This window comes from Orcinus orca, chromosome 2 (genome assembly GCF_937001465.1).
Source record: "Orcinus orca chromosome 2, mOrcOrc1.1, whole genome shotgun sequence".
Lineage (NCBI taxonomy): Eukaryota > Metazoa > Chordata > Mammalia > Artiodactyla > Delphinidae > Orcinus > Orcinus orca.
The window spans coordinates 148,373,697-149,527,129 of NC_064560.1; the positions used below are offsets into that span (position 1 = coordinate 148,373,697).

The 1,153,433-nt window shown below is 35.7% G+C and overlaps 2 protein-coding genes and 1 long non-coding RNA gene across 3 annotated transcripts; 1 reads left to right on the forward strand and 2 right to left on the reverse strand.

Annotated features, from left to right (window-relative positions):
• The first annotated feature begins 37,979 nt into the window (after positions 1-37,979).
• Positions 37,980-197,273, forward strand: LOC125963682 (uncharacterized). Its single transcript, XR_007476032.1, has 2 exons — positions 37,980-38,451; positions 196,900-197,273. It is a non-coding gene; the product is annotated as an uncharacterized LOC125963682 (long non-coding RNA).
• MDGA2 (MAM domain containing glycosylphosphatidylinositol anchor 2) lies at positions 121,985-952,725 on the reverse strand. The gene is made up of 17 exons (XM_004270015.4): positions 951,229-952,725; positions 597,285-597,424; positions 510,228-510,402; positions 430,647-430,843; positions 419,681-419,813; positions 390,396-390,665; positions 353,673-354,002; positions 320,862-321,155; positions 235,271-235,540; positions 208,945-209,093; positions 164,760-164,937; positions 160,960-160,980; positions 157,611-157,766; positions 156,981-157,139; positions 137,706-137,836; positions 126,591-126,696; positions 121,985-123,915 (listed from the first exon to the last, which is right to left on the reverse strand). The coding sequence occupies exons 1-17, from the start codon at positions 951,506-951,508 to the stop codon at positions 123,827-123,829; spliced, it is 3,078 nt and encodes a 1,025-aa protein (XP_004270063.2). The 5' UTR covers positions 951,509-952,725; the 3' UTR covers positions 121,985-123,826.
• Positions 337,821-338,372, reverse strand: LOC105748007 (adenosine 5'-monophosphoramidase HINT1-like). The gene has a single exon (XM_033428353.2). It carries the CDS (start codon positions 338,370-338,372, stop codon positions 337,854-337,856), a length of 519 nt encoding a protein of 172 aa, XP_033284244.2. The 3' UTR covers positions 337,821-337,853.
• Positions 952,726-1,153,433: the final 200,708 nt, after the last annotated feature.

Consider the following 1,153,433-nt stretch of genomic DNA (forward strand, 5'->3'; position numbering starts at 1 on the left):
AAAGGTGTTAAATACCTCAGGAAAAGTAGGTGAAATGCCATGGAATTAAAGGAAGGCATACATTTCTCCTGCCAGATAAGTTCTGGGTCACTGTGGGGACAAGGAGAAAGACAGTAGGAAGCAATAAAGATCATAGGTCTACAATCTTAGGTAGGATCTGAACATACAGCATTGGGAGAAGGCAATTTCTGGCGGCAGAGAGGGCATAAGCAAAGATGCGTGTTTAGAGAATAAAATTAGCTCAGTTGGCTGGAATATAAGTAAAGTAGACAAAGGAAACACTGAAAGGATATGAAAGACCAGGATTACAGGGAACCCTGAATACAGGCCAGGGTAAGGAGATTGGTGTTCAGTTATTGAGCAGTCAAATCTTAGAACTGTTATGTGCCTCAGACATCCTCTTCCCTATTCATATCTAATACCACCTCAGATAACCAGCCTCCCAGATTCCCAAGTCACTGGTTCCCTTGTGTGCCACAGAACCTTAAATTTTGACACACAACCAGGCCTACCCTTTCCTTTTAGCACCAAGCCTTCCAGAAAGACTACAGCTTTAAATATTGCTGCCAAGCTGCAAACCACACAGTGGTGGCACAGCCTAAGTCCAGTGCCTCTGAAGCTATTTGTAAAAAGGTTTTGGACATATCAATGTTACATTCAAATGATGGTGTATTGATCAAAGGATTTTTTATTTCCCCATCATGGCATTTCCCCCATCACATACAAATTCTGATAATACCAGATAGTTCCTGCATGTAAAAATGACAAAGTTGGTCAGCTATTTTTATTCTTTCAGTTTGATTTTAGGTTTCTCTTGTGAAAGTTATACCTGAATAAACAGAGAAACAAGGGTACTCCTTAAACAAAGGCATAAATTTTAACCTTATTTGCACCTGCCTTCCCAGCCTCAAGATGATTTTCCTTACTGGATGGGTACTTGTATCAATATTATTCTTAATAATAATAATAATATCAAGGACTTATTAAGCACATATGCTGTGCAAAGCTCTCTACATTATCTCACTTAGTCTTCCCAGCAGCAGTTTTCTCATTTTGTACATGAGGATATTTATAGATAAATTAATTCCTTGAAGTCACACAGTAGTAAATGAAGGAACTGGTTTTTGAACGTAGGCCCATCTGATACCAAAGCCTAAGCTCCAAACACCAAACTCAGATCATAGGTTACTGCCTCTCACTAGACCATGTGTCCTCCATTTCTTAAAGCAGATTCTTTTTGATTTCTCATATGATTTTGGAGGAGATGTAGAACAGACATTTAGCTTCTCCAGTAAAAAATGAATAAAATAAAATGCATGCCATTGTTGTCAACATGATGATGTGTTGCCATATCCTTTTCACCTTTTATGTTTGTTTTCCTGGAAATTATTAAAATATTAGGAATAAAATTGCATGCAGAAAATGGCATTTTTCTTCTGGCTGTAAGGGATGCCATAGCTTAGGTTTTATCATTAGCATTTTTGAATAAGCAATTCCACCATATCCAAAGGGAGTTTTTACCTCTTCTAAGGGTACATATCATATGACTGAATCAAACTCTACAGGAAAAAGGAAATAATTTCTATGTTTTAAGTTTTCCTCCTTCTTACTTTAAGCAGTTGTTGTCTTTGGTTGCTTTTATAGGACTCATATAGCAGTTACATATTAATCTTCCAAGGAATGGTAAAGTCGTAAACTCCAAATATTGGAAAATGCATGCCAGTTTGATACTTTCAAAATAATGATTGAAATTATCTCTGTCATTTTACCTTGAGCAAAAAAGAAAATACAAAAATTTGTTTTATTTCTTCATTGCCATGTCATTTTAACATTTATCAGATGAAGATTATTCTGCTTTTGTTTAGTTTTCAGAAAATAACTTGTTTTTGTAAAACAATTTAGTTTCTTTAAAGAAGGTAAAATATTTACTTATATGTAAAGATTATGACACAAATATTGATTTTTCTATTGTAGGTCATTTTTATCATAATACAATTCATTATCTCAGAGGTATCATTTACTGGTACTAACACTTGGGAGAGCATTGATTATTAGAAAAATAAACTGCCTTCTGGAAAGTTATGTTCTTGTGAAGAAAGTGCACAGTGGGCGTTTATATAACAGATGCTTTTATTTGTACAATTTTTTAAAATATGTGCATTGAATTTTAGACTTCCATGTAATTTATGGACTTTTAAATCCATTAAATTCATTTTTCATATGAAAAAAGATGGACTCTTACTAGGTTGTGTTAAGGTCACTCAATTGGCTAATAGCTGAGTAGGAACCAAAAATCCTTATTAGTCTTGCATTTTTCCTGTAATGCTCTGTGCTGTCTAAAAACATTACGGATAAAACTGAAAAATATGTTTTCAAGTGAGTAAATTTTCAAGTAAACAAAAACTTAACTTTGATATTGAGATTTCCAAGGAGGCCAGGTCTAGAACTCTCACCAGCCATTTGTCTTCATTAGTACTTCACTTCTGATTCTAAGGAGCTAAATCATATTGTGCAAGTTTCTCTAGCTAAGTTGTTTCTCACTTTTCTCATCTGTGAATATGTAAGAGGTTGGATAAAGTGAACTCCATGGTATCATCTAGTTCTAAAGTAAATCAGTTCTGTGATTAATCAGCCATTCTCTTTATAGTTTGAATTCTCCACTAAATTAAACTTCATATGCCTCACATATCTCTTCCTCTACAATTTTACCATGGTTACCTTAGAGTTAGCCTTTAAAAACTTTTGTATAAATTATCTTCCTGACATTATTCTCCCTATTCCAATCCATATCTTCTGTCTTCATTGTATACCAGCTCTCTGTGATACTGTGAATCAATAAAGTATTTTAAAAGGGGTGAGGATTAAAGTTTTTATAAGATTAACGTTTATATTTTCCTAAAAAGGTTATTAAAAAATTACTATTATCATGGTCTTGTCAATAAATAATAAGGTCAGCAACATAAAGTAGGAAACAACTCATAAACGAAGGAAGTCTAGTCTTTCACAAGACTTTTTTTTGGTGATTTTTTTTCACATTCCTCTAGAACTGGAAAGCGCCTGGACAACTGCAAATGCGGTCTTATTATTAGTAACAAATAGTGAAATTAAATCCTACTGCAACAAAGTTTAAGGTTTTAAAAATTTTCTCCTCCTGCTTGCTGTTATGTTCCTTGGAAAGTAGACCATTATTAAGGCTTAAAAACATTTTCACCTAGATAGTTTTGGTAGAGTGTTGCTTTTTGAAATAGATTTTGACCTATAATACTTTAAAATGTTGTTAAGAAAAAAATGTGTTAATAAAGCTCTTGAAAATAGTCCTTTCAAGAAAATTATATACCCTATTACACGTGGCATAAAATTACCTGATTTCATCTGGAAAATGATAAGTGATACTTGAATTAATGTGAAATCCAATTGTAAAGCAAGAGTTGATTCTGGTATCTCTCCTAGTACGTAGAAAGGGTGTGTGTCTATGAATGGCGTCTACTGTGTACAAATTACAGCAATGTTCCAGTACTCTGTGCTTTTCTGATAAGTGAAAACTTTACATGAAATCCTAGTAATAATTTTTCAACTGATCCTGTTCCTTTTCAGTATCATATTTTTAATTCATCATGAGTTGAGAAGTAAACCTGAATATAGTCATCAGTCTTAGCAAATACATCAGTGGGTTGTTTATGCATTTATCAGGAGCAATAATTATTTAGGAGCAATTATTCCTAAATTTGCATTTATAAAAATGAAGTAACTTAGTAACATTAATGCATGGACATAAGCCAACTGTCAAAACAGCATATATAATTACACTGATACAAGACTACATATGGAAATTATAGTTCACTGTCTAAAAGACCCTTCTTAACAGTGATGGAAATGCTGATATTAAGAAACTAATCCCTTAGATAAGTTCACTGATATCTAGTATATTATTATAAATAGTAGAACTTGTATGGATTATTAGCTAATTTATACCCATTTCTTCAAATGATAAATGAGTAGCAATACTCTATAGCTATCTGAAGTAAGTATGTTCTGCTACCCACAATACTCATTTTCAATAATGGAAAATCACCTCCATTAAAATTTATTAATTAACTGAAATTAAATTTAAAACATTCAGAACTTAAAAGTCAATATGTTTTAAACGACAGTAGGGAGAATTTTACATTGTTTTTATTTTTTTTGTTGTTAAGAGAATTTTTTCACATGACTTAAAAATTTTAGCCTTTTTCTCAGAGGAAATTAACGTTTATATGTATTTTCTAATCAGACTTAAATTTGTGATTATGAAAGATGAAACTCAGGATTCCTATGCCAGAGCCCAGTGTCACCCTATTGATAAGAAAAAAGATTTTGTAAGAACATTATTTTCACACTTAATTATCTTCTGAGACGTGTATCTGGATAAAATCTTATTTTATATTTTATTATAGTATATACCTTAAACATTAAAACTGATTTAATTTGGTTTATTATAACATAAAATATTAAATTTTATAAGAGCCAATTACCAATTAAAACTGAAATGAGAAAGATAGTTATATGAAGCATTTCTAGCAAATGAACCAACACAAATACTCCTTAAACTTAGGTATAACCATTTAACAAAGTTTCCTGGCCATCATCTCTGTCATTTCTCTGTCTATTTTTATTGGTTGGCTATAGGTCACATTATCTGTTTCTTTTAAAGAGTGTTGAACTTTGTTTTGCAGGTAGTTACTTGTGGATAAGCTTGTTTGGATGGGTCAAAATTGCTTTTACTTTAGGTCTAATTCATGCCTTCTCCTAATGCATGATATACTTGCGTTTTTACTGATTACCCGAAGTATCCAGCGTAACTCTTTTTGGTGAATATCTGAACTGTTCCTAGGCTGTAAGCTCAGACAATTGTTTAATTTATAGCTTCCTGACAATTGTTATTTTCTTGGCCTCGTGGAATTTCCCCCTATTTATGTATGGATTAGTATTTAATGGAAGACTCACAAGGGGTCTCTTGCAAATTTCTGATGCTTTTTCTCAGTATAGTTCCCTGTCTCATACTCTGCCTTGCAAATTCTGGCTTCCTTTGCCTCCCTAAACTCTGATCTATATCTTCACCTCATCAAGACTTCCAGGCTCTTTGGATCCTCCTTCCCTACCAGAATAAGATATTTCATCTCCCTCCCTATCAGGATAAGATATTTCATCTTGGTAGTATTTCTCTTATGTGTTCCCTTCTCTCACGGATCATAGTTGTACACTGACTGTTGTCCAATATGCAAAACCTGTTTTTTCATGTTTCTTTACTTCTATAATTGTTTGCGGTGAGAGAAAAAGTATAGCCCCCCCTTGCTCCTTAATAAGTGAAAGCAGGAAACCATTTTTGTAATTGCTTATAAGAAATCTAAATTTTTGTCAGGCATATTGGAGATTTGACATCTTTGTTTTGAAAATATGAAATCTTACTCGTTTTTTCCTCCACACCTAATACTATCTGACATCCATACCAGTAAAGGTGTCCTTAATCTTTATTTCAAACACAGGATTATCCTTTCAGATACATGAACTAGTATATGAAATCAGTTGTTTGAATCCCACATTGTGGAACTTATGCGTTGGGGCTTAAGAAATTTTAAGATTTGATTTTACCAAAGTACATGTTGTTCAAAGAAGAAAATCTCTAAGACACTGTTGACTGTTTGAATTTCAATAGAAATGATATTAAAGAGCTTTCAGCATGAATTGGAAATTTTAAGATTTGATTTTACCAAAGTACATGTTGTTCAAAGAAGAAAATCTCTAAGACACTGTTGACTGTTTGAATTTCAATAGAAATGATATTAAAGAGCTTTCAGCATGAATTGGAAATTTTAAGATTTGATTTTACCAAAGTACATGTTGTTCAAAGAAGAAAATCTCTAAGACACTGTTGACTGTTTGAATTTCAATAGAAATGATATTAAAGAGCTTTCAGCATGAATTGGAAATTTTAAGAAATTTTAAGATTTGATTTTACCAAAGTACATGTTGTTCAAAGAAGAAAATCTCTAAGACGCTGTTGACTGTTTGAATTTCAATAGAAATGATATTAAAGAGCTTTCAGCATGAATTGGAACTGGATAACCACAGTGTGACATTGCAGAATAAATTGATTTACTGGGTGGCAGGCACACTTTCTATCTGACGTTGGAAAATGTTAGTGTCACTGATGCCAAGGTATTCTTCCTTGCCAAAATTAGCCAACATACCAAATGTTTCATAAAGAAGTGCCTGGATCAATTTAACACAAGTTAAGCCAACAGTACAACAGTGGATACTTTTCTTCTCCTTTACTTTTATAGATTGATATTCATTCAATTACTAGAATAACAGTAATAAATTATTTCAGAGTGAAATTTAAAACAAGGTAAGAATATGCTAAATTTTTTCTATTCCATTTGCTGGTTAGGATTTAGAATTGAAATTTTATCACTTAACAGTTTTTCTTTACACTCATAATGGCTGTCTTTTCATTCTACAGACTTAGAAAAGTTGTTTAGACTGAGAGTCCTATGCTCACAACTTATCACAGTGCCCCTTCTTGTCAGACTTTAAATAGCTTAAGTAGTTAGAAATGCATGTTACATACACACTGTGGTGGCGGAGAATAGCTAATTGTTCATCAATCCAGTTTCTATTTTCTTTTGAACACACATATGGACAAATAGTCCAGCTTACTTTGCAGTTAGCTGTATCTAGGTGGTCTTTGAACCCTGGAATGTGGGAGCAGGTAGTGTATTTCCTGGTTGACTCATGATTACCTCCCTTCTCTCTCCTCCCACCCTTATTTTGCTGGCTCTAGAGAACTCCAAAAATATAAAAGGGGACAGCTTTATAGTAGGAAAGAAGTCAAAGTCTCTGAGTGGAGCACTGCTCACACCCCCTCCTACTGATTAGACTTCATATGATCAAGAAATAAACTTCCGTTGTGTTAAGTCACTGAGATTTTCTAGTTATCTTGTACTACCTTGATTAATACAGATTTATAAATTCAAGCCATAAAGAAACTGCTGTAGGGCTTCCCTGGTGGCACAGTGGTTGAGAGTCCGCCTGCCGATGCAGGGGACACGGGTTCGTGCCCTGGTCTGGGAAGATCCCACATGCCGTGGAGCGGCTGGGCCCGTGAGCCATGGCCGCTGGGCCTGTGCATCCGGAGCCTGTGCTCCACAACGGGAGAGGCCACAACAGTGAGAGGCCAGCGTACCGCAAAAAAAAAAAAAAAAAAAAGAAACTGCTGTAGATTGTAAAGAGGGAGACCCACATTAGGCAGTGCCAGACATTTAGTTGGGTAAACCTAGCATACTGACCCTGTAACTCTAGGCACAGTGGTTGGAAATACTCAAGGAGTATCACGTGTGGCTTTTACTTTCTACTTTTAGCAATACATTTCATGAAAGGGATAAGCTTAGGTAAAAATTGCCTGTTTTCAGAGAACAAAGATATTAGTAAGAGTTGAGAGAACATGGGCCTTGCAGGCTTGGAGAAGCCAGCTGCCACTGGGAACCTAAGTAGTAAAAATATAAGATGAAAAAAGGTTTCAGCCGCAATGTTACAGTAAGACTTTTCAACAGAATAAAGAGATTCTGCAACAAAGCAAAGATCAGCTTACGGGTATTACATTTCCCTCAAGTACTACTCCAGATGACCTCAAATTAACTCATTAAGTTGAAAGAGAAGATGTCTAAGTAAGGAATCAAAGAAAGAAAGCAAAGACAATTATGCCAAGGAAAAAGTGGGTGAAAAATACCACAGACTAGGTAGCTTGTAAATGATAAAAATGTATTTCTCATAGTTCAGAAGCCTGGAATTCCAAGATCAGGGTGCCAGCATTTTGTTGGGTGAAGGGCCTTCTGAGTTGCAGAATTCTTGTATTGTAACATGGTGGAAGGGGCTAGGGAGCTCTGTGAGGTCTCTTTTTCCCCCAAATGAACTATTACATTTTATCTTTTTTCTTTTCCATTGTGGTTTATTACAGGATATTGAATATAGTTCCCTGTGCTATGCAATAGTACCTTGTTGTTTATCCATCCTATATATAATAGTTTGCATCTGCTAATCCCAAACTCCCAATCCATCCCTCCCCTGCGTTGCCTTCCCCTTGGCAACCACAAGTCTGTTCTCTATGTCTGTGAGTCTGTTTCTGTTTCATAGTTAAGTTCATTTGTGTCTTATTTTAGATTCCACATATAAGTGATATCATATGGTATTTGTCTTTCTCTTTCTGACTTTGCTTAGGATGATAATCTTTAGGTCCATCCATGTAGCTGCAAATGGCATTACTTCATTCTTTTTATGGCTGAGTAATATCCATTTTGTGTGTGTATATATATACGTACACCGTATCTTCTTTATTGCAGGGTCTCTTTTATAATAGCACTAATCCTATTCATGAGAACTCCACGCTTATGACCTAAGCACCTCCCAAAGGTTCTACCTCCTAGTGTCATCACATTGGGCATTAGGACTTCAACATATTAAGTTTAGGGAGACATAATCATTTAGACCATAGTATTCTGCCCTTGGACCCTCAAAATTCATGTACTTCTCACATGCAGAATACATTCATTCCATCCCAACAACCCCAAATGTCTTAATTCATTCCACCACCAACTTAAAAGTCTTAGTCCAATGTCTCATCTAATCACCTAAATCAAATATGGGTAGATGATTCATCCTGAGGCAAATTGTTCTCCAGCTGTGAATCTGTGAAATCCAACATGTTATGTGCTTCCAAAATACAATGCATAGGATAAACACTGCCATTCCAAAGGGGAGAAATACGAAAGAAGAAAAGGGTAACAGGTCCCAAGCAAGTCCAAAACCTTAAAACCGAGTGGGGTGGGGTATCCCACCTTCCAGACACACTGGGACAGGTATTTGTTAGAGCAGCACTCCCACTTCTCAGTACCAATTATCTATCTTAACCCATTCGGGCTGCTACAACAGAAGTCCACAGAATGGGTAGCTTATAAACAACAGAAATGTATTTCTCATGGCTCTGGAGGCTGGAAGTCTGAGATCAGGGTGAGGGCCCTATTCCAGCTTGCGGACTTCATATTGTATCTCCACATGGCAGAAGGTGCTAGGGAGTTCTCTGGGGTTTCTTTCACAAGAGCACTAATCTCATTATTAGGACTCTACCCTCATGACTTAAGCACTTTCCAAAGGCTCTACCTCCTAATACCATCACATTGGGTATTAAGATTTCAACATATGGATTAGGGGTAACACAAACATTCGGACCATAGCACACAAACCCAGATAAGACATCTTGGATTGTTTGAAATACACTATAACTCTCAATCCCCCAAAATCATTTAAATAGGAAACCATCTGTGAATCCTGGGGTACTCTCAGGGAGCTATGTTCCCCAATACTGACTTCTTATATGTCCATGGAAGATAATGGGCCAGGAAGAGCCTCCCGAAGATAGATTTGGAGTATAATCAAGGAACATGCACTAGTCCTAGGGAAGGAGACCTGTCAAATGCCTGCCCAGCAGAATATCAGAATTGATGGGGAACAGTGACTATTTTCCTTTTCCCCTTCATCTCCTTTCCAAGTGCAAGTTTTTATTTCAACTTTCCTATTCCTGTTCCACCATTCCATATCAGGCACTGGGGAGAGGGACAACATATCTTTTAGTTAATAAATCATTAGGCCTTAAAGAAGTACATCCAGATCTCACGGCCAGATAGAATAGCATATCTTCCAGGGATAGATCCTGGACTTTTGCTTGATACAGTGACTGGATGGGGCTTGGGATTGTTTTACTTGGGGAAGAAGTGAATTTCGTGTCTGTTTGTGTGGGAGGAGAAATGAACAGATAATTGGTGATCCCAAGGGCAGACTGTGATAGAGAACAGCTGGTCATTCAAGTTGTTCACCAAACCTGGCTCCTCTTCCTTCTGGTACAGAGGCATGCTCCTTTTCCTGTCTTCTCTGGGAATTTGGTGTCACCATAAACTAAATTATAAACATGGAAAATAGATAGAACTGACATATATCACTGCTCCAACCACTAGGCAAATAGAGAAGACTGTGAGGGTGTGTGAAAGGGCTGACTCACAAGGGGGAAGGAACCTGGGTCCTAGATGACTGTGAAGGACAGCTTTCTTCTACCACCACCCAGACTCCCCCCAGAATCTCCCCCAATACCTCCCCACACACACTCTGATTAGACTTTACGAGAGAACAAATTGAATTTTCATTGTGTTACAACTCTGAGATTTCAGGGTTAACAGATTGCAGCACTTAGTGTTACTTTAATTAATACACATTAGCATATATGCATCCTTATAATCACATGCAAAGCAATATAGGAAATAGGAGCAAATATGGTGATTTAAGTGCTTTTGCCTGATATTTGATGCCTCAGGTTGCAGAATAAAACTTAACAAAGTAGAGAAGTGAATTTATATACCTAATATTAACATCTACATTTATTGAGTGTTCTATATGCTAGTCACTCATTTATTCAACACTATTAAAATAAGGACTACTATTTGTGCTGTGCTAGGCCCTGTGGTGGAGATATGAACAACATAGACAAAAGCCTGCTTTTATGAGGTCTATGTTTTATCTAGACATCATACAAGATGAAGTAGTTGTTATTACTCTGTATACTACAAATGATTAAATGATAGCCACGAGGCTAAATAATTTACCCAGACTCACACAATTACAAAATGGTTAAACGCACATCTCTTTGACTCTGAAGCTCTTGGTAATTTTAGATAACTGAACATTTCAAATTAAATTAAATACTGCTCTTTACTTATCTAAAATTTGCCTCACTTATTATTTGGATGTGATCACATGGTCCATTGTATAGTTCCAGTCTTTAACTTTACTCCACTGTAATATTTGGTACAAATATTTCTCATGTGAACTTGATCCATTTCAGTCACAAAGTATAATTCAGGCCACAGAAATCTTTTAAGAATTGAGAATATGTTTTGACTTACTAATCACCAATACAATTTTATATATTATGGATTATCCAGATAATTTCTTCATTTTCCCTTTCTGCTTAATGTATGATGAAAGTCTAGAACTGATTGCTAAGTTAAAGCACAATGAGGCATAAACATACACATTGATAATCAGTGGTAAATTCTTGCCTTTCACTGTTTACATATTACATACTTTGAAATTGATTCTTTGTATTACTATAAAAATCTTTTGTGAATATTGTCTCATAGAGTAAGGAACTGGTTAAATAACATATGGCAAAAAATTCAAACTATAAATTAGAAAATAAAATCTTAATTGATTTTCCATTGTAATTCAAGTATGAATACGAGCAAATTAAAGGAATTTTATAGACTTTGGCTCCATAACAGACTGTTGGCGAATGAAGTTTCCTCTTGCCTTTCAGCTCCTTTTGGAAAGCTGTTAGATTTTGTACCCTTATGTCAGATTTGACAAATGGTGCACTGAATGAAGCACTCAGACTACAAATGAGAAATTATTACTCCAGGAGCAACTTGATGAGTTTTCAGAACATCACACAACACTTTCTGTCTGTCTCTCCAGAGAAAGTAATTAGTGAAAAGCTTGCTGGAATTATAATAATCTGTTATTGTAATTATTTTAAAGATAAAATCTTGGTGATTTTACTTTCAGTTTGATTGCAGTTATTTTTCAATTAACAGTTTGGAATGATGAACCCTAGAGTTTCAGTACTACTCTTTATATTTCTTACCACAAATTGAAAATATTCCTGGTAAAATGGTCCTCTAAAAACAGAAAAGAAAATGCCACCTAAGGGGACATTTAAATAATCTTGGTTATTTTAAAAGCTTTGTTTCCAGTTTAATGTTACATAAACAAAATTACATATACAAATAACATGTGTGTATTCTAAAGGTCATCTTAATTTGTATTTTATTAACCCACAGAAGGAATATCTGCTTTCTAAAAATATTATTTTGGAACAATATTCAACTTGGTAGATTTAAGTAAATTATTTATCATCCATTCTGTTTTAGTTTCCTATTGCTATTGTAACAAATTACCACAAATTTAATGCTTAAAACAACACATAATTTTATAGTTCTGGAGGTCAGAAGTCTGAAATAGGTCACAGGGCTGTGTTTCTTCAGGGGAGAAACCATTTCCTTAGCTTTTCTAGTTTCTAGAGGCTGCCTGCACTTTTTGGCTTGTGGCCCTGAGTAACTCTGGCCTCTGCTTCGATTTTCATACTGCCTTCTCTCTTTTGTCATTATACTGGGCCTGCCCAGATAATCCAGAATAATCTGTTCATTTCAAGATGCTTAACTTACTCGCATCTTAAATGTCCCTTTTGCAAAGGAAGGTAACATTTCATGAGTTCCAAGGATCAGGATGTGAACATCTTTGGGGAATGTTATGCAACCTACCATACCTTTGTTTTCTGACATCTTTTAAGCATCAGTTTTTCTAAATGCACTGATGTTTTAGGTGATACAAAGTTGAAAAGGACCTGGATTTTATATTAAGAAGTTTATGGAATAGAAAGGAGAGATAATTCAGACCTTATTAAGCATTATTACAGGTACAGGAGAAATATTATGGAAGTTCAAAAGAATTGCCTTGCACTTGTCATCTCACAACCAGAGTGTTTACACCTTAGTCCTAGGAATCACATTCAGTTATAAAGAGTAGCATATTCAGCTAAAAGAAATTAGAATTCTTATAGAAATAAAAAAAAAATCAAATGAGGCAAAAATGAAAGGAACTAAGAATATTTAATTCATAAATGGAGCTATGGTAACCATATTTAAACGTTTGAGGAAATGTCATTTGGAAGTTGCAGTAAATTGTTCTCTTTAATTTCAAAGACAATTAGAACCAATACATGTAAATTATAGGAAGTCATACTGTCTTAGTCCATTTAGGCTGCTATAACAAAATACCACAGACTGGGTAGTTTATAAACAACAGAAATTTATTTCTCACAGTGCTGGAGGGTCCAGGTACCAGCATGGTTGGGTGAGGGCCCTCTTCCAGATCACAGACTTCTTGTTGTATCCTCTCATGGTGGAAGGGAGCTCTATGGGGTTTCTTTGCTAAGAACAGTAATCCCATTCAAAAAGGCACATATATACAATGGAATATTACTCAGCCATATAAAGAAACAAAATTGAGTTATTTGTAGTGAGGTGGATGGGCCTAGAGTCTGTCATACAGAGTGAAGTGAGTCAGAAAGAGGAAGACAAATACCGTATGTTAACACATATATATGGAATCTAAGAAAAAAAAAAGGTCATGAAGAACCTAGGGGTAAGATGGGAATAAAGACACAGACCTACTAGAGAATGGACTTGAGGATATGGGGAGGGAGAAGGGTAAGCTGTGACAAAGTGAGAGAGTGGCATGGACATATATACACTACCAAACGTAAAATAGATAGCTAGTGGGAAGCAGCCGCATAGCACAGGGAGATCAGCTCGGTGCTTTGTGACCACCTAGAGGGGTGGGATAGGGAGGGTGGGAGGGAGGGAGACGCAAGAGGGAAGAGATATGGGAACATATGTATATGTATAACTGATTCACTTTGTTATAAAGCAGAAACTAACACAACATTGTAAAGCAATTATACTCCAATAAAGATGTTAAAAAAAAAGAAAGAAAGAAAGAAAAAGGCTCCACCTTCGTGACCTAGACACCTCTCCAAAACTTCACATCCTAATACCATCAAATTGGGCATTAGGATTTCAACATATGACTTTTGGGGGGACACAAACATTCAGATCTCAGCACATACTTTAACTCAAAATAAGAAATTACTTTCTAAAACCATCCAAAAGACAAATGGACTTCTTCAAGAAGAAGGAAATTATTTTGAAAAGAAACAGGATAACTATTTGGTCATATTATCATAAGGAAGCTTTGAACGTCAGAAATTTGTTTGAACTAGATGACCCTGGGTTGTTATTTTGTAAGATCTTCAGCTGTGTGATTAAAAAAATCTTAGAGGAAGTTAGTTGTGTGATTCATATGGAAGGACAAGTAGGATATAGAGATCTTTAACTTAGGAGAGGATACATCAAATTGAATGAAAAGCATGAGCCAAAACAGAGCCAGGAAGGTGAGTTTGCTCTATAAATTCTCCTGTCAGAGCACCCAGCTTGAGGTGAAGGTGCGTGCACTGTAGTGTTCAGGCATGTCCGAGGATGTGTGAAGAATTACTGGGCTAAGCGTCAGAATTACTGGGCTAAGTCAGCTAAGCGTCTATTTATTCACCTGAGAGACCAAGAAATCTCCTAGAGAGGGAATAAAAATATGGATTCTCTGAGGTAACTAAGACAATTAGAAAAACAGACATAAATGATTCCTTCAGCTACTCCTCTTAGGTTTGTTTCACAATAATCTAAGGGGCTCTACTGTTCCTATAGAAGTTTGAGGAGGAGAAATTTCCTTTCCCCTTGTTCTACATTTCTGTGTGAGGAACATCAATTAATGACATATTTGGCCTTTCTTTACCTTTCACCTCATCCTGCCTAGGCATTCATAGGATATAGGTGAAGGGGGTGGGGTAGGGGAGTGGAGGAGAATGAATTCTATTAGTGAAGTAGATGAACAGTTAAACAAAGAAAGGAAGCCCAGCCTCTTCTTTCCATCCCCTTCTATTTGTAATCTATCTCCTTTAAAAGTCAGATATTCAGTTCTGTCCTTCACACCAAATGTTTCACAAAGACAGTCCCTACAAGAGGAGGCCCATGGTCTACTGGCACTGCTGTTGTCAGGCTGAGTAGTTCTTAATTCTGGGGTTCAGTACTAAGAAGCTTCTTGTTTCCATGCGTCTAAAAGCCAGTTTCTTCGGTATCAGCTTTATCAGTAATAAAAATATATTTTGAGCTCCCATACGGCTTCTCAATTGCTTCCACATTTAAGATAGGAAGAAGAGCTATTTATTAGGCCCTTTCAAATACCAGTAGTGATGAGGTTAGAGAAATATTGATTTGTAACTGTTAAATGTAATGCTTTGGGCAACTTGTAAGGTGTTAATAACACTGCTTAGATTATCTTTCTCATTTTGTTCTTATCTGAATCAAAAGGATACAGTTCTTGCTGCCTCCCTCGATGTTTTGGAATTATTGAGACTTTTAAAGTATTTTTAGAGATTACACATAAAAAATATACACAGAATATTTTACCAAACGTTAATCCAGTAAACAACCCAATGTCTTCAACGGTATATAAATAGCAGTGGAAAGGAACAAACCATAGTTACATTCAAATAACCTGGATGACTCTCAAAAATGTTAATGAAACAAGGCACGGAAAATAAACCTAGTATGTTTCAGTTTATAAAAAATATATATACAAAAAGACAAAACTAAACTATATTTTCTAGAGATGTATACAAAGATATTAAAACTACAAAGACAAGCAAGGACATTATAACATTCAGAATAACAATTCCAGGGGCAAATGAGGACATTGCAACTGAGGAGGGGCACATGGTGGGTATCTAGGGTTCTGGCAATGTTCTATTTCTTGACTTAGGTGGTGGTTACATGAAGGTATGTCTTCTTTCGACACTCTCCTCACAATTCAGACCCGTATATTCTTATTCTCTCCTTCACTTAACTTTTATCCTCCTTAAATTCTACCAGCTTACTATTCAGCTATACCTATTGGAAATTATAATTTTCTCCTTTCTTTTTTGAGGAAGATAAGTTCATATCCACAGCCTCTTCACCTTTTGCCAACAAACCCCATGTCTTCTTTAGTGATAGAGTACACATTGAGGAGCAGAAACAAAAATGTCTTAACGATTTTAGTTTTATTTTTTTCCCCACCGTTCCCTCCCCCTTTTCCATCCTTTTCTTGCTATCTATCATCCTGTGTGCCTTTCTTTCAACTCTGGTTCATTTATTCCAGGAATTTCCTCCCAGAGTCCTGAGTACCATTTAAAACTAAATCTGTATTTTTTAATAATGGAAATAGCTTTTCTTAGGGTTTATGCAGTTTAACTACAAGAAAAAGATAAAATGAATTTATAAGCACATAAGACTAAAATCATATTCTCTGTAACATAAGAAGTAAACAAACCAAAAATCTCAGTACCTAGAAGACAGCTAGGAAAAGCAAAGATGAAAATAAAATCCTACAACATTTTTTTTTCTTTTTACACAGTTTTAAGAACATGTTAACATGGCATATGTATCTGATTATACTCTTTTGTATTAACATCAATATTAAATGAGTACTTATGGCAAATAGACAAGTTATACTAGTTTTTATGACTCATCTTCTGGATTTGGATGCCAAGGAGAAAGAAGCTGTAAGAGGTTTTTCTCAATGAGTCTTGACTAGGTGAGTAGGTGAGAAGTCCTAGAGAAGACTGTAGATGTGAGTGTGTGTGCATGTGTTTGGAAGAGACTGAAAATGAAGGAAGACACAGCCTTCCTTCATTTGCTGACAGTGACCAAATCTCTATATCCAGTCTAGATTTCTCTTCTTAGGTTCATATCTATGTACTCAATTACTTACTTACTGATTTTCTTCATGTGACTATCTAAGACATTCAAAACCAAAAAATTCAAAATTAAAGTTAGACCTGAAACCTGTTTCTCTTTTATGTTTCTCATCATTTCTCATATGAATGTACAGCAATATTCTCTCTGGTCTAAGTCTCTAATTTTAGTCATTCAATTCATTCCCCATCTTGCCACCAGAATGATCCTCCCTCCACCTTCTTCCTTTCTTCATAGTGAACGTGGAATTTATTACACAGCAGGACTAGATTCCTGCATATCAGCAAGAATGCTATCTTCAAAGGGTCAGATACAGTGTGGGGTCCTCCCCACATTACCTGTTTATGCAGTTTTGAGAGGCTCCACAGCATCCAGTCTGGGTTCCACACTAAGGAAGAGACCTTCTCCACTGTCACTGATGGCAAGACCAGAGGGTCTCACCAACATCAAGGTCCAATGCACTTCAGCCAGGAGCAGGTCTGACAGATCACATTTGTTTGGTTTTAGAAAATAACTTTGCAACTCGTTTTGTTAACTGTAACCTGCAAGACTTAAGAGTCACCAAACAAACTAGTTCTGGAAATATAAACCAGTAGGTCAATGTCACCATCAAGGAAATACCACACAGAATAGACTTGAGGAGTTCACCCTTGGAGGTACTGGAAAGAACAGGAACCTGAGCAATGAGCTGGTATGTCATTCCTTCACACAACAACCACCTGAGTGTTCTGGCTGACAGTAACAAACATGTCTCCAAATATGGGTCCAAGAAAAAGTCCACCATCATATACCACCCAAGTGGTTACATCAGGTTTCACTCCCGATTAGATTTTTATCCCAGATCCTGATGAAATTGGGCAAATCCCCAACCTGGAGAGGGTCCACACATGTTTGTAGACCCTCCATCACAGTGAAGTCACTGACATTGAGGTATCTGGATGTGGAGTCATAAGCATTTTTCTGTAAGAGCTTGGGAAGATGACTAGCTGAAATGTGCAGAGGAACATTTTTAATCAATATCACTATCTCATAGCAATTAGAGAGAACAGTCATATCAGACAAAACCATCTCAACTGTCAACTCAGAATGTGAAATCTAGACACCCTGGTAATGCTTGAAAGTCTAATTAAATATTGGATTTTCCCTAGAAAAATTCAGCTGGCTCTGTGAAGAGAGAAAAGTTGGCTGCTTTTCCCAGGGATTGGGGAATATGAACCACATATTTAATTATTTAATTTTTCTAAATATTTGAGAAGTGACTTACTGCCTTACAAATAAATTTTATCTTTCTTAAAATGTCCAATAAATCCCTAAACATTCTCACTTATGCTTATCACTCCAGGATCATCTACCTCATCCTTCCTACCTCCACCACGCTCTAGCTATACTAACATGTAATTTGTCCAACTCTCCATGATCTCTAGCCTCCAGAATTTTAAAAGTTCCCTCCACCTCCACCTCCTTCATCTGGTCAGTTACTACTCACCCTTAAAATTTCACATGTCATGTCCTCTGAAGAGCTTTTCCTGACTCCTAAATTTAGATTAAATCAATCACTGCATTTGGTATTGTGACATTATGGACAATGTTGAAATTTACATGAACTGTATAATCACAGAATGCAGAGATGGGTGAGAAATCCCCCAGCTCTTTACATTCAGAGAAATGTCTATCTGCAAAGAATACACCCTGCCATATTCTGAGATAAGTCCTACCGCCACCCTTCTTCAATTATTTCCTTGTTTACTTGCCTCTGTTAAAACTTCACACCCTCTTCCTTTTCTTTGTTTCTCAGTCATGAACACTCTCCCTACTGCAACAGCCTCAATATAGTCATCTTACTTATCTGGTGCATCTTCAATATTAAGTACTTTCTCTATAATATATAGGACTTGATTTTTTACTAGACCAGTATATGAAAAAAGAAACTGTATCTGTCCTTTTCTCTATCTTTTTCTCTGTAGTCTCTCTGGGACCTAGTGCAGTACACATCATCATCATCACTCTTATTTAGTATTCTATGAGCTTTACCTTTATTAACTTATTAAATCTTCACAACCATACCCTGATCTAGATACCAACATAATTCCCACTTTATAGATGGGGAAAATGAGACATGATGGAGGCAGACTGACTCCCACAAGGTCATACAAGTGATAAGTGAAGAGCACCTCTTCAACACTAAGATAACTCCTCTTTCTGAGTTACAATATAGGGTCTTGAATCTTCTCAAGTCTCCACGTTAAAAATAAATTTTAAAAGTAACATCTAGTTAGCAAAACTAAAATAAAATTATCATATATAAAATAAGATAAAGCAGATAATTAATTATGGGCTATTTTAATTCTACCAAAATCTGTGTCCTTAAGAATTAGAATTCTTGGTGTGGAATAAAGGAGGTACAAATATGATGAAGAAGCTAGGTAAAAACCTGTAGCCTTGGATTTGAGTTGGAAATATTAGTATGAATTCACAGGTATTTTATCTTTATACATATATGTTATTCACGCATATATTTTTACACATAACTTAAAGGTCTAGAAACATGACTGGCCCAATATTCCAAGCACCCAGATTGCAGTCTTAAAATATAACTTCCTGTAAAAGAAACAAAGGCTTCTTGGGATAATGCTAATATCTGGCCTGGAGCAGGAATTGTATAATAGGGGGTAGGAATTTTACAAGATCTGACAAACAAGATCTCAAGGAAGTTACAGAAGATCACTATGGTTATGTTAATAGGACTCCGAAGCCAACTTGAAGAGGCTCCTAATGGTCAAAGATAGGACAATTTGCAGTTCAGTTGGTATATGAAATACAATGGATTGATATCTATCAAATATAATTTTCAGTTCATATTGATATTTAAAACCCTCAAATAGGTTAACTTCTGTGGATGACAGAAAACCAATTTACTATCTTAAAAACTGTGTAAATAAAATGAAGGAATCAACCACATTTTAAATCTTTCCTTATAAAATTATTCCAGATAATTATATATTTTATATATATATAATATATTATTATATATATATTATATAATATATATTATATATTATTATTATATATAATATATATTATATTATAATTATATATAATTATAATATAATCCAGTGAAAATAATACGAAAGGATTAGAATATCAAAGTCTTACAAGTCCCAGTGAATTAATGGATCTGGGCAATGAACATTAAAGACTGGTAACATTACAAAAAGAGAGAAGTCAGACATTATGTGTACAATGATAGAAAAGCATAACAGTTTATATTATTGCAAAAGGGAATGATTATGAGTCTAATGAAGCCTCCAAATCCTGTTGCCAACTTAAGGAAAATACAGAGGACCAACAAACATGCAGAGCTACACCATGAGTATGACATCAGCAAAGCCCAGATTTTGAGAAACTCTATAGGTTAATGTCCTGGGCTCTTTAATAGGTAAAATTAAATGAAAGGGAAAGTTCGTGGGGGCCTACAAAAAGAGATTTAAAGGACATATCAAGTTAAATGGAAAACCACGGGAAAGACTAAACTATAGTGTCTAGAGATACATATTTTTGTGATAGACTATTAAAAAATTCAGAGAAGGGATTGCTGTCGAAGTTCAGAGGGAAACAAGGAGCTGTGTTTGGGACAGGGATCAAGGAGGGAGTTCTGGAGCAGCTGACAACATTCTATTTTATGTTCTCAGTGATGTTTACAAGGATGTTTACCTTATGCTACTTCACAAAGCCATGTGGTTTCTAAGCATGTTTTTTCAATTTGGCTTTATTTTAAAATACACTTTTTAAAAGTATCAAAAATAAGAGCTCCTAATGGTCAAATCAGGAATAAAATAATGGTAGTGTTGAATTATAACCCCAAATATAAAATAAATATCTGTGAGCCCATGCTGACAAAAATCAATGATTGGGCAAATTAATAAGTGAGGGAGAGAGGATTATCCATTTTCCAGAATTCCAAATAATGTATGTAGATACTATCCCTAATAGAAAGGGGAGCTTAATTCCCCTTTCTTTGATTTTGAGCTGGACTCAATTCTAACCAAAACTTAAGGAAAAGGAAAAGTGGTAACTTTATGTGGAGAAACCTGGCAGACACCACCTTAACCAAGTGACCAAGATTGGCATCATCAGTAATTATGTTTTGTGTTATTTACCCTTTATATAATGCTTTGATGAGGTCACTTCATCTTTGTGGTATTCATCCCTCAAATCCATAATTTTGGTCTGGTCATTAAAAAATACATTAGACAAACCCACATGGAGGGATATTCTACAAATCACCTGACCAATAGTATTCAAAATGACAAGTTCATAAAAAAAAATGGTAGTGGAAACAGTAAAAATTGGAGTTGCCTAAGGAAACCTATGGCTAAATGGAATGTGGTCTCCTACATTGGATCCTGGAATAAAGGACATTAGTAGGAAAACAGATGAAATCTAAATAAAGACAGAAGTTTAGTTAATAGTATTGTAACAATATTTATTCCTTAGATTTGATAAATATATAATGGTCATGTAAAATGTTAATGTAAGTGAAGCTGGGAGAAGGGTATACAGGACTCTACTATCTTTGTAATTTCTGTAAATTTAAAATTGTTCAAAATAAAATGTTAAATAATGTTTTGATAACCAAAAAAATGAATGAAAAGAGCTTTTGGTTCAAAATAAAAATTCATTAAAAAAATCTTTATCCTTCACTTATGACATCTATTAATTTATTCATTCAACGAAGTTTTAAGATTTTATTATGTACATGTCAAACATATTTCAATTCTTCCTTTTTAATTCCCCCTATGAATTTTTTCACTCAGTTCTTTAAAATCTCCATTTTGTTATTTCTCTCTGTTACTGCTTCTTAATACTTCTTGTATCTATTTCAGCTCAGAAACTTTTCACCACACATTTAAACTCCTTCAGTAATATTCTTACTTGTTTAGTCGTTAACAACCTCTCCCCACACACTGATATTATCAAGTCTCAACACTGTTGCTATAATAAATGTTTTGATGAAGTCACTCTCATCCAAATACACACACACACACACACGCACATGCACACACACGTATATACACAACAAACACAACTGTTTTTAACTCAACCTTTATGGGCTAAATAAAGTATGGGCCCCTCACTGGGGCTTTAAAGACCACAAAATCTGGATCTGAAATACCTTTTAATCTTATGCACTATTATTTAGATTTCCTGGCCTGCACCCAGGGCAGTCCATTCTTCCTATCTTCTGCATATAGCTTGTGTTTTTTTAGCAACATTTCACCAACTGCTTAATATTTTTACCTTAAAAATATAAAGTTGCCCACTCTTTTGATACAAAGTTGCATGACTTTAAAAATGTGAACAGTGGAGAAAAGTTTGTAATGCTTGTAAGAGCCTAGAGAAGGAAATAAAATCAAAGCAAGTTAAATACACATATGAATGTATTATATTACTGTTTGAAGTTCTTGAGGTCCCCCAAATATTCATTATTTTGGTAGTTTATTTAATGCTAAAATGCTTTGGGGTCAACAGAGTGGTTTGCAAATAAGTAGTGAGATATATAGTACTTTATAAATTAAAATTATGGAATAACTACCCAATTTGTATATTTCTCGCAATTATGGTGACTTACAGTATTTAATAACACAGCACAATATTACACATTTATTTACAAGATTTCTGTGTGGATATGCAAATTGATGTTTTTAAAAGTCACATTTAAGAGCACTTAATATTTTTTAAATGTCATTTTATAATAGCAAATATATTGATACTAAATTCAGTATAAATCATTATGAGATCAATTAGCTAAAAATATCTATAAAATGATAACAAATTGCTCCTAAAAGTTAAACAAATTTAATCCCAATAAGCTATAACAGTGTTCTAAATAACATATGGGGGATTTTAGTATCCCAGAGATGCAGGTTTAATATTTTATTAATGAGTTTGCAGAACACAATTTTATATTCCTAATGTGTATATACTCAAATATAGCTATTTGTTAAACCAGTGGTTTTTTTATAAGTGAAAGAATGCTGAACATACTTAAAAGTATGTTTTGTTTTGTTTTATGAAGTTTAGATAAACATTGTAAATATCTTGTACAAGGCATGGCCACAAATGTAAAACTAAATTTTTGCATTGAAAAAAAAATTTTTTTAAGGTACTCGAAAGAAAAGCCATAGTGACCAAAATGATCTTGTTAAAACAGGTCAGCTTGATGCTAGAATGAGTATAACCAAAGTATCATCTAGCAATAGCAGAGGCTGACGATGAGATTAAAATTGGAAATATCAAATTTGGCCTCTTGTTTATGATGAATAGTTTTAGAAATTATGTGGAGAATAATTCATCCAAACTCTAGAGAAATTTAGGCAACATCAATTTGATGCCTCAAACAACATCTGCCAATATTTTCACTTTTTCTATTACCACGTGACCAGTTACTGAACATGACAGATTCCTAAAACTGGATGCCTAAGATGAGGCATAGACAATTTCCTACTTCCTGGAATAGTTAATAATATTATTTGTAGTTCACACACATGCACACTGTGTGATACAGCTTACTAAGCATAATAGTTTAGGAAGTAAATGAGAAAAAGGATACCTTTTAGTGCTTTATTTTCTAAAACCATGTATCACACATTCAATTTAAAACCTAGTAGAATATTCCTTACTTCATTTGATATAATCAGACCCTGTACCTGAAAGTCATAAATACTACTAATGCATTGTTAGTATCTGAGATATTACATAATATAAATATTTAATTTATGTATATTCTTGAGTAATACAAGAGAATAACAAATAAGAACTAATATATTTCTAAGTGTAAGATCTCAAAATTATATGAGTGGTTTAAGTTAGTTCATATTAATAAGAGAAATAGAAACAAAGCATTTATAAAAATTTATTTAGATATGAGATGATTGGTTATACAGTTAATTTTTCAGTGGCTCCTATGGCACAAAAAATTAACTGATTTATATTCTTTTGAAATAAATGGTAAGGCACGCTGAAAAGGCTATAATCTTACTAAAAGAGACCCGTTGAATATTAAATTCAAACTCTGTGCCAATGTTCCTTGAAGATGAACATCAAACACTTAGAAACATAAATTACATATTATTTATGGTTATAAACAGCATCACTAGTGCCACTTTTCCATTTCCATCTCTTAAATCATGCTACTTCTGATGATTCTGCTCTCATGATTTAGCATACTCATCTATTTTATGATTTATTCTTTCATGGAGATGTAATGAGAAAAAACTTCTAAAAGATATAGATATAAGATGGATAGATAGATAGATATTTGATATTTTCTTTATCCATCTATCCTGTGGACACTTAGCTTGTTTCCATACCTTGGCTAATGTGAATAAAGCTGCAGTGAACATGGGGGTGCAGCTATCTCTTAGAGATACTGATTTCATTTCCTTCAAATACATACCCAGTAGTACGATTGTAGCTTCGAACGGTAGTTCTATTTTTAATTTTTTGAAGAAACACCATACTGTTTGCTACACTGTTGGCGGGAGTATAAAATGCCAATTTATCTTGAGTTAAATTGTTCATACGTATTCTGGGCTCTCTGTTTCACTGGTTTGCTTCTGCATCAAATCCAGTATTGTTTTTTCTAATGTAGTTCTTCCAATGTGCTCTCATTCTATTCATTCTATCATATTACCTACCCCCACTGCACTGTAACTTTGTATTTTCCTACTCCCTTATAGTCATTTTAGATTTTAAGCTCTATGGGGCTAGGAGCTGTGTCTATAGTGTATACTCTGCCCATGCTTGAGGCAGATTAGTCATAAAAATGTACTCATCAAACATTGATACCTGAGAGGGAAAGACTCTTTAAGTCTTCCTTTCAAAATTTTATAAGGTATTTTGCATATTTTCCCTCAAATTTCTGAATAATTTGTTAAGCACTCCTCCCAACTCATTGCAGTTTTGCCTGGGATGATATTAAATATATGGATTCATTTGAGAAGAATATATGACTTTTGATATTGATTCAATATTGAATTTATGATTTTCCATTTATAAAAGTGGGATGCATTTTTATGAGATTTGTTTTAGGCTTCGCACTAAAATTTAGCATTTTTCTTTCTTGTGAAGTATATCATGTGCTACTTATTATTTTATAAATGAAAGAGTTTTTTGTTAAATTTCTCAACTAGCTATTGCTGGTTGAGAAATAAATTCTTCAATTCTTAGAAGAATTAGAAATAAAATTTCTAATTTATTAGAAATTTTATTTCTAAATAAAATTTATTTCTAAATTAGAAATAAAATTTCAATTCTAAAATTCTTATTAATTTGAACAGTTTTGTACTTCATTTTCATGGGTTTTACAGGTACATAATTGTATCTTAAGTACATTTTAAGAATTTGGATCATTTTTCTGATATTGACTACTCTGATTTCTTTTTATTGTGTCACTGATAGGCTAATATTTCCAGAACCATATTAAATACCATCAGTGAGCATTATTTTCTGTTGTCTTAACTTTTACAGAAATGACTCTAAAGTTTCAACATGAAGTTTAAAGTTGACCGTTTGCTTCAGATAACTTTTTTTGTTATGCTAAAACTGTTTTTTATTGTATTCTTAGTTTACAAAGAGATTTTCCCAAATGCTGACAGTTTGAACCGAAGGACTCACTTATTATAGGTATTTGAGGCTACTGTGGAAGTTGACATAGTCCTTTCAATGCAAATGTCTCTCTATCCTCCTACAGTGAGGAAGGACAAAGTGGAAGGATAGTAGAAGGTCAGTGTTGTGTCTCTTTCTTCAAGGGAAGCAATCAGTGCACTGCCAGAACACTGATGCTCTGGTACATAAAGTTTACAAAGTGGAGTCTATTTTTTTCTCCATTAGAGGAAAACATATATTTGTTAAATCAATCAATCAATCACTTAATGAATACTTAGTGCCTAGGATGCTTCGAAGACTAGGCAAATGTTAGCTATATACAGACTAGTTATAAAACTAGAGTCACCTCAGAAGCCTGTATTAACCTGCTAGTTTTCTTATTTGTAAAGAAATAATAATTAAATAACCCTTATTTTCTTAAAGGGACTCATTAAATGTGGCCCTTTAATGACTGTTGTTTGGGCTATAAAGTGTTCTTAAAATAAGTAAATTTCCTGTGGGATGTCCATATTATTACTTATTTATAAAAATTAGAAGACACATAGGATATATGTTCTCACATAGCAACATGTGGCTTTAGTTGCCACAGTCCCCACCACTCCCTATTGTCCTATTCCCATTCTGTTTACCATTCATATCTTTAAAGGCATGTTATGTTGTGAGTTTTATAAGTCCTTATAAAAGTGGATTGTTTACTCAGAATTTTTGAGCCAGGGAACATGCTACTAGTTATTTGGAGATGATTTTGCCTAGGTAGATAAATATCAATCTTCTTGTACAATGTTTTTAAAACTATAATTACTTTTAAATATACATTCTGAATTCCAGTCTTGTTCCTAATAAATGGTCAGCAAAAACAATTTTTAATATCCCTGGTAAATGACTGCTCAGAGCCAAGTAGAAAATAATTTCTTTCAATTCTACAGAGTTTTGTAGTTAAAAACCATTTTCCTGTACATCTTTCTCTAACTGAACAGACAATGTGTCTGGCCCATTTTTTAATATTTTATAATGCTTGGCATGATGCCTTACACGGAGTAGATATTCAATAAATATTTGTTACACAGTATATAAAAGAATGACCCATTCCATGGTTTGTAGTAGCAGAAAAAATATTTTGGGGTTAGATAGTCAGCTTCAATTATTTCCAAAAGCACTTATCAACATGTGTCACTTTCTCATCATTACCAGAAGAACAAAGTAACTTTTACAAATTGTTGAAAAAAGATTGAATGTACATATATGATTCGCTGAAAAATACATATATTTTTCAATTATTGAACTGGGATTTTTCATTGTAAAAATACATTAAGGAAAAAAATACGATGCTAGAAATTGCTTGTAAAAGAGTTATGTAGGCACCTGATACTTAGGACCAATTGACCAGTTAAGTGTTTTCAAATGTCAGCTTTCAATCACTTGTAAAGCCAATTATATCCAAAAAAAAGATACCAACTCCAGGCTGATAGAACTAGATCATTTTATTGAGGGATTAAAAGCTGATTTGAGCAAATACTTCAAGAAAAAGTGAGGGAAGGAATATTTGTATAGAAGTCCCAGAATGAATCATTTTAGCCCTATCTTTAACTTTCCTACTTAAGAATGGATTGCTATATAAATACCTTTGCTTCTTTAAGTTCTTTATTTTACTATGAATATCCCAACTGCTTGAAAGCAAATTCCATGAAAAAATAGACCAGGCAAGTGTTGTTCCTCCCTTTGGCACAGACTAATTTCTGCAAATTCAGTCAGTTATGCTAAGTTTCTCTTCCAGTTGTTCTTAATCTTGGCTGTAAAGTAGAATCACCTGGGGAGATTAATTAAAAAATTACATATCTGGGTCCCATCCATGGAGATTCAGATTTGATTGATCTGAGGTGCATCCTGGGCATTTTCTTTTCCTAACTATTCCTCTTTACTTTAGCCCACAGCAGTTTGAGAACCACTTGTCTAACCGATGATTCATAATATCCCATTAACACCTCAGAATATCTTATCTTCTCTCACTTTCAGGTGAAAAAAAAAGATGTTTTCTTTGCTTCAGATTCCATGGAATAAAATATATAAAAACACAGTTTTACAGAAAGAATGGTCCAGGTAAAGGTTGTTTTAAACCTAATGCAATGTCTGATTCTGTCTATATTTTCTTGAGTATTTTTTTCAACCTCTTCTTGAGAGACAGAGGAAGAGAGAGAGAGAGATCTTTGCATCCCGCCATTTCCAAATACCCATGGTTATATATCCTGAATATATCTATAGTCTCCGTTCTCATATATTATTTGAAGCTATAATTTTTTTCCCACTCAAAACAACCACATCAACAAAAGGCAAATGTTCTTTTCTTTCTTACTCTAAGCATTACACTGCTGAACTTTCAACAGCTTGTGTCACAATTGCCACCATATCTAACCTTGAATAGGCTTTTTACAAGCTTCTATTGAATTGAAAAAGCACTTGAATCACTTTGAGACTATTTCTCACTGAGAAACAGGAGTCCCTGAATGATTACAGAGAATAAAAATTCTTCAATATATAAGAGACATTTTATCCTCATAACTAGTATCCCTCATGAGAGCACTGATAGCATGATAGCACCCCCATGACCAATTTTCAGAATTTGAATACGATTGAACACAATGTGAACTATACTTCTGTGTCAAGATGGCAGAGCCCTCTTTTAATTTTGAAACTCACTTTTACCAGGCAGAATGGATTCTGATAATACTATTCAAACCAAAGTGAGACATCGTTCTCTAAGTGAGACCCACAACCAGAAACATAAGCATCATCAGAGAACTTGTTAGAAGCCCAAATTCTCAGGCCCTAACACACACTTACTGAACCAGAATCTCTGGGAGCAGGCCTAGAAATCTGTGTTTTAATAAGCACCCCCCAGGTGATTCTGATACATGTTAAAATTTTATTAAGCACTATTCTAAAGGGAAGATGGCCCCCTTATACCTAGAATAAACTAACTTCAACCCATGTCAGAGTAAGGGAAGAGACAAGTAGATATTCTTTTATACTCTGATACCTTCAGGGAGTTGTGAATTCTAAAAAGGAAACATTTACCCAACATAAAAAATAAATAAATAAATAAGACAGTGATTAAAGGGTCAAATCGCAGGTTGCTACAATTCAAGGGATGTTTAATGGTGTTACATAGAAAATAACATGGCATTCATGCTTCTGTACCATGGGAGGATTCTGTAGAGGTTGGACCCAATGTGGAATTTAATCTTTCTCTCAAAAGGAATTGAGATATAATGCAGCTCCGTCTGAACACACAAGAAGCTGGCCAGGGGCACAAACATGTCTCAGAGAGACAGAGAACAGAACCCCCAAATGCTAGCCTACTACACAACATTTCCAGGAAATAAGTCACTGAGAGAAGCCATTTTCAGAGTGCCTGGGAAGAGAAAGCTACCTCCTCCATGAATTCTGTGAAACTAAAAGCATAATCAAGTGAAGCTCAAGAGATGCAGTCAACAAAGGCCTTGTGTTTATACCCATTCCTCTGCCAAAAGAAAAAAAATCTCTAATGGCTCCTTTTTTGTGTCTGGTTATAGAAAAATCTTATTCTGAAATTTGAGTTTGATAAAAGGACTATTTCCTGCAAACAGGATGGAATGAGATAACATGATTAGTCATGCCTGTCCACTGAAAGGAAGGAACAGAAGACATTGTTCAACGGTGAGTGTAGATCTCCATATGTGGTAGATTACACACGTGCAGTTATTCAAAGGCTTATATGAAGAAGGCTGGTATGGATAGCAGCTGCTTCTACTAGCTGGAGAGATTCAGGGCGGTTTGAGAATACAAAGTTTCCAACCTCATTCATGCCTCCAGAGCATGTTCCCAATCAAACATGTATCATAAGGCCCTGCTCTTTACTTCTAGTTCCCCTACCTTAGCTTAAAATCCTGGGAGAGTTGAGCATTTAATTAGTGCTGCAACTCTGCAGCTCTCACAGTCAAGGCATGGGTGCAATCTTCAGTCATATATGCCCTATTGCAATAGGAGATGGGTACTTCTTTAAAGCTACTTTTCAGTTTTCTGATTTTCCATTTGTGTTCTGTGTTGGGTATTTAATATCTCTTTCTCCCTCTGTATGTTCTTAGGGCCATCAGAGAAAGATATAATATGTGCAGTCATGTTTGTCACCATAGTGACTAACTGCCATAGCTACTTTATCTCTCAATACTTTTGCCTCTATCTGTATGCCATCTCATGCACCACCAGTGATAATCTGAGTAATAATGAGCTCACAAACAGACCATTACCCATCTGAAAGGAGGCTATCAATGTGCTTCTTAAAGAACCCTCCAAAATCTTCTTCTGTATCAGTCAGGGGCCTGGCAGAAATCCTGTGGACTTGATGCAGTATTAATAAATTTCAAGAACTCACTCTCCTCCTACCGTTCAGTCTTCTGCTGTGCCTCCCAATTGCCAAACCCAAGTGGAAATCAGGTAGTAGAGAGCCAGTTGATGCGGTTCATCAATGCCTCCGAGACACAAAGTGGAGGATAAATCTGGAGAAGAAAGTGGAAGACATCTAGTATACCTACTATCTAAGCACTAAACACAGTATTTGACTTTCAATTTTCTTTCTTGATAAAATCTACCAATATTTCTTATAAAATGTTTAATATGGATGCTGACATCTGCTTTTTTATATTCATCCAAGTGCAGAAAACAATATAGCAAGCCTGAGACTGCTATCCTTAGAAAGGCCTGCTTGTCCGTTTGGCCCTTGCCTGTAGTCCGGAAACTTGGCTGGGAAACATTCTCACAGTGATATAAAACTTTGCTTAATGGTAAGAGTGGTTCATCATGCCTAACCTGTATAACGAGGTTTATGCTGAGGGTCTGCTTTCCTTTGAAAGTGTGGAATTTCAGTGTTTATAGTCAATCATGTGACCAACCCGAATAAAATTCCTGGACTGCTAGGGTCAAAAGAGCTTCCCTTAAAAAAAAAAAAAAAGAGCTTCCCTTATAGACCATTTCACATGTGCTGTTACAATTGACTACTGGAGGAATTAAGCTCATCCTGTGTGACTCCACTGGAAAAAGACTCTTATAAGGTTGTGCGTGGTTTCCTCTGGACTTCACCCCATGCACCTTTTCCCTTTGCTGATTTACCTTTGAATGCTTTCACTGTGATAAATCATAGCCATGAGTACCACTCCATGCCAAGTCCTATGAGACTGAACTTGGAGGTGGTCTTGCAGACCCCCAACATAATACCATACACTAGTGTTATAAAATCATAGGTAGAATTTTTACTCATTCTTTCAAACATTTTTGACTGCCCTCTATAACACAGCCATTTGGTGTGTCTAGAAAATAATCTTAAAAATTAAACAATTTTCAAAACCTATAGTTTAGCTGTTATAATGAAGTTAAAAGTTATTTTCAAGTAGACATAAAACTTCCTTGTTTTATTTTGCCATTATCCTACATTGCTGTCCCAAATAATCAAACAACGTAAAACAGAAAATTCAAGTGTTTGAATAAGATGCCACTGTCTACCAATAGCATTACTTCTCAGAATGACACAGAGCATGAGATTTGGGGCATAGCATTTATCTTTTATAGAAATTTCTCCAAGTACTGAAACAAATATTAGGAAACAAGTGTATATGCTTTAGGATCAAAGTAATAACGGTGATCTTTTTGATGCTAAATCTAAACCTACTCAGGCTTATGATTAACAAACTTGAGAGGTAACTTTATGTGTCAATATACATAAGATCTTTGACCAAATGTATACTTACGTTTTAAAAGCTGAACTTGGGCTTTCCTGGTGGCGCAGTGGTTGAGAGTCTGCCTGCCGATGCAGGGGGCACGGGTTCGTGCCCCGGCCCGGGAAAATCCCACATGCCACGGAGCGGCTGGGCCCGTGAGCCATGGCCGCTGAGCCTGCGCGTCTGCAGCCTGTGCTCTGCAATGGGAGAGGCCACAACAGTGAGAGGCCTGCATACCACACACACAAAAAAAGTTGAACTCAACTTTTTTTTTCTTATTCATGATTTCCAAATGTTCTACTTAACCTTTTCTTCCTGCACCTTATTTAAAAATCTTTACGGGGGGGGACCTTGAAGATGGCGGAAGAGTAAGACGCGGAGATCACCTTCCTCCCCACAGATACACCAGAAATACATCTACACGTGGAACAACTCCTACAGAACACCTACTGAAGGCTGGCAGAAGACCTCAGACCTCCCAAAAGGCAAGAAACTCCCCACGTACCTGGGTAGGGCAAAAGAAAAAAGAAAAAACAGAGACAAAAGAATAGGGACGGCACCTGCACCAGTGGGAGGGAGCTGTGAAGGAGGAAAAGTTTCCACACACTAGGAAGCCCCTTCGCGGGCGGAGACTGCGGGAGGCGGAGGGGGGAGCTTCGAAGCCGCGGAGGAGTGCACAGCAACGGGTGCGGAGGGCAAAGCGGGGAGATTCCCGCACAGAGGATCGGTGCCGACCGGCACTCACCAGCCCGAGAGGCTTGTCTGCTCACCCGCCGGGGCGGGGCTGTGAGCTGAGGCTCTGAGGCTCGGGTTTCGGTTTCGGACGGAGCGCAGGGAGAGGACTGGGGTTGGCGGCTTGAACATAGCCTGAAGGGGTTGGTGCACGACGGCTAGCCGGGAGGGAGTCCGGGGAAAAGTCTGCACCTGCCGAAGAGGCAGGAGACTTTTTCTTCCCTCTTTGTTTCCTGGTGCGTGAGGAGAGGGGTTTAAGAACGCTGCTTAAAGGAACCCCAGAGACGGGCACGAGCCGCGGCTAAAAGCGCGGACCCCAGAGACGGGCGCAAGCCGCGGCTAAAAGCGCGGACCCCAGAAACGGGCGGGAGACGCTAAGGCTGCTGCTGTCGCCACCGAGGGGCCTGTGTGCGAGCACAGGTCACTCTCCACACCCCTATTCCGCGGAGCCTGTGCAGCCCGCCACTGCCAGGTTCCCGGGATCCAGGGACAGCTTCCCCGGGAGAACGCAAGGCGGACCTCAGGCTGGTGCAAAGTCATGCCGGACTTTGCCGCCGCAGGCCCGCCCCGCACTCCGTTCCCCTCCCTCCCCGCCAGCCTGAGTGCGCCAGAGCCCCCAAATCAGCGGCTCCTTTAACCCCGTCCTGTCTGAGCAAAAAACAGGCGCACTCCAGCGACCTACACGCAGAGGCAGGGCCAAATCCAAAGCTGAGCCCCTGTGAGCTGTGAGAACAAAGAAGAGAAAGGGAAATCTCTCCCAGCAGCCTCAGAAGCAGCGGATTAAAGCTCCACAATCAACTTGATATACCCTGCATCTGTGGAATACCTGAATAGACAACGAATCATCCCAAATTAAGGAGGTGGACTTTGAGAGCAAGATCTATGATTTTTTTCCCTATTCCTCTTTTTCTGAGTGTGTATGTGTATGCTTCTGTGTGAGATCTTGTCTGTATAGTCTTGCTTCCACCATTTGTCCTAGGGTTCTATCCGTCCATGTTTTTTTTTTTTAATTTTTTTCTTAATAATCAATTTTAATTTTAATAACGTTATTATACTTTACCTTCGTTCTTTCTTTCTTTCTTTCTTTCCTTCCTTCCTTCCCTCCTTTAGACAACGAATCATCCCAAATTGAGGAGGTGGTCTCTGACAGCAAGATTTATGATTTTTCCCCCCTTACCTCTTTTAGTGAGGGTGTATGTGTATGCTTCTGTGTAAGATTTTGTCTGTATAGCTTTGCTTCCAACATTTGTCCTAAGGTTCTATCCGTCCCTTTTTTTTTTCTAAATAAGAATTTTTTAATTCAATAACTTTATTATACTTTATTTTATTTTTACTGTATCTTCTTTCTTTCTGTCTTTTTTCCTTCTTTCCCTCCTTCCTTCCTTCCTCCCTCCCTCCCTCCCTCCTTTCTTTCCTTCTTGCCTTCTTTCCTTCTTTGCTTCTTTCTTTCTTTCTTCCTTCCTTCCTTCCTTCCTTCCCTCCTTTCCTTCTTTCTTTCCTCATACTTCTACTAATTCCCTCTACTTTTTCTCCCTTTTATTCTGAGCCGTGTGGATGAAAGGCTCTTGTTGCCCCAGCCAGGAGTCAGGGCTCTGCATCTGAGGTAGGAGAGCCAACTTCAGGACACTGGTCAACAAGAGACCTCCCAGCTCCACATAAGATCAAACGGTGAAAATCTCCCAGAGTCCTCCATCTTAACACCAGCACCCAGCTTCACTCAACGACCAGCAAGCCACAGTGCTGGACAACCTATGCCAAACAACTAGCAAAACAGGAACACAACCCCACCCATTAGCAGAGAGGCTGCCTAAAATCATAATAAGGCCACGGACACCCCAAAACACACCACCAGACGTGAACCTGCCCACTAGAGAGACAAGATCCAGCCTCATCCACCAGAACACAGGCACTAGTCCCCTCCACCAGGAAGCCTACACAACCCACTGAACCAACCTTAGCCACTGGAGACAGACATCAAAAACAGCGGGAACTATGAACCTGCAGTCTGCAAAAAGGAGACCCCAAACACAGTAAGATAAGCAAAATGAGAAGACAGAAAAACACACAGCAGTTAAAGGAGCAAGATAAAAATGCACCAGACCTGACAAATGAAGAGGAAATAGCCAGTCTACCTGAAAAAGAATTCAGAATAATGATAGTAAGGATGATCCGAAATCTTGGAAATAGAATGGACAAAATGCAAGAAACATTTAACAAGGACCTAGAAGAAATAAAGATGAAACAAGCAATGATGAACAACACAATAAATGAAATTAAAAGTACTCTAGATGGGATCAATAGCAGAATAACTGAGGCAGAAGAACGGATAAGTGACCTGGAAGATAAAATAGTGGAAATAACTACTGCAGAGCAGAATAAAGAAAAAAGAATGAAAAGAACTGAGGACAGTCTCAGAGACCTCTGGGACAACATTAAACGCACCAACATTCGAATTATAGGGGTTCCAGAAGAAGAAGAGAAAAAGAATGGGACTGAGAAAATATTTGAAGAGATTATAGTTGAAAACTTCCCTAACATGGGAAAGGAAATAGTTAATCAAGTCCAGGAAGCACAGAGAGTCCCATACAGGATAAATACAAGGTGAAATATGCCAAGACACATATTAATCAAACTGTCAAAAATTAAATACAAAGAAAGCATATTAAAAGCAGCAAGGGAAAAACAACAAATAACACATAAGGGAATCCCCATAAGGTTAACAGCTGATCTCTCAGCAGAAACCCTACAAGCCAGAAGGGAGTGGCAGGACATACTGAAAGTGATGAAGGAGAAAAACCTGCAGCCAAGACTACTCTACCCAGCAAGGATCTCATTCAGATTTGATGGAGAAATTAAAACCTTTACAGACAAGCAAAAGCTGAGAGAGTTCAGTACCACCAAACCAGCTTTACAACAAATGCTAAAGGATCTTCTCTAGGCAAGAAACACAAGAGAAGGAAAAGACCTATAATAACGAACCCAAAACAATTTAGAAAATGGGAATAGGAACATACATATCGATAATTACCTTAAATGTAAATGGACTAAATGCTCCCACCAAAAGACACAGATTAGCTGAACGGATACAAAAACAAGACCCTTATATATGCTGTCTACAAGAGACCCACTTCAGACCTAGAGACACATACAGACTGAAAGTAAGGGGATGGAAAAATATATTCCATGCAAATGGAAACCAAAAGAAAGCTGGAGTAGCAATTCTCATATCAGACAAAATAGACTTTAAAATAAGGACTATTAAAAGAGACAAAGAAGGACACTACATAATGATCAAGGGATCGATCCAAGAAGAAGATATAACAATTGTAAATATTTATGCACCCAACATAGGAGCACCTCAATACATAAGGCAAATACTAACAGCCATAAAAGGGGAAATCGACAGTAACACATTCATAGTAGGGGACTTAAACACCCCACTTTCACCCATGGACAGATCATCCAAAATGAAAATAAGGAAACACAAGCTTTAAATGATACATTAAACAAGATGGACTTAATTGATATTTATAGGACACTCCATCCAAAAACAACAGAATACACATGTTTCTCAAGTGCTCATGGAACATTCTCCAGGATAGATCATATCTTGGGTCACAAATCAAGCCTTGGTAAATTTAAGAAAATTGAAATTGTATCAAGTATCTTTTCTGACCACAATGCCATGAGACTAGATATCAATTACAGGAAAAGATCTGTAAAAAATACAAACACATGGAGGCTAAACAATACACTACTTAATAATGAAGTGATCACTGAAGAAATCAAAGAGGAAATCAAAAAATACCTAGAAACAAATGACAATGGAGACACAACGACCCAAAACCTATGGGATGCAGCAAAAGCAGTTCTAAGGGGGAAGTTTATAGCAATACAAGCCCACCTTAAGAAGCAGGAAACATCTCGAATAAACAACCTAACCTTGCACCTCAAGCAATTAGAGAAAGAAGAACAAAAAAACCCCAAAGCTAGCAGAAGGAAAGAAATCATAAAAATCAGATCAGAAATAAATGAAAAAGAAATGAAGGAAACAATAGCAAAGATCAATAAAACTAAAAGCTGGTTCTTTGAGAAGATAAACAAAATAGATAAACCACTAGCCAGACTCTTCAAGAAAAAAAGGGAGAAGACTCAAATCAATAGAATTAGAAATGAAAAAGGAGAGGTAACAACTGACACTGCAGAAATAAAAGAGATCATGAGAGATTACTACAAGCAACTCTATGCCAATAAAATGGACAATCTGGAAGAAATGGACAAATTCTTAGAAATGTACAACCTGCCAAGACTGAATCAGGAAGAAATAGAAAATATGAACAGACCAATCACAAGCACTGAAATTGAAACTGTGATTAAAAATCTTCCAACAAAGAAAAGCCCAGGACCAGATGGCTTCACAGGCGAATTCTATCAAACGTTTAGAGAAGAGCTAACACCTATCCTTCTCAAACTCTTTCAAAATATAGCAGAGGGAGGAACACTCCCAAACTCCTTCTACGAGGCCACCATCACCTTGATACCAAAACCAGACAAGGATGTCACAAAGAAAGAAAACTACAGGCCAATATCACTGATGAACATAGATTCAAAAATCCTCAACAAAATACTAGCAAACAGAATCCAACAGCACATTAAAAGGATCATACACCATGATCAAGTGGGGTTTATTCCAGGAATGCAAGGATTCTTCAATATACGCAAATCTATCAATGTGATAAACCATATTAACAAATTGAAGGAGAAAAACCATATGATCATCTCAATAGATGCAGAGAAAGCTTTTGACAAAATTTAACACCCATTTATGATAAAAACCCTGCAGAAAGTAGGCATAGAGGGAACTTTGCTCAACATAATAAAGGCCATATATGACAAGCCCACAGCAAACATCGTCCTCAATTGTGAAAAACTGAAAGCATTTCCACTAAGATCAGGAACAAGACAAGGTTGCCCACTCTCACCACTCTTATTCAACATAGTTTTGGAAGTTTTAGCCACAGCAATCAGAGAAGAAAAGGAAATAAAAGGAATCCAAATCGGAAAAGAAGAAGTAAAGCTGTCACTGTTTGCAGATGACATGATCCTATACATAGAGAATCCTAAAGATGCTACCAGAAAACTACTAGAGCTAATCAATGAATTTGGTAAAGTGGCAGGATACAAAATTAATGCACAGAAATCTCTGGCATTCCTATATACTAATGATGAAAAATCTGAAAGTGAAATCAAGAAAACACTCCCATTTACCATTGCAAAAAAAGAATAAAATATCTAGGAATAAACCTACCTAAGGAGACAAAAGACCTGTATGCAGAAAATTATAAGACACTGATGAAAGAAATTAAAGATGATACAAATAGATGGAGAGATATACCATGTTCTTGGATTGGAAGAATCAACATTGTGAAAATGACTCTACTACCCAAAGCAATCTATAGATTCAATGCAATCCCTATCAAACTACCACTGGCATTTTTCACAGAACTAGAACAAAAAATTTTGCAATTTGTATGGAAATACAAAAGACCCCGAATAGCCAAAGCAATCTTGAGAACGAAAAGAGGAACTGGAGGAATCAGGCTCCCTGACTTCAGACTATACTACAAAGCTACAGTTATCAAGACGGTATGGTACTGGCACAAAAACAGAAAGATCAATGGAACAGGATAGAAAGCCCAGAGATAAACCCATGCACATATGGACACCTTATCTTTGATAAAGGTGGCAGGAATGTACAGTGGAGAAAGGACGGCCTCTTCAATAAGTGGTGCTGGGAAAACTGGACAGGTACATGTAAAAGTATGAGATTAGATCACTCCCTAACACCATACACAAAAATAAGCTCAAAATGGATTAAAGACCTAAATGTAAGGCCAGAAACTATCAAACTCTTAGAGGAAAACATAGGCAGAATACTCTATGACATAAATCACAGCAGGATCCTTTCTGACCCACCTCCTAGAGAAATGAAAATTAAAAACAAAAATAAACAAATGGGACCTAATGAAACTTCAAAGCTTTTGCACAGCAAAGGAAACCATAAACAAGACAAAAATACAACCCTCAGAATGGGAGAAAATATTTGCAAATGAAGCAACCGACAAAGGATTAATCTCCAAAATTTACAAGCAGCTCATGCAGCTCAATAACAAAAAAACAAACAACCCAATCCAAAAATGGGCAGAAGACCTAAATAGACATTTCTCCAAAGAAGATATACAGACTGCCAACAAACACATGAAGGAATGCTCCACATCATTAATCATTAGAGAAATGCAAATCCAAAGTACAATGAGATATCATCTCACACCAGTCAGAATGGCCATCATCAAAAAATCTAGAAACAATAAATGCTGGAGAGGGTATGGAGAAAAGGGAACACCCTTGCACTGCTGGTGGGAATGTGAATTGGTTCAGCCACTATGGAGAACAGTATGGAGGTTCCTTAAAAAACTACAAATAGAACTACCATATGACCCAGCAATCCCACTACTGGGCATATACCCTGAGAAAACCAAAATTCAAAAATAGTCATGTACCAAAATGTTCATTGCAGCTCTATTTACAATAGCCCGGAGATGGAAACAACCTAAGTTTCCATCATCGGATGAATGGATAAAGAAGATGTGGCACATATATACAATGGAATATTACTCAGCCATAAAAAGAAACGAAATTGAGCTATTTGTAATGAGGTGGATAGACCTAGAGTCTGTCATACAGAGTGAAGTAAGTCAGAAAGAGAAAAACAAATACCGTATGCTAACACATATATATGGAATTTAAGAAAAAAAAATGTCATGAAGAACCTGGGGTAAGGCAGGAATAAAGACGCAGACCTCCTAGAGAACGGACTTGAGGTTATGGGGAGGGGGAAGGGTGAGCTGTGACAGGGCGAGAGAGAGTCATGGACATATACACACTAACAAATGTAGTAAGGTAGATAGCTAGTGGGAAGCAGCCGCATGGCACAGGGATATTGGCTCGGTGCTTTGTGACAGCCTGGAGAGGTGGGATAGGGAGGATGGGAGGGAGGGAGACACAAGAGGGAAGACATATGGGAACATATGTTTATGTATGCCTGATTCACTTTGTTATAAAGCAGAAACTAACACACCATTGTAAAGCAATTATACCCTAATAAAGATGTTAAAAAAAAAATCTTTACGCATTAAACACTTTTAAATAACAACTTTAGGTTTTGAGGTCTATGCTTTGTTTTAATCTCAGCAACAGCTGTCTAACATAATAGAAATTTGAGAACTCCCAATGCTTTTTAATCAACAACTTCTTGCATATTTTAGAAGTGTATAATTGAGAGTTTTCTACCTCTTGTAACAACGATATGGGCAAAAGGTTTTTAAAGTAGGAGAATAAAAATACAAAAATGAACTAAATTAACTGAGATCTCTTAAAACTAAAAGTAGCCTTACAATTGTTTTTCTGTACTATAAATCTGACCACTAAATAGTTTTATTTATAGAGCAGAGACAGATGTTTAAATACATTAAAAGCTATCTATTTTAACATGGTGTCACATTTGGGGATTGGATATATTTCTTTTGAACTGACCAAGAATGTCAGTGGTATATTGTGTTAGATCAGTTGTTGACCTTCAAGAAGATGTGAACTTTATGAAGAAAAAAAGCCCATGTAGTCATAGTAAAACGTAGTGACTAATGGCCGTTTTCTTTATAAATAGTGATTCTAGAGATGGAAAGAAAAAAATTGGTTTAAAAATATTTGAATCACACACACACACAAAAAACCCAAACACCCAAACTCAGTAATGGAACCTATATGAGAGAAATGTATATATAATTTTAGAGGTGGAAAATTTTTTCCTCTACCCTTCTGGGTTCTTCTGGGTGATCTAATAATTAAATTGGCATGAGACAGATTAACAGGAGAAAAACACATTTAATTAAGTACATATGGGGGTCCCATAGGATATGAAACCCCTAGGCAGTCAGGCAATTGAGACTTACATATCATTCAGAGCCAAGAAGGGGATAGGGATCTAGTACTGCAAAGGAGAGGAAGATAGAAAGAAAAAATGTTTGGTAAATAAATGATTGCCATGCCATGCAGAGACAATGGAAGACCGAGAGAAATTTGAAACAGGCCCTGCTGAGCTCCCCCACGCCTCCACCTCTGCCCCTCCCCAGTTTACCACATCTAGCCCACACTCTTTGCAGTTCTCCGGTGATAACTCTCTTCCTGGACCAGGTCCTCTATCTAAATCTTTTAGGCAGTTGAGGGGGATGTAAAGGCTCTACCTGAGTCTTTTAGGCCTCGATCATCGTCAGCTCAGAATAGTCTGCATGCCAGTGTGACACATTCTGAGGAGACTTATTCTGAATCCCATCAATATATACATATTTCCACCAATAAGATTACAGAGAGAATCTTTCATCATTTATTCCTTTTATCTTTAAAAATAATACATGTTTGGAAAACAAAAACAATATTTGTGGAAGAAATTACTTTTTCACTGTGGAGTAAGAACAGTGATATTTTAAAATGAAAACATTCGGGGGGAAAAAAGGGATGTTAAGGTTATGGCAGTTTGTTCATATACAGTCTACCGTTTTTCAATGCTATCTTTTCTCCTGAAATTTCATTTAAAGTGAAATGGCAGAAACTTGCTTTTTAAAAAAATTCTATTTATTTAGTGTCAGTTAAGAAAAAACAATCTCATATGAGAATAGTAGAGAGTTTTCATGCAGAGGATATCAATAGATATTTCACTTTCCACATGACGAACAACCCAATGGATTAGGTCTAGCTGTGGCCACAGGACTTTTCTAGCTGGAAGCAGATGGTTAGTTGTAACCAGAGCATACATAAAATAGCTGCCCTCTCTAAAACCTCAGCAGTAATCTCATTTTATTTTCAGACTAGTTTTTGTAAGTAATGTGTATCTAAAATATAGAGTAACACATATATTATAAAACTAAAAGAAAAATTGCTTCCTTTTTATCTGGGAGAGAAGAGGTCATGTGTTACACTGTAGCTGTCTTTTGGTGAGAATATCACAACTTAATTTGATGATTTGGCTTATGCATTAAAATATCAAAACAAACCAACAACAACAACATAATTATTCCAACTCAAACATCTGAGGAAGTCTATTGGTAAAATTTATGCTTGAGGCGTATTCTTTTGAAATCAGAATGAATATATTCATAAGAAAACAAATGTGAAACTAACTACCTTGGTATAGAAATGGCTATCTGGTTGGTTTTTGGGTAAAAACTGGAATGTATGTAACTAAAGTAGGCCAAAAATTTTTTATTATAGTTTACCTAGTGAATCATTTTACTCTTAAAATAGATGCAATCAAATTTTAGATTTATCACAGCTTTTCTTGGATTACTTCTTTCGTAATGTAGAATTCAATGAGTCACTTGCTTAGGTGGAGAGAAAATCAGTACTACAAATACACTTATTTTTTTCCATAGAAATTCCCAATAGAAATTATTCTATGATCCAATACATTTCTTAGTGAAGAAATATATTCTATTAGTGAAATAGAAGTATGTACTCAATATTGCTTAGTCATTTTATACCATAGTACCTAATTATATTGCAACCCGGTTTTAACAGTGTAAATCATTTTCTTTCCTCTTTATATAGCATAATTTTAAGTAATCATGCATTGCAATTCTTAGGTAGACTTCCAATTGGGATTAAAAATATCAAGGTATAGTTTGCCCTCTAAATCTGAAAACTATAAAAATCAACACATAAAGAAGTATACTCAAGATCTGCAGCATTATTATATTCTAAGAAACAAACTTGAAATTGATTCTTAATGAGAGTGTTTTGTCACTTCTGTTGAATCTGGGGGTTTCTGAAAACATTGTAACCAATAGAACTGTTGACCACATAAATTAGGTAATTGTTATTTTCACAAAGCAAAGGACTACTAATCTTCATAAGAAAAATCTAGTTAGTTAGAGGTGTTATTATTTCTCCAGCAAAATTCGAGGTAGAAAACACCTTATCCAACTTACAAAGATTTTTATCCTTTTGGTAAATTTAACCAGAGAGTTTATCAGGCTTCTAATATGATAACCTATCATTAAAACCTTGGTTATAATTCTTCATGATACTCATGCTTGGCAAACAACTGTGGGTCATAACTTTATCTCCTTTATAAAGACCCATAAGAGTGAAGGAGTAATCTGACAACGTTGTTTAAAGTTTTTGTACATTTGACAGTTATACTCACCAGGGTAAACTAACATATTTGTAGAATGAAAATCAGTCTTTCAGGATTTAATTTAACATGTCTGTTGTCACAAAGCCCAGTTACTTCAAAATGAATTAATAAAATCAATATGAATATTTAAAGACTAGATATTAGATGTGTAAGGATCACATGAAAGTACTAAAATCTTGTTATATCATGTCTGAAATACCAAAATGACTTTCTATTTGATAACTTTTGATGCATTTATTCTTTCAGCAACTATAGAGCTATGTTCCACATGGTAGTCTAGACACTAAAAACACAAAAGCAGACTAGCAGATATGAACACAACCACAGTTAGTGAAGTGTTTGATAATAGGTATTTGTTTTAATTGGGACATAGTTGACATATAACATTATGTAAGTTTACATTGTGTAAGTTTAAGGTGTATAATGTTTTGATTTGATACACTTATATATTGGAAAATGATTACCACCATAGCATTACAAAACAGTTCTATCACATCACATAATTATTGTTTCTTTTTTGTGGTGAGAACAATTAAGATCTAGTCTCAGCAACTTTGTAGTTTATAATACAGTATTTTTTACTATAATCATTATGCTGTACATTAGATCTCCAGGACTTATTTATCTACTAGTTGCGATTTTGTACCCTTGAATTTGTCCCCAATTTTCCCACCCACCAACCCCTGGTAGCCACCATTCTAGTCTCTGTTTCCAGAAGTTTGTTTTTTTAGACTCTACATATAAGTGATATCATACATGTCTTTTTTGTCTCATCTCACTTAGCATAATGCCATCAAGGTCATTTCATGTTGTTGCAAATGGCAGGATTTCTTTCTTTCTCATGGCTGAATAATATTCATATTTATATATCTACCACATCTTTATCCATTCATCTGTTGACAGATACTTAGATTGTTTCCATATCTTAGCTATTTTGGATAAACATGGGAGTGCAGATATCTCTTTGACATACTTTTTTTTCATTTCCTTTGTACATATACCCAGAAGTGCGATTGCTGGATTATATGTTAGTTCTACTTTTAATTTTTTGAGGAACCTCCATGCTGTTTTCCACAGTGGCTGTACCAATTTATATTTCACCATCAATGAACAGGAGTTCCCTTTTCTACACATCCTTGCCAACACTGGTTATCTCTTGTCTTCTTGATGACAGCCATTTAAATAGGTATGAGGTGATATTATGGTTTTGATTTGCATTCTCTTGATAAGTAATTAATGACATTGAGATCTCTTCCAGTACGTGTTGGCTATTTCTATGTCTTCTTGGCAAAAATGTCTATTTAGTTCCTCTGCCCATTTTTTAATTGGATTATTTGTATTTTGGTATTGAGTTGTATGAATTCTTTTCTATTTTGGATGTTAACCCTTTATCATATATATGGTTTGCAAATATTTTCTCCCATTCCATAGGTTGTCTTTTCATTTTGTTGATGGTTTCCTTTGCTGTGCAGAAAAGCAAAGCTTTCATTTTATGTAGTCCCACTTGTTGATTTTTGCTTTTGTTGCTTGTGCTCTGTGTCACATCCAAAAAAATTATTGCCAAGACAAATCTTAAGGAGCTTCTTCCTATGTTCACTTCTAAGTGTTTTATGATATCAGGTCTTATTTTTAAGTTTTTAATTCATTTCTAGTTAATTTTTGTGAGTAGTGTAAGATAGGGATCCAATTTCATTTTGCTACCTGTGGTTATCCAGTTTTCCTAACACCATTTGTTGAAGAGGCTATCCTTTTCCCATTGCGAGTTCTTGACTCCCTTGTCAAAAAAGAATCATAAATAGTATTAACAAAAAACAGTGAAATTAAAAGAAAAAAAGTGATTCATTCTTCCTGAGAGTGAGAAGTTTAGTAGATAGGAATCAGAGAAAACTTTTTAGAAAATGTTACATTTTATCTGAGTCTTTAAAGATGAAGAAGGAATTATTGTATAAAATGACACATGTTGCATAATGTTATAATTAAATTTTGGCTAAAGCAAAAATAGGTGGCCAGAAAAGGCCATTAGGTGACTGTAGCTCCATCCAGGGTATGATAAGTCAAAATTAAATGAAAGCTATGGAAGTGAATTCCAGAAAAGTGGGCTGTGAGTCTTACCCTTAACTTCCATGTCTCAAAGAAGAGTGGTTTGTTTGGTTTTTTTTTTTGACATCTCTGAAATCAAGAATTATCTTAAAATCAATAGCACATCATACTTTTTTTGCAGCCTGTCTTCATTAGCAGAATGTAAATGACTAGAGAATCTTACAGCTTCTCAGATTCAATGATATATGGTAATGCAGGACTTGTAAAGAGAACAGTTAGGCAGATCTGCCTGGTTGCAACCACCCTACGCCATTCCCTCCACTCCCAGCTACTCAGAGGAGAGTGTCAGTTTTCTTTTCACCTCTTTTGAGAGAGGGACTTTATTTATTTATTTGGCCACGTGGCATGTAGGATCTTAGTTCCCTGCTTCCCGACCAGGATTGGCCCCATACCCCCTGCAGTGGAAGCACTGTGTCTTAACCACTGGACTGCCAGGGAAGTCCTGAGAGAGGGACTTTAAAGAGACCATTAAATAGCCTGCTATGCTTTCTTTGAGCTTAGCAGACTCATAGAACAAAGGTCTGATTCCAACTTAAAGGGAGATAGGCAGACTTTATAGCTGCTTTGAGAACAAACCAAGTGTAGTCTGCATCTCCAGAGTGTTTCCTATGAACACAAATTGTGCCATATGCTAGCACCGGGTCATTTCAAGTCTCATCAAAGGGGCTGCCGGGGGTGGGCTGGGGGCATGGTGTACTCAGGGAATGACTAGTAATCTAGCGTGCCAGAGTAGAGGCCAAATGAAAGGTGGAAGGAGAAGTTAAATAGGCCGGTTGAAACTAAACTGCAAAAATCCTCAAATTTCACATTTAAGAATTGGGTATGGACTCTTCAGGCATTAGGGAACCAGCCTAGTGAGCAAGGAATAACATGATCTGATCTGTGAAAACAGAGATAGGAGAAATGTGAATTTGAAGGCAGGGAACCAAGCAATAATTATTTAAAAACCATTTCAATATTCAAAGCAAGAAATGATGAGGATCTAGACTACAACTAATGGTATGAGAAGGATCTTATCAACCTATTGGAGGTAGAATCAGATAGGAGTTGGACTTAAGTTCATATATGTTTGGAGATTCTCAGCATACATGGTGTAGTTAAATAAACAGAAGTTCATAGGATAAGGAAGAACATGTAGTGTGAGGAAAGGATGTAGGATAGGCTTTGAGAGTTGAGAATAGAAAGAATGGAATAGAATAGAATAGAATAGAGAATATTTATTGTGTTAGAGAAGAAAAGGAATCAAAAGCAACACAAGAGAGAAAAATTGGAGGAAATAGTAAGAAAACGAGAGAGAAGGGTTATATTAGTCCTTCTCTTTAGATCCATAATTTGTCTTATTACCCCACCAGTTATTTGTAATTAAGATGACAATAATACTTATAATCACTATACCTTTATGATAACTAGAATTGTACTCAATGAAAATACACACACACACATATATATGTACTGCAAATATGTTATTCATCAATTCTATATAGACAGTCAATTGTATTGACTTTGTATTTAGCATGATATTTCTAGCAGCCTAGGATATGTTAGACTCAGTCTATAGGTAGACTCAGTCTATTTATTTGGCAGTTTCATTCCTAAGGATCTGCACTGGAGGGCTTTTGCTGATTGTTTTCAATCCCTAAAAGTCAGTGTTTTCAATCCCTAAAAGTCAGAAGCAGATATCTTTTGTAAAATGAGACAGTATTTTCCCCCTGGTTTCAGCAATCATCTGTGATTGTCTCTCACTTTTCTCCCATTCCCCTTATTTTGGAAGTACACTCTATCCACCATCCACAGGAGTGAAAAAATAACTTGTTATTCCATTCCTCTGGAGACAGCACAGGGTATTGTCAAAGAATAATCAGAATCTTATCTTGAGATACACCACGCATGTAGACATGAAAACGCATGTGTGTGTACGCATACACACAGAAAAAAAATGTTTTCTACGGATATTGACTAATGTTATTTAACAGCAATAATAGCAGTCATTTTCCCTGGCTAAATGAAAGAAAGAATGAGTCTAGAATCCTAGACGACCTTGTATACTTTTGCAGGTTGTGTACTTCACAACTTTAGGGATGAACATTCACATCATAGCCCATGTGAACTGTATCTTCTAGAACTAGGCAGTGCACATCCTAGGGGGCCACATGGACTTGCTAATGTATCCAGAGAAGAAGAACCACAGAGACTGAAAGCAAACTAGATAATCTTGTTTCAACTGGCTCCAACTGTGCTGAAAAGTTGCTCCATCTTTGGACTTCCCAATAATATATATCTTCACATTCCTGTGTCTTATTAGCTTAAGCTAATTTGGGCTAGTGCTACAGCAATGGAAAGAGTTCCAAATCTTTGCTTCATCAGAAAAAAATTCATTCAGAAAATGTATTTACCAAATATTTATTGAATAATTATTATGTGTAAGACTGTGTTCCTCATGCTGGTTATAGAGCAGTAAACAAATATTCAAAACCATTGACCTCACAGAGGTCATTTTAGTGGATGTAGTTTTCCCAATGCATCAAAACAAAGAAATAGCAAAAAGGTTTTGGGGATAGCTTCCTAACTGGAGACTAGAAGCTGGGAATTCAAACATTGTCTAGATTGATATTAAACAAATGGAAACATGGTACTGAGTCAAAATATTTTAGATATCAAGAGATAATTTAAAATTATGAAAATAAAATTCTTTGGGAAAAGTTAGGAGATAATCTGTTTTAGACAAGGTTCTACCAGTATGTGCTTTCACTTAAGGTGGGGTTCTTCTTGTCAATCTTAAAATATCCATTTTAAATGGAACGGTTTTGCAAAACTCAGTGACATATATTTTTTGAACTACAATGATATCAAGAATTCTTTCATTTTCCAATTCAAATTTATACCCTTATGTTGCTACAATGCATATTCTTATCATCTTGGTGACACAGAAATATGTGTGTCTATCAGCCATAGGATATGGTTTTAAATAATGTTTCAATGATATCTGAATACCCAAATGTTTAAATTTGAAATAAATAATAAATACTCTAATGAAAAAAATGTTTTTTTGAGACATGCAGTCCATATGCTTAACACTTGCTGAAATTTTTAACATAGCTGTCACCTTGTCAGAAATATAAAATTGCTTAAGAATGCAGCTCATTGATTATGTATCTTATTGTATAAATGTTTCCACTGTCTCCTGAGAAGTATAACAAAATTTAACCAGTAATAAAAACAGCAATGCATCACCAAGAAAATCTGTGAGTTTTCCTGTTAATTTTCATGTGCTAATGTGCTGTTAATTTACCATTTCATATCATTTTTTAAACTTCAGATGATTTTATTAAGCAGTAAAAGTACTACTTTTTTCTTTCATTCTTTTTTTTTTTTTGGTCAGGCACAAAATTTATCATATATATGTGAATTTCTAAGAGTCATGCCCATGTCATTAGTATTTTGTTGTAATAATGATTTTAAATACATTATATTATTGTACATGCACTATAGATGAGAATATTTCTAAGTTTCATTCTCTAAGAAACATAGTCAGGTAAGTAGATTTTGTATGAATGAAAGATACCTACCTAGAATTATATAATCATTGAGCTGTAAATTTATACACAGTGCATTTGAGCCACTCATTTTTACAGATGAAGCTACTGTCTTAGCTTGAAATAAACTACTGATAATCTGAACTAAAGCTCAAGTCTCATTCAACCTTAGTAACTTTTATATGACTACAGGTGAGAAATAAATTCTTATCCTAGAAGAAACTGCTATGCATTTGTAGTAGCTATGGCATTGAAGCGTAGCAGGATGAGGGAAAGAATTCTGGCAAGGGCGTAATTCAAATGTGATTGATGACTGCAGAGTTGTTGCCAGTCTTATACTACATCATAATGCTTTTAGGCTAGAAATTTTATCTCTTACCATCGATATATATGAGATATTAACCTATGTTATTTATTCTATGGTCAAGGGTCACTAAGTAATGCTACAAATATTTATCTTATCCTAGAGAAACTGATCAGTTAATCTTGAAGCCTCAACTGGCAGACTTCATTCATTCATTTATTCATTCATTCAGAAACATATCAGGAAACTGGATGCCAGGTATGCAGAAATGACTAAGACATGTCCTCATCTCAAGTAGCTTATTGTCTAGAAGAAAGGATAGATGTAAACAAATAACTGAAAACTAGTACATAGAGTATCATTAAGAAAATTAAGTTGGCACACCTCAAAAGGAGGAGGTCATGTACAAGGCTAGCTGCCAAGGTGACATGCTTTCTTTTATCTTGTCCAGCAGAGGGGGCTGCCAGTAGCAGCAACATTTCTTCATCCATACTGGTGGAAATGACAGCATTGCTCTTCCTGAAGATAGTGCCTTTGGGAAAAGAAAGACCTTTTCTCCTCACAGAGCAAGTGGGAGTCTCTGATCTACTGCTTACTCAGTACTAGGTAATGCATTGTCACCTCAGACAATAGATCTTCAGTATATGAACTGGGGGGGACACAAACTCAGACCACAGGATTCTGCCCCTGGCCCCCCAAATTCATGTCCTTCTCATGTCATCAACTCAAAAATCTAGGTCAAGGGGGGCAGAGTCAAGATGGCAGACCAGGAGGATGCGGAGTTCGCGTCTCTGCACGACTAGGGCACCTACAAAGTACTGGCGGGGGACCACAGACACCTAAGGGGATGGAAGGAACCCCCAGCAACCGGGTAGGAAGTTGGGGGAATTGAAGGGGGAGGAAAAGTGGAGGCGGGACAGCACCAGAGCCCTGGAGGAGAGGCTGGGGGAGGGGAAGGGTTCCCACGCCCATAGCGGGGAAGGGGGGAATCGTTGGGAGGGCGGAGGACCAGAAGGGAGTGTGGCCAGCATTTCGCCTGCCCATTTGGGCCCCAGGGAGCCTGCTGAAATCCCGGGCTTGATCCTCTGCCCACTGAGGCCCCTTCCAGCTGCATGGGTCCTGAGGGAGTGGGAGGGAGAGGAGGCGGAACAAAAGTTAAGGCCGGACAGACAGGACAAGTGCCCCTGGGGGCAGCTGGGGTAGGGGAGGAGTTCCCACACCCAGTGGGAGGCCTACCCACGGTTAGGGGTTCAGCAGGAACAGGGGAGATGCTTGGGAGAGTGGAGGAACAGAAGGGAGCATGGCCAGCACTTCTCCTGCCCAGTTGGGCACCGGGGAACCTGTTGGGCTCCCGGGCCTAATGCTCCACCAACAGAGGCTCCCTCCGGCCATGCAGAGCCTAAGCCCCACGCATACACCCGCAGCCAGGGCCCTACCTCTACACAGGGCACTCCAAAACAAGACCCCCTCTGAGACCCCCTCCAACCCCACTGGGCATAAACCCCACCCACATACCCTCACCCTGGGGCCTTATCTCCAAACTCCAGAACTCTACACTCGGAGGCTCCCCTCAGTCTGTGCTGCCTCTCCCCACCACAGGTCCTAAGCCTAGGCCCTGCCCCATGCTTAAAAGTCACCCGGACCTAGGCCCTGCCTCCGACCCTAAACCCCACCCCAGCCTAAGTTCCACCCCCACCTAATCTCCACCCCACAGAGCTAAGACCTTTTCCAGCCTTTTTTTTTCTTTTAGGTTGCAGTTCTGTTTTACCTAGTTGTTGTTAATTCATTTATGCTTTTATTTTTTCTAATAAATTTGTTATTATTTTAATTTTATTTTATTCTTTATACTTTGTTATTGTTCTGCTCCTTTTGGCTTGTTCCCTTTTTTAAATTCTTTTTTCTGTTGTGGTTCTGTTTTACCTTGTTGTAGTTGTTTCAATTATATTTTTATTTTAACTAATATATTTTTTATCTTTCTACTTGTATTTTATTTTTTATTCTTTGTTATTGTACTGCTCCTTTTTTCTTCTTTTCTTTTGCCACACCATGTGGCTTGTGGAATCTTTGTTCCCAGGCAGGGGGTTGGGCCTGAGCTCCTGTTGTGGGAGCGCCAAGTGCAAACCACTGGACTAACAGAGAACCTCAGACCCCAGGGAATGTTAATTGGAGTGAGGCCTTCTGGAGGTCCTCATCTCAGCACCAAGACCCAGAACTACCAAACTGCCTGCAAACTCCAGTGCTGGACACCTCAGGCCAAACAACCAGTAAGACAGAAATACAGTCCCACCCATCAAAAAAAATGAGATGACAAAAAAGTATGTTACAGAAGAAGGAGCAAGGTAAAAACCTGCAAGACCAAATAAATGAAAAGGAAATAGGCAACCTACCTTAAAAAGAATTCAGAGTAATGATAGTAAAGATGATCCAAAATCTCAGAATAGAGGCACTGATAGAGAAAATACAAGAAATGTTTAACAAAGACCTAGAAGACCTAAAGAACAAACAAACAGTGATGAACCACAAATAACTGAAAAGAAAAATACACTAGAAGGAATCAATAGTAGAATAACTGAGGCAGAAGAGTGAATAAGTGAGCTGGAAGATAGAATGGTGGAAATAACTGCCGAGGAGCAGAATGAAGAAAAAGAATGAAAAGAATTGAGGACAGTCTCAGAAACCTCTGGGACAACATTAAATGCATCAACATTCTAATTAAAGGGATCCCAGAAAAAGAAGAGAAAGAGAAAAGGTCTGAGAAAATATTTGAAGAGATTATAGTCAAAAACTTCCCTAACATGGGAAAGGAAATAGCCACCCACGTCCAGGAAGCACAGAGAGTCCCATACAGGATAAACCCTGGGAGAAACACACCAAGATACATATTAATCAAACTAACAGAAATTAAATTCAAAGAAAAATTACAAAAATCAGCAAGGGAAAAGCAAAAAATAACATACAATGGAATCCCCATAAGGTTATCAGCTGATTTCTCAGCAGAAATTCTGCAAGCCAAAAGGGAGTGGCAGGATATATTTAAACTCATGAAGGGGAAAAACCTACAACCAAGATTACTCTACCCAAAAAAGATCTCATTCAGATTCAATGGAGAAATCAAAACCTTCTCAGACAAGCAAAAGCTAAGAGAATTTAGCACCACTAGACCAGCTTTACAAAAAATGCTAAAAGAACTTCTCTAAGTGGGAAACACAAGAGAAGAAAAAGACCCGCAAAAACAAACCCAAATCAATTAAGAAAATGGTAATAGGAATATGCATATCGATAATCACCTTGAATGTAAGTGGATTAAATGCTCCAACCAAAAGACACAGACTGGCTGAATGGATACAAAAATAAGACCCATATATATGCTGCCTACAAGATACCCATTTCAGACCTAGGGACACATACAGACTGAAAGTGAGGGGATGGAAAATGATATTCCATGCAAATGGAAAACACAAGAAAGCTGGAGTAGCAATACTCATATCAGATAAAATAGACTTTAAAGACTGTTACAAGAGTTAAGGAAAGACACTACATAATGATCAAGGGATCAATCCAAGAAGAAATCATAACAATTGTAAATATTTATGCACCCAGCATAGGAGCACCTCAATACATAAGGCAGATGCTAACAGCCATAAAAGGAAAAATAGGCAGTAACACAATAAAAGTGGGGTACTTTAACACTCCACTTACACCAATAGACAGATCATCCAGATAGAAAATAAATAAGGAAACACAAGCTTTAAATGACACAATAGACCAGATAGACTTAATTGATATCTATAGGACTTTCCACCTGAAAGTGGAAGAATACACTTTCTTCTTCAGTGTACACAGAACGTTCTTCAGAATAGGTCACAAATCAAACCTTGGAAAATTTAAGGAAATTGAAATCGTATCAAGCATCTTTTCCAACCACAATGCTATGAGATTAGAAATCAATTACAGGAATAAAACTGTAAAAAAGATAAATACATGGAGGCTAAATAGTGCATTGCTAAGTAACCAAGAGATCATTGAAGATACCAAAGAGTAAATTTAAAAATACCTAGAAACAAAAGACAATGAAAACACGATGATCCAAAACCTCTGGGACACAGCAAAAGCAGTTCTAAGAGGGAAGTTTATAGCAATTCAATCTCACATCAAGAAACAAGAAAAATCTCAAACAATCTAACCTTACACCTAAAGCAACTAGAAAAAGAAGAACAAAGAAAACCCAAAGTTAGTAGAAGGAAAGAAATCATAAAGATCAGAGCAGAAATAAATAGAAATAGAATCAAAGAAAACAATAACAAAGATCAGTAAAACTAAAAGTTGGTTCTTTGAGAGGATAAACAAAATTGATAAGCCTTTAATCAGACTCATCAAGAAAAAAAGGGAGAGGACTCAAATTAATAAAATTAGAAATAAAAAAGGAGAGATTACAAATGACACCACAGAAATTCAAAGGATCATAAGAGACTACTCCAAGCAACTATATGCCAATAAAATGGACAACCTGGAAGAAATGGACAAATTCATGGAAAGGTACAACTTTCCAAGACTGGAAAAGGAAGAATTAGAAAATATAAACAGACCAATCACAAGTAATGAAATGGAAACTATAATTAAAATCTTCCAGCAAGTAAAAGTCCAGGATCAGATGGCCTCACAGGCGAATTCTATCAAACATTTAGCAAAGATTTAATACCTATCCTTCTCAAATGCTTCCAAAAGATTACAGAGGAAGGAACACTCCCAAACTCATTCTACAAGGGCACCATCACACTGATACCAAAACCAGACAAAGATATCACAAAAAAAGAAAATTACAGACCAATATCACTGATGAACATAGACGCAAAAATCCTCAACAAAATACTAGCAAACAGGGCCTTCCCTGTTGGCACAGTGGTTGAGAGTCCGCCTGCCGATGCAGGGGACACAGGTTCGTGCCCCAGTCCGGAAAGATCCCACATGCCGCAGAGTGGCTGGGCCTGTGAGCCATGGCCACTGAGCCTGCATGTCCGGAGCCTGTGCTCTGCAATGGGAGAGGCCACAACAGTGAGAGGCCTGCGTACCACACACACACACACAAAAATACTAGCAAACAGAATCCAACAACACATTGTAAAGATCATACACTGTGATCAGGTGGGATTTATCCCAGAGATGCAAGGATTCTTCAATATACGCAAATCAATCAATGTGATACACCATATTAACAAATTAAAGAATAAAAACCATACGATCATCTCAATAGATGCAGAAAGAGCTTTTGACAAAATTCAACACCAATTTATGATAAAAACTCTTCAGAAAGTGGGCATAGAGGGAACCTACCTCAACATAATAAAGGCCATATACAACAAACCCACAGCAAGCATCATTCTCAATGGTAAGAAACTGAAAACATTTCCTGTAAGATCAGGAACAAGACAAGGATGTCCACTCTTGCCACTATTATTCAACATAGTGTTGGAAGTCCTAGCCATGGCAATCAGAGAAGAAAAAGAAATAAAAGGAATAAAATTGGAAAAGAAGAAGTAAAAGTGTCACTGTTTGCAGATGACATGATACTATACAGAGAAAATCCTAAAGATGCCCCCAGAAAACTACTAAAACTAATCAATGAATTTGGTAAGGTTGCAGATATGAAATTAATGCACAGAAATCTCTTGCATTCCTATACACTAACAACACAAGAACAGGAAGAGAAATTAAGGAAACACTCCTATTTACCATCACAACAAAAAGAATAAAATACCTAGGAATTAACCTACCTAAGGAGGCAAAAGATCTGTACTCAGAAAACTATAAAACACTGATGAAAGAAATCAGAGATGACACAAACAGATGGAGAAATATACCATGCTCCTTGGAAGCATGTGAAAATGACTATACTACCCAAAGCAATCTACAGGTTCAGTGCAACACCTATCAAATTGCCAATGTCATTTTTCACAGAATTAGAACAAAAAATTATACAATTTGTCTGGAAGCACAAAAGACTCCGAATGGCCAAAGCAATCTTGAGCAAGAAAAACAGAGCTGGAGGAATCAGGCTCCCCAACTTCAGCCTATACTACAAAGCTACAGTAATCAAGACAGTATGATACTGGCACAAAAACAGAAATATAGATCAATGGTACAGGATAGAAAGGCCAGAGGTAAACCCACGTATCTGTGGTCACCTAATCTATGACAAAGGAGGTAAGAATATACAGTGGAGACAAGACAGCATCTTCAATAAATGGTGCTGGGAAAACTGGACAACTACATGTAAAAGAATGAAATTAGAACACTACCTAATGCCGTACACAAAAATAAACTCAAAATGGATTAAAGACCTAAATCTAAGACCGGACACTGTAAAATTCTTAGAGGAAAACATATGAAAAAAACTCTATTACATAAATCACAGCAAGATCTTTTATGACCCACCTCCTAGAGTACTGAAAATAAAAACAAAATAAGAGTATGGGACCTAATTAAACTTAAAAGTTTTGCACAACAAAGAAAACCATAAACAAGATATAAAAACAACCCACAGAATGGGAGATAATATTTGCAAATGAAGTAATGAACAAAGGATTAATCTCCAAAATATGCAAACAGCTCATGTAGCTCAATATCAAAAACCAAACAACCCAATTAAAAAATGGGCAGAAGGCCTAAATAGACATTTCTCCAAAGAAGATATACAGATTGCCAACAAAAACATGAAAGGATGCTCAACATCACTAAAAAGGAGGCAAGAATATACAATGGAGAAAAGACAGCCTCTTCAATAAGTGGTGCTGGGAAAACTGGACAGCTACATGTAAAAGAATGAAATTAGAACACTCCCTAACACCATACACAAAAATAAACTCAAAATGGATTAAATATAAGGCCAGACACTATCAAACTCTTAGAGGAAAACATAGGCAGAACACTCTATGACATAAATCACAGCAAGATCCTTTTTGACCCACCTCCTAGAGAAATGGAAATAAAACCAAAAATAAACAAATGGGACCTAATGAAACTTAAAAGCTTTTGCACAGCAAAGGAAACCATAAACAAGATGAAAAGACAACCCACAGAATGAGAGAAAACATTTGCAAATGAAGCAACTGACAAAGGATTAATCTCCAAATTTACAAGCAGCTCATGCAGCTCAATATCAAAAAAACAAACTACCCAATCCAAAACTGGGCAGAAGACCTAAATAGACATTTCAGCAAGGAAGACACACAGATGGCCAAGAGGTACATGAAAAGATGATCAACAGCACTAATTATTAGAGAAATTCAAATCAAAACTACAATGAGGTATCACCTCACACTGGTCAGAACAGCCATCATCAGAAACTCTACAAACAATAAATGCTGGAGAGGGTGCGGAGAAAAGGGAACCCTCTTGCACTGTTGGTGGGAATGTAAATTGATGCAGCCACTGTGGAGAACAGTATGGAGGTTCCTTAAAAAACTAAAAATAGGACTACCATATGACCCAGAAATCACACTACAGTGCATATACCCTGAGAAAACCAGAATTCAGAGACACATGTTCCCCAATGTTCATTGCAGCACTATTTACAATAGCTAGGACATGGAAACAACCAAAATGTCCATCAACAGATGAATGGATAAAGAAGATATGGTACATATATATAATGGAATATTACTCAGTCATGAAAAGAAACAAAATTGAGTTATTTGTAGAGAGGTGGGTGTACTTAGATTCTGTCATACAGAGTGAAGTAAGTCAGAAAGAGAAAAATAAATATCGTTTATTAATGCATATATGTGGAATCTAGAAAAATGGTACAGATGAACCTAATTGCAGGGCAGGAATAGAAAGGCAGATGTAGAGAATGGACATGTGGACAGAGAGGGGGAAAGGGAGAGTAGGATGAATTGGGAGATTAGGTTTGACATAAGTATACTACTATGTGTAAAATAGATAGCTAGTGGGAACCTGCTGTATAGCACAGGGAGCTCAGCTCGGTGCTCTGTGATGGCCTAGATGGGTGGGATGGGGCTGGGAGGGAGGTCCAAGAGGGAGGGAATATATGTATACATATAGCTGATTCACTTCACTGTACAGCAGAAACTAACACAACATTGTAAAGCAATTATACTCCAATTAAAAACAAATCTAGGTTGAATGTCTCATCTAAATATCATCTAAATCAGATACAGATGAGACTCTAGTTGTGAACCTATGAAATAAAACATGTCATGTGCTTCCAAAACATAATGGTGGGACAGGCATAGGATAGATATTTTCATTCCAAAAGGGATAAATAGAAAAGAAAAAAGGAGTAACAGGTCCAAGGTATGTTCAACAACTTATGGGGCAAACAGCACTAAACCCCAAGGCTTGAGAACAGTCTTTATTAGCTGTATGTCCCATCTTCCAGACCCACCCATCTGCATTCACACCTTCTGGACACACTGAGGCAAGGGTTGGGCCCCCAAAGCTCTAGGTGCCCCACCTGCATGGCTTTGCTGGGCACAGCCCATGCTTCGTCTTCCCAGCTAGAATTGCATTCTGTTGCATTCAGGTGGGACTACCTGTATGGGTTGCAGGAAAGGCCCTGCTCCCACGGTTCTGCTGGATATTGCCCTGGTGAGAACTCTATGGTGGCCGCCCCTGGAGTGGTCTTCTGCCCAGGTTGCATGCCCATGGCTCCAGGTTGCCCCATCCTTCAAAATCCAGGTGGAGGCAGCTAGGCTGCTGGTGCTTTGCTGGATGCCACAGAAGCTTCCCCAGAGCCCACTGGGATGGTCCAGGAGCCCGGCACTGGAATTCGGATTGGAGCCCACAGAGTGAGGTGGCCAGGCTCTGTAGACCCTTGCACTCTCTGCCTGTGATGGGAAGGGCAGCTCTGAAGGCCTCCAGAATGCCTTTGGGGTCATTTTTCCATTTTCTTGATGAATAGCTCCTAGCTTCTTGTTGAAATGGCTAATCCCTACAAATATTCATATCAGATTTGGCCGCACTCTTCACGTTCTCTCCCAAACAAGCTTTTTCATTTCTTTCAATATGGGTAGTAGGAGAATTTTTCAAAATTTAAAGTTCTGCTTCCTTTTTAATTAATAATTTTGTCTTTATTTCTCTCTTCTCAAATCTTACTATAACATCAGGAGGAAGGAAGGAAGGAGGAAATGGGCTGCCCCTTCAACACTTTGCTTAGATATTTCCTCAGCCAAATATCCAATCATTGTTCAGAAGTTCTTTCTACAAAATGCTTGAATGTGAACACAGTGCAGTCAAGCTCTTTGCCACTTTATACCAAGAATCACCTTTCCTCCCATTTCCAACAATATAGTTCCCATTTCTGTCTGAGACTTCATCAGAATGGCCTTTACCCTCCACATTTCTACCAACATTCTGTTCACAACAACTTAGGTATTCTCTATGATTAAGGCTTTCACTACAACTCTCCTCTTCTCCTTCTGAGCCTACAACAAAATGCTTTTAATGATCTGTTCACAGCAATGTAGGCTGTTTTCTAGCATGCACTGCCAAACTCTTCCAACCTCTACCTATTACCCAGTTCCCAAACTGCTTTCACATTTTTATTTGTTACTGCAGCACCAATTTTCTCTCTTAGTCGATTTGGGCTGCTATACCAAAATACCTCGGACTAGGTGGCGTAAAAACAGAAATTTAGGGCTTCCCTGGTGGCGCAGTGGTTGAGAGTCCGCCTGCCGATGCAGGGGACACGGGTTTGTGCCCCGGTCCGGGAAGATCATATAGGAATGTTAGTATAAGGAAAAGCCAAAAGATGAAAATGGAATCTGATCTTAGTCTCTTTATTATAGTCTGAAAATATAAAACAGTGGTTCTCAAAGTGTGGCCCCAAACCAACATCACACAGGAAGTTGTTAAAAATACAAATTCCTGGGCCACACCCCAGACCCACTATACCAGACTCTGGGGGTCGGTCACAGCAACTGTTTTAACAAGCTCTATGGATGATTTTGATGCTCACTCAAATTTGAGAACCACTGATATAAGACAAAGAAAACTGTGCTGTTTATTAATTGATACAGTACATAAATAGATTATAAATCCATATACAAATTTGTACTCAAACAAGCAACTTGCATGGTGTTAAAGCCTAAAAAAAGAAAATGACTGTTAATCCCAACTCCATTTTTCATTTCAAGCTTTGATCATTTTTTTCCTGAAAAGTAGCTGAAAGAGTGACTATTTTCGGGCTTCCCTGATGATGCAGTGGTTAAGAGTCCGCCTGCCGATGCAGGGTACATGGGTTCGTGCCCCAGTCTGGGAAGATCCCACATGCCGCGGAGTGGCTGGGCCCGTGAGCCATGGCCGCTGAGCCTGCGTGTCCAGAGCCTGTGCTCCGCAACGGGAGAGGCCACAACAGTGAGAGGCCCGCGTACCGCAAAACAAAACAAAACAAAACAAAAAAACACAGAAATTTATTTCTTATAGTCTGGAGGCTGGAAGTCTAAGATCCAGGTGCCAGTATGGTCAGATGACAGCCCTCTTCCCAGCTGCATATTTGTTCGTACCCTCACATGGTAGAAAGGAGGAGCTAGCTCTCTGGGGTCTCTTTTATAAGGGTACAATCCCATTCATTCTGTATGAACTAATGATCTCCCATTGGCCCTACTTCCTAATGCCATCATCAGGTGTTTAGCCTTAAGTTTTCCAAATAATTGTGGGGCACACAAACATTCAGAACAGAGCAGGACTTGTCGTATCTTGCCCTTGAAGAAAATAATACAAGTTTCAAATCAGCCAAAATGGTCACAAATTGATAAAAGCAGATTGTAACATAACCTGGAACATTCTAATATTTTTTAAAAAGTGACCTTACATAATTCAACCATTCTATATATTATTGTGCATCCACCATATACCACCAAAAGGAGGAAAAGAGTGAGTGAAAGCAGAAATGGTACATGCCCTCACAGGTCATACAACCTGTTCTATGAATGAACCAAAGATGGTCACTGCGTTTTGGCCCTTAATTTGTTTATTTCTTCAAAGCAGCCTGAGGCCCATTAGCTCAAAAGTCCACTGACTCCAAATGCATATTTTTACACATTAAAGGAAAACTGTTTCTCTACACACACAACACATCTGGCACCAAATGTGTGTGGGTTTTTTTCATACTAACAACCAATTCTCCAAGTTTCCTGACACCAAATGGGTATCCTACAATTTAATTCTGACAGTAATTACCCAGAGTTAACACCAACCCCACAGGTTAAGGGCTTAGTTGGACAAGCTTGCTCCCACTTCAGATGCAAGTTACAAGTCTCAGGTTGTCATCTGTATTTCTGACCAACCAGTTATGAATTGAGAGTTTCCATATTCCATTCCTCAGGCTCAATAATTTGTTATAACAGCTCACAGAACTCAGGGAAACACATCCCTTTTGTTTACTGGTTTATTGTAGCAGATATTATAAAGAATCCAAATGAACAGCCAGGTGAAGAGGTACATAAGGCAAGGTCCAGAAGGGTCTCAATTTCTGTAGCTTCTGTCCCCATGGAGTTCGGGTATGTGCCCTCCTCATATTGTATTTCTGCTGAACATGTGTGTTAGTTTTATAAATGCATTAAAACTTAAAAGTGCCATATTTGCATGGTATGAGAAGTTGTAGTTTAAGAAGTGTCCATGGGGATTGTACACATTTTCTCTTATCACTACAAGTTAATGCCCTATCTGGCATCTACTAAATGATTCTTATTTAGCATAGATCAAATTGAATACAGAATAGAAATTATATTTTCATTCCTTTAGGAAATAAAACCACTTTCAGTTTAAAATGTCACTCTTTTCTAGGATGTCAGCCAAAATCATCAAAAAACACTGTTAGTATTGTATTTATATCCCTTAGGATTTTATTACCATCTATCTAACCAGTGTAGAAAAGACTAATGGATTTTCTGAGATTTATATACAGAGTCAACTACTTTAAGAGCTACAGTACAATTTTAACTATTTTTATGCTACAGTGTCTCTTTTGAATACGTGTCACGTCTCTTGGGGAAAAAAAGACTTCAAATGTAAGTATTCACATAAAATAAGATTATTGATTCATTCAGCAGCCAATGTACTACCTCATAATTGCATTACATGAAAACCATTGTGTTAAATATTTTAACATGTTCATGCTGATCTAAAACTATCAAAATGCACCTTGAAAAAATGACCAATCTGGAATCAATGGCAGGAATTGAAAACTTTGTTATATTTGTAATACTTTTGGAAAGCCCTGATCATTTCAATTGCTACATGAGGATGAGGAGGTTCAATAATTATCTAAATAATTCTACACAATAAAAGTTTGCTCAGGAAAATACAGAAAATTTAGGTGGATTTAAATGTACATGATTTTCCCCTTTAAATTGGAGTTAGGTCCCCCTATTTTGTGTGCAAAGAAACAAAATCATGTCAGATACATATCAGTTATTAATCTGTTAGAAACTCCTGCTTTCAGCATTCCTGCTCTTTGCAAGCCTGTATGGGCCTTTGCAATGAATGAGCTACTTTATCATTCTGATTCCCTACATTTTTAAAAACTGGTAGTAATTATGTTTAAATATAACCACTATCTCAAATATTTTCCTTCATACAACAGAAACAATTCCAGAAAGCACCATGTTATTTCAAGTCCCAATGAAAAATTTCCTTCAACTTTGCTATACACCTGGGTTCCAAATCAGTTCTGAAACCAATAGATTAGACTCGGGTACAGATAAGAAAATATAGAGGACAGTGGTGATAACTTACTTACCATTGTGTTATTTCTAGATATTCTTTGGATGACATATTTTTACTAAATAACTTGATGGGTGCTAATTGATAAAACCATTAAGAATTGGAGATCTACAGGAATAAAGACACAGACCTACTGGAGAACGGACTTGAGGATATGGGGAAGGGGAAGGCTGAGCTGTGACAAAGCGAGAGAGAGGCATGGACATATATACACTACCAAACGTAAGGTAGATAGCTAGTGGGAAGCAGCCGCATAGCACAGGGAGATAAGTACGGTGCTTTGTGACCGCCTGGAGGGGTGGGATAGGAAGAGTGGGAGGGAGGAAGATGCAAGAGGGAAGAGATATGGGAACATATGTATATGTATAACTGATTCACTTTGTTATAAAGTAGAAACTAACACATCATTGTAAAGCAATTATACCCCAATAAAGATGTTAAAAAAAAAAAGAATTGGAGATCTGTCAATGTTATCCACTAATGCATTCATAAATACACAAATAATAAATGAAACAAACATAATTTCTTTTTTAAATAGATCTTTATTGGAGTATAATTGCTTCACAATACTGTGTTAGTTTCTCTTGTACAGCAAAGTGAATCAGCCATATGCATATATATATCCCCATATTCCCTCCCTCTTGAGCTTCCCTCCCACCCTCCCTAGCCCACCTCTCTAGGTCATCGCAAAGCACTGAGCTGATCTCCCTGTGCTATGCTGCTGCTTCCCACTAGCTATTTTACATACAGTAGTGTATATATGTTGATGCTACTCTCACTTCGCCCCAGCTTCCCCCTCCCCACTCCATGTCTTCAAGTCCATTCTCTATGTCTTTGTCTTTATTCCTATGCTGCCACTAGGTTCATCACTACTTTTTTAAATTTAGATTTCATATATATGTGCTAGCATATGGTATTTGTTTTTCTCTTTCTGATTTATTTCACTCTGTGTGACAGATTCTAGGTCCATCCACTCACTACAAATAACTCAATTTTATTTCTTTTTATGGCTGAGTAATATTCCATTGTATATATGTGCCACATCTTCTTTATCCATTCACCTGTCGATGGACATTTAGGTTGGTTCCATGTCCTGGCTACTGTAAATAGTGCTGTAGTGAACACTGGGGTACATATGTCTTTTTGAATTATGGTTTTCTCAGGGTATATGCTGAGTAGTGGGATTGCTGTGTCATATGGTAGTTATATTTTTAGTTTTTTAAGGAACCTCCATACTGTTCTCCATAGTGGTTGTATCCGTTTACACTCCCACCAACAGTGCAGGAGGGTTCCCTTTTCACCACACCCTTTCCAGCATTTGTTCTTTCTAGATTTTTTGATAATGGCCATTCTGACCCGTGTGAGGTGATACCTCATTGTAGTTTTGATTTGCATTTCTCTAATAATTAGTGATGTTGAGCATCTTTTCATGTGCCTCTTGGCCATCTGTATGTCTTCTTTGGTGAAATGTCTTTTTTAATTGAATTTTTGGTTTTTTGATATTGAGCTCCATGTGATGTTTGTATATTTTGGAGTGGCAGGCTATACTTAAAGTGATGAAAGAGAAAAACCTACAACCAAGATTACTCTACACAGCAAGGATCTCATTCAGATTCAATGGAGAAATCAAAAGCTTTTCAGACAAGCAAAAGATAAGAGAACTCAGCACCACCAAACCAGCTTTACAACAAATGCTAAAGGAACTTCTCTAGGTGGGAAACACAAGAGAAGAAAAAGACCCACAAAGACAAACCCAAAACAGTTAAGAAAATGGTAATAAGAACATACATATGGATGATCACCTTGAATGTAAATGGATTAAATGCCCCAACCAAAAGACACAGACTGGCCGAATGGATACAAAAACAAAACCCAGATATCTGCTGTCCACAAGAGACCCACTTCAGACCTAGGGACACATACAGACTGGAAGTGAAGGGATGGAAGAAGATATTCCATGCAATTGGAAATCAAAAGAAAGCTGGAGTAGCGATACTCAGATAAAATAGACTTTAAAATAAAGACTGTTACAAGAGTTAAGGAAGGACACTACATAATGATCAAGGGATCAATCCAAGAAGAAAACATAACAATTATAAATATTTATGCACCCAGCATAGGAGGACCTCAGTAGATAAGGCAAATGCTAACAACCATAAAAGGGGAAATTTACAGTAACACAATAATAGTAGGGGACTTTAACACTCCACTTACACTAGTGGACAGATCATCCAAACAGAAAATAAATAAGGAAACACAAGCTTTAAATGACACAGTAGACCAGATAGATTTAATTGATATTTATAAAACATAATTTCTTAAAACATTTTTTCCTAACATACAAAAATTAATGAAAGAAATATGCTAATATTTTATATATGTGTTACTTATACAAACTGAATCTACACGTTCACTTCAAAACACTTGGGAGAAAAGAAAGGTCAAGTTATCTGAAGAGTCAGCATCAAGCAACATTAAAGCCTATTTATTGGTTTGACCAGTTTTTATACTCAGAGCCAGACTTCCAAATTCTTTAAGAGTTCAAACCAATGAGAAGGTCTTTGAATCACACTGCAATAGCTTTTCAAAACAAAACACAACTAAGTAAATATAGCACCTCATCTTTTTATCAACTCCCTTAAAAAAAAATACTTATTCAAACTCCAAAAATATTTCAGGTTCTTTGTATCAAATTCAAACAAGGCTGAAATGCATAAAAAGAAAAATGAAAAAAAATGCCACTTAATTCTGCTTTCAGGTGAACCAGTATTACATTATTTGCTAGCGAACTTTTAGGACCTAATCTAAATATTCTAAATTAAGTCCATTGAGATATCTTACTGCAACCTCACAGCCCCAATTTGAGATACTTGGGAATAGAAATATTAATGGATATTAATCAATGAGATCTGAGTTCTCATAGTAACTTTAAGATTAAAAAGTTGTAAAATATTGTACTTTAATTGTCTTAAGATACTTATGGCCTTGAACTAGGTGATCTTTAAATTCTCCTTCAAATCTAAACTATTGATTCCATAGTAATTCCACAGTAATCCTTATTTCTATAGGGATTACACTGAATCTATAAATCACTTTGGATAATACGGATATTTTAAAATATTTTTTCCAATCTCTGAACACAGAATATCTTTGATTTTTGTGTGTGTTCAATTTCTTTCATCAATAGCATATAGTTTTCAGTGTACAGATTTTCCACCTCCTTGGTTAAATTTATTCCTAAGTATTTTATTCTTTTTTTTTTTTTTGCGGTATGCGGGCCTCTCACTGCTGTGGCCTCTCCCATTGCAGAGCAACAGGCTCCGGACACACAGGCTCAGCATCCATGGCTCACGGGCCCAGCTGCTCTGCAGCATGTGGGATCCTCCCAGACCGGGGCATGAACCCATGTCCTCTGCATCAGCAGGCGGACTCCCAACCACTGCGCCACCAGGGAAGCCCTATTTTATTCTTTTTAATGATATTGTAAATGGGATTGTTCTTTTAATTTCTCTTTCTCATAGTTCATTGTTAGTATATAGAAATGCAACTACATTTTCTACATTGATTTTATATCTTACAACTTTTCTCAATTTGTTGATTAGTTCTAACATTTTTTTGGTGGAGTATTGAGGGTTTTCAATATATAAGATTAGGTCATCTGCAAATAGAGAAAATTTTACTGCCTCCTTTCTGATATGTATGCTTTTTATTTCTTTTTCTTACCTAATTCTTGCCTAATTTCTTGCTCCTGATCTTAGAAGAAAAGATTCAGCTTTTTGCTTTTAAGTATGATGTTAGCTGTGGGCTTGTCATATATTATCTTTATTATGTTGAGGTACATTCTCCCTATACCTAATTTTCCTAATGAAAGGATGTTGAATTTTGTCAAATACTTTTTCTGTATTTGCTGAAATGATCATATGATTTTTATATTGATACTTTATTCTGTTAATGTTGTATATCACATTTATTGATTTGCGTATGTTGAACCATTCTTGCTTCTCAACAATAAATCCCACTTGATCATGGTTGTTAGATCCTTTTAATGTATTGAATTCAGTGTGCAAATATTGTGTTGAAATTTGCATCTATTTTCATCAAGCACATTGGTCTATAATTTTCTTTTCTTACAGATGATCATTACTTCATGAATGACACTTTGATTACAATTAGGAAGATAGAAAAGCATTGAGACATTATTCCTTCCCTCTAAGATTTTATAACATGTAGGTAAACCAAATATGCTATTAGTAAAATATCATTAAAAATTATGTATTCTGGGGCTTCCCTGGTGGCGCAGTGGTTGAGAGTCCGCCTGGCGATGCAGGGGACGCGGGTTCGCGCCCCGGTCCGGGAAGGTCCCACATGCTGCGGAGTGGCTGGGCCCGTGAGCCATGGCCGCTGAGCCTGCGTGTCCGGAGCAACGGGAGAGGCCACAACAGTGAGAGGCCCGCATACTGAAAAAACAAAACAAAACAAAACAAAAAAAATTATGTATTCTGATACAATATCACTTTCATAAATAACACAGAGTATTAGCTCAATTAATTCACAAAAAGCACTTGAAAAAATCTCACACCAATTCATGATAAAAATTCTTAGTAAACGAGCCTGCCGCAGGCTCGTCCTGCATTCTGTACCCCTCCCTCCCCCCGGCCTCAGTGAGCCAGAGCCCCCGTATCAGCTGCTACTTTAACCCTGTCTTGTCTGAGCAAAGAACAGTCACCCTCAGGTGACCTACACGCAGAGTCAGGGCCAAATCCAAAGCTGAACCCCAGAAGCTGTACGAACAAAGAAGAGAAAGGAAATTTCTCCCAGCAGCCTCAGGAGCAGCGGATTAAATCTCCACAATCAACTTGATGTACCCTACATCTCTGGAATACCTGAATAGACAACGAATCATCCCAACATTGAGGCAGTGGACTTTGGGAGCAACTGTAGACTTGGGGTTTGCTTTCTGCATCTAATTTGTTTCTGGTTTTCTGTTTATCTTAGTTTAGTATTTAGAGTTTATTATCATTGGTAGATTTGTTTATTGATTTGGTTGCTCTCTTTTATTTTTTTTCTCTTTTGTATATATATAGATGTTTTCCTTTTTCTCTTTTTGTGAGTGTGCATGTGTATGCTTCTCTGTGAGACTTTGTCCGTATAGCTTTGCTTTTACCATTTGTCCTAGGGTTCTGTCTGTCCCCTTTTTTTTGTTAGTATAGTTTTTAGTGCAAGTTATCATTGGTGGATATGTTTTATGGTTTGGTTGATCTTTCTTTCTTTCCTTCTTTTTTATTATTAATTTTTTTTATTTTTAATAATTAAAAAAATTATTTTAATAACTTTATTTTTTTCTTTCTTTTTTTCTCCCTTTTCTTCTGAGCCATGTGGCTGACATGGTCTTGGTGCTCTGGCCGGGTGTCAGCCTTGTGCCTCTGAGGTGGGAGAGCCAAGCTCAGGACATTGGTCTACAGAGACTTCCTGGCTCCTCATAATGTCAAACGGAAAAAGTTCTCTCAGAGAGCTATATCTCAAGGCTAAGGCACAGCTCCATTCAACAACCACCAAGCTACAGTGCTGGATACCCTAGATCAAACCACTAGCAAGACAGGAAGGCAAACCCACCCATTAGCAGAGAGGCTGCCTAAAATCATAATAAGGTCACAGACACCTAAAAACACACTGGACATGGTCCTGCCCACCAGAAAGACAAGATCCAGCCTCATCCACCAGAACAAAGGAACAAGTCCCCTCCACCAGGAAGCCGACACAACCCACTGCACCAATCTTAACCACTGGGAGCAGACACCAAAAACAATGGAAACTACGAACCTGCAACCCGCAAAAAGGGGACCCCCAAACACAGTACATTAAGCAAAATGAGAAGACAGACAAACACACAGTGGATGAAGGAGCAAGGTAAAAACCCACCACACCAAACAAGTGAAGAGGAAATAGGCAGTCTACCTGAAAAAGAATTCAGTGTAATGATAGTAAAGGTGTTCCAAAATCTTAGAAATAGAATGAAGAAAATACAAGAAACGTTTAACAAGGACCTAGAAGAACTAAAGAGCAAACAAACAATGATGAACATCAAAATAAATGAAATTAAAAATTCTCTAGAAGGAATCAATAGCAGAATAACTGAGGCAGAAGAAAGGATAAGTGACCTGAAAGGTAAAATCATAGAAATAATTACCACAGAGCAGAATAAAGAAAAATGAATGAAAAGAATTGAGGACAGTCTCAGAGATCTCTGGGACCACTTTAAATGCCCCAACATTCGAATTATAGGGGTCCCAGGAGAAGAAGAGAAAAAGAAAGGGACTGAGAAAATATTTGAAGAGATTATAGTTGAAAACTTCCTTAACATGGGAAAGGAAATAGTCAATCAAGTACAGGAAGTGCACAGAGTCCCATACAGGATAAATCCAGGGAGAAACACACCAAGACATATTAATCAAAGTATCAAAAATTAAATACAAAGAAAACATATTAAAAGCAGAAAGGGAAAAACAACAAATGACATACAAGGGAATCCCCATAAGGTTAACAGCTGAGAAGGGAAGAAGGGAGTGGCAGGACATATTTAAAGTGATGAAAGGGAAAAACCTACAACGAAGATTACTCTACCAAGCAAGGATCTCATTCAGATTGGATGGAGAATTAAAACCTTTACAGACAAGCAAAAGCTAGGAGAATTCAGCACAACCAAGCCAGCTTTACAACAAATTCTAAAGGAACTTATCTAGGCAGGAAACACAAAAGAAGGAAAAGACCTACAATAACAAACTCAAAACAATTAAGAAAATGGTAACAGGAAAATACATATCGATAATTACCTTAAAAGTAAATGGATTAAATGCTCCAACTAAAATACATAGACGGGCTGAATGGATACAGAAAGAAGACCTGTATATAAACTGTCTACAAGAGACCCACTTCAGACCTAGCTACACATACAGACTGAAAGTGAGGAGAGATGGAAAAAGATATTCCATGCAAATGGAAATCAAAAGAAAGCTGGAGTAGCAATTCTCATATCATACAAAATAGACTTTAAAATAAAGACTATTACAAGAGACAATGAAGGACACTACATAATGATCAAGGGATCTATCCAAGAAGAACATATAACAATTGTAAATATTTACGCACCCAACGTAGGAGCACCTCAATACATAAGGCAAATGCTAACAGCCATAAAAGGGGAAATCGACAGTAACACAATCATAGTAGGGGACGTTATCACCCCACTTTCACTAATGCACAGATCATCCAAAATGAAAATAAATAAGGAAACACGAGCTTTAAATGATACATTAAACAAGATGGACTTAATTGAAATTTATAAGACACTCCATCCAAAAACAACAGAATACAATTTCTTCTCAAGTGCTCATGGAACATTCTCCAGGATAGAGCATATCTTGGGTCACAAATCAAGCCTTGCTAAATTTAAGAAAATTGAAATCATATCAAGTATCTTTTTGGACCACAACGCTATGAGACTAGATATCAATTACAAGAAAAAAATTGTAAAAAATACAAATACATGGATACTAAACAATACACTACTTAATAACCAAGAGATCACCGAAGAAATCAAAAAATACGTAGAAACAAATGACAATGAAACCAGGACGACCCAAAACCTATGGGATGCAGCAAAAGCAGTTCTATATAGCAATACAATCCTAACTTAAGAAACAAGAAACTTCTCAAACAACCTAACCTGACACTTAAAGCAATTAGAGAACGAAGTATAAAATAAAACCCTAGAGTTAGGAGAAGGAAAGAAATCATGAAGATCAGATCAGAAATAAATGAAAAACAAATGAAGGAAACAATAGCAAAGGTCAATAAAACTAAAAGCTGGTTCTTTGAGAAGATAAACAAAATTCATAAACCATTCGCCAGACTCATCAAGAAAAAAAGGGAGGAGACTCAACAGAATTAAAAATGAGAAAGGAGAAGTAACAACTGACATTGGAGAAACACAGGGGATCATGAGAGATTACTATAAGCAGCTATATGCCAATAAAATGGACAAGCTGGAAGAAATGGACAAATTCTTAGAAAAGCACAACCTTCCAACACTGAACCAGGAAGAAATAGAAAATATTAATAGACCAATCACAAGCACTGAAATTGAAACTGTGATTAAAAATCTTCCAACAAACAAAAGCCCAGGACCAGATGGCTTCACAGGCGAATTCTATCAAACATTTAGACAAGAGCTAACACCTATCCTTCTGAAACTCTTCCAAAATATAGCAGAGGGAGGAACACTCCCAAACTCATTCTACGAGGCCACCATCACCTTGATACCAAAACCTGATAAGGATGTCACAAAGAAAGAAAACTACAGGCCAATACCACTGATGAACAAAGATGCAAACATCCTCAACAAAATACTAGCCAACAGAATCCAACAGCACATTAAAAGAATCATACACCATGATCAAGTGGGGTTTATCCCAGGAATGCAAGGATTCCTCAATATATGCAAATCAATCAATGTGATACACCATATTAACAAATTGAAGGATAAAAACCATATGATCATCTCAATAGATGCAGAAAAAGCTTTTGACAAAATTCAACACCAATTTATGATAAAAACCCTGCAGAAAGCAGGCATAGAGGGAAGTTACCTCAATATAATAAAGGCCATATATGACAAACCCACAGCCAACACCGTTCTCAGCAGTGAAAAACTGAAATCATTTCCTCTAAGATCAGGAACAAGACAAGGTTGTCCTCTCTCACCACCACTATTCAACATAGTTTTGGAAGTTTCAGCCACAGCAATCAGAGAAGAAAAAGAAATAAAAGGAATCCAAATCGGAAAAGAAGAAGTAAAGCTGTCACTGTTTGCAGATGACATGATACTATACATAGAGAATCCTAAAGACTGTTCCAGAAAACTACTAGAGCTAATTAATGAATTTGGTAAAGCAGCAGGATACAAAATTAATGCACAGAAATCTCTTGCATACCTGTACACTAATGATGAAAATTCTGAAAGAGAAATTAAGGAAACACTTCCAGTTACCATTGCATCAAAAAGAATAAAATACCTAGGAATGAATCTACTTAAGGAGCAAAAGACCTGTATGCAGAAAGCTATAAGATACTTATGAAAGAAATTAAAGATGACACAAACAGATGGAGAGATATACCATGTTCTTGGATTGGGAGAATCATCATTGTGAAAATGACTATACTACACAAAGCAATGTACAGATTCAGTGCAATCCCTATCAAACTACCAATGGCTTTTTTCTCCAAACTAGAAAAAATTTCACAATTTGTATGGAAACACAAAAGATCCTGAATAGCCAAAGCAATCTTAAGAAAGAAAAATGGAGCTGGAGGAATCAGGCTCCTGGACTTGTACTACAAAGCTACAGTAATCAAGACAGTATGGTACTGGCACAAAAACATAATTATAAATCAATGGAACAGGATAGAAAGCCCAGAGATAAACCCACGCACATATGGTCACCTTATCTTTGATAAAAGAGGCAAGAATATACAATGGAGAAAAGACAGCCTCTTCAATAAGTGGTGCTGGGAAAACTGGACAGCTACATGTAAAAGAATGAAATTAGAACACTCCCTAACACCATACACAAGAATAAACTCAAAATGGATTAAAGACCTAAATGTAAGGCCAGAAACTATCAAACTCTTAGAGGAAAACATAGGCAGAACACTCTATGACATAAATCACAGTAAGATCCTTTTTGATCCACCTCCTAGAGAAATGGAAATAAAAACAAAAATAAACAAATGGGAGCTAATGAAACTTAAAAGCTTTTGCACAACAAAGGAAACCATAAAGAAGACCAAAATACAACCCTCACAATGGGAGAAAATATTTGCAAATGAAGCAACTGACAAAGGATTAATCTCTAAAATATACAAGCAGCTCATGAAGCTCAATATCAAAAAAACAAACAACCCAATCAAAAAATGGTCAGAAGACCTTAATAGATATTTCTCCAAAGAACATATACAGATTTCCAACAAACACATGAAAGGATGCTCAATATCACTAATCATTAGAGGAATTTAAGTCAAAACTAGAATGAGGTATCATCTCACACCAATGAGAATCGCCATCATCAAAAAATCTACAAATAATAAATGCTAGAGAGGGTGTGGAGAAAAGGGAACCCTCTTTTACTGTTGGTGGGAATGTAAACTGATACAGCCACTATAGAGAACAGTATGGAGGTTCCTTAAAATACCAATAATAGGACTACCATATGACCCAGCAATCCCACTACTGGGCATATACCCTGAGAAAACCATAATTCAAAAAGAGTCATGTACCACAGTGCTCATTGCAGCTCTATTTACAGTAGCCAGGACATGGAAGCCACCAAAGTGTCCATCAACAGATGAATGGATAAAGAAGATGTGGCACATATATACAATGGAATATTACTCAGCTGTATAAAGAAACGAAATTGAGTTATTTTGTAGTGAGGTGGCTTGACCTCACTATCTATCTGTCATTCAGAGTGAAGTAAGTCAGAAACAGAAAATCAAATACCGTATGCTAAAACATATGTATGGAATCTAAAAAAAAAAAAGGTTCTGAAAAACCTAGGGGCAGTACAGGAATAAAGACACAGACGTAGAGAATGGACTGAGGACACAGGGCGGGGGAAGGGTACGCTGGGAGGAGGTGAGAGTGTGGCATGGACATATATACACTACCAATGTAAAATAGATAGCTAGTGTGGAGCAGCCGCATAACACAAGGAGATAAGTTCGGTGCTTTGTGACCACCTAGAGGGGTGAGATAGCGAGGGTGGGAGGGAGACGCAAGAGGGAGGTAATATGGGGATATATGTATAGCTGATTCACTTTGTTAGAAAGCAGAAACTAACACACCAGTGTAAAGCAATTATACTCCAATAAAGATGTTTAAGAAAAAGAATTAAATAATATATATTGTCAAAATAGCAATTCTCCCCCAATTTATCTCTACATTCTTGAAATTCCTATAAAAATTCTAGCAGAAATTAAAAATGGATAATAAGCCCTAAATGCAATAGCTAAAATATAAGATTTCCTGAAGAAAACATAGGAGGAAGTCTCCATTACTTTGGGTTGGGAAAAGAGTTCTTACATACGACAAAAAAAGCACAACCCATAAAAGAGAAAAAATTACAAATTGGACTTCACCAGTTTTCAAATTGCACTTGAAAATTTAAATTGCTTTACAAAAATACTTGAGAGAATTTTTTTGCAAATTATGTGAGGACATACAACCATTAAAATGTAGGCAAATATCAGAAAATATATTCCACCAAAGAAGATGTGTGAATGGCTAATAAGCCTGTATAAAGATACTTAACACTAAGGAAATACAAATTAAAATCTCAATAAGATACCACTATACATCCAGTAGAATGGTTATAATCAAAACAGCAGGAATACCAACTGATGGCAAGAACATGTAGAAACTGGAACTGTCATATGTTGCTGAGGGATGTAAAATGTTACAGCCACTTTAAAATAATTGTCAGATTCTTATGAAGTTAAGCATAAATAGAGCATACAATTCAGCAGTTCCACTCCTGGGAATGTACCTGAGAGAAATGAAAACACATTTCCATACAAAGAGATGTATGTGGATTTCATAGACACATTATTCATAATAGCCAAATGTTCACAGCTGGCAAATGGATAAAGAAAAAGTGGTATGTCCATAAAATGGAACACTATTCAGCGTGGTGTTTCCTTTGTTTCCCACTTCTGGAAACCCTATCATTGGATAGCTGGCCTCCTAGATGGGTCTCTAATTGCCTTTTCTTTTCAATGTTTAATTTTTTGTGTTTTTTTTTTAATTTTATTTTGGAAGAAATTTTATTGACTTTCTCTTACCTTTCTATGGTCTGTTTTCTGACTTTTATGCATTTAACTCTCAAAGGCTGATTCCTAGTCTTTGAATGTTTTCTTTTCTCATAGCAGGCATTATTTTATCTCCCTAAAAATACTGATGATAGTATTGAGATTTTTGTCTGCTTCTTTCATTGTTGTTTGTCTCTTCTCATTTTCTTTAAGCTGTCTTCTGTATTGGTGCTTTCTTTTAATATCTGTATATTACTTGACTTTCATATTTAGAGTGAGATTCTGAAAAAGATCGAAATAGATGAGTGTGTGTGTGAGAGTATGTGAGAGTGTGTGTGTGTGTGTGTGTGTGAGAGAGAGAGAGAGAGAGAGAGAGAGAGAGAGGATGTCAACATTCAGTATATATTGCCTTTCATTTGCTACAATTATTTGCAGCAAAGTACCTCAACATCTCATGCTGCTGAGTCTCAGCCTCAATTTCTCCTGTAGACGTGGGAGATTGGTGGTTTCCCTCTGCCCAGAGCTGCAGACAAACTGGAAGTTTAACTGTTTCTTACAATGTCTTAAACCATCATCCATTTTTAGGTCCATGCTCACACCCACTTACTTTCACTCCTTATGCAACAGTTTCTGAGTCAAAGTTTCTATGGGATGAAGCAGCTGGCTATTCATTGGCTTCTTCTCTGTAAGAGAAGCTGGCTATTCATTGACCCTTCACTGTTCTTTTGCTCTGCTGTGTCAATCGTTATGTCTTCCCGCTGCTTTCCATTTTCCAAAAACTATGTTGAAATCTCTTGTTCTTGTCTACTATTCTGTTCTCTTTGTGGTTGTAGATTAATAACTTTAAAAGAAATTATCCTTTTGCTGTTCCTGTAATGATTTTTAGAAGGAATAGAGATATGCCCGTGGATTTAAATCTATTAAGATAACTGTAACAGAAGACTGCTAGTGAGACCAATGACTAAAATTCAAGGAACATACTCCACAGCTTGTAAGAAGAATTATAATATTAGCATTATCATAAAGACACTAACCTTTCAGTGTTAAATTTGAAAAATACTGCAGCACTTTATTAACTTTAAAAATAAGAAACAAATATCTGGAAATGCAATAAAATGTCCAATGTGATGAACAAGTATCCTGTCCACCAACAGCATCTCTGTGATGGTTTTACATGTTCTGTTTGCATCCTTATTTAAAAAAAATAGTGAACCAACATTTGAAAATAATAATATTACAAAGAAATACATTGTTTCCGCTCTCTTGAAATATCAAAAGATCTGGCAAATTCCTGTTAATGGTTAGCTGAGTCTGAGAATTACTTGCCCCTCTTATTTGCTCTTCCATCATAACGCATGTGTTGATACCAGCAAGCTGAAATAGAGCAACCCCAGAGCGTAGGTCAGTGAGGATATAAGGAACAATGTCTTGGCTCACAGGAACATGGTGGAAAATAATGTCCTTGCACTCATGCTTGGATAATGAGAGGGAAAGGGCAAGAAACTTTTAACTGAATATTTAATGAAAATTGACTAAATTATAAACTTCAAATTGCTGAACTTACTTAAAGTCCAAAATTCAGTTTTCTTTCAATTGGCAGAAATAGGGCCTCATGAGCAAAGGGAGCTCAGTTATAGACAAATTAAGAAAGTTACACCTGCTCTCCTCAGATTTGTATTGTAAACTTTATACTCACTTAATTATATACAATTATAATCATATTATACTCATATTTGCTTCATTTATAAAGATTTTTCAAAGTAGCATTGTTTGCTTGCTTTCCTTTTATTTATTTCAGTCTTTATTTTTCAAATTAGTTTGCCCGTATGGGCTCAACTTCATATTCTGAAATCCTGTTTGAAAAAAAGCCAGCTTGGACAATAAGATTTCAGTAAAAATGCTTTTCCCGCATATAACAGTGAATACATTTTAGGACAAAGAGTACTGTGTTAGTGGTTTTGTATCCTAGATCTACTAGGTTACAGATAGATTAGGCAAGTTACTTTAAGTGTGTTGATGCCTCTCTGTCCCCATACATAGATTTTGTAGTGACTATTCCAACTTTTATAAATGTATAGTGATGCACACAGGTTATAATTATGTAAAGTCACTTTAAAATGATAAAGTAACATATAAGATATTATGATACGAATAATTATTGTTATTTTGAAATAATCTCCAAAAGTTTTCAACAAGACTAACTCCTTAAATTCATTCTTTCAAGATTTTGTCATTGAAGATAGTGAGGTTATTTGAAATTAGAATGCAAGATATAACTAGTGTTTATTTTCTTACTATTGAATTAGTCCATAGATATATAGATATAGACATAGATATTGCTATACATTGTTATATAAATTGGCTTACTCAATATTCCATTCTAGAGTGGAGACCCTGTTAGCTGGATAACTAAAAAATTACATTTCCTCCATGCCCTTTTACAGTTGCGGTCCTAGCCTGAAAATTAGGTGCATCTGTGAGAGATTTTGATATAGAACTGAGTCAGATGGGGGAAAAAAGTCGATTATAGGGCAAATTTCCAAGTGAGGTGGTGATGTTCTGGAACCGGAGGCTATAGCAATGATTTCCTTTTCAGCAATTAGCTTCCCATTCATCAGCTTTTGTAACTTCCTCAATTGTGGCAGAGGCAAAGTGGTTCTTACTGCTGGTAGTGATTCTTGGGGGCTTAGTCTAGAGACTTCTCCAGGTCTTTAAACGATGGTTTAAGCACCTATTTTTCCATATTACATACTTTTTGATAAAACTAGCTAGACTGGATTTGTTGATTTTGTTGACTTGTTAAAAATTCAAAGGTCCTGTTGTATTTTGATATCTTTTTCCCATTGTTTAACTTTTCAGGAGAGGCCCATGTTATCCCAAATTTCTCTCATAGGAAAATGACTTGAGGCTTTATATCAATGCACAGTAGAGTGACATTTTTCATCTCACAAAAAGAAAGAAATGAAACATTGGATAGGTTATTTCAGGCCCTCCAAGGAAATTTGACTGTATTTGATGGCTATTCTCTTTTAAATACTATATATGTATTTTTATTTATTTATTTATTTATTTATTTATTTTGCGGTATGCGGGCCTCTCACTGTTGTGGCCTCTCGCGTCGCGGAGCACAGGCTCCGGACGCGCAGGCTCAGCGGCCATGGCTCACGGGCCTAGCCGCTTTGCGGCATGTGGGATCCTCCCGGACCGGCGCACGAACCTGCGTCCCCTGCATCGGCAGGCGGACTCCCAACCACTGCGCCACCAGGGAAGCCCTGTTTTAATTTTTTAAAGACTATATGTGTTTTTAAATGCTATATGTGTTTTCCATAGAGCTTTACAACTATTTTTAGATATAGTGAATAAGAATATTAAACATCATCCTTAAAGATCTAGGATTAATACTGAGTAGTATTCTCTGAATATAACTGAGAATTCATGGTCATGATTGCAGGTAGACAAAAAATCTAAATAAAAATTATTTACTTTTAAAAATATAATATTTTGTTGGCAAACAAGAAGCAAGTTATGTAGAAACCATCTCCACTATTAATAAATAAAATCAAAGAGAAAAATACTAAAGAATGCTCCCCAAAATGTTTGAGTGACATATGAAAATATGAAATTATTTTAAAAATCAGTTTCACATGAAAAGTTTGGGTAACTGAATCTAATAAGAAAAAAAAAGAGTTCTATACTCTGATTTTTATATAATAATAAATATTATTTTCTAAATATTACTGATTTTATAAATATTTTATAAATATTACTGATGTTCTATTTTATAAATTGTTCTATTTTATAAATATTACTGATTTGGTTAGTAGATGACCCCCATGACCACCACCTCCTGGCATTTACACCCTAGGATAATCCTCTCCTCTTAAGTGTAGGTAGAACTCAAGTCTGACAATTTGCAAGTTACTAAAGACTGCAAATAAACACATGAATAAGGAAACAGATTCTTCTCTAGTCAAGCATCAGATGATACTGTGGCCCAGGCTGACATCTTTGACTTCAATCTTGCAGACAAACCAACTAAACAGGGCCCAGAAATTGTGAACTAACAAATATGTGTTGTTTTAAACCATGACGTTTATGGTTATATTGTTACACATCAACAGATAACTAATCCAGTTATTTTGATATAATTATAATCATACTGTACCCATAGAACTGAACCCTTTTTTGTATTCTGTTAATAATTAGAGAATGAAACATGGCATACAAACCACATAAGTAATGAATAAAAATTGTTTTCATCCTGTAACACTTAACACTATATTGTTGTAAACAACTGCTTCTAACCAATCCAAAATTACATTCAAAAATAATTTGTTAGAAAGTTTATTATACAATAATACTGGTTTCTAAGATGCAGTTTCCTACAGATAATCTCCCGAAGAGAAATTCCATTTGACCAATAATGTTGAATAAGTATATATTAAATATGCATTTACTCCTGAATGACTTTCGTTGTTTGTTTGTTAATGGGATGTATGACACAGAGTCACAATTCTTGTGTGAGTTCATCAAATTTTAACCACATGGTGTTATTTGTTCATATGAAGCCATTAATTAATTCACATTAAAATTATTTAAAAAATTAAACATATAACAAAGAAAAATAATAACAATAAATTCCATGAACAAATCACCTAGCTTCAGCAATTAACTCATGACAGTCTGATTTATTGCATATCCTGATCTATTTCCTCAGACTTCATACCACTGCACTTGTAAATATTTTAATATGTATTTCTAAATTCTAAAAAAATGACATAATTTTAATAACTTTCTCACAGCTACCAAGGTTAATAATTTCATCAAATATCCTGCTAGTGTTCAAATTTCCAAATATCTCACAAATGTCATCTTATTTACAGTGTGCTCATTTGAATCTTGATCAATATAAAGCACACAGAATCTTTCTTTTATCTATAATTTCCCCCATCTCTTTCTTTTTTTCTTGCAAATTATTTGATAACGAAACCCAGTTTTTGTCCAGGGTCTTTTTCACAGTGTGTATTCTGTTGATTGCATCCCCTGTGGCATTATTCAATAGATTTCCCTGTCTCTATATTTTCTATAAATTGGTGTTTTGGCAAGATTACTTCACAGGCAGTGTTTGTGCTCTTCTATCAAGTAGCACATGATGTCATGTTGAATCAAATTTGTGTTTTTACTTGAATAAAGTGAAAAATGTAATTAATATTCAGTTATTTGAAAGCTTCCTAACTTTGGGGAATGGAGGATGAGTTATTTTCCACATCTTTAATTGTCTAAGAAACCTTGCAAAGGCTACCTTTTCAAAGGAATTGTCATTCCTTTAAGCACAGTGGCATGAGAAAAACAAACAGCATGTTGCATTTATGTAAACTAATTTCAATTTGTAGTTTCAAGCAAAATTAGTCAGTAACTCTCTTTTCAAGTGTACTGAAATTATGTAGTATTTTATTTCAGAATACTCAGTGTATTATAAATGAGCCCATAGAATTTTACAGAGATGCACACGTGAGAATAGTGTTTCATTCCAACTAGATTTTTAATGCCAATTTTCATTAGCAGAACTCCAAAGGAGTAAAACTTCATGCAAAAATTTGAATGCCTCTTCAAGTTTTATTTTTAATTACCTTTAATAACTAAAACCACAAACACAGAAGGAAAAAAATGCACTATTGTTACAGAGTTTCTAAAATGCTGGACAAATAGTGGAATGTTTTTAATAATATATATTTCCTTTAAAATTACCACTTGAGCTTGCTAAGTAGTTTAATGTATGTAATGGAGCATGATGCATTTGCTAGTAGTACTCACTATTGCTCAGTTTGAAAAGGGGAATTCATAACAGATTTCTTCTTAGAATGTTACCGTGGACACATTTTAAACGAAAAACAGATTTCCACTGATATTTCTGTAACGGAGTTTCACAGAAAACAAGTTTTCACTGAAACAGGGAAAAAAATACTTGTTCTATAAATTTTGTATCTTAAAATAGATGGGAAAGTTTTGGAGTTTTTATTATAATTACACCATTTTTATAGCATATTATCCATAGTTATATATTTGTTTTGTCCATCTGTAAATCTTAGAGAATTTAAAAGGTATTGCACTGCAGAGTTTGAAAGAAAAAAACAAACTTGATAAGTGTTGTCACATCAGACAACGTTTATTAGACAGAAACACATCTGTCTCCCACTTAAACACCAAGAGATAACAAAGACCCAGACAGGTAGATTAACAAACAGAACTGCTACTTGGTAAATGTATCCTATAATGTACTTCCTTCACGTTTTGCTAGAAAATTATTCTTAGTACTTCCCTCACCTTTGCAACTTAAAACTGCAACCCTACCACCGTTCCATCTCCCATCAGAATTCTTTATTCTTCTTATTCTTTTTTTTTTTTTCTGGAGAGCTTATAACCGTATAAGCTACTATATAATTTATTTATTTAACATCTTTAATCTCCATCTTCTCCCACTAAAGTGTCAGCTCCTGTGGACAGGGAATTTTTCCTTTTTTTTTTTTTTTTTTTGCGGTACATGGGCCTCTCACTGTTGCGGCCTCTCCCGTTGCGGAGCACAGGCTCCAGACGTGCAGGCTCAGCGGCCATGGCTCACGGGCCTAGCCGCTCCGTGGCATGTGGGATCTTCCCGGACCGGGGCACGAACCCGTGTCCCCTGCATCATCAGGCGGACTCTCAACCACTGTGCTACCAGGGAAGCCCGAAAAGGTACTTTTAATAATTGGAATTTTACATAATTTTCTTTTTGTACTTGAACTTGTATTTCAATTTCATTTCCCCATAGTACTTTACTTAAATATATTTTTATGCCTAAATGTCTTTAACTGTTTATTTTATTACATATCTCTGCCATAAATTTTGAAAAAAATTATTCTTATGACGGTATGGCTCTAGGAGTCACCGATTTTTTTTCTGGATTATTTTAGCATTGCAGTTACATAAATAATGATCCAAATAACATAAGCATATTAAATTGTTTGAAAAATAATTATTAAACATAAAAAAGTACAATGTTACTTGAAATGCATGTTTTAATAAAATGAATTAGACTGTTTTTTTTCTCAAATAATTCATTATGTTGACCTAATATTACTTGTTGCTAGTACCATTATTAGAAATTTCTCAAGACTTGTAACTGAGCAAAACAGATTACCAGGTGTAATTTCAGTGGAAATCCACAGATCATCTGATTCTATAGTGGTGGGCAGATTTGCAGAGCTTTCTATTAACTAGGCTATTTTATAACTAACTTGTAGTGTCAAAAGTAAAAATTATAGAAGACATTGCAATCCAAACAATTCCCATTCATAGCAATAAAAAACACTTTTATCTGGTAATGAATGTAAATCTTAAGTCAAATTCTCACATGAACTGTGTTACCGAGGTCCTCATTAATTAGTGAGTTAGAAAAATCCTTGACAGGTCTTCATTTTGTATTTGAGAGTCATGATTTTATGTTTTAAAAATTGTAATTGAGCAAATGAGAAAACATCATCAATTGTATTTATTTTTATAGATGTAAGAACTGAGAAAAACACATTAACAGTAGAAAAAGATTTGTTTTAACAGTTTCTGTTTTTAACTCTTTCAGCGTTGTCAAATATCGCATGTAAACTATTATATCAACCTATTATTATGCTCATAAAATTAATAAATTTCATTTATTATTAAATTATTAATAGTGGTTGATTTGCCAACAATATTGGTTACTCAATATTGCTAAAAGCAAAGATTGAGCAACTACCACACTTGAAAAAAGATCTGTCACCCAATCATTTCGCCACCTCAGAGGTTTCTACACCTGGAGGGAATTTGCCACAGTAAGAATAAGAATAATGTGGGCTATTTCTTCTTTTGCCTTGCCCTTACTTTGTAGACATCTAAATCCAGAAAATGGGACTTATCTAATCTATTTGTAAACTAATTCCCTTTCTCTCATTAAGAAAATCTTCTTACAAATTTAGTTATCAACATGTATCATTTTTTTTTTTTTGCAATCTTATGTTCAAGGTATAAAGCCCCTACAAGGACAATTCAAAGATCTACCATTTAACCTTTTTCTTTTGTCTATTTTGTATATTGACTTTTGCTATAGGAAATATACAGTTTACTTTTATGCTTTAGAATTATTTTGAGACAAATAGCATATTTTTAAACATTCATGATTAAACAAAATTCTGCAAATGTTATTGAAACTTGTCCCTAGAATGGCCACAGATAATGTATACATAAAGCATAGTTTTTGTTTTTAGCACTGATTCTGATTTCTAATTTACTCACCCAAAGAAGTATGAGGACAATTAGAGCAAGTACTCAACATGCAGGGTTTTAAATAGAAGCTCTTTTATAGGAACAAAGCTATCCATAACAGGACGTGGTCCTAGTGGTGTTTTGCAGTCAATCTTATAAAAAAAAAAATTGATTTTTAACTCAGACTATTTTGTAAGGAATGGTTTTTATAATATATAGCATTTTTTACTTAATAATTCCATCTTTTATTCAGGATGAATTTAAAAGAGTGACTTTAACAGATGTAGTTTTTTGGGGGAACTGAAAGTTGCTAACACACAGGAGTAGTGAAGTTTCTTTCATTATGCATGCTTCTATAAGGAAGTGACTTGTGGGGTGACCAAGAATGTCTTAGAATTGCTATAAATGTATATGGGGACCTTTGCAGTAAAACTGCTTATAACTTGAAAAAAAAAACATCCATAAGTGCATATATGATTGGAGCACAAAACTGACCCATTTGAAACTGCCCTCATTTCTGATGTCCTGGGCAGAAGAAAGATTGACAATATCTTCCATGTAGTTAGTGCTTAATAGATATTTGCTAACTTGAATTGAATTGTATCTAGATGGTATCTCAGTATTATTTTCTCATAATAACTTTACTCAAGATAATTAGCCCTTTCTAATTCTAGTTTCAGTTCCTTAGTGTCTATAGACACGTCAGTTATTCCCTGACTGAGCATTCTGTATTGTTTGTTTAGATATTCCTTTAAAGCACTTCTATTGTTCACTATGTATACCTCCTCACTTTGTCTTACATGCTTTCAATGTGTCATATTCTAACTGATTTTCATCACTTTGCTAATGCCTTCCACATTCTGAAAATCGGCTGTTTCATAAATCAAATTTTATGCAGCTTCAGTTCTTGTATTTATTTGTTTCACTGATTATTCTAATTGCTTTACAGCAAAATTTAACATTTAAAAAAAATCATGATTGATATTTTCCTATATTTGCAAGTGAATAAACAAAAGTTCTTTTTTAAAAAATTATTCATGCATTTCCTGTGGGAGTTTTGTTCAACGGCTGAGATTTTTCTACATTTTTTCTTTAGTTTTTAAAAATATTGTAGGTATTTTCATCAGGGTCCATAAATTTATTTTTCTCACCTTGCTAATGTTAGCTTGCAATTACCTTGCTAATCACTGGAAATTAAATGTAGTAAAACAGTGAGTATCAGTGCTGAGTAATCTACATACATTATTTTATTACAATGTCAAAAGAACTCTATAAAATTGGTATCATGATACCCACCTTTCAGTTGAAACTGAGGATTATATATTTTAATAAATTTCCCAGGCTGGTGTTTTAGCCAATGGAAGAACTTAATTTTAAATCCTGATTCTTTAACTCCATATTTTGTGATCTTCAACCATTCATTCATGCAATTTACATTATCGTTCAATTAATAACTGATGGTATCCATTTTGTTCTGGTACTAATGATGCCTTTTATCAGCTCACCTAAAGGAAGAGTTATCTCATCTAGAGAGCAGACCTGCAGGACAAGTGACATGGCTCTTCAAGTGCTTTCTTTCAGTGCACATTTGTAGAATTATATCTTAACAGGTGTCTTTATTTGAGAAAAAGGCCACAGTTTGTTTGTTCATCTATTTGTTATTTATGTTCTATGACACTTTCATGGGTATTTTAATGAGAAATAGAGAGAAGCAATCACAAGCAGGGGGACTCAGCTAACAACTTGTGGAAGCCCTGGCTTGTGTTCATTGATGTAAACATAATATTTGGACATCAAAGAAACCTTTGTTTTTGTTTTTGTTTTTTTCGGTACGCGGGCCTCTCACTGTTGTGGCCTCTCCCGTTGCGGAGCACAGGCTCCGGATGCGCAGGCCTAGCGGCCATGGCTCACGGGCCCAGCCACTCCGCGGCATGTGGGATCCTCCCGGACCGGGACACAAACCCGTGTCCCCTGCATCGGCAGGCGGACTCTGAACCACTGCGCCACCAGGGAAGCCCCAAAGAAACCTTTAAAGCCAGCATTTTCTCACCCAGATATTAATTTAAGAAATATTTTCTTTTCCTGCCTGTTTCTTGGACTATTTCGTTTCAGATAAATACATTCTATTACTCTAGATACATGTATACATGTCAAAACATAAGATAAATATACAATATTATTCTGATGTTTCAATGAGAAAGAATCATATACAAACACTTCACAAAGTAAAGAATTTAATAGAAACAATTGCATCAACATGAATAATGCAATTCAATTAAAAAGTAACATGCCACCTTTATAATCATCTTGAAATTTTTTTAAAGAAACTGGATTTAATTTAAACTTGAAAATTTATTCACAGATATTACCATCTCTCTGAATAATAAGTGCTATGAGATTCAAAGCCCTTAGCCTGTTAACGAAATATTATTCCTGTTCTCAAAAGCTCATTCTGTATTTCAAATAATAAGAAAAAAATAACTTCTTGTTCTCCGATCATTTTTAGCAAACTGTTTCTCATTCCCTTCTAACTATGTGTATCAGACATTTTATTTTTCTACTTTTATCTGTCCTCAGAGATTTTTCACACACACACACAAATCTCTACTTTGTTCCCAACAGGGAACCCTGGGCTTTCTAACTCCTATCCTTCCAGCCATCAGCCAGGCTGTTTTCCCCACTATCTCTTTTTCTTCTTGCCTGATACCCACATTCTTAGCTACTTTCCATTTCTTTATACATGCAACTACCTATTTTCAACCCCTCGGGGTTTTTCCTTCTTCCCCAAAAGTCTGATAAGAGGGTTTCCCTGGTGGCGCAGTGGTTGGGAGTCCGCCTGCCGATGCGGGGGACGCAGGTTCGTGCCCCGGTCGGGGACGATCCCACGTGCCGCGGAGCGGCTGGGCCCGTGGCCCATGGCCGCTGGGCCCGCGCGTCCGGAGCCTATGCTCCGCGGCGGGAGGGGCCACAGCACTGAGAGGCCCGCGAAAAGTCTGATAAGAATACTCAGGTTCTGAGCTTCACCCTCTGCTATCCAGACCAACTTCATCCTTTGTTGTTGCACCCCTGCTAATGTTTCTTTTCATAAAATGCCACCTCCTGTCTTTTGCCTATCCCATTTTTGTAGATTCAATTAAGCTCTATCTTTTGCATGAAATCGTGCCTGAAAATACAAATGCTGACTATCCTCTGATTTCCAAGCTCCTTATAATTAATGCAAAAGGATAAGTCCTTATATCTTTCTATATTGTTTATGCTGAAATTTCAAAATTTCAGTTGTTCTAACTACAATCTTTGCTCCCACAGCAGTTTTCCATGATGACAGTAGAGTTACATTATGAGAACTCATATTAGAAAAAGTTAAGAGGAAGATATTTGACCACGCTACTGTTCTCCATCTTGGTTTGGCTCACTCTTCTGGTTTGATTTTGCTACAAAGTAGGTACAGGTAAATCACCCTATGAAACTTGCTAGGTCACCAATCAGCCAACATAGCATTCACCTGCAGCCAGCAATTCTGTCAACCATAAACTTGACTAAAAAGAGCAATCACTTTTTCCTGTGAAATATTTTGAGCTTTCCCTTAATAAAATTCACCTTCTTTTATTTAGAGTTACAACCTTTGAGAAGGATGTCCCCCCTTATGTATATGACTTGATAAAGTATAATTTTCAAAAAGATAAAAGCATGACTCTAAAAATGAATGCATTTCAAATATTTTGTTTCCTTAATTATTGAGGGAACCATATGAATTCAAATTAAAATTTGACATATATATGTCCCATATATACTTATATATATGTATTCTCTACTGGACATGATATGTCTGCATTATTATATACAAGAAGCTTTTGCATTGCCATCACTTTCCTACAACCTAAGTTGTTTTACCCCCCAGAAATGAAATACACTAGTGATAAATAATGAAAGAATATAATACTGTATGTCAATTATACTTCAATTTTAAACAGTGAAAGATTCACAGTCTTATTGTCAGATAATCACCAGAAAGGTCTGCAATATAACACCTAACACTCCATTGTCAGAAGACCAGGCCATCGCCTTTGCCCGTTTTCTGACAGAGTAAGTTGAGTCTTCAGCCTTTTAATAGTTTCTGAGCTACTCTTTGATAGTTATTAAGCATGTATCAAGTTCTAGTAGCAACAAGTACTGAAGTTGCAAAGGTTTTTTAAAAAGAGAGAGAGAAGGAGGTAAAGTTCTGGTTCATAAGCAGCTCACAGTCAGAGTAGAATGAGATACAAGGCAGTATGACAAGTAAAAGATAAATGTGTGAGTAAGTAAAAAAAAAAACTGTTCAACTTTTCATTGGGGGTGTTATTTTAAAACGTTGTTTAAGAAATAGATTCACTGAAGTTAAAAAAAAGAATGAGTCTATTTCAAGAGAAACATCAAGCATCATGTAACAAAAGTAGGGAAGGCAATACTCAGACAACTGAAATTTCAGAAAACCTGCAAGGAGCAAAAACAAATATGAAATCCATGTTTCAATACACAGCAAGTGACTCTCAGACTTATGATTGCCTTCCTCAAGTCTTCCTGCTTCTAGACTATAAATTCTGTGCCCATTTGAGGTCTCTGGCTTCTGCACCTGTTTTGTACCTTTTACAATCTTTCACTAGAGCATGTTTGTGGGTATCTTAAAGCCTTGGCACCATTTCTTCCTCAGTTTCTTGTGTGTTTCCTGCATCATCCCTTTTCCTTCTTTATTGTTTTTACAAAACTATTATTCTTTAATCTGTGTTTGCTGATCTGTGGGAGAAAAGGTTATGCTTATTCTAGGAATTTGCCCTAATATAAGTACAATTCTTACATAGGTACTTTTGTTTTTTAGCTTCAGGAAGAGCAATCAAGCAATTTAAAATATTTTATCTTTTCAGGGCCCAGCATTTTCTCTAGCTTGCTTTCTTCACTTCTTCAAGTCAGAAACAAAGAAACAAAAACAAAAGAAAAGGAGAATAGCTTCAGGTTTTATGTCTTTTGCTCTGTGTAAAATTTATACAAGCCTCTAATATTACCTTTTTCTTCTGTAATATTAATTTACATTATCACAATCACTTGTAGTCATTTTTTCCAGTCTCTTACTCTGTTTTTATTTTCAATATATTTGTTATTAAAAGAGGAGATTTAATTTAGAAGAGGATTATAGGAAAGAATGAAGTTTCTTTGCAAGTGCAAAGGCTTAACCTGAGCTATCTTTGATGAAAAAACGTTAAGGAGATAATTTATTGGTATGCATAAGAGCATTAAGGGAAATACATTGGAGAGCATGACTTCCGATTAAAATGCATTCAGGGATCTCTCTCCAACTCTTGTTTCTACATTCTCTGTATTCTGGCTTTATTCTCTCTAACTGTATTTCTCAAAATAACTAGCATTTACTTTTCTAACTCTAGGGTCATGTACTCACAACTTTATGATCAGTGATAAAAGATCTCTTTTCTCCCAGACACCACTGAACAAAAACCATGGAAATAAGCTTCTTTCTCTGGCTTTAGTTACAACTTTGTATTCTGGACTACTTTGTTTATTCAAATGATCTTATGAGTTTATTCCTTTATTCTATTAATGTGGTGAATAGAATTAATTGATTTCCAAATGTTAAACCAACATACATTCCTGGAATAAACCACATTAGGTTAGTTTTCCAGTTATCTATTGCATAGCCAACTGTCCTAAACTTAGGGTTGCTGTAATAGCAAAAATTATTTATTTGTATTTGACAGTGCAGGTGGATGTTTTTTGCTCACAGCCTTTCATAGGGTTGCAGTCGAGCTGGAGTCCCCTCAGTCTTCCTCATCAACTTGTAATGTGATTGATGCTAGCTTTAGGGTGTGACTTTACCAGAGGCTGCAAACTGGAATACCTATTGGAAATTTCTGCATGTGGTCTGGGCTTCCCCACTCTAATGACTGGATTCCAAGGACACTAGTCTTGAGAGAACTGGACAGGAGCTGCTTTGCTCTTTATAACCTGGGAGTCTAGAAAAATGGTACAGATGAACCTATTTGCAATGCAGAAATAGAGGCACAGAGGTAGAGAACAGAAGTATGGACACCAAGGGGGGAAAGAGGTGGTGGGGTGAATTGGGAGATTGGGATTGACATATATCCACTACTATGCATAAAACAGATAACTAATGAGAACATGCTGTATAGCACAGGGAACTCTACGCCGTGCTCTGTGGTGACCTAAATGGGAAGGAAATCCAAAAAAGAGGGGATATGTGTATACATATAGCTAATTCACTTTGATGAACAGCAGAAACTAACACAACACTGTAAAGCAACTATACCCCAAGGGGAAAAAAAAAATCTGGCATGAAGCATCAACTGTACTGCCTGCCTCCAATACATTAAAAGCAAGTAACTAAGTCAGCCCATATTCAAGGGAAAAGTAAGTAGCCTTGTTGTGAGACAGTGAAAATATTTGTGGATATGTTTAAAAACCATCACAGTCATGATTATCCTTTTTATTGAATCTAAAACTAGAGGGAATTTGCTAATATTTTGTTTAGGATTTTTGTATCTGTGGTTGTGAAAAATACTGCTTAGTAATTTTATTTCTTGTAATTTCTTTGTGTGGGCTTGGACAGTGTTCCCTCTTCTTTTATTCTGTGCAAGAGTATATGTGAGTTTGGTATTATTTCTTGATAATGTTTGGTAGGATTTAGCAATGGAGACTTCTGTGCTTGGGGTTTAGTTTCTGAGAAAGTTTTTAATCATAAAATCCTTTTTTTTTTTTCTTTTCGGTACGCTGGCCTCTCACTGTTGTGGCCTCTCCCGTTGCAGAGCACAGGCTCCGGACGCACAGGCTCAGCGGCCATGGCTCACGGGCACAGCCGCTCCGCGGCATGTGGGATCTTCCCGGACCGGGGCACGAACCCGTGTCCCCTGCATCGGCAGGCGGACTCTCAACAACTTCGCCACCAGGGGAGCCCCATAAAATCCTTTTTTTAAAACAAAATGCTGTTCAGATTTTTCCACCTTTTGTCTGCTTTGTTATCTTTTTCTTTCTAGATATGTTTACATCTCATATAACTTGTCAAATTTATTGACATAGACTTTCATTGACTTGTTAGTTTTCTAATGTTCAGAAAATGTGCGGACGTGTCCTCTCGTTTCTGATTTAGTAAGAGTGTTTTCTCTCTTTTTTCCATGATCTGAATTTTTCAATTTAACTCTTCAAAAATTCACCTTGTTTCAGTTCTCTAGTTTCTTTTTTCTATTCCTTTGATTTATTCACACATGTATATTATTCTATTCCTTCTACTTATTTTGGGTTTTTTTTTTTCTTCTTTTTCTAGAGTCTTAGGATTTGGTTTATTAGTTATAACTATTTTTTGAAAATATTGTTTTAATAACCACAATATGTGTCATTAATAACTCATAACCCCCCTTGAATTAATATAACACTTTAAATATAATGTAAGAACTTTACAGTAATATACTTCCTTTTACCCCCTCTTACACTTTGTGCTATTATTGTAACATTTTTTCTCTGTGTTATAAACTAAATAAGATATTGTTAAGATTTTGCTTTAAACCATCATTTGTAAAAATTATCAAGCAAGAAAAATCCTATTGGCTCTACCTTCAAAATAGAATCTTGAGAGATGGATGTATGGATACCTGTGTGCTTAAGCACATATGATAAAATGTTACTGATAGAATATGGATAGTAAGTATACAGGTGGTTACTGTATAATTCTTTCAATTTTGTCCCACATTTGAAAAATTTTTTAAACAATGTTTTTAAGAAAAGTCTTTTTTATTTAAATTTATTTATTTGTTTATTTTTGGCTTCGTTGGGTCTTTGTTGCTGCGTGTGGGCTTCCTCTACTTGTAGTGAGCGGAGGCTACTCTTTGTTGTGGTGAGCGGGCTTCTCACTGAGGTGGCTTCTCTTGTTGCGGAGCATGGGCTCTAGGCACATGGGCTTCAGTAGTTGTGGCACATCGGCTCAATAGTTGTGGGTCGCGGGCTCTAGAGTGCAGGCTCAGTAGTTGTGGCGCTCGGGCTTAGCTGCTCCGCAGCATGTGGGATCTTCCTGGACCAGGGCTCGAACCCATGTCCCCTGCATTGGCAGGTGGATTCTTAACCACTGCACCACCAGGGAAGCCCAAGAAAAGTCTTTTTAAGTAAACAAATATTGAGAGAATTTACCACAAGTAGATCTACACTATAAGAAAAGTTAAAGGAATTTTCTTGGGTGATGGATTTTGCATAGCCCTAGGATTATGAGTATTCTGCCTCTCTTCCAGGGGCTTATATTTTGCTTCATGGGAGAGAAGAGTCTGAGAAACCATGTGGAGTCCCTCTTCTGACTCTTGCTTTGCTCCTGGTCTTTCTTAAAAACACCTGGTGATGACCAATGGAAGAGATCTTGACAGTCTATATGAAATACAGTTTCAGAGGACTCATAGTTATCTAAACAGTCTTGCTATCTTCTATTTACTCTTTAAGAATGTTTTAAAATTTTAGCTGTTTTTTTTCTTACCTGCTTTTATGATATCCACTTTTTCTTCTAGTGCTTTGTTCAAAGTAAAACAGTTCCTGTGTTTCATCTCTTCCCAGGGAAACTTGTCACTCTTTGGAATTCAGAATACTTATTGCTGTGTGACCTCATATCTCTAATGAACTTAAAATAGATAACACAATTTTGCATATTGTTCAGCTCTTTTCTCATTGTTAGTGAAGTAATGACATTTTCTTGGGGTTTTCAACATCCTAAACAGAAATGGAATAATCAGCTTCACTACTGATAGATATTTTTGCTGGATACAGAATTTTATGTTGAGAGATCTTTTTGTTTTCTCTTTCAACATCTGACAGATATCTTTTCATATTTATCTGGATTTTATCATTGCTGATGAAAAAAATTTGAGTTTTTGTCCATTTTTATTTATGATGTCTCTTCTTTGGCTGATTTAAAGATTTTTTCCTTTATTTTGATTTTCAACATTTGAGTATTAAGTATTTAGGTGTAATTTTGGGGAGGTTTATCATGTTTGAAGTTTTCTGAGATCCTTGGATTTATAAGTTTTGTAAAAATTTATATCAGTATATTATTTCTTCAAATATTTTTTCCACCTCAATTTTTATCTTCTTTAATGTTCTTCCCTTCCATTAAAGATCTCTTAGACTCTTTAATATAATCTCTTGTTTCCATAAGCCTTGGTCCTATACATATTGTCAACTGAAAAAATATTGCACAACCTAAAAGTTGAGAATTATATTTTACCCAGCAGACATTCTGAGGACTTCAAGCTTGGGAGACAACCTCTCAGATAGCTCTAAGGGACTTCTCTGAAGAAGTAAGGGAGGAGCCAAGATATATAGGAGTTTTTGCAGCAAACATCAGGAAGAACATCAAAAGATTATTGTTAATTAAAGAAAACCAGACATCTCAAGTTAACGAACTTAGCTCTTCTATGTAAGGGAAGATACAAAAATCTGGGCTCATTGAAAACATTCATTTGATATGTACCTCAGCTATCTGGGGCCAGTATCCTGTGTTTTCCCATCCTGAGTCTCCTCAGGGTGCACCGTTGGGGGATGGCTGCAGTGGCTGATGGCTTGATGGCAGGCCTCCTGCTTCCATCCTGAGTTCTCTCATGGCTCACCATTGGGGGTGGGGGGAGGAGCTGTAATGTGATGGTTTGGTGGCTGCAACATCCTTTATTTACTGATATGGCAGGCAACAGTTTTTGTTCTCATTGTATATGAGCAAACAATGAATCATGAAAAAAACAAACATGAAACCTAAGTAAGTTTAGGATAATTTAACATGACTAAGTAAATTTCTACACACAGACTCTCTCTGTTTTAATTATGATATTTTTTACTTATCTTTTCTTCTGCAGTGCCTAATCTGTTTTTAAGCACATTCAATACATTTTTCATTTCATATATAGTATTTTTCATTGAATGATTTTCATTTTCTTCTTTTTTATATTCTTTCATTTTCCATCTTTTTACTTATTATATCCATTGTTTCCTTTATATCACTGACCTCATTTACAGTTGTGGTTTTAAATTCCTTGTCCACTAATTTCAAACTATATTATAACTCTGAATCTATTCTTTTGTTTCTTTTCTTTCTGTTTTCTCTTTTTTTTTTTTTTTTTTGAGGCGGGGTTGGGAGGTTCTCTTGGTTATGGGTCACATTTTTCTGTATCTTCACATTTTCTGTGATTTTTAAATTATATGCTAGACATTGTCAATCCTATGTTGCTTAGGGTCTGGAATTAATTTCTTTCCTTTAAAGGATGCTAACTTTCTTTCTGGAAGGCTGTTAATAAAATGATAATTAGAATGACTGTCTCAAGACTCTGCTTCAGGCTTTCTAGGGACATTCAAGCCATTTTCCAGTGTTATAGTAGCCTTATTTCCAAAGTATAGTTTTAATTTGTAGTTACTTCAAGCTGAATCTTCTTTCAAAAACCCTTTTGTTTTTCTTTCTTTAGCTCTAACTTACTGCTAAGAGAAAAAATATTCCTTCATGGTTTGTTAAGACATGGTGTCATAGAGTCAGCAGGTTTGGTCTGTGCTGAGTTCCATTTGTCCTATTGTGCATGAATGACAATTTGGATAGAAGGATAGTGAAGAACACTAATGTAGTGCTCACTTTCATCAGCACTTTCTCATGAGCAATACAGAGAGGACCACTTTACAAACCATTATTATTTTTGGAATAGCTCCCAGTATGGAAGAGAATAATTCCATCATTTCATCTTCTGAGAAATCATTGTTTTTTTGGTCATTTTCCTCAATTTTGTATTAAAATTAAATTTTTTACTTTCATAGCATCTAAATTTATGGGCTTCCCTGGTGGCGCAGTGGTTGAGAGTCCGCCTGCCGATGCAGGGGACATGGGTTCGTGCCCTAGTCCAGGAAGATCCCACATGCCATGGAGCAGCTGGGCCCGTGAGCCATGGCCACTGAGCCTGCGCATCCAGAGCCTGTGCTCCACAACGGGAGAGGCCACAACGGTGAGAGGCCCGCGTACCGCAAAAAAAAAAAAAAAAAAAAAAATTTATGGCTTCAATTTATTCAAACGTGTGAAGTCAGCTAAATAAACCAGTGCTGACAGTTTTAATTCATTTCCACAGCAATCAATATGCTCCGAAAGGAAATAATTTATAAAAACAACTCAGAAAGCAATTCATAGGGATTAGTTAGTACTACATGACTGAAAGATATTTTGAGCTTGTCCTACACAAAGATAAAATCAAATTTGCTACTTGGAATTAATAAAAGAGAAACTAGAGGCTTGATCTTATAAATATAGGGCCAGATGCATGTTTTTCTTTCTTTCTTTTTTTTTAAGTGGGGCTGGGCCTTATATTTGATGTGTCTATAAAATATGAAAAAATTATATTTTTCTTTTAGAATGTATGTTAGCAAATTACTGCTTGATTGAATGTTTTCACTAAAAATTAAAGCTTTGTTTGGTATACTTTACTAAAAATTCCAAATAAAATTATATACATATATCTATATGAGAAGTAAAGAAATATATATCTTATTATGTGACAACAAATTATGTTAATAGGCAAACATATGTTAACCATTTTTTAAATAATTTATTTATTTTATTTATTTTTGGCTGTGTTGAGTCTTCGTTGGTGTGCACAGGCCTTCCCTAGTTGCCGAGAGTGGGGGCTACTCTTTGTTGCAGTGAGCATGCTTATTGTGGTGGCTTCTCTTGTTGCAGAGCACAGGCTCTAGGCTCACGGGCTTCAGTAGTTGTGGCACGCAGGCTCAGTAGTCGCGGCACACGGGCTTAGTTGCTCTGCGGCATGTGGGATCTTCCCGGACCAGGGCTTGAACCCATGTCTCCTGCATTGGCAGGTGGATTCTTAACCACTGCACCACCAGGGAAGCCCATGTTAACCATTTTTATTAGCAATAGGATTTATTTGGCTATTAAGACTGACCCATATATAATTGCTAAAACATTTACAAAATAAAATTTTGAAATTCAAGATACATTCTATGAAATAGTCTTCTGAGGATATCTACTTCTGGCCAACGATGACAGAATTTACCCTTTTTCTTCAAACAAGTGAAACATTGGCAGAATATAGGAAATAATGTTTCGCAAGACATTGGACGTCAGGCAACCAAGGACAGTGATTCTTGGGAGATGGGAGTCAAATAAGGTGAACACTAGGGTAACCCTAGATTACTACCTGTAGAAATATTTCAGGCCAAAGAGCAACTGGTGAGGCCAAGGGAAACATCAACAGACTAAATGAGTTGTCGAGATAGAGCTCTGTGTTCAGGAAGGTAAAGAAAGTAAAGTGCTTAGGGCAGAATAATAGAAAGAAGAGAGCTATTCATGGGATGAGCTCTGGTCATTTGCAGACAGTATCCCTCCAGAATTCAGCTAAGTAATAATTAGCATTTACATGTGAGGGAACTTGAGGCAAGGGAAGGAACTCTTGAAAGAATTAGAGGAACAATCCCCAGTACTCCCACAGGGTGAGTCTAAGTGCCTATTCCCACCAGCCATCATCAGCCCAGGGTGTTGAGTAAAGTGCTCAGAAGTATTTTGTCTCAGGAGTTGTGCAAATTGTCCCCGTAATTCCATTGCTCTGGTCCCATACAATACAGGTTAAAACTTAATCTGCAAGTTTCAAAATGTTTCCAAGTGTCTTAACTAAATCCAGGCAAAGAATAGAGGAAAATTCACAATACCTGGAGTTCAATAAGACATTACTAGGCATGAAAAGAAGCAAGAAAATACTACACATAATTAAGAAAAATATTGATCAAATGTACTGATTCTGAAATGGCAAATGAATAAAATGATGATCAATTGAATAGAAAAGGACATTAGCTTAATGTCTCTCACTCTATCCCATATATTCAAGAATATAGAGGACGATTGAACATATTAAGTAGAAATATAGAGGAATCAAAAAGACAATTTAATTTCTAGAAATGAAACTACAATGTCTGAGATGAAATTACACTTGATAGGATCAATAGAAGATTAAATATTACAGAAAAAAAAGAGTAATGAATTTAAAGGTATAGCGATAGAAGCTATCCAAAATAAAACATACAGAAAAAAAATGATAGGAAAACAAATGAACAAATTATCATTTAGCTAAGGGACAATTTCAAGCGCCAAATATGTATGTAATTGAAGTAATTGAAATTCCCAACGGAGGAGTGATTTTAAAATATGCCCATAAATTCTTTGCTATTCCTCCTATAAGAGATGTAGCCTAATCTCCATCCACTTGAACGTGGGATGGACTTGCTTCTAATGGATAGAATTAAATGGCAACAATGGAATGTCTCTGGAGATCAGTTCATAAAGGTCCTGTAGCTTCCTGTTCAGTCACTCTCTCAGGGAAGTTAACTGCTGCAAGAGAACTGCTGTGGAGAGAAACTAAAGCCTTCTGCCAACAAGAACCAAGAAACTGAGGCCTCCTGTCATCAATCAGAGGAGTGAGTCATCCTTGAAGCAAATTCTTTAACCCAGCCAAGCTTTCAGGTGACAGCAGCCCTAGCCAGCAAATGACTATAATCACATGAAACATCCTGATTCAAAACAATAAGCATCGTCTGAATTCCTGTCCCACAGAAACTATAATATAATATTTATTGTTTTAAGCTACTTGATTTTAGTAGTAATATGGTATGACTAATACATATTTTGGTACCTGAAAGCGAGGAGCTAGCATAAAATAATCCTATAAGGTAGGAGTGGCTTTAAAACTGGGCAGTGGAAAGAAACTAGGAAAATTTGAGAGTGTTTGGAAAAGCCTAGAAGAAGCTGTTTGTAGACGTACCATTTGAGGAGGCCATGGGTGAAGGCTTAAAGGAAAGAGAAAAATTCTACCGAAAATCAGAGGAAAGTGGATACTTGTAATTTAATGGGAAAGAACAATATGCAAATGGAAAATATACCTAATGATCTAGCTAAGGATATTTCCAGCCTAAGTGATGCATGTAGCCTGGGTGATACCGTGCTGCTTAGAGTAAAATGTGAGAAGAAAGAGGGAAAATTCTGAAAACTCTGAAAATTCTCAGACTTTCCAAAAGACAATATATATGTATATATATATTTGGTTTTTTTCTCATTTGATAAATATATTCCCACAGAATGTTTTCCATTTTTTACACAGTACTTATATTAAGGCTGGAACATAGTAAATCTTCACATTAAATAAAAATTATGATTTGCATTAATATTAATACAACTGTATTTAATGTAATTATATATGATTGACAATAATACAATTATAATAAAATTATTAATTTTTACACCATATTCTGTGGTGTTATGATCTGTTTTTTATCATAACACTTCTGAACCAAATATGTGGACTTCTTCCACACCTACAGCCAACTCTCCAACTCCTAGTCACCAAACTGGGTGTCCTACAATTCAGTTCAATTCTGGCACCAACTACAAGAAGTTATTGTCCAGACTCTACAAGTTTAAGGATTCAGTCCCAAAAGACTATCCATAGAATTGAGTTCCAAGGCATATACTCTTTTGTCTAATTTGGCTGCAAGTTCCCACTCACAGTCCCCAACCCTTTTAGATTTGATAATTGGCTAGAATGGCTTCAGAACTCAGGGAAACACTTTACTTACTATCACTGGTTTATTATAAAGGGTACAAATGAAGAGATACATAGAGTGATATCTGGAAGAGTCCCAAACACAGGAGCTTCTGTCTCCATGGAGTTGGGGTGCACTACCCTGCTGGTGTATGGAAGCATTCACTACCTCTGTAGTGCTCTGAACCCCTTTGGTTAGGGACTTTTTTATGGGGATTGCATTATGTAGGCATGATTGATTAAATCGATGAACACTGGTGATTGCCTCAATCTCTAGCCTTCCCCCCCCCCCTCCGGTGTTTGGGGATGAGATTGAACTTCCAAGCTTTTAATCAAGGCTTGATCTTTCTGATAAACAGGGTCCATCCTGAAACTGTCTAGGAGTTCCCCAGCCAAGAGTCATCTTATTAGCACACCAAAAACACTGTTGTCTTTCAAGAGATTACAGAGGTTTTGTGCCAGGGACAAAGATCAAACATGCATTTTTTATTGTACCTCAGGCATGGATAAAAAAATGTGGTTAAAGTTGTTTATTATATATGATAATTACTAGGAAAGAAGTTTTTATTATATTATAGTGTCATAAATCAGAAAAAGTTTGAATAATTTGCTTGTCTTTACAGATTGAAGTCCTATCAATTTTTGGAGGCAACAAAAAAAGAAAAAATCCAGTGTTTCCTAAAACAGAGCTGACTCAATTCCTCAAATGTGTGTTGACTATTTTATTCATACATATGGAACAGGTGAACTTCCAAAATTAATCTAAAGTGGTATTTTAAAATACATATGACTTTAGTTTGCTTAGTTTAACTTTTTTATGCTAGTTTGAGTCTTTTGGAAGAGTTTCTTTCTTTCCATTTTCCAGATAACTAATAATTAGATATTTATTATTAATAATAAAATTACTATTAGTAGTGAGATAATTTACATTTGCATATTGTTGTAAAGTGATAAGTGGTACGGACTGTTGCATACTTTGTTGTGATATTTTAAAGTTGCAAATGCTAGATTGTTAAAATATTCTTACATGTCCTGTTTTCTCATTGGAAATCTGAAATGTTGAAATGTATCAGATAATTTAAGATTAGATAGTTCTAGCTTGGGAGATGTTAAAGGGACATCAGTTTTCAAGAAAGTTGTCTCATTCTTCAGTCACTGGGGAAAAGATAACAAACAACAAAACAAAACAAAACTTAGGTTCTAACTAGGCATCTGTGAAATTCCATTCTTCTTGTCTGCTATTTCAGAGGATTGAGAAGAAAACAGACAAAAGAAAATGACTTTACAAATGCCTAGTAATGATAATATTTCTTTCCAAGCAAGGTGTTGAAATGTTAATAGCTTTTAAAAGAAAGGCATATCCAATTGACCCTTGAACATGGGTCTGAACTCTGTGGGTCCACTTATAAGCAGATTTTTTTCAATAAATATACTAGAAAAATTTTTGGAGATTTGTGACAGTTTGAAAAAACTCACAAACAGTGTAGCCTAGGAATATCAAAAAATTAAGAAAAGCCTAAGGATGTCATGAATGCATAAAATATATGTAGATCCTAGTCTATTTTATCATTTCCTACCATAAAATACGCACAACTCTATTATAAAAAGTTAAAATTTATCAAAACTTATGCACACACTTATAGACCGTACATGGCACCATTCACAGCTGTGAGAAATGTAAGCAAATATAGAGATGCTGTATGAAATCATAACTGCGTAAAATTAACTGTAATACATACTGTACTACTGTAATAATTTTCAGCCACCTCCTGTTGCTATTGAGGTGAGCTCAAGTGATACCTGTATCTGCTTAAAACATCATGTGATCATAATCATCTCTGTCTGAGCAGTTGGTCTAAATTGCATATTGCAGTAAAAATGATCTCTCATGGTTCTTGTGTATTTTTCATTGTGTTTAGTGCACACAAACACACATGAATAACACCAGAGGACCCATACAAAGTGCCACTAGTGATGCTGGAAGTGCTTGCAAGAAGCCAAGTCGTGGCATTACAAGAAGAAGTTGAATTGCTTGATATGTACTGTAGATTGAGGTCTGCATAATATGATTTGAGAAAAAGCAAAGTTGTTATATAAAAAATTAAAGCAAAAGGAAGGTGAAGGACCTAAAGCTAGAGAATTTAATGCCAGCAAATGATGGTTTGATAATTTTAGAAAGAGGTTTGGCTTAAAAAATGTCAAGATAACAGGAGAAGCAGCTTCTGCTGACTAAGAGGCAGCAGGTGAGTTCCCAGAGGCCATTAAGAAAATCATTGAGGAGAAAGGATATCTGCCTGAACAGGTTTTTAATGCAGATGAAAGTTCTGGAAGAAACTGCCACAAGGGAAGAGAAGCAAGCACCAGGATTTAAGGCAGGATGGAATAGCTAACTCTACTCTTTTGTGCAAATGCGGTTGGGTTTGTGATCAGGACTGCCCTTATGTAATATAAAGCTATTAACCCTTGAGACTTGAAAGAAAAAGATAGACACCCGCTGCCAGTCTTTTAGACAACAGAAATGCTTTGTCTGGATTAGTTCCATCAATGCTTTGTCCCTGAAGTCTGGAAGTACCTTGACAGTAAGGGACTGCCTTTTCAAGTTCTTTTGATATTGATGATGCCCCTGGCCACCCAGAACCCCATAAGTTCAATGCCAAAAGCTTTGGAGGGTCTACCTGCACCCAAACACAATGTCTCTAATTCAGCTTCTAGATCAGGGGGTCATGAAGGACCTGTAAGGCCCATTACATGCAGTACTTTATTGAAAGAGTTGTCAACTCTATCGAAGAGAACCCCATTAGAAAGAATATTATGAAAATCTGGCACCCTTGAAGAAACCATTGTTATAGAAAGCTTCATGAAGCCATCAAGCCCAAAACAACAAATTCCTGCTGGAGAAAACTGTGTTCAGATGTTGTGCATGACTTGATAGGATTTACAACAAATTTAATCCAGGAAATCATGAAAGAGATTGTGAATATTGGCAAAAAAAAAAAAAAAAAAAAGGTGGGGGGATGAAGGGTTTGAGGATATAGATCTTGGAGAAATTCAAGAGCTAATAGACATCACATCAGAGGAATGAACAGAAGATGGCTTGATGGAGATGAACACTTCCAAACCAGGGCCAGATGATGAGTAAGAAGACATAGATGAAGTAGTGCCAAAAACCGAATTGACATTCAACAGTCTAGCAGAATAGTTCCCATTATTCAGGAATGCTTGTGACTTCTTTTGCAACGTGGACACTTCTATGATATGGGCACGGAAACTAAAGCAAAAGGTGGGAGGGTTTGTACTCTATAGAAATGGTTTTACAAAAATGAAAAAGCAAAACATCAGACAGAAATTACAGTGTATTTCTATAAAGTTACACCAACTGTGCCTGCCTTCTTGCCTTCCACCTCTTCTGCCTCTGCCACCCTTAAAACATCACGGCTATCCCCCCACTTCCTCCTCCTCCTCAGCCGACTCAACGTGAAGATGACGAGGGTGAAGATTTTTATGATGATCCACTTCCACTTAATGCATAGTAAATAATCATCATGTTGTACAGTTAATCAACTTATCTGTTGTGTGTGTCTTGGTGTGAAAAATCTAATAACTATGGTAAGAACTGCATGGTATGAAACGTTTTTGCGTCATCATTATCATTATTACCTAAGCATTCATTGGGTAGAACATCGTATGCAAGACTTGTATAAGTGCATAGCCTATCATTACATAAGCATAAGGTGAGGATATTTAACATAAAATTAATGTGTTGGTTTTCTTACTGCTTTATAACACTGTTAGAAAACATTGAAGAATTACAATACCATACACTAGGCCTCTCTCAAAATTGGAGAACTGGGGCTTCCCTGGTGGCGCACTGGTTGAGAGTCCGCCTGCCCATGCAAGGGACATGGGTTCGTGACCCGGTCCGGGAAGATTCCACATGCTGCGGAGCGGCTGGGCCCGTGAGCCATGGCCGCTGAGCCTGTGCGTCCGGAGCCTGTGCGTCCGGAGCCTGTGCTCCGCAATGGGAGAGGCCACAGCAGTGAGAGGCCCCCGTACCGCAAAAAATAATAATAATAATAAACAGACAATGTAAACTTATGGTATTGATACACTGCAGTACTGTAAATGCATTTTCTCTTCCTTGTGATTTTCTTAATAACATTTTCTTTTCTCCAGCTTACCTTAGTGTAAGAATATAGTACATAATAAATATAACATACAAAATATGTGTTAATTATTTATGTTATTGGTAAGGTGGTCAACAGTAGTTACATTTATTACAATTTTTAGTTACATTTTGGGGGAGTCAAAAGTTATACATGGATTTTTGACTGCACAGGCGGTTGGCACCCCTAACCCTTATGTTGTTCAAGGGTCAATTGGGGAGCAGTTTACATTTCCAGTTTTCTATTGTTTAGTACATTCTGTAGTCCTTTCTAAAGAACTTGGTTTGATAACATTATCAAATATAATTTGAGATGGTTCAGAGTAGAAGATAGATTCTACTAGGATATAGTACAGTAGTTAAACATAATTAAAGGGTGTCCTTATCATGTTTAGTGGTCTGGAGGAAACGTCACAGTCACCGCTGTGCAGATAAAGATAGACACACAGAGAACAGTCGAGCCACTGTCATGCACATCTTTGAAGGCCTGCTGCCCAGATGCTTACCAAAGCCTTGGATCCAGAAAGAATTCTAGTCCCCAGCCACATAAAACTCCTCTTACATGGATGTGACATTCAGTGTCTCTCATACCCATGTGTGTCCTTAATAATAGTCTTCATTACCAGAAATATCCTATATGGGTCTTTATTTCCTGTGATCAACTTTATTTAGCAAAAACATAAGGAAATTTCCTAGACTATGAAATGAAGTATTTATAAAATCTACTTCAAAAGAATTTTGGATCACACTTAATATATGATGAACTTATAAAACTATAACTGAGGAATATTCATGCAAGAGACTTTATTAAGTATATTCATTGATATTCATAAATTATAACCACATTTCAAAATAGATTTGCATAAAATAGCTAGTTGCAAGAATCTGTATCAATAATTCTAAGGATAAACTTATTTTCAGTTAGAAAGGCAAACTCAGTGGAGATTATATGTGGTGTTCTCTTTGAAGCCTGAGTTGAAATACGATATTAAAATAAACCAAGTTAATCCAAATGCTTTTAAATATTCAATGCATATACTATATACTCTTGCATTCTGTGTATCCTTACATAAGTTAACATTAGGTTTATAAGGTCAAATGTATTTTTTGCTTGTTAATTGAATGACCTTGAATCATGAGTGGCTTCTTTTTCTTTTTCTGTTTCTTTTGAGGAGCTTCACATTCCACTGTTTATCAATATAGTTCTACCTTGGAATCTTTATTTTTCTAAAAAGCCTGACTTCGTTGACTATAATTTGTCACATCAGACTTAATGAATTTAATATTCTAAAAATATGCCTTTTAAAATCTCTGATTTTTCAAGAAAATGCAATTCCCAAATTGCTTATGTTATATTTTTGTCTTTTTTGTTTCTCAGCGATCATTTTTAACTCCCCTAATTCTGCTCTTCTTAAATATAAAGATGATCCAAATGGAAATAAAGTGACTGAGCGTATATCTTTGTGGGGTGCATTAGACCTTTCTGGCCACTTGAGTCTATTTAGTAAATTGCTACTCCAGTGCATTAAGTGGAACTCCAATAGCTTAAAATCATTAATGCACTTAATAATTTGGCATTGGTAATTGCCAGTGATGGTGGTACATTTGCTTTCAGATTTTCACAATAATAATTATGACAAAAGAATTTGTGCCCAAAGTATTACATGGTTAGCTGTTCGAATTATATAGACCCTCTTAAATTTATGATAAACCCCTTTGTCATCCAATACTAAATAAAAGATATTTCACAAGATGTGACCAAAGATTTTGTTTCTTCTCAAAATGCAAAGTTTATTCCTCCCTGCAATAAGAAAAACCACATACATATACTCTAGTATTTCAGTGCTTTACTTTCATTCTCTTCTCATATTTAACCAAATTACCATTTTAAAAACATCCTGTAGTCTCCTCCAGCAATGGCACAGTAAAGAATTTAACAATTTTGGTTGGCAAGGGGCTAATGAGTTATTATTCAATCCACAATGTCCAAGTAGGTATCAAATTTTTTAATAGAAAAATAATAGTTTTTTACCTACACTGAAGGCATAATCACATAATTCTAATTTTCTATGTTGTACTAAATGAGTGCTCTATTATCATAGGCAACCACTGGTGCCAAGTAATTAGTTTCAGTCAATAGACTGGCTTTATGGCTCATTTGAGGCCACCCATTATCTCTCAATACAGTGTGACTCACCTTTGTCAATGTAACAATCCGAGAAAAAGCATCTTTAAGATGCACACTACTGGGCTTCCCTGGTGGCGCAGTGGTTGAGAGTCCGCCTAGCCGATGCAGGGGACGCGGGTTTGTGCCCCGATCCGGGAGGATCCCGCATGCCGCGGAGCGGCTGGGCCCGTGAGCCATGGCCGCTGAGCCTGCGCGTCCGGAGCCTGTGCTCCGCAACGGGAGAGGCCACAACAGTGAGAGGCCCGCGTACCGCAAAGAAAAAAAATCAGTAATACAAAACAGGTGAGAAGAACAAGTTGGTAGAATCTACTGACTGATTAGATTCTAGGAATACAATGAGGCAAAGAGTTGAAATTTATCCAAAATTTTGAATGTTTTACTTGGAGATATAGATTGGAGAAAAGTTTAAATATAAAGGCAAGATATATATATTTAGAAGTCAAATAATCAAAGTTATGACCCTTCTTTCTCACATCCTTGTAACTCTGAGAGAGAGGCAAGATTTAAAAAAAAAAAAAAAGAAACTGATCAAACTAAATAAATAATATGGTCTAATTTATATTTGAAGATGTCAATAAAATCTTCAAATGATGGCTTTTAAATTACAGTTCACAATCCAAATTTTAATGGAATGCTATTTCTTCTGTATAATAAAAATCAGACTCATGAGAGCAAGGGACTAAGAGAGCTGGAACTTCACACATTTAAGAGGACGCAGGTAGAAGCCTTTGTTACCTATCAAATACATTTGTAAGAATCTAGAATAGCCTTACCTGACTGCTCCAGCTAGGCATCTTTCAGGTATCAACAGAGAAGAGTTATACATTAAGAAATACAAAAGTCTTCAGAAGTTCACCTACGTTCCTAGGATGGACCCTATACATTTAGACCACTGTTTTTCCAGAATTATTATGTCATTTACTTTTGTGAACCAGAACTCAGTAAAGTCAAAATCAATAAAAATGATCAGGAAGATGAACTAAGAAGGAGTCTGAGCTGATTGTCAGGTTGTAAGTCTGTGGAAGAGAATGATGGAAAAGTGGAAATAGAGTTATGTGTTGTTGTTCTTCTATTTCTTTACTGCAGTCACACCCTTTGAAGGTAGGAAAGCCTGTCAGTAATGATGAGCCCTTGCTAATGGCTTCTTTTTGTATATGCCCTACCACAAACTAGCACCAAAAATGATATCAAAGAGAAGTAGCAAAAGAAAGTATATATTATATTAATGTCAAGCCAGTTCTAGGACTCAAGGTTCATTTCTAATTTATACAAATGAAAAAAATATATAAGACTAATTCAATACATATAGTGCTCTTTTTAATTTGTTAATTTTTTCTATCAAAATATTACATCCTTAAATCCATTCTCTTAAAGGCAATTGCACAATAATATAATAAAGGCAGAGATATCTAAAACTGATGAAGTTTCAAATAATCATATCAAAATTTAAAAATCAAAAGTGAAAAAAATTCAAGTAAAATTACATTTTGAAATAGAGGTTTAACTTAGACAGAGATTCCTGATGATATACCCACACCTATGATTCTTTTTTTTCCTACATCTGAAGAAACTCAACTTTTCAGCCATCCAAGCTGTAATAGGTCACCTAGAATTTTGGAAAGATAGAAGATTTGAAGGTAAGAGACTTGATTTTGTGCTTTTGCTCAACTGATTTGTAGTTACACTATATTAGCTTCTTTAAGCTTTAGATCTTTATCTATGACACTACTACCATCATAGTAGTTAACAAATACTAGGTGATAAGTATGTGAACACATTGTTCTGAGAAATGTACATGTCTTAATTCATTTAATTCTCATATTAGTCTGTGAGACACATACTATAATTATTCCCATTTTACAGATGGGGGAATTGAGGCATATAGAAGAGTAAATAAATAGGATCAATAGCTCGTAAATAGTGGAGCTAAGACTCATACCCAGGCTATTTGACCTTACTTAACATAACAAATTTATTTTGAATAGTGCATAGTAGTAATACTTAATTCATAGTGTTATCCTGCATATCAAATAAGGTAAAGTATGCAAAATATTCACTGCTTGCAAGATGTTCCTTTAATACATGTTCTTATTTATCAAAAATATTTGTTAAATTACCCTCTGCACAAAAGATTGTCCTGAATGAAGTCTAATTTTAAACATGATTACTATATTTAAAGGTTTACACATATTTGCATACAGATTGTAAAAAGTATCACATACTTAAATATATATTTCATTTCTACCCATATGCCAAATTGTGATATGTGTCCTGCTGAGTATAGGACAGTTTAAGGTCATTAGACACCCAGCTGTAACTTGGTATACAATACGTAGTTAAGGCAAATAATTGAGATATATTTGCAGGTAACCAATGCAGGTTTGTCACGATCCAGACATTCTAAATGTAAGCTAACAATATAAATATTAAATTCAATGTTTAAACTATTTTCATAAGTAAGCAGTAATTTGATTTTTATCTTTCAGATTTTCTTCTTTCTGAATGTATTTGACACATTGGAAGCTTTAGATGGCTTAAATGTAACTCTCAATTTTCTATGGCCAAAAAGTGAGAGCTTATCTAAAAATGGCCATTTTCATCTATCCTCTAAAAGAAAAATTTGTGACATGGCAGAAGGAAGATATGTACAATAATCATGGGTGCACATATGATTTTCAATATCAAGATTTTATATTTGAAATATGAATTTTAATATCAAGATTTTATATTTTCTATTTAATAAAAATACTAGCTTTAATCATTTGAGAGCTTTTTAGTTTCTAATAAGTTCTAGATAATGTGTAGTTCTTGGTTTTCATTATTTTCTGCCTCATCTCCCCATTATGGGTAAAAGAGAAAAGATGAATTTTCAGGTAATTTTTATTGTTTGGTAATTTGATAATGAATGCTTTTTTCTCTTTAGTGCTTTATCATGAATTGTTATCAATTTACTTCCTAAATTATTCTCCAACTTATTAAGGGCAAATGATATCACAACATCATACAATTCCAACACTTCTTTCTCTCATGCTGTTTTTTTTTATTCCATAACACTGTCACTGTTTAACACATAATGCAATTTAATTATTTTATTGTTGTTATGTTCCTTGCTGTTTGTGTTGGCAGTGGTGATGCTTGTATTTCTACTTCCACTAGAATATAAGCTCTATAAGAGTAGGTATTTTTGTTTGTTTACATTGTTGTGTTATTAGTACATGGACCAGTGTCAAGCTCATAGGAATCACTTATTTGTGTTGTTAAGTGAATGGATGGATAGATGGGTAGATGGACAGATGCATGCATGCATCCATCAACTTAAATATGCCTCTCACATTAGTTGTAAATAGAAACATTTTATTACAAGTTAGTAATTGATTAAATAAAAGTTAAACAACTTTGACTATAATGTCACTATGAGAGTTGTCACTCACAAAGTTATTGAATCTGACAGCAGTTTTTACAGTTTGGGGACAGAATAGAGTTGAAGTAAAATATAGGTTGTCCTCCTAATCCTATGATTTTATTTCTAGGTTACTCTTCCCTTATAGTTACAGCTCAGTTCTGGAAGGTTTGATTGCAATAGCTAATCAGATAGGTATCACTTTACTTAAGGATAAGGAAAGTCAGGCTAGTAATAGCTTCTTCAGAAACAGGCATATTTAACCGAAAACTCTTTCAATATAGCTTCTTTCTCAATTGACTGCACAGCATCATAGATTTCATTAAGCTCCTGGTAAGTATATTACTTTTTTTAAAAATAAATTTAAGTTGCAGTTCAGAGCTAACCTCACAAAAAGATAGTTTGCTTATGTTACATCTTCAGAATTTTTAATACATTTGTTTTATAAGTTTTACTAATAAATATGCAAAATATCAGGGCTAAGAGAAGAGAGGACTTTTTGAGCAAGTGACCTTCACAGAGCCTCTCAGCACCCTTTCTTTAGATTTGTGATCTGAAGATTCCTTCCTTCCACTTGTGATCACCCCATTTTGGCTCCTACAACAGCTTCACATGATAAAGCATGCTGGGTTAATGAGCTAAGTCCTCTGAGACTTTCTAAGAATGATCTGTGGAAATAGAGTGTTACCCTATTTTCAATACAATCCTTATAAGTTTTGTCATGCAAAACAAGAGTGGAATCAACATGAAGAAACACTAGGGTGGGGTATATGTAAAGTATATTTACTGAAGATTGAATAGAGTTTCTGCAAGGCATGCACATAAATCTTTTACTCAAGGTTTATTACTGTCTGTTTTCCACCCAGAAGATTGAGACTAGATTACCTTAATAATAAAAAAGCAAAAGCCCATTTAAATTGATGATATTAATGAGAATAGGCAGTGTTTTCCATCTTATTCACAATGCATTCCTGGTTCTTAGCACCTTGCCTGGCTCATAATAGCATGTTACATAGATCTGTTAAAATAATGCATACTTGAAGGAATGAATCCAGAAGTGAAAAGGAAGCAGAAGAACAGTTATAAATTCAACGACATTGAGTTATAAAGCCTACACTCTACAATAGGCAATCCACCTGCCTTCCCCTCAACACTATAGACTGAATCAAATCACAATTATAAAGAAAATGAATCCAAAGGTTAAAAAAAATTCTTAGACATTTGACAAACCAAATTGTACTATTAAAACTATTTTAAAAGACTGAAATGTTTCCCTTGTCAGCAAACAATTTTTAGAATAGAACTTTCGCTTCTAACCGAAGAGATTACATTTCATATAAAGCACTGATCTTATCCTATCAAGTTTCAAAATCAATACTTTTCTAATCTAAAAGATAGAAAATAAATTCGTTTAAAGAAATAGTTGTAGCAATATTAGGAAATCCTTTATAAAGAAGCATGACATTCTTCTTAGTCATTATAAATATAAACATTATAAACAATCTCCCCTACCTCATAAAACTTACCTCTATCAATTTCAACACATAATTCACATTGTAGAAATACCTTTTGATATTTATAGCCAGATGGAAGTAGTCATAGTACTTCTCAACAAAATCTTTTTTGGAGAAATTAGAAAAATAAATTTTCTTTCCAGCTAAATCATGCCATTGCTCTGGCAACATCAGTTCACTTGTATGCATTTAAACCTTAGTCACACCAGGCTCTCAGTGTGAGTGTCAGAAAAAAATCTTTTGTATACTTTTTAGTATCAGAACATTTCATGTTACCACCATGGCATTTTCAATTCTTCTTTTGAGCTTGCATTCAATGCTAAGGATGAATGAAGATGACTATTGAAGTTTAAACACCATATCTTCCTTGTATAATTTCCAATGTGATTCTAGGTCCAAATTGCAAAGTGTCACAAAGAATCTGAATCTGGTTTATTCATGTTCAGGCAGCTGTATACAAACAACACTAGAATAATTGAACTGGTTGCAGTTATATGAGCCTTATTTTATGCTGATATGCTACAGATAATTTCAAACTAAAATAAACATGATTATATTTTGATGAGAATGTAAATCTTTCTCCATTTGTCTCCTTTGAGGTACTATATGATATAGGGATTAATGATTTATTATTAAGAGATGAGTACGGCCTCTGAGAGAGTCACTAAAACCCTTCTTCTAAAATCACAAAAAGATTGGGAAAGATAATTATGTGACTAGAATTTTCAGTCAGATGTTATATATGTATACATGCTGATATACACATATATACACAACCAATTGTGTGTGCATGTATACATAACTGTGAATAAGATACATTCTAATTATTGGCATTCTCTTTATATTAAATTTTTTCCAATATTCCTATCATCTTTCAGAATATCCAGCAGAATATATTCTACATATATTATAACCTTAAATAAAACAGAACTTAAACCATTATATTCCATTTATATATTAATTCACTTTACATCTGCAAACAAATCATACTGAGATAAGGAGAGAGTATGTTATGGTGACAAATGTCAAAAGACCCTGATTTTAGTTCTGGCTTTGTTATCAGTCATGCTACTTTAAGTAGATTAGTTATAAAATCCCTGTGCTATGGTTTCCTTGTCTATAGACTGAGCATGCTATTATTTGTTCTATCTCACAGAACGTTTGGGAACATCACATTAATGTTTTGTTAGAAAAATTGAAGACAATTAAATCCTATAAACATAAATAATATTATTAAATTCTGTAATAAAACAAATGATACAGAAGGAACAATAAATTATTATATACATTCTGATGTACAAATTTCAGTCATTTCTTGAATATTTTCTCTCTCTCTCTCTCTCTCTCTCTCTATATATATATATATATATATACACATTTTTGTTAGTTTGTTTTCCTACATATTTAGTTTAATTCAACGAATATATATTAATTGAGCACTTAGTATATGCCAATTCGTGAAACTGGCATTGCAGGGAACATAAAATGAATAAAAAATAGTTCCTGCTCTTAAGGAGCTTACAGTTTCTATTAAGGAAATAAGACAAGGGCCCAAAAGTTATAATATAAAGCAAAATATCTATTCCATAAAAGAGATGCCAAAAGATGTTATAAATTTCGAGAAGGATATCAGGTAAAAAAGTAGCATTTGACATGAATGTTCAAGAATGGGTAGGACTTTCCCCTCCCCCCACCTCCCCACTCCCAACTCCCAAGACCATAAGCTAGAAGTCACTTCAGTCAAGTGGAATAGTAAGATAAAACTCAAAGAATTTAGAAAGGGTGAATATGTTCTAGGAAAGGTATGCTTTCTGGAAAAATTTCAGTGTATAGTGATCTGGCAAGATGTATCAGAAACATTTAAGAAAATTTGTGGGTATACACTTAGGCATTTGTACCTTAGTCAGTATATAAAAGGTAGACACTAAGAATTCCTGAGAAGGGGACCAATATGTTGAGACTCCACATTCTTGTAAAGCAGTGGGACTCTATTTAGGAAGACCAATTTGACACAGTTATGATGATGAATTTAGGAACAGGGGACATAAGGGCAATGACGTGAGTTAGGATGCTCTTACACTGTCTGGACAGTCATTTTTGGTGAAAAGCATAATGGAATTTAAAAAGAGTTAGAGATGACAGAAATGAGGAAGCACTGCTGATTAAATTTAGGATACAAGGGAAATGGAGGCAAAGGTGATTCTACAGGTTTTGAGCATAGTTAAACATAGTTCACTGGAAAATGGTAGCATTTGACCATCAATGGTGGTCAAATTAATGAGACAGAGAATTCAGAAGAAGAATTTGAGAATTCAGGAGAAGAATTTGTTTTTTAGGGATCAAAATGCTTTTAGGGATTACTGATTTGGACTACAGAGAGTAGAATTCAGCATAAATCTTGAATCTATATAAAAGATGCAGGCCTGGAGAGTAAGGTCAATTTGAACATCATCCATTGAAGGGTTTTTCTGGTAGTGGATGGGATGGGACCAAAAAAAAAATTTAGACCATTGGAAAATATTTACAGTTAAAGATGGAAGAAGGAATATGTGGCATGCAGGCAATAGATATTATCCAAACCAATCAGGAAAAGCCAGCAAATACTATAACATATACCAATGTTGGTAATTTTAAAAAGTTGGTTATTTCAAAAAAGTGTGATGAACATTTATCAAAAATAATTTATCAAAAAGTAAATAAACAGAATGAATTAGGGGGTAAGTCTTTGGACTTGGCTTCTGAAAAATCAAAGTTGCGGGGCGGGGGAATATAGTCATTCATCATTGCTTTACAAAATATTTGATATCTTATCCTGAACTTTAAAAAGATGGTAAGCAAAATAAGCATGTTTCCTCTGGCTTCATAGAGCTCACAGTAAAGTAAGGGAATTCATAATAATCAATACACAAATATTCAATTAAACATTTGAGAAATGTTTTAAGACAAGATAGTGGGAATATATAATAGAAGAAACTGATTTGGTCTAAACGATGAAGAAAGGATTCCCAGAAGAACTCTTGTATAAGCTGAGATGAAGAACAAACTGGGCAAAGGGGAAAGAGGGCTTAGAGTATCTGAAACATAGGAAAAGCAGGAAAAAGGCCCTGAGTATGGAAGCAGCATTGGTGAAACTGAAGAAAATCTGTGTCTTCAGCAACATGAGCAAGCATGAGAATGGTAGGTTAATCATTCATTCTTTCATCTTAATTGATGAGTGCCAGTGATAGACTGCATAATATGATCGGTACTGGGAAGCACCAGTACCCAGTTTAAGATGAGGCTAGATTGGTGAAAAGCAGCCAGATCATGCAGGTTTTCTTACGCTGCTTTAAGGAATTCAGTTTTTATTTGGCAAGAAATGGGAATCCATTCAAAGGTTTCAAGAAGGAGAGTGAACTTATATTTGTATTATATTTTAAGATGTATATATACCTAAGCTACAAGGTGAAGAATGAGTGAGGGTGCCAGTGTAAGATGCAGAAATCTACGATGAGAGGCTAATGCAGTATCCTAGCGAGAGTTCATAGTAACTTTGTCTGGGGCAGAGACAGCAGAAATGGTGGCAAGAAGACAGATTCAAAATATATTTAAGAGGCAAAATCAAGACATGCTGATGGATTGGATATAGGGATGAAGAATAAGGAGGCATCAAGGATGATTCCCAGGTTTCTGGCTCACATTACAATGACTGTTAGTGCTATACTAGGCATGAGGAATACTGGAGAAGTGGTGGCTATTAATACACCAAGATAAAACAAGGTTTTGAAATTTTTATTCTATTGTGATAATGAAAACCATCAATTTAGCCACACAATCATAGTCCCATTTCTGACCAATAAAAAGTACTGGTTTGACTGAGACTATCAGCGAGCATCCACAGAGTTCATCTATGCACAGCTAATTAGGATGGGGTTTTTGAATATACAGGACTGGCCTCATTAGCACATGCCCCAAACAACAGAGCTAACCAGGCCAGAAAGGTAAAACGAAATGCACTCTTTGTGACGAATATTACTTTCATGTACAGTGTACTATTTTCCAGAACAAATAAATACAGTTGAGAGACTATAACTGAGATCAACAAATAATTAGTGTACAGGAGGGAAGCGATAAAAGTAGAAAAATAGTCTTGAGGAACATGTATATTATATTCTAAAACAGGACTTTTGCATATTTCTTCTGGCATGCAAACTCTTTATTGTTATTCATAATTAATGCACATTATTGTTTTCGTTGACTTACAAACAAGATTTTCACTTTTTTTCAATTAACCTTTCCCAATCTAAACTTTGAATTAAGTATGCTGCATTAAGCAGAGCATATTTTGACTCTACAATGTTACCCAATTTCCTCTGCCAGCGTGCAGCAACATTCAATGATATTTTGCCCTTGTAATTATTCTGTTTTCACTATGCCAGCACATCCCTAAGACCTCACTAGGTGGACATGGTGTTTCTCCTTACTGTCTTACGCCTCCATGTAGAATGCCTAAAGCTATATTTTCTAGGCCACCTAAATCTAGAAAAGATCCACTTTTGAACAAGGAAAATAAACCCCAAAATCTTTCCCTACACGGAGCCATTTTCTTCCTTTCCTCTCCCTAGGATTTTTTGTTATGTTTTTTGAGACTATAAAATTAACATACGTTTAATGTCCAAAAAATTAAGAATCCAGGAATGAAATAGAAAATCAAACTTTGCTAAACAAAACCTACCAGACAGGAAGAATGTTACGAGTTTGAGGCATATGTATTTTTATAAATATATCAGACTACATGTAATGTTATGTATGTTTTTAACCCAACAATATATAGTAAACATATTTATGTGTTATATGAAGTTCAAGCCCATTTTTAAAAAGAGATGCCTGCTTCTCTCTCCTATAGATAATTGTCTTAGTTTGGTTGTCTCAGAAGCAGTCTTCAAGACAAGGTTTCAGTGCAATATTTTTTCTGGAAGATGATTCAAGGAAATTCTAATAGGGATATGAGGAAGTGATAAAGGGAAGGAAAGGCAACCAAAAAAAAGTATCTCTTAATCCAAGGACCACCGTGGATAATGAACTTGGTCCCATGGGGAACTCTGGGAGTCTGTAGAATGGGCATTTTGGAGTTATTCTCCCTCAGGCTAGAAAGCTAGGGCATTATGCATTGCGTGAGGACTGCTGGTGCTGAGTGATGGAAGGGCTGGTTGTGGTGATGTTAATTCCTGGCACTTTTGAACTATAGTGCACGTGTAGGCACTGAAGAAATCTCTCACAAAATTGGCAGTCTTCAGGCTGTACTGCTGTGTGAAAGCTGGAGTCCATATGGGAGTGCACAACCATGCTTTATTTAATCATTCCCTTACTGATGGACATTTATATTGTTTCTAGTTTTCTCACTATTATAAGTGGCCACAATACCTAATACATGATTATTTGCATGGCTGTCTGATTTTCATTACACAGTTTCTATAAGTGAAATTAAGGAAGAATTTGAAAAAAATAAAAGCAGTGATCTTTTGGTATGTTTTGAGATGAAGAGATGCAACTTTCTTCTCTTTATATGGTTGTATTATCATATCATATAACTTTAAATGTAACATTCAAAATTTTGATTTAATATCTAAAATACCTAAATTTGTTAACCTCATTTATTGCTCTGTTTAAACACCTTCCATCATCGCTATGAGAAAATATTATATATTTAAACTAAAATAAATGTACCTAACATTAAAACAGGACTTAAAATTTGTCCAGTTTTCCATCTTGGGATAAAGACACCATTGTTTTTAAAAGAACAACAGAGAGAAAATATTTAGTATCTAGGGCTAGGCAAAGAGTTCTTAGATGACACCACAAGCATAATCCAAAAAAGGAAAAAATAAATTAGACCTCATCAATACTAAAAACTTTTGCTCTGCAAAATACCATGTGAAGAGAATGACAAGACAAGGTATAAATTGGGAGGAACTACTTAAAAACCACATACCCCACAAATGACTTACATGTAGAATATAAAAAGAGCTCTCAAAACTCAACAATTAAAATAAAATCTAATTAGAAAAAGACAAAGGACGTAGCTAAACATTTCACAGAAGAGGATATTCAGATGGCAAATGAAACGGTGTTCAACTTCATTAGCTGTTAAGAAAATGCAAAACCTCAATGTGATATCATGACACCCCCATCAGAATATTGAAGTAAAAAATGTGGTGACAACACCAAATTTGGTGAGAATGCATAGAAATCGGATTACTCATACATTACCAGTGGGAATGGAAAATGGTGCACCCACTCTGGAAAACAATTTGGTAGTTTCTTATAAAACTAAACATACAATTACCATACCAGCCAGCAGTTGCACTCCTGAACATTTTTCTTGGGAATGGAAACTTATGTTCACAAAACAATGTGTACATGAATGTTCATAGCAGCTTTATTTGTAATAACTGAACACTGGAAACAACCCAGATGCCCTTCAATGGGTAAATGGTTACACAAACTGGTACATTCATACTATGCAATACTACTCTGCAATATAAAGGCACAAGCTAATGATACATGCCACAACATGGATAATTCTCCAGGGAATTATGCTGAATGCAAAAAGCCAATCCTCCCAATTTATATAGTGTTTGATAGCATTTATATAACATTCTTGAAAGGACAAAATTGTAGAAATGAAGAACAGATTAGTTGTTGCCATGATTATGGGATGGGTTGGAGGAGGGGAGGCAGAAGGGAAGTGGATGTGGTTATAAAATGGCAACACTACAGGGGTTCCTGTGGTGACTGAACTGTGCACCTTGTATGTGGTGGTGAATACATGAACCTACAGATGTGATAAAAATACACAGAACTAGGGACTTCCCTGGTGGCGCAGTGGTTAAGAATCCGCCTGCCAATGCAGGGGACACAGGTTCGAGCCCTGATCCAGGAAGATCCTACATGCCACGGAGCAACTAAACCCGTGTGCCACAACTACTGAACCTGAGCTCTAAGAGCCCATGAGCCACAACTACTGAGCCCGTGTGCCACAGCTACTGCAGTCTGCGTGCCTAGAGCCTGTGCTCCGCAACAAAGAGAAACCACCGCAATGAGAAGCCCGCGCACTGCAAGGAAGCGTAGCCCTCGCTCGCCGCAACTAGAGAAAGCCTGCGCACAGCAATGAAGACCCAACACAGCCAAAAAATAAATAAATTAATTAATTTTTAAAAATACACAGAACTAAATACACACACACACACACACACACACATACACATACATGATGTTATCACTCAGGAAACAGGATCTCTCTATATGATCTCTTACAACTACAATGAATCTATAATTATCTCAAAATAATAGTTTATTTTAAAAATTGAGCAGCATTTCTGTCTAGAACATCAACACATGTAAATATCAATAGTAACTTTTGAAGAATGTCAAACTTGTTCTTATTTACTAACAACTGTCTACTTTTTCTAACAATTTTTTATATCCTAAAATAAGCATGATTATTCAAAAAACCATTTACATTATAAAGTAATGCCACAGGGCCTATGTCATTTGGAGGGCTAATATACTTCATGCCAGATAAATAAGAACATTCAAATACTATAGAAAATTTTTCCTTGTCTGTCTTCAAGATGTCCATCTTCAAGAAAACAAGGAAAAGGAAATAAGGATTAGCCATGAAAAGAAGTTTTAAAGAATTTATTTTGAAAGATCTTACTTTGTTAAGTCAATATCTAACAAAACAAAACAAAACACTTTTCTCTTTACCAAATACTTGAGATGCATTGCCTCATTTACTCATCATGGCATTGAGGCGAGTACTGTTATTACTATCCCAATTTTGCAGATGAGCAATATATTATGTGGTGCTTGTTATAGACCAGCAATGTTCTACATGTTTTACACATATTAGCTCATTAATTAGATAACCCCGCTCTATAGATAAGGGAACTGAGGGAGATTACATAATGAAGAACCTGGCAGTCTGACTCCAGACCGCTCTATGGTGTCTCCGAGAGCACTAAGGCTCAAGGCTTTTAAGACATCTGCTCAAGGTCACACAGCTACTAGTGGTAAAAATCAGGATTTGAACTTATATTCTTTCCACTACACCAATCTTTATCAAATTGTGGCTCTTTTAATCACAAATGTCAGAATTATTTAAGTGGCTTGTTAAAAAACCCCTGTCTTCTCCCTCTAGCTCAAAACATCTGGTGCCAAGACTCTGGAATCTGTATTTTCAACAACCATTCTAGAAGCTTTTGATTCGCATTAAAGACAGAGTCCAACTGCATTATAATACACAAAGCAGGTTTCTGTAAGTTTCAAATGAAATATCTAGCACATTAAAAATGATGTCATATTTCATTAATCTTAAGATTCAATTTTTTCAGTTTGACATCTCTGAAATAGGACTGCCTGTTATAACTTATGGTGTCTTACAATCACAGTAAAAATGTGGTTCTTTTTCTTCTTAGTGGTACACAAAATAGTGTTGTTTTAGATTTCATATAGTATGGAGGCTCCCTGGATAATAAAAAGCAAAAGACATTGCTTATTAAACACTCTTCTTTTCAGTCCTGGGTCACTGTGAACAGGTGCCCATATACATGCTGTGAGAGGCAAGGTGATGGAAAGAGGACAGGACGACATCCATCATACCTCAATTCACACCCACCACAGGGAAGTCACCAAACATTTTGGGTTAGAACAGATGAAACAATGTGTGTGAAAACACTTGGAAAATGATAAATCATATTAATGACATGTATGTATGAATGTGTGCATATGCATGGGCTCCAAGTTAGATTATTAGAGAGAGTGAAAACAATTTGAAAATGCTCATTTTCAAACTTGGCATATGTGGAAGGTAACAGATGTCATGATTCTCAACTTTCTCTTCTTCCTTCTCTAAGAATAGCATGCATATCAGTAAAAACTGTTCATTAATTCTTACTGTGTTCTAGGAAATTAAGTGTCTTATGTAGTTTATGTCATTTGAGCCTCCTTGCAATCCTATGAAATACTATATATTATTACCGATGATATTATCCCTATTTTACAGGGGAGGAAACCGAGTTGTTAGGGACATTGAATAAGTTAACTAAAACTAAAATTGTATAATGAAAAAGTGGTGCAGAAAGAGTATGAACAGAGGCAGTCTGAAACAGGAACTCGCCTGCTGAAGTACATCTCAGGAAAATTTACAGAGAAGTAACCTACGTACTGTGAGTCCACATAACCAGGAAGGAGAAAGTGGACAGAGAAGCCATGTTGTAACCATAGTCACTGCAAAGGAAAGAAGAGAAAGCAGGAGGAGCATGTGGTGAATATTTGTATATATATTTATTGTAGTTCCTTTTCAAACTTACTTGATCTAAACATTTTATTTTCATTTTTTAGATTATGACCCTCAACAGAATGCATCTAGTTATGTAATTTTCCTTTTCTCTCCTTTCTACTAGTGTGAACAATCTAGTTTGATCAGTTTCATTTTTAAATGCATCATCCACATCTATTCACACTGTCCCCTCTCTGTGACTTCATTGTTTATGTTTCTGTCCTAGACGCTCTCTCACTCTGTTCTTTGAGCCTTTGCCTGTGTCTGACAGCCTGACATTCCTCTCATTCTATCTCTATTTTATATACTGGATATGTAATCTGGACCTGTCCTCAGGAAAACTGTGAAATGAATGTAGTCTTTGAAATCCTGTACCTCTCGTCTCTGCATGCATCTCCTTCGTGTTCCTTAGCCCCTTCCAGTAGGTCCAGGGTTTACTCAGTCAATTTTGCTAGATATTTGAAGACTGTGAGCTGATAAAATGTTACCCCCAAATATTAGGGACTAATATGTTTTCCTGATGGGAATATTTATAGTTTGAAAGAAGACTAAATGGAGAAAGCAACACCAGGCATGAAGGAATGGACTGCTGAGTGAGGAATCTCACTCCTGCTGTGGGATGTTGATTCAGAATGGATACCCTTCCAGTGCCCTCAGATACTCCTGCACTGTAAAGGCCTTTTGAGCACACATAAAATCCCACTTTTGTATATGATATTGTCAAAAACTAAATGAAAAATAAAAGATGCATGTTTGTTTCATTAAAAAATTGTAACAGTGTACTACTTATTTTTGTAAATTAACTATTAATTATTGTCTATTTGCCACATACTAGCACTGTACCATCTTTTATTTTGGGCTCATTAGCCTGCTGAATTGTGTCAATTTTGGAAATTGAGACATATAATTCAAAGCTGAAACAAAATAAAATAATAAAATTATAGTCATCTCTGTTCAACACTGTTACCAATTTTGAAAATAAATTTCTTTCTCATTATTTTGTCCCATGTGTACAAGTCTAGTTTTTGCACCTAAAATATTACCCAGAACTAAATATCTTTTTTTATAATTGTGTTTTATAATTCAAATTATTATACAACCCTTTAAAATATTTGCATATTAAAATATACTTCGTTTCATGTTTAGTGGATGACTGGATCCCAAAACATATACACTACAACAAACTCTACAAAGGAGCTAAGACTGAATTTAGCTCATGTGATCTCCCTAATGTAAAATTAAGCATAATATTCTATAATTAATACATCTTGGTTAAAAGAAGAGATTCTATGTCATATTATTCTCACGTATAAGGATGGCATCTAACACAAAACAGAATGCAGAATTAGCCTCCTTTTCCTTAGTTTAACCATATAATGATTTTGTTTGCAGAAACATTAACAACATTTGCCCTTTTATTAAGAAATACAATCATTTTCTGTTAAACTAAGAAGTGCCAGAAAATTGTGTTGGAAATGCTTAAACTGATGTTTCATTTTCCTCGACTCCTCATTTTTCTCAGCACATAGATGTTTTCTGTCCGTGAAATGTCATTGATTTTATAACTTAAAGGTGATATTACTGCTTATTTCCTACATTCATTGAATAAGTTCCATTCTAAATGCAGGTCTAAATCATGGATTAATTCAGTAATCATTAATTCAATAATCTCTATAGAAACTATGTAAGTTGGAAGCTCTTAAATTTGTGAAAAGACATTGTCCTTGCCATGGAGGAGGTTACAACTTCAGCTGGGAAGCAGATATGCAGACTACTAAATAATAATTTAATGGAATAGAAGTACTATAGGAATCAAATATGGACAAAGTCCTTAATTTGACTATTAAACAAAACAGCTTATGAAGAATAAACAGTACTTTAATATGCACTTAGGGAGCAGTTAGGGAGTTGATTTCTAAAGATGGTTACTAGGTCTGTTAATGTTAATTGCATCTGTATTTCCAAAATTTCATGGATATATTTAGAGATATAATAACAAAGATGAAGAAAAAACTAAGCTAAATAGGCAGTAGGGAAACAATAATAAGCAAGTTTTAGGATTCCATTTATACTTTGGTTCAGTCAAATCGTTGTCAAGCAGTATTATTTATTTCCCTCAGAAGGCCCACATTTAGCCTACAGTGCCGCTGTGAAATATGTGATTAAAACTTTCATCCTGGAAAACAGCAGTACTGTTAATCTGCAGTCAGTTATTCACATACCATACAGAAGCCCACAGTTACCAAATTGAACCATCATTCTTAAATCACAGTTCATTCAGAAAGATTTTAGTGCCTACTTGTTTAACACAATCTTATAAATGATCCCTCACAAAGGATGTGAAAACCAACACATATCTTTAACGGGCTAATTGTGCTCCACTGCAGTGTTAAGTCTATAAAAGCTTTTTAATAGTGAGAGAAATGATGGCATTTTCATCTTAATTTGAAAATATAATTGCTATTCTAAATATTTTTTTGTTTCTAACTTCAGTGCTTATTGACAGCAGAAATTTCCCCCAAACGCTAACAGAGTATTTAACATTATTTCATTTATTGAAAGAAAATCCAAGGGAAAATAACATACAGCTATCTGCAGAAGGAAAATACCAAAAGGAAAAGTAAGTTAAATCTAAACTTTGAGATCTAAAATGTAACTAATATTCGATATGAATTTAACACAATGTATATTTGATTAAATGTATACATTTAAATATACTGATGTCTCAAGACATAAAAATGATATCCTGGAAATCCAGGACAACGATTAAAAGCCATAAGAAAACAAACTGAAACTAATATGCTAATCCCCATTTCATAAAATTTCCCATAATTTTATTGAAAAATAAGAATACATTTTAGCTCATCTTATGGAAAATTAGTACAATTGAAATTAAATTCAATCAGCTGTAAATATTCCTTTAAGAAAACTATTTCAGTTTCTACCCAGAGTTTAACCCCTGCCCTATTCAAATTTTGAATTCCAATTCCTTAATTCCAATATACTCAATGTAGGTTCATGGTAATGAAATCACCAATCATAATTTATTAAGCTTTATATTAATAATGTCAATAAAGTAGTCCATATACAAATATATGGAAAATTTATCTCTCCCTAACTTTCACTTCTGTTTCCAAACAGACATAAACTTATGATAGATGGATTCTGAACTGGCATATTTCACATTAAAATGTCAAGTTTTTAAGTCTTACTTTTTCTATGTAATAACATATATATTTACTTATAAATATTATGGATACTCAGCAGAGAACTTTTTATACCGGATTTGAAAAGAAGTTCTGATCATTCTGTGGTAGCTTTTCTAAGTAGAAGTAGAAAATGTCAGAGACATTGCTTTTTAAAAATAAGCACTAAGAAAACTAAGTAAGCTAGTTAACCACAAAGGGAACATTGTCGGAAAGGAAATAGCTTGGGATTGAACCCTATGATTTTATTGTTTTCACAGAAAATGCAATAACTCCTCATTGACATCAACTACCCAGTTGCAAGAAGAGTATACCTTCTGCTTTGTTGAGATGCAGACGAAGCAATTAGTAAGAAGTCGTCATCACCCAAGAGGAAAATGAATTCGGAATAAAATTTTTCCAGTTTAAATGTCTGTTGAGAGGCTCTTATCTTTGAAAGGCACATTTAAAAAAAAGTTTTTTGATAAAGAACATGCATTCAATAGAATCCTTTGAAGGCATTCTATCAAACTCAGGTTATGTAGTCTATCAGTATCTCAAATCACTAATCAAAACAACAAAAATAGATCATGAAAAACACCACAGCCAGTTTCATACAGTCTTAAGGATAGAACTAAATTAATTGTTCTTCAAATTACACATTTTGACAGACACGTTTATTATAAAGTCTTTAAAATAAAAATGCATGTTTGGTGAAAAGTTAGTATAGCTGTCATTCATATTTTGTCATATTTTAAAATATAAAAGTAAAGAATGGCATTATTTTTTACCATTTGTAACATGATGTAAATGACCAGCTGGTTTGTAATTCTCATTATTATAATTATCACAATTCATTGCTATGTCAAAGTTGATGCTGTGATGTAGGTGAAATGAAATACCAGTAGTTTAGCCTATTACATGACATTGTGATGCACCATGCATTTTTCAAATCTCTTAAAGAAAATTTAATGGCAGGCCAAACTTCTAACCAACTAAGTGCTATGAATCACATAAAACCAGAAAACATTTTAATCCAGGGATACATGGCATACTGTAATTCATAATAGAACTAAAAAATAGGTAGCAGGAAAAAAAGAAAAAGAAAGAAAGCAGGGCTAGGTATGTATATAATGCATGTAAGAGAAGACTCAGATTTTTAAAAAGCACAAAATAAAAGTTATGTTATTTTTAAATAATGTGTATTCAATGGGTATTTAATATAATCCTACAAATACGAAGGGGCTATTATTACTACTGAAAAGTAATAACATTGGGCATGATTTGACACTTCTGGTAACATTGGTGAATTTCAGTACCTAAGATGCCATGTTTTTAGGATGCACTATTATTTTATATATCACTACACAGAAATGCTGCTAATTATAATTAAAATAGCCTGATTGCAGAGATGTTAAAATGTGGAGAAACAATCATCTCTGAACTGATGAAAAAAAGTAATGCTTCTAATTAATTGGGATCAACTACTGGCAGTAGGAGATTACACGATATAATCTTTCTCCCAGGAAATTAAAAGCTCCATTGCCTAATGCCTTCCTACGAAAGAACAACAACAACAAAATATTGCCATCAATTACACTTAAAATATGCTATCAAAAAGGAAAAGGAAGAATACATTGGAGATTTCAACTCATATACAAAAAAGTATTAGGAAATGGAAGGCAGTTGGTAAACATGTAAGCGCTTTAAAGTTGTCATTATTATAACTAATATTAAAGAAGGGAATACTTAATTTACATTTCCCATATGCTGACCGTTAAAAAATTTTTGCATTTTTATCCATTGCCTTTCAATTACAGCAACCAAACATTTGCTCTGGAGTGAAAAACATTGATTCTAAGTTTGTTCGTTTATATAAGTGATCCAGAACCCATTTAAGTTATATATTTTAACTTATTACCATATCAATAAAGTTGATTGCTTTGCAGTTCTTCTGATTTACCCCTTTGTTCTTGGTACTCATCTGCAATTTCTCAAACATTTAATCAAAATTACTTTTTGAAGTACCAGCCGGTTCTCATGAACTTCTGAAGCCTTGTGTATTCTTACTGTGTGAAAGGTTATGGAAAGACTTTAGTATTTTATGAATGTTTAGTAGTAGAACTGAATCTTTTGCTTACAGCAGTTTCTTTGTGCAGGGTTACTTAGGAGAAAAGACTTGATTATTTTCCTGGAAAGGACACATGTATATCCAAATATTCTGAATGTAGATTTTTTTTTGTTTTTTGCAAAAGCCTCACTCAAAGATCAGCGAAAGAAGGCGGCAATGAGTTAAGCCTCTCTTTTGATCTAGAACATTTTCATTGATATTATCAGAAATGAGTACGCAGAAAATCAGTTTCAAAATATGATCCGCTAATATGGGATAGTGGAGAGAAGTGGTTAGTTGCCACATAAAATGGAAGTCAAGGTGAAGGGAGATTTAGTAAATATTAAGCTAAGTGCCTTGAATATTTTTACTTTAATCTCTTTGGTTTGATAAAATAGATGGGTGACTATAATTTTGAAATTCTTTCAATATGCCTGATTTGTTCCAGTATGTTATAAAATTCATTTCTTTATTCTGCTTAATTTAAAGAACATGGCTTAGCTCAATTCTACCATTACCTGGATATTCAGACTGGTTCCCTCTTTAACTATGAAAATACACATTAAATTCCAAGTTCATATTTGTTTCATATTTCACTTTCAAAAGTTTGACTTTTTTTACAACTATTACAAATAAGGGAGAGTGCATCAGAGATTTCCTATCAAAATTTCTTCCTGCAGACATTAAAGTATACGAAACACTGAAGATTTATCCCATGGAGACATAACCAATAAATTGTATAACTAGTCTCATTTTGGTGATAAGTGAACATCGTTCAACAAACACACATACTGCTTTTCATACCTTACCTGGAAAGAGGCTTTATTGAACATAGCTGTAAAATTATCTTTTAAGTTGGATTACTGAATTTGCACAAACATTTCTACAGAATTATTTTTTTAAAAAAATCAAGCTTTGTCATTTTTCCACTACATTTTGTTGTGCTTTTTATATTAATATTTGCAAATGTTATAATTTAATACTTATATCCCAATTACTTGCATAATCAGTTTTTTTTTAATCCTGGGGTGTTGAAAGAACATATAATAATAATAATATTCTTCTTTAGACAAAAGTCTTTTTAAATGAAGTTAAAAGCTGAGATAATTTAAGGAAAAAGGTCTTCAAATTTTCATAACCAACAGGTTTAAGTGAAATTTACAATGCATTGGAAAACTGGCTGGTTAAAGGTATGATTTGTCCTCAGGTAGCTCAAAATCATTTTTACAGGTTTTTGTTTTTTTGTAAAAGTGTTTTTTAATCTTGGTAAAATAATAAAATAATATTTCACAATTTTCACAGAGTCTGACTAAAGGGCAGAGGCATATTACCCTCAGTGTCTAGAATAAAGCCAGATTTTTTCAGGCCCAGTTCCACTGTAGAGTTTGTATGTACTGCAATCACAAACATTTTCTTGTTCCCTCTAAAGCTAGGGCCAATTTCATTTCAAATGGAGGTTAGAGTAAAAAACCACTCCTGTTTTACCACCTTCTGCGCTAAGTATTATCTTAACAACCTTTTGCTCTGGTTGACCCATTTAATAACCTGGAAGAAAAAAGTGTTGCTCCCATGTCTGGTCTCAATGGAAGTTATTTTCTAATGGACAATAAGCCGAAAGGCCATGGCTGTCTAGGAGGTCAAACAACAAATATCTTGTCTGCATGGGCTTACGCAGCAGCTTCGGTCCTTTCTTCTTCAGAAGCGGCTTTGTTGTCTTGCCTGTAATTTGCACATTTAGGCTCTGTAGTTTGTTTATAAAACAGTTTTACACAAACCACTCTTAGCAGTGCAAACTTCTGAGTTGAAAATTATTCAGGCTTGTTTCATTGAAGGCACTTGGTTTCCATGGCAATTTATAAAAGATGATGGTTTGGTTTCTTCGTTGGAACAGATGACTTAGTTTGGGTGTTCAAGTGGCCGCAAGCAAACTCCGATAAGCCTGTGTAATATGTAAGCCCAGGTTTACCATCCTGGATAGTAGTGCATGCAAAAAGAGACAGCATACAGTTATCTAGCTTAGCCATGGGAGGAAAACAATAATAATAAAGGTGGGATGGGGATAAGGTGGGGAGGAAGAAGAATGTTGTAAATAATTCTGAGTTCAGGTTATTTTCAAGGAATGGTAACAACCAAAGGTAAAAGGGCCTACATTTATTTAATTCTCTATGCAAAACCTTCTCAAAAGGAAAATAAATGCCAGCTCTTCACGTACCCTGTTTACAGTGAGGTTTTTGTTGGCAGGCCATTAGGTTTCCATGGTAACAAGCAAACTATTCATTTGAAACAAAACCAGCCATGACTTTGTGCTTTGACAAGGATTTCTATAGCTTTTTTTTTTTTTTTTTTTTTTCCGAGTTCAACCAGATGACCAGATGACGCTGTAATCTTTTTAGCCACAAAAGCACCTGAAGGTCTCTTCTCTACTCAGGTCAAGATTTTCTTTTATTTGTAGTGCGGAATAAGTTATATTTCCATGATGTCTTTTTATCCCCAGTGCTTAAAAAATTTGTTTTTATTATTTTATTTTGAGTCAGTAGTCAGTGGAGGAATCTTTGGTAGTTTGTTTTTTCAATGTCCATTTACAAAGACTCTTTCTTCATGCCAGTGCCTGGTGAATCTTTTATAGCCTCTGCCAGGGTAAGGTCACCTTCGAGGACTTAAGATAGAGATGAGGACGATAACCGGAAAAAGCCATATATGTACTAAAATTCCAACAGCACCATCAACGGAATCTAAAGACAAGGGAAGTAAATGCCAAGAAATCATTAAAAAGGAGAGTAAGTATTCCATGTAGCTACCAATACAACTTTGGTGAACAAATAAAACAATTTTAGTATATGGAAGATATTTTTGGAAAACACTTGTTTTTTGGTTTATTTATCAGCTTCACTTCCAAGACAAGTGAAAAGGAAAATAACTTGAATATATGGTGAGGCATTTGATAAAATTAAAATATTTTCAGATTTTAAATTGATATGCTATGCTACGAAAACCTGTTCAGAAGATATTTATGTGAGTCTATGGCTGAGCTCAACCTCAGAGTTCTGCTAGCCACATGAAGGCATGCACACATAGAAAATTCTCAAAAATCTAAAAGTTCAGCTTCATTTTTTTTTTTTAAGCTTTCAGAAATGTTTAAGCTTAAAGACCACTGAAAGAAAAACTACCCTTTATGAAAACCTGGTAGGGATTGTTATGGGTAGAGAAATTAACTACTGCAAACAGTGGATTATACATATCAGGATCAGTCTATTATCTATAAATTGGGTAAATAATTTTCTCCTTAGTGTAATTTTTAAAAGTGCTATGAAGTCCATTCTAACTAAAAAATCTCTTTCACCAATCTGCCTTGAGATTCCTACTGTAGCTGGTATTTCGAGTAAAATTCATGTACAGATGATACCTCTTAGAATGTATAGCTTACCTAGGAGGACTAACATAGGCAAACCCAATAATTCATTAACCTACCTTAAGTTACAAAATGGCTCTCACCTAGGAGTGAGCTGGGTTTTGAAAATAAGAGACAAACAATCTCAGCTTTTGATAGTGTGGCCATAGTACTACATTTACTACCGGAGAGGGGTTGGAAGCCTGAGCAGTTTAGGAAGAGGCCTTTGGCCTCCAAGCTGGTTTGTACTTAGAATTTAACATTAATTTAATATTCCACAAACACTATTCATCAAAATGAACTTAATAAGTTATAGTTAAAGAGATACAAATGTAGCAGAGTATTTTCTCATACCAAAGAAAATATTTTTGTTCAATTAGAATTGTTTCCTCTGATTTACAGAGGCTAAATAAAAATACCTCCAATAAGTATAGATATATCTTACTTGAAATAGTCACACTTTTTCCTGGATTTAGTAGTTTAAGAGAAGAAAACTGATTATGAAAAATGTTCTACTGTATAACAATAAAGTGCCTATGGGTTTTCATAGTCATTTCACTGTGGCTACATTTCTGCTTTCTCCTTTTTGGGGAGTAAATTATGTTCTCTTGCTTTCCTCATTTGGAAAGTTTAATTCTATTTATACTAATTTTCAGTGATTTAATTATCAAAATGTAAGATTTCTTTATCAGATGGTAACTATCTTCAGCTAATATAGTGTATGTTACTATCACTGATTCATGTTGTGAAATTCAAAAGAAATCCCTTTTTCCTCTGAGAAGAATGCTTGCTTTTCTGTGCATTTGACAAACCTACTTCATTTGGATATAGCTGCTGGTTTTCTAAAGAAAAATTAGCCAGACACAGGGAGAAACTTTTACTAAAATTGTTACTTGAAATGCTAAGTGTAATGACAAGAAGGTGAAAACTATGAGCAAAATGGCTCATTGTTATGTACAATCTTAGTTTTTGTCTCCTAACAATGTTTAAAAATGTCAGTTCGTATGAGCAATCACTGGGTAGTTGTACAATGTTGACTTTCAACATCCAGACTGATATAATTTCTCACTAACTATACTCAATTAACAAAGACCCTGATTTGCTATAGACTTATACAAAGTGGATTTTCATGCTCTTTTTGTAAGTGCTAAATAATTGAGTTATTTGTGTGTATTTAGTTTGATTGATACCTCTTTAAATGACCACAAAATTAAAGATTCTAGGTGGCCCTATGAAAATCCTTCAACTAAGAGGAATTTTTCATAAGTATAATTTTAGATTTCTCACCTTCACATGAATAATACAATGAGGATTTTAAGAAACAGCCCAACACATAATTCTGATGCTTTTTTGCATTATTTATAATTTTTTATTTATAGCTCTTTTACTGAAAATGGATTTTTGGTGAAAAACATACAATTTGAAGATATCATTATACCATAATATTCAAACCAGAATAAAAAGTGAAACCAAATTACTAAACAAGATTGTGATGCAGGTATAAGGAGATTAATTATACCAGCAAAGAATTAGGCTGCTCCATTACTTAATATACATACTAAGACACTTCACAATATTGAATCTGTTAAAATGGTTGGCAAAAGTTAGACCTACAAAATACATTCATAAACTCGGAGGAATAAAAACAGCCATGGCTATATAAATGTGTGCTGAGTATATAGATTAGCCAAATATTTCAATAAAAGTGAAAAAAATCCTCTGAAATTAATAATATAAATTAAGAATATTTTAAAATCTTAATTAAAAACCAAAGTGTGCTTGCCTTACATAGACCTAAATCAAAATTACTTTTATTTTAGGTCAAATAGCTGAGTTCAAATGCCTACCATCAGATTTAATACTTTGATTTTAAAATATAATTAAAATTTTAGGGTCTCATGCATAGGAAATTTTTAAATAAACTAAAAATAAATTAGTTTTAACAATTAGACCTCATTAGTTTAATTGTCATTACGTTACTTTAACATCACACCAACTGATCCAAGAAGAGACACTTACTCTTAGTCGTTAAGTCTTGTTTTGCACATTCTCCTTCTGCAATTGATACATCATCAATGGCAATGTCACCTTCTATGCCAGGACCTCGAATACCTTCAAAAATGAGCTACAAATATGAATAAAACAAACCTAAATGCAGGGCTTTGATTTGCAGATGAATTTTTATTGAGAAATCGAGGAGACAAACCTAAAATTGACAACAATCCTGGCATCATTTATTATTGATGGTCTTCAGAATTCTTACTTGCAAAAAACATAAACTTTCTCAACAAAACCAATAAGATTTTCCTTGTATAGCATAGTTTTCCATATGACAAGCTCTGTGTCAATTTTAAAACAAAACTAAACTTAATTGAATAACAGAATAAAAGCAGCTACTATTACAAATCGTATCACTTTTTGTTTTCAGAGGTAAAGAAAAGTTTTTCTCTGAAATATTTCTCTGAAATAGATTCCCTCCAATGTTTTCTAAACATATCCCATAACACTGGTTTTCTAGAAATATTTTATGGATGAATGAGTTCCGGGTTCACTGCGACAGTATTATGTTTAATGAAGCACAGAGCAAGGGTTTACCATCTCTGTAAAACTGTTTGATCTCTTGCAAATACAGTGAATAAATTCATCATATTCCCCATATGCTTTGTTTCTAAACCCTTGAAGATATTTATGGGTTTACTTATGTTGAGTGTTTAGCGGCAGACCTTTGAATTTCCAGTATCTAGAACAGTGGTTGGCACTGAGGTAAGACATTAGTGTTGAAAGAATAGATGAATGAAATAAGTCTCCATTTATTACTAAATTCTAGATACAAGGTCAATATAAGGACAATTAGCAAGTTGTTTTTTTTTTTTTTTAAAGAAGATGTTGGGGGTAGGAGTTTATTAATTAATTAATTTATTTTTGCTGTGTTGGGTCTTCGTTTCTGTGCGAGGGCTTTCTCTAGTTGTGGCAAGCGGGGGCCACTCTTCATCGCGGTGTGCGGGCCTCTCACTATCGCGGCCTCTCTTGTTGCAGAGCACAGGCTCCAGACGCGCAAGCTCAGTAGTTGTGGCTCACGGCCCTAGTTGCTCCGCGGCATGTGGGATCCTCCCAGACCAGGGCTCGAACCCGTGTCCCCTGCATTATCAGGCAGATTCTCAACCACTGCGCCACCAAGGAAGCCCCAATTAGCAAATTTTTATTTCATTTTTATAGAAATAAGAGTCTTCTAAAATTTTGTCTTATCTCACAATTACTCCTTGCTTCCAGTAAAACCTTTTAATTCTTTTGATACTAAAAAATAACCTATGCATGTAGTGATTATATTCCCAGAAAAATTTCTACATACCAAAATGAAATACTTACTTTGTTTTTTCCGAAGAAAAATTAGCCTAATAACTGTTTTCAACATCAAACTAATGTGTGCATTTTAATACAATTTCTAGTCTATTTCATTGCAACAAATTGGAGTAAAAGTCTGTTTTTATCAATGCCAAAATTTTTGTTTTTCAAAGTATCTTAATATGACTCCTTAAAGGCAAATTTGTGATGAATTTAAGAGAACTTACACTACTTTTGTGAAGGCTACCATTGTTCTCTGATATGCTGTCATAATTTTATCAATCGAAATCTCTAAGTAGGAGAGTAGAGGCATTAGTTACCACCTTTTGTATTGAGTCCTTTCCCCCACTTAAATATGGTCTATAAGAATAATTTTCATGATAGGAAAAAATTTGATAAGAGAAAAAGATTTGGGAAGTTTTTATTATTATATTATTATTATATTTAATTTGTGTAGAGCGGGTTTCCTGCTTACCTATGTTGAGATAAGTATGTTAATAAAGAGTGTCCAAAAACATTTCTTTGAAAGGCATCCAATTTGTCTTGTCACTGAAGCCAAAATAAAATGGCAAACCAGAGTTAAAATATTTAGAACTAAATTGGCAGTATATGAATTCTCCATCCTCAGATGGAATCAGGAATGAAGCATTAATTTGGCTGCCTGGAAATAATAACTTGCATTTGACTTAGGGTGGTGTTTTGGAAGGTATCTGGGTAGTGGCTACACAGCCCTCAGAGGACTATTTAAATTGCAAGAGAGAAGATTAAAAAAAAAAAATGAATGGTATAAAAATTCAAGAGCACTGAATTTGGAAAAGAAGTCATTTTAATGGCTGCAGAATAGTCCATGTCATGGATGCAACAAAATTTATGTAACCAGCATGTATTGTTATTGTTAGACATTAAAATTATTTTCAGTTATTCTGAACAAGGCTGAGATGAACAAGGCTGAATTTCATATGATTATTACACACAATTATTATATGGTTCTTTAGGGTCATTATAAATTGCCCCTATCAGCAGTCTATCTGTGAGAAGGCATCGCCTTTTTCCTAACCATGGGTTTTTAAGTATTTGGGTATTTTTTTCCTTTTTTTGACATGTGCTGCTTACCTGGTAAAGAATCAATGTTAAGAGTAAATCAATAGTATTCCCACCCCCTTCTTAGTTTCAGTCATGTGATGCTGAGTCTTCTCCCCTGAAGATAACAACATGAATGGAATGTTATCTTGGAGAAAGTCAGAACTCAAAGATTCATGCTATAAGAGTCTGATTCCACAAAATCAAATATTTTCCACCATGCCCCCAAGACTAATACTTTACTTAATGAAAGTGGAGGGCTGTCATCACAAATTTTTCTTTTACGCAGTTCTTTTAAAGGACTGAATGGAAGAAAATGTAGATTTCTCCCTCCCAGTCAAGTTTAATTCTGGAGGGAAGCAGGAATAAGAATGTATTAGTCAGAAAAATTTGGTATGGTGAAGAGGAAACCTCTTCAAGCACCAAGAGTTTTAATTTTAAGAGGTGGAGTAGAAAGAGAAAGGGAGTAAACACTGCTTGTAGAACAGAATACAGGCTTTGTAATGTGGCCATGGCAAAGATAGAGGATTGCATTCCAGTATGATTTGTGTGCAAAGTGAGATGTTGGTGAAAAGGCTAATACGGGTAGGTTAGAATGTTCTGCACCTGCTCCCACTTGAAATCTAAAGAGATGAAGCTGAAGTCATAATCCTTGCATTGGGAAGGATGCTGGAGGAACACGCTTGAGAGACATGGATTTTTCCATCTTAGGTATGTAGAGGTGAGTAGACAATAAAATTATCCACAGTTTTTCTTATTTAAAGTACACAATTATTTTCACTTAATAAGTTGCTGTTACCTGGAGATAAGTGTCAATATAAAATAATGGCATTATTTTAAAAATCAAAATTAAAATGTCTAAATCATCAAAATCATTCCTGAACTTTTCAAAGCTTCTTTCCCTGGAATGATCTTGCCATTGCTCAAAGCATTTCAAAACTTCTGTTACTGACTTTAAAGTATTAAACATTCCTACTTTTCCTATTAATTTTCTTTTTCTTTCCTTCTTTCTGCCTCGCTGTGCAGCTTGATCAAAAACCCAAGGTTGAACCTAGGCTTGTGCTAAAAACAAAAGTCTTGAAGCAGCGAGGTTGTGAAGGATGCTGCCACCCTTCTTTTGTGGTCAGATTGAGAGGGAGTGTTGGGGAGACTTTGGTGGTAAACATCAGAGAGTAGATTGACTGATGGAATTTAATATGTGTGCTGCCTGCCTACTGGCAATATGTTGACCGCAAATGTGTAGTTGGCTGAACAGCAGAAATACAAATCAACAAAAGTTGAATTGTCTTATGTACAGAGGGCTGCCTCTATCTAGAACATTCTTTTATATGAATACTTCATCCCTCAGTGATCCTGATGAAGTGTTACAGTAATAAAAGCTGACTGATTTGTAAATTTATTATTTACACTTATCTGCACAACTATAGATAATACAGTTTGTCTCTGAATAAAGCAATTTGATTACTTTCCAAGCATAGCAGTGTTTTAGTTATTGTGTGGAAATAAATCAGAGAATTAGTAGTAGTTATTACTGGGATGATAAAAATAACTTTTGACAATCAAATTCTTGGCACGGTTATATAATTGGTACTTTTAATATATATTTGAAATCTTGTGATGATAGGGAATCCAATCCAATAGGCTAGAGAAATACCATAGTCTTCCTCAGGGTCCTATTTGAACATGAAGAAAGAAAAAGGTACTGCGTAGTTGTTGGCTTGTTTCCTTTTAATTTCCACAGAAGCTTTGTTATTGGGAAGATATAGATTGTTTTTTAACTCATTTGACTCTTACAAAGAAATATTTATTGCATTGTTCTGTTTATGCTCTGAACTCCAACTAGAATTATTATAACACGATTTTATAGATTCTAATAGACTTATAAACGGCTTTGAGATGAAAACCTAGAGGGATATTTTCTCCTTATATTGTTTTTGACTATGAGATAGATAACAGAAATAAAATGCATAGGTATTAAATTTAAATAATGTACCTTGGCCAAACTTTCAAGTGCTTTTAAAAATAAATCCTTGGTGACAAACATCTTTTTTCTCAAATACAAAGATGAGAAACTATAACAGTCCATTATAATATGATGTATCTCAACTTGGAAGATGTGATCTGTATGCAATGAAAAAAGTCTGAATTACATTCACTCAGAGAAGAAATGCTTTCTAGTTTAATAGATTAAATATGTCATATTTTAATGAAGTACCATCATGATTCTGACTACTATTACATTACAAGGATAAGACTATGTTCTTTTCCTCTTCAATACTTCTGAAATGCATTTGGCTTAATTGCCTTGAAGACCGAATTAATGTCATCTAGATTCTCAGGGAGAAAATGTTGACGTTTAGGTCTTCTAAAGAGTGTTCAAATTGTGCAAAACCTGTTCTTCACACATAATCACACTGATCTTATTTAAAATGGTTTCCCTTAACTAAAACAAGTTTAAAATTGTAACGTTTTCACAGTGTGTGCCTGCAATTCAGCAAATTTAATATGCAAGAAATACTGCATGATCAGAAAATTAATTCCTGGTGAGTAAAGGCAAGTGGGAGTTTAAAAAATGTATGTGAATTTCTGTATTAGAATTACACTACACAAAATTATTTCAATTCATCAATTGACAGTTTCTTACATTTATTTATAATGCTTTAAAGCATGTAGATATAGACGTCAATATATAGGGAGATACAGATGATGCTGTAAAAGTTTATGTTCAAATATAATTTCTCAGAAAGGGAGGAAGAGCTACATGTAGCACTAATGAGTAAAGGTAATTGGGGAAAGACTACAATGCCCTTCTGATGATGACTCAACATTAATAGTGCCTCTGCAAATGTTTTCTTTCTGACAAGAGACATCGCTTCTGATCATTACTGCTAAGGCAAAGCCAAAGTCTTGGAATGCAGTTTGAAAACTGACAGTGTACATCACTTGGAAAAACTTTAGGATGTGAATAAATTTGAAAATAGCTATTAACATTAATAATTTTACCTTTATTTTATTACTGGTTCAGCAAATAATTAAACTATCCTTTATTTTTATTTTTTCCCTCTTACCTGCAAAGAGCAGAACTATCCTTAACCAGTACAGAAGAGATTTGAAGAGAGGTAACATAATAAACCAGGTGAGTAGCCTAAGCTTTTTCTCTGGAGAAACTATATAAATATTAACACTGAGTTTAACTTCACAAGACTCTGCCAGTCCAACTTGCTGGATAAATGTCAGTTGGTTGTTAAAGCTTCTAATCTGAAATAATAACATGAGATTTTGACTGTTGGCAAAAACAAAAAGAACTAGATCTCATTGTGAATTGCAATTAGAAAATGTTTTCAATAGTTACTTCAGGAGCCATCATCATGTCTATAATTGCTCCGGAATTTGGCTTAGAATGTCAGATATGTATCTATGTGAGCATGTAATGTCTACTAAGGAGGATGATATTTTCTGGATTATTATTATTCATAGAAATATATAAAGGCAGCATGATGTAATGAGAGCATTATAATCTCTTTTCCAATCCATATTTAATGTTAAGGATTTGTGTGATTTAAGATAAATTGTCTCAAAACATACTTTCAAATCTTTAAATGAGGATATAAGAAGATCTCCAGAATTCTTTTCGCCTATACCTAAGAAAATATAAAGACAGTATTATAATGTCTCTATACTTTTCCGTCACAAAACATGTGGAATGTACTGTGAAAGAAGTAAAGCATTTAAAAGGATAGTTAAATATTTTCCTTGGTGTAGGATATAAAATACAAGTGACATTCTAAGACTAACACCATATTAATTTTACTTTTTTGGAAATTTTTTCCCTAATCCTTCTGAATCCAGCTAAATATATTTTCCTCACAAGTACCGATCATGCTAAATTAATTCTAGAAAAAGAGCCCCAAAAGAAATTTCAGTAGGAGAAAACTTCTATTAGCCTGAAAAATACTACACAATAATTTGATTTTCAGCTAAGCAAACTAATTGGACGCACTGAGACAAAGAACTTTGCAAGTGGTTGTTTTTTTAAAGGGTTTATGGATCAAACTAATTTGAAGGCATACAACTCCACAAACAAAACATAAAATGTGTCAATGTAACAGAGTCTCAAAATCACTTATATTTCATTTAAAATTCTGAGAGGTAAGAGATAACCTTTCCACTTGAATTAAAGACATCCTAGAATGCCACAAATCTACATTTGAATAACCTTAAAACTTCTCACAACTTAATCTGTACAGTAATATATTCCATACTTTTCTTTGCCATGCTTTTCTGGTAGGCATCATATACCAAAGCAAGATTTTTGAAAAGCTTGATAGTTTATAAATGACTTTTTTGTTTGTTTGTTTGTTTGTTTTGCGGTACGCGGGCCTCTCACTGTTGTGGCCTCTCCCGTTGCGGAGCACAGGCTCCGGACGCGCAGGCTCAGCGGCCATGGCTCACGGGCCCACCCGCTCCGCGGCATGTGGGATCCTCCCGGACCGGGGCACGAACCCGTGTCCCCTGCATCGGCAGGCGGACTCTCAACCACTGCGCCACCAGGGAAGCCCTATAAATGACTTTTGAAGAAAAATATACTTTGTCTAAAAAAAGTTGAAAACAACAAGAAACTTGAAAACAAAGTAAATTTAAAAAATGGAGTAGGATGGTACAGTTGCATTTCCTTGAACAATCAAGATTTATGAAATGAAAGTCCTTAGTCAATGGACCTAGAAATATCTCAGAGAAATAAGGACCTAGAGATCCAATATAAAAATATGGTTTTATTTATCTTCATTTCCCATTGGTAATTTAAATAGTTTAGAAATTTATTGATTCAAAATCTTCATTTTTGGATTGGCTTCCAGCCAGGATAGAGTAACAGAAACCAGATTTATCTTCCCAACTGAAACAACCAAATAACCGGACAAAGTATATGAAAGAATGGTATTCAGGACACTAGCCATCAGGTAATGAAGAACAGTGAACCCCTGAGTGATAGAAATCAAACAAGGTTTACCTTATGACTGCCCTATACAGAATTTATAGACTATGGTGAAAGCAGAACAAAGGTAGAGCCTGGTAGAAAATCTGGGTTGAGGAGATAGAGCTGAGAGTCCAAGGAATCCAAGGCAGCTAGAGTATGCAGGGTAGAATACAGGCCAAGAAAGAATTTCAGAGAAAGAGACATCTGCAGAGGGTACCCCTCAAGTATTCAGCAAAGTCCTGATCAGGCCTTGAATGTGAGGAAACTGCCTAAGACCTGGGAAAGACCCACGGGGATGCATTTAATGTAACAGTGCCCAGCTAACACAGAACTTGGGAAACCTCCTAATTCATGAGGCATTGGGTAGAGTACTCAGAAGACTTTTGCCTCAGTATTGAGAAATAATCAGCCTGATATCAAACACTGTTCTAGTCTCATGTAACAAATCTTAAAAGCAGGAACAAAAATTATCAAGCTGTTTCCAAGTAACTAAACTACACCACAAATAAGCTCAAGAATAAAGAATCATAAAAATACCCAGCAACTATGAAGGTAAAATTTACAATGTCTGACACCCAGTCAGACTACCAGACATGTAAAGGAGCAGGAAAATAATGACTTGTAAAGATGAGAAAACATCCGTTAATCAAAACCAACCAAGAACTGGCACAGATGATATTGTTAGCAGACAATGACATTAGACAGTTATTATAATTGGATTTAATAGGTTCAAAACATTAACTTAAGACATGAAATGTATTTTTCAAAAAGACTCAAATTGAACTTACAGAGATGGAAAGTATAATGGCTGAGATGAAAAATACACTGAGTAGGACTGAAAGCACATTAGACATTGCAAAGGAAATGATTAGTGAATGTGAAGACAGTAGGTTATTCTATAAATTGTGAATAGTGAAATAATTTTAGATAAGATGGTGGTTTTCCCAATTTCCTTACTACCTTATGCAAATTTCTTAAGAGTGGGCACTCTCTGTAATGACCAGTCTACTGGACTTGACCTCCTTTCCAATTTGAGAATCACAGTCTTTAAATTCTGCGAGCACCAAACTTTCCTGGATCTCCTTCCTTATAACTCTAAAAAACACTACTTAGGATCAAGCTCCTCTTCCACAGTTCATGTTAATGATTGGTTAGTGTTCTGTGTGGTTCCACTGTCTTTAATCACTGTTCACATATGTACACTTTTCCTTGGAAATATCAACCACTCCCAGAGTTTTAGGCAGCACATACAGCCTAATGACCTACAAAAATGTTGTCCCCAAAGCTTCAGAAAAACATATGCAATAACCTTCTGCACACTTTTTTTTTTTTTTTTTTTTCGGTACGCGGGCCTCTCACCACTGTGGCCTCTCCCGCTGTGGAGCACAGGTCCCGGACGCGCAGGCCCAGCGGCCATGGCTTGCACGCGGGATCCTCCCAGACCGGGCACAAACCTGCGTCCCCTGCACCGGCAGGCGGACCCCCAACCACTGTGCCACCAGGGAAGCCCTACCTTCTGCACATCTTTAAGAGGATATTCCACAGGCATTTTATATTAACGTGTCCAAAACAGAAGTAACCATAATCATCCCTGAAGCTTGTCTCTTTTCCTCGTTTTGTTATTTAAGGTAATGGATAAAGTAACAGACATTACTCAAGACACCCCAGTTAGAAGCTTCTTGGTCATTCATGGCTACTTCCCAAATTCCCAACATAAAAATGTTCTGCTAGTTTTTATACCTAAGTATATCTTGAAACCATCCTCTTTTCTTCATACCACTTCCCTAGTTTGTCCTTTCAATATCCTTTATGTGGATTTTACGACAGTGTTCTAACTGGTTTGCTGGCCTGACTTTATCTCCTTGAATCATCTTCCATACAACAACCTAAGTGATGCACCATGTCATCCCCTGAGTAAAATCTTTCCATAACTCCCCAGTGTCTATGCTCTTGAGGTTCCTTAACCTCATCTCACATCAGTCTTTGATTTATTTTTGTGTACCAAATTCCAGATAAATGTCTGTTTCTCTGACAAATCCTGTGATGTATGACTTCCATGTCTTGGTTTACTCTGAACTCTGCTGCAATATTAATATTAGACCTTTTTCTACTTTGCAATCCCTCTCTTCAGGTTTCACCCCATGTAACAGGCTTCTCTTGACTCTCCTCCATACTCTTCTCGTTGATTAGGTGTGCTCATAGAAACTTGTGCATATTTCTATTACTGCAATTATTACAGTATGTGATGTATGTGTTTAGATGTGTATTTCCACCAATCTGAGGTAAACAATCACTATGAAATCTTCATGGCTAGCAATGTGCCTGGCACACAGTAGTAGCTCAATAAGTCTGTGACAATAAATGATTGTCTTGAAGGTACTCAATAAATATTTACTAAATTGATGTCTATGGTAATAAAGGATTATCCTGAAGGAAACATTAATATAACTAGTCCCTTAAATACTTACTTTATATGTATTTGATTTAATAGTTTTGTGTTGGTAAGGCAGTGACATAGGAAGCAAAAACGTCTAGAAGAACATTTTTTTAGAAAGAAAGGTTCTTTGATGCCTATAGAGGTATGTACATTTTAATATTAAGGTTACTTTTATCAGTAATGCTTTGGAGTTCTGTCGTCCCAGTTTAATTTGGTTTAATGATATGTTGCTTTACATTCAACTTTTTAATTCTCTCTTCTTATTCTTTTTTATTCTCTATTCAACTTATTTTATTCATTTTTTACTCAACTATTTTATTCTTCATAGAAACAAAATAATTACTAGGATCTATGAATTGAGTTGCTTTTATGTGTTTGTAGATAATCAGCTAGGATTTACTCCATTATTCTTTACCAGAGTGAAAAACTGAGTGCATTTTTATCATCCTGGTTAGTTTTAGAAGTGTAATTTCTAAATCAGTCATTAGAATTTTATAGATTAAGTTACAAGAAGACAGCATTCCACCAATTGAAAATTGGCATAATTGAAGGTCTCTGAATTTCTATACCCTTACTAAATGCCATGAAATGCAATTAAGAAATCCCCAGTAGAAAAACATACTCAGCCTGAGTATATAAAATACATATATGAAGTTACTAAAATCACTAAAACTACATTATTTTCTCCACTGAAATAGTTTATGAAAAATTTTTTCTAGCCATGATGACCATTGCTATAATCATTAAAATTTTTATTATATATTTGCAGCTAATTCTCTTAACCCTATCTAAGCCTGTCTTCTTTTCTATATAAAAACAAATAAGAGTAACTTGTTTAAAGTTCTCTAACTTTGATAATCAAAGTAATAAATTACTAAAATGGCATTACCTCAAAGAGATTTTGCTAACGTATACAAAATTCCATCAAGTAAAATTCAAACAGATTATTTGAGAATTGATCATCCAGCTTCCTTTATTATAAGAATGTATGTTGTTTGTCTTCAAGGAAAAAAATACACACATGTGATTTTATAGAAACAAATTACGTTTTCTCCAGGCAAATCACTTGAATTCGGATAGACAATTATTCAAACATATTACTTGATAGATGTTAATTAATAAAAGGACATTTTCTCTTTATAAAACAACTTTTAGAACTAAAGGGAAACTTAATCATGTTATTTTTGTGATGCTCATGTCAGAATTTTTGCATACTCATTCTAATTTTGCTCAAGATCTGCCTTTAACATTATGCTCAAGTGCAAAAATATATCCGCAGACATGATTGTTCTTTTCTTACCTGAAATGAAGTAATTGGATATATATTAACATGTGCCTCATTCCACCGTTGTCCTTTGTTCCCACTTGAAGACCACAGTGGATTCTCTATCGTTGTCTGCCCTTTCAAACGTAGATAAACATTTAAAACACCTAAAAATAACAATGAAATTTTATTTTGTATATTTGCTTTGGCTTCATGTTTGTTTCTTCTTGACTGAACACTTGTAAATTATTAAAAATGAAATTTCACAGAACACTCCAGTGTCTCCTCTTCTCTTCCCCTCTCATTTCCAACCTTGTTCTTAGGATGCTTGGCATATGTGGCAGGTCTCCAGAAATGATCACATCTTAATCCCTAGAACTTGTGAATGTTATCTTATATGGCAAAAGAGACTTAACAGATGTGATTAAATTAAGAATTTTGAGATGGGAAGATTATTCGAAATAACCTGAGTGGGTCCTAAATATTATGGTTATCTCTGGTATATTCCAAGGAGTGGGATTGCTGGGTCATATGGTAGTTCTATTTTTAGATTCTTAAGGAACCTCCATACTGATTTCCATAGTGGCTATATCAAGTTACATTCCCACCAACAGTGCATGAGGGTTCCCTCGGAAGACTGAGGCAAAAGTCTTCTGAGTACTCAACCCTCAGAATGGGAGAAAGTATTTGCAAACGAAGCAACTGACAAAGGATTAATCTCCAAAATTTACAAGCAGCTCATGCAGCTCAATATCAAAAAAACAAACAGCCCAATCCAAAAATGGGCAGAAGATCTCCCATTCTGAGGGTTGTCTTTTCATCTCATTTATGGTTTCCTTTGCTGTGCAAAAGCTTTTAAGTTTCATTAGGTCCCATTTGTTTATTTTTGTTTTTATTTCCATTTCTCCAGGAGGTGAGTCAAAAAGGATCTTGCTGTGATTTATGTCATAGAGCATTCTGCCTATGTTTTCCTCTAAGAGTTTTATAGTGTTTGGCCTTACATTTAGGTCTTTAATCCATTTTGAGTTTATTTTTGTGTATGGTATTAGGGACTGTTCTAATTTCATTCTTTTACATGTAGCTGTCCAGTTTTCCCAGCACCACTTATTGAAGAGGCTGTCTTTTTGTATATTCTTGCCTCCTTTATTAAAAATAAGGTGACCATATGTGTGTGGGTTTATCTCTGGGCTTTCTATCCTGTACCATTGATCTATATTTCTGTTTTTGTGCCAATGTCATACTATCTTGATTACTGTAGCTTTGTAGTATAGTATAAAGTCAGGGAGCCTGATTCCTCAAGCTTTATTTTTCTTTCTCAAGACTGCTTTGGCTATTTGGGGTCTTTTGTGTTTCCATACAAATTGTAAAATTTTTTGTTCTAGTTCTGTGAAAAATGCCAGTGGTAGTTTGATAGGGATTGCATTGAATCTATAGATTGCTTTGGGTAGTAGAGTCATTTTCACAATATTGATTCTTCCAATCCAAGAACATGGTATATTTCTCCATTTGTTTGTGTCGTCTTTGATTTCTTTCATCAGTATCTTATAGTTTTCTGTGTACAGGTCTTTTACCTCCTCTAGGTAGGTTTATTCCTAGATATTTTATTCGTTTTGTTGCAATGGTAAATGGGACTGTTTCCTTAATTTCTCTTTCTGATCTTTCATTGTTAGTATAGGAATGAAAGAGATTTTTGTGCATTAATTTCATATCCTGCAACCTTACCAAATTCACTGATTAGTTTTAGTAGTTTTCTGGTAGCATCTTTGGGATTCTCTATGTATAGTATCATGTCATCTGCAAACAGTGACAGTTTTACTTCTTCTTTTCCATATTTGGATTCCTTTTATTTCTTTTTCTTCTCTAATTGCCATGCCTAAAACTTCCAAAACTATACTGAATAATAGTGGCGAGAGGTGACACCCTCGTCTTCTTCCTGATCTTAGAGGAAATGCTTTCCATTTTTCACCATTGAGAATGTTTGCTGTGCATTTGTCATTTATGTTTTTGTTTATGCGAATATTGCATATAAATACTGAAAAGCAGAAAAGACAATATCAAAATCATCATTAAATTGATCAGAGGTAGCCTCCTTAGTATTTTGCTGTATGTTGCTTCAGTTTTTTTTTAAATGTATATCTACATATGTAATATTGTATGGTGTAAAGTAGTTTATTCTTCAGATTTTTAGAGCAATTTTGTCTAATTCTTTATACATAAGACCATGTGTATTCATATTATACACAAATGTATAAATATGAATATCCAATTTTTAAACAACAAAAAAATCTGCATTCTTCACATAATAGCTGTCACTTTCTAGCTGGATGACCTTGTCTTGATCTCTTAATCTCTCTGCCTCAATTTCCTCATCAGGTAAGTGATGATGATAATAGTAACTAGCATAAGTTTTTTGGGGAAAATTAAAATGAGTTAAAGTATGTAAACCATAAATTATGTCTCAAACATTATCTTCACTATATTTTATTATCTATCAAGATTCAAATAATATTTCTCTATTTCTCTCTCAGTGCAATAGATTACATTAGTACATTTCATGATGTTGAACTACGACTATATTACAGGAATAATTTTACTTGGTATAGGACTACTATTTTCTTATTATGGTTGATTTAATTTGCTAGTATTATATTTAGAAATAATGCATATATATTGTATTTAGAAATAATGCATGTATATATAACTTTATCCAGCTTTGTTTTCTTATCTTTCCACTTTGCAAGATCACTTTTTGCTTCAGAATCTATTATCATCTATCTCTTTCCCCTTCAGTGTAAGACATAAAATCAGTACCTCCTTGGTACTGATTTATTTTCCATAGTGTAGATTCTGTTCTGTTTCTAATGTCATCTTTATCCAGCTGTATTGTTTATGATGTTACATTCTTCTCTGATCTCATCAAGCTCCCCTTTATTTTAGTCTTTTATCCAGTTCCTTCTTTTCTTGGCCCACTGTTTTAACATTCTTATCTTTTTTTGTCTCATAAAGTTCATATTCCAATTTTATTGAAAATCTAAAGCATATACTGTATAAATTTGCCTTCCTCTGAACTGTCAGTAATTCTTCTTCAACAATATGTGCTTTTTTACTGTGTGCATGTTAGCCTCTTTTTATACTGTGGAATCTTTAATTGAGCCTGATTTTCTCTCTCTCTCTCTCTTTTATTTTCTTTCTCTTTATTCATCTTAAATAGTACTTAGTAATCTTGTGGCATTTTTCCCAAAACTACTAATGGGGCTTCTTTTATATTCACAGGATGGGTGTGGATTTTGTTAGCTCCTCCTCTAAGATCTAAATCTGGAGGCCAGGTGAATGTGAGGTTTCACTACTAGATAAAGATTTAACAATCTGAGAATAGTGGAAAAGTATTTGTACCTTGAGCCTTTTAAGAGTTGAACTTTCTGGGGTTTTGCCTCTGTGCTCAGTGAGCCATTGTGGCAGGGAGTAGCTTTCTGAATCCATCTTTCTATTTTCTATTTTGGACACTCAGAGGGGCTCAGTTTTTCTTGCTTGCTGGTGTTGGTCTCTTGTACTTCAGAAAGGCAATTTTGTGCCAGAAGGAAAAGTCATCACAGCACATATTTCTGTGTGATGTCATTACATTATATTTTAAAACATTAATCCACAATAGGGAGGGGTCCCAAGGAAATCAAGCTCAAATAAAAATAAATTGTGAAGGCAGGGGGGAAGATGGCGGAAGAGTAAGATGCGCAGATCACCTTCCTCCCCACAGATACATCAGAAATACATCTACACGAGGAACAACTCCTATAGAACACCCACTGAACGCTGGCAGAAGACCTCAGACCTCCCAAAAGGCAAGAAACTCCCCAAGTACCTGGGTAGGGCAAAAGAAAAAAGAAAACACAGACACAAAAGAATAGGGATGGGACCTGCACCAGTGGGAGAGAGCTGTGAAGGAGGAAAGGTTTCCACACACTAGAAGCCCCTTCACGGGCAGAGAGTGCGGGTGGCGGAGGGGGAAGCTTCGGAGCTGCGGAGGAGAGCACAGCAACAGGGGTGCAGAGGGCAAAGCGGAGAGATTCCTGTACAGAGGATCGGTGCCGACCAGCACTCACCAGCCCGAGAGGCTTGTCTGCTCACCCGCTGGGGTAAGGGGGTGCTGGGAGCTGAGGCTCAGGCTTCTGTCGGATCGCAGGGAGAGGACTGGCAGCGTGAACACAGCCTGCAGGGGGTTAGTACACCACGGCTAGCCGGGAGGGAGTCCAGGACAAGGTCTGGACCTGCCGAAGAGGCAAGAGACTTTTTCTTCCCTCTTTGTTTCCTGGTGTGCGAGGAGAGGGGATTAAGAGCGCTGCTTAAAGGAGCTCCAGAGACGGGCGCGAGGTGCTGCTAAAAGCGCAGACCCCAGAGCAGGGCATGAGACGCTAAGGCTGCTGCTGCCGCCACCAAGAATCCTGTGTGCGAGCACAGGTCACTATCCACATTGCCGCTCCCGGGAGCCCGTGCAGCCCGCCACTGCCAGGGTCCCGGGATACAGGGACAACTTCCCAGGGAGAATGCAAGGCGCGCTTCAGGCTGGTGCAACGCCCTGCTGGCTTCTGCCGCCGCAGGCTCGCCCCGCACTCCATGCCCCTCCCTCCCCCCGGCCTGAGTGAGCCAGAGTCCCTGAAGCAGCTGCTCCTTTAACCCCGTCCTGTCTAAGCGAAGAACAGACGCCCTCCGGCCACCTACACGCAGAGGCGGGGCCAAATCCAAAGCTGAACCCCAGGAGCTGTGCGAACAAAGAAGAGAAAGGGAAATCTCTCCCAGCAGCCTCAGGATGAGCGGATTAAATCTCCACAATCAACTTGATGTACCCTGCATAGGTGGAATACCTGAATAGACAACGAATCATCCCAAATTGAGGAGGTGGACTTTGAGAGCAAGATATATTATTTTTTCCCCTTTTCCTCTTTTTGTAAGTGTGTATGTGTATGCTTCTGTGTAAGAATTTCTCTGTATAGCTTTGCTTTCACCATTTGTCCTCAGGTTCCGTCTGTCCATTTTTTTTTCTTGATAATTACTTTTTATTTTAATAACTTTATTTTATTTTATCTTACTTTATTTTATTTTATCTTCTTCCTTCCTTCCTCCCTTCCTTCCTTCCTTCCTCTTTTTTTTTTTCCTTTTATTCTGAGCCCTGTGTATGAAAGGCTCTTGGTGCTGCAGCCAGGAGTCAGTGCTGTGCCTCTGACGTGGGAGAGCCAACTTCAGGACACTGGTCCACAAGAGACCTCCCAGCTCCACATAATAACAAATGGCGAAAATCTCCTAGAGATCTCCATCTGAACACCAACACCCAGCTTCACTCAACGACCTGCAAGCTACAGTGCTGGACACCCTATGGCAAACAACTAGCAAGACAGGAACAAAACCACACCCATTAGCAGAGAGGCTGCCTAAAATCATTATAAGGCCACAGACACCCCAAAACACATCACCAGACGTTGACCTGCCCACCAGAAAGACAAGATCCAACCTCATCCACCAGAACACAGGCATTAGTCCCCTCCACCAGGAAGCCTACACAAGCCGCTGAACCAACTTTAGCCACTGGGAACAGACACCAAAAACAACGGGAACTATGAACCTGCAGCCTGCAAAAAGGAGACCCCAAACACAGTAAGATAAGCAAAATGAGAAGACAGAAAAACACACAGCAGATGAAGGAGCAGAATAAAAACCCACCAGACCTAACAAATGAAGAGGAAATAGGCAGTCTACCTGAAAAAGAATTCAGAAAATGATAGTAAAAATGATCCAAAATCGTAGAAATAGAATAGAGAAAATGCAAGAAACATTTAACAAGGACCTAGAAGAACTAAAGAGGAAACAAGCAATGATGAACAACACAATAAATGAACTTAAAAATATTCTAGAAGGGATCAATAGCAGAATAACTGAGGCAGAAGAACAGATAAGTGACCTGGAAGATAAAATAGTGGAAATAACTACTGCAGAGCAGAATAAAGAAAAAAGAATGAAAAGAACTGAGGACAGTCTCAGAGACCTCTGGGACAACATTAAACATACCAACATTTGAATTATAGGGGTCCCAGAAGAAGAAGAGAAACAGAAAGGCACTGAGAAAATACTTGAAGAGATTATAGTTGAAAATTTCCCTAATATGGGAAAGGAAACACTTAATCAAGTCCAGGAAGCACAGAGAGTCCCATACAGGATAAATCCAAGGAGAAACATGCCAAGACACATATTAATCAAACTATCAAAAATTAAATACAAAGAAAACATATTAAAAGCAGCAAGGGGAAAACAACAAATAACACACAAGGGAATCCCCATAAGGTTAACAGCTGATCTTTCAGCAGAAACTCTGCAAGCCAGAAGGGAGTGGCAGCACATATTTAAAGTGATGAAGGAGAAAAACCTACAACCAAGATTAGTCTACCCAGTGAGGATCTCATTAAGATTTGATGAAGAAATTAAAACCTTTACAGACATGCAAAAGCTGAGGGAGTTCAGCACCACCAAATAAGCTTTACAACAAATGCTAAAGGAACTTCTCTAGGCAAGAAACACAAGAGAAGGAAAAGCAATCTACAGATTCAATGCAATCTACAGATTCAATGCAATCCCTATCAAACTACCACTGGCATTTTTCACAGAACTAGAACAAAATATTTCACAATTTGTATGGAAACACAAAAGACCCCAAATAGCCAATGAAATCTTGAGAAAAATGGAGCTGTAGGATCAGGCTCCCTGACTTCAGACTATACTATAAAGCTATAATAATCAAGATAGTATGGTACTGGCACAAAAACAGAAAGATAGATCAATAGAACAGGATAGACAGCCCAGAGGTAAACCCATGCACATATGGTCACTTTATCTTTGATAAAGGAGGCAGGAATGTACAGTAGAGAAAGGACAGCCTCTTCAATAAGTGGTGCTGGGAAAACTGGACAGGTACATGTAAAAGTATGAGATTAGATCACTCCCTAACACCATACACAAAAAAAAGCTCAAAATGGATTAAAGACCTAAATGTAAGGCCAGAAAGTATCAAACTCTTAGAGGAAAACATAGGCAGAGCACTCTATGACATAAATCACAGCAAGATCCTTTTTGACCCACCTCCTAGAGAAATGGAAATAAAAACAAAACTAAACAAATGGGACCTAATGAAACTTCAAAGCTTTTGCACAGCAAAGGAAACCATAAACAAGACTAAAAGACAACCCTCTGAATGGGAGAAAATATTTTCTAAAGAAGCAACTGACAAAGGATTAATCTCCAAAATTTATAAGCAGCTCATGCAGCTCAATAACAAAAAAACAAACAACCCAATCCAAAACTGGACAGAAGACCTAAATAGACATTTTTCCAAATAAGATATACAGACTGCCAACAAACACATGAAAGAATGCTCAACATCATTAATCATTAGAGAAATGCAAATCAAAACTACAATGAGATATCATCTCACACCAGTCAGAATGGCCATCATCAAAAAATCTAGAAACAATAAATGCTGGAGAGGGTATGGAGAAAAGGGAACACTTTTGCACTGCTGGTGGGAATGTGAATTGGTATAGCCATTATGGAGAACAGTATGGAGGTTCCTTAAAAAACTAAAAATAGAACTACCATATGACCCAGCAATCCCACTACTGGGCATATACCCTGAGCAAACCATAATTCACAAAGAGTGATGTACCAAAATATTCATTGGAGCTCTATTTACAATAGCCGGAGATGGAAGCAACCTAAGTGTCCATCATCGGATGAATGGATAAAGAAGATGTGGCACATATATACAATGGAGTATTACTCAACCATAAAAAGAAACGAAATTGAGTTATTTGTAGCGAGGTGGATGGACCTAGAGTCTGTCATACAGAGTGAAGTAAGTCAGAAAGAGAAAGACAAATATCATATGCTAACACATATATATGGAATCTAAGAAAAAAAAAAAGTCATGAACCTAGGGGTAAGACAGGAATAAAGACAGAGATCTACTAGAGAATGGACTTGAGGATATGGGGAGGGGGAAGGGTAAGTGATAAAGTGAGAGAGTGGCATGGACATATATACACTACCAAACGTAAAATAGATAGCTAGTGGGAAGCAGCCGCATAGCACAGGGAGATCAGCTCGGTGCTTTGTGACCACGTAGAGGGGTGGGACAGGGAGGGTGGGAGGGAGGGAGACGCAAGAGGGAAGAGATATGGGAACATATGTATATGTATAACTGATTCACTTTGTTATAAAGCAGAAACTAACACACCATTGTAAGCAATTATACTCCAATAAAGATGTAAAAAATATAAATAAATAAATAGTTAAATAATTAAATTGCATTAAACATTAAATAAAGTGATAGTACTTTTCTGAACCTGTTGTCATTGGATGAACAAAGCATTATGTAGCATATACCTTTCAGAAATTATTTGAAGAAATAGCCTGTGTGCGAATTAACTAGGAAAGGACTGCTTGCCTATTCCATGGCCTACCTCTACTATAGCTTCTAGCTGTATCAGTGGTAACTGATTGAGTTGAGCTGTAATAATTTCTACTGATTTCTATTTAAACTGTATTGTTTTTTCAGAAAGGAAAGTAACAGTTATCTTTTAATTTTTATTTTACTTTATTTTTTGTATTTCTTAAATGTATCCCCTTAGCTTCTTAACCTAGTAGAAGTCCTTCAATAGCTTGCATGTAAAAAAATGAAGCCTGCTCCCTCTAAGCTACCAATGCAGTTCAAGTTGTTCCATACATTAAAAAATTATCAATGGATACTTAAGTAAATGTGAGGTGCTAATGTAAACAGATGGCAGTGAATGAATTACCATTTTATATGGAAGTCTTATTTCTCTTGGGTAGCATAGCCTGTTATTTTGATTAAAGTAAGAGGAATCAATCCTGTCATCAAATCAGTACATGGAAATTTCTTTTAAATGTTAATAAAATGATTATACACTTTTTAGACTTATTCATTTTAATTAGGCTAACAAAGCAGTGTCTACTATATGTCTTTCAGAATTTACTTAAAGTAATAAATGCATACTTTTGAAATAAAACATATTAATATATATGACTTACCATTACTATATCAATAATGATAGATTACTATATCTATATTGAATGTATTTTATCTCAGATAATATGCTTTGCTGTGATCATGTTTACTTTTTCTTAAATAACATTTTCTTTTTACATATATAATTTCAAAGTTGAATTATTACTGTTTATATTTATCGAATGTGTACTATGTGAAAAATATTTTTCTTAGGTCTAAAGAGGCCAGGTCTAAATTATCCCAGATTTTGAATTGGTTTTTGAATAGATTATATAGCTAGATTTTACTTAAAAAGGCAAGTATTACTTTTTTTTATAACAAAAAGACACTAGAAATATAACTGAAATAAGTTCTTTCAAATATATTATAATTTAAGTGTCTTATTCTTATGTACATAATATTAATTATATTCCATTTTCCAAATCAATGAATACAAATTATTGATTCACTGGTCTATTTTAGAGCTGATGACAAAAATGCTATTAACAGACAAATGATTTTGGAACTTTTTTTAAGCGTGTTTACAGCCTTTAAGGTATAAAAGAGAATTCAGTACCAAAATTTACTTAAACTTATGTCCAGGTCATCTTGGTCAACAAAATTAGAACTTGCAAAACAGAGTAAAGCTATTCAAGAGAAGTTAGATTCAGCAAAGCTGACTCAGTGCATTATTATAGTATTACAGTAAGAAAATTCCAAAGTGAATATGATGGATTGTGTTAATACCCTTTAAAAGTAACTTTAAATCCTCAGAGGCAGTGTATTTATGCTTTGGTAAGCACCAGATATCAATAGGTATGAATTTAATCATCCCCAAGGATTTTCAAATGTTATGTAGTGCCATGACACAAGTTTGAAGGTGGTAAGCAAAACTTAACTATCTTTTTCTTCTGGGTTTCCTAATTCTTATCTTTTGGTCACCAGTCTTTAAGAGTTAGGTGCCAGAGTTAGAGATAACTTTGTTCATCTCATGCTTAGGGATTACAGTCAGAAAGGCTAAATGAACTAAATGTTGTATTATCTCATGAGCAGTGATCTAAGGTTTGGGGTTATTCATGGTGTTATTCAATAACACACTTCTTATTTTAATATTATTTCATATAAATTGCAGTATAAAATATAAGTTGCTTAAATATTATTTTTAATTACTGTCACCAAGTTCTCTTCTTTCTTTAAGTCCTTAGCATAAACTTACTTTTAATTATTTTACTATAAATATGTGTTTTATATGTTTTAGATAAATAATTTAAATATATGTCCTAAAATGTGTATACTTCTTTTTTTAATAGATACTTGAAATTACCAAGTTCATATAAATTAATCTGTAATTTGCTTTACTCCAAAGCCTGGGGAATCACTTGAATATAAGTCACATTTTTATTCTAATCATTAATACAGGCTCATTAATTTGAGTTTCAAGATGTGCCAAAATCACCTAGCTCCAGGGAAGAACTGTCTATTGATAGGTAATTGGTAACATCATTTGTATTATACACACAGACAAAATGGGAAATTATAAAATCATTATTTTCTGCTTGAATAGAAACAGCTGCAGCATTCATTGTTATTATTTTTTAAAATATATAATTGCAATGATATCTTAAATAAAAAGTGTCAGTTCACTTTCTCCAGTCATTACCATGCCTTCTTGTATCCAGTTGAATCTCTACATTAGTGTCCAATAAATTTACTAAAACATAGCTTTCATCAGGCTTTCTGATATATGCAGAGACCTTATATAGATCTTGTCATTATTTGTTTCTAAAGCCAAGCAGGACCCTGTGGGGCCCTCCCAGGTACAAATCCTTTCCAAGCCCTCCATTTCTTGCTTATAGGAACAAGGCTTCAGTTTCCTAGACCTTTCAGGACTACCAAAGGGCAAATTCAAACAGTTGCTAACCAGAAAAGTGAAGGAATGCAGAAACAAAGGAGGAACAGTCAAGAAACAATAGTGCAGTGATGGGGCAGGGTCCTGGTTCCTCCTGAAGAAGTATACATAACAACATCTTCGAATTCTTCTGCACGAACTAAGGCCCCCACCTAGGTGGAGGATGGTAACATATGGCTGAGCACAAGATTCCTGGAGCACTGCCCTGTTACCTCAGCACCAACCAATCAGAAGAAAGTCTCATACCCTGCATTGCTCACCCCAAGGTTTGCTTATAAAAACGCTTCCCCAAAAACCATCAGGGAGTTTGGGCTTTGTAGCTTGACCTGTGTGTTCTCCTTGCTTGGCTTTTGCAATAAACCTTTCCCTGATACAAACTCTGACACTTGGGTTTGTTTGGCCTCACTGTGCATAGGACACACTAACTTGCATTCATCAACACTTAGCTCTTTTAGAGGATGGTTTACATTTCTTTTCTTCCTTAGAAACTTTATTTTAACTCTGCTGTTCTAGGTGTTCTCTCCTTGTTCACCCATGGCATGGGCCTATCATGCATTTTTGGTGTATATTACTTTTTGGCTTTTATTCAGTAATTTATTACCCTAAATAAATTATAAACTATTTGATGGATAAGGACCTTTTATCTTAATTCTCTTTTATCCTTTATAGTTCCCTAAACACCACTAGGCACATAGCATGTGCAATTCATCCTATTGAACAGAAATGAGTGAATCTAAGACCTAAGGGTAAAAGTACTCATCATAATAAACCTACACTTCCAATGAAGTTAGTTTAAAAAGGTTGGTATACTGGATGAGAAACAAAAGCATTTAACTTATTTGCTTACCATTAATTTGATTGATGAAATAATACTGTTTATTAATTACACTGAAAATGAGATGTATATTTGAAACACAAGACTTTCTCAGTCACATTATTAATTTTGTTTAAACATCCTAGCTTCCACTATACCTTGTCTGAGGCAATGTAGGGGATCAGAATTTGCCACCCTAAAATATGTCTCTTTGGCATATTAATTGTTTTAAGCTTGTTATTTTTCTGAGAAACAGCAGAAGTGGGAAAGACTCTGAAAACCAAGTAGGAGTTGCCCCTTTGTAAGAAACATGTACATTTATAAGGGAAATCTCCATTTGTAAGTGTGTCTCCCTCTTATACCTGGACACATGTATACATGAGGACAACCAGGTCTCTAGAAACTCTTATCAATAGAGAAGGCAATGACTTAAATCTGCATCACAATCACCCAGTTACTGCACTTTTCCTGGTAACCTCCCATAGCTGACTCTCCCTACCCTCAGCATCCTCTTTTATCTTTAGCTGAGGAGGGTAGTCAAGGTGAGAACTTTGGCCATTTTGACGAGTTACTCAGTTTTTCTGGGTCTCTCCCATGTATACACATTACTAAACTTTGTTTGATTTTTCTCCTGTTAATTTATCTCATGTCAATTTAATTCTTAGACCAGCCAGAACCCAGAAAAGTAGAGGAAAACTTCTTCCTCAACAGGACCATCACCAATGAATAATTAAATAGGAAGAAAATAAATTTAGGGACAGTTGGTGGTTCATAACCAGAGACTTAAAAGGTAAATGTACTACATATTACATATGGTCTTATTAGAGAGTCTGTGACAAGGATCTGTAATAATATTTTGATTATACGTGGTAATAAATCATGGTTAAAGTCTATCTACTACCCCCTTAAAAAATTCATCTTAATTTAACAAAGCAGTTTACTGAATGAATGTCTTCTTTCTATTGCATTGTTTTCACACTGATGACATTGGCATTATCAGTATTAACTACAAACAAGACTTCACTGAAAGCATTATATAATTCTTAACAGAAAGAGTGGCTTAATATCAATTATTAACTAACAGCCCACTGTGGGTAGCTATTCTCTAATATTTAAATGTAGAATACTAAATAACTTTATCTATTCTCTCAGCCACCAGGGAATTGTCTTTTACAAGGACCTTAATTCTGAGAAATTATCGAGATGTAAGTATCTCAAAATTACATATTTATTTTGCTGAGATTCTTCTACAGTCAATGTAATTAAGACTCTAAAATAATGGCACCTTAATATTTTTTTTTTCAGGCTCAAATCGACTCTCACACGGTATTCAACGCCAAGGGGAAAAATATGTGAGTAGATTTTCTGTTTTACAAATATATCTGAGATATAAGCAAAAATGTTGATTTAAAAAAATACTAATCAGAAGAAATATGATCTTTGAATAAAATAAGAATAAAAATCAGATTCCTAAAATCATGCAAAAGATTGTCACCTTTGCTTTCTCTACACCTTGTATAAAAACATTTAAGTCCCCTTTTAAAAATCTTTGAATGTCAGCACTGAGAAAGCTTTAATCCAGCTCTTGCTAAAGGATAACCTGAATATCTTATTAAGAGAAACTTAATTGAGGTTAATTTCAGATTCATTAAATTTTATTTCTACATTTTGTTAGATCATCATAAGGTAACATGGATCATAATATTTCAGCTGAAAACCCAAATTTTATTCTTTAATGTTATTATGGCCTTTCAGTATATACAATTTTTATTTGTACATGTTTCATGTTTTTTCTAAAAATACTACATGAAGATATTGCTAAGAGTATAGCAATATCTATATAGTATAGCAATATCTATATTGCTTATAGATACTGAGTACTTTTACAAAATACTAAGTACTTTCATAAAGATAAATTTCCCTTTAATTAATTAAGAAATATGTGACACTTTTGTTTTCCTCTACACTTTAGCTGCCAGATAACTTAAATTCAAATTCAAGATAAGTCAGTGATTAACTTCTATTTTTTTTCCAACCTATCCTATAAGGTCTTGGTGAAACTACCTTCTGGTTTCAATCTAAACTCATACTTTCATTTCCCTCATGTTGTCATTCTTCTAGCACACTCAGAAACTAAAGTATCTATTTTTGGATGATTTTTAAAAAATCTATTGAGCATTTGTTTTTTCAGAGGATCAAATATAAATAAATCATGCTATTGCTCTCAAGGAGCTTACAGTCTAACAGGGGTCAGGGTGACAAACATTATGATAAAGATGTGCACCAGGTGTTAGGAGAACAGAAGGAGCAGGGAGGATGGGGAGGAATTTGAGCAGATGTCTTTGAGTTGGATTTTGAAGGAAGAATATGAGTAACCTAGATGATTAAAGAGGTGAAAAAGTACTACTTCTACCATATGTTTTAAAAAATATTCATTTACTTAACAAATATTTATGGATGGTCAAATAAACATTTACATTTGCAGGGTACCATGTGATGAGAAGAATCATTGTTTCTACTCTTCCAAAGTATACAGTTCAAGTAGGACAAAAAACAGAGTCTGTAAAGAAGCCCCAGATACAACATAGATTGATTTGGAGAACTTCAGGTATAACTGGAATAAACCATGGAGCTGCCCCAAGGAGATGCCAGAAAAGCATGTATCCTTGAGGTCCTTACGTTACTAGTTTTAGAGAATGATCTTTATCCCCAGAAACTAGGGGCCAAAGAGACAGCAAGGAAGGCAGTTAGCAGACTAATTCAGTACAATACACAAGAAGGGATGGAGAGTCGAACTGAGTATTATATCCTAAAATACATTTCAAAACGCTGAGGATTGATGTCCTGATCGTCAACCTCTCCAGCTCTCTCTATATCCCTGATCAGTATCGATTTCCTTTTACCACTTTCCTAAAATGGTTTACTCTTTGAAAATGAAACCTTTGCATTTATTTTAAACAGAAAATAGAAACTGTTAAGAAGACAAATTTCACATCTGTTTGCTGTTCTTGCATCTAAGAATGAATCAAAAGCCACATTCTTAATTGTTTTCATCCCATCTCAGTAGAAGAGATATTAGTATCCTCTTCAAGGCTAATCCCCCACCAGACCTCTAAATTCTCATCTCTTCAAGAAACTTGCTTCCCTCTGATTTGTGTATCTCTAAACTTACCCTTTCTTTTAACTCTTTTTTCTCTTATTTAAGTCCTTTTACAATCCCACATCTCTCTACTTCATCACTTCTTCCTTACCCTCAAGATTCATGACAATAGATGTCATTTATGAACTCCTTTTCCTTGCTTCCCATTTGTTCCACAGTGAAATTAGCTTTCTAGAGGCACAACTGTATTTGAACCATTGTTATCAAGTTCAATGAATGTATTCATAAGTGTCTTTTGTATTTTTATATTTAATTTCCTGGTATGTTATGATGCTTATATTTCAAATTCTCATTTCTAGAAATAAATGAAGTACCTATTTTACTGATTTTTAATAAGCTCTTGTCATATCCAGTGACCTCATATGAGGTTCAATTTCTTTGTAAGAAAATTAGAAATTTAGCTGATTAATCAATCAAAATGCCTCCTAGTGGTCATAGGATTGCTGAAATAGTCTTATATTATTGTCAATAGCCAGATCATATACATTGTATTATATCATGTACATATAAATCAACAGTTAAAGGGTGACACACTAGAGCTTTCATTTATCTTTTATTAAGTCAATTTTGATGGAAACTTAACAAGAAATTGTACCACTGTGGCAGATAACCTCTAAGATGCTACCCAATGATTTCAACCTCCTAGGGTTAACATTCTTGTGTCATTTCCTCGCCCTGAATGTGAGTTGGAACGATCAATCAGTTATAATAAATAGAATAAGTTATGGGATATCACTCCAGTCATCAAGTTATTAAAAATTCTTGGGCATGTATTTGCTCTCTCTTCATAGATCGCTTGCTCCGGAGGAGGCCTGCTGCCATGAGACAGTCCTATAGAGACATCACATGGCAAAAAACTGAGAAAAGCCTCTGGCCAACAGCCAGCAAGAAATCAGTATCCTTAGTCCAACATCTGTGAGGGAGTGAGACCTGCCAAAAACCTAGTGAGTGGGCTTAGAAGGGTATTGTCCCCAAATGAGGTCTTCAAATTAGACAACAGTCCTACCTGATAGCTTTTCTGCAACCTCATGAGAGACCTAGAACTACAGACACTCAGATAAGCCATACCCATACTCGTGACCCACAGAAAATATGAGATCATAAATGATTTAAAGTACAAAATGTTTTTAGTTTTAAAGTACAAAATGTGGGAGAAATTTATCATGCAGCAATAGATAAGTAATATAACATATCTGACTTTATTTCAAAGAGGAACCTCTTTTCTAAATAATGAATAACTGATCACCCTTTTTTGTATTATTAAAAAAATTGTGACTCTTCTCAGTGATATATTGTCCGTTAGTCTCAGTTAAAAGAGCAATGATTATTTATGGTTGACCAGGAAGTAATAACTGCAAGTAGGCTATTAGAAATCCAGGACAAATCATTTTTGAATCTGGATTTCCAAAAGAAGGAATAAAACTAAGACTGTAATTTGTAAAAACCAGTGACTATAAATGCACCCCAGTTTAACAGATGAATGAGTGTCTTAGAATAATATTTGCAAAGAGGAAGGGTTTTAGATACAGGCAGCAACTCTCTAATGAGGTAGTTCACCTAGCCATCACTAATTAGTCATGTCTGGAACAGATATTTTTGCCTAGATTTTAGTAAGCAGCATGATTGTGTCCTGCTGAGAGGGGACCCAAGTGACAGACCTAATACCTGCAACCTTCAACCATCTGAGGAAGCAGAGAAATGGCATAGGTATCAAAGTGGTAAATATTTGAGAACATGGAAGAAATGGAGAACTGCCTTCTCTTTGAAATAAGCAGAACAAAACTAGCAGAACAAGTAGGCATTCACTGACAATAAAGAGCATAAGAATAACAACTGTGAAGTTAAAAGTATATTGAAATTATCTTGGGATTCAGCATAAATATGCAGAAAGTTTGAGAGGGAGCTCTAAGGTAGCCAGCCTCAAAAATAAGGTAAATACATAGTTTACTCATTAAAGTAATTCAATATATTGATCCTGGAATTATTTATTTAAAAACCATTTTAAATATGCCTGTTCCAAGGTAAATCAGGAGAAAAAAAAGTCCATGAAATATATTCGAAATAGAGAGTAAGTAAAATCATACCTCATCAACTAAAGGGAAGAATTAGAGTTGAGCTAATTCTCTTTGTAATGAGAGTAATCTCATAATAAGTAAGATGGTTTGGCAATTGTGTGGAGATTTATTTCCTTCATAGTTTAGGCCGTAGTGAACCCATGACTATTCTCACAGCTTTCTAATTGCTTTTCCAGTCCATATTCTGTTTCTCAATAATTTTACCCACACTTATAAGATTTATTTTTCCAAATCATATATCGCACTATGCTTGTTGTCTGCACAAAATCCGTAATAATTCCGCCCTGACTACTAAATAGCTAAGCTTTCACAACATTGCAAAGGTCTCCCTGCAGAGTGGCGAAGCAGGCAAACTATGTGTCCAGCTTCCCAGGTTAGTATTTTGGCTTCACTACTTATCAGTTATGATATGATGGGCATGGTAATTAAAATTCTCTGTATTTTAGTTTCCTTATCTATAAAAAACAGGATAACAATTTTAATGAGTGCAAATATTTATTGTGAACATTAAGAGAAATAATCCATCATGTGTTAGGAATAGTGGCCTGGTCCATTATGATTACTTCATAAATATTAGCTATTACTTTATTATTGATAATATTGCTGCTCTTTGAAATTCAAAGTAACCTAAGATTATGTGTGTCTACCATCTGATAGAAGATTTTATATATGTTATCTCATTTAACTTGAACTACATATTTCTGAATTAGAAATTATTATTCCTATTTTACAGATGAGGAGAGCAAGATCTAGACATTTTAAGTGACTTCTGTAAATTCTTACAGTGACTGACTGCTACAACCAAATTCCCACCCAGGTTTCCTAACTTCATGTTGAGGGCATTTTTTGCTGCATAAGAGTTTTCCTTTCTGGGCTTGTCACCTACTGCTCCACTGTGAAGAATATGGAGTAATAATGTTGGCTATGAATTTGAACACCAGCATAACCAGTTACTTGTAATTCATACAAACTCACTGAGGTTCAGTTTTCTCGACTGTGAAAGATGGATAATGATGCTCATTTTTATAAATTTATTAAAAGGATTACTTCACTTAAATAAGTATAGTAGCTGGTATATATCATGTGCACAATTTTGTTACTTTATATGAAAATATTTACACTTTTATTTTGTTAAATTTATCTTAAGACCATATTATCCTCATATCTTGCATTTTACTTCCTCATTACCAGTGCTTTAATCTTCCCTATGCTTATCTCTGTCTATTGAAAATGTACACTTCTTTCATAGAGAAACATTTCCCTTTGTCCCAAAGCATTGCCTTATCCTCCAAATAGACAGAGATCCACAATCCCTTGCCAATCTCTGTGGAGCTAGATATGCTTCACCATTCAGAATTTTGTCTTACTTTAGAAAGTTAAAAGAGGGTATGTCTTGTATATTATGTAACATCCCCAGGAAAGAACTGAAACAGAATCCCATAATTAAACATAGTAATATTTTTGCTGTAAATAGTACATATATTCACACTCATTTGGATAAATAAAGACTATACATATGTTCATATCAGTTCAGGCCAGATATTCTAACACATGTAGATCAGGTTAGCATGTGTTGGCAGATAATCACGTTTAAAACAATTTTGTGTTCAGTTGTTTTGATTTTAGAATTGCACATAAAGAATTGTAGATCTGCGTGAATTCCTTCCACCCACCGCCCTTACCAGGTTTGTTAGGTTCCTTCTCGAGGTTATGTGGTATTCTGTCTAGTATGATTGCATATTTACTCATCTTAGCCTTTGTTATTCTTAAGGTTTCTAAGGGCAGGAAGTGTGTCTTCATATTTGTATGTTTTTCAGGATCAAGGATGTTCTTAAATCCTACTAGGTGTGTTAGGCATACTTTATAAACAAGAAACTATCACCAATATTCCAAATGTGTAGATAGTGCTAAAAGCACTTGTCTTCCGAGTATGGCAATGCTTCTTTTCACTGTCATTAATATATACTGAGGCATTATTCAAGCAAATTTCTTTGGGAAGAAGCAGAGTAAATTATACTGGTATTAATTTCCAAGAAGACCTCATAAAGAACTTAACCTATTGATGGTCTGCCTGAATTAAGATTCTAGAGGAGGTAGGTAATGCACCCAAATTTCAATATAAATTTGGGAAATTAGGACATGATGGGGGAACATTCTTAGCATCTTATTTTGCAATTTGCTGGTAAGCCGTTTAAAAGTCAATGATGATACTCTTTGACTAAAATTGATTTCATGCTATGTGTTTGTGAACCTTTTTCTTCTGAGTTACGATTTACTTTTGAATAAACATAGTAATTCTTTCCATCTCACCTATATGTTGTCCATACATGTGATAAAAGAAGCTGAGACAATATGCAGTGTTCGTGGGTCCATAAGGGTTTTTGGGAGCTATGCTGAAAACAGGGCTGAGAAGTCGAGCCTTTTCTCCTTCCAATCTGGGTCTAGATGTCTCAATGTACATATAAAAACCTTAAAAAAGACAAAATAAAATGTTTAAGCAAATTATTATTAGGCAACATGAAATTTAAAGTCACTGAGAAGTTTTAGAGTTTTCATGCAAAGTAAAGATTGATAGGAGAGTCTGCATCTCATTTATAAAATGTATATATACAAACATAATATAAAGAATAAATAATCTATATAAAGATAAAATTGTTTAAAATGTATAAAAACTTGAGAAAAAATTGGAATTTTAGACTTGAATTATCAAAAAAAAATTCCTAAACTCTATATATGTCAGTGAGTTCTGAGTGAAAATTAATGATTACAGACTTTGGAAATATCTGAATTATTTGTATGGTACATAAAAATTTCATGTTTTATTCCAAAATCTTCAAATCTATTGCTAAACATTATCTTGCATTTCATATTAACAGCATTTCTAACAAGTCCAAGGCTGGAGTATGATTGTTATGAACACAACATTTCATACCCTCATACCTTCTTTGGAGCCACTACGATCAGCGTTAGGTCCAGTGTTTGGAGTATATTTTGTATTTCTTGTTGCAGTACTTTGCTTTGTCCAGTCAAAATTGTCTGTATCATCTTGGGTAAACAAACAAATGTTACCATCTTCAAATCCACAGTGAAATTCTCCTGTTGACAAATTTTAATTAAAATAATTAAGATAAATTAAATGAATACAAATATTGCAATATTCTTATAAGAAAAAATTAAAACATTATACAGCAATAATAATGCAAGATTGCAATAATGGCACCATAGCCAAAATAATGCACAAGATGATGACTAAACTTAAAACTATTTCAATTTTAATGAAAATGAAAAATAATCTTGATATGTAAAGCAGTCTCTTATTTAATAATTTGAACCCAAACCATTTTCTTCTGAAATATCCAGATAATTGAAATTAAAGAATACAATGCATGCTTGTATTATGGCTGAAGAATTTCCCCAACTTTCATTGTTCAAGTATAGGTACAATCCAAACAAAACTGTCAATTAGAAAAAGATCTTTATTAATTTACCCAACAGCACTTTAAAGCTGTATACCTTGAGGTTACAATTTTTCACTCCATGTCTCGAGATGCTTTCACGTATACCCATTTGCACAAATGGAAGTTTACTTAGGGGAAGATAATGGCAAATTATTTTTAAAAGTAGTTATCTTTCATGCTTTATTTGAATGTAGATTTGCCAGGTGCTTGAAATTCACTAGAAATAAAGTAATGAAGAGAACTTTATGAAGACCCTGTGGAAGGACTGGGATTTCTTGGATGCCAGCCACATGCTGAGTTAAGGCCCAACAACAAGTTCACTGAGAGCTTTCCTTAAGTGTCCCTGAAATGAGGGTGGTAGTAATATTTCTAGGTATCAAAAGGTTTTCTTACTGGGATGGACCCTGCTTGAAACAGGGGGGTAAATAATGGAGTTTATAATCTCCACCAGATACAAAATTAAAATTATCCTTAATGAAAAAAAAAAACCCACGTAGTTTATATTATTTCATTCAAACTTATAAGAACTCTATGAAAATACAGAAATGCTAACTCATGAGGCTCATGTAGGAGAAAGCTTTGGCTAATTCCAGCTAGTAAATAATGAAGTCAAAACTGAGTACAGATTCCCTGCAATTCATAAAGATATAAACATCTAAATAATAAAAACTCCCATTTTTTTCCCCCTGCAATGGGTTACATTTATCAGATATTCCTGGGAGTGGAGCCCTTGAAGTTGGGATCATGCCTTTGAATTAATCCGTGTGTTTCTATACACTAACAATGAACTATCAGAAAGGGGAATTAAGAAAACGATCTCATTTTCAGTAGCATCAAAAAGAATGAAATACTTAGGAATAAACTTAGCTAAAGAGATGAAAGACTTGTACATTGAAAACTATGAAACATTAATGAAAGAAATTAAAGAAGACAAAAATAAATGGAAAGATGTCTCGTGTTCTTGGATTGGAAGAATTAATATTGTTAAAATTTCTATACTACCCAAAGTGATCTATATATTCAATGCAATCCCTATGACAATGCCAGTGGCATGTTTTTTTTTTTAATAGAAATAGAAAATATTCCTAAAATTCTTATTGAACCACAAAAGACCCCAAATTGCCAACACAATTAGAAGGAGGAAAAACAATGCTGGAAACATCACACTTACTGATTTTAAAATATATTGTAAAGCTACAGTAATCAAAAGAGTATAGTAGTTTTATACTATTGGTGGCAATGTAAATTGGTACAGCTATTATGGAAAACAGTATGAAGGTTCCTAAAAAAACCTAAATACAGAACTACCATATTATCCAGCAATACCTCTTAAGAATATATAACCAAAGGAAATGAAATGAGTACCTCAAAGAGATATGTACATTCACATGTTCACTGAAGTATTATTTCCAATATATGAGAAATAGAAACAACCTAAGTGTCCATTAATGGACTGTATTTACTTTTAATCTTCTCATGACAACTGTTTTTAAACATTTCTACTGGAAGTGCAGTCAGAGTACTTACCTTCAAAAGAATTATAATCAATATAGTAACTAATTAGCAATAGTACCCTGGGTAGAAGCCAGGGAGAACCTGATTTATGCCATTAATTCATCTTGAAACTGTCATGTATTTGTTCTTTTAGCAAATGATCATTGAACACCTGCTAAATATGAGATGCTGTGATAGACACAAAGATAGTGAGATGTAGAGAGAAATTAGAAACAGATTTAGTTCTTAAGTATCTTACAGTCTACTGGAGGATATGAGAAAATCAAAAATAGCTTCCACATAGATGAAGATAAATTGTTATGGAAAATCAAAATGAGGGAATAATTAATGGAGGAAGAAGTATTTGTGCTAAACATTATAAGAAAAATGAACCTCAAAGAGTTGGTAATAATATCCACATTAAAGGGTCATTGTGATGACTAAATGAACTTTTATGCACTGAAACAAGATGTGAACAATAAAGATCTATAAAAATATTCAGTATTAGTATTTGGATATGCAAAAGTGGAGTAAAAGAGGATCTTTGGTAAGAAATACAGCAAGAACAGGGGTTACAGAATTTGGTCTTTGTTACATAATCAGTTAAAGGCCATTGCAGAAAAGAGAATACAGTAAAATGAGAAAAAAGATTTGGACATTTTCTTCACTAAGTATAGGAAATTGAGAATGTTGAATGGATATGTGTAAGAGTATAAAGGTGGCTATTCTCTTTTGTTAGACAAGAACAATATATTGCTAGACACAAAATAGAAGACAAAAAATCAATTCTTAATTTTAAAATGAAACATTATCAAGAGGATGGTGCTCAGATTATCTTCTTCTTCATAGAAGATTGGGATATACAATAATGATCCATGAAAATTCTTGCTTAAACCATTCAAATACTAACTTTCTAAGTAAATATAATATTTCATGAGTGGAATGTAGAAATCAAAGAATGAAAATTAAAGAAACAAATAATAGCAATACAAATAATATGCAATGCCACAAAAGAAACAACAGTTTATTATTTGTAGTTTACACAGTTAACATTTGTTAACTGTGTAAACTACAGTTACACAAATAACAAATGTTAAGCATGTTGGGGAAATGGCTCCATATTTAGGAAAAGTCAATTATCAACATTAAATTATTTGTCTTTACACCCATATCTTTTGAAATTTAAAATTTACAATTATGTCAGTTTTACTGTTTCCAAGCCATTCTATTTTAAACCAAATATGAACAGTTGCTAAATAAACTTTGTATGTTTATGCATTTTCTATTTTTCTTAATTGTCAAATACAGTGCCATTTTTAAAGTGAAAATATACTTACTCAAATGAGGATTAACAGGAGCTACAAGAAAAGCAAAAAATAATGTTAGCGTGGCTTGAATGTCTTTTATAAATCAAAGTCTAATCAGTGTCTCATAGTGCCTAACCAAAACTTAATGATCTCGCCCACTGTGGCCATGGAGAATTATATCTGCAATCCATTTTGTTCTAGAGGATTGAATAGAATCTACTTTGTAGCTCAGCAGTAACAGCCTCAAAGTACCCAAAAGATCAATGCTAAATAGCTGTGGGATTTGTTCATTTTCCAAGGAATGGAGTTGCTGATCTTTTATATCTTAACCAGTGCTAAACAAAACCGAGAAATCAAAACTGAGGCTGACAACCTATAATCTAGATGTTTAACAATGAATGCAATTATCCAACAGAGATTACACTTTAGTTTTTTTCTTGCTGTTATCTACTTCTGGTGAAACTAAAGCAATCCTCATACCATGTCATTATGTGTGTCCCAAAACAAATAGCTACTATGATGCTGCTTTAATTACATTTACACACACACACATATACATGCACACAACACACACAGTCTTCAAATGCTAAGCAATGCATTTGTATTTTTGTGTACCAGAATAAATACTTATCTCAAAAAACTAATTGTGTTTGCAATATAAGTGCCAATTGACTTCTACCTGAAGAGGAATGAATACTTTAAATATTACTGAAACAGCAACAAAAATATGTCTAACCTAAGAGACAAAATGGTAGCTGTATATATCGATTAGGCATTTATCACTCTGAGAGAAAATTCCATTCTGGATAAAAGAAAGCATTATTGCAGTCTCCCAAGATTACAATAGACAGTTAATCTAACCTCCAGAAGGTTGTCTACTTTGTTGTTAATTCCTAGTATTTGCCATTAACCACTTTCGTTAAACTTGGACATACTAGTAAAGTATGATAGTCAAAAATACACACACATGCATGAAATAAGTTCATATATAATTGCTAAATTTAGTACACTGAGATCAATTTTAACAAAGTGATTAGTTTCTCAATAAATTACTTTTTACTATTTCTACATTGAGAAGACAGACTATTCCCATTATTTTAGTTGTTCTAATTGTTCATTCCCCATTGTAAATTATGAAATGAATAACACAGAGAAGGGACTATACATTTATTAGTTCCACTGAAGGGGAGAAAAAAAATTCCCTTTCTTGCAAAGTATCGGTATATTTTAATTTGAAAATTAATTGTTAAAAATTAAAATTATTTCATAATTAGAATAATATGAAGTTACAATTTTGATATATTGTCTTTGAAAGAAGTAAGCATCTTTAAATTATAATTTAGTTCTAAGAAATGTCACAGCTACATGTAACCTGTGACCAGACTGAATTTTGAGACTTCTCCTACAATATTTTAGTCACCAAATTCACTATAAATATCGCAATTAACCTTGTGAAAATTTGCCATTCTAAATTTGAAATATTGCAGTGAGTCTATTTTTCTTTTTTCAAACTAGCATGTCAAATTTCTTATAATAGACGCCTATATACATTATATGCTTATATACACTAAAGTATACTTTACCCAAGTCCATAGTATATAGAAGTTATTTTTAATTAAAATGTTTAAGATTTTAATAAGCATGCCTAAGATATAAAGATAATTAAAGAAAGTTGGAACTAAACATAATATCTATTTTCCAGATTTATTTTTCATTTCATTTGTTACCTCAGAGTTTTCAATAAGAGCTACTGAGTTTATGAAGATTTTTTTCTATATCTCTGTAAGACAAGTTCTAATAATTTCTAAACTTAGCAAATAAGTAAAGATTTCTGTCATTGAGGAGTGAGCCCTAGTTTTAGTCAGAGTTAGTCATTTCATAGTTGTTTAACTCTACAGGACACGAACTTTCTGGGTCTTAATATCTTCATCTTTTAAAGGAATGGATAGTAATGCATGGTTTCCAATGCCCCTCCATATTACATAGTTTACAGTTTTACAACTTAGGGGCAGGGAGCATAAATACTAGTTAGGAGGAGATAATTCATATTTTATAAAAACGTATGACACTAAAAATTTAGAAAAATATACTGGGATGTTATCTAGTTGTCTGCTCGATGGAATCATGAAGGTGATTACAGAATAACAATTGCTCTTCTGCAATAATAGTTATATCACTAACAAGAAAATGTACATTTTTAAAAGAATCATATTCAAGAAAATATACACAGTGATTCTAATGCTTTTACATTCCTTGATCTTGTATGAATATTCCACTATACATTATATATTTCAACTTTTTAATGAAAATTGAATATATAATGCCCAATGTGTACTCTGACTGATGAGAGTGAAGAAAAGTGACTTCACAACTCTAATGAGTTTTTAGTAATTTCACTTTATTTTTTTACTTCTGACAGTATTCACTGTTACCCTCTTAAGTAGGAAAAAATACTTAATGCTAAACAGAATGGAGAACCTCAGCTGCAAAAAACCTTAACAATCAATAATAAAAAGAATAATATTCCACTGAAGTAATGAAACACATATGAAATATTTTGCCAGTGACTTATTCAACCTTGAGAAATACATTGATGATTTTAGAGCTAGGCTTTGAATATTATAAATTTCAACCGAAAAGATGTACATAAATTTCAACTGATAAAATATTAATCTGTCAGGTATATGTTAAAAATAATATATCTAATCACCATGATTTCTATTTGAACTATTAGAAAGTTTTTGACCAACTTTGTTTCACAGGTTTATACTATTTTCTACTTTTAAGTAGGACATTTAAATAGTAAAGAAATATTAAATGCATATTGTTTATAAATGCAAACTATCACTAACATATACACATTAACATTAGTGATCTAAAAGAAAAAAATGACCAAAAAAAAATCAACTAAGATGTCATTCAATAGGTGAATGGATAAACGAACTGTGTTACATCTACACAATGGGATATTATTCAACAATAGAAAGAAATGAGCTACCTAGCCACAAAAAGATATGGAAAAACTTTAAATGTGTATTGCTAAGTACAATAAACCAGTTTCTAAAGGTTATATGTTGTATGATTCCAAATACCCAGCGTTCTGGAAAAGGCAAAACTATAGATATAATAAGATCTGTGGTTGTCAGTGTTGGAGGAGGGATGGAAGGATAAATAGGTGGAGCACAGAGGAATTTTAGAGCAGTGAAAATATTCTGGATGATACTGTAATGGTGGATAAATAACATTACACAGTTGTTAAAATTCATATAAATGTACAACACAAATAATGACCCCCCAATGTAAACTACTGACTTTAATAATGTATCAATATTTGTTAATCAGTTGTAAGAAATGTGCCACATTAATGTAGGATGTTATACGGGAAACTGTGACGGGGGAGAAGGCATATATGGGAACACCCTGCACTTCCTACTCAATTTTCTGTAAACTTAAAACTGCTCTAAAAAATGAAAAAAACTTAAAATTCAATCACATTTCCTAATTTCTTAATGATATTAATTTTAAAATCATCAAGAATTTGAAAAAAAATGTATAAATACTGCTTCACAACTATGCGATAGAAAATAAAAAGACATTGTGACATTATCAGCTAGGTTCAATGTTAATTAAACATTTTTCTATATCTCTATTTATAACCAAATATTACAATTTATGATGATTAAGTATTGTGGGATTTTTTTTTTTACTTGGCTAATGACCCAGAAAGTCAATATGTTAAGTTTTGTTTTGTGGCTAAATTTGGTAGATAGTTACAACCTTCTAGAGAGTTTAGTATGCAAATAAATACTTTTAAATGAAAAGCTACTTACCACTATATTTGATGACACGAATTGTTGAATCTCCTTCTCCAAATTTGGTGAGAGGAGTCAGTCGGACTTCATAAGCCTCTGGTTTAATTAGCTCAGTCAAGTTATATGTAATTAATTCTCCCTTTTGAATATTCCCATTTATTTTAATCTCCTGTTCCCACCATCGCTGCTGTCCAGCCTGAAATTAAAAGAATTATATAGTAATGTTCCTGGTATTTTTAACTGTGTGCTGGTCATGTGGCTAAAAATACTACTGCTGGGGATTCTTTGGGGCCTAGGACAAAGTTATATTCCGTTAGAGATGTACCTTTGTTTCTGATATGCTCCTAGGGGCATCAATAGTATGGTTCACTTTTACTTTGAATATGAAGCCCTTTGGTGTCACAGATTAAAGTGGAGATGATTCCTTGCTTTGGGCAGGCCTTGGGTTTTCAATCCTGTCTGCCTCACCACTGCCAAACTATAAAAAAGTTCAAGTTTGTCTGGGTTGGTTAATAGCTGAGGACAAAAGCAATTTGGGTGGGAAATCCCATTTATTACTTTGATTTTCCATTGTCCCTTAGATTTTTACCTAAGGGGTGTGTGTGTGTGTGTGTGTGTGTGTGTGTGTGTGTGTGTGCGCGCGCCTGCACTATATATATATATATATACATACATACATACATACACACACTATATATGTTAATGGGTATATATATATACACACATAGTCATATATTTATATATTTGCTTGTTTTCTGAGGGTGGGTTAATCCTAATTATATAGCTTAGCCTGCTATATTTCTGGAAATGAAAATCTCAAGTATGTGCTATTAGCACAGCATTAGACAAATGACAAATAAAATAATGAAATGGAACAGAAAGCCCATATATAGATTTGTGGGGTTGTTCACATAGAAGACATGAAAATATAAACCACTCAATTGGTTATGTATATTAAAAAAAAACATAAATGTAATCCCTATCACATATCTTATAAGGAAAAGAAAAAAAAAAAGAAAAGGCAGTCTCAGGAGGATCAAATACTTAAATTTAAAAGGCAAAAGTTAAATCATTTAGAAAAAACACAGAAGAATGTCGTTATGACCTCAGGTAAGGTGTTACTTTCTTAGGATAGAAAAGCACAATTAGTAAAGGAAAAGATTGATAAATTAGCCAATCTTAAATTTGAAATTAATATTAAATTTAAAATTTTAGCATAAAAATTTCTTCTCATCAGTGCTCCTCATTAAACAGGTAAAATAAAGGCAGAGGCTTGAAAAAAGATATTTAGAACAAATACAGTTAATCAGAATATATTAAAAACTCCTATAACTAAATAAGAAAAAGAATTCAATAGCAAAATGAGCCTAATAAGAACAGGTATTTTGAATGAGCAAGCCCAAAAAACTAATTAGAGAAAAGTCTCAGCCTCACGGTGAATCAAGGAAGTGAAAATTAAAGCCACAATATTATTTCCCAGATAAATGCTTATAAAGATAACAACATTAAGGTTTGTTGCAAATATAAAACAATGAGAATCTTTATACCTGTCAAGAACCTGGAGCAGCAGAGGGTGGATGGGTAAGATTTTAGTCTACTTACAAGCTAACAAGTTAGCCTGCAACAGTATCATGGGCACAAGCAGAACAACCCAGACTACTGAGTCAGAGAAAAGGATTCATGACACAGCAGACAGTACAAGCTTTACTTTCAAACTGGTTCCCTTTGCCTCCCAATTCCCACAGGGTGATGCAGAAGTGTCCAATTGGATTTTGCACACGCCTTCTGTTTGTATCACATCTGTAGGACCCTGAGCTTAAGAGACCTTAGTGTTTTATAACTGACAGTACCCAAGCCTGTCTAACCATTGCCCAAGAGGGAGACATTATATTTATTATACTAGATATTAAATGGGCTTTACCTCTGTTCCAGGGGGAGGTCTCTATATTCTAAGGATGTTTGCTATGCAAATAACCTTCAAAAGATAGGCTGGAGTAAAAAAGACAGTGTCTCTGCACATATGTTATGCAAAAAAGCAAGAGACCTACAGAAAACTGTCTTCTAAAAATATAGTCTTTATGAGTATGTAAATTGGTGTAAGTATAGAGAGCATTTGGCAATAAAAACAATATTACGATGAGAACAGATAAACTCGTGTACACAGGAAACAGGAATATTCATGGCATAGAAAACACAGAAAATGATCTAAACATGAGTAAGAGATAGAATTATCAAATTGTATACAATGAACCTAAGCCAAAATACATCACCATGGATGGATTTCACAAAATATTGAGCGAAAATTAATTTTAAAGCAGACATATTATAAAATTTAAGTTCAAAATATGCATTTTGATAAGGGATGCATAGATATGTATTAAAGTATAAAGAAATGCAGAAAATAGTAAATGCTATGTTTAACATACTGGTCACATGGATTAGAAGAGCGTCAAGAGGAGAAGATGCAATTGTGAGGAGATAACAAAGGACTTAACTCTGGTGATTTTTAGTTTTTAGATTGGTAGCAGGTATATAAAAATACTTATATTATTTTTGGCTATGCCTAAAATATTTCTCTTTGTTTTTCAAAGAGAGAATTGAAGAATAAGAGACAGGCAACCGTGAGTTTTCTTAAAACTCTTTCTCCCTTGAATGTTAAGATTGCACTCTTGTATTGATTGCTTCCTCCATCTACATCTGTGGCAACTCATCTGCTTGCTGGGCTGCTTTTCCTTTTCCTGAGTTCTAAGTGTTGATAGTCTCTGGAGTTTTATATTTGGTGTTTTTAATACACTGTGTTAGTGGTTCTCAGTTTTAGGCAAGAATGAAAGTCACAGGACAATCTTGTTAAAACCCAAAATTCCAAGTCTTAACCACCAGTATTTCTTCTTCAATGAAGTCTACAGATATAATTTTTCAGTGAGCTTAGAAATACATTTTTTTTTAAAAAAAGCACCTCCTCCTTTACAGGGTAATTTGGAAGCAGGTGACCCAGGGTCTGTATTTGTTGAGGCACAGCTCAGCCTTGCTAGTTCCACAGCATTACTACTAGTGGTTTCTTCTATACCTCTACACTGATTACTCCTGCTACATCTATTAGTCCTTACTATGTGCCAGTCAGGCACCATGTTAACTGTATTATATCTACTATATTTAATCTACCACAACCCTTAGTAGGTAGGAACTAATACTAGCCCTATTATACAAACTGAGGAAACTGAGGAAGAAGCAAGTTACTGTATCTCTCCTAAGGTTGTCTAGAGAGTAGCAGCTGCAAAATTTGGTTACACCCAAAATGACTCTATCTGGCATCATTTCCTCCTTTGCTTCCCCAGAATTAATTGCTCCCTTGTTTTAACCAGTGTCTTTATATATTTAGTTATAATACACTTAAAAGTACTTTTTTGGCACATAGATTATAAATCAGGAACAATTTCTTATTAATTTTTTTACCTATAGTGTCTGATCATTAACTAGGTAAAGATGTGACAAGATTAAATTCCAGCACACAGTGTATATTTAACTGACCCAATGAGTGCAGCAGAAAATCTAACTTAGTGATAACTGCATACAGTCACTGAATTTACAAACACTAGTGAAAATGGACCTAAAACCTAAATTGACAGAAAGTACTTTACTCATGCATAGCTGATACCAGACACTACAAAGTTTCTATCCGTTTTGGAGACTAAAAATTCTATAAAATAATATAATACAAATGTCAACTCTTTCAATGTCTTTAGATTTTTAAATTATTACATATGAACTAAAGGCAAAGTACTGTTATTTCAGAAGACAAAAGTAGTTTAAACCCACAGGAATATATACATAATAATTTGACATTATACTATTATCTAAAGACATACAAGTTTAATCAAGGTATACTTTTCTGGATGTTAAATATAAGTTTAATACCACTCAATATTTATAGTACATCCCAAGGAGAGACTGGTACTCTGTTGCTATAATGAGATGCTTTACTCAAGTAATTTTAGTTGGCATGTACATTGATGTTGTTACTTATTACAAACTCTGGAGTAGATAACTTCATATGTGTATTAAAAAAGCAATAACTTTGATTCTAAATATTTAATTTAAAGCTATAATGAAAGTATATACTTCAGTAGTTGAAGAATAAGCAATTAAACACTTCATATTGTATCTCAGTGAGCTGTGCAAATGTAAAAATGGAAAACTAAATGCAATGTTTGCAAATACACAAAAGAAAATACAATATTAGTCCACTGTTTGGAGGTAATACCACAAAACCCTCAGAGAAAGTGGGCCTAAAACATAACTACAGATGATAGTTCCAGAACATATCTGGTAAGCATGGTGATATGAAAACAATGTGTAAAGTATTTCTTATCATCTCTATTTGTAAAAAATTTGCATGTAACTTTTTCTGTTCCTAGGAGATATGCTCCTTTCATATAATTTAGAAGACTATTTTCACTATTTGAAGAAGAAATGAGCCATAATTTTTCTGAATGCTAAGATCTGTAACTTGAAACACAGTATCTGGAAATCCTGACTTCTAGAAAGTGAGGCTCAGAACAGTTTTACAGCATGACATGGAGGAGTATTAGAAAGCTATATTCAATAGCAATTGGAGAAAGTATGGATTTTATAAGCACCAATGTGCTTCTCTTAAAAATCGGATATTCTTTATTCTTCTAAAACTGAATTCTACTTACCCCATTTCTGCTGATGAAATACTAATTCTTGCCAATCTAGGTTAAACTTAATACGTTTAAGATTTGAACTTGATAAAGTTAACCCAATCACTTTGTGTACTGGGTACCACCTAGGGAAGTACTTAGGTGGGGCAGGGGCAGAGGAAGCCCATTCCCCAGCCTAAGTGCTCCTGGGGATAACTGTTGCTTGGTTTATCCTGTTTCCTACTGATATTCTCTTGGATTTAGTCAACTTCATCGGGTCTTTCTTGTCCTGTACTAGCATCTTTTGCATTGTTTTTGGAACTGCCTTGGCCAATGGTCAATATTTCTATTCAATCTGCATCTTTCTCAGGCAAATCACAGGTTCTTTTGGTCTAAAAGCTCCATCTCTGCCCTTTTTTAGAGGTTTGAAGAATCCTGTTTCTCCTGTAACACAGTGAAGCAAGGCTTGCCAGGCCCCAGTCCCTGAAAATCAGACTCAATCTATGATATTGTGATACTCAAGGGCCCCCTCAGGCAGGACCCAGAGCTTCAAGGTAAGTTCTGTAGTCTTTCTGATCTACCGGTGGGGAAGTGGACCATTTCTTTCCTACTCAAGTGGATGGTAGGTACCTTTCTCAAGGAATTTCTAGGACTTACTCTACTGTTCTTTCACTTTTACTAAAATATCCCCTGATACCTGGGGACTCTGTGTATTTGCATTGGAATATCTTTCTATATTTTTATTCTGAAACTCAAAACCTTTTCTCCCTTAACGACCTCCTGCCCACTTCTATGAACCCTTGTTTGATTTAAAGTCTAGGCTTTCAAGGCTATCATTTGTCCTTAGGTTTTATAAAGTCTGTTCAAAGCTCATTTGTTATCTTTTTAATTCTGTACCAGTGTGTGTGGGTTTGTATTCATATTCTTGGACCATAAACCTCAGCTTCCTGTGTTGTGATTTTAAATAATGAGAAAGTAGCTGATAAAAGAGAATTACAAGGATAAAAATATGCATTTGTTAATATTTCAAATTCCCAACTGTCCTTTGTAATCAACATTTTAACTTACATAGTATATGAATGTCAATCTGCATTTAGCTTTGAATGTCTTGATTGTCATTCCCTATAGTTTTTCTAATTTATGTTCCTTATCATAATAGTTACCTGATTAAAAAACAAAACAAAAGAATACAACAACCCTCAGGTAAAGACAGCATCGAGTGGGTCCACAGATTCAGTGAATCTCTCAGTCTTTCATGCAGTTTTGATGTTTTCCATCCTTGCCTACCTTGGTGAGCCACTGCTGTCTGGAGGGATGAAAAGTGGATATGCAGGCAGAGTCTCTGGTAAACATCACTGGTATATAAATGAAAGACCTTGCAAATACATTTCAAGGATTTAAAAAGTGAGAACTAAACATTAGGCACATAGAACAGTCTTCAGTGACAACCAAATGAAATATGCTTGCTCAGTGATCACAGAAATGGAAGAAATACAAGAAGTAGAAGAAAATTAAGAGCATAAAACTTCCTAAATATATTGTGTGCCGTGGCTTAAAGTTAAAAATGCAGTTCCAGAAAAACGAAGACAAATATTAGAACAGAACTTTGGATGAAACGAGGTCCTTTAGTACCCTAAAAAAATTAATGTTTCTGCAGTAGCTAAACATTTAGTAAAGACTAGCATTTTATATAGTCTTAAGTGTTTAGTTTGTATTTTTTAATGTGACTTAACTTTAAGTTTAAAATATATTGGAAGAGTTACATGAGAATATTTTAAATAGTTTTATAGTTAATGTTTATTGAGTGACTACTATTGGGTTGACCAAAAAGTGCCTTCAGTTTTTAGTAAAAATAAAAGACACATTTTTTATTTTCACCTAGAACTTACTGAACTATGTACTCACCCTTTTGTTCCACTACCTTCCTCGATTTTTCAGGCAACTTCATAATTCCATCTTCCTAAAACTTTTTATCTTTTTGAGCAAAGAACTGTTCCAGATGCCTTTTACAGTCTTCCAGGGAATTGAAATTTTTTCCATTAAGAGAATTTTGTAAAGACTGAAATAAATGGAAAGCCGAAGGTGCAATGTCTGGTGAATACAGTGGATGAATCAGAACTTTCCAACCAAGCTGTAACAGTTTTTGCCTGGCCATCAAAGAAATGTGCGGTTTTGCGTTATCCTGATGGAAGATTATGTGTTTTCTGTTGACTAATTCTGGATACTTTTCGTCAAGTGCTGCTTTCAGTTGGCCTAATTGGGCCAACTGGTTGGAATTAATCATTTGGTTTTCCAGAAGAAGCTCATAATAGAGGTTCCTTCGAATCCCACCATATACTCAGTATCACCTTCTTTGAATGAACACTGGCCTTTGGTGTGGTTGGTGGTGGTTCATTTCGCTTGCCTCACTATCTCTTCCATTCCACATTATTGTACAGTATTCACTTTTCATCGCGATCACAATTTGTTTTAAAAATGGAACGTTTTTATTACATTTAAGTAGAGAATTGCAGGCGGAAATACGGTCAAGAAGGTTTTTTTCGCTTAACTTACGTGGGACCCAAACATCAAAGCAATTAACGTAACCAAGCTGGTGTGAAATGGAGCAGGACCCTATGGTCCTTCCCCACCATGTCCTCTGCCTGCCTTTTTTTTTTTTTAACATCTTTATTGGAGTATAATTGCTTTACAATGTTGTGTTAGTTTCTGCTTTATAACAAAGTGAATCAGTTATACATATACATATGTTCCCATATCTCTTCCCTCTTGCATCTCCCTCCCTCCCACCCTCCCTATCACACCCATCCAGGTGGTCACAAAGCACCGAGCTGATCTCCCTGTGCTATGCGGCTGCTTCCCACTAGCTATCTACCTTACGTTTGGTAGTGTATATATGTCCATGCCACTCTCTCACTTTCTCACAGCTTACCCTTCCCCCTCTCCCTGTCCTCAAGTCCATTCTCTAGTAGGTCTGTGTCTTTATTCCCATCTTGCCCCTAGGTTCTTCATGACCATTTTAAAAAATATATTCCATATATATGTGTTAGCATACAGTATTTGTTTTTCTCTTTCTGACTTACTTCACTCTGTATGACAGACTCTAGGTCCATCCACCTCACTACAAATAACTCAATTTTGTTTCTTTTTATGGCTGAGTAATATTCCATGGTATATATGTGCCACATCTTCTTTATCCATTCAGCTGTCGATGGACACTTAGGTTGCTTCCATGTCCTGGCTATTGTAAATAGAGCTGCAATGAACATTGTGGTACATGACTCTTTTTGAATTATGGTTTTCTCAGGGTATATGCTCAGTAGTGGGATTGCTGGGTCATATGGTAGTTCTATTTTTAGTTTTTTAAGGAACCTCCATACTGTTCTCCATAGTGGCTGTATCAATTTACATTCCCACCAATGCAAGAGGGTTCCCTTTTCTCCACACCCTCTCCAGCATTTGTTTGTAGATTTTTTGATGATGGCCATTCTGACTGGTGTGAGATGATATCTCATTGTAGTTTTGATTTGCATTTCTCTAATGATTAATGACGTTGAGCATTCTTTCATGTGTTTGTTGGCAATCTGTATATCTTCTTTGGAGAAATGTCTATCTAGGTCTTCTGCCCATTTTTGGATTGGGTCGTTTGATTTTTTGATATCAAGCTGCATGAGCTGCTTGTAAATTTTGGAGATTAATCCTTTGTCAGTTGCTTCATTTGCAAATATTTTCTCCCATTCTGAGGGTTGTATTTTCATCTCTGCCTGCCTTTTGTCTGTGGAAAAACTTTAGCCAAAGAATAAGTTTAATCAGAGAAGTGAGAATATGCAGACAGAAAGGAAAACAGTCAAAGGAGACGAAATAATAATAGTTTAGTCATTAAGCATAATCAAGGACCTTTAGTTCCTCCTCAAGGACTATAGATAATATTCTGAGCCTTATCCTGTGAGCTGTCCTACAGATACTGAAACCCCCACCACGTGGAAGAAGTTAACTACATGATTACCAGACTGTAGCCATGACATAAGCTGCCACAATTCCAAGAATTGGCCTCAAGGAAATGGGAATAAACTGACCCTGGAACTGAAGATTAACTGTACTTAAAACAATCAAGACGATGCTGGTCAGACCACGGATGACCAATTTCAAGATGACTGTCAGAGCTGACTGTGCTGTTTCTGCATGTAGCACCAACCCTCTGTCTATAAAAGCTCTTGCCCACTGACTGTCAGTGGGTGGAGTCAGCCTTTGGACAGGTATCCACCCTCCCCACTGGTTGCCAGCATCCAAAATAAAACAAACTTTCCTTTCTACCACCCTGGCCTCTTTATTGGCTCTTGAACGGTGAGCAGCTGGATCCCACTTTTGGTTGCAGGTGCAAATGATTTTCAATGCTTGATTTGGATATTTTGAGTATGTCAGCTATCTCTTGTATGTAGGTATAACAATTGATTGTTCTCAATTAATGTCTTGATTTGATCGTTATCAACTTCAAGTGGTCTTGAAGACAATGCCGTGGAGCATTGTCCAGAGAGAAATCTCCAGCACGAAACTTCGCAAACCATTTTTGACACGTTTGACCAGTCACAGCACCTTCTCCATACACTGCACAAATCTTTTTTTGCGTTTCAGTTGCGTTTTTACCTTTCTTGAAATAATAAGGCATAATATGCTGAAAATGTTGCTTTTATCTTCCATCTTCAATATTAAAATGGCTACACAAAACTTCACCAATTTTTATAAGTCTTTTTTAAAATGCACTCTGATATGACAGCTGTCACAATACAGTCTAACAAAATTGTTTCGAATGAAGTTAAAGACAACTAAGAGCTACTAGAGCCATCTTTTAGAAAAAACTGAAGGACCTTTTTGGCCAATTCAATATATACTAGGATGTTCTAAGTATTTTAGTTATTATTTAATTTAAGCACAGACAATTCAATGTGGTAGAATAGGTGGTATTTCCACCTATTCTATTATAATGTGTACAATTGTTTCCAAAGATAAAAACATCTGATAAAAGTAAAATAATAAAAGTAAAGAGAAAAAGAGTAAATATGGTACCTCAGAAGACATACAGAACAAACTGAGCGTTCAAATGAATCTTGCTAATCTTCTTTTCCTGCCCCTTGCATGAACATTTTAGATCCTTTGTAACATACATGGCATTTGAAAGGTAGCTGCTAACACTTAGCTTACGGAATGCTCCAGGAAACTTTTTTTCTTTTAACTCTGTAGAACACGTTTATCTTGTTATATAAGTATGAGATTAATTTTTTTCCTGTTTTATGAAGTTACTTAATAATAACTTTAATGGTAATTGTAGGCATAATTGTAAACTATATTGAAAAATATAGTTTAAACTCAAAATTTGGTAGAATTTAAAAGATCTAGTATTTAGCAGAGCAGAAGGAAATCTTTTGATTTGATACTAAAATGATATTTTGCTCAGTTTATAAAGAATAGTTTATTTTTGTCTAAAGGTTAGAATATAAAATTCTAATAACTACAATTCATCACCCCAAGCACTCTCTGATTATGGACATTTTTGATAACAATTCATTTCATACTATGATTATAATAAAACATTTTAAGATTTAAAAATAAAACAAAATTTGAACATATGAAAAAGCTCCTATCTAAACTTAAACATGTGTTAATGTGTAGTAGAAGTGAATATGGGTGGTTCTAGCTCAGAAAAACTGTCATTTTGGTCATGGTCAGGCTAACATATCTCTCTCTACCTGTGGGGATATGGTCCCATTATGAGAAACATGAATTCTAAAGATACAAATGACAACTCTGTTAAAAATGAAGTATAAGTTTTTTTTAAGGAATATAAAATAACACTCATTTTTAAATATAAAAATGTAGATAGAGTACATTCATATTTCAATACTACATTTAAATTTCTAGGAACAAATTTGACAACTCCAGTGTTCTTTACATAGGAATTAAGAAATTAATCAAAAAGACTGAGCTTACTGAAAGATTCTCTTTAAGTATATATTCTCTTTGAGCATAAATAATAGTAAATCAGGATCCCTTCAATCCATTGTGACAGCAGGGAACAGGCTGCATAAATGATGACTCCTGTATAGTATGCCTTTTAATTCAACCACCAGACACAAGAAAGGCTGATCCTTTAAAAGTATGTTTGGCTCATCTTCCACAGTTTATGGAACTGCAGTTTGGGATGACAGCTGGTAATACTCAACTAAATTATTTAAGTATTTTTGTCTACTAAGAGAAGTAAAACATAATAGCTACCAACTTTTTGAGGTTGCCAAGCTTTGTACTAAGGATTTTATATACTATTTTTCATTTACTTTTTATAAAACTCCAATGAGGTTAGAATTATTATATTTATTTCCCCAGTCAAGGAACCTGAGACTTAAAGAACTGATAAACTTTTCTAGGTCACATGGTTGATAAGAAGCAAGAGATGATATAGGAAGCCAATATTGTCCAATTTCAAGGCTACCCTCTTAATTACTATTCTTTATTTCCTATTATTTATATTAAATGTGTTGCCTTCACAAGTTTTTCAAACCTATGTGCACTTTATTCACATCCCCTTAGAAAAGTGATAAAGAATTTTTACACTAGGGAAGGCCTAATTATGTGGAACTGAATTACACAGCAATGGGTGATAGACTAAGCTAATGGACCTATCTTTTGGATGAGGGTCAGTCATACAAAAAGCTTTTGACTCTGTGAGTCCTGACAGTTTAAGAGAATTCAGATTCTGCTTTTGAAGTTTACTCTGGGACTCCAGTGAATGTATGCTCTGGTTGTGTTAAGTTCTGTGCTCATAACTGTTACATAAATCATTAAATGACATGGTATTTTATATTGCCTCAGGAAAGAACTCGCCTGTGTTACTGGTGTATCCCCTCAACCATGTATTTATTACTCTCATCTGTTAAAACAACAACACTGAAACCATTCAAGAGACCATGTAAAACAGTAAAAATAATCATTCTTTCGCAGGTAGTGATAAATCACTATAGAAGAAAAACTGGTTTCCTATCAATTTTGGAAATAACAGTCTAATTATTTTCTTGCCATGCTTGGATCAGCAGGTGAAAAGACACCTCAGCCTAAAGATTAATTCATTACAGATTTCAACCTTAATAAATTGGAATTAAGCAGTTCAGGCTGCATCATTTTTCATAAGTTAGTTTTTTCAGGATGTTAAACAGATCAGTTTTTAGGGTTTTGATTTTGGCATTTCATCTTGGTATTTCTCTGATATAAGGGGGATCATAATCACATCTTTCCTTTTATGAACAACCCAGTGTACTGCTTTACATCTCTAAGATATTTTACTACAGCTATGTTCTGGATTTATTACTAATAGCTTTGTATTTTTATACTACAAATGCCACCTGACCCCTCCATGTCTCATCAATAACTTCCTCTAATCTTTTTTTTTTTTGCGGTACGCGGGCCTCTCACTGTTGTGGCCTCTCCCGTTGCGGAGCACAGGCTCCGGACGCGCAGGCTCACGGGCCCAGCCGCTCCGCGGCATGTGGGATCTTCCCGGACCGGGGCACGAACCGGTGTCCCCTGCATCGGCAGGTGGACTCTCAACTACTGTGCCACCAGGGAAGCCCTCCTCTAACCTTTTAATTGAACTCTTTACTACTAGTGAATTTTCATTCCTACCCAACTTATATATTGCCACCAAAGTAAGTTAATCTTATTTTCCTGCTCCAATTACCTGAGTGTAATGCTTTTGTAGTATTATTTATAATAATAGCTAACATTACTGAACACTCACTAGGTACTTTGATGAATTATTCAATTAAACTAGTTGAAATCTACAATATCACCATGAATATTTTCTGTGTTTCATTAGAATATATTGATACCACTTAAACAGTTATCCATTTGGGCAATCAATTTGACACTCATAGGGAGAAGCCTCAGGTTAATATATTTTCATAAACTTTATATAATAGAAACTAATTATATAACAATTTAAATGTATTGATATACTGATACTATCAATTATTGACAATGATAAAAAGTCTTAATCATCCAACTGCTTTCAAATTATAGGCTTAGAAGAAAAAACAACGCTTACCCAAATGTGTAGAGATTAGAATCTCTTACTGCATTTGGGGAAGAAAATCAACGATATTCTCTTTTCATAATAAACACTGTACAGAAACATTGACTGATACATTTATTCATTTATTGAAAAATCACCTAACTAGATTGGCATTAAAAAACAAAAAAAGGAGAAACCATGCAGAGTAAGCTCTTTTTACATCTGCTAAACTGAAAATGGAAGGGTGAGAGAACAAGATAATGGGAATGTTATATAAAACATATTCAAACACGTTTCAAAGATAATTTCAAGCTCTGTGTACATTTTTTTAGTCTTAGGAAATTTAGATTTAAGTTTAGATTTAAGTTTCCTGAGACATAAAGCCTTTATTTTTTAGTGAGTTTACGGCCAATAAGATACAATAACTTTTCTTAGTAAATAAATAGAGCACTGCCACTAAAGCTACTGCTTCCTAACTCATTCCCAGTCCCCTTGCTCTTTAGCAAGAAAACCCAATTTTTAGCTGTGCTACATTTCTGAGTCTCCCTTTAAACAAGATGTGGTCATGTGATTTAATTCTGGCCAATGAGAGGTGAGTAGAGTTGCTGCATGGTGATTCTGGGAAGGCTGGGGCAGACAGTCTAATCAGCCAGTAAGGGTTTTTATTCGTTTTTCGTTTTTTAAGGATTTTATTTTTTTAATGCTTTGCCTTTACTTTTGATTCTGGCCTGTGATTAATTTGTGATGGCTCAAGTTCTAGCAGCTATCTTAGATCCTCAGGTAACCTGGGCATGAAAGACATGCCTACCGACAGTGAAAAAGAAAGCTATAACCTTTGGTCTCTGACGAAACTATGGAGCACATGTCAACTCTGGATTGCTGATGTCTGAAGTGATTCTATGTGAAAGAGAAATAAATATCTATCTCATTTAAGCCCTTATTATTTTGCTCTTTTCAGTTATATGAAACTATACACAATCTTTTTTTTTTTTTTTTTTTTTGCGGTACGTGGGCCTCTCACTGCTGTAACCTCTCCCATTGCGGAGCATAGGCTCCGGACGCGCAGGCTCAGCGGCCATGGCTCACGGGCCTAGCCGCTCCGCGGCATGTGGGATCCTCCCGGATTGGGGCATGAACCCGTGTACCCTGCATCGGCAGGCGGACTCTCAACCACTGTGGCACCAGGGAAGCCCCCCACAATCCTAATTATTATAGATACTAATAATTTGTTTCTTTTCCTATATATCTTAAAAAAAACAGACTGTTGAGTTTACTCAATGTAAAATTGTAAAATAAATTTTTCCAGACATTTTTAACAGATCGGATTATGGTTGCATTAATGTTGTCTTCTATCAAAGACTCACTTTGCAAAATTGAAATATAAGATATCAAGGAAAAAATAATAGTATGCTTGTTTCATTTAGCTGTTGCATAACAATGCTGTTTTACAAATAACCAGAAAATCTTAATGGCATAAAACAATAAGCATCTGTTTCTTGCTTGTGCATCTGCAGGTTGGTTCAGTTTTGGCTTATTTAAGCTACACTTGATTCTACTTGTCACTAGTCATGGATCAAATTCAAGTCAATTCTATGTCTCTTATTCTTCTTGGACCACCAAGCTACCATTTGTCTCATTGATGAGGTCAGATGGTCCTTGAGGGTGAGAAGAAATCATGCAAGGCCTCTTAATGCCTAGGCTTACAACTAACATTTGTCTAACATTTCTGTACATACTCCATAATGACAAAAGGAAATCACATGCCCAAGCTCAATATCTGTGGGTACAGGATACATTCTTTCCATGAAGATCAGAATTGGGGAGAAATAAATTTTAGATGAACAACAATCTAATATTCTATAATGTGGTATTAGAACTTTGAGTGCATCACACATTTCCAACAGCAAAGTTTTCTTATTAAAGGGAAAATTTTAAATATATAAGTTCTTGGAGCTTTAAGCTCCAAGATGTATCATACTGTCATATAATTGCATTTTCATAGTCCTTTTCATATATGACAATTAAAAGCAATATTTTTAGAAGCTAACATTTACCTTATCTAAAAAATGTCATCAACTATAGATGCTTAGCTAGTTATAGCTCTTTTCTATAACACGAAACTAATTCCAGTTTTAGGGAAGATGTAATTACTGAAATCATTCTACAAATTTTCATTAGTAAATACTGAAACAGTTATATATCAACAGGCTTTTGTTTAAAAAAATGATATATGTGAGTCCCTTCCCCCAAAATGGCAAAAAATAAATTGATAATTGAAGCAATCAATGTCTTATTATAGAATAACTAAATGTTTTTCAGAAAACTCATAATGTGATATCTATATATATCCATATGTGAAACCCATATTTAGGTCATTACTCTTTATTAATATATTTACATGTATTATTAAGCATATAATCTAACATCACTCTAATGAAGTATGTCTATGCTTAAATATTATTTTAACTTGATATTATCCTCATACCTATATCCTGTATTCCTGTCATTTTCGAGAAAAATGTCTTAATCATCCAAGTATTCTTAGAATATTGCTTTTGAAAATGATCAGAGAAGCAAGCAACGTTATGCAAAGGTATATACTACAGTCATTTGCATTTTCAATAACAAAAGTCAATTATACCTTATTTTAATGGACAATGTTGCACAATATCATTGGTTGATTAATTCATTCAAAGCCATATACTGACAGCCTATTACTTAAACAAATTAAACAGAATCTTTGTTCTTCATAGAGCTTAAAAATCTAACCTAGTAACTGCCTCTGAGATACTGTGAGAATTAAAAGACTTAATACATGTAAAACACTCAAAACAATGTGTAACACAAAGCAAGTATTACATAAGTGTTAGCTAATATAACAATAATTACATCTGCTAGTCCTAAGACTAGTATTATTATTTCTGATAGGCAATTAGTATGTAAGTAAAAAGAGTGCAGTTAGAAAGAGATTAACTTAATTATCACTCAAAAATATATAATCATAAGCTGGGAATTATAACATGATTAACATGGGGATCTGACCTAGTTTGGGGGATTATAATCATTTTTACCCATTTTCTTTAATTAGAAAATTTAGGACTTCCTTGGTGGTTCAGTGGTTAAGAATCTGCCTGCCAATGCAGGGGACACGGGTTTGAGCCCTGGTCTGGGAAGATGCCACAGAGCGACTAAGCCTGTGTGCCATAACTACTGAGCCTGCGAGCCACAACTACTGAGCCTGCATGCCACAACTACTGAAGCCCAAGTGCCTAGAGCCCATGCTCTGCAACAAAGAGAAGTCACCACAATGAGAAGACCACGCACTGCAATGAAGAGTAGCCCCCGCTCACCCCAACTAGAAAAAAGCCCGTGCTCAGCAACGAAGGCCCAACGAAGCCAAAAAATAAATTAATTAATTTTTTAAAAAAGGAAAATTTATTGAAATAAATTACAGCTAGATTCTAATTTTAAAGTAAATAAATGAATCCATAAAATTTTTAGAAGTAAACGTTTGTGATTTTGTTTAGATCTTTGAGTGTGCTAGGCTTTTGCAAAACGACTTAAAATTCAGAAACTGTAAGATGGAAAAATTCAATTGTATAAAAATTTTAAAAAATATGCACAATAAAAATAACATAAATGAAGGATAAGTGCATGAAAGAATATTTGCAAACTTTATGACAGAATTCTTAATATATACAGAAGAGCTTGTATAATCAAAAATAAAAATATTAGCAATTAAAAATAAACTGGATAACTATGGAAAACAATTTGAAGGAGGCAAGAATATTCAGCATGAGGCTCTGGTAATTTCTCTGGCAAGAAATTGGATTTGGTGATGGTGGTAGAGATGGATAAATGTGAAAAGATTTGAGGATATTCAAGAAAAAAAACTGGCAGAAATTGGTGATGAACTGGAGAGGAGGAATGAACAGAAGTGTCAAGAATTATTTCCAGTTTATGTCTGGCTTGAACAATGGGATGGATGATAGGACTATTCAGTGTCATGGGGACACTGGAGGAAGACTGGGCTTGAAATAGAGTAAGTTAGCAGTTAGACATGTTTACGTTTGAGAGGCAATGAGGCATCCAAGTACAGATTTATCAAGTGGGTAGGTCTAGGGAGGTAGCACTAAAACTTTGAGGACATAATTCATGGACATGGTCTTTGGTACTTGACAAATAATGTAAGTTAATGGCAATCACATATTGTTCAGTGGCTCCTTTAAAGAAAATGAAAGTTTGAAAAGAAAAGTTAAAAGCAAATACTTCAGGAAGGAAATAATATATTAAGGTCAGTCAAGTAATTAAGACAAAGGTGTCAATCACTTTAATTAGACAGATAACATCAACAAAAATATTGGAAAACAATATAAATTTTAGCACAGATTAAGTGAAGGTAGTATTTAATAGTCAGTGAAGTTCTCAATAAAAAGGAAATTAACAGGATTTTTGCTCCTCTCCAGACCTAACCCTGGAGACACCATTAAAGCAACAGGGAGATTAATGAACCTGGGGAGAGGGGTAAATTGCAACCCTAATGGGAAAAGGCCATGTCACAAAGAAGAGAAAGGTTGGCACATAATTTTTTTCTCACCCGCCCCACATCATTGTTATGAGTTGATCTTTGCTCAGGCTTTTCCTGCTGAGAAGCCAAAATTTAATCATACCAGATAAAAGGCTGGGAAGTGGATACATTAGTTGTAGGCAGATTAATAACCTGAGTATTTTCTTTCCTCCTCACTCTTCTTTCCTGGAGAAAAGTGGGAGCAAAGAAATTTTTCCTGGAGGAAGTGACTGCAAGACACAGCATTTCCAGCACAGGAGAAAAAGAAGTTTCCCTGAGAGGCAAATGAGTGCCTGTACAACTAGAGAATTCTCATTAAACTCTATGGAATATATGAATATCAATTTCTTGCTTTTGATAATATACTCTGTGTGGGATTTTGGCTTGGAAATGGGCTGGAGGAGGGGTTCATGGAACTTCCCTGTACAATTCTTTGTAACCTCTCATGAATCTATAATTATTTCAAAATAAAAGTTTTTAAAAAATTTTAAATGACTTCATAATGAAAAGTCATTTAAAGCACTAAAAGATATACATAATGGTGAGGAAAAGACATACACACAAACACACTTTAACTTGTTATAGTAAAATTTAAGAATATATAAAAAAGAAAATATTGGAAGCTGGAAAATCAGATTGACAATATGCTTCTCAATAGCATCAGTGCATAAAAAAGACAATGGAGCAATATTTTCAAACTGTAAAGGAAAGAAAATCAAACCTAGTACTAATGTCCAGCTAAATTATCGCACGTATACTCATTCATTTATTCAGCAAATATTTACTGCACTGCAGCTATGTGCCAAACACAATGAATAACACAATGAATTAAACAGACCCAAATATCTTATTCCATGCCTCTATGCCATTGTAGATGTTGTTTCACCAACCTGTGATTGTCTCTAGTTTTCCCAACCAGTTTGGAAAGCCATGCTTATATCTTTCCTTTCCCTACTGTCCTAGGCTCATTGCTAGAGCTTAAAAATGGTGAGCCGAGCAGGGGGCCAAGGCTGGAGCTTTCTCTGGACCATCTTGGCATGGCAATCTTAACTAAAGAACTATGGCTAACCCTGGGAGTAAATCTAAAAAGAGATAACTGTGGCTTGTGTTGGGAACTTAATCATTCACCACCATGGACAATGTTGCTTGGGCTTGTGGAGGAGTTTCAGCAGTAACTTCATAAGGCAAATATACAGATGTTACTATGGTCTAAATCCAGAGTCACTGATGAACCTTCTTCTTTCTACTTCCTCTCATTATGGGACACATAAGCACGACTTATTATTTGCTCTCACTTTTCCCTTCCTTGTTTTACAAGAAAGGGTTTTATGTAAACCATATACAAGTGTAGAAATAGTATGTCTTCAGTTAAATAAATATTTCTATTTTTTAAATTAGTTCATTTTTTCAACAGTGTAACCAAGATCTCGATCTTGAAAAAGTTTTAACATTTGAATTGTTCTTACTATTTTTTGTACTTCTCATTATCCACACAAATGATAATTAGTAGATTTTTTTAATATACCATCATTAATATACCAAAAAAAATTTAATGAGTGCCTTCTGTATGTCAGGCATTTAACCAGACTAAGAGATATACAGTATTCCATTATCGACATACTAGGAATTCATAGTAAAAAAAATTAACAACAATAATGATAATAATCATAATAAAAGAAAAATACCCAGTTTTCTCAAAACTAGCATTTCAGTTGTGGGAAACAACACTAAACAATAATAAAAATTAAATACATAATATGTCAGAGAGTAATAAGTGTGATGAGACAAATCAGGAAGGTTGGATAATGAACAAAGGATCTCACAAAAATTATGGTGAAAAGAAAAATTCCACATTATTAAAATACAATTCCTTAGGCCCTAATCTGGATTTTGCAATATTAGAGTATACTTATGACTCCATATGAACCTTCCCAGACTTGTGGGGATATGAAGTGCTTTTTTATGGTTATTCTTCTATTTCAACTGGGACTTTATATTGTCTTTGTCCTTTTATATCTTTATTTAAAAATGATAGCTATAATGTGGCTTGCGTATTACTAAAATTTTATTATAAAAACACAAGGACACTACCTAACAAGATTCATTAAACAGATTTAGAAGAGAAAAGGCATATAATTGAGTTGAAATGTCTTAAAAGCAAAAGGGTCCAGGATGATTAAGGATGGAATACGTAAGTCTGGTTACTTGGTGTTTATTTCTATTTTCATAACTATTAGCTGTTTATATTTGGGCCCATCAAGAAATCTGAGAGCTGCAGTTTCCTCAGTAGTAATATAAGGTGGTCTTTAAAATCTACTGTAGCACTGAAATTGATGAATATTTGAACATTATGTAATATCCAATTCTGTAGATGAGATGCACTATTAACACTATATCATAATCCACTATTTTTCCTTTCTACTAATAAATAATAATGAGCTGGCCAAATATTTGCTATAAGTGCTTGAAGATTATTAGACTGTGTGACCAAAAAAACTAACCATCTGAACTATGGAAGCATTTTAATTTTAAAACAATTTTTTTTTTTTTTTGCGGTACGTGGGTCTGTCACTGTTGTGGCGTCTCCCGTTGCGGAGCACAGGCTCTGGACGCGTAGGCTCAGTGGCCATGGCTCATGGGCCTAGCCGCTCTGCCGCATGTGGGATCTTCCCCGGACTGAGGCACGAACCCATGTCCCCTGCATCGGCAGGCGGACTCTCAACCACTGTGCAACCAGGGAAGCCCTTTAAAACAATTTTGAAGCTATGAAAAAGGTTAAAATGCAGAAACATACAGAGAATATATAAACAATTAACCATGTTGTATTTATTAATAAAATGAGCTCAATATTTTGCTTAGATGTCTTTTAAAAAGAGATAAAATTTTACAGATTAATGGAACCCCACAATCTACCTCTTTCCTGATACATTTCCTTTTCCCTCATCGCAGGGAGGGACTATACATAGGATGTGCTTTTTGATCTTTTCCTAAATATGGTTTCATACTTTTTCAACGTTTATTTGAATACATAGAAGTTGTGCTGCTTGAAAAAGAAAAAACTGTCTTCTTCTAAAATACCAACTTTTTTGCTATGTTAAAAATAATTTTTATACAACTGAGTTTTTTTTTTTTTTCTCTAAGCAATTGCACCTAAGTGGGCCTGGCATCGTGTTGATGTAGAATGTGTATAATACAAGAATTACAACAAGAGTTTCTTCCCACTATTTGTCTATCTTTATTGCTTCATACATGGGCATAATATCCTCATGCTATCAACTAATGATGACTAAGAATCTGCTTTATGTTGAAGGTATCATTTTAAAGTGGAGAAAACACGCATATTCTGAAGATTTACACTATTATGTATGGCAATACTTCATTTGCTGCATTCTCTAAGGCACTGAGAATCCACAGATTTAGTTAAATACAGAGATTAATCAGTGCTTCTCTTTTCAGTATAACCTAATTTCCCATTTTTAATAGATTTCACCAGAAAATAAAATTATGTATTTTTTTAATGTCAAGAAATATATTCATTTAGTGTTAGTGTTAGGGGAGAGTTAGCCTAGTGTAGCATTTATAGATAAAATTGATGGTTCATTATGTGCTTTGACTTTTTACTATCTCAAAACAATAAATTTTATTTTGATGCTTCAAAAGTTTTATTTTCTAATCTTGACCAAAATGTCCAATTCTATAGTTGACTTGGGGGAACTTTATTATGTTTCCAGTCCAAGAAAGTATTTTCCTTCTTCACTTCCATTATAGAGCCACTGTGTCAGATAGCCAATATAATTTACTTACTTTCCAAGGAGATCTAGTTGAACTTATTGTTAGTCTAATATATGTGCCTGTCACGTTATTTGTACTATATGGCATAATGAAATGCTCTTCCCACTCTACCACTAAAAGTTCCTACTCTATCTTGGGTTGTGGTTTTGCTAATTAAGCATTATTTAATTATTTATTATGATAGCTTGGTCTACAAGGAACAGTTTTTTGAAGTTGAAATGATATTAAATACCTTTGTATATAGCAATTTTTTGACTACTGTTGTTTTGCATTCATCTAATTAGAACTGTCAATCTAGAACACATTATAAAATAATTTTATATTAACTAAAAATAATAAGATTTTAGACGATTTTGAGTCAATTAGAATCACTTCGTAAACAAAGGTGGTTTCAAAATATACAATTGTTAAAAAAAGAAAAACTTATAAAAAGTTTTATAAAAAGAAAAATTTATAAGAGGTTTGAAATTTTCTTTGAAATATTTTGTTACATATCACAGCATTGCTATTATTAACACTGACAATAATAAAATTGATAATTTTAAACACTATAATCCATAAAATAATATACAGACATCCAGAGCATGTCAGTGAGGCAGACTAAGTACTCTTCTGAGCCTAATACAATTCTCAGATGAGCTACCCAAAATAGAATTATTACTGAGTGTTCAAACATATTAAGAATAGTTGAGAAAATTCATACCTGAGCTATTTATTTTTATCAAATCTTTTTTGATGTCTCTAATATGCAAGTTAATATGGTTCAGTGTTCACATTAGCAAGTTTTCTTTTAAAGAATTAGGGGTCCACAAATAATGAATAGCATATATCATTCTTAAAAAATCCATAAACTCATAAGATGAAACTTGACTAAAACCTGCACTCAAGTGAGTTCTCTTTCAATACATCCAACTTCAGGGTCTCAACATCCTTGCTTTTTAGACAATTCACACTTCGTTCTTGGAAGTCTATATCCTAGTCTCTTAAGTGGTACTACCAGGGTAGACTATGTAGGATCACTGGAAGTAAATGTGAATTTCTGCAGCTGCGAGAAGCCATGGAGAAGTCACAGCTCTTAATGGAACATGCGGGGACAACCCTATGCAAAACAGATAATCAGAAAAAAAATTCAATCTCCCAGAAGACTCTTCTCTATGCCTAGATGATTATCTTTCACCTCATTTCATTCTCACAAGACCATTATCTATTAAGTTATCCTGCGATAAGTTGCTAACTAGATGAAAAGTCCAGGATTTCATCTTATCTGGAGTACTCACTTCACACAAGAAGACAAATAAAGATAGAAAAGATTTCAGACATTCAAAGCAATTCCCAGTGGTGCAGTCTCAAGATTGGGAAAGCTATTTTTGAGCATGTGGGACTTCTTGAAATCTCTGTCAAAATACTAAGTAGTAACCTTTGCATGAACACATATAAAACCATGTCTCATTTTCTCACTTGGCAAAAGTACTCATTATCTTTCAAATTCCATTTTACACTTTTATTTATATTCTTTTGAGATTGCATGCAAACTATCTCATATGTAATTACTGATACCAGTTTGCGTCATTATGCATAGGCACACTAAACCACACACAAACTGGAAACAGAAGCAAATGTAAGGAAATCAAAGCAGAGGAGTGCACAATACTTCTGAAACATTAAAATTTATCAAGTTATTATCTGGTTATACAAAATGGTACTAAAATATAGTAAACTACAACAACTTTATTGCCAGTTGCTTTTTTCTAATTTATTTTATCCAAGTATAGTTGATTTACAGTGTTGTGTTAATTCTGCTGTATAGCAAAGCGATTCAGTTATACATACACACATTATTTTTCATATTCTTTTCCATTATGGTTTATCACAGAATATTTTTTAAATTTTTTTTAATTTTAAAAATTTTATATTGGAGTATAGTTGATTAACAATGTTGTGTTAATTTCAGGTGTATAGCAAAGCGATTCAGTTATACACATACATGTATCTATTCTTTCTCAAATTCTTTGCCCCTTAGGTTGTTACAGAATATTGAGCAGAGTTCCCTGTGCTACACAGTAGGTCCTTGTTGGTTATCTATTTTAAATATAGCAGCGTGTACATGTCAGCCAGTTGCTTTTAACAGCAATATGACTGATCAGCTAGTGACAGACAAAAATGAAGCACTCATAAGCATGAAGTTTGATTTATTGCTAGAACTCATTGCCCTTTATAACTGTCTGACAATGGGTTAATTTATCCTCTATAATGCAGCTCCACAAAGTGAAGGAATTTTTTGGGGGGGGTCACTGTAACATTCCCACAGTCTAGACTAGTATTTGTTGAATTGATGTATAAGCATTATTGAGTCAGTTACTCAGTAGAAAGATGTATTTACTTTCAGGATCAGCAAGAAAGGCATTTTGCCCATCCTAACAAAATGTTGTACCACTACTTACATTTACTGACGGAGAGCTAATAAAAAATCAAGGCCAACACCAAAATTAATTATCAACTGTCTCTCATTGAGCAATCACAATTAAAACAAAGTTTCATTCTTTGCTTGTCTTAATTTCTAGCAAATCAGCTGTGGACTCTGCATTTTCATCTCCCACATAATCAGTGTCCTATCAGTCCTCTCGTCCTAACACTATGAAAACATCTGCTAATCACATTTCTAATTAGCAAAATGCCTTATTCTCTTCTGCTGGCCTTTTTATTATTATAAAAATCAGATTCACACTAAAATTTTTTATTTGGACTTCCAATATTTCTTTCTTTTTTTCTTTAACATCTTTATTGGAGTGTAATTGCTTTACAATGGTGTGTTACTTTCTGCTTTATAACAAAGTGAATCAGATATACATATACATTTATCCCCATATCTCCTCCCTCTTGCATCTCCCTCCCACCCTCCCTATCCCACCCCACTAGGTGGTCAAAAAGCACAGAGCTGATCTCCCTGCGCTATATGGCTGCTTTCCACTAGCTATCTATTTTACATTTGGTAGTATATATAAGTCCATGTCACTCTCTCACTTCATCCCAGCTTACCCTTACCCCTCCCCGTGTCCTCAGGTCCATTGTCTGCATCTGTGTCTTTATTCCTGTCCTGCTCCTAGGTTCTTCAGAACAATGTTTTTTTTTTAGATTCCATATATATGTGTTAGCATACGGAATTTGTTTTTCTCTTTCTGACTTACTTCACTCTGTATGACAGACTCTAGGCCCATCCACCTCACTACAAATAACTCAATTTCATTTCTTTTTATGGCTGAGTAATATTCCATTGTATATATGTGCCACATCTTCTTTATCCATTCAGCTGTCAATGGACACTTAGGTTGCTTCCATGTTCTGGCTATTGTAAATAGAGCTGCAATGAACATTGTGGTACATGACTCTTTTTGAATTATGGTTTTCTCAGGGTATATGCCCAGTAGTGGGATTGCTGGGTCGTATGGTAGTTCTGTTTTTAGTTTTTAAGGAACCTCCATACTGTTCTCCATAGTGGCTGTATCAATTTACATTCCCACCAACAGTGCAAGAAGGTTCCCTTTTCTCTACACCCTCTCCAGCATTTATTGCTTGTAGATTTTTTGATGATGGCCATTCTGACTGGTATGAGGTGATACCACATTGTACTTTTGATTTGCATTTCTCTAATGATTAATGATGTTGAGCATTCTTTCATGTGTTTGTTGGCAGTCTGTATATCTTCTTTGGAAAAATGTCTATTTAGGTCTTCTGCCCATTTTTGGATTGGGTTGTTTGTTTTTTTGTTATTGAGCTGCATGAGCTGCTTGTAAATTTTGGAGATTAATCCTTTGTCAGTTGCTTCATTTGCACATATTTTCTCCCATTCTGAGGGTTGTCTTTTAGTCTTGTTTATGGTTTCCTTTGCTGTGCAAAAGCTTTGAAGTTTCATTAGGTCCCATTTGTTTATTTTTGTTTTTATTTCCATTTCTCTAGGAGATGGGTCAAAAAAGATCTTGCTGTGATTTATGTCAAAGAGTGTTCTTCCTATGTTTTCCTATAAGAGTTTTATAGTGCCTGGCCTTATATTTAAGTCTTTAATCCATTTTGAGTTTATTTTTGTGTATGGTGTTAGGGAGTGTTCTAATTTCATTCTTTTACATGTAGCTGTCCAGTTTCCCCAGCACCACTTATTGAAGAGGTTGTCTTTTCTCCATTGTATATTCTTGCCTCCTTTATCAAAGATTAGGTGACCATATGTGCCTGGGTTTATCTCTGGGCTTTCTATCCTGTTCCATTGATTTACATTTCTGTTTTTGTGTCAGTACTGTATTATTGTAGCTTTGTAATATAGTCTGAAGTCCAAAAGCTTGATTCCTCCAGCTCCGTTTTTCTTTCTCAAGATTGCTTTGGCTATTCAGGGTCTTTTGTATTTCCATACAAATTGTGAAATTTTTTGTTCTAGTTCTGTGAAAAATGCCATTGGTACTTTGATAGGGATTGCATTGAATCTGTAGATTGCTTTGAGTAGTATAGTCATTTTCACAGTGTTGATCCTTCCAATCCAAGAACATGGTATATCACTCCATCTGTCTGTATCATCTTTAATTTCTTTCATCAGTGTCATAGTTTTCTGCATACAGGTCTTTTGTCTCCTTAAGTAGGTTTATTCCTAGGTATTTTATTCTTTTTGTTGCAATGGTAAATGGGAGTGTTTCCTTAATTTCTCTTTCATATTTTTCATCATTAGTGTATAGGAATGCAAGAGATTTCTGTGCATTAATTTTGTATCCTGCAACTTTACCAAATTCATTGATTAGCTTTAGTAGTTTTCTGGTAGCGTCTTCACAATTCTCTATGTATAGTATCATGTCATCTGCAAACAGTGACAGCTTTACTTCTTCTTTTCTGATTTGGATTCCTTTTATTTCTTTTTCTTCTCTGATTGTTGGGGCTAAAACTTCCAAAATATGTTGATTAGTAGTGATGAGAGTGGGCAACCTTGTCTTGTTCCTGATCTTAGTGGAAATGGTTTCAGTTTTTCACCATTGAGAACGATGTTGGCTGTGGGTTTGCGTATATGGCCTTTATTATGTTGAGGTAAGTTCCCTCTATGCCTACCTTCTGGAGGATTTTTATCATAAATGGGTGTTGAATTTTTTTTTTTTTTTTTTTTTTGTGGTACGTTGGCCTCTCACTGTTGTGGCCTTTCCCGTCGTGGAGCACAGGCTCCGGATGCACAGGCTCAGTGGCCAAGGGTCATGGGCCCAGCTGCTCCGCGGCATGTGGGATCCTCCCGGACCAGGACACGAACCCATGTCCCCTGCATTGGCAGGCGGACTCTCAACCACTGCGCCACAAGGGAAGCCCAGGTGTTGAATTTTGTCAAAAGATTTTTCTGCATCTATTGAGATGATCATATGGTTTTTATCCTTCAGTTTGTTAATATGGTGTATCACATTGATTTACGTATGTTGAAGAAACCTTGCAACCCTGGGATAAATCCCACTTGTTCATGGTGTATGATCCTTTTAATGTGCTGTTGGATTCTCTTTGCTAGTATTTTGTTGAGGATTTTTGCATCTATGTTCATCAGGGATATTGGCCTGTAGTTTTCTTTCTTTGTGACATCTTTGTCTGGTTTTGGTATCAGGGTGATGATGGCCTCATAGAATGAGTTTGGGAGTGTTCCTCCCTCTGCTATATTTTGGAAGAGTCTGAGAAGGATCGGTGTTAGCTCTTCTCTAAATGTTTGATAGAATTTGCCTGTGAAGCCATCTGGTTCTGGGCTTTTGTTTTTTGGAATATTTTTAATCACAGTTTCAATTTCAGTGCTTGTGATTGGTCTGTTTATATTTTCTATTTCTTCCTCGGTCAGTCTCGGAAAGTTGTGCTTTTCTAAGAATTTGTCCATTTCTTCCAGGTTGTCCATTTTATTGGCATATAGTTGCTTGTAGTAATCTCTCATGATACTTTGTGTTTCTGCAATGTCAGTTGTTACTTCTCGTTTTTCATTTCTAATTGCATTGATTTGAGTCTTCTCCTTTTCTTGATGAATCTGGCTAATGGTTTACCAATTTTTTACCAATTTTTACCAATTTTATCTCAAAGATAAATCTCAATCTTCTCAAATAAATCTTCATTTTATTGATCTTTGCTGCTGTTTCCTTTCTTTCTTTTTCATTTATTTCTTATCTGGTCTTTATGATTTCTTTCCTTCTGCTAACTTTGGTTTTTTCTTTTTTCTCTAATTGCTTTAGCTATAAGGTTAGGTTGTTCATTTGAGATGTTTCTTGTTTCTTGATGTAGGAATGTATTGCTATAAACTTCCCTCTTAGAACTGCTTTTGCTGCATCCTATAGGTTTTGTGTCATCATGTTTTCATTGTCATTTGTTTCTAGGTATTTTTTGATTTCTTCTTTGATTTCTTCAGTGATATCTTGGTCATTAAGTAGTGTATTGTTTAGCCTCCATGTGTTTGTATTTGTTATAGAATTTTTCCTGTAATTGATATGTAGTCTCAGAGCATTGTGGTCGGAAAAGATACTTGATATTTCAATTTTCTTAAATTTACCAAAGCTTGATTTGTGACCCAAGATATGATCTATCCTGGAGAATGTTCCATGAGCACTTGAGAAGGAAGTGTATTCTGTTGTTTTTGGATGGAATGTCCTATAAATATCAATTAAGTCCATCTTGTTTAATGTATCATTTAAAGCTTGTGTTTCTTTATTTATGTTCATTTTGGATGATCTGTCCAATGGTGAAAGTGGGGTATTAAAGTCCCCTACTATGATTGTGTTATTGTTGATTTTCTCTTTTATGGCTGTTAGCATTTGCCTTATGTATTGAGTCCACTATTTCTTGTAATAGAACTACCCTATTTTTCCAATAGACATTTGAATACACAATGCCTGCAAAACTAAATATAAAAAATACACAGTTTACATACGCATGTATTTTCCTCTGATATACATATGTGTTGCTTTTATCTCTATGCTCAATAATTTTCTGACTCATATTTCTTTTTTTTTTAATTAATTAATTAATTATGGCTGAGTTAGGTCTTTGTTGTGCGTGGGCTTTCTCTAGTTGCAGCAAGCAGGGGCTACTCTTCGTTTTTGTGTACGGGCTTCTAACTGAGGTGGCTCTTCTTGTTGCAGAGCACGTGCTCTAGGTGTGCAGGCTTCAGTAGGTGTGGTACACAGGCTCAGCAATTGTGGCTTGCAGGCTCTAGAGTGCAGGCTCAGTAGTTGTGGTGCATGGGCTTAGTTGCTCCACTGAATGTGGGATCTTCCCAGACCAGGGACTGAACCTGTGTCCCCTGCATTGGAAGATGGATTCTTAACCACTGCACCACCAGGGAAGCCCCTGGCTCATATTTCTTGACTTCATTCATGTTTCTACTCAACATCCACTCCTAAGAAAGGTGTCCCTGACCACACTAATAGCATCAATTTCATTCTTTACTCCATGATCTTGCTACATTTTATCCCCAAAACATATTTTTACTATCCAAAATCATAATAGCTGTTTATTTGCAGACAGGATTTCTTCCTAAATCAAAAGGAAAGTTTCATAAGGTTAAGGAGTTTTTCCTGAGTATATTGTTAGGGATGTTTCTGTCTTCTCATTAGCTCAGAGTGGGAGGCACATCTCTGACCTCAGCTGTGGTCCCAATTGAAAGGCAACAGGAAGCGTTTCAGACAACATGCTTGATATAATGTCCTACAAACAACCCCCATACATATCATCATACCACTGTTAGCAATAAAACCAGATACTAATAAAGCCACACATATCATCTAACCATTTATTGGTGATAAAACCAAAATGATCCTTAACATTTCTACTCCTGGTGCTTATTATAAAATATAAGGTAAAAATTCAGAGTACATAAACTTCATCCAGAATTTCAGAAACTAAAGATTACCAAAATATATTCCATTTGCCATGGATAGAGCTGTCTTGAAGGGGGGAATAGCTAAGATTCTAGTTCTTGATTTCTTGGTATCATGTATGCTGCCTTTGGCAGCTCTTTCCTTCTCAATTTTATCTTTGTCACCTGTCTCTTAGCATCTTGATACTCTAACCCTGGATCTTTTTTTTTTTTTTTTTGGTGGCAGAGCTATTTAGGCTCATTTTATACCAATTAAATAACTATGATTTTTGGAATACCAAATACAAACTAATTATTTAAAGAAGTAAGGAAATACAGTTATGATTAAAGCATTAGGAGTCTCAACCCTTTTGAAACTAGGACTTCTTGTCCCCACAGTAATGCCTCTTATAACCTCATTATGTTCCTCTTAGTTGTCAATTTGTTCCTATGCAGGTGATCTGTCTTGCAAATTGTCAACGGGTTTTTACACACTGACCAGTCAAAATATGTTCTCAAAATATATAGATTTAAACTGTATTACAACTCAGATTTATTCTCTTATTCCTGAACATAATTAAGGATTATGAATGTAGTCACTGAATTTTTGGGTCATTTACTTTATTTCATTTAGTTTTTAAGAATAACTAAAATGGCAACTGAATGCAGGAGAAGTTTATTATTTTTTTATTTTAGCTAATGTACTTGATTATTCAAAATTTTATTCCTTCTTTCCCCCAGACTGAACTATAAGTCCACTTCTTATGAACATGGTTTGATAACTGTCTCAAAATGATGAACATGTGGAAAAAGTAGATAAGCCTCTGTTACTTCTCAAGTTTTCTTGAGATTCCCTGAGCACAGAATGAATTTTAAAGATACCAGTTTTCCTTTATCTCTACTTTATGTGTTGCATAGCATTAATCATTTCTGATAATATTCTATTCATTTATTTTATTATTATTTTATCTTATTTTATTTTTTGGTCTGCTCTCTACCAGAATACAAGGTCCATGAGATCATGGCCTCTTTCTGTCTTGTTTACTTCATATTCCATGTACATATAACAGTATGTAACATTTAATTACAAAATAAGAATTAACATTAAGGCTTTGATGAATTACTTAAAGGAGCATGTGTCAGATTTTAGTGTTCTTTTACATAGATCATATGTATGCAAGGGCATTTATTTCATTCTTTATTTATTGACTCAGGCACTCAAACCACACAAGCCCCTTTGAGTTCTTTACACTTTCATTGAAATAAATGGCACAACTTCATAAATAAATCTTTACTTGTTTTTTAGTATTTTTATAAGTAAACTTAAGAAGTAGATCTTTCTGAGGTTATATTTTCAGTATAAAATCAAATGGCATTATTAATATATTCAATCAAATACTGCTGGCCAGAAAGGCAGATCTGGGTGGTAATTTGAGCTCTTCATAAATGTTTGGTTCTTTTATTCCTTGCAGTACATAAGGATAACACTTGTTTGCACTGTTTAACCTCAGATCATGTCATAGGGCTTACTTTGTACAAGGAAATATGAACAGAAGTGATATGTGCTCCTTCCAGGAGGAGGATTTTAAAAGCTGGTGCATGTTTCAACATGGTCCCTTCCAAAAAACAATTGATATTGTAACGATTGTTTTGTATCAATATACAGTAGTACTCAACCTAGTACACCAATATTTGTGGGACACTCGGACACTTAAGGAAAGGATAATACAAAAAATATAGAGGGGACAGTGTAAAAGAAAAAAAATTATACGTTAAGTGAAACTATTCTTACCAAAGATTCTTCTAGAGTTTGTTTGTTACATTTAGGACCTTTTATTGCAACACCTTATAAAAAATATATGTTTGAATTATATTCTTAAGAAAAGAAGCTGCTAATTAAAAATAAGAAGACTTCCTATGAATTTTTTATTGTGTCATTTTCTTAAGACATGGATCTTTGAGAATAAATTTCAGCTTAGTGTCTTTAGAACATTAAAAAATGTTGCATAGATATATTGATACATTAAAGGTACTTTACATTATAACATGAAGCTTCCTTCACATTTTATGTTTTAAAATTTCATCATTTTAGAAATACAGATAAATGGAACAGGATAGAAAGCCCAGAGATAAACCCATGCACATATGGTCACCTTATGTTTGATAAAGAAGGCAAGAATATACAGTGGAGAAAAGACAGCCTCTTCAATAAGTGGCGCTGGAAAAACTGGACAGGTACATGTAAAAGTATGAGATTACAACACTCCCTAACACCATACACAAAAATAAGCTCAAAATGGATTAAAGACCTAAATGTAAGGCCAGAAACTATCAAACTCTTAGAGGAAAACATAGGCAGAACACTCTATGACATAAATCACAGCAAGATCCTTTTTGACCCACCTCCTAGAGAAATGGAAATAAAAACAAAAATAAACAAATGGGACCTAATGAAACTTAAAAGCTTTTGCACAGCAAAGGAAACCATAAACAAGACCAAAAGGCAACCCTCAGAATGGGAGAAAATATTTGCAAATGAAGCAACCGACAAAGGATTAATCTCCAAAATTTACAAGCAGCTCATGCAGCTCAATAACAAAAAAACAAACAACCCAATCCAAAAATGGGCAGAAGACCTAAATAGACATTTCTCCAAAGAAGACATACAGATTGCCAACAAACACATGAAAGAATGCTCAACATCATTAATCATTAGAGAAATGCAAGTCAAAACTACAATAAGATATCATCTCACACCGGTCAGAATGGCCATCATCAAAAAATCTAGAAACAATAAATGCTGGTGAGGGTGTGGAGAAAAGGGAACACTCTTGCACTGTTGGTGGGAATGTAAATTGATACAGCCACTATGGAGAAGAGTATGGAAGTTCCTTAAAAAACTAAAAATAAAACTACCGTATGACCCAGCAATCCCACTACTGGGCATATACCCTGAGAAAACCATAATTCAAAGAGTCATGTACCAAAATGTTCATTTCAGTTCTATTTACAATAGTCAGGACATGGAAGCAACCTAAGTGTCCATCAGCAGATGAATGGATAAAGAAGATGTGACACATATATACAATGGAATATTACTCAGCCATAAAAAGAAACGAAATTGAGTTATTTGTAGTGAGGTGGATGGACCTAGAGTCTGTCATACAGAGTGAAGTAAGTCAGAAAGAGAAAAACAAATACTGTATGCTAACACATATATATGGAACCTAAGGAAAAAAAAAAAGGTCATGAAGAACCTAGGGGTAAGACAGGAATAAAGACACAGACCTACTAGAGAATGGACTTGAGGATATGGGGAGGGGGAAGGGTAAGCTGTGAGAAAGTGAGAGAGTGGCATGGACATATGTACACTCCTAAATGTAAAATACATAGCTAGTGGGAAGCAGCCGCATAGCACAGGGAGATCAGCTCAGTGCTTTGTGACCACCTAGAGGGGTGGGATAGGGAGGGTGGGAGGGAGGGAGACGCAAGAGGGAAGAGATATGGGAACATATGTATATGTATAACTGATTCACTTTGTTATAAAGCAGAAACTAACACAACATTGTAAAGCAATTATACTCCAATAAAGATGTTAAAAAAAAAAAAGGCTGTAACAAGCAATGAACTAAAAAAAAAAAAAATTTCATCATTTTACATTTCTTTGAAAACATTCCATTATATATGTGCCTAATATTCATTTCAGTAACAATTTATTTTTCTCTCAATATAAAAAATAACATTCAAGAATATTTTATTAACATATAAAAATGAGAAAACCAATATTAACATTTTCGACATAAGATCTTGTAAAGCCAACAAGCACTTAAGCAGTGAACAGTTTCTTCATCTCTGCTTTCTTGCTCCCTTTATTCCCCAACATACACTTAATCAACAAATCCTTCTGATTTTGCCACATAAATTTCTCTCCAATTACCAGTGTAGCAGCACTGATTCAGGTCATTATATTTCACTTGAAATAAAACAACAGCTTTTACTCTACGCTGTCCCTTATTTTGTACCACGATAGTGATTATTTGACTCCTCTGTTTTGTCTCTTTATGTGTCTTCCCACTTCTCTCAAGGTAAAGTCCAATTTCTTTGGACTAGTTCACATGGCCCTTCATGATCTCAGTCCCTCGTATCTCCACTTTGATCTCTTCCTTCTCTCCTGAACTATGATTCAAGAGAGGTCCAGATATACTGCATTATTTTCAGTTCTCCAAATGTTATCAAGCTGGCTTTGTATCCAGGCACTTGTTAATTTCATCCAAGTCCCTTGATCTGGGTAACTTCTCTTCACCCCTCTGGTATCAGTTTGCTAGTACTTCTTCCATCAGCATTCCTCACTTCCCAAAGTCATCTTAGGTTCCCCTCCAATGTTTTCCCATAATACCTTATATCCACACTTATTATAATACTTATCAAACTATATTGTAGTTTGATATTTGCTTGGTTGCCTATCTCCTTGTTTGTTTTAAACTCTCTGAAGACAAGAACTATCCTCTCACCCTCCCATCCTCACTCCTTTGGCAACTCAAGTGCTTGACAGAGCCCTTCTTCTTTAATCTGAACTTTGTACATATTTTGTTGATTGCATGAAATAATTCTTATTTCTTATTAATGACTTATTTATAAATTGACATGAAATATAGAATACAGATTTAAGTATTGTTTTAAAATAAAGCCTAATCCCATTTTGTCTCGTCTCATTTATTTAAGGCAAAGCAAATCCCTATTCTTGTGTTGGCATTTTTAATTTATAAACTTATTTTATTTGTCTGGAGAGGGAGCAGCAAGAGGTGAGTAGACATTACAGCCCTTCATGATAGAGCCTTGTGCCGCCTATCCAATCTCATCTCCAAAATAACCCCACCTCTCTTTATATTCTAATAATTCATAGAATTACATCTAGTTTTATAGCAGTAAAGCATAAAAGTTAAGAAAGGAGCTTTTAGAATTAAACAAAAAAGGTTAATAAGCTAGCTCCCCAGTGACCTCTCTCTGTAGAGCATGGTTATACAGCTTAAATTCTGTAAGATTATTTCTGCATCTAAACAACAGTGATAATACCAATTTTACAGAATTTTTGTTATTTAATATTATACTTGAATATTTTCCTAATTTACATTTTTTTGAAACCAATTATTTTATTTTTTCATTTATCATTAAATTTTTTTAAAAGATATTAATATCATATCATAATTGAACAATTTATAAAATTTATAAAATTAAATTTTAAAGTTAAAAGTTTATAGAGATTTAAAATTTTAATTTTAATTTATAAAATTAAAAGTTGAGGAAAAGATATCCAGAAACAGAAAAGCCTTGTATAAAATATATACATGCATTGTTGGTGGAAAAGCAGATATATTCCCAAATATAGAAGACATTAAAGGAATAAAAATATAATATTCAAATATGTTGACATAAGTTTATAAATATAGAAGTGTATAATTTAATTAAATTATGAATGGCAACTGAAGTTAATACAAAAAGAGACAGAAAATTTCAACAGAAAATTACTACAAGAGAAATTAGGAAAAAAGGTAGAGTCTATCAGAAGAAGGAGGAGGAAGAGGGGGAGAAAGAGGAAACAGAAGAAAAATATAAAGATAAAGGCACATGGCTCAGATGGTATTCAGCTGAATTACACTTGCCAGACTCTAAGCCAGATGACTGAGTTCAAATCCAGCTTAGTCTTTCATTTAATTCTACGATCTTGGATGAGTTACTTAACCCCATGGTTTCTTTAGCCTTAAGATAGAAATAACAATAGTATCTACCTCACTGTGTTGTTTTAAGAGTTAAACATGATGATATATGTAAAGCACCTAGAATAGTGTCAGACTTTATGGTATTGAGATATATATATATACACACACACATCAAGGACAGGTCAGCTATTAAAAATAGGTAACGCCTATGATATTCAAACTATTACCTTCAAATTTCTACTCAACTTCTTGCTTCCATCTTTTCAGAAATGGTTTCCTTAATTTGAAGTACACTAAAGCAACTTAAGCACTTTGTGATATTTTGCATTTCTTGTTTGAACTTTTTAAAACAGAATAGAAACTTGGAAAAGCCAGCAATCTATAATCAAGCTATCATACAGCACTAGTTATTGTATGTAACTTTATTAACATTTTATTGAAATCTGTTATGTTCAACATTTATTATTCAAAGGTAAATATTGTTCCAGCTATTTTAGTTAAAATATTTTAACTGCTGAAAAATAGTCAGGTTTTTGGTATAGAAATAGTGTAAAAATAAGTATGACTCCATATTTTAAAACAACTTAAGAAACTTAAAGAAATACAACTGAAAATGATAAAGCTAAACAAATAGTAATTTATATTTAGAAATGAAAAGAAGTAATAAGAAATAGTTATCAATTCAAGACAACTCTGACATTCAGTCTTGAAATCTGAGGGAATGTTCACTGAGGAGTTGCGTTTTAAGGTAGTCATGCTCCTTTGAAAAGCATTGAATTAGCCACCAGAATTACCAAATGCAAGTTTTAGTTTACACATACCACAATTAAGTAACTTTTAATATCTCATTAATAGGTTTCTTATTAAAAAAAAAGCCCTTAGAAATATATACAAATGTAAGCCTAAGGAGCTGTGTATATCTTGCCCAGAAGAACTAAAGAAAATATTTGCAGTTGGGTTATTTCTCAGTCCATGTATAAATCTTGAAACTCAACAGTGGACTGAGAACAATATTTTAATAATCACTCGTTTTGGAAATGCATCAATCCAGGCATAACTAGAGGATGCACCTCCAGTTGGAACTTAATGGTTACCTATTATAACACGTAAATTTCAAATCCATTCATTCCACAAATGGTATTGAGCACCATATGCCAAGCTCTGTTCTTAAATCAGTATTTATAATACTGTTTTTCATATTGAGATCATATAGGAATGTTAGTATAAGGAAAAGCCAAAAGATGAAAATGGAATCTGATCTTAGTCTCTTTATTATAGTCTGAAAATATAAAACAGTGGTTCTCAAAGTGTGGCCCCAAACCAACATCACACAGGAAGTTGTTAAAAATACAAATTCTTGGGCCACACCCCAGACCCACTATACCAGACTCTGGGAGTCGGTCACAGCAACTGTTTTAACAAGCCCTATGGATGATTCTGATGCTCACTCAAATTTGAGAACCACTGATATAAGACAAAGAAAACTGTGTTGTTTATTAATTGATACAGTACATAAATAGATTATAAATCCATATACAAATTTGTACTCAAACAAGCAACTTGCATGGTGTTAAAGCCTAAAAAAAGAAAATGACTGTTAATTCCAACTCCATTTTTCATTTCAAGCTTTGATCATTTTTTTCCTGAAAAGTAGCTGAAAGAGTGACTATTTTCGGGCTTCACTGATGATGCAGTGGTTAAGAGTCCGCCTGCCGATGCAGGGGACATGGGTTCGTGGCCCAGTCTGGGAAGATCCCACATGCCGCGGAGCGGCTGGGCCCGTGAGCCATGGCCGCTGAGCCTGCGCGTCCGGAGCCTGTGTTCCGCAACGGGAGAGGCCACAACAGTGAGAGGCCCGCGTACCGCAAAAAAAAACCCCCAAACAAAAAACTTGGGGGACTTCCCTGGTGGTGCAGTGGTTAAGAATCTGGCTGCCAACGCAGGGGACACGGGTTCGAGCCCTGGTCTGGGAAGATCCCACATTCCATGGAGCAACTAAGCCTGTGCGCCACAACTACTGAGCCTGCGCTCTAGAGCCCGCGAGCCACAGCTACTGAAGCCTGCGCGCCTAAGGCCTGTGCTCCACATCAAGAGAAGCCACTGCAATGAGAAGCCCGTGCACCGCAACGAAGAGTAGGCCCCACTCGCCGCAACTAGAGAAAGCCCACAGCAACGAAGACCCAACGCAGCCAAAAAACAAACAAACAAAGTAAGTGACTGTTTTCCATTGAACTCTACACTCCCAGTCATTTAAGACACTGAATATATATATTGGTCTGTTGGGTAGTTTCTTTGACTGGATAAAGTCTTGGAATCCATAATAACCATGTATTTATAGGTTTATAGGTTGTAAAAGAAACAATTTAGACATTTAAAAATTGTTCTTTCATCCAAGGAAATATATCAGTCAGTCTTCTCTTCTTTATAAAATATTGATTCAAGTGGACAGCCAGGATAGGCTTAGGTAAATTTAATTAAATTTGTAATCAGTTGACCTTGGAATAATATTAAACCTATATACAATCTTTTTTTTCTTCCTATTTCCCTCTTAAAAAAGCAACACTGATTTGTCAGTATCTGGTATTTTAAAAATTTAGGGCTTTTTAATCTTTAAAAATTTTGTTTACAAGTACAAGAACCACCACCACACACACACACACACACACACACACACACACACACACACACACTCACATATTCTTCCCTTAGTTTCCATGACATTGGCAGATTTTTCTACCTCTCAGTTCTTTCTTTTTCACTGGACCTTCTATCATTACTGTCTTCATACAGTACATTTACGTCTACATTTCTGCTAGCTTTGGTTCTCATGTCTAATCCTTCTGACCTATAAATTTACACATTCAAGGGGAAGTGTTCACTCAAATTCTAGTAACATGTTTCTAACTATGGTAACTTTTGCTTGATGTTCCTCTATCAACTCAAATTTAACAAGACCAATTTGAAGACATAAGTATATTTGCAAACTTTGATTCAATATCTTATTTCTGGCAATAATTTAATACTTTTTCACTCCAAAAGTCTCTTTGAGGTTGCTCATTTTCCACTACATTCAGGGTCAATAAAAAGGAAAATTCTAATTAATTTTCCTTAGCAGTATTGCTACACAAAATGAAATCTGTACAAAAGGCCACAGACTCAGAAAAACTCCTCAGAAAGTACTTGGAATTTTCCAAGACAAAATACCCTTATTTCACAAAGCCTTCTATATCAAAGGTCTGTAGGTCATCCAGGTTTTTAAATTTACTGTGCTTATTCCTCCTAGCAGATACATTGTGATGTTAGTATTTATAGGAATAAAGGGAATATGTGCAGTGCCCTTCACTTGGAATATTGAGACGATGTCATTTTTTACCAACTGGCTTATGGCTTACTTCTTTTTTTTTTTTTTGCGGTACGCGGGCCTCTCACTGTTGTGGCCTCTCCCGTTGCGGAACACAGGCTCCGGACGCGCAGGCTCAGCGGCCATGGCTCACGGGCCCAGCCGCTCTGCGGCATGTGGGATCTTCCCGAACCGGGGCACGAACACGTGTCCCCTGCATCGGCAGGCGGACTCTCAACCACTGCGCCAGCAGGGAAGCCCCTGGCTCATTTCTTTTCTGGAGCCAAAAAGACCATTTACAAAATGGCTTCTTCACACTTCTCTATATCCCTTACTCTCTTCTTCATCTATATATTTGATAATTTCTTGAGCATTCACTAAAGAAATTGAAGTAAACAGCAGAGAACATAAGGTCACTATACTCTTAAAAACTGTTTCTCAAAATTAAATCAATATTCAAGTTCTGTCCATTTCAAAATTTTCTTAATTCATTTTTTCTTTCTCTCCCCCTTCACTACTCTAATTTAAATCTTATTAAAACTTACTTCAAACATGCCTAACTGTGGCCTTGCCTCTATTGTAATATCATTCAATGTACTATGTATGATATCAGATTAATCTATCTACAGAAGATGTAATTTTACTCATGACTTAAGACTATAAAATCAATTCAGATGATCTGTCAATTCGCCACAGATTTCCCTGGACTTGGCATTAAATGCTCTTTGTCAAATGGTTCCACCAAACACCTCTCTCATTAAAATCTGTCCAATGGCCTTAAGTCAACTACATACATTATTCTAATGTACATAATTCTAATATTATTGTTATATTCTAATATTATTATATTATCTAATAATATAATTATTATTATTCATAATAATAGAATATTCTATTCTATTCACTTCTATCTTATTCTACCATTTTCCTTCAGCATCTCTAGACTGTGCCCTAGAAACTAATACTTCATACAAGATGCTAAAGCATAAAAAGCCATCTCTTCAAATTTTTCTGCTTCTTCGATCAATGCATTAAATTAGGTATTAGCTGTATTAATAGCCATAGTTACAATGCATATGGTCATCTATGTATACAATAAATTTATAAAATTTTAATTACTATGATCTATTAAAACATTAGCCCTTTAATAAACAATAATAAGCAATGAATTATTTAATAAAATAAAAAGTATGCTTTAAATGGAAGGAGAAATAAACTCTAGCTCAATCATTATAGTAGCACGTATGAAGACCAAAATAAAATTTATAATAAATTCATCCAGTAATCAATTTTACCAAAAAGTGTATTTGTGATTAGTGATTTCTTAATTAGTCATTATTAACAATAACTATTTATGAAGATAAACCTATAGAAACTAACAAGTCTTTACTTTGCTTGCTGATCATGTCACTTAACCACTATGTCACAGTACTAACTGCTCCCATTCATGTTACTATGGAATTTTGGACATGCTCCTATTATTATAGCACTTTTGTTAACAGGACATCGAGGACAATACTTTTTTAAAATCCTGGTATTCACTAGATGATTAATTTACTAAAAGTTTTGTTGACTGACTGGGTAAGCATGTGGGTATGATAATTCTAAGCATTTTAATATATCAAGATTTAAGAAGACAGGAACACGGTGAATTAAAATATTTTATTCAATAAAATATCCCACTTTCCAAAGATGACAGTCAAAAAGTCACATTCATTGTGCATGTCTTAGGTGGAATATAAAAAGGAAACTGTAAAAAAGTCTAAAATCCTTTATTATCAGAACCTATAGTGTGTATGTTAAATGGAGTCAAATGATGTTTGTGTTGTTTGGTATATTCAGATAATTTAGAAATAGTTTTGCTTGTTTCTTAATTCCTTAAATACTAAGGAAAGCAGACATTCAAATCACCTTTTTCTCTTTCCTGTTAAGCAACAAATGAAGCAAACAATTGGGAGGCTAGTAGCTGTCTAAGGAGATTAAACAATTGCTTAGCTGAGCCTAAAAAGTACAACTTAAGGACATTAAGACTTTGAGAAAACTTTTTTTCCACACTAATTTTTTAACCTCACATGAAATATCTGTTCTCTTTTTAAGTTTTTTAAAGCATTGATTCCAGAATTCCAGTGCTTTTTTATAGATCGACTGCAGCAACTTTTAAGAAAAGTGTATAAGCCAATACTCAAATTCTGAGACAATTTTCCTCATTATATTTAAATAAAGACCCTACAGTTTAACCAAAAGGGTCAGCTAATTTTACCAGAAAGGTGGGGGAATGCTGGGTTCAGTTTACCAACCCCATCCAGCCAGGGATTTAATAATATACTAGTGATTTTATAATCTTACTTAATTTAACAGTAAGTAATAAAGTTTCTAACAATTTGTGGATTAAAAACAAAGTCTGGGCTTCCCTGGTGGCGCAGTGATTGAGAGTCTGCCTGCCGATGCAGGGGACATGGGTTCGTGCCCCGGTCCGGGAAGATCCCACATGCCGCGGAGCGGCTGGGCCCGTGAGCCATGGCCGCTGAGCCTGCGCGTCCGGTGCCTGTGCTCCGCAACGGGAGAGGCCACAACAGTGAGAGGCCCGCGTATCGCAAAAAACCCCCACAAAAAACCCCCCCAAAAAACACAAAGTCGGACGCTTTACAACTGAATTTGCCATGAGTCTTAAAGGATCAAATTTGCTTCTCAGACTTCATCGAATCAGAAGTGTGTTGTACACTTTAGGTCATGTTTGATATTAAAAGTGGAAGTACTTTTCATTAGATAATCTAGATAATTTATGGATAGAAGAAATTAGATATACAGGCTCAAAATAAAAATATAGGGTAAAATAACGATTTTAAAATCATAGAATATGTAACATAAATGATCATCAGATCAGAATTCAAGAGTGATTATTTTAAATGCTGGTGTCTGATTGTGTGTTAAAACAATGTTGATAACCAAATGTACATACCTGAGGAAGAAGTAATCTAAATTTTCTAAGATAATATAACCTTATTTTACTTAATGACTTTGTGTCCTATTATTAAACAGGGGATATTCTTAAAGAATTATATCAATTTCATTGTATCTAAAATGCATCTGCCCTATCATCCTCAATTTTGGTATGCAAGGGGATCTTCAAAAGAAATGATGTCTATTGAGGCCCTTTTGCATGTTAAGATGTTTCATGTAAGGGTTAAGTGTAGAGAATATGGGAGTGGGGAAAAGAGTAGTGTTTATACGTGGTCTTTCTGTTCCTACACCATATCTACGAACATTTCCTTTCCATTCATATTGGCAGAACAGCAGAAGGCCATTACTCTTTATTGAGACACCCACAAAAGATATATTAAAATTTCTCTTCCATGGCAAGATGTAGTATCTTAGTAAAATTATCAATAAATAGAGTATTACAAAAAAAGCACTCCAGGAAAAAATAATACTTGTTTCTAAATATAAAAGAAAATTCTAGTAAAATAAATAATGCTAAGGCAAGTAAAGAAGTAGCTTCAGAAATTGCGTAAGAGAAAGGATTGTTTTCTGGACCATGGTTTATAACACTAGAAATATGTTTTCCTCTAGTGCATAGCATGAATCTCAGAAACTTGGGAAGAATAGTGTTAGCAGCAGACATCGATCTGATCAGGAAGGCTTTAAAATAAGACTCAAAGTGGAAGAGAAAAATGTGAATCAGTAAAATGGATATTATGGAGGACAGCAGGTTTGAAATAAAAATAAGACATAGTGAAAAAAAAGTCTAGAAATTATTTTGTGAAAATCATGGCTTGGAATAATACTTAGGCCCAGGTTATACAGTGTACTAAATAAAACTGAAATAAAAATGGTAGATATGTTAAGCTCTTAAGATGCATTTTAAAAAACTGTTACACAACCCAGGCAGATGAGTGCAAGAATTGCCACAGATGTTTGTGCAGAGACTGCCTTGCACAAGGGAACCTGGCCTGTGGGATAAATGGGGGATGTATTCCACTCCACACTTTGATTGCCTGACAGTTATCGTTATCTTCAACTTCCCAAGTAGGAGCCTAGGTTTGGTATGTTCAGAAACCTGTTCAAGGTTATATAGCTAAAAATGATAAGGCTAGATTGGCTAGAATCAGAAGCCAGATGTGTCAGGAATTCATAATTTTCGCAAAACACAGTAAGGGGAAATTTATACACATATATGCATGCATATATAATGTATTGTAAAGTAGCAGAGTAGGGGGAAATTACCTAACTAATTTGTTCACAAGGATGAACACAGACCAGGAAATGTGTGTCACTGCATATCAGGGAGTTATATACTAGTTTTATGATCAGGAAACATAAAGACAGGAATTTAGTGGAGATGTTCATATCAGGAAAGGAAAATCTAAGAAGAGAAACTGTCATTGGAAAATAGCATAGCAATCCTAGCCAAAAAAATTATAGAAGGTAGTGTATTAATAACTAGTACAAGATATGGATGAGAAGGAAGGGCTTTAATTAGGTGGATCCCTCTTAGGAGGAAGTCTAATTCTCCTAAAATCGCTCCAGTTGAGAGGGAGGACAGAGATAGTAATCATTCTGTTAAACTTGACTCATGGAGAAGGTGACTTGCATACATAATGGAGACTTTGTGAACAAAGGTTTAGAAGACTGTTAGCATAAAAGAAAGGAATGATGAGTAGGGTTGGGTAAATTAATTCCGCAGATTAAAACAGGCAGCCCTTCAGCATACAGGAAGCAAAGGGCAGACACTCCAAAAAAATATAGCTGAGGAAGAAGGTGAGAAACTAAAGATGAAATTCTGACTCTATTGTTGCAAAAAAACCTACAACCAGAAAAAAGGAAAAGACACCTTAATAAAATGACTCAATTTTACAAATAGCAATTTGGTATTAGGTTCTTAGTTTTTTGAAAACATAGGGTAATAAAAGATGAATGTGAACGACCAAATCATGTAGTAAAGGACTTGGAAATGAATGTGAGGTGTCTAAAGTCAAGAGTGTGCTAAGATGCTCCAAATATAAAAGATCTAAAAATATTAGCTGTGTTGAGAAAAGAAAAAGAAAGGGATAAGCCCATAAACCGAGGGAGACTGCTGCTCTTTCTTTTTTCTATCTTCTCTATCAAGAAAAATTATCATTAAATTAGAATGAGTACAACAAACAATTCTGATGTGGATTTGGGATTTACTCAGATTTACTTAGGGACCAAAGTAAATGAGAGTAATAGAGAAAGTTTCCAAATGATCCACTCCTGTCTACCATGTCTGTGACCTGTGAATACTTAGACAAGAAGGATAAGAATGTTCAACTTACAATGTTTCTTAATTTTAATGATGTATCTTACATAGTCTTTTATTATAACTTTGTTAACAAGATTTAAAAAAACATTGGTTTTATGATAGTAACACTGAGTGGATTGCTGATGGTCAGACCAATCTTTCTCCAGGCAAATTCTGTCCTTTCTACTATCCAAACTCAAAATGCTATTGTGTGATTTAGTTAAGGAAGTGGAAAACACATTTTACAAATCTATGATAATACAAAGATGTGAGAGAGCTAATAGCTTATGTGGTAATCAAATAAATCTTCAAAAACGTTTTGTTATGCTGAAATAGTCACTCCAGATAACATACTATGTAACAGGAAATAATGTAAAGACCTATATTTAAATTTCAAAAATATCATTTATACCAACGAAGGATAACTGAGTTTAACAGTGGTTCATTTGAAAAAGCTATGATATTTTTACACAATCTATAATCTTCAGCTACCTTAGGAAAACATCATATTTCATTGTTTCTTCTCATTTTACCAAAACATTTCTATTCTACAGACACATTAAATTAGCTTTTAAAAATCCTATATATAGTTTGAACCTCTTAGAATAAAAATATGTAGAATTTCTAGCTTAGGAAACAAGACAAGGAATTATGCAGTACAGGTAAGTGTGAGAACATCTTAGTTTCTTTCACAGAAATTATACCATGTAATTTCTATAGCACATGTAATGATGAAGGATTTCAGAAAGCTCACTTTAATATGTCTCCTGTCATAGTGAAAAATGCATAAATTAATTTCAAAGATTTGTAAATAATTTGGAACAGTTCTGGGTAAGGTAATATTATCTTTGATATAGAAAAATATATTCTGGAATTCATGCAAATTGATTAAAACTTTATAGCAACACATCATAGTAACAAGGTCTTCACAGAGGATCACACACACACAAAAGAAGACAATTAAATTCCTCACCTGCCTAATACCCAACCGGTATGCAACGATCCGATCTACTGCATCAGGATTCATTTGAGTCCACTGTAGACTGTAGGAGTAAACACGGTGTCTGTTCTGCCACACAGGATTGTAGGTATCGTAATAGAATTCTGGAGCATAGGCCTTTCCTAAAAACAGAAAAAGTCCTTAAATTTAAATGACATGTTACAGTTAAACATACTTACTTATTCTTTATGCCCTTTTATTACTTTCTATTTAGTGTTCCATAAGTAATTCTTGTATTTAAAAAGTCATGTGATTAAAATCTAATCAATTTCTGGAGAATTGGAGAAGAGATGTAACAAGATTTCCTGGTTGGTTGTATAAGCAGTGTAAGAGGAAGAGAAGAATCAAGGATGACTGCAAGTTTTTTGATCTAAGCAACCAGAAGAATGAAGTTTCCATCAACTGATATGTAAAGTTATGGGAGGATCAAATTTGGGGGGAGAAGATCAGGAAATTATTTTTGAACAATTTGAATGATCTAAATGGAGCCATTAAGTGGGGTACACTTGGCTAGAATTCAGGAGAGGCCAGGGTTGGAGACACAATCTTGCTAACCACAGGCATATAGATAAGAGTTTAAATTTAAGCCATGAGACTGATGAGATCACCAAGGGAGTGTGTGTGGATAAAGGCTAAGGTCTGACCACTGGGGCAATCCAAGGTTAAGAGATATGGGAGGAGATAACAAACCCCACAAAGGCCTGAGACAGAACAACCAGTGAACAGGAGGAAAATTTAAAATGTGGCATCCTAGAAATCAAAAGAAGTACATCAGTGAGATAGGGGTATGGGATTAAGAGACACAAACTACTATATAAAATAAGCAACAAGGATATACTGTACAGCACAGGGAAATATACCATCATTTTATACTAACTTTAAATGGAATATAATCTATAAAAATATTGAATCATTATGCTTACACCTGAGGCTAATATAGTATTGTAAATCAACTATACTTCCAGAAAAAATAAATAAATAATAAAAAAGCAGTATGTCAGCAAGTAAATGATCAACTCTGTCAAAAAAAAAATCAGTGAAGATGACAATTTGTGTTTATATTATCCATGTCTTTGGTCACTAAACTGAAATTAACCAAACAAAAACTTAACAACACAAGAACTTTGGTCAATAACAAAAAAGCCTTTTATTTAGATTTTAAGGATATGTGAGGTATACATAGTATATGTAACATACATAAACCATCTCAGTTTTTGTCTTTTAATTGCCAAATAGAAAAATTCACAGACCATGGGAATTATATTTCCAACTTTTTAAAAAATTAATTAATTAATTAATTAATTTATTTTTGGCTGCATTGGGTCTTCATGGTTGTGTGCGGGCTTTCTCTAGTTGAGGTGAGCAGGGGCTACTATTCATGGTGGTGGGCGGGCTTCTCATTGTGGTGGCCTCACTTGTTGCCGATCATAGGCTCTAGGTGTGCAGGCTTCAGTAGCTGTGGTGCGTTGGCTCAGCAGTTGTGGCGCACGAGCTTAGTTGCTCCCAAGCATGCGGGATCTTCCTGGACCAGGAAATTGATCCTGTGTCCCCTGCACTGGCAGGCAGATTCTTAACCACTGTGCCACCAGGAAAGTATCCCAACTTTTTTATATTCTGAAATATAGATTTTTTTCACACTATCTACTTTTTACCAATAATACATTTATTTATTAAATCAGTATTTAGTTAGAGCCTATTGAATGCCAAGTAGTGTTCTAGGCAATGAACAAGGAGGTATGGCCTCTGTCTTCCTGGAAATTGCTTACATTTTCTCCAACTTTTCAAATAGCTTTGCAATTTTTACTGGATTATGATTTAATAAGTTGTACATTATTCAACAGATTTTTTTTTTGAAATTAGATTAAATATTAAATGTCCTCCTGGGGTTTTCCTCCTGGGTTCCTGTATGCAGGAATATATCTTACCTGGTTTTTCCTTTTTCTCCATCATTAGTCATCTATCATCTAGGGATTGCAAAAGAGTTGATTCATAAGAATTTATTACATATAAAGTATGAATGTTGAACACTAAGAATGAAAGTGATGGTCTCTATTACCCTGGTGAGGTTCACCAGGAAAAAAACGTCAGATGAACTGAATTTAATTTTTGACAAATTTACTAGTAAAATTAAATACATTGAATTACATATCTGAATTTTAGTAACATTTGGAAAAGTCTCCTATATCAACACTGTGTGCATTAAAAAATGTTCTATGAATATTCATTCAGTTTTATTGAAAATGGATTATCAACTCTATACAAACAATCTTGCATAGAAGGAGGTCTCTGGAAAAGAGTCATCACATTCATTTTATTTCTTCTATATGTTGTATGATATTTTTATTATTACTAACTAAATGATAGCACAAATTCATGTTCACAACACTTAGCAAAATCTAGATGAGAGGAACACAATATACTGAATGAATGAATAAATATCCAAAACATGACTGACAACCTGTATTTGAGACCAAATTTCCCAAACTGTTATTGAGGAGGTACATTTAGTAGTAGCCTAGATAAAGAGCCAGGGGTTTTGATTAAAAATAAGCATCCAAGGGGTTTCCCTGGTGGCGCAGTGGTTGAGAGTCCGCCTGCTGATGCAGGGGACGTGGGTTCGTGTCCCGGTTCGGGAAGATCCCACATGCCGTGGAGCGGGTGGGCCCATGAACCATGGCCGCTGAGCCTGCGCGTCCGGAGCCTGTGCTCTGCAACGGGAGAGGCCACAACAGTGAGAGGCCCGCGTACCGCAAAAAAAAAAAAAAAAAAAAAAGCATCCAAAACCTATAAATGAAGTAATGAGCTTTTTAAGTAAGAAATGTCAACTTAGAGTGTTTTCATTAGACATTAGTGTCTAGATTGAATTGAGGGGATAAAGAGTCTCATGGTTGGTTTTTCATTTTGCTTATTGTTTTTTTTTGAGGGGCACAGGGAGAAGAGGGGCTTGCTTTTGTTTTTTAGCCAAGAGGGAAATACAAGGGGTATTAGATTTAGTTCTAAGTATCACGTTTTTCATAAAATGAATGATACATTCAAAGAGAAATGAGAAGAGAATAAAGTCTATTTAGCATGGAAAAGGAAAAAAAAATCTCTCAAAAACTGGCAAATGAAGTTTTCTGAGAGTTGAAACTCCATCACAGGCTAAATTTTAACAAATCTATGAAATAAGATGAATGCCAGTGAGTGGGTATTAAAGGATACATATTTTGACTTAGAAATGTTCTAGCAATCCTCTCTGAATACGGATGATTCTCCCTTCACTAGAGGTATTTAGTCAATACCTAACTGCCATTTAGCAGGGTCGATATGGGTGAGTGACTGTCCACAAAATGGCCATTAAGGTAAGGCACAGTCTCAAATCTCTAGGGTGCTATGAAACATTTGCCTACTGTTTCTTGTATTATTTCAATTGTTTTAAGCACACTTATTTATAAATTCCATTTAATGTTTCTATTATCTGTATTCTAATCCTGCTTTTTGTTGACTGCCAGAAGGGTAAACTAGCTGCATGTCATAAATGCAAATTGTCATAATACTAGAACTGATTGTTCATCTAAATAAATACTTTTCAGGTTATTGAAGCAGTTTGACATTAAAGTTAAAAAAAAATTCTCATGACATTGTGAAAACATGAATTTGTTTATCAAAATGTATTTTCAGGGTTGTGAAAAATTAAGCTACAATTTAACCCTCATTTGAATATTCTAAATAGATCCAATTTTACTATAAAATTCTATCTTTATTTTTAATTAGAGATTGTTATGAAGGTTTTTCAATGTATTTTTGAAAATACTTGTTTATTTGCATTGACATTTCGCATTACATATGAGTGACATCATATGTAATATTTTTTCATGAAATATTAGATTGGAAAAGGAAATAGAGATGACCAGTTCCAGTGTCTCATATGACAGATAAATTTTGGGACAGAATAGATATGGTGATGATATATGGATGTTGATATAGTTTTAATTTAGTTGAATAATTGTTACCACCTTAGAATTAAAGATGAGAAAAGCTTTTTTAGCTGGTGCATAAATAATATTGATTAGCAACAAATAATTACTGATAAGAAATGATTTTGTGTAGTTATAGTTAAATATAAATATGCTTGCTACGTCTCAGAGCATACTTTGTACTAAACCTCTTTTGGATAAACTTGATAAAGGAAAAATGCTTTCTGACTTTGTTTGAGAAATCTATCTTAAAAGTAAAAAAAAAACCCCACAAATTTGTTCTCTGGTTTCAGAGCCAATCATATTTAATATTTATACACTTGTTTTGTAAGAAGCACACAGTATGCATAGTAATACAAAGGAAATGCCCTTATAATAATCTTAGGCTGTAACAACGAAATATGACATCTGCTGGTTCAACAGGGAAAGAATTCATAATTTTTCTTCTTTTTTATCCTTCAGGCATTTTTTTTGTCCTTCTAGCAAGCACACCAAAAATATTTTTCATTCTCTTTTATAGTCTACTTTTATTTTTATGCAACATTGTTCAAGTTTAAATCATTTAAAACTAACTGAGCTAGAACTATATTCATTATCTAAATTAGCAGATAATTTTTAGATATGTATGATTATCTACAGTTTTTGGATTTTAAAATATCCTTAAAATATATATAGAGAAAAATTTAATTGTTCAAATTTTTAAAAATTTATATAAAAGTACATTTATTCTATTTCGCAAATAGCTTCTCAAAAGTGAGTAAATTGAGTTTTCAAAATATTATTTTATGCATAAACCTCAAAGTAAAAGATATATTAAGAATATATGACATGTCACTTTCCTAGTCTAAAAATGTTAGATTAAAGTATAACAAAAATCTTTCTTACATGCATTCCTAAGCTTGCAAGCAGAAAAGGAATTGTTTCTTAGGGGTCAAAAAACAAAGAACTGAAAATCAGACACTGAACAGGAGCTTAGGGAGAAAAGGAGTGTTGCTGGTGTTTGTATCCTTGGGAGCTGGAATTTTAAGGCCATAGAAGATGAGGTTAATGGGCCAATTAAGATGAGATGTTAGAAATGAGGTACCACATAACAGCAAGATCAGTAAAAACAGCAATCTCAGTACTGTATAAATGAGTCAGTAAACTTTTCTCTATATTGCGTTTCGCTTGCCTGCATTCTAGTGACTCAGCTTGCCAGTGACTGAAAGTTCCTAAAACTCTAGTTTTATCCTCACACATTTTGACTCCTTAAACTGAAATGCTTTCTTGGTGTAATTTCTACCTGCTTATCAATTCTTACCTTTTGGTACCCAAATCACAACTATCCTTCCTTTAATTACTCTTTCTTCAATGATAAATATTTATACTACCATACTTAACATTTAATTAGGAAAACACATTGTAATACTACACCAATATATAAGTACTCCTGAAAATATTTTCTGTATGATCATTTTTATTTTTCTGATTAGAGGCCCTTTCCCAGATTTAGACATAATGTAATTGGGGCCAATAGAGTGGACTGAACAATGTAAAGCAACTACCACCTTGTTGTTTTAGAATAATATTGATGTTTCAATTTTCACACACATATATTTTTTTAAAAAAATCAGAATTGTGGTATAATAGATAATATCTCTAAATAAAGCTAGTTTTAATTTAATTATAGCCATTAAATAAATTTACTGCTACTGACCAAGAACAACCTTCCCTAGGCATGCCTATGTTTTTAATATTAATCCATCAATATAATATTTAGGATGATTTTTGCAAAGAGAAAATAAAATGGGATAATTACTGTAAAATTGATATAGCATTTACATGTTTTTATTTCTGATTGTAGTTTAAAAAATTATTTTGAGAGCTTTGATAATGATATGTTAACATAAATATTGATATGCCAGGGAAGAAAAAGTTAAGAAACTCTGTAATTTGCTCCCTTTCTCCTCAAGGATGCCTAAGGTAATTGTGACTCTACCAGACCACCTTCTAAACCAGGCTTCAGCAAACTTTTTGTGTAAAGGGTCAGATAGTAAGTATTCTAAGGCTTTAAATTGTGATCATAAGATATCTGTCACAACTATTCAACTATGATATTATAGATACTACTAATTCATGTAGTTCAAGATGATATAATTTGAGAGGTAATATAATACAAATTCAAAATTCTTCTACTTATCCAATGAGTTGACATGTTAATAATATTCCAAATTTTATGATTTTCAGAATTGGCCAGGTCTCTCCAATTGTACGTACTCACAGCTGAAAATCTGTATCTTTCATAAGTATTCAAAAAAGCCAAGGAATTAAAAAAAGTGCCCCAAATGAAAACACTTAGAAGTTTAATATTCTCACATGTAGTAGCTACCTGTTGACAAAGACTTTAATAACTTTTAAGAGAATTTAGTTTATCTCTCACAGACATTTGATTAAAACAACCAATTATAGTTTGCAGATGTATACAAGCAATACTTTAAAAAAATTCTCTAGAGCAAATTGAAATAGATTTACTATATCATTAGTGTATTCACCCCCCAAAATGGTCAACTACTATATCATAGCCTTTTGGTATTCAGTGTGTTATTCTCTGATATATCAACATCATTAAACAAAAAAAAATTGTAAATAAAAATATTTAGAGATTTAATGAAGTATTTAAAACATCACAAATTTTAAAACCTTTAAAAGAAAATGTTGACTAAAATGAAGCACTCATTTCTCATGCTTAAATTATTCTATATAAGACCCTGTTTAATGACAAATAAAAAATAGGATTCAGAATTATTCATAAAATCCTTATTATTACATCTTGCATCATTTTGATACAGTGGTGGCTGTTAATATGCTGTACTAACTCCATGCACTGCCCAAATTATAATATTTGCCCCCTTTCTATGGTTATGTTAAATTATCTTTTATTTAATAGATTATAAACACTTTGATGGCAGATACCTCATTTTTTATATACTGTCCCCTCAGTTGAGGATATGAAGAAAACCAATTGAACTCAAAAAATATCTCTACTAAAATTTTTCATGTAAATGGTCATTTGCATCTATTTTTTGGGGTGGAGTGAGGAGTAATTCAGGTACTTACTGCTTACAGAGTTGTCATCACAAGTACATTAACTAAAATTTTGTTGATTGGGAAAAGATTTTTAAACTTGTTAATATTATTAATGAAAATATCTCCCCAGAACAGAACACTCAAATATGTATAACCAATTTCAGTAGGACCTTGAAAGACTATTTCATCATTTTCCAGTTGTAATGTAGAAAGGAGTATTTTAGCCCAATTTCTTTCAATTTATTTTTAGCATCTTTTTTAGGATAAATAAGATGATGTTGTCAGTTTTGTTGCAGTGAAAGCCTTTACACAAATTTCCTTTAAAGTTTTATTTAAATAAACAGAATTTGCTGGAATAATCAATAGATCAATAAAGTATATTATTGGAATAACAAAAACTGATGTAGAGCAAAATGGAATAATGTGTTTGTATATTACTTAGAAGTTGACAAATCTCAGTTATTCTTGCTTGATCCACATAGGTGTGAAGTTGATTAGTTATTATTAACATAACCTTATAAAATGCATTCAGAGAAAATGCCATATAGCAAGATTCTCATGAAACATCTTCATAAAGTTCATACTATTTATTAAAATGTGTTAGCATGAAGTGTAAGAGTTATTCAGTAATTAAAATTACATAGATACCAATGCTTTTTTCCTAATTAACAAAAAAACATTAAAAGAAGATACTTAAGACTTGTGTGCAAAACTAACTTAGTCTTTTCACAGTTTGCTTCAATAAGTTCAGTTGAATATAATATCCTATCATATAATTCAATTTTCCTTTACAGATACTTCCTAAATGATTAGATATTTAGAGTAAATATGTTTATAGAAATACCTACTCAGAAAATTATTTAACTATAATGAGTTCAAATTGTCTAAATTAAAATATCGTTTTTACCTCATTTCTTGAAACGTGGAATGAGCACAAGATCCAATTTTATACACTCTCCTAAAATCATCTTCATATATTAATAATTTAGCCTTTTCCTTAATCTCTAGGAAGGCAGAGGCCATTAAAATAAGACCAAAGAATATGGTCTCCAGGCGTATTTGCTAGGAAGTAGAAACTGAAAATGATGGTCAGGTGCAAAGACTGTATAACTTACCAAGAATCCTGCCCTTGGTTATTAGGAAACAAATCACTCAGACTGCAATAGGTAGGCAATCAGGTAGGATTTTCAGAAGTAATATGGCTTGGTAATTCTTGTAAGAAAAGGGTTCATTTTAACAAATCACTAAATGCTCAAGCCACATATTACCATCTCAGTTGGGCTAATGTGATATGTTTCCCACTGTAAAAATTCTCCCCCAATTTAAGATACTTCTCAGAAGGGTGCATGATTTTATTTGAGTAGGGATCTACCATATAAAGTCAAGATTCTTTATTTAATAGAATAAAGAATTAATGAATATAGTATAGTCAGCAAATAATGATAGATTCATTTGTTCCTGGTAAGGTTAGGTTTTTTGGCTCTCAAAAATAATAATTATTTTATGAAGTAGTTAGGTTAAAAAGATATCTCTGGAGATCCCAATGGATGAAAATATAAAATTTATTCTATTTAAATTATTTAACATAGTCTATATAAAATACCTATGATAGCAATGGGGAAATAATAAGTATTTAATAAACATTAATCTCACACTGTACCCTCTCCCATAAAGAAAAAATATATATATAAAATAAAATTCTCTAGGAAGAGTTCCATAGTTTGGTTCCACTGTTACTGTTTAAAAGCACAGGAACTTGAAGCAATTTAAAAACTAAACTAGACAAATTTAAATGAGTTCCTATTTATTTTTTTAAAACTTCAATGAAGCACTATTTCAACACAATTGAGTCACCTCTGACCCCTTTTTGGCATCAGCCTAGAACAAAATATTTATGCAAAGTAGTTACTGGCTTACGCACCAAATATATATGGTTGTCTTGGGTAATATAAAATAAATGCATGCACTTACCAGATAACATTTTAACTTAAATGAATAACCCTTTTACTCTAAAACCCTGAATGTACTTTGCCAAAAATGATGTTAAATATGAATAATATGAGGTTTTTTTTTTTCCAAAATAGGCTTAGATTAGGATCTGGTCCAAAAAATTTAAAAGATGATTTGGATTTGATGAAACAATTAGCTTTCACATTAGGCATGTAAATAGGAAACTGCTAAGGGTTTAGAGAAAGTTTAGAAATAAAAATTATAAATCCATTGATATTTTACTTGGAAATATCTAAGTAAGTGTTATGTGTATTAAAAACCACATGTTCTAAAGAAAAATAATCTGGAGAGCTCCTCTGGGAATAAAGATGGTTGACTTGAGAGAAAGAAGAAAAGACAGCTCTTAAATTCTGTACTTCAATTATCCCCTTGTACAAAATAGAGTTGGCCCAAGGGCCTTTGCTCACTACTATTCTGTAAAGTATTTGAGACACCTACCAGAATTGTATGTCTAGGATTGCTGTTAAAAGTTATTCTATTATAATTTACCACTACAACCATGGACTCGTGAAGCAAGAAAAATCTTGAGAGGTGAAAACTGTATCTCAAATTTATATAGGTATTTACAGTTAAAAAGTACTTCCACAAATATTAACTTCTTTTAGTCTTCACAGAAGTTGGAAGGGCAAAAATGCAGAGGGATATTACTTGGCTTGAACTGCAAATCTGGAAAGTTAATGTGAATATCATAATTAATGAAATAATGCAGACTACTGTCCTTGTCTGGTCTGCAGATCATCCCTCAAAAAGATCCAAATGAATATTTTGTGAGAAGGAAGAGAGGTTACACAATTTACCTAAATATGCAAAGGGAGTTGGCTTTCAGACTGAGAGCATCTGATCATCCCTACCTTCCTCAATGTATTTTATTTCAGGAATGTTAGGATAAAATGAAATTATTAGAAATCTCTCTTTTCAGAAATATTGCAGCACATACTCCCAAGGCAGAAGAATATAAAACTATTTTGCTTCATTTTATATTTTAGAAAAACATTTCATTAATACATGGTACAGGTCAATTGTCAGTGGGTGAGGCAAGCACACACCAAACTTTCCTGTCATTGGTGAGGGAAGACAAGGTTGGAGTAGCTATCTGGAGTACCACATTTGGCTATGTCACAATCATGGCTCTAGGCTGATTTTGTGATGCTCTTTTGCTATCCTTTCAAGAGTTATGCTATTTCTTTCATATATCACAACTATGCTTGTTAATGAGCCAACTCTATAATATGTATGTATGTGCTGACATGGGAAGCACAGACAATTGAGGTTGCAGAAGAAATTCTATAGATCATTAAATTTCACAAAACAGATGCAGATTCAGAAACAGAAAATGATTAGATATACATGGTGTCCAGTTCCTGGGCTAAGCACAAATCTATTTTGTAGCAAGTGCACTGTTTTATAAAAATAGTGAGTACATCCCTGTTCTCTGACCATTTCCCCTCGCCTGTCCTATACATCCCATGCCTAAGAAATGCTGCTAGAAAATCAAATCACTGAAGTAACTAGCAACCATTTATTCATAAACTCAATTGCTAATTCTTATATGGCCCAGAAATGCTATATGTATTCCCCTCAAATATACATGGATACTTATGAGTCAAGATATGGAATAACCAAAATCTCTGCTTATTTACTAGGGCCCACAGTTTTATAAGACTTCAAAACTTTTCCTTTCCTTTTTCTAGGAATCCTCAAAAGACGTCTCACATATAATTCAAAAGCCAGTCACTTTAGGCTTTCCTGCCCTTTCTTTCCTATTCCAGCTTCCATCAAAGGGACAGTCAGAGAAATTCTCCCTTGAGGTTGTGTACAGTGTGGGGAAATTTTATGTAAATCTGAATTATGTAACAGAAACAGTATATGAAAAACATACCAGTGTTCAAATTTGAAATAGAATATGCCCAAACAAGGGAAAAACCCCACAGACAATGCAATATTAGAGTTTCAATTTACTTTTGTTCAATTTGGATTTTTCTTTTCATATAGCATGTATACGTCTATAGATATACAACTTCTCATAAAATTCTCATGAAATGCTTTCCTCTGGGGTCTTCCTCTTTGTCAGCCTGCTTGCAATGTTTTACCTGTACACAGAAAATATTCTAATTGTGACATTAGGAGAAAGCTTAATCTAGGGAATAAAACAGTTCTTTTTGGCTTAAAGAAGAATTGATGCTTGATCTCTCCTAGACAAAAATAAGATTATTAAAGGCACTTATGTGGTTAATTTTTGTTATTTGCCCGGCACCATGCTAACCACTTGCATACATTGTGTTTCTTAATATTCACAATCCCCTGCAGGATGAGAATATTCTTACCATTTTCCTTTTGTGAAAGATGAAAGTGAAGATTAGTGATCTTAAACAAATTGCCCTGTAGTAAGCAACTGTGGAGTAACAAAGCTGCATTCTGAATCCACATCGGAAGCCCTTTTTATTCTAACACCCAACGTCTTTGGATAGGGTTGCTCTCTACCACGCGTGACTGGCTAAAGGGGTGAAAAGGGCTGAAATCCAGGCTCTGTTTCTGTTGCAACCACTTGTGCCCTGGTATGGGAGTTACAACCGCTTGAAGAAAGGGGCACCTTTTTCCTAATTCGCACACAAAGACTGTACAGGCTGGTGGATTTCCTGATAAGATGCTACTCCCAGTAATCTAACAAGGATCCCTACTTCCCTACTCTGCCCATTGTGAGTATGGAAACTTAAACTACAATTTACCCTTGGGACTCAACCAGATTTGCCATATTATATCCTTATCTGAAAGTATTATCAAGTCAGGAATTTATAAAGATAAGGATTGACTAAATCTCTAGAATGAGAACTACATGTACTCGTTAAGCATTTAACTCAGAAATAATGAATATATAATAAGCTGCAAATAATTCAGTCTTTCCTAAAGCTTTACGTTCCCTAAAAACTGAAAAGTTCCAAAGTGTCTAAAAGCCTTGGGTTCCTTTGAAGGACCTCTGGTTGGGGGGTGTGCATGGAGGGGGAATGGCTGGATGAACTGACCCAGCAGCGCTCAGGCCGAGAGGACTGACTGTTCAATGGTGTACTTAGGAAGCACATTAACTTTCTGGCAAGCACCGCTGCCACACATGTGGGTGGTCCACTGCTGAATATGAATGCGTGGAATATCATTGAGGCAGGGAGTAAGAGGTGTTCAAGTGAGTTGGAGAGGAGCCCAGAAGGTATGCTGTTTATCTTCTAGGGACATTTATTTTCTCCAAAACATATAACTTGAATTAATAAAGTGGATTTAGATGTGAATAAAGGAAACCAGTCATTGAAACTGAATAACTGTGACTCTCTAAGAATAACCAAAAGATCTGTGAATACGACTCCTAGAGCAAGAAAAAGATTAAAGCACAAATAACTGTTCTTATAGTATTGCTAAGAAGCACTGGTCTGGATCTGATTGCAAAGCAAGTATCTGCCTGCAGTTAGATGCTGAGGCTACTAGCAACTGTCATTTTGATCAGTGCTTTAGAAATAGACAAAGTTCATTAGAACGATGAAAGAAAGTGATTTCTTAAGTAATGCTTACATAAGTAATGCAAAATTATAAAACTTTGGTTATATCCTCTGGTCTGAAATTCAAAAAGAATTTATAAAAAGAAAACCTCTATCAACTTTCTCAACTTACTGCTATGTCACAAAATATCCCTTGAGAAAAGACAACGTATCAGGTTGTGGGCAATTATCTGTGGAATGTCTCACCTGACCATCTTAAGTCTGGTTTCTGGCATGTCTTTGGAACAAGTTTTGCACTGTTCTCATCCATTAATCATCCCTTCAGGGTGATGGACAAAGGCCAAGTGCTTAAATAGACACTTGGAGGTTTGGGATACGGCTTTGATTCCACTGAACTAAAAAGTCCTTTGATTCTTTCACAGATTGATTTTATTACCACCCAATATCTACTGAAAAAATCCAACTGTACTAAGTGCTAAACAGACTCTTAAGAATAGAAATACTAAACATATAACATTCACATACATATGTGTGGACTTCTACATTTGGGTTTCTTTGCTTTAATCTTTTCTGATGTCAGAGAATATTATAAAAATTCTTTTCTCTCAGGAGAAACTGTGATTTCGAACCATTTCTTATCCTCTAAAAACTGGATCTAATGCTTGCCCAAAATAATATAAGGAAGCTGTGAGCAATAGTTTTGGAATACTGTGTCCTACCCTGTTATGCTGATATCTCTGTCTTCCCTTTATTCTACCCAGCAGTGATGGTCTTGCTTACAAAATGGTAATTCTCCAAAACCTGATTCATATCCTTCTGATTTCACTTGTATACGTGACCTTTGTTACCAATATATTGGGTCATTCAATATTCTTAATGTAACAGTCACTAGCTCTTAAAATAAGAGATACAGCTGGGCAAAGTGGTTATCTTGGGGAGGGGAACTACTGTGAAGATAACCAGTTTACTGTCTCCTCCTAAAGGAAATTAATTTAGAGGTTAGGGGAGGAAAAAGGAACAAACGATTCTCGAGGAACAACCAAATGTTTAAAAAATTAACACAATATGGATTAGAAAAAGTATATACATGACAATAGTAAATCGAACAATGCCATTCATATTATGAAACACCTCGTATTCCCAACCCTATCTTATTTGGCAAATATCATCCACTTTTCAATAATACTTGAGGTATAATTTACATACAATAAAATGAACACATTTTAAGTGCAGATTTCACTGAGTCTAGAAAAATATATATTACTATGTAATCACCAATCAAGATATAGGAGATTTCCATCACTGCAGAAAGTTATCTGCTACTCCTTTGTAATCAATCAACTCCACCTTCAGCCCCAGCCAAAGAATATAATTTCTATTACTAAAGATTAGCTTTGCATGTTCAGGAAATTCATATAAATGGAATCATAAAGTATGCACTTTCTGTGGCTAGTTGTGTTTATTCAATATAATTGTTTTTGAAATCCATCCATTCATGTATTGTATCAGTAGTTCTCTCCACTTCTATGAAGTAAAATTCCACTGCATGAGTAGATTAGATCACAAGTTGTTTATTCAGCCACCTGTTGATGAATATTTGGGTTGTTTCTAGTCAGACACTATTACAAATAAAGCTGCTATTAAAGTTTGTGTATAAATCTCTGTATAGACATACACATTTTCATTTCTGTTGAATAATCATCTAGGAGTGGAATTGCTGGATCACTTGGTAAGTAAATATTTAAGTTTTTGAGAGACTTACAAGCCATTTTCAAAACAGAAATCCCATTCTACACTCCCAGCAAGAATGTGTGATAATTTCAGTGACTATATATCCTCACCTACATTTGCTGTTGTCAGCCTTTTTAACTTTTGTCATTATAATGTGTGTGTAGTTCTAACTTGTTGTGTTTTAAATTTCATTTCTCTGATAACAAATGATGGCTACCAGTTTTAATACAAATACTGGTCAATTGTATGCTATTTTGTGCAATGTATATTCAAGTCTCTTGCCAATTTTATTTGGACCGTTTGTCTTATTATTGAATTTTAAGAATTATATACTCTGGATACAAACACTTTGTCACAAACATGTATTTCAAATTCTTTTTCCAGCCTGTGGCTTGCTTTTTCCTTTTTCCCTTTTTTTTTTGTTTCTTTAGACCAATAATTTTTTAAAAAAAATTTTATTGGAATATAGTTGATTTACAATGTTGTATTAGTTTCAGGTGTACAGCAAAGTGAATCAGTGATACACATACATATATCCACTCTGTTTAAGATTCTTTTCCCACATAGGTCATTGAAGAGTATTGAGTAGAGTTCCCTGTGCTATACAGTAGTACATATATACAGTAGAATATTACTCAGCCATACAAAAGGACAAAATAATGCTATTTGCAGCAACATGGATGGACCTAGAGATTGTCATACTGAGTGAAGTAAGTCAGACAGAGAAAGACAAATGTCATATGATATTGCTTATATGTGGAAGCTTCTTCCTTTTTTAATGAGGTCTTTTGAGGAGCAGGAAGACTGCAGTTTTAATTATGCTTGTATTATTATTATTTGTATTAGTTTTAAATGACTGGTGATTTTGGGGGTTTACTTTCTATTCCAAATTTGCCTAGATTTTCTCCTAGAATTTTACAGTTTTAGTTTTTTATATTTACATCTACAATCAATTTTAAATTAATCTTGTGCGTAATGTGAGGTATTATTTAAGGTTTATTTTTTTAATATGAATATCCAGTTGTTCTAGCACAATTTATTCAGAAGACTGTCATTTCTTAATGGATTATGCTGGTGACTTTGAAAAACTCATTTGACCATATGTGTATCATCTCTGTGACCTTAGAGGTCTATTCCTGGATCTTTTATCCTGTTTCAATGAACCACGTGTTTATAGTTATACAAAAACCACACTATCTTGATTACTGTGACTTTACAGTAAGACTTGGAACAGGGTAGTGTGAGTCCTCCAACTTTGTTCTTTTTCCCCTTGCACATAGGTCTAGCTATTGTTAAGCCTTAGCTTTCCAAATAAAATCTAGAGTCAGCTCTTCAATTTCTATAGAAACAAAACCAAAAACAACCATGCTGGGTATTTTGTTGAGATTGCAGTGAATCTGTAGATCAATTCGGAGACAATAAGTATGAAACCAATATTAATTCTTCCAAAATATGAACTTGGTATATTTCTCTATTTATTTCGGTTCATATCCCTCAGCAATTTTTTAATATTTTTCAGTGTACGTCTTGTGCATATTTTATTAAATTTATTTACACTTTGATCTGGAAATGGTATTTTTTACCCTTCAGTTTCAAATTTTTGTAGCTATTATACGGAAATATGATTGATTTTACATACTAATTTCATACCCTATGCTCTTGCTAAATTATCTTAATTCAAGTATATTTTCTCATAGATACTTTAGCATTGTCTTCAAAAACAACAACATAATCTGTGACTAGAAATAACTTTGTTTCTTCCTTTCTGATTTTTATGCATGTTATTTACTTTCCTTGTGTTATTGTAGTGGTAAGGACCTGCAGTACAATATTTGTGACTAATGAGAGTGGGTATTTTTGTTTTGCTCCCAATTTTAGAAGGAAAATGTTTGATCAGCATATTATCTTGGTGAGTATTCCATGTGCACATGTAACAATATGTAGTTTACAACTTTGGGTATGATAATCTACAAATATCAATTAATTTAGTTTGCTTGTAGTATGGTCCAGATCTTCTAAAACATTAGTGATTTTCTGGGTACATATTCTATAAATTATTCATAGATGGATGTTAAAACCTTTAGTGTAATTATGAGTAGATTATTCCTCCTGGCACTTTATTTATGAATTTTGAAGCTCTATTATTAGGTGCACACATATTTATATCTGTATAACCTTCCCTGTAAATTCCTCTTTTACTATTATTAAACGTCCCTCTTTAACTCTTAAAATTTTCTGTCTTGAAGTCTATTTTGTCTAGCAATAATATAGTCATGTCAGCTTTCTTATGTGCTCTTTGCATGTTATGTATTGCTCCATCCTGTCCTTTCAGCTTCTTTGTGTCTTTGTATTTAACATGTGTTTCTTGTAGATAGCAGTGTCTATCTTGTAGATAGCTTGCTTTTTGTTGTTTTTCTAAAATTCCAGTCCAGGGCTTCCCTGGTGGCGCAGTGGTTGAGAGTCCGCCTGCCAATGCAGGGAACACGGGTTCGTGCCCCGGTCCAGGAAGAACCCAAATGCAGCGGAGCGGCTAGGCCCATGAACCATGGCCGCTGAGCCTGCGCGTCCGGAGCCTGTGCTCCGCAAGGGGAGAGGGCCACAACAGCGAGAGGCCCGCGTACCGCAAAAAAAAAAAAAAAAAATCCAGTTCAGTGATTTCTGACAACTGAAGTGTTAAGTTCATTTACATTTCATGTCATTATTAATATAATTGGGTTAAAGTCTATCATCTTGCTCATTGTTTTCGTTGTCCCTTCAGTGTTTTTGTTGTTGTTGTTCACTTGTTATCTTTTCCTCTGATATTTCGAGTAAATTCAAATGTATTTTAGTTTCTTCAATGCACCACTTTTTTTTTTTGATATTTATTTAAATATCTTTATTGGAGTATACTTGCTTTACAGTGGTGTGTTAGTTTCTGCTTTATAACAAAGTGAATCAGCTATACAAATATAGATATCCCCAGATCTCTTCCCTCTTGTCTCTTCCTCTCTCCCACCCTCCATATCCCACCCCTCTAGGCGGTCACAAAGGACTGAGCTGATATCCCTGTGCTATGTGGCTGCTTCCCACTAGCTATCTATTTTACATTTGGTAGTACATATATGTCCATGCCACTCTCTCACTTTGTCCCAGCTTACCTTTCCCTCTCCCCATGTCCTCAAGTCCATTCTCTAGTAGGTCTGTGTCATTATTCCCGTCCTGCCCCTAGGTTCTTCATAACCAGTTTTTTTTTTTTTAGATTCCATATACATGTGTTAGGATACGGTATTTGTTTTTCTCTTTCTGACTTACTTCACTGTGTATGACAGACTCTAGGTCCATCCACCTCACTACAAATAACTCAATTTTGTTTCTTTTTATGGCTGAGTAATATTCCATTGTATATATGTGCCACATCTTCTTTATCCATTCATCTGTCAATGGACACTTAGGTTGTTTCCATGTCCTGGCGATTGTAAATAGTGCTGCCATCATCCAAAAATCCACAAACAATAAATGCTGGAGAGGGTGTGGAGAAGAGGGAACCCTCTGACACTGTTGGTGGGAATGTAAATTGATACAGCCACTATGGAGAACAGTATGGAGGTTCCTTAAAAAACTAAAAATAGAACTACCATACAACCCAGCAATCCCACTACTAGGCATATACCCTGAGAAAACCATAATTCAAAAAGAGTCATGTACCACAATGTTCACTGCAGCAATGCACCACTTTTTAAAAAAACTTTTTAGAAGTTTCTGTATGGCAAAAGCTACGCAACTTTAACTTATTCTATTTAGAGTCAATATTGTATCACTTAATATATCACACTTCACATTTCATGCTTCTCTGAGGTCCCTATTTGCTTCTCAGTTCCTACTTCACAAATGTTATAAATTTAGAAAAATACAACTCAAATTAATCCCATCATTTGTGTTATTGCTGTAACATTTTGGTTCGTGATATGTTATAAACCCTAACTTATAATGTTATTATTTTTGCTTCAAACCAAGGATTGAGAGACTTTTCCTCAAAGGGCTAGATGTAAATATTGGGTTGGCCCAAAAGTTCGTTTGGGTTTTTCAGTAACATCTTATGGAAAAATCTGAATGAACTTTTGGGCCAACACAATATTTTAGGTTTATGAGCCATATGGTTGCTGTTACAACTACTCACCTCTCCTGTTGTAGCATGAATGGAGCCATAGACAATACATAAGCAAGTGAAGAAAGCTATGTTGCAATTAACCTTTATCTATAAAAACTGTTGGCTGGTCCCCAAGCTGTAATTTGCTGACCATTGTTTGTACAGCTGTTTATTAGGGAAATTATAAAAAAATTTATCTTTACCCACCTATTTACTGGATCTGATCATCTTCATTCCATTTTTTCCCCATGTTTATTGAGGTATAATTGGTATACAAAAAAAGTGAATATAATTAATATAATACAATTTGGTAAATTTAGACATACGTATACCTCCTGTTACTATCACCACAATCTAGGTAATAAATATATCCATCACCTCCAAAAGTTTCCTTGTGTTCATGTGTGGGTGTGTAGGTGTGTATGTTAAGAGCCCAGAAATAAACTCACTCATATATGGTCAACTGATCTTCTTCAAAGGTACCGAGAATATACAACGGAGAAAAGATAGTCTCTTTAAAAAATGATGTTGAAAAAACTAGATATCCACATTGAAGACAATGAAATTCGACACGTGTCTTTTACCATACACAAAATTTAACTCATAATGGGTTAAAGATTTGAATATAAGATCTGAAAACATAAAACTCACAGAAGAAAACATAGGAGAAAAGATTCTTTATTTCTTTATGTAGATCCTGGTTTCCACTGAAAACTTTTCCCTTTAATATGAAGAATATGTTTTGGCATATTTTGTAGTACAGTTTTACTGACTACTAATTCTCCAGCTTTCATTTTCCAGAAAAATATATTTGTTTGACCCTATTTTAAAGCACATTTTCACTGGAAATAAAATTATTAACTGACAGTATTTTAAAGACGTTTAAAGATTTAAAGATGTGTCATTGTCTTCTAGCTCACATTGCTTCTAATGAGAAGGTAACTGTCATGCATATCATCACAATATCATTTTTATTCTGGCTGCTTTGAAAACTTTCTGTCTTTGGTTTTCTGCAATTGGATTATGATGTGCCTAGGTGTGGTTTTATTTGTATTTTTTCCTGGTTTGTGTTCCATGATATGATTGGATCTGTGGGTTTGAAAAACTTTTTTTTTCTTTTTTGGTCCCATTCTCATTCTTTTCTAGAACACCCGGAAATTCAATTGCAATTATTTCAGGCCATTTTTCATTATCCTCCAGGTCCTTAGGTCTCTTTTCTTTAGTCTTCAATCTTTTTTCTATCTAGCAGATTGTCTCAGCTCTTTCAATTTGTCTTCAATTTCACTGACCCTTCTACCTTTTCCAATATGTTGTTCATTCCGTTTAGGTAATTTTTTCATTCCAGTTATTATACCGTTTTAGTTATAGTTATTTGCATTTGGTTATTTTTTAAAGGATTTTTTCCCGCTGCTGAAATTTCTTATGCATTTGCTCATAAATACTGCATTTATCTTTAAATCTTTGAACATATTTTCCTTTAATACTTTGAAATTATTATAATAGCTAGGCTGTGCTATATCCAACATCTGGGCCATCTCAGGGTTAGTTTCTAAAAGACCACTGTTATTCTCTCTTTTTTTTAGTTTATTTTTTAAATTTATATTATTTATTTTTGCCTGCATTAGGTATTTTTTGCTGCATATGGGCTTTCTCTAGTTGCAGTGAGCAGGGGCTACTCTTCGTTGCGGTGCATGGGCTTCTCATTTCGGTGGCTTCTCTTGTTGCGGAACATGGGCTCTAGGCTTATAGGCTTCAGTAGTTGTGGCACACGAGCTCAGTAATTGTGGCTCTCGGGCTCTAGAGCGCATGCTCAGTAGTTGTGGCACATGGGCTTAGCTGCTCTGCAGCACATGGGATCTTCCCAGACCAGGGCTTGAACCCATGTCCCCTGCATTGGCAGGAGGATTCTTAACCACTGCACCACCAGGGCAGTCCCATGACCACTGTTATTCTTGACTAAGGGTAACACTTTCCTATTTTTCTTGCATGTCAGGTAATTTTTATTATTTATTGAGCATTGTTAGTAATTATCACTACATTATTACATTGTAAAGTATAATACATATTATATAATATATTATAGATAACTGGACTATGCTCTCTTCCTCTAAAGAGTGTCGATGTTTATTCTAGTAGGTAATTCAGCTACCTGCTAATCACCTCAAATTTTTGTATTCTGCCTTTTTACATTTTATCAGGGTGAGATGTATGGAGAACATATAGACTTGCTCTTACAAATTGGTGGGACTCTACTTCCAAATTCTACCTCCCCATGAATCTTATCGGGGCTTGGTGTTAGCCTTTGTTTGGGAGAATCTAGAATAAGTCTTTATTTTCAAGCAAGGCCCTGACTCCTAAGGCTTAATCATTCTGATATCTCAGCAGGATGTTCGGAATTTTAAGAAGGTATATCCTACTTTGCTAAGTTGAAAATTCTAGCTTTCTCCATCACTGCTTGAACTCTACTGTCACTTTTCTGCTCTGAACCTGATATAGAAGAGTGTGCTAAGCCTCAACAGTTTCACCTTATCTATGCATCCCAATCTTCAGGTAAGGACTAGGATGGAATCAACACAAACTCCTATATGCCTTCCTCTAATCAGCCCTTTCTGTTCCATCTTTAAAATATTGTATAAATTAGATTCAATATTAAAGTAAATATTTTGGTAAAAGTTTTGCTAAGTGATAGTATTAATTTCCTTAATTAATATTTACATTTTTATTTTTACTTTTTTAGGTTCAGCATGGACCCATCTACATTTTATCTAGCTTAATTATCCAAAAATTCCTTTAGAACCACTAATAAAAGAGTTACTGAGGTGTGTCAAAAAGAGCTTGAATTTACAGTCAGAAGATACGCATTTTACTTTTGGTTTCCTTAGCCTCTATTAGCTTACCTTTCATACAAGGGTGATATTGCTTCTTTTACACACGTAGCAGAATTGTTTGAATGAAAAGAATACAAGTGGAATCACTTTGTACACCATAGAATACATCAAGAGTTGTTAGGACATATAATGCATTTTCTGCTCTATAGTTTTAACATAACTGTAATTCATAATGCTGGCTGAAACACTGGGATCCATTAGTCTACCTGTTATCATCATAAGTAAAATTCTAATAAATTTAACAGAATTTTGGCTCTGAAAAATATTTGACATTGAAATTTTTTGCCTTTTAGAGTTACCACAGGGAATTTTTTTTTTTTTTTTTTTTTTTTTTTTTTTTTTGCGGTACGCAGGCCTCTCACTGTTGTGGCCTCTCACGTTGCGGAGCACAGGCTCCGGATGCGCAGGCTCAGCGGCCATGGCTCACGGGCCTAGCCACTCCGTGGCATGTGGGATCTTCCCAGACTGGGGCACGAACCCGTGTCCCCTGCATCGGCAGGCGGACTCCCAACCACTGTGCCACCAGGGAAGCCCTATCACAGGGAATTTTATTAGATATTTTTCCATTAGTTCATTTGCTCTTACTTCTGATAGTTCTAATGATTTTTCTACAGTGTTATGCTGTTCATGTTTAGACATTCATAACAAACAAGTATCCAGCTGAATAGCACAAACGTATGCATTACCAGAGAATAAAATACATTTTCTATCTGGTTACTACATAACTCAATCTGACTTTAGAAAACAAGAATAAAACATTGTGATTTGGAGTCAAATTTGACTTGGTTGTTATTTCATCCTTTTCATTCTTTAGAACTAAGTAATGCTAGAGTAATCCAACAGCCTGTCTTAGGCATATCACAGTTCTCAGTCATCCTCAATTTCTTTACATTCATTGAGTGATAGCATGTACTCCCTTTCATAAAAATGTCTCACTCTTGCTTTATTTGTTCTCTAGGATCTGTCTAATTTTGGTTATGTGTCTGATCTGCTGGTGCTGAATATGGAGAAAAGAGTAGTTCCAAAATGTCAATCTGAATGTTGTAATATATCAAAAGAAAAGTAGAGGATGCACAATCCCAGTACAAATACTTCCAAATTAGAGGTGAAAGCAACAGTCACAGGCAAATTTTTGTTTGTAAAACCCTATTTGCCATGTTTATTGAAAGGGATTAAACTATGAGGAATTTCTTTAACTATTGCCATAGATAAAACAGTTTCATATGTAGGTTGTATTTAAAAGTACTCCTAGCAGCAGGTAATGTTGATACATGTGGCAGACTGAACCTAAGGTGACTCCAGTGATTTCTACCTCTGTTATTAATGTCTTTGTGTATAATTCTCTCCCATGGAGGGTGGGAAAAAACTGTGATGAGATGTTCCTTCAGTAATTAGGTTATGTTATATAAGATTCCATCTTAACAGACTAGAGCTAGAGATTCTTCCTCATGGTTTGATGAATTAAGCAGCCACGTTGGAAAAGCACATATGACAAGGAATTACAGGTGATCTCTAGGACCTGCAGAAATATTCTAAGACATGAGAGTGGCCTTCAGCCCAAACCCAGCAAAATGCTAGGGCCCTCTATCATGCAACCATAAGGACATTAAATCTTTCACTAACCTTACACGATCCAGGATAAGCTCCTTCTCTCAAAATCCTTAACTTAATCATGTATTGCCACATAGAGTGATATTCACAGGGTTTGGGGATTAGGACATGGATTTACCTTCTTGGGGGATACTATTCAGCCCACTACATATTTTCAACTTGAACTACTCTTTCACCCTCATTCTTTTCCCATTAAAAAATAATTTTCAGTAAGATTACTTCCATTTAATCATTCACTCTTGGCCATCCCTCTATCTATTCCATCATCCCAGATTTACTGGTTTTCTTTTCTGGATCAAGCTGTGTGCTAGGATCTAACCTAGCATGTTATTCACTCGTATGTGTAATGTAATGAATGTGCCTAGATGTTTTGAAGTCTTTAAAAACATTTTTTCCAAATGTTAATTTGGAGCATTTAAACCTGTGATAAAGTGAAATCCATGCCCAGTTGAGTGATCTGCTAAACAGTATAAAACTATTTATTAATATAGAAATACTTATGTCTATGTATTTATACATATATACTTGGAATTGCACATTTACAAGTGGACTTATTATAATAAATTAATATGTCACATTTATTTATAGAACTTGTAAAAATTCTCCCACAGAAAAATATGATAAATGGTGTTCGGGTTTCTGCCATAGTTCACAAAGGCTTAAAACACAAAAAAAACTAGGCTTAATTTCACTATAACAATACTAGTAAATAAAATAAATGAAAATACACAGTATTTTGTAGTATTATAGCTAATATTCTCTAATATGGACAGTGCACAACAAGCTAGGTTGGTCACTCTTCCCAAAATATCTTTGCTTACTATCTTCTTTTCCTTTCCAGGAAAATAGTCTCACAGCCCCTCTGACTTCTTGGTAAACACAACCCCACTCTCCTACCTCCAAACACCCACACACATTGCATACTTATGATATAAATGAAGAAAACACGTCCGAACTTTTGAGCTTTCCCGGGAGCTAGAATACATATAGACTTGAGGGCTGCCATTGCCTTTTAGTTCAATTCTGTACGTTTTGATGTGCAGTCAGATCAAGTCCACTTTCAGGACATTTAGGACAAGCAAGTGGAAGAGTTTAAATTCTTAAATTTGGTACAATAGTTATAACTTTGAAAATTTAAATGTTTCTTAGTTAATTTGGGCCTCAAGGGAAAAGAACTGTCTTCAAAGATCTGCTTTGTGGGTAAAGAACATATGCATAATAAATATATGAATCCTTGCATATATTATATTCTCTAGTTCTCTTCTGCATAACTTCAAAGAGTTTTGAATTATGGGAAATTGATAAGGATTACTACTAATTCTGGTATGTTTTAGTAGAAAAGTAAATATCCTTTCAAAGCTTCTTCCAGATGTCTGATTCTATGGAATCATTGATTTCCTTATATATTTTCCTGAATTATACTGTATTTGGAATTCAACCATTTCTTTTTCTCTTCTTCAAAACTTTATTAGGGGCTTCCCTGGTGGCGCAGTGGTTGAGAATCCGCCTGCCGATGCAGGGGACACGGGTTCGTGCCCCCGTCCGGGAGGATCCCCCGGGCCGCGGAGCGGCTGGGCCCGTGAGCCATGGCCGCTGGGCCTGCGCGTCCGGAGCCTGTGCTCCACAACGGGAGAGGTCACAACAGTGAGAGGCCCGCGTACCGCAAAAAAACAAACAAAAAAAAAAAACAAAAAAACCCCAAAACTTTATTAGATTTTATGTGGAGATCTTGAAACAATGAGGTTGACCTGGAGATCGAAAAATGCACACTGGAACCAAATTAATGCACGGGGCTGTTTCCTCTCCCCCTATGGGGCAACCACAACAGGTTTATTCCTTCTTGCAACTACTGAAATCTACTTACTGCACCCCATGGATCTGGAATGGGAGAATGGAGCTAGTGTTTATTCCGGTCTCAGCTTGTCTTCTAGTTCAAAAAATAGGATTTGGATCATATAATAGAGAACAAATGAAAATCTTGCAGAGGCAGCATGGTCTAAACCAGTCAAAGTTAGAAAACAGTGTCACCAGAGAAAATCAGAATGTGTATAAAGCCAAAAAGATTGAAGAAAGGGGTTTCGTTAATTTTATGGAGTATTTTTATTTTGGAGGGTTAATGAAAGAAAGTAAAGTGCTCCATTTGTACCAATATGTGAAAAACAACTGCCTTTGAAGGATTCTTATTGCTTGGGATAATAACATATAAATAAGGAATGAAAGTATATCATGCCATTTAAATTACCCTATAGAGTAATAGAGTACCTTCTCTTACCCTTGTAAATATTCCTAGGAAGAAAAATTAAATCACCATGTAAGTAATTGTCCTAGGGATTTTTTATTTCATTTTAATAGTTCATTTTAAGTATCAAAGTAGAAAAACCTTAAGTTCAACTGAATGTTAATAAAAGGGATTGCAAAACCAAGAGGTGGCAAGATTCAGCAGAGAGGATGTCTTCATATTCTTTGGTTAGTCAATTGTATTTTATCCACCTAATATCCCATTTCAGGAAGCAAAAATGTCTCAAGGCAACCCATATTAGAGAGTTCTCTTGTGAGTAAGAACTTATTAATAAGAATTTATATTACCAATGAACAAGATTTAATTAATTCTGAAACATTTTAATCATGATTTTTATGATTGCTTTCCAGATAACATACAATGTCCAGCTTCTTCTTTTAGTAGCATAAACACTATAACCGTTTCAACTAATTTTATCTAGAACAAAATAATAATGAAAAGGAGTATATCCTTTTAATGTATGCCTAAACCCTAGCTCAAAAATTACACAGATTTACTTTAGATTACCAAAATAATTTAAATAAACATGTATAATTTAATAGATTTAATATTTCCTTAAATACATTAAAAGATAATGATATCAAAAATGATAATTCTCTCTAATTCATTATATACCAGATACAACTATATTGATTTCCCTTTGAATATCTGTGGTCCTATGGTAAGCCAGGGACAAAATGAAGATTCACCATACATTAAGAGGTAATAAATAAATAAACAAGAAAAAGAAAGAAATCACTCTCTACTATTAAAACCAGAACAGGTATTGGATTGCAAGGGATTTTAAACTTGCAAAAGAAAACATGTATTAATATTTGCAATTTGATCTAAATAAAGCTAGTTAAGGTTTGTCACTTTATTACTGAAACACTCAACATAACCAACCTCATCACCAACTCTATTTGAATTCACATAATCTTCTAATTTTATAGGCACATTAACTATCTTTACTAAAATAGACTTTCCTTGAAAATAAATGAGTAGAAGCTCTAAATATGAACAGCCAAGCTGTTCATGGTATGCTCCATGGATCTGCAAAATGCTTTCATTCTTATATTGACATAAGCCTAAACTCCCAAGAGCTAAAAAAAAAAAACAACAAAAAAAAAGCAAAATATTCAGCATCTTACCTGTAACAAGAAAGCTGCATCTCCCTGCTCCAGCTTCATTTATGATGCTACAATTATAAACCCCATAGTTTTCGTTGGAAAGACTCTTCACTGGGTACTCTGTGTATTCTTGAGAGTCAAATTGACCCGTCCGTAATAATTTGTTTCCCAAGCGCCACTCATAGGTCAGCACCCGTATTGGATAGGCTCTCAGGACCCTGCAGCTCATAGTGACACTGCGGTCTTGTCCTTGCCGGATTTCCAGAAATGCTGGTTCCACAGCAGGAGGATCTGTAGAAAAGAGATATTAAAACTGATAAAAATATGTGGTTTGCAATAAGCCAGGGGCTACTCTTACTGTGAGAAGCTATTTTCAAGAATACATCTAGCAACAGGGAAGGAATATTAAGAGGTGGGTGGAGAACATATTTAGACCTGGGAATTTCAGCTTGGGTAGGGAAACGTGATTCCCGAGTGTGGGCAATGAATAAGACTCATTGCTTTAAAAAAGCATTTGCAGGTGAAACTAAGCAGAGTTTATTTTTTCTTTCTAGTTGCTTCCCAGAAAAAAATGTCGTAAGTATGTTTGGTTTATACTGTTAGCAAGCAAATGATGTTCTGGGTATAAAAGCAGAGTATCCACACTAGCATGAAATTCTGAAGCAGACGAAGCCATTGGTTCAAGTCAGTGAATTCTAATTATCCCATATGAGGCTCAGTCCTTGGGCTTCTGGATACCAATTATTTAATAAAATGGGTAACACAAGTATATAAATTTATTTTCTAAATTATTCAGTCAGAAAGAATTTGACTGCAAGTCATAATATTCATGCGTAAAACTTAAACAAACTTTGCAAATTATACCACAGGTGGATATGGATTTCAACCCACTGCAATGGCTCATTTATTTGGCTTAATTGTGAGTTTTTTTCCCCATACAATCAAAACTTGCTACGTTAGGTACCTAATCTTTTTGTTTTTGATGGGAAGATTTCCAAAAGGTGTTACACATTTCTCTCATTAGGGTATGCAAAATATAGGCCTTTTCTTAATGATGACTCCCAACTGTCGTAATAAATAACAATTATTTCCTGGGCTCTAATGACATGGTTCATGTATGGCACCCTCTTGAGTTGTGCAGTATAAAAGCTGTACAACTCCACCTGGAAGCCCTTCCTTCAGGATGCTAAAAGGTTTTGGGACTACCACACCAAACGTGCCATCTGATATTCTTTACATGTTATTCCATCTACTTTTTATAATATTGCTCTCCTTTCTCATAGCCAACATATTGACTGACCCTTCTTGCTTCTTTAAACAAATATGTTTAAGCTACCATAAGAATTTTAATTTTATTCACAAATTCAATTTTTGAGCCCTCCTTATATAAGTGCTAAGAATAGAAAAAGAAATGAACAAGAAAAAATCCTATCTGCATGTAGTTTATGCTCTAACGCAATAGACAGACATTTAAATAGCTAATTTAAAAAACTGAAGTACAAAAAACAATTCTAGGGTAGAAAGTGAAGAAGTGAATAACACTATGAGGATTGACCAGGCAAGGAATGTGATACTTGAATTGTATCTCCCAGGATATACAGGAAATGGTCAGGTGGGTGAATAGTAAGAGAGGACATCCCAGGTAGAGGGGTAAGTAGGTGCAAAGGTAAGGAGGAGACAGGGAGAACAGGGTGTTTAGGGAAGTATAAGTGAATAACATAACTGATGCATAAAAGGTGCACGAAGGCTTGGGAAGAAATAAAGATGAAAAGAAAAGCAGAGGCTCTATCAAGGATCCTTGAATGTCATGTTATGGAGTTTGAATTTTATCCTGTTGGTACTGAGGGTCTTTAAAAACTTTTTAAATAAAGCCTTTATATGATTAAACCAATCTTTTAGAAGGCATACTGTGGCAGATAGGAGGAGCATGAACCTCAAAGAGAAGAAACTCAAAGAGAAGGCCTGAACTAAGGCAATGTCATGGGACCATAAATGATGCCTTAGACAAGAGGGGGATGAGTGATGAAGACAGGGAAGAAAGGAGGGGTAGTTTGGAGTTTGGTGGACATGTTGAATTTGTGCACCCAAGTACTTCTTTATTTCCAAACATATGGTTATGTTTTATTTTTTCTTTGTTCTGATTTTGTGCTTAACTGAATCATATTCAGAGAAAACAATTCATATATATTAAATCAACTGAAATTTGTTAAAACTTGTTTTATCTCCCAGAATATGATCGATTTTTATCCTGTTTGTCCTTTCAAAGAAGGAGTAGTCTGTAGTTTGGGGATGTGATGTGGATCTATTGGGTTAAGTCTGATAACTGTGTTGTCCATATCATTTATATAGTTGTTAGGGTTTTTTTTTTTTTTTTTCCCCCATTTATTCTACTTGGATTAACGTACAAGAAAGTGTTGAATTCTTCTAAAAGGGTAGTAGCTTTTAAAAATTTTCTTCTTGTAGTCCTGTCTCCTTTTTGCTCTACATATCAGGAGGCAATGCTATTCATTACATACAAATTTAAATCGCCTTTATGTTATTGATGATTTGAAACTTTTATCTTTGTGAATTATCTCCTTTATCTCTATTAATGTTTTAATATTTAAAACTCTATTTTGTCTCATATTAATATAGTTACCTTGGCTTTCATTTAGTTAATATTTACATGTTATGTCTTTTCCATCCTTTTATACTTTCAGTAACCTTATATTTTACTAGCACCTCTTTTAAACAGCACATTGTTATATTCTATTTTTTCAAAAAAGTCAGACAATCTTTTTCTTTTACCCAGAGTACTTAGCACTTTAATCATTTCAGTTTAATATACTGATATATTTGGGTACAAGTGTTTCCTGTTATTTTATTCTTTCTGTTTGTTTTGTGATCTTTCTTTCCTTGTTTTCTTTGTATTAATGGATTATATCATTATTCTAACCCTTTTCCTGCTACTAGTTGGGAACTTAACTGCTCTGTTTCTATTATTTTATTGATTGTCTTAAAGCGTGCAACATGCCTACTTAAGTTATCCCAAAACATCAATTAATACCTTTACCATCCTCTTAGACAAAATAATCTTAGAACACTTTGTTCCTTTTATTCCTGTTCTGACATATGTCATTGAGTCATGAACTTTAATTCCCTCATTTTTAAAAAATTTATTGGACATTATCATACTTTATACTTGCACTATTTTTTAAATTACCCAGATATATGTTAGCTTATTTGCCCTTAATTCCTTCTTTCATCACAGACCTACCAAATCTGTGAACACTTTCCTTTCACCTAAAGTATATCATATTGAATTATATTTAGTACACTTTATGATGTTGATTTTCAAAAAATATATATTTTACCTCATTCTTTTTTTTTTTTAACATCTTCAGTGGAGTATAATTGCTTTACAATGGTGTGTTAGTTTCTGCTTTATAACAAAGTGAATCAGTTATACATATACATATGTCCCCATATCTCTTCCCTCTTGCGTCTCCCTCCCTCCCACCCTCCCTATCCCACCCCTCTAGGTGGGCACAGAGCACCGAAATGATCTCCCTGTGCTATGCGGCTGCTTCCCACTAGCTATCTATTTTACGTTTGGTAGTGTATATATGTCCATGCCACTCCCTCACTTTCTCACAGCTTACCCTTCCCCCTCCCCATATCCTCAAGTCCATTCCCTAGTAGGTCTGTGTGTTACTCCTGTCTTGCCCATAGGTTCCTCATGACCATTTTTTTTTTTTTTTTAGATTCCATATATATGGGTTAGCATACGGTATTTCTTTTTCCCTTTCTGACTGACTTCACCCAGTATGACAGACTCTAGGTCTATCCACCTCACTACAAATAACTCAACTTCATTCCTTTTTATGGCTGAGTAATATTCCATTGTATGTATGTGCCACATCTTCTTTATCCATTCATCTGTTGATGGACACTTCGGTTGCTTCCATGTCCTGGCTATTGTAAATAGAATGAACATTGTGGTACATGACTCTTTTTGAATTATGGTTTTGTCAGGGTATATGCCCAGTAGTGGGATTGCTGGGTTGTATGGTAGTTCTAATTTTAGTTTTTTAAGGAACCTCCATACTGTTCTCCATAGTGGCTGTATCAATTTACATTCCCACCAGCAGTGCAAGAGTGTTCCCTTTTCTCCACACCCTCTCCAGCATGTATTGTTTGTAGATTTTTTGATAATGGCCAATCTGACCGGTGTGAGGTGATACCTCATTGTAGTTTTGATTTGCATTTCTCTAATGAGTAGTGATGTTGAACATTCTTTCATGTGTTTGTTGGCAATCTGTATGTCTTCCTTGGAGAAATGTCTATTTAGGTCTTCTGCCCATTTTTGGACTGGGTTGTTTGTTTTTTTGTTATTGAGCTGCATGAGCTGCTTGTAAATTTTGGAGATTAATCTTTTGTCAGTTCCTTCATTTGCACATATTTTCTCCCATTCTGAGGGTTCTTTTTTTGTCTTGTTTATGGTTTCCTTTGCTGTGCAGAAGCTTTTGAGTTTAGTTAGGTCCCATTTGTTTATTTTTGTTTTTATTTCCATTTCTCTAGGAGGTGGGTCAAAAAGGATCTTGCTGTGATTTATGTCATAGAGCATTCTGCCTATGTTTTCCTCTAAGAGTTTTATAGCGTATGGCCTTACATTTAGGTCTTTAATCCATTTTTAGTTTATTTTTGTGTATGGTGTTAGGGAGTGTTCTAACTTCATTCTTTTATATGTAGCTGTGCAGTTTCCCCAGCACCACTTATTGAAAAGGCTGTACTTTCTCCACTGTATATTCTTGCCTCCTTTATCAAAGACAAGGTGACCATATGTGCATGGGTTTCTCTCTGGGCTTTTAACCTCATTCTTAAAAGATATTTTCCTTGTACACAAGATTATAGGTTAGCAGTTATTTTCTTTCAGCACAACAGGATGTAATTCCATTGTCTTCAGATGGCCATTATTGCTGTAGAAAAGTAAGCTCGAAGTCTCATACTTTGAAGTGAACATGTTTTTTTCCTCCAGCTACTTTCAGAATCTTTTTGCTTTGATGTTCTACAGCTTCAATATAATGTTTCTAGGTATAGATTTCTTTTTACTTATAGTTTGTAATTTGCTGGGCTTCTTAAATCTCTTGATTAAACTTTGGTGTCTGTCATCTAGGAAATTTTTGGAAAATTCTCATCATTAGCTCTTCAAATAAACCTGTATTGTTCTCTTTCTATTCTCAATTGAGAATCCTTTTTATTCTGTTTTCCATGACTTTTAATCTCTCTTCCAACCATTTCTTGAGGTTTTTGCATGAATAAATTCTCTGAGCTAATCCTTCTTTATCTCTGGTTAATCTGCATTGTGTTATTTACAATAATGTAGTTTTCATTTCTACATGTGTGTAGTCCTTTGGTATACCTTTTATACCACTGTTTTAATACTTTCCCATTACCTGCAAAGGTAGTAAGGCTTGTCTTTAAATAAAGTAATTGTTTTATACCATCTGATATTTCCAATTATAGTATTTTTTTTTTCGGTATGTGGGCCTCTCACTCTTGTGGCCTCTCCCGATGTGGAGCACAGGCTCCAGACATGCAGGCTCAGCAGCCATGGCTCACGGGCCCAGCCACTCTGCGGCACGTGGGATCTTCCCGGACCGGGGCACGAACCCGTGTCCCCTGCATCGGCAGGCGGACTCTCAACCACTGTGCCACCAGGGAAGCCCCCAATTATAGTATTGACAGGACTTTTCTGTTGGTTTTCTCTCAGTGTACCTTGTTCCTGTGTATTCTTGGTTAATTTTAACTCTGTGCTACTCATTGTCCTTTAAAAAATATTTATGAGGATACTTCATGCCTCAGATGATGGCTTCCTCCTCTAGAGATTTGTGTCCATAGGCAACTCTTGGCATTAATGTCTAGGATCGCATTAATCCAAGTTCATTGCTTGAGGTTTTATTTTAATCATGTGGGTCACATGAATTTGAGTTCAAAATCCATATATATAAGAGCTGGTTTGTGATTATAACTTCAAGAATGGTTCCTACGTCATCTCCATCCTTCTCACGTCAAAGGCAAGGCTCTTTGCACTCCCTTGAGAGTAGGAATGTGTAGACTGGGTTTACTTCTGCTCTACTCTTACCCTGTGGGTACAGTCCTTTGAGTTCCAACTTCTATTGGTAGACCCTTTCCCAGGGAACACCCTAGGTTTGGAGTTCTGTATCCCTTGCCCAGAGATGCCATCAAAAACTGAAGCTCAAATTTGCCCATGTCAGCAAATGCTCCCAAGGGCAAAAGTAGGCTCACTGTACTATTTTTGTATAAATTTGGCCTGGAATTTTTAAATAAATACTTTAATGCTTTCATAATATTTTAAGAATATTTTCTAGCATTTTCAGTTGTTTGCATTGAAAGGGTTTTGTGGAATATTTTATCTATTTTATGCCCAGAAATGCATGTCTCTGATTGCCAAGCAGAAATATGGATCTAAAGCTCAGAATGGAAGGCTGACTGCAGGCTATAGTTCTGTTGAGATATCTCAGAGAAAGTATAAACAAAGCCATATAAAATGTCAAATTTGAATTTACTCTTGAATATAATCACTTACGGGGTTGGAGGAAAATAAAAGCTCCTAAAGGAAAATAAACATAAATTAGCAGACAGATATGTGGATCCAGAAAGTTGTGTTACAAAAATTGAAGGAGTTGTATGCTTCAAAGAACAGGAAGTAATACAATGTGCCAAATGTTAGCAAGGCAGAAGTTAACACTTAAAATATCTACTGTTTTTGACAAGCTTAATATTATTAATGATTATAGTGAAAGCATTTTCTGTGAAGTATTTATAACCTGGGTTACAGATTTTTGGCATATGAAAGGATGGTTAAATAGTAGAGATCAGTAATGAAAACTAGTTGTTCAACAATATTGTCTGTGATTAGAAAAGATGGTTATTTCTATTGATTTTACCTTCAAAATATATTGGGAGTTTATACATTTCTCTCAGTCTGCACTATCACCACTATTACCTCTCACATGGACTACAACAAATGTCCTGTGATAGCCTTCTAGCAGGCCAACATGCTTCCTCTTTGGACCTTCTCTCAACCTTCTGAGACTGGCCAGACGTCCTTTTACCAGAGAATCAGCCCTTTCATTCTCCTGTTTAGAATATTTTATTGACTCACCCCTGCTTGTTAACCAGGCCTACAAGGTCCTGAAAGTTCTGGCTCTAGTCATATATCCAACTATTCTCATCTTGAACATTATGTTTCAGAAACATAGGTTTTCTTCCAGCTTCTGCATGATAAACCCTTTCCGGACCATGGACCTCTGATTTTGTTTTGTCTTTCCTTTACTTTATCCATGGCTCTGTAACTCTCATCTTTTAGATTTTACCTTCAGAAAGCCCATCCTTGACTACCAGTAAGTGAAGTATCTCTCCTACTGTTAATAATATAATGTTAGTTAACATTGTATTTCTCTCCTGTGTAAGTTCCATTATAAAGAAACTTACAACTTCCTAGCCATTGAATCACCCTCTGTATCCATCAAGTACCTAGTATTACAATTAGTGACAAATCACTATTGATTGAATAAATGAATGCTGAAATGAATGAATGAATGATGTAAAAGAGCAAAGATGTCCATAGTGTCTTCAATATTCTCCGCATCAAGACCTGGATTCTATGTTCACTTTGTTAAATATGGATGGGCTCTGTGATTACTTTGACCAATAGCATATAGCAGAAATGATGCTGTGCTGATTTCTGGGCCCAGGCCACAGACGACAGGGAATTTCACTTCCTATTTTTTTAAATACTCGCTGTGAGAGTCCTGACCCATGTAATAAGTCCAACTACTTTGCTAAAGAGATGAGGTGAAGGGGCCCTGCGATTACATAAGGGAGAGGGCAGAGTTAAGCCCAGCCTTCCAGCCATCCCCAGGTTTCAGGGGATGCGAAGCTATCTTGGACCTTCCAGACCAGCCCAGCCACCCACAAAGTACCACCAAGTGATCCAGAATACCACAATCCATATGAAGCAAAAGAATAGCCTCCTCAAGTTATTGATTCACTAGAGATTAGATAACTAGATTTAGTAAGATGTGATATTTTTTGAGCTCCTAGGTAATAGAGCAGTTTTTAACACAGTAACAGATAACTTACACAGATGCTTTTTAGCCTTGAAAATCCAGCAGTTTGATATTCTATGTGAAGACTTAACAGAGTGAGGCATAAGGACAAGGGGACAGGGTAGTTGAGGAGACACAGTGTAAGCAACAGACCATGGGATCCAAACTGGCTCTGGAAAGGAATTAGCTCAGAAGGAAACTAATGGAGGAAGATAATCAATGGGTTGGATTACTAGGACAACTAGAAAACGAAAAGCAAATACACTGGAAACAACGGAGTCAGGAAGCAAAAACCTTGTAGTCAATAAATAGAATTTTGTCGCAATTTAATACTTCAGTGATAGAGAAATTTAGAGTGATTACAAGATCAGAGATATGGCCATTGAAACAAAATGCTAAAGTGGAGTAGAGATTAAATTAAGAGAATATACAATTACTTTCAAATTATATTTGCATTTGTCTAGCAAAACAAAGTATTTGCAACTACTTATCTTCCTTCTTATTAATTTCTTTTTAAATGGCAAAGAATATAAATGTAATTAATTATACCTAACAGGGATATATCTTAAAATACATATTTACTTTTTCTATGAATGATTTTCTATGAGATTTCTTTGAATGTATCTCACCTATTAGGTTATTTCAAGTAATGGATTTTTTAGACCCTCATTATATATGAATGTGTCATTCATCCAAACCTAGAAGATTTAGCCCTGTAAAGACATCTGACAGTGCTGGGTTAAAACTTTTCAAGTACAGTGTGTTTTCATACATTCAATAGAATCTGAATTGGAAAGCATCCCTAAATGAAGGTAATCGTTACTGCAATTTAAAATACTGCCCAAACTACTTGGATTCCAAGGTGGTTCCTTAACCTCAAAAAAGCAAGAGAATGTAAAACTGAGAATATTCATTATAGTTCAATCAGGTCTGCCTACGGAAAACTTCTGTGATAATAAGGTTTACTTAAAGCTCACTGGCTATTAATGAGCTCAGCATCTCATTCTTTGGAATATCCAGTGAGGATAACCTGTGCAGTTATGATTAAATGGTGCAGTATGAAGTCTTTGAATATGATGAAAGAAAGCTTCAGGTGTCAAAAAAGTTAAAGTTCACTATTCTGACAGAACCAGTTTTTCATGGTGTAAGAGTTAATCAGTACGTTCTATTATGAAATAATCTTAAGAAACTAAAATAAAATATCGTGAGAAAAAAGTCCACTTAGATATGAAATGTAGGAGTGCTTAGGAGAATAATTAGGTGCCTGAGTTTTGTTCAATTAAATAAAATGATTCTAAAAATACATCATTACATTTTACTGAATGGATTCACTTACGTTAAAAATCTCTGGTTGAAAAGTTTGTCAAAATATCTCCCTACAAATATACTGGAGGATGATGGCAATAAAAATAATAATTATATTTGTTGATACTGAATATTTACTAAGTGCTAGGTATTGTGTTAAAATCTTCACATAGTTTATCTTTTTTTTTTTTACATCTTTATTGGAGTATAATTGCTTTACAATGGTGTGTTAGTTTCTGCTTTATAACAAAGTTAATCAGTTATACATATACATATGTTCCCATATCTCTTCCCTCTTATGTCTCCCTCCCTCCCACCCTCCCTATCCCACCCCTCCAGGCGGTCACAAAGCACTGAGCTGATCTCCTTGTGCTATGTGGCTGCTTCCCACTAGCTATCTACCTTATGTTTGGTAGTGTATATATGTCGATGCCTCTCTCTCGCTTTGTCACAGCTTACCCTTCCCCCTCCCCATATCCTCAAGTCTAGTAGGTCTGTGTCTTTATTCCTGTCTTTATCTTTTTAATAATAAATTAAATAAATAAAAGTTTATCTTTTTATAATAATAAGTCATTTTATAGAAGACACTGAGGCACAAAGCAGTTAAAGAAAGATAAACAGCTAAAAAGTAGCAGAATAAGGATTCAAACAAGGTAATCTGATTCAGAATATACGCTCTTAGCAACAACCTATGCTTCATTCTTTCCAATTACAAATATTACCAATGTTTCATGATTTCAATCTTTTCCTCAGAGGATTTTGAAAATTTTGCCCTATTAAAGTTATCAACTGAAGTAGATGTTGGCCTATTCACACCAGCATTTAGAATTCACAAACTTTCATAAGTCAAAATGGGAAACACGTTTTGTGGAAAGCAAAGAAGTACTGCAACAAAATTGCTATGTTAGGGCTTCCCTGGTGGCGCAGTGGTTGAGAGTCTGCCTGCCGATGCAGGGGACGCGGGTTCGTGCCCCGGTCCGGGAAGATCCCACATGCCACGGAGCGGCTGGGCCCGTGAGCCATGGCCGCTGAGCCTGCGCATCCGGAGCCTGTGCTCCGCAATGGGAGAGGCCACAAGAGTGAGAAGCCCACGTACCGCAAAAAAAAAAAAAAAAAAAATTGCTATGTTAAAGAAAAATGTTAACGATGGATTTCAAACCAGACTCAAATTGCAGTTTATATAGCAATGTACTTCATGTAAATGAATTTCTGTATTATCCATGTATTAATATACATGATGAGTGCCTGTAGATTAGCCATCTGGAGGCAAACGTGTAATCTTTTAAAGTTATTAAGGATTTTGATAGGAATTAAGTAAAAAGTGTACAAAATTAATTAAGATTTTAGCATTTTCTGTTCTTGTACCTACTGGTTCCAAGTGTTACAAATGGGAAATGGTTCTAATGTTTAAATTCACATACAAATGTATAACTTATCGGGAAAGAGTAATGAATGAAAACACCAGACTATAGAGAAATGTGATTAATGTTTGTTTCTCAATAAGGGCATCAGAGGCAAGTTCATGAGTTCTTTTAACATTGTGTATGAATAAAAATTTGCCTCTATTTCTTAAAAGCAATAGCCAGATTCTAATGACAACCAGGACTGTGAGCAAATCAATACCTCTGATTTTTAAAAAAAATATATTTGAATAAGTAAAAACCTTCCAAAGCTATCTTAAAGAATATTAATAAAACCCATTTTTAATTCTTTAAGGGAGTGTGAGACTATAGATGAAAAATTAGTTACAGTTTAAAAGAGGAGAATGCTCACCTGTTTGGAGAATTTCAGGGTAGGAATGATCTTAATTATTGAACCCTTAGAGGGGACTGATAAACATGCACACAATAGGGTCATTTCTTCTCAAGTCAAATGCCTGCCTAATGTGACACTTGTCTGCTCTTTGCTGTTTTTTTGTTTAAGGAGATCTAGGAAAATTGTGCCCTTAAAAATAAAAAAAGTCTAGTACTGAGATGAGAAAGTCGAGGAGTTGGAGTGTTAAGTCAGCAAATTAAATCCTTCCTTTGTCCAATAAAAATAGTGAAATTATTACCTTTAGTGTATGACAACCTCTATTCCTGTGTTTCTGTGTGTGTGTGTCTTTCTCTCAGATCTTTTCATGGTCTTATAATTATATCTATCTCAGTGGTAAAGAAACTGAACTTCAAGGAGATGAGTGAGAGTAACCTGTTTATGGCCATCGAGGGACACTAAACATATTTGAACCTAGGCTAATTTATCTTCAAGATGTTAGCCATTTAGATTTGACCATGTGATATCTTGAAGCATTTTGTTACCATACAGATATAGGTTCAAAATATCCCTATTTTATTAGTATCAATCAAGCACCTAAATACTCAGAAAATTCTTAGATACTGTTAGGTACACAATGATATATTAAGAGATTAAACAAAAATGAATAAAAAGGCTCCTATTAACATATCATTTACAGTATCAGTGTAAAGATAACATCTTAACAGATGTGAGTATGCACAATTTAATACAAACAATATATGAATTCTTAGAAGGCAATAATTGCTGTAGTATGATAGGAAATACATATATATATACAAATTATATGTTATATATATATATGATCTGTGTTTTTCATTCCTGGAACAGATCTCCTAAAACTCTTGGAACTTTTAGTCCCACCCCCTGACTTTCAGGGAGGAGAGAGAGGCTGGAGGTTGAAAAATGAGTTCAAACGCCAATGCCAGTGATTTAATCAATTTTGCCTATGTAATGAAACCTCCATAAAAACACCTCAGTGATGGGGTTTGGGGAGCTTCCAGGTTGGTGAACACACTGAAGTGCTGGGAGGGTGGTGCACTTGAGGAAGGTATGAAATCTTGACACGGCATCCCTCCTCCACCTCATACCTTGCCCTATGCATCTCTTTTATTTAGCTGTTTCTGAGTTGTATCCTTTATAATAAACTGGTAAACTCAAGAAAAAGTGTTTTCCTAAGTTCTCTGAGTCATTTTAGCAAATTACCAAACTTGGTAGGGGAGGAACTACCAAGTCATGGGAACCCCCAGATTTATAGTTGGTTTGTTAGAAGTATGGATGGCAACTGGGAGTTGTGACTGATGTCTGAAGTGGAGGTGGTATCGTGGCACCGAGCTCTTTAACTTGTAGGATCTGCACTGACGCCAGGCAGTTAGTGTCAGAAGTGAATTGAATTTTGGACATCCAGATGATGTCAGAGAATCAGAGAACTGGTGTTGGAAGACACACCACTTACTTGGTGTCAGAACGAACAATATAATTGCTAATCAAGTCTTAAAATAAGCCTAATTTATTCAATAGGGAAAGATACGAAAAAGGATGGACTTGGAAAAAGATACTGAGAAGTTTGTAGGGTCTGGCTAATGTATCTAGAAGAGACAGGGATTGAAATAGCTAACATTTTTAGGATTAATATACTCTGTGTAACTGTGCTAGCACATTTTACATACTTATTACCTCATTCAATTCTACAACAACCTTGTAAAGTGTGTATCTCCATTCTACACATAAAGAAACAAAATCTGAGAAGTTACATTCTCAAGCATCCCACACAGCCCAGGTGACAGACTTCAGACCTAAAACAACATGCCTTCAAAGTCCATGTTCTTTCCAGCACAACAGATTGAGGAAGTAGCGCCAAAAGCAAATTGTAAATTAGTCCCTAACATAATGTTAGTCTAACTTAGAAACTGGCAATTTGGGAAATGCAGTTTAAAAATAAAATAGTCTATAGCATTTGTGAATAATTAGCAGGAAAGCAACCCCAAAGATCTGGTGATACACTTTACAAAATTAGTATTCACCTCTCTCCACAAACATTCTGAGATTGTTAATAATTGTTACTTTATATCTCTAATACTATTCTCAACAGGACAAAATTTTGGAGTTACAGTGTAGAATTATTGCTATGTGACTGAAAATATTGGTACATTTGTATTGTTCAAGTTAGGCACATGATGGATAATGTATAGAACCACTGCAATTTCTTCCTCATAACAAAAATGATAGTATTCTCAGTACTCTTAATCTGTTTATAGAAGCTTTGCTTTGTATGATTATTAGATACTATTTATTACTTAGTTATACTGTTCCTAGGTCTAAAAGAAAGTGAAGAATAAAACAACTCTAAATAATTCAAGGTGTTTATAATAAAACAATTGATTTAATTATTTAAATTTTCTAGGCTATTAATATGAATAAAATTGTTTTAATTAGCACCTCTCCATTATAGGCAGTATCCATAGAGAGAATCTAGATGGAACTTAAAATGTTTTGCTTCTAACTCACTCAACTAGATTCTTGATATATATATAAATAGATCTAGAAACATCATTACTCACTATGATGATAAAGGTATCCTGAAGCAGTACAGAAATATATTTCCATTTTGAGTTTATTTTTATGTATGGTATAAGGTCCCAGTTTCATTGTTTTGCATGGGGCTGTCCAGTTTTCCCAACACCATTATTGAAAAGACTATCCTTTCTCCATTGCATATTCTTGGTGCCCTTATCAAAGATTAGTTGACCATATTAGCTTGGGTTTATTTCTGGACTCTCTATTCTGTTCCACTGGACTACTGAAACTGAGTCCCCTGCCTCTTTTTTGTAGAAAAACTTCAGCCACCTAGGTCTTCCCCAAGTTCCAAAGAGCAAATTCAATCAAAGAAGTCATATTTTAAATCAGAAAAAAAATGGTTTTTAAAAGAAAATACAGAAACAAAGGAAAGCAGTCAAGCAAGACAAAATAATAACAGTTTATCCATAAAACAAAAACATTTAGTTCCTCCTCAAGGGCTATAGATAATATCCTGAGCTGTTTTGAAGATACAAAAACCTCCACCAGGTAAAAAGTTAACTGCATGCTGACCACCAGCAAGTAGACTGCAGACTGGTTGGAGCCAGATAACTGATAACTGAGATTCCTAAAATACCACCCTGTTACCTCACCATCAACCAATTAGAGAATTGTACATGACCTTATCAGGAACCCAGTAACCTTCTCCCTCACACATGTCTTTAAAAACCCTTCCCTAAAAGCTATTGGGGAGTTTGGGTCTTTTGAGCCCTGGCTACCCACTCTCTTTGCTTGGTGCTCTGCAGTAAACACTGTACTTTCCTTCACAACAACCCAGTGTCAGTAGATTGGCTTTGACACATGTCCGGTGAGTAGTCCAGTTTGGTTTGGTAACACTATGTGTCTGTTTTTATGTCAATACCATATCTTTTTGATTACTATAGCTTTGTAATATAGTTTGAAATCAGGAAGCATAATGACCTCAGCTTTGTTCTTCTTTCTCAAGATTACTTTGGCTATTTGGAGTCTTTTTGGTTCCATAAAATTTTAGGACTGTTTTACCTATTTCTGTAAAAAATGCCACTGAAATTTTGATCAGGATTTCATTAAATCTGTAGATTGTTTTGGGCAATACAGATATTTTAACGATATTTGTTCTTCAGATCGATGAGCAAGAAATGTCTTTCTGTTTATTTGTGTCTTCTTTGATTTCTTTCATCAATGTCTCATAGTTTTCAGTATATAGATCTTTCAACTCCTTGGATAAATTTATTCCCAAGTATTTTATTCTTTTTAATGCTATTATAAATTGGATTGTTCTCTTAATTTCTTTTTTTTTTTCTGATAGTTCATCATTAGTGTATAGAAACACAACTATTTTTATATATTGATTTTGTGTCCCACAACTTTACTTGATAGAAGAAAAATCAACTCAAAATGGATTAAAGACTTAAACATAAGATCTGAAACCATAAAACTCTTAGAAGAAAACTTAGGGGGTAAGCTCCTTGACCTGGTTTTGGCAATGCTATTTTTGGATTTGACACAAAAGCAAAGACACCAAAAGCAACAATAAACAAGTGGAATTACATCAAACTAAAAAACTTCTGCACAGCAAAAAAACAATGAATAAAAAAACCCCCAAACAAACAGAAAATACCACCAACAAACTGAAAAGGCAATCCGTGGAATGGGAGAAAATATTCGCAAACCACATATCTGATAAGAGGTTAATATTCAAAACATATGAGCTATATTATTCAGCCATGAGAAAAAAGGGAAATCCTGCCATTTTCAACAACATGGGTGGATCTTGAGGGCATTATGCTAAGGGAAATAAGTCAGAAAGAGAAAGACAAATATTGCATGGAATCACTTATAGATGGAGTATACCTGTATCTATAATTTAAAAGGTCAAACTCATAAAAACAGAGCAGAAAAGTGGTTGCCAGGGCCTGGGGTATAGAGAAAATAAGGAGAAGTTGGTAAAAGCGTACAAACTTTCAGCTATAAGATGAATAAGGTCTGAGGAACTAATATTTAACATCGTGGCTATAGTAGATGATGCTGTACTGTATAATTGAAATTTCCTAAGAAAGAACAACTTAAATGTTTTCACACACACACACACACACACACACACACACACACACACAAAGAAGGCAAATATCTGAAATGTTGGATGTGTTAATTCTTGATGGGGAGAATCTTTTCACAATGTATACATATATCAAATCATCATGTTACACCTTAAATATCATAATTTTATTTGTCAATGATACCCAAATAAAGTTGAAAAAATATATTTCCTATTCTTTGTTCCTGTTCCATCCTCACTGTCTTATTTACATTTTTCTTGTTGTTTAAATGGTTATAATGGTCAACTTTGTGCAAGGTGGTGCAATTAAGTTGTTATATATTATATGCTTGGGAAAAAAGGTTGCTAATAGTTATACAATTTTTTTAAATGTATGAGCAATATGTCTTACTAACAAAAAAATGAGACATTCCAAAAACAAAAAAAACAGTCTCTTGTAGTTATTTAGTTTACATACATGCACATGGGTATGTGTAAGAGATATTTTAGTGGAGTAGTATGACAAAATTGCAAAATATTAAGCTTGTTACACTAATGATCAAGAGTTATGATTATAATCACTGATTTGACTGGAACACCTCTGTTTTGAGCATTCATCACAGCATATCTCTGAAGCTTTCTCCTAAAGATTCATAAATGACAAAAATTTATATCTGTTCATGAGTTTGCAGAGTTTCAGACTTGATCTTTTGTTTAAAAATCTAATGAGGGTGAACAGTATAAATGAATACAATTCATACATAATTAAATCACCCATAGGGTCAGTAGCATCATGATTTCACATTCAGTCATCTGTCTAAAGAATTCGCTAAATCTTTACTAAGTAATGACTTACAGAAACAAACTAAACAACAAAAAAAAATTGAGGAGTTGCATCTTAAGCAGCTCATCTTGTCAAAACCTTATGTTTCTCTTCTAAATTTCCTCAATCTATAAAAACTTCTTTTTCTCTCTTCCATCAATATTTTACACATTAGCTTCTGCTACTCTATTCTCCACATTCTTCTTATTGTGACCAAATGTCCCCAACATACAACATTTTCATTATGTATGGCTTCCCTGGGAAGCAGCATTCTTCACCCTTTCCATTGCTTTGCTCAGGAGAATCAGTGCAACTGCTTCACTGTCCCCAATACTACCTCAAGTTTTAGGTAATAAAATTCTCTTGCTTGTGTGTTCTTTCTTGAACACACAAGAAAAAAATGTTGAGTCAGAAGAGAACACTATATTGGATTGTTTACCTGATTTTTAAATTAAACATACAGCTCTTTTAGTCAAAAAGGCAAATACAAAAAAGAAAATTCTACTGTAATATCACTCTTTAAAAGTGGGCACAAGCCTAACTAGACTACAATAGTGTATCCAAAGAAAGAGTCTTTGTGCTTTTTTCTAATATTAGGCAATGAAACAGGACTGAGTATTTAAAATAGCTATTTCTACTTCAAAATTATTTACATATGTGCCTACATTTGAAATGGTAGATGATTACTTTGAAATAGTCTTACTCTTTTATTAAAAAAATTGTAACTATGTGTGGTGATGGATGTTAACTAGACTTATTATGGTGATCATCTCACAATATATACAAATATCTAATCATTATGCTGTATACCTGAAACTAATAAAATGTTATATGTCATTTATATATCAATTAAAAAATATATAAAATAATGCCAAGGAACTCCTGGCAACATAGATTTTGTAATAATTTCAATGTAAAAGGAATTTTTAATATAAGTAATATAATACCTATTCTTTCTGGGTAACTTTTTATGCTTTAGTTCTTTGTTAATTTTGGGGAAGTGTACATTTAACAAGGACATTATAGAAATCTTCAACTAACTAGATCCTTCCTTTGCTTTATGAGAAAAAAGGGCAACACGAAAAGAAAGAAAATGTATTCACAATATTATTATTCAGAAAATATTTTAAGGTCAGTTATCTAGTATTGCACAATTTAATGTATAGTCTAACGTCCAGGTCTGGTTCAAAAACTATTACATGCCTGTGACAAGATGAGGAGGTTGTACCAAAATGTAAACTAATTACATCACAGCACACTATTAAAGTCAGCTGATGATCTGAATGGGAAATTTAGGAGGTTGGTAAGAGCAGTTATGCAATATATTTTTATTGATGAAATCAGCTAAAAAAATCCAGTCCCTTTAAAGCCTCTTAGAGCTTACTTGTGTGTCCATATAACTCAACAAGCTGGTATCAAAGCTAAAATAAAGGCTTAGATGAAAGCTGGAACACTGACTTGTTAGCAACAAAGTCAAACGATATCTGAGATGGAGTCTAGTGAAGAAGAAGAAGAACCAGAAGAAACTAAATCTTCAAAACCTCAACCTTTTCTATCCTTTGTATTCATCAATGCAAGGAATATTTCAGAATCATAAGCAGTAAGGATCATTTCAATAAAACTGGCCTTTTACTTAACTGTAAGTCAACCAAGAAGTTCAATTAAGCAGAATAACCTTCTCAGAAAATGAAATTTCAATAGCCTGAATTTGTGCTCATGTTTGAGTTTACAACACAAGTAAATGAAAAACAACATACTAGATTTTACAGTAAATTTTGAATTTGGTCTATAGACTATGATGTCGTGTAATTGTCCTTGAGTGTTGGAAATTGATACATGCTATAAAATTCCAGTTTAAAAATTAGTTCAATTTAAAATAAAACTGAAAATAAATAGAATTGACTCATTAACCTATCACCTTAGAATAGGTTTAGGACTTAAACTGTGGTAATCATCTAGTTCACCCTTTTATATCATGAAAGATGAATCTATAGCACAGAAGAATCTGCATTTAGAAGATGCAGTAGCTTACCAATGATCATAGAACCAATTCTTGAAAATCTGGGACAAGAAATGTTATTTTATATTGTTTTAAGTTTAGGAAGTGATAACTTAATTGTTTCATGAAAAAGGTTTCCCAAGAAAATTTAGTTTCTGATGGAATTAAAGAGGAATTGAGAGGTCTATAAAAATGTGGTTTTGACATAGAAAATTCAATTTTGAATAAGTTAAAAAAGGATTGTTGAATATTGTGGTTCCAATATGCAAATAAGATATAGGAATAAGAAACATGAATTTATAGGTGTGACTCAGGGATTCCTCTAGCAAATACAATTCCTATTAGAGATGTTTAGAAAAAAAGATGAGACATTGGAAACAGGAATGTGAAGTAAGCAAAAGGCAAAGTAAGAGAACAAGTTTTATGAAAATGTATTTTGGCAAAGATAAAGGTAACAGGAAAATTAAGGTATTCAGTAGAGTAGACATCCTGCATTTTTAAGGAAGGAAAGGTATGTGGCACAGTAAAGAGAGACTAATATTTTCCTTGAGTATGGAAAAAAGAGAATAGGGTCCATTAAGAATACCAATGTACCACCACTGTGGAAATTGAACAAAGATTACATCAAAGTTTTTTTTCACCCACGAATACAGAACAGTCACTTAATTGGCTCCTCTGGAACCAATGGTTCCATTTGGTGTGTCTTTATAATTTGAATCAGAGAGTAAGAAAAGCAGCTTAACATTTAGTTAGAGGGCCAGGCAGAAGTTTGCTTTATGTATATAATCTGCAATACATGTAAACAAATTTACAAATAATCCTTTGAAAATATAAGCAAGGTTGGTCCCCAAAAGTCTCTACAATGGCAGATGCTGGCAAATAACTTCACAGTTAGGAGGTAAATACACTTTTCTTACTCATCTGCTCTTTAAGATTATATGCATCATTACTGAAGATAATGTGTAGCTAGTTCGAGATTGATTGTAATTTTAATAAATTTAGGTCTTAGAATATGCACAAACTATTGCTTTATATCTTTCAAACTTCATAATTCCCTTGGAATTTAGGATAGAAGACGAGAGAAATTCAATCCAAATTATGCTACTAAGGACAAGGGGACCAAATTCTCAATTCTGTGTTATATAAGTTATATTTAATAAAGTAGAATATTAGGATTAACATGACCACATGCCATATTTATCATCAAGCTCAAAAAGAGTAAAAATTAACTCTAGAACTTTTATATTAGAAAAGAATGTCAATTTTCAAATTCCATCCTCAGAAATCCTTTTTATGGCTTACTTTTAGTAGTCAGCTTAGAGTCCAAGACCCTCACTTTTTTCTTTAAGGATGATGTAAAGTAGCTTTGAAAACGTTAAATGAAAGTGTTTGAAATGAGAATGAGTTAAATTTTTAATACTTTTTTCCTTTCACATGGATAGACAAATATTAATAATAAAAAACAGAGAGACTGCTCATTTTCTATGTTCAAAGTAAAAAATCATAATTAGAAAATCCATTTATTTTATCTCAGGCCATACTTCTACATCAAAATATGAAATGGTTATTTGATAATAGCCCCAATTAGGTAAAACATGAAACCATGTAGATCTGCCAAAAATATATTTTAAATGTTGCATTTTATATATAGAAGCCTGTTATATATAGCAATGTTTGCTCTAAGTCAAAGGAATATATTTAAGAAAATAGATTCCTACTTTGACAAATGAAACATTAATTCATTCATCTTTTACAAATCGTATATCTAGATACTATGGATCACTGACACAATAGTAAACTTAGTAGGTGTAGAAGTTTTCAGAAGTAAAGAGGGGAACTCAGCAAAAGTATTATCCTTGAAAATCTCACTATGAAATTGTGAAGCCTAATCTTATGTCAATCACAGTAGATGATGTGTTGCTTTAGTCTTGGCAGCAAGCAGCTATAAAAAATGAACTCCGTCACCAAAAATATTACAAAGTAGAAGTTGTATGGTTTTTTAGTTTTTGCTCCTGGCTTATGATTTCCTTCAAAGTATTTTTTTTTTGTATTTAGTGAATGCTTTAGTTATCTTATTTTCTTTAAAAGTTAAAGACTCTTCATGTACTATTTATTTATACATAAGATATTTTCAACAAAAACAACAAATAAAACAAAGCAAGAAAACAAAACTGAAAAAAAAACCCAAAACCGAAATGATTATAACAGTGGCTGCAAAATTGTATCATCAAATATAGTGATCACATTGTTTTATTTTACTTGTTTGACTTATAACAAAGATAAACAGTCTGATGAAGAGACTGTTAGGAACCACTCATATGGAGAAAATATTTAATTAACATATTATGCTAATTTAGGTATCAAAAATGGCTTCTCCATTTATCATAATTTAACAAAAACATTTAGCATACATGCTAGTAGTCAAGAAGTACATTAAATACGTTTGTGTAGAAATGAGGGATATAGGTAGTGATTTAGATAGCCATGTGTTATGCTATTTACATTAATTATAGGGCCCTATATTGGAGCTTTCAGGATATACTTCAAAACAGCCACCAACTATGAAAAAAAACCCCACCTATCATTTCACTATGTTTCACTTAGTGGTAATGACAGACGAAGCAAAGTACTTTTTAATCTTGTATATCATGTAACTATAAATCTGAAATTGCAGCTTCTGGGAGTCATTGTTGGTAACAGAGGAAGAAATGCTTTCATTACCTCTGCCAAATCATAGTTGCTACATTTGCAAACATTGGGAAAATATTACAGAAGCCCTATTAAAAAGTGCTATATCTTTCCTGAAGAGTGATTCAGAGATGCAAGATGATATTTGTATCTCCATTCACACATTTTAGGATGTATTTTGGAAACTATACATTTATATTAAATACTGAGTTTGCAAAATAGGCCCTTTTCCTAGACTTTCTCTATATAGATGCATTGGCTGAAACATAAACACAGTTGGGTTAGTATTCGGCTTCATAAAAATGTCTATGTTTAAAATTTTGAAAAGTTCTGACCATCCCTGATTTTAAAGTATCTTTATTATCTTTCCTTGGAAAATAGTACACACTTAAGTCAGTAAATAAATATACTGAGATGAGGAATCATGTGAAACACCACGCAAGACATTTTTTCTACCTTTAAGAAACTCTGAGTCTGAACTAGTAGATAAGAAATAAAAATTATAAGTTACATATACTTCATAATACTACCAAATGCAAATCACTTTGTCAAGCACTGTGAGAAATCAATTATATTTCAATAAAAGTTGAAAAAACACAGAGAAGAGTTTTGACTAATTCTCTTCTTCATCCAACAAAATGCGACCTCATAATACCTACTGCGTGCTCAATGAAATTAGTTTGAATATTAATTTATTATTAATGTAGAATTAATAAATCACTAATATTAGTATAAATATGGCTATAAGTATAATACTAACAATATAGATATATTATTCTAATAAGGATACACAAAAATATTTTGCATGGTTCTAATGAACGTCTTAACTTAGATCCTTGACTTCTAAACTTCCAGACATAGCTACTAGCATTTACATCCTGAGCTTTATTTCTTTATTTATCTTACCAAAACAACAAACTATATCCACTACTTAATTTTCCTGGTATTTCAAAAGAGTACCTGACATGCATTTCTGATTCGTCAAACTGTAGTAGGGAAATTAATCAGGAATTGTAGTCTCTAGGGAAGTTAATGATCCTATATCCATTTTTAATGTATAAGTATTTTTTATTTTTAATGAATTTTTATAAATAATTTTATATGGTATCCTTAAGATCCTTTGCTCACCTTTATCTAACTATAATCTTCCAAAAATAACTTTGGCCTGGGTTTTGGATTATCCTACAAGGAAAGGACTCAATGAAGGTTTGTAGATGCAACATAAGATATACCTTCTACTAATTTTTCTCCCTTTTCCACATGCATTCTATTCTTTAAGAATGTTGAGTAAAAGTTTATTTATTATACAAATATGCAAACTATAATCAATAAAATCATAAAATTCCATCATAGAAAATAAATGATTCCTGCTCACACATCTATAATCAGCAGATCAGTGCCACTATGTCCAAATCAGGACAATGATTTCCAGTGGATACTTGTATCCAGTCATCTCCATCACATTTGTCAAGAATATTTACACAGTCCATCCATTCACCAGTTAAAATCTTATATAGCTGATTTACGACACGATGGTTTCTCCTTAACTATTGAACTGGACCTGCTCTGGCAGCCATATCAAAATACTGCAATAGAGAAATGGTTGCAATTGCCTACATGCAAAAGAACTAGAAGTTATTTTCATGTTCTAATTTTCTGTTAACAAAAATCCAACATGTATATACAACTGAAGTTTCTGTTTTGCTCTTTCATCTCCAATATCCAAGTCACCAGGAAAAATTTAGCAATAAACTTAGTAACAGTCATCCTAAATTATAGTTAGTACTGAAATCTCTAAGTAGGCATTTGCTGAATTTCCCTCCCCAATTTTATTTTAAATAGGAATTGTTCTTCAATATTCAGTAGTGTATTTTCTTTCTTTTTTCATTCATTTTCTCCTTTAGGGCCTTCTGAAGGTTATTACAAAGAAATAAGGGAAGAATAAAGTACAAAGAGCTATAGACAAGGAGCCAGAAGTCCCTTCCTGTTACTGAAGCTGATGGTCTAGGTGACTGGGACCCAGCCACATACTTTTGATCAGATTCAATGTTCTAGTCTTTATTTTGTGAATTTTAAGTATAGACTCATCTTTGTCGATGAGTTCTCATGAAGACTGAATGAAACAGATGTGAAAGTGGTTAAAAAGAAGTAATAAAAAATAAAAGTATATACATACTCTACAGATGAGCACATATGGGAGATGCATACTCAGAAACATTTTATAGATAGAAACACTCAATGAAAAACTACAGAGATCACTGGTTGGAAGCATTAGAGCCAATATTTAGATATTTTCTGACCTTAGATATTGTTGACATAATAAATGTTCAACAAATGATGACCACTGTTACTGTGCAAAATTAGTATTTACCACATTCTCTTCCTTGTTTAGTAATAGTTATCATTCAATATTAACCCAAAAAGGCTATTACTAGTTTATCTTTAAATTGCAGGGAAACAGAGAAAGACAAATATCATATGGTATCGCTTATATGTGGAATCTAAAAAATAGGGTACAAATGAACTTATCTGCAAAACAGAAACAGGGTTACAGAAGTAGAAAATAAACTTATGGTTATCCATGGGTAAGCAGGAAGGGATAAATTGGAAGATTGGGATTGACATATACACACTACTATATATAAAACAGATAACTAATAAGGACCTACTGCATAGCACAGGGAACTCTACTCCATGCTCCGTAACGGCCTATATGAGAAAATAATCTAAAAAAGAGTGGATATATGTATATTTATAACAGATTCACTTTGCTGTGCATCTGAAACTAACACAACATTGTAAATCAACTATACTCCAATAAAACATTTTAGAAATTTAAAAAATAAATAAATTGCAGTGAGCATCTACCTCAGGTCCATGTGTATAGTAGTAGTTCAATAAAAGTTTAATTTTTCCTGTTAATTCAGTTGTATTATTCAAATTTAGCTGTTTTAATAAAGAATAAATTTTTATTTGAAAACTGAAAAAAAGAATAAAAAATGTAACATAATACAGTGGCAGGCAATAATTTATTTATTAACATTATTTTCTACTAATTTATTTGATTTGTTTGAGAAAGCCAGTACAGTTTCTTGAAAACAAGTGTTTCTCCTAGAGAAAACATTGACAAAAATTGAACTGACCCTAGAGGAGTATGCATTTATATGTAATTATACATGTAAGTATTTAGATGCCACGGGATGCTAAATTGATAAGTCAGTACCTTGCTTTATCCTATTAAAGTTCCTGCTAATGTTTCACTTCTTTGTAATTCTGGTGATTTATAGTATGGTTAGGACAGATAATGTTTTAGAGAAAGGTCAGTTTTCTTGAAGGCACACTTATCCCCTCCCTGATGTTCTGCTACTCAAAATAGCATGCACTGGCAACAACATACTATGCACTTATAAAGAAAATCAGACCACAGTGGGAAAATCCACTCTCAATGTCAAGCAGTGAAATATGGCATCTCTTCTACAACTAAGCAAACATTTACTTGAATGTTTTACCCTGGAGCTAACAAAGAGTTGGCCAACAGTGGATCTGGGGTGGTATCATAGATTGATCATGAAATAACAGAGTCAAGGAACACCTTCATAAATCCTACATTATTTCAATAATCAGGTATTCAAGTGAAAAGGGAGACATTTGACAGAAGAATCACAGATCTCATCAACTTATCCTACAGCATCAACACTGGTGTCATCCACCTTATCAAATCACCATTAGCTATCTGCAACTGAGACATTTTTCCAGGAAAAAAAAAGAATTAAGCTTTCTCGGGTTTTACTGATTGCTCCATAAATGTGATTCACCAAAAGGTAACATTCTGAGTAATAACTTTGCCTACTTAAAAGCATCACTGTATTTTATTAGTTTGACAGCCTGAGGAACCCTTCCTGGAATATCAGGTTCCAAGTGAGTATTAGAACACTGCAGTGCTCACAAACCACTGTTTTTACCTTATGGTGCTAGCACTTGGCACAGACACAAGATAACAGATGGCACAGAGATATCAACTGTTTTCCATTCAAGAGTAGTGTCATAGACAGAACTCAATTATGCACAAATGGATACAGAAGCCCTTTGTACAAAAAGTTTTATCAGCTACCTCTACATCTGTGCCTTTATTATTTGTACCAACAAAACCTCTTCAGGGATTCTTTCTGAGGTAAGCTACTCCCTTTAATTATAAAACCCTGGGGTGCTTTGCTCAACACTAATGACCACATAAAATGGAAGAACAATATTGAAGGCTGACAACCTGAGTATCTGCCAACACTGATCCCAGAATATCCCAACCACCTTCCCTGAAAATACTGATGTGAGATTTTCTTTCTGATTCTCATCTACAGGCTGATTAAATTCAGGTTCAACTTTGTGGGATACTATTGAGGAAACAGGCTATTGAGGAAATATCCAAAAGAGAAACTTCCTAAGAAAATTAAAGGTTTAACAGAAATCATCTATCCAAAAGGCACAGCTAACTGTTTACCATGCTTAGTTTTCTTACCAACACACTGGTACATTGTCCCTAAGCATCGGCAGTGAGCTATATGTGATTGCCTAGGACTGACTTAATTATTGAAGTCAGTAGAACTAACTTGTTCTACACTTCTTAGCATAGCCTGTCAAGAGTGTCTGATTTTCTATCAGAAATTACTTAGAAACATTGGTTAAGAATGCATATTGATTTTCAGGACCATTCTGGGGGAAGAACTTTATGACTCTTAAATGCAACTTCTCCCATTTACCCGAAGTGGCCTTGGTTTGATTTCAAGCTATTACAGTGATGCTTACAACTCTGTCCCAGTCTGTCTGTCATCTATCTATCTATCTACCTACCTATGTATCTACCTATCTATCTACCTACCTATCTACCTATCTATTTATCTAGTCTGTCATCTATCTTTTAGTAATTCATGATAGTAAAACACTAAGATAACTGACAGAATCTGCATTTCCCTCAACTTATTTTAAGGAATTTATTCACAGAAACATTATCTGAACTATAATTCTCAAAATGACAGTTCTCTCAAGTAAATGATTAAAGTACTAATATGATCAAAGTGAATTGTGGATAAAAGCCTGGCTGAGCAAACAGGGCTGAATTTCTCATTGCTAATATGTTAGTCCATGTGATGAGTCACCCTCCTCATTAATACTGAGACAATGTCACAAAATATTTTTGTGATCTGCCCTGCCAAGAGAACTTGACATTAAAATGTCCAAGGAAAAAAATGTCATTATCCACCACTTATTCATAATATCCACAAGACCTATTCTTTCTCAGGAACCATGGAGCAGTTTAAGAGATTCTCTCTTCTATGCAGATGGGCATAAGGCCTATGTTCTGAATGTTCCAGCGCACAGAAGCAACATGATACTCACCATATTGATAAATTGAGAAGAAACTTACCTTGATGAGTTGAAAACAGAAAATCACCTTAAGGAGCAACACTAGTGTATATAAAAATTTTTGTTTAATTAATCTCCTAAATATGTATAAGATTCACAAAAATACTAGAATACTTTGATAATCAAGGCAAATGAATGCTAGTGACATTTACCAAGTTCCTACTACATGCTAGGCGTTTTAACCTGGATTAAATGAAGTCAAAATATAGTATAGACCATTAGGGCCACAAAAAAGGACTTCTTTACTGATAAATTATTATGTCTTATAAGGTAAGGGAAATATGCATGGAAAAGGATGTTGATATAGAATACTCTGGGTGTGTGTGTGTGTGTGTGTGTGTGTGTAATAATTTACTGTAGAAGTATGCTACAGTTATTTAGGGTGGAGATTATAGTATGTGATGGTGATAGGAAATATAAATAATAGTGCTGAAATGAATATCATTAACATAATATTATTTTATATATTATTAAAAAGTCATAGAGAGTAGAATACATCATTGAAAAAGAACAAAGTAGAGACCAGAGTAGAGAGAAACTGGAAAGTTTTAATTCTGACGTTATGTGGGAGCTGAGGGTAAGTCATGGAGATGGAGATCGATAAGAGAAGAAGCCTAAGATGAAGGTTTCCACTTTAAAAGTAGAAATCTGACCGAATCTGTTCAATAAACCATTTCATAACATTCCAATCAGCTCTCTGGAAAAGTCTATCCAAGAATACATTTCATAGCCCTTCAGAGAAAAGCAAAATATCATCAACACAACATTATAGCCAATAAGAAGATAATTATCAAGAGTTAAAAATACAAAAGTGAAGAGGTTATGATAACCACAAAGACAAATTATATTTGTCCAAAACTAATTTTGAAAGGAAAAATAGAATATTCAAAGTTCTAAAATAGGAATTATAGCATAAATTGGCATCAAAGGGATATAAGCATTCAAAGGATGCAAGTTGAGTATCCCAATACCTCCAATCAATAAGCTCATTCATTTGAACACTCCCATTCTCCTGTCTTTGGCATCACTTACTCTAAACACTGGTTTTCTCTTTCCTCTCCCTTCCTCTGAACATAATCATGAAAACAGAAGGACAGGGAGGAATACGCAGAAGGACATCTAAAGAGGTCGCTCTCAGTAAGAACTGTGGTCCTAAATGATATTCACTAACTCTCTTCAAGAAAGAGTACATTTCAGATTTTTAGGATATATTCTCACTACTATTATAGTGAAGATAGCTTTTTAAGATGGTACTAGTTAGCAATGCCATATAGGAATACGGGAGAAGGGTTGTCTTTTGTCCTCCTTCCGTAGGGTTGATTATTGTGTCCTCAGATTCACAATGGGAGAATTGTGCTGAGTATTCCATAAATTATAAAGAATAGGAATAAAAGAGTAGGGTCAAATAAAAAAATACACAGAATAATTGAGGATTTATATATACCTTATGGAGTGTCTAGGAAGGAGGAGTTGATGGAAAAAATCAAGTAAATTAGCATAATTCTGAGTCCACAACTCAGACAGCTTCTGCCACAAAGTCAAATTTGGACATAAACAACTTAATAGAAACTGAGACACCAGGGAAGCAAAGGTTAGATTCTGACTTGTTGGCTGACAGAAAGGCTGCTGATGCTGTGTGTGGTGATAGCAGTGTCTCAGCTCTCAAAAGACCCAGTGTAGCAGTTTGATACCAGGATAAGAATATTATGGACAGGAAGAAGCTAAAGAGTGGCAGAAGCACTCATAGAAAAGTAAATGCTAATAAGGAGAATGAACAGGTACAGCCTTTATATATGCTAGCAAGGATGCCATATGTAAGCTGGAAAGAGGGATGTACGGAGCAGAGCTTTAAGAAAGAAATCTCAGGAAGATCTGATTTACCTGTCTCTTCTCAGTAGAATTGAAATTCATGTTCTATGATTTTGCCAGTGGGAATGAGACGCATTGCAAAACAGATCCCTTTAGAAGAGTGATTTTCAACTGTTTCTCTACTATGACACCTGGATAATGTGTTGTCAGGCACAATACGATCCCATGTATTCTCAGATTAGGGGCAAGGATTGCTAAAACACTAAAATGATATATTCAATTCCTAGAATGCTAGCATTACTTCCACCCTTCATTTTAAAGAAAACATATCCAAGGCATAACCTGAGATTTGCTCTAATTTCTTTTAATTTATATTTAAAAAGCAAGTCACAAATTTTAGTTCCTTATACTAATAGGGAATTACTCATCACATGTACCTATAATTCTCTGCCCAGTTCACTATTCTTTGTATCTGTGCAGTAAATTCTCCAAATTCCAATGTCATTACAAACGTCTGTGTTATGTGTCTTCTGTGTTCTGTTTGCCCTAATTTCACTAGCAGCTCTTAGTGGTCTTTTACATCTGTATGGGTTAGAAATATTTACAGGAAAGTGATGGGGAAATGGAACTTCCCTAAAATATTGGGACAGTGAAATAAAAGCACACATGTAAAGACAATAAAATAGACATGTCTGGAGAAAATTCTTACTGGAAAATGAACTAAAGGTAAATAAAAAACAAGGTGGCAAGCTTATACTTTTTAATCTTGGCAGCTGACAGTACGTGAGTAACCTTTTTCAAAATCGCCTGAATTACATAATATTAGTACTATGAGGGGAGAGACTAAATATAATATCAGCTTAAACAGCCTATTGGCAAGAGCTACACAAAACACATCCAGTTAACTCCTGAGTGACTGTACCAATGGGAGAGCAAAAGATAGAGATAATATAAATAATGGATTGCTTTTTCTTTCAAGATAGGTTCCATTTAGATTGCATTTTATCAGAGATAGAACTACATACAAGCACCTATACATGCTTTATATGATTAGCTATGTAGGACCACACCAGCTGGCAGAGGAGAAAGGTGGCAGGAATCACAAAGAGTGACTCATTACGCGGATTATGAATATTTCATAAAATCACAGAATTCTCAGCATTGGAAGAAACATTAAAAGTCAGAAGTTCAACAGCCCTTTTGTGCCCGAATTCCTGCTACTACTTTCTACCATTCAGTTTATTCATCCTATGAAACTAAAACTACAGCATCAAATTTAATATATATGACAAAATATTTGCCTTGTCATATCTTATGCAGGGCAGACTATTATAAAGGATCAGTCTTTTATATAACATAGGGTAGTTAAGAGCGCTCAGGTTTGAATCCAGACTTTATCACTTGCTAGACATATGACCTTGAAATATGTGAACTAAATATCTCTTAGGCTTCAGTTTTCACATCTGTAAAATGAAAATGATAATACTGCTTAACTTACAGGTTTGTTCTGAAGATTAAATAAGATAATATATATGAAGCATTTAATGTAGTTCCTTGCTCCCAGTCTGATAGCTACTGTAAAGGCTCTGTAGTGCACTAGTCCTGTGACACTAGTTTATTAGAACATAAGCTCCATGAGAGTAGGGACTTGTTCAGGTTTGTTTACTATGGTGATTCACATAGTCATCAAACATCTCCTGAATAAATTAAAAGATACAAAGTTTTAAAGTAAAATTAGTTTGGAAAATGCTGCAGGTTCTATTCTTCTCTTGGGAATCCATGATATACTTTAACAAATAAAAGGTGTTGAGAAGTACTATAAACAGGTACAGGTAACAAAACCTGCTGACATTTGTTAAGCAGTTTCCAAAAATGTTAACTACTGCTTTTATTTTTGAGTTTCTGCTAACGTTTAGAGTTGTATGCAATGTACATTGGAAAATGGTGTCTTTGAAATATTGTATTTAAAAAAAAATAAGATCAAAGATTTAAAATAATTTCTAGTAAGGATACTAGATATGGATATGTAATAAAATATAAATTTTATTTGTAAAATATATCAAATTTTACATTGTTATATATAGTAATATGCTTAACAATTTAAGTGCTAGAAAAGGTATAAAAGTCAAGCTTCTAGTTATTGACTTCTCTTCATATATGGAATCAATTATGCACATGCATAAGACAGAGCCAGGAAATACAGGAGCAAGTGGTTGTTGATCACTTCCATAAAGGATTATGGGATAATGGCTGTAAGTGTCAGAGTATACACTGAATTAGGCTTTATGTTCAGTGACTTTTTTCTGGCTACTATCTGGCCCTTCAATATGGAATAAGTAGTGTTAATATATTTAACTTGTCTTATTGGGGTCATATAGCCAGATACTTTTTATTATAATGAATGTACTTCCTGTTCTGTCCTTTAATATTTCTATTTAAAGTTCTGTGGAAATGTCATACACTTAAAAGAAACTTCAGAACACAGAATAATAAGGAAGACATCCTCTTCTTTAGAAAGGTCATCTCCTGAGGATTATTTAAATCCTTCATGAAATATAAAGAAAATCTTATAGGTTTCAGAAAGAAAAGAAACAGTATCCTCATCTCAGTACTTAGAACACAATTATTTTCTTAAGTATTGAGTTGTCCAGACTATTGATCACACAGAACACTTGTCAAACAGCAATACTAGCCATCACTCAATAATTTACCTTAATAGTTCCTAATGCCTCCTTTCTTTTTTAATTTATGTCCTAAGATTTGAAGCAGGAAAGTTTAGTCATCGATGTCTTTAATATTTAAATTATTTGGCAATTTTATATCCACTAAATGAAAATACAATACTTTTCATGAAAAAACTAATGATGCCTGTGAGGACATTTCCAAACATATAACTTCTATCAACAGTTAATCAGTTTTTATCCTCTCAGGCTTGACTGTTTCTAAGAGAATATTTATCCACTGAAACTAAAAGGCAGTTATTTCCCCCTATGACTGCAAGAAGAAAGAAATAGTTAATGCAACTCTGTTTCATAATAAATTCCTAAAATTAAAAGTAAACTTTCTAATATCTTTGTTCATTCAAAATCCTGGAACTTTGCTAGATCACGATCCATCATACCATAGAGTTTAGTATAAGACTCTCTTGGATCCCATTCAAAGGTTGAAATACAAAAAGAGCCTTGTTGTATGTTGGCTTTTTGTCATGGACTCAGAAAAACGCATAATTGTGTGATCTCAATAGGAGGAAAATAATTGCTTCAACTCTTATTCCATGATTTGGTGAGAACAGCTAGTTTTAACTATAATCTTTTTGTCAAAGAGTAGAACTAACAGTTGCTATCAGCAGTTGAGGTATACACCTTGACAACAAAACTACTTCCAGTAACAATGATTAAGAAATTCTTGCACAGTTCAAATCCTTGGTGTGGGCATAAGCAAAGAAAGGAAAGGAGAATAGTTTAATGGTAACTCTAACTTGAAATTTCATATTTGGAAGTAATTCGAGTTAAAATATCTACTGTGAAGCTAAATCCGTACTTTTATTCAAAAGAAATAGATAAATGATAGACAAATTCTACAAAAATTAAGCAATTAGCTTTGAATTTTAAATAATATTTTAAAAATCTTACAGTTGTTTTCTTCCTATGAGGGGATAACTGCTTACAATTCCATGTTTGTTATAATTAAGTGCTACAGAACAATTTACTAAAAATTTATATACTACAGTAGCTTGTGACAAAAAGTAATGCTCAAATTTATTACACACTACAAATATTACAGTGTAGTTACTTTCATTTGTACAAGTTTTCACTCTAGAAGAGAATATTCTGGCGTATCATTCTTATCATTTACTGATACATTTTTCATAGTAGCTAGACAGACACCTGAGTTTTCCAGCAATCATATACTTATTTGTACTTTGCTAAAAGCTTCTATGTAATAAGCACACCTATGTAAATTGTGACACTTCTGATGTGTCAGAGGAATTAAATTTTGATCTCAGCTCTAAGAAATGAATTGTGAGACAAAAATAGTTTCCAGAATTGTCCCGATGATTCTTGAGCCATGCATGAAGTTGATTAATGACACAGCAATATGCCTTGACTAACCTAATCACTTACATATTTAATAATGACAAGAGAAAATGAGTGATATGAAAATGTTTTCAACCAAATGTCCCAAAATTGTATACCTCTTTCCCCCCAAACTGAATTACTATACCTTGAGCTTTACTTGTCACTTTAGTTATTTAGTGTGGAAATACATATATAATATATGTATCTATCTATACATACACACACACACAATTTCTCATACACTAGGAAAGAGTCACCCCTGATGAAAAAGATGTTAACAGGTTATTAGGAAAAAATAAAAAAAATTATTTTCCTGGCAATATGATGACGTGAAGCAGTTTTTAATAAAATAGCAGTTTATTAAGCATATTTTTCAAATTGTATCCCAGTTAACCATAAATTGATATAAATTATTCAAAAAAACCCTAAAAACTATTTATTCCCTCTATCAACATTTTATTTCCAGAAGGTTCCTTCACTACCTAGCTAGGTTCTCATCCTAAAATACTTCATACTGAATCATCAATTCCAAATCCTGTGCATTTAAATCACTGTTAATAAATAGTATTTATAATTAATTTCACACAATTATCACTTTTTTTCCTATATTGTTCTTTGATACCAGGGTCCATTTGACTATCTCTATTTTACTCATTCAAGCTTTTTATCTTTCTGCTTTAAGAAGCTGTGTAGTAAAAGTAAAGAATTTAGCCTTGCCCAAAGAGTGGTCTGACTTTCACTCTCAGTTTCTGGGACATATCTATATCATAACTGACAGAGATGTCTTTGTTCAGGGCAGCAGCTGGCCACACCAGACAGTCTTGGGTTTGTCACACCAGAAAGGCCATGTAATTTAGGGTGGGAGCTTTGGATCATGCAGTATTAGGTGACCTGGAGACTGAGTTCAACCACGTGGGCAATCAATCAATCAATCATGCCTGGTACATAAAATCTGTAAACACTGAAGCTTGGATAAATTTCACTGGTTGGCAACACTCCGTGCATATTGTCACGTCAGTGCTGGGAGGGTAACACATACTGGCTTCTTGGGGAAGTCAGAGGAAGCTTCACATTTGGAACCCTCTGTCTTCCTATTTAATCTGTCTCCTTTGCGTGTAATAAACTGTTACTTTGAATACACAGCTTTCAATGAATTCTATGAATCCTTCTAGCAAACTATGGAATCTATGGGTGGTTTAGGAGACCGCTTGAACTAATCCTTGCAGTCGGTGTCAGAAGTAAGGGCAGTCTGCCAAGAACTGTGTCCTCAAACTTTGCAGTTTGGTTAACTCCCAGGGAGAAGTGTTTAGATGACACCTTAACTAAAAGGCAAACACACACACACACACACACACACACACACACACACACACACACACACACACATCCCACTGGAAAACACCACACAGAAACTCAGTCTCAACATAAAAATGAACATCATAACAAACTACAGATCAACAAATATATTTCAGTAACGTACTGTCAGTGCCATGTGTGTTTGATCTCAAGCCTCTTACACTATAAATAGATTTTAATAGCTAATTCAAGTGTTCATGCAAAACAATCTTAAATATAAGAGCAAAACCCTTAAATATAAAGCCTCTATAATGGAAAGTATTAAGGCATCAATTCCATGTCCTGATGCAAAGGAAATAATACATAGCAGGTGTAGAAAATGCAATTAAATGTAACTCCTTATAATCTTTTCATGTTTTTAAAACACAAAGGATAGTTTCTTTAATCAGTTCTCTGAAGACATCATTTTCAGACCTTGCCTCATTACAATATTATTCTTGTAGATGCATCCACATTTGTCAACACCAACATTAAAATGAAGTATTTGTAATTCTTAATTCCAAATTTAGCTCATATAGTGCAGAATAAAACAATATTTCTGAAACCTGATCAGAGTAGAATAATATTTCTCTAATCAGAAAGAGAAAGTATACCATTAAATGGTTATGAATGTCATTTTATGAAAAGTATGAGACAGCATTAAAACAGATGAATTAAAATTGGAATTTTAAAGTAAAGTAAAACAAAAAAAATTCTATTTACTCTGTTTCCATTGATATTCTCTTGCATTATCATCTACTGCAGTGACTTTGATCAAATCAGTGTCCATTACAACCACTGGTGAGTTTTTGGTTCCCAGATCCTAACCCAAGATATTTTGAATTGGCAGATTGGGTAGGATCCCGAGTTTCTATATTTTAACAAGCTCTATAAATGATTCTCTTGAATATCAAAATTGAAGGACTACTTTACTGATCAACTAAATAAAGTTTCTTGAAGACTGGACCTAGCACATTGCTTTGCACTAAATAAATGTTTATGGAATTTAATTGTATTCTAGGAGTTAAAATTTTCAGCATTGTACCATTTAATTAACTATGATTGTTTACATAATTTTTGTGATTTTTGTCAGGTAATATATGTGTTTAAATTATTTCTATGACAATTGCTTTGTTTGACAGTATCTTTTGCTGAATTCATTATCAGAAAAAGCTCTCGCTAGTTGTTCTGAATGTTTTAAAGTTTCTTTTGACAACATTTAAATTAGAGGTTTTTTCAGCAGAAACATCTTTAATATAATTGTATGAGTGTGAAAATTTATTTCTTCAAATATTTTAAAATAATGCAAGGAAAAGTATAATGAAACTGTCATAAAACGGTTTTAATGTAACAATGAGTTTATATTTATTTGATTAATATAAAACTATCCCTTATATTATTCATATGATAGGATAATAAGAATTTGAAATAAGAATTTGAGATTAGAACAAGTTAAAGAGCAATTTTCTTGAATTCTTATAAAAGTAAAGTGTTTAACATGGTTGGAAAAAACTGGAAATGCCATTTCATTTTTTCACATTAAAAGACTGGTCTACAGCCAATATCTATTCACTTTTAAACCAGTGGTCAGTGTCTTAACCATATGCACCATTAGTCATAGGAGTAGGAAAATAGAATATGTGGATAATTTTGTGAAGTATTTAAGTGGTATCCTGAGAGTTAGAGAGAGTAGTATTATTTTTATAGGTTTTAGGAAAAGCTTTTTATTCTCTAAGTTTTGCCATTACTTTCAAAAATCACCAAATTTCTGCTTATAGAAAATTATTTCATTATTGAATTATTGTTTTAAATCTCTGTGGGCTCAACATTATTTAAATTCAAAATGCAAAGGGAATTTAAAATATTTGTTTTGCTCACAAGTATTACTTGTGGAATTCCATAATAATGGGAAGGAATTAGGGTGGAAAAGTTCTACGTGTGACAAGTATCAATATCATAAAAAAATCAGTCTTGCTGTGAATACTCCAAATTCAAAGATCTATGAATGCAAATATTTTGTGTATATCTCTTTATCAGGAGAATGATGGTTTTGTTATTTGAAGATTATTAATAATCTATATTAAATATCATCAGAAAAAATAAGAACCAAGAGTGAGAAATTTAGACAAAGAGAAATGAACGGCAAAGAAGGAAAAGAGAGTTGTTTTAAAAGAGCTTTTGGGAAAAAAAGGGAAATGAAGTGAAGCATCATGAGGCTTAGAAAACAACTTCTCTGTTTCGATGAGAAGTGAGGAAACTAAGCCATTTGTAAGAAGGGTGAAACTCATGAAGCTATCTTGGGAGACCTGGGGTTATATAAACATATGTATTGGAGAAAAGTTTACAAATATATTGCTCAACAAGTTCAATAAAGCTGAGTAGGCTAAATAAAGGTTACTTAAACTTTGTTCAATCTTAAACTGCAAGACCAAGCTCTTCTTCATTTCTGAACCCAATAAGACCATAAGGTGGAAACTACTAACAGCAAGTCATAAAATGAGAAAACCTCATGGAAGATCAGATACTCATTCAAAATTCCTTTAAAAATAGGTATCCTCTGCAAAATAAAAATAATTAAAATAATTTTGCAAAGTTCCCAGAAAAGAGTTTGAAATTTATTATATCAATTGTGAATAATAAATGCGCACTAATTATACGCTACCCATGACTACTAATTAAATATGTCTGTAATATCATTTATATGATTTTAACTAGTGGATTGATTTTTTATTACTTCAAGGCTTTTAAAACAGAGAAAAGGTTTAATGCCTTCATTCATAACCTTGACCTCCCTTGTCCTATTTTTCCCATGCAATTTTAAGTTTGTTCAACTATAAATTGTTCTACCATGAAAAATTACAGGAATCTAACCCTCCCAGTAGGAAACAGTCTACTGTTTATTATCTGTCAGTAAAATAATAAAGTCGAATAGAAATGCAGAATGGATTGTAGAAGATGAAAAATACTATCTCAGGCATAAGCTAATTATCATTACTCTTTTCATTCCCCAACTCAAACTCTTGAATTTTTTGTCAAATTAAAAAAATGGCAACCTGAAATATGATTTAAGTATAAATTGCAGAATCAGAGGGACAAAATCCTATTATTATCTCAGCAAAAATACATATATATATATAGCTGCAAAGCAGTCCAACTATTTTGCACTATAGTGCTAATAAAGGTAATAGCCAATATCTTCAATATAAAAAATTTTTTGATATTTGAAATCATAAGCATTAGTGGAACACCACTACTTACCGGTAGTTATAACAAGTGGTTTGATTTTAAAAAAAAATCGTTAAGGTCAAGTGTTTAAAAGTTTTTTCGGGGCTTCCCTGGTGGCACAGTGGTTGGGGTCTGCCTGCCGATGCAGGGGACGTGGGTTCATGCCCCGGTCCGGGAGGATCCCACGTGCCGCGGAGCGGCTGGGCCCGTGAGCCATGGCCGCTGGGCCTGCGCGTCCGCAGCCTATGCTCCGCGACGGGAGAGGCCACAGCAGTGAGAGGCCCGCGTATCGCAAAAAAATAAAATAAAATAAAATAAAAAGGTTTTTCAAAATTACAGATTTGCCATAAATAGCACAAAATAGGCGTAAAATTACTTGATTCTAAAGCTGGTGCAACATCTCAAAATGTATGTTTTTTCAGTATAACTGAAGTCTAAAAAATGTGTTTTTTTGCTTTTACACTTTGTAATCTATTGATAGACATATTTACAATGAGGTAAACTTATACTCATAAGAATGACTGAATAACAATAAATCCAACATTAAATATTTAAAATATTGACTATGTAAGAAAGGATAAGGATGTGAAGGAAATAAGGCAAACCATATATTTCCTCTTCTACCAGCTTGGAAACCACAAAAATGGCAATATCTCTCATTCTCTCTCTCCTTATTCATCTCCTCCTACTTCTGAAATTTTGAATTACCATGACGTATATTTAAATTCATGAAGACACAGCCTCGCAGGGCACAAATACCTATCTACACTATCTACCTGCACACATTTCTAGGTAGTTGGGTTTCATAAGAATGATACATACTCATCAGATATAATGAATAGGATTGAATTATGGTGACATTTAAAGTGAAACACCTTGATGGAAACTCTAGCATTGCCCTTTGTTCGCAGCACAAATTTTACAGGTCATTTATTCTTTACAACTTTTAGTTTTACTGCTTAAAAATAACTACAATTATATGTATAAGAATAGAAAATAGGGCTTCCCTGGTGGCACAGTGGTTGAGAGTCCACCTGCCGATGCAGGGGACATGGGTTTGTGCCCTGGTCCGGGAAGATCCCACATGCTGCGGAGCAACTGGGCCCGTGAGCGATGGCCGCTGAGCCTGCGCGTCCAGAACCTGTGCTCCGCCACACAAGAGGCCACAACAGTGAGAGGCCCGCACAGCGCGCCTCAGGCTGGTGTAACGTCACGCCGGCTACTGCCGCCGCAGGCTCGCCGCGCACTCCGTACCCCTCCCTCCTCCCGGCCTGAGTGATCCAGAGCCCCCTAATCAGCTGCTCCTTTAACCCCGTCCTGTCTGAGCGAAGAACAGATGCCCTCAGGTGACCTACACGAAGAGGCAGGGCCAAATACAAAGCTGAGCCCCAGGATCTGTGAGAACAAAGAAGAGAAAGGGAAATCTCTTCCAGCAGCCTCAGAAGCAGCGGCTTAAAGCTCCACAATCAACTTGATGTACCCTGCATCTGTGGAATACATGAATAGACAACGAATCATACCAATTGAGGAGGTGGACTTTGAGAGCAAGGTTTATGATGTTTTCCCCTTTTCCTCTTTTTGTGAGTGTGTATGTGTATGCTTCTGTGTGAGATTTTGTCTGTATAGCTTTGCTTCCACCATTTGTCCTAGGGTTCTATCCGTCCGTTTTCTTTTTTGTTTCTTTATAATTATTTTGTATTTTAATAACTTTATTTTATCTTACTTTATTTTATTTTATATTTTTCTTTCTTTCTTTCATTCCTTCCTTCCCTCCTTCCTTCCTCCCTCCCTCCCTCCCTTCTTCCTTTCATTCATTCATTCTAATTTTTCTCCCTTTTATTCTGAGCCGTGTGGATGAAAGGCTCTTGGTGCTGCAGCCAGGAGTCACTGTCATGCCTCTGAGGTGGGAGAACCAACTTCAGGACACTGGTCCACAAGAGACCTCCCAGCTCCACATAATGTCAAATGGTGAAAATCTCCCAGAGATCTCCATCTCAACACCAGCACCCAGCTTCACTCAACGACCAGCATGCTACAGTGCTGGACACCCTATGCCAAAAAATTAGCAAGACAGGAACACAACCCCACCCATTGGCAGAGAGGCTGCCTAAAATCATTATAAGGCCACAGACACCCCAAAACACACCACCAGAAATGGAACTTCCCACCAGAAAGACAAGACCCAGCCTCAACCACCACAACACAAGCACTAGTCCCCTCCAACAGGAAGCCTACACAACCTACTGAGCCAACTTTAGCCACTGGGGACAGACACCAAAAACACTGGGAACTACAAACCTGCAGCCTGAAAAAAGGACACCCCAAACACAGTAAGATAAGCAAAATGAGAAGACAGAAAAACACACAGCAGATGAAGGAGCAAGATAAAAACCCACCAGACCTAACAAATGAAGAGGAAATAGGCAGTCTACCTGAAAAAGAATTCAGAATAATGATAGTAAAGATGATCCAAAATCTTGGAAACAGAATAGAGAAAATGCAAGAAACATTTAACAAGGACCTAGAAGAACTAAAAAGGAAACAAGCAACAATGAACAACACAATAAATGAAATTAAAAATACTCTAGATAGGATCAATAGCAGAATAACTGAGGCAGAAGAACAGATAAGTGACCTGGAAGATAAAACAGTGGAAATAACTACTGCAGAGCAGAATAAAGAAAAAGGAATGAAAAGAACTGAGGACAGTCTCAGAGACCTCTGGGACAACATTAAACACACCAACATTCGAATTATAGGGGTTCCAGAAGAAGAAGAGAAAAAGAAAGGGACTGAGAAAATATTTGAAGAGATTATAGTTGAAAACTTCCCTAATATGGGAAAGGAAATAGTTAAGCAAGTCCAGGAAGCACAGAGAGTCCCATACAGGAAAAATCCAAGGAGAAATATGCCAAGACACATATTAATCAAACTGTCAAAAATTAAATACAAAGAAAACATATTAAAAGCAGCAAGGGAAAAACAACAAATAACACACAAGGAAATCCCCATAAGGTTAAAAGCTGATCTTTCAGCAGAAACTCTGCAAGCCAGAAGGGACTGGCAGGACATATTTAAAGTGATGAAGGAGAAAAACCTGCAACCAAGATTACTCTACCCAGCAAGGATCTCATTCAGATTTGATGGAGAAATTAAAACCTTTACAGACAAGCAAAAGCTGCGAGAGTTCAGCACCACCAAACCAGCTTTACAACAAATGCTAAAGGAACTTCTCTAGGCAAGAAAAACAAGAGAAGGAAAAGACCTACAATAACGAACCCAAAACAATTAAGAAAATGGGAATAGAAACATACATATCGATAAATACCTTAAATGTAAATGGACTAAATGCTCCCACCAAAATACACAGATTGGCTGAATGGATACAAAAACAAGACCCATATATATGCTGTCTACAAGAGACCCACTTCAGACCTAGAGACACATACAGACTGAAAGTAAGGGGATGGAAAAAGATATTCCATGCAAATGGAAACCAAAAGAAAGCTGGATTAGCAATTTTCATATCAGACAAAATAGACTTTAAAATAAAGACTGTTAGAAGAGACAAAGAAGGACACTACATAATGATCAAGGGATCGATCCAAGAAGAAGATATAACAATTGTAAATAATTATGCACCCAACATAAGAGCACCTCAATACATAAGGCAAATACTAACAGCCATAAAAGGGGAAATCAACAGTAACACATTCATAGTAGGGGACTTTAACACCCCACTTTCACCAATGAACAGATCATCCAAAATGAAAATAAATAAGGAAACACAAGCTTTAAATGATACATTAAATAAGGTGGACTTAATTGATATTTATAGCACATTCCATCCAAAAACAACGGAATACACATTTCTCTCAAGTGCTCATGGAACATTATCCAGGATAGACAATATCTTGGGTCACAGATCAAGCCTTGGTAAATTTAAGAAAACTGAAATTGTATCAAGTATCTTTTCTGACCACAACACTATGAGACGAGATATCAATTACAGGAAAAGATCTGTAAAAAATACAAATACATGGAGGCTAAACAATACACTACTTAATAACGAAGTGATCACTGAAGAAATCAAAGAGGAAATTAAAAAAATACCTAGAAACAAATGACAATCGAGACATGACGACCCAAAACCTATGGGATGCAGCAAAAGCAGTTCTAAGAGGGAACTTTATAGCAATAAGATCCTACCTTAAGAAACAGGAAATATCTCGAATAAACAACCTAACCTTGCACCTAAAGCAATTAGAGAAAGAAGAACAAAAAACCCCCAAAATTAGCAGAGGGAAAGAAACCATAAAAATCAGATCAGAAATAAATGAAAAAGAAATGAAGGAAATGATAGCAAAGATCAATAAAACTAATAGCTGTTTCTTTGAGAAGATAAACAAAATTGATAAACTATTAGCCAGACTCATCAGGAAAAAAAGGGAGAAGACTCAAATCAATAGAATTAGAAATGAAAAAGGAGAAATAACAACTGACACTGCAGAAATACAAAAGATCATGAGACATTACTACAAGCAACTCTATGCCAAAAAAATGGACAACCTGGAAGAAATGGACAAATTCTTAGAAATGCACAACCTGCCAAGACTGAATCAGGAAGAAATAGAAAATATAAACAGACCAATCACAAAACACTGAAATTGAAACTGTGATTAAAAATCTTCCAATAAACAAAAGCCCAGGACCAGATGGCTTCACAGGCGAATTCTATCAAACATTTAGACAAGAGCTAACACCTATCCTTCTGAAACTCTTCCAAAATATAGCAGAGGGAGGAACACTCCCAAACTCATTCTACGAGGCCACCATCACCTTGATACCGAAACCTGACAAGGATGTCACAAAGAAAGAAAACTACAGGCCAATACCACTGATGAACAAAGATGTAAAACTCCTCAACAAAATACTAGCAAACAGAATCCAACAGCACATTAAAAGGATCATACACCATGATCAAGTGGGGTTTATTCCAGGAATGCAAGCATTCTTCAATATATGCAAATCAAGCAACGCAATACAGCATATTAACAAACTGAAGGAGAAAAACCATATGATCATCTCAATAGATGCAGAGAAAGCTTTTGACAAAATTCAACACCCATTCATGATAAAAACCCTGCAGAAAGTAGGCATAGAGGGAACTTTCCTCAACATAAAAAAGGCCATATATGACAAACGCACAGCCAACATCATCCTCAATGATGAAAAACTGAAAGCATTTCCACTAAGATGAGGAACAAGACAAGGTTGCCCACTCTCACCACTCTTATTCAACATAGTTTTGGAAGTTTTAGCCACGGCAATCAGAGAAGAAAAGGAAATAAAAGGAATCCAAATTGGAAAAGAAGTAAAGCTGTCTCTGTTTGCAGATGACATGATACGATACATAGAGAATCCTAAAGATGCTACCAGAAAACTACTATAGCTAATCAATGAATTTGGTAAACTAGCAGAATACAAAATTAATGCACAGAAATGTCTGGCATTCCTATACACTAATGATGATAAATCGGAAAGTGAAATTAAGAAAACGCTCCCATTTACCATTGCAACAAAAAAATAAAATATCTAGGAATAAACCTACCTAAGGAGACAAAAGATCTGTATGCAGAAAATTATGACACTGATGAAAGAAATTAAAGATGATACAAATAGATGGAGAGATATACCATATTTTTGGATTGGAAGAAACAACACTGTGAAAATGACTGTACTACCCAAAGCAGTCTACAGATTCAATGCAATCCTTATCAAACTACCAATGGCATTTTACACAGAACTAGAACAAAAAATTTCACAATTTGTATGGAAACACAAAAGACACCGAATAGCTAAAGCCATCTTGAGAAAGAAAAACGGAGCTGGAGGAATCAGGCTTCCTGACTTCAGACTATACTACAAAGCTACAGTAATCAAGACAGTATGGTACTGGCACAAAAAAAGAAAGAGAGATCTATGGAACAGGATAGAAAGCCCAGAGATAAACCCATGCACATATGGTCACCTTATCTTTGATAAAGGAGGCAGTAATGTAAAGTGGAGAAAGGACATCCTCTTCAATAAGTGATGCTGGGAAAACTGGACAGGTACATGTAAAAGTATGAGATTAGATCACTCCCTAACACCATACACAAAAATAAACTCAAAATGGATTAAAGACCTAAATGTAAGGCCAGAAACTATCAAACTCTTAGAGGAAAACATAGGCAGAACACTCTATGATATAAATCACAGCAAGATCCTTTTTGACCCACCTCCTAGAGGAATGGAAATAAAAACAAAAAAAAAACAAATGGGAGCTAATGAAACTTCAAAGCTTTTGCACAGCAAAAAGCCATAAACAAGACCAAAAGAAAACCCTCAGAATGGGAGAAAATATCTGCAAATGAAGCAACTGACAAAGCATTAATCTCCAAAATTTATAAGCAGCTCATGCAGCTCAATAACATAAAATCAAAGAACCCAATCCAAATATGGGCAGAAGACCTAAATAGACATTTCTCCAAAGAAGATATACAGACTGCCAACAAACACATGAAAGAATGCTCAACATCATTAATCATTAGAGAAATGCAAATCAAAACTACAAATGAGATATCATCTCACACCAATCAGCATGGCCATCATCAAAAAATCTAGAAACAATAAATGCTGGAGAGGGTGTGGAGAAAACAGAACTCTCTTGCACTGCTGGTGGGAATGTGAATTGGTACAGCCACTATGGTGAACAGTATGGAAATTCCTTAAAAAACTATAAATAGAACTACCATATGACCCAGCAATTCCACTACTGGGCATATACCCTGAGAAAACCATAATTCAAAAAGAGTCCTGTACCAAAATGTTCATTGCAGCTCTATTTACAATAGTCCTGAGATGGAAACAACCTAAATGTCCATCATTGGATGAATGGATAAAGAAGATGTGGCACATATATACAATGGAATATTACTCAGCCATAAAAAGAAACGAAACTGAGCTATTTGTAATGAGGTGGATGGACCTAGAGTCTTCATACGGAGTGAAGTAAGTCAGAAAGAGAAAGAGAAATACCATATACTAACACATATATATGGAATCTAAGTAAAAAAAAATGTCATGAAGAACCTAGCGGTAAGATGGGAATAAAGACACAGAGCTACTAGAGAATGGACTTGAGGATATGGGGAGGGGGAAGGATAAGCTGTGACAAGGCGAGAGAGTGGCATGTACATATATATACTACGAAACGTAAAATAGATAGCTAGTGGGAAGCAGCCGCATAGCACAGGGAGATCAGTACAGTGCTTTGTGACCACCTAGAGGGGTGGGATAGGGAGGGTGGGAGGGAGGGAGACACAAGAGGGAAGAGATATAGGAACATATGTATATGAATAACTGATTCACTTTGTTATAAAGCAGAAACTAACACACCATTGTAAAGCAATTATACTCTAATAAAGATGTATAAAGAAAAACAAAACTAAAAATAGAACCACCATACGACCCAGCAATCCCACTACTGGGCATATACCCTGAGAAAACCATAATCCAAAAAGAGTCATGTACGAAAATGTTCATTGCAGCTCTATTTACAATAGCCAGGACATGGACACAACCTAAGTGTCCATCATCTGATGAATGGATAAAGAAGATGTGTCACATATATACAATGGAATATTACTCAGCCATAAAAGGAAATGAAATTGAGATATTTCTAGTGAGGTGCATGGACCTAGAGTCTGTCATACAATGTGAAGTAAGTCAGAAAGAGAAAAACAAATACCATATGCTAACACATATATATGGAATCTAAGAAAAAAAAAAAAAAGGTCATGAAGAACCTAGGAGTAAGACGGGAATAAAGACAGAGACCTACTAGGGAATGGACTTGAGGGTATGGGGAGGCGGAAGGGTAAGCTGTGACAAAGTGAGAGAGTGGCATGGACATGTATACACTACCAAACGTAAAACAGATGATAGCTAGTGGGAAGCAGCCGCATATCACAGGGAGATCAGCTCGGTGGTTTGTGACCACCTAGGCGGGTGGGATAGGGAGGGTGGGAGGGAGGGAGATGGAAGAGGGAAGAGATATGGGAACATATGTATATGTATAACTGATTCACTTTGTTATAAAGCAGAAACTAAGACACCACTGTAAAGCAATTACACTCCAATAAAGATGTTAAAAAAATAATAAGATGCAAGGTCACTACATGAATTATTTGACATCATGCAGTTGGTAGCTGCAGATCAGGGAAGTGAACTGAATTTCTTAGATTCCTGATTTCATGGTTCTTTAACATCCCCAAGAATGCTGCACGTTGGATATCTGACTCTTCATGGATAATCTTCCTTCAAGTATACACAGAGGGAAGAAAATAACAACATTTAAATCCTAAACAATCCTTTTATTATTAAACTAAATATGGTTTGATTCTAAACTAAGCACACTACACTTTATTTCAATGTGACATCTAAAGAAAATAAGTTAGTTTCTCCAAGTAGTTTAAGTGAGAACAAAGTATAATCTTATCAGCCCAGCTGTTCAAGGTGTGGACAGAACATTAAATACTCAGATTTCAAACACTAGCATAGGGGAGGAGACAGTGGATATATACTCTAAACGTCAATCACTCTATACCAGCATAAATTGCTTATTCTGAGCTGTCAAATCCAGAACAAGATGGAAAAAATTTCAAGCCAGTTATGCAACTATAATAGGAGTACAAAATCTCAATCGAACACTTAAAAATGAAAGTAATGTGATATGTAAACATGGACAAAATTCTCAGCTGAGTAAGAAAGCATAATCTCAGGAAGAGTAAAAATTTATATGTGCTCTATGAAATAAGATTGCTTATTAAGAAATTGAATTCTGAAAAATCAGTGTTTTTAGATGAGAAGCTAAACAACAAAACAGGATGAAAAGAGAAACGGTACCTACAGACACAAAATGAGACCCAAAACAACCAGTAAAGAAATTAATAAAATCAGAAACAAGAGGGAACAAAATATATGTGGCTGAAAGTTGAGTTACTAACATAGTGGAAAGAAATAACTAAGGTACATGTATATAGAAAAAGAAAGAGACTTTACAAATTAGAAAGGAAGTAATAAATAGGGACGTCAAACACTATCCAATATAAAAATAAAGCATTCCTGAAATAATAATCTGAACAAATGAAATTGAACATTACCCAAACTAAAAGATTTTTTTTCTTAATGTAAAGAACCCACCATATTCCAAGAAAAAAAAAAGTTATGTAGAATGCTCAATCACCAGTACATGTCCCAGTTAGGTTAATGAACTTCAAGGATAAAGATGTAGTTCTTCAGCAAACCAGGAAGACTGAATACAGCTCCTGAGGGACATGTTGGCGGCAACAGTGCTGGTAAATATATTCCAGACATTTTCACAGTAACAATCAATGGAGTAATATCTATATATGGAGAAATATATCCAGTCAAAATGTCATTAAACTATAAAAGCAAGAGTAAAAGATTCCCAAATATGTATGTTTTAAATTAAGATATATAATACCTGTTATCTCTATATTGTGGGGTGGTGGCAATTGATGAGAAAATTCAGTCAACTTAGGGATCAAAATGAAGACACTGGGAATAGAGAAGCTAAGGAAAAGAGATTGGTGGTGGGCACAGAGTTGATGTGATACAAACATATAAAAATAATGATTATAAATCAGAGTGTAAAATACATAGACTTTCATAATGTAAAAATAATAATGCTGGGCTTCCCTGGTGGCGCAGTGGTTGAGAGTCTGCCTGCCGATGCAGGGGACATGGGTTTGTGCCCTGGTCCGGGAGGATCCCGCATGCCGTGGAGCGGCTAGGCTCGTGAGCCATGGCGCTGAGCCTGCGTGTCTGGAGCCCGTGCTCCGCAATGGGAGAGGCCACAACAGTGAGAGGCCCGCGTACCGCAAAATAATAATAATAATAATAATGCTTATAAAAATGAAGTTAATGAAAGGAGATTTTAAATTAAGAAGGCTTAAATTCCTGAATATGTCTGAAGTTTTTATATATTGTTAAAAAATACAGGTCTCCAACCTTTTAATTTTTCTTATCATTAATTGCACTAATTAATTTCTTTTCTTTTTTTCTTTTTTTTTTTTGCGGTACGTGGGCCTCTCACTGCTGTGGCCTCTCCTGTTGCAGAGCACAGGCTCTGGATGCGCAGGCTCAGCGGCCGTGGCTCACGGGCCCAGCCGCTCTGCGGCACGTGGGATCTTCCCGGTCCGGGGCACGAACCCGTGTCCCCTGCATTGGCAGGTGGACTCTCAACCACTGCACCACCAGGGACGCCCAATTTCTTTTTTTTAAACAGAGAAATCTTTTATGAGAAAAAAAACTATTGTGGTCAAGAAAACCAATTCATTAACTTTTATTTTTACATTAAAATTTTTAATTTAATCAAATTTTAATTTAATATATTTGATGTAGCATATTTAATAAGACCTTTTTTGAAATGAATATATGTATTATTTCAGTTAACCTATCTTACCAATTTTTTTGAGGTTTAACTGATAAAATATAAGCTGCACATATTTAAAGTGTATTATTTGATATATGTTAATATATATTTTGACAAACCTGTAAAACCATCACCAGAACCACAACAGAGAACATGTCCATCACCCTATGTTTCTCCACACTGCTTGGTGATTCCTTCCTCCCAATGCTCCTCATCCCCAGGTGATCTGCTCTCTGTCAATATATATTAGTTTGTATTTTCTAGAACTCAGTGTAAATGAAATCAAGCATCATGCATTCTTTTCTCTGTCTGGCTTCTCTCACTAAGGATAATTATTTTGACGTTCAAACATGTTATTGTTAGCCTATAGTTCATTCCTTTTACGGAATACCATAGTGTTTCTCTATTCACCTATTTGTGGACATTTGCCTTGTTTCTAGTTCTGGGCTACAATAACCAAAGGTGCTGCGAATGTGTATATTAGTCTTTGAATAGACTAAATGCTTCATTTCTCATTGGTAAACATCTAGGAGTGGAATGATGGGATCATAATGATATGTGAATTTTAAATGCTTAAAAAATCCACCAAACTGTTAGCCACAGATGTTGCACCCTTTTATATCCCCAACAGCATAGTATGAGAGTTCCGTCTCCTATTTACATTTGCCAGCACTTGGTGTGGTCAGTCATTTTAATAGTAGCCACTGATAACAAGTGTGTAGTGGTATATCATTGTGGTTTTAATTTGTATTTCCCTGGTGAGTAATAATGTTGAGTAAACTTTCATGTGATTATTTGCCATCCATATATCTTCTCTGGTGAAGTGTCTACTCAAATCTTGCTCATATTTTATTAGGTTGTTTTCTCATTGTTGAGTTGAGAATTCTTCACACACCCTGGATTTGCAAATACTTTCTTCCAGTCTGTGGCTTGTCTTTTCATTCTCTTAACAGTGTCTTTTTTTTTTTTTTTGCGGTATGCGGGCCTCTCACTGCTGTGGCCTCTCCCCCTCGCGGAGCAAAGGCCCTGGAAGCACAGGCCCAGTGGCCACGGCCCATGGGTCCAGCCGCTCCGTGGCACGTGGGATCCCCCCAGACCAGGGCACGAACCCATGTCCCCTGCACCGGCAGGCGGACCCCCAACCACTGCGCCACCAGGGAAGCCCCTTAACAGTGTCTTTTAAAGAAGAGAAGTGTATTTTTTTTAAATATAATGTCCAATTTATCTTTTATTAATGGATTGTGTTTTGGTTGCTGAATCTAATAAATCATAAAAATATAAAACTTGTAGAAGAAAATCTTTGTAACCATTGATTAGGCAAAAATTTCTTAAATATAACACCCAAAACACAACTCATAAAAAAAGAAAGAATAAATAGACATTATCAAAAATTTTTTAAAAATCTGCTGAAAGACATAAAAGAATGACAAGTCAAAGACTGAGACAAAACATTTGCAAGTCATATATTTGATAAAAGATGTGTATCCAGAATATGTAAAGAATTTTCAAAACCCAATAACAAGGGCTTCCCTGGTGGCGCAGTGGTTGAGAGTCAGCCTGTTGAGGCAGGGGACATGGGTTCGTGCCCCGGTCCGGGAATATCCCACATGCCGCAGAGCAGCTGGGCCCGTGAGCCAGGGCCGCTGAGCCTGCGCTCCGCAACGGGAGAGGCCACAACAGTGAGAGGCCCGCGTACCACAAAAACAAAACAAAACAAAAACCCCAATAATAAGAAAATGACTTAATAAGAACTTCATAAGATTTGAATAAACACTTCACCAAAAAAGATATATGCATAGCAAGCAATCATATGAAATGATACTAAACATTATTACTCATAAGGAAAATAAAAATGCAAATTCATGATAAATTTTGTGTTATTTTTTGTTTGTGGAGCAAAGGATGCATTGAAGTTCATTTCTTAGGTAATGGAAATCCATTTATTATGATACATTTTATTGAAAAAATTATTCTTTCTCCACTAAATTGCCTTTACACATTTGCCAATAATGAGTTGTCCCATATATATGTGGATTTATCTATATTCTGTTCCACTAATCTATTAGTCTATTTTTACATGAATACCTGTCGTTACAATCAGCCTTGAGCCTTGTCGTTACAAAAGTCATCCAATTTTGTTCTTCCTTTTCAAAGTTGTTCTGGCTACTATAGTTCCTTCGTATTTCCATATAAGCTTTAGAATCAGCTTGTTGTTTACCAAAAATAAATCTAGAATTTCAAATGACCTTACTTGAATCTATAGATCCAATTGGTGACAACTGAAATCTTAGCAATGTTTAATCTCATAATTCATGAACACATTTCTCTTTCCATTTGTTTAGATCTGAATTTCTCTCAGCAATATTTTATACTTTTGCTGTGTAGTTCCTTCTCTTCTTTTGTGAAATTTTCGTCTATATCATACAGTAGCATCACATTTTAAAATGCTATTGTAAATGGGATTCTTTTCTAATTTCATCTTCTGTGTATTTGTTGATCATACATAGAGTTACAATGAATTTTGTATATTGACATTTTATCCTGCAACCTTGCTAAACTCAATTATTCTAGTACAATTAGTAGACTCCGTTAGATTCTTTACATAAACAATCACATCATCTGTGAATAAAGTCGTTAGATTTCTTTCTTTCCAACATAGATGCCATTTACTTCTTTGCCTTGCCTTGTTGTATTAGCTAGAATCACTAGTATGATGATGAACAGACCTGCAAGAAAAGACATCCTTGCCTCTTTCTTAAGAAAGAAATCGCACAGTTTTTTCCAATTAATTATGACATTTTTCCCATTAAGTAGGACATTAACTCAGTTTTATTGTACCAGGATTAGGAAGTTCCCTTCTATTGTTACTTTTTTTTTTTTCCAGGAAAAGTTGTTGGATTTCAACAAATACTTTTTCTGCATTTATTGAAAGAAGCATATGATTTTTCTTCTTTAATTTGTTAAGATGGTAAATATATTGATTGATTTTTGAGTGTGACACTAACTTTGCCTTCTCAGGATAAGCCACACATCATCATAATGTAATATGATTTTTATATATTGCTGGATTCAATTACTAAAATTTGTTTTAGAATTTGTGTTCATGTTCACGAGGGATATCAGCCTGTAGTTTTTATTTTCTTGTACTATTATAGTCTGTTTTTTGTGGGGGTTTTTTGTTTTTACATTTTTTTCCCTCAGTTTTTAATTTTTTTATTGGAGTATAATTGCTTTACAATGTTGTGTAAGTTTCAGCTGTACAATGAAGTGAAACAACTATATGTATACCTATATCCCCTTCCTCTTGGACCTCCCTCCAACCGTCCCCCTATCCCACCCATCTAGGTTGTCACAGAGCACTGAGCTGAGCACCCCAGGTTTCTACTAGCTATCTATTTTACACATGGTAGTGTATTTATGTTAAATCTAATCTCCCAATTCGTCCCACCCTCCTATTCCCCCACTGTGTCCACATGTCTGTTCTCTATGTCTATATCTCTATTCCTGCCCTGCAAATGAGATAGTTGATCTGTACGATTTTTCTAGATTCCACAAATGTGCATTAATATATGATATGTTTTTCTCTTTCTGGCTTACTTCACTCTGTATAACAGACTCTAGGTCCATCCACATCTCTACAAATGACCCAATTTTGTTCCTTTTTATGGCTGAGTAATATTCCATTGTATATATGTACCACATCTTCTTTATCCATTCATCAGTTGTTTGACATTTAGGTTGTTTTCATGTCCTGGCTATTCTAAATAGTGTTGCAATGAACACTGGTGTACATGTGTCCTTTTGAATTATGGTTTTCTCAGGGTATATGCGCAGTAGTGGGATTGCTGGGTCATATGGTAGTTCTATTTTTAGCTTTTTAAGGAACCTCCATACTGTTCTCCATAGTGGCTGTATCAATTTACATTCCCACCAACAGTGCAAGAGCGTTCCCTTTTCTCCACACCCTCTCCAGCAAACAAAATCTAACAACATATTAAAAGGATCATACACCATGATCAAATGGGATTTATCCCAGGAATGCAAGGATTCTTCAATATATGCAAATAAATCAATGTGATACACCATATTAAAAAATTAAGGAATAAAAACCATAAGATCATCTCAATAGATGCAGAAAAAGCTTTTGACAAAATTAAACACTCACTTATGATAAAAACTCTCCAGAAAATGGGTATACAGGGAACCTACCTCAACATAATAAAGGCCATATGTGGCCTTTCTCAATGGTGAAAAACATCACCACAGCAAACATCATTCTCAATGGTGAAAAACTGAAAGCGTTTCCATTAAGATCAGGAAAAAGACAAGGATGTCCACTCTCACCACTCTTATTCAACATAGTTTTGGAAGTCCTAGCCATGGCAATGAGAGAAGAAAAAGAAATAAAAGGAATCCAAATTGAAAAAGAAGACGAAAAACTGTCACTGTTTGCAGACGACATGATACTATACATAGAAAATCCTAAAGATGCTACCAGAAAACTACTAGAGCTCATCAATGAATTCAGTAAGGGTGCAGGATACAAATAAATACACTGAAATCTCTTGCATTCCTATATACTAACAACAAACAATCAGGAAGGGAAATTAAGGAAACAATCTCATTTACCACCACAATAAAAGGAATAAACCTACCTAAGGAGGCAAAAGATTTGTACTCAGTAAACTATAAAAAACTGATGAAAGAAATTAAAGATGACATAAACAGATGGAGAAATATACCATGTTCTTGGACTGGAAGAATCAATATTGTGAAAATGACTACACTACCCAAAGCAATCTACAGATTCAATGCAATCCCTATCAAACTACCAATGGCATTCTTCACAGAATTAGAACAAGAAATTTCACAATTTTTATGGAAACACAAAAGACCCTGAATAGCCAAAGCAATCAAAACAGAACTGAAGGAATCAGGCTCCCTGACTTCAAACTATACTACAAAGCTACAGTAATCAAGACAGTATGGTACTGGCACAAAAACAGAAATATAGATCAATGAGACAGGATAGAAAGCCCAGAGATAAACCCATGCACATATGGTAACCTAATTTATGACAAAGGAGGCAAGAACATACAATGGAGAAAACACAGCCTCTTCAGTAAGTGGTGCTGGGAAAACCTGACAGCTACATGTAAAAGAATGAAATTAGAACACTACCTAACATCATACACAAAAATAAACTCAAAATGGATTAAAGACCTAAATGTAAGACCAGACACTATAAAACTCTTAGAGGAAAACAGGAAAAACACTCTTTGACATAAACCATAGCAAGATCTTTTTTGACCCACCTCCTAGAGTAATGAAAAGAAAAAGAAAAAGGCAAACGGGACCTAATGAAACTTAAAAGTTTTTGTACAGCAAAGGAAACCATAAACAAGATAAAGACAACCCTCAGAGTGGGAGAAAATATTTGCAAATGAAGCAATGGACAAAGGATTAATCTCAAAAATATATAAACAGCTCATGGAGCTCAATATCAAAAACAAAAAACAACCTAGTTAAAAAATGGGCAGAAGACCTAAATAGACATTTCAAAGAAGACATACAGATAGCTAAGAGGCACATGAAAAGGTGCTCAACGTCACTACTTATTAGAGAAATGCAAATCAAAACTACAGTGAGGTATCACCTCACACCGGTCAGAATGTCCGTCATCAAAAACTCTACAAACAGGGGTTCCCTGGTGGCGCAGTGGTTGGGAGTCCACCTGCCGATGCAGGGGGCACGGGTTCATGCCCCGGTCCGGGAGGATCCCGTGTGCCATGGAGTGGCTGGGCCTGTGGGCCGTGGCTGCTGGGCCTGCGCGTCCAGAGCCTGTGCTCTGTGGCGGGTGAGGACACACCGGTGAGAGGCCCGCGTACCACAAAAAAAAAAAAAAAAAACTACAAACAATAAATATAGTCTGTTTTCTGTATCAGAGTAATACTGGTATTGTACACTGACTTGGAAATAATTCCCTTACTTTTAAGTTTTCTGAAAGAACTTGTGTATAACATGATCTAATTTTTTACTGAGGTTTAGTTGATTTACAATATTATATTAGTTTCAGATGTACAAGTTAGTGATTCAAAATTTTTATAGATTATACTCCATTTAAAGTTCTATAAAATATTGGCTATATTCCCTGTGCTGTACAATGTATCCTTGTAGCTTATTTAATTTATACATAGTAGTTTGTACCTCTTAATTATCTACCCCTATCATGCCCCTCCCCACTTCCCTCTGCCACTGATAACCACTAGTTGGTTCTCTATATCTGTTTCTGTTTTTGTTTTGTTATATTCATTTGTTTGTTTTATATCTTAGATTCCATATATAACTGAAAACATACAGCATTTGTCTTTGTCTTACTTATTTAACCAAGCATAATACCCTCCAGGTCTTTCCATGTTGTTGCAAATGGCAAAATTTTATCCTTTTTATGACTGAGTAGTATTCCATTGTGTATGTGTGTGTGTATATGTGTGTGTATATATACAATATATGTATGTGTGTGTGTGTATATATATATGTCTATACACACACACACACACACACACACACACACACAGACATATATACACCACATCTTCTTTATCCATTCATCAGTGGATAGATACAGGTTGCTTTCATATCTTGACAATTGTAAATAATGCTGCTATGAACACTAGGGTGCGTTTATCTTTTCTAATTAGTATTTTTGTTTTCTTTGGATATATATCCACAAGTGGACTTGCTGGACTATATGGTAGTATAGTTCTATTTTTAGTTTTTTGAGAAACCTTCATACTGTTTTCCACAGTGGTTGCACCGATTTAGATTCCCACCAACAGTATACAAAGGTTCCTTGTTCTCCACATCCTCACCAGTATTTGTTTTTTGTGGTCTTTTTGTTGATAGCCATTCTGACAGATGTGAGGTGAAAGTTCATTGTGGTTTTGATCTGCATATCTCTGATGATTAGAAATACTGAGCAACTTTTCATGTGCCTGTTGGCCATCTGTATGTCTTTTTTGGAAAAATGTCTATTCAGGTCTTCTGCCCATTTTTTAATTGGGTTGTTTAAGTTATATGAGCTGTTTATATATTCTGGATATTATCCCTTATGTGTCTTACAGAAATCTGTTGCATTTCTATATATTAACAACAAATTAACAGAAAGAGAAATTAAAATAATATTTACCATCACATCAAAAATAATAAAACACCTAGGAATAAATCTAACTAAGGAAATAAAAGACCTGTACTAGGAAAACTATTAGACAGTGATGAAAGAAATTGAAAACAACACAAACAGATGGAAAGATACATCATGTTTATGGATTGGAAGAATTAATATTGTTAAAATAATCACAGTACCCAAAGCATCCCACAGATTCAATGCAATCCCTATCAAAATATCAATGGCATTTTTCACAGAACTAGAACAAATATCTCTAAAATTAGTATGGAAACACAAAAGACCCTGAATTGTCAAAGCAATCTTGAGAAAAAAGAACAAAGCTGGAGGTAACATGCTCCCTGACTTAAGAATATACTACAAAGCTAAGTAATCAAAACAGGATGGTACTGGCACAAAAACAGACACATAGATCAATGGAACAGAATAGAGAGCCCAGAAATATACCCACACCTTATGGTCAATTAATCTATGACAAAGGAGGCAAGAATACTCAATGGGGAAAAGACAGTCTCTTCAGTAAGGGGTTCTGGGAAAACTGGAGAGCTACAGGTAAAAGAATGAAATTCTCTAAAACCATATACAAAAATAAACTCAATGTGGATTAGAAACCTAAATATAAGACCAAAAACCATAAAACTCCTAGAAGAGAACATAGGCAGAACACTGTTTGACAAATCTAGCAACATTTTTTTGGACTCATCTCCTAAGGCAAAGGAAACAAAAGCAAAAATAAACAAGTGGGACTTAATTAAACTTAAAAGTTTTTGTGGGGCTTCCCTGGTGGCCCAGTGGTTGAGAGTCCGCCTGCCGATGCAGGGGACACGGGTTTGTGCCCTGGTCCAGGAAGATCCCACATGCCGCGGAGCGGCTAGGCCCATGAGCCATGGCGGCTGAGCCTGCGCGTCCGGAGCCTGTGCTCCGCAACGGGAGAGGCCACAACAGTGAGAGGCCCACGTACCGCAAAAAAAAAAAAAAGTTTTTGCACAGGAAAAACCACAAAAGAAACCACTGAAAAAACAAAAAGACTACCTACTGAAAGGGAGAAAATATTTGCAAATATGCTCTAATTTTGATTTAAATATTTATGAACATATATTTATCTCTTTTCATCTCTCAATACAAATCAATCTAAAAATATTGATACTAATTGATGGGTATTAGGAATTCAGGTGATTTGTTTCTATTTTTCATATGTTTATGCATTGATTGTGTTTTATAAACGCTATGAGGGACTTAAAAAATCTATAAAATTATATTTTGTAATTAAATAAATGGATATTGTCAGCACTTTACATTGATTACTAGGGAACCATGTTTTTCAACATGTTTTCTGAGAATCACCGAATTATTCTGAGTCCTTTAAAATGGTCATCAGTAAGTATGATTGTTTCTGGGGATTAACAGTAAATTCAAAATTTTCACTTATGTTTACCAAGTTGAAATGTAGATTAGTAACTGTTTTCAAAAAATATTATTTTATTAATAACCATTATATTCCTAAGGGTTGAGCATGCAATGCAAGGACTATTCTGGTCAGTAAACCTCAGGTTTGTTTCAGCCATCAGGAGACAATTCATTCCAAGCCAAGTTATTTTCAAGATTTTTAATAAATTTACAATAACTAAACATGAAATAATCTCCAATCCCCATTTTACAAAAAATAGAATGATAGTGTAAGAATGGTTTATTATAATATTGATATATAAAAGATAATGATATATGTGCTTAAAATATAGAATATCATTAAATACACAGAGTGACCATCACTTCAGTTTGAATATAAAGTGTGAATTTGTGAGTACTCAATCAACTGTTTATCATATGAGAAAATTTAAATAATATTTTCTAAAAACATACTTTTTCCTTTAGAAAAGGAAAAGGAAATATTTTTATTATTCCATTGTCAGGGAAGCTGATGATGTCTAATATTTTGCTCCTTCCCAGAAATGACTTGCTTGGGGTATCACCTAATGATGTCCTGGGAATGGAACTTTTTATTTTCTGTTATTTTTTTTTATTTTATATTTTTGCGGTACGCGGGCCTCTCACTGTTGTGGTCTCTCCCGTTGCGGAGCACAGGCTCCGGACGCGCAGGCTCCGCGGCATGTGGGATCTTCCCGGACCGGGGAAGGAACCCGTGTCCCCTGCATCGGCAGGCGGACTCTCAACCACTGCACCACCAGGGAAGCCCTTTCTGTTATTTTTTTAAGCTAGAAGACTGCCATCTAAAATTTGCCATTTTTTTTCTTTCTTTAAAAAGGGAGATGCAAACTCATCTTTAAGCAGAGTTCCTATGTCTGAAAATAATCACCTGGGTGGCTCCTTTCAGCTATGTAGATGTAAAGGAGGAAAGTATGCATTATTCTGGGAGAATAGCCTAACAGACTGTTATTTGGCCTGGAGCAGGCTGGAGACTTAGATAAGCTTTCTGGGGGGTAATTTAGGCAATGTTCTTTCTCAATGCAACCATTTTTCTTCAGATTTATATAGATACAAGAAGTTTTCAGGAAGGAACATTTTCTATACAAAGTTCAGCATTTTGGATAACTGATAGTTTATTAAAGAAAACAGGTTGAAAGACCAGTGAGGAGTTCCTATAGGATTTTGTATCATATGAAAGTAGAAATTCTGGTCTTATGAGTGAAACTCAACTCCTGAGTCAAGACATTTATAAAGAGGATGGAGTAATGCACAGAGGTGTCTGATGATGCAGAGCAACATATATTCATCAAGCAGAATTATACACATCTAACACAGATGCCTTAGGAAAAAATTCCAGTCAAAATTATTGCTGCCCTATAATTTTTCTGATGAACTGTAATTAATTAATCAAAGGTTGAGATTTTATGTTGTACTTCCTCTATGTTATGATGTATTTACTATAGGATTTGATGAGTCTGGTGAGTGAAGGTGAGAGAAATTAATTTGGAAAGAGCTTACCATATACTTACACATAAACATAAAGGCTATTTTAGTCAACATCAGAATTACATGGTATCCTGTTAGTTGTGAGGGCACTGTGGACCACTTACTAGAGATATTTACAGTGAACAACACAGCTACTCTGAGAATTAAGGAACTTTACATAGACTATTCAGAATGTTACCATCTTGACGGCAGAAAGTCTGTTTCTCCTCTATGATTAGAAAATGAAAGAAGACAAGTAGGGAAATGTAACACAGTTTAAAAGCACTGATATTTTTCAATGCTCTCTAGATCTTTACTCTTGCTCCCCAATCATGCTGATTGGGTAGAACTTTTACTGATATATATATATATATATATATATAAAAGTACTAGATTGTTTTGTCTATTGTGTAAATCATGCTCATTTTCATGCTGTGGGTTGCTTTCTCTGCTGGAATTAAGTTTAGGTGAAGCAAATTTTTAAAATATTCAATTATATTCATTTCCAGTTATGATTTAGGGAAATAAAATAAGCACAGGGTGAATTTTACCATGATGAAAATTATTTTGGAAAACATCCAATTTCCAAATGTGTTTTATTTGGGACCTTTATTTGTGTCTACAATTCAAATTTCAAGTTTATTTATTATAAAATGGCAAATGTGAAACAAGTACTGGATAATCACACCTTTAAATATTCCATAATGTATATATGTACTGAAGTATCATTCTATATGTACTTTATTAGGGCAGGATGTAAGTTTTGGACATATGTGCATTAGAGGAACAAAAACAATTCAGAGGTCCTCTGGATAAAAATGAAGAAGGATTACGAAAAAAACAAAAACATAAAGCTTAAATAAAAATTTCAAAGCTAAAGGTAGATCAAAAGATTCCTAACAGACAGTGTTGGAGAAATTAGCTAATGTCTAATTGTTATTGTTCTTGTAGTTGGCTCATGCAAGCAGCTAAACAGTGATAACTACCATCTGTATCTGGAATGTGGAAGTAAGTCTTTGAATACAAATATTCCCTGGGCCACCTTGCTAATCAGTCTCCAATTCCTAGGACTGATCTGAGTGTACTATTTCTATCATATCCTTTGAGCTCTACAGTTAAAAAGCATGGTGTATTTTATGTTTCTGCCCAGCACAGACTTAAATATTTAAATATTTTACAGAATCTGGCAGTAATGAAGTGAAAAATAACACTGGACTACAGATCTGGCCCCAGATCTGCCACTAATCCAGTGTATGAGTTAGTTAAGTCACTTAACCTCTTAAGTTACAATGTCATTATCTATAAAATATCTTCTCTGGAAGTAAAGATGAAATAAAATGTTTTAAAGGAGTTTTTAAACATTAAAACATTGCGTAATTATAATTGTACAGCATTCTATCAGATCTCACAGTCCCTTCAATAAAGTGTCTTTATTCTTTTTGTAATAATATTCCTGTTATTTAAAAATATCTAAGATCCTTATTAAGAATTCATTCAAATGTTTATTTCTCCCTGAGCACATCTTAGCAGTTTAATCATTAAATGTTATTCAGCAAATGAAGCTAATGTCTATTTCTTTCTATTTTTAACCTAATAACATGGAACTACATGAAAGTATTTCTATTACCCAACACAAAATTAAACTTCCTAGCAAATATCACCAGGTTAACTGTGTTTAATCAGGCAATACAATTTAATGCAATATTTATTTCATAGAACAATAAAATAGTAGAGTATGGCACTCAAACAGTCCTACAAATTAGTTTGCATTACCCACATTAATCAAGTTGACACATAACAATTTTTTTTACTTATGTATAAGAATATTCTTTTTCTGGAATAAGCACGGGGGAATATTGTACTATGGAAATATTCAAATAAAATGATTAGATGTCCTAATGAAGCTGGCTATTTTAATGTACTGTGGTTTTTCTTAAGGTCACTATCTGAGGGAAAAAAAATCGTAAATACAGGTGACTTCAATTTGACTACTCTTTAAACGTGTGCCTTATGGATCAGATCACCTGACCCTTTTCTACCTCCTTTGATAATTATGGGATCTTGACATGTTAACTGGCCTCTCTGGCCCTCTGCTTCCCAATCTTTAAAACCTGATCAATATCCACTTTTCTTTAGCACATAGCAAATGTTTTAAGTTCTGTCAGAAATACAAAGTTAAAGAAAAAAAATCAGACTTACAGTGACTAGGACTTCAGACTTATTTTGCTATGATCAATGTGATATAATGAGTGAGCATTATTTGTACATTAAATTGTGATTCCATCTTTCCTGGTAAGATAGTGCATTTAATTTCCCCTGTTGGTCATACTTACTAAATCCTATTAAGTGTAGGTAAGAATTTTGAACTCAGTTTCTCAGGGAAAGAGGACAGCAGTAGTAAGAGACAGTCAACTCTGCCAGCCACAAGAGGGAGCATACCATGACTCCATCCCCTCACACCTCTCTAGCCAAAGCTGTGCCTTTTTTTGTCTTCAATTTTCACTCTAGCAATACTGACTTCCTCTTGTCACCCATAAACAACATGCTATTTCTAGCCCTCTGAGCCTTTGTTCATGCTGGTTTCTGTGCTCCGTACACTCTTCCCAACCAACTAAGTCCTGATCATCCTTCAAATCCTAGCTTAGACATCACCGTAAGAAAGATTTCTGATTCCCCCTGCTACTAGACAACACTGAATCTCCATTTATTGATGTTCTCCATTGACTATCAAGTCCCTGAAGAATCTTTCCCTTTATGACTAGCACAGAAATGATCCATGGCTATTCTGACTAGTCAGCCACACTGGAAATTCTTAAGGATAGGAATTAGACCTTAATAACCCTTGTACTCTCAGTACTTAGTCCAATTGCTGACATGCAGATGCTCAATATATGCTCTTTGAACTTATCTGAAAAAATAGTTTAGAGATAATCAGAGAAGCTTTTGAGATCTTCTTAAAAAGAAATGTAAATTAGATATAAAAAAATCAAAATTTCCAGGACATTAAAGCTGAATGTATACACTCTGAGGTTGAATATTGAGGCACCTATTTGTTTAAAATAAGGGTAGTATTCACCTTTCTGACATATCTCAATAAATAAATCAATTTTTTAAAAATCTGCATATTATGGAACTGATTACCTCAATTCATATCTTCAAAACCCCGTTTTGCCTCCTACAGTACTTGTAAAATTAGCTGGGGATGAGCAGTCAATGATTCTAGTCATTTAATATAAAGACTGCATAGAAATGTCTTCACTTAATTCACTCAGTGCTTAGAATGTCCAACTTCCTTTTGTTAACCAACTAAATATTGTGTTAATTAAGCGTGGTGTCTTGAAATGAACATTACATGTATCTGTGGTCTGCCTTAAGAATGTACATACCACTTCTAGGGGAGTGAAATTTACCACCACAAAATATCTCTTTTTGACATGAGGATTAATACAGGCTGATTATTTTTTTTGGAAAAAGAAGGTTCAGGAAGTTTTTCTTGTTACCTCTCCCTTAACTGTTTAAAAGAATTTAGATAAAAGGCCTGTTCTGGGAATAGAGCTATCAGATGGAAGAGATGTATAGGACAACGTATGGTATGGCGAAAGGGCAGGGAGCTGCCATGCCCCTTCCAGGTGAGCCATTCTCCCGGCACCTTCACAGATTCACCAACATGAAAGTGCTCTGAACCCCATCCTTTTGGGTTTTTGTGGAAGCTTCATTATATGGGTATGATTGATTAAATCATTGACCATTGATGACTAAACCTCCATCTCCAGCTTCTCTCCCCTCCCCAGAGGTCTGCGGTGGGACTGAAAGTTCTAATACTGTATAACAATTATAACAACCTACATTGTGAGCTCTGAAGAAGAGCAAGGAGTATAAACATGTATATAACTCTTATTTTTGTTAAGGAAAACAAGAAAAAAATAAAACCAAACATAGATAATAACAATTACTAGTTTTAATTATGACAATTTAATCTGGTGAGTAATTACAATTATTTATACAATCCAAAGTATATTATTAATAATACCTAAAATATTATTTTCTCAAATAATCATCATTCTATAACTTCCTTACATCTGTTAGATTTTCAAGGTTTACATAGCACACTAGGCTAGATAATTTCTCTGTTATTCAAAATTTATTCTTTACATTTCACTTTGCATAGTGAACATAGATTTATCAGTTTACATGAAATTAGAAAATAAACATACTGGAGATGTCAGTATATATATTTCAATGACTACCCTGAATATATTTTAAAATTTCCATTGGGAAAAGGAAAAGAGCCTGAAACTCTCATTACTACTCCATTAATTTGGAATCTGCAATGATGCACCTTGGAGCTGGGAAAACTGTCTTACCAAACAAATTCATAGTGAATATAGCTAACATGAGTACTTTTTAAATGTAGCTTTATCATTATTTTTTTGTAAATATGAACGTATGAATCTAAATTTCTGATATATTTGTTAATGCATCTAGGATAAGTTCAAAATTAATAGGAAATTATTTAAATTTTACATAACTCACAGACAAATGCTTCTAAAACACTTGCTTAAAATATTTTCATATCTCTCATTCTTGGTAGTTTTTATTATTTTCTTCCATATTCTATCCTTTTCTCTATTTTCTTTTTTTACAAAATGTTTCCATGTTGCAAAGTACCAGCATTTTATGTCTTACCACCTTTTTTAGGAAAACGAGATATTATGTACCTATTTATGTCTCTATTTCTCCTGGTTTCCATTTGTGTTTATCTAGTCTGATTCACTTTTATCAAGGTACTTTATCCTTGAAATTGACTTTTCAAGCTTATCAAGGAAAACATTTTCCTGATTTCATGTTCCCTTGCTGCCCATAGAGACAGGTTTTATTTTAGACTGCATTAGGAAAACCTAGTTCCATTAAAAGCCACCACCCAAAGGGTCAAAAAGAATTAATCTAGGCTCATATAAAGAAAAGAAATAAAATTCAAATCTAGTTTTTATTTTTTGCAAAGTTTTTGAGTGACAAATATAAAATACTCCATTAATCAATATTTTAAATCAAGTAGGAAAATATATAATAAGAAGTAAAATGCATTCTAATTCTATATTATGTCCAGCTGTGAAAGAGATACAAACACGAAAAGAGAGAACTGAAAAGACCAGAGAAAGAAATGTGACAGAGTCTCAGGATTTAACCAAACCCTAAATTGAGAGCTCTAGCATACATGCAATCTTTAACATTTAGGGGGAAAAAAGTGTAAAAGGATTTCAATCTAAAATGGAATCAGAGGATATGAAATGGTGAATCTTGACAAAAGAAGGGACAAGAAAACCCTAACATGATTTCTTAAGAAAATAGTTTTAAAATTCCACATAAAGCTGAAAAATATAATTATTAATTTTTTTTCTTTTATTTTCACTTATTAGAGAGACAAACCCTACTTTCATGTTCTGATATGTGGGAAATACAGGTTCTCAAATTTTAAGGGAAAGATTCTACGTAAATGGATTAACACTACCATCTTGTGTTCCTTTAAATTTCAATATTTATTGTTCATAATGATTTTTAAGACAAAATGCATGAAGTAGGACGTATATTCTGTCAAGCTGTTAGAGAGGACCCCCAAGCAAAATGTGGACATTTGCTTTGGTATTATCCCTTTTTGTCACTTTGTTGAATTTTCATTTCAATTCTTGTGGTATTTATTACTCTCTGTTCTTTTCCCAGTGTACACTACCTGCTCTATCTTTGATATGTGCTCTGCAGATACAGACTCACACTCACACACACACAAACACACACACACATGCACACACATATGCAAACACACCAGTACACACAGAAACATATAGTCACACACCACACAGAGAAGGAAAGTAAAAAATATACTGCTTTAAAGCCCCAAATGACTATACTCCGTGGAAATGTCTTTTTTTTTTTTCTGGGGTAATTGGCTCTCTTTTCTTTTTTAAAGAAATATCTTTACTAGTCTAAACAGAACAGTCTAAATAGGAGGGCACCACCATGAAAAAAACTAAATTTCTATACATCATAAGTAAGATATATATGAATTATGCCTTTTATTAGTGGCTCACAGGTAGGAAGTAAAGATGTCACCCAGGAGGGAATTAAGGAAACACCAACCAGAGAGTGACTGCTTACAGAGGGAAATGCTGATGATGATTATCTGGGAACTCTGATAATTCATTCTACTCTGTCCCCCAGTCCTGGAAAGCTTCAGTAATCTGTTCTGCCTCTCAACGTTAGATTAATACTGTTTGAGGGAAATTAGGAAGAGGGATTATGTCCAATAAATTAAATTATGTGAGGGGAAAATTATGATTTGCTAAGGGAGGGATGATGGTGAGGGGAATGCTGAGAACACAGGAGGAATTCAGAGTGAGAGATTCACAGAATTAAGAACCCCCAAAATTCTTAGAAATATTAGGGAGGCAGGCTAGGAAACATCCCATAATTAATTGTAGGGCTCAAATCATTTTATAAAGTTTATGTTGAGAGAATAAAAATGAAGTGAGAGAATTGAAATAAAACTTTTATACATTCATATTTATATCTATCAATATTGGTGAATTCAAATGTAAAAATATATACTGAACATACAGCTGTCAGGACAAAGCATAATTAGCTAAAACCACCCCCTCTTCTGTGCTCATATGGTACCTGTTATATAACTTACATTAAACGTTTTTGTCTGGTTCTACATTACATTATTATCTTAGTTGGCATACAGACTACTTTTCTTTCTTATTTGAAAACTTCCCTTAGTCTAGCACAAAAATTCATAGGTTATCAGCAAATATTTATTGACTGAATTGGATTAAAGCTTCCCCATTTGAATACTGATTAAAGTGAAAACAAGGAAAAGAGAAACAGTTTCATTACCTTGGAAAAGAATGAAGCATTTAGTAATAAACATATATAAGCCAGGGGTCAAAATAATGCCAATGTTTGAGTTTATAATGTAGGAAGAACAGTCATTGTTTTGAGCAAAACACAGGAAAAAGGAAGTATACAAAACAGTCATGGTGAGGCATAAAAGATACACTACAAGTAAATGTTCTTCTGTAATTTGGCTTTATTTTTTTATGTGAGTTCATTGTTTGTTATTGTTATCTTTTAATTTTTGCTTTAACAATGTATAAAGGGATTTGGAACAATGAATATTTTATATGGAGAAATAAAGTCAAATTATTTATTTGGCAAAAGAGATGAAACACTTCCAAAAACTAGCATCTTATCTACACTGAATTTATGTAGCATTACTATTGCTAAAAGGGAGAGAACATACACTTCTATTCCTAGTAGTTTTAGTATATTCAGGTGAATACAGAATCTTTATTTGAATTTTATAGGCATATTAACCCCAACTTTTCGGGCCCACATTCAACATTAAAGCTGAAAATTCAAGGCACTGATATTTTGATATCAAGTATCAACAAACAGTATGCATATTCAGATAATCAAATCTATTTTTTTTTCATTTAGGAGAATCTATCTAACAATCACATGAATAAACACATCAGTTTTAAGTAATTCTGTAGATGAACTAATTAAAATATGAAACATTAAATTACTGGAGCCTATAGTTGAGGGTTATAAGATCAAATATGATTCTTAAGAAACACTGGTTTATTTAGTCATCAATGTGAAAACCCAAGAATTATGGCCAAGCTACAAATTGGGACCATGTGTATTCCATAACATGGGATGGCTTGGTGCTCATCTTCAGTAGTATGAAGAAAGGAAAAGATCAAGAATTTTTCATGTAGAATTCTAGAGAAAACCAGTCTGATTATTTAAAACAGAGAGTGGCAAGATATGTTCCATCTTCAAACAAGGAGCAATAGGCTCAAATTATAATCACCTAAAAGTAAATATGTATGTATGTGTGTGTGTGTATATACATATGGGGAGGGGAGAGAAGATGACAAGGGGTGGGGGAGGAAAAGACAGACAAACAGACAGACTTTCTGAAGGTAAGACTCTTCCAAAACTACCTAAGAAAATAATCATGTTTTCCCAAGACTATTGGAGGAAACTTAACATGCCTCTTGTAGTGTTGTCACATGATTTATTACATGCTACTTTGGGTGTAGCCCAAGGTCAAAATGACTATTTCAATTAAAATATTTTTCAAATACAGACAAATACAATGTGTATGCTGAAGAAATTTGTTTTTCTTTTTCTTTTTTTTAACCCAAATGAAGTCATATATTTAAAATACTGGAAGCAGAACTTCCTGTTAACAGATTATTCTATTAAAAAAGACTTGGGAACTTCTTAAAAAAAATACACTTGCTAAAGCCAACAGGTAATCTAATTTTAAAATCAGGCACTTGACATAAAATCACTTTTGAAAGAGAAGTACTAATTTTCAAGCTACCATACCTTTTCATTGCTTTGTAAAATTTATCTTCTTTACAGATAAGTGGCAAAGGATATCTACATAGAAACAGACATACACACAAAAATAAAATGATTTAATTTGATTTACCAAGTATTCTGGTGTTATTTTTTTCAAGAAGGAACCAGACAGTAGATCCAAAGTCTGTAAACATAAGTAATTGTAAAATAACACATATTTGTATGCATGATGTTTGGACTAGTATATGCATCCAGTACTGTACCTAGTGACCATTGTTATTATAAAATGAAGTTAATCATAATTTATTAAAAAAAGGGGAAAGGTTCAGGTAAAATTCACAAGGCAACTTCTTTAATAAACTTTTTAAATTTTAATTTATCAGACACTGAAATCTTGTAATTATATGTACCAAGAATGCTTTTTAAGTAAGATTTCAAACACACTGTACTCTCTAGATGCAAGAGATGCAAAACGGCCAAGCACATATAATTATAGGTGGCTCTAGTCTCCAAGTTATCTTTTTTTTTAATTTTTTACTCTCGTTTTTCACTTAGAATAGACATCCGAATTATTTTAACCCTGGGTATTTATGTGATGAAATGTTTTAATCCATGTATCTCTTTAATTCAAGTATGTAGTTTCTAGGAGATTCCTGAAATGGTTACTAGAATATGTGTTTTCTGTGATATATGCATTAACTGTAATGGTTTGTTGGTAACAATTTGAAACTTCAAGAATACTACTGTAATGGTTTGTTGGTAACAATTTGAAACTTCAAGAATACTAAGAGATCATCTTACTAAGTTCTTCATTTGCATAAAGAAACTGGTGGTAGAGACTGAGACAATTAAAAGTCACACAATTAAAAATGTCACTGCTAGAATTAGAACCCAGTGCCAGATTTAGAATCTATGCTACAATTTATAGTCTCCTATTTCTCCCCTATTCCAGAGTGTATCCATATTCATAGTTATGGTAAAAACTATGTGTAGTGTTTTATTTTCGTTAACAAAACTGTAACTGAAAAACATGGCCAAAGTCAGGAGTACGTATTTCAAATATTCATTAACTAATGCATTTACTGATCTAGGCTCTTTTGGAAGAAGTAATTACGATTCATAAAGGGAAGAGCTTATACTCTAATGAGAAAGAGACAGAAAAAAAGGGAGAGAGAACAGAGACATGCATGTATAGATATGATAGATACAGATAAAATCTATATCTATATTTATACCTGTATCAATTAGTAGTTGGAAGGTTGACATTACTAAGAACAGAAAAAGGGTCAGATTTACAGGATAAAAAGATTACACATAGCTGGAGGTTTTGGAGGATACCATTACAGAAAAGTCATTTAACTGTTGCTTTGAAGGTGGTAAAGAGTGAGCTCATAGAGGTGACTCTAAGGATATTTATGACAGAGGAAATGAAATTACAAAAAGCACCAAGTTTAAAAGTGCACAGGATAATGAACTGTTCACCTTGACTGGAATATGGTATATGATCTCAGAGAAGGGTAAAGGATCTTGTTCTCCAGTTTAGGAGTCTGAACATTGAATCACAGGTAGTGAGTAGTCATATAGAGTCTTTGAACAGAGAGAGAACAATCAATGCTTGCATTCATGCCTTTTCATGAATTTGGCTTGGTTATCCAAGCCAAGTAAATCATGTCCCATTGGAGTTAATCCTTGAGGAGAGGTAAAAGAGGGCAAGTTTGTTTGTTTGTTTGTTTGTTTCAGGTGTAGCTGGAAATAATGAGAACCACTAAATAAAGCAAACAGAGAATGGAGCTAATGGTTGAGAAGAAGGCAACATTTAAGCTCCTGAAACCCACTATACTTTCTTGCCCATAAAAGACGAGAATTTTCAGTCACTTTCATCTGACAGTGTTCCTGCTCAGAAAGAAACATTCATCCAACATCAATGTTCTGAGAGGAAAGGGAAGATCAGAGGTGGGGAAAAATAGTAGGAATTTCTTGCAGGAGATAAAAGGGCCTCCCTTTGAAAATGACAGTTCGACTAGAGAGGCAGGAATGAATTCAGAGAATGTTTTGAGAAATAACAGCTAATATTTAGGAAGTACTATCTATGTGTCAAACACTGGGCTAAAGACGTCTCAGGCATCATCTAATTTAATCCTCGGATAAATCTATGATACAATGAAAATAAATCTCCATTATGACAGATATAAAAAACAAACATTGAGAGAAATTATGGTTAAAGCAGCCAAGCTGGAATTTAAACCACATGTCTCATTTCAGAATCCAATATTCTAATTTTTAAATGCATATGAGGAAAAAGGGAAGATAGAATAGTGACTCTAATATTGGTAACAGAGAGGAGAGAGATCCTTTAAGGTGGGACTGGGAATTCAAGAGGAGAAAAATAATTAAGGGGAATAATTATAAAGTTTAATTTCAGTCACATTAGATTTTAGAATTCATCAGGAAACTAAGTGGGAATTTCACAGAAGCTGGCTGAATGTCTCATATAAATGTGGGGAAGATCTGCACAATAGATGGCTTAAGTGATGGCTTAAGTCATCATATTGCCAAGTGAGAAAGTGCAGAGTAAGAGAATAGGAACAAAGCCTGATTTGGAGAAAGGAAGGATAAACAGCAATAAAGACACGACTGGAAGGTAAAAACAAAACTAGCACGTACGGCATCATAAAAGACAAAGAAGAAGAATGCATTAACAGTAATGAGTGTTCACTCCATAAACATGCCCTCTTCATGGAGCCAACATTGAGTTAGATAGATATGCATCATATGTATTTATCTCTCTCTATATATTTGCATAATATGCATCTATATCTATTTATATGTGTGATTGATTGATACATTTGTACCTTAGGGTTTGAAGTCAGCACTTAAAGCAAAAATTTCATATACTCAGATTACTTATGTTTTTAACTGAATAAAAAAGTACTATATTTATCATCTTATATTGTACACAAAGCAGTTAGTTTATGTTTAAGAACATATATTTTGAACACTAGGATCACCAGGGAAAATACTGACACTGACAAGCAGAAAGAAACTAAGAACAATTGAAGAAATGTCAGATTACTTCTGCCATTTCATCCATACATTTCAATGCAAATAATTTAAATGCTAAGAAATTGTGTCTCATTTTTCTTAAATATTTTTCAACTTCCTGCTTAATTTTGAACATTTTCTTCCCCTTATTAATTTTGTATGTTTAAATCCCTCTTAAATTTAAGAAAGGTACTCAAACTACCTAATTTTCTTCTCAAGAAAAACAATAATTTTAATTCACTGAGAAACAATACTAAGAACAAAGTCCATGTATACACTAATTTTCAAGAACATTATTTGACGTTTTTCTCTTTGGAAATAGTCTGTAATTAAGAAGAAAGTAATTTCCACATTTAAAATAAGTCTAATAAGTGTGAAATCAATGGAGAATTTCTTTCAAATTCACAGTGCATGGTCAGCCTAAGTTTCAAAGTTTCCTTTTGAAGAACTTTTGCTTTTGCCTACTAGAATCTTTAGGGCTTCAAGGAAATACGCGTTTGCCAGAAGAAAGGAATTCAAAAGATGATCAAAATGATCCATGAATAAAATACAGCTACTTCCTCCCAAACCCAGATACAAAGCTGTAAGACCAGCAAAGAGAGAACATAAGCACAGCAGTACACAGAAAATGAGTCAAAAAGCAAGTTAAGAGAAAAAAAGTAAGGTATATTAGAAACATACTTGCGTAATATACATAACTGTAATTATTACAACCAAATGAAAAACACTAGAGCGAAAGAATTACTAAGAAAATTTAACATGGCAGATGAAGAGAGTAGATGAATTTGAAAAAATGAAAAAAAAATTCCCTCCTGCATGAGAATCTGACCTTTTAAAGTTCTTGCTGTGCTCTCCGTGAAAAGGGAAGAATGTCAGCTATGATTTTAGGCAACATTTCTGTATTAAATTGATTCTGGATTGAGAGGAATGTTAATATTGGATAGGAAGACATTAACTTCAAGCTTAGTGTAGTTAGTGACTCATGTAGCTTCAGGGACTCTGGAAGTTATACCTATAGGTTTGTTACAAGAGACATAGAGACGTTGGTTCCTGTGGGGAAGAGGATTTTGCCGGAGTTCCAATCCCCAAATTACATAGATCTCATTTCCTTATATATGAGCCATCATCTAGGCAGAGGTTCCCAACCTGGGATAATTTTGCCCATCAGAAACTCTTAGCAACGTCTGGAGATATTTTTTATTGTCATGACATGAGGGAGGGGCGTGCTACTGGCATCTCAAGGTTAGAGGCCAGGGACACCTCCAAAGATCCTAACATTAACAAGATAGCCCCCACACACAACAGAAAATTCCATTTTGGGCAGAATAATTCCCTGTTGGGAGTTCTATGCGTTTGAGACATTTAGCAGTGGTATCCCTCCTTCCCCAATTATGACAATCAAAAATGTTTTCAGAATTTTCAAGTGTCCCCAGAAGTAGGGATGGGAGGACATGCTGGCAAGCTGTGGTTCTTGTCTTATATCTGCAAAATGAATTTGATTCCATATGTGTCTACAGTAACCCCATGAGTTTGAATATAGTTGAACCAAGAAGACTCTCTGGTAGGTTATATAATAGAGGAGTTCACTACTAGGTTAAAAGTTATTAACATAATATAATATAACCCCAAATAATATAATATATGCAAAAATCTTTGGCTGGTATTAAATATTAAAATATGATATTGGATCAAACAATTGATAATAAAGATAAAATTGCTAACAACAACATGTAAGCTAAAATTCTATATGAACAATGTTTGTAAATGGATTAAACTTTGGTAACTGTGTCTCTCTTGCTGGAGAGACAGGAAGTCATGTCTTCCTTTCACAATATTGACCTTTGATTTCTCACTTCCCGATGATTTTATCATGCACTGACTGACTGCCTTTTTGCCATTCAATTTCTTACATTGTTACCTAACTTCTGAAGTGCTTGTGCTTTTTTTCCTAACCGGAGAGTCATGTCTTTTGCATACCTTATGTTTTCCTCTGCACTAAACATTTCATAGGGGGGTATATTTATAAAATAAATTGATCAAGTCATAAGCACATTCATGGGATATATTATTGTAAACCTCTGTGTGTGATTTATTTTAATGGTTTATTATTATTACCTTTTTATTTTCATGGGAGAAAAGCAGTGTTTAGACAATTTATAGACAATAAATTCTGTATTGGGGAAGAATACATTTATTTTCCGATGAGAGATAAATTCTTTTATAACTAAGAAAGATTAAAAAGGCACAGGTTTTTGTAGTTACACATATATATTTACAAACGTGTTCATGTTCACCTCTCTTAGAGAATATATTTCCATAAAGTGAGGAAGGGGGAAGGAGAGGAGACCCAGGGAAAGAGGCAATGTAAACCTTCTTCATTCAAAATACGTTTAATCTAATCACATATCTGAAGGCTTTCAAGGGAGAAAATGATCTTTTCAGTATCATGGAAATACTACAATCATCTTAAATTCATTTCTGCACAACAGGGGTGGTCAGAAGTACTTAGCTGACAACCTCAATAAACAAAAACTTGTCTGAGTTAAGTTGTCAATACTTTTAATCATTCTGTTTAAGCTGGCTGGTCCCTATCTCACTTCTTTGCATAGATGCTGAAAATGAAACTATTAATGAAAGGGTTTTTTTCTAAATATTAAACTATGGTTGTATCTACATTAAGATAGAAGCAGAGATGGAACCAGGGGAAAAATTATGCATGTATTTTCTTTAAAAGATGCATATACTTAACTGATCCTCTTTCCAGGTAATCTGTGATCCATGGTTCAGTAAAGACATCTTGTCTGTGCTCTACATTGAGAAGCTCTTTAGAATGGGAGAGTTTCTATTGTCTTTGACAATTTCCTTAGATTAAATACCCTGCTGTATTCTCTGAAAGAGTGAGAAACAGGGAGAAAGGGGATAGCCCAGGAAGGCAGGAGCAGTTCAGCTAAAGTATATTCATCATAAAGACTCTGCAAAATATCATGTTCACTTGGGAAGTTCAAATTTCAAATATTCAAGAGGAACATAAAAATAAAAAGTTTAAACAAATCTGTTTTCAATGCAGCTCCATTATAATTTCTCATTAAATCTGCTGGGAAATGAGGTGAAGTATATTTATATGACATATTGACTTGAAATAAAAATTTTAGAGTTTATTTTATACAGTTTAAATTATATACCATCGTATACAGCTATTGTTTCTTCTTTTTAAAGAAAAGATCTTAACTACCTTGGGGTGGGGAAGGTAGGATGGGAGAAAATAGCACAGATATTAATGTTTTCAAAATATTAACACTGCCTCAAGGTTCAGTTGATTAATGTTTCTAATAACTGCTGCAAACATCAGAAGAACAAATATGACCACTTAATTCAAATAAAGGAACAGTGTGTAATAAATGCTGAATTCTATTAAATAATCATTAATGTTAAAATATGAAAAATGAATGCTTAAAATATTAAGTATTTTCTTAGTAAATGTAAAAGCTTTCCCCAACCTACATTCAGTTGAGAAGATAAAATTTTAAATTTCTCATTAGCAGAGGTTTAGCTTTAAACTTTTCCCAAGTACAGAGGCCCTGGAAATGGATCAGTTAATCAAGAATCTACCAATTTTACAACTGCTGTGGTGCTAGAAATGTAAGAGTTTCTTAGGCCCACAAAGCGTTTAAGTTATAGTAGGAATGGATCAACAGTCTTTAGAAAAAGAAAAAAAAAGAAAATAGTAAACAGTAAAATGGGTATAGGAGCAATAATTTACAAGAAAATGGATTCTTTACATTAAAATATACCAGAAATGATATATTAAAATGATAATCATAATTTCCACTTTGTGCTGCATGGTGAGCAATGTTCTAGTTGCTTTGCAAAATTATTTCAAATAAATGTTAATTGAAAATGGAAAACATTTTTCTTTTCTTGGAAATAGAAAACTAAAGCTCAGAGAAATTAAGATATTGGATAAGGGCCACATATATAGGATTAAATTAACAAACTAATTCTATAAGCAATAGTAAAGAGAGTTTTGATGAAGGCCAACAGTGAATAATAACCAATGATTTTGAAAGAAGTTTATCATCTAATATGTATGTTCAAAATGAAGTTTTGCTTTGAAGTTCTAACTTGTGCAGACTAAATGCCAGTGTCCACAGGGCTATCAAGGAGGGCCCTCTTCTCAGTCACCAAGGGGCTTCCTAAAGAGGGAGGACCGAGGCAAGACTTAAATGGTGAAAAAGAATTGAAGAGTTGGTGGGAACAGGAGAAGGGAGGAATAGGAATCTACTACAGAGGCAACACCAAATTACCATGTCTATGAGGCTAAGAAGAGATGGGCTGAATTAATACAAAAAAAAAAAGGAACACATCTGAATACGTAGAGCATTCTAGGCTATGCTAGAAGGCATTTTATTGTTCTTTTAAGTTAAAATTCTTATCCATTCACTTATAAATTCCTTTGGATAGCCTTTAACATCTTCCTGTGTGAATATGGCAAACTGCTTCCTTGTTTCCTCTTTAATCAATATTTACCTCTTATATTATTAGCTTATATTAGTCTCTTATATTAGCTTTAGATCAATCTCTAGTCAATAGTTGTAGAGCAATTTTTCTTTTGAAAAAATCCAAAAAGTAGTTATACTTGCTCAACACAGTCATTCTGTATATCTCAACACTACAGAAAATTACTCAGTAATTCATCTAACAATAGTAAGCATATCTGTTACATTACATTCCAATCTATCTTTCATTTTCTTTTTCTTTATAAGGTCCATGGTGTTCTGCTTTGGTTGAATATTCATTTTGACTGAAAGTAATAATCATACACACTTCACTAAATTACTTGAGAAAAACAATAAGCGATAAAGCTCTGATCTCCGGCTCCCTCCTCTTTACAAAATTCGGTCTTGCTTTGGAAATAGGTGAGGAACATGGGGTCTTTCAATAGCTCTGATTATTTTCTTTCATAATTTTTCTTCATTTGGTAAATAGAAATTGCAAGTAAAGGGTGCATGAAATCTCATTTGAAGGCAGCTGAAAGATGGTTACTTAATACATTTTAACAATATGGTCAGATTTTGGTTTTTAGTGGGTATTTTATAACAGAAATATCTTATCTTTACTTGTAGGTACAATAAATGTGTCTATAGATAATAAAGCTTTTAATATAAAACTAACATCCAATACAGTATTTATCTTCTTCACCTGATTTTCAAGGAAATGTACTTCAAAACACACTCACTTCTCTAAAAGATTTTACTAGTGCTTTGAGATAAAATCATTTAAAGTATAGCTTTTATTAAAAATAAAACGTTACAGTTTATGAAATTAAAATCACAGTATGTAATATGTATACATCTATAACACAAATATAAGAGCAATAATTTCTTTTAGGAAGACAATAGGCATATCTTAGTTTCTTCATTTAATATTTGAATATATTCTTCCAATGGCATTTTTACTTAATCAGTATTCAAATGATCAGTACTCTACTGATGAATTTAAAAATAACTTTTACTACTGCTATTTTGTTTAGGAAATTGTTCTAGTTTTGTTCAATAAGCTCTATACATACTATAATTTTTAAATGATATTAATCAATTAACCTATCCAACATTTTTATTTTCAATGATTCTATCCTAATACTGCTTCACATAAATATAAGCAAGAAAGTTAAAAGAACTGTTATACATTTTCAAAAACATGTAAATGAAATGAAATTAAATAGTGGCTGAATATTTAAAGGTCTGTTAAAAACTCTACAATATACATTGCAATTTCATCTAGCATTTAAAAAAATTTAGATGAATTTTAAACCACTATTTTTCAAAATCTTATATTTGCAACTTCCTATTCTGGTCTATATCATTTGTAGTAATTGGCAATCGTAGAAATTAAAAATATTATAAAATAAACCTTTAGCTTTCAAGGAACGAGCAATGTGCACAAAAATTTAATAATTTAAACCATTTCATTACGGTGATTAAGGTACCCTTAATAAGATATAAAATTCTGTAAAATACCTCTAGGCTTCTGTCACTTGTTAAATCTTTATCCACACATTTTAAGAAGAAAATTAATTGGAGATAGTAAATAACTGAAAAAGTTTTAATAAAAGAATTGCTCTATTATTTTAACACATGGGCTAAGAATAAATCTCATTTGAAGATTCAGAACATTAAATTAAATGTACTGTTCAACCTTTTTATGTAATATGAAAGCATTTATACTATTTATATTTAGGTCCTTAAACCTATGCTCATCAAAGGCCTAATACAATTTCTTCTTTGGTCCTTTAATCCTTTTGATTGGTTATTGTTTAATTGGACACAACTAAAACTTAATGAGAAAAAAAATGCCTTAGAGACACATTTGTTTTTGTTTCTTATTTATTATGACCATCTCTGTTTCATTCTTTTATATTTCAAAATTGATTAATTATATATAAATATATATCTGTTTATGTATACATATTATGTGTGCATATATATACATATTTTGTCCTAGAATAGACTGTCCTACAATTTACCAGTGTAATAACCATTTTAAGAAAGGAGACCTTAATAAACTAAAGTGTAGAGTTCAAGTGCTGAAAAGTGTCTTGTAAGGGTTAGAATAACTGACATCTTCTCCCTTCATACACTTGGATGTTTTCAGCTATCAAACTATTATGTGAGAGACCTTCAAGATGGCAGAAGAGTAAGACGTGGAGATCACCTTCCTCCCCACAAATACATCAGAAATACATCTACATGTGGGACAACTCCTACAGAACACCTACTGAACACTGGCAGAAGACCTCAGACTTTCCAAAAGGCAAGAAACTCCTCACGAATCTGGGTAGGGCAAAAGAAAAAGACAAAAGAATAGGGACGAGACCTGCACCACTGGGAGGGAGCTGTGAAGGAGGAAAAGATTCCACACACTAGAAAGCCCCTTCACTGGTGGAGACAGTGGGTGGTGAGGGGTAAGCTTCAGAGCCACAGAGGACAGTGCAGCAACAGGGGTGCAGAGGGTAAAGCGGAGAGATTCCTGCACAGAAGATCGGTGCCGACCAGCATTTATCAGCCCGAGAGGCTTGTCTGCTCACCCCGGCCAGGACAGGTGGGGGCTGGGAGCTGAGGCTCGGGCTTCGGAGGTCAGATCCCATGGAGAGGACTGGGGTTGGCTGCGTGAACACAGCCTGAAGGGGGCTAATGTGCCACAACTAGCCGGGAGGCAGTCCAGGAAAAGGTCTGGAACTGCCTAAGAGGCAAGAGAACATTGTTTCAGGGTGCGCTAGGACAGGGGATTCAGAGCGCCACCTAAACCAGCTCCAGAGATAGGCAAAAGCCGCGGCTATCAGCGTGGACCCCAGAGACAGGCATGAAACGCTAAGGTTGCTGCTGCCGCCACCAAGAAGCCCGTGTGCAAGCACAGGTCACTATCCACATCTCCCCTCCCGGGAGCCTGTGCAGCCTGCCACTGCCAGGGTACCGTGATCCAGGGACAACTTCCCTGGGAGAACACCCCAGGCCTCAGGCTATTGCAACGTCATGCTGGCCTCTGCCACTGCAGGTTCACCCCACATTCCTCAAAGCTCCCTACCCCCTAACCTGAGTGGGCTGGAGCTCCCTAATCAGCTGCTCCTTTAACCCTGTCCTGTCTGGGTGCGGAACAGATGCCCTCAGGCGACCTACACGCAGAGGTGTGGCAAATCCAAAGCTGAACCCCAGGAGCTGTGCAAACAAAGAAGATAATGGAAATCTCTCCCAGCAGCCTCAGAAGCAGCGGATTAAATCTCCACAATCAACTTGATGTACCCTGTATCTATTGAATACCTGAATAGAAAACGAATCATCCCAAAATTGAGGCGTTGGACTCTGGGAGCAACGATATATGTATTTTTTTACTTTTTCTCTTTTTGTGAGCATGTATGTGTATACTTCTGTGTGTGATGTTGTCTGTATAGCTTTGCTTTTACCATTTATCCTAGGGTTCTGTCCATTATTTTTATTTTATTATTATTTTTTTAAGTATAGTTTTTAGCGCTTGTTATCCTTGGTGGATTTGTTTTTTGGTTTGGTTGCTCTCTTCTTCCTTTCTTTCTCTTTCTCACTTTTCTTCAAAGCCATGTGGCTGACAGGGTATTATTGTTGCTTTGGCCAGGTGTCAGGCCTGTGCCTCCGAGGTGGGAGATCTGACTTCAGGACATTGGTCCACCAGAGACCTCCCAGCTCCACGTAATATCAAAAAGCAAAAGCTCTCAAAGAGATCTCCATCTCAATGCTAAGACCCAGCTCCACTCAACGACCAGCAAGCTACAGTGCTGGACACTCCATGTCAAACAACTAGCAAGACAGAAACACAACCCCACCCATTAGCAGAGAGGCTGCCTAAAATCATAATAAGGTCACAGAAACACCAAAAAACACAACACCGGATGTGGTCCTTCACACCAGAAAGAAAAGATCCAACCTCATCATCCAGAACACAGGCAACCTCCACCAGTAAGCCTACACAACCCACTGAACCAAGCTTAGCGACTGGGGGCAGACACCAAAAACAATGGGAGCTACGAACCTGCAGCCTGCAAAAAGGAGACCCCAAACACAGTAAGTTAAGCAAAATGAGAAGACAGAGAAACACACAGCAGATGAAGGAGCAAGGTAAAAACCCACCAGACCAAACAAAAGAAGAGGAAATAAGCAATCTATCTGAAAAAGAATTCAGACTAATGATAGTAAAGATGATCCAAAATCTTGGAAATAGAATGGAGAATATACAAGAAACATTTAACAGGGACCTAGAAGAACTGAAGAGCAAACAAACAATGATGAACAGCACAATAAATGAAATTAAAACTTTTCTGGAAGAAATCAATAGCAGAAAAACTGAAGGAAAAGAACGGATAAGTGACCTGGAAGATAAAATAGTGGAAATAACTACTGCAGAGCAGAATAAAAAGAATGAAAAGAATTGAGGACAGTCTCAAAGGCATCTGGGGCAATATTAAACACACCAACATTCAAATTATAGGGGCCCCAGAAGAAGAAGAGAAAAAGAAAGGGACTGAGAAAATATTTGAAGAGATTATAGTTGAAAACTTCCCTAATATGGGAAAGGAAACAGTTAATCAAGTCCAGGAAGCACAGAGAGTCCCATACAGGATAAATCCAAGGAAAACATGACAAGACACATATTAATCAAACTATCAAAAATTAAACACAAAGAAAAAATATTAAAAGCAGCAAGGGAAAAATAACAAATAACATACATACGAATCCCCATAAAGTTAACAGCTGTTCGTTCAGCACAAACTCTGCAAGCCAGAAGGGAGTGGCAGGACATATTTAAAGTGATGAAAGGGAAAAACCTACAACCAAGATTACTCTACCCAGCAAGGATCTCATTCAGATTTGACACAGAAATTAAAACCTTTACAGACAAGCAAAAGCTAAGAGAATTCAGCACCATAAAACCAGCTTTACAACAAATGCTAAAGAAACTTCTCTAGGCAGGAAACACAAGAGAAGGAAAAGACCTACAATAGCAAACCCAAAACAATTAAGAAAATGGTAATAGGAACATACATATTGATAATTACCTTAAATGTGAATGGATTAAATGCTCCAACCAAACACACAGACTGGCTGAATGGATACAAAAACAAGACCTATATACATGCTGTCTGCAAGAGACCCACCTCAGACCTAGGGACACATACAGACTGAAAGTGAGGGGATGGAAAAAGATATTCCATGCAAATGGATATCAAAAGAGAGCTGGAGTAGCAATTCTCATATCAGACAAAACAGACTTTAAAATAAAGACTATTACAAAGAGACAAAGAAGGAAAGTACCTAATGATCAAGGGATCAATCCAAGAAGAAGATATAAGAATTGTAAATATTTATGCACCCACATAGGAGCACCTCAATACATAAGGCAAATGCTAACAGCCATAAAAGGGGAAATCGACAGTAACGCAATCATATTAGGGGATGTTAACACCCCACTTTCACCATGGACAGCTCATCCAAAATGAAAATAAATAAGGAAACACAAGTTTTAAATGATACATTAAACAAGATGGACTTGATTGATATTTATAGGACATTCCATCCAGAAACAACAGAATACATTTTCTTCTCAAGTGCTCATGGTACATTCTCCAAGATAGATCCTATCTTGGGTCACAGATCAAGCTTTGGTAAATTTAAGAAAATTGAAATCATCTTTTCTGACCACCATGCTATGACATTAGATAACAATTACAAGAAAAAAACTGTAAAAAAGACAAACACATGGAGGCTAAACAATACATTACTTAATAACCAAGAGATCACTGAAGAAATCAAAGAGGAAATCAAAAACTACTTAGAAACAAATGACAATAAAAAAAATGACAACCCAAAACCTATGGGATGCAGCAAAAGCAGTTCTAAGAGGGAAGTTTATAGCAATACAATCCTACCTTAAGAAACAAGAAACATCTCAAATAAACAACCTAACCTTACACCTAAAGCAATTAGAGAAAGAAGAACAAAAAAACCCCAAAGTTAGCAGAAGGAAGGGAAATCATGATGATCAGATCAGAAATAAATGAAAAAGAAATGAAGGAAACAATTGCAAAGATCAATAAAACCAAAGGCTGGTCCTTTGATAAGATAAAGAAAATTGATAAACCATTAGCCAGACTCATCAAGAAAAAAAGGGAGAAGACTCAAATCAACAATTAGAAATGAAAAAAGGGAAGTAACAACTGACACTGCAGAAATACAAAGGATCATGAGAGATTACTACAAGCAAGTCTATGCCAATAAAATAGACAACCTGGAAGAAATGGACAAATTCTTAGAAAACCACAACCTTCCAAGACTGAACAAGGAAGAAATAGAAAATATAAACAGATCAATCACAAGCACTGAAATTGAAACTGTGATTAAAAATCTTCCAACAAACAAAAGCCCAGGACCAGATGGCTTCACAGGCGAATTCTGTCAAACATTTAGAGAAGAGCTAAAACCTATCCTTCTCAAACTCTTCCAAAAAATTGCAGAGGAAGGAACACTCCCAATCTCATTCTATGAGACCACCAACACCCTGATACCAAAACCAGACAAAGATACTACAAAAAAAGAAAATTACAGACCAATATCACTGATGAATATAGATGCAAGAATCCTCAACAAAATACTAGCAAACAAAATCCAACAACATATTAAAAGGATCATACACCATGATCAAGTGGGATTTATCCCAGGGATGCAAGGATTCTTCAATATACGCAAATCAATGTGATACACCATATTAACAAATTGAAGAATAAAAACCATATGATCATCTCAATAGATGCAGAAAAAGCTTTTGACAAAATTCAACACCCATTTATGATAAAAACTCTCCAGAAAGTGGGCATAGAGGGAACCTACCTCAACATAATAAAGGCCATACACAGCAAACCCACAGCAAATATCATTCTTAATGGTGAAAAACAGAAAGCACTGCCTCTATGATCAGGAACAAGACAAGGATGTCCACTGTCACCGCTGTTTTTCAACACAGCTTTGGAAATCCTAGTCATGGCAATCAGAGAAGAAAAAGAAATAAAAGGAATACAAATTAGAAAAGAAGAAGTAAAACTGTCACTGTCTGCAGATGACGTGATACTATACATAGAGAATCCTAAAGATGCCACCAGAAAACTACTAGAGCTAATCAATGAATTTGGTAAAGTTGCAGGACACAAAATTAATGCACAGAAATCTCTTGCATTCCTATACATTAATGATGAAAAAATCTGAAAGAGAAATTAAGGAAACACTCCCATTTACCATAGCAACAAAAAGAATAAAATACCTAGGAATAAACCTTCCTAGGGAGACAAAAGAACTGTATGCAGAAAACTATAAGACACTGATGAAAAAAATTAAAGATGATACAAACAGATGGAGAGATATGATATGTTCTTGGATTGGAAGAATCAACATTGTGAAAATGACTATACTACCCAAACCAATCTACACATTCAATGCAATCCCTATCAAAGTACCAATGGCATTTTTCATAGAAGTAGAACAAAAATTTCACAATTTGTATGGAAACACATAAGGCCCCGAATAGGCAAAGCAATCTTGAGAAAGAAAAACGGAGCTGGAGGAATCAGGCTCCCTGACTTCAGACTATACTACAAAGCTACAGTAATCAAGACAGTATGGTACTGGCACAAAAACAGAAAGATAGATCAATGGAACAGGATAGAAAGCCCAGAGATAAACCCACAGACATATGGTCACCTTATTTTTGATAAAGGAGGCGAGAATATACAATGGAGAAAAGACAGCCTCTTCAATAAGTGGTGCTGGGGAAATTGCACAGCTACATGTAAAGAATGAAATTAGAACACTCCCTAACACCATACACAAAAATAAACTCAAAATGGATTAAAGAGCTAAATATAAGGCCAGATGCTATAAAACTCTTAGAGGAAAACATAGGCAGAAAACTCTATGACATAAATCACACCAAGATCCTTTTTGACCCACCTCCTAGAGTAATGGAAATAAAAACAAAAATAAACAAATGGGACCTAATGAAACTTAAAAGCTTTTGCACAGCAACAAGATGCACATAACAAGATGAAAAGACAACCCTCAGAATGGGAGAAAATATTTGCAAATGAAGCAACTTTGACAAAGGTTTAATCTCCAAAACTTATAAGCAGCTCATGCAACACAATATCAAAAAAAAAAAAAGTATCCAAAAATGGGCAGAAGACCTACATGTACATTTCTCTAAAGAAGATATACAGATTGCCCACAAACAGGTGAAAGAATGCTCAGCATCACTAATCATTAGAGAAATGCAAATCAAAATACAATGAGATATCATCTCACACCAGTCAGAAGAGCCATCATCAAAAAAATCTAGAAACAATAAATGCTGGAGAGTGTGTGTTGAAAAGGGAACACTCTTTCACTGTTGGTGGGAATGTAAATTGATACAGCCACTACAGAGAACAGTATGGAGTTTCCTTAAAAAACTAAGAATAGAAAAATCTTGCAACCCAGCAATCCCACTACTGTGCATATACCCTGGGAAAATTATAATTCAAAAAGAGTCGTGTACCACAATGTTCATTGCAGCTCTATTTACAATAGCCAGGACATGGAAGCAACCTAAGTGTCCATCGACAGATGAATGGGTAAAGAAGATGTGGCACATATATACAATGGAATATTACTCAGCCATAAAATGAAACAAAATTGAGTTATATGTAATGAGGTGGATGGACCTAGAGTCTGTCATACAGAGGGAAGTAAGTTAGAAAGAGAAAAACAAATACTGTATACTAACACATATATGTGGAATCTAAAAAAAAAAAAAAAAGGTTCTGAAGAATCTAGGGGCTGGACTGGAATAAAGACGCAGACGTAAAGAATGGACTTGAAGACATGGGGAGGGGGAAGGGTAAGCTGCGACGAAGTGAGAGTGTGGCATGGACTTTATTATATACTACCAAATATAAAATAGATAGCTAGTGGGAAGCAGCCTCATAGTATAGGGAGATCAGCTCAGTGCTTTGCGACCACTTAGAGGGGTGGGATAGGGAGGGTGGGAGGGAGACTCAAGAGGGAGGAGATCTGGGTGTATATGTATATGTATAGCTGACACTTTGTTATAAAGCAGAAACTAACACACCATTTTAAAGTGATTATACTCCAGGAAAGATTTAAAAAAAAAGAAAAACAACTGTTATGCAACAAGTCCTCAGATACTCCTGAAACCTAAATAATAAGAACTAGTTATGCAAGAAGCAAAATGTATGTGTGTGTGTGTATATATATATTCTTATTACATTTGTTATCATAACATATTTACTCAACACATTTTCTGAATAGCTATAATGTAAAATATATTATGCTGGGAATACAAAATATATAAAGCACAGCTTGTTATGCAACGATGTAACTAATTGCTGAGGATGACATAAACACGTGCACATATATATGTATATTTTGTGTGCATGTGTGTATGAAAATAAGTTAATATTTTATATTCTATATGAATCCTCACTTGTAGCATGGCTACCCCAGTTAAGCACAAATACCATATTATTTTCATACTTTTAAGAAGTCACCATAAAAGTTAAAATATTTATGATTTTAAAAATGTATCAGGATTCCTACATGGCTAGTTTTGCAGGAATAAGGCTTAGGTAGGCTTGCAAGCTGGACCTGCTAGCAGGGATTTTGTGCCTGGAAAATGAATGCTTGACTCAGAAATATTCTGGAGTTCTTATCAGTTTTTGTACCTGGCAAATGCTCAGACACATAACTAGATTCTTCAGAAGAGTTGGGAATACATGAAATTAAGCTTTTTGAAAGACATGATGGCATCCTTATCTGAAACTGTCAAGACTGATGGCATCCAGCCACCTTTCTGGGTAGGCCAGGGAAGTTGCCTCTGAGACGAAGTGCTGTTAGATTATACCCCCTGCTCTGCAAAGTCACCTTGGGATGCAGATCTTTTTCTCTACATTAAATGAACTCGGCTTTGCCTATGTCTGTTGATGGCTTTCAGTCAATTACATCCTTGTGACACTAGAGACAACTGTGTCTATTTATCTTCATGTGCTATTATAGGATTGAATTTTAAGATCTTGTGCTGAACTTATTATCTATGAAATTTATTAGGAAGAAAAAAAAAAGGAAATTTAGGTTGTCAATAGAATCCTGGAAGTTAGTATATTCTATGGAGATAAGAGATCCTGGTTCTTGAACCTTCAATTTAAAATTCCCTAGAGCCAGTGGGTTTCACAGCTTCCCCAGAGAGTGTGAGCAGGGTGAAAACGAATTGCCCTGTGGCTTTAGGAACACTGAAGCTTGGTGCATAACTCTGGAGGAAGCACACAATCCTGTGATTACCAATACGAATGAGGTGCTCCAAACTGTATCAATTTCCTCTGTGGTTACCTGAGTGTGTCTCTTATTTTCTGGAGAATTAAGGAGAGGTTTCGTTAAAAAAAAATTGTTTTTTTCTTTCTGAAACCTGTTTTCACGTGAACCTCCTACCCATGAGCTTATTATCATGAGTATAAAGGCCAGTGAGGAAAAAATGTAATGTTAAACTGTGGAATGGAACTTGCCACCTAAAAGCTGCATTCTTTAGAGATAAAACTAGTAATCAGTTGGAAATCAGCCAAGATATTTGACAAATAGAAGTTTGCATATTTATAGGATAAACAGCAGACTGAAATCTGAGTTTCTAAAGAACAGGGACAGGGAATGGTTAAGCAGCACCCAGAACACTGCTCCTCTCACCACTCATACTCCTCATACATAAGCCCATGTGTTGTTACCTGCTCCAAACATAATCCTTCCATATCTCAATTATCCTTCCAAATTTAAAGTCAGATCATCTAATCTGCCAGCATCCTTAAGTCTTATATAAAAATAGACATTTTGGACTAATTGCTATTTTCCAAGTTACAGAAGAACCACAGAAAGAAAACAACATCATTGTTTATTGAAGTGTATAGTTTCATCTACTTCATTCTTTTTCTTGAAGGCTTTGCCACCATGTAGTTAACAAATAATACATCAACTAAACTGTTCAGCAACACTCCTGGAGTTTGAACAGATTGTGTTTAGTTTGCTTCTTCTCTTTAACAATATCCACACTACCTGCTATCCAAAATACCAGGGCATCATCCTCTAATAACCCAACACCAGTGACATTGTTAAACTTCTTAATATCATGAATTTAGGTATTTTTAATACTAAAAGCAAATACAAAGCACAGTATGTCTGCATTTTTTTTTGTTAGAACTCTAACAGTGATTTCATTGAAAATAGTTAAAAATCTATCATATTCAGCTCTCACAGTTAAACAATTATCTGTGGAGAAAGTCAAGCAAAACTTTAGCTCCTAATATCTGCCTGAATTATCTATATATTACTAGATAATTATGTAATCTACTCTTACAACTTCAGATTGCACACAGCATTGCAATGATTATGTCTCCACAATTTAAGCAAAGGGATGCCTTGAAATAGGTGGATAATTTGGGCAAAGGGCACGCAATTGCTGAAGCAGAAACATAAACTATGAAAACAAAAGAGTATTATAATCTGAATTAGCAATTACTTCCAATCTCCATTTTGCTTCATTGCACATGGCTTGTTGATTCTTTGGCATTGTTGATTCTTTGGCATTAACCAATGACATAACACCATCATAATCATCACACACATACTAATACAATTCTTTTCCATTAGTGTGTATTAGTTCAAATAATAGGCAGATTTAGGGAAATTATAGTTTAAATTGGGTAGCAATAATGTAGAAATATTGTTTACTAATCCAACTCCAAAAATCACCTCATTTTCTTCCCTTGTCCCCCCCCAATCTCGAAATACATAGAAAAAAATGTACTTACACTGCACGATGAGCTGCACCAAGGCTTCTCTTGGTTTCACATTAAATCCATTGTACTGGCTGGTCTGACATCGGTACATTCCTGACATTTCCCTAGATACATTCACAATCCTCAGTGTTCCATCATAACTCTCCATTTGCATTGACCCATCAGGCATTGCAACTTCTTTATCCGCTCTAGACCAAAGGATGATGGGTTTAGGTTTTCCAGTTACTTGACACTGCAGTTCTATTGTGTCTCCTTCTCTGGTGACCAAAGGTGATTTTTCCTGTGGAACAGTCAGATTGGGTGGAACTTGAAATGGGAAAAAGAAAATTTTTCAAGGTTAGTATGTACTGGTAAAGCATATTCAAACACAGAAAATCATAAGGAAACAACTTCTGCTGGTTGAAGATGTGTGACAATTCAGATGACAAAAATTACAGAGACCTTGGGGATGGGTGGCACTTACCCTCACTTAAAATAATTCTAAATTGTTTTCGTAGAACTTTCTCAAATGAGGTCTTCAAACATTAGCAAAATAAAGCATTACATTGGAACTCGAATGGTCAACATAAGAACAATCTACTCAATGACTTGTCATTATCAGCCATTAACTGGGTCTTTAAGATCTGCATTTCACAGAAGAGTGATCCTACTTGCTGAGGTAAGATTTAGCTTTTCAGTCTTCTGCTTTCTATGCTGTTATCTCTTATCCAAGGATGGTATAAGAAAGGGATAAGAGACATTATAGACTTAGCAGGCACAGTGAATGCAACAGGAAAGAGAAAAAGAAGAACCTCTGATATAAAACCAGAAGTTCTAAATTTGGTTTAGAAACTGTTGCCAAACTGCTAAGGTTTAGGATTCGTTCTCTCCCTCGAGGAAATGAAATGGAACAACTGACTACAAGACACACTCTGACAATCCACTGTATTGTTCTTTTTGACTTTTAATATTTTTTGACATTTTAATTTCAAATGACTTCACTTTAAGATTTTGAGATCACTGTACATAGTCTGTCATGATGCTGCCACTATTTCTGTAAAATTAATTTTAAGTGAGTTTTCAAAAATATATTTCAATAATCTAAGAATTTAATTTTCTCAAGTAAAGCTAATTTCTGAAGATATTTATGAGAAAATTAGATTGATTTTACAGGAACTTACCTTACTGTGCTGGAATATATTTATGTTAGGGTTTGGTGAAAAATGAATAAGAGGCAAGTACTACTCAATGAGTTTTCCTACAAACCGTATCACCTGTTCCACTGGAAGACTTTTACTTCTCATACAAATGTGTATGAATTCAAAAGTATTTATGCAATAGGACATCCATCAAAAAAGCACGGGCTAAACTAGAAGGGCAGAATAAGAATAACCAGAAATATATGAATAATTCTATCATTGTGATAAATGTCATATGCTTCCCCTCTTTGGAGTTAATACAGAATATGGACAAAAAAGGCAAAGGTTTTATTCTCCCTTCTAGCATTACTGTGCTCCAGTGCCCAGGAACAAAAACAAATATAATTAATTTTTAAAGTACTTTTCAACTAATATTGAAATGTTGTTCCTCTTTATTACACATAGAGAAAAATAAATTTAAGTACAAAGTGATATGAGAATTAGTTATCTTGCTATTTAAATATCTTCATGTCTTTTTCATTTAATTCCTTCATTTACTTCTAATTAAAAAAAACAAAGTAAATAATTTTAGCATCTTAGAAATCAGAAAATATGAAACACTAACCACTACCTTCTTGAAGTAGATATATATATATTCTAGGAACTGGCATTAACAAAAAACATGTTTAAAAATGGCTGCATTTTTAAAATCTCCATGATTAGATAATTTACTCTTGTAAATATAAACAACTAAATAATTTAGTTAAATAATTTGTTCTTTTTGAAGTGAACCACCAGGGAATGATGCAATTCTAAATAAGCATCATCTAGTAACAATAGGATTGAAAGAAGCTGCAATATTTATTCACCCTCCATTAGAAAGGACACAGAATAACAGCAATAACCTCAGCATTTAACATTAATTATGCTCCTATTGTGTGCCAGGCATAGTTAGGGATTTTACATTTTCATTAATTCTCATGACAATCCTAGGATCAAATATTTAATATTAAAATTTAACAAATGAGAACACTGAGAATAAGAGGATAAATACTTTGAACAGAACTCAAATTGAGGCCAATTTATAGCAGGTGGCCAATGCAGAGATATGAACCCTGAAGCAGGCTCCAGTAAAGTATGGTGTCTGGAATGAATAACTTGAGTTAGTACTGGACTCTTGCTCATAATTAGTCTGTTCTTATGGACAAACTGGACCAGTTTTACCTGCCCATCTCTTGGTTACTGTTTCAGGGACAATAAAAAAGAGTCAAGGTAGAAATGCGAGGGAGTAAATAACACATATGTTGCAAATTACCTTATCTATCTGTCTTACATCTTATATGTCTATCTTAAATATCTGTATCTACCTGTATGAGAATAATTCCCGTATACAAGTCAAAACTTCTTATAAGATATACCACTCCAAATAAATATCCAAATTATGATACATTTATGTGAAATAAATGAAAAGAAATTATACATTAAAAGATTATTTAATGGAATGTTATTATTTGAAATCGGAAGATTTCATCTCTTCCAAAAACAAACCACATGACCTTGGCCAAGCTTAAGCACTCTGAGTATAAATTTCTTCACTTTTGAAACTAAGAATTTATACTTTACCAGCTCCAAGGTTATTAATGTTCTGACTATAGGAACAGTAAAAAGTTAAAGATAGGAGTGGGGCTAATAATAAGTATCTATTTTCTAACTTAATAAGATGAATATTCAAAGATCTTATTACATTAGGCCAGTCTAACAAAAACAGATCCTTGACTAGCTATATTTTTTTAAGTTTATCATGCTAGATAGTTCAAAAACTCCCTTGTTAATGTATGTTATTCATTTGTTAGATAAACTTTTGTCCCGATGTAATCAAAATTATAGAAATGTAAACCTCAGTTTCAATCTAGGTAAGTTACAAGTTGATTTTTTAATAAATTTGCTCATTTTAAAATAAACACCGAAGCCTAATTAAAATAAAGTTTATTTTCCATCTCTTCCATGAGGCTTTTTAAATCTTGATTTCAGAGTTAACCCTTTCTTTGCAACTTTCTTGGACAAGAAGGTCTTAAAACTTGTCATAGTTTTTATAGACTTCTCTCTCTCTCCACATTAAATTTTCCATTCTCTAGAATGCTCTAAATTATTATCATAATTTTTCTGTCAGGAGATTTTGTTTGTTCTCATGAATATCTCTCTGTTTTGCATGTTTATAATGTGAACTGTAACTTTACCCCAAGGTTCTTCCAGTCGATGATTGCAGCCTACTACTATTTTCCAAAAGTCTTGCAAATCCCCAAACCTAAGCACTATTTATTTCTTGACTTAGTTGTTAGTTAATTATCAGGACACTTGATCTGCTAATTAAAAACAATAGACTTTTCTTTGTTTCACCATCTTCTAACTCACCACTTCCAATCAGCAGCTTTGGTTTCTCTATCAAAAATATCTCTCATAACAGCCTATTTCTTCTTATGGCTACAGGTAGCTTTCTTAGTATAAGTCATCCTGATCTCTTCTTGTGACAGTGTCCTAAGTGGTCTTTCTGCTGCCAGTTTAATTCTTCCAGGCCTCCTGCTTCTGTGTCATAAACTTTATCAACATAAATAAAATCATGTTCCTGTAACTATGAAAAACTTCAATCCTCAATGAGTGTGCTCATCATAATACTGCTTTAATTAAAAAAAATAATAATTGAAAACAGCCTGACAGATTAACTAAAAAAAATCGTGGTACAGTCACATAATAGATTATGATGCAGCCTTTTAAAATGATGATGTAATAGACCCACATTTATTGACAAAGATATTTATATTGTTAAGCAAGAAAAACATGCTAGTGAATAGCATGAATAGCTACAACTACTATTAAAAAGTGAGTAAAACATGTTACTGAGAAGTATGTACAGTATCACATTTTTATATAAAAAAAGACATATGCTCATGACTGATAACAGAGAGTTTCTTAAACGGAGAGTATACATGATTCATCTTTATACTTGCAGCATCCCACACTCTATTTTACACATGATAGGAACTCAGTAAAAATGTTTATACCAAATGTACAAATTAAGACAGTGAGGCAGTTGAGCGCTGATTTATGGAAGAGAACAAGATTTACATGGGGAAAAATGTAGAGGAAAAGAAAGCCCAGAAGGAACTATACCAAAACACTAGCAGTGGTTCTCCCTGAGTGTGGGATTATTGGTAATTTTTTTTTGGTATATTGTTCATTTTTCATTCTTCTATAATATGTGCTATGCATATTAGCATATTATAGTCTTCAAGAAGCCCAGAGAAAATTAAAATGTTAATGCAATCTATTATCCAAAGCTCATTTGATGAAAACTCCACTTTTTAATAACAACAAGTATATCACTCTAGACATGGTATTCTAGAAACATAGTCTTAGAAGTGCTCCTCTAGAATCACTCACTCCTACAACACTCATCACTTACAATTTCACTGACTAGTGAACCTCAGTGCCCTTGCAGTTCTTTCCTGTATTTGGCAAGTCAGGCCCTTGTCTTCTAGCACCCCCTACCTGCCCCGTGTGTTGAGATTCAGTTCAAAGTTACCACTTATGTGATGATACTTTGCCTACCCCTAGGCTGAGTTTGTTGCTCACTCTTCTTGACCACATATTATGTTGTATACCCATTTAACCTGTACTCGAAGCTTCACCCTGTATCTTCTTCCACGTCTATATCCCTGACCAGATAGCTCCTTGAAGGCACAGAGTGTCTAACTCTATCTCTAAAGCCTAATGCCCTGCTTTCCTGGATGGCACAGACCAGGAAGTCATGAAATAATTGAGGAAGGAAGAGGGGGAGAGAGGGCAAGAGGGTAAGAAGGGAAAAAGATATAAATCTGTGAATATAAAAGAAATAAATGTAATAGATAAAAATCATGAACATTTTAAAAAAGTAATAAATAACAATGTAAAGTAATAATTCTATATAATTAGTAATCGATACAGCTAGCAGAATCTCCTCTAAAATATATTGTTAGTATAGATTTCAGATGCAATAGATCTTCAAATCTGTGAAGGTGTGTGAGAGATAAGAGAGTAAAAAAAGGATTCGTATAGTTTTCCTTTTCTTTCTCCTTTCATTTAAGATTTGGATAGGTAAGTTGTAAATTTAAAAAACAAACGAACAGAAAACAAACAAAAGAGCCAATTTGAGGACATGACATTTAATTTTGTCATGATGTTTTTATGCTCTTTCTCTAATCAACTAAATTATTTTTTCTTAAAATATTGTCTCACAATGAAAATGTTAAATTAAGTAGAAAAATTTGAAATGTCTGCAACTTGTGAGATTTACTCATAATGCATTTGCTAGAAAAAAGTCCCTCCTAATAAAAACACAAAGATACATTCTTTGACATATAGTCTATACACTGTCCTTGCTTTGATTTTTCTTACCTGAAATGCTACTGTAGGAGATGCTATAATCGGAGAAACTTAAAAAACATGGTATGGCACCAAAACTTCTCATTCCAAACATAAAAAAAAATAGACAAGTAATATGAACAAACTGGTTCTCTGTCAACTTTTCCACTGTATCACAGACTGTAAAATAAAGTAAGTATAGAAAATAAAAATGCTTCCATTTCTTCATTGGGAAGGAAGGTGAGGAAATTTAATCTTCAGTTTTTACTCAGAAAATGGCTGGCTTATTTTTCCTACTCAAAAGAATACAGGGGAAGGTTAGTTCATCTCAACTACATGAGAAAATATCATGCTGTTTGAAACAAACACATAAGAATATGCTTATTATGAACTTATTGGTTTAAATATGTAAATATGCATAGTGCACTTTAATAGTAGATGTTTAAACAAAAGATATACTTCTTTTAATACATTATAATTTTTTATAATAAACTAAGTAATAAGTAGAATTGTCTCCAGAAGGACAACCAGACTCATATTTTCAAGAATCTTAAAATAAGTATGGCACTAATTCAATCATATTTGAATTTAGGGGGAGAAGTAGTTTATAGCACATATGTATGTTCTAGAGTAGAATATATAATCTACATTTAAAGCATAATAAGACCAAAAATATTGTTTATGAAAGTGAACCCCAGAAGTCAGAATTCAAGAATTCTCATGCTGACTATGTATATATACACACATGTAAAAAAGTTAAGACTCAAGTAAATAGTGAATTTGTAGACTCAACTAATCCAAATGAACCAAATTTATTGTATTATTTAGCCTTCAAAAACAACAGGTGAGGTAAAAAAATTTATTATAGACTTGATGTGAGTTTCATCCTTGGTGATCTACTGATTCAAACTCCAAGCTTAGCTATATCCTTATTGCACACCACATAGTTTTAAAGGAAAGATACCTCTATCACACTTGAGTGCTTTCTCAGCGTCCGAGTCAGCAGTTCTCAATTGTTTTTTCCAACACATTACAGATTAGCTTTGTAAGCATGAGACTTGTACATGGATATAGTCAGATTTCGAGGTTTTGAAAAATCACAAAATAATTTTACATGGAAGCAAAGAACTGAATAATTTGCAACTGCAACCACTATCAATGGCACATCAGTAATACCTTCTCATAATGGACTATGGGATAAGTAAGATAAGCCTTTGGTTAAGTGAAATTGTCAGCATCTTGTAACTCCACTCAATTCTCTTCCATTCAATTAAGTATCTTCAATGTAAGTGAGAATAATATCAATACTGTAATCTGTATTTTAAAACCTCCATACACTAATAGTGGAACTATTCTAATTCTCATGCACCTCATAGCTGATTTGATGAGCACACACTAAGATTTGGAATAACTGCCTTAATACATGGAATTTTTAAGAATAAGTGGTCATTGAGAAATATTCATATGATGATATAAGGTAAATTTGAGAATTCCCTTCAACTTAAAAATAATTCTAATCCAAATCCCCAAAATACTTTTTAAACTAATAAGCTTGACCCATTTTCTTAATAATTATATGTCAATTAAAATGTATAGTAAGATGTGCTTGAAAAATATTCAAGGTGACAAAAGAAATCCAACATGCTAAAGACTCCTCATTTACTAATGGATTTGCTCATATTTGCTTTCTTTTAGAGACCATGACGGGTAACAATATTTGATGAAAGACAGAGACACTCTAGAGCTCATTTCTCATGAAAGAAATAAAGGTTGCCAATGGATACTTCCTGTTTTGTAAAAACACAGAGACAATATGGTGATTTATATGATATGCAGCACATAGAGTATTTTTGCAGTTGTTGTCGTTTTAAAATATGCAGAACTTCCCTGAGCCAAAGGTTAATATAATAATATATTGCATTGCTGCACTTCCTTCTGAATTATCTTCCCCCATATAAATGGATCACTAAAATCTAATTGACAAATGCTTCTTCCTCGTCCTAAAAAAATCTTACCATTTTTGAATTAATCTCTCTTAAAAATCCTATTATTCTACCAATCAAATAGCTTTAGTAGCTCCCCATTTTCTAGAACGTCTAAATCCCATTGCTTATTTTCCATTTTACCTGCCAACCCTTATTAAGCCATAGTGCTTCTGTGAAAAGCTCGCTATTCAATTTTGATAGGTCTCTTGGTCTGTTTAACACTTGGCTCATTTCCTACGCCTTGCCTTCCTTCCTTCACTCCAGGAATGACTTTCCCGTCATAATACCCATCCAATGATTTCCCATTCTTCTAAGACCCAACTGAAACTTCCTGTTCTCTTAAGTCTCCTGATTTCTGTATCTTTTATTCATCCTCCATGTCTCTGAATTATAGTGTATCTGATTTATTCTATCTATGTCACGACAAAATGTCTACTCTTTTACATAAGTAGCCAAAACATTCTGAGGTCAGTGCTAGGCTTTATCTAGTTCCTCAGAAAATAGCTCCCACACCATGTGATATTTTAAAGTATTTCAGAGGTGCTTAATAAATTCATGATTAATTGATGGAGCACCAATCAAGGTTACTAAGCAACCAAAGTAAGAAAACTATTGATGAATAATCACCTCTTGATTATCAAAGGCTTAATTATAAAGTATATAAATTTCAAGATCATTTTCACATATCAACTCTATTTTTAGTTTAAAAAAACACAAAAACCATAGGCTTCCATAAAGTTAGCACATATACTAGATTTTAATTTGGGCGTAATAATGAAACAGAGAGGTAAAATATTGGAAGTATTTGGTAGTATTGAGTAATTTGTCCATGCTATGGCTTTCCTCTATCATCAATTTTAAAGAAAGGCTAGTTAGCTCTACAACAGAATGTCCATTTGGACCCATATTCTAAGACTTGTGTTACTCACAGTCTTGTGGGTAAATCATGTATGAAATAGGCACTTATTTTTCAACATGCCATCATACCATATGGTAAGCTTACTGTTTTTGTCCATAATATGAATAAGCATAAATACATCTCTTATCATACTCTGTAAATAAAAACTGCCTTTTCTGCACTGACATACACACTTTTTTTTACTGACTCACCTATAATAAATGAGGAGATGCTAATAAAACAGGATTGACAATGTTTTACAAATCTAGCTATAAAGAAGAAAGCATGTATTAAAAACAAACATGAGGTTAAAATAGCACGGTGTTCGCATTTTGAAATTCTTAGGGGACATGTGCATGCACACACACACCCATACATACACACATGCACAACGCTTATTTTTTAAAGAGTTATAGAAAATCTTATTACAATGGTATTGTTAGTCATTTGAAACATATGGGGAGATGCAGAATCCTGAAGCGAAGCAACTCTGGAGAGTTTAGTATTAGAAGATGGAGGACATGCAGTGCCATTCAATCAGGAAAACAGGTTTGGCAGGCAACAGTTATGGCTGTTCCAACTTCCCTCTCCCAGCAGGTGTTGCTATGGCACAAGAATAGCCTCTGAGGGATTCAGTGGAACACAAAGTGTAAGATGAAAGAGCGAAAGAGAAAATCATTCTTTGAGTGGCATTCATATTTTCTCTGCTACACAAGCTACAAGGCCAGTTGCAAATAAATACTTGCCGCCTCATAAACAGATAAGTGAAGGGGACCTTAAGCTGGGGTTGCTTAAGGGGTTATGTAGCATTCGCTTAAGTTTAGTTTTCAGGTATCTTGAATTGCTATGATCTTCACATAATTTGGTTTGCTAACTTGAGCTTACAGTAAAATATTTTCTAGAATCATTAATATAAATCTATAGCAACAAGACAATTTTTTACTGACATTTTTGGGAAAAGGTGTGAAAGCATATCTTTTTTCTGAGTTTAACCTCCCTTTCCTGACTTATTGTATGTGTTTCTCACGTACTGCAATACAGAAATGAACGACGGTCACTGACTAATTACGTAAAGTCTCGCATGTGAAAAACTTGTTTTCTTTGAGACAACTAAATAAGAAAACAGGACCAAGATAATTCTGCTTGCTAGTGACTCAAATTATGTTAACATTTTAGCAAGCTAGGAATCTGAAGTAGACTGAGAAGAACTTGCTTTTTTCTGTAATAAGAAAGGAGATATTATAATAGTCAAAACCTCAAATAAAGTGCTAAGATCTTTAATTACTAAGATATGACCAGGTCATTTGATGAAAAGCTAATCAATCTATAATCATTTCTGGGAAATAGGGGACCAATTCCTCAACTTAACTCTCTACTGTTAATCAAGTTCCATTTCATGTTTGGTATATATTTTTTTCAATAATGCAGAGTAAAGGTGGAAAACTATAGTCAATTGGGTATAAACAATTGATTAAGATTTTAAACTTGAAAAGTTGAATACCACATTCTATACATGTATTATACAAACTGAAGGTAACAAACAGGAAAGAGTCCTATAGCTTAAAAGTTAGCCCAGAGATTCCCAAATTCCTGGAATTCTGATATTCCATTACACATTTGTGTTCTTGCCTACTCACTCTTGAAAATGGTGCCATGATTTATCCAAATATATTTAAATGCGTGTATAAATGCACTATCCCTTAAATTAACATTATGGGAGTAACAAAAGCAGAACTACATGTATGAAAACTTATGCCCTAGGCTGGAGCTATTACCGATTCATCTTAATACACATTTTTGAGCCCCTCAAATAGGTAAATATGCTTAAGACTGGGGGCAAGAGAGATAAATTAGACCTTTAACTACATTTAAAACTTTCAGTATGCATTATGGAAGCTGATAAATAGGGAGAATTCTCAGTAACTGATAACTGCTCACAATCATTTTTAAATCAGAAGGCCTTTTTTAATTGACATGTATAGTCTGGAAGAGTTGTAAGTGTACAAGATTAGAAATTGGACTTGGACACAGGGCCTAACCACTTACTAGCTGTGCAATCTTGGATTGTCTTAATCTGTTTTCTCATCAGCAAATAAGGCTGAGGAAAAGGAGAATTTAAAGATAAAATGGCATAATGCACATTAGAGCATCCTCTGAAGTGTAAAGTATTTCAAGTTGTGTAATATACTTGTAAAGAGCGAGGCTCAGGTCTGGCAGCCTAGATTCAGATCTTAGCTCTACCACCTATTAGCTGCATGACCTCAGGAAAGTTATCTAACCAGTATCTCTCAGTTTAAGTAAAGTGAACATAATATTACCTACTTAAATTTTCTTTTTTTAGAATTAAGCAGTATAATACACATAAAATCTTGAACACAAGGTCTCTCATACAGTAAACACTCAATATATGTTAGTTATTATATTTTCTCCTCAATGCCTTTTATTATGGTGATATCAATGACTGTATTTTATTGTTCTGCATATACTTCTATATTGAGGGCAAATATTTTGTTTTATTCATACCTGTGATGTCTCAAGTACTGAACATGGGTACACATAGGGTCAACAAAGTATTTTATAAATTTTATATATATATCATTACCATTGTCAGCTGTCTTGGAAATATGCATTCATTTCAGATGAGGACACTATTTGAAGAAGATAATATTTTGGAGAGGACAGGAGTGAACCTTTTTAATCTGAGTAGTCAGAGGCAACCCCCAAAGCCATCCAAGGAAAGAAGGTGCAGATTTCTGCCATTAGATATAATAATTTGAACTGTGTGTTTGGACTGTATTATAAAATGGCACATAATACAGACATCCTTTGTCAGTTGCTTCATTTGCAAATATTTTCTCCCATTCTGAGGGTTGTCTTTTGGTCTTGTTTATGGTTTCCTTTGCTGTGCAAAAGCTTTGAGGTTTCATTAGGTCCCATTTGCTTATTTTTGTTTTTATTTCCATTTCTCTGGGAGGTGGGTCAAAAAGGATCTTGCTGTGATTTATGTCATAGAGTGTTCTGCCTATGTTTTCCTCTAAGAGTTTGATAGTGTCTGGTCTTCCTTTAGGTCTTTAATTCATTTTGACCTTATTTTTGTGTATGGTATTAGGGAGTGTTGTAATCTCATACTTTTACATGTACCTGTCCAGTTTTCCCAGCACCACTTATTGAAGAGGCTGTCCTTGCAACTGTATTTACAATAGCCAGGAGATGGAAGCAACCTAAGTGTCCATCATCAGATGAATGGATAAAGAAGATGTGGCACATATATACAATGGAATATTACTCAGCCACAAAAAGAAAAGAAATAGAGTTATTTGTAGTGAGGTGGATGGACCTAGAGTCTGTCATACAGAGTGAAGTAAGTCAGAAAGAGAAAGACAAATACCGTATGCTAACACATATATATGGAATCTAAGAAAAAAAAAATGTCATGAAGAACCTAGGGGTAAGACGGGAATAAAGACACAGACCTACTGGAGAATGGACTTGAGGATATGGGGAGGGGGAAGGGTAAGCTGTGACAAAGCGAGAGAGTGGCATGGACATATATACACTACAAAACGTAAAATAGATAGCTAGTGGGAAGCAGCCGCATAGCACAGGGAGATCAGCTCGGTGCTTTGTGACCACCTAGAGGGGTGGGATAGGGAGGGTGGGAGGGAGGGAGACGCAAGAGGGAAGAGATATGGGAACATATGTATATGTATAACTGATTCACTTTGTTATAAAGCAGAAACTAACACACCATTGTAAAGCAATTATACTCCAATAAAGATGTTAAAAAAAAAATACAGATATCTTAGCGCCCATTCTATTCCTATGAAGTAATGAGGTTTGGACATTCCTCCATATATCTCTCTCTCTCTTATGAAGAAGATAAAATGTCATTGTTGTACATTTTCACAAAGGTCAGGGTCTTGCCATGAAAACTGGGAACCAATAAGTAAAAAGGAACTATCTGATCATGTTAATTATGTGATTGCTTTCCTGTGGGTGAAGGAATTCTAAATTAAAAGAATAAGCTATAAATTATATATCAAAAGTGCAATGAAAGCACAGCAAAAGAAAGATGCTTTAAAGAAATCCACAATTTATTTTATTTTCTAGAGCAGGGGTCCCCAATCCCTGAGTCGTGGACCGGTATTGGTCCGTGGCCTCTTGGGGAACCGGGCTGCACAGCAGGAGGTGAGCGGTGGGCGGGCCAGCGAAGCTTCATCTGCTGCCCCCCATCGCTCACATTACCACCTGAACCATCTGGCCCCCTCCTCCACACACCATGCCCAATCTGTGGAGTAACTGTCTTCCACGAAACCTGTCCCTGGTGCCAAAAATGTTGGGGACCGCTATTCTAGAGCAACTGTTGCTCACAGTGATAAACTCTTCAGTGCCTAATGGCTAGAAAAATCAATTTACTTCTATAATAAAAATGCCATTTGTCTCCTTGTAGAATCCATCTGACATTGTTTGGCCTTTTATACATGATCACTCTGAACAATGCCTGTGGTTTACAAATTCCCTAATTATATCACTGATTATGTACTACTGAATATGCCTTATCCTGTGGAAATAGACACTATCACCATTTTAATAAACATTTTGACATAAAATGAGGCTGGCTCTTTCATGCTTTGTCAAGAGCAAAGTGAAACAACCAGTGAACACAATGTTCCATCAACAGATTAGGACCACATGTTCTTTAGAGCAAATGAGGTTTAATTAACAGATCCATTAGCAGAGAACTGGTCAGTTAAAACATAGGAGAAGCGTTTTCTTATAACACATGGACACTTTATTAACAAATATTCTACAAATGCATGATTGTATTTTATGATTCATTCTGCCAGTCTGTAGAAGTATAGAATGCTACAGTAAAAATATGGGCCTAATTTTAAAAGCACATAAAAACTCATATAACATCATTGATTGGAATGATATATAACTCATTCTAAGCTAATAAGTGTGTGAATAGAGTTTAGTACCATTTTATTAATATAGTTTTACATTCCATTTTATTCCTAAGCAAGGATATTTCCGTTTAAATGTCAACTAAATACATTTTGTTTACAAGTATTATTTAGATAGTCTTGGTGAAAGGGGATTACTTATGTTTCATTCATACTAAGTGCATTTTAGAGTGCAGACATTCGAACTCCTTGTCATTTTATTATTTCTACTTCGTGTATTTAAATTACCAATATATTTCATACTGTGCATAGAACCTTTTTTTAAAGTGCAATGATATGCTTTTAATTTCACATCTTTTTTAATCTCATCATTATTATGGTAGAACATCCCTAAGATTTGGGAAATTCTGATGTATTTACCTGATTTATTTATGTACTCAGAGGAATCTGGCGTCCTCAGTTCTTCCCTTCCCCTGCAAACTATTGTCTTGTCTCCTTATCTAAAGCTTTCAGTTCTGAGCCTAGGCTGTCTCTTAGGCTGACTTTCACCCAACAGGACCACCCAGGCTCCAATTCCTTAGTCAGAGAGGTAAGAAGGCAGACATGCCATGATTTGGGTTTTCTGAAATGGATTCACTCAACAAAAATATTTACATTTCTCAAAGTTTATCCCTGGAGTCTGAAATCTCATTATGTGTGCTTGTTCCATTGAGAAGCTGTGTGTTTTGTGTAAAGAACCTGGGTTTTGCAGTCAGAATTGACCTATGTTTAACACTTTGAAATGCTTCAGCATATGCTAATGCTTTGCTTCTTAAACTGGGTGTGGATATATACGTGTGTAAACTATTTAAGCTTTATGCTTACAATTCATGCATTTTTCTATGTTTTTGTTACGTTGCTATAAAAGTTAACAAAAATACTTCACCATAGACAATGTGATCTGCACTTGCGTGCTGCAAGTTTTAATGTATAGACGAGGGTTACTTTAATATGTAATTCATGCCACTCAGGAGTACACAGCCCTAGATGTGGTTAGGCAGCATTTTAAAGACACAAACTCTGGGTCCACTCTTCTCAGGAAGCTAGAACAAGACAAGTATCATGTTGAGTTGCCCTAGAGAATTTTTAACCTAGCATAACGCTGAAAGTGGTCTCCTTTGTTGAAATGAATATTGCTCAATCTATGCACCTAGCTTAGAACAGGGTAAGGCCATGCCCCATTTTAGTGAGAGGAATATGAGATGAGCAAATGGGACCTGACATCCTAACACTCTTTGAAGCGGTGTTCTCAGAGTAGGGAAGTGTTGTGCCCCACTATCAACCCAACGCATAGTCACAGGAACGAACTAGAATATTACCTGAATTCCTTTTAGAATATTTTAATACCTGCCTACAGTGATCTTTTGATGCAAGGCCCTTGTCAAAGGCCATAACCGAATATCAGAATCACCTGCGATAGTAAAGGGACATACCCACTTAATGTAAGATGCTGCAAGCTTATACTGAATTTGGAATCTGAGATTGTAAACTTGAATCAGGTTATGGCTATAGGAAGTGAACAAGTACCTAAGCTTTGGGATCCCATTTTCCTCTCTATAAATGGAAGGCACTAGGTAATCTATAAACGTCCTCAGTATTTAAAAACGATGCCAATAACTGAGACATTTAGAAATCTTTTTAAAATGTTTTACAAAATAGGTATATGGGAACCTGCCCCAATAATCTTTTGTTTTTATTTAAAAATAAATATTCAGAACTCATAAATATCCTCAAATTGTGCCATCAAAATACTAATTGTAATGATTTTCTAAATTTATTTAATCTCTTTGCTAAGCTCACTGATATCACACAATGAAGGATGAAAAATTAAGACTGTAAAAACTAATGAGGCTCTTTTTATATATTAAAATGAATTCATTTGTAAGCAGATTTTCAGGGGAAAGTCCTTTGCACTAATGGTAGTTCTAACTTCTATTTTGGAGCTATTGTAAGAAATAGCTTTAAGACATTCCAAACTGTAAAATGAAACCTAGTCACTACAAACAAATTATATCACTATAATAATTGTTCTATCTAATGCCAGAAATCTAGGATTCTAGATCTTTTGCTATCACATAGACCAAAACGGTGATCAAACTGTTAGTCTATGGATCTAGTCTCTATGGCTACTTCTGTTTATTTCTCTGTTCTTCAATTGATAATGGTAGCTTGGTAGTATCATCTAAAAATGACATAAAAATTCCAAGTGTTATCATATCAGTAGTGAATCTAATACCACTCCCCACATCTCTATCTTCTCCTCTAGTCAAGAGACACAGAGTCAGTCCTGGTATTGTAGCTTTAAATAATATACCCTGATTTACATCCATTCTCAACTATGAGTTTGATGGAGACATTTATTCTTCATCAGTTAATGAATATAATTTTCATAATTCTTTCTTTAACTTGTGTAAGTTATTGCTAGTTATTATAATATTAAGTGCAAATTATGGAACTAATTGTGTTCAGTCCTCTGGATTAGAAGAATCTCTATTCAGTCATTTAAAATTCATATAGTTTCCATGTCCCCATTGCTTGCATTTATAAGTGGATGAAGGGTATAGGAAACACAAATTGGGCATTCTTTCCTATTTCTCATTGACCTGCTCTTATCTCAATGTAATCTGGGAATTTCAAAAAGTGTTTAATTTTGCCAAGTGAAGGAAATCCTCAACACATGACACAGTAATTAGACAACAGCTAATTAACCACTGTTAAACTATGGCTTGTAAGGTAAAATCTTGGTTCTGATATTTGGGGAAGAAAGTGCTGGATGTTTTAAGATGATAATTGGAGGAAAATCATAAATCCGATGTTATTTTCATAATTAGATAGATTCAGTTTTATGAGAAAATGCAATATAAAAACATGATTAATGTTTATTCAACTACTACAGAAAATAGAGAATTTAATGCAGGCAATCTTTGCATTTATGCTCTCCCCAAAAATAAGCAGTAGAAATATTGATATAATTTATGCTTCTCAAAACAACTTATAACTTCCTGACAAGGCCAACTAAAAATGTTTCCAATATTCTTCTCACTTCTGTAAATGATCTAATTGAAAAGAGAATTAGTGTAATTGTTACTGTCTGTAAATCTCTTTCTCTCATTCTCTCTCTCTTATTTTCTCTCTCCTTCCCACCCACCTTCCCTCCTTCAATTTCCAATCTTTTCACTTGAAGAAATATAAGCGCTCACTTCCACTATCAAATCCCATGCATCAATATTAAAGTACTTGAAACAAATATAATCTTCACATGCTGATAAAAAGGTATTGAAGGCTCTAAAGATGCTGTAAATACAGGAAGTTTTCCACTGGATATGCCCCTCTTTCATTTGGTTTCCACTGACCACTTTTTTTCCATTTTCTTCATGGTTTCTGCTTTTTCCACCATGTCCTTGGACATTTTGTTTGTTTTTGCTTCATACTCTCTTCTTGGATAAGCTCATCCACTTCTAATTAAGGCAACTACCTGTGAAGTCCATGTTCTACTTCTGACCTTTCTCTCAATTATTAAACCCTACTTTTCTGGGGAGAGGGGGACCATACAACAATCTTTTATTATGTATGGGTTTTTAAAATTATTTCTGCAATCTCTCCATACACAGGCAAAAAAATAAAAGTATTGTTTAGCATATTGGAACTTGCAAACTTGATCACTGAATAGAGAAGGGAAAATTATCCCTATAACATGCTTTACCAGGAGGCCAATTCATCTGCCGACCTCCAAGAACATGGAGATGAACACGGTAGACAGACTGTCCCCAATCTGAACCTTCATTCACCACCATTTGATAACCCTTCTTCAGGCCTAGATCAGCAGCACATTTCTTGCCAACAATCATTAAATGTCCAAGAAGACTTTCACCATTATCTTCTGCTGCAGAAATCTGGGATATATGTTTCTTGGGTATCACCAGAAAATGTGTTGGTGCTTGAGGGGAAATGTCATGGAAAGCGAGACACTGGTCATCCACATAAATGATTCTGGCTGGAATTTCCTTGTGAATGATCTTCCCAAAAATCGTGTCATCACCAGGCCAGGAAGTCTGAGCCTTAGCCCAAACCCTACTTTCTAATTGGTCACCAGAAACTTGAGAATGTCTTACCAACCTTTCAAGTACACCTAATCCCAAACCAATCTGTCCTCTCAAACCTTTCCTTAAGTCCCTCATTCAGACTTAACATTCCTCAGAATGTGGCATTACCATATTCTGAACTGAAGTATAACATTTTAGAATCATAGAAGTGTAACATACTTTGGGAGGACTGGAAGAACTCATCTAAGCAAATGGCTTTCAACTACATGTTTTTAATACTGTATGCACATGTATGTGTTTGTGAACTTAAGTCAGAATCCCCTGTCCAAATTTAATCGTAGATAGAAGTTCTATATATAAAAGAGAGATATATTTTGTTCTATGTGAAATGGCAAGGGAAATAAAAAAGGGTAAAATTCTCATCTGGTTACTTCCCTTCCCCGCACAGTTCAGTAGACCCTGAGAATAGTTTTTAAAAATCTCTAGGTGCGATTGGAACACCATTTAGAAATCAGTTACCCAGCTGATCCCTTTATTCTACAGACGGAAAGTTTTGGGGTCCAGCCAGACATAAGGTTGCAATGCTATTAAGTGGTAAATTTGGGCCTGGACCCAAGTCCAGGGCTCTGCACACACTAAGCTGCCTGATGTCAATCACGCACTCTCCCAATTGACTTGAGAGCACTGGTCACTGACTTAACTGCCCCTTAACAGAGGTTGTGAGTGTCCCTCAGCACTTCATCTGATTCCTATCAACCTCTTCAGCTGAATAAATAGTCTGCCCCCCAACCTGACCACCACACACACACTCTAATGGGCAAACTCTTTTTTTCTTATATTCCTTTTTTTCCACTCTATATCCTCAAACTCTTTCTTAAAAGTAACCTAAAGCCGTGGTGGAGAGAAAAGGAACTAAGATGTAAAGAGGTTACCTGACTTCTCAGATGTAGTTTATGAGCGAGTCTCATGCTTCTTCTACCAGCTAAGCCTTCTGTATCTTTCCCTCTCTAACCTGACACATCCATAAAGTAATACATATCTCCATGGCCTTAATTTACTTCCTAATAAAAATTTTCTGCCTCCTCTCTCACATTATCACTAACGGACTCACTGAACACCTCCTCACAATGCAAAGGTAGTCTACAATGTTGGGAAAACAGAGGAAAAGTTTTCTTTGCCCAACTGATTGATTGCGAAGCTTCTGAAATGTCTTCTGAAACTCTCTTCTATTTCTCCACGGTCTTTCCTCTGTCTCTTTTTGGAACACTGCAGATTCACCCAATGAATAGGCCCTCCTGACACCAATCTGATTATGCTGCTACCTTGATAAAATTCCGTGGTCGTTCTTGACTGTGTGAAGGAGATCTAATTAATTCATTTCCTCCTAAGATCTAGTGCCAAATAATCCCCATTCTTAATCCAGCTCAGATGCCGCCTGCTCTATGGAACTCTTGCTGAATAGATTCGATAATTTCATCTTGTATGCTTCTATATCACTCTGATAGTTTATAAAGCAAATACTTGACTTTATCTGTTAATAAAAATTTTCAAGTGTATGGGATATAAAATCCATGAACTAGACCCTATACATTTTACTTCTTCCTATAGTCCCTTTCCTATAGTGGTTGTTTAATAAATATTTTGGGAGGTTGAATGTGCACTACATTTCATGAATTAATCCCAGAATTGTGGAAGACAGCTCTACCTAATTTCTCTTTACCATATTGGAACACTTGGCATTATTCCGACTTCAATTGTCAGTTAACCCTTGCCTCTCAAATTTAAATTTTCAACCGCAATCTTCCTCCGCTAAGAACAGATTATTTAAGGCTGAGGGCTTGTGAAATAAAGGTCAGATATACCAAATGGAAGGAAAAAAATACCAGTGACGTAAGCTGTAAATACTGTGTTCATCTCTTGTGGTAGGTTTCCTTTTTTTTTTTTTTTTTTTTTGCGGTACGCGGGCCTCTCACTGCTATGGCCTCTCCCGTTGCGGAGCACAGGCTCCGGACGCGCAGGCCCAGCGGCCACGGCCCACGGGCCCAGCCGCTCCGCGGCACGTGTAATCCTCCCGGACCGGGGCACGAACCCGCGTCCCCTGCATCGGCAGGCGGACTCAACCACTGCGCCACCAGGGAAGCCCGGTTTCCTATTTTTATTAAGAAAACCTTAGATGTTTTAGGAAGTCTCTGTAAACTGCTCTCATTTGATTTAACATACCTTTATTTTGTGTAATTTTAGCAATTTCTCTCCAAGGTCATTTAGCATATTCTAATGGAGCATTTGGTAAGCCTTCTGGAGGTATCTTTATTCTGAAAATATTCAAGCATGGATTTTTGACTGTTTGAATGATTGATATCAATAGGACACTACACTTTAGCTCCAAACAGTCTTCATCAATGCTACCTGAGGCTAAATGATAAAAACAATAATAATACAAACAATAATATCTGATGTGGACAACTGACATTTTCTCAAACTTAATTTAGTGTGAGTATAACCATTTTTAGAAAACTCTGCTACTTTTCGTTCATAATATATATTTTTTGGCCTTTCATTTGTTCTTTTTTTTTTTGAATTTTATTTTTTAATACAGCACGTTCTAATTAGTGATCAATTTTATACACATCAGTGTATACATGTCAATCCCAATCGCCCAATTCATCACACCACCACCCCTCATCCCCCCGCGGCTTCCCCCCCTTGGTGTCCATACATTTGTTCTCTACATCTGTGTCTCAATTTCTGCCCTGCAAACCGGTTCATCTGTACCATTTTTCTAGGTTCCACATATATGCATTAATACACGATATTTGTTTTTCTTTTTCTGACTTACTTCACTCTGTATGACAGGCTACAGATCCATCCCCCTCTCAACAAATGACCCAATTTCGTTCCTTTTTATGGCTGAGTAATATTCCATTGTATATATGTACCACAACTTCTTTATCCATTCGTCTGTCGATGGGCATTTAGGTTGCTTCCATGACCTGGCTGTTGTAAAGAGTGCTGCAATGAACATTGGAGTGCATGTGTCTTTTTGAATTGTGGTTTTCTCTGGGTATATGCCCAGTAGTGGGACTGCTGGATCATATGGTAATTCTATTTTTATTTTTTAAGGAACCTCCATACTGTTCTCCAAAGTGGCTGTATCAGTTTACATTCCCCCCAACAGTGCAAGAGGGCTCCCTTTCCTCCACACCCTCTCCAGCATTTGTTGTTTGCAGATTTTCTGATGAAGACCATTCTAACTGGTGTGAGGTAATACCTCATTGTAGTTTTGATTTACATTTCTCTAATAATTAGTGATGTTGAGCAGCTTTTCATGTGCTTCTTGGCCATCTGTATGTCTTCTTTGGAGAAATGTCTATTTAGGTCTTCTGCCCAGTTTTGGATTGGGTTGTTTTTTTGATATTGAGCTGCATGAGCTGCTTGTAAATTTTGGAGATTAATGCTTTGTCACTTGCTTCATTTGCAAATATCTTCTCCCATCCTGAGGGTTGTCTTTTGGTCTTATTTATGGTTTCCTTTGCTGTGCAAAAGCTTTTAAGTTTCATTAGGTCCCATTTGTTTATTTTTGTTTTTATTTCCATTACTCTATGAGGTGGATCGAAAAAGATCTTACTGTGATTTATGTCAAAGAGTGTTCTGCCTATGTTTTCCTCTAAGAGTTTTATAGTGTCCGGTCTTACATTTAGGTCTCTAATCCATTTTGAGTTTATTTTTGTGTATGGTGTTAGGGAGTGTTCTAATTTCATTCTTTTACATGTAGCTGTCCAGTTTTCCCAGCACCACTTGTTGAAGAGATTGTCTTTTCCCCAGTGTATACCCTTGTCTCCTTGGTCATAGATTAGTTGACCACAGGTGTGTGGGTTTACCTCTGGGCTTTCTATCTCGTTCCATTGATATAGGTTTCTGTTTTTGTGCCAGTACCATATTGTCTTGATTACTGCAGCTTTGTAGTATAGTCTGAAGTCAGGGAGTCTGATTCCTGCAGCTCTGTTTTTTTCCCTCAAGACTGCTTTGGCTATTCGGGGTCTTTTGTGTTGCCATACAAATTTTAAGATTTTTTGTTCTAGTTCTGTAAAAAATGCCACGGTAATTTGATAGGGATTGCACTGAATCTGTAGATTGCTTTGGGTAGTATAGTCATTTTCACAATATTGATTTCCAATACAATAACATGGTATATCTCTCCATCTATTTGTATCATCTTTAATTTCTTTCATCGGTGTCTTATAGTTTTTTGCATACAGGTCTTTTGTCTCCCTAGGAAGGTTTATTCCTAGGTATTTTATTCTTTTTGTTGCCATGGTAAATGGGAGTGTTTCCTTAATTTCTCTTTCAGATTTTTCATCATTAGTGTATAGGAATGCAAGAGATTTCTGTGCATTAATTTTGTATCCTTCTACTTCACCAAATTTACTGATTAGCTCTAGTAGTTTTCTGGTGGCATCTTTAGGATCTCTATGTATAGTATCATGTCATCTGCAAACAGTGACAGTTTTACTTCTTCTTTTCCAATTTGTGCTCCTTTTATTTCTTTTTCTTCTCTGATTGCCGTGGCTAGGACTTCCAAAACTATGTTGAATAACAGCGGTGAGAGTGGACATCCTTGTCTTGTTCCAGATCTTAGAGGAAATGCTTTCCATTTTTCACCATTGAGAATGATGTTTGCTGTGGGTTTGTTGTATATGGCCTTTATTATGTTGAGGTAGGTTCCCTCTATGCCCACTTTCTGGAGAGTTTTTATCATAAATGGGTGTTGAATTTTGTCAAAAGATTTTTCTGAATCTATTGAGATGATCATATGGTTTTTATTCTTCAATTTGTTAATATGGTGTATCACATTGATTGATTTGCATATACTGAAGAATCCTTGCATCCCTGGGATAAATCCCACTTGATCATGGTGTATGATCCTTTTAATATGTTGTTGAATTATGTTTGCTAGTATTTTGTTGAAGATTTTTGCATCTATATTCATCAGTGATATTGGTCTGTAATTTTCTTTTTTTGTAGTATCTTTGTCTGGTCTTGGTATCAGGGTGATGGTGGCCTCATAGAATGAGTTTTGGAGTGTTCCTTCATCCGCAATTTTTTTTTTTTCGGTACGCGGGCCTCTCACTGTTGTGGCCTCTCCCGTTGCAGAGCACAGGCTCCAGATGCACAGGCTCAGCGGCCATGGCTCACGGGCCTAGCCACTCCGCGGCATGTGGGATCTTCCTGGAACAGAACACGAACCCGTGTCCCCTGCATTGGCAGGCAGACTCTCAACCACTGCGCCACCAGGGAAGCCCCCTCCACAATTTTTTGGAAGAGTTTGAGAAAGATGGGTGTTAGCTCTTCTCTAAATGTTTGATAGGATTCGCCGGTGAAGATATCTGGTCCTGGACTTTTGTTTGTTGGAAGATTTTTTTTTTTTTTTTTTTTTTTTTTTGCGGTACGTGGGCCTCTCACTGCTGCGGCCTCTCCCGCCGCAGAGCACAGGCTCTGGTCGCACAGGCCCAGCGGCCACGACTCACGGGCCCAGCTGCTCCGCAGCATGCGGGATCCTCCCAGACCGGGGCAAGAACCCATGCCCCCCACATCGGCAGGCAGACTCCCAACCACTGTGCCACCAGGGAAGCCCTGTTGGAAGATTTTTAAGCACAGTTCCAATTTCATTACTTGTGATTGGTCTGTTCATATTTTCTATTTCTTCCTGGTTCAGTCTTGGAAGGTTACACCTTTCTCAGAATTTGTCCATGTCTTCCAGGTTGTCCATTTTTGGCATAGAGTTGCTGGTAGTAGTTTATTAGGATGCTTTGTATTTCTGCTGTGTCTGTTGTAACTTCTTTTTTCATTTCTAATTTTATTGATTTGAGTCCTCTCCCTCTTTTTCTTGATGAGACTTGCCAATGGTTTATCAATTTTGTTTATCTTCTCAAAGAACCAGCTTTTAGTTTTATTGATCTCTGCTACTGTTTTCTTTGTTTCTATTTCATTTATTTCTGCCCTGATCTTTATGATTTCTTTCCTTCTGCTAACTTTGGGTTTTGTTTGTTCTTGTTTCTCTAGTTCCTTCAGGTGTAAGGTTAGAGTGTTTATTTGAGATTTTTCTTGTTTCTTGAGGTAGGCTTGTATAGCTATAAAGTTCCCTCTTAGAATTGCTTTTGCTGCATCCCATAGGTTTTGGATTGTCATGTTTGCATTGTCATTTGTTTCTAGGTATATTTTGATTTCCTCTTTGATTTCTTCAGTGATCTCTTGGTTATTTAGTAACGTAGTGTTTAGCCTCCATGTGTTTGTGATTTTTATGTTTTTTCCCCTGTAATTCACTTCTAATCTCATAGCGTTGTGTTCAGAAAAGATGCTTGATATGATTTCAATTTCCTTAAATTTATTGAGGCTTGATTTGTGAGCCAAGATGTGATCTATCCTGGAGAATGTTCTGTGCACACTTGAGAAGAAAGTGTAATCTGCTGTTTTTGGATGGAATGTCCTATAAATATCAATGAAATCTATCTGGTCTATTGTGGCATTTAAAGCTTGTGTTTCCCTATTTTCATTTTGGATGATCTGTCCGTTGGTGTAAGTGAGGTGTTAAAGTCCCCCACTATTATTGTGTTACTGTCAATTTCCTCTTTTACAGCTGTTAGCAGTTGCCTTATGTATTGAGGTACTCCTATGTTGCATGCATATATAATTGTTATGTCTTCTTCTTGGATTGATCCCTTGTTCATTATGTAGTGTCCTTCCTTGTCTCTTGTAACATTCTTTATTTTAAAGTCTATTTTATCTGATATGAGTATAGCTACTCCAGCTTTCTTTTGATTTCCATTTACATGGAATATCATTTTCCATCCCCTCACTTTCAGTCTGTATGTGTCCCTAGGTCTGAAATGGATCTCTTGTAGACAGCATATGTATGGGTCTTGCTTTTGTATCCATTCAGCAAGCCTGTGTCTTTTGGTTGGATCATTTAATCCATTCACGTTTAAGGTAATTATCAATATGTATGTTCCTATGACCATTTTCTTATTTGTTTTGGGTTTGTTTTTGTAGGTCCTTTTCTTCTCTTGTGTTTCCCACTTAGAGAAGTTCCTTGAGCATTTGTTGTAGAGCTGGTTTGGTGGTGCTGAATTCTCTTAGCTTTCGCCTGTTTGTAAAGCTTTTGATTTCTCCATCGAATCTGAATGAGATCCTTGCCGGGTAGAGTAATCTTGGTTGTAAGTTCTTCCTTTTCATCACTTTAAGTATATCATGCCACTCCCTTCTGGCTTGTAGAGTTTCTGCTGAGAAATCAGCTGTTAACCTTATGGGAGTTCCCTTGTATGTTATTTGTCATTTTTCCCTTGCTGCTTTCAATAATTTTTCTTTGTCTTTAATTTTTGCCAATTTGATTACTATGTGTCTTGGCATGTTTCTCCTTGGGTTTATCCTGTATGGGACTTGCTGCGCTTCCTGGACTTGGGTGGCTATTTCCTTTCCCATGTCAGGGAAGTTTTTGACTATAATCTCTGCAAATATTTTCTGTGGTCCTTTCTCTCTCTCTTCTCCTTCTGGCACTCCTATAATGAGAATGTTGTTGTGCTTAATGTTGTCCCAGAGGTCTTGTAAGCTGTCTTCATTTCTTTTCATTTTTTTTCTTTATTCTGTTCTGCAGCAGTGAATTCCACCATTCTGTCTTCCAGGTTACTTATCCGTTCTTCTGCCTCAGTTATTCTGCTATTGGTTCCTTCTAGTGTAGTTTTCATTTCAGTTATTGTATTGTTCATCTCTGTTTGTTTGTTCTTTAATTCTTCTAGGTCTTTGTTAAACATTTCTTTCATCTTCTCGATCTTTGACTCCATTCTTTTTCCGAGGTCCTGGATCATCTTCACTATCATTATTCTGAATTATTTTACTGGAAGGTTGCCTATCTGCACTTCATTTCGATTTTTTTCTGGGGTTTTATCTTGTTACTTCATCTGGTACATAGCCCTCTGCCTTTTCATCTGGTCTACCTTTCTGTGAATGTGGTTTTTGTTCCACAGGCTGCAGGAATGTAGTTCTTCTTGCTTCTGCTGTCTGCCCTCCTTCTTTCATTATTTTCAATATATAATCTGAATAAAAACTGTAAAAAAAAATGGTTCTGAAGAACCTAGGGGCAGGACACGAATAAAGACGCTGATGTAGAGAATGGACTTGAGGACATGGCGGGTGGGAAGGATAAGCTGGGATGAAGTGGGAGAGTGTCACGGACATATATACACTACCAAATGTAAAATGGATAGCTAGTGGGAAGCAGCCACATAGCACAGAGAGATCAGCTTGGTGCTTTGTGACCACCTAGAGGGGTGGGATAGGGAAGGTGGGAGGGAGACATAAGAGGGAGGAGTTATGGGGATATATGTATATGTATAGCTGATTCACTTTGTTATAAAGCAGAAACTAACACACCACTGTAATGCAATTATACTCCAATAAAGATGTTAAAAAAAACAACTGTATTACTCATTCAAACAGTTTCCAGACAAGCCCCCTAACCACTCCCAAGACTTCCAGATTGTTGTGTTTACATGTCTCCTATATAGAAAACCTGCATTAGCCACAGAACAATGTTAAGGCTAACATAAATGAGCAGAAGAAACAATTCCAAATTACTAAATTTTTATAAACATTTAATATAATGAGTAAAACCTATTTTCTAATAGGCAATGTTAAGCATAAAATATTCTTCTTGGTAAATTCTATATACCTAAATATGAATTTTATAACTACGCCTGCCATGTAGGCTGACATTAATACCATCCTTTACTGAAAAAGCACAAATAAATGGAATTAGGTATCTCTACAAGTATGCTGTAAGCCCAATATTTCCTGAGGAATGTTCTGTATACATGGTCAATAAAAACAATATTATGCAGTTCCTTTTTCTTTGGTAAGTTCATTAAACACAATAGCAATTTAAGGGTCTAAGAGCCACAGTAAAGATATCAGCTAGCCACGTTTAGTTCCAGTTCCAATGCTATATAGGTGAAGAGGCATTTTCAATGCCTAGGAAAAGAAAGTGGGAAAGGCTGTAGAAGAGATAATTCTATTTCTTTTAGTGGGATAGTTTCCCTAGTGACACGCTGATTAAAACACTATTCTTTCTGGCCCTTATCAGGGACAGTTATAATACCCCTTCCAATAAACACAAGAGTCAACTGAGAGAGAGGAATTTTCAACACCTAAAGAGTAAATTCAATCTGTATGAAATTAGTCCTGCCTAAGGCCAGTGTGAAAGTCAGCCATCCATTCTGAAATAAGGAAACTGTCTCCATATCCAGGAAGACTCTAAAGTTCGGAGTAAATCTCACTGTTTTAAAATTGTGGTTTTTTTCATTGTTTCCTCAGCCATTCAAAATTTAAATATATGTATATAGAAACAGATAAAAAAATAGGTGAAAGAGTTCACAAACAGAATAGAGACAGTAGCAGAAAATCTTATATGCTAGGAATGAGGCGAGCAATTGCAAAGTAATCTCAGGAATCCTTGCAGCATAATTCTAGAACATGGGCACCCTAGCAGAGAACAATATGTTTAACAAGGAGCCCAGTAAAATATAGTTGACCCTAAAACCACATGGGTTTGAACTGTGTGGATTTTCAATAAACATGTACTATAGCACTACATGATCCCAGGCTGGTTGAATATGAGGATGTGGAACCTCGAATATGGAGGGTCTGACTATAATATACTCGGATTTTTCACAGCTCAGGTGTCAGTGCCCCTAACCCCCACACTGTTCAAGGGTCAACTGTATACACATAAATGAGAAATAAGGAATAACTGAGATTTTTGCCTCAATCATTAGAAAATATATTGATGTTTGTACAAACAAATAAGTTATACATGGATTTAACTTAATTTCCTAGTAAGTTCACAGAGTTCAGCTTTGTTATGATTCTATTTCTTAATTACCAGGGTTTCAGAAGTCTAGGTTAGAGGTTAGCACACTATGGCCTATGGGAAAATATGGTCCACCACTTGTTTTTGTAAATAAAGTTTCACTGGAACAAAGCGGTACCCATTCATTTTATTGTCTGTGGCAGCTTTCCTACTATATTAGCAGAGCAGAACAGTTGCAACAGAAACCATATAGCCTGAAAAACTAAAATATTTACTATCAGACTCTTTACAGAAAAAAATTGCTGACCTCTGTTCTCCATCATTAATTTGGATGTGATGGTTGAACCTCACAATTTTGGAGTCAAGAAAGAAAATGAATTTTTCTTTGTCCAGTAACTCAGGAACCAATTACGTAACTTTTGACTACATGGAAGCTTCCTCTGAAGTTTCATTGTCAGTTCTTACATGTGTTAGTCTTACTTATGACTTCCTCTTACATAAAACAACCTGTCACCCACTATAGTCATTCTATAAAACTTCAGTTCTGATCAGCAAAATTTCATGAGTTTCTACTCCTCCTTAACTTGAAAAGGGCAAAGAAGCAAATCCAATTAAGAAGACAATCATTTGTCTTTTGCGCTCATGCTCATCAACTATTCTTATTAGTTGTGTACCATAGTCCTCTATTATCAAGAACTTTTATTTCACAGGTGTGAATACTTGTACAGACAATTAACTATCATAATTATAGTAACTAGCCAGGTAGTCAGCAGCAAAGATAAAATTTCCAACTAATTTTCTCAATTTGTTACCTTCTCTGTGTACCTATGCTTATGTTGCTGCCTCCGGTTTAATCCTCTAAATCTTGCTCCATTTTCTGCTATATGAAATGTCCCTGTACTCAAACAGGGGAGAAAAAAAAAATCATCAAATTTGTATTGAGTCTTCTGCTATATGTGCCTACCAGATGTCTCACCATGGAATTCCACAGATCACCAGGCTCACTGTTTATATTTTCTAGGCATGATGCAGATGCTTCAGAGTTTACTATAAACCTACGAGTTTTCAGGTCATGCAAAGGAATACATGCAAGCAGAAGAGCACCAAAGGACTTTATGCATAACAATACTGGAGGAAGCAATGGGATATTTTTCAGCAACCCTCTGAAAATTAAAAATCTACTGTAACAATTATACTTATGTAACCGAATAAGAAACAAGAAATAATATTTTAAGAGTTGATTTTAACTGTTGCCAAAATTTTAGGCTAAAATTTACATGCATTTTCCAGCAAGTACGTGAACGATTTTCATTTTACAAGATTAACTGCAACAACTAATATTTCAGTATATTTAATTTTTTAATTGAGAACTTTACAATTACTACAATGTAAGTTACCTGCAGTCTAGCCACATAAAATATAGCTTCATTAAGGATAATAATAAAATTGAAATAAACCAATAAAACTTGCTTGTATTAATATCAGTTAATATTAATTCTACAGTAAAAAGCAAGAATCCCATAATATTTCTGGGACTTTCTTCATCCTGTATATTTTGCCAAATGTTTTCTCCCTTCACTGTCACTGTCATAATGCTCCTTCTAGCAAGATTTAACTTAAATATTGTTTTTCTGTGGAATTTTCCTGTGCTTACATTGACAAAAACATTCACGAGTCCTACAGAAGTCTGATAAAACTTTAAGTACAGCATCCATTCCACTATACATCGTGCCTTATTTTTAAATCATCTGACAACTAAGTAATTTGACAACTTAGATTGTAAGCTCCCTAAGGGCAAGGCCCACTGTCTGTCACCATGAGACATACAGCTAGATACAGAGCAGTAACACAGTAAAAGAACCTGCAAGGGACATGATTTTAACTTGACAGAACAACAAATACTCACAATAAAACAGTTTGCATGTTTGCAGAACCAGGAGGAAAAAAAATGTTTCTAATGTTGAATTAATGTGAAAAGAAGACATAATCTATTATCACATATATCATAGTTTTTATTATTCAGTCAGATGCATGAGGAAAACTCCAAAATGCATGTAGTCTCTCTCTTCAAAGTTTTTTTTTTAAATCAAATCACTGCCTTTTAAAAATATGAATAATTCTGTAAACTAGGATTTATCTTCCTGAGATATTTTATATTTCAATTTTAAAGTACTCAAAAACATATCTAGAGATGCAGTTCTGTCATTTAAAGAAACAGTTTTCAAACTTAGGCAGAAGTGCCTTATGGTACCTCATTCTCATCTTAGTAAGTTTCATATATGTCTCTTAAAACACAGTAACAACTAAGATTCAATGTAAGATTTTGTATGAAAAACAAAAGGTTCAGATTTTTTTTTAAGTTTAAAATGTCGTCCTAAAATTGCTTACATTTAACATAATCACAATGCTTAACACATAAGAAAACCACTGACCACTTGGTCAATTCTAAATTCCCTAAAATAGTACTAACTAGCAAAACCCAAAATCTAAAAGGGCCCCACATATTTACTTATGTCTTAACAGTAGCTTCCTTCTTTTTGACTTTGCTGAATTTGTGGGAATTTCCTCTGAATCCTATATGGTTCATAGAATTAATATAGTTTAAGATTTTCCTCCATGCTATAGCTTGTTCAAACTCTATCCCCAGTAATATCTCTATATTTCAGATTAAAGCACTGCTTTAAGTGTAGTCTTCTACTCTGTGGGGATAAAAATAATTTTTATTGATACCAACTGAATCACACAATCTCTGATCTACAGATCTTTATATTGCACTCTGGTATTCAACTCTACTGTAAGCAAAATGAAACATCAAACCCAGTTTCAGCATGAAAATAGAATATGTAATCACATTCATGACCTATCCTTTGGGTTAAACACCATCTTCTGCAGACCCCTCTATCAAAATACAATCCCGTGCACAGGCCAGTCCTGCAAGCATGTCACCTGTGCAGCCATGCTTAGAAGGGTCCCACACTTGGTTTAATGCTCTGATATTGCCATCATGGAATCCTTATCAAGTTCTGAACTAGGGACACATTCTTAAAAATTTTCAAAGTATGCCACAAATTATGGAGCCAGTCCTGCCCCTGAGAGTGATAACATTAAATAATAGTATAAATTGGTCTATGAATGATTTTCTTAAAGTCTGCAGGGAATTACAAGATCAAGAAGAGAGACACCAAATGTCTACCTTGCAGAGGTAATAATAGGAGGAGGAAAGAAACCTAAAAGGAAAGCTACATGCACAAATTAGCTCATTTTTTTGATTTAATTATAATATATTGAGTATCTTCTAAGTGCCATGTATTGTTCCAGATGCTGATATTACAACAATGAACAATACAGAGAAAGTCCCAGCCTTCATGGAGCTTCCACTCTAGGGAGGAGACAGACCACAACCAGGTCTGTCTGTGGTGGATAGGGAACAAAAAAGGGGAGTGTTTTGGATTTAATATATCTCCTTCATCTCGAGCACTGTCACCTTTGGTAACCAGACAAATAATAATGGTTAAAAAACCTTAATTATTACAACTAAACTTTTATTAATAAGAGGCATTTCTTAAGGATTTTGTGCTTTTCTGATCATCTTCTGGAATTTTCCTTTTAAGATTTTTGGAAATTTCATGAATCAATGCTGGTCATTTACAATACAGTTTCAAATAGGTAACTAACTAGTGTATATAAAAATGAATGTTAGGACTCATTTTGTGAATAATTATATAATGCTCCTTTCTCCTCTCCATTCTCTGCTCCCTCTTTTGTCTAAGTTTAATGGTATATGAACTGCACTCCCATCAGACAAGTCTGTTTAGATAGGAGCACTGATTCTTTACATATAAGTTTTTGTCATCGGTTTCAAAAACGAAACAAGCAAACAAAACCAAGCAAACAACGAAACAAACAAAGCAATGGTCATAATTCAGTGTAGACCATCTGGAAAATTGTCTCTCATAAATAAGGAAAAATGATCATGGATTTTACAAAATTGTTCTTACTCTTATGGGAAACATCATATATGGGTGTCCCTAGCATGTTGATGGAGGCATTCAATGGACATCTGTTGACTGAATAAATACATAAATGAATGATGACTGACTGAGCATATCAACAGCTTTCCTTAGATATCCTCAAATGAGTCCATCTAGGGATAGCACTAATTTTTAACACAAGTTAGATAAAAAATAGTTATTGTGGTTTTGTTTGTTACCTAGAAAAGGACATATTTCCAAACACAAGTACCTTTCATCACCCTAGAATGGAATATCCTTTAGAAATAATGCAGAACGGTGAAAAGTAAGCACATTTGGTCAGCCTGAGGTATGGACCATATCCCTTAAGGAGTAAAATCAATCCAGCATGCATTGCAATTTGGAATCATGAAAAGACACAAAATCTCAGGTCAACCTGTTAACATACAAGAGTCAAAATACTGCCTGACTGGAAAGGAGAAGCCAACCATTTAAATTCCCTCAAAGCTCTGTGATGACTTAGATGGGTGGGATGGGGGTGGGAGGGAAGTCCAAGAGGGAGGGGATATATGTATACATAGAGCTGATTCACTTCATTGTACAGCAGAAACTAACACAACATTGTAAAGCAAATATACTCCAATTAAAAATAGCAAACAAACAGAGTATGTCTGCTATCTACATTTGTGCTCTATGTTTTCAACACATGTTATTCGCCCTAGGATTATATAAAAATCCTAAATTAAAATTCAATCTAGTAACAAGCTGGCAAAACAAATAAAGCAACGTTGGAGTTCTCCAGATGCATACTGATTGCAGTTCATAGAATCACAGGGCTTTAAAACATCCTAAGAATTAAGCTAATATGTCCTCCCATACCAAAATTACCCTGTAATTTTCCTTATCCGTAGACATTCATTTAATTGAGAGAAAATTGATAACATATTTTTGGTTTTAACCTTAATAGAAGAAATTTCACTCCAATCTATTTTTATATTTAGCCATTCTCATTGTGAAGAGATTCTATCATAAGGTTCTTGAAAGAGTCACACCTGATTACAATTTTAACATGTTTATCATTGGTTTTTGTTGGTGGAAAATACATTTCTTATATTCCTTATATTTGAATACTCAAATTATCTCTCGGTATTTTCTTCTATGGACTAAATAGCTTCTGCTTGCTTCACAATTCTGAAAATTGTCCTAATTCTTTAGCCATTTGGTGTTTAACATTATTAATTAACATAATTTTAGGCTTTACAGAGAATTACTAGTTAATAATTTAAAAACTGGTACCATTTAACCCAGAAGCCTATACCTATCATAGACAACACTATTAACTTTATTTGCACTATTTCTGTAAAACCTCATGTAAATCTAAGTCAAATCTAAGTCTAAATCAAAACCTAATGTAATTCTAAATCTAATCAAAATCAAAGTCCCTTAACATATTTATTGGGCATTCGGAATGTTAGGACTTTGGTTTCAGGAAGCTTTTTGAAAATTAGAATGTTCTTAGCTTGGCTGAAGACTATTTTGTTTTACGTAAAAAAAGAAAATTATTCTCAATGTGAACATCTTTTGAATCATAAATATGCTTCTTACCTGTGCTGCTGGATATATTAACATCAATACTGATATCAGATATTCCTCCTCCCTTCAGAGATGCTACACATGTGTATGTCCCAAAATCCGTGAATTTTAAATCAATGATGTCCAAGTTTGTCGTTCCCGGGGAGACATCTGGATCAGTCTGCGTAATAACCATCCGTTCAGAACTTCTTAATGGACGACCATTTTTAAACCAACTAAATGTTAACTCCTCAGAAGGAACAGCTTCTACTTGGCAAGATATTTTCACCTCACGCCCAATCTGGATGTTGTCATCTTTGTGATAAGGATCTGGTGTGATCCAAAATCGTCCTTTTTTTAATGCTAAAACATAAAAATTTCGTAAGTTATTAGTGTTATTTTCATAATGTTAGGGATGCATTCACTCTAGGTAGTCATCTCTGGGCTGAAATAAAGTAAAACAAAATAAAGTAAAATGTACATATGTTTCTTCAGTTTCCAAGTAGTGTGCATATTAATAAACCTCATTTAGGTAATTTAGAAATAATCTAAAGACCTAAGTCACTTAGACACTCTAAAACTGATTTTTATAAATTGGTTAATATTTTCCAATAATATAAAAAATGCTTTAAATCTATATATGATACTTAAACATTGTTGCCATTGAATTTTGAACAAATGATGAAACGTGTTTATATAAAGTCATTAGGTATTAGAGTTAAAAATAATTATATGGATCATTAAGTCCAATTCCTTACCCATGTCATACTTTAATTATGGCACAATTTCCCAAATAACTCAAATATTGCACAAATTTCATATTAAAGAAAATTCTTCTAAGATTGTATCTACATGCTGACCAAAACTAGTTTGGTAAAAATTCAGTCAGTTCATATTCATGAGGTATTTTCAATAGTAGTGAAATAACCTGAATTGAAAGAAATACTTTTTTCAAAAAATTTGCTATGATGGCTCTATTCCACCATTCATAGATGTCTCCAGTAGAAACTGTTTGCTGGCTATTTCATGCAGATGGCCAAAAGAACCTCTTGGCAGATGGCTTGGAAAACATGCTGTGTTTGTATCCTAACAGCAGTGCTTTCTGAGTCTAAGGTCAGTGCTGTTCTCACAACCTGTGTCAGTAATGATAACTACCAGAAACTGCTGGGGGAGCATCTATTGGCTTCTTAAGGGCTCCAGTTCTGAACTCTGAATGATACCATGTACTCAATTTGGAATAGAGTTTGTTCCTTTTTATGGCAGTTATACTCATATATCCATCTTTCTCTTTTCCAACATCCTACTCATGCCCCTCTCCTTTAACATCACCATCCCTATATGATGAAACGTAGCATATGCAGTGAAACATAATTATCATTCACTTTTACAATTAAACCTAGATATATGATGACACTGGCAAAAGTGATGTGAATTTAGAAGACCTGAAGATATTGGAGGCCTTCTAACTGCATTCTGGGTAAAATTTCCTCAATTTAACTTGATTTTCCTCAGTCCAATAAAGGCCAGGAACCATACCATGGAAATCTGTAGAACTATTTAAGAATGCACTAGAGATTAATACATTTTTAAATCTTAAAAAAATTATTTTAATTTTCTTTACTTTTCAGTCTCAAATATTTTCATCTGCTTTCTTGTTTGCATCTTAATAAGGAGAGAGAAATGAGTATCAAAAGCAACGTTTATATCATTCTTTTTATTCAAGAAATATTTATAGGGCTCCTGTTCAGGACTAGGCACTAGGCAAGGACCTTATAACATGAGATGAACAAAACAGACATAAACTTGACCCTCATGTATGCCAAATTGTGTACTCATAACTTATAGTCCAGTTTATCTACCCAATGCATATGATACCTATGTCTAAAAAAAGATATGAAATGTTTTATAAGTTTGAAGAATTCTGAATCTCAGAGGAGAATCCTCCAAAATATTGTTTAGAAAATGCACAAAGCTTCAGTCTTAATGAAAATACCGAAAGACAAATATCACATTCTTATATTGTTGTTTGTTACATCTTCCAAATGCAACTTATGAAACTTATTTATTCCCAACCATAACTTTATCAGTATATGACTTTAGGATGAAATCAGGAGAAATTATGGCATTCTATTATGTACAGTCATATATTTATATTTTAATAGGGTGCTGAAATATATGACTTTATATCTAGAAAAGGAAATGTGCTGAAAATGTCCATATCTGGCTACTATATTTAGTATAATATACTGTGCACATATAATTCAAATGCAATTAAATTTCTGTAGCACATAGCAAATTATAAGATCATAGAATGTCCTTTACTTTTTTTTAACAGACCTAAAAAAACAGTATGTCAAGGAACATTTACTTTTGTTAGCATTCATAACATTTAAATGAAAGTTTCCTTTCATTTGGTAAGAATTTTCCTTATCCTGTTTCTATAGAGAAATAATAAAGCTAAAAAAAGTTAAACAGACGATTCATATTTTTCAAAGATAAAAATTTTGTATGTATATGTGTAATAGTTTCGTATGGGGGTACATTTAGGATAAATTCCACTCCTAAGTTATATGTTGGTTGTCATATACAAATATGACAAAAAACTCTGATGTTTCAGTGATTGAAATTTATTGACTAGGCAGCTTTTGTTTTCTAGCTTTGTTCTCTATACAGTGACATATTAAAGTGATACTGATGTTGAGAGAACTGCAAATTCATCAGACAAATTAGATTTAAACTACGAAACAATTCAAAAGCCACTGATAAAAAAACAAGAGATCAATATCTATGTTACATATCATGGACTGTTTTATTCATGAGAAATAACTTTTAAAATCCAAAGTAAAAATATTTTAAATATTATAAATCTAATAATCAATTCAGAAATAAAATTAAATATGATATGTAACTATATTTTTGATAGAAAGCAATATAAGCAAGTGGGCTTTTAAGAACGAACTCATTGCCACAAATATTTGTTGATCTCAGTATCAGACAATTCTGTGATTTGGCCAAAGTCAATCATATTAGTCTTTCAAATGACATATTCTGAAAAGGAAAAGAGGGACAAGTCAGTCTAGCAAGTGAGCTAAAGATAGGGAATATCAGAATAAGTAGCATGGATCAATTGGAGAGCCATCTCTTTGAGTTTGTTTTATGTTACTCCATAACAAAATACCTGGTTTTGCATACTGAACAGAAATGCTCTAAGGAAAAAAAAAAAGTGTGTGTGTGTGTAGCCATCTGACAGTTAAATTTATTTAATTTTCTAATTTATTTTGGCTGCTCAGAAAACTAAGAGCATGGCTCTGCTAACTAGGCACAGGTACATTAAGAACTTGAAAGCCAATTCTAGTTTTTCATTTCTATGTGGTCCGATATGGGCAATCTAATTTTTATGGGTCAAGTGCATCATTTATAAAAATAGGAGGTGATTGTATTATGCTCCCTCTGAGACCCATTGTGAGAAATAGCTTATTAACAATAGTGTAGCGGTTTGAAAATATGAAGTGTTTAATATAATCAACGGGGAAGCAGGTTTCTTCGTTTATAATTAAACACTCTTTTCAGTGAACAATTTATCGTACTTCATGCAATGTTAAAATCATTTCCTCCTACCAGTTGATTTCAAATACTTAAAATCAATCTGCGATTAGTACCAGAGTATAACAGGGGTCCAACAGGCATGACACGACTCTTACAGAACTAAAGAAATTCTATGGAAAAAGAGAGGAGAAATCCCTTTCCCCAAATGCAATTTCTTAGCCTGGATATAGAAAATCCTGTAACACCAGCCTGAGATAACATTAGATTTAGCTTAATGTATCATAAATTGTGATGGATGAACTTCAGAAGGTACTTGTTTAGTCTGGCAATGCATGTAAAGAACTGGCATCAAGCTGAGCCTCTGTTCTGGATAATCAGCTTAGAAACCCTGCAATATAACCCATAGCCTCCTTTCATAATATTGTGAGAACTGAATGCAATTGGCTCACATTCACTTTTGAGAGGTTACTTGCCAGGACATTCTAATTGCACTCACTAAAGTCCCTCTACTTTGAGATTTACAAAGGTGTTCTGTGAATAGAATGAAACTAGTGTATAAATGTAAGGCCACTGCAAAGATCTGGGTAGGGCTTGCTGCGGACCTTTCCCTAGAGAGAAAAGTGGATTTTTGCCTATGAATGACCAAAGTTCTAAGGCATAGTTCAATTATTTAAAATTAGATTACTTCTTGAGTTTATCCTTGAGCTAAGGACCACTGGCTTTGGAGAAGTCTAGGCTCATGGCTTCCAGGAATACAATATGCAGATAAAGACAAAGAGGAGGCTGTGAGATTGTGTCTTTCCTATAGCTATAGATTTAAAATGATAAAATGCACTGATTGTTTGTCAGATGTTCCATGAATTATACAACACATAATAGTCTGTATTAAAATAAAATTTGTAGATGGAACAAAAATAACATTAAATTAAATGACATTTTTTAAATGTTTTAAATTTTAATGACAAAGCATCTCTTTGGAGAGAAGAATTATCAGGTGTCAGCTTCTGAAACTCTGTTAAGAATGTATTTCAGAGGATGATGAGACACAAACTGACCACTGACCACCATTCCAAGTAGATAAATTAGTTAAAAATCTCCAAATATATCACTTCTTACAATCTCGGTAGGATTCTGGTCAACATGAAACACTGGCAAAATGTTGCTAAGAATGAATCTAGAAATAATTAATAGTGTAATCAGACAAATAAAAATTGATTTGCTATTCATGTATTCTCTGTTAAAGACAATAAAAATATCTGAGTGAAAAAAGTATTTGGTAGTCGTACTGGATGCCAACTGAATAAAGAGCTGGAAATATATTACATCAGCAAAGCAACTTGAGATAGTAAATGACAGTATATAGATATAACCTGTCCTATTATAATTAGATGCTTATCTTACTCCTCAAGGGGACTGTGAATACCTGGGAGTGGGCCCATGCCTTACTCTCTTTTTTGTCCCTAATCCTGAACCTGGTTCCTTGTTATAGTTGGTATTCAATGGTTTTCTTTAAAATCAATTAAACTTGACAAAGCATTAACTTTACAGATTCTAATTGTTTCCATTCAGTCTGATATGTCTATGTTAACTCTGTTTCTGTTTGGTAGTCTTATGTTCTGAGATGCATGGGGGGAAACAGGATAGAGAAAAAAGAAAAAAAAATGATGTCTTCAAGGATTTAAGGGTTTTGTTTTGGGAGCAAAAAATATTTGATGAACTAACAGTATTAACATTGGGATATATGTGAGGAAGGGAATTCTGTACAGAAAAACTCAGAAGACATCATTCCATCATACCTACTGACTAGCTAGCTTTGTGTCCCAGTTATATAATGTGCCAGGGACATCAGCTATCAAACAAGATATCAGTTACTCATCCCTGCTTTGTAAAGGAGACTGAATTTCATGCAAAAGGGCTTGTTCGCATGCTTTAGAGCTGTTGATAATTATTTCTAAGGAAATATGGAAGAAGGAAGAAAACTGATATCTAAACATAGTTATATTATCTAAAATAGCATTTGCTAAAACCTGTTTCAGAAAAATGTTAATAGGAATCATGTTAAAAGAAAGCAGAACAAACAAGAGTTTGAGGATTGACTATGTAAGTAAAAGTTCGTTTTTCTGCAGAACTTTTCAGAGCTTTGAACGTGCTCATATGCACATTGTAACATTCCTAGAGGGGCCAATAATACTTAACAAAAAACCCTTTATTTGTGGAATATCTTTCAGGACTAGTATCTCACAGAATAAAGTAAGAGAATTTATTAGTTGATGAAAATCATTGAAATGACTTTAAAATTAGACTCCATTCTTTTTTTTTGAAAGTTGTTTTTTTTTAATCAGCCCTATTCAAGTCACTGAACGTTATGCTATTTTTTTAATTAATTAATTTATTTTTATATTTCTTTTTGGCTGTGTTGGGTTTCTGTGCGAGGGCTTTCTCTAGTTGCCGCAAGCGTGGGCCACTCTTCATCGCAGCCTCTCTTGTCGTGGAGCACAGGCTCCAGACACGCAGGCTCAGTAGTTGTGGCTCACGGGCCCAGTTGCTCCACGGCATGTGACATCTTCCCAGACCAGGGCTCGAACCCGTGTCCCCTGCATTGGCAGGCAGATTCTCAACCACTGTGCCACCAGGGAAGCCCCTAGACTCCATTCTTGATGTTTTAGTCATTTCCATTATGAGCATCACAAAATGATAGACAAGATACAACTCTCTTGTGAAAATAAAATTTATAATTAAAAAAACTAAAGGACAGGGGAAATGCCTAATGGCACAATGAATTTATAGAATATACTTCAGAGCCATCTAGTAAAGCTATCTGCACTAACAGCAGTGTGGCTCCTTCCTTTCCCAAACAACCAGGATTTCTTAAAACTGAATTAACAGTTTGTTCCTATCTTGGAAATGCACATTTTGAAATATGCAAATAGCATGAAAAAGGAATTAAATGTATTAGCATCTGTATAATTTGCAATTATTGATATAAGCTAGAAAGACTTTAGCTCAGTTGCTTGAGGAAATAATAATAATATTTATTTATATTTTATGTTGTTATAAAAACGTATTTAAAGTATTATTATGGGAAGTATTAAAACTTCTAGAAGATGGATATGAGGAGGAAGTTCTTGTTTTTTCTTATATACTGTTCAGCATTCTTATATTCACTTCCCTTTATCTAACAACACCAATCGCCAACCTATAGTCTGAATGAAAGTTCATTAATAATGCAAGAACCAAAAACTCATTACACCCATTTCCTAAAAGTAGTTTAAAATAGCACCCCTGATAATTTGAATGCAGAATTAAATGCTTAAAGGCAGTTGGGGTTCTGTTTAATTGTGAAGTATCAAGGCTCTATTTATTGTGAATTTACTCAAAGCTAATTACTGCAGTTAATCATTCAAAATGTTCAAGCAAAGTATGGTTGAATTTTTGTCTTTTAATGTCCTTGCTCAATAGAATAACCGCAGGTAAGTATTTTGAGTAGAAATGAAAGGAAGAAAAAATCTTTTAGGGGGGCATAAATTTTGCTTTTTGATGTAAGCCCTTCTTTGAGAGGTGAAAAAGAAGTAGACTAAATTCATATTATTACTACCATCATTATTATTTTGCCATTCTTATTTCAGCCCTATCTTAAGTAAGGAGTAAATATATATTAGTATAAATTATCGAAGTGTCCATATAATGTCATAAATAGAAACAAACATTTTCATAGTATGGCTACTATGTTAATGGTATTTGACATAGTATGTCTTAGCACTAGTTACCTGAATAGGAGAATATTAATCAGTAAATTTACGTATCCTATGTCATTAAAAATCAGTAGGTATTTTGAGCTCACCTTTTCTATCAAATTAAATATATCCCTTCACTATGAGAAGAAGAACGAGTCCAGGATGAGTTATATTTTTTATTTGTTTTTAGACTTGGGACTAGAAACAGCTATAACATGAACTGCAGCTTAGAAAAGCCTGTACTAAACATAGTTCTTCTGAAGTCTTTTTGAAAATAGTACATCCTTAATATTTATGGAATTGATCATGTAGTAGTGAAAACTGGATGAAAATAATGAGACTAACAAACTAAAAATCATTCTTTACTTTTTTTGCTTTCCTTATTTTCTGTCTCAAAAGCTGTGGACTTTCTCCTTTCCAAAATGATCCTGCCCATCTGGCAACCTCTCTCCCTGTACCCTGATGACATGCATTCTTTTGGTTATCCACTTTGTTTTGAAGTTTCAATATTTTCTCTTTCATATGCTATTTAATTTCAGAGTAGAAAGTTGTTTAGGTCACATCTAAACTTAGAAGACATTCCTTAACCCTAATAATCCTACAAATTATTTGCAGCATTTTTCTTAAAAAAAATAGTGAAACACCAATTGCCTCCTTGTGTCATTATGCACTCATTCAATTTGACAGTTCACACCTTGGTTTTCACCGGTGCTATTCTGACACTGAAGTCTCAAAGGTTAGCAATAACCTCTTACTCAGTTAACACAAAGATATTTTCCAGTTCTTCTCCATGTTTATATCACGTGTATTTTGCACTTCATATCACTTTCCATTACTGATTCTTTCTTCCTTCTTGAAAATTCTTTCTACAGACTTCTATGACTAGGAAAATGTAATATTTAAGGAAATAAATTAGTTTGACTTTGCACATTTGCATCACAATTGTCATGACACACTTCCTAGTTCCTTACTTCATTTGAATTTCATCATTCAAACAGTCGTTGTAAAGTCAGTCTTTGTTGAGAAAGAAAGGATTTTTATAAATTATTTTGTCATAATTGCAGATCACAGAGTTTTTACTTAATCTTCTACCTTCCAATTTGCTGCGCATGTTTGGGGACATGTGATCATTGTTTGTTTTGTTTCTTGACACACAAAAGATTGCAACATATTCAATTTAAATTAAAATAATTATTTAATCATTTGAATATATTATTTCATTTTTAATATTAAAAAGCAAGGAAAATAACCTAGGTATGTTGAAAAACCAAATGAAAAATATCTGTACTCACTAGGAATTTATAAAAATGATCTTAACTATCTTATCATATTTTGATAGGAGCTCAAGTGTCAATACCAATGACAAAAACCAGCTAAACATTCCCATCAGTTGTAGATTCAATTGTAGATTCCTTCTCTGCCCCTTTGAGATGTAAATCTTCTACAAGTCAGAACTAGTTTTCTTAAGGACCCAGGAGCCATCCGTCTAAAATGTACTGGCATACCTCAGAGATACTGCAGGTTCAGTTTCACATCACCACAATAAAGCAAATAGTCAAATAAACTGACACAAATTTTTTAGTTTCTCAGTGCATATAAAAGTTATGTTTACACTATACTGTAGTCTATTAAGTGCGCAATTTAGCATTATGTCTAAAAAAAGCAATGTACATACCTTAATTAAAGAATACTTTATTGCTAAAAAATGCTAATCATCATCCCAGCCTTCAGCAAGTCCTAACATTCAGCAAGTCCATGCAATGGTAATGTCACGGATAACCATAACAAATACAACAATAATGAAAAAGTTTGAAATATTATGAGAATTACAAAAATGTGATACAGAGACACAAAGTGAGCAAATGCTGTTGAAAAAATGGCCCCAATAGACTCGTTTAATGCGGCATTGTCGCAAATCTTCAATTTGTAAAAAAACCACACAATATCTGTGAAGCAAAATAGAGTGAAGTGCAATAAAATGAGGTATGCCTGTAATCATCAGAAGAGATAGTACTTCTAATCCCAGTTTCTATAGGAGGGTAGGAACCTAAGTTTGAAAAGACCACTTAGCAAGCAAAGATGGCTTAATCACATTCACCAACCTCCCCTAATGTCTTCCAGTACTTTTCCATTAGCTCATTCTAGTATTTAAAAATCCTCCGTCTTTTGTTTCAGCAGAGTTACATTTAATCTCTCTCCTCTAGTGCAAGAGTCGTGACTCCTTTTGCAACAGTCTTGAATACAGTCTTCTTTGCTGTTTTATAAAGTGTCTGATATAATTTTTCTTTTACATCATTATGGTCTTTTACATTATAGAATGTGCATTATTGAAACAGATGAAAACTGAATAACTCTAGGAAATTCACTGCTACAAAGTTTCAAATACTAAAGAAAATAACGCTTACGGTCACAACATACACACACATTGTAGTATGTTGTTCAAAGATGAAATGTTGCATGAGTACAAGCGTATTTGAGAGTTAAGGAGGTTAATTTAATCCCTTTATAAAGCTATGTTTCCTCCAATGTGGTAAGCCCTATTTAATCTTTAATGTCCTGCGGGTCTAGAATTTCTGATAATAGGCCACAGGACAAGACTCTGGGTTTGTGGGTTAACCAAAAGATGACAGTACTGCTAAAATGCAGTGTGAAGAGACTGACTCTAAAACTAAATACCTTTAATATGTATATTATAAAGAGAAATGTGTAATATTTCCCTTTTAAAAAGTACACCCTACCCTTGCTCTAGAAGTCTTTAAAGCAGATTTTAGAAATATATGTTATAGTTTTCCTTTTCTCTTTTTAATGAGAAAATCCTGGCAAATAAGCAGATGAGATAAGGTCAAAATGATGGTGGTATAGAAATGTTTTTATATCCTGTAAAATTGGTAGCTGGGCCATAAATTGGCTCTGATCTTTATAGGAATAAAAAAGAGGGAAATACTAATTTCATGTTTCATAGTATCTGTGAGTTCAAAATATCCCAACTCCTAACAAACAAACAACAGACAAAAAATATTCTTGGTCCAGAGATCTGAGTAGAATTTATCTCCTAAACCTGCATAAATGAGACACACAACAAGCAGCATTTTAACCACATCCTTATGATGATCATAACAATGTAATTTACAGAACTAGTTGTCAATCTGTCCCTCAATTACAGGACTGTTAATTACATCAATTTATACTGGAACAAAGGAGTATGGTCCAGGTGCACAGGTGTTCAGGCTCAATTCAAAGATAAATCGAAAGACAGTGTTTCAGTGAGTATTAAGCAGTAGCGAATACAGGTTTATAGTCTATGAGAATGACCCAGGGAGGTTATCATTGGTGGTCATGGTGGGAGGGTGGTATTGCAGATATTACATATTGAGGGTTATATGGAAATATCTGCTTTAAGTATTAACTGACATAGATGTAAGATTCACATACTCTTAGAAAGGAGAAAAGCCAAACTAGGATGCAAGTTCTGTAAAGAGATGGATAGTGGGATACCTACGGACAGGAACAAGACAAAGGTCCACATGGTACTGAAATCCAATGAAAATACAACTTTAAGACGTAAAACATGCTGAGTACTTTAAGAAAAAAATGGTTTCACAATATATCTCCCAGATCAAATCAACTGTTTGCATTACTTAGAGAATTGTTGGATATAAGCCAGTTCAGTGTTAGGACACATTTACCCAGAAACAATGACTTCTGTGTTGGAAGAATTGCTCTTAACTCATTCTTCAAGGAAATGATTAGATAGATAATAAGGCTAGTAATATATTAAAGGTAAGCCTACTATTTGAAACTAAAACTATGACATCTGTAGTTTAGAGCATTAGTATTTGAAGTGTGGATCCTAGACCAATAGCAACAGCTGGTCTGTTGGGTGCCCCTCCACAGCAAAACTATACTTCTTGGGGTAGGACCCAGCCATCCATATCTAAAAGGTTCACTGGGTGATTCCGATGTACTCTCAAGTTTGAGGACCACTGTCTTAGAAAACAATTATCCTTGGGTGTTCCCGACAGTCCAGTGGTTAGGACTCGGCACTTTCACTGCCAGGGCCCTGGGTTCAATCTCTGGTCGGAGAACTAAGATACTGCAAGACACGTGGTGCGCCCAAAGAAAACAACTGTCCATCCATCCTCCAGAAATGCAGAGCCAGAAGAGAAGGAGACAGGCCATCAGCTCATCCAGAGGATTACTGAGTTATTAAAGAGCATGCTAAAAGTGGCCACAGCGTATCATTTTTCTTTATAAGGCCCTCAAGAAATTGTTTACCCTGATTATAACGTGTGAAATATTATTAAGGAACAGCTCCTGCAAGTATCAATAACAACAGGGTCTAAATTGACCTCACACAGCTTAACATGTAACTACGTCCTTTCCACATAGCCAAAGCCTGAGGAAAGGTTCACAAAAGCACTTATTATTTTTAGGTTTCTTCACAAAATGACAAAGATGTTAACAGTGGCCAATATAAAGTACCTTCCTCTTCTTTACCTAAGAAATTGTAACTCTTGAATTGTAACCAAATATCATGTAGGAATATCTAAAAAATGATTATGTTCATAATTTGTGACTGAGAGATTGATAGCCCACCAACTTTCTTCTGAGAGTCAATGGCTTCAAAGAGAGTCAATGTAGCTAACAGTGAAGAGTAAGTATTCTGAGGTCAGACTGTCTAGGTTTCAAAATGATTTCATCTTTTATTAGCTGTGTGACCTTGTGTAATTTACGCAGTCTCCCAAATCTGTAAAATGGAGATGATAATAAAATTAATCCAGGAAGCTCTGAGTATGCTGATACCGCCACTGAGTAAGCAAATGGTAGATGTCAGCTGCTTTCTATTCAGTGTCACCTGAGCACTCACAACACATCTATTGCTCTGCTTGCTGCCAAAAAAGTGCAAAGATGAAGAGGCTAGTGGTGGAGAAAAGCATAGAAATAAATAATATTATATACAGAGCAATAAAAGACAAAGATTCATTGTACTAGGTATTATGGAAGGGAACACTTAAAAAAAAAAAGCTAGTTACCATGAAGGAGGCAGGGAAAGCCTGAGAATTAGGGAGGAAAGGGAATACAGGGGATTGAAGATGCTGAGAGGTGATTTCAGAAAGATTTTTACTGTACCAATAATTGGGTCTAGTTCAGCTTTCTCAAACTCTAGCAAATCCCCTCATGATTCCACAAATTGTATTTCTCTGATTTCAACCATTCACATCCATTCTCCTCCAGTCTCTGAGGATACAAGTTTGGTCCTCCTTTCAGGGCTAATGTCTTAAATTGTGCTCCTGATCTCAGCCCCAGCTCTATATGGAATATCGCACACCTTCAATTTTCTGCTCTCTTTTTCTCTTAAATTCTCCCTCACCTGAGGCCCTTCCCTTATATCTATAAACATGATCAGAATCTCCTCATTAATTACAACAAAACAAAGCGACAACTAAATAATGCAGAGAACCTGTCTTCAACTTCTTTATCTCATGGGAGTTACTTCTTATTCACTCTCTTTTGTTTTCTCACTGTCAAAACATTAAGATATAAACCTCTCACCTTTAATCTCTTCCAATTAGATTTGATTCCCACCAGTAGCACAACTTTTAACGGTTGACCGTTTGTTTCTAGCTGTCAGACGGACTCTATTTCCACTTCCTTTGTCCTGAACCTGTGCTCCTCTTTTCTCTTCTCTGTCTACACCATCACTTCACAACTTGCTTTTCCACTCACAGTTTCTGTCTCAGCACAGATGCCACCTTAGTAAAACCCTCTGCACCCACCTCACTAAGTTATACTTGCTTATTTCCAAACACCTGCTAGCTTTCTATGTGATGCAGCACTTCAGAGTCCATGGGCCTCAATTAAAACGTCTTTTGTCACCACTTTAAGGAATATCTGTGTGACTCTCCTTTTTAACACTATTTGCTTTTTGTAAATATAGTCTATTAAAAGAAATACATATTTGAGATCATACTATATGGACCAGGCACCTTTATTTGGAGGTCCACATGAAATTTGGGAACAAATCAATGAGAATTTTATGAAGCTGTAACTCTAAAGATCCTCTCAAAATTTATTCTCCTGAATCCACTCCTTTGACCTAGGTGATGGAGCAATACATTAGCCTCATATGTTTTGTTTCATTACAAAATAAAGGATTAATTTGAATTTAGCTGATCTGGAAAATATTTCCTTACCTGAACATCTGGCACAATTCTACTTTCTTTTTTCTTTCCTTTTTTAAAAATAAACATTTTCTTACAGCAAATTTAAAACTCATTCAGTTGGAAACTCAGAGAAAACATTTTGGATTTACAAAAAGGTTTTTCTGTTGAAAATACATCGTCTTAGGGCCACAACTTTAAAAGATTAAGCTTTTTAAAAGCATTTACTCTAAAATATATTACATATGTCCCTGCTTTTTTTAGGAAAGGAGTTGAAACATAGTTTTGCATTTTCTTGAAAATTTGAGGGCTACCATCACCAATTTACTTAACTCATAGTTAGACACTAAGTACTACTAATTATGACAGAATTACTTTTTTCTTTACTAAAGGCTACAGACAGGTATGTATTTTTAGTCTGTGTCAGTTTCTTTTTGGTCTCTGTTATCTTCTTTATTGATGACTATCAACTCTTATTTCCACTATCAGCATAGAGTTAGTGCAACAACTTTTATTCCTGTCCTAATTTGTTACTTCATCTCTTTTCCCAAAGATATACATGAGGTTTATCGCATGCAGTTGTGCTCTTTCTTTCCATAGTTATATTTTCTGTTATTTTGGGGTTTTCTTTTGTTGTATCTCAATTCTTAGTTGTGTTCTTTTGAGTTGGTATGGTTGCTGTATATATGTAATTATCACTTTGCACTCTCTACATAGTGGGACTTAACATAATTTAGAGGTTGCTGCTTACTTATTTATACCTTGCCATACTCTAAGAAAGATCTAAGGGACTTACAATATTTATTGTTAATATACTGCATCTTGCAGTAAAAACAACAAGAAACAAGGAAGCAATGATTAAATCAAGTTAGGAAAATGAGACAGAGCCAGAGTGAAGTTGATATGAAAAATAAATACAATAAACCTCTATGTAGTTATTCAATCGCGGCAAGACAGAGATTATATACTAAACATTATAGCAGCCAAAGTGATGAGGAAAACATAGCCAATTATAAAGCTGACAGTATCTTTAGAATAAAAACAAAACAGCTGTACAAGAGAAGTACAACCATTCCTATGCTCCTCAGAAAAAGAGTACAGGATAGAGTAATGAACGATATCTTTGAACAGTTTCTTACGACAAATAGGGAACAAATTTGGAAGGCTATTTCTTTTTAAAAGATTGCTCAGTATAGGCTTAAAACATCAAACCAAGGGGAATTCAGCAAGGAGGATTCTAATACGTGTGGGTTGAGGCAATACTCTATGATATGTCAATTTAGGGACTGATTTTAGAGCACTGAGCCAGTGGGTTCTTAACTAAAAGTAAGCAGCAGAATCACAATGTCTGAGTCACATACCCCAGTGATTCCAAGTAAGCTACGTTAGGGTAGAGTTTGGGGATCTGCATTTGTAGGCTACACCACGGATTCTGATTCATGCATCGAGATGAAAACTACTGACCTAAAGGAAGAGCTGAAAAACAGCCTACCTGAACTCCTCCATGTATTTGATATTCTTAATCAAGATTCTGAAAGACACTGAGCAGCAATAAATTTGTGGTCATAATCCCTGACAAGTAACCACAGGGCAACCAGTCTATACTGACAGTCAACTACAGAGCCAGATGTTTCAACAATCAGCTAAGCCAAGACAGCCTCCCATAAAAACTGTGGAGCTTAAAACTCACTGCTAGGTAGAAGCTTACCCTAAACTAGCTCAGAGTCTTGATGACATAAACTCCTTAGAATAACAACATATAAAATAAAACATCTGTATCAAATGTTTAAAATATAAATCCAATTTAGATGTTAGTACAGCCCAACCTATATAACTCTTTATTCCTTCACAAATTTGAGGGGAAATTATTAAGAGAAAACCTTAGATGACTTCTCTCACATATTTTTCATGATGGAAATAATCTTTTAAAAGTAAATTTTTGAAAAAAATTATGTTGACTACTCAGCATGTCAAATATGTGACATTTGCTTTCCTACTTCTTCATAGGTCTATAGCCATTATCATACATTAATCCTTCCTATCATACATTAGTCCTTCCTATCCAGGCTGCATAACATATCAAAATCATTCAGGACATTGTACTATGGGCAGTCACTAATATTTGATCAGCATTTGGCATGCATAAAGAGACCTTTCCGAACTTCAACACAGTAACTTAATCTTGACTTGACATAAATCTTCCTTAATGAAGGACTCTCTATAACTTGTACATTGTTTGGGTGATTTTTTAGCCATTGAAGGAGGGTACTAATTAGGATAATACGTGACGGAAAAATTGTGTTGATAATGTGTCACTAATAGATTGAGAGATGCACAAACTACTAATTGCTCCAAAGAACTAAGCCACATTTAATTCTCACCTTGATTATAATGTTTCTGTTTGCTAAATAGAGAAAAATTTAAGCAATAATGAAATTTCATTACCTCAACCTTTTAGAAAGCAGAGAAGCTCAGCATGGAATTATGTTTTTATTAAGTATACCTTTATTCTGAACATTACTTGAGGTAGAAACTGGCACAAAATAATATTGGAATGCAGGCAAATCAAATATGAAAAATATAGATAATTTATGGTAGCAGTATTTTAAATTTGATAATAAAGCTTAGTGATAAGGACAGCCAAATTATCTGTCCCTTAGTTTTACTATAGAAAATATTTACTGAATTCAAATGTCAGTATTAATGCTGATAATAAGTAGTTTTAGGCAGTGTTGACAAAAAAATGCTACCAATATATTACATTATTTGGGTCAGTTGTGGTTTTTCTCCTAATTTCTATTTGCAACCCACCTGACTGAATAAAATAGAAAGAAGGAGCTATAGGTAGGTGAAGGTTAACACTCTGTATAATTAAATTAAACAGATACTTACTGCATATCAGTTACATAAGTCAGGCATTGGAGGGAACTGTTATGATTCTAAAACAAAGCTGAATGTGCTAGAAACTAAGAGTAGTAAAAATAATTTATATTGCACTTATGTTTAATTCAGTGATTTCTGATTGAAGAGATGTCTGTTCTATTTACATAGTTACCAGTTTATTTGGGACACAGGATCAGATTAATTTCCTTCCACAAAGGCTTTGAATGAGTTTTACTTCAATGAGAAAACAATTTTTGACTATTGGTTTAAAAATAATTTTTCTATAAATCTTGAGAGATATATGGCTTACTTTTATATTATTTATTTTCTCCCAGCCTTACTGAATATATATCTTTACTTCTCGAACCCCAGTTGCTCCCATAATCTGCTGATATCTGGCTTCTGATCCACCTTTCTAGTGTCACAGTACTCCAGTGGCATCATTTTCAAGTTTCAGTCCTTGTCTATCTTAACTCTTTTGGGCATTTTACACCTAGATGCTGTTGACCCTACCTTCATTTGTGAAATTTGCTTTTCTTTTTTTGCCTCTGGAACAGCGTTAAGTCTCTGCTTCTCCTTTTACCTTGCAAACAACTCTTTCTCAATTTTTAAAAATCGTTGTATCCCTTAAATGTAAACATTTCCAAAGGTTCATGTCTAGGTCATGTGTACTATATTGCCTTTAATCTATAGATACTGAAAAAGAAGAATAGAACTTACTGAAAAGATGTAAGTATCAAAACTATAAAAATGAAATATTTCTAAGTCAAGTAATATTTTAAATATTATTTAACAAAAACAAGTTTACTTTTGTTAACAAAAGAATATATTACTCATACATTAATGCAATCTCTAAGCTTACGTATCATTAGTGTATTTGGGCTTTTTCTATATGGTCAGGAAAATCAGGCAGGAAATTTGGATGCAAAGTGTTTTTGAAGAAAAGACACTAGAGTTTATTTGGCAAGGGAATATCATAGCAAGCTTATTTTTGGAAATGATATGTTCCTTAAATAAAATGGTTGAATTAGACAAATTGCTATATCGTATTGACTAGTAACTATGAACAGTTCCTAAATTATCACTGGAAAAATACATATCCATTAACATATTATTTTCATTGCACAGTGCCTACAATTAAGACATTTCCAATTAGGGAAGAAAGAACTGTGAATTTATTGCTCAATTTAAATTTTTCATTATTTGCTGATTAAGCCATTTGCCAATTATTGTTTCTGTGCTGATGATCATTATATTGTGAAATTATGCTACTGTTAGCACCTTTACCATGTAAATACATCAAACTGCAAATCCTATCATATTCTATTACATTTTTTGCTCCTCAAAAATGAAGAGGTAACAAAAGCTTCAATTAACTGTAGGAACTTAAAAAGCATCACATTTACGGTGGAAAAATGAACAAACCTAAACTACTTGGTTATTTTCTATTTTACTTGCTCTTGATGTTTGAGTTTTCTGTGTTCTATCATCATTGCTCTTCAAATACAAATTTAGTCTCTATTGCTACAAATATGTTACTGTTAAAAGTATACTGAATCAGATTTCTATTTCTGATTTTACTAGGGTCACTTGCAGCCGACAGTCACTCCAATGGAGAAAAATTAGAAAAGCCAATAAAAATTCTTAAAAGTCCTTTTTGAAAGCATCAAACATCAGTTCAGGCAACCTGAATTTGAGGGGTCAAAATCCCAGAGAAGGGAAAAACAAAAAGGTGAGCTAACATACTGTAGCCACTTTTCTTTCAAGTCATTTGCCTGTAACAGGAGGCTGAAGATCCAAGCCAAAATCTCCAGTGAATAGCCCAGGATACTCAGCTGGAAGTTGTGAACAGCCATGCCCTAGGAGTGGGGCAAATAGGAGACATAGCATTATCAACCCAGCCTTGAATCTGCTCAATCTCTGACTGAACTGAGACAATAAAACTACACTCTCTATGCCTAGAAAAAAATTGAAAAGAAAAGAAAGAAATATTCTGAAGAAACATAACATAATCCTGAGCCAATTTTTAATATAGAATAATATGCATTCAATAAGAAAATAAGGCTTGTCAAGAGACAGGACAAGGTAAAACAGAAGAATAACAACAAATCACAGGTGATCAAGACACTGGAGTTCTCAGATAAAAACACTAGAATAGTTATGATTGAAACATTCAACAAAGTAAGATAAAACACTGGGGAAAGTGAAATGAAAAGATGGCAAGTTTCACCAAATAACTGGAATCCATAAATCAAGCATAAATTTTACAATGGAAAAATACAATAAATGAAATTGAGAATTCAGTAAGAGTGTTTTACTATAGATTAGAAAAAATAAAATACAGCATTGGTGAACTAGAAGATGGGACAATAAGAAATACTGAAGCACAGATGGAGGAGAAAAAGGAGGAAAAGATAGGAAAGAGCATAAAAGACACATGAAACAGTGAAAAGTCTAACATAAGTATAAATGAAATCAATGAAGAAGAGGAAAAAGAAGTGGAACAAAGAAAACAGACTAAAATCCATAGATTTAAAAATCTCAGAAAAACTCAAATAGGATAAACACAAAGAAAATCCCATCAAAGTACATATTAGGAAAACTATTAAAATATCTAAAATTAAAAAAAAAAAAGACTGTTAGAAAGCAGCCATGGGGTGGGTCTGAGGAACTACATAAAGAGACATACTCAAAAACACTACAGATAAATCAAAATGGAAACTTTTAAAATTTAGTTGTATTTAGTGGGACAAAGAGGGAAAAGTACATCTACTCCATATTCCAGGACATAGAAGTTCCTCATGTTCAAATAATCCACAGGAAGACAGATGAAAGAAAACAGAAAAATAAAAAAACAGAGAACAAACAGAAAACAGAAGATAAGTGGCATACTTAATCTCTAACATTTCAATCACTGCATTCAGTGTAAATGGTATAAAAATACATCAACTAAAACATCAACTAAAACAGAGTGAAATTAAAAAAGAAACCATGACTTAACTATACACTGTCTACAAGAAACTCACTTCAAATATAATGATATAGGTAGATTAAAAGTAAAAAAAAAAAAAAAAAACCTTATCATGTAAACTTCAATCAAAGGTAAGAAAAAGGAGCTATATTAATATCAGATAAAATAGATTTCACAGCAAAGAAACTGAAAACTGCCAGATTCAGAGAGGGACATTATATATTGACAATGGGTCAAGACACCAAAAAGACACTGCAGTTCTAAATGTGTATACACTAAAAACAAACAAAAAACAAGCAGCAAGATATGTGAAGCAATCACATCTATCTACCTATCTTAAAGGTGATGGGACTGCTTCCATGTTTTGGCTAATATGAAAAAGATGTTACACAGGATTATACAAGGATTTTTATGTATATAATTTAAATTTCTCTTTGAAAAATACCTAGGAAAAGAATTCCTTGGTCATAAGGTAAATTATGTTTAACTTGTGAAAAACTGCTAGACAGTATTCAAGAAGGATTGACTCCTTTATGCTCCCACTGGCAGTTTATGACTGCTGGGTGCCCCACATCCCCTACAACTTTTGGTGAAGTAAATCATTTTCATGAATCCATTCTAGTGGGGGTCTTGTGGTACTTAATTGTGGTTTTAATTTGCATTTCCCTGATGAACAATGATGTTGAGCATTTTTCTGTGTGCTTATTAGCCATTCATTTATCAGTGTCTGTATAAATCTTTCCCCTATTTTAAAAAATTTGTTTGTTTATTGTTTTATTACTGAGTTGCAAGAGTTACTGATATAATCAGGATATAAGCTATTTATCATATATATATATGTGATGAGGGTATTTTCTTCCCATCTCTGGCCTATTTTCTTAATAGTTTCTTTTGATGGACAAAAGTTTTTAATTTTTATAAAATTCAATTTATCCATATTTTATGGCAAGTTTTGTTTTTCATAGATTCATTAAGAATATGTCATCAGAGAATAATTAGAGTTTTACTTCTTCCTTTATAATCCACAGGGTTTTCTTTTTCCTGTCTTATTTCACTGGTGGAAATTGCAGGTGGTATAATGCTGAATAGATGTGGTGAGAAAGGACATCATTCTCTTATTGCCAGCCTTGGGAAGGAAAGCATTCAGTATTTTACTATTATTATCTTAGCTGTAGGTCTTTTGTAGTTGTGTTTTATCAGATTGACTATCCCCTTCTATTTCTAAAAGTGATGTTAAATTTTAACTATTTTTTTCTCTGTATTAATTGAAATATTAATATTATTTTTCTTTTAATCTGGTAATGCAGTGATTACATTAATTGCTATTTGAGTGTTAAACCAACACAGTTTTTGGATACAGTCCACTTGATAATTTTATATTATCCTCTTTAAATATTAGTGGAATTGATCTGATAGCATTTGTTAGGATTTTTGTGTCTAAGATTATGAAGGATATTGGTATTAAATTTTCATTTCTTGTAATATATTATCATATTCTTTTACTACTAAGGCTATGGTGACTTTGTAATATGAATTGGAGTTTCTGCTTCTCTTTGATTTTATGAATTTTGCTTGTGTGTGTAGGATTGTCACTGTTTATTCCTATAGGTTTGACAGAGTTCACTAGTGAAGTCATCTGAACATGTCTCTTTTGGAAATTTTGAAATGATGAATTCAATTTCTTTAATGAATATTAAGGTATTCATCTTTAAATTTTTTTCTTATGTTAGTTTTGATGAATTGTGTTTTTCAATAAATGTGTCCATTTTACTCATTAAATATATTTGCATGATGTTGCTCATAAAACCTCTTCACTGTCCTTTTAAGTTTGTAAATTCTGTAGTAATGATAGTTCTTTCATTCCTGATGTTAGTATTTTGTATTTTATCTATTGCTTTTTTTAATCAGTCCTTTTAGGAATTTATCAACTTTGCTAACGTTATCAAAGAACGCATTTTTGGCTTAAGTATCTCTGTTGTTTTTGTATATTTCATTGACCTATGTCTCTTTTATTATTTTCCTTCTCCTGCTTAAGGTCTAATTTCTGTATGTTCCACATGTCCTTGTTCCCCTATTCTTCTTTTCTTGCATTTTTAATCATAATTCCATTATGTTATGGCATTTAGCACTCATTAACAGTTCTTAGCTAGTTATGAAAGAAGAGTATCATTAAAATGCCAGCAGTAAGCATTGTATTTAATGGTATAATACTTAAAACTTTCCCTTTGGGATTGGAAAAAGGAGAAGGATACATGATATTCTACATCTATTAAACATGTAATTTGGACATCTTTGACAATAAAACAAATCAAGAAGCAGATATAAAATATGTAACAAAAAGAAGTATATCTTTCATTATTTGAAGCCAACATGATTGTGTACATAGAAAATTCAAAAGACTCTAAGACAAATTATTATAATCAATAAGTGAATTTAGCAAGGTTAAGTAATACGAGGTTGGTATACAAAATCATTTGCATTGCCATACATCAGTACAAAATAAATAGGAAATAAAACTTTAAAAATGATACTATTCACAATGCCAAGAAAAAGAACAACAAAATTCTCAACTACTCAGAATGAATCTAACAAAAGATGTTTAAGATCACTCCTTTGAAAAACACAAACTGTAGTGAAAGAAATTAAAGAAGACAAATAAATGGAGGGATAAAAAATGTCAATAATTGGAAGATTTGCAGATTCAATTCAGTCCAAATAAAAATTTCAGTTTTTTTTTTGTTGTTGTTGTTTTTTAGGGGAAAGGGGTGAAGTAGAAATTGATAAACTGCTTATAAAATATATATAGAAACACATGGGGCCAAGACTAACCAAGGCAATCTTGAAAAAGAAAAGAGCCAGAATCCTTGCATTACCAGATTTAATACAATTTTATAGTAATTAAGACATAGTAGTATTAGCATAGGGATAAACAAAGACAAATAGAAAAGAAATGGGTTGAAAAACAGACCCACATGTATTTGATCCTTTGATTTATGACAAAGGTGACAAGGCAGTATAATGAGAAATAATGGTCAATTCTATAGGTATTAATGATTTAACCAGATACTCAAATTAAAAAAAAATACCTTTAGTCCTACCTCAAGCCACATACAAAAGTCAATTCCAAATGAATTCCCATCAGATATTTAGGTAACACAATGAAACTTTAGCAGAAAACATAGAGTATATTTTTTATTATCTAGGGTTAGGAAAATTTTTCTTAAATAGAAAAAGAAATATTCAATTTCTTAAATAGAATAAAAAATATTTCTTAAATTCCTTAAAAAATTTTTGATAGTTCAGACTGGATCAAAATGGAGGACTTTTATTCATTATAGTATGGCATTAAGATTGTGAGAAGGCAAGCCACAAAGCAGAAGAAAATATTTTTAATAAATATATTCAATAAGTGACATATCAAATATATAAGGAACTCTACGCATAAAGAAGAAAAGATACAACCCAAAAAGGGGGAAACAGGCCAAACACTTGAAGAGGTGACTGCCAAAACTAATCTAGGATGTTTAAAGTCAGAATAGAGGTCACATTTTAGTGAGGCTGTGAAAGAAGGGCAGAGAGAAGCTTCCTGAGAGCTCTTAATTCTCTGCTTCTCAATCTGGGTGCTGCTGACACAGATGTGTCCACTCTGTAAAAGTTCATTAAGGTATATACTTATAAGGTCTACAATTTCTGTTACACTTTAGTAAGTTAAAATAAAGTCATATCTTACATTATATGTTTTAAGATAGTGCTTTAATATACCCAGATTATATAATCAGCAAGCAGAAGGGTACTGTATGACAATAATGTATTAAAACTAATAATAAATGCACAGGGTCACCAAGTCTAGACTTCATTATTGTGAGAGGAAAAAATGACTGAACCAGAAACTTTGTATCCTAGTGAACATCATTTATTTCTCGGAGCTCTCACACCAAATAAACTTCTAAATTAATAGGCCAACTGCAATCAGTTACATGCCTCCCTTTTTAGGCTTTCCTATTTCTCTCAGAATAAATAGTCAGTATGAAATGAAATGAAATGTGCCATGCTAGAAACAGTCCTTCAAAATAAGTTTCTATAAAGAAAGTCAGCATTTAATCCATAGTGCAAGAAGAAGCTATAATATGACATTTTATAAGCTCTATAGACCACACACACACACACACACACACACACACACACACAGGATAATGAGGAGAAAGTTTAGGAAGACTGATAACAGCAACATAAATATCCATTTTTTCATTCTCCATCATCTTGGTTTCATGTCTTGGACAACCTGACAGGGTATCTTCTAGAGCTACTGGAAACATGGAGATTGAATAGGAACCAAAAGGGCCATACATGACAAAATTGTGTTCATTTGACTGTGTTCATTGACTCCATAGCCTCAGTCGATGACTTGGGGGAGGGAGCGCATCTTAGAAGCCTAAAAAAGAGCTCTTACTATTGGAGTAAATATTACATTTCAAAATTAGGAAGCACGTTGAAAAACTTTAATAAACAAAGTGAGCTTTGTTAGCAAAATGAGTACGGGAGGTTCACAGGAATGAGTCTAAGATATTGACTAGGTGAACAATTGAGATTCACAGAGAGAGATCATTACAACCCAGGAGACAAGAGCTCATAAATATGGACCACAAAAAAGAGGCATTGCTCTAAGTTTCTAATAAGTACTTCCCAAGAAGGGCCAGATGATAGACTTTTCCCAAGATACAGAGAAAGATGCATGTCAGGTTAAGAACTACTGACTTTTTAAACTCTAAGAAATATGTCAAGAATGATTATAATCTAACATCAATATTGTGTCAAAATGTACAGTGTTTTTTGGAATTGTGTGTGTGTGTGCGTGTGTGCGCGTGCATGAGTGTGTAGTTTTATCCATCTTTCAATTTGGCTATAAGGGAAACCTTTACCTAGGCCAGAGTTTCTCAACAGCAGCACTATTTACATTTTGGACCAGGTTATTTTTTGTGTGCAGTCTGTTCAGTGTATCATAGGGTGTTTAGCAGCATCCTTGGCCTCTATCCTTTAGATGCCAGTGACACACCAGCACCCCCAGTCGTGACAGTCAAAAATGTCTCAATACACTGCCAAATGTCCTCTAAAAGGAAACATTGCCCCCAACTGAGGACCACTGACCTAAGCAGATAAATAAAATGCCACCTCTCTCTTCTATCTCTTTTGTTTGCAATGGGTTCCCATCATCTACTCAATGATGGCTGACACTTGAATGTGAATTTTATTATCCCTGTGCATGTTAACTAAATAAGGTTATGTGGGGCATAAATCATAGAAAGAACCATGGAAAGACCAATCCTAATGTTTGCATGACTAAAAAAAAACTTCTCTAATTAGAAAAAAGTAACTGATTTTTTTTAGTAAGTTTAAAAAGTATTTTCCTAATTTTTGGATTTTGGAAATTAATTAGTTTTGGAATGAATTTATGGACTTTCCATGGATAAATTTTCTCTTACCAGTCATTCATACTTGATTGATTTTAACAGGTACATTTTCATTAAGATGGATTTGAATGACTGGGTTGATGATTTCTATGCACACACAATTTTCAGATAAATATATTTGCTGAGACAATAAGGTTAAAAAAAAGAGAAAAAGAGAAAAGATTCTTTGAATGCTAAAATTAAGAAATCATCTTACAGAGTCTAGATGAGGAATAATTTAAGAATTAGGTTGATGGTCTCTAGAAATTTCCTGAAGCATTTAGAAAAAGCACTGATGTTGGAAGAATACTGGACAGAATTCAAAGGGAAACAGAAAACGCAGTAAACAGAAAATTTGGCAGGCTGACTAATTCAATTAAAAATTTTATATAAAATCTTATGCAACTCAAGACTGCAAAATATTAACCTTTAAGCATTATTTCAAAATCACAAAATAAAATGTGTAAATTACTTAGTTTCTGAAAATATTTACTATAAAATATGGAAGTTGAACATAGGTTTTTCTTTTAAAGGCTATCAATAGTTTCTAATATTTCAATAAATAAGAAAACAGAGAAAGTTCAAAAAGCTAGTTAATGCCACCATTCTGGACAGCACAGGAAAGAGACACTTCATTTCTAAATATATAAGGACTCTCATTTTTCAAAGACCATCTCAAATGCCACCTTCTTTGGAATTTTCCTCTATCTCCCTAATCAGAATTAATTGTTTCTTCATCTGACCTTCCAGCACACTGTCTGTGCTTCTATTGTGAAGTTATGACCTTTCTTACGATCTACGGAGGGAGTTGCCCTGATGATTTTCTCCCTGTAAGTGTAAGAACTCCATGGGCTCAGGGATTGTACTCATTCCTTTTCTGTCCCTTACAGCAACTGACACAGATCTAGTGTGGAAGAGAAATTTTCTAAATACCTATTGAAAGTACCATTTACATTTACTTTCCTGGTTTAATATCCTAAGGTAAGTAAACAATAATTTTTTAAAAAAAGAATTTTGTTTGGAAGTTCAGTGTTTTTTAGTAATCATATCTATACTGCCATGTATTTGTACTCATGTATTTGTGTGAGTAAATGTGTAAGCAAAAATACAGAGTGATTAAGTCCAGAAAGGAACATAGGTCAAGGTACGTTTTGATAGTATAGAATCATAGATGGTTAGAGCAAAAGTATCTTAGAAATTATGCACTCCAATTTCTTCGTGTAGAGTAAAGTAAGCAGGGGCCTCTTTACATACTTGTGATCTGGTAGCTAATTTAAAGGAAGCCAGAACCATATCATAGATCTCTTTCCCTATACCTTACTGCCTACAGACTGTTTAACCCACACAAACTAAGTGTGGTGAGCCAGTAGGCTTGGGAAATAGGTACCTGCCATAACAGGATAAAAAATCTGAATCAGGAGTTTTCAAAGTAGTATCATTGTTTTGGCCCTGTTTTACAACTGTAGGGTATCTAAAAACCAAACAACACCCCCGCCCCCCACCAAAAAACCTATAAAATGCCTTCAAAGAAACTGACAAAAGAAATTTAAAAATAATGTTACTGAATAAGATTCTTCTTTTCTGGATGTTAACAGGTATTGACTTTTAAAGCACTACCACCAAATGGTACATCTCCTTTAGACTAGAGTAAATATGACAGAAATTCCAACTACCAAGCAGGACAACCTAAGTTTTAATAAAATAAAATGTATGACTAAGCTGTATGTATATAGTTATATAAAAGTAATTATAAGATTATACAATATCTAGATAAACTTTTTTACTTGAAATTGTATCTTAAAATTCCTCATATGTTATTTCACTGAACAAAGATGTTAGATTTATCTCATTTGAAAGAGAAAAGTGAGTTATCTATATTCAGATGAGAACTACCGAATTGGTAATTTTTATATTTTGTACAGCCCTAATTTTTTTGTTTGTTTTTTTGGTGGTACACGGGCCTCTCACTGTTTTTGGTCTCTCCCGTTGCGGAGCACAGGCTCCGGATGTGCAGGCTCAGCGGCCATGGCTCACGGGCCTAGCCGTTCCGCGGCATGTGGGATCTTCCCGGACTGGGGCACGAACCCGTGTCCCCTGCATCGGCAGGCGGACTCTCTACCACTGCGCCACCAGGGAAGCCCGCTCTGATTAATTTTTAAAAAGATAATAATGAAACAATTTCAGAGCTAAAAAACATAATATACTAAAATTCTCTCTGGTGTTTTGGGGAGATGTAATTACTACAGAATATTAAATTGGGAAAACAGAAATAGAGCACTTAATCTACATGTGTAATTGGGACACCTGCACACAGCAGACAGTTTTGCTCTTGGAGAATGTTAAAGGATTAGTTTTCTACAATTTCAGCTATTATCATTATAGTTTTTACTAATGAAAGGTCATGGAAGAAAACTATTGATGACTGGAAATTTAATTTGATTAATCTAAATGCTTGGGAGGAACTACACCAACCCTGTAGTTGGAAATTCACAAATAATTTACATTTAGAAACTCATTGTAAGCTAAATATGATCAATTCTTCCTGGAAAATTGACAATTAACTCTGACTGACTTTCTGACCAATAGCTTGAAGGTATGTACCTTTCAGCAAAAATGATAAACACACTTTATAGGTCTTGTTTTGTTCCTTGTTTATACTAGTTGTCTTATTTGTGCAGTTATTTTGTATCTTTGTCGTTTGTTATTCAATTGATCTCTTTTTAAAAAAAAGTTTTTTTGATGTGGACCATTGTTAAAGTCTTTATTGAATTTGTTACAATATTACTTCTGTTTTCTGTCTTGGTTTTTTTCTTTTTGGCTGAGAGGCACATGGGATCTTAGCTCCCCAACCAGGGATCGAACCTGCACCCCCTGCATTGGAATCCAAAGTTCCAACCACTGGACCGCCAGGGAAGTCCCTGATCTCTTATGATTAACAGAAATTCTTTAAAATTTTTGTCCAATAATCTGTAAGACTACCAGTAAAAGTAACAGAGTCATGCTCAATCCTTCAAATGTAATATTATTTAGAAAATCATAAACTACAAAGAGTATGTTGGTTAGAACTTGAAATTAAAGTATGCCCACCATTACTGGAGAAAAAAGTACTGATTAGCAAAAATACAGAATTTCCTCCAATCAAAAATGATTGTATACTTGGGAGGGAAATGGTGTAATTGGGAAGGACTGTATAGTGTTGGGGATTTTTCTTTTAATAAACATAAAAATGTATTCAATTTACAACCCAGAAAGAATCCTTAGTAAGTTTTTGGCAAGGCAAGGGTAGAGGAAATAGAAAAGGACATTAGTCAGTTCAATTTGGAGAGGAGGAGGAGTTATGCATTTTTAAAAACTTGGCTAAATTTTGAAAGGCACTATGGTAGCTTGATTAAGACAGTGGCCCTGGAACCATAGTGTGTGGGTTTTGAATCCCAGCTTTGCTGCTTAAATAAAGCTTATATTTGGGGGAAGTTACTTAACTTGCTCCCTCTTCAGTTTTACTATTTTTAAAATAGGAACAATAATATTTTTTACCTTATAAATATCTGGGAATGATTAAAAAGTTCATGTATATGGTGTGCCAGGTAGCCCAGTACATGGTAAGTGCTCAAATCAATAATAACTATCACTATTACCTAAACAGAACTGGCATACTCAAAGGTTCGAAATTTTTTTTCATAGAATTTTTGAATTAGAAGATTTTTTTTGGTAATAAGTCTAAAGATCATTTTGAAATGCTAGCAGTGCTAATATTTGATATATTTCCATTAAATGAGTTCTGAACAAATATGTTTAATATAAAAATTCAGGTTTTTAAAGATCTCAGTCCTTTCATGTGGATATACTAGAGTTAGGCAAATCAACACTTTTCAGAACAGAGGGTTATGATATTCCTGGAGGTTACAGAATATATATTTTTGTACAGTTAGGAAAGTGTAAATTCATGGCTCACTGAATACATATTGACTTCTTCCATAAAGGTTAAATCTATTTCAATATTGACAAGTGATTTTTCTCCATATTAGTATTCTGAGATCATAGCCAACAAAGATATGCTGGAGAAATTCTAGAATTCAAAGAGGAAATATGTTTAGAACATCACTTTTGCAGAGGCTATGTGTTCAAGATAGGGGCTGATGAAATTAAGGAGGAAAGGGGAAAAAACAGGGGCATAAATGAGCCTTGAGGCAGCATGGGAGTATGATGTGAAGAATATGGCTTGTGGAGTACACTGCGTATTGTGGTGGCTTTAAAACACATCTGCAGATTATCTGACCCTCATCCCTTCAAAAGGTGAAGATACTTGATCTCCTCTTGGAACCAGGCCAACCTTTGGCACTGCTTTGATGAATAGACAATAGCAGTAATGACACTGCATGACTTCAAAGGCTAGAACTCATGCAGCTCTTGGGACCCTGGTTCTGGGAGCCTGTAACAAGTCTGGCTACCTTGAGGCTGCCATGCAGAGAAACCATATAAAGAGGCTATTGAGAATGAATGAGAGAATGAGAAGCAGATAGACAGAGACAGAGAGAGACTAACCTAAGGAGCCCAGCTGTCTGAACTTTTTAGTCCAGGAACCAGAAATTTGATTGGAAAAGCTTTGAAGATGATTCCAGCCCTTCCATCTTCTGAGTGCAATTATATGAGACCCTGGATTTTTTAGCTGAGTCTCTCAACCCCCAGATTTGTGAGTAAAATAAATAAATGCTGGGTTTCCCTGGTGGCGCAGTGGTTGAGAGTCCGCCTGCTGATGCAGAGGACACGGGTTCGTGCCCCAGTCCAGGAAGATCCCACATGCCACGGAGCGGCTGGGCCCGTGAGCCATGGCCGCTGAGCCTGCGCGTCTGGAGCCTGTGCTCTGCAACGGGAGAGGGCACAACAGTGAGAGGCCCGCGTACTGCAAATAAATAAATAAATAAATAAATAAATGCTATCATGTTAAGCTACTCTTTTGGGGTGGCTTGTTACACAGCAATGAATGATTAGAACAATGTGCCCTTTCACATGAGCTAGTCACATCACACAAACGTTTAATATGATTTAACATGTATATAGAATTTCCATATTTTGCTTGATATCATTTATTATACACAGGGTATCAAAGGATGATAGATGTCCAAAAGAAATATCTAATGTAAGCCAGTAAACTTTTATAAAAAGTGATTCATTCACTCAACATATATTTATTGAGAATCTACTATATGCTGAGTAATTTTTTAGACTCCAGGGATGTCACTGAGAAACACAACAAACTGATAAATTCTTTGTCACTATATACAGTGTCATGAAAGAGACAGGCAATACATTTTTAAAATGTATAAAATAACTCCAGGTAGTTATGTGATAAGAAGAAACAACAGATCAACAGATCGTTCAAGGGATTAGGGGTTGATTATCTAAGATAGGGTAGTCAGGGAAGATATTTCCCAGAAGACGGTTTTTGAAAATTAACACCCCAGGCTGAAAGAACAGCAAATATTTAAGTCCTGAGTTGTGAAAAAGAACAAGAAGAATAATGTGTCTAAAGCAGAGTGAGTAAAGAAGAAAGTGACATGAGATGACAATGAGAAATGTGAATTCCATTTTAGGTGAGATGGTAAGCCATGGGAGGAATCTGATCAGGGGAATGAGATGATTTCAATCACTCTGGCTCTTGTATGAATGTAACAGAGGTGGCTAGCTGTTGACCAAAATCCATGCTCTCTTATACCTGGCACACAGTGGTGTGATTATGTGCCTAAGGTCTAGCCAACAGAATGTGATTGGAACTAACACACTTCTGGCCCATAAAAAGTCTCCCATGTGTGATCATTCAAGCTCTTTCCCACTTCCAGCTGACAGGGATGGAGGTAATACTCAGAACAACCTTAGCAGCCACAGTTTGAAGATGGCAGAAACATCATCACCCTAGGTGCATAATGACTGCACGGAATAGACTCTCTTACTCCTACACCTGCTCCCGCCCCGCCCCCCGCCCCAACACCAATCATATACAACACCACTGCCAGCATCATCAACTAGGAAACACCCTAACTTTTTCATGAAAAAAAGCTAAAGTAATTTTGTTTTGAGTAATTACATGTATGGGTCTATTTGTTAACTCAGTCAAGTCTACCTTACCTAATACAGTGGCTAAGCAGCCCCTTCTATAAGAGGGGCTGGACTGGAAAGAAGATTAATGAAAAGACTATTTTAATCAACTAGGGGAAATATACTGATAGTTGACACAAGGGTGGTAACAGTGAACTTGGCAAGATATGGTCAGATTCAGAGTATAGTTTGAAGATAGAACCAAAAGAACTTACTGATGATCACATTTAAGAATATCAGCTAGAAATTTTGAAAATTCTTATAATCCTTCAATACTCTTGTGAAACCAGATAACAGAATAGACTTTTCCTGATTCACTTTTGACTGAGAACAAAATCCACAGAATTCCACAATGAGTGTAAGACAAATCTCCTTCTTATGCAGAATTTTCAAAGAAACTCCATTCTTTGATTCTTGGACTTTATAGAAATTAAGCACATAAAAAGTGGCAGAGACCAAATTTGTTTGGAAGGATATCTTTGGATAAAACTGTGAGATGAAGCTTCTTCCAGGCCCAAGGCAGCAAGAGAGCCTGTCTATTTCATCTCAGTCCTAGTGAGGGGCTTTTCATGGGACCAGCCAAACCTCTAAAATATTTTCCCTGAAATGATGCCTGACATATTTGAGAAGACCAAAACCTGTGTGACAACAGGATAGAGGTGGCTACATTGGAATCTGTGTGCTCTCACAGAATTTATTGGTAAGAGCTTCTGCTTACAGCTGTGAGTCACACACGGAAGGAGAGGTAGTATGGGCTTCTTGTCTTGGGCTCTGTTGAGTTGGCTACCTGGAGGAGACAGAGAAGCTCTCAGCAGAAAGGCGGTAGAGGTAGGGCATGAGATGCTCAGGGAATGTGACACATCAGTGGTCTTGGGAGAATCCATGACTAGAGAGTTCTCCTTGGTGCACACAGATGTGCATCTCTTCTAGGTAGAGGAATCTCTCAACAGTCCATTAATGTGCCAAGGAAGAAAAAAATATGTTTTATATAGAGAAGACCTTCCTACCCCACCCCAAGCCAGGAAGGTCAGAATCTGGCTATCAGGTCAGGGATGGGGTGGTGGAGAGGAGGGTAGAGAATAGACAAACAAACAGGAAGAAGCCAACCACACCAGCCCCTGTCCCCTTTCCCACTGCAAGTCTCCAGCCCAAAGTGGACCCAAGCGGGGCAGGGGAGAAAATTTTACATTAAATCAGGTTTGGAGTTTCATTACTAGTTTGGAACGTGTATCCAAAACACTGAACTAAATGCATGATTGTGACCTGAATGCACTGTAGGACTCTCTATTTCTAATAATGAACAAAAGAGTTATGCAGTTTGCCGACTTTTCTTCTGAAGCAGGGGAAGATTAAGCCACTGAATAAAATTTTAAAAGACCACAGGACACTAAGATACAGTAATGTCTTGGTCATGTTATGAACCATGACTGCTCAAGACAGTGGCTCATTCAATTCATGATGGAAGAGAAATGTGGGCATTTCTAATTACAGTGACTCACAACAACAGAGAACTTTAGGTGGGAAAGTTTGGAAAGCCCTGACCTCAGGCCACCCCACATGTACCTAGGAAATCAACACAGTTTTCTTATCAAATGTATTAAGCAACTGCTTCTCTCCTGACTTGAGAGAAATGTGGCTCAATCACAGCAACTTCTTAAAGGATCATAAGAAAAGGCACTGCTGCTATATTTATGAATGCCTAACAAAATTTTAAAACATATGAGATTCTTCTTCAGTTTTGGAGCTTGTTATCTACATGGAGGATTATCTACATTATTTAAAGTGTTCTCTTTTTTTTTTTTTTAAAGTTAAATGACACTTCAGAAGTGTTTCTAGAGTTTTATTCCTGTCTGCATCCTACAATCTTATTTTGTTCATGGATATTCTCAAATGGCAGTGGGAATTCTATGCACAGGATATTGTCGTGCTTGTTCAGAAAACCTGGTCTGTGGATCTTGATCTAATTACAGAAAGGAATGGGGGGAAAATGAACCTAGAGCTCTGTTTTTGCTTTATCCATGACACAGTTAATCTAAGACACTGCAGAGGTCTACAAATTCAGAAGACTTGAAAATAATTTCTTTGATATAATAAGAAGAAAACCGTTTTTCTTTAACTGAATTTCTTGGCCTTTGTGGCAGAAATCAAATGCCACATATTATTGTAGTAGTTTTGCTCCCCACAGTTTAACCTAGGACCCGTTAACCAAGGCTACTTCTATATTCAGTAAGATTACATGCAAACTCAATTTCATGAATTATGTAAATGCCACTGCTGAGAGGTTCTACTGGTAATATAATATGACTATGCAAATGTACACTTCAGATACATTTAAGGCATAAAAAAATTACAAATTGGAGAAGTACATTTTTAAGGCTCTGTTTATTTTAGGCCATTCATGTCAAAACTGAAAACTGCCTTTTGTAAGAACACAGATGAAAAGTTCTAGATGAAATGGGGAGGAGCAAATCATTTTGGGAGCATCTATTGCTGTGAACTGAGTTAATTCCTTATGGAGGGTACCTAAGCAACACCAACATTTTATGCTAGACATTTTGCCAGTTATACCGGGATTCAATATAGTTTCAGATGATCCTACGATCAAACTAGATTTAGAAAACCATAGTCATCAAAGACTGAGATGAAAACTGATTTAGAAGTTGGGTTGGTTCTGATTGTGAAGTTTTAGGAATAATTTAATCAATGGATTTTTATTTTATTTTCCTTTTTATGTATGCTAATGGGTGATATACAGTTTAAAAGAAAACCTAAGTATAACAAATCTGAAAGACTTCTTTCAATAACATTTGATCTCATAGGAAAACACTGTAGTAGCTCAAGTGGCATGATGTTTTATTTTATAATGATACGTAAAATAATGGTATATCTTGCAATTACTAAATATTGTATGGCTTACAATTTTGTAGCAGATAGTGCAGTATCCACAGAGTCTTTTTTTTTTTTAATTTTTATAAACAACAGCAATTTATTTATCACAATTCTAGAGGCTGGGAAGTCCAAGATCAAGGTGCCAGCAGGTTCAGTGTCTGGTGAAAACCCACTTCCTTGTTCATAGACTTTTTTTTGGCTATAATTTCAAATGGTGAAAGGAAAAAGGGAGATTTCTTGGGCTTCTTTTTTTTTTTTTTAAATCCGTGTGGCTTGTGGGATTTTAGTTCCCTGGATTGAACCTGGGTTGGGCCTGTTTTATAAGGATACTAATTCCATTCATGACGGCTCTACCCTCACAACCTAATCACCTCTCAAAGGTCCAACCTCCTAATACTATCACCTTGGGGATTAGGATATAAACATATGAACTTTGCGGCAGGGGACAGGAACATTCAATCTATAGCAAGGTGCTATTGGAATGTGGTGGCTAGAGGCCAGGGATGCATCTAAACATCCTACAAATGCACAGAGCAGTTCCCACAAGAAAGAATTACCATCCTAAAATGTCAGCAGTGCCAAGGTTGAGAAACCCTGGTTCAGATTTATCTGATTGTTTACTTATGATTAGGTTCACGTTTGACATTTTTTTGGTGAAAACCTACATAGGTGATATTGTGGCTTTTTAGCAAATCTCATCAGGAGGCTCTTCCTGTCAAATTGTCCCTTTTGGTGGTCCCTAAGTCTGATCATTTGGTTAGAGTAGAGACTGCTGAATCTCTCAACTGAAATGCTACCTTTCCTGCTTTGTTGTTAGTAAAAACTACAAAGGGGTAGCTTGTAGTTTGGGGAGATACTTGGAGATCTTGTGAATATTTTATTGCCTCCAAATATTTTACCCAATAATTCAGCATCCATTGATAATCCTTGCTAGAACCAACTATTACACCGGGGATTGCAGAATGGTTGTTTTCTTTTATTCTACCATTCCTTCTAGGATTTTTAGCTGGGATCCTTCTGTAAAGAAGAGCTTTTCATTTCTATTTTTCTTTTTCATTTTACTATTACTATGGACTAATGAAATTTTAATTTAACATATTATAAACCATTATCATCGTTAACGCATTTCAATGCTCAAATTGCCACTAATTTGGCCAACGGGAGTCACTTTAAGCTGTCTCCTATGTCCTTTTGACATTTCCCTTAGTCTTTGAGCTTTCCAAGATGCTTTATTATTTTTATTTTTACTTTTCATAGTTATTGACCACATTCCCCACACTGTACATCTCATACCCATGACTCATTTACTTTGCAACTGGAAGTTTGTACTTCTTAGCCTCTCTCACTTATTTCTTTCCTCCCCCACACTTTTTTTAGCCTTCTTAGTCTTCTTTGCTTTCTGGCACAAGATACGTCCCAGGCTCACCTTCTACTTTCCCAGCCCCTGCCCTGGAATCATCTATTTCTCCAAATGTTCCTTTTTTTTTTTTTCCAAGGGGGCATAGTGTTTAGAACCAAGAACTGGGTGTCAGATATGTTCATTGCTACTAGAGTATCATATCAATAGATCTCTGTCCTTCTATATTTGTATCTTCCTTCTCCCACAGTGAAAACCCTGGTTCTCAATAAAAGCAATATATATTTGTGCATTTGTTCTACCCTATAATATATATCCAAAATGGTTTGTGGATTACTCCCCAATAATGTTTTTATTAGCCCGTGGTTTATCCCTTCCTTTTGTGAAAAAATGAATACAGACAGAAGCACTTCCAGAATGGCATAATAAAGGTCTCTGAAAATCTGGTCCTCCATAAAAGCAACAAAAACACAGGCAAAAATGTCAAAAATCAACTTTTTCAGAATTCTGGAAATTAACCAAAGCCTTGATAAAATTCGAGAAGGATTTATTCAAGAAAAACAGCTAAAACTAGGTAAGAACAGAAAGCTTTCTGGCATTTTAACTTACTCTAATCTCCTCCCCTTCTCCTTAGCTTTGCAGTAGACATGAAATCAGTAGCTATGAAATCCACAGTGTCTTGATTTACACTGTAACATCTTACAATATTTTGACTAGAGTATATTTTTGGCCAAGTAGCATATTTCTGATTGTTTGGGTGGTAACAGATAACTGTGGTCACTAAAACCACCACAGTCTATGTTCACAAAATCACAAGTGTTTATCTCAATATACTCAATTATGTTTTGCTTCCATTATAATCCTTCATTAATGATAAATTTTCATTTGTCTACTGGAAGAGTCCTCTTGGGCATATGGATGTCTATTTTAACTTTAGAGGCCTTGGTGACCATCCTCCATCCCCAGCCCAGGACCACACCAGGTAAAGTGAGACATGAAGATGCATATGCTTTCCTTGCACAGTGACTTCACCTTCTCCGAAATGGAAGGTTAGCATCTCTTCCACAGGCAGCACCAGCACACTAGCTAGAACATCACTGCTGTTGACTTAGTGAACCACCTTTTATATAAATTCCTCAAATAAACTTTACCTTTTACTAACTCTGACTTTTCCATGACCTTAGCTAATCTCAGTCTGTTAAAACTCTACCCAGCCTACAAGACCTGATGCAAATGTCATTAGATATTCCCTAATAACCTCAGCCAGAAACTACTATAATTTTTATGTTTATAGCTTTTATTCATGCTTGCCAATCACTGCATCATATGGCTATAAATTGATATATATATTTTTTCACTATCTGAGAGTAGAATCCTTGAGTACAAGATAATGTTTTATAGATCTCTATGTAATCCCACAATTTAAAGCTCTGCATGTAATAGGGATTCAATAAATGTTTATTAAACATTAAATTGCTGCATTTGTTAAATCCTTAAACTAATACACAATCTATATAACAATGCATAATGCCCTATGCCACATTTGGATTTTAATCATTTTTTTTACTAAGAACATATTATAAAACTATTCCATAGTATCACTAAAAATATGTTATGAAAACTATTCAATGAAAATATAGAAATTTATGCTGTAACATTCTCTATGCAAACTTACCTCTCACAATGATGTTGGTAGACTTTTTTGCAGGGTTTCCCACATTATTATTGGCAATGCAGCTGTAAGTACCAGCATCTTCTGAGGTGATGGCAGGTATGGTTAAAGTTCCTCCAGTCAAAACAGTCTTTTCAGGCAGAGTCCCAAAGGACCTGACCCAAGTGAGAGAGGGTACAGGCTCTCCTCCTGTCGTAACACATACTAATGTTATGGCCTCTCCAGGATTTACAACTATAGGGTCATCCACCAAGAGTTTAATTGAAGGAGATGCTAAAAGACATAAACAAAAGAACATGCACCTATTTAGATCTACTACAACTAGAGTAACAGTATGCTTTATATTTCCTCAAACAATTAAAATGAAACATTGTTCTCTTGTGTCAAAATCTTACTGTACTAATCAAGTTTAAATCATGTAGAATGGTTACTCATTTTAATTACATGTTATAAACCCATGGAATTGTTTTAAGATCTTACACATGGAGAAGGGAATTAAAAAGTTTATGTATTCTTGGATTATTCTTCCAAAATTAGAATGACAAGACAGATTAAAGTTTTAAGACAAAAATCCCTTTCTCTTTTAATGCTGATAATCTCTTTTGTCCCTCCAGGTATAAATATTGCAGCTGTTTAGTCCTTGTATTTTCATGGTGAAGATTGTCATTTATTTAATTTTTGGATCATTCTGAGGTGAAATGATACATATTTTGCAACCTGAACACAACCAAGTAAGATAAAAGATCACTGGAGGTTTTTACTAAGCAGTGGGCCTGGTTTTTCATCTTGAAAGGAATAACAAAATCATGTAATTTAAAGCAGCCCCCATATTTCCTCTCTAACCTCTCTATTCAGAAAGTTTAGGCAATGAGTTTTCATAACCACTGCTTTAAAACTTAGAAACAAATAAACCACTGTTCAAACACAGTCACCGAACTATGACGGCCACCACTCCAATGTTTGGGTTATAATAATCTCCCCAGTGAAAATAAGTTGTTTGCAACTTTTCAGATAAAAAAAAAAATTGTAGATAAATATCCATTCAATAAAAAATGCTGTATTACAGACTTTTCATCAAACACTCAAAGTAGAAACTGCACAAAAACTCTGTTCACATACAGAACTTTTTTTTCTGCTTATACCACAGTGCCAGCCTATATAATGCATTCCTAAATAAAAACAGAGGGAATGCATTAGGCCAATGTTTGAGTTCACACATTCAGAAATATTTGATGCAAAAGTTAAAACTGAAATCTATCCATATTGGGAACACAAAGTGTTCAATTGTACTGTGCAATTTTTTTAGATATTAATTTCAGCTTAGAGTTGGAGAGTGCTTTTCTCAGAATAGAAGGTAAACTCCTTGTGTGATTCAATATTGTCTGCCTTGTTTGGATACAATGGAATACTACTCAACCATAAAAAGATGAAAACTTGCCTTTTGGGACATGGATGGACCTTGAGAGTATTATGTAAGTGATGCTAAGTGAGATAAGTCAGAAAGACAAATACCATATGATCTCACTCATACTTGGAATATAAAAAACAAACAAAACCCCAAAATATATGTACAAACCAAATGAAACAAAAACAAACATGTAGATACAGAGAACAGAGTAGTGGTTACCAGAGGGAAAGGAGCAGGGGGAGGGTGAAATGAGTAAAGGGGATCAACTTTATGGTAACTGATGAAAACTAAATTTTTGACGGTGACCATGCTGTAGGGTACAAAGAAGTAGAAATATAATGTTGTACACATGAAACTTATATAATATTATTAGTCAATGTTGCCTCAATAAAAAATAAATTTGAAAAGACACCAGAGGAGAGCAAGAAGACAACTCCATATTATAATTATGGTTCTGTGGAATAGGTATGGAATGCCTGGAGGACCTTTTTAAACATCATTGTTGCATGCTGGCCCTTCTAACGTCATCTTAAGAGACACAGAAGTTTCCAAAGTATCTTAATTGCCCTTGTGAGATGTTGACTTGAAATTATAAATATCTATGATAAACCTGTTGGGGAATTCACAAAATGAAAATAAGAGGCAAAAGGCATTGCAATTTGGTAGAAAAGAAAGCATCTCAAAGAGTTATTTAATATTGTTAAACTGATAAAAAAGAAACTACTAATTAAATATTTTTAAAAGATATTATACTTAATTATTGACATAGCATTATGAAAAAGTAAAAGAAATCTCTATAGCTTAGTGTGAGGTAAATAATATAATCTTACAAAGCTATTTAGTTAAAATACAATTGTAGACAGCCCAACAGTTATATTAGTAAAACTCATTTGTTTTACATCGTGTTTTAGTAAAATTAAAAGTCCCAAGGCCTAAGGGCCATTAATAGTATATGTTTAGATTATGGAAACACACAATGGTGACATTAAGAAATATTTGTCCCTGAAATTGACTTGTATAAGGATGAGTTGTTTTTCTATTAGATAGACAATATAAAGAAAAAGGTTCAAGAGAATTTCAAAGCTCATAAAATAATATATAAATAACAAGAGACCACTGTTTTACCTATAGTGCATTGCAGAAGTGTATTCACAATCTTATTAAAAATTCTCTTTTCCAAATCTAAATTGAAAACAGCGTACTGTCCAACTTAGTTTTATTAAAGATGGCATTATTTCTCTGACAATCCCTGATGTTAAAAATATCCCACAAAGACCCCCAAAATGGGCTAATGCTTTCAAGACTTTAAGAATGCTCATACATATTTTAGTAACAAAATTTTACAGCTTTAAATTCTAAAGAGATAAAGGTGAAATTGTCATTTTGTTCTAGCATCTTACGTTTGATTCTGTAAATATCAGCTTTTTTAAACTATGAGGCTACGTTTAAGAACCACAGGGTCATTGGATTCATCAAGCTTAAGTGTAAATCATGCCATAGAGAAAAAAAATTAAAGTAGGAAAAACATAAAAAAAATTTTTTGTGTATTATTAAAAATATTTTAAGAGATTTCATCCTGGGCTAGTTAAGTCCCTTGCTATAAGCTTCCATAGCCCCCTTATTTTCCCTTTCATATCACATCTTATAACATTAGCCAGGCTTCCACTATGGCTCTTCAGAAAGAAGCATCATGACTGCGTTCTCTGAAATATGGCCTGATAGTTGAATGGTAAGAGCACAAATTCTGGAGAACAATACCTGGGTTCTTGATTCTGCTATTATTTAATAACTGTGTGCACTTGGGCTAGTTCTTCTACTCCTGAGTGCCTCAGTTTTCCACTGTTGAAATGGAGGAAAATAATTACCTGTCTTACAGAGGTGAGACGATTTAACACGTGTTAAGTGCTTACAATAGTACCTAGTACAAAACATGCACAGAAAAAGCATTTTATTTTGTCATTATTTTCATTACCACGCCTATAGCCTCGTCCTGTGCTTGTACAGTTACTGTGCTTAATAAATATTGGTAAGGCAAATCAATAAGTGGGCAAATGAATAAATGAATGACTAGTGTAAAAAATGTAGTCACTAAACGATGTAATTTTTATATTTCACTCTGATGCATTTGACAGAGATATTTTAAAACCATTTTGACTTTTGGAGGTCCTACGCCATATCACAAAAAACATATTTAAATATACCCATACATTTTGAGGACACATAAAAAAATTTATTAATTTTGTTTTATTGATATATTTTAATTTATAAGTTGAAACTATTGTTTTTCAAGATTAATTTTAGTAGTGCCTTTAAAATCTTATAGGCAGGGAAACCTTCAAGATGGCACAAGAGTAAGACGTGGAGATCATCTTCTTCCCCACAAATACATCAGAAATACATCTACATGGGGAACAACTCCTACAGAACACCTACTGAATGCTGGCAAAAGACCTCAGACCTCCCAAAAAGGACGAAGCTCCCCACATACCTGGGTAGGGCAAAAGAAAAAAGAGACAAAAGAAGAGGGATGGGACCTGCACCAGTGGGAGGGAGCTGTGAAGGAGGAAAAGTTTCCACACAGTACGAAGCCCCTCCACTGGCAGAGACGGTGGGTGGTTGGGGGGAAGCTTTGGAGCCACGGAGGAGAGCACAGCAACAGGGGTGCAAAGGGCAAAGCGGAGAGATGCTTGCACAGAGGATCAGTGCCGACCAGCACTCACCAGCCCGAGAGGCTTGTCTGCTCATCCCGGCCAGGACAGGTGGGGGCTGGGAGCTGAGGCTCGGGTTCTGGAGGTCAGATCCCAGGGAGAGGACTGGGGCTGGCTGCGTGAACACAGCCTGAACGGGACTAGTGCGCCACAGCCAGCCGGGAGGGAGTTCGGGAAAACACCTGGACCTGCCTAAGAGGCAAGGGACCATTGTTTCCGGGTACGCAAGAAGAGGGGATTCAGAGCACAGCCTAAATGAGGTCCAGAGACGGGCGCGAGCACAGCTATCAGTGCAGACAGCAGAGACAGGCATGAAACGCTAAGGCTGCTGCTGCAGCCACCAAGAAGCCCGTGTGCGAGCACAGGTCACTATCCACACCTCCCCTCCCGGGAGACTGTGCAGCCCGCCACTGCCAGGGTCCCGTGATCCAGGGACAACTTCCCCGGGAGAACACATGGCACACCTCAGGTTGTTGCCACATCACGCCGGCCTGCTGCAGGCTCGACCCGCACTCCGTGCCCCTCCCTCCCCCCGGCCTGAGTGAGCCAGAGCCCCCGAATCAGCTGCTCCTTTAACCCCCTCCTGTCTGGGCGGGAAACAGACGCCCTCAGGAGACCTACGTGCAGAGGCGGGTCCAAATCCAAAGCTGAATCCCAGGAGCTGTGCCAACAAAGAAGAGAAAGGGAAATTTCTACCAGCAGCCTCAGGAGCAGGGGATTAAATCTCCACAATCAACTTCATGTACCCTGCATCGGTGGAACACGTGAATAGACAACAAATTATCCCAAATTGAGGCAGTGACATTCGGAGCAACAATATATATATTTTCCTTTGTTTCTTTTTGTGAGTGTGTATGTGTATGCTTCTGTGTGTGATTTTGTCTGTATAGCTTTGCTGTTACCATTTGTCCTAGGGTTCTGACTGACCTTTTTTTTTTTTTTAAGTATAGTTTTTAGCGATTGTTATCACTGGTGGATTTGATTTTTGGTTTGGTTGCTCTCTTCTTTCTTTCTTTTTTTAAAATTACTTTTTAGTTTTTAATAATTATTTTTTATTTTAATAACTTTATTTTATTTATTTATTTATTTTTTTGTTTCTGTTTCTTTTTTTCTCCCTTTTATTCTGAGCCGTGTGGATGACAGGGTCTTGGTGCTCTGGCCGGGTGTCAGTCCTGTGCCTCTGAGGTGGGACAGCCGAGTTCAGGACATCGGTCCACCAGAGACCTCCCAGCTCCACATAATATCAAACAGCAAAAATCTCCCAGAGATCTCCATCTCAACACCAGCACCCAGCTTCACTCAACGACCAGCAGGCTACAGTGCTGGACACCGTATGCCAAACAACTAGCAAGACAGGAACACAAACCCACCCATTAGCAGAGAGGCTGCCTAAAATCATAATAAGGTCACAGACACAAGAAAACAAACCATTGGACATGGACCTGGCCACCAGAAAGAAAAGATCCAGCCTCATCCACCAGAACACAGGCGCTAGTCCCCTCCATCAGGAAACCTACACAACGAAATGAACCAACCTTAGCCACTAGGGGCAGACATCAAAAACAACAGGAACTATGAAACCACAGCCTGCAAAAAGAAGACCCAAACACAGTAAGTTAAGCAGAATGAGAAGACAGAGAAGCACACAGCACATGAAGGAGCAAGGTAAAAACCCACCAGACCAAACAACTGAAGGGGAACTAGGCAGTCTACCTGAAAAAGAATTCAGAGTAATGATAGTAAAGATGATCCAAAATTGTGGAAATAGAATGGAGAAAAAACAAGAAACGTTTAACAAGGACCTAGAAGAGCTAAAGGGCAAACAAACAATGATGAACAACACAATAAGCTAAATTAAAAATTCTCTAGAAGAAATCAATAGCAGAATACCTGAGGCAGAAGAACGGATAAGTGACCTGGAAGATAAAATAGTGGAAATAACTACTGCAGAGAGAATAAAGAAAAAAGAATGAAAAGAATTGAGGACAGTCTCAGAGACCCCTGGGGTAACATTAAATGCACCAACATTCGAATTATAGGGGTCCCAGAAGAAGAAGAGAAAAAGAAAGGGACTGAGAAAATATTTGAAGAGATTATAGCTGAAAACTTCCCTAATATGGGAAAGGAAATAGTTAATCAAGTCCAGGAAGCGCAGAGAGTCACATACAGGATAAATTCAAGGAGAAACACACCAAGACTCATATTAATCAAACTATCAAAAATTAAATACAAAGAAAAAATATTAAAAGCAGAAAGGGAAAAACAACAAATAACATATTAGGGATTCCCCATAAGTTTAACAGCTGATCTTTCAGTAGAAACTCTGCAAGCCAGAAGGGAGTGGTAGGACATAATTAAAGTGATGAAGGAGAAAAATCTACAACCAAGATTACTCTACCCAGCAAGGATCTCAGCCAGATTTGATGGAGAAATTAAAACCTTTACAGACAAGCAAAACCTAAGAGAATTCAGCACCACCAAACCAGCTTTACAACAAATGCTAAAGGGACTTCTCTAGGCAGGAAACACAAGAGAAGGAAAACACCTACAATAACAAACCCAAAACAATTAAGAAAATGGGAATAGGAACATACATATCAATAACTACCTTAAACGTAAATGGATTAAATGCTCCAACCAAAAGACACAGACTGGCTGAATGGATCCAAACACAAGACCTGTATATATGCTGTCTACAAGAGACCACTTCAGACCTAGGGACACATACAGACTGAAAGTGAGGGGATGGAAAAAGATATTCCATGCAAATGGAAATCAAAAGAAAGCTGGAGTAGCAATTCTCGTATCAGACAAAATAGACTTTAAAACAAAGACTATTACAGGAGACAAAGAAGGACACTACATAATGATCAAGGGATCAATCCAAGGAGAAGATATAACAATTGTAAGTATTTATGCACCCAACTTAGAGTACCTCAGTACATAAGGCAAATGCTAACAGCCATAAAAGGGGAAATTGACAGCAACACAATCATAGTAGGGGACGGTAACACCCCACTTTCACCATGGAAAGATCATCCAACTGAAAATAAATAAGGAAACACAAGCTTTAAATGATATATTAAACAAGATGGACTTAAGTGATATTTATAGGACAGTCCATCCACAAACAACAGAATACATTTTCTTCTCAAGTGCCCATGGAACATTCTCCAGGATAGATCGTATCTTGGGCCACAAATCAAGCCTTGGTAAATTTAAGAAAATTGAAATCATATCAAGTATCTTTTCTGATCACAATGCTCTGAGACTAGATATCAATTACAGGAAAAAAACCTATAAAAAATACAAACACAGGGGGGCTAAACAATACACTAATTAATAACCAGGAGATCAGGGAAGAAATCAATGAGGAAATCAAAAAATACCTAGAAACAAATGACAATGAAAACATGATAACCCAAAACCTATGGGATGCAGCAAAAGCAGTTCCAAGAGGGAAGTTTATAGCAATACAATCTTACCTCAAGAAACAAGAAACATATCAAATAAACAACCTAACCATACACCTAAAGCAATTAGAAAAAGAAGAACAAAAAACCCCCAAGTTAGCAGAAGGAATGAAATCATAAAGATCAGATCAGAAAGAAATGAAGGAAACAATAGCAAAGATCAATAAAACTAAAAGCTGGTTCTTTAAGAAGATAAACAAAATTGATAATACATTAGCCAGACTCATCAACAAAAAAAAGGAGGAAGACTCAAATCAATAGAATTAGAAATCAAAAAGGAGAGTTGACAACTGACACTGCAGAAATACAAAGGATCATGAGAGATTACTACAGCAACTGTATGCCAGTAAAATGGACAACTTGGAAGAAATGGACTAATTCTTAGAAAAGCACAAAGTTCCAATACTGAACCAGGAAGAAACAGAAAATACAAACAGACCAATCACAAGCACTGAAATTGAGACTGTGATTAAAAATCTTCCAACAAACAAAAGCCCAGGACCAGATGGCTTCACAGGCAAACTCTATCAAACATTTATAGAATAGCTAACACCTATCCTTCTGAAACTCTTCCAAAATATATCAGAGGGAGGAACACCTCCAAACTCATTCTATGAGACCAGTATCACCCTGTTACCAAAACCAGACAAAGATGTCACAAAGAACGAAAACTACAGGCCAATATCATGATGAACATAGAGGCAAAATCCTCAACAAAATACTAGCAAACAGAATCCAACAGCACATTAAAAGGATTATACATCATGATCAAGTGGGGTTTATTCCAGGAATGCAAAGTTTCTTCAGTATATGCAAATTTATCAATGTGATACAGCATATTAACAAATTGAAGGAGAAAAACCATATAATCATCTCAATAGATGCAGAAAAAGCTTTCAACAAAATTCAACACTGATTTATCATAAAAACCCTCCAGAAAGTAGGCACAGAGGGAACTTACCTCAACACAGTAAAGGCCATATATGACAAACCCACAGCCAACATCATCCTCAATGTGAAAAACTGAAACCATTTCCACTAAGATCAGGAACAAGACAAGGTTGCCCACTCTCACCACTATTATTCAACATTGTTTTGGAAGTTTTAGCCACAGAAATCAGAGAAGAAAGAGAAATAAAAGGAATCCAAACTGGAAAAGAAGAAGTAAAGCTGTCACTGTTTGCACATGACATGATCCTATACATAGAGAATCCCAAAGATGGTACCAGAAAACTACTAGAGCTAATCAGTGAATTTCATAAAGTGGCAGCATACAAAATTAATGCGCAGAAATCTCTTGCATTCCTATACACTAAAGATGAAAAATCTGAAAGAGAAATTAAGGAAACACTCCCATTTACCATTACAACAAAAAGAATAAAATACCTTGGAATAAACCTACCTAAGGAGACAAAAGAGCTGTATGCAGAAAACTATAAGACACTGATGAAAGAAATTAAAGATGATACAAATAGATGGAGAGATATACCATGTTCTTGGATTGGAAGAATCAACATGGTGAAAATGACTATGCTACTCATAGGAATCTACAGATTCAAAGTAATCCCTATCAAAGTATCACGGACATTTTTCACAGAACTAGAACAAAAAATTTCACAATTTGTATGGAAACACAAAAGACCCCGAATAGGCAAAGCAATCTTGAGAACAAAACACGGAGCTGGAGCAATCAGGCTCCCTGACTTCAGACTATACTATAAAACTACAGTAATTAACACAGTATGGTACTGGCACAAAAATAGAAATATAGATCAGTGGAACAGGATAGAATTCCTAGAGATAAACCCACGCACATATCGTCACCTTATTTTTTATAAAGGAGGCAAGAATAAACAATGGAGAAAAGGTAGCCTCTTCAATAAGTGGTGCTGGGAAAACTGCACAGCTAAATGTAAAAGAATGAAATTAGAACACTCCTGAACTCTATACACAAAAATAAACTCAAAATCGATTAAAGACCTAAATGTAATGCCAGACACTCTAAAACTCTTAGAGGAAAACATGGGCAGAACACTCTATGACATAAATCACAGCAAGATCCTTTTTGACCCACCTCCTAGAGAAATGGAAATAAAAACAAAAATAAACAAATGGGACCCAACTAAACTCAAAAGCTTCTGTACAGCAAAGGAAACCATAAACAAGATGAAAAGACAACCCTCAGAATGGGAGAAAATATGTGCAAATGAAGCAACTGACGAAGGATTAATCTCCAAAATTTACAAGCAGCTAGTGCAGCTCAGTATCAAAAAAACAAACGACCCAATCCAAAAATGGGCAGAAGACCTAAATAAACATTTCTCCAATGAAGATAAACAGATTGCCAACAAACACATGAAGGAATGCTAAACATCATTTATCATTAGAGAAATGCAAATCAAAACTACAATGAGGTATCACCTCACACCAGTTAGAATGGCCATCATCAAAAAATCTCCAAACAATAAATGCTGGAGAGGGTGTGGGAAAAGGGAACCCTTTTGCACTGTTGGTGGGAATGTAAATTGATTAAAAACCTAAAAGTAGAACTACCATATGACCCAGCAATCCCACCCTTGGGCATATACCCTGAGAAAACCATAATTCAAAAAGAGTCATGTACCACAATGTTCATTGCAGCTCTATTTATTATAGCCAGGACATGGAAACAACCTAAGTGGCCATCAGTAGATGAATGGGTAAAGAAGATGTGGCACATATATACAATGGGATATTACTCAGCCATAAAAAGAAAGGAAATGGAGTTATTTGTAGTGAGGTGGTTGGACCTAGAGTTTGTCATAGAGAGTGAAGTAAATCAGAAAGAGAAAAGCAAAAACTGTATGCTAACAAATATATATGGTATCTTAAAAAAAAAAAAAGGTCATGAGGAACCTAGGGGCAGGACAGAACCTACTAGAGAATGGACTTGAGGACACACGGAAGATGAAGTTTAAGCTGGGACAAAGCGAGAGAGTGGCATGGACATCTATACACTACCAAATGTAAAACAGATAGCTAGTGAAAAGCAGCCACATAGCACAGGGAGATCAGCTCGGTGCTTTGTGACCACCTAGAGGGGTGGGATAGGGAGGGTGGGAGGGAGGGAGATGCAAGAGGGAAGAGATATGGGGATATATGTATATGTATAGCTGACTCACTTTGTTATAAAGCAGAAACTAACACATCATTGTAAAGCAATTATACTCAAATAAAGGTATTAAAAAAATAGATAAATCAGACAGAGAGAGACAAAAAAAAAAGCTCATAGGCAAAAGTGAAGTGCAAGTGAATGCTAGTTTTTTATAGTGCTCTTAAACTCTCCAACACCACCCTGAGTCCATGCATTATGTTTCTTTTCCTGCACTTATATAGGTAATTAGGAAATTAAGAAAGATTAATCTCATTGCAGTAAATCATGTATGTGGTTGAGTGTTTATTAAATATCTATTGCATGTTTTGGTTCAATTATCCCATCACTACGTAAGAATAAACATGTAAAGCCATCGGGATCATCAGCTTCCTTATAACCATGAGACAAGAGCATTGTTCTAAAACATACTGCAGGATCTAGATAGCCAGTCATTCTTCACAGCAACACATCAGAGACAGATTACTATTTGAAGCTCATTTTAAGTAATAAAGAAATAAAACAGAGAAGTTGAAAAGGGACAAGAGAAACACTGAGTGGACAGTATGTTAATTTTTATTTGGGATGCTCATCGAACCAAAGTAAAAAGTAGAAAAAGGTGAAATACATAAAGTAAAAAAGTAAATCTATCAAGTGAAGCATCTATAGTATATTTTATTTATTTATTCATTTATTTTTGCAGTACGCGGGCCTCTCACTGTTGTGGCCTCTCCCGTTGGGGAGCACAGGCTCCGGATGTGCAGGCTCAGCGGCCATGGCTCACGGGCCCAGCCGCTCCGCGGCATGTGGGATCTTCCCAGACTGGAGCACGAACCCGTGTCCCCTGCATTGGCAGGCGGACTCTCAACCACTGTGCCACCAGGGAAGCCCTACAGTATATTTTAAAAATCATAGATTATTGTAAACATGTTTTATAGTTATTGCCAAAACATGGCTCAAATTACATAAAAATTATTCCAACTAAGTCTGCTTTTAATATGACACATGCACAGACATACACCACCAGCTATAAACATTCTCTGTGTATACAGTGCTCATAAAAAAAGTGCCCATCAGACTATCCGAATGAGAATCTTGCCAGCACTCAATGATGGAAGGCATGCGTCACCACAGCGGTTGTCTTGGAGACTTGGCTCCTTTAAGATCGGTATGTCAACATTCTAGCATGCTTGATGTTCTCTGTGGTGGAAATACGAGAGATAGATAGATAGGTCTATAAATTATTCATCCTGGGAGGGATGTAATGAAGTAGAATGACAGAAAAAGAAAGAGAAAGAAAGGGAAAAGAAGGGAAGGGAAATGAAAGAGAGGAGAGACGAAATAGTCTGTGGTTTTTATTTTCCAAAATCCTAAACCTTCAATAACTACAACACGGAAAGTATATTTTAGGAAATATCTCTGAGGGAGAGAATTCTTCCCATGTTCCCTTCAGTTCCTCCCCTCCTGGCCAACAAAAAGAAAGTTTTCTTGGGCTAAGCAACAGTTACTTCAGTTGGTCTGAGACAGAGAGGACTGGCTTCTTGACTCCCACACCAAATCCTGAACATCTGCATATTCAAGAGCAGAGGGGATGCGTGTGTCCCTTTCTGCTTTGAGGTCACTAAGTATGACTGGCTACACAGACAGGCCATAGTGAGTCTCATGGGAAAGGCTCCATGCCTCAGGGGAACAGCCCCAGCCCCACACAATGGAATGGAAGAAGCAGAGAGATGGGCCAGAACTGAATGTGGCAAGACAATACGAATGAGGGAGATCTTAGATGATACGTGCCTGTCAGAAGATCCAGATCTCATGCCCCACACCTTGGTATAATATAGCACCCCCTAGAATTTAAATAAAATCTGGTGGAAATGGGAACTCCACGTTGACTGAGATACAATTTCTGAAATTATAGCAGAATAGGTAGTTGAAATAAAAATGAAGTTGAATTATAGAATAATAAAGATATATTTCTTTCAAACCTGAGTTTGTAGACTGGGATTCATGACCATTAATTTTAGAGTCAGTTCCTCGTGAGGTCTTCTGGGTGTGTAATACAAAGATTTAGTTTGGGGTTAATTAAGAATACATTCTGTAGGAAGAAAATACTATTGTATTGGTGGGTTTGTTTTGGCTACTACCTAACATAACAGCTAGCTGAAGATAAATATGGTTTAAAAAAATTGAAAACAATGTAGTGCTAATCATCTTTATATTTTTAGAGATTTGGCTCTCCATGGATCTGGGCCTTTTAATTTTTAAAAAGGAACTTAGTTTTTCACCCCTGACGCTTCGATTAAATTGATATGAAATAGTTAGCTATGGTAAAAGCTGCCAGTTGCCTTGAGTTAGAGATAATCTGAGACATATGATTCTTTGATTGGAAGGAACTTGAATACTGAGTCACAGAGAAAAATCACAAGGAAGAAAGAACATGAAAAAACAAACAAAACCCCGCCCCAAACCAATAAAGCAACAATAAAAAAAACCCCACCAGAATGAACTCCAATAAAAAATCCTCAGCTAGGATGGTATTTGTCTTATTCTGAATCCTCCCAAAAGCAGGTCCTAATATAAGAAAATAGTTCATTTGGGTGGAGATCGCAGGAAGAATACTGAAGGAGAAGGGAAGAGACAAAGAAAGGGAGAAAACCCAGTAATGGAGCACTAAGGAGCGGTTGTCACTGTGAGAAACCTGACTCCCTGCTGCTGGGGACCCTTTGGAAAACTAGATAGAACACATCTCAGGACTCTCCCTCTGAAAAGTGAGGAGGCTGGCTGGGGTATTTACCTACCAACTCCTGTCCTTCATTAGTTAAGGATCATTCTATGGGTCTTAACTTACCAGCCTTCTGCATTGGCTGAACACATTGTTGAGTCCAGCGAAAGTTTTCAAACAGAAGGATAGTGAATCGAATCTGTCAAAAGAAACTACAATAACCTCCAGAACAGGCTAAGAGGAGAAAACAGGGCACTCACAGTGTCTGCTAGGACACCCTTTCCATGTAAATTCAATGATCAGTAGTTGGCCACATGGAGATAAGGTGAAAAGGCTAAAGAAAGAATAAGGAAGAAATCAGTGGTGAGTAGGGGCACCTTTACCCATCAGGATATAAACACAAAATAAAATAAGTAAGAGCACACCATGAATAAAAGGAAGAGGAAGTAAAAATATATACAATTAACTTTCTGCTTCTTTTCCATGGCCATACATTTTTTAAACTAAAATATACACGATAGACAAACCAAGTCCAGCTTCTATATGGAGCAACATGCTATGTTTACAGATTCAAAGAATAGAAAAACGTTTCTCTTGCAAAAAGAAGTCATTTCACTAAGATATAAGAATCACTGTATTTTCATGCATTTCATTGGAATTCATTTTCAACAGATGTTTCATTGAAATACAGGTAGCAATGGACATTTCACATGATAAAAATGAGAGAATATATTAGAAGTTGATTTGAAAATTCAAAATAATCCACGCATATAGTTGAAGTTATTATTCAAATATTATCATTATTGACAAATTGATTCTCATGAAGCCCAGGAATGATATAATATTAGGAAATTCTATTTAAAACAATGTCCCTGGATATGGCAATATTTGAAATAGTATTCATAAATAGTCTCTAATGCAAGAGAGAGTCTTTGCTATAGATACTGAAGCTAACGAGCATTTTTCATTTTTTTAATGTTCAAAGGACAGATAGTTCTGCAAATGATTGAGGAGGCAGAGCAAATATTTTCCTTCATGGAAAATTACATAAAAGTTTCCTAGAAGAGACCTACTGCTTAATGCCATGAGTTCCAAAAATGGCTTCCCTAGATGGGTTTTGTTTGATTGGCACAATATTATTTATTGTTTGCTGTTGTTATCATTATTAGGAATAAATGTCTTTAGGTATTGTTTGGTCTCCCCAGTATAACACATTTCAACATATTCATTTAATAAGTATATATTGAGCACCTACTATGTATCAAGGCCTGTGATAGGCACTTGGGATATAATGGTGAACAAAACAGCCCAAGAATTCCTGCACTCAGAATCCTACATCCTAATAGGATGAGAACCAGCCTTCTCCCCATGACTCCCATTGTCTTGGGTGACTTCACATATTTACATCACCTCCCTGGTCTCTGAAGTCATGTGCATTTATGATCCCTGACCAGAATATTTATGCCATCACAGCATAATGAGTAAAGAAATCTGGGGACTTCCCTGGTGGCCCAGTAGCTAAGATTCCATGCTCCCAGTGCAGGGGGCCCAGGTTTGATCCCCGGTCACACCCAGTGCAGCCAAATAAATAAATAAATATTAAAAAAAAAATTTGCCAAAAGATATTCTTCAATGAAATCAGAATTTACAAATTATAATTAGTGTTATTTACATTTGAATCTAGTCATTAAACAAGATAAACAGAAAAACTAGAACTGTAACTTGTGTTCCAAGGTGAGCAAAAGATAAAGTCAAAAGCTTATTTCAGTCGATAAGTTATGCCAATAGTTGGGGTACTAGTACTTAATGGCCTAAAAACTCTTCATAAATATTGTTAAAACATGATGAAGAAGAACTTTATTACCACTTACATCTCCCTCCCTTGGCCAACAATCCCTTAATGTTCCTTCCAACAGGTGAAATCATGGCAAAGCAAGGTCTCATTCAAGTTCACCAGAAACTGAGCATTATCTGCAGCTGCAGCAGAATCCCAGAGGGTCATCACTCATTGAGAGAAAATCCAAGCTAAGTACTTCCAACCAAGAAACTTGCTGTCCGTGGAATTTTCCTGTTCTTCATGGAAGATACCAGGTTTTTAGGAATAGTGCCAGTTTGCAAAGATGTCCTCCTCACAAAATCAACAAGGCATGAACTTGCTATTCCTGCTGCCTGGGATTCTCTTCCAGTGCTTATTCACCTGGTAAACCACTTTACCACGGTCAAGTGTCAATATCAGTTTTTTACCAAATTCTTAGTTTTTGTACAAGGCAATTGAATTCCTTCCTCTTTTGTATAAGCATAGTGGCTTATTATAGCTTCACACACACACCCCTCCCCACATACCTTAGCCACCATTAGAACATTTACCTTCGCCTTTCACTGTGCGATATTTAAGAATTGAATTATCTGTGAAAAGGGTGGTGTTTTTCATATTCGTACCAACAGCACGCATAAAAGGATTTGGCAAAGAATTATGTGCTTAATAAAGTCTTATTGAATAAAAGAATGTTGAATTTAAAGACTAGAGAACAGAAACTCCACATAAGACCTATTTGTCATAAACTTAACCAAAAAAAAAAAAACATAAAAACTCAGGATTTCATGAACCATTCATTGAAAAATACTAGCTATGAAGACCTTTCTGTTCTCTCACTGTTCAACCCATCGAAACTTAATCATGCTTTATATCACTAACAAGGTGATAGCAAAGAATTTCTCTTTCAAAATTTAGTGCACCACTCACATAAAATAATTACAGCATATTATTTACACTTCTTTGTACTTAATTATTTGCTCAGTTATAGCACATACATTACTATCAGTAAACCATTTGATTAAACCAAATTATGTCCCCGAAACCAAAACTAAAGGCATATGGCCTTTGTCATAAGAGGACCAGTATGTGGGTAATTCAATATAGAATTAAAAAGATCAGTTAAGATTTAAGGCTCTTCTGTAAGAGTGACACAGCAGTAGGAGAACAGATAAAGACATCACCTCCAAGACCATCTGGTGTTGATCTCCCAGCTATACTTCTTGAGGCCTCACTAGAGTAGCAAAGAAAACAAAACAATAATTCTGCTCTGGCCATCAGAGCTGCTGAAATGGAGGCAGCTGGTATTTCTAAAACCAGTATTTGTAACATAGAGGGATGGTGCAAAAAGGTACTCTCTTATTAGTTACTCTCTTACTCTTGTCTTATTGGTCTGATAAAAACTAGGTGTTTTTCTTTTTTTCTTTTTATTACCCATCCTGGTGACACTGTATTATAATGTTATATTTTGAAACTTTTTATGATTCTACAATTTCATTTTATAGTAATATTGCTAAGGTGGTTCATAGCTAATCTTAAAGAGTAATGTTGAACAGATTTAACTCTGCTGGGCCTCTGTTTGCCTCTCCAAGGGAATTCCATTAGTTTCCAAAGGACTGCTCAGGCCAAATGTCTACCTTGATTAGGAAAACACCTTGGCATATAGTCTCCTAATCTTGTCACGTATCTATACTCAGGTTACTCAAATATCTAAATTGGTTCCAAGATACAGCAAAGATTAGAAATCAGATCAGGAGCTTAATTAGCCAGGTCATTGATAGCAACAAAATAAACTGACAGCAAACAAAGGAATAACCTATGTTTTATTTAAAGAAAAACTGTTAATTCAACATATATTTATTAAGTGCCAACTGTGTGTCAGACTCTGTTCTAGGCATTGGAGACAACAGAACAAAACAGACAAAAATCCTGCCCTCGAGGTGTTTGTAATTAGATGGAGACAACTATAGCCCTTAATATGTTCCAGGCACACTTCAGAAAGCTTTTCATATATTTCTCATGTAATTTTATGAGATAGCTACTATTATTACCAATCTGAGAAACAGTTTAGATAACTTTTACTTATTACCAATCTGACAGACTTTAGATAACTTTCCCAAGGTCACGTACATAGTGAATGGTGGAGCTGAGATTCTAATCTAGGCAGTCTGACTTGAGATGGATTTAAAACATTGTAGATAAACTCCAGAGTGAAATAAAGTTGATAATTTTCAAGCTCTAATTAAATTCTTGATGATATTTATGTCAGAGAAAGAATTAATGCTGCTGCTCTAATAGAAAAAAGGGATAACATTAATATCATCTCTTATAATAAAAGCCTAGGGAAGGCAAAAATAAACATGATTTGCTAGTCAGGCTTCCAGAAATCTCTACCACTTAGAATAGAAGGCAAAAAGGACTTGTGAACCCCCTAAGGCATAATTTAAAAGCCTAAATTCTGAAGTGACTGTGGAAAAGGCTCTTAGGCTATTGCTCACAGTGTTTTCACTCCTAACTCATACAAAACTATAATGGGCTCAGTTATTTAAGTTCTCAGACTTCACAAGGTAAGGAGGAAAAATTTAAACAAGGAAAGACTTCCTGAGACAGAACAATGGAGAACAACAGTGGCAGCTGACAATATGCCACTAAGAAAAGAGTAAGAAAAACAAGTGTATTATTACATGGAACAGTAAGCATGGTCATAAACTATTAACCAAGTCTTCATTTATTGACATTTCAACTGCCAACCCCAAAATATCAGATTAGGCAGATACAATTTTAAAAAGCAAGAAAAGAAGTAATATATCCATATATTTAGGTATTTATCATGGGATGGGGGGAAAAGAGAGAGAGACTTTTGCTGGTGCTTCTAAAGTTTGCTATAAAATACTACTTTGCAAAGGACAAAAGTAGTCATATTTTGCTAAATACAATACTGGACCAAAGGTCAAATTAAAGAAATCAAAGCATACAAATCATACATACATTCATACTTAACACATTTAAGCATTATAATGATTATTTACATTGGACTCTACAAGTAGTTTCATAAAATTAAGAATATCATACCTTGATTGCTGAACTGGGTCACAACCCAGACAAGTGCGGTGTCATGAGTACCTCAGCCCTTGCCAAGTATCTGTTACCAACGTCCTACCTGGGATTTCTGCACTAGCCTCCAACTGACATGTGCATCTGAAAACATTGGAATGAGGAGTCTAATTCTAGGAGTTGAGGGGTGCCTCAACAAATTAAGGCCTGCCCTGGGAAATCCGAGAAATGTGTAGACTTTGTTTTATAAAGGGCTAAATATGTTTTCAGGAGGTGTTCTCCTTTCAAGTACAGATATATTAACTATTATTTACTTTTAGGCTTACATCGATATTCCTTCCCCATGGCTAATGAAATGAAAAAGAAAGAAAAAGAGAGGCAGAATCAGAGCATAATTTGTGAAAAATAAATATGCCAAAGCAGAGGGATTTGATTCCAAGTTTTGTGTGTGGTTAGGAGCCAATATATTGGACTAAATTACAAAACAATAAAATTGTGGTTTGCACCGGAGAAAACGACAGTTTTAAACTATAGACCTTGTAGTAGGTTTCAATACAGTATCAGGTTGACATACTGTAAATACTAACTGCTGTTTAAGAATGTTATTACAGATCTAATTCTAACACAAGTCAATTCAAGCCTAACTATTAAACTAGCCACATTTCTTATCTTGGGATTTCAGACATTCAGAGTACATTTAAATGTACTGTTGCCATATTCTAGGACAATGCTGCTATATGATAAGGGAGGTGTTTCTTTTTTGAGTAAGATAATACTGTAGTGTAACATATGTGAAGGAACTAAAAAGCTGCACAAAATGGAATGTTGCTTAAGGAAAGATTAAAAGTCAATAAAACCTTTTTAATACTATTTTAATATGAAAGATAAAACCCTGACTGAATCACCTCCAAATTCAATTCCTCTCTACACATGAGAAACTGCATGCACAAAAAATGTCCTGCCAATATTTTATTTCACAAAGCTACTGAAAATATAACTTTCCTACTCTAGTTCTGATGTTTTCCATATAGATTTTGTTAAACCCACATTTCCCATTCTACATGATTAATATGAACTGATGAAATATCTTTACAGAGGAAACAAATACCATTTGTTTGAAATGTCAAATTATTTTTTGTTTTTCTTCAAGTTTTTAATATTGGTATGTATTGAATTGCCTATTTAACTCTCCGGTGACTTAAGAGTTAAATCCATATTACATATTCTTTGACTGTAGATCTGTATACATATAGTAATGCTTTTCTAAACCTGTATTCATATTTAACATTTTACTTAAACACACAAAACAATGTTTAGTATGCAAACCATTGCATATTCACTGAATTTTCAGGGTCTTTGAAATGTAGTATCATATTTTTGTATAGTCCACAGTGTCCTAAGTCTATATGGACATCACATCTGATTGATTTTTGCTTATGGCTCCAAAATGAGAAAGACATAAACATTACAATTTTTTCAGATTGAGCTAATTTTAAAGCTGAAAGACAAAATGTAATGAGGCAGGACTTTAGTTATTAAGTATTCATGATCAAAACCAAGAGAATTAGAAAGATATGGTAAGAATAGAAGGAGTTTTGCTTCTTTTCCCCTATTTTGTTCCTCCCAGGCAATTGTCTTAGTGGATTCAATCCCAGGAAATTTATAAGAACCCATATTATACGGCTTGTTTTTCCAATAGCTTTGTTCATTTATTTCCTGTTGTGTCTTTTTCTCTCTTCACTTTGAAAATATATATTTTAATTTGCACTCAATACATAATAATCATTTTGAAGAAATTTCTTATCTACTGTTACTTGTTAAGTCAAACTATATGAAATTGCCAATATTTTACCATTTTAGAACTATAAACTCTTTTCAGTAAAACAAAGCAAACTGGCGTTGCCAGATGCTGCTAGAGGCAGAACACCACGTGGTAATGTTTTATACTTGACTGACTAAAAATTCTGCCTCTTGCTTGGCTGTGCACAGGGTTGCAGTGCCAAATCCAAGTGAAACTTAAAGAGTAGCTTCGTACAACTGTCACATCTATTTATGCCAAAAATTTTATACCTGGTTTCTTGATAATTTCCATTTTTGTCAAAGCAGGGAAATAGGTACCATTAATAGAACAAAAGGACAAGGTTGCCATCAATAAATTTCTATTACACAGTATGTCTATCAGAAATCAATACTGTTGACTTTACAGCACATTCACTGGATGGTATGTGATTGAAGGATGTAGTCAATAAAATGCTCAAGTAGTACAATATAGCAACTAAAGCAGAGTGACTAAAAGGAGCTGACAGAAAGAAATGCTGTTCAAAACATAAACTAAAAAAAAAAAAAAAAACTAAAACGTATTACTAAACAATTGGGCAAATCTATTTTCTATAGCAACAGAACAGTAGCAAGTAAATCAAGAAGAATATGCTGTTATCAGAAAAAAAATGTCTCAGAACAGATGTTGCAGAAAATGAAAATTGAGGGAAAAGCCAAAATCTTTGTGATGCTTTGGAAATAACTGCCACAACAGCAAACCAAAAGTACATGCTGCATCTGGACTTATAGTCAAAAGGTTGATGTTAATGCATTTCTGATACTCTGCCTGTCCATTATGATCCAGTCTACCTCTCACCGCTCTCCTTTTAGTCCCTGTAATAATACATGAGATACTCTACTCCCACTATACGGACTACTACAAGGACTTTCTTAATATATATATATATATTTTTTTTTCCGGTACGCGGGCCTCTCACTGTTGCGGCCTCTCCCATTGCGGAGCACAGGCTCCGGACGCGCAGGCTCAGCGGCCATGGCTCACGGGCCCAGCCGCTCTGTGGCATGTGGGATCTTCCCGGACCGGGGCATGAACTCGTGTCCTCTGCATCGGCAGGCGGACTCTCAACCACTGCGCCACTAGGGAAGCCCATGGACTTTCTTAATTTTTAAATTTAATTCGAAGCCATCATGAACCAATGTGGATCTTTTAAATTATGTCTAGTTGTGACTCAAATAACTCTATGAATCTATATTAACAGTGACCACAGGGCTAATCTTAGCCACAACACAGGATGTTAAATCCTATGAGTAGTGTGGCTAAGGTCAGAGGACTCCCTGAAAGCACAAATATTTTAGCATGAAGTTTTAACAATAATACGTGCATTTCATCATATTAGAATGTCAGAGATAAAAGCAGATATTTATGGCTCACCCCTCCCCCCAAAAAAACTGTTTGCATTTTTCCTGTTCTTTAAACTAGAAAATGTATTCTATAAGTGTTCTCTGATGAGATAATAATCAATTCCTATTTTCCTAAAAATTATTTTAAATGTACATTTACCTGGTACTGTTTAGTATACTTGATTTTAAGAAAGGGTAAGAACATAAATTCTATCTATTTCTTCATTATGGAAGTAAGTATATTACAAAAAGGCTTTATAAAAATCTTGCAGACCTAATGTAAACATCTACTCATTACTAATGTACATACTAGTAATATGATCATTTACATTTAATGACACAATATTTGATATTAACTTATTTCTGTAACCATTGAAACAAATTGGAATTTAACTGTGATTTAATATTTCTGCTGAAAAGTACAGAGTAGTATATTGTATCACTGATACTTTCAATAAATAAAAAAGGACAATCAAAGGGTTAAATGAGATTTTGGAAATCCTCATTAGTTTCTTCACAAAGGTAATTTTTTTTTAATCTAACAATCACAATACCATAAAACTAAGAGCCCAACATTTGCCAAGCAATTTAAATACAATCTCATTTAATCTTCACAGTATGTGTAATGAGGTAAGGTTCTGTGGGGAAATTTGTACTCTTAAATGTCTTACAGCTGGAGGCAGTACAGTGGCCAGTGATGAATCTTCTCTTGAATGAGATGAAAGCCTCCCTGACAGTGACTTTTTGTAAAAGAAATATTGAGAGCCCAAGATGTGCAAAGATTTCTTCAAATGGGTACATCAGGTCCAGAGGTTTTTGTTTGCTAAATCTTTTTCTTGAATAGATAGTAATGTAAGGCTTACGTATAAAAGGACAACAGCACAATGAGGTATTAATCTTGTCAAATTCTGCAAGCCTGAAACTTGCTTGCATGAATCCTGGGGCTCAAGAGTAGTTGTATACATAGAGGCTGCATCTACTTCTTTGCAGCCATCTCATTTAATCTAAGTTTTTGTTGTTGTTAATGTTAACTTGGTAAATAAAAATGAAATCTGAGAGTAAATGTTCTCTTTCTATCAATCGGTGGCCCACCTAGAGCCCATCATCAACATGAATTAGCAAAAAAAGCAGGTTCAAAGAGTTGAAGGACTTGGTCACACCACTGGGGAGAGTCAGGATCTACACCCTGGTTTTTCTTACAAATGCTTCTTTATGTAGAGCTGCTTAAGCCTGCGCATGTACCAGCATTAACAACTGACATTAAGACTATTCTATATGAGGGTAGGCTGCATGGTGGATTAGATCATTAAGTGATCAATTATACTGGATTGCCTGAGATTACAGGATGTGAGACTTTCACTGAGTCCAGGACACACTGGGATGGTTGGGAACCCTAAAGACCATCCCTTGATATAATCTATTCTAGGAGTTTGGGTAAGTAAATTATGGGATTAGCTACATGCACTTATGGATGTTATTGTATCTTCATCATGAGACCCAGTAATGTATAAAATCAAATTTGTCAGTGAATGATCATAAAGATATTCTAAACTACAAGTTCTAAGTGCAAGCTCAAAAAGCATACAAGAAGTCTAAAATGCATTTCTAGTAACTGAATTGTCTATAATAACAGAATTCTCAGCAGCTTCACTAGAACAATAGAACCTTATCAAGTACTAAGCCAAGGTCTGCAAATCTGCGATCAGAAGCAGTTTAAAATTAAAACTTAAGTGTTCTAAGGTGTATAAAAATTCTATTGCTTTATTTTAACATATTCTCACTCAACTCACTGAAAGGAATATCACATGATTTGAACTTCTTTATTCTTACGAATAACTTTTAAATTGTCTAATTATAATTATAGCCTAATAGTGTTTGAAGAATAACTACGTAAAGCTGGGAAAATCTGATCAATAAATTATTCTAGATGTTTGCTAAAACACCGACTATTTGACATGCTCCAAAGTATTTGGTTAAGTTGTGAGACAGCATTTCAATAATTTACACCCTTTTTAATAAATATGATAGCATTGCCTTTCATTTGTTTAACAGATTTTTTAATCTTCTTTGCTTAGCTATCTGCTGTATCTGGGTTATGATGTCTTCTGGGCAAGTTAATAGTTTATGAGGGATATTTTATATAAGAGCTCATAGCCTAAGAATAAACTTGGATATAGTGAACCTGAAAAATTCATTGCTAGGACAATGAAATGCACAGGCCTAGAGAGATCCCAGAAACATGCATACTTCCTGTTACTATGGTAATAGAATTTTGAAAAATCTGGGCTAACTTGTTTCTCTGAAAATAGTATCAGGAAGACCAAAGCTGAAGCCCCATAATAACCATTGCTTCTGTCACCAGATTCACTGTGTATTCATCACCTATATTTTCACATTTATGAAACTACATTAGTGAGGATAGAGCATATATACGTTCAATTACTGTAGGAAATGACAGAGCACTCAGATGAAGAATCTATTACATATCAACAAAATTGCAAATTTCTTTAATTTTCCTTATGTACCCTTATTAATTTCACAGAATAATATTTTATATTTATGTAAACATTTCTGCCAATCATAGTTTAAACAGACATATGCCAGAATATGTATTCATTTCTATATATTTTGCTGGAAAATATTAATATTTAATTTACCCACTGATGAAAATAATTAAAAAATGATGGAGAACTCATTTTAAGATTAGTCATCAATGGTTGAAGCTATACACCATATCCTAGCAAAAGTCTAAGGTTCTTGTCATCATTTCTCCATGATTACTGATGATACCAATTTTATTCTTTCTTTCCATTATCAAGGTTAACAACCCAGTGATGACTACTATTTATTGTATTTGTTATGTGTTGGAATCTCTTTTAAAAGTTTTCCATTTAATAGCATTTACAGCCTATAAAACCAAATAATATGGATCTCTGTGCTAAGCCTATTTTGGGGAGGGGAAAAGTAAGTTTAGAGAAGCTAAATTACATCTCCAATTTGAGAAAAACAAAATTTGAACCTTAGGTTTTTGAATGTCAAAATTCTTGCAAGAGAGTTATAGGAAACATCTCATTCTCTAATGATATGGCCTATCAACAATATTCTAATACTATTTTTTGTATTCTGTTGGTATCTGTAGTTATAAATACTATTGTTTAGAAAATCTGCATTACCTACGATAAAAAAAATCTACTAAGGCATTCATATTCCCAATATTTTAGTACATGAAAAGATAAAACATTTTTTCTGCTTCTTTTCCCTTTTCTTCCTCCTGTTTCTTCTGTTTCACATACTAACTTCTCCATCATAAAAAGGAAAATCAGAAAAAAAAATGTGCAGACTCACTGACACATCATTTGTATCCATATTTTGATACTTTGTCCAGTCTTTCAAAATTTTATTATACTATTACAAAAGTGATCTTTGTCCCTCACTAAAGTTTCATTTTACCTTCTTCCTTTACAATTTATTCCTTCCTATTTCCCCAAAGCTAAGAATACAGGACCACACATACTCTCAGTAGAGTTCCCTCTTTAGGTTGAGATTCTACTGAAGAGTAGACTCTTCTCTTTAAATGGCTGATTCATTTTCTTCCTTTGATGTAACATATATTATGAACTTATATCTGAAATTTTAAAAGAAAAGGAATCCTAAATGCAGAGGCCATTTTTAGTCATTTTAAAGTGCTATGAACTGAATTGTGGCCCCCCTCAAATTTGTATGTTGAAGCCCTAACCTTCAATGTGACTGTATTTGAAGACAGGGCCTTTAGGGTGGTTAAGTAAATTTAAGTGAGGTGATAAGGGTGGAACTTTAATCTGCTAGGGCTGGTGTCCTTGTTAGAGTCAGAAGAAACATCAGAGCTCATTACTCTCTCTGTCCAAGAACCACAGAGAAAAGGCCACAATCAGAAGGTGACAGCTACAGGCCAGGAAAGGGAGGCCTCATCAAAAATCAACCCTGACTGCACCTTAATCATGAACTTCTATCTTCCAGACTGTGAGAAAATACATTTCTGTTGTTTAAGCCACTCAGTCTGTGGTATTGTTATGGCAGCCAAGCAGACTAATACAGGAAGTCATTGTATTTACACTAAGTATCTCTCACAAACATAGTCTTTCGTTAAAGCTATGATTGTTGGTGAAAAAATTACACCTAGAGTCTAATAAATGGTGCTACTGTTTGTCTAGATGCTGTGGAGCTTGCCTAAAGGAAAGAAGTTCAAATATCCACATGGCTAAGAAAGATGTGTGAAGTTAGTACTCAGGTATGATGACAGCAAAGTTTCTACCGCTGTTTCCATTTGCCCTTAAATTGGCTATCTATGACAATGGACATACTATTTTACAAGAGGAGGTGTTTATGTCCATACTATTCTTATTACAGACAATTATTTCTATGAAATTCCTATAACTGAAACATTATTTTATTTTTCATAACACATATAATTTAAATACCTCTAAACATAGAAGAGAACTACCATGAATAGATCACAGCATACAAAAAGTTTTATATTGAGTCTCACAGCAATTGCTGAACATTTACATTAACAACTTCCCTATAGGTTATATAAAATAATAAGAACAGATAATAGTTGTCTAACAAAGGGAACAGAGATGTTTCCTAACCTCTATCTTTTTCCGCGGTAAAATTTATTGAGACAGATTGGAGGGGAAAAAAGAGAGAAAGAAAGAAAGAAAGGAGAGCAGGAGGAGAAGAAGAAGGAAGAGAGTATCAAGTATCAAAGTATCAAAATATGGAAGAGCAGGAGGAAAAGAAGTGTAGGTTTTCATATTTCTATAGCCAGTAATACTTTTCAATGACTTGGTTCCTAGATGTAATGAACATTTATGGAAAGCATCCTAACTGGATAATTTTATAAATGCTAAATTTCAGCAGACTGAATCAAAGGACCTATATAATTAAATAAAATTAGCCCCACCTGCCCTATTTCTTTATCGAATTCATCATAACCTCTCAAGCAGGTACAAAGTTTGTATTTCATCCTAATGTAAATAACATACTTAATTCTTATTTGCCTTTGAAATCATGAGTCATCAACATATAACTGCTTGAAATATATTAAAATAAATTAATTTTTTTAAATCATAATTTGTAGGTGCCCTCATGTTAGAAATACACATAATCTGAGAAATTTCAAATAGTTTACAGTTACCATAATTATAATTTAAAATATACCTTTATTTTTAAATTTTCTAAATTTACTAATTTTAATAGGTTTATTTTAATAATCTATGAAAAATACAACTATATTAAGAATTTACCAATTAAGAGCAATTATTCATTTTCTTCCAAATGGGAGTAGAAAAACAATCAAAACAACTTTTAGACCCTGCTACAAAATTATGCCAATTGGTCAGGGGGTGTGCATGACAATAAATAAAAATAATATTTTATGTTTTATAAAATTCTGTGAATTGTTCTTGATAAGGTCTAAGATCATTAGATTAGTATGATAAATAATGACATTTATGTAACAGAAGATTTTTCATAGCATGGCAAGTAATCAACAGGGGCCAACAAATGATTGGACACTCCATGACAGATATACAGTTATAAGCTCTACTATAATGTCAATTAAGAGTAAGAAAGTTAAGAAAACATATTATTGGTAAATCTATAGATGACACTAACTTTTAAAATGACACCTAGACATTGTTTTTTTAAGCAGTTCTAGGAAATTGATTTTTATTAACAAAAATTCCTATTCACAAAATATAATGGGGTCATGGAAAACATGATTGATAACAAAGACATTTGTTTTCCAAAGCAATTATTTACACTTGTTTAAACATGCATTGTATGTCTGCTTTAACCACTAAAGAAAAGAATGAATTAAAAAATCAAAATGGAGTAACTGTGGTTCAGGCATGCAGCCAGCTGCAACCTTATGGTCTCAAGGTCTTCCCTTATAACTGTGCAACCATTTCAGACCCCAGCCAATACTTGCTTAACAAGCACCCTTACTTCTTGCCTGCTCCAATTCTAATTCTTGACAAACAACTTACGTAATTTTGCCTTTATAAGCATCCCGCATTTTGCAGCCTGGTGGAACACAATTCAGGTGCTTCCTGAATCTGTGTCTCCCGGGCTATAGTCCACATTTTGGCTCAAATAAAACTCTTTTATAGTCCTATTATAGATTGTTTATGGATTATCTCCATTGACACACTGCAATGCCTTTACCCATCCCATAGGACCTACTTCCATTTAATTTTTAATTTTTCTCTCTGAATCATGTGTATTCTAAAAATACATTAAAGAAACTAAGAAAAACAAAATCAGTTATAATAATTCACAAAATAGTTCATGCCAAGAAGAATAATGTAATCACACCAAGTTCTTATATTAATATCTGATTTTTGTTTCTCAATATCCTATTTGTTCTTTTAAGTGAAATGAAATTATTAACTTTTATAAGTCTTAGGGCCAATAAGATTTTATAATTCTGTTTTTTCCTGCAACACAGTTTTCATCAAGTCCTTCTCATCTTTCTTGATAAAGTTTCTTTTTGTCTGCCACATTCTTCTTTTAATTTCCTCTAATGACTTTTATCCAGTGCTTAATAGAGGATTTCTCTAGTTTAAGGCAATTTACATCTTAGCCAATAGCCCTATGCCTATCATTGCTGACCCATAATAGGAACACAATGAGTTTCTGATGAATAAATGCATGAATAAATGAATGAATAAATAAAAGAATGACCTTTCAAAATTTGAACAACTCAGTGGAACACATGTTGATGAATCAACGTATGAGCACACAAGTTTTCATCTTTGCAGAAAGTCCTAGGTTTAATCTTTCCACCAAATGAGCTGGATGGGGTTGCTAACTACTAGCTCATTATCAGAAGAATGAATAAAGTATGTTCTACATGCTTTATACACATCAACTCATTAATTCCTTCCTATAAGTTTATGAGTTTATGAGGAAACTGAGGCAAAGAAGAGTGAAGTGACTTGCTCAACAAGATCCAAGAGCTAATAAGTGACAGAACTGGGACCCAAACCAAGGAACACCAAAGCCCACACTTTTCAAGGTTTTTGTTAATGGGAAAAATACCTTTAAAACTCTATATTTTAATATAATGATTTAAGAGTAAAAATTCATATTAATTGCCAATGAAAATTTCTCAAAACCTGTTCAAATTCTAAGTTTTAATTGTTTCTTTATATACAACCTTACAAAAGATAGTTCATTCACATGCTCTCTTTGCTCTTTCATTTAGACATTTCTTCTTAATATGTTTGCAATTTATCTGAGGTCTATATTACTAAACACAGGCTAACATAAGTTGCAGTCTTGCTAATGTTTTGGCATTTTCTACAAAAATACTTTGTAGAAAAGCACCTACCTGAAATTACCAATTAGCTTTCTTGACATGAAACAGAGTAAAAAAAAAAGGTTCTTTTACTCAGTTTTGGAATCACAAAACACTTTTAGCAATTTAGAGCACAAATTTTCGCATGAAAAATCTAATACTTCTCAGCAATTTCTTTGAACAGAATATAGGCTGGCTTGTGACATTTATGAATACATTATTTAAGGAACTATAATTTTGCTTGCTGTATAAACAAACATATTACATGGGAGCATATTGCAATTAAATTTTACACTGTCCACTTAAAAGTTTTTTAGATACTACAGAATTTTCTGGAAAGAAAACATGCCTTGTTCCTTACATATATTATAGAAATCATTTGGTGTATAAAAAAGTTAAAGAGACTTTTTAAACATTTGTTGTGGATAACAGACATAAAACATTCAGAGGTAGTTACGTACCTGTTTTATTGGAAAGTCTAAATGACACCATCTTATCAGGAATATTACATACATTCCTCACTGAAGCAATGCAGCTATAATTAGCATAGTCCTGAGGTCGAAGATTCTTTAGTTTTAATATCTTTGTTTCACCCTGAAAATGTAGAAAAAGTCATTAGAAAAAGTCAATGGTAACCAAAATTAATAAATGGATGAATCATGGCATTGTATTTAAAATTATATTATCAAAATATGGCAGATTGTCATTTTTTAAGGAAAATGCCCTAAATTAAAACAAAAAACGACCAAAAAAAAACTATTGCATTTAAAAATCAAACTGTAATGTGCTTGGAGATAAAAACTAACTGACTACAATGAAAATTCATAGTTTTTTTTTTTTTTTTGCAAACTAACTTCCTAAGGGGGGAAATCTATTTCTGGTGGTAGTTATGCAAATTATTATGCAAAGATCAGAACAGTGTACTTAATAATGGAGTTTATTCAACAAACACTGTAACCTATGCAGACTTCAACATGAAATGTTATGGGAAAAAAGGATTCTGAAGAGTCAATAAATGAAACACTGTTGGTAAAACAAAGCTAATGAGGTCAATCTAATGATAGATAATTAAATGTATATACATAAATATTTTGTGTATATGGAGCAATGACATGATAAATCTTAAACTGCATTTAAAAAGTATTCATGAGTGTTTCTATATTATTATTATTCGTGTTACTTTATGTTCAGGAATTCAAGGTTTAAGTCTCCTGGGTAAATCTGCAAAATTGAAGATAGACTCAAATCAGGCAAGTGGTCAAAAATGTCTTACACACTCTTGATGAGCCAAAAAAGACCATGCAAAAACACTGCAATTGTTCAAAAGATAAAAAGAACAAACAACAACAATAAGAAGAGGAAAAAACCTGCCCAATTCAAATAAGGTCTCCTGGGATTTCTTTACCATCTAAAGTTGTTAATGCACCTCTCAAAATAGTTCCCTTCACAAGTAACTTAATTATGGAGATGGTAAAAAGTCTCCCACTGACATCATATTTGGTAGAGCCATTTTTAAAATGTTAATTTTTTCCAGATAACATCTGTACAGAACCATGTGTTTCTTTTATTTTACTTAAGTAACATCATTCAAGTCCTAAAAATTGCAATACTTTGATACGCTATTCAGAAGAATCAGAATATTTAGTGATTTAATACATAAAGACATTGCCTGTTCAGTTGCAGAAAAAAAAGCTTGCCACACATATGCAGGCACACAGAGTTTTCCAAATGTCAAATAAGTCTCTCCTTCAGTGTGTATGGGTATTTGGTCATAATTCCTTTCATTCATTGTCAAAATTCAGTCTTAAAACAGTCACACCTTTAGCATTTTCCTCAGTGGGATAAATAATAATCTTCTATCTTTTAATTTTTCTTTAGGAAAGACATTGCCTTTTTTATGTATAAACAGATGCAAATACACCCCACAGGAATATACACAGAGTCAGAGTGTATGGTTCTAGAATTTATATTGGGTTGGCCAAAAAGTTCGTTCGAGTTTTTCCATAACATCTTATGGAAAAATCTGAATGAACTTTTTGGCCAACCCCAAATTTTAAAACATGCTCTCCAAGTATTACAGAGTTCTCATTTATATTAACTATATACAATGCATATAAAAGTGTGCTTAGTTACAAAGCATAGTTGAAAGAATGTTATACTAGAACCTGTTGACTCAGATAATTTTTTGAATGAGATAATACATCTTACTCCTCCTACCTCTGTGACTCCTCCTACCTCTGTGACTGTTGTTGCTTAGATTTCTTCACTTTTCTTTCTCCTCTCAACACTTAATTAACTGTTGGTATTCTCTGGAATTCTATTTGTTCTACAGTTAATCACACTTTATAAAATTCCCTTAAATGATTTTATCCTTGCTGATGAATTTATACTACAAGCCTGATGAATTTATTTCTGGCCCCCCTCAAGACTTTATCCCTATTCCAAAATTCTCCCTCAAGTTTTAGATGTATATGCCAATTTTTTACCTCAATATGTCCATTCTGATGTCTCATAGGTACCTAAAACTCAACATATGCAAAAATGGACTTCAAGTCTATTCCTCTAAATCTATGCTTTCTTCTTTAGTAACAGGAATATTTGTTGGTTGACAGGATATACTTAAAATTGGTCTTCCCACCCATAATATTCTATAAGAAGTAATGTAGTTATAATATATAATCATAATGACTTTTAAAAATAAAAGGTACAAAAATATAAAATCTATAAAAATTAGACTTCATTTTTCCCACTATGCATTCTGTCCTTCGTGTATGATGCTATATTTCTTGTATCATTCTTATTACTTTGTAATTTCTCTGCCCTTTCTATAGTACTTGCCACATTAATAATCAATTGGAAACTGATGCTTTCTCTGTAATTTTTCTACAATTAAATATTTTTACTTGTACTACTAGAATACACCGTCAACTCTCTTGCTTCTCCCTATTCTTTGTAAAAAAATAAAAATTGTATCACAGAAAGTCAATCCTTTCAAATTCTTTCAAATGTTATGCCACACTTCCTGTCTATCAAATTTTACGAGATAGTCGGTTTCTTGACTTAAATTAACTACAACCATAGAGGAGGTGCTCGAAAGTTCTGTTTCTTGATCTTCATGCTACGAAGCGAAATCTGATCTCTGTGAAAAAACGCATCATGCTATACACTTATGTTTCAGGTACTTTTCTATATATGTGAATGAAAAAATGTTTAGACAAAATTAACTATAGCCTTACTCTAAGTACTTCCCAAATGCTAGGAACACAGTGAAAAATACATTGAACTTTACATATTTGAAACAATAAATATCTAAACAAAGACGGAGAATGATTTTTACAAGTATTAAATGCTGTCAAGTAAATCAAACAAGGTATGTGATAGAGACATTGAGATGTGGTGAGCTATTCTGGATAGGACATTCTGAGAGGTATCTCTAAGGCTTTTGAACTGAAACTTGAATGACTAGAAGGATGTTTGAAATATGAGTTATCACAAATAGTACGATAAAGATAGTAGGAACCAAAACTGAGGAGACCTAACACAGTAGTAAGGTTGCCCTGTTGGAGGGTTAGATAGAAAATCAGTGTGGCTGGAATGTAGAGAAATGAAGACAATTGATTGACATTAAATTTCAGAGCCTGGAAGAGGCCAGACTAGATGGGCTGTGAGAGTAGGTTTTAATTTATTCTAATACTACTTATTTTGTGTTGAATGCCACTTGTCTACCTGATTATTATTTTTTTTCAAAACCTGCCCTCTCTTGTTGGAAAATATCTTAAACATGATTTCCACCCACCATAGCTGTCTACCCATTAAACAACAAATGCCCCTACAGTTATTTTGAATATTTTCATACAGCCATTATTTCAAGAAAGAGTTTTCAAACTAAAAGCTCTTACCCTTGAGACAGTCTCTAAATGTATTTTTCCTACATTCTTTCTATTTTCTGAGTTAATATGTTTTGTCTATACCAGTTGTATCTGTTTATATGTTTATATATGTTTTTTGTCATTTACATTATATATTTATATTAATACTGCCTTTTCCATTATATAAGATAAGGCCACTTTAAATTCCATTCCTACCATTTGTGCTGTGCTTTGCATGCTATCAACTCAGTCAAGATCGCTGACAAGAAAAGAATAGAGCCAACTCACTGTCCTGCACATAATGTTTTCAGTAAACCTTTTTGAGCCACATTGACTCTAACAGTAGTAATAACAATTTAAAAAATCTTTATATTAGGGTAAGCTGAAAGACAGATTTAAGAAGCTGAGCTAGGGCCACCCACAGAAGAACTGAACAGTCAATTATTAGCAAGAGCATGTAAATGGAAAGTAAGCCCCAAGGGACTGATAAAACAATCAAGTATATTTGAACCAACAGCAATGAAGCTATGGCCATTAAAATACAGAGATCATTTTTGTAGTAGATGCATTCTGGAAATATTTTATATACCTAAGTTCTTATGATTAGGAATGCTGCTAGTGTTTATGTTATCCAAAGGTAAAGACTACAAATTGGGTAGTAATTGAGATTTTAAGGCTTAAACAGCCTTACTTTTTTTGTTGTTGTTGTTTTTACATCTTTATTGGAGTATAATTGCTTTACAATGGTGTGTTAGTTTCTGCTTTATAACAAAGTGAATCAGTTATACATATACATATGTTCCCATATCTCTTCCCTCTTGCGTCTCCCTCCCTCCCACCCTCCCTATCCCACCCCTCCAGGCAGTCACAGAGCACCGAGCTGATCTCCCTGTGCTATGTGGCTGCTTCCCACTAGCTATCTACCTTACGTTTGGTAGTGTATATATGTCCATGCCTCTCTCTCGCTTTGTCACAGCTTACCCTTCCCCCTTCCCATATCCTCAAGTCCATTCTCTAGTAGGTCTGTGTCTTTATTCCTGTCTTACCCCTAGGTTCTTCATGACATTTTTTTTTCTTAAATTCCATAAATATGTGTTAGCATACGGTATGTGTTTTTCTCTTTCTGACTTACTTCACTCTGTATGACAGACTCTAGGTCCATCTACCTCATTACAAATAGCTCAATTTCGTTTCTTTTTATGGCTGAGTAATATTCCATTGTATATATGTGCCACATCTTTATTCATTCATCCGATGATGGACACTTAGGTTGTTTCCATCTCCGGGCTATTGTAAATAGAGCTGCAATGAACATTTTGGTACATGACTCTTTTTGAATTATGGTTTTCTCAGGGTATATGCCCAGTAGTGGGATTGCTGGGTCATATGGTAGTTCTATTTGTAGTTTTTTAAGGAACCTCCATACTGTTCTCCATAGTGGCTTAAACAGCCTTACTTTTGAGATGATTCCCACTCTTTAAAAGACCAAAAAATATAGTCCAATAAATATAACGGTTTGTGCACAGCATATCCTAGTTAATTCTTATGCAGATCAGAGCAGCAAAGTAGACACATGAGAAGGACAGACAAAATGGAGGAATAACTTTTACTGTGAATTCTAGGTCCACAATTGCCCAAAGTTCAGCTCTCATTTGACTGGAGAATCGTTTTGGGTGAACCAAGATGATTTACATCTTGCAGTCAGGAAACAAGTTACCAAGGTGTCTGAACTTATGAGACAGTCATCTAGGTTAATATGTAAGATTACTACTCTGTGTAGTATGTCAAAGAGGGAGAGGGGCTAATACAGACAAAATCTGTAAAAGGAAGGTAGAAAATAACAGGCAGAGTTAAGGAAGAATTTGAACCCCACTCAATTAATTCACCACATTCAGGAAATGAGGAAAGCGTTCAGGCTGACTCTCTTCCTCTCAATAAACAACTCCCAAAGCTCAGAGTATTTTTAAAAAATATATCATAATGTATACATAACAAAATAGAGAATATATAATACATGTGTGTGCATATATATATGCTATCAAATGGCATGTACATATACATATGAGTATATTTATAATGATTTAGACTTTACTACTTATAACTGTATATATATAGTTTATATAACTTTACTACTTATATACTTTTATTGCATAGGATTAATTTATTTTGTTGAACATATAAATTTAATATTCTGTGATACTGGAAGTCTTTTTTCATGTGAATTTCCATGATTTGTAAAAAGGAATTTTCAGTTGATTATTGTCTAATTGTATAATTAGTCTAATTAGCCTAATTATAACTAATTACATAATTGATGTAAATATGTTCAGTCTTGTAATTAGATGGTGTAATTACAATATACAAGATGATGTCATGAACATCTTTATAAAAGTTCTTGAGAAATAGCAAGAGTACATATAGTTTGTAAAATTTAAGTACACATTTCTTTAACATTCACAAAATTATTTGAAAATCCTGTATTTAAATTTTTAAAACTACTTTTTAAATAAAATCAATAAAGGGAAGGCATTCTATTCATTAGTCAGTGGCCCTTACCAATGGTGACATTGTCTAGTGAAATAATGCCCATAGCCTGAAGCAGTATTTCTATTTTACTTAGAAAAGGAATTGAAACTTTCTTTTAATATTTACTTTCAGATATCGGTAAAAAGAAAAAAAAAACAAACATTCCAATTTACACTCATTTTTTGTAGCTCTAATGACTAATTTATAATAAACTTCTAAATAAATAACAGTATACGCTAGCTGACATCTTCCATATTAAATGAGTGGAAGTATGAAAAGGATAGTTATTCCTCTTAGACATATATGCTTTTTAATTCATATCAGCCTCAGGAACACATACCAATTTCATTCTGGAAACATGATCTATAAAAAGGCATAATCAAGATTTTGTATTTCTACAGGATGGTGAAATAAATATTCACTTCAAATTGATATAGATATTAACTTAGTATGAATATGCATGTGGGGTAGATATATCTCATTATCTTTGAAATTCTGTTTTATTTAAAACAAGACATTGTTATTGATTAGCAAAACATAATATCTTTAAAAGAAATTTAATTTTCTAATATTAAAAATAAGCAGACTTATGATCTGTCATTTGAATCCTTCAATGATATAGTCCCAGTATGCCTTCCCAGATTTACAGTCCACTGTTCCCTACATATACCAATTATCATTCCAGCCATCCAGAGACATGGCCAGTCCCTGAAGATTTTGTCTTCCTTCTGTATGTTACACATGCTATTGCTTTCCATCCTGAATGTTCTCTCCATAGAGCTATTGTGTGCCACTATTTTGACAATAATTTTAACTTTGTATCATAATCACTATTTATTTTGACTTCTACCCATGTTTATCAAAGTTAGAGGAGGAGCCTTACCTAGCAGCCTCTATATCTCTAATAGAGAGTTGCCCATATCTTGCACAAAACAGATCTCAGCCATTTTAACTGGACCTTATTTACACTATGAAGCCACAGAGGCGACAGATCTATGAAAATAAATTAAAATATTATTGAAGTACTCCAATACAAACAAAGCTAAAATGGAAAGCTTTTTCTTCATAAAGTACACATGACAATTGATGGGAAACTAGTCCAAGAAATCAGTAACACCTAAGAATACATATACAGACACACTAACCTGATAAGCAAAAGGAAAAGTAAACACCATTCCTATCTCATTATAAATGGCAAAGCCATTACGAAGGCAAAACAAAACAAAACAAAATCTATCTTGGGGAGCATTTCAAGGATACAAAACAAAGTTAATTTTAAATCTAAAGCAAATATGGTATGCAGATTTAAGGCAAGAAACAGTGCCAGTGGTATAGAAGGATATTTCTGAATGATAACTTACCAGGAAGATAATACACTCAAGATAATCCACTAGGAAGATATAAAAATCCTAATTCTGTATGTGCTAATAATATACCTTCAAAATATATAAAGCAAAAATTTATAAAAATAAAGAAGAAAGGGACAAATCCACAGCCATAGTCATAGACATTAACTAACTCCTCTCAATAGCTTTAAGGACAGCAGACACAAAAATCAGGAAATACATAGAATATCTGAACAACAAAATTAACAAATGTGACCTATCTGAAACCCAACAATTTTGGAATGCACACTTTGTGGGTGCACATGGATCATTCATGGAGGTACATCACAGGCAAGTACACCATGCAAGTCTCAATTTCTAAAGACTGAAATTGTTGAGAGTATGCTTTCTGACCCAGTGAAATTAGACTAGAAATCAATTAAAAATTATAACAAGAAAATCATCAACAGTTTGGAAATTAAATACTTTAAAATTGATTTAACTATAATATCATTCTCATTCACATTTCACTAAGCTTTCTTTAGTGGGTAAAGAGGAATGGAGTTACAGAGAGTGATTCAGGAGTTACTAATAATTTTAACTATTCCTTAGTTACAAATCCAGACATCTCCATGGGAATATTGGCTCAATATATTTATTGAGAATCTTCCATGTGTCAGGCACCATTTGAGCTGTTGAAAAGACAAAGTCACTATAATCATTGAGTTTATGTCCAAATACACAAATAAGATAATTTGATAATTTCAGTGCTGTAGGGAAAAACAAAACAAATAAAAACAAATAACAACAACAAAAAACTGGGTATTAGAAAAGAGTAACTGTGGAAGGGAAAAGATGTTACCTCAGATAGATCTGTCAGGGAAAGCCTTTCTCAGGTGATGAGTGCTTGGTGTTAAGTAGATCCCTGCCATATTATCTGGTAAATAACATTCTACTTGGAGGAATCGAGAACATTCACACCCTAGACATGTCTAGGGCAGGTGTGACCACAACAGTGAATAAGGTACAGAAGGTAAGAGAGAACAAGACAGAGCAAGGTCAAACATGGCCTTGTAGGTCACGAAACGTATATTGGATCTATTGTAAACATTGGGAAGCCACTGGAGAGATTAAAGCAGGAAAAATATTTACATTTTAAAATGATCACTCAGATGATTAGAGGTTTCTGTAATAAAACATGACAGCCAGTTAGGAACCTATTGCTATATTCCATGGAGAGATAATAGAAGTCATGTGATATGGTTGGACTTGTGTATATCAGGCCCATGTTCAGTATGTCAACACACGTGGTATGAAGAAAAACCACTGACAACATTTTGTCTGTGAGAAATCCAACATTCTCTGTGGTTATAAGAACTAAAATTTCCATGTGCTGCTGTTTGAGAGTTTTATCAATCCAGCCTACAAAATATGTTTAATGTTAACAAATTAAGTACATATATAACATAAAAGTTTTAAAGTATTGTTTCTACATAATTTTTAGGACAGATATAAATATATAACCATTAGGGAGTGTGGGATTGACATGTACACACTGCTATATTTAAACTGGACAAGCAACAAGGACCTACTGTATGAGAACTCTGCTCAATCTTATGTAACAACCTAAATGGGAAAAGATTTTGAAAAAGAATAGATACATGTATATGTATAAATGAATCATTTTCTTGCACACCTGAAACTATCACAACATTGTTAATCAACTATACTCCAGTATAAAATAAAAAGTTAAAAATAAATAAATAAATATAGAAAACAAAAAACACAAAAAAACCCCCCAAATACATAGCCATTTCAGAAGGAAAGATAAACAACATAATCAAGTAACCAAAGGCAGGAAAGACATTTTTAAATAGGAGCTATAACTACATGTTATTGGCAATTATCAGCTACAGCAGGTGAATCCAGAGCACAGAATTTCAAAAAAAGTTTGTTTCTTAAATACTTTTTAGGAGAATTAATTCAGAGGGTACAAGCAGCAGAGTTTCGAGTATAGCAAAAGAAAAAGTGTGTGTTATGCAGCATAGTATAAGCTAATATTCATAACAAAGGAAGTATCAGTATTGAAATGTTCAAATTAAAAAGTTGTTTTTCTCACAAAAGAATGGGGGAAGCAAAAGAAGGAAGAGAAAATAAAAGTTACCTTTAAAAGGTAGAATCAATAGCTACTAGTTTAGAGTTCTTGTAAGACAGATTTTTTAAGAGTTGCTAACACAGAAACGGCAACAAATTCAAAATGAATGAAAAATTTGATTGTGCTTATTTAATAACTTTAAAACAAATTCTTAATTATTTGGAAGTATAGAAGTTTTTCCCCAATTTGGACAAGGGCCATGTGCTCAAGACCCTTCAGCAGGTAAGAAACTGCCTACAGTGATTATGTACCTAGTGAATATGTGTCTAGAACTGCCTTGGTATGGTAAACATCATGTGAAACAGTAAATTATGTTTTCTAAATTTTAACAATGTCTATATTTTAAAAGAAATTGACAATAGAAGAATCAAATAAATGATAGGTGATCATTTATTTGGATTTCTAAACGTTAGAGACATCCAAGCAACTAAGTACTGTTGACAAATTTTTTAAGTTATTTTGCTAAATTAAAAAAAATGGATTTCAGTAAAAATTAAAGAATGAATTGCCATATTTATTTAATGCCGTATTTAATGACAAAATATGGGATGCTGGGAAATTTACAAACTCAGGATAATCTTATATTATTAGAGAGTTGAGATGTGAAACTTTTAATAATCTTTAACATTCTGAAGTAGAATATTTACAACATTTTAAATTTGGTTATATACTTCCCTAGTTATGGATATATGATGTTCCAAACTTTAACAATGTAGTCAAATTCCTGTTTACCTTATTACCCATATAATTTTTTAAAAAAAATTCATGGTCACAATTATTTTGAAAATTTTTCCAAGTACATTTTTTTATTTAAAACTTTTTCTTTGTTAGTTAGGTTTGTGTTCCTTTCTGGTCATCAAAAAATCTTTATAATAACAGTATTTAAATATTCCTACAACTTCAATGTCCTCCTCAAGAATTATTAATTCATTAACTATACTTCAATAAAATTTAAAAAATACATTACAGAAGAATGTTCCATATTACATTCATTCTATATAAAATTAATTCAAATTTTCTTTTTATTAAATACGTTTTTAATGACTCAGATATTTTAGCTTTTACATAATTACGGTTCTATACTTAAATTAAGTCAAAACTGAACAAGGAAAATTAGACAGACTTTTCCCCTAAAACCAAAACCAAATAAATTTCAAGTAGATTTCTTCATTCTTTTAAAATGTATTTACCATTGCAAATGGGGAAATCAAAATCTCTTCTTTAAGAAATATTTCCCACAAAAAAACAAAGCAGGCAGCAAATGTATAATTACGTACTTTAGAGTGAAACCTAGGCAAACCTACAGACAAAGAAATATGTTAGGATACATTAAATTGTTTTCAAGAGTTAACATTATCAATTTAACTACCACATGAAAAATAAACAAATTGTTCTTCATTATTTCAGTCCTCTGATCTTTCAAGCACATGTTATTTTTTCAAAGGTCAGACTGGGAGAAATTATCTTTTCAAATTGATATAGTATTGCATGCTGCCTGAATTAGAAAGGTATCCAGCAGAGTGGGGTGGAAATACTGTACCTCAATTCCTACCTGGGTAAAGAAGGGTTCATAAATCTCAACTCCTTTATCAGATCCTTGTAGTAACACCTCCTGGCCACGTCTCCAGCTGTACCGAACAGGTGGATTGGAATTGGCAACACACCGGAGGAACACTGTTCTCTCATAGTAAAACTGTTCTTTAGCTTCACCTATACTTTGATGAACAGTTACTACTGGATCATCCAAATCTATAAAACATAAAAACAGTGTTATGAGTTACATGGGTTTTAAAGTACTATACATATAAAACCTAACCAAAGATGAATTTTCCTAATTGAATGTATTATTTTATTTTTATTTATATATTTTTTTTGTGGTATGCGGGCCTCTCACTGTTGTGGCCTCTCCCGTTGTGGAGCACAGGCTCCAGACGCGCAGGCTCAGCAGCCATGGCTCACGGGCCCAGCTGCTCCGCGGCATGTGGGATCTTCCCGGACTGGGGCACGAACCCGTGTCCCCTGCATCGGCAGGTGAACTCTCAACCACTGCGCCACCAGGGAACCCCCTGAATGTATTATTTTTAACTAGACTCTTTTTCATTGAGTTTATTGAACTCATTTGCAGAGAAATTTCCAGTGATAGAAGGTAAAGCCAAATAATAGTTACTTCTTAAGATCTCTATTTGCTGAAATAGTACAAATGACTACATATTTCCAACACATCATCAACAGCCACATAAAACAGAGGTCCATGAGAGAGATCAGAAAACTTAAGAGGTTAGCCAAAACGAAGAACCAGTCATAGAAAAAAAAATCAAGTAGCTCAACTAGCTCTTAACTTTAACATACTTCTTTTTCCAATTATTTATAACATGTATTTTTAAAATAACTTATGTTTACAAATTATTATAATCTTTGTAGTAAGAAAATATGATCTTGTACTGGGTTAAATTTTTCTTTCATCTCATACTTTATATCCCAGATCATATTTGCTAGTCAAAAATGTGCTAACAGAAGGTACTATTAAAAGGCATTAATATTTCTATTACTGAATATTGGAACTAAATTTTTGCCATTTTACATACATTCTAAAGAAGGGATATTTACTACAGGGTTTAACAAACATTTTCTGGAAAGAAACAATTCATGAATATCTTGGGCTTTGTGGTTCACACAGTCTTTGTCTCAACTACTCAACTCTACCATTGTAGTGTGAAAGCATCCAAAGACAATAGGTAAATGAATGAAAGATGAGGGTTGCTGAGTTCCAATTAAACTTTATTTACAAATGCAGGTGCCCCAGCCAGATTTGGCTCATGGGCCATACATTGTCTGCCATAGATTGCCAACCCCTATATACCATATCCCAGGTTCTTCTCTTAAGAGAAAAAGAAATTACGGAGCGTATTTGCTTTAAAACAACTGTTTTGTGTATTTGAAACTTTCTAAAAGAGTAAATCTTAAAAGTTCTTATTACAAGAAAAACAAATTTGTAAGTTTGTATGGTGACTGATGGCAACTAGAGTTATTATGGCGATCATTTTGCAATGTATACAAGTATTGAATCATTATGTTGTATACCTAAAACTAATATACTGTTATATGTCAATTATACCTCAATAAAAAAATAAATACAAATAAATATTTTATAAAGATGTGTTAAAATAATAAAAAGGCAACTAAATTAGTGAAGTAATAGCTTCCCTAAGGAATCAAAGTAAAGAACAGAATCCCAAATTTCCCCAGTTTTAAAAAAGCTTTTTTCCAATGTGAATTGCTTGACAGTCCTACTTAGATGTCTAGCTTTGCAACATTCTGAGTTTTCTTTTTTTCCCCCAACATTAGAATCTTTTCACAGCTATCTCAATGGCCTCTAATTTTAGTAGTGACAATTTACAGAACAACTGCTGCTTTTTTGGTAAAGTTGTAGGAACTTTCAGTTTAAATTCATTCTATTAGCTGTGCAGGGATATATGCCTGGTTTTAATAAGTTGGAGTACTTAGGGATACCAGCATTATTACCATGAAATGTTTAAAGGTCTTTAAAATCCATCAAATAGTCTCTTATTTGATGATTAGGCTTTTACATATAAATCAAATCCTACCGGAGATTGATTAGCTGAACTCCATCTTAGTGGCTTGAAAAAAAGGTACTGTGAGTCAGTTGTAAACAACTTATTTTCTCTTGTTCAAAACATATTTTCTTTTAGTCACAGTTTCCTTTTTAGAAATATGAGCTGTGTTATATTGTAAAAACAAAATTCTCAAGCCGGAAACTTTCAGAAGAAAACAGATTTGGATGGGAAACATTGTAACAATGGTGACATTCTTTGGGTTCCAAATAGTTATTAATATGATATTTTTCAAACCCATTTATTGATGTATCCCTAGCTCTTTTCATGTTAGGTGGTGGTGTTGATAGGCGCAGTCAGGAATAGACCAAACCCAAACAATCCTTTATACAAGCTCTTCCCTGACTTAGGTGAGTTTCGGGTCACTGGCCTTCTGAGGATCTAATCCTGTGACAGTGGCTTACTGAACATTGTATTGGCAGAATTATCTGTTAGACTCACCCATGTTTTGGAATTTCCATTTCATAAAACTCCCAAATGATTTTTTTTCACACTTAAAAACAAATATGCCATTAGTGGTTACCTTTCTGTACAGCATAAAATATTTCTGCCTTTTTATTACTGTTTTAAAAGATTAAAAACACATTTAAAAGTGAAACAAAAAAACAAGCCAAAAACAAGACTTCTTTTAGACAAGTCAAATAATGGCATGGCTAAAAAATATATTTTAAGTGAGATTATATGTTTGTGTGTGTATGTACACATACATATATACATACATGATATACAGTTTAAGTGATATATAGAAATATATCATTTAAAAGATATGTTTAATATATAGTCTATATATTACTGAATATATGCCTTAGGTCAGGTTTCTCGGAAAAGAGGCTGTAAGACAGATGTGTGCAGGAAGTGTATTGGAAAGTACCTTCAAGACTCGTGGGGGAGTGAAGGAAATAGATTTGTTAAGGAGGACAGCTGAACTACAGTGCAATTGCAACTGAGGTCTCTAACTCTAGAGAAGTTTTGGAGTCCTGAGGTCCCCTCAAAACTGTACTGCCTTAAGACAAGGAAGCTAAGCCTTTATACTACAACCCTCTCTCCCATCAACCAGTCCTGGCAAGTGTGCTGCTCCCCACCAGGAGCCTTGACCTTGGGAGGGGCAGCTCTCTTTGGCATATGGCAATTTCTAGAGAAGGAATTAGCTGATAGCCATCAGCTGCTAAAAGTTTCAGTGGCTGGAGGAATAAGTGCTTCAGCCCTGAGGAAGGGATCTGGGGGTGTGTATTACAGCATCCACTCAGATCCACCTGTGAGGTATGAAAATTCACTCTATCTCAGAAAAGTTATTCCAGGATTTTGGGTAATCACCTTTCCTAGGAAATCTTTCAAAAGAAACTGTGGTGGGATGATAGTTATCATGTCCTTCTACTATTACCATTCTAGATTGCTCTCATCCTGGGCTAGTACATCTTTTGGTATAAGTAGTTTACCTAGTGAGGCTACCAGATCTTTGTCACTGAGGATTTTGAGCCCCTGGTAACCGTGCTCTTCTCAAGCTATTACTGATGCATTTGTCTGTTTACCACCAAAACTGGACAACAGAATAGCAAGAAATGACTCAGTGGATCAACTGGGTATAGAATATATTCTTGCTGCCTCACTATGTAACAACAATCCTACCTTCAAGCTGACTATATGGGCCAGTTACTCCTGCTAGGATGGTGACTCCTCTTTTCTGCTATTTTCTGACACAGGAAGCCTAAGGTAACAGAGTAGCAACCATGTCTTGAAGATTAATGGGACTCTTGCTGTGTCACTTAATAAAAGGTTTTCCCTTTCTGAGAACTAGAACTTCTAAACTGGCAGAGAGACCTGAGTTGTGGGGAGGGAAACACAGATTCCCCAAGTGGATCACTGAATGTGATGGTAGTAAGTAGGGTCTCTACTTGATTCTTGAACCTATGTATTCTCCAAAAAAAAGAAAAGAAAAGAAAAAAAGAAGAAAGAAAAAGGAAAAGAAAGAAGGAAAGAAAAGAACAAAAGCATCATATAATAATGGTCATTGATTTAGGATGTATCCTGCATCACAGAAGATGGCACTCCCTCCTTACTGGATATTATCTCTCCAAGACTCAGCTGCCTCCTCCAAAGGCCATTCTATCACTCTAGTAAGTTAATTTTTTTAGGTGGTATAGAATATGATATGACTAGAGATTACCATGGCAATGCTCCTACTGCTATATCTTCACTGCTATAAAATGTGCTCTGGTCCCATGAGTGATTAGGTAGGATCATGTATTAAGAATAAAACACTCTAAAAGCCTTTGGATAGGGCTGATGCTAGCTGAGGGCAGCAGAAAAGTCCATATTCAGAATACATGTCAAATTTAATCAAAATGATGCACTGTCACTTTCAGGGTAAAAAAGTTCTAATATGATTAACTTGCTACCAAGGGACTGGTTGGTATTCTTGAAGGATAATGCTGTATAAAGAGGCAACTGTTGGTGTCTGTTGCTGCCAGGTTAGATATTCAGTAGTGGCAGTACACAGACCAACCTTCATGAATATAACCCATATTTCAAACTTATGCATAGCCTCTATCCCTACCATTATAGCTATTCTTTTCACGAGCCTGTTATCCCAGCTATGGGTGGTCAGTGACAGAAGTTGGTTGATATCAACTGTCTGCATTACTCTGTCTATTTTGTGTTTTGTGCTGCTTCTGTGGTAGATACTTATTGGTGCTCATTAACATGCAATACAAATATTATCACACTTCATGCCACGCCCATAGGTCCATCCAAACACTTGAACAGATCTCCCCTTTCCACACAAAGTAGTTGGCCAGGTACACCACCCAAGTCGAAGTTCTGTTCACTGGGAAGATTTTCCCCTTATTCCTGTCTATCAAGAACATCACAGAGTGGGGTTTTAGTGAAGCAGCAGTCCAATTTTGGCCTTGCATACATGTACTGGGCTGACTCATTATTAAAGCAGCTTAGCCTTTTTTCTCCACCATTAGCTCAAAAGAGACCCTCTATGTGGCCAGGTATGAACTCAGATAGAGACACTGGTAAAACACTGATAGATGCCGTAGGGGTCTGGGCACTTGCTTGTACATTTTACTTAGGTGCTTTGGCCCTGGTCATGCCTCATCTTAGATGTACCACTTCCATCTTATGATGGACTCCTGATAGGTCTGCCCTATTTTATGACAGAGTGTTCGTAGATATGACAAAACCCAATGCATGATTGGCACTTCAGGTCACACGGTCTGAAAATTACCAGGTTCAACAATTTAACAAGGAGTCCTGACTTTTTATTATATGACCATATTCAGCCTCCTGATCATCCATCTGACTTCTTTTTTTTTAATTAATTTTTATTGTAGTTGCTTTACAATGTTGTGTTAGTTTCTACTGTACAGCAAAGTGAATCAGCTGTACATATACATATATCCCCTCTTTTTTTGGATTTCCTTCTCATTTAGGTCACCACAGAGCATTGAGTAGAGTTCCCTAAGCTATACAGTAGGTTCTCATTAGTTATCTATTTTATACATAGTATCAATAGTGTATATATGTCAGTCCCAATCTCCCAGTTCATCCCACCCCACTCCCTTTTGCCCCTTCATGTCCATACGTTTGTTCTCTATGTCTGTGTCTCTATTTCTGCTTTGCAAATAAGATCATCTATGCCATGATTTCTTTAATTGTGTATATGGGGCAATACACCTGTTGACTGTCCTTTTATTTTGCCTCAAGGGATGCTGTGTTCTATTAACCATCTCCATAGCTCTCTGTGAGTCTAGAGCACTGGATACATTTGAACTAGCTGCTCATTAAGAGAGCTGTGTCCATCTTGCTTGTGACAACTACATACTGCCACCTAGCCTCTATTACTTTGAGATCCTACCATCCCATCGTTATCAGGAAGACCAATTCTGTAATAGCATCTCCTGCTATGAACATTTGCCTACAGAGAACAGTCACCTCTGAGAATCAACAATGCCTGTATCTCAGTCGTCAGCACATTCCTATTGCTTTAATAAATGTGGTGTCTTCTAAGCCTTTACACAGAATATACTGAGTTGCTGACTTTTGTGGCTCTAACTGGTAAATTCACTCTAGCATGCTTACATATCTGAGACTTTTGATCCCTTTTTCTACTATCTGCACAGCAGTTGTGGCATGTATACTTCTTTTTATGGGGACCACTGCTTTCCTCAAGCTTCTGAGAACCATCCTAACAGCAGCAACTATGTCCTGCTATCCTGGCCAGGGTCTGGATCGTACATCATGGGAGAATGCTCCCATATCAATAAACTCTTATTCTTTTTTTTTTTTTTTTTTTTTTTTTTTGCGGTACGCGGGCCTCTCACTGCCGTGGCCTCTCCCGTTGCAAAGCACAGGCTCTGGACGCGCAGGCCCAGCGGCCATGGCTGACGGGCCTAGCCTCTCCGTAGCATGTGGGATCTTCCCGGACCAGGGCACGAACCCGTGTCCCCTGCATCGGCAGGTGGACTCGCAACCACTGCGCCACCAGGGAAGCCCCTGAACTCTTATTCTTTATCTCCATTTGATCTTATTCTCCATCTCCAATCTTACTCAATCTTACTGTCAATCCCACTTGGTCCAGCAGCCTCAGGATCCTACTCCCTACATACTCTCCTGACTCCTACCCATAAGTATTGGCTAGGGTCTGCAGCTCATTTGAAGCATAGCATAGGATATTTCCTCCCTTAGAGACAAAGCATTTCTACGGTCAAATCATGTCATCTATTGACCCTATATACTAATCTGGTGGCAAGGAATGGAGGTGAGGGTATATCTTAAAAGGAGTATGTACTACCACAAAAGGAAGAAGATTCTGCATCATATTTAAGAAAGATAGAAGTGATAGCCCCTAATTGGAAGAAATGGTCCACTTCTGTAGGCCCAGAAGGTTTAGGAATATATAGGTTTTCAAGGTTTTTAAGATCACAAACCCAGATATACCCCACCTCCCCAAGTCAGGGTTCTACTTGTTCCTAGCTGGGGTTCAGATCTTGGCTTGGCTGGTACACTGGGACTGAGGAGTCAAGAGTCTCTGGAACTCTGCTATACTTTTAAATAAATTCTAAGCCTTATTATCAGCTTTTATAACCTCTGGCTAAAGAAGATAAGACTTTCTTTATATTCTGCTACAGAGGCTTTCTTATCCTCACACATCACCTTAAACTCATGATTAATCACACTCAGTCTTTTCTTCTTTCTCTACACTGTATAAATAGCACTCAGCAGAAACTGATTCCATTGTTCTTATAATTATTACTTTCCACTGAATTCCTCAAAAGCCTGAGATATTGAATTCACAGAGTGTTACCTTCCATTGGTACCTATCCTTGTTCACCATCTGTGAAGGTTTTAACAATTTTACCACTATAGCATTCAAGGACTATCCATAGTCCACCTACCACCAGCAATGGGGTCCTCATTGTCAGCCAGTTAGTGCACTGATGGGTGATCTAACATTCTATTTTAGACTCTACTTCCTCAGACCATCTAGAATGTTTCCTTGAAAATATGATTCTCTCATGAAGAGATGCATTCAGGAAATTTACTGGGGAGTGCTCGCAGGATCAATTCTTGTGATGGTGTGCAGACAAAAAAAAAAAGAAAAAAGGAGGCAGGATTAGGTAGTGAGGGGAATTAAACTGTAATGCATCACTACAAAGTCTCCATGTGATCCAGAAGGAGATCTAGAGTGGAGATCGTCTTTCAGAGTTGTCCTACGAAAGACAATGATCAGCCACTAGATTAGGCCTGGTGAGGAGGAGGTTTGAACTTGGGTTAGGCGGCTCCTTCCAGCTGAAGGTAATTTCATGAGAGGGATTCACTTGAGAGTCAACATCTTCCAAAACTCCCAGGATATAGACAGAATACTTGCTATGCTGTTCCATCTGAGGGCTTTGAAGTTCATTTCTAATTTTCTTCAGTGTTTATTTACAGTTCAGGGACCATAAGATAATTTCCTATATTTATTCAATCATCAATTTTCACACTAAGTGGCTTAGATACTATTACAAAACAACACTGGGATATTTTATGTTATTGCTGACATTTTATCTGCATTTATTTCTTCTTTTAAAATAAATTTCTTTCAGTTTTACAGGCTAAGTATGTAAAATTCAAACACCTAGAGATGATATTCATTGGCAAATGCAAAATGTTATTTGAAACAAAGACTGATTTTTATAATTTAATGGAGGCCAAAACTCCTATTTATACGATAATGTAAATCATTGAATATATTATTTGATACCTGAATATCTGCTTTATATATTTTTAAATAACGAAACTAAAATGATTTTCTATAAAATATACCCCTATGTGGATAAGATCTATACCTTAGGCTTGTTGTATTCCTAGAACCTGACATAAAGGGCAAAAGTAGTCAATAATGATCTAATAAATTAATATAAAGGAAGATTAATCTGTAACTAATATGTTCAATGGCAATTTTCAACAAGGCTATCTATACATACTACAATAATAAGACTAAGGAAAATTCATTTTTTCCCCATAAATGCAATAGCTACCTACCCCTTTCTAACTGAAATAATTTTCTGTAAACTTTTTCTTTGGCTGATTAAATATGCCATAAACTGACAAATTAAAGTTATTTATATATATAAAATGATGTAAGCGACCTTTCTTAACCCTAGAAACTTACATGAACTGAACTGGATAACTGATTAGATATAGGGCTGAGGAAAAGGTGGGAGTTTAGGAAGGACCTGGTTTGGCAGTCAGGTAGACAATGCACTAACTGAAATAGGAAATGTAGAGTGAGACCTATACCTGGCCATGGGCGTGGGTGAAGGAAAATGCGAAAGGGAAAGGAGTTGTTTTTATTTGGACCATGCTCAATGTCAAGCACCTGTTGCTCTCTTAATTACAATATTTATAAGCTGGAGCCAGAATGAGAAGTCTGGGCTACAGATGTGGATCAGGAGACATGAGTATTCTCTGAGGGAATGAAACCACTCAAGAGGAGGGCAGAATGAAAAGAGGAAAGGACCAAGGAGAGAGCCCTGGTCAACATCAAGTGGAGGCAAAAAAGAAGGGAAATACCTGAAAAAGACTGAGGGAAAAGTGATGAGAGAAGTGGAGACAAAACAAATTAGTGGGAAACAAAATGAATTTTAAAAGTAATTCCACGCCTTTGGAGGGGTTGGAGAGCAGAATAAATGGTGAAAAGAAATCAAGGTAAAAACAGAACTGGAAAAGGACTTTACATTTGGCAAGAAATATGTTACTGGTGAGCTTCATCAGAGCTGTGCCAGTGGAGTCATGGAACAAGTAGTCATTTTTCTGCACCTTAAGAGGTAAAAGATGAAAACACAGAATAATGAATGGATATAATCCTTTCAAGAGACTTAGTTCTGACAAGAAAGAGTTAGGGAAGTAGCTGGAGGACAACATGTGATCATAGGGGTCTTGCTTTGTTTTCACTGTTTTCTTTTCCTCTAACTTGAGAGATACATATTTAAATCCAAATAGGGAAGACCAAGGAGTTTATAAGGAAAAAAAATAAAATAATAGGGAGCTCTAGGAGAATAGCAGATGCTTGAACTAGCCAATTTTTTTAACATCTTTATGGAAGTACAATTGTTTTACAATGGTGTGTTAATTTCTGCTTTATAACAAAGTGAATCAGCTATATATATACATATATCCCCATATCTGCTCCCTCTTGCATCTGCCTCCCACCCTCCATATCCCACCCCTCTAGGTGGTCACAAAGCACCGAGATGATATCCCTATGCTATGTGGCTGCTTCCCACTGGCTATCTATTTTACATTTGGTAGTATATATGTCCATGCCACTCTCTCACTTTGTCCCAGCTTACCCTTCCCCCTCCCCGTGTCCTCAAGTCCATTCTCTACATCTGCGTCTTTATTCCTGTCCTGCCCCTAGGTTCTTCATAATTTTTTTTTTTTTTTTTAGATTCCACATATACGACTTAGCATACAGTATTTGTTTTTCTCTTTCTGACTTACTTCACTCTGTATGACAGACTCTAGGTCCATCCACCTCACTACAAATAACTCAATTTTGTTTCTTTTTATGGCTGAGTAATATTCCATTGTATATATGTGCCACATCTTGTTTATCCATTCACCTGTCGATGGACACCTAGGTTGCTTCCATTTCCTGGCTATTGTAGAGAGAGCTGCAATGTACATTGTGGTAAATGAATGACTTTTTTGAATTATGGTTTTCTCAGGGTATACACCCAGTAGTGAGATTACTGGGTTGTATGGTAGTTCTAATTTTAGGGTTTTTTTTTTCTTTTTTTTTTGCACTATGCGGGCCTCTCACTGTTGTGGCCTCTCCCATTGTGGAGCACAAGCTCTGGACGCGCAGACTCAGTGGCCATGGCTCACAGGCCTAGCCACTCTGTGGCGTGAGGGATCTTCCCAAACCGGGTCACGAACCCGTGTCCCCTGCATCGGCAGGCGGACTCAACCACAGCGCCACCAGGGAAGCCATATTTTTAGTTTTGTAAGGAAGCTCCATTCTGTTCTCCATAGTGGCTGTATCAATATACATTCCCACCAACAGTGCAAGAGGGTTCACTTTTCTCCACACCCTCTCCAGCATTTACTGTTTGGAGATTTTTTGATGATGGCCATTCTGACTGGTGTGAGGTGATACCTCATTGTAGTTTTGATTTGCATTTCTCTAATGATTAGTGATGTTGAACATTCTTTAATGTATTTGTTGGCTATCTGTGTATCTTGTTGGAAAAATGTCTATTTAGGTCTTCTGTCCATTTTTGGACTGAGTCATTTGTTTTTCTGATATTGAGCTGCATGAGCTTCTTGTAAATTTTGGAGATTAATCCTTCGTCAGTTGCTTCATTTGCACATATTTTCTCCCATTTTGAGGGTTGTCTTCTCATCTTGTTTATGGTTTCCTTTGCTGTACAAAAGTTTTTAAGTTTCATTAGGTCCCATTTGTTTATTTTTGTTTTTATTTCCATTTCTCTAGGAGGTGGGTCAAAAAGGATCTTACTGTGATTTATGTCATAGAGTGTTCTGCCTATGTTTTCTTCTAAGACTTTTATAGTGTCTGGTCTTACATTTAGGTCTTTATTCTATTTTGAGTTTATTTTTGTGTATGGTGTTAGGGAGTGTTCTAATTTCATTCTCCTACATGTAGCTGTGCAGTTTTCCCAGCACCACTTATTGAAGAGGCTGCCTTTTCTCCATTGTATATTCTTGCCTCCTTTATCAATGAGAAGGTGACTATATTTGTGTAGGTTTATCTCTGGGCTTTCTATCCTGTTCCATTGATATATATTTCTGTTTTTGTGCCAGTACCATACTGTCTTCCTTACTGTAGCTTTGTAGCAGAGTCTGAAGTCAGGGAGCGTAATTCCTCCAGCTCTGCTTTTCTTTCTCAAGATTGCTTTCGCTATTCGGGGTCTTTTGAGTTTCCATACAAATTGTGAAATTGTTTGTTCTAGTTCTGTGAAAAATGCCATTAGTAGTCTGATAGGGATTGCACTGAATCTGTAGATTGCTTTGGGTAGTACAGTCATTTTTCACAATGTTGATTCTTCCAATCCAAGAACATGGTATATCTCTCCATCTGTTGGTATCATCTTTAATTTCTTTCATCAGTGTCTTATAATCTTCTGTATACAGGTCTTTTGTCTCCTTAGGTAGGTTTATTCCTAGATATTTTATTCTTTTTATTGCAATGGTAAATGGGAGTGTTTCATTAATTTCTCTTTCCAATTGTTTGTCATTAGTGTATAGGAATGCAAGAGATTTCTGTGCATTAATTTTGTATCCTGCTACTTCACCAAATTCATTGATTAGCTCTAGTACTTTTCTGGTAGCGTCTTTAGAATTCTCTATATATAGTATCATGTCATCTGCAAACAGTCACAGCTTTACTTCTTCTATTCCGATTTGGATTCCTTTTATTCCTTTTTCTTCTCTGATTGCTGTGGCTAAAACTTCCAAAACAATGTTGAATAACAGTGGGGATAGTGGGCAACCTTGTCTTATTCCTTATTGTAGTGGAAATGGTTTCAGTTTTTCACCATTAAGGACGATGTTGGCTGTGGGTTTGTCATATACGGCCTTTATTATGTTGAGGAAAGTTCTCTCTATGCCTACTTTCTGGAGGTTTTCTATCATAAAGCAGTGTTGGATTTTGTCAAAATCTTTTTCTGCATCTATTGAGATGATCATATGCTTTTTAACCTTCAGTTTTTTAATATGGTGTATCACATAGATTTATTTTCCTGTATTGAAGAATCCTTGCATTCCTGAGATAAACCCCACTTGATCATGGTGTATGATACTTTTAATGTGCTGTTGGATTCTGCTTGCTAGTATTTTGTTGAGGATTTTTGCATCTAAGTTCATCAGTGATATTGGCCTGTAGTTTTCTTTCTTTGTGACATCTTTGTCTGGTTTTGGTATCAGGGTGATGGTGGCCTCGTAGAATGAGTTTGGGAGTGTTCCACCCTCTGCTATATTTCGGAAGAGTTTGAGAAGGACAGTTGTTAGCTCTTCTCTAAATGTTTGAAAGAATTCGCCTGTGAAGCCATCTGTTCCTGGGCTTTTGTTTGTTGGAAGATTTTTAATCACAGTCTCAATTTCAGTGCTTGTGATTGGTCTGTTTATATTTTCTATTTCTTCCTTGTTCAGTCTGGGAAGGTTGTGGTTTTCTAAGAATGTGTCAATTTCTTCCAGGTTGTCCATTTTATTTGATTATAGTTACTTGTAGTAATCTCTCATGATCCTTTGTATTTCTGCAGTGTCAGTTGTTACTTCTCCTTTTTCATTTCTAATTCTATTGATTTGATTCTTCTCCCTTTTTTTCTTGATGAGTCAGGCTAATGGTTTATCAATTTTATTTATCTTCTCAAGGAACAGCTTTTAGTTTTATTCATCTTTGCTCCCGTTTCCTTCATTTCTTTTTCGTTTATTTCTGATCTGATCTTCATGATTTCTTTCCTTCTGCTAAATTTAGGGTTTTTTTTATTCTTCGTTCTCTAATTGCTTTAGGTGTCAGGTTAGATTGTTTGAGATGTTTCTTGTTTCTTGAGGTAGGATTGTATTGCTATAAACTTCCCTCTTAGAACTGCTTTTGCTGCATCCCATAGGCTTTGGGTTGTCATTTTTTCATTGTCATTTGTTTCTAGGTATTTTTTGATTTCCCTTTGATTTCTTCAGTGATCTCGTGGTTATTAAGTAGTGTATTGTTTAGTCTCCACATATTTGTATTTTTTACAGATATTTTTCTTGTAATTGATATCTACTCTCACAGTGTTGTGGTCGGAAAAGATACTTGATATGATTTCAATTTCTTAAGTTTACCAGGGCTGATTTGTGACCCAAGATATGATCTACCCTGGAGAATGTTCCATGAACACTTGAGAAGAAAGTGTATTCTGTTGTTTTTGGATGGAATGTCCTATAAATATCGAATAAGTGCATATTGTTTAATGTATCATTTAAAGCTTCTGTTTCCTTATTTATTTTCATTTTGGATGATCTATGCATTAGTGAAAGTGGGGTGTTAAAGTCTCCTACTATGATTGTGTTACTGTCAATTTCCCCTTTTATGGCTGTTAGCATCTGCCTTATGTATTGAAGTGCTCCTATGTTGGGTGCATAAATACTTACAGTTGTTATATCTTCTTCTTGCATTGATCCCTTGATCATTATGTAGTGTCCTTCTTTGTGTCTTGTAATAGTCTTTATTTTAAAGTCTCTTTTGTCTGATATGAGAATTGCTACTCCAGCTTTCTTTTGATTTCTATTTGCATGGAATATCTTTTTCCATCCCCTCACTTTTAGTCTGTATGTGTCCCTAGGTCTGAAGTGGGTCTCTTGTAGACAGCATATATATGAGTCTTGTTTTTGTACCCATAGAGCCAGTCTATGTCTTTGGTTGGAGCATTTAATCCATTTACATTTAAGGTAGTTATTGATATGTATGTTCTTATTACCATTTTTTAAATTGTGTTGGGTTTGTTATTGTAGGTCTTTTCCTTCTCTTTTGTTTCCTGGCTAGAAAAGTTCATTTAGCATTTGTTGTAAAGATGGTTTGGTGGTGCTGAATTCTCTTAGATTTTGCTTGTCTGTAAAGGTTTTAACTTCTCCGTCGAATGTCAATGAGATCCTTGCTGGGTAGAGCAATCTTGGTTGTAGGTTTTTCCTTTTCATCACTTTAAATATGTGTTGCCACTCTATTCTGTCTTGCAAAGTTTCAGCTGTTTACCTTACGGGAATTCCCTCGTACGTTATTTGTTGTTTTTCCCTTGCTGCTTTTAATATTTTTCTTTGTATTTAATTTTTGATAGTTTGATTAATATGTGTCTTGGTGTGTTTCTACTTGGATTTATCCTGTATAGGACTCTCTGCAGTTCTTGGATTTGACTATTTCCTTTCCCATATTAGGGAAGTTTTCAACTATAATCTCTTCAAATGTTTTCTCAGTCCCTTTCTTTTTCTCTTCTTCTTCTAGGAGCCCTATAATTCGAATGTTGGTGCATTTAATGTTTTCCCAAGATCTCTGAGACTGTCCTCAATTCTTTTCATTCTTTTTTCTTTATTCCGCTCTGTGTTAGTTATTTCCACTATTTCATCTTCTAGGTCACTTATCTGTACTTCTGCCCCTGTTATTTTGCTATTGATTCCTTCTAGAGAACGTATAATTTCATTTATTTTGTTGTTTATCAGTTTGTTTGCTCTTTAGTTCTTCTAGGTGCTTGTTAAACGTTTCTTGTATTTTCTCCATTCTATTTCCCAAGATTTTGGATTCTCTTTACTATCATTACTGTGAATTCATTTTTCAGCTAGACTGCCTATTTCCTCTTCATTTGTTTGGTCTGGTTGGTTTTTACCTTGCTACTTCATGTGCTGTGTATTTCTCTGTCTTCTCATTTTGCTTAACTTACTGTGTTTGGGTCTCCTTTTTTGCAGGCTGCAGGTTCATAGTTCCCATTGTTTCTGGTGTCTCCCCCAGTGGCTAATGTTGGTTCAGTGGTTGTACAGGCTTCCTGCTGGAGGGGACTAGTGCCTGTGTTCTTGTCGATAAGCCTGGATCTTCTCTTTCTGGTGGGCAGGACCACCTCCAGTGGTGTGTTTTGGGGTGTCTGTGACCTATTTTAAGTAGTCTCTCTGCTAATTGGTGGGTTTGTGTTCCTGTCTTGCCAGTTGTTTGGCCTAGGGTGTCCAGCTCTGTAGCTTGCTGGTCGTTGAGTGGAGCTGCGTCTTAGCATTGAGATGGAGATCTCTGGGAGAGATTTCGCCATTTGATATTATGTGGAGCTGGGAGGTCTCTGTTGGACCAATGTCCTGAACTCACCTCTCCCACCTCAGAGGCACAGGCCTGATACCTGGCTGGATTACCAAGACTCTTTTGGGAAGTTTGAGGTCTTCTGCCAGTGTTTCAGTAGGTGTTCTGTAGGAGCTGTTCCACATGTAGATGTATTTCTGATGTATCTGTGGGAAGGAAGGCGATCTCCACATCTCACTCCTCTGCCATCTTGAAGCTCCTCCTGAACTAGCTACTTTAATAAATAATCATTTTAATGGTATAATTATGGTATGAATTTTTACAACTCAACATTATTTAAGATTTCCTTTATCAGTAGTATGGCCCTATTTTAGGGGTTTTCTTCCAAGCTTCCAGTCTTTTAGGCTAAAAAACTTTGAATTATTTTAGTCCTTCCCTATCTTTTTATCTAGGCAAGACAGTTCACCTTAAAAAAAAAAAAATCCAACATCAGTTCTTATACATTAGATACCTGTTTGAGTAAAGGTTCACTAAGTCATGGAAGCAGTTGTTTAGTCTACTCTGCACTTAAACTGGGATACTCTAGTGACATGAAGAGCTAACTCATCTCCCAGCATGCACTGGCACAATTAATCTATGTGCTTATGGTTAATCAGTTATTAACTTCAGCTGAAGTCGTGGGTGTAGTTACAAGGTAACGAATCAATTAGTCTCAAAAATAACCACAGCAGAAGCATGTTTTCCACAGGGGTTATTCCACCATTTGGTCCAATTTTTCTTTCTTTAATCTTTGAATTAAACCAAATGAATCTAAAAACCCAGATGGCAAAGACACACTAAATACTATACTGGATGTAGTCTTTCCCTCTGGGAAGTTCCAGAAATCTTAAAAATCCTATGCAAAAGAAATCCAAATGTGTTTTCTTAAGGAAAATAACCACTCTATATACTTGGAGGCACTAAATTAGCAAAGTATACTACTTTTTCATTTTATGGGTAAAAATTTATGTTACTATTTTAACTATGGGATGGATTACATAACAATAGATAATGCTGAGTAACTAACTTGAATAAAATTAAGTTGCCTTGAAGTTATACAAGAGAAACTAATTAAATCATTGTTAGACATATCAGTAACCAAGAATAAGGTACTTTATTGTAAACAAAGCTTCTGTGTCAATGATGTGTAGTACTTTCTGCAGATACCAATACAAAAGCACTGTGCTTTTAGATAAATCAATGAGAAATTTTGTGCAAGTTTGAAAACAAGAAATGTTTCATATATTTTCCTGCATAGTGATTTTTAAACAATGACTAATTTTATTTGATAACCCACAAAAGAAAACAGACACAGTGAGTACTTACAGCCAAATTCTTAACATGGGACATTTATAAGAGTGAAGCTATGTGTAAGATTTAGACTCATTCTTATTTGAAATTTTGTCCTTACTCATGTACTTACACTGGGTAGAATACACCATATCTTTGATAATTAAGAAAATGTAACCCCATGTTTTAAATGGTGCCAAATTAAACTTAAAAGCTTTTGAACAGCAAAGGAAGTTATTGACAAGACAAAAAGATAACCTGCTAAATGGGAGAAAATATGTGCAAATGCTATGTCCAATATGGGGTTAATATCCAAAATATATTAACAGCTCACATAACAATATCAAAAACCAAACAACCCTATTAAAAAATTGGCAGAAGACCTGAATAGACATTTTTCCAAAGAAGGCATACAGATGGCCAATAGGCACATGAAAAGTTGCTCAACATCGCTAATTATCAGGGGAAATGCAAATCAAAACCACAATGAGATATCACCTCACACATGTCAGAATGGCTATCATCTAAAAGACCACAAACAAATGTTGATGAGGATATGGAGAAAAGGGAGTCCTTATACACTGTAGGTGAGAATGTAAATTGGTACAGCAATTGTGGAAAACAGTATGGAAGTTCCTCAAAAAACTAAAATTAGAGCTACCATGTTATCCAGCAATTCCACTCCTGGGTTTATATCCAAAGAAAAGGAAAGCATTAATTTGAAAAGATACATACGCCCCACTGTATAGCAGCATTATTTACAACAGCCAAGATATGGAAGCAACTTAAGTGTTCATCAACAGAGGAATGTAATGAAGTACACTTATCTTTTTTGTATAGCTTTGGTTGGTAATGTATGGTAAAGTATGCCTCATTTTCTCCTCGATTGCACATGAAGTCTTTACTCCATCAAGAAATGAATTTTGAATATCATGCAATTTAGAGGTCTAGCTTTATTTTCTTTCTGATGTAGGTACGGTATCAGCAGCACCATTTAATATTTTATTACCTCACAATGAACTGAACATCAGCTTTATCATATATTAAATTCCCATGTGTAATAGGATCTATGACTTTGTCTGTTCCTGTGCAAAATCATACTAGCATGATACAGTAGTTTTTATCTTCTGAATTCTATTAAGACAACTTTATTCTGTCCCAGCCCCTCACTGCTATTCTATTTCACCTTTCTAGGTTATTCCTAGGCTTCTGTCTTCTAATTAATGTCTATATTATTTTATTTCACTCAAATTTAAAAATTATATAAACACAAAACTCTGGGAATAATTTGGATTTTCATTAAATTCATTTATTAATTTGGAATATTTTACGTCTTATGTTAGCTGTACTCACTCAAAAACATGGTATGTCTTCTCAGTAATTCAGAACATATATTACGTTCTTAGATATGAAGTAACAATTTCTTCATTTAGGTTCTATGTCAGTTTTGAAAAATTTTTCTAAATATTTCATAATTTTTGAAATAATGAGTGAAATATTTTTATTGCCATTATTCATTACTAAAATAGGACTATTAATTTTTGTATATTTAACTCATATTCGATTACTTTCATAGTCTTTCAAACATCCAAGAACTTTTTGTTAGTCTTTTGTGTTTTTATACATAAATATGTATTTTATATTGATGTTATATATATATATTTAAAATATATATATAAAATTGTTCTTATAATTTATAAGTAAAATTTAATTTTAAAAAAATTTACATCAATAATCTTATTTTCCTTTCTTAGAACATTTGCTAGAAACCTAAGACAATATAAAAACTAATAGTGCAAACAAGCATTCATATCTGGATCCTCATCTTACCTGAAATTATTTTAGTTTTCTCTTTTTGTCATTTAGGATTTCTAAATTGAATATTCTTGATTTAAGTACTTTTTTTTTCCTACTTCTAATTTATTTACAGATTTGTTTTAAAATTAAGATGGCTGCAAAATTGTATTAAATGCTTTTTAAACACCTATTGGTGATGGGTGTATACATTTTCATATAGTGGGAAATCTATTGTATTCCTTGAGTAGGGTTTTTTTGGTAATATTTATTGCACGTTTATTCTATTGGTTAATTAATTTGCTAAATTTTACTTAAATTTTTTGTATTCATTGCCATAAAAATTCATGTATAATTCTCCCTTGTGTTCATCATTCTTACATCTGTAGTGAATATCGAATTTAATTTCATGAACATAAGAAAATACCTCTACTTAATAAATATGGCTTTGTGTTCTAAGCATGCTTTTCAACAAGGTGTATTATCTATGCTAACAAAATCATTATTCCTAATATAAGCCTAATGTCTACAGAAAACAAAATTACAATGTATAGCATTATGTAACTCTTTTCTTTTTCTCCATTATTTAGTTACTTCAAGAATTGAGTTTGAAAATATACATTTCAATAATGAATTAAAATTTTAATTATAATTTAGTGAACTATGTAGTAAAAGCTTCATAAAAGTACCTTCTATATGACCATACACATAAATTAAATTAATTGCATAAATTAACAAAATAGAGGGCAGATAGCATTCTTGTTCCCAGAGATATATATTTATAAGCAGTATCAATGAAGAAATTTCTCAATTTACCCATTGTAGATAAAGGGGGCAATGTATCCAAGTCAAAATTGTGTACTTTTTGGTAAAAAAATTATTTTCAAGTAATAATGAACACCGATGAGATATTATGAACTATTCCCTTAAACATGTTTTTTGTTCCTTAACAGCTATCTAGCAAAATAATAGGAAAACAGGGGAAAGTACAGGGAAGGATGTTAAAAACAAACAACAACCCATAATCCAGATGAAAATTTAATTTGGGTGTATGTCCCTCAGTCCCCAAACCAGATTGAATATCATTTTAAATATATTTCTTGCTTATATCATGTGTATTATGACATTATATATTTTTCATAAACATTCACTGTATCCCTCCTACTCTCATTTTCCATACAGTAGTCTACGTACTGAGTTTTCAATAGGAGAGAGAGAGAAAGAAAGAAAGACAGAGAGAGAGAGGGAGGGAGGGAGGGAGGGAAAGAAAGAAAGAAAGAAAAGAAAGGAAGGAAGGAAGGAAGAAAGAAAGAAAAAAGAAAGAAGGAAGGAAAGAAAGGAAGGAAGGAAGGAATAGGGAGAGAGAGAGGGAGGGAGGGAGAGAGGGAGGGAGGAAAGAAGAAAGGAAGGAAGGGAGAGAAAGAGGGAGAGAGAGAGAAAGGAGGAAGGGAGAGAGGGAGGAAAGGAAAGGAAGTCCAAAGCACTAAATAATTACTTAAATAAATAATTTGTAAAAATCACTGAATTATAAATTATGATAAGGGCTAGGAGGAAGGTATAGGATGCTATGAGAACATGTAAAAGGGGAATACATAAGTCTGTAGCATCAGGGGAGGATTTGGTAAGAGCTGGTTGAGAAGAATTTCAGGCAAAGGGTGGATTATTCAGAGCCCCTGGAATGGGCAGCTTTGTGAATTCCAGGAACTGAAACAAAAGTGGCATGGCTGAAGCAAAGGCAGAGAAATGGAAGGAAACCTGGGGTGAAGCTTGAGAGGTAGGCAGGGCTCAGTGGAACCAGGTCATATAGCATATTAGGCAGTGGAAGCTTTTGAAGAGTTTTAAGAAAGGTGTTACAGAAGCAAATTTGACTTATAAAAGTTGGGAGATGTGTGATGTATTTTATACTACTATGTATAAAATAGGTAACTAATGAGAACCTACCGTATAGCACAGGGAACTCTACTCAATGCTCTGTGGTGACCTAAATGGGAAGGAAATCCAAAAAAGCGGGGATATATGTATACGTATGGCTGATTCACTGTGCTGTACAGCAGAAATTAACACAACATTGTAAAGCAACTATACTCCAATAAAAATTAAAAAAAAAAATTTGCTCAAGCTGCAGTGCCAAGAAGATACTGAAAAGCAAGCGACAACAATGAATATGAGAAGACCAGTTCATATGACTGTTACAAGTGTCCAAGAGACTAGAGTGGTGCTAATAGAAATGGACTAGTTGTTTTCAAATGGTTATATAATAACCCACAGTATTATTGTAAACACAATGAAATTGTAAAATAAGTCACAAATTTTGCGGAAGCAATTACATTGAGTTCACCATGCACAAAGAACATTCTGAAGTTAATTTCATAATATAAATCATCAAATCAAGAGACAGTTGTTTTAACTATATGGTCTAATACAGTTTGACTTTATTCGTTGTGGTGATCAATATAAAAGAAAGGCTCTACAAATGACAAATATGTAAATCCTGACAGTCAAGAGGGCTGAGATGAGGCTAACTAGAAGAGTACACAATTTGAAGGAGTCAAAGAATGTCTTGGAAATTGGACTTCTTATATTACGGTTCTCATATTTGGGATCTGTAAAGATTTGGGGAAAAAATAGGTAAATGTCTGGCTCTCATCAAGTACAAGGACTAACATTTGAACTCCATCCCTATATTTTGAGTATTACCCACCTCCCACCAAAAAAGATGAAGATGATAAATACTTTCTTTCCCAGCCTCCTTTTGTAGCCAGAGTGTGGGCACATGACACAAGCTCATCCAACTGGATGCATCCACCATAAACTTTGAATAAGGAGCTATTGACAGAATGGAAGAATCCATTCCAGTGGTATGTGGTGGAGGCAGCAGCAATAATATTGAGTTTTCTGGGAAGCAGGGAGAACTGTGCTAGTGACAGCAGCCAGCATTTAATACATGCCACAGCAGGGCACTTTGGGAAATTCAGGGTACTGTGCCTGCAGAAGTGGTAGCCCTGACCTCACTGGTTTGTGGAGGGATTGGGTGTGTGCTCCCCCATGCTGTTTAGCCTCATTTATCCCTGATTGTTTTCTAAACTTCATTCTGAAGCCTGAAATCCAGTCTACAAAATTTAAGTTCATTCATTCAGTTAGTTTAAATCTGCCAGAGTTGAAGTCTCCTGCTTGTATGCAATGGTTTATTGAATTAGCAGTAAGTACTAATAAATATTAGCATTAGTGGCAGAAGGAATAAATTAACTTTATTCCTTCTGTCACTTGTCATTGGATAGGCTATTTCTTTTCCTGCTATTGGTTAAATTTGGGGCGTATTTCACAGCTTTCCCAGTTCCCTGTAGTCAGTCACAGGCACAGTCCCCTTTTTGTAATTAAAATGTCCAGTTCAATAATTCAAAAAAAAAAAACACTTGTAAACCTTCTAATTTAGACTTTCTCCATTGCCTCCAGCTGTATACTAATGTAAGCTTGATATCCTGAAAGTCTGAGGGGAACAAATGGAGAGTGAGGGGGCTTTACTTAGTGTCTTTTTCTCCCTTTGCCTATTTTTGTTCTTTGACTCTTCGTTCCTACTCTCACTAGCCATAGGGGTTAGGCCCTTCAGGACTGTAGAGATGATGACTGAGGAAGGAGAGGTAGGAACTATGGAGCCCTGTCTTTTGTAGATGAAAAAGTCTGCAGATCTTACGGTAGAACTCTTGAAATCCCTCTCACTTGGCTGGAGGAAGTATTACCATCTTAATCCACCTGACAGTGTTCAATGAAGCACTCTCAACAAAGAATTCCTTGTCTTCTAGCCCCAGGCCCCAATCTAAATTGTTTATAAAACTGAAGCGGTGTGTCTCCAATGGCAGCATAGATGGTCTAGCAGCTCGCTCTGCGAGAGGTATTTGGCAACTTCTAAATTGATCTCAGCCTTCCAGTCTCTACCAAAACTGATATACAAAGAGACTCAAGGCAAAGTATTCTGCTACTCTTGCAACTATGAGCCCTGACACATAGAGCTTTTTTGCCTTCTGATAAGCCTTTTTCCTAAACCTAATCCCTTATTTATTGATAGGTAAGATAAAGACACACTTTTGTCCTACTTCCTACTTTATTTCATACCTAAGAGTAGCACTGGTGGCTAATTATTAAGACAGTTCAATTTTTGTAGGTCAATATATACTTTCTGAAGTTTTGATTTCTTCAGTTTTATAAGTAGCCCCGTTCACTACTTTAATCTTTAATTCATCCTTAGAAACTTTTAAAAAAGATATAATAGCTAATACATATATACTATTTCATCAGTCCAAAAATATGTATTTCTATATAATTATTTTTTCTACCTTCTCAAAAGAAATGCAAGATGTATCTTCCTGCTTTTAACAACATTGGTTATCTCATCCATAATACATGCTTCAGCATCTTTCTGGTATTTGGCAAGGTATTTTTCATAGCACATTGTGTAAGAATGGGTCTTTAGAATAGAATAAAGATACCTCAAAATGAGACACAACCTTAGGTCTAGACTACAAGGCCTGAAGGAACAAAACTGGAAACCGATGATTATTAAAATAAAAAATTAAAATTAAAAAAAAGCAAAAATGTGTATCAGCTCAACAAAAACCTCACCTGAGATAAAGAGAGTGTTTTACATATGACTGCAGTGCTGGCCTGATGGTACAAAGAAAATAACTGACTTTGCACCTCCTACTGATTACCAAATGCTCCTCATTCTAATTTAAAAACTAATCAACAGGGACTCCACACAGGCAGACAAGACAATTTGTGTCAGCTAGAATATACCAGGCAGTCTAGCCCAGTATGCAGAACACAGGATTCTGCTTTCAGCTGCCATCTCCTAATGGTCTGGATTTAGCTCTCTGAAAATTGGAGGAAATTAGCAGTACTGCCAATGTAGACTCTGACTAGTCACCACTGGCATGCTCCACTTGTGAGAATCCACCCACCCTTATTACTGAAGTTGATACCTATTTAAAAAGTAACTACATGAAACTAATTCTAATTAAAGTTGAATAGGAATGAATTTAACTTTCTGGTTACAAGGAGAACTGGGTAATCTCCAAGATCTCTGCTCTAGTCTTTACTCATATTGCAATCTAAGGCAATTTACTTAATCTCTCTCTGCTCCCATGTCTTCTCTTTATATAGGCTCTGCCAAGGGAAGCACCTCTGAGCCAGCTGATGGTGAAAAGCAAAAAGGACTTTCTGATTGAGTAGAGAGGGAAGAGAGCACTGGAGATTAACCAAGAGGAGAAAATCAGCACTGGTGAGCATTCTCCTCACAAGACAAAGTAGCAAAGGCCAAAGGAGCAGAAAGGAGGCAAGAGTAGCAGAACTGATTTACAATGCCTCACACCATTCCCTTCTTTTATCTGTGAAAATATAAGAAAAGGAAGTCAGGGACTAGTGTTCTGCTGTTGAGAATGATAAAAGAATCTCAGATTTGTGACCACAAGGAATCAAATAATTGATTTCGGTCAGATTTATTGTTTCTGCAGAACTAGAGGCTGTCAATCAAAATGATCGATAAATTAGTAAATTGGGCTGGGATCTCTCCATACTAAATATTAATTGAAACTATACAAAAAAGTATTTTTAAAGTAACATATTACATAGTTCAGAATATAATGCTACTAAACAGCATGAACTGAGTTCTATAAAAGGAGAAAAGTTTAATAAATGTGTGTGAATTTTATAGTCTGATATTAAGCTATCAACCAAGTTCAATTTTAAGGAACTGCCTCAAACTCTAACTAATTCACCTTAAGTTATATTTATACATTAAATCTAAGAAGGTGGAATTTCACAGCAAAGTAATAAAATGCTAATAAAGCTAATGGAAGAAATTCTGCCTTCAAGACACTAATTCAATGAAAGTTACATGTACCTCAGCACAGTTCCCCTTTGATTGAGAACTGATTCACCTGGAGTATATAATTTGTTAAACCTTAGCAACATTTAGACCTGACTGATGTTTATGGATATAAGTTCTATGAGACTTAAACACTAGTCTTTTATTGTCTCATTAGTTATAAAACTAATTGGTCTAATTTTGGCTCATTCAAAGTCACATTAAAGGAAGATTAATTAATTCATGTTATGTGTTTATTTACTCAGTCTTTCCTGGGCATTAAAATTCCCCTTCCAGGGAATTCCCTGGTGGTCCAGTGGTTAGGACTCAGTTCGCTCAATGCCGAGGGTCTGGGTTAAAAAAAAGAAAAACATTCCCCTTCCAAATGGGCAGAGTAGGGTGATAAAAAACAACTCAAATGCTACTTTATTTGCATATTTCAAAACAGGCATGCTGAGCATATTGAAATTCAGCTAATGTGTTCAACAATATGACCAAGAATAACATATGACAACTAGTTTCTTTTCAGAATATTTTCTTCCATTGTTTGCTCTTAAAATGCCCACAGATATTTATATAGCTACAATCAAAATGTATCTACAGTTTTTAAAATTTATTCTGCTGCCTTCAACTACCTATAAATACAAATAAAAAGATTCATATTTATTGGTAACCAACAATTTTTGCTAAGACTTTCCAAATAATAAGCTATTACTTAAATATATGAACAAAAAGTTTGTTACTAAGATATAAACCTATGGATCTAATTAGAAAAAACAGCAAACATAATTTTTAAAAATACTGACATATTTTATATTTACTGATAAAACAATGTCTTTCTACTTGACAGTTATGATAAAATGGTATTAATTATAATAGTCAAGGTTTTCTATAGTTTATTAAAACCAAAAATTTCCATAGTTTTGCCCTTCAACTTTAAGTAGATTCTCTCTTGATTATACAACTTATGAATGATGATTTTTCAGAAAATATTAATCATTATAATGCAAATACATTAAATAAGTCATCCAGAAATTGAAAAATTAAATGTATTGTTACAGAACCTCCCTCCACCCTTTTCCACATTCACACTGCTCCAGTCAGGCCAAAGCAGTACAGTGTATTATTAAATAAATATCAAATGGTAGATAAATAGAATAATAGTTCTATTAACCTGACTTAATTTATGTATATCAGCAACCGCCAGAGCCAATCCTAGCACTTACACATAAACACAAAGGGCTTCTGAAGGAACAAAAAGATGTCCACGCCCTTTACTGATAGGGCCCAGCACTTTTCTTTGGCCTCCAATCCAAGCTTTTAGATACAATAATAAATTGCTTCCGGGTTTAATTACTAAATTCTCAGTTAACCAAAAGTAAAATAGAAGAAAAATGACAGCAACAGCAATAAGAAATGGTATTTGAAAAGGCTGACAGTTTTCTTTACTTTAATAATACTATGGCCCAAAGCTTAATGAATGTTATGAATCCTTTTAATTTCATATACTAGGGAAAAAATGAAAATAATAAAATATATCAAATAACATAATATTATTTTCATTGAAATAACTGAGGAATTCCTTATGTTTAACTGGAAGAAAACTTAAGCATTTCTCTTATGTTCTTGGACTGAGGCAAAGGTCAGATTACATGCAAAATGGTACTACTTTTCTAGAATTTTCCTCTATTGTTTCTAATTGACAAATGATACTAAGCAAAGTAGGTGATTTCTTACTGGTCAAAGGGAGATAATTTCATCACTGACAATATCCATTTTAGACAGGTGCTGTAATCATTTCAGAATCTATGTCAAATTTTATGTCAATTTATGATATATATGCATATGTTTTTAAAACATTCTTTACTAATTTTCCATTTGTGAATTGTTTAAGGACAAAGGTTAATAGAAATGCTTAGCAGATTAACTATAACTACACATACTAAAATTTCATCATAACCAATTCTGCTCTATGTCTAACAGTGTAAAAAAGAGATTCTGCTTTGAATGCATCCCAGAGATACATGACTTATAAAACACACGTTGAGGGGAGTAGGTGTTGAAGACTCTGTAATCCAAAAACATAGTCCAGAATAGCTCCATTTTCCTTAACAGAAACTTTTAAAAAGGCATTAAATACTATTAAAATTCATTACAAAACCACTATGGCATTTCAAAGTAACTGCCATATTGTCATTTTATGCTTCAACAAAGAAAATGCACATGTGGCAAGTCTTTGAATTCCAGGCCTTCTTTAGAGCTATTATTTCCTTTCATAAGTAAAGAGCATTCAAAAGCATCTCTGCTTGGTCAAAAGCCACCAGGCTGACTTCGACTTTTTTTCACTGCACATAGTGGATATTTAAACCTGGTACTATGCTAGTAAACCTTTGACTATTCTGTCTTTTATTTGTTTCTAACTTTGGTATCTTAGAGATACTTAAAATATCTTCTTCCTAGTCTATTCTTTAAGAAAATTTTACAAAATGCATTGGTCAGTGAATTCATTTACTCTATAAAAGTGTTCCATGTCTACCATTTGTGTACCAGGCATTAAGCTAGTACAGAAGTATAAAAATAACTAAGAAAATTTATACCTGGGAAGATCTCTCAACTCAGTGAGGCAGAAAATACAGAAAAATAAACATACTCATGTGGAAGGTATATGGGAATGATTGGAGACAGCTATATTATAGATATGTGATTAAACAACCTAGCCAAATTTATATAGGGATCCAGGCAGAAATAGCAAAACATTCTGCCAGAAGAGGGAATATAGAGAAGGACACTTGAGCTGAGGTTGAAAAAGTGAATAGAGGCTAACCTTCTCCTGGAAAAGGAATGAGCAAGCACTTGGAGGTATAAGATAGCATGGTATACTCCAGAAACTGCAAGTTGTTAGAGCAGTACATATGAGTATTCTTTTAAGCAATGAACGTCTTCAGACACTTTTGGTAGATGATGAAAACAAGTCTATATATTAGAATGTTAAGTTGCTTGATAAGCAATTTTAATTGAGAATCTACTGTGGCTTTTTGCTAGGTCATAGAGAAATAATTGTGACCATAAAACAGTGACTGTCCTCGTGAAGATGAATATTAAACGAATAATTATAAGTAAGCAATGATTACAAGTATACAATGTTATGTGGAGGAACCAAATCAACAAGACTCATAAAATTTAAATGTCTAATTTTAAAAATCAATATTTTCATTTATGGTTTCATTTTTTGGCTTATATAGTCACTTAAAACTTTTATTATTCCGAACAAATTATTGGACCATCTCCATACTATTCAGACTCCTAAACCATGTTTATAATACAGATCCACATCAATTCAAGTCCATTTACATATCATTAAAGGCTTGGAGTTTTCTTTATAAAATCAGACATTTTTTATTATATATTCTAATAGACTATTGTTTATATATAGAATTTTTAATATAAAAAGCAAATAAAGCACAGCACTGTAGGTTCTATGGGAACACAAAGGGAGGGGAAGCATTTTAAATTTACAGTTATGAAAAATATTTAATTGTTAAACATCAATATTTTAAACTCATAAATTCTTCCTATCAAAATATTCTAGTAGCTACACACAAATTCAAGGTAATGAATTATTCGATTTTTATTCTATCTTAACCAGAAGAGCATCTTTTTTAATAATTTAATTTGGATATTTCCTAAATTTGGCAATATCTTCTTACTGACTACCTTGGGAATAAGAGACACACCTTAATCAGTTAAATTAATGTTTTACTATATTCTAATGAATTAGTCCTCTGTTTTTATCCATAATGTGACTGTATTACTCTGTTCTTCATTATTTTAATTTATTTATTTTGCTTTCTATTTAATCATAAATGTATTAAGATAATCTTGACTGGTGAGCTTAATAAGATAACTGTAGCTTACTGCTTATCATTTTTTTTTCTTTTTTTTTTTTTTGCAGTACGCGGGCCTCTCACTGTTGTGGCCTCTCCCGTTGCGGAGCACAGGTTCTGGACACGCAGGCTCAGCGGCCATGGCTCACAAGCCTAGCCGCTCCACAGCATGTGGGATCTTCCCAGACCGGGGCACGAACCCATGTCCCCTGCATTGGCAGGCGGACTCTCAACCACTGCACCACTAGGAAAGCCCTGCTTATCATTTTAGATTAATAAGTAGCAGTCCATTTTAGTTGAGACAATTTAAATTTTCTGTTTTCAATGATTTAATTTTCTTTCCTATTTAATAAGTGAATATCATTTGCCTTTTCTTCCTTTTTCTCTTCCTTTTCTCTCTTATTTTCTATTTTTATACTTTGCTTTGCAAATGACATTACATCCATCATCATATATCATTAAATAGTGTGGATGAAATAAAATCAGGACTAATTCCAGACCCACTTTTTCTATTAATTAAGTGTGACATTGTAAAAGGCATTTAGCCTGTCTCAATTTTAATTTCATCATATTTATACTAAGAAGTTGAAAGTAACTGATTTTTCAGTTCCCTAATATAAACCTCTAATTGTCTACATGTATTTTTTGTTGAACCAATCAGCCACTTTTTCATTCAACATTAATTCAAAACTTAATAATTCAACATCTTATTCTATGCCAGGAATTGTACCTAGTACATTTTGGGGCCAGGGTGGGGGGCACTCCCCATAATATTTTGATTCTTGTTTAACTGTGACATGAGGATAGTATTGCAGATTATTTTCTCTCTTCAAATAGAGCGCTCTTAAAGGATATTTTCTTATGATTAATTTTTTTTGATTGAGGCAGTTTTCATCACATAACTTATCAGAATTTTTACCTCATTTTGATACTGTAATTATTATGGACTAAATTTAGTTTGCCAGAAAACATGTATGTTGAAGCCCTAATTCTCCAATGTGACTATATTTGGAGACAGGACCTTTAAGGAGTTAACTAAGGTTAAATGAAGTCATAAGAGTGGGGCCCTAATCCAAATGGACTGGTGTCCTTATAAAAAGAGGAAGAGACATCATGAGTGCGTGTGTAGAGGAGAGGCTGTGTTGAGAACAAAGTGAGAAGGCAACCATCTGCAAGCCAAGAAGAGAAGCCTCACCAGAAACCAACACCTTGGTTTAGAATTCCAGCCTCCAGAACTGTGAGATAACAAATTTCTGTTCTTGGAGAGCTGGGAGGAGGCGGCACATAGTGGGGCACTCTGGACAACTGTAGTGAATGAAGTTTCTACTCTCATAAAGCTTACTTTCTAGTGCAGAAAGATGGACAATAAATAATATTTTATACACACACACAATGAAAAAAAGTAAAACAAATTAATGAGCACAGAAAGTGACTGGCAGATTAGTTCGAGATGGTGGAGTAAAACGATGTGCACTCACTCTCTCTTGCTAGAGCACCAGAATCACAACTAACTGCTGAACAATCATCAACAGGAAGACACTGGAACTCACCAAAAACTTTGTCCAAAGACAAAGGAGAAGCTGCAATGAGATGGTAGGAGGGGCGCAATCACAAAAAAAACAAATTCCATAATGGCTGGGGGGGGTGACTCACAAACTGGAGAACACTTATACCACAGAAGTCCACGCACTGGAGTGAAGGTTCTGGGCCCCACGTCAGGCTTTCCAACTTGGGGGTCCGGCAATGAGAGGAGGAATTCCTAGAGAATCAGACGTTGAAGGATAGCGGGATTTGATTGCAGGACATTGACAGGACTGGGGAAAATAGAGACTCCACTCTTGGAGGGCACACACAAAGTAGCATGCGCATCGGGACCCAGAGCAAGGAGCAGTGACCCCATAGGAGATTGAACCAGACCTACCTGCTAGTGTTGGAAGGTCTCCTGCAGAGGTGGGGGGTGGTTATGGCTCACCGTGGGGACAATGACACTGGCAGCACAAGTTCTGGGAAGTACTCCTTGGTGTGAGCCCTCTTAGAGTACACCATAAGCCCCACCTAACAGCCAGGTAGGCTCCAGTGCTGGGTCACCTCAGGCCAAACCAACCAACAGGGAGGTAACCCAGCCCCACCCATCAGCAGACAAACAGATTAAAGTTTAACTGAGCTCTGCCCACCAGAGCAACACCCAGCTCTAGCCACCACCAGTCCCTCCCATAAGGAAGCTTGCACAAGCCTCTTAAATAGCCTCATCCACCAGAGGACAGACAGCAGAAGCAAGAAGAACTACAATTCTGCAGCTTGTGGAAGGAAAACCACATTCACAGAAAGATAGACAAGATAAAAAGGCAGAGGATTTTGTCCCAGAAGAAGGATAAAGATAAAACCCCAGAAAAACAACTAAATGAAGTGGAGATAGGCAACCTTGCAGAAAAAGAATTCAGAATAATGATAGTGAAGATGATCCAGGACCTCAGAAAAAGAATGGAGGCAAAGATCGAGAAGATGCAAAAAATGTTTAACAAACACCTAGAAGAATTAAAGAACAAACAAACAGAGGTGAACAATACAATAACTGAAACGAAAAATACACTAGAAGGAATCAACAGCAGAATAACTGAGGCAAAAGAACAGGTATGTGACCATGAAGAGAGAATGGTGGAATTCATTGCCACAGAACAGAATAAAGAAAAAAGAATGAAAAGAAATGAAGACAGACTAAGAGACCTCTGGGACAACATTAAACACAACAACATTCGCATTACAGGGGTCCCAGAAGGAGAAGAGAGAGAGAAAGGACCCAAGAAAATATCTGAAGAGATTATAGTCGAAAATTTCCCTAACATGGGAAAGGAAATAGCCACCTAAGTCCAGGAAGTGCAGAGAGTCCCAGGCAGGATAAACCCAAGGATAAACACACTGAGACATACAGTAATAAAATAGACAAAAATGAAAGAAAAAGAAAAATTATGGAAAGCAACAAGGGAAAAATGACAAATAACATACAAGGGAACTCCCAAAGGGTTAACAGCTGATTTCTCAGCAGAAACTCTACAAGCCAGAAGGCAGTGGCACGTTATATTTAAAGTGATGAAAGGGAGGAAACTACAACCAAGATTACTCTACCCAGCAAGGATCTCATTCAGATTTCACAGAGAAATCAAAAGCTTTACAGTCAAGCAAGAGCTAAGAGAATTCAGCATCACCAAACCAGTTCTGCAACAAATGTTAAAGGAAATTCTCTAAGTGGGAAACACAACAGAAGAAAAGGACCTACAAAAAAAAACCAATAACAATTAAGCAAATGGTAATAGGAACATACATATTGATAATTACCTTAAACGTGAATGGATTAAATGCTCCAACAAAAAGACACAGGATCGCGGAATGGATACAAAAACAAGACCCAAATATAGGCTGTCAACAAGAGACCCACTTCAGACCTAGGGACACACACACACTGAAAATGAGGGGATGGAAATATATATTCCATTCAAATGGAAATCAAAAGAAAGCTGGAGTAGCAATTCTCATATCAGATAAAATAGACCTTAAAATAAAGAATGCTACAAGAGACAAGGAAGGACACTACATAATGATCAAGGGATCAATCCAAGAAGAAAATATAACGATTATAAACATATATGCCCAACATAGGAGCGATTATAAATATATACTATTTTTAATATATATTTATATATACTATATATATACAATATATAATATATATATTATATATAATATATAATTATATATACACATATATAACTATATACATATATAATCATATACATATAATTATATACATATATAATCATATATGTAATTATACATATATACAATCATATATATAATAATATATATTTATATATACATATATACGTATATAATTACATATATATATAATATATATATTATATACATATATAATTGTATATATTATATAACTATATATAATTATATATGTATATATTATACATATTATATATATATTATATATGTGTATATATATAATATATATATAACGATTATAAATATATATACCCAACATAGGAGCACCTAAATACATAAGGCAAGTGCTAACATCTATTAAAGAGGAAATTGACAGTAATACAATTAGAGTGGGGGATTTTATTGCCTCTCTTACACAATGGACAGATCATCCAGACAGAAAATTAATAAGGAAACATAAGCTTTAAATGACACAATAGATGAGATATATTTAATTGATATTTACAGGACATTCCAACCTAAAAGAGCAGATTACACTTTCTTCTCAAGTGCACATGGAACATTCTCCAGGACACATCACATCTTGGATCTCAAATCAAGGCTCAGTAAAGTTAAGGAAATTGAAACCATATCAAGCATCTTTTCTGACCACAACGCTATGAGATTAGAAATCAATTACAGGGAAAAAACATAAAAAACAAAAACACTTGGAGGCTAATCAATACATTACTAAATAACCAACATATCACTGAAGAAATCAAAGAGGAAATCAAAAAATACCTAGAGAGAAATTACAATGAAAACACGATGATCCAAAACCTATGGGATGCAGCATAAGCAGTTCTAAAAGGGAAGTTTATAGCAATACAAGCCTATCTCAAATAAACAATCTACCCTTACATCTAAAGGAACCAGAGAAAGCAGAAGAAGAAAAACCAAAGTTAGTAGAAGGAAAGAAATCATAAAGATCAGAGCAGATATAAATGAAATAGAAACAAAGAAAACAATAGCAAAGATCAATAAAACTAAAATCTGGTTCTTTGAGAAGATAAACAAAATTGATAAACCTCTAGCCAGACTCATCAAGAAAAAGGAGAGGACTCAAGGCAATAAAAGTAGAAATGAAAAAGGAGAAGTTACAAGAGACACCGCAGAAATACAAAGCATCCTAAGAGACTACTACAAGCAACTCTATGCCAAAAATGGACAACCTGGAAGAAATGGACAAATTCTTAGAAAGGTATAAACTTCAAAGACTGAACCAGGAAGAAATAGAAAATATGAACAGACCAATCACAAGTAATGAAATTGAAACTGCGATTAAAAACCTTCCAACAAACAAAAGTCCAACACCAGATGGCTTCACAGGTGAATTCAAACATTTACAGAAGAGCTAACGCCCATCCTTCTCAAGCTCTTCCAAAAAATTGGAGAGGAAGGAACACTCACAAATTTGGTGGCCTCAAATTCTATGAGGCCACCCTCACCCTGATACCAAAACCAGACAAAGATACTACAAAAAAGAAAATTACAGGCCAATATTACTGATGAATAGAGATGCAAAAAATCTTCAACAAAATACTAGCAAACAGAATCCAAGAACACATTAAAAGGATCATACACCATGATCACGTGGGATTCATCTCAGGGATGCAAGGATTCTTCAATATATGCAAATCAATCAATGTGATACACCATACTAACAAATTGAAGGATAAAAACCATATGATCATCTCAACAGATGCAGAAAAAGCTTTTGACAAAATTCAACACCGTTTATGATAAAAACTCTCCAGAAAGTGGGCATAGAGGGAACCTACCTCAACATAATAAAGGCCATATATGACAAACCCACAGAAAACATCATTCTCAGTGGTGAAAACTGAAATTATTTCCTCTAAGATCAGGAACAAGACAAGGGTGTCCACTCTCGCCACTCTTATTCAACATAGTTTTGGAAATCCTAGCCATGGCTATCAGAGAAGTAAAAGAAATAAAAGGAATCCAAATTGGAAAAGAAGAAGTAAAACTGTCAGTGTTTGCAGATGACATGATACTATACATAAAGAATCCTAAAGATGTCACCAGAAAACTACTAGAGCTAAGCAATGAATCCGGTAAAGCTGCAGGATACAAAATTAATGCCCGGCAATCTCTTGTATTCCTATACACTAACAATGAAAGATCAGAAAGAGAAATTAAGGAAACAATCCCATTCACCACTGCAACAAAAAGAATAAAATACCTAGGAATAAAGCTACCTAAAAAGGTCAAAGACCTGTACTCATAAAACTATAAGACACTGAGGAAAGAAATCAAAGATGACACAGATGGAGAGATATACCATGTTCTTGGATTAGAAGAATCAATATTGTGAAAATGACTATATTAACCAAAGCAATCTACAGGTTCAGTGCAATCCCTATCAAATTATCAGAGGCATTTTTCACAGAACTAGAACAAAAAAATCTTAAAATTTGTATGGAGACACAAAAAACCCCAAATAGCCGAAGCAATGTTGAGAAAGAAAAACGGAGCTGGAGGAATCAGGCTTCCTGACTTCAGACTGTGTAACAAAGCCAGAGTAATCAAGAAAGTATGGTACTGGCACAAAGACAGAAATATAGATCAATGGAACAGGATAGAAAGCACAGAGATAAACCCAGGCACTTATGGTCACCTTATTTTTGATCAAGGAGGCAAGAATATACAATGGAGAGAAGATAGCCTCTTCCATAAGTGGTGCTGGGAAAACTGGACAGCTACATGTAAAAGAATGAAATTAGAACACACCCAAACACTATACACAAAAATAAAGTCAAAATGGATTAAACACCTAAATGTAAGGCCAGACACTATAAAACCCTTAGAGGAAAAAACATAGGCAGAACACTCTATGATATAAATCACAGCAAGATTCTTTTTGACCTACCTCCTAGAGAAATGGAAATAAAAACAAAAGTAAACAAATGGGACCTAATGAAACTTCAAAGCTTTTGCACAGCAAAGGAAACCATAAACAAGATGAAAAGACAACTCTCAGAATGGGAGAAAATATTTGCAAATGAAGGAACTGACAAAGGATTAATCTCCAAAATATACAAGCAGCTCATGCAGCTCAATATCAAAAAACAAACAACCTAATCCAAAAATGGGCAGAAGATCTAAATAGACATTTCTCCAAAGAAAACATACAGATGGACAAGAAGCACATGAAAACGTGCTCAACATCAGTAATTATTATAGAAATGCAAATCAAAACTACACTGAGGTATCACCTCACACCAGTTAGAATGGGCATCTTCAGAAAATCTACAAAGAACTATGATGGAGAGGGTGTGGAGAAAAAGGAACCCTCTTGCACTGTTGGTGGGAATGGAAATTGATACAGCCACTATGGAGAAGAGTATGGAGTGTCCTTAAAAAAGTAAAAATAGAATTACTATATAACCCAGCAATGCCACTGCTGGGCATATACCCAGAGAAAACCATAATTCAAAAAGACACATGCACCCCAATGTTCACTGCAGCTCTATTTACAATAGCCAGGTCATGAAAGCAACCTAAATGCCCATTGACAGATGAATGGATAAAGAAGATGTGGTACATATAGACCATGGAATATTACTCAGCCATAAAAAGGAACAGAATTGGGTCATTTGTAGAGACGTGGATGGATCTAGAGACTGTCATACAGAGTGAAGTAAGTCAGAAAGAGAAAAACAAACATCGTATATTAATGCATATATGTGGAACTTAGAAAAATGGTACAGATGAACTGGTTTGCAGTGCAGAAAAAGAGACACAGATGTAGAGAACAAACGTATGGACAAACGTATGGGGGGAAAGTGGCAGGGTGGGTGGTGTTGGTGGGATGAATTGGGAGATTGGGATTGACATATATACACTAATATGTATAAAATAGATAACTAATAAGAATCTGCTATATAAAAAATAAATAAAATTCAAAAATTCAAAAAAAATTTTTTCTGTTGTTTAAGCCACCCAGTCTGTGGTATTGTGCTATGGCCGCCCAAGTATGACTTAATTTTAATCTAAATGTTGATAATGTCTAATTCTTTATCTTCAGCTGACATATCTCCTGAACTAAAATCCAGTTTAGCAAAACACTTGCTAGACATATACTTTTTGTTGTTCTCTAAACATTTGTTATCTATACATGTGTAAAATTGGACTCATCATCTTCCCTTTACATCCTTTTGTGTTTATCCTTCCAGGGAATAGAGTCATCATATACCTAATTTACCCTGGTCAAGATATCTTCATCAACCTTGATTCAACTGCTGAATTTAATAAATCTCTAAGCCAGTAAGGTCCATCCCCAAAGTACATCTTAAATTCTATCATGTCAATCTCTACTGCATCTACCACAGTTTAGGCACACACCATCTCTAGCTTACATTATGAGTATTTCTCCCTCCAGTTTCCCTCCTCCTGCTCCTACATCCATTCTTCACAGTATAGTGAAAGAGAGCTTTCTATATTCCAAACTAGACACCTACTTCAATAACTAACTACCAAATGCCACAAAATAATGTTCATAGGTTTTGGTGAGGATTATAAAGTGGGTCATAATTTGCCTTAGATGACCTCTTTCTGCTACCCTAACTCTTGCTACTCAATTTTTAGATGTGCTCAAGTTATGCTGAAATAACTACAGAGTCTTAAATGGGCAACAATGATTACAACAAAGATAATAATAATAATAGAGCATATTTATCGATCACTTACTTTGGGCTAATAACTACACAAAACACATATACACATAAACATATCAAACCTCCGAAACCTAATTTTGATATAAATAACATTATCACTGAAATTCACCAGAATTTTAGAAATTAAATGACCTCTACAAAATACCTCAGCATCAGAATTCAAATCCAAGTCTTCCAGAAACCAAAACATATGAGGCTATGCTGACTCCCATGCATTCTTTTGCCTCTGTGCCTTATATGGTTCCCTCTACCTGGAAATCTCCATCCTCCCCTTTTATAAAAAATTTCTTTTTTTTACATCTTTATTGGAGTCTAATTGCTTTACAGTGTTGTGTTAGTTTCTGCTGTACAACAATGCAAATCAGCTATATGTATACATATATCCCCATATCCCCTCCCTCTTGAGCCTCCCTCCCACCCTCTCTATCCCACCCCTCTAGGTGGTCACAAAGCATTGAGCTGATCTCCCTGTACTATGCAGCAGCTTCCCACTAGCCATCCATTTTACATTTGGTAGTGTATATATGTCAACGCTACTCTTGCACTTTGTCCCAGCTTCTCTTTCCCCACCTGTGTCCTGAAGTCTGTTTTCTATGTCTGCGTCTTTATTCCTGCCCTCCCACTAGGTTCATCAGTATCATTTTCTTAGATTCCATATATATGCATTAGCATATGGTATTTGTTTTTCTCCTTCTGACTTACTTCACTCTGTATGACAGACCCTAGGTCCATCCACCTCATTACAAATAACTGAATTTTGTTCCTTTTTTATGGCTGAGTAATATTCCATTGTCTAGATGTGTCACATCTTTATCCATTCATCTGTTGATAGACATTTAGGTTGCTTCCATGTCCTGGCTATTGTCAACAGTGCTTCAATGAACACTGTGGTACATGTATATTTTTCAATTATGGTTTTCTCAGGGTATCCATCCCCTTTTTGGATCTCTAATTCTTATTTGATATTTAAGGTGTCAGATATCAATTCTATGAACACACCTACTATGTAATGACCCTTCTCCTCAAATAATGGCTTAAATCTCCCTATTTGATTTAGGGCAAAGACACTATATTTCTCATACATTCATTATATATTATATATAAATTAATTTTAAATGATATGCATATACATACATGTGCATGTATATATGTATCTAAATAAATAGATGGTCTATGTATATACTTATTTTGAATGTGAAACAGAAACATTTATTCGTAGGTATTAAAATTGCTTACTGTTGAAGTTTCACCCACATTTAACATTGTTTATTTTGTTGATTTAAATTCTCTACTTCAATATTCCTTAATTAAAATGTATTAGCAGTCAATATTTCCTTGAAAGCTAGTCAAGCAGTCTTTATTCATGCATAATTGCTTTGCAGATAATGGTAGGGAAAAAATCAAACCGCTGCAAATTAGGCCTCTATTGAGATATTTTAGAACATTTTTTGTCCATGTAGTTAATTAGAAATCAACCCATATAATGACAAATTTTACAAATTGATACTGGTACAAGTTTGGATTACTTTATTAAATAGCCATGTGGTCCAGATGCAGCTCTCTATTCAGTCTCTCTCTCAGTTTCTCTATCATTTCCTCTTTTCCTCCTTCCAAAGTTGCTGCAATATTTTCAAACAGATAAAACTAGCAAAATTTGCATTTTCTAAGGAAGTTTAGCTAATTAATATCAATTTGAGCATTGTAGAATAAATGTCATTCTATCCTCCCCCTCCTTTGAAAATACCATTAATTAGATAATACTCGAGGTAAAAAACATGTTTTATGAAAACTAGAATACATTATTCATTGTTTAATTCTCAGTACTAACAACACTATATATGTAGTTTTAAAAACTACATCCTGTACAGTTTAAATTGTGAGCTGTAGCATAAAGAAGACTGAGCTGCAGAGTTAAAGACACCTAAAACACATGCATTATGAAAGGAACAGAGATACCGATTAATGTTTAACTTAGAAGGTTGAAAATGCATACCAAAAGTTAGGTTTATCTATTAAAATATAAAAATAGAATGTGCAATTTTAAAATACATTAAAAGAATAAGTAAAACTTGAACAGTCAAATAAAATGTATAAAGGAAATAAAATAAAGCAAAAAACCCTATAAAATGAAATTAATGAATAACATCCTAGAAATATGCCAAATATGTTAATAATACTAATGTAAGTTGATAACAAAAGACAAGAATTTGCTTTTAAAAAATCTAATGATATGCTCTTTACAGAAGACATACCTAAACACAATGTTAACATAATGTTATAAAATATTTTAATAATAAAGGGTGTATGGGAAAAGACAAATACTAACCAGAATAATATTATGGCAGCATTATTAATATGAATAAAGTAAGGAAAAATCATTGATAGTGATAAAGTGTGCTATTATTTTATAATTATGAATAATTTTTCAGCGAAACAATAAAGATTTATATGCTAGATAGTGTTCTTAAACATTTTACATGTATTATCCTAATCCACAAAACACCCTCTCTCAGGTGTGAAGAAAGGGAATCCTCCTACACCATTAGTGGGAATGTAAACTGGTACAGCCACATGGAGAACAGTATGGAAGCTCCTTAAAAAACTAAAAATAGAGTTACCATATATGATCCAGCAATCCCACTCTTGGGCATATAACCAAAAAAGATGAAAACTCTAATTTGAAAAGATACATGCATCCAAATGTGCATAGCAGTACTATTTATAATAGCCAAGATATGGAAGCAACCTAAGTGTCCCTTAACAGATGAACAGATAAAGAAGATGTGAGATATATATATATATATATAATGGAATATTACTCAGCCATAAAAATGAATGAAATAATGCCATTTGCAGCAACATAGATGGACCTAGAGATTATCATACTAAGTGAAGTCAGACAGAGAAAGACAAATATCATATGATATCACTTATATGTGGAATCTAAAAAAATGATACAAATGAATTTATTTACAAAACAGAAATGGGCTCATAGAAAACAAACTTATGGTTACCAAAGGGGAAGGGGTGGGGGATAAATTGGGAAGTTGGGATTAACAGATACATGCTACTATATATAAAACAGATAAACAAGGAACCTACTGTAGAACAAGGAACTACCGTATAGCACAAGGAACTATGTTCAATATCTTGTAATAATCTATAATGGAAAAGAATCTGAAAAAGAATATATATATGTATATATATGTGTGTGTGTATATATGTATATATATACACACACACATATATATATATGACTGAATCACTTTGCTGTATACCTGAAACACTGGAAATCAACTCTAGTTCAATTTAAAAAATCTCTCTCTCTCTCTCTATATATATATATTAAAAACCCACAGCTAACATCATACGCAATGGTCAAAAACTGAAGCTTTTCCTCTAAGATCAGGAACAAAGCAAGGATGCATTCTCTCAAAACTTTTATTCAGCATAGTACTGGAAGTCCCAGGCAGAGCAATTAGGCAAGGAAAAGAAATAAAAGATATACAATTCAGAAAGAAAGTAAAACTGTTCCTCTTTACAGATTACATTCAATAGACTTATTGAAAAAACTTTTAGAACCAATTACAGAATTCAATGAAGCTACAGGAAACAAAATCAACATACAAAAATCAGTTGCATTTCTATACACTAAAAACAAGCTATCTGAAAAGGAAATTAAGAAAACATTCTCATTCACAGTAGTACCAAGAAGAATAAAATACTTAGAAATAAACTAAGTAGATGAAAGACTGTACACTGAAAACTACAAAATATTACTGGAAGAAATTTTAAAAGACACAAAAATATGGAAAAATATCCAATGTTCACAGATTGGAATAATTAATATTGTTAAATATCTATACAACCCCAAATGATATACACATTCAATACAACTCCTATCAATATCTCAATGGCACTTTTTTACAGAAACAGAAAAATAATTCTAAAATTAATATGGAATCATAAAAGACTATGAATAGCCAAAACAATCTTTAGAAAGAAAAACAAAGCTGGCAGCAACACATTCCTGATTTCAAAAATATATTTCAAAGCTATAGTAATTAAAACAGTATTTTACTGCCATAAAGGCAGACAAATAGATGGATGAAACAAAATAGAGGGACCAGAAATCAATCCATGAACACACAATCAATTGATCAACAAGGGTACCAAGAATACACAACAAGGAAGGGATAGTCTCTTAAACAAATGGTGCTGAGAAAACTGTATAGCCACATGCAAATAAATGAAATTGGATCCTGAACTTAAACCATACAGAAAAATCAATTAAAAATGGATCAAAGCCTTCAAGATAAAACCTGAAACTATAAAGGTCCTGGAAGAAAACATGGGGGAAATGCTTCTGGATATTGGTCTTGGCAATTATTCCATTGATATGACTCAAAAGCACAGGCAACAAAAGGAAAAATAAACGAGTGTGACTATAACAAACTAAAAATCTGCACTACAGGAAACAAAGAACAAAGTGAAAAAGCAACCTATGAAATGGGAGAAAATATTTGCAAACTATATATTAGATAAGGAGTGAATTTCCAACATATGTAAGGAACTCATACAACTCAATAGCAAAGATACTAAACTCTATTAAAAAATGAACTAACAAGTTGAATAGACTTTTGTCCAAAGAAGACATAAAAATGGCCAACAGCTGTAAGCAACTCATACAACTCAATAGCAAAGAAACTAAACTCTATTAAGAAATGGACTAACAAGTTGAATAGACTTTTGTCCAAAGAATACATACAAATAGCCAACAGGTATATGACGAGATGCTCAATAAAACTAATCATCAGGGAAATGCAAATCACAATGAGGTATTGCCTCACACATGTTAGGATGGTTATTATCAAACAACAAAGGAAAACAGTATTCCTGAGGATATAGAGAAATGGAAACCCTTGTAAACTATCGGTGGAAATACCAAATAGTGCAACCACTATGGGAAACAGTATGGAGACTCCTCAAAATATTAAATATAGAACTATCATATGATCCAGCAATCCAACTTCTGGATATTTATCTAAAAGAATTGGAATCAGTATATCAAAGAGATATCAGTCCTCCAAAGTCGCTGCAGCCTTATTCACAGCAGCCAACATTATGGATACAAATTTTTACAATTCTGAGTAAAGTTGAAGATGCACTCTCAGACCAAGTAATTCCACTTCTTGATATATACACTGAAAAAATATTACAGATGTGCACACAGAGACATTTACACATATATTCAATTAGTTCCTAGCAGAAACTTAGAGAAAAGTTTTAGTATCACTATCCACTCAGAATATTGTACTATAGTTTAACAAGTGAGCTAAATCTTCATGTATTAACTTAGATAACTCCAAAATAATTCATGTGGAATAAAAAATTAAGTTGCAAAAGAATGCATATCATTTCACAATATTTCTGTAACTACTAAACACAAAAAAATACTACATATGATTTATGCATACAAAAACATGTAACAAATGCAAACAGTCAAAACTTGGATAAGAATGACAAATTTTTGTTTCATATCCTATGCAGTGCTGTGAGTCCAATGCAATACATTTTGATGAAACTCTTTAGTAATTATAGTTAATTAGAAAGTTAATTCTAATATTACTAGATATTATAGATATATAGATAACCAATATGGGTAGAGCATAGAGTATTACAGAAATATAATTATTTTCATTAAAAGTAATATATTAACCATTTTCAAATAATTGGAAAATCACACAATCTGTATATCTAACTATAATAAAAGCTAACATTTATATAATGCTTATAGATTACTTTCTGTTCTACAAGCTTTATAAATACTAACCCACTTAATACTAACAGAAATCCTATAGGGTTATGAGGATTACAACTAAGGGAACAGTCCTGGAGCATTTAGGAAACTTCTCATGATTGCATAACTTTTAAGTGACTGAGATGATTTTCAAATCCAGACATGGATTTGAATAGTATGGTCTAACTCATGCTATTAACCAAATACTCTACTGAATCTCGATGTGCCTTAAACACAAGGTGACTTTTGATTGTTATTGAGACCAACAGTCACTCAATCCTTCTCAAATTACTTAGAATTTGTAAATCAACAGATGGAGCTCAATCTTCTCTAAAGAAATATATTTACTGGATCTCTTTGATTCTTCTGGGATGATCATGTATTGTTGATTACATTATTACCACCTTCTTTTGTTAATTTGTTCTCTTGTTTTGCTCAGAGTTTATAATCATTTGTTTTATCTCATTCTGGATGTGGCTCTGTTTCTATGATGAGACAAGGCCAATATTCCCACTTATTTCTGCTGCCAGTAATGAAGAGTTAGAAAGATCCTATTTACGCATGTTATTATTTTCAATGTAAATAGTTAGCCACAGCTGCTGCAATTTTCCCAACTATTAGAGAGAAAAATGAGGTGAGGAGATGAGGGCACTAATACATCATCTATCAACTGTCGAAGCATTCAGAATAATATATGAAAAAAGACCAAGAAAGAATGATTTGTTTCCAGGGCAACCAACTTCAAACCGAATGTACCCATATAGATCCTATCAACACCTAACATATACAATGAGCATAACCATAAGACAGGTTTGAAATTAGTCATTTAAAGTTTACACTTGCCTGGGATTTTCAGAAATATTCTGTTTGATTACCTCACATAACCAGTTGGTGACCTGAAGAACAACAGAGTATTAGATAACATAATGCCTTTAGTTATTTAATAAAAAAGTTCTTTATATACATTTTAAACAAGTAACTAAGAATAACATTAAATCACTTAAAAATTAGTTGAGTGAAAATATGTATTTAAGATATTCTATATTTGACTAAAGTCTTGTGAGATGAATTCATGTTAATATGTGATTCCAGTTTATTCATTTTCACTGTGTATAATATTTAGTTTTATAAATATACCACAGTTTTCACCCCCATTCTACTGTTAATGAATATGTAGTCTCCCTTTTTTTTCCCTTGTTCTGCTGTTATGATTAATGCTCTTTCCAGCAACCTTTAACATATATTTTTGGGAGCATATGAATAGATAAAATAAGGGGAGCATTTATATGAGGATTTTAAACAAGTGAAACAATAATATATTGTTAAATAATGCATATATATTATAAAATTATAAAAATGTATATTGAAAAGAACACTGAAGGCAGGCCAGCAATTATCCTTAAGAAAGCAGGGGTACATAGGGGATTTTAGCTACATTGGCCTTGCTGTTACTAAAGTAGGATGTAGATACGTAGTTGTTTGTTCTATTATCTCTACATTTTTTATGTTCCCAAATACTCTATCAAATTACAAAAAGTTAATCCCTTTAGGTGAAAATATAAAGGTAAAATATATTTCCCATTTAAGATTTTGTAAAAATGACTAAGTAAACTGTCATTTTTTTCACTAAAGCCTCTGGTTACTAGTTACCATTTGTGGTAAGCAGCTCCTAAAATGAACCCCGAAGACCCCTCTTTTTGGTATGTATGACCTGTGTAAGCTTCTCCCTTTGAGTGTGGGTCACTTCTAATAAACAGAATATAGCAAAGGTAACAGGATTTTACCTCAAAGATTAAATTACAAGGACAGCGGTTTTCTTCTTGGGTGTCCACTCCTGCTCTTTTTCTTGCTTGGTCTATGGGAAACTGGTTATCATGTTGTGAGCTGCCATGTGGCAAGGGACTTTTATCTCTGGGGAAAAGCTGGTGGGGACATGAAGCCTGCCAACTATCATATGATTTCAGCCTGAAAGTGAATCTTCCCCCAGTCAAACCTTGAGATGGCTACAGTCCTCCTGGCTGACAACCTGATTACAGCCTTGTGACAGATTCTGAGCCCAAAGACCTACCTAAGCCATGATCAAATTCCTGACATACATAAGCTGTGAGATAATAAATGTTTGTTACTTTAAGCCACTAAGTTTGGAGTAATTTATTATGCAATAATAAATAAACACTCTATTCTTAGGAAAGGAAAATAAACTGGACCATGGGAATGTAAAAATATTTCTAGCAGTAAAGTTAAAAAGAATAAAAATGAAGTATTCTTGATATATTCTAAAAGATAATTAGATTAATTTCTAGCATGACAGAGCAAGGAGAGCAACAAATCCTCTCCCAAAGAAGGCAACAAACATTCCAACACTCTGGAAATTGACTTAGGACATACAACCTACTGAGAAACATTTACTCACAAAATTACTGAACTTCAGGTAAGAATAGCACAAATCTGTGGTACCTATGCTTGTGGCTACTCCTCTACCCCAACCAGGCTCTGTCTTCATCGTAGTCTAAGCAAGCCTTAGAAATGAGAAGTTCTGCTGCTGCTGCTGCCAAAGACAGCTCACTTGGCTGAGATGTTTTCACTTATAGGCAAGTGAACAGGAGAGCCGACAGCTCTGATATCCTGAGTTTGTAACCCTATCCTCCTGTGGCATGCATATTTTCTGTTTGTCTCTGTCTCTGTCTCTCTCTCTGTCTCTCTCACACACACACATTCACAAATACACACTAAAGCTTAGCAATAAGTGATTGTCAGTTGCTGCTACTGTCACTCCCCAAGGTGCAAGAGCAGTTTGAAGCCATCTTGTTGCTCCTTTGTGAAAAATGTTCTTGCCAGAGTGACTTGACAAGAAAGTATGGGAATTATTGCCTCAGAGCCATGGAATATAGTTGACTCAACTACCTCTTTTTAAGACTCACCAAAATCACTAGATATAGGTAAAAAACATTATTCCTGGCAACCACAGCTGCTGATGAGTCAGCTGTCATTTCTATTCTTCCTAGTATAACATGGAGATAGTCTGAACTCATCCACTTTTCCTCTTCCCCATCACCTCTTAAACAAAAATGTCATCATTGATTTGCAAGTGTAATGATGACTGAAAACACGCCTGTGCCATTAGGCAAACAAGCATCATTTAATTTTAAGCCCAAATTTGTTTCCTAAATCATAAAAATAGCTACTGAATTTCGTTTCTATTTAAACCCTGATTCTGAGAGGCACAGCTCAGATACATTGTTTTCAAAGACGACGGATTTAAACCTTCAATCACCAAGTCAGATAGGAGATGGATTTAATAGGTTTGAAATCATATTTGGTGCTCTTTCTCATTGATATGGTGATAATTAACACCTAAAAAGCACCTCAGTGTAGCAATAAAAAGAAATAACGAGGTTGTGCTCTAACACCCTAGTAAAATGTCACTCTTTCGATTACTTCTCCAGAGTTTCACTTGTCTAGCAAGTCCAACTCTTTCTCTCATTTATCTGTAGCTTTCACTATACGGTAGTGGCAACATCTTACAGAAGTGCTCAGGCTTCTGGCTTTACTAAACAAACAGGCCACGATAAATTCAAATCAGTTTGACCTGCCATAACATCCAAAATGAGGCTAGAGTTGATCCCGAGCAAACTGAAATGCACAGCATCTTTTTTCTGTTTCCATGTAGCGCCTGGAAATGGCTACTTTGCTGATCTAGGAGTTGGAACCTAATGACCCTTTGCAATGCTGCTGTGGTAAAATAGCATGAATGTGTAACAAGTCTCACTGACTGCAATATACACAGCTTCCCAGGACAGCAAGCAAGGTCAAAATCAATTATGTGGGTGGGAAGTCCTGCCTGTCCTCTGGGCTGAAATATTAGGCAGTCAAGACATGTACTATATTAACACATCTGCTTTCAAGGCAGATGTCCTTTGGAATTTTTCTCATAATCTCTGGTGGAAATATATAAACATCAGCAAATTCAATAAACTGCTTCACAGATCAACTTGAATGTAAGGTCAAAGTTCTCAGACATGACACAATCCTTAAAATATTATCTTTGGTTGTGAAAGAAAAATAAATGCATCTCTACAAGACTGCCATATCTGTATGACATTATGTAACACTTAGTCTCATAATGTTCAGAAGATCATGATGGCATATAAACCATGGAGTATTTTTCTTTGCTTTTCCCCCTTAAATAAATGAAATTTATCAACAGAAATCTTTCCAGTGGTGGAAAAAAATGGCTCAGTACAGAACTATCTAAATCAATTTTCTCTTCACATCCACAGTAGAATACAGCTTATGACTTGCTGGAGTAATATAGCAGAAAATCCAATGTAGGAGACTTCTATGTACACTGGAGTTTTCAATCTTACTACACTACCTTGTTCGAAACAATATAGTTAGGGGTGAGTTAGTGTAGTTTTTTCCCCGGTTTTTCAGGAGGCACTCATTCAGGTAACTGTTTCAAAATGCATCAGGTTGAGATCTGCCCTACAATCTGTGATATTAGATTTAGGGAAGGTGGATAGTTTTTCAGCTGAAATGTTAAAAAATGATTTTCAAAAGTTAAAAAAATATTCCTAGTATGAATTTAGCTAGTGTCACATATATATTTATATATACACATGCATTTTATATTTCATATATATTATATATACATTATATATGTGTATGTATTTATATATATACACACACACATATCTATCTGTGTGTGTGTTTATATTTCCCAAGGACTAGAAATCTATTTATATTAAGCCTTCAGAAATTAGAAAATAATATGAAAACCCAAGAAACCTGCTCTAATATTCTTCCTTTTATGAAAATATTTAAAAGCATCCTTTACAGACCTCCCCTTAAATAAACTAGTACCACTTATTTCATTTCAAGAATGAAATAAAACCATTGATTTGTGATCCCTAAAAACAACCGAGAAAATGCTAGAAACTTTACCATCAATTCTTAATTATGGTATCCATTATTAGAAAAGGCTATCTTATGGCCATTTTATCTTTTCAAAAGATTGGATTCTCACATCTATAGTTAACATCTTCATTTGATTAAGGTGTCAATTAACTGCTTCAATTGCATCCAAAACTCTTTACTAGAAAATGACTCTATGTGCATGAAAACACGAGGTTACCAAACTAAGAATAATACTGCTTTCCAAATTTTCCCACTAATGATTTGTTGGTAATTGTCTACTTGTTTTTACCTCTGCTGCTCAACCTTTGTAATTAATGAACACACCATGGTTAAATGGTAAATCTAATGCACTGCAGCCAGAAAATACTTAATAATGTCACATACCCATTTTAGCTTTCCTTCTCAAAGCCAAAACACAGTAAAATGGACCCACCTGTGGAGAACACAGTGAGTGTGTAGGAGGCAGAGAAACACAGACGTTAATCAAAGGAGCAGAGTGCCACAGTTTATGTAAATGAAAAGCCATCTCAGATAATGAGTAACTGCCTGTATCTTACTGAGCATATTGGAGAAAGCAACCACCTTAGCTGTGCAATAAATGAGGTCTCTTCATTTAAAATCTGAACTGTGCAAGAAGGCAGACATTGAGAACTTTTTGCAATTAGTAGTTAATAATAATGGGAGGCAGTGACTAATCCAGTGCATAGTGTGAGATAGACTAAGAGAAAATTGTGCCTGTCTTTCTTTGAGTGCATCTTGGTGGCTCCTGCCCTGAAAATGGCATTGTAGTATCTTGTCACTTGTTATTTTTTTAAAAATCACTTTTTTATTCAGGTACCATTGACATATAACATTATAATAGTTTCAGATATACAACATTATTCATTACTTGTGTACACTGTGAAATGATCACCACAGTAAGTCTATTTACCATCTGTCACCATACGAAGTTACAATTTTTTTCTTGTGATTAGAACTTTTAAGATTTCTTAGCAACTTTTAAAAATGCAATACAATATTTTTAAATTAATTTTTATTGGAGTATAGTTGCTTTACAATGTTGTATTAGTTTCTACTGTACAGCAAAATGAATCAGCTAAACATATACATATATCCCCTCTTTTTTGGATTTCCTTCCCATTTAGGTCACCACAGTGCATTAAGTAGAGTTCCCTGCGCTATACAGTATATTCTCATTAGTCATCTTTTTTCTTTTTTTTTTTTTGTGGTACGCGGGCCTCTCACTGTCGCGGACTCTCCCGTTGCAGAGCACAGGCTCCGGACACGCAGGCTCAGCGGCCATGGCTCATGGGCCCAGCCACTCCGCAGCATGTGGGATCCTCCTGGACCAGGGCACGAACCCGTGTCCCCTGCATCGGCAGGTGGACTCTCAACCACTGTGCCACCAAGGAAGCCCTCTTGCTGCTTTTAATCATTTTTCTTTGTATTTAATTTTTGTTAGTTTGATTAATATGTGTCTCTGTATGTTTCTCCTTGGCTTTAGCCTGCATGGGACTCTCTGTGCTTCCTGCACTTGATTGACTATTTCCTTTACCATGTTAGGGAAGTTTTCAACTATAATCTTTTCAAATATTTTCTCAGGCCCTTTCTCTTTCTCTTCTTCTTCTAGGACCCCTATAATTCAAATGTTGGTGTGTTTAATATTGTCCCAGAGGTCTATCTGACTGTCCTCATTTATTTTCATTCTTTTTTCTTTATTCTGGTCCTCGGCAGTTATTTCCACCATTCTGTCTTCCAGCTCACTTATCTGTTGTTTTGCCTCAGTTATTCTGCTATCGATTCTGTCTAGTGTATTTTTTATTTCAGTTATTGTGTTGTTCATCACTGATTGTTCATTCTTTAGTTCTTCTAGGTCCTTGTTAAACACTTCTTGTATCTTCTCGATCTGTGCCTCCATTCTATTTCCAAGATCTTGGATCATCTTTACTATCATTACTCTGAATTCTTTTTCAGGTAGATTGACTATTTCCTCTTCATTTATTTTGTCTTGTGGGATTTTACCTCATTCCTTCATCTGCAACATATTTCTCTCGCCTCTCATTCTGTCTAACCCACTGCGTTTATGGTCTCCTTTTCACAGGCTGCAGGGTCGTAGTCCCTCTTGATTCTGTTGTCTGCTTCCTGGTGAGTAAGGTTGGTCTAGGGTCTTGTGTAGGTTTCCTGGTGTGAGGGACTGGTGCATGTTTGCTGGTGGGTGGAGCTGAGTCTTTTCCCTCTGAATGGCAGGGATGCATCATGTGGTGTGTTTTGGGGTGTCTGTGAGCTTAGTATGACTTTAGGCAGCCTGTCTGCTGATGGGTTGGACTGTGTTCCTCTCTTTTTCTGGTTGTTTGGCGTGAGGTGTCCAGCACTGGAGCCTGCAGGCAGTTTTGTGGGGCCAGGTCCTGGTGTTGATACGCTATGCATACCTCCATGAGCACACACACCAATTAATATTCCCTGGGACTGGGAAGTCTCTGGAGATCCAGCATCATGGACTTGGTGCTCCCACTTCAGAAGCCCTGGCCTGACCTATGGCCATGGAACCATGAGCCCACAAGCCACACAGTGTGTCCAGAGAAAAAAGAAAGAAAAGAAAGGAAAAGAAATAAAGAAAGAAAATAAACAAAACCCAAGACAAATAGCAAAAACAACAACAAACAGCAGCAACAACAACACAACACACATACACAAAGAAGAGAAAAAAAACAAGAGAACAAAGAATTAAAAAATGAGAACAGTCAATAAGGAATAAACAAAAAACAAAAATAAAAAGCAAATGAACAAAAAAAGTGAAGAAAATATAAAATATACACATAAAAGCAATCAAAAAAAGAAAAAACAAAAACAAGAAAACCCCACAAAATAACAAAAACTAAACATAGAAATATAAAAATATATATATATTTTTAAATTTTTAAATTAAAAATAGAAGATAAAAAATAGTAAAAGCAACAACACCAACAACTGAACAAAATGAAAGAAACAAAAAAATAATGATGGTAATAAGAATATTTTCCTGGGGCCTCCACTGTCAGTGTCCTTGCTCATCTAATGAGTGGAGCCAATCCCTGCCTCCCCAGGAAGCCTTCCAATACCTCTAAGTAGATCTCTGGACCTGCTGTGGGCACTGTGGGCCCAGCTCAGACTCTGACCTATCCTGACTCCCCTGTGTACTTGCCCCCAAAGTCCACTGCTGTGAAGGGTAGACCAGTCTCAATTGTGGGAATACTCATTGTCTATTCAGGTATTCCACAGATGCAGGATTTACCAAACTGATTTTGGGGATTTAATGTGAGGCTTGTGTAGCTGCATGGAAAGATTTCCATTCCTCTTCCCTATCTGCACCACCCCTGGGGCTCAGCGTTGGCTTTGACCTCATCTCTTCGTGTGCACCACCCTCAGGCGTTTGTTCCTTGCCCAGGCAAGAGGGAGAGAAAGCAGTGGCTGCTTGGGGCACACTTACTCAGGCTGGGGAGGGGTATGGTGGCCACAAATGGGTGTGTGTGCAAGTTGCCTGCAGTGGTGGGGACCTGCAGGCAGTCGCAACAGACTGGCACGCTTGCTCTGGTGGGAGTCCCTCCAACTGCCCGCAGAGGGAGGAACTGGCGTGTGGGGGCGGTGGTAGCCCTGCCCCCACGTGCCTCTCAACAATGGCACCTTGCTTTCCAGGGAGACCACACTTCCTCTAGGGCATTCCTGGCCATGCATCCCCTCAATCCTGCCCCCTTTGCTGTATCCAGGCAGCCAACAGCGCTCCTCTCCCTGGATATGTTCTCCCATCCCCACGCGTTAGCACTCAGCCCCAGCCAGCATCAGCGGACTCTCATCCCAGGCAGGGCCACCCAGGGTTGATTCCCAAGTAGGCTTTGGGATGGGTAGCACTCAGACCTCTGGAGCCCACGAGGGCTGAGGAGACCCTGGCCCGAGGGGCAGGTGGGTCCACTCCAATGGGAGCCTCTCCCAGTGCCCGTGGAGGTTGAAGAAGCCGATGGGTGGGAAAGGGGTTGTAATGGTGCCTCCGCCCCTTGCATACCACTCAACAATGATGCCTTGCTTCTATGGTGTCCCAGGCTTTTTCCACAGACTTTCCCGGTTGTGGAGCTCCTTACTCCTGTCCCTTCAGGCTGTATTTTCACAGCCAACAGCTGTCCCCTCCCTGGGTCCGTGCTCCAAACCCCACTTTCTGGCACACAGCCCCCCTTTGCAACAGGTGACTCAGGACCTAGGCTGGAATGTGCAGAGCTGCGGTGTAGACCATGCGTGCAGTTTTTACTTTGTCTTGCCTTCCACAGACCATCCGCTGCATTTTCCTTTGATCACAAGAAGGTCCTTTTCTGTCCCAGCCTGATTTCCCCACTGTGAGGGAGTTTTTCTGAGTGCAGGGACTTTCCTCACCTTCAGCTTCCCGCTAGGGTTGCTGGCCCCTTTTTTGATTCCTGTGTTCTTTTTTTATTCTTTCTTTCATCCTACCCAGTTGTGAGGGGATTTTTCTTGTCCTTTTAGGTGTTGAAAGTCTTCTGCTAATGTTCAGCAGGTGCTCTATGAGAACTGTTCCATTTGTAGATGTATTCTTGATGTACTCGTGAGGAGCGACAAATTCCACGTCCTCCTAGTCTGCCATCTTGACTCCTCTCCCACAATACAATATTATTGACTGTAGTCACCATGTTGTACATTATATCCCCACGACTTATTTATTTTACAAGTGGAACTTTGTACCTCTTTACCCCCTTCAGCCTAAAATTACTTTAAACATACTATAAAAATAGAAGAATAGTAAAAAGATGAACTTCTAAATAGTAGACTTAATTTAGTCTTAGAGTATATTTATCATTTGGTCATTTTAATTAGACTTAGATGCAATAGTTTGCTCATTAACCACTAACAAAAAGAGCAGAATATATTTTTTTAACCCATATCATATTTGTATTTGCATTATACTATACTGCATCCTGGACAACAAAATTATATTTTGTTAATAGAGTTGAAAGAATTGAAAGAATCTCTACACATAACAATGTTTTTAAATATTTGACGTGAAATGATAATTTAATAGAATAACAACAGATTCAGAAGATCCAGGCTCAAGTTTATTCAGGAGAATGTAGATCATTAATATTCCGTTTTTTTGCTGAATAACCAATAATTTTACAAAATGTGTTCAAAGTAGCTTTACTTTCTATGTATTATTGCATCATCAGTTTAATCATCAAAAATTTAACCATCAGCTGGTTCTTGATATGAAATTTCAGTTAATTTGTCCGTTTTGATGTATTTTTACCCTTTTATAGTATTCAGACACAGAAGTTCTTGTTCCTTTTAAAAATACTTATCTTGAGATCATTCCTTTGTCTAAGAGGGATTATTAAAGAATTCTTGTTCAACTAGGTCAACTGGCCCCTTGGCCTTCTCCAGGAAGCACAGTTTCAAAATAACACTTGGGTCTGATGAAGTAAAGCAATCAGCTCATAAGAAACCAGAAAACCACAACAAAACTATATTATTGAACTGAAGATTCAGATAAAGGGATAGCACACGGGTAAAGATGGTTTAAGTTACCCTAGTATTGCAATCAGGTAATTAGATGAATCAATCAATCTCTCTCCTTCTCCCCCCGCCTTTCAAAACAGCTTTGCAAAGGTTATTACCACTGTTCCTTTTCTAGCATCAGAAAACCTGACTTTAAAGACAATTTATTACCTTCTCATAGCCATTTACTATTAAAATAGAGACAGGACCAAATGCATTGCTCATGTTTCCTTTATATCGTATCACTTTCTTATTTATTTTATGTATTCTGGAATGATTGTGACATGAATGTGTTTGATATAAGACACAAACTCTCATATTTTCTCTCCTGTGCATTAAAGTACAATCCCTGTATTTTAGCACAAACCTTAGTATAATGGTTAAATAAAGGTAGTACATATTATATTTAAAACCAGTGGGGTGGGGCTTCCCTGGTGGTGCAGTGGTTGAGAGTCCACCTGCCGATGCAGGGGACACGGGTTCGTGCCCCGGTCCAGGAATATCCCACATGCCGCAGAGCGGTGGGGCCCGTGAGCCATGGCCGCTCAGCCTGCGAGTTCGGAGCCTGTGCTCCGCAACGGGAGAGGCCACAGCAGTGAGAGGCCTGCGTACCGAAAAAAAAAAAAAAAAAAAAAAACCAACCAAACAAAAAAAACCCAGTGGGGTGAAAATTGTCATTCTTTCAACTTCAAATTGTATTCTTTCCATGTACACATTACTTATGTTTTGAGATTAGATGACTGTATTTAATTCTTCAAATTTCCATCCATGTTGGCAATAGTTTTTACATTTATTGAACCACCACAAAAAGCATCCTCTTTTCAACAAAATTGTGGCTTAACAGTCCAAGGATAATAATACTGCAATTTAACTAGGGAACAGAGGAAATATTCTTATGTCCCCTAGAAGCACTTATAATCCTTACATTAATTTAAAATTTCAGTCTCTGAAAACACCTATTATCAAAATGTGAAGACATTAAGGACCAGAATTTGTACTATATCTCACTGTGGGGTGTGTTTAATGAACTGGTTTTATTGGGCCACGTGAAAATGATTAATACAGACATATCTACAAAGTTTTCCAAAGTTCTTGGATAGAACCTTAAAATATTATTGTAACAATGATTCAAAGTTTGCTTCAGTCCATAACCAACAGTTGGAAGTTAGGAAGACAGCTAAGGAACTTATAAGTAAATTGTATATTCTCTTCAATTTGTGGATATCTAAAATGCCAGAGACCTATAGCAAATAGCTATAGACAGTCATCCAGAAACTATGCCTAGTACAGGAATATAATGAATTAAAAACTGCATTTAAAATAAAGTTAAAATCTACACAAATAGAAAAATCAGGGAGGGTCGGGGAGGGAGGGATTGGGAGTTTGGGAGTAGCAGATGTAAACTGTTATATATACAATGGTTAAACAACAAGGTTCTACTGTGTAGCACAGGGAACTATATATATGCAGCTTCTCTTTTCCTATTCATATTGCATCATCTGCTAACCTATCCATTCCATCAACTTCTTAAGGAACTCTTTTATACCTAGTTTACAACCTCTTCCTCCACCATGTTTCCTGCCATCAAACTCAGTGATTTCAATATCCACATCAGTGCTGCATGAGTCCTCACTAACTCTAAATTCCTTATCTACTCTCTACCAAAAGGATGGTAACTTTCATTCCACCGTAGCCACCCTCTAACAAGATTATTACCTGGACTTTGAGATATACAAAAAGGCAGTCTATCCCTGCAATTGTAAACCCAGATTGTTCCTTTTCCTACATGGGGCCCCTATTCTTTCCCTCTGTCTTGCCTGGTGTACCTACAGGCCAAACTAACTGAGCCTTTCATGATGTTTCACAAGCCACCCTCCTCGAAATAAATGGCATTTCCATGCCTCACAAATGCTCCAAATATGTAGAATTTTCTTCAGACCTCTAACGCAGCCTCTGCCCACATTCTCATCAAATGACTTACCTTTTATTTTAGTAGACCAAAACTTCATCTTCCCAGCCACTACCAGCCTACTTTATCTGTATCTTTTTCTATTTCCTTCTTGCCTGCCTTGTTATTACAAAGCAAGAAAGTTAGACTTTCTTCAAGTTACCTATCTGAGTTTTTTATTCTATTCCCTCCAGAATCTCACTCCCATCAAATACCCCTGCTGTCTTATATCATTTATCTTTCTTTACACTCAATTTCATTATCTATGAAATGAAAAGTGTGTATATTTAATGAATTGACACGTGATGAACTTGACAGAGTGTATATTCATACTAAATGCTATGAAATGTTATCTTTGTTATTATTGAGTAGTAATAGTATTAACAGTGATATAACGATTTTATATGCTTAATTCTCTTGTACCTATGCATAAACAAATAAAATCAATATGATACATCCCACTGCCTCTTCTTTTTTTTGGGGGGGTGGTGTGGTTTTCTGCGGTACGCAGGCCTCTCACTGTTGTGGCCTCTCCCGTTGCGGAGCACAGGCTCCGAACTCGCAGGCTGAGCGGCCATGGCTCACGGGCCCCGCTGCTCTGTGGCATGTGGGATCTTCCCGGACCGGGGCACAAACCTGTGTCCCCTGCATCAGCAGGCGGACTCTCAACCACTGCGCCACCAGGGAAGCCCTCTTCTTTTCATTCCTACAATTTTTCTTCTAGATATCCTTTAATGAGTTCTTACCATGTCAGTCACCATACTAAACCATTATAGTTGTATGAATTAAACGGCAAAATCCTTAAAATGAGCTCAGCACTTTGCCAAGCAAATAGTAGGCACTTGATTAATGTTAGTAAATGCAGTTGTAATAATTAGGTAATAACAGCTATATGGACTAGATATCATTATTGCCCTTTAATAAGGGGTTAAGCAATTTGTCCAAGGTCATAAAGCTAGTAATGGTGGAGATGGTCTCTTGTGATTAGATTAACTCACTGAACAATTCCTACCCTTGGAAGTGGTCCACTAATTTACTGAAGTGCCTCTTTAGAAGCATCAATTCATATTAAGTTTAAAATGGAGACAGTGATGACCACCCTTCTTGAAACTACTCTGTAGTCTTCTATACTGCTAGCATGTCACTTGTTAATCGCAACTAAGAGATGACCTTCCTGAGCTTTGACTTTGTGTCAGCCATGGATCTAGGAACTTTAAATGTCCTAAATCATTTTCTCCTTACAACCACCATATATATCTGGTATAATAATAATGAGCAGAATTAGTAGCATGATGTTCAGAGAGTGAAAGTATATGGATTATATGGTTACACAAATTACAGAATTGACAATGGTAGATCCAGGATTGGAACCCAGCAGCTTTGTTCAATGTCTGTACTCATAAGAATGACACTCTACTGGGCTTCCCTGGTGGCACAGTGGTTGAGAGTCTGCCTGCCAATGCAGGGGACACGGGTTCGTGACCCGGTCCGGGAGGATCCCACATGCCGCAGAGCGGCTGGGCCTGTGAGCCATGGCTGAGTCTGCGCGTCTGGAGCCCGTGCTCCGCAATGGGAGAGGCCACAACAGTGAGAGGCCCGCGTACCGCAAAAAAAAAAAAAAAAAAAAGAATGACACTCTACTGACCGTGGTGCCCAGATTAGTGGCACATAATTGATTCTCAGTGCATTGTTGAACAAATGCTTGCTACAAAATTACTATAACAATAATCAACTAAATACAATGTTAAGAGAAATCTTAACTCTTTTCTTTCTAGTTCTGGTGCTTAAAACACTTGAAAAGAGTTATCAATTGTCATGTTTGACTTGAAGGTAAAGGTTTGCCTTTATGGTCTTAACATATACCTATACATATTAATAAAAAGTATAAGCAAGTAGAGTCAATCATAGATATTGCCTAGGCACTGTGCAGTTACAGAGTTCTAGATACTCTTTATGTAACTCTAATGAGGTGGAGGAATTTTATAATCTACTATCTCACACTAATTCCCCCAAGGAGATCATCCTTTTGAAAATACAATTATAAGTGTTCAAGATGAAAGTGAAACTGGAAGGACTGGAGGGACAGCCTATTATGCTTCAGAAGAAGGCTATATTGTTTTTCATGAGGGAGGAGTTGGTGGCAGATGGGGGTAAGATTATTGTACTGTTCCTGAAAGAAAGAGAAAGGCACCAGGAGAAAGGCACCAGGAAGACATAGAGCATCTGAACACACCAAGAGAACACAAGAAGATCAATAATTCCACCAGGTCCAGGTAAAGTTGTTTGTATTGCTGGGATGCAAATCTGCCTCCATCATAGCTTGCAAGTTTTAATAAAGTTTACTGTGTTCATTGGAGGCTTGGTGGTTGTGGAGTTTTGTGTGAAATCAAATGGACCATGCTTCCTGTTTGGGCAAAATAGGACTGCATGGTGACAGAGACAGAGAAGGAGAAGCCCAGAAGGCAGAAAGCTCTACAAACTAGGGCAATTTTCAAAAACCTTTAGGGAGAGCTTTGGATTTTGACAGAGTGTGAAAAGGGCATAACTTTGAGGCAGATACCTACTTTTGAAACCGGAGATTGACTAAGGATCTGTAATTTTTTCAAAGGTTCACAAGAGATCAAGATATATAACCCGAGATAAGAAGCACAAAGTGGTTTCAGGGCTGTGAGAAAGAAAGAAGCATCTCCAACAACACTTCCTGAGGACACGGTCTAGTTGCAAGGAAGCAGATGAATACACGTGGGGGCATTTTGGCAAGGTTAGAAGGATGGTGAGTTCTGAGAGGTGTCAACAGGAAAAATTAGAGTTGGCACAGTATAATATTTGGAAAAGAAAAGTATGAAGATATACTAAAAAAAACCCCACAATTAGAAATGAACTCATACCTAGTGAACATTTTGAAAAGGCTATACAATCTTTACTGAAAGGCTTACTAATTAATAACTTTTTATGCATATTGAATGGATTCATTCCACTTCATTTTTTTCTATCAAGTGTAGTGAAAATGACCAATTATAGTGATTCATTCCTGTTTTAGCACAACATTGCATGTTTACCTTGCAAGAAGAGACTATATGAAAGACAGAACTGAATGGTTATAAACTTACTATGGTGAGTGAGAAAATTCAGTAGCAACAATCCATTAAAAATGACCTTATAAAATTATTAAATTATGTGGAGGATATGTGTTCTGTGCCTACATGTGCTTCAAATAAAATAAAACAAATTCAGTGGGAAAGGAAATCACGAAATACAAAAGAAAAAATAAATCTTCTAATGTACTAATTGACAAACCATATAATAATCTGTTACCTCATTTCAGGCAGATTTTCCATTCTCTTCCAAACTAGAGCACAGAGACTATATTTTCAGTTCTTCAAAAAAATACACTCTCTCATTCTTTTTTAAGTTCCTATTAGTTGTAACACCTTCTCCACACTTAGTATTGTTTTATAAAGAGTAGAAACTCAAAAATGTGTGCTCACTAAATAAATTAGCTTATTGATAATAGTTTAAAACAGCTCAAGCTCACAGTGTTTTGCTGAGTTGGTGAAAAATAACATGATAAAGAGGAAAACTTACCAGAGTTTCTTTATTACCGATATTATTTCATTCTAAGACAATTTCACCATGATACCAATCGCATAGTTAAAAGATTTACTTTCTAATTCCTGCCACCAACATGCTGTGAAGACTCGAACAAGCTATTTAAATTGAGTGACCCAAGTCACAGGTGTAGGAAATGAGGCTTTTCTTGCTTTCTCTCTTCATCCTTCATACTTCTACCAGCAATTCTTTTTTCACATTACAAACTATACACATGGCCTTGCTCAGCAATTCATATATGGCTCCTCACTCCCCACAAGATGATAAACGAACTATTTAAGTTTACATTCCAGGCCACTGCCTAAATATTCAGAAAATATTTGGCCTGTAACCTTTACCCAAATCATTCTCTCCCACCAATGTAATACAGTCAAGCTCTCCTAAGAATGTCATACATAATTTCATATCCACCCTTGGCCAGTCCCATTCTCCCAATCAGAAATATTCTCCCTTCTCCATCTCAACTGATCTAAGTCTTATCTTTCTTTGTAACTTTCTTTCAAGCCTTTCCTTTAATCATGCCAATATTTAGTGACTATTTCTTTCCCTGACTTCTGTAATGCATCTTTGTGTTTATGAGCTTACATCTATTCATACTTTCAAAAGAGGCTGTAACTTATTAGTGGGCAGATAGTATGCTTTATACATTTTAATATCCCCAAGGCTAATGGGTACCTAAAAAAATGTTTACTGAAGTATCATTATAATTATTCAGAACTGTTCTTAGGAAAAAAAAAGTAAATTTTTGTTTATTGGAGCTTTAATCTCTTCCATGCCCCAGCACACACTCAAAATCTTCATTCTAGATGTTTTGTTTAATTTGAAGCATCTTTTCTATAAAAAATTCAGAATGAAGGAATTTAAAATTTTCGTGGCGATTAAAGATATTTTAGTCCAATCTGTTCATTTAGAAAGAAAAAAAATCATGAAACCCAGGAAAGTTGTCTCTTTATTGAATTCATAATTTACCAAGTCTCATGGCCAGCATTAAGAAAACATGGAACCATGATTTCTCAATCTTAGCTCAGCATTTCAGCTACTACAGCAAGTATCTTAACTATCTCTTCTGGATCATAGTCTCTCTGATGATATGAACTGTGTTGACTTTGTAAAACACCAACACAGAGTCATACAGAATCTGCCACACAGACATCATTTAAGAATTGTTTGTTGAATGAATACTGAATGGGCCACTATATATAATACCACATGAAGTAGGATTTCACTCTCACAAAGCACACTATTCAAAGGCATTTTTTTCCAGATGTCACCCTCTCATTGGAAACGTTGTTTCATACTCACAGAGAAAATAAAGGAAAGAAACTGAGTTTTCCAACTACAGCATACTGTCTTCTCTCAGTGAATTGCCATTAAAATCACAAGCCATTTGCTATCTGTTCCCGATGGACATACGAACGGACACATGCCATCATTTCTTTGCCTGGATCTTGACTCAGGAAATTTATCAGAACCCAATTTTTAAGCAGTAGAAAACCATAAAGAGTTTAAATATTATTACTATTATTTGGCAATGTTATTTATGGCAGAAAATGGGGAATCACAGAATTTAAGTTATATAGGCTATTTCTAAGAATTTGGAGGTCATAAAAGAGGGGCCACATGTCTAAAGACAGATAAACATTTAGATACACATTCTGAAAGAGATCAGGTCAAGTAGTTTGATTTTACTTCTAGGTGCATCTCCGAAATTAATCTATCCCTCCACAAACACCCGTTTCTTATACCCTACTGCAAGTTCAGCATTGAGCTGGTCATTTGGACAGGAGTATACTAAATAATGACATAAGGTGATCCTTGCTCTCTAGGAGTTTGCAAGGCCTTTAGAAAAACAAAATATAGCCATGAATCATTATATAATACCTGTCAACATACAAAATAACTATTGATACAGATTGACCTTGTGCCTTATGTACAATTAAACAAATTCTTCCACACAATTCTAAAGAACAGAAGCTCTCAAAAAGGAAAGATTTTCCATAACCCATTTGAAAACAAAATCTGACATGGCCTGAGCTCTTTTGCTCATTTGATGACAAAAATTGCCTTCAAATGATTTGAGGCTATTTAATAAAGTTCATTTCTCCCACTTTATGTTTGATATAACTCAGGGTATAGAGAGGGCTGGAGAATATTAATATTTTTCATCATGGAGTCACTGGTGATGTTATAAAAAATACTGTATGTTCACCATAACCTTTCTAAAAATCTTTAAAACTGAATCTTAAAATGGCCTGGAGGATTCACAAAGCATATTGTACATGTAACATAAAGAGGCAGGTAATTCCATGAAATATTTGAGGTATAAAGTTAAAAAAACAAAGTTATAATTCCCAGGAGAAGAGATGAAGAAAGAATTCAAGAAGTCAGCAAGGAAGCTTGAAGGGTAGGCAAGGTTGGGAAATTGGTCAAAACAGAGGAGATGAGGATGCAGAAGACACAACAGGAACACAGTGTGTAGACAGCAGTAAGCCCAGGCCCTTCAGCAGCAGGAGAGGGCCAAGGTCAGCTAGAATACAGAGAGCAAGAGAAAGAGGAGAGGCGAGGTGAGGAGGACATCGGTTTGGGAGGATGAAGGATTACATGTCAAATGTAGGGAAAAAAAACAAGCACAAGGAATTTGGAGTTTTATTAGTAAAAAAGTACAGAATGAGTGTAGAATTTTTAGTGACAAGTATTATGATGAGCCCTGAATTAAGAGAGATGGATCTGGCAATGATATGCAGATAAATTCAAGAGGAGTACTACAGTTGTAGGAGAGGTCTGCAGGAAGCAGGTGTGGGGTTCCGCTGAGGGACTGGAATAAAACAGTTGGAGGTGGGATTACAAAACGGCATCTGTTACCCTTTCTCTAATTTAGCTCATTCTGAACATTGGAAAAGATTTGTAAAAGCCTTTCTTTATGTGTTCACTCCACATTTTGAATATAACTCTTAGGGCTGGACACTTGAAAATGGCTGAAATTGACTTCATTCACAGCCATCTGGATGTGTTGAATACATATATGCCTCATAGTTACCTCATAAAAAAACATGAATTTTTATATTCTAAGCCTAGCGTCAAACCCAAGTGACCATGAATTAAAAACAAAAACCAAACAAAACAAACAAAACTGCTGCACTCTAGCAGAGTTTAAATGCTTTCATTTCATTTTCAATTTAAGAGCTTGAAAGTAGGCGTACTTTTCAGATACTTTAATATGTGGTGTTCAGCCATACCAGTATGGGACAGATGCTAAAAACTGTTAATTTCTCCCTGTATCAAGAGAAGAGAGCTAAGTTTTTCAAAATATGAAGTATCAAAACAAGGTCACATGTCATATCCTTGGCCAGGCTGACAAGAACCATTTTCTTTAATTGTCAAAGAAAAAAAAAATTTTTTAAATCTTGCCTTAATTTAAATTTGGAGGTAGAAGTCATTTTAATTTTAAAGAGCTTCTTATCTTATAAAAATCTAATTGCTTTTTTTACCCTCTATGAGTATCTTTCCACCTTGTCTTATAAAGCTAGCCAAGAATTAATATTCCAAATTATTTCATCTGACTCATGGTATAGACAGAGCTGCAGAGCAAAGCTTACTAGGTTTTCTTGGGACTGTTACAAATTTGAGACTGTAATACATTCTGAATAAATTCAGAGAAAGTATTAGTCACATAATAGCCTCAACTGTAATACTTTACTACTCAAACTTTTACTTTAACCTCTCAGTCAGACTCAGAATTTGCTAGATTTAAAAACATGTGAAATAAATCTAATTAAACATCCTCATACATGTTTTTCAGATTCAAATCATTTTATTTGCTACTTTATTTGTACAAATTATATTGCTTCTAACTTTTTAAAATGAAATATGTATGCAATATAGATTTGATAGTAGTAGACTTCATCTCAGGGAGAAAACTAGACTCAGAGGGTCCATGAACTGGAAATCAGAACACTGAATACCAATCTTGAGTCTGGTTGACTCAGCAGGAAGATCTGCCTGTCATTTAACTTTAGGCTAAGGAATCTCACATAGCCAATGGTCTGTTTTCTAAAGGTCCTTTTACTTGGTTTAATCAATGAATTTACCATTTTAAAATGACAGATAAAACTTTTCAATAATTTTTTAGATACGAGAAAGAAACTTTACTGAATTTAGACACAAACATTTTGTTTCAACTTGTTGGTAAAAATAAACATAAAAATATCAACATAGCTGCCCATTAGAATAGTCACCAACTTTTGTGAAAAACATTGCTCCTTTTCAGTAAATAAGTTTGTTCAAGAATTGATAGTTTTTACCTAACAACCTAGCAATTAAGTGCACGTTGATGTAATAATTATACCTATTTTCTTGAATTCTTTAATATACCTAGTGGAAAGACTTTCTAATTGATGTCATATTTCATATCACTTTTCCCTTAGTACTTTTAATACACATATACATTTTACTCACCAGTCTATTTTTCAAACACGTTCCTTTCCATGTCTGTTTTTCAAATCTCCAACTAATTATAAACTTCTTTAGGGCAAAGGCCTTGTGTTTTTGTTTTATCTCTCACCATATCTTCTAGTTAGAATGTTTTACATATAGTGGGTCCTCAAATAACATTGCAAACTGACTGACTATAACTGGAAGTAGCCTTCGGGGACCTCTAGTCCAGAAGGCTCTGAATGCTTGGGATTTTCAGAATCAGGTTGAATGAGCACAAGGACCTAAAGGCAGTAGGAACAGGTGCAGAGCAACTGAGAGAAAGCTGTTGGTAGCTACTCTGGTTCTGTGCCTGTGGAATCAGGAAAGGATTCCAGTCCGTGCTCTGTGAATAGCTCTTAGGAGGGTGTGTTTGATCAGTAATGAATGAGAAATGATCAGCTTGAGAAAGATAGGGCTAAACTGGTTTCAAAGAAACTCTTCCATTATGTTCTCTGAATAAGAAGCAGTGAACAGGTATGAAACAGGCAATGTTTATGGGGAATTAAGAAGAGCTAAGTCTTCTATAGACCCAGCGATATGCTTCAGAATCTGTCCCACTAAATTTGACAACTGTAAATGAAACTCACTAATAGAAGAGAATAAAAGAGTATTCAAGTTTTCTTCTTCTCTAGAGATGAAATAAAAAAATTATACCTTGAAATTGATGCTGGACAAAATCCTGAACTTATTATTAAAAAAGATACCAGGTAATTACATGAAAATTATATTGCAAATTAGATGAGTCAAAATACGTGCTTATCAATATTTTAACACTCACTATGTACAAAATAACTTTTGATAAAGGTTATGAAAATACAAATGAGTCAGATGTGTAGCTGGCTCCTGAAGCTAAAATCAAACTGTTAATATTCTAGAATAATTTATCATCATACTTCCCTTTATCAACATGTGTCTTTTTGAGTTCCCCCAGAAGCAGTCTCTATGATGAAGACTCAAATGCAAAATGGGCATTTGAAAAGTGTTCCCAGTAACACCCATAAGGTATTGGGAAAGTGTGTGTGTGGAGGGAAAAAAAAAAAAAAAAAAATATATATATATATATATATATATAAATGATTCATTATTAAACTGGTGACAATTGTGAAGAATTAGAATTTAATTTTCCCAAGGAACTCTGGGAAACAGTGAAACAGTCTCTCTGAGTCATCCCATCCAAGGACCATGGCAGCTGAGGTATTTGTACACCAACTCCCACTAATAATTTTTTCAAAGATATGGGGGTGAGCATTAATTTCTCAAAACTTCTACCTGCTGAGAATATGGGCAGAGTAGACTCTGGAAACCAAAAAAATCTCTAGGAAAAGAATTTTCAGGTACATGCATTGGAAGTCACTCCAGTGTATCCAGAAATAAAGAATGAGAAGAAGGTATCAGAGGTCACCAATACATTTTCTATTGCAATAGTTGATCAGGGAAATTCTGTATTTTTGGTACATCATGACTGAGAGAAATCTTTTTTTTTTACATTCTCCACTTTTACACATGCAGGAACTCTTTATAAATATTATCTCTGTGATTAATCATAGGGTTAGAATAAAAATGGTAATCAGATTTCAGTTTTGCTATAGGAACCATCCTTCGCAGATGAATATTCTTTTCCTGTTAAAAAATCTATGCTAATATTTAGGTTTAGAAACTAAATCTTGTTCGTCTAAAACATACTGCAGGTCAAAATGTAAAACTGGATTAACCCAATTTATTAAACTGGTCTGCTTAAGTAAATAGCAACTACTTCATACTTCAGTTGTTGCAACTTTAGACAAATAAAAATTGGATTCTGATGAATAGAATTTGAGACATTATAAAAACTAAAAATAAGTCATAGAATGAAGTTGACATATTGGCATTATATTCTTCCATTGAGACACAGTCCTACCCTTGTTTCATGAAAGAATGGAAAAAATGACAAACTAGAAAATGGTTCAGCTGCAGAAGATATTAACGTAGAGTTCCAAGGGAGAGAAGTCTTAGACCAGGAGTATTTCCTACACTGTGGGCAGGGATTGTAAAATTGGAATCTGAGAAATTAGTAATTTTCCTACTTTATCCATTTAGTACACATAATCAATAAATGGATTTCTTTTCTTTCATGTGGTTGTTTTTGTTAAAGTGTATTTACTTCTGACCCTTAAAATGTGCTAAAAAGAACAAAATGACCAATACTTTTTTGAAGACTCTCTATAATTTCATAAACTGTAGAAATGGAGAATAGATGGAAGTAGTAATCAAGAAAATAGTGATTAGAATAAGTATAACAGATATCCCTAAAACCTCAGTGGCTTAAAAAACAACAAAAAATCTTCCTTTCATGAAAATTGCAATGCAATTTCTCCTACTCTTATAGGTCTCCTGGGTAGCTTTCCTCTACATGGTGACTCTGGGGAATTCACTGAAGGTCCAGTAGTTAGGAGTCCATGCTTCCACTGCAGGGGGCATGGGTTTGATCCTTGGTCAGGGAACTAAGATCTCGCATGCTCCATGGCATGGCCAAAAATAAATAAATAAATGATGATTTTTGTTATTCACAATCTTTCCATTGTGTGGCTCCAAAAACCAATGGGTCGTCAGACACTTTACAGGAGCCTCTGTATGGAGAGATAGATAAATCAAGACACTCTGTACAGAACTGTGTAAGATGTTTCAGACACTCAACCTGAGTATGGCACATGTCACTTCCTCTCACATTCCACTTGCCAAACTTGTCTCATGACCCCACTAGACAAACAGACTGGGAAATAGAGTTCATCTGTGTATTAAGGAAATTAACACTGGTTTGGTAAACATCTGGAAAGTGTCTATCACAGGTCATAACTGATAGCCTAAAATTGGAGGTGTGTTTAGTACAGCATATTAAAGTGGGTTGATCTTGGCCTTGCCCCTAGGATATATTTTAGCAATGAATTTGACGAAATTTAGGAAACAAATATTTTAAACAAAATAGAAAAATATAAAATGAATAGGAAATATAATTCTACAACAAAAATATTTTAAAATCTTAAAATACTTACGCACAGATAAAAATAAAACAAAATTAAACAGGAATAAATATAAGATTCTGCCTTCAGGTTATAATATAATCAACTGCACAAAAAATGTTAACAGAATGTAAATTTTCAAATGTCTAGGTGAAAAACATTCTTACCACAAGCCAATTCAAATCAACACAGTAAAAATATTATTGCTTTAATTTTTAAAGAATCCAAAATAAATAATTTTATTAGCAAGAATACAAATTTCTTGATTATAAGGATAATACTTCCAATTTAGACTGTGTGGATCACCTGATATCTATACTAAATTTTTTGGGGGAAATACTGACAAACTTAAGCAGTTTGTCAAACTCTCTCTAATGGAGAGTCCATTAGAAGGTAAAATGTTTGGAAACTGTCTCATACAAACAACAATAAATTACATAGGAGTAATGAATCAGTAAAAAGTGCAGGGAGTCAGATTGCCTTTGTTCATATATACAAAATGGTCATGTGAAAGAAAGAGTAGACATATGTTTGCATAATTTTTAAAAATCTACAAATGTTGCATAAAATATTGAACAAGAACTTAAAGAATAGTAAAGAACTTGTAAGCTGAAAATATATTACAGAAGCTAAGTACACTTTATCTAAGACTCTGAGGAGAAGAAATTAGATGGGTTTAAAAGGAATGTAATATACATCTTTATCTGCCTATTCATGTCTAAGATTACAGGAATTTAAGCATTCTTAGCATGATGCTAACATGGTCTTTGACCTGGTGGGAGTCTCTATACACTCACTGTAGTTTTCACTAAAGGGTTTTTTTGTGTGTTACTAAGTTCTTTTATTAGTAATGCTAACACTATTCGGGAATTAGATTGGTCATGTGTCCCGTGAGTAAATAACTCTGATAAGCAAGCATTCTTCATCTGCAGATACACAAAATTGCAAAATTCTGTCTTGAAATTTATTAACAGGATAATTACCATGACAGCAACCCATTTTTAATAAACACTGTAATTACCATATCAAGCATCATTAAGACCTTCCAACCCAAGGGAGGAGGGGTGGTGGTGAGAAAATTATGTTTCATGAGATTGACTTAACGCAGTAGTCTTGCTACCAGAATTTCCATTAGTCGTTGTAGACATTTTTCCTAAACTTTGTTGTTCAGAAGTCATGTTGATGGGTCTAATAAAAATAAACTCAAACAACTCATTGCCAATATTTTTTAACTGTGACGTTTATAATTCTAACACAGGTAAATTGCATCTGAAGAATAAATTGATAACATGTCATCCTAATCTCCCATTAATTTCTCAGGTGAAGATGTAATAAAAAATCTAACAGACAAGGACAAAAAATTTCACCGCTTGTTCTGAATATAATGAAATGCAACAATCTACCTAAGTGAAATTAAAGTGGGGAGTATGTTTCAGAAATAAGAAGGCTTACAAAATGTTTAATGGATATTGGAAAAGATTTGTCTCATGTGTGAACAGTGTCTGCACAGATGAAAACTTATTAAGCTAACATCTCTGAATCTAATTTCTTTTTGAATTAAGAATAAGTTTTAATCAAACCCTAACCTTTAAAGTTGTATGACCTCTATTACCCTGTGAGCAATACAGTCATGGCTGAGAAAAAGTGAAAGAATTATGGAAACACATTCTCAAAAAATTGTTTATACGCCCTCAAGAATCTCAAGGTAACAAATATATTTTAGTATGAGGACTTCAAAATTCTATGAACCTACTTTTTTTTTTTACATATTGTAGAATATACTCTCTTCCTCCAAAGACAGATATTGGAGTTCCTTATGAGTGGCCACTGTTTCGTAGGTCAAATGAAGCAGTATTAGTATTAGGAGAATGCTGATTCTCATCAGTAATTCTGAAGTCCTAAAATTATAATTTCTTCATTTTATATTTCACATAAATAGCAGACAATCATTCATATGGTCTGAAAACATTAGCAGTAAAATCTCAACACAATATGACAGCCCACTTTTCAAATTAAGCTTTCATTCTTCCTCTAAACCCACCATTTGAGTCACTATTCCCCAAACACAGTTCACTTAATCTCTCTTCTGTGTCTTCAAACTACTCACTATAGAATACATTTGGCTTTCCCTTCTGTTTAGTTAAACCTACTGTGTAAGAACTCTGAAGAGTCGGGTATTTTCCCTATTTACTAGCTAACAAGTTAGCTTGCCACAGCTTCATGGAAGCTCACAGAAGACATGAGACTCCTGGGTCAGAAGCAAAGGACTTTATCACCCAAGTCTCAGATGAGCCTCATGTTGTCACAGGTTCTCCTCCTTCAATTTCCATAGGAGCAATGTGGGAGCAGTCCAGGTGAATGTTGTACATAGTTTGTGACACAGCTAAGGAATCTGGAGTTTAAGAAACTTCTGATCTTAAAAGGTCCTACTAGCAAACCTACCTAATCTTTGTCCCTGAGGGAGACATTACCTTTATTATCCTGGTCAGGAAGCAAATCTTCCTTCTGCTCTGGAGGCAGACACTGACTCTAATATCTAAGGCTGTTTGCTATACAAACATCCTGGAAAAAGAGAGTTCAGGACAAAAAACTACCAAAAGTTTTCAGATGCATGTCAAATCTCATCCTTCAAACTACAATGTCAATCCTACTTCTTTAATGATAAGAGGCCACAGTACCATCTCACTCTTCCATTTTCTGTGCCATCTGACACATCATTCATATTGTGTGGCATCATTTATGTTATTTACTTTCTTGCTTAACATTTGTGTCCCATTTAAATAAATTATATATTTCATGTTGTCTCTTTAAGTAGTTTAAACTCAGTGAAGGTACAAATTATGTAATAAATTCCTTTTTAGCCTCACAAAATTTAATGCAACTATATTTTGAATAGCCTCTCAAATATTTGTGGCATGAGGAAGGGTAAAAATTTACTTTGTAAATGTTTCATCTAAACCACCAGTAAACAAATGGTAGTGAAAGAGTTTTATTCTATCTGTTGGGGGGAAAATTAGTTAGAGTGTGGCAACAATGTTCCCTATGCTATTGTCTGTCCTTTTCTTTTAAGATACATTTTCAGTCAACTTTATTTGGTGATTTGGTGTCAAATATCAAAGAATATCAATTCTTATGGAGAATTAAAGAAAAGTATAAATATAATTAGAATTGACAACAATCTTCTGATAAAATCTGGAATGGGATTAGTTTTCACTTCTAGGAGCTTAATAACAAGGACCTCCAAGGCAAAATCTTCAATCTATATTTTATGAATTAAAAATTACCAAATTATAGATGCACATAGTTTAGAAAGCCAATGATTATACAAAACACAACCTCAAGTATTTCTAATACCCAGAGGCAAACTTTCAAATGCATCTCTTAACCATTGCCTTCATATTTCTAAATGTTTAACTGCTCTTTATAGATTTTTTTTCCATTTTCACATTGTCTTACTGATTTCTTCCTGTTGAAGAGAAGCCTTTAGTTCTCTTACACTAACTCTCCTCCTTCCCCATATTCCTTATATTTATATACTTATGGTTAAGTCAACTGCTATTGTTATCATTATCCAAGTATATCTTCAGAGTTGAACCTTGTAATGTATTTCAATTAATTTCATTTCATACAACTTTTTCTTTGTGTTCTGTTATTAACACTCACATTTTGTTTCCTCAATCATGTATACACCCATCATTACCATATTATTAAGCTTTCCATGAGAAGTGTAAAATCCTTCTCTAAACCATCAGATAGCCCACTAGTTGCATCTCTCTCCTGAAGACATCCTTCATGAAGCCTCTTCTCCCAGACTCAGTCTGTCTTGGTTGCTCTTGACTTCCAAGGCACAGCCATCATCATGGCATTTTGCTTGGTATCATCTTGGGATTCCCTTCTATATTCTCCTATATACAATCTCCTATTTTTTAAATCAGTTTTGGTGGAACATACATAAAAGTAGTGTCCTGAGAAAGGGAACGTGGCAGAACTAATTTGGAAATCTTATAGGTCTAAAAATGTCTTCTTTCTTCTTCAATACCTGAAAAAAATATGTCTGGTTATGTAAAAAATTCTAGTTTGAAAATAGTTTTCCTTCAGAATTTCAAGAGCTTTACTCAATTGTCTTCTAGCTTTCCAATTTCTATTATGCCATTTTGATTCCTAATTCTTTATATGTGATCATTTTGGAAAAAATGAAAATCTCACTGGAAACATTTAAGATCTTCATTTTTATCCTAGTGTTTGAATTGCATGTGGATGTGTTTTGGTGTGGATCTTGCTTACTCTATGTGCTAGACACCTAGTGGGTGCTTTTTAATTAGAAACGTATGTCTAAATATGCTAGAATTTTTTATTAATTTTTTAGAAAATAATTTCTTCATCTCTATTTCTCTTTTTGGAATTCTATTCAAACGTTAGATTAGCTGGACCGTTTCTCTAATCTTCTTATCTTCTCCTTTTTCTTCCATCCCTTTGATTGTTAAATTTTGTTTTATTCTCTGTAAGATTTCATCAACTTTATCTCCATCCCTTTTATTGATTTTTATGTTAACATTTTTAATATTCTAAGAGTTCATTGATGTTCTCTGAAAATTCCTTGTTTCTCTTTTCCTATTCTTGTTATGTGAATGCAACATTTCCCTTTTTTTCTGAGAATACTAATTAAAAATATCAATAATTGTGTTTTATTTTGTAGTTGGGCTCCCTGAAGTATCCTTGTTTCCTGAATTCTTTTCCCCATTTATTTTTCTTGGTTTCTCTCTTTTATTTTTTAGAAGATTGTCTCAAACGTTTGGTTATCTGGTATACTCACATCTAAGACTCAGTTATAAAAGAGCTTATTGGTAGCTCTGTTGATCAACAGTAGGCTTCACTGTGAGTGTATTAGTGAGGTTGTTTCGACAAGGACCCTTTTGTCAGGATCTATAGCCTTTTCTCCAGAGATCATCAATTTTCCTAGATAGGAATTCTCCAATATTCCACCAGAAAGGAATTCTCAGAACCAAGTGTCAAAAGGGATTGTGATGAGTATGTAAACTTTCACTTAATAATCCTGATTTAAGACTATGTTGCCTTTTGTTTTCAATGATTCCATGTTTCTTAGTTCAAAGTTTCTCAGGCTCGAGGAGTTCCGGGAAGATGGCGGAAGAGTAAGACGCGGAGATCACCTTCCTCCCCACAGATACACCAGAAATACATCTACGCGTGGAACAACTCCTACGGAGCACCTACTGAACGCTGGCAGAAGACCTCAGACCTCCCAAAAGGCAAGGAACCCCCCACGTACCTGGTTAGGGCAAAAGAAAAAACTAAACAGAGACAAAAGGATAGGGACGGGTCCTGCACCAGCGGGAGAGAGCTGTGAAGGAGGAAAAGTGTCCACACACTAGGAAGCCCCTTCGCGGGTGGAGACTTCGGGAGGCGGAGTGGGGGAGCTTGGGAGCCGCGGAGGAGAGCACAGCAACAGGGGTGCGGAGGGCAAAGCGGAGAGATTCCAGCGCAGAGAATCGGGCCGGCCGGAGCTCACCAGCCGAGAGGCTTTTCTGCTCGCCCGCCGGGGCGGGCGGGACTGGGAGCTGAGGCTCCGGCTTTTGTCGGAGCGCCGGGAGAGGACTGAGGTTGGCGGCGTGAGCACAGCCTGCAGGGCGTTGGTGCGCCGCGGCTAGCCGGGAGAGAGTCCGGGGAAGGGTCTGGACCTGCCGAGGAGGCAAGAGACTTTTGCGTCCCTCTTTGTTTCCTGGTGCACGAGGAGAGGGGATTAAGAACGCTGCTTGAGAGAGCTCCAGGGACGGGCGCGAGCCGCGGCTAAAAGTGCGGAGCCCAGAGACAGACATGAGACGCTAAGGCCGCTGCTGCCGCCACCGGGAGGCCTGTGTGCGAACGCGGGTCACTGGCCGCACGCCCTTCCGGGGAGCCTGTGCAGCCCGCCACTGCCAGGGTCCCGGGATCCAGGGACAGCTCGCCCGGGAGATCGCGCGGCGCGCCTCAGGCTGCGGCGTCGCGCCGGCCTCTGCCGCTGCAGGCCCGCCCCGCGCTCCGTGACCCTCCCTGCCCCCCGGCCTGGGTGGGCCAGAGCCTCCGAATCAGCGGCTCCTTTAACCCCGTCCTGTCTGAGCAAAGAACAGACGCCCTCCGGCGACCTACACGCACAGGCGGGGCCAAATCCAAAGCTGAGCCCCTGGGAGCTGTGAGAACAAAGAAGAGAAAGGGAAATCTCTCCCAGCAGCCTCAGAAGCAGCGGATTAAAGCTCCACAATCAACTTGATATACCCTGCATCTGTGGAATACCTGAATAGTCAACGAATCATCCCAAATTAAGGAGCCCTGTGGATGAAAGGCTCTTGGTGCTGCAGCCAGGAGTCAGTGCTGTGCCTCTGAGGTGGGAGAGCCAACTTCAGGACACTGGTCCACAAGAGGCCTCCCAGCTGCACATAATATCAAACAGCAAAAATCTCCGAGAGATCTCCATCTCAACGCCAGCACCCAGCTTCACTCAACGACCAGCAAGCTACAGTGCTGGACATCCTATGCCAAACAACTAGCAAGACAGGAACACAACCCCACCCATTAGCAGAGAGGCTGCCCAAAATCATAATAAGTCTACAGACACCCCAAAACACACCACCAGACGTGGACCTGCCCACCAGAAAGACAAGATCCAGCCTCATCCACCAGAACACAGGCACTAGTACCCTCCACCAGGAAGCCGACACAACCCACTGAACCAACCTTAGCCACTGGGGACAGACACAAAAAACAACAGGAACTACGAACCTTCAGCCTGCAAAAAAGGAGACCACAAACACAGTAAGATAAGCAAAATGAAAAGACAGAAAAACACACAGCAGATGAAGGAACAAGATAAAAACCCACCAGACCTAACAAATGAAGAGGAAATAGGCAGTCTACCGGAAAAAGAATTCAGAATAATGATAGTAAGGTTGATCCGAAATCTTGGAGATAGAATGGACAATAGAATGGACAAAATGCAAGAATCAGTTAACAAGGACCTAGAAGAACTAAAGATGAAACAGGCAACGATGAACAACACAATAAATGAAATTAAAAGTACTCTAGATGGGATCAATAGCAGAATAACTGAGGCAGAAGAACGGATAAGTGACCTGGAAGATAAAATAGTGGAAATAACTACTGCAGAGCAGAATAAAGAAAAAAGAATGAAAAGAACTGAGGACAGTCTCAGAGACCTCTGGGACAACATTAAACGCACCAACATTCGAATTATAGGGGTTCCAGAAGAAGAAGAGAAAAGGAAAGGGACTGAGAAAATATTTGAAGAGATTATAGTTGAAAACTTCCCTAATATGGGAAAGGAAATAGTTAATCAAGTCCAGGAAGCACAGAGAGTCCCATACAGGATAAATCCAAGGAGAAATACACCAAGACACATATTAATCAAAATGTCAAAAATTAAATACAAAGAAAACATATTAAAAGCAGCAAGGGAAAAACAACAAATAACACACAAGGGAATCCCCATAAGGTTAACAGCTGATCTTTCAGCAGAAACTCTGCAAGCCAGAAGGGAGTGGCAGGACATATTGAAAGTGTTGAAGGAGAAAAACCTGCAACCAAGATTACTCTACCCAGCAAGGATCTCATTCAGATTTGATGGAGAAATTAAAACCTTTACAGACAAGCAAAAGCTGAGAGAGTTCAGCACCACCAAACCAGCTCTACAACAACTGCTAAAGGAACTTCTCTAGGCAAGAAACACAAAAGAAGGAAAAGACCTACAATAACAAACCCCAAACAATTAAGAAAATGGGAATGGGAACACACATATCGATAATTACCTTAAATGTAAATGGACTAAATGCTCCCACCAAAAGACACAGATTGGCTGAATGGATACAAAAACAAGACCCATATATTTGCTGTCTACAAGAGACCCACTTCAGACCTAGAGACACATACAGACTGAAAGTAAGGGGATGGAAAAAGGTATTTCATGCAAATGGAAACCAAAAGAAAGCTGGAGTAGCAATTCTCATATAAGTTATATATATATATATATATATATATATATATATGTAGTTTGCTTGAGTGCAGTGTTTTTTGTTTTCTGTACTGAATTCATTAGCATGGGTCGGTATAAAATTTAGCATAGGTCAATATGTAATTTGTAAACTAATAAGGTCTTAAAAGTGAGGAATTAAGTCTTTTAAATTTAATTATTTATTGTAAAGAGCAGAATAGCATACATAAACAGGTGCCTAAGGAAAACTTGCATTCTAATATGGAACTCTCATGAACACCTTTTTTTTTTTTTTTCTTCTAACAGTATGATAGTAGGCCATTTGATTATTTTTATGGCTTTAACTTTACAACAATGAAATATTCGTAAATTTTAAAAAGTATTTTTCTTTATTTGATGCGGGTGGGATACTGGAGAAATGAAAGGTCAAACATCTATTGAGGAATCCATACTTGTCTATATATTGTGTACTTTTATTTCAAGAACTGATTTAAAATTCCTAAAAGGATGCTATAATAAGTTATTATGCCATTTTACAGACAGAATTAAGTGAATTTCAGGGAGGTATGAAACTTGCCTAAGGCTATCCAGCTACCAAGCGGTAGAAGTGAGAATTAAATCCAGGTATACCTATAAAAAAAAAAAAAAAAAAAAAAAAGAAGGCGAGGACAGCACCAGGGTATGGGGTTGTTAGTTTTATAGGGGTGAGTAATTTCATACGCTGATGAGTGGGAGGAGTATTCCAGCTATTTTGGGGAAGGGGTGGGGATTTCTAGGAATTGAGCCACCGCCCACTTTTTGACCTTTATGGTCATCCTTGGAACTGTCATGGCACCTGTGGGTGTGTCGCTTAGCTTGCTGATGTGTTACAATGAGTGTATACAGAGGCTCAAGGTCTAGTGGAAGTAGACTCGTCCGCCATCTTGGACCTATTTTGTTCTAATCAGTTTATGTTGTGTCCTCGGGCTATGTAATTCTTTTAAAGGTTGTGCCCTGCCCCCTTTCCTCCTGTTTCATATTGAATATATAATATTTACCAGAGTATGTTTTAATAATTAATACATGATATATTGTATAATTAATTTATATATCATATATATAATGATATCTATAGGTATTTGTTCTAATAAGTCATTAAAAATAAATGAATATTCAAAAAAAAAAAAAAACAAAGTTTCTCAGGCTCAACATCTCACAAAAATAAATTTCTAGTCTTCTGCAGGGATTTGACTAGGAAGTTGGTGGGAGAAGGGAGGTAGTTGGGCACTGAATTGTGTGAAATGTGAAAGGAGATCTGAGTATTTAACTCTTCTTATATAGACCTTCAACAACTTCTTCTGTTTTTAGACTGAATTATACTCTAAGAGCTAAATGGTGTCTCCAATTCCTGAGTTATTTAAGAATTCTATAACATTTCAGTATGCCTAGTTCTGTCCTCCTACATACTGACAGCTTTGATTCAAGTTTTCTTTACTATGCTGAGCAGTGGCCATTCCCTGATCTGATTCTTTTCCTTCAAAATTGTTTTCCTGTCATCTCCTCTCCCATTCCCTCTATCACTGTTGATATGTGTTTTGCTGTTGTTACTGTTGTTTTATTCCTTTATTATTGTTTTAGCATAGTTTTAGGGAGAAGATGTGAAGAATGAATATGTTTGAAAACAGCAGGTTTAAGTAGAACTAATCCTACATGTTTTTCTTAAACATATAGCTGTTAGTTTTCAGACCCTCAGAAGCTATTTCCCAGAAAAAGAAGAATTGTAATTGATGAGCTTTTGATCAGAAATATTTGTATAAACGACTAGGTCAAATTTTACAAAAAAATAAGTTATGTGGTTATGAAATCTGCTTGTTTATAAATATACCTTTAAAGGAATTATACTTCATTTTGGAATGCTTTTAGAATTCTTAGGAAACAAAATGATAGGTCATGATAAACTGAGAAACATATCTATATCTTCTCAAAATAGTAACACAGAGAAAACCAAAAAAATACATTTGGGTAGTTGCTTTATAAAACCTACATGGTCCAATTTTTCTACTATAATAAATTTTAGAAAATTATGTGGGAAGAAATTGTTAATTTAAATTAATAAATCTTCCCAAATTGATCAAAATATTAATATAGTGTCACAAATATTTCAAAATATCTATCGAATAAAATCACCTCATTTTATATCAATCAGCATTGCAGCAGGTTCCTCTTCTGAAAATAAATTTCCTTATCAAAATAATGAGGAGTTAGCACTAAATTTTATTTTAGGTAGGTATTAGCTCTAAAGTCTAGAAACTTATGATCAGAACATGGGGTTTAATGAGAGATACACATTTTTACTATTATGAAATCTCTCCAGGATGGCTATAAACTTCATATTTTATGGAAGATTTTAAAAAGACAACCTATAACAAGGGATTCAAGGATAAATTCTAATATCATTTATTAGAATTTTTGTTAAATCTAAGCCATAGTTTGCCTCAGCTTGTTGTTGCAAATATAATCCTTACCTGCAGATTATTTTGTATTTTGTATTCTATGCCTATACTCCGCTCCAAGTTCTACCAATGTTGACAAATTAGTTTAGAAAAAGAAATAGAAATCTACAGTATAGTTGATTCTAAAACCATGACTTCAAGCATAAAAAAAATAATAATAATTAATACTACTGTTTTAGCATTTCAAAAAGTAGTTACAGCAACAGCACCTGAAATAAAGTTGCTCACTTGTTTATGGTTTATAAAAATGAATTTCTATTCAATCGACCAGTCCAACATCAAATCAAAATCCAAGTAGCAGATGAATTTAAGACTATAATCCAATTCTAGATGTCAAGGTTGCCAAGTTTAAACTCAGCACTGATATGCTAGTCATGTTGCTACTGACAATGATAGGACAGGTTTTAAAGTATAAATATTCATGTAGAGAAAACATACTTGAGCCTAAAAGCTGTGTTGCTTAAAAACTGTGTTTTTCAATCAAGGTTATATTTGGACAACATGGATTCCCAAAAAGGCCTAATTGTCTCAATTGTAAAGTATTCTTATCAGTCAAAACATGTTTGAAAACTTACTATGTGAAGGAATTTATTTATTTAAACTTTCAAAATAGGCATAACTACTTAAAACGCATGTCTAGATCCCCATAAGAAAGATCTTCTCTGGGACTTCCCTGGTGGTCCAGTGGTTAAGACTCCACGCTTCAACTTCAGGGGGCGTGGGCTCTATCCCTGGTCAGGGAACTAAGATGCCACATGCTGCACAGCCATGGCCAAAAAAAAAAAAATCTTCTCTGGAGCTGAAGGTAAGGTATTCCCAGGAAAATTTATATTATTGAGATGTCACATTTGTTTATACAGTCCATAATTGAATACATGTTATTCTCTCAAATAATATAATTTTAGACAGCTTTCTAATAAATCCTTGTCACCAGAAACTTACTGAAAGTAGTACTTCACTATGGTATGCATCACCATGACATTTAACTTAAACTACATAGAACAAGATGTTTGTCAAGTTTGGGTTGTGTGGGAAAAATCCCAAAGGAGGCATAGAAGAAGGGAATAGAGCTAGTGCCTTCAAGCATGGCTGCTTGGAAGGTAACACAGGCCTTAAAAGACTAACAGGACTTGGGAAAACTGGAGGGAGTCGTGCTGTCAGTTCCACCCAAGTGTGCAATGTGAACTAAGATCCTGAGGCACAACTGAGTCTGGACAGCAAGGGATATGAACAAACAGAAAAGAGTGGGTATAATGCAGAATAGTACTGAAAAGGCTTTGCAGTAAGAAGAGAAGCCTCTTTTTAAAAGTCTTTAAAAATGTCATTTCCCTCTTGTATTAGATTTTTAACACAGCAATACCATTTTATTGTTTTTATCAAACTTATTGGAGTGGCAATGCAAGTCACAATCTCTTATTCAAAGCCTTAGGGGAATGTTTTTCAGAATATTTCAGATTTTAGGAAGATAATAAAGTACATATACCATGTATAATATAACACAGCCAGCAGGCTCTGTGGCAACACTGTGTAATCAAATACATTATTTCCAGAGCAAAACATATGATTATTCAGACAAAGTAGGGTAAATAAAGACCGGAAAGTCTTTTCTATTTTTGTATTCAAGTCATTTCAGGTTAGATGTTGCCACCAATAAAATTAAACAAAACACACCCATTCAATCTTCAGAATGTTTTAGATTTTAGAATTGTGTCTAAGGTATTGAAGTTGTGTATTTTAAAACTTCATGACCAAAACTATAACAAAAAACACAGATGCGTACTTTAAAAAGTTATATTATAGAAGTGTTTAATTCATTTAAATTAAATTTAGTGTCATTTAAAATTATATGTGAAAAACACTAAACATAGTATTTTTTTAAAGTATATGTTACTATAAATATTTGATCAGGGGAGGGGTGTCCAGAGGCTATACTGTTGGGAAGCATAGGGGTAAGGCTAACCTGAAGGCCTGTAAGGACAGGGAGAGAGCAGCACATAGGCTACAGACGCCCTAGTTATGCCAGGGGATGCCTAATGGACTAGGAAATGCTAGAAAGATTGGATATGGGCTGCTTCTCTCTCATCCTTTACAGGAATGGTGCAAGCACCTGAATGTGGGAGGTGAATCATAAATGCAGCCTTGTCACCCACTTCTCAGTCACCTGAATAATTACATGAGATACAGAACAGGATCTGATAAATCACATATAATTCCCATCACTTTCCCAACTATGCAACACGTACCCTGATTGAAAGAAAAGAAAAAAGGAAAGAATGAAAGATGGGTAGAAAAACTGGAACTCCTCACTTGTTACTTATATCTGAATCACTAAAAAAATCCTTTTATTCTAACACTAGAGAGTTAACCAAAAAAATGCAAGTTCTTGTAAAAAGACAATGGAACGATAGAAACCTATGCAAAAGAACAAACTGAATGTAGGTCCTTAATTTGTCTTGGTGGGGAAGAAAGTAAGGAGACCAAGAGGACTTTAAATATATTTGCTAACAGCAAAAAGTAGAAAACTGAGACCAAGAACAAAAATAAATCAACAAACAATTCCAGGTGGCACAGCACTGCCCTACGTACTGATTACTTTCCACAGAATTGGATCAAAAACAGACCCTACACTGAGATTTTGGTCTTTCACAAGTCAATTCAAATAGCTTTGCTCATGATGTGCATTTTAAAAACTAAGAATAACAGAAATTACACATAGGTAAAGTTAACAAAACCAATTACAGTATGTATAGCATGATTTTTTAATACAAATATAAATATGCGTTTACATATTTATATATAAGAAGTATATACATTCAACACTAACAGTCATTGGTTGGATTTTCAGTGATATTTATTGTCTTATTAAACTGGTTCTTAAATGTTCTATAATGAATATGTATCATTTAATTATAAAAACTATGAAAATTTCTAATGGAGATTCTTTCTTCTGGAAATATGTTAAATGAGCTATCACAACCATATACACTTGTCATTCTCAACTAAATAGAACTCTGTTTTTTTGAACAAACCCTAGCTTTTCTCAATAGATGTAACAATAAAAAAAAAAAAAGACCTTAAGTTGTAAGATAGAAGAAACCTGTAGTAGACTTAATTATAGATTTCTGGGAAATTTACTTACAGTACACATCCACTCTGATTGACTTTATCGCTGGGGACCCCAGGCCATTCTCTGCTTTACAGTAATACCGGCCTCCTTGGTGTCGCTGAATATTTGTAATCCTCAAAGTCTCGTTGAAGACACTTGAGTCTTGGAATCTGTCAGAGGCACTTCCTGCTGTTTTGGTCCACCTGATCTGAGCAAGCATCAACAAAGATTGTTACTTTAGGTTGGTTTTCGCACTGAAAAATTAAATAGCAATTATTCATTTGAAGAGTTGGCTTTCAGAACTGCTACAGTGCCATTTTTGGCAAGTTATTGGAAATTAAGAAGAAAAGTTTATACACGTAATTCAACTATAAAAGTTTAAAATGCAATGTCATCATTGTATAGTGTGTATAATTCTAATTCAGTTGCATAGAGTGCATCCAAGTTTAACCAGTGTGAAGGGCAATATAAATATAATACAAAGGAAGTTAAATATAAGTAGTACACTGAAAATATGGATTAGTTTCTTTTTGTTGAGACTCTAAAATTCTCACTCATATTTTCGAAACCCTGTAAGGCACTTTTTATTTACTTAGTAAAGGTACGCCAGGTAGGTTCTCACTTTCTTTCTGGACATGCTTCAGTATTTTAGTCAAAATTTTCTATTTGATTTGGATAATTTAAGCATATTACCATAATAGCTTATTGAAATTATGTGTAATTTTATACACCTGGTTGTTAAAAATGTTTTTTTTTTATGTTTTTGCTTTAATAAGCCCACAAATGACTTGTCTGTTTTGATAATTAGAATTCACTTTACATCAATAATTATTTTCAAAAAATGTGTAAACTTTTCCAAAGAGAACATTTCTATTAAACTGCCAAGCACTTTGAATATCTAAAACATTCCATTATAAACAATACCATTCTTTTAAACACAGCTGTGCACAACAGTTTTAGATTTTACCAGAAATAAAGACTGGCATTCAACTCAAATTTTGTGTATTTTAGCTTATAAAACATGAATAAAAGTCACATGATAGTACTGTAAAGTGATATAAAACAGGATGTAAAAATGATTCAGTTTATTTCTCTCCTTGTCCCTGCTGTATAATATATATTTTATTATTACTATGTTTAGGTTGAAAAACTGCTGATAGAAATCCTCTGGTCAAACACAAATGAAGAAACATAGAAAAATGCAACTGGGCTTCCCTGGTGGCGCAGTGGTTGAGAGTCTGCCTGCCGATGCGGGGGACATGGGTTCGTGCCCCTGTCCGGGAGGATCCCACATGCCGCGGAGCGGCTGGGCCCGCGAGCCATGGCTGCTGAGCCTGCGCGTCCAGGGCCTGTGCTCCGCAACGGGAGAGGCCACAACAGTGAGAGGCCCGCGTACCGGAAAAAAAAAAAAAAAAAATATGCAACTAAGGAGTGGGTCATCAAAATTTAAATCGGGCTTCCCTGGTTTCGCAATGGTTGAGAGTCCGCCTGCCGATGCAGGGGACACGGGTTCGTGCCCCGGTCTGGGAAGATCCCACATGCCGTGGAGTGGCTGGGCCCGTGAGCCATGGCTGCTGAGCCTGTGCATCTGGAGCCTGTGCTCCGCAACGGGAGAGGCCACAACAGTGAGAGGCCCACGTACCACAAAAAAAAAAAAAAATTTAAATCCTTTAATACTGCCATTATTTATGCTATTTTCATACAATGTTAATTAAAATTTATGATCTAATGACATTAAGTATCTTTAAAAAGTTCTCCAAATCATTACAATATCAGTATAAATATATTCATGCTTGCCCTTAATTGTGAATGAAATGAAAATGTTACCTAGAGATTAATAAAAACTGAGTAATTCATAAAAATAAATTTCAAATGTTTATCCAACACTTTGTGCAGAAAATATACACAAAAATAAATGAAATGGGCTTCCCTGGTGGCGCAGTGGTTGAGAATCTGCCTGCCAATGCAGGGGACACGGGTTAAAGCCCTGGTTTGGGAAGATTCCACATGCCGTGGAGGAACTAGGCCCGTGAGCCACAACTACTGAGCCTGCGCCTCTGGAGCCTGTGCTCCACAACAAGAGAGGCCACGATAGTGAGAGGCCCGCGCACCGGGATGAAGTGTGGTCCCCCACTTGCCACAACTAGAGAAAGCCCTCGCACAGAAACGAAGACCCAACATGGCCAAAAATAAATAAATGGAATGATTCCTGATTTCAAGCAGTTTATAAGCTGATTATTAATATGCTCATAAAAAGATGAAGGGTAACATGGGCACTGGTTTGATAAGTACTATTTCCATGGGGAAATCTAGGATTCTATTTTAATTTAAATTTCAAATTTTGTAGGTAACCAAATAAAGAAAATTGAAATAAATAAGCAAATTACATAATTTTGTTCTTGTATAGAGATATGTTCTCTCTAAAGTAATAGATATTTCTAAGATATAACCTAAGATATAATAAATACCAATTAAAATACGAAGTTTTCTTTGAGTATCACAATATGGCACCAAAATTGATTTTTAAAAATAAATATTTCAGAACATAAAAAGTTCAGGATAAAAAGAGTTATGGAAATGGCCTAGTAGTTTCAGATATTAAAAATATAATATTATGGCTTCCCTGGTGGTGCAGTGGTTGGGGGTCCACCTGCCGATGCGGGGGACGCGGGTTCGTGCCCAGGTCCGGGAGGATCCCACGTGCCACAGAGCGGCTGAGCCATGGCCGATGGGCCTGCACGTCCAGAGCCTGTGCTCCGCAGTGGAAGGGGCCACTGCGGTGGGAGGCCCGCGTACCGCAAAAAAAATAAAAAATTAAAAAAAATAATATTAATACAATAATTTAGTTATAGAATACTGTTACAGTATTGGGAATTGTCCAGGAATTGGAGGTGGGGGGAAAGAACAAGAGTGAATGTGTGTGTGTGAAAGAGAAAAGTAAGTTTGAGAGAAGAAATTATGATATAGACTAGCAGTTATCAAACTTTTTGGTCTTAGAACACCTTTACACTATTAAAAATTATTAAGGACCCCAAATAGCTTTTGTTTATTGGAATTATATCTTTTCATAATCATTGTAGTACAAATTAAAACTGAGACAATGTTAAATTATGTATTAACTCATTTTAAATCATATTAATAAACTGAAGACATTAACATAAGGAACATTTTTATCACAAAATTATATTTTTCAAAACAAAAATAATTGAGTAAAATGAATGGAATTGCTTTATAGCTTTGCAAATCTCTTTAATATCTGCTTTAGTGGAAAAGAGCTGTCTCGATAATTATATCACCTTCTGCATGCAATCTGTGGCAACATATTGCTTTGTTTGAAATATGTGAAGAAAATCTTGCCTCACACTGATATCTGGTAATAAAGGCAGGAGTGTTTCAATAGCCTTTTCAAATAATTGTGGATAGCCTTCCTTAATACTAAACTAAAACCCCACAAGTGTTAGTTTCCTAACATTTGATGGCAAAGTAGAAGCAAAAACCATATAAATGCCCTTTTGGCACTCTGTGCGACTAAAATCCATTGGTCTATCTTGCACTTTTAATGGATTGTTTACTCATACATGATTTTGTAGCATGATACATTAGTCATCTGGAAAATATGAATTCACTGAGTTATGCAGATCTTCCAGATGTTGTCATATTTCATTATATAATACAAGTCACATATATTAATATCATCAAACAGAAGAGTCTTTAAGTGCTGGGAAGCAGCGATACTTATGCTGGTAGATTTTCCAAACTTCTAATTTTTCTCTTGAAAAGGTAAAATTTATCATTAGTAATAAATATAACTAAGGTATCTTATTTGGGATGGCAAATTCACTTCAATCATTTTTGAGAAAATATTTGCCAAATACCCAAGTCTGAATAACCATTATTTGTATAACAATCATCCTTTTAAGTAAAAACATTATTCTATGAAAATAAGTGATGGAGACCTTCAAGAGGGTGAACAAGTAAGACGTGGAGATCACCTTCCACCCCACAAATACAACAGAAATACATCTACATGTGGAACAGCTGCTACAGAACAGCTACTGAATGCTGGCAGAAGACTTCAGACTTCCCAAAAGGCAAGAAACTCCCCATGTACCTGGGTAGGGCAAAAGAAAAAAGAATAAACAGAGACAAAAGAATAGGGACGGGACCTGCACCACTGGGAGGGAGCTGTGAAGGAGGAAAGGTTTCCACACACTAGGAAGCCCCTTCACTGGCGGAGACAGGGGGTGGTGGAGGGGGGAAGCTTTGGAGCCACAGAGGAGAGCAGCAACAGGGGTGCGGAGGGCAAAGCAGAGAGATTCCCGCACAGAGGATCAGTGCCGACCAGCACTCACCAGCTCAAGAGGCTTTCTGCTCACCTGCTGGAACAGGTTGGGCCTGGCAGCTGAGGTTCGGGCTTCAGAGGTCAGATCCCAGGGAGAGGACTGGGTTGGTTGTGTGAACACAGCCTGCAGGGGGCTAGCTAGTGCGCTACAGCTAGTTGGGAGGGAGTCCGGGAAAAACTCTGGAACTGCCTGAGGCAAGAGACCATTGTTTCTGCATGTGCGAGAAGAGGTGATTTCTGCTCCGTGTACCCACAGAAGGCAGAGCACTGCCTATGTGAGCTCCAGAGACCGGCACAAGCTGTAGCAGTCAGCTTGGACCCCCGAGTCAGGCATGAAACACTAACAGTGCCACTGCTGCCACCAAGAATCCTGTGTACAAGCACAAGTCACTACCCACACCCCCTCAGGAGCCTGTTCAGCATGCCACTGCCAGGGTCCTGAGATGTAGAGACAACTTCCTTGGGAGAACACACAGCGTGCCTCAGGCTGCTACAATGTCATGCTGGCCTCTGCCACTACAGGCTCACCCTGCATTCCAATTATGACTACCATACCCCTCACTATCCCTGGCCTGAGTTAGCAAGAGAGCCCTAATTGGTCGCTGTTTTAATCCCCTCCTGTCTGGGCAGGGAAGAGATGCCTGAGGGCAGCCTACATGCAGAGGCAGGGCCAAAACCAAAGCTGAACCACAGGAGCTGTGCAAACAAAGAAGAGAAAGGGAAATTTCTCCATGCAAACTCAGGGGCAGTGGATTAAATCCCCACAATCAACTTGATGAACCCTGCATCTGTGGAATACCTGAATAGACAACGAATATTCCCAAAATTGAGGCAGTGGACTTTGTGAGCAACTGTAGACTTGGGATTCGCTTTCCACACCTGATTTGTTTCTGCTTTTCACATTTAGCTTAGTTTAGTTTTTAGTGCTTGTTATGCTTGGTGGATTTCCTTATTGGTTTCATTGCTCTTTTTTTTTTACTTTTTATTTTTTATTTTTTTAATTAAATTTTTTTTTTCCTTTTTTCTCTTTTTGTGAGTGTGTATGTGTATGTTTCTTTGTATGATTTTGACTGTTTAGGTTTACTTTTACTATTTGTCCTAGGGTTCTGACTGTTCATTTACTTGTTTGTTTTTGTTATTTGTTCGTTTTCCGTTTATGAGTGTGTGTATGTTTCTTTGTGTGATTTTCCCTGTTTATTTTTACTTTTACAATTTGTCCTACGGCTCTGACTGTTCATTATTTTGTTTTTTTTTTCCTTTTTTTTCTTCCTTTTCTTCCAAGCCATGAGGCTGGCAGGGTCTTGATGCTCTGGCCAGGTGTCAGGCCTGAGCCTCTGAGGTGGGAGAGCCAAGTCCAGGTCACTGGACCACAAGAGATTTCCTGGCCCCATGTAATATCAATCAGCAAGAGCTCTCCCAGAGATCTCCGTATCAACACTAAGAATTAATTCCACCTAATGGCCAGCAAACTCCAGTGATGGACACCCCATGCCAAACAACTAGCAAGACAGGAACACAACCCCCGCCCCCCTGCATTAGCAGAGAGGCTGCCTAATCTCATACTAAGTTCACAGACACACCAAAATACACCACCGGACGTGGCCCTGCCCACCAGAAGGACAAGATCCAGCCCCACCCACGAAAACACAGGTACCACTCTCCTCCATCAAGAAGGCTACAAAAGCCACTGAACTAACCTCACCCACTGAGGGCAGAGACCAAAAACAATGGGAACTACAAAACTGCAGGCTGCGAAAAGGAGACCCCAAGCACAGTAAGTTAAACAAAATGAGAAGACAGAGAAATATGCAGCAGATGAAGGAGAAGGGTAAAAACCCACCAGACCAAACAAATGAAGAGGAAATAGGCAGTCTACCTGAAAAAGAATTCAGAGTAATGACGGTAAAGATGATCCAAAATCTTGGAAATAGAATGGAGAAAATATAAGAAAGGTTTAACAAGGACCTAGAAGAACTAAACAGCAAACAATGAAGAACACCACAATAAATGAAATTAAAAATTCTCTAGAAGGAATCAATAGCGGAATAACTGAGGTAGAAGAATGGATAACTGATCTGGAAGATAAAAGAGTGGAAATAATTAACACAGAGCGGAATAAAGAAAAAAGAATGAAAAGAATTGAGGACAGTCTGAGAGCTCTGGGACAACATTAAACATACCAATGTTTGAATTATAGGGGTCCCAGAAAAACAACAGAAAAAGAAAGGGTCTGAGGAAATACTTGAAGAGATTATAGTTGAAAACTTCCCTAACATGGGAAAGGAAATAGTCAATCAAGTCCAAGAGGCACAGAGAGCCCCATACAGGATAAACCCAAAGAGAAACATGTCAAGACACATAATAATCAAAATAGCAAAAATTAAATACAAACAAAAAATATTAAAAGCAGCAAGGGAAAAGCAACAAATAACATACAAGGGAATCCCCATAAGGTTAACAGCTGATCTGTCAGGAGAAACACTGCAAGCCGGAAGAGAGTGGCAGGACATATTTAAAGTGATGAAAGGGAAAAACCTACAATCGAGATTACTCCGGCCAGCAAGGATCTATTCAGATTTGACGGAGAAATAAAAAGACTTACAAGCAAAAGCTAAGAGAATTCAGCACCACCAAACCAGATTTACAATAAATGCTAAAGGAAATTCTCTAGGCAGCAACCACAAAAGAAGAAAAAGACCTAAAAAACAAACCCAAACAATTAAGAAAATGGTAATAGGAACATATTTATTGATAATTACCTTAAATGTAAATGGATTAAATGCTCCAATCAAAAGACACAGACTAGCTGAATGGATACAAAAATGACCTATATATATGCTGTCTACAAGAGACCCACTTCAGACTTAGGGACACATACAGACTGAAAGTAAGGGGATGGAAAAAAATATTCCACACAAATGGAAATCAAAAGAAAGCAGGAGTAGCAATACTCATATCAGACAAAATAGACTTTAAAATAAAGACTGTTACAAGAGACAAAGAAGGACAGTACATAACGATCAAGGGATCAATCCAAGAAGAAAATATAACAATTATAAATATTTATGCATCCAACATAGGAGCACCTCAATACCCAAGGCAAATTCTAACAACCATAAACGGGAAAATCGAGTAACACAATAATAGTAGGGGACTTTAACACCCCAATTTCACCACTGGACAGATCATCGAAAATGAAAATAAATAAAGAAACACAAACTTTGAATGACATATTACTCCGGATGGACTTAATTGATATTTATAGGATGCCCCATCCAAAAACAACAGAATACACTTTCTTCTCAAGTGCTCATGGAGTATTTTCCAGGATATATCATACCTTGGGTCACTAATCAAACCTCGGTAAATCTAAGAAAATTGAAGTCGCATCACGTATCTTTTCTGACCACAACGCTATGAGACTTGATATCAATTAAAGGAAAAAAAGCTGTATAAAATACAAAAACATGGAGGCTAAACAATACATTACTAAAGAAGCAAGAGCTCAATGAAGAAATCAAAGAGGAAATCAAAAAATACCTAGAAACAAAGGACAATGAAAACACAGCAATCCAAAATATGGGAGTCAGCAAAAGCAGTTCTAAAAGGGAAATTTATACCAATGCAAGGCTACCTCAAGAAACAAGAAAAACCTCAAATAAACAACCTAATCTTACACATAAAGCAATTAGACAAAGAAGAACAAAAAAACCCATAGCGAGTAGAAGGAAAGAAATCATAAAGATGAGGTCAGAAATAAACGAAAAAAAATATGAAGAAAACAATAGCAAACAATAATAAAGGTAAAAGCTGGTTCTTTGATAAGACAAAAAAAATTGATAAACCATTTGTCAGACTCATCAAGAAAAAAAGGGAGAAGACTCAAATCAATAGAATTAGAAGTAACAACTGACATTGAAGAAACACAAAGGATCATGAGAGATTACAATAAGCAACTATATGCCAGTAAAATGGACAACCTGGAGGAAATGGACAAATTCTTAGAAAAGTACAACCTTCCAAGACCCAGCCAGAAAGCAACAGAAAATATGAACAGAACAATCACAAGCACTGAAATTGAAACTGTGATTAAAAATCTTCCAACACAAAAAAGCCCAGGGCCAGATGGCTTCACAGGTGAAATCTATCACACACTTAGAGAAGTGCTAACACCTATCCTTCTCAAACACTTCTAAAATATAGCAGAGGGAGGAAAACTCCCAAACTCATTCTATGAGGTCACTACCACCCTGATACTAAAACCAGACAAAGATGTCACAAAAAAAAGATAACTACAGGACATATCACTGATCAACACAAATACAAAAATCCTAAACAAAATACTAGCAAACAGAATCCAACAGCACATTAAAAGGATCATACATACCCCATGATCAAGTGGGGTTTTTCCCACGAATGCAAGGATTCTTCAATATATGCAAATCTATCAATGTGATACACCATAATAACAAACTGAAGGATAAAAGCCATATGATAATCTCAACAGATGCAGAAAAATCTTTCTACAAAATTAAACACCCATTTATGATAAAAACTCTCCAGAAAGTAGGCATAGAGGGAACCTACCTCAACATAATAAAGGCCATATATGACAAACCCACAGCCAACATCTTTCTCAACAGTGGAAAACTGAAACCATTTCTTCTAAGATCAGGAACATCACATGGTTGCCCATTCTCAACACAATTATTCAACATAGTTTTGGACGTTTCAGCCACGGAAATCAGAGAAGAAAAAGAAATAAAAGGAATCCAAATTGGAAAAGAAGAAGTTAAACTGTCACTGTTTGCAGATGACATGATACAATAGAGATGCTACCAGAAAACTACTAGAGCTAATCAATGAATTTGGTAAAGTAGCAGGATACAAAATTAATGCACAGAAATCTCTTGCATTCCTAAACACTAACAATGAAATATCTGAAGGAGAAATTAAGGAAAAATTTTCATTTACCAATGAAACAAAAACAATAAATTACATAGGACTAAACCTACCAAAGGAGACAAAAGACCTGTATGCAGAAAACTATAAGACACTGATGAAAGAAATTAAAGATGATATAAACACACAGAGAGATATACCATGTTCTTGGATTGGAAGAATCAACATTGTGAAAATGATTATACTATGCAAAGTAATCTACAGATTCAGTGCAATCCCTATCAAACTACCAATGGCATTTTTCACAGAACTAGAACAAAAATTTTCACAATTTGTATGGAAACACAGAAGACCTTGAACACCCAGAGCAATCTTGAGAAAGAAAAACAGAGCTGGAGGAATCAGGCTCCCTGACTTCAGAGTACACTACAAAACTACAGTAATCAAGGCAGCATGGTACTGGCACTAAAACAGAAATAAAGGACAATGGTACAGGATACAAAGGCCAGAAATAAACGCATGCACATATGGTCACCTTATCTTTGATAAAGGAGGCAAGAATATACAATGCAGAGAAAACAGCCTCTTCAATAAGTGGTACTGGGAAAACTGGAGAGCTATGTGTAAAAGAATGAAAGTAGAACAGTTTCTAACACCATACACAAAAATAAACTCATAATGGATTATAAACCTAAATGTAAGATTGGACACTATAAAACTCTTAAAGGAACACATAGGCATAACACTCTATGACATAAATCACAGCAAGATCCTTTTTGAGCCCCTACTAGAGAAATGGAAATAAAAACAAAAATAAACAAATGGGACCAAATGGAACTTAAAAGCTTTTGCAAAGCAAAGGAAACCATAAATAAGATGAAAAGACAACCCTCAGAATGGGAGAAAATATTTGCAAATGAAGCAACTGACAAAGGATTAATCTCCAAAATTTACAAGCAGCTCATGCAGCTCAATATCAAAAAAACAAACTACCCAAACCAAAAATGGACAGAAGACCTAAAGAGACATTTCTCCAATGAAGATATACAGATTGCCAACAAACACAAGAAAGGATGTTCACCATCACTAAACATAGAGAAATGCAAATCAAAACTACAATGAGGTATCACCTCACACCAGTCAAAATGGCCATTATTAAAAACTCTCCAAACAATAAATGCTGGAGAGGGTGTGGAGAAAAGGGAACCTTCTTGCACTGCTGGTGGGAATGTAAATTGATACAGCCACTATGGAGAAGAGTATGGAGGTTCCTCAAAACTACAAACAGAACTACCATATGACCCAGCAATCCCACTACTGGGCATATACCCTGAGAAAACCATAATTCAAAAAGAGTCATGTACCACAATGTTCATTGCAGCTCTATTTACAATAGCCAGGACATACAATCCACGTAAGTGTCCATCGACAGATGAATGTATAAAGAAGATGTGGCATATATATACAATGGAATATTACTGAGCCATAAAAAGAAATGCAATTGAGTTATTTGTAGTGAAGTGGATGGACCTAGAGTCTGTCATACAGAACTAAGTCAGAAAGAGAAAAACAAATACCGTATGCTAACACATATATATGGAATCTGAAAAGAAAAATGGTTCTGATGAACCTAGGAGGACAGGAATAAAGACCCAGACCTAGAGAATGGACTTGAGGACACAGGGAGGGGGGAAGGGTAAGCTGGGACAAAGTGCAAGAGTGGCATGGACTTATATATACCACCAAATGTAAAACAGATTGCTAGTGGGAACAGCCAAATAGCACAGGGAGATCAGCTTGGTGTTTTTTGACCACCTAGAGGAGTGGGATAGGGAGGACTGGAGGGAGACACAAGAGGGAGGAGATATGGGGATATATGTATACGTATAGCTGATTCACTTTATTACAGAGAAGAAACTAGCACACCATTGTAAAGCAATTATACTCTAAAAAAGATGTTTAAAAAAAAATTTGGAACAAGACCTAAATAGACATTTCTCCAAAGAAGACATAGAGATGGCCAAGAGGCCTATGAAAAGATGGTCAACATCACTAATTATTATAGATATGCAAATCAAAACCGCAGTTTGGTATCACTTCACACCAGTCAGAATGGCCATCATCAAAAAATCTATAAATAATAAATGCCTGAGAGGGTGTGGAGAAAAGGGAACCCTCTTGCAGTGTTGGTAGGAGTATAAATTGATACAGCCACTATGAAGAGCAGTATGGAGGTTCCTTAAGAATCTAAAAATAGAACTACCATATGATCCAGCAATCCCACTAATGGGCATATTCCTTGAGAAAACCATAATTCAAAAAGAGACATGTACCACCATATTCACTGCAGCACTATTTACAATAGCCAGGACATGGAAGCTACCTACGTCTCCATTGACAGATGAATGGATAAAGAAGATGTGGCACATATATACAATGGAATATTACTGAGCCATAAAAAGAAACAAAATTGAGTTATTTGTAGTGAGGTGGATGGACCTAGTGTCTGTCACACAGAGTGAAGTAAGTCAGAAACAGAAAAACAAATACCATATACTAACACATATATATGGAATCTAAAAAAAAAAAACAACTGGTTCTGATGAACCTAGGGGCAGGACAGGAATAAAGACAGAGAACTAGAGAATGGACTTGAGGACATGGGAGGGGGAAGGGTAAGCTGGGATGAAGTGAGAGAGTAGCACTGACATATATACACTACCAAATGTAAAACAGATAGCTAGTGGGAAGCAGCTTCATAGCACAGGGAGATCAGCTCGGTGCTTTGTGACCACCTAGAGGGGTGGGATAGGGAGGGTGGGAGGGAGGCTCAAGACAGAAGGGATATGGGGATATATGTATACATATAACTGATTTACTTTGTTATACAGCAGCAACTAACAAAACATTGTAAAGCAATTATACTCCAATAAAGATGTTATAAAAAAAAGTGGCTAATACACCACAAAACTCAACTATTCAAGTCCTTTACCTTGAGACAACCACTGTTCTTTCATAAGCATCAGAAATGTTTTATAGGAATTTTCCATTTTGTCACTTAAAATATTAAAAATAGAGTAATTTTCAAGATGTTAAAAATTAGTATTGATTTTTACTGATTTATCAAAAATATTCTTAGTGACATCGATTTTTTTTTTTTTTTTTTTTTTTTTGCTGTGAGTACATGGAAGTGAATTAGTGAAGAATACAAAGACTGCTGATACAATTTGATGCCTCAGCTTTGTTCTGTGCTATGGTACCTCCTATTTTATTTTCCACTGCTTTACACCATCTCAGCAAATGCAGCACAGTAAGAAACCACAGTTTTCTTCATAAATTCCCTGTAAAGACCACAGGGTCCCATAGAGATCTACACACCACACAAGAGAATACCGTTAAGAGTACAAAAACATATATATATATATATATATATATATATATATATAGTATATATATATGTGTATATATATATGTATATATATAGTGTATATATATACATATATATATATAATTTAGGATTTCATCCAGGAGGTATTTTAAATGAATGAAAAGGGGAAAGGAAAATTGTGCAGTAAGTGGTGTTGGGGCAACTAACTATATATCCATAATGAAAAAAAAAAAGCTGCCTTTTTTTTTGAATTTTCTTTTATTTATTTTTTTATACAGCAGGTTCTTATTAGTTATCCTTTTTGTACACATCAGTGTATACATGTCAATCGCAATCTCCCATCACACCCCCACCCCCACCCCCCACTGCTTTCCCCCCTTGGTGTCCATACGTTTGTTCTCTACATCTGTGTCTCAATTTCTGCCATGCAAACCAGTTCATATGTACCATTTTTCTAGGTTCCACATATATGCGTTAATATGCAATATATGTTTTTCTCTTTCTGACTTCACTGTGCATGACAGTATCTAGATTCATCTACATCTCTATAAATGACCCAATTTCGTTCCTTTTTATGGCTGAGTAATATTCGATTGTATATATGTACCACATCTTCTTTATCCATTCATCTGTCAATGGGCATTTAGTTTTCTTCCATGACCTGGCTATTGTAAATAGTGCTGCAATAAACATTGGGGTGCATGTGTCTTTTTGAATTATGGTTTTCTCTGGGTATATGCCCAGCAGTGGGACTGCTGGGTCATATGGTAATTCTATTTTTAGTTTTTTAAGGAACCTCCATACTGTTCTCCATAGTGGCTGTATTATCTAGTTAATATAACTAACATCTGCACAACAATGCAGAAGAATGTATGTATAATAGTACAACACTGGAAACAATACAATGTCAAATGATAGGGAAATGGTGATAAACTGATTGACTCTAAAGTTGAATTGAATGCAGTCATTGAAAGAATTAAAATACAAAGTGTATTATTCAGTTAAAAAAAAGAAACCAAAGAGAATATTCTCATCTGTGTAAAAAGAGTATATGTTTGTGTTCATGTGTGTATTCTTATATGTTAATATGTTTATACATGGAATACACATGAAATTTAACATTGATTAATTCTATGAGTGGGACTGGCAAAAGAATAGTGAAAACATTCTTTTTAAAAACTTCTTATTTAGGGCTTCCCTGGTGGTGCAGCAGTTTGGAGTCCACCTGCCGATGCAGGGGACACGGGTTCGTGCCCCGGTCCGGGAAGATCCCACATGCTGCAAAGCGGCTGGGCCCGTGAGCCATGGCCACTGAGCCTGCGCGTCTGGAGCCTGTGCTCCACAACGGGAGAGGCCACAGTGGTGAGCGGCCTGCGTACTGCAAAAAAAAAAAAAAAACCAAAAAACAAAAACCCAAAAACTTCTTATTTAAAATTCTTATTTACAGTTTATTCTACTATGAGCAAATATTGTATTTATTATAAATAAACTTAAAAGAAAAAATATAATTCAGTAGTGAAACATAAGAAACAGAAGAACTAGAAAAGAATAGAAAGAAGCAAAAATAATCACTTATGGAAAGGGTTTTTGCCCTCTACTTTTAAAAAATAAATACTAAAAAAAAAGAAAAAGAAAGATAAGCTGAAATATCAAGACTACTTTGGCCATTGAGGTATAAAAATAAATTTAAAAAATGAAATAAAATTTAAAAATAAATAAATAATAAATACTGAAAGGAAATATTCCTGAGCTTTGGAAAGACGTAAGTTTACTCACTGAGGGAGCTTATCAAATTATATGTCTAACTGATGAGAAAAGAAACCCCAGACATACTGATAGAAGTTGTGACCTCAAAGTCGACAAAGAAAACTGTATTAGGCTTCCAGGCAGAAGGAACAAACTGTTACAACGTGTCAGAACCTGCTCATTCCCTGATGTTGACTCTCTCCTTCTTCCACAGCAACTGAATCCCACATTATTCATCAGGCACAAGCCTGCCCAAAACAAAGACATTTCCCTGCTATCCATTCAGCTATGTTCTTGCAAGTGTGTTTCAAGTAGAAATGTCCTTATAGGGCAGCAGCAGTCCGTATTTCAGTCATTTCAGCACATTTCTTCTGGCTCTTGTCTTGGACCATGAGCTGATATGGAGTGAAAGTCAAGCACAGAGAAGCAATAAAACAGAAGAATCTAAATCTCTGACACTGAGTTGTACCTCCCTAACCTGAACTGTTTATAGCTTCTGGGCTTCTTTACGGGAGAAAAATAAAATTCTATCTTATGTCATACTTTTGCAAGGGGTATTCTGTGACTAACAGCCAAATTTAACTCTAATTGATAAGCCTGGGGTGGTATGGAAGGACAGCTTGTCTTCAGGATGCTCATCTCCAACCCTGAAAGTTTGAAAACAGTAGAACAGCATCTGCATTTACTGAAAAAGGTGGGAGGAGGGCCTATATCGCAATACCCAACAGCCAAGATCTGATTCATCTTAGTGTGAAAAAATATATAAAGTGATATGTAAAACTTCAGTAACCTCAGGGTTCAAGTAACATAACCCTACCTGACAAAAATACTTGAGATAGGGGACTTCCCTGGTGGTGCAGTGGATAAGACTGCATGCTCCCAATGCAGGGGGCCTGGGTTCAATCCCTGGTCAGGGAAGTAGATCCCACGTGCACGCTGTAACTAAGAGTTCACATGCCACAACTAAGGAGCCAAAACTAAGGAGCTGGCAAGCCGCAACTAAGGAGCCCTGGAGCCTCAACTAAGGAGCCTGCCTGCCACAACTAAGGAGCCCGCCTGCTGCAACTAAGACCCCATGCAACCAAATAAATAAATAAATATTAAAAAAAATACTTGAGATAATACTCCAACTACCCAACAAATAAACTAGATCTAAGGCCTTGGATTTGGAGAAGATACAGAAAACCAGGTGGTGGTGAGCAGTGAATATTAATATACTTGCATTTAAGGGTAAGTATGGTTCCCCTGGGTAAAACAGAATTTAATCACTAAATAAAGTTATTAAAACTGAAAGGACATAGAATAAGGCGATTTGTAATATCATTGCAAAACCTAGGAGTTTGGAGGAGGGGTAAGACACAAAGAGGAGGTAAAACTCTTAATGGCTCAGTAAAGGAAAGGGAAGGAAAGAAGTAAGTTATCTAAAATCTTCAACTTTGGCACCTTGGAAGGGTGAAGAGTATGTCTCTATGGGAGAAACAGTAGGTATTTTATTTAGCAATAACAATAGTATAAAAGTCCGCTTAAAATAACAGAAAAATGGGAGGGAAAATGAGATAAAGGGTAAAGAGTGGAAAGAATAGAAATTTGATAAAATTAGCAAAAATAGAGCAAAGGGAAAAGAGAAATATATAATTTTAAATAAATAACATTATACGGAGTAAGATGGAAACAGTTGTATCAGTCATAGACTAAATGGGAATAGATTGAATTTGCCCATTTCAAGAGTCTGTTAGACTGGATTTAAAAGTAACAACAAGTTTACATGCTGTTTACCAAATATATATACATATATATAGTTATATAATAATATAACTTATATAGTTATAAAGACATAGAATTTATGTTATAGAATTTATATATTATATAGTATATGGGTACAGTAACCACATCTAAAAGTAACAAGTTTATATGCTGTTTATCAAATATATATAACTTATTACATATTATATATATACACACACATATATATAGTACATCATGTATATTAAAACAAGGTGTCAATAAGATTGTAAGGTAAGATTGGAAAAGAGGCATGGACAGAGTGATAACAGGAATATGTAAATGATCAGAAGTGAAAATACAATACAATTAAATTATTGAGAAGAAATTTACCATTTACAACACCAAGAGGGAAAGAAGGTCATTAATTTATGTAATGTTAAAAGTTACAACTGATAGCAAAAGTATATGGTTATGAATTGGTATGCAGTAAAGTACAGAGCAGCTAAAATTATAAAACAAAAAAAATTAGGAACAGAATTTGAGAAACATGCAGCAGTTGCAGTGGGAAATTCCAATACATCTCTGAGAACTAGGCAGTTTTAGACAGTTTTTTTCTATTAAGTTAAAAAGTAAGACAAGGAGGAATCAAAAAATATAACTAATGTCTATGACTAACAAAAATACAGAAAATCTTCCATCCACAGAATACTGGATATTTTTACGTCCATTTAAACACTTACAAAAATAATCATGTAGTTAGAAGCAAAAAACAACAACAACCACCCTTAAACCCTCAATTAACTAAAAAAGCAAAGATAGTACAGGCTATCTCTGGACTTTAATTCAATATATAGTTATAAATAAATAATCAAAAGATGAAAAATACATTGTTCAAAGAGAAAATTAAGAGGACAATTTGCTAACTATCTAAAAGTCAATGAATAGAAAACCATTTCACATATAATCTATGCATATAGTGAAAGGAGTACAAAGAGGAAAATATAAACCCTAAGCATCAATACCTTCTATATTAAGGAATGAATACCTTCTATATTAAGGAATGAATGAATAAATAAAGTACTTATTTAATTCGTTTTAATTAAATGTAGGTTGCTGGTCTCTACCCTAAACTATAATCAATACAAGTAGAACCAATCCATCTTCATTTTTAATTTCTTCTGGAGACTACCCTGGGCTAGCCTGGCATATGTATGAAGAATGTCATAGGGAAACAATAAAATAGACAAGAAGTACCATAGGAAGACTTTACGGATAATTCAACTCTGGAACCTAGCAATTAGTTCAGTAGACAATTTACATGTATCTATTGAATGAAAATATAGGTCTTGAGTTGAAACTTGAGGTGTTGGCGGATATAATGGTGAGGATTAGACTCAGCTGTAAGATAGACATATTAACAGTGATTTATAGCATATAAAAGTTAGATTCTCTCCTGTCAAAAAAAAAAAAATCTGGAGTAAGGCAGACCAGTGCGAATTTAATGGCACCGCTCAGGGACTCAGGCTCTTTGGAGGTGCCTTCCCTACCATGTGCTGCTTGAGCTCCAGGTCCAAAATAGCAGCTACAAATCTAGTTTTCCCATCCCATTCCTAGCAGAAGGAAAGAAGAAAAGACAAAAAGTGCCCACTAGTTATCTTTTACAGAAGGCTCTAGGATACTGCCTTGGGACATTGGTTCACCTCATATAGTTACAGTCCCACCCCTAGCTACAAGAAAGGCTGGGAAATCTACTCTTTACCATAAACAGCTCCTCCCTCCCAGGAAAAAGAGAAGAGGGGATATTTGGGACAACTGCTAGTCCCACAGGGGGAATAAAATATATCGAATATTCAGATATGCTGCATTATTAAATATGATTGTGTTTAAATCCTGTTACAATATTAAACAAAAATTTCCATAAAAAATAACATGAACAAAAAAAGAAAGATACTAGACTTTAGGAGATACTTTTTTTTATTGTAACTATATAATCTAAAAAAACAACTTGGAGATACTCCTAGGTTGCAGATCATTAACACTTAGCTTAGAGTGACCCAACTCCCAACAGAAAATTTTCTACTTTGCTTTTTACAAATAATGATATTTCGGAAACATCATTGCTTTTATGTAGTCAAATAAAATCAGTGTTGACTGAGATAACTTAAGAAAACGTTAAAAAAACCTCAAGTGCAAACCACAGATGGACCTAGCTGAATCCAAAACAGTATGTTGCATAGATGTTACAAACTCAATAAGTACTAAGCCCTTGACAATGCTCAGACTTCTAGGTTCTCCCCTTTAATTAATGTCTAGTTAATGAGGATTTGTGAATTAAAGATACTTTCTATCAGTTGCCAAGGAGTTAGGCTTTATATACTCAGGTCAATCTGTGGAGACAAATCTGAGCTTTGTCCCAGCCTTGTTCATATTCTAAAAGAAGATCCCTTATCTGTAAAAGCCAGAGAAAAAGAAAGATAAACATCATCTGATCTGCTATAATTATTGGGGTGATTTGCCACCAGAGCCTTTGGGAGCTAAACAAAGCCAGTCACAGCTCTTGTCGCTTTTGGAGTGACAGCCTGAAAAGGCATAAAGGCATGATAATGAGTAAACAGTGCTCTTTACAGTTTTGAAAATAAAGGTTATCCTCTTATCCTGCACTAATATCAGGGAAAATTACAGAGAAAATATGTTTTCTTTGAGTTACTTAATACAAAAAATAGAATTGAGTGGCACAGGACTTCAGATCACACAGGTTCCAATTTTTAATAAACTGTGTCAGTCTACTATAAATTAAAGCAAAATGTCACACTTGCTTCTAAATATAGTTTTATAAAAAAAAATTGTCTGACAAAGCAACAAATTTTTAACCTGAAACTTCTATACTCTATGCATGAAACATATTTTTCTAGTATGCCCCCAATATTGGAGACCACTACTACTACTATTACTAATATGACTACTACTACTACTAATATAATTTACAGCTTTAAAAGATTTCTACAAGTTAGAGTTACTATCTGTTAATATGTGCACAGTGTGATAAGGAAGAATTTCTTAGAGTATGCAGTGCAAATAAGAAGCTCAGGGAAGCAATAAAGAAAAGAGAGTCTGAACATCAACCAGGGGTCTTCTCACCAGCCAGAAAACAAAACGGTGAAGGAGAGGGAATCATCATGGTAATTGCATTGGAAACAAAGGGAAAATCTTGAGGTGAGGACCTGGGTATTTCTGAACATGACATATGCCTTAAAGCAGAGACTTTAGGTTTTCTCATCTTTGTTTTCGCTGTGGCTTTTTTCTTTTCTTTTCTTTTTTTTTTTTTTTTTTGCAGTACGCGGGCCTCTCACTGTTGTGGCCTCTCCCGTTGCGGAGCACAGGATCCGGACGCGCAGGCTCAGCGGCCATGGCTCACGGGCCCAGCCGCTCCGCGGCATGTGGGATCTTCCCGGACCGGGGCACGAACCCGTGTGCCCTGCATCGGCAGGCGGACTCTCAACCACTGCGCCACCAGGGAAGCCCTGTGGCTTTTCTTTTGAACTTAAACTTTGAAGACTTTATTCATCTCTTATGAGAATAAGCAGTGAAAGAATCTAAATAAATTTTGTGCTTATCTTTAAGAACGTCAGGCTTCCTACATGTATATGGAGAACTACAATAGGGCCTGCTAGCATTATTTCAAACCAAAGGTGACAGCAGAGGGTACATCTTGGTGCAAATGCTTATAAATACAAAATGTTGGGGGTTACTGTAGGTTGCCTTGTTGAAGGGTTTTCTTTTGTAGCATAACCAAGATATTTATTAATCAAGGACTCCAAACAACCAGTAACAGGATTTTACTTCTTTAGAAGTTCACAAAAAGCTTTTTTTATTTTATTGGCTGATTTTAATCCCATGACAGGCTTGAAAGGTAGGAATTTTTTTCTCCCCATTTTACAGCTCCAGTTCTTCCATGACCATGTGACTCTGCCTTTGTACACTGGGCTCCTTCAGACCTGAAAGTTCTCCTTTTTTCCTTCACTTATTACCTAGTTAACTCCCTCTGATCCTCCAGAAGTATACGAGAAAGGCTTCCCTCTCTCATAAAGCTCTATCTCACCCCGTCCTCTTTGTTGCCACAGCACCTTGCAATTCCCTCTGCGAGAGTACTCATCACATGCTATATAAATTAGCTATTTATTCCACCTGATTCTCTCAGAGTCCCTTTGTGCTTCTCATGTGTACCTCTCTAGGATGCCCTCTTTCTCTTGGAAAAAGGTCTCGGGGCTGTGGAGCCACTTTGCTCTCAGAGGCAGAGTCTGGGAAATGCTTGAAAGTTTCCTCTCTACCCAGCAGCTTTTTAGTGGATATGAAAGCCCAGCTCCCTTGCCACCCTTAGCACGGATTCTGAAGCATAATTTATACTCCAGAGCTCCTTCGCAGAATAATGTGGAGGCTAATCTCCTAAAATCACTCTTGCCTGGCTTCTGCTGTTTCCTGTTCTGCTTTCTTACTCCATTAGCTGTTTCTCCTAAGAGCATTTCCCTGACAAATGACTTAGATTTGAATTCTCAAGTTCTACTTCTAAAGAACCAGACCTAAGACATAACTTTTTTGCCTTTTAATAAACTATAAGTCACTACAGCAAGGACTGTTCTTGATCTTGGTGTCTCCAGTCCATAGCACTGAGCCTAGGATATAGTAGCAATTAACAAAATCACTGTCACTTGAATGGATTCCTAGCAGTATAATTTTGATGACAATGAAACATAAATTACAGAAAAATCCACTCTACAAGGCACCCACAGTATAATGAGTTTCAGTTAATTGAGGTGTTGATCTTTTAATAAATTATTTCCTCAAATGAAAGCTGAGTCTACTCATCTGCTTTCATTCTGGAATGTACACAGAGGGATTTTTATTTAAATTCTATAATTTTTTATAAATTTATATTAATATATCTAAATATTTTCCCATTCATTTTTTTAAGCATAGGATTATACTTTGAATATGGATGGCTGAAGTTAGAGGAAAGTATCAAATGATACTTCTCTACTGTCACATTTTAAATTGTTATTGAATTAGCAATTAGAAGTATTACACAGGGCAAGAATAAAATTTGATAAATGGAAAAGTAAATATATAAAGATAAATTCATTCAAGAGAGCTAGTAATATTGGAGAAAAATAATATAAAAATAAAAACAGAAGGATACGTGATGTGAGTTATGAATTAGTTTATCAGAAAACCAACCAAGTTTTAGAATACAGGCTGCTAAATGAATCAACATTGCAATACAGCTGGTATAAAAATATCAAACACTGTGCTAAATATATTCAAATTTGATTGATATGTAAAGATTTGACTTCATTTTTTATCATAACTGAAATGTTTAAGGATTATAACATTCCATATAGGCTAAAGAAAAATAGGAAAAAATGTAAAAGATGTTCTCCAAGTTTTCCACAAGGTGACTGGAAAGAGATTTGTTTAGCTGCTTCCTCACTGTCCAGTCCTTCCTGGTCTTTGGTGGTTCCTACTCATCTCCCTGACCCCTGAATGACTGAGTGCCTTAAAGTTTGGTCCTTTCTATCTACACTCATTTCCTTGGTCATCCCCTCAAGTACTTTAAATACCATTTACATGATGATAACTCCTAATTTAGTATTTGTAGTTAAGGCCTCTCCCCTAGTCCCAGTCTTCTGGTACCACCATCTACCCTCCATCTCCAATGTAACACATCCAAAATTGATTAAGATATGAACTCTTGATCTCCCCTCCAAACCAGCTCTCACCATCTTTTCCATTTCCATTTCCGACTTCACCCTTTCACTCATTCAGACCCAAAACTTTGCAGTCACTTTGGTGAAAAGGGAAGGCCAATAAAATACAAAATCATATTATTAACATTAGTGCCCAAAAATACCACATCTGTGCTAGACCTTAAAATGTGTTTTATAACTTGAGAAGTAGTAACACAGTCATCTACTGAATTTTCGTGTTTTTGGGGGGGTGGTCCCCTAGACCACATCTAGGTTTGATGACTCACAGAAGACTTACAGGACTCATGATAATAGTCATACTCATGACTATGATATATTACAGTGAAAGGATACAAAGCAAGATTAACAAAAGGGAAAGATGTTTGAAGGAAAACAGGAACAAGCTTCCAAGAATCCCCTCCCCATTTTGTCACAAAGGAGGCACTTAATTCCCCCAGCATTAAATTATGAAAACACTTATGAAATGTTGTTATCAGGGAAGCTTACTAGAGATTCCACTTTTACTGGGGTCTGGTCACATAGGCACCACCTGCCTTGGATATACCAAAATTCATTGCAAAAGTAAAGCAAGTGTTCCATGTCAATCATATGGTTCGCAGAAACAATTCAGGCAAAATAAACCAATCTATTCAGAGGGAGTGGAGTGACCCTTCCTGAAATCCAAATTTCCAGATGCCAATCAAGCAGGCCTTTCTAAGCATGGTATTCTCAGACCTGCTAGGTTTACTCTTTCTGCACATACGTATACCTTGTAGCAGAAGTGTTGTGTGGGCCCTCTGAAGAAGCTCCTTAAAAGAGAAGGGCATGGGGGCTTCCCTGGTGGCACAGTGGTTGAGAGTCCGCCTGCCAATGCAGGGGACATGGGTTCGTGCCCCAGTCCGGGAAGATCCCATATGCTACGGAGCGGCTGGGCCCATGAGCCATGGCCACTGAGCCTGCCTGTCCGGAGCCTGTGTTCCGCAACGGGAGAGGTCACAACAGAGAGAGGCCCACGTACCGCAAAAAAAAAAAAAAGAGAGAGAAGGGCATGGACCCATTTATTTTTTTCCCTTTTCTTCCTTGCTGCCTGAAATTCAACTGTGATAGCTGGGGCTCCAGGACTCATCTTATATTGTGGGTCAACTCCAAGGCAGAAGTCATGTGCTAAGATTGGATCCCTCATGACACTGTGAAGGGATCATACTACTTCAATATTTTTGACATCTAGATTTATTTTCTAGACAGAATCGATACTTATCTTGTTTAAGCTACTATTATTTCTGCATTCGGTACTTAGCAGCCAAACACAACTTGTGAAAAAATTAAATAAAAATAAGAAATACATTTTTAACATTTGCAGACCCTACAAACAAAAGATCTGCTCTGTTTTTCCAAATGTAAAATGATCAAAATAATACCCTTGAAGAAGCAACTAGAAGTACTCAAAGAAATAAACTGTATGCATTGGAAATGCTGTATTTAAAGCATCTAAAAGAGCTGAGTGCCAGCTCATGAGGGAAAGAATAAACCATTGGTTAAAAAATAAATAAATCATTAAAATGAGCTTTTACAACTTAATCATTGGTATGTCATTTTTGTGAAAGGGGAAGGTTCTGTAATGGCATACGATGTATTCCAAACACATTTTTTTTTTGACAACTTGAGAATAAATACAGGATGGTAGTCAAATTTCACTATAGTGTTTCTTCCAGAACTTTAATAAAAGTTTTCCCTGATTTAAATTTAGCACTTTTATACTTAACAATCAATATTTATTTAACCACAAATTTTAACAATTAAGGATATTTAAGTGTTGCTACTGAACAGTGAGCTTTCCATCTTCTTCCCTATGGGTTTCTTTTTTTAAAAAAATAAACTTATTTATTTATTTTATTATTTATTTTTGCCTCCATTGGGTCTTTGTTGCTCTGCGCGGGCTTTCTCTAGTTGCGGCAAGCAGGGGCTACTCTTCTTTGCAGTGCACGAGCTTCTCATTGCAGTGGCTTCTCTTGTTGAGGAGCATGGGCTCTAGGCAAGGGGCTTCAGTAGTTGTGGCATGAGGGCTCAGTAGTTGTGGCTCGCAGGCTCTAGAGAGCAGGCTCAGTAGTTGTGGTACACGGGCTTAGCTGCTCTGCGGCATGTGGGATCTTCCCACATCAGGGCTCGAACCCGTGTCCCCTGTATTGGCAGGCGGATCCCTAACCACTGTGACACCAGGGAAGTCCCCTATGGATTTCTTATGGGACTTTTTTCACCATCATTCTTAATCTTGTTGAAAGCAAAGCAGTAATTTCTTTAATGATTTTTATAATAGAATATAGTCTAGATTAACAGCATTTCAGACACTGCAGAGTATTAGAAATGCAATAAAAAATAACTTGCTCTGCTTCACTCACTCCACGATAGCATTCTACTAAAGCCGTATTTAAATTTATTCATAAGATAACCTAATGAACTTTTGCCATTTGAGATACTGAAAAAAACACCAGCACACTTACAGAAAAATGAGAATGTCTTTTGGTATGTAGGCTTGATAGAGATGTTTGTAATTATGGTATTCTAATCTTCTCCTAATAAATAAATTTAGCCAGATTGTGCCAAATAAATAATAAAGTACAATTCTATTCCATGTTTTCTAATAATTCATCTGAAATACCAAAAGAAAGTTATATTAAATTGGCCTAAGAAAATATCTGAGAGTAAATTATCTGTCCCTCTGTACTTTTCTGGGCACCTGAAACTAGACAGAGAAATTAACATCTCCAATTCCTATGGGTACATTTTCAATCTATGGAAAAATCTTTATCACATACTTTTCCCCTAAATATTTGATCAACTTTTAGAAAAACAAGAATAAGAACAATAAGACATTTTATGGGCACCTTGCAACACTCAGAGGTGCAAATGATCTTTACTCACAGCTGTTTACTTGGAAGTTAAACTCGACGCAACACCCAGGTGACTGAAAGCTATCGCAAGAAGACACACAAAACTAAACAGGCATCAAAAATAATATAAATGAAAGAGGACCATTTTAAATGTTCATGCAAATGGCCCAATTTCAGGAGTTACAAATCAGAGAGTATTAATGGTATGTTCATCTCGAACATATTTGAAACACTTCAGCCCACAGATTAGTGTTGTGGTAAAATATTGCAAGAATTTATATTTAACTTGTTTCAATTTTGGATAAAGCTTAGAAAGGGAAGATATGGGAACTAATATTGTGTTAGATTCTATACTATGCACTTTTGCATAATAGTCTTCATACAAATCCTACAAGTAAATGTTATTATTCTTAATTTGCAGATGACTAAATTGAGATTCAGAAAGGTTAACTAACTTTTTCAAGACCATACAATGCCATACAATGACCATACAATCAGTAACTAGTGGTTCCAGGATTTTAACAAGCATCTGTATGACTCTGAATTTCTACTAAAAAAAAAAATCAATAATTTATTAAAGGTTTACTCTGGTAAATGCTTTATTATGTCATTTAATCCTCACAATCATATCAATTAGGTACTATAGCCCCATTTTACAGATGAGAAACTGATGCTGAAGACAGCAAAATGAATTGTCCAAGGTCCTACAATGCGTAGATGGGGAAGCTAGGATGGTTCCACTCTCTCTGAAATCAGTCTGGTTTTAGTCTTGCTCTGATTTTCCTAACAGGAAACTCATTCTAGTGGCTTTAATGCAAGTATATCAAAGAACCTTTCTCTAAGAACAGATGAAAATGGATGGCACCTTACCTCTTAGTAAAGAGAGAACACATCATTCACCTTTACTGACCCACTCTAACATTTCTTGCACATATTTATATTTCTACCAGACTTTTTTCCAATTGAAATGGAAATGAAGAATAAAGCACAAAATTATCCTGTGATTCTCGGGACTGAATATTCCTGGGACAGGAAAGAAATAAGAAAAGGAACTTGAATCTGTATGTTGGGCAACAAAAAAGAGAGAAAAATGAGGAATTTTAAAGTTAAAAGAGAAAGGTCTATAGAAAAGCCTGTCCTAAGACAGAGTGGTTTCCACAAACAACAGGAAATTGATAGAATATAATCTTCAACATGTTGGTAACTTCAAGAATTAAGGATTTAATAGCAAGTTAGAGATTTTGACTTTTGTCCAAAGATAGTGAAGACCAAATTGTTTATGGGGATAGGTGAATGGGAAATAATCCAATATAATTCTTCCCTAGGACCACAAGATACAGCTCATTGGTTGCTTACCATCTCTTCCAACTTTTGACTAGGATGCCTTCTTATAATTCAGAAGCCAGAAAGCTAAAAACTACATTTACCAGACTCCTTTACACTAAGGTTGCAGACAGAATTTCAGATTTATCAATGACAATTCAGAAATAAATTAAGTGGGAAGAGAGGTATTTTGTGAGGAATCAATCATAACTAAGGTACATTTTTTTTTTTTTTCATCTACTGGCTAGGAGAGTTACTTTGTGATTCTAATAGAGAAAACAGTTCGATGGTGGGCAAATGTTGGGGTCTTATTCTGAAGTCATTCCTGTAGAACCGGCCTTAGGGCCTCTTGCAGCCCTTAAAATTAGTTTTTGTAAGGAATTAATTACCTCAATTAATCCATTTATGCTTAAACTAGCTAGAATAGATTCTCTTATCTTCAACTGAACCTTGACTGATACACCCTTTTTCTCTTCACTCTCACCTGCCCTCAATCAGGTTCACCTTCAAAGCCAGGCCTAGCAGAGTCATGTCAGCACTACTGTGTCACCTCAGGGGCCTCCGTCCTCCAAAAGCATGCTCATCTCCTTGGAATTACCTATGTTAGTATTTTCTGGAGACTACAATATTTATTCCACAAATATAAATGAGCACCATGAAATCCAACTGCCCAGTGGGATTACTATATTGACAGAAACTCTTGGCTGCCTAAGTATTATCAACATGCAAGTTTAAATGATGTTTTTCAATCTTATAATTTTAATGAGAGGAAAAGGAATGATGGAGAACAGGTCAGCACTGGTAACTAAAGAGAGAAGTGGCACCTTCAACAGAGTGTGAACAATCAGGAGTCATATTCTGCTAAACAGAAACATTATTAGGAGCTGCATGAAATATGCACAAGCTACTCTGCATGATTCATAAAGACTTTAGTGTGCCTTCAACTGAAGGTAAGCACTGTTATAAAAGAGCTACATCATCAGTATTTAGAATATCAATGTATTTACATTTCAATAAATTATTTTATGAAGTTTTAAAATAAATGCTTGCTGTTTGATAGTAAATTATGTTACAAGTTCATTTATCCATGTAAAGTTAACACCAATATCTACACAAAAAGTCATGAATATTTAGTTTCATCCTGACCTATGTGAAGATTTATTTCACAATATTTAGAATCAACTGCATATGAAAAACTAAACTATATTTCAGGTAAAAAAATAAATGAAATACTTATTACAAAATGGATATATCACAATGTATGTCAAAGATACAATTATTACAGTAAGTTTGTTCGCCCCCTCCCAACTTAGTTTTCAAGCCAGAAAATGTAAGGAAATATATTTAATTTGTATCAGTGTATTGTCATTAATTTTAAAGAAAAAAGTGAGACTTCGCAGTTTTAGTTCTCAATTTGTTAAGTTTATCTCACAGTTTCAATACTCTTCATGTGATATGAGTTCATCTGAGGTGTAGGATATGAGGTGGGGCATTAAAGCAAGGATGGCGGACAGAGAAAACAAAGGAGGGCCTGTTGCCCACATGGTACAAACAGTGAGAGGCTGCTCTAGAAAATCCTATACGAACCACAGGAAAAGTACATTTTTTTAAAGCACATTAAAAGAGCCATATAATGTTCCTTATCTAAAAGTCAGACTACTGACTTATCAGAATACATGACTTTCAGTTGAGACACACATTAAGAAACTTCTGAGAACATTTCACTCTCACCCCTAGAGTTGAAGGGAATTTAAACCTTTTTAAAATCATGAAGTAGGGCCCCTACCAATGGATTTCACCAACAGCCCCATACTTTGAAGTCAGGTCCTTTAGGAAAATAAGTGAAACAGATGTAACTAGCTCAGCTTATTGCCCCCTGAGCTAATAAAGAGTAACCCCTAAAATGTTTTTTATCTACCTGGTTGGTTCATAATAAAACCAGTATACATAGCACTATAAAATATCTTATAGAAATATCTTGGTTTCTTTTTACTAACTTTATTGCATACATTTAGATACCCAAACCAAAATCACATAGCAAGTGACAGAGATACAATAACTCACCTCTCATAATTCTGGCTAATGCCCCAATAATATATATGTGTATAAATACTTATATATGATATAAGTATATATTCAATTTATAAATGTTTATATTTTATATAAATTCACATTTACATTTATGTTATACATAGGCAATTATATGATTACAATCATAAGTCATCTAGTATAATAGTGAAAAGATACAGAATAACATGAGGTATAGATACCATTTCTCAACTATTAATTAAGGTTTGGACACATTAGTTTTATCATCAGTGGTTTTCATATACGTATTCCTTAAGTAAAGAAAATTATAAGTATCTAAGATCTCATTATTCCAAATGTACATCTACCAATGCTACTTCTATGCCTGATACCAAGAAGCCCCAAGATTTCAAATATATTCAAATAGTCAACACTTTTTAGCAATGGCACATGTTGAGCATACAAAACCAAAAGTAGATAAATGTATGTTGAACTTATCAGATGACAGGAGACAACACACATCCTAAGATGCTATCATAACACTTCCTGGAAAGGATATTTGCCTCCTCTAATGAATTTATACATTCACTACTTCAGGTAAGATGCAATCTTGTTATGTCTCACTGTAAAATTAATACAGTTCACATAAAACTTCCAATAAACAGAAAATGCTAGAGTCCACTGAAAGATATTTTCAATAAATATGTATTTTTATTTTACACTGACATTTTTTTGATGAAAGTACTTATTTCATTTTTGTCACTTCAGTAAATTACCGTATATTTACATAGTTAACATAATTGTCTATAATTAAGAAATTAGTGTTCACATGTATAATCATTTGAACATGTAATTATGATATCTAATTATACAATTACAGGATATACTGAAATGATCAAAATCTTCATTATCTTATTGGTTTTAAAAGAGTGAATGACATTTATTAAGTACCTGAAAGAGAAAAGTTTCAAGCATCACTTAACGATACTGTCTTTCAAATTGCTTACTTTCCAAAGTTAACTATTTTTAGATATTAGAGGGGAATAAAGAGAAGACAGTGGCATAAATCTTACATATCCATATCAGGCCACAGAATATTTTTTTGCATTATTACATAATGCATGTGCCATTATTACATGTGCCAAAATGCCTAACAGTGAAATCTCACCATTCCTTGATTCACTCATTCAATGTATTCATTTATGATGCACTTATTACTTGGAAGTTTTGACCAGGGATAAATTTTTTTTTAATTCCTGGAATGATCATAGAAAAAGAGGTTTTATGTCTTCTGAAAGATGAGTTTTTGTTTTGTTTCAGAACTAATAATAGAAAGAATAACATGAACAACTGATAGTAACTCAGTGTAGGCAGAAGAGGATTTTATAAACCTTTCTATTTTCCACAATCTTTGCTAAATGAATAGAATAATAATAGCATCTAACTTAATCCAGATCTTTTAAAAAGAGCAGGGCCCAAAGCAAGAATTAGAGTGCTGACAGTTTCTTTGGGAAATGCAAGTCTAGGGATATGAAGAAGGAAAAAAAGTGAGAGGTGTGACTGAGGCAAAGAAAGAGGTAGGGCAATGCAAAGGATATGTTGCTCCTGATGTGCCTGTTTCTGCATGCAGGATTATTCAGAAGTTTTTCAAATGGGGAAACATACTTTCATTGCAGTTCTATGAGGGATGAAAGAGAATTTATCAGTCTTATCTCCCCCTGTCTCCTGCTTCCTATTTGTCTAGTTTCATGCCAAGAACTGACTCTCCCACATGGTCCCAGTGGCTACTCAAGAAGCTAGATCTGAACACCCAGAAATGGTCCTGGGAATCAAGGACTTTACCAATGCCAAAGCCTGGGTTCAAGAGTCAAGAAAAAAGAGAGTGAATCAACGTCAGAGAAAATGGGGTTACAGGAGAAGACTCCACTGTGGGAAGACAACAATTTTATTACAAGATAAGTGTTCCAAAGAACAAAGCTGAAGGATACAATTAACTTTAGTAGGAAATGTTTAGGAGCAGACAGTGGTTGAGGAAAGTCATAAATGGATAATATTGATGGAAGTAGATTGAGTCACATACTATTTCTGGGATGAAGGAATGTTAAGTAGGCAAGATGTTCTTTCCCACAGGTTTATAAAAATACAATGAATACTAACTTGGATAATGATGTTTTCCCAAATGCTTCCCTAGATGCTGGGTAGGGATTGATGATGCAATGATTATTGGCGCCTTACAGGACACGATCAATGATGGTTAAATAAATGAATAACCTCTTCAATGCCTTCAGGGAGGAGATAAAGTTTATGGTGACTTTTTCTACATTAGCAAAGTGTTAAAATGCCCAATAATCAACTTGTTTGAAATATTTAAAACAAGATCACAGGCAATATCAACTTTAAGAAAAAAAAAAAATTCAAGAAACTTTTTCCTTTTTTCCTGAGCCAGACCATAAAATATAAAGGAGAGTCCCCATGAAAATTCACTCTTTAACTTTGCTTGCAAAATAAGCCAGGTTGTTAGAAAAACTTACAAGGTACCAACTTAATATTTCTCTTTGACCCAGTTCTTAGAAATTTGTTATCGAGTTACCTCTTAATATAACTTACTAGTGCAAACACCCTGAATATGCAGTACGTACAATATTCAGGTTCCTATAAAAATAGCTATTGAGTAGGGCAAGTAGGGCAAGTTTTCCTTTTCCTACAACCTAAATCTAATTTAGACAGACTTATTATTAATCCAGAATGCCAGAGAATCTGGTGCATAAAAAGGAGAGCTTTGCAAAAAAAAAAAAAAAAAAGAAAGAAAGAAAGAAAAAAAAGTCACTTATTTCTTGAGCCTGAAAGTAAGGTTGTGCTATCTAAAACATCTTAGTTCCCTGATAAAAATTAAAATCAAATTAAGCAAAATGAACACTAATTTATGACATAATCAACGGACTTGCAACACTTACTACCTACATTTTACACCCAGGTCTCCCAGACCTTGCCTTAAACTCCAAACTCACATGAAACGATGTAGTAGAAATGACTGGATAAAGAGTAGGGTTTGCACACATGATTTTATAGGTAAAAATGATGTTTCTCCTTGTTCATTAAAATTTGGGATGAAATGGAAACAAGAATCCAGATAATCTTTCTGGAATGAGTCACAGATTATCACTCTGTAGCACAAAAATATTAGAAGCAAAACGTTCATTATGCAAATATTTCTGTTGATAAAGGATGCAGGTGTCCTTGAAGTTTACTGTTAAAAAATTAGTATATCAAAACTCCTTATCAGTGTATATGGCACCCACCATTCTCCCAGTTCCTCAGATCCAAAATTCTTGAATCATCCTTGACTACTTTCCTTCTCTCACCCTCATATAAAAATCCATCAACAAAAGCTTCACCCAAAATATATCTGATCTACTCTTTTTCACCACCTCCAAACATTAACCCCCTTGCCAATGTCACCATCATCTCTCCCTGAACAAAGCACCAGCTTCCTCTCTCAAACCTTCTAATTTATTCCCCAAGTTGTAGCCAAAGCCATCTTGTTAAAACACAAGTCACATTGTATCATCTTCTACTTAAACCCTCCTTTGGCTTCTCCTTTTAAGTAGGATAGAATCCAACTCCTTTTCATCAGGCCCTCTATCCTTCTTCATCTCTATGAATCATCCCTCAGTCAGTGGCCTCCAGCCATACTGACCTCCCTCCTAATACACCAATATTCTTCCTGCTTCAGGGCCTGTGACTTTGTTGTCCTCCTTTCTCTTAACTTCACTTGAGGCTCTGCTTAAATGTCATTTCACCATTGTAGCTTTCCCTGAGCATCCTATATAGAATAGTGGTTTCTGTTATTCTCAATCACCTTTTCTAGTTTAGTTTTCTTCAGGACACTTAATATCAGAAATCAGAATATATCCTTATTTGTTTATGACCTGTTTACCCCTAAAAAATATAAGTTCCATGAGGGCTGGGATTTGGGGGGTCTGTATCCCACCACCAAAAGAGTGCCTCACACTTTGTAGGTGCTTATTGCTCACTTCCTAACATATGGCATCCAGCTGCCTTTTTTACAACTCCTTGGGTAGTCATTAGAAAATATTAAGGACCTCATTAACACCCCATGTAATTCTGAGGGAAAACTGAACTCTATTTAAGAGACTCAATTTCTTATATGCTCACAAAACACAGGTTACCCATTCAGCAATAATAAAAACATCAACATTATTAATTAAAATGTTTGTGCTTTAAGTTAACTATAGACCTCTCCAAATAAAAGTGAAAACACTGTGTTCCCAGAAGGACATTTTATTCGCAGAATTTTTATGAAAAGACTTTAAAGCTCAGCAGTTTTAGGAAGAAAAAAAGTGAAAACTCAGTAACAGAAAAGGAAATATATTTCAGAAACTTCTCTACACCTAACGATGTAAAAACAAAATAAAACTTAACAAAAACAAAAACCCTGATTTTTTTTACTAAAATATGGCTAATCCAGAGGACCCCAAATAATACAGAGGAATATTTTTCAATTAATGGAAAGTAAAATTGAGCTAAGAGGTAGAAAACCCAAAATAGGAAAGAATTTTTAAATTGATGTAAGTAATCTGTGCTCAGCTCTTCAATTATCTGTTTATTCTTCACTGAAGATTCCCATAATCAGCATTTATACAGCAGGGTTGGACTATTCCTGGAATACTATCAAAGAATTATCTTCCACAAATTTGAGTGCTATTGACTATTGCCATCACTTGAAGTTTTATTGAAGGTCTAATATGAGATTTACACTGACTTGGGGAAACAAAGCATATTCTGTGTGATCCTGAAGACCACAATCTATGAGGAAAACCAAATTTATAAGAAAATTGTTGTAAGTGCTCAATTAAGTTATAGACAAATTCTGCCATATAGCATTATTTTCATGGACTAGTATCACTGAGTTGAGGAAAAGTATCATTATTTTAATCATAAATACTTCAGTATAAGCTTCTACCTTAACATGTCTAACGTAAATTACTATACATTATATAAAATGATTTATAAACTTTCTTACAGATAAGCAAATCAGCCTCCTCAAAAAGATGTTTTTACATAGAAAAAGGCAAACAATATGCTTTGATCAATTTAATATGAAACATAAAAGGCTTCTCCCATATAAAAAAGATTCGAGGGGCTTCCCTGGTGGCGCAGTGGGTGGGGGTCCGCCTGCCGATGCAGCGGACACGGGTTCGTGCCCAGGTCCGGGAGGATCCCGCATGCCACGGAGCGGCTGGGCCCGTGAGCCATGGCCGCTGAGCCTGCGCGTCCGGATCCTGTGCTCCGCAACGGGAGAGGCCACAACAGTAAGAGGCCCAAGTACCGCAAAAAAAAAAAAAAAAGATTCGAGACATTCAATTTTAATTGAGGAGGATTTTTGTTAATTTTTAACATTTCAAGGGAACATGTACCAAAAGGAGCTGTAAGTCAAATGGCTATTTTATTATTACCTTTGCAATAAAATAATAATGTATCTTCCTTAGAAACAATGTCTTCAATGCTTGACAAATGAGATCACTATAAATTCAATTACCTGTTTAAAAAGTCACTATTTTAATTAACATTTTATTAGGGGTTTTTTTGTCCTCTGCTTACACATTTGCTATGGCATTCTCACTTTTTGAAACAATAAACTTTATATCAAAATTTTATATCACCTTTTCTATGGTATATGTATATGTTTTACTGAAGTATAGCGGCAATCTTTCTCTCTAAACATTTCACTCCTTGAAACATCTTGAGTACATTCAGTTATTCTAACCTCGTCACTCAAGTATCTGATAAAACAAGGTGATTTTATCAAAAATAATGAGGATAGACACTCTTCTTGGTAAGAAACATTTTTCAAGAGGAATAATATTGTGCTGGCAATGTTCTGTTTCTTGAATTGGGTTGTAGGAGTGATTTCAGTTTTACATATATATATATATAATAACCATCATAATAATAAAGGGTAACTAGATAATTAGAAGGATTTAAGAAGTACAGTGCATCATCAATGTCAAGGAAGGGACCATCAAATGTGCCTGTCTCTATGGATATCCCACACGTGAGAAGGTACAAATTGAAAATGAAAAGGACCATAGTGTGGTAGTAGAGAGAAAAAAAAAGTATTTATAAAGAAATTATGGAAATAATGGACAGAAATGAATTAATGATTATTGCTATAGAGGTAGCAGATGTTTCAGAATATACACAACTGAGCGGTTTTAGATAAAAATACATTACCCAGCAAGGAAGGTGTGGAGGGGGAACAGCAAGCTACATTGCTGCTGCTCTCCCAATCTAACAGTTAGTGAGCACTTAGCCTATCCTCTTGAAAGCACCCCTAGGGAGGGTGGTCTCAGTTAATTATTCATACTTATTGCAATTACTTTAATCAGACGCTTTTTTTGATAACATTCAGCTAATTCAGCTGAATTTAGGAAATGTTATACATATAGAGAGTATGAAAGGGCTATGTGTGTATGATTTTGGAAAATGGGTTATGTGGAAGAAGCCTGGCATAGATATATTTGCTGAAATTATTGGGTTTTCAAATTCTACTCACCTAACTCTTATGATTAGATGCCCAAACCAGGAGATGGGGATTCAGATTCACTTGATGCTTCAAGGTTGAGCATTTAAAAAGCTACTTTAATGCTTCCCTAAAACAGGTGTAACTCAACTTGTAGGAATCTTACCAGGACTTGAGGGAGGAATAGTGTATTAAGTAATTATAACAAAAGTCAAGTGTTTGCTTTAAAGCTGGACTTACAACAGGCAAAATGTTGAAACCACTAGTAGTCTCACTTAGGTTCCTATCTCTTTTTGATACACATCCACACATCCTCATATTGCCTCAGTCTGTCTTCACAGGGACACTACCACCCAGCTCCAGAAACATCTTCTCCATTAAAATGTCAATTCCTTTCGGAGTCAAAAGGAAAAAAAAAAAGTTTCTTTTTTTAAAGTATTAATACTGATAAATGATGTAGAAGGTCTTAGTTGTTTGTCTTAGCAAGGGGGTTTCCTTTAATTAAACATCATCCTTGAACCAAAGGATAAGGTCCCCTGTGAATTACTTGTGGCCTAAAATATTTGTATGAATTCCTATGGGGAAAGAGTGTAACAGATTCCCGTAACTCCTGCATTCTCCAATCTTTTTATCTGATTAATTGTCCTGCTTTCCAGAATATTTCATTGTATCATAAAACTCTAGTATATTACATTCTAAAATTTTTCCATTGGGGTAAAAATAATGCTTAATATCCGAATGAACAAAGTGATGTTTACCTACCAAGAATTTTTTTAGGCAAGGGAACAGTAAAATGTTGCTTATCTAGCATGCTAGATTGAGATCCCTTTTATACCCCAAAATTGCTTTGTGATCTTGGTGTAAAAACTAATGAACAGAAATTAAAAGAGGCAGGAGGCCAGAAAAGAGAGCTCTCACTCCCTAGGAAGTTAGTCCAGCTCAACAGGAAGAAGAAGGACTTCCCCTTCTTGCCTGGAGAGAGCTCAGCCAATGAGAGGCTGTTACAACCCAGCCAATGAAAAGTCACTATACTTCAAACTCTCAATTCCTCCAATGGACTCTTTATTTACTATAGCCCTCCCAACTTCCTTTTCCCCACAGTAAAGGAGTTTTCCTCTCCTTTTTGCACGTGGCTCACCATGATTGCAGACCCTGGATTGCAATTCTTTGCTGATCCCAAATAAACCCATTTTGCTGGAGAAATAACTGGCAGTCACATTCCTCTCCAGTATATTAGAAACAATTATACTCAACTCATAGGTCCATTGTGAAGAAAAAATGAGATAGGTTAGGAAAAATGAGGACAGAGAATGTTTTTATTCACTTTAGTATCTTTACTGCTTCCCTGGCAGTAAACCCAGTAAAACCTACTCCAATGTTTTATTCCAGTAACCTATAACAATTGCTAATATGTCATTTAGAATAATTTTTAATTTAAACTACACCCCCTCTACCACACACACTTGCAATTTTCTATTTTTCAATAATTACATAATTATTGAATAGCTTGATGAAATATTGCCTTGCATAGAGGATATTAAATCCTTGTGGAGCCAAACACTCCAACCATTTCAAGTGGTAACTGGAAGCCATGTCCCAGTGGCATCAGAACATGCATATGTTTTGCCTCTGTCTCTTGTTACACTGTTATTTTTACTCAGTTTCAATTTACTGGTCTATAGAAAATTAGATGACCAAGCAGTTCTTTCTACTTTTATAATTTTATAATTCTACTCATTCCTGTCCTGCTGACTTTCCCTTGATGGCATTTACCACACTTTGATAGTTGCTTCTATCTGAATCTCCCCTAACATCCTGCCTTTGAGGGCAAAAATTTAGCTCTCTCTTTAATTATTTTATCCTCATCAGCTAGCAGAATGCCTGACACATAGCAGGCTTTTAAAAACTACCCGTGGACTTACAGTGAATTAATTTAATGAATGAGCAAATGCCTAACGTATTGAAGTAGAAAAGATAATACAAGCTTAATTTTAATGTGATATATCTTCTATTTGCCCTAAAGCAATGTACTTTCAGTAGAAGTCATGCACCCTACAGAATTAAATAAGACTCTTTGTATGCAATTTTATACTCTTGCAATTTTTTTATTTGTATATCAATCTTTTCTGCTACACTTTCTTAGCTCTTTGAAGGCCTCTCCCTGGCCTCCAGTGTCTACATATTTTTTTGTCACATATATTCTGATACTCAATAAATGTTCATTAAAGGAATAATATTTACACCTTTATAAATATAATTGTCTTAATTCCTTAAAATCATCTTCCTTCTATCCTTTCAATGTGATTCTTGCACCTATGTCAACACTGCTTTTCAAAGCTTCTGTAAAATAGAGTCAAGCCTTCATGGAAAACGTGTTGTCTAGTTTGTAGCACACAGACCAGGCGGCATTTTTCAGTGGCACAACATCTTGATTAAAGGGACAGAAGATGCTATCTAGTGAAAAGGCAATTGAAATGTGGGGTTTGTGTCTGTATATTTTTATATGCACTACCCAAAATAGTCTCTGGTTCCCTCAGTCTCTTGTAAGAAATATTGTATAATGATAAAAACAGAATAAGCATGGTTTCCTCATCACTGAGGTAAGGATAGGGAACGGAGAAAAAAATGACTGCAAGATATGGATAGGTATTTTGCAGCTAACTTTTACATGGAGATTTGCGGTTGGCAGTCTCAAATTTAAAGATATGCTGACAGGTAAACTACTCCCACACTGGTGCCAGGTCGTCTCCTACTCATTATAAAACGATATTTGAATTTCTCACCCGCACTTCCTAAAGAAATTAGTTCTGGGACAAACAGTGGTAAAGGAGATAATACAGAATTCTTATAACTTTTCTTGTGGCATTTCTTCAAATTCCTGAATAAAACAGCAGAAAACAAAGGCCCTTTTTTCCACAAGTAAAAGGGATTTTTGAAGGATTTTCTTCCTATTATTTTGTTCTTAAAATCTAGTTATGAGGAATCTGCAAGTATTATAAAGGTGTAGAAAATCATCTAATTTCCCCCTATCATTTTACTTAACAAAATTCTATATATAATTTAGCATCAAATGATTTTAAGAAATTCGTCTTTAAAATACAAATGCTACCCAAAACTCTGTGAACTCATTTCCTGCTCACCAGAGGGGATAATTTTCAACTCTTCTAGCATATTTTATGATATTTACTTCCACATATCTAAAAAACATATTTATATTGTTTCTTCTCTCTTTCTGATTAGAGCACTCTGTATTGGCTTTCCATTGTAGAAAATGGGGATTTAGTTCTCCTTCATTGCCCACCTCACCTACCCCCACCACAAAGACACACAGATGCACAGACACACAACACACTTCTTATCCCCCTATATTCCCAAATATAGTTATACCATTAGTTTTATTTATTTATTTATTTATTTAAAATATCTTTATTGGAGTATAACTGCTTTACAATGGTGTGTTAGTTTCAGCTGTATAACAAAGTGAATCAGCTATACATATACATATATCCCCATATCTCTTCCCTCTTGCATCTCCCTCCCACCCTTTCTATCCCACTCCTCTAGGTGGTCACAAAGCACCGAGCTGATCTCCCTGTGCTATGTGGCTGCTTCCCACTAGCTATCTATTTTACATTTGTTAGTGTATATATGTCCATGCCACTCTCTCACTTCGTCCCAGCTTACCCTTCCCCCTCCCCATGTCCTCAAGTCCATTCTCTACATCTGCGTCTTTATTCCTGTCCTGCCCCTAGGTTCTTCAGAACCACTTTTTTTTTTTTTCTTACATTCCATATATATGTGTTAGCATACGGTGTTTGTTTTTCTCTTTCTGACTTGCTTCACTCTGTATGATAGAGTCTACTATTAGTTTTAGTTTAATCATTCCTCAATGTGTATAGTACCATGACTGTATGAATGTTATTCACTGCTGAACCACAGAGGATACTATGTAATTTTTCCTTTCTTACACCACTTTTGGTTTTCCTTGAAGTAAATAATTGTTTGTCTCATCCCTTTTTAATACAGTTATTATTAATTCACTCTCAACTCTCAATGAAGTGCTTATCTATCTCAGTATATACAAATACATTAACTATTTCATTCACTTCCTCTTTTAAAGAAGTCCCTGCCAAGAGCTTCTACCTTTCCAGTTTGGATAGGTTGCCATCTCAATTTCTCCAGCAGCTCTAATCTATTCAAATGATGGACCTCCTGGAATAATTCTCTCTCTCTCTTTTTTTTTTTTGTCTCATAATTTCAACTTCATTGTGTTTTACTTTCTGATATTTCTTAATTTCCAAACCTCTTATTGAGATTTCCCTCACAACTCTCTGATCTTTAATTTCCAATAGCTCATTTATGTTTGATAACTATTTTAAATAACAAGCTATTCTTGTTTCATGGATGTAATAATATGTTGTATCACTCTAAGATTACTAATAAATAATTCTGAAGATACTCTCACTCCCTGGTTAGCATGTTTCTTTCCATATGGTTTTCCTTTTTTTTTTTTTTAACCTCTATCTTTTGTCTCATGTGTCTTCCATAAATACTAAGTGGTCCATAGCTCTCTGCTCACATTAAGAGTAGAATATTAAAAAGTTGATTGGAAATTCCATGCCCATGGGTGGGTTTTGTTAACTGTTGTCTTCTTAATATGATGATCTTCTGGGCCATTTGCTTGGGGACCTGTGATATCAGTCGGTATTTTCAGGATTCTCTGACCACCCACGTCAGATTACCTGTACAAGTAGCTTCCATTTGCATACCTGCAGGATGTACACCATGCTTCCAGAGTCCTGGGTGTGAGGTGACAGGAAGCTAGGGCCTGGGCATCTCAACTTTATCACTCAATGCTCATTTGCTCACCCTGTTATAATTTAGTGCCCCTCTCATTTCCCCAAGCAGAGATCCTCTCACTTGCCCTTTCCAGTATATAAAACCTTCATCTTTTGTCAGCATGTGAGAGGAAGGACCATTCAACCATGCAGAGTCGAGGAGAGAGGATCAGGGTTTAACTGCTTTTCAAACAGATTTTCAGCCAATTCCCCCAATTTTTCAGTCTTGCCATCTCCTCCACTTCTACAGGTAACTGATACTACAAGTTTATAAGGCTTTGATGTTGGAAAGGAAGGATTCTGTGATGTAAATTACATTTTTTCTCTGTTTTAACAATGCTGGCTTAGGATTCAGCTTTATTTTCCCTTTTCTGCTGACCAGCTGCTGTTTTTATTCCAAGGATTTTTTGCTAAAATCTCCTTCTCCATTCTAATTGTCATTTTTACAACTTTAAAACAAAACAGTCCTAAAGCATGTGTTCAATCCATTATTTTTAACTAGGTTTTAAAAGATTATGTTACTCTACATTTACTTTTGCCACTGCTCTGTGTGCAATATTTCAGGTGATTACACAGGTTTACACTTTGTCCACTATAAAGAACTCAAGGTTTTACTAATAGCAAGAGCTATTTTCTCTTTGTGGGGGGTGAGGGAGAAGTCGCTCTAAACAACAGCAACAAAAGAACCAAATACTAAATATGACACATTGTACAGAATTGCAAACTGCATATTGTAAGAAGGAATCTGAAAAACTGCAGTTCTCCCAAAAAGTACAATCTATCCATAATATGGAAGGAGAAGGGTGGAATAAATGATTTCAAAGTTCCTTCCTAACTCTAAACAACTATGAAAGCAGAGAAAATTTTATATATATCCTGACATGGAAAAATGTCCAAAATATATTTTAAGTGAAAAAAGCAAGTTGTAAAGCTTTAGGTACAGAGTGGTCATATTTTTTGTAAATATATAAAATTTTAAATTTATTCTTATTTCCAATATAAAAGAAAATACTTCTATAAAACATTAAAATAGTTCATTACCTAGTTAAAAGTTTATCAAATATTTTAACATCCTGCCCTTATTTGCAACCATTTGCTTAAAGAGAATAATAATAGCAATCATTTATATTGCCTAACTCCAAGAGTGTTTTTTAAAGAGCTTTATAAACATTAACTCATTTAATACTCATAAAAACACTACGAAGTAGCTGCCATTATTACTCCTGTTTTGCAGATGATAAAACTGAGGTAAGGAGAGATCAAGTGCCTTGCTCAAGGTCATACAGAGCTAGTGATCAGTGGAGTGGGGCTTAAACCCGGGGCACTTCGGTTCACGGGCCAGGTCTATCCAGGCCCACCTACTACACTGCGCTGCTCCATGCTCTTACCTCCACAGCCCATTCAAAACCCTAACGTGATGATCATGCTCACTGGCAATACGATTTTATATTTACCTTGTGCCCATTTACTTTACAAATATACAATGAGCACCAATTATGTGCAAAGCACTGCTTGATAATCTCTGCTTCCAGTTATTGATGAGTCCAGTTTTTCAGTCCACTCCTCTTAACAGCTAGCCCCAAATTTATCAGTCCTCCTCAAGGTCCTGATCCAGTCATTTCACACCTATTTCTAACACCATCATCATTAGCAGAAAAATAGAGGCATTCAAAGGCCACTCAGAAATATAGAGACAACCTATCTCAACACATTCCAGGAGGCCACCATTTCCCATAATTCCTTCATGCAACTCAAGATGCTCACATGTTAGAACAGAAACAGTACATATACCTACATATCAGGAACTGCTGACAGGTATGGAAAGTTGAGCTAGATAACTCCTAAATAATTGTAGAATGAGTCACTTACTCAATATCTGTGGCCCTAGAAAGAACAACACTTTCTCCAGGAATGAGGTCTAATAATATGGTTAGCAAAATGCACAAACAGGACATCTCCCTTTTCTTTTATTTTTTAAATTTCAAGGTGTAGCAGGGTTTCTAAGAGAAACAAAAAGAAAGTCAACAGGAAATAATCAGAAACTCGTGAATTCTGGGGGTAGATGATAAAGAAAAAAAACACTTGAATATACCAAAAAAAAAAGCCAAAGGATCCCTGATAGTGTAATACTTGGCAGAGGGCGGGCCTCAGTCCTGGGTTTGGGAGCCAGGACTTCTATCCGATGCCAGACAGCAATACTAGCAGAGGTTACTGCTACTTTGTGGGATCCTTAGTTAACGGATACACAGTACGGATGTTTTGTTGATGCATTTCCTATTAACTAAAAGTACTTTGTATTTCTCATGTTGAGACTGTTCTTCAGGCTATATCTTAACTGGTTTGTTGGTGCCAGGACCATCTTGGTCACAAAGAAAATGAAAGCCTTGCAGGACAAGAGGCTCTCAGTCCCTATACCTTAGACCTGAAGGACAAGGGTAGCTTTTAATCAAAGGAGCCAGATGTAGAGCTCCTCAGGAAGGGAGGGGGGACAGAATTAAACACGTGTATATTCCATAGTGCCTAGTATAGTGTCATATTGATAGAGTCAATATAATTTGTTAAATACAAGAAAGTATAAATAAGTACATGAAAGAATAAATATGTACTATGAAAAGAGTAGGAGAGAAGATACTGATGAATCCTTCTTAAAAAACATGAGAAACATAAGATGGATAATAGCAATAATGAAACGTAATATAAAGAGCATACCCCTTTCCATATCTTAGGTAATTTTCACAGAAGTGATAGAGGAAATTTCATGTTAAAAAAAGCTTAGGAAGATAATGAGAGAAGATAATTTGCTCCATGAATGTGCAGAAAAGCATAGCTAGACAGTAGCCACAAGAAAGTGATTCAGACGATAGTATTCAGAGCCAAAAGGAAAATTATATTCAAAAATATATATGACAAATTCCTAATGTCTTGTTAAAGTTATACAGTTTTATAGAAATAAAATGAGCCTTAAAATTGGCAGATGGTTGGCATCAGGCAAACTATAGTGTTTGGTTTTGTTATTTTTGTTGTGCTTTCGTTTTTGGAAAAATATATAATTCCTGAGCCTCAGAATAATTATAAATCTTATTAGTGGCTCTAAAACAAAATAGTTTGTATAAGAGCAACACAGTATTAGGCTTGTCAAAGTAAATAATTTCAATTAACGCTAGTAAAACCATTTCAACACTGCTATGAGAACTTAGGAAAAAATTAGTGTATTTGATGTTAATACCATTGTCTAAAACGCAGAAGTTAAATTTATGTTTCAATTCATCTTTTCTACCAAAATCCTTATGGTCAATCTACCTTCTTCAGAATTTGTTGTTAAGATAAGACAGAGATTAATCATAGGCTACCTTTTTTTTTTTTAAGAGAAACAGATTTAGATACTCCTATAAAAAGTAGGACAGAAATGAGCTCAAGAGCTGAAAAAGCTTTTAAAAGTCTGTTCTTTGTATCTTCCTTTATGTAACAAATCTTATTCCTGAAAAATTGATAACGAGAGAACAAAATGGGAAGCCTTGCACCTGTAACCTGGTACTTCTATGGCAAGGAAATGGACCTTCACACTGTAGAAGAAGCTCTCAGAGAACACCCACAGTGTATTACGGTCATATCCAGAGGAACTAAGGAATGCTTTAAAAAGTCTTCAGGAAGCAGTTTTAGAGACACAGGGCTATGAAGGAAAATTCTGGGGTAGAAGGGAAATGTCTCCATTACAGTTTTATCTGTTGTATCACAATGCTTTACGTTAGATTAAACACTGAGTCAATGTATTCCTACCCTTAGACCGTGGCAAAGAATACAACACTAACATGGATCTTTTCATGGGAATGCTTAATTGCTGAAGCCAGAACAATTCTCTGGACTTTTAGGGAGCAGAATACTCAAAGTCTGCAACAGGTGATGTGGGGCAGGCCATGCTGAATTCTGGGAGCAGGATTGCCATTGGTGAATTCTAGATAGCACTGTATTTTTAAGTTTTGTTACTTATTTGTCTTCTTATCTATCATTTATTAAATTAATACACCCTTCACACCATATATGTATATGGCACAAAATAGAATTTAAGATATTGTGGTAATTTTAAAACACAGCCATAAATTCCTTGGTCCTCCTCCCATTGAAAGTTGGGATCTACGTCCTTATCATTTGAACGTGGACAGACTTGTGATTGCTTTGAATAATAGCAAAAGGGCAAAAGTGATGACATGTGACTTCAAGGCGAGGTCATAAAAGGCCATCAGCTCCTACCTTATCTTCTGAAACACCATTCTTGGAGCCCAAGCCACCCTGTAGGATGTACAACTCCCCTGTGGCCATCACACTGTGAGTCCATATGTAGGGACTGTGGTTTTCCTTACCAGCTGTGCTCAGTCTTTCAGCCATTTCTGACAATGCAACACACATATCAGTGAAGCCTTACTGAATCATCTCGAACAGCCTAACTGCTAACTAAATGCCACCAAGTAACTTTGGTCAAAAATCACACATATACACACGCCAAAAAAAACCCTAAAAAAAGCAGAAGAATCATTCACCTGAGTCCTAACAAAATTCCTGACTCACAAAAAAATAAGTTATAATAAAATGATTATGTTAAGCTACTAATTTTGAGGTTGTTTGTTGTATGATAAATAATAGGAACACACAAAAGATACATTAAATGTAGACACATAAAATATTATAGGATAGGACTTCCTTGGTGGTGCAGCGGTTAAGAATTCACCTGCCAATGCAGGGGACATGGTTTCGAGCCCTGGTCCGGGAAGATTCCACATGCTGCGGAGCAACTAAGCCCGTGCACCACAACTACTGAGCCTGTGCTCTAGAGCCCACGAGCCACAACTACTGAGCCTGTGAGCCACAGCTACTGAAACTTGCACGCCTACAGCCCTTGCTCCGCAACAAGAGAAGCCACCACAATGAGAAGCCCATGCACTGCAACAAAGAGTAGCCCCCGTTCACCACAACTAGAGAAAGGCTGAGCGCAGCAACGAAGACCCAATGCAGCCAAAAATAAATAAATAAATTTATAAAAATATATATTATAGGATAAAATAACATAACTTAGAAGTAAGACAGGAAAAACAAATGGTCCAGAATATGTCCTACTGAATGCTTTCAGGTCCTCTGTTATGCCGAGCTTGCTCTCTGTACTCTATGCTGTCCCATGAGCTCTTTATTCTGCCTGAAACCACTATGCCACCAAGATCCTTTTGGTAAAATCATTCTTATAATCCTCATCCTTTATGTCTCAGTTTGAATACTGTCTCTCAAGAGTGCCTTTCCTAAACTAAGTTTCCTTACTCTCTTTTGTAGAGAAAACTTTTCAATATTATTAATGGCTGTCAAGATCTCAGAAGGGGCTGTGATTGTTACCCTACTTGTAAACTAACAAGCTTTAGTAGCCTGCCACAGGTAAAAGAATGCTGGCAGAAGACAAGAGCCTCCTGGGTTAGAAACGACTATTCCTGGGTGAGAGACAAAGTAATTTCTTTTACAATATTGCTATTACAGCATTAGCAGTCACCAGAGTGCCAGCACTGGCCCCAGTTCCCTGAGTCTCTATTCAAATAGGGCCCAGGTGAACCCTGCATGTGTGTCACAGGAAGGGAAACTTGAGCTTAGGGAACCCAGATTTTTTATTCTGGATAGTAAGCATGCCTTCCTGTTATTCCAGATGGAGACACTATTTCCGTCTTTCAGAAGAGTTCATATATTTGTATAGTTAACTATAAATATATATATTTATACACCTGGAAAGTTTCCCCTCAGTCTCTTGCCTCATATACCCACTGAGATTATCACATACTTTGCTCTTTCTCATCATTTTGACCTCAGCTAGATATTGCTATCCCTGAAAGCCTTCTTTGACCAGCCCTTCTAGAGCAGTACTGCTGTCCCCTACTCAGTCTCTCTCTATCTCATTGGCCCTGCTTTTTTACTCCACCACACTGGCCACCAATAGAAGTTATGCCATTGTTTGTATTTGTTCATTATTCATTGTCTCCTCCACTAAGATATAAGCTTCTGTCTTGTTCACTTTTGCATTCCCAAAGGTTAGAACACTTCCATCACATATGTAGGTACTCAATAATATTTATTACATGAGTGAAAGGAATATAGGACTTTGCCAACTCTGACTCACTAGCCCTGAAACGCATATGCCATATCTTGGGCATTGTTCTACTGAAGATGAATAAACTATCACATGAGTCTTACATTGCTATTTTCCGTCAGTAAATTTAGTATGGTTACTACAAGTAAACATCACTTGTTCATTGTTGCACACCAAGACAGAAAGCACACCAAGATGTCTAGGTTCCTCATGAACCTCTAAGACTTCCACAATTGCGCAGAAATCAGTTTGAAGATGTTTGGAAGGAAAACAATATCACTCAAGACAAAAGGACATCTACTTATTAAGAAAAAAAAAAAAACTTCAGGCTAAAAACTACAATCAGCATAAAGAAAAAACTACATGGGTTTACTTTTAGCTCTCTTCATTTGTTAGTAGAGGTGCTTGACCAAGCACCTTAACCTCTCTTTGAGTTAGTTCCACCTAAAAAACAGGGAAAATAACAGTACCTGACTCCTACAGCAGAGTGGTTTCCTTTGTTGCTGTTGTTGTTGTTATTATTATTATTTTATTCCATGTTGGTTGAGAGTGAGGGGGCTACTGGAAATAAGAGAAACACCTATAGCCCCCCATCCACAGCCACGCCTTAGCCCTGTCTCCGTTCCCTTCCTTAGGTATTCACCACCATGACTCACATGACCTCATTCTTAATCTAAATAAGTAAGACGGGAAGACGGTGGCATTTTTTACACACTAAGAGGCCCTTTTACATGTAAAGAGGAGAGGGAACATACTTTGATGAAAAGGAGAGACAAAGTTTAGAAAATCTAGATTTTTAAATATACGAATCTCGTGAAGCATAGAAACGTTGTGAAAAATAAGCTATTCTTATAATAAACAACAAATAAATTGTCAAGCTTATTCAGGCAGGCCACTTTCAGAACAGAATAGGGTTGTGATACATTTAACAATGGAAGGCATCTATGTTTCCACATAAAATACAACGATAATACACATACACGGATCCCATCTCAAAAAATAACAAGAAAAATATTTAATCACAATTTGTACATTTCTATTAATATGGGTTAGCTAGTTATCATTCATAATCTAGTGGGCTAGTGATAGCACTAAAGATTTAAAATTATTTATGGAAGAAATATGTAGAATTAAGAAAATTTATTCTGTTAACATATTGTGTTTTTCCTGCAAATTGAGACATAACACTATTATTCCATTTTGGTGATAAAACATGAGTGTTAACAGGAGCACTGTTTGGAAGTCACAACCTGAATTCAAAGCTCAATACATATGGAAATGCTAAACATATCTGCATGTTAAAATATAGACAGAGATAGCAAAAAGGTGAGGAGAAGGACAAGGTGAGAGTGATGTCTCAAAGGAAGAAAATAACATTTATGTGTGACACGTTACATACTTTAAGTTTGCAAGAAAGCCAAAAAAAAAAAAACTTTTCTAACAGTAATATCTTATGAAAAACAGAAATGCCTGAAATAGGAAAAATCTAACATATGGTCAATATCTCAGTCAATACTTCTTTGGCAACTTTCTTTACTTTTTGAAATTGAGAAAATAACTTGCTATTCAAGCTCAGCCAACTGCGAGTAATGTTCGTGAAAATTAAAGTCTCTCCCATTTACAAACAATTAATGGATGGAAAACTCACTTTGGCAATGGTAGGGCTCTGCTGTCCAATGAATATGATGTCTGAGTATCTCGAGGTGGTTTGATTGTGGTGCGTCTTGTTCCCCATTTAGCTCGCTCTTTCTTTTTCTTTTTCCTTTCTTTTTTTTTTTTTTTTTTAGGCTGGGTTGAAATTGCTGGGTGATATAGGAAATGGTCGATGCTTTTATTCTTAATTCACTCACACAGTCAGCAACATGTGTTAGACATGTGTTACGGGTCATTCATTACCAAGCTATGGAGATGCAAGGGAGACTAGGACCTGGATTCTGCCTTCATGGAGCATACATTCTCTCAGGAAAGACAAACAGGTGCAGAGGCAATTAATATTATTATTATACAATGGTGCAACTGCTAATAGAGATTGGGAGGAATTAGCAAAGGGGTAAGGTGAAAGAAAAGTGAGAGTAATGTCTCAATAAAAGAAGAAAACAACTGTTTTTTTCTATGGCTTTTTTTAAACCATCTCGACCATTTTTAATTGTACAGTTCAGTAGTGTTAAGCATATTCACATTGCTGTACAAGAGATTTCCAGAACTTTTCCCCTTGCAAAATTGAAACTCCATACCCATTAAGCAGCTTCTAAAAATCTTTCAGCCACTTTCCCTCAGTTCCAATCAGGAGTTTATCAGCAGCTGACATTTACCAAAAGCACAATAATTAGTGAGCTTGTCTCTGTTTTCTCTCTCCTTCTGTCTCACCACCTGACTCCCCTGCTACCTTTCTCTGGCTCCCCTTACCATCTAATTTCAGCACGTTTCTCTACTAGAACAGTTCATCTATTTGCTCCCTTCTTTCCAACCAAACCACACACTCAAGTGCTCACCTTACATATCTTAAAAAAGATATGCCAAACAAAAGGTCATTTCTCTGGAAAAAAATATTCTAGCACTTCATTAGTGGATGAAATGATTTTACTTATTTGTGATTTTAAATAGAATATTTTCTTTTCCTCACTAATAATTAGTGTGATCTTACCTCAGGGATCTTGTGCTTGCTGTTTCCTCTTCTGGAAATGTTTGCTTCACTCCTGTACTTCCCTTCAGATATTTGCTCAGATATCAGCTTCTCATTGAGGCTTTCTCAAACAATTTACTGAAACTCGAAATTGTCCCTGACTACCTCCTTCCAGCTCTCCTCATATACTACTCATATTTTAGTTATATATTTGTCCACTGCCTGTGTCCCCTTATTAGAATATCCATGAGGACAGGGATTTGTGTCATTTCATTCACTGCTGGTTTGTCTGGTGCCTAGAACTGTGTCTGGCACATATGTTGCTCACTAAAATTTTTGAAATGGTTGAACCCTAAAGATATTACCAATTATCTAAACTAACTGCATAATTAATCAAACATATAGTGCTTCAAGGGCTCTACCAAGATAGAGCCACTTAGCCTGAGAAGAAGGGAAGGACATGGGAACCTGGGAACCAGAACAAGAACCTTACGTCTTAGAACAATGCTTCCCAAAAAGTGTTAGGTAGAATTGTGGCTTTCACACATTTTTTTGGCCCACATTCCTCCTAAAAGACCTTTGAAAAACCAGGTACCCCTCACATATTTTTAGGTTAATGTTTAAAATTATTCTCATTGGGGCTTCCCTGGTGGCGCGGTGGTTGAGAGTCCGCCTGCACATGCAGGGGACGCGGGTTCAAGCCCCGGTCTGGGAAGATCCCACATGCCACGGAGCAGCTAAGCCCGTGAGTCATGACCGCTGAGCCTGCGCATCCGGAGCCTGTGCTCTGCAACGGGGGAGGCCACAACAGTGAGAGGCCCGCGTACCGGAAAAAAAAAAAAAAATTATTCTCATATTTTTAATTAGTTGCACAGATGCATTGTAGCTACTGAGATTTGAAAATAAAATGATTACATCAGTCTTTTAAATGGATCCATAGGTTATACAACAATTTCATACTCCATATCATCTGTTGAAAAAATATGAAAACATGGTCTTTTTTAATAGTCAGAAATTTTATAGCATTTCTTTTTCTCCCTGAATCACTTTTCATTCCACTTTTTCTACACAGAATTTTACCTTGAGGATATACATTTATGTACTTGAAAGTCACTTACTGATCAATTTTTTATATTATCTGTGGGGGAAATATAAGTATATTTTTTGAGGCTGAGATTGAAGTTCTTCTTTGAGTCATCACTAAAATTCTATCAGTACATAATTGACCTAAACAATATAAACACGTTACTTTTTTTGAAAAATATTCATTGGAAATGCATCTCTTAATCAGATGGGTGGGTCTATTTTTTCCCCAATTAATTCATATATATTGGATGATCACCATTTATTGCTAGAATGAGGCTATGCATCATTCTTATTTCTCCTTTTCATTTTCCTAAAACTGAGAAACTTGTTCATATAAATAAGAAGATGAGAATTTTGATTCTTTGGAATTCTTCCAAGCTTTGGGAAGAATATCATTAGTTCTTTGCTACATCATCGAAAATTACTTCCAGTAACTTGTCAGCCGATAACTCCATTAGGTCCATCTTCAGTTTTCTTGAAACCACCGTAGTTGCAGAAGAATCTCTTACCCAAACATAGTTACTCACTTTTTCAACGCCAAGACTTATTTCTATTTGTTTGGTGCCCTGAAGGTTTTTTTCACCCTCCAGAGGTAATGTACCAATAATAAGATCAAGCTTGTGAACTATATATATTTTTTATTTGTAGAAAGGGATAAGAGAGATTATCATGGGTGGGGAAAAGGAATTTAAATCCCACCAACTTTTTATTAAGCACATCAATTTTGGGAAAGTGAACACATGGAGGTTGAAAATATTAAGGTAATCCCCTTAACACTCTCCCTCTACCCACTGACCCTTGTTTGAAAGTTGTTGCTTAAATTTTTAAAAAAATAAGTCCCCATAAATGAGGGTCTTAACACATTTACAAGGTAAACCTGTTTCAGAAATGCTGCCTTTGTTTTTCCCCTTTGAAGAGATTCACAATATTCATTGTTCTCTGGGGAGGAAACCTGTTTTGCTTATTTAACTCATACTTTCTAAATCGTATTTGAACACAGAACCTTTTTCCCTTGTAACATTCATTATTTGGCAACCCACAAAACTAATATTCCATTGGTACATGTTTAACACTAAAACCAGATGCTGCCACTGAGAGGCATGGAGAGATTATCTAACTATCTTTCTTTTTTTTTTTGCGGTGCGCTGGCCTCTCACCGTTGTGGCCTCTCCCGTTGTGGAGCATAGGCTCCAGACGCGCAGGCTCAGCAGCCAAGGCTCACGGGCCCAGGCGCTCCGTGGCATGTGGGATCTTCCCGGACCGGGACACGAACTCGTGTGCCCTGCATCGGCAGGCGGACTCTCAACCACTGCGCCAACGGGAAGCCCCTCTTTCTTTCTTTTAATAGAAAACTGGCTTTAGAAAATAAGGGCTTGATGTCACAGGAAAGTGAATTCTGATAACAAAGGAATCTGAGAGCGTAGAGAGGGATCCAGGAGCTGAGCAGGATACTGCATATTCAAAACAGAAAAGGGACTAGTTCAAGAAATATGGGGGAAGGGAGAGGACACAGTGTCACCACCAAATTATTATATAAGAGATTGACAAGACTGTTCAACATCTAGGATACTTCATACATATTCAACAGATAAGCTGCTGCTGCTAATAGACTTCTTTCTTCTGGAAGCTGGGGGTGGGAGCCTAGAAAGAAAATAACTTTCCATCTCCAGAGATCAAGGGAGAAAATTCATTCAGCTTTAAATTGGTGCTATGTGGAAAAATGGAGATTTAAGGGGGAAAAAGGATAAAAAGGATAGCATGGTCCAAAATATAATGCTATGTGGAAAACTGAACTGCCTGGAGAGAAAGATTAAAAACTCCAGGTGAGAGTTCTTTAAATTAGTGTTACATGAATTAATATCTGACATAAGGAAGAATTTATATACACATATATGAGAGAGAGAGAGAGAGATTTATTCTGTTTTCTCTTGGAGACTGTCTAGAACTATAATTAAAATTTTTGCATGCTCAATGCAGTGCACATATTTTGGAAAAGAGTGACAAAAGAGAAATGAAAGGGGACAGTCAGGCTTTAAGCAAGAGGTGAAATCTTTGCTGAGCCCCTAGAGAGGAGAAACAGAAGTCACCCAAGACAGACAACAGAAAGAATGTATCTAGGAGTCTTCTCTTAGAGAGCTTCCTTGAATGCACCTTCTCTCATTTCAGTCCTCAGAATGTAATTTTAAAAACAGTTTAGAAGCATTAGAGGAATCATTGCAAAGATAAATAAAAGAGAAAAGCAGCACAGAAGATACCCACAGTGAATAAACACAATTTTTAAAAGTAAAACTTTGTCCATATAACCCCTGTAATATTTAGATGGGCATCCTTCTTGGGTTCTCTGAACATACATTTAATGGAATTGGACTGAGTCTGAACAAATCATAACCTTGGGCTAAAAACAGATGCCACTGAATCAACTCCTCAATCAACCTAAATTCTCAAGGTCCCTTTTTATACAAAGTCCATTGTCAGCCCTAGAGTTCCTAAAGAATGCAAATACCAGCAATGATTTAAATGTGAAATCCAAGAGAGAAACTTATATTTAGCTTTAATATCAGTTACTATGACAACCAATGGGCTATTTAAAGTTATTAGCATTCTAGCCCACTGAGTTAATAATACAGATAAAAATGGTATAAAGTTGAGAAAAAGCAAATTACTTCAATGTCATATCACATAGCAATGACAGTGAAAGCCATGTAGGCTTAAGAGAGGGTTCAGAGGGTTCGGAGAAACATAGTTTAAAAGACAAATCAATCAGTAACTGTTAGAATTTGTAGCACATTATTGATGCCTGCTCCCTATCAGGTTCTTCAAGATTTTTAAAATTCCAAGTTCAGGATTTAAACAAGACAAAAAAGTTAAACTGGAATGGAGAAATTCCAATTTAGCCAAAATCTTTTACAACTACATGGCCTTGATCTTACTGTTCCCTGTTTCATCTCAAGTACATGGTGAAGAGTAGAATGTAAAGTTAGCTCTGAGATATCCAGACAATTTTAAGAGAGAAAAAGGTGATGCAATAAAGAAGAAAGGATCAAGTTTCACGAACTTCCCTTTGAAAGATTCATCGCTAAAAACAGCAAAGAGCAATATATCATACGATGTTAAAACAGATGGCCTAAGTCACAGTGCTATATCACAGAAGTACGGGTACTAGAACTAAAATAGCCAAAGTAATATTTTTATTTACAAGATGCCAAGTACAGCAGCAAAAATACCTTGAGGAAGAATCTCACTGCGAAAAAAGGTTTTTCCTCCTTACACTTGATGATATTTTCTGAATTACTCTTGATCTGTTGCATATGTTTAAGCATCTGGGTGCTTGCCATGCTCAGATGAAAGAAACTAACCTCTCTCCTTGAATGAGGTGCCCTTGTCTTACAAGCCTACCTGTGTGATATAGACAAATGAGAGTAAACTAAACAGGCAACCTAGGAGGAATGTGCTACACTGCACACTCTTGCAGGGAACTTTTTGTGACAAGCAGAGTGAAGAATTCTCTGCTCTTTGAATTAGTTATTAAGAAAAGAATACTCATTAACTCATGACAGTAAATTTTGCTGGAGTGACCTTGAGATTATTAAAGGTGGTGCCAGGAAATGACTTCAAAAAGTGACCATACATGGTAGTGGGTATAAACAGTTACCCACAGACATTTCAACTACAAAAGCACACAACAAGCAGTATGGTACAGTCAAAGACATGTGAAAGTCTCTCCCAAATCAGAAAGAACAGGATGAGATTTATAGATGGATTCACTTGCATGGCCCTATCAATAAATATTGTTCATTAATGTATGTAGATTCATTCATCTATTAATTATACTGAGAAATTACCTTGGGGAAGTGGCATGATGTAATGGGTAAGAGAATAGACTCTGGCGCCAGACAACCTGGTGTGAATCTCAGGTCCTTTATTCTGGACAAATATGTGATTAATCTGGGCTTCACCTGTATTTTTCTCACAAGGCTATTTTAAACATCAAATGAGCTAATGCATTTAAAGCTCTTAGAACAGTAAGCAACACACAATCTGCACTATATACTGTTTAATATTCTCATTATATATTATGTACAATATAAAATATATATAAAATAGAAAATAATGAAAATATGCACAAATAAAAATGGTATTTTCCTCCTTGCCCCATGAATTTGCTTGCATAACCCCACCTAGCCCATCAATCTGAAAGACAGAAGTTTTGAATAAAGTGGAGTCAAAAGACAAAGATAGGGGACTTTTCTGGCGGTCCAGTGGTTAAGACTCCACGCTTCTAACACAGGGATTGTGGGTTCCATCTCTGGTTGGGGAACTAAGATCCCACATGCTGTGCAGCATGGCCAAAAATAAAAAAATAAAGTGTGGCTCCCGAAGGCCCAGCATACACACACAAAGAAAGACAAAGATGTGGAAAGACATTTTGACATCTTTGTCAAAAGACAAAGATGGCAGTCCCTGTTCAAGTACTGACCAGGAAAAATAAGACACAAAGGTTTTAATATTTGCCCTGACAGGACTTGGGATCTTGGACTTCACCTCATGGAGACAAACAGAACAGATTTTTGAAACCTAATGTTATTTTATGTTGAACCATAAGCCTAACCCTCTTGATTAAAATTTGGCTTTCCTTACAGCTTTCTAACAAGAAAATAATATTCTAGTCAAAGAATGAAACCCTTACCAGTTGAATTTCTCCAAATGAATGCCTAAATAACTAAATAATCATTCTGCTTGTAAACTTAAAATCATTGTGGGTTTTGTCATCGTGAGTCAGCCTCCCAAGTTCACTGAAAAGTTTGAGCTGTAGGGCCTACCACGCTGTGGGGCAGACCTTGGATAAAGGCATAGTCGCCAGGATAATTCCTCCCTGTATGGCGTTCGCCTGCCTGCCAGCCTGGCTGCATCTTCCTAGTGACATCCCAGCTACTCAGATACTAAGGCTTTAAATTTCTCTAAGTTGAATCATAGAGAACTGGCACTAGATTTTTTAATCTATAGAACCTAGATTTATTTAGGTATGTGGATTGAAATTACAAGCTGTTTTTGTTTTTGTTTTCCCTACAGTCTTATGATCTCATCGAGGTAACTGCTAGAAAAAAAGTACTCAGGCACAGTTAAACAGTGGTATAAAGCAATATTTTTCAAGCCTCTCTCCCCAAATAATTGATTTCTGTTTTCTTGCTAAGAAGTCATCATTCGTATTAGAAAGATATCTGATCTACTACTGGTTTTTAGTATTTCAGTGAGGTCCTCATTAAAAAACTTTTATAGGATAGAATATAACTGATGATGCTCTTTATTTTGGAATTATCATGTGGTTATCTTTACAGACAAAGGAGCTAGAAAGCTCCAACAGATTCACAGTACCCATTAGACTCTCTTAGGTCAACTCTCAGACTTCATGTCATTGTAAGTGATCACATCTGCACAGCAAAAACATTCACATTTGCTTTACAGTTGTCTGAAGGTGATTGCCTTGGCAAATATTCTCACAAGCCAATGTTCTGAGTCATTCCTTACAACAATGAATTCATTCACTTTATTCTAATTTTTATGATTTCTTGTGTCCAAAATGTGTTTTTTTGTTTTTTTTTTTCTCTTTCCTAAAGAAAATAACAATTCAACCCTGAGTTCAAAAACCCTGACAAGCACTAACTTGTGACAAAGCCAGCCTGTCTCTGTGGAGTAGCGTGAGTTCTCAAAGCCATATTCCATTTTGTAACAGATTTATCTAAAGTGGTGATACTCAAACCACTCTCTATTTCACAAAATTTACTATATTATTACTATTCCTTGAACCCATGAAGAAAATCAAGAAGCAAGCTCTGTAAGTCAAAATGTCCCTGGGGGGACTTCCCTGGTGGCGCAGTGGTTGAGAGTCTGCCTGCCGATGCAGGGGACCCAGGTTCCTGCCCCGGTCCGCGAAGATCCCACATGCCGTGGAGCGGCTGGGCCCCGTGAGCCATGGCCGCTGAGCCTGCGCGTCGGGAGCCTGTGCTCCACAACGGGACAGGCCACAACAGTGAGAGGCCCGCGTACCACAAAAAAAAAAAAAAAAAAAAAAAAAAAATGTCCCTGGGGAATAATTTAATAACTTGAGTTGTTTTCAAGGAGCAGAGAGGTCCTGTTTCTGAATATCTCTCTTAAATTCGTACCTCTGGGCTTCATTTCTATCGTGCTCACTAAAAACTCATATGTCTTGCTGGAAATTTCTTCACCAGTTTTTCTGCGCTCAAATCTTTGGCAAATTAATGTCTTTACAGATGTCACCATTAAAAGGTAGTGAACAAAAACCAATGAAATAGCCATTGCTAAAATTCATACTTCTTTCCTCCAAGTAGGCAAAAAAAAAAAAAAAAAAAAGAAAAATTGGGGTAAACTACAGCTTTCAACGTTTTTAAAGCATGTTTTTGAACACAGTAAAAATTTGCCTTCTGTGGCAATGCTGAAAGAGAGTACCTTTAAAAATAATACGTCCAATACATTCTCAGCCTTACCAACAATACAGGGCTTAACTAAACTAAGTTTTCTATATTCCAAGCTTTACTGGCTATGGAAGCTCCAAAGAACTTTTAAAAATTTCTTAGTGATTAGTGCTTTTCCTTGTCCTGCCCGTAGTCAATATCTTTCAGGCTAGCTTTAAAAATACTTTAGACCTTCCCTTTAAATTTTTATAATTTTTTTCTTTCTAAAATTGCTGCAAGAGTTTGATCCCTAATTCACACCTTTGTTCAGTGGGGTGCTAGTAAATGTTTAATAACCAACTCACCGAACAAAAACAAACAAAATTACAATACAAAAAGTATCAATACAAAAAGTATTGATTTGTAATGTGCCAATTACTGTGGCATAAATACTTCCAATGGGGCTGATTTCAAATTACCAGTATAGTGACATTGACTGTAGAGTTAAGAGATGCACAATACAGCATTATATAACATTTCAAACATTTAGATACAAAAGACATAAACAACTTCAAGATCATCAATAATAAGATGCAGTAAAATAATTAGAAAGTGATTAGTTTTGATGATTTACTACCTTTAGTTTTAATGTAATTTATTTAATGTTAAGATCATATCATTTTATTTTTAATAATCTCCATGTTTAATGATTATTTTTCACAAATCTTTAAGAGCTGGTTCCAGCACACCACTGCCTGCATTATAACAGTTGATCAAGATTTAAATTTATATGTATCTTCATGATAGCAAAATCCATATTCTATTTAAATACATTCCACATTTTTTTTTTTTTAATCGGTTGCTAACTTCTCTACTCATGGTAGTTGGAGTATACTACTACCTTCTTTGCTTTTAAGTTCATGGAGGAAAGACCAAACGTAGTGGCATAAACTTGACATTGCTGTGGAAGGCACTGTTTCATCTTGTTTTATAAATTACATTCTTTTTAAACTTGCTGATTTATGATGTGACAATTTTTTTAATGGCTGGGCAAATCTCTGAAAACTAGAGAGATCACAAGTCTACTGCGAGGACCAGTGACATTAGTATAATTTTTTCTCACCTCAGAGGCCTTCATGTTAATACTGACCAAACTAATGAGACCAAATTCTTTTTTTTTTTTTTTTTTTTTTTGCGGTACGTGGGCCTCTCACTGCTGTGGCCTCTCCTGTTGCAGAGCACAGGCTCCAGACGCACAAGCTCAGCGGCCATGGCTCACGGGACCAGCTGCTCCGCGGCACGCGGGAGCCTCCCAGACCGGGGTACAAACCCGCGTCCCCTGCATTGGCAGGCAGACCCTCAACCACTGTGCCACCAAGGAAGCCCCCAAATTCTTAATAACACAGAAGTTCAGTGTTTCGAGCATCTTCCAGGATTTTCAAAAGAAAAATCACAAATTGCAATGCCTTCTGCACAAGTTATACAGAAATCATAATCTCCACCCTCCAAAAATCTTTACTGATATTTTTACAACTAATGTTATTAATGGCAAACACTATTACTAGACACTGGTCTAAGTTGTTACATTTATTACCTCATTTAATCCTTATAATCACATGCAAGAGGTACCTCTGCTATCCCCATTTTATAAGTGAGCAAACAGATAAGGTTTAACTAGACTAAGTAATTAGCCCAAATAATACTAGGGATAAAGCTGGAACATAAACCCAATTCTGGCTAACTCCCAAGACCTTTCTTTACTATGTTTACTAAACCTATGATAACTAGTTCACTTGTCTACCATGCAGCCAGTGTTCAAACTAGAAACTCTAGACTTTTTTAATGTTGTGTTATCCTTCACCCTTTACACTTACTCAATGACTAAATACTATTGGTTATACTTCTAAAATAGGTCCAAAATTCGTTTATCTCCACTGCCACTACCCCAGTACAGGTCACCATCATCTCTGGCCTGGATATCTATATGAATCTTCTACTTACTCTCCTTTCCTTCCATTTTACCACTACACTCTGCATCCCCATGCTCCATCATTTCTTAGTGTGTAGCTAGAATAGTCTCTAAAACTAAAGTCTGGTTGTATCAATATCGTGATTAAAATATTTCAGTGAGGGCTGAAGTTAAGCACAAAGTCCTTAAAAGGACTTCCCGAAGCTCTTTGCAGTTTGCTCCCTGTAATCTCTTCAGGCTCTGGCATTGCAGCTTCCCCTTTTAGAGTGACTGACTTCTGATTCTCTGAAAGTGCCAAGCTCTCACCAACTGGCTTTTGAACAAGTGCTTTCTTCTGTCTGAAGTGCTAATCTTTTGTTCCTACCCTTCTCCAATGCTCCTGGTTTGCTCTGGTTATGTAACTCTCTTAAAAGTCACTTTCTCTGGAAAACTTTTTAGATTCTCAAAGTCTAGGTGAGATATCCTGCCTTCCTGCTATCCACAACTTCTCCATTTAAAGCACTTACCTCACCGCACTGTACTGTAATTGTCCTGTTAATTCTGTGAGCTCAGGAACTATGTCTGTCTTATTTATCTCTGTATGCCCAACCCTGAAAATGGTGGCTTAAATAGTAAAGGCGATCAATAAACATTTGTTGAATGAATTGATGAGTTTATTCTGAGGATTAAAAGGGAATAACGATATAAAGTACTTGGTCACATTGTCCTTTGCAAGAACCTAAATATGCAAGTATAAATGTAAATGGAGGTAAAAATGACTCCTCCACTTTCAGCCCCAAAGGTGATCCTTTTTGATGAATACATATCTTTTAATTATAATAATAGCAACATGAATATATATATATATATATATATATTTTTTTTTTTTAACAAATTACTTCCCAAACCTAGCATCTTTTTTTTTTTGGCGGTATGCAGGCCTCTCACTCTTGCGGCCTCTCCCGTTGCGGAGCACAGGCTCCAGATGCGCAGGCTCAGCAGCCATGGCTCACGGGCTTAGCCGCTCCGTGGCATGTGGGATCTTCCCGGACCAGGGCATGAACCCGTGTCCCCTGCATCGGCAGGAGGACTCTCAACCACTGCGCCACCAGGGAAGCCCCACAACATGAATATATTTTAAGTGAGAAAATATACCTTAAAATTAAGATCACAAAGGGAACTTAATTCTTTGAAAAGGAAATTAAATGATTTACATTCATTTGATTCACCCATTTGATTTTGTCCATATGAAAATTTAACTGTGATTTTTGTCATTGATTGTTTTTTGTATTCATTGTGCCTACTGATTCCAAATATCTCAGGTTAAATTTGGCAATCAAAAATTTTGTCAGGATAATTTTATTTTCCACTATTTTCTATAGATAATGTTTTTAAGTTATGCATATCTAAACAATATTAGTGTTTTATAGATTATATGCAAAACATGCACACACAATTTTGAAAATCACATAGAAAACAATCTTCCCTCAGTTATGCTTTCTTTTACAAAGTTTATGCTTTTTACAGTTTTTTTTTTTTCTTGTAGTTGATTTCTAATCTTGTAGCGTTGTGGTTGGAAAAGATGCTTGATGTGATTTCAATTTTCTTAAATTTACTGAGGCTCACTTTGTGGCCCAGAGTGTGATCAATCCTGGAAAATGTTCCATGTACACTTGAGAAGAATGTGTATTCTGCTGCTTTTGGATGGAATGCTTTATAAATATCAATTTAGTCATCTGATCTAATGTGTCATTTAAGTCCTGTGTTCTCTTATTGATTTTCTGCCTGGATGATTTGTCCATTGATTAAAGTAGGGTGTTAAAGTCCCCCACTATTATTGTGTTACTGTCGGTTTCCCCTTTTATGGCTGTTAGTATCTGCCTTATACATTGAGGTGCTCCTATGTTGGGTGCATATATGTTTACAATTGTTATATCTTCTTCTTGGATTGATCTCTTGATCATTATATAGTGTCCTTCTTTGTCTCTTGTAGCAGTCTATTTTTAAGTCTATTTTGTCTGATATGAGTATTGCTACTCCAGCTTTCTTTTGATTTCCATTTGCATGGAATACCTTTTTCTATCCCTTCACTTTCATTCTGTATGTATCCCTAGATCTGAAGTGGATCTCTTGTAGACAGCATATATACACGTCTTGTTTTTGTATCCATTCAGCCAGTCTATGTCTTTTGGTTGGAGCACTTAATCCATTTATGTTTAAGTTAATTATTGATATGTATGGTCTTATTGCCAGTTTTTAAATTGTTTCGGATTTATTTTTGTAGGTCATTTTTCTTCCCTTCCTCTTTTGTGCTCTTCTCTTGTGATTTGATTACTAACTTTAATGTTGTGCTTGGATTCCTTTTTTCTTTTTTGTGTATGCATCTATTGTAGATTTTCAGTTTGAGGTTACCATGAGGTTTTGATACAGCAGTCTATATATACACAAGATTGTTTTAAATTGCTGGTCTTTTAATTTCAGAAGCATTTCCAATATCCTGCTTTTGTGCTCTCTTCTCACAATTACTGGTTTTGATATCATATTTGTGTGCAGATGATTTCCTACCTTTAATGTATGTTTGCCTTTACTGGTGAGCTTTTCAATTCATAATTTTCTTGTTTCTAGTTGTGGCCGTTTCTTTTCCTCCTAGAGAAATTCCTTTAGCATTTGTTGCAAAGCTGGTCTGGTGGTGGTGAATTCTTAGCTTTTGCTTGTCTTTAAAGCTTTTGATTTCTCTGTTGAATCTGAATGAGAGCCTTGCTGGGTAGAGTATTCTTTTCCCTTTTATGACATTAAATACATTGTGTCACTCCCTTCTGGCCTGCAGAGTTTCTGCTGAGAAATCAGCTGATAACCTTATGGGAGTTCCCTTGTATGTTATTTGTTGCTTTTCCCCTGTTGCTTTTAACATCTTTTGTCTTTAGTTTTTGTCAGTTTGATTACTATGTGTTTCAGCATGTTCCTCCTTGGGTTTATCCTGCCTGGTACTCTCTGCACTTCCTGGACTTGTGTGACTGTTTCCGTTCGCATGTTAGAGAAGTTTTCAGCTATTATCTCTTCAAATATTTTCTCAGGTCCTTTCTCTCTTCTTCTGGGACCCCTATAATGCAAATGTTGGTGTGTTTAATGTTGTCCAGAGGTCTCTTAGACTGTCTTCATTTCTTTTCATATTTTTTCCTTTATTCTTTTCCACAGCAGTGATTTCCACCATTCTGTTTTCCAGCTCACTTATCCGTTCTTCTGCCTCAGTTATCCTGCTATTGATTCCTTCCAGTGTATTTTTCATTTCAATTATTGTATTGTTCATCTCTGTTTGTTCTTTAGTTCTTCTAGGTCTTTGTTAAACATTTCTCGACCTGTGCCTCCATTCTTCTTCCAAGATTTTGGATCATCTTTACTATCACTACTCTGAATTCTTTGTCAGGTAGATTGCCTATGTTCACTTCACTTGGTTGTTCTTCTGGGGTTTTATCTTGTTCCTTCATCTGGGATATATTCCTCTGCCCTCATTTTGACTAACTTTCTGTGATTGCAGTTTCTGTTCTGCAGGCTGAAGGGTTGTAGTTCTTCTTGCTTCTGCTGTCTGCCCTCTGCTGGATGAGGCTGTCTACGAGGCTTATGCAAGCTTCCCAGTGGAAAGAAGGAAGCTGCCCACTGGTAGGTGGAGCTGGTCTTATCTCTCTGGTGGGCAGGGCCTTGTCAGGGGTTGTGTTTATTGGGCAGCTGTGTACAGAGGAAGACTTTAAGCAGCCTATCTACTGATGGGTGGGGCTGTGTTCCCACCCTGTTGGTTGTTTGGCCTGAGGCGTCCCTGCAGGCTGTTGTGTGGGGCCAGGTTTTGGTGAGAAAATGGCGGCCTGCAAGAGAGCTCATGTCAATGAGTACTCTCCTTTCAATTTTCCTTAAACATTATTGTTTAAGGAAAAACATTATTGTTTTTGTGCTTAAGTACTTCCTATAGTATGACCAAGGCTTCCCTTATTCATGTGTCCTCAAAAAGATTTTATTTTCTCTTTATATATAGGAATGGAATTTTCATCACAGAAGGAATTTTAGAAAACTTAGTAAAAAAGAACAATACTACAAGAATATCTGGAATATCTCAGATATTTAAGTAAGGCAGGACTGCAGAAGTAGAATTGAGACATTTCATCCTTAAACATGGGAATGAACGAGAAGGCAAGATGGCAAATGCTTCCAAATCTTCCATCTCTTAAAACATGAACTATTTTTTGTCAAAAGTCTAGAGACAATCCTGATCTCTTTGGTGTCAAAACATTAAACGGTTATTTATTCCTTAGAAACAGGGACGCAATTTGGGTTACACAGTTATCTCCACCCTGTGATGATCTGAGAATACTACCATAACTCTACTTCAAACCATACCCAAAACATTCTCAGCACTCATGAAGCATGAATTTTAGGAGTAAATGAGCTATGGCAGGGTTGGCAGAAATCAGTGTTTAGGGATAAAAACTGCATAGGCAAAGGCAATAATAGCAAAATCTTATTTAAATTAGTAAGTTCTAATTTAAAAAATGTTAACACTGTTGTGATTACAGGTTTCCCCTGCTTTCCCTGCTTATTTTTTTTTTTTCTTTTTTTTTCATAAAAGCCATTTCGCTTTTATGAAAGACCTACATTGGTAAGGTAACTATTTCCTTTGTAAAAGTGAAAATCCTCTTTGGATTTCTTTCAATTAATGTAAAACAGGTATGAATATAAGTCTTTCATAAAAGCAAAATGGCATAAGGTGAACTTTCAGAGAGCAAGGGGGTAACTGTATATGATTTTCACAGAGGACTTTGAAGCAAGGCTCACCCCTGTGAGCAAAAACCTCTTCCTCAATACCTGAGGAGGAGAGAAGTCCTTATAGATCAAGGAAACATCCAATGGGAGGAAAACTTCATGCAATTAAGTAGATGGAATTGGCTGAATGATATATTTAAGGAAGATATGCTCTAACCTTTAAGATCACTGCCTGGTACTGTATAATTGTATTTCATGGGCCCTTGCACAAACATTTTCTTCAGCTAGGCTATTTCATACATTTGTTTTTGTAAGAGAGAAGCTATAGGCCATTTTAAATGATCCGTTATCATCATTAACTGTATTCATTCACACCACTCTTTCAAGCATCAACAGAGAAAGTTAACTTCCCAGAGACCAGTTTCCCTATAGAAAAAAATGAAAAGAGTGGACCAGATGGTTTTTACACAATGATTATATAATTTAATTTCTAAATTAGAGGACTCTGTACCTTAATTGAGACAGTTTTGGGGATCATAATATAAGCAGCAGTAGAAATAGCTTTTTCTAAGCAGCAAGTAGCTTTTGTTATGAAAATTCCTGACACATTATAAATAATCAGTTTTTGAAAGAAGTCAGATAGTTGCACAATACAGAATATAAATGTTTTATTGATATATGCTTCATTAAAATATCAGTTACATATGTGAGGGACTTTAGAATTAAGAATGAAATGCTCTGGGCTTTTGCTCAGAGCACACTGCTTTTTCAGATTTTAACATAAAATTCTCAAATTTGTGGCTCTTTGTGAGTACCCAGATGAGAAAAATTCAGTACGAGTAAGCAAGTGATATGGTCTTATCTGTATAGGCACTTTTGAGGGGCGGTTTTCACCTATAAGCCTAGATTCTTTCAACACACAACAAAAAGACTGATGAAATGAAGTCTGGAAAAACACCAATATGTTTTCCCCTTGCAACCTATTACAACAGCCAGCGTTTCCCTGTACCTGTGATTATTACATTACGACTTGATTACTAACTATTACTGCCACAGTTGGAAAAGGGAAAGCACAGCATGGAGCCATTTCCATTAAAGGAATATGAAATTCCATAACAAGCTCTGAGGCTGCATGGCTGCTGTGGGTTGAACTCAGAAGTGCATAAGTATCTACTTAAGATGCTGCTTGAAGGAGCACCCTAACTTACATCATTATTTCATTTAGTTTGAACTGTACAATGGATTTTTCCATTAAACAATATTAGACACTTAAACACTATATCAAGGTTATTTGTTCTCTAAAAAAAGGCAATGTAATTTTCCTTCTACTCTTTTCAAAGCACCAGAATTTTCTATCCCATGTGTATGCAATCTGGATTTTGCCTAATAGAACAGACTAAGTGGTTACATAAACTAGAGAACTCCAGTCATGTTGAAGTGGTATAACTAAGAAGAGAAGCATTCATATTCATGTTGGTAATATGGGCATATGTCATTTAGGAAATCAGAGAGAAAAGGGTTTCAGCTGCTGTAATTTAACAGGCCTAGAAAATGCAAAATAGTCAAATAGATTTAGAGAATATAAATTAATGTTAATGGGGAAAAGGAATCATAGTGTTTTACATCTATTCTTGGTTATGCGTCACTCAAAAGACAAGGTGGCCTGGAATGAGAAGTGGAATATGATGAAGTCTTTCACAGTGTTTTTAGGACAAAATCTAGGGGTGGAAAAACACTAAACTATTTAAATAGTTCATACAGGGATGATCATCACTTCAAGACAACTACAAATTATTATATATTTATTTTTGCTTGGGACAGATTGCACGTATATGTGTATGTGAATGTGTGTGTCTGTGTGTGTGTGTGAATATATACCGAATGTAATAGAAATAGCTGGAAGTATATATTACTTAATTTGATTTGCAAAACCATAAAGATTTGTTTATTCATGTGATTTCTTCTAGCATAATCTTATGGAGAAAATCTGTATTTGGCAGGATTAAAGCTGTCTCTAGAAGCTTCCTGGAGGTACAGAGAAATTTACTCTTTCTCTTCTGTCTCACTTGGCTGTTTTCTTTCCTGTGTGGGATTCCTCACTTTGGGCATGAAGGAACATCCTCTGACAGTAGCCAGTGCAAGTTTTGGGATCCTCACTATGAGGGAGAGGAACCTAAAATGGCTCCAAACCTCAGTATCTGCACCACTTACTCTCTCCTTCCCCCAAAGCCTTGACCACTCCCCTTTCAATCATCACTCCACTAATAATTAGCAATAACTTTACCTCTGAATGCCTGCTTTCATTTTATTTTTAATCTTTAAGCACACTTAAAATCACTAATATAATTCTGCCCTCCTCCTACCAATTTTAAAAAGAAAGTACCTACAAAAGTACAGGAAATTATGTGAATAAGTTTGCTGGCTTGCTATCCAAAGGCGTGTGTAGTTTTTTTTGTTTTTTTTTTTTTAAAGATGGAAATACAGATGAAATTTAAAAGTCTAAACTGTGATTCTAGGCCCTTTTGCAAAGGATCAATCTATAGAATAGGATGAGAAATGAGTATAAGTGGAACCCCGGAAAATACAGAGACTGACTGAAAAAGACCCTGGAAGCCTAGAAAGAGGTATCAAAGAGTAGCAGGAATGATAACATCAGAGTTTCCATCCCAAGCCCTGTGGCTGGCTGTGCACCTCTTGATTTTGAATAAATCACTTAAGCTGATGAGACTATTACTCTCTTTATATACAGCAACACCAATAATGTTAGAAAATAGTTCTTAAAAAGTTATTAAAATTAGAAATAACTTTTAATAATTAATAAAATTATGCTTATAAGTGATTTCCCCAAAGCAAATATTAGCTCCTTATTTCCCCTGGATTTCTAAAATAATTTTCCTTCTCCATTAAGGGTGATCAACTCATACAAAAACTGTTTAATCTAACAATATACGGAAAATCATTGTTTGTTAATTTAAGTGTTGATATTTCTCTATTTTGTGCACCCCAGTTTTTATAAGCTAGATAGTCATGAGTAACAATGCTTTGTTTTCCCCTTTTAAACTACTATTTCGTTAAAGCACACCCAAACTAAAGCCTTGAGAAGTCAAACAAGAATGCTCAGCACTTTTCTTCAGTAAGTATAAATAAGAAATACAGTAAATGTTAAAAAGAAATTTAAGGAAGGGAGAAAAAAGGGAAAGGAAACAGCTAATTAAAAGGTCAATCATTCATATTCATTGAACGCTAATTACAAGCCAGACAGACATTCTGCTAAGTGCTTTACATGGACGGTATCATTTAGATACCACAAAACCCCATGAGGAAGGCAGCACAATTATCCTTATTGCTTAGATGAGGAAACTGAAATGAAAGTTAAAGGTCTATTTGAAGATTCCACTGTGGGTGAACAGCAGAGCTGAGACAGATACCCAGGTATGTGATCCAGAAAAAAAAAGAGAGAGATTGAGATCGAGATGAAGATAAGGAGTGCATGGATACTGTTCACTCTTCACTCACTCCCAAAGTCACATTCAGGTTGTAAGCAATCCCCACGCCAACTGTTACTCCACTCTTTTCTCTGTTCTCCAATTAGTGATTTTAATGAAGAAAAAAAAGGAATAAAACAATTTTACTATAAAATTAACCCTGAATTTTCTGTCTTTTCAAGTGAACTATTTGCAAAACTTGGCAATTTAAATACTTCTAGTAACAAATTACATGCAATCCATTTCATAGCTGTTTTCATCACCCCAGGGTATTATCACTGAGTTAACCTATTAATGCCTTTTTATAAAAAACAGCCTATATAAAACAATATGCATATGAGGTAGCTTCCAGTGTTTGCTAATCAGTTAGCAAAATGCCATTAACTTAGCTTACTTCAAGGTAATTGGTTACCAAAAAAAATGTAATTCCCCAGGTGCAGGAAGATGCATAGACCTACTTTCCACCTAACTAAGGCAGTGTTTTTTGCTCTAAGGAGCCTTAAGCAATCTTTGGAGGTAGCCCAGAAGACTACTGTGGCTAGAATCTGGGTCTCTTGACCCTCGTTTTAAATTCCCAATGAGCAGACGAACTTTGTTCTTATATGATTTATATACTGGATTTTGAGTGAGACTTTGGTTGGGAAAAAGAGTTCATTTCACAAAATCTTGAAAATCACTGAGGTAAGGGACTTTCTATTTTCTTCAAGAATAACTTTTAATGTAAAACCAATTTATAATAGTTACATAAAGCTGTCTTCAAAAATCATATCTAATTATATTTGTGTTATTAATGAAATTAAGATGACAATGAAATCTTTTAGTAAAACCATAAAATAATATTTGAGTAACAAGGTTTTTGGTGGTTCAATCCATCTTTCACTCAAGTATACTGAGGCAAGGAGAAGTCAGAGCAAATTAACAATGTTTGTGCTGCTTTTAAAAAGATAAAATAATCATAAGGTTTTTTAAATTGATAAAGTCAATATTATGAGAAAAAAGTAAAATGAGTCTGATCTGTCTTTCATAAAGTCATGACATTAATGGCCCAGTACATTCTGTCGCTTTTTGCATGCAAATTTTGATTATCTGCTCTTGAAACTTGTCTTTATCATCTCCAGTTTCAAAGCAAAACCTGTCCTCCATTAAAAAAAGAGTACAGGGAGATCAGCTCCGTGCTTTGTGACCACCTAGAGGGGTGGGATAGGGAGGGTGGGAAGGAGACACAAGAGGGAGGAGATATAGGGATATATGTATATGTATAGCTGATTCACTTTGTTATACAGCAGAAGCTAACACACCACTGTAAAGCAATTATACTCCAATAAAGGTCTTAAAAAAAAAAAAGAGTATTGCACATGGCATTTTCTAACATTTAGGGAAGGATTACTTACTTACTGTCCATAAGCATTTCAACATTGGTTTCAATATTATAAAATTTCTAAACAGGCTCAAAAGGTTGTATGAATGTAAGCAACAATATAGTTAAGTTTGGTTGGTTTCTTCCTATACATCTATGCTAGACTCTGGCAAAATAGTAACAGTAATAGTGATGAGGGGGAGAAAGAGGAAGGTGGGAGAAGGAGCGGGAGAAGAGGGAGGAGAAGAAGGAGAAGGAGAATTATTTTTTTATCTCTGATCTTGAGGAACTTTTAGTTTAGTGGTAAAGACATCCACATGAGGAATTTTAATGCAATATGTCTGATTATATAAATATATACACCAGCAACACAAAGAAAGGGAAATGAGTTCCAACGGAAGTTTCAGGAAAATTTTTCTAGAAGCCACATTTAAACTCAGGGCTTTAAAAAAAAAAATGTTTTATTGAGATATTATTGAGGCATAATTCACATACCATACTATCCATTCATTTAAAGTTTACAATTCAACAATTAATATATTGCATGGTTGTACAACCATCACCAAAATCAAATTTTAGATCATTTTGCTCCCCTCTAAAAGAAACTCGGTAGCTATTAGCTGTCACTCATCATCTCCCTCCACCACCTCTACTCTCACTCCCACAAGCCCTAAGCACCCACTTATCTACATGACATCTCTATGGATTTGCCTATTCTGGACTTTCCATGTAAATAGAAGTATATACTATGTGACCTTTTGTGACTGACTTTTTTACTTAGTATAGTGTTTTCAAAGTTCATCCTGTTGTAGCATGTGCTGTTATTTATTTTTATTGCTGAATAACTTTCCATTGTATGAATGTGCTATATTCTATTAATTCATTCATCAATTAATGGATATTTGGGTTGTTTCCACTTTGAGTCTATTATAAGTAATGCTTTAAGAACATTTGTGTGTACAAGTTTTCTGTGAATTTTTTTCTTTTTTTATAAATTTATTTTTATTATTTATTTTTGGCTGCATTGGGTCTTTGTTGCTGCACGGGCTTTCTCTAGTTGCGGCGAGCGGGGGCTACTCTTCATTGGGGTGCACAGGCTTCTCATTGCAGTGGCTTCTCTTGGTGTGGAGCATGGGCTCTAGGTGCACAGGCTTCAGCAGTTGTGGCACATGGGCTTTAGTGGCAGGTGGGATCCTCCCGGACCAGGGATCGAACCTGTGTCTACTGCACTGGCAGGCGGATTCTTAACCACTGCACCACCAGGGAAGTCCCTGTGAACTGGTTTTTATTTCTCAAGTATATACCTAAGAGTGAAATTGCTGGCTCATATGGTAATTCTATGTTTAATTTTTCGAAAAATTGCCAAACCATTTTCCAAGGTGGCTACGCCATTTTACATTCCCACCAGCAATGTAAGAGGGTTCCAATTTCTCCACATCCTCACCAACACTCATTATTATCCTTCTTTTTGTTTATAGCCAATTTAGTGGTTATGATGTGCTATATTGCTGAGGTTTTGATTTGCATTTCCTTAATGACTAAAGATTTGAGCATCTATTTCATGTACTTATTGGCCATTTGTATATCTTCTTTGGAGAAATGTCTATTCAGATTCTTTGCCCATCTTTTAATTGTTTTTTTCATCTTTTTATAATTGAGTCGTAAGAGTTACTTATATACTCTGTATACAAGTTCCTTATCAGATATATTATTTGCAAATAGTTTCTCCCTTTCTGTGGGTTGTCACTTCACTTTCTTGGTCTTATTTGCAGCGCATATGTTTCTAATTTTGATGTAGTCTAATTTATCCGTTTTATTGTTGTTGTTGCTATTGCTTGTGCTTTTGGTGTCGTATCTAAGAAAACATCTGAGCTTAGGCCTTGAATGAAGAGTAAGAAAGAACCAAATTAAGAGCGAGAAAAACAAATACCATATGCTAACACATATATATGGAATCTAAAAAAAAAAAAAAATGGTTCTGAAGAACGTAGGGGCAGAACAGGAATAAAGATGCAGACGTAGACTGCATGGACTTGAGGACACGGGGAGGGGGAAGGGTAAGCTGGGACGAAGTGAGAGAGTGGCATGAACATATATACACTACCAGATGTAAAACAGATAGCTAGTGGGAAGCAGCCACATAGCACAGGGAGATCAGCTCGGTGCTTTGTGACCACCTAGAGGGGTAGGATAGGGAGGGTGGGAGGGAGATGCAAGAGGGAGGAGATATGGGGATATATGTATATGTATAGCTGATTCACTTTGTTATACAGCAGAAACTAACACACCATTGTAAAGCAATTATACTCCAATAAAGATGTTTAAAATAAATAAATAAATAAATAGCCTCATGTGACTAGTGGCACAGAAAAAAAAAAAAAAGAACAGCGGAAGCTCATTCTAGGCAAAGGTAATAGAACAAGCAATGACATGGAAGCATGATGCAGTGTGAAATCCTCCTCTGTTTGTTTAGAACAGGGGAGATTCCCACAGAGCCATACCTAGTAACTTTGGCACACCATCATACCAGTTTTATAATGTACAATGTAGTTCTCAAAAGGGTATTAGTAACGCTATTCTAGGTTAAGCTCAGTTAAAGGAGTGTATGTTCTAAAAGAAGGTCCACATAATGCAAACATTTAAAAAATATCTATATTCTTTTAACTAATTAAATGATTTGTATCCTTTAATTTGAAGGCCCTGAGGCAAAGTTCAGTTTACATATCCTAGTTATTATTCTGGATTCTAAACTATATCTAGGAGACTGTCAAGTATACCTTAAGATTTTTTTCAAATATTATAATTCTATGAAAAGGTGGTAGAAAAGAAAAAAAATTTTGTTCTTCCTCTAAACCCAACAGCAATTTATTTTTACTGCTCTTACAGATTTGATTAACTCCTCTGTGTCTTAACCTATGATTAGAGTCTAAGCTTCTTGATATTCCTGACCATGTCTAGCTTTTATTTATTGTATCTAACCAATATATATTTATCAGGTCTAGGTCACTGTGTATAGGGTAGAAGGTCCAACTGAAAGCTATGAGGGCTAGGAAAACTCTGAGTTATAACTTACACTGCAGACCTTCCCTTCAGGATCAGGCTGAAGCCACCCTCTAAGGGCCTTTGCCGGATATCACATCATCTTGTGGCATCCTTCTGTTCTGCCCTGCTTCCCCCACTCCTTTACCAGTCTCCCCTATGAACAATTCCTTAACAAATCACTTATACACCAATCCTCATCTCAGGAACTGCTTCCAGGAAACTTGATCTAAGATACTATGACAGAAGATAAACAATGAAAAGGTATGCAGTGAGGATAAATAATTAACAAGATGGATTTATATTTTTCAAGGAAGCCAGACTTAAATAACTAATTGTACATTTAGACCATTATCACCTTGCTTTGACTAGCACTGCACTAGTAGGTGCTTCATAAATATGTGTTGGGTGAACAATTATGAATAATTAATTTAACCAACAAATATAGAACACATATACCCATTAACTAACTCCTATGCATTTGATTGGGCAATATTGACCAGAGGCAGATTTCAGAGAAGAAATCTATTTAATTGCAGATAATGGGCTTAATATTAATTAGTGGAAATTGAATATATCAACTAAGGAAAAGTATATGTCACTTGGACCTAATTTGCCAGAACTATGAAATGTGTCTGTGTAATTATTAGTAATAAAAAGGACTAGAGAATAATTATTTATAAATCCAATACCCTTTTCTTAAAAGAATAGTTTCAGACATTTATCTATCTAGTTACCAAAATAAAAATGCAAGTTAATTCTCATGTATAATTTATTAAATATTATATAATCCATTTTATGATGGATGTAAGAGGAAGTTATTATATTTAAGGTTAAAATTTTTATGAATGTTTTTACTAAGATTTAAAATAACATTTTTACAACAGAACCTAAAGATATCTTTACTCCCATTTTTATTACAGTTTTATTCACAATAGCCAAGACATGGAAAAACCTAAGTGTCTTGTCAATGGATGAATAGATATAGAAGATGTGGCATATATGTGAAATGGAATATTATTCATCCATGAGAAAGAAGGAAATCCTGCTATTTGCTATATCATGGATGGACCTTGAGGGCAATACACTAAGTGAGATAAGCCAGAAAGAAAAAGACAAAAACTGTATGATATCACTAATATGTGGAATCTCAAAAGCCTGAACTGATAGAAACAGAGAGAATGGCAGTTACCAGAAACTGGGGGTGGAAGAACAGGAGAGATGTTAAAGTGTACAAATATGGAACTAGATGATGAATAAGTTCTGGAGATGTAATGCAAAGCTTAGTGATTATAGTCAACAATACTGTATTATATACTTCAAAGTTGCTAAGAGACTAAATCTTGAGTATTCTCACCACAAAAAAGAAATGAGAATTATGTGACATAATAAAGGTGCTAGCTAACACTATAAATGTAATCATATTGCAATATATAAACTGGTCAAATCAACATGCTATAGATCTTAAACTGACACAATGTTATATATCAATTATATCACAATTAAACAATTTTTCTAGGTATTTAGATATTTGGCTTATCTGCTTTAAAACGTTTTCCAGGCTAAAACTCTCACTGTCCAGCTCTGAGTTACAGGACTCTGCAGACTTAATTATTTGTCATCTATGTGCTAGAGCCAATCCAATGTTAATTTTTTTGTTTTGTTTTGGCCTCAGCAGGCAGCATGTGGGATCTTAGTTCCCAGTCCAGGGATCAAACCCGTGCCGCTTGCATTGGAAGAAGCATGGAGTCTTAACCGCTGGACCACCAGGGAGATCCCAATCCAATGTTACTTTTGATGTTTATCATAATGTTCTGGAAAATTTTAAACCTATACAAAAGTAAATAGAATTGCTTAATTAGCCCGTATATACCCTTCACAAGCTTCAACAAACAATAATTTATCATTCATAGTTCCCCTATCCTTCCTCTCATCTTTTTAAAACAATCACTTAGTTTTCTTGAAGTATCTTAAGCAAATTACAGACATTGTGTCATATCTTCTGTAAATACTTCATATTATCTCTATCGAATAGTCCATTTAAAATACTTAACCATAATACTATTCATTACATCTTGTACTACGAACAAGAATTCCTTAATATAATATAATCCAGGCTGTGTTCAATTGTCCTCGATTGTCCTTAAAGTCCTTTTAAATATTTATTTTCAGTCAGAATCTGGAAAAATCTTATCCATTAGAATGATATGACACTTAGATATTTAAATCTATAACATTTTTTCCCCACCCATATTATGTACTAGGTGATCTGTCCTATACATTTTCCTACAATCCATATTTAGGTGATTGCATCCTGGTGCTATTTAACATTGCTAACTCCATATTTTCTAGAAGTTGCTAGTTAATTCTATAGGCTTCATTATATTTAGGTTCACTTTTAAATTTATTTGGGAACAGAGCAAGAATAATTCATGGGTAGCACTGTGTACTTCCTAGTGCTTATCATCAAGAGGCATAGCATACCTGGTTGTCCCATTGTCAGTTAGGTTAATACTGATCAGAGGGTCCAGGTGTTCTTACACTGATCCATCCACTTTAAATTTCCTCAACATATTTCACCTAATAATTTTAGCAGTCATTGATGATCCCTGCCTAGATCCATTAATTTGGGGGGGAGGTTGAAAAATGGTGATTGTTTAAATTCTGTAATTTTTCAGCATGTATTAGCTGAAGTTCATCTCTAAAGAAGACATTTTCTTACTTTTCTTACTTACTTACTTGTTTGCTTACTCTGAAATACAGCTGTATAGAAAAGCAAGGAATTTTCAAAAAAATGAGTATGTGTCAGAAAATTCTAAATGTGACCATTAAATTTTTGTTGGTTTACTTTTTAATGTTGTGGTTTTGGTTTTGGTTTTGGCTTTCTGGTATCATTATATACTCAGATTTTGATGTCTTTGACGTTAATACAGTCATTTTGAGATTCAAATTGTTTCTTCTTTGACCAGTGGAAACCCTTTCCAGTTGGCTTTTGTGTCCTTTGGAAATGACCCTAAGTCATCTTTGATCCTTTCTTTGTTTTATGGCTGGAATAAAAATCTAGGCTCACCTTGTGTATTTCCTGCCCCTGGACAGGAATCAGCCATCCTTCCAAGGAGACCTAGTCCCATTTACTGCGAAATTTTACTTAAGAGATCAAAATCCAGGTGCTATGCGTGCTCTTTGCTATACTGTCTCTAGAAATTTTCATTAGACTGAGCTAGGAAATGCATATATTTTTGAAAAAGAAAATTACAAGTTCATATGGATTTTTCCAACTAAAATTAAAATTACAAAGTTTTCATTTAAATTGAGTGTATACTTACATCTTTTCTATTATTATATTCTTTAACCTATCGTATTAGTTTCCTATTGCTGCTACGATAAAATTACACAAACTTAGAGGCTAAAAACCACATGAATTTATTATCTTAAGAGCTTTGGTGGAAAAAAGTTTAAAAATGGGTCCCAAACCTGCATCTTTTGGGGTTTCAAGGAGAGAAACTGGTTTTTTTGTTTTTTTATTGTTTTTTTTGTTTTGGTTTGTTTTTGCTTTTTCCAACTTCCTGCAACTGCCTACATCCTTTGGATTATTGCTACTTTCTTCCGTCTTCAAAGCCAGCAGCATATCATCTTCTCTCTTTTACATGGAGCCCCAGGGTAATCTCTCAGCTCAAGATCCTTAACTTAATCACATCTGCAAAGTTCATGTGCCATATCATTCACAGGTTCCAGCGATTAGGATGAGGTCATCTTTAGGGGCCATTATTCGGCCTCAAAGCAACAACAACAGAAATAACAACAATAATGTCATAACTACAAAAAAAAACCTATTAAAAGCAATTTAGTCTTTCTTTGCAGTTCTCCCTCCCTGCCCCCATTGAGGATATATCCCACTAGCATATAACCAAAAGACTATGGTTTAAAATCACTTGAGATCATTCTTCCTTGTATGCTGATTCTATCACCTTGATATTGACTTTAGTTAATTTGCCTTATCTTCAATTTTTAGGAATTTAAAAATAATTTATAATTTTTGGAACTATATAAAAATACATGGTTTCAACATCAAAAATATAGAATAAAATACATTCAAAGATATCTAGTTTAATCTCTGTCCCTTAATCCTTGTTCCTTTCACTCCCTAATGGTAACTGTTTTCTTTAGTTTTTTTCTGCCATTGTTTATTTCTAAAAATATCAAAATAGTTGTATAGAGACAGAGATGATAGATAGGTAGACAGATGATAGATCTCAACCTCTGTAGTGTATGATAGATCATTCCTCTGTAGTGTACGAAGAGCTTCCTCATCTCTTTCACAGACACCTAGAGATCCATTGAATAGATGTACCATGTCTTTTTTAACAGTGTGAAATGTGAGGTAAAGATTTAAATGTATTTTCTTTTAGAAAGGCAACATTTTGTGCCAAAATGACCTATTAAATGATATATGTTTTTTCTAATGATTTGAAATACTGTCTTTATTTTACATTGTTTGTTTGTATATATGGTTCTTTTCTAGGGCTTTATAAATTGTTTGTTGGTCTGTCTATTCATGCAACAATACCATGCTATTTTAATTATTTTTTATAATATGTTTTAAAATATGGTAGAGTAAATCCTCCTAAGTTAATCCACTCTTTTAAAAATGTTTAGATATTTTTGATTTCTTATTTGTTTCCATAAATTTTAGAATAAGCCTGCCTAATTTTAAAATAGCCTGTTGATTTTTAAAAAAAATTTTATTGGTGTATAGTTGTTTTATCAAAACAATGTTGTGTTAGTTTCAGATGTACAGCAAAGTGAATCAGTTATACATATATCCACTTTTTTTTTCTTAAGATTCTTTTCCCATATAGGCCATTATAGAGTATTGAGTAGAGTTCCCCGTGCTACATAGCAGATCCTTATTAGTTATCTATTTTATATACAGTAGAGTGCATATGTCAGTCCCAATCTCCCAATTTATCCCTCCCCCACCCCTTACCCCCTGGTAACCATAAGTTACATAACCATCTGTAACTCTATTTCTGTTCTGTAAAAAAGTTCATTTGTACCCTGTTTTTAGATTCCACATATAAGCAATATCATATATTTGTCTTTCAATGTCTGACTTACTTCACTCAATATGACAATCTCTAGGTTCATCCATGTTGCTGCAAATGGCATTATTTTGTTCTTTTTGTTCTTTTTTTTAATATTCCATTGTATATATGTACCACTTCTTCTTTATCCACCCCTCTGTTGATGGACATTTAGGTTGCTACGATGTCCTGGCTATTGTAAATAGTGCTGCAATGAACATTGGGGTGCATGTCTGTTTTTGAATTATGGTTTTCTCCAGGTATATACCCAGGAGTGGGATTGCTGGGTCATACGGTAGTTTTATTTCTAGTTTTATAAGGAACCTCCATACTGTTGATGTTTTTATTGAGATCATAATACAAGAGAATAGGTTCTTGAGAGTGCATAAATAAAGTGCGAAATAAAGGGGCCATGAGAAACAAAGGAAATGAGCTCTGTGATTCAAAGAAAAGCAGACATGGTGTCAAAGACAGCAGTAGTTTTAGGTAGCAGTATGTGCTCTGTGTAGTATTAGTAATACTGGCAGCAGTGATTTAGCACCTACCTTAGTGCCTAACATTTGTCAGGCACTGTGCTCAAATTCCTTACATACTTTATGAAATTTAATCCTCATAAAAACCTTTTAAGGGACAAAGTCAAAAGTGGAACCTAAATCTCTTTCTCTAAAGCTTGTAGTGAACCACTATGGTCCACTATGTCTAAGGAAGTAAGTCTAAAACAATCTACTAGTATTACCCTATATTAACTATACTCTCAAAGAGAACTGCCTCCAAAGAATCAGTAAGTGTAATCAGTAGGGGGACCTCAGTGACAATAAAAGAATTGTCCCTGCCTGCTAGAGAATGGAAAGTCTGTGGAAATGAAAAACATACATGCAGTACCTCTTACAAGGTAAGTAAATATCTAGGACCCACATATGCCTGGGGTTACATATGAGCATCTTGGGGATTTTCTGGAATGCATCACTATATAAATCCATGAAATGAATGAATGTCAAACTCTAAAATGCATCAGAATCATCCAGAAGCCTTATTAAGACATATGTTGCTGTACCCCACCCCTAGAGTTTCTGATTCAGCAAGCCTGGATTGGGACCCAAGAATTTGTGTTTCTGATGACGTTGATCCTGTTGTTTCAGGGACCACAATTTAAATCAAATGGGCTATTCCTATAATTGGTAATAATAATAAAAGCCGATCAAAGTAGTGATCAAGTAAAATCATTTTCAGGTTACAAAATGTTGGTAGAGTAGGAGTATGAGGTCAGCAGTCTGGCAGCCACCATCTAGTCTCTATGGCTTAACAATGTGAGTAGCCTTGATTTAGTCACTTAACTTCTCCAGGCTCAGTCTGCACATGTATGAATTGCAGAAGAAAGGATAATATATATTCAAAGTTTCATCAGAGTATTGGAATTCTAATAAAAAATAATAAGGTTCACCTATCCTAAAGAAATTAGAAATATAGGAATTACAACTGTCCTCAGAGAGGGCAGTTATAATTAATTAAGCACAACAATTCAGAATAGAGAGAATGCAAAGTCAGCACCATATTAACACATCTCTGGGACTTGACTATAATGTGATTGAATGTATTAATGGTAATATATCTAAAGAAAGAATGAGCCAATCAAAACAGAAATTGGTCTGCCTTGGGAACAGAAAAATAAGCTTTTAGGAGGACAAATTGGCAAGTAGTAACTATTTGGGAACTGTCCAAGAGAGAGAAAATCTTTACTATTGGACTCAAGCCTTAAGGTCTCCTATCTCATAATAGAACAGCCTTCAGCTATCCCAATTAAAATTCCTTGCTAACCAACATAATTTTTGCTTGGCTTCTCAACTGGTTTGCCTGTTGAGAGAGTGATCCTGCTATACAAGAGCAATATTCAATTTGCCATTGCATATTAAAATTTTGGCATTTTGATCAAAATTTTGCTTTATCTGCAGCTTACCTACACTGATTTACAGGTGGAACAATCTGCTGTAATCTGCAATTGCATTTCTCATTATAAATGCCTAACCTGATTTCTGCATTGTTTGTATGTGTATCTGTCTTTATGAGTTTGGAAAGTGCCAACTCATCCCTAATCTGCTTTCACTATACTAACAAAACCAGGCTTATGAACCTGCAAAATGAGTATCAGAACCTGAAGTGGCCTTATTTACCAAGGTAAAAGTCCCTCTGTGGATGACTGCCTAGAAAGCCAGCCAGCATTCTCCAGGTGGTACCTCTCTCCACTGCTGTGAGGGATGGTTTTGTTCAGTTTGCTCATAAATCCATTTTTAAACCCTCCTCTACTCTGCTCTGTATCATTGAGCAGAGGCTAAACACTTGTATGTTATACCTATTTCCCAGACTCTCAATGGTTTCAAACAATGGATTGGTACTGGCATAAGACTGAAGGACAGAAGAAAAGGAAAAGCCATGTATTTCTCCCTCTTCTCAGCCACTTCCATTCCCAGCAATTCATTTCCTTCATTAAATTTTCTCAGTTCTAAACTCAGAGGATTTTTTTTTTAAATTTAAGTACTGTTTTTAGTTTCAGGTATACAGCATGGTGATCCATTGTTTTGTTTTTCAGATTATATTCCATTATAACAAGATACTGGGTATAATTCCCTATGCTTTACAGTAAATCTTTGTTGTTTTTCTAAACTTAAAGTTTCAACTAATCAGAATGGTTTCTGTTTTCCTTGTCCAACCCTAACTGATGACCATGTGACATAAGAGCTCACTAGTAACTGCCACCATCTGTTCAAGAAGTATTAAGTATGTGCCCATGGATACACACACACACACACCCCCCACACACAGACTCATAATAAAATTATATAAACCAATAAAAATTTTGGTTTGTATTTTTCTGGTAAATTATACTAAGCAGCTATGTTAAATAGTCACAAGCCAAGTGTGTGACTTATTGTGATTATCAAAGAGCAGAGGGAATCAAAATCTCAAGTAGACAAGTGGTTGTGAGGGCACCTGTAGAGTTAGATTATGCACACGTCTAATAAGAAAGTAAAGGTAGTTTTCAATTTAATCTATGAACAAATCAAACCAATGGCAATATTCAGACTGATAAACATAATGTTACAGATGTCATCACAATATTGGAGTATTTACAAGTTTTGTTAACTAAAATATTGGCCAAGGGAGTGCATTGGTCTGCAAGCAGGGGCTCCAAACATATGTGAGAAAAAGTACCTATAGATCATCCATCCTATATCATGCATCCAAATTCCCTGTGCTTATGAAGGAACGGGCTTTCTGTTTTGCACCATATGAACAACGTTAAGGCTATACTCCCTCAAAGGCTTCCAGCAAAATTAGCTGGGGCCAGTTGACAATATGAAGTCAAACATGTCTTAGCATACACTTTTTCAAACTCTGTTCTACTTTCTGTTGATGTCAATTTTTTCCCTTTTCTGATGAAAGCCAGGCTTCCATCATTTCTAAATTATTTAGATAGACATAGGGTTAGGACTTTGTAGTTTGGTTTTAAGCAACAAATTCCAAGCAATGAATTACCAGGTTTTTGTCTGATACTTAAGAATATGTTTCCGTCACTGAGATCCCAAGGTTGCCCTGTTATATCTGTAATGAAAAATGTGTACCATTGTCAAAAGTGGCATGGAGGGTTTAAAGTTAGACTCTTCTCTGACCGCAGGGCTTTAATAGCTTCGTATTATTGAGCCCCATTTCCCAAATGTCTTTAAATCCTTGCTGGATAATAAAATAAGAAGACATATTAAGTCCTCTTGGAGACCACCAAGGGAGCAGTTTATGCATCCCTGCAGGCACTGAGGTATGCGGCTTCCACCAGTGCCTACACAGGTGAATCTAAGGTTTCCTTAAATGCTTAATTCTAAGAGGTAAATGACATAGGCACAGGCAAACACAATTTAGTACTTTTAAAAAGGAACAGAATTAATTAAAATATTCAACAGTTAACCCCAAGTGATAATGCCTGCCACATTTACTCCTTTAATAAATGAGATCCTCTATGTGAAAGCTTTTATGTTTATGGTCTCATATAGTTTATCCTCCAAAGCAGGATACTTGTGGGGACTGAGAGACAACGACATCAACAAGTGTACCAGAACAATAGCTATAAACCAGGACTGTCCCAGGCAAATCATGACATATGTTCACTCTGTGATAGAAAATGGGAATGCAAGACCCAGTCCTTTGCTTTCTAGTTTACAGCTCAGTGAGAGAGACAGGAAATGGAAAAACAATACGATTATTCTATTTTATTATTTCTATCATGCTTATCATCGTTATTCAAGATTTTTGTCCTCCCTTGTATGATTTTATTTGATTCTTAAAGAACCTATATTTACTACTACTATTGTCATTTTGTACATGAGGAAAACAACTGAAAGGAAGGTTAAATATATTACCCACATTCACAGGGCTGAAAAAGTAGAGAAGGTGAAATGTGAAACTATGTAGTTTGTCTGCAGAGTCTAAATTCTCACTCACTCCCCAAAGCAGGACCCTATGATGTATTATGGTAAGAAATGGCCTGATATTCTGGGATCACATAGAAGGGACATTTAAGCAAGCCTCTTTGACCAAGCAAGACTTTATGAAAGAGGTGATAAATAAGCCACTGACTCAGCTGGCCAAGGGAAAGGAGTGCAGACAAGTGGAAGAGACAACAAATATAGTAAATCAGTAGGCAAAGCACTGTAAATTCCTTCAAGATTAACGATGCACAGCAGTCATTACATGTCTAATGTGCTCTTTAAAAGCAGCCCCAGAATATGCCCAGCAAAGGTATAAACTATCTAATTTAAAAGAACAAATAATATATGTTATGAGTTGAACTGTGTGCCCCCAAAGGTATGTTAAAGTCCTAATTCCCAGTACCTCAGAATGTGACCTTATTTGTAAATGGGGCTGTTGCAGCTGTAATTAGCTAAAATGAGGTCATACTGGAGTATGTGGGCCTATAACCCAATATGACTGGTGTCCTTACAGGAAGAAGAAAATGCCATTCAAAAGACACACACACACACACACAGAGGTGACGAAAGAGGCACAGATTAGAATGATGTGGCTGAAAGCCAAGGAAAACCAGGGACTGATGGCTACCACCAAAAGCTGGGAAAAGGCAAGGAAGGATTCTACGCAGAATCTCAGAGGGAGTATTATGGCCCTGCTAACACCATGATTTCAGAATTCTAGACTTCCAAACTGTGAGAGAAAAATTTCTGTTGTTTAAGCCACCTAGTCTATAGTACTTCATTACAGCAGCCCTAGAAAACTAATACAATGTACAACTATGCAATTCAGGCACTTGTACGATTTTGGAATTAGGGAACTCTTTAGGCTAATATGAGACATTACCTGATGTAGAATTTATATATCTCATGAAATGTGTTTCCATGTATTTTATATAACACACATAATGCTTTTGCATTATTTTAGAAAACTCTTTCCAAAATGATTGCTTACAGTCCATCTTCTTGATGGCACTGTGAAGAGTTATTCAAAATGGTAAATTGTTCTGATTATAAATGCAATGCAAAAGATCGCTTAGGGCTTCCCTGGTGGCGCAGTGGTTGAGAGTCCGCCTGCCGAGGCAGGGGACACCGGTTCGTGCCCCGGTCCGGGAAGATCCCACATGCTGCAGAGCAGCTGGGCCCGTGAGCCATGGCCGCTGAGCCTGCATGTCCGGAGCCTGTGCTCCGCAACGGGAGAGGCCCGTGTACTGAAAAAAAAAAAAAAAAACCTAAGGGAAAAAAACTATATTGTAGGATATCTACCACTTAAAAATCTCCTCATATGTCAAATAATACATATCTGAAAATATGTCAATGGGAGTATTCTTCTAATAATAAAAATACAAAACCAAATCATCAATGTCTATGTAGTTATTCAGAATTGCAACTATTTACCGTAAAATGATCCATTTTAACTATGTACAATACAACTAATAGATTCTCAATTATATATTGATAGGCAATATTGATTTCCTTCTATCTTCTGGAAATGCCCTGATAATTTTAAAAAGCTTATTTCATGTCAACTGCTGTAATAAAATAATGGTTATGATCTCATCACTCTTATATATTTCTCATTGAAATATGTAGATTTCAAAAGGAGACATCTAATTTCTAACTTTCATGTGATCTGTATATTCAATTATTTTGACTCTGTTTTGATATCCATTTTCTGATCACTCTGAAGATCCAATTTTGACCATGAGAGGCAAAGCTGTCAAAACCAAACAAATCCTCAGTCTGTATTTATATTGTAAATCTCCATCACATGACATTCCTTGCAAATGAACTTGCAAACTTTCAATGCTTAGATTTAATTCGAGTAGAAGACATATTTTTCAAGAGATGAGGAGAATAAATGAGGACAATATACTCCACACGCATGCTAATTTAATGAAATTTAATTAAACATCCTACCTTGGCTAGTTTCTTGTGGTTTACCTTTACAAGTCTTCAGGAAAAGTAGAAGTACAATAATTCTGAATCAGAATTAAGCAACCTAAGGTCAGCAGCAAGGGAGCAGAAACTAGGATTGATTAGGTGTATAAACACACTCCTCATTAGGTTTGAGTCCAGGAGATACGTACTGTCATATGCTGGAGTTGCCTCAGGAAAGAAAATCTGAGACAAGAGATTACAAGTAGATAGTTTATTTTCAGAATTAATCCCAGGGAAGCCAAGTAGGGGGCTGTGTAAAGTGACATAGAGAAGGAGAAAAACCGATACAACAAAGTGTTATTATGCTAGTCACTGCTGAGAGTGACTGGGGCTCCATTCTACTGGGACCCTCTAAGGAGCCATGTAGAATATGTTACAGAATTGCCTGACCAAGGGGGCATGTATCGACTGGATCCTACTCCCTATTGACCAAAGAGCTGCTTTTCAAACAGCAATTAGTACTCTGCTGTAGAAAATTTAGTTTTGTTCTAGAATCTAAAGTTTTGTGCTGTGACTCTATTCTTAGGACCTAATAAAAGATCCACACAGCATCTGTGTCCAACACCTTGCCTGAGTAGCAAGGCAGTTTGCACTAAAACCTGGACTTGCTGCAGAGCCCTCTCTTCCTCTGAGTCCTACTTGAAAATCATAGCCTTCAAAGTTGCCTGATAAAGTGACTTGTAGTATTTCCAAATGTAGTAATATGCAGCTCCTAAAGTTCAAAAAAGTTTACCATATGCTGGACCTCCTTCTTAGTGGTGGGCTTGTGAGGAGCAACAACTTTTTTATAACCTTAGATGGAATGTCCTAGCATGCCCCAGACCATCAGACTCCAAAAATCTTCTCCAATTTGACAGACTACTATTATTCTGGTACTGTATTTCTCATCCTCTGGCATGTGTCTGTCTTATATGGCATCCAAAGTACTTGCTACTTCCTGTTCAAAAGGTCAAAATGAAATGATATAATGAACATAATGGACTAGTATAATGTTATGTAGATTATGAAGATAATCAAATTCCTTGTGCACTATAATGTTACAGAGAGTGACAGAGTTCATCCTGACCCAGGGCAGAGCACAGCTTCTTCTTGAGAACTGAAAAGCATTCATTTATCAGATGACTAGCTATATACCAGCTAGTATCAGAGGTGTATCAATTTGCTCCAGTGCAGACAATACATCTGGCCCAGATTACAGCTAGCTCAAAATACATTAGTTAAAGCCAGGCATATGATCAAAACCAACTTCAAGGGGAGAGTAAGAAATACTCCACCTACTCTACTGGGTTACCTGCAATTGTGTAGTGATGACAGTAATAGCTGAGAATTATTAACTTTATAGAATAAATTTATTATGTTGTATCAATAATGGAATCACAAATATGGTGATGACTGACTAAGTATTTACTTTTTGCTAGGTACTCCACTAAATGATCAACATGTATTATCTCATTAAGTACACTGACTAACGTTGTTTTTGCAAGTATCTGGAACTGTATGATAAATGTTTCTTCTAACATCAGGACTGTCCATGGAATTAAACAAATGATAAACTCTGAAATAACTGCAAATGGATTCAGATCTCCTGAGGAACAAAAATGACCCTTTATATTCATAAGGATTTTTATTAAATTAAAAAAAAACCTTTGGTTAATGCTGATATACTGGGAATAAAATGTATCAGTAGTTTTGGAGTAAAGTGTTGAACCAAAAGAGGCTTTCCATATTCTATATTAAAAGTAATGGTAACAAAACTATTTGAAGGTGTGACATCAATGATCAGAAAGGCTATAAAAGCTTTCTCCGAAACAGCTATGGTGAGTACATTTCCTCTTGTAACCATGACCTTAGTAAAGATGTATGTCACCAGGGGATGAGACGGTGTGTGTGTGGCGGGGGGGGCGGGGGGGGACTGTGAAGTTACTCACTGATATAAAATTTGTGATTAATAAATTTTTGCATACTTCTCCTAAACCCTTTCCCATATTCTATCCAAAGATACATTGAAAAAATATTAGTTGTTTCAGTTGGAGAGTCTCTCACATGATGCAGAAAACAGGTCCAGTATGTCAAATATCCTATTGTTTAAATCATTTACAAGAAGACTATATTCATAATTCATTTGTTATTGGTGTGGTAATATTGAGGGAGAAAGAACAGAGGAAGGAGGGAAGAAGGGAGAGAAGGAATGAAAGAAGGAAGGAAGGAGAAAAGAAAAGAAGGAAAATTAAGAGAGTAGGTAGCAAAATCCTGAAATTATGGATATCCAGAAGTAATATTAGGTTGGTAGATTTACTGACAAACCCTTGTCTCCTTTCTTTCTTACCTTCCCACATACTTTTATAATAAGCCCTCCTTAAATGAGGTAGTCTGAACACAGTTCTAGTCCTTGCAAGCTAAAAAAAGCTAATTAACAGAGATGCAAAAGCTCTGCAGTGCATTACAACAGAAAAATATTGAAATTTATTGAAATGCATTTAATTTAGATTATAGAAATGCTAAGACCCTTTTTTTAAAATTTACTTATTTCAAATATGTTCAACGTTGGAGTCTAAATATAAATTACTTAAAAATAATATAAAGCCAATATATATTTTATTATGTACCAATATAATGCTTACTATGTAAGCATACTATGCTTACTATGTACTATATATATGTGTATATACATAATATATGTACATATATATTTACACATACATTTAACTTTTGAAAGGAGTCTATGATATAGACAAGATGGTTAGCATCATCGCTATTATATAGATAAGAAAACTGAGGCACAGAGAACAGAGAGGTTAAGGAACTTTCCCAAGGTCACACTAGTAGTCATGATGGATCCTGGATTATATCCAGGCAGTCCCAGTACCATGCTCTTAACCACTGCTATGTACTGACCTTCTTCACTTATTTTATTTTAAAGAAAATTTTAAAGAATCTAGAAAAAAATGCTGCCTTAGAACACTTGTAGAAATGGAAATTTTTATGACTCTCGTTGCCACAGGAATAGGCAACAGATTAAGAAATCTTCTGAAGAGTGAATGAGGAACTTCTCTCTTTCACTGCATTATCATATTTAGATTAGACATAGGAGCAAGAAAGTCATTCCAGCTTCATGGTATCAGCCAAGAAAAATTATCCTCAGGACCAGATGCCAACAGCATGCCCTTTAGTATTTGGACAGGATACAAAGGCCCAGCTGTTCTGTCAGCCTTCCTTATACAGTTTGTTGACAAAGAAGAGGCCCAGTTAATTTTCCAAATATGCAATATAAACTGAAACTGATTCACCTGCAAACACCTGAATTACTTCTAGGAATGAAGAAATAATAATACTGAAATAATAAATTTTTCATAGGCTCATAACACACTGAAACATTTCCAAAAATGGAATTTCTCAGGAAAAATAAATAAGACAATAACCTACTCCTGTTTTTCAGAACTACTTTTGGATTGGCCAGAGCTCAAAGATTGCATCCAGATTGCTGAATCACGAAAGGGAAGATGTATGGAGAAAATAAGAAACGTCTAATATTAAGGGAATGTAAGGATGAAGATAGAGGGAGAGGAACAGCTGGGATGACTTAAAAACAAAGATAAGTTGCATTTTTAAGTAAAATTTGAAGTTCAGAAGCTGCAGAACTTGGTACATTCATTGTGGGAATAATGGGAGCATCAATGAGTCTTCTCTTGTGGCCTCTTTTAGGTTTACTCGGACCTTCCTACTTTGATCCCAACTTTTTTACTCTGGAATTTTTATTCTATGTATATAAATTAAGAAAATCAAATTATAACAACACTAAACTTTCTTTGGGATAATATTCTTGAGTTAGTGTTATCATTTTTTAATTTTAGTAAAATTATTTTCATTGGACTATACTGTTTTCTGCATAAATCTGAAAATAAAAATGCTTTACATATCAGCTTCATCTACATCACATTTTAACAATTATTGCTTCTGTGCTTATATATTTAGTTTTGCAATCATTTTTTCTACTAAGTCTAATTATATTGGGTCAAATTTTCTGCAGCTCAATTTTATTGAGACAATTTTATTCTTTAATAAATTTTCAGTTCTTAGTAAGTGTCATAATTTGCAATTTTAGCCACTATGGATTTTAATATTTTTCAATATTTTAAAATAATTTTTCCTAGATTACTTTTACTGTTTTCCATTTTATCAGCAGCATAAGTTTTATAAAACATATTTCACCATTTCAGTTTATTTATGGTCTTATCAATCTACTGCTTCGTTCTGTGAAGTTCATATGCTTATTTTTATTTGTTCCTCAGAGTCAAAATTGTACAGTCAAAACATCCTTGAGGATTAAAGAGTTAAGGATGACAGGACCAAAAGACAAGATAGAAATGATGGGAGACTTTATAATCTCCACATTGTTCTTTACTTTCCCGTATATAGTCGTGTTAGCTGGATTTTTTTTTTTCTGTAATACAAATACTTAAAATATGTAACTTTGTCTACCAAATGAGACTTCTTTTCCATCACACTGTTTGTGTTTAATACCAATCCATATTTTGAACCAGTCAGGTTAAATATATGACAATAAGAATTGGCAATTAATGAATAAAAACATCCTGAATATTCTGTATCTGAATTAAATTTTTACATCATAGATACATAGCCTAACTATACTATCTTATATCTAACTCCTTTTTTCACTCCTACAAGCTTTTTCTTTGCTCATTGTTTGTAATTTTAGTGACCTTTGAAAGTCTCAATTTCTGTTCCTGCTACTAAATTAGCTATGAAAGCTGTAGCTGCTGACTCTTGAGAACCTGAATTCATAGAGCACCTACAAACATTTGTTTTTCGAGGTTTTCTATGGATATAATGACTAGGAGTAAGGAAAGTACATGTGACCTCATTCATCACATTCTTAGAACAAATGCTTCCTCCACTGCAATTATGTCATCGTGAAATCATGTTCCACATTCTAAAATAAACTCTTTGCCATATGAATTGTTATCTGACTGAGATATTTTTGTAGTTGTCTTTTTTAACAGCCTCCTTAGAAATGTCTTTTAAATTTCTCACAATACCAAAACAAAAATTTCTTTTTTTTGTCTTATCCACATGAATACTTCAAGCTTGAATGTTCAGCAGTCACTACTCTTATCCTGCATTGCACACATACTTGAATTTCACACACACACATACACACACAAACACATTTTTAGGTAAATCATCTAAAATGTACACTTTTTGACTTCTAAGAAAAGTGAAAGAGAGTTTTCCACAATATCACGGTTCGGGACTCACCTGTGGACGTGGATGTCCTGTGACCAGACAGGTCAATTCCAGGGTTTCTCCTTCCCGTATAGTGTAGACCCTTTCCGAGTAGCGCTCCTCCTCAATGTTACAGGCCAAGCCTGAATGCACAATACGAACCGTGGGGGGAGCTGTCGAATCAGGAAGAAGAGAGACAAGATACATAAAAAGATAAGCAAACTGTCTTCCCCTGATCATCATGGTTGTTATGGCAATTCTTATTAGACTTTACCACTGTCAGATCCATCAGTCTTAACACTTTGAACATCCCCAAGGGATTAAAGATTTTGCCGGACAGAAAAGTTCAAGTTTACCTTGCAGTCACCAACACAGTCTGAAAATGGCAAAGGGGAATAGGGTAATGGGGAAAAATTGGTGATTCAGTAAATCACCGTCATTACAAGACCAATGATAAAACTTGATTGTTAAAATGTGATAGTTCCCTTCCTCTCTGAAATCTAAAATTTAATATAGTAAGGGATGTTGTCCAAAAACTAGGTAGTACAAAAGAAAGACCATCAGAAAGGAAAAAGGAATGTGAATTAAAGACATTGCCATTTTTCTATTAATTTTATAAGTCGTGTGGTGTAACTAGGGAGCTAAAGAATAGGAAGATTTGGTTATCTGGAATTGAACACCAACTTAGTTCTCAATATTTATAGACTCCTGTATTAATATGAGCAAAAGACAATCACTGAATTAAGCCACTGATGAAGGCCATAAATCACTGATGTCTAAGTATAAAATTCTGATTCAAGATAGACTTCTCATGAAACTGTCCAAATTCCATAATATAATTTTCTCCGACTTCAGTGTCACAGGGGCCTATAAAACCTGACTAGCATTCATTGACTTACATATCATTGGAAACCCATTGTATGCAAACATTCTTTTGGTATGAGAAATACTTAGATAATAAGATATGCTTCTTGTCATCAAGGAGATTACTGTGACTAGCTTCAAATTGGAGATCATCCCCATTTGTGAATTCAGCATTTTTGTTTGTAATACATTTGGAGTGGAGGCAAAAAGTTTAGAAGAGTAGTTCTTACATTCAGTATGCATAATAAACTCCCCAGGAACTTGTTTAAAACATAGATGTCAGAGGTATACACAGAGACTGCTATGTCTGCAGAAAACCCCCGGAATCTGCCTTTTTATAGAACATCCCAGGTGATGACAATGACAGTGCTACTCAGACCAGATCATTAGAAATAATTTTCTAACGGCTCTTATAAATATTTGTTTATTAAAGAAAATACACCATGGGATAAAATGTCCTTTTCTTTTATTTTTTTTCAAGTAACTAAACATCATGTTATGCATCCTTTCACTGGTTTAAAAAATTAAATAAACCAAACAATTTTTTAAGTTTGTTTAAAAACTTAAACAAACCAAATAATTTTTTGGTCTTATAAAACCAATTTATCAAAAATTTTCTACCATGTCTTCAGACTCTGTCTAGACACTGTAATAATTTGCCTAGTTTTAAGACATTAGAAATCATCTGTAGTGTTTATCTGGGTATTCTGATATATTTCACACAAGGTTTCCTACAAATCATTTCCTATAGTGATCAAATTTAAACTTCAATTTAGACAAGTAATACTAGAAAGCTACTTATTTTAAAACATCTGTCATACAACTGTATACATATTATGGAGGTGAACAAACTAATGACAATCAATAAACACTTGCAAAATATAAATAAAAAATTGTTAAGTAAAAAAATAGAGATTCATTACCTTGAAATATATTTCTTTGCCAAATTTAGCCTAAGTGATAGCCCACATGTTTATTAATACATCTAATTATATAGTAACATGACATCTTTTCCAGATTTACACTTATTTTTGTTTTAATTTCAAATCAATGAATAGTATTGTTATTTTTAAGACATACTTATTATGCAAATAAGTAACTTCATTTAAAACATTTAAATTATACAGTAAGCACACTGTGTTCATCTACAAGGGTAAATTTTCTGCTATTTTCTTCTGTATTTTAACACATTCTTGGAAAAGGTAATTGCCTATATACTGTAGTCATTATGAACCTACCACCTATCTTATAGGAGGGTGGAATATTCTACCAAATTATAAATGTTAAAGATGTATTTTTCCTAGTATGCATTAAAATATGTGATCAGTACTTTAGAATCTCAATGATAAGATGAAAATTTTGGAAGCTTCCTTTAACTCTTTTGGTCTGCAGAAAGTCCAACTGAAAAGGTCTTAAAATTCATCCAGGTGAATTCTCTTATTTCCAAATTAGGGAAGGAAAGCCCAATGACATCAGATGACCTGGCTACAGGCTTGCAGCTAGTTGTGGCCTAAATGAGACCAGGACCACTGTTCCTACGCTCTTTTTACTACCTCATGCTATTAAAACTATGCCTGGCACAGTTAAAGTAGGGTTAAATAACTCCTAAACTAGACCTAGACTACACTAGGGGAATAAAAAAGATTGAGAAACAGTTCATGAAGTTAAAGCACCATAACTAGATCAGCAATATAAACACTATAATTGTTCCAAACGTAACCAGTGTAACATTGTCCCAATTCACCATCCTGTCTCCAGTCCCTATCAAATCCATGAAATCTTACAATTTCCCAAATAATATATTGTAACTTCTTTTTTCATCATGCTGTATTCCTGCCTAAGAATCTATAATGTCTCCCTATGACATTTCACAGAGTCCAAATCACCCCACATGGCATTTAGGTGCCCTGTAAATGGTCCTCATACTGATTATCCAACCCAAAATCCCACTTCTCTGTAACAGCAGCCCAACATCAGTGGGAAGATAAAGAGCACTGAGAATTCAAGTGTCTTTGATCATGATGTTTCCCCATCTAGAATTCCCACCCTGATCTTTGGACCAATGTTGCTGAAACCTTCTTGGATTACTTAGCAATGATTCTCTTCTCTTTTTTCCAGAAAATCTGTATTGCCCAGAGATTCTCCTTTTTCTTAACATTCTAACTTGATAGGAAGCACCTTATTACAAGGATGAACATAATTTTCAGCATCTATTCCACATCACATAATTCATAGCACAAAGTAGGTATTTAATAATTAATTTATAATTTTAAGCATATATCACTATAAGGACTTTAACCTATTTGAGCAAAAATATTAACCATTATGGCACTGAATTTGCCTACTTTAAATATATATGCAATTTTCAGTACTATATCTGAAACAAAACATGTTTTATCCTCTGCCTTGTTAGAGAAAACCTCAATTCATCATCCTGAAATTGGACTAAGGGTTATGATCCCCATTGCCCTGTAGAGTCAGCAATGAATTAAAATGTTAAAATATTACAAGAGACTAGTATTCATCCAAATTTGCTTGCAGTAAGCCAAATCCCATTATATAAAATCTTTCTAACACTAATCATATCAACTCCCTTAATTTGAATAAACTGGCTTTGGGTTCAAGAGGTCAGCCTAAAAGGGCAAAAGAGAGACATTCTTTTATCTTGTTAGAGTATATCCAAAGTCAAACCAAATTCTCACTGTATTCTGTTGGAGAAAGAACACAAATTCTTTCTTATTCTCCAATGGCAACAGCAAGAGCACTTTTAAGCCTTTTATATCATATACAGATTTTCAAACATGTATTTATTGAGCAACTGCTATAGATCAGGCACGAGGCTATGAGCTGAGGATATGAAGATTAATGCTATGAGCTGTGCCCTCTATGGGTTTATAGCCTATTGGGTCTGTCCAATTTATATATATTGTATATAAAATACAAAAATAATAAAACAATTACAGTTGAGCAGAATAGATATTCTAACAGAAGGAAGTGAAAAGACCATAACAGGACAAAGCAGAAGCTGACTAAATCTGCCTGGTGGATTCCAACAGGTTTCATGAAGCCAGTGACATTTAACTTAGGTTTGGAAAAATGCATGTGGTGAAACGAATTCCAGAGAAAGGAAATAGTGTGTTCCAAGGCATGTCTATAAGAGACTGCCTGCAGTGTTTAGGAAATAACTACATGAACATGTGGTCCACATAGTTTATAATATACTCCAAACCTTGACACCAGTGCCACTCTCTCAATGTGCCATGATGTCATGATGTCTCCAGACATAAGAGACTGTATAGCCCTGCGAATGGAAATGATGGGAGAAACCTACTTGAGAGTTCTTGTTAGACAAGACTTGAGGACTGACTGATGAGGGAGCGAGGGGGCAGGAGTTAAGATGACAGTGAAGTTTATATTTTGGTTAAATAGGTGAAAGATACATTTTTAAATAGAAAATACTCTCTTGATCACTATGGACTCCCCATTATTCACAGTTGGGAGACACTTAAGATGAGGGGCTCTGAGCCCAAATCACAGAGGGCTTTGTTAGAGTGAGGACTTAGATGTGAAGTGTTTTTGAAGGAGAAGCTTTTTCCATGTTTTCTGAAGGACATGCTGTTATTAGCCAGTAATAAGTTTGGTATTAGGAGTTTTCTCTCTTCTAAGAACCCCAAGCAAGAGCATTGTACTTTGGTAAATCCTTCAAATCCCTGGTCCAAATATTCTTTGGGAATTCAAGTTGCCAGTAAAATCTCACCACTATGCTACACTAGGTCAAGGTAACTTATGTTCTTGGCGCAGGTCACAGATCCCCTGGGATAGCTAGTGTGGAGAGAGGGAGCTCACGGAACCTCTGTTAGAAGCTCCAGTGAAGACATCAGTGAGCCACCCTGCACCATCATCTCTCACACACTCTAGATTCTGTTCAGAGACAGAGACTCAGAGACAGATAGATAGAATGTCTCACACCTTTCTACTCTCAGGTGGCCAGAGATAACAGAACTAACACTACTGCTTACACCACTCTCTTAGCAGGATCAGTTTTGCCTGTAAAGCAAACAAAACAATAATCAAATTTACTTCTATTTTTCTACTGGTCTAAGTGATTACTTGATTTGATAAAACATTTATCAGTTTTCTATGACATCTTACATTTATCTAATTAACATTGCCTATAATTGGTCTATAACATTGCCTATAACATTGCCCTAATAATTGGTCTCTTCTGCTTATTTCACAATTCCAATGTAGCACATGTGAATAGTACTTCTAAAGCATGGTGTCTTCCATTCTTCTTATTTTCTCTCTTTCCTACCTGAGTTACTAGTTTAAAATACTACATGAGTTGTCTCCTCCCCGCCTTTTTCACAATAATCTCCCAATGTGACTTTTAAATTAAGTATTGTGTATACAGGTATAGTCTATAATTATCCCTCTTCTTGTTGACAACTCTTTTGCCTAATGTCTTTTGCCTTAGGCTCATTATATTACATATTTTAATATCAAACACTCAGATAGGGAAGGGGAGAATATGAACATTTGGGAGAGTAGGTAAAATTTTAGATTTAGATGCTGATGTTGAGCTGTCCAACAAGTGAAAAGTTGTTGCTGCACATAAAATTTAGAGCTTTTAAATGGTAGTCGATGGCTGACAGCAATAGAATAGACAAAATCTCTAAAACAGAGCATGTAGAGGGAGAAATTAAGAGGATAATGATAGAACCGCAAGGAATGTGAATTCTTGATAGAGAATTGGTGTCCATAAGATTATGAATACAGAGAGGCCAAGAAAAGAGACTCAGAGGTAGAAGGAAAACAAAGAAAATGCAGTGCTTTAAAAGTTACACAAAGAGATGCTCAAGAATGGTGAACTGTCCAAAACTGTCACTTACAACAGAGCTGTCAATTAGGAGGAGCATAGACAAAAGGTCATTGCCAATGATAGTTAGGAGGGCATTGGTGAATTTCAAGTGAGATTTGGCTGTAGAACAATAGCGGCAAAAGATGAAGGAGGTGAGTTTTGAGAAAGAGAAAAGTCTTAGCAGGTCAAACCAAGCTTCAGGCAAAAAGTAAAACTGCTCCTGAGGTTTACCCACACGTAAAAGAAATGATAAGTATAAAACGGTAAGTATAAAACAGAATATTTTAACAATATTTATACCACCATCTCAGGATTGCAAAGACTAATTATTTACATTATAAGAAACAAACCATAATGTTTGTATTTCCAACATAAACTGTAACTTTTACCAATACTACACTATTTTTCTACTATCCTTCAACATTCTTTTAAAATTAATTTTCCCTAAAACCTGACTTTCTTTCTTTTTTCTTATCTTTTTGTTCTTTTACTCTTTTACAAGTTTAACTCTGATAACTTCTGTACCAAATATGCAGAAATCTCTCAAAATGGTCTAATCTCTTCTGTAAAAATAAAAATCAAGGTTAATCCTCACAGAACATAAATATGCTTAATCTCTCCCGTATTAAAGAATGGAGACAAAACAACATTTATCCTCCCATCAACAGGCCTCCTCTTGCCTTTCCTTCACAGCCAATGAATAGAAATAATGGTACCCACTCTATGTCATACTTCCACACCTGCTTTGCAATCCTCAGGCCACAGCAGTCTCTCATCTGCCCTATCATTTGTATTTATAAAAGAATAAGGCAGGAATATAGAAGACCACTTTGCTTAACTGCTAATTATTTGTCATTATTTTGATCTCGTACATCTCCTTCAGTCTTAGTTTACCAGGCTTCATTTCTATGCAACTATGAGGATCTTTTAAAATTATACACTTGTTCTACACTTCAAAACAATAAAAAAATATTATTACCTCCCACTATTATTCTTACAACCTTGAATATAATCATATATCGAAACATGCAGATAGCAGAATGTTCAATTTATATGTCCATTCCAACAATTTCCTCAAAAAATAGTTAAAATCCATCTGTCATTGTCATTTAAATAATCCCAAATAGGATAATATCTTGATACACAAACAATTTACAGATTATTTTTATCAGCTTTTAGCTCATTTGAGTTGTTTGATTCCATTGGTTATTTTGAATTAACTACAATTTCAGCATCAATGTGAATTTACTTCCCTACCTCTTTCCCCTCATCCCTCATACTTGGTTAATACTGTACTCCTGTCCACTGGAGGGAGATACATTTTTATCTTTAATTTGATGAGTTATAATATGAAAGTACTAAGATCATATTGATATTCTGGATTTAATCAAAAGAAGATCATATCTACCTCAGTATGACTTTGGTGAAAGGCTCTAAATATGAAAGATTTTGGATATTTTGTATTATTTCCTCAGCACACGTTGAACAGCACTGTTATAAATTAATTGAACTGCCCTGAGAGACTCTGCAAAGCCCAAAGTAAGGTAAGAAAATTAAACCCTGAAGCCCCTGGTTCTAGAAAGCAGCTATTAATTTTTCCTAAATAACAGAGGTTGATATGATTTTTTAGGTTAGTGTTAGCCAAGAATTTAAAGCAAAGAGCTTAAATTGCTTAAATTTTTAATTTAAACGTAAGTTATCTGTTATATACAATAGATACTATTTAAGATGGAAGAACGTTTGTCACTGAAGAAAATGACATTAAATAACAATGTAATTGTGTTCATGAAATTTTAAAGTTAAACAAAAAAAGCCATAATGCAATTTAAATTTTAAAGTTAAAAACAATGATAAAAGCAATAATGTTTTTGTGTAAAAGAATTACCTTGTAATGTCATCTTTTAACATTCTCGAGTCAAGGTACTAACTTTACAGAAAACTGAATACATAACGGCAAAATATTAATCCGAATTATCTTCCACAAAATGACATATGTGTCCTATGCTTCTTAAATGAAACAATATAAAATTTTTAAATATTACTAAATTAAGGTTTTTACATTAACAACTTCAGATTTCATCAGAAATACGTTTTTTTTTGTTTTCATCTCAAAACATCACCTATTAATTCCTAAGGCTAAAACTTCAAAGACCCTAGTATGTTTTATAGATTTAAAAAAATATAAATTTCACTGAATCTAAGGTTCTTAACATTCTTTTCAAATTCAGCATTTGAACAACCTCTGACACGCGTGCTGGAGAGGAACCATGTGCCCCAAAGTCTGACATAGACATCTGCATCTCTACGTGGATGTTCCTACCCCAAGCCCTTCACCATGTTCTTCCCAGTATTTTCCAGGAGAAACATATGAAAGCAATATTTGAAAGGTTATCAAATATTTCATTAATCTCATATTTTGCTCACAAAGGACTTGACTGAACTAAGCTGTGTGCTATCACTTAAAGGTAAATATTGTGGTGAACTGTGCTTTCCCCATGTAGGTAGAAATGTGAGATTCTATACACAAGTTCCTTTTTCTATATTGGATCCAATGCCACATCCTGAATTGTCTCCATCTAAAGGTTGAATCATGTTTCTATCTAATCAGTAAATTTTAGGAGGAAAAACCCAAAAAAAACTACTCCAGAAATTTTGGCAGCTAGGCCATAGACTGTCATTACAAAAAAAAAAAAAAAACTGACATAAACACAAGGAAGTCGCCTCTTTTATGGTACCATTCTTTATGTGCTTTGAGTCATGATGGAAGCAGAGTAAAGGATGCAGAAAAACTATTATAATGCTACAAGAGGGGTCAGCCTTTAATCCTTAAAACCTTGATTAGGTTTTCCCCCTCTAAATCAAACTTGTGAAATGGTTTCCTCTTACTAATGTCTGAAGCTATATATCATGTGGTCAGTGAACCTTCCAAAGTTCTTGGAACCAAATCTTCCTGACTCTCATGAATTATCAGAGCATCTTATGAGATCAGGACTCCTGAATCCACAGGTACTAATTACATCATTTTTAAACTCTCTGGACTGAAATGTATACCTAAATGTACTCACCCTTCTCTAGAATTAAGAGCTTCTCAGCTTTCTTGCAAAGAACTACAAAGCCCCAGCAAATACTAACTAAAATGAAATTAGTGTCATCATTGTGCTCCAACCTTAATCACAAATTGGGTATTTAGAGACAGCTATTATTTCTTCCAGTCTAGCTAACCAACAAAACAAATGAGGTTTACTACAGAATACGACAAAAATGAAAACTTCAATTTGCTTCTCCAAGAGTGGCAATGGCAGGCAGAGGATTTTGAGGATCTGGCCTGCCAATTTCTCCATTGTTTCTCTCCATTGAGAAATCACTGCTGCTGCTTGTGACTAGCCCCAAGAAGGACAAGATCCTCAGCATGTCACAAAAATGCCTTTCAAACCCCAGAATAGAGGAATCAGTGTGATAATGACACACACCCAGAGTCCCCTTCAGAACTGGGCAGAAGAGCAATTATCACAAAGCAAGAATGATTCGGGTTCCACCAGGCAACACTCATAGACTAAGAACTTAGCAAACACCAGGAACCTGTGCAAAGCTTGTTATTTATGACAACCTCTAGTTCTATCTAAAACCATAAAAAGTATATTTTTAATTTCCATTTGAAAAAATAAGACATCCCCAGTGAAGGTTAGTGAATATTCAAAGTTTAGTTTCATCTACAGTTCTGTCTTATTTTAGAAAAAAATTGTGTTATATATATGTTTTTTTTTCATTTTGCCATGCTGCATCCTCATTTTAAAAACGACAGACACTCCTTTGTCTTTAGAATTTAGGGGGAAAGAACAGAATACAAAAAAAGGATTATCAATCATTTATAGTCCCATAGACAAAGAATATTTTTATTAAATTACTTAGTACCATAAAAGTTCAAAGTAAAAACATTTTTCTAAACCACGAAATGTGAAACAGAAGCACTTATTGGTAAATATCATCACTCAACCTCTAATTTTTTATTTAGGCTTGACAATTTCAAAGAAATATACTCAGGAGCTGAGGAACTACCCAAAATTTCTGTTCAAACAATTTAATTTCCATCTGTCTGAGGATGAAGTTTTGAAATTGTCCCTGTAAGTATCTCAGTGGTTCACCTCTGTGGCAATGTGACACGGCATTCCCCAGGAAGTCTCTTAGACCTGCCATCTCCCAGATCCCCTACCATCAGGTCACAGGGGCTGGACCTCCCACTCTCCTGCTCAATCACCTGTGCTCCTTCAGTCTGCCATCGAGCAAGACTCTGTGCTCAACTTTAAATAATTTCCACATTCTCCTAAATGAACTCATAAATACCCTTTCTAAGAATTGTCATAATTGTTATTAATGTTAGGATTTGTTAATAAAACAAACAATATAAGAAATCTGCAGTGTCACAAAATCTTAAAATCTTCAGAGTAATAACAAAACAAATGGGTGATCCATAATGCTTAACAAAGTATACAGGATTTTTAAATTTTTTACCATTAACCTTTTTCTATTACAAACTTCTAATTAGTAGTATTTCCTTGATTTTTTTGAGGAAACAAGGAATACATAAAAATATATAACTGTTTGTAGCCATAGCCCGTTACATTAAATACAAAATTGTTATGCTTAAATTCTCACAGCACAATTCACCTAACTTCAAATGTTATGCTTGAAATTCTTCTAGTGTTCTCTGCAGAACTGATGAGATCATATCTATTAGAGGTTAGATCAAATAAGTTATTCAGATTTTAAGGTGTCCGGGTTTTAACACAGCTGAGTCTGTGCCTTTCAAAATATACTTCCAAAGACAAGTGGCCTATAAACATGTTCAATGTTGTTCAATCTACCTAATTTTTAAAGAAATTTAAACCAAGAGGAGCATCAAGATGGCTGAAGAGTAAGATGGGAAGATCACCTTACTCCCCACAGATACATCAGAAATACATCTACACGTGGACAACTCACAGAATACCCACTGAACGCTGGCAGAAGACCTCAGACCTCCCAAAAGGCAAGAAACTCCCCAAGTACCTGGGTAGGGCAAAAGAAAAAAGAGAAAACAGAGACAAAGAATAGGGACGAGACCTGCACCAGTGAAGGAGGAAAGGTTTCCAGTTTCCATACACTAGGAAGCCCCTTCGCGGGAGGAGACTGCGGGTGGCGGAGGGGGGAAGCTTGGGAGCCACGGGGAGAGCGCAGCAACAGGGGTGCGGAGGGCAAAGCGGAGAGATTCCCGCACAGAGGATCGGTGCCGACCTGTACTCACCAGCCCGAGAGGCTTGTCTGCTCACCCGCCGGGGTGGGCAGGGGCTAGGAGCTGTGCCTCCATCTTCGGTCGGAGCGCAGGGAGAGGACTGGGGTTGGCGGCGTGAACACAGCCTGAAGGGGGCTAGTGCGCCACGGCTAGCCGGGAGTGTGTCCAGGAAAAGGTCTGGAACTGCCAAAGAGGCAAGAGACTTTTTCTTCCCTCTTTGCTTCCTGGTGCACGAGGAGAGGGGATTAAGAGCGCCGCTTAAAGGAGCTCCAGAGACAGGCGTGAGCCGCGGCTATCAGCGCAGACCCTGGAGACAGGCATGAGACGCTAAGGCTGCTACTGCCGCCACCAAGAAGCCTGTGTGCGAGCACAGGTCACTATCCACACCCCCCTTCCAGGAGCTTGTGCAGCCCACCACTGCCAGGGTGCCGGGATACAGGGGCAACCTCCCCGGGAGAACGCACAGCACGCCTCAGGCTGATGCAACATCCCACCAGCTTCTGCCGCCGCAGGTTCGCCCCACGTCCGTACCCTTCCCTCCCCCCGGCCTGAGTGAGCCAGAGCCCCCGAATCAGCTGCTCCTTTAACCCCGTCCTGGCTGAGCCAAGAACAGACGCCCTCAGGCGACCTACACACAGAGGCGGGGCCAAATCCAAAGCTGAACCATGGGAGCTGTGCGAACAAAGAAGAGAAAGGAAAATTCTCCCAGCAGCGTCAGGTGCAGCGGATTAAACCTCCACAATCAACTTGATGTACTCTGCATCTGTGGAATACCTGCATAGACAAGGAATCATCCCAAATTGAGGAGGTGGACTTTGGGAGCAAAGATATATTATTTTTTCCCCTTCTGCTCTTTTTGTGAGTGTGTATGTGTATGCTTCTGTGTGTGATTTGGTCTGTATACCTTTGCTTTCACGATTTGTCCTAGGATACTTTCTGTCCGTTTTTTTTTTTTTTTTACTTTTTAAATTTTTTCCTTAATAATTATTTTTTATTTTAACAACTTGATTTTATTTTACTTTATTTTATTTTATTTTATCCTCTTTCTTTCTATTTTTTCTCCCTTTCATTCTGAGCCATGTGGATGAAAGGCTCTTGGTGCTCCAACCAGGAGTCAGTGCTGTGCCTCTGAGGTGGGAGAGCCAACTTCAGGACACTGGTCCACAAGAGAACTCCCAGCTCCACGTAATATCAAACAGTGAAAATCTCCAAGACATCTCCATCTCAATGCCAAGACCCAGCTTCACTCAATGACCAGCAAGCTACAGTGCTGAACACCCTATGCCAAACAACTAGCAAGACAGGAACACAGCCCCATCCATTAGCAGAGAGGCCACAGAAACCCCAAAACACACCACCAACCGTGGACCTGCCCACCAGAAAGACAAGATCCAGCCTCATCCACCAGAACACAGGCACTAGACCCCTCCACCAGGAAGCCTACACAACCCACTGAACCAACCTTAGCCACTAGGGACAGACACCTAAAACAATGGGAACTACGAACCTGCAGCCGGCAAAAAGGAGACCGCAAACACAGTAAGTTAAGCAAAATGAGAAGACAGAAGAACACACAGCAGATGAAGGAGCAAGGTAAAAACCCACCAGACCTAATAAATGAAGAGGAAATAGACAGTCTACCTGAAAAAGAATTCAGAATAGTGATAGTAAAGATGATCCGAAATCTTGGAAATAGAGAAAATGCAAGAAACATTTAACAAGGATCTAGAAGCACTAAAGAGCAAACAATGATAAACAACACAATAAATGAAATTAAAAATTCTCTAGAAGAAACAATAGAAGAATAACTGAGGCAGAAGAATGGATAGGTGACGTGGAAGATACAATAGTGGAAATAACTACTGCAGAGCACAATAAAGAAAAAAGAATGAAAAGAATTGAGGACAGTCTCAGAGACCTCTGGGACAATATTAAACGTGCCAACATTCGAATTTTAGGGGTCCCAAAAGAAGAAGAGAAGAAGAAAGGGACTGAGAAAATATTTGAGGAGATTATACTTGAAAACTTCCCTAATATGGGAAATGAAATAGTTAATCAAGTCCAGGAAGCACAAAGAGTCCCATACAGAATAAATCCAAGGATAACCACACCAAGACACATATTAATCAAACTATCAAAAATTAAATACAAAGAAAACATATTAAAAGCAGTAAGGGGGGGCTTCCCTGGTGACGCAGTGGTTGAAGAAAGTCTGCCTGCCGATGCAGGGGACGTGGGTTCGAGCCCTGGTCCAGGAAGATCCCGCATGCCGCGGAGCGGCTGGGCCCATGAGCCATGGCCGCTGAGCCTGCGCGTCCGGAGCCTGTGCTCCGCAACGGGAGAGGCCACAACAGTGAGAGGCCAGCGTACCGCAAAAAAAAAAAAAAAAAAAAACAGTAAGGGAAAAACAACAAATAACACAAAATGGAATCCCCGTAAGGTTAACAGCTGATCTTTCAGCAGAAACTCTGCAAACCAGAAGGGAGTGGCAGGACATATTTAAAGTGATGAAGGAGAAAAACCTACAACCAACATTACTCTACCCAGCAAGGATCTCACTCAGATTTGATGGAGAAATTAAAACCTTTACAAACAAGCAAAAGCTGAGAGAGTTCAGCACCACCAAACCAGCTTTACAACAAATGCTAAAGGAACTTCTCTAGCCAGGAAACACAAGAGAAGGAAAAGACCTAAAATAGCAAACCAAAACAATTAAGAAAATGGTAATAGGAACATACATATTGAAAATTACCTTAAATGTAAATGGATTAAATGCTCCCACCAAAAGACACAGACTCGCTGAATGGACAGAAAAACAAGACCCGCATATATGCTGTCTAAAAGAGACCCACTTCAGACCTAGAGACACATACAGACTGAAAGTGAGGGGATGGAAAAAGATATCCCATGCAAATGGAAATCAAAAGAAAGCTGGCATAGCAATACTCATATCAGACAAAATAGATTTTATAATAAAGACTATTATAAGAGACAAAGAAGGACACTACATAATGATCACGGGATCAATCCAAGAAGAAGCTATAACAATGTAAATATTTATACATCCAACATAGGAGCACCTCAATACATAAGGCTAATACTAACAGCCATAAAAAGGGAAATCAACAGTAACATAATCATAGTAGGGGACTTTAACACCCCATTTTCACCAATGGACAGATCACCCAAAATGAATATAAATAAGGAAACACAAGCTTTAAATGATACATTAAACAAGATGGACTTAATTGATATTTATAGGACATTCCATCCAAAAACAACAGAATACACATTCTTCTCAAGTGCTCACGGAACATTCTCCTGGATAGATCATATCTTGGGTCACATTTCAAGCCTTGGTAAATTTAAGAAAATTGAAATCGTATCAAGTATCTTTTACAACCACAACGCTATAAGAATAGATATCAATTACAGGAAAAGGTCAGTAAAAAATACAAAAACATGGAGATTAAACACTACAATACTTAATAACCAAGTGATCACTGAAGAAATCAAAGAGGAAATCAAAAAACACCTAGAAACAAATGACAATGGAGACACGATGACCCAAAACCTATGGGATGCAGCAAAAGCAGTTCTAAGAGGGAAGTTGATAGCAATAAAATCCTATCTTAAGAAACAGGATACATCTCGAATAAACAACCTAACCTTGCACCTAAAGCAATTAGAGAAAGAAGAACAATAAGACCCCAAAATTAACAGAAGGAAAGAAATCATAAAGGTCAGATCAGAAATAAATGAAAGAGAAATGAAGGAAACGATAGCAAAGATCAATACAACTAAAAGCTGGTTATTTGAGGAGATAAACAATATTGATAAACCATTAGCCAGACTCATCAAGAAAAAAAGGGAAAGACTCAAATCAATAGAAACAGAAATGAAGAAGGAGAAGTAACAACTGACACTGCAGAAATACAAAGGATCATGAGAGATTACTACAAACAACTCTATGCCAATAAAATGGACAACCTGGAAGAAACTGACAAATTCTTAGAAATGCGCAACCTGCCGAGACTGAACCAGGAAGAAATATAAAATATGAACACACCAATCACAAGCACTGAAATTGAAACTGTGATTAAAAATTTTCCAACAAACAAAAGCCCAGGACCAGATGGCTTCACAGGCGAATTCTATCAAACATTTAGACAAGAGCTAACACCTATTCTTCTCAAACTCATCGAAAATACAGCAGAGGGAGGAACACTCCCAACCTCATTCTACGAGGCCACCATCACCCTGATACCAAAACCAGAGAAAGATGTCACAAAGAAAGAAAACTACAGGCCAACATCACTGATGAACATAGATGCAAGATTCCTCAACAAAATACTAGCAAACAGAATCGAACAGCACATTAAAAGTATCATACACCATGATCAAGTGGGGTTTATCCCAGGAATGCAAGGATTCTTCAATATACGCAAATCAATCAATGTGGTACACCATATTAACAAACTGAAGGAGAAAAACCATATGATCTTCTCAATCAATGCAGAGAAAGCTTTCAACAAAATTCACCACCCATTTATGACGAAAACCCTGCAGAAAGTAGGCATAGAGGGAACTTTCCTCAGCATAATAAAGGCCAAATATGACAAGCCCACAGCCAACATCATCCTCAATGTGAAAAACTGAAACTATTTCCATTACAATCAGGAACAAGACAAGGTTGCCCACTCTCACCACTATTATTCAACATAGTTTTGGAAGTTTTAGCCACAGCAGTCAGAGGAGAAAAAGAAATAAAAGGAATCCAAATTGGAAAAAAAGAAGTAAAGCTGTGACTGTTTGCAGATGACATGATACTATACATAGAGAATCGTAAAGATGCTACCAGAAAACTACTAGAGCTAATCAATGAATTTGGTAAAGTAGCAGGATACAAAATTAATGCACAGAAATCTCTGGCATTCCTATACACTAATGATGAAAAATCTGAAAGAGAAATTAACGAAACACTCCCATTTACCATTGCAACAAAAAGAATAAAAAATCTAGGAATAAACCTACCTAAGGACCTGTATGCAGAAAATTATAAGACACTAATGAAAGAAATTAAAGATGATACAAACAGGTGGAGAGATATACCATGTCCTTGGACTGGAAGAATCAACATTGTGAAAATGACTCTACTACCCAAAGCAATCTACAGATTTAATGCAATCCCTATCAAACTACCACTGGCATTTTTCACAGAACTAGAACAAAAAATTTCACAATTTGTAGGGAAACACAAAAGACCCCGAATAGCCAAAGCAATCTTGAGAACAAGAAATGGAGCTGTAGGAATCAGGCTCCCTGACTTCAGACTATACTACAAAGCTACGGTAATCAAGACAGTATGGTACTGGCACAAAAACAGAAAGACAGATCAATGGAACAGGATAGAAAGCCCTGAGATAAACCCACACACATATGGTCACCTTATCTTTGATAAAGGAGGCAAGAATATACAGTGGAGAAAAGACAGTCTCTTCAATAAGTGGTGCTGGGAAAACTGAACAGGTACATGTAAAAGTATGGAATTAGAACACTCCTTAACACCATACACATAAATAAACTCAAAATGGATTAAAGATCTAAATGTAAAGCCAGACACTATCAAACTCTTAGAGGAAAACATAGGCAGAACACTCTATGACATAAATCACAGCAAGATCCTTTTTGACCCACCTCCTAGAGAAATGGAAATAAAAACAAAAATAAACAAATGGGACCTAATGAAACTTAAAAGCTTTTGCACAGCAAAGGAAACCATAAACAAAACCAAAAGACAACCCTCAGAATGGGAGAAAATATGTGCAAATGAAGCAACTGACAAAGGATTAATCTCCAAAATTTACAAGCAGCTCATGCAGCTCAATATCAAAAAAACAACCCAATTCAAAACTGGGCAGAAGACCTAAACAGACATTTCTCCAAAGAAGATATACAGATTGCCAACAAACACATGAGAGAATGCTCAACATCATTAATCATTAGAGAAATGCAAATCCAAACTACAATGAGATATCATCTCACACTGGTCAGAATGGCCATCATCAAAAAATCTAGAAACAATAAATGCTGGAGCAGGTGTGGAGAAAAGGGAACACTCTTGCACTGTTGGTGGGAATGTAAATTGATACAGCCACTATGGAGACCAGAATGGAGGTTCGTTAAAAAACTAAAAATAGAACTACCGTAGGACCCAGCAATCCCACTACTGGGCATATACCCTGAGAAAACCATAATTCAAAAAGAGTCATGTACCAAAATGTTCATTGCAGCTCTATTTACAATAGCCAGGACATGGAAGCAACCTAAGTGTCCATCAACAGATGAATGGATAAAGAAGATGTGGCACATATATACAATGGTATTACTCAGCCATAAAAAGAAACGAAATTGAGTTATTTGTAGTGAGGTGGATGGAAGTAGAGTCTGTCATACAGAGTGAAGTCAGAAAGAGAAAAACAAATACCGTATGCTAACACATATATATGGAATCTAAGAGAAAAAAAAAGAAAAGGTCATGAAGAATCTAGGGGCAAGACGGTAATAAAGACACAGACTTACTAGAGAATGGACTTGAGGATATGGGGAGGGGGAAGGGTAAGCTGTGACAAAGTGAGAGAGTGGCATGGACATATATACACTACCAAACGTAAAACAGATAGCTAGTGGGAAGCAGCTGCATAGCACAGGGAGATCAGCTCGGTGCTTTGTGGCCACCGAGAGGGGTGGGATACAGAGGGTGGGAGGGAGAGACGCAAGAGGGAAGAGATATGGGGACATATGTATATGTACAACTGATTCACTTTGTTATAAAGCAGAAACTAACACACCATTGTAAAGCAATTATACTCCAATAAAGATGTTTAAAAAAAAGAAATTTAAACCGTTAAAGTATTTGTTTTTGCCAAAGATATTGATAAAAATAAAAAATAAATAAATGAAACCTAATTCTGGAGTAAGCTTGAGGCAATATATACCTCTATATTTGGTAGATGGGAATCAGCACACTTCTTGCCGTAAGCAGTTTGCCAGTTTAGATTCCAAATGTAAAATATATATAACATTTGGGCTATCTCTTAAAAAAGCTGACTGAGACAAATTGCCAAAAGCTACAGAAGCAAATATTTCCACTACAATACTTATAAGAGAAAACCTGGAAACAATAGCATATATGGAAAACTAATAAGCTATTAAACATGGGTATGTAGCTATAAATGTATTTACATACAAAAATGTTGATGTCATTGATTTTTAAAAATAAAGTTTGAGAAGAACGTGGATCACATAAAGTGCTGTGGTTATAAGCAAGGTCTCTGAATTGAGGTGCCCAGGTTCAAATTCCCACTCTGACATTTACTGTGTGACACTGAGCAAATGATCTTTCTGTGCCTCTGTTTTGGTATCTGTAAAACTGATTAAAAATCAAAGCCCTCTCAAAGGATCTAGTGACAGTGTGATAAATAATGCTTATTAGAAGAATGTTCACCTCATCAAAAGCTGGCAGCAAGTGTAAGCCATTAATATTTTCAAATTCAAATGTAAGGTTTTTACATGTACAAATCAGACATACATATAAGGAGATTTCTATAAAGATGTTCTCTGAAATTTTTTCTAAAAGATAATTTAGAGATAATCACACAAGAGGGAAAACATATGATCATGTATAACCATTAAAGTAATCTTAATTTTTTTTAATGATTGATAAAAGTATAGAACCAGGGCTTCCCTGGTGGCACAGTGGTTGAGGGTCCGCCTGCCGATGCAGGGGACACGGGTTCATGCCCCGGTCTGGGAGGATCCCACATGCGGCGGAGCGGTTGGGCCCTTGAGCCATGGCCGCTGAGCCTGCGCATCCGGAGCCTGTGCTCCACAACGGGAGAGGCCACAACAGTGAGAGGCCTGTGTACCACAAAAAAAAAAAAAAAAAAAGTATAGAACCAACATAAGTATCAAACAATAAAGTACCAGATTAATAACAGATTCTCCTACAACCAGTATAAAATGATGGAATCTATGCTTATTGACATGGAAAGAAATCCATAATTATTGCTAACGTGTGTTATGACCCTGTTCATGTACTATGTGCAACTATGTGTCTAGAGACATGTCTAGAAGGATGCTGACCAGAATGCTAACAATCATGGTTCTTGGGGCAGTAAATTTTCTGATATCTTTGTTTTTTCTTAATGTTATCTGTATTTCCAAATCTTTACAGTAAGCACTTTTTCCCCCCAGCATTACTAAAATTATCTTGTAGTTCATCTCTAAGATTTGGAGCCAAACTCTACCTCTCTGACTGTAATATTTTCTCTACTTCCACTTCACAGCTGCACAATTCTCTTAATCTCAATGGATAAAGGAAACACTTGTCTATCTGGACCCATCAGGTTTTTCCCTATAAACTTCAGGCCATTTTTTTTTAATTGATTTAGAATCCTCTGAATTTTCTTAAATTATGTCTCTGGACTTCAACAATTCTACCCTCTTCTTTGCTCTGCCAGTTTTGTCTGCAGTATAACCACCACCTCTGTTTGCAACTCTGAAGAAGGTTGACTTTTTCACATATTGTGTAATTCTAAGTAACTGTCTTAGCAAAGTCTCAGTAAGCATCCTTGGTATTGAAATCCAGTATCATCACTGAAGTATGACAAGTACTTCTTTTCATCTTCCAAAATGCTAATGTAGACTTCTGCTCTTCCCGCTCCCAAGTTCCTTAGTGAAACTCTTAATAACTTCTTACATTCTCCCAATTTCATTTTAACTTTTTTCAATTTATTTGTATGGGAAATAAGACAATACATGAATATCCAATGAATGATCAAGCTCATTACGGTTCAGGTCACCAGCTTTGTCCAGTTTGCCAGGTCCCCTGCAACAAGTCATCACTCATGTATCATCTTACGAACCCCCACTTTTACTGGCCCACACTCCTAGGGGATCTATCTCCCAAACACCAACATTACAATTTTACAATATCAACATCATTTAAAGCAATAACTAAAACAGTCAAAATTTCAAGCAAAGGACAATGAATTTTTTTCTTTTAATAGTAATTTTCTCTCACACCTGCTTAATGCTTTTGGTAAATAATGAACAAATGTGTACATATACATGTCTGTATATATACATGTGTGTATATATATACACACACATACATGCATATATACGTGTGTGTACATACATATATTTTTTCCTCTAATTAAAAAGTCTCTAACAACAAGAGTTGAATCTTTCTAATGTTGCTAATTTAAAGTACTGGGTTTGGAGTTGGATTTCCTGGGTTGGAAACACTAGAATATAATCTACAGTAATCTCAATTTCCTCATGTATAAAGTAGGGATTTAATGACTTTCTACTTCACACTGTTGTAGCGATCATATTAGATAATCATATATAGGATTTACCATAGTGCCTGGATCATAGCACTGAGCATTCAGTTTTTGCTGGCAGTCTGAAATCTCCATGTAAGGAAGAAACAATGGAGGAATAATATTATTGCTGATTAGTAAAATCATTACAAACTTTCATCCCAATAACTTACATGAAACAAAAAAACTAGAAATGAAAAACATTTGTAAAAAATGACACTATAAACTTTATGTAAACTGCCCACATAATAAAATGATCAAATTTGTCAGCAAATCTAAACTTATCTTTTTAAGGCCAGTAGATTAAGTAAATTAATAAAAGTCATTGTTGGGGGCTTCCCTGGTGGCGCAGTGGTTAAGATTCCGCCTGCCAGTGCACGGGACACAGGTTCGAGCCCTGGTCCGGGAAGATCCCACATGCCGCGGAGCAACTAAGCCCGTGCGCCACAACTACTGAGCCTGCGCTCTAGAGCCCGCGAGCCACAACTACTGAGCCCGCATGCCACAACTACTGAAGCCCGTGTGCCTAGAGCCCATGCTCTGCAACAAGAGAAGCCACTGCAATAAGAAGCCTGCACACCGCAACGAAGAGTAGCCCCCCGCTCGCAGCAACTAGAGAAAGCCCGCACGCAGCAACAAAGACCCAACACTGCCAAAAACAAATAAATAAATTTTAAAAATCATTGCGGGGCTTCCCTGGTGGCACAGTGGTTGAGAGTCCGCCTGCAGATGCAGGGGACGCGGGTTCGTGCCCCGGTCCGGGAGGGTCCCACGTGCCGTGGAGTGGGTGGGCCCGTGAGCCATGGCCGCTGAGCCTGCGCGTCCGGAGACTGTGCTCCGCAGCGGGAGAGGCCACAATAGTGAGAGGCCCGCATACCACAAAAAAAAAAAAAAAAAAAAGAAAAGAAAAGAAAAAATCATTGCTGAAAATATCAACTGAAGCTGGTGCTTTTCAAAATTAAACATGGAAAAATAACTTCTTAACAAGGTAAATACTATTTTATTTACTTAATATCACAAACCACTTTTAAATAAATAAAAATAAGTAAACACCTAATGAATAACAAGTATATCAACAGAGAAGCATTTCAGATAGGCTTTTGTCTAATTAATCACTATATTCAGCATTCTTAGAAATAATATTTTAATACTCAGGGCACAAATCATGTAGTATTTGCTTCCCTTCCATAAACTAAAAGGAGCCCAACATTTGTAGAAATTTCAAAGATATATCCAAACGAACAATTATTAAGTGACATTTTCAATACTGAAGTTTCAATACCTAAAGTGAATAAAGAGGAATGACATAAGCCAAAAACGTCATTATGCAGATGAAATCTCCGTTTTAATTAAGGGCTGAGAACGAGAGACCTGAGGGTCTAATTCCAGAGCTATTTTGACATATATCAAATGTTCCTTAATCTCCAATGAAAGGCCGTTCTGACAAGTTCTCACGTCAGTATGTTCCTATTAGCTACCAGTACCTTTAAGCGGTGTTTTGTCACTGACCTACATTAGTATATCAAATTATGACAGGCAATTAATGGCTTCACACAATAATAATTCAGATTACAGTCTCTAGCCAAAAACTCAGAAAAGCACCAAAATAACAATGAAACATGAATATCTCTGTTTCTACTTTGATAAAAAAATTTTTTAAAAGAATATAATGGTAAATAGCTATACAGGTTCTCAAAATCTTTTTTACTTAGGATTTTGTACAGAGGTTACATAATTCAATTCTGAAAATAAATAAATTTATTTATTTATAAATAAATAAATTTCTCTTTAAATAACTAGAACAAGAAATTACTAATTCTGAGAAATATAAGGACAAAGACTTTGACATGATATATTTATGCATATATTCATGAAAACCTCAAATCAAAAACATTTGACTTAATGACATGACATTTGTCTCTAATTTTTTTCTTCATATAATGTATCAGGTTAAAATATGTGACTTTTTATCATTCCTGAGGTAGAGACAACTAACAGTGTGCTGTGGAGATAAGGGCTTTTATACTTTTTGGAAGAGTTTGCCTAAAGCTCTCAATGGTACTTCTCAAGAAAAGTTTCCCATCGTGCTTACCAAAACTGAGGAAATCCTCTCCTAGAATGATCCCATTTTCCCATTGGTCATTTATATTGGGAGGTAGGGCCTTTGGCCCATATCAATTTGGTTATCTTTAAAAAAAGAGTTAAACATGGCAAGACTATTTCCTGTGCTACTCAGGCCTTTTCTCATTCATTTTTATTCTATAGGACACGTACATTAAGTTGTGGCTTGGCCCATCTACCATCTCTTTCATTGCTCACAAATTCATATTGCCAACACAGACCTTGGACAAGCTCTCCAGGCCCATATATCCAGCTATCTACTTGACAGTTTGTCTTGAATATCTTTATATTCCAATATATCCAAAATTGAACTCATGACTCAACACTCTCCTCTCAAAAAAAAAAAAAGTCTTATTTTAGCATTTCCTATGTCATTGAAATGGCAATACTATCAAAAAAGTTTCTTATGGGCTTCCCTGGTGGCGCAGTGGTTGAGAGCCCGCCTGTCGATGCAGGGGACACGGGTTCGTTCCCCGGTCCGGGAAGATCCCACATGCCGCGGAGTGGCTAGGCCCGTGAGCCATGGCCGCTGAGCCTGCGTGTCCGGAGTCTGTGCTCCGCAACGGGAGAGGCCACAACAGTGAGCAGCCCGCGTACCGACCAAAAAAAAAAAAAAAAGTTGCTTATACTAGACACCTAGAACTCACCTCTGCCCTAATTATCAAGTGTTGTTGATTTTACCCTCTTAATCGGCACCCTCCCTCCATTTTCACCATACACACCCCCACCCCAAGCCACTACCATCTCTCCCTGACTACTGCAAAAGCAGCCTGATGGCCCCTTTCCAATTGCATCTCCAGACGGCACACTAGTGATATTTCAAAATGACCATATCGACCTCTTACTTAAGAACCTTCAGTGGCTCCCTAATGCTTTTAAAATAAAATTGCTATTAACAGGACTCTGAAAACCCTGAAAGCTTTCCCACGTGGACATGAAGGAGGAGCTGAGGGATGAGATAGCCAGCCAAACCACAAAACACCAAAGCTTGCCAGCAAACCAGAAGAAGCTAGGGGAGAAGCACAGAACTGACTCTTCCTCAGAGCCCTCCGAAGTGAACCTGTGCCACACAGTGTCAACAGAAGCTCATTAACTAACAGAAATTCTTGAGTTCCTCTTATAGACCAACAAATAAGGGAACAGCCTGTTAAAACCCCTCCACAGGGCTTCCCTGGTGGCGCAGTGGTTGAGGGTCCGCCTGCCGATGCAGGGGACGCGGGTTTGTGCCCCGGTCCGGGAAGATCCCACATGCCGCGGAGCGGCTGGGCCCGTGAGCCATGGCCGCTGAGCCTGCGCGTCCGGAGCCTGTGCTCTGCAACGGGAAAGGCCGCAACAGTGAGAGGCCCGCGTACGGCAAAAAAAAAAAAACCAAAACAAAACCCTCCACTTGTAAACTACCTTCACTGTTTAAGTTCGCTGTAGCTTTCCTGTTTGTTTTTTTCTCTTTAATTGTATACCTTCCCAGCTTCACACAGCCAGTCGGTCCTCAGGACTGGAGTCAGCTCTCATTCGGCGCGAGCCAGCCGCGGCTGGCTGCAACCACCGCCCCCAAAACTGGGCCTGCGCAGGCGTCCTCACACCGGCCTGGTGACGTCAGAAGCCGGAAAACTCCACCCTCCAATTTCGCTCAGCGCCTCCATGTTGAATATGCAGAATCTCCTAACGAGATGCGCCGGAGCAGAACACCGATTATTACCCATTACCTCACCTCCTTCCCTGCTTCCAATCACCTTTCCCCAACCCCTAAGACCACCCTGCTTATTCCATAAATATCCCAACCCCCTCACCTTTGGGAAGGCAATTCTGATACTTGTTCTCCAGTCCCCTTGCTTGGCTGGCTTGTAAACCGTGAACCTGTGCAACTCAGGGTTTGGCTTGCTGTGCATCGGAAAAACGGACCTGGTTCAGTAACAAAAGGAGCCAATCCTGCCAATACCTTGATCTCAAACTTCTAGCCATTTATGTTCTTTAAAGCAACCAGTTTGTGGCACTTTGTTACAGCAGCCCTAGGAAACGAACACACTATTGAACAATTAGTGAGAAGGATGGGATGTTTACAGTTTGGCATTTTCCTGTGATAGTATAATGATAGTCACCAAAACAGATATGAGTAGGAATGATAGCATTACATCTACCTATCTTTCCTTCCTTCCTGCCCCCTTCTATATTTTCCTCTCTCTTTCTTCTACTCTCCCTTCCTTCCTTTGTTATTTTTTCTCTTCCCTCCCTCCCTCCCTTCCTTCCTTCCTTTGGATAACATGATGAATAAGTATGGTCCCTACCTCCAAGAATACCATTAAAAAGGGAGTTTTCTGAGCAAAGAAGTCTATTATTTTGTACTTAAATTCAGTAAGAGAAAAAGGAAATTCAATAAGAGAAAAATCCCCCTCTATTTTTCCTGGAAGGGAATAGCCTGGACTAAAGAGATTTAAGACTGTCTTGAGAATCTGTATTTGCACTGAAGTTAGGAGAAAGCTATCTATCTCTACCATTTACCACGGGCCACTGTAATCCATATAAAGATGAACCAAACTTTATGAGGTAGTGGTCGAAGGGGACACACGCAAGGACTTCATTGACTGAGGAATGTCAAGGACACCCTATGGAATACTATGGTAAGTGTGGGACCTTCTCAGAAAACATAACATATATGTGACTAGAATGATACATTTGAAAGTGAAAGAAGGCAGAGTAGATTGTGGCTGCTGAGTGATTAGTTGGCTACCCTTTCTTAGCTTGAGAGTGAACACACACACACACACACACACACACACACACAGACCAAAGTGACATTCCAGTTAGTTCTGGGTAACCTTATACATTTGCTTTTGAGGTTCCCTCTTGTGTGGCAGGCCTAAGCAAGGTAACTGCAGTAAGGGTAGAGTCTGTTGGTACTTTTACTTATCTTTCAATGAATTGCTTTTTGACACAGCCAGTATTCAATAGAGCATTATTAACATCACATATAATAATTCCTGAAATTTTACTTATCAAATGGAATGTCTTGACCAAAGGGTATATCCCACTGCTAGCTGCTATATACCGGTAGCCCTAAAGGTTGGTAATTGAATCCCAGCCTCCAGCTGCTAGGCTTGTAAGTGTTCAATGCCAGTTGTCTCCACCTAGGAATGAGGTTACCTTTTCCTATTCTTTGGTTTCTTCTGTGCTACAAACAGATCTAGTAAGAACTATTAAGCTCATTAACAGTCAACCATTACTCTGTGGCACTCAACTTACTGTGGTTTTATCTTAACCAGAGAAAAAAGAAAAATTACAACACTTCATAAGTGACAGTTTCAGCTGTACAAGTCAAAGATGCTTACAAAATGAGATACAATGATATTTATAAGGATGTAATCATATTGCATTACCAAAACAAACTTTCACCATCTTTTTGTCTGAAAAATTGACACACCCTTACTTTCATCTCTCCCATTAATAACTATTGATCACATATATTGAGAAAGAAACAGCAATTATTTAATAATGCATTCTGCAATAATTTATTTTAATTAGGCCCCTATTAGTTCTGGAAGTGATAGCTTTACAAATGCATACAGCATTCTACTTAGGCAGAAATATCTAGGCTACTTGTTATTAAAATGCTAAAAATGGCTTTTATCCCAAAATATCGTACTTCAAAGGTAATAGTAAACTGAATGAAGGGAGAGTGACAGAGAGAGAGAGAGAGACAGATTCCAAGATATTCTATATAAAGGAAAGCATTTTCCATTCACAGTGTTCTATTTGGATTGATTCCCTGTCACTGGGGACACTGGTGGACCAGACATGAGCCATATGTCACAGAGCACTGATTTCTAAAACTAACGCAGCTGGAATTGCCATAAACAGCAGAGTAACCAGTTGTAAGGGGAGGGAAGCTAAGGTTTCCCACATGTAACATAATGCTTCCTCTTCCTCAGGTATTTTGCTGACAGGTTTTGAAATGTCAAAATTGAGTTACCCTCTGACAGCAGTTTTGGGAAGTCGGTTTGCAATGTAATTTGTTTAGCCCTTTATTATGTATTATTATTATTATTTTAATATTAGTGCCCTGTATCAAGAAAATAAGAGACTAAAAAATGAAACTTACTGCTAAAAATTTGATGAAATCAAGCAACCTGATAAGGAGATACAGCTTCTGAAGAAACAGAATTCAATCTGATTTTATCCTTCAGGAACAGTGCTAGAATAGAGGCAGGACTTCTAATGAGACAACACCCAGAAAACATGATCTGCATATAAAGAAAGTAACTTCTATGCCATATTCACATCTCAGATTGTATTTATCATCTGTGGATACTCAGTTTCTCCATTTGGGTTGAGATAGCACAATAATTCTAGGTTCTATGAATCATAGAGTCGAGTGTTATTATTTTTTAAAGTCTGTTTATTTACCTAAAGCATGAATATTTTTTCAGCACCATGAGCCATGATGCAAATACAGGGAACATTTATTAGCACTGGATTAACTCTGGGAATGTATAATCGCCCACCATGATTTCCACACCACCACCCACTCTTCACAAGTATATACATCTTCCTCCCTCTGCAAGCTGATTAGTATTAACAGAAAGCTTGCAGTTGCCACAAATAATAAAGGAGAAAGGGGTCCTAAGTCTGTGACATAGAAGCAGAGGGACAAATTTGGGGGTGGTAAAAGATTTTTCCCCTCCTTTAGAGACTAACTTCATCTACTGTCTCCTGGGGTGAACTTTGTGAGGTGTTAGATAACTCTAGCCCCAGGGGAAAAAAGTCATGCATATACACTGTATATAGTGCCAGATGACAATCTTGACTGACTACATGTAAGGGTTCAAAATAAAGGGCTTGACCACAGTTATTCACTAAATGACTTGTGGCTAGACTTGATAAATAGATGTGATAAAATAAATGGTTCACTTTCTCACATAGGAGACAAAGAAAAAAGACAGAGAAAACAAAGCTGTCTATAACTATAAAAGACTTACTAAACATTCTCAACTGGAATGACATCCTCAAACAGAATTAATTTGCAATACAGCTTCGAAAGTGGAGGCTGGCAAAATCTAAAGAGGGAAGAAATTAAACTAAAAAGGAATGTGATAAGAATGAAAGCATGAAGTAGCCTGAAAAAAAAGAGATATAGGAAAAACCTAATCTCAAATAATTCCATACAATTCAATTTAGGAAATGTTTAATTGAGTAGATACTCTATACAAATGTTGTATTAAGATTGGTGAGTGATACAAAAGTATATAAAACATTCTTTTTCTCCCAGAAGCCCAAAGTACAATCAGGAGAGTCAGATACTTTAATGTTGCCCATGGACCAGCTATAACAGAATCACTGGGGATGTATGTTAAAAATGCACATTCCATTAATCACTTAGAAAATATCAAAGTTACCTTCCATCTAGAGAAGGTCAGAATATTTTCTTTCTTCAGTTCAAATTAGTCCAGAATCTGGAATTCTCTGTGGACCTTTCTAACCCAGAACTATTGAGTCAAATCATTACTGTATCAAATTATCATGAGAATTTTTTTTCATTTTTTTCTTTTTCGTTTGCTTGAAAAATATGATGGAAATACACAGGAAACAAATTCATTCATATTTTCTTTTCAGCCATGAACCTTTGTCTTCATATTTCAGATTCTAATATAGGATGTTTAAATTGTCTTTTGTAAATTGTTTGAAAATTTAAAGATGTGATGGTTTTTTTCTTGATTTCTGTCAATGGTTATCTTAACTTGGTAAAAGAGGAAAGGATGATAAGTGCTGTAAATGTTGTTGCTCAGTATTTTATGAGAGAGAGGGAGAAAGTGAGCAATTAGGCAGCCTTGGGAGTAATTAAATTTAAAACATGTAGGCTACATATATGACAGAGCAAACTTGGCGAAGATGGATGAAGGAAACACAGACACATGTATCTGGACATAAAGCAGAAGAACAGTGCTCTAATAAAAGTCAGTAACAGGACATGATTACTGTGTTGCAGCACAATTTTGGAAGTAAATGTTGGCAAAAGCAGGAGAGGAAGTAAGAAAGAACTGAAAACTAGAATGTGATAAATGAAACCAGGAAATAGCATAGAAGGTATGTGTATGAGAGGTGACATATTCTAAATTTTTGGTTGGCCATTCAAGATCTGACCTGATTTCTCAACTTATCCTTAACTAAGAAACTGAAATTGAGAATTCAGCAATGTTCAAGTCATGAATCTAGTGTAGTTGGGATGATTGCATCCATCCACTCATCCCAGGGGCAGATATCTCAGTCATGAGAAAGTCATGGCTTCATACCAAGAGAAGGGTTTGGGTGATGGGCAGTGTCAATCCTTTTCTTTTGATGATTTATTATCATAAAATAAGCATCTGCATTGAAACATGCAGACCTCATGAATCAGAAACTTTTGGATCAGGTGACCCAAGAAGCTGTATTAATGACATTCACTATAAAATCTGAAAACTTATTTTCTAATATAAAAATGCTTTGAAAAATACTGTAATAGATCTTCACTTAGCATAACATGGGAAAGTGAGGGAGGGAGAGAGCTTAACTAAAATGGGAGAAGGGAATATGAAGAGTATCTCTTTGAGAAACTGGGATTGATTGAGCTTTGCAGGATGATTGGTACTTTATTGGGTACATATAGGAAAGGAGGATATATATCAGTCATAGGGAATAGTTATAACAAAGGCTCAGAGGCAAAATAAATCAAAACACTCAAGGGTCTTTAAATATCTGATAATGGAGTACAATGAGAAAATAAAGCAATATAACAGATGAGCTAAACTAATAAGGGCATTGAATTCTAGATTAAGGAGTTAAGACCATATACTTGAAAAAATAAAGAGCCACAGATTTCTGAGGATACATAAGACTAAATCAGATAAAGTTATAGAAAGGCCAATTTAGGTGAAAAGAACTGAAAGAAAGATCCACTAGGCCAATATGGAGGACTTACTGGATATAAAGAGATCAATGTAAGACATAGTCATAGTGGAAGATACCCAGAATACACCTGGAATTCAAAGGAATTTGGGTTTTATTTTGCCATATTTTGAGCATAGTAATGACAGCATCTGACATTAAGATGGCAGCAGTGCAAATCTGAAAAAATAATTAATAGAAATTAATAGGAATTAATAGAAAAATTTGAAGATCTGAACTTTCTGCTAAATTATCTACTTCAGTACTAAAAATCACACACTCCACCAAATCATATGTCTGCAAGTCATCCCATACACGTTCTCTCTACCATACATGTTCCTTCCACATCCATAAAGATACTACTAATAATATTTAAAGTGTATGTTATATAATGCTTACTATGTGCCAGGAGCTATACTACGTACTTTACATGTATTAATTTAATCCTTACAACAACTCTGAGATAGGTACTATTGTCCTCATTTTGCAGATGAAGAAATTGACTCAGAGAAGTGAAATAATTTGCCTAGGGTCACAGAGCCAGTAAGAAGCTAACCATTGTGCTCTAATACCCCCTAGATAACTTCTAAATTATTCCTCTCCAGTACATTTTCCTCTCACTTATCTGGTCAAAGTTACTCTCATCTGTTACCTCAGCTAAATGACAGTCTCTCAATGAATGTTTCTACCTTTAGTATTATCCCTTCTCAAGTCACTTTCCATGATGCTGTCACACCCATTGTCTAAAATGCAAGCCACAGCATTACTCTGCCTTTAGGCGAATAAGATAGTATATACATACATACAGTTGTAGAAACTCTTAATTCCAGAGAGAGAAAAATTCAGGCAAATTGGTTATGGTCGTCTTGGCTTTATAACTAGAGATATTAAGTGCTATTGATCCCTGAAGTAGAATTATCTATTATTCCTTCCTCTCTACAGAGAAATCATTAATTGTATTTCATTGAAGACATTTGTATCAGTCAAGGTCTTGTCAGGAATCAGAGGCCACACTCAAAAAGCATGCCAGGAGAGATATTAATGAAGAGACTGTTTACCAAGGAGTGGGTGGAGTTAAGGAAAACAGCAAGGAAATACACCAGGACCAGTGAGAGAGGGGAGCCACGCCCCCACCTGGGCCCAAAGAGACCAGAAGCCTGAATCTGGCCAGATTTATGGACAGGAAGGGCCACCCACGGAGCCACTGCTTAAGCAGAGAACAGAGCCACTGACAAACTGTGGCCCCCTAAGACAGGAAGCTAGTGAAATAACCTCCCCCCGCCAACCTCTTCTATGAACCAGTCAGTCTCCTGTGGTCCCACTGTCCTAATCAAATCAGAACCTGGATGGCTAGGGAGCCCAGCTGAGGCAGCCCACACAGTCACCCTGTCAAGGAACACAGCAAGGTACACAAGGGTAGAGAGTGAATAAGGAAGCATTAATAGGGGAATATCCAGCACATTTGTCTGTCTTTGTATATAACAGTGTTGTTCTTGACATGGAATTCTATAAATTAAGGCTTATCTGAATGTATGAAACAAGCATATCATCTGACATTCAGCAACAGGGAGGCTTTCTGGGCTTCCATTTTCTACTGCCTTATTGCTGGAATTGTCTTGCCTCTCATCTACTACAAAATCAAGGATTTTGGCAGGTAGAGACATGTATAAACCCTTACTGCCAACAAATAAATCCTAATGCAGAGCAAGACCAGATTAGTGTACTCATCTTCCAGAAATATGTTTCTTTACTCCTCATGGCTCTTAGAATTGCTTACCATCATAGTTTATTTAAAATGTAAAATGTAAATTACTACACAAAACATAAATATAGCATACACACATATATGCACATACATATATGTGTGGGTGAATATTTTAATGTTTTTTAATATGCCTGGCTCTGTGTTATGTATTTCACATAACATTACTCACTTAACATTTACTAACCTTGTATAGTGTGTATCATTCTCATTTAGCATAGAAGAGTCCTGAAGCTAGAAAAGGGTAAGTCAACAACAAAAGTTCACATATTAAGGAAAAGGTGGAAGCTAGGGTTCAAACCACAGGAATCTAGTGCCGCGTTACACTCTTAATCACAAAGTTTTACTGCCTACAAATGCTGATTCACATAGAGTAATGTACTATCATACATTTGTTTCTGGAAAACAAATAAAAATACTGCTTACCCCATAATAACATTAACAAATTCAGTCTAGAAGCTCTTTCATGATAAAGGAATTGAGGTGATTACTTAAGCATCACTTTAAATATATATAAATTTTTGGTCTGAGCACTCCACAGTAGCAGAGAGGGGCAAATGAAAGCACTGTCTAAAAGACAATGGATTTAGACATAAATTCCTGAAGAAATATAAAGGGAAAGATTTTCTCCACACAGTGTTCATCACCCACTGTGAAATCTTCTATTTCCACCAACCCAGGGAAACTTTAATGATAAGCTGAGGGCAGTACAAAACAGAAATGTGCAGAGAAGAACACTACATATTAGAGGATCTATTGTTTGTCTTTCAGAACATACAACCAAAATTTATGCTAATATCATGCTGAATTTTAAAGATTTTAAGTAATACAAGCCTAATTTTACAATGTATACATTTTAAGCACTATTGGAAGAGCCCTCCTTATTCACACTATACATCCCCACTGCCTATACTTCTGGAACAAATTGGCAGGCATGAATTCATAGGTCTGTCTGAAAGAACTGTGTCCCTGATGTGTATGTATCCAGGTGTTTTTGATTTTTATTTATTTTTGTTTTTATTCTTCCAGGTATGGGATGTGATAGGTAACAATCATCAAAGAAGAAGCCTTGTCCAAAATATTTTACTGAAGTTAGTTCATGGTATAAATATGAGACAAAAAATAATAAAAACAAATAACTCCAGTGGTTTTGAAATATAAGTAGTGGCTTCTTTTTAGAACCTGCTGCCCATCTGGCCAACTAGGATTGTGGAGAATTCAAGTGTTTTGGAGGGTGCTGCATCCCCAAAGAAATGAGATGAGAATTATGGCAACATTTGTTAACTCTCACATTTTGGATAACCTGAACAGAGCAGGTGTGACAAAATTCTTAATTGAGATTTGGTTTTGATCTTAACTGCTTACTTGATAAACACCATATATGTGTTATCCTATTAAAACAATCCATATTTTAAAATGCTATGTATGTTATAAACTAGGAGAACATTTTTCACATGCTTAAGGGGACACATCAGATATCATCTGGAACAGACCACAAGTTAGAAACAGTAGGGAGAGAGAGGTGGGTTCTGCTGAGAACCAGAAAGAATTGGCCCAGTGAAGTATGAAATACGGTGGGAGAAGAGCCAGCTCTTACTCCATTCCAGTTGATAGCTGCCAGGTGTGAATGTGGTCTCATTGTTCATAAATCTCCTTTGTTTTAAAGACAAAAGGAAAATGTATACATTTTGTGTGTGTGTGTGTGTGTGAAACCTCCCCATTTTAGTGTTGGCAACTGATGCAAAAATCTTTGAGACACTGTGCTGGCAGGCATTCTGTACTCCAAGCCACACACATGTGCAGGTGGGCAACAGCCCACAGGCCAACTACTGTGCCCTCAATTATAGATAAAAGGCATCATTCTTGTGTATGCAACTGTTTTCTCTATCAGTTGTTCTGACAGGATTTTGTTTGCTTTGTTGATTTTTTAAAGTAACTTTCTAGGTTTCAAATTATCATCCAGCAGCAAGCTCCCAAAATGTTTCTGTTTTGTTTTGTTTTCCCTCTGAATTGACAAAGTATTTAACTGGATCAACTCATTTTTCACATATATTTATAGCATAAACAAGGCAAGATTTTGTTGTCATTGGATTCAAGTAGTCTTGGTTTAAGAACTACGTAAAGCCAAAGCAGTACTTGTATGCCACAGGGATTTATTTTCTTAAATATGTCAAGAAAGTAAAAAAAAAAGAGGGAAAGGGAGGGAGGAGGAAAGAAGGAAGGAAGGAGGGAGGGAAGGAAGGAAGGAAGGAAGGGAGGAAGGGAAGGAGGAGAATAGAAAAGAAAGAAAAGAAAAAGAACATGGGAGAGGGTGTCAGTCGGCTAGGGGAGGCTCAAGTGAACCTTACTAATTCCTGAAACAGAAAAATACCTGCTTCTGTCTGAGTTTTCCAAGGTTGATAGTCTTCAAAAGTTCTCACTTCCCACTAATGAACACAGTACTCTTCTATACGATTCAAGTGTGTTTTATTTTCTTATAGAAACAAAAGTAGAGGTGTTTATGATCACTTAATAAGTTCTTTTTCCTGTATCTTCTGACCTCGAAGAAATTTTGAAAACTCTAAGTAACAAATACTGGGTCAGAAAGCCTCAAAACCTCATAGTAAAAATGCCAAGTGTTGACTATTATAGATTAATTGTTTTTAGTGAATATGTAAAATCTGATACCAAGGGATAGTCAGAAACAAATATAAAATCAAGAATCTCAGAACTCCAGGTAATCTAGCAATCATTTTATAATAATAACACTGAAGCAAAGGAAAATTAAATGATTTACCCAAAGTCACTTCTTTGGAAGTCAGAGTGAGACTTTAAAATTTAGTTCAAAACACTAAATAAGAAGTGAAAAAAAAAATCCTCTATATTTATAAAGAGAGAAAGAAAAAGAATCAAAGATATGAGATACTGAGTTGCAAAAAATTTCATGAACAAATGCTTCAATAATATTCAAACTGACATTGTTCTATTTTATTTTCTTTAAATAGCTGCTGGGAAACCACTTGGGCTAGAAATATTAAGGCACAGCAATTTAAAAGGAAGAATATTAAAATAAATGTATCCATATCTACTTGTATATTTCATGAATAGCGATTTTAAATGGGTTCCATTTCTGTCATTTTAATGAGTGAGTTACAGGTCACCTAATAAAAATTTTAATTTATATTAAGTATTTTATAAGTCAATTTGACTTATTTTTACATACCTAGACCTAAAATTGATATACACGGAATTCTTCTTCTTCTATACATTTGTGGTACATTAGTCTATAATAAAATTTCTACTTGAGACATTAGCTGCCATAGTTTGTGCTTTGAATAACTGGGATATACAAAGAAATTCAGAGAAAGGAGGACATATTTTCAAACAGTATTTACATGACATATGTCATAATTCAATACAACATCAAAAGGAATAATCTATAAACATTTGGTAAACTTTAAGTTGGAAAAGCAGAACTCTGATAGTAAAATAAAGTTATGCCTGTGAAAAGAGAGGCTTAAATGTACAGTATGTATTTCTTCATCTATCGCAATGTATAACCAGAATAACCTGTATTCCCAACTCAATTTCAATCATAACATAAGGTAACAGACCACAGTAAATATTGTTATATCATAATGATTCACACTTCTTTGTAGGCACCAGCAAAAATAAAAAATCAAATATTTTATACTTACACCCCAAAATCTATGTAAGTGATTTCTCAAAGAACTGCAGAGTATATTTCCTTTTTGACGTTTCAAATATGTATGAGTGAAATGAGGAAGCATTTAAACAGTTTTACTGGATATATTTGCCCATCTAAATCCATATACCTTCAAAAAGTAAAGAAAGATAGAAGGGCAGTTTCTATGAGAGAATTACATATTTCTGGACTATGTAATTTCTCTGTATTTTTATGAAGTTTAGAGCTGTAGGATTTACCACTATTAATGGACTTCAGACTGGCCTGATTTTAGTTTAGCTTTGTTTTGTTTCAGTTTATTTATTTTTAATAGCTTTATTGAGGTATAACAGCTCGATGAGTTTGGACATATGCAAACATCCATGTTACCATCACCACAATCTGGGGAATAAACACATCCAACATCTCCCAGAGATTCCTTGGTTCATTTGTTTCTTTTGTGTATGTAGTAAAACCACTTAACATTTGATCTCCCCTTGTAAAAAATTATGAAGTGTGCAATATAGCATTGTAAACTATAGTCACTATGCTGTAAGGTAGAACTCTGGGCACGTAGTAATAACTGACACTTTATGCACACTGAATAACAACTCTCCATTTCCCGCACACTGCCACATGATCCAGCATTCTCACTTCTGGATATATATCCAAAAGAATTGAGATCAAGATCTCAAAGAAATATTTGTACTCTCGTTTTCATTGCAGCATTATTCTTAATAGCCGAGACATGGAAACAACCCATGAATGGGTATAGAAAATGTGGTATATATTGATACATACAGTGGAATATTATTCAACCTTAAAAAAGGTAATCCTGCCATTTGCAACAACATGGATAAATGTGAAGGACATTATGCTAAGTAAAATAAACCAATCATAGAAGGATAAAACATTGTATGATTCTACTTATAGGAGTTATCTAAAATAGTCAAATTCACAGAAGCCGAGAATACAATAGTAGTTGCCAGGGGCTGGGGATGTGGGGGAAATGAGCCAACTTTGTTTTTTATCAGTATTTAAAAATTCAATTCCTCTTAACACAAAATAGGTTTACTAATCAGAAAGTTTTTTACGATGAAAGTTTTGTGAATTGCAGTACTAATCCATGAAGAATTTCATTAAATATCAATGAAAAAATGTTATGTTAATCTTAAAGATGAACATATATAGCTGCATAAGCATATATAAATTCAAGAAAAGCAACACTGCTTTTAAGATCAGAGAACATATTTTCATGAAAAAATACTCTTCTTGTAAGATGACATAATTCCTCAATCAAATGCTCAGATTAAAACATGCTTTTCTGTATTTAGCCCTGAGCAGTTTGGTGTGAAGCATGAAAGGAAAAGCAACAGAAAAATTACTCTACATGTCATTATGCCAAGTAATAAAAATGTGCTAAAATAAAATTTATACTGTAGAAACTAGTATTCTAATCTATTCATATTCAGTTTAGTTTACAAACATAGACATCTGAAAAAAGCTCTGTTTCACATAAATGCTCCTCTTGACACAAATGCCTTACAAACTCTCCCACTTTCTCCCACCATACCTCATACAAACATATTTCCTCTCACTCAAATCACTTGATATTATTCTGAGTTATTTTAATATTTTACTGGAAAGCTACTGACACTGCTTGATTTTTGTTAATAAATTAGCCTGTTGGGGCTATTGGAAGGATAAGATTATTAGATTATTTGAATAAGATTAACAGAACAGCTGCCTTATTTTGTATATGCTTCATATTTAACTAGACCAGTGACATTTGCCATTAATGACTGGTAAACTTTCAATTTCTATTGGTGAACTTTCTTTTTTTTAAAATTTTTATTAGAGTATAGTTGCTTTACAGTGTTGTGTTAGTTTCTGCTGTACAGCAAAGTGAATCAGCTATACATATACATATATCCCCTCTTTTTTGGATTTCCTTCCCTTTTAGGTCACCACAGAGCACTGAGTAGAGTTCCCTGTGCTATACAGTAGGATCTCATTAGTTATCTATTTTATACATAGTAGTTTATACATGTCAATCCCAATCTCCCAATTTGAACTTTCATTTCTAAATCTCAAACATTTCAAAAGAAGTCCTTTCTTTTTTATAATAATTGACCACAGATATTTGTTTCTAAAAGAAAAATAAACCAATTTTCATTTAGTACCATAGGGATATTTCAGCATAAAGAAATCAAACAATCTGAGGAGACACAAATAATAGAATTACAGGAAATAAAATCCAGGTTTTCTCATGTCTGGCCATAATAAAAATCTTTAAAATGACTTGGACCATGTCTACAGACATAAAATAACAATATTAAGTTTGACTACAAGACCATTTTGTTCATCCCATAGCTGGCATCATGTCCCAACTCCTCCACTAACTCTCTCTGTGATCCTGCACAAGTTGGCCATCTTCATTAAGCCTCAGTTTTCTCATCTGTAAAACCAAAGCATAGACAATTCTGAAATCTCCTGTAAGCTCTCAAATTCAGATAATTAGTGATTAGTTTGCATTCAGAAATTGGCCAAGTGACCACACTGGCTTTACTCCAATCAGTGTCGGCAACAGCATGTCAGCACTCCCATTAGCAAAACTCTTATATGCTGTTGAGTCCAAACAATATTAAAACAATGATAACAAAAAGAATTTAAATAGCCAATTTGAGTTAATACAAAAAACTATAAGACTGTCAGGAAAAATAACAGCACATGCCTTCCTATGCAGCTGAGAGGGAAGTTTGGTTATCACCAAGTCCTAAGAAAAAGGTGTAAAGTCCTTTAAAAGAATTCAAGACTTAGCACAAAGCCAGCTCAATATTAGTGTAAAATATCTTTCAAAAAACATTGCTAGTCTTAGATTTAAAAATCAAAATTAAATGAATAAGCAATTTAAGTAAATAAGGTTTCACAAAGTATCACAACAGTAAAGAATTCATTTTTGTCTAACTATTTTGAATTCAGTTACATGATAATATGTAGTCACAGTACATAACTTTATCCCAAATTACAGCAAATATCAAAAGTCTTCACTTTCATTATCACTTCATCAAAACTATAAACCAGTGATCTAAGAATTTTTGCTTCAACAGTATGAATTTTAGTTTTGGTAACATAACACTTATGGAATTAATTTTTGAAACTTACTGAATTTAATTGTAGTTCTTCTATCAATGCTAGGCCCGAAAACAAAAATAAGTGTTCCTCCCTCATTCCTCCCAGTCTCCACCCTCAACCTTGATGCTCACACATGCACAAATGGAGCAAGTCATCTATTTAACAAAACAAGAATATGATTTCACAAAGTCATTCTAAATCTATTTTAATAAGTAACCTGGTTAATATTAAATCCTATTTTGACCTGACAAATGAGTAAGAAACAAGAGTATCCTGAGCCAACATTTAAAAATATACCTTAGGGAGTTCCCTGGTGGTCCAGTGGTTAGGACTCGGCACTTTCACTGCCAAGGGCCTGGGTTCAATCCTTGGTTTGGGAACTAAGATCCCACAAGCCATGCCATGTTCCCAAAAATAAATAAATAAATAAATAAATATATATATATATATATATAAAAAATATATGTATACACTTTATATTATTAGTTGTAGTAATTTGTATTTGAAGTGACTTCTCAGTTCCAGGTGACAAACAAGTAATATTCCTGGATCCCTATGTATTTTAAGTTATGGTTAAGATATTCCCTTTAGCAAAATGTTGATGCTCAGACGTTGGGGGAATCACAGCTCTCAACTGAGATGATAATAACAAACTAAAAATAAGTCTAGAGTGGAGCTGTGACTCATCACACTCATCACACTCAAAAGCTGATAGCTAGAAAGGTTTGAAATCCTCCAATGACACATTAAAAAAGAAGCAAAAAACTTCCTGGTTTTTTGAGGGAGATCTCTACAGCACAGACTCACTGGAGAAAAGTTTTTAAAAAATTGTCTAGATTTGAGATAGAGTAGACCTGTTTTCCAATCTTAGGTTACATGAATTTAACTCATTTTCATGATGAAACACACATTATACATACATGCATTAAAAAAATCCTTTTTTAAAAAAATATTAATTTATTTATTTATCTTTATTTTTTAAACATCTTTATTGGAGTATAATTACTTTACAATGGTGTGTTAGTTTCTGCTTTATAACAAAGTGAATCAGCTATACATATACATATATCCCCATACTCCTCCCTCTTACGTCTCCCTCCGACCCTCCCTATCCCACCCCTTTAGGTGGTCACAAAGCACTGAGATGATCTCCCTGTGCTATGCAACTGCTTCCCACTAGCTATCTATTTTACATCTGGTAGTGTATATATGTCCATGCCACTCTCTCACTTTGTTCCAGCTTACCCTTCCCCCTCCCCATGTCCTCAAGTCCATTCTCTACATCTGTGTCATTATTCCTGTCCTGCCCTTAGGTTCTTCATAACCATTTTTTTTTGATACCATATATATGTGTTAGCATACGGTATTTGTTTTTCTCTTTCTGACTTGCTTCACTCTGTATGACAGACTCTAGATCCATCCACCTCACTAGAAATAACTCAATTTCGTTTCTTTTTATGGCTGAGTAATATTCCATTGTATATTTGTGCCACATCTTCTTTATCCATTCATCTGTTGATGGACACTTAGGTTGCTTCCATGTCCTGGCTATTGTAAATAGAGCTGCAATGAACACTGTGGTACATGAGTCTTTTAGTAGGAAATCTGTATGTTTAAGTGGAGCAAATCTATTTTGTATATTGTCATTTTTAAACTGCAAGGTTCTAGAGTAAGGGAGCATAATTTTAAGTTCAGATTTTATTTACCACTTGTATAATCACAGGAAAGTTACTGTACCTCCCTAAGTGTTAGTTTCCTCACCTGTAGTCGAGGCATAGTGATACCTCATAGGGCTGTTAAGAGGATTAATGAGATAATTACTTCAAACAACATAAAAGAAATAGTGGCTATATTTAAAAATTATTTAAATACATTCAATATCTTTCATCATTTCAAGGTTAAAGACAAATGAGCATTAAGTTATCTGAATTATTTATACTTTGCTGATAATTCTGCAAGCAAAATGCACATCTTACTGGTGCCGCCACATTTTAAGTGTCAGAAGGACTCGGGCTATAACATGATTGATAATTCAAGTAGAATCAGATGCAAGAGCCTGTGAGTGCTCAGAAAGTTAGTCTGATGTGGTGGAAGGATCCCTCGGGTGGAGGTCAAGACCAGATGTGTCTTTACATTGAATGTGCAATATCTGTTGAGTAAGCACTTAAAATCTTTGAGACTTGGTTTTCCCACCTAAAATGTTTAGGAGCTGGACTGCATAACTGCTAAGAAAGATCTCATCTAGCTTTAAAATAAGTGTTTTTTTTTTTTAACATTTAGTAGTAAATTATTATTTTGGGGGAGTTTACTATAAAGCAAACAGCATGCCCTTTATGTATTGCCTCATTTAATGTCATTTATTCAAAGCTATTATGAATATCTACTATGTGTTAGCCCCTTACTCTTTACAATGTGGGGTGCAGCAATGACAAAGAAGAAAAAAAAATCCAGCTTTCATATCTCCTAATTGTAGTAGCACAGACAGAGATAACAAATAAATAATCATGCTATGTTATTTGGTGGTCAATATTATGGAGAAAAAAATATATAAGGTAATAAGGTGAAAAAAGGATTTCTGAGATTGAGGAGCTGCAGTTTTCAATAGAGTGGTCGTGGAAAACTGCCCCAAAGAGAAGACATGTGAGCCAAGTCTTGATGTAGATAAGAGAGACAGCCATTGGGATAAGTAGGGGAAGAGCCTTCTAGGCTACGGAAACAGCAAAGCAAAGACCCGAGGTGAAGACTGTTCATAGCATGGGGCAGACTGAGGGGAGAGGAATGGCAAATGAGGCAACCATTACAGGGGATCAGATTGTGGAGGACCTTTTTGATAACTGTATTTATGCTGAACAAGGTGGGATGCCATCAGAGTCATTAGATGATTTTAAACTGTGGAGGAATATAATCTGACATATAATACATAGACACACACACACATACACACACACACACACACACACACACACACAGGATCACTATGGCTGCTGTATTGAAACTAGACTAAAGGGAGACAAAATTTGAGGCAGGAAGACTAGTTAGGATGCTGTCCATTTAACTCAAGCAAGGGACGACAGTGGATGTATGGACAGTTGAATATAGAGTGTAAGAGAGGAGCAGGACAGTAACAACATTTGCAGGGCTCAGTGAAAAATGAAAAGGTGCGGTTCTTGTTGAAAAATTTTAATAACTTTAATACAGGGAAAGCAAAACACTAAACCAAGCACAGAGCCTTTCTGAGTGTGGAGCCCTATGTGACTGCATACAGGGTTACATTCTCATGAAGCTGGTCCTGGAGAAAATTCAAGGATAACTCCAAGGTTTTTACCTGAGCAATGAAGTGATGAAGCTTTCACTAATACTAATACATAAGAAAAAAAATGTGTGGGAGAGGAAGGTTGGGGGCCAGGGAAAAGGTCAGTAATTGTACATATCAACATTCATGAGATGTCTCTTGCATCTCACATAGAGTTGCCTAGTAAGTAGCTGGATCTATGGTTTGGGGGTTCAGGGAGAAGTTTGGGCTGAAGATATATATTTAGGTGCAATTCCTCTATCAACTCACATTAGGCCTAGAGTAAACACAGACATTAGAGGGAAGAGGTCAAGGACTGAGTCCTGAGAAAATGAGGAACGACTAAAGAAGGCTGAGAAAGAGCGGCAATGAAGAAATACAGACTCATGGGCTCTGGAGGCAAGTGGACCGAGCCAAAGGGAGAAGGGAAAGATTGACTCTATGATATTAAGTGGTTCTCATGGATTGATAAAGTGATGACTAAGAACTTACTTTTACGTTTAACAACACAGAAGTCATCATTGACCTCAGTAGCACAATTTGGTGGAGAGAGTAGTTTTGAGAAAGATTGAAAGGAGAGAAATTAGCATCAGCACGTACACAGCCACCACAAATTTAGCTGAGAAGGGAAGTAGAAAGTGGAGAATGGCAGTAAGGAGAACATGGCAAAAAAGGATATATTTGAGAGGAAGAAATAATTGCATCCTCAGAATAATCCTTTCAAGTTGGCATTATTTTTTCTATTTTATAAAGTTTAAGTAACTTGCCCTAGACCACAAGACTAGTAAGTTACAATAATATGTAACCACAAATTATTTTATTTAAATAAGTGTGCCACTTTGAATCACTGCCTTAGATCAATTACTTAGGGTCTTAGCATCTTAGGGTTTAAGAAGAGAGACTTTATATATACGCACTGGCTTAAAAATGGTAGGGGCTTAAGAGCTCAGCTTAAATGTCACCTCCTCAAAGAAGAGTAGGCCCCCTCAAGATCTCCACCACATCGTATAGTACATTTCTTTCATAGTACTCAACACAATGTGTAGTTATTTCATTTATTTCTTTATTTTCTGCTTATTTACTCATTTCTTTTTTGTTTCCCAATTGTAAATGAATTCAGGAATTTTTTCAGAATTGCTCTGAATTTTTTCCACAGTACCACGCACATTGCTCACACTAGTATATGCTCAATAAATATTCGTTAAATAAACAACTACCTTTACTTCATCCACCCCTTTCATAATCATGCCAATACAGAGAAAAGAAATATACATCTATCTTCTTGGATATTCTTCTCTTTTACAGAAGCAAAAGCACAAAGGTTCATTCTCTTCTAAAATCTGATTCCATTTACAATTCAAACTCTAATACTGGTTATGAATGTGACATTACATTAAATTATGGTGATAATGTTTTCATATGAATTATATTATTCATTCAGCTTCTCATAAAAAATAACCAATGAAATAGAGTAGAAAAATAAAGGTAAAATATGTGAAATGTCAATAGAGAATATGTTAAATTAGGAAATCTAGTTGTTCAAACTAGTTCGTTTTTCTAGACCTTCAATAATGATAATACTTTAATATATTTCACACATATAGCCACAAAAAGTATTATTCACAGATATTACTCTTGAAGCATCTGCTTGAAGAATCTTATTAATTCCAAACAATTCATTTGCTATTCAGCATTCTCTTGCCTGCATTCTCTACCTACAATATTTTCAATTTAAAGAGTCTTCAGTTACAACATGGAGCTAAGATTTAATCCTGACTTTAAATCTAGTAGTTTGGGTGCCACTAACAGATTAAAAAAAAAAAAAAAAAGTAGGCTTACTTCAGGAGAAAAGAGAAAAGTAAGCACTAGTTTGTCTTTTTGGCCACTTTGGGATCAATGCTGTCACAAATCTGCTTATACATTAAAGCTCCCATCTATCTAATTTGTAAAAAAAACAAAACAAACAAACAAACAAACAAAAACCCGAGCTCTCATGCCAATAAAATGAAAAGAGAAAAGAGATAAGAAAGAAAGAAAGAAAGAAAGAAAGGAAGGAAGGAAGGAAGGAAGGAAGGAAGGAAAGAAGGAAAGGAAGAAGGTAAAGGATGAGAAAGAGCAGAGGTACTTTTAAATTTCTCAAGGTATGAATACTGGCAACTGATAACCCAGTAGTGTTTATTGGGAAAGAAGCTGCAAAAATAAAATTGAGAGAAACTGTAAATAGCTTTGGTGAAGTAGGAGAAAAAGATCATAAAAAGAAGGGAGGGGGAATAAGTTGTTCAGATGATGGCCAGTGTCTAGGTGCCATTAATAACTTTTCCCCTTAAGTTTATTATTTATATTAAATACTCTAGATTTAGGATTAGACAGTATTCAATTGCACATGATCAAATTTTGTATATTATTGTATGATTATATTATAGGGAATATCAAGAAAAAAACTACATGTCACCACATTCCCCACTTTGTTTGGAATAAGCTACTCTATAAATAATTGTTTTTACAATGCTTCAGTCTCCATGATACGATTTTTTTAATTATTATTACACGTACACTAGAACACTACACTGTAGTTTCTATTACAGTCTGATTTTTCCTTTGAGAGTTGGGTAAATAATTGTATGGTGCAACAGAACAATTTTGTTCTGAAAGTATCTTAAAATAATCTGTATGTTTACTCTTTAAAATAATCTAGCAGGGCTTCCCTGGTGGCGCAGTGGTTGAAAGTCCTCCTGCCGATGCAGAGGACACAGGTTCGTGCCCCGGTCCGGGAAGATCCCATGTGCCGCAGAGCGGCTGGGCCCGTGAGCCGTGGCCGCTGAGCCTGCCCATCCGGAGCCTGTGCTCCACAACAGGAGAGGCCACAACAGTGAGAGGCCCACGTACAGCAAAAAAACAAACAAACAAACAAACAAATAAATAAATAAAATAAAATAATCTAGGGGAGACAAGCGTGGTTTTCAATAGCTGTTTTATCCTGATTGTGTATTTGTTCTTTTTAATTAGCATTTCATCAAACTGTATCATGAGGATTAGAGTGAGTGAGATTTCATTGCATTTGATATGGTCTGCTTTAAATAGACAGTTTGGATAGGTTTATGGAAATAATTTTACTGTCTAGATAGGATATATTAAATATGTAGCTTCTGAAGAACTCTATTAGGAGTTAGATGGCATCATATAAGGGAACACATTGCTAAAATGACAAAAGGTGCGTCTGAACAGACTATATATCTCACTAGTAACATACATGTAAGTGGGCTATAATATCACCCTACGTGTGTGTGTGTGTGTGTGTGTGTGTGTGTTCCTGATATTCAATCTTAAGCATAAAAGAATGATCACATCCTCACTGATTTATGCAAATTTACAGTGAAATTAAATAAGCATAAAATTTGGTAAGTGCTTCATAACTTATAAAGCTTTCAAGCATGGCAAGAGAGATAGATTTGACATAGTTATTAGACTTGGTTTTAAAAGACAATAGTAAAAATCTTGATTATATCCTAAATGGCTTATGCAAATCAATAGGCTCTGATACTAGCACTAGCTATTGTTCAAAAGTCCACTGACTCATTGCTCAGAGAACCAAAATGTGTCCTCTTAGCATTACCAGATTAGTTTTGTTCTACAGTAATGTGGTATACCAAAGCCCCAGTTCTTTGTTTTCTGAAAGCCATAAATATTAGTCTCTGCCTTAAGAAGGCATATTAATAACTTATATTTGTAATTATAACCTAAGGCAGTGTCTGCATAATACCTAAACAAACAACCACTTCTAGGAAAACATTGTTCAAACCAGTTGATGAACAGAAGTGGCCGTTTTAGTCAATCTGTCAAGTCTAGAATCCTGTGGAGGTGTAGCTGTAGGATCATACAACCCTCAAAATTCTACCTCAAAATTCTGAGTTTCTTTGCTTAGAAATAAGAGGTATTTATTGACTCCAATAAGGATATTTCACAGAAGCATTATAATTCGGAAGACACCAGGTTTTTGATCTATAAGATACTATGATTTATTTCCTCAACTCTGAAACATTTACAAATATATAAAGCCCAACAGTCAATATTTCCATTCCTGAAACTTGGTGTGAAGCTACATTAAGGGCATGTATTGTTGTTCATATGATGTACAGTCCTTTCTCACTGGCTCACAAACTTCTAATTTAATTAACAGAGCGCCATTAGCCACTACCTTTACTAGGAGTTGCACATTTTGAGAATTTCTATAAGCCTATTAAGTATTCAGGGAGGAAAAAAATCATGTCTACTTTATTCTGGTTTAAATTAATCACTAGTAATAAACCTGTAACTTTTACAAGGACAGTCCTTTAAAATGGGCTATACAGTAACGTCTTGTCATCATTCAGTCTTCAAAGTGCACCAGTACATAGTCATCTTTAGGGAGTGTAACAGAATGAGGAAACAGGCATAAGTAGTTAAAAAATGAAACACTATTTTTCGTTTAGTTTTATTTAATTTTAGTAATTTTTTACTAGATATTAAATAAAACTATTGAAAGAGATTTCATGTTTCTCATGAAGAGGGAACATGTTATAAAAGTTTGAAAATAGTATACTTTATAGTACATATTAAAATTCTTATAACTGAGAAATCAAAATTTCTAAGACTAATTTACATTTATGTAAGCATATGTGTGTGTATGTGTGTGTGTATATATATATATATATATATATATATATATAAAGTTTGTATACACATAGGCGTTTCCCCTACTAATGCCAGTATTCTGAATTCGCAACAAATACCATAACTTATATAGTCTCAAAAAATCACAGAATTTATCAAATATGTGTCTTCTAAAAATAAATATACAGGTAACACATTGCTTTGGATTTTAGAATTTTATTAGGAGGAAATAAAGATGTAATAGCAGTGAGACTAGCTGGCCACTTGGCGAGGCCTTGATTTTGACTGGACATTCTTAGTTTACGGTCTTCAGTTTCACAGGCAATCACTTAATTTTGCACAACCAGAGATCACAGCAGGTTATACTCAATTGGAAGGATTCAGGTTCACCAAACTCTAAAGACATCAGTGCCTAAGTCAATTTATAAATAGATTTCCTACTTGTTAATTTATAATGAGAAATATGAGTACTAAACAAACTAAATACTTATATACACTTGATCAGTATGGTCTTTCCCATCAAGCAAATGACTATGAGGAATAAAAAGTACCCAGAATACTGATTTTAATCATGATTTCAGGACCCAAGGTAATTAGGCAGATGACATCAATAGCTAGTACCATCTAGTTATGCCTCCTTATAGAATCCATCTCAATCACAGGGATATACCTTCCAGACGGGTTTCTAATAGTGATGGCACTCTCACTTTTTAGCACTAGAAGCAAACCAACAATTCATTTCCAATTGCCTTAAAAAAAAAAAACTTTCTTGATCTCCTAGACTTTGTGAACGTAGCCTTTACAAGAAAGAGTACCAAGAGGATGAGCAAATCATTTGCTGCCATTCCTTGATGCTATAGCATGGGAGATATCAATTATGGCCCTCTTCTCTGATAAATCTGGACTGAGTCTTACACTCTTTCTCAGAGCAGCAAGCAGCCCACCGCACGCACCATCAGTTGATTATAATTGTCATTTTAAATGAAATTCATTTGCCATCCCAGAGTTAGAATTAACTTTCAGACATGTTATATATTCAAACATTCAAGATTCAATGCCATGGAATTCTCCCTGCTTGTGATAATGTTGTTTCTGTGATTTCAGACCCATCAGTTACAAAATATTGGTTCAGGTGGGTTGCTTATACAGATGTTTGGTTGATCTCACCTTCTATATTTAATACTCTATAACTTCATTTTCAATGAATTTCTTATCTTCAAATTTTGGAAGCAACTTACTGTTGCTTTCCACATACTAACCACACTTAGTTCCATCTGCTATCATATAATCTTGCACTTTCCCCCACACCGATCTTATTCTAAATTTTCCTCTTAAGATACACTGCAGTTTAGTGATATGCAAAGGAACAAGAGAATTCCACATAATTGGATGGATTGGGGAACTATTTTTTAGGAAATACAAGTGACATTAATAGTACTTTCCATAATAGAAATTCTGGGCTTATTGATACAATGGTATATGACCAAATAAACCTTTGTGATAGATGTCCTAGAGTGAAGTGACTAAAGCTGATTTTTTTTTCAACACTGATAATCATAAAATGGAAAAGAAATCATATTGAAAGTATAAGAATATCTGCCCCTTGGTACATAATTTCTTACTTTGGGGTAAATTTTAAGTCGTTTTGTGGTTGTTGTTATCGTTGTTGTTGTTTTAATGAAAAGAAAACTAATACACTCAGTTCTTCAAGAAAGTTTGAAAATAGGGAAGTTACCCCAATGCAAATAAGGTTAGGTTTGATAATACACTAACATTATCATTATCTAAGGATATACCTGACAATTAGCCTCCTCTTAAGAACCTTAAAATTTCCTCTTAGTAAACATTGATGTTTCTTTGGGGAAAAGTGTTACTCGCTTCTCTTTCCCTAGAAGTAACTGGCTGTTCTTGAGTAGTTACCTGTGTTATTCTTTGGGCAGCTATTTGAAGATGAACAGCTGAGGTGGAGAGAAGGTGGCAAGACCCTGTGGGAGAGACCATGACTAGGATCTGGACTGGTTTATTTAGAGATTCATAAACTGGTCTGTGAGTTCCCACATAGAGATTATATATATATATATATATATATATATATATATATATATATATATATATATATATATATTTTTTTCCCCCGGTACGCGGGCCTCTCACTGTTGTGGCCTCTCCCGTTGCGGAGCACAGGCTCCGGACACGCAGGCTCAGCGGCCATGGCTCACGGACCCAGCCGCTCCGTGGCATGTGGGATCTTCCCGGACCGGGGCACGAACCCGTGTCCCCTGCATCAGCAGGTGGACTCTCAACCACTGCGCCACCAGGGAAGCCCTATTTATATTTTTTAATAGTTAAATGTATGCCCAGCTCAGATGAAATGTATATATATATTTATATAAATATATAAAGTATCTGATTCAATTCCTATATGAAATGAATAATAAGAATTCCCATTCTACAGATGAGGAAACAGATGCTCATAGCTAGTGAACAGTGAAGCTGAGATTCAAATCTTGGTATCTCTTACTTCACAGCCCAAGTTCATATTCCCTACTGCCTCACGTTGAATAATCCAGAAGTAGAGAAATGTATTCCTTTCAGATTACTGTTTTCTTAAACCCGTGGATGAAGTTGGTGGTGGGCTTTCTCTAAGCAGAGAATGCAGTGATCTATTATACTAGGAAGAACTCCATCCTGAGACAGAATATGTGGAGTCTTGTGAAGGTGTCACCAGGGGAAAGGAAGAAATGTTCTTCTCAGGAAGGCCCACAGTTTGAAGACTGAACACTTGACTGAGGGGGTTCTCCTCTTGTGAAGGTGTCACCAGGGGAAAGGAAGAAATGTTTTTCTCAGGAAGGCCCACAGTTTGAAGACTGAACACTTGACTGAGGGGGTTCTCCTTGGAGGAGGTAACCTGTCCCAGACCTAGGCATGAAATGGCCTATGAGTGGGGTAAACAGAAGCCTATGAGAGACTTCATGAAAAGGGGTCTGGATTTGGGTGGCCTGAGAGGAGTCACAATGGTAGTAATAGGTTCTTCTCCATATTGAACTTCTCTTCTGTTACCCATGGAAAGCTTCCTTAAGGACTTAAAGGTTAGGTTCTACTTTGAAGAAAACCAGAAGGGCTCATTTCATACTTGGGATAAATGAATGAAAACCATGTCTCTTCCTCTTAAGTCAGTGTAGCGGGAGCAAGAGAAAGGCAGCTTTGGTAGAGCCCTGCCTTGAGGAAGCCAGCGCCAGAGCGGGGAAGCAGATAGCATGACTAGGAGGCCGGGCACAGTCCCTAAGGGACTCACACCTGAACAGGGAGGTGACACCCTGGGGAACAGATGCTCAAGACACTGTTGATGGATCCATGAAATAGCCAAGGTTACTGTGAGAAGGACTAATTCCTGATGATCTTTCTGATAAGGTCTCAAGCCATTAAAAAAAGGAACATGGTCTAATTTTTGAGACATATTACTGAATCCTGGGCATTACATCAGGAAGGCAATGTCACCTAAATTATAAGCAGTAATGAGATATGGTGAATCTGTGATGAATTGAGTGTTCCCATAGCTTAAAGGAGGGCACAGCTCAGAGTGAAAAGCCTAACTTTGAACCTAAATTAAATACAACCATTCTTTCCATCAACATCACTAAATTTCACTTATCTGTTTCATCTTGGTACTGCCATTCCCCTTCTTTCCTTCTTTCTATCATTTTCACCCAAATATTTTCACGATGGCTTTCTTTTAGCTTTATCTTGAATTGATATAGCATAATTAACTGCCAAAGAGCGAAAATGTTTTCTCTAACAAAGAAGGCAGATCTCAAGGAACAAAAATGCCATTTTCACTCATAATCTAAATATAATGACATACACGCACAACAGGAAAGTTGTTTCTCTTCCTAAAAAAAGTTTTGCATTTAGGTTATGATAATTTCAAATTGTTTTGCTAATTGATTTGTTACAGGTTTCCCTAGTGCTTTGTGCCTTTTTTTTTCCTCCTATGTATTCAAGCATTGCACAATTACACAGCCTGTGTGCATTTTAAAATGCATTAAAAAAGAAAACAGTTAAGGTAATATGCAATAATTCAGAATAAAGTAGCCCTATGTATCTAAAAATGCAACAAAGTTATTCAGTATTCAAATCAGTAATGAAATTCACCATTTTACACCTTATTCATTTACCCTAACTCTCAAAAAAATAAGAGCGTACACTTCTGCACATCTAGAATTAACTCAACTGTCATTGTCACCCCTCCCAAGTGCAAATAGCTGATCATTGTTTACCACACAATCATGCTCAACTATAGTTGTTTCCCTCATTTTCTTTCCAATTTCCTTCTGCCTTCTTTATCCCTGGCATTTAGCAAAAACATGTCTTCAGAGGGATAAGAGATTTCTTTATTTCATAAAGAGGAAAGCATTTTTAGTTTTGGCATGTGTATAAGCCAAATATTGTTCACTATGCCATGTTGTCAGGACAAATGTTTTGCCTCTCATCCTATTGTTAAAGACTGGCCAGGGTGGGGCTTATTGATATTCTTTTGTGTGAAGAACCTTCCCTCAACAATACAAGAACAGTCTTGATGCAATATTTTGCCAGGCAAAACCACAGCCATTTATGAAACTAGTTTATTCCTTCCTTAAACACTAGTTTGCTGTCCCAGAAAGATGACTGAAGAAAGTGAGCTGCTCTCTCTCTCTTCCAATTTTGTGTCTTCAAAGCCTTAGTCAGTATCAGGGAATTTTTTACAAGGTGTATGTTGGTTAATAACAATAAACTATATATACTCTGGTATTTGGGCAGATTCTAAAAAAGGAAATCTGTTGTGATTCTTTACCATGTTTTACAAACTGGCCCTGCGGCTCCTTGAGAGCAGATAATTTCTATGAAACTTCTTAACATTTTCTTCATCATATAAAACATAGAGAATGATTTAATTAATATTTATTAACCTATATAAAAATGTCTTAATTCAGTTTGTCTCTTTTTTTATGTAACTTCAAATCTGGTGGGACACTTTTATTAATAGAGCACTATTTAATGTTTGAGGGGGTCTGTTTAAGCTAGATGACAGGTAAGACACTGCACCAATGACCATAAGTTAAATACAAAAAATACTTTACGAAGAGCCAGCAAAATAGTATAATTTGAAATTTTTATTACCTTACCATAAATTTACAGCTTAATATACCACTTTGGAAAAGTGTGTGTGTGTGTGTGTGTGTGTGTGTGTGTGTGGTAATCATTATGTCTTAACAATTTATTAAAAAAAGGCGAGACAAAGAAATGAAAGCAGAAAAGTCTTGGCATATTTGATCTTAAAATTGAACCTACTATTCTGTGAATGAAAAAGAAAACTAAATGCCTACATTTCTTTTTCCTATATTTCTTTCCCTTGGGAATTTACAACATCTTCTAGGAGAGTTCGAAACCAATGAAAAAAGAAGCAAGTTCCATTTAATATTTATTTTTAGCTAGGACTTGGCAAAACCAGATGCCAGGAGTAGTTCTACCGTTCTGAATACTAAATATTCAACAGATGGCTCTTAGATTTCATCCAATCTGGAAATGCCCCAACAGGAAACAAAGATGGTCTTCAGATTGTCCCTTTTCTAATAAAATATACTTCCCACACAAGCTATGAATAGGAAGGTAAGAATTACAAGCTCATTCTATAAAACAATGAGTTTAAGGACTGTACCAATATTCATTATGTAAACAAATATCTCCCCAGAGAGTAGTTTATATATCCATTTTTAAGTGAAGTACTGAGAGAATAAAAGATGAAAAAAAATCTCAAAGAAGGTTTGGAATTCCTACTTTTAGTAATTTCTGGGTGACAACTCTTAACTACATAGTGCCTTTACAATTTGAAAATGTATGTGCCCCCCCTCCCAAATTCTCAAATGAAATTTGGTTAAACAATAAAACCATTGAGATCTGGCAATTTCCACAGCATGAGGATTCTTCCACTGTAAGACTACAGATGAATTACAATGAGGCTCAAAGAATAGTCATAAATTAGCTAACCCAAATACTAGATGTTTTATATTCCGTAGAAGTGAAGCATGTGCTGTTTTCTTCTCATTATAAAGACAAATACATTTGCGTATGGTAGCTTAGTGGGTTAAGTCAAAGTAACTTTGTTCAAATAGCCAAGCTAACATCAATTAAAGGACAACTAGTAAGTAACATAGCGAACATTCAGTAAATGGTAACTATTATTCTTGTTTTATTGTTAGTACTAATCAGTTAGCCATACTAGCTTGTGCATTATATCAAACTGTCTAATAGAACAAAGTATGTAAATTTTGTACTTTTAACACTTCCAGATTTCAGCCAGTGAGATACAGCAAAAGCAATGTTGAACCAGAAGTCAGGGGCTCTAATTCTATTTTTTTAAAAAACATCCCTTTATTTTTTTATTTTAGGCAAGGCATTGTATTTTTTTTTTTTTTTTTTGGCATCTCAATACTCATGTATGAAACAACAGTCCCTCTATTCAGAGAATTGTCTTTAGGATTGCATGCTACAGTGTATATAAACACTTTACAAATTGTGTATTAATCCTCCAACTAAAGTAAATGTTCCTTTTAATTGTAGTTTTATTATGGAATGTCACTTATTTTTAGTAATTCATTCAAGAAATATTTAGTAATCATTTATTGTGCCTGGCACCGTTCTAAGTGCTGGGGATTTAATGATGAACAGTATTGATATACTTACCACCCTCACAAAGCTTATAATCCTTAAAGAATATAATTCATAAAAGACAGAAAAACAGGCAATTAATAAAACTGAAAGAGTTTATATGGTGAACTATACAAAGTAGCAGTTCAACATATCTTGGAATTCAAGAAAGGCTGAGAAGTTGGTGGCTAATCTGAGAACAGAAAGATGAGCCAGTGTAGGGAGAACTGGGTTGAGGAAATGCACCACAAGCAGAGAGAGCAATCCATGAAAAGGCACAGAGTTAGAGCAAGGTTGTATACTTGAAGAACTGAAAGGCTGGTTCTAAAGTATGTAGAGAAAGCAATGAGAAGTGATCAGACGTAAGTAGGAAACCATGTAAACAGAGCTCAGTAGCCACATTAAGCAATTTGGACTTTAAGAGCAACGGATTTTAAGCCTATAAGTGACACAGTCAGATGTTCAGTTTTAAAAAGGTATTCTGAGAGCAATTGTGGGTAATGAGTTAAGCAGTAAGAGTAGAGATCAGAACACTTTTTAGGAGACTGTGGCAATAATTCCAGTAAGTAATAAGGGTAGGATATATTAGAGAAAAAGGGAGAAAAAGTGGTAATGAGAATGGATAAAAGTGATAAATGGAATAGATGTTTAGATGGTAGAATTAAAGACTTTACATTTTATTGACTTGTGACGGGCACAGGCATTAGGAAATGGGGAAATTGGTTGAGTCAAATGGACAAATGATTCCAAGGTGTCTGGCTTAGACTTCTAGGTGGCTGGTGTTGTCAGTCACTGAAATAGAGAACACAAGAGGAAATATGGGTTTTTGGAAGATTGTGTGTTCAGATTTCAACATTTTGAAGTTAAGATGCTTACAGTACCTCAACATGAAGCACAGGACAGAGATCTGGACAGAAATAAAGATTTGGGAATCATCAGCATACAGTGGAAATGAGTCATGGGAGTCTGATAGTTCATTGAAAGAATATGAAGCAGAGGAGAGAGTGTTAAGGACATCCTTATAACATTGAGATGCAAAGAATGGACAGAGTAAAGAGCCCACAAAAATGATTGAGAACGAATGGTCTGACATATAGGTATATAATTGGGAAAGTGTAATATTATGTAATCTAATATATTAGGAAATGTTCAACAGCACCAAATCCTAGGAAGAGGTCAAGGAAAGAAACTTTTCCTATTTCCTCTAAGTGTTGGTTTCTTCTTATGTAAAGTAGAGACAAGAAGTTATAAGGATTAATTGAGAGAATATTTATAAAATGCCTACCATAATGCCTGACACATAGTGGTTCAAAAAATAAATGTTACATGTTCTTACATTTATTATAACTTACCTTACCTATCCCACAGGATTATTGTGAGGAATATATGAGATAGTATATGTAAAGGCTCTTTGTAAATTATAAATTACTAAACAGATATTAATGAGCATTTTTAGTAAAGTAACTATATTACTCCCTACATTTTAACATCACTATTTCATCATTTAACTTTAATACATTGTGGTGAATAGTTCCAAGCCCTTTTCAGAAAATGCTTTCTTTTACAATGCTTAATGCTTTAGCAAAAAGTCATATACACCATGTGTGATGGGCTCTATTGTTTTCCTGCCAAATTCTTATGTTGAAGTTCTAGCCCAAGTACTTTAAAATGTAATCGTAATTGGAGATAAGGTCTTTAAAGAGGTAATTAAGATAAAATGAAGCCATGGTGGTCGGTCTTAGTCCAATCTGACTGGTACCCTTATAAGAAGAGGAAATTAGGACACAGAAAGAGATACAAGGGACTTGTGCACACACAGAGACAACCATGTGAAGAGGCAGCAAAAGGGTGGCCACCTGCAAGCCAAAAAGAGAGGCCTCGGAAGAAACCAACCCTGCCAACATCTTGATGGTGGACTTACAGTCTTCAGAACTCTAAGAAAATAAGTTTCTGTTATGTCCTCTGGCCTGTGGTATTTTGTTATGGCAGCCCTAGCAAACTAACCCACCATGCCTAAATGCAGAGGAAGTTGCAGGGTCATTTAAAACTCTTATTGTTGCCTCTGATTTTAGGTAAGAAAAGGTACATTGTAATTCTGTTGTCCCTCATAAATCTGATTCATCATATTCAGATAAGCATAACTGTTATCCAAAGCCTTCTAATACACTTCAGAATATGGTTTCCTCACTTTTAAAAATAAAAGATTGGACCAATTGAGTCTCTTAGACTGTTTATACAGGCCTCCATTCTTGAATTCTTTGATTTTTTTTTTTTTTTTGTGGTACGCGGGCCTCTCACTGTTGTGGCCTCTCCCGTTGCGGAGCACAGGCTCTGGACGTGCAGGCTCAGCGGCCATGTCTCACGGGCCTAGCCGCTCCGCGGCATGTGGGATCTTCCCGGACCGGGGCACAAACCCGAGTCCCCTGCATCGGCAGGCGGACTCTCAACCACTGCGCCGCCAGGGAAGCCCGAATTCTTTGATTTTGAACTAGAAAATTAGGAGTTTGGCTGAATCACTCATCTGCATATCTAGTCAATCTATGAGAAGTCTTTCACCAGAATACAGGAAATTAGGGGGGAAACAAAAAGGATATTGGAATGTGTTTTTCAAGCTCTCTTCTTATTCTGAGTTACTACACTTCCTTTTATTTTTAATTTTTTTTTGTTGATAAAATGTGTCCTTTTTTTGAAAGGAGACAGTTGTAGAGTTTCGTGTTTTGAGGTAGAATTTCCAACCTCAGATCAGACAGGATACATATATCTGCATATATTTCATTCTACCATTAAAGTCAACAGTCCTTAAACTTGAACCAGAGCCTGGCTTGGCCTTCTGTCCCAAATGGCCTTAGATTTATGCATTCTTATTCAAACACATTTGCATCACTAACTGAATCTCATAAAGGGAGTATTGACACCTCCATGGATTTTGAAGTACCCTTAGTTTATTTTCCCTTTCCTTCAAGCAGGACTCCTTTCCACATATGTATCATAGTAAAGTTATAAATCTTTAAAAATAATGAAAATCAAATAATTTTGATGATTTTGAGTGTTGTATATATATATAGTAACACATTAATTCATTCCACTTTTAATTAATATAGTGATTATTTAGTGGTTTTTGTCTTTACAAGGTATGGATCAACTATATTTAAGTATACTATAAAAATGAAAATTTAATTATTGATATTCTTGGTTGCACATACTTTTTACTTTTGTTTCTTGTTCTACCTTACATAGATTTCCCCCTCCATTTTATTTTATTTTATAAATGATTTCTCTGAATGTACAATATAAGGTTATAAAATTATTAGGTAAAACTAAATGTCATCAGATTCTAGGTCTTCCCAAATTTTTTGAAGGAATATGTCATCATGTTTAATAAAACTCTTTTCATATTTTGCTATCTCCTATCAGTCTGTTATTTTTCTAGTTATTATGATACTCAAAACTGAAGCTTTCTCAATGGTTTTGACACTAGGTATTATTTTATTTTACTTATCCTGAATGACTTCAAAATAAATACATCAAAGACTATAGTACTGATGGACTGAACACTGTCAGTAAAATCTCATTCTATAGGAGCACTTAGGACTAATATTGCTTGATAATTTTTATTTTAAATTTATATATTCATTCCTGATGCAAAAGCAATTAGTAAACTTTTAAAATTAGTTAATAGCTTGTTCACAGTAGCACAATTTTATATGCTTATAAAACAGTATCTTTTTCTTTCCCTTAGGAAAAGTTCTGTGGAAGGTAAAGATATTAGAATCCGTGTTTATCATCTTGGTAATATGACAAGCTATGCAGAATGTCTTCCTCTACTTGTATATACCTTATTTTCATATCTTTTATATACACTTTCAGATTTTCAAGTTTATTAAAAATGCTTGAATATCTGGGCTATATCAAATTTGTATGCTTATACCAAATATTGACGACATATCCAAGTTTCAAACAGCTCCTATTCATTGAATTATAACCTAAAGTCACAAGGCATGGTAAATGAATTGGTAAACATTGAAATTATTTCATAAACAAGGGCTAGAAGAAGAGACAAAGAAGGAGAAGGAGGAGGAAGAGGAGAAGGAAGGAAGGAAGGGAAGGAAGAGGGAAAGAGATCTGAAGCCAAAACATATGTGCTATAGGAGTACTTCTGGAGAACAACTAATCCAATTTAGTATGTGAGTATACATTTTAATACTCAATGCATATCTAACATGTATATTTTATTTGCTTTGCACCTCTTAAATTTAGACCATATACCTAAAAGTGTTAATATATTTCAAAGCAGTAGCTGCCTGAATAAAAATGAATTTCTTAGAAATTTTGAGTTAAGGGAAAAATATGATAGATCACCTATACCAAATCACATGACTATAGATGAAACTCAGCATCTGGGCATTCCCAAATGTTTGATGTTGTCATCTTTATTTCGGATAACCATTGTGGTGATTTTCTTTGAGTTTTATTAATTCTAATTCAACAATACATATATATGCTATCTCTAAATAATAGGTAAATATGTAATTCTTTAACATTGAATCCACTAATCTGCTAATCATGAATCATATTAGATGACAGAGTATAGTTCTTCTGTTGAGTGACAACCAAATGAGGTCCTTCCATAAAGCAAATGTGACTGATGCTAAGCTGTGTTGCACAAATTTTCACTGGGGAACTGACCCTCCAGAGAAACGTCCTCCTGGTATTCTAAGTTGGATCTTAGAGTTCATTTCTTATATAAACAGTGTGAGGAGACTTGCCTAGTAAAGTCAAAATGGAATTATTAGTAGTTTATAGGTAAAACAGAATTTCATGGTCTCACCTATAATTGAATCACCAAGTATAATACTGCTTTCGTAATATAATGTTTATGAATTCTAAGAAGCAACTAAGAAAATTTGAATAAAACCCATCTGTAAGCAGAATAAAGTTCCTTTTGGGAAACTGTAGTTTGATTTCTACACTATATAATGGGATCTCAACTAAACAGGTGCTCAAGCTATTATCATAGAAATCAAATAAAATTCAATTCCATCACTTCCATCCATTTCTCAATCGTATAATCTGAAAGAGTTATGATAGAGTTCATTTTTTTCCTCTGGATTAGAAGGAAGACATGCCTTTCTGAGTACAGCTGGAAAATGTGCCTTTTGGTGTCCCACCCCTATCTCTCCTGTCTGTCCAGGTTTACCCACAGAAGCTGCAGCCAGCAGTATGCACAGCTGTTGAGGCGGAGATAACTTTGCCCATAATTAATGAGTGATGCTCTTTACCCCATGGAACATAAAGAACTGATTGTGTTGGAATGGGCAGAATCACAACAGCTTTGCTGCTGACAGCACAGCCCCCCGCCATTCCTCAGCTGCTTGGTGCCATGACCAGTAAGTACCAGGGGCAGAAACTTGGGAAAGGCCAAGAAAGCCCAGGGACACTGCACAGCATTTTTGTTCAAAAAATGATTTCCTCACTTTTATTCTCCTTTTTTCTCCCACATTAAGCAGTATAAGGCAGTTGTTTCAGACAGTGAATGGTAACTCACTCTGTTTCAAAGTACAGATATAGCCAGAATACCTACAGAGCAGACCCAGAGTGAAGGACATTAAATACGGACTTAACCTTCTCTTTCTTGCATAACATATTGCTTCACTGGACCATTGTAAAGATTTTTCCTTCTCCCTCTGTCTAAAATATTTATAGCTACAGTATGCCACCACATCCTAATTTGATGCCAAGCCAAAGCATATCCATTCTTTTCATCTTTCTTCATAAATCAATACTTCCAACTCTTTCATCATTTTTGTGGTTTTTCTCGGAAGCTCTTTAATTTATCTAAATCTTTCTTAGAATCGAGGTGCCAAGAACTCAATCACAAAGGCAACCTCAATAACCATGCATGAAGGGGAAAAGAAAAGGAGAGGATAAAATCCCCAGCTCCAAACTACTCTTATAAGTCATACTTTCAGTGACTGCAATTCTCACAACAGGACCTATTTGTCCTACACCACTAGAAGCGTTCAAGGGTTCGTTCATGTAGCTCAAACTTCCCCCATTGAGGGCTTTAGGGCTTTGGGTATTGAAGAGAAGTCAGGAAAACTATTAGAAGAATACTGGATTGGAGAGTTCCAAGCACCAATCCCTCTTACATAAGAGTATATTTTCTGCAGGAAGGGGAGAAAGAACTTTAAAATGTGAATGCCCAAGGATATCTGGTTCTGATTTCATTAGTCTGCAAAACATTCAGGAACAAAGGAGTCTGTTCTAGAGTTTCTCTGAAGAGAGTGATTCCTTCTACCCCTTCTGGGATCAGCTGGGATGTACCCATTCCCCATGGTCTCTTTTAGTGAAGGCTAAAATAACAGCAAAATAGGGGTTCCTTCCTAATTTTTCTCGTCATCCTAGTTACTTTTACCAGGAAGTTATGTTATAGTAAGTGTTGTATTTATCAGCCAATAAAATGGTCAGTATAACATGTTGATCTGTTACAAAGACTATATATTTTTTAAGTACGTATTACTTAAATTTTGCCTTCTAGTTCATTTATCATTAATCAGTATAGGTTGAGTTCTTCAATTTTATCATCATCATCATCATTATTATTATTTATTTGCCTTTGCTCAAGTGACTATGTTACTTCATCAGAAGCTTTTAAAAATGTTATATATACTTAATTTCATTTACATCTAAGCACATTTGAATACCTTAAACATTATATGTGATACTGTGTTTTTACCAACATTTAAACAAAATGCATTCATTTCAGTTTGACTTTGGTTCATTAGTTTTACTTCTAACAGAAGAAAAAAAAAAGAAAGAAAAGCTGATTTGTCTGTAAAAGTAAGAACTAATGAACAGAAACTTTATACAGTTAGAACTGTTATAAATAGATGTGTTCCAAAGCCTAATCATCTGTCATCAAATGAAAGACTGACAGTTGTGAATAAGAACTGAGTTGGAGTTTATTAGCTAATTATTGTTAACATGCACAGAGGAATACAAATAAAACTGAGCTATCTAAATTCTTCTTTACTTTATAGTAAGCAGTTAAAACACAGTGGTATTAATTCACCCATTAACTCTTATGAGTAATTTCACAGTGTTTTGTGTCTTTGCAATAACACCCATCTATCTTTGTTTCAGAGTAAGATAAAACCCTAGAGTTTTCAAAATCATTTAAATCTTTCCTGGTGATACATATCTCTAAGAATGTCTGTCTTAAAGCCAGTATTATTGTATTCAGTATTACCCAATTTGCAACCCATTTAATCTAAATAATAAATCACCTGCATTTTACTCCCATTTAATTTAGGTACACAAATGTCAATTACTGAAGCAATTTTTTTTTCTTTCTTTTTTTTTTGCGGTACGCGGGCCTCTCACCGCTGGGGCCCCTCCCGTTGCGGAGCACAGGCTCCGGACGAGCAGGCTTAGCGGCCATGGCTCACAGGCCCAGCCGCTCTGCGGCACGTGGGATCCTCCCGGACCGGGCACGAACCCGCGTCCCCTGCATCGGCAGGCGGACTCCCAACCACTGTGCCACCAGGGAAGCCCTGAAGCACTTATTTTTATCTTACTTTTCTGAATAGCAGCAGTTACTACCCAACATACAGTCCTAAAATATCTTAAATCTTATCAACATTCAGAAGGGGCATAAAAGTGTTCTAAGTTTCTCACTTTGAAAAAACAGACTTGTTTTCTGAATTAAGTTTAAGACACAAAACAAAATAAAAAATCTTCATGAAATCCACCATTTTCTAGTAAATAACAGAAGACAGATACTAGATATATTTTAATGTAATATGGTTTCTGACCTGATAATTCTGAGTGCTGATAAGGTTGATTGTATTTGATGCTTCTCTTTGGCTGTACCATAAAAAAGTTAAGAAATCAATTAAGAGGTCAGGTAACCAAGATGCTCATAAAGGAATAAAGTGTAGTAAACTCTTCTTTTCACCATCTAGGAAATACTTTTAAATTAAAGCTATAATTACTTTCTATTTTCATATGGAATTAATTTGATTCTAGTACTACCAAAAATACTCTTTCCCAGGTAACCAAATGTCAGTTGTCTAGTTGTCGGCCAATATGTTCCCAAAGTAAAACTACAGAATGGTAGACCATTAGCTACCAGACTATTATGGGGAAACTATTTTAAAAATTGTTACTGTTTTTCTTCCACAGTTTGCTAAAAACAAATCTAATTGAAACAAGAGCAACAATTACAAGCATGTGCATCCTAATCTTCTAATCCCTTTTTGAAATTCAGTTTTCTCAGCTTTAGTTAATTCTCTTACTTGGCCAATTTTCCTTTGGGCATTTCTCCAAACTTGACTTAGGTGACTCTAAATAAGTCTGTCAATTACTGAGGCAATGTTCTTATTATCTGGGAAAGTAAATATGTATCTTTGCAAAGGCAAACTGTTCTTGAAACATAAAATTTATTATTTTTCCCCTAAAAGTACCAAAGTAAATTACCCTATGTTATCCACACTCCTTAAAAAAAAGGAAGATATGCCACAGTAATCTGGAACTGAAATGAATAAATGATGCTATAGACAGAGTAAACACTAACTTTAACAAGATCCATTCGCAAATTAAATATTTCTTCAATCGAGGTTAGACAGTGATACAAAGGAAAATAGAATTGAATAATCATGCAGTTTAATACAATTGGATCTTTGTTTTGTAAATGCATGGCTGAAAGACAAAGAAAGAGATTTAAAATTTTCTTCATTAGATCTGTGTTCTCAATGATATACTTGTGGAAAGATACATAAAATACCGCTGGTCAATGGCAATTTCATGTCACTTTCTATTTAGTATCTAAAATATATAACTCCAGCTATTTTATCTCATTTTCATAAATAGTAACTATAATAACACCATCTATTCTAAAGAATACCATTATATTTTTTATTTATTCAAGGTTTACACTGTCCTTAATGTAAAACATTAAGTTCAGACTTAAGCGAATTAAAGTTTTATTATAAAGTGCATAGAGAGTTCATATAATAATACACTTTAAAAAAAGTCATTATCCTGCCTGCTAACTTTAATAAATTAAGGCTAAATTTATATCTCAAAAAGTTGGCAAGTGATTCCCACCATTTTATGCCATACATGCACTCAAATATATTATTTGAATTTTATATAATGTTTATTCCCTTTTTTCTAGGTTATAAACATAGTATGTACCCAATGTAAGACAATTCTGAAAAAAATGAACAAAAATTATAAAAATGAAAGCAAAAATCAACCCATAATAACATTATTCAGAGATAATAACTACTATACAATTCAGTGTTTTATGTTAAGATATGTGATAGATAGATAGATAAACATGCTGGGCATGTAGTTTTTCATTATAGTTTTTTTCTCAGGTACCATTATACATAAAATATTTCCAATGATAGCAAAAGTTCTCTGATAACTTCATTTTAAACAACTGCATACTTACTTATTATATCAATTATTTAATTTTTCTCCCAATTTTGTACATATTTGTAATCTTACAATCAAAAACTAGTGCTGCGTTGTAAATCTTTGTATATAAGTTTTAATCCACCTCTCTGAAAATTCCCTTAAATAGATTCTGGAGGGGGAAGTACACGGTCAAAGGTAAGAATGTTTTTAAGATTGAAACAATTTCTGAATTGCTTCCTACAACCAGCAGTAACTTGTCTCATTCGATCTTTTTTTTCTTTTTAAAATAAATTTATTTATTTATTTATTCAGTATTGGCTGCGTTGGGTCTTCGTTGCTGCATGTGGGCTTTCTCTAGTTGCGGTGAGCAGGGGCTGCTCTTCGTTGCGGTGCGCAGGCTTATTGTGGTGGCTTCTCTTGTTGCAGAGCAAAGGCTCTAGGCACGCGGGCTTCAGTAGCTGTGGCATGTGGACTCAGTAGTTGTGGCTCATGGGTTCTAGAGCACAGGCTCAGTAGTTGTGGCACACGGGCTTAGTTGCTCCGTGGAATGTGGGATCTTCCCGGACCAGGGCTCGAACCTGGGTCCCCTGCACCAGCAGGTGGGTTCTTAACCACTGTGCCACCAGGGAAGTCCTCATTCCCTCTTTATACTAATGTTTGAGAACTCAGGATTTTCACCTCCCTCCCCACAAAAAAGGTGTCACAGGATGGATAAAAAATGGTTCTCACTAGGGTTTTATTTTGACTTTCATAGGGTATTTTTTTCATAAATATAGTTGTCATTTGTATTTCTTTTAAATATTTTAATCATTTTGCCTAGCTTTTAGATGAATCATTTAGAAAGGCTGAATATTTTCATCATGATTTGTACACTCATTTTATATTAAAAATATTATCTCATTTATATATTAGTAGGAAATATTTCAACCAACTAGCCACTTAGTTTTTAATTGGTTTACGATAATTTTGTGTATACAGGCTTCTAGACATTTAGGTAATCATATAAGTAAAAATTTTCCTGTATGTTGTTTCTAGTTTTAATGCTTAAAAGATTATTTCTCATTCCATTTTGTGGTCATTTTAAAAAAAGAAAAACTCTAATCATTCTGACATTTTATTTTGAAAAAAGAAGTAATGTATAAGGCTTATTCCTTTTCTGTTGTTTTTTCCCCTAAATGGTGATCTTTTTCTCAACATCATTCAAGGAATAATGAATTCAATCATTCAATAATGGACTCAACAGTTATTTACAAAGATACCATGAGTTTAGTATTGTTGTGGGTGATGGGATCCAGGGGTGAAACAGAGCCTTTGCTCTCATGGAATTTACATTCCCGGGAAAGAGAAAATAACAAATAATTATATAATATAATGGCATGTGTTGACAAATGTTTGAAGATAAAATCAAAAGCATAGGGCTTCCCTGGTGGCGCAGTGGTTGAGAGTCCACCTACCAATGCAGGGGACACGGGTTTGTGCCCCGGTCCAGGAAGATCCCAAATGCCACAGAGCGGCTGGGACCGTGAGCCATGGCCGCTGAGCCTGCGCGTCTGGAGCCTGTGCTCCGCAACGGGAGAGGCCACAACAGTGAGAGGCCCGGGTACCGCAAAAAAAATAAAATAAAATCAAAAGCAGAGTTAGAACATAGAGAAGGCTGAATATGTGTGCATGGAGGGGAGATATTTAAAATAGGTGACAAAACGCTTCTCCTAGGAAAAGGGAGTTGATCAGTGATCTGATTTTGAATGAATATTTTGTAGGTCTGTTTATTGTTTGTGTATGTATAAATGAGAGTAAAGTTTTATGTTTGGACATCTAGAAAGAAATTGATGCACAAGTTATAATATTCTATGTTAAATATTCTCCTCAAGGGACTTCCCTGGTGGCGCAGTGGTTGGGAATCCGCCTGCCAATGCATGGGACATGGGTTCAAGCCCTGGTCCAGGAGGATCCTACATGCCGCGGAGCAACTAAGCCCATGTACCACAACTGCTGAGGCTGCGCTCTAGAGCCCATGAGCCACAACTACTGAGCCCATGTGCCACAACTACTGAAGCCTGCACACCTGGAGCCCGTGCTCTGCAACAAGGGGGGGCCACCACAATGAGAGGCCCGTGCACTGCAATGGAGAGTGGCCCCCCCTTGCCGCAACTAGAGGAAGCCCGCACGCAGCAATGAAGGCCCAATGCAGCCAAAAATAAATAAATAAATCTATTTTTAAAAATATATTCTCCTCAAATTAATTGAAAGATTACGCTATTCACCTAAATAGTTTTGTTTATATCATATGTTATTCAAACTGATTAGCCATTGAAATACTCAGTGTTGCTAAATTCATAAAAGTCCATCAATAATTTTGTAAATTATTAGTGTCACATATCCTACCCCAACATCTTCCAAGCATATAGCACCTACTCATTTCTGCTTTTTCCCTTTTGCTCAGGTAATACCCACTTTTAAACACAAATCAAACACTTGCTTTAAGTTTCTAATGACTTTCAAACCTCAAGTGGTACATTCTTTTCTGTATTTCTGCTTTACTAAGTTGATCTTACACTACCTAATAAACATTTATAAAAATTTGTCTCCTCTTTCTCTAGTTAATACCTTCTTGAGTGTACATTTTATATCTCCAACTTTATAAAAAAATCATCAAGAGTTGCATATATATCTCACATCTAGTAGACAGCACAAAAGGAATTGTAAAATACCTCGAATTGAAAAAGTCTGTAAAAGAAACCAGAATAAAACAGAGGATGAAAAAGGAGTCACATAAAATGATTTTACAATTTGAAATAAACTTGAAAAGTAGGAGATACTTTTATTCTTCTCTCAAACTAAATTATAAGCCAAAATTCAGTGGTACGATATGGGATTTTTTTTTTCATAGGCAGTCTAGTTTAAAAGATTTTATTATTAGAGTAACAATTATGACCCTTTAAAAACTATGTATGAGCCATTTTCAAATACTGAACTTTCTAATTCAATGAAAGAAAGAGCTACTAAATTTTAGTATAAAATTGTAAAACCTAAAGTCACTGCATAAAGTCTCAAATATACACCCAAGTTACCTACTGGAAGTATCAATCTCTCTTAGTCCTGTAAATTAATGTACTGACTCTCTCCAGCCATAAATTGTATTCAAGATAGGATTTAATATATTTTCTCATAAAATATTAACATTATAGATAGTAATTAATCATCTTTATCCCCAGGAACATTTTAATATTCTGAATAGAACCAAGAGAAGCACAGAATCAGATAAATAGCTCGAGGATAATAATGCAAAAAAGTTGTTTCCTAGATGATAATATTCCTGCAATTCCCTCATCCCAAAAATACTAATCAAGAGGTTTCATATAAATTAAATATTTTCCATAGCCTAATTGTTTTCCAACTGTAAGAATAATGGATTCTCATTTTCATTGAAAGGGTACCAGAAAATAATATACACCAAGATAATTTCTAGTTCTACAACTTGATATTTTATATTACGGCATCATATAAATCAGTATTTCTCCTTTTTGGATAAAAATATCTATTAGTATTATTTTACATTGTATATCTGATAGCATTTTAAGTAGCCTGTGTTTTTTGAATTAAACATTTATAATATATACTGCCATTTTTCATTATTCATTTTGAAACATAATATAAAGACAAAATATATATAATTTCATTTTGTAAAATATTCTGAGATTTTATAAAGCATTCAATATTTAGAAAGGAACTGTGAAGAAAATGTTGGATATTATATATTAACTGCAGTTAATTACTTAAAAACATTATGTTCTTTTGTTTGAACATAATACCAGTTGAAATAAATTTAATAAAAAAGAAGAAACTTTCCTAAGCAACTAAAATGACTGAAAGAAAAAAAGAATAGACATATATGAATACATTAAAAAAATTTATATGGTAAAAGACAACAAAAACAAATTCAAAAAACAAATGATAAAATATTTGCAACACAAATGATAAGCAGATATTAATATCCCTAACATAGAGAGCTCCAATAAGTTGTAAGAAGAAAGCAAACAAACTTGATGGAAAAAGGGCAAAGGAAAATAATTAGCAGTTCACAGAAGAGGAAATTTAAATTGCTAATCAACATATGAAAAGATGTCCCCTCTTATGTGCAGTCAGAGAAATTCAAATTGTATCAACAACGAAATAGACACATAAAATTGGCAAATTTAAAAAGATTGACTATATCCAGTGTTGGTGGAGAGTCTGTGAAACAGTTACTCTCACGAACTGTTACTTTGGAGTGTGAATTGCTATATATGTTTTTGAAAATAAATTTAACAATATATATTAAAATTAAGGATGACTATTGACTTAGCAACTCTGTTTTATGGAAGCAAGCCTATAGAAGTTAACATATTATTTATAAAAAGCATATGTACAAGAATGATTACTGTAGCTTTCTTTAGAGCTGTGACAAATTAAGAGGCAAAGCAACTAAATTTGAATACTCAATGAGGGAAATGTTTATATAAATACTGTTATACCAGTTTTGTGGAACATTGTGTCATCATTTAGAAGAATGAGTTAGAGCTACATCTTCTGGCCTAGAAGAATACTCATGGTATATTTTTAAATGAGAAAAACAATTTGCATTGCAGAGAAATGCAAACACCAGTATTATTCCATTTTAAAAAGTCATACAACAAACCCTCATATGTGTGCATATATAATTTTGTATTTGTATAAGTTTGTATGTAGATTTTATGTTTGTTAGCATGTGAGAACAGTAATGGGATATGGAATGACATACATTAGGCTATTACCTTTGGTTATTTGGAGGGTTTGATGAAAAGAAGAAAGGATGGGGGAGATTATTAATTGCTTTTTCTTTTTATATATATCAGCACTAATTCATTTCATTAATTTGGAAAAATATTGTGACATTTAAAATGATTAATACTGGTAAGAGATAAAGTGTACAAATCAAGTCCTAGGATATCAGTTCAAAAATATCTGTGATCCTAGGTAATATATTCAAGAGAATATGTAAACAAACATTTATGGCATCATTATTTATAACACCCAAAATGTAGAAACAATCAGATATCCATCAACTTGATGACTGGATAAATAAAATGGAACATATCCATACAATGGAATATTAATTAATAGTAAAAAGAAATTAAGTATTGATACATGCTACACCATGGCTGAACCTTAAAAACATGATGCTAAGTAAAAGAAGCCAGTCACGGGCTTCCCTGGTGGCGCAGTGGTTAAGAGTCTGCCTGCCAATAAAGGGGACACAGGCTCGTGCCCTGGTACGTGAAGATCCCACATGCCGCGGAGCGGCTAGGCCCATGAGCCATGGACGCTGAGCCTGCGCGTCCGGAGCCTGCGCTCCACCACGGGAGAGGCCACAACAGTGAGAGGCCCGCGTACCGCAAAAAAAAAAGCTAGTCACAAAAAAAACATAGTGTACCATACCTATATATGAGGTGTCTAGAAGAGGCATCTATAGAGACAGGAAGTAGATTAGTGGTTGGCTAGGGCTGAGGGGACTGACAAGAGGAGGCTGATGAATGTCTGATAGCAGGTAGAGGGTTTCTTTTGATGGGGACAAAAATATTCTAAAATTAGATTGTGCTGATGGTTGCACAACCCTGTGAATATACTGAAAAACATTCAACTGAATACTTTAAGTGGATGAGTTGTATGGTATCTGAATGATAGCTCAAAAAGCCTGAAAAAAAAAAAAGCTAGGATGACATTTTCTGGAGCATGCAAAATGTCTCCTAAAAAATTAATTTATAAGTGTTATGCTCATTAAATTAAATACCTTATAATCTAGCATCAAACAAGAATAAGGTATTCCATATCAGTGAAACTTTCTGTTGGTTGAAAATTTCCACTTAAAATGTCAACACTGTCTTTTCAACTTTAGATATTTTGGTTAGAAAAAAATTCTAAACTTTGTTATAAACCTACTTGACTTTTTCAGCAGTGTCCAATAAAAATATGGCATACCTTTCTTGCAAATTGTATATCAATAATATGAATGTCATATTTAATATTATGATATAATATAGTTTAAATATCATATTAACATAAATAAGGATTAAAACAGAAGTTCCCGTAAGATTTCTCACTAATTTTCTTTGACAGTAAATCTCATTAAATATACAACTAAATAAGAGTAAAAGAATAAATCTCATTTAAGAGAAAGCATGAATTCCCATGAATAATGTACCTGACCTAAAATGCTTACATATTGTGAGATCAGTTTTGACTCTTCAGATGCCTTTTTCCTCAATTTTTAGTTCTCCTCTCTGTTCTGTATAAATGTTTGTCAGACATAAGGAAAATGTGATATAATACTCTAATTTTCAGTCTGGGCAGGGCTCCTGATCATCTCTGATAAATGTTTAAGATTTTCAAACCTATTCTTACTCCATGGGGAATTACAATTACTTCATGAATATCTATTTTCAGATTACGGTTTTCCAAACATGGTTTTTTGGCAATGAATTCAGCCACTTACATTTTCAAATTAAACATCAAAATAGTTTCTAAGTCGGTGACAGATCAATTTAGGGATGTTATATAAGAGCAAGGAAAAGTTGCAGGTGCTGGAAAAAACACAGACTGGATTTGCTTCTGTGGTTTTCTGCACATTTCCTCCTCAACCTGGTGAAAGTTATTATTTAGAATTAGAAATATGTGATCCCAGGGAGATCAGCTTGGTGCTTTGTGACCACCTAGAGGGGTGGGATAGGGAGGGTGGGAGGGAAACGCAAGAGGGAGGGGATATGGGGGTATATGTATATATATATATGTATATATCATATAGCTGATACAGTTTGTTATGCAGCAGAAACTAACACAACACTGTAAAGCAATTATACTCCAATAAAGATGTTAAAAAAAAAAAAGAAATATGTGAACCTTTCTGTTCCAGTCTGGTATTTGTAATGGTATGTCTTCCAAAATGTATACCCATACCTATATATTATTAGATGTCAAGTGGATTAAATATAAAACTTATTACCCACCCAAGTGTTCCCCCTCCCAGCCATAGTCATCTTCAAGTCAGTTTTCTTTTAACCTGACTTCATCCTCATAACTAATCATTTATCAACATTACAAAGTTTTTTTGTTTGTTGGTTTTCCAGTGTTTTAATGCTAAGAGCTTGAATTTTGAAGTCAGAGTTTATCTTGAATTTTGGCTTAACTGTTTTCTAAGATTTTACTTGATCACTTTCTTAACATTTCTAAATCTATTTCCTCACTGACAAAGTGGAGAAGATAGTATCTATTTTGTAGTTCTGCAAGGGGGTTAAACTAGTCATCATTAATTAAAAAAAAGTCTAATATACTGCCTTCTTTTTAAAAAATGAGTCAATAATAGTTAATTCTTTTTAAAATTTCTTTAGTCCTGCAATTTCCATCTTAATCACACCCCTTATCACTTCAATTGATCTTTTTACCACATACTACAGCCTGTTTTACCTTTCTAAAATATACTTCAGGTCTTCAATGCCAGATTATGGTATTCATTTGCCAAATAAACTCGAAATGCTTTAACTTGACCTTTAAGAGCCTTCTTAATCTGGCTTCATCTTCCTTCTATTTCAGTAAAACTGATGTATATTTGAAATAACGTGTTTTCCCTAAATCTGCCTTTTTCCTAATGTCAGTCTTTTTTTTAAGAAAAAACAAGATTAACTTTTAATTTATTTTTCTCTGCTTCCCTGATTATACACATTTTATAATTTTGCTTTCCATTAAACAATATAATGACATTTTACTTGTCCCAATCCTCACAATTATCCAGATCTAAATTTTTACCTACTTTGTAAAACTTTTCCTAATTATTCTAACTAGAAGTCATGTCTCTCCTCTTCTTTAACCTCTAAAATGACAGTTTTTAGAGTTTAGGAGGTAATTAATTTTGTATATTTATTAAATGTTCTGATGTTATTTCCTAGGGTTGCTCTTCATTTTTGTGTGTCTTATGTGTGCTTTTCAGGAAAAAGCACAACACACAGACACAAAAAGTACCTGGTGCTCAGTGGGTAGTCTATGACCATTTGGAAAACTTGGCTTGCTCCTATTTATTCAGTTTCCTTTCAGGTCAATCAGCCAACTGAGTTCTATCCATCTTTACAAAAACACATGTTTCTGAATCATCAGGAAAATAAAATTCCATTGTATTCACTTTATAAAACAGAAAAGATTTCTGTCAAATATTTTCAAAACAATGAAAAGGCATTTTGCAGAATTTCACTTAAACAGAAAATGCTATTTATTCCAATGCTTCAATCTCAAAGCATGTTCATCAATTTTATTTCATGCTAATTGAATTTGAATTAGTTTGGGGGTTTTGATCATTTATTTTTGAAAACCTACATGCATAGTGTCGAGTTACTGCAAAAAAGAAAACCGTGCAACTGATGCTGGAGCTCACTTCCTATAAATGAGCCAAATGTTTTACACATACTCGTTCCACACTTGTTTTCCTGGTAAATATCATCATCATCTGTACTGACATGTCAACTGTACATAAAGGCCCATATATCTAACAAAAAGGAAAAATAAAAATTACAGCTGTGTAACCCAACTATTGTTGGTCAAACTCAGACCTAGATTTGTTCTTTTTCAATTAAAAAAAATTATAAACACAGATTTCTCACAAGCACAAACTTGTTTTCTACAATTTCCATTTACTGCTAATTTCCAAAATACTATCTTCTCTGACTTTATTTATTTATTTTCTCCTCAATAGGGAATATTAAAATTTGGGAAATACTTGCTGATTTCCTTTGACCCCTTTGTTTTTGTGCAATTGCTCTTGCATGAGATGTCTATGTTGGCATGTCATACATATCACAGCTTTCCAGCAAAACCATGTTACGAGTTCCAGAGCAAGAGTTTATTGAGCAGTCACTTTGCATGGGGACTGACTTAGGCACTATAGAAGGGTGCAGAAAACATAAAAATTCATAGTCTTGAGGCACTTTCCAATTCAGTTAGAGAGAGCAAAAAAACAAACATGAACCTTCCTAAAGATTAATTTTAATCAGTTAAAAAAAATCAGCATGTTACAAGTATAGAGTACCAATAAGAATTGATCAAAAAAAAAAAAAAATCTCTCCTTGACCAAACTTTAGTCAGGTTCCTCTGAATTCTTTCAACTAGACCCTGACTTTTGAGCTTTCATGTTCTTCTCTGCATTGTCCAATATTAGCAAGAATCCTGCTAAGTCAGTCCGACCACAATCCCCCACCTTGGTATCTGCTCATTCTAGATATCTGATCAAGTCCCTCATCCCTCACAGTCCCCCAGGTGATGTTTATCCCTCTGTCCTCCTTTCAGCAAGAATCCTGTTAGGTCATTTAGTCAGAATTCCCCCTTACCAGTGATATGATATATCCTCTTAGCAATTTTCCATCCACTGACTCCCACTTTTCAACTTGGCTATCAATTCCGACCTTTCCTCATTGTGTCTTGAGTTGAGTCCAATCTCTGTCCTCACAAAACCCCATGTAGTAGGCCCCTGAATAAAGTCTGCCTTACTGTCTTCAATAAGTGTCATGAATAATTTTTCTTTAAGAGTATTGGTGAAATACAAAATAAAGAGATGGATAATTTAAAGAAAAGGTTAATTTGTTTGGATTTAATGAGGCAAATGTTAGAGTCGTGAGCCTTGGAAGTAATAAAATGAGTTAACTTGACAAAAAAAAAGCTATGGTTTTCTGTGGAGGGAAGAGAGGCATGGCTATTTATTCTCTATAAAAAGGCACAGAGGAGAAATATGGAAACTGAAATTCAGGGCATCACACACTGGTAGAGTTGAAGCAGAGGTTTCAGAAGCTGAAGAAATAGATACTACATTAATTGATGGTGCATACTGAATGCTTGTCTAATGAGGTCCATGTATTAACTCATCACTGTATGCAATCTGTGATTACTAAAGGAAACAGTAAAGTTCTAAGCGGAAAGTGATTGAAGCATATCACATTGTTCTGAACACAGATTCATAAGAATTTCTCATGCATATAAGCCACTCTAATTAGGAATATTTCATCAGCTGATTGTGATCATGCCTGAGACAAAATGTTGTTATCTATGGACTGTCCAGTCCTTAGAGGCAGCCTGGCATAAAGCCTCTATGTATGGTGTTCCATGGACAGACACATGCAGCATAATGGTGTTCTATATCGCTTAGTGACTAGTTAATCCTATCAAATATTCTCTCAGACATTTGAATATTAGATACATATCCAGTGATTTACAAAGTACTCTAAAATAGAAGCTTATAATCATATAGATATAACAGAAAAGTCCAGGAGGCAGTGAAGAAAGTAGAGATTTCATACTTGGCAGCACTGACAGAGGTAGAGGGACTGAGTCAAGAAAATGGGACACTATGAGAGCTGCTGCTGAGCCGTGAGAGGGACTCCAGAACCCAGACAACTCCAAAGTTCAACTCTGAAGTTCTCCAAAGTTAGGCTGTACCAAAGCTGAGAAAGTTCCCTAAACTTGCTTAATTAATTTAATGTAAGCTCATCATGATCTTAAACTTAATAATCTTAAAACCTGGAAAAAATCAAATGTACAAACTCTGTTTTCTTCAAAATAAACTTTCTAGGATCATTTCTCATAGAATTATTACACTGTATTATTCTTTCTTTCCTTCTCTGTTCTGTGGTACATGACTTTCCTTGGTACATGAACTACTACTAGGTTTACATTATTTAGATCCCCTCCTCACTAATCTAGAATATTTCATATTTTTGTGTTCTGCAGTAATGGCTGAAAGGGCAACTTTACCACATACTGCCATCAAAATCACTGCTCCTGATTGCTGGGGTGGATGCCACAGTGCTTTCACACAGCTCTCAGTGGCTGCATCCCACCTGATATACCCACTTACAGACTCTCCAGTAGAGAAGAAAATATTGCAAAACAAATTGAAAGTCACTGAACAAATGGGGGTGTTAAGCCCAGTGGAGTGACCCAGATGAACAGAACACTGCAGAGGTAATCAGGAAACTATGCAACCTGGGATCACAAGGAGAGCTGAGCCCATAACAAGGGAGGAACCGTACAATGAGTACTTCTGATGCTTTCAGCTATTTCAAATGTGTCTTGCTAGGGTTTCCTAAAAGAGAGCAAACACTGCTCTTGATGTGAACAGACATGATTTAAAGCGCCAGCTGTGCCATTAGCTGCTTGCCTGATCTTGGGCAAAGCAACTGAACATTCTGTAGAGCCCTGGTGGGAGAGAATACTGACCCACCTCATGTATATAATGCACATGTAATAATATGTGTGAAACAATTCGAAGTATAAAATTATACGTTTTATTTCTAAGAATTTTTTTAATAAACTGCATGTTAAAGCCTAAAGATTTTAACTATATAGCTGTAAATATCTCTGATGCCCCTGGTAGTTTCTGGATCCAAACAAAATTAATTAAGAATGGTCACATTTATCAAGATTAAGAATTGACATTCATTCCCTTAAGACACAGTAAAATATTTTAGTAAAAATTAAAAAGGAATTTCTAAATAAGTGATGTATAATTTATTACTGAGAGATGTTAGCTCACGTGCATTTTGTGTGTGAAAGTACTTATTAGATGAAAAATTCAAATACAATCAGAAATATTTTTAAGAATGGTGCATATATAGGCCATTGTTTCAAAGATGGAGTCATAATATGGTTATTTAAGAGATGGGCACTGATCATTAAGAAGCTAATTTTGCCTTCTAGTGGTTTATATAGTTCAAAAGCAAGGCAAGTGACCATCAGAGACTCCTTCTTCTACCCTCCCTCCTCACTCACCCAATAGCAATGCCCTCACTGTCTCTCTCTATGTGCCCTGAGCAGAGAAGTTACATATTTGCTCTCTGTTGAAGAAGGGGTGGATAGCTTTTATGTGACCACAATGAACAAATTATCCCTTAAGGTGTCCAAAAGAGTCAGTGATGATAGCAACTGAGGCAGCTGCTTACTCATCCCCAAGGCTGGAAGCATTAAATGCATGAAAGAGGAAAAAATAATAAATGCAGATTATCATTCAGAACAGTATAATGAAATAAAGGTATCCATATCATATCCATCAGAGTCATTTCTTTTTTAATTTTAAAAGTACAGAATTCATTTTTAATCTTCTCAATGATTCTGATTTCACAGGAACTGATTATGGTGGATTCTAGCAAAGGAAAAAAATGCAACCATTGATTGATAATTCGTAGTTAACAAAGTGATAATCATCACCATTAGTTTCACAGTAAAATGGCCACCATTCCTCAAAGATGTGAACGTGGCAATCATTTCAGAAAAAACAGCAACAAAGGTGACAATTACAAGGTGAAAGAGTCCTTAGGAAATGACAATATAAAATGCTAGCCTTGCTGAAAAGTACTGATTAGCTACAGAAGCAGAGTGAAAACACAAAGAGAAAAGAGACAAATGGAAGGACAAGTACCAAACTATCAATACCTGTTGAGGTTAGCTTTTGATAATTTGTCAAACCAAATAAAAAAATAAGCCACTTCCACAACTATGCATCTGTTTCATTCAGAAATTACATATGAGCTGTGGAATGACTCCTTGTAAAGGAGTGGTTGTGAGCATGGATTCACAAGGAAGACTGCCTGGCTTTAAATCCTGTTCCACCATTTACTAGCTGTATGATCTTGGAAGCTTACTTTCCTCATCTGAAAAATGGGGGCATTAATACCTACTTCACTGGATTTTTAATGAGGAGTAAATGAAAGACAGTACATATGGCATGTGCACTGTGTGCAACAACAAAACAAATATGACCAGACTCTACTCATCCCCAAGAGTGAGTGCTGTTCTTCAAAGTCATCTTCAAAGGGCATGACTATGGCACCTGTAATGACAGTAGTTTCTGATACTATTCTTAGAATACATTTTTAGGAGTTGGTTACTCTACAAACTCAGGAAATATAAGGGCTTCTCTAACAGTTACTTCAAAATTTTGTAAGCAGAACTGATTCTGCAGTCGGCTTCCTTTTTTCAATTCATGAACAGATACTTTGAGACAAGGATAAGCAGAGTAAAGTGGGTTGCTTCAGTCTTGCCGTTGTTTTCCCCACCCCATGCTACACGTGGAGGGAAGATCGGAGGTTGGAGATGGAAGCTACAGATGTTTGACTCTATTGTGCGTGGATCTTTATGGTCAATACATCAGAATAGCTCTCTGTTTCTATCTCTCATCACTGTCTGCTAGGTACCTCTTATTCTCACCAACCTTTCACTCTGTTACTTTCTCCTACTCTTGACGTAAATAATTTCAGCCAGAGAAAATTTTAGAAGTTGCTCTAAATTGTGCATTTTAGTAAATCAATCAAAGTGTTCAATTGTTTCAAACACTTTTGCAACAGAGAACACTTCTTTGTTCAAATGTCATCGTGTGGGCATAATTTTGTTTAACATATTTTCACTTTAAATATCTTTGTGTCAGGATAAACACATCCTGTACTCTTATCTGGTATACTCTAGGCCCTCTGTAGAATGGATGTGAAAACTTTAAAAGTCATAGATTTCACTACCTTTCTAGATTCAGGGTATGTTTATATGTAAGCAGATCCCTTGTCTTTTTCCAAACCAGTCTTTATTTAGGGCTGGCTCAGACACAGTACAGGCTCCAATATCAGGGAAAATGATAATATGTGGATGGAAATGCCTTTTAGTCAGTGAATCACAGTTTTGAACATTCACCGAATTCACTCTGCTTATTTCCCCTATCCTCAATGTCTGGTTATTAAGAGACCACAAACTTGAGAATAAGTGACAGCAAACCCTCTTTCCATATTTTCCTCTCTCATCCTGAGAACTCATCACTAGATGCTTTGAGGAGTCTATTGTTGTTGTTCTTACTTGTTTTGGGTTTTTGTTACCTTTCTTATGTTAGGTATTCCCAGAATGCTAGCTGAAATTATACTGGACATGGAGGTATAAGTAATAAGAAGTAGTGGTGCAAATGATTCCTTAGAATTTTTTTCCCTTAATCTAGTCTGAAATTAAATACTGTCCACCATTTTCCATGCTAAGGGTAGCAAATTAAATTGAATCCTCAAATAATTTCTTACTGGCACTAAATCAAGTGTTTCAACTGTGTTCCAAATCCTCCTAAAAATGTGTAAAATGTATAGGTTTGTAATTTGACTTCTCTCTTTGAAGTTTTATCAGTAATGAAAAAATTGAGGTTATACAGACCAGCAGATAAGTAAGCATTACGAAGTGGGTGGGGAACCCAACAGACTAACAGTTTATTGGAGAACTCCAGGATACATGAGAATGAAGACTTATGGAAAGTGAAGGTAAGTAGACAACTTTCAAACATGTGTCTCCTGTAACAACAAAAAAAATCCCATTACTCCCTATTGCTTTCCTTTCACAGACAAGCATCTGAAACCACTGATCTCTACTTGCTGCCTTCATTCTTCACATCCATTCAATATTTTGAACCCCTTGAAACCGGGTTTCTGACCAAATCAATCTCCTGATTCTACTCTCTCAAAGGTCACTAACAGCCTTTTCATTGCCACGTGCAATGGCCCTTTTCTCCAATCTCATTTTTCTTCATCTTTCTGTTGCATTTAACACTTATTCCCCACTTCCTTGAAATGTTTTTCCCCCTCTCTTTTTTTGTGGCCTTACAAATCTTGATTCTCTATTGACTTTTTGACAAATCTTCTTTTTTAGTTGTAAGATTTGTGTCCTCTTTTCCCTATAACTATTCACGTTTCTCAAGGCCAGTCCTAGATCCTTTATCCTCTGGCTCTGCATGCCCTCATTCTTATTGCATATTTTGTTTCTCTGCATGATGTCAACCCTCTTCTCTATGCTCCTGACTCTTAAATCTATTGAATGGTCAGGCTTTATCAAATGACAGGAAGTATCCTGCTCTTCATCCTTTTACCCCTTCTCTAGCCCAGAAAACCATGAGCCAATGATTCATTCTTGCCAGAGATCGTCTCCTGCTCTTGACAGAGACTACTTAAGAGGCTGCTTAATCCTGACCTGGATTTTCTCCTTTAGGGACAAAACTCTGTATATGGGTTACTGATCCTAGTAGCCTGAAATCCATTATTTTCACACACTGACTGACCTGATTCATTGAGTCCAATTATATCTTCGAGGCTTTTTTTGTCTGCTTGGAACCCTGACTTAGACCCTGTTTTGTTTTGACACTCAGAAGAGCCCTAATTCCTGCTATTGGACAGGACGTGGGGGCAGTGTTAAGAGGCCCTCCACAGAGAGGAGATAAAGGAAGGATTTGTACCACCTTGTTCCTTAGATCTTTGTTACTTGTCTCTCCCATGTGAGACATTGTCAGTTTCAACAGCCTTTCAATAAGATAGTCTTCTGTAAATGAAACTCACCCTTCTTAGAAGGACCCACCCCATTTAACACACTATTTTCGTTCTCATCTACCAACACTCCCTCCTGTTTGTTTGCATTCCCACCACTTCCATCTCCACCTGAACAATGTCTCCTGCCTACCTTACTTCTTTTCTAAGAGATGCTTAGTGGCAGCCATCCAACCTGGTTGCCCTATGACCTTGCTTGACCAAGTCAAACTCTTTTTCTTAGGCTACTGAAATCAGGAGTCTGAGATGCCAGTCAGCATTTGCTAGGCACTTAAACTGAGGATACAAAAGCTTAGGATTTTGGAGTGTGAGTTGTAATCTTCCCTTATGTGCAGAAAAGTAAACAAAGCTGATTCCAGGAATAAAGAGAGTGATGCAGGTGTTCATAGAAAAACCCAAGTGAGGGGAATAGTTGAGCCCAGATTAAAAGGCAGAGACAGAACAAGACCATTGTGGTTCTCATCTCTTAAGACCTAAGAGTAACTCCTGATCATACCACGACCAAGTCTGCTCCTCTCAGTACAGGCTGCTTTCTGTCTAAGCTGGCTGAGTGGATTTCGATTAGTTACAACCATGGGTCTCAACCAAGACACTGACTATCATTCAAACTAAAGGTCACATTTCACCTTCTGTGTGAAGTCTTCTAAGATTATTCCTTATTGATTTCTAAGTCTCAGAAATCCCATTGAAAAAGAGGCTTTGAGTCACAAAAGCCTGTACTAATGATGCATTGTCTTTGTCTGTTAGTCACATTTCACTGACAAGATCGTAAGTGCTTTAGTTTTTGTTTCCCAATACATACGACATGCTACTAGCAAATAGTTGTGTTTCATAATACCTTTTACTAGCACTGTATACATATTGATCTATGAAGTGGAAACATAAATGTCATATAAATTTTGCATAGAGAAAACATATGTGTAAACATATAAGCATGCTGACTCCTAAAATAGAGTAGGCATTATGCAAATAAATTTTTTAAAGTTCCCAAACTAACATATAATGACTAGATAATTATCAGTAATAGCATTGTTTATGTTTTGTAGGCTGAACTTACTAATTTTTGTTATTTAAAATGGTATATGGAAATACTTGTGTCAACCAATAGAGATTCTTTTTTTTTTTTTTTTTTTTGGTCATGCTGTAATGCAGTCTTTAAAAGACTGCTGTCTTGATGTCTTGAAACGTTATAGAAATATTGAATCACTATGTTGCGCACCAGGAACTAACACAGTGTTGTAGGTCAATTGTACTTCAAAAGCAAAAATGAAGTCATGGAAAAAGAGATCAGATTTGTGGTTACCATAAGCTAGGGCTGGGGGAAAGGAGAACTGGATGAAGGCAGTCAAAAGGTACCAATTTCCATTTATAAGATAAACAGTACTAGAGGTGTAATGTACAACATGACAAATATAAGTAATACTGCTGTATGTTATATATAAAAGTTGAGAGAGTAAATCCTAAAAGTTCTCATCACAAGGAAAAAAAAATTTTTTCCTTTTTGTTTTGTATCTATATGAAATGATGGATTTTCACTAAACTTATTGTGGTAATAATTTCATGATGTATGTGTTGACTGAAAAAAATGCACAACATAAAAGTTGAGAGTTATGTTTTATTTGGTGGACAAAACTGAGGTCCTAAGCCCGGGACACTGCATCTCAGATAACTCTGAAAGACTGCTCTGAGGAGGTAAGAAGGGGGGAGCCAGAATGTATAGGAGTTTTTGCAACAAAAACCAGGTAGTTGAAACACCAAAAGATTACTGATCATTAAAGAAAACCAGATATCTCAAGTTAAGGAATTTAGCGCTTTTCTATGTATGGGAAGATGCAGGAGTCTGAGCTCACTGACACCATTCCTTTGTTATGCACCTCAGCTATCTGGGGTCAGTATCCTGTGCTTCTCATCCTGAGTTCCCTTAGGGTGCACCATCTGGTTGACTGTAACATGATGGCTTGATGGCTGCAACATCCTTCATTTACTGATACAGCAGGCAATATTTTTCATTCACATATGTAAGTCAAATCAGTATGCTGCACACCTTAAATTTACATAGTGCTGTATGTCAATTGTAGCTCAATAAAACTGGAAGGGGGAAATAAAGAAATATAAAACTATTTAAAAGTAAAATATAAAGGTTAAAAAAATTGTTATCTAGGAATGTGTTCAGACAATGGGATAAAATGAAAAATAAAATGCCGTGTGAACTATTACAAAGGACTTAACAATTTTCCTTTAGAGGGGGGAAAAAAAAAGCCTTAAGAGAGCAAAGCAGTCTTACTCACCCCCTGCAGCTGTAGAAATGAACAGGCCAAGCTCTGCCCTACTTTACAGTCCTTGGGCCTCAGGATAAAAAAAGAGGGGAATTTCTCAGAGAGCTGTGAATAAAACTGTTGCCACAGTCAAGTACTTCAAAATGCCTAAGGATAGAGAATTCCAACATAATTCTCTCAAATGCAAACAACTTTTAAGAATTAAGCCAACTGAATTTAAAAGGATACTAAGAGAGCTGCCATTTAACCATTAAGTAATCAATTTCCTGACTCTTACAGAGAAAACAATGTAGGCTGGCTCCTTCAGTGTGCTCCTCCAAAAATGAGGACACTCTGAGACTGGAAGACTGGTCTCTTTGAGCTGGAAATAGTATTGAGTTGGCCAAAAAGTTCATTTGGGTTTTTCCATAAGATGTCATTGAAAAACCTGAACGAACTTTTTGGCCAGCCCAATATTTTCTCTAGACCCTCTCCATTGTCCCTCCTCTTTTTGAAAAATCCTTGAATTTCAGTGTTTCAGGTAGTTGATCAACTAACTACTCTCAGTCTAAAACTTACTAAAGGCACATACAAGTTAAAAATGAGAAGCTTAATTCTCCCTGTTGAAAATAAGGGAGAGACTTCTCCCCGCTCTTTTTTCTTAGAGCAATTTCTTGAGAAAACTTGTATTTTAAGTTCTTTCCCTCTCTTTGAAATGTATGTAATTCTTTTTTTTTAATTGAAGTATAGTTGATTTACAATGTTGTATAACTGAATCACTTTGCTGAATATAACTATTTTTGAAAGCTAGATAAGCTTTTGCCATCTTCACAATACAGCCATGTCTCTCAAGGACCAGAGAATCAACCCTTTGAAATGTGATTATCAAGGAAATGGGACTCTATCTCCTAGTCTCTGTGGGTGGGTATGTGGGTAAGAGTTTAACTTTGGTGGGTGCCTGGCACCAAAGCTACCTTCTGTCAGAAAAATAAATGTATTTTTCCTTTGGATAAAGCCAACTAGCTAACACAGAAGGTCACCCCAATTACCGAGTGAATTTAGGATGAACTATGTGCAGCAAATCGTGTTGTCAAGTCCTCTTACCTGAGGACTAATTATCGTTTATCTTGAGAACATGTATGTGATGGCTATATGAAAGGATGAGATGTCTTTCTGTCTTTGCAATCTCTTAGCAGGTTACCTGTGATGCACATCATTTTCTGGTATAACCCTTATTCAATACTAAAACTGTTTTCTTACCCTTCTACCTTTGTGATGTTACAGTAATTAATCAAAGAGGCCATTAGATTGAGGTGTCTTTAATGCCTTGGTAGCAACCAAAACCAAAGCCAGAGTCAAAGCACTGGAGTCCAGGAAAATGAAACTTAAGAACTACCAATCCCAAACAGCCAAGGAGGCTTTTCCAAGTAAAGCAAGAGCTTAAATTGCACTTGTTCTAGCCACAAGTTTGCATATAAATATAATCTACTAATCAAGACAAGTCATTTCTCTGATCTTGGTTTTGTCAATTATAAAATGTCAGGTTGACCTTGGTTATTTCTAAAAGTCCTACAGTAAAGTACATGAATCTGAAAATGTTTTCCTAATCTGCAGTGTCAATATCAGAAAATGCTAGGAACCCTCAAGTATCTATAATTAGTGTCAGACATTCAATTTTCTCCTTGGTGGGCTGTTGTGGTCTATAAACCCCATCAACAAAGCATCTCAAAAATCTCATATAAGCAGCTGAGAAGTGTTAAATAAAAGTTATTTTTCCATTAAATTTTTTTCCAAGAAAAGTTTCTGCATCTGTTTTCATCATTAAAAAATTAAAGTTTATTTCCTTATTTTTTATTAATACTTCTCTTTTTGTTACTTATTTTCATGTGCATCACCTAAAAGGCTAGAAGGTTTAACAAGATAGCTTGGGGGATGTTTGTGTGCAAATTGCCAATAAGAAAATGACCTGAAACTAAGTTCCCTTTGATCTTATCAGATTAGCAGAATGCCAGTCTTTTAACCCTGGGATCTCCTGAGGAGAGCACCAAATAGAAGGTATGTGAAAATGAGTGAATGAATGATGGATAAGTAAATAAGTAAGTAAATAAACAAATACATACATACATACATAATTAGTTGAGGGTAAGGTTGAAGAGAGGAAAAGACTATTAATTATTAAAGTCAAAGGCAAAGGAAAAGTGAAGCTTAGAAATCATTAAATGTTATCATTTGATTAGGCAAATGTTCCAACATTAAAGTGATGGGAAATTATAGTCATAGTACTTTATAATGCAAGACCTAATTTTTGCTGATAGCTCACGCTGACCCACATCAGCATTATAATACAGATTCATGCAAAAAGGCCTTTGAGTACAGGCCAAATTTCAGCAAAAATTTTGTTCATTCCACAAATATCTTTGAGTGGAAGATATAATGATGAACAAAATAAATATAGACCCAGATTTCAAGAAGCAAGTGGATTTATAGGCAAAAAGTCCAGAGTGGCCTTACTGCGCTTCACAAAACCAAGCAACGCCTCTTGGCAGGCAGGAAGGGCCAGAGAAAATGTCTGTGAGCATCACCTGGGAACAGAGGAAGAGAAGCTGAGCATGGTGACTTGGCTCAGCCTATATTTCCACTTCAACTTGCTGTGCAGAGGTAGATTTACTTCTTGACAAACAAAAAAATATGCATATTTAAGAAAAAATATCTGATGAATAAGATTTCTGAATTTGAACAAAAAGCACACAAGTCTGTTACTGCCTGAATGAAATAAAGATCACATTTAGGGAAATGAAAAAGGAGGAGGGTGGGAATAATATGAGTTTAGGGGTCTCATTACTCTTATTTCTTCATCAGCCAAGGAAATTCTGTTGGGCAATATCAGATCAGCCCAGTGTTTTCTCAGAAGCCTTTATGGCTAACAGAGAAGTTAGTCTTCCAAAGTCTTAAAAACTAAAGTGTTTGCTAGATGAACCTTAAATTGCTGCAAGCTAAATAGACCAGATAATAAAAAAGAATTGCAGCAGGATGTACAAATAGCTAGCTGTGTCAAAATCGTTGTTCTCAAAGATTGACAGGCTTGAGAAAAAAAGCAACTTTAGAGTTGCTTCAATTGCAAAATCTAAAGCATTCACTCCTTTTATATCCTTGAGAATCTGTGTAATGTGTTACAGCAATGTAACGTCAAATTAATACTGTTGAAAACTCCAGACCAGGTCCCTACTTATTTTATTTTTTCAGAATTTACTTTGTTTTTTTTTAAGTTTTAATAAATTGTTTCTTTGATTTTTTAAATGAAACATAATTACATATTTAATGCATGAATGTATTTGCTATTTAAAATTTAAAACTCATCAGCTAAAAGCTATTTCTTTTAAACTGTGGATGAATGAGGAGGAAGAAAAAGGTGGATTTATAATCAGCAGAAGCAAATTTCCCATGAAGCTTAATCTTAAGGCCCGTTATTTGTACAAGGCCATATCTCTAGTTTTTGATTTGTTATTTTATATGCTATTTCCATGGGAACTTTTCCCCCTCCACCTCAAAATTGTACAAGCTTTGGGAGCCAATATAATCTGAGTGTGATATCCATAATTAACATTCTACCTCTGTAAGATCCTCAGCTACTTGTAGTGAGAATATCCTGTGATTTATGCTTGAACAGGAAGTGAGAAAATGTGTTTGCAAACTGACTACGTAGTCATACCCATTTACCAAGGTCTGAAGTTTTTCTTGGGAAATGAGACATTCAGTGCTAAAACCAGGCCAGCTGGTCACTAGAACTTTGGGTTGGACAGCGGTTTAGGAAACAGAAGGAGAAAAATGAAGCCTGCTTAATCATGTTCCCCAAAGACAACATTGCTGCTAACCTACCTTTTTCTGGCCCTCTCTTTCCCCATTAAAATGAAAATGCAAACTCATAACTTTCACCATAAAGATAACTAACATCACAAGAAAACTAAAACTTTATATGTAGCAAACACACTATATATTTGGAAGCATGTGACATTACTTTTTCTGATTGCTTTTGTACCTATTCATTCATTTGAACTTTTAAATAATCCATCAAGGTAGAAACAATATATTTTACTTGTTTTTAAAATTAAGGAAACTAGGCTACTAAGGTTTTGAGTCATCAACTGAAGGAAAATAGTTAGAGACTGAACCAGAATCAAAGCTTCTTGAATTAGCACAACGGATCAGCAATGGGTCATCTGAAACACCCTGGAAAATGTCCCAGACACCAAATATTTACCAACCAAAACCCATCTTAATCTAAACTGTGCTAGCAATTTAACCAAATCAGAAAGCATATCATATAGAAGCAGTTATTTGACTATAATTTAAAAACACTGTCTTAATCCCAAACCAGAGAAGCTACTACATTGCCATTTGAGTGTATACATCTGGCATAGAATGTAAAGAGTACACAATATTTCCCTTCATATATTCCAACATGCATGCTTTTCTATTTGTAGTTAGTGGTTCTCTTTAAAATTATAACAGTTTAATTTGAGAATTTCACAACCACATAACTATTTTCTTCACATGATGAAAATGTAAAATGGCCAATTAGAACAAAAATATATTAAGATCATGAATTATGCTCAAAACCACAATTGATAAAAAGTTTTTAAATGAAACATTACTAATTATAAATGCAAAGTTATGTATGAATGACTTTAAAAATAACACTTAACTTTGAGCTACAGGCAACTGAGACCCTGTGGTTTCAAGAGAAACTACTGCTCCTCCCTTAACTCCCTAGAAAGAATTTAAATTGGGGATTCTTCCCAGCAAAAGAGATGTTACCAGAGATAAATTTTATCTGAGTGGCCCCATCTAAATGGCAAGGCAAATGTCTAAACATCAAACATGTGCTCTTCTTATGGACCTGTCCTGGAATGACCCTCTTCTCCTTGGAAACGCCAACCTCCTATCCCATTTCTTAACTCAGGATGACATAGATACCTCATTCTATCTTTCTGTCTTTGGACTTCTCACATATGTAGGGTTTCTGACCTCTCACGTATGTGGGATTCTGGTACATACAAAATTAAATTTTATTTTCTCCTGTTAATCTGTCTCATGTCAATTTAATTCTTAGATCAGCCAGAAAAACCTAGAAGGGCAGAGGGAAATTTTCTTCCTCCCCAACATATCAGAATGTTTAAACGTATATAAAGTTAGAAAATAAATAAGAGACTTCTTCTTTTAACTAGGAGGTAACTAGCAATATCTGCCACTGGTTGCCATATTTACTTTTGTGTGTAGTAAGCGGGGAGAAGAAAACTAAACAAAAAGTCTGAGTACTTTCTGACTAGTAAGGTAATTTACATATTTCATAAGTGTTGGGCTGGGTGAAATTGAGGTGAAGTAGTAAGCTGTGTGTTAATATTCATAAGGGAATACACAAATCAATTTCCAATAACACACATGGCCTATAACTTTAAGTGAATAAACACATTTTCCTAACAAGCATATTTTCAAAGTTAAGGAACTATTAAGGGTTTCTTTTTTTCTGTTAGTATTTTATTTAATGCAGATGGCTTTCACTATTGTAGTCACACTTGTACTCATAGAAACATATAGGTACTCTGAGACCAAACTAAGACCTAAAGAATTATAATGGGAGAATCACCTGGATGATTTTCAAGACTCAAAATAAAATAGAATGTAGGTAAATCTACAGGATTTCTTTTCTCTATAGAACTATAGATAGATATCTCTATAAATAGATAGATACTCTCTCCATATAAATATGCATTATATATGTACATATATATAAATACATACAAACATAGACAGATACTTTTATGTAAATTCATGGAAACATACACATATATAACTGAGTACTAAATGCAACAAGATAGCACTGGGGGCTGGTTGAAGAGACCCAGATTAAGAGAGCTGCAATATAGAAAATGTAGAGTTCCTATTGTCAATTATGCATATCTGTCTCAATTATGTAGATGCTTCAACAATTAGCAATATCTAGTAACTAACACTAATATAGCACTTACTATATACCAGGCATTGTTCTAAGCACTTTTATATATTCTCATTTTACCCTTACAGCACGCCTTTGAGAACAGGACTATTATTATCCTCATACAGAAGAGCACCTGAGGCACCAGAAATTTTAATGACATGACTGAGGTCGTTTGTAACTGTCTGATCCAGGAATCAAAGCCATTAGTCGTTTTGCTCCAGAGTGCATGACCTCCACCATAATGCCCTTTAATTAACTGTCTAGGCCCAAATTTTCCATGATAAAAACCTATGGCTTACTATTTACAATAGCCAGGACATGGAACCAACCTAAATGTCCATCGACAGATGAATGGATAAAGAAGATGTGGCACATATATACAATGGAATATTACTCAGCCCTAAAAAGAAACGAAATTGAGCTATTTGTAGTGAGGTGGATCGACCTAGAGTCTGTCATACAGAGTGAAGTAAGTCAGAAAGAGAAAAACAAATATCATATGCTAACGCATATATATGGAATCTAAAAAAAAAAAAAAAGATACCGATGAACCTAGTTGCAGGGCAGGAATAAAGAGGTAGACATAGAGAATGGACTTGAGGTGGAGGGGGAAGCTGGGGCAAAGTGATAGTAGTGTTGACATTTATACACTACTGAATGTAAATAGTTGGCTGGTGGGAAGCAGCAGCATAGCACAGGGAGATTGGCTCCATGCTTTGTGATAACCTAGAGGGGTGGGATAGGGAGGGTGGGAGGGAGGCTCAGGAGGGAGGGGATATGGGGACATGTGTATGTATATGGCTGATTTGCTTTGTTGTGCAACAGAAACTAACACAGTATTGTGAAGCAATTATACTCCGATAAAGATCTATTTAAAAAAACCTATGGCTTAAATATAGTCTATCCAGTTTACTTATAACTCAGAAACTCTTGAAATTTAGAAATCAAGATTATTTTTAGAGGTACAATTTCACATGCATTAGTTCTCTCAACAGTCTTGTAAGAGGCAGCATCGAGCCAGGCAGACCTGACTCCAAGTCCAACTCTACTAACTCTTGCCTATGAAAGTTTAGGAAAACGGCTTAACCTTCTCCAGCTTCATTTTACTATATTATGCTATACAGGAAAAATGCATTCTTTAAAGGGCTGCTATCAAGGTAGTAGCAACTGTATATACATTTTATGGCACATTAACAAGTACTTTATCAACGATAACTATTATTAAACTATCATTATTATTCCCATTAAAGTTGAGAAAATTGATGTTCAAAGACTGTAAAATGGAGCTGGAGGAATCAGACTCCCTGACTTCAGACTATACCACAAAGCTATAGTAATCAAGACAATATGGTACTGGCACAAAACAGAAATATAGATCAATGGAACAGGATAGACAGCCCAGAGATAAACCCACGCACCTATGGTCAACTAATCTGTGACAAAGGAGGCAAAAATATACAATGGAGAAAAGGTCATCTCTTCAATAAGTGGTGCTGGGAAAACTGGACAGCTACACGTAAAAGAATGAAATTAGAACACTCCCTAACACCATACACAAAAATAAACTCAAAATGGATTAAAGATCTAAATGTAACGCCAGACACTATAAAACTCATAGAGGAAAACATAGGAAGAACACTCTTTGACATAAATCACAGCAAGATCTTTTTTGACCCATCTCCTAGAGTAATGGAAATAAAAAAAATAAATAAACAAATGGGACTTAATGAAACTTAAAAGCTTTTGCACAGCAAAGGAAACTATAAACAAGATGAAAAGACAACCCTCAGAATGGGAGAAAATATTTGCAAACGAATCAACAAAGGACGAATCTCCAAAATCTATAAACAGCTCATGCAGCTCAATATTAAAAAAACAAACAACCCAATCAAAAAATGGGCAGAAGACCTAAATAGACATTTCTCCAAAGAAAACATACAGATGGCCAAGAGGCACATGAAAAGCTGCTCAACATCACTAATTATTAGAGAAATGCAAATCAAAATACAATGAGGTATCACCTCACACCCGTTAGAATGGGCATCATCAGAAAATCTAGAAACAGCAAATGCTGTAGAGGGTGTGGAGAAAAGGGAACCCTCTTGCACTGTTGGTGGGAATGTAAATTGATACAGCCACTATGGAGAACAGTATGGAGGTTCCTTAAAAAACTAAAAATAGAACTACCATATGACCCAGCAATCCCACTACTGGGCATATATCCAGAGAAAACCATAATTCAAAAAGAGTCATGTACCAAAATGTTCATTGCAGCTCTATTTACAATAGCCAGGACATGGAAGCAACCTAAGTGTCCATCAACAGATGAATGGATAAAGAAGACGTGGCACATATATACAATGGAATATTACTCAGCCATAAAAAGAAACAAAATTGAGTTATCTGTAGTGAGGTGGATGGACTTAGAATCTGTCATACAGAGTGAAGTAAGTCAGAAAGAGAAAAACAAATACCGTATGCTAACATATATATGGAATCTAAAAAAAAAAAAAAATAAGGTTCTGATGAACCTAGGGGCAGGACAGGAATAAAGACACAGGCGTAGAGAATGGACTTGAGGACACGGGGAGGGGGCAGGGTAAGCTGTGACGAAGCGAGAGAGAGGCATGGACATATATACACTACCAAACGTAAGGTAGATAGCTAGTGAGAAGCAGCCGCATAGCACAGGGAGATCAGCTCGGTGCTTTGTGACCACCTAGAGGGGTGGGATACGGAGGGTGGCAGGGAGGGAGACGCAAGAGGGAAGAGATATGCGAACATATGTATATGTATAACTGATTCACTTTGTTATACAGCAGAAACTAATACAACATTGTAAAGCAATTATACTCCAATAAAGACGTTTAAAAAAAAAAAAGGACACGACAAAGGAAGGAGGAGGAGGGACAGGAAGAGGAGTGGATCTAACATAGAGTTTATCGTACACAGTCGCATGGGGATAAGAATAATAAGCACCAACAGAAGATTGCAAAGTGGGGAAAGCAGGTAAAGAAACTTGGGGTTGGGAATATCTATTTGCATAGTAGGAAGAGGGAGAATAAGGAATAATAACTAGTCCAATATTTGCTTCTTTTTTCTCAAAATAAGTAGCCACTTCTTCATTATCTTAGAAGTAGAGATTTATTTCCATCTATTTTCTTTCCTTTTTTTCTTTTTTTCCCCCGCTGTGCTGTACAGCATGTGGGATCTTAGTTCCCCAACCAGGGATCAAACCCCTGCTCCCAGCAGTGGAAGTACAGAGTCCTAACCACTGGACCGCCAGGGAATTCCCTACTTCCATCTGTTTTGAGACCTCAGAAAACTGTTCATATGATTGGACAAGATTCTTTGACTCTTTGAATATCATGGTTGATTAGGGTGTCCAGCTGTAGGGAAAATGCCTTTCTCTCCCACAGGGCACACCTAACACATTAACAGGTGCCAGAGCAGATTGATGAAGCATGTAACATACAGAGAAATGCCCAGCAAAGACAGGATGTTCAGTAACTGTTTCTTTACTTCCACGAAGAGTTTATAAAAAGTTCAGGAAACAAAAAACCCCTGATTTAAAAGGAAAACAATGCTACCTAACAATATATGATAACTGTCAAATCTGGGATATAAAAATAGCAAGCTTGGGCCACCCTGGTGGCACAGTGGTTCAGAATCCACCTGCCAATGCGGGGGACACGGGTTCGAGCCCTGGTCCGGGAAGATCCCATGGAGCATCCTTAGTTGCAGAGCAACTAAGCCCGCGTGCCACAACTATTGAGCCTGCGCTCTAGAGCCCACAAGCCACAACTACTGAAGCCCGTGCGCCTAGAGCCCATGCTCTGCAACAAGAAAAGCCACCGCAATGAGAAGCCCACGCACCACACTGAAGAGTAGCTCCTGCTCACTGCAACTAGAGAAAGCCCGCATGTAGCAACAAAGACCCAACGCAGCCAGAAATAAATAAATAAAATAAATTTTTTAAAAAATAGCAAGCTTTAGGATTTCAGAGGAAAGGAAAATCACCATGGGTCAGCTGATGTGGTCAAAGAAGGCATCTGTCAAGAGGTGGGTCTGGTCATCAGCCAAGTCTCTTACTGTGGTACTGAGAATATATAATTAAGCAGCGACACCTAAAATGCTGACCAATGGCACAAGAATAGCATGTATCTCCAATTTACTTCCTTTTTCTCCTGACAGTGTTTTGCCAATTCAGATGCATAATGTTCTGGTAAAAATAATCTTGTTGACAGAACAATCATATACAGAAAAAAAATCCAAAGTCTAGAGCAGTTGAAATGCATGCTTATCATGAAAAATCTTTTGAAACACTCATATTCCTATACTATATTTTGTTTCTGTTTCCTTCATAATTTAATGTTAAAATCTTTATTTTCCAACATAGCTTGCGGTCCCAAGATACCAGAGGCATATCATTTAATGTGAATTCTCCTGCAAACTCGCCCAACTTTATACTCAACTACTCAATGTTCTCTTCTTGTCATGACTATAATTTTTAAAAATTATTTTCTGGAACTTATCTTTCCTATCTCCCTATATTTGTACATTTATATCTGGCTCTGACTGAAAATCTACCAGTGACATTTAGCCAATGATAATATGAAGCGCTTTGTAGAAATTATATTGGTAACACCTACAATGAACAAAACATGGGAAGAAAAACAACACATCATTTTTAAAATCGTGGATAGCAAGGCAAATATTTTTCCCTCCATGTTTCCAGTACTGTTCTAGGTGTTTTCCTTGCCTAATAGTAGAACCTCAATAAAAACATGTTAAATAAATGAAGTACTGAATACAATAACAAAAGAACTGCTCATTTTTTTGTTTCATCTATTTAGTTAATCATTAATTCTTATATACATTTATTACAGTAGGCACTACCGGATAAAAAGACAGAATGGAAGCCTTTGAAACAGTAAAAGGGGGAATGGAAGATGACACGAATATGTATAATTAAAACAGACATTGAAAGCTTAGGGTGCTGTAAGATAAGATTCAGAGCCATAAGATGTATGGGAGTTAAAAGGAGGGAGAGAGCAAAGTAAGTTTTCTTCTGCTTGCCAGAGAAAAGCACTAATGCAGCCTAATAATTATATACAACTGGTCTGACTAACCTTAGCATTAGGTTAGTCACCAACATGCTTGAATTTTTACCAATAAATTCCTCTACAATTTGGCTATGTTTACATGTCAACATTGAATGATTAAATGTAATCAAGCTGTGAATTTGGGTCCTGATCATGTTTGGTACCAGGCAACCTGTCAGCACATGACAGGCCAGGCCATAACCCACAGCTGTTATGTGGCCAGCGCTATGCACTCAATCAGATCAATTCACTCAGAAGTCGTGTCCGTCTTCCCTAGCCACGTCTCCAGCACAATCACCTGAGAGCCCTTTTTCTGGAAACCCCGTGACAGCCAACGTCAGGTCTGGCTGGGCCACTGATTGCATATCTTTCGCTGATTTAATTAAGTGATAAATTATGATGTCTGCTGAGAGGTAAAGTTCCTTTATTGTGAAGCCAACTTAATGCAGTAGATCTCCAAGGAGTAAGAGGTGAGAGACAGTAAGTAAGCAAAATTCGAATACCTCGTAACAAGTGAAGACCTGACTTTAGGACATAGCCTAAAGGTATGAAAAATCAGTGGCCATCAAATTCCATTTTGTGGTCCAAAGTTATCACAAACAGGTAGAGTTTATCGTATCTATTTCATATGGGCTAGGAGACGTACTTAAGACTTTTTCATAGTTTGTTTCTCATTCAGCAAATAACATTTTACTTCTGTGCCCATATTCATAGATCTGCCATAGGTAGTCAATGCATCTTTAAAAGGCATTAAAGACAGTGTTCCAGACTTCAAGTAGCTTCCAGTATATTTGGAAGGATAGAAGAAAGTTAAATCCAAACTAAGGGTATTGTTGTCACTATGTTTCCACAAATCTGATTTAGGTTTTCACAAACCCAAAAATAAATGACTGATTTATGCTAGAACAAAACCCTACAGACAAAAAAAAAAAAAAAAAAAAAAAAAAGCCACCTTAACAGACCCTTTTTATTTGCTACAGAGGAGTAAACCTGTCCTCGGGTGCCACATTTCCATCTCACCAAGGAGTACATTATCCCTCTAATACAATTCTATAAATGATACAGAAGTTTTCTTTCTAGCCTACAAAGCATGTTTATTCTGTAACGTTGCTGGAAAAATACAGGAACAGGAAGTGGCAGAAGAGAATGTGAAAAAAGGAAAAACAAACAGAAGGATAAGAAAGAATATGAATTTACTTCAGCAATAGTATTTTGCATTTGTATAATATTACATAGTTTACAAAATATTATGTGCACACATTTCATGTTTCTTAAAAACAGTGTGTCATAGGGAAATTACAAATTAGTAGATTGGAATACAAATAACGTTTCAAAGTGTCCATTAAGAATGATAGCTAGGGGCTTCCCTGGTGGAGCAGTGGTTGAGAGTCCACCTGCTGATGCAGGGGACACGGGTTTGTGCCCCGGTCAGGGAAGATCCCACATGCCGTGGAGCGGCTGGGCCCGTGAGCCACGGCCGCTGAGCCTACGCGTCCGGAGCCTGTGCTCCACAATCGGAGAGGTCACAACAGTGAGAGGCCAGCGTACTGCAAAAAACAAAAACAAAAACAAAAAACGAATGATAGCTAATTTTGAAATTCTCTTCTGTCTCATTAACACAGAATTTCTATTCCTGTGGGTGAACATTCTTCACCTTTTCATCTCATTAGCTATTGGGCACCATTACTTAACTCCTTTCCCTATATAACTTTTCCCTCTTGACCTGCTTTTTCTTCCTCAACATAAAATCCTTCTTGAACTTTTTCTCAGGTTAAAAATAACAGCTGTTCTCTCAACACTGTCTCTCCCCAGATACTATGCCAGGCTCCCTTCTTAGCTTTTTGAGATTCATCTCCAGTCACCATCCTCCATCTCCAACACATTCAACTTCGTTGTTGTTCTACAAGAGCACTCTTTCTAAGTCCAAAGATGCCCTAACTGCAAATTCAACTGGGCATTTTCATTTCTTATCCAAGTTGGTATCTCTGCTTCATTTAACACCGGCTTCCTCCTCCCTAAAGCTCTTTCTCATTTGCTGTTACAGAACCTGGAAACCACTCTCTTCACCTTTCCCCTCTGGGCATTCCTTATCAGTCCCTTTTGCAAACTCTTTTCTCTGCTGTCTAGACGAATGTTAGCTGATCACATTCACGATCAATATTGCAGTCTTCCCGGAGTTTTCCCTTTCCCTTTCGCCACTGCAATGAACTGAACACCAAGGACTACCCGTTCGACCAACGAACCTCTCGAATTTCCAATCTGCCCTCTCCATTTCCACTGCCAACGCCTTAACTCAGCTCCTTGCTCTCTATCACGTGGACCACTACACATTTGCTAACAGTACATTCTACTTTCTCTCAACCATCTCTACCACTATGAACACCACCCCCGACAGCAACCACTCATTCATTCTCTATGCAGATCCAAATAAAATGATTACTTTCCAACTTTATTTGGCAATCGAGATGCAACTTTTCAAAATAGCAAGCACATTTTTAAGCTATTATGGAATTGTTGGCTTATTTAACTTTCTTATAAATTTTTATGAAAATGATTATGACATATATCTTTTAAGAATTTTAAGCAAACTTTATTTTACTCCACAATGAGTCTTAGATTATCTGTTTGTATAATAAAGCCTCTACCCAAGACAGCAATAATGAAAAAAACTGCAGCCCAGTTTCTGTACACATTATTCCTAATTTTGAAATCTGAAGCAATGAATGGTGTTTATAGTGATCATTAATCAGTGCTTTCTAAGCAATATCTCACAAAACATTTTTTTCTTATATATTTCTTCTCTGATCCATACATGTATTCTTACATTTATATAAAAATGATTAATAACAAGTGTACCTCAATGCAGCTTTATCAAAATACAAAGTAATTAATTAAACTGCCTTTTAAATCAAGGAAATGTAATGTGTCCTTCATCTTACAGTTCTTAACTGAATTCCTAAATAAAATTTAAGTCATAGCCTCATCTTGTGTTTTCCACTTGGCTCTCTCCTGATGAATATGAACTCTGATGCATTACTGCTAGAGTGTAATATTCCATCTTATCTATAAATTCCACAAAGTCTTAAGCCATAAAAAAGATGATTACATGCTGTTTTTTTTTTAATGTCTGAGAATTAATCATTTATTTCCCTTGCCTGACATGTCTTTTATGCTTTGCATGTTTTTCAAAGATAAGGGGAGTAGTAATGTTAAGCAGTATTACTATCCTCACCAGTGGAGAAAATGAAACTATCAATCCCCAAACAAAGCTACACACTTGACTTTGAAGGTGCAACAGTTTGTCCAGTATCAGAGTCTTTCCCAAACACCTTTTCTTGAATTATGAACGGCAAAATCACTTTGACAGTTACAGATTCTATTTTTAGAGTCTGTGCCTTTTGTCACATAATTTTGCATTAACTTCCAAGCACTTGGAGCATGAAGACAATAAGAGGGAGATTTAAAGTGCTCGAATTGCTAGAGTATAAATGACATATGAGGCAATCACATAATTCAATCAACAGATTTAACTCCACTAAGAATCTTTCCAAAAAGTTATCTATGCTCATGCATGACTCAGCATTATTAATAGCACCTGTAGAGACAATGTTTGAATAAAAGAGAAACAATTAAGAACGTGAAACTTCAAAATGTACAACTAACATTTTTCTATAAAGTATAAATTTCCAAGCCTGGGTAATGGTCCATAGAAACTGAAATTCATTGAGTTGATCCTCATTGTGAGAATTAACGTATATAAAAAAGTTATATTCTCACACTGCAAGTTTGTGATTCATTATGGAGAAATATGAAAATAATTTTCAATAAACCTAATACATTTTACACTATTAAGTCAGACATCTGTTCTTGGGAAATAATCAGAAACTCATATATAAATTAAGTAGTTCATTGCTGCATCTTTAAAAAGAGCAAAGCAGGGCTTCCAGGAAGATGGTGGAAGAGTAAGACGCGGAGATCACCCTTCCTCCCCACAGATACACCAGAAATACATCTATACGTGGAACAACTCCTACACAGCAGCTACTGAACGCTGGCAGAAGACCTCAGACCTCCCAAAAAGGCAAGAAACCCCCCACGTACCTGGGTAGGGCAAAAGAAAAAAGAATAAACAGAGACAAAAGAATAGGGACGGCACCTGCACCAGTGGGAAGGAGCTGTGAAGGAGGAAAGGTTTCCACACACTAGGAAGCCCCTTCGTGGGCAGAGACTGCGGGTGGCGGAGGGGGAAGGCTTCGGAGCCGCGGAGGAGAGCACAGCAACAGGGGTGCGGAGGGCAAAACAGAGAGATTCCCGCACAGAGAATCAGGGCCGACCAGCACTCACCAGCACGAGAGGATTGTCTACTCACCCGCCGGGGCAGATGGGGGCTGGGAGCTGAGGCTCGGGCTTCGGTTGGAGCGCAGGGAGAGGACTGCGGTTGGCGGCGTGAACACAGCCTGCAGGGGGTTAGCGCACCACAGCTAGCCTGGAGGGAGTCCAGGGAAAAGACTGGACCTGCCGAAGAGGCAAGAGACTTTTTCTTCCCTCTTTGTTTCCTGGTGCACGAGGAGAGGGGATTAAGAGCGCTGCTTAAAGGAGCTCCAGAGATGGGCGCGAGCCGCGGCTAAAAGCGCAGACCCCAGAGATGGGCATGAGACGCTAAGCCTGCTGCTGCCGCCACCAAGAAACCTGTGTGTGAGCACAGGTTACTATCCACACCCCTCATCCGGGGAGCCTGTCCTGCCCGCCACTGCCAGGGTCCCAGGATCCAGGGACAACTACCCCAGGAGAACGCACGGAGCGCCTCAGGCTGGTGCAACGTCACGCTGGCCTCTGGCGCCGCAGGCTCCCCCCGCACTCCGTGCCCCTCCCTCCCCCCGGCCTGAGTGAGCCACAGCCCCCGAATCAGCGGCACCTTTAACCCCGTCCTGTCTCAGCGAAGAACAGACGGTCTCCGGCGACCTACACACAGAGGCAGGGCCAAATCCAAAGCTGAGCCCCTGGGAGCTGTGAGAACAAAGAAGAGAAAGGGAAATCTCTCCCAGCAGCCTCAGAAGCAGTAGATTAAAGCTCCACAATCAACTTGATGTCTGTGGAATACATAAAAGACAAAGAATCATCCCAAAATGAGGAGGTGGACTTTGAGCGCAAGATTTATGCTGTATAGCTTTGCTTCCCCATTTGTTCTAGGGTTCTATCCGTCCTTTTTTTTTTCTTTTTTTCTTAATAATAATTTTTTTATTTTAATAACTTTATTATATTTTATCTTACTTTATCTTCTTTCTTTTTATCCTTCCTTCCCTCCTTCCTTTCTTTCATTCTTTCTTTCTTTCTACTTCTACTAATTCTTTCTTTCTACTTTTTCTCCCTTTTATTCTAAGCCGTGCCATGTAAGGCTTTTGGTGCTGCAGCCAGGAGTCAGTGCTGTGCCTCTGAGGTGGGAGAGCCAACTTCAGGACACTGGTCCACAAGACACCTCCCAGCTCCACATAATATCAAACGGTGAAAATCTCCCAGAGATCTCCATCTCAACACCAGCACCCAGCTTCACTCAACGACCAGCAAGCTACAGTGCTGGATATCCTATGTGAAACAACTAGCAAGACAGGAACACAACCCCACCCATTAGCAGACAGGCTGCCTAAAATCATAGTAAGTCCACAGACACCCCAAAACACACCACCAGACGTGGACTTGCCCACCAGAAAGACAAGATCCAGCTTCATCCACCAGAACACAGGCACTAGTCCCCTCCATCAGGAAGCCTACACAACCCACTGAACCAACCTTAGCCACTGGGGACAGACACCAAAAACAACAGGAATTACGAGCCTGCAGCCTGCAAAAAGGAGACCCCAAACACAGTAAGATACGCAAAATGAGAAGACAGAAAAACACACAGCAGATGAAGGAGCAAGATAAAAACCCACCAGACCTAACAAATGAAGAGGAAATAGGCAGTCTACCTGAAAAAGAATTCAGAATAATGATAGTAAAGATGATCCAAAATCTTGGAAATAGACAAAATGCAACAAACATTTAACAAGGACCTAGAAGAACTAAAGATGAAACAAACAACGATGAACAACACAATAAATGAAATTAAAAGTACTCTAGATGGGATCAATAGCAGAATAACTGAGGCAGAAGAACGGATAAGTGACCTGGAAGATAAAATAGTGGAAATAACTACTGCAGAGCAGAATAAAGAAAAAAGAATGAAAAGAACTGAGGACAGTCTCAGAGACCTCTGGGACTATATTAAACGCACCAGCATTCGAATTATAGGGGTTACAGAAGAAGAAGAGAAAAAGAAAGGGACTGAGAAGATATTTGAAGAGATTATACTTGAAAACTTCCCTAATATGGGAAAGGAAACAGTTAATCAAGTCCAGGAAGCACAGAGAGTCCCATACAGGATAAATCCAAGGAGAAATACGCCACGACAAATATTAATCAAACTGTCAAAAATTAAATACAAAGAAAACATATTAAAAGCAGCAAGGGAAAAATAACACACAAGGGAATCCTCATAAGGTTAACAGCTGATCTTTCAGCAGAAACTCTGCAAGCCAGAAGGGTGTGGCAGGACATATTTAAAGTGATGAAGGAGAAAAACCTGCAAGCAAGATTACTCTACCCAGCAAGGATCTCATTCAGATTTGATGAAGAAATTAAAACCTTTACAGACAAGCAAAAGCTGAGAGAGTTCAGCACCACCAAACCAGCTTTACAACAACTGCTAAAGGAACTTCTCTAGGCAAGAAGCACAAGAGAAGGAAAATACCTACAATAACAAACCCAAAACAATTAAGAAAATGGGAATAGGAACATACATATCGATAATTACGTTAAATGTAAATGGACTAAATGCTCCCACCAAAAGACACAGATTGGCTGAATGGATACAAAAACAAGATCTGTATATTTTCTGTCTACAAGAGACCCACTCCAGACCTAGAGGCACATACAGACTGAAAGTAAGGGGATAGAAAAAGATATTTCATGCAAATGGAAACCAAAAGAAAGCTGGAGTAGCAATTCTCATATCAGACAAAATAGACTTTAAAATAGACTATTAGAGGAGACAAAGAAGGACACTACATAATGATCAAGGGATTGATCCAAGAAGAAGATATAACAATTGTAAATATTTATGCACCCAACATAGGAGCACCTTAATATATAAAGCAAATACTAACAGCCATAAAAGGGGAAATCGACAGTAAGACATTCATAGTAGGGGACTTTAACACCCCACTTTCATCAATGGACAGATCATCCAAAATGAAAATAAATAAAGAAACACAAGCTTTAAATGATACATTAAACAAGATGGACTTAATTGATATTTATAGGACATTCCATCCAAAAACAACAGAATACACATTCTTCTCAAGTGCTCATGGAACAGTCTCCACAATAGATCATATCTTGGGTCACAAGTCAAGTCTTGGTAAATTTAAGAAAATTGAAATTGTTTCAAGTATGTATTCCTACCAAAATGCTATGAGACTAGATATCAATTACAGGAAAAGATCTGTAAGAAATACAAACACATGGAGGCTAAACAATACATTACTTAATAACGAAGTGATCACTGAAGAAATCAAAGAGAAAATTTAAAAATACGTAGAAACAAATGACAATGGAGACACGACGACCCAAAATCTATGGGATGCAGCAAAAGTAGTTCTAAGAGGGTAGTTTATAGCAGTACAATCGTACCTTAAGAAACAGAAAACATCTCGAATAAACAACCTAACCTTGCACCTAAAGCAATTAGAGAAAGAAGAACAAAAAAACCCCAAAGTTAGCAGAAGGAAAGAAATCAGAAAAATCAAATCAGAAATAAATGAAAAAGAAATGAAGGAAATGATAGCAAAGATCAATAAAACTAAAAGCTGGTTCTTTGAGAAGATAAACAAAATTGATAAACCATTAGCCAGACTCATCAAGAAAAAAAGGGAGAAAAGTCAAATCAATAGAATTAGAAAGGAAAAAGGAGAAGTAACAAATGAAACTGCAGAAATAGAAAAGATCATGAGAGATTACTACACGCAACTATATGCCAATAAAATGGACAACCTGGAAGAAATGGACAATTTCTTAGAAATGCACAACCTGCCAAGACTGAATCAGGAAGAAATAGAAAATATGAACAGACCTATCACAAGCACTGAAATTCCAACTGTGATTAAAAATCTTCCAACAAACAAAAGCCCAGGACCAGATGGCTTCACAGGTGAATTCTATCAAACATTTAGAGAAGAGATAACACCTATCCTTCTCAAACTCTTCCAAAATATAGCAGAGGGAGTAACACTCCCAAACTCATTCTACGAGGCCACCATCACCTTGATACCAAAACCATACAAGGATGTCACAAAGAAAGAAAACTACAGGCCAATATCACTGATGAACATAGATGCAAAAATCCTCAACAAAATACTAGCAAACAGAATCCAACAGCACATTAAAAGGATCATACACCATGATCAAGTGGGGTTTATTCCAGGAATGCAAGGATTCTTCAATATATGCAAAACAATCAATGTGATAAACCATATTAACAAATTGAAGGAGAAAAACTATTTGATCATCTCAATAGATGCAGAGAAAGCATTTGAGAAAATTCCACACCAATTTATGATAAAAACCCTGCAGAAAGTAGGCATAGAGGGAACTTTCATCAACATAATAAAGGCCATATATGACAAACCCACAGCCAACATCATCCTCAATGGTGACAAACTGAAAGCATTTCAACTAAGATCAGGAACAAGACAAGGTTGCGCCCTCTCACCACTCGTATTCAACATAGTTTTGGAAGTTTTAACCACAGCAATCAGAGAAGAAAAGGAAATAAAAGAATCCAAATCAGAAAAGAAGAAGTAAAGTTGTCACTGTTTGCAGATCACATGATAATATACATAGATAATCCTAAAGATGCTACAAGAAAGCTACTACAGCTAATCAATGAATTTGGTAAAGTAGCAGGATACAAAATTAATGCAAAGAAATATCTGGTATTCCTATACACTAATGATGAAAAATCTGAAAGTGAAATCAAGAAAACTCTCCCATTTACCACTGCAACAAAAAGAATAACATATCTAGGAATAAACCTACCTAAGGAGACAAAAGACCTGTATGCAGAAAATTATAAGACACTGATGAAATAAATTAAAGATGATACAAATAGATGGAGAGATATATCATGTTCTTGGATTGGAAGAATCAACATTGGGAAAATGACTCTACTACCCAAAGCAATCTACAGATTCAATGCAATCCCTATCAAACTACCACTGGCATTTTTCACAGAACTAGAACAAAAAAATTCACAATTTGTATGGAAACACAAAAGACCCCGAATAGCCAAAGCAATCTTGAGAACGAAAAAAGGAGCTGGAGGAATCAGGCTCCCTGACTTCAGACTATACTACAAAGCTACAGTAATCAAGACAGTATGGTACTGGCACAAAAACAGAAAGATAGATCAATGGAACAGGATAGAAAGCCCAGAGATAAACCCACACACATATGGTCACCTTATCTTTGATAAAGGTGGCAGGAATGTACAGTGGAGAAAGGACAGCCTCTTCAATAAGTGGTTCTGGGAAAACTGAACAGGTACATGTAGAAGTATGAGATTAGATCACTCCCTAACACCATACACAAAAATAAGCTCAAAATGGATTAAAGACCTAAATGTAAGGCCAGAAACTATCAAACTCTTAGAGGAAAACATAGGCAGAACACTCTATGACATAAATCACAGCAAGATCCTTTCTGACCCACCTCCTAGAGTAATGGAAATAAAAACAAAAATAAACAAATGGGCCCTAATGAAACTTCAAAGCTTTTGCACAGCAAAGGAAACCATAAACAAGACCAAAAGACAACCCTCAGAATGGGAGAAAATATTTGCAAATGAAGCAACTGACAAAGGATTAATCTCCAAAATTTACAAGCAGCTCATGCAGCTCAATAACAAAAAAACAAACAGCCCAATACAAAAATAGGCAGAAGATCTAAATAGACATTTCTCCAAAGAAGATATACAGACTGCCAACAAACACATGAAAGAATGCTCAACTTCATTAATCATTAGAGAAATGCAAATCAAAACTACAATGAGATATCACCTCACACCAGTCAGAATGGCCATCATCAAAAAATCTAGAAACAATAAATGCTGGAGAGGGTGTGGATAAAAGGGAACACTCTTGCACTGCTGGTGGGAATGTGAATTGGTTCAGCCACTATGGAGAACAGTATGGAGGTTCCTTAAAAAACTACAAATAGAACTACCATATGACCCAGCAATCCCACTACTGGGCATATACCCTGAGAAAACCAAAATTCAAAAAGAGGCATGTACCAAAATGTTCATTGCAGCTCTATTTACAGTAGCCCGGAGATGGAAACAACCTAAGTGCCCATCATCGGATGAATGGATAAAGAAGATGTGGCACATATATACAATGGAATATTACTCAGCCATAAAAACAAACAAAATTGAGCTATTTGTAATGAGGTGGATAGACCTAGAGTCTATCATACAGAGTGAAGTAAGTCAGAAAGAAAAAGACAAATACCGTATGCTAACACATATATATGGAATTTAAGAAAAAAAATGTCATGAAGAACCTAGGGGTAAGCAGGAATAAAGACGCAGACCTACTGGACAATGGACTAGAGGATATGGGGAGGGGGAAGGGTGAGCTGTGACAGAGCGAGAGAGAGTCATGGACATATACACACTAACAAACGTAGTAAGGTAGATAGCTAGTGGGAAGCAGCCGCATGGCACAGGGATATTGGCTCGGTGCTTTGTGACAGCCTGGAGGGGTGGGATAGGGAGAGTGGGAGGGAGAGAGACGCAAGAGGGAAGACATATGGGAACATATGTATATGTATAACTGATTCACTTTGTTATAAAGCAGAAACTAACACACCATTGTAAAGCAATTATACCCCAATAAAGATGTTAAAAAAAAAAAAAGAAATATCTGGTATTCCTATACACTAATGATGAAAAATCTGAAAGTGAAATCAAGAAAACTCTCCCATTTACCACTGCAACAAAAAGAATAACATATCTAGGAATAAACCTACCTAAGGAGACAAAAGACCTGTATGCAGAAAATTATAAGACACTGATGAAATAAATTAAAGATGATACAAATAGATGGAGAGATATATCATGTTCTTGGATTGGAAGAATCAACATTGGGAAAATGACTCTACTACCCAAAGCAATCTACAGATTCAATGCAATCCCTATCAAACTACCACTGATATTTTTCACTGAACTAGAACAAAAAATTTCACAATTTGTATGTAAACACAAAAGACCCCAAATAGCCAAAGCAATCTTGAGAATGAAAAACGGAGCTGAAGGAATCAGGCTCCCTGACTTCAGACTATACTACAAAGCTACAGTAATCAAGACAGTATGGTACTGGCACAAAAACAGAAAGATAGATCAATGGAACAGGATAGAAAGCCCAGAGATAAACCCACGCACATATGGTCACCTTATCTTTGATAAAGCAGGCAGGAATGTACAGTGGAGAAAGGACAGCCTCTTCAATAAGTGGTTCTGGGAAAACTGGACAGGTACATGTAAAAGTATGAGATTAGATCTCTCCCTAACACCATACACAAAAATAAGCTCAAAATGGATTAAAGACCTAAATGTAAGGCCAGAAACTATCAAACTCTTAGAGGAAAACATAGGCAGAACACTCTATGACATAAATCACAGCAAGATCCTTTCTGACCCACCTCCTAGAGTAATGGAAATAAAAACAAAAATAAACAAATGGGACCTAATGAAACTTCAAAGCTTTTGCACAGCAAAGGAAACCATAAACAAGACCAAAAGACAATCCTCAGAATGGGAGAAAATATTTGCAAATGAAGCAACTGACAAAGGATTCATCTCCAAGATTTATAAGCAGCTCATGCAGCTCAATAACAAAAAAACAAACAACCCAATACAAAAATGGGCAGAAGACCTAAATAGACATTTCTCCAAAGAACATATACAGACTGCCAACGAACACATGAAAGAATGCTCAACTTCATTAATCATTAGAGAAATGCAAATCAAAACTACAATGTGATATCATCTCACACCAGTCAGAATGGCCATCATCAAAAAATCTAGAAACAATAAATGCTGGAGCGGGTGTGTAGAAAAGGGAACACTCTTGCACTGTTGGTGGGAATGTAAATTGATACAGCCACTGTGGACAACAGTATGGAGGTTCCTTAAAAAACTACAAGTAGAACTACCATATGACCCAGCAATCCCACTACTGGGCATATACCCTGAGAAAACCATAATTCAAAAAGAGGCATGTACCAAAATGTTCATTGTAGTTCTATTTACAATAGCCCGGAGATGGAAACAACCTAAGTGTCCATCATCAGATGAATGGATAAAGAAGTTGTGGCACATATATACAATGGAATATTACTCAGCCATAAAAAGAAATGAAATTGAACTATTTGTAATGAGGTGGATAGACCTAGAGTCTGTCATACAGAGTGAAGTAAGTCAGAAAGAGAAAGACAAATACCGTATGCTAAGACATACATATGGAATTTAAGAAAAAAAAATGTCATGAGGAACCTAGGTGTAAGACAGGAATAAAGACACAGACCTACTAGAGAATGGTCTTGAGGACATGGGAAGGGGGAAGGGTAAGCTGTGACAAAGCGAGAGAGAGGCATGGACATATATACACTACCAAACGTAAGGTAGATAGCTAGTGGGAAGCAGCCGCATAGCACAGGGAGATCAGCTTGGTGCTTTGTGACCACCTGGATGTGTGGGATAGGGAGGGTGGGAGGGAGGGAGACGCAAGAGGGAAGAGATATGGGAACATATGTATATGTATAACTGATTCACGTTGTTATAAAGCAGAAACTAACACACCATTGTAAAGCAATTATACTCCAATAAAGATGTAAAAAAAAAAGCAAAGCAATGAAAACAATACAAAATTTTGAAAATACAGTGCAAATAATTGACAATATGGTAACTGTGTACTTAATTGTGGTACTGATTAAGGATGGCTTATTAGGTGACCACTAAAAGAGCAGTAAGTATGGAAACAAAAAAATAAAAGTCTGAGGAGCAGAATTTACCTGGGAAAATTTGGAACAAAGAGAAAACATGACATATTCTAGTCTTCATGTCCAGTTACATTTATATTTTCTCTTCTTCCATGCATCAAAGAAAACAGATAAGATGTAGCTATGAAAGATTTCTCATAATAACTGGGGTGTTTCTTCTTCATTTCTGTCTATTCTTTGCACTTAGTGAACATTAACAAAACAGGTTGTGTTTATTGTGTGATTGTTTATTCATATGTGTTGCCTTTTTCTTCAACTGGAATTTTTGTGAGTTCTTCATAGATTACCATGAAATCTTTAAATGTTATCCCCCAAAAGCAGTTTTCACCCCCGAAAATATGGTTTACAGCTGGTCCTTTGGCTTTTAGTAGATTTTCATATATTGTATATTCTTAGAAATAGTTATGGGAATGCATTTATGTAATCAGATTCTAACAAAATATGTATACAAAGTAGGGTTAGATTCTCAGATTCTAACTTAAAATATGTATACAAAGTAGGGTTAGATTCTCTGTATGCTAATTAAAATTTGCTTTTCACCATTAATCTGATTCACTACTAATCAACTGCACAATTATTTAGTATCATGGTGAAAATGAGATCATGCATTCAATAACATTTACTGAGCAGGTATGAGCAGAAAGGCCTCCTTCCAGGCATTTTGAATGCATCAGTAAACAAAATAGATGGGGATTCTTATCTGCATGAGTTTTTGCTTAATTCTAGTAAGGAGAGACAGACAATAAACAACATGTGTGAGGCAGAACAGTGGCTCCTCAGAGATGTCCGTACCCTAATCCCTAGAGCCTGCAAATAAGTTACTCTACATGGCAAAAAGGACTTTGCAGATAAAATTAGGGTTGTGGGCCTTATAATAGGGAGTTTATCTTGATTTATCTGGAGAACCCATCTAATTAAATAAGCCTGTAAAAAAGAACTGTTTCTGGTTGTAAGTGGAAGAGAGATGACGCAGAAAGGGAAGTCAGAGATATTCCACATCTTAGAAGTATTTTATGAGCAATCGCTGGCTCTGAGACGTAGGGAACCACATGTAAGAACTGGAGAAAGGATTCTAGGATCTAAGGGTGGCCCCAGTTGACAGCCAGCAAGGTCAATGAGACCTCAGTTCCATCAGCACACGGAACTGAATTGTGCCAAGACCCTGAATGAGCTTGGAAGTCTATTCTTCCCAAAGCCTCCTGAGAAAAGCCCAGGTGATGAACACTTTGATTTCAGCCTTATGAAATCCAGAGTAGAGAAACCAGCAAGTCAATCTGGACTTCTGACATACAAAATGGTGAGATAATAAATTTGTCTTGTATGAAGCAAGCCGCTACGTCTGTGGTAATCTGTCGTGACAACAATAGAAAGCTAATACAAAATTCATAATGAATAAGTAAATTAGATAATCTATTAGAAGGTATTAAATGATCTAGGAAAAATTAAAATTAATGCAAGGTCAGAGAAATCAGGAATGCTTGTATGAGGAGACTGGACAGATGGAGCATTAAATAGGTGGCCGGGTTGGTCCTCATCAAGAAGGTGAGATTTGAACAAAGGAGGTAAGAATGTTGGCCAAGTTGATGTAATGAGAGAAGTCTCTTCTGACAGAGGTACCTGCTGGTGGAAAGACTCTAATGCAGACCTGGTGTCTCTGAGGAACAGCAAGGAGCCTTGCGTAGCTGGGGCGGAGTGAGTTGGGGCTGGACAGGGTAGGTGGAGATGAGGTCAGAGCATTTGCCATCTCAGCCCTTGGAAACTTGAGCTTGTACTCTGAGCAAAATAGAAATCCACTGAAAGGTTTTGAGTGGATGAGTGATCTGATCTAATTTAAAAATTTCTAGACCAATCTCGCTGCTGTATTGGGAACAGGCTGTTAGGGGAGCAGGAAAAGAAGCCAAGAAATTTGTTCAGAGGTCCACAATTTGTTCATTTATCCACACAAACGATTGTAATTGTTTAAATTAAGGTAGAGAAAATAAAGATGATGAGAAGGGATCCTTTTCTGGAAACATTTTTTTTTAAATTTACATATAAGAGTTAAGGGGTTCTTTTTCTAGGAAGCTTCTGTGACACACCTAGATAGCTTTACTTAATTATCATAACACTTCATGCTATTTTCATAGCACTTATCACACTACACTGATCTGAAATGAGCTGTTTACTCTTTCTCTCCTGCTAGACTTCAAGCTGGACCCTTAGAAAGGCAACTGCATATTTTCAGGTGAGCCTAATAACAAGCTATATGCTGCCAGCCCTATTTCTAACCTGTACTGCAGGTACAATCCAGGCTTCTAGGAAGAGTTACCTTTTATGACATACTAGAAGTACTCCAGGCCACTTCTCTCAGAAGCTATATATCATTTCAAACAACTTAGATGACACCTAGATGTGAAAATCAGATTCATATTATTTTAATTTGTTTTTCAGTAAAAAGAAAAACCACAGGAATAGTATAATCACCACTAGAAAGACAGTCCAAATGGAATATTGTTTCCTGGATTTTAATTCACTGTTTTTCCATCCTTGGATTGGAGCATTCTAAAGAAAAAGCCTAGAACAATCCAATAAAAGTTGGCAGTGGCAGAATATTTACATATCACTGAGGAGTAAGCTGCAAAAAACTTCCAAAGCCATGAAGTATGTGTAACAACTGATTTCTGGTCAATAATAAGCAGCATAGTCATTACAGACTATAAGTTTGATTCTGTTTAGTAAACTACCTTTTTTTTTTCTGCCCTGCCCATATTCTAACAAGAACAAAAGCCAACTAATATTTGCTGTCTTCAAACAGGAGACTTGTCAGGATGTGAGCAAGGACCATTTTGCACTCTAACCACTGGTTAGAAGACATACCTATAAATTAATCTCCAGAACTAACAGCTTTAACAATTTAGTACCCAGAGAAGCATAATTAATCCAGAGTAAGCCTTGGTTTGCTATAGCTTACTTAAGAGGAAGATGAAAGATTTAAAAAAAGAAAGAAAAATGGTGAGAAAGTTATCACTACTTTCCAGTCTTCGCAAATTTTATGAGCAGAAGTGTTAAAGGTCATTCAAAGAAACCAAGAGATTATTTGTCCTTCTCTTTCAATTCTATTGTACTAATTTGATAATGGAATTTACCAGTTTTCCTTTTGTTTTTATATATTTGAGGTTCACTTCCTCACTCTTTTAAACGTTTATCTTTGTAACAACCTTATAAGAAGCGATTTCAGACAGCAAATGATGTACCAACTATAATTATTTGCACAAGAGATATTTGATCACAGTTTATGTGGGAGGAAAGACAAATCTCTTCTGGGAGTGGGAGTAATCAGAAAAGGGACATTTGTGAGTTGCAAAGAGAAAGATAAGATAATATTAATTAATCTCCATATAATTATGATAGAAATACATAGAAGTTTCTTTCTTCCCCCCATGAGAGAGGAGTTCACAATTAGACAGAAAAAGTTAAAAATACCTGCAAGCCTTGAAAGTGCACTATAGAATACAATGCTGTTGGGAAAAAGGAAATTATGGCATGCAAAAGAGTGGTTTGTGTAGTTGGATTGGAACATTCTAGAATGTTTTGGAACTAAGGCCATTTTCTTCTAAGTCCAGGTAGGGAGATTGTAGTCAAATCTCATATGCCTTAAAATGATTAAGTACAAGTTTATCCAAACTTTTGATCTCCATCACTTAAATTTCATTACATCTCTGGAACCTTAATAGCCAGTATTGGGAAATTAAAAAAAAAAAAAAAAACTTAAACTGAAAAACTCATATAAGGCCAGAGGATAGGAAACTAAAGCATGAGGAAATGAAAAATGTTAATTGGTAGTAGGCTCACGAAGGATTAGGTAAAAAAAATGTCAGCAGTAATCTATGTGGAAAGCAGGAAGATCACAGCCATCTGCTCTATTGGTTTGTCAAATTCATGCATTCTGCCTACAGGTTGCCTATGCAGTGCTATGTTCCAGGCACTGTTACATGTATTAACTCCTCCTCACAATGACCCTAAGAAGTAGGTACTCTTATTAGGGATATTACCATTTTACAGATTATAGAAACTCAAAGCTAAGTTAAGAAGCTTACCTAAAGTCCCAATGCAGTCCAGTTCCCATTTTGTTTGGTAATATTTTCTGGAAGGAAGAAGGAAAATGCAACCATCAAAGTGCTCACAACTGTTTTCAGTTTGTTTGATATAAAGTGTCTGTGAGTCTCCATGGGAAAGAAGGATTAATAATGTGAGGCAGTGAAAAGCATGAGACAGAAAGTTCTACAGACAACTACTTAGAAGAAAAACAAAATAGAAATGAAAATATTTCAAGTGGCAAAAATACTTTTAGAATGTTGTAGATGGCTGATAATGTCTAATGCAGTAAAATAAATTATTTTGACAGTAGATTTGCTGAGAAAGAGACAGGCTGGAATGAAAAGGGTCCTCTAGGCTGTCACCAATTCCAGACTCCTGAATTTCCCTGGGAAAGAGGCCCTGAGGTTTACAGATACTACTGATGTACACACACAAACCAAACCACACGTTGCTCATACAATTTCAAGGTGAGCTTTGGGGAAAAGGCCTTTTGAGATAAACAGTTTTGCATTCATCTGTTGGAGTAGGTAATCGAGAGGACTTGACCACTGGTTGACCTGTGAACTGGACCAGGGAAATCAGAGGCTCCTCAGCCCCTCCCCTGCCCTTGGAATACACACTCTATTGTTCCCACAGTGGGAGCTGTTGCAAGGACACAGCCTTGAGAGAGTAATGTGTTCCTGAGACCATCTAGGCTGTGTACAGTGACTAAACACATTAAAGCCTCTATATAAACTTTTAAGATTCTGCAGGACAGGTGTGGGTATCTACCGGTCTTGTGGCTGCCAAAGACAAGCTTGTAAGTAAGTTTCCTGGCTCATTAAACCTGCAACCTACCAACCTGGAGTGCTCTGCCTCTTCCTTCAGTCTATCCTTACCCTCTGAATATGGGAGCCAGTTTGCAAACCAACCTCATCCTTTATCACAAGACATGTGGTCTTTGAAAGCTGAATATATTACAAATAACGGACTCTCTCAGAGATTCATTAATGTGCTTTTTAAAACTATCAACATCTCATCAAAATTTCTTTTGATTTTCTTCAAAACCGTTTGTTAGCCCAGAAAATTGTATAGTGTCAAAACCTTTTTATTTCATGTGAATAATAGTATTCTACGAGGCTGATTGAGCCTTTGAACTATATTTCAGTGTTTCAGGCCGATATTAAACTTGGCCTATCAATATTAAACATCTATCCAATGGCAAAAGTTTTCACTAGACTGCAAAATATTTGACTGGAAGTGAACATTAGACATCAAGAAAAGCACATTCTTAAATTCCTGGTACGCAGGCTAGAACCTATGCCTGCCTAATTTTTGAGGTTGTGAGCATGTCCTTTAACAAAATTAAGCTCATAAAATGTTTATTAAGCCCCTACTTTGTTTTATGTATTGCATTAAATGACTGTCTAAGGATGGAAAAGACTTCATTTCTGCTTCTAAGGGGAAGGGTAGTGGTAACAATGGAAGTTACATGAAAAAGGGAAATGAAAAAATAACTAAAGGCATTGCCTATGTCCTCAATGATTCTATGAGAGAAGGATTACAAAATGTCTACAAAATAATTGGAGGGAGTAAACCACTTACAAGGAAAACACAAACACAAGGTAATAGATTGGCCAGCCTGCTTGATGATCTATTCATCACAAGCAATAATAAACCAAAATGCCCTGTTCTATATGTAAAGAAACAAAAGTTGCAAAAGGACATTAAGCAAGCAAGAGAATAGAGTGGAGAGTTAGTGAAACAGTTGTGACAATGGCAAGTTTAGATATGTGTTGGGAACAGAGAGAAGGGAAGCTTTAGTTCTGTCATCAATGTCATCCACAATAAACAGTGCTACGTCACAGACTTTTTTAAGTTCCAAGGAAGGAGAGAAAAGGAATAGATGCATGCTCTCTGGGACCTGAAAGTCTTTTCAGAAGATGACATTTATAAAATGATAAGTAGTATTTCTTAAGGCCAAAAGAAAATGATAAATTTTCCTACAGGAATTAAGAGAAGTGTGAAATTTCAATGGAATAAGGTAGTGTGGAAAGACTTTGCATGCCATGGAGTTACAGACCTTGGGTACTATTAATCTCCTTATCCTTAATCAAATTTCTTCACTTCCATAAGTTCCATGTACATGGTAGTCAAGACCACTGACTAGAAACAAACAGCATCCGTTACAAGTTTTGTGTCCTTGGCCGTATAGCATCATTTCTAAGACTAAGTATCCTCAACATAGTATGAGAATGATAAAATGCACACTTCACTAGTTTTCATAGATTAGTTTTTAGATTAGTTTTTAGAATTAAATTATAATTCATTAAAAAACCCTAGTATATATCAATGTGTTTAATAAACGTTAGCTACTAATGGCAAGAATTAATACTCTTTGCTAAATTACAAATCAGTGCTTAGAAATAAATTTCTTTATATATATATATATATACATACATATATATATATATACATATATACACACAGACATAAGAAAATGGAAATAAATAGATCCAGATTAAACACTTGCTGATTCATTAATTCAAGTAAAAAATAAACAAAAGCATTGCTAGAAGTCTACAAAAATGCTAACGCACACTGTACCTGTGGATATAAAACCTGCGTAGCTTGGGGTTTTCAAAATTACTTTCTTTGATTCATATTTCATTGTATACATCAGTACTATGTTGAACATTTGACCATTATTAAGATTTATGAAGTTCTGTCCTGATTTAAATTCATACCATGTAACCAAGAGCCCAACAAAAATTTAGATGCAACAAAACAGATATTGAAAAAGAGATGAAAGCAAGTCAAAAGAGCAATAATTAAGATTAATGCAATCGTCATTTTTACTAACATTGTAAAGATTCAAATTTAATTCTATGACAAATAAAAAAACATAAAAGAAGAATCCATTTTTGTTCAGAGAATCTTTAGTTAAAATGTAAATGTTTGTGTATATTTACCTATAAATTTGGGTATTTTTATTAGGGTCACTTGTTTAGTTCACTCAATCCCTTTAAAACAAATGAACTAATGTCACTATTCTGACATGACGAAACCCATTTTGAGAAGTCTTTATTTAATAAACCCAAGTGGATCCAAGAGCAGAGCAATCTTCACACCAATAACTCTTTAAGTGTATGGATGATTTTGGTTGTTAACAAACAAAGAAGAAGCCTGGATTAATCAATAGAGTTGTTTTCTGAGTAACAAACTCAAAGATCTATCATTGCCTCATAATCATGGAGAGCAAACACCCTCATACATATGATAATTTAACCAATTTTAGGCATTCTACCTTGTTGAAAATGTGTTCTATATACATATTTTATAGAATTTAGGTATCAACATTTATATATATGTTCATACTCAACATAGAGTAAATTAAAGTATTTTGTTCTTCAAGATTTATTTTCCAGTTTTATTCTAATATAGAAAGGCTCTTCTTTCATTGCAAATGTGCCAATCCTACTAACCCCATAAGAATTACTGTATAAATCTTAACAGAATACACTCAAGGCATTGTACAAAATGGACTTTCCTTCACAAATTGTAAAGTCCCAAAAGTACTGTGCACAAATAAAGTAAGCAGTCACCACCATGGTTGAATTTGAAGGAAATAAGAGGATTTCCAGGTTGAAAGGTTCATTGAGTCAAAATATCTTCATAGCCAGTTTATCAGACTACCTAAAATTTCACCAGTAGAGATTTACTCCCTTGTAATTATGTAACCCAGCTTCTGACTCATTAAAAGTAAAACAAACATGGCTTTAGTAAGAAAAACATATGCAGACATCACTTATTAACATCTTACTGCAATTTGCTTTCTCACCTCACTTTCCAAGCATTATATCTAACTGGTATGAAGGAATAGAACCTAGGTCTGAGAGAACAGGAAGAATATTAGATCTGAAATGCTGTCAAGGAAATCAGCTCATTGGGGAGGGTTTATTTGTCCAATAAACATTATGCTACTATAATCTAAGTACTCAGTGAATTCTGGGGACAGAAACTGGAATAATATTCAGTTCCTGCCCTATAGAGAGATTGTAGATTAAAGAAGGATTAAAGAGATGTTAAAGGAAAATTAAATTAAAGAGGGATTCAGACACATAGGTAAATAGTTCCAGTTTATTTTTAAGAAGTGCCACGGTGAGCAAGTCATTCACTTATATATTAGGTACATCAGTTATTCATCTGCCAGTGTTGGAATTGGTTTTTATGCTGATACTTAGATGTTAAGAAAAACTATTGGGATTGACAAAGGGATATCAGCAAGGGAAAGAGTATTCCTGGCTTAAGAGGTATTAAATGCAAAGGTACAGGGAAATAAATACACTACCCCCATGTTATCAATATTGCTCACGTGAGAGAATAATTTAGCAAAAGGGGGCTTTCTCTTGGTCCTATGAAGGATTTAGATATTGAAAGGCCAAATAAGAAGTCAAAGGCCATGCCTCAAAAAAAGTAAGATAGTCAAGATCCTTAAACATGTTTCTAGTAATCATAAGAAAAAAATGTATAAAATATTTCTTAAAGTAATCTTCTTTTAAATAACATACCTGAGCACAGAAGAATGAATTTGATTAACTGGACTTAGGACTCTTGTATTCTTATTCCTATAAGTCAAGACCCTTCCTGACATATTCCTTACACAGGTTCACTGCTCATTTCTATATACTTAGTATAATTTTAGCATCAAGTAAATTTAGTTAATTTTTTAAAAATCATGTAAATAAAATATACCATATCTCTCAATATATACAAGAAAGATCAAGACTATTATTCAGTAAAATGCACTGAATATTCAAATTTAAATTGATAGTTATGGAATTGGTTTGATAATTGAATAAGGGATAAGAAATATTTTTCTGTAAGGATCATTTTTGAGGGACAAAGAGGACCTTTCTCTGGGATTAGGCATACTTACTAAAAGCTGAGACATTTTTAAGGCTATACATGCAGCATTCATATATGAAGAAGGATAATCCAAAGTTATACAAAGGTAATAAGACATAAGTGAATAAACACTAGAAATAAGAAATTATTAAAAGGGTGATGGGCTCGGAATATAAGAAAGATTACTGGGCAAATTATATGAGTGGGGTTTGAATGGAAGAAAGAACAAAACAGATACTGGATATATGATCAAATAATCCAAACTCTGCCCATATATATGCATATACTTGTATATAACATACATAGTAACAATTTATAACCAATTTTTAAAAATTACTTTCAGAATAATTATTTTAAATTGAAAGTCACATGAGCAATTCAAGTTTGATAATTGACAAGGCATCAATTCACATGAATCTTTTCAGAAATAAATCTGGTAATGTAACATGGCCATGTAACCAGATAAAGATGGATGATAAAGAGTTCAAATGTAAAGGAAAGAAACAGACTGGGTCTAAGAAAGTTCCTAGTATTCTACGTTATTTTAAGCATGACAGTATCTATTGTGATTCCAATAAATTCTACATTTGGGAAAAATTACACAATGAATTAATATGAAGGGTGATTTAGATCTTTAACCTTCAGGATAGTAAAAGAAAAAAGCAGGGTAGGAGAGGAGATAGGAAAGAAGGGAATCAGAAAGGAGTCATCCAAATATATGTAGGCATTTTCTTCTTGGTGGTGTAAAACACAGGCACTAAAATTGAAAGCAGATGAGAAGGTAAACATTTGGCCAGATGGGCTCAGTGGTATGCAAGTCTCTGACCATTTTAAGAATCCTATTTTCATTGTAATTCTTTCTTCATGAAGCCATAAGTACTACAGATTTTGAGAAATGAAAAGACCCTTATTTTTTATATCAGGCACTAATTTTATAAGGACTTCTATTTTCCTTAGATATAAAAGCAAAGTCTGTATATATGTAAACATACACATATATATTTTATAGCCATGATAGCACAAGCTCTATTTCTTCCACGAGGAAGAAGAAACATGTATGGTGCATCTTCTCTGGAGACTATTTTGATTACTGTTGTTTTACATCCACTTATGTGCAAGGAAAACATAGCCACTAAAAAAATAAAACTAACTGAGAAATGTGGTAAAGCAAATAGACTGCAGAGTGGAGAACAAGATAGGAAGGGAGCCCCTATGTTTTTCCTAGAGAGAACTCACATTATAGCAAAATGTTACATTTTACATGGACATTCAATAACCCTTAATGCAATCTGTTAAAAAAAGAAAGGACAGATCCAAAATGGAGTCACCTGTGCTAAGCCCTACATAAGCAAATTAAGACTTAATACCCAACCTAATTTCAATTACAACCTCCCCCAGGAATACAGTCTTAACCAGTCAGTCTAAAATTTTCTGGTCAGCACAAGTGAGGTAATCTGCTACATAGATTGCCTAAACCTAAAAAAATCTGCTCTTTTCCCCTTTTGCCTATAAAAGCCTTCCATGTTGTACAGCTCCTTGGAGCTCCTCTCTACTTGCTAGATAGGATGCTGCCCCATTCATGAGTTGCTCAAAAGCCAATCATATCTTCAAATTTACTTGGTTGAAATTTTGTTACTTAACAAATCTGAGCATCTATCTTTGAAACTGTATACAAGCTCCCGTGTCCCTGTCTTTTGAAATAAAAGGCTTTTGCTTTAGTCTTCTAGACCTCCCCCAAGTCTCAAAAGGCTGGCTCAAGAGTTAATGATAAGGAAATGTGAAGATGGAGAAACAAAGAATAGCTGTTGTATTGGGAAACTGGTAACAATTTATACTATAAATCAGCCACATAGTAGAGTCACTGAACTCCCAGTTCCCTGAATGGTATAGATAAAGATTTGACACATATTTCTAAATCATTTTTACAGGAAGCAGATCCCCATCAGATTAAAACTGCTGACCACAAGCACATAAAACCCAGACCAGTTGAAACCAAAAGGTTAATGATGCTTGAAAGTTCACCTTGATGCCAATCAATCTGAGAACTGAGCACAAGCTGATCAGGCACCCTGCGGCCCCCTCCCTCAAACTGCCTTTAAAATCCTTTCCCTGAAAGCCATCGGGGAGTTCAGTTCTTTTGAGCATGAGCTGCCCATTCTCCTTGCTTGGTGCCCTGCGGTAAACCCTGTACTTTTCTTCACCACAACCTGGTGTCAGGAGATTGGCTTTACTATGTGCAGGTGAGTGGACCCAAGTCCAGAGTTCAGTAACACCTTCTGTGTCAGTTTGATGCATTGTAATAGATCTGGAGAACTTCATTCTGGGTCTTCCCCTCTGTAATATTTACATTTTAAAATTCTGTTATTCAAAAAATATGAAGAAATTAAAAGCTGTGACTTCTGAGTTTAAAGAGTCTGAAACAAAACAAAACAGAACTTCAAACTGTGGAGAGAAAGTCTGCCTTCCCTGGTTAATGGATAGTCAAACAAAACAATTTTGAACACTATGGTTCATGTTTTCAGCAAAAGATGGACAGTAGCACATATTTCATTAACTTCTATCCCTTAATATGTGGTCAAGCTGAACAATAAGAAAATAAAAGCACAACTGGGCAGCAAACTCCTTGGGTTTCTTGTTTTTCAGCACAGAAGGGGTACAGTCATATTTTACTGACATTTACAGAAAATATTTGCTTTATATAATGGTACATTAGTAGAGTTGTAAGTATCCCTGATATTTTATTGAACTACTAGTGTATATCAAATATATATTAATTTATATTTGTGAGGAAAAATGCCAAATTTTAAGAGAAATATCTCTCTCATGATGTCTAAAATGGTTTACTTACTATTAACAGAAAAGTCTTAATAGAATGAGACAAGTCTTCCATTGTAAAACCAGATTATATTCCCTAAATGTCTTTAAGTTTTTCAAATATTTAAGAGTGTGCCTTTTGTTTTGGTGTTAAATTGCCAATTGTGTCAACTTTTAAATTCATTTTTCCAAGTTAAAAGAAATCATGTACTTGATAATTTTGGAGGTGTGGTGACTGTAATAAAAAATATTTGTATTTGACAACTTTAACAATGTTCTCTGAAGTTGTAGTGTCACTAAACAGAATATTAATCTCTTCCTAAAACCTAAAATTTGCCCTCTATGTGCACAGACATTCACCCTCTCTCTTCTGTTTACTAACTTGCCAGACTTGCATTTTCTGATTTTTATCTCTAAACTCATAAATTTTCTGCTCTCTCCTTCAGTAAAGCATTTTCAGCACTCTACGATAGCAATAAATTATCTGAGTTCATTTGTGAGCAAAATCTCTATAGACTAAAAGGGAAATCTGAGTACTTACACTGACCTTCCAGTTACCTTTCTTCCTGGTGATGCCTGGGTTTTCTTTTGGTTTTGATTAGCAAGGCCAATCTGGCAGACTTTTCTTGTTTCCTAGCCACCCCCACTTCCCACTTCCAGATTCCAGGTTAACAAAAGTAAAATGAAGTGAACCAACCTGTCTCCCAAAGAATGAGAGAACTGCCAGGATACTTCTGAAGTTCATATTAAGAATTTTTAAAAACAAGGGTCAAGTGGAAAAGAAGCTTAAATTAAAGACATAATTTATTCAATACATTGAGTGGAGTTTTGTTTCCCTCATTCAAATATTAGGTCTGAAATTTTCTAACTTTTTACATTATAATTTCTATAATGTGTTCTTTATTTTATTATTATTTTTTTTTCTGTCCCTCTCTCTCTACTCCATTCGTTTTCCTAGGTCTCCAGTCAGTTGGCTACAACACAAAGTTAAAAAAGAAACCACATTTGGCTAAAGTTTTGCATGAAAAATAAATTTGATCCTTTTTATCAAACATCAACAACAGGAAAACCAAAATGCATGTCTCTTCTATACATCAGGCCGTTTACAAGGACTATGTTAGAATTGACACGAGGAAAGGAACTAGAAGGCTGAAATAGCATCAGCCCATTCAACATATATATGGTGATATATCCATTCCCCATATACCTTTGTGCTATAAACCATATGTTAAACTTCTAACTGAAAAATCAATTGATAAGCTATGAACTCAAAAAGGACAGAGTTTCATGGAGCTACAAATAATCCCAGTTCTATAAATTGCAGCGTTCATAATCTGTTTTTGAAACAAATTAAAGGGCGATGCTGATAGTTCCAATAGCGTAAAACATCTACAAATGACAAATTATTGGACAGTATTTAAGCAACTGTTTCAAGACAGTCTGTACCTGAGTGCTATTGTGACAGGTGAACTCTAGTTAAAATTGAAAATATCAGAGAAAAATGGAGTCTTTGGCAGGAATAACAAAGGTCATCTATTTGATAACTGATAGGCTGTTCTTCAATGATTACTTCCTAAACTACAGAATCTTAACAGTAATCTCCTAACTAAAGGACTAGATTTTTGCCAGTGAAGTGGCTTTTTATGCCATGATTCCTCTTCAGATACCAAGGGCATTCTGTTTCTTTTAAGAAATATGTTTGCCTTACATTGTCTTTATTTAGTAATGGTACAAAATTAATTTGAAACTAATAATTATGGATATATATGCTAATTTCAGGTATGCCCACCATGATTATCAAACACATGCAAAACTTCAGCAATGCCTGATAATTGTTTCATTGACTGTATCTCAGGCTATGCTCTGTGAAGCTTCAACACATTCCTGAATTAGCACATGAATTTGTTTCCTGCACAACTAGATGAGATACTTAAATACCAGAGAATGTTCGGTCTGCCTTGAATAACAAAAAGATGATTTCATTTTTCTCAGTGTGCTTACAATTGAAGTCTACAGCTTTATTCCATTTTCGTGGAATGACAATGTAAATGGCAGCATCAGCCCCACAGCACTTCAGTTCCCTGACATCCTGAATCCAGAATTTCTAATTTCCTTTAGTGAGGAGCTTTCCAAATGTCTCTTCAGTCCTGAGTTAGGTTTTATAAAGCTTTAGGGAATATCTCCATTAAGATATCAAGCTACTTACTTCAAAACTGGCAATAGACATGTGGATTATTTTACAGGGTATAAACATTTTTCAAAGTGATTCTAAATTATTTTAGTTTTCTTGTCTACTCTATTTTCCTATGAGTTTAGTTTGGGGAATCAAAGAATAATCTCTTCAAAAAACGTAATCAGGTGGAATGTCACTCGCTTTCTTAATCAGTGTTTAGTGTTTCCAGAAGACAGTCCTGACCAAGAAACCAAGTAGCACGAAAAGGGGCCTCTGTTTCCCAGAAGGGCAACTCTGCTTGTTCTAAGGTTCTTATGGCTAATAGTGTCAAAATGGTTTTAAACAAAAACTTTGTATTGTGGTTGTGACCACTTTATAATTACCTGAATTAAAATTTCTCCTCAGGGACTTCCCTGGTGGTCCAGTGGGAAAGAATCCGCCTTCCAATGCATGGGACGCGGGTTCGATCCCTGGTCAGGGAACTAAGATCCCACATGTCGTGGGGCAACTAAGCCCACGTGCCACAACTCGTGAGCCCGAGTGCCACAAACTACAGAACCCACACACCACAACTACAGAGCCCACACACCACAACTATGGAAGAAAACCCACATGCCACAACTAGAGAGAAGCCCACGCGCTTCAGTGAAGAACCCACACGCTGCAACTAAAACATCCCGCCCTGCGTGCTGCAACGAAGACCCGATGCAGCCAAAACTAAAAATAAATACATAAAATAAATATTAAAAAAAAATTGCTCCTCAAACACTTTTGATCTACAACTTCTTATGCTCTGTTTACACCCTACCTTTTTTCTTTTGAAAAGACATTATATCTATAATTACTGGTTTACAGAAGGAAGTACACGTCTTCCTCACGTGACCATGAGGGCAGCTGCCTGAGAGCAGGAAGAACAGGCCATTCCTCTTCATCTCTGTGTCCCAGTGTCTGGCACAGCTTCTGGTACATGGTAGGTACTCAATAAATATTGAGGAAATGGATGAATGAAATTATATTAATACCTGGGTCCTGACCTGCAAACAACCTCTGTGATAATCATTTATCTTCAAAAATTTTATCTGCATTTACCTAGTTCATCAAAAAATAAAATAGGTGTAATAGTTTTAAACTAGAGCTTCTAAAATGTCTTCCTTCAAAATCCGTTACTGAGAATGTGATTTATTTAAACTACGTTGCATGTATTAGTGATATCAAGACTGAGAGGGCTTTTTTTTTTTTTAAATATTTATTTATTTATTTTTGGCTGTGTTGGGTCTTCGTTTCTGTGCGAGGGCTTTCTCTAGTTGTGGCGAGCGGGGGCCACTCTTCATCATGGTGCGCGGGCCTCTCACTGTCACGGCCTCCCTTGTTGCCGGAGCACAAGCTCCAGACGTGCAGACTCAGTAGTTGGGCTCTCGGGCCCAGTTGCTCTGCGGCATGTGGGATCCTCCCAGACCAGGGCTTGACCCCGTGTCTCCTGCATTGGCAGGCAGATTCTCAACCACTGCGCCACCAGGGAAGCCCCTGAGAGGGCAGTTTTCAAAGTATTAACATTTAGCATTTTCTTACTCTTCAAGTTCCTTATCTGATACAGCACTTCTTGCTTCAAAAGGACATAGAGAGTAGTAGGAGTTTGTAAGGGCTTTTGTTCATATAAGTGAGAATAGAAATGTATTTAGACTGAGATCCTATCATTCTTTTGGCATACATTTTCAGCTAAAAACACCATGGAGAAATCCCTTCCACCTCTAATGGCATTAGGAGAGGAGCCAGAAAGTACATATAAAGTAACATGAATAGGGCTTCCCTGGTGGCGCAGTGGTTGAGAGTCCGCCTGCCGATGTGGGGGACACGGGTTCGTGCCCCAGTCCGGGAAGATCCCACATGCCGCGGAGCGGCTAGGCCCGTGAGCCATGGCCACTGAGCCTGCGCGTCCGGAGCCTGCGCTCCGCAACGGGAGAGGCCACAACAGTGAGAGGCCGGCGTACCACAAAAATAAATAAATAAATAAATAACATGAATATACAGATTCTTATTCCAGGGACTTATTAATCTAATTTGGCAGATACATGTGAGACAACATAATATGAGACATTTCAACTGCTGGACGAAATTTGAGCAGAACTGTGACCTCACATAAAAGCATGAGATTTCCTCAATCATCACAAATGGAAGTTAATTCAAGAATATCTAACTCTGAAGATGAAATAGACTTTTATATTGTCATAGAATTTTAAATAATTTTTTAAACCACAAAACCATGAAGTAAAAATGTCTATATGAAACCCAATTATCCTGCAAAATCTTTTTTAAAAAGCCAGAGATAGGCATGTGCACAAACACCCATAGACTGGCCAAATTATTCAGTGTATATAGACTTAATGGACATTCTCTTTCAAAAGCTTATTGTTTTCACTGAATAAAAAAGTTGATACAAATAATGTACCACCTACATTCATATCTCCCTTAATTTGTTCCTTGAAGTAGTAATTAATGCCTCAGGGCGTTAACAAGGGTATTTGAAATAGAGTTTAGTCAGCACATGTTGTAGAAAGCTGCATTAGGCAAATTTAAAGAGGTTTCTTTACTGCAGGACTTTTCAGAGGCTTTAGTTTGCTGATGTGTATCATAAACTGCCATTTTTAAAACAATCGAATGTAGACAAATCCAATTTTTCAGTAACTAATTCTCTGCCTATTTTTAACTTCCCTAGTTTCATTGTTCACCATAAAGCTTCAAAAATGTAGGCAGTAAAGTATAACTTATTTCTGTAATAAAATGATATTATTCCTCCAGAAATCCTCAACTGTGCAGAGAAAAAATTGCACCCCAAGCAACATTTGAAAAATGATCAAATTTCTTCAGGAGATAATTAGTGGTAAAGCCACGACGTGAACCTACCTCCAGTGTTATGCATTTCTCATTATAACACTATCAAAAACATAATATTTAATGAGTTTTTTCTATGTGCTAGGCACCAAGATTAACATTTTATATATACCACCACATAAAATTCTCATAATACTCATGTGATATGGGTATCATAACTCCACGTTTACTCAGGACCTTTGACTGAGAAGATAAATGTAAATGCCCTTAAGCAATTTTTATCATCAAACTTATACAACTGTACCTGACACTTCCCTCCTACTCTTTAAACCAGATGATGAAAATTTACATTTTGTACTTTCTGCTCAATTTTGCTGTGAACCTAAAATTTACTCTAAAAAAATAAAGTCTGTTAACAACAACTTACATTGTGAATCAGTACCCAAGGCTGAGCGAGTTGCCACTGCCTACAGTGGAATTTTTAATCTCTGATTAACTGTTTAATGATTATCTAGTCCCACCAGACATTCTTAGCGTGTGTGTGTGTGTGTGTGTGTGTGTGTGTGTGTGTGTATACGTATGTATATATATATACGTATATATACACACACATATATTTACAGTTACATATCAAAACAAATAACATAAAAACAATAGCAGAAAATGCTTGATGAGTTCCTACTCTATGAATAATTTTAAGTCCTCCACATGTGTGTACTCATTCAACCTTCAAAACAACTGTATGAGATAAATAACCCTTACAGCTGATGAAAGTGAAACAGAATTAACTTGTCCAAGGTCAAACAGCTAGAATAGTGGTGCCAGGACTTGAATTTAGATAATCTCACACTTGATCATTTTGTTTGCTGTCAACATTTGAATAAATGGGATGGCATCATTTGAAAAAGTAAGACTTTAAACTTCAATGAAGAAGTGCTTATTTAATATAGCATCTTATATGTTTAAACAGAAGTGACTTTTGAATTCCTCTAGTATGGGTAGGTTGGAGAAGGAGTTTTTAATTGTGATTCCATCTAATAATGATACTCCTGTTTCTTTTTTCCCCATGGAGAATAAATTTTCCTTATTTAGATATTTAAAATTTCTAACCCCAATAAAAATGTTTCTTCTCACTCTAATTACTTAAATATGCACTTTCTTTGATCTAACATAAGGAACACAGATCATGGCAAAGGGATCATATGCAAGATGAAGACAACTCTGGTCATAGAAAGCTACCTGGCTAAGGACAGGGATGTAAGTTGAATCACCTGTCTTCACCATCTCAGTAAGTGGCAATGTTATCTACTCATTTGCTCAGGTTAAAAAAAAAAAAATTATCTTCAATTCCTTTCTTAGTTTATGATTGCTGATCAGTTAATCACCATGTTTTAATGACTTTTCTTCCAAATATATTCTGAGTCACACCTCTATCTCTGAATTATCTCCTAAATTACTACAACAATCTCCTAACTACTTCAGTGTACAATGGTCTTTTCAAATATATCAACTATGCAAAATATATTTATTTTACAAATAGATCATGTCATTGCCTTGCCTAAAACTATTCTCAATACTTCTGGAATCAAATACGAACTCTTTAGCAGAGTCAACAAGACACTAGAGGATCTGTATCCTCCCTACCTCTCTGACTTCAACTTTACTCTCCTACTTATTCCCTACATTCTAGATACACTGTCCTTCTCACTTTTCCACCTCAAGGACTTTGCACTTGCTTTTCCCTCTAGAATGCTCTTTACTGTCATTATTATCCAATCCTCATTTTCAATCAATCTTCAGACCTCAAACTATCTAATGCTGTGATATTACTGTTTTCATTTCTCCCTTATCTGGTCATTGTAGGACATTATTTTATTTTCTTCCTAGAATGCACTGCTATGTGAAATTACTTGTTAATGCTCCATCTTTCCAACCAGATATAAATATTATTTCTCTTGTTCACTGATCTATCTTCAATACGAAGAATGGTTCCTAGGACACTGATGATCTCAAAAATTCTTACAATGAATGAATAAATACATCATATTATGGATAATAAATGAAGCTGGCATTAATCACATTGCAAGGAAGAGCAAGTCTGCATAAACTAACTTATAAAGACTGTACCTAAAGTGAATTTTGAGCATTTGATAATTCACAGTGCAGAGATGCAGATGATGATGTACGCTTTATAATGGGTATAAGACTATCCCAGAACAGAATGAGATAAGAATGCCATAGAAAAGACTTGCTGAACATGAATAAAATAAAGAAGAAACCCAGAGAATGCAAGCCATATATTTGCAAAGAATGATTATAATTTCCTTAGTGAGGAAGAATTGGGACTGAATGTCAAAACTCTCTATATTATTTTTATGTTATGTATATACGTGTATGTATAGGGATATATATAAATATATATGTATATGCATATATCTATCCTTATATTTTATGGTTACTTGATTTCCTCAATTTTATTGTAAAAAAACATATGGATGGTCCTATTCTCAGTCTGTGGTTTGAATTATGCTGAACAAAGCCTTTATTATTTTGTATAAATCATCATTCTATGTAGCATTTTATAAAAATGTTATCAAGAATTTAGCATATATATTATATATGTATATATGTTGTGTGTTTATACACACACACACACATATAGTGAGCATGAGAGAGAGAGAACAATAGGGAAAATCTCCATTTATAATATATATAGAACAGCTCCACATATATAAAGCTCTCTATATAGAACAGGGGAAGGCTAGCCTTAGTGAAGGCTGTCCCAGCAGGGTCTATTATTTGGGTTTGACTGATGATACTTAAGTATTGGAATATAAAACATGTATGTATGAGAGTTTTGGAAGCAGATTCTTGAAAACTATATTCTTTTTAAGGTGACATTTTTTCATTTTGCAATAGCAGTACCCTCTCACTATTAAGAATCAAATATAAACTTGATTCGTAAAATTAGTCTTTTATATAGGCTCACGAGGATTTCCTCATTTTGTAGTAAGACTGAATAACTTATTATGAAAACTTCTGTATTTCTCTAACGTAAGGAGAAATTAACTTCATTGAAACCTTGAAACAATTCATAACAACATTTTCAGTGAAACACAATCAAACTTTAGGATTTCACATTCATCTTTTTAACTGTGAGAAGGACTGAATGATACTGATATGGTATTCTCCAGATTAATTATCCTTCCTCATAAGTAATACAGACAACAAAGTGAGAGAACAAATGCTCTTTAATTTTTTTCCCCTCGGTTTCCAATTATGTACTGAGTTTGAAGTGGCACACAGAATAGAATGATATATTTTCAGTGCAGTTCATCCCCAGAAAAGTTACTCTGTGAACTTAACATCAAATTAAAATAGCGATTCAAAAAAAGGAAAGAAAAATCTGACAAGATCAATAAATGTGCTTTAGTGAAATCAAGGAATAATTTATCTTTCTTAGGAGTTTGGCTCCAGTTTATTTCTTTCTTAGGTGCAGCTAATCCATAGATCTAGACTCACATCATGATAAATTTTAATCTTGGCATGTTCCAGCAATAGATCTCTTAATAATGAGAAGCACATCTCTCACAGAGCCTGCCCTGAATCAAATGTTTAGCAGAACCGTGTGAAGCTCCCCCTAACTCACCGCTCACTGGCACTTTCTGAGAGAGAAAGAATTGCTAGACAATTGAAACAAATTCACCACTTGAGGAAGTAGATGACATCACATTAAGTCCCAGGAAAGAGAAAAATGGTTCTGCTTTTCTAACTCCATCTCTTGGCTCCAAGCACCTAGCTTAGTGACAAATACTCAATTGCAATTAAGTCTTGCTTCCCCTAAGAATGTTGCAAAAAAAGGAGAGGACATCAGAGAGTGAGGAGACTTCTTGTGTTTGTAACTTACGTTTAGATGAATAATAACCAAATGACATAGAGAACGTGATCCAAAGACTTCTTTTTCCTTATTACCTTGATGAAATTGGTGAGTGCTAAAAGAGTATTTAATGTTGAAAACATAGTATCTACAAACCCTAACATCTAAAAAATCGTAATAATCCTTCCTCTCCCTTTACCTACCACCCCTCAGGTCTCTCTTGCTGCTCCATAACCAAAAATTCTATTTTCCTTAAATCTTTCTCTGTATTCCCATCAATTTCAGGCTTTTTTGGAGGGAGGGGAGGTGTAATAGGTTTTGTTTATTTGTTTTTGTTTTTTTGCCTTCAGAGAACACATTGGAAACATTTTTTAAAATCAAAAAAACAGGCAATGATTTTTTTGACCATTTTATTATATTGACAATGGTGGCATGACAGCAGCTTATGGGAAGTTTATATCTATTAAAACTAAGCTGAGTTACTTTCAATACTGCCATCAAAAAGTAATCAAATTCAGCAACATTTTTATTTAAATTATTACACAATTTTAAGAGCACTTGACGTTCACCAGTCATAGCCTTTTATCACTTCGGTGTATTTACTTCCAGACATTATTTCTATGGTTACAAAAATAACTCACAAAACTCAAAATAGGTAGAGAATTCCAAAGCCTGCTATTCATCTCCGAGCAGTATATTATGAATGTCCTTCCTCCTCTGTAAATATGAATCTTTATCATACTTTAAAAGTTACATGAATCAAATACTATAATTTAGTCAATCCCCTATTGTTGGACATCTAGATTGTTCACATTATTTTGTTTTAGTAGATAGATAGATAGGTAGATACACATACTTACATAGTGGCTCAGAATAGTATAACAAACTTGCGCTAAAATGAACTTTTTACCCCTTAAACTCTCTGGGAAAGTGGGCTTTTAAATTACACTTCAGTGAAAGATATTTTAAAACCCTTCAACATCCCTGTACAGAAAATAATTTTACTTCCTGTTCCTGGAAGTGTCTAGCCTCTATGGTCTGCCTGTGTGTGTGTTTAGTATTTCCTTTAATCCTAGACATTTGTTTTTAACATCTTTATTGGAGTAAAATTGCATTACAATGCTGTGTTTGTTTCTGCTTTATAACAAAGTTAATCAGTTATACATATACATATATCCCCATATCTCTTCCCTCTCGCGTCTCCTGCCCTCCCATCCTCCCTATCCCATCCTTCCATGTGGTCACAAAGCACCAAGCTGATCTCCCTGTGCTATGTGGCTGCTTCCTACTAGCTGTCTATTTTACATTTGGTAGTGTATATATGTCCATGCCACTCTCTCACTTTGTCCCAGCTTACCCTTGCCCCTCCATGTATCCTCAACTCCATTCTCTAGTAGGTCTGTGTCTTTATTCCCGTCTGGCTCCTAGGTGCTTCATGACCATATTTTTTCTTTGATTTTTAGATTCCATATATATATGTTAGCATACGGTATTTGTTTTTCTCTTTCTGACGTACTTCATTCTGTATGACAGACTCTAGGTCCATCTACCTCACTACAAATAACTCAATTTCGTTTCTTTTTATGGCTGAGTAATATTCCATTGTATATATGTGCCATATCTTCTTTATCCATTCATCTGTTGATGGACACTTAGGTTGCTTCTATGCCCTGGCCATTTTAAATAGAGATGCAATGAACATTGTGCTACATGACTCTTTTTGAATTATGGTTTTCTCAGTGTATATGCCCAGTAGTGGGATTGCTGGGTCATATGGTAGTTCTATGTTTAGTTTTTAAAGGAACCTCCATACTGTTCTCCATAGTGGCTGTATCAATTTACATTCCCACCAGCAAGAGGGTTCCCTTTTCTCCAAACCATCTCCAGCACTTATTGTTTGTAGATTTTTTGATGATGGCCATTCTGACTGGTGTGAGATGATATCTCATTGTAGTTTTGATTTGCATTTCTCTAATGATTCATAATGTTGAGAATTCTTTCATGTGTTTGTTGGCAGTCTGTATATCTTCTTTGGAGAAATGTATATTTAGGTCTTCTGCCCATTTTTGGATTGGGTTGTTTGTTTGTTTGATATTGAGCTGCATGAGCTGCTTATAAATTTTGGGGATTAATCCTTTGACAGTTGCTTCATTTGCACATATTTTCTCCCATTCTGACGGTTGTCTTTTCGTCTTGTTTATGGTTTCCTTTGCTGTGCAAAAGCTTTGAAGTTTCATTAGGACCCATTTGTTTATTTTTGTTTTTATTTCCATTTCTCTAGGAGGTGGGTCAAAAAGGATCTTGCTGTGATTTATGTCACATAGTGTTCTGCCTATGTTTTTCTCTAAGAGTTTGATAGTGTCTGGGCTTACATTTAGGTCTTTGATCCATTTTGAGTTTATTTTTGTGTATGGTGTTAGGGAGGGATCTAATTTCATTCTTTTAATGTAGCTGTCCAGTTTTCCCAGAACCACTTATTGAAGAGGCTGTCTTTTCTCCACTGTATATTCTTGCCTCCTTTATCAAAGATAAGGTAACCATATGTGGGTGGGTTTATCTCTGGGCTTTCTATCCTGTTCCATTCATCTATATTTCTGTTTCTGTGGTAGTACCATACTGTCTTGATTATTGTAGTTTTGTAGTATAGTCTGAAGTCTGGGACCCTGATTCCTCCAGCTCCGTTTTTCTTTCTCAAGATTGCTTTGGCTATTCGGGGTCTTCTGTATTTCCATACAAATTGTGAAATTATTGTTTGAGTTCTGTGAAAAATGCCAGTGGTAGTTTGATAGGGATTGCACTGAATCTGTAGATTGCTTCGTGTAGTACAGTCATTTTCACTATGTTGATTCTTCCAATCCAAGGAAATGGTCTATCTCTCCATCTGTTTGTATTATCTTTAATTTCTTTCATCAGTGTCTTATAATTTTCTGCATACAGGTCTTTTGTCTCCTTAGGTAGGTTTATTCCTAGATATTTTACTCTTTTTGTTGCAATGGTAAATGGGAGTGTTTTCTTAATTTCACTTTCCGATTTTCATCATCAGTGTATAGGAATGCAAGAGATTTCTGTGCATTATTTTTGTATCCTGCTACTTTACCAAATTCATTGATTAGCTCTAGTAGTTTTCTGGTAGCATCTTTAGGATTATTTATGTATAGTATCATGCCATCTGCAAACAGTGACAGCTTTACTTCTTTTCTGATTTGGATTCCTTTTATTTCTTTTTCTTCTCTGCTTGTTTTGGCTAAAATTTCCAAAACTATGTTGAATAATAGTGGTGAGAGGGGGCAACCTTGTCTTGTTCCTGATCTTAGTGGAAATGGTTTCAGTTTTTCACCATTGAGGACGATGTTGGCTGTGGGTTTGTCATCTATGGCCTTTAATATGTTGAGGTCAGTTCCCTCTATGCCTACTTTCTGGAGGGTTTTCATCATAATTACATATCAACTTTTGTCAAAAGCTTTCTCTGTATCTGTTGAGATGATCATATGGTTTCTCTCCTTCAATTTGTTAATATGCTGTATCACATTGATTGATTTGTGTATAATGAAGAATCCTTGCATTCCTGGGATAAAACTCACCTGATCATGGTTTACGATCCTTTTAATGTGCTTTCGGATTCTTTTTGCTAGTATTTTGTTGAGGATTTTTGCATCTATGTTCACCAGTGATATTGGCCAGTGGTTTTCTTTCTTTGTGACATCTTTCTCTGCTTTTGGTATCAGCGTGATGGTAGCCTCATAAAATGAGTTTGGGAGTGCTCCTCCCTCTGCTATATTTTGGAAGAGTTTGAGAAGGACAGGTGTTAGCTCTTCTCTAAATGTTTGATGGAATTTGCCTCTGAAGCCATCTGGTCCTAGGCTTTTGTTTGTTGGAAGACTTTTAATCACAGTTTCAATTTCACCACGTGTGATTGGTCTGTTCACATTTTCTATTTCTTCCTGATTCAGTCTTGGAAGGTTGTGCTTTTCTAAGAATGTGTCCACTTCTTCCAGGTTGTCCATTTTATTGGCATATAGTTGCTTGTAGTAATCTCTCATGATCCTTTGTATTTCTGCAGTGTCAGTTGTTACTTCTCCTTTTTCATTTCTAATTCTGTTGATTTGAGTTTTCTTTTTTTCTTGATGAGTCTGGCTAATGGTTTATCAATTTTGTTTATCTTCTCAAAGATCCGGCTTTTAGTTTTATTGATCTTTGCTATCATTTCCTTCATTTCTTTTTCATTTATTTCTGATCTGATTTTTATGATTTCTTCCTTCTGCTAACTTTGGGGGTTTTTTGTTCTTTTTTCTCTAATTGCTTTAGGTGCAAGGTTAGGTTGTTTATTTGAGATGTTTCTTGTTTTTTGAGGTAGGATTGTATTGCTGTAAACTTCACTCTCACAACTGCTTTTGCTGCATCCCATAGGTTTTGGGTCATCGTGTTTTCATCGTCGTTTGTTTCTAGGTATTTTTTGGTTTCCTATTTGATTTCTTCAGTGATCTCTTGGTTATTTAGTTGTGTATGGTTTAGCCTCCATGTGTTTGTGTTTTTTTACAGATATTTTCCTGTAATTGATATCTAGTCTTGTGGCATTGTGGTTGGAAAAGATATTTGATACAATTTCAATTTTCTTAAATTTACCAAGGCTTGATTTGAGACCCAAGATATGATCTATCCTGGAGAATGTTCCATGAGAACTTGAGAAGAAAATGTATTCTGTTGTTTTTGGATAGAATATCCTATATATATCAAATAAGTACATCTTGTTTAATGTATCATTTAAAGCTTGTGTTTCCTTATTTATTTTCATTTTGGATGATCTGTCCATTGGTGAAAGTGGGGTGTTAAAGTCCCCTACTATGATTGTGTTACTGTCGATTTCTCCTTTTATGGCTGTTAGTATTTGCCTTATGTATTGAGGTGCTCCTATGTTGGATGCATAAATATTTACAATTGTTATATCTTCTTCTTGGATTTATCCCTTGATCATTATGTAGTGTCCTTCTTTGTCTCATGTAATAGTCTTTGTTTTAAAGTCTATTTTGTCTGATATCAGAATTGCTATTCCAGCTTTCTTTTGATTTCCATTTGCATGGAAAATCTTTTCCATCCCCTCACTTTCAGTCTGTATGTGTCCCTAGGTCTGAAGTGGGTCTCTTGTAGACAGCATATCTACAGGTCTTGTTTTTGTATCCATTCAGCCAGTCTATATCTTTTGATTGGAACATTTAATCCATTTGCATTTAAGGTAATTATTGATATGTATGTTACTATGATCATTTTCTTAATTGTTTTGTGTTTGTTATTGTAGGTCTTTTCCTTCTCTTGTGTTTCCTGCCTAGAGAAGTTCCTTTAGCATTTGTTGTAAAGCTGGTTTGGTGGTGCTGAATTCTCTTAGCTTTTGCTTCTCTGTACAGATTTTAATTTCTCCGTCAAATCTGAATGAGATCCTTGCTGGGTAGAGGAATCTGGGTTGTAGGTTTTTCCTCTTCATCACTTTAAATATGTCCTGCCACACCCTTCTGGCTTGCAGAGTTTCTGCTGAAAGTTCAGCTCTTAACCTTATGGGGACTCCCTTTTGTGTTATTTGTTGTTTTTCCCTTGCTGCTTTCAATATTTTTTCTTTTTATTTAATTTTTGATAGTTTGATTAATATGTGTCTTGGCGTGTTTCTCTGTGAATTTATCCTGTATGTGCCTCTCTGCACTTCCTGGACTTGATTAACTATCTCCTTTCCCATATTAGGGAAGTTTTCAACTATAATGTCTTCAAATATTTTCTCAGTCCCTTTCTTTTTCTCTTCTTCTTCTGGGACCCCTATAATTCGAATGTTGGTGCATTTAATGTTGTCCCAGAGGTGTCTGAGACTGTCCTCAATTCTTTTCATTCTTTTTTCTTTATTCTTCTCTGCCGTAGTTATTTCCACTATTTTATCTTCCAGGTCACTTATCCGTTTTCTGCCTCAGTTATTCTGCTATTGATCCCTTCTAGAGAATTTTTAATTTCATTTATTGTGTTGTTCATCACTGTTTTCTCTTTATTTTTTCTAGGTCCTTGTTAAACGTTTCTTGTATTTTCTCCATTCTATTTCCATGATTTTGGATCATCTTTACTATCATTCTGAATTCTTTTTCAGGTAGACTGCCTATTTCCTCTTCATCTGTTAGGTCTGGTGGCTTTTTACCTAGCTCCTTCATGTGCTGTGTGTTTCTGTGTCTTCTCATTTTGCTGACCTTACTGTGTTTGGGGTCTTCTTTTCACAGCCTGCAGTTTCGTAGTTCCCACTGTTTTCGGTGTTTGCCCCCAGTTGCTAAGGTTGGTTCAGTGGGTTGTGTAGGCTTCCTGGTGGAGGGGATGAATGCCTGTGTTCTGGTGGATCAGGCTGGATCTTGTCTTTTTGGCAGGCAGGTCCACGGCTGGTGGTGTGTTTTGGGGTGTCTGCGGCCTTGTTATGATTTTAGATACCCTCTCTGCTAATGGGTGGGGTTGTGTTCCTGTCCTGCTAGTTGTTTGGCATAGGGTGTCCAGCATTGTAGCGTGCGGGTCATTGAGTGGATCTGGGTCTTGGTGTTGAGATGGAGATCTCTGGGAGATTTTCGCCATTTGGCATTACATGGAGCTGGGAGGTCTCTCATGGACCAGTGTCCTGAAGTTGGCTCTCCCACCTCAGAGGCACAGCCCTGATGCCTGGCTGGATCACCAAGAGCCTGTAATCCACACGGCTCAGAATAAAAGGGAGATAAAAAAGAAAGAAAGAAAGAAGAAGATAAAATAATATTATTAAAATAAAACGTAATTATTAAAAAAATTTTTTTAAGTAATTAAAGAAAGAAAGAAGAGAGCAACCAAACCAAAAGAGAAATTCACCAATGATAACAAGCGCTATAAACTATACTAAAAACACCCTCAAAAACAAAAATCGGACAGACAGAACCCTAGGACAAATGGTAAAAGCATAGTTATACAGACAAAATCACACACAGATGTGTACACATACACAGTCACAAAAGAGAAAAAGGGGAAAAAAAAATATATCGTTGCTTCCAAGTCCACCTCCTCAATTTGGGATGATTCGATGTCTATTCAGGTATTCCACAGATGCAGGGTACATCAAGTTGATTGTGGAGATTTAATCCACTGCTTCTTTGGCTGCTGGGAGAGATTTCCCTTTCTCTTCTTTGTTCACACAGCTCCTGCTTTCACCTTTGGATTTGGCCCCACCTCTGTGTGTAGGTCACCTGAGGGCGTCTGTTCTTCGCCCAGACAGGATGGGGTTAAAGGAGCAGCTGATTCGGGGGCTCTGGCTCACTCAGGCTGGGGGGAGGGAGGGGTACGGAATGCGGGGCAAGCCTGCGGTGGCAGAGGCCGGTATGACATTGCACCAGCCTCAGGTGTGCCGTGCGTTCTCCTGGGGAAGTTGTCCCTAGATCCCGGGACCCTGGCAGTGGCGGGCTGCAAAGGCTCCCAGGAGTGGAGGTGTGGAGACTGACTTGTGCTCGCACACAGGCTTCTTGGTGGCGGCAGCAGCGGCCTTAGTGTCTCATGTCCGTCTCTGTGGTCCGCGCTGATAGCCTCGGCTCGCGCCCATCTCTGTAGCTCCTTTAAACCGCACTCTTTTTTTTTTTTTTTTTACCGTACGCGGGCCTCTCACTGTGGTGGCCTCTCCCGTTGCGGAGCACAGGCTCCGGACGCGCAGGCTCAGCGGCCATGGCTCACGGGCCCAGCCGCTCCGCGGCATGTGGGATCCTCCCGAACCGGGGCACGAACCCGTATCCCCTGCATCGGCAGGCAGACTCTCAACCACTGCGCCACCAGGGAAGCCCCTAAACCGCACTCTTAATCCCCTCTCCTCGCGCACCAGGAAACAAAGAGGGAAGAAAAAGTCTCTTGCCTCTTCTGCAGCTCCAGACTTTTTCGCGGACTCCCTCCCGGCTAGCTGTGGCTTGCTAGTCCCCTTCAGGCTGTGTTCATGCAGCCAACCCCAGTCCTCTCCCTGGGATCCGACCTCCTAAGTCCGAGCCTCAGCTCCCAGCCCCGCCCGCCCCGGCGGGGGAGCAGACAAGCCTTTCGGGCTGGTGAGTGCTGGTCGGCACCGATTCTCTGTGCGGGAGTCTCTCTGCTTTGACCTCCGCACCCCTGTTGCTGCAATCTCCTCCATGGCTTTGAAGCTTCCCCCCTGCCCACCCCCGTCTCTGCCAGTGAAGGGGCTTCCTAGTGTGTGGAAACCTTTCCTCCTTCACGGCTCCCTCGCACTGGTGCAGGTCCTGTCCGTATTCTTTTGTCTCTGTTTATTCTTTTTTCTTTTGCCCTACCCAGGTACGTGGGGGAGTTTCTTGCCTTTTGGGATGTCTGAGGCCTTCTGCCAGCGTTCAGTAGGTGTTCTATAGGAGCAGTTCCACATGTAGATGTATTTCTGATATAGTTGTGGGGAGGAAGGTGATCTCCACGTCTCAGTCTTCTGCCATCTTGAAGCTCCTCCACTCCTAGACATTTTAATGACATGATATTGACTATTCTTAATGGTTTCCATTAGTACATGTTCTCAGGATTTGATGGTGATGGATACTATTATTTTGTACTTTTAGGTGACTTTTTCCTACATTTATTTCCTACTGATATTAAGTGCAGGCTTATTTATCTGGTTTCATTTTATTGTCTAGATGGATATGTACATTATTACTAAAATCCAGTTTTGCCAGGTCATACTAAAAATTGATATCCCCAAGTCTGAAGTTTGTAATGCAAATGTCAATATTGGTACAGCTTCTCCCAGTAGGGCATTAACATTGAATCATATTTTTCAAGGACAAGGATTTTGCAAATTTATGGAAATACACAAGGGATTAAGAGATTTATCAGATAAGTTAAATCTAAATTGCCTAATAACTTTAAATGAGAATTTCTGTTTGAAGATCTACCTTGGGAGCTGCTGCAATTCCCATCACACTTGGGCTACTTCTTTGCCAGATTCTCCTAACTATCTTTATTCTCATACCCTACCTCTCTCTCCACACTCTAGGTTGTTTTCTCCTGCAACTTTCCAACACAAGATATCTTTTCATCATGTTTCCTTTAAAATTACAAAAATTAAAACTATGAGATTATTAGTTGTTGTTTGCTTTGGATTATTGATAACTAGATGATGGGAAGACAGGTGGAGGATGTGAGCTTTCGTATTAGTCTGTAAAATCATAAAGTTAATGAAATTAACTTATGGAAACAGAAACATGAAGAGACCAGTTACCCAAGTCACAAGGATACGTACTGCTCCTCTAAGAACCTCTAGCTGTAAGACCCTCTAGCTCTACACCGCATTGACTATACAATTTTATAAAGCCCGTGTAACATTTAGAGTTTCACCATTTGCTAGAGTAATAATCGGAATCACCTCCATCATAATCATACATGTTTAGGAGTGATGTACTTCTAATGTACATATTAGATTAAGTGGTAATAAAGTCCTGACACACATGGGAAGATGTAGAGTATTAGAAAGAGCACTGAACTCAAGAGACTTTTGTTCAAATGCCCACCTATGTCCTTTACTTACTCGGTCATCTTTGGAGTAGTGAATAATCTCTCTGAACTTCAGTTATACTCTCTCAAAAATTAAATAAGAATTTAAATAATTGATTAAAGGAGATAAAGTGTGTGTTAGTTCTTGTATGTACACACACATATACACACATATCTTTTGGTTTAACAATCTCTGTCATCGGAAAAATTCAGTAGGGAATAACGTATTGAGTTCTACCACATGATTCTTTAAAAACTAAGTAAGTAAGAAAATAAAGCATCTTAATGCATAAGAAAACATTCTTAACTTTCGGTTTCCATCTCATCACCATACTGAAGTCGAACAACAGAGAGAGAGAGAGAGAGAGAGAGAGATACACACACATACAAACACACACACACACACAAACACACATGGAGATTGAGAAAAAGAGAGAGAAAGCAAGCACTGAGTTCAAGTGTGAGCTCTGACAATTAATCAGTAGCTCTGTGATCCTGGGTAAATCACTTAAAATTTTTGAGCTTCATTTTCCTCACCTGTCAAATAAGTTGCTCTGGACTAAATGAAATCAACAATTCATGTAAAGGACCTAGAAGAGTATATTTTACATGTATACAAGTACTCAGCAAACATTAGTTTCCCAGTCATTACTGATAGGTATTGGGTGTACATAAATTAGTGTGGAAAAGGGAGAAAAATGACTCACAGAAACAAATTACTTAGGGATTTAAAGACTCTTGATTTTTTCCTATATTTTTCTAATCAACAATAAGTAGAAAAATGATTAATTTCAAATTTAGTTCATGGTTCTATGGATGGGGTAAAATTTATTTAATACATAAAGACAGACAAATTATGTGTTATATATGTAGGAATAATTTGAAAGAAAAAAGTAGATAAAACAAGGATTTAGTGTCTAAACACTGGAAAAGAAACTGCCTAGTCGTAAAAATATCCTCTCCACACCTGAAAGAGGGAACAACTAGCTATTTATGGGTGGTAAGGAGAAGACAAGATAATCCCAAATTATAGGTAAAATAAATCTGTATGTGTAATTTGTCTATCAATGGCAGACACACAGATAAGTATCTGAAGAGTAACATCTGAGTGTGGGTTACATAAATTCTGATTTGGTCACTCTGGGCCCCAATACTTCAAGACCCAGTAAGGGAGAGAATACAATACTTTTATTGAAATTCATCCTGCAATATAAAATTTTATTTTATGTGGACAATGCAGTGAGTTACTATACTTAGCTCTAGTGGGAGTGTCACTCATGAGGAAGAGCGGCTGCACCTTCCTAAAAATATGAGTCCCTTAATTTTTAGCTAAGCCAAGATTTCCTTTGTGTTTTACCAGACATTTCTTGAACGCATTTCTGAGATGCAAGTATTTCTGTCTGCTGTGCATTTTTTCCAAATTTCCCTTCATCTTTTGAATGTGGAATTATGCACACTTCATCTCATTAGACCCACATATTAGTAAGAGTTTGGGCTCTGAAATGTGGACCAGGGCAGCATGATTTAGCACAACCTGGGAATCAGCTGTCTTGAACGTCAGTTGTTTTCACTCACAACACCCTTTACTCACAGTTTAATAACTTGGCTTGCATTTTCTATGACCTGTGAAGTATAGCTACGGTTGCCTTCAAAATAACTAACTTGTTTTGTAAAACTTTCTAAGGTCACCATAAATTGCCATTTGCATTCATGGTAATGCTGGGAAATATTTAAAGGCTTATAAAAAATAGTTGTCCTGAACACAGGAGATAGGAACAAGTCTTAGGGGCTTGAGAGTGGGCTTGGAGTAGAGGAGCCCATCCTGGTCCTCAGACCAAGGCTTTCGTGTACTGAGAAGCACACGGCTTTATGACCCTGTTGCCAATGCAGTGATGGAGGACCACATTCCCTCATGACCAAGTCACCGAAAAAGCCTCCCTGGACTTCCTGATTTTGGACTCACCCCTCTCAAATTCATGCCTTATGAATGTGGCAGAACATGACCTATTGAACAGTATTTACATAATTCAGTTTCTTCCAGAAAATCTACAGTGTTCCCGCCTGACCTCTCTGAATCCTTCAGCCTTATTCTAGGGCTCTTTTCCTTCTTCTCTCTCTTCCTAAAGCTGGTCACTTCTTGTCACAGAGCCTATCCTTGCCAGATAAGGCCTTCTCAAGCTCCACTCTGCATTCTGTGCACCGAGGATTTCAGTAGTTAAGGCCAGAGATCATAGTTTTCTTCAAACTGGGCCAGCTCACAGAAAACTCATCCATGAATACATCTCTAATACCCCAAGCCTTTTCTTTTCACTACTTGAGAGGTTGCTCTTCTCACAGAGATAAATGGAAACTGATATGAGATTCAGGTTTCAAAAAACTGCTGAAGTTTTTAGTCCTGGATGAATACTTCAGGCATTCTAATGAAATGGGGATTAGAAATAGGTTTAACATTAAGGGATATATGTTTCATGCTTGTGTATAAACTGAATTTCATACATGTTACATTTATAGTAGTCCAGAAAGCAAAGCAAATGGCATTTCCTTCTAAATATAGTATGTATAATGTTATTTATATTACTTATTACTATATAATACTATATAGTATGTATAAGACTGCACATCATTTATACATAAAATATATATCGAATTATGTAAATGTATATATAATATCTATAAAGAGGGGACCCCAAGTGGAGTTCATAGAGTGGAAAAAAGAAAGAAAGAAAAATGGACACATTCACCTACTACAGTGTTCCATACTTTCCAGGTCAACCCAACATATTTCCCTATAATGCCCCAGGTTTCCAGGGAAACCATAGAAAGTGTCCTCTAGCCAGTTGGTTTCATGGGGAAAGCACTAGCTCAGATCCGAGTTCTTGACACAAGCTCACTGCATCTGCACCTGCAGGAAGGAGAATGGGATCTACTCTGGGTTTTGTGTGCTCCTCTGTGTTCATCATAGTCGCACACAGACCCCCACCAGGCACTTCTTCTGCATAATGTTGATTATAGAATGTAATATTGCTTGATTTGTGTCTTTACCACTCCCATGGAAAGCTGCTTAAGATTGGGCAGATTACTTAGTCATTTTTCTATCTTCAGGGCCTAGAAGTGTGCCTTTTTCAGTTCTTCTAAACTTACCTCTATGAGAAATAACCTCAGATGAATTACTCTTCATTCCAAAGCAGTTATATAGAAACATGACCATACTGAATAATGGTAACTATATGGGCTATTGGCCCTGGAATCTTAAAGCAAGATATTTAACCCCATTGGGCTTCAAATATCTCAATTGGGGTGAGAGGATTAAATGTGATAAGGTATCTAACCTTAGCCTATTCCAGAGCATATGGCAAATCTCAATAAACATTAGATGTTGTTTGTATTCTATTTCATAGCTTTGACAGGCTTCCAGTTGTTCAAACCGTATATAGTGTAGGTTGCCACTCCAGAAAAATGGCAAGTTGCTAGAAGACAATGATTATGCCTCCATTTCTTTAGCAATTACAGTATTTCTTTATGACTTGTACTCAAATCCACCCACAGTTTGCACATAGAATGGGTTCTCCAAATTTCAAATGGCATACTGGGTAAAGTAGAGGCAACAAGTGACAGGAAGTTACTGTGTGAAACAAATCAGTCTTCAAATGCAATGAGGAAACTGGGGCCATTCTTGTACTTTACGAATAAGATCAGAATTTCTTTTGCAGCTGATCTTTTAAATTAAACAAACAAGCACAGCTGGAAAAACACATGCAAATTTTCGTATTTCAGTCCAGCAATATGCAAGCACATCCACAGTAGGAGTAATTTGCTGAAGAAGCCTCATTAATGAGTTCTAGCACTGGTTTATTCTGAGAAGTCATGCTATACTCTAATAAAGGCAACGTCTTCCTGAGGGCTACATAAGGTCGTGTCTACGTGCAGTCTTTCCCCATAAAATACCAGTCCTTTTAGTCAAGAACCTTCTCCCATTACAAACAGCTTGTCAAATACACGTGGGGGCTCTGTATTTCTCAGCACCTCATTCTGAAGTATCTCTAGACTGAATTATTACATTCTGTTCGACATTAGGATGTGATTCAGCAACACCAGTGGACAGACTGGATATAACTAATCCATTTACTAATTGTACTCTGTTGTTAGCTATTTGTGCATTGATTTAACTTCTTACTACATTTGCAAACTTAAAGTCTAAAAGTAGAATAATCTAAAGGGAAAACATTTTAGCTCATCTCCAAGACACAAGGAAGCTAACATTTTTCAGTGATGCAACTGGAGGATAGCCAAGAGTATACTAAGAGCAAATGTCTCTCTCCAGAAAGAATAGTTGGTACAAATGTCCAGCAAGCTTTAGATTCACCTTGCAACTCTGAAAGAAATATCACTGAATATACCTGATAGGGGATACTGTTCCAACCTCATAGCCCAACACATTACATTTCTACAAAGGATTTCAAATATTCCTACTCAGGCTCTAAATACCTTCCACTCCTCATATATGTAAGCCAGTACGGCACTTCACTTCTCTAGCTCCATTGCCATTTTCAAGAGACAAGAGCCAAAAATATGCTACAGCTCTAGCCCTGCAGCTGCAACTCCCAAGCTGGAAGGAGGAAATGTTAGCAATGCAAAAAGCAAAAGAAGAACCAGACCAATTGGTACTGCTATTGCCTGATTCATTAGCATGGACCAGGGGTTATTTTCCAGTGTAGAAAAAAGCTGGCACAAATGCTTGGCAATGTGCTCCAAGCTCTATCAGGGAAAGGAATTGATCATTTGGATAAGTAAAAAAGAAAAAAACGTCTCTCGCTGCCTCACTGTGTCTCTTATGTGTGGTGCTACTGTACTGCTTCAGGAACAAGCATAGTGTGTCTATTTTTAGGGGCAAATGTGCCTACTCTATCCTCGCCAACTAAATCTTTCTACATGACTAATTTGCAAGTTGAATTATCTTGGTAAACAGGCTGACTCACTAGCAAATAATCTGTAGAATTTAACTATGCATTAGGCTTCTGTAGTGAATTAGGTCTTTCTGTCTTGCTCAGGATACTGAAATGAACTGCAGTAGTGCTCTGGTTAATAAGGAAGGAAGAAAAGTTATTCCAAAGGCAAGACATGTCTCTCTTTAGAAGAGTTTGGTATAATGGAGATAAATATAGCAGGCTATATTGAGAGACACGGCAGTGACTTAAGTCAAATAAGGAAAGGAACCACAGTTCAGAGAGATAGGTACATAGCTGCTGTGCGTATACATAAGATATATTTTATGTATGCGTGTGTATCCTCTACATATTTATACAATAATTATACTTACATAATCATTTATTACAAGATGTGCACAGCAATCAGCACCCAGCACCCAGCAGTTGTTCAAGAAACGTTTGTGAAATGGATGAATTAAAATGCTGGGTTAACATCCCCGCACTGTCAAATGGTCCTGCCCCTCTGCTGCTCCACCCACTCTATGCCTGTGATGATTCAGCTTTAGAAAGACATATCTGTGCCTCATAGGTACAGAAAATTTTTTTCTTGTTTTTTTGTTTTGTTTTCACGTGGTTTAAAAAGATCAACAGGGCTTCCCTGGTGGCGCAGTGGTTAAGAGTCCGCCTGCCGATGCAGGGGACGTGGGTTCGTGCCCCAGGAAGATCCCACATGCCACGGAGCGGCTGGGCCCGTGAGCCATGGCCGCTGAGCCTGCGCGTCCGGAGCCTGTGCTCCGCAACGGGAGAGGCCACAACAGTGAGAGGCCCGCGTACCGTAAAAAAAAAAAAAAGAAAGAAAAAGATCACCAAATCATTTGTAATTATAGGGATAAGGACTGACATTTAGAAAAAAATACATATCTTGTCCAAGTATTATTTTTTAGGCATGGTAGGGATTAAAATTTTATATATTTAAGTACCTAAGAGTGGGCCAGGATGGCAGCACACCAAGATAATGTACACAGGATGAGGGAAAGGGGGTTGGAAGCATTTTATCGGTGACATTATTCAGAATTGCTGGTGATAATAAAAAGCAGACTGACTTGTAGCCAGTTTTATTTTACTTTTGTTTGTAAACCCTCAACAGACATTGCACCGTCTTATTGCCTGCACTTGGAGTGCACTGCCCCTATCAGCTCTCCCTCTTGGGCCAGGATTCTCAGCAGAAACCAATGTGGAGTGCAGGCTGGGATTGCAGCTATGCCACTGCTCCCCCGACACCCATGCTGATGTACCGATCCCTTCACCAGCATGTGCACTGGCTCTGAAGTGCCCTCACTCCCAGCAGCAAGCACCTGTGGATCCCTAGAGGAGGGCTGCCCCCGAGCCTCTGGACTCGGCTTTGCCTGCATCCAGGAAGAGATGAACCCTTGGGGGCAGATCTTAATGAGGACATGTAGATATCATGCCCGGAGAGGACAGCTTGAAGTGTGATCTTCATCATCACCAGAGCCCCCTGCGAGACTGAATCCAATGTACTTTCCACGACACGTTGTTTTATCTCCATCCTTACTTGTCCTGTCCTGTGCCATTTCCTCACTCCTGGGAGTACCTTCTAATAAACCATTGTCTCATGAAACCTTGTCTTGGGGTCCGCTCTGGGGAGAGAGAGGGCAACCTTAGGCCCCAGTGACTGGTTAACCTAGGACTGGCAGAATTGTGAATCACTGGACAATTTTATATACCCTCTCTTTAGAGAAGAGTGAAAAAAAACCTCTATTCTAGTTTGTATCTTGGTATCTCCAATTTCATAAAAGAAAAGCTAATATAAACCCCATGCTTACTTACTCAGCATGATTTTACCCTTTCTGTAGGCTTCAAGAGGTTCCCTGGGAAGAGAAGTGTCAAAAAATAAAAAATAAAATGACCTTCGTCTCAATCTAAGGGTGCCCTTTGCCTTCCTCATTATGCATACATGAGGGAAAAATGTGGTTGTTTTCTTTGGAATCCAAGGCATTATTACATAGAAATTTTTTCACTTCTCCTATCTCACTCCATTATCCCTTCCCAAAGTAGAATTAAATGCAAGGTCACAGCTAAGGACTGAATACATGGCAAGCTCTGATTCCATCTGGGGACTGCATATTCACAATCTAAAACATTCTCTACCTTTGGTATCACGGTGTAATTGGAAAGACAGATCTGTGCACAGAGACTGTAGAGCAGGGAAGAAAACACTTGCCTCAAAGAGAACTATAAATAAAGGTTTATGGGAGCTGAAAGGTAAAGCGAATGAACTTTGAACTGGGTGGCCAGGCAAAGCAGCATGGCCAAGATGTCTCTTGAGGAGATCCTTAATATGAGAGATTTGGTCAAGTAGAGTCCAGGAGAAGACCTTCCAAGGTGACAACAACATGAGAGGTTATGATGTGCAGAGACTAGGGCAGCAGGTTCGGAAGGCAAATATGGAGAGCAGAGAAATAATGAGCACGTGATGCAGGTAGCACTGTTTAAAATATTTAAGCAAGATTGGAATAGGACTAGGGGGTGTAGCAGGGATGCACTGAAGACCCAATGGCTATTTCATTATGACTGAAATTCCACTGACCTTAGGTCATTAAAAATTCAAATTTTCAAAGAAGTGTAATTTTAGGCTAGCTGTCATTTTCTGCCGTGGCCTCTCCCATTGCGGAGCACAGGCTCCGGACGCACAGGCTCAGCCCAGCCGCGCCGTGGCATGTGGGATCCTCCCGGACCGGGGCACGAACCCGCGTCCCCTGCATCGGCAGGCGGACTCTCAACCACTGCGCCACCAGGGAAGCCCCTAGCTGTCATTTTTATATTGAAGTGAATGATTTCTAAAATAATTTGATTCACAGCTGGCTTTGATAGAGGAGAGGTAAGATGAAGTGACTACTTCCTTAGGGGAGGACGAGGAGAACCTAAAGCACACTTTGCCCACTTAACACATTGCAAGTTTCACCCAGGCTTTTGCAATAGCCACAAACTAACTGGATAACAAAACAAAACATATGACTAAAGCACTGTTTCTCACAATGAAGGAAAGAGGAATAGTAAACATCAGTACTTTATATTAACAATTTTTTTGGACTGAAAACTCTTGGATATAACAGATTAATTAATCAGATATAAATTATGGCAATTTTAATTTTGAGATCTGATGAGAAATTATAACTAGAAACAATACCACAGTAGTTGGGGAGCGAATCCAGACTCAAGGAACATAAAGTTGCATAAACCCCACAAAATCACTCGATAATGTAAATTTCTTAAAAAGCCAAGTAAGTGATTGAAGCAAGGCATTTTTTGGCCATATTGAAGGACTTGTTGGGAAAATTAAGGGGTAATCTAATTTCAACTACCAAGATGAGTTCATAAATAAATATTTTGTTAACAAACATATATTGAACACCTATAATATAAGTACTAGGAATGCCCGGAAACACTCCCTTTTCTCATGGAACTTACAGTTTTGTGAAAATCAGGTTAATGATAGGTACAACAAATGACAACTAGCAGAGTAGCAAAATAAATAATTGGTAGGTAAACTATATAGATGTATATAGGTTATAATGCCAATAGATAGAATAGTGTTAACAGAAACACAAACCAGTACCTAAAGTTTGAATGAAACTTATCAATCAGATACAACATCATGAGTACAAAGCTGAGAATGACTAGAAAACAGCTGCTACAATATATCCTGGAAAAGAATCACTGTGTCAGGGCTTCCCTGGTGGCGCAGTGGTTGAGAGTCCGCCTGCCGATGCAGGGGACATGGGTTCGTGCCCCGGTCTGCGAAGATCCCACATGCCTCGGAGCGGAGCGGCTGGGCCCGTGAGCCATGGCCGCTGAGCCTGCGCATCCGGAGCCTGTGCTCCACAACGGGAGAGGCCACAACAGTGAGAGGCCCGCATACCGCAAAAAAGAAAAAAAAAAAAAAAAAGAATCACTGTGTCAGATGCACACATTCTGTGCAACAAAACAAATATTTTCCTGTTTGATTTCAGAAAATAGATAAACCAGTCAAATATATTGATTCAAGGTTTTACTTAGGAGGAAAAACTCAGAATAGTGCAGAAAAGATAAACAGGACTGTGGTGTAGAAATTGTTCCACACTCACTATTCATCGTGTGATTTATCATAGGTTGGCATCAATCTGTAATAATCATATTGATAATAAAGGTAATGGATAACATAATTTGAGTTCTTACTATGTGACAAGCAGGCTGTTAAGGGATTCATAAGCATTTTTTCACTTTTGCCTATATTCATTGAAATTATGCTTATTCTGGTTCTATTTCATGCCAGGCACTGTCCCAGATACTACAGACATACTGTGAATAAACAGCAAAAGTTCCTGTCCTTCTGGGGCTTACTTTCTAGTGGTGGAGACACAGCAATAAATACATACAGAGGAAGAATGTAATCTAATTCCAGCACTAAAGTGAAATCAACAGGATAAGAGGATAATGAGTCCATTGTTAGCTAAGCTGGCCTCTCTGATGACTTGGAGAGAGACCTAAATGAGTCAGGCAGGCGGCTGTCTGGAGGCTCAGCTTCCCTGGCAGGGGGAATGGGCAGGGGACAGCCAGAAGTGAGAGGCACACCTGACCTGGCGGCCGGTGCACAGGGGTGGTGTAAGCAAAAACAGTGGCCAGTTTTTTAAGGAACCTCCATACTGCTCTTCATAGTGGCCGTATCCATTTACATTCCCACCAACAGTGCAAGAGGGTTTCCTTTTCTCCACACCCTCTCCAGCATTTACTGTTTGTAGATTTTTTCTTTCTTTTTTTTTTTTTTTTGCAGTACACAGGCCTCTCACTGTTGTGGCCTCTCCTGTTGTGGAGCACAGGCTCCGGACGCACAGGCTCAGCGGCGATGGCTCACGGGCCCAGCCGCTCCGTGGCATGTGGGATCCTCCCGGATTGGGGCACGAACCCATGTCCCCTGCATCGGCAGGTGGACTCTCAACCACTGCACCACCAGGGAAGCCCTGTTTGTAGATTTTTTAATGATGGCCATTCTGACTGGTGTGAGGTGATACCTCATTGCAGTTTTGATTTGCATTTCTCTAATGATTAATGTTGTTGAGCATTCTTTCATGTGTTTGTTAGCAATCTGTATGTCTTCTTTGGAGAAGTGTCTATTTAGGTCTTCTGCCCATTTTTGGATTGGGTTGAGTCATGTACTACAAGGTTCACTGAAGCTCTATTTACAATAGCCAGGATGTGGAAACAACCTAAGTGTCCATCAACAGATGAATGGATAAAGAAGATGTGGCACGTATATACAATGGAATATTACTCAGCCATAAAAAGAAACGAAATTGAGTTATTTGTAGTGAGGTAGATGGACCTAGAGTCTGTCATACAGAGTGAAGTAAGTCAGACAGAAATAGAAAAACAAATACCATATGCTAACACATATATATGGAATCTGAAAAAAAAAAAAAGGTTATGAAGAACCTAGGGGCAGGACAGGAATAAAGACACAGATGTAGAGAATGGACTTGAGGACATGGGGAGCGGGAAGGGTAAGCTGGGACGAAGTGAGAGAGTGGCATGGACTTACATACACTACCAAATGTAAAATCGATAGCTAGTGGGAAGCAGCTGCATAGCACAGGGAGATCAGCTCAGTGCTTTGTGACCACCTAGAGGGTGAGATAGGGAGGGAGGGACAGAGGGAGATGCAAGAGGGAGGAGATATTGGGATATATGTATATGTATAACTGATTCACTTTGTTATAAAACAGAAACTAACACACCATTGTAAAGCAATTATACTCCAATAAAGATGTTAAAAAAAAAAAAAAAAAGAGTGGCCAGGAGATCAGTGGTGAAGGCAAGAGCTGCACATTAACATATTTATCCTCACAATGATTCTACACAGGAGGTATTATCATATCCCTCATTTTCCACTTGGGCAAACAAAAGTTTAAAGACACTAAAAAAGTGGGGCCTAGTGATTGCCATGCAGAACGTGTGTCCTAACCCTCCTCTCACCACTTCCCAGCAGAGACCATGTTTGTGTATAAAATACTAGGAGATGTCTATCCTCAAAATGGATTAAGAAATGATCATTATGTTAACAGGCTCATGAAATGAAAATAATTACATTTCTGTATATCTGGTTGTCTCTCTATATATGTAAGCTACATAAATATTCATTGTTCTGAAATTCACTATTTCGTGGTTTGGTAATTCTACAGAAACCATCAACTCTACAATGAGGTTTCAATGAAGAATAAATCCAAGGTCAAAACTGAGATGCCAGTAAGGTACCCGCAGCAAGGGAAGACACCTTTCACATACTGGGGCTGCCCCTAAAGAGGGGATCTTTAAGGCAGGAATGAGACCCTGAGGGTTGGAATGCAGGCATCCACATGGTGAGAGAGAGAAACCAAAAAAAAAAAAACAAAAAAAAACAAAACTTTAATTTCTCAGTTTGCATTCTTACCCATTCTTTCTCAACCACTGATGACAAGAAATAATAAGACAAAAAAATCCAGAGGGGACGGCCATAAGAAAGAGAGAAATTAAGAAAGTGAAGAAGATATTGGGGAGTCAGGAAAAGGGGAGGGGAGAGAGAGCAAAATCACTGCACACCAGCTTCATTGGCTGCCATGTGGTTCCTTTGTAAATGGTCTGGGGCAATGATAAGTGCGAAAAGAAAAAGCAAAGCAATGAGTCAGAAATGGAATTCAATTTCTTGATACCACAGTAGTAGAGGCTATGATGGCTGACAAAGAGAAAAGAAAGGAACACAATAGAGCAAAATATAATTTATTTCCATAACTCTTTTAAGGACACAGAAAGCAATCTGGGTCAATACTTTGTTCATGTGAAGTGCATAGCTTTGTATTTTTAGGCTACAAAGTCACTGTTATTTTTTTCAAGAAACTCTCTCAAGCCTACCCCCTCAACCTCTTAGAGCTTGTCTCTATGCGCCAACAGAAGGGGAAGGGATTATTTATGACTTAAAAAATCTTCTTTAGCAGTAATAAATAAAAATAATTGTCCACAATTTTATACTCGTTGCCTTAAAAAAAAAAAAAAAAATTGTACCAAAGAGTTAGCCCAGTGTGGAATTTTTAAGAAAAACGGCTTGCCAACAGAGGAATTTTACACGAAGATATATATGAGCACTTCGTTTGCTGTAACAAAGCAAAAACACCTTAGTAATCATGTGTGAGCAGATTATACAAGAAATCTGAGTGGAAGTTTATGCAGTCAGTGGCTATTAGCAAAAGCATAATGTGTTTGTGATCCAGAATTTACACTGGTTCCCCAAGGCTTAAACCATGAAAAGAAAGCTGCTTAAATGGACATATTACTGGCTTCCTCTCCTTTTGGGGGGTGGCTTATTGTGAAAGAAGAAGAAACAGAAACATTTTGGTTGGTGTTTCTTCTAAATGATAATTATTTGTAAAAGGAAAAGTAGGGAGTATAGTTGGGTGATGGGGAAAAAAAGAGATAGATAACATTTTCACTTCATAAAGACTTGAAGGACTGAGGTGAAGTTTATATAACGTTCAAAAAGATAGTTTCTTCCCACTTGTCAATGAGATCATCCATTCTCCTCTTTTGCATCTCCTTAGCTTTGTCCCAGTATTAAGTTAAATTAAAAAGCCTGAGCCAGGGTATGCAGGTGTACAAAAGAAAAAGTAGAGAAATCAGTGGTGGGAGGTCAGATTGAAGGGCAGCCACTTTCCAAAGTCAAATTTGAATACATCATGCTAATATCCATCATGTTCACTTTATGCCCCTCTACTGTATACCTAAGTGGGGCAGACTGGAATTCTGTTCTCATACTGTGAATGAATTTCATGCATCTTTGTAGTGACTTTCATCTTTATATTGAATGGGCTGAACTCCATAGCATGTAATCAGAAAACAATTTATTTTTTTCCCACACTGTTCTCTTAAACTTGATCTATGGACTCATTCTTCTCTAACTCATGGATGAAATATTCTCCGATTACTTCCAAATAATAAAATATTTTATGTTGCGCTCACATACTAAATATTTCCATTTTAGCAATGAGAACGTCCAGTCCAGGGAACTCCTAATTTCATAGAATTTAATGCTTTTCTCCATTCCCTACCTCAGCTAACCTTGGTATGGCTCAGCCTGGGAAATTTTTTGGTGAAGACAAGAGGAAAGGTCAGAATCTTTTCTCATTCCTATTCCCATTGCCTGTCTCTATCCCCTGGCCCTAATTTTGGAATCCATTTAAGAGAATTAGATCAGGGAAGGAAGACCAAGGGAAGGGAAAGGAAAGGCCTACCTTGATTGCCTCAGATGCCATCTGGCTGTAGGTCTCCCTCATCTGGTAGTTTCTCAGTATAAATCCTTTTTCTTTTGGGATGCTTCTGTGGGTTACATGGGAATTCCTCAAATGCCTGGAGCTGTGGCAATGCTCTTCTCCAGCTGGCCATTTCTGAGGTCAGTCCTCAGCACTCTACCAGGGCATATGGCAGTCCACTGCACAGAGACTGTGCTTCTAGCAGCACTCCTAGAAAAAGTCCCTTTAAATTCACTCTGGGCTGGCTCCCCTCCCTTGTAATTCATTATGGTTCATGGGAAATGAGGCGTTTTGTTCCCACCATCAGTAGAAGTGATTTTGTTCCCAACATGTAACCTCTTTGTTGACAGTCAAGCCAGCAGCTCCAGCCAAAGCCTACTGCCTCTAAATTGCTCCGAGAGAAACAAATATCAGAGCTTTGAACTCTTCTCAACTCCAGGTGACCTATGACAAAATCTATGAATGACATCTTAAAAATTCTCTCATTTGACTTGAGGTGAGAAGGAAGCATTTCCCCAATTCTTTCCAGAGGGGTCTTAAGTCTATTTGATTCTTGAACTTCTTAACGTACCTTGGAAGTAGATGAACAGCTAAGACTCACTAAACTGGTATCTTGCCACTGCATTTGCGAGTCCTAAGACAGTGGTCCACTACCCTTCTTTATAATGTGGACGGTACTGAGCACTTACTTTGTTCTTTGCATTTGGAACCCCAGCCCTGTATGTGTCTGAAAGAGTTTATTTCCATTTAAACACTCTATTACACTCATAAAAGTATATTTCATATTTTAAATTCAGTTTGTATACGGTCTTAAGCAGGAATAAATGAGGGCTTTGTTACAGAAACACAGTCAGACTCATCCCTATTATAAATTAATTTACGACAGGCTTTTAACTTCTTTTTGTACCTCACAGTCTTTTCATATAGTAGGGATCAATGAGAACTGGCCATGGTGGGAGTGTTTTTTTAAAGGAGCATAACTTTTGTTTAGAAATAGAAGTGACTTTAGAAGTCATCTTTCTAAATAGAAATAGAAGTGAATTTAGAAGCTTACTTCTTCAATAATATAGATTTAGCTTAGAAAGTTAAACACAGTTGAAAGGTCACTAACATTATTTTGTAATTAACAATCACAAAAGATAACAAGGAAGATGGAAAAAAAACTTAAGTTTCAGGATTTCTAAATATACACAACTCTGAAAAGCAAAAAAAAAACTACCTAGGCGGACACTGACAAATTCCATAAGAATGTGTCTCTAAGCATGAGTTTTCTTATGCAAAAAAAAAAAAAAAAGAAAGAAAGAAGAAAATTGGTGGCTTAAAAATAATTTTTAAAAAGTATTTACTTAGTCTAAATAGGACTTCTGAAATTCAAATCGTTTTGTATTTTTTTTTTACAGTCCTTATTGACAGACAACTTATGTGTTCTTAATTCATACCTTCTTGTGAAGATTTTCTGAGAATAAACAGCTCTTTGTACTTTTGAAGTTCACTCCCACCTTACTAAGATATAAGCTTTCTAATATTTGGCAGCAAACATTAGATCCCCAATGTGTTTAAACACAGCTGTATGGATCTGTCACTTTTCTGTTTTTACTTTCTCTGAGCAAAGTCCTTTGAAACACACGTTAACTTCCCCTAAGCCAAGGCAGTCGGAGAAAAGGTGCATCTTACAGATCACTTAAAGGAGCATCATGTCTTTCCAGCATGAAGTAAGTTGCGGAGGGGAGCTGCTGGGTCAGAAATTGGGAAATATTTTCCAGCAGTGCTATATTCATGTTGACATTAAAGCAACTGAAGAGAACCTCCAGAACAAATGTAAAGGTAAAATTTTTAAAAAATCAATGTCAAATAATGCTATCTGGTTTTTTATCACCTGTCATTTGAGATTATTCTTATTTCATCTACCAGAATTTATTAACAAATTTTTGTCTTAGAATTAAGACACTGTAATCTTAACCTAAACTAAAGGAGCAGTTACTTATAGCCTTTATGACAATGGAAGAAATGTTGCATGAGTGAATATGAATAAGGACTGCTTATTTTCAAGCTGAAGGGAAGCACAATGGTTGCAAAAACATTGTAAATAATCTAAATTTTTTCAGGTAGTTGCTATTGGAATTCATGATAAAGGTTAATGGAATAGAGAACGGAAAGTCTTGCTTTTCAAATGAACTTACAAATTCAAATTCAAAATTCTTAGTTAGTTGGGGCACTACTGAATTAACATTTGGATATGGCAGGTACTCTCAAGTTCTTTCGCTCTCCAACACATCAGAGGGATGTGAGAGAGACACATGTCTGTTAGTAGCTACAGCTTACCACAATGGGATGCTAAAATGGCAGCCACTCTAGAAAAAGTACCTCGGGAGATTCTTCACCACATCTCTCCACTGTGACACCCCTCCAAATCCCCCTCCATAATCACTGGAATAAGGCTTACTATCTGTAAATTCTAAAGACTTACTAAAACAGCATACTTTGTAACCTTTCGCTTAAATTCACCAACCCAGGGAGGAAGATCTCTGATTTGGACAAGTCCATCAGGAATCTTTTAAAATATCCAAAGCGGGTCATTGTGATAAAGAGAGAAAGTTTAGTGGTTTTGTGGGAGGAATATAGTGATCATGTGAATCTGAACTGGGGCAAATATTGCTTTTTGGTCTTTTTATTTTCTGGTCACCTGTTCATTTCCATCATATGTACCTGGCATTAAAATGGAGTCTGAGAACATGTCCACATGGATTTCCCTTATTTAGAAGGCTAGAGAGATAGCAAGGTATAGTTCAGGGAAAAGGCAAAATGGAACTTCCTGTCAAACCTCCTTCTAATCTTAACCTAAACTAAAGGAACCTTTGAAGTTAACATATATGTCAACCAGTGTACCAGGATGGAGAAATGGATGCAGATAATGGACCAAAAATCTAGAGTAATAAAGACAATTTTAGTCACAGATTTCTCCGTGCATCTATCTTTTGTTAACTACATAGAATTGACTGTGGCTACATTACATGGCTAGCTGTTCCATGTAATGAGATTTTGGTCCTGGCCAATAGATTTTATTTATCCTCCCCTATGTAACTGAAAACTCAGTAACATATATCACAATAAAATATTTGCCATTTTCACACCAACATGAAACTAGACAAATGGAAATATACAGAGATAGCAGAAGACCTTGGAAAGACTCATCAATGTTTGGAGAATGATGAGACACGTCAAGGGGTATATTATGTATAAGTTTCACAATACATGGAGATACAATTTCTTTGTGATTGAAGAATATTTGAAGAATGCTGATGCAGAAAAATATTAGATTTGCTCAATAATGTATGCATTTGGGAACCAAGGGCTTCAAGAAGACATGTTTTTTAGTTGCTAAAAAAAAAAAGAAAACTTTCTGATAGGATTCTTTACAAATAGGAAAAGCAGTCTTGAGTGGTAATAAGTATGCTATCATGTGTGGTATTCGTGCATAGAAAGGTTAAAAGTTTCTCAGTGTTTCTCCACACACACACATACACACACACCCCCCACAGATGGAAGATACCCGTATAGATTAGACAGCTTGTAAATTATGTAGAATTTCCACCATACTATCTGTGCTCTTCTTCCAAAAAAAGATAATTGTTGCTACAAAGCACCAGCCCAGCCAAGGGTGTTTTTCCCAGGTCCACTGCATCTAGATGGGGCCACATAACTAATTCTCTCTAATGGAATGTTTGCAGAAGTGACATTTGTCAGTTCTAAGATGAAATGGCAAAGAAATCAGTATATCTTCACCATGCTCTTATTTCTTGTCTTCTGGCTAAAAGGCAAAAATGTGGTAAAAACATCAGTGTTGTAGGGGATGGCAGGGACATAAGATTAAAGGCATCTAAGTCCATGAATCACAGTGTGCAAGGCCACCAACTTTACAAGCACATTATAGTAACTGTTACATTAGTGAGAAATATAGTTCTATTACATTATGTCACTAACATTCTAGGGTTAATTTGTTCTAACAGTTAGTCTACTTTGAGTAATAAAAATTATGATAATGTCCCTTTCTCTAATAAAGTTTAAAGCATTTCACACATTCTTGCTCTATAATAATATTATAATATTATTACAATTTATTGGGCATTCTATTACTAGGTACATTAATGGTAATGGAAGAAATGTCAAAAGAGTAATTTTAAGTAAAGGCTACCTATGCTCTTCAAGTATGATCAACTGTTGACTGGGCCTGAGTTTAGCTTTTAATTATTCCAATAATTAATGTCTTAAATCCCCTTGTTTTTGTCCTCTCATTTTAAAATATAAAAATCGTCCTTACAAAGGGATGCTATAGAGTTTCAACTTATTCTGAGGTCTTTTGCCTCTGACAAATTCAAGACCTGAGTTACAGAATTCTGAAAAAGAATAAATTTGTATAAGGTACAACATTTGGGGGTAGTTTTGTTACTGAGCAAAAGATAACTCCCTCACATGGTAAATCCTAAGTAAATCTTGAGTTTTCTAGATGTCTTTTACTAATTTCTCACTATGCTTACTATTCTCTTCCCTCCTAATTGGGACTCGCTCTAATTCTAACCTTCATCTATGGGTCAATCTGAAAAGCACAAGGTTTGATATCCCAAAAGAGTAAAGATCTTCAGAATATTGGCTAACTAAATTTTAGAACAGTCGTTTTGATAAAAGTTGCTTTAGTCATAGACCGACAGTATATTTTCAATACTCTGGTAACCACTAAATAACTGACTAATACCTAGCCAATTTATGAAAGGCGCTAAAGAGCTGGAAAGAGTTGGAAATGTCTGACAAGATCCGTCTTTGGGTGAGCGTTGACACCCATCAGGTGCAGTGAATTCCATGAATTGGTGTTATTAGCTAATGGTTCAATAAAGGCTATCTCTGCTTCTGCAAGTCTTTTAATCTCACAGAAAATTCCAGCCACATAGATGAACACTTAAAAAGATAAGGTAACAGATGTTCAATGCCATGCTAAAATGACTGCATACAGTACTTGAAAATCTTTGATTTGTCATAGGGTAGCCTACATACTCCCTCTGCTACTAGAATTGTGAAATAGGCCCCGATAGGGAGGTTTAGCTTAATAAATGTAGCTGCTTTGTTCTTCAGATGGCTGATCCACATGATTGATCGAAGCTTCTATTTCATCCAGGGAGGTGGGAGAGTGTGGTAGGCAGCAGACTCTGTAATTTCTGATGTCTGACAGAGCAAATGAAATTCATGTGAGACTTCCTTTCCCCTCCAAACTACATCAACATTTATTTATGATGAAGGGGAAGGTGGGTGAACAAAAGCAATATTGTTTACCATAAATCATGAAGTTTTACATTCTGCTTTTTAGAAAGAGGAATGACTGGTCTGTGGTATATTTACAACCTCAAAATTTCTTTAATACTTTAAATATATAAAATGTAGAATCAAAACTATCTAAAAGCTAACTCTATAATAACTTAATGTCCTTAAAGGATCAATGAAAATTATTATTCATTCTTCCATTGTAGTTGTTTTTAACTCTGTGTATAGATTTCACACCCAGTAAGAACAAGCTTTTACATATGTACCGGATTCTCTGAGCCATGTAATCATTTCTCAATTTCAGTAGTGGTATCTACATGAAAAGATTCCAGCTGAGAGGCTCGCTACTAGGCATCTATTATGATGCTTGAAATTAAAGGACCTGAAAGTGTGCTGAATGACTGCCTGAAGTAGCGAATGATAAAAAATATCTTTCAGGATCTTCTCAGATTTGGAATTCAGTCTTCTGAGTAAGATAATTTCAAACTCCTCCAAGCAAAGATGACTTCAAAAGATAAAATGTGAAGAATCAGGAGACATCAACACCTGGCAATGGAGAATGTTGGGAAGATAGTACTGACAAGTGAACACTAATAAGGACAATGGAAAAGAGGACATAATAATGTGACTGAAAAAGCATACATAAATCTTTTCTTTCAGCTTTGTTTAGTAGTCTAAAAAGATGAGGAAAACACTATCATGTAACAACTTTTAAAAACATGAACATTAGGTTATACAGAGCATGGACATTATGTTAAAACAAGAATGATGAAGCAAGTTATAACACTCCTGTGTATAAAATAATGAACCAAAAAATGAATATAAGGTGTTTATGAATATATACTCTCTATCACTTGAGAATGCATAGAAGTAGAAGTACCCTAAAGAGGGATACATTATACAGATTAACCTAAAAGGATGTGAGGAAATATTGAATAATATGGGTTACTAAAGAACTTTGATGCACAAAGTTAGAATCCCGAATATAAGCCACAGAAACATAGCAGCTAAATATTAGAATATGAGTGAGAATGGGCTGTGGAAAATAAAATGCGAAATTGCTTAAATGAATCTGTATCAAATGTTGTTAACTCAAAGGAAGATGAGGGGAGAAGGAGAAGCCTTTTATAAGGCTTTAGAGGGGAGGATATTTTAGAGTATTAAGAGATCATGGAAAAATCTTTAAGGGCAGATTATAACATTTATACTAAAATAGATAATCGAGTCAGTGTTAGCAAGAAAGTTGTGTAGATTTTTAAAGAGTCAGAGAGATGTAAAACCATAGGGTGAGGGATGAATCAGAAAACAAATGGAAAGTTAGAATGCCTCTATGTGAAAGATAAACACAAATGATTAAAGGCAGTAACCTCTTTTAAAAAAGAAATATGATGTCTGAAAATTTCAAGGGCATTCTTTCCCTAATGTTTTACAGAAGAGCAATAGAAATATGGTGACTCTCAGTTTGTGAATGTGTTCTGGTTAAAAACAGCACTAGGCCTTACTGAGCAAGTATACTTACACAAAGCACTTAAAACATACTAAAAAATGTCAAGCTATCTGTAGACTCTGGATAAAAATAAGTTCTAGATTACTGAGTATAATGAGATATTTAGAACCAAAGCTGACATACTGCAACAATTGGCTGAATCCAACAGTTGGAGTGTTGAATGAAGGAATATTCTAATAAAGCACATGTGAATTAACAGTGAGGTGTACAGTCAAAAGGACTGGATTACTTAGTGGAGTTAGGTAAATCTTACTAACAGTAACTGTCTTAACATGATATTATCAGTCTGGAGTAGAAAGATATAGTATTTCTTGTTCGTATGTGGTTTCCCAGAGGAGGAAATATTAATCATATATTAGCAATCAGCGTGTATTTTAGAAGGCATGCTTTCTGCAAATATTTGATGAAATGCAGTAAGGACTACACTAATGCAAACTCATTCCCTTCCATATTAAAATACAATTGAGAATTAATACATGAAGACAAGTAATTCCAATTCAAGGTGCTATGTGATAAATGGTTTTGGAACGGTGTAAACAATAATTTAGGAAAAAAAAAATGGAGAGGGAGGAGATAATATATGCTTTCCAAAGAAGACTGAGATAGCTTCTTACAATATTCCTTGGTATTATTTATTTGATTTTCTGCACTGTTAACTCTACAGTTCATTGCCTCACATTTGCAGTTAGTTATGCTGCTTTATTTTTGTTTTATTGCTACTTAAAAAATTTAGCTTACTTCCTTATTTTATATTAGCTTGAATCAGTCTATATTTTTAAAATATACTTTTGATTTTTTATTATGGCTTCCTAGTCTCAGGTTGTATTGTCATTTTTTGCTTTATTTTGTTTTTTATTTAATTTTTACTGCTTTTTTTTAAGGACAATAGTAGATATTTTCTAAAATCATTCACTGTTATTATAAATTATTTTCACAAGTGCATTCTTCTTCCAAGTGGTTAAGAAGATGTTACCTATTTTTATGCAGCTAATTTTTAAAATTTTCTATCTTTCCCATAAGACCCTTCCCCCCTCCAATTTTGCTACCTTGCTCTGATATCCTGAGTTAATGACATATTCAGAAAAGTCTTCTGACAGAAGAAGGGTATGTGTGAATTAATCTTTGCATTCCCACTGTCCTCTGGAACTGAAAGAATATTCCACTTTTTGGCAGAGCTGATATGCAGCTTCCAGTTCAATTTTCAACAATGGCCAGAAATGTATCTAGTATGGTTTTGTGGGATGAGGTTTATTTTCTTCTACCCTCCAACTGTTCTTTAACCAGGAGAAGTGTTTATGTCCTAATAAATCTGAGGCAGTCTATATTCTTTGACCAGAAAAATCTCTAAATTGTCATGGCTTAGCCTATTTCTACTGTTATGCAGAACATTACGTGCTGGAAAATTACTTCAACAAGGCTATGCGATGCCATCAATCCCTCTTCTATATTCTCTTCTTGATATCTTTGAATTGTTGACTTACTGATGAGGGGTAAAAAGGAAATGACTCTGACTTTCCCAAGAAGAAAACCTACAGAAAGCTGGCAGAGGGTGGGAGTTAGGAATGCGAGACAATGGCCTGGTTTTCTCCACAGTACAGGTCATGTATCTCCAAGAATAAATGTGATTGGGCTGTGCCATTTTACAGGGTAAAGAATTCCTCCTAGATTGTGGCATTGTTTCATGGTTAGTTTCATTTTTTTCTTCAGAATTTTGTTATACATCTATCTAACTATCTATCTATAATATCTACCTAACCTGTCTATCTTCCTCTCCTTTTTTCCCATATTTTTTTCTTTTCTGCTTTCTGTGTTTTGTGTGTGTGTGTGTGTGTGTGTGTGTGTGTGTGTGTGTGTGTTTCAATAGTAGGAAGTTATTAGAAAGGGTATATCAAACCCTTAAAGTGAAATGATGTACTGAAAAAAAAAATTCCAAGAAATCTAAATGTATATTATTTCATAATTTTGTAAGTCTCAAATGTTATTGCTCTTTTCAAAAATTTTATGAGAATTAATTAATACCAAAAGGAACTAATATAACTCTTATGGTAACTATTTCTGCCAAGGTGTGTTAAAGATGCTAAGAAGCAGAAATATTTTCAGAGTGGTAGGAAGAAGGTAGGTAAAGGAGAAAAGTATGTTCATAATTTCCAAGCCAGGTAATTTATTATTGTATGATCTAGAGTAGATATTTAAATATAGAAGTAGCTGTGTACATTAATTTGAATCTCTTATTTTAAACTTCAAAATTACAAAATAAAATATTTTCACTTGATCTGATTCTGACCTTTTATGGAAAAAAAAGGTAATACCATTTTCTTCATTCTCACCCATAGTCAGTATTAAAATTGACTCCTAAGAGATATTTAATACTCTGTTTTAGATATGCCTAACACAGAACATGTTTTGAGGGCATCTCATTTCTGTTTTGGGTGTTATAACCTTTGATTCCGTAAGTGATCCTAAGTCATATGCAATAAATATCGTTTCTGCTCTGCCTGAAAATATGAATACAACAGAAAGAAAAAGAATAATTTGGAGTTATGAAATGATTTTGAAATAGTTTGAAAATAAAATAGGAACAATGGAACTGTGTTAAAACTAAAAGGAGATATGTAAAAAAACAAGCACTGTACTGCAACTTTTACAATTTGTTGTATTTTTGTCTATTTCTAGGAGACTAATACATTAGAATTGTTCACTGAGATAAAAGACAAAGAGAGGAGAGAGGAAAGAATTACTCTAAAAGAGGAGAGAGTTATAAATTCATGCCACATTCATAATGAAAGACAAAAAAGAAAGTTGTGCTTAGGTAGTGGAAGACAGTAAACAATATTTTATCCAGCAGTCATATTTGGGTAATCTAGGACTCACAGTGCAGTTCATCCAAGGGTGTGTCCTCTTTGGAAGAGGAGGTATTACATAATGGCATTCCACAGTGCTCTGAAAACAGAACCCAGGAGGCCTGTGGTCCTATGTAGGGACAGTCAAATAGACTAGGACAAAGGATAAAAATAAGTATTCCTGATCCATATCTGCTCACCTCGGAACATGTCCCTAGCTAACTACAGAGGTCCACAAGTCCCACTAACATTAATGATAACATTAATTATCAATATTTAAGTAAGAAAGATGTACTATGTTCACTCCACAGAGCTTCACATTTTATAAAGGAAATGCCTCTGAGTTGATAAACCCTGCAATCTCGCTTTCCAAATCTGAGGGAATATACTTTGGTCATGCAAGTGTAAAGCTGCTTATCAGTTATGACTCTGTGTTTTAAGAACTCTCCCCGCTCAGATGGCTACAGTGCCCCACCTACCAACTAAGAGGATGGTAGGAAGAGGCTAACTATGGAGTCTAAGCAGAATAACCCCAGAGTTTCTTAATTATTCCATGAAAGAGTCAAAATTAAGTAGTTTCATAGTTGCCAGCAGCTCAAGTTAAAAAATATACACCCTGTGAGATGGAAGCACAAAACCAGCAGGGTCCAAGGCAGTTGCACCAGGAAGAACATTTGGTCAAACTTCTGACTCAAAGTAGAAATAAGAAAGAGAATTGTAAAGATCTTAGAACAGAGGGAATTCAGACCTGGAAATAACAACAAAGAGCGTGTCTTAGTTTTATAAACAGAATAGCACTGTCCAAAAAAGTAGAAGCAATTTAAATTTTCTGTGGTACATTTATTTCTCAGGAAAGTGGCTTCCAACTGTGAGCATTCGCTCCTTCACAGACTCTGTGCTCAGCAGCTCAAATGTATTCCATCACACAAATACCTGTAATGATTGCAGACTACAGACTGAACCACAATAAGGCATCAAAAAAGAGAAGAAAGAAAAGACCAAAGATAGATACTCAATGAAAAAGATTTGAGCAACACATGATCTTGGTTTTCTTATTTTCATGTGAAGTGGACGATACTAGTGAAGTTCAAAGCTGTTCGCTTTTCCCAGAAACCCAATTTCAAATTATTTCAAAGAGGAACACTTTGAAAGGACCGAAACAAAAAGAATGAAAGAAACTCATAGTTGAGGAATGTGCTTTCAGTAACAGTCCCTAAACTGAAATCTGTGGAAGCCCTACGTATTTAATTGAGGACAGTAAATTGTTCTAATTAGAAATATCTTGTAAGCAATGAAGACAGTTCACCAGCTAACAGCCCTCTTAGGTCTTTGCCATTATAAGGAACTTAATAAACTCTAATCATTTTGCCACCTTTAAATCCAGCTCACAAGAGATGTTCCCAATAAAACTAGTGACTGTGGTAGGTGATGGCCACAGGGATTGGTAACTAGGAATAAAGGGAGCAGACAAGAAGGATAACTATGAAGATTCAGATGTTTTCCAAACTTCCTGGATGTTAAGAATTGCCTGAGGTAATTTAAAAAATATACAATAAAATTCTGCCAGAATACAAGTTATGGTTAAAAATACGAATTCCTGTTAAAATTACAACTTCAATCTGAGAGCCACTGGCTCCTAATCCCCCAAGAAGGAACAAGAAGCTGTATGCTCAGGGCCCCAAGGGATTATTATCAACATGGTAATTTTGGAAATAAGTCATACCAATAATGGAGCATTTTTTAAATAGAAATAAAGGACTAAAGTAAGTTAATTATGCCTAGATGATTTCAATACTAAACAATTATTTTGGCTTCTTCCCTTCCCACCTCTCATATTAAAATGATTGAACATATTAGCAACATATCAACATCAGATGCTCAGAGAACATAGAGCAAGGTTTTAAAACTGGACTTTACCAGCAAAATTGAAGCATTTATGTATAGTTGTGGTTTACTAACATAAACTTTGAAGAAGTTCATGAGTTTAGAAAAGAAATCTTGTGTGTGTGTGTGTGTGTGTGTGTGTGTGTGTGTGTATCAAAGAAGTTAAACTCTAAGTCATGGAAAAGAACAGGAATATTCAGTTCAGAACAGAATATTCAGGAATCCTACAATTCCTGAAAAGGTAAATATAGAACTGAAAAAAACTAAATATTATGTCATAGATAATAATTTTCAGCAAATTTGAATCTGAAACTGAATTTCTATTAAAATTGCTTTAATAATTCCTTATCCCATTTCACTGAAAAAAAAAATCCTTTGAGAATTATTTATGTACAAACTCCTGAAAAAAAATCACATGAATGCTTGCCTCCCAAGCATGTGACATAATAGTAGATACTGTATGGACTATAAGTCTTAGCTCCTGTTTGTAGGATGTTTATAACTTAGGTGGAAAAAGATGGGGCACAGCTAACCCAAAACTAAAATTACAGTAACAGTCCATAACATATAGGAGTCCAAATACCTGTATGTGATACAATTTATAAATATTATATATTTATAAACTGAGCCTAACTAATCAGCTAAATCTTCACATAGAGATTGAGGTGAACTTCGAAATATAGGGAAATTCATTTTAGCAAGAAGACAAAAAGGGGATACTCTGGAAGTAAGAGCTCTTAATCTCCAAGCAACTTCTGGAGACATATGAATAGTATTGTTAAATAACAGCTATACTTTTACGATCACCCGTTATATGCAACGCATTGTGCAAAGTACTTTTCATCTCATTTAATCCTCATATTATTGTTTTGACTCATTTCTGTAAGGCCAACTGGCCCGAGGCAGGGGAACACAATCAGATTCACAGGTTGCATCAGACCGAAACTCTCCGGACCACCCAGTTCCAGAAACTGACCTGGGGACTTTGCACCCGGCCCAGCCTTCCCGCCTTTCGAGGGGCGGGACTAACGGTCCCCCAGGATACCCGAAAAGACCACCAAATAAGGAATACCCTACGCCCTCCCAGATTCACCACACCCCTTTCCCTTCTTCCCCTATAAAATCTTGCCCAACCCTCGCCCGGGTGCGACTTCTCTGGCCCCTTTCTCTCGGACCAGTGAACCTCGCCCGGGAGCGCTCCCTAATAAAGCTCACTTGAAGCTTTCCTCTGTTTCGCGGTGCCGTTTGTTAAGATCCGACCTTACAATTTCCTGTAATAGAACGGAAATTATAGGGTTTTTCTGATCATTCTTTATTTAATGGCATCTCTTTAGTCTATCATGATTATAACTTAAAGTATAATGCTGTACTTGATAGTTCAATTTAATGGCCAAACATTTGTTGAGAGGACTGCTTAGGACATCACCAATGTATGTACGTAACCTAAGAATTTTATGACATTAGTCACAAGTTCTCCCTAGAACAATTACTGCAAGATAAACTGGGTAGTTTAGTTTTAAAGGTCATTTCTAATTTACTGTGAACATACACGCACACACAGCCTTTGTTGCTTTGCCTGTGGCAGCAGACAGGAACCACAGCTGACCAGACCACAGATGGACCAGAGGTGGATATGAGATCCAAGAGAAAACAACTCATAGGCTAGGAAAAACATCAATCCAATTCTCTTTCCTGCAAGTATTTGAACTAAGTGCTACAGTAAGTCTTGTTAGATAACTCAGACTGAGATTTACATAGTCATTTGGGACTAGCAGAGATAGAAGGATGGAGAGAGATGGGACACAGATAAGCAGATGAAAGAGAGAGAGAGAGAGAGAGAGAGAGAGAGAGAGAGAGGAACTGGTATTATCCTTGAGAGGTAGAGAAAGAAGTCTGCTTTTTTTGCTTTTCCAATTTCAGTTTCAGTCTCTGCAACAAGGCTGTGCCTCATTTACAGGACTTGGATGTCAACGAGATGTCACCTTTCAACTAATGTTAGAACAGGTATGTTCCTGTTATATGAATAACAAGGGTATCTTTCAAGAGAAATGATATTTCAAAGTGAAGTCTTCAAACTCTTCCTTTGAAATATGTGTGTGTATACATACACATACACATGATACATTTGATATATTAATGATATATTTCTAATACCATATATTAACACCATATTATAACATAAAATTATATATATACAATATACATTCTTTCATTCAATAGATATCTTTAATTTCACTTCCTGAAGCTTGTGCTTTCCTGTGCAGAACATAAGTAATAGAGGGAACTGCAGAAAAGGGAAAGGGGCAGTTGAATCACTTCTAGAAGGAACAAGGCCAAGTGTTTGGAACAAACCACCAACTCAGAGACTGTGAACTGCAGCAATTATGACTGAAGAGGGATAGTGAAGGTGTCACTAAGGAGGTAACTCTATTCTTCACAATGGCACCAAGATCGTAAATTACTACTTTCTCAACAAAAAGCCACAAAGATTTATGATAAATGCCTGCCAAAACGGTTAAAAGGAGAAGCCAAAACAAGGCTGGCAGTTAGAGAGGGGGAAAAACGGCAGAGTTTACAGAAAGGTTTCCTTTATCCTCCTCAAAGACTAAGCATTATTATGTATCCATGGCTGACTATATGGGTAGCTGAGTGATCAAAATAATGGCATACAAAGTACATGTGCTGCAGGAATGCAAAAGAAACACAATCAAATTTCATGCAGTAGGAAATCTGGGAGTGGAGAGACATGAATCTTGCAGCATGACATGCAATAAAGGTTCTGGATAAGGGCTCTGGGGAAAGAGACTCTCACCTTTCGTCCTCCTCCCTCCATTAATATGCCCTACAATGGCATGAATGAGGGCATCATTTAAAGGTTTTGATAGCTTGGCATAATTTTTAATATTCTGAAGCAGCTGAAGAGGCAGCAAAATGTAGTGGGTAAATGGACAGCCCCTCAGAGCCACACTGCTTGGGGATGCCTTCTCACCCTCCCACTTACCAGCTCTTTGACCTTGAGGAAGGCATTTAGATCCTTGTGCCTCAGTTTTCTTATCTGTAAAATGAGGGATAAATGAGGTTGTGCTGATGACTAAATGAGTGTTTGTGTATGTGTATGTATTTAGAACAGAGCCTAACCCATATTAAACACCATATATATAATTTAATATTATTTAATATTTTAACCTTGTTAACTCATATAGAATAAACTTTAACTCCATACTTAAAACATGGCTAAAGTAAAAACTCTATTAATATAGTGTCTGTCATATAATAAAATGTTTATATTAAGATGGAGCAGAAAGTGAGAAGCACTGGAAATCAGGCTAAGGAAACTGGACCTGATCCTGTAATAACGGAGAGCCACGGAGGGTAGAAGCTTACAGAGGTGGCGGAGTGAAAGCAACGTTGGTTTTGCATTGCTATCAGGTCGGCACAGGAGAAAAGAGCTGAGGGGTGAGGCCAATCAGAACAGTGTTGCAAAAGCCCAATAATCCAAGCATTTCTGCGTGGGTGACAGTGACAAAAGCAGTCTTGGGATGGCTTCAAACCAACTTCATGAGACGTTTAAATTTTCTGAGGTCTTGCCTATCCATAATCTTCAAAAGATGTCTCAAAGAAAGAAAAGACATGAGTAGATTTATTCTTTATGGGAATTACAAACTGAATATATCAATAATTATGGCAGCTCCAAAGCTGATGGACGCTCATGTTGATTTTGTTGACCTTCATCTTATTTCTAAGTTGAAAAAGCTGGACGACAATTATTGGCCCCCATACAATAGAAAACTCTTAATCACAGCTGAGCGGAGTAAGTAGTTTTTCTTTCTAAAGCCTCTTCAAGGAAAGAGTTGTGTGGATAGTAACTCTGATTGTGATGAGGGTGGGCAGCTGAAGCCAAAATTAATCCAATTCTAAATGATTAATAAATCAGCTGAAACAAAAGTGGACTGGAGTCCTTATCCATGCCCAGTAGAGCTTCACCTGACCTCATAAATTGAACTTCTCATGGTGTTCTTCCTTTAACTAAGGAGTTAAAGTAGCATTGAAATTTAGCTTAAACCAACAGGGAAATTTTTTTAAAGTATATTTTGGTTAAATTTGGCAACTCTTTTGGATATAAATGCCAGGTGCATTGCTTTTCAAATGACTTTAGCTCACTGCAAAGTGTCTAAGCATATAGAGAATCTTGACAATTTACTATGCAAATAATAATCACTTAAAATTGCCTTTGAAATGTCAAATCTGCTCCACACTGAGGACTGGAAATTTGAAAAAAGATTTTCTTTCATGTTTTACATCCAGAGGAAGGCTCTGGAAACAAATATGATTCTATTTTATTTGATTGCTATATATATAACATACTCCAGAGAAATATAAAAGTCACATAACAATGACCTACATGATGTCATGATATACTCAAAAATTGCTATCTCAACAGACTTATTTAACATTAATTTGGATTAGAATTGGAAAGAAATTAATATCTTCTTTTTATATTAGAAGGGCAACCTAAAGTTAATGTCTATAAAGGTAGATAGGGTTTTCCCTCCTACTCTCCTTGTCTCCCTTCTGTATGAAAGAAATTAAAACAGCCAGTGACACTACACCTAGGCTCACTAAGGTTCAGCTCTATCACCGTGTCAGCTAGCGGATTTTATGAAGCTTCCCATGGGATTGGTTTCTCTAGTTTAATGGGATTTCCACTGAATGGTTACCCACCAGGTCTATCAAGATTAACAGCGAAAAATTCTCCCAGGAGTAGCTATTTCCAGTGCCAAATTGGCAGCAATTAATGAAAACATGGAATCAAGGTTGATTTTATACTCAGCTGAGAAGACAGCATTTTCCCCTAAAATTTGTAACAGAAAGTTTTAGGAAGTAAATTTCTATGTTATGATTTACCATCAATGGTGGATTTGTTTACACGTCTCATCTCAAGGTTGTGGGGGAGTGGTAAGGAAAAATTATTGTTCTTCTCCACTTGGGGTGGTACTGGGGAGGAGGTTCTAAATCACTCTTACCACTGTTTTAGTATCCCAAAATATTATGGATTGATAGTGCAAAAAATTGGTAAGTTTTTTTTTTCTTTTTTATCTTGCCAGGTAAAAGCTAGATGGCTCTCAGAATAGAAACCAAAAGGGAAGGGGAGAGATTCTTGAGCATTCTTCTATTTCCTGTGACTAATGGCATTAATGGAAGGTTTTTTGTTTTGTTTTGGTTTTGTTCTTTTAGTAACAGACTCTGGTTGTTGTCACATTATCATTTTAACACAGTCTGTGCTCAATCACTTAGTAGTGAGAACGTTATAAAATTATCTTGACATTTAAAAATATATCCCCTTATTTCTACTCTACATTAAACTAGTTAAACATATTTTTAAATCAACTAAAGCAAAATGAAGAGGAAAATTACTGTATGAACAAGTCTAAGAAATATAATTCAGCAAAATGCTTATTTATTTTAAAAACAATCATGGCAGCCTTTTTCCCATTTTTAGAACTAAACTTCTCTAGCAAAATGCTTTCTCCTTTTCATTTAGAAACACTTAATCTTGGTTAAATTGATTTATTCAAATAAAATAACTAACATTAGATAATTTGCTCAGTTAATGTTCACATAATTCCAAATTTTAAAATTGCCTCAATCTTTTTAGTGGCATATTTACTCTTTGGGAATTAACTTAGTAATAAACTCTATGAATGCAGAAAATATTAAAGGCTTGACAAGTACAATAATTCTTGGATTCCATGAGAGTTCCAATTTTGTATTAGAATAATAGTTTACTAAATTAGAAGATGGTAGCTGAAAAATCATTTACATCTCTTTCCAAGTAACTTTTAGTCTGTTACAAGACCAGGCTTCCACAAATAAAATGTTTATGGTGTTATTATATTTCCAGTGAATAGTGAATGAAATGCTTTTTATTCAAGGTAATGTAGTAAGTTATATTGGGGAACAGGAAATAAAAAACGCTATTGTTTTTCCTTTAAGTTTGTAAAAGTAACATATCAAAACTAATGATAATCCAGAAAAGGAAAAAATATATAATCCCATTATTCTAACACAATGATTCTATTATAGTTTATGCAGCTTTGAGCTATGCCTATATGTATACTTTAGCTGTAAAATATGTAGCCATAGTAATAGCATATGTATAATTTTAGTTTTCAGTTTTTTTCACTTAACATTTATCTCATATGCTTTTCCATATTTTAATGCCATTAGTAATGGTTGCACATTATTCCATCAAACAGCTACCCTATAACTTTTAAACTAAAATATCTAAGATTTTTAAAAAGTGGAATGATGACTTAAAGCAACTGAAATTCCTTGATAATTTGTAACTCTATGTAACAATATCATTCACATTTTTGTGTCTGTCAGTTGCTCAGATTTTCATCCTTTTTTCTTTCTTTCTTTTTTTTTTTTTTTTTTGTGCAGTACGCGGGCCTCTCACTGTTGTGGCCTCTCCCGTTGCGGAGCACAGGCTCCGCAGGCGCAGGCCCAGCAGCCATGGCTCATGGGCCCAGCCGCTCCGTGGCATGTGGGATCTTCCCGGACCGGGGCACAAACCCGTGTCCCCTGCATCGGCAGGCGGACTCTCAACCACTGCACCACCAGGGAAGCCCCATCCTTTTTTCTTGATGCTTATACTATGGTCTGCTTAATTTTAGGGATACTAAAATCATAAAGCTTAAACGAATTATGTCTGCCAGAAAATATAAGGTACAGCTAAATTTTAGAACATAGAACACTTAATTCTTATGGTATATGTGTCATTTCTGCCATACAGTTATCAAGCGCTTACTTTGTGAGACTTACTATACTAGTCACTGGATGACAAAATACTTTGTAAGACAAAACCCTTCTCAATACACATAAGTAATTTATTCCCCCAAAGTAAGGCAGTGGACTGTTAGTTCTGCAGGCATGATGAGGCAGGCTAGGTTCAGTTAATGCCAGTGGTTGTTAAGGACGGGACAGTTAGAGCGGCTTTAGAACATTAGCAGGTCATGGCCTAGAAATGGTGGCAGGAAAGGGTCAGGCAAGGTTTGAGGAACCTGATCATCTGGGAGGAGTACAGAGAGAAGAGCTGGAGGGAGGTTCTCCTTATCTCATCAGCTGGGCAAATTTAAAAGCCTGTGTCTCCATTTCCTCAGCTGGAAATAATTTTAATAATACCTAATTTTTTGAATGGTTATGAGATTCAGTGAAGTTGCACCTGAGGGGTGCTTACTGGCATCCCTGTGCTAGATTTAAAGGAAAAAAACCCTCAAAACTGTTCATTTTTGTTGTTGATAGTATTCTTCAGTCAATTTATGAGCCAAGTCTAGGGTAACCGAACATGAGAAGCTGGCAGGTTCATTAAGGGAAGTGTGAGGAGAAGCATATGCACAGCCCAAGGGAAGAAAGGCCACTTGTAACAAAGGACACCTGGAAGCAAGGTGTAATGACAAAGCAGTTAGAAATAAGGAAAGTCACTGATCAGAACAAGTAACAAATCACAGGGCAAAGGCCCAATCAGCCCTGCCAGTTGGCAGCCCTGTGCTTCCAATTCCCTTCATTTTGAGTTAAGGCACCAGAGGTCTCTCTCCACCAAGTCACGGAGGAAGACAGGTTCCAACCATCAGCCAACTCTCTCTTGTTTTATAAACAATATTTTGTTTTAATGTCGGATTATATATAAACAATATTTTGTTTTAATGTCGGATTTAGGCCTTACAAATGCCCAAAGAAAACATCAATGTACTCCAAAACAATTTTTGAGAGAGCAAGGACTTTAATATTTTAAAATAAAGTTCTCTGAAACCAAAGGTAGAAATCAAAAAGAAAAGCACCAACAGACTTGACTACATTGATATTAACCTCTTTTAAATGTGAAAAAGCATCATGAAGAAAGTTAAAAGGCAAAGGACAAACTGCAGGGGGATTTGTAATATAGGGTCAGAGGGTTAATATAATTATATGTAAAAAGACTTACAAAGCAAATTTCTAAAATGAATACTCCATGATGGGGTTGGATATGTGTTTCAGGAAGCTCATTTTGAGAAGAGTGAATAAGGGGAGAAGGAAGGCAAGGCTGGAGGCATGAAAGCTACTGTGATAGTCCACAGGAGAAAGGAATGAGGACCTGAACTAAAAGAAGTGGCCTCAGGGTAGGAAAGAGAGGAAGGCAGAGCTTCAGGAGCCATTGGAGAGATCAAATTTACAGTGACTAATTAAACATATGAGGAAACTTTCCAACTGGGGCAGGAATGAGGGCAAAGGATGAACCTAGAACAGGTATGTTATCAGAAAATTTAAATTTTATTCCCTGCTTATGGAGGCTTTGTATACTTGCTCTCTACCTGAAATGTCTTTTCTTCCATTAACAAGAAAAAGCTCATCATTAAAATTCAGTCCAACATCAAAAAATAAAATAAAATAAAAATTCCAATAGAAAAATGGACAAGCTTCAAGGACAAAATTAATTTTTTAAAACTTTGGCTAAAAAGCATAGACATAGTGTTTAATCTGAGTAATGAATATCCATGAATATAAAAACTTGCAAATTGTCAAAAGTATAAAAATATGCACATGTATGTAAAATCTAGTGTTGGACATGGGGAAAGAGGTAATCATACTTGCTAGGAGTATAAAATGTTAAAAAATTACCTGGAGCACAATTTGTCAAAATATAACAAAGCTCTTGAAAATAACTATAAAACTTAATCTTGAATATCCTAAACAATAAAATAAAGATATTCATGAAGGTTTAAATATAAAAGTAATATACTTAGAACATTTTGTACTAGAAAAATTTTAAGGTATTATTAATGATAACTGATAAGGGATTACTTAATAAAACAGCATATATATTAACTGAATCTAATCTTATAAACAGTTATTGATTTATAAAGATATAAACATATTCTCAGGTGAAGAAAAGAAATTAGAAAACATACACAGTAGGACTTGATTTTTTTATGGGTAAATTCTATATCGTGCCTAGAAGAGATCTGAAGGACATAGAGTTTATCATTTAACATGAGACTATATATTTTTAAATTACCTTCTTTTCCCTAATTAATGTTTTATAAATTTTCAATAACAAATGTGGACATCTGCATATAGTTTTGTAATGGGGAAAATCTGATAGAAGGTGTAATAGCATGACCTTTGGACACAGTCAAATCAGATATGGAGAGCCAGTTCTGCCAACAATCAGTCTTTTTAACACTCTGTTTTTTAAGTCTAATAATGGCATCCACATTACCAAGTCACACATATTAAATTAAATAATACATGTAAAGGGCTTGATACAATGACTGCCATGAGGTGAGTACTCAAATATTTGTTCAGTCTTTTGACATTTGATTTGAAAGCACTTTAAGCTTCTGCATGTTAGGAAACATGTTTTTAATTTGAATACCCCTGGAACCTATAATATTATCAAGTACAAAATGAAATTTTGTGAAAATTGTGCAATGGAAGGAAGAATGAAGGCATAATATGGAAAGCGTGCTCCTACTATGATGAATATCTCAACCAGAGTCCATACCTGATTCTTTTGATTTTTCAGGTCCTTAACCAAGTTTTCATTTATGACCCTAACTCTGACTTTTTGTTCCACAGGGCTTTTGTCTTTACCTGATTTAAATAATTATTGGCTCTCAACTTTGATTTCTACCTTGGACTTTATTTTTGTACACCGAATTTTATATGATAGTTGACTAATGTTCTTCCACTATAGCAACTTTTGTTTTTCTGTACAAATCCTTTGTCTGAGATATGAGAATGATATTCATTCATTTATAAGTAAAGAGAGAGCAATCCTCATAGATTCTATGTGTAAGAGGATCTTGCCTGGTTCTATCAAAAACCATCCATGGTTATTCATTTCAAATATAGAGTATGTACATGTCAGTCCCAAACTCCCTAACTATCCCTCCCCATCACCCGTCCCCCTTGGTAACCATAAGTTTGTTCCCTGTATAGCACAGGGAACTCTGCTCAATATTCTGTAACAACATAATTGGGAAAAGAACTTGAAAAAGAATGGATACATGTATATGTATAACTGAATCACTTTGTTGTACACCTGAAGCTAATACAACATTGTTAATCAACTGTACTCCACTATAAAATAAAAAGTTAAAAAAAAAGAAACCATCCATGATATTCCACAGATACTCACACATACATGTAGTACCAAGAACCCTGACAGATCATCCAGACAATCTCTTTCTTTTAAACAGGACAAAACTTTGTCCCTGAAGGTCAAGGCATTATCTGTCCATGGTTAAATAGCTAAACAGTAAGAGGACTGAGTTCAGGCCTCCGTATTCCCAGGCCACTGCCCTTCCCACGACATCCTGTGGCTTTTAAGTTACTTAAAAATAAACCCAATGCTGCTGAAACAGATTGCTTTTGTTTTTAAAAAGGACAACATTTCTGGTATTTTAGTTCACGATGCCTAAGGCAAAACTCAACCCTACATATTTTTTCTGAAGAAAATATAACTCAGTTCAGCTTAAATAGTTGCAGTTGACTGGGTAGAAATTTTGTTTTCCATCTGCTAAATCAACCAAACTTCAGGGCTGAACTTTCTATCTTTCAAAACACAGACATATTGCATGTATTCTAGATGGACACATTGGTGGCCAAAACAAAGATAGTTATGCAGTATCAAATAATGCTTTCAGTGGTACTTTTGCTGAAATGCAATTATATTTACAAATATCATTTTACATATGTTTTCATATCCAAGGACAGTACCTCTCTAGCAGCAATGAATTCAAATGACCCTTCTCTGATAGAGAATGCATTGAGAAAAATCTCTCGTGAGTTAGGAATTCAGTGGAGGATATTCTACCAGTGGATGACAGAGCATGCTAAATGGATGAGGAAAAGACACGGCTTTGAATTGGAGATATTTTGACATCTTAAAGCCTTTGAAATGGCAGCTAATTTCCAGAGAACGTCACCTTTGGCTCTTTATAGGCAAGTCAGATTTGGCTGTAGTTCCCTGTACTCGGCGGCTCCATCAAAAGGAAATATCCATCATGCTCACTTTAAAACAATTATTTTTTAGAGTAACAGTCATAGCCTCTTTATTGTAACGATCTGATAAACATGATAATTTTTTCTCAATTAAACTGAATTTGCAAGGTGCACTGCATATAGGCATAATAATTATACTAATTATGAGTCAAATAGATGAATATTAGATGTTGATATAAACTCAGAAATACTTCAAAATCGATTAACAGTTTCCCTATTGAGATATAGAGTAGAATGACGATTCAAACGATAACACGCAATGCTAAACATAATTCTTTATTTTTCAAATGAGGTTTGCATCGATTCAAAATCTAGGTCCTACAGTAAGATAAGGTACACATTGACAACACTTTTCAGGCTGTTGTCTACAGACTCAAAGCTGCAAACCGTGCAATCTATTGAAGGATCTCCTGCCTCCTCTTGGCATCTAATTTTCATTACAGGCTTATTCCCTACAAGCAATTATTGTCCTGTACATAGGACATAAAAAGTTAATGATGTAAACATTACCTTTGGTGAAATGTGCTTCTAAATAACTGCCAGTAAACATTCACTCAATCTCACAAGGAAAAATATTCACATAGTACAAGAAACAAGTGATTCCAGATAGTAATTATTCATAACATGTCCTATATTCCTTCTCCCAGTGATGTACCACACCCCCAGCTAACGACACAAAAGTCTGAGTCATCTTTTCACCATTAGTTTATAGCTTCCAGTTCCTACAATCTCTCTCAAATCAAATCACATCTGCTCCATCTGTACTTATCAATTGTTCAGGTTCACATCTTATCTTCCAAAGGTTATGCAATAACATCCTTTCTGTTCTCTCTCCCTCCAGGTTCATCTCTTTCAAACTGCTTATGCTAAACTAGGCATAAATATTTTTAAAACATGGCTCCTTTACATAAAAAAGCATAAAATTTTAATCATTTAGAAATTATCTCATACCTAATGCCCTTCCCTCATTAATATTTACTTAAAGGCTTCTAATGGACAGCTCTTTAAAACTCAGCCATACTTTAGCACATATAAAATTAATGCATAAATACACATACAAAATAAAACACTTCCAAAGAGAAGGACCTAACATATTAGGGTTTACAGTTGAGCTAAGAACTGCAAGAATTGAACTAAAATTGTTTCTAGTGGTACTTAAGCTTAAATATTGGGTGACTATTTTAATATGTCAAATGAATTTTTCCCATCACACATCTTTTAAATCTAAGAAACAATATTTCTAAGAAAATGATGCCTTTAATTTATCTATGATAAAATGATATTTGACAATAGCACTAACATTTAGTTCCTAATTTCATTACTTGGTAAAAATGGTTATAGGAATTAACATTTCAAGTAACAAGTAATAATAATCCAAGATTTTTTATCAGAAGAATATAGTTTGGATGGTTAGTATGACATTTATATTATGAAAAAGAAAAAATACTGTTTTCTCATCTTTTTTTCAAAATGATAAAGATGCAGTTAAGGTTTTAACTATCATTCACAGAACAGGAAGGAATAGATAAACTTAGTCCACCAGCACTAAACCTTAACAACCACTGTGGCTTCTGAAACCTAGTATTGAAGACAAACTAGGAAAGGGAAGACTGGGGTTTTTTTTTGCTCAAATAGGAATCTTTAAGAAGAATGAGATGTTGTAAATTCTCCTGTAGTAATTAGGACAACGTGGTATTGTAAAAATTCTCATACTATAGGATGATTATATGATTCATTTTTACACTGATAGGGAGAAGCACCCTAGAGAATTGTTCCAACAGTAATAATTATCTTGCTATTATCATGGTAATCTCATATTGTTTGAGAAAACAAATGGATAAAGAAGGGGGGAAAAACACTGAGATATTAGAAGTCTTTATATAAGAACATTCTAACACTTGAGAACTACTAATATCCCTAAAAGGTACATAAGTAGTGGCACTGCCATTGCAAATATAAGTTAAGGAGGTCCGATTCTTTGCTTAAGCTAATGTGATACTAGGAAAAGATATTAGCCTTATTCCTCCTACTCTTTTACTCCCTTTGCCACATAGAAAGTGGTAAGTGTAGGAGGAGATCTGTCTTGGCAAAGAGCCAGTACTATTTCCAGTGTGCAGAAAACAGTTTCCACTTAGAAACTTTAAAATCAACATGTAACTGAATAGACTATCAGATTTTTTTGGACAACATTTACATGATGCACCAGTTTACAGGATATGGTTGCCCATGATGCAAAATAAGGTTTATAGATGCAAGGTATTTTGTCCACCCTATTAATAGCCAATAGGAAGGAGTTCTAACAGACACTAATATCCTGAACTTTGAGGGTAATGTTTCCTCTGTGCCTTGAGTGTAAAATATCTCTGTTTCAAAAATACCCAGTCTTTACCCACAGAGAAAAATAATCAAATTATTCCAATGTCATATAATCACTTAAGTCCATTTTATTATCAGATAAAGCACATAAAAGAGAAGTGATGTTTTGCTTAGTTTCTCCATCTTAGGTAGAAGGCCTTCAAAGACAGAGAAACATTTATGGCTTTGAAATTATATTTGACTTAGTAATTTCTCAATAAAAATATCATATCAGGGTCCTTTCTCCAATGCTGAAAATTAAAACACCACAGAGAAAAAAATTCAGAGCTTTCACTTGAATTAGCATGGATTATTTCTGAAAAACAAAGAGAATATATATAATGTGTACTGTGTATCAGGAACTATATATACTGTTAGAAATGAATGGTTAAAAACATATAAGGATGTTGTTACCCCACATTTTCATAATGCTAAAGATATACAAGGACTATAATACAGGAGTAGGCCTTATTTGACATATTTTTAGTAACATATTGCAGTGAATTAACAGACTCTGTAGGTTGAACTTAGATTTTCCAGTTAGAATTTATCATGGGGTTACAATAGTGAGTGTAGTGTAGCTCCAGAGGTAGCTCTTAGAGGCATTATAATTTCTAGGTGAAGAGCAAAAAAGGGAAGCTGTAGCTCTGGAAGATTTGACTCCAGGTATGGAAGAAAATTATACTGTCTCAGGAATAACACTCGTCTAAGAAGAGGGGAACAGAGGGAAGTTTCCCTAAGATAAAAAAGGCTCTGAAGAATTACAGTTTCTGCTATAGGACTTTTACAAAACAGCATTTTGAATGATACAGGACACCAAACAATTCCTTACCAATACTTTTCATTTTCATATTGGGAGTGGTATGGTATATTGGAAGGAAAACTGGACTGGAAATTAGTCCCAGGTCTTAATAAAAGTATAACATGGAACATACTGGCTATCTCTTTCACTGGACCTCAGCTTCCTCATTTGGCACAGAGAGCACTGGACTACAGTTCACTCCAACTCTGAAAAATTTAAACATCTCTAATTTTTAAATGTAAAATAATGCTAATTTGTTTTATAAAACTTAATTTGAATCTAAGTTTCTAGATTGTGAAACAAGAAAAATATATCATATCATGATATCCTCTTCATTCTCCTTTTATCCATTCATTCTTTCACTCAGCAGGTATTGACTACCTGCTAATGATCATTCTAACTTCTATATTGATAGGCTATAGGAAGCGAAGTGGTATTGGGAGACCGATTAGGAGGCTATAGTAATACTCTGGGATGTTATTAGCAGAGGTCGTGAGAAAGCAGTCAGACTTTAGATATATTCTGAAGGTACGGCCAAGAAGGTTTGCTGAAGAATGGGATGTGGGATAATGAAAAAAAGAGAGTATTACTGCAATTTCTCTTTCTGCAATCCCAACTCTTCCTATTTTAAAGACACTTATTTTTCCTTTCGAAATTTACAATACAATGACTATTATTTTACAATATTGAACTGGTACTTCATGGAATACTTTCAAGTTTTCAAAACTAAAAAATATTCACATTTTATAAAGTGTTTCATTTATATTTCTTTCAGATCATGGCAATTATAACTATGGGAACACCATTTTGAGTGCTTTTATTGACCCCATCTTTCCCTTTCCACAATTCTAAAACGCCTCTCAAGTGTTTTTTTTTAAATGTACTAACATATTACTGCTATTCCCTATTATATTTACTTTCAATGACCACATATTCTATATGTTCCATGTTGTTCTCCCTCCTCCCTTATACCTATCGGCCTGCCTTTGTCAATCTTTTAATCAGAGACACTGATGAGCAAGTCTTCCTCAAACAGACACACACAATCACCATAATTATGATCACTGCAGCTGCTTTTTCCATTTCTTGTCACTCTTCCTGCCCCGTCATTCTCATGTCCAAAGCTGACCTCTAATGTTGAGAGGTTCCAATTTTAAGAATCATTCTCATTATCTGAGGGCTCACATTTCAAACATTTACCCCAGAGAACTGCTCTAAATCTTCTCTCACACAGCATAGAGGTCCACCATGTATGTACAGAGAAGTACAGATGGTTATAGACAAAGCTGAGAGCTCATGAGTGCATCACAGCCGTCAAAATAACAGTGGCTTTCCATCTGTTAACATATTCACATTTACCTCATTTTCTCACAAGTACTTCTCTTTACTTTCCACTCATACTGGCAAATCTCAGCAGGCCGCGAGTGGTTGGCATCTATTTTCATGCTTTAGTAGTTCTTGAGTCTCCGTTTTCTAAACAGTGTGATATTATAAAGACAAGTGCCAAAAGCATATTCTAGCCCCCTAGATGCATTTGAGTATTCCCACTCCTCAGCAATGTTTAGTTTCACTGCTCAGTATTGGTGACAAAGGTACCTTTCCTGTCCACTGGTGTCATAGCCCTTGAGATATAAATTTTCTCTAACCAGCAGTTTTCAAAACAAATTTTGTCTAATTATTATTATTATTTTTTGCGGTACGTGGGCCTCTCACTGTTGTGGCCTCTCCCGTTGCGGAGCACAGGCTCCAGACGCGCAGGCTCAGCGGCCATGGCTCACGGGCCCAGCCGCTCCGCGGCACGTGGGATCTTCCCGGACCGGGGCATGAACCCATGTCTCCTGCATCGGCAGGCGCACTCTCAACCACTGCGCCACCAGGGAAGCCCAAGTCTAATTATTTTAATAAAAGAAATTCAAGGAGAATTGAGGGGGAGAAAACTCCAAATGAAGACTATATGGCTACATAGATTTACTGCTTTACAATAGTTTTTGAGTTATCTATTGCTTTTAACAAAATGTCAGCTTTGCTAAAAAACAAGCTGAAATATCAAGCCATGTCATAATTATTATACAGAAATTATGGACCAGGAATTATAAATAAATAAATATTTATATATTTCCAAAGAATTTATTTTCAAAAACACAATGAATGTTGGTTTTAAGTTTTCATATTTCATACAATTTATACAGTTTCATACAATTATAGGGGAATATTTCATATGGTTGCAAAGTAAAACATTTAAGTCTATCAAATAGAGCAGCTTCCCCCCCTCCCAGCTGCACCACTTAGCAGGTGGGATCTTAGTTCCCCGATCAGGGATTGAACCCGTGTGCCCTGCAGTGGAAGTGCAGAGTCTTAACCACTGGACCACCAGGGTCCAGTTAGAAAATTAGAAATTAAAAAATTAGAAATTAACATAATTAGAAAAAAACATAATTCATATATTAATGCTTTATGACAGATTTGTCCAAAACTTGCAGAGATGTTTGTTCATTTTAAGGAGGGTTTGATAACAAAGTTTTCTTCAAATTGCCAATAGATGCAACACTAACCGTTAATTTTGTTCTCCTGCTTGTTGTTAACATTATGGAGCTTTCCACAGTCCAACATAGCTCTTCAAATTGACATGTGGATGTCAAATTAGCACTGAATTTTTTTTCCTTTATTACTCTTATTTGTAAATGTGTTTGAGAAGGTTTATGCATTCATCATCAATTCACAACATTAGAAACACAAAAGTCTTTACACTTACAATATGCTATGAAAAATAACTGCTCAGTTTGAATGATTGCTAATTTCTTCTCACTCATCTCTTTCTAAGCCAAACCTTGAGAAAGCTAACAGTACCACAGACCCTATTGAAAATAAAGAATGTAAGTGCCTTATGCAACACTGCCTTATTCAATCTCCCTGACAGATGTTCATGTACAGCAACAGATCCCAAAACAAATACAGTAGATCACATTCAGTCAGATACAAGGCAAGACCATCTAGGTCTCACTTTAAGGCAATTTAGCATTTTTCCATAACAAGGAATATGGGCAGTACATTATCAAAACTTACACCTTCAGTAGGTTACTAAATATTTCTGAGCCTTAGTTTCTTCATCCATGAAACAAAATTATAAAACATAATTGACAGAGTTGTATGGGTTTACAATGAATGAAATAAGATAAGTGAAAGAGTGTAGTACGGAGAAGGCTCACAGTAAATGAGAACTTTTATTATCCCTTCATGGCTGTTCATATTCACATGTTTCTAGCACTTTGGCTCCATTATTATGTCTTCTAAATGCCCTCTTCACAGAATAGAAGAATGGAAAAGAATATCAGATAATTATTTGAGCCCAATATTGCTTACTGTCACTTTTAAAATTTATTTGGTAGCTTATTTCTAAATTTGGAAGCTGTACCATAAATAGAAAATGTAACCCTTCACTTTCTGTTTCATAAATCTGGATTGATTGATAATTAACCTTTCTTCCTAGCATTTCCAAGATTTCCTCTTTCACTCAGTTTTGGCAATACCTCAAAAATGTCCATTATAAAAGTCTAATTTGCACTATATTTTGAAAACTGAATTGGATTTTAAATGATCACTTATTTTCATATATCACGCAAGGACTTTCTTATCCATGGAGCATTGTTACAACAAGAAAGTAAAATTACTGGTGAGTTAGGAATGTCTGTTTGAATCAGGCTGTCTTCTATCACCTTGTAGGAATAATTTAATTCTATAGAGCCCTGGGGGCTCTCTGGGCTGTCTCCCTGCTCCAGGCCACTCATTCTCTACCCTGGTTACATCTTTGTGCATTCTAAGTATAAATGGATATTTTAGAGAATCCAGTCACCTTATGAGCTGTCTCGTCAGTCAGGTGTATGGGCTGACATGTGAGATTTCAAACCAAGACAGAGTGTACTTAGGCCAGAGAAGGAATAGAACCCTTTAAACTTCAAAACTTCAGTAAGTAAATCTCTCTACAAAGCCAACTTTTGCAAAGCAAGAGAAATAAGCTGACTAGTTCCCCCTCCCAATGAAGCAACTGGCCTGTGCGTTTTGTTCATAGATCAAATTCAAGGAAATCATTATGCTCTTAATATTTTGCCTCCTATAATTCTACTACTTTACATGTGTGCTTTGTGACTGATTTAAAGACTTTCTAACAATGCATCATGAAAAAACATGCCACTCCTTTTATAAGGTTAAAGCAATTAACATAAAAGAGTTTTAAGGCATATATATTAGTGAATTAAAACTATATGAAAAAGAATGAGAAAAATGAACACAGAAAAGGAATGAGATGAGGGAGAAGCACATAACTAAAAGTAGGTCATGGTCAAGGTGCCAGTTTTCATTTTCAGTATGGTTAGTGAGAGATTATCAGAGATTTATAAGGAAATAAGAAAGTTAGTAAACAATAAATAAATAAATGCATGGAACAGTACTGAAAGTACATAATTAATAAAGGATGATTATGAATCCACTTCTGCACAACACAAGTTGACTAGGAAAACTAAAGAAAAAAATTGCCATGAGAAACACACATCATAATCAGCTGAAATGGACAACTGACTGTAGTATCTCCTCTTAGCTAATAAGAGGTGTCCCTCATATAAAGCATAGGACAAAGTTATGATCTGGTAAGTGACCACACAATCTAATTAGGAAATGTGGTTCTTGGTCATTATTCTTATGTAGGTTTAGCTAAAATTATATCTAGAGATACAGACTATTGAAGTTCCTTGTTATGCTATAATGATTTTGAGGACGGATGGGATTTAAAACTACAAATGGTTAAAGAGAAACTAGCATTTCCGTGACAGCTAAAAAAATTTAGGACTATAACCTTAACAAGAACTAGCATTTAGAAAACTAAATCACATTTTTAAATGTTTTTCTTTCCAAATTTATAAATGGAGTTCATTAAATAATGTTTTAATATTGAATTCATGATAATTTTTTCTTGGTGTATCTTTAAGGATTCATCTATTTACTAAATTGAACAAGCCTTTCAGTTTATGCTTCATCCTTGAACATCTTACCCAAAGAACTGACAGCTAATTAACTGTTGACAAGAACAGACAAGACATTTCCTAAATGCTACTTTTTTGGTTAACATTTTAACTCTCTGCTCCCATCTATTTGGTGAAGGTAACAGTGGTCTATGAAATGCCTAAACCATCAGAACAAGAGAGGTAAACAACACTGATAATCCAAACAGCATTTTACATATATAAAATTTGCATAAGATAGTTGTTAAATTTTCAAGTTTTTTAATGCCATTTATACACTAAAAATTCTGTAAGCATTCAGAACAGCTACCATCTCCTCCTTATAAAGGGAAAACTGAGGCAGCAAATGGAATACTGCCAAAGTCATATAAATGCTCAATGAAAGAGCTGGGTAGCACTTGGTACTCTCCACATCTTATCAAGTTTCAATATGTCTCCAGCTCTCTTTTTCTCCATGGGATAGGTTTTTCTTTCTTACATAGCTCAAGCTAATCCTCAGCATTCCTTTACAACTCAGTGGGTTACTTTCTGAAAACTATGCAACTTTCAAGATCAGAAATTACTCAGCAGTTTTCACACTCTTACACTCTGTTGTGGCAGGCTGCTTTCTAAAGGGATTCTAACAAAGAATGACTATGTGCACCTCCTTTTAATTTGGAAAATGAAAATGTGACAGTGATGGCTGCTTTAATGAGAGGTGATATTGTCAACACCGGGATAAAATCTATTCCCCAAACAAAGGCCTACAACAATGAGACTAGTGAGCCTTTTTGCTCATAAACTGTGTAGAAATTGCCACTCTTGGGGTTAGCTCATATGAAATGTTTTTGAATTTTAGTTTTCTGTTGGTTGCTGTTATTTAAACAAAATCACTTTCCTACTTGGAGAAAAGTTGAACCCTACTGACTACCTTAACGATACTGAGCATATACAGAGGAATCATCTTCAGTAATTTGAAAACATTTCATTTAAAGCAAATACTATTAGAAGCTAAAGAAATGAAAAAGTTGTGAAAAATAATTTTATTCTGAATACATTTCAAGAAAATAAGCTGTTCTCCGATAACTGGTGATGGACAGCATCATATAATACATCTTATTTTTATTTTTTTATTTTTTTTATATTTTTATTTTTTTTTGCGGTACGTGGGCCTCTCACTGTTGTGGCCTCTCCCATTGCGGAGCACAGGCTCTGGACATGCAGGCTCAGCGGCCATGGCTCACGGGCCCAGCCGCTCCGCACCATGTGGGATCTTCCCGGACCGGGGCACGAACCCGTGTCCCCTGCATCGGCAGGCGGACTCTCAACCACTGCGCCACCAGGGAAGCCCCATATAATACATCTTTGAGGACTAAATGAAGACTCATTTTGAAACCAAATCAGATAGTGTAGTTTGTCTCCTCTACGCAGATCACATTAACTTATCAATTGCCGAATCTCACTTTCACAATGTTATACATATTTGTGGGAATGAAAAAGAGATGCTAAAAAAGCTATATTAGAAGCAACACTGAAAGTATTAAATTGTAGAATTTTAAGCAAAGGGAAATATGGAATAAGAATTTACAAAGGAGAAAACCTTGAAAATCTAAAAACATGAATGAAGTGATAAGGAAGAATATTAGATTAGATGTAATAAGCAAAACGATCACTTTGTTATGGTGGGCTCAGGAGAATCTCCTCCAAGGGTCCTATGATCAGGCCCTGTTCTGACAGAATGGTTCCCCTTCTTATAGGAATTAGATGGTTAGGACCAGTGCAGGTATCACTTCTAGAGACAAGCTGTATATATGCACTGTGTGAAAAAAATGTTTCACAGGATCTGTGACAAGAATCCTGTTAAAAGTCCTTTCGTTTCAGAAACTATTCATTACCTGTGTTTTATTTGTCTGTTGAAGAAGTAGGAGAACTGGCCCTTGGTATTCTGACAATAGGTAGATTTATAGATACATGGGTAGCTAAACAAATGTAATCACTTTCTAAAGATAAGTTGATCTTTAGAAAATAATTATAGCAGGATGTTGAGTGGAATTCTTTCTGTTATCTGAGAATTATAGCTAAGGTCCATTGCTGAAAATGAAATTCATTAACTAGCCTGCATTCTGAAGAGATGTGCAAGAACTCAAAGAGTCAGGACCAAATGCCACACAGAGTTTACTGAGTAAGGCACAGCCGGCCCTACTACCACCAAACACCAACCCATCAACTGCTCCCCAGAGTTTCTTTGAAGGTCTTGTGAGGAATGCAGAATTCACAGTGAGAAAGATGCCCTTTCCCCTCTGGCAAGAAAGGTAGAGAGGAACTCTCCCCTACATGAAGCTAAGTGCAAAAGGGCACCAATGTATCAATCATGAAGAATAAGGATGCTTACAGGATGGAGAGACTAGCACTTCATCTCCCAGAATCTCTGCATAAGCAAGAGACTTGCTGATTAGCCTAAATAAGCAGACCTAATGATGACTAATAGGGTGACCAGAATGGGGGTCTAAAAAGCTGTAGTTGTTTTTGTTTTAAGTTGATCTGGTAACCTGGATGTATAGCCATGGTTAACAGTGATTCCTGGGAGAACCCCAGGAATACTACCAGGATGATAAATATCTGTTGGACAATTATTATTTTATGTGTATACCTTAGTTGCTATGTAACAAGTCTGATTTAAAGAGAATGATATTAAAGCTATTATTAATTTTCAAAGTATACAGTAGTCTCTCTTAAAAAAATTCTCTAACAAAAGTTACCACATCTGACCAGAGAATCATGGTAGTATTTTCAAACATTCCTGGTAATATCCATTTTTCAATAAACAAATAAATTGTTCTTCTATTTATGGCAATGACATCGTTTAGAAGCTGGGTTTGACCAGCAAGTATGTATGTTTGTCTACAAAGTCTCCAGCAATCTGTGATCATTCAGGAACATTTGTTCTCTTTGAACCAGGAACCACAAATATAAATTCCTCTTTCCTTCCAATGCTTCCTCATGCCAAGAACCCCCAAGTGAGTCCAAGTAATTGCATGCTTATTTCTTTCATTTAATCTTTAATTTCCCAGTATTAATATATTAATAATGTTGATTTTATTGTAATGAACCCAAGATGCCAATCAAATTTGCTATGGTTTCTGGTCTCAAAGCCAGAACAGAGATGACCAGAAGGAGATCATATCTTCATTCACTCATCTATTTAAAAGATTGTATAAAATCTCTATCTATGCAATATTGTTATTTGTAAGAAATATATATTTGGTCTTTGTCTACGGTTCCTGGCTCACAATTTCTAAAACCCTTGGAATTTCCTGAGCAATAAGAACAATGAGAACTTTTTTTCTTAGAATATTTGGTCTCTGGTCTTAAGTTCTTGAAATAGCTTCAGAGTCATAAAGATGACGTGGGTGTCTTGTTATTCATAACAAGACCTTTTCCATCATAACCAGGTTTATATTAATGAGGTAACTTTAGGAAAGCATCTAAGGATGGGTGTTGGTTGCCAGGGGAACAAAACATGAACAGAAGGGTGAGACTGAGAGTGCCTGATTTCCAGGTAGGAGAGAGGGGCTGGAGATTGAATCAATCACCAATGGGCAATGATTTAATCAATTATGCCTATGTAATAAAACCTCCATAAAACCCCAAAGGGACATGGTTTGGAGAGCTTCCAGGTTGGTGAACACACGGAGATTCAGAGAGAATGGCACACCCAGAGGGAGCATGGAAACTCTGCATCCCACCCCCGCTACGTCCTTTTCCCTTATGCATATCTTCCATCTTGCTGTTCCTGAGTTACACCCTTTTATGATAAACCAGTAATCCAATAAGAAAATGTTCCTTTGAGTTCTGTGAGCCACTCTATCAAATTAATTGAACTCAAGGAGGTCATGGGAATCTCTGATTTATAGCCAGTAGGTCAGAAGTACAGGTAACAACCTGGACTTTCAAATGGCATCTGACGTGGGTGGCAGTCTTGTAGGACTGACACATTAACTTCTGGGTTCAAGCTTGGTTCTTCAGACAATATAAACATTAATCAGACAGAGATATGCTCTCAATGAGCTTACAATATGAGTAGTCATGATAGATATGTCCAAAATTATGATTCAGGACAGAAATGGTAAAAGAGATTCAGAGAAAATTTTTGGTACTTCGATGGAAGGAAAGATCATTTATGGCTGGCTGGGTTCAGTCATTCAAAAAAGGTTAGCTTCTAAGTGATTTGTCATACCTATAGTTAAGTTAAAATACGGTCAATTTCAGACCATGTTGTCTGAGCTTATTTTTAATAAGAATTGAGTATAACTTTTTCTATAAGTAAATTTATTGAAAACATACAGGAAACTTAAAAAAAAATTCTGAACCACCTCCAAGACCCTACTGAATCATATTAGCAATAATAAAATTATTATCTTCATGATACTAGACGTAAGCAATGCAAACAGTCTTTTAGTTCATGATTCAAGGTGAGTCAGCTATATCTTACAAGAATCAAACCCAAAACTTGAATACTTACTTTACAAGAATCTAGAGAAACTGTGTTTCACTTTCTCATGTTCTCCAAAACTGCAGACATTTACCTTTTAATTGCTTTTTATATTCTTCATGCAAATTTTGAAACTACTGTATCACTTTTAATATTTTATCACCAGAATCAAGGTAATATAGTGATAGTTCTCATAAATGTGACTTAGTTACATTTGTTAATTCGACATTTTAAACTATCCATGAAATATTTAATATAAATACCTCCATGTTTTCAGGTAATGGGAAACCAAATATAGAAGACTTATGACATTCAATTATTTCTCCATCTCAGAAAGATTTTAATAGATACATAAAATATTTTTACATTAAAATGTGTCTGGAACTCTGATATATTAAAATCATCTAAAATCGATTTTAAATATCTGCTTATTTAATTATATATCTAAAAAAGTAACTCTCAAATATTTTTAACATGCCACCTTGGAATATTTTCCTATCCCATAGATTATTAATAATAACACTTAAATTATTGGTTCTTTTTGTTATTACCAATACATATGATATATCCAATGGAACTCATAATTTAAAAATTTTAAATATAATCTGCAAGGCTCTGGAAAGAAGGCACCAAGTAGCCATTCAAGAGAAAGGTATAGATACAGATCACTGTATACCATACGTAATTGAGTTTTATATAAATCTGTGAAATGGGTGTTACATAAACTTAGTTTTCCTGAAACTCACTCCATAATGACCATAGTCTGGTGACTATCTTACTGTTTTGAAACTGTAGCTGATGGCCAAAGCTACATTCCCTCAGAGGATCCAGAACAAAACCTTTAGAAAAACATTTGGCAATATTGCTATGTTAAACTAGATACCATGTTGTTTTGCCTTTATCTATAAATCCTCCATAGATAATTGCCTGGCAAATCAAATCAACCAAGTCTGGAGTCAGACAATCCTATTTTCAAATTATGTATCCCCTATTTACCATCTTCATGGTTTTGAGAAATTTTATCTACTTCTCATAGCCTCATTGTTTAAATCTCCAAAATGGAAAAAGAACTACTATTCCTACTATCATGGAATGGCATTTGTGATGATTAAATGATTAATGTAGATTTTTTTTTTTTTTTTTTTTTTTTTTTGCGGTACGCGGGCCTCTCACTGTTGTGGCCTCTCCCGTCGCGGAGCACAGGCTCCAGACACGCAGGCTCAGCGGCCATGGCTCATGGGCCCAGCCACTCCGCGGCATGTGGGATCTTCCCGGACCAGGGCACGAACCCGTGTCTCCTGCATTGGCAGGCGGACTCTCAACCACTGCGCCACCAGGGAAGCCCCTAACATAGATTTTTAATAGTCTTACAGTACATGTAAGGAGGATGGTGATCATTCAATAGAAAGACACAGAAAATATCATTGTTTCAGGTCCCCATTTCTGGATGCTTTACAAAGAGGGTAGATAAATTTTCATTCTCAGTGGCAGTGTATGTAAATGTCCATTTTGTTGTCCTTGCATAATCATTGGGTTACTTCATTTTTTAAGCATTTGTTAATTTGGTGATTGAAAACTTACTTTACTGTAATTTTACCTTTATTCTCTTTGAAAATCAGTGCTTACATATTTTTTCAAAGTTTATTTGATATTTGCATTTTTTGTAAATCTTCTCTTCACATACTTGGTACATTTACTAATTAGCATTCTTTTTGTATTTATTTACTAAATGTGTTCATAATTTGTTTGCCATTATTTTATAACTCGACCAAAAATTGTTTAACCAAATGAATAAATGAATGAATGCCTGAGAGGAATTTTTAGTATCACAAATAGAACAAATATATCCTTAGAACTTATTTAGTTTTTACATAACTTTAACGTTAATTTTGGAAAAATGGAGATAGAAAATTTATGTAAGTAATTTTAAAAGGAAGACTGGTGCTTCCCTGGTGGCGCAGTGGTTGAGAGTCTGCCTGCCGATGCAGGGGACGGGGGTTCGTGCCCCGGTCGGGGAGGATCCCACATGCCGCGGAGCGGCTGGGCCCGTGAGCCATGGCTGCTGAGCCTGCGCGTCCGGAGCCTGTGCCCCTCAACGGGAGAGGCCACAGCAATGAGAGGCCCGCGTACCGCAAAAAAAAAAAAAAAAAAAAAAAAAAAAAGGAAGACTGATTTGCATTTTAGTTAGAAATTAAATACACTGGCATATCGTCTTTAATTAATTATATAATCTCTGTAACATGGAAGGCTTGAAATTTGCATCATTTTTTTCACAGGTCACTTTTGTCTCATAAATTTAACAACCCTAAAAATTGTTCATTAAAAACAAGATTTGACTAATCTTGAGATTCTCAATATCAAGTCTTTCAATACAGACATTCAGTTAAACAAGTCACTCACTATCATTCATTGACTTGGCGAGGGATTTTGGATAATTCATTGCATTTACCTGTGCTTCAATTTAATAACGGGTTTAAAAATGACTTTATATTCTATGAATAGGGTATACTCCAATTAAAACAACAGGATATTAAAATTCTAATTTCAAAATAAAGATATTAGTGTAAAATTACTAGTGTTGTTAGAATATTTTTCCTTTTATAATTACTTAATCAGAACATTCTCTTCAAATTGTGATTATCTAAGAAGTATCTGTTACCATTAATTTCTGATGTATGCAAATTTGGAAGCGCTATAAAAAGTTACAAGGTCAGAGTGTACTGAAACAAGATAAATCACAACTGCTGACAAATATGTCTGGAGTTGGTGTAAATTAATAGAAAAATACAATGTAATTCACAGTAATTCATTTTGTATATTACTGCTCTGGTAAATATTACTTTAATTAAGAATCAGTTATAATGTTCTCTTTTGGGTGCTCTTTCCAAAATTTAAGTAATTATTCAACAAGCTTCACTTGGGAGAAACAAAACAGCAGAAGGAGCACAGAGGAAAACAGGACCACTGACCAGGAAACCTGATTAAAGTAGTTAACCCTTGAACAATGCAGGTTTGAACTGCTCAGGTCGATTTATACGCGGGTATTTTTCAATAGCAAATACTACAGTGCTACAGGGTCCATGGTTGGTTGAATGCAAGGATGCAAAGGAACCACAGATATGGAGGGCTGACTATAAATTATATTCAGATTAATTCTCTGAGTTGTTTAAGAGTCAACTATAACTGTAAATCTCTGACTTTTCTATCAATATCCAGATACCAGCATCTCCTATATGTACCTCGCTTTGCTACATGTAATTCTCTTCATTTCCATGCAGTATTCTGAAGCGGTTATTCCCTCTTACCAATGCTAATTATATGTGCTGCTAACTCGTTAACTGAGATAATATTCCTACAATAAAATGCTGAGCAAAGGACAAATTCTTTTTACCATGAAGCTGTTACTGGAACAATATAGACATAGAAAACCTTGATTTCCAAAGTTACACTGGTGCTATTATGAAGGAATGCTCATCCTTATACTCTAGTGTTAGTAAACATGTGTGCTCACAATGCCTTTCCCACCATGGTAGGTACAAGAGAAACGGGACTTCATAAAAGGAACATAACAAAAGTTCTCTTCAGGAATTCACTCACAAAAGATCCATTTAAGATACACCCTTAAGTCAGGATAAAACAATGGCATTATTTAAATTATTATTAAATACACTGGAATTAGTATTTCCACAGTAGCAAAGCATATGAAATAAAGACACCCAGTGCTTGGCAATATAAAAATATCAAGAAACAAACATGTCAAGACTTGAATTGAAAGATGGGAAAATGTAGTCATAACAGGAAGGATTTCAGCAGTTTTTGGCATACAAACATCCTGTGTATCAGTACTTATTTTGGTCTGAAAACTTAAAAAAAAGAAGAAAGTTTTCTTAATCATTGTCAGGGCACAAGCATTCTTAGTTTATGAAACCACAGTTTATGAATCATGTAGCAGGGAAGTAGTCGTCCATGATTTTAATACTCAACAATTTGGCACATTTCCTCTTCTGTAGGACTCCTTTTCATTGTATCATGTGCTAATTGTTCATATTTCTCCAGCACAGCTAATAACTAGTCCATTTGTAAAACCAAAGGTGTGTGTTCATTATTTAGGCATATTTTTTCCTTATCTTTCCAGCTGGAGCTGATCCATAATATAATGGAACAAAGTTGCATAAAATGAACCTGGCTCTCTTCCCACTGATTGGTCTTTGCTAGATTGAGATATCTTAGGTCCATTGCAAATGTGAGAGTACTGGAAGTATCAAGGGGAGCTTTGCCTGTTATATGTAGGTCTTGCATATCTATTTCTTACTGTTGGAAAAATCACTGAAAAATTATTTTCATTACATTGGCAAATATAGTCTTCCCTTCTCCTACTTACACAGAATTATAACTATTCAATCAGATTAATGCCCTTCTACCTATAGCCACAATATACATAAACTCTATTCTTCTAGAACAAGAGAGTGTTTTACAAATTGTAAGCAGGTAATTAATCTATTTTAATGTGAACTGCTGGAATCTTAACAGTGCAGTTCTTCTACAGCTCACTACCACCATCAGCATATACATCTATAGCTTCCAGCAGCAGAGATGACTGTAAACTGGCTATTCCAAAAATAATGAGAGGAATAAAAGGTACAACAGGAGCAGACCCTACACTTATCTTTTGATGAGTTTTTCTACTTACTAAATCAGGACAAGCCAGGCTCTGCCTTTGGAGAAAAGACAGTTCATAGGCACTGCAAATTCCATGCTTGAGGATTTACAAATAGATTTTCTTTTTCAATCAGATCTAATTTAGTCTAGTAAAACTGTGCATTCTCTAGTTTTGTGTCCTAGCATTTATCTTCGCCCAGATAACCTCTGGGAAATATGTGCCTATATTTAACTTGAAGATGAAAGAAAATATGAAATTTAGTGGTAGACATTGTTGGAAACTATATCAACACTAAAAGTGTTTAAGGTTTTTTTTTTTTTTCTTATCTGCCTGTCTACTTCTACCGAAAAATCATCTGCAGATCTTCAGAAAATACACACGAAAACATGTGCAATCCCCACACACGAGTCTGAGACTCATACCATTTTGAAATTAGGGCAAAACTATGTTGCACAAATTCCTCATATATTCTTAGTGACTGAACTCCTTGGTTTTTCTAAAAGTTTTCACAATAGTTAAATTAATCCTGTGACTGAAGGAACATTTAAAGGCCTAGATCAGGAGATCGGGGAAGATGGCAGAAGAGTAAGACACGGAGATCACCTTCCTCCCCACAGATACACCAGAAATACATCTACCCATGGAACAACTCCTAAAGAACACCTACTGAATGCAGGCAGAAGACCTCAGACTTCCCAAAAGGCAAGAAAGTCCCCACGTACCTGGGTAGGGCAAAAGAAAAAAAGAATAAACAGAGACAAAAGGATAGGGACGGGACCTGCACCAGTGGGAGGGAGCTGTGAAGGAGGAAAGGTTTCCACACACTAGGAAGCCCCTCCACTGGCGGAGACTGTGGGTGGCAGAGGGGGAAAGCTTTGGAGCCGCGGAGGAGAGCACAGCAACGGGGGTGCAGAGGGCAAAGGGCAGATAGTCCCGCACAGAGGATCGGTGCCGACCTGCACTCGCCAGCCGGAGAGGCTTGTCTGCTCACCCACCAGGGCGGGAGGGGCTGGGAGCTGAGGCTCGGGCTTCCATCGGAGCGCAAGGAGAGGACTGGGGTTGGTGGCGTGAACACAGCCTGCAGGGAGTTAGTGCACCACATCTAGCCGGGAGAGAGTCCGGGGAAAAGTCTGGACCTGCTGAAGAGGTGAGAGACTTTTTCTTCCCTCTTTGTTTCCTGGTGTGCAAGGAGAGGGGATTAAGAGCGCTGCTTAAAGGAGCTCCAGAGATGGGCGCGAGCCGCGGCTAACAACGTAGACCCCAGAGACGGGCATGAGATGCTAAGGCTGCTGCTGCCGCCACCAAGAAGCCTGTGTGCAAGCACAGGTCACTATCCACACCCCCCTTCCGGGAAGCCTGTGCAGCTCGCCACTGCCAAGGACCCAGGATCCAGGGACAACTTACCCGGGAGGACACACGGCGCGCCTCAGGCTGGTGCACGTCACACTGGCCTCTGCCACCGCAGGCTCGCCCCGCACTCCGTACCCCTCCCTCCCCTTGGCCTGAGTGAGCCAGAGTCCCCGAACCAGCTGCTCCTTTAAAGAGACCCCAAACACAGTAAGATAAGCAAAATGAGAAGACAGAAAAACACACAGCAGACGAAGGAGCAAGATAAAAATGCACCAGACCTAACAAATGAAGAGGAAATAGGCAGTCTACCTGAAAAAGAATTCAGAATAATGATAGTAAAGATGATCCAAAATCTTGGAAATAGAATAGACAAAATTCAAGAAACATTTAACAAGGACCTAGAAGAACTAAAGATGAAACAAGCAAGGATGAACAACACAATAAATGAAATTAAAAATACTCTAGATGGGGTCAATAGCAGAATAACTGAGGCAGAAGAACAGATAACTGACCTGGAAGAGAAAATAGTGGAAATAACTACTGCAGAGCAAAATAAAGAAAAAATAATGAAAAGAACTGAGGACAGTCTCAGAGACCTCTGGGACAACATTAAACGCACCAACATTCGAATTATAGGGGTTCCAGAAGAAGAAGAGAGAAAGAAAAGGACTGAGAAAATATTTGAAGAGATTATACTTGAAAACTTCCCTAATATGGGAAAGGAAATAGTTAATCAAGTCCAGGAAGCACAGAGAGTCCCATACAGGATAAATCCAAGGAGAAACATGCCAAAACACATATTAATCAAACTGTCAAAAATTAAATACAAAGAAAACATATTAAAAGCAGCAAGGGAAAAACAACAAATAACACACAAGGGAATCCCCATAAGGTTAACAGCTGATCTTTCAGCAGAAACTCTGCAAGCCAGAAGGGAGTGGCAGGCCATATTTAAAGTGATGAAGGAGAAAAACCTGCAACCAAGATTACTCTACACAGCAAAGATCTCATTCAGATTTGATGGAGAAATTAAAACCTTTACAGACAAGCAAAAGCTGAGGGAGTTCAGCACCACCAAACCAGCTTTACAACAACTGCTAAAGGAACTTCTCTAGGCAAGAAGCACAAGAGAAGGAAAAGACCTACAATAACGAACCCAAAACAATTAAGAAAATGGGAATAGGAACATACATATTGATAATTACCTTAAATGTAAATGGATTAAATGTTCCCACCAAAAGACACAGATTGGCTGAAAGGATACAAAAACAAGACCCATATATATGCTGTTTACAAGAGACCCACTCCAGACCTAGAGACACATACAGACTGAAAGTAAGGGGATGGAAAAAGATATTCCATGCAAATGGAAACCAAAAGAAAGCTGGAGTAGCAATTCTCATATCAGACAAAATAGACTTTAAAATAGACTATTATAAGAGACAAAGAAGGACACTACATAATGATCAAGGGATCGATCCAAGGAGAAGATATAACAATTGTAAATATTTATGCACCGAACATAGGAGCATCTCAATACATAAGGCAAATACTAACAGCCATAAAAGGGGAAATCGACAGTAACACATTCATAGTAGGGGACTTTAACACCCCACTTTCTCCAATGGACAGATCATCCAAAATGAAAATAAATAAGGAAACACAAGCTTTAAATGATACATTAAACAAGATGGACTTAATTGATATTTATAGGACATTCCATCCAAAAACAACAGAATACACATTTTTCTCAAGTGCTCATGGAACATTCTCCAGGATAGATCATATCTTGGGTCACAAATCAAGCCTTGGTAAATTAAGAAAATTAAAATTGTATCAAGTATCTTTTCTGACCACAACGTTATGAGACTAGATATCAATTACAGGAAAAGTTCTGTAAAAAATACAAAATCATGGAGGCTAAACAATACACTACTTAATAACGAAGTGATCACTGAAGAAATCAAAGAGGAAATAAAAAAATACCTAGAAACAAATGACAATGGAGACACAACGACCCAAAACCTATGGGATGCAGCAAAAGCAGTTCTAAGAGGGAAGTTTATAGCAATACAATCCTACCTTAAGAAACAGGATACATCTCGAATAAACAACCTAACCTTGCACCTAAAGCAATTAGAGAAAGAAGAACAAAAAAACCCCAAAGTTAGCAGAAGGAAAGAAATCATAAAAATCAGATCAGAAATAAATGAAAAAGAAATGAAGGAAACGATAGCAAAGATCAATAAAACTAAAAGCTGGATATTTGAGAAGATAAAAAAAATTGATAAACCATTAGCCAGACTCATCAAGAAGAAAAGGGAGAAGACTCAAAACAATAGAATTAGAAATGAAAAAGGAGAAGTAACAACTGACATTGCAGAAATACAAAAGATCATGAGAGATTACTACAAGCAACTCTATGCCAATACAATGGACAACCTGGAAGAAATGGACAAATTCTTAGAAAAGCACAACCTTCTGAGACTGAACCAGGGAGGAATAGAAAATATAAAGAGACCAATCACAAGCACTGAAATTGAAACTGTGATTAAAAGTCTTCCATCAAACAAAACCCCGAACCAGACGGCTTCACAGGCGAATTCTATCAAACTTTTAGAGAAGAGCTAACACCTATCCTTCTCAAACTCTTCCAAAATATAGCAGAGGGAGGAACATTCTCAAACTCATTCTACGAGGCCACCATCACCTTGATACCAAAACCATATAAGGATGTCACAAAGAAAGAAAACTACAGGCCAATATCATTGATGAACATAGATGCAAAAATCTTCAACAAAATACTAGCAAACAGAATCAAACAGCACATTAAAAGGATCATACACCATGGTCAAGTGGGGTTTATTCCAAGAATGCAAGGATTCTTCAATAAACACTAATCAATCAACGTGATACACCATATTAACAAATTGAAGGAGAAAAACCATATGATCATCTCAATAGATGCAGAGAAAGCTTTCGACAAAATTCAACACCCATTTATGATAAAAACCCTTCAGAAAGTAGGCATAGAAGGAAATTTCCTCAACATAATAAAGGCCATATATGACAAACCCACAGCCAACATCGTCCTCAATGGTGAAAAACTGAAACCATTTCCACTAAGATCAGGAACAAGACAAGGTTGCCCACTCTCACTACTCTTATTCAACATGGTTTTGGAAATTTTAGCCACAGCAATCAGAGAAGAAAAGGAAATAAAAGGAATCCAAGTCGGAAAAGAAGAAGTAAAGCTTTCACTGTTTGCAGATGACATGATACTATACATAATCGTAAAGATGCTACCAGAAAACTTCTAGAGCTAATCAATGAATTTGGTAAAGTAGCAGGATACAAAATTAATGCACAGAAATCTCTGGCATTCCTATACACTAATGATGAAAAATCTCAAAGTGAAATCAAGAAAACACTCCCATTTACCATTGCAACAAAAAGAATAGAATATCTAGGAATAAACCTACCTAGGGAGACAAAAGAACTATATGCAGAAAATTATAAGACATTGATGAAAGAAATTAAAGATGATACAAATAGATGGAGAGATATACCATGTTCTTGGATTGGAAGAATCAACATTGTGAAAATGACTCTACTACCCAAAGCAATCTACAGATTCAGTGCAATCCCTATCAAACTACCAATGGCATTTTTCACAGAACTAGATCACAAATTTTCACAATTTGTATGGAAACACAAAAGACCCCAAATAGCCAAAGCAATCCTGAGAAGGAAAAACGGAGCTGGAGGAATCAGGCTCCCTGACTTCAGACTATACTACAAAGCTACAGTAATCAAGACAGTATGGTACTGGCACAAAAACAGAAAGATAGATCAATGGAACAGGATAGAAAGCCCAGAGATAAACCCACACACATATGTACACCTTATCTTTGATAAAGGTGGCAGGAATATACAGTGGAGAAAGGACAGCCTCTTCAATAAGTGGTTCTGGGAAAACTGAACAGGTACATGTAGAAGTATGAGATTAGATCACTCCCTAACACCATACACAAAAATAAGCTCAAAATGGATTAAAGACCTAAATGTAAGGCCAGAAACTATCAAACTCTTAGAGGAAAACATAGGCAGAACACTCTATGACATAAATCACAGCAAGATCCTTTCTGACCCACCTCCTAGAGTAATGGAATAAAAACAAAAATAAACAAATGGGCCCTAATGAAACTTCAAAGCTTTTGCACAGCAAAGGAAACCATAAACAAGACCAAAAGACAATCCTCAGAATGGGAGAAAATATTTGCAAATGAAGCAACTGACAAAGGATTCATCTCCAAGATTTATAAGCAGCTCATGCAGCTCAATAACAAAAAAACAAACAACCCAATACAAAAATGGGCAGAAGACCTAAATAGACATTTCTCCAAAGAAGATATACAGACTGCCAACAAACACATGAAAGAATGCTCAACATCATTAATCATTAGAGAAATGCAAATCAAAACTACAATGAGATATCACCTCACACCAGTCAGAATGGCCATCATCAAAAAATCTAGAAACAATAAATGCTGGAGAGGGTGTGGAGAAAAGCGAACACTCTTGAACTGCTGGTGGGAATGTGAATTGGTACAGCCACTATGGAGAACAGTATGGAGGTTCCTTAAAAAACTAAAAATAGAACTACCATATGATCCAGCAATCCCACTACTGGGCATATACCCTGAGAAAACCATAATTCAAAAAGAGTCATGTACCAAAATGTTCATTGCAGCTCTATTTACAATAGCCCGGAGATGGAAACAACCTAAGTGTCCATCAGCAGATGAATGGATAAAGAAGTTATGGCACATATATTACAAGGGAATATTACTCAGCCATAGAAAGAAATGAAATTGAGCTATTTGTAATGAGGTGGATGGACCTAGAGTCTGTCATACAGAGTGAAGTAATCAGAAAGAGTTAGACAAATACCGTATGCTAACACATATATATGGAATTTAAGAAAAAAATAAAAATGTCATGAAGAACCTAGGGGTAAGACAGGAATAAAGACACAGACCTACTAGAGAATGGACTTGAGGATATGGGGAGCGGGAAGGGTAAGCTGTGACAAAGTGAGAAAGTGGCATGGACATATATACACCACCAAATGTAAAATGGATGGCTAGTGAGAAGCAGCCGCATAGCACAGGGAGATGGGCTCGGTGCTTTGTGACCACCTAGAGGCGTGGGATAGGGAGGGTGGGAGGGAGGGAGACGCAAGAGGGAAGAGATATGGGAACATATGTATATGTAAAACTGATTCACTTTGTTATAAAGCAGAAACTAACACAGCATTGTAAACCAATTATACTCCAATAAATATGTTAAAAAAAAAAAAAAAAAGGCCTAAATCAGTAACAGGAATTTCTTCCCAACTAAGATTATTTTGTATACATAATATATATGTAATATATATAAGTATATGTATCTATATATAGTATTACAATTGTAACTAGGTGTCTTTGCTACTCTATTGTTGAGGTAAGAAAATTAAGACTAAAAGAGATCAGAACTGGTAGCTGAGAATATATACTGACTTAGACATTTGATCCAGAATATATGAAATAAGACTTCATTAAAAATCAAAATTCAACATCTGCTACCAAGTTTGTGTTATCCAAATACTAGTTCCCATTAAAGGAACCAGACCTTCTTGGAGAAATAGCTGATTTCCAGATGAGGGAAGGATATATAAAAGATGAGCCAGGGACATGTGCTGAGAAGGATGGAAGTTGCCAGAGTCAAGCCAGAGGGATTCTACTGGTCAAAGATAGACTAATTTCATTATCAAAAGGAATCATAACTACAATTGATCAAAACACATCAAATATTTAAAAATCCATATATTCAAACGGCACTAATAAACGTTACTAGAACCAACGAAGTGTACTCAAGTTTATTAGAACCAGCTTATTATAATGAAAGTTGGTAAATAAAAGGAAAATATCAAGAATTTATCATGTTTTCCTGCATAAGAGAGAATTCTTTATTGAAGATTCCAGCTAAAAATATGAAAGGTGTACTTAGAATTAGAAAATTGCTATTTTGTAATCCTAATAAATAACAGATCTAGGTAATGACCATCAGTGAATTTTTCTAAATTAAATATTGATGGGGAATTTATAATGCAGAAATAGATAACAACCCCTGAAACCACTGATGAATTTTAGCATCACTAAAAGTGGGCTTCATGATATAATATCAAAAAATCTGAACTTGAACATGATAGATCCTCTGGATATAACTACCAGTTTACATGTAATAGGTGATAGCAGAATAAGTTACAGACACCATGAGAAATGAGTCAATCAAATCCAAAATGGGTAACATTCTACTGGACAAATGAATCACTTTCTTGGTAAATCAATGACATTTACAAAAAAAGAGCACAGATAGCGTCCATTATAATATTAAAAATACATTACAAATAAGTGTAATGTTTGGACATTGTTTGGCTCTTGATTTGAACAGATCAACTCTACAAAGATATTTTAGAGTTAATGATGGGAAACCTGAATAGGAACTGGGTATTAGATACTATTAAGGATTTTGCTAGTATAAATTACCATTGCTAGTATAAATTACCATGGTTGAATTTTGTCCCCCAAAAATGACATGTTAGGGCCCTAATCCCCAATACAGCAGAATGTGAACTTAGTTGGAGAAAGTCTTTACAGAGGTAATCAAGTTAAAATTAGGTCACTAGTGTGGGCCCTAATCCAATATGACTGACTGTCATAAAGGGGAAAATTTGGACACTGAGACTCACACACATAGAATGTGATGTAAAGAGACACAGGGAGAGGATGACCATCTCCAAGCCAGAAGAGATTTCAGACTTCTAGTTTCCAGAACTGTGAGACAATACATTTCTGTTTTCTTAAGTCACCCAGTCTGTGGTTCTCTGTTACAGCAGCCCTAGCAAATTAATACACCATATACATTTTTTTATTAGTTGGAAATACATTGTGAAGTATTTGCATGTGAAATGGCATGATGTGTGAGATTTCCACTAAAATTATCTAGCAAAACTGTATGTTGAGAGAAGACATGAAATAAGATTAGAAAATTATTCATAATTATTAAAGATGAGTTATGGGTACATAGGGTTAATCATATTATATTGCTTTATTTGGTGTGATTAAAAAGGTCCATGAGAAAGATTTTCTTAGAATAAAATAAAAGTATAAAATCAATGTTTGAGATTAAACATGAACATACAGGTGAAATTAAGGCTGGCTTCCAGAACTACATTTGGACTTGTGTATAGAACCAAAGTGCAAAACCAAGAAATCTAGCTGGAGAAATGCCATTCATTAGTTTGATGATGATGATTTATACCCAGATTCATGCCTTTTATAGTATTGATAAGCTCACTCTAACAACTCACTTTTTAAAAAGGTTTTTACAAATACTGTGCAAAAATTTTACTATTTTATAAATCCAGTATAAAATATTAAATATCAAAGACACTCTTCTAAATATATGCTATTATATTAAGAACATTCCTGGGTGCTTCAGGGGGAAAAAAACAAAAAACATAAGCCCCTTTTAAAGTATAGAGATTCAAATTCATCCTGCAAAGTGACACTTAGCCGCCTGACATTCCTCCACATTTTCGCATGGGCTACGGTGAGAAGAGGTTGACTGTTTACTCCTTTTTAAATATATGAAATATAAAGCTGTTTTAAAATTTACTGATAATCAATATAGTAGACAGGTGGGTTCTAGGTCTAAAATTAGTTTCAGGAAAAACTAATAGGTCAAAGAGAAAAATATGCTTTAGATACTTTTTTTTTTTTTTTTAGCGGTATGCGGGCCTCTCACTGTTGTGGCCTCTCCTGCTGTGGAGCACAGGCTCCAGACGTGCAGGCTCAGTGGCCATGGCTCACGGGCCTAGCCGCTCCGCGGCACGTGGGATCTTCCCGGACCGGGGCACGAACCCGTGTCCCCTGCATTGGCAGGCGGACTCTCAACCACTGCGCCACCAGGGAAGCCCTAGATACATTTTTTTAAAGCCACATTTATGCAGCTTAGTAAAAAGCAGCCCTAGTTAAAAAATATGATTAGCAAAATTAATTGTCACCATTCTCCCACTACACTATGCTCTACTATCTCAAACCTATCCTAGATTCTTATACCTTTATTTTGTTCCTCTCTGGCTGCTAATACCAATACACACTTTCCAGAAAATGGCTGAGTGGTGCTGACATTTAATGCCCTATTTACCTTCTTCTTTTTCACTACCTGTGACACTCTTTTGGAATGTGGTTGGCCTGCATCCAGTTTTTGAATATTTAGTTCTAGGTTTTGTTTCCAAATAAGGGTTTTCATCCTTTAGAGAGCCTAGCACTAAAAAAAAAAAAAAAAAAAAAAGATGTTAAAATGTGTAACCCTAATATCTTCATAATAACTTAGTGTACAAGGCAACTTTATGATGCTCTTTCATACAGCTGAGTGACATAATATCTAATGATTACTCTATAATAAAATTAATATCAAATATATCTGAGGTTAAAAGTTAAGGAAGGCTAAGGATCAAATTACTCTTTAAAAAAATGTAAACAAACTCTTGTAAGACTGGTGTTTTAACTGGCTAATGATTCATTTTTTCACATTTTCATTTTGAAAATTCTTTTTTTAATAGTTAGTTCCTAAATTACTCTTTGGACATGGAAATTATTTTTGAGTACTGAATTATAGGCTAGGAAACTGCTACTGCTCACTGGTTCTGATAATATTCACAACAAAAATGGGGATATACATATAAATATCTCCAATACCCCTCTCCTCTCTCCTCCATCATATTGTATCATATCATATCACATTATATTTCATATCATGTTATAATATGATGAGGTGGAGAGTAAGGATAGCATCTGTTTTCTTCATGGTTTATCTACAGACCTAGAATAATGCCTGTTGTGTCATTAAGCACACAATAAGTGTGTGTTGAATGAATAAACTCATATATAAGTGAATTATCTAGGTTATTATAATCCATTTTAGTAAAAAAAAAAAGTGCTAGGAATTTTTGCCAGGAATTTTTGCCATTATTTGCAAAGTGCAGACTAATCCTGCCCTTATCTTCAATTAAACTCCAAATTTCAAATTGCATTGCAGTCTCTTGTGATATTACTACAAAATTAATAAAGGAATATAATTCAAATTCAGAGTCATTTATCCATTGAATAATTCTTAATCCCTGCCAAGACCTTAATTTATTCTATATACTTCCACTATGTGTCTTGTTTACTTATTTTTCATTCTTTTGAACCCAAGTTTAGAAAAACAATAACCACATTATTCATGCACTCATTGAATGAATATTGAGTAGAAATGATACACAAAGCACTCTCTTCTCAGTGAAGTGAGAGAAAATTATTAATAGGTCAAAGGTACTATTATCTTTGAACAAGTAGCTTTCAGGAGAGATAGGCACGTGCATGAGTAACTAATAAAATGCAGGTTTCAGTGATAAGAGAGTACAGACAGATGTACCACAATGTTCATTGCAGCACTATTTACAATAGCCAGGACATGGAAACAACCTAAATGTCCAATGACAGATGAATGGCACATATATACAATGGAATATTACTCAGCCATAAAAAGAAACGAAATTGAGTTATTTGTAGTGAGGTGGATGGACCTAGAGTCTGTCATACAGAGTGAAGTAAGTCAGAAAGAGAAAAACAAATACCATATGCTAACGCATATATATGGAATCTAAAAAAAACCAAAATGGTACTGATGAACCTAGTGGCTGGGCAGGAATAAAGATGTAGACAAAGAGAATGGACTTGAGGACACATAACAGGGGGAAGGGGAAAGCTGGGGTGAAGTGAGAGTAGCATCGACATATATACACTACCAAATGTAAAATAGATAGCTAATGGGAAGCAGCAGCACAGCACAGGGAGATCAGCTTGGTGCTTTGTGACAACCTAGAGGGGTGGGATAAGAAGGGTGGGAGGGAGGCTCAAGAGGGAGGGGATATGGGAATATATGTATGCATATGGCTGATTCACTTTGTTGTACAACAGAAACTAACACAGTATTGTGAAGCAATTACACTCCAATAAAGATCTATTTTTAAAAAAAAAGAGGCAAGGTTGGTGAAAAAAAAAAAAAGAGAGAGTACATACAAAAAACTATTGGAGTTCAGTAGACTGACTACCTTTGGCTGGAGTGATCAACATATTCTCTATGGGGGAAAGTAGTATTTCAACATAAGGTGTTTGGGAAAATGGAGTCTGGATGTCAGAAAAGACATCCAAATAGACTGACCAGGAAGAGCAAAGGCACAGAATGGGAGCTGATGCATAAGATATAGAATAAAGACATATGAAAAATAGAACTGATGAAGGACACAGCTAATTGTCCTCTCAAAAATCTATTTTTCCCTTGGCCACCCATCTAGAAACTATATTTCTCAACCTTGCTTACAGCCAGATGTGTCCATGTGACCAACTTCTTGTCTTGGCATACGAATGCAAATCCCTTTTTTCTGCTTTAGATGAAATCGCTTGCCCTGAATTTTCTTTGTTTCTCTCACTTTCCCATTCTCATGGGCTAAATGTTTCTGGCATTTGAATAGGGTTCAAGAACACTTGTGAAGAAAATACTCTAAAATATGGGGCCATGAGAAGAATGGTTGGTCCCTAGATGATTTCCTGGAGCAGAGCCAGTCTAGACGTTTAACATTCAGACTTTATGTTATGTCTTTGAACGCCAGGATGAGTTTAAACTTTTTTCTGTTTTTATGGTCTTTATTAGGTGAAGGAAGAAGAGAAAAGAAGATAGCTAACTTTATTTTTTTCACACTTACCATGGTGCTTTTCCAAGTTATTTCATTATAATTTGATGAGAAGAATTTATTGGAAGTGGTGCATTGAATGGATTGAAGTAAGAATAGATGACAAGATCAAATCAGTTAATATCATATATGAGAATGTAAAAGAGGGAACAGAAAGGTAAATTGTAGAAAATATAGAACTGCAGTTGTAATAGAAGATTATCTAGCTGTGATATTAGCCTAGGAGACAATGGAGATTGGGCTTCTTTCAAATTAGGTAACACAGAATAAGGAAAAGGATTTTTTTTTCTTTTCTTTTTTTTTTTTTTTGCGGTACGCGGGCCTGTCACTGCTGTTGCCTTTCCCGTTGCGGAGAGCAGGCTCCGGACGCGCAGGCTCAGCGGCCATGGCTCACGGGCCCAGCCGCTCCGCGGCATGTGGGATCTTCCCAGACCGAGGCACGAACCAGCGTCCCCTGCATTGGCAGGCGGACTCTCAACTACTGCGCCACCAAGGAAGCCCTAAATGAGGGAATTATGAATACAGTTTATGAAAAAATATATATATTCAATGATGAGTTAAAAATTTAGAAGAAGAACTAACAAGAAAGCAGGACTGAAACTTCAGTTTAGAAACCATTTGCTCAAAGATAAGTTGAGAAAATAAGCTCAGTATAACACCAAATGTAAAGAGTGTACAAAACAGGCCAGATCTGAAAAGGGAAGAGGACAGGATTTCACAGATCCATATTTGATCCTAAATAAGACAGAGCTGATAAACCTTTCATTTTAAGTTCCTTTCAAGTAGATATAACATGTTAGCTACAGATTATCAGACAGAAGAAGAAAGGTTTTGAACAGTGATTTCAACTTTTCCCTAGTGATAAAGGTAATGCATTATTCTCTTAATGTTTTTCTTTATACCTAAAGGATTCTTTCCAGATAATACTCGCATTTTCAGAACTGTCTAAATAATTCATACAAAATTTTTCTTGCTGCCGAGATTATGTCAGTAACTGAATAAAATTAAATTTTGGCTTAAGATCTCTAAGTTTATTGCCTAGGTTGCTCTTTACTCCACTCCAATAGAGAATCTGAGAACTGAAGCAGTGACTGAAACAGTGATTGCAAGTCCAGTGCAGCCCAACTCATCCCCATGCTTGAATCTCTCTGCACTTCTCTTGACAAGTCCTACATCTATCTAAATATCACCACATACTTCCTGACATCAGTGAAAGAGAATCCAAGTTTTCAATGGCTCTATTTGTTCAGAAGTCTTCCTGATATAGTAGTATAATCATTTCAACCCTCTATAGAAGACTTCCAACATAAAGATAATTCCTTTTCAACATGACTACAATTCAAATATTCAAAAACTGTTATGTCTCCTGTAAGTCTTCTTTCCAAACTAACCACTTCCAGTTCCATAAGTCATCTCTGATATAGCTGTTTGCACTACCTTTACCATACTGATCATTTACCATTCTGGGAATTCATATGCCCATATTCTGCAGATATCTAGAAGGGATCACAAAATTAAAGAGAATTTGATCAGTGCAGAATAGTCAGGAACTGCAGTCTTATCTATAATGATAAAACCATTATGCTAAAACTAGTTCAATGTTTTGCTATCTTCAAAACTTATTATGGGCCCTTCTTGTACAACTGTAAGTAATAGCAACACAACAAAGTTAGTCATTTAAAATTATCATGTCTTTAAAAAATATGCTATTAGTCTGTATGTGTGCAGCTAAATTTTTATTTAAGTAAAAGATTTTATATTAATTCTTATTCAATTTCACCTTGATTCATTCTATTCTTCTAACCTGCTGAGAAAATAAGTACATCCCAATCCTATACCCAGGTTATTCATCACTGCTTTGTGTTTGTGTTTTATCATTATGCTATGCATCTCCCTTTCAAAGTAATACACAAAAATTTTTAAAAGGACAAAATTGAAAACTGAACCCAGTAGAATGCCACTAGAGGCCTCCTTCTAGGGTGATGTATTGATACATTCATTAATAAGATTTCATGTATAGTCATACAACCCATTTATGAGATTAACTTAATGTATTTTATCAACTAGACATTATTTCTCCAAATTAGTCAAAATTATTTAAAAAGTCATTTTTTAATGTAACCTGTCTAAATATAAATAATATATCATATGTACTATTATTGAAAAAAGGACTTCAGCTTTTCTGGTCTAGTTAGAACAGAAATACAAAGAAACAGACAAAACAATGACAACAACATAAGAAACTGAGGTCCTGTTGCATTTCTTATTCCTAGTGCCTATATGCTGCTCCAGGTGTTGAATTTCTTTGTAAGTACTATTAATCATCCAATTAATAAGTCATAGTAATCAATGCTGGTATCTAACGTAAGTATTATTATTGTTGGACTATACTTTTTGTTCTTTTTAAATATAAATACATTGTAGGCATTTGCAATGGTTTACTAATGCCCCTAAAAATACCTGAGTAATGTAGAGTTAACTAGTACCAACCAAGTATTTTCTAATTTGTCAATTGCCTCAATTCTCTTCCCACCAGTAATTTTTCACATTTTTTCATTATGCATGAGAAATAGAATTTTCTAAAAAAGGATGATATTGATCTTCCCCATATTTCCATTCATTGTTGGTATAAAAACTAAGTCTCTAAGCAAGAGTGAGGCAAGGAAGTTTATTTTGTTGTTGTTTCATTGTTTGTTTTGGGTGGTTATTTATATATGGATTTGAGATCTGGTGTTTGGTTTAGAGACTGTGACTTGCACAATATAGGTGGGAATAAGACAAACGCACACACATACAAGTAATAGTCTGGGCAAAATGTGACACAGCTTCCTACAAGCCTACAGGGGAGGAGTTGAGATGGTTGCAGATATATATAGGTTTCTATGAGAAAAGTTGAGTTATTGAGGGCTAGACAAAAAAAATGAGAAAGTAAAAAAGTAGTTGCCATTTGTACAGGAGGGCTGAGAAAAATAGAAATGTCTAGATGAGACAGAATTTAGTCGACATTGAATAACTGGGTAGACTGTCGTACAAAAAAGACAGAATGTTAGAAGAGACTTTGCTGGGATGGGGTGGGGTGGGGCTGGGTGTGAATATACACAGTAAAACCCTTGGAATATTTATTCTGGAACTAAAAAGAACGAGTTAAAATATCAGTTTAGGAATTATAAATACAGTGGTGATCCACAAGAGTGAATCAGCTCATTCAAGGAGAGTAGTGTGAAAGCACAGGAGAGGGAAGTTCAGGGAGCCCCTTTATGTCAAGAGTGGGCGAGTCAATAAATTATGGGAGAGAGGTACACAGAGAGAGAGACAGAGAGGAAGAGCTCCCCTTGTTTAACTTGTTGCTCTAAATAAGACCCCCCCAAAAGTCCTTTTTGTTAGCAATTTTATAAACCTCATCTTAGTTTTGGTCTTCAGCCTTCCTGATATTAGCTTGAGATTTCTGTGCCATTTCATTTATTTTCACTTTCTAATTCAATGTCTCTTTTAAAAATATGACATAATCAGCACAGCCTCAAATAACCATGTTTCCTTAAGTTATTCCTCCTCCCCCTTTTCTTTGTGAGATAAAAGACTGATGTCACCAAGGAATGTAAGGACAAATGGGAAGCCTTCCAATGACTTCCCCTTGGTACTGCAGTAAAATCTAAACTCCTTGTGGTTGTCCCATAAGTCCTTACAGGAGCTGGCTCGTGCCTCTCTGGCTTCATCACATTTAACCTTCCATCAAATATGCCTTCTTTCTGTCCTGGCATCCTCCAATATACTCCTGCCTGAGGGACGTTGCACTTGCCATTTACTCAGTCTGGAACGTGAGTTCTTTTTTCCCATAGTTTGAATCTCAGCTCACATGTTACCTTCTTGGCACAGACTTTCCTAACTAGCTTAGCTAAAGCTGATGTCTCTATTCCACTGCCCAGTCTTAATTCTTTTATACAGATATCATTATCTACACTTCTCTAATTTTTATTGGTTTGATTTGCATCTACCAATCCACCTACATACATTAACTCCATGAAGGTAAGGGCTATGTTTCATTTACTAGTGTGTCTTCAGATTTTGGAGTAATACCAAGCAGAAAGAAGGTCCTCAGTACACAAATCTCATTAAAATGAATTAGTGACTGAATGAAGACAATTTATACTGTGCCCAAAGGAAATCTCATTACTGGTAGAAAAAGAATTGAATTTTGAAAGACTTTACCATAAAGTGAACATTAATTATGTTTACAGAAAAATATAACCATTTACAATATAGAAATCATCTATTAAATGGCTAAATATTTTAAAAATTTCTTTAATGTGCAAATAATTAACATGTAAGAGTGTTTTTTTTTTTTTTTGCCCTTTTTTGATGGTTTCAACTCTAATGGGCCTAAACATGCCACATATTTTCCTGAGAATAAAAATGTTCCCGCCAACTTATTTCTTAAAATTGTTGGGTATTGCACACATGGAAAAGAAAGAGGAAAGGTAGGAAATTACACAGACCACAAACACACTTTTAAACCAGAAATAAAATGCAACTGATGGAGCAGCCAGTTCAAGCTGGAAGTCTATCTTCATTGTACTGAGTATACAGGAAGAGCATGAAGAGAGTGAAAAAGGAATGATGACCAAGTCTGCAGAAATAGACATAATCAGGTCTCTCCTCAAAGAAATAGATTATTTTTAGGATGAACACCTGCAGGTCTACATACCCCAAATGTTCTAGCCATGTTGAACACATAAGCACAACAACCCACAAATAATAAAACTGGCTCAGTTAAGTGAAGTCCTTGCCAAGGGTCATAGGGCTGGTATGCGATACTGTTTCATGGGACATCATGAGCTACTGAAAACTGCCCAGGGAACACAGCATATCAATTGTTTTAACACTTTATTTTCTTGCTAAATTCAGTAACACACTTGGACACATAAAAATATTAAAGTATAAAAAATATTTTCTGTTTAATCTGATTTTGACCAACAATGAGTCAAAATTGAATGTCAGATGAAAAAAAAAAAAAGGCTGACTTGTAAATTTACCCACTGTAAAATTGGTCTTCTGATTTTTCTGCATTAGAAAAGTCATTAAAATGTTTGGCTCATTAAAATATATAGTATTTAAAATATATAGTCATTAAAATATATAGTAATTCACTGGATATAAACATTTAATATGATCTCAATCTAACTATAGCTCAAAATTGCTCATAAAGATTCAAAGAGATCCTAAAATTATAGGACTATAAAACCATAAATCAGATTCTCCACTTTACTTACTGAAATGGTATCAACCTTTCAAGTGCCAAAGATTTGAATGACTTATGAAGAGATGCCTTGTTCTATTGACATCATAAATCTATCATAGTCCGTGCCAAGGTCCGTACTTAACAGTACTTCAACTGTGAAATGCTCATTTAAATCCACAGTTCAATGATTTTCTTAAGAGATGACAGCATAATGTTGAAATTATTGATGTCAGTCTCTAATACAGCAGATTCCCTATAGAGCCACTCAAAATACATAGCTTTCTCTCACTGTGAGGGTATCAGCCATCTTTGAGTTGGATGAAAGAATGCGAAGAAAATATGTCCCATGTTATCATAGTTATGTAACATATCCTTTTTTCTAAATTGCACAATTCAGAGCTGAACTTTGAAATTCTGCTATGCTTCTACACAATGCCATAAAAATTTGACTAAATGGCATTCAAGAAAAATTTTAATAATATTATATATTCCCAAAGTTAATTATTATATAATTTATTTCATGTACATTTTAGTAAGAACTGTTCTATCTTGTTCTATTGTATCCAGTCAATGTTTATAATATATGAATTTCCTTCAAACAAATCTAAAACAATGCAAGAATTTTACAAAAACAATATTTCTTAGAAAGCTGTGTTACTTAAGATCGCGATGAGAGAATGTGCTGGCTAATTGAAAATAGGAAATTTAACAAATTATATAAGAGAAGTATTCACTTAAATTCTTCAGATACATATTGAGGACTTTCTACATGCCCATTCAGCAACGAACAAAACAGTATTATTACAGTTTATGTGCTTACAATGAAAGGTATTTTCTAAAACAATTACTATAATAAACTCATGGGATAATTTAATATTTTTGTTCTAGGGTTCCTTATATAAAAAATGTTAGACCATTAAATCCATTCCTACTTAGTATATTTAGTGATCTTTCTTCTACCCACATAGAGAAATACAGCGATAATTTGGGGGTCTAAAAAAATGAATGGGTAAATAAGCATTTCATTCAGTAATCGAAAGCAGAATCAATTGCAACATAAACACTGCCTAGCATGTGAGTTCTAATGCATATTGTGCCTAAGGCTAGTAATCATACATAAGTAAGTGATTGCTACAGAATGTCTGAAATTCAAAGAACTGAAAAGCACATTAGGTTAGCATCCCATATGTCCTGAGTTACAAACTCATTGACCTCCATTTCTAATGCTGTAAAAATTAATATGAAATGATTTGTCCAAATTAAGACAGTCACTAACTCATAAACCAACTAACATTCATTTATTTTGTACCTTCCCTCTTTGTTAAGCACCTTTGGATTATACTGGATTATATTGAGATAATGTGTAATATGTGAAATACAGTAAATACTCAATAAATCTTGTTGATTTCTAGGAATAGTCTATTAGGCTAAAACACCATGAAGAATGTAGTGACACTGAAGAAGAAGGTACAACTCAGAAGCTAACAGCAAAGCAACCACCAGCCCACTTAACAGGGAGCTCTGATTTTTAGCTAGGGCACCTTAACAGACTTTTTACTAAATTCCACATTGTTTGTTCTGTTTTTCAGAAAGGTGGAGTAGTACTTTAATTATTTGCCCCAGGTTAAGAGAAAACTGCACCTAACACATGTTTTTTTTCCCTTCAGACAATGTTCCTCTTTCTTCAAAGTCTAAAAAGAGAGATTGGTAATGCTTCCAAGTTCCTGAGAAGCGTGATATGTACAAGCCATCCTTCATTTGTGAGCTCCTCATGGGCTTAGGAGGCAAGTAAAATTAGATCAAGAAGTCCTCCTAGGCTAAAATTAACTTCTGAAATTCTTTCTTTCTTCTGAGTCTTCCAGGATGATTGGAGAAGAAGGAATCTATAGGTGCCTCTAATCTTTGTTTTACAGATGAGAACACTGGAAACTCTTGAGATTTTTCCAGAAGACCACAAACCTATTAACATCAGTCCTGGGTCCTGAAGAATACCTTGTAATTTTATCATCAGTATACTTCTGTCAGATCCCATGCCTTGCACTACATTTTATACAGGTGGTACTTAATTTATACTTGTATAAGGTAAATTCTGCCTTATAATTGAATGACCACCTATGAATAACAGTCCCGACTAAAAGATCCTTTCCTCCCTCCTCTTATGTCATCTTTCCTCTTCATTTCTTTTTCTGCTACTTTCAGATACCCCTTAGCAGCCAAAACTCTTGATTACAAGGGGGTCACAACAATGTTAAAAATTCTCCCCAAGTTATTTCTTTTTTCTCACCTCTCTAGTTATTATGATACCGGCAAGAGACCAGCAGTCCATTTCATCTCCTGTGATGAATTTCTCTAGATAATCTAAGCATAGCTGTCTCTGAAATAAAGATTAACTATACTTTATCTCTTCATATATGCAAAGTTCTACCTTTGTATCTGTGCCCATTTTGTATTTTCCTATAAAGTCGACTGAATAAACAGAAGGTTAGTTGAAGAACAGAGAGCAGAAAAAGTGGTTCTGCCAGTCAGAATTAGAAAGTGATTGTGAATTAGCTTGAGCAGGAAAGGAATTTATTTCAGGATTTAGGGTGGCTCATAACTTGTATAGAAAAAGAGAATTAGGCCTGGATGAGGGGCTAGGCCATTGATTATACAGAACGGTGATGCCACAGGCATGGATATTTAGGATGCCGGCCCTGGCATCATCCCAGTAATTTTCAGCAGTGCTGTCGAAATCTCAATTTGGTTACCACCACGGTGAATAACCTGTGAACACCCTGCACACACAAAGATGTAAAGTTCACATCTGATGGGCCAAGTTTGGGTCACGTGATGACATATCTGCAGACCAAGAACAGGGAGGTGAAATATCTTCTGTTTATATGTGCATAGGAATCAGTGGGGCGTTGCTTCCTGACTCTTGGAATCCCCCCCAACACTGATAACAGAATGAATATTCAGTGGTTGAATGCCAAACATCAACAAGTACTTGAGACAGAGACCAGAGAGGAATCTCTCATTTGAAGGGGTTAATTTCAAGCCTTAGATTATTATGCTTCAGCTGCATGAAGAAATAAATAAGCCATGGTGGGCAAGTCTGGAAACATGAGTGAATCATCAAGTTCCACGATATTTTTTAGGAGAAAAGTATACAAAGTATGAAAGGCAGTGTATGCAGTGATTAACAGCACAGACTGCACAGGTGTAAATACTGTTTCAGCCACTTATTAACTGTGTGACCCTGGACAAATCTGCCCAATTTTCTGTACCTCAGTCTTCTCATCTTGAAAACAGTACAGAATCAATATCTACACGTTCATTCTGAGTTCTGAACCACCAATTAAATTTTAGAACCACAACCAGTTACTAAGCTGATTTGCCTGAATTCCACTGTTAGGAACCTAAATCAAAGAGAATTTTCTGAAATGCAGATAGAGACCCTTCATTCCTAGAGATAATGGAAAATAAGCACAGCTCAATCATTAACCCCAATTCAAAAGACTCAGTACCTTTTTCTATGCATTGACTGCATTTATGCAAAGCTTTTTTATAGGTGATGCTTATGGCCACAGTGGACCCCCATTTGCATTTTCAATTCTTCATACCTATTACTAATCCTCCCTCTGCATTACACTTTGCCAAGTAAAACCATTAGTGCACAGGACATTAAAAACAAATCAATGCTTGTTTTTATAAAGGAAGTGGTCTTTTATGCATAGACCTGGAGCAGACATTTGTGGATTGCCTCCTCAATATCTAATCTCTACTAATCTCTCTTCAACAGCACCCAGACTTTCCTTCAGCTAATCCACATCACTTCATTCCCTGCCTCTTGAGCCTCAGGTACAGAAAGCCACATTGCTTAAACCAGATAGCAAATTCCATACTCTGGGCTGCAGACTTTGGTTCAGGGATGATCAAGCCAATGAACCATAAGGAGGTATTTACTGGGACTGCCAGGAGAGCAGTTCCCCCTCTTTTTTAGGGGAGCTACCAGAACAGATGCCTTCTCTTTCTCCAGACTTCATGCTGTGAAGTTATGAGGCTTGACCCCTCTGTGGCCATCATGTGGAAAGCCGACCTAAATATTATGCCTACACACAGCGTGTGCACAGCTAGAGAATTACAGAGAAAAAAGCCAAAATCTGGATGACATCATGAACATTTAGTTCAAACTGTGCCTCAAGTCAGTAAAATCTCTTATTTTGTAGATATATAAGTCAAATTATTTTTTATGCCAATTTGGGTTAGGTTTTCTACCGTGTGCAAGTGAAAGATTCCTAATTCAGAAGCAAACTAGAAAATGATCAGAAAATATATTCTTACACGTAAGAACAAAAATAATGGATATTATATTTACCAAAAAATTGCCTACTGCAATACATTCAGCAGAGAAACAATCAGAAGTTGTTTCAGAAGGAATCACAGATTGAGACTCAGAGTAGTTGTGATAGTAACAAATCGTTTACAAACATCAACAAATGTTTTCATATATGACTATTTATCCTCCTTTTGGACTGAAAATATCAGTCAGATAAAAGGCATCTTAGGTTGAATTTTTTTTCACAAGTACATGAGAAAAAAAAAATCATGCCTGCCAAAAATGCTTCCACCTGACTTTTACAGTTTAACTCTGACTGCAGGTGGGAGTCGTTCAATGACTAAAATGGAGAGAAGTCTAGTTTAAAACACCCTAGAGCTCTGAAGGGAAATTATGATGTCAAAATACATCCTCCAGCAAAAGTTAATGCAGAGACACTAGTGTGCCATTGTACACTCCTCCCAAGGGTATAAAAAGAGAGAAGAAAACAGGATATTTAGAGCAAAATACATACAAAGTAGGTTATACCTTTCAAAAATATTAACTTTTCCATTTTAAACAAGCAATATGCAAATCAGAGAGAATCAAAAACTCACATTATGTTAAATTTATATTATATGCACTACATTAGATGATTCAGTATAAAATTAGCCCATTCCAGAAAGATAGAGGTAATGAACTCTAATTTAGATTCTGCTGTGGAATCAGCTCAATGAACTTGAGCAGTACATAGACACCTTTTGACTGTCAGTTATTTCACACATTTGTACATAAGGGTATTGAAGACATTATATCATTCAGACATGAAGAATAACACACTTGAATGCATGAAAATTACAAAAATGCCTAATAACCTGATTATGTGAGTTCATTGATCCCTATTTGCTAAACTATTAGCCCTCAACCAGAAAACTGGAAATTTTTGGTATAAAGAAAAGATGTCCTCAACGTATTGCATGTCTTAGTTTCCTCACTTTTTTCTTTTCAGTTATTATTATTTTTTAAATCCAATAGTATAAAAAATTAAGGTGATGAATGCCCACGATGAGGAGATAGAACGTGTGTGTGTGTGTGTGTGTGTGTGTGTGTGTGTGTGTGTGTGTGTGTGGCGGGGGGGTGTTTGGTGGGTGTCAGGGGGCGTTACATAGTTGAACTAAGGAGATACTTTGGAAGTGGCTGGACCAGTAAAGAGTAAGGAGATACTGTATCTGATATAAGTGAGTATGCACATGCACATTATCAAGGTGGGTTAAGAAATAATTCTTCCACAGCAACTGACTAAATGATGCTTCAGAATTCTAGAGGCAGAAAATTCTACCCATGAAAACATACTAAATTTTTTGGGGTAGGGGGTGAGCAGGCGGTGGTGAGGTCAATAGACTTCACAGATATCAAGGTAGAAGAGACTTGATAAATTTCCCTTGAATAAAAAGAAAACAATCATATAATTTTTAACATATTTACATATAATAATACATAATTTCTGGAGGAAATATATGCTAAAATTATATATATGCATAGATATATGTTTATATATATATATAAAAATTGGCGCAAACTATTATAGGACACTAAGTGTTTAGCACAAAACAAAACGCTATTTAGGCTTTCTATTACTGATGGACACATCACACACTATAACGGATAATTTGCAGCAGTGTACTTGCCAAGAAAATGTACTGTTATTTTACACCTGCTTCATGCTTTAATTTTCTATTTGATATTCTGTTACATTAGGTATCCCTATAGAGAAGCTTTTTTTTTTAAAAAAAAGGAAAGCTGAGGACTAACATGTGAAACTCACTTACAGGAATTTGACAAATGCCTACCCAAGAGCCCTAAGCCATCTATGGCGGCAGTCTGCTTTATATAAGGTCCGGTGACACTGGGAGCTGCCACACATATATTCAGGAGACGCACAGAACCAGTTAAGTGCTAGGTCATCATCATTTTTACAGCTTTCACTTTCTAACTGTTGCCTATTTTGGCAGCCACATGTCCTCTTTTTATTAAAAACAAAAAGCTATTAAACCTAAATGTTTTAGTGCTATTTTGCTTCCTATTTTAGCAATACTAGTGAGTATCTTTATGAAATATTCATCTTTATGTAGAATACTCGAAAACATAGAAAATAAGAAGTAGTACTGTTGTTTTAAGATCCCTATCGATTAAAAATATTTTGTTCAATTTTATCTTTAGTTCTTAACCTACTTTATATATATATATATATATATATTTTTTTTTTTTTTTTTTTTTTTTTTTTGCGGTATGCAGGCCTCTCACTGTTGTGGTCTCTCCGGTTGCGGAGCACAGGCTCTGGACGCGCCGGCTCAGCGGCCATGGCTCACGGGCCCAGCCGCTCCGCAGCATGTGGGATCTTCCTGGACCGGGGCATGAACCCATGTCCCCTGCATTGGCAGGCGGACTCTCAACCACTGCACCACCAGGGAAGCCCCCCTACTTTATATTTTACTCACAGCTATGTTCTTATTTAAGAAGCTGATTTAGTTTTTGGATTCAGTCTTCGCAGGTTTTCTTCAGATGGAAGGTCGAAATACTTTTCGCCACCTGTTTTTGAGGTTTCATTTTTTTTCTTTTCTCATGAAATTTTTTTAAAAATTGCAACTTTATGTACAATGTGTGACTTTAAAAATACTCTTCATTTGGGCAATTAAATTGCAACTCCATTTTAAGAGAAAGAATTTGAACTTACATGTAATGCTTAATCGAAATGGTTGATTGTTTTCTTTGAAAAATGGGCTATAAAAGAAAGCACAAAAATGGCAAAAAAGTTCTCCCAAGATTTTATTTTATTTTATTTTGTCAGAAGAGAAATGGAAGTATTCTATCCCCCATTACTCTTCCTGATTACTTTCCAAGTCCTTTTGTCTCAATGTTTTTCTAAGTCATCCTGTCAGCTGGAAACAAATCATGAGTTTATACTGTACACAGCCATTCTTACCTTTGAGTATCCAAGCAAGTACAGTTTATGAGACAGTGATTTCCAACTCAGTAAGAACTTTCCCCCCTCTTTTCTGGAATTAAAAGAGAAACAAGAGTCTAACAAACTTTCCTCCTCTCTCCAATATTTATCTCAGGTAAATTAGTGCACTGAGTTGGAAGGCCATTACTCTTCTTGAGACTCTTCTCTCTCTCCATGAAGCCAGATACTAACTCAGCTGAACTCACTGCTTGAGAACAAGGAGAACCATACTGGAACTAACTCAAATTTTTAAAAATTCACTTCTGATTTAGCAAAGGCTAGCTCCATGCCTATGCATTTGGTTTGTTAGATAGGCTACTTCCATATCTCAGGTACTCTGAAGTGTAGACCTCTAAGCTATGTTCTCTGTGAAGCACCACACCATTAAGTCACCCTACTTCACTTATTCTTGGTAGTAACAAAGAGCTTTCTAAGGATTTGCATTCATCGCGGACTATTCTCTTTTTAATGGTATTTTCCTTTCCTTTTTTTAAGCCACCATACGTTTTGAACTCAATGAATTTGCTCTTTCAGAAACTAGCTAAACACAATGCACTCAAGGGTATCTGAAAATAGGAATAACAACAACAAAAACACTGTCTAAAATCTTAAAACACTGAAAATGATTGTCCAAATCACAGTGGCTGCTATTAGCACACTAGAAGCAACTCACGGGATTAATTTCGCAGAAGAGGCTGATATCAGTGCTAAGTAAAGCTACATATTATGAACCCATGTGAACTTTCTAATGCAAAAACCTATAATATGGACATTAAAGTGTAAGTAGTTTGCTAGCCGTGAGAAATTATATTAGCCATTTTTTTGTCTATGGCAGATCACAAGTAAGTGTAGTCAGAAAATAGATACAGAACACAGAACAGGAGAAAACTGACATTTTATTAACAACTCCGTTAGAATACATGAGCTCACAGCCAAGCAAAAATCAAGAATCAGTAAGTGTTTTAAATTAAGCACCTGACATGTTGGAAATGAATGTACACTTCAGAACACTGCAGGAATCAGTGACCACTCCTTGAAATATGATTCCCAACTATTGGATTCATTACTTGAAAGTCTCAAATAAATTTCTCTCAAGTTAAAAGATGAATCCAAATTACAACTAATTATTGACCATTCCTAAAGTATAGGAATTGTGTCATCCAAAATTAAGGGAAAATAATTTGTAAAATAATTTTAATACAGAATGAATTTCAACTCACATCAGGGTTTTATGTCTTTTCTAATGCTTATTGAAGAGCATTGACACTTTGTCATTGATTTAAACTCAAGGGTGGCAAAACCTGTCATGGATATAGCAATTAACAAAGATAACTTCCACTTTGTAGACACACACATACACTGAAACTAAAATTGATCTTCCACCTCCCTCAAATCCAGTCTCAATCTTTTCATGAAAACACTTGCTCCCTCCTTCCAGGGTTATCTTAATCATCGGTTCAATGACTGTCATTCTTTTTTTTTTTTTTTTTTTTTTGCGGTACGCAGGGCTCTCACCGTTGTGGCCTCTCCCTTTGCGGAGCACAGGCTCCGGACGCGCAGGCTCAGCGGCCATGGCTCACGGGCCCAGCCGCTCGGCGGCATGTGGGATCTTCCCGAACCGGGGCACGAACCCGTGTCCCCTGCATCGGCAGGCGGACTCGCAACCACTGTGCCACCAGGGAAGCCCGACAGTCATTCTTAATATTCAGTTATTGAATAAGGCAATAAAAACTGAATTTGTAGAATTTTTTCTTGATGCTCTTACATGTTTTCTTTTCAGCCTTACTCAGTGTACTCTGTAAAGTTCCCTGACTCATAATTCATGCATTTAAGGGCAGTTATAACAAGAGAATCCACCAGGTACAGTGCTAAGTTCTTTACATCTTGATCTTTCCACTACCCTTTATCTTACAAAAAGAAAAAAAGAATCCCCCCCTCCAAAAAAAGAGAAAACTATACAGCAGCTGTAATTAGTCTCACTTTATAGATGAAAAAACTAAAGCTCAGAGAGTTTAATAATTTAACTAAAGGACCAAGGACAGTAATGAAGGGAGCTCAAGTTTGAAATGGGATTTTGCAACCTCCAAAATGCTAGAACCACTCTTCAGAATGCCTTCATGTTTTAAAAGATTGGGACTTTATCTCTCTGTGCGTGTTTACACTTCCTTTTTGGATAAATAAACCTCTCCTTCTACTTCTTAATATCTTAGCCCCTCAATGAATCTTCAATGGGAACATACTTTCCCTTTCTATTCCCCTCTTATTTTAAATACTCCATTGAACTAAAACACATGAACTAATATAAACCCGTGGTCAGAAGCCTTTGCATTTCAGTTTCTTTCTATAGGCAAGCCAATTATTTTCTCTTGAAGTATAAATGTCTGCCTTTAATGTGTTACATAGGTTAATAAAAACAATGTAATGTTGTATTCCAATATTTGAATATCCAAAATACATTAATATATTTGTGTGTATATATATACACTTAATTAAATATAATTAGAAATGCTATATTCAATTGGGTATGTTCACTAAAGAAATTATCTTCTATTTCTGCTTTAAATAACTTTATAGATGCAGTTTTGAGCAGTGTCATTGCCATTGGATCAGGGAGAATATTTAAAATTGTAATGTTTGAACAGTCCAGAAGAAATGAATGAGGTAATAAATAACTAATGAGACAGTATTTTTAAATTTCAAATTTATCAGCTGGAAGGAATGAGATCTACAATAATACCACAGGTTACTTCCTCCAATTGGAATGAAACTGATTAAATAATTCTAGTGCTAAATTAATTTAAAAGTAACTATTATGTTCAGAAATTTAACCCCAGCTTATATTTCCAAAACCCATTATTCTTATATAGTACTTCCATAATGAGGTTATATTCATTAAGATGCCAGAATTTCAATTTCTCAAAGAGACTGACACTTTCAGGCAATCTTCATAATTTCAGAGGCAATTCTATCTATTTTGATTTAATATTGATTAGCATCTTTGGAAATAATGTGTAGTGAATTGCTGAGCTAATCAAGGTAAATGGAGCCCTGCATTAAACATTCAAGCATGTTATTCAATCACAAAATAACCCACATTTTCAAGCTCCAGATCAACAAATTAAAGCTGCCCTTTGAAAAACAATTTCATTGGCTCATCGGTATTGTTGTATGTATTCATAGAGTTATCAAACACTAACGACATGCTCCTGATATAAGAAACAGCCTGTCCGCCCTATTAAGCAAAGGCCAAAGAGGACCAAAAATATAATGAAAATACAATCAAGTCCATTTATCTTGCTCATTCAGTTTTGAATGACAAAGCACTCCCTTGTATACAATTTTATTAACGGGAAACCTACACTAATCAGAACCAACAAAATGATTTGGGATGTACAGTAGGGCGTAACACAAACAGTAGGGGTTGAAGATAATTTAATGGATACTGACCCTAAGTTACTGGCTAATATTATTTATTTATTTTTTTTGCTGTACGCCGGCCTCTCCCTGTTGTGGCCTCTCCCGTTGCGGGGCACAGGCTCCGGGCGCGCAGGCTCAGCGGCCATGGCTCACGGGCCCAGCCGCTCCGCGGCATGTGGGATCTTCCCGGACCGGGGCATGAACCCGCGTCCCCTGCACCGGCAGGCGGACTCTCAACCACTGCGCCACCAGGGAAGCCCTCCATTTTTATTTTGCTACCCATCATATGAGAAGCTGCTTTTGCCTTAGTTTGTGACTGTAACAAAATATCCCTATTTCTTTCTTCAGCAGCTTACAAGTATTTTCCCCAGAAAACAACCTTCTGGCAGTGGAACTGACAATATTTTTCTGTGATGCTTGAGGGCAAATCAAGGACAGATTAAAAAAAGACCTGAGATATGTGGTATTTCCTTCCTTTTTTCCCTCCAGTTAAAAAAGTGCTTTTAAAATGTAAAACCTCTTTTATACTATGAATATAGTTTTAAAAATAGAATTTGGTATGAAAAGTATGTTTTTGAAGATATGTGTCATTATCATTATAGACTACAGTGTAAGCCAACCCCTCAGCCTGGGTTATTAAAATGATGGGATCAAAGATTCTCAATCCCTTTAGATTTAAGTAGGAGAAAATGTTTGAGGTAGAAAATAATTGCAGAGGATTTTGACTTAATGGCACAGAAAATGCATTTAAAAATTACTATTAATCTTTCTCCTACCACCACAAAAAGACTTATTTGATCACTTCATGATAGAGAATTGGAATCATTACATTAACAACCAATACAGAAACTAGGGTTCGTTGAAGAAATACAAGATTGTTTAACAATATTGAGGTACTAAGCATGCCTTCTAGAGCCTTGAAGCAACAGTATGCTAAGATCACCTGGTTGTCCTGAAAAGGGTTATATTTATAGCAGTTGTGTTCAGTTTGACAAACAGTGTGTAATCCCCTCTGTAAAAAGGAATAAAATACCCATCTAGTGGAGATGAATTATTCTTTTATACGATTCAGCTCCATTTTAATAATATATGTCCTATCTTCCCTTGTATTAAGTTATAGTGACCTGAATAAGATATAAACTCTCCAGAATAGGCTTTTCTCAAGTACACGATCCAGATGATGCCAGAAACTGTGTCTTATGTCTCCTGGTAGCTCCTCTGCCTGTGATGGGGCCTTACATGAAGTGGGTACTCATTAACATTTGCTGAGTTAAGGATTAAATGGACAGCTTCTTAAATCAGTGGTGGTCATGAAAATACAACAATCATTAACTGGAATGCACATTATAGAATTATTTAATCTTGGAGGTTGCAAGGAGTCTTACAGGAGAGCTCATTAAACTCACAATCAGTTTAAAAATACCTTGTACCTCTTGGAAACTTGGTCATCGAAATCTCAGTTTTTTAAAATTCCCAATGTTCCGGAGTTCACTGTGTCATTTTCATTCAGGCATATTTATTAAACTTTCCTATGCTGAGTCACAAATTGCTTCCTTTCAACTTGTATCTTAGCTCTGTCCCCTGGATAACACAGAACAAGTAAGTTGCCTTTTTATCCTGACAACACTTCAAAATTTTTAAGACTACTATAATTGTCTCACTCTTTTCTGGTTCAACATTCCCACTTCTTTTACCTTTTTATTATTTCCTGGTCTCCAGGTCCAGTCTCTAGGTGTTTTATGATCTCTGGACACTTGCCACTGGATATGCTCTAGTTCATCAGTCACCTTCTATACATGTGGAACTCAAAAATGAACAAAATTAAAATGTAGTTTCACTGCTTTTAAGATTTTCTCTTCCTCTTTTGTTTGCAGTAGTTTGCAAGGCACCTAGGTGTGGTTTGTCATTGTATTTTCCTCCTTGGAGTATGAAGATTTTGGGATCTGTGGCTTAATTGCCAGTTTTTGAAAATTTTCACTGATTCTGTCCCATTCTCTTGCACCTCGCTTTCTAGAACTCTAAATTATATATATATGTTAGGCATATGTCACTTTTCTTATACTCTTCCTCATTTTCCAGGCATCTCCCTCTCTGAGCTTTAATCTAGATATTTTTAAGTCATTTTATCTCCCAGTTCACTAATCCTCTCTTGCAACATGTCAAATCTGTGATTAACCCATCCACTGGATCCTTAATTTTCAGTCACTGCATTTTTTCAGATTCCAGTTCTCTGGGAAAATTCTCCATTTTTTCTTCTATTTTCTTGAAAATATTAATCATAGTTATTTAGAGGTTCCTATCTGATAACTCCAATATCTAAAACATCCCCTGGGTCTCTGTCTATAAAATTTTGTTTTTATTTTTAGTTATCTGAACTTGCTTTTGTGCATGCTAGGTAATTTTAAATGACTACTAGACATAATATATAAAATATTGTTGCAAAGGCTCTGGTTGATGTTATTCCAAACCAAATTCTGGAAGGCAGGTAGAATACTGGCATATTCAGTTAAGCGTGGGTTTTGGATTTTGTTAGGGCTGGTCTTTTTTCCAGTTTGCCCTTATTCCTAGGTTATAGTACCTCTGGGATCAAGACTGAAAGCCTGTGAAATTGACAAGGGCCACTCCACTTTCCTGGGCCCTGAACTCTAACTTCTCTCTCACTAGGACCACCAGGCTGTTGATATCTTTGCTAAGCTCTTTGGTCTCCTGGGAACAGGTTTCTACTTGATTTCTAGGAGTTTCACCCTGTACATGTACAGTTTAAGAATTGGAAAATGCTTTCAGAGGAAATCACATATATTATTTCTGGTTCAGTTCTTAGAGGTTTCTTCCTCATGTCTTGATCTACTCGGTAGCCCTGAATACTAAATTTTCTCCCTCCAGCCCAGCAAGTCTGTTGCAAGCTCCTGGCTGACACTTTCCCTTGGTCTCTCTTCCCTCTGCTGAAAATTGACAGGTTCTGTGACAGAAAACTAGGATGATTTGTTGAGACCACCATGGTGGTCCCTTTTCTCCAGGGTGTTGGCCCAAGTCCTGTCTGCTTTGGATTTTCACCCATGTCATCAAGATTTGAATATGTGATTTTAATTGTGCAGGGTGCAGTGAGGTTATCATAGTTCAAAAATGTTTGTTGAATATTTACTAAATCCTAAGCACTGTGCTAAACAATCTACAAAGATAATTAAGATATGATCCCCACCCTTAACTTCACTTAACACAGAGAGTAAAGTTAAGTGTGTAAGGTAATAGTGGGTGTGTTGAAGAAAGCATTTATTCTTGAGCAAATTCACTGTTCATTTGTTTGTTTCTAATAAGAAATAATTTTTTTTTACTTCTGATTAAAACAGTAATTCTCATTCACTGTAAAAAAAAATCAGAAAAGGAATAAAACTATGAATAAACTAGAAACTACCTCTTGATTCCCATCAGCAGACAGTCACTGTTTTATTCTCTATCCATCATTACTTTTATAGATAGATGCATAGAAAGAAAACAAGGAGCGATGGAAGGAAGAGAGAAAGGAAAGGTAGGAGGTAGGTGAAAACGAAAATATTGCCAGCCATACTAGTAAACAAAGGACGTTGCAGCCATCAAGCCATCACATTACAGCCACCCAGATGGTGACCCCTGAGGGAACTCAGGATGGAGACAAATGGGCTGCCCACTGCCAAGTCCATCTACCAGGCAGCCACTGCAGCCACCCCCAACGGTGCACCCTTAGGAAACTCAGGATGAGAAAAGACAGGATACTGGCCCCAGATAGCTGAGGTACATATCAAAGGTATGATTTCAGTGAGCCCAGACTCTTGCATCTTCCCATACATACGAAAGCGCTAAATTCCTTAACTTGAGATATCTGGTTTTCTTTTAACAGTAATCGTTTGATGTTCCGACTATGTGGTCTTTTACTGCAAAAACTCCTGTGTATCCTAGCTCCCCTTTCTCCCACCGTGCCTCTTTGGAGCAGTTTCTCAGTTTCTCAGATAAGAGATGCTGTGTCCAGGCTTGAAGTCCTCAGAAAAGTCTGCCGAATAAAACATAACTCTCAACTTTTAGGGTGTGCATTTTTTTCAGTTGACATAGGAAAGAAAGAAGAAGGCAGCCATCAGCATATAGGATGTATAAAAAATACTAACAGTGGAAAGGATTATCCTTGAAGCCTTTGCCCATGAGACACTCAGTGGACTGAAAACTGAGGTAAGAACCTTGAAAAGAGCTAAAGTATAAAAGCTGGAGAGAAGTGAGATTGGGGTAGTTAGAAAAGAGGAAACTGTGAAGACTCTCCATGAGCAAGAGAACAGTTTCAAAAAAGAGGACGTGAGCAGAAGGTTCAAATGTACCAACGATTCTTACAAACACCCTCTTCATTGGACCCTCATAATACCAGCATGGGTGGCTTAAATGGAAATATTTTGAGCAAAGCAGTCGTGGCAAAGCCAGGTTTCACAGAGGTAAGAGAAAGTGAGAATGGAGAAATGGAAGACATCAGTGACCAATTATTCTCCTTGATCTTTGCTGAGGACAGAAAGAAAAGTGATAAAGCAGTGGGTAAGTTATTTAGTTTTAACTCAAGAGATAAAGATGTGGCACATATATACAATGGAATATTACTCAGCCATAAAAAGAAACAAAATTGAGTTATTTGTAATAAGGTGGATGGATGGACCTAGAGTCTGTCATACAGAGTGAAGTAAGTCAGAAAGAGAAAAACAAATACCATATGCTAACACATATATATGGAATCTAAGAAAAAAAAAGGTAATGAAGAACCTAGGGGCGAGACGGTAATAAAGACACAGACCTACTAGAGAATGGACTTGAGGATATGGGGAGGGGGAAGGGTAAGCTGGGACAAAGTGAGAGAGTGGCATGGACATATATACACTACCAAATGTAAAATAGATAGCTAGTGGGAAGCAGCCACATAGCACAGGGAGATCAGCTCCGTGCTTTGTGACCACCTAGAGGGGTGGGATAGGGAGGGTGGGAGGGAGGGAGATCCAAGAGGGAAGAGATATGGGAACATATCTATATGTTCCCATATGTATGTGTATGGGAACATACATATGTATGTGTATAACTGATTCACTTTGTTATAAAGCAGAAACTAACACACCACTGTAAAGCAATTATACTCCAATAAAGATGTTAAAAAAAAAAAAAGAGACCTAGGTATGTTTAGCAACTAAAGGCAAGAAACAATCAGAAGGCAGAAACTGAAAATGCAGGCAGGAGAACATGAAGTTAACAAAATAAGATCCCTTCCTTGGATGTTATGATATATAGCATATGATTATCCCAGACATTTTTTTGTACCCACGTTTCAGAGCAGGTGCACATTAAACTCAAGGCCAAATAGAACCAACACATCTTTTTTACAAGAACTGCTGCCAAGCCAGGCCTTTTCTTATCTGTTTGTGTCCAAATGGGCTAGTGTTCCTTCTCCTGTGCCCAGACACAGCACTGCTAAATTCCATCTCTGCCCTCCAAAGCTTTCATTCAATAAATATTTAATCAGTGCTCACTGTGGGCACAGCAGGAAGCTTAGCAAGCCGAATATTGCAGTGAACAAAACAGACACTGTTCCTGCCCACTAGAACTTATACTCTAGCTGTTTACAGAACAATATATGCTCCCATCAAACAACCATATTGTTACGGGTCTCAAATATGGAAGTTCTTCAGTCAGTGTCCGTGGAAACTTGTGGCAACTTTCCATCTTCCAACTGAAGACAGAAATCATGGTCTCTTCTATAATTGTCTGAGAGTAGGTTTCCAGCGGATTTTCAGGTAATAAGACTAGAAAATAAGCATTCACTGAAATTATAGATACATTATGCCAACAAAATTCGGTATAACAAATGTTTAAAAGTTACATTTAACCAGGTTATTTTTTTAATGATCTGTGTAATAGAAATGACGGTTAAGACTGATTTTCTTTCAGATGGATTAGCTTTTAGACTGAATTGACTAAATCAAATAATTTTTTATAATTTTACTTAGCCTAAAATAAATGGTCTTTTTGCATCGAATTGGGAAGTTCATGAATAAGGATTATCAATAGATTTTATTTTGTAAGACAATCCATCTACTATACAGAGAAAATTATCTATCTGAACATCCACTCTTGGGTAGAGACTATCTGTATTCCATGAAACAGTTTCATAAAGCTTTCTGGACAAGGCGCAGACATCATTACCTCCTAGAGTATCAGTGAGAAAGATTTTAAGGACTTTTTTCATAACAAACTACATCTGCAATACAGCTCTTTACCGTATTAGCGAGCCCCTTTTCGTATAAGCATCCTGAAAAAACTACAAATCAGAGATGTACATTAGCTCCATTGTTTCTTGGAGTATCTACCATGAACATTTATTATTTGCATATTTATAGAGAATATTTCACTAATAAAAAAGAAAAAAAGCTGTATTTTTGTAAAGGAAAAATGGAGAATTCTTCTCCCGTATTTCATCATTTCCACACTCTTAGTGACCTTTTACAGAGAGCTCTGTTCCAGCATTCTGAACTCCTGACCTGAATTTCTGAATTCTTTTCTTTCACGAAAAACACTGAGAATGGTCAGCTAGAACTCTACTTGGAGAGAGAATCTTTTTCGGTAGGTAAGTCTACGTGTTTGACTAAATGTTGTTTTGCATGTCACAGCTGGAGACTTTTCTATTTTGGAAATCCTGTCATTCAAAGCAATTGTACAGATGCACAGAAGGAGTTGCAGGCTGTGTACGGCTATGACATTTACACAACTGCAAGCATTCTCCACACAGGAATCATATTTTCTTTAGTTTGAATTTTTGCTACTTGGAAACATGAGGGAGCAGCACTCAAAAGGATAGGTAGGGCTTCCCTGGTGGCGCAGTGGTTGAGAGTCCGCCTGCCGATGCAGGGGACACGGGTTCGTGCCCCGGTCCGGGAAGATCCCACATGCCGCGGAGCGGCTGGGCCCGTAAGCCATGGCCGCTAAGCCTGCGTGTCCGGAGCCTGTGCTCCGCAACGGGAGAGGCCACAACAGTGAGAGGCCCACGTACCGCAAAAAAAAAAAAAAAAAAAAACAAAGGATAGGTAAAATAAAACAAAGAATAATTTTCTTCTAGCATTCACCTTAAAGGTTTCCTTATCTGAATTATAAGTTAATTAAACCCATGTAATCTACATTCCATTAGGTTTCCAGGCTAAAGTTAATTTTCCAAAGGAGGTTAAAATTTGCCTAGAAAATTAACACTGAGTTCCAGGGTAGAAGATGTAACATTGGGAGTTTGGTACCTCTATTTCAGCAGAACTTCAAATATGATCACTCTCAAAATGAGGATACAAGGTGTATGATCACAAAATGTGCACATGTCACATTGTCCTGCAAAAGCCAGTACTAACAAAGTCCCATATTAAAAGGGAAAGGAAAGTGTTTGAACTATTTTAGATGGCCATCAGATAAATACAATATTATTAGGTGTGCAACAACTTATCTGAGCCTCAGTCCCTTGCTTATAAAATGTGGATAATAATAACACCAACTTCACAGAAAGTCTTTACAGCAGTGCTGCGGATTTCAGTGTGCTTCCCTCTTCTACCTTCTACAGGAGGAGTTACATCTTAGCCTTCCTACCGTGGCCACTAAAGCAGCATCATGTCCTTCCCTCATGGTAGCAGCATGGCTGCATCAGCTCCAGTTCTCCAATCCTCACAACACACTCTCCAGGGCAGAAGACAACATCCTGTCTGACAGCTTCCACACAAATACTGGGGTTACTTCTCTCTTGGTCTGATTTAGGTCAGATGTACACCCCTAAACGAATCACTGAGATCAGAGACGGCTCTACTGAGTCAGAGGAAGCTTCAAGTCTTCCCAGAACACAAGGCTTACAATGGGGGCAGATGAATCCTTCAAAGGAAAATCAGGGTACCGGGTGGAGAGATGGGGAAATAGATGCTGGGAAGCAAAGTAAAAACGTCCAAAACTAGGCCCATCAGGTGACAAACTCTAAGCACAGATCGTCTTCCTTCCTGTCCTTTCTCCTCAGTCCCACAATATCCAGCACTGCAGAAAATCCAAAAGTTGATTATTAATACACATGTGTTGGGATTTATTGATTGATCAATAATAATTCCAACCTGACATACATGTTTGGATCAAATGGTTTAATGCATCTATCTAAGGCCCGGTTAAATGCTAGGAGGAATAAAGTAATCGAAGGGTATGTGTCCGTCCATCCATTTTTTTCCACCTCTACAAACATAGGGAGGATGCTCAAAACACAATTGCATATCTAGAATATAATTTTAAAAAGCATATACTACCATACCTATGTTCTAATTTGCATATCTGAGAATTATGACCTCATTATGCTGCCTATGCCCTGATATCCTCTACCTATCACCTGAATGTATTATTAATGAATATATATGTCCTTATAGACTGTACACTTATTTAGAAGAATAAATCACTTGTTGTTTTATTCGCTCCAGAATTCAGCAAAAGACATGATACATAGTAGGTCCCAAATATCTATTTGTTAAATAGCATTAATTATTATTCTATTCCTTGATTAATAAAGACAGAAAGCAAATAAGTACAATTTGACATTCCTTTAGTCATGGTAAATACAACTGAATGGTCAAATTCATCACTGGGAGAAATTCCTTATATTTCATAGGAAGTCCTAGTTTAAGCAGCCTAAACCTTTTCACCAGAGTATTCAAGTGGGTCTAGATATGCCTAGGGAGCTTCATGTTAGATAAAACTTCTGGGAAAAAAAATCTTATGGATGAGATGTGAGGCTCAATAGACATTCAAGGGCAGTGAGCTAGTACTAAAGAGGTAAGAGTGCTTTAAGGTGAGGAAGACATCTGTCACTCTGATTGATCTGTGGTCCAGTCTTCAGGTCCTCATACATAAATCCCAGGGTGGAGATGCAGTGAGTGGGAGGCTGGTGGCTTCAATAAAAAAGCAAGTAACAAGGAAAAGTGCTGGCTTTGAATCTGACAGCTTTGGCACCAGCAAATATAGTAGCTTCATGGGCACAGGTTGTTTTGATAAGAACACTGAACCAGGTCTGAGGACTCTGGGAGAATATATTAGGCACCAATAGCAGGAAAGGTCGAAAAAGTCAGACAGCAGGTGATAGATGAGAGGACCACAGTGAAGCATATAATGTAGAGCTTCCCCAGGAACTCCCAAACTATCTGGAGAGAAACTAAAGGGCCTGAATGTCTCACAGATCTGTTTGGACAGAACTCAAAGAACACAATACTACTGTGCTTCTTGCAGCCTTTTGTGAAAGCCACTCAGGTAGAGCCTAAGGAAACATAAACTGTGTCTCAAAATTAGAAACTGAATTGTGAAAAGTTATGTGCCAGATAACCACATTCATATGACAACACGTTTTCATTTTTGTTTCTTCACAATCTATCTGTCATCATTAGGATTGCCAGGTGTTGAACATTGATTCACGCCATATTTTTGTTCCTATCTAGCAAAATGAAAAGATTAAAAAGCAGTAATATAAAGTCCATTTATGTCACTTACACAATTTCTTTCAGGTAATAGGATGCACTGCCACTGGACCTTCTTATTCCTGAAGACTTGACAACTAGTGTATTGTTGAGTGTATGGGTGTGTATTTTTAAAATTTTTCTGTATAATATGAAGTTGATTTTTTGAAATCTTTCTGCCTGGGAGACACTGTCCCTCCTTTTTTTTTTTTTTTTTTTTTTTTGCGGTACGCGGGCCTCTCACTGTTGTGGCCTCTCCCGTTGCGGAGCACAGGCTCCAGACGCGCAGGCTCAGCGGCCATGGCTCACGGGCCTAGCCGCTCCGCGGCATGTGGGATCCTCCCGGACCGGGCACGAACCGGTGTCCCCTGCATCGGCAGGCGGACTCTCAACCACTGCACCACCTGGGAAGCCCTGCCCCTCCTTTGGTGGATATTTCTTAGAGACAGCAAAGGGCCCAGCCAAGAGCAGACCTTTGACATGCAAACACATCTCCTCTATGGGGCCTGTTCTCTCCAGGAGGCACTATTCCTTTGTCTTAATCACCCCAGGGCCAGTACCAACAACCAGAGAACAGCTGTAGAGCCCAAAGCCCACCAAAATTATTCAAACTAGCCAATCCTAAACTGTGTACCCTGCCCTGACTTGCCTTTCCTAGGGAAACCCCAAACAAGGCCATTGGCCTAAGCACTCCCCTGCTCCCGTCTTCTGACTCCTGACCATCCTGGTGTTCTTCCACATGGCCTTGAACTATGTGTTCTTCCTCCCATATCTAAGACCTGTGAGTATAACACACTTAGATTTTTCCTGAGCCTCTCCTCAGTCTCCTCTTGTAGCCACACCTGACTGACCAACTCAATAAAAGAGTACACAAAAACTAATAATAAAGATAAAACTTCTATATCTAAAACGGATGGTTATTTGCTTCTAGTGGTTCTAATAATAGAAACAGAAAATCCTATTTATGGCAGATTCTTTGTTCTGGTAGGAGCCATTTTGTTTTCCTCTCTTGGGCATGCAGATGTAAGTCAGGAACTAATTAGTTTCTAAAGGTTAACTCCTGACTTTGGAAAGTTAAGTCAAGTGCAAACAGTTTAACTGGAATGGAAGTAATGTCCTGTCTTACATTAGCAGGCAGGGGAAAGGGCTGTTTTGAAAGATTTTGTAAGGGAGTTGGCGGTCATTGTGAGGAGTTTGCAGTTATCACCCAGACAATAGGAAAGGGTTTAGTCAGCTCTGGGTTACAAAGGAGGTAGAAGCAGTGGCTCTGAGTTGAGGAGTGGATTTCAGTAAAATAGTGACAGACAAAATAATAGAGGGTGGGGCTTCCCTGGTGGCGCAGTGGTCGAGAGTCCGCCTGCCGATGTAGGGGACACGGGTTCGTGCCCTGGTCCGGGAAGATCCCACATGCCGCCGAGAGGCTGGGCCCGTGAGCCATGGCTGCTGAGCCTGCATGTCCGGAGCCTGTGCTCCGCAATGGCAAAGGCCACAGCAGTGAAAGGCCCGTGTACTGCAAAAAAAAAAAAAAAGTAATAGTAATAATAGAGGGAGATTATGGGTCTTAGGAATGGTTATGTCCTATATAAATAACTCACAGACAAAAAAAGAGGACAAGTAAACATGAAATAGATGTCGACTGAAATTTTTATATTCTTTAACTTCCAAAACAATAGTTCTAAAGTCAATGCATATACACAATAAAAGCTACGGTGTCAGTCAAAATTTTAGCCACAAAAATAATGCATAACAAACCACTCCCAAGCTCTGTTAACATCCCATTGATCCAAGCATATAACTTGGCTAAACCCAAATCAGGAAATGGATTTCTAACTCTAGTTGGAAGAACTACAAAGACACAAGACAAAGGGCGAGGGCTTGGACATAGGGCACGGTGAAGAATTAGGGGCCATACTTTAACCTACCACAAAAACAGTTAAGCAGATAAAAATTACCTAATAAAATACATACAAATGCATTATCAAAACAAATTTAAATGTCTCCATAGACTGAATGTTTGTGTTCCCCCAAATTCGTATGTTGAAACCTAATCCCCAATGTCATGGTATTTGAAGGTGATTAGGTGATGAGGGTCATGAATGGGATTAGTGCCCTTATGAAAGAGACCCTAGAGAGCTTCCTTGCCCCTTCCACCGTGTGAGGAAACAGCAAAAGACAGCTGTCTATGAACCAGGAAGCAGGTCCTCAGCAGACACCAAATCTGCTGGGGCCTTGATCTTGGACTTCCTAGCCTACAGAACTATAAGAAATAAATTTCTTTTGTTTCCCATTCACACAATCTATGGTATTTTGTCACAGCAGCCTGAATGAACTAAGACATAGGTTTCCCCTCCAGCTGTTGGTCCAATATTTATAGAGCACATCTATAGCCTTGGGCATTGTGTGTACAGATGTGATGTCAACATTAGCACACACGAAAAAGTAATAATTGTCTTATGTCTATTGGGAAGTATGAAAGTTCTTGTGAGCTTTATATTGCTAAAGCAGATGGGAGTTTCCAAGTGTTCTATTACTCAGACTGAGAGTTCACAAGTACTCCATTAACTAGTTGATCACACTAGTCAATAATCATACCAGTTGAAACAGTGGTGAAGAATAAACACCAGAATATATCCATACCATTGTGAGACATAATTGAGAGTACGTAATAATGTGAAAAATTTCCAGCAAGACAATCTAGAATTACTAATAACTTCTTTGTAAGAAGTAAAAGGCTTTTATTTACACCACCACCAATACTGACAGCTCAGCATGAATATTCCGTATAGCTTGGCCATCAAGGCATTTCAGTGATCTAATTCCCCTAAATATATGATCTTGCCCCAAAGTTAGTCATATAACAAAAGAAGCAGACACCTTCTGTGTCTATTCAAAAGTTAAGTATGGCACTAACTCTAAGCACGTAGTTAAAGCTTATAGACCACTCCAAGGAAGAATGGCAGACTAAATTGGTCAACCCACAAAGAAAAGACTTTGAAAAGAGGTCAAGTGACTGTAGAAGAATTTAAGGAAGAATTTAAGAACTGTAGAATCTAGAAATGAAAGTTCCTTCAAATGTGCAGCTGTAACAAATTGCAACAGCTGTTGATATGGAAGAGGGATGCTACAGTGCAATTCAAGAATTCCTCTGAAGAGGAAACCTGGAGCCTACTATTATCCACTGATACCTTCTCACTGTAAAAACTTAAAAATAAGCAAAAGCTTGTTACAGTACTAAAATGTGTCACATTACTGTTTAAATTCATCAGAGACAGATGGCTAATTTGACTGAACCAACATTTGTTTACAGTGGAACAGATCCATTGATCCTGTGCCAAAGAAGTGTGGTTTAAACTTTCCCCTATTTCAGCTACCATATTAATTCCAGGGTTCACTGAGTCTCAAAAGAACAGGATTAAGATTTCAACGTACTCCTGAAGGATAAAACAATTCGATGAGTTCATACCAATAAATATTTCGGAACCAAACAAGAAAACACAATGAATAATAAACAGGTACAGCACAGGTGGGCAGTTTTATATCCTAATGTATTATTTATCTGATAGGAAAAAAATACTGTTAAATGAAAAGCACTGTTACCAGCACTGATGTTTAAGACCATACAGATTCAGATAAATAGATCCTCTGTGTTTTTCTATTTGCAATTTAAATTACAATGTTGGTGGGTTTAAGTCCTAATTATTTAAAAGAGGCAGTACTTAAACAAAGGTATGCTGTTTTGAATCTGTGCTAACACATTTTAACCATATGTAAATGTCTGCCCTGGATATACATGGCTTATTGATGAAATAAAATTATTGGGTGCTTTTCCTGCCCTAATGTTTTATTAAAGTTTGACTGTTTGTGATTAGCATGGTATTTCCAATTTGTAAATTAATTATTTTCCTCTAATTAGCAGAATCTGGCCAGCAAATTATTCCATGAGTGTTGAGTAGCATCTAAGAAGTTGACTTCATTATTCGACTACCAGGTGATTCAGTAAATTATTGTTCAAGAACAGTAAGTGGTAGGTCAAACTGTCTAAGTCTTGTAATTAGACTAAGTGGTCTCAGAAATTAACTTATGGAGATTTAGTGTTATACATAAAGATAACAATGCAATATCTATAGACTGGAGTCCTTAACTGAAAGGTTGCTCACACTGAAAACATCTCTACCTCTCCATGACTGATATACTTGACCCTTCTATTACTTCTCTATCACCCCCATCACAAGTCTTATCACATCATGATGTGACTCTGCGTGTGTGAGTGTGTGTTTCTTCCCCACCCCTCTCCACCCATGTTCTCTCCCTCCCTCCCTCCCTGTCTCCCCTGACCCCTCCCTCCACGTAGGACTCTAAGTTACTCGAAAGGTAGAAATTCCCTGTCTATACTATGTGGTTATCCTAGGAACTACCCAGAAGTTATCTGGTGCCAGCACTTAACTGTTGCTCAACAAATATATATAGTGAATAAAATCACTGTAAGGGGCTTCCCTGGTGGCGCAGTGGTTGAGAGTCCGCCTGCTGATGCAGGGGACACAGGTTCGTGCTCCAGTCCGGGAGGATCCCACATGCCGAGGAGCGGCTGGGCCCGTGAGCCATGGCCGCTGAACCTGCGCGTCCGGAGCCTGTGCTCCGCAAGGGGAGAGGCCACAACGGTGAGAGGCCCGCGTACCGCAAAAAAAAAAAAAAAAAGAACAAAAGAACAAAAGAACTGTAAGTTTCAGAGCAAGTGACACAGTTGCTTTGCATGTAAAAATTGCTCAATAAATATGCATGTCCCTGAATTAAGCCATATCTTTCTATTCCTTATTAAGTTCACTTTGCTAGTCAAGAGTGCTTCGCACCTCTGTCAGTTGCCTCTCTTACCCCACCTGTCATGCTAGTCTCACTCTTGAGTTCTCTGATAACTGCAAGTCAAGTAATGCTTTGGTTGACTTTTTCAACTTGATGCGTCCCTGAGAATACTGAAAAAATAAACATGTGTCTGTAAGTTTCAGAATTAATATTTTGCTCTACCACCTGTATCATTCAGGGTCCAATCAGGTCAGAAACCATACCATGATTTGAACAGGCAAAAGTTAATACCAAGAATTATGATATAGAGTAAATACAAATTAAATGATATTTAAATTATTAAATAACAAAGAGTTATTAAGTATAAGTTCAATATAAAGATGTAATGAGAGCTCAAGAGAAAACTCTAGAGCTGAGGGAGAGTACCTGAGGAAGGTACAGCTTGGACAGGTGAGGAGACCTCTCTAAGTCTGGAATTAGGTCTAATTGGAGAAGTTCGCTGAGTTGTCCAGGCCAGAGCTGGTCTACAGTTGCTAGGCAAGCAGGAAATATCTTTTCGGGTGCAGGCTGGTCAAGGCTGGCAGGTGGGCATACTGAAGGAGTCAGGGTATTAGAGCCTGCTCACCAGCAGAGCAGCAAGAGAACTACTATATACGGTATCCCACTGGGAGAGCTACAGCAAGTTGGTGCATCAAACTGCATGCTCTGGGTGTAGGGTTGAAGCAGGGTACCACTGTATGTTCCTACACCAGCATTCTTGCACTGAAAGCAAGAAGCAAAACAGATTCACACCAGAACCAGTAAGGGAAACACTCTTCCTTCTGCTGTGTTGCTTTAGCACCCTCTACTGACAAAGCTTAATTTTGCGTTTACTGCAAAGGAAAAATGCTTAAAGGATCTAACTCCACTATAGCTGAGCAGGTAATGAAGGGTGGATTTGAAGCTGAGAGGCAATGAATGAATAACTGGAACATTACTCAACAATCAAAAGAGGCTCAGGATTAGCATCTAACCACTCTGATTTTCTTATCTATTGTTCCAACCTGCATCCTTTCTTCCAAGCAATCTATTGCAATGGAGTATCTAAGTAAAGAGCACAGGGTACCATGACTTTTATTTCAGAGAATTGGGGAATATTTGTAGCTCAGAGCAAGTTTGGCATAAACGCAACTCCTTTAGGGCCTAATATTTATGGACATACAGTTCATATTCAGATGAAAGTTGGACTGCTAACAATTTATAAGGCATTTCAGATCCAAACCCTTGTTACCGCTCTTATTGGTTCACTCAGTGCAACCACCCCCCCGCCCCGCCCCCCCACTGGCCTCTTTAATGTTCCTTTAACACTAGCAAATCCATTCAGGCATCTGTCCTTGATTTTTTTTCTCTGCCTGGAACACTCTTCCCTCAGAGTCACAGGGATTGTTTTCTTTAGGTTCTTACACAAATGTCACCTTCTCAATAAGACTTTCCCTAACTACTCTGTCTAAAATAGTAACCCAGTGATACTTCCTGTCCCCTTTCCAGCTTTATTTTCTCCTTAGCACTTATCACCAACACACTGTATATTTTAGCTGATTATACTAGCTATTGCTGCCATCTACATTAGAATAGAATCTCCATGGAGGAACTTTTGTGGTTTCTTCACTGCACTATATTTTAGGTCCTAGATCAGCACCCGACGCATGCCTGGTAATTAATAAATACATGTGGAATGACTTTTATTCTATAACATAAGATCAGATCATTACTCACTCTTTCAAAATTTAAAAATTCAAATGCCTACATATGCCAAGCAAGGAATGTAAGTGTCTGAAGCAGGCTGCGGTGAGTCCCTGGATGAAGGGAAGAATGCATGTCCTGTCTGAAGGGAGTTAGCTGTTCATCATCTCTACTGAAAATTGTGGCCACATAGGAATAAGACTAAGCCTTGCCAATTTAAGACTTTTCAAAAGTGGCAGGAAATAAAGACTTTTGGGTATAATCTCCTAGTTTGTAAATGTAGGTAATGATTCAATTTAAGAACAAAAAGAAACCAAAAATAAAACCAAAACACTTTTGCTAAACAAACAAAATATGTCTGGAGGCAGAAGGCAGCCACGGTAGCCAGGAATCACATGATTTTCCCTCACTGCTATACTATGGAAATTCCATGTTTCATTTCTAAATTCATGTTTCTGGTACTTATGCTCAGCCCTAATGTTTCAGTCATCTCTCTTATCAAGTAAACTTTGCCCCCATAAAGACATCTCTTCCCTCTGTCCTCTTTATTTCCTTTATTCTTTCAGTCTTTTCTGCCTACACATAGTAAATTTTCAGAAGGACCATCTGTTTTGGAATTTAAAAAAAAAAAGAATTGAATTTATAGCTCTAGCTCTTGATATTTATGAGAACTTGGATCAATTTCTACAACTCCAACACCTAATTTTCTCATAGTATTTGAGTTTCCTTTGAAAACACACCACTTTTTCTGAAATTTTTCTATCACTTTCCAATACCCTGGGCTGTCCCCCAGGCCTCTGGCTGCGCTTCCCCTGAGCAGCCTGAATCCATCTCTGCTTAACAGGGAGACTCACACAAGGCTTGTCTTCTAAAAGAAGCCAAATTCCAGCACTATAACCTCCTTTCAGCATAGAATATTTTTATTTACTGAGCTATTCTCTCAATGTGTTATTATCTACTTTCCTTGGTCAAGCGGGAGAGAGAGAGAGAGAGAGAGAGAGAGAGGGGGGGGGGAGGGGAGGAGGAGGAAAAGAAAGAGGAAGACTAAGAAAGGAATAATTATTTTGTTACCAAGTATCTCTTGGAGGCAAAAGAATGGATTCCATAGTCTTAAAGCACTACTTGTGTGTTCCATGGTTCTGTGACTACATGGTTATAGTAAATAATTGAGAGGAGAGTGTATTTTATAGACAAAATATTTATTTCCAACAAAGTACTTATTTCCCCCTCATAGTTCATGAAAATGATAATCTCATTTTATGATGCCCTTAACAGACATTTAAAAACTCATGTTTATTTCTGAAAAGATGTGTGGGTAGCAAACTCTCCATCGGTTTTGTAAAAACCTCTAGGAAGCACATTTGATTAGTCTTCTAGCACACAAGGGAAGTCAGAGATTGACTACAACTAGCCTAGCTGATGTTCTTTCAACTTTCCTTTAACCTTGGCAATATTTCATGTTCTTACCGGTAAATTCAGAGTCAACACTTACTTTAGCCTTTAGACTACAGTATAGTTTAGAGGGATAGCGTTTAAAAATCATTCCTAGGTCAAGGACATAATACCATCATTTAGGTAAAACAGTAAATTTGTATTGGTAAAAAAATTTAAGAAAAACTATCTATCCACAAGTCAACTGTAATAAAAACAAATCAATTCGATTAAAAATTTTTGACACTAAATTTCTAAAATGTTGTAAAAATTCTAATTTATTTCTCTTATATTTTGTATTATCAACTAATTTCTAAATATCGATAACTGGTTAATGCAAAGATGTGGTAGACTTTGTGTTGAATTAGAAAATAGATCTATGAATGTGTTTCATTTCTCAGGTTATAAAAAGTAATGCATACACACTTTTAACAAGAATAGAGAGTAGAAAAACATAAGACGTAGAAAATAATATAATTAATAATTTCAATTATGAAAGTGTAACAAATCACCTCAGGCACAAATCTCACGGTGTCGTGGGTAATTATTATTAACCCTTAATGCCTAAAGACGGTCAAGCAGAGAGTAAGCACGAACCCTGAAACAAGGGGAAGTTGGTTACATTGTTAATACTCTAATTTAAAGGAGTTAAGGGCATAGGCATGGTCCAAAACAGTGAATGGAGTATAACTTCTGAGCAGGTGACATTATCAGTTTTCCAGCTTTTCCCCACGGTTAATAAGTTAATGACCCTTATTCTTGCCACTTCAAATGAATTTACTCATATGATTCAAAAATATCTTGAGTTTTCTCATGCACACTCCTAGAGTTACTGTCATAAATCATCTAATCTAGCCATCAGACTCCAAAAAACTCTATAACTCATCAAGGGAGATGTGTTTGAAAGATGCTGTGTAAGATATCAAGCACTAAAATATAATTCAGCAAAGTGAATACAGCCCAGCACTAGTCCAGTGAGATTTTCTAAGGAAAAAAAGGGGGAGGGTAGCCTATGAACCCTCTCTGCATATATCTCAAAGTACATTAACATATAAAGGCTCTGAGGACACGTGTGGTAAACAAACCTGATTAATTTCCTTTAACCCAGTATCTTTTCATTATATTTACCAGTGAAACATTTGGCCAAACTTCTCTACTACACCACACTAATATCTTGAAGGTTTGAGATTAGTTCATATAAAGTTCTAATAGCAAACATATTCAAAAAAACTAAAGATAATGTCCAGATATTTGAAATATAAAGATTAGAAAGTATGTCATAGACTAAATGCTAGGGTTAATATCACCAGTGAGAAAATAACAGTTATCAAAAATTTAATTGTGTTCAGGATTAAACAGTTATAAGACTAAGTGTTTAAATACTTTTGATTTTTACAAAACCATTAGCAGGTTAGAGAGGCCTTTAACTTGCTTTCCAGATATAAAATGTACAATTTGTATATTTCAAACTTGTAGTCATCAACTAACAACTGTGATAAAATATGTGCTTCCTAACCTGCACATGCTTTTTAATTGCCCAAAAGAACAATGTGAAACAATTACATTGATTCTAATTAGCAAAGCTAATCAGACCAGTTCTCACAGCCAATCTGACTGGAGAATACAAAGATTATCTAAGGGGATCAAATCTGTAGAGGGAAATAAAGATACCATGAGAGTCACAACACAGGACCAGTATGAAAGAACTGGTCTTATAACTACTTTGTGTTACCAGAGATATGCAGGTTAAGGCTGGATTTATTTTTAAAGGTAAACCAACCTTTTCTAAATTTGATCTAATTCACCAAAAGAACAGTGCTAAGAAAAGTGGGTATAAAATAATGATCTATATGATCTGTACCAACTAAAATTGACTTTTTTTTCAGAAAAGAATCATTTTTACTATTCATCTATGCAACACCAGGTTCAGTATTGAAATGAAAACTCCTAGCCTCATATTGGTATTGTAAAAATCTGTCAAATTCTGTGACAAATGAGTTTCATATCAATGAATTAATTCTGTCACTGTTGGCTGTGTTTAATAATATTTGTGCAAATAAAAGGACAAAATAGAAAGTCTGATGCCACTAAAAGCTGATGGCTAAGCCCGAAATGTATTTAAGTGTCCATATTTAATGGCTGGAAAGCAGTTTAAACTGCGTACCATAAAACCCATCAACACACACTTTCATTTAAAAAAGAAATCTCCATTTTGTGGTCAGATAGACTCAATATTTGGTTTGAAAACATCTCATGTTTTTATAGATTAGAAAAGATTAGAACAGGGGCAGGGATCATGTGCTAGATACACTTTATTTTTCAAAAAGGAGTATGTTCATGATTTGATATACATTGTAAACAAGAATGAAAACCATAGATTAAAGGTCTATCCATACACACCAAAAGCCAAGGAAAACTATGCAGGGTGCTACTTATGATGTATTATTTACACAGGTGAATTTCTGCCAACAAAGCTTTCTACCTTTAAATACATTTCAAATCTGCAGTGTCAATCAATGACATTTAACAACTCTGTCATGGTCACAGTCAAAGGGAAAAAGACAACCTGCTTGGATCCTTACACTGATTATTTAATAATGATAATATGAAAACCCAGCAGCAGTCTCAAATACAGCAGTGTGCTACAAACAGAAATAAAGAAGATAGTGGGAAGGATTCGAAAGCCATGTCCATCAAGCGCATTGTGAACAATTTAAGAATCATGTGTTTACTGAGATGTTTGAGAATAAGGTAGCCCAGTTTATGAACCAGCTGTGTTCACCGAAGTATGTGATCTGTGCTAGGTACTTTGAAGGAATAGTCAGATATTTAAAACTCAATCCTTGCCTTTAAATAACTGGTATGATGGTGAAATGGAGAGCATTCTGGATTTAAAAGAATAACCAAACTATTACTCCAAATGGTATATTTGTACCATGAAATAAATGCAAACAGAATTTTATGATTATTCACAAGAGGGGAGGTTACAGATAGTGGGGGGAAATATTTTACATAGGAGGTTCCTTTTAATATGAACTTGGAAAACATGGTTCAGGCAAAATGATAAGAGCTTTAACAGGGACGACAATCTGGCAAAGACAAGAAATGCAAACTAACAAGGCACAGTCTGAGAGCACCATGTAACTGGGTATGATGGGAAGAGTCCTGGCAGAAAGCACTCGAGGTCAGCTGGTCACAATCAGGAAGCATAGAACATGCAATTATTCATCAATTAATAATGTGGACCAATTTTATGTAATATTTGCTTCTGAATATATGTTTCCAAGAGTAATAGGAATATATCTGCACTCATTTATGTGAGGTTGTGTCTTTGTGTGTGTAGGTTTATATATAAACCTACACACATCTCAGTTGACTCACAGAATCTACTTAAGTCATAATATTATTGGAGCAGGCGGCAATGTCCATTGACTATGAAGAGAACCGTCGCATTTCTATGGGAAGACAAATTCAAAGCCCTTAGTTGGGATGTCAAGCATTTATTCCACACATGTGAAGAACTTTTCCTCTGTCTCCATTAGAAATGGAAACTCATAAAAGCCACAAAGGGAAGCCCCTTTGGTTTTGACAAGGAGTCTGGATATCCCAGAAGAGTAGCGGGGGAGGAGATCTCCAGAACTGGGGCTGTGTGTCTGGGGCTTTAAAGATTACTTTAAAACCTCAAAAGTGTTTCTTGGTTCCTCCAGTTCCTGGGTTAGCCTCTTTCTTTTCTTCAGTGAACCTCCATAAAGCCAAGGCCTTTAACGTTGTTCACTTTGAGACCTAGTGCCTAGAACAGTATCTGGTTCATTTTAGGCTCACAGTAAACTGAATGAATTAATGTTAAATTCTCACTTTTATTTCAAAAAAGATTACCCTCTGTAACTCACAAAGGAACTGCACCACTTATTTCCACAAATTCTCCTCAAGGTATATTTTCCTGAAGCATATACTTAGGCCCTAGAGTTTTTAATGAAGGTGTCGCACACAAATTACTTAAAGGGATTCTAGAAGAAAACAGCTCCATTTTAGTCCTAACCTATTTTTTCTTTATAAGATAGTGAAAGCTAAATAATAGATAAATTTTGTAGTGGGCTTTTGTACATTAGAGAATGAATTAAGACTCAGCTACATCTTAGAGAAAAACGGGGTTCAGTATATTTTAGGCATTTCAGTATAGAAGACAGGCAGGACTGCAATAAAAGACAGTAGTTAACATGGACAGAACTGCAGTCAGCAACTGCCGCATTAATTACAGGTTGTGAAACCTCTGAACACTGGCCCTTTGCCTTTTCATCCTTGTACCTACACTTTGTATCACTTTGTTGATGCCCCAAAGAAGCAAAGACTGAATGAGGAGACTCTAGGAATTTGCTCTCCTCTACTACCTCATCTTTCCTCTTTTCTTTTCCCAGGTGCTCTCCAGGCCAAATCCTCCAGGATTTGGCCTGGAGAGAATACAAAGAGGGGAGAGTAGGAGTTGGGAATCAGCGATGCCAAGGAAGTGGGATGGTAGGAGATGAACTGGCTGTAGCTGATACAGAAATAGTATTTTCACAACTACTTGACATTCCCAGGTTTATCCACGTAAAAGCATGAAAGCTGGTTATTGCTTTATGAAATTCTTTCAAAGTTCAAAATAGGTTAAATACAGAGGTTCTACAGAGGCTAAATACAGAGGTTAAATCGAAGAAGTCTTCGATTTAAAATCTGGCCCTGTGCTTCCTCCTGGTATGCCCGTGAGCAAGTTAGTTAAATTCTGTAAGTATCAGTTGAGTATTTGTAAATGGATATAAATTATATCCCTTACTTTACCTATGGTTATTATTAAATATGATAAATCCAAAATATTTAGCACTGAAGAGAGAAGGCAATAACCACTGAGTATCACATGCTGTTGCTATTACTGCCCATTAATACAAATATACAATCACACTGCGGTTTAAAATGAGAAAACACATTAACTTAGTGCTTTTTAAATGAAGATTTACGTCTGAGAATTCAGTTACCTTACATGTTATAATATCTTGCATATGGCTTATTTTAAATAAAAACATGTTTATATATTCATTTAAGAATGATGATAAGGGGCTTCCCTGGTGGCGCAGTGGTTGAGAATCTGCCTGCTAATGCAAGGGACACGGGTTCGAGCCCTGGTCTGGGAGGATCCCACGTGCCGTGGAGCAACTAGGCCCGTGAGCCACAACTACTGAGCCTGCGTGTCTGGAGCCTGTGCTCCGCAACAAGAGAGGCCGCCATAGTGAGAGGCCCGCGCACCGCGATGAAGAGTGCCCCCCACTTGCCACAACTAGAGAAAGCCCTTGCACAGAAACGAAGACCCAACACAGCCAAAAATAAATAAATTAATTAATAAACTCCTACCCCCAACATCTTCTTAAAAAAAAAAAAAAAGAATGATGGTAAGAAAACTAGTCAAATAATCAGATGGACCAGTAATCTTTGTTCGAGTTTGGTTATAAACCACATCTTTAGTTCCAAGTTCAGAAATTTTTATTTGTCATAGAGCAAATGTGAGCAGAGCAAAAGCACTGGGATTAAAAACAAACAAGCAAACAAAACAAAACCTCAATTCAATTTATTTGTGGTACATATGTGGATGGTATCAATAGATCTAAAGATCTAAAAGAATGGTTATTCTTTGTAGAAAATTGTTTCATCACCATTCTGAATACATACAATAAAAACTGTTAATAGTAGTATATATTTTCTAAAGCTAAATTTCATATTCATAATCTTAGTAGTAATACAAAAAGAATTTATACCTTACTGTTAACCATAATTGCCAAATAAATTTATTTAAATTAAGTACACACACACATTCATAGTCCTTTAAATGGGATAATAACATATTGCAAACAATGTAACCTCATTTCCATGAATAATGTCTTCAGTCTCAAAGAAGCAAGGTGATTTTTAAACAATTTTTTTTAATTAATTAATTTATTTATTTTTGGCTGAATTGGGTCTTTGTTGCTACAGGCAGGCTTTCGCTAGTTGCGGCGAGCAGGGGCCACTCTTCACTGCAGTGCGTGGGCTTCTCATTGAGGTGGCTTCTCTGTGTGGAGCACGGGCCCCAGGCACGCGGGCTTCAGTAGTTGAAGCACACAGGCTCAGTAGTTGTGGCTCATGGGCTCTAGAGTGCAGGCTCAGTAGTTGTGGTGCATGGGCTTAGTTTCTCTGGAGCATGTGGGATCCTCCTGGGCGAGGGATCGAATCCGTGTCCCCTGCATTGGCTAACCACCTAACCACTGTGCCACCAGGGAAGTCCCTAAACAAGTTTTAAACAAGATTATTTTATACTTTAAAATTGTGTCAAACGTAATTCTTTGCAGAAGCTAAATGTAAAGATACTGCTATAATCAGTGGTGTCCTTTAAAAATCTACTATTGCTACAGCCATGGTAATAATGAGATTAATTTTCATGTGCAGAATGAGAGATCAGTCTTGCTACATTTGAGTCCAACTTTCCATAATATTTCTTAAAAAAATGTCTGAACTTGCTCATCTATCTGAGTAATGTAAGCATTAACTATGTGTCTGTTATACCACACAGGGAAAAAATGGAAGCATGTGAATAACCTCCAACAATTTTAATGCCATAAAATCTAGATATACTTTTCCTAAAAGAATACATTTTTAACCTATTTTTAATGCATTTACTTTGGGGATGTTGGTAAAGTTGAGAGGAAAGAGGAATGAGAGATGTTTTGTCTAAATGAAAGAAAAGAAAAAATTGCAGTGTACTATAATGATTATGAATGAAGCCCTGCTTGTCTGGATTCAAATCTCAGTTCAGCCACTTACTAGCTGCACACCTCTGCATGCTCCTTTACCTCTCTGGTCCTTCCCATCTCATTTGATAATAGAGTGGCTGTAATGACTTCCTGAGTTCACAAGGAAAGAAAAACGCTTAGAATATTTTCTAGCATTAACTCTCATCACCTATTTTTGGGTGATGTTTTTATTTTAACTTATGATGATGTTTTTATTTTAAACTTATCTTTCTAGATTTGGGGAACCATTTTTGATAATTATTCATTACCATTGGACACAGGCAAACAAAAACTACACCACACCTGGAAATCTCTACATGCAAACAAAAGATACTAGTTGAGATGTACTATTTATAAGTTTGCCATGACAATCTAAAATTAATTAATAAACCCATAATGCTGAATATTTGTCAATTTTTAAAGTAGATGCTAATCATTCCTTTAAACATAAAATTTGATTTACATATTGATATATTTTTCCACATCTTCTCCAACCTAAGGAGGTAGGCACTGCACTATCTGAAGCCTTTCGTTTACGACTTCTATATTGCCTTTTAAGACAGATTTTTCTTAAAGAGATTTTTTTTTTTACCAACTTATTTGATTTTGAAACAACATTAGCTTTCCAGTTTTAACATATAAATAGATAGAAAGACAGGCAGACATACAGTCAGGGCTTCTATTCAGCAGGATCTAACTATAGCATTGTATTTCCACGTTGCATGAATATATTTTTAAACGAATGATCTTGATTCCTTAGGTATTCTTTGTAGCCTTATGATAGGTAAATGTAGGCTTTTATTAGTACTTTTGATACACTGAAAAGAAGGCTAAGAACCTTTCAATAATATTTTCTTGAATTTCTAGGAGCTTAAAGTTTCTAGATACTAGGGAACAAAACCTATAAAAGTCAAATTCTCTAATAAGATAAAAATATTCAAAACATTTTATGCTAGGGCCCAATGTAATCACTAGGGTCCTTAAGCATGGAATAGGAAGGCAAAAGAAGAGGTCAGACTGATGTGAAATGAGAATATGTCCATCACAGGAAGAGGAGAAGGAAGAGGGCCACAAAGAGATGTGGGCACCCTATAGAAGCTAGAAAGAGCAAGGAAACCGGTACTCCCCTAAAGCCTTCAGAAAGGAATGCAGCCTGGCTGATACCTTGCTTTTAACCCAGTGAGAGTCATTTCAGACTTTGGAACTAAAGAACTATAAAATAATAAGTTTGTGTTGTTTTGGGCACTATATTTGTGATAAAGACAGTAGCCAAAGATATATGATGCAATAGTATTTCCTGATAAACCTTTGAATTTCTACAAAGTCAATAGTGATGTCCGTTTTTTCATTCCTTGCTTTAGTAATTTGAGTCTCCTCTTGTTTTCCTTGGTCATTCTAGCTATAGGTTTGGCAATTTTGGATCTTTTAAAAGCAGCAATTTTTAGTTTTGTTGATATTCTCTAGTGTTTTTCCATTCCCTGATTCATTTGTTTCCATTCTAACCTTTATTTTTTCCTTCCTTCTGATTGCTCTCCATTTAGTCTGCCCTTTTTTTTTTCTGGTTTCTTAGGTAAAAGGTTATTGATTTAAGGATATCTTCTTTTTTAATATAGTTATTTACAGCTATAAGTACTGCTTTAGCAGCATCAAGTACATTTTGGTATGTGGTGTCTTCATTTCATTCATCTCAGTATTTTCCAATTTCCTTTGTGGTTTATTTTTTGATTTTTAATTTTGATTGAGATCTGTAATCAATTTACATTCAATGTAATTAACAATAAGATTGAGCTTATGTCTATCATTATACTTTTTGTTTTTATACACCTTATATCATTTTCTTCCTCAATTCTTCCATTATTCTCTACTTTTGTGCTAACTAGATATTATCTAGAGTACAATTTTAATTCCTTTGATGTTCTTTATATTTTTTGAATGATTTTCTCAGTAGTTGCCTTGGGGTATGTAATTAACATCTTAATCTAAAACCATCTAGTTAGGACTAATACCAACTCAATTTCAAAGTATGAAAAAATTTTGCTCCAATATAGCTCTGTTTGCCCCTCCCCTGCTTTGTGCTAAAACTGTCATACAAGTTACAACTTCATATATTATAAACCCATCAACAAAGTTTTAAAACTATTGCTTTACACTTTTGTCTTTTAAATCAAATAGGAGAATAGTTACAAACAAAAACATGTTCTTCCTGTCTTTTTTATGCATGTATGCAGTTATTGTTTTTCTGTGCTCTTTATTTCTACATGTGGATTTGGGTTAGGACTTTGTACTTTATTTTGCAGAGCATGTCTACTGTTGACAAATTCTCTCAATTTGTTTTTCTGGGGATATCTTAATTTCTCCTTAATTTTAAAGGATAGTTTGGCTGGATATAGAATTCTTGGTTGACAATTTTTTTCTTTCAGTACTTTGAATATGTCATTCCACTCTCTTCTGGCCTCCATGCTTCCTAATCAAGGCAGCTGAAAGTCTTACTGGGAATCCCTTGCATGTATTATGAGGTGCTTTCTCAGTACATTTAAGATTCCCTCTTTGTCTTTGGCTTTTGACAGTATAACTATAATGTGTGTCGGTATGGAATTCTTTGAGTTTATCCTACTTGGAATTGGTATGTAGATTAACATTTTTCATCAAATTTGGGGAGTTTTAGCCATCACTTCTTCAAACATTCTTCCTGGCCCTTTCTCCTCTCCTTATAGGATTCCTATTATGTACATCGTAGAACACTTGATGGTGTCTCACAGGTTTTTGAGGCTCTGCTCATTTTTCTTTCTTCTTTCTATTCTTCAGACTGGATAATCTCAATTTATCTATCTTTGAATTTACACTTCTTCTGCCAGCTCAAATCTGCTGTTGAGCCCCACTAGTGAATTTTTTTTTTAATAAATTTATTTATTTATTGGCTGAATTCAGTCTTCATTGCTGCATGTGGGCTTTCTCTAGTTGTGGTGAGCAGGGGCTACTCTTTGTTGTGGTGCACGGGCTTCTCATTGCAGTGGCTTCTCTTGTTGTGGAGCACAGGCCTTAGAGCATGCAGGCTCAGTAGTTGTGGCTCACGGGCTCTAGAGTGTAGGCTCAGTAGTTGTGGTGCATTGGCTTATTTGCTCTGCAGCATGTGGGATCTCCCCGGACCAGGGATCGAACCCTTGTCCCCTGCATTGGCAGGCGGATTCTTAACAACTGCGCCACCAGGGAAGCCCCCCACTAGTGAATTTTTCATTTTAGTTTTTATATAATAGTTTTAGCTTGGTGAATATATTAATATATTATTAATATCTGGTTTAAAGGGTTTTTATTGGGGGGGTGGGGAGGGGGGAGTTCATCATCTGAGCTTCCTCAGGGATGGTTTCTTTTGAATTTTTTAAACCTGTATATGGGCCATACTTTTTGTTGTTGATACTACAATTTAATAAATCAGATCCCCATCCTGACAGTTTTTTTGTTGCTGCTGTTTAATGAATCTTCTAGAATACTTCTAGAAAGTCTGTACTCTTTGTCATGTGTAGTCATTGAAGTTTCTGCTTAGTTTAGTGAGCAGCCAATGATTGGACAGAGATTTGCTTAAGTGCATTGAACCAGTAAGTTTATAAACATTTGAAAAGGAGCTCTGTGTGTGTGTGTATGTTTGGAGACATGGCTGTAAAACCCCAGCATTTTTTTTTTATACATCTTTATTGGAGTATAATTGCTTCACAATGCTGTGTTAGTTTCTGTTGTACAACAAAGTGAATTAGCCATATGCACTCTGTCTGAGCCTTCACTTCCTGTTTGTGCAAAGCTTTCAGCCAGAGGTAAGAAAATAAAACCTTCTGAATTACTTCCTGGGCATGCACACAGCTGTGCTTATGGCTGTGGGCTTCTGGATCTCCAGGAATATGGCAGAGAGTTTCACATCCCCCATGGACTTCTTATTTCTCAGGTTTTCTTTTTAAGATTTGGTCAGCCTCTTGTTTTTCCCAACTGGTATCACCATTTCAATTGTTAACAACTGCAGCTGAATTTTTTCAACCAAGTCCTTGGTCCTCACTAAATGACCTCTTGACTCAGGTCAAATTAAGATAGGCCCTACTAATAGGCTTTTCCAGAGATCTGCCAGACAGGTCAAATAGTGACAATTCAGTGGGGATGAAACTTTTTTTTAAGTTTTTTTCTTTTTGAGCAGTTTTAGGTTCACAGTAAAATGGAGATGAAGGTACAGAGATTTCTCCTCTACTCCTTGTCCCTGCATATGCATACCCTCCCATATTATCAACATCCCCCACAAAAGTAGTACATTTGTTAACATTAGTGATCCAACATTGATACATATAATCACAAAAAATCTGAAGTTTACCTTAGGATTCATTCTTGGTGTTGTACATCCTATGGGTTTGGACAAATGTATGATGAGAAGTATCCATAATTATAGTATAATAAAGAGTATTTTCACTGTCCTAAAAAATCTTCTGTGTTCCATCAATTCATCCCTCTCCTTATCCCCAAAGCCTAGAAAACACTGATATTTTTAATGTCTCCATAGTTTTGCCTTTTCCAGAATGTTATTTGGTTGGAATCATAAATTATGTATCCTTTTCAGATTGGCTTTCCATGGCTTGATAACTGATTTCTTTTTATAATTGAATAATATTCCACTGTCTCGGAAAATGTACTACTGTTTATTTATCCATACACCTACTGAAGGACATCTTAGTGCTTCCATATCTTGGCAATTATGAATGAAGCTGCTATAAACATCCATGTACAGTTTTTTCTGTGGACATATTTCTTCAACTCCTTTGAGTAAATACCAAGGAGGATGACTGCTGGATCACATGGTAAGAGTATGTTCACTTTTGTAGGAAACCACCAAACTATCTTCCAAAATGGCTGTACCATTTTTCATTCCCACCAGTAATATATGAGAGTTTCCATTGCACCACATCCCAACAGTATGTGGTGTTGTCAGTCTTCTAGATTTTGGTCATTCTATTAAGTATGTAGATTGGTTAAGGGATGAAGCTTTTCAAGGGGCTCTAAAACTGTCTTACCCTTCCAGTGGTTGATAGGCTATGGGTTCTTATAGATACCATGTTTGGCTGATGATTTTCATAGATACTGTGAAGGTAGGGAAAGGGAGATAAATATAGAGAAGGTAAAAAACAAAGTGCCACTAAGCTCTTTGTTCTTATGATATTCAAAGGTCTTTCTTGAATAAATACTCCTTGGATTGCTGCAACTCTGAATGATTTCCAGAGTTCTGAAAAAGTTCAGGTTGACAGGTCTTACCAGTATCCCCTCTGCTCCCCCACCCCCACCCCCACAACCGTCTCTCTCTCTTTCTATAGTGGAACAGCTAACTTTGTGGAAGTCCTTATTTGTTCTTCCAGAAGTGCTTTTCTCATTATGAAATTTAATATCTATAGTCAATGGTTCTCTTTAGTCCTCATTACTCTTGACTGCCAGACTTTTCCTTTGGGTCTCATTTCTTTATACTTAAAGCATCAGTGATTCCACCTCTTCCCTGCCTTTGGCTACTGTTACGGACTGAATTGTCTCCTCCCATCAAATTTATATGTTGAATCCCTAACTCCCAATGTGGCTGGAGAGAGGGCCTGTAAGGGTATAATCAAGGTTAAATGAGTATGTAAGAGTGGGGCTCTGATCCAATAGGATTAGTGTCCTTATAAGAAGGAACACCAGAGAGCTCTCTCTCTCCACCCATACGTACTGAGGAAAGGCCATGTGAGCACGTGGTGAGAAGGCAGCCATCTACAAGCTAGGAAGAGAGCTCTCACCAGAAACTGACAGTATTGGCACCCTGAGCTCAGACTTCCATCCTCCAGAACTGTGAGAAAATAAGCCACCATGTCCGTGGTATGTTTTTACGGCAACCCAAACTGATGAATTTATATTCATAGTCTATCCCCCAAATCTATTTCTCAACTCTTAAACCCACTTGTAAATTATCAGCATGTATTTTTAACTTATTGCTTGGTATCACTTTCTTGATGCACTTCTGGCCTCATAATCTCGACATATTCCAACTAGAACTCATAACTGTAAATCAGCAACTCTCCCTGCCTTTCTAAATTTTATTGATTCCCACTTCCAGCTACCCATACCCATACCCTAGCAGAGTTGACCGTATAAAATGTTTTCTAAAGCTATTTAGTGATCATTTCTAAACAAGGGATTAAAGGCTAGATAGCATTTTCTTTTCTTTACTTGTGACTTCTTAGTGAATATAAAAAGTCCCATGTTAATGGATGTGGCTATAAGATACAGTATCGTGTGTTTGGCAAGCCAGCTCGATATGTTAGTACTTCCATCACCTTCTTCAGAATCAATAACATCAAGCATATAAAGGCTATGCTCTATAAATAGAAAATTGCTATCACAGCCACCGATATTGTAAGACATTAAACCTCTATCCATAGTACCTGCAAACAACCCACCAGTAAAACTGAAAATTTGGTGAAGAAAAAGCAAAATTACAGTAATCCTTAGATGTTACATAAGTCAAAACATGATTCATTGACTGATTTTTTTTCACTTTTTAATTCACTATTTAATTCACAAATAAATATGACCAAATTTCTCCCTCACCATAGTCTTCATGAGACTGTGTCTTTGTAAACAGTCATTGTCCTCACATTTAGCAGCAAGGCAGAATTCCTGGAATTATGTGAGCATTGCCAGAAGGGACAATGGTTTTTCTCTGTTACAAGTTATATCCAATTCTGCCTAGGGTGATCTCATTTTTGATAACCGGATAACATATCAAGAAAACACTCCCTCATTGAATTTAAAGTCCAGAGATTGGCCCAAGGTGCACACTGAGAGAATGGGAGAGTGTCTCTCAGAACCCTTACCCTTTCCAAGCCCACTCTTGGCCATCCAGCTACATGGGTCCCTATGCAGCACAAGGAGGAAAACCAACCCAGTCTTTTCAAAGCACAGAGTCTCACCCATTTTTGCTTTTGGAGTGCTTTCATCATCTAAAGTATTTGTTGAAATGAGAAACATGTATGTTTAATATTAATTTATTAAATATATTTTAAATTTTAAGTAAAGATGCAAATCAAAAGAAGTTTATGAAGAAATTAAGCACAATATGACATCTTCCAAACTAAACTAAAACTATAATTATTAGTTATTTAATATAATTCAGAGGAGACCATTTGTTTTTGGTTCAAAAATATTTCAAAATATACATACCTTTAAATTCTGCCTGCAGACAGTTTAGGCGGTGGTTTTCCTTTTGCCTTTTATCACAGACCAGCCTTTAACCTATTAGAATGATGTCTGATTACCAGCTCAGAAATCACTGAGCCTGCTCTTTGCCTGGGGATAAACATTTTTGTTTTCTATGCTTTTCTGTTTATCAAAACATCTCTACTGCATGCAGCTGCAGTTCAGGATAAATATTGTGATGTTCTCAAGTCTTCACAACCCACCTAAGTATGTACATATTGCTCCTCTGAGTCTCCATGCAATACTTTAATGGCATTTTATTTAAATAAAGGGTGTCTTTGGCATCTTACTGTAATGATCCCAACACTTCCTCCAAATCTGATCTCGCATTAATCTCCAATGAAGGGTTTCTGCATGATTAGATGTTTTCTATATTTTACAATCTAGTGTCTCCCAAGAATTAAGACACAAAATAGAAAGCAATAGAAATAGACTCAAAGCCAAGTATCCCAAGACCTTAGTATTACAACATGTTCATAACTATTTCTTGACAGACTGGAAAGCAAAACAAACAAGATCAAAAGAAGGGGCTTCCCTGGTGGCGCAGTGGTTGAGGGTCCGCCTGCCGATGCAGGGGACACGGGTTCGTGCCCCGGTCTGGGAGGATCCCACATGCCGCGGAGCGGCTGGGCCCGTGAGCCATGGCCGCTGGGCCTGCGCGTCCGGAGCCTGTGCTCCGCAACGGGAGAGGCCACAGCAGTGAGAGGCCCGCGTAATGCAAAAAAAAAAAAAAAGAAGTTGTAAGCATATTTCTAAAAATGTCTATTAATGTCTTCTTTTTTATGAAATACTCATGAGGTAAAAAATCAATTCCCGTATACGTATAGCTGATACACTTTGTTATACAGCAGAAACTAACATAGCAATGTAAAGCAATTATACTCCAATAAAGATGTTAAAAAAAATGAAATTTAAAAATTAAAAAAAATCAGGGCTTCCCTGGCGGCGCAGTGGTTGAGAGTCTGCCTGCCGATGCAGCGGACACGGGTTCGTGCCCCGGTCCGGGAGGATCCCGCGTGCCGCGGAGCGGCTGGGCCCGTGGGCCATGGCCGCTGGGCCTGCGCGTCCGGAGCCTGTGCTCCACAATGGGAGAGGCCACAACAGTGAGAGGTCCACTTCAAATAAAAAAAAAAAAAAAAAAAAATTAAAAAAAATCAATTCCCATTTGATTTTCTCAATATACTCTATCTTTATTGAAGAAATTATTGTATGTGTAAGAGGAAAGGGAGAAGCAGCAGTAGAAATAACAACAACAATAGTAATTACAAAAGGACTGAAGTTATTTTTCTGTTTTCCAATAGGAAGGTATACTTCATTTTTGAAAGAGTTATTGTCATTTGGAGTTTATTTTTAAATTAGTGTAAAAATAATATTTCGAGACTTCAACTCTCCTAGTTCTCTTTCCTCCTCCCTCACCATTCCAACTTAGTGCTTCTGTCTCATTTCAGGGACCCTATATATTACAGTGCTTCTGTGATCCTACTGGATAAGCACTCACTCCACCAGAGATCTTATCTAAATCCAGATTCTTAAATACCATCCCAACTGACTACTCCCAAAAGTATTTCTCCAGCTGGGACCTCTCCCCTGAAATTCGGACTTGACTATCCAACTGTCTACTCATCCATTCAACCTGGATATTAAGTAGGCACTTCCAAATCAATGTCTAAAACTGGGTTCATGATTTATCTCAACCAGAAAAACTTCCCCGCAGTCTCACCAGCCTCAGTAAATTGCAACTACATCCCTCCTATTGTTCAGACCAAATACAACAAATTTATTGGAGTAAACCCTGATTCCTTTCTTTGTCTCATACCACAGTATCCATTCCTTCAGCAACTCTTATATGTTATGTCAAAATATATGCAGAATCTGATCACATCTCATAATTTCTAACCCTTCTACACTGGTCCATGCCACCACCACAAAACCATGCTATTGCAATAGCCTTATAATTGGTCTTTATCTTTATATCCTTTTAAAAAATAAGAGAAAGAAAAATAAATCAGATCATATCCACCAATGGCTTATTTTTTTTACTCAGAGTAACAGTCAAATTCTTTACAATGGCTTACAAAACATGATACAATCTCTTACCACTTCAACCTTGCCATTTTCTCCTTTCTGTACCTCAAACACACTAAGCAAGCTCTTGCTCAGGATCTTTGCATTTACTTTCCTTCCATTCGTGGATTTCTCCTCCCTCAGATATCTGCTGGCAGGCTGCTGGCTGGCTGGCTCCCTCAAACAATTCAGATCTTTGCTCAAATACTACCCTCTCAGTGAGACCTTGCCTTACACCTTATTTTAAAATGCAGCCCTAACCTCTCCCCCAGCACTCTTCATGCCACTTCGTTGCTTTATTTTGTGTATACATTTAACATTTGATATACTACACTTTTTTTCTGTTTTCATTATCATTACCTAACTCTCCCCACTAGAATGTAATCTCCATCATGGCAAAGGATTTTGTCTATTTTTTTCACCGCTTCCTAGTAACAAGAAACGTAGTGACACAGAGTAAATGCCTAATAAATATTTTTAAACTATGGTGATGAGGCATGCATGGGATGTCTGAAAGTCAACTAGTGTATTACCGTCAGCCACTTGGAACCCTGCTAGGTATTCAATAATTTGTATCATTATGTGATATAAATAAATAACATGTAAAATGTTTGATACCTTTATTATTTTTTAAATTTTTAAATAGCTCCTTTTTTGAAATAATTATGTGATCACTACAAAAGTTTTGGAAAATACCAAAAGGTAAAAAGAAACTGTCACCTCTGTCTCAATATTATCAATATTTTGGAATATTTCTGATTTTTTCCTATGCATACACATATACATACAAGTAGCTATATACATATACATGTATATATACATATGCATATACACATATAGCAATATTATAAGATGTAATTTATAATAAAGAAAAATATACTTAATTTTAAATACTTTATCAAGTCATTAACCATTTGTCAAAAACATTTTAATAGTGTCATTAATAATTTTAATAGTGTCATTGAATGCACATGGACATAAATTGGACATAAATTTATGGACATAAATTTATTTAGGCAATCCCATATTATTGAAATTTAAGTTATCTGAAGGACCAGTTCAAGTCCAATATCTCCCACACAATTTTGCTGTCTCATTTCACATTGATCTGCACTCACCCAGAATCATTCATCAAAGACTTCACAGAATTGTAACTTACTTGTTTATAATATATAAGGATACATGTTTTCTTATACTTTATTGCATCTCTAGAACTTCCTGTTGTTTTCTATATATTAAGTGTTCAATAAATATTTGTTTACTAATCATGAAGAAAATATGCAAATACCCTATACTGTCCTAATAGTAAAGTCACAGATAAAATGAAGTCAAGCATTCTATTTATTTTCAGGTGTGGGGTATGGCAATTCTATGCACTTTAGTCCAAACTTGCTGTTTTAACGCTTCCCCTATTTTTTTTCCTTCTGTTATCATTTAAGAAATCCATTTTCTTTCAATGAGTGTTCAGTTGCTGAAATCACTCTCCATTATGAAGGGTATTTGATTCCCTGGATGCCTGTGTCCTGAGTTTCAGAGTGGGAGTTCCATTACAGGTGTTATTGATTTGGGCTGATTTTCTTTCTCTGACCTACACTACATTTTCCATCTGACTGCCTGATAATGAATCTATTGCACACCTAGTAGTTTATTTTATTTCACAGGAAGACAGAGATATGGATGGAAATTTTGTTGCTAGGAAAAAATAATTTTGAAGACTATTTTTTGAAATGTATGTTGTTTGTTTTTGAGTATGTTTATATATAAGAACAGAAACAGAAGCTCAGAGGAATGCAAAAAACAAAAACCATGAAAAATCATCTTGTCTTCATAAACCACCCCAGCAGCATTATAACTAAACTATCCCAGACAGATGAAGATGTGCACATACAGGTACACTGGATGGCTGAAAAATTAATAATGATTCTTTCGGAACGTTTCCAAGGAGCAGGCCAAATTTACTATCAGCACTTTTTAATAAATCTCTGTTCCCCGACTGTATTCATGATAAATAATTTTTAAGGTAATAAGTGCTTTAACATGAGCTGATCGAATCTTCTGATTTTTAAAGATGAAGATATTAGTTTCCCTTTTCACCTAAGAGTCAGTGGTTGAAATTGGACTCTTTCTATCCAAACCCACTACCTCAGCATACTTTGGTTATATTCAAATGCAGAATCTTAGAAGTTCATATTTGTAAGCGGTCTTAGCAATCACTTCCTTTAGTTCCTTTCTTTCACTGATGTGGAAACTGAGGGCAAAAGTTATTTGCCACAAGCTGCTATGGCACTATCTATTTCACCTCTCTTCTTTTTTTTCATATTTCTCTTTTCTAATTTTCCCTGGTAGAATTGCAGAATAAGGCCAAATCTATACAAATAAATAAGTTCAACTCAGCCAAAAACAACACTCTGAATGCTGAGTTACATCCTATAAATGTTACAGAAAGCAGATTATTAGAACAGGACTGTTGCCTCTGTCAGAGTACAGGGTGGTAACAAGAGATAGGCTTAATACTTTGTACGTTCTCACCGACTGACTGAGAAAAAAAAAAAAGGGATCGCCAATGCTTTCTCTGGCTTCAACTGGCAAACTGAAGGTAAATCTCTCTCTAATATTTTAAACCGAAGTCATACAGCTAGCTGGCACTAGCACTAGAATTAGAACCCAGAAACCCTGACTTTCCATTGCTTTTCATTCCTCAGCACTGCAACATTATTAGTCATTGGGATCGCATGCTCATGAAAACTGGGGTGTGGGATTGTGAAGAGTTTGTGAGTTGTGTGTAAGAGAGACTAACAAAATCAGGCACAAAATGGAACTAAGAATATATACTCCTAAATCTAGTAAGGACACAGCATCTTTATTCTGACCAATATATGTGCTAGGGCCACTTGACATTTTATCCTCCAGAGGAAGACTCATAAGTAGGAGTATAAGTAAGAATCCATCATAGTGATGTTTAAGAGGTTTTGTAAAATTACTATTTCTACATTTCAAGAGACACTTTTTCTAGAAAAGAAAACAGAGCAATAGTGAGCCTGTGAAAATGAGAATCACTGAGAATGCAAGTAAAATTCACAAAAATTTGAGTATGGACAAATTTTAGTATTTAACTGATTATAAACATCCTAATAAGATCAGGGACATTTCAGATATTGGTTTGTCACCTTATCTCTGGGGAAAATTTACACTAAGTGTATAACTCGTTTAAAAAAAAAAAGGTCAATTGATTTGGTTTTAACATCCCTCCTTTGAAGTGTTAGGTAGGTCTATAAAACTTCCTGATAGTCCAGGCTCACAAATCAATTGAGAGAAAAACCCCCTACACACAGGCCTTAAGGACTAGAGAACAACAACAAAAAAGAACCAGAGAAGGAGAGATGACATTTCCAGTACCTGGGCAGGCTGAGGTGGGACAGGGAGGGAGGGAGGGCAGATACAATGCTAGGAAGCTTGGAGTCATTGTTCAAAATTTCAAAATTCTTCACCAATCTTACATTGTGTCCAACTAAATCCATCTATTAATTTATTCATTCATTCAACAAACTTTTACTACATACCTATCATGTGCCGTGTTCTATGTTAGGCACTATGGCTATAATGTTGAACAAATGATCTGTTTGTTAGGAAGCAGTATAATTACCCTGGGTCAGTTCTATAACTGGAGTGTGTGTGTGTGTGTGTGTGTGTGTGTGTGTGTGTGTGTGCACTTGTGAGTAATTGATTTGCACTTGTGAGTAATTGATTTGTAATTTTTAACACATTTTGATTTGGCTTCCCTTTGTTAGCTTGTATATGCAAAACTCACCTCTCCACGTTGTCATATACAAAAGTTGCAAACAAAGCTGTAAGTCAAATAAATTGATTTTTGGGTTTCCCACATTTTTCATTAAAATTTTTTCACTTATATAATTCAGATATGTCTGAATGATCACATTTCTAAAAAAGATGAGCTGTCATGAATTTTTAAAAAATAGAATCCTGTGGGATAGTTGACAGTGAAGATGAAGGCAAGTGGGGAGCAATGTCAGAAAGAAGGCTGATAATATATAAGACCATGATTCCAGCACCCTTAGAAAACAAGATTTATCACTGGATGAAGACTCTGACTATTCCCATCTATGCCTATAGATAAAAGTATAATGCTTTCTAAAAAATAATATTATTTCTCAAAGAACTTCCAATCCTGATTTTAAAAAAATCTGTGGTAGGGGTGGGCAGGGGTAAGAAAAAATATAAATCCATTTTGATATCCTCAAATTTTAGGTGTAGACTGGTATAATGCCAGTTTTTATTTTAACCCAGCATCTGGAGGAAGTTATATTTTCAGTAGAAAAGTAATGTTTACTGAAAATGACTGACTCACCATGCAGTTTTCTGGGGGAGTACATTATTTATACCTAAACAAAATGAAGAACAACTGTCAAGATTCCAAAACTAATGAGTAAACATCTCTGGATCTCAGGAATAAATGATGTGAATTGACAAAAGAAAGCAGCCCCTTAAGTAGTGAATTTTATAAATAGCCTCTGCCTTCAGGGAGAACATATATAGGCACATTTTCTTTGTCCGTTTTAATGAGTTTTCTGACTCTATTATAATAAGTGTTGCCTGCCGGGCAATGATAATATGCTTGCACTTTTAAAAGTGTATATAAATTTAACTCTTTCCCTTAGGGCAGGTAGGGAATATACATTATATAAAGACTGTTGTAATAAAACCTAGGGGTGAATTTGTGCTGATAAATGATCCTTTTTAATAATAGAACTTCTCAAAGAATCCTGATTAAAGATTTTCCTGCATGGAGATATTTTATCCTTCTTAAGGGAGTAAAATAGACAGCTATAATCTGTAAATTTTACTTCATTTTCTTAAAAATTATATATACCAGGGACTTCCCTGGCAGTCCAGTGGTTAAGCCTTTGCCTTCCAATGCAGGGGGTGCAGGTTCGATCCCTGGTCAGGGAGCTAAGATCCCACATGCCTCATGGCCAAAAAAACACCAAAAACACAAAACAGAAGCAATATTGTAACAAATTCCATAAAGACTTTAAAAATGGTCCACATCAAAAAAAAATTATATATACCTATATAGATATATATGTTTATATATGTGTGAGTGTGTATGTGTGTGTGTGTATAGGTATATTATATATATGGTCGTGCAAAAGAGTTTTGCATGAAGTTGTTCAAGTTTTTATGCAGATGTCTCAAATTAAGCACTTGAAAAATATTAATGAATAAAATAATAGATAAAAGGTTAAAAAAGTATTATTTTAAAATATTTAAAAACATAATTCAAACATCCATCATATACAAGTATTTGCAATGTATTCTTATTATAGAACCTGTCCCAAACAAGATCTGTAATAGAATGAGATGGTGAGATTTACCTATGACTAGCTAAAATGAGGTCCTTATCAACTAAGGGACAAACACATCATACATTATTATAGAGATGCCAAATGGTGAGATATAAACTCTAGCAACCACTCAACATTTGCTTGCCCAAGCAGCAGGACTCTTCATCTAGAAGCTAAATCTCATCCACTCTCTGAGCCCAGTCCACCCACTACAGGGAGTGTCCTCTATGGACAAAACACCGATGAGTAAGGTGAAATTAAGTCTTGTTCTATAAGATCCAGTGCTCACACGGTACTAGCATCAATGGGAGGGTTGAGTGTCTCATACCATTTTGAGGCCATTTGCCTACGGCTTCTGAGTCCACTTCCCTAATGCAAGAGCAGCTCACTTAACTTGACATTATGTCTGGTTGGCTTTTTTACTTTGGTTTGGCTTTTGTGTATGCATATGCAGATACATAGATATAGATTATGAATATATATAAGATAATATATATTATATATGTTTTTATATATATATATATATATATATATATATATATATATATATATATATAGAGTAAACAAACAAAATCTTGTCCTTTGTGTTGGTAAGGTATATTTTATTTGTCTTACTCCTAGGCCTGGCTGGAATGCTGCTTTTAATTGTCAGATTCTCTAAAACCTCCTGTCCCTCTGCTTGTTGGCATGCTCCCAGCAACTGGATACTATTTGTGGACTTTCCTGGCTACTCCCATACCAGTGCCCCCAAACAATGAGCCAGCCTTACAGTTCTCCTCAGCTCACTCCCATGTTTCCACAGGATCCTAGTGTCCTTGTTTTCTTCACTGGCTGGTACTGCTGGGGCCCTAACAGTATGGATTATGCTCCAGCCTGCCTGAGTTATGACACGGAAAGGTCGTTAAAGTTAAAAGTTTGAAAATCACATGTGGATTTTATGGACCTCATGCTGTCTATATAGACTAAAGTCATCAACCAACTGCTGTTCCAGGGAATTCTGTTCCTGTATTACAAGTCAGAGTGTTAGGGCTGCTCAGCTTCCCTTACTGCCGTCTACTTAAAGCATTCACCATCAGTCATTTTTTTAAATTTTAAAATAAAATATAAAACTGAATGAATCATTCCAATTTAACAAAATGCAATTATTTGTGAATTCCTTTTTGTGACAACCACATCTAAATATAAATATGACAGTAGGGGATATGGATTAATAACCAATTTTTAGCCAAAGAAGTCACCACCAAAAAAAAGAACATTTTCTCTGCATGGTAAAGAAAGACTTCAAAATATGTCTTTAGAAAAGGTAGCTAGGTGACTCAGACCACTCAAAGTCTATTTATATGGTCATTTATTCCAATTCCCATATCACAGAAATTGTCCCCAAAATGATTCAAATTCTTTTCTCTGGGGAGAATAAAAATGAAGCAGGTTTAGATAATTGCTGTTAAGAAGTCTTTGTAGACTGGTAAAATAATCTTTCTATCAATGGTATAGTATATAATAGGGGAAGCCTGCCATATTTGAAATTATTGCTGGAGTTAAAAATTTTTTTAATGCAGAATTTTCATGTGATCAATTTTAGACGGCATTTCCTTTGCTGGTTATAAAATTATACTTTTTTTTAATTTAGTGCTTATGAACTAAGCCACTATTTGGAGATTATTACTTCCTTTTGGTATGTAAGTTTCTTCTATCACATTTACTAAGCATGAAACTTCGGCCATTCTAGTTATAAACTTGGCTGATTACTGAAATAAATAATAAAATCCAATTTTGCGTTCCTTTTGTCGTTGATGCCTTTATTTGCTTTACAAAATAACTCTTTCTCATAATTAGACATCCTATAGAAAAACTAGGATTGATATCAGAGTAACACTGATACTGGATTTTTTTAAAAATGCACACATACAGAGTTTAGGACCAAAATCTAATCATTGTTTTCTTCCTTTCAATCCACAGTTTTGTTCAGATATCTACCCCATCACTGCCTCTAGAGGATGGATCTTGATTACCCTGAGCTATCCAGTGGATGGCACTAATGTGGCAACTGCTGTTAGTCTGGCCCAGTCACATAAACGAGATGATTTATCCATAGTTGGGGGATAAGTTCTCTGTCTCTCACTAAATATGAACCAAAAAACACACAGTCCTAGGTCACGATTTCAGCCATCTTGCAATCACCATGAAAAAGAGCCTGAGGAAAAGACATACACCAAAGATGGCAGAGCAAAGAAGTAGAAAGGCCCCCGCGATATGGTTCAATCAACAATTCTTGAGCACTGACAAATTCTGGAGATAAGAAATACCCTATTGCTTAGGCTACCTTTGTCAGAATTTCCATTACTTACAGTTCATAGCATCCTAACAGATTAAATATAGTTTAAGAAAAATCCAGTTGAAATTCAAACTTAAGTACATTTCAGATATTGATCCCTCTCTTGAGGTCCAGTATCCACTGATGTGCAAGTAATAACGTCTAATGTCTTATTTTCAAAAGATCAGTTCTAAGAAAAGATTCATCTTAAGCATGGGAAACTAAAAGTGCTTTTAAAGATTTTTGGTTATACTCACAAAGCAAGAACTTTAATGAAGTGCTGAATAAACTGTTTAGGCAAAACAAACCACAGTACTGATGATGACGGAAAAATGTTTAAAATGAAATTAAGTTTAACTCTGTACATGATCCAAGTTAATGAAAAAAGGAACAGTTTTATCCACATATATTATTAGAAAGTATCCAGTTGTAAGTTGCTTTAAAAAATTAATCCTAAAAAACCTGTCTTCTTTCTCAAGTATGCCCCAGAATTAATGGAAAAGTTAAAATAAAATGAGGAAGCTTTTTTTATGTGAAGGAAATGATAGATACCAACACATACAACACAACAACACAGATTTGGGAGTTAGACACATTTTCACATTAGGAAAGTTCCTTAATCTCTCATACTTAGCATACTTGAGTGTAAAACAGAGATAATAAAATCCCTTTAATGGAGCTGTTAGAAGATTAAATGACGTCTCACACTGTAAGGGACAAAAATGTCTTTTTCTGTATTTCCATTTCAAATTCTCAACTGAAGTCATATCTTCTCTTAAAAATGTACAGCACACATCAACACACACACACACATACTTGCACAGTACATTCTTATGCACACACATATGTACTTTTCTTATGTGTCCAATTTAAAAAAGCAAATGGAGGGGCTTCCCTGGTGGCGCAGCGGTTGAGGGTCCGCCTGCCGATGCAGGGGACACGGGTTCATGACCCGGTCCGGGAGGATCCCACATGCCGCGGAGCGGCTGGGCCCGTGGGCCATGGCCACTGAGCCTGCGTGTCCGGAGCCTGTGCTCTGCAACGGGAGAGGCCACAGCAGTGAGAGGCTCGCGTACTGCAAAAAAATAAATAAATAAAAAAGCAAATGGAGCAATAATACAGGATTTGGTTTTTGGCCTCCAGTATTTATTCTCATTATTTCCTCTGAATAGCACATCTCTTGTCCTACTTTAGGAAGAAGTTTCAAAAAGAATCCTAGGCTACCCCTTCCCATCCCTTGCTTCTCCAAATTCCTGCACTGCCTCTGATACTCAAGATTCATTGCTTTGCTGGTTTTCTTCTCTGCAAAATACAAGGTACGTGTATAGACAATGACCATTAACAATAATTCTGACCTCTATATGTCATTTGTATTACTTTACAAAAATCACTCATATATTTCTAACATCCTCATATAAACTTTAGGCTATATAAATCATGAGCCACATTTTGTGCGTTGAAATCCTCATAATTCCTAGCCATGTAATACCTTACTTGATTTAGAAATATTTGTGATCATGTTATTAACTATAACAATCCCTTAAATATGGTTCAAGTTTTGGCTGGACAATTTTTTTAAATTCTGACCTGGTTAAAACATTAGACTTAGTCACTAAAGAGGTTCACCAGATGAACTGGTAGCATTCCTCAGTTAATACTCAGTTTTTTGGTGAGTTGCCTTAGAAAGGACCAAATCACAAGTCAATCCTTCAGATGGAAATTCCACAGAAACCTAGAAGAGGCAGCATAGAATCTCTTTAAGTCTCTTGGTTGGGAGATCTTACCACCTCCACACTCAAGATAGCCAGCCCAACACCTGGGAAAATGACAAGCTGGGGTTGGGGATACAAACTACAGAAGCAGAAAAGTTGTGTTTTATTTCTCTCAGTGTAAATTAACCAGCCAATATATAAATAGAACTAAAAATTCTGGCCTTGGTAGCATCATTCGGCAATATAAACCAACCAGACCAGCAAACTCATTTAAATTTCATATAAGAAATAAATTTCCTCAACTTTGATTAGCATTTTGATACAAATGCTCTTTACCTCCTGATTCTTTTCTTCAGTCCAAATCAATAAAGGCAGAAATTATCCTAAGAATCAATTTAATTAATTTGCCATGGTTTTGTGTTTCCTTGAACAGATCCCTTAAAACAATCACCAATCCCTCTGCAACTGATTATTTCTCTAATTTAGCACTTAATTCTGTAACTGAATATATCCATTAAGGAATTTGCTTCTCTGCCTACTTTATATCTCTGGAAACATTAATAGACATCAATTCCATCAAATTATGAATGAAAATATGAAATAATATGAGATTTGATTAAGATAACAACACTGAAGAAATAAGTATTATTCTTTCGGGGAGTGTTTTCTAAGCAGTTAAGCATGAACTGTTGGATAGAGAATCCAGCATAATAGACATAGACTATTTCTAGCCCTGGAAAAGTAGCATGTTATTAATCACATTATAATCCTTGGATAATGCAGGCAGATATATTATTATACTTCTCATTGCTAGAGCCCCGAGGGCTTACCACCTTACCAGATAGCACATTTTTTAACAAACCCAACATTCGGCTTACATGTGTCTTCATTTAACCATCAGAATATAGTAGAAAACACAACTTTCTCATGCTCAGTTTCTTTATCTGTGAAATGGGGGGAAAGTAATAATTACCTAATGTTCTTGGGTATTCTGTGGTTTAACTAATTAGAGGTTGTACAGCCTGATAAAGCACTAAGTGGTATTAAATATCTATATAGCATGCATTTACTGGCCAACTTGTGTGCCAGCTGCTTAAACACAGCTGCTCTTAATAAGCAGTAGAAAATCAGCTAAAATCAGCTAAAAGCAATCAGAAGAGCTGATTGGAGGAAATGACATGGAAGGAGTGTTTTACAAGTCATGAATTTGTTAACATTGTTTTTAAAATTAAAAATTGATTTCATTGTAGAATGTTGCTGTCTTTAAAAATCCCAGAAAGGTAAAACTGTATAGGGCAAAGCTTTGAAACTGATGGGAAGAAAATACCCTGAATTCCGTGGACTGTACCAAAAGGGCTCTTGAACCCAAACTGACATTGTTTGCCTTTATTTTCACTGTTCTCCCTTCTCTTTGTTCTGCTGCTGATAAAACTCATATGATGTATACATGTACAAGCATAGACACTAGCTTATCAATGGCAAGTTCTTATGGAGGAGAATATGGGTTCTGTGTACTGTGTATCTTTAGCAAGCTAGAGTCAGACCAAGGAGAGTGGATTAAACACAAGCAGATATTAGGGGACTCATGGACAGTTGTTCTCACTGAAGACTGGCATCTGTGGCCTTACCCACATCATAAGCCTAAATTATGATGCTTCTCTTCCCTAACCCTTTATATTCTCACTCCCAGGTTCCTTGCTAAGATCCCCATGTTCAAATCCTATGCATAAGCCAGCAGTGTCAGTGCCTCTCTGCTCCCCTGGGCTCTTGTCCTTGGCTCAGCAACAGACTTTGCTTTGTCTCTGACCTTTTGGCCTACTTCATCCACCCCAAAGCCCAACTCTGTATTTCTGACTCCATTTTGATGACCAGATTACAATTTACAATTATTCTTTTTATTAAACAATTTACTCTGATTTTCTTAAGCATGAATTATAACCCAATTCTAGTTACTCTAGCCATGACAGCTCAACTGTAATATCTAAATTCTCCCCTTAAAATAAGGAAAGTTCTTTGCCTTCATTTCTAGTACTGCTACTATTACTCCTACTCCTAACATAAATAATTGCTAACATTTATCGAGTGCTTACTATGGATCAAATACTTTTAAATAGTTTACATATACAAAATACATTACATCAAAATATATCATTTACAAAATACATCAAATACATTTACAAAATACATCAAATTTACCTCAAAATACATTACAAAATACATCAATTCCCTAAGGTAGTTGCTATTGATAGCTCCTTTTACAGATGAAGAAACTGAGACACTGAAGAGTAAACAGCCTGCCCACAGTCATGCAGCCAGTAAGTGGAGCTGAAATTGAACCCAGCAAGTCTGGCCGCAGAGTCTGTGCATTTCACCACTCCATTCCTGCTGCTATGTGGTACTGGGCTACCCACACCCTCTTTCCTAGAATGGCAGCTGGGACTGGAGGGTAGTGCAGCTGGAAGTAGATGTATGCCATGCCACTGTAGGACAGAGGTGAGTGAGTGTATGTGTGTCTTTATGCATAAGACTAACAGTATTCTATTGTTAGAACACCCATAGCTATTTATTTCAGTAAGAGTGGCTTCTGAGTTTACCATTCCAAGTTATTTTTGAAGTAAGCAGATTAAGATCATTTCTAATCATTGTGTCCACTGTACCAAATGCAGTCAATATACTAACTTTGCACCATGAAAAGCAATACCCTTTTGACATAATTTTAATCATCATAATGGATTGCTTTCGAATAAGATAGCAAAAAACAATATCCTGGTCCTAATATCTAAATATTCAAAGGAATGAGAGCTCAACATTAATTTTATCAAAAGCAAAAGCATTATTTTTGGCAAGTAACTAAAGCCATTTGGTCTGTATTAAACACTACATAGACTCACAGAGAAAGTATACCATGCCACTTGGAACTACTGATCAACTGACTGAACATGGTGACCATCAGTATAGGGCTTAAAATAGTTCCAGGCAAAAATGAGTTCTATCATGCCAACATCACAGGTCATCATCAGAAAATAAAACCTTGGAGGGAATTCCCTGGCAGTCCAGTGGTTAGGAGTCGGCACTTTCACTGCTGGGGCCCAGGTTCAATCCTGGTCGGGGAACTAAGATACCTGCAAGCCATGCAGCACGGCCAAAGATGAAAAAAGAAAGAAAAGAAAACTTTGGGTGTTCTGCCCTCCATTACCAGTCAAGGACAAGAAGTGATGTTTAGAGAAAATACGTATATCTCATCCTTTCCTCAGTATTTTACATTTTATTAGAGATCAAAATCAGCTACTATACAAGGATATGCTTTTGAATTACATTAGTTTTAAAATTCACAGAATCAACTTTACTGAAAGACATTTTAATATTGTGCCCCCTACAGTTTTTCTGAGGGTGATAAAATATATATGAAATTTAATGTAGAATATTATGTAAACTATAATTTAGGGCTCTTTCTATTATATAAATTCATATCCAGCACATAAAAACCAACATGATACATTTTGGGATTCAATGCTAAAAAAAAAAATCTGTGTTTCCTCTGAAGAACTGGTATATATATTCTGGTTCAGTATTATAAGCTACATAATTACACCATGTTTTTTCCTGAACCTCAACTCTGGCTTTCTGGAAGCTGAGAGCCAAATTTGAGTGTCAATCACAGAGAGATTTTCTGTACCCTTATAATATAGAATATTTATATTTGAAACAGATTTTCTAATTCAATTTCTATTTTACTATTTCATTACCGATTCCTATTTTTTAACCAGTCTCAAAGCTTTCATGAAACAAGTGTACTGTAAACATAAATAAATAAATGTAAAAATCAGCTTACCCTAAAAATAATTTATCTCTCTAGAGTACAGATCAATATTTTCAAAACTGCTGTTACAATGCATCCTTAATGTGGATAACTGGTATGATGTTAAGAACAGCTAAAAATAAAGGAATTCCTTCTTCTTTGTAACTTTGGCTCTTCATCTCCCTATTTATGTCTTACCACAAAATCAAGTTATGCTTGGTGGTACAAATATTATTTCAATCAGTATAAAAATCAAACAGCCATATTTCCCATGTGTCAATCACCAGAGTAAACGTGGCAATATTGGAAAACAATAAGGAGGAGCAAATGTGAGAACAGAGCCTTGCATAAATATACTAGTTGGATATTGTGGGGGAAACTAAAATGTTAGTATTGACAACAACAAGAGTATTAATAACTTACTCTGAACCAGATACTCATTTAACTTTAAATAACCTCTTATAGCCAACTCCAAAAAATGCAAGATATGTTTGCTAGCTCTGGTCTCTCCATCAGTATGTTTCCACTTTTATTTCAGCTTTGTAGTCTTAAAAAAAAGGGTTATTCGTGTCACAGAGATTCTGTCCCACAGGAGCTCCATCCATGGCAAGTCTATGGAGGTTGGGAAACATTATTAAATTCAGTGGGAAAAGGGAAATAAGATTTAATAAGGTCAGGAAGAAATCCCAGCACACTAACTTAACTTGAGGATGATATTTCCCAGTCTTCAGTTGTTTCAAATCATAATTGTTTTTCCTTTCCTTATAAATTAAATTCCACAAATGCACTCCCAAATGCCACTGCAAGGTCAGTGTTTTTGTAAACTTGTGATTAGCTTCTCTGGAGTAAACACCATAAAAATGCCAACACAAACCCATGACCTGCTATTCCTTTTCCAAATAAAAATAGAAGGAAAAAAAGCCCTGAAACATTTGTAGTAGTAACCTAGTTATAGCTCTATTTTCATTCCCACTTATTTGAACTTTATCTCAGAGTAACATATGCCCATAGAGCTGCTACATCCAGCCAAGCAGCTTCAAGTAATAACAAGATGGTTCACTGTAAAGACATCATACTAGAAAGTGTACGTGCGTGTTTAAAAAGACCAAAAAGACTACCTTATAGGATACAAAACTGAGAATCAAAACCTGATCAAAGCTCATTTCTCTTTACCAAGTGGACCGTTATACAACCTTGGACTAGTCAAATAATTACTTACACATTTTCTCATTTTCTCTGTTTAGTCATTAGTAAAAGATGGCAGACAACTTAACATAATTTTCTGTGTTCCCCAATCTCAGAGATTAACCTATGCAGTAAGCAATATATTTCTGTTTCTCTACTTTTTTACACTATGGAGTAGTGTACAGTATGCCCACTATGTGTGGAGCATGTAGAACAGTATTGGAATTTTGGCTCAGAAACTTACCAGCACTGCAATCTTGAACATATAACATTTTTGAGCCTAAATTTCATGAACTATTAAAAAATGGATAATATGTATTTTACAAATTTTAGTGAAAATTATCATAAGAACAGATGTAGAATCTTCATCTACATGCCTGGCATGTTATAGTTCCTTAAGAAGACTCAGTGGGCTTCCCTGGTGGCGCAGTGGTTGAGAGTCCGCCTGCCGATGCAGGGGACACGGGTTCGTGCCCCTGTCGGGGAAGATCCCACATGCCGCGGAGCAGCTGGGCCCGTGAGCCATGGCCGCTGAGCCTTCGTGTCCGGAGCCTGTGCTCCGCAACTGGAGAGGCCACAACAGTGAAAGGCCCGTGTACCGCAAAAAAAAAAAAAAAAAAAAAAGAAGACTCAGTTTTCTTCAATCACTTCCCCTTATCTCAAGATGCACTGTTCTCATTGCACCAGGTTTATTCTCACAGATGCATTTAAGTTCAAACTATGAAATATTTTTTGTGTTTTTACCACAGGTCCTATGTGAACTGGGAAACAATCCCAGCCTTCAGAAAGCTTACAACCTAATTACAAAGAAGAAAAATAGGCCAGAACATATAATCAAGCATCAAATGAAATTTGGGGGATTCTCAAATGTAGAACAAATGTCTTGGTCTTTGAAATTCTACTTTCTCACCTAACCAGAGTATTATAGAAGAAAAATTGGAAAGTTACTCATGCTATTGTGACTATTTCTGGGAAGGAATAAGTTAAATGAGACAAGAGATGGGAAGTGTAGAGTAGAAATAACCCATTTTAGCAAAATGGCTTCATAATGTCCCCAAAGCATGGTGACTTTCCACCTTACTCTGGAAATTATCAAAATCTGAGTTCAGATTCCCAACCAAGCAATGATAGTAATATATGACCAAGGTAGGGCAGAATTAAGCTTAGCTAATTTTGATAATTTACTTTCTTTTTTATAATCGAAGGACAGCATAATGATTTTCCTTTTAATCCATCTATAATCATTATCAATTAATATGCTGTTGTTTTCACTCAGCATCATAAATAGTTTTCTAAATTTCCACGGTGTTCACAATTATCCTTGTTAGGGGACACACTTGAACTTATTAGAGCATTTTATATGTTATGCATTTAGCTTGTTTCCATTTTTGGGCTACAATGAACTTATTCCTTGGGTTGAAATATTTTCTTAGGACAAATTTCTGGAAGTACAATATTAGGTCAAAGTATATGAATAGTTTACCCTCAACACAACAGTAAAAATAATCATCACCATTTTCCATCTTCATCCAATTTTTAAAATACAAATATATTTTTATATATATTTTAAGCTTTGTAAATAATTTACAGATGTGTAAAGCGATAGTGAAAAACTTTATTATAATTTGTCATAAGATTTTGAACATATTCTCTTTTTTTAAAGAGAATTTTGGTATACAAATATTATAAAAGATAAACTTTTATCAAAATGGGATACATCAGGTTTTTGTAGTAAAGTATTACATGATTAAGTCCTTCCACTTGAATGACTAATGAAGTGAAATGCTATATTTATTTTCATCCATAAAAATGTATTATTCATCCACTTATTCTTGATTTTGGGAAAATTCATCTAGAATATCATAATCTGAAGACTCATGGTCTTGAGATTTCATTTACATAATAAATTTCATCAACATCATGAAAGTCTAGAATGCTACTGTCTCTTTTCATTCATCTTCTGATTCATTTAATAATTGTGAAACATCTTCCTTTATTTTATTTCTTTTTTAAGTCTTTTTTAGAATAGTTAGGAATAAAAGATGAAAAATGAACTAATTCATATGATAATAAAATAGCAAAATGTTTTAAGATATGGGAAAAATAATATCACTAAAATCCCATAATATGACTTAATTTATAAAGGGGCCCAATGGACCCTTATGATAATTAGAAGATAGGGTGAGTTTTATTCTAATTAAATAAACAAGTAAATGTTCTCTTTGTCCTTTGGAAGACCTCTAAGAAACAAAAGTCATGATATATCAATCTTTACAAAGACTTAGAATTGCTCTCAGAAAACACGAAAATCTGAAATTGGATCCAATGGGCCCTGATGGTACATAGTGGGTAGACAGTTTTTTCTGCATGTCCATTTTCTAGTTAAAACAGTTTTTAGAAAAAGAGACAGAAATCACTAAAAACTATGAGGGACCTATTACTATATACAAGGCATTATACTATTATTTAACTGACCAAGTAGGTCCAAGAGGGAGGAATTATAATTCCCATATTACAGATGAGGAAGCAGATTCAGAGAGACTGCTTTTCTCTGTTAAATTCACATCACAATTAAATGGCAGAGTAAGTATTTGAACCCAGCTATATTTATATTTATTCTATTTATGTTTATTTTACTCTCCAAAGCTCAAGCTTTTACACGTGAATTAGTTTTCATAAAATGTAATCATATAAATATGCTTCCACTCAACCCACTGTTATAAACCATATGAGGAGACAATATGAGATTATAGAAGAGGAATGTAGAGAAGAACCATTCACCTGCAATAATCTCTGAAAGAGTAGAATATATGTGGTTTCTACATATTTGAGCACACAAAGAAACAAATGCTAGCATATCCCTTGAAAGTCATTTTTTTTTTCTTTGAAACAATATGGATTGATATTTTCCTGAGGTTTTAAATCAGAACAAGGCACTAGTTTTCTTACCTCACAGTTTGCAATTATGAGAAATAATGCTACTGCTATATAACATGCTGCCTATTGCCTCTTAGTCACCTTGGTGACAGTGCCACTCTCCACAGGCCACACATCAAAGGGGCACATCAACAGTGGTTGCCTGACTTCACAGATATCCCCGACTCATATTGTTTTAGAATAGAAAAATGATTGCTAATAAATGTAAAGCCATGAGAACTCAATCACTGAGTAAAGCAAGATTTTAATCATCTGAAATCAAGAAGCACATACAAGTTATCACAGTGCCTTACATTTCTTCAGCAATTTTCTTCTAAAAGTCTTTATCCCTTAATTCATCCTTCCAGCTAATGAAAGCCCTAAACCTTTATCTTCACAGACATACAGGAAAAAAAATTCTCTCTACGGCCTATCCTATGTTACTCTCTTCATTGGGGCCTACTTCCTGACTGGAGGAAAGCAACATTTTTAGGAAAGCAGTTCTCAACAGGATGAGGTGGTGGCGGTGGGGGGGGAGTGTACGATGTGGCGGTGGTATTTCCACACCACCTCTGCCCGCTAATTTCCCTCTGCCCTAAAGTTTCCAATAACTCAGCCCCTGGTTGAAGACTACTGTTTTGATTATTTGAGGGTATGAGAATTGGGGATTGTGAACAATCAGGTTTTTATGGTAATATGTTCAAATACAGTCTCTTAAAAAGAAATCAGAAAATCTATGGGATGCACTTAGCTGATAAACATGGGAAGAACACAGAACGTTCCACCATATGAAATACATACAGGACACAGTCCCACTCACGATTCTCACTCTGTGGGGGAAGATCACTTTCTCACCTCACTGAGTTTGGGCTCGTTCACATGACTTGTGTTGATCATTGGAATCTGAGCAGAAGTGACAGTTTGCCTATTCAAAACATAGGTTACAGTTAGTATAAAATTTGTCTGCTCTTTTGCTCCTCCATGGGAAAAGTATTCCCAGCAGTTGCTGGCCCCAAAATGAAAACAGGTGGAGTGACTTGAACCTAAGACGGAAAATAAATGTTTGCTATTAAAAGTCTCTGAACATTGTTAGTTAGGGCTAATTATTGTATAAACCTGACTAATGTACATTGTGTTTTAATAATTCCTTTCCATATTCATTCCCCTCATTCTGCTTAGGGCTGCATTCATTACTCTAGGCAAAACAATGGCAGTTAAGCACACAAGCTCTGAAATACCATAGACCTTCAGTAAGCTAACTTCTGCAAACACAGTCAATTGTGAAACTGGCATAACAACAGTATCTAGTTCATAATGTTACTGTGAAGATTAAATAAGATAAGAGACTTAAAGTCCATAGTACTGTGCTGGGGATAGAGCAATCATCCACTAAATGTTAGCTATGGTTTTACTATTTTTTTTTATTACTTATGTCTTAATTATTGACACAGTATCATGCCACAAGCTGCCATCGAAGGTCTAGGTAGGAAATGGGAAGTGAAAGTAGAAGGAAGGAAGGGATGGGGGCATCCTTCCAAAGGCCACTCTTCGATGTGAGTGTAGTGAAAATGGACCTCAACACTCCAAGATTTTTCATAAAAAATACAACAACAAAATGGGAATCATAATAAATTCACGTTTTAAAAATGTGATGCTGAGAATAAATGACTTTTACATGTGGCTGAATAGGAACTCTTTCACACTAAAATTATTTTAAATCATTTTGATGGAAATATTTCTAAATTACATGCTAAACCTCCTTTCCTCTGTATACGCATTTCAAGTTTTAAGCATTTTCCATAACTCTATATTTGTTTTCTTTTTTTAAAATAAATTTACTCATTTATTTATTTTTGGCTGTGTTGGGTCTTCGTTGCTGCACGCAGGCTTTCTCTAGTTGCGGAGGGAGGGCTACTCTTCATTATGGTGTGCGGGCTTCTCATTGAGGTTCTTCTCTTGTTGCGGAGCTCAGCTCTAGGCACGCAGCCTTCAGTAGTTGTGGCACATGGTCTCAGTAGTTGTGGCTCACGGGCTCTAGAGTGCAGGCTCAGTAGTTGTGGCACACGGGCCTAGTTGTTCCGCGGCATGTGGGACCTTCCCGGACCGGGGCTCGAACCTATGTCCCCCGCATTGGCAGGCAGATTCTTAACCACTGAGCCGCCAGGGAAGTCCCCCTATTTTTGTTTTCTTATTTATTTTTTGCAATTATCACACTGTATTTTTAATATAAATTTGAGGTACCAGTACTGATTATAGGATAAACACTACAACTTACATTCCTAAATACAATATACATAGCATCTTCTCCTTTACTTAGTTTAAATAAAAGTAGAGTGCAGCAAGGATAGTTGCTTGGCTTTTGCTAGATGACCATTGTTCTGCCCCAAACAGATTAGCAAATCAAAGGATGAACCAGTTTTCTTTGAAGTTATTTTATGCTCTTAATAAAATCATATTTTGTTTATCAGTAACCTTTGATATTATAGCATTATTCAAAACATTTTCTCTTAATTCAGAATTAGTCACCACTTCAACTGCTTTGTCATGTTCAATTCAGTTTCTCACTTTCACAAACTTCTAACTATGGCAAGTGAGCAAATATGCATCTGATTGCATGCCAGAGCACTCTATTTAATGGGAAAATAACACCATCTTGTGAAAACTTCAGATATTCATCCTCAAGACTATCCATCCAAGTTGTGGTTTTTATTCATTACTCATTAACCACTAAACCTTTATCAAGAGCTCACAATGCATTGTTTCGGGCACCAGAGTGAAAGAAGTAAGCAAGATAGCCTCACAGAGCTTAAGGGGAAACAGATAATGTGCAAGTAAATAAATGAATAAATGTAGTGCGATGCAGAGACTTAAGACAGAATGATGTGAGACCGGGCAGCCAGATTAAGTTGGATGGCTGGGGAAAACATCTCTCTTAGGAGGTCGGATTTATGGTGAGCTCCAAATGACAAGAAGCAGCTATCCAGTGAAACTAGAGAGAGTTTTACAATTCCTGGCTTAAATGTGAATTAGAGCCTTTGATCCATCTTGACAATTCTCTTTAAAACTATATAATTGATTCTTAATTTATTTTTAGAGACTTTAGGGTACCAGACTTTGGGGTCTTGAATAACCAATATTTTATTGAAATATACATATATACATACATGTGTAAATATATATACATACCTGTGTAAATATATACATATATATGTATATCAAATACATGTATTGAGCTCTCTCTACCTTGAAAAATTGATGAAAATTTTAGGTGTCAGCAACAAAATCATCTGCCTCTAACTCTCAGGGGGATGGAGAAATGATGGAGATTTAAAATATACCTATTTATTAATCACTACCTCTTCTTTATTTAAATCCCTGTATTTGGATCTTGGATTAAAATAATATAAAACTGCATCTATCTTCAAGCCAAAATATGATCCCCAGGTAATATGTGATTACTTTCTAAGATAAATTCCTTATTAGCTGTCTTTAGAAGTTGAAATGATTACCTTATGTATAAACAGCCCTTTCTCTAAAGAGCTTAGTTGTCCATTCAGACTTCTTTTTTAATTACTTTAAACCCACATAATCCTCAACACATCTTATTGATGTAGAGGGAAGATAACCTTATCCCTACTATGCTAATGAGTATACTGAGGCACTGGGCAATTAAATGACTAATTTTTGATTACCCTGTAGTCTGTATTTTCATGGTTTCAAAGTGTCTGGATAAAACGTAATCATCTTAGCTAGTTATCTTCCTGATGACAAGAGGCTGGCTATTTGAGAAACATATAGGTGTTTATTTTAAAAATAAATTCATCCATTTTTTAAAATAAAACTTTCCACTTTTTTTTAATACACCGATTCCATGATATTTGCTCATCTCTCATTCACTGAAGAAGCATTTATTGTGCCCCTTCTATTTTTCAGAGACAGTGCTACGCATTGAGCACACAAATGTAAAGGAATCAAATGTGGCCTCTTCTGGCAATGATATTTTAATGTCATTTTATAAAATATAAAACCTGATCACACCTGTGAATAATCATCTAATTATTATAGCTTAACCTTTAATCTGGGCACATGAGGGTTCTTCAATCAATACTTGTTAACTGCGCTGCTTGGCATGAGGCAACCCAGCACTGGAGGCTACAGGCTCCCTGGTGGGGCTAATGGAGGACTCTGTGAGGGTTCATGCCAAGGAGTGCTTCCCAAAACTTCTGCTGCCAGTGCCCTTGTCCCCATGGTCAGCCACAGCTGTCCCCCATCTCTGCAGGAGACCCTCCAACACTAGCAGCCGTGTGGATGACAAGCTCTTGGTGCTCTGGCCGGGTGTCAGGCCTGTGCCTCGGAGGTGGGAGAGCCAAGTTCAGGACACTGGTCCACAAGAGAACTCCCAGCTCCACATAATATCAAACGGCGAAAATCTCTCAGAGATTTCCATCTCAACACCAGCACCCAGCTCCACTCAATGACCAGCAAGCTACAGTGCTACACGTCCTAGGCCAAACAACTAGCAAAACAGGAACACAACCCCACCCACTAGCAGAAAGGCCACCTAAAATCATAATAAGGTGACAGATACCCCAAAACACACCAACGGACGTGGACCTGCCCACCAGAAAGACAAGATCCAGCCTCATCCACCATAACACAGGCACTATTCCCCTCCACCAGGAAGCCTACACAACCCACTGAACCAACCTTAGCCACTGGGGACAGACACAAAAAACACCAGGAACTACGAACCTTCAGCCTGCAAAAAGGAGACCCCAAACACAGTAAGATAAACAAAATGAAAAGACAGAAAAACACACAGCAGATGAACGACCAAGGTAAACACCCACCAGACCTAACAAATGAAGAGGAAATAGACAGTCTACCGGAAAAAGAATTCAGAGTAATGATAGTAAAGATGATCCAAAATCTTGGAAATTGAATGGAGAAAATATAGGAAACGTTTAACAAGAAACTAGAAGAACTAAAGAGCAAACAAACACTGATGAATAACACAATAAATGAATTTAAAAATTCTTTAGAAGGAATCAACAGCAGAATAACTGAGGCAGAAGAACGGATAAGTAACGTGGAAGATAAAATAGTGGAAATAACGAAGGCAGAGCAGAATAAAGAAGAAAGAATGAAAATAACTGAGGACAGTCTCAGAGACTTCTGGGACAACATTAAATGCACCAACATTCGGATTATAGGGGTCCCAGAAGAAGAAGAGAGAAAGAAAGGGACTGAGAAAATATTTGAAGAGATTATAGTTGAAAACTTCCCTAATATGGAAAAGGGAATAGTTAATCAAGTCCAGGAAGCACAGAAGAGTCCTATACAGCATAAATCCAAGAATAAAAACGCCAAGATACATATTAATCAAACTGTCAAAAATTAAATACAAAGAAAAAATATTAAAAGCAGCAAGGGAAAAACAGCAAATAACATACAAGGGAATCCCCATAAGGTAAACAGGTGAACTTTCAGCAGAAACTCTGCAAGCCAGAAGGGAGTGGCAGGACATACTTAAAGTGATGTAAGGGAAAAACCTACAACCAAGATTACTCTACACAGCAAGGATCTCATTCAGATTCAACAGAGAAATTAAAACCTTTACAGACAAGCAAAAGCTAAGAGAATTCAGCACCACCAAACCAGCTTTACAACAAATGCTAAAGGAACTTCTCTAGGCAGGAAATCTAAGAGAAGGAAAAGACCTACAATAACGAACCCAAAACAATTAAGAAAATGGCAATAGGAATATACATATTGATAATTACCTTAAATGTAAGTGGATTAAATGCTCCAACCAAAAACATAGACTGGATGAATGGATACAAAAACAAGACCCGCATATATGCTGTCTACAAGAGACCCACTTCAGACCTAGGGACACACACAGACGAAAAGTGAGGGGATTGAAAAAGATATTCCATGCAAATGGAAATCAAAAGAAAGCCGGAGTAGCAATTCTAATATCAGACAAAATGGACTTTAAAATAAATACTATTAGAAGAGACAAAGAAGGACACTACATAATGATCAAGGGATCAATCCAAGAAGAAGATATAACAATTGTAAATATTTATGGACCCAACATAGGAGCATGTCAATACATAAGGCAAATGCTAACAGGCATAAAAGGGGAAATCTATAGTAACCCAAGCATAGTAGGGAACTTTAACACCCCACTTTCACCAATGAACAGATCGTCCAAAATGAAAATAATTAAGGAAACACAAGCTTTAAATGATACATTAAACAGGATGGACTTAATTGATATTTATAGGACATTCCATCCAAAAACAACAGAATACACTTTCTTCTCAAGTGCTCATGCAACACTCTCCAGGATAGATCATATCTTGGGTCACAAATCAAGCCTTGGTAAATTTAAGAAAATTGAAATTGTATCAAGTACCTTTTCCGACCACAACGCTATGAGAATAGTTATCAATTACAGGAAAAAAATCTACAAAAAATACAAACACATGGAGGCTAAACAATACACTGCTTAATAACCAAGAGATCACTGAAGAAATCAAAGAGGAAATCAAAAAATACCTAGAAAGAAATGACAATGAAAACACAATGGCCCAAAACCTATGGGATGCAGCAAAAGCAATTCTAAGAGGGAAGTTTATAGCAATACAATCCTACCATAAGAAACAAGAAACATCTCAAATAAACGACCTAACCTTACACCTAAAGCAATTAGAGAAAGAAGAACAAAAACAAAAACAAAGTTAACAGAAGGAAAGAAATCATAAAGATCAGATTAGAAATAAATGAAAAAGAAATGAAGGAAATGATAGCAAAAATCAATAAAACTAAAAGCTGTTTCTTTGAGAGGATAAACAAAATTGATAAACAATTGGCCAGATTCATCAAGAAAAAAAGGGAGAAGACTCAAATCAATAGAATTAGAAATGAAAAAGGAGAAGTAACAACTGACACTGCAGAAATACAAAGGATCATGAGAGATTACTACAAGCAACTCTATGCCAATAAAATGGAAAACCTGGAAGAAATGGACAAATTCTTAAAAAAGCACAACCTTCTGAGACTGAACCAGGAAGAAATAGAAAATATAAACAGACTAATCACAAGCACTGAAATTGAAACTGTGATTAAAAATCTTCCAAAATACAAAAGCCCAGGACCAGATGGCTTCAGAGGTAAATTCTATCAAACATTTAGAGAAGAGCTAACACCTATCCTTCTCAAACTCTTCCAAAATACAGCAGAGGGAGGAACACTCCCAAACTCATTCTATGAGGCCACCATCACCCTGATACCAAAACCAGACAATGATATCACAAAGAAAGAAAACTACAGGCCAATATCACTGATGAACATAGATGCAAAAATCCTCAACAAAATACTAGCAAACAGAATCCAAAAGCACATTAAAAGGATCATGCACCATGATCAAGTGGGGTTTATCCCAGGAATGCAAGGATTCTACAATATACGTTAATCAATCATTGTGATACACCATATTAACAAATTGAAGAATAAAAGCCATATGATCATCTCAGTAGATGCAGAAAAAGCTTTCGACAAAATTCAACACCTATTTATAATAAAAACCCTCCAGAAAGTAGGCATAGAGGGAACTTACCTCAACATAATAAAGGCCATATATGACAAACCCACAGCCAACATTGTTCTCAATGGTGAAAAACTGAAACCATTTCCACTAAGATCAGGAACAAGGCAAGGTTGCCCACTGTCACCACTATTATTCAACATTGTTTTGGAAGTTTTAGCCAAAGCAAGCAGAGAAGAAAAAGAAATAAAAGGAAGCCAAATCGGAAAAGAAGAAGTAAAGCTGTCACTGTTTGCAGATGACATGATACTATACATAGAGAATCCTAAAGACACTACCAGAAAACTAATAGAGCTAATCAATGAATTTGATAAAGTAGCAGGATACAAAATTAATGCACAGAAATCTCTTGCATTCCTATACACTAATGATGAAAAATCTGAACGAGAAATGAAGGAAACACTCCCATTTACCATTGCAACAAAAAGATAAAATACGTAGGAATAAACCTACCTAAGGAGACAAAAGAACTGTATGCAGAAAACTATAAGACACTGATGAAAGAAATTAAAGATGATACAAACCGATGGAGAGATATACCAAGTTCCAGGATTGGAAGAATCAACATTGTAAAAATGACTCTACTACCCAAAGCAATCTACATATTCAATGCAATCCCTATCAAACTACCAAAGGCATTTTTCACAGAACTCAAACAAAAAATTTCACAATTTTTATGGAAACACAAAAGACCCTGAATAGCCAAAGCAATCTTGAGAAAGAAACATGGAGCTGGAGGAATCAGGCTCCCGGACTTCAGACTATACTACAAAGCTACAGTAATCCAGACAGTACGGTACGTGCACAAAAACAGAAATATAGATCAAAGGAACCTGTTCCAGAGATCCAGAGATAAACCCACGCATATATGGCCACCTTATTTTTGATAAAGGAGGCAAGAATATACAATGGAGAAAAGACAGCCTCTTCAATAAGTATAAGTAATGCTGGGAAAACTGGATAGCCACATGTAAAAAAAGGAAATTAGAACACTCCTAGCACCATACAGAAAAATATACTCAAAATTGATTAAAGACCTAAATGTAAGACCAGACACTATAAAATTCTTAGAGAAAAATATAGGCAGAACAGTCTATGACATAAATCATAGCAAGATCCTTTTTGACCCACCCCTTAGAGAAATGGAAATAAAAACAAAAATAAACAAATGGGACCTAATGAAACTTCAAAGCTTTTGCACAGCACAGGAAACCATAAACAAGACAAAAAGACAACCCTCAGAATGGGAGAAAATATTTGCAAATGAAGCAACTGTCAAAGGATTAATCTCCAAAATATACTAGCAGCTCATGTAGCTCAGTATCAAAAGAACAAACAACCCAATCCAAAAATGGGCAGAAGACCTAAATAGATATTTCTCCAAAGAAGATATACAGATTGCCAACAAACACATGGAATAATGCTCAACATCATTAATCATTAGAGAAATGCAAATCAAAACTACAATGAGGTATCACCTCACACCAGTCAGAATGGCCATCATCAAAAAATCTACAAACAATAAATGCTGGAGAGGGTGTGGACAAAAGGGAACCCTCTTGCACTGTTGGTGGGAATGTAAACTGTTACAGCCACTATGGAGAACAGTATGGAGGTTCTTTAAAAAACTAAAAATAGAATTACCATATGACACAGCAATCCCACTACTGGGCATATACCCTGAGAAAACCAAAATTCAAAGAGTCATGTAACACAATGTTCACTGCAGCACTCTTTACAATAGCCAGGAAATGGAAGCAACCTAAGTGTCTATCGACAGTTGAATGGATCAAGATGTGTCACATATATACAATGGAATATTACTCAGCCATAAAAAGAAATGAAATTGAGTAGTGAGGTGGATGGACCTAGAGTTTGTCATACAGAGTGAAGTAAATCAGAAAGAGCAAAACAAATAACGTATGCTAACACATATATATGGAATCTAAAAAAAAATTGGTCATGAAGAAACTAGGGGCAGGACGGGAATAAAGACGCAGACCTACTAGAGAATGGACTTGAGGACACGCGGAGGGGGAAGGGTAAGCTGGGACGAAGTGAGAGAGTGGCATGGATATATATACACTACCAAATGTAAAATCGATAGCTAGTGGGAAGCAGCCACATAGCACAGGGAGATCAGCTCGGTGCTTTGTGACCACCTAGAGGGGTGGGATAGGGAGGGTGGGAGGCAGGGAGATGCAAGAGGGAAGATATATGGGGATATATGTATATGTTTAGCTGATTCACTTTGTTATAAAGCAGAAACTAACACACCATTGTAAATCAATTATACTCCAATAAAGATGTTTAAGAAAAAAATACCTGCTAACTGATATTTTGCTATGTAGATATAATCTTAACATCAAAACCATAAATAAGATATAGCTTTACTTACAAGTGTTATGTGGAGGAAAGCATTGTTCTATCGTTACAGTCCAAACAACTAAAAATCACATTTACGAAACAGAAGTATGCATTTAAATGTCTTAACATGTCTCTTACCATCCATCCCCTCCTCTCCATCCCCTCTGCTACAACCTTGGTTTAGAAACTTAGTGACTCCTGTCTGGATTATCATGAAGTCTCCTAAAGGCCTTCCTGATCGCTCTTCTTGCCTATGTTAAAGTCACTTTTTATTTTTAAGTCTATCTTCTTATGAAAGTCTATCTTTCATCTTTAAGTCTATCTTTGTGAATCCAATTTTTAAATGGTTCCTTCTTTTCTACTGGATAGAGTTCAGATGAGAATCCCATAGAAGTTCTTCCATGAAATTAATCATTGCCTACATCCCATCAATATCTCACAACTCAGCCAAGCTGACTCCTCACAATTCCCGCAACCTGCATTCTGTTTCATGGTTTGAAGTCTTTCCCTCGTGCTCCCTCTCCTTGGAATGCCTTCCTCTTCACCCCGAACAGCACTCATGTATCCATTCTACAAAGCTTTTTCTGAATCTTATCTCCCTACTCTTGTAAAAACATATTTATTCCTTCACGCCCCCTTATAACAGTTCATTAAGACTTAAATCATAATGCCCAGATTCCAATATACTTGCAAAAATGTATATGTACATAAGGGCATCTCTTCTTGGTTAACATAATCTATTGAAGTTTAGAATCTTTTTTTCCAAATGGGTAATTTGGCGTTCAATGAAAATTGAGGAATAAATGACTATTTGAAAGACAGCATATAGGTACTGTAGGAAACAAAACTACGTATGGCATGTGGTAGCTGCCTTTTCTCCAAGTCTCCAGATGTAGGTCAGCCAACATTCTCTCTAAAACATTAGCACCACTCAGCTTCCAGAACAATGTTAAGTTATGAAAGAACTTATTCTTCCCTTTTAAGATCCTGCTTCCACCACCACTAACAACTATCTGAACCTGAGCAAATTACCTATCTCTAAACCTCAGACTTTTTATCAATAAAATGGAGACGATAACAATACACATCTCATAACGCTACTGTAAGGATTAAATGAGAATATATACACAATGCGTAGAACAGAGTCTGACACACAGTAAGTGCTCAGGAAAGATAGCTATTTGATAGGACTTTTTACAGCTGATAGAGCCAAGATAAGCCAACTGACACCAAAGAAAGGTGACTGATCGTTTCCCATAACTAGGAAGTATAGAGTGCCTAACAGGTTGCTGTAAATCATTAATTCCCTTTCACTTTCAGAATCAATTTCTCTCTGCCAAATTCTCTTTCCTCCTTCCCACTTTATTACATCCCTATGTACATTGTTTCAATTCTTTTCCACTGTATATGGCCAACATCAGTCCCACAGCTCCAGGCTTGCATCATTCAACTTTGGCAAACCACTTAGCAAAACAAGAGACAAGAAACATTCTCTCTTAGCCTCAGTTTGTACACTCTCTGGGAGGTTTCACTGGTCAGTGTTATAGACTGTATCCCACCAAAACTCATATATTGAAACCTAATCCCCAATACGATGGTGTTTGGAGATGGAGCTTTTGGGATGTGATAAGTCATGAGAGTGGGATCCTCATGAATGAGATTAGCACCCTTAATAAAAGAGACCCCAGAAAGCTCCTTTGCCCTTTCTGCCATGTTAGGACACAGCAAAAAGATGGCCATTTATGAATCAGGAAGCAAGCTCTCATCAGATACCAAATCTGCAGGTTCTCATCACCTTGGACATTCCAGCCTCTCAACGATGTGAAATAAACTTTAGTTTCTTATAAGCCAGCCCGGTTTATGGTATTATATTATAGCAGGCTGAAGGGACTATGACAGTCAGCCTAGAACCAACTCCTGTAGGTGGGAAGAGAGGCTACTTGGACTGGTAGAACCTAGGTCACATGTTCACTCCCGAGTTCTGGAGGGTGAGGTCTGTTACTGGACAGATGAAAACCATAGCTATAATATTATCCATCTTAATATTTCCATCTTCTACTTGATCTTGGCTAAATTTAAACTTGTTTTGATTTTTCCTTTTAACTGACTGCTACCTAAAGAAGTCGTGAGCAGCATTAACCACTGGCGTCGGACTGTACTTAGTACTACGTACTTTTGCTACAACACCGACCAAGGACACAATGTCTTCCCGCTCTACCCCGACCACCTATGTTACTCCATGAGATTTAGTTTATTATTCTTATTGCTCCCTAATATCTTAGCTCATAGTCCCGGTTTCAGTGGTGTCTAAAATGTTTTTCCAGGTACCCACCCAAATATAAGGATTTGAGTATAACAATTTTTTGTAAGATAATCCTCAGAAGCATCAGTATGAAATAGGAAAGCAAGGCAAGGGATGGAAGCAAACCAGTATGGCATGCATTAAAAAAAAACAAGTTATTTCTGCAGGCATCAGGGACTTAACTCCACTGGGCACCTCTGGAAGATCATCTGAGACACTTCTCAGAATTGTGCCTCCCAAGGAATGAGGAATTTGGAATATTTATCCTCCAATGTCCATTTGTTAGTGGCTGAGGACAGCTCCAGGGTATATCCTTCCTCAAGCGCTTCCTGACATCCCCTATGAGGGCTGAAAGAAAGCTCTTCAAGGCGAAAGTCACAGAGGTTTTCTGGAGTACATCAATGTAGGAATGGTGAATGCTGAAGGGACTTGGGCTGGGCATCGCACAGTCTTCTATAAGTGGCCTCCCATGTACTTTCTAGGATTGAGGCCTGCTTTGTCCTTTCTTTTTTTAATTAAACTATAGCCGATTTACAATATTGTGTTAGTTTCAGATATACAGCAAAGTGATTCAGATATATATACATATATATGTATTTTTTTTCAGATCCTTTCCCATTATAATCCAATAACCCTTTCTTAATGAATGTCCTATCCCTAATGCCTACTCACATTCCAACTTCCTGGACAGTCATTGTCAACACTACACTGTCTTTCTTTTGGAGTTCAGTACCTGAATCCTGACTATAAATAGCTATAATTCTTGGATTCGTTACTTTTGGCCACAGAGCTGAATCTAGGCTATACATTGCTATAGTAGTAATGGCATCTAGCTAACTCTGCTGGCTTGACTGTGTGTCATTCTATTCTCTTCAACTGCCTATCCTATCTGATACTGCACCTCACAAAAATATAGTCCTTTTTTTCAGGGAGTTCACAGACTACAAGAGAATATAAGAGGAGGAAGCAAATTACTTTATGTTCCAATTTAGATATCTTCTATAAAGAAGCCTTCCATAACACTCCGAGTCATGCCAGGGTGGCCTTCCTAGGTTCTCGCAGCACCTTGCACTTTTCCTTTCAAAGCACTTACTGCCTTTTCTAATTTTATTTTTCAAATTTTTAATAACAGTTGTATTGAGATATAATTCACACACCATAAACCTCACGTTTTATTGTTTACAATTCAGTAGTTTTCAGTATATTCACAGAGTTCTGTGTCCATCACCATTAACTGTATAACATTTTCATCATTTCCAAAAAAAACCCCATATGCAGTAACAGTCACTTTCTATTTCCCCAGAACACTCCTCCCACCTGGCACCACTAATCTACTTTCTCTTTCTATGGATTTGTCTATTTTGGACTGTCTTATAAATGGAATCATAAAATATGTGTCCTTTTGTGTCTGGCTTCTTTCATTTAGAAGGTTTGAAAGGTTCATCTATGTTGAGCACGTATCATTACTTCATTTCTTTTTATTACTGAATAATATTCCATTGTATACATATGCCACATCTTATTTATTCTTTCACAAGTTGGTAGGCATTTGAGCTGTTTCTATTTTTAGAGTATTATAAATAATGCTACTGTGAACATTAATATACAAGCTTTTGTGTAAAAGTATGCTCCAAATTCTCTTGGGGATATATCAAAAATGGAATTGGTGGATCATAAGATAATTCTGTGCTTAACATTTTGAGGAACGAACAACTATTTTCCAAAATAGCTGACTCATTTTACATTTCCACCAACAATGTATGAGGGTCCCAATATCTTACATCCTTGCCAACACTTGTTATTGTCCATCTTTTTTATTACAGCCATCATAGTGGTTGTGAAGTGTTATCTCCTTGTGGTTTTCCTTTGCATTTCCTTAATGACTAACAATGTTGTGAATCTTATCATATGCTTGTTGACCATCTTTATACATTCTCTGGAGAAATGTTTATTCAAATCCTTTGCTCATTTTGTAATTGGGTTATTTGTCTTTTTTTGTTGTTGAATGTAAGAGTTCTTCATATTTTCTGGATACAACTCACCAGATATGTGATTTGCAAATATTTTCTCCCATTTGGAAGTTGTCTTTTCACTTATTTGGTGTTGTCCTTTAAAGCACAAAAGATTTAATTTTAATAAAGTCCAATTTATCTTTGTATTAGGTTTCTACTGCTGCTGTAACAACCACAAACTTAATGGCCTAAACCAACACAAAGTTATTATATTGCAGTTCTGGGCAATATAATAGTCTAAAATGGGTATCACTGGGTGAAAATCAAAATGCTGGCCAGCTGCACTACTTCTGGAGGTTCTAGGGGAGAATCTGTTTGCTTGCCTATTCCAGCTTCTTAAAACTGCATACTCGTGGTCTTGCATCACTCCAAACTCTGCTTCTGTCTTCACATTTCCTCCTCTGATTTCCTGTGTCCTTTTTCCCCTTAAAAAACCCTTGTGATTATATTGGACCCACCCAGATAACCCAGGATAATCTCTCCAGGTTGAGATCCTTAACTTATCACATCCACAAAATCCCTTTTGCCAGGTAAGGTAACCACAAGTTTGGGGGATTTGAATGCAGACATCTTTCTGGAGATGTTATTCTACCTACCACAATTTATTTTTATTTTTTTGCCACTTGTGCTTTTGGTGTCATTTGTAAGAAATCATTGCCTAACCCAAGATCACAAAGATTTAGGCCTATGTTCTTTTAAAGAGTTTTATAGTTATAGCTCTTACATTTAAGCCTATAATTCATTTGGCATTAATTTTTGTATATGGTATGAAAAAAGGTTCAACATCATTCTTTCACATATGGATATCCAGTTGTACAAATACCATAAGTTCAAAAGACTATTCTTTTCCCACAGAATTGTCTTAGCATCTTTGTCAAAAATCAATTTAACAAAATACAAGTGTTTATTACCAGACTCTATTACACTGATTTATGCCAATAGGTCATACCACATTGCCTTGATTACTGTAGTTTTGTAGTGAGTTTTGATAGCAGTTGGTTTGAGTCCTCCAACTTTGTTCAAAGATTGTTTTGGCTATTCTGAGTCTTTTGAATTTCCATATGAGTTTTTGAATCAGCTTGTCTATTTCTGCAAAGAGGTGGTGTGGATTTTGATATGGATTTTATTGAATCTGTAGATCAATTTGGGGAATATTATCATGATAACAATAGTAAATCTTCTAATCCATGGACATAAGACATTTTCCCATCTATTTAGGTCTTTAATTTATTTCAGTAATGCTTTATAGTTTTCAGTATACAAGTCTTGCACTTCTTTTGTTATATTTATTCCTAAGTACTTTATTCTTCTTGATGGTATTCTAAGTGGTACTGCTTTCTTATTTTCATTTTCAAATTGTTCGTTGACAATGTATAGAAATGCAATTACTTTTCGAATGTTGATCTTGTATCTTACAACCTTGCTGAATTCATTTATTAGTTCTAACAGTTTTTATATATGGATTCCTTAGGGGTTTCTATAAAAAAAATTATGTCATTTGCAAATAGAAATTGTTTTATTTATTCATGTCCAATCTGGATGCCTTTTATTTATTTTTCTTGCATAATTGCTCTGTCTAGACCCTAATGCTGAATAGAGAGGTAAGAGAAGATATCATTCTTTATTTTAATACTATCTTAAATTATCTGTCTTCCTCATTACAATATAAGCTCGGCAGCGGCTTAGTTCATGGTACAGTAAATAGCTGATGTTTAGTATAAATATTTTAAATGAAAAGCAGAATATGAAAATTGTCCAAAGAAAGATGCAAATAACTAAAGTTTCAGGAGATGTAGTTATCATTTTTTAGTAGGTATAAAAGAATACAAACTGGATCTTAAAGGATGAGTTGGATTTTGACAAGGTAAGATACCTTCTAGGCAGAAGGAAAGTGTAAGCAAAGGCATTTAGGGAGAAAGACATAGGGTATGATTATGAACACTAGGTATAACTGAATATTTTACAGAGAAAATGATGGTATGTCCTCATTATTGTGAATTTAGTTATTAAAATGCCAAGAAGATAATACGGACCAGTTAAACCAAGAAATTTTCATATGCAGTATGTATCTTAGGATAATTATAGTAATAATGCACCAAACGGTATTTTGTAATATGTTCACTGACCACCCATAAGACAAGGAAATATTTCTATTAGCTTAACCAAGTAATATTTTTGAAATCTGATGATTAATCAACAAATAATGATGAAATGTTAGGAAAAAGTATCAATTACAGGCTAATTTTGGAACAGGAGAGGCCATTTCATCTTTATATTAGAACTCTGATATGTCATAAGAAATGACTCTCCCCTGTGGAATCTTATTAAATTTAGTACCAGTTTTACAAAAGAAAATTTTTGTCTCTGCTGCCTCATGGCAAAGGAAAATTGCTAATCTCTGATGTGAAGATTCCCAGGTTTGACTGCTGAGATTGGACATCTGCCATTCATGCTCTCACACTTACTTGTTAAGGTTTGGCACCAATTCAAACAATATGAAAACTCAGTGTCATGTAAAGACAGCAGTTTAGTTAAGACCCTGCTTGATTATTTGCGTTTTGCTACTCCAAATAGTTTCTTGTGGGGAGATTTTATCAGTGACATGCATGTTTTAAATGATATTTAAAATGTAATTAAACTAAAAACACTAGTGAAATTACAGAAGTGCCAGAAGTTTTTTAGAATGAAACTTATACATGTTTCAAAATAAAAAAGTATGAAATAAAACTTTATTTTTCAAAATAAAAACTATAAAATAAAATAATTTGAAAAGTAAATTATTCAAAAATCAATCAGTTTCCCTCTTTCCCTCAGTAAGGAATTCAGATTCATTGTGGCTTGAGAAATACAGTCCTTGTACAAAGTAAAATTAACTCCTAAATTAAGGCTTGCTCCCTTTCAGGGAATTCATGGTTTTGTCTAGGATAAACATTAGAATAAGTGGTCATACTTTTAAAGAGCTAGTTTGTTGGGACTTTGGTAAGGACGTGGATATGGATGTCCTTCTCTATCTTACTTTATTCTCTCCCATACCTCTATAATAATTTATTGGCTTTGATGACTGATTTACTCTAATTTTTATCTTAAAGTGTTAGAAAGTAAAATGTCTTGAGAGCTTGTAAATAAATTCAACATTCCAATAAGAGGATAGGTTCTTCTACAGATTCCTCTGAAGGACCCATAAAGTTGTTTCAATCAAAAAACATAAATTAATGGAAACATTAAGGTTCAGGTTGAGTAAAAGTAGGTTTCTGTCATTGTTTTGAAATAGACTTTTAGGTTCAGTGTCCCTCAGGGCTTAAGGGGGAAGTGAAGCCTCCTAAGTGGTCTTTGTATTCTCAGGAGTCAGATGCAGTTGTGCTCCTTACTTAAACAAGGACTTGGTCCTGGTCTTAACTGCAAGTGTAGTAGAGACAGAGCCACTCCCCACTAGGCTCTGTGCTCGCCGTGAAGTTCCATGTATGCTTTTTATTTTTTCAACCAATCTTTACTGAATACTACTGTGTACCTAGCACTGTGCTAGATGCTGAGAATACAGTGGGGCAAGGAAGGCTCTCTGTTCTCAAGTCGCTTCTAGCACAATGGATAAGAGAGATTATATGGTGTACATCACATTTACCTGTCTCGACAATTTCCTCCATATCCTCCAACCTTTTGGCCTTTGTTGGTGCTCTCCCCCTTCATCTGAGAATGCCTCCTCTCTCCTCACAATTAAAACATTACCCAAATTCAAGGTCTAGCTAAATACCTAGTCTCTTTCACAAATCCCACTCCCACACATATACATGCTCTTCTAGAGCAAGGCCCTTCAGCTTCTCTCACACCCTGAAAGTGCCTAACAATAAATTATGCATACTGTAGAGCCCTGATGATTTTGCACATAACCAACAAGAAGAAATAACTGGGACGTTCAAAAGAAGATCCTTTAGACATTTTCAACCATGTTTCTTTGCCAATCCCTAGCACTGAAGGAACACATAAAAACTAATGTACTCGAAGAAATTTTAAAAAAAGAGCAACCCACACAAACTCATCCTACTATGTTTTCACTTGAATCCAAGTGAAGAATTCACTCAAGGGCATGATAGCCTAATAGAGTGAGAGGCATTAATTATACTCTCTGAAGGAGCCATCCTCAGCCATGCATCTCAAATGTTCACCACCTGAAGTGAGTCACCAAGGCAGTGCCAACACTAGGCAGAAGCATGTAGGCATATAGTGATCTCTGTCCCTTAACTCAGTTTTTCCTCTATGATTTGGTAGTTTTCAAAGCCCTAACAAGGAAATTGACAGTCTGCATGAGGTATAATGCCTTTTCTATAAGAACAAGTCTGACTTTATAAGACTCCCCTGCTGAACAAAATAATTCAAATATTAAAAAGTATATCCTATATGATTCCATTTATAGGAAATTCTAAAACAACAACAAAAATCCAACCTAACCAGTTGTTGCCCAAGGCTAAGGTGGGGGAACTGGCTGCAAAGGAAAACCAGACAATTTGGGAAGGTAGGTAATTAAAGTATTCTATATGTTGATTATAGGAGTATTTACAAAAGTGCACATACTTTGTCAATACTCATTGACCTGTACACTTCAGATGGGTGAATTTTATTGTATGTTAATTGTAACTCAATAAAATTTGTTTAAAAGTTAAAAAAAGAAACAAACACAAAAGGTCTCCAGTGTTGTACTAATAATTCTGGAGTCAAGAAGTAGAACTTGATGAGAATTTTTTTAAATTATGCAATTGATTCATTCTAAGAACTGAAACCTAAAAACATGTGGACTTAGCTCTTCATCACCTTTCAAAAGCACTTCTGACTCATTCTTCAAAGTCATTTTTTTGTGGCTTATTTTCTTATTTATATTTTTCTTTGATGTTTCATATGTTCAGGTCCATGGTAAAATTATTAAGCAGTTTGCTTCTGACCACCCAACCAGCTCCACTTTCAGCATCACTTTACCTACTCTGTCTCCTCTCAGGAAACACATTCTGTCCTCTGGTTTCTCTTTGCCTCATATCCCTACCAAAAATTATTACCAATATCATCAACAGCTAATGCTTCCTGAACACAGTATTTCCCAGACATTCTGCTACTTGGATTCATTTATTTAACCTTCAAAATATCCCTCTGAAGTCAGTATTTTGTTATAGCCATTTTCACAGATAAAGAAACTAGTCCTGTAGAGATGAGGCAATTTTCCCAACTTCTAAAAATTAGTAGGTTACAGAGTCTTGATTCAACTCTCAATCAAGAGCCTGCATCCATAACCAATATGCTTTGGTGCCTAAGGCCATTCTATAAAAGCCCCACTCTGCATTAATTGGTAGCTACATCAAATAAAGCATTCCTGCTAATGTGTTAGTGAGTCACTGTCTTACCACACTGAGGCCACACATCCAAAATCCCATCAAGGTCTTCTTCCCATAGAAGACTGAAATATTCTGTGAGAGATGGGTGTGCTGGAGTAATCAAGAGACCTTTCATTAAGAATCTGAGGTCATGAAAATTTTCCCTTCAAGGTTAAATTTAATAGGTAGTCATTTAAGAAAAAGCTAAAGGAATCATCAAAATAAACAAATTCTCTATGACTATTTCTTACAGATTGACTAAAATTGTCTGTTTCCACAATCAAGAAATGACATCTCTGTAGCAGTCTGTCCATTTTTTAAAGAAAATATTTTAATTTTTTGCAGTAAAATTCAATAGGGAAAATATCCTAGAGGAAACTTTTTTTCCTAGCAAATTCACCAACACTCTTTTCCAACGATGAACTAGAAATAATAATGTCAGTAAAATATTCCAACTGTAATATGACTAGCCCATGGGAGATCTTGGAATTTATTATGATCCTTCACCTTGTATTTTTACATCTCAGAAATTGAAAATTTTGAAAAATAACTTTATGTTTCCCTTTCAAAGAGATATTTTATAAATGTAAAAGTGACAAGTTAGTAGTCACTTGAATCAAAATGGCCTTTGCTTAACACCCTTCTCCCTAATCATAATTACTATAACAACTTTAAAGCACTTTCACGTATCTTTGTTTGGGTTCAACAGCTGCTACAATGGCTTCCTCTTTAAAAATATAGTAGATTACAGTCAAAAAGAAAGTTACATATATGGAAGATTTATTTAAAAGAAAAAAAAACACAGAGTCTGGACTTGCCACCTCCAGATATAATACTTCAAGCCCTGGGAAAGGACAGATATTGATTTATTAGGACATCAAAGGTATAAAGCTTATCAAGTAATGTATCTATAAGATATAGATGCAAAGTATGCTTTAGCATATATTTTGTAAAAGAAAGCTTTGATAAGCACATGAAAAGGCATTCAACATCATTAGTCATTAGGGAAATGTAAATCAAAACTATAATGAGATATCACTTCACATCTACTAGGAAGCCTACAATAAAATAAATAAATAGTGCTGACAAGGATGTTGAGAAATTGCAATTCTCATACATTGTTGGTAGGAACGTAAAATGGTGCAGCCCCTGTGGAAAACAGTTTATGGTTTCTCACAAGGTTAAACATAGAAACACTATATGATCCAGAAATTCCACCCCTAGGTATACATCCGAAATAACTGAAAGTAGGAACTCAAACAGATACTTGTACACCAAATTTCATAGCAGAGTTATTCACAATAGCCAAAAGGCGGTAACAACCTGTGTCAATCAACAGATGAATGGATAAACCAAATGTGATACATACATACAGCAGAATATTTTTCAGCCACAAAAAGGAATGAAATTTTGATACATGCTATAGTATAGATGGATCTTGAAAACATGCTTAGTAAAATAAGCCAGACACAGAAGTGCAAATATTGTATGAGTCCACTTATAAGAAGCACCTAGAATAGACAAATTCATAGAGACAAAAAGTAGAAACAGAAAGGGGAGTTATTATTTAATGGGTACAGAATTTAAGTTGGACATGATAATTTTTGAGTATACATAGTGGTGATGGTCACAAAACATTATGAATGGATGTAATGCCATTGAATTTGTACACTTACAAATGGTTAAAATGATAAATAGTATGCTATGTATATTTTACCACAATAACAATAATTTAAAAGAAAGTTGCAATTATCTCTAGACTCTTCCCCCACAAATGTAGTTCAGCGCATTTCTCCACAGAAACAATTAACTAGGAGAATTAACTGCTGCTAGATACAGTATAAGAAAGGGTTATATTTAATATCTAGACAGAATATACTTTAGTAGAAGGAATCATGAAACTGGGATGCGACACCAATAGTGTGCCATCCTCTATTTGTTTCCCATCAGTTTATTTCACCTCCTAAACTAGATAATAAGATCACTTGGGGAAGACGTCATGTCTGTCCTCCTCTAGTATGCTTCACAATATCATTACGCACAAGAAGGATATTCCATAATTGAGTCAATGACTTTTAACTTAAAAGGAATCTGTCAAGTCAATTCCATCTGAAACATAAAGAGACAAAATCTGTTAGCAGGAAAGACTGAAGTCAGTTGGAAACTAAGAAGTGCTGGTGTTTTCCATTTCATTCAAATGGCAGCAAATCAAATTACAATAATTACTGATGTCTACTTAGGCACACAAAGAAAAGGCAATACACGGAACTCAAATCACTGACACACAGCTGAGTATTTTGCTGCACTCAATATTTCTTTCAAGAAGTAGCAGAAGGTGGCATGTGCTTAGCGTAGGAGTCATGAGTTTTCCATTTAACTCCATCAATCAGTTTAACCCCATACAAAAGACTAGGCTTTGAAGAAGTAACTGGTCTTGTTTGCCTCAATTTCCCCATCTGGAAAGCACAATGCCTCCTTCATATACTTTACAAGCTTGTGTTCTAAAATTACATTAATTTACAACTGAAACGAAATTTTAAAAATAAGTTGGCTCCCATCCTCTTTCTTCACAGATAAATCAGGTGAGGAGAGGGTTAATCATATTCTCAAAATCACCTAGTTGGTTAAGGATAGAGTCAGTGCTGGGCATCAGGTCTGCCGAAGAGTTATTCTGTGTCATTATTACCTCACCCCACTGTGTTTTGAAATGAATCATAAATCTGTTTGAAATGTAAAAAATATACATAAATAAAAGTAAAGATTTAATACAGATTTAGGTGGATAACCTATTTATGTTCTGGATATCCTCAGTAATAGCTCTATCAAAGAAGGAAAATAAGGAATGATTTAGTTTCTAGTTTATACCATACAGAGTAAAGAACTGTAATTCAAACTTACAAGGACATGAGATATATCTGATTTGCAGCTGTATAGGCTACATGGCTATGGTTAAGTTTTCTCCTCTCTGTTACTCTACATGGTTGTCCCAGGAGGACAGTTTAATACTTTACCTAAATCTTATTGAATTAATGACTACATGGCTGCTTTTGGATGTAACAGAATTGTGTGCATACCTTCTCAAGGGCTCTCAGTAGTCTTGATTCCTTAAAGTGTCAGGCTTTGGGGACAAAAGAAATGCATCAAAACCCACCGGTGAGGATACTTATGGTCCATAGTCACAGCCTCAGTCACCCTTGTCCTAGTAAACTACATCAGAGATGTGTGTCTGCATGTCAGATCATGAAGAAAAGCTGGAAAGAGCTCACTTTAATTGGTGTAAATTCATCACTGTTGCTAAAAGGCAGCTTTAGGTGTCTTTTTGAGGGCTGAATAAAAGCCATTTTCAAACACTGAAAAGTCATGTTAGCCGGTAAGTTTTCCCTGACTAAAGGGACAACTTTAACAAGAAATTTTAATTTGGTAACGCCAGAATTATACGCTGTTATTACTAGCACCTTGTTACAACATGCAGAGACATGTGTCCCAGAATGTCTACCATCTATAATATTGTATGGCTATAAAGAGTAATAATACCAAGTCTGTTGTCACAAGATTTCCAAAGATAGTACAAGCTGACAGAATATTTGATATCAACACAAACAGAAATACTAGGCATTTAACTGAACAAATATTTTTGAGCACCAACTAGGTTGTAGGTTGAGGAACTCCTTTTACTCTGCAGAATAAATGCTAGTTGATACCATCAGCTAGATCTGAGGAGTCAGACAGAGGGCATGAAGAAAAACTGAAGGTCTGTAAGAGCTGCAGAGAGTAACTAGGAGAAACTGTTTGGAACAGCCTTGGTTACAGAGCAAGATCCAGGACCCATCTGAGGTGAAAGGCCATGTGTCTATTGTGATAGAAATCAACACTTGTGACTTTCTCCAACAGTCCTCTGCATCCTGGATATAGAATCAAAAAAAAAAGTGTATTGATCCAAAGCAGTTATTTTTTTTGGAAGATTATAAACGGTTAGGGAGCAAGAATTTTAAGGTATGGCCCTTAAATTACAAAGGATGATCACATATAAACCTATATTCTATTACTAGTCTGGGACAAAACTGCTCTATTCATTTTCTTTTCCACTATTTAATACTGAAACTAAATGGTTTTATAAAAAATTATTCCTTCTAAATAAAAAAGACAGGACTCTGTCCGAATTACATGCATAGTTGAGATGAAATTCAAATTTTGCTCTTAAAAATATGGGTAAAAGAGTTTTTGTTCCAGTTTCAGTGGCATCTGAGACAAGCCCAAGGGTCATGATCCAGCTACATCAGTGAATAGCACTTGGATGTGTTAGCCCAGTGTATATGGAGCTCTGGGAATGAAAGCATGCTTGTGTGTATCTGGGCCGGTACTAATAGATATTCTTCAATAAAACTTGAACTCGCTTTAACTGCAAAGAAGTCTCATGAATCCATACAGATACAAAACTTATATTCTCTCTTTTAGCTTTGGAGTTCTGGTTTAGGCTTATTTTCCTGGAGTCACTATCCACTGTTTTAGATATGACCACTGTAGGAAATTCACTCATTTAGAAAGAACAGAAATGCCACAATTGATGCTGCATATTTAATCTAGAAAAAGTTCCTGTCAGGACTGTGGAAACCTATTACTGTTTTAAATCTAAACAGAAATTATTTTTTAAATAAGCAGCGCGTGTTTTGCTTCTATCTTGTACCAGCAACTTAATGTGTTTATGAAATGACCATGTTAAACAACTAACCAACTACCCGACGGGCACAATCACAAAGGTATACTGTGAGTACCAGTTATTCTAAATCCAAAGAGACAGCGGAGACCAAGAGGCCCAGCACAGAGTGAGCGCGGAAAAGCACTAATTAGCGCCTGATTTTAGATCAGACAGTGCCAAGAGGGATGAGCAGCATGAACTTTGATCAGATGAATCACTCATTAAACAAGCAGAATAATTCCACTTTATTTTTCGAGGGTGTTTACGGAGCTCTGAAGCTCTGTAAAATACAAACAATTACAACCTCTAAAAGCAGCAGGAAAAAGAGACCACCTATATTTCCTCTCTTACTAGGTTGAAATTTGCATACGTTTAGTTTCCCACTAGGTCTCTATGGAAAACTATTTCCAGTAAAGAAGATTTTAAACAGGAATTTCTTTGGGGAGGGGCGGGGAGTGACAAAGCACCTGAATTTTTTGCTTGAGGCTTCCAAAAGCAGGAATATTTAACTATCAGTTTGTCCACAGTATGCAAACTTCATGCAAGATAGAGCTTGGGGAAAAAACTAGCTCAACACCCATGCTTCCCTTATATAGGGCTCAGGGGCTGTGAAACATGTTGTACGAGATAGAAGTGGCCCCAGAACTCAGAAGGTTAGGTTCAATGCTGCATATTTTTGAACTTTGTTCTGATATATATCACTGGAGTCCAAGTGAGGTATTTAGTCTGAAAGTTTAAGGTTATCAATTAAAAAGGAAACAACATGGGCCATAAGTCATACGTTAAATAGTGCCTACCCAGGACTTTCATTCATTTATTGCCCACACAAAGCCACAGGAGCCTGCTTATCCTTACAAGTTCATCTGGTCAATTTAGGGGTTTAGATTAATGAGTCTATATAAAATCTACCCCAACAAGAATTAGGATCATAGCTCTCTAAGCAACAACACAGTCTGTCTGCCAAAACACGGAGACATGCAATATTTTTACTTTTTCCATCTGCAATGATTTAAATAAAGGGATTCTAATTTTTTTTGTCTCACCGCTAATTGATTTTGCTTTTACAGTCCTTTCCCAGCCATTAATGAAACTAACCAATTTCACTGGAATGCTTTATTAAACTAATACATCACTGTGTACTAGTTCCACATAGTGATGTATTAGTCCAAAGCATGAGTACATCCTCAAATTATATACAGTAGACATGAAATCACCACTGCTCAAAGAAGCACTTCTTCAAAAAGGGGTGTTATTTGATATCACACTGAAAATGCTCCTGCGTCAGGTTGCTCCTCTGAAGGAACAAGAGATCTATATTCTGCAAGATGCTGATTAGCAAATGCTTTGATTTTGTCCGAAGACTAAGCTAAAATTAGATGTGGATTTATCTCCTGTTCTCCCACTCATCTCTCACAGTCTCTCTCTGCCCACTTCCTTTCTCTTTCCCTTCTCTGCTCCATGCCCATTGTCTCCAAACCTTTGGAAAACTTTGCTGAACATATATGTAATTGATTGATAGTCCTTGAGCCAAACTGGAGTAAAATGTGAAAGGAATACTTGTACTTTGATACTTCAGATGTCACTTTTCTCACTTCCTTTGTACCTCATTTGTCCCTTTTTTCTCCCTACCCACCACCACTCTCACCTCTGCTCCTCCTTCCTCCTGAATCTGGATCTCACTCTAGCTCTCTCAGATTAAAAATAGCCATACTTTCGGGCTTCCCTGGTGGCGCAGTGGTTGAGAGTCCGCCTGCCGATGCAGGGGACACGGGTTCGTGCCCCGGTCCGGGAGGATCCCACATGCCGCGGAGCGGCTGGGCCCGTGAGCCATGGCCGCTGAGCCTGCGCGTCCGGAGCCTGTGCTCTGCAACAGGAGAGGCCACAGCAGTGAGAGGCCCGCGTACCGGAAAAAAAAAAAAAAAAAAAAAAGCCACACTTTCTTTGCAGCTCCTTCCATCAGGAAGGGGGCCTATTTCTCCACCCTTTGAATCTGGGTGGGCTTTGTGAATTTCATGGAAATGCTATCCTACAATTTCCAAGAAGGCCTCATTCTCACCCTCTTACAACATTGAGATCATCATACTCTGGAAAAGCCTGGTCTGGCTTCCTCGAGGCTGAAAGGCCACATGAAGAGAGAGGTGCAGCTGTCCCAGGTGACCCACCTGCTGAAGCATCTCCATGACAGTGTACAGGCAAGACCAGCAGAAGAAAAAGCCACAAAATCACTAGGAATAATAAATTGTGTTTAAAAAAAATAAAAAATAAAAAAATAAATTGTGTTTAAGCTACCAAATTGGGGAGTGGTTTGTTATGGAGGAATACACAACAAATACATTATGCTTTCAGTTCCTCTTTTTTTCCTATTTTCTTCTGTACAATTTAAGATATCTTGTGCTACCAATGCTATTGACATTTGTCTAGTAACAAGCGTTTCCTTGGGTTCATATTTTTGTATTTGGTAAAGAATTTTTTAATAAGTAACAGCAGTTAGCTATAAACCCATCAATTCATTTAACCTCAAGGAGAGAGAATGAAGGCAACCATTACTTTCCTACTTACAGATTAGAAGCAAAATAGTTAAGTGGCAATACATACGTGTTTGTGTCTGTGCGCATGTGCACACACACAAACATTTTTTGATTACAGCTATAAGGAAGTCCTAACTACAAGAGGAGCGTATGGACCCACAGGGATGGATGAGTCAGCTGGGGGATGGATGAGTCAGCTGGTAGATGGAAGGAAATTAGAAACTGCTGTATATCATATTTTTCTATAAGACATTATAGATGGAACAACATCATTTACAAGAACAGAGAAAATCACATCAAATCAGCCCAGCAAATATTCAAGGGAACAAAATTATGGTAATATCCAATGTTCCCACAGTCCTACACATAAGCTTTACAATGGTTACAATGAGAGAAATGAAACTCAGAATTCCCCAAAATAACTTTAACATGAATTCTGAGGCAGGCTTGTGAAATTCCTTCTCACAAGTTGAAGTATTCCGCGCAAAAACAAAAACAGATTTTAGAGTAGTTTCCCACAATCGCTATTGCTATTTGATTATACGGTACAAGTGTATTTCATAATGTAATACCCTAAGTAATCTAGCTCCTTCCCTATCTCTCCTCATTTCCTTCAATTCTCCTCTTTATTGTGGTCTTGGTTTTTCTCAAGTATGCTCAGCCCATGCACACGGCTGTCTCCTGACCAACATCCAAGTCTCTTCCTTCGTGTTGCTGTCTCAGTGAGGTTGTCTCCAATCACTATACCATATGGTCCCCCCCGCCAGGTAATGTTTTACATATAATCGGGTTATAGAATTTTACATATCACACATCACTAACTGAAATTATTTTATGTTTCTGTTATTTTATTTTATTTTCTTCAACTAAAGTATACAGTCTGTGAGTTTAGTTACCTTCCTTTTCTTGCTCACGACTACGTCCTTAGCACCTAGAATATGTGAACATAATGTGTGAGTGGGCAAATGAACTACACAGATAGGAAGTACAGAGCTGACTGCCTCGCCAGGCGAAAAGTCATCCCATGTAACTTCTTCCCGCCACATCACACAATTTGGAATCACTTCCCTTTTCTATCAAAACCAGGACTCAGAAAAGAAAGGTAAATTTTGATATGGCCATGAAACTCTTTTTAAATGGTATCTACTGAAAGGAACCTAATTTAATCCAAGAGCTAAATATATATTCTATATGTTCAAAATGTACTTTGGTCATCACCATGTCAGGGCATGAGACACCCGCCACTCTCCATTAGTAGAGGTAATTGAGACCTAACTGTGTAGAGCTAGCCCGGAATCAGGGCCTCCAGCTCCGACCTTACATCTGAGGCTAAATACTAAAGGTACAAGTTTGCCTTGTGTCAGCAGATCCACCCACACCACTTTGAAAAGGCACCACCATTTCCTACAGCACACAGTATGCTTATAAAGATGTATGATATGATTCGTTTCCCACTGGGAAGAAATGGTTTGTAGGACAAAAAGAGCTGCTGTGAGTGAGTCAGAAAGCATGCATCTTGTGCAAAGCTGAAATGCCTCGCTCCATGAACCACAAAGAATTGGTTTTGGGTTTTTTTGTGGTTTTTTTTTAAATAATTCACCAGTTTTCCTTACCACTTAAACTTTAGAGTTTTATCAATAGTTTAATGAATATTAAGGAAGAATGTCATGTGTTAGAAAAGGTTATAACACTAGGAAGCTTGAGTTAAAAAAAAAAAAACGCATACACTAGTATAACCAAATTGTCCTAAATTTTAATTGGCCCGGTATTTGTAGAATAATTGAATTTCAAAATTTTTTGTTATTGTTTGCTAAAGATTATTTGGGTAATAGCAAGAGTCAAATTATTTTTAAAGTTAAGATTTCCTGTAAGAAATACATGCCCAAGAAAATAAACACGTATTTCTATATTATAATGCATATTTCAGTAGAAAACAAATTGCCTGACATTCGTCTCCAGATATATGTTGCCTCTGAATTTGTGTAGATTTACTCTCCTATAGTAGAGATTAGAGCAGGAAAATGGAGAAAATAAAGCACATGAAAGTAGGTATTTTATCTTCATCTTTATCTTTAAAAGATAGGTATTTCAGTGTCGCTTATGGAACAAGGGGACGTCACAACTAATGATATACGAACTTTGTTCACCATTTATTTTTTACTGTCAGTTTTACTGCAGCTAAGTGGGAAAAGCATAAGTTATTTTACTTGCTGTATATCAATGGAACTACTTAGCTCAGGCAAAATGAAAATTTTAACATACTCTTCTGTGCCCTTAATTTTAAGTCTAACATTTTTAGCCAGGAAATGGTTCAGATCATTGTATGGTGGGGCCGCGAGGGTCAGTGGTGGCAGTGTTGGTCAATAACAAGTAATCAAGGACCCAAATGGAGATGGCCTAAAGGGCAAGGATCCTTGCAAGTGACAGCCTGGGGAGGATGTAAACACACACAGACACAGAAGGAAGGGCCTTACATTCAGACTAAGTGGTCTTGACTGCACCACGTAGGCCAGAAGGGATATGGGATTTGTATTTTAGAAAACTGGTTAATAAGCAAACTTAATTCAGTACCTTCAAATAAGTAGTCAATAGCTATTCAATTACTTAAAACAGGTTAATGTTCTTGTATATATAGGAAACAGCCTAATCCAGCCCCATGGGAAAATTGCGTTTATAATGTGATTAGATCAAGTACTAAAGAGAGACTCTGTACTGCAACACTGCCATGTGGTTGTCGTTGTTGTTGTTGTTGTTTTCCTAATGTACTTACTGCGCTGACTGCTTTTCTCCAATGGGGGAAAAATATTAAAAACTTGCCAAAAATCACCATGAGTTTCTTTTGCAATCCTATGACCACACAACTGGTAATGGTTTGATATATTCAATGTAAGCCCAATAAAATAAATATTTTAATGTCCATTTAGTAATATCTATACCCCATGGCGGGGAAAGCATCACTAAACCGAGCACAGCCGTATCACCTCTCATGGACACTGGCTCAGGAATAGGTGATAGGTGCTAGCAGTTCCTAGTGAGTTGGGGTATATTATAGCTCATTCCTGAAGACCTCCCCACCTTCTTCTGACTAGAACTGTGAGAAATTAATCAGCTTAATTATATAGTATGATCCTCCGGCAGCAGTAAGACAAGTGATACAACAACTTTTGTTTAGATCCCACCAAACCATACATTCTTACAAAAAGTATTCACTGAGAGCATATAATATTCCAGAGGAAAGTCTAGGCACTGTAGATAGTGAATAGAACATACAAAAAATATGGGCTCTCACGGAGCTGAGATGAGTGGGGCAGGGGTGGTGGAGAGAGAAACAAATAAATAGGCTAATGTATAATATATCCGATGTTGATAAATAAAACAAGGTAAGAAGTATAGGGAATGTTACATTGCTGGGAGTGGACGAGCTTGCACTTTTATAGAGGGGTCAGGAAAGACCCTGGCATGCAGACTTGAAGAGATGAATAAGTAAGCAATGGGGCTACTAAGAAAAAAATTCCAAAGGGAAGAGCAAATACAAAGGCTGTGAAGTGGGTGAAAGAATGTCCATATATGAAGAACGATGGTCAGGAAGTCCTGTGACTAGAGCAGTGGGGGACCAGGGTTGTGAGAGGTAAGTTCAGAGAGGCAACAGAGCCCTGATCAGTTAGCATCTGGTAGGCCACTGTAAGGATGTCGGGCTTTCCTCCTGAGTGAGGTGGGAAGTCATGGAAAGTTCTCAGCAGGAGAAAGATGTCAAACATAATTTCTAAAAGAATAACTCTGGTAGCTGTATTGAAAGTAGGCCAAGGCGCACAAGGGCAGAGGCGGGAGACTCGTTGGGAGCTGCTAGTCTGTGACCCGGTTGATAGGTGATGACGTTATGACTCGGATGAGGGAGGGCAGTAGCAGTGAAAGCGGCTGAATTCTGAATATACATCAATGTAGAGCTATGCTGACAGTTTGGAGATTGGTTTGGGAAGAGAGAGAAAAGTCCAGGTTTCTACTTTGAGCAACTGGAAGCCATTTACCAAGAAGGAAAGGAATCCTAGAAGAAGAGGTCCAATCAGGAAAAATCAGGCATTCAGTTCTGATGTTAATTTTGAGATGTCCCAAATCTCAGGTGCTTGGAAAGCCAATTGCCAGACAAACCAAGCACAGCAGAACCGAGAGACATAGCAAGATATTGGAGGTATAGTGCACAATGATCAAGCATATTATTGCCCAGCAACCCAACACAGCACATAAAAAGGCTAGCTCTCAGCAATTCTGGGGAGCAAAGCAGGGACTCACCTGTGTGAGCAGTACTTGTGCAGTAAGGAGAGGTGCACTATAGCCCATTACTTCCCAAGAGTGGAGGGATGTGTTTAGCAAGACACAGATAGCACAGAACTATAATATAAACAATTATTTGGGGATTCTGAGTGTAGCATTTAGCGGGGAAAACTCTGGCTATCTTATTTGGAAATATTTTCCAAGTTTCCAAATAAATACTTTATCCAAGAAATATGTTTCCCCTAATCTGTATCCCAATACTATTTTTCTACTGCACTCACCACATTCTCTTTTATATTTAAAATATATGTTTATGTACTTGTTTCCTGTGTTTTATCAAATGCCAGTCTCTGGAATGGAGTGTGACATCTAGTAGGTGCAGGACAAAGACTTACTGCGTAGAATTCATTTAAGTAATTTAGGAGGTTACACACCCTTATTGGAAAGGCCAGCAATGTAAGAGAACTATTTGTTATATTACTATACTTTAAAATGAAAACATTTATAAATATAAGCTTTAAAACAATAACAACAAAATAGGCTCTATAAATTTCTTAAGCTGCTCAAAGTTCTAGATGCCTAAGGTTATAACTACTGGCATGTGAATTTTAACTTTCATTAACACTGAAAGTGAATTGGCTTTAAGTCTTATACAGCACTTATCGTCTAATATTTTTCACTGTTGGCTATGCAAAGCTACTTGGATGTGCTCCTATTTGAAAACCCTTAAAACTTCTCCAAGTAATTTGCCACTGTTTGTGCTCTTTAAGTACTAGCTGTATTGGGGTTTTTTTCCCCCCCAAATAAAGTGCTGAAATAGCATTTCTAGCTCAGGAAACACGTTATACACATAAAGTGAACATACTCGATTTCCACAGGTAAACAAGTACAAAGTAAAATTCATACCCAGTTCAAAATAAGCGGCTGGTTCACGACTTGTTAGGCAAGTATGTCCTTGAAATCTAAGTCTGACCATTCTAAAAGTGGACCAAGTTTGTCTGTCGGATTTCCCCTTCCTGGGCCTCACTGACACCCCTCTCTCAGCGTCCTTTGGAGACCTACTGACACCATGTTTTCTTTCCCCTATTACTTAGTTTTGAAAACTGAAGTTGGGGAAGAATTTCAGACAACAGTTCACATAGAGTTTTACGCATCTTCCATATGCCAGTTACTGTGATAATTGTTATAGTTTTCTCATTTCTTTTTCACACCAACTCTGAAGTAACTACTGTTACCTTATTTTCCTGAAGAGAAAATTGAGGAACTTAGCCTATGGCCACTCAGCCAACTACCAGCAAGGTTTAGTCCCGGCTTTGTCTGACCCTAATAGCCCTGTTTTTCATTAGATGGCAAACTGCCCAGAGCATCTCCCAAGAAAATAATTTTTGCATGTTAACCCATTAGTGAAGTCTTAAACCAAAGAAATATGCAAGCTGCATGGTGTAATTTCAGACATTCACCAGGAGATGGGAACGCATATTTTGAGGGAGAGGTTCTGAATTCACACTCTGCAGACGTTACCTAATTTGTTATATCTGCATGTATAACACACACACACACACATACACCAAAAAACAAATTGTGAACTTGCTACAATATTATTTATCATGAAAGAGGGATTCACTTTATACCGTGAGGGTCAATGTAAACCAAACAGCTTAGGATATGGACTTATATGCTTTCTGCACATACGTTTATATATAGCTCTCCTGATTTCCTCTGTGAATAATACACATCTGTCATGTCAACATTCACCACACAAGATGACCATATCATTTCCTTTACTATGAAAAAATCTCAATCTCACATAATAGTTAATTTCCCACATCACACTAAAAATGAAACTTCATGTACTTATTGGGATATTTTACTTGTACTTTTATATGAAATATTTTTAATTTCTTTCATCAGATATGAACACATTTAAAACATATATATTAGAATTATATATATATATATATATTTGGAGCTATATTTGGAGTTGTGTTAAATATAGCTTCTATAACCCTATTTGAGGAATTGAGAACAGAATTTGTGCCATTCTGAAAGAAATTCATATACATTATTTTAAAGTATATAAACTTGCTTATATAGTATAAAGTATGTAATGAGGTATCACCTCACACCAGTCAGAATGGCCATCATTAAAAAGTCTACAAATGAAATGCTGGAGAGGGTGTGGAGAAAAAGGAACCCTCCTACACTGTTGGCAGGAATGTAAATTGGTACAGCTACTATGGAGAACAGTATGGATGTTCCTTAAAAAACTAAAAATAAAGTTATCATATGATCCTGCAATCCCACTCCTGTGCATATATCTGGAGAAAACTCTAATTCAAAAAGGTACATCCACCCCAATGTTCATAGCACCACTATCTACAATAGCCAAGACATGGAAACAACCTAATTGTCCATCAACAGATGAATGGATAAAGAAGATGTGGTATATATATACAATGGAATATTACTCAGCCATAAAAAAGAATGAAATAATGCCATTTGCAGAAACATGGATGGACCTAGAGATTACCATATTAAGTGAAGTCAGAGAAAGACAAATATCATATAATATCACTTACATGTGCAATCTAAAAAAATGACACAAATGAACTTATTTACAAAACAGAAATAGACTCACAGACATAAAAAACAAACTTATGGTTACCAAAGGGAATAGAGGGGTGGGAGGAGAGATAAATTAGGAGTTTGGGGTTAACATATATACACTAGTATATGTAAAATAGGTAAAATACAAGGACCTACTGTATAACACAAGGAACTACACTCGAAATCTTGTAATAACCTATAATGGAAAAAAATCTGGAAAAGAAAAAATATATATATGTGTATGTATAAGCAAATCACTTTGCTGTACACTTGAAACTAACACAACTTTGTAAATTAACTATATTTCAATTTAAAATGTATATAAAGTTGTTTATATACTATAAAGTATGCAAGGTTTATAAAGTATATAAACAAAGTTGATAAACTCTGACCTATAAAAACCTCTTTTCCCCGTAAGAAACCTTGGTTAAATTTGTCCAGAAGCAAGTTATTCACTTTTTAAACCAATGTTTTCCCTCAGATACATTCCACTCAATTTTATAGAGCAGAAAGCCTACTTAAGGCAACTACTGGCCTTGTTGTATGTATTCATGTTATTTATGTTCATATCCATTATGCTAACCAATGGAGCAATTACAGATTAATTCTAATATAACATTCTTTAATGAATCCATATTAATTAGAAGGTTCATCATTAAGTGGTTCTCAGAAATGGCTACAGGTGAAAAACTGTCAAGTTTCCTAGTTTAGAACCCTCCAGTAGAGCAAGGTCTAAAATGGTACCCGATCAGATTAAATCTCTAGTGGTTCATCATTTTAACTGTGTAAAGTAAGAAGGGGTAAATAAGAAGGGTAGTATTTTTTTAATGTATCTCAAACATCAACTAGTTCATTCAGAACATTCAAAAGGTAAGACCCATGTCTCTAAGGCTTAATAGTGACATAGTTCTTCTGTGTCCCTCCTTCTATAAAATGGTGTCAATAATAGTACTTGCTGTAAGTGGAGTTTAGATTTTTTTAACAGATTCTATCTATTAAGGATTTAGCTCTACATCTGATATGCAGTAGGTATTCCATAAGTTTTTTTGTTGTCATTATTATTATTATTTGGCAGCTACAAAGTGGATTCTCCAGTTGGTGGGCTGATTAAAAATGTATTTATTAAACACTCATTTGGAAAAATGATTATTTAAGCTAAAAAAATCTTATAGCAAGGTTAATTCTGTCTTCCTGGTTTGTTGTTGTTTTGTTTTATTTTTTCGATTCTCTTTCATAAATCTATGGCCATCAGAAAGATACGGGCATGTATTTTATTTCTCTTGACCTCCTCAGGAATAGATGCTGAATTAATATAAAATGATACTATTCAGAATATAAAAATAACATTTGATTTAGTGGTGCTTTTAATTCCCACCAAAATAACTACTTCAACCATTCTATAATAATGTATGTTTATTAAAAATTAATGGAGCATTTGAAATTCATGAACGTTTTAAGGATAATTCCAGTTATCCAGATCCACGGCTATACTGAGCATTAAGGGACTGCCCAAGATAACCCTAAAGTGTATGACTCTAGCCTGAGCCAACAGACAGGACATTCATAGCACAGTAGCCTGGAGTAGTCAGAGGATGAAATGTGGGTTGTGTGCAAAACTACGCTAAGCAAAATCATAACTGGGTCTTCCAATATCCAGGCCAGTTCTCAGTGGGGGATATTTATAGGGGTTGACGTGGAGTGAGGTCAGTTGGAGAGAGGAAAGAAGGAGAAGGAGAAATGCACTTTGAAAAAGCTATTCTAGGGATTCTAGTGGACAATCTCAAACCCTCAGCCACCTTCCTCCCAGTGCAGGTGAGAACTATTAGATTTTCAAAGGAGTCTAATCAATATCACCCTCCTCCCCAACCTGAGTTCTGAACTAGGAAATAAAACCAAATCTCACCTTGACAATTGACAAAACTGAAACTGTAAAATGTGGCTGATATCTGTGAGCAAACGGGCATCCTGATACTGACCCCAGAACTGAGTGGACTAATAACCAGCTCCACAGTGACTGCACTCAACCATCTGAGCCTCAGCCTCTTGTTCAGGGTTCCTGGCACTACCCCAAGTGGGACCGAAAACGTTGAAGAACAGACCTTGTTTCTCCTTCCAATCTCACCAAGCAGAAAAGTCACTGCACCTCCCCTGCGAGGAGTGACAGAGAGTGAGGAGGCGGAATCAAGATCACTAAAACCTCAGCATAAGATCAATAAGCACTATAAGGTTATATCTTATAACTAAAATATATTTGACTCCAGTTTTGAAGCAGACAGTAAAATATGATGGAGGATTACTGTCAAATTTGACAGAAGAATCAAAGTGAGTATCTGTACACTGTCTGATCGGCTGCTAAAATTCCCAGATTACTTTGTTTCTGGCAGTAAACTCTGAATTAGCCAGTTAGAGAGTTTATTTTAATAGTGTCTGTTTATGCTACTCTTGTATAATTTATGAGATAAGAGGTGATTTATTGTTGTTCTAGATATTGGACTAACAATGAAAAAAACCTAGATTTTATAATGCTGTTAAACTCTTGCTTCCTCTTTCTACACCTGCCAGTGCAGTTTTGAGGGAAGCACTTCTTTAGCGCAGAAGTCTTTTGCTTGAGGCATGTTTGAGTTTCCAAACACCATCTCTATGCTTCTCCTGCTAATTACTGGGTCTGCTTTAAGTATAACATAACAGGCCAAGCAGTGACTTGTTACTTTGGAGGTTGTCACATAAACAGGATAACTGAAACCCTGCTGTGATAAAATTTTCACCTAAGTCACCATAATATAAAACACAGCAATTTTTAAGATAATGGACTGCCAATGTAAGTTTATTTCCACATTTGTATGAGCATATATATGGAATGTTCACAAGACATATTTGTCCAGAAACATTAATAATGTGACCTGATCTGTCATCTAAAGCTACACTATCCACTAGGTAGCCACTAATTACATGCAACTATTTACATTAAAATTAAACAAAATTAAAACGTCACTTCATCAGTTGCACTAGCCTCATTTCAAGTGCCCCAAAGCCAAATGTTGTTAGCAACTACCCCATTGGACAGCACAAATAAAGAACATATCCATCATCAGAGTCAGTTCTATTGGACAGCACTAATTTTAGAGCATCACTGTTGGAATAACCTCATTGTTAAATGACAGACTTTGAGTTAAATTCATATGCCTCCAAATGATCTATTCTTTTTATATAGTGAAGAGTAGATATAATCTGGTAAGCCAGGTGAATAATAAAGTATTTCTAAGATTATTTAAGTTTTATCAGTTCTTTTTAACTAAGGTAATGGTGAACTTGCATGCTATTATTAATAATCACTACAATCTTAAAAAATTATTTATGCACTAAATCTACCAGCTCACTGCAGTTCTTAGACTCCGTAAAACATCAAGACTACATATATATATATTATATTTTGTTTATAAGTATATACTGAAGTTATAAATATATATTTATATAAATATTTAGTGTCTTTTGACACTCTCCAAGACAGTTTCTTTTTGGCTGATTTGTAAACATGTAAATGTTACTGGGTTGCTTGGTGCAAAGTAACTTGTAGTTATTGTTTATTAGGTTAGATGTATATTATTTATATATTTGCATACAACATACTACATGAACACCAAATATTATACAGAGACAAAAGGTGAGATAGAGACAGCTTGAAGAAGCGCAATGCAATTGGAGGGTGCGGGTAATTTCATATTCATTGTACGCCAATGAGTGGATTAGTACAAGATTTTTATCAAAACAATGCCAGCATTTGGAATGAGCCCAAAGAACATTAAATGTAAAAAGTTTCTAATATAGGCTGAATCTTACATTTGAATTTAACTAAGAATTCAGAAGTTTTTAATTTCTTACTAAACCTGATCAGTCTTCAATAGGGGTGAAAATGGCTAAACCCAGAGCAATTATGACGAAACATACTAATTATTATTGTTACAGCCAAAAGGAAGACAAGGACAAACACATACGTAAACACACATAACTGTACTAGGTGGAGATGTTTCTTCCAATCAGTGAAAATGCTCTACTCATATATATTATCACAGTAATTCTTAAATATCATTCTGATGCCTGGAAAGCAGTGGGGACCATTTTTGTTTCCTTTTGCAGATGCAAACTGCAAAATGCAAGATAAGTAAATTCCACGAAAGTCAGTAGTATTCCCAGCTCAGGACCTCTATTTGTGCTGTTCTATTCCTTTTTGCCAAATGTCCATCAGAATCCTGCTCTCTATCAAACCGCCTACCCATCCACCCATGGATACATGGATATCTATCAGGATGTTTTCACCAATCATTCCCTCCCTGAAAGTGACACATCCTTTCTTAAGACTCTCTAAAACTCTCCATCTGTACCTTTCTTGCTGCAATACATACTATGTTAAAAGTAAGCTATGTTGAAAGTAAGCCCTCTAGCTAGGACAATATTCTAACTACTTTGGATTTCTTCTTTTCATTTGCTTTGCTACAATTACTATTCCAGTACTTTTACACCTCCACAGAATTAAAAAGAGGCCTTAAACTCAGATCATGAACAAAGTTAGCTTAAGTTTAAAAACAAAAGTCACGCAAAAAAAGGCAAAATAATACAGCTTTGAATTCGGGTAGGCTTGGGTTGAAATTGCAGTACCACAACTTAGTAGGCTGTAGAGCTTTCCAAACTTTCTACTGATGGCACTCATGAAAAGGACCACATCTGTAAGGTACACTAAAAGGAACAAAAAAATCCTTTCATGGTGGTCAGGTGGGACCCATTCACAGGCTCTAGCTTCCCTAGGCCCCTCTTTGCAGGTCCAAAGGCTCAAAGAATCAAGATCTTGGCACACAGCCCTGGAATGGAAATCTCTGGGTTATACTGCTTTTGATACATTAACATAACAGCATTTCTGAGCCTCAGTTTCTTAATTTTAAATATATGTAGCAATACTTTCGCTGATGGGAAACAATGTAAGTAAAACATCTAGCATTATGTTAGCCACTAAGAAGACACTCATAAATAGTACCTGATAACTTTAGTGCCTAATAATGATATTCAAAATATAAGTCACATGAATGAAAACAGTACCCTTCATGGAATAGTGTCAGGTGCATTGTCAATACCACGAAGTAGGCTGCTAATAGAGGACTAACTGATTGATTTTTTTTTTTAATGAGTAAGCAGAGCTTTAAGTACATTAAAGCTGGTATCAATAATTTCATAGGTAAATCAAAGGCTTCTCTAAAACCACACATCAAATAAAGGGTGGAAGTAGCCATGAATCAGGACTGTGTATTCAGTCAGAACAGGTAGGCGGAGGTGGATAAAGAGAGCAGTGAAACACCACTCTAGCTTTCTGTTGGCAGAGATGGAATCTCAGAACGAAAGAGCCCAGAAGGCTCTCAAGAGACCACGCAGCACAACTCACCGATGAACAGGTACTTCCCTGTACTCACAGGTTGAGCATAACGAGCTCCAGTGCCCTTTTCAAGCCTGGTACTGACATTTAAAACGGCTGTTGATTTTATGTTTTGTTTCCTTTGACAAATACAGTCATCTGACTGGACACTTTCCCTCACACAGTCAATATTTGAACAGGTTTTCAACACTGATCTTAAACGCGATTGCAATCTAACTTATTATTTTGTTAGCCACAGCTGCTCCACTCTCAACAGTGGGGCATGATTGACCCGCACATTGATCCGCTGCTGTCCTCATCACAGCACACAGCCATCTACTTGATTCTGCTGGCCCAGACCTGCCTTCCTATCTTAGCTGCACAAGAGACCCCAAGAAAAGGTTCACAGGAAGCTCCAGACTAGATACACATACAATCCTTGGCATAATGCTGATATTTGAGATCTAGTTAAATGCTGAAGAATGAGATGAATTTAGATCTAATAGGGCATATATCAAGAAAACCAAGGCACCAAATAAATGCCAACTTCTAGAAATAAATGAATCAAGAAGCTAATATCAATATAATGGTTTATCAAGCCATTAATCACTGTTTCTGATACAAGGGATAAATACTAATAACTGAGTTTTATACTAATAAATACTAATAACTGAGCTACAATAAGTAGCACTTAAGATACTGCAGCCTATTCAAGGACATGTGGAATAAAATGATACATCAGTGGACTACACAGTGATGTTGTTAACATATATAAAGGTACCATAAGAACACTGTTTACTTTGGGAAATCTTTGGCAAATGCAAATTAAATTATCCTATAAAGTTAAAGTCTCTAAATTTTAAAGATAGCCCATGTAGTTCTTAGTTTCCCAGTATATCATACCAAATCAACACAGTGTATACTTCTTCCCTAAAAGAAATAGAAAGCATTACTGATTCTACATGAGTAATATTTTTTTTTAATTTCTTCAATCTGACTTCTAAATTCTTAAATCATAAAGATCCAATTACGTGTAAGTACATTTCATTTAATTGTAGGTATATGTTATATGCTTAAAATGCTTTTCCTCCTTCTTCAATTAATGAGAGGGCAGAAGAACCTAATTACTTGCTGCCTAATTGTGCCATAAACTTTGTCCCAAAAATTTTGCACATTTTTATTTCTAAATGATAAGATTAGCATACACACTCGACTCTTCTAAGTGTCCAAAACAATCTTATAAGAAAAAAAGAATCTGGTTGCCATGTTATGGCTTGCATGCAGGATAAGGCTTTGAGGAGAGAATGGAACAATTAAAGGCAATGTCTTTCAGTCTTTTGGAACAGCAAATGTGAACTTCCCCTGGCAGTACATGATTGGATATTTGTGTTCACTCTGACTGAGTTAGGCTGGCTGAGGCACTATCATTCTAATCAAGACAATGTGAAGCACATACAGGCAGAATTGCCCACTATTTGTCACCTGAAGCCTAATTACAAATGTAATCACTGAGCATCCCCAATGCTGAAAATTAGTTTCAGTCATTTACCTCTAAAATACTTTAATGTAACAAATAGTTGAAGATTACTTAAACAGAGCAAATCCTTTGCAATTCCAGTCACCCTCCTACTACTTGACCAATGCAATGATCTTTATATCTGAATACATACATTTTGCATCACTGACCGCTCTCATTAACTCCCAACCCCTTTTCCCATTACTCATACCCCTGCATTATTAGAACTTTATTTTCTTTTTTTTTCAAAGTCCCTACTCCTTTCACAAATCCCTAAACTCTTCACTGAATGCATTAAAGATCTAGTTCTTAGGGATTTTTATTCTCTCTTCTTCCTCCCATCTTACATTTCAGAATACTCACCCAACCAAAGGAACTCCTGCCCACTCATTATTAGTCACAAATTCTTGCCTCTTTTTTTTTTTTTTTTTTTTTCCTTTTTTCGGTACGTAGTCCTCTCACTGTTGTGGCCTCTCCCGTTGCAGAGCACAGGCTCCGGACGCGCAGGCTCAGCGGCCATGGCTCACGGGCCTAGCCGCTCCGCGGCATGTGGGATCTTCCCGGACCGGGGCACAAACCCGTGTCCCCTGCATCGGCAGGCGGACTCTCAACCACTGCGCCACCAGGGGAGCCCTTCTTGCCTCATAATACAACACGACATAGGTTTATAGTGATAACTAAATGAGAGAATGTGAATGGCGCTGGTGACACAGGAGATATTCAATACATGTGAGCTACTGTCAAGTCAGCATCATTCCACAAGTATCTACTTCATTTTCTCAGATTTTTCAAAGAACAGAACTATGTGTTTTCTAAATAGTAATTCTTGATATGCCTAAAAGAGTAACAGGTACCTAATAAGTATTAAATAAAGTCAAAGGAAAAAGTAACAAACAGGTAACCTAAAGAAAGCCATAGTAGGGCCAAGAATAAGATTTGGAGGGAGGAGGGGAGAAAGAATGATGTCATCACTCTTTTTATTCAATAAATATTTATTGAAGAATTAACTGTGAGTCAGACACAGTGATACACATTAAGGAGGCAACTGTGAATGAGGCCATTTTGCCTTCACTGAGATGGGGAAATAATGAAAAGTAAGTAGCAATTATATGTCCTCCCATTTGGAAAAGCACAGTGACTTTGAAACACATAGAAGGGGTCAAGGAAGTTTTCTTCAGGTGAAAACAGAAAAATCTATGTGTTGTCACTGAAAGGGGTGCAGGGAGTAAAGCTGATCTTTAGGAAGTTATATAAGGACCGATGTTGCCATTACAGACAATGAGTGAGGAAGCTGACCAGAGATTGGGATAGTTTTCTAGGCACTGTTGCTGGCTTACTGGAAAGCATAGCAGTAGAGTGGCACTGATCACCAGAGTGGGGTGATTTTTTACAGTGGCACTCAGACTGGTTATGCTCACAGGGAAGTAGGCAGGTGGTTTGTGTCAGAGTAGCTTCTGACGCCAGATGGTTGCACTGAAGCCAACAAGGAACTGGAATTGTGAATACTGGCAAGGATGTGGCTGCTGCTATGGAATATGATGTCTAAGTCAGGAAAATAAAGGATGGTGGGTGCTTCCACTGATAGATGTGGCAAAAGCAGAGGTTTTCAAAGAACTGGAGGTCTCAATGAAGCCAAAGCATGGATTTTTTTTAAAAAAATTTAGGCTCCATACAGTATCTGATGGAGTTGCTGTCTACAAGTATCATCAGGATATAGTAAACACTTCTCTCTGTAAACCACCCAACACAGGCATAACTTATGTGATCTAAGACTCTGTTATTACTTGATTTTCAAGCACTTCCCTTAAGTTCAAATGTTTCCCATTCATTGAAAACACCACATTTGATTGACATTACAACGTATGGTAATGGGAAACCAGTATTAATATCTTCGTTTTATAACTGGAAAAAAATTGAGGTTTGGGCAAATTTTAAAACTTGCCTAAGGTTCCAAGGTGAGTTTCTGATGGATTATAATAAAACCGAGCTTATTACTCCTTTGATATGTGTCTCTTAAGAAATTTATGGAGAAAACTCAGAAGCAGAAGTAGACTACCCATATGGCAAACTCCCAGTATATACTGAAATCACCCATCATCTCAGACAAGTTCTTTTGTGTGATTCCCAAACCACAGGCCAATGGCTGGCTCCTTCTGGTCATTCTGGGAGAATTATCTTTAGGAAGTTATTAATCAGCCTTATCCTCCTCCTTTTTGAGGCACTGCTTTTGCTTTAATGTCTACCTTTATGACATAAATATTGTTTTTATCTGATCACTGTAAACTTTAAAGGATGTGTCTTCAACCAAGTAAGGTTGAAGTCCTTATTCCTTTAGTTTGGGGATCTTTTTATTCACCCTTGAGGAAACAAAAAACAAAAAACATTATACATCTTATTCAATTATAAGGATCTAAATAGAACCAAAGGGTTGGTTCCAGGACCTGAAAAATAAATGAATATTCTTATATCCAATCAGCTGAAAACAGCTCCAGGCTATGAAATAGATGGTAAACAATTTTCCTATGTGCTTCTAATTTTAAATTAAAATCGAGGTCACATTGAACTGGTGGAAGTCAAAACCAATTCAGTTCCTTTGATTTCAAACTAGGAAATATACACTTCTGCTTATCTTCTTTATACCAAATAAATGCTTTTCAGATGAAACAAAGACTGTATCACATAAAAATAAGGGGATAGTATGTTTGGCACCATATAAAACTATTTTCAAATGCAGGATAAGTCGATTCTGTACAGATTGGTTTTACCTTTGCCTGTATAGACATTTCTGTTAGAATCACAATTAAATGGAACCCTCATTTATTTCTGGTTTGACTGTGACCTTGACATGTGAAATTAAACAAATCACGCAAATTCTCATTTTTTTAGGTTTCCTTGTCTATGGAGTGAGTGAATTTATTTGCCTTGATCAACGCCTAGGTCCTAAAAATTAGATGATTTGCTCAAGATTTTGTTGCAAGTGACAGCTAAAAACTTCAAGCCACATCTCCTGAAATCTATGGCTCCTTTTTCAACAACAGGTTATAGTATAGTTGTTTCTGCATAGTTTTTTATTCATCTTGGAATGGTTTATTTTAGAGCACTACAGTAGTCTCTGTTAAAATCTGGTCAAACTTCTTATATCTTTAGCAAGAGTAGAGACAAAAAACACAGATGCTCCTAAATAATGTATAAGCAAAAAAAAATAAAATTCATTTAACTTCAGAATGCAAGATTCTCTGTTGCACTAAATGACTTGTATAACAGTGTTTTACGTAGTCTCATATTAAAACTTAGATTGTACCTCCTAATCACATACCAGTGCTAATATTTATAATATTCCCCTAAGAGCAATGTTACACAAAATTTATATTGTGTTTTCAGGTCTTAAACAGAATAACTGTGGTTTGCAACTATCAAAACTGCTCAATGACTTTTGGCTATTAAATAAAATTGGTCATGAAAAGAGACATAAATACACTCATGCTTAATATTTCTAGGTTCTGTTCCTTCCTCTTCAGTTTCAATATCTTAAAATAAGCCACCTTCGCTTATTATCTGGATTACTGAAATGTCTCTCTAACCTTTTCCCTAGTTCTAACCCTATCACTCTCCAATCTTTACTCCACATGACCATCAGAGTTATCTTTCTAATATGCTCATTAGACTGTCATTTTTCTGCTTTATAGCTTTCACTAGTTCTTCACAGTTTTCAGAATAAAAGGAAAATTCCTACCTTAACCTCTAAGTTCATAAGACTTAGCTTCTGCCTTTTCTTTAACCCCAGGTTCCTCTGCTATCTTTATCAAGCTAATTACAGGGACTCAGGACTGGAGACAGAGTTTCAAATCTCTGTAAATTCCAATATCCTATTCGCTTACCTAGGATCCTTTCCTGCCCTTCGCTGGTACAGCTGACCTCACTGAGACTTAAAGCTTCACTCAGGCATTACTTTACCCTTGAATCTGATTAGATGCTCTCCTGTGTGTCCTCACCACATCCTCTGAACTGTCACATCCTATCAGTCAGTAATCCATGTTTAAATCTATTTTCTGCATAGCAGCTAGGGTGTTACTTTAAAAAAAAATGTAAACCTAATCTTATTATTTAAAAACAGTCCAGACTTGCCCCCTGAATTCTGGACAACAGCCTCCAACGGTGCTACCTGACTTGCCCAGCCCAAGCCTAAATCCTTATCTACCTGGCAACATTTTTCTTCCTGCCCATTATGCCCCCTGCCATAGTTTGGGGGCAGGGGGAGAAAACCTGAACTCCTTCCCTGTTTTAGTATCTACTCTTCCCTTGTCTCAAGTGCCTCTCTCCCCACTTGTGCCCTTGCTCATCTCCAGGTCTCATCTTATATGACACTTCCTCAGAGTCATCCCCCCACCCATTTTCAGGAAAACTCACATCTCATCCCCTCTCAAAGCACATTTTACTTTTCTTTCACAGCATTTATCAAAACGTATAATTATGTACTTATTTACAAGACCATTTGTTTAAGGTCTGTCTCTACATCCTCTGTAGGTTCCATGAGGTCTGAGACTATTTGGGGTTTGTTCATCACTCCAGACTCAGTGCCTGGCCCAGTGACTGGTGCAGAGTAGGGCTCAGGAATATCTGTTGAATGAGTTCAAAGCCTCTTTTACTAAGCATCCTTGTTCTTGAGGAATGATTTTATTTGACTTTGTAACACCAAATAATTGTATAGTGCAGAACTGACCATAGTGGGTTCTCACTAAATATTAGATCAATGAATGGGCAGTTTTCAAAGATGAATCAAAAATTATGCTGAACAGCATTAACCTTTCTTTGATTATCCAGACATACTGAAGGATCCCCTTTGAGAAGTGAAGACATCCTCCCAGATGGTAGGAGTGTTGCAGGAAGATTACCGTCCCTAGTAATCTAGTCACTAGTCACTAGTGAGTGACCCTAGTCAGCTCACTTTGGGGACTGCCTCAGTTGAAGAAAACCAATATGTTTCAGGTCTCACCTACTTGCAGAGGCATTCTCCATCCGGGTGTCCAAAGGTCCAGCCCCTTCACTCCAACCTGGGACAATGCTGAAGAGCCATCCCATTTCCAGAGCTCTCCTTGGGGTCCACAGAGGCTGGCCAGGGACTGGATCATTTTCAACTTCTCCCTTTACCCACTCCTGCTTTTTTCCCTTCACTTCTATAGACGTTGATCCCAAGAGCCATCCCTAATGAACATTCTGACTGCCATACTCCATCTCAGGGTCTGCTTCACAGCAAACCCTTTCTGTGACAAGAAGAAAAATTAGTGTTTTATGTGGATAAAAATGATAGATAAAGAACTTATGACACATTGGTGTTGTGGAGATGTATATATTATTATTAAAGGATTTTTTTAAGCTATTAGAAGGATACCATATGTTTCTTTCAATAGCATTTATATAATAGCAATTCTAGTTAATTTGAGCTGAGTGGCTACTTATAGATATATTGGTATTATTGTCCAGCTTTCTTTTTTTTAATATTAAGCATTATGGTCTGTATTTGCTTGAAGAGAACAAGTACATTGTTGAAGATATTTCTGTGTCAAGGGAGGAAATGATGGAGGGTAAATATGCCATATTTTGTGAAACACCACAATGATCTGTTTATCTTTCCAGAAAATGAGAGCCCATCCTTATAAGCATTGGTTCAGACAGTAAATGCTGTAGGATAAAGATATAACTAGTTTCAGAGTAAGAAGGGAGGCCTTATACAGAAGGAAAAATATATAAATGTTTGTTATTAGAATAAAGGAATTATCCAGTGGACTTTGGCAGCTGTTTTTCAGCATACTAGCTAAAATTTAACACTTATTACTTTCTCTCTTGTACCTTAACTATGCATATTGTGTAGCTAAGTGTTCTCAATTAAACACCTACCCTTTTCTAAAGGCATATATACATTCTCCTACCTCTGTAGCTCATTAGAAAATGTCTATTAGGAAAGAACAGGTTTCTTTTGAGGCATCTGAGCCTCTCAAACTTTATTATGAACACAAATCACCCAAAGGATCTTATTAAAATGTACATTCAAATTTAGGGGTCTGGGATGAGACCTGAGAGTCTGCATTTCTAACAAGCACCCAGGTGATGCTGATGCTTCCGATCTATGGACCATACTCTGAGGAACAAGGGTATAAAAAAAACAAAAGAACATGTAATTAGGGCTTATAGACTGTGATCTAGATTTAAGCCAATATCTCTGATATATTGCTCAGTGGGGGGGGGGGGAAGGATATATGCCATTTTTGAAGGAAAAAAAATTACACACACACAAGTATATATGAAAAAAAGTCACTTAGCCACTTCATTGTACTTTATAAAATGAGTACACCAAAAGCCTAGTGACCTTAATGAGTAGCTGTGGGGAGCAAGTGAAAATCATTTCTGTAATGTAAACCTCAAAGTGTTATATGTTTTGTAATTATGAATTATGAATTGTAATTATGTAATTCAACATGGTATATAATAAATAGTTTCAGTAGGTTATTTTCATACTGCAAAAACCACATTTTCAGGATGGAAATTTCTATACATATCTATGCTGTGTGTGTATATCATACACACACAAATGAAAGCTTTTATGTCAAATTTTATGTGATACAATGCTTGATAATACAAGCTGATTCACATACTATTCTTGTTTCATGTCTCTTTAATAAAAATCTTACGTTTTCTGTGCTTATGGAATTATCTAAACAACACAGAGACTTTCTTTCTGTAAGGAGATTTATACTTTCAGGTGTCTGAATATTAAAAACAAAGCCAAACATTAAAACAACCCACAAGTGCATTGTACAAGTCTGAAAATGAATTATTGCGATAATGCTGAAGGAAAAAGGAACATCCAGAACATCTATTCCCTCCATTCCAATGAAGTCAGTACAACTACCCTAATGTCCTGAGTCCGCAGCACAGCCAGATATTAGAAATGAAACACATTTCTAAGATTCTTTATATTGGCGTACAAGGAAGAACAGAACTGATATTTACTGAGAATGTACCATGTTCCAGGGACTTTGCTATTTGCTTTATCTGTTTTCTTATCTATTTCTAAAGGCAAACTAGATCAGGTAGGTCCTATTATCCCCATTCTACAAATGAAACAAATGTTCCTGGTCACAGAGCAAGGCAGCTCCTATCTTCCTTTGTAAAGATATGTAAATCCTTTTAATAGCTGTCAACCACATTTACACAATGGAAACATCTGAAGAGCTTTTAAAAAGACTAATTCTTGGATCCTACCCCTTAGAGATTCTAACTTAAAAAGCCAGATGTTTGGTCTTCATATACAGAGTGTAAAAGTTCCTTAGGTGATTCTAATGTGCACCAAAGCTGAGAGCCACCGTTCTGGAGCATCTGAATACGTCTGTCCTCATCTACTCCCCCTCAGTCTAAACAGATGACCTCATATTTCATAAGGAAAGTAGAAGCTGTCAAATAGGCACTTCCTCAACTAGTCACCACCATAACCTAGATACTTAGCTCTAACAAATATTCTCTTTTCCCCCAATTTTCACTTTTCCCCCAATTTACACCAGAGATTATTCATTCTAATTCCTCCCCCCCACGCACACCCTTAACGCCAATTCTTTCCCCCTAAGTGCTGGACAGCACCTTCTTCTCCCACCCCCACCTCCAACTCCTTTCCTGGAACCTTCTTGAATATATAGTCATTTCAGCTTGTCCCTCCTTGTCAACTCATTCCTAACTTAAAATGCTCATGGTTCTATCTTTTATTTATTTTTTTATTTTATTTTATTTTATTTATTTATTTTTGCTGTACACGGGCCTCTCACTGCTGTGGCCTCTCCCGTTGCAGAGCACAGGCTCCGGACGTGCAGGCTCAGCGGCCATGGCTCACAGGTCCAGCCGCTCCGCGGCATGTGGGATCTTCCCGGACCGGGGCACGAACCCGTGTCCCCTGCATCGGCAGGCAAACTCTCAACCACTGCGCCACCAGGGAAGTCCTGGTTCTCCTATCTTTTAAAACAAAGCCCCCAAACCCTCTTTGTCATCACAAACCATTTTAGCCTGTTCTGTCTATACCCATCACAGCCAAATTTCTTCACCAAGTTAACTGTAAGGGACGGTGACATTTTCTCCCCTTCCTGTCCCGTCTTATTTCTACCCCAACATTCAATAAGATCCATTCTACCCAAATCACAAATGTCACTTTTCATCCAATACCTCACACCTCTTGCCAGCATTTGACCCTTAATTTTTTCCTTTTTCAACTGATTTCTTTCCTTCTCTGCAACACTGCACTTTTCTGGGCTTTCCTCCTATGATATGGAAGGTCCTTCTCAGTCACTCTGCAGGCTTCTTGTCTCATATATTTGTGTTCCTCCTTGTATTCAATACTTCTCGCACCCTGTATAGTACATAGACAAGAATCCCACTTGAACACCATTAGGGAAGTAAATCACCAATCTTGATGCCCTGTTTTAATCTCTCTTGAACTGTGGATTTATATACCCTATTATAAGTTAGACATCTCCAAGCTATGGAAACTTAGTATGTCTAAAAATGAACTCAGAGGGACTTCCCTGGTGGTGCAGTGGTTGGGAGTCCACCTGCCAATGCAGGGGACACAGGTTTGATCCCTGGTCCAGGAAGATCCCACATGCTGCGGAGCAGCTAAGCCTGTGTGCCACAACAATTGAGCCCACGCTCTAGAGCCTGCAAGCCACAACTACTGAGCCCACGTGCCACAACTACTGAAGCACACGTGTCTAGAGCCTGTGCTTCGCAACAAGAGAAGCCACTGCAATGAGAAGCCCGCGTGCCACAACAAAGAGTAGCCCACACTCGCCCCAACTAGAGAAAGCCGCAGGTAGCAACAAAGACCCAATGTGGCCAAAAATAAATTAATAAATACATTTATTAAAAAAAAAAAATGAACTCAGAATCTTCCACACAAACTTTCTTATCATGCTTTCTTTCCCTTGGCAATGAAGGGTGCCATGATTCAGCCCCGTCCCAGACACATAAATGCATTCCTGAAGCCTCTCTTCCCCTACATAAATATTAAACCAATCATTAAGTCCTCTTAATTCTCAAAGATATCATCTTGACATCATCCTCTATTGCCACTTCCCTAGTCTGGCGACCATTCTCTACTACCTAGATGACTACTCCTAAGAGTCCCCTCTGTTTCTAATTTTGTTCCCTCTACTGTATCATCTGCACATGGCCATTATGAGCATCACTGTAAAAGGCAAATTGGATCATGTCACTTTCCTTGAGGAAACTCTTCAATGGCCCCATATTTTCCTCAGAATAAAATTTAAACTTACAGATTTAGCTTAAAAGGTCCTTCATAGGGGCTTCACCTGGTGGCGCAGTGGTTGAGGGTCCACCTGCTGATGCAGGGGACACGGGTTCGTGTCCCGGTCCGGGAGGATCCCACATGCCGCGGATCGGCTGGGCCCGTGAGCCATGGCCGCTCAGCCTGCGCGTCCGGAGCCTGTGCTCCGCAACGGGAGAGGCCACAACAGTGAGAGGCCCGCATACCGCAAAAAAAAAAAAAAAAAAAGGTCCTTCATAAACTGATCACTTCTTTCCTTGTTAGCTTCATCTCATGTGATTTTTCTCCTTCACCTTCGAAGAACCGCCTATAATGAACTCCTTAAAGTCCCTCCAATTTGTCATGTGCCTTTTCTGGCTTCCACAGCTTGGCACAGGCTCTTTGCTCTGCTTAGAACTGTTTTCTCCTTCTTCCCTGCCCCAGACTTCCTCCCCTTCTGGATAACACTTCATTCATCTTTCAGGTGTTAGTTCAACAGTAGGTGCTCATACCTCAGGCTCAGGCTGTGTTTGAATAGGGACTCTAGCATTTCTTAAAAGGTGAACCTAAGACAGTTGTTTAACCTCCCTAACTCACAGTCAACTCATCTTTAAAATAAGCATAATAGAAATATTCATGTCATAGAATACATAAAATATACATGAAATAATGTTTGTAAAGTGGTTGGCACACTACCTGGCACATATTAATTGTCAATAAATATTATTATTCACATGCTCCTGGGAAGGCTCCACTGACCCCAGAAATGTTTTTGGTCAGTATCCTAAGTGCTCTCACTATGCCCTCTACCGCTCCTGTCATTGTCCCCATTATATAGAATGACCAAGTGTTTTACCTTTTTCTTTAGCTCCCACTATACAGAAGCTCTTTAAGGGTCAGGACCACATCCATTTTATTTAATATTGAACTCCTGATATCTGGCACAGAGACAAGCCTATAATAGCACCAGTTAAATATTAGTTCCGTAAATGAGCAGGGGCTTCAGAATTAAAAAGAAACCATTCCAATTGCATAGGCTGTGCACTTCTCAAAGCATCATGCTGCTTCCTGAAGCAATGAAGCAGTGTGTGTATGTGTATATGTGTGTGTGTGCGTGTGTGTATTAATTAAACCATTCAGGAATAATCTTTAAATTTTATGTTTAATTTGAGATGCTAGCTTATGCTGTACATATTTTAGTAAGTGTAAAGTATAAATAATTATATAGATAAATTTTGACAAAATGTTAAATGGGCATATAAAAGAAACATCAAAATTTTAATTTGAAGAATTATGATATATTCTGAAAAACAGGTGTCATATCAATAATTTCAACAGTAAAGTATACAGCGTACTTTGCTTCTTTTACAAATGCCATGTGAAAGATGCAGAATTCTACTGATGCTGCTATAAAGACACTATAAATTTCAGTTTGTAATCCACCTTAAACATAAGGCAGATCTTTGTCCCTGGATTTATTTCTTACCCAAATCACCTTCAAAAGTATATCCTGTAGGTTAGATATAAGATGCCTGAGCTAGGGGCTTCCCTGGTGGCGCAGTGGTTGAGAGTCCGCCTGCCGATGCAGAGGACACAGGTTCGTGCCCCGGTCCGGGAGGATCCCACATGTCGCAGAGCGGCTGGGCCCATGAGCCATGGCCGCTGACCCTGTGCATCTGGAGCCTGTGCTCCACAATGGGAGAGGCCACAATAGTCAGAGGTCCGCGTACCACAAAACTAAAAAATTATAACTATGACCATATCATAAGCATTTTTATGTTGCTAAATAATATCAAATAAAACCATATTTTATATATACTGACTTCAATTACATGGAAGTGATACAGGCATACCTTACTTTATCGCTCTTCACAGGTATTGTGTTTTTTGCAAATTGAAGGTCTGCGGCAACCCTGTGTTGTCAGATGATGGTCAGTAATTTTTAGCAATAAAGTATTTTTTAATTGTCACGCACATTGTTTTTTTTAAGACATAATGCTACTGCATGCTTAATATAGACTACAGTATAGTGCAGGCATAACTTTTATATGCACTGGGAAACCAAAAAATTTGTGTGGCTCACTTTATTGCCATATTTGCTTTATTGCAGTGGTCTGGGAGTGAACCCACTACAATCTCCAAGGTTTGCCTGCATATTCATGTTGAGGAACAGATGTGAATATGGCTAAGCAATAATTTATAAGAGTTGTATAATTGTGAAGTCACTTTTTAATAAATTCTGTGAAATATGTATATTTGTTATAATATCTGTCCATTTTTAGAGTTCCTCAAAAGTAAAAAATCAATCCTATAAGTTTATTAATATTATCATTCTGGAAAAAAAATTCGCTTGTGAGTCTGGTCTTCAATAGAAAAGAAGGGCTTTTATTGGACTATACTCTGTAAAATAAAATGATTACTTCTGTGTCTCATGTCCATACCACAGGACTTGAATTAGAAAGACAGATTTCAATACCAGTTAATTTGACTTTGTGAGTTACTCAGCCACAGTTTACACAGCATGGAAACCGTTTTTATTTTTTGATTTGTAACAAATGAAGAATATGCAGGATGCTAGTTAAAAGGCACAATGTTCTTAGATTCTCTCATGTAAATTATTATTATGTATCAGTCCTTTAACTGAATCCTTTTAAAAGAGACCATTAATGTGAAAGAACTGAATTTAAGAACAGGCTCTGAAACCATATCATAGCGCCTCACATACTAAGCTGTGTGACTTCAGGCAAGTTGTTTAACATCTCTGTGCTTCAAACTTCTTATCTAATTATTATGGGTAATAATTAAGTATGCCTACTTAATAGAGTGGTTGTGAGCTTTAAATATATTTACAGATGGAAAGTACTTAAAATAGGAAGAGACACATAGAAAACAGCATATAAATGTCAGTATAATCATCACTCAACTTTAATCAGAGCTAGGTTTTACACATTTTTTTTCTTATTAAAAGCTCTCTGCAAAGTACATTGAAAGAAATAAATTTCATTTTGCTTTCCTAGAGAAAGTCCTGAAATTCTTTATCTTAAAGTTGACCTTAGGTAGGTCACTTATTTCTCTGAGCATTAGGCTCCCACTAACAAAATGGGATGAATACCTACATTATACGTTCTAGACAGGATTACGCGAGACATATAACAGGAATCAGTGTGATACAATCAATGTGTTCTCTCCTAAATTTTATATGGACTGGCACAGTATCTGACACAGAACAGATGGGTTACAAATAATAATATTTTTTTAAGTAGGTATACTTGTGCAAAAAATAGTTTCTCAAGGGGACACGAATTTAAAAAATAACCTCAACAGGTCAAATGTCATGAGATGTCATTATTCCTTACTTATCAAATGTATTATGATGCCAGAGTGCAAACACCTTCCTACAAGAATATAAAAATTATCAATGTGTGGATAGACAGGACTATGGTCATTATCTTAATTAAATCTATCTTCACAGAAAACAATTAATCCCCAAACTTCAACGGTCCTTGAAATCAGAAGTGTTAATTTTGCTAATCTTGCAACTCAAACTTTCAGGAACAATAAGGCCCTTGAGTGCTGATTTTCTGTCAAGAAAAACAACCATGCCTGGTTGTTACCTTCCAGAGAGCATAGGTTTCATCCAAAGCAGTGTATGAGGTATCCAAGAAAATGGTTGTAAGGTATTAATTTAGAAATGGTAGAAACAGACACACTTTATGCAAGACATAATCTAAGGGAATGAAGGACAGACACTGAACCCACTGACAAAAAATATAGACCCTAGCAAATCTCCATTCAAAAAGTCACCTACTTTAAAATTCTCAGAGAGCAACTAAGAGGAAGTAGGTTAAATGGGAACATTTTTCAAAAAGCTGCTGAAGGAACAAGGCTTGTCACTAAAGGACAATAATTTCTTACAACAGGGATATCTTATTATTACATCTGATCTTTTCATGGTAACACCGTACTTTCAAGCACTTTGTTCCCCCCAGACTCAAAAATTCCTGAAACAAAGATATCCTCCTAAAAGCATAACTTGAATTTAAGCAAAAAGATAACACGGAATATTAATCTTACCATTAAAAGCAACAACTTCTAAGAATAACTGGAAAGAAAACATGAAACCACAACACAGTCTAATCTGCCTTCACTGAATACAAATGAAGGAGAAAGCTTTTGTTGGTTTTTAGGTTTGAATCAATCATGAGAGGAAAATCTACTAAAATTATTGCAGGGCTAGAGATAGCTACCTCAATTGAAGATAGCTAGTATCCAGAAACGAGCATTAGTAAATGAATGTATACATGTGTAAACCCAACAACTTCCAGGAATTAAAAAGTGTTTAACTATTGCTAAGCCTCATGAGATGCATTTTTTAATGCACAAGTTTATGAAATCCGGTATTATATCATCATTTTACACATGAAGAAGCAAGATCTCATAAAACATCCATATGGATGTGTGTACAGAGTTGAATGCCTTGCCCAAGATCACTCAGCTGGCTAGGGATACAAACAAGATTCAAATCCAAGTAGAATAAATCCAGAACTTCTAACTCTATCCACTATGAGAATATGTCTGTGTTTAAGATGCCCATAGTTAAAAATTTGGTATCAAAAATTTTAATTTTATGGATAAACCATTTAGCATTGGGCAGTAAATTATTTAAAGTAACTAACTGGCATAAATGTCAATAAAAGAAAGTGAATTTGAGGGAAAGATCAAAATATTCTGAGAGAAAATTAACTCTTTTTGATGGTTTAGTCCCCTCTAGAATAACATAGCCAAATGGCCACTTAAAACAACTAATACAAGTTATAATTTTAAATTATTTTCTAAGAATAATAACCCTATAAAGACTTTAAGGAAAGAATTTTCAAGGTTAAAAAATTCCCAAGAAAGGTCACATCACTCCTACCTCTAAGAAATAAAAATTCTGTAGATTATAAATATGTATAGTGCTGCACAAAAATGTCCTCATGTAGTATATTATATGCAATATATACCAGTATGAAGTCACCATAGAAAATGCTATCCAAATTTTCACTGCAAGATAGTTTTAAATAGGGCAAAATGTCAGATTTCAGATGGGATATATGTAATCCTAAACTCTAGCTGGTCTCGTATCTTTGTTCTTCCTGAATGAACTATCATGCTAATTGCATAGTTCTTTTCCCACACTGCCCTTGGCGAGGCAAACAGCAACAAGCTTAGATTAAATGTCTCTGCGGTTACCCAAGGAGATGAAATGACACAACTCTGATTCTTTTGCTTACTGTCTCCTTTGTCATCGTCATTCTCAATCAAATCCTGCCAGACTTTGAGCATGTGATTATGGTCTTCAAAGCTACAACAGAGTCAAAGAAGCTGGGCTAATGATGCCTAACACAGAATTTAGATGAAGCAACTGACATCCAGAGGCAGAAATACTCAATAGTGAAGAAATTAGTGCCAATAAATCTAGGCACCTCCACAAAATATGCCCGAGTGTATGGATGTGTGTGCAGACACATAATTTCTAGATAGGAATGTAAAATCCATTTTGTAGTTAAAATCATTCAAAATAAATTTAATTTGAGCGATAGGAGTGAGGGGCTGAGAAGGTTCATAGGAAAATGATAAATTAGAAATCTGGTTCTGCTATGAAAGAAATTAGCAAAAAACAGTAGCTAGAGTGATTCTTAGCACCTTAAACAAAACTTTCCCTCTGTGCTTCCTTGAAGATGAAATTGAGACTGAGGGAAACATTCATCAAATGCCTACCTACAATCCCCAATACTAGGTAAAGGAGTAGGAACTGCAGAACTCCCAAGTTTTACCCTCAGATTTAGTCAGTCTAATTCTGCACAATTACTCAAGCTGAAATTCCCAAGGAGGTTCTGATCTCTACTCTTTCCTACCCACAGCCAGTTCAGTAGCCAATCCTGTTAGCCCCTGCTTTCAAAACAGAAAGTCAAATCATGAATCTTCACACCATCTCCTATTCTGGTCCAAACCACGTCATCTTTCTCCTCAGCTATGGAAAATGCCTTCTAATGGGCCTCTCTCAGACGACTTCAAACCTCTCTAGTCTATCATACACCCAGCAACCAGAGTGATCCCTTTAAAAACTATAATAGATAATGTCACATCTCTATTCAGGCCCCATGGTTTCCACTGCATTCAGTCAGAATATATTCTAATGTATTTAATAGTCTTTGTTACGTTTAATGCATTTAATAATGTTCAGGGCTTACATGATTGGTCCCTGGTTATCCCTCTGGTCATACCTTTTATTATTGATACTTTCTCTAGTTCTGTGCAGTTCCATGGTAGTCCATGAACACATGAGGCACACTCCTATATCAGGGTCTTGGCACTTGGAGTTCCCTCAGCCTGGAATGCTCTGTCCTAGCTTCCCCATGTAATTTAGGCTTCTGATGAAATGTCACCACCTGAAGTCTTCCCTAGTTACTGTACTTTAAATAGAAACCTCCTGCCATTGTTCCCCACCTTCTCATCTTAATTTATAATCTTTGTAGCACTGTTACCAGCTGATATAATCTATATATGTAAATGTATGTGTATAGATAGACACATACAGATATAAATTTGTTGTCTATTTTGCTCCACTAGATTGTAGGCACCATGAGAACTATTCATGTCTTTTGAGGATGTCACCCAATTAAAAATTTGATGAACAAGCATATTATTAAGCACTACTGCTGCCATCTCCATGCATCATCCCCTCAATGTATTTTATTATCTGATCTACTCTGGCCAAGACATAGATAAATCCCTTCTCTCACATCCACCTCCTTTCCCTTTGAATACAACTAAGATAGTAATACATTTGTTTAAAGATTTTATCTAAATAATTAACCCTCTCTCCTTTTACGATCATTCATGGGCTCCAGTCTACTTTGTATTTTCATTCTGAACCACTGCAAAGTTGAATTCTACTCAACTATATTGTGACTCTTCTCATTAGGGTCATATATAACACCTCTTTAATTCTGAATAAAAATGTCATTTTGTTTTATCTTCCATTTAAAACTTTTATTGTAGTTCACATTGTACACTGTTTTATTTTTCCATGCCTTTCCTCGTTCAATACCTACCATCCTACCATTGCTGCTTCTCGGTCTCATTCAAGGACCTCTCCACCACCATCAATCTATTAAGATATTAGTGTTCCCTAAGACTCCATGGTGTGTCTCTTCTCAGTAGAAACACTTCCTGGATGACCTCAGATATCTACACAGCTTTGGCTCCCAAACACCCCTATTGGCTCTTGCATTCTGAGTTCCTTGAGAAAAAGGACCATATCCTACTCATTACTGAATCACTAGCTTTAAGCACAGTATGTGGCACAGAATGGATGGTAAGTAAATATATGCTAAATGAATGATGACCCCAAGTCAATGCACAACGAACGCTAAGCCAGACCTCTCCCCAGATTTCCAGAGCCAATGCTCTACCTACTAACAGGGTATGTTCACTTGACTCTGAGGTTCTTCGAATATGTAAGGCAAAACATGTTCAAAAATAAGTCAAATATTTCCCCACTTCTTCCCTCTTCCTTAAGTTTAACTTTAAATTGTTCCCTTTTTCTATATTCTACATCTTGAGAAATGAAATTCACACAAGCCAAGGATTTGAGACTCACTTCTCCATGTATATCCAGCTTTTAGCTTCTATTGGCTCCTTCTTTTAATTGCCTCTTCAGTAAATCCTCCCTCATTTAACACTGACACAAATATGTCAGTGCATGTCATTCCTTAACAGGTTTGCTGCAATGACTAAGTGTCCTCCTTGCCTCCAGTTATATCCTAGTAGCCTTCCACATGGCTGCCTTTATGTCGCTGTGGTTGCTATTGCTTTTTAAGGTAAAACTATCTCATATTACTTGCTGAAAGTCCGTGGAGGGATTCCTATATCCTTCTAGAGTACTTAAAAATCCATATTTTTTTAGCATACCATATAAAGCCCCAAACGATATGGGCTCCACCTCTTCTTTAGCCTCTTCCATGTCTATTTCTTGCTCTCATCCACCCGCATCCATCTATTTTCCAGTAGTTTTCCCACTCATAGTCTCCAAGGGCTGACTTATTGCACATGCCGGTCTTTCCACCTGAAATACACTCTCCCTCACTCAATGCTATTGATAGCTTTATGAAGACTCCCTCACACATCACTTCTTCTAAGAAGTCTTCCTGTCTTGAGCTATCATCAATTTCTCTGTGCATTTCTCTTATTGTACATATCACATAAGATCACAGCCTGCCCAGCAGAGGCCGGAGCACTACCTCTCTGGTTTACAACTACATGTAGAGAGCTTAGTATGATCCGCACCTAGAAAGTACATGTCAAACACTTCTTGAAGAAACAAGTGTGCAATTACTTCTTTACTCTTCTTTCTCTCCTACTCAAGTAACTCCTCAATGGCAAGAAGAAATATTCATCTCATTATTCCCGGTGAATTAAACATAGCAGATAGGTATTCAACTTTTTTGTTTTATTCATTCAACTAAGAAACTGAAAAAATATATGCATGCACCTACACATATGTATCCATCCAATGCAAATTAAATATATCAAATATTGATATACCTGGAGTCAAGCCAAGAAGTTCATATTATAATCAGGGATACAGATCCCTACCTTGATGCCTATATTACCATGCCTGGTCTAAAGAATAAAACATGCCCCTTTGCCAAGTATATGCAAGTCTGATTCCAAAGCAAAATCAATTGTTTTCTCACTTACATTATCAACTCTGCTCACGCTGGGGAGCTGTAATCCCTGATTCAATGAATGCTTCTAGAAATGGCTCACCATTCTACTTACTGGATTCTAAATGCAAATGTAACTGTAAAAGTTAGACTAATGAAAACACTATAACGAGGGGCCAAGTATCAGAGAAAAAGGGAAGTGAGAGAGAAACTCCAGCAGAGGAAAGTGATACCAAAAAGAAGCAGTATTCAAATAGAGAGTTGAATGATGACTAAGAGTTCAAAAGTCCAGACCACAATCAATAAGAAATCAACAGACAGATTGATAAGCAGTGGCAATCCTCTAACAAGCTATTTGTCATTGGAAGGATTTAATCCTCTTACAAAACAATTTTGGCTCAATACTGTGATAACCCTCCAAGCTAAAATGCAATAATCAGAAAGTTTTACTGTAATACTTCATTCCTAGGTAACAATTTAAGCTAAGGTTCTCAGGTACTTTACACAAAATGCCACTTTAGATGTATATAAATTCACTTACCAGTCCATTAGTCTATACAACTTATTTGAGAGAGAGAAGGAGAGGCAACAACAGGAGAGGAGAGGAGAGAAGAGAACAGAATTAATACGATCTGTAGATGAGAACTCAAGGGTTAAGGAGTGGGGGTAGGGTGCCATAGTATTTCGTTACCTCATTCCAGTTGTGACAGGAAAGGAGGAAAAAGTGTGCACTGGGCTAACATTAGGAGAGGGGAGGCTCCTCTCCCAAGAGAAACTTGTTCTCACAGATTTGGACTATTTTATGAAAAGAGAATGGACTCTGGAGACTCACTGCCCAGATTCGAATTCTGGGTCTGCCACTTATTATCTCAGTGACCTTGGGCAGTTTGTTAATTTCTCCCTACTCAGTCCCCTCACCAGTAAAGTGGGGATTATTGTGGTACTTGTCTCATTGGGTTGTTACAAGAATTAAATAAATCGATATTCTCAAGGCACTTAGAACAGAGTCTGGTACATAATAAGCACTATATAACTGTGTGTGCTAAATAAACATGTATGCATTTTAACCTAACAAAATGAGCTCAAAAACATGACTTTCCAACAGATGAAAACAGACAAGGACCTATATCCAGCAGCCATTCCAAAGGAGGACTTGGACAGAGCTTTAGCTCTCACTCATTCTCCATCAGACATACATGAATCAAAAATTAACATTTTCTCAACCTCACACACATTGCTAGGCAAACACAGCTTCACCTCCTTCTTCTCAAACAAACCGTGTCCCTAAACCCACTCGTATAGAAACCCTAGAGCCCTTAAGGCCACAACTCCTAAATATCTACATTAATATATAAACATTGTGAATTCTGTACTCCAACCTCTGTTAACTAAAAAAAGTTAACTTTGAAAATCTAACTTCCGGAAGATTTCTATGTGGGGTGAATTATGTGCATATTCTTCAGGATTACTGCTTAACAACATTTTAAGAATACAATAATGATTTGTTTTGTTGTGAGTTCAGACTGTTGAGACAGATTGACTGGGTTCAAACCCCAGCTGATATTTACTAGTTATGGAACTCAGATTTAACCTGTTTTTGAGTCATTTCCTCATATATAAAATGAGGATAACAACAATGCATGTATGTGCATATATACATACACACACACACACGTATATATGCAAAGCACCTGGACTATTACCTGGCAAATAGTAAGCACTATGTAAGCTTTTGCTTTATCATTATTATTGTTATTGTGGATAAAGCACAATGACTATACTCTTTCCCTATGTTGATGAGAAATCAAATTCTACTCTTAAAGAAATAGCCAAATAAATAATGGATTCTGTGAATGTTCATTTATTTTAAATTATGTTCATGAAGGAAAGGAAAAAAAGGAAAATATTTTAAAGTACTACATTATGCAATTTTAATAAAATGGCTATCAAAAATTAGGGCTTCCCTGGTGGCGCAGTGGTTGAGAGTCCGCCTGCCGATGCAGGGGACACGGGTTCGTGCCCCAGTCCGGGAAGATCCCACATGCCGCGGAGCGGCTGGGCCCGTGAGTCATGGCCGCTGAGCCTGCGTGTCTGGAGCCTGTGCTCCGCAACGGGAGAGGCCACAACAGTGAGAGGCCTGCGTACCGCAAAAAAAAAAATAAAAGTCTATCAAAAGTTGAAAAGATATTTAATGAGCAGAATGTTTTAGCATCTCTGGTACTTCTTGTCAATCATTATAAAAATGATGTAGAAATCACTAACACTCACCATTTTTGGAGATGCATATGCAAATCACTGGTTTCTCTAAGCCCATCAGGTTTGCTGTAGGGAGGCTAATGATGTTAAATATGAAATGGCAATTTCTTCCCAATAATTCCTCAAAACTCATCTCTCAGAAGTAGTTTAACATGCAAGGAAATAGCATCCTAGTTACTGAAATAAAACCTTGCATCTTTTTATCACCAATCATTCAAAATATGGGAAAGCAAGCAGGTACCAACTGTTAACATACCTGGTGGAACCTCTTAATCTCTCCTTAAAAGCTTTGTTGTGTTCATAAAAATATCAAGAAGTCATAATTTGACTGGCAGTTTCTTTATATAATAATAAGAATCTTTTTTCACTAGAATAACAAAAATGTTCTTACTTTTCCATTTTCTCTGCAAAGATAAACTTGGGGATAACCAGTGCTAAAATAAAAATACAGTGGTTTAGATTATTCTCCACTCTTCTTTATTTAAATAGAAAAAATGTTTTGTGAGGGAAACTGATTAAATAAGTCTTTTTTTTTAAATGCAGTAACTGCTAAAAGCTCATTACCAAGCACTATCCTTGTTGCGTATAATTTACATAGTTAAAAGGAGGAAATGAACCATTAAAGGTTCATTCAGTGGATCAGAGTGTAAAGCAGGTGAGCTTTCTCATGGCTAATTTTAAGTTACTTTACTAGAGCATATATACACATGCAGCAAGAATTACAAAGGTATGTTTTTTATATGAAAACAATAATTTAATCTATATTGTAGAATCTGACTGTGGTAGGCAGAATAACAGGCCCCCAAAGATGTCCACATCCTAACCCTTGATACCTGTGATTAAGTTACCTTACACAGCAAATGGCACTTTGCATATGTGATTACTTTAAAGATCTTGAGATGTGAAGATTATCCTGGATTACCTTCTGATGGAAGGGTCCAATGGAATCACAAGGGTTCTCATAAGATTTAGGTACGAATGCCAGACTAGGAGAAAGATTTGAAAATGCTACTAAGCTTGCTTTGAAAATGGAGGAAGGGCCATGGGCCAAAGAACATAGGCAGCCTCCTGAAGCTGGAAAAAGCAAGGGAAGAGATACTCCTCTAGAACCTCCAGAATGAATGCTGCCCTGCAGAAACATTGATTTTAGCCCCGTTAAGACCCATCTCCAGAACTGTAGGATAACAAATTTGAGCTGCTTTAAGCCACTAAGTTTACAGTAATTTGTTATAGCAGTAATACGAAATAAACGCACTGCTTTTACAAAACTAATGTAGCCTCTCCTATATCACTCTTGAAGGGAACTATCTTTTGCCTCTTTTCTATCTGCAAGAGTTTCTGAATGATCATCTTTATTTTTCTCCTGCAAGTGAAAATTCTAAACAGAAAAAAATTGCTTTCAAGGACTTAATTCAAGTTAGACATGTCTGTTTTATTATTACACAATTTTTAAGTTCTCATAAACCTAGTACCAGAACTAATAAAAGGTCTATAACTGATCAAAAGAAGATCTAATCAAAATGCAACCATTAATTGTTTCAAGACAGATTAATATTCAACATAAAAGAAGAAAACTTTCCTCAGTTTTATCACCTTCAACACAAAAACTTCTATTTCTGAAATATGCCCAATGCAAATATCAAGATATAAATACACAAAATATAACAATAGTTGGTTTTTTTTTCCCACATGCTAAAGATGTGTCTAGGATAGATTACCAAACTAGTTTTCTTAAAACATGTGTTCACTTCTTTCTAGATTTTCAGTTTAAATTTTTACTCTGAGCCTGGAAGGAGTAGCAAAGTGATTGACAATGATGCTTCAGAGTCATTCTGCTTGGGTTTGAGTCCTTGGTCTGCCACCTACTAGCTAGGTGAACTTAATATGTTATTTAACCCTCCAAGCTTGGTATTCTAGTCAGTAAATGAGAATAACAATAATGCATTCTTTGTCATGGTGTGAAAATGACAATACATATAAGTACCTGCCCTACCATGGGTGCAATTTCAATTATTATGTTATTATTAGGCGTTGTTTTATGCCATTCCAACCTTAGCACAAAATCTGCCACATGCTCAACAAACATTAGGTGATAGTTTGGTTTTAGGGGTGAATTTGCATCACAGAGAAGTTTTACATAAGATAAAATTGCTCATGAATCTGAAATTTGAAGCTTACATTTAGTAGTTCCTTAAATACACATTCTCTAGCATGTATACAGCTGACAAACAATGATTGAATTCTCTGCTTCCATCGTACCAAGTTTAACACAACTATTTAGGCATACTCCACCACTACACTGATATACAGGAATATCTATGAGATGGTTTACTAATAAAAAATATTGCCCTCTCACAGGAAGTTTGGCTGTCTATAGCAAATATTGCTTGGATTAATCACATATGGTGTTCTAATATCTCAAATGAATTTATGTACATTTTATCCATTTGCCAAAATGCATGCCATTCATAAGTTGGAAAGATTTAAAATACTCTAAAATTTTAATTGTTCAAGTATTTTGAATCTGTACATACACTCTGAAGCCTCACCTTATGAAATATGCTTCAAAGTTTTCTTATTATTTTCAGTGTATTATATTGGAGCAGTAACATATACAGCCTGTTTCAACTGAATTATTTATTGCACTGTATGCATCTCTGTAATGTCACCTTTGGGAAGACTTTTCCCTATAACACTATATAATAACATCAGGTACAAGCTAATATGGTAAAAGAAAAATCACAGTTCCTTTAAAATGTAATTCAACTTCCACCATTTGGCTTACAGACTGATAATCATAAGATTTCTTATCCTGAATGAGTAAAACCTAATTGGAAAAACAAATCTTAACCTTTTAGAAAGACGGCATAAAATATGATCTCCTTTTGTGGACAAAAGTAGTCATATTACTTACTTTGACACTTAGTTTATACTATACCATGCAGTAGGGTAATATTGAGGTGGAACCACAAAATAACACAGATATTTGGTGTCCCAAACATATATGCTGTATAACTGTTTTAAAAGCTCTAGAACATTAAAAATGAAATATAATAAAACATGAAGTCAGCTATATGTGTTATAGTGCCTTTGTTATTTTATTTTCTCTTCAACTATAAAGTAATCATGATTAAAACACTTTTTTAAAATCTCACAAAACAACAATAAACTATGCCTACCACTTAAATTGTGTTCTCAAATATCCATTCAAATACACACAACTTCAAACTATGTTTCATGCAAAAACCTCCAATTCTCTGCCCATGTCATGATGTGCTATTTTATATTGTTAAGAGACATGCATACAGATTGTGGGGTTAGACACTTCTGGCTTCTAATCTGGGCTTTGGCACTTATTAGCTACATAACTTTTCACAAATTATACAATCTGTCTGAGACTCAGCTTCTTCCACTGAATTCAGACACTATTAAAGGAGTATTTTGAGAATTTAAGAAATAAAGTTTCTAACACAAGGTTCATTCTCAGTAAATGATGGTATCATGGGTATGATTATGAATTTCCTTGTCTTGTCAATGGGAGTATATGTTATCTGAGGACAAAGACCATTCTCAAAATTGTTTGAATGTTTTCCTGAACGTCTAGAAAGTACCATGCTATGTACATAATGTCTAATAATGATTTGCTCAATGAACAATTGTAACCAAAGATAAATAGAGAGCAATTAAGTACTAAACCAGAAGGCATTGAGATACAAGTGCAAGAAAACCTCAGCTTCACAGAATGTGATGTGACTGCGCTGGTGTAGTCAGGGAAGGATCAATGGCAGACAAGGCACCAGAAATGGGAGGTGAAAGCATTTCTAGATAGAACAAGACTAAATAAATAAAATCACACAATGTTCTACTTCTATGACAAACTTAAAGAGCTCATTTATGAATATATCCATTCATGCCCCAGCCCCAATAAAATAACTGTTGTGTCAGGCAAACTGCAAAGTGCTCGATGTATAAATGGTGAATAAGTTAGAGCAGTCCTTGCTCTTCTGGGTCATCCAATTTAGTGGGGAAGATACATGTCAAACAAATTATTTCACAGGTAAATACAGAATAATAAATCATGATAAGCATTCAAAGATAAAATGTATGAAGCTATGAGAGGTTTAACAGTGGACTTAAAGTTAAGTCAACGGAGTGATCATGGTGGGCTGCTCTATTTTTAATCTGTGAATTGAAAAATCTTAGGCAGAAATGACTGGTAAAGGGTAAGGGGAATGTGACAGTTAATTTTACATGTAAACTTGACTGGGTCACAGGGTGCCCAGACATTTGGTCAAACAGTATTCTATGTGGTTTTATGAAGATGTTTTTGGATGAATTTATAACATTTAAATCGATAAACTGAGTAAAGCTGATGGCTCTCCCTAATGTTGGTGGGCCTTGTCTGATCAGTTGAAGGCCTAAATAAAACAAAAGGCTGACCTTCCCCAAATAAGAAGGAACTCCTCCTGCTTCGCTGCCTTTGAAGTGGGACATAGGGTTTTTTTCCCTGCTTTCAAACTCAAAATGAAACACTAGCTGTTCCTGGGTTGAGGGTCTCAAGCCTGATGGCCTTTTGACTAGAACTATAAACCATCTGTTCTCCTATGACTCCAGCTTGCTGACTACAGATCTTGGAACTTGTCGGCCTCCATAATCACATGAGCCAATTTCTTATAATAAATCTCTGACCATATATATCTATTTCGATAGATAATAGATAGATAGATAATCTCCTGTTGGTTCTGTTTCTCCAGAGAACCCTGACTAATACTAGGGAGAAAATTTCAGAGCAAGGGATAAGCCATGTACAATGACTCTAAAGCAGGAAAGAGCTTAGCAGGTTTATGGGACGAAATAAAAACAACTGTGTCTCCACCACCATGTTTAAAGAAAGCAGCAATTCAAAATGAAGCTACAGAGGTGGGCAGGGACCACATCTTAGATTTGTAAGCATGGCATGAGAGTTCAAATTTATCTTCAGAGGAATGGGAACGATTCCTGAATGACTTTTAAAGTAGAGGAGTGACATAATCTGACTTTTTTCAAAAATCATGCAGGCTTGACGCATGGATGTCTGTACAGAGGTGTATGAAGTAGGTTGTTCAAAAAGGTTGGGGGAAGAACAGTTAAGAACCAACTGCATCTATAGAGACAAACTATAAAAATGACATGGACCAGGGTGGTGGCAGCAGTACATTTGAGACCTGTTTGGGGCCTGGTTAAGTGGCATAAAGGAGATGGTGGTGTTAAGTATGACTTCCAGGAGGACGATATGAATAATTGTGTAGACCAGAGTGACCTTTAACGAAAAGGGGAAAGCTGAGGAGAAAGATTTAGGCAAAGATCAAGAGTCCAGCTTTTGATATTAATTTTGATGCTTTTGAGGAATCAAAGTAGAAATGTGAAAGAGGCAGTTACCTGTGTTGCTCTGGAGCTCAGAACAAAGATCTGGTATGGAGTATAAGTCCGCAAGTCATCAGAGGGAGATGGTTTGGAAAACGTCTTAAGGCAAGAAGGTGCAAAGTGAGGAGAAAAAGAGTGACAAGAACAAAATTCTGAGAATCTCTAATATCTCAAAACTAAGAGGAGGAGGAATTAGCAAAGGATACAGGTAAGCATTATCTATGAAACAGATTTCTTTGTTAGAAAATATTATTATTTTCCTTTACTATGAAGTACTATTGGAACATCTCAAATTGTTTGGAATAAGGAAGGTTATTTACAGCAAACTTAAATATGGCCAATATTCCTGTCATCTATTATTTCTGAGAATAAAAGTTCTATATAGACATAATAAATTATTCACAGAGAAACCTGAACTTTCATTATATATACATAACAACCAATAGAAGTATCAAATGATACACATATGTTCTTAAATTCTGCATAAACAAGACTAACTCCAATGATGGAAAACTCACAAGGTAATTTTCCTTTATCTGAAAAGATCAATTTATTCAACATCTATAATAGGTATACATTTTAAAATAGAATTAGGCTGTAATTTACAAATGTAAAACTTATGAAGATGCCATTAAAATTGCTTCAGGTTTATATAATTACTTCTTGAGGGAAACTGAGTCCTGTAAAATATCGGCAAAACAGGAAAATGGAGGTTGGGTAAGAAAGCAGTATCTTATAATTCTTTAATAGTTTTTAAAATTGCAAAGATCTTTTCAATATCATACACATACATACACACACACACACACATATTTCTCCAATAACTGATAATTGATAGTGGAACAAAATATATATCACTTTTAATTTTTTCAAAAAAGTAAAAATGAGTAAGGACTATAACTCACACTCTGAAATCAGGATCTCAAAATCCCTAAGGAGTTGGCACATACGGCCAAAACACCACAGAGGTAGTTGGAATTCTGAGCCAGATACAGCTTTCTGACACACCATCTAATCTCCATTTTCATTCCCCTAACTTCCAACAACCAATTCACGGCACACTGGTAGGTATGGCAGATCCTTATTATCCAGTGAGAATCTAAGATGGACAAGAAAAAAATTTCAACATAAGAAAAACTGAAATTGCTACAGTTAAGGTCCTTTAAAATAAAAGATTCATTTTCTATAGAACACAAGTAACAGAAGAAACAAAAGACAGTGGTAACAAATTTCCCCAGAGAAAAGAATTCATTCATCAAAGAAATGTTGGGGAAGCAACAGTTCTTTGCTGAGATTTGCTGAGATCTGTGATGAGGATTGCTTGAGCTTTTCATAATTTTACCTCTAGCTTACCTAGATGAACTGAAATGATGATATAATAGAGGAAGGTGTATGCAATGCCTCAGGTATTAAGAGGTTCAGGTAAGTAGCAACTACAAGGAGTGCAGAATTAGATGGTTATTGCTGGGGACTACCCATGCACTTGAGGAAAAACAGTGGAAGGCTGGCATCAATCTATTACTGTGGTTGGCAGAATACTGCCCCCTCGTCAAAGATTTCCACATAGGTTGCAAGGCAAAAAGGAATGAAGGCTGCAAATGAAATTAAGGTTGCTATCAGCTACCTTAAAATAGAAAGAACATCCTGGATTTTCAGGGTGCGTCCAATGTAATCAGAGGTAGATGTGACTATGGAAAAAGGGCACAGAGAGATGCAACACTGACAGCTTTGCAGATGGAAAAATGGGCTATGGGCCAAGATATATGGGCAGCTTGTAGAAGCCAGGAAGGAACAGGAAATGGATTCTCCCTTAGAGCCTCTAGAAATTAACACAGCCCTGCTGACCCCTTGATTTTACCCCACTGAGACCCATGTCAGGCTTCTGACCTACAGATCTGTAACAGAACTTTTATTGCTTTAAACCACCAAGTTTATGGTAATTTGTTAAAACAGCAATAGAAAACTAATACAATTATCAATTTAAGATCAAGTGTGAAAGCCAGAAAGTTTTCTTGCCGGTAAATGGAAACAATCTCATCTCCTTACAAATAGAAGGTAAAAAAAATTCTTGAGGGTCAGATCCAGAATTTAATTATGTTAGGGGCTCTAGATACAGATGAATTCAACTAAAAAGTCGGCTACTTCAAAATAAAGGGCCGAGTTGGGAAGCTGTGGACCCTGGAGATTTAGGAAATGAACATCGGGTTTGACACATGCAACAATCTTGATATCAGGTTCCCTGGACTATGTATGCCTCGAGAAGTGGCACGTTCCTCCCCATTAGAGACTAGTGCTTCCTACTTCTTCCTTGATTGAAGACAAGTCAAATGACAGTTCTCCACAAGAGGACATGAGCCTCACTGAGGATTTGCCACCATGTCCTCTCCTGCCTAGGTCCACAACTAGGAATAAGTCACAGCTGGCTGGGGAAGCGCTGAGCCTGCAGAGGGATGAAAGGGACAATGGCCCACAAGAGCCACAGGACCTCGCCAACATTGCCAGCAGAGCTGTAGAGTAACTTAGAGGCTGAGTATGAAGATGCTTGAGTCTACAGGGAATGGGACATAAAGTTGGATCACTGAGAGTTCATTGATGCAGAGACCTCTGTCCAGCAAGACAAAACTTTTCTCCCTTAGAAACTAATCCTAAAGCTCACACTCATAGCCAATCCAATAGCCAGGGTTAAATTAAAACATAACCCAGCCATGGAGGTATTAGAATTGCCAAGGAAGAAAGAACACTATGCCCTGAAGGAAGTGGATTTAGCCAATAAGTACTAGCAGGAGCTGGAAGAATATGCAGGGAAACAGATTTTGAAGGTGCTGGATCAAGATGGGAAAGAATAGAAAGCTGGATAAGAGAGAGTTTTTTGACATGGGAGTACCTTCCTGTGATAAAGGATTTATTAACACCCTAGTGAGGACCCCAGGAAATAGTGCAATAATACTAGTAAAACAGGCTTGCAAACCTGGCTTGCAAGTGACATCCCTTACTAGATGAAATAGAAATACCGGAAACAGAAACATGGCATGTAATAGAAAAGTAGATCAAAAGACAGAGTGTGTTTTATTCCTATTAAGGGGGATAGATATGTGCTATTGTAGTCAGTTTATTTATTGATCCCTGAATTAGTTGGCAAGAGCTGCCATAACAAAAGAGCTGCCACAACCACAGATCGGGTGGCTTAAACAACAAAAAGTTATTTTCTCACAGTTCTGGAGGCTGGAGGTCCAAGTTCAAGGTGCTGACAGGACTGTTCTCTCCAGAGGCCTCTCTCCTTGGCTTGCAGGTGTCAACCTTCTTGCTGTGTTCATACCTCTGTGTGAGTGTTTTCTTGGTATCTCTTCCTTTTCTTACAAGGACAGTAGTCCTCTTGGAGTCCCACTCTTACAACATCCTTTGTCTTTAATTATCTTTTTAAAGCCCTAATCTCCAAATACAGTAACATTGAAGGTTAGGGCTTTAACATAGGAATTTGGGGGACATAATTTAGTCCATAACAATCCTCTTGGAAACCAAATGTATAATTGGTCAGACGTAGAAATGCAACGCATGACAATGGAGTATTTTTAAATGTTACCAAGACTACTAGTTATTTGGGGAAAGGGGTTTCATTATCTCTGGGCTGTCCAAAAAATTGGGCTAACCAGACCAAACACTATACTCTTATCACAGAGTGACTAAACAAAGAATATTTCTAAAAGGTTAAGAGAGTGGGAAAGCTTGAGTACATATACTATTTAAAGCCAGAGAAATCAGCAACTGACTATGTCTGTACCAGTGAGAGGGGTCTTGACATTGCTGAGGTCAGGACTGACAGTAGGAGATGTCATTACAGACTTGGATTCCCTGACAGCAGTGGGAATGATAGGATCTCTAAATAATACAGGCCAGTTTGAAGCACTTAAGTCTCAGTAGCAATGTTCGCACAATTAATCATAAAAAGCAGCAGAGTGGCAGCCAGGGTGAGGGGAGTCACTAAAATGTCTATTATCCCAACCCTAAACCAAGATAGCAAATCACCAACAATATTGTTTATCGGTAGGAATGGAGGATACTAGTGCCACTCTTAAAACCCTGAAGGAGACATTATGTCCTAATTTTATTCACTAGTCTGCTCAATACAACAACCAAATGGATGATGGAAGATGAGAGTGGACTACCAGATATTCAACCAAGTAGAAGCATCAATCACAGGTGTGTGGCTAGTTGTGGTATCTTTGCTAGAGCAGATTGATACAACTTTAAGTAACAGTAATTGATAACTGGTCTAGCAAATGCATTCTTGTCCGTCTCTATCAAGAAGAACCAGAAGCAGTTCTCACTCACATGGGGCAAACAGCGGTATACATCTACCATCCTGACCCAAGATTATAAGTTTTTCATCCTTTGCCATAATATAGTCCATAAGGATATGAACTTACTGGACATTATGTGAAACACTACATTGGTCTATTATATCAATCACATCCAATAAGTGGGCCAGATAAGCCAAAATTGGCAAGTACTTTAGAAGCCTTGGAAAAACACATGTGCTCAGAGAATGCAAAATTAACATATTAACCAATGAAAGTTTTAGGGCTCTAAGACCTGAGTAATGCGAGGACAACTCTTCATAAGGAAAGGACAAAATATTGCATCTCACATCATTCATCAATAAGAAGGAAGCAAAATCTCTAACAGGCCTCTTTAAATTCAGGAGGGAACACATCCTATGCTAGGAATACTGATCTGGTCCATTTACCATGTGTGACAGAAGGATGCTGGGTTGGAATAGGGCATAGGGAAGTCAAAGGCTTTGCAGAAGGTACAGGTTTCACTGAAGAAATCCTGAAGCTTGGGCCATATGATCCCACAAACTCCACGATATTAGAAGTATCTCTGGTGGGAGAAAATACCATATAGAATTTATGGCAAGCCACAGTAAGAGAATTACAGCATAAACACCTAAGGATTTTAAGAAAGCCCATGTCATTTGCAAGAGAGAATTAAAAATCATTTGAAAATAGATTATAAGGTACTACTGAGCCTTGTTGAGGCAGAGTGCCTGACCACAGGCTATCAAGAGACCATGTAGCCAAATATGTCCATTATAAGCTGGATTCTGTCAGCCAAGTCATGCAAGGTCAAGCAGGCCCAGAACTAATTCATTATTAGATAAAAATGGTATATTTGGGACTGAGCACAAGTAGACAGAGAACGCACAAGTGAGCTACATGCAGAGGAGGTGGTCCGGACCCCTACATCTACCCTGAATAATGAGCACTGGCTCCCTATCATCAACTCCCACCTGTGACTGCGTGGGAAGTCCCTTATAATCACCAAGTCCAATAATGGTCTAGAGATTGGTTTGGCTTGATATGTGGTACATACTAAAAAGGAACTGCACCCCACTAGGGGGTGTCTTCAAAGTCAGTGGTGAGGGGAAATCTACCCTCAGAACACGGACAGAACTTCAGGGATCATACACTCTGTGTGGAAAGAGAAGTAGATGAGGTAAGAATATATACTTACTTACTTGTTTATTTATTGGCAGTGAATAGCTTGGCTGGTTGGTTGGCTGGATGCCTGGAGTGGGCACAAAGTAGACAGATCTTTGTCTACCATGTTATTGCCCCCAAGAGAGCATCCACCATGAAAGAGTCATGTTGCAGACTGTACTTTCTAAAGAAGGCTGCAAAAATTTCCTTAATCACACAAATCCTTCCTCCAATGTGAACTTGGCACTATTCCCATCAACCAGTGGGATCTATAGTCCCTTCCTTTCAACCTGGGTGAACATTTGTCTCTGCCTCGAACAAGAGTATATAGAATTGATGCACGTGGCTGCCCAAGCAAGATCCCAGGAGACTACTTCTATCCTCTTGGGATACATGCTCTTAGAATCCAGCCACCATGCTGTGATGAAGCCCAAACGATGCGACAGCCCACATGGAGACACCCCATATAGGCATTCTACCTGCCACCCAGATGAGGTCTCAGCTGTCAGCCAGAATAAAGATGCCTCCAGATGATTCTAGTTCCTAGATGTCAAGTCACCCTCTGCCTTCAAGTTTTCCCAGGTAAGGGTCCAGAAACTATGGGGCAAAAATAAGCCATTCTGACTGTCCCTTGTATGAATTCCTGGCCCACAGACTCCATGAACATAATAAAGTGGCTGTTCTCTACCACTAAGTTTGGATGGCTTTTCACAGAGCAATAGTAATTAGAGTAAAGCAATAAACAGCCAGATAGACATAAAGACGTGACCAGTTGACATCAGTCAGCTTGCCATCAGCCACCTCAGTGTTGTTCCCTAGGTGCAAGAAGAAAGCAGCCACAGTGAAAAGTATGGACACTATGCATATACTGAGTAGCAAAGGCTCCCATTCACAGAGGCTTATCAGCTGCCACTGATGCTAAATGTCCAACCTACCAGTAAGAGAGACCCTGACATACACCACGCCTCAAGGAAACTAGCCAGCTGTTCAGTGGTAATCGACTACATTGGACTCCGTTCAGACGTGAAGGAGCAGAGAGTCATCTTGACTAGAATTGACACCTATTCTGGATATGGGTTTCTATTTACTGCCTACAAGGCCTCAGCAAGCACCTCAATCCAAGGGCTTTCAGAATATGTAATCCACCCAAATAGGATCCCTCATAACACTGCACTGAACACAGGGATCCTCTGAAGAGAAAAGAAAGTACAGCGATGACTATGTGATCATACAATCCACTGGTGATATCACATCATGTGCCACTCAAAAGCTGCTGATCTGATAGGATGATAGAAGAAAGAGCATCTAATAGAGCAACTTGGGGAGAAGACCCTGAGTGGATCAGGTACCCACCCCCAGGATGTAGTATAACCCTAAATGAATGATCATCATGTGGACCTGTGTCCCTAGCAAGTAGAACACACAGGTCCAAGAGTCCCTTTACCTTCACTCCTAGTAACCCACATGGAGTATCTGTGCTTCCAATCCCCATAATTATAGACCCTGTGTGGTTAAGATTCCGGTTTCCAGAGAGGTAACACATCCCCCAGGGAAAAGAGCAAGAGTCTCAAACTCCTGTGACAGTTGCCACCTAGCCACTGTGGGCTCCTTGTGCAAAAGACAAGCAGGCAAGAAAAAGTCACCTTTCAGGCAGGGACAATTAACCCTGATTGTTAAGAGAAGGCAAGACTGCGATGAACTCAATGTGAGGAGGGAAGAAGACATCAGGCACCCAGGTGACCAACTTAAGTATCTGTTGGTGCTCCCTCCTGATTCTGGAAGCAAACTGACAAATGCAGCAGCTGTGGAAGCAGCCTGAAAAGGGCATAGAGACCAGGATCCCAAGCCCTTCAGGGTCACTTACACCAATCAGCCCATTACAGTTGCTAGCTGGGGGTAAGGGAGATCTAGAAAAGGTGGTTAAAAAAGGGATGATGGGGCTTCCCTGGTGGCGCAGTGGTTGAGAGTCCGCCTGCCGATGCAGGGGACACGGGTTCGTGCCCTGGTCCAGGAAGATCCCACATGCCGTGGAGCGGCTGGGCCCGTGAGCCATGGCCGCTGGGCCTGCGCGTCCGGAGCCTGTGCTCCGCAAAGGGAGAGGCACAAAAATGAGAGGCCCACGTACCGCAAAAAAAAAAAAAAAGGATGATGAGTATCAGAGTTCAGGAGCAGCAGCAGGGGCTGAAGTTTATCCCGCAGACTCTCTTCTTGTTTGTATCCCTAAGACAAGAGGCCTGCTCTCAGAGGACCAGTTCCCAGAAGGGATGAACTTCCATAAGCAAGCCAATATGAACACCACAGGGGTGATGTCTAGAAGATGTGATGCAGTGTCCAGAACCCCTTCTGCATGAAGGCACTCATTCCCCCAACGCCCAAGAGTGTTACCTTCTGATTGCTCACAGTTGAGCTTCTCCCAGGATTTGCCTTCAACCCAAGAGAAGCTGAGATATGTTGCCCCCTCCCCAGGGGCAGCCCACACCCAGTGACTGGTGGAAAAGGGGATGAAAAGGATCTTTATCTGGGACATCTCTGAAGGTCTACCCCAACTTCACAGTACCCCATTTGCTCAGCTTAGGACTCTGCTGTAACTGAATCACAGCTCAACTTCTCCCCCTGCTGAATTCCGGCTCCCTCCCTCTCTTCCAAGAGCACTCCCTCCAAAACCACCTGCATGTTAATCTGCCTCTCAGTCTCTGACAAGCAGACACCTCATCCTGCCTTGATCCATCCTACTAATTCCCATGACCTGGCCCCAACTATTTTCCTGTAATAGCAATAAATTGATTCCAGCTGATTCTGCCTATTTGGGGGCCAATACTCTGACCAGACTAACTCACCTGTTCCTCCACATGCAACTTCAAATCCAATCCCCCCAGAACAGCACACAATAGTACACTGGAAGTTTGCTTTACTGGTTTTCATTTACTTGCTTTATCAAACACTTCCCATTTGTAGAAATGCTGAGTTTTTCATTAATAATGAGAAAACCTCTGCAATGTCATAATGATTGTTGGGAGGATGACAGCTATGTACAATGAATGAGAAGCAGTCAATAGTTAAGCCACCAGAAAAGATTCTTAGAACAATTTTAAAATAATCTTTAAAAATATCTAGACTTTACCTTTTGTCACAACTAAAGATATTTAAATAGCATTTTCAAGTTCATAAGAATCTCTGTTCCAGCTTTTTTTAGACATTTAATTGAATTAATATTGTTAATATTTATAATATCCAATTAAATGATAAACCATAACATAGATGCATCTTAGGTATCTAATTTTATACCTAATCATTAAGACACTATCCACCTTCATCCAAAATAGATCATTGCATCCAAGGTATCATAAAATACAAAAATTAGGAGTAAAGAAAGACATAAAAACAGTGTGCACTATTTTTTGTAAGTATTCCCAGATATATCATTAAATATGTGAGGTAGGAAAAACATACAATCTATGATTAAACTCTTTTGAACTTTGATTTGACTCATCTCTTACTCTATTCCTTTACAAAGGCTTGCAATTTAATTTGAGATTCTTAGGTTGCAAAATACATGATGGCCCACTCCATTTAACAACATTATCACAATTTTCAGTGTGCAGAAAGTCATAGACCACTAGTTTCAACTATCTGGCTTGAATATGAAGAAGCACTCTTTAGAGAAAAATTCACAAAAATCGATGTTCTCCATATTCTTAAAGAGGTCTGACTTTAAAACACAACAATCACAGCACCCAGTTATACTAAGAATTAATGAATTCCACATTGTGAATTGTGAATGTATAGTGAATTTCAGGGCACTGCTCTTGCAGCCAGACTGAATTAAGAGTTAAAGTTCTAAAGGCTCAACTGCCTCTGAAAATTTGGGGGGTGGTTATCAGTTAAAGAAAACATCAGCTGTTTAGAAATGCATGGCATCACAGCTGAATATAATACCTTTCCTGTTCTCGCTTGAAATGGTTTCCTATCGAAGCAGTTTCTGTATCAATCACACAATAGCCAGAATGGTACAGGGTTATACTATATCACACAATAACTACATTCAAAAAACATAGGAAAAAAATTACTTTTATAGCCGCAAATGCTGTAGCTAAAAGCCTAAAACAAATCACTAAACTGCACTAATTTGTAAGCTTTGAGGTTTGAGGAACTCCCTGGCAGCTAAGAGAAGGGGCAGAGCTTGCAATCAACTCTCCTCTTGAGCACAACAAGATTTTCAAGAATAGAAACCCACTGATACGCTGATATAGTCTCCTCAATTAACTCTGCAAAAAGCGCCCAAGCCATACCCAGAGGGAACTCGAGGCAAAAATCAGGCCACATATCACACTTAACTATCAATCTTACCAAGGCCAGTGATTGTTAATCAGCCTGGGGGAAAATAAAGTAGTACAGTTGACAGTTTATTTTTTTTATGAGCACATGCTTCCTATTTTACACGGAGGAATATAACTACTTCTGCAGAATATCTAGTAGAGCCATGTCTTCATTTTTACAGGTCACTAATTATGAATATGCTTAAAATATCCTACTAGTCCAAAAATAAATTATACCAGAGAGAGTCCTCAGTAGGGGCATTTTGCTTCTAAAAAGAAAAAAAAAAAACAACGAAAATTATAAATCATATCTTCTTTTTCCAAGTAAGAAAATTATGATACAAAGTGCTGACATTAGCTACCTATTTCTATTTCTCAGGCAAAAAGCTAGAATTTATCACCTAATCTGCATTTCAAATTTAGACTGAGACGTCACATACATGACACAAGATGATCCAGGTAACTTGCATGGCTTCATCATAGTGGGTATAAACACACATATATGAACATAATTTAATAATACATATAAGAATATATACAAATATTTATTTTCATATGTGATTTCAAATTCAGCCACCGGTAACTATATGTTAGTTAGTTAAACTGTACGAGTTTCAGATTTCTCATCTACTTCATTCAAAGATTAGAGTATGACATAATGTATAAAAAACTCCTAGTAGAAGGTGTGACATATAGGAGGCACTTGAAAAACGGCAATTATTCTATGAAAAAACTACGATATCCTATGCTTATTTTTCAATGACAGATAGAAAAAGAGAGCAGATAACCCAAGTTAATTGAATTTGGTTTACAGATATATTTTAGAATCCATACTTGAAGACAGATATGCCTTATGCTCTAAATTCCCACTTAAAAAAGAGGAAAGACCAGTATAAAGACCTGACTAATAGAGCAGGAGGGATGGTCTTTTGAGTATGCAAGTGACACTGGGCTTCAAGTGTATATATCACTATAGTTCAGGTAAAATAAACTTCACATGTATTGCTCTTATGCAGCTAAGAAACATTTCTGTCAATTGCAAAGATATAGAAGGAAAAAAGTAACGTGAGTTTCTGAAGGTAATGTTGGAAATTGGTGAACAATACAAACATGAATTATCACAAAAGATATCTAAAAACAAAATGAATGTTAGATGAGAGACTGCATGGCCTGCTGTCAACACTGAATCAGAGTCAGCTTTGCAAGGGAAGCAAGAAAGCCATCCAATTCTTCGTCTAAAGTTCAGCCATGAGACCCACTCCATGAATACACAGATACACCCACATACCCACACACTCATAGACAGTTAATATATATGAATATATATTTTAGAGTATATACATATATACTATATATACAAATATATATGTGTAGTTTATGTGTAGAAAGATACACTTTTCTGAAACTGGAGAGGTGATTAAACTTAAAAGGTTTACACTTTCTCTGAAACTGGAGAGGTGATTAAACTTAAAAGGTTTCAAAGTACTTCTTCGCATCAGTAAGCTTAGAGAATTCAGGCATTAACGAGTGAGTTGTCAATGATGACAGAAAAGTTAAAACTTAAATGCTTTTTGAAATATCAACTAAAATCATATAATGATAATAGAGTTCAACAGTAAATTATAAAATCACAGGAAGCAGGAAGAAGGCCACTTTTAACCCCAGCTGCTGCAACTAGAGGAATGTTTGTTAGTGAGATACAGAAAATCATCAGAGGATAAGTAGCCTCTGAGTAAAAAGGCTGTGGCCCACTGAGAATTATTCTTGTCTTAGGTAAAGAGGGGGAAGTTTCTAAACCCCAATCTTAGCAATATTACAGGGTCAGAATAGAAGAGAGCTGCACCTCCTTAGGCAATTACACTTAGATGAAGCTACACATGACAAAGTAAGAACAAAATTAGCCCAAGATTGAGGTTTGATTAATTGTGAACTTAGACTGAAAACTTTAATATTAATACAGCAGCTCTGTACAAAGAAAGGGTACAGGTAATATAGTCCAGTGTGAAACATGAACCAAATGAAAAATGTAAGTAAATAAAAGAATGAGGCGAGAATCACAATAATGGTGTAGAATAAGCCATGAAAAAGAATGAACAAGTTCAGAACCAGGATACAAACAGTAACTATACAACTTCTTGATAATAACTTCACTAATTCTGAAATACTACCAGGATAAGACTGACAACTCAAAAACTACACGTCAGTTAAATCTGTGCATGTCACAGAGTCTACTGTGTGTATATGCTTAAGGTGACATGCTTAGCAAAGCCCATATTTTTCATCCCTCGTAGTGGGGAAAATTATTCTCAACTAATAATTTTGTTGCCTGTTTAAAGTCTCAAGTAAAGATGACCTTTTGGTTTGGTTACAGAAGTACCTGACCAATATTCCCAACCAATAACTAGCTAATATTCTGACACTCAGAAAACTAGCCTAATGAATTTCTTCCATGTAGTTAGTTATATGAATGGGTATTATTGAGGTGAATTACCTTTCACCCTCAAAAAATAGAAAATAAGTGTTTACCAAGGATAATTAAAATCCATTATATATAAAAATGCTTTCTTATGTATGTAGCTGTTACAGTGTAATGGTGAATAAGGTCCCAGCCTTTTCAGTTAATTCTATAGATTTTTTAAAATAATTAGGCGACTAGGTGGGAAACAGTCATTTCAGTCACTTTGGGACCAAATACACAATAAACTTGTGATAGCCCCACTTAATTTATTCTCATTTTCTCTGGTTTCTCTGGTTTTATTTTTAAATTATCAATGACTTGTAGTCTCTTACAAATATATCCCTATTTGTATCATTTTTAGATTAGTCTCGAAATGGCAGGACATTGAGACTATTCTCGCTCCTTGATACAAAAGCAAGATTTATACATATATTTGAACACACACATATATAAATATACTCATGGTCATAAGGTTTAGGTGACACTAACTGTCTCCAGAGCTCTTAAATGAGTGGGGATACCAGCTCCCCACCCCCACCATTAAGGAGCAAAAGGAAAAACTCCAGGGTTATATGGATTGAGAGGAGACTAGCCTGAGGAGCAATACCAACCACATGTGCATACAAGATGCAATATCAAATGGCATTTTCATGAACATATTAATATTACATATACTGTTTAAAAATATACCACTTGAGTTATTTTCTCATAGACTGACAGATGTGAATTATTTTTTCCAGAAAAATATTACTTTCTCCCTGTTACTTCCAAGCCCCTTAACTCTGTTCTGAGAACCAAATGGCACTCCTACTAGGAGGTCCAATTGTTGGACCACCTGAGTATACTTTTTTAAGAAGATAAAGGACACTTGCTATGCAGTCTCCCTCTATTCCCGATATAAAAATGCAACCAGACTTTTTTATTCTTGCTGTTATTTACATTTTCTCTGTATAACAGCCCACTTTCCTAAGAGTTTATTAGATATGGAAACTGAGGTATAAAGAGATTAAGATATTTTTTTTGCTGCCTTGCACAAGAATAAAAATAAATAAATAATGAAACCACATACCTCTTTTCATAAAGGTAACGCATTCATCTCAGTGGCTGTACATTTGTAAAGAACAACATGATTCTAGATCCACAGTCCACTGCTTCTAAGTAGCAGGCACTCTTAAAAAGCCTTTGAAAAGTCTTTGACCTTAACTCCAAAAGGCGCTGCTATGTAAGTTCAAAGCTTCCCAAGTTTGCGTAGAATTGGGGAGGGCTCAGTATCCTACAGGAACTTTAGAGACAACCGTCTTAACTCCTGATCAGCAGGTCAGGTGGCTCCACATTGCACACACACAAACCTAGGAACTTGGTAGACATAAATATCTGAGCAAGTTCCAGAGTATCACACAGTCAAATTTATTTCACAGACTTACAGACTTTGGGGGAGAGGGAGTTACCACAGGTTAAGGATGGATACATCTTTCTAGTTGGGACAAACTTTGGAGAAATTGCTTAGGTTTAATACTAGACACGTACTGCAGGGTTATTTTCCTTTCTGCCCTATTATTCCTGCAGCTGGGATCTGTGCTTTAGCACTGGCCTATCCTCCCTCTTTATCTATATTACATCAACCTACTTTCAAGTCTCAAACCATGACGTACCAGCTTTTTCAAGTTTCCTCCAACCATGGCAGCTATCAATGCTCTCTCATCTTGCACAAATATTTGTATATTTCTCATAGCCTTATTTTGTTTGTTTTTCCATTTGGCTTTATCTTCTTAATTAACTAGTAAACTCTTTTTGAGTTCACAGCTCTTACTACTTAGTTACATGTTTAATCCATAGAAGTTATACCTTAATTTGCTGATTGAAGTTACCAGAACTTACCCACCATCTGACCAGAATCTGTGTACAATTCCTACTGAAAATTTCTGAAAAGTTGCATATCTTCCTCAGAGTTTTATATCCTTCTCAGGAGACTCGTGGGAGCCTCCCCCTCTTCAGTAGGAAGTGGACCCAAGGCAAGGCCTGGACCAAATTCATAGCTCCACTCAGAAATAACAAAGAGAATGCCTCAATGTTTAACCTGTGCCTATCTCTCCTTAAGTACAATCAATTGGCAGGTAGGATAATCTGGTCCACTGGGACCATAGGCTCTGTTTAAGAATTCCTCGTCTATCTTTCCCTTTCAGGAGAACAGAAAAATCTCCCTGAAGTTGTCATTCAGTCAAATGGCAGACATTGTTTTTTCTTCCTCTGTTTGACACACATGAACAAAGTTCTATTTATTTCAGAAATAAAATAGTTTGCTGTTTTGCTATTACTTAAAGGACAGATATATTCTTCGAATGGCCTTTCCAGGCCAGCATTTGATTTCCTACTCACCTCATTGAGATTTCACTGCCCCTTGTGCTGTCCTTTAAGACTGTGGGAGGTCTAGCTATGAACCAACCCTTCCTCTTTCAGACATATATGTTTCCCTTTCTACAGAATCATTCCATTATTTTTATCCCTCCCATTCTTATTCCAACAAAACAGGACAAGAAATATGCTGCTTGCGGATATGGTAACATGTCACATATTTGACCCCACCTGCCAACCACACAATAGTCCTTGGTATAGTTTTGACGGGGAATAGCAAGAAACTGATGTCTCCTATTTTTATGTAAAGTTATAGAGGTAGCATACTAAAAGACAGAAAGAAAAGTTACGTCATAATTCCTAATACCTTTGCTCCTACCATAATATGTCTTTAATTGGTAAATTTATAGTTAATGTGTAATAGCCAAAAAAAATGTTCCTAACATTTGAAATCCTTTTCTATGACTGTGAACTCCTGGGGAAAGTATGATTTAGATTATGAAATGGAAATCATCTTTCTTACTGAATTCAATCAATTACATCAACAGGAAAGGAAATAAGTGTTTTAAAACACAAGACAGAAATAGTATCTTGGAAATAGTATCTTGGCATTAGTATCTTGGAAAAGTAGTAAGAAACCAATATAAGAGAGCTTAATTGGGATTAGTTCAAGGTCATATAAGTTAAGTAAAAAATGGAATGTACTGGTATAAAATGGGAAATAACTAAGTACATGATCCAATAATGGAGATGAGGGATTTTAGCAAGGTGACAAAAAAATATCCATCCAGTGAATAAGTCTGGATTGTGGAAAAAAGAGTTGTGAAAGAAATCTCACGAATAGGATAGGACCACCATCAGAGTAGCATAATATAAAGCCATTGTGTCATAAATTAGTGAGATGATTTAATGCCATCGTAAAGTCTCTTCTGACTTTATGATTTTACAGGGCCAAAAGTTTATTAATTGGATTTGAAAATAAAAATAGGATACAGTGGCCTATAAATGAAATCATTTATTCATTCTGCTCTAAGTAATATTTTTACATTGACAGTCACTGAAGCAAAGAAATGAAATTTCATTTTGAGGGACTATTCAGTTAACGGCAATTACAGTGAAGCTAAAAACGTTCACCCTATTCATACTTGAAATGAATTCAATATAATACTTTGCTTGCCCTTCCAAAATAGCCAAAAGGGAAAGTAAGATCTTCCCCCAATTCAACTGGGAGCTGATAGGACATTCCTTTAGTTCACTGCAGCTGCCAAGAGCTCAGTTCCAGGACTAGGCGGGTATAACTGACTGTTTGCCTTTGACTTTGTGGGTTTCGAGTCTTGGGCCCAACTCTTCCCAAAGCATGAGGACCAGGCCAGAGAACATGAGTGATGAATTATCTCAATAGGTGGAAAGCAACCCAAGATCACGGTTCCTAACACTGTGTTAAGACATAACCTGAACCCACAGGCTCATGCTATTAGTTGCATCCCATGAGCCCTACCCCAATCACATTACAACAGTACATTTTAAAAGAATACAGAGCACATTTTTTCCGGAAAACCTGTTTCTCAAAATAGGTTTAAGGTGGTTTGCCTTACAAAACAAACACTAAAATAATTTTACAATATCAATAAGAAGAGCTGGTATCAGAGACAATAAAATTAAGCCAAGATAATGAAGATCATGAAAAATGCCTTTCTTGAATTTCTTTTATGACATCTATTCACCCTCACTGATTTGTTCTCTAGAAAATGATTCCTTAGGCTTAATGTTCAACCTGCTCAATCTAAAGTACTTAATAGCCCACTTAGGGACTTCCCAGGGACAAACAGGACATGAGCAAGTAACACCGTATAAAATAATCTGCTCATTTGTCATGCAAATTCTCAGTAACACAACCAGTAAGGACAACCTTGAATGTGCAAAAATAATCTCAAGATACAAAGGACAGCCCACTTTTCCTGTGATGGTGACCAAAGTGGTGATGATCCAGGGTACGCGTGTGTGTGTGCGTGTTCTCGTGTGCACATAGGGACAGTGGGGTAAGGAGTGGGAAGAGAGAATGTTAAAGCTAATTGCATATGACAGAGCTTCAGATTTACCTTTTTTTAGCAACACTCATTAAAGTCATCTCCCACAGGCTGACACCCTAAATATGTGTTCAGTCAAAAGCAGAATCTGATCACAGGGTTTCTCCAAACTCAAACAGGACAAAAATCACAATTCAATGCACCTTGGGATAATTTTGCTGTGAGGATGGAAACATCCTGGGACTGGATGTAATGGTCAACTGACCTCCCAGAGCACTCTTATCCCTTTGGGTCAATCTGTACATTTAGATTCAACCCACTGACAGTCTGAAAGATCTTCCAGATCCTTCCTGTCTACCTTATCCCCTGGTTCTCAATTCCACCAAGTCTTTTCTGTCATCTACTGCCTGGGGTGTCATTCTTAAAATTTATGAGACTAATTGATATTACCTGAATTGAGAGAATACAGCTTGCTAATTTGTCATACAGATGTGTTGATAAACTTATTCTATTTATTGCTTCTAGCACATCCTGCAAGCTATTTATGGGCAGTACATTAATTATTTTAGGACACCAAGTCATTGGTAGATTTGGCTCCCATTACAAACTATTTAGACATAGACTTTTATTTTGTTTTTTAGTTGCAGTGGGGATTTGTCCTGTGCTAATGCAGTTATAATCTTTTATTAGCCTCCTTGGAAATTAAGGGTATAATAGGTCAGAAGTAAAAATACAGTGTGTCAATGGAGCAGTTTTTTCCTTTTTAAGCAAGACAGCTGTGAAGTTTACAGGAGATATGATTCTCAAAATTATGTAATTATCAACAGGTTCTCTAAAAAACACAGTTAAACATCCACAGAATAACTTACAAAGAAAACTTTCAAAACTAGGAAAATACTTTGGATCACTCAGCTCTAAGTATTGCAGTCATATACACCTAGCTGGGGTTTACATTGTGACCCTTGATGCTATGTTTAATCAGTTATCCTAAATGTAATGCAATGGGTTTAGTGCAACAAAATTAACAATGCCAAAAATGGATACCAGTTCACTGTTCTTTAATGACTTCTTGGTTTTCAGTGACGTTTTATAGTAAAAAGAAAATTAAAATAAAACTTTAAACTTCCAAGATTATTTTGAGGAAAAAGCTTGAATACCAAAAATTTTTTTAAATTCAAAACGGGAGAATATAAAAACTTAAGAAAATTGATTTTAAAAACTACACAGGGAATTCCCTGGTGGTCCAGTGGTTAGGACTCCACACTTTCACTGCCATGGCCCCGGGTTCAATCCCTGGTTGGGGAACTAAGATCCCACAAGCCTCATGGCATGGCCAAAAAAAAAATTATTAAAAAAATTAAAAAGTAAAAACTACACAAATATAGATATCTACAGGGAAAAATGCTATTTTTGTGGAGGGTAGACAGGCAGATATAAATCAAAAGATAATCTCCCTTACCCAAATGCCACATATACACAAATCTCAGCTACTGTGCAGTAAGTCTGCTAAGCAGTATTCCCAGATAAATGACAGTAAGTCCCTAGGTCTATAGCAGAAACTTTTATACTTAAGTAGTGCACACGGTACCAAGCTGGTCAAACACAATAGGAAGAAGACTACAGTAACTCAAGACAATATAATCTATATATTAAAACAAATAGTCTCAATTACTTAAAAACATCTGAATTTCATGCTCAGAATTTTCCAGGCTAGCAGTAGAAGAATGAAGGGCTGACTAGCTATTTCAAGGAAGAAAGGTTACAATGATATATTTCTAAATCATGTAATTAGTTTTAGGCTACAGTGAAGTGATTTCGCCTGAATTACCAATAAAATAATGTTATTTTCTCTTGAACTTACCTACTAGAAAACAATATTAAGAAATAATACTTTGTGTGTAGCACGAATGGTTTTACATCTGGCAAACACAGGCAACTAAAGGGTGACAGGGATACAGACTTATGCTAGCAAAGTTCCTATCTAGGTCTTTGAAGTCTCTGTTTATAATTGCACTGCTTTTTTAAAATTAATCATCTTCCAGACTCCTCATGTAAAATGTTCAAAACACACTCTATAATCTTACACTAACTCTTATGTCTACGTCCTTCTTACAGTTAATCAATATTTTATAGCTAAATAAAAATAAAATCTTCTCTTCCCCATAAATGCTTCCACACACACACAAAAAATAAAACTACTTCAGGTTAAGAAAGGTCATGGTTTACAAAGTCAAAGCAATGAAATGTGAAGTTTTATCAGTGGTTCTCAGACTTTAGCATGCATCCTAATCATCACCTGAGGTGAAAAACACAGAATGTGGATCCCAAACTCTGAATTTCTGATTTAGAAATCCTGGGAGGGGTCAGAGAATTTGCATTCCTAACAAGTTCCCAGGTGATGCTCATACTGAAGGTTGCGGATTCCCACTTTGAGAATCTAACTTCTGTGATTTGTAAGACATATTTGAAAAGTAATATATAAATATATTTTTTCACTCACCTGATAGCTGACATTTCACTCACCTGATAGCTGACATGATAGATGACATTTATAACGACTAGAGATGCTGACTAATTTTCAAACAAAGCCAATTCTACTCCTAGCTAAGTGACTAATAACCACATCAATAGTAAAAGAAAAAAAAAACACCACCACCTTCACAACGATCAGCTCAGTAGCAGAAATGCCTTCCCCCTTATTGTTAAGCAGCAAGGCCCAGGACTGTTTTGATGCAATTGTTCTCTACTTGTCTCCACTCCTAAATCTTACACTTTCCCACCGCCCAGCATGAGACTTGCCAGGACAAACAATCTGAATGACAAACAGTGACAGAAAAATGGAACCCTTTCTAATCCAGACAGTTCCAGAACATCCCCTACCCACCACCCCGATTTTTCTCACTTCTCATTATCTCCTACACACACACATTTTAAAAACAAAACAAAAACAAAAACTCTTTTTATTTGAGCTAATCTGAACCAATGGGAGAGAAATAAAGACTTGGACAAGCAGAGTTCAGACTCACGCGAGAAGGTTCCATCTTATCTGCAGCACTCCTCCATCCCTAGAATCCCAGCCACTCTCAGCTGCGGGACACCAGACTCCAGCAGAAGTCAAAAGAGCACTAAATGAATTCCTGCTCTGCTCAAGGCCTCACCTCCTGCCATCAGCCAAGCGGTTTAAGCCAAGAGGTTCAAGACCTCAGCATCTCTCCTACACACACCAGCAGTAGCGGTACCAGCACCACCACCACCACCAAGAAAGCTCGCTCTCATTTGGGAAAGAGGGAGTGAGGAGAGAGGGGAAATTAAGATGCTTAGAGGTGGGAGAAAGTGAAGATCTCTTGGCCAGAGCCAAGGAGGGAAGTAGGAAGACAGGCAAGGGGAGTGGCCGATGAGGCGAAGCAGAGCCCAGTGCTCGCCGCTCCTGACACTCTCCCCCCCCCCCCAGCACCGCTCAGCCCTGGACAAGACACCGCGGAGAGAGTAAAGGCAGACCTCTCGCCTCGGTTCCCAAACACCTGCCCACTGCGCACTCCACGTTCCCAGAGAGTTTGAGGACTCAAGGTCCCCCTGCATCCGCGCCCACTCCCAAGTCACTTCTAGGGTCTGCGCTTCCACGAACACTCATGCTCTTTGCCCGGGGCAGCCGGTGCCTAGCACTGCAGCGCTGGGGTCCCAACCCCGAGGGAGACCAAAGGCGGGCTGCCAAATTTCCAGCACACAGTTTCTCCGGATGTCGGCCCTAGCCTGGGAGCTGTGGGTGAGTCTCGGCTTGCTGTCCCCTCAAGGGCTGTTCTCTTAACCTTCCTACCATACCTCGAGAACACAAAAGTTATTTTTCCTTTGTAGCACCGCCTGCTTATCCCAGGAGAAGACTCACATTTGAGCCAGAGGGTGTGTGTGTGTGTGTGTGTGTGTATCTTTCAGTCCCGAAAACCAAGGGTGCCAACTGCTGACAGGCGAAGGAACCTGGATTGGCTCTTGAGGACTTAAAAACATCCGAATTAACACGTTCACCCTTCTCTCCGTCCTAACCCTCCCAGCCCTGCGTTTTCCGGAGAACTGAGATTATGTTCCTGTTGCAGTGAGCTAGTGTCCTGCCCCGGAGCCGAGACGCGCAGACTTGGCCGTCCGTTCATTCATGCATTTGCTCATCCATTCACATAAACATGTCCCTTAATTGTGTCTGGCACCGAGAATCTTGCCTGCTATTTTCCCCTCCCCAAGTCAGTGCTTATGGCAGCGGTTGGTGCAGAACGCAACTCGGCTGTCAACCCACTTCCTGAGCTGGAAAGTCAAGTCAAGCAGGCATTCAACTCTCCCCACGCCCCCCCCCCCAAAAAAAAAAGGAAAAGGAAGAGAGAAGGCTGAGACACGGGGCGGAGAGGAATGGGGAGCTCACTGGGGTCACATTCGAAGCTTCCCTTTGGAGGAAACCGCGGCACCGACACCAAGGCATGCAAGGAGCCAAATCATTATTAAATCAAAGACTGCTAGAGCTCGGGCCCCCAGAGAGGATAAATCAAGTGCAAAGCCACTTATTCGCACGAGTGCTGGGCTGCCGGCTCGACCCAACTCCGAGCCCGAGCCGAGGCGCTGGGAGAGCGGCTCGCAGCCCGATTCGCAGCGCGCTCTCCGCCTCCTTATCGCTCCCAATAACGTGATGAAGTGGAAATCAAAAGCCACGCCGGGAGGGGCCCCGGAACGGCGCGAGTCGTGCATTTTCGCTCACCAGCCTATCTTCCCTAAGAATGCAAGGTCACAATAGCGTCGCGATTCCACTCACCGTACACTCCTTGGCCAGAGATCCCCTCCAGGAAGACTGTCAGCAGCCACACGAGACCGTACACTAAATCCATCTTCACGTGAACATGAACATATCCAGCCCAGGGGGGACGCAGCGGGACCTTATGGAGGCCGGCGGCCAGCCGGGCGCGCTCCGCTCGCTCCCCAGCCGAGCCGAGGTGCCCGGGAACCGCTCGCGGAAGGGGGAAGCGCAGTCCGTCTGTCTTTCCCCGGCGGCGGCCGTGAGCGGAGCGCAGGAGCCCCGCACACCCCACACTCATACACACACACACACACACACACACTCCCACAACACAATACCCTGACACAGACTCACACGCACGCCTCACTCACACTGGGCGCCTGGGAAAATCGCAGACGCCGGGGAGGAGCAGGGGGCGTGATGGGAAGCGGAGCCGTGAGGCGAAGTGTTCTTCAGGGGAGCGGACTGGAGTCTTCGCAGCTGCTGCTGCGGCGGCGGCGGCGGCGGCGGCGCGCTGGGCCGGCGGCGGGTGCTGGCGAGGGGCCGGGTGTGCCGAGCGGTGCGAGCCTGACGCGGGCAGCCAGGGAGCAGGAAGTGGCCTCTGACTCGGGGCACCGAGCAGGGGCTTCCTCGCTTGGGTTCGCCTTTACAAAGTAACTCGCGAAGGTCCCCGGAGGAGCGTCAAGCGGCGGCAGCGGCCCGCCCGCCCGCAGTCCGGAGCCCCCAGCCCTGCTGTCTTGCCTTCCCCCATTCCATCAGTTGCCATTGCAACGCCAATCCTGTTACACGATACAGGCTCGCATCGCCGAGCGGGGAGAGGAGGAAGAGGAGGAGGAGGAAGAGGAGGAGTGGGGCGAGGGGGACGGGGGTGGGGAGGAAAGGAAGGGAGGAGGGGTAAGAAGGAGGAGAGGGACGGACAGGGCGCAGAGTGTGAGTCTGGAGCTTTCTCGGGCACCAGCCTCAGCCGCCGCCGCCGCCGCCGCCGCGGCCACCTCCACCGTTCTCCAAAATAGCCTTTAGCGCCACGCCAGCGAAGAGGGGGCTCAGGCTGGCCGCACCAATTCCGGGAGCCGAAAGCAGAGTCCAGGCACCGTCACTTGCAGGAGACGGAGAATGCCAAGCAGAGAGCGGATCGCACACACGTCTACGCGCGCCCACCGGCACCGCGCGCGTCCTCTTCGCTTCCGCGCTGCCCCCGCCAGGTGGAGGGGTGGGGGCGGCCGGGACAGGCGGGAGTTTAGAGGAGGGCGCTGCAGAAGGGGTTCCCCGCCTGGGCTAACGTAGTGCTGGCATCCGGAGATGAACGCGGGAGCGGCCGCCTGAGAAGGACACCGGCTGCGAGGCCGCCGTTCGGGCCCCAGCTGCGGCGGAGGTGCCCGGGCCGGGCGGCGAAGCGCTGAGGGCTAGACGCCGGCCGGAATCCCTGGGTGTGCGCGGGGGTGCGCGCAGCGGAGGCGGAAAGGAGGAGGAGGGCGAAGCCGAGAGTGGGGCTGCGGGGCTGCCGAGCTGCCGGGCTGCCGGAGAGGAAGGCTGTGTGTGGTCACGTTGTGCGCTACGTGCTGAGAGCGCGAGCTTCTAGCCGCAGCCGGGCGACGTCAAAGCCGGGTGCGCGGCTCAGTCGCCTGCCTCCGCGCCTCCTCCTCACTCTGCCTTCCTGTGTCAGACGTGGAACCCATCAGTGTGGACAGTGCAGAGGGGCTCCGCGAGGCCGACGGCATCCGGCCTCCAGCCTTCAGCCTTCCCCGCGAGCCCCCCGTCCCCCCAACCTCCCGGAGCTGCGCGTCCTCGGACACCGGTTATCGTTTCCGATGCCGCTGTTGGCGTTTGCACGCGGAAGGGCCAGCTACCACCTTAGATCCCGGGTAATTACAGGACACACCAACCCCTCCCCGCCGCCCAGGGTCTCCCAGGATCCGTTCCGCTTGACTAGAGGGCAGAACCGGCCACAGCACTTGGAAACAGCATCGTTTCTTCCCCATTTTTGTCCTTTTAAATGGAAATATGGTCATCACAGCAGTGAAGGCTCTAGGGGCAAAACACTAAGAGTTCAGAGCTTAGTATATTTAATATGCAATGTCTCCTACTAAAGTTAACCGCTTTGAAAATCTTTTCTCTTTTGTGACAGAGGCTCTCGAGGAGCTTAAGAAATTCATAGTTACAAAAGGATTAGAAAATGCAAAGCACCTATAATTTACATTGGAACTAGTGTAGAAATAGTCCTCCGAAGATTTATAGGAGAAAACTGGTAATATAAGTAGCGGTTTCTGATTTGTCTCTGTAGCCACAAAAATTAGGGCTTCCTGCGCTCAATCCACTTTGTCGAATATGTTCTTCACTCTTCAAACAACATATGGATAGGGAAGTGATTAAAATAGCTAAAAACGTGCATTTATACATGTGTTAAAAAAAGTAATTGCTATGGAAAATCTGGAACATAGTATTCATTTATCTGCTCCTATAATAGACTGGTATAACACACTGCAGGTCCCTTTCCCTCTGCTACGGCTAGGAGGGGCAGGAGGGGGTGGTGTTACCTCCGAGCACTAGGAAATGAATAGCCCCCATTGTTTCCACCAAGGTCCTTTTCCTCACTTAAGTGAATTATGCATATTATTTTTACAGGGTGTGATCTACTGCTTACGCTCTGGGTTTACAAGGTAAGAGGACCAATGTTGAGAAGGTTGCCTCAGGGCAAAGGATGCCTCAGCGTTGAGGACCGCTTCTTTATGAAATGCCACTTTCACATAGTAGATGGAATTAAGTATCACTGTAGAAGCAAAACTCAATGTGTGGCATTTCTGAAGGAGAATGAGTGAAGTTCACTCACTGGTCAGCTGTGAGGGGAATTGTGTTATGTTTCAGGAAATTAGTCTTTTAAAAGGAGATAATTCCTGCATACAGCAGCACAGCAGCTTCAAGGAGCAGTAAAGTGCAACTCCTCTCTCAGATGGCAGCTCAGAATGTGTCTTGTCCATGAGGCACTTCCAGATTTTGGCCACTCATGTTCTGAGATACTACTTCACCTGTATATTTGTACTGTCCTTTTTTTGACTTTTATTTATGGAAGCATAGGCTCTTTGAGTGATTTCAGGACTCTACACTGAAATATTTTATTATCCTAAAAAGTCAGTGTATCACTTTAACAAAGGAACCCAGACTAAGTCAGTATCTCTAAGAGGGATTACTGTGCTTAACCTGCCACATTAGGACTTAAGCTTCAGGAGCTCAGGGCCTTTCTTTTCCATGTAATGCACACCTCTGCCTAGGTAAGGACCAAACACCCATGGAGCCCTCAGCATTCCTGAATAAAATATTTGGAGCTTGTAGAGAACTTAGAGAACCCAGTCATTTTACAATTTACTTCAGTTGAGGAAACCACCTGGTATATCTACTCTGGGCCAGGTCTTGTCCTGGATATTGAACATTCAAAGATATACAGGACAGAATCCCTTCCTTTAAGAAAGACACAGTCTAGTGGACAGGGTGTGTTGGTCAACACATCCACCACTACTTCTATTTACACTATAAGTGCTATATAAGGAAAGTCCCATGGTGGCAGATTTGACATGGAACCATTAATTAGGTTATATGACAGTAAGAATAAAAATTGCACTGGATTTCATATGTTTTTTCCTTCCAATGAAAATGATAGATTACTTCTACAAACAATTGGCCAATTCAGTCAACCAAGGTTTTTTGTTTTGTTTGTTTGTTTTCTTAAAATTCAACATTTTTTAGGCTGTCCTGACCAAATACACATGATGTATCCAGCCACGCCTTAGCACTAACTATTGAAGGCCTCCAGGTGGTGAGGCTGAGCTGAGTCTTAAGGACAGGCAGGGAGGTGGTTTATCAGAGAGAAGGGGAGATGCTCCAGAAGGCAGGTCCAAAGGCTATAATAAAATCAGGACCAGGATGATCTGTGTGGCCCAATTAGTGCACTTTCTTATGGGGGAAGGGTAAGTAACTTTAAGGATTGCCAGCTTCTTGGATTTTGCATAGTGAATATGGAAATTGTACAGAACTCAAAGGAATTCTCCATTGCATTACTGCCAGGGCCCACTCAAGAGTATTACTCTGTCGCTAACAGAAGCATCAATGCACACTTTATCATTTGTGATGACAAGGCCAGGAAAATTTAGGGGCTCTCCTCTGACAGCCTTAATTACCTTAATAACCCCTTAGAGTTTTATTGACTGTAGTTTCATTTTAAATTTCTATCTCTGTCCTGCAGTATAAGCAGGATGTTCCAACCCAGGTAGCATGAGAGAGGCAATGTCATGGAGAGCGTCACAGCTTGGCACAAAATCCACCCAATGTAGTGGGACAGAAGTGAGAAAAACTAGTAACTCTGGAGATACAGCTGAGTGGGCAAAATCAGACTATCAGTGGCAAATGCATCCTTTCTTTCAGAGCTAGCCTACTCCCCCAGAGCAAATACCAGGTCTTCTATACTATTTACTACGGCTACTCCCTTATGGCCCTTTAAATCACACTGACTCCCATATATACTCTTCCCTTTCTGGTTTATACAACCAAACAAGAATGTAAAAATCATCAGTGGTTTATAGTAATCTCTGGGGAATTGTGCACCCTGACCTGTTGATCCATACTTCCTTGTGCTTGCTCTGTTCTTCATGGTCACAGGTTCCTGGCTCATATCACAGCTTACTAGGAATATAACCCACCCTGAATCATACCGCAGTTGGCTACAGGTCTGTATCCCTGGCCTACCCCTTTAATCTTGAGACTAAATATACTTCTGATATTTCAAAATCAGTTAAGGCAAGCTCATTGTTCTATGACCCAGACATGTACCTGAGACCACGAACCATCACCCCCTCGACCTCTGACCAGATCTCTTTAAAGCTAACCTAGATTACAATAAAGTTTGACTAACCTAAATTGGAACCACTTCTGTAGGGCACAGAATCTTCTATCCTGGTAAATTTTCTCTAACCAAATGCCTGTTCACCTGGTTTTATTTCCTCCCACTTAGTAATAGCTTCCAGCATGCAAGCTTGGAAGTCTAAGCAGCATCACATAGAACTGGCTGTTTCAGATGACAGATATGATTTCCTATCAGAGACACAGAGCATAGCATTGGAGGTTCCAGGTGCTGGTAATTTCCAGGAGGTAGGGTGGGAGCAATTGTTTATAAGAAGCAAAACCCAGACACTGGTGTTAAATATGAGACAAGGATTTCATTTGGGGAAACAATGTTGTCCCTTGACAGGGCTTTGGTGAGAACAAAAAGGGCAATGAGAATGGTAACTGCTAATATTAGAAATAAGGAAGCACATCAAATCCCCTTTGTAAGGACTGAGAGGAGTCAAGGAGAGATGTATAGCTTGAGGAAGCAACAAAGTACCCAAAGAATAATCCCTGGAAGTAGCAAATACAGGGTCCAAATAAAAAAGGAGGTGTCCAGGAGATGCTGAATATATGGATACTGTTTTGAGAGGATGCCAAGGTAATTTGTTACCAGATGATGGGGCTAAGGTCTCAGATATATTGTGGCTGCCAATGAAGAGTATCTGACAAACAGAGGAAAGTAGAGGCAGAAAATATGAGCCAAGGGCCTTGATATTCTTGATACTCTATCATCAGCTAAAAATAGCAAATTTGTGAGAGTTTTTACTCATTTGGTAAAGAGCATTCCCTCTCATAGGCCCTCCTTTCAAGACAGACATGCTAGTTTCTAGTTCCAGACTTCTGGGATTTTGTGAACCATTCATGTTTTCTATACAGTTTGTATGTTGAACCCATAATTATTTTTAAAAGTCTACCCTCATATACCCTCATATCACCTTTTGGTGATTTTAGTAGCCCTGCCCTAGATTTATTCTTATTCTGACATGTCTCCTTTCCACTATTATTAAAATTCTGATACTATTTTGGGAACAAACCTAATGCTGATTTGTTCCAGAGCAGATGTTCAGTGCAGGGCTGTGTAATGTAGTAGGTAAATGTCTGAGCTTTAACATCAAATTGCCTTGAGCTTGAATTTCTGACGTCATTGTGACCTTGACATTTCCTGTATCCCATAAAATGAAAAGAGCAAGAGGTTACTAAGAGTTTTGTATAAAGTAATACATGAACGTTACATAGCTCAGCACTTGACTTAAGCAATACATTGTTATCATTGTTATTATTACTGTTAATATTTTTCTTAATATTTGTTGGTTGTTGGAGAGCATTAATATATGGGCCTAATAACTGGAATGAGCTCCATCTGAGGTTAGCTGACAGCTTGGAACCTTTCGTTTTATAAGGATGATGAAGTGTTTTTCTCTAAAAGCATTACTTCACTTGCTTTTATTCAAAGTTCACCTGTCCCATTTCTGTCCAGTCACACTGAACTCTGAAGTCCTTCCACAGTTTATCTGTAACGGTTTGGCATTTAAGTACTTAGGTATAGCTGAAAAGTTGAAATTTTGAGAGTAAAATTCTGCTTCAAGATTATTTTTGAAACTGCTGCGTCCCTGGATGAATCCTTGGAGAACTCAACAGCTTAAATATTAATGCAGAGAAGTTTCTACTTATCACTATGCTGGTTTACTATCTTTCAAAAACAGATTAGTGTGCAGCAATGCTTACACATCTAGGTCACCAGTAGACCAGATTAAAGATCGACATCAGTGTTGGATTAGAAAATTTGTGGTGGAAATATAAGGAAACCCACTGTTTCTGACAAAGAAGTGATTTGATTAAGCCACAGATAAGACATCAAGGACTATGAGAGAGTTGAACAAAAATTTCCCCCAAGATTCTATGTTTGGAGCAATTTACAGATATGCATGTAATAGGAAATAAAGGAAAGGAAATCTGAGTTACAATCAGGTGGTAGGTTCAAAATGTGTCATCACAACACTAAAATATATAATCTAATATACAATACAATACAATATAACATAATATAATATAGTACAATATCAACATTCTCTGTAATTAAACTCAATCTGCAAACAAGCTAATCATATCAGCTAGCTATTGGAAGAATTCAAGGAAGCAGAATCTCTTCTCAGTTTAAAACTTTGCCTCCCATGTAATTACTTCATTTTCTAGGGTTTCACTCATTTGCTCTTCTTGTCCTTATCTGACTACTGGTTGTTTCATGTTTTGTCCCGCTAATAGGGAGAGGTATCTTCTTTCATTAAGCTTTGCTGTCCTCCACTTGATTATTGGGTGTCTGCCACTTACCCTGCTGCACTCAGTGCTCTCATCTTCCCCATTGGCTTTGAATCATAAGGACTCAGCTCCCACCTCATTCCAAGCTCAGGTTTCTCCCAGACCTCTAGCCATGGAAGCACCTTCCCATGCTCCTCCGGAGCCACCGGGAGAGTCTGGATCTCCTACACATGACTCACATTAGGAAAACAAATGGCACTATTCTTCATTCTCCGTTTACCTGAATATACCGTGTTGACATTTCTACTCATTTGTAGAAATTCTGATTTTCATTCTATGAGGCATTTTCATCCAAGAATTAAGGAAAGATTCAAAAAACAAGCTTTCTATACCATGGAATTCTTAAAGTATAAGAAGGTCATTAATCCCTGTGCAACCACAAGAGGACAGGGAAGTCCTCAGGGACATGCATATCCCTATTCTCCAACTCTACCTCTCTTTTTCCTTCCTCTCTCTCAGTCTCTCTCTGGGGTCCTCCACTCTCCCCCACTACAAGCTTCACACCAGGGCAGAGGGGGTACTCACCTTCCTTCTAAAGGGAAAAATGGACTTCATTTCAACCTTGCATTCTCCCTACTCTCTGGTTTGTAGAAAATCTGCTGTGGTCTGAATCCTCCAAGCTAGAGCTTAATAATTTAGATCCTGGGTCTAGGAGTTCCCCCAAATCCTTTTTTCTCTCAAATGTCTGACACTTCTTTTTTCCCTGGCTTCCGCCCTTTCCCTGAAGAGATGCCCAACTTCAATAAATATATTACCCTAGAGCAGCAAGAATTACAGGGAGTCAGAAACAAATTGAATATAGGATAATATTTCAAAACATTAGTTATAGCTGCATGGCCTGGTTCCCTATAAATAAGTTACTAAGGGGGTAGGACCAGGTCTTGCCTACTTGGGGTGACCCAGGAAGGCAAAATATCACATGGAAGTTCAAAGTTCAGGGGCAAATCCAAAGGAATGCAGGGCTGGGTGGGCCAGAGAGTTTCCAGAGGGAAGTTCCTTGAAGAAGGGAGAAAAAATCTGTAGGTAGGAAATTGTTTATTAGGAGGTTGGAGAGACAAATATCCTGGCATGCCACCAAACTGGCAAAGAAAATAAGAACAGCCAAGAAAAAAATGTAGCTGAGTCCTCTGATGAGGGTTAATAAGAGAGAAATAAAATAGACAACGGAAGAGAAGAGGCACAGGGAGCTGTACTGGGTTGGTAGTGTCCCTCTAAAGCCTGTCCTCAGAATCTCAGAACATGACTTAATTTGTAAATAGGGTTGTAGCAGATGTTATTAGTTAAGGTGAGGTCATAGTGGAGTAGGGTGGGCTCTTAATCCAATAAAACTGATGTCCTTAGAAAAGAGAAGGCACAGAAGTTGACATGCACAGGGGAGAATACCAGGTGACAACAGAGGCAGAGGCTGGAGTGATGCATGTACAAGTTAGGGAATGCCAAAGGGCTAAGGGAAAGGCAAGGAACAAATTCTCCCCCAGCATCACAGAGAGCGTGGCCCTGCTGACACCTTGATGTTACACTTCTAGACTCCAAAAGTATAAGAGAATAAATTTCTCTTGTTATAAACCACCCAGTTTGTGGTACTTTGTCACAGCAGCCCTGGAAAACTAATAGTGGAGCCACACTTGTCTCTTGGGCAACAGTCTACACAAAGGCTATTTGGCTGAAACCTCTGGAGCTTCTATCTTAAATCCTTGCCTGTAGGAAGTTTTCTTCTAAATCACTGTGGAATCACACTTTCCTAGCTTGGACAAATCCAATAACCTCAGTAACACATGACTTTCCGTATCTGTAAACTATACTACCCACTCAGGAAAATGTTGTGAAAGTTAAATGGAATGATGTTTATTAAAACATAGGTGATCATGCCCTTTTTCAGGGAACCAGAGAGGACCAGGGAAACTAGGCTTGAAGGACTCCTATTCCCAAGTTAACTTTGCTGCAGCACTCCCCAGAAATAGGTGGGGAGCCTGGGATGCCCAAGAGACTAATCAAAGTACAAGTCTCTGTCCTCAGTGTTCCCCTGCAACTCTCTGATGAGTACCCTCTATTCAAGAAAAGCCTGGAAAGACGAAATCTCTCCCTTCTCTTTCCTCTCTTTTTCTTACTTTCCTGTGACAAGAAGAGGGGAATTTGCCTCTTCTTCCTGTCTACTTCCCTTAAATAAAACTCACTTAGAGCAGCAGTTTTCAAACTTTCTTTTCTTGCCATCTTTTTAAACCTCCACCCACAACAATTTATTTAACATCATGACTCAGTGTACAGGCACACATAAACACACACAAAATACATTTTTTTTCTCATAAAGTGATTACCTTTACCACACGTATTTTTCTCTTTTTTTGCGGTACGTGGGCCTCTCACTGTTGTGGCCTCTCCCGTTGCGGAGTACAGGCTCCGGACGCGCAGGCTCAGCGGCCATGGCTCATGGGCCCAGCCGCTCCACGACATGTGGGATCTTCAGGGACCGGGGCACAAACCCGTGTCCCCTGCATCGGCAGGCAGGCTCTCAACCACTGCGCCACCAGGGAAGCCCCTACGGCATGTATTTTGATGTGTTCCTTTCTATTCCATTCCATTTCATCTCTTCCATGTTATTTTACTTTTAAAAAGTATGGTCTGACTATATTAAATTTTTTGCATAACCCCTTAATGTGTCAAGCATCATATCGGGTGCAAATGCCTGGCTTTTGACATGCTGTAGTGTTACTTAAAAAAAAAGCAAGTTCTCTATCTTAAGATAAAGAGCATGTACCCTAACTCTCTTGCCCTGAGACAATAAATCTCTTGGTCAGGCTTGGAGGAGAGATAATTGTTAAAGATGTATTTTGAGTGACATACTTCTTTACCTATTTTGTATCCCATTTTTTTCCATTCAGTATAGAGTGACATCTTGCCATGGCAGTAAGTGATCATCTTCAGCAACAGTTTTAATGATTGACTATCATCCCAATGTGTGAATGCAATATAATCATTTAACTAAACTCCCTATGTTGGGCATTTGGTTTGTTTCAAAGCTTACATTCTAATGGGAGGAGACAGATACTGAACAATAAACAACCAAACAAACAACAAGGATAATTTCAGATTGCAATAAGTACTTTAAAAAAAACAAGTGTTGTGTTAGACTCTGAAAGGGTTGGGGAGTAGATTAGATAGTATCATTAGGAAAGTGATTATGATTTAGACCTCAGGAATAAAAGGCCCACCATATAAAGGGGTGAGATCTACAGACAAAAGGAAAAACAAGGGTTTTTGGAGATTAATGCCTTGAAGGAAGAGAAAGAAGGCTTTCTTCATGAGTTAGGGACCAACTCATGAAGAACCCTATGGGTCAGTGTAAAGAGAAGATTGTATTCTCAGTGTAAGTGGAAGCCTGTAGACAACTCAGAGAGAAATAGAAATAGGCAGAGAGATGAGAGAGAGACAGAGAAAGACAGAGACAGAGACTACTATCCCAAGAGCCTATAGTCAGCAGATATATTGGTTATGGTTATGAATGAATCTGTCTGGGTACTGACCATATAAAACTTACAGTCAGTTTCAGAGTTCAGAAACAATTTACATACACCCAGGAACATGGACTGTTTCTTAATTCATTTAAACTTTTTCAAGTTCGTAATCATATTTTGTAGTTTTGTTTGTGTATGCCTTGTACATTTTTGAAAAATTATACATCATTACCATGAATGAGAAATTTTAAAACTTACATTTTCTAATTGGTTATTGTTGGTATGTAGGAGAATTATTTAATTTTTGTATACTCATTTGATAACCAGCTGAAATTGCTTTTTAGGTCTACTTTTCTTTTTTCTTTGATTTCTTGAGTTATCAGTTAGGAAGACAATCATATAATCTGCTAATAATGATGATTTTGATTGTTTCTTTCCAGTAGTAATGAGCCTTTACTTCTCCCGATTTGTGAGATTCGATTGGCAGGAACTTCTGTTATACAACTGACAAATGTTAGTGATAACATGTTTCAGATTTTAATTAGGATGCCTCTAGTGTTTCACAGTTCAGAATGCCATTGAGTATCTATTTCAAATGGATATATAATTGCTATTTTAATGAAAGGTTTGTCTGTGTTGTTATTTCTGGTTGTTGATGTTGTTTTTCTCTCACCTATTCACCCAATCTGCATGGCTGATGAATTTAACCAAATGCTTTTTTGGCATAAATTATAATCATTTTGTGATTATTTTAAACCTAGGTTTATTGTAATGATATATTAGGGTTCTCTAGAGAAGGAACCAATAAGATATATATAGATGTACACAGGAAGGAATTTATTATAGGAATTGGCTCGTGAGATTATGGAGGGCAAGAACTCCCACGATCTGCTGTCTACAAGCTGGAAAACAAGAAAGCCAGTGGTGTAATTCAGTCCAAGTCTGAACACCTGAGAACCAGGGGAGTTGATGGGATTTATAAATCCCAGTCCCAGTCCTAAGGTCCTAGAACCAGTAAAGCTGATATCTGAGGGCAGGAGAAGATAGATGTCCCAGCTTAATCAAAGAGAGCAAATTTGCCCTTTCTCTGCATTTTTATTCTTTTCAGGCCCTCAGTGGATTGGATGATGTCCACCTGCCCTGGGGAGGGCAATCTTTTTTTTTTTTTTTCCAAGTCTATCCATTCAAGTGCTAATCTCATCCAGAAACATCCTCAGAGACACACCCAGAAATAATGTTTTACCAGCTATCTAGGTAAATACCAGAGATTTAGCTAAGTATCTTAGCCCAGTCAAATGACACATAAAATTAACCATCACAGATGGCAATGACAACTACCATGAAAATTTATAATGTACTAGGCAACATGCTAAGTATTATATCATTGAATCATCATAATAAAGCTAGAAGAAAGCTATCATTATGCATATGCACCTGAGGAAAGCTGAGATGTTAGAGAGGGTTAAGTTCACTGGTAGACACAGACTTTTAAATACAAATTTATCTGATCCAAAACTACTTTGATGGGTTTTGATGTATTTAATCAATTTTAATTGCTGTTAATATTACAATGGCTGTTGATATTTGTTGAGAAATTATATAACAAAATATCTAAGCCATTTAAGCTTATTAATATAGTCAATCTTTGAAATCACCATATGAAGTAGAACTTATCATTATTCAGTTTATAGATGAGGAAACTGAGGCACAGAGGGCTTATTATGTTGAAATATCTTTGTGTATGTTTCTGTAAGAATGTATTATGGCTTTAATAAAGTTCTGGATTTACTAATAATTTTATTTAGTATTTTCTTATATTTATACTCTTATTTGAAACTGGTCTGAAATTTCTTTTTTTGTGCTGTAATCATTAGGTTAACTGGGAAGCTTGTAATTTTTATGAGCTCTAGAATATCATAAAAATTATTACAGAAAGGTCCATGATAGTCATCTGGACCTGCACATTTTTGAAGGGCATTCCTGTTCAATTTATGGTATCAGAGTAATTCATGCATTTCTTAACGTTTACGAAATACTGTTTTATGAGTAGTGTAGTCTTAAAATTTAATAAACATCTTCTCTAGATCTGTGATTACATCACTTTTTTCATTCTCAGAATTTAGTACTTTTAATTTCTTTGTGTGTATGTATCAGTGTATAAGTTTTGTGAGTTTTCAAGTTTCATCTTTTTTTGTCTCTTCAATCAACCAGCTTTCAAATTTACTTGTCAGTTATACTATTTCATGTTTCCTAATTAAGTTTTGTATTAGTTTTCATCTCTATTACTATCTTAGTTTCCTTGGGATAATTTTGGCATTCCAGTTATAGCTTCTTAGATTCATTCATTTATTTATTTTTATTCTTACCTAGTTACTGATAAAAGTATTTAGATTTATGCCTCTTGTCCTGAGTGTAGAATTTGCTTTTTCATTGTATTTTTGACATATGTTGTCTTTCTTATTAGTTTGGATTTAGACTATGATAACTGTAGTTTTTAATTATTGGTTAACCCACCAGCTGCCAAGGAGATTTTAAAAAATATTTGCTGTGATTAGTTACCTTCCATGTCAATTATTGCATAATGAGAAAATGTAGACCATACAATTTCTAGTTTTTTATGTTTATTGAAATGTTCCCTGTGGTCTTTTAGATGTTTTTTTCTGGGAAAATATTTCATGGATTCTGAAAATACAGTGTAATCTTAAACGTAAGATACAGTGTTGTATATGTAAATATAAATATATAAAAGCAACCTTCTTGATTAGATTATTTACCTTCGTTATATCCTAATAATATTTTGATGCCTGTTGCACCAATGTAACTTGTCAATATTCTAACGGAGGAGAGGTCTGACGCCAGCTTGACTTTTCATGCACTATAGATATTTGCTTTTTCTCCCTAGGTGTGTTCAATGTTTTTACTTCATGTCTGTGATTCACATATTTTATCAGGATGTATCTAGATAAGGATTTTCCCCAGCAATTGCACCTTAAATGTCAGTAATTCCTTTCTTACCTTTGAAATGTTTTCTCTTACTTATGTCTTCTCTGTTTATTCTGGCTATACTCTTTCAGGAAGAACTACTCTTTGCTCTATCTTTACTCTTTGCTCTCTCTCGATATATATAAATATATTCACTTCATATATCCAAAATATATAGTATGTGTGTGCGTTCATTTTCTCTTATTAGTTCAAATTTGTCATTTTCCTTTACGTTTTTGGAAAGCTTCCCATGCTTCTGGTCCATATCACTGCTTTGATTGCCTACAGCGGTGGATATCCACACCAGAGTCAAATGGAAATGTTAACTTTATCACTAATTTATAATCATCATTGAAGCCCTTTGATAATTCATTCACTGCTTTCTTTACCTCATCCTGTTTCTTCTTATGTCTTCCCCGACACTCAGGGCCACAAGACGTGTCAAATAATTAATTGTAATTTCTTCTAGATATTGCAATAAATTATTGTCAAAGATGCCCTCTCTCCATGCCATTCCCTTCCTCTGTTGCTGCAGTAATTTTTTTTTAGCCCAATGCTGATTATTTTTCTTTTCAAAGAGAGTTTAGATTTATCAGGATTTAATTTTTGTTAACGAAAAATATGGATTGTCTTAAGTCCTGCTCTCTCTCCACCTAAGTAATGGTGAAATTCTCTTCTGAGAGTCACAGTAGAGGGTAGACTGATGTAGCCTTAACAAGGAACAGACTATGAAATTCTCTATTACTTCAAGATATTTTTCCACTACTTGCACAATCTGATTTTCTGGTTCCAAACCAAGAGAGTAGGTAAAGATTATAGTTCCCAGCATGCTGCAACAGGATTTGTTATATCTGTCCTCTGTCCAGTGCTCAGTTGTAGTAGTTATACTTTCCAGAATGTGTGTATTGTGGTGCTTTCTCTGCAAATGGCACCTGATATGCGCCATTTAGTTGGGGGATATACGAAGCATATTCCATAATTTTTTTCTTAGCTAATCTCTTGACTTTAGTCAAGGACTAAATCCAGAGTAAATTTCTTCCTTTCTTTTTTTCCTCCCTCAAACTACTTCTCTTTATATTATGTCAATTACTCCCAGATTCTAGCCTAAGGTTATGTGTCTGTTTTACTTACCTTTTAATTTTTGTCTTTTTCCACATTCTTTTCCATATAGAGCAGGCTGCATTAGTGGTCTATTAGCCACATATCATTCAAATGGGTGTTATCACATTTAATTTTCTAGACCTATTTTACATTAAGATATTCTCTTTACTTCCATTCTGTAGGCAACCCAGAATAAGTGGTATCATTCTTCATATTGTTACTTGGTAATTATGAAGAATTTGCCTTGGTTTTTATTGTTTAAGTTATTTTGAATTCTGTTAAGCCGTCCTTATTGTTTACAAGAGACCTGTAAAGAGAATGATGGAATCACAGATAAAATCTTTTATAATACAAATCTCACTCTAGAGCAACAGAAATGAAACTGAGATGGATTCAACACATGTCATCAGTGTTGAAAGTAAGAGAATTCTTGTTTCAAAATCTTGGAGAAAATACTCAGAAAATACTCAGGCGTACAAAATCCTTGTACCCTATATATCGTGCATTCCTATTTTGTTTATAATCAACTTCATATGAAAGGAAAGGAATCAAAAGCACAAACTATTAATTACAAGTTATTAGATGGGTAGTAATATTAGTTCATTTTAAGCATTTGTTCATTTTAAATACTTGTTAAATCCATATATAGGAAAGTGTAGCATTTGTATAAGGCTCTGGCCTTACTCTTTTGGTCTCCCTGGAGGTCACCTGCGTCTTTAATGAAGAATTCATGGAATAAATGAATGGCTTCCCACCTCAAGCACTTCAGCGTGAGGGTATTCTCAAGGTGTAGAAAAATAGTAAGTCAAGGAGCAGGCCAGAGTTGTGCCCACAGAAGCAACCTTACAACAATAAGGGACATTTATTGGGAGATAAATGCCTCGGCTTCCTCATTCCTTGGTGGGAAAGTTCTCTCAGCAAATAGTCAGCAAGTCTGAGCCCCAGTTGCCCACAGAAGTTTCCATTCAATAATGCATCTTTTATTGACTTTCTGCTTTTGGGGGAACCTCATTCGAAGACAGGAGGAAAGTCCCAGAGGGTATACATGATAGCAAATATTAGGGGGAGGAATCAATCAATGCAAATAATGCAAGTGGTAATTTTTAGAAAATGATTCTATTCAATCAAACATTTCATCGAAATATTTATTCCAAGCCACTGTTTTACTCAATAACAATAGTGCTAGCTTTCTATGTAAAAGTTTCACGTCAGGAGGTCAACAATCGTTGCCGAATCAGCTATCTGCCTTGTATCATTTTACTTCATTTAAAAAATCTTTGTATTTTGAAAATTTTAAAATATTTCAGAATTCTAAATGTAGAATATAAAAACCCACAGATCCTGTGATCCAACTTCTTTTTTTAGTCTCTTTTCTTTTAACATTTAAAAATAATAATTGCTTATATTTAACCTGTACAACATGATTATTTGATATACATATACATAGTGAAATGATTACTACAGTCAAACTAACATCTCACCTCCTCACATAGTTACCAATTTTTTGTGTGATGAGAGCACGTAAAATCTACTTTTTAAGCAAACTTCCAGTATTTGATACAGTATTATTGACTATAGTCATCATGCTGAAACGTTAGAGCTCTAGACTTATTCATCCTACATAACTACAACGTTGTACTCTTTGACAAGCATCTCTTTGTTTCCCCAGCCTGTGCTCCCAGCCTCTGCTAACCATAGTTCTACTCTCTGCTTCTATGGATTTGACGTTTTTAGATTCCACATAAGTCATGCAGATTATTTCTTTCTGTGTCTGGCTTATTTCACTTAGTGGAATGTCCTCTGGGGTCTATCCAGGTTGCTGTAAATGGCAGGATCTGCTTCTTTTTTAAGACGGAATAATATTCTACTATATAGGGCTTCCCTGGTGGCGCAGTGGTTGAGAGTCTGCCTGCCGATGCAGGGGACACGGGTTCATGCACCGGTCCGGGAAGATCCCATATGCCGCGGGGTGGCAGGGCCCGTGAGCCATGGCCGCTGAGCCTGCGCGTCCAGAGCCTGTGCTCCGCAACAGGAGAGGCCACAACAGTGAGAGGCCCGTGTACCGCAAAAAAAAAAAAAATTCTATTATATATATCCAGTCATCTCTTGATGGACATTTAGGTTGTTTCCATATCTTGGCTATTGTGAATAATCCTGCAACTGCCATCGAATTTCAATAAATATCCATATTTACTATACTTTTACATATCCTATCTTATTCATTTTTTGTTTTTTAAGATCTTTGTGGAATTATAATGTACACACAAAAAATGCACATTGTAAATATATATAGCAAAATGAATTTTCTCAAACTGAACATACTCATGTAACTGGCATCCAGATAAAATAAATAAAATATTTAATACCAGCACCCCCAAATTCCCTCCCTGCCACACATACACTTTTTTCAATTACTGCTCACACTAACAAAATTAAATACCATTCTAAATTCTAGCTTGCATGAGTCTTTTAGGCAAATAACAGACATCCTGTCATTTTATCTCTACATCTACCCTGCTTTATATTGTATATTTTTAAGTCTAATCTAAAGGCAAAACTGTTTGCTCCCTAACTCTACCATACTTTACATACAAACACGCATATAATTTTTCCAAAATTTTTTGGAAAATGTTCTCCTCAAGTAGAAATAAACTAAAACCTGGATTTAGTGAATCAAAGAGATATGTATAGTAAGGAAGTAAAAGGCATATTTTCACTATATGGGCTTGGACTTAGTGGGAAAGTAATGTCCTATGTTCAAAGATCATGTAAGAAACACACTGACTTTTTGTGAATTGCTACCCTTTCCCCACTTGAACTGGATTATTTTGCTAAGAAACCCTACAATTACATTAATAATATCCCTTTATTGTAGCATTATATTCTAACTTTAATCCAGTTTACAAGTAATTGTTTTATTTGGATTTAAGTCATAATCTATGTTGAAAGTTTTATTTTAGGATGACTAGAGGCATTTTGGAATAATAATTTTATTTATTAAGATACATCTGTTGATTAAAAAACTATTTTTGAATTTATAAAGTGCTCCAAGTAATTAATTTTAACAGTGACATAATGCAATGTATTTCTGGAACAGCCTTTCCCTACAGTGCAGAGTAATTCCATATTCATTAGATACATCCTTATTTGACAGACAAATGCCCGAAGGAGACAATTATTGCAGTGTCTGCTTCAGTGTATTATTTTTTCAGCTAAAATGTAGTCCTCTTCTTGTTAGCACAGAAATAAAGAGCTGATAGTGAACTTCGTCAAGCTACTTATTTGAATTTCAGAATAATGCCTGGGTTTTATGTTCATTTTCCATCTTGAATTTATAATTTTTAAAAAAGAAAAATTGAATTGTAAGTAGGAAATTGATAAAACATATCTGGTTAATCATCACTCTTTGAGAAATTCTAGGCATATAATAAAATTTTAATGTTTTTCCCCCTTTAATGATATGGAGCAAATATATATTCTCACAATTCAAATACTAACATAATCATATTTAGTTAATAAAACATTAAGGTAAACACAAATATTGATTTCTTATCAGTTGTTAAAAAATTAAGTACAAAGTAATATTACATACAAGAATCTTAAAGTTGTGACAAATTATTGAAAATTAATTTATTGTTTCTGTTCTTTTGACCTCAATTTTCAAATTACCTAAAGACTTTACTCTCAGAAACAGTGACTTCCAGCAGGCAGAGTTGAAAATTTTTTTGTCCACATTGTTTATTCTGCAGATAGCATATACTTGCCATTTGTTTTTCTAATTCATCAAGCATTTAAAATATATTCATGTCCTTACCAAATTCATTCCTCAAAGTTGTCCAATCTATCCATCTAAATCAATCTTTGAAGAAAATATTTAGAAGCATAACCCTTGTGTTCATATCAGCACTATTTACAACAGCTTAGACATGGAAACAACCTTAATGTCCATCAGCAAATGAATGGATAAAAAAGATGTGGTATATATATATATATATATATATATATATATATATATATATATTTTTTTTTTTTTTTTTTTTTGATGAAGAGAGAATTTTGAACTGGATTAAAAGTCAGGGGCTTCCCTGGTGGCGCAGTGGTTGAGAGTCCACCTGCCGATGCAGGGGACACGGGTTCGTGCCCCGGTCCAGGAAGATCCCACAGGCCACGGAGTGGCTGGGCCCGTGAGCCATGGTCACTGAGCCTGTGCGTCCGGAGCCTGTGCTCCACAACGGGAGAGGCCACAATGGTGAGAGGCCAGCGTACCGCCAAAAAAAAAAAAAAAAAAGTCAGAAGAAAATTTCAAAAATGTATGTGAATATTTAAAAGAGTAGAAAAATACAGAACAGAGCATATGAGATAAGAGAGTAAGAAAAAAACAAAGGTCTATGCAAATATGATTGAATTCCAAAGAGGAAAAAAGAAGAATATTAAAGATTTAAAGATATAATAGCTCAGAATTTAAATAGCTGGTGATGACATAAAGCCTCAGATTAAGAAGCAAATGAAGAAAATATACCTATACATAACAAGGTAAATGTGCTAAAAATAACAAAAAAGACACAGAGAAATGACAAAATCATCTGGGGAAAAAGAGATGAATCACCTGCACAGAAGTCATGATAGGACTGAAGCCAGTTTACTCAAACAGAAAAACAAAATTGAAGCCATATGACAATGGAATACTATCTTCAGAGTACTAAAAGAAGTTAAACATTCTATACCCAGAAAGTAGTCTTCAAAAATGAAATGAAGAGGTAAAAAATTAGGAAAAACTGTTTTCTCTTACAATAATAAAAAATGCAAAATAAAATTGTGCTAAAATGCCATTTCTCATCTATCAGAGTGCCAAACATTGAATTTTGAAAATGCTGTCTTAGCAAGACTTGGGGAACAGGCATTCTCATATAGTACAAAAATCACTCAAGCTAAAGAGAGAAATTAGGTAATCTGGCAAATTACATGTACATTTTTCCCTTTTATCCAGCAGTTCTTCTTTAGTACTATTTCAAATACATACTGACAGAACATATAAAAAGCCATATGTACAAGAAAATCTATTGTAGTACTATTTGTAATAGTAGAAGAACAGAATACAACCCAATATCCATTAATAGGAACTGATTAAATATATATGGTCTGGTATTTAGCTGAGTAGATTTCCTAGCTTAGTGTTGAAGATGTGGCCTGGTTTATTCTTGCCGCTTATAGTAAAATTTGAGAGGAGAGAGATGAATTGAAGGAAAAATTATTAAAGTAAAAAGAACCAGAACTGATGATTTGGGAAACTGTCAGTCCACCCAGATGGCAAATATGCTGAAATTCAGAAATTCACTATCAGGAAAATACTCTAGAGAAAATGCTGAAGGTGTGACCATAAAATCCTCCCTTAGAACCTCATAAGATCTCTTTGAGAGATTAAGGATATGACTCAAAAGTCCCCTCAATTAAACTAAGTAGCCTCTAGGAAACTAGAGGGCAAAGTCCTTCAGGTGTATCAGCAGAAGCAAAAATTAAGAAGGGATTATTAAGGTAAGATTTCCAGGGGGAATCCTTTCACAATGTATATGTATATCAAATCATCACGTTGTACACTTTAAATATATTACAATTTTATTTGTCGGTTATAAATAATAAAGCTGAGAAAAAAAGTCTCTTGATGAGCCTCTTGTTAATAGAGTGAATTCCTGTGACATACACAGTGACAGAGAGTTCTTGAAATTTTTATATAGCAGAAATTCTTCCACTCTAATCATGAGAAAAACATCAACAAATTCTAATAGAGGAGGATCCTACCACATACTTGACTAGTACTCCTCAAAACTGTCAAGGTCATCAAAAACAACAAAAATCTGTGAAACTGTTACATCCAAGAGAAACCTAAGGAAGCATGACAGCTAAATCTAATGTGGTATCCTGAATGGGGTCCTAAAATAGAAAAAAAAGACATTAGGTAAAAACTACAGAAATCTGAATAAAGTATGGACTTAAAAATAATGTATTAATCTCATTTTTAGTTGTAACAAATGTATTATACTAATATAGAGTGTTCATACTAGGAGAAAGTAGGTTTGGGCATATGGGAACTCTTTATAAGTAGCTTCTTAATTTTCCTGTAAATATAATACTGTTTTTAAAAATTAAGTATTTATAAAGATATAAACATATATGAAGAAGAACATTTCTTCATTAAGTTGGTATAATTGTGTATATAGCAAAAACTATCTTCATCAGTTTTTAAACTTTTAAAAATTGAGATAAAATTGACAAAACTTAAATTCACCCTACAATTCAGTGGTTTTTAGTATGTTCACAGTGTTGTACAACCATCATCACTATCTAATTTCAGAATGTTTTCATCACCCCAAACAGAAATCTCATACATATTAAGCAGTCACTCCCCATTTGCTTCTTCTTCCCAGTTGCTGGAAATCACTAATACGTTTTGTCTCTACTAATTTGCCTATTCTGGACATTTCATATAAATTGCTTCATATGATATATGGCCTTTTGTGTCTCACTTTCAGTTAGCATAATGTTTTCAAAGCTTATCCATGTGGTAGCATGCATCAGTACATCATTTTTAATGGCTGAATAATATTCCACTATACAGATATATCATATTTTTAATATACATTTATCAACTGATGGACATTTGGGTTGTTCCCACTTCGGGGCTATTTTCAGTGATGCTTTATGTACATCCATGTACATGTTTTTGTGCGTAGATTTATGTTTCTAGTTCTCTTAGGTATATACCTTGGTGTGGAATTTCTCTGTCCTTTTGTGACTCTATGTTTAACTCTTTGAAGAGCTGCCAAAACTCTTCCAACTGTTTTCCACAGAAACCGAACCATTTTACACTCCAGTCATCAATGTTTGGGGGTTTCAATTTCTCCACATCTTGACCAACACTTGTTTTCCTTAAAAAAAAAAAAGCTATCCTACTAATGGTAAATTGACATCTCATTATGGTTTTGATTTGCTCTATTTGGTTTTAATGATGATTTTTGCACTTATCATCATAAGAGTTATTTATCTGTGGACTTTTTTCTTTTATTGTCTGTCTGGTTTTGATATCAGGGTAATGCTGGCCTCATTGGATTAGTTAGAAAGAGTTCATGTCTCTTCTTTTTTGGGGGAAGAATTTGAAAAAGATTGATGTTCTTTAATCTTTATTATTTTCTTCTTTCTGCTTATTTTGGGTTTGGTTTGCTCTTTCTTAAATTTTAGCTTTTCAAGTTGAAAATTTAGGTTATTGACTTGAAATCTTCTTTTTCAGTGAAGGTATTTACTGCTGTGAATTTCCCTTTGAGCATTTTCATTGCATCCCATAAGTTCTGGTTTGTTGTGTTTTGTTTTCAAGCATATAAAAATATTTTCTAGTGTCACTTTTGATTCATTCTTTGACTCATTGGTTTTTAGGAGTTTGTTGTTTGACTTCCACATATTTGTGAGTTTAAAAAATTTCCTTCTGTCATAAATTTTTTATTGAAGTATATAGTTGACTTACAATATTATATTAGTTTCAGGTGTACAACATAGTAATTAGATATTTTTATAGTTTACCCTCCCTACAGAGTTATTATAAAATATTAACTACATTCCTTGTGCTGTACCTTACATCCTTGTAACTTATTTATTTTATACCTACTAGTTTGTACTTCTTAATCCCATTCACCTGTTTTGCCCCTACCTCCCAACCCACTCCTCTCTGGTAACCCTGTTATAAATAGTAATTGTAATCCTCAGGAAAACACCTAAGAAAATAACTAAAAAATAAATAGTAAGAGAAGTGACAAGGGAATTAAAATAATACACCAGAAGATATCAATTTAGTCAAAAGAAAGCTTAAAAGAGGAACTGAAAAAAACAAAAAATATAAGGCTTATAGAAAACAAGTAGCAAAATGGCAGGGTTAAGTGTTTCTTATCAGTAATAATAGTAAATATCTATGAGTTAAATGCTCCAAATTAAATGCAGAGATGGATTAAAAAACCATCCAACTATAAATTGTCTAAAAGTGACTCACTTTACATACAAAGACATACATTGGTTAAAAGTTAAAGGGTTGAAAAAGATATTCCATTTGAATATGTCACACAAAAAGAACTTAAAGTTTCATAAAATATCATACTGGCAGGGGAGAGAGGTCAAATGACATCCACAGAGAAGTCTGCTTTCTATACTTGATTATTAATGCAAGGGAGACTTTTGGTTATTTCTTACAAAGGATATAACTGTTCTTACCCTCTATAATCTATCATGAGAGATCTACTCACTCATCTCTCACTTAGTTAATCTTGTTACCTGTGTTAGTTATTTATTTATTACTTCTGAGCTCCAAATCCATCTTGCCATGCCTTGCCTTGCCTGGCTTTGTGATCCTGGACTTCCTGGACTTTTCTCCTTTGCCAGGTAACTTGATGTTAGACTTTACCAATAGAGGGCACTGAAAGGCCATTGCAAGATCAGAGCAGGAGGAAGGGACTTCTTTTCCTTTAAGGGTGTTCTGGGTTCAACATTGTGGTCAGTGGATTGGTATGCAAGAGGCCTGGTACTCTTCACCACAGTACCAAGTTTCATAGGTTAGAAGTCCATGCTTGCTGAAATATTTCTCCATCCCATAGCAGCAGCCCTGGCGGCTCTCTTGAAGCCAGCATACTCCAGGTAATTTCTTTTCCACCTAAAGTGCCACTATGGTTCACCAGTCAAAGCAGAAGCTAATGGTAGTTAGGGGAAAGCCAGAGTCTCAGCCCAAGTTTAACTCACAGCAGTTCTTGAATACGTAATTGAAATAGATATACTTGGAAACTGGCAGAATCCCTACATTAACTTTGTGACCCATGGGTAAAGACCATGTGAAAGTCCCTGGGCTTCTCCCTTTCTATTCAGATATTAAGCCAGAAACAATATTACATCCTTGAAGGAATTGCAAAGATTTGTACTGTTATCAAAGATTGTGAAGATGCAGAGAAGCTATACTTATCACATCCTCATTTAACTTGACTATTTGGTCTGTGCAAAAGTTGGATGGATCTTGGAGAATAACTTTGGTGGCTCTGTTTGCAGCCAATAAAACAGGTACAGAGCAAATCAAAACAGCCCTTGGGACTTGGTTTGCAAATACTGATCTGGCCTTTCCATTTTTCTCCATAAAAAAAAATTGCAGGGACCACCAGAAAGTTTGCCTTTTCTAGCAGGCAATAGTACATCCTCATGGTTATACTTTAGAGCTATTTCTTCTCTCCTACTCTCTGCCATAACATAGTCTGCAAATATCTTAATTATCCACACTGTTTCCATAAATTGATATTATTCTGATTAGATAGGATGAGATGGAGGTAGTAGATAATTTAAATGCCTTAGTAAGGCATATGCGAACTAGAGAGTAACAGATAAACTGCACAAAATTTCAAGACTTTCTTACCTCAATGAAATTTCTAGGGGTTCAATAATCTGGAGCACAAGATATATTCATCAGGATGAAACACAAGCTACTGTATTTCACACCACCTACCACACACAAACACAATGAGGCATGATGTTTGGAATTTAAAAGCAACATATACTACATTTGTGTGTTCTATTTTAACCTATATACCAAATTACCTAAAAGTTTTTATTCCCCGAGCAAAAGAATACTCTGAAGCAAGTTCAGGCTCCAGTGCAACCAGCTTTTCTCCTTGGGCCTCATAATCCAGGAAATCCAATGATATTCAAATTATCTGTGGCAAATAAGAATGCTGTATGGAGAATCTGGCAAGAACATATAGGAGAATTGCAGTACAAACCTCAAAAATTTTGTAGAAAACCCATACCTTCTTCAGCCGGTAACTATTATTATTTTGAGAAACAGCTTCTGACTTTTACTACTTGTCATTAGGAAAGACAATGCACCATGGGATATCAGGTGACCATGAAGTCTGAGCTCTCAGTCATGTTGCTTTTTGATCAAACTGAAGGTTGGGCATGAGCAAAATTAATATGTCATCAAGTGGAAACAGTATATAAGAGGCTGGGCTCAGGCAGATCTCAAAGGTGCAATTTTTACTTTAAAGTAAATCCAGTGGGACTGTGAATGAATTTGAGAATTAATTAATATAACAACTATAGATACAATGCTATTGGGACTGTGTGTCTCCTTATTTTAGAGAGTGAGAACATCTTTATTTGTATGAAGTATGAATGTGTCTTGTTAGGTGGAAATATAAAGTTGTTTTGTTCACCCGCTTTCAGTCCTAGCGTAGGAACAGGGCTATTACAGTATATTGTGCAGGGTTTATGAAGGGTGTGAGAGGAAAGAAGAAAGCCTACCATTTTTGAAAGTAATAAATTATTCAGATTCACGGGTGTCTAATCTGTATTAACTGCTTCCATTTTAAAAATAACTATTTATTTAGCTTGTGGGTGCAGGTATACTTCAAATCTGTGACGCATTTCTTAGTTTATGTATATATGTCCAGTTCTGCTTGAGAATCTTGTAATATAAACCTCTTAGGGGGAAAGGCCTGTCTTTTTGGCTTCTGAATGTTTTCTCTTGTTCTTTTTATTGCCCTTAAAAGGAATTTCAGTGATGGTACAGATGACTGGAGGCCATAGTGTTGAGTGATTCTGTGATGATAACTTGAAGAGTTCAGAAAGTATTTCAGGGATAGTAAGTACCAGGGAGAGTGTCAGCAACAGCATTACATACAGTTCACATGAATCAAGTCTCCAAATTTTGAAAAGTTTGCACTAAGAATATATCATGTAACAATTTTTGCAGGAAGACAGAATGAATTCTTTATTATTGATGATGAAGCAGTACAGACAAAATGTACTTCATTCAAAATGAATTTCTTTTTAGCCAAACTAGCATTTAGAGTTATGGCAAGAGACATTCTTTATTTATTTTTTATTTTTTGGCATGGTATTGATTTGAGTATAGAAAAGAACAATTGCTTTATGGGCAATATAATCATAATTAGAGCTGTATGGAAAATTTTCACATCATCTGTGAAATTATTTTTGCTAGATATTTCATTTTTTGCCCAGGGCATTTATGTTAATTTAACCACACATAAAAATAGTTTTTCTGTAAGAACAACTTTCCATATTCTCTATTCTAAAATTATAATCTATTTTTCCCCAGGAAGGAATATAGTAAGCTTTATGTGAACTAAAGAGAAAATTGATGAATATAAAGAGTTATCACAGTTAATTCACATTTGACTATTCAGTATTTTTGCACAGTGAAGCAAACTTAGGTCATTCAGGGAGACATTCAGCTCTCCATATGAGAAAGCTCAGTTAAACATGGCTTAAACATAAGGACAATTAATTCAAGAATTATAGCAAGAAGTCCTAATATCTGTTGTTCCAGAATTGTTGAATCCAACATCTCTGAGAGGCTCTTGGCTTTACTGTCATGGTCATAAGATCATTTATGCTGCTTCAAGCATCCTGTCTTTCCACATCAGTGATCAAGGCAGGCAAGAAGAAAGGGTGTGGGTTCCCTTCAATTAACTACCTCTTTATCTGTGCAAAGGTTCTCTTCAAAGTGAATAGCTAAGGTAGTTCCTCTGGGAGGATCAACCCATGGCCCACACCAATTAAGTCAAAGAGCCTGTAGATTAGTTACCTTCTTAAGTATATGTCCAAAAACAACTTGTCTACTTGGCAGTTATATCCTTTTTACATTGTAAAATAGGACACAGAGAAAACATTTGACTTTTTTGTTTGTTCAGATTTCCAATAAATAGATAACCTTAATATATATTTAACCCTGAAAGTTTTGAATAATCTCATTAACATACTTCTGCAGTTGGCTTCTCTGGATTCAATCTGAATATTATTAGCAATTGACAGTAACTATGCTACACCAAAGTTCAGTCTGGAATCATAAAGGCCTAAGTACAGGTAAGTATATGATGGGGAAATTGCTTTCCTTCATTTGTAAAATGTAGCTAATGTTAGTACCTACCCCATAAAGTGTGCCTGTGTGTGTGTGTGTGTGTGTGTGTGTGTGTGTGTGTGTAGAGGGAACATTAAATGAGATCATGAACATAAAACTTAAAGCATATTTTGTCTCACAGAGTAAATCTTTAATAAATATAAATTCTAAAATGTTGATAATGATGATGAAGAAGAAGATGATGATTTGATCTCTTATATCTCTTGCTCTGAGCTGGAAACTAAATATGTGCCAAATGAACCACATATCCATAATCATAGGTTAACGTGAGATAATCAAATATTTAGCATTCAGTTTAAAGTTTAATTTATATCCTTCTTTTTTCTCTCATTTATTGAATATTTAGTGTTCTCTATCCACTGTGCAAAGCTCTTTACTTACCTTATTTCTTTTAATCTCCAATTATGACTTGTTTTACAGAAGAAAAAAGAGGTTTGGAAAGGTGAAATAACTTGTCCAAATCACAACCAGGCTGTGGTGGGACAGGGATTCAGGCACAGTTCGGCTTTGCTCCCAGCCTCTGCTTTTAGCCACTGCAAGGTTTTGCTTCTCTTTTACAATGCTTTTATGAAAAGTTTTTACACAACCCATCTATGTAATTAAGTTCTAAACTATAAATATTGTCCTTGGGTATAGAGACTCTAGAGCTTTGTTTTCCCTTTTCCTCTTGTCTCTGGTACTCTTCATTCATCATACTTTCTCTCAGGATTACTTACTTGTACTTGTAAAAGGTTCTTATGAGAATTGCTGCAAACCGTTAACTAGTTTCCTTGTACAAACATCGACATTTGAGCTAATTTTTTGATTGTTTCCATTAAAATTTATTATAGTTACAGAATTTTTTCTCTGTTAATAAAATATTTAGATTTGTTGTAAGATATGCATGCATACTGACTAAATAGATAGTAATAACATTTTACACATAAGTGAGTTAGCATTTGTCTCTTTTATTGTAATCTTGAATTTTAGATGAGTGGTGTAAATGTTCATAGTTCATTTTATGGGCTGAACTGTGTTCCCCGAAAATTCTTGTTGAATTTAGTTGAAGCCCTAAACCTCAGTACCTCAGAATGTGACTGTATTTAAAGATAGGGCCTTTTAAGAGTTGACTAAGTTAAAATGAGGCTATTAGGGTGGGCCCTGATCCAATCTGTTGTCATAAGAAGAGTAAATTTGGACATAAAAAAGAACACTGGGGGTGCAAGCACAGAGAAGAGACCATATGAGTACACAGTGAGAAGGTGGCCATCTGCAAGCCAAGGGAAGAGGAGGCTTCAGGGTAAACCAAACCTGTTAACACCTTGATCTTGGACTTCTAGCCTCCAGAACTATGAGAAAATAAATTTCTATTGATTAAGTGTCTCAGTCTGTGGTATTCTGTTATGGCAGCCCTAGCAAACTAATAGGGTCATTCATTTAATTATTCATTCAAGAAATATTTACTACAAATGTCCACTCTACTCCTGATATGCTCCTAGTGTCTGGGGATAGAACATTGAATAAAGGAGAGAATCCTGGCAAACATGAAATGCATGTGAAATGTTAGTGCCATGGAGGAAAAGAACAATGTGTAAGGAAAGCCCAAGAACTTGTTTGTCTTATTGATGTTGTTGGAGAGGATGATCAAAATCATGGTCATGTTAATATACCACAGAAATTTTCCAGGTGAGTTTTTGAGAAAGATAAGTATTTTTTTCATAAGAGAATATAAAACTGTATATAAAGCAACCTAAGTTAAGTTGAACAACCTTGTTAAGTTGATATCATTTATTTGTTTGTAATTATCTGTTCATTGTAGCAACTGAGTTTACTGTGGTTGCTGAATGTTAAAATGGCTTATAGAGATAGGGAATGTTTTGCTTTACCCCATTTTCCTGACTAGTTGATCTATATCTTCTGATTTACATGGAAGTAGACATGCGTCATAGGACAGTGACACGTAGACTTACAGGGTGAATAGACTGAGATAGGAGAATGAAGACAACTGGTGGGATTATAAATTTTCAGAGACAATTCTACCTTGATGAAGTGTGACTCGATAAGGCAGCTTTAACAACAGATACCGAGGCTCCTTGTACTGTGTGGCAGCCTTGACCTAGACTTGCTGGAAGCAGTATATGCTGCGGGGGTAAAGAACTGCATGAAATTCTGAAAAAAGCCGCATCCCTGGAGTCTGTATTGATTTGAGGCTCTGCTGTACAGAAGCAGAATAAAGGTAAAGAAGACATTTCATTGTTCGCTTCAGACAACAGAGATGACACCATTGTCTGAGGCAATTCAGCAGCAGCATAAGCATTAGCCTGAGTGGTTCTCTGAATAGTTACCTAACTGGGAAACAGGAGATAGAAGATTATGCTACACAGAGTATGGAGCTGGCCTTGGTCCTGATGAGTCTGTGCCTCATTGGGGATATAATCCAATAGATTATATCTATAGATTCTGGAGTGGGGCGAATCTCTTGGAAGAGGGCTGAAGTTCTGTAGTTATGAAGGTACAAAATGTGGGATTAATGGCTAGCCTGATTTATTTTGTATTCACAAGAGGATGAGGTCTTGGGATCAAAGTTGGTGGCACTGAAACATATCCCCCAAACTGAGAGTGAGCTGATCAAGTAGACTACTGAGAATCTTTATTGGAATTCTTCATAGTATGTGGGCCTTTAAGCCAAAACATAATTCTCATGCTGGGTATTTTTTGCTATACTTTAGAGCTTCTCAAAAATTTCTATGGCACATAACTTTGTGAGAATCCATGCATCACATCTATTCTTTGTCATACCTAAGATTTTATAATTCAGAAAAAAAGATTTGGTTTTTATACTTTAATTGAATTACACAATTTCCAAATTTTGACTCTCTTTAGGGATTTATTTTAAAAACTCAAGAGTAAGGACTATTCTAGTCTTAGTTCCTTTATTGAATTTCTGAATTACTTAATTTTGCTCAATCACTTTCCTCTGTTGCACAAACAAACACAAAAACAAGCAAGGAACAATGGTGAATTATTGTTAGGTGACAGTTCTTTTACAAATCAGGTTCACTGATAGGAAATGTATATAATAAAATAGCATTATATAAATATAAAATACAAGTGTTATTATTTGATTAACCACAATTTATAAGAATTATTGTCTGGCTCTTTTTTTGTGGGATTACCCTCTTTGCTTTGAGGCAGATTGTTTCTGAATGCAATGTCTTTCTCTCTTTCTATATAATGTGTGTTTTTCATTTCTTAATCTTTTAATATAGTCTAAATTTAAAACCTGAAATGAGTCCATTTTTACATTACCATTTGCCTTTTTTAAATGAAGGGCTCAAGTCACTCCAGGTTTATGAGCTTCTTGCTACTGCCAAGTATTAATTTTAACTACAGCATTTTATCAGTCTGCTTCAGAAAGGAGGTTAAACAGGCCAGTTACCTTTCACCTCTCCTGCCAATTCACAGAAACATAATGGCCATTTAAAAATTTTCTAATCTACCCAATTTATCTAAATCAAGTCAAATCAAATACATTTAAAACCATTTTTTCCATTTGCTCTTTGTTTTATGAAACTCTGAATCACTGCTAGCAGTTATTTCTATATCTACCCCAAAATGTACTTAGTTACAAATAGAACAAACTTTGTGATGTTAAAATATTAAAAGGAAAATTTAAGGTTGCTCATTTAGGAGTATTTCATTGATGATGGATAGTGAATAGAAAAAAGGATGGGTTCACATTTAAATGTGCAAAATAAAAAATTGCATACACTTATCAGTAGACAGATGTTAGTAACTAGGGCAGATATAAACATTAACATTTCTAATAACTTAAAATAACATGTGATTAAATCAGTATTTTGGGAAACTTTCATAAAAATAATACATGTAGTGCTGTTCTTAAGATTATATAATAGATTAGGTTCTGTCATGGCTAAAATTGTTGTGATTATTCATTAATCTAAATTCATTAATTTAGAAGATTCTCAGAGCTTAACTAGGGAAGTAAGATAATGTTTCTCCTCTGTGTCTGGTAGTAAGTGTCCCTTTAAGAATCATTAAAATTCTTAAAGTGATATGGGCAGATAGACTTTTTGTCTATTACTATCTAGGAAGAGTGGATTTTCAAACTTTTATTTCCTTGATAAAACTGCAGATTCCCTCAGCCCAACCTATTAAAATTTTGATTCATGGGACCTGAGATGAGCCACAAAATGTGTGTGTGTGTGTGTGTGTGTGTGTGTGTGTGTGTTAGTGGTGATGGTAGGAAAGAGAATATGCCCATATTAAGCAATATAGAAATAATATTATTAAATACTCCCTTTGGTTAAAAAACAAAGCCCCTTTGTATTCCACCAGTAAACCGTCTAAACACTCAACTGCCTAAACCCAGCAGTGTGAAAGCAGTGGAAGTGTGTAAGTTGCTTTTTCAGAGAGTGCTGTCAGCATGGATGTGTTTGACTGCACTCTGCTGGCTGAGAAGCTGAGAAAAGAAGTAACCCCAGAGTATGAGAAATGAGGCACCACTATGGTCCGGCTCTCCCACAGGGGAGAGAGTGGAGCTTATACTCCACAGAGAAGACCTTTGGCCAATTGTTGCCCTCCGGCCCTTTAGATTTCACAAACTAGCAGTTGTAGGTATTGAATCAACCACAACATTTTATTGTGGCATAAAAATTAATTCATGATAAAGGCTTTAGAAACACTATTTACCACACCCCACAAATAAACCATATTTTCAATTGATTTGCCTAATGTCTTTGAAATGTAATAATCAATGGTGTAACAAAAACTGAAGATTACAGGAGACATATAAAACAATTATCCAATAAACCCACTATCTTGCTTAATATTATTGGCAAACTATGTTTTTCTTAAAAATAGTTAGAAGTTTATTATTCATTAAGTGGAATTAAAAATTTATATTTTACCATAAAAAGCCAGAAATTAAGTACAACAAGAAAATAGATCATAAACCCCAGTTCCAGTTATTGTTCCTATAGATGTTTGGATAGACGATAGACGGACTGTCTGTAAAGAACTGTGACGTGGCTGGCTTCAATAGATCATTTCCTGGTCTCCAAGAAAAACTGTTTCATGATATATTGTCTCTGGCAAAGACATTTACATATTCAAGGCCAGTCTTTTCTGTATGTGCACTGTGTTAGAACTATAGGATAAACTTCAGGTTGTATTCCTTAGGTAGTGTTCAGCCGTCCTGCAAAGATTTCTATCAGTGAACTTGATCTTGATAAGTAAAATCTATTAATGCATTAAAAAACAGAAGTAAATAAAAGCAAACTACTTTTCAGAATTAGAGTATTCTACTAAGGTCATAGGACATCAAAGAAGCACAGTCATAACATTAGCATGCCCTATACCTCTCTTTTTAGCTTAAGGAAAGCAGATTCCAATTTTATAGATCATATGAGCACAAATAAATAAGCGAATAAATGTCCTTTGTTACCAGATTTCTATCAATTAAAAGCTATTAAGAATATTATCTTCTTAAAGATGTTTTCAATTTTATCTTACTTTAGTTTGTGAATGTCCAATTTTTTACTCTTTTGTTATTGTTGGTCACTTGCTATGTCACTTTTTCTTAGTATTTACTTAAGTATTCTTTCTTTGAATATCTGTAGTTTTCTAATCATGTCTGAGGACTCATGGATTTTTATGAGACAATGAAATTTATAAATACATAGTTCTAATGCCATTTGATCAGGCACCAGCTCATACAAGATGCTCCTACAAAGAACTTAAGATCTGCAATGCAAAAAGGATCTTTGAATAAGGATAGCTTTGAGAGACATTTATTTTTCCTTCATGTGATGAATTTGGGAGATACTAAGCAAAGAGTGATGAAAAGAAACCAAGCCTGTTTTCAGACTAAACCAAAGTCTATGTATAACATTTTCAAACCTGAGCTCTACTGCTGACTTGCTATGAAATTCTGGTCATTTATTACACTTAAGTGGTATATACATAGTCTCCTGAGGAGAAATTACAAGTGTCTGAGAGTCTTTTAACTTCCTCTTCATGCTTATCTAGATATTAAAAACTAATAAACTTTCAGGGAATTTATCACTATTTTTTGTCATAGTGAATGATGAAAGGCACATAATATTAAGTAAACTCTACAACAATAATGTCATCTTTATCAGACTTAATAAAACATTAGATAGCTTTCATCTGGGACCATTAAATCAGTTTCCAAAATTTATCTAAATACTACTAAGCTAGAGGCATGAAATAAAGCAAAGAGGTCAAGGTTCAGATACTTTCAACAAATAGGCAATAAAGAAATAAATGCAAAAAGAAGTGATTACAAAATGAAATACATATTGATATGAGAATTCTGTAGGTTGCCATGATGGAGAATAATATAAAGGAGATGTTATCACTTAAATATGTCTTTGAGGAGATGATATTTAAACTGAGATTAATAAGATTGACCCAATCATGGCAGAACCATGTGGGCAAACACTGAGCCAGGAAAAAGCCTGGAGTACTGGAGGATCTAAACAAAGGTCTGAGCAACTGAAGAATAGTGAACACCTAAAAGATGCTAAAAAAGTGAGAAGCAAATAATGCAGAGTATTAAGGGCCATGGTAAACTGCTTGTACTCCATACTCTAAACATTTTGATTTCCCAGAAGATGCCATGTTTTCTACTGTCATGCTTCTTTACATGTGCTGTTCTTTCCTAGCCACCCCCTACCCCTAATGATATTTCTTCCTCCTCCTTTTCCTTTTAAAATTTTATGCTTCTACTTTATATTCTGGTAACCCTCCCCCCTCCTTTTTTTGCCTCAGTGTGGCACTTATCATACTATATTGTAAATAACATATTTGTCTAAATCCATAGGCTATGGTTTCTTTGGGCAGGGGAATTTCATACTAACCTTTCTCTCTCCAGCATCTAGCACAATGTATAGCACATAGCAAATGCCTGGCAAATATTTGTAGAACACATGTGTTCATTTCCTAGTGTCAGCTCTGCCTCAATGCATTTCATTCAATGTTAAGCTTGTTCAGCTCTTGAAATGTCAATCATCCCCAAAGCTAGGCAGCAGCATTAGACATGGTGATTGCTCTTCTAAGTGCCTTCACTTCCAGCTGGGATCCTGGACCTCGTACTGAAGCCAAGCTACAAGTGACCTAATTAGTCCTTTGGTTGTTTCCAAAAATTTGAGAATAATCATGAATTGGGATGGCCAAAAACTGGGACATGCAGCATTTGATGAAAGCTGAAATGTTCAGGGTGCCAGATGCAAATCTTTTAGACAGCATCAATAGTTTCCAAAACAAAGTAGTGTGCATTTTAATTGTTTTCTGGAACTTTTATCAACAAAATATGTTCATTGACTAATCAGATCTTTGTACCAGATTAAAAATTAACAGTGTGTTGGCCACAGAAATGAGATACAGAGTCTCTTTTTCTGGCCCTGCTTTAAAGAATTTCTGACAGAATTCAGCCAGGTGCTGTGTATCTCTTTCCAGAGTGCAATTTTGGGGCTAACTAATAGTGAGCTGCCCTTAGATCCCTTGCTTCTAATCAATGTCAGGGAGTGGATGCTAAGAAGGCAACTCTGCCAGCGGAATCAGTACTTAATGGAACTTGGACAGGCTTTCAGTGATCTTTTCTAAAGGCTCATCTCTTGCTTCACAGTCACAGTTTATTGGTGAGTTTGATGGCTGATGTCACAGATAAGTGTAACTAATACCTTGTTGGTACCTTATTTACTCAGGGGAACAAACCAGGAACAAGATGTTCTTTAAACAAGACAACATTCATGGCGTGGCTGAAGAGTTTAAAGTTAAGCACCACGTATTTAAGATAATGAGTGACTGTTTCTAAGAAATCATACTCAAATCTTTTGAACACTGCTGCAGGTGACTAATATACAATATCAGGGGAGAATTTTTTTTGAGGGGAGTTTACATGTCATTCTGAAGCACTGAAATGGCTATTGCAATTCTAAATATTTATTTACTGGTATATAATACAGAAGTCTGTATACAAATATACAATTGAGTAAACTATATACCTATTTTACAGATCCTAAATTTTTTACCGACCCCCTGGAGTACGTCCCCAACAAGGGTCCTTTTGCCCAAGGTGTCACTGGTGCCAAGACAGAGTTCAGAAACAAAGGGAAGTTTAATTCTTTGCCCAAACAATTGAAAGCTGCAAGCTCTCGCTCTAGAGCACAGACTCTCTCCCACAGGCGGTGGAGGGGGCTGCGTTATAGGATCTCGTCAGCGGGGAGAAGTTCTCACGGGATTGGGCTCAGTCGTGTTGATCTTGGTATTTCAGCCTGAAGCGCTAGGTGCACATCTCTGCACGTGGCCCGCCACTGCCATCTTGAATTGCAGTGTCATGCGGGTGCTTCTGCACGTGGCCCACGGAGCTGAGGTGTTGGCACAAACGTTTCACACCGGGAACTCTGGTCTGAAGGGCTGGGTTCAAGGCCTCGGAACACAGCTTCCTGTGAGCAAGTGAAACTAGAGGAGGCATAAAGGAAAAAAAAAACAAGGTTAGACTTTAGTTTATTACCCAGATTCTATTTTTATTTCTTGGAAGTTGTTAATGGGCTTTGCCGGTGACATAATATGTGGTTCTGTCAATGAATAATAAATAGTGCCTAGTTTTGAGGACAATAGAACGAAGAAACAGCTTGAGAATGCAAATGGACAAAAAGTAACTGAGTAATATTAGAACCAAAATGGGTAAAGACCAAGAGTGCTGATTTTTAAAGAACTGACATTTGAAGAAGGCCAGGTCTTCTTTGGATTACTTATGTAAAAGAGGAAAGCTAATAGTTGTACCCACTAATGGGAACTTTTAGTCTTTTAAACATTAGGTACCTAAACCTTTGCCTTGGGCCTGTATGTACAGAAGCTCACATTGTCATCACAGAATTGCCTAATACCAGATGAACAGGATAAAAAAGGAGCCTAGAAAATTAAATGCAAATATCTAGGGTAATCCAGCTTTACAGTTGTTCTTTTTTTCTTTTTTCTTTTTTTTTTTTTTAGCGGTACGCTGGCCTCTCACTGTTGAGGCCTCTCCCGTTGCGGAGCACAGGCTCCGGACGCGCAGGCTCAGCGGCCATGGCTCACGGGCCCAGCCGCTCCGTGGCATGTGGGATCTTCCTGGACCGTGGCACGAACACATGTCCCCTGCATCGGCAGGCGGACTCTCAACCACTGCGCCACCAGGGAAGCCCCACCACAAATATTCTTACACAAGTTTTTTTTGGGGAGACATATGCACTCATTTTTCTTGAAAATACAACTATGAGTAGAATTGCTGGCTCATAGGGTAGGTATAGGCTTGAATCTCTAAGGAATTGCCAAACACTCTGTAAACGTTTTATACCATTATACACTCCCACCAACAATATTTGAGAACTCAAGGGGCCATATATCCCCAGAAACAATTGGTATTTTCAAAGTTTAGCCAACCTAATAGGAATAATATGGTAGCTAATGGTTTTTATATAACATTTTCTTGATTATTAATGATGCTGAACATCTTTTCATGTGCTTGTTAGTCACTCATATATCTTGTATTGTAAAGTTTCTGTTAAAATCTTTTGCCCAGTTTAAAATTCAGGAGCTATAGGAGCTTCTTACATATGCTGGATACAAGTCCCTTGTCATATATATGTGTTCTAAATATTTTTCTCTCAGACTGTGGCTCCACTACTTAATGATATATTAATACCATTGGCATTAATATAACGGTACCTTATTAAGACTGGTATTAAGATTAATGGTATCTTAAAGGTATCTTATTTTCTTAATGGTATCTTTTGATAAGCAGAAAATTTCACATTGAATATGTCCAATTTACCACCTTTTATTTTTGTGGTAAACACTTTTGTGTCCTAGGAAATCATTAACTACCCAAGTTGTGAGAACATTCTCTAATATTTTTTTCTAAGAAGATTTATAATTTTAATTTATATGTTAGGTCAGTGGTCCACTTCAAATTAATATTTAGATATGGTGTGAGATAGGAATTGAGAATTTTTTCTATAATGTTATTCAGTTATTCAAGTATGTTTTGCCTAAAAAAGACTTTCCCTATTGACTTCCTATGGTGCCTTTTAAAATCAATTGAACATAAACATGTAGATTCATTTCCGTACTCTCTACTTCTGATTGATCTATTTAACTATCTAGAGAGTTACCAAATTAATAGCTTAAAATAAACTTTGAAATCAGGTAGGGTAGGTCCTCATCTTTCTTTAAACTGGATTAAAAAGAATACTCAGTTGTTTCAAGGATCAAATGAAGTAAGCTAGATAATTTTACCTCTCATAAAGAATTATACAAATGACAGCTGTTGTTAGAGTTAAGTGAAAGACAATATCCGATAGTTAAGAGCATATTTTTTATGAACAAAGACTGTATCTTCTGCTTGCTAATTGAGGATGCTTTAACTTTGAGAATGTTGCATATATGTGTCTTTGTTTCCACGTGTGTTAGTGATAATAATTGCATCTATCTCTAAGACAAGTCAAAAGATAAATCTAATAGGTACTAACTAAACACTTAGAAAAAAGTCTGGCATGCTGTACGTGCTAAATAAATACTTCCTATTGTATTACTTAGTTACTGAGGATAACAACTTACACCAAAACTTAGTGCTTTAAAGCAACAGTTTTGTGAGTCAGGCTTCTCAGCACAGTCTAGAGTGGTCCTCTGCTTCATCTCACAAGACTGCATTCAAAATGTCAGCTAGGGCTGAGGAATCATGTAAAGGCTTGACTAGGAAAGGAGCCACTTCCAGTGTCACTTACGTGGTTGTTGGCAGGATTTAGTTCCTCACGGGCGGTTGGACTGAAGGTCTCTGTTCATTGCTGCTTGTTGGCCTGAGTCTGCCCTCAGTTCCTTGTTGCATGGGCTTCTTGAACATAACATCTTGCTTCATCAAAGTGTGCAAGCCAAGAAGGCAACAGAGAGAATGTCAACCAGCAAGATGGAAGTCATAATATTTTGTAACCTATCATGGAAGTGAGATCCCATTGCCTTTACTGTATTCCGTTTGTCACTGGGTCCAGCCAATGCTCAAGGGGAGGGATTACAGAAGGATGTGAATGCCAGGAGGCAAGAATCCTTGGGAGCCATCTTAAAAGTCTGCCTACCATACCTATGTATAATAAGCACATAAAAATATTTAAACTTGTTATTTTCACACCTTTGTATAATAATTTTATGACAAAAGAAAAATTAGATGATTTTATATAATGTTATCTAATTCTTTAAACAAATATTGCCATATATGTTGAAGGAAGTCTAATATGCATGGTAGAAAGATATACAGCTGTTAAAATCATATTTAAATCCCTAAGACAGAGACTATTGCCCTACTGTTACTTTTTTTTTTCAGTTCAAGTGATGATTGTTTAGTTTTGTGTTTTAGCTCTCACTTAGTACTCAATCTATGACTTTTGTATAATACCATGGTTAATTATTTTCTCATCTTCTTATTAAGAAATTATAAAATTTCTTTTAAGTTTTAAAAGGTTAAATTTCCTCCCTTGATGCATTATTATTTTGACCTCTTTCAAATATATCTCATAGTTTTGAGACTGCTAGCATGCTAGTTTTCACCTATGCAGGCCACAGTTTTTGTGCCCTTATAGAAAACATAGTGGTTTATTCATGGGTAATTAAACTCATGTATGTATTTTATGACTATATTTATTTTTTTCTTTTAACTACCTTGTGACTTTTTTGAGGGAGGAGGGGATTCTAATATAAGTCCTACTGGTCCATAATTCCCTGTATAGACACAAACATCTTTAAAATTCAGGACAAAGTTAGACAACTTTCAGTGCTTCTGGAAAATTATTGCTTTAATATTAATTATTTTGAGTGGGAGGTTCGTACTTCAGAACTCTCAGGTGAATGACACCCTGTGCCACAGATTTATTACAATTTTGTTCTCAAGTTGCCATTACAGCGTTTCTGTTTTTGATAACTTAGGTCTCATTTCTCTTATCTATAAAGAATAAACAAACCCAAGGATATTTTTCATTGCTATAAGCAAACTGTCTTGAACTTTTTTCTATGAGGATTTACCAGTACATGAAAAGATAGAAAATATGTGATGATCCAGTTATTATCTTTAAATTTTTAAGCAGAATAGTTATTTCTTGTATTGGAATAAATGCTTTGCATAAACAGAGTACATTGTAGTCTGGTATTATTTGTTTCAACAAACATGTAAATAAGTTCATCTAGTGGTAGTATGTTGTGGCTCAACCTTACAGATAAAGAGTCTTCAACTCATGGTAAGACCGAATCAAACAGATATTTTGATTCTAAAATAGCTACGTCAAGTTTCTATTTTGAGAGCATATAGCCTGGATCCATAGGCTGATATTAAATATATATATAAAATATTTATATTAGGTGTTTCTTGGCAATAACAACCAGAATTCATAGGGTAAAATCATATCTATTTGATAATTCATTTGTTCATTCAATATTAAAACACTTTTAAAAATAGATAGACCGAGGATACATCAACAACACACAAATAGAAAAAGAAGTATCCCAGACTTCATGGAGAGAGAACCAATAAATAAAAAATTAAAAAGCAAACAAGATTGTAGGTTAGAAGCTGATCAGCATTATGAAAAAAGATAAAGCATAGATGGAAGTATAAGGACTACTGAGGATGAAAAATAATGTTGCACATTTATATCAGGTAATCAGGGAGGCATTATTGTGATGATGAAGAAAAGACTTGAATGAAATGAGAAAGTGAGCCTGTGGATAGCTTTTAGCTGCAAGGAATAGCCTATTCAGAGGCCCTGAATTGGCAGCTTGGCTGATGGGTTTGAGAAATAATAAAGAACAGAAAAAAGTGAAACAGGAAATAGTTGGAGTTGAAATCAGATTCAGAGAGATGGTGCTCAGATTATGTACAGTCCTGAAAACTAATATAAGGAGTTTGACAAGAATGTGTTCACGTGCCCACTATCCTTCCTGCAAGAGAGACTGGGGAACATAGTGTTCCTTTGCAAACTGAGGTGGAATTTGTTTCTGCCACAAGTGAAAAAGTACATTTTGGGGTGGGAGCAGAGCATGAGTATGTGGGGGCATGGAGCTGGGATAAATTATGTTGTATGGCTAGACCACAGGATAGGTATTTCAAGTTCATTCTTTAATCCCATGAGCTTCTTTTAACACATTTTCACCATAATATTGAAGCATCGATAGTTTGTTTCAGAATCTCTTGAAGAAAAAGTGGTCTCAGAGTCACCTTTCAGATTCTCTCTCCTCAAGGTTCCAGCAGAAATGATGCCTGGCTCAGGGAGAGTATCCAAAACAGACCTTGCTCTTCTATGATCTCTAGATTTTCTTTCCAGCCATGGATATTCAAAATCTCCTTTCAACTAGTGAATCTACAAATCAGCTCCTAGAGGCTGCACCAAGCAGTTATGAGATGAAAGGTTTCTAGACATATTGACCAACAACTACCACAGTAGATTTTTATTACAAACCTACTGTGGGTTGGACACTAGCCTAGGTCTGAGGACACAGTAGAAGACAAGACTGTGTGTGCCTGCTTTCTGAGAACTTATGATCCAATTGGGTGAAACACAAAAATAATATTCATGAAACTGTACATAAGAAAAAAACTTTAGACTCAGGATAATTGTAGATATTGATAGTTACTACGAAAACTAGAGAATGACAGGTGGCAATTTAGTGTAAGAGTGAGCTCTGGAGTTTCTAGGTTAAATTGGATGGTCAGGAAAATCCTCTTTAGGGAGACAACATTGAAGCCAGACTGATTTCCAGGGTGAACTTACGAATGTGATAGGGATGAAGTGACCCAGGCAGAGAGAAGAGCTCAGGCCCTGTGGTGAATATGAACTAAATGTGTTCCGGGAATGGTAGTGGTTCTCTGAGATAAGCAAAACCTCTACCTATTAAACCTGTTACATGATCTTCATTTTATGTGTTTTATATTGTTTAATTTTTTTTTTTTACAGAGCTCTTACTCATTGTTTTCATATTTATTCTTAAGTATTTAAAAATTTTATTTACAACTACATGTACATCATTTATCTTAATTTTCTATCAAATTTTCTGGTAATAAGGAAAGCACTGATATTTGTTTATGTATGTTTTCAGTGATACTTTATAGAATTCTATAATTATTTTTAATACTTTTAAATTGATTATTATGTCTGATTCATATAGACAATTATACTAAGAGAAAAAAAAGACAAAGGCAAAAAAAGGCAAAACAATCTGTCTTCCAAGGCAAAAGAAATAAAAACAAAAATCAACAAATCAAGTTTAAAAGCTTTTGCATAGAAAAGGAAACCATCATCAAAATGAATAGACAACCTACTGAACGGGAGAAAATATTTGCAAATGATATTAATGATAAGGGGTTAATATCCAAAGTATATAGACAACTCATACAACTCAATATCAAAAAAACAAACAACCTGATTAAAAAATGGGCAGAAGACTTGAATAGACATTTTTCCAAAGAAGACATACAGATGGCCAAAAGACACATGAAAAGATGCTCAACATCGCTAATCATCAGGAGATGCAAATCAAACTACAATGAGATATCACCTCACAGCTGTCAGAACGGCTATTATCAAAAAGACCACAAATAACAGGTGTTGGGGAAGATGTGGAGAAAAAGGAACCTCTGTACACTGTTGGTGGGAATGCACATTGGTGCAGCCACTATGAGAAACAGTATGGAGGTTTCTCAAAAAAATAAAAATAAAATTACCATATCATCCAGCAGTTTCACTCCTGGGTATATATCTGAAGAAAATGAAAATACTAATTCAAAAAGATACATGGAGCCCAATGTTTACACACACACACACACACACACACACACAATGGAATATTACTCAACCATAAAAAAGAATGGTATTCTACAATTTGCAACAATATGGATGGACCTGGAGAGTATTATGCTTAGTGAAATAAGTCAGACAAAGACAAATACTCTATTATCACTTATATGTGGAATCTAAAAAATAAATAAATGTAAATAACAAAACAGAAACAGACTCACAGATATAGAGAACAAACTAGTGCTTAACAGTGGGGAGAGAAAAGAGGGGAGGGACAAGCTAGGGGTATGGGATTAAGAAATAGGAACTACTATGTATAAAATAGATAAGCAACAAGGATATATTGCATAGCACAGGGAAATATAGCCATTATTTTGTAATAACTTTAAATGGACTATTATCTATAAAAATATTAAATACTATTGTACATCTGAAACAAATATAGTATTGTAAATCAACTATACTTCAATAAAAATGGCAAAAGAAAAAGAAAAATAAATGATCTTCATTTCTATTTCTAGTTGTATGTCTTCTTTTTTTCTTGTAGAACTTCAGGAGCTCTGTTTTCTCTTAATTTTATTGAAAATATCTTAAAATTGTTTCCATTAAATATAATGTTAATAATTTGTCTTAAGTTTTATTCTTTATCATACTATCTTTCTACTTCAAGTTGGTCAAGAGTTTTATCAGGAATAAATGATAAGTTTAGTCAAACATTTTCAGAATTTAAAAAATTATATAATTATTCTATTTTCACTAAAGAATGATGAATGCTATTAATATATGTATTTGACTTTAATAATGAACTCTAATTAGTAATGTTAATTAGTAATGTTATCTTCATATTTAAAAAAATATTGTTGAGTTAAATTTGCTAGTATTCAATTTATAACTGTATATTAATGGTTTTGGTTTTCTAATCATGATTTTGATATTGTTCAGGAGAATATTGTATAATTTTGTAATTTTTAAGTAATAAAATTTTGTTATTAATTTTCACATATAATTTCTGTTTTTGTTGTGTTATAGTTCCAGATTTTTACCTGAACACACTTTCTACATTTGAAATTTTGTAAAAGCACTGCATATTGGGACTTCCTTTGTGGTGCAGTGGTTAGGAATCTGCCTGCCAATGCAGGGCACATGGGTTTGATCCCTGGTCCGGCCAGATCCCATGTGCCACGGAGCAACTGGGCCCATGTGCCACAACTGCTGAGCTTGTGCTCTGGAGCCCGTGAGCCACAACTACTGAGCCTGCATGCCACAGCTGCTGAAGCCCACGTGCCTGGAGCCCGTGCTTCGCAACAAGAGAAGCCACTGCAATGAGAGGCCCGTGCACCACAGTGAAGAGCGGCCCCTGCTCACCGCAACTAGAAAAATCCTGTGTGCAGCAACGAAAACCCAATGCAGCCAAACATAAATAAATAAAATAAATAAATTAAAAGCACTGCATAGTCTTGAAAAAACTTGACTCTTTTGAGTATAATACTTGACAAATCTATATCTTTCTTATAATTTATCATATTCAGATGCTTTGTAATTGTATTGATCATTTATCAATGTAGCCTATTGAGAGATGTGTTTAAGACCATCTTTACTGCTGTGGGTTTGTTAACAAATGTATATATTTATAATAACTCTTTCATTTAACATTTAAAACTATGTTACTGGCTACCAATGTTTCTATTAAACTTACTATTTATCAATTAAGGTACCCTACTTGCCTTATACAATGCTTTTGCCTTGAATTTTACTATGAAGTACATAGCAGAATATGATCAGGAAGCAGTTAAATCGGGAATTCAAAGGCATTGACTAGACCATAGATTAGAATTGGATATCATGTACATAAAGATGTTATATACGACCTTGGGGGTGAGTGGAAATATTCAGAGCAAGAGTATGCGAGCACAAAAGAACCAAAGGACATATTTTTAGAAACACCACTACTTAAAGTACTGAAAGAAGGGCTAGCAAAGGAGAGTAACATCAAGTAGGTAGAAAAGAACCATGAAGGAGTTTGGCAAAGAAGTAGAGCCAAGAGAGACTAAATCAAGAAGTTGGAGTTGTCAAACAACATCGAAACATTTATGGTTTATGGGGAAGTGAATTGACATTCACTTCCAACCCATTTATTCAAACATACACACTAGAATGTAAGATGGAGGAAAGGAATGTTTTAAAATGTTTTCCTCACTGGGTAGCTCCAGATCCTAAATCATTGCCTGGCACATAGTAATAATGATAAAATTTGTCGAATGAATTAAAAATATAACCTTCTTATTAAAACAGCACAATAATATATGATTTTAAGACAAGTGAACTTTAATATTCAAATATTTTTCTATGTCCCATTCTACCATGTGGTAATTTACAGGGTTAAATAGATATACCACAAAGCAGAGCAGTTTAAAACGCTTTGGTTATAAAATAGTTTACTTGGAACTATTGCATAAAAATATCGAATATTCAAGTCATAACATTTTCTTCCTTAGTCCACCCTATTTTCAGGGAGATATACACATTTATTAATAACACTCAGTTTATCTGCCCTAATGTTAATAGCCCATCAGAATAAAATGGCTAGTTCCTATAAAATGGAATTTATAATGAAATGCCAGATGAATAATTACTATGTTAAACCTTTTGTCTGTTTTGTGGGTTATTAAAAAATAAAATGGAAAATAAAACCCTTTTAGTTATAGTTAAAGATAGGTGATTAAGAGCTAATTTTACAGATGTCCATTAAAACAAATTCCATTTCAGAAATTATTTAAATAAAGGAAGATAAACAGTTTTCAAAGCCCCACAATTTTTAAGTGGAAAAAACTCTTTGTTAAATTTCATAATAATATAAAAACAAGTAAATTACTGACAATATAAATTAATGCATATAATAAGAAAAAAGAGTGGATGCATATTAATTCAACCATAAAAATTGTTTCTCTTTATGCTGTTTACTATTGTAAAATTGTAAAGTAATTAATATACTTCTGGGAAATAGTGCTAATGATTTTTAAAAATAAACTTTCCAGAAGCTTGTACAATTGAAAAATAACTTTTTTAAGGTATCAGTGTATTTGAGAGGCTATTCACTTCTTCGAAATATGCTGCTCCTGCATTTAAAGCCTTTTTGGAAAAGGAAACAATAAGTTAAATACATGCATTTATACATAAATGCATTTGTGGAATGATGTTGAGCTAACCATTTAAAATGTTTTCTTTGAAATTATATTCAAAACCTGTGACATATTCTTTTTAAAAACAGATTCAAAGACGGTAAAGATTTATCATCTTGAATTTTAGAAATAATGGACGGTTTCTACATACTAAGCTTGATTGACATTTTGATCTTGTGAAATGAATTATGCATAAAGATCATCATTAATGCAGAGGAAATAAACTCTGTTGGCTTCATTTGTGATTTTAAAGCATATATGCTTTTGGGTATCAGACATCTTCAATTTTTCTCCTTGGATTTTGACATGTATTTTTGCATAGGCCCAGACACCTATATTTTCATCCTGACAACTACTTTCTTTAGAAATACTTTGCTTAACTTTCCTCAGAAGAAGAGAATGAATGTTTATCACTCAAAATGTGAAGCATGATGTTCTGTAGAAATATTCTACGTGTTCATGATGTTTTCAGAACTAGTCTATTTATCTAAATTCAGATGTTGACCATTGTCCTCATAGCCTATTATCTTACTCTAGAATTGAGATCTGACATTTCCAATATTTTCATCAGTGCTAGAGTTAACCTGTAGGGTGTTTGTACACCATATTGGCCATCTTTATAATTTTTTTTTTTTTGTGGTACGCGGGCCTCTCACTGTTGTGGCCTCTCCGATTGCGGAGAACAGGTTTTGGACGCGCAGGCTCAGCGGCCATGGCTCACGGGCCCAGCCGCTCTGGATCCTCCCAGACCGGGATACGAACCCATGTCCCCTGCATCGGCAGGCGGACTCTCAACCACTGGCCACCAGGGAAGCCCCATCTTTATAATTTTTAATCCTTTTGTGCTGATGAAAACTTTTATTCTTGATATTTTATAGACATCTTTTTAACAAGTCAGTTGTCTCACATGAAGATTTTATTACAGTTATACAAACTGCAAAATTATTCCCTTCTATGATAAATAACATCCGTTTCTCATCATACTATTACTATAAAAATAAATGGTTAAACTTGAATGTTGCGCTGTAATATGAAGTACACATTTGTACCATCATTCAGTGATCAAGCCTCGTATTCTATATATGCCAAAAGTTCAGCATCCCCACTTTTTACTCATATAATAAATATGCCAACTCTGTGCTAATCCAAGGCATAAATTACAACAAATGGTTAATAGATTTTACTTAAGTTTACCTTTTGCTTTTGTCATTATCAACAATCACAGTACCAACAGATAGAGGAACAGCGAGTTTAATACATGAACACTTTTTTAATCAACTTGTGAACATGTCCTCCTATGTCCTTTGTGCATAGATGATAAAAAGGAGCTGAATACTCGTGGCAGCTTTGGATGGGCTGAAATAACAGTGTTCAAAGACATCTAATGAATCATTCATTGTCAACTTGGAGAGAGGTTGCTGCCATGAACTTTGTATTTATACCAATCTTGTTCAACACTTTTAATCAATAATTTGGATTAATAATTTATCATATTTATTATGTGAGTTACAGATTTAACAAGAGAAAATAAAATAAATTTGGGTCAAAAGAAAAAAAGTAACCCGCCTATTCAAGATGAGACAGCTAGATTTTAGCAGCAGAGTATATTTTAAAGGTCTTAGAAATTTTAGTTAGCAGAAATCTTAAAATTAGTCAATAGTGGTATATGGTTTCTAAAAAATACACATTTATGTTATATTTTGAGACTAAGAGAGGACATAGTCTTATTATGCTTTATCCCAGAGTAACCAGGGGCATTAAAGTGACAACATTAAGATAACTAAAACATGATAAAAGAGTGTTGATAGGGGCTTCCCTGGTGGTGCAGTGGTTGAGTGTCCGCTGCCGATGCAGGGGACACGGGTTCGTGCCCCGGTTCGGGAGGATCCCACGTGCTGCGGAGCGGCTGGGCCCGTGAGCCATGGCCGCTGAGCCTGCGCGTCCGGAGCCTGTGTTCCGCAACGGGAGAGGCCAGAGCAGTGAGAGGCCCGCGTACCGCAAAAAAAAAAAAAAAAAAAAAAAGAGTGTTGATAGATTTAGAGACATTTGAAAATATGTATGAAGTATGTTCCTTAAGATTGGGGAATTTTACCTTTGAACAATAGACTTGGAGGAAAACTTTTGTTTGAGAATGCCTGTTGGAGGAACACGTAGACTGGTTCCATCTGGTCCCAAATTGCTGAACCACCATGATGGAGAGGAAGTGCCAGAGAGGCAGATTTTTTTTCCACTGTAAGAAAGAGCTTTCTGATACTGGCAGCTATTCAAATAAAAACAATAAATAAAAAGGACTATCTTAAAAAGTAGTGAGAGTTATGTTGCTGTGAAGATATGTTAATAATCAGTGATTATTATTTCAAGCTCAGAAGATGTTAGATGGCTAAGGAGGCAAATTCGTAGGATAAGGGGCCTCCATCTCTAACTCAGTAAAAACAGCTCCATGTTTATATATTTTATGAATCCAGCTTATATAAGATTAAAAGAAAAAATCTATATTTTAAAATTTTACAAGTACTGAATTACATAATCATCTGGCAGTAGTGCTGTAAAGAAAATTTAAGCACTTGAACTAGGTGGCCTTTAAAGTTTTATCACTTTTAATAAGTTATAATAAAATTATAACGTTGCCTACAAATAAAGTGTCTGAGATGTTTATATACTTTCTCTTTAATCCTCACCACAGCCCTGGAAGAAAGCTTTATTATTTTTACACATGAGAGTATTGAGGATCAGAAAAGCTCAGCAAATTGTGCAAGGGCCTATGACATTTGGAAAGAGCTGGGTTTATAACCTTTGTTACACTTTTAGCATTGTACAAGATTAAAAAATCATAGAATTGGAAATTTTCTTAGAGATCATATCCTAAACCATTCTATCTCTGATATTTTAAGACTCACATAAAGCATCACGATTCAGTGACTGGCTAATCTGTATTTTAATATCTTCAGGCTCACTCAGTTGTTCTTGAGTTATCTCATTCCATTTGGAGTAGCTCTGGCTATTAAAAAGTACCTTCTTATGTGAGCGGAAATCTACCTTCCCATGTGTCCCCATTCAAAACCTGTGTGCTTTTTTGTCTTCGTCTGCTATGGTCTCCTCCTTGAAAGTGTTTATATTTAAATTGGGGAAGTACAACATGGAGACAAAGCATAACAATATAGTAAGTGTTTCTGCAATAGGAATATAACTTCAAAACTCTCTTTTTCCAAAATAAATTATAATTTAGAACAACAGGGCTAACACACTCATTATTACTTGATCTGCTCTGACCAACACCTTTGTAAAATAAGATACTATAATGACAAGCATAGTCACAGTTCAAAAAACAAACAAACTAAGATACATTCTTTCAGAATTGAGGTTCAATTGGCAGGTGAGTAAAATGTATAGAGTAGAAATCACTAAAGAACAGTCTCACTACTTCCAGGGTAGTTAACTATGTTAGTGTTGGCCAAATCAATCAGTAGCAAGAAACATATCCTTAAAATGGGCAGAGAAAAGAATAGTAGGAGCTGACAACAGAAAGGCATGTGCTAAACTGAGAGAGATCATGCAGCAAGCACTGAAGCACTCATGCACGGAAATTGTGCTTTCAAGACAGGAAATTGTGCTTTCAATTGTGGTCAAGGCAAGATTTCACTCTGTGGGTACCAATCAGAAACAAAGGCGAAGTGGGCAAATACAAGGTATCTGATTATTGGATTACAGTTCATCTAATACATAGGTCAATTATTTAGACCCATTTTTCTAATGTACCTATCTTATTAATCTTAAGTGATATTTTAGTTTTTCTCCATTACCTTATGGAACTAAGTTGCTATCATTCAGGAGACAAATTTTAGTTTTTTAGATAGAAATGCATCTTTGTGTGTCAGTGGTCTAAAATGGCAATTAATCAAGCTACCCTAAGTATAAAAATATTCACAACATTTGTAAGTTATGAGTTGCCTTATGCCCAAAAGGGGTACTACACTCTGAAATGCAATAATGATCACTAGTTATACCTCTGCCAAATGTGTCTAATGTTTTTTGTACTATCATTTGGGCATCAGTTGACCCAGAGATGCTTCCCATTTTGGTGTTAGCATATCACTGAAGACAATGAGAGCTGAATACAAGTAAAATAACATTTTAGGTCAAATTATTGTATTTATTTACTCAAAAGAATTTAATGAATCCTTAGCAAACACAACTTTGATTGCTAAAGCTGAGATACAGTACACATATAGGACTTCAAAAGATCAAACTGAGAGCTACTGTTTCATCACTGTTAAGTAATGCTGTGATAGGCAATAAAGAGGAGCTGAATGCGATTCTCTTCATTTCTTTTTTAGTTCTTCGAGTTTCTAATTTTATGAGTTCCTAGCAAGCTAGAGTCTTCTGGTAAAATATTACTTCATTTTAATGGAAATTTGGAAATGAAAAGAAAGCAAAGTTATAAAAAATTTTATACCCCCCCCCCCCCATGCACACATACACTGAGAAATATCTCATAATTCTCTATTATCCAGCAATCAATTTTAGGCTTCTTTTTTTGTCCTAAGATTTCAGATTCAGATCCTCAAAGGAAATATTTCTCAATTTTTATATTTATAATTTTATTTAAAAGAATTATAAGGTAACTTTATCATTGCACTTTTATATCTTAGAAAAAATAAAGAACGGTATACATTCAAACCTCTGTCCCATAATAAAGAACTACTGAGTAACAATAACTGGAAAGAACTACTGAGAGTGTTGGAGAGCTCAGGTAAAGTTTATAATGAGAGCTGTGAAAAGGATTGGAAAGCTGTCATCATTTGCTAATACATTCTGCAATGACTGCTTAAAAACAAGTAAGTTTTTTTTTCTTAAATCGTATCTCCATGACACTCCTGATACATCATTTTAGCTACCCTCTGTGGTTGTGCTTATTCTATTATGATTGAATAATATTTGCTTTCATTTTATAAAAGTGTGACAGTCCTGGGGAAAAAATACTGAGATGTCTAACAGAGTAGTGATAATGCAATAAGAAGAAAAAATAAATTAGTATTTCAACTCATTTTGTTCTGAGTCTTATATTTTGGAAATAGTCTCCTGCAACTTGAAAGCAGTTATGCTGCAGGGGAGAATCAATTCACTTTCTAAGTTATATTTAGTTATTAGCCTTCCCTCTTATTTGGGAGGCTAATTCACAATGTTGGCATTGGCTTTCTGTTTGAACTTAAATTTTCCAGGGAAGAAAAAACACATAATCTGCTTTCCCACCCTTTGTGATTAATTTCTGGAATAGGAGATGTGAAGGAACCTGAGTGATGCTGTGCCCATCAAACTGTGGTGGACATCTGCTTCAAAGTAGTTAGTAACTTTGCAACAAGATCTCTGTAGGTGTCACTTGTGTGCAGTGGTGCAGAGGGAAAATACGGGGAGGATGAAAAGGAAACAGTTAACGCAGTTTGCATTTCAGATTCCATGACAATTTAATAATGTGTATTGATGATGCATTTTGGCAATAAAGCTATTTAATAATCATTAAACAAAATTGCCATTCCCTATTAACAGCAGACTGTGTTATAACACATTGCCTAATTCCTCATTAAATTCTACATAAATTAAATAACAGATTTTATGTATATACCTAAAGAGGAAGATGCCTTTTAATTTATTTTACTAAGAAAATAAACATCCGTAGGGAAAATTGACTTTCAGGTTATAATTAGAGAACAAAACTGAAAGCTTCTTTCTTTGATGTTCAAATTTATCGTTCAAGGATGGTAAAAGAAAATGAATATTGTTCCACTGTGGTGTTGTTCAGGAAAATACTTGTTAAATACTTGAAAATACTTGTTAAATGTAATATTCAAATTTGCAACCTATAATGTATTTGCTCTCAAAGTCATTAAAGATTTTCCAAGACTCAGGTTCAGAGAGTATTTGGAGGGATATGGGCAGTGAAGGAGAGGACAATGACTCCAGTGCCTGGCCCTCCCCACTGTTCTCCTCCCCACTGGCCGGGCATGGTTTAGACATGCTCTTTGTAGGTGGGAGTAGGTGGCTGTGGTCCTGCTGAGTAAAGTATGGAGGCACTCCTCTTTGTCTCTATGCATCTGTGAAGGTCAAAAGACTGCTGGGGGCTTCGCTGGTGGCGCAGTGGTTGAGAGTCCGCCTGCCGATGCAGGGGACACGGGTTCGTGCCCTGGTCCGGGAAAATCCCACATGCCACGGAGCGGCTGGGCCCGTGAGCCATGGCCGCTGAGCCTGCGCGTCCGGAGCCTGTGCTCCGTAACGAGAGAGACCACAGCAGTGAGAGGCCCGCGTACCGAAAAAAGAAAAAAAGAAAAAAAGACTTCTGGACCAGGAAACAGATACTTCTTTGCACCCCAGTAGATGATCAAATACATTAAATTATATTTGATATTTAGAATTATAATGACAAGTTCATGATTGCAGGGAAATTCAAGAGTCCCTAAGAAGAAAATTACTCTAAAGGGAGACATCCACATGCTTAGCTAGGCTTAGCACTAAGGCCAAGTTATACAAAAGAAGTTTGGCTCTGAACAGAATATATAGAGAGAGAAAAATTGTTAAAAGCTTTGCTTCTGTTTTGTGATATTTTGGGTGCTTTCAACATTATTCCTTATATTTTTATATTTAACATTCTTTCTTATATTTTTTCAGTCTTATTTGGATTTCTATGACTTCAAATGAGAAAAACTATGTTGGAGAAAATGAATAATTATACTTGAAATGGTTATATGGAAATATACAGGTAAAGAAAAATTAGAGATGGACTAAATTTAATGGCATGAAATATGTTGAATATCTGCTGCATGAAAAGTTTAGTCAGAATGGATGACTCACATTATAGAGCTCCCTTTTCATTTAATAGGAAATAACTGTAGTGAATATCAAATAAGCAGATGAAGAGTTTCTTTTCCTATGAACCAATCAGCTCAGAGTTTGTTTAAATGAAAAATCATATTCTATTTCTAAAGTGTGTCCATGTAAGATTAAAACATAATATCATATGGTTATATGAATCTATAATTAATGTCATATTCATAATTTTGAATAGTCCTAGCTAAAATAATCTTGTTATACCACACACGAAGTAAGGAAATGTTACAATACTTTGTGGATTACTCATGGAGTTGAACATGTCTGTGAAAATTTGTGAATAACATAGTTTAAATATGCAGACCATGAGGAACTTCTGAGAATTACTCGATTTTTCCCTTCCCTCTTTACTAGAGAAAGACAGTACCAAAAATCTTACTGGAACTTTAGAAATACTATGATGTTCTTCCAAATCTCCTAAAATCTATTTCTGTCAGCCCTTCTATACTTCCTTGCCTTGCTTTCTCCAGAGTTTTCTCATAGATTAATCCAACATGGATGTTCCTAAATTTCTATCCAGCTATTAAATTAATACCTGCCAAGACATTGATAGCGCTAATACTATACTTTTCCTCCACTGTTCTCCTTCCAAACTTATTAAGGCACAAGTTTAAGTGAGATTTCCTGGTCTCTAGATTTGCAATTACTAGAACTTCCTCTGAGGAATTAAATATATTACAATATAAATGTGTTGAATCAATGTATTGTACACATTAAACTTACATAATGTTGTATGGTAAATATATCTCAATTTTAAAAAGACATCAAAATTTAAATATGTGCAGTTGATCTATATTGATTATACATCAATTAAAAGTGCAGACAAAAATATGATGCATTTTAATTACAAAATAAGATGCATATGTGCTCACATAAAACCAGTTTGATCATACAAAAATGACTGGACATTTTACTGAATCTTTTACCCTGGGGAAGTATTTCGTTATGCTTTTGTCTAATATAAAAGCATTTTCTTAGTCTCACCACTGTAGAGATAAACAAAGTAGCAAATTAACTATTCTGTCTAAAAATGCCCTTGTTTTCTTCTAAACAATTTTCTTTAGTGATTGGACCCTTTTTTCGCAGTAGTATTTTGATTTTTTCCTCTAAACCATAGTTCCCTTGTTCATTCAAGAATACAATGTACCAGGGTACATGAAGTCCCTAGAAAGATCTGTAACTTTAGATCATTTACCTGATTTTGTCCAAATCCTGGAGGACAATAGATCACCTGTTCTAATTCAGTGATTCTCACTGCTAATCTGAGGATAAGAACCAAACTGAATTTATATGTATCACCTGGAAAGGTTTGTTAAAATTATCAGTACTTGATCCACATCCTTGTAAAAGCTTATTTTGTCTGGGATGGGGAATCTTTATTTTAAAAAATAACTTCCTGGGCTGATACTTAATGCATGGCCAGTCTTGGGAACCACTGGCCATTTTCAAACATTAGGGCTTCTTTACAAGCAATGAGTAAGAACTAGAAAAATCTTGATAACTAGATTTGCATTAATTTATAGGCTCAAAGAGATGCATTTCTTCAAAGGAGAGCCTCAGCTGTGATTAACAAATTAGATAAGATAGCCTGTCAGAGATCATAAAGAGACCTAAGCTTCCTTAGCAACAGAAGGAACAGGTGAAGATGAACACTTGCTAAGAAGCCCGGGCAAGAATAAAATGAAGTGGAAAAGAGTAAATGCTTTTTTCTCTTACCTCCTGATAGAAGGATATAAAATATAACAATACATTTAGACTATAATTGTAGAAATTTAGGGTGATGAGACAATTTTAACCCTGTGCCAATATTCCCTAAAAATAAATAGTATCCTGAAATAGCTACATAATATATGTGAAACACACTTATGTCTTATTTTGGCATGAATTATTTAGATGATCACTGCAATGCTCTACTTCATTTAGCCTGAATTAAGTATGGTTTCAATCTTAGGCTAAACATTAGGGGATTACTTTTGCAGCCAAAACAAATGACTTTGTCCTGCATGTCATTCCCAACCCCTTTCATCCTCCCCCAAGACTCGTTATGTCCCAAATTATATTTTAGGGATACTATTAGGATCTTTGTATCCAAAATGCCCTCTCCATCATTGGAGAATGATTTGAATTTAATGACAGACAGGCTAGCATTTCTTTCCTCAGACAATTTCCATACTACAATCAATCAAGAAGACCAGGGGTTTCCATTTTGCTAACATGTTTGACTAGATATATTGAATACCTTCCTATTGTAAAACACCTAAAATACTGGATGAAAATACTGAAAAACAAATATTATAAATGTAGAGCTGAACTTTCAGTAAAGAAAATGTCTATGGTTCAGATTGATGATGAGATGGAACACTGAGTGGTAAATTTATGAGCTGATGTTGCAGCTTTACTGGCAGGGAACAAGAAATTAATTTAGTAGCTTGGTTCCAGTGTCCACATCAGAATAGAAGATGAAGTAGGGATGCTGGTAGTGAGTTACAACTGAGTCTTCCCTGTAAAGCTGGGATCCACAAAGTGATCAATCTTCAATGAAGTGATGGAATTAAAAACAATCCTCCCACTGGCACAGTAAGATAATCCAAAAACTTTTTTATTGTGACTTTTAGTCTCTAGATGGAGAGTAAAAAAATATCCCCCTTAGAATTTGAAAGCTTATGTGGAGCAGAGGCTCTCTATATATCACATGCTCCAGAACTATCTTCAATTTCAGCTCCAGTGGTGGTAGACACTTTCCATGCATTTAGCAGACTTCCCATCTCAAGTTACTGCCCTCCACCCCAGCTTTTTCTGAAGCCCATAGCACCTGTTGAACAATCCTTGGTCAATGGAAGATGGGAACTAGGAAAAACATTTCTCAACTCCCTCCCTTCAAAGGTAAGATTCTGAGGAACACCCCACATTGTGTCCCAGAAGACCCTCAGGAAGTTTGAGCCCCGCTTACCTCCAGATATGACTATAGCACAATAGCATGCCCTTTATTTGTATTACATCCTTCCTTGCCTTACTGTCTTTACTCTCTCATTCTGACTTCTTGGGATCAACTCCCACATATGAGATGTATACACAAGTCATTGTATCAAGTAATGCTTTCAGAGAAATACAAATTAAGACAATGGAATTTTTACCACATGTAAATTTGGGGTTCAAATTTATATAACCCATATGATCTGCGAATTCTCAAGCTACAAGTATCAATGCCAAGTTATACTCAGATCAGTGAATTCCTGCATGCACCTGACAATAACAAATGCAAACACTCTGGTGGTGAACACTTTCAAGCCAAACCACCTGTTGTCATTTCAGATAAAGCCCCTCTAAAATGAGTTCAAAATACTAAATCACAAAGCATGAGAAGAAATAATCCATTCAAAGCAGTATGAAGAACTAAAGATTGTATTCTTTAACTGTTGCCTAGTGGCTTAAGCTACACAAATCTCATTATCTTATAGTTTCTTTGGGTTACAAACTCAGTGCTCAGATAGGATGGGTTGTCTCTGCTTCCATGTTGTTTGTGGTATCAGCTGGAAGACTTGAGGGCTGACTAGCTGGAACTGGCTGAAGACTTATGTCTTAGTCTGTTCTGGCTACTACAAAAAAATGCCATATACTGGGTGGTTTATAAATAAAAGAATTTATTTTTTAAAGTTCTGGAGGCTAGGAAGTTGAAGATCATGGTGCCAACATATTTGGTGTTTGGCGAGGACTCATTTCCCGGACTGTGCCTTCTCCCTGTATCCTCTCATGGTGGATGGGGCAAGGGATCTCTGTGAGGCTTCTTTTACAAAAGCACAAATCCCATTCATGAGGGTTTCATTGTCATGACCTAATCACCTCCCAAAGTCATCACCTTGGGCGTTAGGTTTTTAACATATGGGGTTGGGGAGGACACAAATGTTCAGACCAAAGCAACTTGATTGGGGCTAAAAGAGCTGCCTTCAAGGTGGGTAACACAGTTGGCAAATTGGTGCTCCTGTTGATAGGAAGTTTCAGCTCTTCTCCATATGTTCTTCTCTACAGGGCTGCTTGAGTGTCCTCACAATGTGGTAGCCAGCTGTCCCAGAAGGAGCAGGCTAAGAGACCAAGGAGGAGGCTGTTATATCTTTAATGACCTAACCTCATAAATCACACACTGTCACTTCTGCAATATCCTACTGGTTACACTGGTCAGTCCTATTAAATGTGGGAGGGGATTACACAGGGTGTGAATACCAGGTGGCAATGATTATTGGGGAAATCTTGGAGGTTGGTTACCACAGAGACTGTGGTAGATTTGTATTATGCTAAATTAACTAAATTCAAATTATGCTTCCCAGAATCCCCTCCCAGCATAGTTCTGTGTTAGTGAAGGCCATGAGAGAGATTTTGTATGGATTTGGAAGGGTGAAGCGAAGCGAGAAGTATGTTCTTGTTCTTTTCAGAAAGTCAGTGCTGGGCACAGGGCACTGTTGCCACTCATGCAGGTTGTTGTTACTCTGCTGTCTTGCCTAGTTGAAGTGGGATAGTAGCTGGGCCTACAGGGATGCCACTCCTGCCAGATTCCTCCTTTCAGCCTCTGACTTCTGAATGAGGTGTGTTTTAGCTGATATCAGTGTCTTCTGCAGATCAGCCCACCTTTGAGGTTGGGGACTTGGAAGCAGTGAAAACCTGACCTGAATTCCCATCCATCCTGATTGATTCTGGCTTATTCTTACAGGTATGAGGTAGTCATTGCTTCCCCCGTTTCACACCCATCTTTTCTTCCTCACTACTTGTCCTGATAACTTCAGGCTTGGCACCAGATGCAGAAACGGCAGCCTCACAGTGATTATTTAAACAGCTTTCACAAATATATATGGGCAAATCCCTATAATAAATCCCCTATTACACACAAATCTGGCAGTGCTGCTTCTTAGATCAAACTCTGACTGACACAGAGACTATAAAATAAGTAGTTTTAAACTGAATGTAGCAGGAAAGAAGAAGTCAATTACTATAAAAGATAAGATGGCAAAAAAAAAAAGCAGATATATTTGGAAAGAGGCCAAGTAGAAGTTATAAAAATGAAAAATATATTAAGTAAAGAAAAACCTTCCAGCATATGGGTTTAATAGTTATATATACTCTCTGAACAGGATATAGGAGGCTGTAACAAAATTCCAAATAAATAGTAGTTCAAATAAGATAGATATTTATTCCTCTTTCTTAAATGCAAGAAATACAGGGCTCCTGTGGCTGATAAGGCATTTCCATATTGTCAGCAAACCAGATTTCCTTTTGTAACATTCTCAGTGAGCTTTTATATCTGTGTCCAGCATGGCTACTCCACATCTTGCCATCACATCTGCACTCCACTGTACCTGAGTGACAAAGAAGAATAGGCGGGCCTGCTTTTTTCATTTTAAGACTGTGATCCAGAAGTTGTACACGTCAATTTTACTTATATCCCACTGATCTGGCCATAGGTAGTTTCAATGGAGCCTGGAAAAGGGTAGGTTGATGGACAATTACCCATTTAAAAACTGGGTTACTACAAAGGAGAATGTGGATATTGAGAAAACAAATTGTAGTTTCTGACAATGGTTAAAAAGCAGGTAAGACACTTCCCAAGAGAACATTAACAGAGACAAAGAGTTGAAGATTTTATGTAGACTAAAGCAATTTTGAGAGATAAAAAAGATGGGAAAAAAGGTGATAAATTAAAATAGGATAGATGCAATGGAGAAAGGATAGTAACTATTAATTTTTTTAAGTTGATAAATAGTATGAATCCTAAGGTTCGAGTAGCACACTGAATCTGGAGCGAGATAAAACAAAATTACACATAGATATATTGTAGTAATACCATACATAAAAAAGATCTTTAAAATCAACATAAATAACCCACAAGGAAAAAGAATCTATATAGATTCTTCATAAAAATCTACATTTCAATGCATTGCTGTGCTTAAAGGGAAATAAGTGAATCTTTAAGCACCCCTTGAATAAATAACCTAGTGAACATGCAAAAAATGACCTGAATCCTGAGAAAGAGTCAAGGAGCAGTAAACTGCCTTCGAGACACAAAAGGGAAATGTAGACAGGGCTAGTCTGAGACAAACGCTGCTATCAGCATTGTGTTCTAAGACTAAGCCTGAGGGAGCCGATCTTGGGTACCAGGCATTATGTTAGTAAGCCTGGTCCCAGTTCTTACAACACCAAACTCCTCGGAGAAATAATTTCATATACCTCCTGGAGAAAAATTGATCCTAGAATACCCAAAGATTGAGATTAAATAAATCAAACCACAGTGAATGAGATGCCAGAAACAACAAATATCTCATTTAGATTCCTAAGGGCTTCAGGTATTGGAGTGATCAGAAGTGGAATGTAGAATGACCATATATAAAATGTTTAAGCAAATAATATGAGAGGTCACAAAATCAGTAAACTACAAAACGTTACCAAGAATGAGCAGATACAGAACTCTGCTCTAGTCAGGATAAATAACAGGGACTGGAGTTTTCCTAATATTATAAACATCTAGAAAACTTAGAAAATGTATTAGTCAAATGCTTTCAGATATAGGATAATGGGCAACATAGGATTGTAGTCCAAGGGAAAAGGAAACAAACAAGGTGAGCCCCATGATCTGCCTGGAAGTATTTTCCAAACTGTGCCACAGGAGGATGAGCCCTCACATGATCTCACTGAGTTGCAGAGATCAGAGTAAGAGGAGGCTGAGGTACCTGGAGTGTGGAATGTGTAAGGCAAATTACCAAAGAGAAAGAAATACCTGGAGGAGGAGCTCCAGGAACACACACAGGGGACTCCTTTTGTCTGTTGCTAAACACTAAGTTGCACATGCATGGAAGAAAATCAGTAAGCTGGGAGCTTTTAGGTGAATAATTCTTAGAGCTCAAACAAGGCTGGGAAATGTTTGCTTTCCAACCATCCAGAACATTCAGAGGGGTCATGCCTTAGTACATGAGTTAAAGTAATCCTTAGGTAAAGAATCCTCTAAAACTACCCTAAAAAGCTTAAAAGTATCAAGCTGACCCTAACCCTAAATCTAACCTGGTGCAAAAAAAAAAAAAAAAAAGGCAGCTAGAGAAAAATGACACATTATTTACTGAGCAGTCAAAATAAGAATATTAGCACATTTCTCATCTGAAACATTAACATCCAGAAAACAATGAAACTATATTTTTAATAAATTAAAATCTCAGCAGGACTTTTGTAGAAATTGACAAGCTGATTCTAAAATTTCTATGGAATGCAAACAACTTAGAATAGTCAAAGTGACTTTAAAAATGAAGAGCAATGTTGAAGAACACACAGTTCCTGATTTTAAGATGTATGGTAGGTGACAGTGATAAAGGGAATAGAGTATTGGCATAAGGACAAATATTTAAATTAATAGAACAGAATCTAATCCAGCAATGTATGCATAAATATGTAGTCAGTTGGTTTTTATCAAACTTGCCAATGCATTTTAAGGGAGGGGTGGTGGTAAATGGTGCTGGAACAACTAAATATCAATAAAGAAAAAAATTAATCTCTCTCTTACACTACAAAAATAAGGGCTTCCAAGTTAGTGAAACTTAGGCATTCAATGGGTTGGGGCATCATGGAACATCTACAAGGTAAAGGACAAATTATTACTTATTGCACTGCTCATCACAGGAAAGAAGCACATATTAGGTAGTCCTTTTTGGATACAGGAGGCAGCATATTCCACATCTGAGGATGCTGTTCCAACCCATATTTTAGATGTTACAAATGTTCACATTCATCAGTGCACACTAACTATGGAAGAAGTATTAAAGTACTAAAAAAACCCTTAGGTCACAGAGTGACTTGCTCAGTTGACAGCAACCTCAAAATGTTGGCATGATGGGCATGTGAAAATGGGTACCACAGTGCTGTGAGGGAGTCTATGCATGATTTTAGCAGTATACACTCCCTCTCTCCAACACCAGTGTATCTATTGCCACTGCATGATGTCCAGACATACAGAGACAATCACTGAGCCCTCTAATAGCACCACTCTGAAGGGAGACCAATCAGTCACATGGTAGAAAAATGGCATGGCCATTTAATGTTTCCAATGAGGTGCTTAGACATGAGACCATACATGTCATTTTCTAGGATTTGTAATTATTCTAACACAACAACCTAATATGGTTTTGTGTTCTCAAAAGGTAGAATACATGAGTCTGAAAATCAAGATATTAAAATAGGAATAACTCAACATCACCCCAGTTACTTAATTAGGGTGTTTGAGCTTTCCAGACCCATAATTCTGGACTCTATGGGTATAGAAGTTCTGACTGACAATGGTAGAATGCATTGGCGCTGGGATGAACTTAAGCTAGCTAAGAAGCCTGGGATGAACTCAGGCTTCTTCCTGAGTACTTCAGGCAATTTTTTTCCAAGAGGCAAAGTGAGAAGTCACCATACTGGAGACACTAGTTGATCTAAACTTCAGGAAGAGGTAGAGCTCTTGTTCAAGATGAGAGCAGAGAGGAATGTGTTTAACACTAGGTGATCCACTTGGGTGTCTCTTACTGCCCAATGTTGAGAATAAATGTAATAATACAGCAATCAATGCTTGAGATGGTATAGTGACCAGGACTACAGAAGTCTCATGAATGAAGGTCTGAGTCATCCAAAACTAGGTCATAGAGACCAACAGAGATGTTATCTAAGACTGAAGGGAATGGAAATGAATAGTTAAGGAATGTCTTTCAGCTTTGGCTGCTATAATGCGATATCATAGACTGGGTGGCTTGAATAACAAACATTTATTTCTCACAGTTCTGGAAGCTGGGAAGTCCACGATCAAGGTGCTGGCAGATTCAGTTCCTGGTGAGGCCCCTCGTCTGCAGACAGCTGTCTTCTTGCTATGTCCTCACAAGATGAAGGTAGGACCTAATGGAGAGAGAGAGAGCACAACAGGGCTCTGTTTGCTTTTCCTCTTCTTATAAGGACACTAATCCCATTATGGAGGCCCTACCCTCATTACCTTATCTAAACTTAATTATCTCCCAAAGGCCCCACCTCCAAATAACATCATATTGGGGCTAGGGCTTCAACATATGAATTTTAGGGAGACACAAACATTCAGTCCATAATAAGGAGGGTGATGCTGAGTATCAGTTGCAGCTTCAAGATGTGCTGCACAGTTGGTAGCTGTGGTTCCTTCTCTCATGAGTTTCCAACAGAAAACAAAAACAAGCACACCAGAATCAGGGAGAAGCTTCTGCTCCCCACACATATGTGGAAGTGGATTTGAGTAGAATTTAAAAGTGGACATTTTAAATTCCAAAGTGGGCTTGTGCTTCAACACCCATTTACTGAACTAATTATTATTCTGTGGGCTCTTGGAGCGCTGCTCACTTGAAGTTCTTCCCCCTTCCCTGAAACACAATTGTGGATGCCAGGGTATAAAGTCCTGGCCCAGTCACATCATCTTAGAAGAACTCTAAAATGCCATCTGGAACTCTCTGTGGGGTTGACTGAAGCCTTTTTTGTAAAGAATCAGAGAACCCAACTTCTTTGTCTTTTAATTCTTTCCCTTCTCCTGCATGAGTTAATTCCAAGAACACTGCCTAATCAACCTCCTGTGCTAAATTTCACTGTAGTCTGCATCCCAGGGATCATGACCTGCAACATCAAAAGCCTGATGTTGCAACAAATTCTTTCAACAAAGCAACAAATTCTTTCTTTGAAATAATTAATCAAAGTGATATACCTCAAGCAAGACTGATCAACAAATCCAGAAAGCACAAATTTTAAATATCAGGAATGGAAAGAGGACATAACTGTAGATCCTGAAGATGTGAAACGTATAATAAGAAGATATTATCAATGACTTTATCCCAATAGGAATTTAAATTTCAATGAAAAGGACATATTTCTTGAAGAGCACAATTTAGCAAAACAGATATTAGAAGAAATAGAACCATGAAAAACTTTGCTAAAAAATTTGAAAGCAGAAAAAATGAAAAAAATACGTAGACAAATATAACTTTACAAATTTTACAAAGAACAATTGAAACGCCTTTAAGTAATAGATGCAGAATTTAAAGCTCTTCCCATAAAGAAAACAAGAGATTCAATGGTTTTATGGTGAAGTCTACCAAAATGTTAAGGAATAAATCATTTAAATTCTATACAATACTCCAGTGGCTAAAAAATGAAAGAATACCTTCCAACTCTTTTTTGAGTCCATCCAGTATAATATTGATATAAATATCAGATGATAATATGAAAAAACAACATGGCAAGCTTATTAGAAGAGAAGATCCTAAACAAAATATAGAAAAATCTAATTAGCAGAGAACCAAAACAATGGTAGTATAGTTTAATATTAGAAAATCAATTACTATTATTAATATTATAAAAACAGATTAAAGAGAAATATCACTTAGTAGCTGAAGAAAATGCAGTGATAAATCCTTAACCTGATAAACAATAACTAACAACTACAGTAATATGACTCCTAATGGTGAAATGTTAGAAACATTTCCTTTAATACCACAAATATGACAACGATGCAGAATGTCTCTACTTCAAATTAACATGGTGATAGAGGTCCTAATCTCTGTAGAGATATAATGAACAAAAACCAAAAGTCTTTGTGGGGAAGAAAACATGAACCATACATTATAAAATTCTCTGTATATAATTCTTATATTATTGTCACAGTTATATAATTGCTTAGTCCTCTTCTGTTACTCTTACTTCTGTCGATCTGGAAACTTGCGTATAAGTAGAAGGGCCATGATTAGGGTGACGCAAGTGAGGCGCTTACCTCAGCCCAAAATGTAAGGGAGAACCAAAAAATTCTGGCAGTTAAGAAAATAATATTTTAATGTAATATTTTAAAACTAAAAGTTAATGCCAGAAAAACTATGGTGAACACAATTATAAATAAAGATGGACTACTGTTTGTTTAAGACCCTGTGCTGTGCAAAAGGAATAGTTGTTTCTAATGAGCCCCTGAGTTCCAGGCAGGGCTGCAATTCTGTCACATCACATGAAGTGGATTAATGAGGGTGGACAATAGCATAGGAACAATTGGGCAATGTAGGACTTTAGTTATAAATGTTTTATTATAGAGCTTTTATTAACTTTTCTCCATTGGTTCAACAAATGGATTTTGTCGATATTTTGGATAAGTGCATATTGGAGAGCACACTTTTCCTTTTGCCTCAGGATCAGACATGGCTCCTCATGGCGCTGGTGAAGAGCTTTATTCTTTTCGTGGTTTCTGGGTTTTCCCAGTCCTGATATACCTCCGTGGTCCCTTCCTTATATTATCATGGCCTAGATTTGCTGGACTTTATTCCTTCCCCAACACTGTCCCTCTGCAGTGGCCTTTGGGGTCTCCTTTCCCCACCCTGACTTTGAGTACAGAGGGGCAGATCCTAGGGAATTATAAAGTAGGCAAAGATGTTTTTGTAGTACTTCAGATTTCCATTTTTTATCACTTTACTTCCTAATTATGCCCCTTTCCCTCTCATTGACACTCATGTTTTTCATGGTATTTTTTCCTTTTTATCATCTCTAAACATTCAAGGGATTTGTGGAATAAACTCATTCACTCTGAAATATAAAAGACTGAAATCAGCTGAGTGAGCGTCCTCTACGTATTCTGCACAGAGTTCCTGTCTTACAAAAATCAAAGTTTTGCTAACTAAAATAAAACACTAAATATTAAATCTCAAGTATCAACCAGTGGGTGAACAAGTGGAGCCTTACTATAGCCCCTTAAAATTTTGTAACAATTACCCCTTCTTGAACTATGCATAAAGACATTTTTAAAATATAACACACTAAAAACACATAATAACTTTTCCCAAAAGGCTGTAAACGAGGAAAAATTCTTTTCCCTTCTACCCCCGCCCCCATGTTCTCCTGCTACGGTCCAGTAATTATACTGACCAAAGAAAGATTAACAAGAGAAAAACAAAAAGAAGTTTATTAGCATGTGCATCATGCATAGACATGAGAATACCCAGAGGCGAGTAACTCCAAGGGATGGTTAGAACTTGGGCTTACTAGCACCTTAAGAAAAGAACAAAACATTTCTAGAGAAGTAGAAAGACAAAGGAAAAGCACTTTGAGCTTCTAGGGTGGCAAATTGTGGGAAGACAAATATATGGAAAAGGAAAACTAATGGTGGATAAGAGCTAGTTTTAGCCAGGTTTGTTATGGAGATTCTACTGTTGTGGTCTCCAGGTTGATGGAGTCTAAAGTTGTCCCTGGTAATTAACTTCTGTCCTTCCTGATAGAGATGGGAGGGGAGACACCCTTGCAAATTTATGTCCTACTTTTAGGCATATAGGTGTAGTGTAAAGAGCTTTTCTGTACCTGCTTCTTCTTAATTGCCTTCAGCTCAAAATAATCCTTATGCCAAAGTGGCATAGTTTGGCATGACATATTCAGCTATTTTACAAGGCCAAGAGTTTTATTTACAAAAATAATATATCTGCATGTGGACATTAAGGAGACCACTTCTAAGAAAATTAAAATTTTGAAGTCTTAATTAAATCCAAAATAAGCAATGTGGGCCAACACTACAAAAGACTTCAAAAGTCTCTTCATCTGCCAAATGTTTCCCAATTTGAGTATGAATTTTACTTCTCTCATGAATGCCATGTTATACAGCCTGCAACCTGCATGATTGTCACTGAAAACTAGAAGGAATATAGAGTGTTAGGTGTTATGCGCAAATATTATGAACAACACAAAAACTAGACTTTACTGAACCATATTCCAGCAACTAAATCCCTAGAATTTAATTATTGGATTTATAATTTAGATAAGTTGGTTTTTTATTTGGTGACTTTGGGGAAGGGAATTTGGGTAGAGATAATAGCTAGCATTTTCTAAGCACTTACTATGTGCCAGGCATGATTCTAGGCTGTTAATATGGGTTATCTCATTTACTCCTCACAATAGCCTTATTTAATCTTCTTTTGCATATTTTTCATATGAGGAAACTGGGAGATATACATAGATTATGGAACTTGCCCAAGTTCACACAGCTAGTACATGAAGGGAAGCCAGTGAGATATGCATGCTGAGCTGGGAGAAAGGCTTGACATATCACATTTATAACATACTCTTCTGAATCTTTTACTCACCATCACCAACTCATAGTTTATAATTATTCTCTCTCTCTCTCTCTCTTATTAACTCATCAATTTTCCATGACTTGCAAAGCAGAACTTTAAAAATCACATAATAACCATCTGCAGCCCTTTAAAAAGTATTGAATATATTTATATGTTACATAAACACCAGTAAAATGAGTACCTAAAAGAATTATGCAAACCCCTGATCAATCCAAAGGGATTCTATATCCTCTCCCTGTTCCAGCTTAGATGCTGTATCAGGCTATTTAAGTGTGAAGAAAAAAAATTCCTGCTCCCCTTTTCCATTAAGCAGAGCTAACAATGGGCAAAATCAAGACAAAACAAAACAGCTCATTAAAGCAACAATAACAGCTGAACTTTTTGCTTTTAATTTTTTGTATGCATTGGGTCTTCGTTGCTAGGCGTGGGGCTTTCTCAAGTTGTGGCGAGTGGGGGTTACTCTTTGTTGGGGGGCGCAGGATTCTCAGTGCAGTGGCTTCTGTTGCAGAGCATGGGCTCTAGGTGCTTGGGCTTCAGTAGTTGTCACTCACCGGCTGGCTCTAGAGTGCACGCTCAGTAGTTGTGGCACCTGGGCTTAGTTGCTTCGTGGCATGTGGGATCTTCCAGGACCAGGGATCGAATCCGTGTCCCCTGCATTGGCAGGCAGATTTCCAACCACTGCGCCACCAGGGAAGTCCCAACAACTGAAAATTTTAAAACAGAATTCTTTCAAAGTTCTTCCTTCTACTTTTACAAAAATATTCACCCAAACAACATGCTTAATCAGAGAAAATTGTGCAAAATATAACGCATTAAATAACACGTGTTGTCCATTATTATGAAATGAAAGAAGCATCAAAGGCACAATATTCATAAAACATCTAAAATCTATAACCCACTAAAATTCAGGCTACCAGCCAAATACTACAACAGCTTCAAATATCAGGCAGCTTCAGGTGTATGATTTGAAACTGATAATGCATAATTTCCAAAGAGCTCTAGGTAGGTAAACAGTGGTGATGCAATGAGTTACTTGTGCCAGGCATTTATTTCTTTGCTCTCTGATGTTTTCCAGCTCCCCAGAGGTTAGGAGTCTATCACCTGCTACTCCTCAGCTGCTGAGATCAGACTATAACACAGATGGAGTGCCTATGTTCTCAAGGCTGCTGCTTCACGGAGATAAGGCTGCACTGGAGAAGTGCTCAGCTTTTCCTCCCTCTGAACGAGCCTGAACAGCCATCAATAATAAACAGTAACTTCTCAACTGTTATGTTGAACAACACTGCCTTGCACACACAGGTGAAATTTGATAAAAGGGAGTTATTTAAATCACTTGAAATGCCTATAGCTTCATTATTTCTAGTCCTTGTGTTATCTCTTTCCTTATTTTTTTCTTCTTTCTCTCCTCCTTTCCCCTAATCTATTGCCAAAATGCAATGATTTAAAAACTCAGTGGAAATATTGGGTCACATTTCTCCACCAGTTGTTTGCCTTGAATATTTTTGGTGAGCTATTCTTTAGCCACCTTGTCATTCTGCTGTTATTCACAGCATTATCTCTAAGTATGAGAACATTGCAAAAATCTACTATGCCCATTCAGAAACATGTATTATGTCTAGTTTTGACCTTGCAATTAAAATAGGCTACCTTCCAGAAGTCAAAGAGAGATAGCTGCAATCCCTAGCATTACACAAAATTATACAGTTCTTAATTTTATCAAACGACAGATCATTTTCTCTAAAACTCCAAAATTTGCAAATACAAACTGTTCACCCACCTTCCTGCCACTGGAGAGTTGTAGAAAGAGTCAGATTATACCACTAAATAGTACTTCATATAATTCACCAGGTTAATCAAATATCATTATTGACAACAGCTTTCTTCCTGTGAAGCAGAAATATGCTTAGCTTACAATCAGAGATAAATTATTGCTGAATGTTACCAATGTATTATTTTTTGTGTGTGTGTGGTACGCGGGCCTCTCACTGCTGTGGCCTCTCCCGTCGCGGAGCACAGGTTCCGGACGCGCAGGCCCAGCGGCCATGGCTCACGGCCCCAGCCGCTCCGCGGCACGTGGGATCCTCCCGGACCGGGGCACGAACCCGCGCCCCCTGCATCGGCAGGCGGACTCTCAACCACTGTGCCACCAGGGAAGCCCACCAATGTATTTTTATTCTTTCCTTCCTGACAGGTCCTTGAGTACCTTTGGTGGCTAATTTCCACCCCCATCCCACCCCCCGCCCAACCCTAGGTACTCTGGTGATTCTTGGGTAATAAGTTGAGAAGATTTTCACCTGATGCCTCCACGCTTCTGCAGGTTATTGGGAACGCTGAGCAAAAACGTACCTTACGGTATAGAAACAATGATCAGAAATTCACTGTCACAGGATTTTTAACCAGTGAACTGATTAAGTATGCATTGCCTGAGTTAATATTATATATTTTAAATCCACAGAGTTTCATAGGTGTTTTTCCTATTATTTCCTTAACTTCTCTTACAGTGGTAGAGCCCTATCTTTGTTGATATAGTATTTTGATTCCTCCATTAAGCCCGAAGTAAACTGCTTCTTACTAAAAACCAAACATTGGAAAAACAGTTAAATGTGACCCACCAAAGACTGAACTACCTGTTCACATCCTGTCAAGCAAGCAAGGTAATTTATTATTATTTTTTTTGCGGTACGCGGGCCTCTCATTGCTGTGGCTTCTCCCGTTGCGGAGCACAGGCTCTGGACGCGCAGGCTCAGCGGCCATGGCTCACGGGCCCAGCCGCTCTGCGGCATGTGGGATTTTCCCGGAGCGGGGCACGAACCCATGTCCCCTGCATTGGCAGGCGGACTCTCAACCACTGCGCCTCCAGGGAAGCCCAAGCAAGGTAATTTAATTGGAACTTTGTTTTGTTTTGCTTTTTTAGTTATACGTATATTGATTTACTTATACTTTTAAGCCACTCTGCCAAATGTAAATTACAGTTAATATTTATTATAACTTAAATATTATTATTAATGTATTAGAATTATTTTCAAGCATTTGTATATTCATATATGTGTATATATAAAATTTTAACTTTAGCTTAATTATAAGATGTTAAGTAACTTGTAATTCTTAGGAGGAAATTATGTTCCAGATGAACACATTTCTAATTTTATATGAAATCCAGTTAGAAAATAGCACTGTAATTCCCTTTTAGCAGGCCAAATCTCCTACTGAAAACCCAATGCTAGGCTACAACCTCAAATTTCAGTGCTTTTCTACAATTTTTGCAAGTTAGTCTTACTGGAGTCAGGTTTTCCTCTGTGAAGCAATATTTTAGCCTAGGCATCTTTAGCCTTTTCCCAAGATGTTCATTGTTTCACTCCTTGGGATGGTGGAAACCACCAGGCTCCTCCAGTCTGTAATGTCTTTCCCGCTTGATATTCTCCCAGTGGATGTCCCAGTTAATAAACACCAGCAGCACAGGTTATGACAGTATTTGCCAGCAGTATCCTCTCTGATCCAGTGTTTCCTCTTTCCTCTACTAACTGGAATCTTTGGGAACAGCAGTTCTAAGAAAATCTCCTTATTTCCTATGATTTCTTGGTAGCTAGCCAGCTCATGATTGCTCTCTTAACTTCATATTAAAGATCCATGTTAGGCACGATTTTACATGCATTTAACGTCCTCTAGTGCAATGTTATCAAAGGGAGTATCTGTAAGGGGGTATATGTGAGATATTTTCTGTGAAGTTAGGAAGCACAGTCTGTAAGACTTTCCTCACTTCTAATACTAATTGCAAGCTTGGGGTTTCCCAATATCACTCTCGGATTTGATAAATCACTATAAGGACCCAAAGAACTTACCAGAAACTGTATTATTCAAGTATGGTTTATTACAGGGTAATGATAGAGATTAAAATCAGACAAGGGGAGACATACATAGGGAAGAATCAGGGACGGTTTCAAAAGTGAAGCTTTCATTTTCCTTAGGATGCGTTATGCTTCTGGCATCAACGTGTGACATCATTCACAGAATATTGGAAACCAGAGAAGCACATCTGAGCATGTGTCCAGGGTTATTATTGGGGCTCCATGTTTGACTTTCCACATGGCTGGCCTTTAGTCTCCAGCTCACTGGAGATAGAGTGGGGATATCTAAAGTATATCGTATATGGCCCAAAGTTCTCATCATAATTCACACTGTTAGACATCCAGTGGTAAAGACCTCCAGGTAAATAAAGACACGCTTATCATGGAGGATGTACTAAGGTCCTAGAGATCACCTCCCATTGCCCAGCAGCTGGGTAATGTTAAATACTTTATTATACAGTTTTCAAACACAATCTGGCAATATAGTTTTAAGAAATTGAATTTTTAGATATTGTAGCTACTTTAACCACAAAAATGCATTGTTTGACACATTTCAGGACATGAAACAAAAACTTCTTTTAATGATTTAGTTAAAGCCATCCAAACCCACAGGGCTTAATGTCTGCTTCTACCATATTTATGTGAAGTATGTGAAGCATACAAAATGTGGTCATTGAAAGGGGACATTTGACCTCATACAATATAATGAATCTGATATACGGTACAGTGGGGTGGTAAGTATGATGATAAATTTCTTTTAATGCCATCCCTTCCAACATTTGGCTGCCAGCAAGAATGCATCACACTTGAGGGAGAGTTCCGTGAGTACAAGAAAAAACATGAAGAAATGATTGAATGCTAACCACAAATTCCATCCTCTCTGACCCCAGGTATTTAAACATAGGCAGTTCTTTTAAGCTATTCTCAGTACTTTTTCTCACATTGAAAGTGTTACTGGGGGACCTTCAAGATGGCAGAGGAGTAAGACATGGAGATCACCCTCCTCCCAACAAATACATCAAAAATACATCTACATGTGCAACAACTCCTACAGAACATCTACTGAACGCTGGCAGAAGACCTCAGACTTCCCAAAAGGCAAGAAACTCCGCATGTACCTGGGTAGGGCAAAAGAAAAAAGAAAAAACACAGACAAAAGAGTAGTGACAGGACCTGCACCTCTGGGAGCGAGCTATCAGGGAGGAAAAGTTTCCACACACTAGGAAGCCCCTTCACTGGTGGAAAACGGGGATGGGCAGGGGGGAAGCTTCAGAGCCACGGAGGAGAGCACAGCAACAGGGGTGCAGAGGGCAAAGCAGAGAGATTCCCACACAGAGGATCGGTACCGAACAGCACTCACCAGCCTGAGAGGCTTGTCTGCTCATCCGCCGGGGTGGGTGGGGGCTGGGAGCTGAGACTCAGGCTTCGGACGTCAGACCCCAGGGAGAGGACTGGGGTTGGCTGCGTGAACACAGCCTGAAGGGGGCTAGTACGCCACAGCTAGCAGGGAGGGAGTCCAGAAAAATTCTGGAACTGCCTAAGAGTCAAGAGACCATTGTTTCAGGGTGCTCGAGGAGAGGGGATTCAGAGCATTGCCTAAATGAGCTCCAGAGATGGGTGCGAGCCGTGGCTAGCAGCAGGGACACCAGAGATGGGCATGAGACGCTAAGGCTGCTGCTGCAGCAACCAAGAGGCTGGTGTGCAAGCACAGGTCACTACCCACACCTCCCCTCCCAGGAGCCTGTGCAGCCCGCCACTGCCAGGGTCCCGTGATCCAGGGACAACTTCCCCGGGAGAACACATGGCGCGCCTCAGGCTGTTGCAACGTCATGTTGGCCTCTGCCGCCGCAGGCTCGCCCCACATTCCATACACCTCCCTCCCCCCGGCCTGAGTGAGCAAGAGCCCCCTAATCAGCTGCTATTTTAACCCCGTCCTGTCTGGGCAAAGAACAGATGCCCTCAGGTGACCTACAGGCAGAGGCAAGGCCAAATCCAATGCTAAACCCGAGGAGCTGTTTGAACAAAGAAGAGAAAGGGAAATTTCTCCCGGCAGCCTCAGGAGCAGCGGATTAAATCTGCACCATCAACTTGATGTACCCTGCATCTGTGGAATACCTGAATAGACAATGATTCATTCCAAAATTTAGGCGGTGGACTTCAGGAGCAACTGTAGCCTTGGGGTTTGCTTTCCACATCTAATTTGTTTATAGTTTTATGTTTATTTTAGTTTAGTATTTAGAGCTTATTATCACTGGTAGATTTGCTTATTGATTTGGTTGTTTTCTTTTTTAAAAAAATATATATATTTTTTCCTTTTCTCCTTTTGTAAGTGTGTATGTGTATGCTTCCTTGTGTGATTTTGTCTCTATAGCTTTGCTTTTTGTCCTAGGGTTCTGTCTGTCCTTTTTTTCTAGTATGGTTTTTAGCACTTGTTATCATTGGTGGATTTGATTTTTCATTTGGTTGCTCTTGTCTTTTTTTTTATTACTTAAAAATTTTTTTAATTTTTTTTTTACTTTAATAACTATTTTATTTTATTCTTTCCTTCTTTCTTTCTTTCTTTCTTTCTTTCTTTCTTTCTTTCTTTCTGTCCTTCCTTCTATCGTTCATTCTTCTTTTCTTTTCTCCCTTTTTTTCTGAGCTGAGTGGCTGACAGGGTTTGGTGCTCTGGCTGGGTTTCAGGCCTGAGCCTCTCAAGTGGGAGAGACAAGTTCAGAACTGGCACAAAAACAGAAATATAGATGAATGGAACAGGATAGAAAGCCCAGAGATAAACCCATGCACATATGGTCACCTTATGTTTGATAAAGGAGGCAAGAATATACAATGGAGAAAACATAGCCTCTTCAATAAGTGGTGCTGGGGAAACTGGACAGCTACATGTAAAAGAATGAAATTAGAACACTCCCTAACACCATACAGAGAAATAAACTCAAAATGGATTAAAGACCTAAATGTAAGGCCTGATTCTATAAAAATCTTAGAGGAAAACATAGGCAGAACACTCTATGACATAAATCACAGCAAGATCCTTTTTGACCCACCTCCTAGAGAAATGGAAAAAAACCCAAAAATAAACAAATGGGAACTAATGAAACTTAAAAGCTTTTGCACAGCAAAGGAAACCATAAACAAGATGAAAAGACAACCCACAGAATGGGAGAAAATATTTGCAAATGAAGCAACTGACAAAGGATTAATCTCCAAAATTTACAAAATTCAGCTCATGCAGCTGAATATCAAAAAAACAAACAATCCAATCCAAAAATGGACAGAAGACCTAAATAGACATTTCTTCAAAGAAGATATACAGATTACCAACAAACACATGAGAGGATGCTCAACATCCCTAATCATTAGAGAAATGCAAATCAAAACTACAATGAGGTATCACCTCACACCTGTCAGAATGGTTATCATCAAAAAATCTATAAACAATAAATGCTGGAGAGGGTGTGGAGAAAAGGGAACATTCTTGCACTGTTGGTGGGAATGTAAATTGATACAGCCACTATGGAGAACAGTATGGAGGTTTCTTAAAAAACTAAAAATAGAACTATCATACAACCCAGCAATCCCACTACTGGGCATATACCCTGAGAAAACCATAATTCAAAAAGAGTCACGTACCACCATGTTCATTGCAACACTATTTACAATAGCCAGGACATGGAAGCAGCCTAAGTGCCCATCGACAGATGAATGGATAAAGAAGATGTGACACATATATACAATGGAATATTGCTCAGCCAGAAAAAGAAACAAAATTGAGTTATTTGCTGTGAGGTGGATGGACCTAGAGACTGTCATACAGAGTGAAGTAAGTCAGAAAGAGAAAAACAAATACTGTATGCTAACACACATATATGGAATCATTAAAAAAAAAATGGTTCTGAAGAACCTAGGAGCAGGACAGGAATAAAGACGCAGATGTAGAGAATGTGCTTGAAGACACGGGGAGGGGGAAGTGTTCCTGGGACGAAGTGAGAGAGTGGCATGGACATGTATACACTACCAGATGTAAGGTAGATACATTTGCTTGTTGCGCAAAAACCAATACAAAGGCAAGTTGGTGGAAAGGGAAGTTTGCTTTATTTCAGATGCCAGCAACCTGGGTGGGGGGAGGGCAGCCTTCTGTCCAAAAGCTGACTCCCCACCTGACAATCAGCGGGGAAGAGCTTTTATAGATGGAGGGAGGGGCTACATGTAGAAACAGCACTGTCAGTTCTGATGGTTCCCTTGGAATTAGTCATGCAGTGGTCTGATCAGCAACATCTTGATTGTTTTAGGTAAAGGTAGTCTTTAGTTCCAGGGTCAGTTTCCTCCCATTTCTTTGAGGCCAGTTCTCAGAATTGTGGCAGCTTATGTCACGGCTACAGTCTGGTCATCATGTAGTTAATTTCTTCCACCTGGTGGGGGTTTCAGTATCTGTAGGACAGCTCACAGGATAGGCTCAGAATATTATCGATAATCTTTGAGGAGGAAGTAAAGGTCCTTGACTTCGCTTAATGACTAAACTATTGTTTTGTCTCAAGTTTGACTGTTTTCTTTTGTTTCTGCATTTTCTCACTTCTCTGATGAAACTTATTGTTTGGCTAAAGTTTTTTTCACAGACAAAAGGCAGGCTGAAGCAAGGGGGGGCAGGAAGGACCATAGAGCCCTGGTCCATTTCAAAAGCATTTTCAAACTGAAGAATCTGTGCTATTAATAAAAATACATTAAAATGTATGTGGGATGTTGTACAGCAAATTTCTGAAGGCAAATGATCTCAGTATAAAACCTGTGTGTGTGTGTGTGTGTGTGTGTGTGTGTGAGAGAGAGAGAGAGAGAGAGAGAGATTTCTTTTTGATCTGTAATTTCACCTTATTTAATAAGGAAGTTAAAACCTATTTTATTAAATCATATCAAAAGCTATATCTCCAATGACAGTCAACTCATCTTGTTTATACTCAGAAGAAATTATATAAAATTAAAATATAAAACATAAAATTAGGGGGCTTCCCTGGTGGTGCAGTGGTTGAGAGTCTGCCTGCCGATGCAGGGGACACGGGTTCGTGCCCCGGTCCGGGAAGATCCCACATGCCTCGGAGCGGCTGGGCCCGTGAGCCATGGCCGCTGAACCTGCGCATCCGGAGCCTGTGCTCCGCAACGGGAGAGGCCACAACAGTGAGAGGCCCGCGTACCGCAAAAAAAAAAAAAAAAAAAAAAAAATATATATATATATATATAACATAAAATTAAAATCTTTTATATCTATAATTTTCAAATTGTATTTTGGCTATCAGATATATTAGTTTTAGCAATAGATAATTGTTTCTTTCATTAAATATATAAGAAAACATGATCAATGTATAACAAAGTAAACTTATTTCTAATTTTTATTCCGATTATTACTTAATTATTCTGAAAGCCAAAAATATATGTATCCACACAAGTTTATCAAAGAAATACTATGTATTTTATCATGCTCCTTGCCTCATAAATGACAAATTCTAGCTGCACACATTGCATAGCCGTATTACAACTAAATAATGGGAAATAGCATATTGATATATTATGTAATTTTTATAATTTAAAATAAACTCATCATGTCAAATGTACAACATTTCAATCTTGAGTGCACAGCATGTACTAATTTGTCTTTCAAGATGTGTGTCACTATTTGTTTCTCAATCTTTTTAATAATATTCCTTGAAACATATTTATGCAAAATGATAAATGAAATAGGACTTTATGTGACAAAGAGAAAGAACTGGATGTTTGGCTTGAAAATGAGAATTGGCTTTGCTAATTTGGTTGTATTCTGGACATTTTTTTTCATAAATTGAATGAACTTAATCTGCAGCTCCAAAACGTCTGACAAATACATGTTTAAAGTTCAAGCTAAGAACATTTAAAAACATTAAATTAATAAAATTAGAACAGAATTCAAATATCTTCATAACTCCAACTCTATATCTGTCAAGATTCAGCAGATGACACACTAAAATTAGAATTTTTTTTTTTTTTTTTTTGTGGTACGTGAGCCTGTGGTACACAGGTTCCGGACACACAGGCTCAGTGACCATGGCTCATGGGCCCAGCTGCTCTGTGGAATGTAGGATCTTCCCGGACTGGGGCATGAACCTGTGTCCCCTGCCTCAGCAGGCGGACTCTCAACCACTGCGCCACCAGGGAAGCCCTAAAATTAGAATTTTTGAAGACAGTTTATTTACAAAGGGGAATGGTGGAGTTATAGAGGAACCACAAGCAGTGAAATGAGAACTAGGGCCAAGCAGCAGTGAAACTGTCACCACCACTTAGCCACAAGGACAAGGGAAGGGAAGGGAGGGCTTATTGAACCCTGGAAGGAGAGTCAATCTTGTAGACAAGGCTGCTTGGAAATGAGCACTGCCTTTTGTTTAGGGACACAGCCAGTCTGAGGCAGTCTTGAAGCAGAAGGATTCAGGAGAATAAAGACACTGATTTCGCTCCCTTCTCTCCTTCAGATAATCTGCTAAGTCTTCCTTTAGCTGAAGCCAGAGAGAAATTTAGAAGGCTTGGAAGCCCACTGACTTCTTGATGCAAGTCAGCATACCAGAGCAGAGAGCAGGGCAGAGAAGGAAAGAGAAAGAATTTGGAGGGGCACATAAAACTTATCATCTAATAGAAGCCTTTTCTTATTATATCAAGTTAAACAAGATGCACCAAAGAGAAAGAATAACAGGTACAATTAATTATCATTTACAAAGTTTTGCTAAAGCATTTTTGGGGATCCCTCCTGTATTAATGAAGGATATTCAGAGAAACAATCTATAGGATATATGTATATATAGATATATAGAAAGAGATTTCTTACGGGGGATTGGTTCACATGATTATGGAGGCTGAGAAGTCTTTTGATCTGCTGTCTGCAAGCTGGAGTTCCAGGAAAGCTGGTGGTGTAGTTCTATTTCAAATCTCAAGGCCCGAGAACCAGGGAAGCCAATGGTGTAAATCCCAGGTTGAGTCGGAAGCCCTGAGAACTAGGACACCCGATGTTTGAGGGCAGGAAAAGATGGATGTCCAGCTCAAGCAAAGAGCAAATTTGCCCTTTCTCTGACTTTTTGGTTGCATCTAGGCCCTCCACTGATTGGATGATGTCCACCTGAATTGGTGAAGGCAGTCTTCTTAGTCTATCAGGTCAAATGCTAATGTCTTCGTTTGTTAATCAGCTGAAATTGCTTATTAGGCCTATTTTTCTTTAATTGTCTTGAGTTTATCAGTAAGTGAGCAGTAATTTAATATGCTAGTATTGATGATTCTGATTGCTTCTTTCCAGTAGTAGTGAGTCTCCTCTTCTCCCTTTTTGTGAAATTCCACTGGCAGGAACTTCCACTAGAAAACTGAAAAATGTTAGGGACAACATGCTTCAGATTTTAATTGGAATGACTCTAGTGCTTCACAGTTCAGAATGCCATTGAGTATTGGTTTCATATCGATACAGTTTAGTCGAAGCTTTGTTTGTGTTGTTGTTTCTGGTTGTCGATGTTGTTTTCCTGGTTATTCTCCAACTGCTAACTCACCCAATCTGTATGGCTAATGGATTTAACCAAATGCCTTTATGGCATAAATTATAATCATTTTATGATGATTTTAAACTTAGGTTGATTGTAATGATGTATTAGGGATCTCCAGAGAAACACAACAAAGAGCATATGCATAGATATATATAAAAGAAGGTTTATTATGGGAATTGGCTTACATAATTATGAAGACCAAGAAGCCCAGGATCCACCATCTGCAACCTGGTGGACCAGGAAATCCTGTGGTGCAATTCAGTTCAAGCCTGAAGGCCTAAGAACCAGGAGAATTAATAGTGTAAATCCCAATCCTAGTCTTAATGCCCTAGAACCAGGAGAGCAATACCAGAGGGCAGGTGAAGATGGATGTCTCGGCTCAAGTAAAAAGAGCAAATTCACCTTTCCTCTACCTTTTTGTTCTATTCAGGCCCTCATCAAACTGGATTATGCCCACCTGCATTGGGCAGGGTACTCTTCTTTACTCAGTCTATCAATTCAAATGTTATTCTCATCTGGGAATACTCTCACAGACACACTGAGAGATGATGTTTTATCAGCTACCTGGTCATCCCTTACCTTAGTCAAGTTGATCATAAAATTAAGTATCACACCCCCCTCAAATAAAAACAATGAGTGATGCTAATTACTGGGTTAAAAAATTTTCTAATTCAGGTTACTTCATGTTCTTTGCTTTCCACAAATCTAAACCATAACCTAATCAACTTGTTTATAATTAGTAATAATTTTTGATAATAGACTTTTATGTTATTTGGCATGTAATTCTGAAGGATTTCAAAGAATTGAGTGATGTTAAAATAAAACCTCTTTCATTCCTATCCGCTTTACAGATAAACAAGTTTCTTTACTGCTTCAAGTAATAAAATGAAAACTGTCAGTGGGTTGACTATAAACTGTCATATTCCAGCAATAACACATGTATCCATGGATAAGTTTAGTAATTTAAAAATAACTTTATTAATCTCATTGAGATATGCATGTTGAATGAATTATTTTTATCTTAAAATTACTTAAATAGTAGTATGTTTGTGCTAATATCAATTATTTACTACTAATAATTATAATGCAAGTCAATCTAGAAGAAAAACAATTTAATAAAGCCTTGTATAACAAAATATAAAATTTATTATATATACATATTTTGTGACAGAATTAAGATGGGTTGTTTAATAAAAGATTTAAGCATAAAATGATATTGTGTTATCATGTAATTTAATGATGGAGTGAAATGGAAATATGAGTTCAAGATGAAAAAAATAAAAGTAAAGTATTTCTGAATGTTATAGAAGAATTTGTTTATGTATATTTTAAATGGTTGACAAGGATTTCAAATTATTGTGCTCAGGAAAAATAAAAATTAGGGATGAGATGTCTCCCCTGAAAGGATTTATCCCAGGCTTTCTTACAGAGTGCTGAGGATCTGGTAATTTATATCTGTTTACTGAATTCCCTTTGTTGTCTTTGATTACCTATGCTTAGAAGAAAACTTCCACCAGAATATTTGGCATACCTTCTAAAAATTTACCTGTGTTTTGTTTGTGTTTCTGAAATCTTAGTGCTTATCATTTTAATCCTTTTGATTGTTTGTTTTGGGTATGGCATGAGGAACAGATATAAAAGATGTTATTTCTCCAAATTTATACTCAGTTATCCCAACACTGTTTTATGAACAAATATCATAACCTTCGATGCTTCATCAAATCCTACATTTCCTTGTGATTTTGTTTCTGTACTCTCTGTTTTGTTCCAATGATTTCTTTGTCCTGTGCTGTGACTTAACCTTTTATTTACAATATCTTTATAGAACACTTTAAAGTTTAGCTGGTAGAAATACCCATTAGAATTTTTCTTCAAAATTTATGTATTTACTCTTCCAGATTAACTTTAGAATCATTTTTTCAACTTAAAAAAATTACCTTGGGATTGCTATTGGCATTACATTAAATTTACTGTCACTGATTTGGTTTCTCTCTCTTGGCTCAGTATAACTATTAGCCACTATTGGAAATAAGTTCTTTGGCTTCTCAACTTAGAGCTAGCTACTGTGAGCAGCAGCTATATCTCAAATTATTACAGGGAATATGAACCAACTGGGCTTGTGGTTTTCATTGCTCTGTGTTGGGGGAGTGATAATTGAAATCATGGATTATTTTGTCTAACCATGATGTTTTCATGTCTATCTTTTGAAATTGGAAGTCTTGCAAAGTTTTTTGCTGATTCTCAGATCAGCTGTTTATTGAAGTCTTCCCAGCACTTCCAATTTGAAGTTCAGGAACTCTATAAAGTTTATATTCTAGGGAAAGCCATCTATCCAGGTTTTACTGGGTGATAGAAACTTAATTGTACTGTATTTATGTAGGCTGGAAGAGAAGTGAACTCTTTTACACAGTGATTCTTTTGTCCAGGAACGTGATCTCTCTCTACTTATTCAGGCCATGTTTGATATTTCTTAAGTAAAGATTTATTATTTCTTTATAAAAGTCTTGTTGATTAATTTTGAGTTTGTTTTATTCTGATTTATTTTATTTGTATTGTGAATAAAATACTTTTACATTACCTTTTTAAAAAGCTGGCTATATCTGATAATATTATAGACCCATGGTATAGAGCAAGGATATGGTATAGACTATGTGTGTTTTGTCTTGCATCTTGATGAGTTTTCTCATAAGTTTAGTTACTATGTTAGTTAATGTACCTATTTATTATTAATGATAACAGTGATTATTATCATTTGTGTTAACTTTCTATTATTCAGATGACTAAATTCTCTAATTTTATTACTATATTTATTGGAAGAATAATGTGGATAATAATTGATGATTTGGGGCTTTTTTTCTTTGTTCATTCTTAATAAGGAGTTTCTTATTGATTCCTGCTAGTCTTTAATAGATTAAATGCAATTTCTCCTAGTCTTAGTTTGTCACATGATTATTATTTTTTTTAAATCAAGAATGTATACTTATTGTTCCCAATTCCTTTTTAGTATCTAAAGAAGTTTTTATATATTTTTATCTTTTAATGTAATATTAAATTAGGTTAATATATATCTAGTTCTAAAACATTCTCGAATTTTACCTCATAATTTTCACTTTCATCTTTGCATATTTCTTTTATTTTGATTTGATATATTGTTATTGTTACTTCAAACATTGAATATTTAGTTTATTTATTTTTCAATCTCTCTTATTTTCCCATAAGACATTTAAGACATTTTCTTCTGAAAAATTTCAGCTGTATCACATATTATTTTATATGTTTTATTCCCAGTTTTAGTCAATTCTAATAGTATATAATATGTTTAGATTTCCTATTTAAACAAAACAATATTTAGAAACAAAAAAATTTTTGATTTTCTATCTTCCTTCTTTCTCTCTTTCCCTCCCTTCCTTTTTTCCTTCCTTCCTTCCTCCCTTCCTTCCTTCCTTCCTCCCTTCCTTCCTTCCTTCCTCCCTATCAATTCCACTGATTTCACTAATACTACTTTCCAAAACTGAAAAGTATGTGCTTTGTATTTTTATGTTTGGCTTTATTATGTCATTGCATTTTTAACAGCACACTCAAAACATTGCTGTATTGACAAACACTGTGGCTTACTCAGTCAATAGCTAAACTCCAGTCTTGCTTGCTAACAAAACTTTAACTTTTTTTTTTAACATCTTTATTGGAGTATAATTGCTTTACAATGGTGTGTTAGTTTCTGCTTTATAACGAAGTGAATCAGTTATACATATACATATGTCCCCATATCTCTTCCCTCTTGCGTCTCCCTCCCTCCCACCCTCCCTATCCCACCCCTCTAGGTGGTCACAAAGCACCAAGCGGATCTCCCTGTGCTATGCGGCTGCTTCCCACTAGCTATCGTTTTTACATTTGGTAGTGTATATATGTACATGCCACTGAACTTTGTTTTGACATGAATGTTCCTAGTCTGAGAAGATTAATTATCATTGGTCTTGATCATTCAAACCAATCTTCTTTACCGGAACAGATCCTTGCTTTCACAAGTGTCCTTGTAATTACAGGTGGGCACGTGACATAGTTCTGTCCGATGAGTTGTAATCGGAGGTCTCCTGTGGGAGTACTGGGGAAAAAAAATTGATATCTTGGGGAAAACAAGAAAATTGCAGGAATATTGTAGAAGGAACAGGTGTTCCACACTTTTCTTTATAACAGCCTTTCTGAATTTTAGCTATGTTCATGGCTGCTTGAAATAAAGCTAACATGTACCAAATTTTCTTGATGCTAGTTGCTGTCAGGTCATTAAGTTCTGACCAAAGATATGCAAATTCCGATAGTTTTTTTCTCTCCCTTTTCTCCTATTGTTGTCTAGAATGAAAATAAGATGGCTCTGGCTAAAGCAATCCTGTACTATAAGGTGAATTGGGAATGGAAGTGATACAATAGTGGTGCAACAAGATAGACTCTAGATCTCCAATTCTGTGGAGCATCTTTCTGGCCACAGACCATGTACTTGAACTTTTACGTAATAAATAATTAGATTTCCATGTTTTTGACCCTTATTTTATTTTGGGGTTTCCTGTCCCTTAAATCCCAAATTAAACTAACACTGATGCTGATTCAGAGTCTTGATTTTCAAGTCACATAATGGAAAGAGTAACTGCTTAATTTCAGGTTCTCATTAGGTAAAATAATAAATATTTTCTTGCTTCTTTGTTGGTTTTTCTATTACTTGCAGACAAATCATTCACCGTGATTAAAAATTAAAGCTTCACAGATATATCCATAGACTTCGATAATTAGTATCATCTATATTAACAGGTTTTCTATGTGAGAAAAAGAACTGTGCCAATAACTTATTAGGTTTGATTCTGCTGGGATACATTTTGAAGAAACATTATACTTACTGACCTACATTGCTGATTTTCATAGGCAAAGCTTTTAAAGAGAATAATCCTCCTTACAAGATAGTATTTAAACTTCCATATTTCATAGCTGTATTACATATTTTTCAGCACGATAGGATAATCTCTATTTAATTTTGTACTTGACTTCATGCATGTATGTGCATATTTATTATTTGTTTGAATTCTAATATGCAAAATTCTATTTCCAGTCAGTTATGTCCTTTGTCAGATACAAAGCTCTTAATTTTTCTCTTTCAAACAGCTATGTATAAATGGCATAAATAAATGCTGTGATCCAAATGCAGAGCATTCTTTCGAGCTACTGTATATTATGAAGATTATGACTAGTGGGTTGAGTTTAGAAAGTTAACATGTGTAAAGTTAATCCTTAATTAATTTCATATGGAATATTCTGGGGGCAATAAGTGTCATGAGGAAGACAATTATTCAGAAAAGTAGAGGGCTGTTTCCTTTTCAGCTGATTTGGTTTTCAAGATCACTCTGTGTCTTTAAACTGCCAGCCTTACCACTGCTTGGATATCTTGGAGCTGCGTAAATAAACAAGTCAACTCTTTCACTGCCTTGAGCATTGCTGAAGGATATTCAAGCTATTTGCTGATCTCTAGCTATGTTTTAACCAAACTTTATTTTATAAGGAGTCCCTCGGCTCACGTATGAGGCATTTTTATGCCTCCTTTGATTGATGCTTCCAGCCATAGACCTTAGTGATTTGGTAATATTTTAAATCCCTGCCTAAGTTGTTTCACTATTAGATAACCAGTGTGGAGAGCTGCCGGAATATTTGTATTGCTTTCTTTGTGGCCAAGAATTGATTTAGTGGTTCCTGAGAGAATTTTATTGTTTGATGGCTCTCCCCATTCTGATGTCTGCTTTCTGTGGTTTCACAGAGAACTTATTACCTTTGAAGTTAGGCCTCCTCTACCTATCCTTCTTATCATAGTACCTCCAATTTTTTTTTCTCGGAACATGGAATTAAAAGTCAACCACGCTTGATTTGGAAACTAAGCCCTACTAGTATTTGTTTTAGGCCAGGATACTGACTGCTGAGCCAAAAGTTCTATAAAATGCACATTGGGATACGTAAATAAAGTTGTGATGTAACAGTGCCAGTGCTAGGCACATAGTAAATACTTTAAGTTCAGTTTCTCTACTTCCCTTTCACCCATATTGAAGTTATAATTAGTCGTCTTGTATTGAAGGATAATTCATGAGAGATTTTTAATAACAAATGTAATTTTTAGTCAACATTTATTATCTATACTAATATTTAATAAAGTATTTGTTTCTCTTCCCTTTATTTCTGAATTTCCTGCTTGCTAACTCAGAACTTTCCTGATTATTTGGACAATTATATATATTTTAAACTAGAAATGCATTGCTGGAATACAGTAATATCAATTCATTACATTGGGATGGTTATATTTATTTTGGAATTTATTGAATATCTATTTTGATGATAAAACCACCTATCAGTACTTTTAAAAAATCAATTTGAAGTTTTCAAGCTTGTATTCAAGGTGATTGTATCTTAAAATGCAGATAATATTTTATATTAAGGTTATGTCAAGAATATTGTTTTGCTTCCCTTAAGCTTCAAATAGCTGTTTATATAAAGTCCAGTAAATGGACCCTTCATTATTTCAATGAATTGCACTAGTTTTCTATTACTCTGAGGATTAGGCTTAAGCAATAAATCTTTGTATTCAACATGACTTCTTATGTCTTCACAATTACCTTAATCTCACCTGGACTTTCGTAGTTATACTTTAAAATTCATAAACTTTTAGTTCTGTAGCAATATTGTTCTAGTTTTACATATAGGGAAATATTCCTCATAATTCTTGTGGGAATCAGAATATTCTCTTAGCAGTTCGCCATGTATGCTACCTCAGCTACTACTGTACATTGGATTCATCACTTGAGGCTTAATAAATCCAGAACCTAGAAATTTTATATCTTTCTGAGAAATCCTGATGGTGGGCATCTCAATAGTTTTAGAGAAATTAAAAGTAAAAAACTTCTAGGAATAAGAGAAATGAATCGCAAATATTAAAAAAAATGAAAACATCTTTCATTAGTCATTGTTCAAAGAGACTATTGAAGGAAATAGTCCATTAGAAATAAAATTTGTGATGAGGACTTCTGCTTCCACTTTGGATATAGAAAGAGTTGCAAGAGAATGTTCCTCCACCTTAGCAATAAGAACCTTAAAGTCATAGTTTCTTAAGCTTATCAGAGATATGAGCATGCAAAGAAACCTACTGAATTATAAACTTGACCTAGAAGAGAAGTGATCCATGGCTACTTTTTTATCTGGTGAAACAGCAGGAGGAAGAAGAAGCCATCATAGCTGTGACTAAGGAGAAAAGAGATACTTTTAATAAGTTGTTAAAGACTGATAATGGGCTGGTATGACAGTTTAGAATCCCAGGGAGGCAGAGACAGAAAATTTGCAACCACCTGCCAAATCTTTTCCTCAAGCTTTGTTGAGCACTCATGAGAAAATTGTTAGCAGCACCGCAGAGCTGAGACAGATTCTACCTGGGATTCAGGTATGCAGAGAATGCTGAAGTCTGAGGGGAGGACAGGAGCACTGAGAAAACCCCTGTGCACTTCAGGTACTCATTGTGTGTTGGTGCGATGGGCCTGCTAAAACGTGAATGCAGGGGAAGGATAACAGAGAAAGCCTCCAGCCCTCCACACCTTCTACTGAGTAGGGGGCAACATCTGTTTATGCTTGGAGGAGAGCTGAGAGTAACCCTTCAGACACAGGTGCACAGAGATTCCTGAAGGCTGGGAACCATGCAGAAGAAGGAATAGACTCTCCACAGACACTCGGAGTCTTACAATGAGCATGAGGCAGAAGTCATGTGTGAGTGGGTGTGGGGAACAGAAATGAATTAAAACTCTCCAAGGTGCATGAGAATGGGACCTACTGAAGTCTAAGGACAGCGAAACAATGCTGTAAGCATTCAGATCCCAAGTCTACTAAAAGAAAGGTTCTGAACTTACCTTCAAGTAATTTGAAACCTCAGTAAACTAAATCTAACAAAAGCAATAACAGATTCTAGACCAAGCTCAACTACAATCAAGATTGATTCAGAAGAAGGGGCATGCTTTTTTCTAGACATAAATATAATTTATTTGTCTCTATTTTTTTTTTTTTTTACAATTTTATGACATTTAAGAGAGATTTATTAGACAAGAAAAGAAGAAAGAAAATGAGACCTATCATCAACAATGAAGCAGTCAGGAGATGTTGGAATTATCAACCAGTGATTTAATAATAACCAAAATAGAAATTTTAAAGGGTCTCATGGAAAAGGCCAGCTGTTTCAAAGTAACTATGATAAATATGTTAAAAGATCTAGGGCAAAGGCAGATAACAACAAGAATGAACAGATAGTATGTATCATCAGAGGGTTAGATATTATAAAAGAATAGTCAAATATAAATGCTAGAAATGAAAAATACAGTAACAGAAATGAAAAATTCTTCCTATGAGCTTATCAGCTGACTGGCCACAGCAGAGAAAAGATCAGTGAAATCAGTGTTCTTAAATGGTCAAAGAAAGTTTCCAGATTTAAATAGCAAAAGTCAAAAGAGTGAATAAAAGAGAACGGAGCCTGCAAGATTTATAGGACCATATAAAATGGTCTAACACATATATTTGGAGCCCAAGAAGAAGTAAGAATCTAGCAGAGGGGGAGGAGCTTCAAGATGGCGGAAGAGTAAGACCCGGAGATCACCTTCCTCTCCACAAATACATCTACATGTGGAACAGCTCCTGTAGAACACCTACTGAACGCTGGCAGAAGACCCCAGACCTCCCCAAAGGCAAGAAACTCCCCCACGTACCTGCGAAGGGCAAAAGAAAAAATAAAAAACAGAGACAAAAGAATAGGGACGGGACCCGCACCACTGGGAGGGAGCTGTGAAGGAGGATAGGTTTCCACACACTAGGAAGCCCCTTCGCGGGTGGAGACTGCGGGTGGCAGAGAGGGGAGCTTCGGCGCTGCGGAGGAAAGCGCAGCAACAGGGGTGCGGAGGGCAAAGCGGAGAGATTCCTGCACAGAGGATCAGGGCCGACCGGCACTCACCAGCCCAAAAGGCTTGTCTGCTCACCCGCCGGGGCGGGCGGGGCTGGGAGCTGAGGCTCGGGCTTCGGTCGGAGCGCAGGGAGAGGACCGGCGGCGAGAATGCAGCCTGAAGGGGATAGTGCGCCACGGCTAGCCGGGAGGGAGTCCGGGAAAAAGTCTGGAGCTGCTGAAGAGGCAAGAGGCTTTTTCTTCCCCCTTTGTTTCCGGGTGCACGAGGTGAGGGGATTAAGAGCGCTGCCTAAACGAGCTCCGGGGATGAGCGCAAGCCGCGTCTATCAGCGCAGACCCCAGAGATGGGCATGGGACGCTGAAGCTGCTGCTGCCGCCACCAAGAAGCCTGTGTGCAAGCACAGGTCACTATCCACAACTTCTCTTCTGGAACCTGTGCAGCCCGCCACTGCCAGGGTCCCGTGATTCAGGGACAACTTCCCAGGGAGAACGCACGGCACGCCTCAGGCTGATGCAACGTCACATCGGCCTCTGCCGCCGCAGGCTCGCCCCGCACTCTGTGCCCCTCCCTCCCCCCGCCTGAGTGAGCCAGAGCCCCCGAATCAGCGGCTCCTTTAACCCTGTCCTGTCTGAGCGAAGAACAGACGCGCTCAGGCGACCTACACGCAGAGGCAGGGCCAAATCCAAAGCGGAACCCCGGGAGCTGTGCAAACAAAGAGAAAGGGAAATCTCTCCCAGCAGCCTCAGGAGCAGCAGATTAAATCTCCATAATCAACTTGATGTACCCTGTATCTATGGTCTACCTGAATAGACAACAAATCATCCCAAATTGAGGAGGTGGACTTTGGGAGCAAAGATATACATATGTTTTTCCCTTTTTCTCTTTTCATGAGTGTGTATGTCTATGCTTCTCTGTGTGGTTTTGTCTGTATAGCTTTGCTTTTACCATTTGTCCTAGGGTTCTCTCCGTCCGTTTTTTTTACTTCAAAAAATTTTTTTCTTAGTAATTATTCTTTATTTTAATAACTTTATTTTATTTTACTTCCTCTTCCTTCCTTCCTCTTTCTTTCTTTCTTTCTTTCTTTCTTTCTTTCTTTCTTTCTTTCTTTCTTTCTTTTCTTTTCTTTCTTTCTATTTTTTCTCCCGTTTATTCTGAGCCATGTGGATGAAAGTCTCTTGCTGCTCCAGCCAGTCTTCAGGGCTGTGCCTCTGAGGTGGGAGAGCCAACTTCAGGACACTGGTCCACAAGAGACCTCCCAGCTCCATGTAATGTCAAACGGAGAAAATTTCCCAGAGATCTCCATCTCAATGCCAAGACCCAGCTTCACTCAACGACCAGCAAGCTACAGTGCTGGACACCCTATGACAAACAACTAGCAAGACAGGAACACAACCCCATACATTAGCACAGAGGCTGTCTAAAAACATAATAAGGCCACAGACACCCCAAAACACACCACCAGCCGTGGACCTGCCCACCAGAAAGACAAGATCCAGCCTCATCCACCAGAACACAGGCACTAGTCCCTTCCATCAGGAAGCCTACACAACCCACTGAACCAACTGTAGCCACTGGAGACAGACACCAAAAACAACGGGAACGACAAACCTGCAGCCTGCGAAAAGGAGACCCAAAACACAGTAAGTTAAGCAAAACGAGAATACAGAGAAACACACAGCAGATGAAGGAGCAAGGCAAAAACACACCAGACCTAACAAATGAAGAGGAAATAAGCAGCAGTCCACCTGAAAAAGAATTCAGAATAATGAGAGTAAAGATGACCCAAAATCTTGGAAATAGAACGGAGAAAATACAAGAAACATTTCACAAGGACCTAGAAGAACTAAAGAGCAAACAAACAATGATGAACAACACAATAAATGAAATTAAAAATTCTCTAGAAGGGATCAATAGCAGAATAACTGAGGCAGAAGAATGGATAAGTGACCTGGAAGATAAAATAGTGGAAATAACTCTTTATTCTGCAGAGCAGAATAAAGAAAAAAGAATGAAAAGAACTGAGGACAGTCTAGGAGACCTCTGGGACAACATGAAATGCACCAACATTCAACTTATAGGGGTCCCAGAAGAAGAAGAGAAAAAGAAACGGACTGAGAAAATATTTGAAGAGGTTATAGTTGAAAACTTACCTAATATGGGAAAGGAAATAGTTAATCAAGTCCAGGAAGCACAGAGAGTCCCATACAGGATAAATCCAAGGAGAAACACGCCAAGACACATATTAAATATTAATCAAATCAAACTATCAAAAATTAAATGCAAAGAAAACATATTAAAAGCAACAAGGGAAAAACAACAAATAACACAAAAGGGAATCCCCATAAGGTTAACAGCTGATCTTTCAGTAGAAACTCTACAAGCCAGAAGGGAGTGGCAGGACATATTTAAAGTGAAGATGGAGAAAAACCTACAACCAAGATTACTGTACCCTGCAAGGATCTCATTCAGATTTGCTAGAGAAATTAAAACCTTTACAGAGAAGCAAAAGCTAAGAGAATTCCGCACCACCAAACCAGCTTTACAACAAATGCTAAAGCAACTTCTCTAGGCAGGAAACACAAGAGAAGGAAAAGACCTACAATAACAAACCCAAAACAATTAAGAAAATGGGAATAGGAACATATATATTGATAATTACCTTAAATGTAAATGGATTAAATGCTCCCACCAAAAGACATAGACTGGCTGAATGGATACGAAAACAAGACCCATATATATGCTGTCTACAAGAGACCCACTTCAGACCTAGGGACACACACAGACTGAAAGTGAGAGGATGGAAAAAGATATTCCATGCAAATGGAAACCAAAAGATAGCTGGAGTAGCAATTCTCATATCAGACAAAATAAACTTTAAAATAAAGACTATTAGAAGAGACAAAGAAGGACAATCCATAATGATCAAGGGATCGATCCAAGAAGATATAAAAATTGTCAATATTTATGCACCCAACATAGGAGAACCTCCATACATAAGGCAAATACTAACAGCCATAACAGGGGAAATCGACAGTAACACAATCATAGTAGGGGACTTTAACACCCCACTTTCATCAATGGACAGATCATCCAAAATGAAAATAAATAAGGAAACACAAGCTTTAGATGATACATTAAGCAAGATGGACTTAATTGAAATTTATAGGACATTCCATCCAAAAACAACAGAATATACATTCTTCTCAAGTGCTCAGGGAACATTCTCTAGGATCATATTTTGGGTCACAAATCAAGCCTTGGCAAATTTGAGAAAATTGAAATTGTATCAAGTATCTTTTCCAACCACAGCGCTATGAGACTAGATATCAATTACAGGAAGAAATCTGTAAAAAATACAAGCAGATGGAGGCTAAACAATACACCACTTAATAACCAAGAGATCACTGCAGAAATCAAAGAGGAAATCAAAAAATACCTAGAAACAAATGACAATGAAAACATGATGACCCAAAACCTATGCGATGCAGCAAAAGCAGTTCTAAGAGGGAAGTTTATAGCAATACAATCCTACCTTAAGAAACAAGAGCCATCTTAAACAACCTAACCTTACACCTAAAGCAATTAGAGAAAGAAGAACAAAAAAACCCCAAAGTTAGCAGAAGGAAAGAAATCATAAAGATCAGAAATAAAAAGAAATGATGGAAAGGATAGCAAAGATCAATAAAACTAAAAGCTGTTTCATTGAGAAGTTTAACAAAATTGATAAACCATTAGCCAGAGTTATCAAGAAAAAAAGGGTATCAATAGAATTAGAGATGAAAAAGAAGTAACAGCTGACAATACAGAAATACAAAGGATCATGAGAGATTACTACAAGCTGCAAGCTGCATACATAGATTACTACAAGCTACATACAAGCTACTACAAGATTACTACAAGCAACTATATGGACAACTTGGAAGAAATGGACAAATTCTTGGAAATGCACAGCCTTCTGAGACTGAACCAGGAAGAAATAGAAAATATGAACAGACCAATCACAAGCAACGAATTTGAAACTGTGATTAAAAATCTTCCAACAAACAAAAGCCAGGACCAGATGGCTTGACAGGTGAATTCTATCAAACATTTTGAGAAGAGTTAACACCTATCCTTCTCAAACTCTTCCAAAATATACCAGAGGGAGGAGTACTCCCAAACTCATTGTATGAGGCCACCATCACTCTGATACCAAAACCAGACAAAGATATCACAAAGAAAGAAAACTACAGGCCAATATCACTGATGAACATAGATGCAAAAATCCTCAACAAAATACTAGCAAACAGAATCCAACAGCACATTAAAAGGATCATACACTATGATCAAGTGGGGTTTATCCCAGGAATGCAAGACTTCTTCAATATATACAAATCAATCAATGTGATACACCATATTAACAAATTGAAGGAGAAAAACCACATGATCATCTCAATAGATGCAAAGAAAGCTTTTGACAAAATTCAACACCGATTTATTATAAAAACCTTGCAGAAAGTAGGCATAGAAGGAAATTTCCTCAACATAATAAAGGCCATATATGACAAACCCACAGCCAGCATCATTCTCAATGGTGAAAAATTGAAAGCATTTCCACTAGGATCAGGAACAAGACAAGGTTGCCCACTCTCACCACTATTATTCAACATAGTTTTGGAAGTTTTAGCCACAGCAGTCAGAGGAGAAAAAGAAATAAAAGGAATCCAAATCGGAAAAGAAGAAGTAAAGCTGTCACTGTTTGCAGGTGACATGATACTATACGTAGAGAATCCTAAAGATGCTACCAGAAAACTACTAGAGCTAATCAATGAATTTGGTAAAGTAGCAGGATACAAAATTAATGCACACAATACTCTGGCATTGCTATACACTAATGATGAAAAACCTGAAAGTGAAATTAAGAAAACACTCCCATTTACCATTGCAACAAAAAGAATAAAATATCTAGGAATTAACCTACCTAAGGAGACAAAAGACCTGTATACAGAAAATTATAAGACACTGATGAAATAAATTAAAGATGATACAAATAGATGGAGAGATATACCATGTTCTTGGATGGGAAGAATCAACGTTGTGAAAATGACTCTACTACCCAAAGCAATCTACAGATTCAATGCAATCCCTATCAAACTATCAAAGGCATTTTTCACAGAACTGGAACAAAAAATTTCACAATTTGTGTTGAAACACAGAAGATCCCGAATACCCAAAGCAATCCTGAGAAGGAAAAATGGAGCTGGAGGAATCAGGCTCCCTGACTTCAGACTATACTACAAAGCTGTAGTAATCAAGACAGTATGGAACGAACTCAAAAACAGAAATATAGATGAATGGAACAGGATAGAAAGCCCAGAGATAAACCCATGCACATATGGTCACTTTATCTTTGATAAAGCAGGCAAGACTATACAGTGGAGAAAAAACAGCCTCTTCAATAAGTGGTGCTGGGAAAATTGGACAGGTACATGTAAAAGAATGAAATTATAACACTCCCTAACACCATACACAAAAATAAACTCAAAATGGATTAAAGATCTATACATAAGGCCAGACACTATCAAACTCTTAGAGGAAAACATAGGCAGAACACTCTATGACATAAATCACAGCAAGATCCTTTTTGACCCACCTCCTAGAGAAATGGAAATAAAAACAAAAATAAACAAATGGTACCTAATGAAATTTAAAAGATTTGCACAGCAAATGAAACCATAAATAAGAACAAAAGACAACGATCAGAATGGGAGAAAATATTTGCAAATGAAGCAACTGACAAAGATTTAATCTCCAAAATTTACAAGCAGCTCATGCAGCTCAATATCAGAAACACAAACAACCCAATTCAAAAATGGGCAGAAGACGTAAATAGATATTTCTCCAAAGAAGATATACAGATTGCCAACAAACACATGAAAGGATGTTCAGCATCGTTAATCATTAGAGAAATGCAAATCAAAACTACAATGCGATATCATCTTACATTGGTCAGAATGGCCATCATCAAAAAATCTACAAACAATAAATGCTGGAGAGGGTGTGGAGAAAAGGGAACAGTCTTGCACTGTAGGTGGGAATGTAAATTGATACAGCCACTATGGAGAACAGTATGGAGGTTCCTTAAAAAACTAAAAATAGAGCTACCATACGACCCAGCAATCCCACTACTTGGCATATGCCCTGAGAAAACCATAATTCAAAAAGAGTCACGTACCACAATGTTCATTGCAGCTCTATTTACAATAGCCAGGACATAGAAGCAACCTAAGTGTCCAACGACAGATGAATGGATAAAGAAGATGTGGCACATATATACAGTGGATATTACCCATAAAAAGAAACGAAATTGAGTTATTTGTAGTGAGGTGGATGGACCTAGAGACTGTCATACAGAGTGAATTAAGTCAGAAAGAGAAAAACAAATACCGTATGCTAACACATATATATGGAAGGTCATGAAGAACCTAGGAGCAAGAAGGGAATAAAGACACAGAACTACTAGAGAATGGACTTGAGGATATGGGGAGGGGGAAGGGTAAGCTGTGACAAAGTGAGAGAGTGGCATGGACATATATACACTACCAAATGTGAAATAGATAGCTAGTGGGAAGCAGCCGCATAGCACAGGGAGATCAGCTCAGTGCTTTTTGTCCACCTAGAGGGGTGGGCTAGGGAGGGTGGGAGGGAGGCAGACACAAGAGGGAAGAGGTATGGGAACATATGTATATGTATAACTGATTCGCTTTGTTATAAAGCAGAAACTAACACACCATTGTAAAGCAATTATAGTCCAATAAAGATGTTAAAAAAAATCTAGCAGAAAAACTATTTAAGGGGATAATAGCAAAAATATTTGCAAAGTTGTTAATATATCAATTCAGAGGTTAAGCATAATATGTATGATGAAACTAGATATAGGCGCATCATAGTCAAACTGTGGTAAACCAAAGGAAAGAAGAAAATAGTAAAAAGAGCTGTAGAGAAAAAAAAAGGCATTACATACAGTGGAACAATATGAAGAGTAGTGCTGATTTCTTACCAGAAATTACTACCCCAAATGTTGGAATGGCATGCTTTTAGTGGTGGAAAATAAATATCATGCACAAAGATTTTTATAGTTAAAATAAAGTTGAAATAAATATATGTTCAGATAAGCAAAAGCTTAAAGAATTCATGTGATGCAAACCTGCAGTACAAGAAATGCTAAAAGAAGTTCTTCAGGCTATAGGAAATGAATGAAGAATACCAGAAAAAGCAAATATATAAGTAAATATATTTCTAAATATCTACATCTATGTCCATGTTTTCATATATATCAATATCTTTATCTCTTTAAATATCTTTTAGACACTATTGATTTAAATAACAAGAGATTGTGAGATCTATAGCATATGTAGAATTAAATATATGATAAGGACACAAAGAACATGAGGTTGGTAATTTGAAGTACACTTTTGTAAGATTCTTGCATTGTTTATAAAGCAGTAGATTATTTTTGAAGGTAGACTTGATAAATTAAAAATGCATAAGGGAAACCACAAAATAAATAACACAGAGAGACATGACTAAAAAGTCAACAGAGGAGACAATATGGAATGCTAAAAATATCTATTCACTCTAGAGATGTCAGGAAAAGATGAACAGAGTAAGAGAGAGCAGACAGGCAAATAGAAAATACTATTTTAGTAGAATTAAACCCAAACATATCAATTATTAAATTAATAGTGTCATTTGATTTCACCAGAAAATTTACCCAAGACGGAGATAGAAGCTCAAAATATTTACTCATGTAACACCTGTGAATAATAAAAGGGAGTCATCAGGAATATGTAAGAAAAGCCTCCATGTTGCCACTGTACGTCCAATACCAGTAAAGAAAATGGATTGTGTAAAAAGAGCTTCAGATTGTGAAGTATCATTTTCTTCACATCGTATCAAAGACACATGCAACATGCCATTGTTGATGATATTGACCTTTATCACCTGGCCAAAGTAGTGTTTGACAGGTTTCTCCACTACAAAGGCACTTCTTACTCTTCTGTATTCTATTTTTTGAAAGCAAGTCACTATTTGGTACAATGCACATTCAAGGTGTATGGCAAAGTTAAGCTCCACCTCCTTGAAAGAGGAATAGCTACATAAATTATTTGGAATTCTTAGGTAAAGTAGATTTATCTCTTCTCTCCCATTTATTTATTTATTTATTTAACATCTTTATTGGAGTATAATTGCTTTACAATGCTGTGTTAGTTTCTGCTATATAACAAAGTGAATCAGCTATATGTATACATATATCCCCATATCCCCTCCCTCTTGCGTCTCCCTCCCACCCTCCCTATCCCATCCCTCCAGGTGGACACAAAGCACTGAGCTGATCTCGAAGTGAGAGAGTGGCATGGACATATATACACTACCATTTATTCATTCAGTTTTTTATATTAATATGGACTTATGGATATTTATTTTATACTTTGTGTTATAATTTAATACTATGTTATTTTATTGTTCAAATTTTCCCAGCTTTGGCTACTGGGAGCTCTTTCTGTTAGGCTCCTGTGTCCATTCGGCATTCACCAATCCTTCTGTTTTTTTTTTTTTTTTTATCATTTCCTTACTTTTTAGCATTACAAGATGCTCCAGGTTCATTCTGTATGTTCCCTGCCCCACCCCTAGATTAAGCCATTTCTCCCAGGAGCCCTGATACCATTTACTGGAGGATGGTTTTATAAACAAGGATCTGGGAGCTAGGTAAGCTCAATTTTCTGTCATTGTTGCTTTCAGGCCTTCTCAAATGACACAACTAGGAAATTCTATATGTATACTAATTTGCATGTGCACAGATATGTATAATTATCTATCTGTATATCTGTATCTATATCAAGCTAAATATGGATCCATAAAGCTGTCTCTGACTCTAACCATTACCACATGTTTCATTCTAGTCCCCCTTCTCCTTGCTTACATGTGACTCACTCTCTAATAGTGATAAGCTTAACTCACAGCATTCACCATTATTTACTTATTTGTTTAATGGTACTATACATATGCAGTCTTTTCAGACTTGTTAACCCATGCCCCTGTGAGAAACAACTAGAGTACAGTGTTTAGTTCAGATGGAAAGAATTATCATTGGAAAAAATAGGTGCTATGATTTAAACAATTTTATCTGGACATACATTAAAAAACAATGTTTCTAAAGTTGGTAACATTTTAAAACTTTACATGGGTTAAGTCAAACCCAATAAATCAAATAATCAAAAATTAGGAAATAATTCAAAATTTAGTTTGTAAAGACTCTTCCTTGCTGTACTATGAATGACAAAAGGCATAACTCTGGTATCAAGTTGCTCTAACTCAGGAGATAAAAGACACATAAAAAGAAAGGTTTTGTTAGTGGCATGTGATCAGTAAGGACTCCATGATTTGTGTGCACAAGTGCTACTGGAGATAAGATAAATATTTTGAACTATGGTGTCTGAGAGATCATTAGTTAAAAATAAGTAGAATGATAATGTAAGGGTAAGAAGTCACAGGCTTCTTATCTTATTTCTTCCTTTTCTTTAAGCCTAGGAGCAAGGCTAACCATAATGGCATTCTTGATTTATTACAGGTTTTAGGTAATCTTAGGTCAATCTCTTAAACCTGAGATTGCCGAACTGTAGCCCTGAAACAAACCCAGGGAGCGGCAGATGTGTCCAGATATTACTCTCAACCATGGCAATGAATTGAGATTTTGAGATCCATTGCAACAAAGTAATCCAGGAATCAGGAAGCCAGCAAGCCAAAATTTGTCTCATTATACAAAGATACTTTTCTTAGAGATTATAATGGAAATGTAGGCTTCGTTTATCAGAGACCTAACATATATTCTTATTATGGGTTGATCTGACTCTCTTCAATTTGCAACAGACTCATGGAAAATGCACCATAATAGAAGACAGAAAAAATTATAATGTTAGCTCTTTCATTGACTACTTGTTTGAACTTCTGAAAGTCATTTTACCTCTGTGAGACTTAGTTTATTCTTCTGTAAAATAGAAAGTAACTCTCTCAGGGTGCTATAACTAAAATTTAAGTAAAATAAACAGGTGAAAGAAGGCACATGTTCAGTTTTTCAGGCTATCTCAAAAAAATGTTTCTTCACTGCAATTTAATTTAGGCAACTTTGTTGTATCTGTAATGCAAGCAAAATATATATGTGTTGTGCTTGGCAGTTTCTATTCACCTGTAATAAATATATATGTGATGCTATTTTTTGATATAATCTTTAATATCTTTTAAATCAGTAATGTATATTTGTAAAATCTATTGATATTGGTAATATAGCTGCCATAAACAAAACTATAGCACTCTATATTTGGCACCAAATTATTAGAAAAAGATATTATTTTAATTTATTCTAATATTTACTGTCTCCAGGTAAAAATTTGATTTTATGGAGATAATATCTTAACTCAGAACAGTGTTTTTGGGCTTCCCTGGTGGCGCAGTGGTTGGGAGTCTGCCTGCCGATGCAAGGGACATGGGTTCGTGCCCCGGTCTGGGAAGATCCCACATGCCGCTGAGCGGCTGGGCCCGTGAGGCATGGCCGCTGAGCCTGTGCGTCCGGAGCCTGAGAAAGAAACAACAAAAAAAACCAGTGTTTTTATTTATGAAAACCTTAGTCATTGTGGCAGAGTAATATTGGGAGCTGGTATTTTCTGGAGAGAGATGCATTTCTGCAAATCACATGAGGGATGTAGTTGAGGATCAGAACTATAATAATCTTAGCTACATCATTAGTAGCATTATCTTCAAATATACAGAATTTTTAAAAGAAAGTTTAGCATGTATCTTTTATTCCATACAAAATCTCACTCAAAAATCCAAAACAAACTTCCCAAAAATAGAAAACAGAAAAATGGGTAATGGATTTCATTTTGCCACTCAGGCCAGTACTATCCATGCATGTAAAATCAGAGTTGAATTTTCTTGGTTTGAAACACCCCATCACCAATTTTCATACATTACACTAAGCTACGATAAGTCAAAACCTGCATTTGCAAGTCCAATGACTCTATGATCCTGTCAGCAGTGAACAATGCTGATTAAGGAGCCATATGTCATTTAGCGATTATTTCATGACACAGTGATAATTTCAAAGTTATTAATTCAACACAAGAAGGATTTTCATAAGAGGAACATATTTTTGAATACAGTTTTATTCTCCAGTCAAGTGCTCATTTATTGTTTTATTTTTCCCAAAAAATCTCATGGAACAAGTCAATATGTAAATAAGTCATTAGCTGAAGGGAAAGGGAAATAAAAAATCCCCAAACTCGACACTAATAAGATTTCAGATGGGTTCCTAGTAATAAGCATGTGAAAATGATAGATATATTTCCTACTTCCTCCAGGGAGTTTCTATCTGACCTAGTTGCAGTTGTTGAGTGTGTTTTCTACTAAGAGAGATCTCTTAAGATCTCTCTTAAGAGAGATTCGGAAAGCTTTGTAATTTCTAATGTACTTAAAAAGAAGCGAAATAACTCAGGTTGAAGAGGGTCAATCAAAACAGAACATTGGTTTTATGAGTTTAGAAAAAAAGTAAAACCTTTCTCGGGGATCATATAAACACGTGATACTTTAAATTCTTAACAAAATATAATGTAAATATATATATATACTTCTTGTTCCCAGAAGTCAAAAGCAGAAAAACTGGAAGATAGACAAAATAGATTAAAACAGAAAAATATATATCGCCAGAACTACCCTGCAGCTAAGGCCACTTGCAATCAAGGCCCTTCCTAAAATGACAGCCAGCAGGTGAGATCCGTGAGCTACAGGAGCGAGTGGAGTCCAGATTCCTCAGGCTAGACAAGTGATTGCTTTCCCAGAGTGTTTCAGAACTATATCTCACTACAAACACCCAACATAGCCCAGGGTGTTGCCAGATTCTGTTGACAAACTCATTTGACATTAAACTCTTCCAATATAGAGCAGATTTTCAAGAGATACCACGCTGCCATCTAAAAATCATACTTTTATAGTAAGAAAAAAAATACGACTTTTGCGATTCTTCCTCTCAAGGAGCCCATTTGAAATATGAGAAGAGTTTTGTGGAAGCAAAATAAAACCATTTAGAATAATATGAGAATTTAAATAGCTTTGTAGAAAAAAAGAGCACTAGATTGTTACATAGAGAGTGCATGACATGGAACATTGAAAATTCAGTGATAAATGAGAATAGTGTAGGAGGAAGACAACGGTGAGTTGGATACATTCGGTTTGTTGTAAAGCAGGTCTCAGAAGAGGAGTGGGATTTATATTAGCTCAGTAGCAAACTGGGAGAGACGCTTGTTGGGGAAGACATGAAAATGGTTAGAGATCATAAATGCACTAATGAGCATTCCTTCAGCTGCCTCTCATTTCTCAAAAAGCACTCCTGCTTGGTTCTACCCTTATAACCTAAAGTCCAGAGAGTAAGTGTTTAGCTTGATTGAGATTTTGAGATCATGTTGAATGATGAAAGACAGAGAGGATTTGTGTCCATTTATTCAATGTGTTAAAATTGCATATGAGTAAAATATTGAGTGATTCGTTACAATAATTATAAAGCTGCACTTTTTGAATCGTGCTATGGACCAGGCACTGTATTAAGGTCAAAACTTAAATAGTGGTTAATTTTTGTAAAGCTTTGATTAAATTAAATATTTAATCACAAATATAATCGGGTCAGAAGTATATATTAGAATTACATGAAAAAATTAATATTCTTTCAGAATTTTGAGGAGAAGAAAATAGACAAAAGCAGGAGAAAAAAAAGTGATCCTTTCCACCATATAAAGGTAATGTTAATGCTAACTTTTATTTATTGAGCACTTAGTAAGTGTATGATAACGCTAGTTCTTATTATACACCAGATATTGTCCCATGTGCTTTTGTTCTGTATTTCATTTAATCCAAATAACAACTCTGGGAATAAATTTTCCAGACAAGCAAAGTGGGGTTGAAGACATTTAATAACTGGTTCATGTTCACAGTGCCAATAACTGGTGAGACATATATTTGAATTAGGATTTCCTTGACTCTAAAATTTATTTTTCTATCCACTCAACTGTATTTTTCTTCAATATTATAAGTCATCTTCAGGCTGGGAGAAAGTATGCACCTCTTAGGCTGTTGCTCCCTGATAATCTATTAAGTAATAAATACTAAAACTTAATCTAAACCCTAAATTTATGTCTAACTCTAATCCCTATTCTTTGGAGATATCAGTGATCTCAGTAAGCCCTGCTCTTTTATGAAAGTGATATATTTTGAGAGGAGAGGCCAGGATCTTCTGATTGGAGAGGTACATGTCCACATATGCACTGAAACTCTCATGGAGTCTGAATCATGATAGGTAATTCCTCAGAATTTCAGTGTCTCAACACAACATTGAATTTTCTCTGCGGATATATGTTCAAAATAGATCATCAGAGGGCTCTGCTCCACAGCCGCTCAGAGATCATCCAGAACACATGGGCTCCTTGGTCATTGGGTTATTAGTTTCACTTGCATCAATTTTGTAGGCTCACACAATTTTTTAAAAAACTCTGATATTATGGACAGTTAAATTTTTATTTTAATGACATATATTTGAAAACATATATTATTTAGAGTCATATAAAATAAATAAATCATTTAAATAATTTAACTAATTCATATCTTAAATGTTGATTTTATAAGGTGAAATGCTATCCCATTGTTCTAATGTGCATGTATTTATTTGTGATATTAAACATTTAGATCTTTATTATTGAATTAGTGATATTGAATCTTTTTCTGTTTTATTTTTGTAGTGAGATTTAACATTTTGAACATATTGTGTATGTTTGTTCAAGCACGTTACTTTCCAGTAGTCACTGTAATAAGGTGTACCTTAACAGGCAGACATGTGGTTTCTCTATTCCATAGAAATCAATGAAAACTGCAGTGGCCCTGGATGCAAGGATTGGAAGTGATTTAGTAAAAGTGTATTTGTGGAGGATCTGTACTGGAATATTTGTTTTTCTATGTCCCCTTTTTATGAACAGCCATCTGTAAAATGTTTTAAAATTGCTTTCAGTCATTATTTCTAATTATACAAAAGTATTCCAATATACATGTTTGCAAATATAATGTGAGTTACACTTAAGGGTCTTTTTTTTTTTTTTTTGCGGTACGCGGGCCTCTCACTGCTGTGGCTCCGGACGCGCAGGCTCAGCGGCCATGGCTCACGGGCCCAGCCGCTCCGCGGCATGTGGGATCTTCCCGGACCGGGGCACGAACCCGTGTCCCCTGCATCAGCAGGTGGACTCTCAACCACTGCGCCACCAGGGAAGCCCTAAGGTATTTCTTTTTTTAAGGATTATTTTACTCTTGTACTATGTGTATAACTTGTTATTTTCTGGATTCTTGCTTTTAACTTCCTTATATTAGATTTTAATAAATGTGAGTTTGATTTTCAGAATTTTATACCTGCTTTTGCTATATATCTTAAATGCATGAGACTTTTTGTTCCTATTAAAGAATTTGATATTATACTTCATTTATAAGTTCAGTAATCTGATTTTCTTCTTACTCTCTCCCTTTTAATCAAGCTACTTGCTTTGTATTATGGTCAAAACAGGCAGTGTCAGTTCTGTTTCCAGTTAGTTTCTCCTCTTATGTCTAAAAATCATAGACATTGCCTTTTTCCCTTCAATTTCTACCTATCACCTTCTCTCATCCCAATCAGCATCACATAAACTAAAACATACATGCAGCATCCAATTTATATGTATGTATTTTTAAGGTAGAAAATAGCAGCTATTTTCAAGTTTTACTAGTATTTGTTATACAAACTAATTTCTTAATAAAAATGAAACATTTATGGAGTGTTCATTGAGTGAAAGAACTTTATATCAACAAAAAGCAATTATCTGGCCTCATGATGTTCACATCCACAAACAGAGACTTAAAGCTTTTCAATATAAGAATGAGGAAAAGAGACAATTTTATGCAGCTTTCCCACATTAATGTTAGGAACTTTTATTTCTATGGTAGGTTTGCGAGATTGTTGAAGTGTTGAGGAAAATGAGAAAACAGAGTGCATGATGATGATGAGAATAAGGGGTCTTGAAGGCAGTCTTCAACTCTTACAAACACCAGATACGTACCCATACCCAGGCCAGGAAGTTTTTACTTTCTTTTTTTGCCCCCACAGATGGCTCTAAGTCTATTTTTTAATTTAAGGGTAAGAATTCTGCCTAGGAATATAACGCAGCATATTTTAACTACTGGAGAATCTACAGCAGAATCAGGGGAAGGACTTGTTGATTATCCTCTAACATTGGAAAATTACACTGTGGTGGGGAATTTAAGGGAACATAATTGGAAAAGAAGCTGTGGGAAGAAAGACTGACTGGACCAATTATCAAAGTAAAACTGCAGAAGAAAGTGTATAAATCGTCACAGGAGCAAGTGGACTAAGCAAGTTTACATCAAAGACTAATGAATATCCTGATTGGGCTGAAACTGTCTCTTTAAAGGTGAGAAGAAATGTTGATACAAGTAAGAGAGGGATAAAAGCCTGAATGAGATGATAAATAGCTTTCAAAGTTATCACATTATAAATACTGCTTTTCAATGGAACTAATGTGAGTAGAATAGATAATTTGTGGGTATTCAAAAGAAAATGTGACTACAGACAGAATCTTAGGGGAATAAAATACTGAAAAACACTAGTCAAAAAAGAACTAAATGGATTTAGTTCACACCGATACCTCTGATGAGCCTTCAGAACTGGGAGTTTCCCATGGTTCTAATTATGAAACCCTCAAGATCCTTAAAATTTTTCCATCATAGTATAAATTTTAACCTTACCTGCTTAAGGAAAATAAGTATTTTCATGTAAATGCAAAACACAGTAAACTTGGCTTATTGGTTTTCAAAATCCATGTTGTTAATCCATAGACTATACCAAACATATTTTAGAGGAAGTATGTATATATCACTTTTTCCATAACCACCATGCTCATTACATTGAAGGGCACATAATTAAGACTAGCAGGATGCTTCAACAGGGGACAAGTTGAGTATAGTGACAATAAGTAAAGGGGGCAGAACATTAAAATAATAATTAATGCACTGAAACACAACTTCCAAAATCATTCTGATAGTTTGGGGAAAAAAATTATGATATTTATTACAAGTAATAAGGTATCATTTTAAAAGCATAAGTTTGGAGCACTCCCTGAGCATACAGGCTAAGACGGAGGACAAGGTGGTAGAGTAAAAAGACTTAACTAAACTTGACTTTCACTATGCTTTGGAGAAAGTCATTCAGTCTCCTGAGATTTGTTTCTTCATTTTAAAGTAGCTTTCTGGGATTGTTGTTAGGATTAAACAATTACTTTAGTATTTTGCCAATGTTAAGCACACATTAAATGTTAGCTTCCCTTCTCCATCCGAGGCAAAGACACAAATGCTAGCTGCAGAAGCAAGTCAATGATTCCTTTTTTATATTTGTGTCATGGAGGAAGGCTATGTGGAGTTTATTAATGATAAAATATAGAGTGGTTACTGTAACATTTGCTAAAAATTATTTTCTTTGTATAATAGATATGTAAAGATGAACCCATATATTATGTGTTATAGTATAAAAATATGAAACTAGCATTACAGAGAGCATTACATATAAGAAGTGAAAGAAAAATAATTCATTCTCATAAATTTGCTAAAACGTGATTCATTCTCATAAACTTGTAAAAAGTTTCCCAATATCATCTTTCTGTGACAAACCCCGAAGTCTCTTCAAAGGCTAAAGTTTTAATAATACCTGCTTTTATGAAAGAGGCTGAGATATAGCAAAAATTACTCACTGAATATAAAAGGACACAATAGCAGATGAGAGGCAAGTGTGGCAATAGTTTTCACATGGATAGCAGAATTCACTGTTCTATATCTTATTCAGTGCTCTCTTTGGGGGCAGAAGCACACCCACTCGGGTAATTTTTGGAGATTTATTGGAGGCATTTCTTTGATCGCTAAATTATTAAAGGTGCTGCTGCATTAGTAGATAGAGACCAAGAATTCTAGACACTCTATAAAGCATGGAGAAGTACTGCGTATTTTAAAAAATTCTCTGGAGACAAATTTTGATTGTCAGTGCTGTTTAAAATTAGCTGAGCCTAGAAACTAACTCACTATAGGCATATACAAGATATTTTTCATGGTTCTAATATATACCAAATTTTCCTGGATTTCATCTATATATCGAAGGGACATTGTCCATCTTTTTGTTTGAATTTTGCCAAAAGTCATTTTGCATTTTGGAAAATTACTTTACCATGACAATGTTTCTTGTGATATTCGAGTCACGAATGTAACATAATTTTTCAGTTTGTATTTATAAGTTTTACATTTTCAGAGGTTATTTATGTAAATATACATACAAAATTCTTACTTAAAAATGTCAAATATAAAGAAAACATATCAATGGTATTCAGCTGATTATGTAATATTGGATTTTGTAGTTTGTCCAATAATTGAGCACTTTCTCATATTCCTAGTCTGTGAACCCATTTTTAAATGAAACAATAAAAACCAGTGAAATTTAATGCAAATTTTGCAGAGAAACACACTGATTAAATTAGCAAGGATATAGCATATTTCTGAAATTTATAGAAAAAGTTTGAAAACTGTATTACTGTCACCAGACTGCTTTAAATATATCCTACTCAGAGGACTAAAGTTTTCATTATTTCTTACAGAATAACACAATGTATTACAAGACATATGAAACAAAAAATATTAAAGTAATCTTTCCAGCTCTTTAAGAGACTGTTATTTTTATTTATAGAAAGAAGTTCAAATGAAAAAAAAATCTTGTGTTTTACTGAGCAATGAGTTTGTATCAAGAAGCCTTGATGAGATTGTGAAAAATGTTGAAGTTCCACTGTATAATGAACAGCAGTCAAGCAAATTTTCATACAAGGAATGAAGTATCCTATGTGAAAATGAATCATTACTGCTCATATATATGTCAGGTTCTTAAAGATTTAAAAATTGTGAAAGAAATGTTACTTTCAAAATTAGTGAGGATGGATACAAACAGATTGTCAATTCACAAAGCTCTTAAAAATCTCATGTGAAAACATATTTGCTTTCCAAATACCACTGTTTCAATAGCAGCTATGAGCGGTCTACAAAGTAGATGTAGAGCTGATATTAATAACTCTAGGTAGTTTAGTAATTCATTATATTATTTACTGACATTAGGGATATTAAAAAAATACTTCAAAATCAATGAATGTTGTATTTGATGTTACAAATAGAATTAAGAGTAAACTATGCAATGGTAATAAGAATTTTGAAATTGGAAGTAAGGTGACTTCAATGTAAAGTTAAACATGTTTTTATTATTTAAAATAACCAAAGAATTCATTAAATGAAAAAGTAAGCATCACAATTCAAATATCAAAAAATAATATATCTTGCAGATATATTTATGTTTGCAAAGTTAAATGGGATCCACTATAAGATGCTAGAAATGAAGATCAATCTCATAGTGAATGGAATTATTGTAGGATTTGTCAACGAACATGTATTATTTTAAATTAGTTTTTGCATCAAACATTTTTATAGCTTTCATCTTTGCAGAAGTTAGATAAATGCAAATGGATTGCTTTCATTTGAATGGCTACTAGAAAGAGAGGATGATTAGATTTTTTAAAATTTTGGTTTAATTTACAAAACTGGACTGGGTAATTAATCCATTTGAAACGGATGAAGAACATGTTAGCCAAAATTTTCAGAAAAATTTAATTGAGCTGAAAACCAATGTTGGGGCCAAAGCACACTTCGTTCAATTTGATTATGAAGGGTTTTGGATGCTTTGAAAACTTATACACACTTCCTCAGAAAGAAAAACTTACTCTAAATTTCCAACAACATATTTGGTTGAAATGGCTGCCAGGGCTGTAGTGTAATTCTTGCAAAAGGACCAATATCAATACATATATTTGTAGCAGAGGAAACATGAGATTCTTTTTAACATACTTGGAACACCTTTAATAGCATAGATAAAATTTAGGTTTCTCACTGAATTTCATTAATAAAGATTGTTTTAAAATCGTATATATAGGTAATTTAATTTTTGTAATGCAGAAATAAATCTAGGTTGTAGAAATTACATATAGAAATAATTTATCTTGGTTATAGAAATTACAAATTGAAACAAATTGGGGGTATTCTTTATTGTTAATCCATTTTACTCTGCTATTATCCTCAGAGGTTTACTACTCATTTTGTTTATAGCAATGCTGTGCTGTGCAAGTACAATGCAAGCCACAAATGAGAGCCACATATATAATTTCAAAATTTTTAGTAGCTATATTATAAATAGTAAATATAAACAAAGGGAGTTAATTTTAATTACATATTATATTTAGCATACTATATCCCCCAATTATCATTTCAACCTGTAATTAATAGTGTAAACATCATCGAGCTATTTTACACTGATTTAGTTTTTAATATAAACCTAATTTAATTAAAATTGAATAAAGTTAAAAATTCAGTTCTTCAGTGGCACTGACCATATTTCAATAGCCATTTGGGGCTAGTAGTTACCACATTGGACATCATTGGTCTACAGTCTTACATATTGATGTTATTAGTAGTCTTATCAACAATTAACAACTATTAGTTAGCCTAACATCGGTTTTATTTTAGTATCCACACACATCTCTGTTCTTGAATTTTCCTGCACTTAATAGAGTAAGCTCCTCTTAAATCCAAACCTACTATAAGGAAGTACAAGAATCTAATTACTTCATTAAGTCTTTTATTGTAGCCAATTATTTTACTATAAATTATGTTTACTTTACAGTTAGAAGATTATATTGATTCTCTTGTATCAATATAATGAATAAATTTGCATTAATAATGTTTGATTGAATTATTCTAATGTGTGGTTTCAGGTTATATTTTCCATAAATGTCTTTTTAGGCAGTAAAGGGAATTTTAGAAAATATTTGTTACAGGGTTTAGAACCACTGATCTACATGAATACAGTAATGGTGGTTTTTGTCTCTCTGTGCAGGAAAAACAAACAATATTGTATTGGGTTTTAATGAGAGAATTGTGCTGATTGATTTCTAGGCCTATTAAACTACTATACCAGCTCAACTCTCTGAACTCAGCAAAACGTTACTGGCCATTACACTGACCTTTCTTCTTTATTGGATTCTTCTATATCTCTCTCCTCTTCTCATCGTTTCTGTCCATCTCACATTTTTCCTAAGCACATTAGATATATGTGTATTCTAATTAAGTGGTCTAGTGCATGAAGTGAGAGGAACATCAAACACTGAGAAAAAGCGTAAGAAAATGGGTTAGTGATGATATTGGTTATAAAATAATAAGGTAAAGTATATTCAAGTACTTACCATGCCTTAGTTATTGTGTTAAAGGCTTAACATATATTAGTTGATATATCTCAAAGCACTCTTTGAAGAATGCACAATTGTTTTTCTCCCTTTACTATTGAGGAAGTTGATATTTGCTTTTGGTCAGACCAGAATTGCACTCAGATTTTTAATTCCCCAAATCCTAAGCACTATGATCTATTGCCTCACAAGGAAATAGAAGCGGGCTTTTAGTGGATGAAAGCTCCATACTAACACACCTGTGTAGAGTGTAAGATCATTACAATTGCATGTTGTGTAGTTTTTACTTTAGTCCTTTTGTTTTAATCTAACAAACCATTGCTGGCAGCATTCAGATGAACAACACAGATGCATTTATGTAATAGTGCCCTGTGACGAAAAGATTATGTGTTGTTTCACTATCTATCTAGTTCTACAATATTAGGTTTGTGTTAGTCATACAGCTGTTGCTAAACAGAGACTCCCCAGAACTGTCTAAGTTAATATCGGCTCCAATCATTCTGCTGCCCATGGGGTATTAGAGCAAGACAGTGTTGTAGTTACATTTCAAAGGCAAAGGACCTTACTGTTCTCAGCTCACACACAGCAATTACACTGGTCCTACATAATTTGCCATTCTTGTTTCCCTTTGCTGTTACTTTGCTGTTAGTACATGGAATAATCTGCTTGTTATGTTTAACAAAGGTGTTAGCAGTATTTATTTCCTTAAAATGTTCTCTGTACATTAGGGGACACATGTTTTCTAGGGGACCAATTTTAATAGACTGCTCTTCTTGTAGTCTCCATTTTAAAGAATAGGGTTTATATTCTTACTTTGAAGGATTTTTCTAAGGAATTCTTTGATGGCAACTTTAGCCTTACATTTTACCCACCATCACCTTGACACATGTAGAGTACTGATGTTTAGGAAAGTGGCTGAGATAGGTGGTTTTAAAATAGTGAGGGAAAATAATATTATCCATTCTAAAACTTTTAAATGTTTTCAGTTATATCTATTAAATATATTAGAAGCATATTTTACTTAAATAGTAAACAAATTTTGAGTGTTAACATTTTTAGCAAAATCTTAACCTCAGTCTTCTTATCTGTAAAAAAGAAATAATTATTAAAATAGGAACTTCTCAGCATTGTAATAAGGGTCAAAAGAAATCATAGTTTATAGTTTATAGTTAGTTTATACATGAAATTTGCATGTATGTTATTTCATAAATATTTTTGATGATTGGTATAATTAATATGAGTTCTAGTTAAAGACTATTTTTGATAAAATTAATCCTAGCAAATGATGAATTCACCCTATAAATTTACTAATAGTTTAGATTTTTTATATTCATGAAGACATATTCACCTAGCTTTCAAAAAAACAAAAAAGGGAAAAACTGTGCAAAAGCAAGATAGATTTGTGCAAGGTTAGAAAATGTATTGTCAGGTATGCTAAAATCTTATTCCACATTTTATTTTAATTATGAAAATCATCATTTTCTAATTATTTCTCTCACAGTGGTTTAAACATTTTTCAACAACCCCTTACCCGAAATATCAATACATTGTTAATTTTGCTAAGCTAGATGAGACATAGCAATGTATTATAGTCAGGAATAAAATTGTTTAATTGAAATTTAGGTGTGTATCAGTCAGCTAGTGCTGCAATAACGCTGTATAACAAACCACTCACAAATTCAGTGGTTTAAAAATTAAAAAAATTAATTTTCATATTCATGAGTCATTGAGTGACTGCATCATGGCTGGTCTAGGCTGTATTCTAGAAAGTAGGCTCCAGACGCCCAATTCTAGATTATAGATTGGGCTCAGGTTCAGGTCTGTACCTTATCATGCTCAATCTTTTGGGTCCAGCAATTACCCAGTGCATGTGGCCACCTCCATGTATCTTATTGTGCAATCCAGCTTGACAGACAGTGGCTTGCTGAGGGCATTTTCTTCTCATGGTAAATGACTAGGGTTAAGGAAGCCAAGCCAAACTCCACAACCACATTTCAAGCCTCTACTTACAACTCCCACTAACATCCCACTGGCTGAAGAAATTCCATGTTCAAGTCAATGTCAAGATGAGGGCAAGTATATTTTGCCCATAATAAAGCTATACCATGGCCATAGTTGTGTGATCATATCATTGAAAAGTGAAGAATTGGAAACAGCCAAGCATCTAAGATAAGTATCACCTAGGGTAAGGTAAGCGGTTTGTTAAATGAGATGTACACAGTAGGATTCAAACAAAAGACAATTTTTTTTTCCTACTTCAGGTGTTGTGATTTCTTTATGTAGAAACCTCTTTCCTGGCTCTGGGTGAAATATTAGACATATCCCATACTTTTTTGGTCAACTTGAGATAATAAAATAGGAAACTTAAACCTTTACATAATTCAAATCTTTCCCCCTGCTTAGTGGGGAAAGCCTACCCTGGACTTAGACATCTGCAATAGAAGGAGCAGTTAATGTTTGACATCTCTCTTTCTTGCCACATTTGTTCTCTTACTCTCTAGCTGCTTTATTAGTGGGTTGGGTGGTTTGGGAGGGCTCTTTCAGAATTGATAGAAGTGGTGGAAGGGAAGTAAAAGGCCAGGAAACATCTTAAATGACCAGTTAATGGTAACATGGCATCGGATTCATTTGCAAGGCAAATAGAGAATTTCCTGCTTTTTTTTTTTTTTATTGTGAAGCATTTGGTGAGGATTTTTGTTTGTTTATTTCTGTTTTTTTTTTTTTTTAGAGTTCTCTCCTTGTAACTTTATATATCTTTGGTTGAGCTGCCAAGAGCCTCTTCTTTGATAGATATTTTAGCCTGGTTGATTCTACAACTATTCCCACTGCTTTCTAAACTAAGAAAACCTAAAATTACTTTAGCCCAGCTGTTTTGCTTTTCATGTTCTGGATATGATTTAGGTTCTTGCGATAAGAAGCATATCATGCAATGAATAGAATGGTTGGTCTTGTGACATGCATTTTAAAAATGCAGTTTCTAACAGGGGCCATTGGACAGAATTTTTTGATATAAGGTGATGGATGTGTTCCTCAAAGTCCTGTGTTATGCTATTTTATTGAGTTAAGGGCAACATATACAAAGATAGGAGAAAATCACACATTAAGCCTTTCCAATACCTGGCAGACTGAGCCCAGGAGAAAGGTGGGAGTGAATGGTATTATGTTCAGGGAAAGAGTGCCACCTATTGGTACTTGCTGCACTAGACTGTATTCATATACTTTGCCTTCAGTTACCATTTGGTGTGAAGGATTGACAAACGGAAAAATTCTTATAAACTAATGCAGTTTTTATACTATACTTTTCTTATTATCTTATTTAAGCTCATTCATGCAATGGTAATATGCATTGTAGCAGGGGATACTGTTGTGGCAGCTTTCCAATTCGATAGGCAGCCACCTGATCTTGGCTAGAGTAGCAGTTGGAGGCCTGATTCTTTGGGGTGGCTTTTGGCCCATTCCTTCCTCAGGCCCAAATCTGTCTCATCAGCCCTTCCAAAAATTCTGTAAGCCATTTAATACCCTGCAATAAAACCCTTTCTGTTTAATTAGCTAGAATGGATTCTTTCTTCTTGCGCTAAATATAGATAGAGTAAATATTAGCTGAAGGTCAGACTCTAAAGAAAATAGAAGGCTGAGATTGCTAAATTGATCTGGCAGGGCTTAAAAATAGTAAATATCCCTCCAGATACTTGAATTTAAGACCAGAGAATTATGCAATGGTAGTATATGGTACATATTTGTGAAAATTCTACTTATATTATTGCCTGGAGTCACTTAGAATGAAGCGCTTATTAAGTTATTATTAAGACTGTGGGTTGAGCTGGATATTTTTAGCTTCCTTAGAGGATTTATAGGAAAAATAAAATGATAAGCTTAGAGCTTTAAAAATCCTTGCTCATTGAATTATCAGAAGATAAGAGGTCTTCTATGGTGCCCCTAATAGAATCCGATCCTTGAAGGCATAATATTAACATACAAAACCCAGAAACAGTCTGATCCTTTGAGTTGCCAAATTATCGATACAAAGTTAGATGAATTCATAGCCCCCCTAAATGTCTTATTTAAGTGTGGGGCGTCTGTTGGGAAACAGTGGGACTCTAAGAATTGAAATGGGGTACTCTGGGGGATCCAGATACATCTTAGTGCCTGAAGTCTGAATGTCACTGAGCCTCTCTTGGCAGGAGAGGCAACCCCTCCCTATCTGATAGTGTTGCCCCTTCCTTGTCTGAAGTTGTTTTCACTTGAGGCAGTTGATGCATAATGTGATATTACACAGTATGTTCTTTATTGTATCTGACTTCTTACTCAACATAATATTTTTGAGAATCATCTATATTGCTGCATGTGTTAGTAATTGATCCCATTTATTGCTGAAAAATATTCCATAAAATAAATATACCACAATTTGCTTATCCATTTCCTGTTGATGGACATTTGGGCTATTTTCAGTTTGGGAAAATATGAATAAACCTGCTGTGAACATTTTTTGAAGTCTTCTTTTGACATATGTTTTTATTTGTCTTGTGTAAATATCTAGGAGTGGAATTGCTTGGTCATGTAATAGGTGCTTAACTGCCAAAGAATTTTAGAGTAGTTGTACAATTTATAGCAATTCAAGAGTCTGGTTGGTTCAAATCTTTGCCAACAATTGGTGTTGTCAAGCTTTTAAAATTTTAGTCATTCTACTGCGTCTGAAGTAGCATCTTTTTGTAGTTTTAACTGATTTCCCTGATTACTAATGATATTTAGCATACTTCATATGCTTACGGGCCATTCTTATATATTCTTTTTTGAAGTGCCCATTCAAGAATTTGCCCATTTGTTTTAATTGGGTTTGTCTTAATTAGTGAATTGTAAAAGTTCTTTATATAGTGTAAATGTTAATTTAATGATTAGTGATTTTTTGTGGCTTGTCAAAGAAAACTGTGACCCACAAGGTCATAAAGATTTTCTCCAATTTATTTACAGGTGCTTTATATTTAAAAGCTCCTTCTATTATTGGTCATTCATGATGGCTTAGTGTTAAAATTTCTACTCTTGCCTTCCTTTGGTTTATTTCTCTGCATATCTTCTTCCATTCCTTAACTATCAAGCTTTTTAAAATCCCACTTCCTTCAAAGTTTTTTGTTTACTACATAATGCTGGATCTTGGTTTTATAAATTCAGTCTGAGAATTTCTATTTTGGTAAGTTACCTTAACTCATTTACATTTATTTTAATAAATGAATAGATACAATTTTCTTCGGCAGGTATATAGAATTTATAAATTCTACTTTTTGTGCTTCACTTGGTATCTAATTTATTAAGGTCATTTAAATATTTTTTCTTTATAATGTTCTTGATATAAAATGTTCTTCCTTCTCCATATACCTGGCATGCAGGTATTTCCTGATTATTTATTCTCTACCCCAACCTCCCAAAGCACAATTTTGGTATTATTTTGAGTTTAGTTATGTGTTCTTTTGAACCGTTTTTGTTTACTGCATATTTAGATAGTAGTCAATTTAGTAACTTATTTTCTCACCCTTACATCATTAATAATGTTAATAAACTTTTATTAATTAGCATCCTTTTGGATTTATTTCTGTCCTTATTTGGCTATTTCCTCCATATATAATTTCATGTAGTTTTTTTTTTATTTTAAAACTTTTGAGACTTTGTGTGATTGAAAATAGTTTTATTTTGTCTATTTCTCTCAATGAGAATTTGCTAGTATAAAACTATGCCATTAACTTGTTTTTATTTTTCCCCAGTAACTTGAAAATGATGTATCACTGTTTTCTTGCCTACAATGTCAGTGATTCATCCTATCAATCTGATGCTTGCTTTTAAGTCAGATCCACTCTCTAAGCTTGGAGAATTGCCACACTCTTTTAGATATTCTTGAATTTCACTCTAATTTATCTAGATTGTGTGTGTGTGTGTGTGTGTGTGTGCATGACTGAGAGATTCTTTTGAAGTTTTTATCTTTCCTTAATTCTTAGGAACTGTGAATTTTTATTATTTAACATATTTCCTTCTTTTTATGTTTTTTCTTCACATACTAGGACATCTATCATTTCAATATTGCTGCATCTACTTCTACCACTTATATCTTTAACTTTTTTTCACATTATTTATGTTTCTAATACTTTCTAGGAGAATTTCTTGACCTGATCTTTTAACTTAGTGACTTGCTTTTTTGCTACTAAATTCATACTGATATTTTCATTTTAGATATTCTGTATTTTATATATAACAGTTGGACTATCTTTTTTTATAAAGATCTGACTTCACTCCATGTTACAGTAGCCTTCCTGATCTCTTCAAGGAAGAGATTTATTTTGCTTATTTTAATTTCTTATTCTCTCAGGTTCATTAATTTTTCTTCACCTTTTATTATTACTCAGTTTGTTGTCTTTCTTCTCTAGGGTTTGTGTTCTTTGGAGGTCCCATTAGTTTTTCTGGTTAGATTATATTCCTTTTAGGAAAAGAGCAAAGGTGAATTAAAGTTTGATCCCTGGTTGGTGCATTTCTGCATAAGTTTAGAGTGGGGGATGAATGAGGAAGGCATATTAGGATGGTGAGAATCTGAAATAGGAATATATACTTCCATTTTTGACAATCCACATGACCGTGTCTCTAGTGGAATTTCCCATCATTCTCTGAAATTCCTTTTCTCTAAGGGTTAATTCCCAGGGTTTTAATTATTCAGATCTTAGAGTCTAGAGGGGGCTGTGGAGAGAATATCAAAGGCAACTGGATCTTCCTGCACCATTTGTTCCATTTTCCATCCCAACTTGATTGCAATCGTGATTTTAGGCTACTGTGATAGTCAGTGTTCTCCAGAGAAAGAGAAAAAATTGGATATATCTATAATAACTCTATCTCTGCCTCTGTCTCTATCTCTCTAATCACTGGTCTCTTTACCACTGGAAATATAGTCATCAGTGCCTTTAAATCTAATCTGATTAGAGAACCAATTCCAGAAATCACAGAACCAATTTTTAAAAACTCATTCTTAAGATTCTGTTCCTCTAGAACCACTGTTCTTGGTACCAAGCTCTGTATAAGTCAGCATTCTCTAAAGAAACAAAATCAATAGGAGACACACACTCTCACAGAGGGAGAGAGAGAATTGGTTCACATGATTGGGGGTTGTGAGGACTGGCAAGTCTGAAATGCACCCCACAACAAAGAATTATCCAGTCTAAAGTCAATAGTGTCAGTGTTGGAAAACCCTGGTGTAAGGTGATATTTATAAGCTGGAATAACTCTACATAAAGCTAAGGGTGCAACATGAAGTATAAAACATTACCAAATGATCCTTTAATAAGCATATGATAGTTAAACTGTTATAGTTAAATTTGATCTTCTTAGACTGAAGTAATGTTCTAACACAAGAAATCTAGAATGTTGTAATTATATAATGGAATCTAACATTGCCAAATATTAACAGATAAAAATCTGGGGCAAAATAACATGTAATTTGTTTCTTTCTAATTATTTTTAAACATTAACTAATGCTTTCCTACAAAACAAAATAGTGTCAATGAATTTTGAGTCTAGGAGGTGACTGTAAAATTCTTTCTTTATATGATTACCCATTTTTTTTAAATAGAAACAAAGCAAATGTATCTTACCTTCCTCACCCTTTAGTCTATTATAAAAACAAAATCTGGTGGAAGAATAATTTGGAAAATACCAAAAATTTGAAGACTACCACCAATCACATTATGCAGATATGATGGCAATATCATATTAATTATTTTTTAATTTAATTTTTAAATTTAATTTTAATTATTATTAATATTTTGGTGTGTATCCTTGTTATGTAAATATATAATATATCTCTCTATATTGTACTATTTATAATCTCTATATACTGAGCTACCTATAATATCTAGCTATAATAGCTAATATCTAAATATTGAGCTATTTTTAATATCAAGACATATTTATATGTATTATATTTAGAATATCCATTATGATATTAGAATATCTTTTTTATCCATTATATTTGGGACATTTTCCTATAACCTTATATTTTCTTCAAGGACATGATTTTAATGAGTATATCTTGTGGAGGTATAATGAATTCAACTGATCCCTTTTTATTAGATATTTCATTTCCTCTTCTTTCATAGTGATATAATCCTGTACTGTTTAGATCTGCCTCTTATATAATGTGTATAGCTTTATTATTTAGATCAATCTGAGAGCTTCTTTATAAATAAGGGATTCTTACATATTTACATGCACTGATGTAACTGATGTTGGTCTGTCATTTTACGTATTTGAGTTTTTAATTTTCTTGTATTTCTTCTCTTTGACTATAAGTATTAATTTTCTTTTCTATTTTACCCTTCAATAATTTGTAAGGTATTCTATTAGTGGCTATATTATGCTATTTTAAAATATCATTATTTAAACTATTTACCTGAATTTTTTTCACTATAAAATTAAAACCGTATATTACTTTCTTCTTCCTAGCTTATTTCTAGAGAGTGAAATTATATAACTCTCGCACATTAGACAAACTCATACAAGGACATTTAGAATTAATGGATTTCCTCAGAATATTTACATTAGAAAGTGGGAAATAAATGAAATTTTTACACTGAAAATCTGTCCCCTATTTAATAATGTGATCCCTTTTAATTTTCAAAGAATTTTAGTAAACTTTTTATATTCATAAGTCCTAGAATATATTACTAGAAAATTAGAAATACAAAATATTAAGATTTTTAGTTTTTGTATACCAGTCTTGAAGAATCACTTTATTTTTATGTTTCTACTGTAATTATCGATGATTATACTATGTGTGTAAGATTCTGAGGGAAATGGTAGTAGGTTCTACTCTAATGTATATTAATCTCTTTTAAGAAACATATTATTTTATTGTTTTTTCATATGTCTATATATAAGAATTATGTACAACTACCTTCCATTTTCCACCCTCCAATTCCTGTAAATTTGAGAATTATGAATGAAAATCGATGTAAAAGTTATTGTTGTTTCACTTCTATTATTTTAGCAAATACATCCCTTTTGGTGGGTAGAAATCCTTGCTTTAATCTTTCATTTCAAATGAGGTCTACTCTTTGGCTCAAAATGAATTATCTTTTGGGACAAATTATTTTCATCTGTCCCAATGTGTTGAATTCAATCTTGATAATGGTGGTAATAATAAAATATTATTACAACTGCTTTTTGAGGAATAAGGTCATCTTTAAAGTGTTGTTTGAATTTTAAACTGTATTAAAACAACAGCTCAATTGGGGATTATAAAACTTAAGAAGTTAAGTACTTACAAAATTATGGAAAATATTCTGATTGAATATTTCCATAATAAAGGAAAGTTAAATATTCTTTCATTATGAATGACTAATTAAAATAAATTATTTAAGAAAAAACAGTATGCATTTATCAGAAATTTAGTTTATGTGTTATATTCTTTTTTTGTTATTGTTGTTAACCAGCACCATGATTTTTCAAATTTATTTCCAAACTGATCATGAACCAACTGTCTGTAATGAATAAACAGCTGATACATCGTATTATTATGAATATAAAGAATTGAGAATAAATTTTCCATAAACATTAAACTTCTGGGTGATTTAAAAAATTTGCACAGGAAGATAATAGCACCATAACTTGGTGGAATTTTTTTTAATGTAGGTATTTAAACTCCCACAGCCTACTTCCCTCCTAAGAAATACAAACTTGTTTGGATGTCAAGAATGCTCTTGCTCATCAATCACACTACAATTTTTATCTGCCTTCTGTGTTTTAATGGATGTGGGGTTGCTCTGCTCTAAGTGTCTTAGGCCTGGTCTAGAGCAAAGCATTCACCACCGGAACAATCTACTGGTATAAACAGAACCCCAACTCCTTAAATGCTGGAAGATAATTGAAGTCTGGGAAAATCACTTTGGATGGGTATTGAGAGTAGGCAGTGCTGAAGCCAACAGTGGGGCTCATGCAGAACATGTGGGTCAGGATCACTGTGGTTGTCAACAGGTGAGGGGCCAATCCTACAGAAGTACAGGGAGCCTGAGTGGCAACTTCCCAGCTGCTGTGCTCTCAAGGCCTGAGTGCTCTCAAGGCACCCAAGTCAGTGTCTGTAAATGCACAGCCCTTCCTACAGCATAGTCTTCCCTTCTTTGCAGGGAGCTCTTCAGTTCTTGGGTAAGTACATTAGAATTCTTCTTTGTAATAACTGCCCCTTTACTTAAGCCTGTTTCTTGTCTCCAAAACTTTGCTCTCTACATCTTATCCAGTTTTTGTTTACTTGTGTCTTAGTAAATACAAACTATTTACTCATAAAAGTTCTCAAATGAAAAGTAGAAAGTCACCTAGTCAAACAATAAACTTCTTTATTGGGAAGAAATTTGCTAGTCTATTCTATGTAGGCTCTATGGACGATTTTGATCTGGACATACCAAGTGTTTCTTACGTATTTCTCCTACTTTAAATTCACAAAGACATAATAAGAATTCAAGTGCTTATTGCTCCCTGCATTGACTATTGCAGTTGTCTTCTTACTGGTCTCTCTGCCATTATTTTCTCCTACCTTCAATTTATTCCACACACTGATGACATTTTACATTTTCTAAAGCAGAAACACTTGGCTTTTCAACAAGGAAATCTAAACTCCTTGCCTGGCATTCAAGAATCTACTCAGTTTGTCACCGCCTTGCTGTTCATGGCTTGCTCTCCACTGTCATACTTGGTATGCGTCATGCCCTAGAGGAAGGTGAACTTGGTGAAGCTGCACATGCCCTTCATTTCCTTGTCATTGTCCTTGAGGTTAAGCAGTTCTTTCCACTAGACATGTTTCTCTCTTCCCTTTTATGCTCTCTCCTTTTTGAAAACTTTTTAAACTTTAAAACACAGCTCAAATGATTAATTCTTCTTTAAACTTTCCAGGATAATTTCCAATCACTATTCATGTCTCTCACTTTGGGGGATCCCTCAGGATGTCTCATTCTTCCTTTATTGAAATGTTTTATTCTTATATCTAAGTTTCCCTACTGGGTGTTAAGCTTTGTGAAGCAGATCCTGGATCTCATTTTTTCTTATCACAGTAACTAGCAAAATATCTGGCTCATAGTAGGTCTTTAATATACATTGATTTTCATTAAAGATTATAATGATATATATTTATATGTTTTGAATATTAAATTAAAAATTAATTAATTATATTTTTAGTAAAGTGTTATTTCATAAGAGCAAGTATTTCTTAATATCCAAAATGTCAAGTTGTTTCCTCCTGATAAAAACAAAAAGCACCATTGTTAGGAGACACAAATATAGTACAAATTAACATAGAAAGTTAAAGAATTATATTTTTAAATTAATAATGCTGAATATGTACTATAAACATATTGTTACTTGATAATTATATCTTATTTAAGCTAAATCCAAGAAAAATTTAAAAAATATCCTTATTTCAAAACAGTAAGGTATTAGAATTGAGTTTGGGGATTATGTTTACAATTATGTTATTGTGTTTAATATTTTGAAATGGCAAGATATGCTTTGTATTTGGAGATTTTTTTTCCTAATACTTTTCTCTAAGATGCTTGATTTAACTCAGTAACTATCCCTTTTCCTCTTTACTAGCATCACTTAAGGTTATATGAATTTTTGTTTTATTCAAGTTGCATCACTAAAACATGAGCATTTAAGTTCTTAAGTTTGCTTTTATTCTTTGGTGCATTGTGCATGCCTATGTACATTCATGTGAAGTGATTTTTTAGGAGGTAAGACAATCTAGTGTTTGGTCAAGAAATTTTATATCAGCCCAAAAATCAACTATGAGGGTGGATGGAAACAAGATAGATGTATGTGTGTGTGTGTGTGTGTGTGTGTGTGTGTGTGTGTGTGTGTGTGTGTGTGTGTGTGTAGATAAGTGAAGAGAGGAACAGAGTTGTATTGAACTAAAAAACACATCAGAATGAAAATAGACTTCAAAATGACCGGCTCAGAGGAGAGTGATACTGTCAACAAATTAGGTTCATTTTGCCCAATGCACAGCAAGCCAAAACGCTGGGACACTGAGGTTTACTGCAAAGAGAGGGTTGATTCCTAAAGCAGCCAAGCAAAGAAACTGGAGAATAAGCCTCAAATCAGCCTCCCTGAAGGCAAGGGGCTCGGGGTATTTTGAGGATAAAGAATCAGGTTGAGGTGTGGGGAGCATGTGGAAACGTGTTGGAAAAGGGAGCAATAATTGTGTAACTATTATAGTCAGCTGTGTCTAGTTTCTGTAGCTCAAACCAGACACAGCTGACTCCAAGTTCCTGGAAAACAACTCAGACAAACATCTTACTGTTTAGGCTATGTGCTGCTTGAAGGACAGGCAAGTCTTTTATAGCAGCAATTAAAACAACCTTGATTAGTGAAGGCAGGTTACAGGTAAAACGGATTTCACTAATGATAATCCACAGTTTCAACATCACCAAGATGGTGCCGTACGTCATTCCTGAATTTGCTCTCCTTACAAGGAGAATGACCAACAGCTAACTATTCATAGACAAGATGCCACTGAGAAAATCCTAGAACACAGGGCGAGGCTGAAGCACCCTTTGAACTACAAAGATGAAGGCAGATGGCATTCTAAAGGTAAGAGGAGCAGCTACACACTGACCGCATTTGCCCCTCCCCCAGGCTAGCACCATACTGTGATGGAGGTCTCCCCTGAGCTTACAGTTCCTCCAGTGGGAAAAGAGAGCCTAGGGTGGACATCCAGCTCCCTCAGTGTTGTGGGTCACTTCTTGGGAGTCCCCGCTCACTCTCGCCCTACAGGGATCACAGGGGAATCTGCTGGGCCTGATCCCTGGGAAGGTGACTGTGAAAGAGAAGCAGGGTAGGGGCTCGCAGTAACCAGCACTGGGATCTTGGCAGAATGACTGGCTCACTAGAGGGCATAGATGAAACAATATAGGCAGTGTTATGAGCAAATATTTTGGAGGCTGACTGGCAGGTTAAATTCTGGTTTTGCCACTTACTTAGAGGTACGTTCTTTGGCAAGTTACTTAGTGTCTCTGTTACTCAGTTTACTCTTTGGTAAAGTATAAAAGAAGCTACCTCATAGGATTATGGTATTAAATTAGTCATTTTATGTTAATCATTTAGAACTTATTTCTTATCAGCTGTAATTATGTCATAGAAGCACTTCAAATATATAGGAATATTAATAATAGCTAACACTTTTTGTAGAACTTACTTTGTGCCAGGCACTTGACATATATTACTTCATTTAATCCATCAGTTACTCTCTGTGTGCCAACAGGAAAGTAATGACATATTCAAGACAAGTAATATAAGGAGAGCTGAAAATACTTAAATAAGGGGTATTTATAGCATAGGGCTAGCATAGCAGGGGGTCTTTACCAGCCCTAAGTTTGAAGGGGGAAATGGAGTTACTAGGACCTAGTGTATGTAACTATACGAAGAATTGCCAACCAGAGCTGTGGTCTTTGATAGGTAGATGTAGCCAATCTACAGTAACTTGGCAAGAAGAAAGAATAAATACCCTTCATGCCCTACCATCCCCATCTCTGGTTCAATGTGATGATAGAAGGCAAGAGAGCTCAATGGTTTGGTTCATATAAGTAGGCCTCTCTGAGTACAAAGTAAGTTGCGGATAAATGGAAAGGGGATAAATAGAACTGAATGCTGTCATCAACAATAAAAAAGACAAATATGTGAGGTGATGGATAAGTTAATTATGTGGTGGGGATCCTTTCACAATATATATGTACTTCAAATCACTACAATGGATACTTCAAATATCTTACAGTTTTGTTAATTATACCTCAATAAAGATGGAAATTATTAGAAAGAAGGATAATGGGAGCAGTATTGACAGATAGACATAAATATTATATAATATTGAAAAAAGAGTGTTTGCTTTGGCTAATATAAGGTACTTTATATTTGAGTGAGACACTGATAGTGCTAAACTGAAAAAGAAAGTCATGTTTATACTTTGGACATGGTTCAAGAAGGGAAAACTGTGGCTTGAGCCAACCACATTATATTGTTTTAGAATAAGTTCTCATTTTTCTTCCAACTTTTCCACTAGGAACTGGTAGTCTGAAACTAATCATGATAACAGGGAAATTAATCCCAGGACCATTGAGGAGATTGTTCAAGAGCACTGAATCATATTAAAGGAGCTTAAATCACTAGCACTAGATAAATTAACTTTGTAAGGACATTTCTGCAGTCTTAAACTTTTTCCAACTCCATGCAGGGCACTTTTGCCCAATGTCTTGACAGTGCCTCAAATTCAACCAGTAAAAATAGTTCATCCTCCATTCCCAAATTTACTCCTACTTCTTTTTTTCTTAATGTCAATCTCTTAATTCACTTGATTCTCCTAGTTATATGTTCCTGAACCTTCATAGTTCTGTCTTTCCCATTTGATGAGTCTCTATAGCCAACCATTTTTCAGATGCTGCTGGCAAGCATTCTACCATTTCTTAAATCTCCTACCAATCCCACTCAAGTAATCCTAGCTCAGTCTTTTCTTACATTAGTGTAAAACTGCTATATTGAATGTGTATAGGGAAACGCAAGGCTGAGTAGTATGCTGCTTATGCTGTGAATCATCTCATAGTTTAGTCTGCATCCCTCCTGGATTATAGTGTCATCTCCTTTCTGGCCTCGTTTTACCCATTTTCATGCCAGTCTAATTAGCCCTGAAGACTGCCACCAGTTAAAATACAAAAATATAGATCTGATCATGTCACATCCTAATAATCTTTACATGAGCCTTTCCTGAATCACCAAAATTCCATTATGGTGATGAATAAACAGTATGGAAGTAGTTCTCAAGTTAATGATTCTTATTTTCTCAACTGGAAGTGCTGGTGAGTGGGTGGTGACTAAAGAACAAAAAGTACGTTCTCTTAGAGGAAAATCTCTGGGCTGTTTGATTAATTTATACTGATGAGTTAAAAGAAAAGCTCTAAGAAACTCTCCATAAGGTTAACATCTGGTTTATGAATTTGAAAAAACATGCCTTTTTCTACTTAATTTAAGTTGCTATGATTCTGAAAGTTTTACAGTAGAGAGTGGGACTATAACCTTCAAAAATTAATTATTCAACTATTTAATAGAATTTTTAATGCTCAATTATCTTTTAAGAATATTGCATAAAACAGAGAAAATAAAATAGGAAATTGCTGCATTACAGGCTAAACTATAAAAGGAATAAAGACTTAAGTAGTTCTTGCCTAGTATTCCTAAAATCTCTTTTAAATTCTATAATAAAATTATCATTCTACAAATTTAAATACTGTAACGATGTTAGCGATATTAGATTCAGTCATTTCCATCACTTTTATTTAAACTTTCCTAATTTTAAGAAATAAGAGGGAAGAGAAGCTCTACAGTGATGGACACCACAGTACTGATTTAGAGGAATATTATAGACCTTCAAGAATAAGTATTTCTCCTCCAAGCAGTGCCCAGATAGGGCATTTCTAATTATTACAATTTATAAGACTTAATAATTTTACTCACAACAGAATAAGACAGTTAAAATGTCACTTCACAGATAAGGAAATTGAGGTGCATAGAATTCAATAATTTGCTCAGGGTCACATTGCTATTAAGAGCTGGAGCTGGAATTTAAACCCCAGGTTTTTGGTCGCATTGACATTCCTAGATCTTTCCATTTTGCACTGTTCTTGCAATCAATATTTTTTACTAGACTATTTATCACTGCAGATGTTCCAAATCCAATTACAGAGGTACTCAAGGGTGAGTTAAATTTTGGCCTCCAAACGCTGCTTGCTGGGAGTGTGATAACGGTCCCTCAAGAACTGTCTTGATTTATCTGTAGTCTTTCCTCTTGTCTTATTTCAGAGGGCTGAAATGCTGCTTCAACAAATACCTCAGTGCTCTGTTATCACCACTATTTGTAAGGTTTTCTAACAATTGCAACATAGTTTTCCAGACTCACTTTTTCCGAATTTTTACTTCTGCACAATCTTCTCTTCCATGCTGCTTTGTTTTTCTCCCAAGCAACTTAAAATTTTCTTTCATCCTTTCTTTTCCATTCTACAGTCATCTGCTCCTTCTGTAACCTTGATTCCTGTAGTGGAATTTTATTTTCTGTTTCCAGTTATCCTGTAAAAGATCATTTATTTTCCTTTAAAAACTTTTGTATTTAGAAGAACACATTTTATTCCTGAGTAAGCCCAACAAGGGAAAACAAATTCTCTCAAAAACAATGCAAATGTTCTCATGTGGCTTTTTTTATATCTCAAATTTAAACCACCTTCTGCTCCAGAAACATTTACGTAAGTGACAGTTCAAAGGTTGTTAGACAGAAATGCCTACATGGTGAATTGCTGAATTCGCTTTTTAATCTTCTGCTATCCACCTGCATTTACATTTGTTTACCTTTCTTACATAAGACTATATGACTATTCATGATATAAATTATTTGTTTTCCTTGATAATGTTGCTTGGAAAATAATACAAAGCTTTTAAATAAATTTGCCTTCAATAACTAAAACCCATTTAAGACCTAGCTATTGATAACTAAGAATAATTTGTAAATAGTTAGATTTCTTAACCTGAGTGTTTAAATGATTTGAATTGCTAGCTCTTTCATCTTTCCTCATTTGTTCTTTGTAAAGACACTACAATAGGTATTATTCAATAAGTATTCCCTAAATATTAAAAATTCCCTTATCAACACAAATTATACTTAGAAAATCTGATCCATATGATTTCTATGAAGTTTGAAAATATATACCAGATAAAATAAGAATCATTGAAAACTGTAGGAATTCTAAACACTTTTCACGAAGTTCAACTTTTTGAATAAGCAAATCCTGCCAAGTAACCACTCAAAGTAAAAAGTGCATAGTACCTTCCGAAATACTGTAGCTGATTTGGACTTAGAGTCACATGGCTCTTTCATTTTTTTTTTTTTTTTTGCAAGACCCAGGTGGATTAGGCACACATAATTTGGAGTTTATACATTATCAGCTTTATATCAATTCTGGAAAGCAGGTACAGATGTCCTGGAAAAATTCTGATCATAAATAATTGAAAGGTGGTTTCTTCATGTTATAGAAGCTTTTAGCTGCATCCTACCAAGATCACAATGTACATGATGTTAGGGTAGGAATTAGAGTGTCCGGTGGATTTTATTGCTGTTTAGAGACAATCTTTGTGTAGTTGATCCTATTCACCTCAAACAGATATTTGTAGGTAAGTAGTAGAGCAGCAAGTTCAACTACCCTGATTGTCACAGTCACTGTAATCCTTTCAGCATAGATCAACAATGATAGGTCACATGGTGGAAGTGGGAAAGTCAGGAAGGGGAGGGGAAGGTAGCAGATAAAATAGGTTATCTTGGCTACAGGTCAGTTCTACATCACAAGAAGCAGTCAGGCACTCGGGCACACAGAGATGAAATGTGAAATTCAGCAAACCAAGTGATGCAGAAATCAAATGCCCATGGAAGGCATTGGTGAACCAACATTCCCTGTTCAGTCAAAGTCTCCTGTCAGGAGTCTGAGCAGTCAGCAGCTTCTGGTTAGGCATGGAGTGTATTATAGTTGCAGAGTAAAAATAACTTCGACTTTTCTATAATCACTTTATAAATAATAATATGTGTCCAAAGCCATCACACACCCTGATTATTTCATATAATATTTAAAACCACCCAAGAAAAATGTCATTCTTACATTGAAGAAAGTAATAAGAAGTCATGATAAGAATGGAGGTTGACACTTGGCCATGTGTTCTGAGGAAGAAGATTCATACTGGTCTTGTGCTCGTTACTAGAATTAAGTTAATGCCTGAACTCACACATGAAGCTTAGGAACATTTGTGGAACAGGAAACCACATAATTTCAACCTGTAATTGTATTCAATTCTCAAACAGAATAGATGTGCTCTCCTTGTATTTGGCTTCTCGACGTAGAAAATTATATGGAAATCCTGGGATGGCCATGTTGTGATAAAAACTTTTTTTTCAAAAAGTAGGTAAACTAGACCCCTTATGACTGAATTTTAAAAGGAAAACTGATGCTTTTGACCAGTAATTACTAAACACTGGTGCTGCTAGTGCTGGGACTAGGGTTAGTTTTGTGTGTGTGTGTGTGTATGCACACATATGTATATTTAAATATGTACTTAATATTTTGTGTGAAATGAGATAAGAATATATACTATTTTAATTATACTAAATTTATTAAATATGAGGAATTCTTTATTTTCAGATCATGAATTTCATACAGTTTTAAGAAAAATAAATTGTTCTTTTACAAAATAGTAGTAAAGGAAATATGTAGTGAAAATATCTATTTTTTTAAACTGGCAGAGACTATGTACCAGGCACTGTTTTAAACTACTTACAAATACTACTCCTGTGGTGACTACCTTTAAAAAGGGCCACATATCATTTCTTGCTTCTCTCATTAAGATGTGGAGTTTATTCCTTTTCTTTCCAATCCCTGTGATTTGCTATGACCAATAGAAAGTGAGAGAAGTTTTTTTTTGTTACTCTCCAGCCTCAGCCTTAAGGTGCTTGTATAGATTCCACTCTCTCCCACTTGGAATGCTGTTTACCTCAATGTAAAAAACATCAGGGGTCCTCCAAAGAGGCCACAGGAGGGAGATAGATCAAAGTACCCCAGCTAACCACCAGGTATATGAAGATGGCCAACCTGAACTACCTAGCTCTAGTGAAACTTCCAGATGATAAGTTTATGAACAATCCCAGGGGAGAGAGCACCAGAAGAACTGTTCTGCTGATCCCTGCCCAGACTGCAGAATCCTGAGCAAGTTAAATGGTTAATATTTTAAGTCACTTACTTTGGGATTGGCATGTTATGCAACAAGATATATCTAATACACTCCATTACCTATTATGTCACTATCACAACTTTCTAGTATGCTGTTATTATCCCCATTTTAAAGATGAGGAAACTGAGATTCAGGGATGTTAACAGCTTGCCAAAGTCATACCCTGAACAAGCAGGATTTCTTAGATTCAGGTGTAGGCAAAATTTTGGAACCTAGTATGTTAAGAAGATACTTGTTTTGTTTTTAAATATCCATACCTATTTTAAAAAGTTGGCAGTACTATGTTAGTCCTGTATGTAAAAAAAAATCCCATTTAGTGAAACAAGAAACTTAAAAATTACTCTCAGAATATTTATCATATCATAAAGCATGAGACAATTATGTTTAATAAAAACTCTCTATGTGTCCATTGCTTATATCTTGTCTGAAGTTCCTGAAAGCCATAACGGAAGGAAAGTTTGGCATGTAGGTATTTTATTTGGAAAATGATCCCAGGGAGCAGTAGAGAAGTAAAACAGGAAGTGAGAAAACCATCCAAGGATGCAATATTAAGTTGGCATTTGTTACTGGCCACCTGAGCTCTATCCAGTGGACCTCCTAAGGAGTCTTATGAAATTAGTTCATGACTCCTTACACTTGGAAGAAAGGGAGAAGACTTTATCATTAGGAAGAGTGGTTTCATGGAGGTTAACTCTCCACACTTCTATGTAACCCAAGCATCCTAGAGTAGGAAAGAAGAAGTACAGGGCACTGGCATGAAGCAAGGCGCTGTCAAGTGCATTTTCACAAAACTGGTCAAAGTCTGTGAGGAAATGATGACCAGAACTTTGACAGGAGGAAGAGGTGGGGCCAGGAGGATTTGAAGTGGCCATAAAATGAATCTTATACGCATACTTAAATGCATTTCTTTGGAAGACATGGCAAGAATATTGCTTTGTGTGAATTCTCAATAAGGTTAAATAACCATAGGTTGAATGCCCTAAAACCACTATTAGAAAGATTACTAGAGGGAAGAAAGCATAAGCACTTTTCTTATGACATCTGACTTCTAGAGATTTGCTTCCCGCCCAAGGTCAAGAGCAAACTAAGAGAGGCATTAAACTGCATGTGGTATTTGACCTTGGCTGAACTTTCACTAGTTTGCACCCCCTCCCTCCACTTTTCTTTTTTGCTTTTGAAAGCCAAGCATGACTAAAATATCCATGGAAGAGAAATGCTAAAATTCTCTTAATGAGCTACCCTTGCATTTGGTTACATAAGGTCAAAGGAAAGCACACTTTATATTTAAGCCAAGCCAACTACTCACAGCAATGTCAGTGTGAGAGAACCAGTTTGAACTTAACATTAACTAGCTTTTTAGTGGGCTGTAAAACTTGCTCAACGTATGAAGTACTTCATAATTATAGGAGATTATGGTCATATTCTGAATAACTGAGGCAGAAAGACCCTGAATAAAGCAAATTACATTTAGCTCTGAATTATAAAACAGTTCAATGCATTTCATATCTTTGGGAATATTTTGAAATGGTTGTGAATTTTATAAACTTTTAGGAAATGCTAAATAATTGTGTTAGGCATGCAATGACAGAAGTGCAAATTAATACATATTTATAATTCATAGTTACATGAAATAAGATTTCTTATTACCTGGCATAATTTTTTAAAGAAATCAACCTACTCATTGTAGCTTTAAGTAAGGTATTGAACACATTTATTTTTCTTGTCTCTTATTTATTGAAGTACAGTTGATTTACAATGTTGCATTAGTTTTAGGTGTACAGCAAAGTGATTTAATTATACATACATATATATCTTTTTTTTCAGATTATTTTCCCTTATAGGTTATTAAAAAATATTGAGTATAGTTCTCTGTGCTATACAGTAAGTCCTTGTTGTTTATCTACTTTATATATACAAGTGTGTATATGTTAATTCCAAACTCCTAATTTATTCCTCCTCCGTTTTCTCCCTTGGTAACCAAAAGTTTGTTTTCTATGTCTGTGGGTCTATTTCTGTTTTGTAAATAAGTTCATTTGTATCATTTTTTTAGATTCCACATATAAGGTATATCATATGATATTTGTCTTTCTCTGTCTGGCTTACTTCACTTAGTACAATAATCTCTAGGTCCATCCATGTTGCTGCAAATGGCATTATTTCATTCTTTTTTACGGCTGAGTAGTATTCCATTGTATATATGTACCACATCTTCTTTATCCATTCTTCTGTCCATGGACATTTAGGTTGCTTTCATGTCCTGGCTATTGTAAATAGTGCTGCAATAAACATTGGCTGCATGTATGTTTTTGAATTATGGTTTTCTCTGGATATATACCCAGGAGTGGGATTGTAAGATCATATAGTAGCTCTATTTTTAGTTTTTTAAGGAATCACCATACTGTTCTCCATAGTGAACTCATGTTATTTAACAAGTGCATACTGTTATATCTATAACCAAGTGTAATAATTTATCTTCCCTTATTTGAAAAGGGCAGCTGATTTGCTCTCACAACAAACAGCTTTGCTGTAACTCCATACATCACATATATTGTGTTGCTTCCAGAACAATGTCAATTTCCTTGCTTCCTAAAACATTTTAGATTGTTATTTAGTGCCCAAGAGGCTAATTGTAAAGGGGAGGGTGGTGAGGAGTTGGAATTTTAAAATTAACATATATGAGACTAGATATAACCACTGCCTAAACCATCATTGAAAGTGTAAAGAACTTTTGTGAAATGCTTTTGAAATTAAATATTTTTGAACTTTACTGAAGGATGTAGAGTAGATGTTCAAGTGTCATCTACAAGTAAATTTCCATTTTACCAATATTAATTTAATTTACATTCTCCAACTAACATGAGGAAAAGAGTAGAGACCAGTATTTACTTTCCTTCTTTTTCTAAGAAATTGTACATAATGTGATGTGAGTGAATGCAGTTTACAGAGAGTAGTTTCCCCCTAATTACTGAATGGCATTGATTTGGAGTGCTAAAACCAAGTACTCCTAAGTTTTCAAATTAATATTGGTAACTTCAATGACTGTATTAGTATATGACATACTAAAGACTCAAACTAGGGACTGCTGAATAATTCTTTAGTAATTAAGCATAGCTTATAATCAGCATCCATCTTGGGTCTTCAGGGAAAAATAATAGTGAACTAGGGATGAAAAAGAAAAGTCAAATGTCAAGAATTCACATGTGATATTTACTTAAAATCTAAATATTATAGCCATGTTATGGAATTTGCAGTGGCTTGCTGGTGCTTCAACTTGAGCTACAAATTGATGCCAAATCTTTCCTTCTGGAGTCAAAAGTCTTGGTAACTTTCTTGAATCCTTCTTCATTACTATTGTTGGTACATCTCTAAAGAGTAGAAGAATCTGGTGTCAGATTTTATATCCTTATTATCAGCAATCCAGCACCATATCCTCAAGGAAAATAATTACTCTGGTCCCAGTATTATCTTTGAATTCTAATTGAGACTTTTTTGTGTGACATTTACTTACTTGTAAGGACAAAAAGCCTCTTTTTATACACATATAGGTATTTAAATATAGTTATTTTATGAAAATATAAAGTAATTTCGTCTTAGATAAAAAGATACATTTTAAATCTGTAAATAAATATAAATGGAACATATTTAAAAATATAAATTACTGAAAGTTGAGATCCATTTAGGAATGGACCTAAATTAAACAGGAAAAAAGCAATAGATACTGAGGAGAAATGTTAGTATTACAAAATCTCAAAATTACACAACCCCAATGTTTATGGATTCATAAGATTTTATAAAATATCCTCAATAAATAGTCAAATGGTATCTGTAAACTCACTAATAAAGGTATTTCATATTTCCAACTATTTTGTGACAGTCTAAATAGAAATGTTCTCCCTAAAAACATAAATCTAAAAGAACTCAAAGGCTATCTTTTTTGTTGTTGTTGTTGCGGTACACGGGCCTCTCACTGTTGTGGCCTCTCCCGTTGCAGAGCACAGGCTCCGGATGTGCAGGCTCAGTGGCCATGGCTCACGGGCCCAGCCGCTCCGTGGCATGTGGGATCTTCCCGGACCAGGGCACGAACCCGTGTCCCCTGCATTGGCAGGCGGACTGTCAACCACTGTGCCACCAGGGAAGCCCCAAAGGCTATCTTTTGAAATAGTTGTAGAAATAGTAGAAATCGGCAAATGCTACCTATCAGCCTCCCTCACCCCATCTCAGGGAGCAGCTATTAATGTTTACCAACATACTACTTTGTCTAACATTTGTGCATGTTTATTAATAGTTTGCTCCTTTATATTGCTGAGTAATATTCCACTGAATATATATACCATATTTGTTTATTTCAGTTGTTCTCAATTGGGGATAAGTTTCCTCCCTTAGGGTACCTATGGCAACGTCTGGAGATATTTTTGATTGTCATAACTGTGTGTTTACTAGTGATACCTGTTGGACAGAGGCCAAAGATGCTGCTAAAAATTCTACAGTGCACTTGATAGTTCCCCCCCAAAATAATTATTTGATCTAAAATGTCAGAATTGCCACTCTTGAGAAACTATATTGTAATCTCCTTTGGGTAGATATTTTGCTTGTGTCATTTTTATGTCAATTATAAATAGCATAGTTTGAGTATTTTTTATATCTCTTTTGGAGACATCTGAATTTATATTTTTTGGATAAATAACTAGGTGTGGAAATGCTAAGTAATAGGGTAAGTATGTTCAGTTTTAGTAGATACTGGCAAAGAGTGTCCCAAAGTAGTTGTTCCATTTTACACTTCCATCAGTAGTGTATAGAAGTACAGTTACCCTCCATCCTCACCAACACTGGGACTTTTAGTATAATTTTATTTTTGAGGTTAGATTAGTATACAATGATAACTCATATTTTCATTGTATAATTTGATGTGATTTGATAAGTATTACAACATAGAATATTTCTATCAACCCCAGAAGTTCCTTTTCTCTACAAATTAATCTCAACCTCTATAAACAATCACACTTCTGATTCTATTAAACATATTAATTTTGCCATTTCTCAGTATTCCTATAACTGTAATTATGCTATATGTGTTTTTTATTTGTGTGTTAAGCTTCTCCTGCTTAACATAATGTTAACATAATGTTGAGATTTAGGCCTATTGGTGCATGATTCAGCAGATTTTTTTTCTAAAATATATTCCCCTGTGAATATTATTTTTTATCCATTTGTGTTGATTGATATTTGTTTTTATGCCAATTAATAATAAAGCTACTAGAATATTTTATATGTAATTATTTTACTTATGTATGTTTTATTTTGGGTCAGGGATAAAGCCAACAAGGGGAATTGCTGGGTCAATTTGTTTGACTTAGTAAAAAGCCACCAATTTTCCAACATGATTTTACAATTTTACCTTGCTCCAGCAATGTGTGAATTGCTCCACAGAATTGCCAAGATTGTTGTTGACATTTAATTTTAACTATTCTAGTAGGAGTAAAGTGGTATGACATTGTATTTTTAATGTCATTTCATTGATGACTAAAGATGTAGAGCACCTTTTCATGTACTTATTCCCCATTTAAATATATTTCTTGTAAAATATCTTTTTAACTTTTTATCCAAAATTGCTTGATTTAAAAAAATGATTTATTGGAATCCTTTACATGTTGGATAAAAGTCTTTTGTCAAATATATATATTGTAAATATTTCTGTCTGTCACTTCTTTTTTTTTATTTTATTTTTTTATTTTATTTTATTTTTTAACATCTTTATTGGGGTATAATTGCTTTACAATGGTGTGTTAGTTTCTGCTTTATAACAAAGTGAATCAGTTATACATATACATATGTTCCCATATCTCTTCCCTCTTGCGTCTCCCTCCCTCCCACCCTCCCTATGTCACTTCTTTTTTAAAAATTTCCTTTATGGTGACTTTGATGAGCAGAAGTTTATGACCTTGTCTTTATGCAGGAAGTCCAGCAACATTTGTTGAAAAGAGTGTCTTTCCCCAGCTTCTTTCCAATTGTTTTGGAATCTTTGTCAAAAATCTACTTATTTTATATGTGTAGGTTATTTTAGGGATTTAATGTTCTCTTCAATTGATCTATTTATCTATCCTTACACCAATGCACTGTCTTGAATATTGTAGCTTTAATTAACTTTTGAAATAGGATAGTGTAAGTCTTCCAACAGTGTTATTTTTTAAGATTATTTTGACTATTCTAGGTCCTTTTCACAGGCAAATACATTTTAGAATCAACTTATCTATAAATATGCCTATTAATATTTTAATCAAGATTATGTTGAAACTATAGAACTATTTGCAAAGAATTTACATACTATTGATTGAGCCTTCCAATCCATGAACATAGTATAACCTTCCATTCATTTAAATGTTCTTTAATTTCTCATAGCAAAATTGTCTGTATTTTCAGTTTGGGGGCTCACAAGCCTTTTGTTAAATTTATTCCAGTGTATATATATATATATATATATTTTAAATTAATTAATTTATTTATTTTTGACTGCGTTGGGTCTTTGTTGCTGTCCGCGGGCTTTCTCTAATTGTGGCAAGTGGGGGCTACTCTTTGTTGTGGTGCACAGGCTTCTCATTGCAGTGACTTCTCTTGTTGCGGAGCATGGGCTCTAGGTTCACGGGTTTCAGTAATTGTGGCACTTGAGCTCTAGAGTGCAGGGTCAGTAGTTGTGGTGCACAGGCTTAGTTGCTCTGCAGCATGTGGAATCTTCACGGACCAGGGCTCGAACCTGTGTCCCCTGCATTGGCAGGCAGACACTTAACCACTGCACCACCAAGGAAGTCCCCTCCAATGTATATTTTTGATGTTACTGTTTAAGTACTGTTTTTTCCTAAATATCATATTTCAGTTTTTCTACTAGTACACAAACACACAGTGATCATGTACACTGTGACCTTCCTAAATTCATGCCTTAATGGTGGAAGCTTCTTTTGTAGATTCTTTGGGATTTTATAGTTAACCATGTACCTGTGAAAAAGGCAGTTTATCTACTTCTTTTCCATTCTGCATGACTTTTATTTCCTTTGTGTACTTTATTCATTGTTTATACTGACTAGAATCTCTAATACAATGCAGAATAGAAATAGTATGAGCAGACATCCATGCCTTGTTTGTGGGAAAGTTTTAAATCATGAATTCAATGTTTTTAATTGATAGAGTTATTCAGATTTTCTGATTCTTTTGAACCATCATAGTTTTTGTCTTTCAAGAAATTCATCCAATCCATCAAAAATTCCGAATTTATTGGCATAAATTTGTTCATAATATTAACACATTATTACTTGATGTCTAAAGAAACTGTAATAACTCTCAATCTTGATATTATTAAAAAAGTCTTTGTTCTTCCTTATTAGTATTTTTAATGATTTATCAATTTTATCAGTCTTTTCAAAGAGAGCACTTTTATTGCTTTTCTCTATGCTTTTTTGTTTTCTATTTCTTTGATTTTTCACTCTCATCTTTACTCTTTTTTATTTCCACTTACTAATTTTGCTCTTTTTAAAATTGCTTAAATTATATTATATTGTGGACTTAATATTTGTATGCCCCCAAAATTCATATGTTGAAATCCTAACCTCCAATGTGATGGCATTAGGAGATAATAGCATGGTGTTAGGATAGTATTAGGAGGGCCTTTGGAAGGTAATTAGGTCATGAGGGTGGAGCCCTCAAGATTAGTGCCCTTATAAGGGGAGACATGAGAACTTACTCCTCTCTTTCTGCTCTGTCTCCACCATGTGAGGATGGAGGTAGAAGATGGCCATTTGTGACCCAAGAAGCAGGTCCTTGCCAGGAACTGAATCTACTAGTGCCTTGATTTTGGACTGGTCGGCCTCCAGGACTGTGAGAAATAAATGTTGGTAATTTGGTGTAGTCACCCAGACTGACTAAAACAAAGATACTCTATTTTAGATATTTCTGCTCTTCTAATTTGAGCATTTGAAGCTATAATTTTACTAGCAGAAATTCGCTAATAGCCTGAAACAGAACAGCAAAGAAACTGAGTGGTCAAAGGACTCAGTTTCAATTTCCAGCAGAGCATAAGTTGCAGGATAATTTAACTGTACGTGGGAGTGAGGTGGAAGGCATGGTGAGGGCTGGTGCAATGATTCCTAATAGGGTCAGTTGTGCAAAATACAGAAAGGAGCTAATGCCTCAAGTAATGTGAGCCTATAATAAAACAGAAAAGCAAGCAAGCAAACAAAAAAAAAAATGGATATTTTCATTATATTATGAAACTGCCTGCTAAGAAAACTCTCTAACTGTGGTTAATTCCTGTTTCTTACAGACAGCTATACCTCTTAACTGGCAAAAGAAATTATAGAAAATGAAGTCTCTCTCCTTTCCCATTTACTAGGACCTAGAAGTTTTTAATATAAACCAGTACAACTTGGACAAAAACTGTTTTACTCCCTCCAGACATTACACACACTCAGAAAGCAAAATAAATGAAGCTTATTGAACATGTGAAAAGACTAAAAGGAAGCCTCTCTAAGGAAGCAGATACAAATTCTCCAAGTGAGCTTCAGCCTGATAAAGTATTTCATACATATTTAAAGTGTTTTAAAGAAGCTTATAAATGTAGAAAAAATGTAATTAAATAAGAATCTATTTCAAATTTTTGAAGAAAAAGTTAATTTTTTACTGGTCCAATGGAGGAATGTGATATACTCCCCCCAAAAATTATCTTTTAGATATGTTGAAAAACATTTTGTTGCAAAATCTAGGCCTGTTGGGGGGAAAAAGTGTAATTAAATGTCACAATTACAGCCAACATGATTAAGGAGAAAAGTTAAATATCACATCATAGCCAGGAAGCCTTTATATCATTCTGGATCATTTGGAAGAATTTTAAGGTAACTAGTGTTCCCACAATTTTTTGAGATATACTTTTAAAAAACATTATGGTGGTTTGATTTTTATTCCTAAGATGGGGTGGGCTAGGAAATGTTTATTAACAATCATTATATACTTCATTGTAAGTTTTAATCTTTTTACCATTTCATTTTATCCATGTTTAGGAAATTAAAACCTTTTCATTATGCATAAAATGTTAAACTTCAAATGTAATAAACAGCAGTAATTTCACATCTGCTATAACATGCTTCTGGGGAGTGCAAACTTAATTGTGGCTCCAGAATATGAGTGGAATAAAAGACAGGCTATCATGTCCTATTTTACAGACGAACAGTCCATGTTTGTCCTAGAACTACTGTACCATCCTGAACAAAACTTGTGCTACCTAATTTGATTTTTTAGGAAAGCTCAACACATTATTTGGAAGTATATATAATAGAAAGTAACTGAATGATTACATTTTTAGGGAAAGGTGTGTGATGAAGTAGTAGTTAAGCTGGTCGGAAGAGGAATGATTTAATGAAATTGCATGTTGTCCTGAAGAGTTCACTACACGATCATGCTGAGAAAGCTGCAGGTTCCCGACTTAGCTTGTGACTGTTCCTATGAATCAAGGCTTACTTCCCTCACTGTGGAACTAATAAAGTCTTCATTATTACTGGGTGCTAACAGTCAAAAGAAAACAAGTCTTTCCTTAAAAAAAAAAAAAGGAACAAAACCACATAGAAAAATTGAATATATTAAGTTGAATTTTTATTTCATTCACTCTATATACTTTAAAATAACAGGCTTATAAACTATTAAAACAGTAACTAAAAAAATGCACAGTGCTTTATCCAAAGGTAAAATGTGAAGTGCTTTATTCAAAGGTAAAGATGATAAGATATTTTATCATCTTACCATTTCTCTTTTGGACTTTTCACAGTTTTGGTATATTAGCAACTCTAATTTGACTCTCTGAACTCTTGCGCTAAGGAGAAATAGAAGGAAGAAATGAACCCTTACTGAGGCTGACAATTGGGTTATTCTTCATACCTTATTATAAATTGTTCCATCTTCAAAACTACCTGAAACTTAATGATACAAAACCACAACCATTATATTATGTTTACAAGTTTTCTGGATCAAGAATTCAGACTGGAAGGGCTTCCCTGGTGGCGCAGTGGTTGAGAGTCTGCCTGCCGATGCAGGAGACACGGGTTCGTGCCCCGGTCTGGGAAGATCCCACATACTGTGGAGCGGCTGGGCCCGTGAGCCATGGCCGCTGAGCCTGTGCATCTGGAGCCTGTGCTCCTCAACGGGAGAGGCCACAACAGTGAGAGGGCTGCGTACTGCAAAAAAAAAAAAAAAAAAAAAAAGAATTCAGACTGGGCACAGATGGGGGCTTGTCTCTGTACTATGATGTTTGAGGCCTCGATGGATGGCTTCCCACTTGAATAGGAGGGGTGATTTGAACTGGTGGGGGTGGTAAACCTCTAGGGACTTCACTCAAATGTCTGGCACCTGGGCTGGGATGAGTTGGAGTGTAGGTTGGTTGGGCTGTCAACTGGAGATCTCATGTGTGTCTTCTTCATGAAGTTCAGGCTTCTCAAGCATGGAACAAGCTTTCCGAGGAACCTAGGCAGAAGCCATAAGCCTCTTCGTGACCTAGTCTCAAGAGTCATGTACTATTACTTCTGCTGCCTGATATTGGTTACAAGCAAGTCACTAAGGCCAGGCTGTATTCATGGGAGAGCCCATATTCACCTCTCAAAGGTAGAATGGCAAAGTCCCATTGCAAAAGAGCATGTACAATGTGGGATTCAGTTGTGACTGCATTTGGAATGTAAAATTGGCTGAATAAAATATCATAATCTTAATTTTTATAAATTAAAAGAGCTACTGAGTAATGGACTTGGGACCATCACCAGTGCTTTTTGCATCCCAAAGCCTATGTTCTTTTACTTTATTAAATGCTTAATTTGTGTCATACACACAGACCAATTTTCATATAAATTTTCAGTGTTATGACTTTTGTCATACTTTTAGTGGGATAGATTCATATTTTTTTACTTGGTATTAATTGATTGTGTTGTATATACTTAAGTTCAAAAATGAAAAAAAGCCTTATTTTATAAATTCAGATAAAACTAGAGTGCTAGTTATAGACAAAGTATTTTATTTTGAAAAATTGCTAGCCTCTGGTATCCTTAACAGTATCTTGGTCCAGGGACTATTGGATCTGGCATTGAAAAAGGAAGATGTAGTACTGTAGGAAAGTTTTCTACTAAGTTCCTATATCACCTTCTAGCCCCATGTTCCCCCATTTCACCAAATAGAATAACAAGTTATATAATGTAAATCTATCTTATCATTTACACAATGTAGTTGCTCTCATGTTAAGTTGGAAAGCACAACACTAGAGGGTTATAGACAAGCTCTTTGATTCTTTGTCTTTCCCTACCATCCCCCACTATCTTTAATAGCAGATTTTCACTTGTCTATTCCAATTCGCTATTAAGACATTGCTTTGAGGGTGATGAGGAATATGATTAGTCCACTGACTGTAATATTTCTTCTCCCATTGTGCTGAGTAGGCAGTGAAGTGAGTGCCTTGATCTGATCAAATGGACCCAAGAGTTCCAAACTGGCATAATACTTTTGGTTTCAGTCCTTTATAATATATGAAGCATTGGCTTCAATCACTAAGTATGAAGAGCCAAACCCTGATTATGCATAAATCCATTTAAATCCACTTGGAACTATCAGAAAAGGGCCCATGTTATCTAATTGCCAGTTATGTGCTTGACATTCACCCCTGGGAATGTGTTCTAGAGTGAACTGCAGATTCTATCTTTCCTGTTAAAAAAGGGCAAGTTTTATTAAACATTTGCATTTCAGAGGAGCCAGCAATATATGTCACTTTTGCTCTTTACCTGTCTTTAAAGTGCTTTTTTTTCTAGGCAGCATATAGTTGGGTCTTACCTTTTTTATCCAATCTGATCATATCTGCCTTTCAAGTGTGATGGTTTGATAATTTTTTCCTTTAAAGTACTTATCAATATAATTAACTCATCTTGCTATTTATTTTCTATTTACCCTATCTATTCTTTGTTTGCTTTTCACTCTTCCTCTTCCCCTCCTTATTTTTCTGGTTCAATTGAATACATTTTATGATTCCAACCACCTCCTTTGTTAGCACATTAGCTATAATGCTTATTTTGTTATTTTAGTGGTTGCTTTATGGTTTATCCTATATATCTTTAACTTATTGGAGTCTACCTTCAAATGATATTATTCTACTTCATATATATTATAAAGCCTCCCAACAATATAATTCCACTCCTTCTCTCCCAGCCTTTTTGCTCTTGTCATCATACAATTAAATCCAACATATAAGTCCCACAATATATTGTTATTATTTTTGTTAAATAATCATCTTTTAAAGATTTTTAAATAGTAGGAAAAAACATACATGCTTATCTATATAGTTACCATGTTCAGGGTTCTTTATTCATTTTTGTTTATATATATATTTCTATCTGCTATAACTTTCTGTATGAAGGACTTCCTTTAATATTTCTTCTAGTGCAAACCTGCTAGAGATAAATTCTTTCAGCCTTGGAATATTGAAAAAGTCTTTAGTTCACCTTTGTTTCTGAAGGATATTTTCACTGGATATAGAATTCCAGGTTTATGGGGATTGTTTGTTTCAGTACTTTAAAAATGCTGTTTCATTGTCTACCCACTTGCAATGTTTCTCACAAGAAATCTGCTGTCATCCTTATCTTTGTTTTTCTATATGTACTTTTGTTTATTTCTCTCTTCCTGTCTTAGGAGTTTCCCAAAATTATCAGTTTTGAGTAATTTGATTATGATGTGCCTTGGTATAGTTTTCTTCCTATTCATGGTGCTTGGGGATTTTTTAAATCCCTAAATCTATAAATTTCTTTATATTAAAAGAATGTTCATGTATTTTTTTTTCTCTGACACTTCCTCCCCCCCCCCGCCCCAACCGTCTCCCTTAGGGACTCCAATTACACAGTTTTTAAGCCATTTAAATTTGTCCCACAACTCACAAATGCTGTATTTATTTTTCCTTCAGTATTTTTTCTATCTGTGTTTCATTTTGGACTACTATGTTTTCAAGTTCATTTATCTTTGCTTCTACAATGTCTAATCCACTATTAATCCCATTTAATAATATGTTTTATATCAGATATTGAAATTTTCATCTTTACAAGTTTTAAAAAAAATCTTCCATGTTTCTACTAAACTTCTGACAATAGGGAATGGAATTATTATAACTGTTTTACTGTCCTTGTCATTAATTTTTAACTTGTCAATACTGAATCAGTTGATTTCAGTTGATTCATTTGTTTTGGGGTGGTGGTGTGTAAATGTAAGTACAGAATTTAAGTATAGAATATATACAACTGTAAAGTAACTTTAATATACTGAAAGATATCATATTGTCCATGTTGAAGAGAACATGAGGTTACCTGGGTTATTTTAGTAGATAGAGATATTCACACAGGAACTTTATTCTATCACAAGGCTTAACAATCCATATTAAATTCAATTACTTATCTGTCTTCCTCTTTATACTCTTAACTTCTTCATATAATAATCTGGTGTGTGTGCATTTATACGTGTATGTGTGTGTGTGTTTTTTTAATTAATAAACTTTCTTTATAGAGCAACTTTAGGTTAACAGAAAAATTGAGCTGAAAGCAGAGTCCCTATATACTTCCTATCCCTCTCCTACAGTTTCCCCGATTATTAACATCCTGCATTACTGTTGTACATTTGTTACAATTAACAAACCAGTATAGATATAAGTTTTAGTTTGTACTAGGGTTCACTCTCTTTGTTGTACTTTCTATGGGTTTTGACACATGTATCCACCGTTACAGCAGCACACAGAATAGTTCCACTAACATAAAAATCCCCTGTGCTCCATATATTTAGCCCTCTCTACTTTCCCCAAATCTTTTTACTATCTCCATAGAGTTGGAATCATACAGTATGCAGCCTTTTCAGATTGGCTTCTTTCACTGAGCAAAATGCATTTAAGGTTCCTCTATGTCTTTTTGTAACTTGATAACTCATTTCTTTTAATCATTGAATAATGTTCCATTGTTTGGATATTTATTTACCCATTCACCTACTGAAGGACATCTTGGTGGCTTACAAATTCTAGCAATTATGGACAAAGGTCCTATAAACATTTGTGTACGGGTTTTGTGTGAACATAAGTTTTCAACTCATTTGGGTAAATACCAGGGATGTGACTTCTAGATTACAAGATAAGTGTATTTTTAGGTTTTTTTTTAATAGATCTTTATTGGAGTATAACTGCTTCACAATACTGTGCTAGTCTCTGTTGCACAACAAAGTGAATCAGCCATGTGCATACATACATCCCCATATCCCCTCCCTCTTGCACCTCCCTCCCCCCCATCCCACCCCTCTAGGTGGACACAAAGCATGGAGCAGATCTCCCTGTGCTATGCTGCTGCTTCCCACTAGCTATCTATTTTACATTTGGTACAGTATATATGTCGATGCTACTCTCACTTCGCACCAGCTTCCCCCTCCCTTCCATGTCCTCAAGTCCATTCTCTATGTCTACGTCTTTATTCCTGCTCTGCCACTAGGTTCATCAGTACCATTTCTTTTTTTTTTTAGATTCCATATATATGCTTTAGCATATGGTATTCGTTTTCTCTTTCTGACTTACAATCAAGACAGTATGGTGCTGGCACAAAACCAGAAATATAGATCTATGTTTAGTTTTATGAGAAACTGCCAAGCTGTCTTCCAAGTGGCTGTACCATTTTGCATTCCCACCAGCAATGCATGAGGTTTCCATTGCTGCACATCCTCACAATGATATGGTGTTGTCAGTGTTTTGAATTTTGGCCATTCTACTAGGTGTGCAGTGGTATCTCATTGTTGTTTTAATTTGTATTTCCCTAATGACATAATGTTGAGCACCTTTTCATATGCTTAGCTGTCATTGGTATATTTTACTTTGGCAAGGTGTGTCTATTCAGATCTTTTGCCTATTTCCCCCTTTTTCCTTTTTTCTTTCTTTTTTTAAAAATTGGAGGTATAGTTGATTTACAATATTACATAAGTTTCAGGTGTACAACATAGTGATTCATAATTTTTAAAGATTATACTCCGTTTATAGTTATTATAAAATATTGGCTATATTCCCTGTGCTGTACAATGTACCTTTGCTTTTTATAATTAATTAATTAATTAATTAATTTTTGACTGCATTGAGTCTCTGTTGTTGTGTGCAGGCTTTCTCTAGTTGCGGCGAGTGGGGGCTACTTTTTGTTGCGGTACATGGGCTTCTCACTGCCATGGCTTCTCTTGTTGTGGAGCATGGACTCTAGGCACATGGGCTTCAGTAGTTGTGGCACGTGGGCTCAGTAGTTGTGGCTCACAGGCTTAGTTGCTCCGAAGCTATACATGTGTTTCTATCTCAGTACCTAGCATAATGTCTAGTAAGTGGTGGTTGAATACATGAATATGTACGTGAATAAATGAATGAGTGAGATGGAGAGGGCTTGCTACACCTATTCAGTGCAGAAAAGTTCAGGAGAAAAAGTGTCCTCCCTTGAATGCTGGTTGAGGACATTAAGTTGAATGATCAGATTATAGAGTATACTTTTTTTCTTAATTAGCCTCTGTGAAAAGAACTGATTAAAAATATAAAAGAACTCTACTATAGGAATCCATGTAAACTCTGGTGTTTTAGGGGACTGTTTTGTCTTTACAATTTATAAGAAATTTTATTTATGTGACTTGAACCTCATATTGAATAAATGAACCTTGAAAATATATTCCATTCAACATATTTTAAGAATCAATCATACATGAAATTGGTGCTCAGACAATACCCATGAAAATATATATAATTCATGATCATCAAAATCCTATTATTCTATACTCTTTGAGACTAGAAGTATTTATATCATCATTCAGAGTTCTTATGTTAAGAAAATATATTTACCTCATGAGTAATTTATAAGAAAAATTTTTAAAGTTTCTGAGTAACTCAGTATCTGCTGGGGCACATATAAGTAATTTATTATGAGTCTTCTATTTTCATACATAAGACTTCATGTAAAGTGTGATTTTCTTCCTTAGTGTCATGTACCATTTGGATCAAGGTAATTTTATTTAGAATTTTAAACTAAAATTTATGAAAAATTTATTTAAAAATAAAATACTAGTATATTTATATTTAAATATACTATATTTTAAAATATACTAGTATATTTAAAATTTTTAAAAAATATACTATTCTAAAATATACCACTAACTAATATATTAACTATTATGACATACAAGTATATTTGTACTTTTTCAATGATATATGTATGCTATGATATATTATTATAAAAAACAAAAAAGAATAATTTTTTATTATTTATTTAATTGTCATCCATCCCCAAATAGAATGGGAGGTTGAGCAATGATCCATTTTTGTCATTGCATTAGACCATGTGGACTGCCAATTTTGCTCACCCAGAATCGGAAAAGAAGCTAAAACCAAATATTTGGAAACTAAATTATTCAAATTTGTTGTCACTTAAGATGACTTTTTCTTAATGTGTTTCTTCTTTTACTTGATGTGTAGAAACTGTCATCGTAATTAGGTGCATGTCCAATATTGAGATGCCTATGTTGTAGGGCCAGAGTACAGATAGATGTTCACATAATATATTTATAAACATTTGAAAGTTACAAATTAAAGCAACAATTTACAATATAAAATATCTTTTATACTTTTACATTGATAAATATCTTCATAAAAACCTAGAGGTTCAGATTTGAATTTATACTTCTTGGATTCCTCAGAGTTCTATGGTGAAATGTAATGTTAAGGGAAGTAATGCTTCTGAAATTCTCTGATCTTCTACTGTGTCCTTTTCACTTTTCTATCCTCCCAGGGCTTTACACCACCACCCTGACCCTACAGCAGTTGCCTTCTACCTACCTTCAGGTTGAGAGGTGTGCAAACCTTTGTAGTAGTTAGAGTGCCCTGGCAACAGTCCTTTGGGACAGGAAATTCCAGGTTTTTGGATATCCACAGAATGGATTGACAGGGGGAACTAGGACCTCAGGTAGGAGTGTCATCTCCTTGACACTTAAGACTCTTTACACTGTAGAGAGGGACATGGTAAAAGTCATGGGAGAGCCAGATCTGGGCCCTCTAAAGCACCAGTCCTAGGGCAACCAGGCATCTATCTTCTCTGGGTTCAAAGGAGGCACAGATTGTAATAAGCCTAAAAATCTCAGACTTAACAATATTGTCAAGTAGCCCTCAATCAAATGATTGATTATTTGTTCTACTTCTAAATTATAACCATGATTAAGTGGAAAGAAATTTTCACCTTTCTTTCTGAGTAGTTAAAATCATTAGCCTAATATGTGCATTTATACAAAGAGTACACCAAGTTTTAAACCTTTGTCAAATATAAATAATAAGCAAGTGTCCAGGAAAGAAACATACCAAATGACATGAGTTGTAATAGAACATTTTTAGTTTGCCAAGTTTGCTGTGTTTAACTTTCCATGAAAATTGAAATATAGTTTTTCAACAACCTAAATTTGCAAAGCTATTTGATCCGGAAATTGCTGAAATACTTTGAAAGAGGCTTTGAATATACCACTACTTAATAACTATATAATTTTACTTTTATATGAGAATGAACCATATTTTATATAACCTCATTATATAAATACATTTTCTGATTTAATTTTACTTTAATGAAGAATTAATTTGTTTTCCATATTTCTAGTTTCAGAAGAACCAGAGAAGTTCCCTCACAAATGTCCTTTTCTTGAGTGCTTTATTTCTTTATTTGCATTAGCTCAAGGATAGCTTAAGATTTTCTAGTACCGCTACTTGAAAAATGAGGAAAATACATTTTGTTCACAAAGCATCTTAGAGTAACAGTTTATTCCAATGATATATGAAACCTATTATCATGTCAAGCACATTAAATTCAATTGGAAAATAAATGCAACACAAAAATGATTCGTATGTCATATGTAAACCACAATATGAAATTAATTACAAGTAGGCTTTATAAAAGAAGATTTTCAGATCCCTTAGAAAAGTACATTTGGTATATCCCAGCTAATAGAGTAGAATCTTCCATAGAAGCAGCTCTATATCTGTAGAATACTCTCAGATTTTAAGAATAAATGTGTGTGTGTATGTGTGTGTGTGTGTATGTGCGCGCTAGCACGTGGATGTTTAACCACCATTCTACTAACACTTTGTGTTGGCCATTCAATACCTCTGAATGTGTATCTCTTAATCCATACATCTCCATGCCCATTCTCCCAAGGAATCGAGTTGATTTTCTCACCATATTAGCTTCTTCTGGAGGTGCCTGAGGTTGTGTGAGGTGGGGAAGCATAGAAGTCTGGATACACCGACAGAGGCAGACCCCCAGACATCCATTCCCTTGAATCTATTTTACAGAGATGTTCTGCTTTATCTGTCATATAGCTTGAGGTATTCCTGTGATATCATTTGAAAAATATGTTCTATGTCTTAAAAATATTTGTCAATGCCTGGACTAATATCATTAATTTAGATTTCAGGAATTGTTGTATAATTGTGAATCAATATTACCATAAGATTATATACATTGTTATTCAAATACAGTTAAATCATATAAAACCAGTGTTTCTTCTCTTTGGTAAATTGAAGTAGAAATATCTATCTGAAAAAAATAAAAAAAAATTCGTAAAATCTTATATCACTAAAAGAGAAAAAGAAAGACCTACTTTTATATTAACAAAACTTATCTTTGAAAAGACAGATGGTTACAGGGATATTAGGAAAAATTTTATCAATTAAACAAAATTGGTTGACCAATAAACCTAATGAATATTGATTAAAGTCTATAGGAAGTGTCCAGGGGAAACTGACAGTGCCTTAATCATTAAATATTTCCCCTCCTCTAAACTAAATAAAAGATTTCTCCTATGTTTAGAGTACTCTGTGAGTCTTTCTATGAAATGAGCTGTACAATTTTTTATACACAATTAGCAAATTGGCAAATATTTTGGATGGATTGAACAATCATATTGAACTAGTTGGGGCTAGTTTGTAACTGGAACTCAAAAAAATAGAACCAGTTTTTATTCTGGAATAACTACAAAGGAATAAGAGTAAAGACTTTTCATAAAATGTTTTAAATGGCTTGATGGAATTTATAATCACATTCCAACTTATTTTACTATATATCTATTAGATCAGAAAATACTAAAATATATTAGATTAATAATTATGATTATAATCTCTTCATATTAATGATAAATAATTCTATAAATAAATTTTGTAAACAGTGGTAAAATTTTGCTTTAGGAGAGTCCAATTATCAGAAGGCACTTAACGTTGTTTCTTATTTTTCACATTATCTTGCTTGAAAAATTAACTCATACCTGCCCTATGAGGGTTATCAGCAAGACTGACAATATTCTGAAGGACAGTAAACAAAGAATAATAAAAAATAGCAGACTGTCAAGTTGAAGGGACCTGATATATAGATCATTCTTAACATTAGCTTTATTAATGATCTGGAAAGTGATGCAAATGGAAATTAATTAAATCTTCAGGTAATAAGTGATATATTTATTGATATAAAAACAAGAAAAAGTGTGAATCTTTGAGAAGTAAAATAAAGAATGAAGAAAGGAAAAGAAGCATCACACAAGAATGGCTATCAATTGTTCTTCATATTAAGAACATTGAAATACACTTCTACAATGTTTAAAATAGAATATAGATAGGCAACAGTATAAAGTAAAGAGAGATGGAAATAATCTACAGATGAGATGTCATATTCCATTTTGTACCACAGATTGTTATCATCTATTTATTGTGTGTATACTCAAATAATACTTTCCTGAATGATGTCTAGGAAGCAATATTATTTGTAGAAAAACTGTCCCTTCTTAGTAAGTGGTATTCTTTTTAAACACTAACAAACACTGTTCCAAATAGAGAACAGTTGTTATCGAATAAGGGAATATTCATATAACTTACAACAATATTCTAACTATTCTCTCCCAAATCATAAGATATATACTGAAAAACTGTAGAAATATGCAACTCTATACTATTTCCCTCTATGATTATTACTTTTATTATTTATTTATTTTTTGCCGTACGCGGGCTCCCCACTGCTGTGGCCCTTCTCGTGGCGGAGCACAGGCTCCGGACGTGCAGACCCAGCTGCCATGGCCCACGGGCCCAGCCGCTCCGCGGCATGCGGGATCCTCCCGGACCGCGGCACGAACCCGCGTCCCCCGCATCGGCAGGCAGACTCCCAACCACTGCGCCACCAGGGAAGCCCTGATTATTACTTTTAAAATGTCATACCTGGGTTAATAAGAAATCAGATAATTTTTTCAGTGGAAGAAAATATAGATTTTATCAGAAATCTCACACATGGAAACAAGCCTGTCACTACTATATAATTATTGACTAATTTACATTTTTAGTAAGTATTAAGTTTTAACCTATTTATTGTGAGACTATATCATAAATGTTACAATGCAACTTATTTAAAATAAAATATTCATTTTACTATTTTTGGATAAATTCAATCATATAATGTACTTATTAAACAGGTCAAAAGTTAAAATGGCTTGTCCTTTATAATGTGTAAGATTATCGTCCAGTAATTTCAAAATACGTTTTCAAAATTTCAAAATTTCAAAAACTATTTACTTTGTTTTTCACATTGGTAAAATATGTATTATAAGAATAATACTTTCAAGTATTGCAAGGGCTTTCTTTTCATTGAACAAATATGGTTGGGGGTTGAAATTTCCCTGGCTCTATTTCCATGATATGGGTACACTACTTGCAATAAGATATATGTCAAATACCTGCCTACATGGAACTTGGGTTTCATTTGGGAAAAACAAATAAGAACAAAACAAGTAGAATACATAGATTCTCAGATAGTGATGTGTTGGGGTATAAATAAGACAGCAAAGAAAGATAGGGAGTGCTGAGTGTGGTTGCTGTTAAAAATGGTGTGGTCAGAAGGCCTGACCAATAGGAAGACATCTGAGAATAGATTTTCAAAAGTTGGAGGAGGTGAAGCAGGTAGCTGCACACTTATATGGTTGAAGAACATTCTAGGCAGAGGAAATAGCAGTTGCAAAAACTCTGAGTCAGACATGGTCTTAGAGTTTTGAGAAAAAAAGCAGAGAGAACATTGTGGCTGGAGCAGTTAGCAAAAGATAGATATATTTTGAGATAGAGCCAGATAGGTAACAGGATAATAAGCATATGACAATTATGGAAGAAGCAGTAGTTTTGGAAGGATGGCCATGATTTCTATTTTGTACATATTAAGTTTGAGAAGTATATTAAACTTAGGAGATGTTGAGACAAAAATTTGATGTATGGGTACTCATTCCAGAGGAGATGTCATATATTTAAATAAATGTGACCAATACATGCCTATTAATATTTTTCTGTATTTACTCACTTATTATTTATGCTCTTCATTCCTTCTTTCATTTCCTCATTTCCTTCTGGATCGTTTTCTTCCTGCTTGCGGAACTCACTTCAATGGGTTTTTGTCTGTTTGTTTTCAAGTGCAATTTTTCTGGCAAAAGTTATTTTACCTTCTGTTGGCCTGCAAACATTTATCTCACCTGTAGTTTTGAAGATTGTTTTATTTATTGATTTATTTAAATTGGGGGATAGTTGCTTTACAATATTGTGTTAGTTTCTGCTGTACGACAATGCGAATCAGTTATATGTATATATATATCCCCTCCCTCTTGGACCTCCCTCCCACCCCACCTCCATCCCACCCATCTAGGTCACCACAGAGCACCAAGCTGAGCTCCCTGTCGCTATACAGCAGGTTCCCACCAGCTATCCATTGTTTTATTGATCATGCGCTTTTTTTTTTTTTTTTTTTTTTTTGTGGTACGCGGGCCTCTCACTGCTGTGGCCTCTCCTGTCGTGGAGCACAGGCTCCGGATGCGCAGTCTCAGCGGCCATGGCTCACGGGCCCAGCTGCCCCGTGGCATGTGGGATCTTCCCGGACCGGGGCACGAACCCGTGTCCCCTGCATCGGCAGGCGGACTCTCAACCTGCACCACCAGGGAAGCCGGATCATGTGCTTTTTATTTGTTTTGAACGTTTATAGCAGCTTTATTTATAATTGCCAAAACTTGGAAGCAAATAAGCTGTCCCTCAGTATTTGAATGGACAAACTGTGACACATCCATACAATGGAATATCATTCAATGACAATGAAATGAGCTTTAAATCCATAAAAAGACATGGACGAAACTTAGATGCATATTTCTCAGTGGAAAAAGCCAATCTGAAAAGGCTACATACTGTATGATTCCAATACATGTCATTCTGGAAAAGGCAAAAGTCTAGACACAGTAAAAAGAACAGTGGTTGCCAGGAGTTTAGGGGAGCGGCAGAGAGAGGAGAGATGAATAGGAGGACCAAAGGGAACTTTAGGGAAGTGAACCTGTTCTGTATGTTACTGTAATGGTGAATACAATCATGGGCTTTTTAGACTGGCAGTTATTTTCTTTCTGCATTGTAAAGTGTCATTCTATTATCTTTTGGCTATCATAATTTATATTGAGAAACATGCTGTCATTGCTGCTCCTTTGAAGATAAAATACCCATTTTTCTTGGTGCTTTAACATTTTTCTTTTAGCTTGTGGTTTCCAGCAGTTTTACTATGATGCATATTAGAGTGGTTTTCTTTATCTTCTTGGGACTTACAGAATTTCTTGAATCTGTGGCTTGATGTGTTCATGATTTGGAGAATATTTTCAGACATTTTCTCTTCATATAATTCTTTTGATTCACTCACTTCCACCTCTCCATCTGCATACATATATATAGAACTTTTACTATGTCCTACAAGTCTCTTATGACTTTTTCTATATTTTCCATTTTTCTCTCTTTAATCCTGTTTCAATATTTTCTATTGATCTGACATCTAGTTTACTATTCTCAAGGCAGAATTTTGGTGTTAAGAATGAGAGAGAAAAACAGGCATAAGGATCTTGCCAGGTGACTGGGGTACACAGAACTGTCAAGATTCCTCCTCACTACTGCCTATGGTGGTTTAGGGTGTAGGGAGAATTGGTGTTATTCTGAGTAGAAGAAGTTCTAGACTTCTCTCGAGGTTTTTGAAGAGAAATAAGTGATATAATAAAATTAAAGTCCTTAGCACTGTACTTCACACATATTAAGTACTTGATGAATGTTACTAATACTAATATTACTGGACCTTGCTGATATGAGCTCTGTGCTTTCACTTCCATGTTCTCTGTATCACGATAACCTCTGAATTTTGTGTCCTGGGTGCAAGGTTAACTGCAGCTTCTGTTTCAGCCAAGATAGAGTGACAGGGATGGGATTTATCTATCTGCTTGTATTAATCTGTTTGTGCTGTTGTAACAAAATACCACAAACTGAGTGCTTTAAACATCAGAAATTTATTTCTTCCAAGTTCTGGAGACCAGAAGTTCAAGATCAAGGGACCAGCAAATTTGGTTTCTGGTGAGGTATGTCTTTCTGGCTTGCAAGTTGTTGCTTTCTTTCTGTGTCCTCATGTGATGTCTCTGTTGTGCTTCTGTGGGGTGGAGAGAGAGAGAGAGAGAGAGGGCACTTTGGTGTTTCTTCTTATAAGGACACTATTCCTATTGGCTCAGGACCCCACCCTCAGGAACTCATTTAATCTTAAATATTTCCTTAGAGATCACATGACCAAATACAGCCACATTAAGGGTTAGGACCTCAACATATGAATTTGGGGGGAACATTCAGTCTACGACACTAGCTAAAACAATTTCAAAAACAATAAAAGTATATGAAAGAATGGTTCCCAAGACTTTGAAAATAGGCAAAAAAGAACCATGGTCTCTCAGAGATGGGAAGAAAATGAGATGAAATCAACAGTTGCTCCAGTTTACTTCCTGAAGCAAATATCAGATGTTGGAATAGGGAAAGTAAGCAAGATGAGGCCTGATAAGTCTCCTTAAGTATAAGAGATAGAACTGGGGGTCTGGGAAGACCAAGATGGCTAGAGTTTCTTTCAGAGTACCAGAAGGAGGAGAAAGGCACAGAGAGAAAACTCTGGAGTTGCAAATACCCCATGAGTATTCAGCTGAGCACTGCTCAGGACACAAGTATGAAGAAACTACCCAAACCTAGAAAAGAATTGCCAGAAAGGATTAGAAGAATAATCCCCAGAGCTCACACATGGCCAGAAATAGTTCATTTTTCCATCAGTCAAAGTGGGGAACTTCATAACTCATGGGGCATACCGTAGAGCACTCAGTAGTGAGAAAAAAATGAAACCTTGAATAAATGCTGCTATATTGCCATCCAAAAAAGTTTAAAAGCAAGCCCCCCAAAGATTACACTGTTTCCAAGAAACTTAACTATATCCCAGAATAAAGCTCAAAAATATTTATAGAAATACAGAAATGTTCAGCATCTAACAAAGCAAAATTTTTAATGTCGGATCCAACAAAAAGTTATAGGCATGCAAAAAAACAAACCAAAGAAATAACCCTCACATCTGTCAACTGACATTGATAACAATAATAGCATTAGTAGAAAAGGCCTTTAAAAGAGTATGACTGTGTTTTATACATTCAAGATGTTTGAGGAATGATTGAACATGTTAAGAAGAGAAATGGAAGATTTAAACACTATTTAAGTTGAACTTTTAAAGAGGGAAACGACAATGGGTGAGATAAAACATACACTGGGTACGAATGGCAAACCAGACATTGAAGAAAAATATGGCAAGTGAAGTTGAAAACCGTGATAGAACTTATCTAAAATGAAACGCAGAGAGAAAAAGGACTTAAATAAAAGACCAGCACATCAGAGAGCTGTGGGACAAACTGAAAGCAGTGTTTCAAGGTGAGGTTCTGTGAGATGGTGCTTCAAGAAAGGGAACTGGTTCGGAATTTATTAAGTCCAAAACAATCACAAAAAGTCCATAGCCTATATTAGGCTTTCCAGGTTTGCTGTTGGTGCAGTTGTGTTAGAGGCAACAATCACAAGTTCACATTCATGCTGTTTTTCTGTTGATTTCTGTGGTTACTCTGTGTGCATTGTTTCTCCTTCTTGTGTGCTAAGAACTTCCAATTTCTCATACCCTCTGCATTCCGGGTTCTGCAAATCCTCATTTTCATTATGCTCAAGATTTTTCATAATATTGTAAAGCCATTATACAGTGTTTGACACATGCTTACATATTTGATGAATGCCATTTAATGTCTTTAGTACAATCCTCCTGAAAAAAAATAATCAAGTTGTTAGGTATATTGTACTGCAATACAACAATTTATAACACATGATTTGGACTGGTGTTTTACTAATTCAAGGGTAAACATGTGTTTGGCAGACTTCTAGAGTTAACCAGGAGTAGTCATAGCCAATGAAATTGTTTTACATTTCACAAGGGCATTTGGATTTCAGATGCAATGGGGCACTCTGTATGAAACTGTAGCCTATTATTTTTGATAAAAAGGGTAGGAAAAATAATCATTTAAAAGTTGTATTTTCTTTTTTCTCTAGAGGTAGAGATTTCAGTTTACATTGGGGTCAGGGTGCTTCCTTATTTTAGGCAAATCACCTCAATGGACTTTGGATTTAGCCAGTTGTTAGGAAAATTGTTAACCAAGAGCTATACCAGAGGTAATATATATTGGTAGGTGTAGATGTACTGGAGTAATATGTCTAAGGATGTTTGCTTTATTTGTTTGTGAGGTGAAGTGAGAAAATGGAAAAATACATTTTTGTGTGCGCTGAATGGAGAGAGTTATTTTCTTAGTGAGGACGTGAGTGGTTTTTGCTGTTGATTTTTATTCCTGGGTGGTTTTTGTGTTGTTCATTTTTATTTTTGAGAGTTACTTGCCAGAGATGAATAATTGAGAGAAGAGGCAGAAAAACTTTCATAAGAATTTTGTTGAAATTTTGGACCCAAATACTGTGGTTTGAGACACATTTGAAAATTTTAGCTCAGAGTTGAAAAGATAGCCATTTTTTTTCTGCCTGCACTCAGAACTGGCCCTATTCTTATACCAGAGAGTGGGACATTTTTGGAGTACCAGGAAAAACATCCCTGGAAAGGACATTACTTATTCCTTAAGAAACTCCATTGACAGGTGGAAATAGGCCATCCCTTTGGGATGATTTAAGGGGCAATGACAATGCACAGGGGGAGCTGGGGAAGCAGCAAAGAAAGACAGACCCTGAGTTGCAACTACAGGGGACTCATTACATTATGAGAACAAGTGATACTCTCCTTTTTTAGACTCCCAGTAAATAACAAGAGAGCATTCTATTTTGCTTAGTTTGAGATGCAGCATTATGAGGGGGAAACACAAATTTTATAATATGGAAGCATGACTTTATATTTACTCATATGTTGGTGAGGCCTCAACATTTGGGCTACTCATGATTTGCGTCTCATAGTAGAGAAGAACTAGGATCAACCAGCACATTCACATTCTTGATGTGTGTGATCAATAGATAACCTTTATTAAATAAGGGATTATCCTTGACTGTATAAACACAAACAATTGTAGCTCAATTAATTTGCTAAAGGCATTTATTTTTTTTGTTTTTTATTTTATTGAAGTAGAATTGATTTACAGTGTTGTATAATGCATTTATGTTTTGATATGAACCTGGTTAATGTCAATATTAACAAAACAATTGGCTAAAGAGCAAAATAATATTGGAAATCTATCTGGTAGTGAGTGTCATTCTGAATATAGCCCATTGAAAGGTTGCATATGTGAATGTGCAAAAATATGGCAGAACTGGCTGGAGATGGGATTTCAGCCCTTAAATTACATTGCTTTCATATACATGAATACTAAGCACTTTTGGAAACATTATAGTATTATAGATCTTGAGGAAAGCAAAATATGTGGAAATAAACAAACAAATGGTAACTTTGAAAATGAGAAATTCTATCCTAACTGTAGATTAATTAATCAGATATGAGTGGACCTGCATTTTTAAGTTTGAGATTTTGTTTAAACTCAGAGACAATCTAATAAGTAAAATCTTGAGAATTAATGGGTGTTTAACTGAAGTCCCACTGTAATAAGCAAATGAAGTTTTCTAACAATTCAGCATTCCTCACTGATATAAATGTTGCACTGGGCATTTCAAGCATTTTCAAAAGGTTGCATCCTGTCAGGGCAGAGGATACAGGTTGTGATGCCAGCTTCCTTTCATACATGGATTCAGTTGAAGTCAGAGTTCACCACTGTGCCTCTGACAGAAGCTCTCCTATTCCACTTTTGACATGTCACTTAACTTGCTCCCCTATCTAACAGACTTTTCTAAAAAGAGAGTTTTAAAAACATAAGATAGCAAACACTTTTTCCTGACAGAATTTGACCTCTTATTATTTGGAGTTAGTCCTTGTTACTTTCCCAAGTGGTTCATTTAAAGGAGTCAATTTAAATTGCCCTGCATTTCAAGTAAATACACAAGGGCTAGAAGCACATTTAAGAATCTGGAGTTTTCTTTTTTCTTTTTTTTGGCTGCACCTCATGGTATGTGGGATCTTAGTTCCCCTATCAGGGATGGAACCTGCACCCCCTGTATTGGAAGCGCAGTCTTAACCACTGGACCACCAGGGAAGACCCAGGAATCTGGAATTTTCTTTATGCTTTTTTTTTTAATACCATAAGATAAAATATGGCAGTAGAAAAGAGCTGTGATAGGCTCTGGTAAGCTAAAAATATATAAGATTTTAAATGGCTTGTTTTAGCCAGAATTTCCTAAAAGAGAGAGCTTACAAAATTATTTAATATATTTCTATTTAAAGTAGGAAAATATCATAATGTTAACTGTGGTCCACAGCATTTATTAGGCATAAAGAGTGGTATAGATTTATTTTTAGTAAAAATTAGTAATAATTAATAAAAATATATTTTAAGACATATTGAATGTGTGTCTTATCCTGGAAATAAATGTTTCACCTGAATATATTTAAAACATAAACTAAAATGTTTAGAATATAATACACCTAATATGTAAGCCCACTATATCAACATTACCTACAAATCTATAGAAAACTAATTTCATGACTAAATTGAATAAACTCTTGAGTCTTCTGATAGAAATCTTAAAATGATAACATTGAAAAGATATTCAATTTCTGAACTTTTTTTTTCGTGTTATGTCCATGTTAGGAACCACATTGAACTGTGAACAACAAATTTTCAGACTGTTGAGGTAAATGAAGGTGGTAATTACTTTAAAAATGTATTAATGAAGAATAATCCCTGAAATTCACTTTTGAGTTCTTTTTCAACTGTTGAAATAGTGATTCTAAAGAATGCTAGATAATTGGGGTATATTTTACTTGCTTAGATATACGTGCACTTTCAGTACTGCTTCTTTCTTTTTCTTTTCAAAACAGGTACTATTTATTTATCTTTTTCTTTTTGTTTCCATCCAAGAATGTTTACTGAGATCCTGAGAACACTTTATCATTATATCAATCTCTCCATCTGTCTGCAGAATCCCGAGGGATACCATTCCCAAGTGGCAAGCAGACATTCTAAGAACTTGATCTGAATTTAAATCTGATTTACTAGACTGCAAAAGCTTTGACAGAGGTGCAAAAACATAATACTTTTCTTGTTACCTACCTATCTTTTTGTTCAAAGAAATTAATACATACAAAAATATTAACGATTATCAGCTAAAAGAAAAATTATAATGAATTTCCTATATGTATTTTTAAAAGTTTTTGGTATAGTTTCTGAATAATTAACAAAAATACTTTGGGTGTAGATTACAAGAAAAATTCTAAAATTATTTTACCCTATGATTTGAAGAATAAGACTCTAAATATTGTTCATCTGTAGATGATATTATCACTTCTGATTTTTTTTCTCAGTAATTGGACATGAGTATTATACTTTTAAAATCAGAAAACAAAATGTATGTTATTTTCAAATGTAGGCAAATGGTCATGAACTACTGATTTGAAAATTAAAGAATGATATAGGAAATATACCCTTTAGCAGTTCTGTAAAAAACACCTATAAATATGCCTACAGTCGATAAACACTAGACAGATATCACATATATAATCAACTTTCATTAATATTGTAGTCTACTTTTTATTTATATAGCACAAAGAACCTACTGCTTTGAGGCAAACATGATGAAAGTGAAAAATTTCTGAAAGCATTTTTAAAAATTTAGTTTTAAACAAATTATTTCATATTATGGAAAAAATAAGCTTGTAGGTACAAGGAATGCTATACGATTATGATAATATCTATGTAAGAAATTGAGAAAATTAGGATACTGGAAGTAATATGAAAATTAAGCTTATCACTGGATATTAAATTTCAAATAAGATATCAGGCCATCTGACAATGCTATGAAGATACGCAAAAAAAAAAAAAAAAAAAAAATCCATGATCTTCTCACATCTGAAACTGAAAGCAAAGTATGACTAAATTAGAACAGCAATATATAAGTATTTTGTTTGTTTTTTTGTTTTATGTCTATCATTTCAGTGTCTAAGAGAAGTTTGCTCCACAGTTACAGCTAGAATATTCATTTATTAAATGAAAACAAAATATGTAGAACCCAGCATGACATAGAATATGGACACATTCCTTGTCTTTGTGAGGATTACAGTCAGAGGTTGGGATATAAACTAGAATGAACAAGACAGCTTAATAAGTGCTCAAATAGGGGTATCACCTAGAAAGATTTTATTTTTAACATACTGTGAGGATTAGATCTGTAGCCATTTGTTTAGTTAATTATGTTGATTCAAAAGGATAGTAAAATTTCTATTATTTCCCCAAGAAAGCCAAATGGTTACATCCTAGACTAGACCCTTAAGTTAAGCTCTCAAGTTTCAGAAACTTGGGAGCACTATCACCTTAGTTATTTAAATTGCAAAAAGGAATGACTTTCAGGACCTTGGAGACATCTCTAGGTCAGAAAAGCCAGAGAGACACTAGAGCTTATCTGGACCTTGGAAGGATGTATTTACATTCCAAAAGGTTAAAGCGAAAACCAGGATTCTTTCCATCCTATCTCCAAGGAGGAAAGGGGAGGAGGATGAACTTGCCTCTCTCCTTGGTAAGTAGAGAAAATCCAGTTTTCTCCATCCTTTGCCTATGGAATGACTTTCACTTATGTAGGGACTTGTTCCATCTGGCTTTCATCACATCACCCTAGAGGTAAGGATTAGAGTAAAGGAAACTGACACATTATTATTTACATAATTATAATAACTAATGAGTCTCTTAGCCGGAACATCTCATGTGCACATTTAAGATAAAATTAATAAAGATGACTATTAAAAACTCAACAAATCCAAATGGTGCAATTCTAGAATCTGTCAAACCACATTCCTCTCTTACAAAATACTAAAAATATCACAAAGCTGCAATAAAAAATTAGTATGGTAATTTAACAAAAATAAGGGAGATTAATTGAACAAAACATTGGGTTGGTCAAAAGGTTTGTTCAGGTTTTTCTGTAATATCTTATGGAAAAATCCGAACGAACTTTTTGGCCAAGCCAATACATGAACAAGAAATAGATATTAGTATAAGAGAATTTTAAAAATGAGTGATTCATTTTAAATTGGCAGAATTTTAAAATACTATTTGTATTAACTATTCAACATTTTTGAAAATATCAATTCGATACTCACCTTGTATATTATTTTATAATATTTTTTATGAATTAAACCACAGAAAAAGATTTAGGGCAACTGAGTTGAATAGTCATTAAATAGGAAGGAGTAAATTTTAAGTTTAAGAAGTATAAAATAAATTGTAAAGATGAAAAATGATAAATTTGACAGCAAAAAAATATATATTATGAAGTAAAGATATAGTAAATACTTGATATAATGCCAAGTAAGAGAGTAATATTAAGTAATGCCTATGCAAACAATAGAAAAACATTTTAAGAAAAGCAGTCCACAGAATAAGAAATAACATACTTTAGAAATTGGTAAAATGTACAAGGTGTGTTACATGCAAATTAAAATAACAATGCAACAATACTGACTATTGCATAGCAAATACAAAAAGGATAGACCCAAAATTTTCAAAAGTTACAATAAAATTACATTAATTGATATTTATAGAAATATGTATAAATATAGTCTTTTCAAAAACAACTAAAATATCCATAAAATTTAAACTAGCAATTTTTGTTTCTCCAATAGAACAATAGATCAAAAATATTAGAACTTAATTTCTAAAATTATATGTCCTATATTACACAAGCTTATTTGATATTTACTGATGTTAACTTTGTGATCTAATATATGGCCATTTTTAATAAATATTTCATGTGCTTTTGAAAGGATGTGTATTCTTTGGGATACAGAATTACATATCTATAGTCAGATCAATTTTATTAATGTGTATTCATGTCTTCCATACATTAATTTTTTGTCATTTTGATCTCCCAATTTCTGAGGGACATATATTAAATTCTTCTACTATGATGTTTATAGGGGATCTGGATCTTCTCCTATGCCCTTTACTATACTCCTTATAGGAGAATTCTTACTCTATTCTTATTTTTGGAGAATTCTCATTCTCCAAATAGGTATTATTTGACAAATATATATTATGACAAATGTTTAGAAACAATTTAGATATTCTCATTACTTCCTGGTGTTGTGATATTTCACCAAAGAATGTGTTTGTTTTTTAACATTTCTTATAAGTTAGGAGGGTTCTTCTAATTTGAGGATGTGTCTTGTTCAGTTTTAGACACTTTCCCTCTATTGTTTCCTTGAGTTTTAACCTAGCTTCATTTCCTATTCTATCTTTCTGAAAGCTCTATTTACTAGATATTGTCATTTCTGGAACAGTTTCCCAGGTTCTTAACTTTTCTCCCATGCTTTCTATTTTATTTTCTCCAATTGTTGACTCTTGGGAAGATTTTTTCCTTTTGACATTACTGTTAATTTTCTTTTCATCTGTGCCAATTGTGCTACTGAGCTATCTGTACTGCTGCTATTGCTGTTGCTACTTAATTAGAGCAAATGTGAATCATGAGGCAGACCTGATGAAGGCACTGGAAGCAGTCGTGAGAGCTCTATAATCCAACCCAGGAGAAGGACAAAGGAGAATTCTCTAGGATGACAGGAGAAAAATTTCCCAGGATGATAGCTGTATAATAGATCTGAAAGAAAGTAATTCAGACAGAAGGAAACTGAGATTCCCAAAGGGAATGTTTCCAAGGGTGGGGGTGGGAGAGGGGAAGGAGATCCACTATCATAAGATGAATTGTGACACCTCCCTCTCCAAAAAAATTATGTTAAAGTCCTAACCCCCAGGACCTCAGAATATGACCTTATTTGGAAAGAGAGTTGTTGCAGATATAATTAGTAAGATAAGGTCATACCAAAGTAGGATGGGCTCTTACTCCAATATGACTGGTGTTATTATAAGAAGAGGAGTAGAGACACAGAGACATAGGCACATGGCAGAGGGTGGGGTGGGGGCAGGGCAGTGAACACATGTGACAAAGGAGGTAGAGACTGAAGTGCTACAACAAGCCAAGAAACCAAAGATTGCTGGCCGACTACCAAAAGCAGGTAGAGGTGAGGAAGACTCTCCCCTACAGGTTTCAGAGGGAGCATGGCCCTGCTGACACCCTGATTTCTGACTTACAGACTACAGAACAATAAGACAATAAATTTCTCCTGTTTTAAGCCACTTGGTTTGTGGCAATTTGTTATGGCAGCTCTAGGAAATTAATACATCCATCAATTACGTGATTGGAATAGAACATAGAAAAATTATACTAAGGAACTATTAGAAAATATGTAAGAAGTCAACAGTGAGTACAAAGAAAATTGAATAAATTATAAAATAAAGTAATTATTAGCTAAACCAAAAAAATGTAATAAAAAATTGTAATCACAGCACACTAAAATGTTTAGCTATGAATAATATTTGAATGGACATAATAACATAAGCATTCAATATTGAATTAATAGAAACTTAATATGATCACAGTAGGATAATGGGAAAATAAAAGCAAAAAGAATAGCACTGCCAAAAGTCTAAATCTCATCTAATATAACAGGAAGTCAATATATTTTTCTAAAATTGATAAATCAAAAGATAATAGTATATGCATGTTATTCATATATGAAAGTAGAAAAATAACAAAAAATTTGTGAGTCAGTGTTCCAGATGATGTGGGGGAAAAGGTGGAAAGAGGTCACAAGGGGACATCCATTTTTTGTCTTTTATTTCTATCAATTCATAAAACTATGTTTACATGTTACTTTGATAAAAATAAAACCAAAGGTATAAAAATTTACAGCATATTTAATGGAAAACAAGCATTTAGAGATTAAAAAGAACTCTTAGAAATTAAAAATATGATAATACTCATAACAGAACTTAAGTGATAAAACCTTGAAAATCTCCCAAAAGATAGAACAGATTTTTGAAAATTTTAAGATAAATAATAAGAAACATATGTGATTACATCAAGAAGTTCATCACATAAATTCCAGATAAAAGGTAAGAGAATAAATAAAATAGATAAAAGGTAAGAGAATAAAAGTCTAAAGATATCACAGATGTCAAAACATATAAGACCTATCTTGAACCATTTTTCTTTTCAGACCCATCTCCTGGAAGCCTCTACCCTCCCCCACACAAGTCTGTAAGCCAACCTCATGGTTTTGTTTATTTAATTTTTGAAGGTCTTCATGCTCTTTCACATCTGGATCTTCTCCTATGCCCTTTTCTATGCCTGGAAATTTAACTCTGATTACCTTAGGTCTCAGTTTCAACGCTTCTCTCTGGAAATTTTCACTGGTATCTTCCTACTTTTCTTCCAGGAAAGAAAAAAAAAAATACCCCTATGAAATAGGGGTATCATCACTTCTGATGTTATCAGAAGTGATAATATACCTACAGATGAATCACATTGAGAGTCTTATTCATTTTCTTCCTACTTTTCTACTAAGGGTATTCTCTGTCTTTATATTATGTACATTTCAGTGTCTCAGTAGGCTAGGGCTTTTTATAGGAACACTGAGAAACCTAGGAAAGCTTTATTTCTCCATATGTTTGAAGCTCAGCTTTACCACTTGTGTGGACATTGGATAAGTTCTCTCTATGCCTCAATTACTTCCTATAAAAAAAAGAGAATGATTATAACAATACCTGTCAGATATGGATTAAATATAATTTGGTAAACATAGTTTATCACCTAAGCCATGACAAATTTGACAGTGTATGTAGGTACTATTATTATGCTAGAGCAACACATAAAACCCAGGAGTGTGCCTGGAACATTAGACATATGATTTTACTAATTTAAATAAGATACCTTATCACAGTTTTTTTTTATACAGTAATCACTCAATGATTTTTAACTTTTATGGCTTACTTGCTTGCTCTTTTATTACTAGTATTTTGTTACATTGGCTGCTTATCTTAGGTCATTTTATCTGTTCAAGTAAACTATTTTTAAGCTCTGTATCTACATGTTTGTTTGTTTGGTTTGTTCATTTCTTTTCTTTTTTAAAATTTGCTTGTTTGTTTTTTATATGCCATAGAAGAGTGTCTTTTTCTGACTTATTTCACTTAGAACAGTACTCTCACGGTCCTTCCATGTTGTTGCAAATGGGAAGATTTCATCTTTTTATGGCTGACTAGTATTCCATTGTATGTATATGTGTCTGTTTGTTTTATATATATATATATATATATATATATATATATATATATATATATATATGCCACATCATCTGTTGATGAACACTTAGGTTGTTTCCATATCTTGGCTATTGTAAATAATGCTGCTATAAACATAGGAGTGCATATATCTTTTTGAATTAGTGTTTTTATATTCTTCCAGGATAAATACCTGGAAGTGAGATAGTTGGATCACATGGTAGTTCTATTCTTGATTTTTGGAGGAATCTCCACTGTTTTCCATAGTGAATTCACCAATTTACATTCCCACCAACAGTATATGAAGATTCCCTTTTCCCCACATACTCACCAACACTTGTTATCTCCTGCCTTTTGGATAATACCCATTCTAACAGGTGTGAGGTGTTATCTCATTGTGGTTTTGATTTACATTTCCCCAACAATTAGTGATATTGAACATCTTTTCATGTGCCTGTTGACTATCTGTATGTCGTCTTTGGAAAAATGTCCATTCAGCTCCTATGCCCAATTTTTATTGGGATTTTTGTTTTGTTGTTGTTGAATTGTATGTGTTTTTTAAAAATATATTTTAAATAAAAACCTCTTAGTGGATATATCATTTGCAAATATCTTCTCCCATTCTGTAGGTTGTCTTTTAGTTTTGTTGATGTTTTCCTTTGCGTTTGTCCCAATGACAAGTTTATTCTCATTCTTTGAATTTCTGTTTAAAATTCACTTCCATGGAGAAGCCTAAAACAACCACATATTCCTATCATTCTCAGTTATGGTCCAATATTTACTTCTTTCCATCAGCTCATCACAGTCTATATCTATGCTAATTTTAATATTTATGAACATACAAAATATCTCAAATTTTTTTTATTTTAAAGTTTATTTCCATTATTTACCAATGTGCAATAAATATAGTTCAAACATTAAACATATAAAATTCACTGCAGTGTTTTCCCCACAAAAATTTTTCCTCTAAAAATATATGATACATTATCATTAGCCCTAGAATATAACGTTCTTTTTCTATAGAATTGGCTAGTTTTTGCCTTTCTAATAATGTAAATTATGTAACTAGTTTTGACTTCTGTTTCATATTAGCTAACAGAATTCAGAACAGAAAATATGTTCATATATCTAGATTATGTATTCATGTAATTATTTTATCTGGCTACTTTAAAACATCTCTATGTAATTAAATAAGATCTAGTGGGATGATAGCATATCATTTTAATCTATATTGGCTTGCTAAAATATATTTTGTATTTCAGTGTAATATAATATAGGACATATATCTTCACTTTTGCAAATGAAAAGGAGATTTTTCCATATGGTTTTCTGTGACTTTTATTTACATAGTCTTTATCATTAGGAATGTTTTATAAAATGAAAATCATATGTAAATGAGCTCTTATCTCTCCTGTAAAAGCACTTAGAGTAATTTTAATTGCTTATTTCCTTTGTATATGTTTTCAACCTAGATTGTAAAATTTGAGGGAAGAGGTCATATTGGTTTTGACAAGTATTGTGTTCCTAATACTTTATATTACCTGGTACTTACTAGATGATCAATGTTTATTAAATGAAAGAACAAATGGTAAGACTTTCAACTTAAAGCAATTATTGGACAAATATAAAACCAGTAAAGTCTGTTGTTATACATATACCTTTAATACTACAACTTGTTAAACTTCTGTTAAGATTTGAAATTTTGAACAATCCTCACTTTCACAAAATCTCATACTGCTGATTAGCTGAGGTAATGACAAATGAAACAATAATGCTTGATTCAGCAGACTCACCTCACTAAGATTTAGACTAAAATGTCTTATTTGGTTTATCTAAGGTCACTGCATTATTTTATAAATTGTAGACATAGAAATAATCTATTCTTTTTTTTTATTTTAAAGAAGATGTTGGGGGTAGGAGTTTATTAATTTATTTATTTTTGCTGTGTTGGGTCTTCGTTTCTGTGCAAGGGCTTTCTCTAGTTGTGGCAAGCGGGGGCCACTCTTCATCGCGGTTTGCAGGCCTCTCACTATCGCGGCCTCTCTTGCTGCGGAGCACAAGCTCCAGACGCGCAGGCTCAGTAGTTGTGGCTCACGGGCCTAGTTGCTCCGCGGCATGTGGGATCCTCCCAGACCAGGGCTCGAGCTCTTGTCCCCTGTATTAGCTGGCAGATTCTCAACCACTGCACCACCAGGGAAGCCCAGAAATAATCTATTCTTAATATGAAATCTAAATTCCCTTTGAGTAAACTTCTTTTGGATTATAGACCACATGACAAGATATAATACATACTTAGAAGACTCACTCTGCTTATGACACCTAATGACAAAACAAATGGTTGTTCATAATTTTCCACTCTGGTTCAAAAGAAGCCCTGTAATGAATTAGTAATTGGGGAGTGTCGATGATCATATTATCACCAGTGCAAAATAAGTAAAGAGAGTCATTAATTTAGTAAAGAGAATCTCAAACAGCTAGTAAAGTCTGGAATCAGGTATTCATATGGAAGTGCCATGATCATATAAAAAAATCTCCAAAGGCAATGGGAAAGGAAGAGAGTGATAGTCAGAAACCAAGATGTGCATCAGACTTCAGAATGTATATAGGCTAGTTTATAAGATTTCCACTTTCTGCTCAGTACTTATGTATTTTCCATTGAGTTGGGTACATGCAGTAACTTTGACCTCAGTTTTATTTTCTGGGAAACAATAGTTTAAAAAGAAACAAAATCTATGGATAAAACTAACTAACATTTTAACTGGGCAGTAATATGGTAGAAACAAACTCTAAAGGCACATGAATAATAGTCTCTTTTTATCAAAAAACAGAGATAAATTAAGGTGTAAAATCTTTCATTTTTATGTAAGAGATAAAAACATCTTGCCCTTAAAATGCATACTATTATTTTTTATGTGTTGATTTGCTCTAAATACACTTTCCCAGAGATACTTTCATATTATATTATTTTGATAAATATGTACTATTTGCCCCATTGTTGTTAATGCTTTTAGATGCTCAATGAAGGAAATTGGGAATGTATTTAAACATGTATATAACCAAGTAAAAAACATCCATGAAGTCTATCACTAAAGAGCTACTTAATATGTGGACATATTTTATTTAATTAAAAAGAGTACAAATTCTAGTTTCATTTCTCACATGTAAAAAGCTTAGAAGTCTTCATTTCCATCCTTAAAACAAGAAAAACCTGGACAACTGAAAAGCAATATTTTTTGGACACATAAGAGAACTTAGTTTGCAGGTAAGACTGCCACCACAGAATCTGAAAAGACAGGCATATCCAGAAAATCACCATCAGGACCTGCTTACCTGGAACATATCCCACTGGTGCCATAAACTTTTATTAGCACTTAAATGTAATTTTAGTGATGTGCTGGAGACTGAATGTAGACTATAATGGGAATGAGAAGCTCCCATGGACTTCAGTTTTGGGGTGGCCCCTACAGTCTCATTAGTTTTATTTCAAAGAACCTCACCAGATTCTCATGGTGAAGGTTCAAGAAAGATCTCAGAGATGGAAAGAGATATCTTGTTAAATATCCTGGAGACTTCTCCTTAACTAAAGACTACTGTCCAGAAGAAAAGACTTTGTTAGAGCCTTATCTCAGCAGGAGGAAGGGAATGACTCCTACTTCAGTCTCCTCTAGCCTTTTTGTCTTACCTAACAGGTGGCAGGGGGAACATAGTCAAGAGATATCAGGGCTTCAAGGAAAGATTGGGAATGCTACAGTCACAGAAGGAAGTAGAGAACAAAGGGGAGAAAGCTACACCACTGGAGAAACATTTTTGAATATCAAAAAATGGGCTCCAATGGAAAGATTATACAATATGCAAGAAGAAATGGGTAATGTGAGAAGAGAGAGAGGAATTCTAAAAAATAATAAAAACGAAATGTTAGAAATCAGAAACACTGCAAGAGAAATGAAACATGTCTTATGGGTTTATCAGTAAACTCGACATAGATTAGAAAAGAATTTGTGAGCTTAAAGACAGGTGAATAGAAATTTTTCAAACTGAACATAAAGAGAAAAAAGAATGAAAAAAAGAATTTTAGGACAATTTCAAAATATGTAACAGGTACATAATCAGATTACCAGAAAGACAATAGAAAATGAAGCAGAAGAAATACTCAAAGTAATAATGGCATAAAACTTTCCAAAAGTAATGAAAGGCATAAAACCACAGATCTAGGAAGGTCATAATAGACCAAGTGGGTTAAATACCTAAAAATCCACACCTAGGCATATCATATTCCAACAGATAATTCTTGGAAGAAGCCAGAAAGATGAGTGGTAGGGAATATTACCAATAAAAGAAAAAGAAAAAGACTTAGAGCAGATTTCTCATGAGAAACAATGCAAGAAAGAAGAGAATGGAGTAACATATTTAAAATTATTTTTTAAACAGCAATCTAGAATTCTATACTTAGTGAAATTATTTTCAAATGTTAAAGAGAAATATATTTTTTCTCAGATAAATAAAAACTGAAGGAAGTCATGCCCAACAGACTTTCCCTGAAATGAATGTTAAGTTTTTTAGGCAGAAGGAAAATTATACAGTTCAGAAATTTGGATTTAGAAAGAGAAGAAATACTTTGGACAAGGAATAAATGAAAGTAAAATAAAATCTTTCCTTTCCTCTTTTTTTTGATCTAAAAGATAACTGTTTAATATAATGATAGTGAGAATTTATTGGGTGATTATAGCACATGGACAAGTGAAATGAATGTAAACAATGTTAGAATTGATGGATGGGAGAAATTGTGAAAACTTTGTTATAAGGCACTTGTACAACACCTGAAGTGGTATAATGTTAACTGAAGGTGAACTTAGATTAAATTAAAATGTGTATTGTAAAATCTAAGGAAACCACTAATTATTTGTAAAAGAAAGTATAATTGATATGACCAAAGAGGAGATAAAATAGTATCATATAAAATACTCTATTAAAGCTAGAGAGGGCAGAAAAATAGAGGGATAAAGAAAGAAAAAACAAATACAGCAAATAGAAAACAACTACAAAAATGGCACATATTAATCAAAATATATATCACCAATCACTTTAAATGTGAATGGTATAAATATATCAAATAAAGACAGAGACTAAGCAGAGTTAAAAAAAAAGACAATGCCTCAATTGAATGTTATATAAAAAAAAAGAATTTAAACATAAAACCAGAAATACGTTAAAAGTAAAAGGATAAAGATATACCATGCTAACACTAATCAAAAGAAAACTGAAGTAGCTATATTAATTTCAGACAAAGTAGACTTAAGAACAAGGAATATTATCAGAGATAAAGAGGGGTATTACATAAAGGGGTCAATTCTCAAAAAAGAAATAACAACCCTTAATGTGCATAAATATAATAACCACAACTCAAAATATATAAAGCAAAATTGATAGAACTGAAAGAAGTAAACAAATCCACTATTATAGTTGGAGACTCCAATGCTCTTCTGTCAGTAATTGATAGATCAAGCAGGAAGAAAATTAGTAAGGATATAAATGTCATTAACAGAATTATCAATTAATGTGATCTAAATGATGTCTGTAAAATACTTCATTAAATAAGAGCATAATACAATAATATTAAGTTCCCTTGGAAGATTTACCATGACAGACCACATTCTGGGCCATAACACTTTGACACGTTTAAAATAATAAAATTCATACAAAGTATGTTCATAGATCACAATAGAATTAGACTAGAAATCAATAGCAATAAGATAACTGGAAGATCCTCAAATATTTGGAAATTAATAATACACTTCTAAATAGCCCATAGGTCAAAGAAGATATTTCAAGGGAAATTTTTAAATATTTTGAAAATATAACTTATTAAAGTTTGTGGGATGCAGAGAAAGCAGTGTTTAGAGGGAAGTTTATAGTATTAAATGAATATATTACAAAGAGAAGGCTATAAAATAAACAACCTTACCATTCTTCTTAGGAAACTAGAGGAAAAAAGAGAAATTTAAGCTTAAATCAAGCAGAAGTAGAATATAATAGTTTGAACAGAAATCAACAAAGAAATGAGAGAATATCAACAAAGCCACTAACTAGTGTTTTAAAAGATCAGTAAAACTGATAAACCTAAAAAATGAAGGGAGACAAAAATTTCCAATATCCTAAATGAAAGAGGGTCATCACTACTAATCCTATGGAAATTAAGAGGATAATAAAGGAATAGTAGGAACACCTCTATGCCCACAAATTTGATAACCCACAATTTGACATAGAAGTAGATAACATAAATATCCCTGTGTCTATTAAAGAAATTGAATCAATAATTAATAACTTTCCAAAAAGGAATGTTTCAGGTCCAGATGCTTTCAGCTGTGTATCCTACCAAACATTTAACGAAGAAATATTTCAATTCTCCACAATCTCTTCCAGAAAATAGAAACTGAGGGACCATTTCCTAACTTATTCTATGAGAGTAGCTTACAATATCAAAAGCAGATAAAGGAAAACTATATACCAATATCTTTCATGACCATAGATGTAACATTCCTCAACAAAATATTACTAAATTGAATCCAACATCATATTAAAAAGAATTATACACCATGAATAAGGTTTACGTATGTAAGGCCAGAAGTTCAGCATTTGAAAATCAATTAAAGTAATTTACCATGTACAGAAGCCAAAGAATAATATCATATTATTATATCAAGTGACAAAACTAATTTGATAAAATCTAACACCGTTTCATAATAAAAAGCAAAACAAAACCTCAGCAAACTAGAAAAAAGAAAAACTTTCTCATCTTGATAAAGAACATGTAAAAAAAATTATAGATGATATCATATTTAATGGTGAGAGGCTGGATGCTTTCCCCCAAAGATCAATAACAAGGTCAGCATTTTCCTTCTGACCACTCCTGTTAAACACCTTATTGAAAGTAATAGCTAGAGTGCAAAGATAAGGAAAAAAAAAGTTGTGCAGATTGGAAAGGAAGAAATGGAACTCTTTATTCATTGTCTATCTAGAAATATCAAAGTATGCACCAAAAACTCCTGGAACTAATAAGTATAACAAGCCTGAAGGATACAAAGATAATATATAAAAGCCAATTGCTTTCTTGTATACCAGCATTGATAATTATAATTTGAAATGAAATTTTAAAAATACCACATAATAACACCAAAAAAATGAAATACTAAGGTGTAAATCTAACAAAATAAGTACAGGACTTGAATATGGAAAACTACAAAATACTGATGAAAGAAATCAAAGATGATTCAAATAAATAATTCCAATGGATTGGAAGACTCAATGTTGTTAATATCAATTTTTCCCAATTTTATCTACAATCTCAATACATTTCCAATCAAAACGCCAGCAAGCTATATTGTAGATAATAACACACTGATTTTAAAGTTTACATGGAAACCAAAAGACACAGTGCTGCAGAAAATAGGAGTCATACTACCTGATTTCAAGGCCAGTATAGAATGTTCAAGATACTGGCAAAATAATTAATGCATAGATCAATGCACTAGAATAGAGAGCTCTGAAATAGACTTAAACAAATATATTCAACTGATTTTCAAAAAAGTGTAAAATCAATTCAAGAATATTGAAATTTCCTTGAAAATTAGAGAAAGGAAAATCTTTTCAACATACAGTATTAGAGCAAATGGACATCCATTTGTAAAACTGTAAAAAAAAAACACTGAACCTAGACACAGATCTTACACCTTTCAAAAAAATTAACTTAAAATAGATTATAGACCTAAGTATAAAATCAAAACTATGAAACTTCTAAGAGACCTTGGGTTTGATTGATGAGGTTTTAGATACAATACCAAAAACATGGTTCATGAAAGAAAAAACTGATAAACTGGACTTTACTAAAATGATAAATTCCTGTGCTCTGAAAGATACTGGATTATTTGCTTTCTCGTTGTCGACTTTTAAGAGTTCTTTATATATTTCGATACAGGTCCTTTATCAGATATGTATTTTGCAAGTATTTTCTCCAAGTCTTTGTTTTGTCTCTTCATTCTCTTCACAGTGTCATCATGAAATTAGGGATTTTTTTCTTTCTCCCTATTTTCCTTTTCATTGCTCTACACTCAAATTTAGAAAAGTGTTTGGCACATAGTATAACTCAACATACTTACTATATATGTGAATGAATAATTAAGGAGTTAAACTAATATAGAGGCTTAGATCCACTATTGATATGGGGGGTTCAATTGGTCTCCGTCCCTTTCCTGTAGCTGCTATAGATTTTCCAAGCATCAGGCATATGTTTTAAGTCAGCATTTGGAGAGGCAGGTGACTTGATTGCTGAAGGCATAGGAATAGACTCATTCCATTTAAATATTACAATGCTTGTCCCTAGGGGATTGGTGAGAGCTAGGATAAATTTAGAGGCAAAGCTAGAAGAGAATTGGTGTTAGGTGGTGCTGCATAGTAGGTCACAAGGGATAAATGTTTAAACTCATTATATAACTGACAAATTGTTTACTTTGCATTTTAAACATTGAATGGCATGCTATTTTGTGGCATTATTGAAGAGACTTACCCAGATCTCAGTGTATGATTTAGAAGCTGCTATTTTCTGAAAATGATGTGGGAGTTCAGAAACAGGCTGACACAGATAAAGTTATATGTCAAGATTTGGGGGAAATGAGGGGGTGGCTGGACTGACAAATACAAAGATTTAGTCTACATAAAACTGTGTCCCAACGCTGTGGACAGAATCCTGGGCAGAGCACCTTTAAGTCCTTTACATTTGCACTTGATATATAATAGCTTATTACAAAAATACAAGTCTGAAAGAGTAAGGTTGCTAAGGTTAATCCAGAAGGGTTTAATTTGGGGAATTTATAATGCCTGTTAGAATAGTTTGCAGTGGTATTTTGGCTTTATAAATGAAGCATTCTACCATGAATGGGATGTAAGCTATACATGGAACTTACAGCTCAGTATATCACTAGATCATTTAGGTAGTGATTTAAAAGGTTTATTATCAGTGTGTAATTATTTTAGAGATTGCCTATATAGCTAAGTAATATAAGCCATATATATTCCTCCACAGTGGAAGCAAAAAAAAAAAAATCAAATTGGAATGCATGTGGGTCAGCTGCCATAAATATGTTAGGAAATATGTTAACTATAATCACATCTTATAGAATGCAGTTAAGGCTTAGGGTTGCATTTCGAAAAAAAAAAAAAAATCCCTGTATTCTTTATAGAGAAGATAGAGTAGTAGAAATAAAAGTGGATGATGCAGGGAGACCAGTCAGGAGGTTATTGCAATTGTCCAGGTGCTTATATGAAGTTGGAGTTAATAGGTATGAATACAATTAGGTGGCTTTGAGAATATCAAAAAGTAGAACTGATTAGAGTTCGTACGGGTTACCTTAAGCATGGAGTGGAGAGAGGAAGGTGTTATGGATGTCAGGCTTCTGATTTAAGCAATTGAATCAATGGTGGTACCTTTCACTAGGAAAGGGAGCTGATGAGAACAGGGTTACGTGTACATATAAGATTATAAATTCAGTTTTGAATCTGAGATTGAGATATTTGTGAGACATTTCATTAGAACTAGTAAATATGCAGATGGATATAAAGGTTTGCAATTCTAAAGTATTATCTAGATTGAAGATACACATTTGAAAGTCATCCTGTTTATAGGTGCAAATTGGAGTCAGGGCAGGGCAGTCAGTGTAATCTATAAAAAATGACTAGAAAATGACCTAAGATCTGTTACCTAGGACTGGGGTCAATAATTTTTTTCTGTGACTGGCCATCTATACAGTAAATATTTCAGGCTTTGCAGGGTCTATGATCTCTGTCAAAACTACGCACTTTGCCATTGTTGTGCAAAACTGGCTATAGACAATACATAAATGAATGAGCATGGCTGTGATTTGATAAAACTTTATTCACAAAATCAGGAAGCAAGCTGGATTGACTCATGGGCCATAATGTGCAGACCTATGAACTAGGGTCCTGAATCTAAATATAATGTAAGTGAAAATGAATTGGCAAAGTAGAAAAAGAAATAGGAGGAGGTAGAAAAAAAAGTCAATTGAGGTTGAGTGTTACAACCTCAATTCTAAAATAAAGAAAAACATTATAAATTTTTAAAAAAAAACATTGGATTTAGCCACATGGTAGTCATTGATCACCTTGTTAAAATTTATTTTAATGGGGAGTGAAGAAATGCAATGGGTTGAATAAAGAATAGAAAAGGGAAAAATGGACACTATAAATACATATAAATCTTTTATAAAAATTAGATGTGAAGAGGAGGACAGAGATAAAATACACCTGGAAAGGGAAGAGTTTTCTGAAAGTGGATGTAAAGTGGTTATAAAATGGACAAACATTTCATTTATATCTTTTCATTTATAATCTTCATTTATAATCTTCATTTATATCAAGATTCTATATAGTCCCATGTTTCTACTCCCTACTTCAAGTTCCCTACTCCATTTTGCACTCACTAATTTAAACTAGAGGCTTTGGAACTTGGTGATCTAGCATCTGCAGATTATAATATCAAGGTTCAACAAAACTCCTTTCCCAAGCCTTCATTAGGGAGTTAAGGCCACTTTAAAAATACACTTCTTTAGAACGTGTGTGTGTGAGGAATTGTTTCAGTGAATTATACTCTACCAGTGACAGTGCTGTATAACAAAATAGAAGTAAATGAATTTAATGAAATCTAAAAATTCTATGGTAATTTGTCAGTAAACCAGTTGTAAACTGGAGCCCCTTGAGATTCAGAGATCTATTTAAACTTGTTTTTTAATCTTCAAGGATCTTAAGGTCACCTTGTAATTTCAGGAAAATTGTCTATAGTTAGCATGCCTATGTTGTCCACTGTCACCATGCTGCTCTCTCCTAGCCTGTGGAAATAAGCAGCTTCTTCACTGTTTTCCAGAAAAGATTCCTTGAACCAATAATTTTATGATTGTAATAGTTTTCTGGAAATAATAACCTCCCACTATCTCCTTTTATTTTACCTTAATATACTTCATTTTCCTCTTCATAGATCCCTGACTCTGGCTTTAACAAGCTTACTTTTCCAATGGTCTCGAGACAAAAGTGCTTTTTGAGAACTTTTCTAACAAATGTGGGTTTGTTCTCCCTAATAGAGAGGGTGTAAGAGTATAACAATTTTGTAACTCATTACATTTGCGTACATTCTGCTCTAGAAAGGATCCGGCACTGGATTTACCACAAGGGCTTCTTAGAGCCAGATTTTGACTTTATTTAAAAGGAAGTCCAAATTTCTTCTTAAATTGATCTCTATCAATTAAAAATGGACTTTAAATAAAGGCTTAAATGCAAACCTGCAAAAGATTTTGGTGGGTAAATTTTTAGAATCACTGTTTTACTTCCTTCTAATGTAAAACTCAGGATCTGTAAGTGCTTATATGCCATCGCAGGCCAGGAGAGGGCAGCAGAAAGCTGGAATTTATGGGAAAAGTGAAGACTTGAAGGACCTGGGAAACCACCTAGAATTTGGGAGAACACATGTTGAGGAAAGTGGATGAGAGTTTGTAACTCCAACTAAGAAGCAGACCTGTTGGTCCATTCTACTAGGTACTTAAAAAGACCTTGTGGAGGTTGGAGGAGTTGATTTGAAACCATATGTCAAAATAGAGAGCAAGTCAACTGGAAAACATTCCTGAGAAACACAGATTTTTAAGCTATGCATAAGCCCCAAATAAAGAAGAGAGACACCAAATAAAGAAAAGAGACACCAAATAAAGAAGGAAAATGATAACACTTATAATACTTTGTAACATCTCTTGAGAGAATGTGTTTATGGAGGTTGTCAGTACTGATATATTTTCCCAGTCATAGCAATTCAGTTGAAATTGCTGGTGTTTAAGTTGTCTTTTTTTAGAAGGAAAAGATGTCCCCCTCAACTCTGACTCACCGTAAACTTTCCACCAGTAATTAAATGTTTCAGATGTTCCTGGCAAAGGATAATGACCAGCTAAGTTTGCTTCAGCATCTTTTTTGTTATGACTTATACTGTCATATTTTAATTTTCATATTTAATATTAGATGTATCCTATAGACACATCAGATACATATTACTTATCCTATTATTTTATATAATACTTAATTTCTTTAATAAAATGTAGTTTAACCTAGTGTATTGCCAAATACAAAAACACAACAGTAAATAGCTGTGTGCATTCAGAGATTTGAACTACCTGTAAATAAATATCTTTTCATTATAAACACGACATAGGAAAATAGCCATCTCAGGCTATGACTAGTATTTGTTATATAGTGATAACATATGGTCAAAAGATAACGTCTACTTTTAGAAATGGTTTAAGAAGGAAAGAGCATTGTTTTTGACAAAAATGACTTTTTTTTTAATAGAGTAGCTGACAATAAACACTTAATTGGAAATATTTAAAATTGTTATAAATATTCTGCTATAAGGGTAATTAGGAAAAACACAAGCTAATTATATTATTTTTCTCAGCATTAATTGATTCTTAGGTTGAAGGAAAGTTATTTAATGAAACATTATGTATGATCTCAGAAAAAAATAGTTTATAAGAAAAAAGTAAGTACAGAGTTGACATAGTATATAATGCAAATATAAGGTAGTCTAGAGATATAAAAGACTATGCCATAAAAGTGAAACAGTTGAGATACTTCTACAAAAAGGCAAAAAAGGGGGGAATGCTTCAAAAGAAAAAAAGAGAAAGAAACTTTTATTTAATGAGGAAAATTGAGAATTTAGAAGAAAGTATGAAGGTATAAGTAAACCATATGAAGTGAATAGTCAAAATACCTACAAAAACCATGCTACAATTCCAGGATACATATACAGAACCAAGGACTTGGGGTAAGGAGAGATTACAAGGAAGAAAACTACAGACCAATATATCTGTTGAACATAGATATAAAAATCTTCAACAAGATAGTAGCAAGTAAAATTCAATAATGTATAAAAAGAATTATACACCATGACCAAGTGGGATTTTCCTCAGGTATGTAAGGCTGGTTCAACATTCAAAAATCAATTAATGTAAGCCATCACATGATAATATCAATAAATACAGAGAAAGCATTTGACAATATCCAATACCCATTCATGGTAGAAATAACCCCTTCTTTTGACATTTCTTGCAAAGCAGGTCTACTGGCCACAGAGTTGCTCAATTTTTGTTTGTCTGAGAAAGTCTTTATTTCTCCTTCAGTTCTGAAGGATAATTTCTCAGGTACAGAATTCTAAACTGGTGGGTTTTTCTCTAAAAAGTATTAATTTGTTAATATTTATAAATAATAATTTAAACATATTACTCTACTTTCTTTTGCTTGCATGGTTTCCGAAGATAAGTCAGATGTAATTCTCATCTTTGCTCCTCTATAAGTATTTTTTTCCCTGTAGCTTCTTTCAGGACTTTTTATTTATCTTTGATTTTCTGTAATTTGAAAATGATATACCTAGGTATAGTTTTTTGTTTTTTTGGTTTTTGCATTTATCCTGCTTGGTATTCTCTGATCTTTCTAGATCATTAGTTTTGGGAAAATCTCAGTCATTCTTCTGTTTCTTTCTCTCTTTTTTCTTCTTCTGGTATTCTCATTACACATATGTTACACCTTTTGTAGCTTTCCCACAGTTCTGGGATATTCTGTTATATTTGTTCAGTCTTTTTCTCTTTGCTTTTAAGTTTTGAAGTTTTCTGTTGGTATATGCTTAAGCTCAGAGATTTTTCCTCAGCATGTCCAGTCTACTAATGGGCCCATCAAAGGCATTCTTCATTTCTTTTACTTTAAGAAAAAATTGTGTAGCATTTGTTTTTAATTCTTTCTTAGGATTTCCATCTCTCTATGTACATTACCCATCTTGCATGCTGTCTACTTTATCCATTAGAAGCCTTAGCATAATAGATATAGTTGTGTTAAATTTCCTGTCTGATAATTATATCTGCCATGTCTGATTCTGAGGCTTGCTCTCTCTCTCTCTCTTCAAACTGTGTTTTTGCCTTTTGGTGTGCCTTGTAATTTTTTCCTTGATGACTGGATATGATGTCTGAGTAAAACAGACTGCTGTAAATAGGTTTTTAGTAATGTGGTGGTTTATGTAGTGTGTGGGGAGGGGAAGAATTCTATAGTCTTATGATTAGGTCTCAGTCTTTTAGTGAGCTTATGCCTCTGGACTGTGAACTTCACAAGTGTTTCTCAGTTTTGTTTTTCTCTTCCCTTAGGTGGGACAGGATGGTTAGATAGTGTGCAGTTAGGTATTTCCCATCTCTCACATGGAGGGCTAATGTGGACTGCAGTTGAGTATCTCCCTTCCCCCACATCATTTAGGAGCTGAGAATACCCCAGAATGATAGGGTCTGGTTGACTAGTTTCCCCCTGAGAACAGCCCTTGTTATGTAGAGCAGAGTGCTTTGACTTATTTCATAATCATTCCTTTTCCCCTCCCCATGCTGGAAGGAGGAGAAGATTTTTCCCTAATATTTATCATGAGAACTTGCTCTAGCTCATATAAGTAAAATTCAAAAAAGCATGGGAGCACTTCTATGACTGGGTCCCCCAGAGTTTTTAACTTGTCCACACCTAGCCTTTGACAATTCATCAAATACAGTTAAGTTTACCTACCCCAGCACTAGTTCCCACAGAGGTCTCTGCTTTGGTAAGTTGTTCTCTGTATCTGCCTATCTGTCTCTCCAATTCTGTGGTCAGTGGTTTTCCCTGTGACCTAATTTCTCTTAGAAATTTAAGAGGATTTGTTGATTTTTCAGTTTGTTGAGCTTTTTATGTGTTGTTAGGAAAGAGTGGCAAATTTCAAGTTCCTTACATGTAGATTTGGAAACCAGAAGTCCCAGTATACTCTGCAGTGACTTCTTACCCTACTTAGTGCTTCAGGCTGATGTAGAGGACTATATTTTTATAATCCTTGAGTTTCAGCCTTCTAAGTCTTTATTCCTCCAGTCTCTCCCATATCTGTGCAAACTCAAATTCCCATAATAAAGCTCTTTGACTGTAGTAATTTTGGTTGGCCCTGTTTTACTGCTCAGAATCAATAACAGTACCATGCCACACCATAGCAGAGTATTAGTCAAAAGGAAAAATCATTAGTACTGATCCTGCCTTTATTCAGAATTTTAGTTTTTTTGTCATGGATTTAAAAAATCAATTTGATTTCTTTAAATATTGCTTTAAAATAGTCTTTATTTCAATTACTGAGCATTTTGGTGACCTCTTTAATTTTGCTTCTGTGGAGAGTCCCTCCCTTGTCTTACCTTGGTCCCTGCCCTGGCATATGTATTATGTGAAGGTGTATCAGCATTCACTACTTCTTGCTTACCTTGTACATCAGAATAAATGATATAAATGAAATGTATCAGAATGGTGTGCAAAATTCCTTCAGAGTAAATTATGACAAAGCTAGACATGAATTTATATAGCTCTGAGGAAAGGTAATAAATATATATATTGATGTATATTGTTACCTTTGTCAGGCGAAAGCAAACTAATTCTGGTTGTCTTTACTAACAGATCATATTTGTGTGTGTGTGTGTGTGTGTATGTGTGTGTGTGTGTGTGTTTGCTTGATTAATAGCTACATACCAGGTATCAGGACTAATTTGATTTGCTCCAGTAAAGATATTGCACCTGGCAAAGGAACTGCAAATAGAGTCAAAACATGATTCACTTTATAGTAATCCACTGTCATTCTGCAATATCCAACTGTCTTCTTCACAGTCAAACATGCAAGTTAAGTGGGGCTGTGGTAGGACTCACCCTCGCTTTCTCCTTTAAGTCTTGGATGGTGGCACACAACTCTGCCAATTTTCTAAGGGGTTAGTTTTGGTATGGGTTTACTACTTTTATAGGGAAAGCAGTTATAGTGACATTTCCACTGGCAAATTCTACCATAAGAGCTCTTGTTCCATATGCCAGGGAACAAGCAAGGGGATTCTTCTAGTTATTAAATAGGTATATAGCCACTGTGCATTCTAGAACTGAGAAAATAACCACAGATGTATTTGGAATCTCACTAAGCCTACCATGAGATGAACCTAAGCCAAAACTTCATTAATAAACTGAACCCACTAGTGCCTACTTGAATGGCAAACCAAAATAACATTTTGGGTTCTAAGGAATTGTCAGTTCAGAGTCTAGTAATTTCTGAAAAGTCTGGGCATTTCCCTTAATGCACAGACATCCTGCTGTGACTACATTTGTGGTGATTCAGGTTCTCAGTTTGCAGAAACAAAACAAAACAAAATGCTATAAGCAGATAGGGTAGGGGATCCCCAGAGAAAGAGAAGCAGGCATGGCTTTCTTGATATAAGATAAGCCATTTTAGGCCTAAGTCATTCTGTGATGTAAGCCTGGCCACAATGCTTGTGCTTGAACAGGACTCAGTGATTAATTATCTTAAGGAGCAAACGAAGTCAGGAACAAAGGAAAAGCAATCAAGAAACCAACAATAGTTCAGCAATAAAACAGAGTCCTAATTCCTCCCCAAGGGATATGCATAACAACCTGATACATACTTTTGAGTTCTGCAGGAACTAAGGCCCCACCCAGGTGGAGGATCATGCTGAGACCCCAGACTGGTCAGAACTAAAGGAATAATGATGTTGACCTTTTCTGACCCTCCTGACTTCAATCAACTAAACCTTGGACTCTGTCAACCTTTGCCCCAATTCTATGCTGAATTCTACTTTACTCAAGCCCCTTCATGAATATGCATACACTGCCCAAGCCCCTTCATAAATATGCATGTATCCTTAGCATAAAACTTCCCCAATTTTGCTGTTCAGGGAGACTCTGCTTTGGGAAAGATCTTCGGTGTTCTCCTTACTTGCTGTAAGTAGTTAATCCTTCCTTCTTCCACGCTTTGACTTGGTTGTGTCATTTGGCTCAATACCCACCAAGAGGCAAATCGAGTTTTTGGGTAACAATGCCTCTATAAAGGTTTTTTTATTTGTTTGTTTTTGTCAGTTACACTTCAAGTAAAATGTTATTAGACTGCACATCTATTTCAACCCAAGAAACATCAACCATTGTGAATGCTGCTCTCACCCTCCTGTGCATTATAGTCCCCACAACCATCCTGTCTGACTTGCTTTCATGTATGGGCCAAACCTTGCAGGACTTCCATCTGGTTTCACCAGGGGCTCTTCACATGAAAAGTTCTCAACTCTAATCCTTGTGTTAGTCTGATGGTACTGAAAAACTCACTGCTTTGCTTTCCAGAGGCTACTTAGTTAACTACACACCTCTACCTTTCAGCAAATGTTGAGGGGAAAACAGGTTTAGTGATGGCTCAGCTCTCATTCCTCACTTCTCACTAGGCTAAATTCTTATTCCTCTGTGTTGCTTCTCAAATCTTTATATCCCCCAGAGTGAACTAAAAACTCTATTCTACCTCTGCTTCCCAACAGTGAACTCTGCCCAGGCAAAATCCAGATTGTCCAACTCTTGCCTAGTGGCCAGAATCAGAAAATACCCAAAGGGGAAAAAGCTGCTCCCCTGAGGGGAATCTCATTTCCTCTATCCCAGGTTGATTCATTAGCTCTCCAAAGCCTATAAAGACATACATTTGTATATTTATCCATTTTAGTTGCTCTCAAAAGGAGCATTGATGTACCACAAACTACTCCATCATACCTGGGAGCAAAAGTTATTATTTAAAACAAATGAAATAGTTGTTATTGGTTGATTAAATTTTCACTGGAGTGTTTTTAGATTAGCAACTCTTATGCCCCAAATTTCTTGCTCTATTGCTTTATAAAAAAGTAATCTTACAGAAGAAAATTAGGGCATCCTGCTTTATTTTGTAGTTGGATGCTTAAAGATTTTGTTTTTAATCTTTGTAATTCACAAGATTTTGGTTTTTCTTTTCTTATCATTTTTTTTTTTCCCCTAGCAATCACTAATACCCTCTCAATACACATATTCAGATTTCTTGCTTTGGATATTTTAGAAGCTTTTACTTTTGCTTCTCTATCATTTTTATTTCTGGTCTCTTGTATTTAGGCAAAATTGTTAAATTTTGAACTTCTCTTATGTATTCCCTATATCTTCTCCTTTAAAATTTATTTTTTCATTTTTCTATTCCTTCACTTTGAATTTTGAGAAGAATTTCTCAACTTTTCTTCTATGCCAGTAATATACTTTACTAAAAGGTGAATTCTGCAGTTAGGATTTAATTTTCTTAAACCATTTTTTAATTTGACATACTTATTTGTCATATATATTCATATTTAAATCTCAGCTTATCTTTTGCTGTGGCTTTGATTATCTTTCTTGAATCCCATGTCTCCATGTTAAGAATTCCAAAGAGTTATTGAAAAGTTCTTTTAGTTAACTGTTTTATCTCAGTTAAGATCTTCCTTTGAGACATTAGGAAACCATTCCAATTTCCATGCCCTTTAGTGAGTTTTTAACAATAAAATCTTAGATTTTTCTTTTACTTAATTATTCTGTGATGAAAAGAGATTTATCTAGACCAGGAATTTGCCAGTAGGTGATTTGCCTTGCTTATGTTCCATTTTTAACTTAGATAAAAATGTTTATTAAAACTAAAATTAAAGTATCAAGTGATATTTCAAAGTTTTATCCATGCCCCATACCTAGCAGGCATTCATCTAGCATAGCTTTACTGAAAGGAGTTGAAATGGGCTATTCCTTAACCTTCACTCCTGATTCTAGGACACTAAACTGTAAGGACATTAAAAAAAAAAAAATGAGAGCTATTAGCATGAATGCCACAAAGGCTCTTCCTGTTTTTATTCTATATTGAGTGCTTAATTTATGTGAACTAAAAATCCCAGATAAAGATTTGCTAGCAGTAATAATTCCCCTTCTCTTCAGCTACCCACCTCCCCAAAACCAGGCATTCCCTGCCCCCCACATTTGGTGTTCAGTTGTTTTCCAGGAATATCAATCTACAAATGTCTATAGAAAGTGTAATATTGACAGACCACCTCAAAAACCATCCTTATACAAGATGCAATATTCTCAGGTTTACAGTCTAGTTTTGTGGTTGTTATATGACTGGTTCTCTGAGCAAAAGTTCAAGCAACAGAGAAAGGAGTAAAATCTCTTGCATTTCTTTTATCAGGAAGATTGCATTTTAGATTGACTAGTATACCAGCAATTAGATTGTAATTTTTCATTTTATTCCATTGTTCTTGATGTTATTATGGCTTCCTCCAGCTATAAGGTGACTACCAGTATATATATATACACACAAATATATATATAGTTTCTTCTGTCTTCAAAACTATTTTAATTGGAACTTGACATAGGAAATGCTAGATATCATTTTAAACAAGAAGATATTTCTATAATTTTAATAGGATTATAAAAATTGTGTATAAATTTTTATTCTTAATATTTTACTCTTAGGCCATTTTAGAATTTTATATAGAAGAACCATTTGTGAAATTAAATGTCTTAGTTTTTTTCAGTTCTAGGCTCATCACAAGGGAAATAAAAACATCCCCTTCTAATATGAGGCATTTACTTTACTTGCTAATTAAATGTCTTCCAGCATTAGAATAAAATCCTTGAGTAAACACCTTTTTGGTTCAGCATTGTAATTTCAATGTCTAAAACAGTATTTGACATCTATCACCCACAAAAAGAAATTTGTTTAATGAATTATATTCTTCCTTTCCTCTTTTAGGTCCATAAATCTGAGACCATTGAATGGAGAGTTGCCATTTAATAATAAAACCATAAATTTCATTGGTATAATTGGGCATTAAGGAGACCTCTTTTATATGTCTAAGTTCATTAAGTAAACTAAATTGATTTTTTTTTTCCTAAAGAAGAATGGGAATAGGCCAAGTATATTGAGATTTGGAAGGAGGGAGAATGTCCTGTTTACTCACAGTTTCCTTGGATTCTAATAGGACTTAGGATAGAGGTGGTAGACAGGGATATGGGTGAGACAGTGATTGTGGATTCCATCCTTAGTTAATACAGATTCCTATTCCTTTTGGGAGCTTCACTCAAGGTCCTGAGAATCAAGTTTTATAAAGAGGGAAAGAGGCCACCAGTGGAGATGCCCATCTCTTGGGATCATGTGGGCACAGGGAAGGAGCAACAGTAGCTTCACTCACCAAAGATTAAGGATAAGAGTCTCTCCCTTGTTCTTGGTTGATATGTTCTGTGATTTTTATATCATCAAACAAAAGAAGAAAATACTTTAGCTCCTTTAGCATTTCCCCAACTGTTTGACAATTAGAGCTTTATGCTTTTTTATTATTTATTTTTACGAAATTGAGCATCTTTGTGCATTAAACTTTGGAGAGGTGGTTATATATATTTTCTTAGACTGGTTTTTCAGAATTGAAATTAATGGGTAAAAGGAACAAATTTTTTTTTTTTTTTGCGATAAGTGGGCCTTTCACTGTTCTGGCCTCTCCTGTTGTGGAGCACAGTCTCCGGACGCGCAGGCTCAACGGTGGCTCATGAGCCTAGCCGCTCCACGGCATGTGGGATCCTCCCGGACCGGGGCACGAACCCGTGTCCCCTGCATCAGCAGGCGGACTCTCAACCACTGCGCCACCAGAGAAGCCCAGGAACAAATTGTTTTAAGGCTCTTAATTTTTAATGCCAAATGGTTTCCTCCAAAGTTGTTCAGTTTTCTTTCTTTTTTAAAAAAAAATCTTTCAAAACTTTCTTTTTTTCCTTCCAGTTTTATTGAGAGATATTTGACATACAGCACTGTATAAGTTTAAGGTGTACAGCATTATGATTTGATTTAGATACATCATGAAATGATTACCACAGTAAGTTTAAGTTAACATCCATCATTTCACATAGATACACAATTAAAGAAATGGAAAACATTTTTCCTTGTGATGAAAACTCTTGGGGTTTACTCTCTTAACAACCTTCGTATATAACATACCACAGTGTAAATTATATTTATCATGTTGTATATTACATCCTGAGTACTTATTTATTTATAACTGGAAGGTTGCACCTTTTGACGGCCTTCATCAAGTTCTCCCTCCCCCTGCTCCCATCTCTGGTAACAAATCTGATTTCTTTTTCTGTGAGTTTGTTTGTTTGTTTTGGAAGTATAATTGACCTACAACACTACGTTAGTTCCTATTGTAAAACACAGTGATTCAGTATTTCTGTACATTTCAAAATATCACCAGGTTAAGTCTAGATATGATATGTCACCATACAAAGATGTTATAATTATTGACTATATTCCCCACACTGTACATTTTATAACCATGACTCATTTATTTTGCAACTGGAAGTTTGTACCTCTTAATCTCCTCCACCTATTTCTTTCCTCTCCCTACCACCCGCCCCTCTGGCAAACACCTGTTTGTTCTCTGTATCTATAACTTTGTTTTTGTTTTGTTATGTTTGTTCATTTGTTTTGTTTTCTAGATTCCACATATAAGTGAAATCATACAATATTTTCTCTAATTTCATTTAGTGTAATACCCTCTTGGTCTATCCATGTTATTGCAAATGGCAAAATTTCATTCTTTTTATGGCTGAGTGATATTTCTTTGCGTGTGTATGTATGTGTCTGTATACACATACCACAATTTCTTCATTCATTTGTTGTTGGACACTTAGGTTCCTTCTATATCTTGGCTATTGCATAAATGCTGCAGTGAACATTAGGATGCATATATCTTTTCTAATTAGTGTTTTTGTTTTCTTTGGATAAACACTCAGAAGTGGAATTGCTGGACCATATGGTAGTTCTATTTTTATTTTTTTGAGGAATCTCCATGCTATTTTCCATAGTGGCTGCCCCAGTTTACATTCCTACCAGCAGTACACGAGGGTTCCCTTTTCTCCATATCCTCGCCAATACTTGTTATTTGTTGTCTTTTTGATAAGGTGTGAGGTGATATCTTGTGGTTTTGATTTGCATTTTCCTGATGCTTAGTGATGTTGAGCATCTTTTCATGTGCCTGTTGCCCATCTGTATGTCTTCTTTGCAAACAGGTCTATTTAGTTCCTCTGCCCATTTTTTAATTGGGTTGCTTATTTGATGTAAAGTTGTATGAGTTCTTTGTGTATTTTGGATGTTAACCCATTATTGGTTGTATTTTTCACGAATATCTTCCTCCATTCAGTAGGTGGCATTTTCATTTTGTTGATAGTTTCCTTTGCTGTGCAAAAGCTTTTTAGTTTGATGTTATCCCACTTGTTTAGTTTTGTTTCCCTTGTCTGAGAAGACATATCCAAAAAATATTACTAAGACCAGTGTCAAAGAGTGTACTGCCTGTGTTTTTTTTCTAGAAGTTTTAAGGTTTCAAGTCTTACATTTAAGTCTTTATTCCACTTTGAATTTATTTTTGTGCATGGCATGAGAGAGTAGTCTCGTTTGGTTCTTTAACATGTAGCTGTCCTGTTTTTCCAATACCATTTATTGAAGAGGCTGTCTTTTCCCCATAAAATTTTTCAATTTTCACCACCATAAACTGTATATAACACACATTTAAACAGAAGTTATCTTTCACAATTAAAATGTCAGAATCTGTCATTTCTAAATATTATTTTTTAATTATTTGCTTAAAAGTCAGGTTGACAAATTTTCTATATAAACCATTGTTAGGAATGTCGGACATTTTACTGTTAAATTTGATCTGGGTTTTAATAGGAAAGAAAAATACATTAATATATTAAGCAAATATCCTGCAGTGTTCTGGAAGTGTTTATAAAACACAGTGTTTACAAAAAGCTTTTTTAAAAGCTGTTGATTGCTGTATTCAAGTAAAGAATAGCCATTTTATTTTATTAAGGGGAAAAAACTGTATCCATCCTTGTTTCACATTAAGGAGGATAAGTATAAAGTGTCTTGGAATTTTTAGATAATCTATATATTTAAAAGCTGTGCTACCATCTTTAATAATTTAAATGTTGTTTTAAATTTTTTCAGATATGTTTTCTAAGTTAGAATATGCTAACTCATAGGATTAGCAGATCAAGTCTTCTCTACTTGTATTTTATAATGATTTCTATGTTAAATTTCCTTATTTATGAAAACAGGGATGATAAAATAATGCAATGGATGTATTGCACATACACATATACATGTATGCATATGTAGATAACAATTTGTGTGTGTGCTAAAATTAAATATGTAAGATATGAGAGGTGATTAAAGAATCATGAGCTAGGCAACAATTCTAGATTTTATAGCTGATTTAGCAGTGTTTTTCTGATTTGCCATGTTATAATAAGTTTCTAAAAATAATTATCTCTAAATATATGATTTCACTGACTATATTCTCATTAAATGTTTAAAAGATCATTTTATTGTGTGTTACTTTGACTCAATGGACATAATGCTGTAGCTATAGAGTATTTGATTCTGTAACAAGTGAACATAAAGTAATGTTTCTCTCTTGCTTTCTCAAATGAGTGTTTGCAGCATAAACACACACTGTGACATAGTCAACATGTGGTTATGGATCATTACTCGTTGACATTTCTATGTAACATAAACTTTAAAAAAATCACCTTGAAACAAAAGCCAAGCTGTGAGACACCAGATGGGAACTGGATATTTAAATATATACTGCAATTTCTTTTCAGAGTTGGCTTATAGTTTTATTTCATAAAACTTTGCAGAAAATGTTCAGACATTTAAATTTTGACAGGACAGTCAGAGACAGAGAGTTAACAAGTTTAAATGCTTTGGTTATAAAATTGCAACACAAATATCTTATTAAATGATCTTTATTGAACACTGATATTACATAAAATTAATTTTCTCCTGCATCTTTTTGTTGGCTACCTTAGTTACCAATAGTCATAGTGTTGCAGACTATTGAATAGTCTTGTATCTATTATTTTAAATGTTTTTTTTTTTTTTTTTTTTTTTTTGCGGTACGCGGGCCTCTCACTGCTGTGGCCTCTCGCGTTGCGGAGCACAGGCTCCGGATGCGCAGGCTCAGCAGCCATGGCTCACGGGACTAGCCGCTCCGCGGCATGTGGGATCCTCCCGGACCGCGGCATGAACCCGTGTCCCCTGCCTCGGCAGGCGGACTCTCAACCATTGCGCCACCAGGGGAGCCCTTTAAATGATTTTTGATCCAACTATCCTCTATCAAAATTTAAAATGTCATGCATCATAACAATCTCTATTTTGTTAGGAATTTGATTAATTTGAAAATTGTGTTCTTTACTTTTGACCTTTTATATGATGCCATATCCTTGAATTTGTCATTTTATCACATAAAGTGTAAGCTAAAACCATTCCATTTGCATATTTCAGATCACAGAGTATAAAGTCTGAGATTGGAACTTTTTTTTTTAACATTTACATTCACCAGTTTATTAAAAGATATGATAAGGTACACAGATGAACAGCCAAATGAAGGGATACAGAGGGCGAGGTCTGTAAGGGTTCCAGGCGCAGGAGCTTCTGTCCCCATGGAACTGGAGTGCAGTCACCTCCCAGTGTGGATGTGTTCACCCACCTGGAAGCTTCCAGAACACTGCACTATTGGGATTTTATGGAGGTTTCTTCACGTAGGAAGGTAACTCCATTTCCAGCCCCTCTCCCTTCTCTCAGGGATGAAGATGGGGGATGAAATTTCCAAGCTGATCATGGCTTGGTCTTTTTTTTTTCTTTTTTTTCATCTTTATTGGAGTATAATTGCTTTACAGTGATGTGTTAGTTTCTGCTTTATAACAAAGTGAATCAGTTATACATATATATATGTTCCCATATCTCTTCCCTCTTGTGTCTCCCTCCCTCCCACCCTCCCTGTCCCACCCCTCTACGTGGTCACAAAGCACCGAACTGATCTCCCTGTACTATGCGACTGCTTCCCACTAGCTAGTTATTTTACGTTTGGTAGTGTATATATGTCCATGCCACTCTCTCACTTTGTCATAGCTTACCCTTCCCCCTCCCCATATCCTCAAGTCCATTGAGATTGGAACTTTGAATATGAATCTTATTGAGTGGTAGATACTACTGACTACATTCACCCATGCCCTTGCTGATTGATTCAATAGAATTGAAGTCATGCCTCCTAAAGCTGATCGTATTTTGACCATGTTAGCATCATTCCATTTTGCAATAGGCAATAATTACTGTTCCCCTTCTCTTCCTTAACCTGGTTTCATGCATAAACTGTATAGAAACAAATCATTTTATTCTAAATGTAGCCATAGTTATGAGAACCGGTTGAAAGAAAAAAATGTAATTATAATAACTTCTTCGTATTTAACACAATCAATCCATGAAAAATAATCTTCTTATAAACTCAGAGTCATTGGGGATATAAAAAGCAGATGATTAAAATGATCTGAAAGTATCTCTTAGCCATCTGGGAGTGTGCAGGTTGGTAGAACTTCCACTGACATAGTGATGAAAGAAACTCCTTAAAGATATTTCGATTTGAAAAAGAGAGGGCAGAGGCTAGTTCTGGATGGATTAAGGAAAGAAGAAAATGAGGGAGAATGGGGGAATGTGCATGCAGACTAATCACTTGGACTAAGATCTAGGTGAAGATCTAAGTTTAAGAACACTCTTTTAGATTTTGGCTGCTTATTATTTTAAGAATGGCATAGAAAATAGAGGCATAGAAAATCTATTCTTGGTAGAAAGATCCTATAATTTTTAAACATGGCATTGAGCTTATACCATAGCTTCACTAAATTTATCCCCCAGAAACAGTAGCTAGGCTAAGAGGAATCACTTTAAAAACAAATCAAGATAAGGATTCTGGCCCTGCTATTTCACTGACCCCCTAATATTCATCAGAACTGAAAAAAACTCCCAGTGTAACTCTAGTTGATAAATAAGACATTTGATGCCCAACATATGGTCAGAAGCAAGATTGTGAAGTGGTGAGTTAGGATTTATGACTAGGGGTTTAAAAAAATCACTTATGGTGAAAACCCAATCAGAAAAATGATAAAAGTGATATGATTGAGATTTGGAGTCCAAAACAGCTGGATTCAAATTGTTTTCCAGTGTTATTAGCTGTATGACCTTATTTAAACTACTTACTTTCTGGGCTTCCCTGGTGGTGCAGTGGTTGAGAGTCCGCCTGCCAAGGCAGGGGACACTGGTTCGTGCCCTGGTCCGGGAGGTTCCTGTGTGCCATGGAGCGGCTGGGCCTGTGGGCCGTGGCCACTGGGCTTGTGCTTCCGGAGCATGTGCTCCGCAGTGGGAGGGGCTGCAGCGGTGGGAGGCCCGCGTACCGCAAAAAATAAATAAATAAAAAAAAATAAACTACTTACTCTCTGAAACTGCACGTTCTCACAGAAAATGAGCACTAGAATACACAACTCACAGGTTTATGAGGGTTAAATGAGAAAAGGCATCCAAAGAATCCAGCATACTGACTGGCACATAGCAGACAAAGTATATTTTAGTTATTACTATTGTCGTGACTATTACTAATATAATAATTATGATGTTGTCTAGATATAGGTGACAGTTTTCAAATCTTGAAACATAAAGGGGTCATGGTTTCAGAGTCAAGCAAGAACAATACACAGAAACCCAACCTATCAACCTATGTCAGGAAATGCAGCTGTAGAAAGTAAACAGTAGTGAAGATTGAAGTCTGAGGCTAAGTGAAGCATAGCAAAACCATGGTCCTGAAAAAGATAGGGCATCAGGTATTCTTAGCCTGACTTGGGAATGCTGAGGATAGAGTTGGAGGAGGTAAAGTAAAATCTAGACAAAGGCTTTTTTGAACTAAGTATAATTCAGGAGTAAGAACAAAATGAGCAAAGAAAAAAGTGTCTATGGTGAAATTAAAATAGAATCAGGAATATGCTGATACAGTACCCAAGTATGATCTAAGACTTTTTAAGAGCTCCTTGACTAGGGACATGACTGACTAAAACCCTAATGCCTGCCGTAGTTAAACACTAACTTTTGACAACTTTGGAAATTGCATAAATGTTACTATAGGGGGTTGTATAGATCACTATATTGTGGCTCAGAATTTTGGAAGAGTTTTATGATAGGTTTACTTGTCTCTCCTGGAAATTTCTGGTACTGGCTTTATCCTACTCCAAAAAGTGATCATGTGTTTGTGTTTTTTTTTAATGTTTTTTTTATTATTATTTTTTTTACATCTTTATTGGAGTATAATTGCTTTACAATGGTGTGTTAGTTTCTGCTTTATAACAAACTGAATCAGTTATACATATACATATGTTCCCATATCTCTGATCATGTGTTTTGAAATGGCTTTCCTACTACCTTACTGACTTTTTAAGAAAAGTTTTTGCTAGCAGAAGTAAGGTCCATGTAGATTGGTTTATCTTTCAGTCTCTCTAGGAATTTTTGAAAAAGTGTCAAGAGATAATAATTTCTAATATAAAAATTTAGGTTTAATTTTGAATTCTTAAAATTCCAAATTACACAACTGAGATAAGGGATAAACTGCTGTTTTAAATAAATTTAAATGTTGAGGCTTTAAGTTTAGAAGAAGGAATTTCATGGATTGGGATATTATTAATACTACATCTATAAATAAATACAAAAGTGAAATCAGAGAAGGAAGTGAGAAAATAGAGGTCAGAGACCATGATTGTAAGAACATTTTGGGTATATTAAGTTTTGTCAGTTTCTCCTGTTTATTATATAACTATTCCTGTTTTATTTCCTTGTAATAATAACTGGTAAAATTATTAACATGTAAGGATTCATATGTTTGTGTTCAGTTATACCAAAGAAAAGATGAGGTAGAAAGAGTATCTTATTTTGTATCCAGTTTTAATAAAAAATCTATAAGGATTGGAGTAAGCATTGGTAGCTATATAGAGGAAAATCCGCCCCAATATTTCATGCATACAATAGAAAAAAGAGAATAATAAGACAAAAATTGATTTCAAGAAAAATCCTAAGGATCCCATTTTTAAATCTTTACTTATTCCAAACAAGAACAGATAAACTGAAAATTTATGATATAGTAGAATAATAATGTCAGTACTTGGAAAGTTGGCACCCTGGGCTGACATGAAATGTTCAATAATATCTAACATTATAAAACAGAAATAAAACCGTTCATGGCTTCAGAGTTAAGCTGGCCACAATACGCAAAAGTCCAATCTACTAGTCAGCCTATATAAGGAAATGTGGCTGTAGCTACAAAGTAAACAAAAGACAAAAAAGACATCCTTACATTCCCCAAAAAGGAGGGAATTTGATGTGAGTGCTTTGCATAAACAAACACAATGTGGCTAAGGATGGTGTGGGGAGAAAATTAGGATATAAGGTTTTAGAATATGGAATTAGAGTTTAAATACCCAACAGTTAAGTACAAGATATGGCTTTGCACCTATACAAAGTGGGGCTAGAATTAGAAGCTTTCATAAATCAAGAACTTTCAAAGACTATGACACTTATGAAAAGAAAAAAAGTTTAAAATATTTGCTCACGAGAGAGACCTTCAAGATGGTGGAGGAGTAAGATATGGAGATCAACTGCCTCCCCACAAATACATCAGAAATACATCTACATGTGGAACAACTACTACAGAACACCTACTGAACGCTGGCAGAAGACCTCAGACTTCCCAAAAGCCATGTGGTTGACATGGCCTTGGTGCTCCAGCCGGATGTCAGGCCTGAGCCTTGGAGGTGGGAGAGCTGAGTTCAGGACATTGGTCAACCAGAGACCTCCTGGCTCCACGTAATATCAAACGTTGAACGCTTTCCCAGAGATCTCCACATCAAGGCTAAGACCAGCTCCACTCAATGACCAGAGAGCTACAGTGCTAGACACCCTATGACAAACAACTAGCAAGACAGGAACATAACCCCATCCATTAGCAGAGAGGCTGCCTAAAATCATAATAAGGCCACAGACACCCCAAAACACACCACCAGCCATGGACCTGCCCACCAGAAAGACAAGATCCAGCCTCATCCACCAGAACACAGGCACTAGACCCCTCCACCAGGAAGCCTACACAACCCACTGAACCAACCATAGCCACTGGGGACAGACACCAAAAACAACGGGAACTACAAACCTGCAGCCTGCAAAAAGGAGATCCCAAACACAGTCAGTTAAGTAAAATGAGAAGACAGAGAAACACACAGCAGATGAAGGAGCAAGGTAAAAACCCACCAGACCAAACAAATGAAGAGGAAATAGGCAGTCTCCCTGAAAAAGAATTCAGAGTATGGACAGTAAAGATGATCCAAAATCTTGGAAATAGAATGGAGAAAATACAAGAAACGTTTAACAAGGACCTAGAAGAACCAAAGAGCAAACAAACAATGATGAACACCACAATAAATGAAATTAAAAATTCTCTAGAAGGAACCAATAGCAGAATAACTGAGGCAGAAGAAAAGATAAGTGACCTGGAAGACAGAAAGGTAGAAATAACTACAGCAGAGCAGAATAAAGAAAAAAGAATGAAAAGAATTGAGGACAGTCTCAGAGACCACTGGGACAAAATTAAATGCACCAACATTTGAATTATTGGTGTCCCAGAAGAAGAAGAGAAAAAGAAAGGGACTGAGAAAATATTTGAAGAGATATTGAAAGTTGAAAACTTCCCTATATGGGAAAGGAAATAGCCAGGTCTAGGAAGCACAGAGAGTCCCATACAGGATAAATGCAAGGAGAAACACACCAAGACACATATTAATTAAACTATCAAAAATTAAACACAAAGAAATATATTAAAAGCAACAAGGGAAAAACAACAAATAACATACAAGGGACTCTCCATAATGTTAACAGCTGATCCTTAGCAGAAACTCAGCAAGCCAGAAGAGAGTGGCAGGACATATTTTAAGTGATGAAAGAAAAAACCTACAGCCAAGGTTACTCTACCCAGCAAGGATCTCATTCAGATTTGACAGAGAAATTAAAATCTTTACAGACAAGCAAAAGCTAAGAAAATTCAGCACCACCAAACCAGCTTTACAACAAATGCTAAAGGAACTTCTCTAGGCAGGAAACGCAAGAGAAGGAAAAGACCTACAATAAGAAACCCCAAACAATTAAGAATATGGTAATAGAAACATACATATCGAAAATTACCTTAAATGTGTATGGATTAAAAGCTCCCACCAAAAGACATAGACTGGCTGAATGGATACAAAAACAAGACCCATAGATATGCTGTCTATAAGAGACCCAATTCAGACCAAGGGACACATACAGACTGAAAGTGAGGGGATGGAAAAAGATATTCCATGCAAATGGAGATCAAAAGAAAGCTGGAGTAGCAAGTCTCATATCAGACAAAATAGACTTTAAAATAAAGACTATTGCAAGAGAGAAAGAAGGACACTACATAATGATCAAGGGATCGATCCAAGAAGAAGACGTAACAATTGTAAATATATATGTACCCAACATAGCAGCACCTCAATACATAAGGCAAATGCTAACAGCCATAAAAGGGGAAATCGACAGTAACATAATCATAGCAGGGGACTTTAACACCCCACTTTCACAAATGGACAGATAATCCAAAATGAAAATAAATAAGGAAACACAAGCTTTAAATGATACATTAAAAAAGATGGACTTAATTGATATGTATAGGACATTCCATTGAAAAACAACAGAATACACTTTCTTCTCAATTTCTCATGGAACATTCTCCAGGATAGATCATGTCATGGGTCACAAATCAAGCCTTGGTAAATTTAAGAAAATTGAAATCGTATCAAGTATCTTTTCTGACCAAAATGCCATGAGACTAGATATCAATTACAGGAAAATATCTGTAAAAAAAATACAAACACATGGAGGTTAAACCATACACTACTAAATAACCAAGAGATCACTGAAGAAATCAAAGAGGAAATCAAAAAATATCTAGAGACAAATGACAATGAAAACATGATGACCCAAAACCTATGGGATGCAGCAAAAGCAGTTCTAAGAGGGAAGTTTATAGCAATACACTCCTACCTCAAGAAACAAGAAACATCTCAAATAAACAACCTAACCTTCCACCTAAAGCAATTAGAGAAAGAAGAACAAAAGACCCCAAAGTTAGCAGAAGGAAAAAATCATAAGGTCCAAAAGGAAATAAATGAAAAAGAAATGAAGGAAACAGTAGCAAAGATAAATAAAACTAAAAGCTGGTTCTTTGAGAAGATAAAGAAAATTGATAAACCATTAGCTAGACTCATCAAGAAAAAAGGAGAGAAGACTCAAATCAATAGAACTAGAAATGAAAAAGGAGAAGTAGCAACTGACACTACAGAAATACAAAGGATCATGAGAGATTACTGCAAGCAACTCTATGCCAATAAAATGGACAACATGGAAGAAATGTGCAAATTCTAAGCAAAGTGCAACCTTCCACGACTGAGCCAGGAAGAAAGAGAAAATATAAACAGACCAATCCATGCACTGTAATTGAAACTCTGATTAAACATCTTCCAACAAATAAAAGCCCAGGACCAGATGGCTTCAGAGGCGAATTCTATCAAACATTTAGAGAAGAGCTAACACCTATCCTTATCAAATTCTTCCAAAATACAGCAGAGGGAAGAACACTCACAAACTCATTGTATGAGGCCACTGTCACCTTGATACCAAAACCAGGCAAAGATGTTACAAAAATAGAAAGCTACAAACCAATATCACTGATGAACATGGATGCAAAAATCCTCAACAAAATACTAGCAAACAGAATCCAACAGCACATTAAAAGGATCATACACCTTGATCAAGTGGGGTTTATCCCAGGAATGCAAGGATTCTTCAATATATGCAAATCAGTCAATGTGATAAACCATATTAACAAATTGAAGGAGAAAAACCATATGATCATCGCAATAGATGCAGAAGAAGCTTCCGACAAAATTCCATACCCATTTGTGATAAAAACCCTCCAGAAAGGAGGCACAGAGGGAACTAACCTCAACATAATAAAGGCCATATATGACAAACCCACAGCCAACATCATCCTCAATGGGGAAAAACTGAAAGCATTTCCTCTAAGATCAGGAACAAGACAAGGTTGCCCACTCTCACCACTATTATTCAACATAGTTTTGGAAGTTTTAGCCACAGCAATCAGAGAAGAAAAAGAAATAAAAGGAAGCCAAATCGGAAAAGAAGAAGTAAAGCTGTCACTGTTTGCAGATGACATGATACTATACATAGAGAATCCTAAAGATGCAACCAGAAAACTACTAGAGCTAATCAATGAATTTGGTAAAGTAGCAGGATACAAAACTAATGCACAGAAATCTCTTACATTCCTCTACACTAATGATGAAAAATGTGAAAGAGAAATTAAGGAAACACTCCCATTTACCTTTGCAACATAAAGAATAAAATACCTAGGAATAAACCTACCTAGGGAGACAAAAGACCTGTATGCAGAAAACTATAAGACACTGATGAAAGAAATGAAAGATGATACAAATAGATGGAGAGATATACCATGTTTTTGGATTGGAAGAATCAAAATTTCAAAAATCACTATACTACCCACAATAGTCTACCGATTCTATGTAATCTCTATCAAACTACCAATGGCATTTTTCAGAACTAGAACAAAAAATTTCACAATTTGTATCGAAATACAAAGGACCTCGAATAGCCAAAGCAATCTTGAGAAAGAAACATGGAGCTGGAGGAGTCAAGCTCCCTGACTTCAGACTATACTACAAAGCTACAGTAATCAAGATAGTATGATACTGGCACAAAAACAGAAATATAGATCAATGGAACAGGATAGACAGCCCAGAGATAAACCCACGCACATATGGTCACCTTATTTTTGATAAAGGAGGCAAGAATATACGATGGAAAAATAACAGCCTCTTCAATAAGTGGTGCTAGGGTAACTGGACAGCTACATGTAAAAGAAAGAAATTAGAACACTCCCTAACACCATACACAAAAATGAACTCCAAATGGATTAAAGACCTAAATGTAAGTCCAGACACTATAAAAGCCTTAGAGGAAAACATAGGCAGAACTCTGTATGACATATATCACAGCAAGATCCTTTCTGACCCACCTCCTAGAGAAATGGAAATAAAAACAAAAATAAACAAATGGGACCTAATGAAACTTCAAAGCTTTAGTACAGCAAAGGAAACCATAAACAAGACGAAAAGACAGCCCTCAGAATGGGAGTAACTATTTGCAAATGAAGCAACAGACAAAGGATTGTTCTCCAAAATTTACAAGCAGCTCATGCAGCTCAATATCAAAAAAACAACCCAATTCAAAAGTGGGCAGAAGATCTAAATAGACATTTCTCCAAAGAAGATATACAGATGGCCAACAAACACATGAAAAGATGCTCAACAACAGTAATCATTAGAGAAATGCAAATCAAAACTACAACCAGGTATCACCTCACACCAGTTAGAATGGCCATCATCAAAAAATCTGCAAATAAATGCTGGAGAGGGTGTGGAGATAAGAGAACCCTCTTGCCCTGTTGGTGGGAATGTAAATTGATACAGCCACTATGGAGAACAGTATGGATGTTCCTTGAAAAACTAAAAATAGAATTACTATATGACCCAACAATCCTACTACTGGGCATATACCCTGAGAAAACCATAATTCAAAAAGAGTCATGTACTACGATGTTCATTGCAGCTCTATTTACAATAGCCAGGACATGGAAACAACCTAAGTTTCCATCGACAGATGAATGGATAAAGAAGATGTGGCACATATATACAATGGAATATTACTCAGACATAAAAAGAAGCAAAATTGATTTATTTGTAGTGAGGTGGATGGACCTAGAGACTGTTATACAGAGTGAAGTAAGTCAGAGAGAGAAAAACAAATACCATACGCTAACGCATATATATGGAATCTAAAAAAAAAAAAAAAGGTTCTGAAAAACCTAGGGGCAGGACATTAATAAAGATGCACATGTTGAGAATGGATTTGAGTATACAGGGAGGGGGACAGGTAAGCTGGGACTTAGTGAGAGAGTGGCATGGACATATAGACACTACCAAATGTAAAATAGATGGCTAGTGGGAAGCAGCCACATAGCACAGGAAGATCAACTCGGTGCTTTGTGACCACCTAGAGGGGTGGGATAGTGAGGGTGGGAGGGAGACGCAAGAGGGAGGAGATATGGGGATATATGTATATGTATAGCTGATTCACTTTGTTATAAAGCAGAAACTAGCACACCGTTGTAAAGCAATTATACTCCAATAAAGATGTTAAAAAATAAAAAATCTTTGCTCACTTGTTCAGGTATATCATAAAGTACGTTGTCTTCTTCCCCAAGCCTTGGATTGAAAGAAAAACAAAAATCACTTGTAAAAAGAAAAAAACTTAAGTATCATTTTAATGAGACTTAAAATCTTAAGTATCATTTTAGAGTCTATATTTACATTGTTCATATGGTATAAAAATATTCAACTGAGAAATTAAATAGCAATTTGTTCCAGACCTTGCAAGCTGCTTGAACCCTGGAAAAATCTATTGCAAAACTCTTCAGGATAAGAGATTTTCAGTTAAGGTCACGTGGGTTTCCTTAAAAAAATTTATATAGCCCATGTTGAAGATAAGCTCAAGGAAACAGAATTGTAATGTATAGAAAGAAATGAATCACTAAAAGGGAAAGTCACCTGTCACAACAAACAAAATAATTGGGAACACATAACAGTGTCACCTAAAAGACACTTTAGAGAGCCCATTAGAAAAGAAACATTTATTTGGAATCCAATTTTCATAAATTCAAATAATTCTCTGTGCTTTAGAACCATTTTCCCTGAGAAAGAAGGGTTAAACTTATGATGACATGTAGTATGTTTATAAGAATTTATAAATGATGGACATTTTAGACATGGATAGTCTGTGGGATGGTTTATCATTGTTAAGGACCTGATTTGTAAGTAGCTGGTCCACCAAAATAAGCCTATAGATACAAAGTGGGTGGACATTTTTGAAGAGTTGTAAACTAATTTCTAAAAATCTAAACATTTGCTGTTCCTAGTAAGTAAAATCCTAAATGTCTCATGCTCAAACACTTTTATTGAGAGGGTATTTAATCTAATGTCATCACATTGGGCTGATACCAAGAATCAGTGTAATGTGGTCTTAATAATGGCAGAGCTGCAAGTAAATTTTACGTTTGACTGCTGCAGTTTTACCTCTAAGTGAAAGAAAAGTAGGAAGTCCTAAAGGTTGCAGGCAACCAGAGAAGTATTACTGGACTAAGCAACAGAAAGAATTAAAATATACTATTGTGTCATGGGACAGAAAGAAATCTGTCATTGCTATTTTTTATAATACTAATATCTGTTTATATCTAATAGTTTATAAACAATTTATAATAGTATTATATCTGTTTTTTAAAAGAACAACCTATTAAGAAAAAAACTGGTAAACTTTAGAAAAATGGCAATGAGAATTCTAGAAAATATAGACATTAAAATGAAATGTGCAGAATACTAGACATTGTTTAAGAGAAAATTAGTTATTCAAAATACAGTAAGTCCCCTATATACAAACAAGTTCCATTCTGAGAGCATGTTTGTAAGACCAATTTATTTGTAGGTCCAACAAAGTTAACCTAGGTACCCAACTAACATGATCGTCTATATAGTACTGTATTGTAATAGGTTGATTATAATTTTCACACAAATAATACATAAAACCAAACACAAAAAATAAAGAAAACATTTTTGATATTACAGTACAGTAACAGCAGAGTTAGCCATCCTTTGCTGCTTTATAGCCTGGCATCAACTTTTCCTCCTTACTGATGTAACTTCAGTCTGGCATCCTCTTCCAGTATAGTCCTGTCTCATCCACATTAAAAACCTGCTCAGGTAAATATGCGCCTTCATCAATAATTTCTTGAAGAAGCATTTCAGGAAATTCCCTGGCAGCTACCGTATCTGTACTCGCTGGCTCGCCACTTACTTTTACATTGTGAAGGTTGGCTCTAGCCTTGAACTGATGAAACCAGCCATGGCTGGCATTAAAAGATGTGCCCTCTGATTCTTCACCGTGCTTCTTCTTCAAGTCTTCATAAAGGCTTTTAGCTTTCTCTTAAATCAGACTGAGCAGAACTTGAAGCTGATGCTGATCCTACATCCACACACTGAGAAGTTTCTCCATCTCCTCCATCACTTTTCCAAGCTTCTTTGATATTATTATCGACATCATCGGCACAGCTGATGTCGCATGTTCCATGATCTTGTCCTTGTTCTTTAGAGTCGTGCTGATGGTTGAACGATTCATGTTATAAGAATGAGCGACATCTACCATCTTTTCACCTTGCTCCACTCTCTCAATTATTTTCACTTTTGTTTCCATCATTATTGCTTGGCACTTCTTAGCAGTACGAGCTACATCACTGCTGCTTTTACGCTTGCTTCCAGACATACTGGGTTTGAAATAAAGGTACTGTACTACTGTAATCTATACAGTACTGTACAGTAAAGTACACAAAAGCACAACCACTTGTAGAGGATGCACGTATGTGACAATGTATGCCAGACACATGGACTAAGTGATTGGACATGAAAACACACATTCACATCTTTGAAAGTTCGAAACTTGAAGGTTCCTATGTAGGGGACTTACTTTGTCTAGAACAGAGAGATGAAGAGATAAAATGTACTCAAGAAAGATTAAGACATATGGAAGACACAATAAGAAGGGTAAAATATGTCAAAATAGAAGGGCTTGATTGAGTTTTCTCTAACTATAGATACAGTAGAAATTAGAGAGAGAGAAAGGAGAGGGGAGAGGGGAAAAAATTAACAGCATTACGTTTTTAAGTTAAAAAAAGATAGATGAAATAAATATTTTTCTACTAGTATTCATAAATTACCATAAAAATTTCAAGAAGAACAAAGGAAAATTTTAGATCTATAATAATGAAAGAAAAATGAAGCCCTCAAGATACAGGTAAAGATCACCAAACTCCTCAGAGAACAAACTCTTTCATATAGATATTCTTCCAGAGACTAGAAGAACAAAATGACAGCCCAAGATGGACCATACAAATTATGATAAAAAATTATAGTCCTAGAGTATCAAATCTGAAATCTTTCAGGCCAGATATGGTTTAGAATTTATCATTTGCTTTGTTTTCAGAGTTTTAATGAGTATATATTTTCAAATTATGTAATAGTCTCAATAATGTCTAGTGTAACACTCTATTAATAAACAGCTTGTTTGTATGAATAAACATTAATATTTCCTAACAAGATGTAAAACTATTAACACTGTTGATAGTCTATTATATATGTTACTATTTATTCATATATTTTGCTAAATTGATAAGTGAAATAGTGGGATAAATATAAACCTTAAATACTAGAACTCTTATTTTTAAGAAATATGTTTAGTAGAACTTCTAAACATAGAATCTAAGCTACATTATATATGTACATATATATGCAGTATGCATTTATTACAGTTGTTTGAAGATCTTGGAGATGAAGCAATATTACTGCTGTTTTCATCAAACTGGAGTTGGACATCTCATGGTAATGATGGAACCCATTCTTAGGGATAAAATAGCATTACAATAGTCATTTTAAAAACCTTTAAAAGAGTATTCCATTGTTATTTGGCCCATTAACCTAGTTTTCTGACTAAGTAATCCCTCTTTAGTTGTGTAAAAGGCCATGAATCTCTTGCTCACTGATAAAGGCAGGCTGTTTGAGGGGAGCAATTAACAGAATATGCATTTTCACCATATCACCAACAATGATTTTATCACCTGTATGTAAAATGCCATCATTACCATCTTCACTAAGACCTTATGCTTATGTACACTTAACAGTAGAATAACTTCCCCATCATACAAAGAAAACACAATAGATATATCTTATTAATATTCATCATTTTTCTTTGTCAATTTCTAATTTATTCATATTGTTGTTTGAGAAACATTTGAAGTAACATGGTTTAATATTCAGTTCTCATTAATGAATTTCCATTTTCAGTTTCAATTTCAGTTTCAATTTCAAATGTCATAGGATAAATTTTGCAGTAAGCATTTAATATTGGTTTATTACCAATTAGTTATTAGTTACCATTTAGTTATTATAAATGTATTATACAGGAGTGTCTTTATACTGAATTACTTCAGGAAATAATGATTTCTCATCTATATTGAATACAGGAACTACTCAGAGCAAAAAGAGTATTTATAATATTATTTCATGGGGATTTTTGGCATTATTGTTGTCATACATACATATGTTATAAACTCCATTGGATATTATTATTTTTGTTTAATCAATTATATTTTTAAAAGATTTAATTAATGATAAAAATATCCTATACATATATTCATATAGTTATCCTTTTTTTGTGCTTTTATTTCATTGTAGAGATCTATATTTTAATCTGCTTTCATTTCATTCTGCCTGAAAGACTTACTCTAACATTTTTTGTTATGTTGGTTTGCAGGTGATGAATTCTTTCAAATTTTGTGTGTTTGAAAAAGTCTATTTTACCCCACAAAATTTTTAAAACTTTTATTGAAGTATAGTTGATTTACAATGTTGTGTTAATTTCTGCTGAACAGCAAAGTGACTCAGTTATACATATATATATATATATATATATATATATATATGTTCTTTTTCATATTCTTTTCCATTATGGTGTAGCACAGGATATTAAATATAGTTCCCTGTACTATACAGTAGAACCTTGTTGTTTATCCATCCTATAAATACTAGTTTGCATCTGCTAATTCCAAACTCCCAATCCTTCCCTTCCCCCTCCACCCTCCATTGGCAACCACAGGTCTGTTCTCTATGTCTGTGGGTCTGTTTCTGTTCCATAGATGAGTTCACTTGTGTCATATTTTAGATTCCACATATAAATGATATTATTTGGTATTTGTCTTTCTCCTTCTGACTTTGCTTAGTATGATAATCTCTAGGTCCATCCATGTTGCTGCAAGTTACATTATTTCATTCTTTTTATGGCTGAGTAATATTCCAGTGTGTGTATATGTGTGTACATATACACACAACATCTTTATTCATTCATCTTTTTTTTTTTTTTTTTTGTGGTACTCAAGCCTCTCACTGTTGTGGCCTCCCCCATTGCGGAGCACAGGCTCCAGACGCACAGGCTCAGTGGCCATGGCTCACGGGCCCAGCCGCTCCACGGCATGTGGGATCTTCCTGGACAGGGGCACAAACCCGCGTCCCCTGCATCGGCAGGTGGACTCCCAACCACTGTGCCACCAGGGAAGCCCTATTCATTCATCTTTTGATGGACATTTTTTTCCATGTCCTGGCTATTGTAAATACTGCTGCTATAAACATAGAAGTGTATCTTTTTGAATTATAATTTTGTCTGGATTTATGCCCAGGATTGGGATTGCTGGATCATATGGCAACTCTATTTTTAGTTTTTTGAGGAAACTCTATACTGTTTTCCATAATGGCTGCACCGATTTACATTCCTACCAACAGTGTAAGAGGGTTTCCCTTTTCTCCACACCCTCTCCAACATTTATTATTTGTAGACTTTTTAATGATGGCCATTCTGACCATTGTGAGGTAGTACCTTACTGTAGTTTTGATTTGCATAACTCTAATAATTAGTGATGATGAGCATCTTTTCATGTGCCTATTGGCCACCTGTATGTCTTCTTTGGTTATTCTGCCTATTTTTTGATTGGGTTGATTTTTGTTGCTGAGTTGTATGAGCTGTTTTTATATTTTGGAAATTAGGTCCTTGTCAGTCGCATCATTTGCAAATATTTTCTCCCAGTCCATAAGTTGTCTTTTCATTTTATTTATTGTTTCCTTTGAAGTACAGAAGCTTGTAAGTTTGTACCTCAAATTTTTGAAAGATACTTTCTCTGGATATGGAATCCTAAATTGAATTTCTTTGCAATAATTTAAAGATGGGGCTTCACTTCTTCTCACTTACATTGTTTCCGAAGAGAAATCTGCTGTCATCCATATCTTTATTCCCTTGTAAATAACATGTCTGTCTTGTGCTGCTTTACAGATTTTCTTCTTGTCTCTGGTTTTGAGCAATTTGACTATGATATGTCTCTCTTCATATCTCTCATGATTGACTTTTGTTGAGCCTCTTCGGTTTACAGTTTTCATCAAATTTGGACTCATTTCAACCTTTATTTCTTTAAATATTTTTGCTCCTCCTTCATATATTAGGGTGATTAAAATAGCTCCGAAATTTACTATTGCTTATTTCACTTTAAAATTCTCTCAGAATTTAATTTTTCTAGTTTGTATTACTGTTGTTAAAGTTACCAATTTATCCACTGTTGAATTGTAATTAATCTCATCCACTATATTTTTTCAGACTGTAATTTGCAACTCTAGAAGTTTGATATGGGTCGTTTTTTTTTTTTTTTTTTTTTTTTTGCGGTACACAGGCCTCTCACTGCTGTGGCCTCTCCCGTCGCGGAGCACAGGCTCTGGATGCGCAGGCTCAGCGGCCATGGCTCACAGGCCCAGCTGCTCCGCGGAATGTGGGATCTTCCCGGACCAAGGCATGAATCCATGTCCCCTGCATCTGCAGGCAGACCCTCAACCACTGCGCCACCAGGGAAGCCCTGATATGGGTCTTTTTATATGTCTTTACCTAACTTTTTGAATATATGGAATTTAGTTCAATAACTTTTTAAGTGCCCTTGTTTGCTAAATTTAATATTTGGATCAACCCTTATCTATGCTAAATTATTGATTTTCTTTTCCCTTTGGGAGATATTTTCCTTCTCTTTTGTATTCCTGGTAATCTTTTATTTGATCCAGATATTGTATATTTTACATTGTTGTATGCTGGATATTTTTGTATTTTTATAAAAAGTCTTGAGCTTTATTCTGGAATCAATTTAGCATTTGAAAATAGTATGGTCCTTTTGTTTAGTTGTTTTGTAAACAGTATGATGTTGTTAAAATTTGTTAGGCAGGACAGTACCAAAGGAGCATTTAGTCTAAGGTTAAGTATTCACCACTGCTGAGGCAATACCCTTCTAAATACTCTGCGCAACACTAAATTTTTAGATTGTCTACTCTGGCTGGGAGAAATAGATACTATTCTTGTCTCTGTTTGATCCCTGAGTACTGTTCCTTCTAATCCTTTTGGATGCTTCTCTCCCTGGCCTTGAGTAATTTCTTCATATTCACATACACATCAATACTCTGCTGAATAATCAAGGGACAATCTCTGCAGATATTAGATTCTCTGTGAAGTTTTCTCCTCTCCAGTATTCTGTCTTATAAATTCTGGCCACCTTGGTCTATGAGGACTCTAATTTCCATCTCCTCAACTCAAGGAGTGAGCTGAGCTCCACCTTGATTGCTCTCCCTTGTGCCAGGACCTGTAAACTTTTCAAGTCCGGAAGCTGGGACTTTCCTAGGGCTAACCTCATTTGTTTCCTATCTCCTACTCTCCTTTGTTGCACAATGTCCAGAGTCTTGAAAACCTTTGTCATATATTTTTGTTTTGTTTCTTTTTGTTTCAGGTGTATGCCTGAAATTTTTTCCTCCTCAATAAAAGAATATATTTTTATTAAATAAATGATAACTGAGTTTAAGAGGTCCCTATGTTAGGAACAAAAGATTGAGATTATAAACTGATTGTAAGCAGTTAGATACTCAGAATTAACCAAACAACCATAGCAAATCTGTGTTTATACCCACATATGTACATATATAATACATACACACATATGTAATTAGACAATGAATATGCAATATGAGGTTTGTAAGTTAATAATATAATATGACCACATCTATTGTAAATTGACAGCCCCAGAGACTTAAAGTTAGCCCATCAACTTCATCATAATCAAAATTATCCATTTTTACTTTCAGATTATATCATTGTTTCTTACATATGTCACTGTAGTTCCATTTTTCAAACTAAGCCAGAAGTTCCAAAGAAATTACTCAGGTGCTGAGAAATAGAATTGCCTGAGAATTGAAATAACACAATAATTTCTTTTCTATCATGGATATTAGTTCAAATTCAGAGAGAGAAAGAGAAGAGAGAAAGCAAGCATCTGTTACTGGTCCTAGAAAGTTTTTGCCCTTCAAATTATCTTTATTTTTAGATATTTTAAACTTTATATATCGGTTTTTAGTGTAAAGTTTTAAAATATCACTTTTAATAATATCAATTATACAAATTACCTAGGAATTAATTTAAAGAAATGTGTGCAAAAGAAAAGTAATAAATTACTGAGAGACATAAAGCAGACCAAATAGATGTAGTATGTTTATATATTAGAATTTTTAGTTTTCAAAAAATCTAATTTCTATAATTTAATTCTAGATTTAATAGAGCACTACTCAAAATCCCAATATGTTTTTGTGGAATTGACAGGCTGATTCTAAAATTCATATGGAAAAGCAATGGACAAATAATGCCAAGTTAGTCATAAAGAAGACAAAAGAATATTTACATTATCAAATATAAACACTAAAGATATCTCTATAGTAATGAAGACAGCATAGTTTTTGTTTGAGGATAGATATATAGACTGATAGAATATATAGTAGAGAGCTCAGAAGTAGATCCACCCATACACAGATAATTGAAGTATAATGAGATGGTACTGCAAAGCAGTGGGCCAATGATAACATTTTAACAAAAAAAAAGCTCATCTAAATGGATATCCATATGGAAAAAATAATGTAATTGGACCCCTACCTCACACAAAATAAGTAAACTCTTGCCAGATCAAAGACTTGAATGTGAAATTCAAAACTGAACATATTCTAAAATGTGCTGTAGAAAATCATCTCCAATAATCTATTGCAAAGAATGATTTCTGAGAGGAGGCAAAAAATACACTAAATATAAATTAAAATAATAATAACTTTTACTAAAACTGCAAAATGCCAAAGGAGACTACAAACAGAAAGGGCAAGATTCCAAGTGGGGGAAGGACTTGTATGTGTACAACAGACAATGAATTAATACCTAGGATATATAAGGAATGCCTACGTCAATGAGAAAAAGAGAAGTAAGTAGGACTAGAATAAATACTTCATGTGTGAGGAAATGCAAATGGCTGATAAATACATGAGAAGATTTTCAATTTTGATATGGAAAATGCAAATTAAAGAAGACAGTATTGTTATCATTACTCACCAATCAGAAAAGTGTGATGATAACTATTGGCAAGGCTGTAGGCATCTAGTATCTTCATATTCTATTACTAAGAATGTACGTTGTTTCAATCACCTTAGAACACAGTTTGGCATATTTAACAAATTTTAAGACACACAAGTTCTCTCATCTTGCAATCCTTTTCCTAAGCATAAATACAAATCTTCTGTACATGTTCCTCAAGATATATGAATAAGTATTTTCTT

Excerpts from the sequence above, each read along its gene's own strand:
- LOC105748007 (XM_033428353.2), bottom strand. The coding sequence starts at position 338,372 with ATGAGGGACTTAAGGAAAGGTTTGAGAGGACAGATTGGTTTGGGATTA.
- MDGA2 (XM_004270015.4), bottom strand. The coding sequence starts at position 951,508 with ATGAGTGTGGGGTGTGCGGGGCTCCTGCGCTCCGCTCACGGCCGCCGC. Across the intron at positions 419,814-430,646 it reads ATGAACCCTTCTTTACCCAG|GGTGAAACAAAGATATTAAA; the intron begins GTAGGAATTGAG and ends CTACATTTTCAG. Across the intron at positions 354,003-390,395 it reads TACCAACATCATTGTGAGAG|CATTAAAAAAAGGACGATTT; the intron begins GTAAGTTTGCAT and ends TTTATGTTTTAG.